Here is a 1,153,433-nt window from a genome sequence, read left to right as displayed (position 1 = left end):
CAAACTTTCAATGCTCTCAAAGTCGAGGTTTTAAGAGTCTGCTTTGGATCTGCTATCAATGTCAGTCGTTATAAAATGTTATAAACCCAACAATGTTCCATCGCCAAAATAAGTTTCTTTGCCCGGTAACCTTTCTTGTTCGCGGAAGCAAAAACTGGTTCGTAGAAAATAAAATAAAATTGTTTTTATTTCTTTCGACCCGTTTCTATAATTTCGCCGAATCTGTAAAGGTTCCCTTTTGGCTACCGAACAAGAAGCGGCATCCTGAACTTTGTAACAAAACAAAAACTTTACCAAACCAATGCGCAAAAGCACTTTACTTCGAGCACCACAAGGGAACACTTTTAGAGGGGGAGGGGTTGAAGTTTTACTTGGAAAATAATTACCACCCACGCGCTATCCAACAAAATTGTTGGAAAGAAAGCCTGTTCCCGTACAGCAGCCAATCCTGGAAGAAGGCTGCAGCAATGGCGTCGTAGCAAGTGACTTTTATTTCGTCAATATTGATTATTTTTTCCACAGAAAAGGTGGTCTCGGCCACTCGGTGCGCTTTCGAACTCTTTTGGCTAACTGGACCGATGCCATGCCTTGATGGGAGGGGGGGGCGTTTTCCGAAGCACACTAAATTCCCGGAAGGTGTGAAAGGTTTTCGAATAAGAGTGGAAAGCTCCATCAATAGAAAATGGTGTTTTGTGATCGGTTACAAATAGCGCCAAGCTGGGAGAAATAAAACGGGGAGGGGAGATGATGGTGAGCGTGTTGGTGCTACAGAAAAGTTCCCAGCAATTTCGATGGAAAAGCATTTGCAGAGGGGTAGAGTACAGAGGTTGTTGCATCATAAATTATTTCTATTACTTATTTTCGTGTTACCTTTGCATTCTGGGTAAAACCATCATTTTTGTAACCGATTCGACAAGTTCTATATTTGCAATCAATAATTCTCACAATTATTTGCATGTACACGCTCACAGCCTCCATAACGTTCCGAGAAAATGCTAATTCCGAACGTGGTAACATTTTCGAACTGTGGCATGCATTACAACTCGAATGTTAACCCAAAGAATTACACAGAATTAATTATACAAACGCGTTCTTGTTTTGGAGTGGAATTCAACGAATCTGTAATGCTGTCGATACACTTGTACATTTACATCGGTACACAACGCTTTGCTGCCTTGCCATGGCATTGCAATGGTACCACGCGTGTGCAATAACGTATTAATTCTTATCTGTTTGAATTTTGAATTAGTTCCATGGCTCACTTTGTCTGTTCACGCCCATGTGTTTGTACTGGTAATAGAGATTTATTACAATTTTCGCGAATTTCTCCAGAATTCTTCATTCGGCATCCACAGTGTGCGCACGTGGCGTGGCACACACTTTCCTGGAACGCTGGCTGTATTTGTGTGCCGCGTTCGTTGGAATTATTTTATCCCCGACCAAGTTTCTCGTAATGTAACGTTGCACCTTTACCGTTTACCGATTTTTAACCCTCCGCATTTTATGATCGGTAGGTACATGGAGTTTAATTAAAACATCTCCCTCTGTGTGTGTGTGTTTAGTGTAGATGTTTCAAACAGGTTTATGGCAAAAGCAGGAAAAAAAAAACAGTCAAAAACTCATCTCCACCTAAAGTCAACGTTAGCAACGTTGGCACGCGGGACCTTTGCCAAGAAACGAGCGTGTGTGTGTGTGTGTGTATTGGTCAATTTTGAAATGCTCTAATAGCGGTGTGGTCCATTTTTGGAACGGCCTCGAGCGACCGGCCCGGGACACACATCGGGAGCCCTGGGAAATGTCCGCGCAACGAGTTTGCGTGTGTGTGTGTGTGTTGGGACGTGTCACGTGTAATGTTCCGTAATGTGCCACCACCACCACACGCTGCAATAAAGCACACCGAGGTTAGGTGTGTGCGGCCGTGCTCTAATGACCGTGTTTGTTTATGGATGTTACACACAGTCGGTAGACGAAGTAGAGAGTAGAGGGTTTTGTTTACCCTTACATGATGTGAAACTACTGGCCAGAGAATGGCACACACTCCTCCTCCTTCTCTCTGGGAATGAGGCAGAGGAGCCGAGTGTCCCGACTAGTGGTGGGAGCTCGGAATTGGACCTACCCAATTCCGATTCCGTAGTCGGAATCAATTTCGGGGCCGATCCCCTTGCTGGAATCGAATCCGAAGTCGATTTCGGAATAATGCCTCTGGAATCGGAATTGACCTGGGAATCGCAATTAGCTCCGGAAACGGAATCAGAATTGATTTCAGAATTGGGATTTGCTCCGGAATGAGAATCAGTTCTTGACTTGAAATATGAAGTTTCAACAGCGAAATCAATCCAGGAATCTCCAAGAATGGAACGTTAACAAGAAAATTTGGATTGTTTGCGGCTATCAATACGAAGCATCATTGAACCCAAACGTCTATTCCGTATGGAGATGGCGATACCGACTTCGATTTCGAATTCAGAAGGCGATTTCGATTCAGGACCCTATTTCGATTCTGAAACGAATTCTGATTGCGGAGTCAATTCTCCGGAACCAGAGCTTTGCCAGAATCGATTCCGCAAAACTGATTCCCATCACTAGTCCAGACCCCGACCGTTAAACGATTTTGTGTGATAAATGGCTGCCTTTGGTGCAGTGCAGTACGGCGAGTGCCCGTGTGCACATGTGGGCACAGATGAGGTTTTCAATTATGCTCCATTATCGATCGATATACAGAATACACACAAACACACACACATACCCTAAACGGTCCCTTCTAACTGACCTCCTTTTGCCGGTGTAACGTCGTCATCATCACGTACGCACGCCCTCCCTGAAAGTAGGTTAGGTTAGGTTTGGGGTGGGTGTTGTTGTGATGGAGACCCTAGAACGCGAGCATACGAAATAACCTGGCAGTGTCTGGGAGACCGACCAGGCGCCAGTTCAGCCTCCTTTCGGGAGATTTCTTTTGGCTTTAGGTCCAGGTCCCCTCACTCAAATGTGAAGTACACCTTCAAGGTACAACTGTATTTAATTTGTCTTCCTACTTTACATCACAAATCTTGGCCACAGCGCATCCAAGGACCAGAGCACTCTTCAGAAGTTGTGCCGCGGTTGTGCGTGCCTTGTTGAATTATTGAAAAGTGCCTCTCGCAGCCTAGCTTCTTCATATTCTGAATCGGTCGAATTCTAAATATGCTACACCCGAAACCTTCCAAATTGGGTTATTCTGTTGCGGTGTTTTTTTGTAATAAACCTTGGCGCGCTCGCTTGTGTGTTCTAGGAGAGTCAAAACAAAACCGTCCAGGGTCGCGCGGCGTTGTAGTTGGCCAAGGATAAATGGACGGTGGCGTCTTTTTCGTTTCTAAGATAACGATAAGCATGTTAAAGGTCGCCCTAGATTGCTGTTGGGTATTTGATTTAGTATCGAATTATCTCAGAAATTCGTTTTAGGCTTTACCGTGTTTGAGCATTTGATTCACTTCCAAGAATGTTTACAATAATTCGCTGAGAAAAGGAAGCTCTAAACTTAATGATTCGGTGATTTTTATTTCGTTGACCTTGAACTTCTGCCACCGCCTCCTCGGACTGTGTCCCGCACAGGCCACGCAATCACGACGATAACGGGCAAGCGCACCGTGTCCTTCCTCCCCCACGCACGCAAATGAGTTTCGAACGAAATCTAATAAACGTTTTTAATCTCTTCCAGGAACCAAACATTACCGCACCAAACCATCCCAGGCAGGAAGGAAACGGGAGGTGCGCTACTTTTCTGGTTGAATTTACCGCACGCCGCATAGGAAACATCGCCACTAACACAACAACCCCCTTCCTGCGTAGTACGTAGAAAGTGCGACTGCGCAGTAGCAGCAGACTACAGCCAGCGCCGCGGAGCCAAGGGCAAGCGGGAAAAATAGAAACGCGCGCGCTCGCGAGCTAAAGACGCGCCGAGCACGCACGCACACGCCTCCGTCTGCCATGCCGAGTGCGTACGATAGTGGCGCGGGTAGCTTGCCGTAGACATCGCAAGTCGTAGTCGAACGATCGGATCGGACACTCCATGGGGGGCAAACACAGCCGCCTCCAGCGAGAGCAGCAGCAGCACCAGAAGCAACGGAAGCAGCAGCAGAAGGCGAATCAACGGCGAAAGGAACCGTGTGACAGCTCGGAATCGGCAGCAGTGGTCGCAGCACCTGACCAGCGGACGGCGGGGCGCCCGGTGAACGGCGGTGGTGCGGTTGTTGTTGTGGTTGTGCCCGATGTCGCGAGTGAGTCGTCGCTGAGCGTAGCTGAACGTGACGCGGAACGCGTGGGACTTGCTGCTGAGTGCAATACGTCGAAACAGGAGCAGGAGGAGGAGGACAGTACGAAAAGCTCCGTTACCATTACGATTTGCATGCTGAAAATGGAACCGAATGCCGGCGGCGGCAGCACCAGTACGGAGATGGTGGAGGATGTCACACCAACGACCGAAAGCCCGACGACAACGAGTGAAGAAGGTGTTGAAAGAGCAGCGAGAGACGTTACAGCGACAGACAGCAGTTCACTTTCGCGGCGAGACTGCTGTGCCTGCGTTGAGAATGGTAATTTTAGCACGACAGAAACAGAAACAGCCGCCGCCACCGACACAGTGACGGTGAGATGTAGTTGTAGTTCCAACGGAGTAACCGCCGCCGCCGAAACGATCGACAATCGGTTGAACAACAACGAGCAGCCACAGGGAACGACAGTAGTAGCAGCAGCAGCACCGACAGCGACATTGCCCACAATGTCTTCCAATCTGCCCGCCAACACCAGCCCAAGTGTCCCGTCAGCAACGCCAGCAGCAGGACTCTCGTTCATGATCGGAGGTCACGACCCTGCCACCATCAGCCATTTGTTGCATCGGTTGCGGCACCTGCACCATCACCACCATCACCATCACCATCTGCACCACCATCATCATCTGATGCATCTGCACCATCTGCATCATCATCTTCCTGCTGCGGGAGTTGGAATCCCCTCCGACTTGCCGATCGATGCGGTGGCGGCGGTAGCTAACAACACCACAGTCGACTGGAGGCAGCAGCAACCGCAGTGGATCGCTGCCGCCGGCATGGTCGGTGCTGCCAGTGGGGCGCTGGTTCGCCCGCACGACAGCAACGCCGCGCCACACCCGCTCGGTGGATCTTCTTCTGCTGCGGTGGGAACGACGACACCCGTTGCTCCACTGTTTATGGACATCGATATCGATCTGAAGGACAAGCTCGAGGGGCTAAAGCTGGACAGTAGTAGTAGCAGCAGCAGCAGCAGCAGCACCGCGAGTGGACAGCGCACCAGCAACAACAACGTGACGGAAGCGTCCGGCGAACATCCGTACAGTGTTGGCGAATGTCCGACCTGCTGCGCGATGGCAATGGCCGCGAATGCGTCGGTCGGTGGGCTGCAACATACCGGTGCCGTTGGCGGTGGTCCATCCGCCACGAACGGAACGACGGCCGCCGTGTACAATGGCAATGCCGGCGAGGTGGAGGAGAAGATACTCAACACAACGAACCAACCGGCGGCGATGGTAACTGCAGTAGCAGCAGCAGCGAGCGGTGGCGAAAATGTGCCAGAATCGTCGACGGTGACTTCACCCTCCCAATCGAATGATCAGATTTCAACCGAGCTGCCGGACAGCACTGGAGGTAGGTTGGGTGGTGGGAGCCCCTGGGATCGTGGGAAGCTATTTTGTAATGGGCATGTGCGCCTTTTAATAGTGACTTACGCGAGCGCGCGCTCTCTTCGGTACTTCTCACGGCAAAGCGCAGCAGGAGCGTGCGTCCGATACAGGTTTCTGGTCTCGTGCGACCATTTATGGGTTCTCGTATGGTGGGGGGCCGGTCAAGTTGTCAGTGCAATGCAACACCATTGGCGGGTTAGATCTGCATCAGGAATGTAGAACCGGGCTCTGGTCGTGGTTGTGTTTTGCCTTATATTGCCTACGATCGCTCATAGCAATAGGCATCTCGATTTAGAGTTCAAATTCGTGTGAACATTATGCGTTGAAGGTTGAGTGAGATATCCCTGAGAATAACTATTTGGGTCAAAAAAGCTTCAGGATGTAAATTACTGTTGGTGGGATTAAACTTTTTAACGAGCTTTTTATTTCTACGTAACAAAAGATCCAGCTTGCGAGAGAGCTATACCGGGAATAGAGGATGCAAATTTATTGGAAGAGCAAATTGCTTTTTCCCGCTACTAATCCACTGCCGCCGTCCTCCAATCAGAAACCGTTCCGTCCATGTCCAATGTTTTTTACATTTCCGCCGGCAAAGGAATTTTCACAATCCCTGCGCGCACTGGTTTTGCATCAAGGAAGAGAGTTGGCCATTCCCAGAAACACTGACAGCGAAGGTAAACAAGGATATAACTAACGATCGACCCCCCACAGAACGGTTCGGGTCGGTTCTCACAGAACAGTCTTTGAAGTGAGAGCGCCGCCATGTCTCGTTAATAGTTAAGAGCGATTGAAGGCAACAGCAAATATCAGCAATATTACACCTTTCTTTCCTACCTCTCGCTTCGTGCATCTACGATGTTTGTTTATCATCTTTGTATCGCTTGAGCTGATCTCTCGGTGTGTTGGAAGCGAAAACAACGGTGGATATTCATAAAACATTTCGTTCTCCTTCCGGCAAACGTTTCCAGCGCATCCTGGACACGGAGTATGCAAAGAGCTGGATGATGATGGACGATGATGGCATGTTGTAGTATCTTTTTTCATCGCACCAGGGGTGAGGTTGCAGCCGGACAAAGCTTTTTATGAGATTGTATGTGTGTGTGTAGGCACGCGAATGGCGTTGAAAATTTTCCGGAAGTGCTCGCTCACGCTCTGATTGTGCTCTGGGAGCGGCGAAAATTGTGAATTCAATTACGCCGTCAGGTTCCAGCGTTTTGCTTCCACTACTACCGACGACGGCAGTGATCTCGTCTCGTGGGGTGAATCGCGCTACACATTGTCTTTGATCTTCAGTGCAGCCTGGGAAAGAAATTTTCCATCCCAAGCGTTTCCGGCGAATCTCCGCGGGCGGTGTTCTTCGTATTTCGGTGCTCCGCTGGATGTGGATGTGCTTTTCTTCTTCCCCTCTATTCCAACCGGGTGTGCAGTGCAATGCTGCAACGGAGCGGAGCGTTCGGGGAAAAGCTCTTGCGATTGAACGCGTTGCGATGCCATCACAGTGATGCAAGGCTCCATCTTGGTCGACGAGAAAATTCCCCGTCCATGCAACTAGAAGGGATGCTGTGACGTTTTCCCTCCATTAGGTTACCTCAATGGTGTGTTGTTTGTGGAAAGAGAGGAGCGAAGTTGTTTTTTCAGCTAAGAGCGCTCCGCTCCATCCGCAAAACCGTTTGATAGCCTTGCGCTCGGAATAGCTGCAATGTTTCACGCGAATGGCAATATCATCTGTGTTTGTTTTTGCCCGCCCAAGAGCGGGGAGTTTTGGGCTGTGTAAGTGGGTGGGCAGGATGTAAGTAGCTCACAAGAAAAAGGAGGAAAAAAGCGAAAGAACGCTCTCTCGAGCGCCTTATATCCACCAGCACCGCGTTCAGTAGTGTGAAGTGTTTGCTGTCTGAATCATCTGTTCGGGTAGCCAACGGGTTCCCCAGGGGGGAGGTGACTGCTCTGTGGATGGTGAGAGGTGTGTGTTGTTTGATTTTCCAGCTGCATTATTAATACTTCCCAACCTGCTTTCTCACCGAGATACCGAAGCGATGAAGGCAAGATGACACACAGAGGTGGGAGCCCTGGCGATTACTACCGTTTCTTAGAACACCGGAGCTCTGGGAAGAAGGTACAAAGCATGTGGGGCAGGTTTGCAAAATTCTCCCAAGTTGTGAGGCGCTTGTTGGCGAAGCGAAGGTTCCAGCGCGTGATGTAGAATGACGCATCTCTGTTCCTGTTATTAAGATCTCCACCAACGTGCTCTCTCTCTCTCTCTCTTTTGACACACCACAGTCAGGGTGGGCGGGTTTTTGCTTATCTCAAGCTGTTCCGGTGAAACTGTTTTTCCACGCGGCTTAACACATTTTGTTATGATGGGCTTGTCGGTGGCATCTTACCCAACGATCTCCGCCGGAGAATGAAATTGACGTCTGTTCTGTTCGTCGAACTCTGCGGACCAACATTTCGATAGGTGCCTGGGGGGGCGAAAGTGATATTTTTCCCATGTCGGGGGAGTTTCAGACGGTTCGAGCGATCCTTCTCGCTTGGCACTCGGGTTCTCTCCGCTCGTGTGGCACTCGCTGATGGGATGTGGAGAAGTTCCTGGAAGTGTGTAAGCGGGCCATCTCCACCTTCACTTGGACCTAAAATGGGAATCCTCCGAAGGTGTCTCCCGTTGGCGGGTGAGTTGCTGTGTGGGTTTGCGGTGTCGCCTCAGGTCTTCCCCGGAACTGGCCAGCAATGTGAGTCAATTCCAGGAAGGTGTTGCGCTATCAGCAACACGGGTACAAATACTCCACATTCTCCCCTTATTTCGCGTCACCTGATGTTACACACGCCCTTTGTTGGGTTCTTTGCTATCCCTCTTTCCACTTCGGGCATGTTCCATATGTTTGTTCTTGCTGTTGCTTGTTACGTCCAGTTCCCGTACATGAGTCCCTGGATAGCGGGGTGGGTTTCGGCTTTCAATTCCTGCTCCGCATAGCTAACGGGTGTTTGCTTCTTTATCGTCACCGCGACTAACGGTGCAATATGTGTTTGTTGTGTTGCTGTCACATTCGGTGTCGGGTGGGGTTTGCATTGCTGGCCAATAAGGTCAAGGAGACAGTACCGGGAATAATTGTAAGGTGTCGGATTTTAAATTCCTCCCTAAAGCCTGGGGATAAAGTTTGCGGTGCGTTGGATTAGGTAATGGGTTGTTGAAGGGATTATAATTAGGAATGTAAATAGGTTTGTTAGGTTTTTATTTTAGCAAAAATTGATGCTGAATTGTGCGAATTGGGTACTAAATTCAAAAGTAAAAATATGTTTTAACATGTTCGTAATTGCAGAAGTACTGGTGAGCTAAATCCATGCTCTAACTACTAGAATAGTAAGAGCAATTGCTCAGAAGGTGATCTACAGCGTTCGTCGTCTCGCAGCCTCATTTGACAGGAGTCTCAATAACTCATTATTTGGATCATTCCCATTGCTTTTAATCGAAGGGAAACGACTTGCTGAGCGATACTTCAAGGAATTGATGTTTTCGTGCAGCGTCTTTTTCGAGCATTGCCAACACAATCTTTGCTATTGCAGGATTACTCCACTTATCTGACACACAGTTGTCTTGGCACTCTGTGGAGCGAATTCGTAAATTCTTGAATTGAATTGTTGTCTCTCCACTTTAGAGAAATAAATCCCGCGTTCTACTTTTGTTCCCAATAGTCTACAGTAAATTGACTGCTCTTGGGAACGTTCCTACAACCCTCCCTGCTCCTACAAGTTGTTAGTTAAAGCGTGTCGAACACAACAATTTCGTTATGGGAAGTAAAGAAAATCGTCCATCTGATTGAATTAAACCGTTCAATATGATAATTGGGTGGGGGGAAGAAACTCATAAATTAATCCCCCGCCTCCCTCCATCAGAAACCATCCCAAAGAGCACTGTGTACTCTCCAGCACCAGCATCCCCGTCGTCACCCAGAAGATGTCATTGCAAAGGGGACAGAATGTTTGAGAGAAAGTCACCGCTCGGTGCGTGTGTTCTTCAGTTGTCCGTTCTCAAGAAATCATGCCACAATTGCTTAAATCGTTTCCGTTTCGCTCCGTTTACCTAAAGTGTGTGTTGTATTGCTCAAGTGTGTGTGTACTACTTTTTCACTTTCTTATCACCGTTCTTCCGCCCACTTAAGGAATCTCGCTTGATGAGCGGCGTTTCGGACCGGGCTACCCCCACTCTCTCTCCTTCGGTGAAGTGCGTCTTGTGAGCGTTAGAAGTGTATTTTCTCCCCCACTTCTTCGCCGTGTGTGTATTTCCATACTGTGTTACAGCGGGGGGATCTTTCATTCACTTGGCGAGAGTTGAGCAAAGTTTTTATGAATGAATCTAGGGAGCTACTATGATGGGGATTCTCTGCCCGCCGGTCGTAGGCACGACGATATGTCTTCTTCTTCTTCTTCTTCTTCTTCTTCTGCTTCTTTGTTTGCTAGCTGGTGCCGGACAGGAAACGTGTTTATCATTATTTGTCGTGCCGATAATAGTGAGTAATGTGGAGTGTGGGTCTACGCAGTGTTGGAATGCGATAAGCCCCGTAGTATAGTAGGAATAGATAAGAAAGTAGTGACTACGGTGTGGAGCATTGTTCTATCTCTCTCTCTCTCTCTCTCTCTCTCTCTCTCTCTCTCTCTCTCTCTCTCTCTCTCTCTCTCTCTCTCTCTCTCTCTCTTGCTCTCTGTACACAGGACGCTGTTATGCGTTTTCTGTTTGGTTGGCAAATGTTTTAATGTTTGTATAAACGTTGAGTAATGGGAGATCTTCCGACAACTCACCAGTATTAGGTTTTCTTTTTGGGGTTTAAAATAGACTGTGCGAGGTTGTTGTCAACCCCTGTGCAAGCGCCCAATTACACAATAATTCTATTTCGAGAAGGAAAACCACGTGCGATAACATCAGCTTACAGCATGAGTCAGTTAAAAAAAGTAGAAGTTGAAAGATAGTAAAGTGACACCTGTATCAGGTCGAAATTGTAATTGACGGGGAAACCCAATCAATCAGGAACTACCTCACAGGTACACTATGCGGGGTGTCGCCAAAACTTAAATTATCACGTCCATGCCTTCCAGGGAATTGGGGTGTTTTCTGTTTTTCCTCAGAAATTCGGAACATACGTTACCGTTATCGTACAGAAAATTGCGATTCCGATCATGTTTCAATGTCATCTCGGTACTTTTTGCAGTATGCGGATCCACCCCAAGAATAATTGTTTGGAAGTCTTGGTTAGGTTTGGGATGTCACCCTCCCCTATCCCCCTTCTCTCCGCCCACTCCAACCCCTGTATAAGGAGCAGTTCACTGGAATGTTGGCGTCCTGTCCGTGTTCGCAAAATGTCAGACACCGTTACGGTCCAGAATGTTCGGCGGTATTGCCAAACAGTCGCCAACTTCACGGGTGTGCAATTCTTGCTAACTTGGCTCCATTATTGCATCATTTCTCGCCCATCGGGTGGGAAGATGTCATCATCTGATCCTCTGGAGGACAGGAGGGCAAGAGTAGTCAGGAAGGCGACTTCTGTGAACTTCCGTTTCGGAGGGAAACAGGGCAGAGCAGCACCGAGGAAGAAGATTTAGCACACAGCACGATTGGGTTTCTGCCCGGTGCGATAAGGATACCGCTCCCAGCGCGGTAATAATCGCGTGAGAGATTAGCAATCGCTTGGGAAGGAGGCGAAGGGGAGGGTCTGTGTCCCTGCGCCCTATATGCCTGTTCGTTCCTGTTCGCCGCTTGCCATTAGCGCGAATTAGATTAGAGCGGAAGTTATTGTGTATTAGAGGACGGGTCCGCTTGCCTGTTGTTTATAAATTTATGTTTATTGGAATCTGAGACGGGGCAACAGTATTAACAGTTTCGCCATTCGCCGAACCGTAAGCGGCTTGAGCGACAGATTGAGCCCCGTGTGCAAGACTATAGATTGGACGGCGGGGACCCATCGTGGTGTAATGTAAACAAAGTGCAGCTGAGCAAAGGTCTCTCCTTCTCTCTCTCTGTAGGTCGGCTTTTCGGAATCAGAACAGGATCGTACGTGCTCATGCGCACGGCTCTTGACTTTCGTCGCCTGCTGCAAATGAATGGAATTCGTTATGCGCGTGCGGCTTGGGTCGCGGCAAGTGCGCACATCTTGGCAGGGGACTGCTGATCTTGTGGCGGTGGTGGCGACGGTAACCCCAAATGCTGATAAACCTACCTAACCTCCGTTGCGTCCCTGCTGCGTCTGTTATTCTTCTGGACGTACCGAGTGACATACAGAGAGAGAGAGAGAGAGAGAGAGAGAGAGAGAGAGAGAGAGAGAGAGCGCGAGAGACCAACCCGCAAGCGTCTGTCAACGTCGAATCAAACGCGCATCTCCAACGCCGAGACTCTCATTTCTTCCAGGCGGGGGTAACACACACGCGGGGGGTCGTGTTGTGATTCTGTGTCGGGGAAGAAAGGGGCGCGATTTTACGATTCAGCGATTCGTGCCCCTAGGGGGGGTGAGGGAAGAGGTTGTATGAGAGTTTCGGTGCCGTTTTTTTTTGTTGATGCTTCATCTTCTCTCCCTCTTTCTCTTTATTGGCCGCGTGTGTGGTGTGTGACGCCTAATACGAATCGACTACTGGTGCGGCACGTCCGCGGCAGACTCCCGAGCGTGTACGATCAGGTTCGGATCATCCCTTTTGATGAGCGGTGCATGGGGAGAGAGAGAGAAAGAGAGAGAGAGGTTGGGATAGGTTTCGGATGATGAGGGCAAACCTACCTCCCCCGGGGTTGTGTTCTTGGTTCGTTCTCTCAGCATGCGTCACCACGCTGTGGCCGCACACCAACGTCTCGCGGTTCGTTGTTTGCGTGTGGTGTGCGGTACAATATCAGTGTAGATTGCTCGCCGAATTAATGCAGTTCTTCTACGGCGGTGCAGGGTGACAGTTGCGCTTTGGAAGAGTACCCAATCCACGATCGGGTCGCGTGTGCTGTGCCGGCTTTACAGCCAGTGTGTTGAGCGAGTTTTGTGTTTAATTTGTGAAGAAGTTGTTGAAGAATATCGAGACATTGTATACAGACAAGTGCGCAAAAGTAGTCTCCGATGCGCGATGGCGCATAAACGATTCCTCAAGATATTCTGGCCCTTCCAGGACTGTCAATCAACATCATCATCCCCAACAGGTTCGTACAGCATTTCGACAGAAGAGTGATGATGCAAAAAACCCCATCGATATTGCGTTGGTAATTGATCATTTCGCTCTGTTACGGTATCTTATCAAGAACAATCCAGCCAATGATGTAATCATTGATTACATTGGATGACATTTGCCCTTCTGTTATTAAGCCAATTATCCGACATAGCCTTATTTACGATGGCTTTATTAAGCGGGCCCGTATCAATTGCTATTAAACTTTCCCTCTCGGAGGGAGTTTTGGGTATCTCGCGTGTCAAAGAACTAGAACATCGCACTCGGAGTCGAGTCAGCTGAATGTTACGAAAAAAAAAAACAAACAAGGAACCCAGGGTTGATCTCACCACAAACGGGTTCTAATTCCATTCGCTTTCGTCTTCGTCTGGGGGGTAGCGCAGTGTGGAGCTCTATTTCCGAGGGCGTCATCTCCGGTTTCGTCTCCACAGACCACATGTGCCCAAGACGGCGGGATTATTGGTCATCTTAATTGGTGTTGAGAATTGAATGGTGGGAACGTTTTGGCGCATTTAATTGTTGCTGGAATGTTTCGCGAGTAATACGGGCCGGGTCGGTCCCCTCCGATGATGGCGATGTCACTGACTTTGTTGTTGGAGTTTGTTGGAGTTAAGTACACTTTCACTCTAATCTGCGATATTATTCATAGCGAAGCGGGGAAGTATTAAAAGACTCGATTACGCACAGTCAACATACCAACAGGGTTAGCGTAAGTGAGTCATTGGGTATTTAGCGTTTCTGTTGAAGTGTGGAACTTACCTTCCCGTAGGATTTCATGACACAACCAAGGTGCTTGGTGATTCATGATATTGTTGGGCCCTCGCATTTAAAGCCCGCATATGGCACGCATCCCTGTATTTAGGGCAGCCCAAGAAGGCACATGAATGTGCAAGAATTATTCAGAGGTTTGCAGGTGATGTCGATATTCCTGTAAATCAGCGCAGCGCCAACCTTAGCAAACCCATTCCCAGAAATGGATTATGTACCGCTTGTAGTAGCTAAAAGTTGTGCCTAATTGGAATAGTTTTAGAAGATCCGACCATCTCTCTTGCGTCGTGTTAGGTATTCGTGGAAGGAGTTGCGACCGGAAAACTCTCCTCTGTGGAATGTGATCCCTCACCCCCCACTGATGTTTGGTTTTAGAGTAGAATTGCTCCTTGTAATGCCAACCGAACAGGGAGAATGTGAGTCATCTTACCATAATATTTGTTTAGATAAATCGCACTAGAAGTTTTTGTAGTGGGAGCACGATACCCCATCCGGAGGTCTCTAAAACAACAATTGGCTGGCAAAGTTTATCGTATTTTGTTGGTTTGAAGTTCGTCGGATTTCAAACATTGTTCTGTTGTTACTTTGCTCAGTTCACAATTGCCTGGAACTACTAACACAGCACTTCCTTGTTGTGCCCTGAGTCAGTGAGACCAGAACTCGTGATGGTTTTGTGCTCGGTTCTCACCGGAGCATCAAAAGGAAAAGCATTAGTTTCCGTGAAAGAAGCAGTTCTTTTCATCTTAATTTTGTGCGCTATCGCGCAATTTTCTTCCATCTTGCTGCGCTATTCTCCCCGATCCTCGGAAATCTCTGTCAAAATATGTGTATGGCATTGATTAAAAGCAGCCTACGACCTCAGAGAGCTGAACAAAAGGGGGGATGTGCAAGGTGTGTGGTGGGCGGCCCACTGTTTCGCTGAAAGCGATTGCTTTAGTTTACAAATCTGTTTGATTTACGCTGTTGCCGACGGGGCGGCTGGGCCGTTGCACGTTGCAAGGTGAAATGAGAATGAGTTAGCGTTCGTAGAAGAGGATTTGAATGAACGTGTAAAGAGGCGTCCGCTTGGAAGAACCCCCCGTGATGGGTACATCACGAACTAAGTTTGTTTACTTTCGCTTCGGTGTAATGCAAACAACCACTCCGGATTCTCGGGCCGCCGTGATTGCTATAAAGTGATCGTTTCGCACGCAGTGCAATAGTGGCCTGTGCAAGTGAATTGATTCGAAACTGTCGGCTGCTGCTGGTGACACTTTCTGGAAGAGCAGACACTGTCTAGAGAGGTCACTTCGAGTTAAATGATACAGCTGGTTGAGAAATTGAGCGTTTTAATTGCGTTACATCTTCGGAAGAGCCCGGGACGGGTCGTTACGTTTTGACTTTGCAAGACATCATCTCCTCCGTTGATAACGATGTGCTTTCAAGCGTTTGTTTCCTTGTTTCTACCTTCTTTCTAAAGCGTTTCTTAATGGCCTACGGTTTGAAAAGCTGCTAATTTCGCTGGTTCGGTGTTACGAGCTTGGTGGACTATGGCACGTCTCTCTGTGACGCTTGAAAGAGTCTGCTCTCCAACTCCCCAGATGTGCGGAATTCGATGTTGGTGGTGTCATTATTTTGTTGCCTTAAATAGATTAATGTTTCTTTGTCGCCTTTGTTGGAGGTGGCTTGGAGCTTGTTGAGCGTAAAACAAAACGACGTTGAATCTGTGGATTGAAGCTGGATATTTGGAACTTGTTTTGGATAGCTATCTGATGTCTTAACAGTCGCTTTCGCGTATAATATTTTCGTTAGTTGTTGTGATTTGTTCGTGTATTAGTCCCGCAGCGACTAACCTTGATGTGACAAATTCCTCAGCAAGGTACTAAACAAAAAAACCTATTGACGTAAGCACTCGTGAAAGGGAGAGTTTTGATGTCCGGATCTGTTCCGGATGTTTAGAATACCAAAACCACAACAACAACCACAATGTACAACGATGCGCCGAGTAGCAACAACATAAATCAAGCGTTCCTGTTACATCTTGAATATTGATTGCTGACTCTGCTACTTTGTAATATGTTATACGGTTTACAGCTTTTGATTAATCTCATCCAAAAACCTCCAATTGTGCGACATCCCTCCAGGACTGGTCTCTCTCGTCTTCCACACGGTCCTCCACCCATTTTCTTTTTTCGGTAGGACCATAAATTCACTTATCTCGCCTCCGCTCCGCGTAATCCGCAACCTTTAAACTCTTGCCATCGTAACCGCAGGCGCATGAGACGAAGTTCAGGAGACAATTAAATTAAAAAATAAGTGCCCCTTCGTGCACAATCGCTCGCCTCGGTCGTAACCTTACTGGCGGGCGGGCGTACGGTGCCATAATTTGTCTCGCCGTTCGCATTATCGCATTTGTTTCCAATTTTGCCGGGCATGCTGGCATAATGATCTGTGTGTGTGTGTTTGCGGGCCCACCCTGAAAGCGCCCTTGCCCCTTCGCCAGGGGGCAATGATTTCCAGCACACACTTTGTGCACACATTGAATGCGCTGGGTGTGATGGATGGGGGGAGGGTGAAGTGAGGGCCGACTGTACGAGAATGAAATGCTTGATGTCATCTTCAGATCCGGGAGTTTGAGGGCATCGTACATACGGGGTAGTAAGAAGTAGGGTTGCAGAGACATCGAGAAGACCTAGTTTGAGGTTCAATTCGAGCACAACTGGAGCACAACGGCATGACATCAAGCGTTGGCAGAGCGGTAGTTGTACGAACACATCGTCCATTAAGAAGACCCAGAAGCGAAGATTCGCGGAGATTACACGGGGGAGTCTCGCGGGCATTAGCTCGCGACAAACGGGAACATATGCATATGTTTGCAGCTGCCCATCCACAACTCACAGCCTGGTGTGCAAGATAAGCCTGCGAAAGTTTGTCGTGCGCGGCATCGAAGCAGGCAGCAGACTACGTCATCGAGCTCCTCCTCTCTCCTGCAAGGAACTATTCCTGCTCGTGCTCTACTTGTTGTAACGTGTTTCTCGGTGTTCGATTTTCCCTTTTTGAAGTGAAATGGTGTGAAGAGAAGGACGAGGAGAAGACGAGGACGCAGCTGTGAATCAGTTGCCCTGCGGGGTGTGTGTGTATGTGCTGGGTTGGTGCAAAGGTATGTGTGGTGAGAATGACCCTTAGCATTTCTGCGTAGCCCGGCGCTTTTTGATGTAAATTTATGCCGCGTGCACTTCACGGAAGGATGACATTTTTGGCCAATGGTGTGGGTGTTCCAAATCCAAAATCCAACCTAGTGGCCTGGTGTATGTGTGTGTGTGTGTGTGTGTCCTTGCCCGTGCAGTTGGACATCTGAGCTGGATCAAAAGGGACCATCAGTTAACCAGGACTGAAATGGTGGGGGACGGCTTCGTTGATTGTGTATACCCAGTGTGGAGAAGGGGGAGGACACGACACGCTGCTGGTGATGATGGTGTGTTTACATTGAAATCCCTTTCACGGAAGGAAACCTGGTAAATCCTCGCATTGGAAGAAGGTCATGGTTGTTAGGAGTCTGATGATGACGATGACGAGAATTCAACCTCTGCAAGGACACCTTCTAATGAAGGGACAGATGAATTATCCCCAGTGACGGCTACCATTCCCCCGGCATCGGAGCAGGCACGGGATGACAGGAGCCGCTGTAAACATGTAAATAAGGAACATGCTAACGAAGGATTGGGATCTTTAGTAAGCGATGGAATAGTCCACTGAAGACTCAGACGCACACACACGCGCGTACGCGTACGCTTGTCGTCCATTCTAGGTAAATTGAATTTTGTACTTTGGTAAACTGTGTGTAAGAAGTGCAATGTCTATACTGTGGTACGAATGATAGTGAAGGATGGGGAACGTCCAGGTCCTGAACCCGAAGAATCGCTTCGATGTGATGCCGGAAAGGCCAAAGTGCCCACTGGACACAGGCAAGAAGAAGTCCACATAAAGAGCAGTATCCTTGTTATCTTCTGTCTCTATCATCAAATTGGACGAAAGAGAGACACAGATAGAGCCAAAGCGACTTCCCAATACGAGGAAAAGGAGGAGATCGTTTCGTGGCAATTGTTTGCCGGCAGATTAGTTTTATTTCCCCGTATTCTCTGTTCGGTTTGTGAACTGCTGCTGCTGGCTGTATGGTTTATCCTTTTATTTTGTGTACACGCACGCTGTATAACGCGTAAGCGTGTGTGTGTTTGTATGTGGTTGAATGAGTGACAGCAGCAGAAGACATCGTGTTGTACCCTTTCCAGTTTTTGTGTGGTTTGTGTGGATTCCACGTAGATAAACCCCCGAGAAGTACACGAGATACGGTTATTGGAATTGGATTTTCGGTCGGTGACGTTAGCAGGGTCCTCTAACTGCCCCCGCTGCCGTGGGATTTATGTTTATCCGAATGCTGCTTGTGCCTGTGGCCTTGTTTGGACATGTTATCGTTTCCGTCCGGGCATGCGGTTAACCGATTCGCAAATGGATTCCTGTGCCTACTCTTCCTGTTCGGATTTAGGTTCCACCATTCCAGAGTACCTGGGAATGGGTGGTCCCCGTGGCATGGGTGGAAGGAAAGTTTTAGAACCTTTCCATTTGCGAAAAGGTTTGCTAACTAAATTTTTACATCGCTCGGTTTTGTTAGCCCGAATTGCTTTATTCCTAAAAGTTACAATGGACTTACCTTCCCGGAATGTGTTTCGGAAAAGTACTTCCGCCTGCGCTGCCATCATTGCCGCTGCTCTCGGTCTTTGTTGTGGTTAATTTAGTTTTTTTTGTGTACTCTATTATTCTCCGTGGTTCGAAGGGCAGCTTTCGAAAGACAAAATTGCGGAACGAGATTTGCATTTTGGCGCGTACACGGACGCGCTTTTGTGTGAGGACCAACATGGAGCAGTTGGTTGATTGTGTTGCGGGTTTAATTTTTGCGCGCCCATAGCTGCTCGCTGTTTTTTGTTGTTGCTTCCAATTCTAGGAAAGGCATATTTTCGAACTCAATGCCTTCCTGCAGGAAGTGGCCGGTTTTCCCACGGCTGTACTGCAAAAAGGATTTCTTCGTTTAGAGACGATGCCCGAACGTGGCGACATTGTTTGCGCAGCGGAGCAAAACGATTTCCAAAAAGTCGGCTGGGCGCGCGATCATACTATGCAGGAACGCACAAGAGAGGAGTGTGTGGGGGCTGGTAATTTTGTAGAAAATTTCCCTTTTTTTTACATACATAAGGTGAAACACAGCGGGGTCTCACCTGGGGTTTTGGGAATACGTTTTAATGGAACATTGTTATTCATCGTGTACCCTTTTTTCTTAAATTGGGTTGAAGCTACTGTCTGTAAACCTCTTCCAAAGAATTCTGTTGGTCGTCTGGACGCTTTGACACATGACTAAATGAGATGTGTAACACAACCCTCCTTCCCAATGTCGGACAACGTCGATCACACGTGTGCTTCTTCTTCTGCTGGGTTTGTTATCCTTCTCGGCATCTCCAGCTGATAGGGGACGAACATCGTGTCCTGCAATCCTTTGTTTTTTTTACCTTCCCTTTTTCTGATGTCCCGGCGGGATGGGGCAAGGACACGGGCAAGACACAAAGCTACCGGTGGCCGACAGGCAGCAAGAAGAAGGGATCTGCCGGAGCGAGAAGCGTGTGATGAGTTTTTGTTCCGGGGGATATAAGCGAAGGCTTAGAGAGAGCTGTTTGCTTGAACGCACCGAACGAAGGGAAATGCTTCCTGGAAGTGCTTGCCAAGTTAATATAAGACTCCCGACGAATCAGTTTCGCTCTCGCACCATCGCTCCCGCTCTCGCATTCAGCCGTCTCTCTCTAGCACGCTGGAACGGTTTGTGTGCGTGTGGAATTTGCGTGTTTCGTCCTGTTCTCTCGCCGCCGTTGGATGTATTCTCACTCTCTTAAATATCTCTATATTTAGCCTTCCATCTCTCTCTCTCTCTCCCTCTGTTGCCGTGCATCTAATAATCTCTCTCTTCTGCTCTCTCTCTCCGTTCCTTTCACAGCAGGATCATCTGCGGTGGCATCTCCATCTGCTGCTACCGTCGGTGGCTCTACGGTGGCGGCAACCAGCAACAACAACGGCAGCTCTGCGAAGGATGCGGAGCAACGGCCCGGCGAAGCGACGGTGGACGACAATTCCTCGAACCAGACAGCAGCAGCACCAACAACACCGACCAGCGTGGTCTCGGCGGGTTCAGCAAACACGGCCAGTGACAGTTCGCCAGTAGCCACGGTCACGGTCGGTAGTGCGTCGAAGGCGACGGCAAACATACCGCCCTGTGCTTCCTCGGTGTCGTGTTGCGCCAGCAACGGCAACAGCCGGAAGTCAGCGTCTTCCACCGCGTCCACCCTGTTCGGTTCACTGTCCTTCGCGGGCCGTCGATCGCGCTCGTCTAACGCGCGCGCCGGAAGCTGTTGTTCACCGACGGCGGACGGTTGCAACTCTCCGGAGCAACAGCAGCAGCAGCAGCGTTCCCGCATCTCCTGGATACCGGGCAGCGGGCAGAAGCAGCACCGCAACGGTGCGAAAAATGCAACCCCTAGCGCCAAAGCGAAAAAGTCCAACTGGCCCTTCTCGCTAAAGTCATCCGGCGGCGGTGGCGGCAGTGGCGGATCGAACACGGGAACGGCAGCAGCTGCGGCCCACAAGCAGTCGACCAAAGCAGCAAACGGTGGCAGTGTGGTGTCTACCAATACAGCAATGTCCTCGGACGCAACGGCCGGTGGCAGTGGCAGTGTTCTAGCGGGCGTAGCAGGCCCATCGCTTCGCGGAAGCACACTGATCGCTTCGGCAAAACTGTTGAAAGGTGAATCGGATAAGGTGAGTGTGTGATGCGTTGGTGTCTTGTGTGTGGCGTGATTTGTCTCAGAAAAGAAAGGCGGCTTCGTGCGAACACAACTGCCACGTGTGTGGCTTTGAACTTTCCTAACGTCTTATCTGATTCCTTGCTCTCCCCCTCCCCCAAAACAGGATGATACGTGCGTGTGTACCGCCTACCGGAAGGTGAGTGAATCGCCACCGCCACCCTCCTCGCCCGTACCACCATCAGCCGCAGCTGCGGCCGCGGGTCCTTCCGGTGTGGCAGCGCCCCGCCCGAACGAATCCGTCGAATGGCTCGAGGAAGCAATACAAGGATCGGGACTGGTGCCGCTTAATCTCCATATGCTAAGCTCACTGCGTGCTGCGGGCAGTGCCGGCACATCGGCGGGTCAGCCACTGATATCGCTCGCCGGCCCAGAATCGATCCCGATGCTGCCCAACAATGGCAGTAGTAGCAGCAACAGCAACAACAATCACCACCACCATCATCATCATCACGCGATGGCCGCTGCCCTGGTGGCCGACCATCATCCAACGTTCTTCTTCCAGCCCGCACACCATGCTCCGGCGGTGGCGGCAGGAGCGCCCGGAGCGGCAGCCGCTGCTGCAGCAGGCCCGGCCGCACTGTTCGGTACGCTTCCGCTCGGTGCAGGCCATCCGCCCGCGAACGATGTGATACTGCTGGCGGACTCGCCCGTCCTGTTTGATCTTACCAGGTACGTTATCGGATCCACACCCTCGTATGGTGGTGGGAGCCAGCGGCGCTTCTAAGAATCTGCCATTTTCCACTAAATCGGTCCAGTGCAGGCTCTCAAGTAGCTCAACTCACCTGAGCGCACATACACATTCCATTTTAATCGATTCGTATCGAAGTGGAAGTGCGTGCTGTGTGCGTATCTAGCGCACATCCAGATAGCTAGTACCATATGCCCTCCAGTAATTGCTTCCATTTTCATCCCAGCGCACGGTTAATGAAGTGTGAACGAACATTAGCTGCACTTGAGGTAGCTGTAACGTTCTGCGAAGGATGTGTTTTAGTTTTTAAAAGCGGAAGGATAATTGATTATCGGAAGCTGCTATCCCCTCGGTGGTGGTGGCTCTTAGCTCGAGTGTGTGATGGTTGTTGCTTCTCACACAATCGTTCCGAGAGCATCATGGTTTATGATGCGCGTGTGATTCCTTTCCATTTAGTTTCAGTAGTATGCATGTTGCCAAACTGCTGTTTTAACTGTTTTCCCCCTTATTTGCTTTCCTTTCCGCAGCGACGACTTCTCGGTGGAGGACTGTGACGAGCGGGCGCGCATTCAGCGCGAGCTGGAAATCCGCGAAGGCGTGGACGCACCGCCTAACTTCCATCCGCGCCGGCTCATGTCGGGCGGCACGATTGCGTCCGGGCCTGCCGCCAACCATCCGATCGCGTTCATCTACTCGCGCGACCTGGTCCAGCGCGGTCTGCTGATGGCGAACAAGCTGATCCAGCCCCTGGATGCGGCGGCGGCGGCGGCAGCGGCGGGCGTTTGCGTTGCCCGGTCCGGGTTCGGCCGGCTGCGCATCCACTCGCAGGTCGACTTTATCCACTGTCTCGTGCCGGACCTGCAGAAGATTACCAGCTGCAGCTTCTACTGGGGCAAGATGGACCGGTACGAGGCGGAGCGGCTGCTCGAGGGCAAACCGGAGGGTACGTTCCTGTTGCGCGACTCCGCCCAGGAGGAGTTTCTGTTTTCCGTCTCCTTCCGCAAGTACAACCGGTCGCTGCACGCTCGGATAGAGCAGTTTAATCACAAGTTTAGGTAAGTTTGTGTGGGGAAGTGGTAGAATGCGTTGCGATGATATTAATTGTGTACCATTTGCTCTATCTCGCTCACTCTTTGTTTAGCTTTGACTCTCGCGATCCGGGCGTGTTTACGGCGTCGACGGTGACGGGGCTGCTGGAGCACTACAAGGACCCGTCCTGTGTGATGTTTTTCGAGCCAATGCTTACGTTCCCGCTGAACCGGAACTTTAGCTTCAGCCTGCAGCAGCTCTGCCGGGCGGTGATTGTGAGCAACACGACGTACGATGGCATCAACGAGCTGACGCTACCGAAGTCGCTCAAATCCTACCTGAAGGAGTACCACTACCGGCAGCGGGTCCGCTTCCGGCCCATGGACGAGCATCTCTACTCCAACGCGTAGCTGCTCGACGATGACGTTGAGGACGGAGACGACTTGTACGTTCCGGACGGTGACGATGATGATGATGACGACGACGATGACGACGATGGTGAAGATGGTGGCCGCATCGTGATTCGTAGTAGAAAAGTAGGCACCAATCGTGTGCCTCCTGGCGAATCTACTGGCCGATACTTACCCGGCTGGGTGTGGAAAGGTGCCAACGTGCATCCTTACTACTACGCGCTACATCCCGTCACGTGTGGGCCGGCTGCCGCTAAGCTACAGTGCAGTAAAATGGTCAAACCAACGCTCGGCGATCGGTGGCGCAAACGGCTTCATCTTCAGGGTGGCTCCTTTGCGCCACAGCAGCCGGCGGCCGGCGTATCGTCGTCCTGTTCGTCCGCTTCATCCTCCCGCTGGATGTACGTGCTAAAGCGGTTCCTTAAGCGCCGGCAAAGGATAATGTCCTGCCACCGGCCACAGTGTAGCGAGTGGTAGTGTCCCTCCTTTTCCCCCTATGTAGCCCCTATTTAGCAATGTGTTGTTTTTTTGTTTGGTTGTGTGTGCTTGTTTGTTGGGCTATTTTTTATGTAGAAAAAAAGGTGGTGCACCTATTTTTTGGGTAAATTCCCCTGGGGAGGCACAATAGCTAATAGAAGAGATCTAGAGAGAGATAATAAGGGAGGATCCTGTCGAATGATACACAAATCACCGTTTTTTCGGTGTTCGTTTTACATCCCTTCCGATAGCTTTACACAAACACACACACACATACTTTAAACACTCGGGCAGTTTTCTCAATTCGCACTATGTTAGTAAATTATTTGCACTTCCATTCCACCCGTTCCCACTGCTTCTATCCACTACTTTGCACACCCATTGTTAGGGCGAAGTAGTAGTAATGAGCGGAATAACAACAACAATATTCACATCATAATAATCAGACAGAGAGAGAGAGAGAAAGGAGAGCAGGAGAGAGAGACAAAGAAACGTCTCGTATAGTGTTAAAACAACCACCAGAATCAGTATTTCAGTATAGTAATTGTGCGTTTATTAGTCTCCCACACGACGTATGCGCAGCAGAGCTAGGAAGCGTAAACACTTAATCCTTCTTAGCCAAACCGAACCAACCGAATCAACCAACCCAACAACTCCCCCACTCTCTCTATGTGTTGTCCTAGAGCAAATTGTATTTGTTTGTTTAGTAGTGCTTGAATTTTAAGAATGGTGTTACTAAAACTCCAACACTAGGATATACCAGCTGGTAGGCGTATTTATTACACTAGCAATTATTGCAAATAGATTTTACACACAAATAAGCTAATCAGAATCAACACACACACACACACAGCTACTGTGGGTCGTGTGAGGCAAATTGTACAGAAGGTGGTAGCGCTGGTAAAGGCTCACCGTATTTAGTTACATTTAGTTACGTTTGTAAGGGCCCTCCCCTTAGCAGATTGTAGATACATTGTGTGTGTGTTTTTGGCAGTTTAGTTTAGTTAATGTTTAGTTGTTGCTTTCCGGTCACAATTTCCGGCCGCGGAAGAGTTCCCAGAGTAGTCGCAGAGAGGGGGGGATGAAAATACAGCGGAAAAATATAAACACTTTGTTGATCCACTGAAATGGAAGCTAGAGAAAAATGCAAAAATCAAAAAGGAAAATGCAAAGTGCAAAAGCAGCTAGGAAAGAGGAAAAACAAATGAAGGAAAATCTCTAATTATGAATAGCCCTTTCGTGTTGACAAAAAAACAAAAACGATAGTAGCGAAAGGAAAAAAAAAGTGGAAACATATGGGCGACGACAACATAATGGGCAGTAAACGATCCACTAAACAATGATGGTCTAAAACACACGAGTCTGAATCAAACTTTAAACCAGTAGTGCTGTGCGTTTGTTCTTTTGTTTTCGGTGTTGATAGGGAAGAGAGAGTGTGCGCGAGCGAGAGCGTGTGATAGCGGAAGAGGAAGAGCGTGTCTAAATTATGGTATTATTGTAGATAATTTTCGTTGTTGGCTTTAACGTTTGTACAGTATGATGAATGGAGAGCACATGAAGGAAAGCAATCAAACTTTTAGCAGGAATGCGCATAATTACACACGTAAAACAGGTTAAATCTAGGCAAGGTGGTAGTGAATATGATAGTGTGCGGTCCTTTTGCATTTATGGTGCCATTGCTGGCAGCAGAAGCAGCACCATCATCACTACCACCAGTACTACTACTATTACTACTAATTACCAGATTATTAAAGAAAAAACACAATATTATATATATATATATATATATATATATATATATATATATATATATATATATATATATATTATACTATTTTTATTATCGTACCAATTAATAACATTATTGGCGTAAAAAGATTACACATAGATCTAGGGGTTAGGTAGATTCGATTCTTCTGTCTGACAGCAGAGAGCAGAAAGCAAATAAAAACTGAAAAGATTTAAAGTTGAAGATGATGATTCGGTACTTCCTTTTCATTTCGTCGATCACACACACGCTGTTACTTCGCCGCATTGTGGTGGAAAATTCGATTTCAAATACGTGGCGCCTCCCGTACAATTATGGGCGGGTGGGGCTTCGTTCTTGTTAATCGGACACCAATTCTTGCGAAGATTGTGCGCGGACGCCCGCAATACCCTCGAGAGGGGGGGGGATGGATAATGTTAAGAGTTGCTCCGTTCCGGAAACGGTCGCTGTGTTGCGCGCCGTTCCCAGAAAGTGTGTTTTGCTCGTGTCTGTGCACCATTGCAGTGGAACTTTTCCAACTTTGCGGGTTTAGTTGTTGCACGAAGCAGAGAAAGGGATGGAATGATGGACGCTTCTCGCACCATAATTGGCCCCATTCTCGGGAACAAACCGCTCCGGGTGTGCTGCGGAGCCCGATCACTGGAAAGGAACGGTAAGCAAAATGACAGTAATTGTATGAAGAAGCTTATCGAGAAGCATACCCAGATGAATAATTATAAAAGTCTATCAGCAACAAGCGCAGGTAAGAGCGCGAGGGCACACAGCACCACCAAGCAAAGGTTGGGGTGAGCTTATGCTGGAAATGGATTCCCACCACTTCCTGGTACCGGGGCTTGGCTTGACTTGTACACCGGTGCGGATGTATCGATCCATAAATGTAACACAAATTTGCCGGTTTGCGCAACAACAAAAAAAAAAATAACGCTTTCCCATGAATGTTGTTAGAGAAAATTTCACTAAAAGTTTCCTGGAACGGTGATGGGTGATTCGCCTTTTGCACCGTGTGCCAATTTTCGATAGCTCGCAATGCTATTGTATGGGGGAAAAGGGATAATTGATTCCTAGCAATAATGGAACTATGCGCAAAACAATTGGAATGAAATGAACTCGTTTTGAGCATGTTTTTGCCACAAATTTTAGCCACCGCCACCGCCCAGAGCGTATAACACAGGCGCGCGCGTTCGACGGTTGAGTGGAGGTGCGCCGTGGATTGCGGGAAGGCATACATTTAGGCGCTTATACGGGAAGGAACGCTCCGATTCGTTTGCTGTTTAGTAGCGGATCCGTTTATTATTTGATTTTGATCTGTTTGGTTGTTTAGTTTGAATGTTTCTAAGATAAATAAAGTATATTATACTTTACATAATGTTTAAAATATAAGCACAATTTACCCGTCTTACACGCAAACAGTTGTGTGACGATCGGTTCCTTTTAACGTCCATCAAACGTCGCTCCCGCTTCCGGTTGCTAGCACGCGTAACGTTTCGTCACGCGTCACACGACCAGTGAAACCTCGAAACCTCGTGATGGATTGTTTTGAGTGCGTCAAGCAAAAATAGGACGGACGTACAGCCGTACAGTGCTTACCTCCTTCACTCGGATGAATCACTTCCGCACTGCAGGACCGCTCGGTACGCATGCAATCACGCCCGCCGTGTACGTAAGCAAGACGGGTTAAGATGGGTTGGCCAATGCTCATTTCCAATGCTCTCTTATGTAAGATGCAAACAGAAGCGTTCAAGCGTACATTAGCTAATTAACACCTGCTTTCTCGACAAATTTCTGAATCGTTTAAAGGTAGTGTTCGTGGAGATAAATCAATAAAATAATCTTATCCCGCTGATTTGAGCGGATTAAATTGAGTGAAAATGTGCTACAAACATATGGAGCAGGTGACAACATTGTTGGCTGGTTATCCTCTTCGCCTTCCACGGAATCCGATGGAGAAGATGATTTGTTGCGGAAAGATCCCAAAGGAGACGCGGGAGAAGAAGCATTTAGTATTTATAAACATAAATGAGAAACGGCTCCGAGTTGCCTCTTGCCGATTCAGAGAAGCGATGGAGCGTCGTGGAGATTAACGATGGATTTATAGACACCCCAGCTGGGATAAGACAACCCCATCTATAGGATGTGGTGTTGTTAAAATGGGAGCAGATTAGATAAATCCTTCTCCCTTATGGGCGCTACAAATTAGTGAGCCGTTTTCAACGAACGTAAAGTCAATAGATTCCACTGCTACAAAATCAATAAAATGGACACGCGAGTGATTAAATTATCACAAGCGTGTTGATTGACCGGTGTGATGAGGATGTTTACGAATACGAAGGTGTTGTTAGGACTGCCCCGATTGGATTACACCAAAGATCGATTACCAGCACGCGCACGATCAAAGTTTCAAACGCGTGGCAGCACTGTACGCAACCTCCTCTTCTCGCCTCCCATTAATGCGATGCGTTCTTTTGGGGCGCAATTTATGCAGCAACAGGTGTGTTTTCGCGTGCGCGCCCCTCTGTGACACTGTGTGCGTTCGTTGATTGGTTTGCTTAAATGCGCCGGTTGGCGGTTGATATTTGTTGAAATTATGCCATCCGTACAGGGCCGTCGCTGTCACTGCCGTCCCGGGACTTGTAGTGTGTGGGGGGGGGGGGGGGGGGCCGGTGTGGGCATGATGATTTATGTTTCGGTGAAGGGAAGCGCGGTGTGATGGTGTAAAAGAAAATAAACAAATTTAAAGTCCCAGTCCCGGTCGGCTTTTGGGCGTGCATAATTGTCACAGCTGGATGGAGAAGCGAGATCGTGTCGTCGCAGTTGCAGCAGGTGCTTTGCGTGTCTTTGGGTTGGGTTGTACCGAGCGTTAGAGTGCCTTTTTAAGTTGCCAAAACTACTGTCGGTATTGTTAAAATAATAATCATCAAAATTAATTTAATTGACTAATAATGTCACTAACTTGAAACCGTTGAATGTAGCTGAACAGCATAGTTGAAATAATAATTTTAACTTATCTAGCTTTCCTGTAAACCCCTAAACTCCCTTTCTCACTTCAGCGAAGGTGGCACGGCGTCATTCCAACACCATGTTCCAACTATTCCTCCAGGCCAGCGCTCACCGCACACACACACATACACTCTCCACTAATCAATCCCCCGCCGCAGGACACTTGACAGATGGCACTCGACTGACATTAATTAAGCTGCTAGAGCAGTTGCAGTTGCCGTCAGTGCAGAACATCTTGCGGCTCACTTGCTCCAATGCTCCGTCCCGTTTCCCGTCTCGCCCGGATCGGCTGGCGCCAGGTGTGCGAATGCGAACGCTTGGGCCACTGGGCAGGAAGGAAATGTCAATTTCCACTACACCAGGTACAACGGGCCTTTGGGTCGGCGACACTGTACGGAAGAGTTTTTGGTGGACGTTGAGAAATGGTTTGTAATTGAGCGTCCACAATTTGACGGATGGCACGTTTCGTGCATCGCGAACATACTCCATGCGCGGGTTGGTGGACACTTTTAATTGCTACCGAGGTTGGTGATTTGATGCAACATTAGACGTGAAGGGAGAGGGGTTTCTTTTTGAAGAGATTTAACTATTGTATGTGCTTTAATTATAATAACCTAGTACTTTAAATTTAATAAGTATTTTCGTTTAATTTATTGAGCGACCAGGCGTCTCCATTAAACTCAAGACCACGTGGTTCATACTAATCGTTTGACTGTACTACTACAAATGGTTTATATAGACAATTTCTATTATTAAATGTTCTTTACTCTTTTCTTCCCTTCCTCTTAGTTGAAAATTTCCTCACTTTCATACGCTTTATTGTCCCTTAAACGACCGTTCTAGGCAGAACCAAACCTAGACGCAACACACAGCTCGCATTACCCGACCGCTTACTAGCACACTAACGGCAGAAACGGCGCCACCCCGGGGGAAATGTTATTGTTAGAATAAACCGTCGAGCATTGTTAGGAAATGGCAGTTTTCGGTCCCGGTCTCGTACTCGGGCGACTTTTCTTGGCGTTTGTGGAACCGCGCTGTACGGTCTCGCTTAACTGATAAATCCTCGGCCGGCGCATAGATTGTCCAACTGCCATATGTCGGTTCTCTTTCTCTCTCAGTGTCTCTCTGTCTCTCTCTGTGTCATTGGAGTCCACCTTCACCAACGCCAAGTTCTCTTTCACTCTTCCTTCATTGGAGTCGTCTCTGAGACCGAAAATCCCACATTTAGCTTAACTAACGCTAGTCGAGCACGTACGCGAATGTACTAAGCAATGCGGCCCGCGCCCGGACAGGCTCAATCAGACAGATGGCTTCTGTACTAAGCTAATCTACAACTATATCAATTTTAATGAATTTTTGTCATACCCTTAATCAAAAGAGAATTCGATTTCCTTGACAAGGGTAGTTTTTACAGACACATAACAAGAGTGAACGCAAAACAAAAACGGTCTTGGCGGGTGTGTTACTCACGCGAGCAACAAGTGAAACATACACATTTATTACTGCTATTACTGCGTGGTGTGAGTGGTGGTGGTACGTACAATCGGTGCAACACAACCGTTGGCTGATATCAATTAATCAAGCCGCTATGGCTTGCGCTCGGAGCAAGCGGATTTTAGACAAAGTTTCGCGCCTGTCGTACGGTTTGTCATAACGCGTCATGCACCGTTTTAGCTTGAGGTCTTGATGAGCGCATAAAATATGAGTTTGGCCGAGGCAATGGCAAATTTTATGGGCCATTGTGAATATTTTGCTGTTTATATTGTCGGCTCATAAATATTGCGCCTGGTGGCTGGTGCAGTTTTTTTGGTGTGGCGTTTTGGTTGTTTTTTTTTTTGCACAGTTTTAGAGTAAGATAATAAAACTTTGAGTTGCTTCATGGTGGTCCAAATTTTTCAGCCATGAAACGTCTTAACGCCGCCTAATTAAGCGCAATGTGAGGTTATGCTGCAAGATAAATCATCTAAATGAACATTTTTTATTTTAAAACGTTGGAGAAGACATCTTGAGGAATATTTTTGTTTTTTTTGTTTGTTTGTTTTTTTTTATTACGGCCTGGCCGTATTAACCCCTTTCGAGGAAATCTTGAGGAATAATTTACAATGAAATACAGTAAAATATTATTGTCATTATCATTTCAGATGATTTTATATAAAATTATAAAGAAACATAAGACTTTAAAGAAAAAATTGAATAAAAAGCATATCAACTAAACCAAACCTCCAAAAAGAACGAAGTAAAAGTGAAAGTTCACCTCTAAAAAGACAATAGCATACCAACTAATATAGCTGTCATTATTGCAGTTGCCTTCCTAGTGACAGCACGACAAATATGCACCGCAAAAAGTGCACTCTTGCAGCCAAACACCGGCCGTCAGACTTTTTACTGAATACCACTCAACGCTTGCACGTGAACATTCTCATGAGCAAATTCTTCCACACCATGATTTGTCAATTGTCCAAATTCTTGGCGTTCGTGCCGCAAACGCAACGTCCGGGCGGGTTTTTGGCCCACCGCCAAACTCACCTTCCCCCGACACAGCCTATTAGTGTAATGCGATGATGTTTTGTATTCATTACAAGCGCTGTTGTGTTTGTGCAAAGCACTGTTGTGTTTGTGCAAAGAAAACGAACAATTTGAACATCTTTCGCATTTGATGAAATGTAAAGCAAGCATTCTTCTTCAACCGAAAAATAACAATTTTTACGCCTATTCCCGTTCACCAAGCAACTGTTCAAATCGGGTTCTATTAGTTAATAATACTTCTTCTTTGAGCTTGCTTTGAGCCGCGCGTGAAGACACGGAAGACAAACCCACTCGACGGCGCCTGGCCTAGACAACCGTGACGAGAACGTGACGGCTGGTACGGGGACGGATTTATTAATGTTTTCCAAAAACACAAACGACATAATCAAGCTTGCCCGCGGGTAGCCACGTTCGGCCATGACGACCTGGGATGGCGCGCGATGCGTTACGGCACATCTGTGCGGCGTATCGTTTGTTTCGTTTTTTTTTTTTCGTTTTTCGTCACACCGCCGGGCTGGGGCATCATCGATCATCGCTTTATGGGGGTTGACGGAGAACCATGGGAGAACATGGTGCGTTAACGCTCGGTACACAAAGTTGCAACCGGAGGCTGCTGTGTCGTTTGCGATCGCTCGGCAAAGGTTTTACAAAGTGTTACAACACTGGGGATTAGAAATAGATTTGTGGGATGCGTGTTCGTAGCAGCGTGTTTTTATCAATCCGGAGTTTCGGTGAAGGGAGCATTTATCAAACTGTGTTATGAAAGGCGCTTGAAATGATTTGTGGTTAACGTTTGCACATTTAATTGGTTGTTTAATTGTAGAACACAATGGACTGCTGTTGAGTAGTATTAATGGATACAACAGTCTTTAGCTACTTACAATGCTTGCTTTAAAATCATATCATTGAAAAATTTGAATTAATAAGCAGTTTTGATATTTTCAATGATATGTGTAAATAATTTGAACTTTAGTTATTGCAGTTTTATTAGTTAGTAATTATTATTGCAGTTTTGTTTGCGCCTAAATGCATGTAATTTTGCTTTAGTATCTGCTTTACAAGCCAAGAACTAATGTAACTTGCGCAACATTTATAAGGCTCCATCGCACTATTTATTGAATGGTAACGTTTTTAATGTCAATCATTTAACAAAAGACATTCGTTTCATCGCTTTTTGTTGTATCAAGGATTATTCCTATCGCCTGTAAGTATCAGAAACGTGATATACTTATTAAAATCATTCAAAAACAGTGCTTACAGCCTAAAAGCAACAATCAAACTATGAAACACTTATGTCTGCCCTAAACAAGGTAATAGTTCTCCAATTTCCCAAAACCACCGAACCCATCGCGACCCTCTCGCAACCTTGTCCCAGTTCCATCAATGGTGGTAAAAGCCACACACACACACATCAAACAGCACCCGTCCACGGCCAGCTATTGACATGTTTTCGTTCAAACTTCCTCCCGACGGCGTGCGAGCTGCGTTCGTGGGAGCGTCGAAAACCTTTTCCGGGCGTCCGTCGCACGTGCGACAGCTAGCAACCGGGTACGGTCGTCTAGTAAATGCGATGTTAATTATCACACCTCGTCCATCATCGATTGGTGTGGACACACGCGTACACACTGCGTCTTCGGTTACTGCCGCGAAGAAACCTGAAACGCTAGCCAACGCTGGCAGCTCGGCAGCAGGCACAAATGCACGACCGATTGAAGACCCTTGAAAAGGTTGAACATTTACGTTCCTCGAACGCTAAAACGCCGCTCGCCGCGGCAAAAAAGGAAACCAGCAACCACTCAAGCAGGATCCGTCGAAGCGAACTACTTCACTTCTGCTAGTTGAATGGGGTAATGGAAATGGATCTTAAAATAAATCATCACCCGCCCCAGCATCGAGGTTCGATTCGGTGCGGAAATAAGACCCGTAGTCTAATGGAAATTGAAGCAACTTTCAACCGCCTGGTTTGGGATTATTTCCATTTCAAAGCGGCATTCGATGTGGAATGTGCGAATGTGAGTGCAACGGTTGGGTCATGTGCAGGAATTTCACACCCCACCTTTGGGGCCTTTCCCGACACGGAGTACCGTGATTCGTGTCACAACATGCGTGTGCATTGCATACGCGTGCCTGCGCACATACGCGGGGTTTGCGTATTTGATGTTGCGACCCGCCGGCGAACAGCGTACAGCTGGCGTGCAACCTACCGACCCGTACCCGACCAAAACAGCTGAGCGATATTTCGAGCCTTTCGGTACGAATTTTGCCTCTTTCCCCCGGCGGAAGGTTTGCTGTTTTTGCTTGTGTTTATTTTTCGCCTTTACCTTCACGAGTTTTGCGTTTCCGCTTCAGTCCGTCTCGGCCTGGCGACGTAATGGGTGTGAGATAAACGTTGTTTTAAAAAGCGGGCAAAGCGGGTCCGTATGTACGCGGGGAAGAGAGGCATACGGCTATGACATACGGCACATGTGTCGGCTCACTTGCTGGGCCGATACTGGGCGGTAGTGGGGGATGTTTCGGATTCGGGGCGACTAATTATGTGCTGAAAGATAAACAGCATCGACTTGTTGAGCGTAATTTTACATAAGACAAAATCATTCTCTCGCCGCCTCAATTGTGGCGAAGATGAATTAATTATGCGGGGCGGGAAAAGGGCCGACAGCGTGCTGTATTTAAGCGATGTTTGATTTTGTGCCATTGGAATCGATATTTCTATTTCGAATTTTGATTAATGGCGATTTGTCATAAAATATTCTCAGAATAACATAAAGGGATTACTAATATCACTTTGAAAATTGGATAATATCACTCTTATTGGGTTAAGCAATAACGTCGAATCCGTTCCTTCTGAATAACAAAAACTATTAAGGCCGGGCTACATTGATCGTACTCCGTAGTGTAATTTTTATTTTCACTAGCGCATCTGGCGACAACCAGCGCAAGCTAGATGTCGGTATAATTTATGTGTCAAAATTATTCATACTTGGTGTCTCATCAAGTTTCGACCAGGCTACTTGTATGCCGTTTGAAATGTTGATAAACGACCATAAATTGCAACAAAATAGGCCGTTATTTGTTGTTGTTGGACAAATCGTCATTCATACAAAGCGCTAGGCAACATTTCTCCGCATCTTCGAATATCTATTCATCATTGGGTAAAATTATAGGCTCCTCGACCCAAAACGTTTTTTGACAGATAAATTATACCAGCCTCTAGCTTCAACCCACCGCCGCTAGATGGCGTACGCGTTCACAAAAATTACACTACGGAGTACGATCAATGTAGCCCGGCCTTTAAAGGCCGGGCTACATTGATCGTACTCGCAAGCGTAATTTCGATTTTCACTAGCGCATCTATCGGCGGCTGGTGGAAGCTTTTTTTGGACGTCGGGGGAATGGTCGTGCCGGATCTCAAAATTAAGTAGTTTTTTAACCGTTTTTCGATGCGAAAACGGCTGGAATACTTGCACAACATATTTTTGTATCAATTACAAAGCTTTTTCAGTCCAGTTAAAGTAAAAAACATTGAAAATTAACGTATTTTCTGAAGCGGCTCCAAATTGTTTGGAAAAATGCTTCGGTCAGCCGCCGCCAGGTGCGCTAGTGAAAATCAAAATTACACCAGAGAGTACGATCAATGTAGCCCGGCCTTAATTTTAATTTTCACTAGCGCATCTGGCGGCGGCTGGTGGAAGCTGTTTTTGGTCGTCGGGGGAATGGTTGTGTTGAATCTCAAAATTAATTAGTTTTTTCACCGTTTTTTGATGCAAAAACTGCTGAAATACTTGCACAACATATTTATCTATCAATTACAAAGCCTTTCCAGTCCAGTTAAAGTAAAAAATATGGAAAAATAACGTATTTTCTGAAGTGACTCCAAATTGTTTGGCAAAATGCTTTGGTCAGCCGCCGCCAGAGGCGCTAGTGAAAATCGAAATTACACTTGCGAGTACGATCAATGTAGCCCGGCCTTAAGGCCGGGCTACATTGATCGTACTCTCTGGTGTAATTTCAATTTTCACTAGCGCATCTGGCGGCGGCTGACCGAAGCATTTTGCCAAACAATTTGGGACTGCTCCAGAAAATACGTTATTTTTCCTTGTTTTTTACTTCAACTGGATTGAAAAAGCTTTGTAATTGATAGATAAATATGTTGTGCAAGTATTCCAGCCGTTTTCGCATCAAAAAACGATGTAAAAACTACTTAATTTTGAGATCCGGCACGACCATTCCCTCGATGACCAAAAAAAGCTTCCACCAGCCGCCGCCAGATGCGCTAGTGAAAATCAAAATTACACCACGGAGTACGATCAATGTAGCCCGGCCTTTAAAGGCCGGGCTACATTGATCGTATTCGCAAGCGTAATTTTGATTTTCACTAGCGCATCTGGCGGCGACTGGTGGAAGCTATTTTTGGTCATCCAGGGAATGGTCATGCCGGATCTCAAAATTAAGTAGTTTTTCCATCGTTTTCCATTGCAAAAATGGATGCAATGCGTGCAAAACATGTGTATCTACGTTTTACAATCCTTTCTCCTCCATTTTTAGTAAAAAACATGGAAAAATAACGTATTTTCTGAAGCGGCTCCAAATTGTTTGGCAAAATGCTTCGGTCAGCCGCCGCCAGATGCGCTAGTGAAAATCAAAATTACGCTTGCGAGTACGATCAATGTAGCCCGGCCTTAAGGCCTGGGGACGTTGTACGTACTCGCTACTGTAATTTAGATCTTCACTAGCACATCTGGCGGCGGCTGACCGAAGCATTTTGCCTAACAATTTGGAGCCACTTCAGACACTATGTTATTTTTCCATGTTTTTTACTTAAACTGGACTGGAAAAGCATTATAAATGATAGATAAACATGTTTTGGACGCATTGCATCCATTTTTGCATCGGAAAATGATGAAAATAATACTTTATTTTGAGATCTAGTACGACCATTCTCTCGATGACCAAAACAAGCTTCTATCAGCTACCGCCAGATGCACTAGTGAAAATCTAAATTACACTAGCGAGTACGGACAATGTCCTCTGGCCTTTATAGGGTTTATAAACACGACTCTTAGCAATAATTATAAGTGCCCATACACATTAGTGTTTGGAACAGTTGTAAGGCTTCATTTCAGCTCGTAGAAGATTACGAGGAGTAGCATTTTTGTTTTTGTAAATAAATTAATTATTGTAATCGCTTATAATTATTTATAAGTAATTATAAATTGCTTATTGTTACGAATGTTAAATGTTGAAAATTATTATTGGGCTAAACTTTGGTCCATTTTTGTCAATAAACCCAACCAACTTAAATTATATTAAATTCACGATGTTCTACCACAACGCTGTGTCCTTTTTTCCGTCCGTCACTGTGCGTTACCGCAACTACTAAAGCGTGTGTGTGTGTCTTGATCCGTTTCATTGGCGGGAATGTAATGCAGCGGGGCTTAAAATATCACTGCGAGTAGGGGACGCTCCAACTATAAAACCGCACCGCCGTCGAAAGCCATGCTTACATTTCTCCGTAACGGCCAATAACTGTTGCATAAATCTTCCGAAAAATGAGTTACTCCTACAGCATGCAGCTGTAGAAGATGAAGTCCGTTCGAAACATGGATTAACGCAAAAGCAAAAAAAAAGAAAGAAAGAAAGAAAACAAGGAAAACAAAAACACCCGAAGACGTGCGTTGCGTTGGAGGATTTGTTAGACCGCTGCTGCGGTGCGACAGGTGAAGCTGGGCGAAGTGTTGATCGAGGTGACGAGATTTACATAAAAACATACATAATGTTAAACACGCCGTGCCGGATCGCGGTATGGAATGCCTGTGTATGTGTGTGCGCACTATGGTAAGATTTGCCGCGCTTGTTCACGCTTGCGTCAAACCAACGCTGCTTGAGGAATTGGTTGCAATCATCTTATCTTCGACCTTATCGTCCGTTGAATGGAGCTTGTGGAAGAAGACACACCTGGCACACACCTGGCTGTGAAGACGTTGCCGCTTTGGGATGAGTGTTTGTGAGCGTGTAGGAAACGAAAACAAGCGCCAAATGGGGTTTTGTGGGGCCTTTGTTGGTGAAACAGTGACGATCCTCGTACGTCATGCTCGTATCTAATGCCCCTGTTGCGCGCTTGTTGTTGGCCACGGCACTGTGAAGGTGTGAATGGTGGTTGGTTCTAAAAATATTCGTGATTTCTGTTGAGGTTGAATTGGGGCTGTGTGTGTACGTGTATCTAACAGTCGAACGAACGAGCAACGTTATACATCGCTTGCACAGCACAGCCCACGATGCTTATAAAAGGAGCTACAGCGCGCCGTCCGCTCATAATCGTTGATCATCACAATTAGCTTCAAATATTGCGATAGCCAAAATACGTTACTTTACACGGTAAAACCTACATATTTTGCTATCGATTTTTGGGTTTGTCTTCAGCAGCAGAGAATTAAATTTCCTTGCTGGAGCGTAACCGAACTGGGAAGTACATTAGCATTCCATCCTTGCTTATAATGCTTATAATCTTCCATTCCGTTTTTTATTGTTCGGAATTAAACTCGGCATTCAACACAACTCGACGAGCGTGACGAATTATCTCTACAGTGTTGAATGTTTGTTTTTCCTAACATTTGTTGTCTGATTTTTGTCTAATTAAAATACTTTTTCATGTCGAAACTGTGCATTTTTAACAATAAATCATGAATTAATTTAAATTTCCGATAAAAGCATGACAATTCAGAGCTACGCCATCTATGTGTGAAACGAAGTACTAGCCAGTCCAAAAAAGCTTTCAAAAGGCATATTTTAATAAAACTGTTGTAAGGTTTTGCTCAATCACAACGGGTCAGTTAAGTGTTGCTAGTTTAATTACTACCTTTTTATTTTGTTTTAGAGAAAATTTAAATATACTAATGCATTAGTTTTCTAATTTTTTAACAATATAAATCCATCAAGGCAACAAATATAAAGAAGCAAAATAAGACGTAATTATATTCCTTAAAAAATATTTTTTGATTCTCAACAATTTTGATTTCTTTTTGAGTTTTATTGGTGTCATATCTTTTTGTTTTTTTTTTTCATTCTATTAAGCTTATTCATGTTTATTTTGCATATGTTATTGTTCATAATAGGTACTACTACTTACTAGGTACTACTAGCATACTTATCAGTATTATTGTAGCAATTGTCCTATAAACTATAATGCTACTAACTACAACTATAATTGACTGATGAATGAAGTTATTACCTGATTTCAGTAATCAAAAAGGTAAGATTTATATTATGTGGACGAAGATGTTATTACTAAATGCTTTTACAGTAACTTATGATGATTCATCTTCTTTGACACAATCCAAAACTAGCATTACAATATTTATTCAGCAAAAAAGAACAAAGAAAACAATTAAGAGCAGGTGGGCCTAAACAGACACTCATATGCTCCACTCACCCCCCAAATCGTACCTAATTTGTCACATCCTAATCACATTTCTTCAAACACACAAATAAAACACGTACGTACGTGTGTTCGGTGCAAAGACCCCCCAAAATCTCACCCGAGTCAAACTGCTTTCAATTAGCGAACACATTCACACCACCAAAAAGCAGTAACGAAGTTACAGCAACTTCCGGTTTCCTAGCGGAGTAGGAGTTTTCTAATTTCTTCTAATTCCAACCCTTGATGCCTTCGGTGCCAAGTGCCAACAATCAACCCAGCTCACGGTGCATCACACCGGCCCGGTTGGTGTGAAAAACAAACGAAAACAAATTGAATGCCGCTGGAAAAGCGTTTCCTTAATTTTGCGTACCCCCTCCTCCCTCTCTTACATGCGTACTGATGAGGCAGAAGGTAGAAGTTTTGTGATTTCAAACCATGACACAGCGGGAAGCATTCCGTTGCTTTTGTGTACCGTTTTTGGCACTGTTTCTACGCCAAATGAAGGGTGTGACGCGTCGAGTTAGAGAAATATAGAGCGAAAAAACCTGCCCGAAAGGAGCAACATTGAGTTCCCTACACCCGTAGGCTACGCCCGGAAATGGAACAATTTTCCACAGTCAATTTGCAAAATGCGTCAATTGGATTTCCTGCTCCTGCTGGAGGGAGGAAGTTTTAAAAATATGCCTTCAAGGCACAACCGAGACGACCGGAGCGGCTACTCGGTACACTTCGAGTCGGATTTTCCACCTGTTGCGCGCTCGCGTGTTCGGGATAACAAAGGAGCACGATTGTGTTCTGTGTGTCAGTTGCTTGCAGCTCCGAGCTCGGTATCTCGGGTTGAAGAGAAAACCCGAATGTGTTGTTATTTCGTTGCCGGTAGATTCCTTCATTGTTTGCAGTGATTTCAATGCCACCGAGCAGGGGAAAACGAGTTCACCTTTCTTTGTTGCATAAAGGTTTCTTCTTCTTTTATTGGCAGCTGAGGTTGTGATGAGAATTTTAATGAGCACTATATTCAGGTAAAACTCTGCAACTGAAAGAAACTCACCACTTTTGAATGATTGGAAACAATTTTCATGAAATTAATTTTCTTTCCCAATGGCTAGATTTTCCTGGACGCATAATCCATCTTAAGTGCAGTGCGGAAGGGCGAAGCGGTGATCCATTGTCACCGACCTTCATTAACACGTGTACTCATGTTTGTTCTGCGGATGGAAAATCCCCCGCAGCTAAAGGTGCTTAAGGTTTTGCCTTCGGGGTGCGTTTTGTTGAATGACTTTATGCCGGAGGAGGAGGCTTCGGAAATGGAAACACTGTTTTCCTTCACTGCCGACAGGTGGAAGCAAAACCTGGCAGAAGGAACGGTTCCCTTTTGTCCAGACGGCTGTTGCGAGCGAGATGTAATCCGCTTGTTGTGTTTGTGGCACCCTTTTGTGGCGGATTTGCGTTTTGTGAATGAAAGGAGATTTAGTGATTGCGTTCTTTCATGGACGGTCTGTGAGACTCCTTCTTGCAATAATCGCGAACTTTGTTGAAGATATTATGTTCTAGTTTTGCAGCAGTCCATTTACTCAAAGTTACATTCAAAGCTTCACACACTTTATGTATCATTTCAGCAAAAGCGACTAGACAGATTAATGCCAATCTTTCCTCCCCTTCCTCCTTAAGAGGTCACCGTAAATGGACGGCGACACTATTTGGTTTCGGTGACACAACAAAAGCAACGCCCCATTTCAATGAACCATTCATCTCCGGCTTTTTCATTCATATGCACACAGAGACGTTCACAAAGGGCAACAAACGGCTTTCTTTTGCACTGTGAGGCAACGTTTTGCTTGCCTTCATCCAATGGTCAATTGGAAGTGTAGGGGGAAAAGTTGGAAAAGCTACCGCATGCTTGTGTAAATGTAGTTTTGATGTCCTGCTGGGCAATCGGGCAGGGTTTGCTGTGAAGCTATGAAGCGCCTGAAGTTATGCAATCATTTGTTTTATTATGTGGAAAATATGATGCAAAAAAAGGGGATAGTCTACAATTAAAATAAATAATTATAAAAATAGTTTGCGAGTCCTGAAAAGTTTAGGAATTGAATGTAACACTTTTGTAAACAAATATGATATTTCGTAAAACTTTATAGAAGAAAACTGAAGTCTAATTTTGTAGGAAATAAGTTCAAATTAAAAAAAAAAGTAAAAAATGAAAGAAAATTGGTAAGCACAAGACAACGTTTGAATTAAATGCTTCATACAGGGTTTCCCACGATTTATTGGTCAGTTTCCATAATTTTTTGATGCGTTCCCACGATTTTTTGATCGTATCCCAAAGATTTTTGGTTCGTTCCCATATTTTATTAGTATTTTTCGATTGGATATTAATAGAATTGGACCAAAAAATTCTGGTAAACGGCCCAAAATCGTCGGAACGCACCAAAAAAACATGTGAACCCACCAAAAATTTATTTTTTATTTATTATTATTATTATTATTATTATTATTATTATGATTATGATTATTATTATTATGATTATTATTATTATTATTATTATTATTATTATTATTATTATTATTATTATTATTATTATTATTATTATTATTATTATTATTATTATAATTATTATTATTATTATTATTATTATTATTATTATTATTATTATTATTATTATTATTATTATTATTATTATTATTATTATTATTATTATTATTATTATTATTATTATTATTATTATTATTATTATTATTATTATTATTATTATTATTATTATTATTATTATTATTATTATTATTATTATTATTATTATTATTATTATTATTATTATTATTATTATTATTATTATTATTATTATTATTATTATTATTATTATTATTATTATTATTATTATTATTATTATTATTATTATTATTATTATTATTATTATTATTATTATTATTATTATTATTATTATTATTATTATTATTATTATTATTATTATTATTATTATTATTATTATTATTATTATTATTATTATTATTATTATTATTATTATTATTATTATTATTATTATTATTATTATTATTATTATTATTATTATTATTATTATTATTATTATTATTATTATTATTATTATTATTATTATTATTATTATTATTATTATTATTATTATTATTATTATTAATATTCCATTCACTGGCACCGCGTTAATTCCTGTGATTCCCGTAAAATTGCAAATATATTCAATTTTGATTAACGTTGAAACAAAAAATACAAAATCCTCCAAAATAAAGGACATTTTCTACAAAAAGATTTCTTTTCTTTTTTTTATAGAGACTTTAAGCCAATTGGCCTCAATAGTCTCTTAAAAAAAGGTAAAAACATTATTTGTCACACAAAATTGTAGAAATTTAATGCAAAAAAGTAAAAAAAAATGGAATTTTTCAAACCATTCCAAAAAACCCTGCAAAACTGTCTAGGACAAGAAATCCTAGGCTGGGAAAGCGAGGAAAATGTATTAATATTTATTGTGTGCAAAATGATGTTTCTTCTGCTTACATAAGCGTGTTCTTTCGCCCCCTTTCCCACAGAGTCCTTGCTTGGTGCTTGGGTGCCCTTTGGCTGGACAAATATGTGACGGTTTTATTATTAGACTGGTTTAACATGGCACACCATACCGGGGGCAAGGCAATGCGTAATTATGCACATGAGCTGCTTAGATGCATGAAAAAGCGAAAGAGAGAGAGAAAGCGAGAAATGGGCAGAGCGAGAACGACGAATAAAACATAATCTTTTTGGCATTTCCTGTGTCTGAATTCAAGAATGGAAGCAGTATGCGGAGGAAAGAAAAACTGTCCCTCGGCACATGTGTGCGGCAGAGAGTGATCATAAGCTGTCCGAAAATAAACTCCAAATCTGTCTGCCGGTATCGGTATGATTTGCAAAAAGCCACCCCTCTTCCCTTGGCAAATGAGTGGAATTGCTTTGCTACGTACAAGATGCGTGCACGGTAACGGTCTTTTTCTGCGAGATCTGCGCGATCTGAGCGAATTCTAAATTTAACGAACGAAACACCGCGGCACCGCTGATCCAGTGCGCGAGTTTTGCGCGGAGTGGAAGAGTTAACGCAGAAGAGATCGCGATGAATGGGGCGGACAGTTTATGAAGTGGGAATATTTTAGATGTTCTGTGAAATGCTGCTCGCTATTCATCACACGGGCTGCGAGCAGAAAGACGATACACTTCTTCCCGAGCAGTGCGTAACATATTCACTTCCTGCTGTGTGAGCTGGTTGCTTGTGTCGGCTCATTATGGGATTCATTGTTTGTAGTAACCCCTTTTTATTCGCATTTTGAAAGCGCTGCGTGGCTCATTACTCTTCACGTGCGGTGCAGATTTCGTGGCAACACTTTTCAAATCCATTCATTTGTTTCTGTCTTGAGAAATGCTCCCCTAGTGGGTTGCTTGGGGATCTCGTGCGGGTTTCTGATGAATGGTTATGAATGAGCTGTGTGCTAAGGCGTTCGTAAACAATTTTGTTGTGTGATAGAAGCTTTAGAAAAATATTCATATTATTCACATTATCTTATGATAAATTTTAACTTTTTTTAAACCAAAACGCTGACAAAAGTATCCGTCTGATGCACAGATTTATTTTAAGCACTTCATTGACTCATTTTCCCGCAAAAAAACAACACAATTTGCAATACCACACAATCCCTCTTTTGTCACCCATTCACCCACAACCGTACAAAACGGGAAGGCAGGACTGTGATTCGTTTGCTCATTAATCCTTCAAAGGGATATTTGTCGCCTCACCCACGGTAATAAACAATTCACGGCGCACTGCTTCCACCGTGAACTCATCGCCGGGTGTTACCTTATCTGTGCTTTCCCATCAGCGTGCTTAATAATAATGCTATGATGAGTGCGATGCAGCATTCAAAAGGAACACCCCGAACTGTGTGGAAATGAGCACTTTTGCAGCGCATTAATAAATAAGCAATTACTTAATTTATACTCTCCGCGCACGGCGAGACACACGCGGTTTGCGAAGAGTGGCGGAAACGCTTGAAAACTTTACATAAAATCAAAATCAAATGTGATCTGTTTAATGCTTGCTAATGAGGCAAAGCAAAGCAGCCGAAATGAAATTATCTTTTGAGTGGAGTTCGTCGTGCTCTATTCCCACTCGGTGGTATGGAAAACGGGGAAAAAAAGTGGAATCATTATATGATTATTCTTGATGTTTTTTTGCAGTTGCTTTCCTTCACTGGCAACGATACTCTCGTTCGTGTCTCATTTACTTCCAATAAATAAACAACCATGAAAACGATGACCCTAGAGGAGAGAGAGAGAGAGGGATGCGCAAGAGAGCACGAGAAAAAGGTCCAGTGAATCCTGTGAATCCATTCATTTGTTCGCCTATTCAGAAGTTTTCCACTCCGCCCGGAAGGAAGCGAAGATATGGGAACAAAAATTTTTCCCTCTGGTGAATGGCGGCGGGAGCGGTTGCTCGGGCAGATGAAAAACAGAGGCCGGACAATTGCACCTTACGTTGTCGCAGGAGAGGGTGCGCGCTATGCCAATGAAAACGGAAGCATATTTGCTTTGATGATGGGTGAAATTGGTCGCTATTTTGTTTTTCCGTCGTGATGATAACTCCCAATCCACCTAGAGGGTGTATTGAGTTCTTTTTTGTGTGAAATGTCTGAAGTTAGCACAAAGTAAATCGTTATTTCCACTTTCATAATAAACATATTAATGTAAAAATGACACAGAAACCTTTCTGCATTTTTATAAATTATTCTCATTTCGAATTCCACACTAATTCCAATACCTTTACACCCTTCTCAGCAAGAACCGTACCCTTCAATAGTCTTCACGGGCTATTGTACCGCTGAAGAGGACACCGATGCCCGTAAACCGAGGGCAAAGGTCGCGGAGGAGTTCGTTAATCAGGTCAGAAAATCTCCACCACTGCCTATCTCTCTGTTCATGCTGTCGTTTCCCCCATGTTCCCTTTTTGTTTCGTTTTTATTTTGCTCTATTTTGGCAGATCCTTATCACAGTGTAGCATATGAACCATTATCGTAACACTGCTTAAAATCGCACGCGGAAACAGAAGCGGTGAAGGAAGGTTGATTATTACATCGACGTATGATGGGGACTACCGCCGATGGATCATAAGACGCGGGGCATGGACGGAGTTGCTTTCGGTTGAATAGAGCACAAATTACAGCGAATAATGTCACCGTTGATGACGTCAAATTAGAGCATATTATTAGTTAATAGACCCCGGGGTGGCACTGGACCAAACGGGCAGAGAGCGGGAGTTCATCGTTCGGAGTTTTTCTACGGCGATTGAGGCGAAATATTACTCTCTTTCCCATTAGATTTTTCTAAGCGAGTGTGTGCGTTGCTCTACTCATACCTACATCCCATCCATCCATCACTTCACGGTCCATTGGATGGTTGATTCGCCGTGTAGGAGCGATGCGTGTGTGTGTGTGTATCCACTACCTTTGACATTTTGTGTCTGCAAAGCAATAATTAAAGCGACTCCCGGAATGTATTAAAAATTAAACCAAACGAGGGCTGTGCCAAAGGGAGAATTTTGAGCCGAAGAGTTGATACAGATTTAAACGAGGAAGAGCACTTTTGATGTGTTTAAATTATAATAAAATATTTTGGTGAGTTAAGAGTACACAATTAATGAAGCGAATGATGTATTAAGCGTATTATTTGTTTAATTTGATGGATTTGTTTATTAAATTAATTTAATAAAGAAATTATTAAATTTTTAAATTAAATTAAAAAATTTAATTAATTTAACAAAGAAAAAAAATCATCACCACTGTAAGCGCTCTACTTATTCCTCTTTTTCGTAACGGGTTTAAACACACTACAAAACCCACCACCAAAGTCCACAAAAAACACGCTAATAAAACTGATTGTAGCTTTATTTTAATTTCAATTCACTTTACTATCCTCCCTCATACACTAATGTGAACGTCCAGCAGACTTTGCTTGATCGTTCCCGAAAACGATTCCACCTTTTTTTAACAGCATCAGCGGGGGACGCTTTTAAATGAAATTGAGAACATCGACCGAACGACATGCCGTACATAATGACAGATACGTTTCGGGGTATATTCTTAAATAAAAAAACAACTACAGCCACACTAGGAATGTGCGACCGCGTGCGTGGAGGTGTGTTTAAAAGAGGGCAAAATGGCTCACAAATAAAAGCTTTAATCGCAAGCACCCCTATTCATTGAGCGAATGCTGAAACAGTCTGAGGATGTGTGTTAAAGGCTCGCTTTAGCTGCTGGCTCATCACCCTCACGGGGGGGGGGGGGGGGGGGGGGGGATAGAGTTTAATGGAGGCGATGTTGTCGAAGGCAGGAGATAAACGAGATGCGTGAACAGTATCAGAGTGGCAAAAGCATGGGAAGACAAAGAAATGATGAGGTTCTGGAATTCTGAGCATTAGTTTAGATTTCTTTTTGGAGGTTGAGGTAATGAAGGTTGGTGTAAAAGTGTGAGTTTACTAATGTTGTGAATGATATTTCAAGAAATGAATTCCCCCATTCCATTCCAGCTACTTTTCAATCCAAATTCACCCTCATTCACATCTCCCACAATCGCAAAGGGAACCTGTTAAAGGAGACGCGCTTGGTTTTTTTTCTCTTCGAAATCGCCCCACAGCCGCTAACGACTGACCGCGGCTTTAGCTTTCAGCACAACGTCGAACCAGAGCTTAGCGGCGAGGTGAGTCCGCGGAATATGAGTCCTCTGCTGCTGCCCTTCCATTCGCCAATGCCAATGCAAAACAACAACACCCGATCCGAACCGTCTTCCGATACGATCTCCCCGGTCGGAGCTTCGCAGTCGAAGTGGTTGAGATGCAAACAAATAAAAGTTTAAGATGAAACAATAAAACATGATAAAAAATTACTCCCCATTTACATCGAGGGCACCTTCCACCGCCACACCATGCGGTGGATTCCTCTCAAGTCGCCTGAAACAGTATTTGGAGCGAGGGGGAAGGAAACTGGTTTCGTTTGCTGCGCGCTTGTGCGCTGCCGTATTATGCTGATTGCGTTGCACACGCCGATTTTAATGGAATAATTACAATTTATTAACTCATTATTAAACGATGCAGTTGAATGTTGGTTTTTTTTTTTGGTGAAAAATATTGTAAATTTTTTTTTGAAGATAATTGTGTACAAAATGTGTGGCAAAAGAGGTTTGCAGAGATGAAGCTTGATCTTCAGTGGATATAAATTCTTCTAGACACTCCTTATAAGGCAACCAAAGGGGTTGAGTTATGGTTCGCTAATGAAGATCACAGTACGCACCCATGCAGTCGACCGAAACGAGCAAATGCGTGTTACCTTTGCTTGTTAGGCCTTTCCTTTTACAGCGAGTTGAATCCAAATGGCAAGGGAATTCCAGTGCTATAGCGGGATTACTCAGTGACGAGTAGACGAGTAGACGGGGCTAGATGCAATAGGCAAGCCACAGCAAGTACAGCGTGTTCGTTAAAGCGAACGGGAAGAGTTGAAGAACCAGCGGGAAGCTCTACGGGAACAGGTTGCACCAAAGACACCACCAGATTGGAGCCCCAAGATGTCCACCTTCCACGACAACGACGCCCTAAGGCCTTCGGGGAAAGAGTCCAGTCAGGATTACTAATCTTTGCACTATCTACACAGCTCTGCACCGGTTGCAGAGTTGCATCGGGGAAGCGTTCACAAACCAAAACCTGCTTCTTCTCATGCCGATGAATCGTGGGGCAGGTTTTTTTGCAGGTCCTACTTTCCTACCGGTTCTGGTTCATTGGCCCGCTCGTGCTAACGGACAACATGTATAGAGTTGCAATCGCAATTGGACTCGAAGATGGCTTTGGAGCGCATGATCATTTATGATCGCCAAGGCAATTGAGGGCGAGTATGGGACTTTTGGTTGATTTTTTAATAACTGTTTAACGCAAACAAGTCTCTTTTCGAATTGCAATATATGTTATGAAAGGTTCATTACAAAGAACCACAGCATCAGTAACACATTTTCAACTTCACTCCTGTGACTTCGCCTCGGGATGCATTCCTGTTTTCCCTTCTCCGCAGTCCGCGCGCAAGATACCAACAACCTTTGGGATTATTTTATTGTGAATTGTTCACCTCTCCCAACCTGTTCGCCATCTCTTCTCCAACCTTCGAAGCGATCCCTTGCAGGGGATTGTCTCGGCAGCGGTCCAGAAACGGGGAAACATTTTTCGATAAGCAATCGCTCGCGCGCTGTTGTTCGCCTTCCAATGCAATGCAACATGCTGGGATTCGTTTCCACTTTTTTTTCTTTTTCCTTCTGTGCATATTTGCATATGCTTGCAGAATGTGTTGCACTTGATCGCTCAAGAGACTGAGACTGTGGCCACACATCGAAATCGTTGGTATCGTTGTTCGTTTTGAAGGTCACGGCTGGCAGGCAGGTTTCCCGAGGGTCGCCTCGTTTTTTTTTTGCATATTCGGAGGATATTGCTGCAAGCCACTGTGAAACGCGCGGTTGAGTTGGAAGTTTTAATAAAATTTTACTTTTCTTTGTGTCTGTATATTCGCTGCCATGCCATTGAGCATCCCATAGGGACAGTTTTGCCTGGGAATGATTATTCATCGTTAAAAAGTTGAGCAAACGGCTTCAATTTGTCATCGATTTTGTCAAAGATTTTCTGATGAAAACAAGACCTTGGATGAATGAAATTAGATGTTTAGAGGAAGCTATTTCCGGACACACAAAAAAGAATCGGAAAATTGCTTCACTTCCGTCTGGTACGCTGGCGAACAGCGTGGCGTGATTCGATGTTTCTTTCCCTCCGCGTGCTCAATCACCTGTCAATGGGAAGATCCAATCGAAGAAGAGCGCATTGGGTACAAAAAAACTTTGTTCGGCTTCCCAGCGGGACGCATATTGCTCTAATTTCCCTCCCTTCGCCGTCCGTGTAGCCACGGGTGAGGGTGAGCCCCCCCACGTCGAGCAAATCGGCGCGCCAATTGTTCGGAAATTACCATGTACCGTAGAGGGAAAATATGATTATAATTTCGCGAGCAACAGGAAGATCCGGGTGGGTGTGTTTGTGCGCGTGTGAAGCAAAGGAAGAGATTTGAACGCAAAAAAGATTCATTTGGAAGGACAAATTTATTTTTTTCTATCAATTTGGGCTTTGTCCTTTGAGGTAAAACGAGTTTTTTGTTCTTTTGGAAGATGATTGAATATTGTATCAAAGAAAAATTAGCTTTCTCCAACAACAAAAAGCAACATTAAACGATCGAGCAAATGAGTGACATTCTTAGAATTACGGCAGGTCGTCGTCCAATCTTCAGGTGATTGTGGAGGGATTTTCTTTTCTTTTATGCTGTGCGTGTGTGTGCCAAAACTTGTCCTTCCCGTTGCAGTCGTAGGGCTTTGCTAATCTTTCCCAATCCGAGACACACAGCTTCTGCTGCTGACAAGCGCGCTAATGGAAAAATGCCAAAGGCGAAAGCCCTCGCGAACCAACTACCTCGGGTATTGGGGATGTGTGCTGTGCGTCAAACTTTAGCCCGTTGTGTAGCATAATTCCGTAATGACTTTTGCTGTCGGATTAAGAGCCTGAGTAGTATTGCGAACATCAAAACTTGTTCGCATTATTTCGTGTGAGGTGGACACGCCACTGTACGCCACACGAAGGGAGCAGGAGCATTAAACGTGTGGCTCACATATGATGGGTGCAAGTGGTCAGAAAATATTTATGTCCGATCGTTAACGCACAGCGAGAGATTACGCTGGTCGCTTGTTGGGTATGTTTTAAGTAGTTGGGGTACTAAAAGCAAATGTATAAGCATCTTGAAGATGTAGCGGGAATTCAGATTTGTTAATTAGAAAACGACATCAAGGTAAAGCGAACTTTGTTACGTACTCCTCAAGCTGTAAACATACTTCAACATTCCTTTTGGGTTGAATGGAACGATAAATGAACCTTGAGAATCAAAAATCAGGAAATGAACCATTAAAAACCAGCTAATTAAAAGATGAATTTTGAACCAGAACACGTTGAATGCAATTGTATGCTCCAAGGCACCGCTAAAGCTATATTTAAAGAGTAATAAAATGGAAAACCTCAAAGCGGGCCACTGAGGTCTCTTTGAGCAAAACAAGAAAGGTATAGTGAGAAAGAGAGATTAAAAGAAAGCATATTCTCTGTTATGACCAGTTTTATCTTTAACAGAAAATTTTCACATTAAATTTATTTAAAGCATCCCGATTTCTCATAGGATTTGATCTCAAGAAGTCATTGTACTTTCAAGCGAGAGTCCCAAGATATCATTGCTTTCAAGCCTCTGTAAAAGTATTACACAGCCTTTCAAGACTTATTTTTTACAATTAGACCGGAATGCTAGTCCTTGCTAAGCGAGATCTGGATAAGAATTGAACTCATCCGGTCTTATAACAAGCTCTTCATCATAATAATGTATCTGCTTTATGTGTATTCATATAAGCCCTGAAGGATCTGACCGTTAGTCAAAATTGGTAAGCTAGATCCTTAAAGTCTGATGAAATATTTCCATGAAAATATCTACATCTATTAATGGATGAAACATAATCCTGCATGCTTGAAACATATCAAACAGAATGTAGATGACATAAACATGTAAACCAATTCCCATGCATTCCTCGTCCCCGTTGAAAGGCTTTTCCGTCACCAAACGACGCTCATTAAACCACGTTTGTTGTGCTGTCAAAAAGTCATTCCCAGAAGGTGTCCGGTGACTGTGCTGCGCTTTAGGCGAAATATCGCCGGAGGCCCCCGTCGACAATCCGGCGTTCGACGCGTCATTCCGAAGTGGACCAAAACAGCTCGTCCACAAAAAAATAAAGGGAAGATGTTGAAAATTTACGATCCCAAACTGTTTTCCAAACCGATGCCAAGATTGCCCTTGACATCGGGCGAAACAGAAGACGACGATCGGTGCCTAGATGGCGATCATCCAATGTGTTTGTTTGCATCGTTTGTGCCGGCTGATGTCATGCTTTTAATTTCGGCCATATATAGGTCCATATCACACGGGCGGGCACAATCGTTTGTGTTGTTGTGACACAGCGTTACCCCGTTTTTTGTGACGCTTCGTGGCCAGACACAGCAGCTGTTGATCATATGTGTCGCTGGAAGAACTCGTGACGCCGTTTTGCTCATCATCTCCAAACGGCCGATCGTATGTAACCAACAAGTCCTGTCCACTGTCTTGCCGTGCTCTGGACAATGACAATGAAAGATCATTGTTCTGGCAAACAAAATCCGCATCACAGTAAGCGCTTTTGTTTTGTTGGAAGAATCCCCCGGTTGCTGCTGCTGCCACCGCCGCCAGCGTTGTGGGTCGTCACGGTGCGTCCGATGCAAACGTGACCAGCGAACTCCTCCAGCGAACCGGTTGACCTCGGATGCAGCGCATCCGAACAAAGCTCTGGCCACTCAGGGCTGTAGAACAATCGAGTTGATTGTGCTCGGGCTGACGCGGGCATCGTACCTCGCAGCGCAGCACCGCTGATGATGTTTTAATTGTGCCCACCACTCCAGGCAGCAGATCGCCCTGAGGTCTTTTAGCTCGTTTTCGTGTCGGAATATTGGGACTGGGACTGAGACTATTCGGGGCTGCGCTATAAACCGAAACCGGTTCACTTGGATGCTGCGGACAAACTGAACCGTCCGTCCGTGCTGGCGGCCACCGCCGGTGATGGTAATCCGACCCACTGGAACTACTGTTCCCTCCCGTCCTTTTTTTACTCTTCTCTCTCTCTTCTTCTCTCTCTCTCTTTAGCGCTCTAGCGCATTGCTACTTGTTTGACTTCAACCGACGACTGCGCACTGCTCGACACTGCCGCAAGTTGCATCGTTCCAAAGCCGCGCTACCATGGTAGCGAGATGAACTGCGACCGGTTGGATTTATCAATCGCTAGCGCAGCACGTCCCACTGCCTATAGAGCGGGCCGGTGGATGCTGCGTCCGAACTGCCGGAATTTGTAGCATCGAGCATCGATGGTGCGGGTGAAGATGAGATCGTCCTGAAAGCGCTTCGGAGTGTCTGGTTCGGCCCGGGGGTTTTACCCCTCCTACCGCCTGTCCAAGCCGGTGTTGGTCACCTTTCCAGCCATTGGGGAGTTATCGGAGGTCCTACTGGTTGGAGGTTGTTTCCCAAGATCTTGTCGGAAAGCCCAATGCCATCGTCGCGCCATTGCGCGACCCGTCGGTCAGTTTTGGGTTGCAGTTGTGACGGGTGGAACGAGTTGTAGTTTTGTGTTGTGATAAGTTCTAAGACTTCCTGTGCGTGTGTGTGTGTGGACTTTTAAAGGTTCGGTGCGAAGGTGTGTCACACATCCGGGTGAGAGTCAGTGCGCGTGTTGGTTAGTGTCTGTCTGGTGGATTCGTCTGTGGCATTTTATCTATCCGTGGAGTCTACGTGTGAAGTCCAACTCATTTTCTGGAGACGATTTCAGGACTCAAACCCGTCGGAGGAATGCCTTCGAGTGGGGGTTGCTTGGGTCTCTGAAGCGTCCCTAGAATTGGGAAGGATTTCCCTGTAGACATCCAACGGATGGGTAGTGTCATGGCAACTCCACCAGCAACACACGACAGGTGGCAACTGGCTTTTGTTCGGGGTTTGATCATCTTTTCCGTCCTTTATTGGTACCCCCTCCACATACGGACAGGTCCTTAGAGCCTAATCACAAACACAGGCACATACTTCGTCTCCACTCCCTGCTGCTCTGAAGCTGTCGGCGGTGACCGCGGTGGTGCTGGTGGTGTTGGTGTGGAACGCAAGGGAAAGGAAGCTCCCCGATCGGTGGCTCCCCGAGGCTTCCTGGTTGGCACTACGGGTTGGTGTGCTGGGCCGGCAGGGTAGCGTCCACGCTGCCCGGACAGGCACCAGGTACGGTGCGGTCGCCAGACGTATCCGCCCGTTTCGTGTGCGAGCGCTTCGGGAACGGTTGACTTTTCCACCCGCGTCCATTATGAATCGTCATAGAGAGATTGATAGTATCACTTGTGTTTTTAATTCACTTGCCGAATTTTAAATGCAATATTGAACAAAATAACATATAAAAACTCGTTTTTGGAAAGTCCTTTAACAGCAGAGAATTCAATTTCCTCGTTAAAGGTATAAGCAAATAACAAACAAAACAAAACAAAACAACCATACAAATCAAACACACACAATAAATCACAAAACTGCATGGCATGGCTACAGCCTTGTCCAAGTTGAAGCGTGATAAGAATTTACATAATTTCCTCCATTAAGACTCCTTCTTTCCTTTCTTCGTTTTACCGCCCGTAATTCATCGACAAAAGACATACAAAAAACAACTGTTGAGGTAGGCTTATCGCTTGCCCGGCTAGACGTACAATAAAAAATCACAACCGAATTGCTCAATGAAGCACAATCACGGGGCATGTTATCATGTTTTGAGTTTTTTTTCTGTCTAGTGGTTAGAAGATCAATTTCAAAAGGTTATGAAATATGCTGTTTTCACTCCGATCGGTGTTGTTTTGACGGCAAAACACATCGCTTGGTTTGCTGCTAGCAAGCTGGTTTAAATCAAGTAAAATTATTTTAATGTAAAATCATCTTCCATGTCTTTGACGGCATCTCCAAAGAAACAAATATGATTGACACTAACGCTGACGTAATTAAAATCTGGAAAGAATCGAAGAGAAACAAGACCATCGCTTTCTAAATCTGGAACATCAAAAACCGGCCCTGGGGGAAGTGTTTCGGAGTTGTAATAAATCCAACCAAATACTCCCCATGTTCCTTGAAACCATCGCAAGCTCCAATGATTGGAAGCATTTCTCCCCGAAAATTACACCCATTAATCACGCGGATTCCACGGATGAGTCAAGTGTAGCGTGGAAGTTCATAAACGTGCATAAGAATTTAGATGGACTTCTAAAATTAGTTCACTGCTAGATGGCTGTTACTGCGGCTGCTGGCACACGATGGAACCAGCGAACGGTTCCATATCTTTCTGTCTACTCTTCTTCTACTCTTCCTGCCCATGCCAGTGCTAGATGAACTATCTATCTTAGGCCCCTCAGCACCCAGGAAACCATATGGTTCTTGTTTGAATGGGAGCTGCTCTGCTCTCGTCGCCCGCCTGTCAACTTGATCGGTTGATCGGAACCATTCAGCAGAGTGCAGTGCGAAGCAAGCGAAGGATGTTTTTGTAAGATTAATCTGTTTTTTTTGTTGTTGTTGTTGCTGTTGCTTCTTTCACTCACTGATGCTGGCAAGCAAATTCAATGGAACTAGTACTAGATGTTAGGCCATAGACGATCATCAAACGATCGTACAGTCAAAGAGAGCTTCCTGCACTGTTTATTTATTTCATTTACGCTCGATCTTAAGATCATCCGTCATGTTGTCGTGTGTTATTCGTGTGAGACATGTCGAGAAAAGGGTTGAGCTAGTTCCACGCGTTTGTTGTTACGCCGGATGTCTGGAAATGCGATCTAGCGGGTTGATCGGAACACTTGCTTTAGCGTAAGAATGATCTGCATTGTGCGATGTTCTACAGCGATTTTTGAGATACACGCACAAGACTTTCATTGAAGATGAAGAATGTAAGGCGTCCTCTTGAACTGCTCCAATCGAACGACTTCCTTCAATATTTCAGACGCGTTCAAGGATACCAGAAGAGGCAGACCGAAGCTTCTCGCTCCTCGATTATACATCCATTGATACCTCTGACGCTTCACTTAGTATGATCAAAGTGAAGTAGTTTTCGTTTCTGCTTCTCGTTTTCCCAAAAAGCAAGGATGTACAACGAATGCGGCGAAAAAGTCAATAATCGTAATGAATGGCTAACATTTCGGGAGTGGTGTTTTTTTTTGTCGATCCCTCCAAATCCACTTGAAGTTGATACCCCGTGTTCACCTGGTTCAAGGGAAACCCGCCACAAATTTCACGGCTATACACATTTCCATACAGAAATGGCTTGTTTTCTTCCCTGCTTCTATGCTCTCTTGTCTTTCCCTTTTCCCCCGCATCGAGCGGGTTCTATTTTCGGACGAAAGACCAAAGACCAAACAAATGCATGTTGTGTAGCACGTCATCAATGAAAAGTCGGCAATCGGTTGGGGGTTTGTGGTGTGTTTTTTGCTTCAGTGAGGTTCTCTTTGCACTTCCAGAATTCCAGTAGTCAAGAGGTGGTTCCGTCCAATGCATAATAGATGGCTGTACTTTACGGGGTATTTTTTTTCGTATTTTAAGAGTTTTACCTTTTTGAAGGAAATAGACATATGAGCTCGAGTAGATCATCCCAAGGGCTGAATAGTAATAATTATATTAGTCTTATTTTTCGTATATTCTGTTATTTCAAAATAGACTATTCGTGTGCAGCCTTTGAGTAGAAACTGATATAAAGAAAGGAAACGATGGAGCCAGAGGTAAGTAAGCAAGCAAGACCTGCTGGAACGAGCCCCGTATCGTATGTATCCGCAGCCAAACGCACCTTTCAACTCCACGCGTGGAGCGATTTACGACGCCGAGCGAGTCTCTGGATGTGTGGCGTTTTATTTATAGCAAAAGGGGACTTCTTCCACTTTATTCTCCAGCCGTCACAAGTGCAGCGTACCTTTACCGCAACTGGAATGAAGAAACGAGCTGGATCGCGCCCGGAAACTTCCAGCGAATGACTCAAACACTCCGATGACGGATGCTGTTAGGCTTGTGTTATTTCCCATCCGGTCCACCAGTTTCCAAGCAAAAGGGTGGTAAAAGGGTGACAAACCATACCGTCAGAGACATTTCCGGATGCTCCATGGGTTCGGAAGCGCCATGGAAGTTCTTCCCTAGTGACCATGAATTTAAAATTGCATCTCATTTAGAGTGAAAAACAAACTCCGCTTAGAAATGGCTGCAGAATGTAGAATCTTGCCCCAAAAAGGTGTGAAAGATACGTGCAAAATCCATAAAGAGACTATCTGTTGCGTTCAAGACGCATTTCTTATGCTCATCTCGAAGCGGTTTGATGTTTGTTGCCAAAATAAATTCACCTTTTTGACATCAACGCAACTCTCCGCAGCAAACGGCGCGGCCTAATTCGTATGCAAAACAGCGTCCGCTCTGGGTCATGCATAAGTAATGTCGTTGTCTCCGTCGTCCGATGGATTCGAGCTGTGTTTTAGGGAGCAGGTTTTTGAAGATGGATTGGACTTTAAGTGAAATTAAATGTGGTAGAGTGTGGCGATTAAGCGAGATAATTGTAGCTCGGCGTTTCTAACACACACACACACATCAATAAGATGTCTGTCTACCGATAAGGTAAGGTTATGATCTGTAAAGCGGCGTGCGGCTCATCAACCCCGAAAACCCATCGCCATCCCAGAACGGATTAAAAACGGGTGAGTTTATTTGAATATATACATCCCACTTGCAAGTATGGTACGATCCTTATCGTCGTCGCAACTGTCACGGTGATGTCGCTTGCGTACGCAAATAGCCTACGGATGCCCAAATGTTGCGTTTCCCCGTCTGTTAGCGGTAGCGCAAAACAGTGCGCAAACAGTGGAATATCATCATCCATCAAGGATGGAAATCTCAGCAGCACACGGGACTACAACGGGAGCGGCACAAGGGACAGAGGTTTTTCAATTTATTTTACACTTTAAATGGGAAGGCTTTTTAAAGGTTATGTTTTTCTTTTGTGTCGTTTCTTTGTACCTTCAAGTGCCTTCCTTTTTTTCTCGATTTGCACGACTACTTACCGAGTGTACGATGATAAATGAGTTTCCAATGATGGCTTAAGGGAAGCTGGAGAAGTAGGTAGAGCCATCGATTCGCCCATTGTTGCCAAACGGAGGAAATATTGTAACGAACGTGTATTGTGTGAAGGATTAACGAAGGAACGAGGGGATAAGCGGGGAGAGCTTAAGAGGTGTAGATGAGTTTGAGCAAATGAAAAGAAATAATTTTCCATCACCTCTTCTCAGCAAGGCAAGCAGCGTTGTCCTCTCGGGAAAACACGCGCCTTTTTAAGGATGTGTATGTGGTTTCTCTGTCTCTCCATTTGTCGCCCTCAACCCAGCTCCAGTACGGCTAACAAATGATCCTTTGCGGTTCACCTTATTGCTCCCCGCACGAAGCGATTCATTGCGGGGAAACAATTAACATTGCATGCCCCTTTCCGGGCGTGATTCTACTCTTGTCGTGTCGTGGTTTGGCCGTGGTTTTGCCGGCACGTGCAAAGGGTACTCTTTGGTGAGGATTGGGAGATCTGTTTCAGGAGGGATTTTTGCACAGAAAGTGGGAAAACTTGTTGACTTTGAATGGATTCTTATGAAGGGAGGAAGTGAGAGGAATGTGGTTCCAACAATGGGTTATTCGTTTGAATTTCGAGAGGAAGTGTGTTGAAATGTTACTAATTATGATTTTCTGATATTTTAGAAGGAGCGAAGAGCAATTGTTTCCTTTCAGAAGCTAAAATATGAAATAACAATTTAAAAGTCTTAATTTTTAGCCATAAGACCATGTTAAGACTTTAAAATCCCTTTGCTCCCCTGAAAATGGCGGCATTTTCACAGAAGATTCCATTCGCAAATTCAATTACAGCCAATACGCTTAATCCGGATTTGGGCCCCCAGTGTAAAGACCTGTCGTCAATAAATCCTTCCGCGGTTGGAATTCGCTGGCGGCATCGGGCACTGTACGCAAAAGCTCCGAACTTCAATCGAAACCGGCCGACCCGATTGTTCGACAAAGCGGAACAATCGAGCGTCCGTTTTGGGTGGGCTGGGGGGGAAGTGAGTCGAGCGTATGCAAATTTCAATTACGGTAGCACATTTTTCCAATTGTCCTTCCGTTCTCGTCCCAGCTTACAGTGCAGAAAGGTGGAGAACGGATGAAGTGTGCTTTGTGTGAGCATTTTTAATTTTTTTTCAATTGGCATTGAAAGCCTTTTATTGTGAATGTCCCTCGACCCAATTATGCTGTGGGTGAGTCCAACATCGGACCTCGGTCACTCTCTTTGAGGTCCATTTTCTCCACAGCACAACACATCATTGTAATGTCAGCCGAAGCAGCCGAAAGTGCGGTAACAGTTGCAAAAAGTAATTTAAATATCCTTTTAATCGACTGCTGAAATCACAACAACAGGGCGGGCGCGCTCGAGGCGCGGGTCCTTTGATATGAAAAGTGATCCGAATGTCAAACAGAAAACTACAAAGCACCACTTTCCCCCCACAAGGGACGATACAAACCGAAAACTGGACAAACAATCCGTACCGGTAGGTAGCAGGGGAAAAACAGGCATAAAAGGGAAAACATTATTACACCGCCATACATTATGTATATGATTATGCAAACACAATAACACACACACACACAAACACTGTGGTAGGCAAATGTGAGAAGCGAGTAAAAAGTGGCACCCAGATCAACATTACGATGAGGATGATGGGTGATGGGTGATGACAAAACTTTGCTGCGCGAGTGTTGTTTGGTTTTTTTTTATTGCCCGGGTAGCTTCCTGTATTTTTTTATTAGCTTTCTCGCTTCTTTCATCCTCAGAAAAGGGAGCATTATTGCTATCACTTTCCCTTACAATAATGTTTTTGTGTGTGTGTGTAGAGGTTGTTGCTTTTGTCTCCTGCTAGACTATCACGGGGTTTCACGGTCGGGATTAAAAGAACACGGTGTTCTTCTTTCAGTTCCCCTCTTTGTTCAAATAGTGACACCAAGGGAAAAGATGTGCCGGAGTTAGTTTAGAGGGAAGTAAAGTGTTTGTGAAGCGATTCGCTGACAAAAAGGGAAACCCCTTTTCGATGATGATCTACCGTCTGTGTGGTCGGTACAGTGAGGGGTATATTTTTAAGTGATTATGGTCGAAAAATTGTATCTAAAGTTATTTTGAGGCAAACAGGCTTGATTTAAGGGTTTGAGCTCTGGAAAAATGAGAAATACTTAATACAGTTTAATTTGGTTTTTAGAATTACACAACAAATGACTTTTCTTCGAATTGAACTTCCAAAAAACAAAATAATCATGATTTAAAGAAGCTGAATACAAACATAACACACTCTTTTTCTATTTAAAATTATTTTAATAAAACAAAGTACTAAATGGACTTATAATTATGCTCACCACTGTACGGCAATGCCTACATTCCCCTTGAACAATGCACCAGAGCACCCGGGCTCAATTGCTACCGGATGGTGTAAAGAACCGTGACCGTCGCTGTGTTATCCTTTCCCTCTTTCCATAAGTCGATCTACCCGAGCAAACCGACTTCTGCCTACTGTACTACTGCACACCGGAAGCTCCCGAAGTCCTTAATCGACCGGTGAGTGAGGACAGTGTGATTTATTGTAATCGAATGTATCCTGTCGTGTCGGCTTGCCTCTTCGGTACCATCGCTTAGGTAAATCGCTTTCGATAGATGGATGAGAGCGAGAGAAAAAGAGCGATGGCAAACATTCCTTTAGAGCGACCGCGCGGCCATCCAACGAGCACGGTGGTCAATTGATGGGAACTGTACGGGTCAATTTAGGGGAAGCCTTTGGGGAGTTGCTACCGGAAGAAAAGGTAACCTTCTCAAAGGGAGAAAGGGTTTGCTTCTTTTTCGGGGATAATTTATGCAGGACCTTTTAAATTGAGGTCAAATTATGACAATAAAGGTATTTGAGGACATTTTCAAGTGGTTTTTGGCTTGCTTTTTCAATGGAAAAAGGTAATTATCTTAAAAACGTAGCTTTGAGTGAATGAATATGCGTTACATTCTGTCCACAAGCTTACCATTTCCTTACGGTTTGACTGCTTTGTCCACTTTGTCGATAGTTTGCTGCCTCTAATTACTTTCTGTTCCAGAGGACACCACACACAACAGCACACAAACCTAAAAGGACACTGGAGGCTTCAATACTCCGGGGACTAATGTTTGATTGACAAAGTTTTCCTTCCGGCTTTCTTGTACTTTTAGCGCTTCACAATCTTCCAACATCACACACACACACGCGACCAAGAGGATTACACGGGCCCAAATACCATGGAATTGAGCACTTCGCCCCCCCCCCCCCCTCGCCGTAAGCATTTCCTTTTCTTATCGATGCGTCACCATCGACAGATTTCGCCGTTTTCCCGATACCATGATAGAGGGATTAGTGTCAAAAGCTGGTGATGTTGTTTTCGGGTGCAAAAATTATGCTTCTCATGTTTCGGATGACGGTAGCGTTTTATCGCCCACCACCAAACTGCCACGGTACGATTAGGATGATAATGAGATGAGCGCTCCGGGTATTACACACACGTTCCCAGACTCCATTATCGCGCTGTGCAGCTTGTCAAGCAGTGTATTACATGATCGTTATGATTGCATTATGGTGGTCAGGGGTGTGTGTGTGTGTGTGGTTTGGGAAGAATAATTTACGGTAGAGACAGAGGGACAGGCAGAGCCGTTAAATCAAAGCCCGTTGGCAATGCGACGGGCATGACTGTTGGCAGTGATGCTCATGAGACAAGCAAAAAAGCATCCGGAAAAACATTGCGCATGACGAGACTCGTGCTTGTCTATGTGAAAAATGTTTTTATTTTAAATTTTCGCTACACAAGCCGTATTGCATTCAAAGAAAGAATCGGAGTATATCAACATTTATCTTTTTTGTAAACATTTTTCTGTTTCAATTATACTTTTTTTATACAAAAAACAAACGCGTTCACGTGCGTTCACCGAAAGTAAAAATATGTTGTTGCGCCACCGCTTCAAAATGGATGACCCGTTCCATGGCAACGCGCCAAAGTGACCGACGTCACTAGGGAGAAATCGATAAATGTCACCAGCACAGCAGGATCCATAGCACATTGCGCTTCACGGAAAAACCGAATCGGCGCTGACGGTTGTTCAAGTGACCGGTCCCTCTCGTTGCCTTTCCATCCATCCATCGACGGAGTGTATAAATGTTTAATTTTTATGATAATTGAAAAAGGAAGAAACCTTGACAGAGGGCCCGAGACTCACGAAACCGCTGGATTCGTGAAACTGTGGTCATGTTGCGGTTTCGATTTTGCCAATCGAGCTAAGCGGAGCATTGGCAAAGGGGTAAAGTGGGGGCATTTCCTGTAAATTTATACGATTGAACCGTTCCCCGAAATCGAACCTAATCAACCCATAAGGATGCGGTGGCGGCAGCGGTGGCCGGTGCTTAATGGTTGATTTATGCGTCCTTGGTGTCCGTTGGTAACTGGACACCGTTTTCATAATTTACTCCTTGTGCTTTAAAAAGGAAATATCGGACCTTTTTTTTCTCAAGAATTGTAAGAAGTGTGCAAGAGAAAAAAGGACTCGTAAAATTCGTACAAGTTGATTGGTCAAATAAAAATTTCATACCAGACTGGGTAGATAAAAAATCGAAGTACGTGGGGCGAGCGAAGTCTTTCAACGTGATTAGTACCTTTATCGGTAAGTTCCGACACAAGAAGTGGTGGATGTGAGGGATAAAAATCTCCTTTTTAAAAGAAACGCACACTCTCTTGAGCTGCCCTAAAAAAGGATCAAATAACGCAACAGTCGGTCGATGGCGTTTCCTCCGGTCAATTGTAAAGGCATGCCGGGAATATCTGGCCTGCTGGTGAATGTCCACTTACGAGAGCTGTTTAGAGGGATTTTTTTTACTTGAAGATATCTACCATACGTGTGTCTCTGTGTGCTTGGACTGCTCACTTTTCGATCCCTCTTCCTGCTAGCCTGCCTCGTAAAGTGAGGTTAGTAATGCACATGGCACACGTTTTGTGGGTTTGCGTACGCTGGCGTTCGATGCGTAATTGAGTGGGCAGAAAGTGGTTCCATTTCAATGCTTGTTCGTTGATTTGTTGTTTGTCAGATTGTGTTTTCGAATGGGTGGCAAGGGTCGTTTGTGTGTGGGTTCGTTTTTTGTTGTTGTTGTTGTTGGTTGCATTGAATGTAAGTGGTCTGGGGATGTGGAGTGATTAAGGGATGGTTTATTGAACCATCAAAAGGCTAATGATTTCCTAATGAAAGTGCCAACACAAAAACTGGGAAGGGGAAAATGGAGTTGGAAGGCTCAAAAGGACGAGCTGGACGCGCTGACCGGTGCAGTCGAGCGTTGGGAATGGAAATGCGTTAACATAATAACGCTTAAAAGCACCAAATGCATCGCATGGGCTGTCGGGTTCGTCCGTTTGCTTGATCCTTTTGTTGTGTCGGGGATCAAACGATTTCCGTTTTGTATCAGCACAAAAATATGAACAGTCTTTGAAGAAGGTCATGTTTCATTCAAGGTGTGCAAATACTTGTGCCATGCAATGTATTTAAATAATTAATTATGTTTTAATGAACAGAAAAAGCAAGGCCATAAAAGTGTTCTTTCAATAAGAAAGTGAGTCATAATACTTTCCAAAATCGCAGGATAATTAGTTTGAGAGGTTAAAAACTGACCAAAAGACGAAATATGCAGACTAGGAAAAGAATATGTTCATACTTTTTATTTATTATTAAAAAAATGAATAGAGCAAGCTACCACCAACGAACCAGTCGGTTCAAAAGACCGTTCATACCGGAAACCTCAATCGTAATCTTAATCGTCCGTTCTTCCTTCCGCTGATAGCACAAAGAGCCAGCGACACCAGCGACAACGAACAACAACACTCCGTGCTCTTGACTTTCGTACTTTTTATACATACTTTGCGATAAAAAAAGCACGGAAAAAGCAACATTCTCATCCATTCATTTCTGCTCTCAATATACCCCGACACCCCGTTTTGTTGGCTTTTCCGATTACCGCATTTTCAGCGACATTGTGTGTCGTCGCTCTGTTCCTTTCTATTGATCCGGTGCAATGAATGGGAACGATCCGCCGAGAGGCCGTGGGGGAGGGGAGGATGGGAGACCGGAAACCCTAAATCGTTCGAAATTTCCTTTTCCCATTTGCAAACCCATTGTTGGGCCATTCGCGCGCTCAATGGATCAATGGACCGAAGGCCTTGTCATCATCAGTTATCTTGGTGAACAAACCGGAGTGTGGAGGAAGCTTTTCACTTCCTACATAGGAAAAAAGTCCTTTTTTGTCATCCTTGGTAGTTGTTTTTTTTGTTGCTGTTTTTGTTGCTGCTTGGACGACGAAGAGTCAATAAATCGAAGTGTGCCAATGGTGGGAAACACACATCACTCTCTCTCGCTCTGCTCTGCGCTGTATGGGAAAGAGGGGCTCTTTGCATGACTTGCTACGATTGTTTACCATGTTGTTCGCTGGGTGCATGTGTGTTCGCAAGTGTGTTTACGTTGACTTGTTTGTGCTACAATAACTGTCGGAACGGAAGCGCGTTTGACGTTCCTTTTGAAGTTCGGATTCGGTTATTTATTTTACAACAACCTACTGGCCGCCCGGCCGGGGGAGCGGTTTTGTTGGTGGTGGAAAGGCAAAAGGGGGGAATTATTTGAATAGCTGTGTGATAGGAATACATGCCAAAGGAGGAATATTTTCCAAACAGGTGGATTTTGTATGTAAAAATTAATCCTCATTAGATGGAATGAGAAAAACTCTTGTATCATCATTGGATGAAAAAATGAGGTAAAGATAACTTGCATCATTAATAATGAGAGATAAGGATGCGCAAACTTTATGATGATAAGCACAACCAACCTTATTGAATTTGCGTTTTGCATGTCATTGCTGCACGAGTTTCTTGTTATCTCAAAGGTTGGAATGAGCCGTTTAAATTATCTGTTCGTCAAATAAAAATGAAAAAGGGTTCGATAGTGTTAAATTCCAAAAATATGTTTAAGTGAAAAAAAGCTAAAAATAAATTCAAATCGACGAAATAATGACAGTCAAAACCTTGGCGCAATATAGCATCGTCATCGTTGCACAAACCGTAAAGTGAAACTTGCAAGCAAAATGCCATTATAGCCCCATTTAAACCGTGAAAATTTTTCAACGAGCACGCGAAAGCAGCGAAAGAAAAGCGGCAAACGATGCCAAAGAGCACATTCCGTCATGGAAAACCAACCAAGACAATTTCTCACCTTTCATTCACTCCCCGCGAAAAAGAAAAATGAGAGAAGAAAATCTTCTCTGTCGCTTTCGTTGTTAATTATCGCTAACGAGATACGGGAAAATTGTGTTTACTTTTGTAACCTTTCATCCTCGTTTCACCTGCAACATCACATTACTCCCCTCCTTTTACGGTTTTCCCCTTCTCCTTCACCTTCACTATTGATGTGCGTCATTCCCCTAACGAGGGCGGAACCAAAGCATGGAAAAAAGATCAAACGGGGTAAAAGTTTTGCTTAAACAAATTTATCTACAAAACGACTCCCGTACGTTGCCTGCTTCCCCAACACTCCGGCATCCCCGATACCTTCCCAGTTTCTAGTGTCTCTTTAGAATCATTTGAATTTCGGGTCCTTTTTCTCCTTCGGGAATTCAGCTCGCTAGGGTGACGAGACTGAGAGATGCGCAAATAGAAGCGATGGTAGCGGTACCGTGTATGGGTGCTTGAAAATTAAACAAAAGAGCGTGCTGGAAAAACAAAAGAATCAAACCTAAGTAAGGAGGGATCAGTTCGAGGGATGCGGTAGACAAATAAATTGAAATTGAATAGAAATTGAACCAACAAGGCTACGACGACGGAAAATCATTCTAATGAGCAGGAAAAACAACATAATCGAGAGGGGAAAGACAAAGCAAAAAGCAGCCACGAATCACTGCACAGACAATGGCCATTGACGTATCGCGTGCGATCTTTATGCCAACATTTTCCACCATGTAAGAACGCTAGCAAGAGTAACAAGGATTGATCCACCTTGCAAAGAGGAAAATTCCGGTTCGTTGCCAACAAAAATACCTTCACGCGTCAGGTCGCCGGTGTTTAGTTCTCCGCAAGATTCTCTGCGGCTCCGTGTTAAAGGGCAACCGGGTATTGTTCGCCTATCAGTTTGGCTCGAACACGCAATCCATTTCACTCACTCGACCGTGCGGATTTTCCACCCTCTGTTGACGCGTTTTAGCGAAGAGGAGGCGCTACACCCAGGCGCCCACCCGAACGGAGTTTCATAACAATGCGCTGCGCATTGTCAGCGCACACAACAATGGGGCGGGAGAGAGCAGGAGTTTTTCTCGCACATTCACCCTTCAAGGAATTGTGGGAAAACTCGCTCGATTGTTGCTGCGCTCCGAGGTTAAGAAAAAGTAGGTGGAGCTTTTGTGGAGAAAAGGTATCTTTTGTTGTCAATGAGCATTGTTGTTCATGTTTTGAATGTCTTATGAGTGATGAGGTCCTAACCATTTGATTTGGGGAAAAAATGGGTCTATGAAAGTAGCTACATTTTGACATCACTGTGAAAATATTCATTTATATTGTTTAAAATTGTCATGAAACGATGAAAAACTAAATCAAAATTCATTTTATTTTCACGACTAACTATTACTCTTACTACTGTCTGGTACATCATTATAATTCCACTAGTCAAAACATCGTGTGATAAGCAATTCCTGTGCTCTCTTTTGAATTTCTAGGTCAAACGGACGTGTTACGAAATGATTTCGACTCTCACAAGACCTCACATTGTAAGCCACGTTCCACCACAACATTGTTGGGCTCGTGTATCATCACCAACCACGGATGCTGGAAGTCTGGCAAACATGTTTGAACAAACAAGTACTGTTGTCTAAGCAACAGTCTACCAATGACAAAACAATCCAGCTTCATTGTCGATCCACTGGCGCCCTCTAGGTCATCCTCGTGGACGCTGATAAGCGTAGATGCAACATGGTGAAATGCAATGAGGAACTGTTTGCGCTCTGGCTGTGTTGGCTGCGCCAAAAAGTGCGACACATTCTACGGACCTTTAAAACTCATTCGAAATCAATTCATCAACAGCGTGCCGCTTTGTTTTGTTGTAAAGGGCACCCCTCTCTAATGACAGTGACACCGCCATGATTGATCGTCTGTGGCAAAAGGAAAGGGCTGCCGTTACTGCCTGTGAGTTGTGGAGTCTAATTACCACCCAATCGGGGTTGTAATTATTCCCGATGAAAGGACGGCAGTATCGGTTTGTCTTGGAGCTGGAACTTTGAACTCTATTCGGGAGAGATAGACGAAAAAAGGCATTGGATTATCGTTGGTTCAATTTCAAACTAGCCGGGTCGTTTCGTCGGCCTGTCTGTGTCTTTTGCTTTGGTGACGCGTTTTTTTCTCACGACTGACATTGATCGATCGAGGGACGATGGATTAGAAAACCCGGCATAGATCAAGCGACCCTTTTCGAGAGGGCCGATCGATTGACGGCTGACGTATAAAAATGTGACCCCTTGTGGCCGATCGAAATATGCAAAACGGAACGGATAGATGATGAGGATTTAGACTCTTATCTTTGTTTCGGCCATCATCAAACGCCTGAAACCATCATCACCACCGTGGATTAATTGTGGTGATAATATTTGTTGATATTATGTATTTCAAATAATATTATTCGCCCGGCGCACTTCATGGTCGTCGTCTTGGCCTTTCGAATTCTGCCTTCTTTCCCTCGTCATTGGAGTCTCTCTCTCTGTCCCCGATCGCTGATAATGCCGCATTGCGCTACGCGAAGCTCGCACTACGCATGCACGGCATTTCCTTCGCAAAGCGCAAGGTCATGGCAAAAATTGCAGCATGGCTCCCCATGCACCCCACGCACGCAGCAGCAGCAGCAGCAGCAGAGGTCTTTGTTGGATGTTTTCTGCATTGGAACTTCCATGTCCAATGCTACCTTTCATTTGATATTATCCGCTTATTTATGTGTTGTGCGTGTTTCTTTCCCTTGGTCATCCTACTTCCCACTGACTTCGGTTGGACTAGACAAAGAAAGACCTGCGTTGTCTAGCTGGGGCTTCTGGCTTTATCCCATAAAGGTTGACGGCGAAGGAATGCGTAAAGAAGAGGCGGCAAAAATAGTCATGTGGGAATTGCACGAGAAAAATAATTAAAACAAAAACTTGTTTTACTGAGCTTTCTGTGCAACCGAGGGTTGTCTTGAGCCTGTGTTACAATTACGGATAAAATCAATCTAATAAGAATCTTATACGGGTGTTCTGTATACCTTTGAGATTGAGTGATGTGAAGAACATTGTAATTAAATGAATTATATTAAGGGTGAGCAACTAATTAGATAAAAAATAAAGGAGATATTCGAATAAAATTCACAAGAGTTAATAAAAAGTGCTTTTGTTTGACCGATTTTCTCGCTCCTCTGAACTATTGTGCAACGGAGCTCTACGAATGTTGTACTTCTTCAGATGGCGCTGTTTCACACAGCATCCGAAGATGAGCAACGGATTTTGCAAACATTATTCTATACTTTTTATTTCAAATCTCATGGCCCTTTCGCGAGGAATGTTTTGGTTTGGATAAATCCTCACAAAACTTTCACTATTGCGAAAGGATTACAAAAATATCTATCCCCACCCATACACCAGAGCCCACAGCAACAGCGAGATCGATGACTCTGCATGCTGGACGCTGGATGTTTGGCAGGGACATTTGGGAAAAATACGATTAACAGGTAACGTGTTTTCGCTCAACACATCGTAAAACGGTGCATCTCGGTGCTGGTTTAGTTTTATACTGGCGCCCAAAATAGCCCGTCATTGATTTATCAACACCGGATCGTTTGAGTTTTATTAGTTTTGCATTATTATTTGTTTTGCCCTAGTAAAAGGTATGCGTTGCTTTTGCTTTCTTTTTCTTCCTTGGTTTGCTGAGCTATCGATTTAAGCTTGATGGACTAATTAAAATATTAATATCAGATTACATCCGAGACTGCTGGACCGTTGGGTTGGGCTGACGAGATGTCAAACCTGGCTGATCGGAGGGTGCAACTTGCCGAAAAAAGGGGGATAGGGAAACGAGAACAGCACGGCAAAGCATAAACGTATTAGCAGCAGCATAACTGAACCGTTCATCGTTTGACTTTGTATAGGTCCTTCTTTTTGGTTCCAAGTTTGCAACGATTTTCGGATTTCTTCTTTGCCTTACAATCTTGCTCAAGTTGTTCGCTGTAGACCGTCGTAAGAAAAGTGTCATGTTACATTCAAATTCCGATTTTTGACATGCGGTGACGTTTTAATTGTGCGCCGCTCAGCGGGTGAAGCAAAAAACGTGGGGGGAGCGTATGGTGTTTGGAGGTTGGCGTTGATATGGTGGTGCTACCAGCGAGAAAGAACGAGAAATTTCGCTGGCTAGAACTTTTGGCCAGCGACAAGCTTTAAGGAGCAAAAGCATGAAAGCACAGCACGGCCACAGTGCTTGCCACGTTTTCGTTTCAAAATATTTCACTGTTTTTGAAGTTCTTTTTAGTGAAATATTTCACGGGCTTATAGTAACCAAGTTACAAGTTTGATTGTAAAAGGTTGATAAAACATGAAACCAACTTTTACATGTTTTACACATGTTCGGTATTTGGTTACATAGTTTGTAAAATATGTATTTAATATTTTAACCCGCGAATATGCTGCTATCATGCTAAAAGATGAAAAAATGATAGCTTAGTTTACCTTACTTCATGAATTTACAATTAAAAACATGTATATATTTTTCTGACACATTAATGGCCCTCTCCGAGGAAATTGAATTCACTGCTGCGAGAGGACAAGCCAAAAACTGTTGATTTCCATAAAGTGATATGTCTGTAGTTGTAGCGTTATTTTGTTCTACAATTTTGAATCAGCCTCCACGAACGTTCGCGGCAGACGTTTATCAATTGGTCGACATTCTCCACTAGCGATTTGTAAAAGAAATCGTCTCCAACGAAAAAAGTGTATCCGTAGTGCGAGGTCAAAACCCAAAAGCATGGGAAAAATGTCGCGACATCGTGTCTGGCGCCAGCATGTCTGAGCGACGAAGCACAAACAAGACAAGCCCAGCAGTAGGGCACAGCATCATCCAGAGATGGTTGTAAGCGTCATTTGAAGATGTGTAAAGGAAAGACTGAGTTTGTTGTTTCGAAAAGAGGAATTGATTGATTGTAAAGTCAATCAAAGTTAAGACAGTTTAATTAGTGATGTACACATTGTAACTAGCTAATTATTCCTGTATTTAATTTAATATTCAAGCATTCATTTTTAACTGTTATTTAAGATGTAAACCAAATAGAAATTGTATAAATTATTATAGAAATTATTAAATTATTAAATTATTAAAATGTCTAGTCAATTACATTACACCATTTACAACATTGCTTTGAAACTAACGGTTTCACCCGGAGATGATGTTTATTCTTGCCTACCTTCAGGCGTTGATGTAACTAGAAAGCGCCATCTACTGGAAACTAGCAAACACTCTGGCATACTGTCATACTGAAAATTTTAGACATGGACGCGTAGTATGCGTCTGTTTACAAGATTCTCTATTATTTAGAATTTATTACAAAGAAAAACAAAAAGGCTGTACTCGCAATATATTCAAATAACTTTTTATGACTAATTTAAGCTTCACTCTAAAGCTAGCACGAAAAGCATACATCAGATAATACAAACTTTTCAACTGTTATACATTTTCTAATGGTTGTCATAAAAGAGTATTGATTTTAACTACACTCTGCGCATGTGCTAGAATCAACACCAAACAATTTCCTGTACTTTCTGCAATTTATTACAACATTATGAGTGCTATATGTATTGAATGTTTTGTATAAGGAAAATAACGCCTAACCAGCTCTGGTAAATGATTTTATCGGTCAAATGTAACTATCTTTACAGTATATTTATTCGATAAAATGGCATTAAATGGATTCCAGTGAAATATAGAAAGACATTTGACTCATACAACTAGCAGCGTACATCTCTCCGGTTATACATCGCTAGCGGAACATATTGACCGACGTATAAACCGACCTGCTCGAAGCCTCACTTGACAATATGTCAAATTTCCATACTAGCTCTTGCTAGTTTCAACGTAAGTTGAAAGGATATTTAAGGTGTTTTTCGGCAAACCTCAGACAGTAGTGAATTAAATTTCCTCGCTGAGGAGTAGTACATTGAAAGAAGGGAATCTTCAAAACCTGGTAGAGTTAGGTTTGAAACTTCATCGGTAACGGAATCATTAATATCAAGCTAGGAGCATTGTACTGAGGACAATCTAGCAGAATATTAGTTTTGTATCAGTAGATATTGATTTTGTGTTTACTATCATCGATGATTCATCTGGTTTTTCAGGGAAAGTGCGCATAAGCATGGAAAAAAGTGCATTTTCCAATGGAGGGGAAACTCATGATGCTTTGTTCGGTTGTGTGTGTGGCACAGGGTGGTTGTGATATTATGGAAACTTATTATTCAATTAATTGATTTGAAATATTATAATACGACTTTTCATACAAAATATTAGTCTCTATTTTTAGAAGTCCTGGTGCTTTAGAAACTGGAAATTGTTTTAAAATCCTCCAATAATCTCTAACGGTTCATTTTGCTCAGCAACTTACCTCCTCATTTGTTCTAAATTAGTAATCTAAGCAAGCTTATGCAAATGAGAATCAGCACGCCCGGTATCATATCCCTCGAGGCATACGGGACTTTGCAATCGAACTAAGATACTGAGACCTAAGTGGAAGAACCATCCGAACCAAAGCCAACCCGATAGAATAACATTAATTATAAACTAATTATCTACTTTGTGCCAGCTGTTGTTCGAGCTCGTACCCGTTCGGAATGACAAGAAGCTTCCCTTTGGCATGGACAAAAGGAGTGTGGAGCAAATGTACTCTTTCCCTCATAGTAAATGACTACCTCTTTTAAGAATGAGAAGAAACAGTGTCCTCATCATTGCGATAAAATAAAGGCTGACTTGTAGGGAAAGTTGGGGCTGTTGTACCTGTTATAATTCAACCAAACTCGGTTCCTTTCCGTGCCTTCTCTTGCACAATAATGCTTCAAAGAAGGGGGAAAAGTTTTCCGGCACCCTGCGGAATTTTTAATAACTTCCCTGTAAAGCTGTAATCTGTTATTGGGCTGAAGAAGAATTTTCCAACTTTGCGGTGCCGGTGGAGCGTATTTTTCCCCCGTTCTTTTTTATGCCCATTTCCTCTCTGGTCGTTCAAAGCAAACGTCACAATTGAGAGAGTGGCAACTTTTTTCATTAAACTTAGTGTTCTTGTTTTGCTCGTAGCTCTGCTCACCATACACACGAGTCGCGAGTTGGAGAAAGTGATGCCGGCGAAATGGCACCAAGCGGAGCGCGCTTAGGTAAATATTGAAGTAATCCACACTCCCAACCACCGACCTCGGATTTGACGTAAATCGGAAAATCCGCCACGAAGCCACCATTAATCAAATCCAGCTCAAACGGTTTTTGGTTGTTTTTCGTCCTTTCCTTCTTAAAGAGAAAATTCGCAAGAATTCAAATACCGAATCCCACTTCCTTCCGCTCTGGTTTCCTGTTGGGCGCGACTCGGCTGGGAATATTTTCGCAAGGAGGATAAGTTAAAGTAACAACACTTAAGACAAACTTCTGCTTCTTCTCTTTTTGCTGAGGCTGGAATGTTGGGTTTTGTAGAACACTGGAAAAAAACAACACGCAGCAGAAGGTAGACGTACGCGTTTGCTCGACAACATTCCAGACATGGTCGTAAATTTGCTTCCCCATAACATAACCTCTCTCTCTATCTCTCTGTGTTGCTCCCTCCCTTCAGGAATGATCATAATCGTTTGCTCGACTCGCCAAATACGATAAAATAACAGCCAAACGGTGAAACGGCAACCGTCACAGCAGCCGGCAACTGTTGTAACGCGACATGAATTTAAGTCCTTTCCCATGCTCACGTACACCCCTTTTGCGTGTGGACATAAATTTCGCACAGCAAAAGCAAAGAAAAAAGCACAGTTTTGTGGGTGTGTTTTAGGAACGAAGGAGAACATGGAGGAAGAGGATTATACTTTGGCAATATTAATGCAACAAATTAAATTAAAATATCAATCCGTGGGGTTTCAGTTTTATTGCTTTTGGTGCGCGGGACACATGATTGAAAGGATGATGATCGTCCACCATTTGGGAAGCGGTGCGGGAACGACAGTTGGCCAACAGGGACCACACCATTTTAAACCATTAAACCTCCACCATCTCTCAAACTTTCTCTGTGTGTGCGGGAGAATCGATAGCTTTTCCTCTTTGCACAACCCAGGCCCGTATTAATGGCCGCTATTTAATGGGTGCCTTTTTCCATCCATCGTAAAGCAAATGCGGCTGAAGAGCACTGCAAACAAACGTCGAACAGCAGCAGAGAAGCCGTTTTGCACCAACGGGGGGCCTGGAAACTGGAACTGGAAGGATTGTAAATTTTGTGATTTTGATTGACCGAACGGTGCGAGGGCACCGGCTTTAAATCCACACTAGGATCAAATCCTTGCCTCGGGGGACGACGACGATATGATTTAACTCATCCAACAACAGCAAAGCCGCTCCACTCAGACACATTGCGCTGGTAGCATATTGAAACGATTTAAATCACACGCACCTCTAAATCCCGCCACCGGGACAGGTTTGCCTTGCTGATGGTTTGGGCTGTAAAAACACATTAATGAAACACCTGTTCCGGGGCTGATGGCCTCTCGTTAAGGGTGGGGGATGGATGTGGAAAGGGAAGTGAGGCAATGAGTAAGAAGCTCGGAGTGGTGGGGTAAAAGTAAACATTCCCGACAGACGGTATGGATGGCCATACACACGCGCGCGCGTGTACCGTCTGAGGCAGCTTACAGTTGTTGCTGTTGATGTGAGGTTCAAGAGGTGGATTTTGTCTACTCTCTAGAAACAAAACTATACCAAAATCGACATTATCACACTACAATATGCTTCAGTACTTTCCCACATCAAACTTTTTAGATTTCTTTGAGGCTTACTTCGGAAGGATTTCATAGTCTTACACCGTTGCTCCCTAAAAAAGGATACTCATTTTAATAATTGAAATTAAAATAAGAATTTCGTCCATGAGTAATATGGGTTGTACAGGGTTTCCCACGATTTATTGGTCGGTTCCCATCAATTTTTGGTAAGTTCCCATATTTTTTTTGGTGCGTTCTCACGATTTTTTGGTCGTTTCCCCGAATGTTTTGCTCCAATTGTATTGATATCCAATTGAAAAATACCAATAAATTATGGGAACGAACCAAAAATCAATGGGATACGACCAAAAATCGTGGGAACGCACCAAAAAATCTTGGGAACTGACCAATAAATCGTGGGAAACCCTGTATTCATCGTATCCCATAGATTTTTGGTTCGTTCCCATAATTGATAATCTGATTGGAGTACAATTGAACCAAAAAAATATGGGAACCGACCAATGAATCGTTAGGAACTGTTGATATGTTTATAATAAGATTTGTCATAAAGCTCTATAGTGAAGGAGAAATAATCATGCCAGAGTTGAATAGCAATTGAAGCATAAAAGACCCATAACGCAGACTTGTTTATGTAGCTCTCATCCTCATGCTCAGCTCTGAATCCCTGGGGTAGGGGAATTTTTAGAAAGATACAACAAACCATCAATTGACGGTATCAGAAGAACAGACACTGTAGAAGAAGCATCTAAAAAATCTCAAGAACTCATCTATAACATGAAAGTTCCTAAATATTCATCATAATGGCTGTTAATTCTTTAAAATTACATAAATTGAATGAGACATTGATGGAAAGACATTGAACTGAACATTAAACTAGGCCTAATGTTCTTTATTTGCCACCAACAAAGCCGCACTTGCAAAATTGCCCATCACTGTAATCCAAACAGCATTTCCACTCTTTCGCTTCTCCTCTCTGTAACCAGCTTTACCTTCTGTAGCCGATTGACCGAATTTGATGGAAAGAGGTTGTATAAACAGTTTTTCCTATCCTGCGGGAGGAAAACTGCAGCCGCAGCACGGTGTGAAGCAGAGCGGCCAAAATGTTGTTATATTCCCTGTGGCCAGCATACTCAGCTCCTCGCATACCGACCACCGACATGCCGAGATGCAAGGTGAAAGAAAGAGAAGAGAGTGAAATTCCTCACGAGCGTACGAGTATGTGGGAATTCCGCCAGCTGGTTGCAAGGTGTGGTAGGACCGATCGTTGTGAGCCGGAGTGTGCCTGACTATTGGTGCTGTGCTGTGCAGCAAAAATGTTTGTGGCCAACGTTTATGACATTCATTACAAAACCGGGAGCAGCCCGCTTGTGGTGATTTGAAACCATTAAACCACGCTGCAGCAGGAATTCGTTTTATTTGGCAAATTGGCACTCACCCGCCGGCAGATCGACGACCGGAGACGTGTAAGTTAAGATCTATTAATCATTGTCAGTGGGAATGCCGATGTCGTTACCGTCTTGAAATGTCTTTGATGAATGCGCTGACACAAGGGTAAAAGCGACGCTCATGCTCCAAATCGATACAGAATCGTCAAAGTTCTACGGCGCCTGGGAAGTGAGCTGCGTTCTGCCGTGAGATAGGTCCCCTTTTCTTTTGCCCCAAGAACGGGGCAACGCCTCCCGCACCGATGGTGAAGATGAAAAATCGATATCTTATTGCTTCCGTCTTGGCCGTCCAGGGGACAGGGACAGACGTGCACAAAATTGATGACGCAAGACGTTAAGCGCCACCAGTCGTGTGAAGCCGTGGGCCGAACAGTTTTCCACATTCGCGAATTTGCGAATCGTACGGATCGCACCAAACACCAACCCCCCAAAAACGGCAGACACGTTCCACTTTCGGCACACGATTTATACCGGCGGCTGTCGCTAATGATTCAATTATAATAAATTTCAACAGGGAAGCATTTCCGCCGCGCGCACAGCAAACGTGCTCGTAAGCGAAGAACTGCCTCATCAGCAGCCACGACGGGGTAAAAAATCCTTTTCCCATTCCCCGACGGAGCCCGCTTCGCTTATAAGTGCTGATGGGTAGGGCTTAATGGGATTACTTTACGATTTCTTCTTTCCTGTTTTCGATCGCCGTCAGAGGAAAAGGGAGCCCTACCAGCTGCAAGAACGAACGATACTGTTATTGATCTGATTCCTTTTTCGTGCCCGGGCGAAGGCAACGGAAGGGCAATTTATATTGATGCCCGTTGGATGCTATGCAAATTTATGCTGACGCACCGAGAGCGTTTGGCGTTTGCTTGTGAGTGAAGTTTTGGAACACAGTCGGCGTTTTTTGTGTGTGTGTTCAAGCTGTCCTGTTCAAGCTGGTTCATTATGCAAAGCAAGCGAGAAAAATCACCTTTGGTGTCCCTTTTCGTTTGCTACTTTTTTATTGCAGTCCGGCTGGAAGCAATATTCGGAAATAAATCAATACGGATGGCTAGTTATCTGTCTTCCAAGGAAAGATAAATTATATTTATCATTAGGGTAAATGTACCTATAGTGGTGGTAGTACCAATAGTGGTGCTATTGCTCTAAAATGCGGTTCATAGGGCAAATTAAAAGTATTTAAGTTATTTAAGTTAGTGTGAAATGTTCTTTAGCCTTTTACAAAGGGTTTAAAAGTTAAATGGGACCATTCCGTTATTTAGTGACCGAAAAATCCATTATTTTGTGAAATGTGTCAACATTTTTCCAAAATCCTTAGGATTTCATAACGAAACTCATTTTTCTGTTAACGTTCTAAATGACCACATAACCACGCAATTACTAGTTTTTCAACCTAACTGTTATGAAATGTTATTGTTTTACTAAAATTATTTGCTTTTTGACCATATTTATGCATTTTTAAGTGTTTTTTACCATAGTGCCATTATAGGTACACAAAACAGGCATGTTCCTATAGTGGTTATAGTTATAAAATCAATAACTACAGGTCATTTTAGATTTTTTCGAGGAAATTTTTGACATGTCGTACTGTTTTCACTAAAATAAGCAACAGAAATGAGTTTTATTTAGGTAATTTACCAAAAACAGGCCAATATTAGCTTATCTGGCTGAATGAAAAATTGACTTCAAATCAAGCACACTTTTCCGGGTGTTGGTTGATGACAGGTACTGCATCACACTTTAGTGAATAGTTTCATCAATCAAATTTATACATTTTTTATGATCAAATTACGCAAGAAACCAATATTATGGCAGTAATCGTTGCTATTCACACGAAAACATCTTTAAAACTAAGTTATATTGATATTATACACTGTTTTGAGGCATCCTTGTTTACCACCACTATAGGAACACAATACGACGACTATAGGAACCATACCACTATTATAGGTACAACGAAGCAATCACAAAAATATGTATTTTTTCGTAAATGTGATGTGTTTCATGGTAAAAATGGTTGCAATTGCGAAGATAAAACATATTCCAATTGCTATGTGTTAAAATATTCAGAAATTGTCCTTCCTGACACTTTAAATACATTAAAACACATCGGTACCTCTACAAATTGCACCACTATTGGTACATTTACCCTATTGGAGGAAAAAACTTCTTCAAATAACGCGCTGTTGTAAGGTATTGTTATTTTTTTCAATTTTCGAAAGAACTGTTGTAGGGTTTCGTCGTTTCTGTTAGTAAATAAGATGTTCATTTAGTTTTTTGGCTTTTTTATTCTTTGTTTCAATGCTCCATATTAGCCATGTTAAAAGATTATAAGATTTAATTTGATTTAAATAATTTTGTTTACACATTATTAAACATTTGATGATTCGCTCGATCTGTTTCTCCCTTCTCCCTCACCATACAAAGTAAATTCGGCACGTGAGTCAGCCGATGCTCCATTTGAAACGTTCCTGATACACGGCTCACGGCTGAATTACTGCGCTGGCCAGTTGCCAACCGAAATATGGCAAAATAATTCGCCTTCCTACACTTCCCTTTTCGCCCCCAGCTCGACTCTCAACGATCACTACTGCGGCGAATGAGGCATTAAGCGAGAAAATATACACTGATGTCATGTGGCAATCGTTTCTGTGGCATTGCAAACCACTTCAATATCCGGGCGGCCGTGCCGAGCGTGAGTGTGTGATTTGATGTGGAGGAAAACACATTTCCATAATAAAAGGTTTGGAGATCCTCTTCACTAAGGCGTTGCATTGCGTCTTTACGGTTACAGCGGCAGCAATGTAGTTTTACGATCGATAAAACCATGTACTAAGATCGATTATTTGTGCATAAAGCCTCCATTGCTCTTGAGTTTTGGTAGTGAAATAAATTGAAATCTTTACTGTTTCACTTGCGGTATAAAGTCACAGACGTGCTCCCATCTATTTGCAATTATCATAAATCTCCAGCGCATGTAAAGCGAACGCGATAACCGTGTAGTGAAAGTAATGAGAAACAAAATTCAAATTATTCGTCCCGGGCTTAAACCAACCTCCCGATTCCGTGTGGTAAGGAAGTAGTGCTGCAAAAGAGGCAGTTCGTTAGCATAACCGTTGCACATTTGGTGTATGTTTGAGGAACGGATCCAAACGGTTCAAAGGCACGGTGGAGCGCGGTACGAATAAATCACAAATGCTCCACCACAATAACAAGCAGCAAGGATTTTGCCCACTCTCACACAGTTCGTACCATTCTGCATCACCCCAAGGACGGCGCATCCGGCTGTGAGACGATAAAACTTTTCCTTCCGCCTAACGAGCAGCGAGCAAACATACCGGGACCGAGTTGTTTTTCACGAAGTTGTCGGTCCGGGAAGCAGTTCTGTGTGTGGAGGGAAACCGTTTGCAATCAACGTAGAATTTGTTCACCACACATGTAGCTGTCCCGTCGTGGTATACATTCCAGGAGGCCACAGGAAAACACCGTTGTCTGGAGAACAGCCGCCGTCGTCTTTACCATTCCCGATCTCGAAGACAGCTTTAATAACGTTTGCGGTTTGACTCGGAGAAGGGCATCGTAAAACGATTTCCTGGTGGCAAAAGTCCCACCATCCCGCCGTACGATGGAGTAGAGTCGTGCCCTCCTTTCATGATGAGGCAATTAAATTGTACTTTGGGAGTTTGGCCCAAAGGATAGGATAGGGAATATTGACCTTTTTTATTGAACGCACAGACACTCCTTTTTGTCTACCGGTTTGAGATGCTATAAATTGCATGTATGGCGTTGTGTTGAGAATCTCCACTGAGCATGGCAGTAAAAAGACACATACAATCGATACGGAATGGAAATCATTCTACACAACACACATGGTTCATGAAAAAAAGAATTCTCATAAATATCACCATATTTCATCGGGCACAAAACGAGCATGGGGAAATATGAACTGCTTGAAGACTTCATCTAAAATCAACTCAAAACGAAACCGACTACCAGCTTTCGTAGTATTATGGTCATTACTTTGAACGATTTTGAAAAGGGAAAGAAAAAGATGCTACCCCCGCATAAGCCACTGCTCTCGCAACAAATGCTGCATCGTCAATCATCATCAGCATTGACGAGCTGTCAGCACAAAATAAGAAGAGAGCTAGCGAGCGAAAGAGGAGGGCAAACGCAAACATCTTTGAGGTTGTGCCCTTTTGCCACCACTGCTATCCACAGTGAACTTGAACCAACGACGGCAGCGGAAGAAAAGTGTTGACGTTTTACCATCAATTAGACTTATCAGGATGAAGGAAACTAGAGCTGGCTGATGGTGGTAGAGATGTATACATTCTGGTGTGTCAGCAAAATAACGACACTCAAGCGGGCGTGTTTCACTCTTTGTTCTGGTTTCGGGAGTCGTATGGCTGACCTTGGCCGGTTCGCTCACTAACAGCTGCTACCGAAGATTGTCACTAGATGGCGCTGGTAACAAATTACTTCATTTTTCTTCCCACCCAAGCAACCCCACACGGGTAGACACTTGCACACTTGAAAGACACTTCAGAGACACAGCAAACTCAATAAAATTACCGATTATCTTAAATACGTTTCCTCCGCTTTCCGGCTCATCTACGGTGGCAGCACACCTTGGTACGGCTCGGATTATCTCGACAGTTTCATCTCAAGGCAAAAGTTTGCCCGGGCGTCTAGACGAAATGGCGAAAAGTTATTCGCAACGCGTGCAAAACACGGCTGTCCCTTGTTAGGTAGGCTCTTCACCGCAAATGATGTTTACCTTGCGGTGCGGTTTGGTCTTATCTCGATGGAGCTGGGGGTTTCCATTCCATTGGGTAGAGAAGTGTTGGATGATTTAGTCTTTAAGAAGAGTTTATCTGATTGAGGGGCTTAATTTCTAAATTGACAAAGGAGAAATGGGAACAGCTGTGCGGAGAAATAATAATTATTCCTTAAATATTTTAGTTTATTCTTACAATATTTGGTCTTGTAACATAGAATAGCAAACTCGTTGCAATAAATTGAAACAAAAGATCATTCCTGCTCGAAAGTTCAAACCCCAAAAACACATTGCGGCGCATTAGCATAGATGTAAAATCGTTTGCAACTTCTGGGTATCGTAACGACTTCCTTCTAGGGGGCGTAAGATTTACGACATCTGTCCTACGACGCATAGGGTTTTCCGGCTTATCTACGTCACGCAAGATGCAAAAAACGGTACGCAAACCCAGCCAGCAAGAATCCCTTACGACCGTTTTGGCAATCGAGCAAGAAACGGATGTTGTTGGACAAGATCTCTGGAAAAGCAACACCACGTACATCTTCTGTGGTGCATATTTCTCTCCAGGGCTTTGTGGCGTGTCAGTGAAAGATGTTTTCATTTCCTGCCGCTCGGCATCAATCTGGCTTTAGGCGTTTGGATAGCAAAGTAAGGTGCCACATTAATAAAGACCGGAAGAACCAAGGACAAACCCTGTCACCTTTAATTCCAAGACGTGTTTACCTTTTCCACTCGCTATTATCTCTCACCAAACAGCTTAATACAGCTGGCTTGTATTATCACAACACTCTCTGGACTGTGGTCGTCAGGCAAACGAAGGCTCTCCATGAAAACCACTGGGTGAAAGTTTAAATTACTTAAAACCTATTAATTGGTCACCCTTGTCGTTGTGGATTAGGCTCAGTTGGCAGTGACACAGGAAGTGAAAAAAAACGGGAACCAAAACCACCTCGGGGCATAATTTTCTTCGGCTACGCTTTGCCTCAACCAAGGGAGTCTATTAAATTTCCATAAAGTAGCTCAAATCGGCAGTTGCTGTAAAAAATCAATTTCCATGATACGCAAACATCCATTAACCGACCGGATCGCCTTTCCCGGGCAGACAGTAAGTGGATAAAGAAGCCCTAAGGGTGTGTGAGTGGAGTAAAATAAAGGAAAACCCCTCGGAATGAGACATTCTCACACAAAAAAAGATGCATAATCAAATGGAAAAAAGGCACGCTCGAATAAGCAGAAGCTTGTTTAAAACGGTACCATATCGCACTAATTTCCTCCCGCTCCAGTACAAAAGCAAGTTGCTGTCCGCTACGAGCTACCAGGCGTCCGCTTTAAATCCGTCGTCTCGTTCATTCTTTCCTCTCTTTCTCCCCATTATAACGAGCTGACCATTGCCTTGGGGGGATGTTGCTTCAACAAAACCTGCCGTACACGGTTGGGTTCGGTACATACTTCCGGCCTCGAGTGGCATGTAAATGCACACCCTTTTCTGGTTCTCGTTAACAGCGTCTGTCGTGTGGTCGTGGATGAATGGCGCGTCGAAGGGAGTGTTTTTTGTGCAGTGTGAAACGGAACATAGGAGCGGAGCGGTGGGGGAGACAGTTCCAAAAGACAACCGGCACCGGCGATGACTCCATTGTTTGTGAATTTAATTACATTTCCACTGCTTTTTTGTGTAAAGACTGTGTAGAGTGAGAAAGGGAGAACGTGAAACGGTGAAGCATGAGGAGGGGTAAGTAATCCCCGGGAAAGGACGACATTGATCACTCGTTTGCCACTTCATATCGTTGCTAGGGGGAACTTTGGTGGAGGAAAAATGTTCGGTTGGATCCGTTTTACAGTAAAGTTAAGACTTTTAATGTAAATAAACTAGAAATAGGAAAAATTAAGTAAAAACGTAATAACATAACATTGAAGAGAATGAATAGCTTCTAAAAACATTGGAATATTATGGAACAGAAAGAAATGTACATAAGAGGAGTTAAATATTATGAAAAAAAATATAAACATAAAATTAAAATTAAACTAATTCAAAGCGATAAAATAAAATTAAGAAAATGTGTAGCTTATCAAATCAAAATTTAAGCAAATAATTCGTACTCTTGCACTACTTTTCGTTCAACCCAATCGAACCACGCCACCAATCTCCTCAATCGCGACCGACGACCGAACACCGACGATGATGACGCTGAACGCAAAATATCTACGGCAAACAATGGTCTCCCCGTAGCGGCTCGCTATCTGTTTGCACTTTAGCCTTCGGGATGATGGCTGGCTGCTCCATTGGGAGGAAGGATTTGCTATCGTTGTTGCACACATCCTCCACTCCGTCCCTAAAGTCCCTGGCGCAAAAGATGGCGCAAAGGAGTCGAAGCAATAGCCGGCTTTGGGCGTGTTTGTTTCATTTTCTTTTCTCATTTTGTACTTGCTTGCTCTTATCGTTGGTCGGTCGCAGGAGATTTTCAGTAGACGAATCAGTGGATGTGTTTTGTTTTCCCCTTTTGCTCGGAGCTTCAGTATTGTTTTTGTCCCGTTTTATTGCTCATTCTGTTTTAGGTTTTGCTCTGACAAAAAAGTGGTCGAATCGGTGTCGATTTTCCTCTACACCTCGACCTTACGTTCATCTCCTATTGCCTGACCAGTTTCACTGCAATCGTTTGTTTTTGTTTCAATTAGTCTTCGTTTTGGTGTTCTTCTTTAATTCTTCGCTTTTTCGTGCGGTGTTTTGTCGTGTTGTTGCCCTTTTTGTTGCCCCAGACCCGGTTCATCCACGGTAGTTGAAATATCTCACATTTCGTTCGTTGCCACCGTGGATGGCTTGTTCGCGCCATTGCACATACACATACACGGTTTGGCTTTTGGCTGGTGGCTAGGATTTTCCTCTACATCGTGTGGCAACATTCGTTCGAATTATGGTGGACGGGTTTTATGTTGTTTGTTTCGGCTTGCTCTTGTTGCTGCAGTGATGTGTAAAAACAGCCGTAACGAGCGCTGACACTAGGTGGAGGGATTAGTACACGACAGTGCTTATCGAACGATGGTTGTGTATCGTACCACCAAACAGTACGGACGGGGTACCCCATAATCGATCGTAGTGAAAAGGCAAAACATCAGCTAAATGGAAGTAATTTTCTTTCGCTGCAAAATAAACAACAAGTGTAACACATACATTTTGCCATTGTTCATTTTATTTCCTTCCACCACGCCGGTGGGGGAAAAACGGTCATCCATTTTCGTGACCCAACAGTAATCATTGTCCCATAAATCAGATAAAATAAATAAACAGTCTCATTCCGGCTTCTTTTTGCGATCTTCTTCGAGAATGTTATACTGGGAGGCGTGCTGCCTCTTTTTTGACATTTATTTATTATTTCCGAGGTAAACATGTCAGAATCGTTTAAAAAGAAAATGTACCGGACGTAGATGTAGGAAAACCGTTAAAATTATCAATAAAACTAGTGAAACATATATAGGGCGGTGTCAGCTTGGCAAATAACATTTTACTATGCCCCACAAGCGTTTTAAAATCAATAACCCCCGAATGATACATTCGAATCGTTGCCTTAAACGATGATGCCTTACCGGTACCCCTTTCTTCCTTCCCGTGCCGTCCAAAATCAACATGCTGAATAAATATTTACCCAACATCGTTGACCGACAAGGGACGGCCCACGATGGTCGATGTGGGAGGTCAGCAAACCGATGTGTCCGGCCGTTTATGTTTGCCTCCGGTGAGAGGTCCAACTGGGCCAATTCGGACATTGATTTATCAAACGTCGTCATTAGCTAATGACAGGAAGGTTAAATAAACACACGGCAAGGGTTCCGGCATGGGTTTGGGGTTTTGTATCAGTAATGTAATCATTGGTTTAGTTGAAATGGGCTGAAAATTAAGTTGACAGAGTTACTGCACCATGCTTGTAGGATGCAAAATGATTCGTTTATTTCGAATGGGTATAGTAGAAATTAGATTAATTTTAATTTTGGCTTCATTTAACCGGTTTTTACAATGATGCAGATAATTCAATTATTTTTGTAATCATGGACACACTTGCAACAATTTCACAATCACACCAATCAGTCTGACAAACTGCGTAAAGCAGCTTGCGTAAATGCTCTTGTCGGTGCGCTATTCTTATCCACCCCGAAGCCCAATTAATTATACGCGCTACACTGACTGGCTGGCCGTAGGAATTAATCTTCTACTAAGTATAGTTTTGCGCCTGTGTGTCACTGTGTGTGCTTACCGATAAACACTCACAGAGCTCCCTTGAAGGCTGGCAAGCTGTTGGCGAGCGCCAAACCCGTTGATGCAATCACGCATGAAATAACGGCCGACGGAGGCGACACAATAGCGACACCACCGGTCACCGCACATTCCTGCAGAGATTAAATAGTTGGCAGCACACATAACAGCAAGGTTTGTGCAATGTCAGCCAAGCATTCCTGATAGAAATCCCAGTTTTTGTTTTTGGTTGATTATTACCCACTCTATCAGCCACCGGCAACCGAACAAACCAACGGCGAACGGCGGAAACAAAACGTACTTGGGGGAAAATGACTTCAACACAATGCCACAAAACTGAGGCCCAACTACGATACGAAAGTTCCGCCGTTCCTCGAGGGAGTGGGTCAACTGCCGGTGGGGTTTGTGCCGATAGAAAGAGGGTTTTTGACAAAAATTCTAGAAGATCTTACATTCAATCGAGAAATGTTTTATATCAAGACATGATTTCGGTACAATGAGCCAGCCCCGGGGACGACCAGTACACTTTGTGCCGTTTGCCGCATGCTCTGCTAGCGATGCGTTAAAAACCATCGCTCGTCGGGATCGTCGTTGTGTTCGGCCCGTCAAAAGACAAGCCGAACCCGCGTTCGTTCGATCGTGTACGATCAGATAAGAGAAGCTGCCGAACAAAGACGGCATGACGGTTATTCGAAGCATGCGGGGCAGCGCATCCTCAGCTGCATGATCGTGGAAAGCGTGTCAGGCGATGCTCGTGCAGTGTGTACTCGAACGTGGAGCGACAGATACTTGCCGCATTTCCCCCCTCTCGTCGTAGTAGGGACATGTGGAATGAGCGGAGAAAATTTACGATCGCCTCTGCCATTCTTTGCCAGCCCGGCAGCGCGGTAAGGGCGGCGAGAGAACAAGTCGCGCACGGCCGCGGGCGACAACATTTCCGCCATTTACATCCCGATTTTGTAATGCTCCAGAAATAAATCATTCACCAAGCAGGAAGCGTTGCAGGCAGTGTGTGTTGTCGTGTAGTAGTAGCTCTGTTTTCAGTGGATTTGGTTTTAATTGCTTTATGCCTTGGAAAGTTGTTAGCCAAATGTTCAACGGAGACTTCTGCTTTGTATTAACAAGTTCGAAAAAAAAGTTAAAAGATCGTTCCGATTTCCTCCAACGGCAAAGGAAAAGTGAATGAATGGTGTGTTCTTCTAGAGCTCTACTCATAATACATCTGGATGGGCAAGATGGATTGAACAAGCATCTACTGGCATGCCTAATGGTGAAATGGTGAAGGTGTTTACTGTGTTTCCGGTGTCAGTTAGAGGAAAAAACCGAGGAAGCAAAAGCAGCAGCCGTTAGTTGGCTGGTCAAAAACCTCGTCACACTGCACCTGACATTGACCTACAAAATTTTGGACCTCGCCACACGGTTTGGCGACCGTTCGAGTGGGTGTTTGTTGACGAGTTGATGGCATTTCTCTTTTCGCAGACGAGAAAAAAAACTCGGGGGAAATATTTGCCAAATGAATGGGTTGAGTGTGTGTGTGTGTGAGTTTGTGGATAAAAAGGGGAATATTATTTATGGGTAGCGATTTGGCTAGAGGTTAAGGGGTTTTGGGGCAAATTTGATGGAGTAAAAATTGTTTAAAAATAGGGATGCGTTCGAGAACATTAGCCTGATTTTTGGTGGTTTAAAAAAATCATTTTAAAATGCCAATAGTATACAGGCAGTATTGTAAACCGGTAGCTGTTGATTATATGAGCAATGAGCCCATAGTTCTACTAAGAAAAGGGTCAATAGGGCCTAGCTAACTTAAACAAAATGTAAATTAGAAACAATTTCAACACAACTTACAATACAATACCATACAATATATTACAATATATTGTTTACTATTCACAATGACGTACACCGTCCTCATGTACGTCACTGTGCACGGTTTTAAGCACTTCTTCTCGTACGAGTCTTCATCTATATTCCTTCCGGAACGTGCCATTGAATGCATGAACGTGCTAGTGCTGACGGACGATGGCGTCAACGGTCGAAAGCGTCATTTAATAGGCCTGCTCATATCGATACCCCGGGACCGAAAACTCGTCAAACGCACACGCACATTTCCACATTTCCCATCTGCCCGCAAACAGTGCAGTGTTGATGGATCTGTTTTGCCGCGTGTGTGTTGAGGAAAAATGAAATAAAAAAGAGTAAAGCAAAATCCACACAACGAAGGTCGGACGGAACGAAGGTTTATTTTTCTTCGGCGGCGTCCGATGTGTATCTTCTTTGCTAACAGCACGTTTACAGAATTTGTTTTTCCTATTGAAGTTTTTTTTTACACTTGTCCGAAGCTGTAGAGAGCATTGATTTTGTTGTGGCATAAAACACACGCCACCTCTTGATCGTCTCGAGCGGTGTCTGGTTTGCTCTTTTTGAGCTGATTGAATTGAAAGAACGATTTTGCAAAAGATTGACTCTTGACCCCATGGAGGGATTTATTCCTAGATTTGAAAAACGATTTTAAGTGCTTTATTTGATTGATTCGAGTAGCATTGCATCGTACGACTACTCTATACGTTGAATTGGAAAAATATTGATTTTCTCTTGAGTCAAAAATCTAGTCGAAATGGAACCATTCAGATGGAACAGACATGACCAACGATCATCATGCTACTTGAAAATGGAGCGGGAAAAAGCATTCCAAAACCCCGGCAACACCATTCAATGTGTCGAATGTGACAGTGATGTATTTGGAATGTAAAACGTGTTCCCTTTCTAGACGCCTTTCCCTCCACATTTCCTGCATATTTGGGACCTTTCGAACAAACTAGTACGATTGGCGTCGAAACCCTCTTTTTGCATTGCTTTCGCCACACACAAATCATGGAAACAGGGGGCAACACATTGTGTCCTTTTTCCCGGGGCCTGACGGAAGCAATCAAATGGCAAAAGCTTCTTTCAGCACTTCTTGCATTTTGGGGTAAAAAGGTTGAGGTAAGGTCCTTTAAAAGGTGTGTGTGTGTGTGTGTGTGTGTGTGTGGTGAAATCTATTCGCCTTTTTCATTGATTTCTCCGTCTCCGATGGAGGAGCTGGTTCACAAAAAGGAAAATCTATAGGAAACTGTTTGCAAAATGTTGGGTTGTTTCGGAAGTAAACCTTTTGATGATTAGGATTCAGACATTTTTATGTGTTATGGAAAGGTTGGAAGTAGGAAAGCAACTAATAATAATAAAAATGCCTTTATGAAGAATTTGGGATAAAATATTTATTTTTAAACATTTCTTTCATTCGCTGATCTCCACCAAGCGTTCAATATTCATCAATCACTATTGCTTAGCACTTTTGTTCTCTTCCCTTGTGTCCAATTTTCAAGACAGACCATCCTGCACAATTTTAGAAAATATATAGCATCTCATTTATTTTATCTCGATGTCCCCCAATAGCACTCGATAAGTGGTAAATACAGTCCGACGGCAAAGCAACGGTCACTGCTGCTGCTTCCCCCACGTTAAGCAGCGTCTGCCAAGATGCCGAGTCAAGATAATTGGAAAAACGTTTTTTCACTTTTTTGGTATACAGAAAGATGAGTGGTGGAGAGCTAAAAGAAAAGAAAAGATCTTCCCTCTGTCTGTCTAATGATAAAGGAAAACAAAAGCGAAAGAAAATCTCCGACGGCCACTTCGCGACTTTGGCGAAGTTATTAAGTTCCGCTCGATTTCACTGCATTTTAATTTGCGCGAGCATTGGGTAGAAGACTGTAGACCAAGTATAGGGGAGGAGGATCGTTTTGTTCGCGATGGTGCGCGTACGTATAAAACAAAAGTAATGTGGTCGTGGAGGACGATTATTCAAATTTTTTCTCCTCCCGCTCCGGTCCGAGGTTTTGGAATTTCCGCGTCGTTACTCGCCTTGCATCTGTTTGATTTCATGGCCCCATGTTAGTCGCGGTTTGTTAAGCGAACGATTCATTTTTTGAGTTGACTTGGGCCCGCGATCAGGAAGCGGAAATCGGCCGACACAGGGCGGGGTAAATTATTTTCGTAATAAATTTTGCCCGAAGCAGCTACAAAGGCGTAGCATCGTGGCAAGGAATTATTGACCCACAGGTTGACGAGCAAACCGGGCGACATTGTTTTAAGACACTGTTTTTGGTCTCGGAAAAGAAGAAAACATTCGGTTAGCTTCCGTTACAGGGAGCTACATTGTCACAGACATAGAGCACACACACGCTTGAGTTTGTTTTTCGCGTTGGCGTTAGCACATAAAATTAATTCACCGTACGCGACACCAGCCGTGTCGTTTGTTAATCCGTGACAGCGATTTGTGCGTGAATATTATCATTAGTACGCAACAATTACGGAGCGTCGGCACACAGTCACTCGGCGGCAACGCTCAATTGAGGACAATTAGAGGTGGCGGGTGCTATTTTCAGGGCGAGCCACGTACCGAGCAAGCCATTTTCACGTGCAAAAGACACCGTAGACACGTTTATTTCGGCTGACATCATAACAATTAACAGTGAGTGAGTCTTTTTGACAATAATTGAGCTAGTTTGTATGACTTGGAATTAAATTGTATGATCATTATCATGTCTGCCACATTGTTTCACTTGTTATGATTCGCTCAAAGCTTTGCCAAACGATCACTTTGTTCAAATTGTTCACTGCTCTTTAATCTTCTTAAGAACAACACTGTTTTTTAATTTATTTTCTTAACACCCAGTGCGAGGAAATTTAATTCACTTCTGCCACTGGGACTTTCCAAAAAACTGGTTTTATATTTTAATGATACCCTTCTCGACTATGCTGCGGGAGCATAGTCGCTGCTTGCAAAAATATTTCTGTCCGGAAAATGTCCATGCATGCAACGCATGCCTCCAACACCAGCAGCAGCACAAATAGCAACAGGATCGAAAGAAAACGCAGGAAAATGGTTTCGAGAGAAAACAAACGCTGAAGAAACGCTCATTGCCAACGCCACCGCATTGGAAATTGGGAGAGAAAAAGGCTTCAATAAAATAGTGGAGGAAAAATAGTGGGAAATGAAGGAGGTACTGCCCGTCACCCATTTACGGGTGACGGTAAGGAACAGGAAACAAACATAAGAATTGCCCGGTGAGGATGTGTGCTTTTCCTTTCAAAAAATATTTTTGTTTGCTAGAACGAGTAGAACAATGACTGCGAGCCTGCCGGGAGCGATCGTGCCGACCTTCATCGAGCGAGCTCCGTGCTGCACTAGCGAATTGTAACGTTTGTTTGTTGGCTAGGAGTTGATAAAAATCAACACGATTTGTGAATCTGTCCGTGTGCGTGTGTCTGTGTGTGTGTTTTCTTCGCATCCTGTGGCATTTCATTTGGATTTCGAACCGCCGTTGGCGCGTATACCGCCTTTCATGGTCATGATTTGTCCCGCCAAACCCGGGAAAGTGAACCGTGATTGAGTGTTCATTTCAACCCCAAACGGTGGTAAATACAAACAAACAAGATGGGGAGCTTTTTGATGGAATCAACATGCAGTCGACTTCCACTACTTCCAGTCAACGGTGTGTATCCTTTTGGGCCGCCTGCGGGCAATAACAATCAGTATCGTTTAGCCGGTGGAGGGGAACGAATCAGCTGGGAAAATGAATGGCGAATGAATTCGTGGTTGATGTCTCGTGTCGATATAAGCATTATTGGAGCGTCCGATGAACGGGAAATACGGAATGAATCCTTGGAAGAAGTGCATCGGCAGAATATTGCGCATGTACAGGAATTTCTTCTATGGGAAAGCAACTGATTGGTGGATTGGAATGAATAGTGCACGGTTTTTGTGCGGTTTTTAAGTAATGAATATTATGTTGAATTCCTAGTTAATTTAATCTAAAGGTTCATAGTATCTGCTTTGAAATATTGTATCCAAAGCATGATTTTAACTTTATCATAATTATAGAGGTAAAATTATATAATAGTGCAACTGAATATGGAATTGTTTTAGTTTCAAAATTTGAAATTTTTTTTAAACAAATATAATTTAACCCTTTGAGAGATGAATTTGTACTGCTGTGAGAAGCAATCATTTCCACAGTACATATACCACAGCTAGTACCATGGAACTTTCCTTTTATGCAGCTAGAAAAGCTCATAATAACTTGCACGCAATGTCAATAATCGGATGCTTTACAAGTTTCCGAAACACTACAAATGTTACATTGGCGGAATGTTGGGATTCATGTTTTTCTAATTTCAGGTGTGTTTTAGACAAAAATTATTAAATTAAAGATTACAGTTTTGTATGAAGCTTAACATCTTTCTGTTTCATGTCTTAAACGGTAAGAAGCATAGCTAATGTGTAAATTACAATAAAAGATTGAAATAAACCATTGATTCCGGAAAGTTTATACATCGCTAGCACAACATAACCAACTGTTTTCAAAACCTACCCTCTTTCCCGCATTGAGTTTCTCTAGCCTAACCCAATTCGTTCGGCCATCGCTCTCGTTAATCAAATCAAACATAATCATCCAATACACTCTCCAATGTGACTTCAATTCAATTCCCCTCACAGCTCGCATCTTTGAAGTTGTTTCATGACTGTAGCAGTTGCTTCGTTCGTTTGTAAATGCATCGTCGTGCTTTCTTTCTTTTGGCGTGCTTCCACCGCACCATACGCTTTGTTCGGTCGCCGGGGTGAAGGATGTGGTAAAGTGATGCACTCATACACAGGTGGGCACAAGCGTACCATCTCTCAGAGTATGTATGTGTGTGTGTACAAATTTGTGGGTTGTTTGTATTGCGCCGGCGTGCGCCCGACAGGCAAAAAGCGGCTGAGAATACGGAAAGAAGCACGTTGGTAACAGAATTACGCTAGCAACGGCACAATTTTATTCTGCTTTTGGCATAGACATTTTCTTGTAAAGTTTTTTGAACATCGCAGTTAAAAAATAGAATCAAGTGTAGCAAACATATGTACAACTTTTTTCAACAACATCTCAAACTCTCTTTCGGATTTTGCACACACAACTCTACATTGAACACACTCGCAATCTTTTCTGCTTCCCATACTTTGTTAAAACGAATGCACACATAATGCGTCACGATTTTCCACTTCGAGACTGACTCAAAACGCAAGACGCTGACTGTTATGACGACCAACAACAGCAGCACGTCGGTAGAGAAAAATCAATACCGACCAAGAAAGCTTCGCTCAGTTGTGTCTGTTCTTTTTGTAGGGTTTGGTGAATGGATTTTGGATTCTGCTTCGTTTTTTTTTTGTAAAGGGAAGCGAAGGAATCAAAATTAGCGTGACTAATGGTAATTTGAACATAAATTGACGCTCTAACAATTACTGAGTCTCAGATTTAAGGATATTAAATCCCTGTAAGAGTATGAGAACGACAGTATGAATTTACAGTTTAATTTTTTAAGAAGACAATTTGACAACAAGAGAGTTTGTTACTCGAGGCGAATGACGTAAAGAGGCTTACATTCTTTATAAAAAATGTTTGTTTTTCGACCGTTTATCTTGTAATATTGGAACTTTCCCCCTTTTATTTGATATTTTCTTCCCAAAATGACCCGCATAATGGTGACACGTTCTTTGCATATTCTCACGAACCTAAGCCAACTGCTCGCTGGTGTCCGCGTTTTCCACGTTCCAACAAATCAGATAACGTCCACGACGCTCACCCTCCCACCCCAACACGCCCTACCAATAGCGTTGATCCAATCAGTATCAATTAAAATTCATTGAACCAATTCACGAACCGAACGGTCGAAATCTGGTCGCCCTCACTGATTTACACAGTCGTGACGTCGGTAGCCCAAAACCTCGGGTCCGCACACGGGGGACGGAAAGGAAGAAAGCTCGCACTTAATTTGTTGCATGCTCGAGCGTGACGAAATTGTCGCCATCATGACCCATAAAAACAGCATTACACGGTATTGTGCTGGAACGGGAAGAGAAACAGAACAGAGCGAGAAACTGCCGCCGTCGAGCCCTAATAAAAATTCATTCGACTGTAATGACCAAGTTCCGTCGGGGTTTCTGTTTTGCGTGGTTTGGGCTTTTGTTTTTGGGTGGTAAAATGAAACATAGCAAGATATTTAAAATAAACGTAGATGAAGGGTAAATGATTGATTAAAAAGCATATTTTTCTCTTGTAAGTGTCTTGAGAAGAAGCAGCCCGGCTTAATATTATTTGCAACCATGTCCAAAGGAAAAAAGAACAAACCTCACGGAAAGAAAAAAACAGCCCGCTAAAACATTCATCGAGAAAGTCAACGAGGTGCTAATGAAGTCAGAAACCAACAGCAGGAACCGATGTAGTCCGATAAGACGGACGCGAGACACGAGAGCAGCCGCCCAGCCCGGGCGCTTGAGTGCATTAAGTCAAGACAAGCGCAAATAAACCATTCAACCTCCGCAGTGACCCCAGGGGCGGTCCAGGGCGGGTTTGGTGGCCGTTACCAAAAAAAAAAAAAAGGCCCGACATTAAAAACATACACACAACAAGGGCAGCGGAATGGAAAGAACAAATTAAGAATACCCGCACCAAAACACATAAAGGAGCAGCTACAGCAGCAGCGAAAAAAGAAAGCGAACGGGTAGCGATTGAGCAGGTCGCCCGGGACCTGCCCAACGTCACACCCGACAACATAATTAATTAAGCGCTAATGTTTACAGGAATTTCGACGGCGAATCACGCCTTCTTGTGCGAGAAGCTGGTGAGATGATGGAAAGGTGTGTGTGTTTTTGAATGTTTTTCTTTTGTACAATGTTTTCTGGATTTTCATGCCTGCGTGAGTGGTTTTTTCCCAAGCCGAACCACGAATGAAAACTTAGGAAATGAATATAGATTTACGTGTAAAGAAAATTTGAGCTTTCTTTGATAATAAATATTACCTTTTTTAAGCATGCTGGAATAAATCGATGTGGAAAAGACATGTTTAAGTGTCGATGGAAAAATAGGTAATAAAAGTATAACAGAAATATACAATCGACGCTATATGCTTTTAATATATTACAAATACCATAAGCCATTTTAATAAGTTCGTTCAAATATGTATAGAATTAAACATCTTTCATAACTATAGTCAAGCAAATCAAAGCTAATAACAGCGTCACTGCAGCTAAGTAACCAAGAAAACAAATTAATGTATGTTAAGTAAAAACAGAGTATTAAAACTATTTGAATTCAAAACTGATTGTGGAAAACAACAATGTACAATAAATTCATAAAATATTACAACAAAGTAATGAAAAAACGAGAACCAACAAGTGAACCTACAAGAGAAAAAAATCCTTTTTCGTATCTTTTCAAACTTTCCCCTAGTCAGAACGCATAAAAAGCATAATTTATTCATCAAAGTTTCCCGCTACAAGCATAAAAACGATAAAAAATAGATGTCATGATAAAAAAAACTCTAACCACACACAGCACCACCAATTAAGTCATTTCGTGCTCGACACCCGGCATCGTTAAAATGTCTTTGCAACAGGCGCTAGGTGCAGCTACTAAAACCACTAAGCACAAACTACAAGCGCAATAAAAGAAGGCGCCCTCACCGATAGCCTAGCCACCCCTTTTTTCATTCATTAAATCTCAACCCCGAGCGTTAATGAATGAACTGTTTGTGTGTATGTGCTGCTACCAAGCGAAAGCATCGTACGATAGAACAACAAACAAACAAACATCGTTCGGAGGCCAACTGGCTAGACGTTGTCGTAGGTCCCGGCTGCAAAACTAACCACCAAAGGGTGTGTTTTAGTTAATGAGTGAGACCGCGAAAGAGTTGGCAATCCGCAAGACAGCCGAGAAAAGAGCGAGAGAAAGACGCGCATCACCCAACAAGGACGCGCTTTCGGGCCGTTCTAGTGAATGGAAGCAGCAGGATAAAACGAAACGAAAATATGAGTAATTTTGCTGTTGTTCGACTTTTTCTCCGAGCAGGAAAACGGTGGAAAAAACGGTTCGGAAAAACTCACCCCCTCCTGCGAACGAACAAGGACAGAAAGAGCAAACCTTCGAAGCACAGCTTCCTGCGCTGTGTGTTTGTTTTAATTGCCCAACTCGGTGCTGAGGGAACATCCTGGCGCTGATGAGTGTAAGAGCGAGAGAGAAGTCGACTATGAGCGAGCGAGACGGTGGGAGGTTTTTCCCCGTTCATGGTAGAGTAATTATCCTTCCCACGTTGAGCGATCGAGCGAGTGTTCGTCCGAAAGGGATAAATTCCCAACCCGTCGGACGCACACAAACAAACCTTAGGACGCAGGATCCCACCCTGATAAGGATTCTGTGTGCTCCCCACACTGGTTTTTCCCATCCTCCCGTTGCGCTGTGATTGGTTGGTTTGCTTAATTACTCACACCATGGGGACGATGCTGCGATGTAAGGGAAAATGTGCTGCCGGACGAGCGAGTGGAGAGCAAAGTAAATGAAATCTCCCCAACGGAAAGAGAAACACTCTGGCTAAAAGAGGCGTCTCTTGAGGGTTTTTAGATGTCAATACAGAGCCTCTTTGGGGGGACGCTTGTCCAGAATGTCCCGAGCAGAGAATGTGCGAGTAAAACAAACGAGCTTCGGGAAGGATGTTAATTAAAAGAGAAAAAGTTGGGTCCTGAGCAATCGTTCCGATGCGCCTGTCTGCATTTTGTGTTCGTTTGGGGTCGTTTTTGCTTCGTATAACAGTGTTGCTGTTGTAAGTTCTGCCTTCTTTTTCTTCTTCACGGGGCTCTTGCTCCACGGTGGAGCTTTTCGCTCTACTAGCCCCCCCACCGGAAAGGTTAATTAATTAACTCGTTCACTCATTAGCGCGAGCGGGACGACCGGTTGCGTCGGTTTGCTTCGCTTTCCCGCTTGCTCGTGCACGCCGGTCGAACTTTGTCTTCTCATTCGTTGATTTGCTTTAGCGTGTGGCGGCGCAGGTTTTATTTTTTTCCACAGCAGCCGTCTTTGTTTTAATTAAGACACAATTTGCGCCGTTTTGTTTTGGCCTTTTTTCTGTTCCGAGTGTGTGTGTGTGTGTTTGTTTTGCTTGCAGCAAATCAGCGAACAAGCTAAGAGAGAGTTGAGTTGATTGAGTCACGAACCTGAAGCTGGTGGCATGCTTCGCTTCACAGTAGATCTCCACTCCTGGTGGGTGCTTGATTTTTCCTTTTTAAGGGAATTTATTGCAAAAAGCTCGATTTCAGACTATGATAAGACACATTTGCAGCTCAAAGGGGTTGTAAAAAGAGGGCGTAACCATCGCTTTACTGGTGGGGACAGTGGTTTTGTTCTGGTGTGGAGGTCAACGGGGTGCAAAAACCGGACCGGAGTTAATTATCAAGGTGCCAAGGGAGGCCACTTCTTCCATATTGATGGACGCCATGTTGGTTCTTGGGAGTTGAAGGACACGTAAGGACTGAATTCAGAGTAGTTTCTGTAAAGGTATTATGAAACTGAGGCGTAAAAACAACCAGATTGGGTCATGCAACATTTCCGAAACACGCCAAACAAAGCGTCTCTTTGTGCGCGTTGCGTTGAAGCAAGATATCGATTTTTCTTTCCATCATGGTCTCGAACAATCGTCAGAATTTAAATAATACATTATATTCATTCCTACGCTCTTCTCTCGGTACGATGGCAGGCAAAACCCAGTGCCTTGCTGTGTATTTTATCATGGCGGCAGTGAGTAGAAGAGAAAATGAAAAGCTCAGCGTTTACCATCTTAAGACCCGTTTCTCTCGCTTGAGAAGATTTGAAACCTTTTTTCTTATGTTACTGTCGCTATCCTTGACACATGCTCTCAAGACGTTCAACCCAAGGACTGAGTGTGCACTCTGTTAGGCGGCGCCTTGTTCTCTCAACGCGGGAGTAAAAATCCTTCCACATATTCACTGCGAATATTGATTTTGTTGAGCCACGGTACCAAGGAACAACAGCGAGCTCGAAAACAGTTTCCAAGGCCAACCCAGCCTTAATATGGTGCCGGAATAATGGATACCGCACCAGTCAGTAAATATTCATGACGACCGGTTTGTGGACGTTAATAATTGTGGACCGAGTTCGTGATCGTGCCCCGAGAGACAATGTATGTGTGTAGTATGGTGGTATCGATAAATCGAACCCGAAATCGATTCATCAAAAACAACACGCATTTGCGTGAAATATCCCTCCTGCGAAGGATGCGCACCAGCAGCATGGTCGATGGCGGTCGGTGGTGGTCGGTGGTGGTGAATTTTGATTGATTATCCTAAGGTGCGATAGGCTGCGTGGAGAGGGAAGAGAGAGGGCGCGATTTATTTGTTTGTGCTGCAGCAAAATTCAAAGCGGTAATTCGGTTCGTTTTTCACTCCCCGATGACGCAATTCTGTGTACAATGGGATGTGAGGTATTGTTGGGTTTTAGGCTCTGTGGGTGCCTTCGGAATTGGTTTAAAAAAACAGAACTTTGTATGAAGATTTTACAGCAAAGTATATGCATATTGGGCTTAATAGAAAGAGAGTTTTAATGCGATTATGTCTTTTTTTTGTATGAATGCTACTGAATCAGCCTTCAATTGTTGAAATGTTTTTAAAAGTAAAATGACTAAAACTTGAAGTCAGCTCTTACGCCTTGAAATGCTTAATAATACAACCAACAATTGGGACAAAATAGGACCTCCAAACAATACCAAAAACTGAAACCTTGAAATGAATAACTGTGCCAATAACTCATCAAATATGAATCTTTAAGTTCTTTGCCCTTTTTTTCTTAGACAAAAACACCGAAATTGTTTTTTTGTGTGTACCAAAACCGCGTTCCGGGAGGTAATTTATCACAGCTTGGAGCCTCCCTCCCCACAAGCTCATTAAAAGTGACATGTTGCGAACGCGAGTCACTCTAATACCTTCGGTTCAGTTCAATTGCTCCACACGCATTACCGAAATTACCGACTCCCAAGTACCAGAGCCAAAAAAAACAAGAGATAGAAATCACCCAAAAACCTCGAACCACGAAAAGGCAACAACGTAATGACCCTTTTTCGTGGTCGTACATTGTTCGGAGGGGGGTTTACTGCTGTGTGCACCGCTTCATCAAATCATTTCGTTTGGGTTTTGAATTTCATGCTGGTTCTCTCTAAATGCTGACTAGCGCTGGTCGGTACGGACTGGTGGTCCGTTGGTACTTGCTCCGTCATTGTGTTTAACGAGTCCGCCGATCAAGTGTTTCGCGCGCCCTGAACGTGAACCTAATGCCCCGTTTATTCGGGATGTTGGTTGGTTTCCGCCCGCAAACGGATTGGAGGGCCGCCCTAGGCCCTGATGTTATAATTACTCAAATTTACTGTGGCTTTTGTTGGGACCTCGAGGACGAGTTGTTTCTTGAAGATGGGCTATGGGATATCTGAAGAGTACTTGAAACAATTCACTGGAATAGCTTATTTCGAAACAATTTATTACTTCGAACAACTTATTGGAGTGTTTCTTTGAAATTGAATGTCTCTTACGCACCGACAAATACTTCGAATAAAATACCCCACCTTGAAAAAGATGGGTCCTAAGTCGCGAACTCCCCCATCAGCTCCCAAAACGGTGCATTAATCGCGAATTTTATTCCATCTCACCGCTTGCGCGTGTTTGTTGAGCAAACGAGAAGACAAGCGTTCAATTTCACCCTTACCCTCCGGGTGCGAGAGCGAGCACTACGCAACCCTCCTCGACTGTAGCAGTGCACGAACAAGACAGCAGCAAGCCATGGAAGCCATTCTCATCTCGCTTGCGTACACACCGTGCATAGCTGGAAGCTTTCCCTTGCGTACCCGCGCTTAGCAATCGCTAGCGTAGCATGTCGCGCTGTTTACTAGGGTTACCGCCATTCGGCCCAAAGCTTTCGTTCGTACGCATTTCGGTGTGGTCGGAGGTCCGTCCCGTCGCGTTCCTTTGCCGGTGGTCGCCGTGGTGGTGGGACCATGGGGAGCGTCCATGGCTTGGGGGCTGGTGTTCGGTTTCTTGGGACGGTGCGTTAGGTGGTGGTGGTGGTAGTGACGGTGCGGTGACCCGGGGTGCAACGATGCGGTGTGTCCCTTGACGGTGTGTGCGAGTGTACTGTGAGTGTTTGTGTGAGCATCTGCATGTGGGTAGTGCATTAGAAGGAGATCGAGAGGGGAGATTTGTCCCAAGAGATGGTTTGGTCGAAGGATGACTACCTTTCAGAGGACTTTATGCGCGTAAGAGTGTATGTGTGGTGGAGTTTGAAGGACGACCAGGGACGAAGACTACTTGGGTAGAGTGTCGGACAAAAAGGACTCCGGAAGTGGGGGGTGCAGTTCCGCTAGCGTGCATTTCCTGTGGGAACATTCGCATCCAGTGGCTTTGGTGGTCCAGATCCTCAGGATCTCGTGTGTACCATTATCGCAGGATCACGTTGGTGATAACTCACTTCTCAGCTTCCGCTTTGCCCTACGTCCACCATCCTGCCCGGTTGTTGCCGTCCAGGTTCGATCCTTCTCTCTCCCTCTCCTGCACTGCGGGCGCGTATCGTCTCCTGGCTCGGTTAGTCCTCCCAAAGCCTCCCACTTCGCGGGACATATTCCTCCCTCATCGGTCTTCTTCGGTCACATCCTCACGTGTTCATCTCACTGCTCACGCACGCTCCTCCCCATCAAGATCGCGCCACCCGTTGTTTCTCGCGATCCAATCCCCACACCCCTGCCGCCCCTTTCCATCCACTCTCTAGAGCCGGCCCAACTTCCCCCCCAGGTCAGCTCCTCTCCTCCCGCCCCGCACAGATTCATCCGGTCGGGGGGGCTGCGGCATACGGGGTGCGGCACGGCCCGCTGGCTTGTCGTACGCATCGGCGTTTTGCGTGTCTAACGGCGCACAACACAGACAAACAACGCTTGTTCAAGAGAATCCAACGCAAGATGAAATCCAACGTAGAATACAAAAAAATAACACAGTTTTTGAATACCCTCAAGTCACAGAAGAGAATTTGATTTCCTCGTGAGGGGTTATTATCATACCAAACAAAAAGTGGGAACAAAAGGGGAGAAGGGGGGAGGGAGGGTTGCTACATCGTCGGGTCTCCGCAGGGTGTGGAGCCGGCCCATCGCGCATCTCCGCTGCTTCGCGTCCGATTACGCTGATGTTTTGTGGTGAAGAGAAGATGAGGTTTGATGCCCGCAAGGCGTAGAATTCTACGCCACAGTGTGCTCTCGCACTCTCTTGCTCACTCTCTCTGCATTGGTGTATTTCGACTGCGCAGTGGTATGATGCGAGGAGGAAAAATTATTATAAATTACTATAATTAAGCTATTGTTCGACGAATTTACCTTCCAAAAGCAGACGAACGGATGCGCGTCCCGTCTACGAGAGTTGCCCCGAAACATTAAAAAAAATCATCCCCGATAAGTGGCCTACCAACTGGTCTGGAGCTGGGCAGATCGGAGGACGAATGAAACGCGTGGCGCGGAAGCGGACGGCCACCGGGAATGGAAGGCTACGGAATGTGCGGACAACAAATCAACAACGTCCGCCTTTCATTAATCAAGCATCGCGCTTGACTCACACTCCCGTCATCTCCCGCACAAGCAGAAGAGTGTGGCCAAAGTGAATTCCAAGAGAACCCTGCGGTGCCGTTTCTTCAACAGATTTGTGGTGGAAGTGGTGGTGGTAGAGCCATTGCCCTGTGACATTACAAACCGTGGTGAGCTATTGGACTACGCGGGTAGCGCGTGAAGCATAATTAATGGTGAATTAGTGTCGGCTTTGTAGCTTCTTGGGTTTCCAACGTGCAACTCCGGTTGGAGCATTCAAGTGACCTGAGCTGTGGGTAGGAGCTGTGGAATTAGAGTGAACCTGAGAACCCTCGCCCTACTGTGCCACCGTGACAATTGATCGAGCGTGACTCAGGTGAAATAAGCGTGGTGTGCGGTTTCCGGGCGGCTAGCCTAATGTCTGACGTGAAGTAAAGCTTTGATTTCAGTTCTAAGCGTTAATTGTACCTTTTGCTAGCTTCCGGACATTGACATTGATGGATGGATGATGTCCGGAAGAGATTTCTAAGCATAATGAACAAAAAGGAAAGCTTTAAAAGGTTTAATGTTGCTCAAGCTCGTACTTTCTACATCTCTTCTAGCGAATGTCACAGAGAAAAGAGAATAAAAGAGCGCTCCAAAGTGATGGCAGTGATTTGAAAGAGAGCATTGCCTGTTTCGTGTCCCCAACGCCCGAACGATAAGAGAAGAGAAGATGCACAAGATACGCACACAAACGCACAGATCCAGTTCGATTGAATCCCACACTGCGGGAGAGTGAGTGAGCAAGAGCCAAAGTATGCTCCAGATTTGCTGGCTGCAATTGCAGTTCAGACCCCCTCTTTCGGGAACTGGGAGGAGCTTCACGCAAAATTTAATCCAAAGTGCAGTTCCCGTCCACCCAATAAAAAGGGTTGGGAGTAGTTTTGTTAGTGATTGTGATTGCATAAACCGTAACGTGATCATTATTTACAGCATTGGCCGGTGAAACTTTGTTGCATTCCATTGTTCACAAAATTGTGCGCTGGGTCTGTGTGTCTGTGGAAGGAAGTGGTTCAACATTGAATGGGCAATTGTTGACTTTAAATTGATGCTAAATGCTGTTCAACTGTTCACTAGTAAATCAATTAGAGAGAACAGCGTTGTATCTGACTTTGCTGTGTTGCTAACTCCATTCAAAATGCTAAAGAAATATTTCCCCTTTCATTTCCATGAAGAAATCGCCGCTTCAAAATCCATTAAAAACACTCAAAATATGAATAATGTTCGTTCCAATCGAACATCATTTAAATCACTCGCCGCTCTTCTCTTACGTCCACTCATCTCGCATTCTTCCAGCATCATCATTATTCATCGTTTCGCGTTACTTTTTGTAACAATGTCGCACCACCGAAGTGGTCGATGCAATCACCAAAACATCTTCTCCCAGCAGAAGACTCCAGGGAGCTGCAAAAAAAGTAACAAACTCCACACGAAAAGCAAGAAACCACCCGTGATGGTCATTATCATTCGTTTGCCAAACTTTTGTCTGTGGCCGAGATGAATACCCCCTTACCCTGGGCGTTGCACATGCGTTGCCCATCGAGAGAGACATTGTGGTGTCGATGATGACACGCAACAAAACTTCCTGCCCGCCTCGAAAATGCTACCAGAATTGGGATGCACAGAGCACCTGAAAAAACAAAGCAGACCAGACAAGGCAAGAAACGGCCTGGCAAACGGATGCAAACGATCGTTCATTAGTCGGAGCAGTTGAGGCCGGATTTTATGTGGCTCGGGCCCCACGTGAGTTTAGTCGGACGGAGAAGACAAACAGATAAGCGATTCGTTCGTTCATTCGTTTGGTGTGTGTGTGTGAAGGTGAACAGGGAGAACTTCAAATTTACACGTTTCCGTAACGTTTCAAGGATGGATTATTGATGCCTTCATCAAGCGAAGAGCGAAGACATTCATCAGAAGGAGACGATCACAAAAGGCAAACGCCAAAAAGAAAGGAAGCTAACAGGAAGGAGCTTCTTGGAAGGTTTGGGGATGTTATTTTTAGTTACTGATGCAATTTTCTGGTTGCATAAAGGCGAATGCAAATCAAGCTCTCCTTCACCTTATTGATTGTATTTTAGCTTCGAGCCCCCTTTCAAGGTTCATTTTAAAGCCTCCCCTGTCCTTCATACACACGCCTTCAGCGCCGTAAAGGTGTTTGCTTGCAAGACAACGCTGTAATAGCGCTGCCATAAAACAGTTGCTGACCATCGCCCAAGAAGAGTCACCACTTCTATGCAAAGTATCCTTCCCTTAGTTCGAGTGTTGTACGCCTACGGACAGCACCTGGTCGAGGTTGCTGGCCAGAGTTTATGCGGATAAGTTTTATTACTATCGACTCCCTTCAACAGCTGAAAAAAACACGCTCAACCCATCATCCATGTCCATCTGTTTTGCATGATTCATGTGTTCTTCCACTTATTCACCTCTCTCGGCAATCGGTTGCAATCGACACTTTTGACTGTCTGGAGGGTGTGGATGGATTTCTCACTTCCCTTGGCACGGTCACGGTCACACTTTCCAAAAGGGATATCATTGTAACGACTGCCTTGCCTTCAGACGGTATTAATGCCGACCGGTCGATTAATGCTTTCTTGCAGGGGACTCACAAACGCGGAAGACGGGCAAGGTGTAGAAAGGCAAAAAACGGTGAAGGATAATAAAAACACACGGCGAAAGGAAGCGCAATCTCGCAGAAGGCGGATGTTTTTGGTGCATATCGAATTAAAATAAATTATTCTATCGTTTTTTTTTATTCTCCGTTTTTCACTTCTTTTTTTCCAACAACTCCCCCAGTGAAAGATCGCCTAAGGTGGGAGGTGAGGATTCTCTTTTTTCTCCCCCTTTGTTTTGATGTGGACTTATTATAGGTGAGGCAGTTTTTGCCGCACTCATCACTTCCGCTTTCCACGTTACAGCGAAGGATTCACAAAAAGGGATAGCCAGCATTGCAGGTCCAGCAATCCAGATCGATGGTTCGATTGTTCGGCATACAAACTGCTTGTTTTTTTCGAATGAAATCCCGCGCAAAAGCGAATTCAAAACAAAGGAAAAGTCGGTTTGTGTGTGTGTGCTGAGGCAGATGGACACAAAAAACAAAATCGCTCCCCAGCTTATAGCTTCAATGTCCTGCCAATCGCCGGCCTGAAATTGATGCCGTATCCTGGTCACGGCACCAGCAAGCGGGATTTTCGTCGAATTAAAGAACAAGACGACGAGCGAAAGAGGCATTACAATAATTCCAGTACGGGGCAAGGAGATGGGACTGGATGGGACTGTCGATTGTGTCTCGATACGTTTTCTTACCCCCTGCTCTCCCTCCCTCTTTGACTGGAACCCCCGTGGAAAGAACGGACTAACGAAAACGTATCACAATAAGCCTTGGAGCGCACTGGAGGGCACTCTCGCGTTCGACCGTTGGAGCCTCTTAATTTTACGATCGTTTGGAACTGACCAGTTCCAAGCCTGGGATAGGGAGGAAAGGAAAGGAGCCAAAAAACACACCACGGACGTGACGCGCTTAACCTCGCCTCGCCGTGTTTCGCGCGCTCGTTCGTTCTCCTTAGTTTGCGCGAAACCGGAGCCGGAGCAAATGCATCATAAAGAATGCCGCGCTATATTTTTAATGGTGTTTTATGATTTATGCAAAAACGTAGCATTCTGCCACCGAGAGACACCGAGGTGAGTTGCGAGCGGGCGAGCCCCGTGGCTACCTTTTTCGTTCCACAGCGTTCGTTTCAGCGTACCGGTCGCGCCGGTCGTGCCGGAATCGTTTGGCCAAATCAACCTTCACAATGGGAAGAAAGAATCTTCTTGGCTTTTGCTGGCGCGCACCGAGCTCGGGCCTGTGACAAGGGCTCATCAACCGCGGTGGTTTGAGGGGTTTTTGCGTTTTTTGTTGTTACAGAATCCTTGCACCGAAAGATGGTTTGTTGTAGCGCGGTGGTGCTTTTTCTTCGACCGTTCCCCGTACACACTAAGCCAACATGTTTATGGCGATGGGTAGTGGTGGCGAGCCGTTTTATGCCGAGGGGAGAAAGATTGAACTCAAATTTGTTTTCCATCGTCTTGGCTGATCGGTTATTTTTACGATGCTTTGCTATACACGGCTTTGCTGATGATATGTGAGTTCAACGCGTAATGAGTTCCGATAATGAGCAGCATCGTCATAAAGGGACATGTTATGAGAACGTTTTACATAAGTAATAGTTTGTTCACTGCTGGATTGTATAACAAATTGAATTTTTTAAACGCAAAACTGCACAATCTACCACCTTTTACTACAAATGACGCAGATTTCCACAAAAGCATTACATATTAATTTTTCCAATAACTGATGATTAACAATTATTTCCTTTAAACTGTCAACGACAAAAGCTAGTAGTAGTTGAGTTCTGCTCTAAAAAAGTCAACAAAAAAAAAATGCTAAAATAAGAACACAGTTTAGATTGATTAGCATAGTCCATGGGGTCCGCAACATGACAGTCTCCCGATCGAATTCGAATTGAACTGGAATTAATTTTAACATTATTTACAACTATATTTGAAGTCCTTAATTGAAAAAGTTGAAACATTTGAAACCTTACAAAAGATTTTTAGCGATGCAAAAGATTATGATAAGAATGAGAATGTAAAGAAGACTGACAGAAATCATCTTTGACCAAAATTGCAGCGATGTTTGTATAACCTTGATGCATAATACTTTCCAAATAATAGGTCCTTTATACAATAAAAATCAAAAGCACATAGCTACAATTAAAATCAAATCACAACTAATTGACCCAAGCAAGCGAGTTTCACTCTTTCAGGAAAGAACTCACACCCAAAACCCCAGTACCACGTGATAGTTAACGCGAGCGCCAGCACTAAAACTCTCCGTAACAATTATGATTTCCTCAACAATTATCGTGTAACAGCACACACGTGGGCCCCTGGAATCACATTAAAAAACGTTCTAGCACCCTTTCAACAGTCTGGCTCGGTGTGTTCCTGGACCGACAGCACAGCAGTCACAGCACGCTATCGTACACGCCAGCCCTAAATGCGTGTGTGCGAGTGAAACGTAAATGAAAACCGGCCCAAGAGAACTAACTCTCCCCATGCTGGTGGTGGTGGAGCCCCAAAAATCAAATCTTCCGCGAGCAATCAAATGATCGTGAGAGCCTTTGCGGGACGGGGCATGGGACGGCGAAGTGTAATTACACCTGCGATTATCTTCACTTTTCACTGGCCCTGCTTTGCTGGCACGACGAGGGCGCGCGCGCCCGAAACCCTTTCCTAAAGGCGATCGTGATAGCTTGGTGTTTGCAGCATGTGTGTGTGTGTGTATTTTGTTGTTCTTCCGTTGTTGCGCTGTTTTTCATTTTCTTTGTTCACGGTTTGATCCCTTCGTCGCTGGCCGCGAACCACTTGCCACACCTTCAGCTTGAATCCTTGCGTTTGAAAACGCTCCAATAATCCTTTGGAGTATGGAATGCTAATCGAACAAATACACACACACACACACACATACGAACAGCGTAACCCTTCTTGCTACAAGCGTTCCAAGGGCGAGTCCAATCATGAACCGATCCGGGCAGTTTGTTGAGCAAGTGTATAAAAACTGGTGCAAAACCCGTCGCCCGTCTCCAAAATGCAACAACGCTCCAACGGATTTCTGTTTCCCATTCCCCCACCACAAGAAAAGGGACAAAGGAACTTGCTTCGACCCAACCCATTCCCTCCCTCTGCCGCACGTACGAAAGCCAAGGCATTAGCTGATCCGGTTGGCTCCCAAAATTGCCTTCAAATTGATTTAATGATATAGAAAAGAATGTAAGTTTGAAACCTTTTTCTGCTTCGATTATAATTAAATCCGCACCCCGGACGTTCTTCCCTTGCGGAAGGTTTTGCATTGCATTGCGTCCAGTTCCAGCCCGTTTTGTCGTATTCAACGTGTTGGTCCACCGTACGTATCCTTGCGCACCACAAGGCACAGGCCCAACCGGCAACTAACAACAATAGAACGGCGATGACTTCTTCGTAAAACCCATAATCCTGCCGTTCACCTCCACCGCGGTTTTTTACCCTCGACACATCGGTCCACTTCCATGGTCATCATTATTATGCTTTGATATCCAGATCCTTCGCGGCATGCGGACTTTCTTACGGTTAAGGTTTTAATCCCTGGACGCCCTCCCGTTCCCTTCGGTGTATAGAGCTTGGTGCAAGAAAAAAGGGCAAAGAGCGCACGGTTGCGTCGCGTCCTTTGTGCTGCGGAATCAAACTCTGGGGGTGTGTGGTTGTTCTGGGACAGAAACGCAAAACCGGGATGGAATTTGTATGGAGGCCGGGAGGCCGTTTACCGCGAAACCGTTGGCGCACGATTCGCTTTTTCGGCAAGCTTTGTGTGTGTTTTTTCTTATTGTTTTCATTTTTATCCACCCGAATCCTGCTACCAGCAGGAAGGAAAGAAAAAAAATGCGTACACACAAATTGGATAGCCGTTAAGGAGGAAAGAATCTTCCCTTTTTTGTCAGTTCGTTTTCTACTTCATTTTGCATTATAAAAAGCTGGGAGGGAACTGTGATGCCCAAGGTAAGAAATCGCATTTGCCTATAAGAGGTATTAAGTCTTAAAAAGAACTGTGAACACTGAACTTATTATGATCAATTCAGAACTTATTGCCAACACAGATAATTTGAAGACATCATGTTAATCTAATAGCACTTACAAGTAAATGATAACGATATTAGAAAAATAGGTTATGTTTGAAGACGTTTTATAACTCTCAGTCTCTGAGTTCATGCCATGGTGTCGTGCCTTGGTATTAGGACTACTGTATGAAAGGTCGTGGGTTATCAACTAAACAATATTGAAATCTTTTCATAATGACGATACCGTATCTGTTGAGACGAATGTTGGCACGTGACTTCCCAAAAACAGAATTCCAACATGATTTCAACAAGTACAAGAAAAAGATCTTAAATTCTTAGATCGTTGTTTCATAGCTGACAGCATGGCAACTAAAATATAAAATGTATTTCATCCTTGATTGCATCATATCTTGCAAGTTGTCTTAACGAAATATGGGTTTTAATGGAAAATCGCATAGGATTAATCAGATTCATTTTAAAAATATCAAATACAACATTAAACACCCATCTGGTATGATTAATTTAATTATACATCGACTTAATCGTATCATGAAAACATATTCGTAACATACTTTGATAGCAGATATCTTTCCAAAGTTCAAAAATATTGCAACCAAACACAAAGTTACATCGCCACATGCTCCACCCGTGCCCCAAACATAAGGGATTCACACTTCCCATGCTCTTCCTCCCCGTCACTAAGCTTCTTTTGCACCTTTCCCAGGATCTGGGATGTGTCGGCGACTTGCCCGTATCCGTATGGCGGCTCGTGTTTTGTCTCGTCCTCGAGCCAGCAAACGATCCACAGCCAAACGTGATCGCCTTACGCGCCTCATCTGCTGCCCGTTTTGACGCTCTCCGGCTGGCGTAGTTTTTTTGTGTGGCTGTTGTTGTTGCCGCCTATCCCTTCTTCTAAGGAAGTCAAACCGTACGGGCATATCGTTGCAGAAACGTCCCATCGACTTCCCCCCTTTGCTTGCCGATGCGGTCAAACCGCGGCAACGGAGAGCGAGCGGAGATCGAAAATAATAATAATAATAAACTACCATTTCCAACAATGGCCACAAAATGGTTGTCCTCGCCGCCTTTGCCATCCCCTTCAGCCCTTCGCCGAATGGTTTTTCTGTGGCTTATCGCGACGATCAGCGCACGGAGTCATCACACAGGCGCGCGCGCGCGGAAACGAAGCTGGGACATTGGTGCCGGTTAAGGGATGAATCGAAAGTAAAGTAAACACAGCAACAACGAAGGCAAAAAAGGCCCACAAACTATCCGCACTTGCGCCGAAGGAAGGATCGCGGTGACCGCCTTCTTCCATGATCGTCGGGCCGTGTGTGGTTGTGTTTTTGCTGCCGGTACGAACGTGCCATGAATGGGATGGGAAGAAATATCACACGTCTTTCACGTCGGGACGGCAGAAGGTACAAACGATCCTTCGGGGACGTCCAGAGCATCCAGAGTCGTTTCCAGTCGCACCGGGCGGAAAGATGCGTATCTTCAAAGTGACCGTTTTTGGGGTCGTCGTTGGAGAACGCAGCCCATAAGGGCCCCAACTACTCTGTTCGCGATCGTACATCTATAGACACGTCTTGAGGTCGGGGCAAAGGAGATCCTGGGCCAATACACAGTACAACAAAAGGGCTAAACGAGATAACCTTCCCGTCCTTCCACAGTGCGTTGCACGGCAGAAGAAGGAGGAGTAGCAGAGCATTAACACGGTAGCCTTCTGGTGTCAACTGTCATCACTGGGGTGTGGAGAGTGTGTGGTATGAACGCTTCTTAATTTAATTAGCACCAAACGTCAAGCAGCCAGCGATCAAGGTTTGTCGCTGGTGCGAGCATCGAAGTCATCGAGTAATTAAAACAGACTCCCCCTTGTTTCGAAGCGGAGGGGGAGCCACTCATTAATTCACTGCACAATCAGGACGCGATGCTGATGCTGGAAAAGGTGCGCGTGCGCTTTGTCTGGTGCGGTATCTTCTCATAAATTGAGATGTTGAACGAATCGGTTAATTAACGGCCAAAAGGGTGTTTGGTTGTAAGTGTTTATTGCCTGCGACAGTGCAATCGCAGATTCAGATAAATCAACCGAGAAAGGCCCATCGGGCATGGGCTTTTATTGCAAATTGCAAGCTGGTAAATGTCTTAATATCACTCCCAGTTTTATTGCACCCTTGAAGCTAGATTGCCCTCACAACGGTTTCAATTAAAATTCCACTCCATCGCTCAGAACACCGTCCTCCACTCGAAAGCTTCCCAGATATGACAAACGTTCGCATCATAAGTGTCACCTGATGATGCGTCGAAAATTCCCAATGCCACTACATTCGTATGGCCACTGATTGTGGGTTCGTTTCGTGATCACCATGCATAATTGCGTCCTACTAAAAAAAATATACGGTACCAACGAAGGCCAGTAGCAAACGGAACAGAGAAAAAAGCACAAAATAAATGGCCAACCAGCCGACGAGAGATTCTCCTTCTGTGCCCTGTGTTCACACAAATCAACGTGACACATGAATAGAACCCGTCGTTTGTCCAATTCCGCGCACCGGAGCCCGTCAGAAATGTCATTACGCGCGATGCGTCGTTGCATAATGCATCATGATGACCGCTCCGCTTGCTTGGCGATGAAGTGGGGAGGACGAAAAAGCACACCAGATGACCTCTTTCCCGTTCGGTGTCCTCTCCCTCGGGACGGTAGGAGCAGGAGGGTTTGGTTTTGCTTCGTAAATAATAAAAATACCGACGCTCTCGGCCGGGCTACGACGAGTTGAAACCTCTCCCAGAAAAAAAACCTTGGCAACTCGGTTCAATAACACCCCCGTGTGTTGCACATAGTTTTATGGGTGCCCTTGTCCGGCCGGTCGGTGCCCCGAGGGTACGCGGTTTGGGGTGAGGAAAAACGAAAACAAATCGATGATGAATTCCGGAACGAACCAACCGAATCCAAATCGACCACAAAAACCGCTGGAGCACCGCAGAAGAGAAGAAGAAGACGGGGATAGAGAGATACAGGGAGAGAGAGAGAGCGAAAAAAGCGGACCCAACCCAGCAAAGATACAGTAAAATGTATGTTCTATTCAAAAGATGAAACTCATTGTAAATTTGAATTTATTTCACCGCTACACCCAGCCCACCACACCCACTGGTCCAAGAAGAGCTGTCGAATTTGGAGGGTACGTACGTACTCCTTTCGATTCCCACCCGTTGGGAATCCCGCACAACACAGACAAAACACGGCTCCGCGATCGGACGCATTGCGAGGGACAATTATCTTCACCTTCCACCATCCACCCACAGTGCGGGACGAATTTTTTGCACTCGTTAGTAAAAGGTGGGCTGTTGTAAGTCTGATTATTTTGATAATTCATTTAAATGTAGTCTGTAAGGTTCTTAAGAAGCCTAAGACAAGATCTAAGGTCCTATATCAAGCGCTTGGATTTTAATTCGATTCAAGTTCACTAATGTTGGACTGTAAAGAAGCTGAAGAATATTACACCGTTTTCATATTCATATTGACTGATATCTCTTATTAGTCTGCTCACGTTGGAGCACGTCGTTGTAAAATGGCACGGTCAACAATTATTCTCCCGGATGCTCGGTCCCTGGCTGCAGCTTCCTATCCATGTAGACACCCGATCTTCGACTGAAATACTGCCTATTTGAACATTATTCAATCGTTACTAACCATATGCTTTCTCCAATATTAACGTACGTCTATATTGCCCGGGTTCAGTTCTTGGAGGTTCATTTTGTTGCATTTAATTTATGTTTTACATAATCAAAAAACTGCACTGCATGAAGCAAACAGATCAACTTCGGGATTTCAATTGTTTAGTTACGATTGAACAAAGTTCAGAGAGGCGTCAGTATTTCAGTTGGCTGTCAAATGTATACTTACAGATGAACTATGTTCAAAAGCAGTTTAATATTGTGTACTTGGGTCCGAAAACGGTGTTATTGAACGAAAGAAGAAGAAGTGAGTTATTCTGAATTTCACTGTTAATGAGCTTATACATGAAACATTCAATTGCAGTAGTTTAAGATGTTCATTCATTTAATAATTGAAACTGTTGAAGCCAAATGACATTTAGCATTAAAAAACGCCTAAAAAGACTTTTCAACTTCGTGAGACTTATTGTAAACAGTTGCATTTTCGTAAAACTATATCGTTTGCTTTATTCGTAGTGAATAAAACATTGAGTGTTGCCGAATTTTGCACTGCACTGTACCCTTATGCTGGACCGAATTTTTGATTCTCCTCCTTGCCACCAACAAGCCCTCATCAGCGACGAATCGTCGATCGCAGTAAATCTCCTCCACCGCCGCTTCAGCCCCATTGTTACACCCCTCGCGTGCCCCCTGCGTTTCTTTCCCCTCTTCGCACGAACGATCGTGCACGGCTCGGAGGATCGGTCAACGATCAACGGGGATCATTTTCATAATCATCATCGAAAATAAATCACTGTCCATTTATGATCGACGAATTTCGTCGTCTCCGTCTGATGGATAGGCCTGCATTATTTGTGTATTTGTGCTGTTCGTCCGTTCGTTTTTCTTTGCTCCGGGTAATTGCGAGTAAGAATCAGCTTTGCTCGTCACCAAGGGCAAGGAGAGGAGCGTGTTTGCGTTTGCGATTTGCGAAAGTGCAAAGAACGGGACCGAATCGTACGCGGGCAAGGAAAAGCGGGTGAAGATAAAAACCAAAATTATAAGCCACAACAGCAGCGAACGTCGTTCGTCGTGGGCCGGATTCGAGCCCGGGTTTCGCTTTAATTCGCGATACGAATCGGGATCCCGGGGTCGATGAAACGAGTTCCCCCCCGCGCACAAAAAACGCGCGCCAAACAATCGAACCCGGCCGCGCGCGCACTTTTGACCATTCTAATCACGCGCCGGCACGGTGTTTTGGAACCTCGCCAAGACGACCCGTGAGCGAGGGGGGAACGAGTAGCAATCATAAAGCGATACCACTCCCTCGCGCACGGGAATAGATGTAGGACAGCATTCCTGCAGCGCCACGGCAGCGCTGGATCCAGCTGGCACACACACCGAGCGCGTACCACCGAGCATCATCAATTATGTTTTGCGGTGTCCGGGTTCGACACCGTGACAAGCGATGCCATGATTAAACGTGTCTTTGTGGGCGTGTGTGTGTGTGTGTGTGTGCATTGGTGGTGGACTTTAGCGGTGGTCGTGTGTTGGTGTTAGGCCAACCATTATCAATATCGTTCCTGTCTCACCTCTCTGGGCGAGCCGGTTTGCTTTTATTATTTGCTACAGGCTCCACCAAGGAGCGAACGTCGTCTTTATGGCATGTCTTTACGTCAGCTTCGTCTTGAGGCCACCCTTCCTTTCTCACACCTTTCTCTGAACGGGGAGTAAAGCTCTTTCCACACAATGCTCACGACGAACGCCCATTCCGCTGCCTCCGGGAAGAACGAAGAACCGATCTGGTGGGTTCGATGTTTTAATGTGTTCTTTTACAATTCTAATTTCAAACACCTAGAGGGGGATGGAAGCTAAAGTTGAAGCGACCCAAGAATTGTATGTGTGTGTTTTCTTCTGCATTTAGTGCTCTTGGTTGTTCTGATGGTCGTGGAGCTTAAGGCCGCAACCAGTACAATGTGGGACAAAACATATCGATCGAAAGATTTTGAGGCACTTTTCTCGAGTTCAGGCATCTTCAGTTAGGTACTGGATGTAGGGACACATACAAAACAAGATTTTGCTAAACAAACGTACACCCTAACATGATCACACCTTCACGCACAGCACTGTATTCGACTACTGTCACGTTGCCGTGTCACCCAGCTCGCGCGATCGCGGCACGGAACACACCGCCCGGCATTCCGGGACGCTCCTGGTCTCTCGTGTCTCTAACCTTTTTCTCACCTTAATCCGTCCGCCAAACCCACACAGAACAAAAGGTGTCGGAAAACCCGTTCTGGCCGAACATAACAATACAGTAAATTTTTCAACTTTTGAATGAATTGAAATAAAAATAAACCCTGACAGCGTGCGGGATGAGCAGTGGCGTAGTGGAGAGGAACCACCGACATGAACCATCAGCTCGAGCAGCAGGACACACAGCTTGGAAGCAACAAAAAAAAGGTGTAGATAATGGGAATGCGATACCCAAAACAAAGTGGCTTTGCAGCCACTATCGCCTCGTCTGTCTCTTACCCGTTTCAGCTGGTCCACGGGACAGAGACACACCGTCACAGCTCAAAATCAGAGCATCCCGGAACGGTTTTGGCCGAAGCTGAAGAGGAAGGAAGCGACGGAAAGACCCAGAAAGGATAATAAAACACGAAACAAAGTGTGGCCAGCGGGCGCACCTGAAACGAACGGCGCACCGTGGTTTGGTTGTGGGGTTTTGTGTGGCGAGCTCGCTGGCTCGATGAGGTCAGAAAAGAGAGATGTAAGCGGCGACGACCAGGAGACGACGATCCGGATTCCAGCACGCTGCCCCGAGGTGTGGGTAGAAACATAAAATATACGAGAAACGATCAAAATAATAATAATAAGCATCACCTTCTCGTGCCTGGGCGGATGGGTGTGCATGGGGGACAAGAGGTTGACTATCATGAGCATCCGTGGAGCAAGAGGACGGACACGCGGTAAGCTTAAAATTAATAATTCCAAAAACCCAGAGCAACGAGTAGTGATGAGTTAAAGAAGACGATCATAAGATCCCAACCAACGAAAAAAAAAAAAATGACATCAAACCAGCAAACGGTTCTTAAAAATTGGGACAAAAATTATGATTATAAGCCCATCCCGTGGTCATGGGATGGACGCATCCGTCCATCACGCGGCCGTGAGCGTCATTTTGGGTGATAATTTTAATGATAAATAATGCTCGGTTACTATCTCCACTGGCTGAATACCGAAACGAATCTTTCCAGAACTTTAGCCTGACTTGTTTCTTCATTTTGAAAAAAGTTCCATACACTCTTCCACCGTTATTCAATCAGCCACCAAATTATGTGTGGAGCCCGCGCGGTGGAAGATTGATTTTGCTGCGGTAATAATATTGATGTGCTCGCTGTCGCGGGTTGCAAATTAAATATCAATGTCCTGGGTGCTCTTGCTGACGCAGTGCGGACGTTGCGCGCAAAATAAAAAAAGCCCCGTTGCGACTCGTGCTATTAGCGAGAAATCAATATGATTAATGGTTTGGGTAGGGGCCTTTTGCGAGCGAGATAATTAATGGGGCAGCCGGGAAGGAAAGCTGTTGTGCGGTGATATATTTTGCCCGTTGATTATTAGCATTTGTCATTCGTCCCAGTTTTTGCTTGGTCTTGAAAGGCTGAGAGTAATTCAATTAAAATAAACTTGATGTATCTATGTGTTGGATTCCAGAAATTGGCACTCTGCTGGCTTTGAAGTTTGATATTCTGGAGAGATTTATTGTTTTAAAAGCACTAACCGGTTATGCTGAGGATCTGAGGATCGTTAAATATAGCTTTTGAGACGAATGCTTTAACACCATCTAACGTACATCGACCTGGACGACTTTAATCGTCAAAGACCTTGATCGTAAATCTTTGTGAAGTCTACCCAGTGATTCAGGAGAACAGACTAATTTGAGGCCCAATCATACTGAACCTCCTTTTAGTATCGAAAGTTGCACAAATCTTTCAATTATTTGCCATTTTTAGAGACTCTGCTTCAAGACGCCTCTGTTAACTTCACTTCCTACGGCTGTGATACAGATTTTGTAAGCAAAGTAATACAAGAAACCACTTCCAACCCGCGATCAAATTGTAATAAAGACTTCTCAAGAGTATATCGTATCTTCCCAGCTTAAAGCCTCGTAGCCAATGATAGGACTTAAATGTCGAAAACCTCCAAAGTTCAGCGACCAAACATAAGCGACCTCTCGAAAAAGCGTACAAGAATTTTAAAGACTCTTGTTTATCATATTAATAAAAAAAAGGCAACAACCCCAAGCACATTTCAACTTTTGAGTGTGTATTTGTGTGTGTTCATTTAATGGGTTGCAGCAACAAAGTGCATCTCCGAACAGGACAGCGAAGGTCCGAAAACAGTCCCCGAAAACAAGGTACAAATGGAAAAGTCAAATAACTTAACACTTCGGTACAAGATTATCGAATTGGTTATTTATGTTTTCTACCCCCATTCCGTACGATGCGTGTGAGTGTGTGTGTTTGTGTGTGTCTGCCTCTCTCCGGGTGTCTCCCCGTCTAAGGAGTTGGTCAACGACAACGTGCTTCGGGCACGTCCGCACTAATTTGTCTTTCCTCTTATCGACCGGAACGCGAAAACATCATCCGTGACTTCTTCGTTACGGGTTCGATCGGTGGTACAGCAGTCGATCGATCGAGCGAACGAAACACGACAAAGAAGTGTAGAGCTAAAGTTAGTTTGTGAAAGAAAACGTGGGGTGGTATCGTGGCTGAACCCAGCGGTGGTACACACTCACACACCGGATCTTCACGCCCCAAGCCCAAAGCGTTCGAAAATCTTCCAAGCTGATAATTTACTAATTTCACGTTAAATTTACCATCAATCTGTGTACCGTTCTGCGGTAAAAAGGGGTGCGGTAGGATGGTAAGAGCACGGCGAGAAGGTGATAAGTGATTTGTTAAATACACTCTCGAACACACACACACTCTCGGCCAAGGCATCCGTCTACAAATGCATTCGCTGGCTGGCCGAGTAGCTGCGTGGCATGATGTTATGTTACGCCTTTTTCGGGGAGAGAGGCATGGGACGGTAAAATACATTTTAGCAATCTTGGGTGAGAGCTTTACAGTGATGAACACGGAAAACTTCGGTTTAAAATTGAAAATGTTAAAAGAACATGAATAATATCACAGTTACCCTAATTAATGCGAGTCTTTACGTTCAACTGTAAATCAAATTGACTTCAACAGGCCATGAAATATTTATGTTAAACCATGATAATCAAATCTACCTCCAAAACGGCACACTTTAACACCTTCAAACCTCGTCAATCGCATTAATCGCACACGCACTGTACTGTGAAAGTGCTAACGTGCCTCGCGCGCGCACTGACCGTCTGTCTCTCACTGTCTATCGGCAGGAGGTGCCGCTGATGATGGTCAGTGTGAGGATCAGATTCCCAGCCACGGGGAACCTTTGGAAAGAGGATAGAAAGAGAGAGCAAGAGCGAGCGTCCGGCTTTTCCGAAAAGGTATGGTTTGAGTAAATTAATTATGGTTCAGGGTTGCACGGGGAGGGAAGCGTTCCAGAAGCTGGCCTGGGAGTACCTAAACTCCTGAAAGCCCGAAAGAGAAGCGAGAACAGCAGAGGAGCGGTGGTTATTATACGCGGATTACGGAATAATTATTACGGTCCGAGCGACGGCTGACCTCACTCTCTCTCTGCGAGGGGGAAACACGGGGACGACAGTGAAACGGATCCCGTCAGGTTCTGACTTTTTGGTCAGTTTGCTACGCAAGAAGGGTGCGAAAAACCAACTGTTGCGTTGCGACCAAAACGGATGGGAGCGCGCTGTGTCCCGTCCTGTTTTTGTTTGTTCTCTGTACGTCTTCTTCCCCTTCGATATCAGCGTTTTTGCACACACACACACACACACGGACAGAGTCCATCTGAACTGTGACGGAATTGAAGCGATTACAACCGCTCGTGTGTTGTGTTTCTATTGTTTGTGTTTGACTTTTCCATGCCCAAAATGGTTCACCAATTAACGGGAGGGAGAAAGTTCTTCTTCCTCTTGCAGTCCCTATGCAAGGTGCTACGCGCTACACAACAGGGGTGCAACAGGGGACACACTCAAGACACAAACAACCACCGTCATCGTGGCTTCGTCTATTGTTATTGCTTGAATTCGATGCTTCCGTCATCCTGCGACGTGCAAGCCCAAACGACAGTTGGGACAATGAACAAACGCAAAGGGAAGCATTTAATTGACGGTTCTCGGATGAAGAACTACGGACATTGGTTGTCTTGAGTTTATTTTCTTCCTGCTTCAGGACAGGACATTCCGTTTGAGGTTTGGCAACAGCTTGTAGACGGCTGGCAGCAAATAAACAAGTCCATCATCCCTCATGGTCAATGAAATTCAACGCCCAAGGTGCTGGACAACTGTTGGTCGTGGTCGTTTTTCGGTACTTCCTCCCCCAAACAGCACATCCACCCAGGATCATCAACAGAACATTAGCTCCATTTCACGCCGCATACCAAGGAGTGCAAGGCAGGCGAATTTCTTCAGAAGAAGTCACCTCCTGACTTTGAAGTAAATCTTATTTAAATCCCACTTGCTCTCCACACCATTGACGAAGCAGCCAAAGTCCATCCGGCCGTAGCCGCTGGCCAGTAGCCTATAATTAAAAATGCTTCCTCTGGCCCGAAGTGGCTCCTGTGTGAGCCTGTAAGACTGCAAGGAGAACTGTTTTGTGGGACGGGGTTCGCGTCCCGCCGAGCTTAAGGTGTGATTATGTTTTACGACTACTTAGACGGCGTTGTTTTTGCTGCCCCGCGTTCATTACAAAGCATTTTCTAACGAACTTCCCCCACCGAAAGAACTGGCGCTATTTTGTTAATTCGAATGAAATCTTAACGGCGGCCCAAAAACAAAAAGGGAAGCTTAAAATGTACTCGAATTAATTCCTACTTCCTTTCCTACTGAGCACCACACCGAGTTGCAGACAGAAGAACATCCTTGGAAAGGTGGAAGCGTATAATTATTCTTCTACACTCTAAGCGGCATCTCTCCGCAGAGCAAAAAAAAAACATCAAAATATAGAGAGCAAAGGAGAGAGCTAAGTAATTTGTTTTTGTTTTGCTGCTACAGGTCCTACCGACGAAAACTAGGACCGCGCTCTTAGATTATACTTTTCCTCCGCCCGGAGTTCTGTGGTTTTTGTGGTTTTTTTCTTTGATTTCCTTCTGCAATGGGTTCTACGTGGTTTCGTTTCGCTGGACGATTCCAAAACGGTCTGAAAACTGCCCTTTCTTGGCTGAAGAAGTATATAAAAGCCAGTTTGAGGAAGCAAAAAAACCTCATTCTGAAACAACGTTTGTGGTCTTTTCTGGTGGAAAATGACTTGTAATTATCAGGAAGTCCGTACGGTCCGGAGTTTATCGGTCTTGATGACTTGATGACCAGCGCACACGGTGACATCAGCCTCGCTCGGCCAGCGATAAACACGTTCGGAATGAGGAACATCGCTCCTTTTTGTCTGTTATTGTCGTGCTGCCTGCTGTCTGGTTAGAAACGCTGTCGTCTTCGTCTAAATGAGAAGTTTCAGCTACTTGAAAAGCGGGGCATCGTCGTCCAAAAAGGCACCGTACCCCGTGTGCGTGAAGAAGCTATGCCTTCGAGCGTGAAATTGTAGGGGATTTTTTTTGTTTTACTAGCCAACGTCACAGAAACGGTTGTAAAGTGGTTTCCGGTGGAAGCGCTCTAATGCTGACCGGTGCGGGGAAACACGCGAACAAATCGGACGCGGCCAGATGACATTGTCACGGCATGAAATCAATGGTTTTAGGAGCGGCAGCGGTTTTTGTGTTTGTGTGTGTGTTGCTTGATAGATGATTGTTTTGATGAGTGTAGGAGTGACATCCGGTGGAAATACAAGGGGAGAAAGAACTGGTGATGGAACGCACGCACCGTGGGATGATAGAAATTATCGTGCCAGTGGCCGAGTTAATGAAGGTTGAATGCTGGTTGCTATCGAGGGACATGTAAATTTGTAACATTATTATCTAATTTAGTGGCATTTGCTGTATTTAGTCATAGTGGAATTTAGTTGGTTTGGGATTTTCTAGACGAAATGAAGCTTTAGCTAATATCAACGTAGTTCCAGCTTGAAGTTCTGCAGAAAAGAACACTATTAGAGACACATATGAGGCTTCTTTTACGCTATCTTATTTGTTCCAATTGTTGCTCTCAATTACGATTTCCCATGATATATTGTAATCGAACCCCTAACACAAGAGCTCATTTATTACACGTGTCGTCCTTTCTTAATTCGCACACACAATCACAAATCAAACATTGGTTAGCGGCACCGTTACATAAATACGTCCATTTGCCTCTACCCACGGAACGCACCACAAGAACATGCCGAAAAATGTGTCCCTTCTTGCTTTTAATAACACGCGCGCCTTTCTTGCCGTGGTAGAACAATCAACAGATTTATGACATTCATCCACGGCTGCCACTCCCAGGAGAGACGTGCAGCGACGACCACCATCACCACCATCGACCATCGGGAAATTACATCAATTCAACACCGGGAGCATATTCCCAATCAACTGATGGGCCGACGACGACTTCGACCTTCCACTACTAATGACTCAACCGAGAGAGTAATGAGACAGAAACAGCAGCAGCAGCAGCATAATGCTCACGGCATCGGCACGAGACGGTGACCCGCCCGGAGGCATCTCATCGGTGTCGGTCGCTCATCATCAGCGTGGGGGCAGCATTTTGCGCAATAAACTAATAGGATCAAGATAAAGCGTGCGGACGAGGGAGCGATACGTTTGTTAACTCATTTTCACGCCCCCTTTACACAGGCGGATCTCGTCCAGCAGGTTACGCCTGGTGTGAGAGATTCAATGTCAGTCCGAAATTCGCACGGGTGGCAATGGGAAGGAACCTACCCTTCCCGGTCACTGTTTTTGATGGTGGTGACGACAACCCTTTTTTCTCCTTCGAGAGAACGTTTCAAGAAGCAAGGGTTATTATGGAGATTTGTTCTGCGAGTGAAGGGATTAATCAGCTCGGGGTCGGTTTTACATTCATCATCGTGTGTTTTCGGGTTTTTGTACGATGCCGTTGGTGAGGTGGTGCATAGCGAGAAAGAGTGATGAACAAATTGGACATCAAGTTGCAAATAAATGGTAAGGGGTTTTGGATGGATAATTGTGTTGATGTTGGGAGATTGTTGTCCTATTAATGAACATGGAATGTACAGACTTGCTTTGTTAATCGCCGGAAGCGTTAAAAAAGTTGGACATCACGTTCCAAATATGTTTGAAGTCTGGACGAGGATGTCAAAAAGTTTGAAGATTTTGATGATTTTTTGGAAATTTATTGAAGTTTGACATTCATTTATGTCATGTTGTAAGATGTTCATATCTACAGTCTTTCTAGGACGAATTTCTCTTGGCTACACTAGAGATTAGGCCATCAAGATTATCTAATTTGATGTATTGAATGACATGTCATAGAAAAACTCGAGACTGCGGTCAAATCCAGCCATATTTTAACACTTAATTTGTTGAATATGTGCACTCCAAAGTTTTAGGTCCTATCGAGTTTCATCTTAGACACTCTTCACTGTATTATTACTTAAGAATTATTTAAATTTTCATCTCAATATCACCTCACCAGCTCGACTAGACCATAGTCCAGACAACACTCGCACTGACATTCAAATCAAAGTCAAGTGATGTAAACCAGCGTTACGTGCCATTTTGCAACTTGGCAACGCTACGCACATTTAGCAATACGTCCAATTCCGGAAGACCCGTCCCGCCTCTATCCGGAAATGACCCACGTGTCCAGCAGCAGCAGATGATCCTTTTTTGGTGATTTCTATGCCACCGCTTTCCCTTGTGGTATGTCAGTTTACTCGACCTAATATGACAGCGCGAACCAACATCTAGCCGACTCCAATTTCACCCACACGTCAGCAAATCCTGTCTGTAATCGGACACTCCGCTTTTGTGTGCAAAATTCACTCCCGTCTCTTCTCCCCTCCCTCCCGCAGGTCAGGATAACGATTAATTATATGTAAATAAGAATCACCCCCACCGGAAACAGCAGGCAGTAGGGAGCAGTGAAGCGATCAGCTCCTTTCGGTAAAAGGAACGGTAGCAAGCTCACGGTTGGCTGCTAACGAAGCGGGCGCTGACCGGGTGGGGCGGCACAGGATAATGAGATCGAGATAAAAATTCATTTCGATGAATTTCATTAAGGAAATGTTGCAATTCGTCTTTCACCAAGGGGCCCGTGCAGAAATCATTAAATCGAACTCGGGCGCCATACAGCACAATCGTTACAATAGCGTTTTGCTGATGAGTCGGTCGGATCGCTCGAAAGGGAAGAGGAGGAAGACATTTCCTGATTTTCCTGCTGATTGCTTTCCCCGAGCCCATCATGCCAATATTTTAATTAAAAATGAATTTATTATGCATGTGAAAGTGAGCTCGCAAAGGGGGGCGAACATAAAGGAGGAGTGAGCATAAATGACAAACGGGAACCGGGAACTATCGGGTCCCGAAATTCGTGGAGTTGTTCGCTTCTCGTGGTTTGTTTTCATCACTGTTTGTAGGGGGGATAGGAACAGCAGGCCCACAAGTTTATGGCTCATTTTTGCGTAATTTGCTTGCGATGTACAGTGTGGTACAATTTTACTCTTCATTGGTTTTGAAGGTTATTGGAAGGTGTCCTAGAATTTAAGAGTTAGTCCATTATTGCAAGGTACTCTTTAGTAACGCATAATTTAGAAGATTTTTTCTAAAGGTCCTGTCTCCTGTGCTACACTAAAAATCTGCCACCTACTGTACTCCCATCCCAATCAACCACTGAGTGCATTGTTTCGCTATTCCTCTGTGTGCTTGTTGAATTGAACGAAGAACCCTCCCAAGGACGACGGTCCCACAAGGACTCTCCACGTGTATCGTTCGTGCCCTGAGCACGAGGGGGTGTTTTGAGGCTAGAAAAAAAAAAGCAAAAGAAACCTCACCCATCGTAACCAATGACGCCTCTCCTGTCGCATAGTCTCACCACACACACTACCGTGTCGAAGTATCAGCCCCGGCCTGGCTGCGTTTTGTTCAACACCGAGTTCGAACACCGGATTCACTGCCATTAAATCAGATGATTTGCGCTCGTGAAGAAGCATCGCGTAGAGTTTTTTTTTCCCTATTTCCCCCATTTCGTATGCCTTGCCTCTTGTGGCGATTGTTGTTTGTTTGAGGATATTTTTCTTTTTTTGTTTAGGGGAGGTTTCGTTGCTTTCTTCGTCTCAGTGGAATTGAGGTCGCGAAGGGCTACCTCCGAAGCTGCAGCCTCAGCCTGTAAAACCGTGAAAAATTGTTATCCCTCAAAACGTGCTACCGTTGCGGTCGTGATGAGGGAGAGCATTTTTTTACGCAGGAGAATATAAAAAAAGTTCCAAAAAAATATGCTTTGCTTGCGCAGTGTTGCCAGAGTGCGTCGTAGAAGTTCAAACCAATAGGAATATACATCAAAAATGGGTTTTAAATCACCTTGCACCCCGTTTTGATTCCAGTTTCAGGTGCTCATAAAGTTTGAAACAATAAAAGCCCCTTTGGAACATCATTCCAAACCTATAAACACACACACACATGCCGCATTCAGACCGATCGATAGAACTGCCAGTGGTGGCAAAATGTTATTTAAATTACATACAGCAACAGACAGGCACGTCCGTGACAATTCCCAACCGCCCCGTGCTTTGCTCCCAGTTTCAATGCATTGCCCCTTACCCCACCGCATCGTATACATGTCTCGCATGCGGAAGCCCAATAACGACGCCAACCTATAATGCCCATAAATTACCGAAACGAAACTCCGAACTCCGCTACTTATATGTCGCCCATCAGACCATCAGACAGAGCGCCCGCACAACGCACGGGTTCGTACATGTGTACTGGGGCTTTTGGTTTTTCATGTTGTTGTTTTTTTTTTGTTGGTGTACATGGAGGAAAGGAGGGAAAGGTATAAATACTGTTGCAATCGCATGTCTGGACGATTTCCGATCGATTTTCTTACCGATGGTGATTATTAGCCAAACAGCGCTCGGTGTAATGTAGCAGAAGAGGCGTGTGCCGTTGTTTTACCGTATACACCCGAGATCGCTGATTTCTAGGTGGAGTAAAGCTTAATTTGTGTGTGTGTGTGTGTTATGAACAGATAATTATAGATCGATTATCAGTTTAATTGATCGATAAGAGAGCGTTGTGTGTGTGGAACTCGGCACAGGTGAAGCAGATCTCATTTCTATTCATTATGAACCGTAGGTTAAAGCAGGGTCAGTGGATAGGTATAGGTAGCGTTTAAAATGAATTTAATGACGGACTGACGATTGGATAAGAGCTTAATTTACGTGATCAGACATGAATCAGGAGCAATCTATCAAAATCAATTCTAATTTAGATTAGAATAATTTTTAAATGAGACTCTTTGAAGTTAATGTCAAAAATACGCCATATTTACTCTGATTATACTAATTGATTAAATATGAAATTTAGTTTAATTTTAGCAGATTGCACTGGATAATTGTAAAATAAAAATTAACTCGATCGTAACAAGTAAATAACTATTTATGTCACTATGCATCGACAAAATAACAAATTGAAAAATATCACAGTCATGTTTGGCAACACTGCCCCCAATCATTCTTTATCTCTTCAGCCCAAACAGCTCAGCTTGTTTCGCTGCAAATATGAGAAAAATAAGATTTTCCACTGCAGTAAAAAAAAAATCAAAATTGTGGGGGACACATTTCATACTCGCCCACAGATGGTGCCCTTAAGTGCCTAGGTTGTGTTGGTTGGTTGGTTGTACGAAAGTTTCAAAATCTCTTTGTGTGTGTGTTTGGATTTTGGTCCCGTAGTCGTCATAATTTAATATCGCATTACACACAACCATCGTTGTGCCGAAAGCATGACATTAAACAAGGGCAGGGAGAAAGAGAGGAGAGATACAAGAAAGGAGGAGGTAAAAATTTACTAAATCACCAATTTCTTCCTGACGCGAAACGATGTCGTCCTTGGGCGCTTACCCTCACACAAAGCTGCTTCATTTTTTCGTTCAGCTCACCCACGATTTGAAGCAGCTAGAAGAAGAAAACCAAAAAAAAAAGATGCTTCACTCCGGAAGGAAAGTGGACAATTTTCCAATCGCCAGTGGGTGAAAAGCACATTACTCACACACACCAACACATACGTATAGTGATGGAAAAAAATATACAGGGACGCAGGTGGTTCAAGACGAGGGAAAGTCTTTGAGGTTAGACGAAGGGCGAAGAAAACGATCAAGCTGTAAAGGCCAGAGAGAAGAGCGAGAAAAAAAATCGCAATAAGGGAAGACCGATTTCGGCGCCGGTTTGCGTTTTTGGCCACGAGCGAGCAACAATCCAACCCCGTTCTTCCCACCCCTGCTCTTATATCGTCACATTTTCCGTACCAAGCGACCAAAAAACCCAAATGAAGCATATACTAACATAAATGGGACTTTTTTTTCTTCCTGTTTGTACCCTCCTGTGCTCTTCAGTGGAAAATCTTCCCTCCCGGCTTGCTGTCCCGACGGTACGCTCCGTTCGTCCCCTTCTGTTTTTTTGCGTACACATAAAAAATGACACCCATACAGCGATGGGTAAAAACGCAAGGAGGAACGGCCTTTAGAATGTATTTCGAAAAAAAAAAATGCTGCTGCGTCGAAAAAAAGGACGCGGTTGCAGTTTTTTTTCGTCGTTTTCTGAGGGGTAAGATTTGCGTTTGTATGTGTGTTTCGTCCTACCCACAAAGGGTGACTCTCTGTATTTTTAGGGGATTGGAAAACTCGTGAGCAGCACCGAAAAAAAACTCCTGCATATAACTGTACCCTTCATGCTGTGCGAGACTATTGAGGGCAGTGAGTGCAGTTGCAGTTTTTTTTTCTACAAGCACCGTGGTTTTTGTGTTTATTTATGTTGCAACGGACGCAGCTCTAAAAGACTCTCCCAAAAAAAAGTTCCCTTTTTGGTATTGGAAATAGCAAAAATCGAACTATTCTTTTGTCAGGGGTTCGATCAGTTGATGCGTGCGTCTTATATGTGCGTCACATGCTTTTTTATTAATTTCATTTTCATGCCAGATGGTAGATGGTTCGCGCTGTTGGCATCATAGGCTTCGGTTTCGGTTCGATTCCAATAATAGTTTTAGTGTGCCACGACGGCACACTACCGATGCCGAATCGAACACAGTGTGTGTGTGTGCCGAACGAGTGATTGAAAGGGTGCATAGTTAATCAGGCGTAACCGTGTGTCTACTGCGTCTGATGCTATGAGGGCGCACCGTACACGACCACCTGGGTACGTCGTTTGCGCCTGTACGCAAATCGTTTGCTGCCAAGATGCTCTTCTAGGGGTCTCTGTTGTGTGTGTCGACCCCTTCGAGGGGAAAGGTAGCCGACAGGGATATAATTACGCGTGTGCTATGTAGCGTGTGCCCGGAAAAGGACTCGTGCCTTCGAATAATGGGACGCGATCGACGTAATAATAATCGACACCCGGACCCAGCGCAGAGAGAGGTTTGCCTAGGAGGGATTGTTTTGTGCGGTAAATGCGTGTTGGAAAGAGATTTTAACACAAAAAAATGGTACCGGTACACATGCTATTTTCACTCATGCATGGGTTAAGAGTAACGGGTTGTGATTTACCAAATGTAAAAAAGAGATATTTCAATTAAAATTCCAAACTGTGATAAGCTGTACATAGCTTAGCAAGGAAGGGATGATGCATTGATCACTGATTTATTCAACTGCCAATAAAAAGGAAGCAAAAAACAACATAGATGTGAGCAACAAGAGATTTGTAATAGTAAACGAAATACATGCCTAAAACACAAAAAATAGGTATTATGTTCTCTTACCATGAGTATAATGCAACGAGATATTGACTATAGATTGAAATTTGCGCAGAGAAATGGTGATAAATCACTGAAATAAACATACTTTTGATATCAGTTACTTCAATTCGATTCGTTATAATTTGGTATTATAGGCTCTCAGTTTTATTTGTATAACAACAACAGTTAATATTCAAAATAGACCCAATGGAAACATTTGTAGTGTTCTGAAAGCTTTCTGTTTTATTGATAGAGCTTTTGTATAACAGGACATGCCGCTTGCAGCTTTAATTCCACTGACAGTTGCATTCAATGTTGCGGTGCTACAAAAGCTCGAGCAACAGCTTGCATACAATTTTATGCACTTTGGAGCTTGCCTGTGCGATGTAATTTTGCACTTTGCCTTGCCTGGTCGTGGCGTCTGCGAAACTTGTACAACTACCTTCGATATGCTTGAGATATCTATATTGGGTCAGAAATCTATTGGATTCTTCTCTCTGTCGCTCTGTCTCTCTCTCTCTCTCTCTCTCTCTTGCTCTCTCTTTTATATAAAAATTACTTTTTTCAATAGTTTATGTCGTTTGCAAGGAAATTGAATTCTCTTTTGCAAACGTACTTTCAAAAACCGTTTTTGCCGCCGCCGGGATCACCGGGTGTCTCCTCGGCGGCGCACAAGATCACGAACGTTATTCACCGGACATGGGAGCAGCACCGATGTTTCTCGAGATTGTTCCCACCGCTTAGAAGTGGTTGGAGAAGTGGCCGCTTCTATTGTCGCTTCTGTCGCTTTGGCCACCGGCCCGGACCGTTTGCAAGCCGGCGGACCCGTTTGCGGGAATGGGTCGGCCGCGGATGCAGCCTCGCCACTCGCCAGCAAACGGATCACGGGCCAGCAACAGCCCGGCAACAGCAGAACCGTGCAACCGTGGGTACAAATCAAGAATGATCCCGCAGTCGGCCCGGACACCAGTCAATGAAACCGTGCGTGCATGGTGCGTTAGCGATGGCTAAGGGTCTTGCCATTTCCTTCATTTTCCTTCTTTCTCTTTCGTCCTTTGCAGAGATGCATTGCAGCAGCCTCGCATCTCCCACGGCTCTCCTTATCACCCGCTTTGAATGCACATGCCACGAAGGAGGAGGAGTGAAACATAATTAAACTTTGGCGCGGTCGCGCGGCAAAAGTAAATAGCGTACGCGCGCAGCCTTAAATAACGCTTCCAAAACCGCCTTTTTCCGAACGGTAAATAAACCAATCACAATCCTTTGCCGGAGATTGCTGGTGGTAGTACATGGTTTGATCGAACATATATTTTGTGTCTTTTGTCGGTTTAAGTTTTGCTGAAATTATTTATAAATACGATTGCTGATATTTAACACATCGAAATAAAACACCTCAAAAATTATGTCTTGCTAAATGGATATCTGTCCATAGCATTTCATAATGTGCACTCTATGTACCGAAAATGAAAGAGGCGGAGCTTACTGGCTAGTACCGAAACCTGCCGCTAGAGATATTTATGGCGCTTTTCAGAACAAACTAAGAGAAAGTTGCTTAGTACATGGAACATTTTCAAACATTTTTGCCGCTTTGGTACAGTTAGTTATAATGAATAAGACTTATGAATGAATTAATATTTCTTACAGTTAATTTCAGCTTGGTGGATTGCAACAATTCAGAAAATATAATTCAATATTACAGTTTGATACATTATTCCCATGATTTGTTTACAGTAGTTATGATATAATTTAATATAATATTTTGTCATCTATAAAAGTAACAAAAACATTAAATAAATGCTTCATACTCGCTTGCGCAATTTGCATAAAGTACTCCTTACGCCTGACATAAATGATTTCATATGAAGTTCTCCACCTTCATCCTTTTGCAAAGAGAAACACTATCCATCAGTATTATCCGATTAAATTACACTGCAGCGCTACAATGGATAAATGCCTCATCCTTCACAAACAACACTCTCTCCCACGGTAATAAACCACTCGAACAAAACGTCCTCTCCACCGACTGCACCGCCAAAAGCCAACCCGGACCGTTATTTTCCCGGTGCCCGGTAGATCATTTGGTAGGAAAATTGAAAAATGAATAATAAAGTGAACTCACCACCAGCGCCCGGCTCATCCGACCGTGCCCGGGGGGTTTGCGTAGCCGAATCAGCGCACACCAGCGATAGAAAGGATGATTGCGAACTTCACGCTCACCGATAATCAACTCAATTTGTATTTAATTAATTTTCACACCACAAATCGCATTCAATTACGCCCTGGCTTGCTGTTCATCCCAGTCGTACGCTTCACGCGTTCCCCTTCCTAGTGAAGAGACACAAATGGTGATGCTGAGGAGAAAATCGCAAGCCTTTTCACCTCCCCAGGGAAAAACCACGCACAGTGCAGCGTAATTGGGTGTGGTGGTGGGTGGTTCGATGTTCTCATTTATTTTCCCGCTCGTTCAGGACACAACCCGGGTACCCGGAAAAGTCAACCTGACGGAGTGGTGGATTGTTTGTTTTTTGCGAGAAGAAGGGCGGCAAAGTAAACGATAATGATTGTCAGGATCGTTAGGAGTGTAATACGAAATAAAGAGAGAGAGAGAGAGAGAGAGAGAGAGAGAGAGAGAGAGAGAGAGAGAGAGAGAGAGATAGGTAGTGAAAAAGACCAAAAGCCAGATGGTTACTCATTCCACTGCTCGTTTATAGGAAAATCAATAGTCTTGTTTAAATTCTATTACCTCCACACAATGGCGGATGGTTGAATGAAGCTTATAAAACAATTATATGTAACCGTAACAAAGGCCCGGCGAAAAGCATCAGCGGACGAGAAAGGAGACGAGCGAAAGGATGTCTAAATTCGTGACAAGCTACGTCATTTATTAAATACACTGCAGACAAACACACACGGGTCGCTTTTGTTCGTAAAGAATCGCCGCCCGGTGAATGACGCCCGTAAAAGGTAATGAACGAGTAGCACCGGCTGTCTTATTTCCTTTCCAGTATGTGTAATTGAATTTTGTAGTAGCAAGCTAGTAGCCGTACAATCACGCCCCTCCGAACCGTAGATCGACCAATCAGCGGCCGAGACGCGGAAGCCATTCCTTCACGTAACATTTAGGCGTGCGCGCAGCAGTGCTTCACATTCCTGCCACTGCCAGCAATTATGTCGCTTCAGTGATTATTGTTCCCCCGAGGACGAGCTCCCACACACTCCAATGCCCCCTGCAGGAGTTTGCTAAATTGTGAAGCAATTTCCCATTATCTCCGTCACGCTGGTCGATCTGTTGCGTGTCGGCCCGGCCTGGCTTGGCGCCAGGCACATTTTCGACTAGCGCGGCTCACACAGCTACTAAAGCCGTCGGCATTAGACACTACCATCGCCGACGTGTGCCGTACCACAGATGACACGCATCCGCGTAAGGATCGTTCAAATATTCAAGAGACTGTCGTTCTTGATCGGTATGCTAGCACAGTGCCGTGTAGATGTGTGATGTGCATTGAAGTGGCCACTATTGTGGCGTTTACAATGTGAAAGTGTTCTTGGGCGATTGGCCTTACGATTCGCATTTGCAACAAACAAATGCTGCTTCTGACTGAATGCCAGTGATGATGTTGATGATGAGCTGTTTCCAGTTGGAAGTGAAAGTGTCCGTTGGTGAGTGTTGAATAGAATTTCTAAATTGTACCAATGTCGTTCGATTCCTGATCATGTACTGGTGATGAGGTTCTATAAACAAAGAGTGAGCCGTATTTTGTGGAATGTGGAATGTGCAACAGGTTGAAATGCCATGTCGAATACTAAAATCAGTTTGAAATGGAAAATATTTGCATCTCATACAATAGAAAAGTGTAGAAGAGTATAGATGTTCTAACCGGATTTAAACTATGAAGAATATTGGATGGAAGTATCTTTTTCAAGTTAAAGAACATGTTTAGGTCTCATTTCTAAAAGAGACATACACAGAAACTGTTCACAGATTCACAGTTGTTTTCTTCCCATTTTTGGAGAAGTCACTATCTAATAAATAAGCAATGTCCTTGTTCAGTCTTGTGTAAGTTGGACCTGTCTCATACGATATTTGACCCCAGAATCCACCCCGAAGCAATCAGATTAGTCTGAAACAAAAAAAAGTATTTTTTAAGGTAGGAAGTAAAGCTATTTTTTAGAAAAACCCATTACTTTACTTGGTGAAACCTTTAAGCACTCACATCATGAGCATTCGTTCTATCATTCTTAATGTTGAAAAACTATAGAGATACAGAGACCTTTAAAAAAACATCTAGAAGGCCAGCTCCAGGACCCGAACCTTGTTGAAATCTGTTAAAAATCATCCATTTCATTTCATTTATTTAATCCAATATCCGCCATTAAGGCTAAATGAAACAGGCTTAAACTAGTTAAACACTAACTGTTGGAAACTGTTATAAGGCTCCCACGGACTGTCAGTCAAGGCAATATTTTGTGCATGCACAAAGAGTTAAAAAGGCAAGGAAACCACATAAACAGGGCAATAGCAAGCAAATATCCAAGAGTGAATAAGCGATAAAAGAGAATAACAGTAAACTAATTTTTTGGCGCCAACCGCCTATATTGCCAACCTAATAAATTAATTTTGTTAATTTTTTCCGAGTTGGAGAGGCAGTTTCTAACACTAACAAATAAACAAAATCATTCATGAAAAAAAGCCTAACTAAACTAGTCCTGGCCTAGCAAAACACAAAAGAAAAAAAACACAGGTAGAGCGTAGAAACTATCATAAACATAGAGAAATTAGAAAATAGAGAACTAAGAAGAAAAATTAAAGAACATTAGAAGAAGGAAGACGGTTACGGAAAGTGTTAAAAGAGGAGTCGTAATCAAAGAGATAGTGGTTAAACAACCTGAAACAAGATAGAAGAGGATCATTGAAAGTATAAAGAGTATGACGTGTTTCAATTGATAGAGGATCACGTGGACGAAGAGAACATGAGGAAACATACAGCGAGATGGACGAGAGTAAATCAGGAGCATCAGTAGTAGAAAGTAATAAGCCACCAATGAAACATGCCTGCAACGCTTGGCGGCGAAAGCTTTACGAATGAAGATTGAATAACTGCAATCGCGTTTCATAGGAAGGTAGTGTCCAATTCGTGACCAATATCCTCAGAACTTATTTGTGGCCTTACATGACAACGTGATGTATTCACACTGAATTAACTAGTAGTTACACAATTTACCCATCTTACATTGAGGCCTTTAAGAAGGTGGCAAAGTGGCTTCACGGCATTTAAACCAAGAAACAGTTTACAGACTTCGTAGTAGTTATCTTTCCATATCCAGGACTGTTAGTAAGAGTAAAGTAAATGACACAGTAAGTGGCAGAAGGAAATGCTTTTCATCTCCATAAAGAAGCCTATAATTGATCACACATCAAGTGAGGATCATCCGTTATATTCATGAATTTCCAAAATACTATAATATTCAACCTCCAAACCACTCTAACAAATCTTCTCATAAAAAAACCTACCGAAAAAGTTATCAATTCCACAACATCTTGGCCTCCGAAAACACATCATCACAGCTAGCAAAAAATATTCTCGGTCATAATTGCACCTCGTTACCTTCCCTTCCATTTCAAGATATGTATCACAACTAAGCCGATAACAACGATACAATCCTTCGAAGCAATCAAAACCAAACAAATGCCGTGCCGGTCAGGACCGGGGTAGAAGCTGACACACCCTCCCCGTTGAGTGAGTGTGCCAGCTTTAACGATTCAATTACACCCTTCATCTGGAAAGGCTATGAAGTGTTACCAACTTTACGACGCGCAGTCTGCCCTTTTGAACGTTCCACCGGTAGGCTCCTTAGTGTCGAAAGAAAACCCCTTTTTTACTTGTCGTGAATAGCATTCAAAACCGTCGGATTTACGCTACATTTAACGCTCCTTCCTAGTGCGTAACGCCTTCATCATTTGCTGTTTGCAAAGCAGGGGAAGTTGAAGCACCCCGAGAGATAGTTTGTTTACTACGAGTGCCGCTAAACAAATCCACCTCTCGCCACACACACGCCGGCTTAGCAGTTGTCGGAAAGGTGGAAGTATTTAAGGTACTTAATTTTGTTTCTTCCTTTTCCATTCTTTTCTCAGGCTTGTAGAACTTGGCAGACGGCAGTTGCTTTGCTGTAGGAGCAATTATTTCACTACGAACTCATCATTATCCGAATCATCATTTGCTTAAGAAGCAGCCGTCGCAAGATCGGTGGTTACTCTTACTTCTTCTCCACGGTAATGACCGACAGCGGAGCTTAAAATTGAATTGTCGAATTGATATAAATGTATAATTAATTTCATCAATTATTCAGCACCAATTAACGCAGCCAAGCAACAGGAGCGTAACGCCGGGAGCGAATCCCCTGGGAAGCATCCCCTGGGAAGCATCGACATTTGACAGCATTTCTTGCTGCAGTTTGGGTTTGATAACGAAATTGATCTTGTTTTTTTTAATAAACATAATTACATATTACATACCAAGTGACAAAAGTGTGACAAAATGTGACAACAATCGTGAATTTTAATGCCTAATTACACACGAAAGGATTTGCACCAGTTCATTCGATATTGCAATTAACTTGGTGAATCCTTTCCGTTTTGTGTCGATCAAATTTGATGATGAATTAAAATCTCTTCTCGGTTTTTGATTCTTTCCTATCAGCGAGGATTACCATCACCATCAGCGATGCACGTACTGTCCAACAGAGACCGTACCGATCGCCTGTCCACCGGACTGTTTCTGCAAACATCCTCCCGATGATGGTCGGGATCATATCTAAATACTGCAAGCAACCTATTGCAAACCTATTGCAACGTGCAATTCACACGCAAACTTCACTCACAGAAATAAAAGCAATTTTAATATAGTCCAGGGGGTAATGTATCGACATCACACAGCTACGATTTGGCAGGAGGTTTGTAAGACAGTAAATAGCTACCCTTTTCGAGCACACAAATGATCGCTAGTGCGATGTTTTGCTTTTAAGTTTTTGCTATCTTTTTGGTGCATAGTTGATCAGTTTAGGTCACAATACTCGTCGGTGTAAACTACTTTGTCGTACAGCTTTATTCTAGCATCCAGGAGCAGAATTAGGTATTAGCAAACCGGTAGTTCTTCCCTTTAAATGGTAATCTTACAGCAGTCTTGCATATGAATAGAGCCCAGTAAGCTTTCGTTTTTGCAATCAAGCTCGTCAATCCAGTGTAACTGATTACTCAGCTCTAAATCGAGGTCTAATAGCGCGGTGCAGTATAGTGTATCAGCAAATATTATCGTCAAGTAACAACAGTGAAATAACAGCGAAATAAACATAAAAACAATCTCATCCACATTTCAGCACACGGCGTCAATTAATTCGTACTTTAATTTTATGTTTTGTGTTACAGGCACCAAAAGGGATTATGGTAACTTAAATTTATATTTTGATATGCAAACCTGGTTCCAATTCTAATGAAATATCTGTAGTTTTGTAAATAATTGTTAATCAAACGCCATCAAATTCATCATCTTGAATTAAAAGAAAAGTTGAATATTTCGACAAAATATTACCTACTATTTAAAATTGGCATTGATTGTTGTAATAATAAAACAGGTAAGTAACAACTTAACAGGTATTTTATACAGGACATATGCAGTGATATGCAGTGAAAACATTACATTGACTGCCGGACATGCGCAGTGCCTTCTGATAGTTACAAAAGAGGCCACATTCGCAAACCGAACACATCAGTTGCTGTTACACCTCTGTACCGAACGGTTATCTTGATTTTGCAGACAAAAAAAACTTACTTAATCTTTTGTTGAATTATTTAAGTCATCTGGGACATAGTTGAACATTAAAGAAACTGAATATTCATCAATCTGAAGCTTTTTTTCTCATTTTCTACATATCATACAATAAACAATTGATTTATACAACAGTCAAGTTCTCAGGTTTATTCCATGTTCGTTAGTTAGGCACGAATGTTAAAGGAGTCGACTGTGTTGAAGTACTTACTAGTGTTAATAATTATTACAGTATTCCATCAAAGTCAAATTTCTACAATGTTTGAGTTGTGCAAGTGTACCGGTTATTACAACATTTCAAGTTGATTCTTCCATTCCATAGTTTCTCCCGTTTGAATTGTACAAATTGCTTAAGAAATTGTTTGTTAAAGGTTAATTAAATTTTAATTTCCTACGTTCTAGCATTTCTTTTAGTATTTGAGATTCGATGTTTTTTAACAACTATAAAACAGTACTTCAGAGAATAGGTTACAGCAATACATCCAGAAGTCATTCATAGTTCTTATTTCAAACATACTATTTACTTCCTATTATTCCTTCTTCCAATGCAGTATTTCGTTGTAGTCAGTTGTACATTCGCTTACAGTACCATTACAGGGATTTCAAACGTCATGAGTACATACCTGCAAACAAATAGCTTCAATTAGTTATGGCAACAGCTCTTTGATGCGGCCAACAGTAGAACAATCGCGTTTGCCGTCCGCTCCACGTACACTACTCCACAAGACGCAACACATCTGCAAAAGAACGGAAAAGGAAACAGAAAAGCAAACAGAACGCCAAAAAATCATGACTACCGCAGCAACTCACCCGCCGGATAGTTGATGTTCGGTGAGTTTAGTGCTCCATCCGGTTCCGTTTCTGGTCCCCCGTGTACTCGGCACACTCCAGCACCTTTAGCCGGCAATCGCCCAGCTGCATACCGTGCAGCTGCTGAATGGCACGGTTGGCTGCAACATCGCTCGCAAACTCCGCATAGCCGTGCCGTTTGCCCGGCACGAGATACACCTTGATCAGATCACCGAACCGGCAAAACGCATCCGTCAGCAGCTTCACCGACACGGCCTCGGGCATGCAGATGAAGAACGCTTTCTTCACAAACTGCACCGCGTCCGGCACGAGCGGCTTCGGCGGTCCAAACTGTGTCAGTGTATCCTTCGTGATGAGTTCCTCCTTCAGCTCCTCCTCGAACCGCACGATGATCCGTTCGCCGAGCGGATACTCTAGGCCGTGGATTTTATCGACCGCCCGCTGTGCTTCCTGCCGGCTTGAATACACGACTGCTGCTGTTATATTGATCTCACCTGTAAGATATAACAACACTAGAATTATTTATGCATCAAGCAAATCATTAGCAAATCTTACTAGCTGTGATAATGCTGCAGTACTTCATCCCAGGGCATATGTCAAACAGGCGCCACAATCGGTCCTGATTGAGCTGGTTGCTACAGATCACGACCAGCTTCGTGTCACCCCGAACCGTCGACAGCCGATCGGGCGAATGGGCACGCTTCCGGTTGAACGGGTCCGGTGACAGATGCCCCTTCTGTTCCCGCTCCTGCTGTAGCTTGCTGCGCGGTACACAAAATTTTGCTTTGTACTGAGGGTTGCAGTTCTCGATGGCCAGGGCCGTCTCAAGGAAGGTGGGAAACTTTATGTACGCCGCACACTGTTTGTCGTTCTTTTTGTCCGGCACTAGGCGTACTTGCGTTACCGTCCCGTGCGTGCCAAACTCTTCCTTCAGCTGTTCCTCCGTACGGTTGCTCGGCACGATTGCAAACAGGCGCAGAAATTGGTTTTCATTCACGTCCGCCGACGTATCGCTGTTCTTGTCACGGTTGTAGCTGGAAATATGAACCATATTACCACACTGTCGAAGAAAGTCTGTTGTCTTCTAGTCACGGACTTACCTTGCGGATATCATCACTTTAATTGGTCGCGTATCACCCTCCACAACAGTGCCATTCTTTCTCAGCCCACGGGCAGCAGACGACGTTTTGGTGAACTTTACGTAGGCGACCCCCTTGCCCTGACCGGTCTTGCGATCCGTTATCACAACACACTCTTCGATTGTGCCGTCCGGTTCGAAGTGTTTTATTAGCTGCTCCTTCGTGATTTGCTTGCCGCAAATCACGAACAGCCTGGACATTGGCGGTTCCTCGGAGATTTCTTTCGCGCGGTTCACATCCGACATGGTGTTATCCCTACTTGTACCGACACTGGATGGACAATCGGACAACACGGTATTTAACTTAGTAAAAGCACACAGAACATACAGTAAACTTTCCTAAATTGTAGTCGTCACCAGCGGCAGCAGCGACTGTAAACAAACTGGTTCTTGTGGACGACAAATGTCAAAATCAGCTGACTGCCTGGCTTGAAGCTGGAACGCACTATGGGTAAATATCATTCTATTGAAAGGACAATATAGTAAAACATGCATTATCCACAGGCCGATAATTCGTGTGCGTGAAATCGACCGCTATTCAAATGAAACGAAAATTTCCAGCAAAAGTGAGGTTGGTAATAATTGTTTCTATTCAGAAATATGGTGTCTATTGGTAGTTTTGAACTAATTTTTTGTTTAAAAATATTTCTCTCATATTCTGAAATTCTCCCTTTATTCAAAACTCACGCAGAAGAACGAAAATTTATTTCGTTTTGATGTGAGGTTCTGATTGCTGGAAGGCTTATTTATTGCTTGTTTTGCTGTTTGTTGAGGAAGCATAAAGAATCTTATGGTTTGCTGGAGCGCGATTCATTGTATGATACTACGTATCATACAAAGTTCAATAGCTTTGTTTAAACATATTCAGTACCTCTCACTACGCTATTGCTTCAAATAATTAATTGAGTACTTTTACAAACCAATAGATGTAAGCTTCTATACGAAAAATGAAGTGAATTTCTTTTGCGTCACATTCTCTGTCTCCATGTATACCAAACAAGTAATTTACAGGAATGATTTCGTCGTCCAGTATGCCTTTTAGTATAATAGGAGTACCAGGGTTTATACAGCTACTGCAGCTTTCACCATCATCTTCGGCAAGTTTACACTTTACAGCAGAATGTTTCAATGCAGGAATATAGTACAACGAACAGGATCGTGTAAATGGATCATAGATGCACATTTCAGATTCCACTGTCGGATACTTCGATATCACTTTGCATTCCTGTTGACTCAATGAATGAAAACGGCACTCATGTTCTGCAAAGTTTGCCAAAATAATAAAATTATCAGCAATGAGCTTTTGATACATTGTGAAGCGTTGGTTACATTAACAGTTGTTCAAAGAACCGATCGATTCAGCTGTTCGCAGATTTCACCATGGAAATGAGAAGCAAACCAAACCTCAATTATTTTTGCAATGCTGCATTACTTACCTTTTAAGACAGCAAACAAACTACCTTGCTGGAGTTGTTCATTGAAGCGGCTCTGCCATAGGCAAACCGGAAATAGGTTCACCGTTATGTAGTCTTCCCTCGACAGCTTTATCAGAGCAATATCATGTGAACGATCCGTTTCGTTGTATTCTGTATATATGTGTACGGATGCTATCGGTACAACAATCCTATCAGTAGGGTGTACGTTGCGCACGGTGTTTGGATATGCAAATTTCGCTTTCACACAAGAGGCCGATGTTACAACTCCCCGACTGCTGATCAGGTAACCAAGACAATCGAAAAGCTTAAAACGATCATATTCCCATCCAAGCACCACCTGAAATTAGTAGTGCAAATTTAAAAAAAAATGGTCATATGATTATTTAAATATTTTCAGCATGCATTTCTGGTGCTCGTACTACATACCAAATGGGGTGACTGGAAAGTTTTGTTCGTTTTGGCATAAACGTGTGATTTTCTGAGGAAACGATATCGGTCTTCACATTCGTTGAGCTCAGTTTCGATAGCATTTGGCTGAATTGGCTCGAAGATGGCAACCCGACGAGGGCAACAGATAAGCTCTCGATGGTTGCAGTAAATACGCGTTTGAAACGGTGGAATAAGCTCATCAGCGTCATCACAGCGTATTTCTTCGTCACAGTATCCGTCGACTCCTCCAGGATACACGCAGCTGTCGTGATAATGCAAATCCTGTCTTAATTTTATGATACGAGGTTGCAAAACAGACCTCAACCATCTTTGGTGTGCACTCAGACGCACCGCAACTATTGGTTTGCTCATATTACAGTCATGCTGCAGTAAATTCAATCCGTAAATATTATTGAAAGTTTCGTTCGAAACGACCAGTGCAGCTCCTTTGTTGATGATGCAAGTGTCCAAAGCCGTGGCTGACTTTACTTCCAGACAAAGATGCTGTGTGTTATTGTTGTGCCGTGAATGTAGTTTATCGAAACATTCTGCGTTTTGGAGCACGGTTGCGTAAACGGATGCAGACTCAAATGTCTCGTTTCCTACACATGAGGGTGTGAAGATTGTTTCGGCAATTAGTTGTTGTTTTCTAATGCTCTACCGCCGTAGCAAAACTACTCACTGGATGGATCACAATTCGGAAGCATGCGTTCCTTATACTCTCCGGAGATCCACATTTCTTCACTGGCCAATGTATCTTCGTACCACCCCGTAGAGACAGAAAAGAACGGCACGGGATATTCCAGCATCAACACCGCTATGTTGTTAACGAAGATGTCACTAGCGTCGCCAAACTCAGGATGCACAACAACGTCTCGAACATTCATGGAAAAATCGGAAAACGCAACTCTCAGTTCATCGGCGCTGAAAATACAACAAAGCATATTGTGATCAGCACAATAATTTCACACGATCTCTTACATTAACACATCCGAAGCTTTAGTATATTTACCTAAGATTCACGACGCATTCCGCTAAAGTGACCACAGCATTACGTTGAACGAGAGCTCCGTAACAGACGATGTTGTTGTTCTCGTTATCATCTGTTTGAACGATTCGTACTTGATGGTCGCTTTTTTCAAAATGCGCTTCGCATGGGTCAAATATAGGATTGCCATTAGGAACATTGAAATCATAAGCACGTATGTCATAGTGGTTATCGGGGCATGAATCTAGTTCGATGAATTCGAAATATTGTTTCGTACTGTTCTGTCGCAATACTTCCGTTATCCAGGGTAACAGTGTAGCGATGGGCATCAATGTTTTCGTGGCAGATGTTTCACAGCTGACAGCAACCAAGTGAGGCACATGTTTTTCCTTCTGTTTGACCATCGCAAAAATAAACTTTGATCTTTTGGGCTGAATAAAAATGAGACAAATGGTCATAAGCTCAATCTGTGAGGAAACATATATGAAAGCATCTTTTAAATCAACTTACCTTGCAGTTGTTGTGTTTTGTCTTCGCGGTTGGAGTAACGTACTCAGTTTTGTTAAAGTGATCAAATGTATAAAAGTATGAGTCTAACTTTCTTCCCAGTCCCGTGGATACAACAGCGTGCGCTGACTGATCAACTGGCAATTCATTCTCCTTCCATAAACATGCAGGTATTGCGCCTAGACTTGTGCTGTTATAATAAAAATTGTAAAAAAGTGTTAGAGGCGAAACCGATGATACCACTCCTGAATGACCTTACGGGACGCTTTTGTCCAGCTTTATTAATGCTATGTTGTATATTGCCTGGTTGCGCTGGGGGTAGTAAGGATGCGTAAACGTTTGTGCAATTTTACGTGTTAGGCAGCTCTCCTGATCCAGACTGTTTATTGCTATTTCTAAACCAGCGATGGAATGGCTGCACAAAATAGAATACTCAATTTAGTTTAAATTATCATGCATATAGACGTTGTTTTTCGTACCTTGTTATACATTCCGCAACTGTGAGCACAAAATCATCCCATATGAGGGATCCAATGCACGATAAGGAATATCGATTAGTTATAAAAACTAGGTGGGGATATTGCCACTGAGAAACAGAGGATGGAAAGTCATCTAAAAAGTAAATTAAAACAGCATTCAATATAAGAATCATTTAGTGGCTAACAAGGTATAATACTCAAAGCATAAAAATTGAATTTTTTTTTTCAGAACAAATATATCCAAACCACAATTGAACACTGTATTCACTGACCTTTTAGCTCGCCTTGAAAACACTTTGCGAACACAAATCGATGCGAAAGTGCCACTGATCCGAAGATCCAAAACACCAACAAACCAGAACCCATCTGCACAGGTTGATCTCAGAAACACGAATGGGACAAATTTGCCAAAAACTAACTATGTTCAACACCTTATGAGCCAGAAAACTTGTTTCCGTTAAGCAGATGCGTAACATACAGGGTTCTTTTCGTATATTATACATCGTCAATTTCATTTTCCGATTCTGTTTTTTAGTTGTTTTTGTCTAATGTTCTTCCTAGGACCCAATGTTCAATCATTTCAGGTTGGAATAGAAATTGTGATGAATGTATTATACATGGATGTTTTATTGAAGTCAGCAGGCGAAAAGGCTTGAGAAACACTGCCAGAACTAGCATGGCATGGCGGTGATGTGCTGGAGTGTTAATTGTTTGATATCAATTTATTATTCAACAATCGAGTTTTGTGTTTTAAAACTTGCTTTTTAAGCTTTTGGAGATTTGCGCCTTTTTGCGAACCGGTTCATAATGCGAGACATTCAAATTCGGTTTGCAGAATGCAGCAAAAAGTTTGATCCATAGAGCGGAAAAAGACAAAGCTCACCGTAAGACCTGTTTCATGGCACTATCATGCCATCGCTCACGGCGTTCATTGTTAAAATCTCCTAAACCTTGGCAATTCATTGCAACCTCTCCTCATAGAACCAGTTTTGATTAAAACAAACAAAACCCGCAAAGCCAAATAAAACATAAGCAGCTTAGCCCGACAGGAGGAATGGATCGAGGTGCTGCAGGCATAACAGCAGAAGTGAGACAATACCACTGACAATCCAGATGGCACGATACTTGATGATCATTGTTGGATGCGGCTTTGTCCCTTTCCCGGACTGTCTTGAATACACAAACTTGGTCGAGTCGGTGAGTCGGTACCAGTTGTTTCACTGTTTGAAGCGATATTTCCTCGATCAACGAACAGAAGATCCCATTTCCGGTCCCTGGTTGCAACCACCCATCTATGTAGACATCCGATCTTCAAAAGGCCTTGCTTCGCCCGACGTACTCTGACACGCATCTAGTGCCGAACAGGGTATCGCTGACGATCTTATTGGTGGGGTATTGAGTCCAGCATCCTAATAAAATGCTCTAGCCATCCAGATCTACTGGCCTTGTGATGTTGATTATGGTATTGATACTAGAAGCATGCAATTTTACAAGCTGTTGCATTGGAATATAATGCACAATGTTGAATGGAGTTTAAAGGTTAATATTTAAAATAGAATTTTGTCATCTGTGATAAAAATAGTTCTAATCAAAATTTGAAAATCATTCAATCATATTGAAATTTATTCCGCGATTTGGAATTGATGTTGTTGGTTGCATCACACATTTACGATCTTCACACATTTACGATCTTCACACATTTATGGTAACTCTAAATAATATGGAAATCACTTTTGGTTTTGGTATTGAAACACATATTTAATCATCAGATATGGTCTTTTGTTTTTCAATGTGACCAAAAACCCCCAGTAGCTTTGAAGGATATATTTTTTTGCGATTGTGTTGACATGAGTATGAGTGTTTAGTGAGATAGTTTTACAAAAATTGTGTTTAAGCCAGGTTTTTTTTCCTTTCTAGGTTTATTCGCTCCATAGGATATTCTATCATACATGAGTCACTGTGATTGTTGTTCAATGCGCTCATACAGTTGAAGATTTTTACTCTGTACAACTTACTTCAGCACTTTTGCAAACCAATCGATGTAATATGCGGTACGAAGAATGAAGCGAATATCCTTTGTGTCACATTCTCTAGCTCCGTGTATGCCATACAAGTAAGTTACGGGAATATCTTCGACGTCCAGTAAGTTTTTCAGTATAATAGGAGTACCAGGGTTTATACAGCTACCACAGAGCTTACTATCATCTTCGGCAAACTTACACTTTACAGCAGAATGTTTCAATGCAGGAATATAGTACAACGAACAGGAGCGCACAAACGGATCATAGGGACACAGTTCAGACTCCACTGTCGGGTATTTCGATATCACATTGCATTCCTGTTGACTCATTGGCTTGAGCCGGCATTCATGTTCTATGAAGATGCAAAAATAAAATATTAGCAGTTAGTAGCTTTTGATACATTGTGTGGTGTTGATGACATTTTTAGTTGCACAAAGAATTGATAAATTCAGTTCAAATGACAAATATTTCACTGGTCATTTTCACTCACTTACAAAATGAACCTTTACTCACGCAGATGAGATGAGTGCATATTATGAGCAAAATAGCCTATGTGATAACTATACGAACTAGCTGTATCTTGAATTATTTTTGCAAAGCTACATTACTTACCTTTTAAGACAGCAAGCAAATGACCTTGTCGCTGGAATTGCTCATTGAAGCTCTGCCATAGGCAAACTGGGAATAAATTCACCGTCATGTAGTCTTCCGTCGAAAGTTTTATCAGAGCAATATCATGCGCTTCACCCGTTTCGTTATATTCTGGATGAATGTGTACGGATTCTATCGGTACAACAATCCTATCAGTAGGGTGTACGTTACGCACGATGTTTGGATAAGCAAATTTCGCTTTCACACAAGATGCCGATGTTACAACTCCCCGGCTGCTGATCAGGTAACCAAGACAATCGAAAAGCTTAAAACGATCATATTCCCATCCAAGCTCGACCTTTAAATGAGGAAGGTGGAGCAAATTAAAGAAATGATAAGATTTCGCTAAATACAGATATTGAAATAATGATGATTGAAATGTCTAGTTTTCATACTACATACCAGATGAGGTGACTGAAAGGATTGGGCGACAAGCGACTGTCTTAGATGACGATATCGGTTTTCACATTCATTGAACTCCGTTTCAATTGCATTTAGCTTTGGCTGCACTTTATCTGGGCAGCAAATAACCGATCGATTGCTGCAGAACATAGGCGGTAGGGACGGCGGGATACGCTCATCAGCGCCGGGACAGTCTTGCTTTTCGGCGCACTGTCCCTCGAATCCTCCAGGATACGTGCAGCGGTCGTTAAGATGCAAGTCCTGTCTTATGTTTATACTCCAAGTTTGTAAAACAGACCTCAACCAACTCTGGTGGGCACTCAGACGCACCGCAACTATTGGTTTGCTCATATCACAATCATGCTGCAGTAAATTCAATCCGTAAATGTTATTGAAAGTTTCGTTCGAAACGACCAGTGCAGCTCCTTTGTTGATGTTGCAAATGTCCAAAGCAGTGGCTGACTTTACTTCCAGACAAAGATGCTGTGTGTTATTATTTTGCCGTGAAAGCTGAGGTAGTTTATCGAGACATTCTGCGTTTTGGAGCACGGTTGCGTAAACGGATGCAGACTCAAATGTCTCGTTTCCTACACATGAGGGTGTGAAGAATGTTTCGCGAATTAGTTGTTGTTAGTTGTTGTTTTCAAATACTCAACCACCGTAGCAAAACTACTCACTGGACGGATCACAATTCAGAAACATGCGTTCCTTATACTCTCCGGAGATCCACATTTCTTCACTGGCCAATGTATCTTCGTACCACCCCGTAGAGACAGAAAAAAACGGCACGGGATATTCGAGCATCAATACCGCTATGTTGTTCACAAAGATGTCACTAGCGTCGCCAAACTCTGGATGCACAACAACGTCTCGAACATCCATGGAAAAATCGGAAAACGCAACTCTCAGTTCATCGGCACTGAAAATACAACAAAGCATATTGTGATCAGCACAGTAATTTCACACAATCTCTTGCATTAACACATCCGAAGCTTTACTTACATAAGATTCACGACACATTCCGCTAAAGTGACCACAGCATTACGTTGAACGAGAGCTCCGTAACAGACGGTGTTGTTGTTCTCTTTATCATCTGTTTGAATGATTCGCACTTGATGGTCGCTTTTTTCAAAATGCGCTTCGCATGAATCAAATATAGGATTGCCATTAGGAACATTGAAATCATAATCACGTATGTCATAGTGGCGTTTGGAGCATGAGTTTATGTCATCGTCTAAAAATTCATTCGTACTATTCTGTCGCAATACTTCCGTTATCCAGGGTAACAATGTAGCGATGGACATTAATGTTTTCGTGGCAGATGTTTCACAGCTGACAGCAACCAAGTGAGGCACATGTTTTTCCTTCTGTTTGACCATCGCAAAAATAAGCTTTGATCTTTTGGGCTGAATAAAAATGAGACAAATGGTCATAAGCTCAATCTGTGAGGTAGCAACAAGGAAAGTATCTTTGAAATGAATTTACCATGCAGTTGTTGTGCTTTGTCTTTGCGGATGGAGTAACGTACTCAGTTTTGTTCAAGTGACCCGTATAACTTGACATGATACGAGATGACTTCATGTCACCTTCTACAACAAGTATGTCCGTTGACCCATCAACTGGAAATTTGTCGTTCATCCAAAAGCATGTGGGAATAACATGTAGTTTTACACTGTGACGATATAAAATGCAGATTAGAAGAGAATCCAAATATAAAATGGCTGATATCCCTCAATGAACTTACGGGACGCTTTTGTCCAGTTTAATTAATGCTATGTTGAATATTGCTTGTCTGCGCTGCGGGTAGTAAGGATGCGTAAACGTTTGTGCTATTTTACGCATTAGGCAGCTCGCCTGATTCGGGTTGTTTATAGCTATTTGTAAGCGAGCGACGGGACGGCTGCACAACAGAGAATACGCAATTTAGTATAAATTATAAAATAGCTGTTAGCACTTTGTTATACCTTGATATACATTCCGTCACTGTGAGTACAAAATCATCCCATATGAGGGATCCAATGCACAATGCCTCACGCTTTTCTACGTCAACCACCGAAACTATGTGGGGATATTCCCACTCAGAAGCATTGAATGGGCAAGGGACTATGAAATAAAATAAATACCTTATTTAATGAAATGTACAAAGCAATGATCCTAAGTACTGATATTGAGTAAATTTTCCAATGCTATATTGAAAAAAAAGACAAACCTCCACATCAATAGGATTGTTCAAAAGAAACTCGGACTGTTGAAAATTGTTTGTTAGTACTGTAGAGGCTATTGAAGTCAGTACAGGGTTTCCCACGATTTATTGGTTGGTTCTCATCAATTTTTGGTGGGTTCCCATATTTTTTTGGTGCGTTCCCACGATTTTTTGGTCGTTTCCCAGAATTTTTTGGTCCAATTGTATTGATATCCAATCGGAAAATACCAATAAATTATGGGAACGAACCAAAAATTTATGGGATACGACCAAAAAATCGTGGGAACACACCAAAAAATCATGGGAACTGACCAATAAATCGTGGGAAACCCTGTAAAATAATTCCCTATAATCGGGGAGAAGCATCTTTTGTTATAAATACATGTTAAGAATCGAAAAGTAAAAAACGCTCAACACAGACACTCGTTCCTCTTGCAGCCAAAACAATTCTGATTCTTTATTCCAAATCCATCTCCTTTTATACCCATTTTGTTGGTCGCTTGCTTAGCACTGTCTCACTCTTGTCTCCCTCTGTTTCTTTCTACTTTGCCTGTGGTACATTTTACTACGGCACGTTTGTACAGCGGCACGTCCTAGCAAAAATTAAACCTAACATACATACCAGGTGTGATCAGTTTTGTTTGGGTAGGTGAGTCGAAATCCATCTTGTTGAATCCATCTGTAAGAGAGTGAAAAAGAAAAACTGTTGGAGCAGTATTTATTGATTTCTAGTAGTTTTACATCCCCTGCTGTTGAGATGAGTTACGGAGGAATTGTTAGAGGAATTGTCGAGATTATTATGTTTTGGAGAATAAATACCAATTTCTAGCAACAGCGCATCTAAGGCATGGTACTGGGTTGTTTCGTTTAACCGATCTTCTTTGAGATCAGTTTCAACTGTAAAAGAGTGATAAAAATATTTGTTAGAGTAGTATGTTTTAGCTCAACTAGTTGCAGTGATCCGGTTATAAGGCTATGCACCAAAAGTTTGTTTCTGTACTATAATATTATTTGTTTGGGAATAAATACCTGATTCGAGCAACAACGCATCTAGGGCATGATACTGGGTTGTTTCGTTTAACCGATCTCCGTCATAATCAGCTTCAACTTTAAGAGAGTGATAAAAATATTTGCTAGAGTAGTATGATTTAAGCTCAACTAGTTACTCAATACAACAGTCAGATGTTGTGAGACGCATATGCAGTGTGCTACCTTTGCGGGATAGGAATATAGTTTTGTTTATGTACGATTCGAGGAAGAGATGGAACTAACGAAAAAATAATAAAACTAGCAATGAGCAGTTTAAAGAGAACACTAGTATCCCTTATGTTTTGTGTTTGTAGTGAAAACATTGAGAAGACAACTTCTTTTTTTCCAAGCAACAGAAGCAGCCAAATTATCTTCATCTATAAACTTATTTAAAACTGTTCAGTTATCCATTATTATTTGCTACATTTTTTGCTTACCATTCTCACTTCTTACGAGTACAAATCGATGCGAAAGCGCAACCGATCCGAAGATCCAAAACACCAATAAACCACAACCCATCTGCATAGGTTGATTTCAGAAACACGAATGGGATAAACCTGCCAAAAGCTCACTATGTCCAACACCCTAGGAACCACAAACTCGTTTCCGATAAGCAGATGCATAAAATGCAGGGTTTTTCTCTTGAATTGAACTTTGTTAGCTTCTTTTTCCAATTCAACATATTTAGTTATTCGTCGAATGCAGTAGAGGCTAGCATCGAAAAACAGATTATTATTGGCTACCGTGGATATGTGTTGAAATTTGTATAATGCTTTTTTTATATTATTAACATAATGATTGAGATGGTTTGAGAAACACTGCACAAGCTAGAATGCGGTGATGTGCGTGGGTGTTTCTTGAATGTTGATATGACTTTTTTATTCATCAATGGTATATGTTATATCACTTTCAAACCTGCTTTGTTGGTTTTTGAAGATCAGCGGATGTGTTAGGTGTTGTGCAGCATTCGTGGGATACATATTGAGGGATCGCTCCACAGTACAATGGGGTAGCCAAGTTAAGCTCATACAGTAGAATGTGACAAGGTTTACCTTCAGATCTGTGTCATAGTATTACCATTCTATCTCTCACGGTGTTAATTGTGAGGAATACAACCTCTCAAACACAAATAAAAAAAAACTTATCAATTTGTGACCGTGGAAATCCTTTTCGACCAGGTCAAATCTTGCATTAAAAGAGGGATGCATGGTAGCAATACTTATTCGATTCGATTTCAGTTGACTGTTTAAAGAGCTAGTGAGCTATCCCGAAAAAAAACTTCTAGCATTCGATTGCAGCGGTACCGATATATTCTAGACAAATTTGAAGTGTAAAGCTAACCTTAGAGGTATCCGCAAAACAGCTTTTTGCCAAATTTGTCATGAATATTCATACGATTTCTTTTTGATTTTGTAGTTGCATTCTTCATAAAATGATAAAACTGGTTTTCGTGGTCCCCTCTGGTGTCGTGAATTTCGGAGGCTTCCAAGTCATCCATATAAAGCTGTGGTGTCTTCCACGAAGGTCATTTATCTTCGTGATCTGTTGAAATGAAGAGCATACTCTACGTTGTGCGACTGGTTAAATTTTTTTGCGTGTTATGCGCTTGCGGTAGGTTTTCAGTTTTGATAGCAAGTGTTGGCTGACGATTGGTGACATTGTTGGATCAGTGCTGTTGCTAGGTTTACTGTAGTTAGTGATATTGTTCGTTGTCTTTGTTGTACAGATGTTTCCTGCGAATATTTTATGCCATATGAGAGAACATCTATTGATGGTAAGGCATATTCACAGCTGAAAAGAAGCAGATCTATTATTACTAATTGATTGTTTCTTTGTATCATGCAGATTGCAATTTACGATACACCCTTCCACCATCATCTAAATCTTCTGCTACGGCAATTGGAAATCCCAGTAAACCTGGAGATTTTTCTGCAATTGCAGCTATTGGCTGGACAAAACCAGATGGTACAGTCAACTGGAACTGTGGAGGGTCGCTGATATGGGCAAATTTCATTCTCACAGCAGCACACTGTACTAAAGATCGAGATACGTGAGTTTCACTTATTTCTGCTTTGGCACAACAACCGTTGTTGGTTAAGGCTTGCCTGTATCACTAGTGAATTTAACTTTCAGTGACTTATTGATTACAGTAGGATAGGTAGTCTTATGTATCGCGGCACGGTCCATCAGGGACTTGAACGCATGGGGGGCATGTAGTTAAGTCGTACGAGGCCGGCCAAGTAACACTTATTATGAGCTTACCAAATGTAGCATTATTATTACAATGTTCACAAATGGAAGTCTTTCCTCTTAGTAAATATCAGAAACAATCCTTGCCTCTCGTTTGACTCAAGTCCATCAACGCGAAGATAGCTTTATCCACGAAGGGGAACCCATAGCCTCATGTAATGTGTATGTGCATTTTTTTTACAGTTTACTTTCACCAGATGTAATTCGAATAGGCGATTTGAATCTCTATGACGATCGAGAGGATGCATTAGTGCAGGAACGAACAATTATACGCGTAATACGTCATCCGCTCTACAATACTTCTTCGGTTTTCTATGACATTGCACTGTTGATGCTGAATGAAAAAGTCAAGTGAGTTTCTTAGTGAAAATTTGGAAACAATTTCCTATAATAATTAGCCAAATGTCCATATTTAAGTATATATTTTGAAGTTATGCCAACGTGTTTATGGTTGGACGACAATATACCGTTCTCAAAGGTCGAGGCTGCTGGATGGGGTACTAGCGGATTTGGTGAGTTTATGCTTCATAATATAGAAACTGCGTAGCAAAATTATGATGCTGTATTAACGCCATTGCTTAAGGACTTAGCGACGCTTTTATGTGAAAATTCATTCTTTTTTTTGTAATCAGGATATGGCAAAACAAATATTCTCATAAAAGCAGAGCTGAAGCTAATGGCAAACAAAGATTGTGAGTCATATTATAGTCAAGTTGCTTCAGTAAAAAATGGTCTGATGGATCACCAGCTCTGTGCCTGGGATAAAGTAATGGACACATGCCCGGTAAGTCTTCGATAAAGAACTACAAGTGATGATTTCTTTCGAACTTAACATTATGATAACAAATAATGCTAGGGAGATTCCGGAGGACCGCTACAGCACAAACTAATCTTTGGAGACTATAAAGTTCCGTTTCTGGTCGGTGTAACATCGTTTGGTCTGTCGTGTGGAAATTCTCAACCAGGTGTGTACGTAAAGGTGTCCAAGTTTGGAAGTTGGATTGTTGAAACGCTACAACAACATGGAGAACGAGTGACGGCCGCCATGTTTGAGCCACTGGCTTGTGCTGGTAGGTACTTCTATCATCGTGAAAGATATGGACCATCTATATTTGACATACGGCCTCACAATGTGCAACTCATATGGCCGAAACAGCCATCTCCCGAAAGATGTTCTGGTCTGCTTACTGAGCCCGATGCCGTCCTTACGACGGCTCAATGCGTCACATTATATGGGTAAGTAGATGAGTCCAATAATTCACAAGATTTAACACTTTAACACTTTAAGCGCCGCGTCATATAAATTCGCATGACGGTTTTGCTAACCACTCAGCTTTGTATCTCACGCTCAATGATTCTCTTGACAACGAATAAGGTAGGAAAGATAGAACGAGAACGACATGTGCTACTCCGCTTATCAAAATGAAACAAAAGAGTGCAAACAATCGCTCGAGAAAATGTAGCTCTCATCGCTCTCTTGCCATGCGCTACGTGCTCACCAGAAAAACTGTGACGTCAGACCGGCGGCCAAAGTGTTACAGGGTTTACCTAGCCAATCGGGCGTCGTCAAAACGTTATCGGTCGCCGTAAATACTTTTTCGGGCGACGTAAACCCTCAATTGGGCACTGTCATTTCTATTCGGGCCTTGTGAAGTATGAATCGGGCAAAGTACAGAATGAATTGGGCCTACTTTATATTTTGTTGCTTTCTAGCTGTAAAATAATACTTTTTTGCGAGTATCAGTTAAACGATATGTAAGAAAATTCACTATTTTTAAGTTTAATTACATAAAAAAATATTCAAAATCCTTTTTTAAATTTTTAATTCAACCCCGTACAATGCAATTTGGTTTTATATATTTTTTTAATACAATATATTTGGTGATTTAATTAGGTAAACATTTTAAAATAACACATAATAAGTTAAACAACATGCAAAATACGTATTTTTAAACTGCTTCATGGATCAAACACACCGGAGCGACCGATTTGACACCTTCAAGAGTAGGACGCTTTCATTCTGTACTATGCCCGATTCATACTTCACAAGGCTCGAATAGAAATGACAGTGCCCAATTGAGGGTTTATGTTGCCCGAAAAAGTATTTACGGCGACCGATAACGCTTTGACGATGCCGGATTGGCTAGGTAAACCCTGTAAGCGTCGCGTCCAATGAAAGCGTATGACGGGTTTGCTCACCTCTCAGCATTGTATCAGACGCTCAGTGATTTTCTTTGGAACGAATGAGGGAGGAAAGGAAGAACGAGAACGACATGCGATACGCCAATTATCGCAATGAAACAAAAGAGCGATAAAAGTCGCACGAAACATTGACGCTCTCATCACTCTCTTGCCATACGCTACGTGCTCGCTCGAAAAACTGTGACGGTAGGCCAGCGGTCAATGTTTTAATGAATGATTTTGTTAAATGTTAAATGTTAGCTATTCAAAGAGCTGCAAAGTCCTCTCTATACTGTTCATATCTACAATGTACAATAACGAAGTAAAATAAATACTTTATTTACAGAACTGCTCCTACCCATGTGAAATTGCACGGCTCGGAGGTGATCGGTATCGAGGAAATTGTTGTGCATGAAAACTACACAGGCAATCTTTTGTACAATAATATTGCCATTTTAAAACTTAACAGGTCTTCCCTGCATCGTCCGGATTGTATAGAATACGATATGCATCCATTGGATGCAAATGAATTAATTACAACTGGAATCCTTCCAAAAATAACATACGCCAAGGACGAAAAACAAACGACTGGTAATGAGTTCAAAGTCACTGTCAATTTTACAATATATTTTATTTATTTCTTGTCTTGCAGACATCCGTTATGAGCCGGTTGAAATCAATGTATCATTATACGAAAACATGAAATGCAATCTATCTAGCGAATTTCAAAACGAGCATTATTGTTTCGGCGTAGACGAGTTTATTGTACCGGGATCGTGTGATCTTTTACTGGGTGGACCAATTGGAGCTCCAGGATTAAAAGGAATGAATATTTTCGGGAATGATTGTGGATTTGGAAAACCGGCAGTAGCGTTGAATTTTGTATCCCACAAGTCATGGCTCGAGTCAGTTATTCTACCAACGAAGAGTCTGCGAGATAAACCTGCAAATGCTGATGTGTTGTCGTACCACGATGAAGATCTGGAACACGGATCTCAATGTAGCTATTCCAACGAGGTGAACGGTACATGTGTGCATATTGGCAACTGCTCCTCAATAATTGATATAGAATACGCCCAGAAAAGAGTTATATTCTGCAAAAGTAGCTCTGTTGTCTGCTGCCCAACCAATCTGTTGAAAATGCAGCCAAGTGCAATAGAGGTCGAATTTAGCGAGTGTGAATCACGATACAAAAGCCTCAGCAAGTTACGGATGGAAAAAATAGCAACTGATAGGTCGCTTCAATATTCACACACGGTAGGTTCGTTTGAAGTGGCCTAGGGGATAATTAAAAGTCATGTTGACTGTTTTTTTCACTATGCTTCAGGTTGCGATAGGTTGGGAAACCGAAACCGATATGAAATTCGAGTGCTACGGATATCTCATCAGTACTCGCGGAGTGGTTACGGCTGCTTCTTGTTTGCGGCTTCGATCTAGCAATCCCACAATCGTACGTCTTGGAGAACAGGGATGGACTAATAGCCACCTCATATTTAGACTGATCGAAGCTACAACCGTGCATCCGAAGTACAACGAAACGACTGGAGAGCATGATATCGCTGTGATAAAGCTGAAGGAAGCTATCCATCCTTTCGTCCATCTGTTTCCAGTGTGTTTGTGGCAGAATACAACCCACTCTCCAGTACATCAAGGCATTATGCATAGCGGTGAGTAAATAAAAGTTGTTTACAGTACAGTCATTATAATTGATGATTGGATAACGCATTTTTCATCTACAGCCTCTGGAGTGCTTATCCCCATTCATCCGATGTACAATTCGGACTGTGAAAAGCGTTTGAATCGTTCGTTTACAATCCCTGGAATGGGTTGTATGCATACGGAGCATGAAACGTTTATAGCATACATTAATCAAGAATGCTTAAAAATGCAAAAGTATACCAATCTTGATCGTAACACTTACGGACGCTTCAAAGCGGGAAATCCTATAATATGGCGAGAATATAACAAAACTGGAGAAGCGAGCTTTACTGAGTTTCTGGTCAACATCTACAGCTATGGAGACTGTGTTGATGGATTTCCATTACACATTGTGCATCATGTTGCATTCTACGTGGAGTGGTTCGCGAAAGTGTTGCAATAAAGTAGAGTATAAATCATTCTAACTTGTTAACTTACACGGTGTTATTTATCTGTCTGATCTAAAAACTCAATCAGCTGTAATGAATTGTAATTTTCTTACACCCTTTTTGATATTTATTCAAGCTAAACGTATCCATCAAAGAAGTATCGTAAATACATCACTATCATTGACCGATATTGAAGCATTCAAGCTAAAATCATCAAAAGGGCCGTTATTATAATAAAAAAATCTACGAACGAGAAGGCGAGTTGCAGTTTTATCCAGGCGTATAATAGAGTCTTTCAGTGAGATATAAAATTGTTCGGAAGTAGCCTATATATTCCTCAACCATTCAATTCTGTATTACCTTTGTGTTGCATAGGTGTATAGATCGCTCATACATTTTACATTAGACATTAGACGACAGCGCTCATAGATCGACATTGCCGTGTAATGTCATTCGACAGTGGAAAATAAGAGTAGGTTTCAAGCTTTAACACCTTATAAACAACGAATTTGTGTCCAAGATACGAAACATGCAAGAGTTCTCTCTTGAGTTGAACATTGGCATCTTCATGTTTCAATCTTACAGTGTTCGTTACTTGTCGAAATAAGAACCTAGCATCCAAAGACAGATTAATATTGGCAACCACGGTGAAATGTGTTGTAGGATTGTTTTTTAATTTAATTACTGATACAAGCAATTAAGTTGGTTTGAGAAACACTGCATCATCTAGAATAGTACAACGGCGATGTTTGGGGTATTTCCTGAACGTTCATCAATCGCGAAATGTTGCTTACAAACCTGTTTTGTTCGCTTTTGCCGTTTGACGCCGGTTTTTGCGAACCAGCTTATGATGACAGATTTACATTTTCGGCTTGCAGTTAAAGAGTGCAGTAGTAAGTGATAGTAACCGATCCCTCCACCAACCTAAGGAATAGCCAAGTTGGCTTCATGCAATAGAAAGTGACCATATGCGCCGTAATGCCTGTTCCTATCTCTCACGGTGTTCATTGTTATGAGCAGAACTTCTAAAAAAACTCGTCAATTTGAGGAAGGCCGTAAAGGTCAAATTTTGCGTTAAAACAGGAACACATGATGGCATCCTATTCGATTTAAGAATAAGAGCAGTTTAAATGATCGCATGATCGCGACAACCAATCGTAGAAAAAAAAACTTCTTGCATTCGAGTCAACAGTACCGATTTATTCCAATACCTGCACGTCGAATTTGGAGAGTTATGCAAACTCCGCTCTAAGCAAAACAGCCTTTTGCAAAATTTATCATGAATATTCATACGATTTCTTTTTGATTTTTTATTTGCACTCTTCATAAAATGATAAAACTGGTTTTCGTGGTCCCCTCTGGTGTCGTGAATTTCGGAGGCTTCCAAGTCATCCATATAAAGCTGTGGTGTCTTCCACGAAGGTCATTTCTCTTAGTGATCTGTTGGAATGAAGAGCATACTCTACGTTGTGCGACTGGTTACGTTTGTTTGCGTGTTATGCGCTTGCGGTAGGTTTTCAGTTTTGATAGCAAGTGCTGGCTGACGCTTGGTGACATTGTTTGATCAGTGCTGATGCTAGGTTTACTGTAGTTAGTGATATTGTTCGTTGTCTTTGTTTGTTCAGATGTTTCCTGCGAATATTTTATGCCATATGAGAGAACATCTATTGATGGTAAGGCATATTCACAGCTGATAATAAGCAGATCTATTATTACTAATTGATTGTTTCTTTGTATCATGCAGATTGCAATTTACGATATATTCGCCCAAAGAGCAAGAATTTTGAAGTCAAGGCAATTGGAAATCCCAGCAAACCTGGAGATTTTTCTGCAATTGCAGCTATTGGCTGGACAAAACCAGGTGGTACAGTCAACTGGAACTGTGGAGGATCGCTGATATGGGCAAATTTCATTCTCACAGCAGCACACTGTACTAAAGATCGAGACACGTGAGTTTCACTTATTTCTGCTTTGGCACAACAACCGTTGTTGGTTAAGGCTTGCCTGTATCACTAGTGAATTTAACTTTCAGTGACTTATTGATTACAGTAGGATAGGTAGTCTTATGTATCGCGGCACAGTCCATCAGGGACTTGAACGCATGAGGGGCATGTAGTTAAGTCGTACGAGGCCGGCCAAGTAACACTTATTATGAGCTTACCAAATGTAGCATTATTATTACAATGTTCACAAATGGAAGTCTTTCCTCTTAGTAAATATCAGAAACAATCCTTGCCTCTCGTTTGACTCAAGTCCATCAACGCGAAGATAGCTTTATCCACGAAGGGGATCCCATAGCCCCATGTAATGTGTATGTGCATTTTTTTTTACAGTTTACTTCCACCAGATGTAATTCGAATAGGCGATTTGAATCTCTATGACGATCGAGAGGATGCATTAGTGCAGGAACGAACAATTATACGCGTAATACGTCATCCGCTCTACAATACTTCTTCGGTTTTCTATGACATTGCACTGTTGATGCTGAATGAAAAAGTCAAGTGAGTTTCTTAGTGAAAATTTGGAAACAATTTCCTATAATAATTAGCCAAATGTCCATATTTAAGTATATATTTTGAAGTTATGCCAACGTGTTTATGGTTGGACGACAATATACCGTTCTCAAAGGTCGAGGCTGCTGGATGGGGTACTAGCGGATTTGGTGAGTTTATGCTTCATAATATAGAAACTGCGTAGCAAAATTATGATGCTGTATTAACGCCATTGCTTAAGGACTTAGCGACGCTTTTATGTGAAAATTCATTCTTTTTTTTGTAATCAGGATATGGCAAAACAAATATTCTCATAAAAGCAGAGCTGAAGCTAATGGCAAACAAAGATTGTGAGTCATATTATAGTCAAGTTGCTTCAGTAAAAAATGGTCTGATGGATCACCAGCTCTGTGCCTGGGATAAAGTAATGGACACATGCCCGGTAAGTCTTCGATAAAGAACTACAAGTGATGATTTCTTTCGAACTTAACATTATGATAACAAATAATGCTAGGGAGATTCCGGAGGACCGCTACAGCACAAACTAATCTTTGGAGACTATAAAGTTCCGTTTCTGGTCGGTGTAACATCGTTTGGTCTGTCGTGTGGAAATTCTCAACCAGGTGTGTACGTAAAGGTGTCCAAGTTTGGAAGTTGGATTGTTGAAACGCTACAACAACATGGAGAACGAGTGACGGCCGCCATGTTTGAGCCACTGGCTTGTGCTGGTAGGCACCTACTCAAGCGAGAAATATATTTTCCTTCAAAATTCACGGAAAAACAGAACCACAATGTGCAACTCATATGGCCGCAAAATTCATATCTCGATATATGTAGTGGTGTTTTAACAGAGCCCGATGCCGTCCTTACGACGGCTCAATGCGTCACATTATATGGGTAAGTAGATGAGTCCAATAATTCACAAGATTTAACACTTTAAGCGCCGCGTCCAATGAAAGCGTATGACGAGTTTGCTCACCTCTCAGCTCAGTGATTTTCTTTGGAACGAATTTAGGAGGAAAGGAAGAACGAGAACGACATGCGATACGCCAATTATCGCAATGAAACAAAAGAGCGATAAAAGTCGCACGAAACATTGACGCTCTCATCACTCTCTTGCCATACGCTACGTGCTCGCTCGAAAAACTGTGACGGTAGGCCAGCGGTCAATGTTTTAATGAATGATTTTGTTAAATGTTAAATGTTAGCTATTCAAAGAGCTGCAAAGTCCTCTCTATACTGTTTATATCTACAATGTACAATAACGAAGTAAAATAAATACTTTATTTACAGAACTGCTCCTACCCATGTGAAATTGCACGGCTCGGAGGTGATCAGTATCGAGGAAATTGTTGTGCATGAAAACTACACAGGCAATCTTTTGTACAATAATATTGCCATTTTAAAACTTAACAGGTCTTCCCTGCATCGTCCGGATTGTATAGCATACGATATGCATCCATTACACGAAATTAAATTATTTGCAGCTGGAATCCTTCCACAAACAATATACTTTCAAGATAATGGAGAAATAATGACAGGTAATGAGTTCATAGTCATAGTCAGCTTTTCGTTATCTTGTTTAAATTGCTTGACTTGCAGGTATGATAGACAATGAGCAGGTGAGATTCGATGTATCATTATACGAAAACATGAAATGCAATCTATCTAGCGAAATTCAAAACGAGCATTATTGTTTCGGCGTAGACGAGTTTATTGTACCGGGATCATGTGATCTTTTACTGGGTGGACCAATTGTAGCTACAGGATTAAAAGGAATGAATATTTTCGGGAATGATTGTGGATTTGGAAAACCGGCAGTAGCGTTGAATTTTGTATCCCACAAGTCATGGCTCGAGTCAGTTATTCTACCAACGAAAAGTCTGCGAGATAAACCTGCAAATGCTGATGTGTTGTCGTACCACGATGAAGATCTGGAACACGGATCTCAATGTAGCTATTCCAACGAGGTGAACGGTACATGTGTGCATATTGGCAACTGCTCCTCAATAATTGATATAGAATACGCCCAGAAAAGAGTTATATTCTGCAAAAGTAGCTCTGTTGTCTGCTGCCCAACCAATCTGTTGAAAATGCAGCCAAGTGCAATAGAGGTCGAATTTAGCGAGTGTGAATCACGATACAAAAGCCTCAGCAAGTTACGGATGGAAAAAATAGCAACTGATAGGTCGCTTCAATATTCACACACGGTAGGTTCGTTTGAAGTGGCCTAGGGGATAATTAAAAGTCATGTTGACTGTTTTTTTCACTATGCTTCAGGTTGCGATAGGTTGGGAAACCGAAACCGATATGAAATTCGAGTGCTACGGATATCTCATCAGTACTCGCGGAGTGGTTACGGCTGCTTCTTGTTTGCGGCTTCGATCTAGCAATCCCACAATCGTACGTCTTGGAGAACAGGGATGGACTAATAGCCACCTCATATTTAGACTGATCGAAGCTACAACCGTGCATCCGAAGTACAACGAAACGACTGGAGAGCATGATATCGCTGTGATAAAGCTGAAGGAAGCTATCCATCCTTTCGTCCATCTGTTTCCAGTGTGTTTGTGGCAGAATACAACACACTCTCCAGTACATCAAGGCATTATGCATAGCGGTGAGTAAATAAAAGTTGTTTACAGTACAGTCATTATAATTGACGATTGGATAACGCATTTTTCATCTACAGCGTCTGGTGTGCTTATCCCCATTCATCCGATGTACAATTCGGACTGTGAAAAGCGTTTGAATCGTTCGTTTACAATCCCTGGAATGGGTTGTATGCATACGGAGCATGAATCGTTTCTTGCAGACATTCATAGAGAATGCTTAAACATGCAAAAGTATAAAAATCTTGACCGTAACACTTACGGACGCTTCAAAACAGGAAATCCTATAATATGGCGGGAATACAACAAAACTGGAGAAGCGAGTCTTACCGAGTTTCTGGTCAACATCTACAGCTATGGAGACTGTGTTGATGGATTTCCATTACACATTGTGCATCATGTTGCATTCTACGTGGAGTGGTTCGCGAAAGTGTTGCAATAAATCGATAATAAAATAATTTGGTTTGAGCTCTCAGGATCAATTTCTTTTTCGGTTAGCAATATGTATTGTGCTCACCTATCCTAAATATTTTAAAGTGCTTCAAATTCGCCGGAGCGTTCCATTGCATTAAAGATTCCAGCATTTGATGCTGACATCAAATTTTTATGCTGTGTCAGATACGTGTTTTCTAGTGGTCTATGGTTGTTTTTGTAGGGTTTCGACAGTGGCTCTTTTAACCTGTCTCGGCAAACGCAGACATCATCCGGTAGAGAAAACTGATCGCGCAGGCGGCATCTTAGTAAAGGAAAACGTTAAAGAATTGAATGAAAGCTTGTACTTAAAATGTTAAGGGTGTTTTATTGTAACTGCGTTACGTATTTCTGCAACAGAAAACATTATTTATTCGATGAATCGTTAACCAACTATGGACCGTACAACGAAAATCACTATAAGATTCAAATACATTCTTCATAGTATTGCAAATAGTTTCGCCCTAAACCGGAACCGCTAACGAATGATTTCTACTTTTGGTGTTTAGCACTTTGACGGCCGCGTACAACACAGGTTAACTATTCATTAGTTGCATTGCAGAGCGCTATTCATTAGTTAACTGCTATTTAGCAAACGATACTGCTACAGTAAATAGAATGGTACAGCTAGAACCCAAACAAATTACTCGGAACAGGAGAAAACAGAAAATACGAACGATAGATGACAGGCAATAGCAAAGCACCATCAAAACGAGTCGACGATACACCGTTAAGAAGAATTACGGAACTTTATAATGAAAAGAGAGCGAATCGTGTGCCCGTTAAAGTGTTAATTACTACAAAAAATACATTATACAACTCCTGTTGGTTGGGATGTCATTGATGATGATTTCCATTTCATCAAGATTGAAATGGAAGAATCTATCACACTTAACATTTTTGCCTTGAATGATATGACAATTATACTTATATTTCAACGGTGCTCCTAGCGAAACGGCACCTCGAACCATCACATCTGCACACCTCGAAATCAGAAACGCGAATGAGCCAAAATAGATCCACGATCGCTCTGCACATCCCGCTGATAACCTGTTTAGCTGGCGTAACCTTGACTTAAAGTTTGGAAACAGGTTTTTAGTTAAGGTGATGGGTAGAAGCTTTAAAACACGCTACAGTTGGGATGATTCTGGGGGATTCCCCCAAAATTTTGGCGATGAGAATCATTCACTCATTAGTGTGCTTGTGTCGCGTTTTGGATAGCACCTTGATCACCAAAGGAGATTGGCGGATTTTATAGACCCGCTGTGAAAATCTTTTCCGGGTATCTAACCACAGGGTATCCATTGAGAGTCACCAAACGTAAACCAAACGATCAACCATTTGCACTCCCTATCTCGCTCACTCTCTTCTTCGTTCTCTCTCTCTCTCTCTCTCGCTCTCTCTCCCACTCTCTGTCTCTAACTCTCATTCTCTCTCACCTCTATGTCTATTTGTAGGTCTATTTGATTGTTGTCACTTGTTTCGATCGTTGAACTGCGTACGATTTCAGTGTTTTTGTTTTGCCAACGATACTTCTGTGCTGCTTTGGCCATTTCATTCGCTCATTCATTGACTCATTCATTCATTTTCGAAGAGATTAAAGCATTCATCACATCGTAAAAACAGGTTTCATACTACACGTTTCATCTTCGCTTTTACTTTCAGCCGATTAGTTCAATCAACAACAGCTTCTCCTGAATACCAATAACTGTTGGAAATACATTTTAAATCTATTTCCAAATATATGTAGTAACATCGATCGATAGTCGGGCGTCAATTGCTTAGTTGCTTAGTTGCTAAAGTATAAGTGTTATTAGGGTACTCTCAGTTAGAAACGATCTTAAATTCTCTTTCTATACCCTGAGAAAATAGAATAATTTAGCACGATGTGCTCTGCCATGCTTCCTATTGCTTTTCTTATACTGCGAGTTGTTTAATAGGATAGAAATGATAATCAAGACAACAAAGTGAACTCGATTTACAGGATGTGTGTTCGATAATGAACATCAAATGCATATTCAAAATTAATAATTTATTGTGAAGTTTGTGACACAACAAACTGTTAATTAGACAACGAAGTGATAATACATTTGAATTAAACCTATTGCGGTCTCAGTATTATGTTGCACACTCTGCTCTGGTGAATACGTAAACATCACCAATGAAAAGCACTTTATCTGTGTCTATGCATGGAAAAATGCGCAGTTTGAACTTCGCAACGTATGTAAGGTCGCTTACCCTGTCTAAACACAACCTCACATGGACAAAGTATGGTAAAACAAAGCAGAAAGTTGTGTTGGTAATATGTGATTCATCGCAAAAGATTAACTTTTTTAACCTCAAATAAAATCATAGATTAAACGTTTAAGGCCGAAAATACACGGACCGGAATTTCGCGGCCCCATAATTCCGCCTGCTGTCAAACCCATATACAAAGTGTCAACAGCAACTTTCCCGAACTGTCATATACATACATTTTTTCAGCAAGCGGAATTCCGCGACCGCAAAATTCCGGTCCGTGTATTTTCGGCCTTACGTATAATCGCTAAAAGCTTCCGAAACGCTGCTAAAATATCTATGGACTGGCTCTAATAGTTTGATAGTAAAAGAGGTCGAAACCCTGGTGAATGTTTTGACCTTGAAAATCATAGTATCTAGCTTTGGTTACGACGCGTTTAAAAACCATCATGCGGTGATGGTGTTATCTTTGGGGTTTCTCGAGACTTTTTCTGTGAGGAACTAATTAATTGATCACACGAAACCACGCGTTCAGATCCCTTAAAACTGAATCCGTGGACGTATATTGATATCATCGTACTTTAACCCTTTCACGACCATAATATTTCAAGGATTGAATAATCCAATACAATACTATTGTCAACATAACCGTAAGAAGATTTAGTTTTTATTGGTTTAGAAATGAATTTTCCACCAGCGAAATATATTTTATTTTGACATAGTGTCATAAATATTGGTTGAATAGCACTTCAAGAACCGATAGAGAATTTATTTTAATTTCGGGGGGATATGTAACAAATTTCATAAATTTGAAAATATTTTACATGATCCTGCAAGGGTTAACATACCAATCACCTAGCCAAATCGTCTATTTTTAGTGGGAAACACACAAAAAATAAAACAAAACGAAATTCGCGAAGAGCCAGATAACGTAGCTTTGGTATTTTTGGTGGAATTTATTCGGTCAAGCCATCGATGCATTAGTTTATTTTTCAACCATCTCAAGAAACGCTTCCTATGGCTTTTAATCTTGAATGTAATCCATTGAAGTTTAAAGATTTTTTTTTTAAATTTTAATGTGACGTTTATATGACGTTAAGCCTATAGTGCAAGTGAAGTGTTCAAAATATTTATAAGAAAGACTAACTAATCTCCAATCAGCAGATTTGCTTGGTTAAATTAAACAATGGACCTATGGACAACACGACTTGGGAAAGAATAGTTAATGTTAAAATACAGTGAAATATTTTTGATAAGTTTTTGATCTTTACATTGAAGTTAACCATAGCATTTTAGCTACAAAAAGTCTCTTAAAACTCGTCAACTAGCGAATCTGGTTTCTAATGAACATAGTGTTGAGCAGTATTCTTGAATAGGAAAATGAATTCTTGAATAGGATAAAGATCCGGTTTTACTGTCGCACGTTGTGATCGCGACATTTTTATACATTTTTTTTGGTTTGAAAGTTTTGGAGATAGATATAAAGCTATGGCACATCCACACTGGATCAGTTTGTTTTAGAATCTTGTGGAATGAAGATGATACTTTACCTGACGTTACTCGCAGCGATCGTGTGTGGAGTTTTTGGTGACGGTTAGTTTGCTGCAGTTTTGAATTCGAGAAGATATTTGAGGCTGAAAGTTGTATTTTTTTCTGTTTGTGTTTAGATGATGGTTTAATGATTCCGCATGAAAGGACAACTATTGACGGTAACGTTTGGCAGTGAGATTTAAGAACAAAAAGGAGCTTAAATTAAACTGTGTGATCGGTGATATCTTTTTTTTTATTGCAGATTGTAAAATACGTTACTACGCGGACATTTCGGTAGGCTTTAGTGCTCCTGCATTGGGACACATATCAATGCGTCTTGAGCATACCCACGCAGCAGCTATCGGTTGGCTGAACGAAAAAGGCAAAATTGAGTTTGGCTGCGGTGGTTCACTCATATTGGAAAGCTTCGTTCTTACAGCAGCACACTGTATGGATAATCCAAATACGTGAGTTGAAAACAAGGTTTTTGGAAAACATTATTTTTTAACTTAAGATTTGTAGCAAGCGCACAATGCGAGGCTCACCCTTGCTGTTGCCAAACCATAAACTATCGAAGCAGAATCACATAAAAGTTAAGTGTTCATATCATTTTCCAGACTCGAAAGACCATTAGTAGTTCGATTAGGCGATCGCAATCTGATACACAGTAAGGATTCTGAATATGCACAAGAAATAAAAATAAGAGATATAATACCTCATCCAAAGTATAACAGATCAACCTCCCATTTTGATATTGCCTTACTGGTGTTGGATAAACCTGCAAGGTAAGACATTTAAATATAATTTGAAGTGACACGTGGTAAGTGAATAGTGTTTCTATATTCCAGAAGAGTGTTTGGAGTTATACCGGCGTGTCTGTGGCTAGAAGATGAACTCCCCATCTCGACATTTTATGCCGCCGGCTGGGGAGCAAATGGGTTTGGTAAGTACTATTAACATCTTGCAATATGCAAAAGGTGATTGTAGCTGTCCACAGACATTTTCAAATGGGCGGTAGTTTCAATCGAGGGGAAGTTAGTCGCCGCTAAAGCTAACATTACTCAGGGGTCGCTAAATAACTCCCCGCAGAAGTTTGGTTCTCGAGAGCATGTAATGCGACCCGCGTTGAGTTTTTAAAGGCTACAAAAATATTAATTATTTTTACCAATGTATTTTTCATTGTGTATTTAAAGGCAAACCTCAAGTTTGACCTAGAACTAGGTATTTTTAGGTATTGAAATACTTTAGCTTATATAATCTTATCAAAACAACATGTGAACGTTCACCCATTAGCTAAAGGTAACGTCAAAAGTTGTCGACGTCGGTTTGGAGACCCTTGATATTGATTTGTTATTAGTTTAAATGTTAACATGCTGAAACTAGTAGTAAAACAACTGTGCTCGTCTGCTGTTGAAGGAGCTACCGCTTCTATCCATAAACTTTGAAGTAATGCAGCAGCATAATTTGGGAACAATTGTTTAGTAAAACGTATTTTGTTTTTATGATTTTGCAGATAAAAAACCCACCAACTATCTCGTGACAGCATTGCTTTTCCCCGTGACAAACGAAGAATGTATAGTTAATCTTACAGGTCAGGTTCCCCGAATGAAACTAGCCAATGGTATAAGCGATCACCAGCTATGCGCAGCAGGTATTGAAATGGACACTTGCAAGGTAATTGAGGATAATTGGCTCCAACTTACTATACACAGTCATGTTATCGGGATGGCTCATATGTTGTTTCACCTTTATCATCTCACGTGCATATGTGCCATCGTGTGTACATGGTGCTGCTCACATATTGATAGAAGAATAATACATATCTTACGTGACCCATTTATCAGGGAGACTCTGGAGGACCTCTGTACAGCAAACTAAATTTTGCAAACAAACTAGTTCCATTTCTTGTCGGCCTGACGTCGTACGGCGGACCATGTGGTTTTTCGCAGCCGGGTGTGTATGTGCGGGTGTCCAAATTTAGAGATTGGATTATCGAAACGATACGACAGTTTAATCCATCGGTGACTGCATCCACGTTTGACCCTATGAGTTGTGCAAAAAGAAACCTTTTCTTACGTGAAGCCGATGTGCTGACGATGTTCCAAGAGAGAGGCAGTGCTGACACAGTGTGCAGCTTTTATATCCGCAACAACCGTCTCGTGTCGATTGTGGAGGCATTTTGGCTGAGCCTGATGCTGTTATAACGTTGGCCACTTGCGTGAAATGGAATGGGTAAGTAGATGGCTCTAATGTATGAAAAGCTTTAATGGTCGATTTTATACAATTCTTAATATCGCAGTGCTGATCCTACCCGCGTAAAGTTGTTCGATTCGGAGGTGATTGATGTAGATGATATTGTTTATCATCCAAATTTTGGGGGAAATCTTTACAATAATATTGCAATTATAAAGCTTAAGCGCTTTTCCAACTTTCGTCCGCATTGCATTGAGTACGATACACTAGAAGATAATGCTTTGGAGCTTCCCGTAATTATCCCTACTCCCCTAAATATTATCAAAGAACAAAGTGAGTACTTATTGTTAGCCATTTTATATATGTATATGTGCTATCTTATATATGTTTAATCTTATATATATATATATATATATACATATATATATACATATATATATACATATATATATACATATATATATATATATATATATATATATATATATATATATATATATATATATATATATATATATATATATATATACATATATATATATATATATATATATATATATTTATATATATATATATTTATATTTATATATATATAAATATATTGTGTCTTCCAGCACCGTTCACGTATAAACCTGCGAGGTTGGACGCAAAGTTATATGAGAATCCCAAATGCAGTAATTTTAAGCAATCCTTTGGTGCGACACCTCAAGGTTTACAAAGTGAGCTGTTTTGTTTTGGCAACTATCAGTCTGTCGCACCTGGTGCATGTCATCTGGTGTTGGGTGGACCCATTTACACATCTCTTTCTAAATTTCCCTATGGTTTAAACCTTCCCGGGCGCGATTGTGGATTCGGAAAACCGGCGGTGGGTTTGCTGCTTAAGTCCTACAAATCATGGTTCGAATCAGTCTTTCTACCAAGGAAAGGTCAAGGAGAAACCGGCTTGACTGCTGCCTCGGTATCGAGTGCTGCCTCGCTATCGAGTGCTGCCGCAGTGTCGAGTTTTGATCATGATCCAAACCAGGGAGATAAATGTGTTTTCAATGGAGTGAAGGGTGTGTGTGTACCGGTTGGTAGTTGCTCCACCCAAACAATAACGATCCAGAATAGCTTTCTTTTGTGCAAGAGTAGCTCGTATGTCTGTTGCCCGTACCAGCTCCAGGCTAGCAGTGTCCTGCAGCAACCGACTGAAATAGATCTAGAACTTAACGAATGTGAGACACGCTACCAACGATTAAGGATGGAGCTGCAGAATCGATGGCTAAATGATGGACGCAAGCTTCAATATTCACACACGGTACGTTTAATTGGGTCGTAAATATGAGAAGTGTTTCACAAACAAATTGTTCACTATTCTACAGGCTGCGATAGGATTTCAGTATGCGACTGAATTCAAACCCGTTTGTCCAGGATATCTTATCAGTACTCGCGGTGTGGTTACCGCTGCTTCTTGCTTGGGCAAACTATCAATCGATCAAATGATGGTGCGCCTCGGCTGGCATGGCGAGGAAAGCGATTCTTCAACAATCAGATTTGAGCCGGTTCATTCTAGAAACGTACATCCATTGTACAATGAAACGACTGGAGCGCACAACATCGCTGTGATAAAGCTGAAGAACGCTATCCAACCTAACGTTCATTTGTTTCCTGCCTGCTTATGGCGGAATAGATTAGAGTCACCAGTAATGCAACGCATACTATCCGATGGTGAGTATGACAAAAAAAAAAATTCTTTATATTACCATGTTTTGCTAGCGGGGAGGTTCTGTTCTGCGGTCCATGTTTTACTTAAACGATACAGGAATGCATGAAGTATAAAGTCCCGCTAGCACATATGCAGTTTTGAGGGAGATGGTTTACGTTCTAAATTGACATAACGTACGTTTGATTGCAGAGTTTGAAGGGTTTGAACTAATACACCCGCTATACAAAACGGACTGCGAGAAACGTTTGAATTGTCCGCCGCTACCACAGGAAATCGCTTGTATGCGTATTGCGGATAACAAGTGTGCGCTACCAATATCGAGAGAATACGCTTGCAACGATCGCTTGAAATTAAAATTAAAGAAAAACTGCTACCAAGCTGGCAATCCTATTGTGTGGAGAAAGAAAGACCATACCGGCATTACCGAATACCTGTTGGGTGTCTACAGCATCGGAGATTGCAAATCGGAAGTTTCGCTGCACATTGTGCAGCGGGTGGCATTCTACATCGACTGGTTTGCTAAAGTGATGCTTTGAAATCTTGTACCTTGTATACTTGTATCTTGTGTTTGGTTGTAGTGCAAATAAATGATACAATTTGAACAAAAAGATCATTTTCATTCATTGTTTCTGGGACAGCTGTTCCTGAGTGTCATACAATTCGTTGAACCACATGTCACATTGTTTAGGAATGATTCGGGAAAGTTTCCCACGGACTTGATATAAAGTGGGAAATTCTGTTTTACTTACTTTATAATGTTTAATAGTCACATAAAGTTTAAAAAGGGGTTTCACAGTGAAAGATATGTAGTTCGCCCTCAAACTGTTCCAAAGGGTTCTGTTTTATTGTGCTATCATTCATGGCAAACTTTTTGTACAAGACAAGCATAGAAAACCCAACGAATGAAAGAAAGAAAAAAAGAGAGATATTTGGGGTATAAATATTCCCCTATTCACTACCATCGCGCACCACGATCCGCTCGCCGATCGGATACTCGAACTTGTGCAGCTTCTCCCGTGCGTACTTCGCCGACTGCGTGTTGTTGTACGTGACGGTGGCGGACGAGATCGAACCACCGTCGTGCGAGATGGAACAGTTCATCAGCCCGGGGATGATGTCGAACAGGCGCCAGATCTGGTTCTGCGTCAGCGTGGAGCTGCACAGCACGGTCAGCTTGGTCGGCGGCAGCAGCGTGGACGACCGCCGCCTGGTGACAGGCCGGAAGAAACTGCGCGCCTCCTGCGGCTGCACCGACTCGAGGCTGACCTTGCGCGGTTTAATCTTGGCAAATTTGGCCTTGTGCTCGGGTTTGGCCGTCTCGAACGCGAGCGCCGCATCGAGGAACGACTCGAAGGTCAGGTAGGCGACGTTGTTGCCCGGCGACTTCTTGTCCGGCACCAGCTGCACACTGTTGACGGCGGAGATCTTGCCAAACTCGGCCTTCACCGCGTCGGCATCCAGCTCGGCCGCGCATTTCACCTTCAGCCGCAAACAGTCCAGCGGTTTCGACTCGATTGTGCTGGTAGCGGGATGAGTGAGGAGAGTGTTACAGATGCCCAAGAAGAAGCGTTTTTTTGTACACTTGCAACTCACCTAGAAGCAATCTCGACCTTGATCGGTTTCAGCTCCGGTTCGATGTGCTTTCCGTCTGCCTCCTTAAGTGCTCGGGCCGCCTGGGACGTTTTCTGGAACTTGACGAACCCGATACCCTTCGACTGGCCGGTGCTTTGATCGTACACGATGTGGCACTGTTCGACCGTGCCGTACGGCGAGAAGAACTTCTCCAGCGCGCCTACGGTAACTTGCTTACCGCAGAGTACAAACAGGCGTGAAAAGGGTGGCGAGTTCAGGTCTGGTACGGTAGTGGTGGTGGTGCTGCTGGACTGTTCCTGAGCCATGGTGGGTGAAGGCTAGAGCGCGCGTGCGGTGTCAGTGCGTTGTGTGCTGGAACTGAAGTGATGCGGCACGGCACGTTGTTAAGATGGCCCACCACCTGTACTGCAACAGACACAAGCTGTCTGCTGGCCTGATGTTTCAGATGAAACGGATCCATTGTTTTCCGGTGGTCTGAATTTCAGTTCAACGAGGTGACGAGCAGAAATTGCTGAATAACCGGTCATTAAACAGAAAGAAAACCATACTACTGTTGCTGCTACTGCTTGTTGACAAATCGACACACCCTCCCGACGCGTTCTCTCTAATCTCCGGCCTTTCTATCAAACCGAACGAACCAGTCGAACCGTATGCCCTCCGGTTAAATAATTTATCAATTCATTACTTCGAAATGAAGCAATGTTTCGCAAGTCGCACTCCCCATTTAGGCCGAGTGTGAAGAAAAAAGTGCACTTGTACGCTCGGTGCGAGGTAATCCAGCTCACCTTCGAACGAGCCACCCGAAATAACGATGCTTTTTTTTCACCAGCTGCAATCCCTGCGCTTATCCGATTTGCTAAATTGATTTTTTCCTTACACTTTACACGCTCGGAACAAAGGGGAGGAACCCTGGGCACACTGCAAAACATTCTCTTGCGAAATTAATCGCCGATTAGTAGTGTTGGACTCAAGCGGGGCCAGCTCAAACGGGGTACCACTGCACTATTCATCGGGCGAAGCTCAGGCACTGGTATGCATTTTGCAATTTCACGCTCGAGATTTTGATCGCATGGGAGTGAGAGTAGGGAAGAAAACAGGCAAAGGATGGCTAGTGGGATTTTGGGATTTTTTTTTTCAATTCAACCACACAAAGTCAGCCTCGACTCTCAACCGAGCTGAGGGTATAAATCCGCTTAAAGGACAGCATAAAAAAAATAAACACAATCCATTGGCGTGGTGTTTGTTACAAAGTGGTAGTGAATGAGTAAAAACAGAAGTCGTTGGGTTTTATGTTTGCACAAGTGTCTAATTGCTTACAAAAATGAGTAGTTTTGTGTTAGAGGTCAACGTTTTGCAATGGCCATGATTTGAATCTGTGGCTGGAATTAACTAGATTTATGTTTAGTCCATTGATTCTATTAGTGATAGGTAAATAAACGTGTGAAATGAATGCTAGAAAAATCAACTATCAATTTGAAACTGAAAGAGTATGATAAGAGTGGAGACTGAAGCATAAGAAATATAACCATATCTTACATAAAAAAATGTAAGAAATAAAAAATAAGCCTTAAAGTATACTGCATAAACTGAAGCATGCAAAAAATAAATAAAGAAAAGTGTTGAAGTACTAGGGTAAACGTACCTATAGTGGTGGTAGTACCAATAGTGTTGGTATTGCACTAAAATGCGTTTCATACAATAAGTTTAACGTAATTAAGTTATTTATGTCAGTGTAAAATGGTCTCTGGCCTTTAACAAAGGGTTTTAAAGTAAAATGAGACCATTCCATTACTTAATAACCTAAAAAAATCCATTATTTTGTGATATGTGTCAGCATTTTTTCCAAAATCCTTAGGATTTCATAACAAAACTCATATCTTTGTTAACATTCTAAATGACCACATAACAACGCAATTATTAGTTTTTTTTTTTTAACATAATTGTTATTAAATGATATTGTTTTACTAAAATGTATTGCCTTTTGACCATATTTACATATTTTAAGTGTTTTTTTTACGATAGTGCCGTAATAGGTACGGAAAATAGGCATGTTTGTATAGTGATATTAGTTTTAAAATCAATAAAAACATGACATATTTTTGACATGTCGTACTGAGTTCATTAAAATAAGCAACAGAAATGAGTTTTTTGTACGTAATTTACCAAACAAAGACCAAAATTCGCTTATCTGGCTGAGTTAAAAATCGACCAAATCAAATCAAGCTTTCTCTTCCGGGTGTGGGTTGACGCCTGGTACTACAGTACAGTACATACAGTACTTTAGTCAATATTTTCATCAACCAAATGCATGCATTTTTTACGATCAAATTATGTAAGAAATCGAAATTATGGCTGTAATCTTTGCTATTCATACAAAAACAGTTTCAAAACTAAGTTCCACTGATATTATACGCTGTTTTTGAGGCATCTTTGTTTACCACCACTATAGGAACACAATATGACGACTATAGGAACTATACCACCATTATAGGTACAACGAAGCAGTCACAAAAATATGTATTTTTTCGTAAAATTTATGTGTTTCATGTTAAAAATGGTTATAATTGCGAAGATAAAACATATTCCAATTGCCATGTGCTAAGACATTAATAAATTTCTCTTCCTGACACATAAAATCCATAAAAACACATCTGTACCACTACAAATTGCACCACTATTGGTACATTTACCCTATAGCATGATTGCTTTCTACAATAAAAATATTGAATATATGTGAAGAATGGAAACAGAGTAAAGTAAGGGCTATATTTTGGAAAAAAAACACCAAGTAGAACATAACAAAACATCAAAAGTAAGCACGATGATAAAACAAATCTGTAAAGAGTATGAAAATGTAATACATATTAACAATATTATACAACAATTTGCATGGTATAAAACCAAGATTAACACTGAAAAAAAACGAGAGAAGTGCTTGAAATATGTTGACTAGTGAACTTAAATACATTAAACTACTAGATATATGTACGACGAATTAAACATTCAACAGCTAAAACATAGTTCAAATAATACTTTAAACATGTACATTGTAGGCATTTATTTATTCAGGTATACTGCCGGATAACTTTGAATTAAATAAATAAATAAATTAATTAATTAATCAATAAATAAATGAATAAATAAATAAATAAATAAATAAATAAATAAATAAATAAATAAATAAATAAATAAATAAATAAATAAATAAATAAACAAATAAATAAATAAATAAATAAATAAATAAATAAATAAATAAATAAATAAATAAACAAATAAATAAATAAATAAATCAATAATTAAATAATTAAATAATTAAAAACATAAATAAATAAATAAATAAATAAATGAATAATTCAATAAATCAATAAATAAATAAACATTCAGCCATTTGAGGATGATTTTCCCGAAAAAAATAATAGCTCAACATGCATCGCAAACCAAAACATTCCAAAGCAGCTTGTAACATTCTCGGGCAGTGTTTCTACCCTCTGCAGGTTACAGCCAGATGCTTACCACGTGTAAGTGGACATGTAATCCGCTTTCCGCTCTCCGCAACCCCAACACAAACTCACATACCCCCGGGCACAGTACAGCGTGCAGCATATTTGCGCTGAGGATTATTTGCGTCTCGATCGGTTTTGTCGACCGAGTCAAGCTGCCGACAGGCGAACGTACAGAGCAAATCGGAAAATGCTGCCCCGGTTCAAGATGATTTATTTTTGCCGATGTATCGCTCCTCTTTGTGCCGGAAAGGGAGGACGGCAGATCGGTTCTGCTATGGATGTGTGGTCAATTCAGTAAATTGAATTAGTGCGAGATGTTATCTTGTTATTGTTATCAGCTTATTGGTCATTTGTGGCGTCTTGGAATGTCCGAAGAAATGTGTTTCGAGAAGGAAATGTTTGATTTATTTTCTTGGCACAAAAAAAAACCACCCACTCTAAGCTGGCAGCTGTTTAAAGGCGTGGAGCGCATTTTTTCTATTACAATTTTCCAAACCTTAGTACCTCATAAGTACCTCATGCAATTTGTTTTGATTCCTTTTCTTGGTATGGTGAGCACAAAAAAATAGGAAAAAAGAAAAATCATTTACCAAGATCAGCCACCGTGACCGAATGCTAGGTAGGATGCGCTCGCTCCATTAGCTCGAAGCGAAAACGAGAAATAATTAGGAAGCAAGTGCCTTCAACCAGTGTATACAATTTGCATAATTCGAACATAATCGTTTTTCCCCTTGCTGCCGAACCCTTGGCGAAGCAGCAGCGGAGGTTGCGAAAAAAACAACCCAAAAATAATCATAATTGAACTAAACTAAATCAGAACACAATGGAATTGGACGGCAGCAACCGAGGGAGGCGTTGTTGCTACGGGTGGGAAATCGTCTCAACAGTTTCCTCGGGACTTTGGGACCGGCAAGTTCCCATGGGAATCGGCACGAGTACACTGCACAGTAGCAACAGTGAGGGGAGAATGAAGTTAAGCGTTGTTTGTTTAGCAATTGATGATTTGAAGATTCGTTCCGCAAACGGGAAAGGAATGGGATGGTATGGGTGTTTGTGTGTTTTTGTTATCATCTGGTGTCAAGAGTGAATACTTCAGCGTTAGTAACATTTTAACGCTCGTGTAATTAAGTGAAATCATTTTTAAGGGTAGGAAAATATAAATAAACATCATTTGTACGACAAAAAGATGGATTTTTTCAGGCTCTGTTAGAACCAAATAAATGATGTTCAACCAATAAAACGGAAAGAAGGCAACCATAATAACACATTCCCGTCACGGCTGATCTAAATCGAACATTTGTAACCAGTTAAGTGGACAATCTGTTTCCGCTAAGGATGGCACTGTAAGACGAAAATGGCAGAAAACGAACACAGAGCACGTGTTTGTTTTGCGCCTCACTTCTTCAACCAGGACAACATTGTGCGAAAATGAGCTCCCCTGGGTGTAGTTTGGTTTTGTTTGTCGCCTTCAGTTCACAGCTGTGGAACGTGGTCCTGGAACGAACTAAAGGGACGCCAATGGTTCAATAAAGGACAGCTTTATGTCTCGCACCCAAACAGATCGTAATGAACATCATCATCAGTCCGGGAAAAGGTTGCAAAAGAAAAAAAAGCAGAGCAAACATGAAATTGATTCAATTGAGGTAAGGGAGTGTGTGAGAGCGTGTGGTTGTTTAAACAAATTTCAATTACTATTAAACCTCGGAAAGCGATAAAGCGAAGCGGCGAGTTGAAGCCGCCTTTTAATACCCTTGCAATTGTGCCTGTCCACTGCGTATCAATTTCATAAAGCTGATTAATCTACCCATTTGAAAATGTGTCCCCAAACGCGCCAAACACTGCCGCGACACGTGTATCCGTTGTTACAGCTTTTCACCTTCCCTGGAAACGCTTCGGCGCGCGCGCTCGGATGGCACAGTTGACAAAAGGTGTGTGGTAGGCGAACAGTGGGTGTGATATTTACTTATGAATTATGGTATGAAAATGATGATGGAGATGGCATTTGCCGCGTGGCAGCCGGGGCGAGACGAATAAAAAGGTCACTCAAACGGTTGGGGGGAAAGGTGACAGTTTGCAATAAAAAGGTTGCTGCTGTGATCGGCATCCTCATCACCATCGTCATCATCATCGGCTAATTGCCAAGCAATCGGATTACGGCTGCCGCTGCTGGTGGAGGTAAAACATCAAATGAAGCGAAAGCGGCTTACAAGATAATGAAAAGACCGTTTGATGATACGAAGGGAGGATGATAAAAAACGGAAATATTCGAAAATGTATCCCAATATTTATTCTTTCGATATAAATTTCTTGGAACTGTATTTTGAGAGTTGAGTTGAAGAATGGAAAAGTTGCTCAAACTTAACATTGAGAGAAACTAAATGCTTGAGAGTAAACTTGAAAAAAGTAGTACAGAACTCGTGTTTGTAATTGCTGTAAACAATGATTTAGCGTGTTCGATTGATAAGAACATCGCATTGGCTGTATGCCACGATCGATACAATCAATAATGGGTTCTATTCATTAGTCAAAACCTCACGCTGTAACACTTTTGAGGTTGAGAGTTTAAATGAGGTAATTATTTCTATCTTTTGCGTTGCAAATAGGGCTACAGTTTACCGATAAAGTAGAGATATTAAATACTAAACACGTTCGGAATGCCGCAACAAACCGAAAACAACTGAAGATATCCACTCTATTCCAGAAACAACAAGTTCGAAAAGGCCACGCTCCTACTACAAGCAAAGTTGTTCAACCGTAGCTAATTGACTTTTACACGACTTTTGTAATGCTTCACTCGGAAATTGTGCATCCCTTCAATCGCCCTTAAAACAAAACAAAAAAAAACACCAGCCATCGTATCGTTTAAATTCAATCAAACAATCACATCACGTAAAAACGACAACGACACCCAAGCCGGTGTATGGCCACATCCCGCGGGACTCCGGTGGCCTGGCAGGGCTTTTCCCATTGGTTGTTTGTGTTGTACATAGCAGAGTGATGGTGTGGAGCAAAGAAGGGGAAGATACTAGCGCCAACGCTGCATGTAGTGGTGGGTGTCCGAACCATAACAGTGTTAGGGTGGGCGAAGGTTTGCTGAAAAGAAAAACATGACTTGCATGGTAGGGAAAACTCGCCTCCCAGCAGTGCATTCAATTTTACGTGAACTTGCGTGCATTTGAGAGTGGAAAAACTTGGGAAGTTTTCTCTAATGTTCTAAAAATTGTACTAAAAAGCAGGAGAGGAATTTTCTTTACGAATTTGCGCTTTTAAAATGCATACAATAACAGCTTTATGCTTGGAATTTGTTTTGAAGATTTTTTAAATTTCATGATAAAAAGGCAAACGACGTTTTCGAATTATTGCCTCATAAAGTTTGTCAAAAATAAAGCTGTTTAATGTGGGATTGTATGACAATATTGTTTTAAAAAACTGGTTTAAAGTAATGTTATAACTGTCTATCTAATTGATATCGATAGGTAAGTACTAGGTCAAGGTAAGCTTACATATAATAGTGACAAAGTTACACTACATTCTATGAATAATGAATAGAAAAAAGCTACCATAAAGTAAATCAATTACCTCCCAACACCATAAAACGGGCCCTCAATTATCTACCCTCAGCAAACATTTACAGCACGCCCGATACATCTTCCAAACACTCCATTGCAGCTTCGAAAGGCAGGAAAGTTCACGACCGCAAGCTACCATTTCACCATAGCGCCACAGCAATCACAGCCCCATTCGCACACAGGCTGGACAAATTGCGTCAGAAACAAACAGCGCAAGCAGCACCCACTTCACGGTGGACTTGGTCGTAAAATTTCATTACCAATCTCTCGTGCCTTCTTCTTCACTTGCACACTGTGCACTACCAACACACGCGGTACACCGGGCTCCACCAACACTACGAGGCTTGCAGCAAGTCAGGCTAAGGAAATCTAATTAAATGGTCACTTTATTGCCCTTCTTTTCTGCACTAGCCAAGCCCCGGCTGAGGCGTACGGTGGGCGACAGCTAACGGTGTGCAATGTAATGGAGAACGGAATAGAGTCCCTAAAAGACACACACACACACACACACATATACAGGACAGTGGAAGCAGAAATCGTTCGTGTGTGCAAGGAAGCCGTTCATGCGAGGCAAACAAAAATCTCGTGCAGCGGCACCGATAGGTAGAGTTCGACCTTCGAGTGTAGCGAAAATGAACAAAAATCAGCATAAAAAAGGGCACATTGTATGTGATGTTTCGGTACAGGTAAATTGAAAAGGGAGAGACGGTACGCTAGGTAATATGGAACGTCACCAACGCGAACAGATGGTGCGATATGGAAAAGGAAATGAGAACATTAAAAACGGAGTTTGCATGTTAAAAATGAGGCAATCAGGAGAGACGTGAGAGTTGGTGCTTGATTAAAATGTTTCGATTGCAATGAAATGTTTTGCATAAAGTGTATTTTTAATATGCTCTAAATTGCTATAGGAACAGCTCTAAATATTATAAAATGGTAAAATTCTATTCCTATCACAACCCACAAAGCAATCAATCAAATCCTACATGGCTTCCCTCCACGCAGCAATCGATAGGAGGCAAACAAATAATTTACTCATCTATCGATCCGAAACAGTCCAGCAATCGAGTGGTTTCGATAACGACGACGACTGCAGGAAACACACAAAGCAAAACCAAAGCATCAGCCATGCCAGACCGTTGTGGGACGCGCTCCATGGTAATAATTTAATCCCCAATTCGAACCAGATCATAAACTCACACACATACAGTATTAGAGCCTTGTAGGTGTGGAAGAGAGCAAGCCAAAAGAAAAAGGAAACAGAATTTTATTCTCTTTGATGTGGGCTGGGGTACGGCGAATTCATTCCTCCCCCAGAGACAGAGAGCCGGTCCGAAGTCCGTAGTCGGAGGAAAAAACTTTTTTCCCACTGCATTAGTTTGTGGGAGGGTGGCTGAAATGGATCCTTCCATGCGGAAACTCGTCACCCGTGTGAATGGTTACCGATTGGGATGGGGGTGGGGGGGGGGGAAACACACACTCACAAACTGGCCACATCATCCATCAACCATCGGACTTGGGTGTGGCGGGACCTTTGCTTGTTTTGTTCGACGCGTGCGAGTGGTGTAACGCTCCCAAGTAACGCTCCCATCCGCCGCGTTGCTATGGTAACGGCAAGCGTTACGAGCTGATGATAAGAGAGCGTTTGCATCTGTGTGAGAGAGCGAAAGCGAGAAAGAGAGCGAGAGTGGCGTTTGATGTTTCATCCAACGGCGTCTAGAACGGGGATGCCTTCGCATTATCGGGATAACGTTTGCCAAAAACCACCTGTTGCCCGAAATGGGCGGAAAACTTGGACCAAACTTTACTCTCCGCTTGTACGTGTGTTTATGTGTGTGTGTGTTTTTTCTGTTCTTTGTTACTGAAAATGACGTTCAAAGATTGCTTTCATATATTTTTGTTTCCCTTTTTTCCTTTCGCTCGCTCGCTCTTCCCTTCGTTGCACGCACCGCGCTGTCCGCTTTGGGTAGCGTCACGCTGCATGGATGATGGCGAACGAATTTCCTTTTTTTTTGCACACACGCACACCCACACAAACACACAAACACACACACACACACACACACACACACACACACACACACACACACACACACACACACACACACACACACACACACACACACACACACACACAGAATTCCCATTCTTGCCTTTTAGTTGGGATGCTGCGTTCGTCTCTTTGTTCGGGTGGTTTTTGGTTAAGGGCGGACGGGTGGGTGGGTGGTTCTGTAGATGGAAACAGGCTCATGGGAAATGGCGATGCGATGAATGCGCGAACTGCAGAGCTTTGTTTCCGTGCCGTGCAGTGTCACGTGACATGAATTTTCCATGAAGCCGCACCCTCGCGCCAGCGCCACGTGCGTACGTGCTATCGTTACGTAACGGCGCCGAGTAACGGGGCACCATCGAACAACCGTTTATTGGTGTTGTGTGGGATGAAGATTACAACGAAGTACCACAACAGCAACAACAACAAAAAACACACACAAAACGGAAGCAGCTGAACAAGATCCACTTAACGGCGCGCCGGAATTTCGAAATCGATCCCATCAGAACGATTCAATCTGTCGGCAAGCGTTATCGCTCGTATCGTAACGTTATAGCAAAATCAAAAAGGAGGAAAAAAACGGTGAATATAAAGTATCTCGAATGAGGCGGATCGATTGCATCGCTTCCATATGGCAAGTAAATTGTGGGTGGAAGCATCATCGAATGTCAATAGCATGCGATAAGCGAGTGTATAACACGAGGCAGGGGGAGCAAAACATAAACCTTCATTTAACAAGCGCTTTCGTTGCTTGCTTTGTCTATATTTTTCTTCTATTCACCCGCCTCACTATCATGCTTGGACGGCTTTCGAACGTGGCAGCAGGTGTTTTGTGGGTGTAATTTTAGCCACACACAAAAAGTGCCCGTGCGTGACGGAGCCGTTGACCGGTCCGAGCATTCAAGCCTCACTCAGACCGAACGGGATGGGTGGTTTGCTTTGTTTTTTGCTGATCCTTTTCTCCCATTATTTTGCCACCGCTTCGTTAAATGCTCGAATTAAGACCATAGATTAAGCGGCCGGATTTTGTTCGACAATTTGTCCAACACGTCATCGAGGTTGTTTGGCTGGAGTGGGCCAGACGGGAGCTTGCGTTTTCTTCCACCCACTTCCATCGTTCGTGTCACACGGCTGGAACCACAAATCAAACGCAATTTGCTCCACCGGGCCCCAGTAATTGCTGGTCGGCACGCAACCCCTCGAATAGAGTGTATGGCGTTTTTTCATGGTATGGCGTTTTTTCGTTGTTGTGTTCCATCCTATCTACGCCACATGCCGCCAGCCAGAAGGGACGGCAAACAACCAAACCGAGCGAACGAACAAACTCCAGGCCGGATGGAAAATCATGTCAATATCATAATCGAAAGCAAACGATTATGTCTTCCTTATGGTCTGTTTGCGTGTTTGCGTCGCTGGTTTCCCTCCCACAATGGTTCCCTTCCACCTACACTTTGTCCCCCAATTATAATTATAATTTTGTTAGTTTTGTTATCAACCTTTCGCGAGGAAATTGAATTCTCTGCTGCGGAAAGGTTTGTTCAAAAAGAAGGTTTTTTTTTACTTTGTATTTTCAGCCACCGTTTATGCACGCGCTCTCTTGCACCACCTTCCCTGTCCACAACGCGCGACCGCGATGACACGCCTTTATGCGCCTCTTTTCACTTTTAACGGTCATTTGCGCCACTTTCACCGCATCATCGACGGGTTTGCCTGCCCGCAGCACGATCTCGCTCGCGCGCGTACAATAAACAAACCACAGCGATCAGCTTCGAAGCACGCAACCCAGTGTGTGTGTGAAACCAATGCACGTGTTAGAGGTGGACAAGGATCAAGATAAGCCCTTGAAACTTGAACACCCACAACACACGATTATTGGTCTATCACTGCACGAGTTACGTTACAAGCCTTTTAGGTGGAAAGTGTCGTCAAAGGAGGCCGGCCCAAAAGCTACTTCAAAGCAGACGCACACCACACGGGCACGACGATGTGGGAACAAAGGAAGATGGAGAGCAGAGGACGGCAGGTGGCTGATGGTTTTTGTTTTGTTGGAGTAATGCGATATAGTTTCTTCGGTAAAAGGCTCGCGACTACCGCCCAGTATCATGAACAGTTGGCGACGTGCTGCGCTAGTGATGCCTTATTCACGGTTGTGGCGCGCTTTCGAAAGTAACACTGCACAAGAGAGGCTGCCTGAGAGTGAGAGCAAGAGAGAGAGAGAGGAAAAAGGAGGAAGCGAAAATGACCCTCCCTTTCCATGCAGGCTAGATTATCGACTACACTAAAGCGCTTTCGCAGCATGGGCAGGCGCCAAGCAGTACGAGGACGGAGACGACGACGACCACGACAACACACTACATTCCAGCAGCGTCATTATCGCCCTCTCTTGTGAAGTGGTCGGGCAAAGAGACGAGGAAAACAAAGGAAGAACAGGAGAGTGTGTAAGAGAGAGAGAGAGAGAGAGAGCGAGCAAAGGCGCGGATGGTAGCCACTCACTGTGAAATAGGCCACGTGGGCTATTCAAAATTGCTTCAACGCGTGGGGATGGCGCGGGAAACCCACCGTGCGGTGGCACCTGCATGGTAGTACCCGCAACAAAAGGCCACACAGGCCAGAAAAATGGCATGCAGATGGAGTAAAATGGAGCAGCAAAAACAAGAGCGAGAACGGGAACAGGAAGAAAAGGAAAACGAAGCCTCTTTAAAAATACAATGTGCCAGCCAACATAGTGCGGCAACGGGCCTAACATTGTGACGACAGATAATGCAGATAGTCGTGCCAAGTGGTCCGACCCGCCCAATTCGGCTCAAGCACCGAGAGCGCCCGTTTGTGCAGTCTTTTGTGCGATGGGAAGAAAAAAAAACACCTCCTCGTCACATGACCTGCATTGGCTGTAGGCTTGCTAGAAAGGACTGTTTTTCCAAGCGGAGGGCGGGCCAGCGAGCGGGCATTATCACCCGGCGTTTTCCGCACGTCAGCAGCCGTATGAGCGGAAGGGGAAGAAGAAGGAGTTTTCCCGGTTGGCGCCCAACAATGCTGTTTATTTACGATTGTCGCCAGACAACTAACTCGCTCTTCTGCACAGCGGAGTGGAGTGTATGTGTATGTGTGTATGTGTGAGTGCAATGTGATACACTTTCCCCCTTCCCCCGAGTGGTTGTCTTGGCGATAGCGGGGTGCGCTCTCCCGAGAGACACACATGCGCATAGATTTTGTTTGTGTGTAAGTGTGTGCAAAAACGCTCTCTTTCTCTCTTGCTTAATTTCCCTGGTGAGTAGGCGTGCGCAAGAAAGAGAGAGCGTGGAAAACTCCATACGATCCATTTCCCTTCGCATTATCATTTGCCGTAACGATGCACATGCCGTTGTGAATGGAGACTGAGGTGGATTTTTTTTTTGTGTGCGAAGCGGAACCTTACAAATGTTTTTGTTTGTTCAGAAATAGCTTTGTGGGAAGCTTCAAACTACGGAGCGAACTTCGTTAGTTTGCATTTGGCACGAGAAGGAAAGGTTTTCACTGTCGGTTCGGGGTGAAATATTTCCCTCCCGCAGGCGTCGTGGCAACAGAAAGAAGTTTGGGTAGATTATTCCCGCCGGCGTCATCAATTCTTTTATTGAATCAGTTTAGTGTTGATTAAACCATCTCATCTTTGTGCTGCTTTGCACTGTGTGTTTTTGTTGAAATGCAATATGTTGAAGGTTATGTTTCATACCAAATATGTTCTAACACATTCCTGCATCTGTTTTTCTTATCATTTTAGGTACAACATACAGTCTCTGACATTGTTCGTTAAACGTTTTATGGACTCGAGAGATTGTTTTTCTTTATTTTTATAAAGACTTTGAGCCGTTTTGTCTCATTCGCCTCTTTTAGTAATTTAATTAATTCTATACTTAACATCTAACATTCTTCTTTGCAAGCCATTTGTGTGACTAGGAATTCAGCACAATGTGATTTGGTGTGAATTCGGTATATTGCACTGTCGGTAAAAATTACGTTGGGTTTTGTCTCTGCGCAGGCCTTCGTCAGCTGCAATAACCATTGCTTCTGCGGTGAAGATTGAGGTATGGTCTGGTAGTCGGATGGCGCTATTGTCGATGCTGGAGTAGATTCCACAGCCAGAGGAACCGTTTTGTACTGATCCGTTTGTGAATATGAGATGATGGTTATGGTATCTTTGCAGAACGAGTTCAGCAAAATGACGGTAAGCAATAACACTATTGCATGCGCTCAAGAGTATCATTTGCACTGACGAGAGCTCTCTACAAATTGACTGGAACTTATGTGTTTGTAAATTATAATGAGATGTGTTTTTCATTCAGCCTTGCTGAGTTTCTTTTGGTTCTATATTGATTTGTTCAACATTTTCAACACATATTTATGATAATGCAAAATCAAGATTTATGTTTGAGTCGTTGTTTAAGCTATCATTAGATAGCTTGTTATTAGTTTTTATTCTCTAAATTATCATTTATCTCCATCCTACATCACACAAACATAAACAAAACTGATGATTTTTCGAGCCGTACCCCCGTATATTGCACCTTAATTTCTTCAAAAACCTCCCAACATCACCAACCATCATTCCCCACCCGGTTGAATTCCGAGCATTTTACCACAATCTATGTCGCCCGGTGCCGCCTTAAATCATCTTAAAATTCCCAAAACATACCTTACCCGGCTCGTTTGTCGTGTCAGCAAAACAGCACACAGAACGCCCGTCCACCCAAAACCTCGGCTCTCTCTCTTCCCGATGAAAACCATTCGAAAACATGCTAGCGGGCAGTTTGTTGTGTGTGTGTGTTGTTTGCCCTCGCTCGACGGAGCCGAGCGGATATCACCTCCAATAACTGTCACATTGCCCTGTCCCTGTCCAATTTTTGTTTTTTTTTTTTTTACAAAAAAGAAGAAGAAAAAAAAAGGGAAAAACACGGACTCAACGAGTCACTCAACCTCCAATACCATTAAGCGAACACCCTTGCGAGTCAGTGGCCATAATTTTCCGCGCCGTTTTTTCCAGCAAACTCCCACTGCGCGCTGGTGTGGTGGTAAAGGTTGTCCTTTTCGCTGTAAAATTTTCCAAAATAATAAATACAAAAAACTTTTTCCAACCTATCAAAACGGAGTGGAAGTGGAATGTGAGATCAAAACCAGGGCAAGGTTGTTGCGGGTTTGTGCGTTGTGACCGCCGTCGAAAACTTATCATAAATCCGCACCGCTCCAAACAACGCCGAACGAAATGTTGCATCCAACGCAGAATGGGAGCGTAAAGTATGGCTTGTTCCACTCGGGGTATCGGTGGAGCAGCGGGAAGGGACACCTTGTTTATCGTGCTAGCTGGCGCGATCAACGCAAGACCAAGAACATCGCTCCAACACAGCCCACGTTATGATTATGATTTCATTCTCTTGCCACGTCTTGGGCCGTGTTCTGTTGCTGCCGGGCCCGTTGCTGTGCAGCAAACAGGGGTTTAAAAATAGCTTCTCTCTTACGGCCGAGCCGTGAAACAACAAGGTGTGCTGTTTTGTTGCGGTTTTCTGAACACCCCGCGGTCCAGCCGAACGGAATGGTGTAAGATTTTCGTACCCCGTTCGTACGCGGCTGTGCTCGACGCACGGAAAACCGATTACGAGAATGCGTGCTACAGCCGGTGCCGTAAAGTGGTTGCCTTCGGCTACGCTTGGTATGCCCATTAGCAGCGCTCTTCATTAGCATTATCTGCAGAAACACTTTCCACTGGAAGCACTTGAGCTAACGCTTTAGAATGGGGTAGTAAACATGGTGCTTAAGTTCGATCGCTCTTGGGACCGATTTCTCTGCGCAAAGTGTTTATTGCTCTTGTGCTTGTAAGTGATACTCGTACAAAGGGGGAAGTGTCTGTTAGCAGTGAGCGACGTGTCTCACGGCCGTACAATTGACAGGTGCCAATGGTTTGACAGCTAGCGACGACATTGATTGATGTGGACGGGACACATTAACGCTATCCCGTGCGTGACGGATTTGGGATCGGGTGAAAGCGCGCATCCCGGATGAATGGATGCTAATTGAGATGTTGTCGGCTGCGGTTTGGCTTTCTCCCCCCACGTACCTGTTGGCAAAGGGGACGGTACCGCGAAGAAATTGCTGCCCTAATAATCCTCTCCCGTTTGCCCAATTACTTCCAAATGTACAGCCAGAGCGTGCTGCATCGTGCGAGGAAAATGAGGCCGAGATTAATCGCCACAGCAAAAGCAACCCTCCGCTCTCGTGGCATTTCCGCTGCATCGTCATGCTATTCGTGGGGCGGCATCATGTACGGCGCTAACAGGCCGTAGATCATGTGCGCACATTGCACGAGTCGGTGCGTTTTGTTGCGATTGCTCGTGAAGGAGCCGGTTTCGGCTTCACTGCGCTCCGGAAATGAGGCAAAAAGGGGAGGGACGCCTTTGGAGAGGAGTGGCAGACCGATACGACCGAGTTTAAAATGAGCACTCAGGGAGTCGTCAGCACTTCGTGCAGGTGCAGTTCTGTGTTAAACCGGATGAATACCGTGAGACCGTGACCTGTCAAACAAACCATTTCGGATGGGAAAATTATACACGAAAGAAGGAAATGGGGAAACAGGCAGCATCAAGATCACGATTGTTGAACTGTTTGAAGGGATTTCCGTGCCGTCAGCATGATTTATAGTTGCACGGTAATAAAGGACCACATTTTTATTGTTGGCTTAGCCCAAGCTTACTATAAAGTGGTTAAGTGATTTATGAAGTGACTATTTTATTCGGAAAATAATTCTTTATTGAAATTGTGAAAATGATTAAAATGAACTTGTTTCGATAAATTTTGTTTTAAATAAGAATATTACTAATTTTTAAAAAAAAACATCGTTTAGATCATTATTAACTTGTACAAAAGCCATCAATCTATTTGAGTTGACCTAAATAAAGCTGCACCATGGCTTTGTTTACCTTCTTTGCGACAAATTGTACCCCAATTTTTCTCAACCTTGACCAAACTCAAACCCCAAACCATGTCTGAAACCCAAATAAAATCTGAAACAATTTGCTTTCCCACAAATTTCAATGCAAAAAACCCCTCCTCACGCGCAATGTCATGTATGTGCGGCGCATGATAAAATACTCGCTACACGACACACGCACGAGAAAGTAAACCTGCATCATCTCGACAACCGTGCGAGTATTACCCTCCCGGGAGAGCCCGAAGATGAACGGGGCGGAAACATATCATAAGTCATCTGCTTATGCTACATCATGACGGATGTACTTGCTCGGTGGCACACAACATTCAGGCGAGATGCGTGCAATTTTATCGTTCGCCAAAAAACGAGAAAGCAAGAAACGCGTGAAGACAGTACGCGTCTGCGGTCGGCTATTAATTATTGCATCGTTCGCCCGTTCGCAGCGTGACATCGACGATAAATCTTGGCCCCGGGGGGTTTTTGACTGTCGCGCGTTAGACGCGCGATCACTAGCGGCAATCGCAGCCAGTGGTTTACGAGGGGTGCGAAATGGAAGGGACACATTTTATGGCGCTTTTGGTTGACGGCGGAGATGGTGGTGGTGGTGGCCTAATATTCGCTCAAAATGTGTATTATTACAATTATGAGCTCAGTGCAGGGGGAGCGCAAAGAGGAGATTGCTACAATTTGAAACATGAAACGAGTGCAATGAGGAAAGCAAAACCAATAAAATGTTGGACTTCTTAGGATAGAATGTCATATGAAAGCAATAATTGAGTGATCAAACTCAGTTTTGACAACACATTTTGGATAGCGATTGTGTTGTACACAATAGCTTCATATGAAATGAACGATCGACTGGCCATGGAACTTTATGACATGAAGGCCATAGAACCAGTCTAGAAGAGCAGGATTGTGTCTAAATCATTACTCTTGTTACTTTTACACACCTGCCTTTTTAATGCTTGTACATGATTGCATGGAGCCGCATGGTACTTTGTGGAGCCGCATGGTACTTTGTGGAGCCACATGGTCTCCATAGGATGGAGACGACTGGTGTTTTATGAACGATCAGCACATGGAGACGCATGGTACTTTGTGATCGATCAGATGGAGCCAATATTGACAAGCTAAAGATTTATAGCGCCTAAGCAGCTGCTTTATGCCAAGGTGCCGTGGACTATTTTATTTTCAAGCAAGCGTCATCGAAATAAACAACAAGATTTATCTCGTTTAGGTACTTGTGTATATTGTTAATTCTTTAATATTTATGAAATACACAAAAATCCACACAATTTACTTTACAATCACAATCACTTTATTCAATATTATTTATCCGATGAAGTTATCTAATTTATGCAGCAGCATCAGTCTTTGACACTTTGACAAGAGCCAATGTCATGCATCAAAAAGCTGTGAAATTCCACCTAGTTCGGCACACGTTCTCAACAAGCCTTCAGGTTCTAAACCATACAAATCAGGCGAACCAGCTGCAAGGTTTCAGGGAGTGCCAAGTTCTTGTTAAGAAGTTCCATAGTGACGTAAAGTACCGCCTATCTCTTAATCACCCACAAAGTACGACATCGGAACGGGTTTTCGTTAAACAATCCCATATCAGCTATAAAGTACGAGCTGGCTATTTGCGATGACACTGTAAGTTCCATAATAGAACTAATTTTGAAATGCAAGTCACTCAATAACCAGAGAACACATTCACTTAAAGTACAGACTGATCCACTGAATATTATCCCACTGAAAAACCCGCAAACAGTACAAACAGATAAAGTATTTTGTTAAATGATCTCCTTTCCCGAGGAAATTGAATTCGCTTCTGAGGAAAGGTGTTGCAAAAATCGGGACGACCGACGTGTCCGGCCTGGTTGCGGGGCTTGTCGACGAGCGGTAGCCAGTCGCTGGCCATTCTGGCATCCGATGGTCCGGCACGAGTGGGTTTTGCGGGTCAATGCAAAGCCACGGCCAGCACCATCCTCAGCCGAAAGACCAAGCACGACCATACCGTTGGACCCCGAACGCAGGGCCAGCTTCCGTCGGCACGTTCCTTGTGTACGATTTACTCAAATGCTAACTTTCTACATCGATTGTGTGAGCTGGCGTCGGGGCGTGCTCGTGCTCTTCCCTGCTGTCGGACGTGCTGTGCTAGCGATCGTTAAGCGAATAAACCTTCTTACGATCGCACGGCTTCAAGATGCATTTTGCGCTCGGCGAGCAGCAGTGGGATGTGGCCGGACCACACCTTGTATATACCCCCCTGGCCAGGCCTAGGTGGAGACGCTGGGTGATGGAGACGCCCAGCCACCCAGAGCAGAACGGTTTCACAGAAACGTGCGTGAAACTAAGAGCAGTTTTTTTGTGTCCCTCCTTCCTTTCATTTTCTCCCACACAGACCGTTGCGATCGTTGGCAGGGGTAAAAGAAAGGAGTGAAAAGTTATAATTTATAGCCCACCATCAAATATCTGTTCCCTTTTCTCCGCATCGGTTACCCACGGTCAGTTAGAAAGCGGGCGGGTGCGAACGGTGAGCAGCGTAACGAATGCACGGGTGCTGAGAGAATGGATTTCATGGCGTGTGCAAAGTGATGATCGGTCAGTGCGGGATTTTCACCATTCCACACCGCGTACCGAATGCGTTTGTGTTGGTGGCACGCTGGAAGATCGTCCGATCGGCGCCGGTAGGTCGGCCTCGGTCCAGTTTGTTTGGTACGTTCTGGTGGGTCGGTTTATTGTTTCTTCACTCGGGCGAGTAAACAAACCCGCCGCGTGTGTTCATTTCAGAAAAAGGTAAACGGAAGGTTTGGACTGGGACTTTGCTACGAGTTGTGTGGTTGCTTTGAACTCAAAGACGGCGAATCAAAATGATCATGTTTAATTTAATATAAAAACAATTTTATACAAAATATATAAGAAAAAAAAGTTAATTTTCTCCATAATTTGTGATTTTGGAGTCAACAATTATTGTTGTTTTTTTTTACAGAATATCAAACGAAGTTTCTCATATAGAACTTCTTGTTATAATTTGACTTTAATCTTTAGTATAATGAAGCTAATAGGGACTTTTTAACACTTAATTTACTAACGCAATGAAAAATGTTTAAGAATGTCATAACAAAACGAATAAAACGACTAGTATTTTATCGCCTGATTACAAACATCTCTATTATTCTGCTACGCGAAAGAATTTTTAAAACTTAAGTTCCTCAGTTCAAATTCCTTGCTCACCATTCAAGCGAACGCAGCAGAATGCGTGCGAATGCTGGCGCGAATTTGTCACATTCCGGAAAGTGCCGCACTCGCACCCGACACTCGATCCAAGACACCGTACGACGCCTTCCTTCGCCTAGTCTTTCCTGGTCGGATGCACACGGTGGGAAACTCACTTCACCCATAATTAACCCGGCTCAAGAACGCATCGCCTTCCCAATCTTCTTGGGCGATCGCTACGTTGTGTGCGATCATTCTGCATTGCGGTTTGGCAACTTCTTCGCTCGCTGCACGCTGGGCAAGTGACGAAATGGCTTTTGTAGGTGTGACCACCGATGCTAGCGCCGAGGAAGGATGGGAAAGCAAATAGGAAGGAAAACGGTTTGCACCAGGGTGCAGTCACTTGCCAGGAAGTGGAATCAGTTCATCAGCGCGCTAAATAGACCTATTTTTAGTGTGATCCTACACCGCACAGTGCGCCACAATGCACGTTGGTGGTGCATTTTTTTGCCTTGCAAAAAATGTTTGCGAACGGGAATGTAAGACGACTGTGGTGCACGATCGGTGTTGGTCAAGCCCGTCCGGCAAGGTGGCAGATTGTCGTCTTAATAAAGCGGAACGGCTCTTGGGACGAAATTTTAGTCATGGATCGGTAGCTTGATAGTTGGGCAAGAGGTTTACAGCGCACTGAAGCAGTTGATTGTAGCGCAAGCATTTGGGTTTGAGGCTACAGCTGATGTTGTGATATTGAAATGAAGCAATCTTGAAATCAAGAACGATAGATAGTGTTTATTTGTCGTCTAATTGTTGAAAAAATGAAGTTAACTTTCGTCAAACCTTTTCCATATCACAAACTGTAATATATGATGAATCAACCGGACTGGGCCAATCATCAAATCTACGATCACATCTTCCATAACGATCAAAATCAAGTTCGCTTTTTATGGCAATCATCCTCCGAGAGCCATTAAAACATCAATTTCATCATCCCAAAGGTGGCTGAAGAGAAGAAGGAAATAAAATATAATCGTTAAAATTGAAGAGCAAAATGAAAATGGCTTTTCAGCACATCATAAAACGAAATTGACGATGAGAAGGAAACACATACTAAGCATTAAAACGTCAAGCGATTCCTTCATCCAAACGATCAAAGATTAAAAATGCTCCTCAAAATGTTAGTGCCCGCTGTCATGTTGGACGTCCTTTTCGTTTCCAATTTTTCAAAACTTTAAAACGATGCATCATTTGTTCACGTCGTAGACCAGTCGAACCAGAAACCCTCCTTTCTTGGCTTCAATCCAGATCGGAAACGGCCACAACAAACGCATCGGGCCGATTCCATTCATCATTCGGCCCACTCGGTCACGTCCATCATATTCCAATCTATCTTCGTACGAAACAACAATTTCCGTCCAGCTCTTGTCAGAAAAGTGTCGCCAAACGGTGCGAAACGGTACGGTACCGGTAAGTCACGACCTCCACGACCGTCCATGTCACGCCGAGCACTTGACAGACTAATTGAATGTGTCTGTTTGTTGCCGGTGTGCCGGGCCAAAAGACACTTTCTTGTAGGGGATCTTTACCAACCGTGAAAGAAACAGATCATGCAGCAAAGGAACACATTTTCTATCCCGGCGAACGCGATCATCGCTTATACTAAGAGTGTGTCTGTGTGTTGTTTTGATTTCCATGGGCGAGCGTCGTCAGCGTGGTAGGAGTTGAAAGTGTTTGTGTTTTCGTCCACACCCACTCTCCGAACTCCGATGAACATGTTTCAGATTTAATGAAAACTGATACACATCCCAAATCAAACGTCGACTGCTGTACAGCCATGGAAAAACACGCACACACACACCAGCTTATGATGAACACGCATTCGAGCGCGCATTTCGGAAGAGGCAAACATAAAAATACCAACACTCAGAGCGTTCGAAAACACTCCCATCCCATTCCCCCACGGCATGTCTTTGATGTGGGCGTAGACGAACAACAGCAACACACTGCTGAAAGTGATCGCGTTCGCCCCGTTTCCATCCAAAAGACGGTTGTTGTTGATTAATGAATGGTATTTTTTCCTCTCTGAAAGCGTTTGTGGGCAAAACTTGGGCCACCTAAAAAGTGGCCATTAATTTCTAACCTCTGCCGGTTTTAGTCGATGCAATCTCTCCTGGATTCTACCCAGCCGGGTAATAGTTTATCGCTTCCTGGATGACAAATTTCCGACGCACGGAGTCGACGGATTACGGGCTTCTGGTATCGTAGAGGCAACTTTTAAAAAATGAATGAATGAAATCAAAAGCACAGGGTCATAAATTGTTTGCCTTCGGGCACATAATCGTACATAATATTTTGGCATTAAATGAGTTTAACACATCACTTGGGAGACGCTGTGTGGAAGTGTTGGGCAGTTTATGCTCACAACAAGAGCATAAAGTTATTAAATAATCGATTAATTGTTTTGAGGCTTATTAGAACGAAAAAAAACGATTTATTTCAGGTTTATAGCAGAAAACTTTCTAGGACTCACTTTGAAGCCATTTTAGGCATAAATGTGTTTTAAATATGAATACAGTTTTTCTTCAATTAATATAAAAATCGCCGATGTAAAAGAGAAATCATTAAAATTTAAACATAAACAACAAAAAGACGACTTTATACATAAAAGACCAATTTCTAAATCTACTTATTTCATTTAAAATAATCAAAACACAAATTATGCACAAATTGTGGCACACACCGTAACATCATATCCATCTTCACCAACGGTCTGAGTTTTCACTCCACCAACCATTGAAACCGTCCTTCTACACCTTTGCGAAAATCGTAAGCTGTCACTTCCTTTCGACACATTCGCTTAAGAAGCTCAAATCACTCCCGACTTTACAGTTCAGCTCACTACTGGTGCTGATGTGCTGGCAAGCTCCGTGGCCGTGTCGGCGTCGCCATCATCGCCATCATCATCATCATCATCGTCATCGTCGGTGTTCCACAACACCTTCTAATAGCGCAACCGAAACCCGCTGCTTCGAAAAGGTACTCTCAGCGTACACAGGCAATGGCTTTCCGCTTTGTGACAGGTCGTGTAAAACGGCTGACTTTCCCCCTTATTTTCCCTGCCAAAAGGGGATCTTGTATCATATTACCGGTGCCGGTGGTCGGTATGGATGGATCGAACCCGGGGCCAAATTCACCGCATCTGTGCTGTGTGATTGTAGGTGACGTCCAGCTCATCCCATCGATCCGCTTGTTTTGCCGCAGGCACGCACGCACGCATGACAGGTGCCGCGCAGCGTCACGCAGCGGTTTGACCACGGGTGCGTCTATTTTTGTACCCATTCCGGTTCTCCGGTTTTGGTGCGGTCCGCCAACCGTCTCGCGGTTGTCTGGCTTGGAGTGCATTGGTTTGGTGGTGGGGTTTTTTTTATATTTTATTTTGACATACAGCCGTCTAGGTCCTTCTACCGAGAAACCGTTCCGTTTCCCTGAGGACGTCAAAAATTGTTTTTTTTTCGATTTAAAAGAAAGCTATTTTGTGTTAGGGGAAAAAACAAGCGCTGAGAGGGTGTCGCACGAGCTACGGACTTATACCTGGACCGGTCGTGCATGACTAGTGATGCTCAAAAATTGGAACCAACCGCCAGATCGTCACCGTTGAGTGTGTGTAAGATTATGATTTGGATGATTTGGTGGATTGCTTGAGAAGATTAAACATTCAGATTCAATTTTTTGTATCGAATCATTTGATTGACGTTCAAATGGCAACGATTCAATTGCAGATCATAAGGAATATGTTGTGTCTAGACGAGTACACGTTCATTTTAAACATCGTAATTGATGCTTTTTAAAATGTCTTCCTTCATTTATACATACACGCCTCAATAACTATATTTTCAATAACATGTCAGACCCATACATCTGAACAATGGAAATATATTTAGTAATATTCAAATTGTAGAAATAGTTTCAAATATAGTTTCATGATTCTTATTCAAACATCCATCGTCACACGACTTCTCCAGGCAAACCGGCTCTCAAGGTAACATTTGTAGTGCTCTATGTCAGGGTTCAGCAACACTTGTGAAATAAATTTATTGCCATTCGCAGAAACATAGCATCAATCAAATCATTCAATAAACTCACGTTGATTGTAATGCATTTTAGTATGATTTTAGTATTACTTATTCGTTGTACTTGAATAATATCAAAAGTTGGCTTTACCATTTCTGCTCAAAAAAAAAAAGAGCAAATTTTATTACCGAAAATTTCCCTTCAGAACAAATTTTGTTCCACTTGGTTGTTGTCTTAGATAGGTGGGTATTTTAGCCAATAACTAAACCATATATACATTTCACTTGGTTCAGGTATGTGGAAAAAAATTAAAATAATTGAAAGTGGTGTTCAACTTTTGGTTTAAGCCAGGGGCCTCCAAACTTTTCAGCTCGCGGGCCGCGTTGCTTCAAAAACAACTATGTTGAGGGCCATTTGACGCTACCTTTAACTGATGAGTGAACGTTTAAATCTCGTTTTTATAATAAAATACCAACGATACTTGTACAGTTTCGTGTTACTAAAGCTTGATTTTTGTCTAAGAAGAGTAAAAAATACATTTTAATTTTAAAAATTCATAATAACGTAATATTTATATTAACTCTGGCAAAGTCATCGTGGGCCGCATTATAAGCTCTTGAGGGTCGCATGCGGCCCGCGGGCCGTAGTTTGGAGACCCCTGGTTTAAGCAATCGCAAATTAAGTTTATCACCTACTAATAAAACTATTACAGAAATGTTGATTGAAAAATTTTATTCCATTTAAATTGAATCATCATGTTGTGTATAATTTATAAGTTGTTTAGTTTTTATTCTTAATTTTTTTGATAATTATTAGTTGTTTATAATTTGTTAAATTGCAGACAACGAGTGCAACCGTATTTAATAGTATTTTTTATATTTCCAAAAAGTCAGAAAGAACGAATACTTATTGAAAGTAACTTTCCATTACTCTCATTTTATTTTTCATTTTTCATTCCCGATAGCACAGCAAACCAATTTGTTTCAAAGATCACAATGTCAGCTGAAAAATCAATTACACACTGCGCGTGACATTTACGACCCACCCGTGCAGTCACTGTCCACGGGCGGTTGATCTAATTTATTCCGCCCAAATTTGGACGCCACCAAACCGTTCAAAAGTCGCGCAGCGAGAGGCTGCCCGCTGTTGCTGTTGCTTTTACTACGGTGTTTCATCTTTCTCCTACACACCGTTTTCGGTGCGTTATTATAATTCCACACAGTTGGAATGCTTCTCGAGTTGTTTCGTTTGGAGACACAGCGTCCACTCCGGCCGTCGTGACCCCGTCGGCTCAAATCAGACCCAATCGCGGAACAAACCATTAAGCTCAAGATGACGAAACGGCGATAAAACGGTCAAACACAAATACCCGTTGCCACGCTTGGTCACGATCTTTACCGGATCGCCGGTCGGTGCGGGACCGGAAAGCATGCCGTATTACCAAAAACCGCAGCCACCCGCCATTAGAGTGAGTGTACCACTTTCGGTAGTTTGGTGGACACAGCAACCCACGGGTTGATTTCTCCGTCCCTGTTTGCTGTTCCCGCTGGTTTGGTGGCGGGAGTTTGCCAGCTGTTAAGCGTGCTTGACCATCGCTAGCTGGTAACGATCGCTAGCGCAGCACGTACGGGATCTTTCAAGATGATCTGCTCCGGTACGGTAACATACTATGATTATGGTTTTGTGATTCACCTTTCCGCGCAGACGCGGTGGAACACCGTCCGTTACATTCACAACTGAACACAAACCTCCGTAGATGGCAAGAACGAGCGGACCTCCTACTTCTCGCGATCTTCTCTGTCCTACATTGCATTCTCCAGTCGATCGATGCAGTCGCGTGCTCCCGCAAAGGAAGTGAAATTATTTCATTTTCCATTTTGGGAGGCTAACGGCTGATCGATTGCTTAGAGTGGCGTGCGGTTCTGGCGGGACGGATGGAGTGCAACCACGAGAGGATAGGTTCACCGGTCACCGTTTAAGCCACCGCGCAGAGGTTTGTGTCCCCTTTTTTGTAAAGCCCCTACGCAACAGTGAATTCAATTTCCTCGCGTGGGGTAATCAACCACATTAGAAACAATTAGCTCGCAGACAGAAAAGAAAGCAACGCATTGTGAGAAGTGTCTCTAATGAAGCAAAACGGCTTGCTTCGGAGGGACGGAAGACACGAACGAACGACCACAAAAGAGTTAATCGATAAAACATGCTAATTAACGAGCCACTTCAGCCGTCACGTGGGCAGCGCAATGGTGAGATCTTTCTTGCGCATCATTGTGTCACTCATCACCTCCCGCGTGTCTCGGAACCCGCTTCACTGTCAGCCAGAAGCCACCGCGACACTAATTGGGCCCCTGGTCGGGTTTGTTTGGCTGAGAATGCATTCTCAGCCATGTGATGGAAACTGGTTGACAACGGGGAACAGCTTGATACGCTTGATTTGGGAACTTGTTCTTCGGAAAGCATCGATTGACGTGCCCCAAAATGGAACCGATAGCCGTACCGCTACCGTAATAGGTACATGAGGCAGATGAAGCTACATAGCGGGAATTGGAATGATATTTGAGTAAGTTTTATTTATTTTCATGTGTCTGTTGAGTGTGATAACAATAATGCTCATTGGAAGGATTGTAAATTGTACAGATTTATGTCCTAAGTTAAGGTATGTGAAAGACTGGTTTTACTACTCAAACAGGAAATGCATGTGATGGATGGACGGACCAGCGTGTGTAGATGAAGATAATCGTACAACAAGATTGTAAAATATTGTTAAACAGAAAATAAATATTTGATGTGATTAAGCAGAAGTAAAAAGAATAATTTTCCATTTTGGACTAAAGGAAAATTTACTCTAATTGCATTCATTTTTTATAATTTTAAATTCTTATTCCATTTCAGACGTTCTCTAGGTTTAGAACAAATCTCATATAAACTTCATTATGACTTATGCTCATGCTAAATATGATTCCGTTGCAATAGAAATTGTATGCACAAAACCAAAATTCACAGCGGAGCACTACAAATGTCGTCATAGCGTAAGCTGTGATGCGTTGAAAAGCGTCTTTAGTTTGAAGCTTTTCAAGCGCCTGAAAGTATGCAATATCAAAGCTTTCGTAGTTGTACCGCACAGTGAGCTCATGATAGATGAAATTGAAAAGTGTATTATTATTTTAGTGGTTATTTTTACAATTTTTATTGATTTTTATTTACTAAAAATTGAGTGTTTTTCTCCATAGGGATGGTTTTAATCATTTTTTTAAATCATCTCAATCATTACCCCAACTTAAATGCCCTTTGATTCGATTGAAACAATTAATTATTACCTTCAGGACTCCTCACCTAAGAGCTAACATTTTTGGCAACAGCTCATAATAGTTGCATGACAAATTCCTCATATTATTCATTAGAACCTTAGTCACTGCCTGTTAAAGATTTTTCATCACGCAAGCGCACTCCTCAATGTTGCCGCATTGTTTCCACCTTCAAAGAAGATTATTTTTGGACCGTTTATTATCTCGTCCGTCTCGCAGCAGCCCTGCCTCAAGCTGTCCCGCTGCCTACGACAAATGTTGACGAACATATTGAGCTGCTGCTAGCAACAGCCAACTACATCACTCTTCCCCCAATCAGGTGCACGACTGAGGGCTGCGCTTTCAGCACTAAGTACCGCCTGAAGAGTCCACCTGACTGTTTACATATGTTTTGCCAGTGTAGTCGGGAACAATTTCCCTACATCATAATTCGCTCACATTTATGAACGATTCCGTGCCGGCGTGCTTGTCCGTGTGCCAAAAACTTCATATTTTTGTCGTTTTCTTCCTTCCATTTACACCTGACGGGAGGACGCACGGTTTTGCGCGGATGACATAAATCTTCATCTCATTTTAATCGCTTAACCCCCTTCGTTTTGCATTTTTGCCCAGTTGATGAAGTGACCGCCCTACCGGTTTTGAGCATGACTAAGCCAGGGAGAAATATTAAAATGTGAAAATAATCAATTAACTGAGAGGAACCAAGCCGTTGAGGGCGTGCCAAATGTGAGGTCAGGTAAGATAGTTGATGCCGTTTGGCGCCTTTGTACATTTGAACGGATGAAAGTGAAGGTGAGGGAAGGGGAATTTGCGATGCGACAGCGTAAATTTGACGATCCATGACGAACGAGATCGTGGTAATAAGATCTGCGCTCAAGTGTACCTGAGACGGTGCACAGGTTATTTTTGAGCACTGGAAAATGGGTAAATAAATGCGTTTCTTGAAGTATTTCTCTGCGATGAAGTACAGAGGTGTTTTTCCACAATTTTTTTCCAAAGCAATATATCTCATCGAAAAATAAATGGGAAACAAAGTGTTAAATAAACGAATGTCATGTTTCGTTCTTCACGCTACAAGCTTGCCAATGTTTTTGGCAAGCGCCTGTTGTCATTTCTCATTTTGCAATCGATAGTCAGAATATTAATAGTCTCAACATTCCTTCGAAACTGACAGTTTTTTGCACAATTTCATGCTTCTTTTACAATCATAACATTCTGTTTTGACTCTCCATCTCACCTTCTCAGCTGATAATTGCTTAACCAATCGAAAACCTTTGCCTCAGTTCTACATGAATGATTTACTCATTAGTAACCACCACCAAACCGTCCATCAAACACGCTTGGCAAAACAACACAAATTATTGTAAAATGAGCTGCGCACGAAAATAAACCATCGGTGTTCTAGTTTCTTGCGCAAACTTCCCTTCCCAAGTAACCGTTTTCAAACGCCAGACGCGTTTTTCGTCAGAGCTATTCCAAAACCCCCCAAACAAACAAGAAGTCTCCGTTGTCCACGGGGGCGAGGTCAAACCGTGCCAGCTCGAACAACTCACACACCGACACCGAGGGAAGATCACGATCTTGGATGGTGTGTCTATTTTTATCCCTCTTTTCATTCTCGTGTTGAGCGGGAGTGAAAACAATTTCTATTATATCTGGCTTTGTTTGCCACTTTTTATTTAAATTTTATTTGTTATTGTTATATACCTTCCCCGAGGAAATTGAATTCTCTGTTGGAGGAAGGTATTCCAAAAACGGGTTATTTGCACTCTCTCAGCTGATGCGAACCGGCGTTAGCGAGGGGGGATGCACCTTAGCTCGCTACTCCATCCGCCACCGCCACAAAACTCAACTGCAGCCCGCTCGACAATTTCACAGCCCACGAGCGTTTTTATCTGGATGGATGGAACTGCCCGCGATCTGACCCCGCGTTCGATGGAGAGCCGGGCTGTGGTTACGTTTGGTCCACCCGATCGAAGGATCAACCAAACGTCTCCGCCAAGCACCCGGAATCGTCTCCATCTTCCGTTGGGCCGATGCGTCAAGCGTCCACCATCCAGCGTCGAGGCTGTGTTTGATTGCCGGCGTGCAATAGCGTGAGTGATGGGGCGCGGAATGTGCGGCGGTAGGGTAAGGCGGTCTCCGCCCTCCGGCCGGTTCCGATGAAGCTGGGCAGTGCTAAAGTTTTGCTTTTGATAGAACACGGTCTGTCGTAGATGGAAAAAGTCAAAGTTCAGGTTAGGTTTCTTCAAAGTGCGGCCGCGTGCTGTACTAGCGATGGATAGAGCTAAGTAGACGATCGTCTTAGTATGAGTGGAGTGTGAGGTATTTAAATCAATATTGTTATGGGAAGATCACAAACACATAAGAAAGAAATGGAGGTGTCTATTGGATGTTTATTGGAACGAGAGAAAAAGAAAATATGAAATATAATTTAATGTCCAGAAATCTCTTCTGTTTCGAACAAAATCCAATCCAAGAATCCAAGAAAATGGTTTAGTTATAAACAAATATTTATAAATTTGAGGATTTGAAGACTGTTATATATTTTCATATGAATTAGGATTTTATACAACAATATTTCATTAACTCCATTAAATCTAACAAATTGGTTTTTAGAATCTTAAGCGCTCTAGGAGGATAGTGTCTTGACTTTCTTACAACGAATACCACCAACGAGACCTCTGCTGACCGTCTGCATAACGCGTGCGCAAACCATTAGCGCCTCCACACCCTGACCCAACCGTTCAAGCGTGTATGAGTGTGTGTGTCCAAACTAGATGAACAGCAAACCCTGTGAGGGACCCAAACCGAAACGCACTCGCCCTCAGTCGTTCACGAACAATTAACGGAAAAATGTTGTTTCTTGTCCACACGAGTGTGTTTACCCCCCCGGGTTCAAATCAATCCACGTCTTGCGCTTGGGTATTGCTGCTCTATTTTTGGTCCAAGCGCGAGTGTCTCTGAGCCAACCGAGGACGGGTTTTTCGGATATGGATAATTAAGAAACGTTACGTTCCGAAAACCTGTGTACCTTGCCTAGGATGGAGAAGTTTTGTGCATCACGTCTGGCATGGAATTTAACGAACCATGTTGGATGTTGGAGATGGAGCGATGCAGTTAGCACATCGTTTCGGGCTGATGGATACGCTTGTGAAATCAAATCGACGCTGACCCGAGCGTTCCCCAAATGTGATTGAGATCGTTACGCCACTAAACTAGCCTGCCGTAGTGACCGTGTTTGCAAGCCGGATCTGCTAAAGGTGTCCCAAAATAGAGTCCAACAAAATGGTGGGAAAATGTGGAAAAATTGAACGCAAGTTCAATTACACCACCTTGCTCCACCTACATCATCTGTGTTGTTTTTATTTATGCCGGAAAAAAGACAAAGTTTTTCACTGACCAATGAAAGGGTCGAATTTTACTCCAAAGCATACTTTCACAGGGACACAAAAAACCACCCAGAAAACGTATTCTATTCTCTTCTAAGCGTGACCAAAAAAAGATTCAATTCCATTTACTTTCTTTTTCCTTCGTCTCTTCGCCTAAGGGTTGGAGTTTTTACCCCCCCCCCCCCCAATCAACCAATCGCGTAGTAGACGAATCATCCTTTTGTGGGTAAAAATTCCCATTTCTTTTCTTCACTTTCCACTACGGAGAATCTTTCTAACTCGATAAATAAGTGAATGCCACAGAGCACAACAAAACCAATGAAAAAAGGTTCTTTCTGCCGCTTCTTTCCCACCATGACGATAACAACTACGCGTTGGTAAATAACAACTTTTTTCCCCCGGTCACAGCTAGCCGTGGGTGAACTCTCACCCCCATCGGTGGTGGAAATGGGAAACAGCGAACACCCGAAGAAAAAAAAACAAGCATGGTGAACTGGTGCGAAAGGGAGCAATGGATACCTTCCGGTAGGAAATGGTACGCACACGCTGCAGAGGAAGTGAACTGGCTAGTGCAATGGGCAAGGAAGGAAAAAAATATTCTGTGGGCTGGGTTGAGCGAAAAAAACACACTCTGCACACTCCACCGACACGGTGGCGAAGTACATAACGGGCGTACCAGTGGGACGTACTGCTCGGTTTCGGTCGTTCGAAAAGGACTCGGAAAAGGAAGATTGAAAGAAGAGCAAATACGCGCACAGTTTGGATAGAAGAGAGGCAAAAAAAAAACCTTTTTTTTCAATTGTGAAAGCGCCTGGAGGACTGCTACACCGTAGCTGGCAAAAGTGTTTCCTTTTTGGCCACACGCTGAGACACATTTTTATTTTTATTTTTTATATAAACGTCCTTGAGATTTGGAACACGTTATGATTGGACGATGCAAAAAAATCTCCTTTTAGAGGAGGGTTTTTTTGCTTATAGAGACAAACGGTGATTTGCAAAGATTTTTTTAACAAATTAAACGCTTTGGCGCATTATGACACCCTTTTGCGCAGCTGCGTTTTAACCGTTTGCGTCCTGTAACACAGACGATAAGCAATTCTGATTCATTCTTTACAACCAGCTCTTTTAATGACAAGTTGTTATTTACTGAAACATACTTAACGATTTCATCAGGGCTGCGAGGCTTATATTTAATCATGTTTTTTTCTTTAAAAAAACAAAGTCAATCAAAAATTCTTGCATAACTTTGTATGATGATGACTGTTCAAGTCATGATTGTCCTTGTCGAACTCTCCGTTATCGTGTATTGTTAAGCTTCATTCGATGGAGAAACATTTATGAACATAATAAAAAAAATTTAAAAAATATATAGGCCATTCGATGTCTGTTAAGCAGCCAAAATAAAAATATCTCCTGCGCGGCAAGGCTAAACGCCTGAAAGTATGCAATCTTTGTTTTTTAATTGTTCTTATGAATTTTGATAAAGCGTGGCCGTTTCTCCCGAACAAAAACTGTAATGAAAAACAGAATATAAATATTTCATGAGTAAATTTCACAAAACGTTTCAAAATAAATTCCAAATTATTATAAAAAAACAGCTGCTAATTTCGCTTTAAAGCCTGCAATGAACATTTACAGTCGTACATTCTTTCTTAATTTTTCATCTGACATTGTCTGCTGATGATAGTGCAAGATATGCAGCATTCATTTGGACATATTCCAAAGGAAATAGAAACCTGTGAAGAACAACTATCGCCTTTACAAAATGTTTCTAAGGCTCAAATGAATCACGTCGTTGGACGGGTGACAAATTCAAGCGCTGCCAAAAAGGAAGACCATCTACAAAACAAATTTCCCTTCACAATCGTCTCAGACAATCGCGCGTCTCACACACGTCTGGCTTACTGTGGCAGCAATCCTTTCGTACATATGCAAGAAAAACACTTAAAATAGCGCACGTACAGTATTTAATAAGCAATTTCTCAACGCTTACAAATGCCCGTCAAATAAGTCTTAACTGCAGGTCGCTTTGTCACGCATCCCGAAACTATTCTCTATTATTTGCGGAAGAACATTGGGCGTTGATGAGTTGCGAGATTTTAATATTTTCACCCCGTCGCACTCATCCTCCGTTCACCGTCGGCACACATCAAGATGGTGCGCTCGAGCGAATCGGGGCACATAAATTGCGCCTCATTTAGATGAATCGCCCATCCCCGACTAGCCGTCTGCCGGTGTCTAAGCTGCGGTAGGGCGGACATATTTTCCCCCGCCCTGTCTGGTGCGAGGGATTCGCTCTCAGGCCCAGCCTACGTCGTTGCCAGCAAACATGCCAGAAATAGTTTCACCGCGATGCTGCTGCTCCAACCGAACGTACATCTTAACCGTCGGTTGCAATTGCAGCCAACATGCAGCACACATTTCGGTACGAAATAACGCAACACTTGTTCGCAATGCAGTCGCTGTGTGGTTTCCTCGGGTACGGAGCGCCACGCGGAAGGTGATATGTGTGTATGTGTTTTTTTTTTTTTTGTTTCCGCTGCTGGTTCACTTTCTTCAAAAATCTCACGTGTCCACTCGCAGGAATTCCGAGGCCCGGCTCGGCGCGTTTCTAGCCAGGCAATAAATTGGTAATTTGTCAACATATGTGATTTTAATTAATTCACATATCATCACAAGCCATCAGCGTCCCAATGGGAAATGGGAAGCGCCAATTTATCTCCATTACACACCAGCGATCACGATCGCTCGATCGTGGCGGTTAAGGTATTTGAGTAATGCGATCCGTTTAAAATACCGCCCAAAGGGGAGCTTTGGTATTTTAACAACCTTGCGAGTAGGATCGTTTTACAGGTATGTCATCGGAATGAGCAGGTTGATTAAGACGGTGAACTATAATGCCAAACGATCGTGTGCACTGCCGAATGCTTGTTTGGCAATGGGCCATGCGGACAAAAAGTGGGGAAAGTAGAATAAAGTAGGGACTTGTCATTTAATTCAAACATAGCTTGTCCTGGTAATTGAGTTTTAATTACCCTTGAAGGATATTTATGATTGTAAAGAGTGGAGAAATGAAACTAAACCTGTTAATTTCCGTTGATTTAGCAAAACATCAACTTGAGGCAAATAAACAAATTCCAAATTTTAATCAATCTCCAGTCTTTTTCACGTATTTTGAATAAATGGGTCTTTAGTAACAACAGTTACTCCCCAAAGGTTAATCTGTTCGACAATTTTAGCCTTCGATTGACGTCCAATGTTCACTCGAGGCTGTAATTAAGAGCTGCGAAAATCACCCGACACCGATCCAGTGCCCTTTTCCACTCGCCAGACAGTTGACGGCCGGAAGCCAATGGGGGGTTTTGATGAGTTTGACGCATGAACAGGATCATCTACTTGAATGGCTTGGAAGCGCTGGCAAGGTGAGCAGAGAGAGATTCAATTTATTCGTCGATTGAGAAAAGCTATTTTCACGCGAACCGTTCGGCTGTGTAGCGTGATGCGAAGCACTTTCTTTGGAAGCATCACGCGGCAAGATGAAGTACATCAATGTTCCAGTACATTTAAGATTTAATTTCATGAGCGGGACTAGATTTTTCCAGTGGAATGGACGTGATAACTTGAATGCTGAAAAAGACAATATTTTCTAGCATTATTTTGCCCGGGAAAGTATAAATCAAAATGAACTTTTTGATTTTCATTTTGATGTGCTTTTGTAACTCCAACAAAACTCAGTTCTTCCTACCAACGCCCTAACAAAAACCACAAACAGCTTGAATAAAAAATCGATACTCATTCTCTATCTCCTCCAGATGGATCCGACTCCTTCCTTCATGAACAACTTCTTAAAACTCCAAAATTACATTAACCCTTTAAAACCCTCAAAACTCGAGCGTGTGTGTGACATTATTTACTTCCAGCCATGCATCTCATCCTCCCCAACAACTCTATGTAATTAAACGCCACATATGTAATCTCAGCGCTCTGTCGAGAAAGTTTCATTGCCTAGCCTCTCTCTCTCTCTCTCTCTCTCTCTCTCTCTCTCTCTCTCTCTTCTCTCTCTCTCTCACACACACACACATCCCAAACAGGTTTCCTATTATAATGAAAACCAGAAAAAAGGACGAAACTGTGGTCGTGAATGTCTTAACTTTGGTGAAACTGTCTTTCTACCGGAAGCACTCCCCAAACCCAACTACCATCTGACACCCAAACCATTGCTTTTTTTAGGGAATCGGGCAGGGGTTTTCCATTCCAATTCTGGTTGTGTGTGTAGAGCCCCCCCCAAGAGGATGAGGTTGCGTCCCGGTGGATTTTTTGACGCGTCCCAAACGTGTCTGTTTTAGGGTAAACGACCGTCGACGGATGGTTGAAAGGAGACGAGTGCTGGGGGCATTAATGTTCTAATTTTCACACATGTTTGCACCCTTTCGCTTCCTTTTATCTTGCACAGGGCCAGCACTTTTAATGAATCAGTGACGAAGCAATGCCCTTCACACCTTCGCCGTATCCTCAAACGGGACGGGCTGCTGCCCGATGCTGTGGCGGAGGCGCAACTCTTCCCTCCGAACGCCCAAAAAGGGGTGAGGGGTTGCTTTAAAAATCAATAATTTTAAAGGAGCTCAGCACGGCGGGACCGACGGGTGCAGAAACTAAACTGCTCGACTGTGTTGCTCCCGGCTGCTCGTCAACTGCTCGGCTTCTGGAGTTGATGTGTTTAGTGGTGCCGTCGCCGTTATTCCCATTTCATTAAACAACTTTCACAACTTGGCGCTCCACCGAACGTCGAACAAGCGGAACCGAACTTTCCAACCCCGGGACTTGCAGCTCCTGTCCCGTCTGAAGGATTGGCACACTGCAACGACTCACACACACACCGTTCAATTAGCCTAGCGTCCCGTCCTGAGACACCGTGCAGTGGTCAGCGTGAAAAGAGGGAGAGAACACAAAAAAACGAATCTACATACTGCACCTTTGGGTTGACCGACAAAAGCGGTCAAAAGGGTTGAACCCCTCGCTCACTGTTGCGTTTGAGCGGGGGATGCGTCCGCTAGCGAAAAAAAGGGATCGGCACGCGCCAACAACTCGGACACCTTACCATTTGGTCACAGCCGGCTGGACGGTGTGTAGCGGTGGGAAAATGCAGCAGCGGTGGTGGTGGTGGTACTGGTGTTTGCTTCTTGCCTTCACATTGCACCCACGGCAGGCTGCAGAAGGATGCGCTTCGTGTCGTTCCGATGCGTTTTGGTCGGTTGTTTAATAGGCAAGCGATGTGTGTTCGTGGCGCAACGGTCGCGAATTCTAATCTGGGACAGATAGTGGGTGACTGGTGAGATGAAGGGACTTTGGAAAGGTTGAAACAATGTTTCCGTTTATTTACAAAGTCTTGTGAAAAACTTTTATGTTTGTTTGTTCGTTCAATAGAAAATTAAGTTTCTTTATATAAATAATTTTCTGATGAAACAATATTTAAAAAAAACATCAATAGAAAATGAGTGATTGATTCAGCAATAAACTTTACATTTAAACAATTTGTTAAAAATAACCTTCTGAATTGCAGATGTAAAACTTTAGACGCTTGTATGTGTTGTCGTAGGGAAATTTTAATTCAGCCGATTACTAGTTTATTATTTTATCATCTGATAGGAGCATATAAGAAATAAAGAGATACAGGGTTCCCCATGATTTATTGGTCAAGTTCCATACTTTTTTCGGCTCGTCTCATGATTTATTCATAACATCCCATAGATGTTTAGTTCGTTCTCATATCTTATTGGAATTCGTCCGATTGGATATCAATACAATTGAACCAATCTGGGAAACGACCAATAAATCGCCGGTAACCCTGTAAATAATCAAATAATTAAAAAAGTGATAACAAAACAGTAAGAGTAATTAAAAGTATAGGTGAAATGACACAAAAACATAAATTAATAATGGAATAACTATAGAAACGAAAGTATGACAATTAAAACAAAGAAAACAATGAATTGATTCACAAAATTGTCATTTAAATTTTAATTGTCTCATATGCAATAATATGTTTTTCGTAGATGTTGCAGTCATTGCACAAATATATTAACCTATATTTAAACTTACATTATTACCTTTAATTTAATTATACATTTTAATAATTTTAAAATAATTTTATTATTGACAAAATACCACTCCGATTCATTATATGTTCAACTAACATCATAACAAGCTTGGTTTGGAATATTATTAAAATAACTTTCAAAATAACCCACAAAAAGTATTAAAAATCCCCTTCATCTCGGTCTCGCCCAACTCTCGTACATTCTACCACTCGGGATTTACAGCATCTGCATACATACGATCACACATATGCAAGAGAAGAAAAAAAAATCAACAACACAAACCCAAACAGCGCCATGTAAATCCCGGTGTCGCTGGACCAGTGTGGTGGTACGTTTTCTCGATCCTCTCTCTCTTTGTTTCCCGTCCCAAAGAAACCCCTCTGCTCCCACTGAATCAACAAGCACCAGAACTAAACAGATGATCATGTCTTAGTGCGCGAGAAAGTACCCTCCGCTCCACTCTCTTATCCTCCCCTACTTGTGCACATTCGCAACGACTGCGCTGCCCCAGCCCCCTCCAACCAACCGCAAGGCAAACGACAGAATGCAATTTTTATTGCATTACTTGACTCCTTCACCCTTTCGCCCGCGCAGCCTGCCCCGTTTGGAGGCGGATTTTAATTTACAACCCATGTTCCTCCGCCGTTTCTACTGCTCTCCCATCGGTGTTTTCCCCCTCCCTCTCTTCAGCAGCAGTGAATGAATCGGAGACGAATGGAGCGTCTCGCGTATGAGATGATGCCTTTAAGTTATGGCCGTGTTTCTTTGCAGTGTGGTTCTCTGCACTTTTCGCTGGGTTCTTGTGCGCTTGTTGCGGTTTGAGACAGTTTCTATGTGTTGCTGTGCACCTTGGAACATGCGTGTAGTATGAAACAAAGTTAAAAAATGCACAAGAAGGTTTATATGGTAATAAAAATAACGCGCGCAGAAAGCGAAGGAAGAACAAAACATGAAAACGAACAGTCACATAAAAACATCAGAATGTAGAAATGGAATAAAATTCATCTGAAAGAAGAAAAAAGAACATGAAACACCTTTGGAAAGGATAAAACATGTCATACAAGTGAACACACTTAAAAAAACTAATCAAATTGAGGCGAAAGAAATGAGAAACGATGTTGAAAGTAAAACAAAAAAGAGGGTACAACATCATTCCGTAACGTATTAAAACTGACGCACGCGTTTATGTTTAAAATTTTGTTTGTGTTTTTTGCTGTCGTTTCTGGTCTCACTTGGTGCAGGAATTGTTGCAAACTGGTCGGAGCTCCAAAGCAAAACAAACCACCCACCGTACAATATGCAACAACGCTGCTGGAACAACAACTTACCAAGGCGATCTTAAGTGTGTGTGTGTGCCGAGTGCGAGTGGGGATTCAACAAACCCCCCCGTCAGCAGCTCGTGGGAACGTAGCGCCGTGCACGAGCAGGATAGAGCGGAGTAGGAAGCGTTGTGCGTTAAAGCGAAAGCAAACGAGGACCTTCTCGCATCGGCGTGGCGGGTGGCCGAGGACAAGGGGGAAACTGTGCTAAGGGCGAAACAACCCTTTTTGGCTTCGGCGAGCTTGTCGAGCTTGCCGAGCTCGCTAGCAATCGCTAGCGCAGCACGTTGGCAAACCTTCAACACGTCCGCATCCATCCGCCGGAGCGGAACTGTGTGAGAGGAATTCGTGCTGCACTACCGTTTTCTCGATTTCCGTGGCCGATCCGGTCCATGGGTAACCGTCCGACCGTGCGGAGGAGGGGCTGTACCCTCCCCACCCCGCACGGGAACGTGTGCCCTGGGCGTGTGGGTTGGACGCGGAAAAGCTCCATCGACGACGACGACAATAAGCCGTACTAGTAGTGGTGGTCCAGAATTGAGAGTTCCATCCCGTGACGCTATAGAATGCCATCAGATCAATCAGCGCGTGAAAGCGAGGATATCTCGCCGGCCACAGCACCTTCCCCTGCACCATGACCACCCGGTGCGGTACTGATCTGGCCGGATCGTAACGGCTCGGCTTTCGAGTCGAGATTCGATCAGAAAGGTGCGCCCAGGGCATGGTCGCAACGGGTAGGCTGCCGGCATGGCGCCAAGATCGTCCTTTAGCTTTCCGATCGAATATTTTGTTAGTCCTTTCACAGCAGCGAATTCAATTTCCTCGTGAAAGGCGGTCATTTACAAACAAAAATAATTACAAATTAACAAAGGTAGTTACACTGATTGAAGTCTACTGGCTTCCAGCAGAAGTGTGTTTGAGTGTGAATGAGTGTGAATGAATGAGTGTGCAAGAAAGTGAACGATTGTGAGTGAGTCAAAGCGCAAAGACAGTGCTGATAACCGTTTGATTGCTGCTGTGATTATCAGAAGACACAGACGTACCCTTTGGACTAGATGGGCCTACAGCAAAGAGTGTGAATTAAAAAATGAGAAGCGAAAAAAACTACTTCCAACATCCCAAGAAGGAGTAATGGCCCCGAGGGCAAGCAAATCTTGCAACAAAACCCATCTCAAAAGACATCTCAGTTCCTCAAAATGCGAGTGCATTACAGATGCATTCAATCTCGCTCTCTCTCTCGCTTTGTGCACTTTAATGCATAATTCACCCCCTTCGCAGCCATTTCTCTTGATCACGATCTTGAACGCTGCTGGAACGATGGTTTGACGCACTCGTGCAGTGCGTTGTGGCTGTTTTTTTTTGCACTCGCGCCTATATTTGCCCTATAAATAGAGATGCCGTTGCAGTACAACCCCGTTCGCCCCCCTGCCAACGCCCTTTTGTCACAGTGCCAATTGCATTTGCACTAGCGCCGTTGTTGCTGCATCTCGCAGCAAAGTGCATCTTTTGTTGACTTTTTCCTGGTGCCCCTGGTTTGTTGGAATGGCCCCGATCGGGATCGTGTGTAGATGGAGTACATTTGCCTAGCAATTGTGGCGTTGGCAGATGTAGATGTAGAGTGCTGCTGGTGTTTGCTAAACGTGTTGAGGTTTTGTCTAGGCAATAGCTCGGCAAGAGTGGCAAGATTTTCTTACACAAATTCTTAGGAATAGTGTCTTTCTTTTAACATATGGACGAGTTTTGTCTATTGATTTGATATGAAACATGAACAGAAATGGTCTTGCTTGTCCTTTTAATTACCTTGAGCACTATCAATCGCTAAAAGCGTATTAGATTATGTAGAACTCTTTTAAAAGACTATAAAGGGTGATTTTATTAACCAATTAATATGTTCAGGCATTAATTTGATGATTATTTAGACTGTTTTTTTGAAAAATGTAGAGTGTCTCATATATTATCAAACGCCCATTTATCTTCTATATGGTTCCCCATGCCTGGGAAACTATTGAAAGGAAGGAAGTCAGTCGATGAGAAATTTGTGGATTTAAATCAATGTTAAAAAGCAACCTTTAATCATTCATTGGACCACTAACGTACCATTAGCAGTGACGTACGATTTGAAACTATTTTAGACTAATGAAATATAGCAATTTTAAATAAAAATCCTTTTTTTGTTGATTTATTAAGCCATCCTTGGGCTGGAATGAAAATTAAAACAGTCTATTGATTATTTTCTCCAACATACCCCAAGGAAACTCACACACGCTCTCTCTACAAGCATATAGCGACCTTTCCTCTCGGTCATGTGTGTATTCCTTGCAACAGTACCTGAAGAACAATATTGGCTGTTTCTTCTACTTTCAGCACGATCCTTACTACGAAAAATCGAATTACATACAACTGCAAACCCCCCATCGTATGTATGCAGAAACGAGACAACCACACCAACGGAACGTCTTGGAGGTGCAGTATCCTTTTTCTTTAGCCTTTCCTCCGTACGGTGGTGGAAAATTTATGAAGACATGCGCCCTGACATGTGCAAGTTCTCTTCCACATGGCCCCAAGAAGCTCGCAAGGGACGCTCGCTTCCTCGCTAACTCTCGTGCTCTCTTCGCAAGCTAGCAAGTCCCCGGGAACGTTGATTAGCATCGTTCGGGCGCGCTAGAAACTCAAAACAATAAAAACAGCTCCCCGTGTTCTCTCTCTCTCTCTTCTCTTAACACGGGGAAAGCTAAGAAGAAAGCAAAACTCTCACGCAAAGGAAACGTTTTATCAATTTCCAATCCACCACCAAGCGCTAAAGTCCCGGGTCTGTGTCTTTGTTTTTGGCTGCGAGTGCGAAAAACTTGAATTTCGAACACAACTTTCCGCCCCACCAGATCATCACCCTGTTGGAAGTCGTCGTTTCTTATCGTCTTATGTAAATATAATTTACGCCAGGGCAACTTTTGAATCGATTATTTTTCTCATTATGTGAAAGACTGGTACTGGAAGCTCCCGGCGATGGTGAGAAGCGGGCAGCAGGACCTTTGGAGCGTGAAGTATTGCTCCCCGCATCTGGTACCAAATCTCAAGACCAGAGTCTGGTTGTTTCTTCAACTCAACTCACCCAACTTCAACCTACCAACTTGAACGCTCGTCTGTCTCTGAGACAGCTAGCACCCAAAATTAAAACAACACAACGCGGCATTTTGAGTTTCTTCGTTCCAGCTCCGACAAAATGCCGACGGGAATTCGACGGACGGAGGAGCTGAAGGGAATTTTTCATCGTGCTTCAAAAATTGAAAAACTCGCCCCATTCCTTCATGGCCCCAACACGCTGGAACCGTTCTCACGTCCCCACGCCGCCATGAACGCAATGATGATAGCCGCCGATTTAAGAATTGTGCCGTTGAAGGTTTAAAGTTTGGCGCTTTGTGCTATGGGTGGGGGACACCTTTCCGGTGCTTTTTTATCAGGATCTGGTTCCTTGTGCTAGAATCTCTCTTTTTCTCACAACGCCCTAACCCCTTCTCTAATAGCGCAAACCAAATGGTCTTTCACAGGAAGAAACTTTTGCCAAAGTAGAAATCTCCTTAGGCCTTCCTCCTTTCTGGTTGCTGACGACAGCCGTAACGATGCCGCTTTGCGCTGGACGGTCCAATTTTCCAACTTCAACACCAAATTCTATCTTTCCCCGTACTGAACGCGTTGATGGAGTGGAATGGAGTGGTGCGAGAAATTTATGCAATTTTATCTATCCTTGGAATGAAAGAGTTGGCGAAATACTGGTGCCTTTGGAGGGAACTTCTTTTATCGCACGCGTATCTGCCGGTCTGCGGGGACACACTGCTTATTTGGTACACGTAAAGCAGCTACTTTTTAGCGTGTCCTTGAAGGTGTTGGAAGGTAGGTGAGTATTCAAAGAATTCTCCCAGCTTTTCTTCGACCGTATGACAAACAGGGCTGGAAACACATTTGTCTTGCAAATTTAAATAAATTCAATTCAATTAGATGACGCATTTGCTTTGCAAAGTTGGACTGTTGGGTGCAACGGTTTTAAGTGCAAATGTTTCATTGTGTTGTTAGGGAGCAATGAGAATATTTGTAGTGTCTTTTGTATCAATTATGTGTTATTTTAAGCAAGCATAAAATGTCCATTAGTTACTAATTGACAATCTGCAGTTATATAAACAATTTGAACCAATTTTGTCAATCTGATATATTTCAGAACTATGCTATTATATGTTCTTTGCATAACTCTCTATGTCTTTATTTCTAGTAAGATTAAAAACACATCCACACATTACGCTCAATGACCCATGAATGACAACCTTCACGGTCTAAAACCCTTTGGACTCTTATCGCTTAGTTGTATTACAGGGTTTCTCAATCTAGCACCAAACAACACAAGCAACTAATTATATTAAACCTAACTCGTAACTCGTGCTGCTTTGACTAGCAATTGACAGACAATTGACAATGAGAATCGTAATGATACGAAGGAAATGATCCCGAAGATTTTGAACACACTAAAAGAATTATGTGTTATGAAGACTGGAAATAATGAGTCGAATGCTGCAATGATGTGATCTACTTTGTGTCCCAAAGTCCCAAATAATTTCCCAACAAACATCTCAAACAATTATGTGGATGTGAGAGATTCGCGACTAAATTCCATTAAGCGATTGAAAACCTTAATCGTAAATCTGAACAAAAAGGATGTTTTCAATACCTAGAAACTCGTACTTCAAACTGATCCGTAAGACAATATCAACCTCAACATGAACACCAGTTTCAAACAATCCTCTAGACCTGCACCCTGCTTTAATATTCAAACCAACCAAGGTACCCTAAAACAGCAACCACCCGGTCAGATGAATGACAATTACTTTACGTTTAAGCACCTTAATAAAATGGCACCTGTGGCCTTTAGCCCAGGAATACCTTCTTCAAATTACTTCCGAAGCGAACCGACTGACCCCTTTGCTCAGACGAAGGATTTTTTCTACTGTACAAATACCCTAAGACGTTCCGAGGAAACGCTGAGCTGCTCCGAAACAATCAGCAATCATCGCTAATTCCATTTACCTTGACTTAAGTACACTTTTTATTGGACATTTCTCTCATCATTGCATATTGTGGAAAGAGGGGGGAACAGAAATCCCATTCCATAGCGCTTCGGGTTAACCATCCCAAAGGGCAAGAGTTAAACCATTCCCCCATTACAGGCCCGCGACCCCATCCAGGATACGACTACCACGGCTATCTTAAGTGCATGGAACGTCTTCAGTGGGCAGCAAAAAAAAGCAAAAAGATCATCGCGAAAACTTCACGTTTAATTATTCATCTATTTTTCCTCGCAATTACCCTGTCATTGGAAGCAATTTCGACGGGTTGTGTCCTTGACCAACGCACCTCATCCCCGTTGCAGGTAGCAAGACCGTTGCCCACCGTATGCGGCAACCCGGAGTCAAGTGTCACCGAGCATCCGGAATTTATTATTTTTCTTTACACCGGAAAGGTTTAAACACAAGATGGTAAAAGGGAGAGGGGAAAAATAACAACCCCAAAACCGCTTATGCAAAGAAGCGCGGCTAGCGGGAAACAAATTGTTTTCTAAACACTCCGGATTGAAGACCCTCGGTTAGGGAAACTGGATGGAAAGGACCAAAAAAAAAGACGTTTTAATTTTTGCTGCCACCGTAGAAGGGTTACAGAGCAAACAGTAAGATTGGTTGACGGGTTTGGGTAACGGAGGCAAGAATAATAAAGATAAATGGGATTGACACAACTGCCAAGAGTGCCGAAGTTTGATAAGTGTGTCAATGATAGGTTGCATCTGTTTGTATTGCAAATATGTTTGATAACTTGATATTCAAACATAATTCAAATGCTTTAAAAACATATCGAAAAAGGCGTTACAACACCTTTTCAAGCTCAAAACTGTCATCTTACATAGGAATAAATGGCAAGCAATTAGTTTTGCCCATTTTTTTACGTTGCTTTTACGCCGGTTTTAAATGCAATTAGACATCAATTAATCACGTTTCATTAACCAAACGCCGAACCATTTATGAAACGTCTTGCCTGAGTACCTCATTTGGCTATTTTAACAGCTTCGCTTCAGGTTGCAAAAGAGGTTGTTTGGCTCAAAATCTTGGAATGCTTTTTTTCTCTCCCGCGAAAATGGGGACGTTGTCCTTTTTTTTCTTCTTCCTTGAAGTGCAAAAGGCCACTCCCACAGCATTTTTTTTTTGCTTTGTCAAGTAAATCCTGGGCGAGAGAATCCTTGAGGGCATCGCAAAAAAAAACTGTGTTGGGGGAAATCAGTTTCTCTCGTTTATCCTCACACAAAAACTCGGTCCGTTTCGTCGACGTTAGAGGTTAAGGGTGTCTAGCCTTGGTCATTGGAGTTGCTCATAATCTACACAAACCTGTACATTTTCATATCTTCTTATGACATTTGCATTAGCAATATGTTAATATTATGGAATAAAACTGAGAGGAAGTTCAACATTATCATCCGCTTATTTCTTCACAAATTTTACGACCTCCTGATGCAGCAGCGTGATGCGCATCCGCAAACGAAACTGCATCGAAAGAAAAAGATGAACCGAGCATGCCCCTACAAGACAAATAAACCGAGAGAGTGCGATTCAGAGTGCAAACGAGCGTCCAACAAGCCGCCGAAGCCAGCCCACGATATGCAATTTAACTGCAACTGCGCGCGCGAAAGAAACGAGTTTTTTTTTTTTGCAGTGATAGTACAGTAAACAAAACACAATACCACAACACCAACACCGGCGCAACAAAAACAATCCTGTTTTAAAGAGACAGAGAAGAATGCGAGAAAAGGAATGGGAAACGGTTGAATATCATCCCGAAACGAAAGAGTTTGCGCCAAGGTCAACCAGAGCCCGGTTGTCGGGGGTCAGGAATTTTGTACGCGAACGGTGAAGGAAACAAGCGTTTACATAAACGTGGCGTGCTGTTTACAACTGACCGAACGGGTTGTGTTTGATGTTTGTTGACGCAGAAGCTGCATGCAGGTGTGTCTGTTTATAACAAAATAAAGACTTTTTGTAGCTGAAAATTCCTTATCAACTATTGGCACTTTTTTTTCAAAGTGATAAGTTAAAGGGTCATTGAGGACCGAACAAATTGTTATTCAACAGATTGTCTTTGACATAGCAAGCGAAAGAACAGATTTCACTGCATCCAATGCAAATTATCTTTACAAAATATCCAATACACCAACCACCAAGCAGTACCTCTAGCGGATGCTATTAGAAGCAATGAAGCTCATAGCGCAAGCTTTTTTCCAGCAGGTGGCGCTCTGTATTTAAAAATGTTCGTTGAACGAAGTAAAACATACATGCATCGTATAAGAACATAAAACATACTTACAGGAAATATTAAGTGCAATCGTTAATGACAGATTTAATTTCTCACTGCATCTCACTGGATGACGAGTTCATTTGAACAGTCATTTAAATTAATACAGGAATGCTTTCCTTATTGACATGTGTAGTAATTTGACTCGCATTCGTATCATTAATTTGCTTTAAATAAGAGCAAAACAAGCTCCGAAATCATTTACAGTAAAGCAATAACCATTATCAAGAAAACCCTACAACAGTGACAGAAAAGAAGGCCAAACTTTGTAAGCTCCCGTTGTGGAAAATCACAACTTTTCCCTCAAAAAGCTCAAATTTTCCTACGCTCCCATGTCCCATTGCCTTGCCGCCGCACAAGAGAAAAACTATTGCCGTATAGTTGGGCCACAGATGCAGTTGGATGCTGCGCAGTTTATCCGGTTTCGCATCACGCCAAAACTATCGCCGACCGAGCACGTCGCCGTGCAAACATTAGCTTAGCATCTCCCAGCCAGCCAGCGAGACGTTAATATCGATTTGGTCACAGAATCACAACCGTTCACAGCTGTTCGAAGGATAAGGACGTTTCCTTTACCCTTTGGGTTTTTATTCTTTTTTATCTCAACATTCCCAACTGTTTCCGGGCTGGGTCTGGGACCCGTCTCCTCCACTCACCAGTTTTCCGTTTTCCAACCATCACCGTCGAATGGCTTTGTATGGGGAGAGAGTGTTTTTCCGGTCCGCGACCCTGTCCGGAAAAATGCTCCCTGAGGTTCTGCTGCACGAATCGAAACGACCGACCGTTCTCAATAGGAATCTTTCGTTTATGAACAATATTTTTTGACATCCCTCTCGCTCGCATATGCCGGCACGTACGCGCGTACGTCGGCATCGTGCTCGGAGGGAAGAATAAAACAGACGCAAAATACACTAGCAAGTGTTCAGGATACTCTTTACAATAATGTAAGTGAGGAAATTTTATTTCTGACCCCGCGTATTGGAATTGGTTTTCCCACATTTATCTTGGTACAACACCGGCTTGCGGTTGCATATTGTAGTGGCTCGGGCTTCTCTCCACATGTGGTACGCATTTGCCCGAGGCACTGTCGCATCGCTCTCTATCTCTCTCGCCCTTCTCTTCTATCGGTCAAATTAAACGTTGCATTAAACAAATCGAACAAAACAATAATTAAATCTGTCTTAAACGCTAGGCCACGAAAGAAAAAAAAAACACGGTAATTCTAGTTGGAACGATGCCTTAGCCTAAACGCTTAATGGAGAGACGATACGAAACGAAAAGGCAGGCTCTGATTGTGTGGGAACAAACATACCAACGAAAAGAAGAAAAAAACAAACCTATCCTTAACATAAAGTCTTACGCTAAGCTTATGCTATTGTCTAAGTCCCAAAACATGTCCTGCACATTCCTCACACACAAACACACATACACATTATCAATATCCGGCATGCCATCTTTCGTTGTGAGAGCTACTCACTCTCTCTCACTCTCTTCTAAGTCTCCACGCGGCTGTGATTCTGTCGCGACTGTAATCGGTCTGGCAACTTCCCGTCTGTCTCGAAACCCCTCTGTTGTGTTTATACCGTCTCTTCTCTTCCTGTTAAATGCATTTTTTCTTCTTTTTCTCCCTTTTTTTTGCTCTGTTTGATAGTGCAGTTTCATGAAGTCAACGACTACTTCTAGCCAAAAAAAAACAACCAACTCCGGCCCACTGATCTTTGCACCGACGACTAACTGTGAGGCACGGTCTAAAAATAGTGCCTGTATGGTGCAGTTTCGCTGGGCCGTGGATGCAGATGTGCCCGTCCGTTCGTCTCCGCCTGCATGATGCCCACTGAAGGTGGGGTTGCAAATACCATGCCGGTTGGAATTGGTTTTAGACATTTTCACCTTCGAGTGTCGGAGAGCACATGTGTGTATGGGGGTTTTGTTTTTACAACTTCCTGCACAAGATGATTTCATCTAACCTAGGTTAGGGTTGAACGGAGAAGAAGGTAGATATTTTTAAACCACCTCAAGTGCCACCGTTTTTGCATTCTTATGCCTTCTGCACGCTCCCACTGCAATCCACCGCTAGGTAACATAATAAATCGTTCACTGTATATGGAAACCGGGTTTCCCTCGCCATCGATCCCTTCTGTTTCGATTGTTTGGTTTTTTTAATTGCCTATTAGAAGCTACTTAATAGAAAGAAGAAAAAATGTAACCACTAAACAGTGCAGTGCGTATTTTGAAGACTTTGAAGACGCGCCAAAATTATCATAAAAATAATGATAAACAAATTTAAGGTAGCTTTTTTCTGCGATTGCAAAAAAACTCGAACAAGAAAAGAAGTAAACCGAAAAACAACAAGTAACAAAACAATACGAATAAGTTTAATATCTTTAGAATTGCACAGAAGTGTAATGGTTTGCACACAAAAAGTTTGATGATTGCACCTTTGAAAATGTAAACTATGACGGACAAATAGAATGGAGAAACAAATAAAATCGAACAGTGAATCAGTCAAATTAGATACTAAGTCAAACAAGTAGTAGAGGAAACATCTTTAAAACAAATGCAATACATATAACGTTCATCTTCAACGTCGAAACGTTCGCCAGTGTTTTTTGTTTTTGTCCCGCTTTTAAATTGCATATTTTCTGCTGGTAATGTAAAAAGGGTTGTTTTTTTCCTTCTAAAAGACTAATAAATTAACTTCAAATATAAACAATTGCATTTCTAACGTACGCTTAAACTAAACGACAAAATAATAAGACTCTAAAGCTAGCGAATGTATGTATGCATGTACGTGTGTGTGTAACTAAATTCAAAATAAACTTTAATTTGCCTCTCACTCTTGCCTATCCTGTGCACGCGACTGTGAGCCAGTGCTTCTCAACCGTTTGCGTTGCCGCTGCTGCTGGCAAGGCGTCTCCGAATGTAAGGCTATTAAATAATTAAAATGGCAGATTTTGATGCTTCCCGAATCGATGCTTGCAAAAAAGGTCCGAAAAAGGTTGCTTCGTGTAGTACAGTTCACTCAAGAGCTCGCCGTGTATTATTCCCTATCCGATACAATGACAGTACTGAAACCCAAAGCTTAATCTACACGTAAGTAAACGCTACCCGACAAACGAAACGTTATGCGGATTTGTTAGTATTTAGTACTGAATGAATATGAATTCCCAGCAGTTTTGGATTGCAATTGCCACACCACACCTATACCCCAGTTTGCTCGTTATGAGAAGTAGTGCTTGTTTTCCTCAAAGGCTCATTTTGCTTATCCTTGTGTGTTTTTTTCTTCTTCCTTAAATCAATACATACTATAAGCTAATCAATTTACATGCTATATACTTAAGTCATCGATTGGTTCCACAGTAACATTGTCTATAAATAGGTAGTTTGTTATCTTTTACATCGCACTAAGTTCGCGTAGGTATGTTTTTGTTTTGTATAATTGTGTGATTACTCCACTAAGCGCACTGAACAGTTTAACAATCTGCTTGTTCAATTGTCTATTTAAGCGCGTCTCATAAGTCGTCTCCGTATTGACAATAGCTCGGTGATGAGCATTTAGTCTAAGTAACACCAAATGGTTGTATGGATGGATGTGTTTATGGGATTTAAAATGTATTCATTTATCTCACCACACATCCTCGTTGTAAATAGGCTACTATTATCTCTCTCTCTCTCTCTCTCTCTCTCTCTCTCTCTCTCTTCCTCTTCTTATCTATCTCTATCTGCATCTCTTTTAATTATAATTTCCTAACGCGTATAAGTATAAAAAGCGGTAGACGACTGTGTGCCTTTCGAAAAGCAAAGGCGTATGAAAATATGCGTCTCTCTGTTGTGTTCTGCACCAGCAAATACTAGCTCAAGTATGATAAGTACCACTTCGCTTCAAACCCAGCACTACCCGGGCAAGGGGGAAGGAACGTTCTTTTCGCACACTTTAGAACAAACAAAATGACTCAAAAGGTTTGACACTCGAGAGAAAAAGTTCCAGCGGTTCCGATAATCGGGAATCGCGCTTGCTGAACCAGTATGTACAGTATGATTAAATCCATTACATCTTCCCGACACACACGATGTTAAACATCGAACAAATGCTAATTACTGAATACATTTTGCATTACGATGGTGGTTGTCTAGCATGCAGCGTATTTTTTTTTGTGCTAGTAAATATTTCCTCCTCTAAAACCAAACACGGTCAAGCAAATAGCCATCCCTCACAACGCATCCCATCTGTGTAATACGTACTTGCTAACCACACTGTACAGGGTGCTTAAACGTAGTCGTTGTTTTTATGCCCACTTACTCGAAAGTAATCCAAAAAAACAAACGGACAGCAATGCAAATGAATGTCACTTACAACTAATCAAACAACCCAACAAACATCAAACAAACAAACAACAAGCAAATGTAAACCAAATGCGTAGTAGAAAGTAATTAGTGTTTACCCGAATCAGTCCCGAACTGTTGTCTCGCTGCAGCAGTTCCCATTTCATGCCGTTTTTTTGCGGCGAAGGAAATTGGAACCAGGTGCTTTATTTACATTTGCTACATTTGCTGATCGGTGGCAGCCAGCAGCATGTAATGCCATTTTCTGTACACACACTCCTTTCTGCGTCATCTCAAAACAACGTTACAAATCAATAGTAAATATGTGTTACGTAAAGAGAAAAAGAAAACCTTGCTCTAAAAGTAACATAGGACCGGAAAATGTGTTCAAAATAAATGGATCGCATTTGAGAAACACTGCTTTCGTTGATTGGCTTGCACTAGCGACCGCTAGATGGCGCGCACGAGCGCGCAGGCGTTGTCGTACGGCTCCAACATCGCTGGACGCGTTTGCCAATAAATGCTAAGTTAAAAATTCAAGCGAGGTAACAACCTATATCAAGAAAAGCACAACCAAACTTTTTAAAACCGTTCGTCCATTCTCGCATGTAATGGAGTCATTTTTGGGCGTGAGAGTCACGCTGTTTTTTGAAGGGACAGGCAAGTATGGGTAGGAGATTGCCCACAGTGAACGGTACCTACAAAACAACAAGGCACACGTTATCAGGAACCCAACCCTCTTCTACCGCCTCTCCGTTTTTTGATAAAGATCTTGCTATAGCAACCTACACCTTCTTTCTCTCTATATTATCCTGTGCAGTACCGGTCGGGTCTTTTAAAAATAGACTACAAACGCCACCTCGGCTCTGGTTTTGGAATGTTAACTACGTTCGCTTCTTGCTTGTTAGGCCTCGAAGACACAAGCACTCCTCACTGCCACAGTGTCTAATCCATCCTTTCATCCTTAACATTACTACTTACGCGCTACGAAATAACAACACTTCATCCTTACGGGGGCCTAGAACCGATGCGCTCGCGCGGAAGACTTCACCCCGAAACCGTGGGATCGGCACTTCTGACGAGGTACTCACATCCTGGAGAGACCCCACCTATCGTACGAAAGCCTTTCTAGCTTATTGCACGAAAACTGTTCCATGTTCCCCTATCCCACCCGATTCCTCACACGACCAGGCGTGTCTTCGGGACATTAGCATTAGTTTGTACATTTGTGTATGTGTGCCTGTGTGATTTTCACACTCACAAAAACAGCACATTAGGACGCCTTCCGCGCACCCTGTCGGCTGATGAGCTGGCGCAGCTTGGACAGCTCGGTCTGCAGGTTCTGGTTGCAGTCCTCGAGCGCCTCGACCCGCTTGCGGTACTCGAGATTCTCCGACACCAGTATGTCGACCCGGCGCTCCAGCTGGTCCATGTACTCCTTCTTCTTCCTTCGGCTTTCTTGGGCGGAGATCTGAGAAGGTTGGAAGAATTAGCCATTAATTTTTGCGAACTTTGAGCAGATCTTGTGGAGCAGAACTTTTCCACCTACCTTATTCTTGATCTTCCGCCGGATCTTTTTGAGAGATTTCTCCTCGGCCTTGGTAAGCGGAAGCCGGGTAGGGATGGGGTAGCCCTCTGCTAGCAGTGTTCGCTTCTCCTCTTCCGTCAAGATGAGCGTTCCCGTGGAACCCTTCTGCAAATGACACCGAATGACGTTAGTACTTCTGCGGATCTTTTGGTGTTGTTCCGTCCTCGTGGAAGGACGTACCGGTTGACTACTGATGAGCGGGGTGTGAATAGGCTGCCTCGACGAGCTGCTGGCGGACGGTGATGATGCAGCTGAGCTGTGGTGACTAGCTGTGGAGGACGACTGGCGGGAGGTAGAGTTGCCCGATTGGCTGCCACCGGCGGTGCTGCCGATCGATGGGCCGGCCCCTGTACCACCGCTCGCGTGCAGTGACGTGCGGCGGCTCGAGGCGGTCGAGTTGGCGCCGCTCGACGTGCTGCCGTGATCGGTCGGCGGTGACATGGGGGAAACGTGATGTTCGGGGCTCTGGTTGCCTTCCGACTCGTCGCTCGGCAATGAGGAAGGCGGTGTCGGTGGCAGCCCGAACGCGGTGGAGGACTGTGGTTCCATCTTGATGTTCAGCTTGGACATCACGAGCTTCTGCTGCTGCTGCTGCTGGGTTGAGGCCGTTGAGCTTTGCTGGGGAATGCTGGACGCGATCATGATCTGCTGATTCTTGAGCAGACTCTGTGTGGCGGATGACAGCTGGAGAGAACCGTTCTGGAGAGAGAGAGAGAGAGAGAGAAAAGTCTTAGGATGCTTCTTCATGTCTGTTGGTTGCGCCGGACACTACCTTATGCTCGAGGACAAGATCCGAGTGCGTGTAGCCGGCCATATTTCCGCCGAGACTAACGGACGAGGCAGAAAAGCTGTTCAGAAGGGAGCCTCCACCACCTTCACCACTTCCACCTCCACCACCGCAGCCCGAACCGACGGGGGACGGTGGACAACTCGAGCTGGGCGACAGGGGCTCTTCCTTGACCGTCGTCTCATCGATATCGATGTCCGATGCGTTGCTGGCGGAGGTGGATGAGGATGAGTCGTGGCAGGACGAGCTGGAACCAAACCCGGCCAGCCCCTTCAGCCCGACGATGCTCTCCTTCAGGTTGAGGTTGTGATTCACCGCCAGATGGTTATTGTTGTTATTGCTGAGCAGACTGCCGAAGGGACCGTTCGCACCCAACGGTGCCGTCTGTTGCTGCTGCTGTTGCTGTTGCTGGGCTGTCACCAAACCGTTCGACAGCATGGCACCGGCACCGTTTGTCAACAGGGACATCCCGGCGAAGGAGGGTGGCTTGCTGTCGCGCGTCTGCCCGTTGACCAGCAACGAGTTGGCATGGTGCTGCTGTCTGTGAATGATGTGCTGATGTTTGCTGCTGCCATTCATGCTGATTGCCGGATAGCATTCCTCATCCATATCTGCTGTGATGTCGTAATTGGGGAGTGAAATGGGAGGGAGAGCAAGAGAAAGAAGAAAAGACACAAATAAACACAATTAAAAGCCATCCGTGGGTACTCTATAACTAAGCTAGGGAGTTATAAATATATCTTTTCCCCACGAATTGATGCAAAGAAACTGCCTCAAGATACATATTCAGGTCAAAGCGAATCAGCTGCATGCACGCGCAAATGTCAGTCGCAGTTCGCGTTGTCCGTTGTTTTGACAGGTGTATTCGGAATTCGGAATAGTAGGTTTTGTTTGAACGCCTGCGCGGGACCGGGCGGTGTTTTATTTGCTGCTCCTGTTTTCTCGAGCACTCTAGAGAGCGGGTTGGCTTTGCGGTGTTACATAAGACGACGGGAGGATGATGTAAATTGAGGGGGAAGCAGGAATATGGACGCAGCTTGGGGTCTTCTTAAACTTCATCTCATGGACGGGGCAGCAATTCAGGGAATTGCTTTAAGTTTCATCAGAATATGAACATGAGCGAAACCGAATGATTCAATTTTAAATTTGAAGTTCAGAGTGTACTAAACCCGACTTTTTTGCAAGTATAAACATGAAAATACTTTAAACAACTAATAAAAAATCATCTCAGATTTAGTATTATTGAATAAGAAAATAACAAAAATCATTATTCATACATCAATTCTAATTATTGAAAACATAGAATATCATTATCCAACACAGTATGTAACAATAAATAACCGACATCAATCCAACAAACTGCAAATTCAAACCGAAACAAGGCAAAACGGCCAGATCGATTAATATTTCACCCAGCTACCGACACAATGTTGCAGCTAAATGCCCAACAAGGCATTCGACCTGTCCAAATCTTCACACCACACCGCAGCTCGTTTAGCAAAACAGGCTTCAGCAAAGGAACAGGGGACGAGATCGGGTAGCAATCGGCAGCAGAAGCAATCCTCATAAACGATAATTAATATGGTCGCTCGTAAAAGTCATCCGCCAGGGGGACCTGCCCGAGTCGCGAACGCGAGCGCGCGCAAACGCGTCGTCCACTAACGAGCCACTACCGGCTGGTAAAAAGCTTCTGTCGAGGCAAGCGGAGGCATCGGAAGAGCCCAAAATGTCAACCGATCTTGCCTCTTGGATCACACACGCGAGCCTGCACGCCAGCTACATGATTATGATCGCTTGGGGTTTGCGTTATCGTGGGCCTCGCGAAGAATGTCTACATGCTTGGCCTGTGTCTGTGCCTTTTCTCCCTTTTTCTCTCACTCTCTCTCTCTCGCTTGCTACACGGTAGCGTATCGGGAAGGTTGCACAGGTGAAAATGATCTTCATCTAATTAATAACCATAATAAATCGCAGCATCGAGCGCCTGGACCGGCACCACGCGTGGCTGCAACAGCGCAGTACTGTTGCGATGCAGGGAGCAAAACCGGCAAAATCCAAAACCCGTTCCAAAGATGGTATTTGCTGGTCCGGTCACTGCGCGTCGGTTCGGCCTTGCCGAGAGAGAAAGAGGGAGAGAGAAAAAAAGCCTTCCCCCGAGCGTGCAGAAAATCAGCGCGCAATCCTTTCCCTAATTGAATGATTACAATATTGAAAGAGCTAGTTGAAAGTTGGCGTTCCCCCTCTCTCCGTTGGGCAGCGAGTCAGCGCACCGAAAGGGTCGCATTTTTCGTACTAATTGACAACTTGCTCTCCTCGTTCGTATAGGAGCTTTTCCTCGTGGAAAAGTCTCACATAATCGCCGTCGCGATCAATCGATCAAGCGTGAGCGTGCGCGCGCGCGAGCCTTTCGCGCCACGCTCGGGACGGAAATTCATTAAATTTTAATTGAAATAGTTGTGATTCCGAGGCTGGTGGCACGGCTAGTGTAGGGTTCGAAGTAGGTTAGAGAGGCCACACGGTGCTTCAATCGACCGCATCCATTGACATTCCATCATCATCATCATCGTCATCATCGAGGAGCAAGTTTTCCGATGCACCACAACCTACACTGGCGCTGCACTTTTGCAACACTCGTCGATCGGGGTAAGGATCGGGATCGGGAGGCAAACCGTCGTCGTCTTGCAATCATAATCATAACCGCAAACTCCCGCTCCGGACCCCTCGATGCTCGATGTGAAATGACGTAAACCACACTAAATGACGCTCTTTCGATCCGTTTCGAAGGCGTGCGTTGTTGTTTTTTGTCTCTTGCCGTCTGTGCTATAGCTCGTGATCGGGCTCGTGGTGTCGTCTTCACCACGGACGTCATAATTGCCTACCGCGATGAGTCATGCGGCAGGATTTCTCTGGATTGAGGTGTGAAGGAACGGATCGTGATTTGTGACCGTCAGTTGGCAAATAGCGGTGATGTGGTTTGTGGTCTGTTTTTGTTGATTCGAGTCGCTTAAGCGCTTCTTTTAAATGATTTTGAAGGCCTTTCAAAGCACTCAAACGAACGAGTTCGACCCTTTGATTTGCTTTGCCCTAATAAATTAGTACAATCTCGATCGAGTTGCACGATACCACGCAGTTTTCCAATCGCAGGCTGGGCGATCGTTTACTTTCACAAAAAGCGTCATCAGACACCGCGAATCAAACAGGCGAAGGCGAACCATCGCGCGTCACCGTCACAGACGGTGCATCACTTCATTTCGATACTTTCAAATATCACCCCAAAAAACCTACAAGCGGTGGTTGAGTTCGATTTCCATTCCACCGGCAGTTGTTACCGTTCCAACTGAGCGATGCGCGTAATGCTGTTGGGAAGGTGGAGAAATGCTGTCGACACCTTTATGGCTCCGCTTTTCTTTCCTGAGTGAAGTTACGCACAGCTCAAAGTGCACTATTTTATGGAGTCAACGCTACGCAAAGGAAAGAAACATTGAAGTTTGAAAATCTGTGAGGACTTTAGTTCCTAATCTTAATTTAAAGAAAATTTTCGAAGCCAAGCTCAACAAACGCTGCTGACTTTCTACCAGTAAATGGCAAAGGTAAATGCAGTTCGATTAACCGAAACCACCCCTCCAAAATGGAACATGCCATTCTTGTCCTTCTCCCCTTTCCATTTCCCAAAAACTTCCACTCAATCACGCAAAGATCGCTTTCATTTCCATCCATCCTTCACGAAACACACGCGGGGCGTCATAAATAGTGCACCAATTCACACAGCAGCAGCAGCAGCAGCGCCAGTGTGTCCGGTAGGGCGATTGTTTCCCTTTCCCAACTGGGTGGAGGCCGATAAAACTGCCATTGTTTGAACTCGGTCAACGGCGGGCGGTGTACTGTACTGTCTATTTCCGGTACGAAAAACGATCCGAAAACGAAACGGGGAAAAGAAAATTCCACCATTCCATTCTCTTTTTTCGGCCCGTCCCCCCTGATGCACTTTCGCTAGCCGCCATTAACAATCGCTCCCATTTTATCGCACTTTTTTTGCGCGCGGAATTCTACTCCTTTCTTCCCCTTTTTCCCATTAGATGAGCTCTTGGCAAACGGCTCGGATCCACTCACTTTGCCCAAACCCTTTAACGAAAAAAAGATGTTTCCCCCGTCATTTTTCGCGTCATAAATCGTGGCAGGCTCAATGGAACGAGACCGGGAATGTACTCCTTTTGCACACCCACACCCGTAGGGCACTCTCAGCACATTCCTACCCAAACAACCATTTTGTGCTGTGGTTTACCGGGTAAAACGAACGGCGTTTCGGCGCTGCTTGCTTCAGCACATTTTTCCGTGCGTTTCGGTGCGTTTGCTTGCAAAATCGGCCCGCGGGCTGCGCTCCCGTCGCTGCCCGAACCGAAGCGGAAAACAATCGACTTTTCGTTTGAGACACAGCTTTGCAACAATGTTGCCGGAAGTATGCGACTTCAAACAGTGCCCGAAGAAACCTTTGAAGCTGTAAGCAAAAAGCCCTCTGCCACCACCGCGGCGATGTGTGCGATCAATTTTCTCCCGATCTCCCGATAGCGTTGTGATCGTGTACGCGCGCTGCCAACACAAAAGCGACGTCGGCGGCAAAGACGGTCGATGAGCACGGTGTAATGGCACATGGTGCAGAAATGGAACATTTGTCAAAGGCGGCTTCGTTGTATTTTTTTTAATACAGATTGAAAGTGAGATTTATCGCGAGCCATGGAGAAGTGATGCCGTGCGGCCCCGGCGGGGTTTTATATGACTTATTTGCAGGGGGAGAGCGTGGAAGGTGGATTAGAGCGATGCGAAACCGCACCAGGCAGTATACTGTGTGCAAGTGCAGTTGCGTGCAATCGATGTAACAAATCGTCCATCATGCCCGCACTCTCTTTCGTTCTCTCTCTCTCTCCCTTTCTCTGTCCGTTCCGCTCGTGGTCTCGTGCTCAGAATTTCATAATCTCGATGCGCTTGATGTGGAGCTGTTTGTCGCCCTTCGTCGCCCCGGGCCTTTTTCCAGCCTTAGCCCCAAGCGGTAACGCCCGGCAAACATGATGGAAGTGACAAATGCAATTGGCTGCAGATAAATCATGCATGGTACTGTGCAGCGGCTGTACAATTATTATCATTTCCATTGCATTGGTTCCTACCCGCCGTTTCCCTTGGGCGGGTGTGATCGTTGCCTTGGGCTCGGACTGCTCTGGTTGATCTGGGTGGTGCTCTTCCTCCAGCGGACCATTTCACAACGAACGGAACGGCTACGGGAACGGCAGGACAGCGCAGCAAGATGTTTGATTGATTGTGGGCTATGGGAAGGGGTGTATATGGACAAATAGTACAGCATACACGGTTGTATTTCCTCATGCGAGGCTAGTGAGTGTGCAGGTGTTGGAAACAATTAAATCAATAAAAATGTCAAGAGCATCTTTACACTCCTTTATATGAAGATATAACATAAATAATTGCTGTAGGGATGATACTTATTATATAATATGAAATTGAATGCATCCAATACAATGAAAAAGGAAATAATAAACGAACCAAATGGACCTAAAAACAAGTGTCAAAGTCCATTCAAAACATGATATTAACAAAAACAAATGGCAGGATAGAGAAAACCATAATAAAAGAAATACACAAATTGAACAGTGACTTGTGAAAACCCTTCCACACATCATTGGCAGAACATTAACGAGCTCCATCACACCCAACAGTTGGAATGGCAAACGCTTTCGGACATTTATCACAACCTCACGCCGAACCGGGCATGAATAAATCTCTCCCGTTGCGTCATAATTCATCTTAAGCGCTGCTAAATGGCTGATCTGTCAGACTTTATCGCTCGATGTGCGTGCGAAGGTACTGAAACGAACTGAACCGGCCGTACCGTCGCACCACAGCCTGTTCGATCATCAGCATTAAAAGCAATCATACTCGAAGCCCGCTGCTGCTCCATTCCATTACCTTCCTTCCACGCACAGAGTGTGTGTGTGTCATTTAGCGACACTTTTTATGTCTTTAATTGGCTGTAAACACGTGCTAAGACGTCCCACCACCACGCTGCACGCACGCTGCCAAAGAAACGTTCGACCTGGCACGGACAGCAATTATAATGCGTAAGAGGATTTGTTTCCTTTTGCGCCTGCTTCTTCTTTGCTATTCAAAGCAGCAGCCCCTAGAAGAAGAAGGTTCAATGACATTGTGTATCGAGAGGAGTTCGGTTTGGAGATAAATCAATGGAGCGTTTACAATGCTTCCACAAATGCCCCGTAGACGGGACCACCCGAGCATTTGGGTTGAAAATATCAACACGAGCATAGAAAAAAAACCCACACACCAACAACACGCAACACCTCTCGATAGACTTGCTCGGGGATGGCTGGAACGATTGATCACGATCCTCAGACACTCCCATTCGTGCGTGTGTGTGTGTGTTTGTGTGCCTTCAAATCTATGAGCTATGACTCAATATTCGTACCGCGCATACCTACTGGAGCCCGTCGTCTGTCAGCACGGGTTACGCTGCGTTACCTTGCTGCGGGCGAGCAAGCGACGAACCCTCTTTTTCCCCTTTCGAGATCGCGATCTCTAAAACCATTTGCTCCAGCAATTCCAGCGCCGAAGAGATTGCGATCGAAGATCGTGAATCGATAGTGTGCAAAAACGCGAGGAGATGATGAGGGAAGTAGAAAGAGAGACAGAGAGGGAAGGCAAAAAAAACGAGAGCACTTCACAGCGCCGGGTGAGCGGTCAGGAGAGCCCGCGCGACCCAAAGTGAAATGGATCCATCCCAAGTGCAGTGAAGTGGTTTGTGCTATTTTATTCCATGAATGAATTTTCATTCAGCATCACTCGAGAACGGCGTCAACGGTTTTGCTTTTATTTCTGTTCATTGAAGTGGAGGCAGCAAGAGGGAAAAGGGTGCTCACGCACACCCCTAGCAAACCACACGGATGTCGACATTAAGAACAGGGGGAGAAGAAACGCCAGGGGAAGCAATCAGTGTGGCTCACCGTTGGGCCCAATAGTGACATCAATGCAATCTCGTAGATCCGTGAGACATAAACGGCTACGGGCTAAGGTGCCCCGGAGCACCCGGAGCACTCGGAGCGCTATTTGAGATGAAAACAAATACCTGGGAAGAAAGCGCAGAAATTATGTCAATTTTTTTGTGGTGCGTTGAGCGTGTGTGTTTAAAATTACTTCTCGGAGGGAATGTGTTTCCCTTGTTTCGTCTTTTCTGTTTGTGGCGGCTACCTTTCCATTTTCCTAGGAAGCTGGGAAGGTGTGAAGAAGAGCTAGGAAGAGTTAACCACCATTCTCTCCCATTTCTAAGTTCTACGCGCAAACGGGAATAAGTGTTTGAGAACCAGTGTCACCAGTGGACACAAGCATTAGCCTCCAAGCGTATCAGCACACGGCACTTGGACCAGCGGATAGACAATGAAAGAAATGGTAAAGTCATAACTATCATATCGAAGTTGAGTGTTGAGTAGAGAGACCATCTAAAGAAGAAACTGTGGGCCTTCCCACAGTTACTGGGATGGGATGGTTGGTTGAAGCAACACCCAGATCCAGACTGTCAGCTTTGAGCGGTTGATCCAACAGAGAGTACAATAAAGCCTACTCAAATGTCTCTATCTGGTGTCATTTGAATTGTTTGAGGTCAGTCTGGTGAAATCGAATCCCATCAGAATTGTAGAACATTTCAAATGCGTGAATGCTCATTGGAAAGATCTGTTACCACACTTCAGGTGCGTTGAACAGGTACGGATACAATTGAGCTAAAAATATTTGAATTAAGAGAAAAAAGATCAAGAACTTAAGGTATCAAAAAGGGAGATATTCCTAACCCTAATACTACGCTTTCAAAACATACGGTATCATTCCTTCTTACAAGACGCACAAATGTATCTTCTCCCCCTCTGAAACGCGCGTGGAATCCACAGAAAAGCAAATCATTAAATAACAATCAGCACATAACAGTACTTTAGCTTTTTTTTTATTACTATTTTTTGTTTGTGTGTGTTGTCGTTCGTTTTTTCGCTAAAACGAAAAGGCCGAAAACATACACACAGCTACAATAAAATCCTCAATAAACCTGTCAAACGCGAGCCATCGTTAGGCAGGGGGCCCCAACAAGGGGCACTTGATTGAAAAAATAAAATAAAACAAACGCAGAAAGGCATCCGCCCGTTGTTCGAGCAGAAAAAAGAGCTGTAAGCTGTCAAATGTGGCTCTCGATATCGTTTGCCTGCCGGAGCTTCCCAGCACTTTCCTGCCCAGCAGCGTCATTTCTTCGCCTTATCACAACGGCTAATGATCGGACTTGATCGCATTTTTTATTTAAAAATAACCTAAGAAGCAATTTCTGATTTCTTCAAAATTCTTATTAGCATACGTGAAAAGAAAAATATTCCCAAAACTATAAAGCACAGCTCGAACGATGGCGTAGAAAGGGCGCGTCAATGGAAGTGCGGCGCGGACGCACTCTGCCGCAGCAAAGGGTTAAAGAGCTTCCCAACGCAAATGCTCCGTTCTACTTCATTAACATATTTGCTAAGCCATTAAAATGCTCGCTTCTCAGGTGTGTGTGAGTGCGTATACCCGATTTTCTGGTTTTTGCCGAAAAGACAAAACAACAAATGGTATGAAATAAAAGTTTCATAGCTGTGCGAAACGCGACAGTGAGTGGTTGAAAAAAAAAACGAGGAGAATTAAACCCAAAAATCTTTTAACCGCGTCGGGCTCGCGCTTGCGCGCAGGAACAAGTTTTGTTTCGCGTTTTCCGCCGCGCGAGGCCTTAGTGAGGGACTGGGACTGGTGGTGGTGGCGCGAAATGTTGCTTACGGTCAGCATAATTCAATCGACCTCAGAACCAGCCCCACTCTTGAGAAGGGGGAAGGAAAACCGGGTAAGAGAATCGGGGCGGCATGTGCGCAAAGCAAACAAATTCGCAAATAAGTTATGCAATCTTGTCGAAAAGTTTTATTGTTTTCACTTTTGAAACCGAGTCAATTTCGAGCCTTGGGGTAAAGGGAAGAGGGTTTAATGCGGGGTGCGTGTTCCGGTTGCCCTCGCCTACCTCCCCTCCCGGCAAGCCATTAAAAAAAGACCGGCAGTCCCCGGGAGTGTTCTGGTCCGCGCGGGTGGGAAATGCGAAACGAGTTTGCTTCGCGACTTTTTTTTTATTCTTTTCACTCATTTGCTTCTTATTTGTTTTCTTGAACATACAACTCCATCCAAAACAAAATAAAAAAATCTGGGCAAATAACTAAAATTTCGCACGTAGTGTAAAATGAAAAAAAAGTGCACTTCACGCATCAAAAGCAAATTGGTTTCAGATTTTACCATTCGCGGGGTTCGCTCAGCTGTGTTGCCTTTTTTACTTAATTGTGTCTGTGGCTGCACAAATTTGGGGTGGGCACAAGAGTGACATTTTGGGGAGTGTGTAGTGCGTTTCAAAAGGAAAACTGGTAAATCGAAAAGGGCATAAATGTCAGTGCCACAACGCGACTGATAGTGCGAGTTGTGCGAATTGTTTTATGCCACTCTTCCATTGCCGAACGCCCTCCAAGGCGCCTGAGCCGGCGTGAGTCTGGGAAAAGCGGCCGGGAATAGGAGCGGGAGGTTAGGTTCATTGAACTGGAAGAGGTTTTATGATTCTAAAACAAAAGTAAACCCTTTAAGAAGACAATTAAGACACACATTTGAAGCATTAACTGTAAGTGTTTTAAGTTGTTTAAGGTCATAGTTTTTTACTGCATTTCTTAAATATTGTTTCAAGCAATGACCAGGAAATAAAACGTACAGCAGTCACACAATGATTGGATAAAACGCTGCCATCAGTGCTGCGAGTTTTTTTTTTTTTTCTTAAACACTTTATCCAAAAATAGCCTTCCCTTACTTCCGGTTGGTTGCACCGAATCGAAAATCTCCCACCGAAAAAAAAGCGAAAAATAAAACACAAGAAGCCAAAAGCCAACCTCAAATTCAAATTTCTCACGCACCATGCACAAACACCCGTTTAATGCCCCCCTTAACGAGTTTGTCACATTTGGGTTTGGGCCGAGCTTAAAGTGGCGTCGCGCACACGTACGTTCGAAAGTTTCGCGACCAAATCCGAGCGATCGAGAAGACGACGGAACAAAATCCAAAATTTAAAAAAAAAAACGACCCAAAAGGAAAAGCGCTCGAAAACACTCTTGTCCAATATATCCAATTTGTCGATAAAGTTGAGCGAAAATTGCGTCGTTTCGGGGAGCGTTGGGCTTGCGCTAAGATGGTAAGCGACGAACGCCGCACGAGCTGGACGCCCCCTCTCTCTCTCTACATTGTAGCGGTATTTAGCCGTTGCCGGGTCGAACAGTGGCCCAAATAGAAGAGCAAAAAAAAAAGAGCACTTCCCCGCATTCGGAGGGCATGAGAGAACAGTAAAATGGTTGTGGCGGATGCGGAAGAGTAGCGGAACCGATGCGAAAACGAATCAAGAAAAACGATCACACACCCCCTCGACTGTTCGGGATGCCGAGCACGTGCATTATCTTCGCGCAAACGAATGTGCGAATGCGCATTAAGCTGCGCTCAAAAGTTTGGAACGTTAAGATTCATTGATCAACGAGGCTCGCGAATACAATTGGATCATTCCTCTTTTTGGCAGATAAAACGTTTGGCTGAGGAAAGAACAGCTAAGTTAAACTGCAGAAGGAAACAAATTGACGCCACTATAGCTTTATTAATTGGCTGTTTGTAGAATCAGAAGTGATAGTTGTCTATGCCAAACAACGGCCGCGGATTAGCGTTGCAATTTGTACTTAACGACATTAATAAAAACATCATTTTTTGCCTGCATTACTTATCCTTGAATAATGCCAGTTCAACTTTCAAATTGTTTGTTAATGCCACATGCGCTTGGAAGAAAGATTTGTGCACCCCAAAGAGAGGCTAGAGGCGCCCAACCTCCTGGCAACTATGTACCATTATTCGCAAGTTTTTGGGGCGATTTTTTTTTTTGTGAGCGTGCGTTCTTATCCTGTTTCATTTATCGCGGAACAAGTTGGGCGACTATTATGACATTTTAAGACAACTTTCGCACCGCACCAACTCCACAGCATACGTGCGTCACTGACATTTTGACTGTTAAGGTGACGGGTGGCCGAGGTGAGGTGAAACATATTCAACAAGAAGCCGGAGCAGTAAGACAAAATAGAGCACACGCGCTGTCTTTGTTTTTTTTTTGTTTTGCTTTACTTTTCCCACATCTCGTTTAATCGAGAGGGAAAGAAAGAGAGCGCAAGGAGACGTTGTTGAATTTGTCAAACCGATCACGTCTGTGCGTTTGCTTGGGGCACCGAGACTTGCAAGATATTTCGCTGATCAACCGCTGATCACGAGAAAGCGCATTTCGATCGCAATACGCACATACACACACCCGCACGGGCTTGATTCGGCCGGACCAATTTCTTATTCACATTCGCCACCTGGATCGCCCAAATCAAGGGGGTTGAAAATGACTCAATCTGAGTACACACGGTACTGCTGTGGGGACTGTTTTGCGATCAACTTCATGCGTTTCAATTCGCAACGGGCCTTTCCCAGGCTCAAACGAATCGATCCGATTGCAATCGTACCGATAGCGTAATGTATTTATTTTCCACCACGACCGCTACACACTCCGATGCTGAGTCATCCAGATGCTGAGCGAGGGGGATACCCCTTTACCAAGCCAAGGACAGGACGTACATAATCCTAAACATGGACGAAAAAATAAATAAAAAGGAACGTGCGCCACTCTAGGACAGAGCCAAAACAATGCAAACATCGATCACCCCCGGGTTGGCTCGATCTCAAACGCCGATTAGGGTCGACTCCTCCACAATCCCGGGGCTTCACGCAAAAAAAAAAAAGAAAACTGTGGCTAGGGAATACACTGCGAGTGAATTTCTCATGTTAGTTCCCAGGCGAAGAGTTCTCCCTACTGGATCTTCTAGCGCCACTCGTAAATCGTGATGCTGATCGGTCGTGAACGTACTCCACAAAGCATCCGTACAATCAATTAACATCTCATCTGGCATTAAGGAGGTCTCGAGGGATACGGCTAGCGCAAGACGCCGAAGAAGGGGCGAGCTAAGAGATCGTGGCCCCCGGGGGAGCTGATCGAGCTTTCATCATCGCTGCAACACTGTTGCAAACGAACCAAACAACCAGAGAGTTTCCCATTCCCAGTTGCAATTGAGCTGCAGCGTGTGTGTGTGCAGACATGGCAGCCAAACCAAACCGGTAACCGCATGCAGCGCCAACCGACAAAACAGCAGCTTAATGTCACTGCAGCCGCCGGCTTTATTAGTCACCTCGCTGGGCTGCTGCATTTCAGTCGCTATTAAATAATTGTAATCGCATTCCGGCTAACCGATTACTCGACAACCTCAGCTCCCCGATTTAACGGTTCTGCTGTACAGGGAATGACGAGGACATTGGGGAGAAAAACGTTTCATTCACCTATCCGGGTTTGAAAAGTGCTGCTGCCGTTGAGCACTATGTGCTCAGGATGTCTTTCAAAAAACAAAAAATTGTTGAAAATTTTAGAACCTTCTTGTTTTGATATCGACACTCTCACTTTCGGAAACCTTGAATATGGGTTGAGCAAATTAACGACACTCGCCTTTTTTTTGGATTGGTAACCTTGTCGCGGTACTACAAATATGCATAGCAGAGCCCAAGAGACACTAGAGGCACTGTTTGATCAGATGGTTGAGAATCTTGTTCCTTGTTTTGTCGTATTTTGCCCATAGTGGTGCTCCGGCTGACTGTTGGAAGCAAAACCACACAGCCTAACCTCAACTCCGACGTCTAGCTTCGGCCGTGTTGGGATTAAATAACCAATCCTTGTCTCCCTCACTCAAGTTTGAAGCTCACTCAGGCAGCTCTGGAACGTGTTAGCACCGGAAGCAATGCAATCGATCTCGCGTGCAGCCTTGCAAAGCAGTCATGCTTTTTGCAAATGCTTTCCAGAGGAACCATTTGTTGGAGGACCTGCCACACGACAAAACATGCCAGACGTTTCCACCTAATCGTCTGTTAGGACCTAATTCCAATCAGTTCTTAGACAAATGAAGTGACATTTCAGCACCGACTAGGGTATTAGATACTCAAAACAAACAAGGGAGTGGAAGGTTGCAAAAAAATCCCCAAGCGGGACCATCGAAAATGTTAACCAGATCGAATATTATTCGGAGAATAAGCGTGCTGCGTTTTGTATCTAATCGTACTACCGAGATGAGGTTTAAGGCGCACACTTGGGCAAATATTTTCCATCCTTTCCTCTCTCGGCAGCCTCTCGAATGAAGCTTCGAGCGTTAATATCTAGAACAGTCGATGGGAGGAAGAAGAGACCATGCACGGTTAACAAAAAAGCCTTGACAAGCTCCCGTGTACGTCATTGTAAGCCTTCAACCCAACGCTTCAGTTGACAGTTGCTCCATTTGTTGCGGTGGTGCTGAGCAACACACGGCGAAGACAGTGTGGCGTGCTGTACAAATGCCAATATTGATTCAAGTGATCGCATCCAGCCATCCCGTACCCGGGCATTACGTAAAGCCGGCCCCAGGCTGATGGGGGAGTATATCACATCCCGGAGTACCCGGAAACACTGGCAACCGCTCTAGGGACCAGCAAACTTACCATCCATCTTGTTCTGCAGGCTGTGCGGGGAGTCGGGAATGGTGTCCGGCAGCGAATCGCCGTCCGAGTTGAGGCTGTACGAGTGTTCGGTTTTGATCGGCATGCACGTCCCGATGATGGCGTCCGTCATCAGCTTGTCGTTCAGGATGACCGGCGGCAGCTTCGAGTGTGGATCCATCCAGTCCTGGATGTCCGGATAGTTGGACATCTTCAGCGTGTCCTGGAGGTTCTGTTGGAAATTGGGAGAACACAATACAACACGATCAGTTTCTAATTGAATCGAACAAAAACAAAACAACAGCACTGTTTGTTTGCATTATGTTAAGTGAGTATGGAAATGATGTTGTGAGTGCTTGCTGTTTGGAGTGCTCCCGGAAGCCAACGGGAACGGTCAGAGATGCTGCCATCACGCTTCGATGATCTCACGTGCCATCTTTCGCGTATGCATTCGTATAAATTATTCATCTTCGGGTGCAGGTTGAATGTATCGTTCGATTGAAGTTGTGCCGCACGAAAGTAAACACAGAAAGAGAGAGAGAGAGAGAGAGAGCAAGAGAGAAGGAGAGGAAGCGCCTCGCAAGGTGCATCGAGCGAGCCCATTCTTGTACAATCTTCAAGAGGGGATCTGTTTCATTCAAGCAGCACCAACTCGAGTGAGCTTACTCCCATCGCCGTTTCTTTCATCTTTAGCGCGGCGCCTTAAACGTCACATAGCTGCCATCAATTTCAGCCTTTTATGAGCGATCTGTATCACAAACGCTCCATTTCTGGAAGCGCAATGAGCGGTTAAACGGCCGCTTGATCAACTTCCAATCGAGCTGATCGCGCTGAATTGCTCTGGTCGCGCGGCATCACCTGGCGCCCAAAGTAATTTGTCCACCCGTGGCCCAACATTCCGACCGTTCCTAAAGTCACACATTCTCCCTGCATACGGTTCACAAACGGTACAAGCACAAAACATTCAAACCCCACGGGACAGCTTAAACATCAATTAAAGTGTCTCTCGAATCGCATCGAGGGGGTTCGTTCTTTACGCGCTCGCTGCAGTCTATCGTTTTGTGTGTGTACGCTGTACAATAAATCGATCTCGTTCCAGCCACCCAGTACGGGTATGGCTTTTGAAATAATTATCCTCACAATCGGAATGTGGGCCGTATGACAAATCGCTGTTACATATTCCCACCCAAAAAGAAAACGGATCAAACGACTTCAATGCACGTCGAGCGAGGGTTGGCGTACAATTTTAAACGATTTAGTAGATTCGATGATTTTGAAAGTTCTTTAACAGCTTTCGAAAGTGCGTGCATGCACTTTCCTTTCCCTTTGCGCCCCTCGCCACTACTGCACCCGAACGGGGGCAACAGAACGCAGGGCTCGGCAATGATGATGATGATGGATTTAGCTTAAAACAAAAAACAGCCCCAAGATTAAGTTGTTCAGCTGCTGCCCCACCCCGTGGCAAAGAGAGCGAGTGGAACCGGTCCTTTTGTGAAGAAGGAAAAGACGTTTCGTATTGCATGGGTAACGGTAACGGCGTTGTGTATTCCCTTCCCTTGCGAGCGCACACATTCCCGGCCACATTCCCAGTCGCATTCCCGGGCAAAGGGTATTAGTTTTTTTTGTATTATTTCACTTGCTTTTAAATACCAATCAAAGGGCATACATACACAAAAAATAGAATGGAAAACATACGCATCGAGCATTAATGTTCACAGCGAGAAAAACGGTTTTTTCCCCGTCCCGGTTTTTGCAGCAACATTCTAAGCGCACATCAGCAGCGAAACAAATTAACCTTCTATCGCGGGGCGGCAAACCCGATCATTAGCATACGTAAGGGTGTAAGTAGGGTTGGTCCCATACCGAAACGGGTCTTCTCTGTACGCACCTGTTGGTTCCAAATTTGCTCCCATGCATTCCCAGTGAGACCCAGTTTTTTTTTATTTAAACGGGAGCACACTGCACATTCGTGAGGCATGGTTGTTCATCATTTTCACAGGTCCCATCCATCCCTTCGCTATTTATTGCCTTGTGAGGTGAGTAAACACTGATTTGACTCCGTCCGTTTGCATGTGAACGAACTGCTAATCATAACAACAAAAGGGCGGCTTTTTTATTTCCCCTCACCGACAGCTTCATTTAATTGACTTCACGTCCGTTGTTGCTGCTTGCTAGTGCATTTAAATTGGAATTAAAACGAACGATTTGAACTGTTCAAGCGGCGACGAACCTTTTATTTGATTTCATTTTGCTTTTCTTTATTTTCAGACAGTAACATTTTCTAATATTTTTTTTCAATCGAAACTGTGTTTTATTGTGGACAAGACCATCCGCTGCTTTACTTTATTCCCCAGGCAAAGACGCTCAAAAGGCCGATCGCGACCGAGAAAAGCACGATCGGTCGAACCCTCTCTCCAAAATGCGCGCGCGTACCATCAGAACAAAGCCATTTCCATTTGAAGAAAGGAAAGGTCGCACATTTGTGTTTACCTTTCTTCTTTGCTGTCCGCCCTTTGCACCACCACCACCACCATTCCACCCATTTCACACGTGCATCCGAGCGCAGTTCGATAACGCGTAACGCCGCATCGATGGCGGTGCGGTGCGACACTTTGCCGCGAACATCGAAACAGGTAGAACTACTTTCATTTTCCAAACCTGATATCCCTTTTGCGCTCACTATCACCCTTTTTATCCCCGCACACCCCCCGTCCCCTCGTCGTCCACCCCTTTGTAAACACACACACACACACACACGTACTGCACTATCTAGATCCTTTCCTTTCACCGCGGAGCCGTGGCCCTTTTCGGGGTTGGTCCGGACCGGCACACAAACGAGCCCTTTACAGTTTCCTTTATGCGCAACGCATAAACTTGTGGCACTTTGTGTGGCACAGGGGAAAGATGGCTTTTTGCTTTTTTCCCTCCCTCTCTTCTCTTTCTCCTTTCCTCGACACCTTTCTTTAACTTTTGCTCTTCCCATATCTCCAGCATATCCGTGTTTGATCCTTTCGTTTTTCTCTCTTTCTCCGTTTACTTGCGGACCGCTGCATTAATCGAACAGCAAAGGCTCAAGAAATGCAATAAAAGAATCTCAAACGAGCACTGTCCTTTTCCGGAGTTTTTTTTTTTTTGTTCAAGACAGGCACCGTTTAATTCTACACGCTGAGGACACTGTGCGTGACTTTTTGTAACTCAACCAGTGGACGTTTCCCAGCGTGCCCATTGAAGGTATGCATTTTCTCATCATCCTTCGCTTTCTTCTCCCTCTTCTTTTTTACTTCCACACGTTCCATTCCGATCGGTGAAAGAAAAGTGCTATCGCTGTTCAACTACCGCACTTAAAATCGATCGTGTTTTCGGGATGGGGATTTTGAAAAAAAAATCCGACCGCGATGAAAAGAGGCAGAAGCGTGAAGAAGGCAAACGAAGCAAACAGAATCGAAAAGGCCGTCCGAAACCGAAATGATCCGGGGCGCACAGCGCGGCGTGGAAAAATACCGAAACCGATTATCGCTTATTATTTTAGTGCGTAGTACACGATTATGATTATTAAAGAGGCAGAAAACAATCTTATTAATCGATACCTGCGTGCGTGACTGCCGGGTCGAGGTGGGCCGGTGATATTGGTCGGCATATTTCGTCCTGTTTCGCTGTTGAAAGAGCGCTCCATTGCTTCAAAAGGGGGAATGTATTTAAAACAGATCTTGCTGTGCCTTTTTTCTCCCTCGTGAAGGACAGTTTCTTGTTGAGGAAAAAAAGGAAAAAAAGTCCTTTTTCTCATGCCTATAAAATGGTTCCAAAATTAAACCATTCGTTACAGGATTGCTTTAGAGAAGGAGGGCAATTTCAGGCACATCATGTCACAAACCGGAAGCTCCAATGAGCTACTTAAGGATGGTGGAATTGAGAAATAATAATGATGCTCGTTCAGTGTCATTCTGATTAAATAATATGAAATATATCAAGGGAAAAAAGACGTCGAAGAGCTGATGCTACGTTCAATCTATTTCAAGTGAACGGTTTCTATTTATCTTCTGAAATTAATCTTCGTTTGCACCGTTCAAAGGTTAAATAGGAAAGGGTATGAAAGAATGCTAACCACCCTCATCAATTCCACCAAACAAGCACACACACACACACAGACACACACAAACACACCTTCTAAAATTCGCCTACATTTCGCCCTCCCGTGCCGAAACCATGACAAACGACTTTGCGAAACGATACGTTAGGCAACCCCGTGTTAGAAAAAAATCCCCGTGTTGCCGCGTCTAACGCGCTTGTCGGCCGTTTTGTGACTTTCACTGCTTGAACTATTTCACCCCTCGCTTCAACGTCCTTCCCCGTCGGTCTGCCCCTTGTTGACGTACGCAAATTCCTAAACTGCATGCATGCGCCTTCTGCATCCCTCCCGCGCGAGCACGATCTATCTAGCGCTATGCCCAATCCATTTCACCTTCTTAGGCGGGACCAAGCGAGCGTATTGATCGGCGAACCTAACAAAACCAACCACCCTGCATGGGGTGGAGTCTCGCCCTAAGTGATCTTGTTTCTCTTGCTGTCAAGAACTGAGCTTCCTCCGGGCTTGCCCCACCCTACGCGCTCCGGCGATGATTGGGCCCAAAATGATCTGTTTCGCTGAAGCGTAGGGCTTAAGTGACCTAACCACCAAGAGCCAGGGAGTGTGTGTGTGTGCCAATGGCTCTCTGAACCCGCGCAGGACGCGCCCGAAATCCTAACGCCCCGAAACAGTTTCACATTTGACCCAGAAAGCGGCCACAACTTCCAAATTGAAGCTGGACACAGTTTTAGCTACAGACCGAGTGTGTGCGCCAAAAAAAAAAAATCGGTTTCTTACACGGGTCGTTTTTGTGTTTTGCAAAAATCCACGATTACACAATCCGCAATCTCCGGTCACACCGGGCTTGCGTGGTGTTTGAAAACACGGGAGGTGTTTTATTTTTCCATCCGCTCTATCGTACCCGAGCGTGACAGAAACAGCCTGTATCGACACGGAGAGGAAATCAATCGGTTTTTGTGTTTTCGGTGTTTCTTTCACGCAGGGAAATGAAAGGTTTACGCAATAATGTTGCGAGTGTATGCCCTCAGGGGGAAACGGCAAGACCGGTAGCGGCGAGAGAAACCAAATTTTAACCTCAAAACTCAATCTCACTTTCATCGGTTTTTTTATCACAGTTTCCAAAGCGTTCCTTAGTGTTGGCCACCAATAAGTTTGAGTTTTGGTAGACAGAACGGTGACGAATTCACGTCACTCGATGCAAACTGTGGCCAAGCGAGTCAAGAAATCCTTCAGCTTGTGTAAATATTGAACAATTTTGAGGTTCCTTTTCGGCCACCGTGTGGAGCGTTTGCATGCGCGTTTAATGCATGAAGCGCATCGAATACTGCCGGCCGTCACGCTACAAGTAATCTACCCAAAAAAGGAAACGGAAGAATAATAGACCATCATGACGATGGCACAACGAAGGCTCCCCAAAACGTACAGTGCAACTTAGAAGATGCACATACACACACAACAAATAAAACGCTCAAACTAACATTGAAAGTGAAGCTGCCGCTTCGTTCCCATTCATTTGCAAATTGTGTGTACCTTCAACTGAGCTGAAGAGTGCATAATGTGTTGACATTTCAGAATCCGACGAAGGCGAAAGGGGTGGAATTGTGACAAACAACAACAAGAATGAAGACAACCTCTGGCAAGAAAAAAAAAACAAATCCGGGCTTACAGCGTACACGAAATGAAGCGAAAATTTAAATAAATCGCCTCTCACCAGACTAGGCCGCGGGCATCATTTTTCACCGTGCTGTGGCACCTTTCCATTATGTGGCTGCGAAACGAGTTTGCCAATTTTTGGAGCACAGGCTGAGCGTGCGGGCCACCCCCCTTCTCTCTTCCCCGTCAAATGTCAAACGGTCCTCATCTATCTTTCACTTGTGATTCACTTACTGTCTAAAATCGAAAGCAAACGCTCGCTCCATACAGGGGATGGTTGGCAATACGCTAAGCAACGGGCGATTCATAGCGAGCTGCACCCAGCAGAAACTGCACGATCATCTTCATTACTACACGGCTGCAGATTGATTTGATGACACATTTTTCGCTCCATTCGATGTAATACGGAAAACCGAATCATAACTCACACACATGGGGCGAAGGGCGATAATTGTGTGTTTTGCTTCCCCAAAATGAAGATCAAGGAATATGGTAGAGAAAGAAAGGCTATTCTCACGGAAATTTAAAACTCTTTAAAAATTATTACCATACCATTAAACTGATTAAAAGCTCAAAACAAATTATGAAGCGCATAAAACATAACCACCCATAAGCCGGATGCAGCCATGTTATTAGCAACAATAAAATAAAACTCAATTTCCAACGCGTTCAGTTCCATTTCACCTTCTGCTTGTTGCCAAGCGCCCGTCGCAAGCGCATTTCAGTTGTACTGAACACTGCAACACAATTTGTATATGATCCCTTCTTTAACACCGCCACACTCGATCGTACAATCGTAGTAGGGCCGTCACGGTGTAAACCTTTCGCCTTTTCGCGGTTCACAAGAGCTTTAATTTTCGCAACAAAAAAATGCCAACAAAACAGTATCGATCAGCCCCCTCCCCGGAGGCACCGAGCTACAAAAGATTGATCGCCCTGCAGACGACGAACCCGGTGGAGAAGAAAGTGTGTTTGTATGTAATTAATCGTGATTGATTTTTTCGCGAATAATGCGCACCGACAGCAACAAAAAACGATGGGGACGTTCACGCTTTTTCTTTATTGATTTTTGAGCCCTTTTTCTTCTGCTCGATTTTATAATGCCCTATACACCCTTCTGGTCGCTCGGACTGATAAGCGGGCAGTTGACTTTCTCCTTTCATATTTTCGCTCTCCTTCGCTCCTCATCTTTTGAGCTTCCGGAGCAACAGGGAGCAGGGGAGTAACGAACTCATTTCCCTTCCACTCACTCTCTGATTAGCGTGCGGCCGCAATTTTGTGCAAACGGTGTAATTTTGGTTCGGCACCGAACGACGAACCCGATCCAGGTGGGGGAATTTGAACAAAATCGTGGCAAACTACTACGAAACGAGTGATCCTGCTTATTAGCAAGATCTATTTGAACGTACACACGCTCCACAGCAACGTTCTCTGCTTATCGCGCCATGCCGTTTTTAACACAGCACTCTACCAGCGCTCTTATCGGTCAAGGGCCGACTGTACGAAGATCAAGTGCAGCAAACGCGTGTAGGATTATTCATCCAACGGCTCTCGTGTTTCACAGCCCCACGTGATCGCTACCCGCTGCAACTGCAGTTGTTTGTCCGAGCAAGCAAAAAACCCCGAACGCAGCATGCATCTCTTCAGTCACATTGTTTGCTCATTCATAAAAAAACGGTAAAGGTTCGGTGGGGGAGACGGTAAGGTGCGAATATGAGTAGCGTGTTCTGTATCAGGGTGCTTGGATTTATGAATGAATCTTGAGAGGAAGGGTTGGTACAAAACAAGACCATTTCTTGGGACAGTCGACGGGATTCAGCTTCGCGTTGCATTGAGCGAATGATTGTTTGGTTGATTTTTGCACCGATTTGTATGATTTGCTTACAGACTGGTTTCCAGGTTTGGGAAAACCCCAACAACCCTATGTCGCCAAAGATGACGCAAGCCTCAGCGCCACAGATCTCCATATCTTAAAGCGTGTTAGCCACTCACGCTCTCTTTCTCTTAAAAAAAAAAGCCTAAGCTAAGCTAATCTCGGCATGACACGATGACTCACTCCATTTGCACCAGCCTCCTAATACATTACTCAACATTCGCTTGGAAATTGCAGTGTCGTTGCAGGTTCCACACGCGCCCCAAAGCCAGCGCCAAACCTCTTTTCTCCACCAGAACAACCACGATGACGCCCAGTGCCTTTCGAAAACTCCCAACCGGATCGAACAATCGAACCCTGGGTGGCTGTCGCTGCTAGGGGCATAACGGTTTCTTGGCGCAGACCCTATTACCTTCCCGCCTGTGTCGCCTGGGTCACCGCTGGGAGCGACGCAATTCCTCGACCTCTCGAACGGTTGAGACATATCGCCGGCAGCGTCTCCTAAGCGCCAAACGACTCTCGGGTCCAGCGGATCTTGGGCCCGTACGATGTTACATTCTTCGAGGTACAAGGGAGCAAGCGACGAACACCACCAGCTACCGTGTGCACAATGGCCCGCGGACAGGTTCGTTCTTTGGAACCCGCTGCACACATTCCAACTGCGGGCAGGTAAGAATGTGCGGAATGTTTGGCCTTTTGGTGCACTTCGGGAATCAAGGGCAGCTTACGACTTACGGCGGTAGCGAGAGACAGAGAGACAGAGTGAACCAGTTTCGATCAGCAGGAATTAAACAGAAGTTTACCCACTGCTGATCTGTTTCTTTTGTAGGAGTTTAGCAATGCTCGTGTCTCGCTTCGTGTGCGTTAGGTGAAGAAACTCTGGTGCCACACCCGTCCTTGACATCGTTCCGCCAACTGTGCCCGATGGCAATGAACTTCCGCACGATTAGTCACCACCATCAACCTGTTGAAGCTAATCGGCACCGTACGCTGTTGTTCGCAAACTTATGCTAAGTAGATGAGTAAGCATCACACACACGAATCCCACTCCACCATACCTTCCTCCCATTTTTAGCATGCCGCACACATCAAACTTTCAAACTATCAAAAAAACAAGCAGCATGGGTGGGAACAGCTCACACTCAATCCTTTGGCACCCGTATTTGTTCCCAGTGTTGTAGAATCTACGCCGCAAATAAATAGATGCACCAAACACACACCGGGTCTGCCCCGGGATTACCCCCGGATTGTGAAAGTAGGTCAAACCCCACACTGGTAGGATAGGTACCACCGCTGGGGTGTGCAAAATACCACCCGAAAAACAGCGCGCCCAAGAATGTGTGCAACCAATATAACAAGAACTCCCCTCCGTCCCCATCGTTACTCCTTTCAGGCGAGGCCCCCTCCCTCTAGTCCGTGTTCGATGAGCAATACCCGCTGGAATCTACTACGCCGTAGCGCGCGCCGCTGGAACTTTCTGACAAATTGGGGCCTTAACTGTCGCTAAATGGGCCAACAACATCCGAGTTTTGCTGGACAGATTTTGCGACGCTGATTGCGGTGCGGCGTACGATCCACAGCGGCCGAGTGAATTATTATGAATGAGGTGGGAGTGTGTGTGTGTGTGTGCCGGTCGCTTAATCCGTCAAAGCTCGGCGTAAGGAGGGGAACGAAGATGTCAATGAACCTCCACTCGGACTCCGCTGGGTATTAAATTGATGCTTACTCATCGCCACTGACCGGAATCGTCGTCGTCTTTGCACGGCTGTCGCGTTTAATTTATGCGGCAGCACCGTTTGTGATGCGAATAATACTCCTCCTCCGAAAACGGGGCAGAGGGAGATCCGATGACAACTGGACAGATGCTTCACAGATTGGAGCAAATCGGTCCACCACTTGTGGCGGATGCGTACAACCTGGGCGTGCACTTGACGATGCAACTCACAGTCCCAGAACTGCAGTCACGATCGCGTCAAAAAGCTGTCGGTGGGTCTCTGGACTCCAACCGCTGCGGCACGCACGAACCGGATCGTCTGTCAAAGAGTGTGGTGATTTTTGGGAACATTGAATCATTGGAGGAGGTCGCGTGAAGGCCTTTCAAAATTATTCAAGAATACCCTCCAGCAACTTCCAAAAGGGCGTTATGTTTGGTGCGAAATCTTCTGAATACTTCTCTATTGACACCCCTTGCGCTTCCTCGTCTATGTTTACTTTCCACCCAAAGTTGAAATCCTTCATCTCTTCCTCCATCTCTCCACATGTCCAAGAAGATTATCCAAATTGGGCGTGAGGGAGTGTCGAACTCAAGAAGTGAAATGAGTAAGACACAGGCACCGAACCGGCCGAACGTGAAGTGTGTGTGTGTGTGTGTGTGTGTGTGTGTGTGTGTGTGTGTGTGTGTGTGTGTGTGTGTGTGTGTGTGTGTGTGTGTGTGTGTGTGTGTGTGTGTGTGTGTGTGTGTGTGTGTGTGTGTGTGTGTGTGTGTGTGTGTGTGTGTGTGTGTGTGTGTGTGTGTGTGTGTGTGTGTGTGTGTGTGTGTGTGTGTGTGTGTGTGTGTGTGTGTGTGTGTGTGTGTGTGTGTGTGTGTGTGTGTGTGTGTGTGTGTGTGTGTGTGTGTGTGTGTGTGTGTGTGTGTGTGTGTGTGTGTGTGTGTGTGAGTGTGAAGTCAACTGAGGAACGTAGTCAGAACGTACCTGATGAGCCGGTCGAAATTGCGAGGTGAACGTTCTGCGTTTACCTCATCATCTTCACCGCTCTGTCCCGGTTTCCAACGGCTCAGTTCGTCGGCAGGTGTAATGCTTCCCTAAAGGCCGGAGTCCTACGCCTCGAGTGGATTTATGAGTTTGGTGTGGACAAAGGCAGCAATCAATTTAAATGAAGGTAAATTTTTATTCAAATTCCGCAACAGGTTGACGGCCCCTGTGCGTTGCTGCTGGACGCGGTAGAATGATGAAAGCAGAAAAGAATTCCACCAAGAATGGGGAGTCGCGATATTCCACCTTCCCAAAGACAATGCGTGTGAAGGGTTGTGTTCGATGCGTTTGTTGTTATTAGAAAGAATATTTGGTAACATGTATAATGTTGGAGTTCATAATATTTTTGGAGTAAAATGAAGGATCAAATTCTAGAAAGCCAGCCTTTAATGGTACAAATATTAACCAGATGTTGACAGATGTAACGATAAGAGAAAGGTACAAAAATTCCCCGTAAAACCTCATTTGCCCTCTTCTCTTGCCGGGCAGCAAGCTCCAATATCTGTACGGGACGAGATGCCATCTCGGTCACGCATCTGGCCGCATGGTTCCACTCATCCGTTGGGGCGTAAATTCTAGCTCCTCTGCGCATAACCTCACTTATCATGCGTAGTCATCCATTAATCTCGCACACTCTCTCTCTCTCTGTCTCGTGGTCCTCCACTCATTCTTTGGGGTTTCGTTTCGTGTGTGTGCCAGTGTGTTTCTCTGTTTTATGTGCTCCTTTCATAAGCCGGTTGATGCGATATTATCGATACGTGAGGGCTCTCGAGAGCCGCCAACAAGCCAGCAGCGAGTAACGGCATCCCCGCTTTTGTCAATTTCGACACCGTGATATCTGCCTGCTTCCCTTCCCCATAGAGCCTGTGCACGCCAAAGTTCTGCGGGAGTGGCCCGGACCGGTTAGTGTCCATAGCAAGCGTGTCGGGCTGTCCGGGCCGCTTTTTGGAAACACGTTTTTTTCGGTGGCCAACGCCTCGGGACGAAGACGACGACGCCCTTTCAGCTTCCAAAAAAAATCTCCAACATTCCCTGGACACACACTGTGCATGCGTGTGTGTGTGTTTGTGACCAAAACAAAAGGCAAACAACCTTAGCGGGAATGGACACTCGCGACCAGAACCGGACCACGCCGATAAGCTATGTTGAAGCGTTGTATGCGAAAGGACGAGAGAGAGAGAAATAGGAGAGGACAAAACACACAACAAAACATACACGCATTTCAATCATGTGACGTCTTGTTTCGCTTGCCTGACCAGATCCCCCAGGTCTCCGGGTGTGCGGCACTTACAAACAGGTTGTAATCTCGTCCAAAGTTTCGGCTCGCCCCGCACGCAGTGAAGTACACGCGCAAAAGTCCACTTTCACATACGGTGGTCCTGGAGAGTTCCCGGGGCCACGAGACTGGACTGGAGCAACGCACTCCGAGTTCGGGGTAATGATAAGCTGTCAAAGAAGACTAAATCATGCTACACTCCACCACCACAACCACCATTACCGTTGCCCAATTTCTCGAGCAGCTCCGAGAACGAGATCCCCTCCGGGGACTTGCCCAATAACGATCACAGAAAGCAGAAAGCCAAAACCCTCCACAAAGAAAGCGAACCGGGCATGCCGAAAATAATTCATCACGCACCCGCGTGTACGCACTTCCTGTACCCGTGTGCGCTGCTTGCCTGTGAGAGCTGTCTCCTCAATTTTCGGTGATTTTGTCGTGACGCGTGACGCAAAAACGCAATCCCACTGCTCGCATGGCACCAGCAATACCTGAAACGCCCCGAGGGCACATGAAATGTAGCTTCTTTTTGGCTAAATTGTTGATAATTTCCTTTCTCCAACGGTCCACCAAAGCGAGAGTGGCGAGACGGAGCAAGAGCGCTTGAAAATGGAATCCAGATGAAGATAATGATAGAGATCTACTTCAAATAAAAAGCTCTTCACTGTGCCGCTGCCGTTGCCCGCTTAGATAAGCATGAAAGCTTTATGAAGTTCTGGTGTCTGGTCCATTGGGCGCGTGTGTGCTTGCGCCTGCGGAACTATCGCTGCCCGAAAATGCAGATCCGTGCAGGTCGGTGGCAAATCACGAGCATCGACATGCTTTTAGAGCTTGCAGAATTGGAAGAGGAGCTACCAGGGCTGATCATTCCTCGAGTCTGTAATGCACCTGTTCGTGTTCGTGCAAACGTTTCCGCAAGGTTGCATGTGTGTGGCTGTTATAGCCCTTCTGCCGACGAACGCACCAGACCGTGACCATGTTCTGGAGGTACAGGCCGCGCCGTCGTCGGCACACGAACCCTATCTGAGATGCAACACTGTATCTACGCCAGAATACACCTAGAGAAGATGGACCATGTGTATAGCACTTTTACCCCGGTGGAACGTGCGCATCACATGTATTCTTCCGCCCGTGGAAGACAACATTCCACCGCTCAGCAGAACATTGGGTAACGGTCAGAAGAACCATTCAGCTGCAATTGAAGCATGAAACGATCGCCAGACTTTATACAACCTATCTTTTGCACCCACAGAGAGGGGCACATGTGGTCACTCGCCGCGTTTCCAATAGGCGATATACGTTTGGTTTGGATTCGTTCGTTCGTACGTTTAAATAATGGTGAATTGGAGAGGTGGTGCCGGCCCGACGACCCCTCAATCCTGGTCGTCCAACTGCACCTGTAACGGCGGTGGCAGCGGCAACAACCCTGGAGGGTTGTGTAATTTGCGTTATCAGTCATGGGGAAAAACAGGTTTCCCCATGCTTGCAACGGTTGAGACAACTTCTAAAACATAATTATAAGCGGACTGGCAGGGCGACCTCGCAAAAAGCCTGGAACTTCTCTTGCTCTTCATTTTATGCGTGTATTCCGTGAAAATATTTTTGGAGTATATGCGGCTAAGTGAGCTTTAGAAGACTTTATCATTATCTAACTGGTTTTAATTTTTCAAATGTTTCACTAACTTCAAACAATGCCCACCCATCACGGACAACGCTAACTACCAGATCACAACCTTTCATCATCACGAGATCTTTGGGACATTAGCACACTTTCCCGGGCCATTCTTAAGTTCTTCTCTTCGTCTCGTCTCTTCGGCTTTTGCTGTGACAGTTCCACAGCACTGTTGGGGATTATTCTGTCACGATTACGACACCCAGTCCCATAGCAACGTAATCGTAGCTGCGTATGTAGGTCAGCGATCGTTAGTCAATGTAGTATGGCCGGTCTGCGGCATATCGACAGAGCCGGAACTAGTTGTTATGTGTGGCATTGGTTGGAGATTTACCGCAGAAGCGAAAGCCAGGCTGCAAGCACCACGCCCTATTGCCAGCAATCTTGGGCCCCTCATCCCATGTCGTTGCTGCATCGAACCGAACCTGAACACGAATGAGCTCTGATGAATCTGACGAGGCCCCGCAGACTTCGAATCGCAAAATCGCAAGTCGTGCAATTTTCCCAACCATCAAAAGGGGTATAGTTAATCCGGTAGCACTGAAGTTGCACTTAATTTGGCTGCCGATGCTTGGCTCCGAATTAGACCTCAAACACATCCCCAAACATGGGCCAGAAATCACAATCACTTAAAAACTGACATCAGGCACACGTGCCCGGGCAACGCACAAAAACATACAACCCCCGTCACGTCGTCATCTGGCGAGCTTAGGAGCTGCACCATAAATCAACGACCGTTCCGTTGTTTGCCGGATTTTCGCAAAGGATTTTGCGAGTCTTGGGGCACACAGCGAAAAAAAAACCACACACAACCTCAAACACACACGCGAGGCTTTCGCGTTCTCCTTACCAGTGAAGCCTTACAAATAAAAAACTGTAAAACCGCTCACCGCTTCTCTCCCGAGCCGCTGAAGGAGGAGAGCAGCAAGAAATGGCGTTATGCAATGTGACTTTAAAACAGTAACGCGCAAACTTTTTGCCACTCGCAACCTGATTTATGGGGCGCGAGATATTACGTTGATATTCCTGCAATTATTCCTGCCTCTAAATGTAACTCGTGCCATGAAACGTTGACCTCTCAGAAGAACGTTTTCCCAGCGGAGGTCACTATTCGCAGAACAGCTCGCGTGGTTTTCCGATTTGCTCTCTTTGTGGCGATTTGTGCCGTTACTGATTCTATCATCCGGCATGACACATATCGGTTATGTCATCGAGAGAACCACTTTTGATGTCTTTTTCATGTGTTCGGTCCCGGGGTCGGTTCGGGTTCTGTTTCCACCCTTCGTTGCCGGTCCGGCGCGTAAGAATGCAACAACGAACAAAAAATCCCCGAATGACCGTTTGCTGTTTATTTGCGTTTTGCGCGTTCCGGTATATGCGGCGTACATACATGCCCGGTGCCACAGAGACCGTACCGTGCTCCAAACCATTTCCACCGCATCCGTAGAAGTTCTCAATACAACAGGCACAAAAAAAGAACACTTCGTACAAGCGCACCCGGATCGCGCGAGTTATAATTTGTATGAAGTAACGTTTCGGCGGACCTGGGGCCGCTTTTGTAGGGCATCTCGGTGTCTATGTAATTATTTTTTTTTGCACGCCGCTTCCCCGTGCTTCGCTAGAATACAAGGAGAGAGAGCGAGAGAGCGACGAAGATGACAGACGAAGAAGTCAAGAGCAGAAGCGGGATCAATCACGCTACACGCAGTGTACAGCCATCGGTTCGGTTTCGGTTTGCATCGTCGACCTACATTGGATCAAGCTTCACGACACGCTCGTCTCGTCTAACAACTAACCGCAAAACATAACCCCACGCAACGAGAGCTCACCCACCACGGGGTGAAGCGGAGAAGAGACGCACGAAAAGTGACTCAAGCCTGTAATGCGTTTTCCTTCTCCCGGGGGCGCTCTCGACAGTTTCATTCATCGATTCCGGACGCACGAAGAAATTTGATTCGTCCGGCGCCGTTTACTTCGCGCCATTCATGTCGCTACTTCTACTACTACTGCTGCGATGTTGAGCGAACCAATGTACCCTCCTAGGGTGGGCGTTTGCAGGAGCTTTCCTTTTATTGTCACTTCCTTCTCTTCCCCCGTCCGAGATAGAGAGCCACCGTGCCGTGCCGCGCACAGTGACGTCGCGGGGAAATAAAATCTTTCCACGGGAAATTCGATCACCGCTCGGTGCGAAACATTGCCGCCGGACGGGATGGAGCGGAAAAATGGCCACGACAGATTCTCATGGTCAATGGCCGTAAGTTGGATGAATGGAAACGGAAGGAACCGGCAGTTACAGACACTTAGTTTTGCAACGCATTTTTTCGGTTGTTATGGGTTTTTCCTTTCTCAAGAAGGAAATATAATTATAATGGGTCTTGGAGCTCTTCGTTTCGGTTCACTGCTAGATCAAAGCGAGTAGGAAGATGAAACGTTTATACTGAGAAACAGAGCAGAAGTTGCTACGTAACATATAAGAGAGCTATTCAGAGACGACAGAAGTGGCTAAGAAATTGTCCTCGACAAGACACATCCATCCACGAATTCTGATCTTGCTGGCACACTTTAGGACCTTTGGAGTTAATGTTCCAATGGATTTCACGCTCAGTAGTAACGCTTTTTATCTTCAAAACTAACAAATGATGACATTTAAAAGGTAAGTTTACCAACTGTCCCCTTGGCTTTACAAATTTGAGCATAACAAATTACGAAATTAATGAAGTAGCCTTGTCCAAACGAGCAACTGCCATTTCCGAAACTCATTTCAAAGTTCCCGTTGTATGAAATGTTTGCTTGCCGAGGTTTCACTCATCAGTTACAGTCCAGCAGGGTTTCGTTTTGGGCTATCAATCTCCGCACCAAACGGTTATCGAGGAAAGAGAAGATAAAAAGTACCAAAAATAAACAGATGATCGGCAAATGAGCAGGAACGAAGTATCATCTGCAGCTGTAGATGAAGTTTGAAATGTTTCTAGGCATCTGTTTTCTTGCAATGTTCACTGCGCTATGTCCAACCCAACCGGGATAGATCTCTGTTTCTTCTGAAACGTTATCAAATTTACAACATTTCACATCTGTCTTCCTGTCATTACCCACAGACGCTTATCTTGCCGATCGCCCGCCACATGGCCACATGTTTTGCCACGACTAGAAAAATGCAAATTTCAGCAGTCAACACCCAATCTCAGCAACAGGGTGTTTTTGGGCATCCCAAGATACCCCAGAGAGGTCGGCACACAACCTACACGAAGGTGACATTTGACGAAATACAGCGGCCGCGCGTGGAAAGGAAATGTGATATTAATCCCTCGAGGTTCAGCCTCTAACCCTGTCTCTGGACCGGATGTAGATGGTTTGATGGAACTCAGGGAATGGCTTCAGAGGAGAGAGATAGACCGACGATACCAACACCATCAAAAACGCGTCTCTTTGATTGATGGTTCCGTTTCGGACCGTCGACATTCGGCATGCCGTTAAGCTAGATGCAGAAACAAGCCCCGAAGAAAGGGGACGAAGGCAATGGAAAGGAAAACCATCACAACGTCCCATAAACACACACACACACACACACAAGCCGTAGTTTGCAAATCGCGATTCGCGAAATTGATGGCAGACTTGCTGTCGGCACTCGAGGGGTTTGATGGACCACAGCCAAAAACGTCTTGTTTCGTTTTGTATCTGATGATCGCTAGGTTAGGCTCCACTGACTGGCTACCGACTCACCAAAGGGGTAATTCAAAATTATCCTCCAAAATAGAAACCCACAACAACAACACGCCACGAAATTGAGAATTAACCTCATTCCGGTGGTGAATCGTTTGCTATTTTTGCCCGCCACTCGCGATCTCGAAGCCTCCGCACTTTCGGCATGCTGCTGCGCTTTGCTGTTTTAATATCGCCTCCTGTGTTCGTGACGATCGCTTCCAGTGATTAACTTCTGGGTGGAATTTTGCAAAAAAACGGCACAAAACCATCGCCCGAACGATCGAGGATGGATCTTACGGAAGGGGCAGCTTCGATGATGAGAGTGGAGACGATTCTACTTTAATTGAATTAGGCAAACGGCCATGCTTCAAAAGCACAGTCCCCTCTCCTTTGGTTTTAGGGATCGTACACGATCGTAAATCTTCCAACAGAGCGGGCGGAGAGTGCTTGCGATCCGCCACCGCAATCGAAAGCTTAATTAAATCAACACGAACCAATCTTTGCTAACCGGCAATCAATACCGCCAGCCAATCCAAACCCGAGCAGAAGGGAAAGATGGGATAGATTATTACAATGTAGGCGCACACAATTCCCTATTCACTTCGGAAGACCTCCAAGCAAGGGCCACCACTGCAGGCCTGCAGAACGGCTCCGCAGACAGGATGGCTACAAGTTTCGGCGCTCCCGGCTACGGATCGCCTGTCCCGTAGACTTGTTTTGACCGGGACCACAACACTCACCGGTCACGATTTGCCAATCGAGCGACCTTCTAATCCGCACAGCCGCATCCGGAACGCGGGCGACGATGATGAATGAGATGTGGTGGCGTGGTGGTGGTCCAAGTCCTCCTGAGGGAGAAAGGAGACCTAAGCCCCGAAAGGGTCGTTCCGGTTGACTCCGATCAATCGGCCGTGTTCGGAGGGGCAAAGATCGTGCCTTTCTCCCGGCACCGAAAGAACAAACCAGCGGTGGAGGTAAGGGCTCCACTTTTACAAAACGATCGGGGTGTCTTCTGCCTCTGGGTTCGGAAAAGCCGTGAAAAACGCTCCCCCGATGTACCGATGCAGATTGAACACCATCAATGCAGGAGAGATTGGAAAGGCATTCTAAAATTAATTTCATTACCATCCGCACCGGCGCACCGCTCTGGAATAGAGCATTTTTGCAAATGCTTCGGTGGCCCGCAGAGAAGAGTAATCAGTAAGGTCTTGGCCTCGGGACCACCGGACGAGGGACCTACTATCCCGCAAACGTGCCAATTGCATACCCGAAGCCAAAGCCACGCAAACGAGCCGCTCACGACCAGCAGTGGACAAGTGTATTAATTTGCTCTCCTCGCCTTTGTGCAGCCTCCAACTCCTCCAGGCTCCGACTTTGCGCCCTTCTGGAGCTTGTAAACTACTGCCAACGTCCCAACGTTTTCCTGGGGATTGTTTTTTTAGAAACGATCACTTGCTGCACAACGCCAGTAACTGAACCATTCTCAGGATCCGGGTGCACGGCCAACTTTCACCGAAAATCCTGAACGAACCCTGAACCACCACCACAGGGTTGTGCGTGTGTGTGTGTGTGTGTGAAAAACGTGATCAGAAGTTGATCGGAGCCGCCCGTGTTTGATCTGCGAAAGTGATCGAATTTGTCATGGGAGTCGCTGGGCTGGGTGGCACACGGTGGCTTTCGCAGGCTTTGCGGGCCGCCGTACCAAAAGGGAAGATAATGACCGTTCGGTTACAGAGCGTGCGACGCGTAATTTACCACCAGCACCATCACCACCACTGAGTGCCCTCACTGAGTGTCCTGAGAAAGCAACGCAACGGCTTACGCAGAACATCCGTGGAGGGGGAAAAGAGTCCACGCCACACCCAAATCGCGCTTGCAGCAACACATAACACTACCGCCGGTGTGCCGCACGGCCAGGTTAAGCGAGATCCAGATCTCGAGTGCAAATTGGCAAAAAGGGCCCCTGGTGGTGGTGCAAGAGGGGCCGCGCGTTTGTGAAGTCAGCAAAATTTACGGTGAAATGTTGGGTGTGCGTTTTCCCCTGCTTCCCTGTTTTTTGCCACGGCGTCCCTTTTGTTGTGTGCTCCTACCAGCGACGTTCCTTCGCTTCTGACGAACGGGTATAATGTTTTGTTGGTTTTTTTTGGAGTAAATGCTGGAACTTGTTGCTCTTGTTTCGTGGTTTTTTTCCTTCCTGCCCATTTGTACTTATGCGGCTGTTATTTATACGGGTTTATTGCCGTCCACGACAAAAGGAGGAGGTTAAAGGAAATTTAAGACACATTTAAAACATGCCTTAAATTAAGGAATTTAAAACTCGATTCCGGTACGCCGGTGGAGTCGGTGACACTCTGTTTGATGGTTGATTCGAGTGGAGAATAAACCGAAAGTGTCAATATCGTTGAGGCTTGTTCTTGAGTTCGATGACTCGGATGGCAACTGTCTTCAATGTTTGAACTCTTGAACACCCAGAAACTTTGAAGAATAATATCTAAGGGCATATTGGTCATCAAGATTATGTCTTCACGGATTGCAACAATTTGGACATTTGATTCGGAGCTTTTTAATTCTAACACCCGAGAAACCCGCAGTTATAATTCAAAACCTGAAGGTTTAAAATCTAAATCTAAATTAAATCACAAAGTACACTCCAAAGTATTAGAAAATTGTCATGAAATTGTCAATTACAAAACCATTAACATGACGCGTGCAAATGAGCGAAGTATTAATTCGACTCACAAGGAAGAACAGAAATCATTTTTAAATTATAAATTCCTTCATTGACCTACATTGCTCCTATTTGCTTCAGGCCGCAAAGACTTATCCTACCTTTTCGTTAGCTGCCCTGCTCTAGGAAAAAGAAACCCCCACCCAAATCTCCCCCCCGGATAGAAGACGTCAGCTGAAAGGCTCATTATTTATGATACGACAAACTTCCATCCCGATCGGCGTCGCTTTCGGTTCCGACTCACTGAGCTTGGTTCGCGCGAACGTGTGCCCCCGTTGATTACGGTATAATTAAAAGCGACTGCTCTCTCCCGGCTGCTGCTGCGGGAAAACCCGGCCCATCCTTGAGCGTTTTGCCGAGTGACATTTCAGAGTCCGTTGCCGTTAGCGGCGTTAGCCACCCACACGCAGAAAGAATCCCAAAGTTTGGCGGAATGGGGAAAACAATAGATGCTTTCCTACACGCAGCACCGAACTACACCGAGGCGAGGTGTTTTGTGTCGTTTGCTTTAGCGTTTTCCACCCAGTGGTTGCTTTCTCGGGAGTTGTTTGCCAGTTGTTGTGTCCTGCCGGGCAGCTGGAAATAGCACCAGCAGCGAGTGGATAAAAATAGACACAGACGGCAACCAGAGTGTGTGTTTGCGCCTACGCACCGGCGCGTCCTTTTACGTGACGCAATCCGGCACGACCCATTACAGCTTCACGCGCGGACGCATGATGAATGGAGATGAACGAGCAAAAGCAGAAGAAGAAGAAGAAGAAAACATACAGCACTGGGAATCGAAATTACTGGCTGCGAATGGAGCTGGCTGGGATAACGAGCGGCAGCATCTAAGCAGGCTTTGCTTACGCACGCCACGAATCCTTTGGCTTTGGAGAGCAACAGTTTGCAGCAGGATTGGGAGCAGTTTCGCCAGCTGTTTGCCGTTCGAAACCGCTCGCTCTTCCAATCGAATTACATCATCGGTGTACGCCACCCACCGGTCAGGGTTCGTCGACCCAGACCCTTTTCCCCTCATGTTCCTGCCTCCCCTCTCTGCTTAACCACGAACATCGGCGGAAGCAACAGGCGTACATGCTGCGACTTACTTGTGACCGTCCTTGGACCAACTTGCCGACGCTGCATCGCCATCGCGTTCCGGATCATCGGTCAGGCGTGAAAATTAAATAAAAACACACACACACACATACACACCCACACCCGCACCGCTCGTGAGCCTGAGCCGGGACACCCTCCTGCGGTGTGACGTGATATTTTTGACGCCAACGGGGCCCAGGAAGTTGGGCAATGCTTCGGCTCGGCCAGTCCTCGGAAGTCCTCGAGACGCTTGGCAACAGATTTTCGCGTCTGGCTTTTGTGCGGGGAGTTTTTGAAGTTTGTTGGCTGGGGAGAGGGGGGGGGGGTAGATGTAAAGAGGTAGGGAGTAACAGTGGGGACTCTCGCGGGGTATAAGTTTGATGGAAAAAACAGCTGGCACGTGGTAAACTGAGCTGAAGGAGTTAAATCGCTACTGGGCGCTTTGCTGATGACGTCATTAACCCTTAAGGGGCAGATATAAATTCTACTCTACTTGCTAGCACATTGCAAAGAGCAACTCCAGAAAGCTGTCAATCTCTTCAGTATAAATTAAAAAAAAAATATGACAAGTTTAACCTTAACAAATAAATCCATTTGTGAGGAATACAATCCAACTTTCCCCTTCAAGAGTTAATTGTTATTCTTCTCAAATTGTGCCCCGTCCGAGCGTACCGAATCGCAAAACAACCGGCCGAAAATGCGCACACGAAACATCTAATTGTCTCATTAGCAGAACATAGATTTGCAATCAATTTCCCCATTTCCTTTCCTCCAACGCAATCGTTTGAGCATTGTTACGCAATGCCCCTTTTTTGTCCACAGCCTTCCGGTGTCTTTCGCCATGAGACACGCGACCCACACAATTGCCCCGCAAACCTTCTCCGATAACGGCCAGAGCGTGGGCGCCGTTTAATACATCATCACCGTCGTCACACTTGTTAGGGCGCGCGATAAGCTGCTCGTTGCTGTCCGATCGATGACGTCGCGGCGGTGGAAACGCGCGTGGGAAGGAAAATCATGCTCGTCGCCAAAACCAAAGGTCAGAAAGCGTGTGGGCGCCCGGGGAAAACATATGGTTGGTCTGAAAATCAGCAAACCAGAAAAAACTCCCTTACCTGCAAAGAGATGGAGTGAAAGAGAGAGAAAAAAAAGGAAAATTATTAGAGGAGAGTTTGAAGGCACTACAGTGGCAGCTACAGAATGGGATGAAAAAGCGACATGGACGATGGAAACGATTCGGTACAGCGTAGACAGCGCCATACTCCGCATGTAACGAGTGAAGAGCGTGAGAACCGTCCACCGGTCACCGTCCTCCAATGCTTCTAACTCCCCTCTTTTTCTCAGTGGACAGCATTTGCCGGAGCATTGAAGCATAGAAGGGTAACGGTGCTTCATCGACAACGCTGGCCGATTGGACAGCCAAGAAAGCGAGTGCGAACAACTCGCCGGGAATGATAATTGACTAATGAGTGGCAGTAGACTTCGATTGGCAGCGGGAACGGTGGAGAGCGACCCACAACCCGTTGCTATGACGCATAATACCTCACAACGCCGAATGCTCTGCTGCAACGTTCTTCAAAGCCCTGTGCCCTATGGAAGGTTATGCGATGGTGCATGTAATAAAGCAATCATACAGAAATGAAGACGGATGAGCAATCAAAACGACATAAAAGCCGTCCCGTGCATGGGGAAGGTTCGTGGTTGAGGCAAGACGGAAGGGGCCGGATATGGGAACGCTATGGGGGCCCATTTGCGATCGGCAGCGACCGACAGAACGTTAGACACGAGCATTGTAAAATGAACAGCATTAAAACGCTTTCTGTCTGGACGGTTGTCGGCGCAATGGCGGTCTGTATTGAAAAGCCCGGCAAAGAATGCACCTTCTTTCACCCGCGTGAGACAAAACAACTGTTCTAACACCGTTCTAACACCGAACCGCTCCGGCAGATTAACGCAACTCATGCCACCGTTCATGGGCGGAAGCGAATGGAAAGGATTGTTTTGCAGGTCGTACGGAGAAGACACAGCATTTCAAGGGCCTTTTGGGCCTGCTGTTTATTGCCGTACAAATTTTGGGTACCGGAGGTGATGAAATCTTCAGTTTGTTTTTTTTTTCTACCACTCTCCCCGTTAGAACATCATAAATAGCTCTTTTAATAAAACCGATTGTAAAAGATGGCGTTGTGTGAGATGCAGAATTTTTGTTTACAATCGTGTTTGATAATAGCGTCCTGTGTTGCCCACAAGGCACGTGCTGATGTTCTGCGCCGTCCAATGCTACCAAAAAAGATACAAAGTACGGGCACCAAATTGCGTGATAGGAAAATAACGATTGCTATTGAAAAACATTTACAGAAGCTTCAAAATTGGAAGTAATAGAAACAGAGGGCCTGAGATAGATCTTGTACATTTTCATTTGTTTCTTTATGTGACGCGTGTCTGAAAGAGCGATGTGCCTAAGAATAAGTAAATGAGTTGAATCTTACAGATGAAAGTATGGACTAAATTCTGGACAAAAAGTGTAAAAATTTGCCAAGACTTGCTGAAAAGAGTAAATATTCCTATCTAAAGTCTATAGTATTAATGGATAAAGTTGGTGGTCCGATAATTTCGGAACCGACTCCGGGAGGTAGACCCGACTAGCATTATCCGAAGTCGTTCAGAATTGACTGGAGTCGTCTGGTGTCGCCCGGAGTTGTCCGGAGGCATCTGTAGTCATCAGAAGTTGTCCAGAGTCATCCGGAGTCATCCGGAGTCAGCTCCAATTGACTGCGACCGACTCCGATTTCGGTTCACTCCGATCAACTCTGGACGACTCCAAATGACTCCGACTCCGAAAGACTCCGGACGACTCTGACTCCCGAAGACTTCGGATGACTCTGGACGATTCCGGATGACTCCAGACAACTCCAGACAACTCCAGACAACTCCAGACAACTCCAGACGACTCCGACTCCGGAAGACTACGGACGACTTCCGATGACTCCGCAAGACACCGACTCCCGACGACTTCAACTTCGAACGACTCCCGACGACTTCAACTCCGAACTCCGACTTCAACTCCAACTCCGGGCGGAGCTAGTGGTTCCGATTCGACAAACAATAGCTGGAGTCGGATTGGGGTCGTGGATGTGCTCCAGAGAGCACCTCACCAGTCTGTAGATTTGGTAGTTTGAGGCATATGCGGATATATCAAGCCCTGGAAGACTTCTTTTTCATGTCAAATACATCACGAAAATTGTAATAGGAAGCTCTGCTCGAATCTTCGGTATTTATTCGAAAAACACTTTATTTCCAAAATGAAGCTTTTTTTATTCACAGTTCCAATGGTTTCCCTGATAGCGAGAAGCGTAAAATGGCTGTGTTCCTCACCAATCAGTCAATGTGGCAATGTCCCATGGCAACGACAAGCGACACTTTCCACACTGCGACACTTTTACCGGTGTCGGTCGGTATCGACACACGTGGCACACGATTTGTGGGCCACCATTAAAACCGGCCAACCGGTGGCAGCCCCCATTCGCATCGTGCTCGTTTTATTATCAACCACGCTACAGCCAAAACGTGCAAAACTGGCACCACCACCGTATGGCAGCGTTGGGCTCCACTTTTAACCGCACGCGCAGTGCGTCGTAAAAGTGGCCATTTCTCCAAAGCCACGAGCGATTGTTGGAAATCGAAACCTAAAAGAGTGTGTTTGTGTGTGCTAACGTTATCGCCACCCAACGGGGACATGAAGTTTGACCGCAAATGTCGAACAGTTTTGCACTAATAGTGTAGAAAGAAATAAAACGATCACATAAAAAAAAGGTAAACCGTCCGCACGAAGTCGTCGGTCCGATCCGTCAAGCTGTTTCCTTCGAATTGTGTCGGCTAAACACTTCGGAAATCGTGTTTTTGATGCTTTGTAGTTATCCCCTACCCAACATTCTGCGTCTGAATGTCACCCGAGTGTCCGTCAACTTTGCCCGACCAACGGAGACCGGTTGATCGACTTTTGACCGAAATGTCCCGAAAACATGCTCTTGTGTGTGCCGGTTTTTCGGGACGACATGCCGAGACTTTCGCACTGCCGTGGATTTGATAAAAAAAAAGTAAAACGATCGAGTTGGAAGTTTCGTTCGCTTTATGATGGCTTCAAGTGAAGCTTATGCTCGACTTCTCTTCGGCCTGCTTTGCCTTGCTCGAAAGAAACCAAAGAAAGAAATGGTATGACTTCATCAACCCGCTACTACGATCCCCGTACGATCCGCCCACGCATTTGCGAGGCAAAGTAAAGCAAAAGATAAAGCGAACTCATTAAAACTATCCTATCGTTTGCGAACGAACACGCAAAAACAAAAAAAAAAACGAGCTGCCTTCTCATATGAAATTCATACCCTCCGCGCGCTGACACTGAGAGAGGATATCGATTAGAAAAAAAGGCATGGCAAACGGGGCGACAGACGGGGGCAAGTAACCAAGTTTAAACTTTTCCACCCACGTACCCTTCTTCTTCGCCCACCCCGGGAGTGTCTCGTGGTATGAATGATAATTTCCCGCAGATAACAAAACGTGCCCGTGGAGAGAGAGAGACCTGCCAGGCAGCAGAAAGGCGATCGTATAATCGCATAGCAAAAAAAGGGGGGGGGGGGAACGCACCTCAACCTCAAACACACAGACAAAAAAGCACCTTTCCTTTCCTTCCTTCTCTTTCTCTCTTTCGCTCTCTGTGTGCAAAACCCTCCGCAGCATAATGCTCGCGGGGCAGGCTGCCTACAACAACCGGTGCACAAGTGTCGTGAGTTTTACGATCGCCGTCAGTTCTCACCGAAGCGAATGGATGCGGGATGGAGCGAGGGGGGGATGGAGGGAGAGGGAACGAGTCTGATAATAGTTATAACGAAATTGCATGACATGCATGGCATCCACCTAATCATAGGCGACCTATCTTTCTCTCTCTCTCTCTCTCTCTTCCCCGCTAGTCAGCCAAACGCCCGGCCTTCCGCCGACAGCGAGCGTCATCGAGCGAAAGCACCCAGGGGTAATTGAGCGACTATCGCAGAGAGACGGGTAAGTGGTGAACAGGGTGAATGCGAACTTGCGACGCCCACGGGAAGTCCTACTGCATTGGTCGGAGGGAAGAAAACGGCGAAAACGGTGTAACAGATAGGCGTGTTGCAAAAAAAAAAACTTAAAAGACGCTGGCAAACTACTACCCGACCAAGAATGACGTAGGTCGAAGAGGTAGAAGACAAGTGTGCCCTTTTTGCACGGGGGTACACCGAGACGAGACCTCAAACCACCACCAGCACCAGTCAGCCAGTCGGACACCTTCCGTTCCGAACGCCTCGGTGGTTGGTTCCGTTCCAGCTCGTTCCGGTTTCCGGCTTTCCGGATGGCGATGGGAGGGCCGGAGACGGCTGGTTGCGGTGACACTGCAGTTCCGTCCCCGTTGACTGGCAGTCACTGGCCTGGCCGGAAGCAGGAATTAATTATTATTGCGTTTTCGTCCACACCGCCGTTCTTGCCCGCCTGGGGAGGCGCTTGTTGGAAGGGTTTGTCGCCTGCGCCGCGCCACCCAAGTCTTTTGTTTTCTGTTTTACTGCTGCTTTCTGCACACCCACTGCAAAAGGCCGAAAATGTCCGACGGAACGTTTTGGAGACGATTAGTGTTAAAGAGTGTTGTAGCTTCCCTTCCCCCCGAAAAACCGAACACTGCGCCCTAAAAACACAAACTTTGTATGCTCAATCAATGCTCTTCTCCCGCCCCAGCAAGGCGATCGTGGGCAATGGGGGGGGGGGGGGGGGGGCACCGGAAGGGCACAGCGAAAAGGAAAAGGGGGTGAAACGACACAAGAATTGCATAATTAGCTGAGACGATAAAGCGCACGAACAGGTTCCTTTCGGGGGAACGATTGGCCCTTTACAACTGGGGGTTGGTGGTTTTGTTGTTTGTCATTCGCTCTCTCTCTCTCTCTGCCTCTCTGAACGGCACAGGATGTGCCTGCTATCCGGAGAAGGGGAAGCGAAGGAGAGGTCTTTCCCACCGCTTGTTAGCGCGGGTCATGCCTGATAATGGTTCGGGTGTTTATTTTACGCACGGAAACGTCTGAAGAAAAGCGACCGCACTCGAAGCAAACAAACACCGAATGCCCGTAAAAGCGTGCTAAAAGCTACTTCTGTTGTCACGAGGAAAAGGGGTGGTGCTGAAAGCGATACTAGCGCCACCTGTGTAGCGTTTGGGTGGCAATAGTTCATTAGCTCACTTGATTGAAGTGACTTGAGTTGTTTTGTGACGCTCAAGGAATGCGTTTGGTACGTTTTGGGTCAAATGCCAGAAGCTCTTTAGTAGCGAGAGACCTGCCGGGAGACCTGCAATCGACATCGCAGCTGGAACGCTACAGCTATTGATCTAAGCGTACGATGTACCACGATCAAGTGATCGATCGATCAATCCAAAGATCGAACCCATTTTTAGTTCTTCCCTTTTGTGGCATTAGCTTCTCGCGGCCATTCAAGCCAAGCGCTCCCGGCGCCACGCACTCGTCTCGTGTGGACGTATTTCAAAGAAGATGAAAACACTTCTTCCCAGAAAATCCCTTCTCAAGCACCGCTCGCTTACATTCCCGTTTCATCCACCCCATCCTTTGTCGATCAATCAGGCTTCGAGAACCGGGAGGAATTTGTCTAAGTCATGTTGCTTCGTGCTCGGGCCTTTCCAAATGTTTGCTTTCCACACAAACACAATCCAGGGGCTTTCACTTCACGTCTGTGTGTGCTGCTGTCTGACCCGAACGAACGTCCATAACGAAGAACGTAATGTGGCAACAAACAACAACAAAAAACTCAGAAATCTCCCACAGAATGAGCGCACACATATTATTCGCCGCTGTCAGAGATCGAAGTAAATTTATGCAAAATTTATGAAGTGAACGACCCGTCAAGCGCTAGCGTTTTCAAACACATAAAAAAAGAACTAGTCAGGGTGAGGGTGGAAAGATGCTGCTGATGGTCCCGTGCGCCCGTCGCTGCGATCTCTGTTCGTTTGTTATCCTCTTTGCCCAACAAGATGTTTAGCGCGTCTTGAGCTTTTGTGTGTTGCTGATGTTGTTAAGGTAGAATAATTTGTCTGAATCCCCCTTTTCCTGAGCGTTCTTTGCGCTACACTACAGCCTCGGCTGCGCACCTATGCAAAAGTTACCACAGACAAACAAAAAAGGGGCGTTTGAAAAGTTTCGAGTAACGACTCCCTTGGAAGATACAAACACTGACAGCATGTCTTGGCGAGATAAAAAGAGATAAATATATATTGCTGTAGCCATGTTTTCTGGCACGCGTCCCAGTTGTTGGGGACTGGGAGGTGAAAAGGGGTAGAACATTCTTCCACCCTTTACCCTTAGACCACTCCGCTGGCGCTCCCAAAAGCACTCCGGAGGCTCTTTAATGCTGCATTTCACGCAATCTCGAGTACCCACGGGTGAGCATCCCGAGAACATCATTATTAGCCACGGCAAAGCTTGGGCATGCGCGGCGCAGCACACTTCCTTCCACGCTTCGCTCGTGCGTTCCTTCGTTTGCGCGGGAAAATTGAAAAGAAAAACAAACGCAAAACATTGAGCGTGGCAAGCAAAATCACTATCCTCTAAACCCCGGGCGAGGGATGAAAGCGACGAACCCCGGGAATAGAACCTTGACCGGAACGGGACGCCCTCCGGGGGTTAGAGCCACTCTGCCCGAGCACGCTTGGGAGGTCATTTTGGGAGGGAGTGGTGTGGAAAACATTTCCAGCAGAATTTTCCGCTCGAGAGCAAAACGCAAGAGCCCGAGCAACAAGCGAGGCGTGTGCGTCAAAACAACGCACGTATCGTAACAGGTGGTCGTCGCCATTTTCCTTCCCGCCTATCAGTTCCTCCTCCTGGCTGGCTGGCTGGCCTGTACCGTACAGTACTTTTTTGTTCGAACATACTATGCACACGGATCGTAGCATGATCGACGACCGGGCGATGTTGTATGTTGATGCTTGTGCCGTTGCGTTATGATTTATCGGTCTGCAGACGCGCTTCCGCTCGCCCGACGCTCGGGAAAGGTGAAGCCAGAGCGCGCGCGCGCGTTGTGTGTTTGCTGCGTATGGGAAATTAATTTCTACAACGGAGGCAACAACACCCAATCTCATTACCGCGCGAGCGCAAAACCCATTTTGCGCACCCAATTGCAACTGCGCGCGAACCCCCGCGCAAGGCAACAGCCCGCTCGGCCGTTCCGCTTGGATAGGAAATTAAATAGCACTCTGGATGTTGGCAAGGCGGAAGCAGCAAGGAGAAAGAGGGTGGTACATTCATGGTTGTATTTATACAGTTTTTTTTCTGCCTCCTTAAAATCCGATCACTGGAAGCTACCGCAGCAGCAGGAACCACAGATACCACAACTCCCTTTTGGTTCCGGCCATTCCGCGGTCCGCACGGGAGGGAAAAGCGGGATCAATTTTCCAGCACTTTTTCCCGACCACTACGTGGGCAGCGGCAAGACTTCTCTCGCCAAGCGTGGCGGTGGGTTTTTTTTCATTTGTTTGTATGTGTGTTTGAGGGTTTTTCATGCTCCTAACTACCTAAAACATCCGTCTCTCTCTCTCTCCCGGTTTCTCGCTGAACGTTGTCCGTGGCTAGATGAGTTCAAAGGCCTTTTGGGATCTGCTAGAGAGCAATGCCGTGTGATCGAACAGTTCGGATTGCTGGCAGACCGTTTTCAACACCTCTTGACGCTTGCAAGCTTTCGCACCATCCATCATCTTCCACGGCTAGAGCGGGCTGCGCTGTGATGTGATCTATTGGTCAGTAGCGAACGTGAGGCAAAGGGGAAGCAACAAAAGTTGCACAAGGAGAAAAGAAAATTTAAAAAAAATCCAGCTAGTGCAATCTTAGTAAAGAGAGGTATGAGAAGCGCCATCTATATGGCATGTCTTGTATAAATGCTATCAACATCAACACATCAAATTCAACAATTCTATTAGAAACTTCATCAAAGTATTTGGATACTAGATTAATGCGCTCTAGCAGTGTTAGAAGAACATCTCGAACAAAAATATGACAGTTGTAGATGATTCCGCTAGAGGGCGCTGCCTTGAAAAGAACGAACTACATAGATGGCGCTGTAGCTAGAGCGGCAAAATGCCATGAGCATCACGTCACGATCAACACGATCAAATGTTTGAGTCCAATGCGATACTCTGACTGGTATGCTGAGCTTAATACCAACTTTTTCAGTCACCAATACTCATGACTGAAATGAAGTTCAAATCAGCTCACGTACACCACTGTATTGATCAGGGGTGAGACTCAAACAATTAGGAGAACCAATCACAAGCATGGTGACATGTTTTGTAGCACGCTACTCTTGCTCACTTACTTGGTCATGCCATTTTCTTCCTATGATAAACACGACATTCTTCGGACATACTTGGCGAGTGGTCCCAAGCAACAAAAAAGCGCATGCTTGCTCGCTCTATCCGCTTTGATGGTTTTTTAGGTAGAATTATGTCAAATGTCGCGACCAAGTGACTGACCAAGCGTTGGTTGCACAAAATGTTACCAAGCATGTATTGATCACACCAACTCATTGAGCATCTGCTTTGATTATCACTATTGAGTACGTAACGATGCCATGGATTTTGTTTCAGTCAGGTTTTAATACATGGACATTGACAGTGACATCTTGCAGCACTGACTGCAGCCTAAGATTCAAATAAGGATGTTTAGGATGTTAAACATTACCTTTTCTCCTATTTTCCCACAAATTTCGCCACATTCTTATCACGTCCACGGTCATCCACTTCTCGCACGTGATTGTACGTGCGCAACTGTTGCACACATTCGTACGAGATATGTACGTCGGCGAACAAGAATGCAGAATTACGCGTCAACCCAACATCGAATAGCTCGAAAGCGGGCATCCAAATCCATCAACAAGAAGCCCCTGCCAAGGGCCGTCGTCAAAATTCGCGACATCAACCCCGGACGCACGCGGTGTTGTGCAGATACGGTGAAAGAAGTTGTGTCCAGTTAGCTGGACAAAATTCCAGAACACGCGTGAAAGACAAGCGCGGCCGTACGCAAATCGACGCGCAAACCAATGCGTTGCTCTGCGTTACGTTCCACCGATGACGTAGCGTGTAAGGTCTTTGAACCTTTCGACAACGGGTTGTGTGTGTGTGTGTGTTCCTCCCACCTTCTCCACACCGCACTTTAGCGAATGTGTACAGCCGAAATAACGTGCGCGCGTCTCGGAATGCCTCTGAAACCGCAACGTGTGGAGAGAGAAAACCAAGGCAGGGTGTGAAATAGTCGTAATATCCGTGACATAAATTTAATTAGCATAGATCCGAAGACGATCCCCTGGGCCCAGCTGGAGCTGGCCGATCGGGACGCATCTTCACGCTGGCGCGTTCTAATTCAAATTCAATCCCCGTGCCAGGCTGGTTTGTTCCCCACCCCTCTTTTCTGGCTTTGCTTTCTAGCTCTCTCGCTTCTCGCTGCTGCTTAAAATGTAGCCCCAGACCTGAAATAAACCACCCCCCAGGCAACCTGTTTTTGTGGGGGGGGGGGAAGATTTTTGCGCCGCACGAACCCAGATTCCTCCCGACTTTCTTCGCCGGGCTGCTTATCGCATCCCGCAGGCACCGTCAGAACGAACTGCTTGACTGCTGAAGTTGACGGCTGCCCAACCGGACTTATCACCTGACAGGGCGCACCGGCGTGCCGTGTATACGTGTGTGTGTGTGTGTGTCTTTCGCTCTTGCCAAAGGTCGAAGTCATCGCACTTGGCAAATCGCTGACTATGCAATCGCTCTCCAGGCGCCAAACACTTGGGAACAGTGCATGCAACCTGAACCTGAAACCGGCTGCCCTTCCCTGGCCGAACTGCTTACATTGCACCATGCACACTGCTCACTTCCTCTTCTTCTTCCTCCTTTTGCTTTGGGGAAGTTGTACATAATCCAACCGATTACGCGAGCACAAACGTGCATGCGGTTCGTCGGCAACATGTCATTCCTCTCTCTTTCGCACACTATTTCCCTTGTCCCCATCGTGGCCGATAAGCGTGACCGGGCGCGATCAGCTAAATTTGGCAATTTGCGCCTCACCATAAACCATCAACAACGCCCGAGAGTTGCCCCCGGACCTGGAACTTTGCCTTTCCGACCACCGGCCAGACAGCCTTGATCATGACCGAGGTGTGATTGCACTCTCCGTGAATGGCGTTTTACTGAATGGATGATGGCAGCAGGGTGGGCGTAGTGACCGCCCGCGAATGCACCTCCGCGCACGCGACCGCGGTGGTAGCCGCGTATCGATCCGCCTGTGTTTGCTGGTGTGGTGAGTGGAGGAGCATCAAACACTCTCGGACTCGCCCCAGCGTGGAGGCTCGTTTTTTATTCGAGCTAAGCCAAAATTGCTACTTTTGTTGAGGATATTAATCTAATGAACACAATGCCTGACTCGAGCACCACACAACACCATCGTTTGCCATAAAACTCGCCTCAGCTTGTATCGACACTCAATCCGTGTTTGATGAGCTTTTCATTGCGGTGTTTGCCTCTTCGTTCGAAAAAAAAACACGCAAACCTACCTATCAATGAGTTCATCAAGCAACGCCATAAGCTACAACACCGAAGATACCAAAACAACCCTAAAGGGTTTGGCTTTAACAGGAAATTAACGCATCAATAAAGTGTACAAATCCAACCGCACTCTACGGAGAGAACACAAGAAAACACACGCTTCTCTTGCTTCTTGCCGTTGAGAGGAAGGACAGGAAGCTTGTTCTGCTCCATCCACCAGCGACTGGTTGGAAATTAATTAATCGTTATTCGTTGGGCTGGATCATCCGCAGCCCACCTGGACTGAGGCGCAGGCGAAGCATTGCGCCAGTCCTCCCGGATGATGCAGCGGAAAAAAACAGAGGTAACTGAACATGAAACAAAAATACACCTTTCAGCTGTAGCAGCGTATTTTCTAAGACTGATGGTTGATTGGAATGAAGCGAAGAAGCCAGAAATTAAATGTTCAATCACTGCAGTGTGTGTTTTCTTGATAGAACTACCAATCTCATTCGGTAGTTCGAAGTTGTTGTAGAAGTTTAATAAAAGAAAAACCTAGATTTAACGGCAAACGAGAGCGCTACTTGTATACCCTCATCATTTGCATTGCTTGCGAGAGAGTCAAGACAGGGTAGGGGAAAATCCCATAGTTGACCAATAAAATGAAAGATGTTGAAACAGTGCTTGGGTACATCACAATTTTACCGCAGAATATACAAAACACCCAAGTGTCAGCACTCGTCTTCCCCGTTTGCGTTCCAAACCGAAGCTTCGCAGACTCGACGCATTTCAGAGTGGCAACACCGAACAAGCGGTGCGATGGTTTTCACCGTCCACTACCAACCAGAGCTTGTGGCACTGTGGAATGTAAATGTTTTGAGGGCAAAACGCCAAAACACGCTGCTGTCAACGCAACGGAAAGACGGGTACCGACGGTCTGGCGCGGTGTGCAGAAAACCTGCTGACGGTGCACTGGACCTCAAGCACCAGGCAGCAGGAAAATTGTGGCCCTGTAAACAAGGGAGGACGTTTTTTTTCTTTTTGCAATCCAATCTAGAACGAGACTTCGACCCTCAAACACACACACACACACAGGCAATGGGGGCAATGGGGTGGAAACGAAGAGGACAAGATTTTTATTCCAAACTGATACGAGCCCGTACGTCAGCTTGAGGGCAATAGAACACACATCTCTTGGCTCGTGGCTAAATGAGGGCAATGCACCGCCGTCTGATGCACGAGGATGAGACTGATTTCGAAGATCTTGTAGAAGAAGAGATAGAAGGTGAGATTGGAGCATAGAGGAGGATGCAATCAGGATGCAACGACACATCGGCAACGCGCAGCAGTGAGAAGGTCAAGTTCAGGCTAGGTGAACCTCTCGCCAAAACGGCGCAGCTGATAAGAGTTCCTATACAGTACACACGAAACGGGTCGCCCGGATCGGAGATTAACACTCGAGCAGAGCACTGAGTGGATTATGTAACTGATAAGCCGAATCACTCCTGATTAGAGTGGAAAGAAGCAGCAATCAAACCACCTCCTCCCGTATGGAGTTGGTGTTGTACGCGAGTTCGAAAGGCAGTTTGTTTGTTTTTTTGGAGGACTCACTACTGACACTCTGCTGACACGTTTATCTCCTACGAAATTATATTCCAATAGGGCTAATACGAAGTAATTGCTGCAGCGGCGTCAGTTACAGTGTCGAACAGATTAAACCCATTTGATTTTGAAGCAAAAAACAAATGCTATCTAATTTCATTGTGTGTGACGTTTCCCCTCTTACATTGCATCAACACACGATGTACTCCGCCTTCTTCCTGTTGTCGCACAGCACACACGTATCCGGTAATCGTTGCCTTCTGTTATGCCATCGCAACGAAGCGAATGTCACCGCGATGGCATTGCAAAATACCAACGATGAGCAGGCACCGATTGGTGCCGATCTTGCTCACGTGAGCCTCACAAAACGTGGCCGCTGGTGAAGCAGCAAAACATTGGAAAGCGATTTTGGGAACTCCAAAAAACAAAACCGTTCAACATGCAAACACACCCCCTCGCGAGAATACCTGGAATACGTTACGCCATCGGGGTTTTGTGAATCGTTTTCTGATATTGATCCCTCTAAGCTTCGGGTATATATGAACGGCGCAGCACAGACATCGATCGCCCCTGAACTTGCTCCAATTTGCTGCGTGCTTCGTCCATTACCCTCGAGTAGGTGGGAGTAGAGAAGTCCAAGAGGACTTCCAGCTGTCAGCTCCCGAACGCCGACCGACCAGTCAGACATACAGTAAAATATTGGAGCCCGTTTGCCCTCGAAGGTAACGCGCGGGTTGTGTTGTTGTAGGATTTCGTAGGTGTGAATGGCTTCCCGTTCGTTCGGCCGGACGGATAGGCAAGCAGCATGGTAAAAATAAATCTATTTGCATTGCTTTTCAGGCGTTATTTAATTTTGCCATCCATTGACTCCCAGTCCCCCGGGAAAAATGGTCCGTCCGTGCAAGTGTGAGAGCCAGTGGGACATCTATTCCGCGAAGGTGTAGTATGCGTGTACGTGGTTTGTTTTACCTTTCACGCTCGCTCACCACGTGAAAGCAACATTGCATGTCATGCCTGGGCAGTGGCAGTGGCGGCCCAGCTGAAGCCAGCCCAACAGCCACACGAAATCGTGGCTTAGGTCGGGTTGCGCTCCCGGTCAAGCGGGTTCCCGCTCACACACACATAGCTTCTCAATGTCGAGATCATCCCCAACGGGAATAATGCTGGAACCAAGCTGAAGCATAATTAACCTCTCGTCTGGAGAGGTTCAAACGGCTGTCGTGGGCCAAGGTGTGAATTGGTCGTCAATCAACCGACCGCATCCGACACACGACTCCGACGACCCAGTTCTAAGAGATGCAAACAAGAGACACAACCCACAGGGTACGTTTGCGCCTAGTTTGCTGTCGTCGCACATCGGAATACAATGTTGTGACAATGGGGCCCTGAGCCTGGCCGATACCTAGGAGGCTCGTGGGAGAGTGCACGCTTTGATGTCTTTAATTAGTAGGAGTGTCCGACGCAGGAGTGCTTTTTTCCTCACAGAGGCGGTTTGTTTGCACAGTAGCGGAACTGGAACTGTGCGGGCACGATACGGCACAGACACACACCGATTTTTCTTCGTGAAGCCCACAGCTACAATGTGTGAGGAGCATAATTTGTCCGGACGTCCCTAACCGGATGAACCGGAGTGGATTTCTTTGACGGCGTGGAACTGGCTTGGCACTAATCGACCGACTCATGAGGGAAACGCAACATGGCACAATGTCCAAACATTGTAGATGGCTGATTACGGAGCTGTCGGAGAATGATGATAGTAGCAATATTGTTGCAGCAGAACGCAAAACCATTTCGGCGTGATCTTAACGAGCTTTGTAGAGATGGAACGTGAAGCTTATCTTTGCAAGTTATGGCAATGGTTCTATTTGTTATTCTGTTTTGTGATAACTAAGCTTGTGTCATGCTAGAATGCACATCACATCTTCTGTTTATGGAAATTGTTCCTGCTTCTCCTAGTGTTGCTAGCATTTCCAATGTCTCAATTCGTTAAATCCAACGCATCGTCATTATAAAGGATGATTAATCTACATGATCAGGTCTGACAAATGGTTGGACCTCGAGGCGCACAACTTCCATCGCTATCTGTTTCCTATTGTACAGAGATATAGCATTGCTTCCTCGAACAAATTCCTGCAGGTTCTTGAGCTCTCGCGAGTTCACGTCCGCGTTAAGATTGAAATATGATCGCAATTCTTGTATCAGCCGGGCGCCTTTCGTCGAGGAGGACCGCACAGTCCACCACTGACCTAGTTCTCATCATGAACCGTGGAGTGTGGAGCACTCCTTTGCGTTCGTTTTCTTATCCTGAGCAACCAACTCGGCGCAATATCTTGCGATACTCCGTGTGTCCCGATGTTTGGGGGTAACAACTTTTGGAATGTTTCTCTTTTTGTACGATCCCCTGGTCCAGCTTCGTGCATGCCCCGGGGGCCCAACGCTCCGCGACGCACATTCGATAATGCTGACGACATGTGTATGTGTGTGTGTATGTATTCCACACTAAAACTGGTTATCGATGATGATTTCGTCTTGCCGCTTGCTTTGCGTACTGTCCCGTTGTTCTTCCAGTGCAGTGGGACTTTGAATCTACAGGAATCTCCAAAACTCATTCCCGACCGAGCGGCGGCTTGAACAGGTTGATCAAAGTCGGCAATCGCACACACACGCACACCAACATTAAAATCGTTCGTGTGTCTTGGCTTCCCTCTCCCTTCACCAATGATCGAGAGTGTCCATGATCATGATCTAGCCAATATCGCTTGAGGTACTGCCTGTCCTGTCCACCACTCTTATGGAAACGAAAGTCCGAACGAAAGAAATGCCATTTCGTCACGTGCTTTTCTTTTTTGGAGGGGCTTACAAGACAACACGATGGATTCGAGATCAGCATCACGCATTTTTTCGTGTATAGCCTGCGTGAGTGTATGTGTGTGCTTTTATTTCACCGTTGTTTGCGGACATTCCGGACTTCTTTTGGAGCTGACCGATTCGCCGCTTTGACCTATGCTTGGTGCTTTTGCGCGCGACCCAGTGACATTTAAGCGTGCGTTTCGGGGGATTTTCGTTGTTGGTTGCGTTGCAAATCTTCTCTTTTGTTGAGCTATTACTTTCTACCAGCACACTTTTTATTTCATCAACCTTTCCAGTGGAAGGATTAAGAGAGACTTCAATGCTCCATACGTCAATGGAAGTCTTGCCGTCGGGTACGCAATAGAAAGTATTTCGTGTAAGGTTTGCGATCGGGGAATGTTTTCCAAAGGAATAGAACCATAGTTCCATACACTATGCTTTAAATCATAAAATAACCGTTACAGCTGGACACATTCATGATAATTTTTATGGTTGCTTTCGAGCGCCACTCGAAATGCTGTTTAAGGTGAGAATATTTTTCAATCATGTGATTTTATCGCCCAAAAACGATGATTTAAATTGCTGTTAATTCTAGATTGAAGCGTGAGAACGCAACGAACCCAATAGGAGATCATCGGGAATCGCATAAATCCCATTAATGATGGGCTTTTTTCTCGCTCACTCGCTCACTCCAGATCTTGTTGGACACATGTTATTTTCCCACATGAGAGCAAATTCAAGAGCAGGTTTCAGATCGTTTGATTTCTTTTTCCTATTTTCTCACCCAACTAGACCTCCCATGATCGAACTACATATGATCAAGAACCACACATCACCCAAAGAAGCATCACCAATCTGATCCCGCCTAGAAACTATCCCCAAAAAAAGAAGAAGAAAAAACACCCTTTTTGGGACACATCTTGGAAGCAGCGGACAGTTGCGGACCCCCTCTCTTTTGGGCAATAAATAAAACATTGAACTCCCCGAAAGGCCCATTCGGTGGTCACCGCCCTTTCCCGCGCGCAGATACACAGCGCGGCGCAGGCAAACCGGCCAAACCAGTGTTGGCATTTATATTTTTCGCCCATTCCTACCATATTCTGGCGAGTTTGTGTGTTTTATTTCAGTTTTCCCTTTCCCAGTGCAGCACAACATTGTTTAACATGTGTGCAATGCAAACTTACAAAGGGACAAAGGAGGAGAAGTATCAGAATCATCAGATGTTTTGGGACGAAAGCGCGCACCAATCGCGGATATTCCTGGCAATCTTGACATTTTTTTTTTGTGTTACTGCCAGGCATTTCCTTTCCATTTTCTTTTTTTTTTGCCGGTTTGCCGGTTTGTCTTTAAACGCCGAATTTCAATGCTACATTCTCCCGGGGGAGTGTTGGTTGGTCTTTGGCCATAAACTACAGGGAAAATGAAAGAAAAACAACAACTACTTGAAAAGAACAGAAAAAAGCGATTTCGATCGGTCGCCTTTCTCCTGCTGAAAACGGACCACGAAAAGGAAAACATTTGAATGCCGTTGCCTGAAACGATCGCGTCACATTGGCGGTGATTGAGGAAGAGAGAACAAGCTTTTGAGACCGATCACCGGAGAGAACGAGACAACACCACGCTAACTTCGTCCGTCGCGTGCGTATTTGTGCGAGAGAGCGAGTGTGTACGCAATTTGGAGTTTTGGAATGCTGACCAGTTATTTTTCTTAATACGCCTAATGGGCTGCTAAGAACTGCTGTTGGTTCTGCTGTACTCTCTCATACATACATACACAGGCTTGGGTTGCAAAAATCAATCTCCTTTCACTCTGGTTCCGGTAGGCAAAGAAGGCAAAAGTTTCGTAACCAGCACATGGGTGGAGGAAGCGCGAACCCTAAAGGCAGGCATGAGAGGAACCCGCACCGAACGAGTGCGTTTGACCTAAGAGCAGAACCACTGAAAGAAGCTTCAGCAAAACAAAACAAAAAATCAACAACCTTTTCATCTCGATGAAGTAAAAAAAAATGAGAGAAAAATTCCAACCTCACACACCAACCCCAATTTTCGGACATCAAAAGAAAGAGAGAGAGAGAGAGAGAAAAGAGAGAGGGAGAGAGAGATAGAAAGAGAGCAAGAAGTAAAATCATGCCAAATCGAGAAATTTACCAAAGAAAATCTGTTGCGGAGGCTCGAAGAAAAGACTTCCAAAAATAAAAGCTTCTTCTCGTGCATCGAGAAAGAGAGAGTGAGAGAGGGCGTGCAAGAGAGAAGGGCAAATAACAGAGAAGAATGGAAAAATGGGAGAAACGGCAAGCTTTCGGAAAACAGGTGAATGAACCTAGTGGGTTTACAGGCCCCTACGAAAAAAAGAAACAAGCGGTGCGCCCCGGAATAGACCGAAACAAAATATAAACAAGAAATCAAATCATTCAAGTAGCGAAAGGAGGGGAGGTGCCGGTGTGGTGGGGCACTCGAGAAAAGGGGTGGATGAAAATGGACCCCTTGGCGCTTACAGTGGACGGGGAATGAGCACGTGGTTGAATGAGGAAGAGCAACGAGCAGCCGGCAAGTGAAAGAGAGCGAGAGATGCAATCGCTGTTCCCAAATTTCTGTATCTGTGTGTGTATTGTGAGTTCATCTTCACCTGTGAGTGTATGTGTGTGTGTTTTTTTTTGCTTTTTCAGTTTTGCCTCCCCAAAACAACCCCCAAAACGGGGCGAATGAACGAAACGGACCGAAGCAGCGAATGAATGACGAACTTGAGAAGTTAGATAATAGTCCACATCCACACCGCACAACCGGCTCCTCTTCATCTTCAAAGCCCCATCTTCAGCGGCGAACATGGCGTGCCCGGATTTGGACACTTTGGTTTGTAGCGTTTTTTGTTTTGTTTTTTCTTTCTTCTGCTAGCCTTTCTACTTTTTTTCGTTCTCTCTCTATCTCTCCTCTATTCCAAAACCCAACCCCGAGGAAACGTCCCCGTTGTCACACTCGATTCGATCATGTGCGCGATCGCATCAACGTGTGCGTATATATCTGTTGTGCCCTGTTACGGATTGATTTGGGATCGTTGAACTCCCAGATCACGCCGGATCCAGTTCTATTCGGTTCTGGATTTGGATGTTATTTCCAACCCATTGCCGCCAACCAACCAAACTGCAGCAAAAAAAAGAGGCGATTTTATTACGGGTACCAGCACGCTTCGACGCGTTGAACTAACGAAAGACTTCAATGATCATACAAGCGATGAACCACGCAACCGTTCGACCGATCACCGGATCGGATTCTATTCGCAGTTTTGGGGACGATTTTAGTGGTGCAATACATCGGAGTGCTTGTTTTATGACTCCTTAGCACCATAGTTACTGTATCGTGCAGCAAATTTGACCAAAAACCAGCGACTGGGTTCGATTTGTTCCAATGCCTGCACACGATCGTGTCGTGCCAAACTGTGCTGTTGCCCGGTTTGATGACAAACAAACCCGCTACTACACCCCACTACTCTATCAAGTGTGTGTGTGCAGTTTCGGTGAGAAAATGAAATGAACCAATAAAACAGCTCAGCTTTATCCTCCCCCCCCCCACTCCCCCCCTTCCCCTTTGTGCGCGAACGTGACGAAAGCTTAGAGACGCGCCAGCGTGAGAACTGATCCCGGCTCAGCGGTTCACCCACACAGTGTCATCCCAAAAACAAAAACAAATAAAAAACAAAAAACATGCCAAACGTTGCACACGAAAATTCGCAATCGCAATCATCGCATCGCGTGTGAATTTCCCTTGGTGGTGGCGGTGGTGGTGCAAAATCTCGCCATTGCATTGCAGCGGAGAGCAGAGCGTGCATCCGTCACCGAAATGTTTGACGTGAGTGTGTGCGCAACCACGCTGCGCTTGTAATTCAATTATGTAACCCCGGGCGACATTCACAGGCGCTGCACGGTCGGTCGGTGGCTCGGAAGCCCATTCCGGGACAAAAGCCCAAACGATGGCTTCCCCCGAGCGGTTGTGCTGCAGTTAATTGAATTACGAAATTGGAAACATCGCGACACGAAAAAAAACTACATAACTTGGGAATGTGTTTGCCTCTTCTTTCGCTTGCTTCTTCCCACACCCCGCAATCGCTTTGCCACGCTGTGCACTACCAAAAACCTTAAAATAATAATAATAAAACAAAACAACCTTATTATAATTACTCACAACATGGCAACAGCCACGCGGGATGACATCGAAAGCTGCGTTGAGTGGAGGAAGAATGAAGGCTTTTTAAGGGCACAAGGCAGTGCCCTAAATCTCATCACCCCCATCGTACTACCTCGTTTATAAAGGGGTACAATTCTGTTCCAGATTTCACCTTCACCCCGCACTAAAAAGCGCGAGATTCAAAAACTATTCTCGGTCTCAGCGATGATGATTCAGCGCGATCATCTACCAAATCTTGCCTCCCTGGTGGTGCTGCTGCTGCATCGTCTACCACACATTTCTCATCAAGCGCCACACTTACCTGCAGGAGAGGAGAAGGAAATAATAATAAAAAAACACAATATTAATAAAGAGTGAGAAACTGAAGGAAAATTAGTTTAGGAGCAAAGTAAACGAAACAGGCTCTCAGCCACTATTGTTCCCGCGCGTCCCCGGGGGCCTAATTTGAGGGCAGAGGAAATTGTTTCATTTCATGTTTCAGTGTTTCTGCTGCTTGTTCAACTGTTTAACTTTCTCACTTGCCCGATCGTGGAAAACTGAGGGCTTGAGGGGAAAATGGGAGAAAAGACTAAAACAAAAAAAGCCCCAAAACGACCAGTGCACCGGTTTGAGTTTTATCTCACTCGATCAGAAAGAAAGATGACGAGTAAAGGCGCAACGCCCCTGAATCAAAACCCTCCATCGAGACCAATTAAAGCGAAGATCTAGATGACAAACGGAAAGAGTGAAATGCCTTTTCTATTCCATTCAAATGCTGTTTCTAACCGATCATTACCAGAGACACTTTAAAATGCCGTTCGTTTCGGGGGTTAAAACCCGTTAGTGTAGTGTACATTTCTGTCCCCTCGCTCCTTCCCGAATACATTCCATCACATGCACGCACAGGTAAAGTTTGTTGTTAATCAATCGCTTTTTTTTTTGTTCTTTCCCAGGCTCAACGTCGCCTCAATTAATTAACATTCTCGTACAACCGAGCATTGCCAGTTACAGATGGGACACTGCACCGCACTGGCTCCTCACGAAACGTGCAGCAAATCTGGTTCAACGGTGATCGTGTGGTTAAACAATTCACTCCACGATTCTGCCATATAATACACGCATACACCTGATCGATCACCCCATCTTCCTCGGGGGACCTGATCATCGATGCATACCGCAGCGCGGCTGGCTATCAAATAGCAATAAAATCTTCTTTGCATTCCGTTGCGTCCCATGGGAGGGCATTCTTTCGCCGTCACACCTCTCTGCGCGTCGTTTGGAAGAAAGTTCTTTTGCGCGCAGGGAACCACACACCTGTGGAAGCCGTCACCGACGGTCCTTCACCAGGTCGACCAGCGTCGTGACCGAGCAGTTGCAGTCTTCTGAGGCACCAAACGAGGGATTCGCCTATGCTTCTTGCCCCTCGTTACATTGCATATGCAAAACCAAGCTCATAGGCTTTGAATAGACGACAAACTGGTGAAGAATTCATCTGCTCTTCGCTGTCTGCCTCTCTCTCTCTCTCTTTCTCGCTGTGTCGTCGTTCGGTCTTCACTTTTCACACCTTGTCTTCTCCGTTACGGCTCGCCAAAAGGTACCGTTTTGCTGTGAAGAAGTCTCATGTCGCTTGTCGCTGCTCACCAAGCCGTCCAAGACTTCGCGCACACACATACAAAAAACAGGCAAATAGCATACCACAATTTGCATAGCATTAATGCACACCGGACGATGCTGCCCTTCCAGGAAAGCATCAGCGCGTGTTCGACGAGCGCTAGAAACGAAGCAAAGCGAAGGGGACAAATTGAGGGTTCAAACAATTAGTGGCGAATTGAGATAGTCCGCTTTGCCGAGATTAAAAATAGAGCACACAACAGCGCGACAAAAAATGTGATTTAATACGACACGAAAAGTTTAGATAAAAAACGAAATAGCTCCGAACGCAAATCGGAGCAGCGCAAAGGAAGGAGGGCACGAGACATGCGTTCCCCGAACTAGCACCCAAGCACCGCCAAGCACCGGAAAAGGGACGTGCTCTCTGGCAGCCCCGGGGCGTCGATGAGAAAGCGAGAAGCATGCCCGGCCGAATGAATATTCATTCACAAGTCTAGCCGAGTGCGGGCGCGCGCACGTGAATTGCTCCATGGCGGCCAGAAGTTTGCATGTCCAATCTGGAAGCCCTCCGGGACCTCCGGTGCCTTCCCACAGCTCCCCCGGAGCCGGTCTGAGATGGCTGAGAGCAAAACTCTTCCCCACGGGTGCGTCTCGAGGTTTTGGAATATGCAACCCCACATCGGTGTGTATGACCGTGTGCCCTAAAACAAGAAAAAAGAAAAAGCTCCTCTATTCCGCTCTCTTCAAGCGCGTCGTGCCGGGGCCGCCATAATTCGCCTGCGAGGTTAACTGCAGTTTTTCGGTTTTGTTGTTGAAGCGTGAGAAACAACACCGGCATTACACACGACCGCAGCAAAGCCACCACCTATGGGTAGGAGGAGGAGAGATGGATTTATTGGATTTTCATGCTGTTCGGTGTTTTTTTATGAGTACTACGGGCTACTGGAACCCCATCAGCACCACCCTAGCTGCTACTCCAGGTTTTCCATGTAGGTCGTCTACGAAAATCTGAGCGAGCCGACGGCACTTGCGCGTTTGACACGCCATTGCTGAGGAAGTGTGATCACGCACGATGAGAGATGTCTATTGTTTTTCGATGAGAGAGCGCATGAGATATTCGGAGCAGGGAAAATAGATCCGATCGGATCTCAGAAGCACTGAAAGATAAGGAATTGCTTCCAAAAAGCTTTTCTGATTCAATATTGTAGCTACAAAGAGAGGCTCAACCTAATCCAGTTTGCCCTATTCCTTCTGTTTTGCAAAATCACGCGTCATATGCCGCTTTCTATGCCGCCCCTAACCTAATTTGTCGGTTCCACTATACCCGTCGACCTTGTTGAGGCACAGACAATGTTGCAGGGTCACCACCGCCAACAGTACCCGGAAACGGTGCAGCAATTGCAATTGCATGAGCGTGGCCAAGCATTGGAACTCCACCCCAAAACTACCGGAGGCTCTATTTCCTGCACCAACCCCGCAATGCAACGCCCAGACACAAAAGATAACCTTCACTATGGCGGTGTACATCCTACATGTTGTGGCGAAGCGTGCATACCGAAACCAGCGGCTTCTTCCCCGGAGGGCAAACCATGTTGCAGCTTGTTTAGTCTGCAAAGGATTTCGCCCAAAAGCTCCTAAATAAAACACACAGTTGTAGACCCTCACACTGCAGGTCACATTTGCATCTGACATTTCCAAAATTCCGCACACCTTGAGTATTTCCCCAGCATATTGAATGTGTGTGTGTGTGCTTTGCAAAGTTCAACCAGTTTTGCGATCGAACGGGATTCGATCTATTGGCATTCGTTTGCAGGATCCGATCGATACGGGAACAGCAGCAGCAGGCGACGAACCGCCTGGGTGGTAATTTATGCAGACTCACGCGATCGATCGTCATCGCGTCAAGCGCATCGCGCGTCAAATGGAAAAGGTGTCCCGCGCGAAAGGAATGTCTTCTAGCCTGTCTTGCAGACACTTCATAGCGCGCCGACAGGCGTAAGTTGGAACTAATTGCATGTAACGGCGACAAATACCTTCGCTTTTGGGAGGGGGAAAAAGAGGAAGACAGCCGGATAGTTGTCAGCTCCCGTGGGCGTTATGAGTGTCTGGGAAGGGTGTGTTTATGTCCTGGCTTGTCGATGCCTTGTCGGTACGTCTCACTCGCGTTGTCATTTTGATGTTATGCATATTGCGATCGTCAATCAGAGCACATAAAAACGCTCCACCATGATAAGGCCTCACACCTTTACCTTTACCTTTTAACGCCACCACGATGCATTCGGCCGTCTAGACTGGCTAATCGGCACACGCGAACCTGCAAGCAGTGCACAGCACACGCCAAACTGCTGTCTCAGCGTCAGCGGTGCATTAGAAACGCTGCATATGCCACGCTGGAGACGCTTCGACAGCAAGTGTTTTACCACGAGTCATAAAAATCCACACCGGTCGAGCCAGCACCAAAAGCCGTATATAAACCGACCCAATAAAACGACGGTTCATTCAAGACATTCCAGTCCGAGCTAATTCGTTTGACATTTCGCCCAGAACATATTGGCTCGCTGGGATGGCTGGCTTTTTCGCAAAAAAAAAAAATCAAAAACGGGGCCACCAACATTAAAGAGCATTAGCGGTTGGAGTGCGAGGAATTAAATATCAAAACTCGGTCCGAAGCCTTCCGCAAAGGGCAGAGGAAAGGTTAACGAAAGGTGCAACCAACACTGGTGGGCAGCGGTACCCCCGGAAGGCAAAGGAAAACCCGCCGCCGCAGCCACTGGTCAGCGAACCATCACTGGTCGGTCAGACGGCCACCTCCCATGGGTTCATACCAATTAGCTGCACACCCGCATTCCTTGCCCTTTCTCATTGATCGCCTTTAGAGGGAGCAAGAAAGAGAGACAGAGGGAGACAGAGGGATGATTAATACGCTTGCGCTTCTAATCTGCGCCAATTAGCCAATCGAAGCCCGCGAGAAGCGCCAGACTTCAAAATGTTACGGATGCCTCTTTTGCAACGGGTTTGCCGCTTACCTGCAGGTTGATGCGCAGTGAGTGATCGCAAAGAGCGCACACAAACATACACACACGTGCGAGCACTCACATGACATGTTTAATGTGGTAGATATGATTTATGAAGAAGCAACGCACACAACACAACATCAGCGAAGTCTTCGTATCCGAGCCATGATTGATGGAAAGCCTAACAAGCGCCCTCTTAGGACGTATGATCGAAGAGGTTAACGCGGGTTGTTGCAATGCACCGTGTGCACTAGAAAAACCAACATCTCTTCTAGCTGCCGCCCGATCGACATCAATTTGAAAGGGGGCCAGATCGTGCCGAACAATAATCGCGCGTGTGTCGTAAGGGTTCTTCAGAAGATACATCGAAGATACCTCAGATATGCAATGAGGACCTATAATTCCCCCTGCTGATGATTCATGATTCATTTCAGCTTCGAGCTTTTATTAATTGAATCATTTAGCCAATCCGTTTAGCGGGTCCGAGGTCTTCTCGGTGATTTATAGTAACCAGTTTCCACTTAGTGTGGCAGAACCAGCCGAGTTGCTTAGGACGACTCTCTCGACCTCGGCAATAAAGCGGTATTTTTTAATATCCTACTCACCGCAACACTTTCCTTTTGCTGTTCCCCCTTTCCCAGGGGGAATTTTACACTTTTCTCCGCGTGCGTGCAGACAGCAAGAACAACAGACAGAAGCACACGTCTAATCCATTAGCCAGTTCCAAACCCGTGGCTGCACGACGAAACGACGAGATATTGAACCGGTGTGCTTTGCGGAATGAAGGTCACTTCGATGCCTCTCAACATACTTCCCACGAGACCGACGGCGACAACGACGACGACGCCGACAGTAAGTCTGTCGAGGCAGCAGCCACGGTGCCAGGTCATCGCCGAATAGTCCACCCCGAGGAAGGGGTCCGAAGATCCGGACAGGGGATCGCTAATGTTTATTGGGTTACCTTTGCAAAAGACACGGCATTTCGACGGCCGTCGTGCATTTTGTCGTGCGCAAAGGCCTCCTCCGGCGCAGGTAGGGATGAACAATCCGGTCTGCGCTTTATTGCGGCCGACGCGCGACCGCTCCAAGACCCCGGCGGATGCCGTAACCATAGTCAACCGGTGAAAATACCGGTATTTTGCATGGCACGTCATCCCCCCGACGGGTTTATGTATGCTGCTGCTGCTGTCCCTTTCGGTTCGTTGTTGATCTTCTTGTGCGCTTGTCTAATAAAATCCATTAGGCACACCGAGATGATGCCATCCCAGCCGAGGGCGAAGATGCGCCCGTGCTGCTCGATCTTGATGTACTCCTTTTTCCTGGTACCATCATCACCGCTGTGGCATTTAGCGATGATGACTCGTTGCTCCGTGGTATTTTCAAACTCTTGCGATGGTGGTGGGGGAGGGCACATAATTTACACATCCACACAGCGTACACACACACACATCGGGGGAAAGTGTAGCAAACACTGGGCCCCAAGCCCATTGATCTTGTTCCCCCGGAAACTCCCCGAGGAAGTTTGCTCGCGATCGGGTGTAATTGTACAGTCCCCCACGAGCGCAGCGATGATAACTGTCATCAGCCGCGTTTATCGGGCTGCGTCTATAATGTACCGTTAAAGGTTCGAACGTGCCAACAGCACTGCTCACTCGCTAGGCCGTTCATCAAATCCTTATAATTCACTTAAAACCCCATCGCCGTGTTAAACGCAGCGAAGATGCAAGATAAATCTTCAACACTTCCGCGTGTGCGTTTCGTACGCTGGGAGACGCTGGATAATTAAGCCGACGATCACACCACATTAAGATCCCATTTGCTGCGGGACGGTTGACACACACAGCCAGCCACCAACGGGAATCATCGTTCTCGCCACACACCCCCAGTGGCATAGAATGGCTTTCGGAAATGCCTCACGAGCAGCTGATTTATGACCTACCGGTGGCTACGGGTGCGACCTTTTCTTTGGGTTCTCTCTCTTTCTCTCTTTCTCTCTCTCTCTCTCTCTCTCTCTCTCTCTCTCTCGCTTTCTCTCTCTCTATGTGTGTCTTCCTCCGGGTGACAGATTACTACACCTTCGAAGGGTATGCGTTCCAACGGGTTCATGATACGGGGATCTAAAATCCAACTTCTTTCTGCCCAGGAAGCACCCAAAACAAAGATATCCATCCCTTTCCGAACAGCCAATGAACCAACGACAAAACACAAAAAATCGCTGTTGAAATTGATACACCCTTTTCGGTTAAATCCCTTGATCGGAAGGTTCCTCTTGGAATGGTGCAGAGAGGCGAGAGAAAGGAAATTAATCACCCATATAAGCCTTCGAACTCTCCGCCAGCGGGGGCAGAAGCAGAAGCGATGCAGGTCGACCATGTAGGTCGATAGATCAAACGGTTGCCCCCTCGTTAATTCGACACGAGCGGAACGGATGCATGTACGAAATTTAGGGCCTCTGGAGAAGGAGGACCCGCCGGTAGCGTTTAGTCATGGAGCCCATGGAGCCTGTTCCTGGGAATTCGTCCAGTGGGACGGTACAAAACGATGTAGATATCGAATCAGTTTTTCACTAAATTTGCACACACATACACATACACACACACACACTCGTTCGATCGATCACGTAGTTAGCGCTTCGTAGCGAAAAGGTGCGAGAAGTTTGCTGGGGGATTTTCTAAATCGTGAAACACGATTCCGCAAGGTATTGATCAAATTTCCGTACCCATGCAGTACCGGGAGAGACGTGAATGGAGCTATATGAAGCTTGAAGTTTTTCCCAGAACCAATGAAGATCTGCTTAGAAAGATCCGCTTCCATGGAAGTGTGGGATATTGTGGAGTATAGGGCGATTGGAGAAGATGCCAAGATGCAACAGGTTGCAAAAAAAGCTCTCCAGGAACTCTACTGTAGCTGCATTCCTGAAGTGTTAGGATGCAAGAATCCAAGATTCCATACAACCAGCTAGGTTCAACTAATCCCCGCTGGGCCAACGCCGCGGTTTTCATGGACAACAAAAAATAACAGCTCACCCCTGTAGGTTCTTCACTCCCGGTAGTTGTCGGAAGCGAACGAAAAAAGAAAACCGGTTCCATATCATTGATGATATCACTAATGATGCTGACGGTTGCTGCAACAAGCGGAACCGCTGGAGGTATCCCAAATAGCCCGAAACCCTCTACAGCCTAACCTACAGCCCGATAGTGTGCCCGCTCGGAACACTCAACTCCTCTAAGCCGCCGCCTCCTAAGGGATAGCATACGACCGCAAAGGCAAAACGACGATAGGCACAAATCAGAAAGAAGCGCAACGATATGATAATCTCTATTAAGGTCCGATGCGCGGAGGCCCTATAGAGGCGCACAGGTTTTCTTGTTCTGCTCGGCTGTCATAATCAATATCCCATGCCGCGCATCCTCCGGTACAGCAGCTTGTACATTCCATTCCAGCACCTGTCCAGACGATGCTCCGACGGCGAGGGGAGCTTCAGAGCCACACAAATTCTTGATTTGAATAAATAAATATTCCTATCGGTCGGAGGTCCAGCCCCCCGGGTGCCCTACGGAACAGCAGCAGCTAGTGGGACGTGTTGGACATATATTTTTTTCGGAGCTGGAGGCCCAAAAACCAGTCACATCGTGTTTGAAAACTTCTTGCGCCAGGAACTGGTCTTCGAGCAGGACAGAGCAGATTGCTCTGATGTGCTCTGGCTGGTGTAATGTGGTAATTAATTTCACAATTAGCAGCTCGTTATGTGTGCTGGATGTCCCAAGGTCCTCTAAACATGACGCTCAGGGAGAAAACCGGACCAGACTTCTCACTCCCGGACCAAACGCCGATAATATATTGATAAGAGGTAACAAGAGGGCTAGTAAAAGTAAATAATTAATTTAAAAGCAAACGCGCAACACACTCACTATTTATGCACCGCGTGTACTGACAAAACAGACAACTAGTGCTCGCCAGCGTTCCATTATCGATCGAGATCTTGACAAATTGATAGACTGGTTCGTCGCCCAGTTCTTGGGTAGGTGGGAATCGATCGACTTGAGGAGTGGGAAGAACCAAAACACACATACACACAGAGACAACGCTTCAAACCCTCCCCGAACACTGATTCCGAACTGCTGCTCAAGTATGCGATTAAGATTGCTATCATGCAAAGGGAACCTAAACAGCGTTCCCCAAGCCTACAACCTGCTGCACGCGCATCTCGCCGGCTCGGTGGTGCATCCGCCGGCACTGTGATGTGCAGGAACAGCGAGGGAAGCGACGACGCAGGGAGAGATTATGCTGTGAAGCGAATCGGAAAAATTAACGATCGGGATCGGGCTACGTACGGGGCGCCTCTAGCCACATCTAGCCTCTCGGCCACATGCCACCACCACCAGACATGCGGCGAAGATACGGCGAAGAGAGCGAGCGCACACAAGAGAAGAATCTTTAACATAAATTAACAAGCAACATTCTTCTCCAGCCGTTTTTTTTCTCCTCAGTTTTTTGTTGTACCGCGCCTTATATGCTTCTCCTTCTTCAACGCGATCGGGATGTTGAGATGGGAAGTGGAAAGGGTTGGTGCCGATTATGCGCACAAGGTAAGATAATATTCTTGTGTATTTATGTAAATCCCACAAGCTTTTTCCCTCGATCGCGGCTGGAAGACCGAGCCCGTGTGTGAGGTTCCGGTTCGAACGCTTACATAAGGCGGGATTCCTGTGCGAGGGTCCCTGCGTAGTTAAGAAGGTGCTTGCCTTTGCCTAATGAACTGAAGCGATTACTTCAGGAGATCCTCCTTTATTTCTAAGCTCCTATAACATAACTCAACCGCTTCTGGTGCGACATCTTCATCCAAAGTAAAGCCTGTCGAACGAAAGATACCTCAAGGAGTCTTCCAATTTCCAAAACAGATCTCCACCAAACTTCCAACATTCGTCCAAACCCTTACTGTCCCCATTATTTTTTTTTTGTTCCTGCAATGGATCGCGAATGGAAGGTTGATAAATCGTTCGCGCACCATCGGTTTTGCGAAAGTAAACGAAAGTACTTTCTATCGTCAGGTGAGAAACAAGCGCAACACGGAGATCACGGAACACATTTCACCGGATATTTCTTCTTTTGGGGCCGGCCCGGTCGGTCAGGTGAAGAATTGCTGCCGCCCCTACGGCCCCGGGTGTGTTTTGTTTTTGTTTGGCCGTTTGAAGTGGAGGGGATTTTTGCTTCCATTTCGAAGGGGGGAGAGCGAGGGAAACACAACCACACATGCATGGTCGCTCTAAGGGAGAGAAGAGCTTTTTTGCTACCTTCCTACGATGCTACAGCTAGTAAAGGCCACAAACACACTTGAATGCCAAACAATCTCACTGCGCACTGCTCTTGCGATGCCTCACCGCCCTTGTAGCATTTCTTCTTGGCCCGGATGTGTCGTCTTGTGCTGTCTTTGCCGGTGCCCGTGTTCATTCCACGCGGTGGCTTCATCCACTTGTGCCTTGTGCCGCGTACATTGCAGCGTGGTTTGGTGTGCGCGTGGTGCGCCCCGGTAACTAAGGTTATCTGAGCCTAGTCACCTCGGAGAAGGATGTACAACAGGTGGGGAGGCGTTTCGGGTCTCTCTTTTGCTCTCACTCGCTGTACACAGCTGTGTCTCCAATACACAGCAAAAGCTAGGACCCACGAAGGGGGTTCGGCACGATTTGGATGAAAATGCCATCGTCGCTGCAACAGTGTTGCAACAGTTCAATTCCAGCCCGCACTCTGAAAGCGATTGGATTGAAGCGCACTCACAAGAGTATGCAGCATTCCAAAAATACACAATTTCACACATGCTTTCAGCTAAACCTCCCCAGTCACGGGGAGGAGAAGAAGCATGGTAAATCTTTCGCGGCCTTGCCGCGTATCGCCACTCCCCCCACCTTTAGCGAAATGAATAATTCAACACACCTCAAATGAGCCATCAACCTCGTGGGGTCTTTCACTCTGAGAAAATGCCAACCAACGTCGAGACCCCAATCACACACGCGCGCGCAGTCTCGCTGTGACTGTAAACCTTTCTCCTGGCCGGGGAGCACCGCAGCACCAGCCTTTTTCTGCTTCCAAGTCCAATCCCGTCCCAGTCATGCATCAGAGCAAGGTGAAATGCTGCACCGAAAGGCCAATTGGACCTGGTTTTGGTGAGCTGCCCGCTGCTGACCGTTTGCAAGTGCAAGGCCACAGGCAAGCACACACACACACGCACGTAGAGACGTACCGATGGCCTCGGGGCGATAAGCTACAGAGTGCGACTTTCCATCTTTCCGAAAGGTAAAAGAGAATTCTTCCTATGCCACCCATTGCTCTATACACTGGGAGAGGAGGAAAGATTGATTAACTTAATCGGTCAACGGTCCCCCAGTTCCTCTGCTGCACTGTACCCCTGTTCTCGAAAAGAAAAACCCAAGGAGCACAATTTAATCACAAAACACGCTCTAAACTGTACACCTTCTCGCGGTGTGTTCTCGCGCGAGGAGACCTTGAGACGGCGAATAAAACACCCCCTACACCCACACACATGGAGGGTTAGAGCTGCACCTAATTAACCTCCGGATCGGATGTTTCGTTCTGCTCGCGTTGCAACATGATTTGTGTGTCGCCGGGGGATTTGAAACCGCACACCACCATGCATCTACATCTCCAAATCTAATTTGACGCTGCTCAAAAGGCAAAGCGAAAAGAAGAAAAAACGCTCAGCTTTCGTTACACCGGAGCTGATAAGGACCGCTGGACTGCGGTGCAATGTTGTATAACTCAACCATTCGTTAGAGCCTCGTGGCTGGGGTTCAGACTCCATGGTGCACTATGGGTCTGAGAGCTCGGAAAGGTGGAAACGAAAAATAGCTTTCAGAAGTCCTGTTTTTTTGTTCTCTACGCAAAGAAACAACAAACCTTTTGCTACTAATGCACTGTAATTGTTTAATATATCTAACGAACCGTAGCAGAACGTTTAATGGGCGTTTAAGGCCTTCCGATTATAGCCTTCTGTTCAGATTTATTTTTCTAGTGAGGTTTTTTTTCTAGTAAGGTGCCTCTTGTCCTACAACACCTTACAGTTCCAGGAAACCAATAATATCCCGCCGAGAAGGTGTTAATACTTTGTTTATTTATTTTCATTTACCTACCGGCCCACTGCAGCTTTTCGCGCAGCCCGTTTTCCAAGGGTGAGGGCATTTACACATAGACTACACACATAGGCCGGCACATGCAGACACACACACACAACAAAAAGAAGGCCCCGGTACTGGCACCCAGGAAAACCCAGGGAGAGCAGCCTGGATCAACAACAGCCGCTCAGCGAAGCGGGTCAGAACCTGCGTGTGTTTTGCTGTTCGGAAAGATAACTTCTAATTGGTGTTATTACCTTCATCGGCTACTCCCTTGGCCATACCGTACCGGGCAGCTGAGTTTTGCGGCTTACGGAACCGTATCCCTTCCTCCCCGGCCGGTAGAGGGTGATCGTTAACGCATAGCGTACGATCGCGAGCCGGGATCGATGACCAGACCGAAAGTCGTTTCTAGCTCGCCTCAACTACTGGCGGGAAGGCGTATATGAAGACGTTTCGGTGATCGATTCGAGCCAGCGCAGAGCAAGTTTAAAGGCCCCGATGTTCTGCTGAACTCTACAGCGCGCGTCTAGCAGAATGAAAACCTCCACGCAAGGTACCAATTAGAGGCTCTACCGGTCAGTTTTTGCTGTTTGCTCACTGGAAAAGGCTTTCTTTTGATTGCTTGAACAAGAGAGCCAGCTGCAAACCTTTCGGTATAGATTCGGAAGTGCTAGATGAGATTTAAGATGTAAGTAGCATGTCTTATTGCTGCTTCATTGTCGGTATTATTCAAGAAATTCTAAGGCACCTGATAAGTTTGCGTTTTTGAATTTCATTGTGAATGGAGAGCTCCAACCAAATTAAATGCGATTTCGAAACTAAATAGAATTTTGGCAAACTTGCAAAACAACGTTCAAGAGTGATGTCCCTAGAAATTCGTTACAAAACAAAAGACATCTTCACGCCAATCAAATGTGTCGTAAGGTCTTGTTCTCCATTCGTAGTCCATTAACTGTCCCTCCAAATAGGGCTGCAAGACTGCACACCTTTGGCGTTACGGCATAATAATCGATCGATTTGCGGCAAGCGAAAGTAGGAAAAGAATCGTCCACCAAACGACAAATGCTCTCCCAACCATTGCGCGCCCATCCTGCGACATGCTCGGTTCTTGTGTCTGCGGTGACCCGGAATGCAGCCAGCCGAACCGATCGTGACTGTCGAGCTGTCACTTTGTTGTATCCCGTGATCTTCCGACGCTGTTGGTGTAATCCCAGCCGGCACGTCACCGTGACACACAGGTTGGCCGTCCACCGTCGCAAAGCTCGTCTGCTGTGTCTTAGACGCTTGCTCGGTGCTCTGGCGTCCATCACGCGGCGCCTGATTGCACCAGTTGCTCCGCGCAACGCGAATCACCTGCGAAAGCGTTCGATTGTGTTTGTTTTGGTGGGCAGTCGGATAGATGCGGTCGGATGACGCAACGCCCGGTGAGCGTGTTCTGCTGCGGAGTGAGAGTTATCCAAGCATCCATTCCTTAATTTGGATGCTTTCCAGCAGGGCCACCATTAACGATTGCCATGGCCAGAGTGCTCGCTTTACCATTATGTGTTGTGCTCTGTAGCCAGCAAACAAACGCTCCGAGCAGAAACAAATTGTCCACCGCGGTTAAAGCCTGTCGGATGTTTGCACATTGCCGCACGTCCCACCGTTTTGCGATGAATTTTCCCGTCTGGTGCAAAATGGTGGCGTTTTTCTTTATGGTTTGTTGCTTCTGCCGGCTCGCGACACAACCTGTTGACACGTAGGCAACCTTCCCTCCACGGCCTGACCCGGAATGGCTTCTTTCACACGCATAATTTGCACTTTTCGACACCGAGGGTACCGTTCTGTTTTGCCTTATCGGCTGGAATTGCTGAGGTGTATAGGTCGTTATGCCTGACTATGCCGTCCCGCGGACGGGCACGTTTGCATTGGGGTTTTGTCGCCCGGGACGTACGTCCCATCGTCACGCACTCCAATTCCAGTGGCGATCCCATCCAGGGGGGGGGGGGGGGGGGGCAAAGCAAAAAGCTGCCAGACTGCCTGAAATTAAGGTCGATTAGTTTGGAGCGTCGTTTTTCTTTCCAACTGAATAATTTGGTTTGGGTTTGCAAAAAAAAAATAAAACTAAAAATGAAACAACCAACAAGTCGTTTATCTTTCAATCACGACCACCGGGACCTTTAGCGACCTTTTTCAGAACACTTTCGCTTTCACAAACACTTCATTTTCGGAGCCCTGGAATTTACAACCACAACGCGTTGACAGTTCAACAGTGTTTGGGATTTGTCTGTCGAGATAATTTGAACATAAAATCTTTTGTCACGAGTTTGTCCTGCCGAGGGCTTTCCCACGCATCTTACCGGACTGAAAGTCCCTGTTCAGACTTTTTTCCCTAAGTAATGTTTCAAAATGTCCAAACTAAAGGCAATACATGCCAAAGGCTAGACACAAATACCGGATCTCGAGCAATGAAGTCATCCATTTCACTTTTCAGTCGGAATCAGATCAGCATTTGCGATCTCTACCGATTTGATCGATCGATTGGCGCGGCGCAGACGACGAACCTTGACGTGACGGCGTTGATTGCGAAAAGCCTATCCAACCCTACCATGGGAGGTCTTGTCCACTGCAACCACCCTAGCTCTTGCCCTTAGTATTCAGTGCCATCCTTATCAGTGACATAACATTGTCATTTATCGTTTATCGAGGAAGAGGGAGACGCTTCTCCGGAGATACCGCTGCATGTACTTCACCATCTCCCGCGGGAAGTCACCCAAAGACGATGGTCCACTCCTCTTTGATGTTGTCCCGCTGGGTGGTTGGGTGGTTGTGCGTTATCAATTAATTGAAAGTTTAGAAGACGACTTCTCCCCCCCCCCACACCACAACCATCTGTGGTGTTGTGTTTTACTCCCTTCCGCTTCCCGCACGACGATAAAATTCGAAACGATCTCGCCCGTACCTGACGACCCGCGGACGTTTTTCAAAACACTAATTGATAGCTCATCAGCGCGTACATCAGCCGGGACTGTCAGCGGGCAGCCGCGTACAATGATAAAGCGTTGTCTGCCATCTCGCAACCACTACCGACCCCTCCTACCCCTGAGGGAAACGGTCGCGATTGCATGCTTCATTACCCCCCGGAAAGTGACCCATGTGCACGCTTCTCACGGCGTTCCGGAACGTTATCACTCAAACTGCGCATCGTTCAATTTCGCTTCGATGGACCTATTCTGTTTGCTGTAGTTTGGCGACGACCTGCTCCACGGGAGGGGAAAACCGCGTGAAGTGGCCTGAAAATCTGCCGGCAAAACATGCGTTTTCGATACCCAAACGTAGAATGAAAACAATTTCGAGGTCAACCAGCTCTGCGTACTGCGCACACGTTCTCCTGCCGCAACACCAGCCCTCCCAGAAAAAAAGAAATGCACCGCACCTCGGTGGAACGCAAAACAGGGACACAGCAACAATCTTCAAATGACCTCGCAAACCCCGGGGGCTGGGTGATATAATGTAAATTTAATACCACATCCAGCAGAGAGCTTGTGACCTGGACGCTACACACGTGCCTCCTCCCTGGAAGGACGATGATCATCGGTCTGCCGGCCGGCTTTTAGCCACTTTTGCCTTCTTTTTCTGCTACAGCTCCCCAACTGGAGCTGGAACTGGTTTTCGGGGATCAGAAGACGAGAAGTTGAGTGCATTAACTTGGTCGTTTTTTTTTTCGCTGCACGGGACCTACTAGAGGGTCATCACGTGAAGATGCATGTGTGTGTGGATTTATTATTAGGTAGGTTCGGACGAAGGACGACACATACGCGTACGCGTGCTGTGACGCTGTGCACCGCGCGTTTTATCATTATGATATGTTCTCCGGGTCAGGATCTGGTACATCGGCCAAGGAGATCAAGACATCAGCGCGTCTGCGGCGTTGGGACAAATTCGACGCAACGGACGCACTCCCAGGGAAGATTGACCCTGTCCAGTAACTGACTCCAACATCTTTCTCCCCATGATACATAATTATAGATGGTCGACGGATGCTGGCAAGGAAACAGAAGAGCTCCATGCCATCCGCTCCACGAAGAGGGATCTCTTGCGTCTGCTTTAATTACCGGTTAAGAGGCGACAGACATCCAGAGTTCCCCAATTGGTTTGAACGATCGAGTTGTAGAAGCCCCACGTTCCAGCAAGTCAACGCGTTTATCAGCCTACTAGTATGTGGTAAGCCTCTCGAGTGCCTCTCTCTCTCTATCTTTCCATTACATGACAGGCGGATAACGATGGGGTACTTCACGGGGCAAGTAAATTCCCTGTTGCCCTCTTCTGCGTGCTCTTCAATTTGTGCAACTCCAGAAGATTGCCACAACACAAACAAGACTCTGTATACAAGGGTAAATTTATTGCAACACAACAGAAGGTTACAACAATAAGTCCCGTGAGAAAGTGATACGAAAGTGAATTAATAGTTGCCGGCCCTCCGCGTTACATTTAAAGCCCCACGCCACACTATATCACCTTGAGCACTCGGGCAAATGGAAATTGGGCACTCTCACCTTCCGGTCGGTGATTTTATTCATAACAATAGATGTCACCTAATAGAATTCTGAAGGTCGCCGACACATGCACACACAAAATGACACACAGAAGGGGGAAGAGAATAAAAAAACACAATCATCATCAAAATCCCATGTTTTGTTAATGGTGCGGACACACAGCTCCAAACGTGTGCCGGAGACCATTAACAGTCCCAATTTTCTGGGCTATTTTGTGGGAAATTAACACACACATATGAATTGAAATGGGTTTGCATTGGCTCATTCTCACTCCTCCTAATTCTAATGCGCTCCATCACACGTGTTACAGTTTTGTATTTAAATTCAAATTTGTATGTAAATTCCCGTTTTGTGCGTGTGTGTGTGTGATGTTAAATCAATCATGCTCGCTAAGTAGCATCCGAAAACCTTTCTAGAGCGTTTCGAGGGCACAGTGAAGCACAGTTTCTCGCTTTTCCCCCGTTTGAAGTTCTCATCGAGATGGGGCTCTCGACGGTCATCTGGCAGTAGCGGGTTTTTCGGACCCGGCATTAACTCATTTAATTTTGCGTTGCTTGCTGTTTCCTATTTTTGGAGAGGGCTTTGCCAAAACTGCATGACGAAAATTTGCAAAACATCCTCCAACCGTGCGTGACGGACGGTTGCAAAAAGCCCTGGAATGAACCGTGGAGAGCAATTGCCCAATTTCGCTGGCTGGCTGGGCGCACAAAAACCTCGGCGGAAAATCCCATATGGGGCTGTCCGCTTTTTGCGTGCTGAGCGTGTCCGCGTGGAATGGGAAGCGACGCTACAGTGTTTCCCTTCCGGATCCGGATCTAGTCGGTCGATTTGGCGGCCGAAAAAGAGGTTGATTGCATCTCACCGGCTATGATGAATCGCTTGCTCGGTGGTTGCGAAAGTGTAAGCAGCAGCAGCAGCAAGGTAGAAGTAGTAGCAGAAGCGGCCGTGGAAGAAGAACTCCCGAAAGCCCCGGGTGGAAAACTTAGTGTGCCCTTTTCCAATTACTGCGGCAGTCGATTGCGGGGCAAAAAATGGGGGTAGAGAATGGGGTGTGGAAAACAAACGGAAACGCATGAACAATTCGCACAGCATTTTCGGCCAAGCAGCCAGAGAGCGTCAGCGGCTTAATTTGCTTCCCACCGTGCCCATATAGCCCACAGCCCGCCGCGGGAGAGCCGCCCCAGTTCTGTCTGCTCTGCTTTGCTGTGTGCTTTTTTTTTCCTACCCGTTGGTATGCGCACGCCTAACAAATCAAACCTCAAGATCTGGCTGGAGCTTTCGCGGCATCTGCTTTCCCACCAGATGCGGCAGTTCTTTGAAGGGGATTGCCAAGCAAACGGCGGTTTCGTGCCAAAAACGAACTGAATCGTGCGCTCTGTGCAGGGTGTTTTGGCGAGTGTCAAAGGTAAAAAGGGTAACCCGCTCGCTCGCAAGTTCCCAAGCGAAGCGTTCGCGCAAGCAGTATCGCTCCCAGAAGCAGCGGGAACTAACACCCATTCACATCATCTTCATTTGTGTGTTGGGAATCGAGCGAGAGACGCAAAGTCAAATATCTAATTTATGTCTTCTATTAATATTTATACATTCATCAACATCAACTTTGCGTGGTGCGTGCTGCCTGAGCTTCTCTGTTGATCCTCCAAATCTCAAGATCTCCACTCCACTCGAGCTGCTAAGCGAATGGGGCTTGAACGTAAACATACAGAGAGCAACAAAAAAAAAGGAAGATTCACCCAAAACCTAAGTTCGAGCGAAAGGTCAACGATTTTCATTCACCTGTTACGGCGAGATCCCACCATCCAACAAGCAGGCTAGAGGCACACACACACACGCTTTTCCTTTCTCCCGAACGCTCCAAACATAAACTCCAGCAAACTCCGGCTTGAAGTAAGCGAGGATTAGATTCATTTTACAACCCCTTACGCTCTGGGAAGTCGTCGGCAGTCGTTCCCCCAGTTATGGTTTGCGAATTCCAAGCGGCTTTCAAACTCCTCGGAGCGATCTGACATTTTCCGCACACACACACACACAAACAATTTTGAAGATGAGTCGGGGTACCGAAACTTTCAATCTCGCACTCTCCCCTAAACTGCCCCCTGCCTCCAACAAAAAAACAAAACGGCAAATCAGCGGGTTTGTGACGACGTGCGGAATGATTGATCGTTCACCCACAGGGACCCGATCGGTTGATCGTTAATCACAAGACAAGGGCTGCCGCCGCCGGGGCAGGAAGAAGAAGGAGCGCTGGGAATTTCTGGGAAGCAGTCACTCGCGTCACAGGCCACGAACCCGTGACGAACCCAAACAGCGAACGGCACAAAATGTCAAGTGTGAAGTACGCGTGGTGGAGAACCTCGTACACCGGTGAAAGGGAGAAGAAGCTTGTTTGGGGACCACACCAAGAAACAGTATTTTGCTTTTACACAGGCCTTACATGTCATAAAAAAGACAATCACATTTAAACAATCAATCGCTTTCTGATGAACGCTTTGAGGTTGCCTCCACGCATCACATCGAGCTAACTCCAGCACTTCCTTTAGGCATCTCTCTTCCCTTCGGTGCATACTAATCAATTAACTTACGGGAGCTGAGTGCGGCAGGTGAGCAATAAATTCGTAAAAAATGGTTAACAGCCCTCATAAAACATAACCTGTAGCCCCAACACAATCACACGGCAAACTTATCCGCAAGACGGAAATATGTCATAACATTACGCGTCCTCAGCAAACCCAATATATCTCGGCATACACGTCAGTGCGATTACCGTTTGACCATCGGTACATGTATTGTTTCTCCCCACAACAACAACAACAACAACAACAACGACGACCCCCGAACGCAATCAACCGCTCCAAGTTCATTTTGTTGTTGTTGTTTGTTAGCGCAATGTGGTGTTAGGTAGTGTGCTTTTTGCTTTTCATTTTGTTTAGTGCGATCTTGATGGTGATCATCTCACTCTCTCTCTGGATCGAGGAAACTACACACCCCGCAAAAGCGGAAACATTACAAAACTGTTGGATGAACCGTGATCTGGCTCCGCGCTCAATCTCCGGTAAATCCCCGACCTGTTTGATGGTGGCAAAAGGGAAGGTGGAGTAAGATGGCGCCCTTAAGCAAGTGTACAAAATGAGTTCCTAACAACAGATTTCAATGTACTGAGACAAAAAAAAAAGAATCATTATTGTTCATGGACAAAGTGTTTTAGTTTTATGGTCCATTAAATGTTGGACGGTTGCTGAAGTAAGAAGCATATTTTAATCTTTTAAGATTACAATATTCACTCTCAGTTTGGTACGCCTTTGAGCCAAACAATGAGCCCGCAAAGAGTGATTTACGTGTGAAATTCGTTACACACTGTCTGAATGGTTTGCTTTTGCAAAGAAAGCACAACAATTGAACACATTTTGAGCTTGTCACTTTCAATTAATAGCAAATAGATTGTTTTCAAGCGTAATGTCTGGTGTGATTTGATAACGATTTTTATCAAACGTGTTGTTATCGATACATCAGTTTATTTTAAAACATTTTGATGTAACTTCTGTTTAAGATGGGTACAATGTGTTTAAAAGTATAATGAAAGTTATTATTACTCTAAAGACCTCGTTTGTTGTAACTAACCTTATTCCAGTGTTTTGTTATGTTGTTTGTTCTTGAAGAAGACAAGTCGTGTTTATTGTTTTTTGGCCAAATGTTTTATATAAAGGTAACGTTTTTGGGTTGTTTATAGATGTGTTGCTTGTCGTTTAGTAAACAAATTCAAACAAAGAACACATGTAAGGAATGTTGAAGCTTTTGAAAAATGAAACCAATTTGTTTAGAGTGACCTTTATGTCCTTACTTCCGTTAATTGCGATGCTTCATTAACCGCGCTCTTGAACGTGATCTTCTACCATATTTGTTAAAGCGATGTTGGAGTTTACCCAAAAAAAATCTAGCAACACTGCTTAACAAGCCAAGGCAGTACCTGAACAAACCCATCCTTTGCTTCTCGATTTCAATTATGGCTGTCAACGGACGTTGCGAAATGGTGTGCACCACACGCTGCTTCTTCGCTTAAGTATGCAAACTACTACTACTACCATCCACCGACTGCTCCTCTCGCTTCTTCAGCTGCTGCGACAGGATGCTGAGAGCACATCTTCCTCCAGGATCACACCCTGCTATCACTCCACCTCGGCTCCAGGGTCATGCGTGAGGACTCCCGCCGACTGGAACTCGGTCGCCTTGTCATCTTGTGCGCGAACTATTAACCATGTCCGATGCGCAAGATGCGCGCGCGCGCGCCCGCCCGAGCTTGTTTTGTTGTACGCTGACTTGTTTTCGTCTCACCGGCACATCCTCCCCCCATTCCTCTATCATACGAAGGCGATTTATGCTGCAGCCTTTATTACCCCGTCGGACGCACAGCGGGTATGTAGTGACATAATTTACACCGATCTGATACCGTTCCTCCTTCCTGTCGGCAAAACCGACAGGCCGCCTAGCGCCCGGAAAGTGCCATAAATGTCAACCATCATCAGCATCATCGTCGGCGGCCGTCGACCAGACGACGAACCGGGGTTTGAAGTTAAAAGAATTAAAATTAATTATTTGCATGTCTCGACACGGGTCTGTCCCTTCGGTTCCTTTTTCCGTTCCTCAGCAACAATGCTCCGCTCTAACGTTGCTTCCACCAGTACCGCACACACAAATAGGCACACGCATAGGTCGGTGGTCCTAAACGACCTGCAACCGTTCAACAGGCGGGCAGAAAATTGAGGTGAAGTGAGATAATCATTTCGCGCGCAAACCGAAACAGGCAAAAAGGCAAAAGTGATAAGAGAAAGAGGATACTCTTGACGACTGCGCAACAAAAAACGCACTCATTTCCATTGTAGAAATTCCATTCGCGCACACTCACAAAGACACAGCAAAAAGCTAATACATACCAACCGCCGTGCCAGAAGAGCGCCCGTGCAATTGTTGCGAAAGTTTGCAAAATAGCATAGCCGGACACATGCGGGTTTTCTGGCGGGACCCGCGGGGAGGGAATCGATTTATTTTAAATTTCAAACCATTTCGCGCGGCAATCGCAATGGTGGTGGTAGTGCATTTTTTTCTCTCTTAATTTTCTGTTTGCCTGTTCACCCCATTGGATGTGGAGTTAAGGAACTAGCGTCAGCAAAAAAAAGCGTACACAAACGTACTTGGCCCCACACTCTGGGAGGGGAAGGCACTGGCCTAGAAAAAGTGGTGCTACAGGTGAACTACACTCACACAAACACACATTGGAATTGGTGGTGAAAAGCCTCCGAAACAGAAGCAAATGCGTGTTGCATTTTCGGTGCTTGCGTTGCACAAACCTACCAAAAAAACAAGAACAACGAAAGAAAAACAAACAAGGAAAAAGCTCACGAAAATCGCCAAACCGAAAGTGCATTCACCTGCACACTGTGAGCAGGCGAAAGATCGTAAAACGGGGTGATGACAAGATTGAGGTTCGCACCTTCGTTCGGTGCAGAGAGATGGCGAAAGTTTTCCTCACTTTTTTTTGGGAGGTTTTTTTTTCAGAGACAAAAAAGCCAACCCGAGGAAGAAGTGCCCCGTGCATGCAGTTTCTGCGTTCACAATTAAACGGAAGTTAGCGAAGCACATGGAGGCACCAAAAAATCCAGCAAACCGGCACAAAACTACCCCCACGAAGCAGAGACCGGACTGTGGGGCCACAAGAAATCGATTTGCCAAAATTGTAAATCGCCCCCAAATCCGATTGGGAGCGATCTGGGGGAAATGGCCTTCGAGCGGATCCAAATTTAGCTGCAATTGGAAACGGAACGGAATTTGAATTGGATGCGGTTTTACTTTTTTCTACTGCAAATTTCAAACGCGCAGGTTGGTTTTGGAACCGTCCAAGGTCTCGATGATCTCGTTGTTTTTGTTATTTAAAGGAAAATATTTAAATTTACCTTTCAAATAAATCGCTTTGAAAGTGTCGCCAGCAAAACTCATTTTCTCACACGGTTGGTTCTTCGGTGCAAGGAGAAAGAGGAACAACAAACGCTACTCACCCCTTTCTGATCGTTTTTGTTTATTGCTCACCCACCCACTCGATCCGTGGCCAACGATCCAACGCCCCCCCCCCCCCAAAAAACAGATCGTACCGAGATTGTTGCATCTCGCAGTCGCAGCAGAGGCTGACACACGCTGAGCTATTTTTAGGAGATGTGTACATTCAATTGAAAGCGAAAAATTGTTAATGTGAAAAGAAACTCATTGCTACGGTACGGTACCAAAAGAAAATTGTATCACCAGTGAACAGATCACCAACAACAAAAAAACAACACGATCTTCACCAGGAAGCGATCACTGATGGTGGTCGGTGGCGGTGGACGGGAACTAAAATGGAAAGCCAAAGAAAGCGGAGCTGGGAAAGAAATGCCGATCAAACGCTGCTGCTGCTCGCGGGTCGATTAGATGATGATGTATAATAAATGAATACACGCACAGATACCCAACATCGAGATAAGCTGTGTTACGTTACGGAGGAAACGTCCAAATCCCCTGAAGGGAGAAAAACAAAACGGTGGGAACAGAGGAAGGGCATTTCTTTTAACTGATCATAGGTTTTTTTTGGGGAAAATCTTTACCCTAGTTAAAAGGGAGAATAAATTATTTTTGACACCATCATTGAGAAAAAAAACCCCAAATGCAGCTGATGAAAGGTTTGTGATTAGCTAAAGAAGTTTTAATTTCCCATTTAAAAAAGTGATAGTTTTAGTGAAAGTACACAAAGAAAAGTAAAAGATAATACTTATTTGAAACACAGAAGCCCTTATTATAAAAGTAAATCACGATCAGTGATCTAAGATCGCCTCAAAGATGGTAGAACTGGTTCCAATGACAGCGTTTGGCAACACTGCTCCATCGCTTGCGCCTACCTTCGACGAGATCATTTGAATATTCCCGTTCATCTGTGTTTTTTTTTGCTCTTCTCTGATGTCAATTCGCACCGATCGCCGCTACTCTGATCTCCGATGTGACGCGGGGGGAGATGTGAAATACGCGCCCGTGCACGAGAACAAATCCCGATTCTCCACATTTATTCAAATTCAAAGCGATTAGTAAGCAAAAGGAACGATTCCACCCGAGCGCCGCGCGTTTGATGCTCGACCTCTAGACGCCGAGAGACGAAGATCGCGCCATATTCCAGCGCGTCTTTAGGTTCGTTGTCTTGTTTGCTCGTCAGTGGTTTTGGGCATCTCATCTCGTTTCCATTTCCGAAATCTACACCAGCGCACACATGACACAGCTACAAAATTTCTCAACAACGCGTCTCAGCAACGAGCAACAATCCCGGAGAGTTGAATTTAATCTTCCCGACGACGTCAAGACGCACACACACACACACACACGCCGTAAGGTTTACCATTTTTGCAGCATCAGAAGACATCAGCAGCGTGGAAGGTGTGTATAAATTATGAGCTAATACTAAAGGTCGCGTTGTAGGTCTTCTCTCCTGAAACGTTCCGCCGCGCGTTTTTTCTATCTCACTGCGTCCTCACTTTTTTGTATGCCAATAAGCCGGCCGGTAATTCCAGGTTTCATTCCGGTTCGCTAACACACACAAACACATACACGTCTTCCTCCAATAGCGTCGTGTGATACGCGCGTGAGCGTCACCGAACACGTGTTCGAGCGGGCGCGGAAGATGTGATCGGGGACCGCTTGCCGCGCGGGTCCGGTTTCGACCGTTCGCGAGAGTCGAAGCATTCCAGGCATCCGATCGATACACTCGATTCGCTCAAGATGGGTAGTGCCGATGCATCGATAAGGAAGATTCAAGATCAAGATCCCAGGCTCCAATACTTCTGGATATTGGAGCTCATCGGAGATTAGATTCAGGCGTCTCTGCCACTTTGTCCATTTGTCATGATGTCCGGACCCAGTCCGGAGCGCTCATTGTACGGCGTTATTGGATATGGTACCGTGCAGAAGAAGTTCGGAACATAACTCACTGAGGTGAGACTCGCTCTCCAAAAAATGCAAATCTTGAGACATTTAGCGCGATGCAGTCCAGACAGTCAGACTCGCTCGTCCAGCGGGTATAGCCTGACTGCAGCGCAACTCCCTCCTCTCTCTCCCTGTTGAGTCTCATTGCTTCTCAATCCCAACATCCGGGAGCTGCTCTGCACCTGTGCGAAAGGGCCTGCGTCACTTGGTGGAGGTGGAGGCCAGAGCCGTGTGGAAGGCAATAAATATTGATGACGGATTGTAAATCACGGCACCCGGAGCAGAGTCGACGAATAAACAGAGTCACACACACATATGCTTGCAGTGCACACACACACACACAATCATTCCCTATCTACAGCTCGATGGAAAAGCAGTAAAAGCATGTGTGCAGTGTGCGCTACACGTGCGCAAACATACAATTTCCTTGCGTTCCGTTCCATCTGCTTCGGCTTCAGCTTCAGCACCCTGCACCCTCCACCCACTCAGCACTCGTAGAAGGATTCTTTCATCTCCCCTCCACCCTCTTCCACCCTCTTCCCCCCTTTCTACAAACTCACTTGGGTACATGCATACTTGTACCACTTTAGACCATGTTCCCTTTTAGCTACTTCCTTTCCATTCTTTGCCGCAAGCGAGCGCACGGGAGATTGGTAAAGGGAAAGCAACTACCTCCCCCTCCCTGATGTGGTCTTGACGGGAGTATGGGGATGAGGGAGGCGAGGAGCTGCATTCATAAAGTAATTTACAATCTCCGTTCCCTTTTGCTCGCTCGCTGTATCGCTGTATCTCTGTTGCGTACTTCGCTCACTCTTTCGCCTCCACTGCCAGTGATCGGTCGTTCATTTTTAACTTCCGCTTTGATCGTCGCTTGCCTGCAGAGACCGCGGTGGAGCAAATTTCCACTCAGAAGACGAATGGGAAGCGTCGTTGGAAGAAGGGGCGGCGAAACGAAGGGAAAGCATTTCCTTTTTGCTGGCCGCCGGGAGTAAACCCATGTTGGGGAGAGGGAGCGATCGCGATCGTTTCTTGGAGGCGCGCACGCGGATGCCTCTATGCACTCGCAGGTTCATTCGCGCGTTGCCATGGTAGCAGCATGGAGCCGCGCCGCACGCGATCATCACGATTCAACCCACACACACACACACATACACACACATATATATATACACATGCGCCTACTGCCGTCTTCTCTTATCTTTCACTCTCTCTTTCTCCCGTTGATTGTGTGTTCCCTTTTGTATCGTGTTCCAGGCCCCAAAAGACTGTTCCTCACCACGTCGTCCCACAGCATGGAGTCGTCCAGCTTCATGGCTCGTCTATTAGACTGACCACTAGCAGCTACATCTTTCTGTGTGTGTTTGTGTGCTTTTTATGCGTCTGTCTAGTGCTTTTTTTCATCCAGCATGTTTCTCCGTGTTTGTGTCTATTCGTGTGTTCCCGCCCGTTCGAGCGTGACGAGATTCACCGGGCGGCCGGCCGCCCACCCTAGCCAACCTTCCGCAAGCCGCAGCGAACCAGACCTGCGGCTCAAGAATGTGCCCATCATCGCAATCTATCTTCACGTTTATTTATCTACTAATGCTAGCTTTTATAACGGTGCTTTCTTACGCTCGTGTCCACCATCTACAACCACCACGGCGGCTCTCAGGCACCTCCAGAATCATCGGAACTCCACAGTCCAGTCGTTTGTCAGATCCCACACACACACACACACACACACTCACGCCTTCTAACATGTGACCATTTCTTGCCCGAGGAATTGCACTCGATTGTTAACTTCCGCAATCAGAGCATCAGAGGCGGTGGTGATGGATTGGAGCCGGGGCAGGGTGGTCGACCAGACACTTGACTTGTCGACTTTACGCCACTACATTGTTGGAGAGAGGCTCTCCCATCTTCATCACACATGGTCACGGTCCCTCCTCTCAGGGTTAACACGAACTAATGAAGATACAGAAGATCCGGGAGAGATCCGGGGGAATCGAAAGGAAGCGAGCGAGAGTGAGCGCATTTATGAGTCACGAGCAGTTGCACCCGAGACACATCTTTTGCACCTTTTCAGGATTTGGCGTCCTCTTCCCTTCTAGCAACTCACCTTGGACATATTAGACACATTGTTACGCAAATAATAGTCGTCTGTTTCCGTTCTGCTAGGTCTCGCTTTAACGGAAGTAATGTTTAATCACCTACAGCCACCGGGGGTTGTGACAACATCACTTATCAGGCTCATGGATGCGAAAAAAAAGGTGTTCAGGTGTACTACGGGTTGTAAAAATTAAACCCCTAAATTGTTTTTTTTTTTTCCTCCCGTAACAAACTGAGCAATAGGACGGAGAAGTCGTCGTGCACACGAGAGAGTGATTAACTTCACGTCCGTAGCTGAGTGGTCGGAGACCGTACCGGCTGGGAGGTGTTATCTCAATCCTCGCATTAGTGACTGGGCCCCAACAAGTGCCCCAAGTGGACATTGTATTTGCCGTATCAACCTTCAAACTCTGGGCCTATCCCGCCCACACGGGTCTACAGTTGTATAATTCCCAGGCTCTGGATTGCTAGAGATGTCCAGGTTCAGATCTGTCCGGGCAAAATATGCGAAGAACATGAACGGGCGCGTAAGATGGCTTTCCCGTCCTGCCCTAGAACCACCTCGAGACACACCCAACCGGACCGATTATCGCTAACCAACCTACGCGCAAACGTTGTACTACGCCGCCTGACGTCTCTCGCGCCCCTACCAGAACTCGTTTCCGCCAAGAAGATAGGCTCAAGGTCGCCATCATTCAATGGGTGCTCCCAAGTTTTTGTTTTTTGACACTTTCCCTTTTTGTTTTATTGAAAGGAGGGAAGGGTGGTCTCACAACCACCTCTCAGGTGGCAATTTATTGAAGCCCGAAAGGGTCTCCTCCACTCGGCGGTGCGAGCTGGCACACCACCAGTTTCCAGAACAATCTCTCCTTCTCTCCCTCGGCTCTGGTTGGAGCACAGCGTAGTCAAGCGCACACGATTAGCGAATAATTGATTACAGGCCGGGTCCAAAAAGTGTGAAGAACACAAAAAACGTATCGAACCCACCGAAACGGCCGGATCCGAAATCTCGTAATGCCCTCGCTTCACCCTCGGTGGTACCTGGCGATAAGCCACCAATCGTCGGGACCACTGGGCAGTGGGAAACCCAAAGGCGCCACCACTGTACACTACAGTATTACGGCATTGGGATGATGATTGGTATTGGTGGTGCTATGACTCGGCTTATCGCCCGGGGTATACGCACGTCAAGTCCGCATCACACAAATTGCCCCTATAAAAACAGAGTTGATTTCCAAGAATACAACCAGGTCCTGAACTCTGCTGGGCTGCTGAAATCTTCTCAATAGGCGTACCAACATTCACGCATTTGTATCGGTTTTCCTCTGAGATTGGAAGACCCGCAAGAGAAGGGATAATTTCTTGAGCACTTGAGCTTGATTAGCAACACGTGTGGCCACTATCACCACCACCAGGCTATCCTTTGCCCGATGCGGCAACACCGCTTGGAGGCCCTCTTTCACTAAACATGCCCCCACTCTCACCTAATTGTCCCACACTTCATTATCGGCCCAGGTGGTCCGAGACCGGGGTAATATACAAGCCGAGGGCCGCAACAAATGCAACGCATATCGCGCACCGATCGCGTCGCCTTATCAAACCGCTCACATCACACCACACAAAACGGTGGTGGTTGCGTGCAAGGTGTTGTTGGTCAACATCGGGCACCACTTTCGAAAGGTTAAACACGACCAGGCGCTGCATCCGGTGAGTACTGCAGTATGTGTACTGGATGTAGAATGTAAAGCGTTTCTCAAGAATTCCTACAATCTTGGGACAGAGTCCGATTGGGGCAGTAGCTAAGGGTGCGAGAGAGGCCAACCTCCCGAGAAGGGATTCCCGGAATCTGGAAAACAACAACAAAGTTCCAGAGGGAGATCGTGCGCGCTTCTCCGCGTGATCACTTGTCCGTTGGGCACTCTCTGTCTATGTCACCCTTCCATGGGGGGAATTCTCTCCCTGGAGAGCTGCGTCGCTGTAGAGGAGAGGGATAGAGTGGGACTATCATCACACAATGACGAGCAATGTCCATTAGCTAGCTTATCAGCTGGAAGTGGTTGCTGCTGCCTGCCCTTTCTCCTCGGTGCGGTAGTAGTTTGTTTGGGACAGCACTTGAATGCTCTACTCACTAACCGTACACTCCCACTCCCAGAGGACGGACACATTGCTCGCAACAACACCGGAGAGTCCCTCTCTTCGCTCGGTCCTCACTAATCCCCCAAACCCGTGCGTTACTCGTGCTCCAACTCCAACATGCTACCAACGCCATAAATCTAGGTCATGATGCGCGGTAAATTATATGCTTCCAAATTACGCTGGCAGACTAGATTCGCAAGCAAGACAACGCCTAGCACAGCATCCATTCCAGACATTCATTCAACAAAGATATTTTCAGAACATGACCCTCTAGTTGGTTGTTTTGCTTCTCGCCTCCCATCACAGTGGTTGTTGTTATAGTGGGTGTGCGGTTTTCCCCAAGCTGCCGCACAGTAGATCATCACCCTCGTAAAGTCCCACCACACAGCCACGATGACGCACTTCAATAAGAGACGACAATTCTTCTACCACCGAAAGCTCGGAGTCGGAGATTCCCGGTGTGCCCTTATCTTGAACCTTCAGTCACCGGATGCAATACACCGGTCGTTTGTTTTGGTGTTTGTACGTCTCGATTTTTCGACCATTTGGGGCAGCCCAGCTCCTATTCCTAATCCCAAAGTGGTTGTGGAAGTGAAGTGGACTCCAATTCTTTATTCCCCTCCTTTTTATTCACGGTCCATTTCGCGTCCAGCTCCATATCGGCAAAGGTGTGCTTTGTGCGTTATAATGATACATTCCCGCTCCCTTTCCAATGCCTTCGTCTTCTCCTCCTGCTCCTCGGACGCCCGCGTTGATAAGATTGTCTTCGTTTGTAGGGCCATGCGCCGCGTGGGCTTGGGAAGGGCGCAGAGTTCGGCTTGCATAAGCGCCTTCAAGCCGTGCGCCGTTCCATAATTACCCGATTACGTTTGAGATTACACGCACTTAGCGTCACGTATCGATCATAAATTGATAAAAAAACAACAGGGATAGATTTTCTGTGCTTCCCACTCCGTTTTGTTAGGAGCAGCCAATGTGTTTAGAGATGATTGAATTTGTTGTTTTAATTCCTGGAAGAGTTCTGATGCCGCATCGAAGCCATTGTATCAATCCACGATCCCAGAGCCAATCGTTTGGTAGATAGATTGTTGATAAAATACCTTTGTAAAGCCAATCGACGGCTCACCACAACAGTTGACATTAACACCAACGATACAATAGCGATCGATTAGCTGCGCTGCAATCATAACCAACGCAATAATCGCATAGATCACTCTCGCATACAGACGAGAAAGGCCAAACACAAACCCCGGGCCGGAGAGTCTCGCAGGAAATCCAAAGGGCTGCAAGTGAAAGGCAGGAATGTTACGACCGACACCCTTACGGACCACACCCTTTCGAAAGGCGTACAAAAACGCAACACAGTGACTAGAGGACCATTATGGGCGCTGGTGTGGAAGTTTGCCCAGTGTCGCGGAACGGATGAGGCACAGACGGAACCGATCCTGATCGAAATTGGAGAAATTCAAGTACACGGTGGAAGTGGCATCCAAAACGCCCCAAACCGTTAAACAAGGGTTAAACACACAGGCGAGCAAATCACTGTAGGCGACGAAATGTTCTATTACTTTGTTCGATGGCAAAAAATTTGGGGGCCCTGCCGGCCCTGTTTAACAGCTCAATTGCAAAGCGGTGGTGGTTGATGGTTGGTGTGGTATACCATGCACGATGGCAGAAGGTGATGAAGGTGGAACACCTCATAAAACATGCGTGCCGGAGCATGCCATCATCAGCATCAGCACCAGTCAACAGGTATAAAGACATTGATGAAAATGATGGCATTTCGGTGTGATTGCTTTTTTGTTCATTTCACTCTATAGAGAGAGAGAGAGGGGGGAGATACAGTGAGGAGGGCAGGTGAAGTGTCATGATTTCTATTGTTGTTACCTCACCACGAGCATTAGCCGATCACGGGACAAACGAGCTCGGCCGGAATGTGCTGGGAGGGCGATGGGGATTTTTTTTTACTATCAACCAGCCCGACCAGATTGGATGAATGGAAAGGAGAACCCCTTTTCCCCCCTCTCCTCAGCCACTTTTTCGCTCTCCCAGCAGGAAAAACTAAGCTCCCAAAGCGAGCAAAGTGCAGCGCACCGCCACCACACCATCATCATCGTGGGCAATCAGTAACGGTCGGTTGCGCGCATGGAATTGGGCTGTTGGAGTAGGCGGCTGGAGGGCGAGAGAATGAGGAAGAGGGCGTCTACAGAGTGAGAGAGGAAGGGTACGACAAATAAGCCTTCACTTGTACACCACCACCGCACACAAATGTTTAAGTGAATATTGTACGCGTAAATGGAAAACCTCAAATGGTTTGGGGAGGAAAAAAAATAGGGTTGGAAAAAGTGTGACGGCGCTGCTGTTGCCTAATCGATTTAGTGTCTCACACACACACACACACACACGCAGGCTTTTGTGTTCTATATGTCCTCCCCTTTGGGAGGTGGGTAGGTGTCTGTCGAAAGCGAACCACACTGGAGGGTGTTTGTGCCGCCCAGTCAATTCCCTTTTGGGGCTCAGGACGACAGGACGACCTGTGCGATGTGTGTGCGTGTACCAGACATTCCAAAAGAAAAAGCGGAATGCACCTTAAAGGAAAGGAAGGAGAAGCGGTGTCACTTTCACTTCACTTCGGAAGCGACCGACCACGAGAAGCGGAAGTGAAGTAATAAACAATAACGCCCGAAAAATTGATTAGTTTCCGATCGAAAGTCCCAAATCAATCTTTTGGCCCAGGGGCGCACCGTCTAAACACACATGTGTGCGTGCATGTGTGTGACCCATTTCCAGCGGGAGTGGGGGGGGGGGGGAGCTAGAGAGCATAAATCGAACAACACATGTGCTCACTTGGCACTGGCCGCGCCGCCGACTTTACGATCGTCTATCTCGAAACGCCCGCCCGCTCTATCCAGTCCGGTGCCGCGCCGCAGACAACGAGACCACGACTTGAAAACTCCAACCCCGGCGGGTGGGTGTCGGGAACAGGCCGGAGCAAGTATCGTGCACATGTGTTTCAATTACTTTACCAGCAGCAGCGTGTATGTGTGTGTGTGCTGCTGCTGTGTGGCGGCCTTTTCCGGCCGGCTTCTCTAATCTCTAAACCGTCCAGCTCTGCTCTCGACACCCGCAGCAGGCAAAACTTTACGGGACCCAAGAGCGGGTAGGGGGGGGGGATAACTCCGCTTCAAGAAGAAAGTGAGAACAGCGACAAACCCCCTACGCACACGCATATTTCCATTCAACGCTATTTATAGTGTTTTTTTTCTGATGCAGCATTATGCATAGTACATTGGGTTGTAAACGAGCGGGCGCCCACACCGGGCCCCTAAACCCACACGCATATTCAATGCTCACAGTCGAGAGAGAGAGAGAGAGAGAGAGAGAGAGAGAGAGAAAGAGTGCATTAGTCATTCGCGACTTTTGGGAAGGAAAGAAACAAATACAGGAAATGCATCGAAAGAAGTTCTGTTCCACTGGTCGCCTCAAGATCTTCCCCAATACTCCCTCCAAATGCAGTGGACAACTTCAAAGTGATGAGCTCCAAAGGCAAATAACATCTGGTTTTTTAAGATTTCATGACGACTTACCGCATCGAGATCGGTGTCCCAAATGTCCTTCAGGTCCCCGTCGTCGAAATCCATCGCGTTTAGGTAATCCAGCTTGACGGCCGTTGCTGGGCGACTGCTCCCAGTAGCAAGGTAGTAGAAGCAAAGGTAGCGAGATATTCCACCACAAACACACAAACACTACCACGGATCTTTGGTGAAGATTCGCGGATTCTTGGTTGGTTTTTTTTCTTCTTCTTCGGGCTTAATCCCGAATATCTTCAAGAACTTCTGCACTTCGGGACAAACCCGCTCTGGCGTTTGCGGATGTCGTTGAGCGATTATTAAGAAGGGCTCTCACACGCACCAATTCATTGAAGAAGCACTGTCACTGACCGGTTCACGTACTTGTTGGGTACACATTCCACCTTGGGGCCAACCAGAGGACCCAACTCAACCCTGACCACACTCACCGGGTATACACACACACAGCGACACTAACACACCCACACACATGGAACGCACTGAGAAACACACAGAGATGCACGGAGAATACACACAAGAGCACGTGGTCGTCGTCTCACCGGGTCACTTGAGAACACTGAACGGTCGCACGCACTTCCACACACAAACACCACAGGAGAGATCCCTCAGGAACTGCCCGCTAATAAGGATCGCCTCGATCGGAGAGCACACGTTTGCCGGACGTTGGTCGGAACTGCGTGATCAGTAGGGCGTAACTGATCGCACCGAGAGACAGCGAGAGCGAGAGAGACGCCGTGTTCGGTGCTAATTAGCTCTAATTATGTTGCGCTTTTGCGCTCGTTCCAGACCCACACTCACTAGGAGACGAGCAGTACACACGACTCTTCTATTCAGCAGGTCGGCAATTTTTCAGGGTCGTTCTTGGTGGATAGTGAAACTTCTGCACGCTACTTCGCACAGCTCATCAAAATGCCTTCCGAAATCGATCATCCAACACGGTAGTTGGGCACTGGACTGGAGAAACGCTGGATGTGGACCAGGATGTGTCTGTGCCTCGCAGTCAGTAAACCACTTGTTGCTATACTCCGCAGAATAGGGAATAATGAATTCGGCCCTTTTGTCGGTTGCAGATGATGATGGTGGTGGTATGTTTGGCTATGCTGGGCCACATACAAAACAACGAAGCGAGACACACTCTGTGCGTACGGCGGAGACGATTATGTTGCTACCAATGGAGTAGTTATCAGCATAAGTACGCGCGGGCGACATACGGGCGACGCGGGCTCTGCTCCGTTTGCTCACGAGAGGGTGGTGGTTGGTTGGCGTTCACCCGAAATCAAAAAAAGAAACGCAGGAAGAGCGGGAAGTTGATTATCTCCGCACGCAGCAAATGATTAGCTCTTGCCCTTCCCAAGAGCAGCAGCATCAAACGCATCGAAAGCGCCACCGAGGGAACCGAGCAGTTTTCAACTGCTTGGACGCTTCCATATGTGTTTGGAGCGCCGACAGTTTTTCCTTCGCTCAGTCCCGTTTCACCTCGTTCACTTTCCCGTTTCGCCGGTAAATTGGAGACACGATTGTTATTGCGCTCTATCCCAACGCAAACACACACACACTCACACAAAATACACGGCAACACTCACAGCATGGGAGTGGGTCGGAAAATCCGTTAGTGTAATTTTCCCACTACACTCTCTTTTTACTGTTGGGCAAATGTTTGGTTTTGGAAGAGCGACGAGAAGGGGGTTTGCCGGTGCCGGGCTCTCTTATCAATATTTCTGCACACTTTCTTCGTTTCGGCGGGAAACTATGCCGGTTCCGGTGACAATTCTTTAGATCACTTCACACTTTTGCTAACCGTTGTTTTCTTATGCTTACTTGCAACACGTTTTTATTTTAAATATTTTCTATTCAAACCATTCTTTAACGGTTTTTTTTTTTTAATTATTTTTATCAACTTTTTTTTTTAATGAAAACAATTAAATCGCTTTCTCTCCGGAGGGAACGGAAAAGCCCAAGACAAAAACAAAATACCAGAGCCAAGAACCAAGAAGCACGGGGAAATTTTGTTATGCGCGCCGGGTTCGGGGTACGTCCGCTCGGTAACGCAGCTTTCGGTGAAATAAAAAGTTCATTACCCAACGTTCATTTTGAAGCGAAAGCTATACCCTGTTTGACAGTTCGCTGCCTCCTACTCTCTTCCCACACACACTCTCTCTCTCTCACCGCTCGCACACTCTACTTCTAACCGGTGTCGGTTAGAGTGAGGCAGATGGCGATATAGCGCTCGCTCGGTTGTTTGATATCGGCTTTTGCTCTCGCTTCCACCTGCGGGGAGGGCAGTAGCATATGTTGTGCGATTGGAAAGGGATAGGGAATGGTTGGGCCGGTTTGAAGGCTTGAATGAACACCTCTTCAAGCTGGACGAGGGTTGACGTTTCATGCTCGGCATCAGATGGTTGGAGCTTTTGGTTTAATTGTTCGGTTGAAAGGATGATTTTTGATGCCGGTTGAGTGGAAAAATAGAGACTAAGATTAGACAGTTTGCTTTTAAAGTGTTCAACATAACATTCGATTTGATCATTAGAAACTGACTAAGTGAACTAAAGACGTATCTAATCTATTTGCACATCAAATTATTTAGATTGTTCGGTAACAAATGTTTGAATCCATAAAGTGAAAAAGTGATTCATAAAGTAAATAATCGTATTTTATCGCTATGTGAATGAATTGGTCATGAATTATTTCTCATTTATGGACGTTTCTGAACGTTGATCCAAAATGAGTAAAATTGCAAAAAGGTAATAAAAGATTCTGATTATAAACTATTAAAAAGATGCAAATGAAAACACGAAAAACAATAGCACAGAAAACTTGTCAAAAACAAACTCACCTGAACACTCCTAATGGCGCCATGGAAGACCGGGTGCCTCCCGACCATCCAGTGAATTGAGCCAACGCACCTTATCACCTTCTTCAAGACGAGCTCCTGTACTTACACTTCGGTGATGTTTTTTCTTCTCTCCGTCGTTTTTTTTCTTCTCTCTCTTCGCCGGCAATCAAATACACCTCCCCGGACGATCATCAAGATACGATAGGGAGCGAAATATTTCTCACCCTCGCCTGTGTGTGTGTATATAAATTGATAAGAACATCCGTCCGTATCGCGCAACACTTAAATTTCTTTCGCATCGCGGCCCAATCGCATTCGCTGCATCTACAGGGCGCCAGAGAGTTCGTTCGTGGCAGAATTTTCGATTTAGTATAGATATATTTTCTCTCCATTTATCTTCTTTCTTCGATACGAATTCAACATCAGGTCACGGACACACGCACACACCCACGGTGCGAGTGTTTCGTTTCGAGCCCATGTTTCGCTCGTTCGAGGTGCAAGTATACAATAATAAATAAAATATCCTCTTGTTAATGGATCACCACGCCCGAGCACACGTGAACGAGGCGCGGTAAATTGCAAGCACAGCAACAAAAAATAAAGCACGAAACTACATAGACGCGCGTGTATATCTTGTTTTGCAACGAACGCTACCCCACAGTATAACACACAGGCTCGTCCTATTTGATTTGGACGAAAAATGCACACAATTAAACACAATTAGTAAAGTTATTGCTTCTGATCACGCGTTGATAAGACTCTAATAAGAAAAGGCTTGCATTGCATTGCGCTGTTCTCTAAAGGCGAATTGTGAAATGATTGTAAAGTTGTGGTAATGGCGCCTACTTTCAAGAAGCTAAACCAGTAACAAGAATACAGCTGGAGTGTCGATCAAATGATTCACCCTTGTCGTGTCTCACTACACAGCTCGTTAATATTTGCTATCACAACCCTGGTTACCGACTCGCTAGTCTTACTCTCTTTCTCTCCTTTCTTTCCCGGCTTTTTTTGAGTATACTGTGACAAGCTAAGCGAATGAGCATCAACACAACATCAAAACATATAAGAGCAATTACAATCAAATGCACAGCAATAGTAGCAATACGATAGTGCGAAGGAAGAGGGGGCAAAAACGAAACCCCCGCCTAGATACGTGATACATTGGTCCAGTGCGAGACGACGAACCCGGTCCCTTTTTTGTTTGTTTGTTTAAACCCGCGTTAGGTACCCGAGCTGGTGCCACTGTATCGTTTCGCGACGTAAATCTATTTCGGCAAGCGGCAGCTCAATGCCACCGAGGAATGCATTCTCCTGCAGCGAGTCGTGCGACCAGATCGTCACCTGCAGCACCTTCTTCTGGATAAACTCGAGCGGTAGCCGATATTCCAACTGCAAATTAAAAAGGGATTGTGGGTGAACTCTCGCTGCATAACGCTGGACAGGCAACGTTCCGCTTACCGTTTCCATAAAGCTAGGGTTGCAGTTCTTCCGCACCACTTTGGTTTTGCGCTTGGTCGCCTTGGAGCTGTCCGGCTTAAGGTACACCTTCACGTACGTGTTGGGCGGCTGGCCACCGGGCGTGTTGGGCAGCGCGACCACATGGTGTATCATCACGATCAGCGTGTCCCGGTGGTACTGCATTGAAATCTTGATCTTTCCACCGACCTGGGGCGGCTGCCCGTCCTCCATCGCTGCCGGTATACCTACGCAAAACAGGCAAAAAAGTATTGGATTAAAAATGCGTCCTTCGTGGAGCTTCCCCAATTTGCAGACTTACCTTTCACCTTGGCCGAACTGATGTCTGCTTCCTGCTGGTCGCGCAACAGCGGATGGAAGAAGGTGTAAACTAGATCGGAATGTGCAATTTCATCCGCCGAGTTGAACAACGAGATGAGAAACTGGCGTATCTCTGGAAGACGACGTTCGGCGACCACCTTCACGTTCGAGCGCCCGACATGGATGCCCGAGGGCAGGCTGTTTTTACAGAATCGATAACAAAAATGGGGTTAGAATAGAACAAAAAAACACAAACACAAAAAAGCCGCCAAAGAACCCCACGAGTATATGAGTATATGGCAAATAGCAAAAGAGCCCACTTGTCAATTAAGATAACGACCACCACATTAAGCGGACTCCTCCACAGCGTTTAAGCTTGATGTAGTTTTAATACCCCAACAAAGTCCTCAGTACTGTGTAGGTTCCTCGCATTTCGTAATACAATCAGTATCAGGGTTCAACAAGAAGCATCATCTTGTCCAAGTTCGCCGTCACGTATTGATTAGGAAACTAGTTTGCAGTTTACAATCTACAACATCGAATTCCTGCATTAATCTATGATCGGTCCTACAGGTACAATTGCACGCTATCTTTCCATTCGTCCCCTCCGAATTTCTTTGATCCGGGAAATAAAACGCTTCCAATCTGTCGCCGCACAAAACAAAACTTATCCTTGCCCGATTGGCTTCAATGGAATTTCCCTTGCATCTACTACCACCGTTTAGTATCGACCAGCACACCACACACGCACACACCGGCGTTCGTTGTGGTCGGTTTTTTTCATTGAAACAATATTCGGTGATAAGATATCGCCAAACGATCGACCGTGTAACAATCGACACCTTCTCCAGGAACGCATGTGCTGGAGGAGAAGGGAGAGGGGTCACAGATGGTGGTATCATTCCTCCGTGATACCATTATCTACCAGTTGCGGGGCGGAGAATCGGTGTAGACAGTGCAGAGTCGTGTCGAACGAACTTCGGATTGAGACTCTCAGTCGTAAAGTGTCATTGCGTTCGAGAGGTGCCTACAGATATTGGTGCCTATCTCTTCAGACATTGGAGAAAAGAGTGCAAGACATCACACAAGAGCTCTTGCAAACATTCAGGGACAATGGGATTGAAGTTGAAATGGTTTCGGCGAAGGATAACCTTCGACGGTGTGCCACCGGCACCGGAAAGAGACATTCGCCGAAAGGAGGTAGGTGTAGTTGACGAAATTCCAAGAAATCTGTGTGACCTATACTACTGAACTGTACCAAATTCTACGCCCAATAACAGGCAACGGCGGGAACAGTGATTGGGGTGTACCGCCAAAGCACACACTTTGAGGACTTTATCGAGCCAGTTCGTTCGTCCTACTGGGAACCGCCTCCGCAAGCAATCGCCCGTGCCAGTAAGTATCTTAGCAAACGACTCCACGCTCTCCCTCTCTGTGCCAACGTCTACAAAATTTCGACCACTTTGTTTCCCCCTCAGCAATGCGTGCGAATGGCAATCTACCCACCACGTCTACAAACAGTCCCACCGCCAACTCGATATCTTCTGCCGCCTCCTCCTCCTCCACGGTACGGGCGCGTGTGACAGCGGCCCGATCGTCCCCACCGGCACCGGCACCCATCATACCGACTGGAATCTCTTCCGTCAGCAGGCCCGTTTCAATGACCAATGTCGCCGCCGAAGCTGATAGCCGTGATAAGATAGCACCACACACTCCAGTCGACCGTTTGCAGCAGCTTAGTGCTGACGACTACGAGATGCCGCCCGAGCCGAACTATGCCGCCCCGAAGCCGCCGGTAAGGAAGGGAGTTTCCAAGGCAAAGTCGCTTATGAACCTTGCCAACTCCCTGGAGGACGCAAACGGATTTGAAAAGAGACAGCAAGAAGTGCTGCAGCAGCACGAGCTACGATCACCTCAATCGGTGGAGGTGTTGAGTGATCCGTATCCAAGGGCTTCATCACCAATCCATGTAGTGCCTATTACGCCGGTTCCGAGGACGACTTCCAGTAACTCACTCCCACTACGTGAGGATGCTCCGAGTCCTGTAAAACGAGAAGTTAGCACAGAGCCCGAATACATAGTGCCGCTCGCTGCTGAGGAACCGTTCGAGGAACCAATCTATGACTCATTCGAAGCCATCTTCGAGCGAGTGAAAGCTCGCAAACCGATCAGTCCTGGTTCGGAACGGTCCAACATCTCGACAAGACCTGAAACATCATCCCCTCTACCTAATCGAGAACCTGCGGAGAAGAGTCCGCAAGATGATGGCGTGATATTTGAGCGTGTAAAGCTTCGCAACTCTACGCCACCTGACTCGCTGAGATCTAGCACGACTGGTTCGCTATCATCTGCAAGCTCTCCCTCACCTCCGCCACAGCGAAAACCGGTGCTACAGGTCAACACCGCCGCATCCAGCCCACCACCGCCAACATCTCCTCCCCAGCCCAAATCAATCCTCAAGAAACGAGCTCCACCACCGCCACAGATCCCTGTTGAGGCCACATCCAGCATGGTTGAGTTTTCCAACGAAATAATCACAGCGATCCCAACCCCTCCACCGCGCTCCATCCGAGCGACTACCCTGAAAGATGCTCCGGAACCCTCGCCACCTGTCACACCGCCAGAACGAAAGCAAGAACCTCCGGCGCGTCCAGAAACTTCCTTGAAAATTACGAACGGAAACGACCACGAATCCGATTCCGACTCAGACGATGACTTCAACTGGGACTTTGTGCAGAAGCACCGCTCCAGCATCAATCAAACGGTGGCCGCACAAACACAGATCGACCCCGAGGTGCTACGGAATGCTCCCGCCTCACTGCGGAGTGGCATGGTGCAGCCGGTGGCAGCTGTGCCGTCACCGCGCAACCTGCCCGAACCGATCGCACAGCCCCGGACGCTTCGAGGCATGCGAAACCAGCGGGCTCACGCACAGCTGGAAAGCAGCGGCAGGCAGCAGGACGCGCCGGCAGTACAAATTCCACCACCAAGGGCACGTGCCAGTGACTCAAACGCGTCGGAAACTTCCGCTTAGAGTGTAACGAGCGAGTGTGACGAATAAAAAGGATTATCTTGGAATTGGAATTGGTAACTAGATTAATTAATTATGTGATTAGCGTTTGGTTGCATGAGTTATAGAACGACCACAACAAACTGACTCATCCACGTGTGAGTCATAAGCAAGATACTTAAACGGTTTTTATCGAATTATCAGTAAAAGCCCTCTCTGATATCATCTGGTCTGTTGTCTGATACATGCTGATACTGTATCAAAACCAAAACAAACGTTGTCGCAGGTCGCTGTTTGTCCCGTTTTTTTCAACGTTCGAATGATTAAGGCTTACGTACGACACTTACCTATGCAGCTTGGCTAGCGGAAAGTGCATGCAGAGCTTCTGGTGAAACTCGCAAAACTCTTTGTACGAGCGGAATAGATAGGCGGCGTCCGGCTGATGCTGTCGCTCCACCCGCAGAATGTACGTGTAATACTTTTCCTGGTCGTATCGCTTCTGATACCCGTGCACGTAAACCGTCTTCAATCGTCCGTCCTGGGCCATCCTTTAGTACAACGAGACGTAACAAAACACTAAAGCGTCTTAAGGTAATTGGAATTACACCCCGAACTTACGTGTAAACGCGCGGTATAAAGCTCAGCAGCTCGCCGTCGCCCGATTCGGCGGAAAACTTCATCTGCGCAATGTTGTGCAGGAAGAAGTTAAACTGCGTAAACCACGACTTGAGCGAGATGTGTATCATCTTCGCAAACGTGGCCGCCGCCTCCGGGTTCGACTGGCCGGGCAGCAGCGCGTTGCGCACGTAGTTGACCGCCTCGACCGTGACGCCCGGTATGCCGGACGTCGCCATCAGCGCGAACATGTGCAGCAGCAGATCGCTGTGCCGCCGGACGATGTTGAACGCGGTGCAGCACAGGTCGACGAACTGGTGGAACTTGGCCGATGGGCGATCGCCACCGTTTATCACATACGCCATGTCGGACGTCAGCACGAATGGCGTTCGATCACTGGAAGAGAGCAGAAATGAGTTAGGCGGGAGTTACAGGGGTTTCAGAGACAATTTCTACAACATTTCTCATTGCTTATGAAATGTTTTCCTTAACCAGCTATCAAATGTTGTATTTACGTCACAATAATTTTTAGTTCTTTCAGATGATTTTCAACATGTCTCAAGTTGAATTGAGTTTGACAGATGTTTGTGACGTGTTGAAAATCATGTGTAGGAATTGAAATTTTATAAAACAGGGTTTTCCGAGTCAATTTACAATGTCAACAACATGTTCCATTGCTTGTGAGATGTTTTTCAACAGCTGTCAAATGTTGTATTTGCATCACGATAATTTATCAGTTCTTCCGCATGATTTTCAACAAAACACATACTGGAGTTAGCCTTGTAAACTGTTGTGATGTTTTTAGAAAATCATGTGTAAGAATTGAAATGTTATTGTGATGCAAATAAAACAGGTGACAGCTGTTGAAAAACATCTTACTAGCAGTGAAAACTGCTGTTCAGATTGAAGAGTGACTGTAAAAGCCTCTGTAATGCAAATATATCATTTCACAGATGTTCAAAAACATCTTGGAGGCGATTAATAATGATGAGCACATTCGAAAGTGAGTTGAAAACCCCTGTATATGAACGACATAAAACGTCTCTGCTGCTTACCGTTTAAAGTTACCGAACATCTGCGCATCACCGAGAAACTTGCCGAAATCGATGTGAAACAAATGTCCGGACGTTTTGAGCATAATGTTATCGTTATGCCTATCACAAATGCCGAGTATGTAGGTCGCGACCGAGTACCCTGCGCACGAGCGCGTAAAGTTCTCCACCGCCCGCTGGTACTCGAGCTGGCTCGGGTTCTGCTTCGCCAGCCACTCCGCGATCGATTTGTCCTTGAACGACCCGGTCACGCCCCACTCGACCTGTATCTTGCGCAGCGTTTCCGACTCGGACACCAGCTCGATCATGCCCTTCTTGTACGCGGTCGGCACACAGTTGAACGTGACCATCTTCAGGTCGAGCCCCTCGCGCAACCACATCTTGTCCATGATGCGCACCATCTGGATGGTCAGTGCGTCCTGCTGCAGGTCGTCCCCGGCCTTGAAGATGGCCGGCACCACTACCCGGTCCGGCCCGGCAAAGTTGATCTTCAGCGGCAGCGTGTTCGAGTTGAAGTAGTTGCAGCTGCGCACGATCACGCCCGTCACCTCGGCGCCCGGCTCGAGCGGCAGCACGGTCGGCCCATCGATCAGCAGCTGGTTGACCGACTCCAGGCCCTGCTTCAGCACCTGCAGCCGGTGCGAATCCTTCGCCAGCTTCACGCTCTGTGCCACCTCGCCCAGCCGCTTGCACATCATGTTCTGGGAGAGGAAGCGGCCCGTTAGCTTCTCGCCGCAGATCGCTAGCAGCGCGCGCAGCATCAGCTGATTGCGCCGATGGTAGCGGGCCTGATTCATCAGCACCGCATCGCAGGCCGTCTCCTGTGCGTCGATCATGTTTTGGGGCGCTTCGCCCGGCAAGCTGTGCAGCAACAGCCAGTACAGATGGTGCGCGATGCGGGGCGATTCGAGCGATTTGCGCAGCAGCAGCATCGCTAGCGGCGAACCTTCGTACGTGTCGTGCTTGAGGGCCTGCAGCAGCTGGGGCAGATAGTCGACGAACTCATCGTTCGGCATGGCGGCGATCCATTCCACCGCCTGGCGGCGCACCTCCAGGTCCGGGTAGCGCGGCAACAGCAGCTCCAGCGCCTGCACGGGACTGAGCGCCGTCCAGGATTTGATCAGCGCGTGCAGATCGGACAGACAGGCATAGTCCCAGCTGTGGGCCGCGTGCAGTATCTTCGGCAGGGCGTGCGGGAACCGATGCAGATAGTGGCGCTTCTCCCACAGCACCTCGCGCTTCTCCAGCTTGTCCGGCGAGTAGCCCTGCTCGGCCGTATCGATCAGTTCCTGCTGCAGGTTGCGATCGAGGCTGGCAAAGTCGAGCTGCACCACCGGGGGCAGGTTGCGTATGGGTTCGGGGAACACTACCGCTCCACCGTAGCTCGGTATCTCGATGCTCAGTATCGGGAAGCTGCCCCCGATCGGGTACGTGCCCTTGGACGGTGCCGGTCCGAAGAATTTATCCGTCGTCGGGGGCCACATCGGCAGCAGATACGAGCCCTGTACCATTTTACGTTCGAAGTCGAAAAACTGCAGCGAGCTCCAGCCCAGCTCCACCTTGGTCATGCGCCCTTCTGACCCACCCGGATCGTTCACACCCGGCGCTGCTCCTCCTGACGCGCCACCACTGGCTCCACCTGAAGCTCCACCTCCATCGCTCGTACCACCACCGTCGACCGGTTCCCGCACACACCCGTACAGTACCACCACGAGCCGAGCTTCGCGCGGCAACGTACACACCGGATTGCGGAACATGATCCACGAGTTGAACGTGAGCCGCGGATAAATCCCCGACAGCTCGTTCGAGCACTGCACCACGTACGGCTCACTAATGTACCGCGCGCCGTGATAGATCTGCACGCCCAGATTGTACTCGTCGTGCCGCCAGTGCAGCGGGGGCCGGTGCAGACACGACACGTTCACCATCACCGCCTGCGAGATGTTACAGATCGAGATCGGGTTCGCATTGTACTCCGGCACGTTCACGCTAAAGTTCACCCGGAAAGCTTGCGCGTAAATCTCCAGCAAGCTCTGAATGGCGTGCCGCACCTCGTTGCACCGGTAGCGGATCTGCTCGGCGACCGTGCGCGGCCGCAGCTTCACCTCCGCATAGTCCCCGCTCTCCGACACGATCGCCAAACTGCCGTTGCTGTACGCTTCGTCGCTCGCCACACTGTCCCGGTAGCTGTACACCGTCTGGCCCTGATCGCAGCAAGCCCTCAAATCCTCGATCGACTTTGCAATCTCGAGCGTATCGAGCGGGCCGAGCAGATTGCAGATCGCCTTCACCGCCTGTATCACCCCGGAGCAGGTCAGTATGGTGCGGCCCGATGGGCCATCGTCCGCCGACGACTGCAGCTTGTCGATTTCCGCCTCGAGCGTCTCGAGCAGTATCATCAGATCGTCGTACCCGATCGCGTGCGACGTTTCCTTCGGCAGCAGATGCTCCAGCCGCATGTCCGCGTCGCGCCCATCGTCCTGGGCGGTACGGGCGATCACCCGCATCGTGCGCGCCGTTTTCGCCACAAAGCCCAGCTGCACGTCGTGCTCGAGCTTGATGCTGTCGTGCACGCACTGGAGCTGGTTGAGGCGCGAGCGCACGCACAGGATTTCCTGTATGCCGATCGCTTTCAGCGCGTAATCGCTCACCGTGTTACGTATCTGGCCCTCAAGCGCACAGTACACCTGGGCAATCACGTGCTCAACCGTAGTCGTTACTTGAGAGAGAGAGGAATGGATAGAAGGCCACGTTTAGTAGGAGTTGATTAATGATTCAAAGAGAGCAGCGGCACTTACTATCACAGGTAAATGGTATCGGTGGACCGTAGCCATCGATCTGTCCCTTGGTTTGTTCCCCACCGGCAAAGCAGTCGAGGGCCGGATGCACCAACAGCTTGATGCTCGTGCCCTCCACGTACCGATTCTCGATCTCCGCTGCGACAATATGTCCCACGTTGGTGGCTTCATCGTCGTGCCGATATTGGGCTGAAGAAAAAGAAGGAAGAAAACACTTTAAGGACAAACTTCAACATTAATGGTGGGAGCTCGGAATCGGACCTACTCGATTCCGATTCCGTATTCGGAGTCGATTTCGGAGCCGATTCCGATGCTGAAATCGATTCCGCAGTCAATTACGATTCCGGAGTAGATTCCAAAGCCGATGCCGTAGTCGATTCCGGAGTCGATTCCGGATCTGATTCCGGAGCTGATTCCGAATCTGAATCCGGAGCCGATTCCGGAGTCGATTCCGGCTGTGAATTCGGAACCGATTCCGGATCCGATTTGAAGTCGATTCCGGAGCCAATTCTGCGGTTGACTTCGGAGCTGCTTCTGGATTTCATTTCGGAACTGATTCCGAAGCCGAATCCGGAACTGATTCCAGAGTCGAATCCGGAACTAATTCCAGAGCCGAATCCGGAACTGATTCCAGAGCCGAATCCGGAGCCGATTCCGAAGCTGATTCCGGACTCGATTCCGGAGCTGATTCCGGACTCGATTCCGTTTCCGGAGTCGATTCCGATTTCAGAGCAGATTCCGACTCCGGAGCCGATTCCAATTCCGGAGCCGATTCTGATTCTGGAATCAATTCCGACGAGAATTTCATTTTTTCCCATCACTTGATTCTGGAATCAATTCCGACGAGAATTTCATTTTTTCCCATCACTATTCAACATTAAATAATAAAAATAACAGCAAACCTACCTCTCAACTGCTTCACCATGCTGTAGAAAGCGATCAATTCCTTGTCGTAGCTCTTGGCAATCACCACGTTCTCGTACAGCTTGTACGGTGTAGCCCGCCGCTCCACGCCGCTGGCCGGGGCGAGCTTCCGCTGCATGATCTCGTAGTTCGACTGCTCGTCCGCCTGGCCCGCCGGAATGCCGCGCAGCATCGTGTGGCTGTACCCGGCGGCGGCGGCGGTCGAGTTGCGCGGTGGCAGTGGCGGTGGCTCCCCATCTCCACCGCCCACCGGTGACTGGGTGGAGGAGCTGGAGGACGCTTCGACCGGTGCGTTTACCCACCCGTACGTACAGCTGCCGCCGGGTGTACCGGGCGGTGGCGGCAGCACACCGACCGCACCGTACAGCGACGCAGGCGGTGACAGTGGTGTGCCCGTTTTGTCCGACAGGGAGCGATTGACGACGGCGTCGTACACGGGATCGGAGTACTGTGTGCCGCCGGAGTAGATGTAGTCGAACGGATCGTAATCTTCGTAGTAGGTTGAGGCCGTGTCATCTGTTGTTTGTTGGGGAAGAGAAGAAGAGAGAGAGAGAGAGAGAGTTTGCGTTAGTGTACGGTGAAACAAAGTGCACAGCGGAGAGTGAATGAACGCTTAAACGCTAACGCTTTCGACGCTTAAACCTTTTGACTTTCTACCAACACCACCACCACCACCGTTGGACGCGACGGACGACTTTCGAGCACGCAACATTTTCATCATTTCTTCGTACTCACAGGCACGCGTGTCATGGAATTTCATTCGAACAGTAAAACATCAACGGCCAGAGCATGATTTTCCAGGAGAAGACGTAGCAGGAGAGGTAAGGTGAGGTAAGAGTAAACTAGCTTTATTGCGTGTTTTGTGGTTCGTTTTTCGTCAATTTTTTTTTTGTGTTTCTTGTCTAGCTCAAAACCTATCTACTTCTGTCTACGCTGCTGGCCTTGGCCGTTGCCACCGTTGCAGGTGTGTCAAGTTCGTGACTGTGCGCGTCTGCGGCCCCCTAAACACTGTGTGCTGTGCCGCCGCCCTTATCAATTTCGGTTCGAGTACTGGCAATATAAGAACAGAGCACTTGTCTATACAGCACCAGTGAGCGGTAACCTCCTCAGCGGGCACTATTATGTCTACGGAACACGTGTCTCTTTTTCTCTCCTGTTTTTTTTCCTTTTCTTTTGTCCCTACAAACTCTAACCACCTTACCACCACTCCTTCCCGCCGCTCCGCTTGAAAGTTTCCATTGAAAGGCACACATTTCTTCTTAAGGACACTGACACACACACTTGAAGTGCACTGCAGGAAAACGGAAACGCACCTTCCCTTTGTACGGTATGGCTTTTTTTTCGCGTCGAAAAAGGTTCGAATCGGATAAAACTATGTTTCTGCGTTTTAGTGTTAGAGCACCACAGACCACACCACACAAAGCGCGACAAAGCGCACGCGAGCCCGGTTACTCTCTAACTGATAAGATTATACTAAGATAAAGGCATTGCGCGGCTGGGATTTTTGTTGTTGTGTGAAACACAAACAGAAGGGCCAAAAGGGTCCGTTCTACTGTAGTTTTGAATTTTAAAAGAAAATTATTCAATCGATTCTAATTAAAAAGGGAAGCAATAACACCGAAAGATTTGTTCTTTTCGACAAACTATTAACGATTGCACATTTGAAGAAAATATACTTCATAGGAATGGCATTTAAAACTAATTCGGAAATGAGTAGATGCACTCCTAATCCAAACAAAGCATTATCCAACCCACACATACACTCCCACAGCCGACGAGTACGACTAGTGTGTGTCTGTGCAATTAAATCTCTCCGCTTGAGGAAACAACGAGCGTGATAAAAAAAAGCGCAATTGCTTCCAGAATTGCCCAGCAGCGGGTGCGGAACGGGTGGCGCGGCTAATAATAAGCCGCTGTGGAGTGGCCGGCTAATTATGAATGTATGTCGCAATTGTGTGACGGAGTTTGTTGTCGTACTTGGAAAGTTAGTCATTTGTAAATCTACTGTCGCGGGGAAGTTGGTGCCGTGACTGGGATATTTAGAGTGAAGCTGTGTTTGTTTTTGTGCGCAATATCTTACAGATTCGCGTTCGAAACTGTAAAGCTAGCTAATTTAGTAGAGAACAGAGACAAATGTAGCTCTTGTTTGCACTTTACCTCTAAGAGAGCGCGGCTTACAGAATGTGCATATTTCTAGCAATACGGGCAGTGCGCGAATCTAAACTACGTGCGCGAACGATCTTACGGTCTAAAAGCCTTATTGTCTCTTCCCTGTCACTTGTATCTTATTGTCAAGATACCCCTTTTCTCTCTCGTTCTCTCACTCTCTCTCTAATTATTCTCTACGCGCGCTTGAGCAAAAAGTGTGTATGTATGTGTGTGTGCGGTTTTGTTCAATACGCCCGTTTACCTTTATCGTCATCGCCACTGCTGCCGCTGGACGACCGATTACCGCACAGCAGCGGATCGAACGCTTCCAGCACCGACACGCGCGGATTGTCCTCGAAGCCGAGATCGATCAGATCCGTTCCCTTGGCCCCGAGCCGCTGCTGCTGCGAAGGGCCTGCACCCCCATTGGCTGGATCACTTTTCGGGCGCATAACGACGGCCGGCTGCTCGCCCCTGGCCGGGGACGCTTGGCGTCTCAGTGCGCTCGCCAGGACGGCTTGCGGTTGGGAGTAGGAGCGCCCGGCAGCACCCAGCTTTGGCACGTGCACGAGGGCCGTTTCCGGATTGGCAACCGTGGAGGAGGAGGTGGAGGTGGTACTGCCGGTGGTTCCATTCATTCCGGTGGTTTGTTGCAGTGCTGGATAGAGCGGAGTGCCCGGTGTGCCACCCACCCCAAAGGGCGCAGCACCGGCCGATTGTTGAGGTAGTGGTGCTTGGTGAGCCGGTCCATAGTTGGCCATCGTTGGCACCGTGCCGTACGCCGGCACGCCACCGTACGCGACGGTGCCGGGATAGGCCGGTGGCACTACCATCGCCGCTGGGCCTCCGGCCGTTGCCACCGCGTACATCGGCGGGCTGTTGTACAGCCGGTGCAGCTCGTCCGGTGTGAGTGGTTTCGGTTTCGCCGCCTGGCTGCTGTACGGTACCAGCTGCATTGCGGCCGCATTGTACGGGCCCTGCAGGTGGGCTTGCCCGGGTACGCCGACCGGTTGATAGGCCGCCTGATGGAAGCCGTAGCTTGCGGCCGACATGCTAAGGCTGCGCTGCGTCTTAAAGCCCTGCTCGTACTGTCCAACGGGCGGTTGTGGTGGTGGTGCCTGTGTGTTGAGACTAAAACGAGAAGAGAGAATGTATGAAATGAAGAAAAAATGCTCAAAATCCCAGCGAAAAACGCAGCCGCCACATACCGATGCATCTGTTCCACCAATTCCTTCAGATTGTTGCGCGCCTCCTCCTTCGGGTCGGGCGGTTTCGGGACGGCACTGAACGATATCAGGTCCGCTTCGTCCTTTCCGCGCGCCGGCGGCCCCTGTATGCCCGGGTTGCGCGAGTCACTGTGCCGCCGAACTGCCGGACCACCCGGACCGGGCGGTGGTTCCAGCGTGCTGCCGGATGTGCCTGCACCTGACGCCGGTGCCGCCGCCACCTTGCCCGTGCCGCACGCGACCCGCCGCTGCAGATAGGCCCGGTACTCTTCGAGCGTTTGCGAGACGGCTTTCGGATCGTTCGCCAGCTCCGGCGTCATCTGGCGCTGCCTCGCCCGTATCTTTTCCAGCTCGAGCGTTTCCAGGCTCAGCGCCATGGCCCGCTCGATGTCCGCCAGGTACTTCTTTTCAAACTCCAGGTCATTCGGATTCGTTGCCATGGTTGTGATTGGGTGTGTGCGTGTGTGTGTGTTGTGTTAATGTAGATGTGATGTGTGATGTCTGTGTGCGTTTGTTTATGTTTGTAATGCTTCTGGTAGTGTGATCTATAGGTAGAAGAAAAGAAAGATAAACATTAGCGGTAATTTAATTGATTAAAAAAACATTTTAAAAACCCAATGGACGATATTTCGTAACAAGAAAGAAACTGTAAACTCATTTCCACCGCAGAACGACTGATTAGCTCGTTCCTGCGGTTTGTTTATCTTTTCGCATTCTTCGCGCTTTATGTGTGTGCTTCGTTTTCTTTTGCTTATCGCGGCAGGCCCCGTCGTCGGTTTTATGGTTGAAATGACGGCGAAGTAAAAAATGATAGAAAAAAGACGAGCAGGAAGCCATTCAAAGGGCTTGCAACAAGTGTTGCCGAGGAATTGCAGTGCTCCGTCATGGGCACGTAATGCGTCCACCATCACCACCACCACCACCACGACCGGAAACAAATTCTTTCCCCTGCTCTAACCATTTTTCTCCCCGTTCTTCCCTTGCTAAGCGGCTGATGTAAACAAACCAGCAAGTTTCGTACTAATTTTTCTTGCACAGAAATAGCAAAACAACATCGATACGGGTTTTGCAAGACAAAACAAAATAAAAACGAACACGCATTTTGCGGCCGTGTTTTTGCTGCCGATTCGCAGCACGCCACATTCTGATTGAAGCTATAATCATAACAACTTCGCGGCCACAGAAAAGCAAACAAATCAAGTGACCAGTGCAATCGAAGAGTGCGTTGGCAGGCGAACACAAGAAATGCGCACTCTTTCCTTCTCTTTTCAGCTGCTTTTGCAAATTGAAATGCACACATATTACAAACGGACAGGACGGGAGGCGCTGGATGGCCTTTTGACCGAACGCGAGGTCAAACCGCGGATTTGTTTGTACGAGAAAAGCGTGCCATTCCCTCTCCAGTTTTTGTTCTTCCTTTTCCTTCACATTGGTGTTAATGTGTGCCATCTGTACACGATTAGTAGGTTGGCCGTATGTTGGCGTACGAAAAGAAAAGTAGGCGCTGGCCCGAACCTTCATGAATGAATGTGATTAATAGTCGGGCCAGCCGGCACTGCTACGGGAGGGAACACTCATCCCGTATGACTCAAGCGGGAAGAAAACATGGATCAATTTAGGTGTGTACATTTGAGCGAAATAAGTATTGCAGCTTTTCAGAGAATGTACAAAAAAGGGGGCAACATCCTTCAAATTCCAGCACGGCACGGGAACGTGGCACGGAACGTGGAAAAACAGTCTTGCTTTTCGGCTTGTTTCAACACACACCACTGTTGATGCACAGATGCACCGAAAAATCGACGTGGAGCAATTGCTGCTGCTGCCGTCCGTATGCGTCTTTGCCAAATGGTACGCCTCGCCCAATTACGACCAATTTCCGGCTGCCAGCACGGACGGCCCAGCTTCCAGCTACCTTTCTGCACTGCCCTTTGGTTCTGCCTGTTCCGCTAAAGCTTCCGGGACTTCGTTTCGGGGGTAATTTGCAGCATTTTCAAACCGTTTTATCAACACCAACCACCAGGAGCACTTTTCTATTTACACAAAAAAAAAAACATACGAACAAATTTCGCGACTGTACTCGAACTGTGTCACAACCCTACTGGGGGTCATACCGTTTGACAGTTGGCGGTTGTAAATTTGATGTTTGAAATCAGCTGTCAAGTAGGGCTGTTTTGTGAAATTTTTTTTTATTGAATTCTTGTTAAAATAGAATGATACAACATTTTATAAGTATGAAAATCCCATTTTCGTAATATTTTGTTTAATAAAATGTATTTTTGAATTTGAGAAGACGTTTTTTCCTTGATTTGTAATTCAAGCTTCCGCTATCATCCGCTGTATAGCAAATGGCGCTGCTACGAATGGCCTGAGCTGTCAAATCACATTTATTGTTTACCTGGCGAAAGACGCGTTGTTTGTTGATTATCGGAGGAATTAAAACACATTTTTACTAAAATCCGGTTAAATACAGCGTGTGGTAAGTGTTTTTCCATTATCCAATAAGCTACACCTTCCAGTGAACAGCAAAGTAACGTAATTTCCTCCCACCCTTTCCAGTGCGATGGATTTCCAGAACCGAGCCGGTGGCAAAACCGGCGGCGGCGGTGTCGCCTCCTGGTCCGAAAGCAACCGGGATCGGCGCGAGCGGCTCCGCCAGCTCGCCCTCGAAACGATCGACCTGAACAAGGATCCGTACTTTATGAAAAACCATCTCGGCTCGTACGAGTGTAAGCTCTGCCTGACGCTGCACAACAACGAGGGCAGCTACCTGTCCCACACGCAGGGCAAAAAGCATCAGGCCAATCTGGCACGCCGTGCGGCCAAGGAGGCGAAGGAAGCACCGTGGGTCATTCAGCCGGAGAAGCCGCGCATTGAGCCGAAAAAGTTCGTGAAAATTGGTCGGCCCGGCTACCGGGTGACGAAGCAGCGCGATCCGGAGAACGGCCAGCAGTCGCTGCTGTTCCAGATCGACTATCCGGAAATAACGGACGGTATCGTGCCGCGGCACCGGTTCATGTCGGCGTACGAGCAAAAGATAGAGCCGCCGGACCGCAAGTGGCAGTACCTGCTGTTTGCCGCCGAACCGTACGAAACGATCGCGTTCAAGGTGCCGTCCCGCGAGGTGGAGAAAACGGAGGGCAAGTTCTGGACGCACTGGAACAAAAACACGAAGCAATTTTTCCTCCAGTTCTCGTTCAAGCTCGAGCCGAAGATTATACCGCCGCCGCCCCCGAACGTGCACCGCATGCCGCATCCGGGTCGGCCGATGTTTAATCCGGTGCCGCCGCCGCCGATGGGCGTGATGCCGGTGCCGGCACCGCCGCACATGTAAGTGAGGAAGGGCGAGGGGAGGGGAGAGAGAGAAAGGAGGGAACCATTAAACTAATCTTCACGATATCTGTATGGACTAATACATAACTTTAATAACAAAGTGAAACACCAAGTTGTCTTTTTTAAGCTAATTGTAATGATGACCTTTAAATTGTAGCTCTAAGAATTCTACAAGAAGTCCCCGGGAAGCGTGTTGTAGTGATGGGAGCTCGGAATCGGACCTACTCGATTCCGTGTTCGGCATCAATTTCGGAGCCGATTCCGAAATTGACTCTGGAGCCGATTCTGGAGTTGACTCTGGAAACGATTCCGGATTCAGAATCGGAATCGCAATATGCTCCGGAAGCGGAATCAGAATTAACTCCAGATTCGGGATTAGCTCCAGAATGAGAATCAGTTCTTGAAATGAAATAAGAAGTTTTAGAAGCGAAATCAGTCCGGGAATCTCCATGAGAATGGATCGTTAACGATTTGGATTATTTGTGATCATCAGTGCGAAGCATCATTAGACCCAAACGCTAATTCTTATCGAGATGCCGAAACCGATTCTGATTCCGAAGCCGACTCTGATACCGTAGCCAATAACGGAATCGATTCTGGAATTGATTTTACTATCCAGAATCGTTTCCAGAAAACTTCTGAGCTAGGCGGAATCGACTCCGACGAAAACATATTTTTTCCCATCCCTCAGTCGGTTGCCAACCGGTTATGCTATACACAGAGGACCATATCATCTCAAAGATCCTTTTTTTGGGACCCATATCGCATGTTTATTTATAGTAGCAGTATTCAGATATGCCTCTATTTAATGAATACTGTCGAAATCTGATGAAAATCTCTTAAAAAACCGCGTTCGAGAGGAAGACGGTAAGAATAATGTTTGACCCAGTATGTATGGAAGGGTCATGCAGAACTCCCTACATGGAGATGCTGCGTGGTCTGCAAGGGACAGGATGACTCAGACCGTAATATCATTAAAGACAATCCGCAAGAACAGAGGAGTAGTGTTAGGTCCAAGTGGAGTTGACAATCATGTGTAGAGATTTATTTATAAGGCCAGTTATAAGGCCAGGATAACGGAATTAGTCTGTGAGCTGTAACTGGTTTTGGACACTCCTACAGCAGGTCCTCAAGACCTCAAAGCAGTTCTAGCGCCAGATAGGTAAGAACCTGAAAGAGTATCTGAATCTCGCCGATAATGGGTGCTGAAGGCATGCTTCTTCTATTTGGCGTCCTACGTCCTATGAGTACATTGTAGGCTTGAACCCATGACCTCATGACGGGCATTTTATTACCACTATACCACAGAGCGGCCCCTAGGCTGTAGGCTTTGTATGAATCTGTAAATCGAATATGGTCCTTGGATAACTTTGAAGTAAGCATCTAAAGAAGAACCTAATGGTTTTGTGACTAAAGACCATTGAACTGCTTTTTCCTTTATAAGTACCCAATATACTGACATAAGAACATATGTCCACACACTCTGATCAGGTGAAGAGCAGGTCCTCTGGGAAAATAGATCTTCTTGTAAAGAGTTATTAGAAGAGCCATTCCTCTTGTTTTACAAAAGCCTCAAGATCTTCAGGGCAATTAACCGCTCATAACTTAGTGGGAAGGACAATGTCTTTGCCACTTTCCAGGGCTAGGAACTAGGACCTATTACTATACTAGCCATTGTCATACATTACATACCAGACATGGACATTTCAGGAGAATGATAAAACATCCAACTAGTTCAGTCAAACCGCCACAACAATCCCGTTCAAACCCCACCTTTGCTTTCTTTCACCAACTTTCCCAAATACCCCAAAAAGTAAAAAAAAACTCCACTTTATTTTTTTATTATTTTTTATGTTTATTTTTCCTCATTAGTTTTATGAATAATAATAATAATGAATAATCGTAATAATATTGCCGCACCGCTCACATGTGAGCGTGCGCTTGCGTTTTTTTTGTTTGTTTGCTTGTTTTGTTTCACTTTCACTCCTCTGTTCTGTTTGATGTTATTATTAACGCGGTGTTGCCTTTCTGCGCGTTTGTTCTGCATCTTTTTGTTTGCTCTTCTTACTTTCTCTACACCACAACGATTCTCACATTTTGTTTGCTACTATTTGTGTATTTTTTTTTGCCTTTTTTTCTTTTACTTTTGCTTTTGCTTTTGTTTGTTTAAACTTATTTTACGTGGATTTCTTCTTCTTCTCTTTGCTTTTTTCAACGTTTCCTACTGTCGCGGCTTTTGCTCGCGCTTCTCCAATTCGTTTCGTTCCACTACTATACCTTAGGTAAAATTTATACAATTTTCACGACACAACATTGCCCTTCGTCCTATGGCTTGTCTGTTTGTGTGTGTGTGGTTGTTATCTTATCTCCATTTGAGAATTTCCCATCAGCAAACGGAGAGAGAAAGAGCGAGTCACAGGGAAGAAAAAAAATCAAATCTACATACACACCCCGCACAGTTCACCAATGAGCGCTGCCAAGGTGACGCGGGTGCTTGACGCACAGTTTTACTTGTTCTGTGCTAAACTTTCTTTAATTCTTTCTACAACTACTACGTTCGAGTTTCGATCCGGTGTTTTTTCTCCCTCTCTCTCTCTTTCTCTTTGCTTTCCTTCTTCATTTTTTTTCCTTCTTTCGCTACTACAATTCTCACTTACTAATGTGTTCTTCTGTTTACTCTGCAGTTCTCTTCCACGTTTTAAATTCACAACAGCTTTCACACTGCTTTAATGTGTTTCGTCTCACGTCAAATATTGCGTTATAATTAGTTTTTGGTATATTTACAAAAAAAACGGTTTCACCGACCCCTCCTCTTCCCACCATGACTTTTCCTTCAAAGGGCCCGCGCGAAAAGAGGGGAGGGGGGGGGGGGGAGCGGAAAGGAGATGTGTGATCATCTCCGTGTTCCAGTTCAATGTTTTAAAAAATGTCATGTTTCTTGCGTTCATGTTCAAATGTTTTCGCTTTTGTTTTTATCTCATTTGTCTCCTTCTTTCTTTAACTTCTTTCCTTAGTCACGGACGTTTTTCTTTATCGTTTGTTATGTTTTCGTCTTTGTTTTTTTTTTCACTCTGTTTTCTTTACAACTTCTTTTTTATCGCTTTTCGCATCATCATCATCACTCTTCCTGTTTTCTTTTTCATTCCCTTCTTTTTATCACTAAACAATATATTTACAAAGTTTTACATGCATGCAAGACGACACACTCACAGTAGGCGCGTCACCAATTAGCCTTAAACACTACTTGTGTCTGGGGAAGGAGGATGGGGAAGGAGGAGGAGGAGGAGCAGGGTTTCTTTTCCACATTTTGCATTATCATGCGAGTAGCTCCACTTTCTATACTTTACCGAATGATTTTTGTATGCGTGTGTGTACGTGTTTTAGAGGAAAGTAACGGATACGGAAGGCATGGGAGTAGTCGTCTCTAGTCGCTAAAGATGAACTTAACACGTAAAACAAATCTGTTTCAAACAAACACATTCATCCATCCATGAAGCACTTTTGCACCTAATGAAGGTGCGTTTTTTGTTGTTGTTCAACTCTAGTTTGCTGCTCTTACAAGCTACTCTACAATGTCACGATTTCCGTAATGTTTCTTCTTCTTTTTTCGCTTTGTGTTAGTTACTTCCACTCTTTTCGTTTTTTTTTTCTCTTTGATTGCACAACTTTCATTTGCCTAGTTGAAAATACGCAAACGAACCCTTTTTTTTCTCATTTTTGTATCATTTCACACATTTTGTTTCTTTAGGGTTTTCTGGATGGAAGATATTCTTTTGTTTTTTTTTTTGTTTTTGTTTTAGGATTGGAAAATAGCTCACGCTTTAGTTAGAAAGGGAAGGGAAATGACAGGGGATGGGAGAGAAAACAAGAATTCATCTACAGTTTCACAACGTTTACGACCGAGCTCTGACGCGTTCGGTGACATTTTTGTTTTTAGTAGTATTTTTTTTCCACAGGTTTTTTAGTACACACTACCAGTATCTGCTTACTACAGGGGCGCTTGCCACCAGTTTTCTTTTTCGCTCGTCACTTTCTATATTGCTTTTAAGATTTCATCCATCAACCTTTGCTCCCACCTCCCCAACCCCCTTGCTCGTGTGTGTATGTATGTGTGATCTGTGTGTGATCGTGTGGGAGCGACAGCTATTACATAGTAGTTCTCCTGCTGCAATCGCTTGCGTCTATAAGACCTAATATTCCTATTCCGTTCCGCATCCTTTCGGACTTCGCATGGTCGTTACTCAACCTTCCCATTCTCGTTTAAAACCCACAGACACACCACAATCATTGTTACACATGCCCACGACACGATCGCACACTTTCGTCCTTCTCGTTGCTAAAACCACGCACGCATCCTCACACTCATTTCCTTGCTACTAATGTCGAATCAGTCATACTAAGAGAGAAAGCTCCTCGATCACTTTCTATGCTGAGATTCACCTCTCTTACACACTCACAAACACACATGAACAAACAATTACACGGATTTCCTATGCCTGGGGGCGTTTGATAAGCGGATAAGACTCTCTCTCACTTCCACATACCTCAAAGAGTGATCTAATGACGATATGCAATGTCACGGAATGAAACAAAGGAAAGAGAAAGTGGAAAACACAAAGATACTCACAACTACAACACTTTTCTGCTCTAATGTACTGTTTTAGTGTGTGTGTGCTTGTTTTGTTCGCTTATCTCCTTTTACACGTTTAGTTTTGCTGAGTTCTACAATTTTTTTTACCTATTCTTTGCGCTCGCTTTCCGCTTCTTGTTTTTGTTCGTTACACATTTGCACACTATTCTAGGCTTTACTCGTCTATTGGTTTACAATGTTTTGTTTATTCTTCTTTCGCTCTATTCTGCTTCCTTCTCCTCCTCCTGCATCCTCCGTTACAAATACCCTGTAGAAGCCAAAGAAATGGAAATGCGAATGTAACGAACCAGCCAGGTTCGGCGACAACGTGACTTTTAAAGTTTAATCAACCATTTGAGTGGTAGTAGTTTCATGTCTTGAGTTTACTCTAGTGTTGTGTTGTTTGGATCTGTCTGTCTGTCTGCCTGTCTGTGTGTCTGTGCTTAGTTTACTCTGCAATATATTATTTGGTGGGTTTTCTTATGTGTTGTGTATGACCTGTATGAGGCGCTACAGAGAGAGATTAGCTAATAGAGAAAACGAAAGAAACGAGTGAAGTTGTGTGCAGCGTGTTGTGTGTGATTTCATTGATTTCATTAGACGATGAGTTTGACAATGAAACAAAAGCAAACCCCCTAAAGCCCTGTTCCTTTGCTATGGCGTGTGCTTACGGTTTTACAATTGTAGTAAATAGTCTATGCAAGTCTGTACAATCGTTCCGAATTTCTCGTTTGGAGCTCCCAAACCTCCCGCTGAGAGGCCCAACGTGGACGTTAGCGCGCCAAATACTTATACAATGCTTTCTGTGATTGTGTGTGTGTTTTCTCTCTCTCTGCAAATGGAACGGGTACAATTATGGCACGGCAAACACGGTACTAGCGGCGCTTCCATCCGACGTTTATTGCGCTTCTCAAGGATTGGGCAGGAAAAAGAGATAAAGAGAGAGAAACCTAGCGAGCGAGCGAGTAACCCTGCAGCGCAGTGAAACATCGCAGTCTTTAAAACACTCCATCTACTGTTTTATGAGACGATTAAAAAGAAATTCAACGTTCGCTGCTTGTGCCACGTCGTGGTTGAGATTCTCAAGTGCTCTAAATGATCCTACCGCACGATGGGTAGTAAGTGTCTGTTGGTGTGTGTGTGTGTGTTAATTATCTATAGCTATACATCTCAATATGCGCTGCTAAACGTAACGTTACGTTATGTAACGCCTCTACTAGTCAATGTGTCACTGTGAAGGAATGGCGTCTCTTTCTCTCTCTAAAAAAAGCAAATCGATCGATGATCGTGAGATGATCAGTGCCACTGTGTGAGTGTCATCCATCGCTCTGTGTGTTACGTGTGATACGTGATCTCCGAATCTTCCAGAAAGGGGAGACATTGGGGGATTTGATTTTTTGTTTGTTCTGCCTACACTTTTACACAACGATTAGCGCGATCTTACAAAACATGCTCCATAAAACGTAAGAAACATACACATACATACATACACACACACACACTGACGGGGTAAACCGAAAAGTACGGCGCAAAACGGAAAGTAACTCCTATGTATATCACAATATCTAGAACATCCTATGCTGCGGGAAGCAGACGACGAACCCCCCTCACCTAGGGGCTTCACGTGGAGGCGCTCGGCCGTACCGTTGCTGCCGAGGCTGACGTCACTACGACGGCCGGCACCGAAGATGGCACCGAGGACGCGGAAGTAGGCGCCGACGATGACGCCGCTGACGCTGACGATGCTACCGAGGAGGAAGCAGGCGCTGACGCTGACGTTGACGTAGCGGACGACATGGAAGAAGTCGGCACGGAAGTCGATGGTGCAACGGACGCCACCGACAATGGCAGTATGATCGTCTCGTGACGATGCTCTCGCTTTGCCTTATGACCACCGCCGCCACCACCGCTAGAAGTTCCACCGCTCTTTCGGCGCTTCCGCTTCGAGTCCCGCTGGAACGCCACATTGCCCGGATCGTCCGCCAGCTGCGGATACTTGTGGATGCTGTGTATGTCCACCCCGATCCATCCGTCCACATCGCCGTGCGAGATCAGCTCCTCCTTCTCTTCCTCCGTCCAATCGCCACGGCCCTGGAATCCGGCCGCTACCAGCTGCTTCTCCAGCTCCCACGCCCGCTCGACCGCCCGTTTGTGCGCGTGCTTCAAAATTCGATGACGCTCCTGCTCAGGATCAACTCCGTACTTGATGATCACGACCGCATCCGGACCGTGCAGACGCAGTTCCTTCCCATTCGCTCCACCATGATCGTTGATTTCGTGCGCGGAAATGTTAAACATACCGCCAAGCCGGCGCAACTCCTCCGTATCATCGCGCAGCTTCATCACGTTGTCCTTCACGAAGTAGAACACGTCCTGATCGTGGATGCTGAAGTGCAGATCGAGGAAGTGGGAGTTGTTGAACACGGACGACACCACGTCCTGCACCACGCTGTTCGAACCGTCCACCACGCTCACCAGCGCCCGGCCATCGATGCGCGAGATCAGCACACCCTCGCCGAACACGCCGCGCCGATAGGCAACGCGCGGCAGCAAGTTGCGCGTCTTCAGCTCCATCTTCAGCAGCGGCTTCGGGATGAACCCAAAGTCGGCAAACTTCTCGTCCACCTTCTCCACGATGCACTGCAGCCCGGACATGACGCCAAAGTCGGGCGCCAGCTGGGGCGACTTGATCGTGGCCGTCGGCCGGTAGATCATGTCCCGCGTGTACCGCGATCCCTGCATCTTCGTCACGTCGTACCCGAACAGCTTCAGCCAGGAGCGCAGATCGTTCATGTAGTTACCCTCCGGTTCGCGCCGATTGATCGGATCATTGTTGTGGAACCGGTAGATAAACACGTCCGTCGGGTGGCGCATCTCCGTCGCCAGCTGCTCCCAGGCTGGTGTCATCCACTGGCCCACGCCCGTATCGTACAGCCGCTGCTCCATGTACACTAGCCGCGTGTTGGGATCGAGCAGTCCACCGTGGAAATCAATCGGCACGAACAGTCCCGGATTGGTGTCCTTCACAATCTTGCCGAACGGAGTGCGGCGGATCTCCTTCACGATCGCACCACCGACATCGAACAGTGCAATCGGTGAACCGTTCTGATCCGTAGCCACGTAGTACCGCTGATCACCCGTCTCGATGGCGATCAACATGTGCCGATCGTCGTACAGCAGTCTAGATGTACGGCCCGCCTTCGGGTAGTGGATGTGCGTGATCAGCTCCGGTGCGTTCAGATTCGCGTAGAAGTACTGCGTCACATTGCCCTTCTCATCGTGGCACGCCACCAGCCGGCCGAGATCATCGTAGAAGTACCACGTCTGGAACCGATCGCGCTCCATCGCATGGATCAACTGACCCCGGTTGTTGTAGCGATACTTCTGCTCACCTCGGCGCACTACGTATCCACGTGCATCGTAGCTATTGAACTCAACATCTCCAACCTGCACCACCCGATCACCCGTATCGTAGCCGAGATTCGTCTTATCACCCTGCTCCAGAATGCCAATGATGTTACCATTCTCATCGTACACGTACTTCCAGCTGTTCGTGCCAACTACTTCCATCACGTGCCCGTCCGCGTTGTAGTTCACCTTGTCGAGGGAAGTCGACCGGCCCACCATCACCTTGTGCGTGCGGATACGGTTCCGCAGATCGTAATCCAGCTCCAGCCGGTACACATCAAACGACTTGATGTTGATCAGCACACTCTTCACCCGGCCATGCTCGTCAAAGTCAGTAATCGTGAAGAATTGTTTCGAGGTGTCCTGCACCACGGTACGATTGAAGGCGTTGCGGGTGATGCGCAGATCGCTCACCGCATCCAGCGTACCTTGAGCCGGCCCGTACTTGAACCTCACGATCGGCAGCTCCTTCCCGTTCACATCCATCTCGATGCCACTGAGCCTGGCATTGCCATCGTACTGATACTTGAAGTGTGCCGACGCCAGTCCACTCTTCGAGCCAAACTTCAGCTTCTCGTCCTTCAACACCCCGGCATGGTACTTGAACTCGCGCCGCAACTCAAATCCAGGCTCGAGCACCTCCACTTGCTTCACCAGACTCGTGCTCTCCTGGTACGTGTACTGCGTGGAGGACAACCCGGCCAGGATCGTCTCCAACCTTCCAGCACTGTCATGCACGAACGCCACCTTCCCGCTCTGATGTGGATGAATCTTCGCCAGTATCTGTCCCTCATCGCTGTACAAAATCTCAAACGGATGTCGATTGATCGGCGAATAGTACTGATACTTGAAGAACCCGAGCGAAGTTTGCAGCGAGAACGCGTGAATGTGTCCGCGTGGAGTCGTGAGGGATTGTAGCGCACCCGCATCATCGTACTGCAGCAGATAGTCCGACCGGCGCGGTGTCGTCACCTTGAGCGGCAAACTACTGAACGTGTCCTTGAACGCGTACACGATCGAGCTGCCGTCACCGTACTTGATCTCGTTCAGCCGACCGGCCCGATCGAACGTGTACTCCTCCTTCAGGTTGCCCCACTTCCACGAGATCAACCGGCCGAACCGATCGTACTCCAGATCGACGTCCGCGTACTCGCCCGACTGTGGTCTGTACGCGATCGGGCGCGATGACTTATCGTACGTAACGTTCAGCAGCTCGGTCTTATCGTCCACGGAGACTGTGATCGAGGATGTATCCTTCTCGTACTCAAACGTGAGCAGGTTTTCTCCGTTTACGCGCAACTTCCTTCCAACCTGTGTGAGTGTGCGTGCATTCTTGCCCCTCACCGGTACATGGCGGATGAAGTAACGCCACTCGAAGCGATTCGAAAGATCACCATTGATCTCTGTGCGTTGTTTCGAGGGTACCGGGTAGCTTTCACCGAGAAGTGGATCAACTTCCGCAAGCAGTACGTACGGGACAGACTCAACCGACACGGCGTTACCCCAGGGGGAAACGCTCGTAGTACCACCGTCGAGCATTACCGTCGTCTTGGTAGCCGCTTCTCCCACCTTCGACACCACCGACGAGCCCTGGATCAGCATCGACACTTCGCGCTGCGAGTTCTCCGTCACCTTCACGGTGGCGCCCTGCACGCTCAGATCAAACGTCAGATCAATCACCTTGCCAGTGGGCGTCACCGCCGACGTTAGCCTTCCAAACTCATCGTAATTGTACACGTACGAACGACCAGTCGAATCAAGCTTCGTCTTCAGCAGCCCAGTAGGCCCGTGGTACTCAAACGTGACGTTGTAGTTGTCCGGTGTGTTTAGCTCGTGCAGCATCTTCATGCGCGTCATGCGCAGCCGACACTTTTGACCCTTGGTGTTCTCGATCGAGTTCACCTGGGAGGTGTAGTCGCGCAGCAGGAACACCTTATTTCCCGCCGCATCCGTCACCGTGCTCAGCTTGCCGTTCGAGGTGTTCACGTTGTACAGGAAGCTGTACACCGTCTCGCCCGTCATGATGTTCTTGGTTGCGATGTGCTGCCCGAAGCGATTGAAGACGTAGATCTCCTGTGCGTTCGGGGCGTAGATCTCGTACTCCTTGGAGGTTCCCGCTTCCGGAAGACTTGAAATAACGGAGCGGATGCGATAGTTGGCCTGATCCGCGATGTGAACATGTCCGTCTGGTGTCACAGTAATGGCAGAGATTGTGTTAAACTTCGCACTGATCGCTAGGTAGTGGTCGGCTTCATAGCAATCGCATCCTCGCTCGAGACAGTTACACTTTGACTCTGCACCGGCGTATGGAGATATCTTCCCGTCTGTTCCGATCACGCGGATACGGTTGATGCGCTGAGAGTCACTTTCCGCCACGTAAAGATCACCAGAAGGAGCAAAGGCAATGCTCTGCGGCATAACGAGTGTTGCGTGGATCGCAAGATCTGTGTCGTAGCTGAGCGAAGCAACAGAGGAGGCTCCACTTACACCCGTGCTAACACCCGTGCCGGATCCACCAGCAGTGGCACAGTGCATCGGCCTTCCAGCAATGACTCTAACTCGACCGTCCGGTGTCATTCGCAGGATCATATGATCGTCGATTATGTGCAGCGTATCATCCAGCGGATTGATCGTCAGTTCTGTCGGCCAACGCAGATGCATCTCCTCAATCTTTAGAGTACCCTCACACGGGACTGGCTTCCAGTGGGATTTGTGCATATGGTTGCCGATCAGTGTGCTGATCACACCATCACGATCCACCATGCGAATGTTCGTACCATCGGCAAAGTACAGAATGTTGTCTGACGATATCGCCACACCCTTCGGATAGGCAAGCTTCGCATCTCGTGCCAGCCCGCCATCTCCACAGTGAGCTTCGTCGCCGGGAAGACAGCGTTCGCCACTGCCCACCACCGGCTCCCAGTTGTGATCGGGATCGTGCGTATCGTCCTTGTTGCGCACCTTGATGATCTGATGCGACTCGGGGTCCGAAACGTACAGCGATCCATCCAGCGGACTCAACGCCATATGATAGCGGTAAGAGACGCGCGTCGCATTCAGCTTCACCACCGTCCGTACCGTACCGTCGATCATGATCCGTCGGATGTAGTTAAAGTCCCCAACGTAAAGACTGCCGTCCGGGGCTGCCGCTAGCGCAACCGGCGCCAGCAGTCGCTGCTTCGTCGCCACACCATTGCAATCACCACACTCGAGCGGTCGCTGATGTCCATCGCCCATCGCGGTCAGTATAACGCGCGGCTTGTGCTTCAGGTAAATGTTCGACCCATCGCCCTTCTGCAGGATGCCCTCGTGGAAGTTGTACCGATGGTGAATGTCCAGGTTCCAGCCTCCCACCTCCGAGATGCTCATGTCGTGCCCGCTCAGCTTCGTCGTCTGCACGTCCCACACCACGTCCTTGCAGTCGGTGTACTGGTAGCCCACCTTAACGACCGCAGTCGTGATGCCGTACACACGCTGCCGGTAGATGTTGAGCCGATTCCAGGGGTAGGTGAACTTAATGCCCGGGTCCGCTTCAAACACACGCTCGAACAGAATGCCCTCGATAGTGATGCGCAGATAGATGAGCTTCAGGGTCGGCGGGATCACGTCCGGTGTGAGCTGCAGCTTAATCGTCGACAGATAGCCAGCCGCACGGGAGCTATGGTAGACAAGGTTTAGCCCAGTTCCGGGGATGGCGAGCGATTCCTGGATGACTTGCGACTCTGCCAAAATGGCACTACGATCAGGGCAAGCTCCCTGGAATCCATGCTTCCACGTGGCCAACACAACCGGCTTCATGAGATCGTAGTCGTGCGAAAAGCAAGTGTGCGGTGGCCCATGGTGCGATTTGTCGTCCGAGGTGGACATCACAACCGTGTCGATGATGACGACCTCATTCCAGGGTACCTGAACGATGCGCGTCTGCGGTCGGAAGGGCGAGCGGCCAAACTGGAGCGTGATAGCACCGCCACCGTTCACCATCAGATCGAACCACCCATCGTCCCGGGTTAGGGTGAAGCCTTCCAGCGGGGTCGAGGTGCTGACACGCACTCCGACCAGTCCCATGTTGAGCGAGGTAACTACGCGCCCACGTATGACGGCGGAACGGCTGTAAGGGACAAAACCAGAAACCATATTAGAGTGTTATCTTGCATTTGGGGAAAGCAGGCAGTTGTGGTCCCTCCGGGGACGTGTACGGGCATTTGCGAGCGAATTCTCTCTGGAGCGGCTGCTCCCGAGAGTCCTGAGCTTCTCTAGTCTTGTATACTATAAAATCTTAATTGCTAAACACAGCTTTTGCACAAAGGACAAACAGATTGGAGATTTGTTGGAGCGAAATGCGGTTGTTGGGGAGATGTTGTTGTTGTTGTTGGGAAGAAAATGAATGCGATAAAATCAAACATAATTGAACGCGATTTTGTAGTGTCGTATCAAGCTAAAAGAAGGAACCAAAAAATCGCTACTCTAAATCGCATGCAAAGCCTGAGCCATGTAACTGAATTAAGCGAAATGATGTTGCGTTCGTGATACACACAAACATCGTAATCTACGCGGCAGTCTGGCAGTCCCTTGGAATTCGGCGAACTCCAATGGTCCGCTGGACTCCCTTTCCGGAACGATAAATAAATGAACTGATAATAGAATTAAGCGTTCAACGTACGGCATGGTACAAAAACATTACGTGATCAGCCGGGTCCTAAAACAAGCGAATTCGTAACAAAAAAACCCAAACAAAAAACCAAAAAACATGGCCCCTAATGCATCCACGCAAGCTGAAAAGTATATTTTCTATGTAATAGCATTAAAATGTTCAAACATGACATAAACGCACACACACACTTTCGGACAACGTACAGCTACAATTTAGGTAGCAACATGCGTTCTCCACGCGATAATGTGCAATATCTGACCCGCTTTTCCCGCTGTTGGGAGGGTTGTTTTTTTGCACATTTATTGCACATTGCGCGCTCCAGTTTTATGCAGCTGCAGCACCCAATCAGCAGTACACAATCTACATGCTGACCTCACTCAACCGCTGTCTATATACACCTCGGGTGATAAATTTCGGGTTTATGAAGCCCCGGAGTTCTTCTCCCCGCATTGCACTGCCACGTTTTTCGGGGCCCGGAGGCTGTGGGATAGGCGCAAACCGCAACTGCAACATGCAGCGTCCCATTAAAAATTTCCACATGAATAACTGGCCGGGCGGCATGCATGGAGGGGGACGACAGCATGGACCTCGGCCAAGTTGGCAGGATCGTACGGTACCGAAAATGATTCGGTTATATTTTATTTACGTGTGCAGCAACGAGGTGCCTGGTGTTTGGGCTAAAATTGGGTTACTACTGGTTGAGCTGTGTGTGTGTGAGCAGCAGTAGCAGTATGCCGTTGCTGTCATATATCCACTGGTGTGCGCCACTGTTGCTTTCTGGGGTTGGAGGGCTTTTTTCAGCTCCAGCAATCCAGCAGGGACACACACAGTAGGCATGTTTTCCAGTGTTGGTGCTCCAACATCTGAATAAAGTGGGTCATAGGTTACGGGGCACGCACAGATACACAGCTATCGTGTAAAGTCATTTGTCGGGGCCGTCTGCCCCTGCTGAGCCCGTGTCACACGGGCCTTGACAGGTTGGCAGCGTTTCTTTTGCACAGAAAAATTTAATTACCCGTTACGCACGTTTGGGCCAGCGTGCCAGTGTGGTGCGTGTACGTTAATAAACACATACAGCAAACAAAGGGAATCCTGTTGGACCAAGTGTGACACTGGCAGTGCCATGTAGGCATTTGATGGACACTCTGTTCCTGTTCCGATTGGTGCGTTCCGAAGACAGCAGAGCAACACGAATGTTCGGGTCAGTTGAACATCTCGTTTTCAATAAAAAATATCCCAAAAGCAGTGGTCTTCAATCTTCAAGGCATAAAGAGCCTAAATTTACAACAACAAAAAACCCGTAGAAATCCATGTATAGATCCGCTTTGATGTACCAACTTCTTCAGGTGGTTCTTAGAATCTTCAAAGAACCGATCCAATATTAGAAGAACTTCCATGAAGTATTTTTATTTTGAATTTAAATACAAGTCGCTAATTTGAACTACAAAATGAAGTAATTTGGTGGATTCTTGCAAAAAATAGAAATTATTGATTTTTAAATGATTTAACGAGTCAAATCAGTAGTAAATTGCACCAAAAACAGAATATTTGAAGACCTTTGTAGCTCTGGAACAGACTGTACTCTTTTATTTAGTACAACACACATTCATACAAATTATACTCTTTTTCACATACACACACATACATACGCACGTACACACACATACAAACGAAGAAATGTAATACAGATAAAACAGTACGATCTACTTAAAAAATGCAACTAAAACGGACACTACAAAACACAAATCGCTCGCAATGTCAGTAAGTTCGCTAGAACGCATTTGGCAGTGTTGGTGAACACAATTCATACAAAACATAAATTCGGTATCACGGTACACAAAACTAAAGATCAAAATGGGTAAGGGGAAACGGGGGAGGGTTTTGGAACATATAGGAAGGATATGGCTTGGGACTTAGGCTTGGAACACATGCAGAATGTTACTCAAGAGCACCGGAGAGGAACGAGAGTAACATTCGATGGGAGTTGTTTAGGGAAATTCTGGGGAGAGCATGAATGCTAGCAGCAAGGTGATGGGTGTGTAGGTAGCGGGAAGGGTTTTGTTGAAGTAGAAAGGTATGTGTGTGGATGGATGAAGGAATTATTCCGCAACAGTTTGATTACAACCCCTACTGGTTTTGTTTGCTTTGACCTGTTATACTGGTGTGTTATACTCGTGTGTTATACGCTACGCGGGCGGTGTTAGTATTAGTTAGGTTAGCTTGCTCGACTTTCGCTCGTCTCTAGCTACTTGCTCTAAGTGACTTGTTTTTCTTTTCTCGCTCGAATATGCGGACACGACCCCCAAAGGTTTACTCTTTTTTTTTCGTTTTTCGACGTTTTTTTTGTGGTTTCTTTTTCCGGGGTCTTACCTTGCATTAAAATGATTCCAAAAAACGCTGCACATTCACGAAGCGAATAGTAGTAGTAGTAGTAGTAGGTAGTGATGGTGAGGTAGTAGAGGTAGAAGTAGTTGTTGTTGTTTAGTAGTGGTTAGTTTTAGCAGTGGTTAGCCGAGATTTTGTTTACGAAGATAGAGAGAGATAGAAATGGAAGGAGAAAAGCAAAAATGGAATACGTGGTTAGATTGCGTGGTTTCTCTCGATAAGTGGGTATGAATTTAGTACAAATTATGGGAACTTTGTTAGTGGATTTATGGATTTTATGGATGGAACTGGTGTAGAGTTAACTATTGATTTTGGACCCTTTATTATCAACCAAATTGGGACTTGTTTTGTGATTAATTTCAACGATTAAGCTGTCTAAGTACCTTAGTAGCCTTTTAGTGTACTAATTAAATACACTGATAGCAACAAAAACCTATCATTACGTAACAAAGTTGCTATAAACAGGGGTTCATTCTCTGTGGCTTACAGTGTAGAAGGCAATCTGGGTGGGATGGTGGCAAAAAATAAATGCCAATGTTCAACCGGCTGTTACCCGATGGCTGGCCTCCCTCTGTGCAGGATATTGCCTCCCCTCATTCGCTCCATCACGACTGGTCGGCAGAAAGCCAATCCAGCTGGACCAACACGGCACCACTATCATGGCGCTGCTGGCTCGCTCGGGGGGCTCACTGGTAATAATTAAAATATTATCGCATTAAGTGCTGGTGTTATAATCATCATCATCGAGCGATTGAGTATGAATTAAATTTTCACGGCCTTTTTACCCGCCGTTGTGCCGTGTGTGCGGTTTCCTTCACCAGGCGGAAAGTCAACACTCGCAGGCACACTAGAGGAAAAGCTAGAGTGTGTGTGAGAGAGAGAGCTTCTCATGAACTCGAATCCGATCGATCTCGCGCGGCCACATTCGCGAATGGAATTTTGCTAGCGTGTGTGGTGGTTTTCCACCACACCACCTGCTGGGAAAATATGACAAACGCTGTCCCCTCGGGCCGAGTGGGTGGCCCCATCAGCCACGGAACTTCAGGAGTAAAGGTTTCATTTTTTGCTGCTTGCTGTTATTGCTGTTTTCGTACTTTGCTGCTCGCAGCTCGATGATGATTAATATTTAATGTATTAATTTGCGATACATAATGGAAAATCCTGCACACAGGGAGTGTGGCGCATGGAGGCAATATCACGAACAAAGCACACAGATTTGTAGGGAGCACAACAAGAAAAAGAAGAAGAGCAAATTGCATGATAAAGCGATCTGCGAGTATTCTGTGATTGTGTGATGCACAGCGAGAGAGAACTGTTCCGAACTGTTTGCACTGCGCATTGTTTCACGGAAACAGTTTCACAATGCACATCTCTTTACGCAAACATTAAAGCGCGAAACTGAAATTGTCGCATTGGTGTTGGCCACCCCCCCCGAAGGAGTCAATTTGCACTGCGCCAATGAGGGCTTTTTTGTTTTGTTATTGCTCAAATTTGCCTTTAATGGTGGGAGTGTTTTAATTTATCTTCCTTTCACAGAGAGAATTGTGTGAGTTTCTGGGACTGTGTTCTGTGTTTTTGTGTTCTCAGGATGCGCGGCTCTGCAGAATCTCTCATTTTGATACATTGTAAATGACAATTTTGCTTGTGTTTTTTCCCTCTGTTTCGTTGCTTTCAAAAAACCATCACTTCTTGTACGCTTTTGTTTGTTTTGTTGGTATTTTTCACAATCCTTTTTTGTCATGGTTGGGAATTGGGTAAAAGGGTAAAAGGTGTCACTTTTGTTTTAATTTATTTTCCATTTTCCTTCTTTTTTTCTTGTTTGTTTCTTTTTTTTTTGGTTGATGCGGAACATTGAAAATCAAAACAAATGGCAATTAGCGGGAGGATGTATAAATAGACGGGGGCACAACATAATATATTTATATAGTAATTGTATGTATATATACGATAAAATAACAGAACGTGAGTGAATATTTATATGTATAATTATTTATGTTACGGCAGTGGTGCGTCGAGGCAGTGTGGACTTTTAAATTCTTCATTCACTCTGATAGCTCATTGGTGAGTTTTTAATGATTGAAATTTTGAATAAAATAATACTAATATTACCAATATAACTGACAGAGTAGAAGAATAGTTCAAGAAATTGATGACGAACAGTTGCCATTAAAGTTGTGAAGTACAAAGAGAGAACACTTAACATAAAACAATGAACAACTCTTCACAAAACAGAAGAGCGATTAAAGCAAATATTGAAACATGGAAAATAAAACAAACAAAAACGAACGATACATACAACAGTGTATCAATTCGATAAAGTGTGTGTGTGTGTAAACATTTACAAAGTTAATGGGAGAAAACAGGAGCGAAAAGGATATAAAAAAAGAAAACAAAACACACACATGTTAATGCAAAACTGTTCGTCATCGAGTGCCACACGACTCATTTGCCTTGTTTTTTTTTTTGCTTTCGCACAAATTAGCATTTTCAATTGCTATCAAAATATAATCATTGATCTCTCGCACCGCGCATTGTGGCGGTGGGTGGGGTTCAATGCGCAAAATTAAACACGAAAACAGAAAGTATGAAAAAAAGTAATCGCAATGAAACAGAAGAACAAATAAAAAAAAACAACAAACAGTGGTTGGTTTGGACGCGTAACGCTTACCTTTCGTTGAACGTTTCCAGCTTGGCGTAGTTCTGCAGGCTACCCTCGTCGATCAGGAACTTCATGCGCTCGAAGAAGGAGGCGGTAATGGCGGGCGGTTGCTTGCGCAGCAGCACGTCGATCGGTTTCGGGGCGGACACGCACAGTTGGCTCGTTTTGCACGAGTGACTGCCGCAGCACTCCGGATCTTCACAGTCGACTAGGCCATCTTTTGTGTAGCGAGAGAGAGAGAGAGATGGATCATACAGATGGCGCTTTATTATCTAAAGTCTCGCTTAACAGAGAGAGTCCTTTAGAGGGGCTACTTACCACGATCGTTATCCTTATTGTCGCCACAGTTTTGTTCGAGCGGTACCGAACAGTCGGCACCGTCCCAGCCCTCGTAGCAGCGACATTCCCACATCAGCTCGCCACTCACATGACACTGGCCGTGCTGGGAGCAGCTGTAAATCCAACAAGAACATGAATTCTTAAAACCACTCCAAACCAACGTGCCAACCTTTAACCTTACCCGCTCGGACATCCTTCCAGTGTGCAGTGCTTCCCGTTCCATCCGGTCACGCACAGGCAGGTTCCGTTCTTGCACTGGCCATGCTCGTTGCACCGTGGGTCGCACAGCTTGTTGTTGCAGTACTCGCCGCCCCATCCGGCATCACAGCTGCACGTCTCGCCGACGCATCGCCCGTGCTGGCCACAGTTCAGATCGCACAGCTCCTTGGAGCAATCCTCACCGCTCCACTTGGGCTCGCAGGTGCAGGTTTGCGTGTCCAGATCGAACGTACCGTGGCCGGAGCAGTCGGGCAGACATTGCAGTGCGTCCTGGTCCATCGTGGCACAGTCCGGGCCCTTCCAGCCCTTCTTGCAGATGCAGGTACCCTCGGCACAGAACCCATGCCCGGTACAGGTCGGATGGGGACAGTCAACTGGAATGGAAGAGAGAGAGAGAGCGGGAGAGTATTCGATTAGCAAGAGTTATTGAATTTTAATGCTTATTGCTTTCTCAATGTTGCTGGAAAGCTGGGATTAGTAAATGATAAGCTACTGGTGTGTTTGGGTCTCTACTTCGGTGTAGTCAGTGGCATCTACAGCGCGAGATGATGATCTCTACTTCTGTTAGTTTTAGTACACGGTTTTAGTACAACGGATAAGGGCGCGATAGAGAAAAGAGAACAAATAGGAAAGACATTTGCACCCGAAACTCGGGGCCATACTCCGAGGGTGTAGCTCCCAAACACGGGAAAAAGTATCCAGAAGGATTTACCTTCTTCACAGTATTTGCCCTTGTAGCCGCGCACACAGCCGCACTTGCCGCTGACGCAGTGTCCGTGGCCATTGCAGTCCGGCACTTCGCACTCATCGTGACGCAGCGAGCACTCCTTGCCCTTCCAGCCCGGATTGCACTGACATTCGCCGTTAATGTATTCGCCACGCTGCGAGCACAGGACGGGACAGACGCCTGGAAGAGAAGAGAGTATCGTTTGTTAGTGCCCCACGTCCTTGATATTCCTTTTTGCTTGCCAGCAGCAGCATCACTTACTCTCACTGCAATCGTCGCCACCGAAGCCGGGATTGCACTGGCAGTGTCCGAGCAGACACTGACCATTGCCGGAGCAGCCGTTCGGGCAGTTCTGGGTCATATCCTCCGCGACGACCGCGTAGAACGCAATCTCCTGCGCGTCACCATCGTCGTTGTAGATTGACAGGAACCAGTGGCCCGGCTCCATGTAGCGGGTGACCTCTCGACGCATCGATGGCTGTTTGGGAGAACGTTGGGAAACCGGGTAAGCGATACATCGTTAATAATAATTTATACAACAACAAGAAAATGGGAAGTAGATTGCTTTTTCTCCTGTCTAGAGTCAGTAGGAGGGGTGTGTTCGATCAAATCATGGGCCTCCGTTTTCTTCCGTGAGCTAATATTCATGTTTAGCTAACGGATATTCACGCCCCGTTAGTACGCAGCAGCAAAAAAGGCCTCATGACCTCATGGTGCTTCCTGTGTCCACTCGTGGGCCACATTAAACTTCCATTCGTTGGACGACTATTTTTATCAATATTTGCTCAGTGACCTTGTCGCACCGCTCTGCCGTCAAATCAGCGCTCACGGGCGACTGGGGGAACGGACGAACAGAGGACGTTTTAGGGTTGTTTAGTTAACTTTTCATTATCGCTCGATCGCACACGCAAGCTGAAGCAAGGAGCACGCTTGTTACAAGCGACCGGGAGCGCTGGATATAAATCGCTCAACAAATGAGGTTGACCTGTGAGGTCGTCCTGCCGCTGCTGCATAGGAAATCGGTAAAGGATGGACAGACACGCAACCCTCTACAGCTGAGCACGTAGAGGGGTCAGGACGTACATATGTGTGGTCGGGACAAGTTACATAAGTGGCCGTTAAGAGGATAAGAGAAAATAGAGGAGTTGGATAATGGGAATGCAGGGTCTACCGAATCATTTTTAAATGTTTGAATTGCCTGATGACTTTAGACTACCGATGGATCCCTGGTTGCAACCTTTCAATTTAATTTTTACTGACAAAACCCAAGATAAAAGCTTTTCTACAATGGTTGACGCGAGTATTGTTGTGAATGTGGTCATAACAAATTAGATTAAAAACAAAATGTAATGAAACTGTTCTTATTGAACAAAATACAATGAGTAGATTGGACTAAAATCATTCAAACAAAATGTATCAAATAATGTTGAATAACTCCGAGGGTAAGACTCCCAGCTAACCCTGTAAACACACTATTGCGTAGCGCGCGGGGACATTCAATTACTGGCACGAGAATCGAACCCGACATCCAAAACGCGATTAGAAGCGGGATCTAAAACGAGAAACACCGGGTGCCGGCACTCGTCGTGGCTATATCGTTCTAATTAATCAGTTTTGTCTGATCTTGATGGATCGTAAAAGAAGGAAGGGACCTGCGAAGGGAGAGGGAAAGTATTTCAATCCCAACAAAAAAGCGGAGGGTTGTGAATTTGTTTTCTATTCCCAGGGTGTGGTGTATTCTTACACATGTCCGTTTGGCACCACTTTACCAGCTGCTTAAATTCAATCCCCTACCCCTACCAAAGACTTCAAGACTTAATAGGACAGACTTGATGATGATGATGATGTTGGCAGAGGACGATACTTACGTGAGTGGCACGTGTCTGGCGCGCATTGAATCCGCTCAGGACCTCTTTGAAGTGATACTGCGTGTGCGTCGGCAGGGCGTTGCGGCGCGCGTACACACCTATCGAGGCGCCCCGGGGGATGCTGTAATCGAACTTGACGTACGCCGGCTCCGACTGGTAGAACTGCATGTTCCAGTAGCTGTACGGTGGGATCTCCTTCGACAGCCGCTGGCCGAGCGTGATCTGCGAGAAGGTGGTACCGTCCGGTGGGAAGCTTCGCGCCGGGAACGTTCTTGCACCTGTAGTAGTTGTTGTTCATTGTGGTTGGGGGGTTGTGTGGGTTGGTTTTTTGAGTGCGACCATTCACCCCACACAATCATCAAATCGGGGAAAATGAAGGTAGTAACGAAAAAGTACATAAAAAAGGAAGGCAGGTCGCCAACCAAAAAAGGTAAATGGTTAAAGGAAATAATAAAGATAGAAAAAAGAAGAAGAAAATAGAAGATAGTAAAGAATGTGTAGAAGAGAGTAACAGTGGGTAAAAGAAAGGGAAGAGAAGCGAATTGGAATAAAAAAGTTAGTTAGTATGTATGTTGGTACAAGAGATTCGTTCAAGCCATCGACTACATGGGAATAGTTAGTGTGGTCTCTGCGTTGCTCCGGAAAAGACAGGATAACCTAAACTACACATACGATAGGAGCACGCTGTGCATACTAATTAGTGTGCAGGGAGAAGCTACACTATCAGACACACACATACAATGTAATGTACATGCAACAAAACAAAGCAACAAAAAAAGCCGAACTCGAGGCTAAAGGTGTAATGCGGCTCAAATCAAGCGAAAGCGAAAAGCGTTGGTGAACTAAAGCATGCGGCTAAAGGCGTATTTATACAGATGGGAAGGCTTAAAAACCGGATGGTGGTGTTAGTGTGTGCAGGCACCGCAGCTGTGTGGCCGTCGCTTCGTTGAATTTCAAGCAGCGCTTTTGTTCATCCTTGCCCCACACACACAGAAGAGAGAGAGAGAGAGACACACACACACACACACAGTTTTTGAGGTTGAGCTTCCGTTTCGGTTCATTTTAGCGACTTTCAGGGCACACGCTGGGACGCGGCGTATCGATTGCTGCCTGATGAAGACACTCTTCTGTTCGCTGGATAGTATGAGAGGCGGGCTTGTATGTACAGGGACGTCAGGGTCAAGCGGGAAGGTGTGATGAGGAGATCATGGGGAATCGCTGCTGCTTGCTGATGCTACTCTGCTCACCTTCCAGGATGAGAATGGGCGGTGGCGTTACCTCGGGACATTGCGCTGCGGATGTGGTCGACGCTACTACGCTACTGAGGCTGGAGCTAGTAGTAGCTTCGTCATCATCATGCTTCCCCTCCTCCTGCTCATCAGCAGTAAGTTCAGGCAGCCGTTGGGCTGTGGTAAATTCTTGCGTCAAACCATCGTTGGCTTCCGTGAGCGCTTCGGGCGGCTCGGTGGATGATGGTTCACCCAGTCCGGTATCCACCAACTCGCCCTCCAAACCATCCTCATCAATCTCGACAAACTCGCTATCGTCCTCGACCGGTACGGCGACGACGCGATAGCGAGCGAAAGCCGAATCCGAGGGACATTTGATTGGGCAGGGTGGTGCTGGCGGTGGTTCCGGTGGACACTGTACGGGGGGCGGAACAGCCAAGTTCGCCGGTGGTGGTGGTGACTCTGGAGACTCTACCGGGGGTCGTGGCATATGTTCCGGCGGTGTTGGGATAGACACCTGCAGGACGTAGACGGAGTGCTGCACGGTGCCCGAGCCGTGATCGGTGGCGATGGAAATGTTTACCAGCAGTCGGGGCAGCTCCTCTTGAGCTCCGTTTGAGGCATCTTCGCGGGAAGATGACGTACCGTTTGGTTCGTTGATAAGGTACACCGGCACGGCCGTTGGCTGCACCGGAACCACCGACGGGGGGAGTGTGTGAATTCTTACCTCTTCCTGAAGCTTCGATGCATCACCGTCATCATCATCGCCCGCTTTGATCGCCACCTGTTCGATGGTTTTGTAGTAGTGCTTATCACGCTCCCTGCCCAGCTCCAGACCATCCTCGAGGCTTACCAGCGCTACCTCGGACTGGTCTAGCGGTACGTGCGCGTACACCACCGCAGCCGATGGGTCATCGTTGGCCCATTTCTCATCCTCGGTCGTCGGTCGTGCGTCAATAATAGCTTGCTCCGTGGAAGACTCCACCGGCGCACCAACAGGAGACAAGTCATTATCATTAGTGATAAAAGTGCCATTATCTTCCGGTGGGAGGCTGATGTCTTCACCGCCGACCGAAAGCCCATCACCGTCCCGTCCATCGTAAACGGTTTCACTGTTGACAGCCGTTTCCACAAGCAAATTAGCCGTGGCAGGAGATTCTGGAGGATCGTCCAGCTCCCCGTACTGATCGAAGACGGGGGTGGAAGGAAGCGCTACGAGCTCAACAGTGCCCACCGAAGCATGCAACAAATCGTTATCATCAGCCCGGTCGCCGTTGCGGTCAGTGCTGCTGGCGGTGGTGTCAGTTCCGGTGACGATGTCACCCGGTGCCTGACGGCGGGAACGCTTAACTACAACCATCGTGCTGCTACTACCACTACCACCACCACTACCTCTACCGTCACCACTATCAGCTACTGCGTGCAACAACTCTACCGAACGAAGGGATGCAACAGTCTGCTTATCGGGTACTGTACCTGTGCCTGCCGTGCCGCCGGTACCAGCTGCCTTGCCGGTCGCTGCCGTCGAGGCGGCCGATAGCGAGGACGAACCGGACGCCGAACCGCCGGGGGACGATTCATCGGCCGCGATCGATTTCGGCCGACCGGAAGCGGACGGCGCCAGGGCGGACTGGTCGAGGCCGAGGCCGTCACCGCCGCCGCCCGGTATGCCGGCCCGGTTCGCGTCCGCTATCGTGCTTTTGGCTGCGGAGATTTCTGCCTTCTCGTCGACTAGAACTGTACAGGGGTTGGTGGTTGGATATGATATACTTAAAACGTTAGATGCTGTGGAGGAAAGAGCGAAGAGAAAACGACGATTAGAAATGGGGGATTGAAACGTCCAAATGTGACTTCCGTAAGTGTGTGCCTGTGTGTAGGCCCCGAGGGGCAAAAAAGCCCTACAACTTTTTCACAAAAAAGGATCAAATGACCTTCATCATTATTGACCATTCACAGCATCTTCCCGGGCTTCCCGGGAGGAATCGATCGATCGTGAGAATCGTTCAGAAGGTCTCATTGTGTGTGGGGAGGCGGACTGTGCTACTGGCATTAATCATCATTTCAGCTGACGCACGCAAACACGCTGTGGCCATCGAAAGATTGAAAACGGATGCAAAACGGATCGTTTATTCAAACGGGAAAGATGGGATAAACATATGGTGCGCTGTGTGGACTTCTTCCTGGAGCGTGTGTTACTTTTCCCCTTGATTTTTTGTTTGTTGGACAGTTAACGGAAGGGATTAAGCGAGTAAAAGGACACCGTCGGACATCGAGGGACGTGTGTAATTCTATCCCATGTCAAGGTTAGTAAATCACGTTCATTAGCCGTCACTGGACTGGACTTCTGGTAGAAGCTCGTATGGGACAGATGAGTCGGGAAGTAAGTGTAAATAGCCTCCCCAGCTAACTCCAAAACTGTGGGTTTAAATCCAACGCTCTAATGGTCAGCTGTAAAACGAATCCCAATGAGATCCCTGTGTGATTCTATTCCAACACGTGAGCGTGCAAAACTTCCAAATTAAGTGATTAAAAGTCTCCAAAAAACAGTTCCACTAATGATACGGCCTAGAATATCTGCTTTTCCTGATTTTTTTTGTTGAACAAACCATTTCCAGAATCACCATTTGCCACCCTGTTATACTTTTACATCAGAATTTGGAATTAAATCTTTGACTTTACACAAATTAGCAATGTTCGCGTTGGTTCACTGTTCCATACAAATAGGGAGCAAAAACATGAACCGAGCTCCAATGTACACCGACCTTTGTTCCGTAGCTTCTTCCGGCATGTCCAGTTGTGCTGACGTCTCGCATGGACATCATGTTACCACCGGGCGTTACACTGGAGGACTGTACATGTGAGCTGTTCGGTTTTTTTTGCCAACTCGTCCAATATCCCCTCAAAATCCCCGCACCCAAAAAAAAAAGAAAAATCTCACTCGCACGGTCATCATATCGAAGGCAACAAATGGTTCAACATTTTGGAGCACTTCGAAAACCCTTTTGTTTGGATAAAAAACACCCTCACTCAGCGGATCAGATATGGGTTTTTTTTATTCCAAACGGGGCGAAAATGTAACATAAGGCCCCGGTGGACTCATGTGCGCGGGGACATTGTTGCGAATATGCTACCCATCTCCTCCATCTAGGGAGCGCCGTTTTTTGACGTCAGCGAGTCATTTTGGAGAGATGCTTTGTTAGAGGAAGGACTCGCAGGACCCAACAACCACCTCCAGTGGTCGTCTCTATAATTAGGTGATTAAAACAACGACTTGTGTGTGTATGTGTGGGTACATATGTAGGCGGTGGTCGTGTCGCCGTTCGCGCGGCTGAATGGCAATTACCTGTTAATAATAATGTTATAACGAGTATAACACTTAATAGTATCACTAAGATAGCGGTACACTTCCATGTACATTTGGTGAAGGTGAAGCCCTTGCGGAAGTTGAGCGGGGCCGAGTAGTGGTGGGCCGGCGGTCCGCACATCGTGCTGCGGGGCGGCAGTACCGGACCCATGCAGTTGCGATCGTAGCTTTTCAGCGTGTCCTTCGTCGGTGTCGAGCAGGCGGACCCGGTCTTGTAGTCTATCGGTGAGCCTTTGTTGTTAATTGCTGTAATTAAATTGGGGAAGAAGAGAGAGGAAAGGCACATTAGAATGAGGTGTTGGTGTTGGTAGAGTGATTTTTTGTTTTGTTTTGTTTTTTGTTTTTACTATAAGAAGCGAAAAGGATGAAACGCTGAAGAAATTCTAGCCCAGGTGGTAACAAAAAGGTGCAAAGCTATAATTATAGCAAAGCTCTATAATAGCTGTTTGGTCAGTGGATGCTTCGAAAATGTTTGATTTCAATTCGACCGATAGGATCTACCTCTGGCTCGTTCCTTGTTCTCGCATGACTCTTTCGTGGTGGTCGTCGTGTCCTAATATGGTGATCGAACTTGCTTAATTACAGGGTTTGAAAAGGCCCATCAAGAACAGCATCAGAATAGAAACAAAAAACTGAGCAGCGTTCCAGCTGCTGGAGCTGAGAGTCATCATTGTTCCGTTCCAACGTGGGTTGGCGTAAAATCAATTAACATAAATATCAATCTCTCACGCGGGGCAATTTGTGCCCAAGTGCGCACGAAAGAGTTACAATGTACCATTTTCTGGTCACATGTGCTGTAATCGGTTTTTGTTACTGTTCGATGGCGTTATTATTTTGTAATGGAGTTTTTATTTTTTTGTTGTTGTTGTTGAACCTCTCCCTCGTGTCTGGGCTTTGTGAAATGTGTGATTCTGGGTGTGAAATGTGTCTATTGTGCGTTGGCAAGCATACAACCCTCCCAAGTGGCGCGATGAAGGTCCGCACCAACATCAACCTTTTAATCCATCACAAACAAACTAGATGAAAGAAATTGTCCTCCCTAACACCTACCTAGAGGCTTTACACGCTGTGTGCTGAAGGATTTTCTGCGCACACTCTTTGTGTGTATGTTTCTGTCTCTTTAAGCCCATTAAGGTGGCGCTAAACTACAGCCGTCAATATTGACTGAGACAGGGGAGGCGTTGGGTTTTGAAAAAAAAAAGAAGAAAGGGGTTTTTGTGTGCGCCTAGCGTTACGGCGTTACCAGGAGGAGGTGTCACGCAAAAATGATCGCGAAGTGCTTCGGCAAAACTGAGAGTTGTTAGGTTGGAGGCCAAAAAAGGGGAAGAAAAAAGTCTCTTTATAATAATGATGATATATTCTGACGCTATCCCTGTATCTCCTTCCTTTTTTTCCAGGACGCAAATTGCACAAAATACACAGTACAATCACATCAGGCAAGATTATTAATGTCTCGAGCGGGGCACGTGCAAGTGGTTGGTCCCCGACCGTGGTACGCTTGGCCGAGCGCTGTAACCGTGCGTGACGTGCGCGCGCGTAACTATTGGTGGCGCTCGATTGTAACGATGAGCGATGGAGGAGATGTTTTATCACTGCCCCTGCAGCAACAAAAGCGAGGCGTACATTGAAGCAAAAACTTCCTGGTAAAAAGCTGGAGATTTTTCACGGTATAAACGGTTTAAGGGCCGACGAGAGAGAGAGAGGGAATTTAGCTGAAAAAAACGAACAATTTGACGGTATAAAAGGGGTTCCTTTTTGGTTGGGGAGGAATTGCGTTGTTGCGCTTATTGTTCGAAGAAAGCAAAGGAGCTAGACGTTCCCGATGGTTTGCTATCGCTTTGAACTCTATCTCTCTCTCTCCCCCTGTGTGTGTGGCATCCAACGAGACAAAAGAACCAGTCATTCAGATCAGATCAGCGTGCTTGGTTGCGCTGTCGAACCGAAAATAGCAATCGCAAGAGCGCAATGTAAACACACAAACAGTGTTGGCGAATACCCGCTTGTGCAGCAGTTTCTAGCATCCGTCGGAATTTCGGGCATTCCCCCAAAGGAACGCTATTTCTCCCTGTGTGGCTTGTGTGTGTGCTGTTATTGCGTTTCTCGTGAAACGTTCCAAGCGAAGAGGATAGTTTTTATCCCGTTTGCGTACCTTCCCGGCCAATAAACGGCAGCATCCTTGATCCTTAACAAAACCTTCCCCGTTCGGTAGAGCGGCACAGCAACGTTGAACTATTCCAGCGGAAGCATCCTGTTTACCTAAACGATTTTATTTCGCCAACCAGCGCACACAGCAATTGCGGAAAACTTTGCAACCAGCGGTGCACGGTTCGCTTCGTTCTGTTGACTTGATTGAAATGAAATGACACGTGGCGCAGGCGTTCGTCGGCGGAAGAATTGATGTGTTGATGCGTCCTCCGCGTCCCAGGCACAATCAAGCAACAAAATTGTCGACGATGTAGTTAAAGGATTTGGGGCGCAGAGGGAAAGAGAGAGAGAGAACATCTCCACATCGTTCTCCAAACACAGAAAGAGGAAGCTCTGATTGCAAAGTGAAGACTGCTAACGATAACATCAGCACTTGAGCTTCTGGGGGACGCCCCGACACTGCCTGCTCTGTTGGCGACCATTTTGTTAGTCAATATTTTAATTCCATAGTAATAAGGCGATTTCTATCGCTCTGATTGACCCTAAGTTCCCAATTCACACTGCGTTTTGGTGCTGTGGTGCTTGATCTGTGAGATCGACTGGTTTCTTATCGACTGGCGGTCAGCCATCCTCCTAATATTCAAATAGCCTTCCAGACTCGTGGCGACTGTTTAATATTCATCTAGATGGCCGGGTGGCGACAACCAACCAACTGGTAGGTGGTACCACATAAACGCTTTGGGTGGGGAACGACGTTGTTGGCGATCTTTAACTCCAAGAGCTACACACTTAGCTCGGTAGGCGCCAACCATTGAAGAACTGCCGACGTCCACCCTCCCCGACCGATCCGAATGATAATGTGCACAATTAAAGAAACGATTATTAATGTTCTATTTTCGGGTGTCCCACACTCTCTCTCTCTCCTTGAATATGTGTGTGTGTGTGTGTGTGTGTGTGTGTGTGTGTGTGTGTGTGTGTGTGTGTGTGTTTTAGCCTTGGAAACTTTGCCCGTAAATCCATTCGGTTGGGGTGGGTTGGGTAGATCCAATTTTGGAAACACCAAATCGGTAGCACCAAATGAGCGCTGGGAGTGAGTGGTGGCCGTTTAGGGCGGGCAGACACAAACGTTTAGCAGCGATCGTTGCCACCTCCATCACCTAGGAATTAGTGTTCCACAGTGTCATTACGATTGTGTTCCGTGAGCTGTGGGGGGGAGGTTTCACGGAAGGACGGAATCTTCTAATCTCACCGGATGAGTTACCGACTTGGCGGGCTCTAATGGAACGGAACGGTTTTGCCGGGAAGGAAGGTGTTGAAAAGCGATTTTCTTGCGTCGTGTGCTGGGATGAGAAGTCTAAGTGGACGATTTAAGTGCAGCAGGTCCTCTCGCTCTCTCTCACTTTCTCTCTTTAGCATGATTATCCAACGCTGCCGAAATTCTAGTTAAACTTCTGCGGTTTTCCAATCCCACGACTCGCTCGTGTAAGCGGTAGTCGGCAGATCTCAGAGGTGTTGAGAGCGGGCGAATTGGGATTTAATTGTTACCTCCCTCCATTCTACTAACTTAGGCTTAAGAGTGTGTCTCCGTATCTGTGTGTGTCTGTATGTCTGAGTCTTCTTACAGTACACGCCTGCCACATGCGGGGGACTCTGCGGTTGGTTAAGTAATTAATGATTCACTTGACCGGGCGAGTCATCGGCTGTTCCACCTCCTCCCAGTGTCGGAAACCGGAAACATCTGTTCGTGAACGATTTCGAGAAGAAATGACACCACAGCTCGTGCAGAGCAGAGCGCTCTGGGGCAAACGGGAGAGCGTAGAAGAAAACGGCATAAGGTCATAGGTCTTCGCTCGTTCATTTGGCTCGTTCGGCTTGGTTCAGCGGTGCGATTTATCGCTGGCAATTGATATAAAATATCACCCCCGAAAGTGACAGTTTTACGGCTGTATGCTTTGAAATTAAAATATAATTACAAACCCACCCACTGGCAAAGGCGGGGAGCAGGGGCGAGAAAGGGCTGTTTGGTGAGTATCATCCGCGATCGCGATTGGGTGGCGGTGTTCATAAATATTCGAAAGAGTCTATTTGTCTAGTCTAGGCGAGTGGGAAAAAGGATCCGGTGTCAACGCTGCCAGCCTCATCTTTAATGGACAATCATCTGCAGATAATGAGGCGGCGCTCTATAATAAGGCAAAGGATCTCAAGCATGCAGACTGTGGTTAAGAAGTAGAAATGTTGGGATTGAAAATACCTCAGAACGAATTTCTAGCACAGCCAGAATTGAGTTAGAGCCAATAAAAAATACTGTAAAGCAATGCACGGGCAAGTTGCGCCATCCTGAAGTGCCTCCCATTAGCAATGAATATTCGATTCCGACCATTCCATCGCGTCATTCCCTCTCAAGGGGATGAATATTTGATAAGGGGAACAAACGCACGTACTTCATATCTCTAGCACCAATGGGAACCATTAGGGACAGAATTCAGCACACGCCGGGACTTTCCTTACACTCCTTCACTCAAGGATTGAACTAACAAATAGGTTCAATATCGTCTCTTAAAACCCCAGGCCAACACAACGAGCCTGTATAGATGCTGCAATACTTAACAAATTGAACGATTTTCAATTCATTCAGTAACACACTTTCCACTTCCTGCAAGATCGAGGAAAATATACGGAAGAACCCGCCCTATAAAGTAAGGGACTCCCGGCGTCTTCAAGTAGCTTGGTTGGTAAAAAATGTATGCCATAGGTGAAGCGGTACCAGCACATAAATAAGTGTGCTGCTCTATATATATTTGTCCTTTTTATCGCCATTTTCTTCTCCAAATGCTTCCAGCAATCCCCCAACACAGCACTGACACACGCGTTGTCGCGTTGGATGGTCTCCCCCCCCTTTTTGACGGCATTTGAAGGAAAAATCACTTTCCTGATTTGATTTTGCTGCTCCAGCGTGTATCATCTCTCACTCTCACTGAAGCCTTTTTACTATTCCATCGAGCCATCCAGCTGCTAGCACCTTCGAGCAATCGATTATGCGATTCGTTCGGTCGCAAAAAAGGGGTTTTCGCTTTGATTAGGTTGGACGGTGGCGCGAGCAGACGACGGCACGCCTCGTGAAAATTTATATAAAAACGTCAAACGGAGGACGGAGGAAATAATCACGATAAGAATTCCAATATTCTTCCGCCCGGGCCCGCTGGAGGACGACGATGGAAATCCAACGATCAGTGTGAGAGAGAGAGAGAGCGGGAGAGGCTCTCATACAGTGCCCGTCCTTTAAAGGTGTACGAGCACGCTTTTCCTTTGCGCTCGAAGCACGTGGAAGCACGTGTACAACAAAACCTTCGCTCACACTTTCCACACCCTCCAGGGGCGGAAAGCTGGAAGGTATCTGATTCATTGCGTGACCTGAGTAGCACACACACACACACACACACGCCCAGTAGCACATTCAGGGGTCCCCGCTTTACTGCGCCTTGAAAAATTGCCTCCAGCACGGCGTTGAAAAATGAATGAATTCCTCAACGAACGGGGCCTACGATGCGCCTTACAAGGAAGCAACGATTCGTCCCTTTTTTTTGCTACCCTTCTCTAAGGATTCCTTTTTTTCTTTATCGTCACACACACACCCAAGCACGCATTGCGATACACAGAGGCGTCATCGGAGCTCGTTTGCATTACCCCGGAAAGGGCCCAGCGCCAGTCGGTTGAATGTAGGACAGCAAGAGGCAGTTTATCGAAGTGCGTTTCGAAATTTAATTAAAGTCCCAAAAGCAACGCATGTGGAAATGCTTTCCGACTGGGAGCAAATGAATGGAAAAGGGTGACCCTTACCTCTCTTGCCACCCGCATCCGCAACTGTGGACCGGCGAGCCGACCGGGGTTTCATTTGTATTAATTCAAATTATCAATAATCACGACATACTTTCATTAGAGAAAGAGAGCGACCGAACGGACTACCGGGCGAGTACGGCGAACGGGTCTTCGATCGGCGAAATGCTAGAACAAACATCCGAAGACGAAGAAAGAGCGCAACCGTCTTGAGTTGCCCAAGTACCGCTGGGGTTATGTTGACGTTCGTTCAAGGTGTGGCATACCGTTTGGGCGTGTGAAGAACGGGGTGAAAACCCATTAGACTGGGAAAATGACTATACTGGCAGCAGCGGCACTAGTAGGAGGTGTTAGACCGGGTGAGGCAAATATTTGCGGTTGATGACACTCATATAGGAGGTCATAATAGGAGCCTTGTATTGGAAGGTTTATTAAATTCAATATAAATCTCATTTTGAAGTAGATTCTTGGGATTTACAGCGCATAATTCTACTCAATTGAAAGGTTTGATAAATACGTTTCAACTTACAGTGAATGAGTGGAAAAAGAAGTTTTAATTAATGCCCAAACCGGTGAATGTTCGTCAGTTCTGGGTTGTGAAACAAACACAAGAAAACCAAAACAAAATGTAACGAAAACAATCCCATTTTTACCCTTTTTTAGCCCCTGGTAAAACAAAAGTTTCCTATTTTGCTTATCTATCGCTGCCAGCCTCAATTTCGACGGCTTTAATACTTTAATGGAAATCGGAAAACCCCATGGCCGCTTCCCAACCGACGCGGACAGTTGAAAATGGGAGTTAAATTAATTAAAAATTCACCCAGCGTGTCCCTTTAAATGGAAGCTTCAGCAGCAAAATGCATGCTACAATGTGTCATTGTGAGGTTAAACACATTTGATGAAAATTGAAATAAAAACGAAGATTTTCCATAAGAATACTCTTTTTATTCGAAAGAGTCCTTTTTCTCAGCACCACCCCCCACAGGATTTGCCCTTCACAGGACCTTATTATTAATCACCAATCCACTTCAAGGGAGCAGCGTATTGTTATTTTTCAATTAAATATTCACTGATTCTCCCTCCCCTTCTCGACACACACACACACACGTCCCATTTGCTTAGATGTAGTGTAATCAATCTCACTTGAACTCATTCGCCCATTGTGTCGCCTTGCTGCTGGATGGAGTTGACGCGCGTCTTTCCCAAAAGTCATTCGATTTAATGTTTCTTAATTGACATTTTCAATCCATTTGGGGGAAAGGCAGGGCCGGCGGAACGGCGAAGAATATTATTAGCCATTGGCGGTTCGTTCAGCAGACGAAACATTGTATCAAAACTGTATGAATAAGTCTGTATGTGTGCCTCCCAGGTTCCATAGATCACTCGGCTGTTGTTCGACGGGTCCTGTTTTCCGACAAACGGTCGGAAAAAGGGCTGCCCGTAAAGTCACCACACACAAAGACACACACACACAAAAACCGTTCGACTAGCGCCTTAATTGGATTCTTGTCCCATGGACTCTTGTCGGACGTTTTTCCTGTGCGAGGGGGCACCCGGATGAAGTTACATCAACAACTTGGGATGGATCGGTTTTTTGCTTCGGCCGGGAGTTGAATGAGACGGAGAGCACAACGGCAGTTTTTATCTTAATCTGTGGTTGGTTTAGGAGTGCAGATTCTTGTGTCGCTTTTTGTGTGTGTGTGTTTTTGGGAAGAATTCATGAGGAGATCCTCATCCCTTAGCAGGAGAGTTTGGCGGGCGGACGTGGTTGTGATTATGTTTCATTTTGATTTTACACTAATTAATCATTGTTTAATGTTTGTTCAGCTTGCGCGCGCAAGCGAAGGGAGGGCAGGAAGATTGAACGGGTGAAAAGTTGAAGAAGTAATTCTAGGCAAGGCGACTTGTATGCACTCGAGAACTTCTTGGACCGATTGTTACACCCGCCCGACGACGACGAAGAGGGAAGAACGGATTGGTTTTATATCGAAGGCGAAGTTCTTCTGGAGAAGTCTGTGATAAATGAGATGCCGACCGTGTGAAGGTTAGCCTGAGCTAACTGAAGATATGTGAATACTACTGGCGCTTGTTTGCCCAACAGCCGCTAGGCAAAACAGCAAAGGCCCGAGCGCTTCTGTGCCGCCAACTTTAAAGACCATTCCATTTAAAGGGGCGAATTTTTGTAGCAAAATTAAGTGTACCTTACCCTGCAGCGGCGTTCGGTGGGTTCGCTTTAAGAGTCCGATAAGAGAGACTCAAGCAGGAGGAAAGGCAGATTATCTTCATCCAATCAGCCACCCCAAGGCTTCGGCCCTCCCGTGCAACAGCAATCATCTTCCCAAACAGGGGAACAATGAAGGAGTTCGGTAAGCTTATCCGCAAAAATATTTGCACTAATGACTGACTTCCTTTTTCCGTGAACCAGATGTGAATCCCATCCTATCCATTCGTTGGAGGAGTGGTTTTGTGGCGGAGGTAGGCGGATGTTTATCTCGACAGGGGCTCTCGCTCATTAAACTACCGAACCCTTTTCCCCCTCGAGACACAGAGAGAGAGAGAGAAAGATATTGGTGTGCAGTAGGACACAAGAACAGTGAATGAAGGGATCCCAGGGTTTCCTGGGTTACAATTTTCCCCAATATTAGGTCCGATAGCATCTCTTCATTAATAAATTGTTGCGAATTCGAAATGGCGTGGTGGGAAAACGAACGCTTGCGTTCGGGCATATGTGCCGTCTTCTTCGCCTGGATGGACAACAGTTGGCCGGCTAAATATCAATTAATTCTCAATCCTTTCCGCACGGTTCCCGCAACAATGGTCCACTCAATATCCCCTCTCCGAGCCGAGTCTGAGCCAAATGGGTGATGATGAATTTCTAATGACCTGTCTGCTGGCCGGGGCAGCGGGTGCATGGTGGTGCAGATTTTCTCAGCACGTGCGCATTTGAGTTGACCGAATTAACACGGGAACAAGGAGGCAAAAACAGGGGGAGAAAAGGTATGAAGAGAGTAGGGACGTAGAATTTCCCTTTCGCAAACGAGGTTTTTGGTGTGTGTGTTTTTTTTATTTATTTGCCTTCCTCAGTGCGCTCGCCTGTGTGTGTGTGTGTGTGTGTGTGTGTGTGTTGGTGTGTGGCGGGCTCGATGAAGAACAATATTTTCCTTCGTTAAAGTTAAAACAAACACACACACACACACACGTGCACACGCAAAGCGATACGGGAAATGTGGAAAATGTTCCAGAACTGTGTGTTGCCTTTTTGCCACATACACGCACACACGACTAACGACCGAGTAGGGCGAAAGATAGGTTATGTTTTCTCCAAACAAGAGGTTTCGTTTTCTTTTGTGTGTGTGTGTATTTTTCTCTCTACTGTCATCTCCTTGTACTCCTCCCCCTGCTCCGTTTTTAATGCAGAGAGCATCCTCTTCACCTTGGGCCACCCACGGACAGTAACATACGCACTGATGGTGGGGGATATGGAGGGTTTGGGTGGTAAAGTTTGCTAACTTTCGGAAGACCTTCTGGCATCACCGAGGAACCTGAATAAACACGGTGGCAATGTAATGCTCATGCATACAAATATATATATATATAAAGCAAGAGAGAGACAGAGAGGTACATCGCGCGCGCGTTGGGAAATTCGCCGTCCGTGTGCCGCTGCATGGAATTTCCAAAGCATGAAGGTTGGGACATGTGTGAGAGGGAGTTTCTGCCGAAGTCAGTCAGTCAGTGAGTCAGTCAGCCATAAGTCAGCTGATGAAAGATCGTGAACTTTTCCCGGGCGACAGATCTTCTCCGGAGGGGCTCTCAAGAAGTTACCACCCGCTGAAACTCAAAGCCTGATGATATGATATGTTAAATGCGTGATGTGAGTTTGTTACGTGAGCAAAGGAATAGAATGTTTCGCCCCAAGATAACAATCGTTCCAACAGTCGTTTTTCGGTTTTCGTGGAGTGGTGGTGGAGGGTTTTCAGAATCGCGTATGGGTGTTCCTTGTCTCTGGTTGGGATTGTTCGTCTAATTTTTGTCCCAGTGCCTCGTTAGCGACGCACAAATAAGGGGAAAAGTTCAAAGAACGCAGCAAACTTCTTTTTTCGTACCAGGCAAAGCTTACGCGAGCTTACGCTTTACAAATTTCCAGGAGCTTGTCGAATTGCGTTTCGAAAGCACACGTGTGATGGTGAATTCTCAGAAAAAGAAGGTTTTTTTAACACGAACACTGTCTAAACCTTCTTGAGTTCAGACTACGTCCTATAATTTCCGTAATTTATAGGAGATTCTTCTAATCAATATAGAGCTTAATTAATTCCGATTCGATTCCATCCCATCGCACTTAACGCGAATTAATCAACCCGTTTTCAATTGCACTAATCCGTGAATTCCCATTCCCCCCCGTCATCTCCCAGCCAAGAACCAGCCACCTGCATTGCTTTGGAACGGCAGCCAAGAACACAGCAGGGACAACTTTCCCTCATTACGTGACCGATAACAGCAAAACCCAATCAAAACCTCCCACCGAACGTACCGGAAATAGATCCTCGATTCGATGGAAACTTTGCACGACCAACGAGTGTGTGTATGTGAGTGTGTGTGTGAGTAAAGTTTTCCTGTCATCGTTACTTACCGGTTGCATCGTTGCTTTCTCAGACAAAATGAGCCGAAGAAGCAAAAAAGAGGGGGAAAAACAAACTCGCACACACAAGACAGCACACGTCCTATAATTTATGCGCGCACATTCCCACCCATTCGATAGTGAGGTTGGGGGGTTGGGGGGAATGCTCCATGAGCATGATGATAAGATTCCGACCTCCCCGTTTCCAAACCAAACCCCTGAAGTGGGCACCGTACACGGTGGAAGAATTTCACAAGCACCAGGTTCAAAGGAAAACGAATGGAGGAAAAACTCCAAATCCCACCCTCCTAGAGGTACATTGGAAGGGGAAAGGGGAGGGATTGGACAAAGAGGAATGGTGGTGGTGGTGGTGGCGGTCCAAAGCATAACGGCAATTTGTTCGAATCCTTCATGATCAAAGTAAAACCCGGCGACGTACCCCGACAGTACGGGAACGTACGCTCGGTGCGGATCCTTGAGAAAAGCGCTCGATTATGACGCTTTTCCTGGCACATGTGCCTTCGTGCTCCATGTGGGAGGGGAAGGGAGCCAGGGAGTTGGAGTTCCGTTCTTGCAAAACCGTGGGAGAATTTTTCAAACATGCAGCCCAATACCCGAGACAGCAGGTGTCTCTCCCTCTCTTTGTTGGGGTTGTAAGTGCCAGCACACACTTACCCGCTGGGTGGAAAACGACCCAGTATATGTGTGTAGCATTTTTGTGGGATTTCATTCTCCCTCCCCGCCTCTCCCCCACTTATCCCATAACAGGAACGCTGTGGCAACGATTCCTGCGCTAAAGTGCAATAATAAAATAATCTCAAGCGTTCCAAACCGAACCCCGCACGAGCTCTGGGGTTTTATGGAATATTTGCGTGCCTGTGAGTCTCCCGGGGTGAAATTGGGTCATGTCTGCCCGACAAGTCCTTAACTGCCGTGTGTCGAGCTTCACTGTGTGTGTGTGAGTGTGTTGGTGTAGAATCGATTCGAAAAGAAGCATTACCATTTTCCCGTACCACATACACAGAGCGCCACAGCGAGGGTAGCCGGTAGCTATAAACCTTCAGAAGCGTTTTTCCGAAGCCACATTTCTTAAAGTCTTACCTCGTGGAACTCCACCTCAGAATGCCATACTTCAGTATTCCGCTCGTGTGTATGTGTTTCTATGGAGCAATAAGTTTAATCGCTAATTCAGCGTCCTCTGCCGGGCAGGCCCGGGATTTTGGGCGCAACATCTCTCCCCTCATAAAATGTATCCAAAATCGCCCGGGCGAAAAGGGAAGAGAACTCGAGATAATTCACTCCAGCGCTGCGGCAAAGGAAGGGCAGCAGGATCTTGCGGTTAGCCCTAAATGATTGCAATCCCGTTCCTGGTCTTGTCCTTGTAGTGCCAAAGGCACTCTTTCTCTACGTTTGACTGTGTGTGTGTGAATAAGGTTCAGGCCACCAAGTCGTCCCAGGCAATGGTTGTTTTTATTTTCCTTGCCCTTCACACAGGCTTTTCCCCACACAGCGCGCAGCGGTCGTGTGCCGAAGGGTCGGGCCCGTTTTGCGCCGGGACCGAGCATAAATCTGTAAAATCTAATATAATTTATTATTAATTTCACACCATTTTAATAGATTTTCCAAAATAACAATAAAATTCAATTTGGCATTCCCGCACGGTGGTGGCATGTCAGTGTGCTCGGTGTATGTCTGCACACACACTCCAAGCTCCAAGGCATCCAACCAACCAACCAACAAATCCAGCCGGGTTTGTGTGGAGAGGTTAGCCGTTGCATGAAAAGTGGCTGACCGTGGATGGAATCGTATCAGACAGCTCACCCTCCCAGTGCGGGTAAGCGTTGGGTGTGCTGTTTTAGAGGCGGTTTGTCTGGGCATAGACGACCCAGTGTTCGCTCGCCGCTGCCATTTCGCTTCACGGCCATTGATGATGATTGGATTTTCGGCGGAGTTTCGGGGGGGCCGCGTTCTTCGCATGCGGAGATATCCAACGCAAGGCATTCGGTTCTTTGCGGTTGCATCGCCGCCGTAGAATTGAAAGTGAACGGGGTAGTTTTAAGCCGAAACATGCAAGGGCTGCATCAGCGCGCGTGTGAGTGTTTGTCTATTGTTGGTCCTGCATCGTTATACGCTGCATTGATTCCAGGCCTTCCACCAGCAGAGCGTGGAGGGTTTTAGGCAAACCGAAAACAACACTCCAGATTGAACCAGACGTCTCCCTCCCGCCTGGGCTAGGTGTCGGTTGCACATTCTAAACCGTTTAGCAGCGAGGCGCAGTTGATGGCTTCTTTCATTGGGAGTGCGCGTGAAACGACGACTAGGCGCGCAGCCACAGGATCTCGTTGGCGTTCCCGGTAGAGCCAGACACAGCCAAGTCTCGTACCACCGTCATGAAAACAATTGAAATGGCCGACAGAGGATGAAAGTAAAACTCCCTTAGGATCCTGGAGCGTTCCCGAGAGAGTGAGAGAGAATAGTAGTTGTGTCCCAATACAACAACCTGTGGTTCTTGTGTTGCGTTCAAGTTATTCCAGTTTTTGCTCGCTCCAAAATCTCTCCAGTTTTCGTTCCTGCTTTTTATTCCCAAAGTCATTGCCCTTGGTGCAAGGATTTTGCAAAGCAGCAAGGGCCCGTGCAATAATTTAATAAACCTCAAGGATTCCCGCCACATCCCGCTTCTCGTGCGTCCAACCAGAACCGGACCAACATTGCGCGGCCAAGGGTGTGGGTGGTATTGCAATAATAAAGCAAACTATTTAAACGAGAGCACTGGAGGGGGGAAATCATAGCCGTGGACTGACGGCAGAATGACCAGGGGCGTCGTTAGTCCAGCTTGATTTTATGCCCACCGCTGGCACTCCGGGCGGGAAGTTCTCCCTTTTGTAGTGCGTACGAGGACAGCGCAACACGGATGCGTTTAGAATATTTCACAGCCACCGTCAGTGCGTATTCTACGTGAGTGAAAGCCTCGTAACAGGATTGTTTGCTTTCCACGACTCCTATTTCTCGTTTCCCTCGATCTCTACCGAGCCTGAATGTGTTGAGCCTGGCGGAGAAACATCCACATAAGGGTGCATCCATAATCAACTTGAAGGACAGGCTCGGTGAGGCACACGGAGAGTGGACAGCGGCTCTGCGGCCGTCGGCACAGGAGATAAGAGCGTACTTGAGCGCCGGGTAAGCTCCGAGGGGATCGTGGGCAGCAGTAGTAGTAGTAGTAGTGGTGCTGGAGTAAATTGGATTGCATCTTCATCAAGCCGGGCGGCGCTCTGTGGGCGCTCGCAGCCCGAGCACGATGTCCACGATGGTCCTTGAGTTGGTGCTTAGCCAAGCCGGAAAGCCAAGAAGAGATTGGCTCTGCGCTCTGCCGGACGAACCGGTGACGTTGTCGGATTGTGCTGTTTAGACTACGGATTGCGATAAATTAAATATTTCAAGTGAAGAAAATCCGGTTTTACTGTTCCCGGTATCGTCCCTGCTTCACGACGACGATGATGATGATGATGGCGATGGTGATGATACGCCGAAAGAAGGGCCAAGAGAGAGAGAAAGAGAGACATTGCTCGGATTTTGCGGTGATAAAACAACCATCCGAGACGACCATTAGAATATGGTCGCCTGTCTCGCTGCCGTTGCAAGAATGTTCTGGCAGGACGTGTGCAGGACGTGCACTGCGGGCGTGTCCACAAAGGCGTCCCCTCCTGGACAGTAGCGTGTCCGGATGCGTCTGGATTGATGCTTAAAAATTCTCGTCTCTCCCATTCAGCAGCAGGACCCAAAAATTACGCCTCCCAAGCGTCGAAGGAACGGGCCACTCTTTTCACTTGAACGGCAAACGGTGTGTAAATGATGGAAAATTTATTAACATCCCACAAGCTAAATGGGGAAGAGAGCTAAGGGAGTGGAAGCCTATGCCGATCAACATTGTTGCCAATGTCCGGCCGGAAAGGGGTGGTTCTCTCCGCTTCCGTAGTCCAGCAGAAAAGGACTTTTCCCTCTCCTAACAAGCTGACGTCTTTTTACAATGTTCGTATGTGTGTATGCTTGTGTGTGTGTGTTTGTAACACACACAACACAATCTAGAAGAGGAACCATAAATTGCATACTGTGTGCGTGTGTGTGTGTCCTTTCTGTCTCTCCAGAATAGCCCAACCCTAGACCAAGAACAGTTTGTGGGCTCCCAGACCATTGCTGACATATTTTGCCTTTCGGTTCGGTCTGGGGGGGTCTGGGGGCCAGTTTTGGTGGTGATGGCTATTAAAAAGTATGCAAAACATGCTTCCCCGACTCGTCGGGGAACCTAAACCTAGACACCCTGCTGTGGCTGTGGTGTTTTGCCTTTGATATCGACCCCTTTTTAGGACCGGGCTGGCGCAACACACGCTGGCTGGCACGGATTCGGTCGGATTTGTCTTGCACGCAGGAAGTTTCCCAAAAAGGGATTCAAGGTTTTCAAAAAGAGAACCACACAGCAGGAGGCACCAAGCACCAAGCGGAAATCTAACCAGAACACAAGCATCAACGGCGGAAACGTCTGCCATCACAGTGACAGGCTCGGTGGTACTTCTTTTTATTCCCCGCGACTCCGGAAGCGATTCCAAGTCGGCTTGTAAAAGGTATTATGATAACAACAATATTCCAACACACATTCCCAGGTGGATTCATACAGTGAATGCTGTCCGCAGTCGGAAGTTGTACAGGATAAAGCTGCGTCGGTATCCGAACGACAATGTTAATATGGAGGACCGTGGCATGGCATCAAAGAAGTAAAAGTCAAGCAACGAAAAAAACCCGTACAATCTAGGCTTGAACTTTGTAAAACATTCTTAGTTAGTGTTTGGAAGATTATCTTGGAAAGTGTGTGTGTGTGTGTTTTTTTTTGAGGTCCTTTTTCTGAGGCTGAAACTTCAAACGACTTAAACAACGATTCACATACACACGCCAAAAAGGGTACGGCCGAAAGCGTCCGAATCTCAGAATGGAATCAGGTGCGGGTTTGTGTGTTTGTGTGTAAAAAAAGGTCTCACTTTAACATGGAAGAGTCTGGCTAAAGTTGGAGCCACTCTGAAGGACAACAGCACTAGCATCACCCTCACCGAAGCATAGACCACCGATGTCAAACGCGCAACAAAAGCTTTAAGAAGGTACTCCACATCCCGGGGCGATGTCAAAATGGACCCACTCTGTGACAAAAGTCTCCAGTGCGGCCTATGACAAATTGAGCGCCGGGTTCACTACCTGTTCTGACAGTAGATTAATCTATTTACCATTGACCGCTTTACCGTGAGCCTACAGAGCGTTTTGACGAGAGGACGAGAGGTTCTATTTTGCGTCCTCTTGACGAATGTAAATGGATTGCGAGCCAAGACGTTCGATTCGTAGTAGCTTCAATGAGCGGACGCTTCTCGGTCATGTCTAGAAAAGAACTTAAGAAGTAAAGTAAACAACCGTATCCAGCAACAAAACAAGCCGAAGTACAATGGTGAAAATGAAGTGAAATTAAAACGGAACGGAGCAGTCGCGCAATTAGTGCACGCTGCTCGTACTTCAAACATTTTTGTGGGTATAAAAAAGGACAATCAGGTGCAAGGCAGTTGTAGTAAAAAGTCGTACAGGCAATGGTAAAAAATGTATTCTCTGTATAAAACGAGCTACAAAAAAAGCCTTTCGATTGAACTGCCCAATTATGACAACTTCAAAACCTTTCGAGGGAAAAAGGGGTAACAATCAAATACAAACTCATCGCCCTTAAATTCTCCCGAGGTTCCAGCAAAAGGGAAACCTTCAGCCGGGAAGTGAAAGCACAAACATTGTGGTAGTGTTAAGTGTGGACTGTGTTTTTCCCCCTGCTGTCCCAGGAGTAGAGCAATTCACGCTCTTTACACGCGGGGAACTCTAAACAGAAGAGAAAAAAAACATACAAAAGGAAAACTTAATTTCCACCTAACCCTTTCCGCAATAATGCAACAAAAACACGTTTGAGGTACTGAAAAAACACCTTCCTTTTCTCGACCGGCTGGCAAAAGGTTCCAGGCAGCAGCAAGAAAAAAGGCTCTTTTGGCCCACCCAACATTAAAAGTGCTCGTCGACAGGGTTTGGCAGAGCGAGGCATAAGCGAACAAAACCCTCCCTTTTATCGTTCTTAAAGGGCAAAACTAGTCCAACCGGGGAGTTGAAGGGAAAAGTACGAAAGGACATTGCACTGGCAAGGTGATTATCCCAGGGTTTTCTTAGGTTGGGAAGGTGCTCCTACACAAAAAAAAACCTTCAGAAAGGATTCCGTGGGCCGACTCGCCACAGTGGGAGAGCAAAACCTCCCCAAAGGAAGCGAACACTGACTCAGCATGTTGTGTATAGGTGTGCTGGTAATGAAAATGGCTGTCTGCTGCTGTTGCGTGACGCTAGTTGGGTTGTACGCCCGTCGGTGTCGGCGGGTGGCGCAACAATTTTGACGATAGCTCGACTGTGACTGTGTGTGTTTGTATATATGGGTGCTCGTTGTAATGTCAGAAGCTCATCACCGACATAATAACCCAGTGTAAGGCAGGGAGGCTCCCTTTTGGGAGGGAGAAAGAAGTAGAAAAAAAAAACTAGAGCCAAGAACAACTCCCGCCCCGACAAAGACAAACATTTGTAAAAGTAAGGCTATAAAAGTGCTTAACCATGATGGGGATACTACCCGTCAAGGACGAACGCGACGAGCCTCGTCCGCCGACAACGCAACGGAGCGGAGGTTGATTATTGCTGACGACTTTTCCCCGCGCACACACACACAGCCAGGGAAAGGACTCGAAAAATAAACACCCAAAAAAAAAGAGAGAAAAGCTAGCCGAGAGGGAAAAAGCGGTGCGAAAAAGGGTTATGTTTTAATTTCATCCGATGTTTCAATAGAAACCTCATCGCCCCTGCGCGCGCTCAAACCCGTTTGCAACTCTCCAACCATTTTTGGTAATAACTTTTCAACATTGAGAAATTATATTTAATATTTGTTTTGCCATAACTTTCACACGGGATGCGGCACAGAGCACCGAAGTTACAACCGGAGGAGGAGGCTTGCGCGCGCGCGCCCGCTATTTGCACAGTAACTCCTTCTGGGGTAAGACTTGCGAGGAGAACAATTCGAGGGTGAACAAAAGTTTCAAACATCGAAATCAAGAAAATTAGGTGACACAGTAGCAGCAGCAGCAGCAGCAGCAGGCCTGCTCAAGAGTGGAGAGCATTCCGCACAGGGGCTAAGGTGCGAAACAATGCTCTGGCTTATGATTTCCATTTCTCATGCCGTCGCCCGTGAGGATGTTCTTCCGCGAGGGCTCGCTTTTCCGTTGTACAAGAACGTAACACACTCGGGGGGTTTTGGAGGTTCTTGTTCGGTTGAAATTATGTTTGTCTTGAGCGAACGGTGACGAATTTCTGGTATTTTTGGTACTCGAGAAGACAATGGAGCTCAAGCGTGTCGGAAGATGTCAACGGGAACGTGGAATCGGGGAGATTTCGGGGTAGGGCTAGAGAACGTTGGTCGGAATCGCGCATCGATGTGCACACTGGTACTCGGATGTTGTTTGGCTAATTGAAATCTGAAGGTGATGTTTCACTCCCATTCCCAACCATCCAGTAGCTGGTACACACCTGTCGATGGTTTTAAGGGGAGAACTATATTCCAACGAACAAGGGATGCGGGTTCAAAAATCCTTCAAAAATCAAAAAGCCTCGTTGAGCGCGTTGAATGGCAAGGACGCGAGGGAAGCAACAGCCACATTCCACTGCCTACTAGAGCGCTACAGAAGCATTCTCTTCTTATTTTCAAAAGAAATATTTTGCCTACATTCAGGCGCTTCCATTTCTTGTGAGGCACAATTTTGGCTTTCTACCTTTTGCACGGGAAGCCCGCCGCAGTTCATTAGTGTACGAGTTAACTTCTGCCTCAAAAACAAGGGGAAAGCGCGTTCTGCGCGCTTAAACGTTAATTTTCTTACTAATTATTAATTCCTTCAGGGTTTCATCGCTCGGCGCGCTCAAGCTCAGCGGATGTATCTCACACGCTCGTTTGGGTTGATGCATACCTGGAAAAGAGGGGAAGAAAAAGAGAACGAACGCGGGGTTAGTTGTTGGAACTAATATCAATTTGTAGCTAATTGTTTACATTTTTAAACTAATGCTACCCCTCTATCGTTTAATGGGAAGATTGCTGCTCTGCTTTGTGTTGATGTTAGAAACATCCAATTCCCTCCCACGTACACACATCAATCAAACCGCACGGGAACCTTCCCAAACCACACGAGGAACGTTTCCCGCTTTCCACCGGCTATCGATCCCGTACCGAATCACGCGCAATCGTTGTTTCTATAGTGCTCGGCGCGTATCCATATTTGCAAACCACTTCACATTGCATGCATCACATAAGCCAAGTACGGGCTGCTAACTTTTTCACTTCCCCGGAGGGAAGGGAACGACGCGGCAAGCCATGCGGGAGGAAGATTTATCCACCCACTTTAATTAACTTGCCCAGAGTACGAGGGGGATATAGCAAGTCTAGTCCATAAACTAATTTAAAAGCTTTTAATACAACTTTCACTCGAAATTTCATCAAACGCCGGCTGTCGGCTGGTCGTTCAACCTGGTCCCCGTGATTGTCCCCGTGATCCATCTGTCAGCGCAAGAGGAAGATCCACCGTGATGCCGGGCACGGCATCCATCGCCTCGGGCAATTTACCGGAGGGGGGTAGCCAAACGGAACTGAGGGCAGGGGCATATGGGCAGTAAAGTTTTTCCTTCACCAAAGCCCAGATCCCAGGACAGTGTACACAACTTTGTTGGGATTTGCCCTACGACTACCGTTCCGGCGCTGGGGAGTTGGTTCGATACTCGCGCCACCGGAACCCGGGCACCCAGGAAGGAAGCGAATTCTTTCACATGGACCTTCCTGCTTTTTTCCACATGCGCTTCTCCGTGTGTTGTTGGTTCGAGTTTACGCTCATGAACGTAATGTAGCGGCACATGGGAAAAGCAGTGTTCCAACGACTTGGCGAGGTTAGTTTAATGCCGAGGAATTAACGGTAGTATAAATGGGTATTTAGTGGGGAGTCCGCGTAAGCGGGGAGTTTTTGTGGTGTGTAGAGGAGTCGATTGCATATACTTCGGTACATTGTACAGAAGTCGGTGGGTAGCTGGGAAGCCAACTCTCAGGTGCACCGGGGAGAAGGAGCAGAGCATACGTGTACATGGGTTACGACCCAGATAAGACACGTGGCACTAAACCTTGGTTGAATGGTGTCTGTGCATGTTTTGTTGAGAATACACTGTTTGCACCACGTTACCGCATGTAACGAATTATGCAACCCAAGCATCCCTGTAACGGTAAGGTAACACCGCGTCCCGATCGATATCCGAAAGCATCAGGTGGCAGTGCACTGGGTCATATGAGGTCAACGAGATGCTGGAATTGGAGGAAACGAAACGCAAATGAATCATCATCACTCATACCAGATGAATGCAAATGAAGAAATATCAGTTTGGAGAAGAGATTTCAAACAGAAAAAGCTGCTAGATTCAAAATGAAGACAAACGTCAAACATTAGCCAACCTCCTCTCGTAGGATTTCGACCCAAAAGATGTCTATTCATGGCACACGAATGGGAGGGTGGGGAACGATTCTAGCAACGCACGGGACAGGTGAGTGGAATTATCAACATTTTAGGCAAAGTTTTTGATGTCTGATAAATTGTCTCCGTCCTCCGTTGTTGCTTCGTTGCTTCGGTTTCTTGGACGGCTCAGTATGACCTAAAAAGTTCCCTCAAAAGGTAACAGAGAGAGAGAGGGACAGGTGAGTTTTGTTGTTGCTTCTTTCGCTTAAAATCCATCCAACCGACGGATTTTAATAGGAATGAGAAACATTTCTTGGAACCAATTTCCTCCACGGCACGGCAGTACTTTCACAAGGATCCAATTTTGGAGACACAAATTTCTGGGCCGGTTTTTTTCTTCTCTTTTCTTTCGACAGTCCAATATTTATACCAGACCAGTTCATTATCGTCATTTGCCATGTTCAGACGCGGGGCCTGTAGGTTGAAAATCCTGCAGTACGGCAGCTCATATCGCTGAGGTACATATTGCGCAATTATGATTGTCTTACCAGGGTTCTTGCGCCGGTGTTTCGTTTCGTTTTGTGTTTGCTTTCGCCGGCTCCGAGAAATCAAATTTCTCTCCCTGCTACCCAGACCCACTAACCTGAAGCATGTCCAGCCAGTTCTTCTGGGTGGGTGGAACGTTTTGATTGGATAATTTGTGTTTTTTTTTATTTGCCTTTCCCGCTTCCCGGATGCTGTACTCCGGCGGTGGATGTGTATCAAGGTATGACCTGATTTTTTGTTCTCCCTTCCTACTCACGCAGCCCGGATATCGGTTAACTTCCGGTAGGTCCAACGTGACCCCGATGGCTTGGAGCGTTTGCGTACGTATGCGCGCTTGGGAGACATTAATTGAATTGTCAAATAAATGATTCGCCTAGCGTCTTTCGCCTGTGCACGTGCCACCATTGCGTGGAAGGAGCGAGCGGGCGAGATTTAGGGAGATTTTGGGTTAGTTTTGGTTTATGTGTGAGTGCGTACACACGAAGCGAAGCGCAAATATCCTTCCCGAGGAAAAAAAAACTGGAAACATCAGGGAAAGCATGGCTTTTCCTGGCCCCATCCTCCATCACACCACAATGGGTTTAGCTTTCACCGAAAATGTATACAAAGAAAATATATCATTTCGTACTTCCCGTATTTTTGCATCTTTTCCCCCTTGTTTTCTCCAATGACAAACGGGTAGGGTGGGGACGGCAGAACCTTTTCCATTCCACCGGTTTTGGGACGAGGGAAAGTTGTGCTGAAATAAAAGATTGCATGTGAAACCTGACTTGGCTCCGGATGGCGACACTAAACCATGACTGGAAAGAGCGAGACGCGAATAGCAACGTCACTAAGAACACGTTCTCGAATACTTTTTGGTTCTTTTCCTTTCACCGCACAGGAAATCCCAATGTGTGTGTGTGTTTCGATTGCGGAAAATTAGATGGCAAAGCAAATATAAACAATCGACATTTCCGCATGTTTTCGTAGGAGATGGATTTTGCGCAGCTTTTTTCTCTCCCTCTCTCCTAGTGGGATGTGTGTTTGCGGTGGAATCAATATTGTAGCAGCAAAGTCCTTCCCTATTTCGGGGGTTTTGAAAATTATCGATAAAAATATTCGTTCGATAAAGAAACAAACGATCCCGGGTGCAAGTATAAAACAATATCGGGAACAACGAAATCGGGGACAGGAAAATTAATAAAACTAGCCCGAGGGCGATGAAAATACAAGTTCGCAAACTATGGCACATGCTTCATGGCAAACCTACCTTTCCCCTTTTTACAACTTAACGATTTTGGGTTATGGCTTTAACGAAATCGAAACGAGTGGAAAAACAATGGAGGGGGAGAACCGCTACCGAAAATAAACGGACAAACTCAGCCCCGAACCGAATAAGCTCGCCGTGTTCGTGGCTATAAATAATACTTCTTACAAGAGTTTTGCATTTGCTGCTGAGTTTACAGGCGCTCCCGGTGTTTGCTAGCTGCACGTAGAAATTGGGATTGAGATTGCGGCGATGGAAATGGATGGAAAGGTTTAAGAAGGAAAATAAAATTTGCCAAAAGCCTGAAACAACAGGCTGCAAGAAAGGAAGATGGAAACGATGAGGCGAACCGAGTTTTCCCGAATACTATACACAGGGTGCAAAAAGTTTCCTATTTTAAGGGGTTTTGTTCGGGCGGGAAGAAAAGAAGCCCAAAACACCGCGTTCGCCTTGTGTCCCATTCTCTGGATTTCAGAAAAGAAAGAATTATTTTCTTTTTATTTCCGACAAGAATTTCAAAGGGAAGCGACGCACAACAAAAAAAGGGAAAAAGGTGTGCTACGGAACGGGCGCCATTGTTTTTAGCGTCCCAAACTGTCTCCAACCTTTCCAGGGACGTTTGCAAATGATGATAGAAGATTGTCATAATAGAGTATCAAGGGTGAGTGGGCCTGGGATATAAATTTGGCATCACGTTTAATTTATAACCATCCCGGGCACGTTGCCTCAACATCCACCTGAATCGATCGACCGATTATCGATCGAATAAGCAGTAATTCGCGAACAAATCAAACCATTATCAAGTTTGACAGGGGCGTCACGGGTACGGGAGCTGTCAATTTCAATGACGCAGGAAAGCAGGTTAGCAGTACGTCGATGCCCTTAGCGTGGAGATGATTAGAGTATTCTCCTGACATTTGTGCATCTTTGAATGGCGTCGGTTGGGCGTCGGTGTCGAAAAAACAATCGAACTCTCGGTGTCAATGTCACCGTTGCCATGCACACACACATACTATGACAGCCCACGCTGTACACGGGTCGTGTACATTCATTCGCATGGGTCTCGTTCGCCTTGTAGTGGAACATTTGGGCGAGAATTCCCCACGCCATCTCTACACCAAGGCGCGTTGGCAGCCTGGAAGCGTTACGGCTCATGACGCCTTCGGCAGGGGGTGCTCGATTCATGTAAGATCTTCGCTATAAATATCCTTACCGCAATGACGACCTCCTCCATCAACACACACACACAGACCAACACACATCAACTATTAATGACGCCAAACGGGTGGGAGACACCATTACTTTCGCCGTCGGTTGCGGTGCCGATGTGCGTAATAAAGCCGAAAATTGATTCGAATCATTTCACCAAGGCCAAGCAGGCAGAGGCGGACGCAGGATGTGTCGGTTCGGTTGATGCAACCATACAGGTAATTGGCTTCGCAGGCTTTCCATTAGAGACCACCAAAGTGGAAAGGGGGGGGAGGAAAAGCGACTCCCAAAAACCCGCAAGGATGCTGCATTATTCATTAATCGGAAAGTAGTTTTGGTAGAAAGGCGCCAACCGGAGTAACTCCCAGGGCGAAGAAACCGAGAGCTCCACACGAGCGCACACGCCACGCCAAAACAGCCGTCAATTTTGCATATGATTTACCTCGTAACGCAATTTATCAAACATTAATATAATTTGATTTTCCATTTGCCGCACACATTTCGCTCGGCGCTCGGTACCGTCACCAACTCTCTCTCTCCAGTAAATCTTTGCCCGAACGCGATAATAGCTTCCTATCGGAGTGCCCCCCGGTACGCTTTTCCATTTGCGCTCGCCCAAATAACCCTATAAATTCACTCGCCACCTTATTTTAGTGAAATCTTTATGTCCTTACGGGAAAGGCCGTAAGTGCTGCCCCTTTCGAAACACTGCTCCAAGAGGTGCCAGAGCGACCGATAGACACGCAAACAAGCGCCTTCCGATGGAAGGTGGCAAACTTCCCAAAACTCGTAGCTCGTACCTGACCTGGACCTGGACGATTCGATGGTGTCAGCACGAAACGGGACACACATACACACACGCGTGCTCAAGGCAAGCAAAACTGTGACCAGAAAGGGTCGTCGTTGACTTGCTACTGCTGCTGTTACTGTTTTTGTGGCAAACCGGTGAAAGCTTCCGGAGCGAAGGGAAGGAGTTGGGAAGAATTCCATGGAGAAGGACGAAAACTACTTGTACGGAAGCTCCCGGGGTGGCACGATATGTGACTTATGAGTAGTTTCTTCGTCGCCTTTCGGAACGACGGAAGGTGATAGACGATGCCACATTTGCCGCATCAAGAGGCACCCGGCGAGTAGTGTGTGTCTGTGTGGCTCCTCGGTAATAATCTTCAACCACGCCTGGGAACATCATCCCAGGAAGAGCCTGCGGGGTTTTGCCCCGAGCTCCCCGGGCAAACAAACCTGACAAAAGCCATGCATAAGGAAAATATAATTAATTTAATTTATTTACACTAGTTGCCGGTGTTCGTGTACGGGTGCGCTAAAACTGTTAAGAGATCAGTTCGCCTTCGCCTGCAGCCACCATTTTTAGGGCGAGGGACCTGCATGCACGCTCGATCCCATTACCTTTCCCGTGCCACTCAAAGTGAAGGTGGCTGCTGCTTGCGAGCCTTGGGAACGTAACTGTCGATGCCTTCGTCATGAAGGAGCTTCCTGTGTGTGCGCCCGCTTCCTCATGACCTGTGCGAGGGCACGGACTTACTGGTGAGCTTAATTTTCGTTCTAACGATTCCCGTTCTCCCATAAATCTTACTGGCTGCATGTTTGGATACTTCTGCCCACAGTTTCATAGTTGAGCATCCTGGGTCCTAGGCATTTTATGAATCCCCATAAACCCGACCGTCAACAAGGAACAGGGATCTTCACACACCCACACTCACAGACACCTGGTAAGGATCATTAAAAGTAAGGACAAAGGTTTTGTGAGTGCAGTTGAGGCATGTTTACGAAACTGTGTTACGAAACTCTATTCTGGGACTGAGCTGCTTCCATTAAAGGTGTCGATGGCTATGCTACAACTTTGTGTCCACTCTGTATTGATCGGTCGGTAGAAGCTCATCGCATCATATCCGGCTGTTGATCGGTTGTTTTCTGACTGAAAGCTCATCTTATCGATTCACTCACCAACTGTGCAGCCCGACATGACATCATCACTCCCCAGTCGGTACCCTTTTCGTCATGAAGTCATCTTCGTCGGCAACTCCAATTTCAACAGCAGCAAATCCCGTACACACACACAAAACCCGCTTCATTCGACTGTCGAAAAACTCTTTTTAATTAACCATCATCATCAACATCAGCATCATCATGATTGGAATGATTGGTTGCAATAGGAGTGTGAGAAGCGATAACTCCCCGAAGCAACACTCTTCTGTCACGGTGCCCTGTCTTGACGGTATTGGAGCAAAAATTTAAAGTCTCCCTGCGCACAGTCTCCCTAATGCGTCCTGCTCCCGACTGTCCGAAACGATTTGATGTGTTTTCCCTTTTGGCTAATGTTTTGCTCCAAATCGGGAGTTTGGACATATACATGTGCGCGCCCAGACACATGTGTGACACTGTGACGATGGTGACATTTGCAATTCATTTGCTTCGAGAATGGCCGAGACAGAGAACGAGAAAGTTGGCAATGGTTTGCCTTTTGCGGAGGCAACGAGCTATTTTTTTGCCTCTCTTTTCATTGAAGTTTTGTTCACTTTCGCATGCTGGCGATGAAACTGTGTTGCATAAAAAATGGGTTCCCAACCATGAGATATGGCTCACAGTTCGAATCGGATCTTGCTGATACACGATATTGTATTCACATGCACATGCCAAAATGGTAGACTTCCGTCCCGGTCTGAAAGGACCCAATGCATTGCAATTCCATGTGCGACGGGCGCATGGGAAAAAGGGCGCGTTTGGTTTTAGTTTTCAAATTAAAAATTATAATTTATATCCATGTTTTGATTTATGAAGCGCGGGTAAGCTGGAGCGTATTCTGGAAGTTGGAAGCATTCGAAGATGCCGGTATTTCGAAATTGTGAAGATCTTGAGGATCGTTGCAGTGTCCGTTGAAACCGTCCGTTCGTTGAGATTCAGCCGACCGTTTCACGGTATTCACTTTTATTACCCATTGGGATGTCTCTTCCAAAGTCCTTTTGCACCTTCTAACCAGTTATTTATTTAGTTACAGCATGTTGGAGCGAACTCAGAAAAAAAACCTTTCAACATCCAGGAACGGCTACGGCTATTTTGGGAGTTAATAAAGAGTCATGTGTTGTTTTTATTTTCGTTCCTTCTTTACTTCCTTTTTGCTGTGTTGTGTCATGACCCCAGTCCAGCAAAAGGGTCATCGTTCGTCGTGTTAGTCATTTGTAAGTGATTAGAAGCGGACGGTTCTGACTACTCAGAGAGCCTTCCCGTCCCCCTCCCGAAGAGACTTCTAAACTCAAAACGACATGAATCGGAGTGGCGTAACACTCCATAAAGGGCTGCACGGCTGGGCGGTAGAAATTAATGCAATTTGCTGTCACTCAGCGACACGGGAAATGTCACCCTGACTCGCTGCCCGTGACCGCTCGCAGCCTCATGGTCCGGGGTCAGTTTATGAGGCAATCAAGCTGGGTCGAGCGCTGCGCCACACTGCAACCCCGTCTGTGGAGCGCGCACACACAATGTTCGCCATTCTCAGCACCGGACGATTGCGGACGGGTGCAATGGGAATTTATGATTCGCAATTAATGTTTACTACTCATAACGCCGTTATGTGCCCGTACGATTTCGAGCGGGCTGCTTTTGTGTGCTGCTTCCTGTTTCCCAGCGGAGGCGACCACTTGTAATTCTCAGCGTTTTTCGATGGCTGGCAGGGCAGAATGTAAGCATGGAATAGAAAGAGTTAATCCTGGAGGTTGTTGGTTATTTTGCGACCTTTTTTATGTTCTCACTTTCTCCATCATCGTTTGGCGTACTTCTCAGATGTAAAAAAGGGAGAAAAAAATGGATGATGTATGCCCATGGGTTTAGTAAAACCGAACTCACGGGTTGTTAACACGGGTGGTTAGGTCTGCGAAACAAAACCTTCACCCAAAACTGTCCAACAACGTGTTTGCCAAGGTTGCGTGTGTTTGAGTGTTTTGGGGGGGGGGGGGGGGGGGTAGTGTGTGATTGAACTGTTGGTTAATAGTTTTCATCTCCCAGCCGCCCTCTCTTCGATCGAGCCTGTAAAGTTGGAGCATGCACAGCTACGCCAAACGAGATATCGCCAAACAGCGTTAGGCCGCGTTCGGAGTCTCGCGTGTGAGTTATGATTTCTTTGCTCCAAAAGCCCCACTGCCCAAAAACCCATAAACAACGAGTGAACAACCACTCTCCTGCTCGTGTGGTGTGGGATCACCGAAACATTAATGGACTATCTCGTAAAGATCTAACCTTCGACACGCTCGTTTTGGAGGGTGCTCCGTCAGCGGGCCCGGTGTGTACCCGTTGTGCTAATGTCTAAATCACCTTAATACCATTTCGGAGGTACTCGGGGCGCTTCATTACCAGTTTGGCAGGGTGTGTGTGTGTGAGCCTTCCCCATCGTCCCTCAAATGAGCCTCAAACGGTTTGTTTTTTCTTCTGGTGCTCACTTTGGTACCCGTATTTGCGCGCTCCGCATGATTGGGACAGGAAAAAGCATTAAAATGTTAATATCTATAAACATTGGAATGCTTTTTTCTCGTGTTTTTGTGAGCGTGTGTGCACGGGGGGAGATTTATTATGAAGTTATTTATCTTTTTATTGTTTTTTTCTTTGCTTCTTTCTTTCAGTAATGATCCTGCTCTGCGCGCAAGCGGGAATGATGGAAATCTCGTCAAACTCATCAGCAGCCGCAGCAATGGTTTATGGATTTTGTGGACCGGTCAGCGGTGTCCCAAAACGGCAACAAAATAACTCCACCTGGAGACCACTCTCCCAGGGCTAGCGGGGTCGAGCCTATCGCTCTATCTAAAAGTCCACCATCTCCGACACCGTGACGGCTCTGTGAAGGCTTGCGAGATGAATGAAGATATTGGGGGACCCCGAGAGAGATTCCCGAGACCCCCGAAAAGATAACAGAAGAAAAAACGACACTTTCAAGAAGCTTTCAGGGCGGGAAACAAAACACACAAGGCCTAGCTGGCGGTAGTAACAGGTAAAACGTGACAGCTTACAATAGGTTAAACAGAAATGTTCTACAAAACGGTTTTTGCGTTTTGTGGAGGCCCCAACCCGACCCAAACGCTGACCATTAGCTCTTCGGTGCCCCAACAGACCTCTGCTTCTTGCCGCTCCTCTCCCCGCCCAATCTAATGCGTATGTTTGCTTCGTGCGGTTCCCGAACAACAAGAAAGGCAACAAGAAAAAAGAACAACACCATTTGCTTGATTGGTTAGTTGTTTCTTGTTGTGTTCGGTCTGTTTGAGACCGTTTTTAGACAATCCACGGGTCGGCCCGCGTCTCCACGACTCCTCCAGCTCACGGTCGTCACGCAGATCCCTCCTCCACCCCAAAACCAGGTGCGTGTTTTGTTGCACGAAACCGGTGGAGACACACAACAAGCAACACAAAGAGTAAAACAGACAGGGCCGAAAATTTAAAAAACATAAAATACACTCAAATCGGATAAAGCCTCCCCGTTTCATTGAAAAGGGGTGGAAAACGGTGGGGCACGAGGTGTACAAAATAAAACATAAAAAGCACGATCGTGGAAAGTGACGTTAATGAGATGCAAAGCATGTTGAGGGGGTGTGGTTGTGCGTTGAGAGAGTTCGTGCGGGCGGGCGGGCGAGTGAGTGAAAAAGCTTTACGCAGTTTAATGTATTCCGTTCTGTTTTGAGTTTGGCTGGATGGGAGAAGGAGAATGGCAGCAAGGCCGAACTGTGAAGGGCCACAGCCGGGGGAGGAAAAAAGCTCAATGAGCTCTTTAGTCTTAAAGCACGGTGAGATGTTGGCAGGTGGTGGCGATGATTTGGACCACAGGCCAAAAGAAAGCAAACGAGAAGATAGGATTGGTCTGACGCCTATCGAAGTATCTCAGGCTGATAAATGGAGATCAAAATAAGAAGGCTCCAAACTCCCTTACAAAAGCACGCTGGTTTGTCCGTGTTCCGTAGTTTTGGAGCAATAAATTCAAACGAGAGCTCATTATGGCCGCTCATCGTGGCCTGTATCCTGTGTGCATCCTTTCTGCGCAAAGGCGTTTGCTGGCACCAGAAATAGACCGTAGGCACACCGGGGATCATCAACGGGGTAATGCCTGCTCGTCAACTTCCTTAATGGACCGAGAGCACAATGTCCCCGTCCCATGTGCGGATGGGGCGTCCATGCGTTCCGGAAAGCAGAAGGAAGTCATCCGGCCGGGGGGATAAAAACGGCAAATAAAAGCCTTTAACGATGCTCCATTAAGGGTTATGTGGGCAGGCTCCCGTTAAGCATCGGGTGATTGCATTATGAGAAGCTTCCTGGGCTTTTCTCTGTGTCTTGCTTGCCTATGACAAGGGGTTTACGGTTTCCGATGGGGTTCGAGCTACCTGTGCGTCTTGCTGTAGTGGCTGAAATGTCACCTCTGCCCAGATGTTAGCTCGGCGATAAATCGATCGGTTGTCGCACCAGCACATACAGAGAGCTGACCATTTAGAGCGATCAACGGCACTTGATAGGGGTTGAGAAAGAAGAGGAATTGCTCGCATCCAAAACAAGTCGTACAATTTCTGAGACATTCTGCTGAACAGATTCTCCAAAGATGTTATCGAAAACAGTGTGGAGCCTCGTGATGGAGGACAACCCCAAGAAAACCGCCACGAAATAGGGAGTATGCGAGGGGAACTCTGTCAAAATTCCGCTGTCGATCTATTACTCACAGCTTGATGGAGCGAAGGTACAGCATCGGGATCTTCCAGCACGGACACACGGCTCCCACAGAACGAATCAATCACCCCGATGTGTGTTTGCGCGGACCGGAAAACCGGGAAGCGTTAATCAGATTAGCCGAGCGTGTCCAGCGGCTCAGCGCACAGTGCTGTGGAGCGGTGTAAACGTCGGACGCGGCCTGTCGGACAACTTCACGAGATTGGTGCGGCAGATAGTGCACGCGCGTAGGTGACTCTTCGGCAAAGCAGCGAATGCACCGTTAAACCGTTGGGAAAGAAACGGGGTTCTGGGTGGCTTTAATCCTTAAAGCGCATAGTTGTATGATACCACCAGGGCTTGAATGACACCACCGGAACGGTGGCAGGTTGTGATTCCAAAATTTCTCTCCTTAATCCATCATCTTCCAGGCGTGTGTTTTATGTGATTTTACCCTCAAAGCCCCTTTAAAAAGAGGTTTGAAGGTTTTCCTTTTTTTGAGTGTTTGTGTGTATTAAACAGCTGCATTCTTTGTGCTGCGTGTTGCTTATCACAATTTCACTGTTTAATTCTCCGAAATAGCTGTGTTTGTGCGTCGGGCATCATCAGCTGGTCGGGGATTCTGCTACTGCTTCAAATCGGCTTATAGATGGCTGATGACGGTGGCAAAACAAATCACCTCCAGACACCGTTCACTCCCCGTTGTTGTTTGGAGCTGTCGCATGTAAGTCGTATGCAATCATTGCTAGCTTCCACAAATGTTGACACGACACGGCTCCTTATGGGCTCCTCAAAAGTCGTATGCCATCATCATGCCACCGTGTACGGCGTAAGACTGATAAATTGGAAGCATATTTTAAAGCATCAGCTTTGCAATGCTTGAGATTTAGAGAATTCTTTAACTGCCATCCCTTGGGAAAATATTACCCAAACTGGGAAGAAATTCCAAGCCAAGTCATAAAAATTCAAAACCCTTCCCGAATTAATTCCAAACGTTTGCTACCACGCACTCACAAAAAAAAAACAACAACTACAACCTGCGAATGAGTAGAAGTAAAATATTAACAATCAATCAGCAGGCCCCCGGGCCCTCACTAACAACTCCATTGTAGACGGTCATTAATTTCGCGGCTGCCAACTGTCGCGCGGGCTCTTTATCGTTTTGCTTGCTTCTCGCGTATTTTTTTGGTATTGTTTTGCGACTTAAGAGCGATTCACGCTCGCGCAATGTGAAGAATTCACTAATAAAGCTGCGGATTTCTTCACCGCCGTTGTTCGGATGCCAACTCATACCACATTCGCATTTACCAACCCGGCGTGCTCATTCTCCCTGTTTTGCTGGCCGATAAATCATAAATTTATGATGATGAGAAGCACCCGGGCACGGTCGACGGTGGAAGAAATATAAAAGGGACAACAGACTGTGGGTATGTGTGCTGGAGGGCTCTCCCAGCGGGTAAGCGACTGGTACAGAAAACAACGGCCTCGGAATCGAAAAATAAATTAAGCGAAAATCGTCCGGACAATCGATTTTCTCCCCTAAAAGCCGGGCCGAGCGTTCTTAGGCGCATGCTTCCGTCGCTGACTCAGCACAGTACGCCATCCATGGCAGCAAATTAGTTAACATTGATCTTTTGCCGAGGATCTCGCATGTGCAGTGTACACATACACACACACACACACACACACACACACACACACACACACACACACACACACAGTCACCCCATAAGACACACCACATGAGGGCTCTTTTTGGCAATCGTTTTAAAAGGAAGGAAGCAAAAAAAGCGTGAAGCGACGAACCCGGTACGAATTATGAACCGATCCGATCGAGTTGCAATTTTCGAGTTGCATGTTGCCACCCCTTTTGACCAGTCGCGCATATGTGCGAGGAAGATACGCCTCCAGAACCAAAGAACTCGTCTGTTTTTTTTGTGTTCCAAGGGGAAACGTGGGCGCAGATTGCACGATTTCGAAGAATTCGAATCGGTACATTTGGCCGTGCAGCAACGAAATATGCTTTGCAGTTATGATTTGATGCCCGCGTGCGGGGAGTTCCCCAATTGCAAGCAGTCCCTGGGACCCGGGGCGTGCAGATTGTTTATCATTGCATCCTTCGTCATGTAGCGTTGCAACATTTTGAGTGTGTGTGTGTGCGCACCCCTGCTCGTGTTAATTTAAAACTGCAGCAACAATTTTTGCTCATTTCCGTTTCGGTTTTGTTTCGGAGGTTTTTTCGGAGGAGCTGGAGAACCCCAAACCATCTCCGGGTTTAGGTTATTAAATTATTTTTCAACCCGCTCGTTTCTCATTCTGGCAATGTGAAGCTATTTCGGCTCTTTTTTCCATTTCAGGTTGGATTTAATACACACTCAGCCAGCCAGCCAGCCAGCCAGCCAGCACACTAGTCCAACCGTTTCTTCGCGAAGCGTCTGAAGAAAAGTTGCATCTTCACGGTGTTGTTTGGCTGGCGATCTTTGCGGATAGTTTTGCACCGGTGCCATAAATAATATGCGCCGGAAAGTTCCCCGTACATGGTGCTGGCAGTTTAAGCGTCTTTGAGTTATTTGCCGCGGGTATTGTGCGACTGGCTGCTGCTGGGGAAGCGTGTTTTTGCCAAAGGCGCTTTGTTTTATGCGCTGTTAGTCTATCTTCGCCTTTGAAGAAAATTTTAGTGAGCTTAAGAAGAGAAAACAGGCAACAAAACCCCCGGTGCAAGCCAACACTGAAAGGTTAGCCAGCTTTTCTTCAGCAACTAATAGAAGAAAAAAAGTCGACGCGGAGTTGTAAATTAAGCCACATCTTGGCACGTGCTTTTTTTGCTTTGCTCTTTTTTCACATTTCTTGTCTGTGCGGGTGCAAGAATTTTCATTACCAAACTATGCATTGAACGTGCGAGACATTGTGGGAGGCGAGAAAAATCAATAATAAAGAGAAATAGAGAGAGAGAGATAGCCAGCGCAAATGCCCGGGCAGGTTGCAACATTTTCCACGCTGCGCCGCATTTTTTCCACAACAAACCACACGCTGACAATAGAAAGAAAAATAGAGGGAGAGGAGCAAGCAAAAAGTGCAATCCCACCCACCACCATCAGCACCCAATGTGTCCTTTTGTGGTGGTTTTGTTTAAGAAGAATGTGTTCGAAGGGGTGTTTTTTGTGTGCTGATTTTCCATTCCTTGCCGCGAATGAATAGCGATCCAAAACGCACGCCAGCCCTGGAAAAAACAACGTCTTGTTATAAATTAAGTGTCTTAAGTGCATCTTAATGTCAAATTCGCCGCAGAGGGAGGGCCAGGCGGGTTGGTGTGGCCCGTCTTCTTGCCCACTGTTGACCACCCACTCCCTCCCTGCGGGGCACCCACTTCAGGCGAGCGATTTATGCAGAGGAAATGCGGAATATTTGACAGCAACGCGGGCATTCTAAGGGCTTTTTTGTTGTTGTTTTTTTTTGTCTCGCCTCCCTTTCCACACTCTACAGGGTCGGAGGGGGTAATGGAGCAATAGAGGTAGGGTAAGGTGGGTATTTTTATGATCTTTTGTTTTATGAGGGTTTATTTTTTGAGAAATATTTTGCCTCCATCGGTGTTTTTAGGGCGGCTTGGGCCCGAAGATTGCAATGGATTTGTGCTGTTTGCGCGTCTTTGTGTGTGTCTGTGTGTGCGTCATGAGATTTGTTTTGGAGTTATTTTCATTGGCATGCGGTACGAGTTTTGACCGCCCCACTCCCCTTCACCTGAACAGGCGAATTAAGGCGAATCCGGGAAAACCACGCTAGCAATAAAACCGGTGCCACGGTGTGGACATTGTTTCCGTGGGCCCATTTGCGGAAGTGACGAATTTTTTAATGACCCAAAATAAATTTCCTCTTTGCGACACGTGGGTTATAGTTTTTCCACTACCGGTGTGGGTTTTTTTTAGGTAGTATGTAATACAGTTATGTGCTTTAATAAATAACAATTAATGTGCCAATCACAGTCATTTGAAGCAGTGAAAAGGGAATCGTTAAAAGGGAAGTATGCCGAAACTCAGCGAAAAAACGATTAAATAGTGAAGAGTAAACAATAATCCATATTCAAGCCACCGGCAGGTCACTGACCGTCAAATGACGCTGCCATGGGCTGTGGGGTTGTAAAAAAAATGAACCTAGCCCTTCGCGAAAGAACGCGACTCCTTCCGCGCACCGGATCGATAATGAGTTTCCTTCCCTGCCGTGTGAGAGAGAGAGAGAGAGAGAGAGAGAGAGAGAGAGCAATGAGAAGCAATTCTTTCTTTTTTGGAAGGGCCCACTTGCTGTGCAAAAGATACTTAATCTTCGACCCGATCGTATGGTGTACGGGGGGGGGGGGGGGGGGGGGGCTTTGCAAGATTGGTTGTGGGGCCGTTCGGGGGCCGTTCGGGTATCGCTCGGTAAGGATAAGGATGCTGTGTAGTTGGGAAGCGGCAAACCAGAAAGCACACAATATTTGATGATATTTCACTTTTCATCTGCTGCCCATTTTTTCCACCTAATTTGCCATTCGAATGATCTGTTGTTGTGTAGCATACGAACCGGGGAGATGGAGTGTGTGAATGTGTAAGGAAATGAAGCATCATTTTTTATAATTATTTTGCTTAGTTGTGACACTTATTAATCGTTGCTTCCTTTTACGAGAGATCGGGAAAGGGAAACGATGTGAATGAAACAAAAAAACGCACAAGTTGCACCCGCATTTCAGGAGAACGCAGCGACGTTAAACTAAAGCATTTAAAGCATTTTGCTGTGCTTTGCAGCGTGTTGGGGGGAAGAAGAATGCCCTTTTCATTAGCGTTGTTAATTTTAATCCGTCATCGAACGAAAGCTTTCGTGGCAGCAAGGAAAGGAACAAAATACCAACGCGAAACCTTTCCAGGCGAATGTTAAAACAATCTTGCCTTCAATCCATCCGGGCGATTTTTGCTTACGTGCGTTTGAGCCAAAGGGACGACGACGCACACAATATTTGTCCTTCCATGTGGCACACAAGCCGTAGCGGTCCTTGTTTTTTTTTGTGGCTGCTGCTGGACCTTTCCTGAAGCGGTGGTGGTCGCATAATTTTTTAATCAATTTTATCCACCAGCACCCCATTCGCCCACCAGCCCCATTGCGTGGGGAAGCAGATTTTATATCACAGCGCCGCAGCAACGCTCTCGGCAACAGTCGCCCGTTTGCCTGGGCTGGAATATTTATATATGCTGATAAATGATGCGAGCATGATTTTTAAGTTTAAGAAGATTTTTTTTGGTTATTCGCCGTTGAAATCAACCTCCTCTACGGTTTGCATTTCTTCGGGACTGGTCTATCGTCTTTGTAGGAAGCGCTCGTTTTTGTCCGGGTGTGTAAAAGGGGTTTTACAGAAGAATTTTCATTCGCCAATCACCAACACAAACCCTTTCCCTCGTTTCTATTTTCATGAATGGCTCGATTTATTCATTATTCATTAAGGTTTTTCTAGACAACTTTCCACACCTTTTTCCGACGTATCGAGCAGCAGCAGCAGGAGCATAAAAAGGGAGTAAGGAAACCGAAACCCTGCTGATTTGCGTGTGTACTGATCTGCATTAATACGTTTCATCCGATGGGACCGTAACGAACTCCGTGCCAAAGACATCTATTTCTCATTACGAAGAAAATTCATATCATCTGCCTTTTGGGGATTGGTTTTTTGTGTATGCTGTGGTGTGTTTGTGTCCACCTACTTTAAATGGATGATGAGTTGCGGCCTTGAACAAGCATTGATGCTAGCCAAACAAAATAATCAAGCGATGAAGCGATGACTTCAACTCCAAAGCGCACCGGAATGCGCTAGCAATAGGCAACAGCAGTACCCAGGAACCGTTTAGCGAAGGTGTCGGCTTTAAACGATCACTTTGCTGCTGCTGCTGCTGCTTATCAAAGCTTATGCTTGCTACTTCTGCAAACTTTATTAGCTTTTCGCTGAGCGACCGAGCAAGGGAAGGACAGCAGTGGCAAACAGTGCTCCAAGTGGCATTAACTTTTACTTCTACAGCGCTGTTACATTAATTCCCATCGGCTCCCGGACATTAAAAGCTGTACAAACTTTGCTTTTCCAGCATGCAGTGTGTGTGTGTGTGTCCTAATGGTGACGATCGTGGAACGTGGAACAGTAAATAGAAAACGCGTACGCGTATGTTGTGCGGCTACACTGTGCATCGTCGAAAGTGGCGTGGACCATTGCACCACACACATGCCATGTGTTGTTTAAACGGAAATTCATTTATTTAATTTGTTATCAAAAGGACGCTGCTTGACGATGATGATGGCAATGATGATGCTGTTGGTGGTGGCAGACACGTCAAGTCACACACACACACTGTTGTCTTAGTACCAGCGCGCAACGGCGAAGATTAACTTTATGTTTATTGGCTTTATTCTCCACCCTAGAATGACTCCATAAAGCAGTAAACAGCTGTGATGCAGGCTCGGATGATGGTTTTTACCACGGATTCGTGGATAGAATCGACTGCATGCTGGTTGGAAAACAGAAAAATCTCAGTGAGAGTGATTTTTGTTCCGATTAGCCACAAATTGGATGCCCGTCTTTCCTACACGCGCGGGTTTACGACCGCGCAGTAAGTGGGCATTATAAATCCATAATGTTTGCAAGCGCCCAACAATTCGCTCAATAAATATGCACTGTTTGTTGTAAAATTAAGCAATCACAGCGCCGGTGGTGCGTTTGGCTAGATGCTTCCGAACAGGGCAGGAAAGGTGGCAGCGCTGGGGTGGCTGATTTATTGACTGATGGGGATAAAAATAGGTAAACAGGCAGCGAAATAAATTAGCCATTAGGCTTTTGTTTGGCTTTGGCGCACCAATAATGAAGTGTGCCCGCGGTAAGCAGCGAAATGGCATTTTAGCACCCACTTTACCCCCACGCCGCCACCCCATCGCTGTAGGGCATGCAATCGCTTCCGGGGAACATCATCCAGCGGGCCCGATTTTATGTGTTTTCGCTACCCCCCTCCCCCCTCTCGAAACAAAACAAGACACCATCCGAACGGAACAATTATAATTTTATGCTCAGCACTTTTTTTTTTGGTTTCCCTTTTCACTCCAAATCAGCTGTGTACGCGCGTGCATGTTTGTTTAGTTCTATTTGCTATGCAAACCACCGTGCTCCGTACCGGCAGCGGGGCAGGTGGAGTGAGACATTAATATTGTTCGATTGCTAAAACATAAACACACAGTCCGTCCGTGAGGTGCGGTAATTCTGCACACGGCAGCGAGAATAATCTAAATCCCCGCCGCACGGAAGAAAACAAATAAAAAAAAACGCACGCCCCGAAAAACCCGGAAGCCCTACAGCACTGGCCAACACCGTACAAACTGGTACAAACACACCACCATCACCACCACAGCTATCCCTTCCTGTTCCAGCGGGAGCTAATTAACGTGTTTTGCAAAAGCCGCATTTCATTAATTGCAAAACAGGATATTCGATTGTTTTGTCGCGAGCGATCCAGCATGGTACCGCGGGATCTCCAGGAGCTCTCGTGGGGAGGGTGTGAGGGCAAACGAAGTGCACACCACCACCGGCCCGGACCAATAAAACAGCAATAATGGGTGCGAATTTAAACAAATTGATATAAATTTATGACCATCACACGATCGCATCGTGTCGTGCCCCGAGAGCAAGCCAATGTGTTGTGTCCAAAATATTAGGTCCTCGGTCGGTGACTGTCATTCCTCCGAGCCTTTGCCAGTTGTGAATCTAATTGTTGTCTCCAACCAAAAAAAAAAAAAAATCCGCCGATCGAACAATCGAAACATCCGCAATCGAATAATAATCTCGTGCTCGGACGCAAGTGGGGTTCATTATTTGCTGACCCGGGACCGTAAAGAAAACGGACCAAAAACCCTAAAACAACGCGACACAGCGCGTGTGTAAATTTGGGAACATGGTTGGGAACATGTTTCGATTGGAACTTTTCCTCTGTCTGTATGTGTGTGTGTGCCTTTGAACAAAACAAACACACGGGGAAGTCGCGCACAAAAAGCCGTACGCAAATTAGATCCTGCTGCTGCTGTTGATGCTGCCGGATGTTTCGGAACAGGATTTTGGAAGCCATTGGAGGATGTTGTCCCATCCTGTCGAGTGTTTTGTTGTTTGGAGAAAATTTATCTTTCTATTTTCCAAGCACGGCGAACGAGCGTGGTGGTTAATTTGATTTCACTTGTCCACGCGTCGTCCATTTTATTAATGAGCTCTAAACAGCACAGCCATTGACAGCCAGTTGGATTTTCAGCACGAGCTGAACTGGCGGACGGGAAGTAGTTGCATTAGAAAGCAGCCACTTCCGTACACTTTATTGGATGACTCATTTAAGGGATTACACTCCAGTAGAGTGTGCCTTTACCGAGGACGCGTGTGTTTGCATTTCAAAAGGTAAAAACTAAGGTAAAACCTTTCCCGAAAACAAGCTGCAAAACGTGTGCTGCCTGTATGGGAATATAAATACGAACGTCCCTTTCAGGACTGCGAAGCATGAAAATGGAAAGCCAGTGGTCTAGGCCGTCGTAACATCAAAGGCGAAGGTAAATAATTTGATTTTGCACTGAAATAATAATAATAATCAGTGCGCTCGGTGGTGCGTTGTGCGTGCTCTCCTGCATCCTCGTGCGACGAGCACACCAAAAAGAGAGTCCGAACGCCGCTTAAAAAATGGCGGAAAACAGCCTCCGGAAGTTAACGCGTGGAAGACTTTTTGTTTCGCTCGGTTCATCGGGGGGATGCATTTCGGGTGCAAGATGCACGCACGCGTTAGTGTGTGTGTATATGACGTCACGTGCGCACCGGACACGCCGGCAGATAATTAATGCATCCGTGGAAAACCCCGTTTTCGTGTTGATCCAGACGACGACGACGACGGTGCAAGAAGCGATTCTGCAACGCCGATAATGCAATTATGCACGAAAATAAATGTGCAAACATCAATGGAGTACGCTAGGGCCCTTTTTTCTTCTTGCAATTGTCGTTGTTAAAATTGTCGTATTTAATTTAATCTATTCGTGCAATTCAATAATGCTGTATCATGTCGAAACGATCCCAAAGAGGGGCATTTTTATCAGAACAGAAGGCGAGCCTAAATGAAAGCTAAGAGTTGTTTGTAGTTCAATGTTTGCACAGCTTAAAAAGTGTAACAACAATATTTTCACAAACAACATACACTTCCTTGCTCTTTCCATGTACTTGGGGCGACACGTATCACATTCTGGTTTCCTAGTACGTATCACATCCTGGAGCATCAGCATAATGTTTTTGCTGCCTATTTTGTGGCATTTTTTTGTGCCTGTACACTCCGACCAATCAATCTGGCTACTGTAACAGCACCCTGCAGGCAGCTCAGTCCATAAGCAAACATAAGCAATTGACCAGCGTTCTGTGTCTGTGTGTCGTCTATCTCTTCAATAATGCATTGGTTTGAAACTAATTAATTTTGTTTTATGTACGACCCGCGTTGCTACACTGTCGTTGGTTGTGGGAATGCATTCGAGTTTTTCTGTTTGTATCGGTCGAGCAGTGATATATTTGCAGTGATGTAGACACCAACAGCAAAAAAAAGGCTTTCAAAATGCGTAGCCAATGAAACAAACCAGCACGGGTTGTGGGGGGAGGGAATTTCAATTGCCACCGGGAGGCACCTGCGTGGTGTTGCTTTTTTGTTGTTCGCTCTCTCCACACAGTGGACAGTGTTTGTACATTATTATCGAATTATAAATAAATTAGAACACCATTTGCAAACCTGCATGTCGTGCATGCCCTGTCTCCTCCTCTTCGCGAATCGTTTATGCACGGTGACATTGCAGCAATTCAGTGCTCATTAACTATTCGCGGAGGGTATTTGAGGGTATACAAAAAATAGGACCTTCATCGTCAGCGATTCCTGCGTTTGCTCTGGTCCAGTTAGTCCATGCGAAATGATGTAAAATGGTCGTTTGACGATATTCCCGTGAAAACACGCTTTTAGCACGAAACCCAATTTCTGGCAAATTGTCAATGTCAAGCTTTGATGATGACTGGTAGGAGTTGTGCGTGTGACAGTTTCCCTTTGAAAACGACGCCCGAGCAGCGTGATTCGGTCACTGGTAGACTTCACACAGATCTACGCAAATTCCTAGGAACTTCAAGGGGGAAAAAAGACGATCAATATTCGGGTTTGCGAGTTTCCCCCCTGTTGACAGTCACACACGGACGTGTGCACGTCGTTTGATTTGATTCGATTCGAGACACTGTCGTCCCGGTTTGAGCTGGCTGCAGCAGGCAACCGAATCTGCATCGAAATTATATCCCCACCCGAGCGGCCCGAGCCTACCAAGCCAACGATAGAGCAACATGCGATCAGAAATGCCAAGAACGCGTGAAATTCTAAACCACGGCGGCAGCGCGCCGGATGCCAGATTCACATCTTCGCTCGCAGCTCGTCCCGCAGCGCCCTCCTCCTCCTCACGCAGCTCATCCGCTTTTCGGCGAAGGCTTTCAGAGAACCACTTGGCGGCTGGTTTTTGGGAACCGCGCACGGAACGCGCAGCAACGTTCTCGAAGTGGAATGTTTAAGCATCACCTGCACGTATCGGATGCCTTCCCCAAAACCGTACGAGCCTTGCCGTATCTCTTGGCGAAGGCGCTGGGCCCGGGGAAAATCAGCACCGCACCGCACCATCAGCAGCAGACGTCACGCGACGCTGCTAGTATCAAAATTCAATTTTCAATCGTATTCGCGCACGCACCGGGCGCGCTCGCTCCCCGTACACTCGTCGGATCTTTCGGAAGAAAAATCAAAACACCATAAGCTTTGGCAAACTTCTGCCGCCGTCCCGCAACTGACAGCCTCTCCTGTCTGACAGGGCCCGGGCTGCACGGAAGCGTAACCAGCTACCCTGTACGTTGTCCGATTGTGCTTTGCGGGTAATGAAATAACAACGCACGTGCACCGACGTGGACCACAGGACCCAGAAATCACTGGCCGGATTCTAAAACGAAATCGTCAGTGTGTGTGTGTCTGCTCTAGGTTTGTTGTTTTTGCGCTTCTTTGCGAGAGGTTTGCTTTCATCCTCGTTGTCCGCCCCCCAAACGAAAATGCCAGTTGACGGTGACATCGACATTCGGTTGGTCGAGAGAGTCTTGACGTAATAAAATCATCTGTCACATCGATAGAACCATCGTACGCTTTTTGGCTCGGTACTAGGGCGAACTTTGGGCCGGACGAGCTGGACCGATTCCCGCAGGCAAAACCCGAGAGTTTGATCGTTTGTTGATGTGGCTGGGATGGTGTGGGGCAGGCGGTGCGAGGGATTGATTTGATCCACCCGAATCGGAACGGATCCTTTGCGGACAAACATTGGTGAGGGATTTTTTTTTTGTTTGTGCCAGATTGATGGCCGCTGATGGCCACTCGGCAAAGCTCGTTTGATACAGTGCACAGGATGAACATTCTTTTGGTGTCGTGTTTTTGTTTTGTTTTGTGTGTTCCGAACAGGATTTGTTTTTGGGGCCAAGCGGTTTGGGAAGGACACGCAGATCTCTATAGACCCGGCAGCTATATCCTGGTACCGTGGCACGCCTCCCAGGACGGTTGTAATGAATACCTTCACGTCGATTGATAGAAGTTACCGAATTTTGTTGCATTCAAGACGAATCGCTTTCGTTGATTGCTTCCCGTTTGGAAACGTGATACATTATTGTGCGATTGGGTATTTACCTGAAAATGAAAGAGCAAGAAAGGGACGTCATTAGTTTGTGAAGAAATAATTAAATATAAAATATCAGTTTTCGTGTTTTTTTTTTGGAGATTTGTACAAGAAAAGCAAACAACAAATGAAGCATCATGCAACATCTCTCGCGGTCAGAATACAATTCGAAAAGCAAATTTCCAATTAAACGAATTTTGGGAACCAAAACTTCAACTCCAAACAATGCGGAGTTTCCCACAGATGCTCAAACCGAATAGAGGGAGTTTTTATAGTTTTGGAAGTAGTTTTTGGAGCTTTTTGGGTTTGCTTTTGGTTCGATGTTTTATTCAATTTCGTGTTGGTTCCGGCCCGTTCAACAGGAATCAGTTTTTGTGTGGTGTCCCTCTAACCCTACACATATAGCATCACATCCCTCTATTTGATCACGAGCTGATGTGTGTACGAGCATGAAAAGCTCGAGCCAAACCCCCCATAGCAGCACACGACACAGCACCACAATCCGTTCGCCTAGGTTGACCTAGTTTCACTAATCAGATTTCAATCTTACTGTCCCGGACAGCAGCAGCAGCACTGCAAACGCCAAAAATCAACGTCAACAGTCGCAGTCGTACGTGGTTTTCGGGAGAGGCGGTTTTTGGGGTTGGTTAGGTGCTTCCGTTATCTATCCTGCCTGGATTTGCTTGTTTTGCTTAACGAACACACAACCGCTCGTGCATTTGGGGGTTTGTCATTTAGCCCCATTCGGTCTTCTGACAAATGATGCCCGGCAGGACACACGCAAACGCACCACATACTGGCCCCGATCGGCAAGCGATCAAACCGAGACCGCCAGTGGGCAAATGGGAGCTGAAGCTTGTTTTTTTTTTCACTCCCTTCTTTCTCTCTATCCGATCGATCAATTGATCGATCGAAAAAGGGGTAGTTCAGGTTCGCCGGGGCTGCCAAACATGCCAAACAAGAGCGCCCTTTAGCACGAGCGCTCCCCGTCCAGCTCCAGCTCACAGGGAGTTTTTAATTTGAATTGTCTGACAGCTCGGCTCCGGCTCGGGGAAGAGAAAGAGTCGGTTTTTGATTTGTCATTTTGACAACAAGAGCGGAGGATCGCGGCGTATCTGCGCAGATTAAACCTAATTAAGAGCTGTGGCGGTGTAGAGACGACCGATAGTGGAGGAGGTGTGTGTGCGTCGAGGCTCGATGTTAATCAGCGATGCTCGCTGTACAGCGCTCTGGCAGGGTGCCATCTTATCGAACGATAAAAGAGGCAATAGAAAGAGAGAGAGAGAGAGAGAGAGAGAGAGAGAGAGAGAGAGAGAGAGAGAGAGAGAGAGAGAGAGAGAGAGAGAGAGAGCACAGCAGAGCAAAACGTCGACTATAAACGTCAGATTTTAAGGTCTTTGGAAAACACTTTTGACAGCTTGCTGTAGGATTTCGGCGGTGGTTTTTTTTCTTCTCTTCGCTCTATGTCAAATCGGTGCCTTTGACCACGGCGGTAGTCGGGTGCCATCGGGAGGTCCCGCCTGAGCTGCCTGGGAGGTCGACGTCCACTTTCGGGCTGCTGGTCGATGCGTTATAAACGATATAATAATTGGATAGGAGTCGCAACGGTGAACGTTGAAATCGAACACCGACCGACCACCACGAGGAGAGCTCACAGTTCGGGGTCATCGTCATCGGGTTGTTTGGTCTTCGGCGAAGGAAAGCTGAGCGGTCGTAAGCTTCGGTAGCTCGCGGGCATTACAGTGTATAGGAGCGGGCTACTTGAATTTCCTAGCCCGAACCTCAAACCTCAAAGCGTATCCAGCACGGTGCGGCATTATTTTAACGCACCGGAACGGTCCATCCTAAGCTCTTGAACGTTACAGAGCAACCGTTTTACAAGCACGGGCCACTGAAGCGTTTCACCTTTAAAAAGTGACTCCCGTGCGCGTACTGCGTTACGGTGGCTTCGGAAGGACAAAAAAAAACACTCGAAAATAACAATAATAACTCCCATTTCATAATCCTTATCTCGCGCCAGTTGCGTATCAATTACACGTATTCAAACTTCTGAGAGACAAAGAGAAGGCGATGGTCCGATTTGTTGGAATCAAGACCGCTAAAACATCCACCTCGAATATCCATTGCGGTGGAAAATCCGAGCATTTGCTTCTGAATTTCAAGCTACGCGTACCTCGCGGGGCCGCGCGGAACGGCCACAAACACAGACAACAACAGAGCCACCAGCCGAGTGTGCGAGTAATTTGATATTTATTATTCATTTTCAGTTAGAAAACTGGTGGCTTCTCTATTTCGGGGTTTTGGTGTGGTGGTCGGTGGACCACTGGGCGGGTCCGTTTGTAGCGAGTCAAATCCAATTTTCGTGCGCGAGGTTGCAATGTTGCTTTTGTTTTGGGTTGTGTGGAGCTTGTGTTTGCGTTAGCGTGTTATGTCTGATTTGGATTTAAATCATTTTTTAAGGTGAGATTAGGTTCGGACGATAAAAAATCATTTTTATCAACGTATCAACGAATTACTGTTTGTGAAGCTTTGAGTGATTGTAAAAAAACACCAGGGAAATATCCTGAGATATCTCTGATACATCTATGATACATAAACTGATGCCTGTGAGCGCACAAAACACTTGTACATCTTCATCTAAAGACATCGGCGCTTTATTACCAGCAAAACTAGAATCAAGACACTTCCCTCCCCAACCTGCTGCCATGTACTAGTCCTATTCGGTATAATTTAATAATGCTTCTTGTTCATCAAGTTGGCACCATACATGCCCCCTGCAGCACGGTGAAACAACACGAAAAGTCATCCTGTAGCTGTAGGTAACTACACTCCGAAAAGCTTTCCCCACAACTTGTCCAACAACTGACACACCACAGCAACCGCGCCGTTCGGCGTAAGTGAAGCTAATCTGTTTAACAGTCGCATCAATTAACGGCCTCATTGGATGCTGTGGTCGGGCCTCCCGGAACTACTGGCAAACCGATTGTACCCATCCATCTTGGGCGGACGGGGGGTTAATTATTTGCTGAAATGACGTCACGCCAAACCCTCCAAAACCACCGGCAAACTATACCAGCTCCCAGCTCAGCTACGATCTATATTAAATCAGTGGGACTATATAATAAAGACATTAACGTTGTAATTTATAAGATTACACACATTTCAAGCATGTTTCAGCAGGATTCCAAGGCTTCCGAGGAAGTTGGATGTCCGGCTTGGTTGGTTGGCATTTTCTTCCCCATTCCCCTACGCCGGTGTTTGTCAGTTTCTGTGTGTGTGTGTGTGTGTGTGGAAGGGAAAAGATAAAAATGGCAAAAATCTTTAAGTCCTCCCGGGGGCAGGTTGTGTCGGAGTGGAACATTCGGACGAATGGTTTAAGCAGCATTCTCGGTTTGGTTTCGCAGAAACGACCCTTCTGGTTCCTTTTTTTTCTCTCTCGTACCACACCGGAGCGGCTTTTGCCGGGGCCAGCTACTATCGTATGGAATCGTAAAGAAAGATATCCTTAAACCCTACTTGAGAGTTTGACTCGAGTCCGGGGGATGCTCTTGTCGGAAACGCGTGTGTATATGTGGACGGACGAATCAAGATGAAAGCGGACAGACAGCAGTTGTCTAGCTCCAGCCAGAAAGAAAAAGAAAAGTCCCCCAATAAAAAAAGAAGAACAACTTGAGAAGAGAAGCAAAGAAAACTCCCCACACGAAGGATGTTTCACGTGGTTGTTCGCGGTGTGTTTGGTCCGTCTGAAGATGCCCGCTTCCACTTCAGTTGCTGCGCCGTGCGCTTTCTTATCGCACTCGCTGTGGCCGACGGTCCGGAGCATTCATTTCATTTTCATTAGGAGCTATCGTGGTTTTTATTTTTCTTTTCTGCTTTCCCTCTCGCCCAAGCAACTCCAACGCAACTAACGAACGCGAAAAGCGGTGAAAAACTCACCCCAAGGATTGATTATGGAGAGGTGGAGAAAAAAGAAATAAGCGAAGCGAGTTTCACTCAATCTTTCGCTCTCCTTCTCCAGAGGCCACCTTTTTTGCGTGAAATGGATACTCAAGGATCGCTCCCGCGTGCAATTGGGTGCGGAGAGTGATCTCGTTATTTCACTTATTTTCTTATTATACACTCGAGTCGTGGCCTGCACGGGATGCTCCAGACTATGACAGTGGCCAACAGACCTGGGGATCCAGGAAACAGGATGCAGTAGCCATCAGATTGCGGTACGGCGCAGTATCGTATCACTTCCCGCTTGAGATGATTCCCATGTTGCCACTTTTGCTACGCGCTGAAACACGCGCTACACGTAAAGACACGCTCCGGCTGCTGTGTGGGAGAAGAGAGATAGAGTTTGCGAGAAAAATCTTGCCAAAGTGAAGTGTCTAGCTGTCCGAAGAAATTACGTCTTGATGGCGTACGATCAACGTGCTGCGGAGGAAGTTGCTGGCTGCATGCTGCCGCCTGGAGCATTGGTAATTAGAACGCGTTTCACAGACCAATCAAGAGGTCGAACGGAACGGAGCAATGGAAGGACTGAGAACAAAAGAGCAGAGGCTAATAAAATCCAACGACAACTAACCATATAATCCTGGGTTCAAATCCAATACGATGGGCATTCAATGAGCAAAGCTCTGGGAAATAATAATTCCTTACCCTTGCTACATCGATCTACGGAACCAAGATAACCATTAATAAACTCCCACAGCTAAGCTTCATAATGCAATCCTCAATTAAATTTACAGCTTCTAGTCCCTTCCGCAATGACTGCAAATCCCGATTGGTCGGACATGGTGCTTACGATATGCGATATGGAGACCGGCAGGATTAAGGGTTAAGCGAGGTAAAGTGAGCCGGTGTGAGCCTGAGCACGACCACAACTAGCTGGGTCGTCGCTCTGTGTCCCTCGCAAGGGGTTGCCGTGACACTAACTTTCTAACGTTTCTTCTGATTGTTCTCCTGTGGGAAAAGAGATCCTTTTTTGCACCCCAAACCCCGGTTTAAGGACAGGAAGATATGCGAAGGAGTCGGTAATTGTTTAACATTCCTTTAAAACCGCAACCAAACCGGGACGGTGGTTCCACGGAAGCAAAGTTTTGTTTCGCCTCGGTTGCGTTTACTGCCAAGTCGCCTGTGTTCATATTTTTGCCCGCTGGAGCAAAGTTTTGCAAGACATTTCGAGAGCTTGTGGCGAGAAGAAAAGAAATAAAAAAAAACCAACCACGTAACAGCACGTTGGAAATTAATTCCATTTATCAAGGGACCGACCATCCCAACACACCGAACCCAACCATCGCGCTGACGACAACGACGACGACGACGACGACGACTGTAATCTTCCTAATGTTTTTCCCATGTAGCGGCTCATAAATATCTTCCCGCGGCAAGCTTCTGCTCACAATTCGCCCCAACCGAGACGCCTCCTTACGTCTGATTGATAGTTGACTTCTGGGCCGTAGTTGCCCTTATTTGTCGATAGAGGGCGCTACCACTGTTCCGCGCGCGTTCACTTCTGTCACGTTGTTTTGTTGTTTAGTAGCAAGCGACACCTCGTCAAGCGATAATTTATGCCGGCGTCAATCGACAATCGAATTGTGGTGGCGCTAACTTTCTTTAGCACCCAGGATGGGAGATGTGTTGAAGAACCAGAAGAAAATACCATCAGAAGAACGAACGATCTCGACTCTTGGAAACACACAGATGTCACACACCGTCTTTGGGTGGCGTCACCAGCCGTGCCGTGACGCCGTGAAACAGTCGAGATAATATATTAAATTTAATTATTTCAACATTTTAATTATCGCTCCACCACCGAAACAAGTGTGTGTGGGCGAGGGCGAGCGTGTAATGGACTGTTCGAAAACTTCAAACTCCATCTTGGGAAGCGCAAATGGGAAATGGAGCGTTCGGTCGTTGTTCGTAGGAAAGGTGACAACGCTGAACACAGGCGACATATGTTGGTAGCGCGCGTTTTATGTTATGGCATCCACTGGAGAAGGTGTGTGCGTGCGTGTGTGTGTGGGTGGTTTTACGAGAGAACATCCCCACAGTCCGAAGAGAGGGAGGGAGTGTGCGCGGTGGAGAAGAAATGGAAATGAAGTGCGTTTTGTGTCGCAGATATTACTAATTCAATAATAAATTTCCACCCGAGCTGTGGAAAGCTAACCGCCCTAAATCAGAAGGTGTGTAAAGCAGGTGGGAGGAGCAGCAGGGTGGATGGATTGTGTCGTGTGAGACGGAAACTTTTGCTCAACATTGTTACACACCGTGTCGTGTGTTGGAGAACGACAGAATCCTCCAGGTGTGAGAACTTCGTCTGTTTCCCAGCAAAAGGGCTCTCGAAGTCAACGGTTTAGGATTAAGAAGATTGTACTGGTGGAAAGGGGTATGAGGGGGAGAATGTTCGATGTTTGAATTCTGACACACAATCACACACACACTCACATGCTGGTCCTTTCTTCCAATACCCTTGGAGAAAGCATCCAACTGGCTGGTGGCGAAACTCGGGACCAAAGTTCAATTTGCAACTTTCGCACCGAAAGTAGCATATGTATTTCCCACGTGGGAAATTGCAGCGGTCGTTGTGTGCTGCAGAGAGTTTTCAATCGCACCTTTTGTTTGCCGGACCGTACTCCCGTAACTTTAGAATGAAAGGAGGGATCCAACTTTCGAACGCTTCTTGCTTCGGGAGAGATGTTTTATTGTTGTGGCCTTAAAGTACCCAACCCTACGGTGTGCTTCGGCCTGTGACCGATAGTGTGCGGAAAGCGGGAACCATTATTGATCCGAAATGTTGCAAAGAATCTTCCCTCCCCGATTCCACGATACAAATCCTTGGCGCGAAAACTTGCTCAATCCCAGTGTTTGTGCTTGAAGAGAAGAAATGGAAAGCAAATCCCAGCGCAAATTCCATTTGCTGATGTGTGCTTCTCGATTGCGGACACTATCGCTTGAGCGTATCCTTTTTGTAAAAAAACAAAGAGACAAGTAGTTTACACAACGCAATCCGGATATGTTACCTAATCCAGTTTGATTTAATAGCCTGAAACTGTTCTTTTTATTTACAAAAATCAAGCGACGGTCGCTTTATTCGCATGCCGATCATCACACAAGATATTGCCGTTAATCTCGCGCTCAAACTAATCTGCTTTGATAGCAGCTTTCTTTTATTTGTCGTTCTGTTAGTGTAATGCAATCCCGCGTGTGTGGCGTGCAAACATGAAGCTTTGCTTTTTGCTCTCCTGTGTATTGTACATAAAGCATAAAATTATTACAGAAAAAAGGCGCATGAAAACATCACACAAAACCTAGCGCCGCATACAAGCTTTGATTTTTCAATCTCACCTCAGCGACCTTTCCCCTTTTTTGCCAGTGCAGTGCAAATTAGAGCTGATTTCCCCGTAAGCACAGCTTTTGCGTGTGGCAGTGACAGTGGCACACCATTTTCCAGGGGGTGTGTCGGTCATGCCTATTGCATGTTTGTTTTATTTATGTCGTTTTTTTGTTCCTCACTTTTGTTTTATGCGCTTCATGCGGCCGCAGAGATTCATCATTTTGTACCTATTTTGCAAACAACCCATAGGTGTGTGTGGGTGTGTTTGTGCGTGTGCCTTTTAGTCCCAACCCGAAAACCTGCTAGCGGGAGGTGTTTAATTTTTCATCACAAACTGTCAACGACTCATCGTGCCGCACCTCTTTTTTTGTTTGCTTTGTTGCTGTGTCTGCAGCGTAGCGTCTGTGGCGTTTACATACGGACACAGCACTGCCAAGTAATTATCGATCAATGTTCACCACACACACACACACACAGGACAAAAAAAAATCCCCATGTACACACACACACACGCACAGAAAAAAACTTTTCAACACGCGTGAAAAAGGACATTCGGTAACAACATAAACGCGGTACGCGGTTCAACAATGAGTGAGCATTAAACAAAACCGACCGCGTGGGCACCCTGACAGAGGGGGTGTTGTATTATGACATGTGGGTGGGGGTGGAGAGTTAAGAGGAGGGCAGGTGAGGGGGAAGGGAGAGTTTAAATGGGCATTTAAACAACTAGTAACGGAGGCGTTTTGTTGAGCGATCTGTGATTAATTGGATTTAATTGAAACAAATTATGATCACGCGCTGCTACTGCCGTTGTGAGGCGAAGCGTAATAAAAGTGAAGAAAAAACAACAACAACAGCAAAAAAATAATAAACCCCCCTCCACCCCTCTCTAATTCTGGATGAGTTGAAATAGAAAAACAACATTCTTTTTTCCAGTCGTTCACTCTCGTTAGTTTGATTCGTGGATTGCTTTTTTTTGTTGTGTGCGTTTAAATGATGCTTTTAAATTAAATTGCTAGCAGTGTAGTGATGCGTCGAGTCTGGTAGTTTTTAGGTGCTGTAAGTGTGACACTTTTCCCACACTCACCACCAGCTGGAAGGTTACACAAATATCCCTCATTCCAGATTCCACTCATACCAGGCGATCTCAAAATTGCGTTGTACTGGAATTTCTCATTCATGGTTGAGTTACAATTTTGACGCAACTTTCCCGCCACCACACGGTAAACGGCCTGATGCCTCGAAAGCTCTTTACAAATGCACCGATCGACGGGGTATTGCTGGAGCAGTACAAGCACCGGGTGGAATAATTCCTCACCGAAGCGCAGCGATCAGCAATTATCGGGCAATTGTGTGTGAACGAGCGCGCGCTCGCCCCGTTACCATAACGAACCTGTTATGGGCTCTGGGTGGAAGGAAGGATTATGATGTTTGGGGGATTAGTGTGGAGCGCTTGGTTTTATCCGCTGTCCTTTTTTTGTTTTGTTTTGTTTTGCGCTCCATTCGCTTCCTTTCACGAGTGATTTATACGCGCGGTGGTCTCGATTTTCCAGCCACTTATTCCCTGTTGGCGTGTTTGGTACACCTTTTGCCACCTTGTGCCCTGCGTTTCCTTGCGTTGCGGGGCACACGTAGAAAAATGGTGCCAGTGGGGGGAAGCTCTCCCTCTCCCCGCAGGTCAACCTGTGATCAATCGTTTAGCTAATTTATCGATGTTTAATACCGTTAATTATGGAGCAGTGGAGCTGGGCACCACACGGGGACACCACGCGGTGCGATAATTAGCCGCGGCAAAGGGGGGTTTTTCCCCTTTTTCCCGTGTTTTGGTTCTCGCCATAACTTGGGCAATTAGTTGTGATTGATTCGTTAAAATGTAGTGTTAATATCGTTCCCAAACGTTTAATGAAATCCGGCTGGATAAAAATGGATTTTGTTCGCTTCCAATTAGAAAAGGAGACGCATGGTCCGTGTCTCGTGTTCGCTGGAGCTGGTTGTGTGCAAAAGGAAATCCACTTAAAGCTGGAAACTGGTTACAGTAGGATTGGGCAGACAAATATTGACACTCTCACACACACAGACATACACGTACACAAAATTCATCAATATCTCCTTCCTTCGGGGGATCGGGCACGTTGCATCCTCGCCCCGAAAGTCAACTGAGTTCGGTAGCAAAAAGAAGTAAGAAGGGAAAAGCACATCGTACGACTTTTGTTTCGTACCGCTTCTCGGAAGGTTGGCCATATTTGGTAAGTGATTGTTTGCCATTGGCTTACATTGATGGCTTGTTGTTGTCCTCCTCCTTGCATGGATCAGGCTGTGTGTGTGTGTGTGTGTTTGTGTAGCTTTGGGCCTGAGCTGTGATGTCAAGCAGTGCAGGGACATGACATTTTCCTTTTTCCCAGCTCCAGGGGAAATCATTGGCACTGTTCCTTTTTTTCTGGTTGCTCTCTTCCTTCGATTCCACTCACAATTCGAATGTCAACAGTAAAAGGGACGAGTATGTATTGTGTAGCAGCTTTTTTTTCGCTACAGTCCTTCAGTATTGATTTTGTGTACACTCGAAAAAAATGGTTACGATTTTTCGGTGAACATTTTCTGCTTGACGTCACTCCGTGAACAATTTCAAGTACATTGCCCCAAATAAACAATCAATCGCTTCCCGTGCCTCTGTCATCGTGAATTTGATTGTGTTATACTGGCAATTCTCCATCTGTAAAACATGACAGATTGCCGAGTTGTTTGCCGCACTATTCGAAAATAGTTCCAAAATAGCATCCAACTGCAACGCGCGCTCGCTCTGATGTGACGCAAAAGGTCGCAGCGGTTTGTTCCGCTGCTTTGATTTGCCACGGGACGAACGAACACGTGTTTCCGGCCATAAATCTATAATGCATTACAGTGCCACACCCTGCCCCTCCAGTGCCCCAGGGGTGACAAATTGGAGGGCAAAAATGGCAAATGTTTCGTGGGAGCCCCATCCCTCCCCATAAATATATGGCAACTCGTTTTCGTAGCGTGGTGAGGTGATTATCTTAAACGATGTCGCGGTGCTTACTTTTGCATAACATTATGCTCACTACCGGGTGTGCAAGTGTTGGCAAGGACTAGATACACGCTGGCACACGCTCAAAACGATCGTAAAGATGTTTCGGTGTTAGTTACTTAAATTCCACCGGGTAATTTGAATTAAGAAAGCTCTCTCTGTCTCACTCCCGCTCTCCTGTGCCTGTACTAGAACGCTGAAACATTTCACGTAGGGGGGAAACCACGGCCACGGCCAAAAGGTAAGTTTTGCTACCGAGTTTACCAAAAATCGAGCGAGTGGGATGGTAGGGAAAAGGCGTAAATGTCATGTTGCAGCTGGAACAGCAGCGATGCGATGCGGTAGTAGAGCTGGATTGTCCGGGAGCGCGCGCCCGCGCGGAGGGTGACGTTTGACACTAACGAGCACTTTCTCGCGCCGTCTTAGAATTTATCTGTCACACGGGAATTCGTTTAATTAAAATATCGTGTTTTTATGCGCTTTTAAACGATGCAGAGGCACCGTTGTACACGCGGGATGATGATGATGATGGTGATGCGAAATCCGAGGCGGAGAGGTTGCGCTCTGCGGCTCACGTTGCGCAACGCGATCCGGTTCGAAGGACCAACGTTACGTCACAGTGTGCGCGGGCGAAACGTGTGTTGTAATCGGTAGAAATCTCATCACGAAGCGTTGACAGCAAACGAGTGGGAATACGGGGGGGGGGAAGAAAAAACAGAATCAAATGACGGAAACGTAAAACAAGCAGCAACAAAAAAACCCTTGGACTAGATGTAACACGGCAAATCTCCCTCTTAACACACACACAAATAATCCGCGTGATTGCAATGGCGAGTTGGCGAGAGGAAAAAGTTGTGCCAATTCACAGAAAAACATACGAAATAGGTTGTACGTGACTGGCGAGCAAGAGAAATAATGAATCCTTCGGCAACTTATTTGCCATTCTGTATAGACTGTATCAAGCTGGTCGCAAACCAATGCGTTGACATTTATGAGATGCGATGATGGTGCGGTCGTGGTGCGAGGCAAATAATTATGACTTACGAATAGACCAGGGCAGGGCGTTAAATGGGAAAGGAAGCAACAATAGGAAGTTGTATGTGAGCGAACAAAAAACAAACCAAAAAAGAAAGGCTCTTTTGCCACGAAACACACAAAAACTCCTTCGCCCTCCCTTTGCTTGGTAAATGAGTTATGAACGGAAAAGACCATCATCTTCGTGCGGGGTTTTTCGGGGCACACGAGACCTTCCGCGTAGTGTCCCGAAAACCCGGCCTCACACTAGCGCTGACGACGTGCAAGGAAAAGCCATATTAATGTCTAATTGCGTTGAAATTAATTAATTTATGGTATAATACTTCAGGAAACTGATTAAACTTCTACCTTCGCATCGCGAACGATGGAAGTACGCGCGAGGCATGGTTGGAGGTGATTCCTTGGAGAGATCTCGTTACCTCACCGTGTGCACGCGAGGCCCGCGCGCTAAACTGAGAAATCATCCCTTTTTCCCCAGGACCGGAAACGCGAACAAGAGCAAGACGGGTCTTCAAGACGATGGGCGAAAAGTGAGCGTTCCTGGAGCAACTACAGTGCAAGCCAATGCACGGGACAGGGAAGGTAGCGTGTAATAAGACTGTATGCAACATTATCCCTTTTGCGCCATCCCATTGGCTTACAGAAGTCCTCGCTTTCCTTCTTAGCCATGTGCTCCGCGATGTTTCCGCGTTTCTGAGAAGAAAAAATCCCCACCGAGATCTGGCCAAGATCCTTAAGCTGGCAGCACCGTCGCTACCAACCAACTGCGCGTCCGGAAAAGTGTATCGCAAAGTAATAGTTTTGTTGTGGCTAAGGAAGCGAAACTAAGACGTTTCAGCCACGGCAGGCACGACATGCAACCAGCAGCACTAGCAGGATGATGATGATGATGATGATGCTGATGATAGTCGTCTTTGGTCGCTGTGAAACTGTATATATCCCTTGGAACGATGTCGGCAGGATGTCTTCTTTTCTGTTGGTGGCGGTGGGGAGGCACGTCGTCGGAAACAGCGTTCCGACCACCGCCACCAGCACCATCATTATCCTTCGTTTTGTGAAGACGCCGGACGCTTCCACGGACTGGCTACACCACGTCCGGGGGCACGTCCGTTGCACTCGCGTCGGGAAAGGCATAAAATATTACCAGCGGAAGTTGCTGCGACACACACACACACAGAACGCAGAAGCAAAATGCGCTCGCTTGCTTGCAAATGAGGACGTTGCTTGTATCGGCCGTCGCGGGAAAGGGGTGTTGTCAGGCGCGAAGCAACCGCTCCGCAGCGTGCGATGTTTTAATAACATTCAAAACTTTTGTTATTTGATACCCGGGCCAGAAGAAGCCAGGCGAAAACGGGGTTTGCAAACCACCAAGAAGCTCTTCACGTTCACGGGATAGTGGGCTCGGGGCTTGTGGCCTCTCATCTCGCGGCTTATGGTCTCGGCTCCGGACTTGTCTTGGTGATGGTGGCAAAAGTGTTTACTTTACGGTCGCTTTCTTCCGGATCCGTGTCGCTGTTTTTCTGCTAGAATTCGCGGAACAAAACACAACACAACGCTGTTGTCACGCGGGTGCCGTGGTGGTTTGCTTAAAAGCGCAACACTCCAAACAGTGGGTTGCACTTTTTCCACGGAAACTGCTCCCACACCGTCTAAAAGTGTGACAATTCCCTTCAAATGCTTTCAAGGTTCTAAAAAAGCGCACAGCAGGTACGCTTCGTCCACACAGCGCGCTGTTAAGCATATGACACTTACATCTCACCGATTATCCGGCTCCATGTTTGTTTTCCTGTACTTTTCCCGGTGTAGAAAAACTCACACTCCCGCGGAGTACTTTCCGTGGAAAATGTCAGCAAACACCAGCAAGCGGCACGGGGAACAAAAAAAGAACGGCGAATAAGCACCCCGGCTAACTGGGTGACACTTTCAATCGTCGCTAAGTACATGCCCACCTTTTCGACGACATTTTCCAGCCGACGGGCCACCCTGGGCTGCAACATTGTTATCGATCGGCGAAAAAAAAAGAGCGCGAAAAGGAAATCGTAATCGTAAATGCGCTTGGCGTGTAATTTAAATCTGCCGAACGTCGGGTTTTTGAAGTCGACGGCACGAGCAAACAACATCCGGCGTACTGTCGGTTCAGATGTGGCCCGGGAAAGGCATAAACGGTTGCCATTACGCTGATCAGCAGGAGCTCTTTGGACTTGTGTGTGTGTGTGTGTGTGTTTGTGTTTGTTTTTCCTCCCCACACAGTTTTGCTCTACTCCTGTGGGATTCCCAGGCTGCCCCTGACATCGCCAGGAGCCTCTGGCAATATGGGAGCGAATCTCCTTTGCGTTCCCATTTTCATCCCTGTTTGTCCCCAGCAGGATGTACGGAAGACTCTTCAGGTTCGCTCGCATGATGCTACCAGGTTAATGGGTTATGGGAATTTGGGCCACATTGTGCGAACAGAGACACTGTATCGATGTGTGTATGTGTGTGTGCATATCTTTCTATCCCTGGGAGGAATAAAGGTGCGGAAAATGTCGTCGCCTAAGTGCTTTCAAGACTCGTTCCCCTTAGCTTCAGGAATTTGGAGAAGAAAGTAACGCTAAAGTGAGAACGTTGGTGCTTTCTTTGGATGCGTTTAAACATACCACAGGCTGTTGGCTTCCAGAAAAGTGTAGCATAACAGTGCGAATGACAGTTAATCGATAAAAAGCGCCAATTAAAGCGTTAGCTACTCGGTGCGTTTATAGCCGTGGGTTGAAGTGTATATTTGGATAATTGTTCAGGAATGGAGGCAAACTCCTCAGGAGAGCGTTTATTTTGAGCTTTGTTCAGCACGACACATTGTTAAGATTTTTGAGTTTAAAAATATGAATTTGAAACACATTTTCCAGCAAAATTTAGCTCATTTACTCGTGCTGCGCTAATCCACAAATAGCACAAGAGCCGAGCAGTTTCTGCTTCCAGCTGATGGCGTGTAACGCTTTTTCGGGGAATCGTTGTTCCTTGTTGAACCACTCTGCGTTGTTTCTTCTTTTGCTTCTTATGCACTAAGAAGCAAAGTTTTACGCACTCAAAATACCCAACAGAAACCTAAGACCGCTGGGAAGAGCAAATCTGTGCGGACAGGCGGAGGAGTAGTCGGTTGGGACGAAGAAAATCAAAAGCCTCACGCTCACGCGCTCGCTGGCTGTACGCAACGCACAGCAGCAGCGCTGTTCAGGTAATTGAAAGCGAAATTTTAATTATCATTTCATCCCTTGCTGAAAACTTGAAACCCCCATCGCCAAAAAAAGGGAGGGAGGTTGGGCGGTACCTCGCCGCTCGCAACAACAAAACGTTATTTGGCGGTGGCAGACATTTTCATCGCCAATGAAGTTGTCGATGAAAATGGCAATCCATGGGCACGAGGGGGGAGGTCTGGGGTTGGGGATGTCGCATCCGGGTGTTGTTGGGGAAGCTTTCTTTTAGGTTCTGTTTAGCGGAGGAACGGGCGGGTGAGTTGCGAGGAGAGGGCTTTTTCTTTCCCAGGTGGAAGAGGTTTTTGGTTTTTGCGGTTGTTAACCTAATTTGAAATTCAAGCTTTCAAGTAGCGCAGGTTGTCTTCGTACTGCCGCTGCTGCTGTTGCTAATTGAATAGAATTGTCGTGGCATTTAGCGATGGGTGGGAGGGCACACTGGGAGTGCTAGGATGAAGACACTTTTCGCCCGGTGGAAAACGGTCGGGAAGTTCGGCGCGGGGGATTATATAGAATTTGCTCGACTTAGCAGCTCGACGCTGGACTGAAGCTCTTTAACGATGGTTTCAAAATTCTTCAAACCGAACAGTACGCTACCCGGAACTATCTTTAATTCGCGTTGGTAGTGAAGAAACCCGTGCCCAAAACCCGACTGTCTGGTCTAATTTTTGGGTTTTCGGGTGACGCGGACGAAACGGCGCCTTAATAAAATTAACCGTTTTATGCTTGATTTGTGCCGTCGTCGTTGTTGTCGGTAGGGTCAGCATGCAGAAACGTACACTTGGTAGTGGGTGGCGAACAAAGATCAAAGCGTCCTCTGGCGGAATAATATTGTAATAAACGTCAGCACCGGGCGCGCGCGGCATTCCTCGTTGTCAGGTTAGCGCGCTTTTCTCCGAACCCGAGTGGGTGATGGTTTTTTAAGGGAAAATTTATTTTTCCTTCCCGCGTGAGACTGTGCCGTCGACGCGTTGCTTGACGCCTGACGACGGTTCCAGCGGACTGTGGCTTCGGGCTGGGTTGGGAAAAGGTGTGTAATTAGATTTTAATTAGTTTTGCTGATTCGGGCAATGGGCAGGCGGGCTGGAGAGCGGATGAGCAGGAAGGACAGGTCGCAATAAGGACAAAACCTCAATGCCGACGGAATATGGCATTCGTCACCATTCGTCTGTCGCTTACGCGGTGGAGTGTTTTCTCACTCCTATTTGCCAAGCGTCTGAGCGCATTTCAAGGGAAAAGAACAGGCAGCCGACGGCAGTACTGACCAATATTTAATTTTTCTCCCAACCCAACACCAAAGCAGTGTGTGTGTGTGTGTGTGTGTGTGTGTGTTTCCGTTGTGTGCCAAGTAAATGTGCTCCAGCGGGCGATTTGATAAATTTTAAATTGGTTTCTATAAATAATTAATAAATTTAACGAACGAATCCGCCCCTCCAACCAAGGAAGCCAAATATGGCCCCGTTTTCCTCGCCCAACCTTCTACACACGTTCCACACGCTGTCACTGGCTCACTGAAGCGCAGATAATGAACGAGTGGTTTCGGGGCAATTTTCCCAGCTGCGCGCTGCTACTTCAAGCGAAATTGAAAATTCTGAAAATATGAAAACTTACTAACCCATGCTAAGCGCGCATTCGGAGCTTCATAAACCAAGCAAATAAAACCTGGTGACGACGGGCACGGGTTGGGCTAGCAAAGCATAGGGGGCAGCAATAAATTGGGCTTGAGAGTGGCCTTTTTGATACCAGGACTAGCGAAACTAGCGCGTGTTATTAAATGCTTGAAAACATTAATGCGAATTATGGAAGCGCTCGTTGCTCCGGAGGGGAGCGAGCAATGAGTGGGCAAATGATGTGAGAACCTTTTTTTTAAAGTGGTTTTAATTATCCGATGGAAGGCTTGAAACTAAAACCGCACTTTACACCCATGTCTGTTAATAATATTCTTCCCAAAACACATAACTCATCCTGCAGGAGAATTCATTCTTCACGTCCACAATGCATCGTTTTTTTGTGTGTACGCAGTTCTACCGAGGTGCAAAGAAATCAATCATTTATTTTCATTGACCTTTCCGCAGCAGAGAGGAAAACAAAAACCGAAGCACATTAAAGAAGGTTCCCTACCACACGCCGACACCCCGACAACGCCCACAGTATGCATGAAATGGCAAATGAAAATTGATTTCTGCTTTCATTTTCGCTTCATATTTTCACACGTCGTCTTGGCGGGGCTGATGACTGTGTAAAGAAACGGCATTACAGAAGGCGAATCCTCCATCCCCGTAACGAAACGACTGTAAATATCGGGCAGCATCGGGCGGGAAGGCGTGTAAATTCATCCACGTTTGTTCACTTTTCGATCTTGAGCCCCCCCGTACGCCCGTGAAGAGATTACTTTCCTGTCCGCTTGGACTATGATCCCTTTTTGGGGCTAATTTATTGAGCAAATAAAAGCTACCGCAAGATAAAATTACTTCCACCTAATCCGACTGAATGAGCCGAACCAATTACGCGAGCAGGAGATTTTCAGCTCGCACATCTGAAGATGATAAATTATGCATCTTTAGCTACGCTTTAGGTGCAGGAGTATTAGTGAATATTGGAGCAAAACAGGAAAAAAGCCACATCCAGCCTAAGTGATTAAACCTTCCTAATCGATGCCGCAGCAAACCTCGAGGCAATTAAAAAACAATATTTTTTAGACATTAAGCGATGGCGGGAAAATTTCGCACATCATCTCCGCCCAACGAGAAGAAAAGCTAGGCAGCAAAAAAACGTGTTGGAAAAACTTCTTGTTTCGTTAAGCGTGAGTACAAAAAACGATGTGCCTAACCAATTCCCGGAGAAGCGGAAGCGACTCATCACCGCGCGTTTGCTTGGTTGCGTCAGAGCCGCGCACACGTTGTGTAAAAAAAAAAAAGCGTGAACGCTCCTACGTTCGCTACGAGCTATTTGTTTACATTTCCATCAAACGCAAGATGAAATGTTAATATTTTTACACCACCAGACGCCTCTTAGCTTAGCGCGTGTGTTAGTCCTTTCGCGAACGGGGTCTGCCGACGCCGTCGTCGTCTGGCGGCTCTCGAGAAGGCAAGTGACTTTTTCCCCGGTTCCCGCGGGGAAGACACATCACCACATTGATTGAAAGTATAACAAATTTCCGTGCTCGAGCTCGGGTCCCGACTCGAGTGCAAGGCATCTCATAAATGGTAATCAATTTGCGTCAGTGTCAGTGAGTGTGCGCTCGCGCGCCTGCAGAAGGGGTTTGACCGTGGGGACGGAAACATATAGGAGCGTTGCTGCAATAACACCATCGCACGACAGTTTCAATTTATCAGACGACACAAAATTAGCTTATAATTAATATTAACCCTTTTGCTGGGAGTCAGTACACGGAGAGATGGGAAGAGTATCGGAGTGCAATCGGACGACAAGCACATAACATAACGTTTCGACACACTGGAAAACGCGTGTTTTTCGCACAGCTCCATAAATAATCCCGCGTGACAACTTCGTTCTGAGCCCCTGGTGGCTGGCCGGCCACGAAAGTGCACATGTAATTTAATTGAAAAATTATTTCCCCAAAATGCACCCTGGAACCCTGAAACTGGCGACAAATCATCCGTCTTGCTAGCGTATATGCGTTCGGTGGCAGGTTTGCAATCGAATCGGCAAAAATGACGACAGCAAACGACAAATGACTAATGGTAATGATGTTCGCAATTCGCGGTTGGGAGGTTCCATTTACCCGGGATTCCAGGAGGATTGGGACTCTGGCGCAAAACGCACACAAAACATTGTGCAAAGTCCATAATTCATTGCTTGTTCTGTCCGCCAGCGAGAGCAGGCAGCGAGAAGCGAGACGCTTGAATCTGTGTTTCGCTCAAAACGGTTGACAGTAGCAGTCTGCATAGCAGCAAACTACACAGAAGACACCTTCCTCATCATCATCATCATCATCGTCGTCGTAGTCGTCGTCTGGAAAGACGCTTCACCGGACAATCCCTGGGTGTAGACTGGGGTGGAAAAAAACGCAACCGGAACCGGAAACCGGCACCGATGATTGCGACACATTCATCTGGACCACATTTGGGGGTGCGAGTTTCTCCTCCGCAGTTGGGACAGCTGTGGGTGCTACGGCTCCCGCGGGAACTGATTTTCGTTCTCGTTAGCAATCATATTCATCTGGGAAGGTGGAAGTTTTTCCATGTTTCGCCTCCACGGTCCACGTTGAATATGAAAAAGTGGAAAATGTCTTTTTTTCTGTGATTTCTGAGGAGTGATGGAAGAAAAGGAAGGTGCAACACATTTAAGACTAAATTAGTTGATTTTGGTTCTTGTATGCTTCGCTTTCTACCTTCCAGACTTAGGGTGAGAAGAAAGCAAATCAACGGCAAACATTTGCCTCTAATAAATGTACAAATTGTGTGGCACCGTTCTTTGCCCTGTGAACACAACCTGCAACATGTCTGGACTCCAGTGTGGAGTTCAACTTTTGCAGTTCCAGCTGAATCCTGGCAATGTCAACACTTAAGAAGAACATTCAATTAGCCGCGCTGACCTGCGGGACAAAGCAGAATTAGGGCATTCTCATTAGACACACACACAAAAAAACAGAAGGAAAATAAACTTTTCCTTTCGACCTATCCTCCAAAAAAAAAAGAAATGGCGACTCCGTGTGACACATTCCACACAATGTGATTATTAATTAAACGGAAGACGGCCCCACACAAACACTCTCGACCACGCCGCCACTGAACAACGCACATTAATGAGCGGAAGTGAAGCCCCTGGCTCTGATAAGACTGTGCGCGGAGGGTGTGCATTCTCGGGCGTAATCAAGCAGCTGGACACAACAACAACAACAAACGTTGGCCGTTGAAGGTCACAAGCATGATGAAGTCCAGCCCATGGGTCACCATCGGTAATTAACGAAGCTGTAAGACAACGTATTTTATTTTCCAACGCTCTCGGAACGCCCTCCGGCGGTGCACACCCCAAAAAATAGGACCAAACAAAAACAAAAAATGCCCCACAGGGAGTGTGAGATGAAAGCCAAATTAGTGGTTCTATGTTCATTTTATGTTGCGCTTGTGTTTTTCACTCTTCCCAACGCCGCTTTCCCCCAGCCTGCGCTAGACTGACCAGTTAAATAATTACCTAAATGGCAAATGTTCTACATGAGCGCTCACGGGGGAACCCTCGTTTCGCCCGTGCTTGTCGGATGAGCATCGTACAGTTCCCCTCAAAATGTTCTGTTGCTGGTGGACTGAATGAAACGATGAGCGATTCAATATGCAAAACAGTAATCAACGCGTGCAGCTAGGCTTTTTTTACAACAACCTTTTCATAGCGCGCGCCCATCGGTGTGTACAAGAAATTCAATTCCCGTAATGTACCGAAATCCCTTGAATTGGACGAGATGAATGAGCGTCAAGAGCTGAGATTTGGTGGTGCTGATTGTGCTACATTCAGCTGTGTTTTGCTGTATGCTACTCGACTAGAATAAGATGTAAGATCTATTCGCCCTTGTTTTGCCTATCATATAACCTTCAATGGAATGTCTGATGTCAAATTTTGGGAGAAACTTATTGGATTTTGGGTGTTTAATGTATTGAAACGCACCAAAACATCCACCATCAGTGCTTATCTAGCATTCTACGCGGCACAGGCCACAGGGAAATGATCCACCGAAATCTGTAGCCGACAATGTTCCATTAACGGACAAAGATCGAGATTTGGTCATCTTGAAGCACGGCAACGAAAGGATCAGAAGCCTCAAAGTCCTAGTCCAAAATTGGATGATTCTAGCTGGCAGTTCTCGTTACACAGGGAGAGTGGGATAGGTGCGCCATATCTTCCTTTGGGTGAAGGTAATCCTATCCTATTCAAACAGCAAAGGAGGCAAGAGATGAGTTTGGCCGGGAACATATTTAGTTTTGCTGAAATCCTCGGCTATGCCTTTTGCTGTAACGCCCTAGTGCGGGTTTTGCTTTCTTTTATTCCCGGTCACTCTGTAGAACGAACGGGATTTTGGTCAGTGCGCTTTCTCGCACACAGTCTGAAGATGACAGGGAAGAACCAATGGGAAAAAGGGGCAAGAACGTGCAAAGGTAAAACCCATGGTCCGGCCGGTCTGCACGAAAGGACTTCTTAAGGTCAGTTAACCATGAATGAAAGCGAAATTCTTATCATTCTCATTTAGCTTCCCGCAGCTCCCCCCACCAAGTGAGGGGATTATGGGCAGTGATTCTTTCTCTCTCTGGACCGTTTATACGTTTTGTGGCAGTAATCGGGAATGGCATCTTTGAAGCTCATACCGCACTAACACACACTGACGCACGGGCCTGTGTCTGTGTCTTTCGGTTACCCCCCGTGAGTGTCCTATCTGGTCTGTACGCTCTGGCGAGCTTCACTATCACTAGCACGCAAGTAAACCCAACGGCTCGTTCGGTCACTTTTGCCTGCTTCGTCTGCTAGGTTATGAGACATCATTTCACGTATGCCCGTTACCATGGTCGTTATTACCTTAGTAATACCGCATCCAGGAGACGGAGCATAGCTTAGATAAAGGCATTCACTTGCACATGTGGTTGGTCCTTACCGGCTGGCCACACGCACACAATACACTAAGCCCAAAGTTCTGACCTTTCACTGCTCCAGAAAGTGCTCTGGTGAATATTGATAACAGTGTTCGATCGAAAATGGTGGCACCAGTGATAAGACGACGAAGAATTAAGTACAAATTGGGCATAAAAATGGGGAAAGTGAATCGATTTTTCCACCTCGTGTATGGTTGTCTTGGTGAGAAAGTCCCTGAGTCCTGGGAGATGATGGGATTTATCAGGGCGCACCAATGCGCCACCAGCTGCGAGCGTAATTAAGCAACATTACTGAGTTTTCCTGCTTCTGGTAGAGCCTATTCATGTCTAAATATGGACCAATTTTGGTGGAAGACTCGTATGCACAATTTGGCGTTCAGCAGCACGAAATAATGATGTGTGATAGCCTCTGCCTGCTCTGCCCGTAAGGGGAAGCAATAAAACCCCCAGCCTTTAAGGGTGTTTAGAAATAAATCAAATATAAAATTGGTTCGAACAGCACAATGTGCGGGCACGTGGATGTTTCATTCTTCACTTTCCCTCGACCTGCTGGGACGCTTCGAATCCGGCCGAATGAATCCTTTTTTCCAAGAAATATTTGAGATGAAAATCCCAAACCGCCAGCGAAGCAATTTGATTGGAAACTGACGGTTACGGGGCAATGAGATGGGCCCGATGGGGACTTCCGATCGCGTTAGGAAGGATTTGCAAAAGGCTTTGGATACGGCAGTTCATGCGTGCCGTTCGTTGTAAGCTGACCCGGTCAGGGTGGCCCCTGGAGAGAGAGAGAGAGAGAGAGAGAGAGAGAGAGAGAGAGAGAGAGAGAGGGCGCGCGCGCTCGTTATGGATGAGAGGATGTCCGACAAACCCGAACCATGGGAATTTCGGGTAGGGTCGGAAGTACTTAACCCGGACATTCGAAACAAAATCAAGCGTGAGGGGAAGGGGGGTGGAGGGATCTTATCAAAACGTCTCAATTCTGAAACACAGACCGACGAATGAAGAATTCACCGAAAAGTCCATCCGTTCCAGCGGGGTGGAATGTTGGGTGGGAAAAGTAGTAAAATTTAATATGCTCACTGACCGTTAAGCATCAGCTGGGGCTACCCTCTTTTGCCCTTTCGCTGTCTCCACGCACAACAGTTCCCGTGAAACGTCAACCAACGTCAATGGGGAGGATTTACATGCAAACGTGCGAATAATTTACACCTTTACACAGCAACACTCGGCTGGCACATTAAAGCTGCGAAACGTTTTCGAGTGGCGCTTTGTGTCAGTTGTGGTGTGTGTAACTGAAAGTGGTAAAACCACAACAATAAGACCGTACGTGTAGCAGTTCGTAACGAAACAGAAATTTTGAAGTACTCCTGAGGTACTGTAACCCTTCAATGCAAGTAATGTGTGTGTGTGTATATTCGAGAATCGATACCGTACAGGTGCATCTGTCTATGATGGACGAACAGCAGGAAAGTTGGTTGAACCTTTCAGCTGCAGACTGAAACCTCGTTCGGAGCTGGATGTTTGCTTAGGTAACAGGACCTTGCAAAATCCTAGCGAAACCTTAGCAATGTGGAGCAAGCAAGACACACACATGCCTGTGGACGTAGTGAAAAAGTGCAACAATTTAAAGTTGAAAATCACTCAACGGTTGCACATTAAATCAAATCCATCTTTAAAGACCTTTGTTTGGAATTCGCTAAAAAGCCCAAAAACAACCAGATTTGTCCAACGGTTTGTCCCCTCAAAAATTGAAACCAACAATGGCGGCTTCAATGAAACAACTCCATCAACCTCGCTCCTCCGAGTTCGCCCGGACGCAAATACACAAACATAATCGAATTTGTACCACATTATCGAATCATGTGTTCCCGGCGTAGCGCGACGCTGCTGAATTCCACCGTACGACGTGAAGCATTCCATCGTTCCTGGCACTGGCACAGCCGCACTGACCCGAGCCGCACTGACCCGAAATGGGGCTTTATTGAATTAACTGTGGCCGCCAGCCACAGCCAGTTCGGGTGACTCTCACACACACACGCACGCATACCGTGCGACCAACCGACAAAACCCGTTAAACACTAATGGCGGCATTCGGCCTAGTCTCGGTCCCGGTGCCAGACGGTGTCGATGGACCCACCAACTACGAGGTTGACAGATGCAATCAAAATGTTTGACGGATGGGTTTTTGTGTGTAATGGAGTCGTGGTGTGGACCATCATGATGAGTGTGATGTTATCATTCAAACCCCCGCATAGAGTACCTTGCTAATGTCCTAATGTACAGCAGTGGTGCTATACGTTTCCTATTTCCCAGAATGAAAGCCATGGTGCTTACCTGTAAAGAGACAAAAAACGGACGATATGATTAGTGGTAAGCTCAGCAGTACGAGAGTAAGACACAAAAACGCGTAAGTTACACCCAACGAGATAGTTTACAGCGGTGTTTAGGTTTGCCTCCCTGCAAATGAAGTGCTTGCTGGACGTTTTTTGTGTTGTTTACGGGCCGTTTGTCGGGAGCACAAAAAGCTTCACCACCGATCTCTAATTAAGCTGTTCCGAAAGCAACTATCACCTCCCGCCGAAACGGTCGGGTATCATCGATCGGCAGCAAAGATAATCTTACGCCCAACGGGCGTTCGGTGTGTCCGGAGGTAATAACATTAGAACGCTAATGACTTTTCGGACGAAAACTGTAAAGATTGAAATCCATTAAGCGGCAGCGCTGTGAGTTCCTTATCGGGTGTTGCGAGGTACAAAGACAAAGCAAAACACAGCAAAAAAACGCGCCCCGCGCACAGACAACGAAAAATCGCACAGCACGGCAGGAAAGCAATCTGTCAAAGTGTTCCACTTCGGTGGAAAAGCTGTACGACCCTTTGCGTACGTACGAAACCAAAACCCTGCTGTATATAGCAGAACGCTCCCAACAGTGCTCTCACGTTTAGGAGCAGTGCCTCTCGCTTTGAAAATCTCGTAAAAATCTCACTTTGTTATTCAAACGCACCAACGCGGAAGACGGATGGAGCACTACGACTGTCCTCTGTGAAGCGTTTGAGAAATGTGCGACACACAGGCACTCAGGCAACTTCAAAACTGCGCGTTACATAACCTCGCTTTTGAAAAGCGTTACTACTAACCATCAACGTCAAAACAAGAGCGCCAACAAGAGTGCTGGCTGTGTGTTTGTGTGTGTGTGTGTGTGTGCACGACCCATCATATATCAAAATGTTCGCGACCATCATCACCACCACCGCCACCATCGAGAACACCACAACGGAGAACTTGGCGGTCTTGTTTGGAGCACTTGAACTGTTTGGTAAAAGGTTTTATTTGCTTTCGAGCGGCCACACTGTGTTGTTGGGGAGGTTTTGGTTTACGCCGGGTCTGCGTCCACGTGACCATCGAGCGGTGAGAGTGTAGGGCGAGGAAATGAGAGAGAGGTTATGTTCTTAGAAAAACGCTTAAAATTAATCTACAATCTTAATTGCTGTTAGCTGAAGCGAACAAAGACCGCGTGAGTGTGGACAGGGGATGGAGAAATTAAGGTGACGAACTGTATGTAAAAACTAGGGCAAGCACGGGGAAATTCGAGCTTTCTGGGTGAACACGTGTTCTTTGTTGTTCTTTGCTCAAGAATCCAATGGTTGGGTGTTACCGAATTTTGAAACATGATACTAGGCATTTCACGAGGAAGTAATTGGACGCCCTCTTAGCTTTAAAAACACAGTGGAATAATGCTCACACTTCCAACAGCAAACCATTTTCAATTTGGTCCACTTCTGAGAATTTCCACGATTGAATGGTTTTCTGCAAAAACGAAGAACTCGCCCTCACACCCTTAACCTTCCACCTTACAACACCTAAACCACTCGCTCTCTTAGCGTGCAAGCATAACCTCATTAATCAACATGCTGTACCGCCTGTATGCGCTCTGTCCATGCTGTCCATCCCCGGAAAGACCCAAACTCGGTTGTGGTTAAAAACCGATGCACATTGTGGAAACCCATCACCTCACATATGGCGTGAAATATGTGCTCAGATGCTGTGAATGTGTGTGTGTGTGTGTGTGTCTCAAATCTCACAACACAACTTCACAGCCAGTCCGGGCGAGAGCTGGAAAGAGCTGAGGTCAAAGTCATAAACAAATGGTCGTTTAATTGCCTATCTGCTTGTTTATTGCCAACGGAATGGTGATCCGGCATCGGGAGTGTGCGGCAAAACGGGGTAAGTGGCATCATTTTTCGCGCTTTTTTCCCCATCCTCAGGGCGGTGAGCCCGAAACGGCGAGCGTTGGAATTATATTTTGGACTTTTAGGGATCTTTTTTTGCTGTGCAGGTTTCCTTCTTAATCCACCTGAGATAATGGGAAGCGTTTCTAGAGCACCATACCGCCTGGTTGGCTGTAGACAGCGAAGGAATGCACAAGTTTGTCGCTTGACAAACGAGTGAGACATCCATAAAACTGTCACAACAGTGCAAGAATGGTGAGAATAGAGGAAGGAAAAGAGAATAAAGCTTTTTTTTTGTGCGCACTCCGTTTCCTGATGCTGCCAGTGAGCTTGCTCAGAATATATCAGAATACGCCATTAGCGAATCGCTGGGACGTTTTTTTGTGCCTGTGTATGTTTGCCAGCGCTTAATTTCTAATTAATGACACTTTTCGGTTTCGCGAGATTCCACAAGATATTGTCTTGACTTTACACGGTATACGTTAATATTAATTTCCGAATCGTCTGATCAGTGCATGTGTGTGTTCTTGAGGTTCTTGAGCACCAATGAGCAGATCTCTTTCTTACAAAACTTCCTGCTTTGGTAAAGACCTTAATGCTGTGTCTGAAGAGAAGAGTTCTTCTTTAAAACATTTCGGAATATCCCAACCTGCACACCCTGAAAGTGGAGGGGAAAAAACGGCATCACAACGCACGGTAACGAATCAACCTGTGACTGTTGCCACATAAAAATTAAACGCCACAAACAGACAGACCGGAGAGGTCTATTAAAATGCAAAGTGTTTCATGGGGTTCGTTAGAGAGGTGTTACCACGTCGTATGCCAACGGGGTGATGTCCATCAAACGGGCTCGTTTGATGGTGACACACAGAGACCACAGAGAGGCGAAGAGTAGGGAAGCAGACGTAAAAAAAACGTGACATCAAGTCTCCCACCAAGCGGTGGTGAGCATTTCGTGTGCGAAGGAGTGCGGCAGGAGGACACCAGAATACAGAAAATGGTTTAATTAATGAAGACACAGCGTCGTTGCATCGTTAGAGGTGAATGAGTGTGTATGTATAAAACCTTTTTTTTTCTATCTTCGTTACCTTCGACGGTTCGTTACTTTCTCATCACATAAATCTCGGTAAAGCACACGAAGCACGGGGGAGGGAGGGGGGGGGAAGCTTTTTCAGAAGGAGGTATATCACACATCAGCGCATAAAAAAATCAACCCTCCCTGCGACCACCGTGGGTGCTCGAATGCGGCACATTCCATCGTGGTGTGTCCCCCATCGGTCCGAACGACCGAAACGACCACAAAAGACGACGAGCTCGGATACTTCTTCGAAGCTGAACATATGAGCCGAAAGTGAAGGAAAATCATCGCTACGCTGCCACGGCACAGAGCCTCAAAATGTAGGGAAAAATGATTCCGAAAAGCTTTGAATGAACGAAAAACAGAAAAACAAGTCCCCATGAACTCCGTGAAGGAAGAAGCTGTCGATGACGTGAGTGGCATAAATTTGTAGGTCCTTCGTTTTCGTTCGGGTAGGATTATTTGGTTCGCTTGAAATTCGTGGCCCAATTATTCCGCATTTTCCTGCTCCACTGGAAACTTCAAACCAAACGCACACACACACCCAATGACACTGTTTTTTGCGTAGTTTGACCAAACGCTTCATTCGCACGCTGGCAAAACGCTAAATTGATCTGACCTCGCGCATGAATAACGCCAGGAACGTGAGCTCACAACCGCGGGCTAGATTTACGGTAGCGAATGCAGCGTAAAAACGGAGCAAAGTATAGTCTTGTGCTTTGGCGGGGAGGCAACAAAAAAACTCACAAAAATATCCTGTCCAGCACTCGGCTCGGGTCGTGTGGTACGCATAAACGCTTCCAAATAATTAGCCTGTAATGGTATTTGCAGTGGCATTCACGAGCTAAGCCCGAATGGAAAGCACGACGCTCTATTGGTTCTGTTTTCACATAGGCGTTTTTTGCGGTGTGGTTGCAAGAGGCCTCAAACAAGCTCACCGGCGTGGAAAGCTTTATGCAAATCGTGAGTAGAGTGTTTTCCTTTTTTTTTTGCGTCTCGGTACTGTTTGACGCACTCGACCGAACATTGGGGGAAATTATATTAGAAGCTCTCAGGAGGGGGAACGCTGTACTTGAACTCAACGGCAAACAGGGCTCCACACATCCTTCACATTTGAGCAGAACTTTATGAACAGCATTGGGTAGCTGCATATGCTGCAAACATTCCATTCGACAAGTGAAGATCCATCGTAAGCACTTTTTGAAGAAGCTGTTTGATGAATGAATGCATAAATTTGATAACATGGCGTGCCCTTCCGTATGCAGCGCTCAAACACACTGTGCACTTTTCGGACGTAATTCTCCACTCTCTGTACACACACTGACACTGACCAACCCCAAAAACATGGTCAAAGGGATGTTTGCTTAGCGTCCCCTCCCCGTCCGATGTTGGTTCTTCCCTCCAACCATCTTGCACATCGATTTCTGCTGCCCGATGGCAGCGGTGGAGGGAAGACTTTCATGTTTCTAATGGAAGATAAACATTGCCTGCATGTGCGGTCAGAGGGTGGGACTGGTGGGGATCACTTCAAAATTTAATGAAATTAATAGTCTTCCGACTAGAAGCAGCAGCAGCAGCAACCGAGAGAAAATGAATTAATTTTCCGCCTGCATGCTTGGTTTGCCTTAATTTAACCTTAAAAAACTGTCTGTCTGTAAAGCGTGTGGAGCTGCATCTTTAGACCGTCCGATGTCGGTTCAATCAGGTCCTCGTGATCTGTTGGGTGAGGATTTTGCACTTAAATAATGGCAATTATTTTTACTCCACACGTGGGCAACTAACTTTGGAAAATCATTCCCCAGAAATTCATCCGCTACTGCAACGTGAGTGTGTTCCGGGATGTATACAGTGTCCTCGGCCGCGTTTCTAGCCCAGTTACTACTGACGAAAAGGCGGCCAACCATTCGGAAAGGGTGTGAAATCACACCGAGCAAGCCCCTCTTCACGCAGGGTTTCGTCAGCAGCACGCGTGTCACTAGATCAAAGAGCTTCACTTCGGCGAGCCTTGCGGTAGTGCGCGTGTTACAGAACGTCAGGCTTCCAACCACCCGTCCCCTGGTTGACACACAGTTGCTCATCATGTGCGTTACCATGTAGCCCAGCGTTGCCTGACGCGTTGTTTGCACGCAGCGGGAGTCACTGGAGCAAATTGCGAACATCGCGCCCGCGCGCGGATGACGCAGGATATACGGTTACCCCAGGTGAATCATGTTACAACACCGATCTGATCCGAGAATGAGAGAGAGAGAGCGCGCGTGGTAACTGTAGCCTTCTCGCGTTGTCGTCTTTTTTGTGCTTGTGAGGGTTTGGGTTGCCACTTACTCAACCCACACGCCGTATGGACCGTGTGTTTGCGTGTGAGTGGAAATGCACAGCACGATGGGAAACCCTTTTTTTCGTGAAAATCAACTCAGAACTGGGGGAGAGAAAAAAAAACGCCCCATCTGGAGGTGTTTTAGAAACAAACCCGTCATGCCAGCCAACGTTCTCTGTGTCGCTGGAAGGTGTACTAGAGTGTTGCACCACACAGCTTGAAACTAGGACAGACGCGCCGCGTTGGATGGACAGGCAGAGTGACACAAACCCAAGCACAAAAGAATCTCACTTCCAGACCAGGACCCGTCTGTTGCGTTCTGAGTATGTGTCTGTTGTGAGTGTGGATTCAAAAATTGTACAGCTAAAATAAGCACACATGTGCAACAATACAAAAATACAAAACAAAACATTTTACGAGTACTCTCGGCAGCAAGGATACTTTCTCTCCAAGGCTCCAAAAGTTCAACGCCATTAACGACAAACACAACGTTGCATGCACTGGACGGATGGCGGCACTGCGTGGAACGTCCTACATACTGCGACTGACTGCGTTTGCCTGCCTGCTTGACTGACTGACTGACTGACTGACTAACTGTCTGCCGTTCTGTTGAGTGTGAGTGTGACTTAACTCCCGAGCACGCCACGGCACGACAACGGTGCAGTACCTGCAGCATGAATCCACCTCAAACTCCAAACGAGTCCAGGGGTTTCGTTTTTCACCTTTCACACCTGGTAACGCGAAACCAGAACCAGCTTGCATCATCCGACATGGTTCCTCTCTCTCTCTCTCTTACCCCGTTTTGTCCCGTATCCTCTTTGCGCTTTAACGTAATCGAATTTCGTGCGATAGCACGCTACGGCGAGGTGAAGTCAGCCTGAAGTCATCATGGCGACGATGCATGGCGCTTCTTGATCAAAGTGCATGCCGTGTTCCGGGTCTTTTTTTTGGTTTTGCACGCGACTCCCCTTTAATCAGCACTCCGGAAATGTCTCACCAGGCGCCCGTAAAAGCATTGAACCACATGAAAGCGCATCTTCGCTGGCAAACCATCAAACCCAAATCCATTCCTGCAGCTTTTGGCTGCTGCTCGAACAGGCTCGCACAGGCTCCGGTCACGTGCGGTAAGGTGTTCATTAAAAGCCGGACGCAACCCCAAAAGCTGCAACGCCCAGGTGGTTAAGACTTCAAAGCCTGCCGAATGGTTGGGATCCGTGTGTTTCGTGTTTTTGGGTCCATTGGAGCGGTGTGGTAGTGGGAAAGAATTTTGGCCTGCTAGTTCAGAAGCATGCACATGGGGTGGATGTCATCAGTCGACCCGAGCCGATCATCCAGCTTGAGCGCTTTAAATGCTGTGTTAAATCTAATCTCTGTGTCCCTGTAATTGGCACCAACGGTTCGTTCTCAGAATGTTGACGCAAATTTGCTACCTTTTCAGTCTGCCTAGACATTTTCTCACCAAAGGAATGGGCGTTTAACTATGGTCTCGAACGCAAATTAGGCAACGGGACACACAGTGGCCATCTTCGAACAACACTCCCGAGTCTACCGAGGTGTGCAGGAAGCTCCTAGAATCTGCTGAGTGATGCCTTTAATCATTCAGCAATCCTTTGCACCAGTAATCATCTAATTGCACTCATGTGTTGGGAGGGAACGGGGGGAAAAAAGCAGCATACAGAATGCAAACACTCTTCCTTAATTCCCAAGCCCGGGCCGGACTTCAGGGTTGGGAAATTGCACTGCAACAGCGTTAAGTACCGTTGCAACTTAACTGACACAACTGTCAGTGAGGCTCCGACGTTGCAGTAGTCACCGTACTTTTCTCGGGTACCGCACCGCAAAAGACGAGCCACACAGCGGTACACAGCTTGTAAAGGGTCAAGAAAGGACCTGCCGTCCACACGTGTGTCCAACCGTTGGCCATTGACCGTCAATCCGGGAAGAGGTAGAGGTCTGGGTAAGGTCGGGTCGGCTTAGTCGGCTTGTGCAAAACCTCAAGCTCTCTCACCACCCGGTAGCTAGGGTACGAAGTGTGCTCCACCGTACGGGCCCCCCTCCTGTCAGGGACTATAAATTAACGCAAATTGCTTTTCAACCCCACCATAACCCAACCCAAGTACACTGCATTGCCGATGGATGTGTGAGCGTGTTTATGTGTGTGTGAGTGTGTGTTAAGCCCCAAGAGAGCAGTGCTTTCGATGCTGGTCCCGAAATTGCGCTGAATGGGACGAAAATCCCCACAGTTCCGCGGACGTTGCAAACATTTGCGCCCGAGCGCCACTTCAAGTCTTTAATTTAATTTAATCTAATTGATAGTATGCACGCACGCACTCAATGTATGTGCGTGTGGACACATACACACACACACACATAAAGCCGGGTTGGAGCAACCGCACCGAGTCGGAGTGCTAAGCCCCCCGTACGGAGGCTTCGAGTGACGGTAATTGTTCCGATAATTTGATGGACATGTGAATGCAATATCGTTAATTTACATTCTGCGGTTGACCAAAAAGCTGGTGGGAGGAACGGTCTGGTGTGGGAGCAAGCTGGGGACGCATATTGGTTAAAGAAGAGGAAAAAAATGAGTTGCCTGGTTACTTGAATGCGTGTCCCCTTCCAACAAGGGAGTTGACGGATCTGTCCGCACGGTTCAGGATTCGTCTGTCAAACGGAGGGTTTTGAGGTTTATGTTCTCGTTTTTTCAATCTCTCTTACTCTCCTTCTCTTTTTCTCTTTTTCTGTTTTTTTTTTATTAAACTCTACTCATGGCAGACAGGGGCACCAACCACCGCAGACCACAAACATCCCATTAGCCCGGGCCGGGAGGGCACTGGGATCTCGCAGAAGGCACGCTCTGTCCTGATGTGATGTCGTTTGCTGCACACCGAAATCTCTCGGTCGATTACGAGTTGTCAATGACGGTCGGACGGAGTCCTCCCACCCGGGAGGGGAATTCAAGCTCCTGAAGGCAGCACATCAAAAATAGATAGTCACAAACGATGTCAAACGAAAAACCAACGAGCAATTATGGGAGTAAATTAAACTTGCTCCTCACACTGTGCCTCGGAGTGAGGCAGACGATGGCAAGGGCTCATGCTGGATGAGCTTTGCTGATATGGCAGCAACAAAGTATACGTTGCTGAAGCTGTGCTGTTGTTGAAGTCATTACTCCTACGTTTCCCCCCCATTGGCAATCATTCGTGAAGAAGTGCTTTAGTTTAAAAGGAATTAATAATGAATCTATAATGCCTTATCGTCTCCAGGAGCTTTCCATTGGTGCGTACATAACATGGACCCGATTCGGAACCGACGGTAAAGGATAAGTTCCAATCGAATGAAACTGTTTATTTTTTGCTATTATACCGAAACAGCAAGATTTAAAAGAGATTTCCTGTAAGCATCTGGTTTTATCGTATGTCCGGTCGTTGTTAATGTCTATCTTTGAACTAAATCATTGAACAGCCTTTCGGAGATAGGATCGAGCAGCATTTAGCTTTCATTAGGTAGGCACATCATCGGTTCAATCGGAATTGGCCTATTCGTCAATATTGAGCCCACGCTCGGAGCGATCCTGAAAGCACGAAGCGCACGGGAACGTGATCAACCTCGTCAATAATTAAGGTTAGTTTTTCGGGCCGTTCTGCAGGATGCACCGGACCCGTTTCGTGGAAAGTTGTCCGAGTGGAAAAATCCTACCAATTTCTCTCCATTCTGTGGAAGAGCAGCAACAAAATCACAATAAAGTTGAGTTTGTCCTTTCTTTTTTGTAGTTGGAATTTGAGTAACGCGGCCAGGAAGGAAAGCATTTTTGCTTGCAGGCCTACATCCCAATGTCCATCATAGCTACAGATTTTGCATTTGATGTACCAAGATAGTTTTCCCGTGAAAATTGACGTAACTTGGCAATGATGTGTTGCGTTTCGCTTTTTACACACTAAAGAAAACAAGCTTCTGGTTCTGAAAACGATTGCTATCTCCCTCCTAGGCATACGGCCTACACACGAATCCATTTATCAATTAGTGTTTACTTAACCGATTGAGTGGGTATTGAGGAGCACACAAAAAAAAGGGTCGTTCGCTCGAAGCCTGTATAGATCAAACTCTGCAGCTACAAATGAATATGTGTCTGAAGTATGGTGCCTGATGCTAACAGATCGCATGAATCAATCGTTCATCTGTTACGAACCGTACTACAGAGTTTCCCCGGAAGTTGGAATACACCAGCGGGTAGACGACTTTACACAAATGCACACACACACAGTATCGACGGAATAAGTATGAAATATACAACAACGAGTGCCTAACACACCAAACGCCATACACGCTCTGGTACAACCACCGTAGCGGGTGACCTACAGAGTTTTTCGACAGAGGCAAAGTGTTTCAAAGAACGGCAACCGAAACTACATCCAGCACACACACACACAACCAAGCTCGTCCTGAAACTCATGAAGGCAATTTGTTTTTTTCCCCACGAGTGCACACACTAACGAAGCAGTGTTCGGCAACCGCCTGGTCTGGCCTGGCATCAGCAGCAGCAAAGGAGGACCCATGGACGGTCGAGGGGCAATGCAAACTTTAAAATGCACTCCTGTCTATCTTGCTGGTTGGTGCACCCTCAAGGCTCGATTTTTCGAACATTGAAGCAAAAAAACAGTCGCTGCTGCTGTGAGGGGGAAAATTCTCTCCCGACCTTTCCGACTCGGGCTGCAAGTGATGTGCACATATTTTCTCAATTTAAAACAACAACCATCTCTAGACAGATGCACCGTGTAAAGTGAAGAGTGTCGGAAATTTATGTTTTTGGGGTAATTTCGGTTGCCAAAGGGAGGACAAGTGAGAGAGAGAGAGAGAGCGATGTGATGCCCATACGCACTCGGTGTGTTTGGTTGGTGCATGTGGGTCCTGTCCTCTGTTACCGTCGAGTGCTTGTGCCAGCCCACTTGTCGTCAGCCTCGACGTTGCATCGCACTTTGTTTGGATTTGTTTAATTTTTCTTCTTACACGCTCCCGCTTCCCGCTTGTGCGGGCAAACGCAAATAAACAAATAATTCCCTTTGCATCTTGTGTGTGTGTGTGTTTACGCGATAACGATGCGCGCGGTACGGCGAAGCGCGAGCCCAAACAGAACAGTTGGATCAAGTTTGTCGTTCGTCTCCCGATATCCTTGGTACGATGTTCCTTAATGGACAGCGGAAAGGGAGTGTGGGAGAAGGCCCCGAAACGCCAGTCGCGTTACGGATATTTACATATACATATGTTCATGTAACTGTCACGGTGCATGCTGCTACTGCCATCGTTTTGCTGCGGTTTGTCTGCAGTCTCGTGAGAATTGAACCGAAAGCAAATTCTGGGGGAAAAGCCTCGCCTGCATTCCCACCCATTCACAAGCCCTGAAACATCTTGATGATGCGAAAGCGCCACTTGGCACGTACGGCTTGAAGCCACAAAATTTACAATTATTTAATCAATAGACGAGATAAACATCAACTTACGGCTCGTGCCTCTAACCGCTCCGTCCGAGGAGCAGTTCGGAGCAGTGTGAAGATGCGTCCAAGTGCATCCAGGCTGTAAGTGGTCGTGTTTTGCTGAATGGAGTTTGCGGATTACGCTTTTGCATAAACATAGGCTTCGAGGAGAGGGCAGGCACTACCATCGTCCATCCAAGGGCCAGATTCCCGGAGCATGTTATCACATTGAATGGCAATTCCTGAGCGCATCGGAATACAAAACACCCATGCATCGACCGGCCGTGTATCGGAGGCTGAAAACTGAATCGATACAGAATCGAAGACGACCCGTACACGATCTCCTCCTCACCCACCGCTGTCAATTCCTGAAGGTGTCTGTTTTACATAAAATATATCTAATTGCATTAATGAATGATCTTTATCTTTATCTCGGGCAGCTTCTTGCCCAATCGTGGGAGCAATTGGGAAGAACCGTCGACTGACTAAGGACGTGCTCCTAGAGGAACAGGACAGGGAAATCAAATGATCAACCATCACCCCAGGACCAGCAACGAGCGGGTTGCGGCGGCTGCAGGCCGGAACGGATTTGCCGATAAAATTTATGCACATCGTGTCGTACACAACTTCTGCTACATGCAAAATCGCACCCAGGGAGACTCAGGACGGACTCGGACGCGTCCCGGAGTATGGAGGGATGGTTGACGATGCAGGACATTGTTACAACGCCCTGCAAAATCCTCAACACGTCAACCAGAGGGCTTACTGGTCCCGCTTTTCCCACGAGGAAAGTGGTCCTTCGTTTTGCGGCGGTGGATTAGTGTGTGGTGTGTCGTAGCAACAACGAGCATCCCACACGCATCGAACATTACTGGATCGCATCTTGGACGCCCTCACCTTCATTACACTGAGTAAAGACCAGTGCCGAAGCACCAACAATCTCGTTGGGGCGAGAACGTTGTGTCTTTACCTTCGCCTACCACCTAAGGAAAGGTTTTTGTAAGCATCAATGGAACAAGTTTTCCAACCGAACGCATACGACCAAGAACGTAGGGTCCGTATCGACGAAAATCCCTTGCATTACGTCGTTCGCTTGTTTGGTGAAGCACACACAGCGCCAGAGTGGCAGGAGCATATAAATACCGCTTGGTACGTTCGTCGGCTAGACTCCCTTCTGTTTCCTATTGTGGTGACGTGTACGTGCAGCACAACCATGTGTGTGTGTGTGATTTGTACCAGCAGCAACTACCAACTCGGTTGACACAACACAACGCCCAAGACGACGACCAGAATGGCAATATTGGTAGCATTCGTTGTGCCAAAGACCAAGCTCACCCGCAGGTGCCCAGGTTGAGCCTCCGTTGCGCTTATTGCACACACATTCAACCAGTGAACCGAATTGCCGGAATGTCTCTGCGAACCTATGCAGCAGAGTGACGCGTACGTATTTGACGGTCCATTACGATGCACCATTCTTACACTCGTGGGAGGGGGAGTTCCCTGTTGGATGCGGGATGCAAAAAATATGCAAAACTGTCTTCACATCCCCTCTTCCCAAAGATGGGGTAACCATCATCAGGGTTCCTTACCGAACCCAAGACAGTTGAAGACGGTAGAGAGCGCACCAAAAGCGGTAAGATGTGTTTGTGCTGTGTTTCATCCTCGACAGCCAATGTCCCATTCTTCCCGAACGAACCCCTGCCCTGGGAATAATGATGATGCGGGCCTCCCCCCGATTTCTGCAAAAAGGCATCCATGCTGTTGGTATGTTGTTGTGCTTACTGGATGTTTCACCATCCTTCCCTCTCACTGCTCTCACAAGAGCTTCTGGGAGCTTTCTTTGCCGAGCGAATAAAGCATGATCGCTCGGCCAAAGTGGCCAATCGTTTGATGTAAAACGCTCCCGGTAACAAGCGTATGATGGCCGGGAGACAACGGCAGCTCAAAATCGCCTCTTGATTTCTTCGGCTTTTGGATGAGAGGAAGGGCTTAAAGTCCTTCGAATCGGTACCTTTTACAGCGGAACTGGTAGCCAGTGCTCAAACACACATGCCGCTGCTACTTTGACAATCAGCGAACCCCGGGTGATCCACTGGGGGAGAGGACGAAAGCCGGACCAAAAAGAATCGCGCAAGAGTGCACGTTTCAAGCGGCTTGTTTACGAGCGTATCTCCTCCCGTATTTTCCCAAGATGCTGCCACCGTCAAGTGCCAAAGAATGGCAATTTGTTTTCGTACGCTCTGTACGCTCAGTACGAGTGATTTCCTTTCGACAAATCAACCGATTCTGGTTGCATAATGCACCCATGGTGCTGACAAAAACCGGGAAAGCGCATTCCCGGTGGTTTGAAGGCACTATTAGCGAATGCGGGGATAGTTTATGGCGTTCTCGTGAAATGTTTTCCAAGCAGTTTTTGTTGAAGTTTTCACTCCAGTAGTTCCTCCCTTCGTATGCTACCGGATAAACGGTTTGCTCTTTCACGTGTGCGAACAGTTGTGAGCTGAAACTGCTTTGAATTCGTTTTGATATGTCTGTGTAGTAACTTCTGGAGTACTTTTTGGGGTTTGCGCAATCGTTCTAGCAAACTCCACCAAGAAGACGATACAAGAGCAGATAGTTTCCTGTTGTCACACAAAATCTTCTTCTCCATTTCCCAAATTGCATTACGCTGATGGGTGGGGGAGGAGCGGGTGAGTTGGATGGGTGTTGAATTACGAGCTTCTACCCCACCATAAACATCTTGAGTGCCGAACACCTTAGTGCCAGGCAAATCCACTTTACGGTATCACCCCCGGCCGGTCCTTACCGCTCAATAATTCACCGGTTCGATCCAATTGTGGCAAGTATGAATCACTGATACGTTTCAATTATTCCAAGCCAAACACCAGCCAACCCGAATGTATCACCCGGCAAGTAGGTACCCTTTTCGCTTGCAACACACACACACACACACACACACACACACACACACACACACACACACACACACACACACACACAAACGGGTCGGTTTTGGAGAAGCACACATTTCGTGAGCGCTGTTTAAAAATTCACCAAGGGATTTTTCGTTGGAAAATCTTATTTACAAATCCCCCGCCTGGAGAACCCCTAGTTAGAGGCGGGAGTTTCCCCATGTATTGGGCCACTCTAGGCGCATCCCCAAACACAAACTTCCCCCCCCCACCGAGGGGGTGGCAATCCCTTCCAACGTGTGAGGTTTTGTGTTTGTTTATCTCCTTGATTTATGGTGAGTTATTTATCAACCGGAAAACATCGGTTACGATCGGTCTGGGAAAAGGTTCCTCGTGTTCCAGCGCAACGTTTTGCACAGCGCTGTGCCGTGTGTACACACCTTCTTCTTGGAAGCCTGGATTGATTGAAACCTGGACCAACTTTGTGGCCCGTTTTTACGCGCAGTGGTCAGTGCCGGTGCCAGCAGAAATTTGATCGCCTGTCCATTTTCACCTCCCAACGCAGGGGCTGGCAATGTACTTACCTAAATTTCCGCTCGGAATGTAAACGTTGCCGGACGGCGTCCGGACCAGACACGACGGTTCGAAGTCTACACCCAGCTCGGTAGGATTGCCGGTGACGCGTCCATTCATTCGATTCATGGTTGGATTGCGCGGTGGTACATCCGGTGGAGCTGAAGGCGGAACTCCGTCCAGGAGACAGCCTGTAGGGGGAGAGAGCATGAAGAAGAGGAAGAAAAAGTTGTGATTAGTTTTCGATTCAATGCACCGATTCAGTGGGAGGTGTAGAAACAAACACACAAAAACACAGAACAGAGAGAGTGAAGAAAACACAGCACGGGCAACAGAACATAAATTAGTGAAAACTTTTGAAGTTTGTCGAAATTGATTTTTAGATCATCCCAACCGAACATCCCGAATGGGAATATTAATTTCATTCCACTACTCGACTGTCTCTCCCTGGGAAACGGTCTAATTGGAAGGTTTTATTAGTAACAGCGCTCATAGCTGCCGCCGGAGCGGTGACTCCATGCTTGGAGATTGGAGCTGATGAAGCACTGGTGTATGATTAGGTCGCGAAATGGCCGATACCGATATCAGGGTGGAGGGGAGCACGATGACAGGTCAAACATACATCAAACCGCGACCGCCCGAGTGAGAGATTACCGCGCGTGTGTGACAATCACCACGCTTCTCGCTCGCGGCAGAATCCGGCAATCGAAGTGACGTTAATTTGATGCCTCCATGATGGCACCAGGCGAGGAGTACTCGATTAGCCGAAGCAGACTGGAGTATCCCTTTACCCAGGGTGCAAGATCGAACAGGTCGTATCGAATCGATTGAATCGCGCTTTCCCTCTCTATCTCTCGCTTTGACCGCGTGATATGCCTGCGGGCAATGCGTCATATGTGAGCACGCGTCCAGGCTGGCGTCAGTAATTGTATCGCCATTCGGCAGTACAAGGCTGCGTGAGCGGATACACGGCACCCGGGGACGGGGAAGTTTGCGGTTATAATTGGTACAAACTCTACGCCGCAGGTGAAATGAGCATCGAGCCTATCACTTATATTATTATCCGAATCATCATCATCATCAGCATCATTCCTGGTAGCGCCACTCAATCCCGGAACATCATCATCATTATCATCATCGTCAGCAAGGTGGTCCTTCCAGGAAGAATCATGCTCGATGCGTGTAAGGAGCGATGATTTATGAAGTGCTGAACTGGGTCCTCATCTCGTGTCCAAACTCGTGCCAAACCAGTGTTGCTTGGAGTGGCACCATCGGGGGGAGATAAATTGGACCTGAGTTGCGTCAGATCCTTGGACTATCGGAGACTTCTTGGCTTGACTGGAGGTGGTAGCAGGCAAGCAAGCAAGTGTACATAAATTTCATTCCCTTTCACAGTGTAATTATCGATCAAACGTGAGTACACAACGTGTCTTATCACTATTCCGTCAGCCGAGAGTATGATAATGCGATGCGAGTTTCGGTAGAGATTGCCGGGATTTCAGTAGCGCACAACACAGAGCAAGTGGACGATGCAGATGCTCGTGTGCACTGAATGATTACTGTAATTCGTATCCTGTTTTGTCAGCCAAGTGGAGCCACTTCACACAGACTCCTGGAATGACGAATTTCCCCTTTTTGATTTCGGGACAAAAACATCACAGACATCCAACAAGATCAAAGCGCTCTAGAATAATGGCGTCCTGCCCACCTTTGGGCATCAAATTGGACTGTTTCGCTGAGGTGTGTGTTGTGGCATGCCACATCGTTTGGATTTTGGGCAGTTGTAGCAAATTGTCAATCGCACCAATCCCTGTTTAATATGCACTCTTTCGTTTTCTCTTCAGTACATAGACACATCAAACGCTCCCCGTTACGGTAGTTGGTGTGCGCCAAGTGCATCAATTAAATAATTACACTCAGTGTGTGCAATGGTAAGCAGAGACAGAGAGAAAGATACGCTCGACCCTAATTTGACGCTCGTCAAACGATGATGATCGTAAGCAAATAATTTTACCATCTCGTAACTCCCGTCCCGCTTCACAGCCCATGTCATCGTGCCCTGGAACTTCCGGAAGTGAGAAATAAAACCCCGCGCCAGAAATGGTATGACCCCTTTAAGTGGCAAGGTGGTTCCAGGGTTTAAGAAATGGGACGCAGCTTTACAACATCAAACCCCCTTTAAACCACGCACCACGGGGTCAATTAGGCGTGCGGTGTTAGGCAGACCTTTGCTGTGTGGCAAGCAGAAACAACAAACGCTTGGGACCTCCATTAAAACTATTACCCTGATTTACGACTTGCGCCTAAAAAATCTTAAGCGACCCTAAAAAAAACACAACAAGCATCGAGCAATAGACACGTTTTTGGCGAAAGCATGCCTGAAGACTTTTGATGGGTTTTGAAGTGGAAGTGGCCAGAATGGACAAAAACAGAACGGACAGACAGCCAGACGGATAGACGGGCTAACAAACAAACGGACGCAGACAACTACTCCAATTAACTCGACACTCAAGCCTCCTGGGCCTTCGGTACAGCAACCAAAGCAACCGTCCCGTCAAAATCGCCAAACGAAAGATGAAGATGGACGCGCTCGTGCGCTAACCGAGGAAGAGGACGGTTGGTTTGTGCGGCAAATATTTGCATAATTTATGTTAAATTATTTGTACGGGAATTTTATTAACCATGCGTCGTAAAAGAAAAGCGAGTGTGGGCTCTTTCTCCCTCTGGCTGGCTGAGGAAAACCTGGACAGTTAAAAATGATAGCACAAGGGGTCCGAATGGTCCCCGAAATGGCGTGTGGAGTGGTGAAGAATAATGAGGAACGGTAATAGCAATTTTCTTTAAATTTTATTTATTTTTCCCCGCCGTCCTGGCTGGCTGTGGCCATTAGAAGAAGTTTTGAAAGCACTCCTCTATCCTGTGCCACTGACGAGAGTGAAGAGAAAGAGGGAGAGAGGGGGTGAGGAGAAGCAGCAGAAAAGCCCATAAAACATAACCCACCCGGCCCGGGCACCATTTATCTCCGGCTTCCGGTTTCTCCGTGGGTTCAGGTGGCTGCAAGGATAACGGCGGGTTAGAGGATGCGTCGTAAAGGCGGCGTCCCTGCATCGATCAACACATCTGGACACCGGACAGTGTCGAGTGAGACCATAAAATTAGTTTAAAAGTGTAGGTAAATTGAAAAAATCGTCCCCTTTTTACAGGTTTGCTCCTGCACAAGCACGATCCGGCTCGAAGGACCAGCGGCAAGAGTGTCTTAATAAGGAAATGGCAGGTAGAAAGATGCCCGTGCCTGCCGTGCCGTTTCAGGTATACGCCTAATAGTATGCAATAAAAGCGAAACCGTTGCCTTCCCGGGCCCACCGTTTCATCGCTTTTCTCGCATGTGTTTATGAATATTTATCACACCGAAGGCCAATGTTTACGTTTACGGGTTAGCTTCGATTTGCTTGGCACACAAGGCCGATCGTTTATTTTTGTGTTTGTTGTTGCTGCTTCCACCGGTGCCTTGATGACTAATCGGAGGGCTTGAAATAACATTTGTCCCGGGGGGCCCCGTAATGGGGGACCCCATGCACGAAAAAAATATGTGCCAAATGCCCATACGCCCATCGGACGAACGACACACAACATGTGCCGTGACGGAGCCTTTGATAGCAATCGGCAAGGAATGTCGCACTGTCAGTGTGCTGCTGGAACGGTCTTCCGTTTATGAGCCCCGTTTTATGAGCCCAAGAAGCAGCAGCACTTAGCGGCCCGAAGCGCGTAGAATGATGTGAGTAGGTCGACCTTCAGTATTCAACGGCTTCTCGTTTGGTGCGTGGGGGAAAAATTTGCCCAAAATTGAGGCCTTAAATTACATGTGTGTGTGTGTGTTTCATTGGTGGGCTGAAAATGAAACAGTGCCTGACGGTGCCGCCGCCTTGTGCTTTGAAAGATGATCTTCGCACAGAGGAAATCAGATCTCGGTGCTGGGTGAGATCCATTTAGCGCTGATGGCAATAAAAACAAAACATTCAGATGAATTCGAGCGCTGTACCTGCCGGGAGGTGTAATTTAGAGCGGAAGATAAACCGTAATGGATGTATATTGTCGTGTCAATTTTGCACGAATTTGTTAAGACGAGACTGAGACGGCTGAGAGCACCATGATGGATTGATTGAATTAACAGCGGCAGCGTATTTTTATGACATTTCACGGGAATAAGCTAAACGAATCACAAGAATTCGCTACATAAAAAGCCATCAAATCTTCCTTAAACCTGGATCACAAATCGGTTCCACTTCTCACTGCAATCTTCCTTTACCAGGCGACAGAGAGCGACCAAGAGATTAATGCAAGCAACCCCTGTTACGCAATAACTCAATCAGCTAAATCCCATTAGTTTTTTACTTTTCCAACCCAACATTCGCTGCACCCGGTGGTGGCATTACCCTGGTGGGTCACTTTAAATCCTGCCACCGTAAAATTTAACCACCGGAACATATTGAACGAATCCTTCAAAACCGGGCCCACAGAGCACACAACAAAAAGCTCTAACTCTCCTCAGCGGGGATTGCGTGTCGGATGTTGTTAATGGGACTTCCTTAGCCACGCTTCCTGTACGAGTTCCAAGGGAAGTGTGTGTGTGTGTTTGAGTGTGCTCTTGCATCAGCGAAAGGGTTCACCGTTCAGGAAAGGCTATGAAATAAATCGCATCGGCACACTACTACTGGCAAGCCGTCTCACTTCCTTCCGCCCAGGTTGTGATGACTTTCACGTGTGAGCGTCACCTAGAGGTCGCTTGTTCGCTATTGGAAAGAATGGAACAATTCCGACCGGACGGGGACGGAAACAAAAATACATAAATAACACACCACGGTGCAGCCCCGTATATGACGGCCGTGGCCCCAGGGGCCTGCACCTACCTTTCCCGCATTCTAGGAGGACCCAATGCGGGATATTCGCTTTTTACGACACTGCTGCTGCTGCTGCTGTTAAGCTTCGTACGAATTTTTACACACCATTCCATCGCTAGAAGCCTTTTCCCGGTAAAGTGTTTGACAGAAACACACACACACACACACGTACACTGGAGGCATTTCAAAGTAGAAACCTTTATGACGTGCGGCCTGCCACTCTAGAACTGGTGCTCGTGTGTGCCTTTGACGTTCAATCCATCGCATTCACTCGTTCTTTCTTCATTCACCACCCGCTCAAAACATGCTCGCACGTCTATTTCTAGAAGTCCTTCTTGGCTCTAAATAAATGCAGACGGGCAAAACGGTGCCATAAAAATCGCTTCCCACACCCGTCCGCCATCGCTCGCCATCTTGCACGAGAGAGAGAGAGAGAGAGAGAGAGAGATAGAGAGGTGCTTTTTCGAGAGAAGCTTACCGTGCGATCTAAACCAACGACCACGCGTCCTCACACACACATACACTCAGACATGTGGTGCCTATTTTATGGGAGCCGCGATAAAGAGACAATATGGAGATATCGTTTCGTTTCTCCCCATCCCTTTGGTTTACCTCGCCTTGCTGATTTTTACGACCCGATCCACGACCCGATGCGACGCGAAGTGTGACGCCCGGAGCTCAAAATAAAGAAGCATTTTGTCTTCCCTGTAAGCAGCTAAAAGCTTTGTGATTCGTGCTTTAATCAAAGCCTTTGGTGCGTCTTAAGTCAACAGCGCTCGGGCTTCAGATTTAATCTTTTTTTCTTTTTACTCTTCTTCCTGTACTTAAAGTTGAGTTCGTTTCCTCGTTTGGACAGTGGGATTGGTTCTTTCATTTCTCGGAGCTTCGGTAATCGAGAACTCCAAGCCGCTTCTGGCAGCAGAATTGATTCCAATATGCTAACCACGTCATTACGCGGCCAGACCCGTTGGTGCCGGGCCAACTTTGCCAAAAGCACGCGAAAAACAAAACTAGCCTGCAAAACGGAGAACGTCCCCGCCAGGAGCTGTTGGAAATCGGAAACCGGAACTAGCTCGCGTAACTGATATGCCTGGGTTTTTTTTTTGCGGAAAACGCTACATTTCGCTTGGGGTATCGAGTTGGCAGCATTATCAAAAATCAAATATAATCACCCTGGCGCCGATCATGCGCTCCGGTCGCTTCTATCCCCGTGGTGGTGTCCCCTCGGATACGGCATTGACCCTTTTGGGAGTGGGCAGAACGGGGTGGCGCATTTATCGAATATCTTCTTCTTCCCCGTGTGCTTTGTGTCCTTGCTTTGTCCTGCTTCTTCGCGGGAAAGATGATTTCCATCGCACGTCAACTTTACGCCAGACGAAGGGGGCGTCATATTCTGTCCCATTTCCACACTCTTTCCGTGTCCATTTCATGCACGATTAAATGGTGCGAGAAGCTTCCCACTACCAACGCGCAATTTCTGCAGAATCGCTATGGAGCTGGGGTTGATCAATTGCCATCAGCCATCGTGCCCCGCACGGGCGCTGTTAAATGACGCGAAACCAAATCGGTTCAGACCGGTGTGGTGGTACGGTCGGGTTTTGGCGAATAATTCTGCGCGCAAAATGGAAAAACCCCGCGACAACAGCGGGAGGGAACTTTTGAGGAAGCAAACTCCTGCGAAGCCATTGACCGGTTTATCGCATCACCAACCGCGTCGGCTATCACTATGATGGAATGACAATCGCTTGATGCTTCTCGTTTGCAGGTCGCCGTTTGCTGTCCTGGATTTGCCATCACCTTCAACTGTCCTTGATGGGTGGGAAAGTCCTTCGCAAAAAGAAATTGCATTGCCATCTCCGCTCTGCTTTAAAGAGCGTGAAAAATGACCCATAACAAAGAGAGTAGCACATGAAGGACGCTGATACAAAGCATTATGATGGCACACACCACGTTTTGATGATGCTGTGGGCATCCGTCCTTGGCCTAGGCCTGACAAGGATTTACCTCCCATGCTCATGCTTCCAGTAGCCACAAAGGCACATATATTTTCTATTAATCCCCGTGTTCATTATCCGTGTCCGGTTTTTGTGGAGGCCGGTGGAGTTCCGCCATGTCAAGGCGGATGTGTGGTGTCCTCGCCTTCATCTCCGAACAGTCGGCCGGAGTGTCCGGGCAGTGAAGCATTTAACATTTTAAGAAGCTTCAGCACGGTTCGAGGCAACACAAACACTTTAGGCAGGGCAAGAATGTAGTGCCTGTCGTATCCACGAGCAGAAAAAGAAACGGCAGAAGAAAAGTCACAGCAACTACATGACAATGTCATTGTCGTACGAAGACAATAGACACAGTGTTTTGTACCGTTTGGGCCGCTTCTCCGGGGTAAAGATGTGTCGTGTGTGTGCATTAAGATGTCCTCTTGGTGTTTCGTACGCCTCTCCCCCCTCGTGTCTGTCCTCTCCATGGGCGACTTGATGTCCCGCATTGTTGGCCTGTCCATTTCATTCTCACGCCCACCCAGGATCTCCCATCACACACACACACACTCTACCATCTCAATCTCTTGTCCGATGTTCTGGTCGTTGCCGAAACAAACGATCCTTGATATCGAAGGATATGCTCTTAGCGTGTGTGGTTGTGTATGTCCTAAACGAGGCCTTAAAGATATCGTCCCACGATATGGTGAATCACCGGCATGCAGGGGGGAAAGGGCCAGCAAAGACAAGGGTAGAGCCTTGCTGTCTTGTACTTGACTTAATATGTCGCCCCATGTCGTCCGCTCACCAGCGAAGGACACACCATTGAGCACCGAGCTGCTGTATATTGTTGTCTTCTATAACCACCCAGGATAATGTATTTTGGGACCAGCAACTTTGGAGATGAGGAGGTAGCCTGCCTGCTTCCATCGATACGCTCTGCAGGGATCTGCCATTGCAAAAGAGCAACACGATAGTGACCGATAGTGGCCTTATCGACTGCATTGAAAGGAAAGGAGGCTCTTAGTTTCACCGGTCAGTGTGAGTGTGTGTGATGGAAGTGGCTGGAGGCGCAAAACAGAAAGAACTATTGACAAAAGTCTGAAGAATATGGCAATATTCCTGGGAGAGTAGGTCCAGGATCCAGGCTGGGAACAACGGCCAGCTGCCACTTATCAGCCGCAAACTCTCCTCCAATGTACATGAAGTTGACATCCAAGGGAGGAAGGGTGCAAAAAAAAGCTCCCTAACAAAGTGTCTTGAGGGACTTGCAATCTGTGTGCTGTTGCTGGCATGGCTGCAATGCCCTTGGCGTCTGCTTCCAGCAAGCGTCCTATTACGTGTGAGCGCATTCGTTTAATTTATGTCAAGTGCGCACACGTTGTCGTCCATCCCCCTGAGCGGGAACGCTCATAGGCAGGGGTGTAGGGTCAGTGCGATGCTGCGGAGCCTCCACAACACGAAGGACTTTGTAACATCGGTGGCAGGAAATCGATGTTAAATTGAACACCACTGGGACACGGGCCGTAATATGCAACCTTCTTCCGTTTTTCCTTTTCTGGGATCAATCCCAGCCTAATGCACAACTAAACGTACGTTGTGTGCGTCATTTTGTGGCCTCCAGTACCAGATCCTGACGTTAGGGAAGGAATGGACGGGGTCCGCAAAGGTTACATGGGGCTCGCTCGTGCAAGATGAGTTCGACCTGTCGTCATAAAAACCATCGCACCATCGGTAGCTGTATTACCAGGGGCAGGGCAAGAAATGTCCACACCGTCCATCTTTGGAATCTTCTTCGCTCTTTGGACGGACATCTTGCGCAAATGAGTGCGAGCATGACACCGGTGGACACGGACACGTACGCAGGCTTTCATAGCATAATCATTACCCGGACGGAACGGAACCTTTTGCAATGTGTTTCGTTTTTATAACTCTCGTTTAGAGAGCCTCTGGTGGAAGAATCTGCCCCCAAAGCCAAGGTGGCACACAATAAACAGGAATCTTTTTCCTTCATGTTTTGCTGTTGTTGTTGGACTCGTTTACGTCCCTAGGGTCCCGCGCGAGGGTTAGACATAAAGCTGAGTGCGAGAGAAAGGAGAGCGAGAAAAAATGGTCCCAATCTTACGCAGCAAAAGAAAGGAAAAAGCGCTTCTACGCAACGTCATTATTGTTCGGGAAGGCGCCAGAAGATTCAGGTCTTGCAGGTCGCAGGGCTTATCCTTTCCTCAGCCGGTGTACCACAAAACGGTAAGAAATAAAGTTCGAATAAAAAAAACAGAGGGTGAGAGACGCAGTGATAGGAACGAAAAATAATAAAAATATTTTGTCACCTATATAATTCACGAAACGAACGGCGAGGACGATATTAAACACGCACTTCTTCGGACCTGTTTGTCGTCCGAACTCCCCCAGCGGATTGTTGCAAGGGACAGAACCTTGGGCATGTGTCTTATAGATCACACCTCACACCCGGTCACGTACACGCCTCTGGACCCACCTGAGCTTCTCGCCGTGTCTGCCTGTCCATTGGCTGGTGGGAACCCGTGGTGGGACACCCCCAAAATGAATGGGACGGATTTTTATGACCATCAGAAAGAAGCAGAAAAAATAACCTAACCTTTAGATATTCAATATCTTCCGTGATAGGGGGACGCCCCGATCGATTCCGGTCATGCTGAGTCTGTTATTATATTTTAATATGATTCCGACCCAGGGTTTTGGACATGTTGGTTTCCATTGTTCTGGGGAACCTTTGGGGCCACCCAAGCCCGAAGAGATGGGTAATAATTATGACTCGGCGCTGGAACCGAGGAAACAAAGGCTACCCCTCCCCGTCCAAAATCGCTTATTGTTTCTTCGACGCGGTTCGGGTTAAGACCTTTTTCTGTTCTGGCTTCATTCTTTTGCCGAACTATCCACGGCCGGATGTCATGTACGAGATCTTTTTGTGACCCTTTTTTTGTACGTCCAGAACGAGGATGTGTTTATGTCGGTTGACTTTTTTTTTTGGGGTGGATTGGAAAGGGCATTAAAAGGATGTCCCTCGAAGTATCGCTCCACGAAGACGTCCGCTGTACACGCAAAAATGCTGTGCCCTTGTCACGCAGACAGCGCCCGTGTGGCAGTGGCGCATGAAGCATTAACAATAGAAGAATTGTACAGGTTTGAACCTTGTCAGCTACCGGGCGGGAAGCATCCTTTTTCCAGGGTGCCATTATTAACTGCCGTGCTACTGCCGTGGGAGCACGCAGCTTCACGAAGTTGTCATCGACCGTTGCATATGCTACAAGCGCGCACAATTCCAAACCACATCCAAACACATTCGCTCCCAAAGCAGGCCGGACGAGTTCGCGAAGTAGCATGTGAGGCTGCATACAGGAGCATACAGTGCGCTCCAACTCCACCGCCTTGTCGTTTATGGTTATGGTGTTCTCCGCGTGGAATGCATCGTTACACACACAAGGCCCATGGCCCGAGGAGTTACCTGCAGCGCAAAAGCAATGCAGAAAATTTAATATAAATGCAAAGAATAACAGCTAAACAACAAATAGACAGCAGAATGAATAAACAATCGAGCTCCCGGGAGCTCGGCGGACGGAGTAGCAGTGGTAGAACACACTCGTTACTCGGGCATGGTGGAGTTCGCGTGCCTACGCCGAGATGCCAACCAACAACACGGGGGTACGAACGTACGGAACGGTACGTATGGGACGGAGCAAAATGCAAAACCACGCGCCCCTGTCGAACGCTACAAATCAATAAAGAACGAAACCATCATTACCGGAGCTAATTGAATGGTAGTTCTTGCCCACCAAAACACAATGACGTGCATTGCTGAAGATTTTTCAATTTCATCCAGTTTGTAAACCTTTCGTTCCACGCTGATAAATGGAAGGCTGTTTTAAAACATTTTAAAACCCATTTCAAACTGTGTAACTGTTTGTAGATAACGCAACAGAATGGACTTGATGCTTGGTGCTTTTACGAGGGCCTCATGCAGATGCTATCGGGCGCTGCTTAAGCTTTATCGCTCAGGAACACAACCGGAACAATTGCTCCCCACCTGAAAGAATTATTGGCAGCGGGGTACGGTGTTTGCCGTATATGTCTTCACTACACCGTTTAATAGCTGTACTCGCTCGCTCGCTCTCTATTTGCGAGGTTCCCCATTTAAGGGATTGCATTGCAACAAAAGCGAACTGCAGAATGCAGCACCCGCACAGCACCCCGTGCGAGTTGAAGAAATTGAACAATTTAATAACAATAATAAAGATGATAAGCGTGCACAGTTTATGTATGAAGCAAGTCCGCTTCCCACTGCACTGCAGCAGGACTTTACCACTCTCCACTCCGCGATTTCAAACCACTTTCCCTCCAATGGGTCGAGCGACTGGTTGCCGGAGTTGGCGGAATGTGAGAAGGTTCGTCTTCTGCTGCGCTGCTGCTGCTGCTGCACGGGAAACTCGTCGGCATTGTCCCGGGCACGAGTGGTAGAAAAAATAAACCCGTCTACATTATTCAGCCACGCCGCGACGGGCCGTGGGACGTGTTGGGGGAGGGGTGGATTTTTCCTTTTTTGGAAAATTCATCCCAGAACACGAACGCATTGGCGGGTTGCGATGGGCGCGCGTTTGTTCCTTGGGAGCGCACAGAAATGGTCACAATCGTGCTGATGCTGCTGTTGCTGCTGGTCGTTGTTGCAGGTCGCGAGGGTAACCTTGTGTGCCATGGCGGCGCGTCCGTGCCTGTAAGCTTATGGGTAGGTTAAGTTTATTTAGTCCACCCAGGCAATGGTACAACCGTTCGTCGTTGTAATCCCTGCGTTGCAAAAGGAGCGTAAAAAAACCAACAACAAGCTCGAGCTCTGCCAGCGTCCGTGCCTAATTCCGGAGCGCGGCAACAAAAGAGCCCCGGTCGTATGTGTATATGGGAAACGGACACACATGGACGACGAATTTTGAACGCCGTTTTTTTTTAAACCAGCACCGGGTGGAATAAATGCAGACGAGATGCAGGCGCACTCACCCTCACCGACCAAAGTCTTGCTGCAGACGCTTTTCACTGCACCTATCGCCTTCTTTTTGTGTGTGTGTCGTCTCCCATCCTCTGATGCGTCTCGTTATTTGTTAGTTCAGGGGAGGGCAGAAATCCTGCAATTCGCTACGGAAGCTCTCGCGCCGTGTGTACGCATGCCGTGTGCCGTTGCGCTTGGTGTTACGAATTCAAACAACACGCGCGCGTGCAGGACGGAACGCGCGCAAAAAAAAAACGCGACAGGAGGACGATGCATGCCGTGTGTGTATGTGTATGTGTGTATGTGAGAATGCTGCGTAGGTGCAGCACAGCACAAGATGGACACGGAACATCCGTGGTTGGTGCGAATGAGCACAAACTCCGACGTCCGATGTGTCCGAACGTGACAACGAAAAAGTCATGTCACGTGCTAAAGTAAACCGTTTGGGCGTATCTCACATACACTCGCTTCTCCCTGTCCCTGTCCACCACCCCGTGTACTGAGGAGCCTACACAGAGAGCTTCACTGTCCGTGATGCGTGTCCTTCGCAAATGGCACGCTTGCCAGCTTTGGCCAGTTTTGTGCCTCAATGACCGTGGCATGACTCCGATAAAGCGCAAGCGGTGCTTTAACCCATCGCACAAATGTTTCGCTATTTGCATGGTCGCGCTAGTGGCCTGGGTGTGTACGTGTGTATCATTCATTCCCCAGAAAAGAGGTCCTGCCAACAGCCAACAGCAAAAAAAGGAAAAAGCCTGGAATCAGGGACAGGGATTATATTCGCGAGAACTTCATCAAACCCTCGTCATGCGGCTGTCAGACCATTTTCTCCGTCAAACGTTCCTTTCGGTTACCACACAAACCCCGGGCGCTGCTAAGATTCTCCGAATTTGGCAGGAATCTCCCAGACAACATGAAGGTTGGTGCTGGTTGGTTTGGTCTATTATTCCTCTTTTTTCGTACTCTTCCCGTTTTTGTACTCCTAAATAGTCAACTTGCGGGCTTTGGAGTGTACCCCGGGGCCACACAAAAGTTCACAAAGACGTCACACCGGCGGGACGTTTGCCGGACAAAGTTTACGCACCCGTCACAACGTCCGTCGTACGCCTTCGTTGGGTGGACAACGATTGACATATTTGATGAGAGTATTTATTTTTTCTCCACTGCTCGCTTTCTTCTGCGGGGGACGGTGAAACCCAATCGTCGTTTTACATGACATGTGCCTGCCGAAATCAAACCCCCCTCACTTCTCAAATTGAACTACATCGGTTACTTGATTATGGACATAAGTTTTTGGGTCGTTCAGGACTTGCAAAGCGGGAAGTTTTCGGCTGCCGGCAGGCAAGGTCCGGAAAGATTTGCACAAGATTCTGATGTACGGAAATTTGATAAGCCTCTCCTTGTGGGTTGTATCAGAGTCAATGGTTTAATATGTGCTGTGCTTTCTACAAACAGCTCAACCTTTTCTCGTGCTTCAAAGATGATGTGCCAATCATCTTCTTGGAAGGAAATGCGCACATGATGGGTGGCTCTGTTTGTCGATTCTTGTCGTCCGATGGACGATTTGAAGCGACGAGATCTCTAACCTCTCTCGATGCTGATAGTTAACTAATAAGCTACCACTTGAGGCTTCTGTCCATGTTGGGGAAGCATGCCCTTGGGGGTTTGGGGAAGAATGTGCCGAGGTCGTACCGAACAGTCCCCAGAGTGGGCACGATCTCAGATCCCCGTTGTTGGTTGTCATGTCAGCTCGCGTCCAGAGGACCCACAAAACAGGAATTGCGATTGTACCTTGGCGATCAAACGTGCTGACAACGACGATTCGGATCGATAAAAGCGAATAGCCGACCTAGATTTGTAATTCCAGTCCCGTCCACTATTGGGCAGACGCAGACGGTTCGATTCCCGCGACGCATTTCCCATGGGAGGGACGGACGGGCACAACTGCGCTTCGGACGATCGAACCTGCTGCCTGGTTGGTCGCAACAGCACACACTGCCAAAGAGGTGGGAACAGGCACATTCCTCCCGGGTACGTAAGCCACGCGTACCCACTGCTGTTGCTGCTGCCTTGCGCCACTTTCATTGCTGTCAATAACGACGGCTTTTTTTCTTCTCATTCTTGCTCTGCCAAGCAGTGGGAAAAGCGTTCGACGACGCGCCTTGCATTAGCTGCCCAACCTTTGGGGAGGCCCCTTGGACCCAGCCTGCTTCGGTCGAGCCTGTGACAGCTATTAATTATCCCGTCCCGTATTTTGTATGCATTCTGGCAAGCGTTTACCCCTGCGATGGGGCCCAGGCCGAGACATTACCGACTGGCGGCGGCGGCTCCCAAACAAAGCCTTTGCTCGAAAAACCAGGGACCGGGGAGCTGGAGGCAAATGACGTGAACTATGCGTAGTTTGCAGTCAGGGCGTGTGTTGAATATTGGCCAAAGGATTTCCATCACCACGAACAACATCAACAACGCACATACAAAATTTGTACAGAAATATTATTGACCAACCAAGATGAACCAACACGGAACAAATTCTACAGGAAAAGAACAACAATAAAAAAACGGTCTCAAAGTTGTCGACGCCGACAAGTTGCGTTCGATTCTTGTTCTGTATGTTTGTGGAGATGCTTCCTCAAGAACCTCTGCGCATGATTTCCTTCCAGCCAGGAGGTTTTGCGGTGCTCGGGACTTTTTAATGAATTCAGTTTGTAATTGAGGCTGGATGATGCTTTTCGAAGCCCCCGAAGACACCGCGCAACTGTGTTCGTGCGTTTTGCCAAAAGTTTGCTGCCTAGAGTGCGCGGAACAGCACCAGGAAAGTCAATTTATTCCTGTGCTGGAAGGTCCAAACCGTGCTCCGGTGTGCTGTGTGTGCGTGGAAAAGGTAAACGGAAAGGAAATCGCGCACTCTCTTTCTCTCCATGCGTACTTGTCGTGCTTCGGGGTGATGGTGGAGAAGGACCATAAGAACTAAGTAGACAAAGTTCGTTGGTTGAGTGTCTGTGTTTTTTCGTCTTCTTCTTCTGCTTGTCACTTCTCTCTCCCTTTCGTTGCCGCTGGCCGTCTAGAACGGATCCCGTGGATGCTTCCGTTTGTTGCTGTCGCGTCGCCTGGTGCAGTAATCCCGGTGGGATTGCAAATAACAAGAATCGACCGAGCAATAATAATGCTGCTTGCGGCCTCCCAGTCACCGGTCTGCAGCTCCACATACCTGGTGAAGCTTGTGAGGACTAGAAGAAGGGCAACACAAAAAACAGGAACAAATGCCTATAGAATTTTACAAATAGGAAGCCATACCCTGACTCTACCTGGCCCCCTACTCCAAACTCCAAACAAGCTAAGAACGTTACGGCTCCAGTAGCTCACAAGCTTGGCAATTGAAGTCATTATGTGATATGGTTCGACTATCGCCCAAGCACTTCGTTTCGCTTTTGCATGCATAAGCAGCAGTAGCAGCAGCAGCAGCAGCCATGGAAAAGCAAAAGGCATCGTGGCTTGTAAGCAACCGTTGTTCCATGAGCTGCGGGGCCGGGAGCGATATCTTCAGCAACGCTACAAACTGCCTACAATAAATCGACTCCACACATTTGTGCACAAGCTCCGGAGTGGCCTCCGGGAGCGTGACAAAACCTTCCGCGGCCACGATCTCCTCGCTTACCACACCAAATTGTGTGATCTTGCACGGCTGATTAAGCGAAGGGACGAGGGTGAGAGCCGAGGATTTGTACACAGTTTTTGCGCAGTGTAAAGTGACTTTGAATGGCGCTATTTGAATAATTATTTACAAGCCAGCCAGAGCTCGGAGAACTCTTAACGCAGGACACGATCCTCGCCGACAGATAATGAATGTAGTAGAGAGAGAGGTGATTATGAAGAGAAGCAATTAAGAGGGAAAGGAAGGTAACTGAAACAGAAAACCAGCAACCCGAGCAGCTACAAATATGGACAAGACATTGGATTGGACCGTTGGACGCTGATGTAACCCAGGAGCGCTTGTACATTAAAGGTGCATCGGAATTCCAGACAGATACATTCCTTCCCAAAAGGTACGCTCCAGTGCTCCATGATTCGTTTATCCCTCTGGGGACGTAATTCAGTTTTTTTGGAGTGAGTCAACTCCCTTTTAAGCTATTGATCACTTCAACTAAGATGATGAAAAATGTGGAATCTCTTGCTTGGAAATCTTGATGCAATTGACGGTACGATGCTCTTCAGCTGTCACGTACACACACACACACACACACACTGAAGACAAAATGGATTTGAGTTGTTTTGGAAAATACCGAAAGTTGTTTTCCCTTCAATGAAATGAAACGTTGTGTGTTTTTTTAGCTGCAAAGAGACGTAAACACACACACACACACAATTGTTTATTTATTTACAGCAAAGGAAAGTACAACAAACAGCAGTTTTTCGGACAGCAATCGGATCAAAAAAGTCCTTCCACGCGTGAGTTTCAGACGTTTCGCAGTGCAACACTCGTACGTACGTACTCTTTAAGTCCTCACCCTGAACCTTCCCCGATTTTCCGAATCATCATTCTGGCAACGAACCACCAAAAGAACCCTCCGCCTGGCAAAAGAGGGATTGCATTATTTATTGACTTTTGGCGTGGCTCGGGACTGGCGACAAGATTACAAAAAACAAGAAGCACGCCAAATGCTGACTACCTGTTCTTCCTAAAACCGGGGAGCAGCAGCGGGCAGGTTTTGGGCGATGGAAAATTGAATTTCACCCAAGCGCGCTGGACGCTCTCCCCTGCTCGGTCGTAAAAGAAATTGGTTTTACGGACACGCAGCCGACGCAAAAGGTCATCTTAAAACAGCAGCGGCTCGAACGGTGGTATCGATAGAATCGAATCCTGTTTACAAGTTTGTTGATCAACCTGTTCCGAGGTGCGGAACAAAAACGCTTCTTAGGGGAAGGCTCTACGCAGCACTGATGGCTGATGGGGGGGAGAGTGCAGAAAGTAGCCTAGGAAAAGATTAATGCTTGTCACAATATTTGAACAGATTAGTCGACTTCATTTGCTGGGTGCTATTTTCGTTTCATTTTCGGGCCAATTTATTGGCCTCGGTTTGCAGTAATCCTGGATACATCAAAACATTATGTTTCTTGTGTGTTGAAACGAAGATGAAGATAAAGCTGGCTGACAAGTTGAGCAGAGCTTGGAACAGAAAACAAGAACATTTCACCATAGTATAACTGACTGCATAGGTATGAAATTCCAACAAGATCTTAAACAGCAATAGAAATATTTACCTTAAAAGTGCAACCAAATTGGTTGGAAAGACATACAGAAATGTAAGGAAATATCAAAAACACGCATCAGCAACAGGACAATAGGACACAGGAAGCAAAGAAACAACGGGACACCACAAGACGCCACAGAGACGAACAAGAGTAGGAAAAGAAAGAAGAAAGAAACACACATGAACAGATAAAATAAAAACAAAAACAAAAAACAAGAGATGCTTAAACAGAGGTAAGAAAAAAGAGGTGGAATTAGCGAGCCAAATAACGTGTACAACTTGCAACAACAGAGTTGTATGTTTGTGTGTGTGCGTGTTTGTAGTTTGAGAAGACAAAAATTGCAATTGCCTAAGATGCTGGTTAGGACCTGTGATGCTGCTAGGAAAGAGGAGATAAGGGTTTCAAGGAAGTTGGGGAGAAAAAGAAATGAAAAACAAACTAAATACACACACATAGAGAGAGAGAAAGAGAGAGATAAAATGGTGAAGCGAACAGAAATGGACAAGACAAGACGAACGAAACCAGCGTTGTTCAATGAACGGTACACTCACCCATGTTGGGAACATTGGTGAAGGAGTTTTGCGAATGGTATCGCGGGCACACGGAAAGAAAGGTGAAAGATGATGGTGTGTGTTTGTGTGTGAGGGTGCGAGTGGTGGTGGGTTGCAAGGGTATCGTTAAACGCTATGAAACCTCGGCCTATCAGGGAAATGGGGGGCGATTTTTGCTCTATGGTAAAAAGGTAACTCTTAAGATGACCAATTGTCTATTGTTTGTTAATCTTGAGCGCTACTTTGCAGTGGTTTATCGTCCCGGACTGGGTTTTAGTGTTAGTATTTTTCTACCGCAAGACAAACCAACAAGAACGCATCAAGCTTTCCTGTCTCACGCTCACGGCATTGAATTGCAGACATCGACGGCGCACGATGGATGGTCCAACTGTTCTTACAAACTCTACGCACTATCCCCGTTTTAGAATACGAACCTGGAACGAGAGGGAGAGAGGGAAAGCAAAGAATTGTGGTTTTATTATTAGGCATACATCATCCCGGCAAATGGAAGAATTAAAACACACTACAGACTACTTTTCATGATGCGATTGTGAATGAACGTCGGTGCGGGAACGGCAACAGCCATGTTCACATCCGCACACAGCAAAACTGTCACATTCTGCCGAGTAAACGATGCTTGAACGAGCTGCCCTTCCCCTCGGTGTTGTGGCAGACGCAAAATTAACCCAACTACACAATGCACCCACAGCGTCTCATTGCGCTTACTGTACCGCAAAAGGTAGACACTGTACCCTTCGTCCATCCAGCGACAAGCCGGGCACGACGACATCGTCTCCACACAAAAAAGGAGAAATGCGATAATGCGACAAGCCTCCGCAAGTCGATGGCACAGGCAATATTGTCTATTGTCTTGCGATAATTGAGTCGACGGGGTTGGGTCGGTTTTGTGGCGGAGGGTGGCGCTGTGGCGCCACATGCTTTCCTTTGCCTCCGGAACAAACAACCCCCAGGAAGAGGTGCATTCTTCTGCCATTGTTTATTTTCATCTCGGGCTCCCCTGCTCTCTTACTCTCCGGAAGGGCTTTCTGATGACTTCCTTTTTAGCCAGCAATAGCCTGCGTTTTGGAGACATTGGCTATTGGAGCAGCAAACTTTCGGTCCCAAAGTGAGGTTAAGTTGTGAAGTTAACATTCCTTGGGTGAAGGTACGCTCTCAATGGACCACCATTGATAATGGACGGACCGGGCTACATACGGGCCGGAGTTCTGTTTGCGGTTAATTGGATCGAATCTACGCAATAATAAAAACAGCACCAGAGCTTTGGACGCTGGAGCAGTCCGAACAACATGGCCCCCCCTGAGGTCGTTGTTATTACCCAGTGTGGGAGAGAAGACACATTCATTGACATTTGTGTATAGGGAAATCAACTCGAAGACACAAACGCAATTGGCAGTTCGGGGAGGGAGATAACGCTTTTGCAAAGCGAAAGGCAAATAATAGGCAATTAGAAGGCCGATGCTGGAAGCCGCTGTTCCGAAAATCCTCCCAGTGCTTGCGCGCTGTCGAAGAGATTCCTTACAAAGTCGGCGAAGACGAGAACCCGTGGTTTTCGGGACGTTCGTTGTCAGCGGCACAAAATTCGCTCACTTACTCAGCGGCCGGATTGGCAATTCGAAAGGATTATGATTTATTAGAATTGAATGACATCTCATCCCCTATGCTCGATTCAATAACATTCACAATACGAATCCCCCCGTGAGCGGTGGTTCCTTTTTTGGGAACCCAATTTCAAATCAGATGTGACGCACCGAGAGATGGAACAATTGGCCAATGCCAACGGTACCCCGTCCCCGTGTTTGTATTTGCCGTTTTCACCGGTGAAGCTTACCGGTGACTTTGTTGCCTCCGGGGACCTCAGCAAAAGCGGCTTTTGCGCCTTTTTGGTCGCTACATGGCAGCGCATTTTTCATCTTCGCTTTCGCTTCCACCATCGGGTGCGTTTGATTTATCGATCCATACATCCACTTGGACGGTTTGTGACGGGTGGAGCACGGGTGGAGGGAAAATTACAATATAATACAATTTATGAAATATGCCTTACTTCATCGGCCAACATCGCCTACCCCTCCGCCCGCAGCAATTGCCCTGCGTGGAAAGGGACCTTTCGTTTGGTTTTTCTTAAATTAGGCATACCTTTGTTTGGTTGTGCTTTATTTAGCTTTCAATGGTTGTTTGTTTGCCACACGGTTGGGGAAGGATCCTTGGGAGGCTGTCAAAGGGCTTGTTAGGTTCTCATGTACATATGCTTCCCTCTTCCTTCCACAACGTTTGTGGCGAAGAAAGTGCGCAGGTACTTCGGGCCTGTGTATCGCTCGCAACGTATATGGAAGAGCGCCTGGGTTCGTACGGGTCAAGTGTGGTATCGCACTGGGAGATGGTCCTCTTGCCTTCCTGCTATTACCCCAGTCCACGCGGAAGTTTCCGACGACAGATCGATCCGTACCGGAGGCGATAAATCTTTCCCCCAGAAATCCGAAACCCATTGATAGAAATGTCAAAAACAAATGGGATGCGGCTGGGAAATGGTTTCTAGCTCGTCGACCCCGCACAAAGTGTCGATTGGCTCGGCGATTGGAGAAACCCCGAGCCATGCCGAGACGGGTTTTGGGGGGCTGCTGCTACTCGTTTGATTAAGTGTGCGAAATTAACGGCCTGCTTAGGCTGGAGTTGATCAAAAAGTGTGTAGAAACGAACGAAGACATCAATAGTTCTGCAGTGGCTCGTGGTCCATACTTCATGGCTTGCCCTCCCCTGGCACGGTTATTTTTGTACTTCCCCGTCCAAAAGCCGAGGTGGCGAGAGGGCGAAAAACCTTTTGAACATTAAAAACGCTGGGAAAGTGTTTGAACAGCACATCCTCCACTAATCCACGGCCACCACTTGGAGATTCATCGCCATCGCTGCCACCACCACCGAGCGATGGCAGCATGTAAATCCACTCATCAGAAAGAAAAACATCCATCGAGAGAAATGAGAGAACGCTTCAAAAACTGATCTTTCGTACAAAAAAAAAAGTAAAATCCTACCTTCAGGGGGCACATGGGGGCAGCTTAGGAACAGTTCGACACCGTTTGGTGCTGTTTCAAACCGGTCGCGCTCGCACACCGAGCCGTGTTCAAACAACTCAACTCTGTGAAGTGGAACTGTTGGAGTTGCAACCCCAAAAAGAGAAGAAGAACAACCCGACACGACAAGCCAGGGAGCTACGACTCCCAATTTGGAACACGCCGCAAGTTGGGAAAATATTTTGATGCCGCTGGTACACTGGTGTGCGCCGTGCGTGCGTTGGCCCGTGCGAGACCATTAAACTTTGACATCGGTGCCATAAATAAGGTTCCGCGCGGCACTAAAGGAGGACTCCCATCCCTCAAAACACACACACACTGCGTGAACGTTTCGGGGGCAAGCGTGCGCTCCGGGTTCTGCCGGGCTGGGCGAAAATAATCCCCCAGCTCCCGAATATCCACCAACTACGATGTTGTGCCTGGCAGACATCCCGGGGGCTGCTGTTGCTACTGCTGCTGCTGCGTTACATGTCAAACTGCGAGCGAACTAGCACTGGGTGGAAACATTTTTTATCCGATTTAAGTTCCGCTGCCGCTTTCATCTCGGCGGCTGTCGTCGACGACAAACGCCACCGTCGCCACGAGGCCAAAGATGACGGTGCCGGAGAGCAACAGGCCACCGCAAAGTTCGCGCAGGGTTTTCACTTTTCCATCAAAATAGCTCCAGCGCCGAAAAAAGAAACACACATACACACTCTGCGGTCCTGGGGTGAACTAAATGATTTTTCCCGGAGAGTTACCTAGCGCGCCGGATATTCATGGCGCCGAGCTCGGTGCGGTTTCTTTTGAGATAGGTTTTGGGCAGAAACCTTGGATAAAGATATTGCTAAGTTTCGCGTCGGAGCAGCACGAAAGGATAAAGTATTTCGCAACGCGGTCTATCTTCGTTGCGTCATACTACGCTTTCTACAGGTATTCCCCTTTGGAACAGGAGGTCTTACGATCTGGTGATGGCACTTCTCACTTTGATATCGTTTTGTTACTAAAGCAACGAGGCCACAAGCACAACCCAGAACCGCGGATCTTCTCTTGCAAAAAAGCTGTGAAAACGGATCCGGGAAATCGTTCACTGTCCGTTCGTGCCGACAAAACTTTCGTCGTTTATCAGTGCCATCCCAAGCGCCTGGCCAGTGCCGTTCTGGTGTGGGTTTTTGGGGGTTGCCGCAACTTTTGCGCTGCCACTCCAGCATTCTATTGCCAACGGGATGCGGTCAAATAACCAAAAGATGACCGAAACAGAGCCGGGCGGGTAAAAGTTTTCACCATCCTCTGGTGTCTGGTGTGCCATGAGAGAAGGATGGCGGTGATTGGGCGCATTTTTTTATCTGTTCGTCTCCCTGCTAGTAACATAGGGCGGGCACACACACATACAGGAAAAGGAAGAAAAAAGTCATCTACATTCTGTTCAGGAGGATCCAGCAGCAAAAAAAGGAAGCCAATCGTTCGGACAGAGGACATCGTGTGGGTTTGGCGGGACCTCCTTTTCTCGTTCTCGGACGTTCTACCCATTTTTCGGTTGAACTTTCTAATGAAAAGAAGTTTGACAGTAAGGATGGATAGAGCGAAAAACCTGGTACGATAGCAGCAAAAGAAGTGGGAAAAACCATAGAAGCTTTTCGTGCAAAAAGATTTCCCGTCGATGGCAGCGATGGCGTGGACGATGTCTGCCTGGACATATCCGTTCGTGCCAAGCGCACACCCGGGAGCCGGGATTTTCCGCGAACACTTTGCGCCCTCCGTATCGGGGCAATCGGTATTGACAGTTTAATTAATGTTGGCTCGAAGCTGAAAATTTTTACTTCCTCCTCCTCTGTCGCCTCCAATGCCCGAACAAATGGGTGCTGTCAGTGTCACAAACAGAGAGCGAGGGAGAGAGTGAATGCCCGAAAGCTGATGGCGGTGAGGACCATCTCTCTTGTTATCGCCCAACCCACCCCGTATAATGTGAGGTGAGATTTTGACAGTTTTGCACCGGCGTCGCTTTCTTTCGCCGAGGTTCCAATTTCTTCTATTTGCAAAACTTTCCCCAAAAGCTGTCCAGCGCTATCAGTGCCCCGTAGCTTTAGACCCGCCAGCGCTGATGAGCTTTTCCTCAATTGCGTTCATTACGGTGTCACTTAATGGGTGATCGGGAGGTGGAGGGTTAATTCTTTGGAGAAAGTGCTACCACCCACCAGTCTCTTAAATGACTTGCGACACATCAAGCAAAGTTTTGGAGGAAATTCAGCAGCAGCAGTAGTAGTTGTAGCAAGAAATCGGTACGTAAATTGTGCTGTATTGCTATAATACAGCTCATCTTCATTTCTCATCATCGCAGTGAAACGATGATGCTCTCAATCGACGGATTTTTTTGGGAACATGTTGGACATTGCTAATTTCTTTCCCTCCAGACAATGGTCCGTGGAGCGTGAGAGGTAGGCGTGGATCAATTGAAAATCTCAGAAGATCATCAAATGGCCCGGGGAGGTCATCAGCAAAGAAGCTCTCTTGGAGCTGAAGATAGCCACAAATTAGTCGCCGGAAATGTTGATGTGTTAGTGTGTGCAGATCTTCCAACGAATGAAGCAAATTATGATGATCGAGTCTGGACGATTGGGGAAAAGCGAGTTTTGCTGTTGTTTTGTTTTGGGGTTGGTGATTGAGGCCGCGACGTTAGCATAGTTTCCACGTTATGTTTCCGGGGACCCCATCTAAACGATGTCGCAGCGCAGGTTAAGCGAAGATGTCATAGTTAATGGGTCACCCGTTGCGTGACTAGCCAGTCCGGCCAGTGGTCACGATCGACCGAGCGTTTTTAGCATGTCCGAGCAAGCGCCGAGTTTTGTTTCAACATTTGCTTTCTTCCCATTGGAGCCCTGTGTATGTGTGTGTGTGCGACCCAATTCTCGATCTTTCCCTTGCCGAAGATCCCGAAGGAGTATTGGGGTGTCCCATGGTTCGCCATAACTAATGGGTGATTATTTGGGGGGGAAATGATTAATGGAGCTATTTCCATATACAGAACACACACGCCGGCTGAACTCTTTCGAACCGGCTGGAAACCAGGAAGCACGAACACAGCTAAAGATGTATTTCCCTTCTTCTGGGTCCTTCTCAGTGTAGGGACCCTTCATGGAGTGGACCGTTACCGTTAAAGCCTGGCGCAAATGGCATTCCACCAACCGTATGGCAGCTGAGCACCATACGACGACGACCACGACGACGATGACTGTCAGGCGGGCGGGTGCAGATGTAAACAAACGGTTTCAACTGTCAAACGAGCGCACACAAAGGGTCACGGCGGGACCCGCGCAGTACTGGTAAGCGGCGGGTGCATCGTGCCTGCGAAGAAGGCATGACCCCAGGATGCGCGTTTGAAGGGTTTCGTCGGGCCGAACAGCCGAAACGGACCGCGCACATCTGGCGCGGGATGTTGTTTTGGTTAGGCGCGGTATTATATTTTCTTATTACGACCCCAAAAAGTCAAGTGTGCGCACGAACTCTGTGTGCTGGGCACTGTTCGTGCTTGGAGGAGCGAAATAATTAATTGTCGATCGACGCCATACGCCCTATGTGAGTGTGTGAGTGTGTTTGTACGCATAAACAAGTCGTAATAAGGGCGAGAAGAAGAGACGCAAGCGAGTTTTTTCGAAATTTTCTTCAGTTGTTTTCCTGCCCATTTTCGGAGGAAGAATTCATTAGCCCATGATTTATGGGATGCTTTATTATGGGCCCATTCGAAAATTAGCGATCCTCCCCCTGAAGCGGTGCTGCGGCAGTGCCGGGACCATAAACCTGACCGAGACCTTCTTGTGCCGCGTGCAGGGTCAACGTGTGTTGGGCCGTCTTTTTTGGCTCTGTTTTCCGCGGCGGCCGTATTCTAGGTGGATCTATGATAAACGATCGATTCATCTTCAGAGGATCGCCCCAAAAAGCGGGACTAACGAATGGCGTTTTTTTTCTCGGTGGAGAAGAACACCTCATCCAGATCTGATCTGATGGGTGCCGCTTGCACACACACACACATACTCATCTAAATTGATTCCTTTGAATCACTTTGATGTTTGTTTTCTATTTATTTACGGGTTTCTTTGAGTTTGGGGAACTCGCACCGCTAGCGTAACGCGAACTATTTACGATTAATTTTCAATTAATTTCACACTCGTCGGTACGTTTTTTGTTGTTGTGAGCATTTCACGACGCGCAAACCATCTTATTGTGGGTTTGTTTGTTTGGATAGAGGGAGAAAACAATAAGCGAAATAGCGAGCAATCCTCCAAAAAGGGTCGCAAGGGTGCCAATTTGGGAGGAAACCTATAATTCGATATGGTCGCTTCGAATTCGTCGGGATTGTGTTACTTAATAGCTTTTTTTTGTTGCTCTTGCTTTGCTCGTAGCCCTCCGAAACAACGACAGCCGGATCAACTGGATTGATCGGTTCCAACACTCGCGAGTCGAATGTTTGCTTTGGAGTAGCTTTGAGACACCCTTCAACAAACTGCTCGAATGTTGGGAGCGTACAGCGAATCGAATCTACGAATTCAACGACGGATTCGTGTGCTGGTGTGACCAGATGGCGCGCACACAAATACTTCCAATACTACAATCTTTCTCTTCTAAAATATTCTGATCATTCAAGCACTTACTTGTTTCGGGCGTAATTTAAAAGGCACAAGGCGTCGCTTAAAGCACTTCATCAGCGCAGAAACGTGCACTGAACCCTGATCGAAGCGAGGATTTTCGACATTTGAACTTCAAAAACAAAAACAAAAAAATCCAGTAAAGTTTCCGCAAAACCTTGTCCAGGCTAACCCTGGAACGAACTAATTATAATGCAAAAGACAAATTTCATCGGCAATTTCTTCCTCCTCCACGGGCTCCCCCCTGGGGGAAGGTTACTTCCATCATTGGACCTACGCTGTGGGTCGTTTGAAAATTACACGGATGAAGTAGTAGTGTCCGGACTATTTTTCCTTGCCCCCTCTCCCCGACTGTCTCACTGCCTTCATTTCATGGTTCAGTGCAGAACCTAACGGAATCGGAGCGTTGGGGTGTGTTTGAAAATGTGTTTTTTTTTCTTTTCTCGACCCGTGTTCATTCGTTCGCACCATCCGGTAGCGTTTTGATTGTATCGGTTTAATCTTTAAGGGCTGGTTTTTTGTTTTGTCAGTGAATGTGTGTGAGCGTGTTTGTATTCCACGGTGGAAGAGGTCCTTTGGAAATTGACACGAACCGAGGGCGTACCAGGCTGTAAAGAGGGGGTCAGTTTCGAGGCAGTGTATCATTATTCAAATTAATAACTATGATCCCGAGCTTTGGAGGTTTTGGAAGGCAAACAGCATCGAGCAAGTGGTGGCCAGCTGTAACGCAACAGCTCACACGACCTCCGGTTGATCCGAAGGAATGCCCCTTTTGCATTTTGAGAACCGCTCCAGAACCTCCAGAATGTAACCCATCCATATGGGATAACGATGCACGATGTAAGCCGTTGGCTTTCTGATCGGCGTGAAAGGCTATAATCAAACCCCAAGTCCACGTCTCACGCGCGTTCTGTACAATCTCTTGATTCCAGAAAGCGACACAAACAAGTATGTGGTTTTGCTTCACCAAATTGCTTCAAAATTCAGCTTATTAATGTCACACTCGAGGCTCCCAAGCATGTAGCTTGTAGCTGACATCATGAAACAGCTGCATTGCTTTTGCTCCCGCCGTTTACATTCCAACGCGCACTCGAAGCTATTAAACCGATCGTGTCGTTATTGGCTTCGCTGTAAAGTCGTCCAGTTTCGGCTCTCTGCCTCAGTCTCAGTACGAGCAACGTTCATTAAAAACATATTCTTACGAGCATTCCGCTCCAGAGCGTGAGCCGCAGAATGGTATCCAAATCCATGGTTCATCGATTTTTGAATTTTATGACCTCAATTGAGGTTTCCGAGGTTTAGTGCCCTGGGAGGAGGAAACCAAAACAAAACTCTCCATATGGGTGCGGATACAATCGCTCAAGCAAACAGTGGAAAGAAACATTGCATTTCCAGAGCACACATACACATATTGTTCACCCCAAAGGTGTGAAAGGAATGGAGGGAAACAAATCGTCTACATCGGTCGGAATCGACTCTGCAACGCGACGCATTCGTTTGCGTGAACATGTCTATATTTAAACAACTGCCTACCACCCCATCGCAGCGGGGCAAAGTTACAGATGATGACAGAATTTAGTACCGACTGCTCAAACCCGGGGAGAAATGATCTTGCGCTGCTCCGCAGAGTGTTTGAGAGAGACAGAGTCGAACGTTGGAGTGGCATCTGGTGTAAGTAATTAAAGAACTATCCGGTCTCTTTCAACCGGTGCGACAGGGGTGTTCCGGTGCTCCGGAAGCGCAACGAACCTTTACGCAATGTTCTCCCCGAAGCGTTTGGGGGATTTTGGGGCCGAAAAGAACGACACTTCAAAAGAACCTTAAACGTAAACTCATTCGTGTTCAGCCAACCCCGGAACGGTATGATTAATTAGTACAATGTCCGGAACGAACGCAAAGGGGTCAGTAGGAGGACATCCGAGCACGACCGACTGACCGTCACCCGATTTCGTCATTTGGTGCACTAATTGCTTGGGAGATGAGTTTATGAACCGTACAACGTCAATGTCTTCCTTCCACTGAAGGTAGGATTACGATACATCAACAGTACAGGGGCTAGTTTGAAGATTGATTTCCCTACAGGTTAGTGTCCATTTTAATTACCATCCCAACTACAGGTAGGCCTCAGGTCCCTGAATGTCGTACAAGTTAACAATGCCGAATTCCAGGACGTGGACGTTCAATCAATCGCTCATTTAAAGCCAATCCATCCAATCGGCAATCAAGATCGATTGATCGGGATTTGGTTGTGGTTTAGCCGTTTCACCGCGAGCCGGCTGCCATTTTGCAAACATCCTCCCTGATGGGAGCTTAATGAACGGGAGGACACATACACATCAGATTGCACACGGAGTGACAGTTGTGCGAGAAAACTGGCAGATGAATCGCTGCACAACTGTCACCGTGTGCACCGTGGAGCAACTGCGGCGGCGGTGGTCTCTAATGCCCGTTTTGCCCATGTTGGGACAAGAGGGCTCCCAGAAAAGGAAGCAAAACACCGTGTGCATGGTTTCCAAAGAAGCAAGCAAACCACTTCCAAGCAGCATGTTTATTGAACCCCGTAAAGAAATCGGGGATGGGTTTGTTTGATGCCGCACTGGGCGGGAGATCACCCCAAACCCCCCGTCTTAGGGTCTAACATAAATGGGCTTACCGCACTTCCATAGCGCTACCAACGCCGGGAGTGGCTTTGATGCTGGCAGAGCCATAAAAATAGTCTCGATCCCAGCCGCCCGATACGAGCCCCGGCCCGCATTGGCCTGTATTCGGTATGAATGGTTCGCATACTTCGATCGGGGCCTGCGTGTGCATATTGCTGCCTTCTTTATTTGCCGATGGAATAGAAGGTGCCGTGAGAAATTCAAACGCTCCGCAGCGACCCCATGATCAACCCACGATAATCTACGCAAAGGTGGTGGCCGGCAGAGCTACTTCACAGCTCGATGCGTACAGCTAGAGCTCCAAGAGAGTGCCAAAGGGTGAGAATTAATAAAAAAGGCACGTTATGCTCTACCCCATCTGCAGCGGGTTAGGACTGTGTTTGAACCACAGATGGTGTTTCGGAGGTCCTCCAGTGCGAGTTCCAACACACCCATAGCACTCGAACCACCCGAAGGGAGGACGATGAGCAATGGTGATTCAAACGTGCTAAATCACTGGAAGTGCCCATTTAGATAAACATATTATTAACAGCGAGCTTTTAAGCCTCGCGCCGGCAAGCAGCCTTTAGGCGGCTGTGAAAAGAGAAGCAACTGGCGCTCAAGTGGGCGCGCTTGTGTGTGTTGGTGTTTGTATGCTGATTAAATTCGACCACTCCACTGGCTGACTGGAGCTCCAATTGAGCAGAAAGCCGGCCGATTCGGAGCACATCAAGCAGATCCGACAGGGTTGGCTACGATAACGAAATTAATGCATAAACGGTCAACAAAACGGACTCATCTTTCGGATCCTCCCCATTACTTCTTCCATTCCTGTGTGGGAGAGATGCTTCCCTCGGCACTACTAACTGCAGACCACACTGCACTAGTTGGTAGTATAATTAAGTGGCAACCTCGCGTTGTCACATTATTTGTAGCACCACCGAAGCCAAATACCAACACGCCAGACAGTTTGTTGTGCTTTATCTCCCTTTCTCACTCGCTAAGCACAGCCGCTACCACTTGAACTGCGGTGACATAACAATGCCATCAGCGCTACCGTATTTTGACAGTTGCGCTCTAAACATGGCGGCATCTTCGATCGCAGTTGCTCCGCACCAATTCTGGCCCCGACAGTGCGGGCGACATTGTAAAGACAATATTTAAATTTTCCCAAAGATCGATCCCAAAAATGTTTTATTATGCATTCCGTAGATGCTGCTGCTGCTGGTAGCAAAACCCCAGTGTACGAAGCGTACGAAACGGATGCAGTCGACATCCGGAGGCCAATCAGCAGCAGCTCCTTCTATGGAGCACACTTGTAGACAACTTGCACGCTCCTCCTTGCTGTGCTGCTAGATCTTCGGCTTTGTCGGGGCAAACAATTCACCGCAGGCAGTTTACAGGAAGTCTCTTGCAAGACGCGGCGCGGAAGAGTCGCCAAGTCGCCGGTGACTTCTGGTTGCCCAAAACTGGAGCAGGAATCGAAGTGTGGGGGTAACTCTACGATTGCGGACGACTCACTCGCTTGCTCACAGGGTCCATGCTATCTGCCACCGTCTGCTGTTGGTGCGTCTTTTTGTATCGGGCCCTGGCTGTGTTCGAACCAAAAGAGAAAGAGACGCTTTGCAGACGCTTTGAGGTAAACAAATATATTTATCTACGTCGCCCGCATACACGGGTGTTGTCGTCCCCCAACCATTTTTGTACGGTTTCAAATTCCTAGCCTGCCATTCCTGTTGCACCGTTTTTTATTCTGTATATGGTCGTGTGTTGAAAGCAGCACTCCAGCAGACACAGAGACACACACCATACAGCTGATAGTCGAAAGATGTTTTTTTTTTGTATCTGCAGCCACTTGATGCAAACGGTTCGCAAACGATCGCTCCTGCCGTGCTTCTGGTGGCAGCTCTGGTTGGAAGCGACCATGAGGAAGCACCATCAGGACACAAGGAGGGTGTTTAGCAGCAAACACAGCACAACAAACAGCAGAAGGAAGCGTAGAAGGAGAGTGCCATACAAAATCACAGTTGACGACGTTGGACGACGACGACCGGGTACGCCACGGTTTGCACAAATAGCGTTCGCTCCCTCCAGTAGCACGAACCAGGGATATGTCCAGTGTGTGTGGGTACCGATTGCATTTAAACTCGCTACTGCGACAACGACGACGCCAACGTCGATTTGCTGGACAGGAAAAACAGGGGGATATTGGGCAGGATCGTTGAAATATTTCATCTTTTGTTGTAGTAAATTTCCCCATTCTCCAACCGAATACCATGCCACATCCACATATTGATCCATCGTGTTGACGTCCGTGATAAATACTGTACCAACGAGAGCAACGCTCCTTTCCGGAGGGACACACTGGTACGGTCGGTTCCGGAAACTAGGACGACGCCACGTTGGTACGTTGTCGTATCTCTTCCTCTTCGTTTGCAGCAATCAGCATCTTGGTAGCAGATTTTCAGCAACATCTTACAACACCACTCGCACTGGGTTCTCCCAACCAACCAACCAACCAGAGCCCTTTTTAGAGCAAGCTGGCAAAGACAAAGTGCACAGAAATCAAACCAACGCTCTGCTCCGGCTCGGGCTAACGATTTATCTTGATGATTGTTTGCCAGATTGGGAATCGGATGATCACCCAATTCGAGCGCTCCGAAGCGAAAGACGATGCTAGATACAGAGTTTCGTTTCGCTTTTGTTTTTGGTTCTCCAAGCAGCCGCTAGCAGCGAGAGCTAGTCGAGCGTACTTGGAGGTACGCGAGCGAGGTTTTATTTTGCAAAAATCGAATCGTCCCATTCTGTGTCATACATAGCGGAAAGAAGGCAAAACGAACATCCAACCCACTCGGGATTGTCGCTCAGTCCGCTATATTGCATTATTATACGGTGCAATCAGGAGAGTAAATAGAATTATGGACCCCGAAAATCGAAATCGGCAAAGAAACGAAGCGAACGTTTCGCCGGGAGCTTGCATGCATCAATGGTTTGGGAATTGTTGTGTTCTCTTCTTTACCTCTCCTTGATTTAGTGGCAAAGGCTCAGCAAGTTCCCGAGAGCCACCCAAAAAAAGAATGCATCGAATGTTCCGCATTCCGAACACTGCCGGTACATGTTGACAAATGTTTACATTAAATCCAGAACCACTCACATATGATTCCATTATCTCGTAATAATCAATTCTCTCAATCAAATAAATTGTCGCTGAAGTGGGCTGAGCACACTTCTTCTCCCTCTCGCCATGTGCCTCTTCTTTTCTGTTGTTGAAAAGAGTACACACGCGCAGCGAGTGTGGGTTGCCGCCACCGTACCAGACAGAAAACGGAAACTTATTGCCCTCGCCGCGTTGAGTGACGCCAGCAAATAAAGTACGCGAATTCGCATACGCAACGCAGACGCCGCACGATGGTTGATGTCCCTCGCCACTATATCCGCTGATGAACTTCGCGGCGCTTGATTAATGAGTGCCATTTTCTACTGCCACCCTTGGCAGTACCTCTGGAGCTGGCATAAGGGGACACCCGGGGAGCATGGTGGTGGTAGTGCTCAGCGAAAAATTATGGCCGCCTGCGCGTAAATGGACGCGGGCGCACTGTTTCGCCCAGTGTCTTTTGCCCTTCCTCTTCTGCTGCCGTTCGACGACATAAAGTCGTCTTTACTAATGGACTGTCGAAGCGAGGATTTGCTGGCGCAGTTCTGGAGCGCAAAAATGGAATATTTACATCGTCATCAGCATAAATAAAACGGCATGTTCGCTTAGGCGCGCGTTCTGTCTCTTCTGCGCGGGAATCTCGGGCCAGGTTTTGATGTTTTGGCATCAATCTCGCATACGGCGTCCTGTTGGAGCTGCGTTTGCTGCGAGATAATTGAGTTCCACCGTGCCGTACCAAATCGATTGGATGGATGAGATAGGGAAGGTACTCTTCAAGAACGTACCTTGTTCTTCAACTCTTTTGTTTACATCCTATCCTCTGGGATGGAATTGAAAGGTGCAGCAAATCTTGGAGCACGTCCCTTGTGGGCGTCTTCTTCTGCATGGGCGAATAGACTAAGCCTATTGCAATGGTAATGAGCTGCATATATATAGAGTGTGGTTTACCTTGCGCAACAACGAGCGCGTCCCAGGTAGCGTCAGTCGTAGATCAACAATATCCTGCAGCAACTGCTGTTACTGCTAACGAGAAAAACTGGCTTCAAACCCATTCCAGTAGGGAAATATATGCCCATGCATTAAAGGGCTGATTATTAAATACAGCTCATTATAGATCCTCCTTGCTCTCTCTCTCTCTCACTCAAGGGAAGCTTTCAAACGAGCTAGTTTGCGCATTCGAGCTACTTCATTAGCGTTCGGAATTTCAGCATTAAATTTGGCATTCATACCCCATTAAGTGGAAGGCAATCGAATGTGCTACCCTTTTGAAACACCATCGATAACGCGCATAAATCATCAATTTTCGAGGGAGCTCCAAATACAACTATCATTACTGCACACGTACACACACACACTCTCCTAAAATACATACACAGGCACACACACACAGACACACAGACAAACAGGCTAGCACTACAAAACAGAGCGAGAAACATTTGTTCAGATACACACCTTCAGATTTACGGAAAAATGGATAGTTCATGTGTTTGAATTTTGCGAAAATTTTGCCGGAATTCCGCTGACCGGCCGGCAGCGTGCCGCTGATGCTCGCGTACGTCGGATCCAATGTGATCGCGTTTGGGTGGGCGAGGTGTTTGCAAGGGGATGGATATCAGGGAAGGGAAAGCTCAAACATACCCTTTTGACCTAACCGAGGGGGTTGAGTGAGATTTACGCGTAATCGGCGTAATAAAGTGTGTGTTATCAACTTTAAGCGCAAAACGAGTTGGATTGAGTGAATTGAACTCCACAGAAACACACAGAACTAGGAAGAGCAGCCGAATAGCATCTGGTTTGGGTATCTGTCAGCAGCAAGATGGACATCGGTTGCTTACCTGGAATAGAGAACAGAGAGGGGAAAAATGGTTAGAAAACTCGTTTTTCTTGCGTTAAGTATTTCAAGGAATGCTAAATGGTTTTGCGCATCCAGTGCCGATGCCGCCCCGGAGCTTAATTATCGTTAATTTTACGAGCGTTTGGTAGAAGAAGCTGGTCACTTCCTTTTTCCAGGAAAACATTTGTTTTATAGCACTCTAGTGGTGATTTTGTTGTTGTTAGTTTTGCAAAGATTGAAACAAAAAAAAGCAATACAGGAATCACACATTTTAAGAAAGTTGTGAACAAACGAACGGACTTGGAAACATAGCTACTAATTCCAAAAAGAAAAAAACCCAGAACGCTCGTGTGCTCCACCGACAACGGCAAAACAGCTCCCGGGGGACATAAAACTTTTATAGATCCACTCAGGGCTCAATTCGTTTTTGCTCCCGCTTGCTGCTGCCTTTAAGAAAGTTCTCCCCCACCGCAACAACCCGCATGTTCTAGAGCCACCCCTTTCCGGCTAGTTGGGCGACCACAACACAGCATGTGGATGCTTTACTAAATCAATTAGTCTCTCTCTCTCTCTCTCTCTCTCTCTCTCTCTCTCGCGTCTCTCTTCTCTCCCCAACTGAATGATGGGATGCTGGCCTCCCGTCCCCATGCCACGGGATGATGGATGTTGCCGGCCGGAACGGCAGATCCATTATCAAATCATATTTTTATATGACACCACTTCGTGCTGCGCTTAACCCCCCTTACCGGGTCTCGGGGCCCGCTCCGAGGGGCCGCATAACTAGCGCGCACACACCGACAGGCTAGAGTTTTATTGCACCGCGCTTGGCGCATTTACGAGAAATCAATTCTTTTATGGTTCTGGTGTCATTGCGACGGGCTGATGATGCTGCTGGCTGGATGCTGGAACGCACAGCGGCCGCCCCGCGACGGTTTAAGACGGGCACAGCACACACACACACAGCGACCGCCATTCATAAGCGGAGTCATCATATGCTTCGTTATGTTTCTTTTCCCCCCCCCCTTTCCTTGCTCAGTTGATTTGGGCTTAATGCGTCCGAAATCTTTTCGGGTGATAAAAATTGATAATAGGCCGTCGTCCCAGGGCCTAGAGACTTAAGGGTAAAGGGAAGGCACGCCACCGACCACGCTATTTCGTTATTTACAGCTTTTTGTGATTGTGTCTGCGTTTTTTTTTTAGTGATAGAGTATAAATGAAAGAAGAACGGGGTTAAAAGTATGTTAAATGGTTTTGGAGAGGGAAAAAAAGGTTAAACCTAAAGTGGTGAGTTGAGTAAAACCAGCCAGCCACCAACGCGCCCCACCGTAAAAGCGTGTGCTGTCACGTGCGACTGTTGAGTGAGTGACACACGGATTTCAGCAATCCAGCAACACGAATGACAAAACATCATTCACCGTGTGTTAAGTGTGCGTGTGATGGTGATGTTGAAAAATGCATCTTTCTGCAGCGGATTGCGATAGAGCTGTGCGGCATACACACGTCCGCCTACATACACGTGACGATGCATCGTGGGCGTACTTCGACCAACACATCGCGACGTTGTTGTCTATTTCTAGGGGCTAGGAGACTTATCGCGATAATCCATACCGGTTGACACGACCTGAATGCGTGTGACGGAGGATAGAATGGGCAGAGAGAAAACTCGGAGTCAAATGAGGCCACCTACAGTGCAGCGGAACGGTCGCGGAAACGCCTCATCGCCAGCTGCAACATCAATCAATCCACAAGGCACTGTGTGACACACCACCCCCTCTAATGTTTGACTTTTCTTTTATCGTTTTGGTCGAGTTTCGGTCTTCGGTTACCCCTTTTTTCGCCCGACCAGGACCACTTATTCTTAAAGGCACCTAATTAAATCATCATGCTCGTTAAAATGATTAATTGCACCCAGGGTCGTCCCCAGGTGTGCGCTTTTGGTTTTGTTTTTTGCTCTCTGTTTGGGTTCCGATAATGATGAAGAAGTCACCTGGAGAGGAAGATCGCTCGCAGAGATAGTCCCAGCCAGGGACCCAACAAAATCAGTCATTGTAATGCCACTCTTGCCTTCATTTTCTCCCCGGCGAGGCTAGAAAAGGTGCATCTTTCAGCGGGCTCCAGAAGCATGCGGTCGATTAATTTGAAGTCAGCAGTGGAAGAAAAACAAAGCTAGTCCGTGGGTGCGTCTAATGATAAAATTATGATAATTCAAAAGGTTTGCAGTGCATCGTGGACTTCATTTTCGATTGGAAATGAGGTGGATGTTCAACGAAATGAAGTCTTCAGCAGTGGGATGTAGGCGGTGCGTTTAGTAATTATCTCTAAATTATTCCCGGCTTAAGAAATTGCTCCAGCAGTTCGCTGTCTATGAGTCCCTCAGGGTACTTTTTTGAGAAAGCGCTCCAGAAGCGAACCCCATCTTCAATTCTCAGCTCTACAATTGAATACAAGATCAAACATCAAACACGGTGTTTCCGCCTGTAGCTGTGGTGGGACGAAGTGAAAAAAAAGAGAAGATAAATGATTCCAATTCACTTTGCGCTGTGTCACTCTCTGTGTGGTTTGATTAAATGTTGCCGATAAGCAGAAGCTGAAGAACGAGAGAAAAAAAAACCTCTTCGCTCCTAGAAAGAAGACGGCGATGGAGATGACCACGGCTACACATAACTATCACATAACTGTCAAAATATTTCCCGTCCCATTCACCAAAAGGCACCTTTAGAGGCCGCCCAGTACAGAGGGTCGGGCGAAGGCGTTTGGAAGCTTAATAACCAGTTCCCCACCACCCGTCGACGGCAGCAGTGACCGCGAAGTGGAACGGATCCGAGGCAGCCGTTGGTCGCGGGGACGAGAAGCCCATTTTCACCAAACACGATTAGGCTAATGTTTATCGGTGTAATTTGGTGTGCCAGGAGTGTGTGGAGAGTTCCGTTTGGGAGATTGAATTCAAAAAAATCCATTTAGACTTTGCCATGCGTGCCTAGGCACCGGCGAGCCATTCCAAGCGTTAAGCTTTCTAGTCGGAATGTTTGGGGGAATTGTTTGAGGGAGGGAAATGAAATCTCTTTCAGAATGGGAGTCAATTGTTTGCAGTCGAAACAACACAACGGTAGCCGTGTTCCATTAGCCCTTGCTGGATGTTACACACCGATGTGTCTCTTGCGGCTAGTTGCCACCAGAATTTACTTTTAACATTAACGCGTGGAATGGAACTTATTCGTAGGGTCGTTGGGCTGTTTTACACGCCTCCGTTGGCAACATGTTTTGTTGGACAACGATCCCGCGATTCGGTTTAAACAAAAAACCTGCGTTCCCGATGAAAACTTGACACCAGCAAGATAAGCCTCGAAGAAATACCTGCGCAAAGAATTATGCTCGCTTTATCTTGATGGAAGGTACCCTTTTTTCCACCGCCGTACTGGCATGTCGGATTATTTTCCACTTTTTTTGTGTGTGCTCTAGCCACGTTAGTCCAACAAAAGGCCGGATATCCTACGCCATTCGCGATAGGAAGCGGCCAGTTTTTGGGACATCTTCTCAAAAGCCCCCAAAGGTAGCTCCCCATCTTCCCCGATAGTGATCGCAACCACGTTTGACATCTGTCTTGTACCCTTCTTCTAAGCCCGAGCTCAGTGTGAGAGAAGGTAGAAAGGAATTAATTTCATCTCGGGTCACAGACAAACCCGAATTTCGGTGAGGCTCTTTTTGGTAGATCCAACTCCAACAGATAAACCCACCTATAAACCGCCCACTTTACACCTCTTTCTTGGGGGGGGATTTTCCTCGGCCCCTCCAGTCCGCCTAATTAACTGGCTCGTTCCGCCAGAAAAATGCCTTCTCTCGCAAACACAAACAGATCCAGGTGTCTTATCCATTTGACCGATCACACTTTGCACCATTCCGCGTTTGGACGGTGTCGTCGGAAGAGTTTGAGATTGCTGAATCGTGCTCTCTCTCTGCACGGAGATCGGAGATCAGAAGCGCTGGGGACGAATTTATGGCGCTCCGGGGACCAAGTAATCATCGTCGTCAAATATGCTCGTTGCCGTTGCGCGTTCCGAACGATCGATAGCATATTAATTATGCCCATATTTACGGCCAGCCGGGATGAAAAATGCAAATAATCCATTGCCGGTGTGCCGGTTGAAATATAGCCTCCAGTGACACTTCATCTCCATGAGCGTTGTGGAAAGCGATTCCGTGGGATTTGGCAGGACTGATTTTGCAAACCACCATCAGAGCCGGACACACGGTCAGATGCATTCTTTGCCGGGGTTTGGCCCGATAATGAAGGCAAATGATGGAGGATTAAAATTTAGAAGGATCAATTTACGAACACACAGCTCTTCACACACGGTAAGCTTTGGGACGAAAATACCATAAAGCTTCTTCGCATTCTTGTTAAGCCTCTTAGCGGTTTGATGGTGGTGGTGTTGTTTTTTTGCCACTGTCAGTAACAGAGTGTGTGTGTGCGCGCAGAACCTGAACCTTCCGGAGGGAAAGTTTCCAGTCTGTAATCGGGAAAATTATGTGATATTGTTTTTGGGAGCGGGTGAGGTGCTGAAGTCCAACCAAAACTAAACCATCCCTCGCTCGTAATTACTGACAATCGTAAAAAAAGAGCGGAAAGAACCTGGAGCTTCATGGTGCTAATGTTTGATGACGCTGAAAGCCGATTATTGGATGGAGAGCAGCGCGCGGAAAAAGCGGTCTGGTCGGTCTGGTTGAGTGTGTTGGATGATTATTTCTGGCGTCGTAAATCGACGGATAAAAGACGGGCATTGTGAGGTTGAAGGACCTGCTATCTCGGGTGTAGCAGCGTTTAGGTAGAAGAGTGAAGACATGTTCTGACAAACATTGTATTGTATCGAAGCGCTTCTCAATAACAACAATAGAAAACTAAAAGAAAAGTGTAAAAGCACCCATTTCTACACCGTTGCAACTCATTACCGTTCAATTATCGTGTCGATATTGCACACATTACATCCAAAACTCAAGCAATGTACACGTTTCTCACGCTCGGAGCAGGCTTCAAAGCCAACAACGCGTCACAACCAACGCGTAAACAGCGCCCTCTATCAGCTGTTAATAAGCCGATTTTCTCCAAATTGAGCAAAGCTTCTCGGAATTTCTCCTCCGCAATGAAATACTGTAAATAGCATCCATTCTTTGATGCCTTCTCGCCTCTGCCCTTTCTCTCTCTCTCTCTTTGAGGCATGGGTTTCATTCAAATAGATTTCTTCAGCAAGATAGAGTGAACCGCACACAGAAAAAAATCTCCATTCACGACTCCCTTCCTGTCCTGTGAGGAGTCGCTAGTAACGAGACGCTAAAAGTAAACATAAATAAATGCCTCACTCCCGAAAGGTGTGGATTCCCTTTACCTCAATACCCCGGATCAAAAAAACGGAAGGACTTGGTGCCGGTGGTGGGTTGTGTTAATTGATTCTATTAGCGTGTCAATAAAAGAAAATGTTCATTTCGGGCCCCTGCTGGCTTTTCGAGCATCGAGAGTCATCCGCAAGCGAAACCGGGTTGGCCAGGCTTTCAAATAAATAAAAAAGGCACCTCCGTAGAGCCTCTGCAAAGAAAATAAAGCAGCTCCAAACGCAGCTGTTTGTAAGCCTTTTTTTTGGTCCAAAGATTCCAGAGTCTGCTTGGTTTACAATTTCCTCCCAGCGTGCGTGCGGTTAGTTTGCCCACGGCGTTGGCTACCGTGGCCAAGGTCCTGCTGCTGCTGCTGCTGCTGCTGCTGCTTCGGCTTCGTTTGCCCATTCCCTGGCGCATAAATATTTGCGCCCTCGCTTACTACCCGACTGGGAAGTGGCATATGTATGCTTATGTTGATGCCTGTCAGTGGTGTCGTTAGTTTCTTCAGGTTTGCCGTCCGCCCCGTTCAGGTTCTTCGTTTCTGTACGGATCGGTTTTTGAATAGATGTAGCAACATTGCATATTAATCGAAAGAGTAGCCCGAAGGCCCGGACTTCGGAGAATTGAAGATCATCCGTCTACTTATTGCCGCACACTCCCTGCGCTTCTCCCTCGCAGTGAACAATGCGTCCCGATAGCCAGTATGTATTTATGATAATGGTTATGTTTATCATTTGTTTATGTAAATGGATGGGCTTTTATTTTGGTTTTCTCTGTCCATCATTCGAGCGGTGCCCGCACTTCATGCCCGAAGCGCGCGTTGCGCTCAACCTTCTACGAAGTCTTGATACGATGATGTCTCTGGTTTTGTCTCAATTTCTCTCTCTCTCTCTCCGAGTCTTTGGGACTTCCCGGATGTGTGGAGGAAGGCAGGAAGTTTGCCTGAATGCTCCCTCAAGTGACAGACTTAGAGGTGCCAATTAGTATGTACTTTGAGGTTTTGTGATTTATCCAAAATTTCACCCACAACGGCGGGAATGTAACAACAGTTCGCCGGAACCAACTCTCCGTCCCTCTGACACCTACATTGCTGGGCCGTTTAGATTAAAATTGAAATAATTTTCGGAACAAACCACCAACACACCTCCCTGCTCCAGCTCTCCGGTGGCAAAACCTTTCCCAGAAAAGCAACTGTGGGAGTTTTAACGAGGCTGATAATGATAGCGATTACGACCGATGGCAGAGATGAAGATGGTCCACGGTTAGTGGGTGAAGTTCTCGGAGGTCCGGTCCCGTCGGTGGCTTAGCGGTACCCACGCAGGTGGCCATCGTGCGCCCTTATTCCCAATGGTAAGGCCACACGATTGCGTAATTGCAATGATCTCGCTCCCCATCAGGAGCTCTACAAGGAGAATGCGCTCTCCCAAAATTTGCCCAGGTAGCGCGGGCGGGCGAACGATTTTTGCGGCACCCTCCCCCACCCCCCCCCCCCCCCCCCCCCACCGCACACACACACGAACGTGCGGGGGAATGTGATTTATGTCCATTTTCGATGGAAATTATGGGTCATTACGCCATTAGGCAACGAGTTAAAACGGGAGACGGAGGAAGAATGAAGCGAAAACGACGCAAATGATGATGGCACGGCACTGAGCCGATGCCGCCCGTCGCTCCAAATTCTTGGCCCTGACTTGGTACAGGTTTTCGGTGGGAGAGAGTGGAATTCCATTTCGACCAACCAACTAACCTGTACGGACAGGCAGAGGAGATGGGGGAAAGCTACTTCCAGCACGACCTCGAGATGTGCTTTTAAGTGAACGAGATTTATATCTTTTCCGGTAATACCTTCATTTACCGACCCCGGGGAAGCCGTTTAGCTGGGAAGAAACGGGACCAGTTCCAGTTCCTGGGAAGCATTGCGCACGGTAACGGAGAGCTCATAGTTGCGGAACTAACGCTTCGATTGCAGGAAGACAAGGTCGATTGCGAATATTCCAAGACATCCCAGCGTCTTTTGTGAGATATTCACACATTGAATCCAAAGTTCCGGATAAAAAAAAGCTTTTCTTGCGCAGAACTCAAACTCCTAATATCCCAATGTTCCACGCGTCCCCACTGTCAGGTTCAATGAATAAAACATCCCACCCAAAACAGGAAACGATTTGACAACAGGAATCACGTTGAGGTGATTTCCCGTAACAAGTTTGAACCCGTGGTCGTGTGGTTCGCTGTGGTCGCTCGCTGTGTCGCACTAGGATGTGTGAAAATGTTAGACACACCGCGATGCTCGGAAACACGCACACGCGTTGCGGACGCCTAAACGTGACGTGCCGATGAAGATGTGCTCACGGCGGGATGTCAACCACACCATCAAAACACACTGTAGGTGTTGCCCATCGTCATCATCATCATCGTGAACACGGGCTGACATCGTCATCGTCCGCGATACACAAAGCGGTAAGATCTGTATCTTCGGGGGCTACCAAAGCCCACGGGCGTGTTAGATCCTGAACGTTCTGGGTGTATTTTTTACTACTGCTCTTCCCAGCCATTCAATGCCTCTTCCAGGAAGATATTGGGTGGCAAATATGCTAGCAGCATAACAACGCACCCCACGCCTTCCGTGAGCAGTGCCCATGTTTAGTACAACAATGGGAAAATTTAGCCCACAGCACAGCGGGACACAGGGAGAGTGAGAGAGTGAGAGACAGAAAAGGGATCCCCTAAAAAGCTCCCAGGGATATGGGGACGTCTATTGTGCTCACGGTGCGAAGCCCTCGTCTCGTGCCGGAGCTGAAAGAAAACCTTCAGCGTTTTTTTGCGATTCTGGGCTTTTGCTTTTTTTTCACTGCACACGCGCCCGCGTTTGTGTATTTGCGCGCCTAGGCATCAAGGATGGTGCCCCGAAAATATTTAGTCCTTAGAATTGGAACGCTTCTCGCTCGCCTCGCTCTCTCTTTTTATCTCGTACTGTGAGTGGATTTCGTACAACAAAAGGGAAACCTTCACCACAAAAGGATGACTCGTCGTTCGTTGGAGTTGGGAAGGTTGGGACGAGAAAAAAAAGGTAGAAAAGAGCTGTCTCCCACCATCTCACCCCATGGGTTGGACACAAAAAAGAAAAGACAAAATTCCTTTCTGATGAGAAATTGGTCCCAACTGACAATGGGAGGACACACGCAAGAATCGGACCGGGTGGTTGGGTGGTGGCGCACGTGTACTACCAAACCGGAACAGGAACGGAAGAGATGCAAGAATGGATCCAGACGGAGCTCTCTCAAACAACAACCAAGCCAACAAGAAAAAAAAAAGGTGACGACCGAACATGATCATAGAAACACCCAAAACCGTTTAAAGGTCTTCACTGAGCCATGGCTTGAATAGCTTCATGGAGGGCGATGAATGGGAAAAGGGAATAGCCGGGCGAGTGCGAGAGTAATTTTCATATTTTCCGATTGGCCGTTGCCAGGGCGTCAGTTACTGAGGTGATATCAAGTCACATCTACCCACACACATACAGACACTTATCATTTGTTGTGGAAGTGACAGCCAAACACATGCACCCTCTTGTTTTTGCGTTTTTTCGCGTGTTTCCACTGTAAACCACTGAGGCCTGCCTGGTTAGCGAAACAATTGAACCGGAAATTACAACTCCAACTCCAATCGCTGACGCCGAATGCCAGCATATTGTACGAGGATAGAAAACTTCAATCAACTGCCTGGCGGTACGACCTTCAAGAAAGAAAGGACAAACAGCAGCATCCCCTGGACTGCTTTCCATTGCGTATTGTCCTGATTCGAGCAAGATTGGAAACAATTAACAAAACTTTGATTAGAGAACGTGGCGTTCGGTGTGGCGAGTTTTCCGTTTCTTGTTGACTGGGTGGACCCGGTGGAGGCTGTAGAGCACAAAACGTGATGAAATGAAGAACCAATCCATACCCAGCCCAAACCCAGGATTTCTGACATCAGGACTGGAGCAAAGGAAACAATGTCTTCCATTCTGTGTGTTCTGCTACCGTTAAGGCGTTCGTTTTTTGTTTCTCGAGCCCTCCACGACCAACAACCCCCAGATACGGAATCGTTCCAATCTCCGGAGCTCACTCCCATCCGCGCATTGGATGGAAATCGACCGACAAACGAACGGCCGAATATCCAAGGGCGTCAGCGTCGGAGGGTTTGGGGAGTGAAAATCAATTAAAATTTCCTTTTCATCCTCCCCCGGTGCTGGAGAAGATGTTGGTGTGCTCGCTTTATTTACAAACCAGCATTACACTGCCACCAGCTCAGTGCCCTTGGTTGTTCGGCGCGTCTGCTAAGGCCGCTAAGGCACGTACTAAGCTCGGTGGCCGGTAATGAATGGGGCGCGTCCGGTTTGGTGCGCGAAGCAGTACATGTTTCATATTTCTCGCACCAGAGTGTACACACAGCACGGGCGAACGGCAGTAGCAGCAGCAGCTGCTGGCTTTTGATCTGAAGCCGCCAACAAATAATCCTTGGGACTTGGTGGGTGACGGGGCCCACCACAAAGTAATCTGGCGCTACGTGACATAACACGCTCCTGCTGTAGGTCCGGCTGCGGTCCGCCTGTGATCCGGGGAAAGGTGAAGCCGCTGCGACATTGGTTTTAAATCAGTGGCAACAGATTTGCTCGCTCCGCAATGAGACATTCAATCCGGCGTTGAAGGGAAAAGGGAGAGAATAAAAAACAAAACAACAAGCCCGAGCCCTTTACTATCATGCCGACAGACACACTCGCGGCGCCGTCGTGTGAGGTCCTCGGGCGGCGTTTTGTTGCACGAAACAAGCGCCACCTTTAAAACGCTCCAGGAGTGGTGCGACGTACGGAAAGGGGTGTAATATCATTAATCGATTTACGTTATTTCACGCTTCTGGAAATTGAGAACCTTTTTTTAAAAGAAATAACAAAGTATGCCTCTCACACTTAAACGGATTCCACTCACGTAGAAAAGAGACAGAGGCAGCTTGCTGCGAAGAAATCGATGATGTCATCGAGGAGGCGCAAACCCGGCAAAAGGAATGTCCGTTTTTTTATATGTTTGTTTCGCCGTTTCGTGCCTCTGTTCTTCACATTTCCTGTCCAGTCATCCAGTCCTGGGAGGTGACTAGTTCCTTTTTGTGTGCTTAGCTTATTCCACCTTCACCTGAGCCAAGCCAAGACAACAAAGGAATGTCAAACGCGAGGAATCGTTCGATTCTAATCCGTCTTATGGCGGGAATTTAAATCGTTCTTTCGGCGCCGTACCTTTTCCAAGATCGAAGCGCTTCTAGATGGACGACACCCATAAGGGTAGCAGCATAAGTCATCCATGGGGACGCATGTTTTATTCACGCCCGTAAATCATCCCTCCGTGGTCAGGGTTAGGTAATTTTTTTCTGTTGGAGTCAGAAAGCCAGAACGAGCAGCGAAATATTTAGCTGCACGAAAAATATTTTGATGAGCCACTAAATAAGCCAGCCCAGAGGACCCGTCGCGGTGGTTAGAAAAATAAACGGTTTTGCTTTACACATAAATACGCACGCGGCCACATTCCACATAGGAGAACTAAAGAGCTTCTTGTTTATGTAAGTTTGCTGGTTTGCGGGCTATTTATAAGGGCAGAGAGCTTCTTGCAAGCAAATATGGAGCGACGCAGAGTGGATTGTTTAGTATTAATACTATCTCACATCGTTTTCCTTGCGACAACAAAACAATCTGCTCCGTTTGCACTTGCTGTGGTTTGGTTTGAATTCGCGCTGTTTTTGCTGCTGTTAACGCCACCCAATCATACGCACGTAGCGATGATGACTGGTCATCCTGCAATGAGGTCATGCAAGATCGTGACTAACCACGGCAAACTGATCATCCTATAACCACAACCGTTCTCGATACGGCCGTTGTTTTCAAATTCTTGATCCCCCCATTGGTACGGTGGTCGTACAAAGTTTCTAATTGTTTACTGAATGCAACAACGATCGATACTCCAATTCTGTGGTGCTTCAGAACCTCCAGCAAAACTCCCGCGGGTAATAAAAGCCGCTCCGAAACTTCCTGCTTTTACGCCCGTAAACAACTTTGCAAATCAAAAATTCCACACCATAAACAAGCGTTTATTAACGTTTTGCCGGTGAGTAGCGTCCCGGTTTTGGAGGTGATGGAGGCATCCATCATCAGCAGACCTCCTCTGCTTTCCCGCGATAGCGCACAACCCCTGTTTCCCATGAGACATGACGATGAGACACACTGGGTGCTCCGACAGAAAGGGTTTTAGCAGACCCGCATCACAGCAACGCATCCCCTTTGGTTGATGGACATGGTCATGTTCTCTGCTTCTCGTCAGCTCATCCTGCAAACTGCAAGCTAATGCGCGCCTTTTTGTCTCCCTGCAAACCCTCACTCTGGTTCTCTGTATTGTATTTAATTAAAGTGCAAAATCCCGACGGGAGGGCCAAAGAACAAGTACCGAAAGCTGCATATTTTGAGCGGTGATTTGAGCGGTGCGCGCGTTCGCCCAGGAACAATATACTATATCGCGCACTATAACCACCATGGTGTACGGCTGGTCTGGGTCGGGTGGCCGTTTCGTTGTTGTCCGTCGGCAACGTGTGTTTCGGGTGAGCTTCAGCGATTATTTTAATATCGCCAACAGTGCCCGGTGGGGCTTGTAGCTGCAAGCTCAAAGCGAACTCTGGACCAACCATCAGTACGATGGACAGTTGGTTGGGGGCTGACCAAAGGGCAAAGGATTTAAAACATTACCACGAGAAAGAGATAGCAAGCGACGGACATCCCAAAAAAGAAAAACCAGACGAAGTAAGTGCAAGCTTACAGCAGAACAAGCCCCATCCGAGTGGAATGTAACGAGATTGGTCTCTTGGGCTAATGCTACAGTGGAAGACCCAGTGGTGGGTGATAGAACATACACGCGCTGGCGTCCTGCTACACCTCGCCTGCACCTCAGCAACGGACAGATAATTACATTATAATATTCGTAGCACTGGCGCTGGGATAGGGGTTTTAAATTAGCTCTGGATGGGTTTCGTTCACTCGTACGTTCAGGGCCAGGGCCTCTTGCAGAATGGTGAAAAGGATTTATACAGAAAAAGCCCTCCCCTCGATTTTGAAGAAGGCTGGTACGCACTTGGAGCTGCAGGGCGTGGGGGTCGGCTGTCTTCTGGAGAATTATGTAATTTTACTTCCCGATTTTTTTTCTCCATTGGATAGCCTCACACCGGCAGACCGGCACATGAAAGACTCGTTTACAACGTTGCGGAGCGGCACATCGCAAGGACCTGGTCGCTAAATTAAAAATTAGCAACACTTTACGTGCAACGAGGTGGCATGATTATTTAACTACAAGTTTAACGCCGCCATCGGGGCGGAGAGCCACAAAATGTAATAATAAACAGCACGCGGGGGCTCATCGTTTGCCGTGTCGTTGATCGTTCAAACATTAATTTTCCGCAACACCGTCCGTCCAACGCTACTGCTTTGAAGTGGCTACTGGCTGCCCGTACCTCTGTGCGCCCGAATAAAGACCTCAATCAGAAGTTCGCCTTCTCGTTTGGCTCGTTTGGCTGGATGCGTTTGGCGGGCGCAAGGTAATGATCACGGGGGCTATCCGCCGAAAAATCACGCGGACCAAAAACCAGCGCCCCATCAGCCAGCATCAACGCAAACGATTAGAGATGCCGCCGCGGGGGGAGCATGCGAACGAAGCAGCGGGCGAAAGAGGACTGCCCGAAAAGACGCCCGGACACCTCCCGACCTGGTCGGGAGAGGGTACAACACGACAAACATGCCCGGGCCCGTACCGCCAGGAAGTACGTTATAAAGTGATTAAATCTCGATTTTCCAGCCTCGCGCGCCACAATTTCGGGAATTTCGGGTGCCCAATTAAAGTCTTGAAACAAACGCCTCGTTGCCGTCCGCTGGGTGTTTTTGGCGATCGACCGGAGCTGATAAGGACGGCGGTTTGCCGGGCTGTTCGGCCCGTTTGCCGTCACTCGATAAATGAGCACGGAACGGCGTCGCTTTGCGTTGTCGCCCGTGTGTCCCACGGGGCGTTCATTAATAACGCGTTTAGAACGTGTCCGTCTGGGGCTGGTTCGTCTTGATGATGGGTCCCCGTGTGCTTCCGCCGTGTCAACCTGACGTGATCTTGTGAGATAAACGAAAACAAAACACGGGAACAGGTCGAGAAATCAACAGCAACAACAAAAACGCGTGTTGAGTCTGGGCAGCTCCGCAGGGACTCGAAAAAGTAAGCTGTCACTTTTGACACTGACCGCACACAAACGGACGCTGGCACGCAACATCCCAACACACGCTCTCTGTCTCTCTCTCTATCTCTTCTCTGCCAAGGCCGCAAACACAAAACAGGCACAGGGATTGAATTGTCAACGGGAAATGCCTAGAACAACAGTTCTGCCTGCGCTGCAGTATCGTGCGAGAGCCATCTTGACAGGGAGCGTGGAATAAAAATTCCACTGCACTGTGTGTGTGCTCTTCTGCCCACACACATGTGGGTTTGTTTTGCGTCGCCGGTCTTCTATCACGGCCGGATGTGGCAATCGATAAAATGGCTAGGGCACTGTTGTGGAGGCGAATGCGCACATAACACACACACAGACACACTGCAAGCCACGTTCCAGAATAGCCATCACATTATCGGACCAAAACCTCCCAGTGACGGAGGAAGGAAGTCAACCGCAAATCTTTAACAACGTGCAGTGTATAAATATACGAATCGTTACTGCCTGCTGGTGCGCCTGTCTCCCTTTGCTGGAGAGATATGCTGGTTGGGCCCCGCTGCTGAAGTGGGCAATAATCATAAAAACAGGCGAATTAATTGTGGCAATCCACGGATTTGGAGTGTGCGCTCGCGCGCCACTCTCCACACTGGCCGTACTGTGTTCGTGGTGGTCGTACTTGACGTTAATGTTTCTTTATAGCTACTTACGGCGACAACGATGACTATTTTTATCACTATTGGCCAGCTCGTACACTTACACTCACACACAACAACAAGCAGGATATTGAACATTTACAGCTCGCAAGAATTGGGTACGATTAGACCGCCCCGACCGCTGGGGAGTTGCTCGGCGGAGATGGGGATTAATCCCGCAAAATAGGTGTTTTAAAGCTGTCAAGTTTTTATTACTTGAGTAGCTTAAAACCAAACCCTCCCAAGGGGGTTTTGGTGGAGAAACTTAATGCAAGCAGCTTCCTCCAACACCCCGCCAGCTCAGAATTTCGATTCTAAACCGAAAAGTCTTTATCAGCAGCCGGTCATATTACTGGTCAAAGCTTGAAAGTTGTACGGTCTGCGTGGACCGAGCCGCGAGAAAGCCCGAAGGAAACTTGAGCCTCATCGCTCGTAAATTCTCGAAGAAAACCAATAGCTAAGAGATTATTAATCCTGTGGTTTCTACTCGTGCGGCACAGCTTTCCACCGGCCCCGAAAAAAGCTTTCCCAGTACGCTGGACGTCACTGTTCCGTCGGATACGCGTTTATCAGTGTTTGTTACGAGTGTTTTGGATGGTGCTTTTAAGGAAGGAAGGTCGTGTTTTTTTTTCGCCCAGTGTATCCCACGGAGAAGAATTTGTTAGCTGCCAAGCTGCCCGATGGGCAAGGCACACCCTACACGAGCCACACACTGTATGCTCTTGCATCGTCTTCTGGCAAACGTTCAAGCCATCATGCTCGCACCATTGAGACGTTTGAGTCGTGCTCATGAGCCATCCACGTGGGTGTTTTGTTGGCGTAAATCCGTTATAAGACATACGCCGAACTAGGACACTACGTTGTTGGTCTAAGACGACTTTGTAGCAAAGTTCGCGACGGCCACTCACCTCATCCGAGGGAGGGAAAGACAGAATGGGGGAAGGAAAAAGCTGTCTTGCGCTGTCTATAAGAAACAAAACTATTTTGACATTTAGAAAAATCGCTGCTGCTGCTGCTACAGCTTCAGTAAAGAACGTGGCAGAGGAAGGCAGCGCAATCACTTCGCAATATCTTCGCCCCGGTTTTTCGTGTGGATGATCTGTGGTGTTGTATCAAACACATACACATAGCCCGCTCTATCTAGGTGGGGAAAAAATGCATGTGAGTAGGAACAGAACATAAGTCAAGCTGAGAGCTGACATAGAACACAGTGGTGGAGGTAACAGCAAGACGAACAAAAAAATAGAGGCCTGGTAGAGGAAAGTATTATCTGTTAATTAAATCTGCTTTTCCGTTCCCGTCCGTTCTCTGACGATGTTGCCAATACCCAGCTGCTTGGGGAGTTTGTTGAGAATTGCAACTCTCTGACAGGCCTGTGAGAAGCAGCCACACTTAGCGAAGGCTAGGCCGCGTGGGTTTAAGGCGATAGCACACCCCACAAGAGTCCCGAGAGAGTGACGACAAACAACAACCTACAGTGGCGACGCTGCTCGACCCCGATCAGTCTTATCGAGACCCTTGCGCAGAGGACCTAGAGGAGTTTTCAGGGCAGATCAAGAGTTGGGTTATTTGGTTCCCGATTGGATCGGAATGTACCGCTAGAGGTTATTTACTTGTCTCCATCCTCTGTGATCTTCTGTGTGTGTGTGTGTGGGAGTTTAGGCAATGTAAGAACGCCTTTGTTTTGGTTGTCTGCCCTCATCCATAATATTTATACTCTCTGACCCGCAGTAAAGTATTAGTTTGTTTTTCACCCACCACAGAAGTTGTGCAATATCTTCCTTACGAAATTCCAAAACCCATCCACTTTCAGGCTGAGATACGACACTCTCAAGCTCGTTTGTGTTCTTCGCTCTCGGGAGAATTTTGGGTTGCGTTCTTTTTTATGGTTCACGTCTGGGTCCACACACATACCGAGCGATAGGGAGGCTTTCTATAAATATCGAAAGTTTATGAGCAGCAGTAAAAACGGAAAGGGCAAATTTGGCCCTTGCTTCCGATGGCACTTCCGAACTGGTTCGTTCCGTTCGTTTTTTTTCCTTTCAAATCCTTCTTATCTTTGGAGTTCCTCACTGTCTTGGCCTTCAAGAAAATCATCAGCATCAACCCATTTTGCCAAAAATCCTGGGAGTAGCTTCGTTATTTGTATCCTTCCCGTTGACGCCGTCCAGGTCCAAGTTGTCACCGGAGGTTCGCTGGAGCTTCTCACCCACCCGACAATGCGAGCGTTGGAGAGTTTCGTCCGTCTTTGCTAACGAACCTCAACCGTCGGACGTTGGGGTGAAACTTTGTCGGAAATGAGGCCCGTAATTAGAATTCGTTCAAAGTTAGTTTGGCTCAAAAACTCATCCAGCCCGGTTACCCGGGTAAGGGAAGCGCACAAGCCGAACGACGGCCTCCAAAACAATACAATGAAGACGTAGAGTATAAATAAAAGGCCTCCACACCCTATCCGCACTAATGCCCGGATGGTTCGCGTCGAAAAACAGCGAAAGGATGAAAGTTTAGCTCCCACCACTATTGGGGTGATGTGCCTCCCACGCCGGCAAAAGAGTTACGCACGCCGGTGGCGCTTCCGGACCTCCGCCACCGGTTCGCTTTCGCTTTCTGATTCTGATTAATTAATTTCGCTGTGGATGGAATTTTTCGGCCCGTGAAGCGGAAGATCGAACACAAAATTGACAACTTCATCACAACGCGGCCGGGCGGACCTTGGGAACTGATTGAAATTTGCCGCGCCTGGAAGGCCAGCTACATAACCCTCGCAGGCGCGCACACACACACACACCAGTGAAAGGGAAGCGCGAAATCGAAGAAAGCACACCGGAGGCCCATTTGAAGTCGTCACTCACACGCTCGATTGGTCGCTCTCGCGTGATCGATCGGTCTCGAAAATGGGGTGCAAAATTGAGGGTCCTCCTCGCGCCTGGTACCGGTGGCAAACTTCAGTTTCGAAAGTCACTTGAAGTACTTGAGGAATGTTCGATTTTTTGCCCCTCTCTTTTACTGCAAGTCACGATTGTCTTATTAGCCCTTTTTCTGAATATGCGCACTCTCGTAGATGTAGGGAAATTGTCGATCCACACGACCCAGTATGGACAATCGGTCCAATGTAGCGTGTTCTTTCGCTCTCCCTCCCTCTCAAGTGGCCGCTCCAGGGGAGGTCGCAGAACGGTAATTGTGTTCAAGTGACATGGCTAACTGGCGTGCTGGGCGCGCGGACACCATCATGCACGGGGTCGTGTAAACAGGCATGCGGTAAGTGTACGAACCAGCCAGCCGACAAGCAACACACAATCTGGCAAATGAGTGGTGTAATTATGCTTTCTTTTCCCCCTTCTGCCTGCTGCTACTAGTCGCCTTTTCCTCGGACGATCGCAGAAGAAGAACAGCAGGAAAAAATGGAGGTTATGTCTGTGAGTCGGTCACCACCATCACCACCATCATAAGGAAGCCGCGCGTACTAAGCGAATTGTTTAATTTTAATTTAGATTTCATTATTTGATAGAACGCAACAAAAGGGAGTGCCCCCATGCGGTTTTTGCCTCGGCTGCTGAGCGGTACGGGACCCACGTACGGGACCCCGACCGAGGATCTTCAACCGTTTAAGACCGAAGTCGTTAGTACCTCCGCTTCCCGAATGCGACTGCAGGCGGTTTAAGAAGCAGAAAAAACCCATTGGAAGTACGTCCGGAGGTTTGGCGGATGAAATATGAACTCCCATATGTGTGTGAAGTTTGCTTCCCTAGAGGTCAGCTCGGATGTTTACGTCTGTTTTTTGCCCAACAACTTACCGAAAACCTTTTGCTTGCTTGCTTGCTTTGTTGGAGCTGGAGCAAACACCGACCGGGATGAGTATGGGTAATAAATTTATGCTACCTCATGCACCCGCACTCACACCATAATTCCTTGGGGTTCCTTGGGAGCGTTGCTGCACCGTCGCTCACTTGTACATTCACAGCTGGTCATCATTTGTTACCTCAGTTGTTGAGGTGCTCCAGTATTTCTCATTTTTTGTGTCTAGCTGTGTATTACTTTTTGTATTGCTGTGCTGTTTGTTCCTGGCATCGAATTCATTACAGAGCGGAAGCAGCGTGGCTAAACCTGCGGCATGTTGCACATACTGCGGCCCAAAAAAAACTCGAACTCTGACGGCAAGTCTGCAAGTACACACTGCAGATGTTGCGCCGTCTGCAGAAGACGTGTCTTGTTTCCTCGTCCGCTCATCGTTGACCTAACTGCGGACGAGGAAACTCTTTGATATCTACCAGCAGCAGCAGCAGTTGGTGAGTTTGTTCAGGGTGCGATGTTCTACACACTCCAGGAAACAAAAACCATACTCTTCCTCAAGTCTGTACTCATCCAAAAGCATTTGATTGCATGTTCACACTTGCTGACCCATACACGGCACAAGCCTTCGAAGCCCAGAATTGGATCAAGCGGTGGTGGGCGTAATGACGCTGACCGTCCAAGGTGAGACTGGCTCACACATTAGCGGCAATCAAAAATGGTAAAATTCTCGACAGAAATGCGTCCCCCATTCGTCATTCATCAAGTCCACGGCGGGGCCAGCGCGTGGAGCTCCAAAAAACGCGATTCACACTGCCCACTGGTCTGGGTCTTGCGGGTCTTCTGACATAGCACCTTTCGGTAATGGAGATTTTAGCTAATAGCCTATTAATATAAACGATCATCAACGTGCTGCCCGGGTACCTTGTGCCCCTAGTCGCAGTTTCTCTCTCTCTCTCCCTTTGGTTGAACCCACAATCCACTCAGTTTGACGTCGGTCTGGCCTGCCAAGCACACGGTCGCAAACCGGGCCGAGACGGATCATAATTTTCGATAGCAGCTACCACCTGGAGCGGTGGTAAAGCCCACACGCTCCGGCAGTGAGCTCGTCTGTGTTGAACTGTTGGAGCTAGCCGTGGGTCGATGCTGGTGCTGTTTCACACGCGAATGAACCTGCTACGAGGCACACTCGTTGGCTAGAAGTTTTACAGTCGATAAGCGAAAATGTACTAGCAACTTTTAGCTGGAAACATCAAGATAGTACTTGGAAGACACAATTTGGACGCTTCATTCCCCTTCTTTGCAGTTACCCCGACAGCCAGTTTTACGATCGAACCGGCGGAAATGGTCAACCTTTGGCACTTGATGGGAGCTTCAAAATCAATCGCTTGCGGCGAAACGGATATCACTCGGAAAAGACCCGAGCGCGCGTCTTCCGAGCGTCACAACAAGATTGACATCTTGAGAACTAAAACAATAAAAGAAAGGACGGTTGCAAGAACCGGAATGTGCTGCGGCAAGTTTAGCCTCCAGTGACGCAGGAGAAAACGCACGCCAAAGAACCAAACAAAAGCAATAATCGTAAGTTTGTTCCCAAGTTTGATTACATTTAGTTTAGCCCAGCCGGGCTTCGCGGGCGCCCACAAGAAGCTTGCGACCCAGGCAGTGACCGTCATCGATCGTATTGATCGACAACTTTGCTGCTTTGGCTTTAATAGTCGCTCATAGTTGACGGGAGTTTATCTAATTAGTGACCGAGCTGGTAGAAACATGAGGACCTTCGCGGTACGGAGCTTTCGAGCAGATAAAGATGGTGACTTTTTGTTCGGACTTCAGCTTTGACCGCGGTACAAACTTTGGCTCCCCACATAAGTGCACGCAACTCTTGGAAAAAAAAAAACAAGCAGACGAGACCGATCAGCATTTTATTGAGCTAGCCCAGGAAATAGGCGAGTGGATTGTAAAACTTTTCCCGCCCAACCGCGGTCTAACGATGCGCTTCAGTGGACGAGCGGTACGTAATTTGATGTATTCTTGGAAATCGACCGGTCTGGTAATGAAGTGGCCCGGGCGCCGAAAGAACCGGGCAGGGAGAGAAATAAAAATTAATTTAACAAGCTACCAGTTCAACCAAACACGGTGACAGTTTTTGACGCAAAGTTGTGCAGAGTTTTCGGGACACTGGTGCCTGAGTGAAAGCGGGAAGCTAATTTGCCATTAAAATCTAATTTCGGTACAATATTTCGGTTGAAATAACTTTAATTAGAGTCAATCACGCCTCGCTCTCTCCACAGTCCGCTGCTTTTACAACAAGGATGCGTCCCAAGTACAGAGGGCTCTCTCGCTGGATGCTGCCCATGGACACGTATTCTCACGTTTGCCCCATCAGCTCGGTGAATAGATGGGATAAATTGTCTTCCTATTATCATTGTTGCCACATCGTGGCAGCGGCAGGAACAAACGTTTTGGACGAGGGTAATGTTTTGCCCGGTTCGTTACCAAAAACCCCCCCCTACCGTGCATGTGAACGAGCACGCTTCCTTCCAACTCTCCGGGGCAGCAAACAACGATGGCCCCAAACTAATCTTCTTACTTGCAGCCAGCACCCGGGTGCGCAGCAGTGTCATCAGTGAAAAGCGAAACATAATCTGCCGGCGGGCACAAACCGACCTACAGCCGTCCTTGCAGTGCTCGCTCCAAGAAAACCCAAGGCAGCAGCAGCAGCAGCAGTAGAAGAAGATAGCGTCGACCGGAACTTCCCAGCCCGTGCCGGGACACGCTTCACCCCAGGAGCGAAAGTTTTTACGATATTTAGTATTAATATAAATTGATGATTGTAAAGATAATAAACAATGGCATTATTTGACGTTTGCCGGCGCACGTCCTTGCCGGATGGCCGGGCAGGGCCAACGAGACGACGCAGAGGGTCCGTAAGACACCAGAGCAAGCAGCAGCGGTGAAAAGAAAATGAGATCTTACTTTTTATCTTCACTCGCTACACGAAGGATCTCTCTACCAACCAACGCAAGATGCGATATGCGTAAGATAGTGCGTGTACCTCCCGGGCGGAGAAGGCTGGGTGGCATTTTCATTGCTGCACGGCGGAGGATAGAGGGCCATTTTCAGGCACGCATCAAATTAGGCGTGCACGGTGGCGTAATAAAAATCATCGATTCCAACGCAAACCAAGGCCGCAGTGGTGCTGCGCTGGAGCTGTTTCAATGTTGTTTGCGGTTACGGTGGAGTTTCGGAACGTTTTGGAGAACTGAAGCATGCAGAATAGTGGTACGTGTCGAATGATCGGAAGAAAACAAACCACTCACAATTACCTTTGGACGTTTTTTTGGAGTAAACAAACCATCGCAAGCCTGCAATGCCTGTTAAGAAACGATCAGTTTTTTGATATGATATCCACTGCTGGAAGCGATGTCGTTACAGCCCACTGCTTGAAATTCATTGCTGTATCATGATGATGGGAAGCTCAGAAGATTGAGATATTTGTTTGCCTTGCTGTGTACCTTCTGATATTAGTTTTGATGGCTCTTACATGCTTATTTTGGCATAACAAACCAACTACTCAAAACTACAAGAACCTCATCAACCTCACGGAAGTTCGTGTTTTTTTGCGTCGGCTTATTAAACCTGTAATCAATGAGGACAGCAAATTGATTCGCCTGTCATGTAACATCGTGTAAGGAGAGGCCAACTAAAAAAGAACAAAAATCTCCATCTGCAAGAATCATAACACGATGGCGTTACTTTATATTCAAGTACAAAAACAACACCACCACACATGACGCGAAAGACGCACAAAGCCAACACGAACACACATTCAAAACCGTCCATTAATCAGGCGATCTCTTCACCCCTACACTGTAACGAACGGGTACTGGGGAGCGCGCGCGCGCTCGCGTAAACATGCGGCTAATTGATTTATACATCGTAAAACGTCAGTTAATTGACACTTTCCGCAAGTACCCGTAGGGGGCGTCACCGTAGTCGTCGCTGATGCCGGCATCGGCATCGTAGTGTAATCGATTGCGATCATCGACATCGGATGTAAAGAAAGAGGCATGCAAAAGCCAAAGAGTGTCGCCTAAAGCCTTTCCAGGGGAACGGTAGCGATGCCTGTACGATAAATCAAATCGCACACACATCAATTATCAATTTACATCAATTATCTTGGGGCGTTAGCGTTATGTGTGCTTGTCGACTGCATGAGGTGTGACACAACCATGCAGAACACCGCAGCTACCGTGGGGAGTTTAGTGCAGGAGGCCTTCTGGAGATCGAGAAGCAGAAGTTCAGGTTGCTGCTGCAGTCAGCTGTCAAATGTCAAACGTTTGTCTGGATTTTCCGGAGGACCAACACTGTTGTCCCAGGAACTCTCCTGGGAGGTTCGCCCGCAAGTCTTCCCGGAAAGTGAAACGTTAAACACACACATTTTCCACCAATAATAAAGCCTCGCCCGAACGCCTGGAGGCAGGGAGAACCCCTTATCCAGAAAAAGGGCGAAGCAAAAAAAAAAAAAAACAGCCGTGGCCCTCGTGAACCAAATATTAGAGGAACGAACACCGAAATTGAAGGAAACCCTTGACATGTTTAGCCGCTAATGAACTACAATGGGATGTATTCAATCATTTTCACTCTGACAGATTTTTAAATGTCCGTAAATGTACATTTTGTTTCGTGTTGTGCTGTGGATCTTTGTTCCTCTCTTTCCCTAGTTTCTACTCTTTTTTGTGTTGTTCATAATCTTGTACACTTTGCACCAACTAATGGCTGTGGCATGGTGCGGTGTCCCGCATGTTCGTTACGCCCGGGACCGGGCTCGGGAAGTTTCAGGGGCCTGGTTGCGCGCTCCTCTGATGATCCCTCTAGAAGATCTTTGGACAACAGACATCCCGAAAAAAAGAAAGAAGCAACCACAACGTTTGTTCCTTGTTGCTGAATCGTGTTGTGAATGTGTGTTGCTTGTTTATCTCCCGTCTTCTTTGTGATTCTTTCAGATACGTCACACCGTAAGCGGGACACGGTTGTGTAGAGTTCATCCAGGGCAGCATCCCTGGATATATCCCTTGCAACCCTGAATCAAACATACACACACACGCTGGACACTTGGACACTGGAGAAGAAGATAAATGATTCGTGAGCTAAAAAGGGAGATTAGACCCGTCCTCCTGGTTGCAGTCCTCTTGGCGTCTCGAAAGTAACGTAGATAGATTAGTGGGTTCTCTTCTCCCGAAGACAGAGCTCACTCGCAGGGTTCGGGTTCTTACCGCTTCGCCTACACGTACAGCAGACGCCCGTGTGATGAAGGGGTTTTGCTCGCTTGTGTCGAATGCTCTTGCCGAAAAAATCATCCCCTCGGCATTCCCGAGAGACCGTCCGCCGTCCCGCACAACACAACCCTGCTCTCTGTGTGTCTGTGTCAAATTTAATGAAGTATGAATTGATCCATCATTTTTCCTGCTTTATGGATTTACTAGCCTCGCCTGCTTCACACTCGCTCCTTGCGTGTGCCCGAAATGATCCATAATTAAGTGAGCCACACGGCGTGTGTGTGTTGCAGCGCTTTAACAGAATCATTATCGATCGATGTGTTTGGCCGGTTGGCCTGTTCTGAACAGTTTCTGTACAGCCGCCCGTTTTGGTCATGGGAAAACCGAGTTAAAGCGCCGTGTAAATAAGCCAGCATCCAGTACTGTAACACCGGTTCGATTGCAACCGAAGCGACCGGGTTGACATTCAAACTGATTGATCGTTTATTCATACGACGTCACCTCCAATCGTGCGTTATGTGTGCCGGTGTTGTTTGTCGTTTTCTTAGGTTTCTGTTTTCGACTTTATCGATGCCGGGTCTTGCCTTGCCGTTGGGTAAAAGACAAGGGGCGTGTTGGGTATTTTGATAAATGAATGAAGCATAAGAATGTTGGCACCGCGAGTAAAGAATGGACCAAGCTACTCCCTAACGAAGACTCTCTCCTAGCAAACTAATTAACGGAGGAGGAGCCGTTTTTTCGAGATTTTTACCCGACCCCAGGAGAAGCGTGTGCGGAGAGCATTCTGACGCCTCGCTCGTGAATCGTGTTTGACCTTTAACCCTTTTTGGCAGGTCCCATTAGCACAGCACACATGTGAACACTCATTCCTCTGGAAAACATATAATTCCACCCACTCGCGACTCTCAATGTCGACGGGCCGCAACGGAGCATCGAACAAAACGTGTTCCTTCCTCGCAGCATGATATGTTCTACCAGTCGTCCCGGTGTAGATAAACCCGCGCGTGAGGTTTAGTTGCCAGAGAGATCCCCGAAGCAAAAAAAGGGTCTCGGCCAAGTAGGCGGGAATGCTTGGGCGCACTGTGGCCGTCCCACCGCACCGTATCGTGTGGCTTCGATAGGCTGGGAGATGTATTTTTTAATGTTTGCTCCCTTTCAACTCCAAACCTCCAAACCAAACGAAACTCGATGAACGCGTTCGAGGATAAAATGCGTTATTAATGATGGTTCGATTTCTCGCATGTGTGGGCCGCACCCGGGTCCAATCTTGATGGAGGTTTCATCATAATTTTATGCTGCAATGGGTTTTAAGGCTCTCTCAGTCTGTCGCTTATTCTCCAATCCTATGTCTTTGCTGCAGTTTGTTCATATGTTTTGGGTTTAATGAAAAGCACAACCACTGAATCGCCCCGTGCGAAAACCACCATTTACAGCAAGTTGCGCCTGGTTTTGACAGTCGTAAAACCACAACGAAATCTGCACGCATCTTCCGAATGCCCAAAGGGAAAGCCAGCGGGGCCAATTTCTTGCGCTCCGTTGGAGCGCTTCATCGGGCCTCGATTTGATGCATACGATTGTGTCACAAAGATACGCCAGATTTGATGTGCGGAAATCGGGGGACCCAGGGTCCAGCGAGCGGGACCAAACGTTGCCATGGGACGGCCCCGGATCGGTGTGCGAAGATGCGGCGCACCCGAGCGTGAAAACTGCATTCCATAAGCTCTGCGTGGTGCGGGTGGCAGAAAGAGTTCTGCCGTGACACAGCCCAGACCCCAGACCAGCCAGTCACCGTCGGCCGTCACCATGGGGACAAATAGTCCGAAGCTATTTTGCAAACGGCTCTAATCAAAACTCGCTCGAGCAGAAAACTCTTCTCGAACTCCATCCTTTCGGCGTTGTCGGCGTCGTCGTCGTCGTCCAGGGCGATAATTAAAGGGCCACGGGGTAAAGCATTTTCCCCAAATGGGGTTGCGCATTAGCAGCCGCCTGTGCTGTTTCCATCGCTCGTCTGCCACCGGTGAGGAGCAGCACGAGCAGGTTCCGGAGCGAAGACGTTCCCACAAAAACCAATGGCTGGAAGCAGGGAAACCTTTTTTCCACATTTTCTGCTAGCATCACTGGGTTTCAGTTCGCCGGTGCTAGAAGTTGCGGCTTCACGCCGGTGCGAGAAGTTTTGTACCGGGGATCCTGTGTGTTTATACACGGTCGAGTTGATGTTTATGTGCAGCAAAATGGTAGAAATCAAGGCAAATCCTGAGGCACATTTGAAAGGCATCTGGTGGACAAAAACTAGTTATCTTGAAGCTGATAACACCAAGGTTTTTTGTGGTGATGGGGAAATGCGAACATTCGTGTTTTAACTTTAGACACTAAAGCTTCCTATTATGACTTTGGAGCTGTATTTTTGCAGGACTTTAGGACTTAAGAGTTGACCCTAGGTTTAAGACAGCAAAGTTGATCTAACCAGGATATTGGGTCAGGGTTTAGGTCTTGATGAAACCACCGAAGCTCATTGGTCACACAGTGAACTTGGGAGAAAGAAACCCCCCAAAAAAGTTTCTAATAAAACACTAACCTAGTTTGTATGCGTTACATGCGTTCTAGTAGCTCCAAAATTCCAAGATCCCACCAATAAAGGCAAAATAATATCCATTCCACTCTATAAAAGCCATGTTCTAACTCCCTCAACTTCAACACAGCCAGCCAAGCGCTAGCGAAGGGAGATTTAGTATTGTGCTCACACGAAAATTCTGGAGAGCTGCATCCAACACTGGCAGCTCTGGGGCCTGGTCGCGCTACCGTAATTGCGGAATGCCTCCGGAATCGCCGGGCACGTCGCTAGTACGCAAACGGTTTTTGATATTTGAACTGTGTGTAATTGAAATGGCAGGAGGGATTTCTGCCCATCCCTGCCCGACCATACATTGTCCAGTGCTCGGTTGCATTGTGTGGATGTGCGGGGCTTACGACCAGTTCTGGCCGGGCAGAGCGCGATCGCTCCGGGGCTAGAAACATCCATCGTTCGAGGGCTTGTTTTCTTTCTTTTTTTGCATTGTTGTTCGCTTCAACTCCACCCGGATGCACCGACAAAGGTCCTGCGAGCGAAAAACCAACGCCAACTGGCAGCCTGGATGTGTGGGTGTGCTTTTTTCCACTCCCAGCCACCGTCCGATTTTCTGAAGCTTCTCACGAATCGTAAAAAATTACTGAACCGAAAACAGCACTCTCCGCCACTCGCGCTCCACGTCCGCTTTTCACGAGCACAAAAATTTGCTTTGTGGATTTTTCCACCACCTTTTCTGCTATGGCAACACACGCAGTGGGAAGCTTTTGCTGCAGCAACGTTTTTGGGGTTGCGGGGCTTCAGTCCAGTCCGGAGCGCGCTTGATCTCACTTTTTCATTTACTTTGTACGTTTGGACGAAATGTTTGCACTGGCGCCCTACCAACCGGTGCAAGGCTCCGGATAGGAGCCTTAGCAACAAAAGAGACCGGGTGAAGCGGTCAAAGTGAAAAACAACACAACACTCGCGCATACAGGCGGGGAAACCCCAGTCCAATGGCGCATTACAACGATTGGTGCTGCTGCTCCCGAGAACGTCCGGAGGAACCTTAATTTTAGTATTTTTGTCTGAAGTCAGTCAGCGAGCGCAACTGGGTGCCGGTACTGACTGGGTGCTATAACAATAACAACCACTGCAGGAGCAGCAGCATGCAGGAGTGCAGCAACAGCACGAAAAAAATCCTCCTTCTCTGCTGACTTCATCGTTTTCTCGCTCACGGTGCACTTCACAGTAAACGGAAAAGATCAAGCAGGATCCTTCTGCAAATCGAGCCAGGGAAGTCTGTGTGGACCTGTGTGTGTATGCGTTTGTTTGAGAAATTACGAAATTTTCCAACCTTCTGCGGAGAGGTGGAGTGAGCAACGTTTTTCCCTTTGAAGATGGTTTCGTGAGGGCATCGTCGTGTACAGTTTCGGGAGTTTCTAGACGGCGGTGTGCTTCTTGCACATCGAAAGCGCATTTTTTGCAGTGATTTTTCCTTCGCAGAGACTGGGACCTCCCGGAAAGATTGGACGTGCTTAAAGAGGCGCGAAATTTGTCGCACTTCGTTAGCTGCGATACGTTGTGCAGCGCCCCTCGCGGAGAAGCCCTGCAGCGCTGCTCTCAAGCCGGAAGAGGTCAACGAGTAGTTTAACGTTGTTGTTTCCTCCCTCCGAAGTGGGAAGCAAGCAGGATTCTGTGAAGCTTGGATTTCGAGTAGACGTTACCCTGACGGTCGAGTGTTGCGCGGCAATCATTAAAACAAGATCCGAAAAATCCTCTAAAGCTTCGCTTTGATGTGTGTGCCTCGTTACGACCAAGCTTCCTGCAAGAAAGCGGAACCTGTCCCGCAAGACATATGGGTGCCTGAAGAAAAAGTAGAATAAGTCATGGAAGTTTTGCTATGTTTCTTCTCCTTCTCACTAGGCACACTTAAGAGGTCAAGAGAAAACGGCCCGGCGCATCTTGAGAACTGGAGGGAGGTCAAAAGAGGAAAAACTTCTTGAGCAACCCGTCTCAAGAGAGCACGGGGACGGAACGCGTCAACAGCAGAAGTTGTGCCACACTAATGACCAACAATATCTGTGCCAGTTGTGCGCTTCCATCCGCTTGTTGACGCTACCAGCATCAATTGACGGTGGAATTGCCTGCCCGCCTGCGACCGTTGCTTAGTAAACGGGAAGCTAGGAGACATACACCAGCACTCTTCACCAAACCACCATTCAGCAAGGCATGAGGCGCATGAGAGGAGCGAGCTGCTGAGGAAGAAAACGAGAAAACTTTGCCAAATATTTACTCCAACGTGGCCAACACGGGGCCCGCGTTGCGTTGATGCCACTTCTTTTTTTTTTCTTCCCTGCCCCGCGGTGCTTCCAGCGTCATCTGACGACGTTATGACGCTGTCGCGCTCTTCCAACTTCCAGCCATCATTTTCCGTACGGTTGCGTTCTGGAGCAGCAGCAGCAGCAGCAGTTTTCAAGTACACTGCCCCGAAATGGTTCGCCAACAATTTTCGGCCCCCTAAACCTAAGGATGAAGGAAGGAAGGACGACGCAAAACACAAACACAAAAAAAATCATCTGTGGCATCGATTTCTTCCACTCACTTCCGCACTCAGTGTGTGTGGTGGGAGTAAGAAGTAGTACTAGTCGATGTAGACGAAAAACCACCCAAAACTTTCAACCAACAATTGAACATACACACACACACAGTGTAAGAATTGAGGCAAAGGAAAAATGCTGGCCAAGTTTTCGGGGTGGGAAGGTTGTCGGAAATGATTTACTGCACTTTGCTGGCAGCGGGTCCTGCCACAATCGATCTTCAGAGGTAGAGAGGAGGCAGCAAGCGGAAGCCCGGGAAGTGTGTGTGTGTCTAAGCTGGCAAAAGTTAGTACACATAAAACTTGGTACATGAACTGACGATGGTCTTTTTTTGGGGTTTTTTTTCGTATGCCTTCAGGGTGAAACCAAACTTGGAACATGATTGACGGAATGTTGGGAAAAAGGGAAGGACTGTTCCTTTTATGCTACAATATTTTAAATCGATGGACTTGTTTGGGATAAAAAGTGCTTAGTGATGCTTTCCAATTGTTCGTTTTGTATGTTCTGTTAAAGGTTTAATTAAGCGAATTGACCAGTCACTGTGTCGTAAGAAGTAAAGTTAATATTGACAGCTCAATGCACAATATGAATGGAATGAAGTAAGAGACCATTTGATGTGACCTTTTTCTTGAAAACAACTCTTTCTGCACGTGTCACCGAAGGTAAAAGTATATTGTCCTACACACACAATACTACGCACCTTAACCAAGCAAACAGGTACAGTGCCTGAATGCGTCCAATCCTTCCCAGAAGGTTTTCATCTCGCTTATAACCACACGTGGCTAAACGTTTTTGGCCATCACAAGCCCAGTTGTCCATCAAAAAGGCATCCGACAAAGCTGCAGTACAGGTTTGCACGATCCTGAAAGCACCCGAAGCCACCCGGGTTATGTTAGAAAATAGCTTCTTAAGGTTCCTGCGAGCCTTCATCAAACTTTTACCCATGCGCACGAACCATTGGACGAATGATGCCCGGCAGGTTTGCACGCGATAATATCCAGACTAGTGCACCACCAACCATTTTCCAATTTAATTATAATTATTCGATTAATCGATTCGATCGATTTCCTCTGTGGTGCTGGTGGTGCTGCTTGGTGGATTAAACACGACACGGGAGTTTTGTGGCCACTGCAGCCGCCTTCCCTACCGGCGGTTCAACGATTTAGCTGGCTGTTGATTTGATTCCGGTCGCCCGGCCAGTTTTGACGCTCATTTCACTAAAAGCAATGCGTTTTGTGGTAAAAACAGAATCCCCACAAACAGGCTACCAGTGTAAGCCACTCACACAGCGATGTTTTTAGAGGGTCCATAATGAATTGCACGATATTAAAATTACGTTTGATGGGTTTGACATTCGAAACAGGGAGAGAGAAAAAGGGCTATGTGTGTGTTTAATTTTGTAATTGAATCGGCAAAGAGAGCGCACAGAATAAATATTATGCATCTGTTTAATTTGGCAAACGAAATCAAAACCACGGAAACAGTGCTCGCGCTAGAGCATTAAAGCAAGGTCCACAAACGATGGTGAAGTCTCAGGGAGCCACCCCAATAAACATCACCATCTGGAACACGTTTACGATGACACTTTTGCCCTTTTTCCACTCGTTTTTTTTTCTTCTTTTTCGGCTGATTAGCCCATTCGGCGACAGAAAACGCGCCCTTCAAGGCCAGAAATCTTTAAAATGCTTTCTTTCACCAACGCAATTCAAACGCCCAATCAAAAAAAAACGAACGACTGCTTCCGTCATCTGTTGCAAACAGATGGCAGTTAGTGTGACACCATAACAGACCCGACCCTTTTCCTTCGAATTTTTCGCGCCCCTGATTTGACCGACGCAAATAAATGTCGCGACGTGCGCGGCGTTTCGCAAAGCCGGGCAAGATGGGAATATTACTTTTTTCTTCTTCTTCCTGTTGTTGTTAAGACGCACACCCTTCTCAAGCACAGGCTGATGACAACGCGCGTCACATTGAATTCCTTGCCTGAATAGGAGAGAAGATGAGAGTTTTTCCCGCCACGCTTTGACTTTGTGGTTTTGGAGGATTTTGTTTGCGTTAAAGATTTGCTTTCCCGTCATCGATTGATTTTTCCCAGTTTTTCCGAGGAATAACACACATAAGCACACGTCGTTGCGCGTCCAAAGCAAACATTGCGCGACGAAGAAACTAACCACAAACGTGGATGCAGAAGGGGCCGCCTGTCAATGGCAAGTACAGTCGCTAGTAATCGCTGCCGATTAGCAGCTGTTTTTTTTTTTTGCCGCCCACTTTACCTACCCTTGAAACGGAGGCTGAGGAAATGAGTTTTTCTCGGAGGCAAAAGCAAAGGCTAACCCTCACGACAATCGCTCTCGTTTATGAGTGTGATTGTCGCATGAGCAAACACGTTCACCGGGAGGCCACAAATCGTGCAATACTTATGCTGTGTGAGCAAAAACTTTCCATACGCCGGAATTGAGAAGAAAAGGGAATAGCAATATTTGCAGGAGAAAATTTAATAAAAATCTGTACAAGTGAAAACGGGGCAGGAAAACCGTGACGGGGGGAAACTAATTAATATTTCTTCTTTCCCCTAATGAATGTCAAACAAACAGTTCAAACGGCGTCTTGGTCGGTGGGCGTAAGGAGTAATTTAAGATCATCCCTGCCTCTGTCCGTTGCTTGCCTGCCTTCCCACGCTTTTGCTTGGTGGAAAATTTAACCTCCGCCCGACGCAGCCCCCACACTAATTGGGAAAAGGCTCGAAAACGAATTTCGAATAAAAACACCCAAAAGCCCAGGAAGTGGCGTCTTTTGCCCGCCACATTGCGAAGATTTGCCGCCCAAACCGACCGAAGAGAACAACAACATATGGCCGTGTCTGCCGTGAAAATATGCCCCTTTTGTCCCCTTGGCGCATTGTGAAAACCGAGCAACGCCAAAATCGTTACTTCCCCCTCGGGGGAAAAATCAACAACAATAATTGGAAAGGAGCAAAAATCATGGCAGCTCGTTTGTTTCCTGCCCTTTCCCAGTGCGGGTGCGTAGGTGTGCGTGTGTGACACATTTTGGCACCTTTCGTTTGCTTGCTTGCTGGACCACTTAATTTCCAAAATCGAAAACCGAGCGCGGCCGCAGGGGGGTTTTCGTGGCAGATTTTCACTTCACCGCAGGATTCCAGTTCCCGTAGGTGACAAACGATTCGTGGGGAGTTTTTTTGTATTGCTCACCACCATGTAACATTTACCCTCTTTGCACGCCCGGGGCCCCGTGGGGTTGGGTGTGCATGGGTAAATAGCAGTTTTATGTAAATTTTTTGTCACCGTGCACCGACTGCGCAGTTTCGCAGTGGGCAGTGAGAGCTAAAATTTGGAAGAAAATTGAGTAGTCGAAAAAAGAAAAATACAACAGCAAAAATGTATCCTTTATACCCACCGCGGACGGGGACGAACAAAACCCAAGCAATACAATTCCAATGTGTACAAGGGTGGAGTCGTGTACGAGAGCAAGAAAACCACCGCCGAGGCCAGCCGAGGCGGCAGCAAAACGATTTAAAACATAAATTGTTTTAATTTTGGATTGATATGCAAATGATGCGTGGCGTGTTCGTGCGTTTCCCCGATCTTTCCTGAGGGGTTGTTGGCTGTCGAAATCGAACAAACTTGAAATCGTTATCCTCGAAAGGATGTGTGTGTGTGAGTGGTAAATTGCCCCGATGATGGTTTGTCCTAGGGGCACTGCCAGGATGCGTTCTTCGAGTTCTTCCCTCTTCTGTTCTGCTTTTTCTATTTTCAACGATCGTAAAAATTCAACTGCGTGTAGCAATATTAATGATATTATTATTTTATTCCACCATCATCTTACTCTCTCTCTCTCTCTCTCTCTCTCTCTCTCTCTCTCTCTCTCTCTCTCTCTCTCTCTCTCTCTCTCTCGTTCGCTCACTATCATCACATTGCAGCAAATAAAGGGGCGAGATGTGTTCCCCCTTTAAAGGGGATAGCGTAAAAGCGACGCGTTTTTCCGACAACAACAAAAAAAGGGGAGAGAAGCTTACATCGTCAGTTGAGCCCACCGTCCACCGATGATGATGATGATGATGATGGCAATGAAAACTTATCCCACCGTGCACACAATTTCTTATCGATTTTTCCGCGAGCCGTGACCAACCATCAGCGAGGCAAACCAAAGCAAACGGCAGGAGGTTCATCTCATCGCCACTCGAGGGAGATTCGGGCCAGATTGGGAGCGATTGTGCGATAAGATTTATGGAAAACGTGCACACCCACGTACACCGAGTTTGAGCTTTTGCACCCCGACGCTTTCCCTCGCTACCTCGCGAGGCTTTCGAATAATAAAAAGCGATGTAATCGGGTTGTTTGGTGCTTCATCGGCAGTGCGAAGGTCCTAAATTGTTAGGACGCCAAAGTTCGCCAATTTCCCGACGGGGGAATTTTTCGGCGAAACGAGATTTTTCACCTTCACCCTCCCTCTGTCATACACACATCTTATTGTGTACAATTTTTCATTTCCATTTCATTCACTCGCACACAGGGGGAAAGGACCGCGAATGGAAGAAAAAAGATAACAATGCGAACGGAATCTAGGCAAAGGGCAGACCTTTAAAACAGGCCCTGTGTGTTGTATGTGCGTGTGTGTGTGTGCACGATTCTCCCGGGACGACTCTGGGTCGAGGCCTTTCCACATTTTTTTCTGGTAACTCCGGTAGGAAAACCCCCGGCCACACGAAGGACGCACAAAGATGATAAATTGCAAAATTGTTTTCCCTGCAGAGAGAGAGAGACAAAGAGAGAAAAACCCCCGAAATCCACCACCCGGGGGAAAAAGCGGTGGAAATGCGCGGGCTGCGAAAAGAAATGTGTGAAGTAAAATCAATTTCCAGCGGTCGATTCCACTGGGAGCTGATCTTCAGCCGGGCTCTGTTCTGCACATGGAGAGAACGGAGGGGCAGATGAAAACCCCCGCGATTACAACGACCAGGTTGTCTTCCCCCTCGTTGTCTCTCGCATGTTTGGTGCTGCTTCGAGTGTTTCGAGAGTGTATTTGTCATCACCTTTAACTTCATTATTTTTCCCGCCCGACAGACTTGCCCAGACTAATGACTTTTCCTCCACCGTGAATGCGACGAACATGCGACGAGCAACGGAGCGAAATGTGGTTTCTGCCGATAGATTGGATTATCCTTTCGATCTTTCGTTGCGATTCCACGGCATGGCTGCAGCTTTTCCAGAGTGCAGTAAATACCGGCAAGACCTGGTGCAGGTTGCAAGTGGTTTTTCATTTGTCGTTTCATTAAGACAGAGCAGGAAAGGCGTTTTCTCCGTGCTCTGCTGGTGGTTAAAACGGGATGGGTCAATCAAGCTAAGAGTAATGTTTGTGGAGGGTTTTTTTTTCATCGGAACGATTCAGTGCCAAATTAGTGTGGCGTTTGGTGCTGAGAGGAAAAGCCTATTAGCTGCCTGCTGGGCAGACAGTAAGCGTTGTTAAATCCTATTTGCTGTTTGACGGCAAATTAATACACTGATCTGAACGGAAAGGAGTGTCTTAATAGGAAGTATTGTTTAGTCTAGCTATGATATGATAGGAGTTTTAGATAATAGTCTAATATTGTTAGAAAATTTTCTCATCAGAATATTGTTATTCTATAAGAAATCGTTTTAAGAGACATGATTTTGCAAATTATTTGTGTTGACATAAGTGGTAAAATTAATTTTAGCTTTTTTGTTTCTATCAAGCAACGCGTGTTATTCGTTACTGACAGGCGAACATCACTCATGCCGCTATTTAGTGCTGACTTGTTGACAGTAAAGCTAACCAAAGCAATAAGCCCGTAAATCAACACAGGAATCGAATTGGACGCTGCAATAGCCGCATGAAAACACTAGGTTAGTGGGAATAGGTAAAGCAAAATGAAGCAACACAGAAAGCAAATACCAAAACAACAAAAATACGTGTAAAAGATAACCAAATTAAATAAACAGAAATAAAACAAATAAAAAATAATAACCTCGATTGGTGTGTTTGATGGCACCACGCAGGACACCGTTCTCGCGACACTCCATCGTAGCGCCGTATTCGTACGAGTTGTTCATTGCACCCGGGCGGGGTGGTGGTGATGGTGGGGCCTTGGGGGTACGCTACTGCCTTCGTTGTTGCAGTAGCACCGTTGCAGCAGCTCCGTTTGCCGGAATGCAGTACCGGTCCGTGCCGCCGCTCATTGGCACCGGGCCAACCACTTTACAAGCCACATCGGGAACCACCCAGTACTATGCTGTGCTGTGGGCTATGAGAAGGTTGGTGCAATTTTTCCTCCACACTGCAGCAGAAACTTAAATTTTCACTAGGTTTTTTTTATTAATTTTTATTGAGGCGTTTAACGCAACGCTAAAAAATCACGAAATAAATTCTTGATGAAAACACTTGTGCCTCCAATGAACGCACACGCACACACACTCACACGCAGGTTGTCAATTTTTCGGCTCCAACAATTCACAACCCCACGCGTTGATACACCTTTTATAGCACCGGGCACATTATAATAAAGCTTCTCATCAGCACTTTTTCACTTTTTTCCAAAACCAAAAAGAACTGAAAATATACGCGCACACCCGTACACTAACACAAACACACGCTGCGAGGATTAAAATGAAATGTGGAAAATGAAATTAAAATATTTTTGAATAATGCAAGGCACGAAACGGGGTAAAAAGCGAGTAACAGCAACAAAAACAACAAAAAAGGTAAGATAAACCCTAAAACAGGCACGCACGGACGGTCGAGTATTGCAAAAAAAAAAAAAAAAAAAAAAAAAAAAAACAAGCACGGAAGGAATAAAACGCAACGAGCAAAAATCGATGCTCGCGTAAACGTTAAAACGTGGAGAATGGGGTTTTTTGATTCACTTGAATGTGCAAAAGAATTCGTTCAAGGCAGGCGAAGGGATGCGGGAGAAAGGCACGAAAATCACACAAGTACACAGTTCGCCGGCACGCGGAAACGCTATTTTCATCCGATAAACCACACGGCCGTGCTTTGGGAGGCGAAAAAAAAACAATTATTTCCCTCCTTTCCACACTCTCCATCAACCAACACATAGAAACACGCGCCTCGGTTTGTACACTTTCCTCCCAAAAAGGCTCCATGTTTTGGAGTTTTCCTTTTTTTTTTTGGAGTCGAGCACATTTTTCGTGCACATTTATCCGATAGTGCACTTGAAAGTTGTGATGTTTTTTTTTGTTCAAACGAGCAGGCATTTTTTATCGTTTTTTTGTGTGGAACGTTTCATTCAAACACTGAAAGAACTTTACGCGTTTTGGGCGTGAAATGGCGTTTCGGGTTGGTAAAACAAAAATAAAATAATAATGAACACAATCGTACACTGGGAAAGACACTGGGAATGAGCAATCGAAGGTATCGGAAAAAAACCATTGGAAAAACGAACACGATTCACACGAGACTTCATTGAAAAACGCAAACACAATAAAAAAAACTATAACATCAGAACAGACGTCAGAACAGAAAACACGAACAGAAACCATGCATTTTGCATTTCCGGCAAACGGGAAATTCCGTGAAAACTTATGAGGATCCCATAAATTTTTGAATTACTTCACTATTTGTCACTGATAACGCAGGCGCCTGCTGGTTCATATTCCTCACTGAGTCACTTTTTTACCGTTTTTGTTCTTTCTCTCGTACACTCACTTGGGGTTTGTTGTTGTTATGGGAATTTCTTTTCACTGCACTTTTGTTCCTGTAGAATGTTTTGTATTTCTGGTGACGAGTTTTACTTCTTTGTAATGTTTCCATCAAATTACAGATATGTTCCAGTGGACAGGTGCATTGCGTTGACAGCTCGATTGGTGAATTGTTCAATAAAAAGTAGTGGAAACGATGGCAAACAAAACGAAAAAGCAAAGAACAAACTAAACACAAATAAAAACGATGAAAACAAACGATTAAGAACTCGAAACAGTGGTGAAGGAACAATGTGAAGGAATGTCTATGAATGTGCGTATGCGTATGCGTGCGTGCACAACAACAGAAAGAAGAGCGATAAGAGCGATATCCCAGGGACCCTAAAGACCCATGTCCTGGTGCCGGTTTGTACATGATCCCTTCGGGGTAAAACAAAAACAGAAAGATACCCAAAGATATTGCAGGTAGAAGAGAAGAAAAAAAGCATCCATTCCGAATGGTGACTCACTGCTCTAGCTGCTATTGGAATGTCATCGCGGGCAAAGCTAGGAAAGGCCTCAGGGACAGAAGGAAAGCTGGCGCTTATCGGTTTTATGAACCAACCGCCATTCTTTTACAAAGCAACACTGAGCCAACGGTACCTTTTTCGGGTTGCTTAAGGCGTTTCCAAGAAAGCAAAGCACCCAGGTACCTCCGGGGACGCGATGGGAACGAGCGACATCCTAGAAGCTTGCCAGCATCAGGGTAGTGCCTTGCGTCCCTGAAAGAAGCTTCCGAAGCGGTTTACCGGAGCCGACACAACAGAAGATACGGGAGTGATTTTCCTTACACCCGACCCTTTTCAACACATTCCAGCGCACAATACGTACATCCTCAGCTGACGAGCGCCTCTCTCTCGGTCAGGAGGAAAATCGATAAATTAATAAAAAACAAACCCACCCGCCAACTCTGCCTTCCGCGTTGGAGGTTGGCATTCGCCTAATGCGGAAGAAGTTTGGCCGTGGTTCGATCTGGCTGTCGCCAGAAGGTCGTCGTCGTCGTCGTCGTCAGAAATTCTACTCCATTGGTATCCCAAAAAAACGAGAACTGTTTTTGGGTTGGGTGTATTTCGCGTGGGTAGGACAAATGATTGGGGTGTGTGTGTGTGTGTGTGTGTGTGTGTGTGTGTGTGTGTGTGTGTGTGTGTGTCTGTCGAAGGGTTTCAATAATTCATCTCCCGGCACCAGCACCAGGATGACGACGAAAAAACGAGGTCAGACATCTGAATCGGCGCGCATCCTTTCCTTCAAAGACATCCGGAGACGAAAATACAAGAACTCTTCTGGGGCGTACCAACACGATGGAAACGCAGCCAGGTTGTAGTTGCTGTCGAAAAATTAGGCTACTCAGGCAGGCAGGAAAAACGCACACCGTGAACTTGGTGCCACAATGGCCTGGGACACAGCGCAAGAAAGGAAATGGGAAGAGAAACGACAACACAAAAACCCAGCTCGAATTACCGCTCAGCTGAAATCCAAGCAGAGCAGCACCCCGAAATTTGTCCTTATTTTTTTTTGCTGGCGCGATGGAAGTAAGAAGAGGATTGCGAAGCTGTGGGTGAACAGGACGGACCGCAAGTTACGTAGGCTACCGGGAAGCGTTTTGGTGCAATGGACTTGGCCGCCGAACGCACGCGAAGCAAAAAATCCACCGTGTCGTCGTCCTCCAACCCGAACGTTTGGTGGGTAAAGGGCGAAAGAGAAAAAGAGAGATAGAAAAGGAGGGAGAGATGTTGTGTGTGTGCAACATTTTCATTGCCGAAAATCGGGAAAAATTACCCGAATGAGAGAGAGAGAGAGCGAGAGAGAGAGAGCGCGTGGAATGACCGGGAGAGTGTACGCGCGAATTGCAAAATTTTCACCACCCGAATCCAAATACGAGAGAGTCCGCGAGAGCAATGCGTTTCAGAGAGAGCGTGAGTAAGTGGGGAGAGTTTTTCCAAAACCAATGTTTTTTTTTTTATTTTACTGGAGTAAGGAAAAACGGCAAATTCACGAGAGAGCGAGAAAGAGAGCGAGAAAGTGTGTGCGGAAACACCAAAATCGAGGCCAAAAAGGACGAAAACTGCGACGCACGTTTTGCAGCACCCAGTGTACACGGTTTTCGGGTTCCACTGATTTTCCCTGCTGCTCAGGAAAGCGCGGTGTGCGTGTGTCTGCGAGCGAGGGAAAAGCCCGGGAATGGAACACGAAATTTGGGGCCCGAAGGCAGTGCGGAAGGACGCGCGAATTTTTCAACTCTACACCCCAACGTGCGACATCTCGTAGCAAAAAAGCAGCTCGTTTTCCCTGGGCTTTCCCTTTGATATGGGGGAAACCCGACCGCTGGTGTGGCTCTCTTGGTAGAGAATTTTCCCACGCGCAAAACGGATGTACCGATGTAGTCTACAACAACTCCCGGCACGGTGCGTGCGCTGGCGGGGGTGTTGCGGGCGATAAGGGAAACCAGAAGGAACCAGCTCCCCCATTTAGCAGCTCGTGGGAGGGCGCTCGGGGTGTTTATCGATTTATTGTTTTGGTTTTGGTTGGGAGCCCAGCACAGCACACAGCGCTACTGTCTTCACCGCAAAAACGCACACGAATCTTTTTGCACGAAGCGTTCCAGTCGTGAGGCTTTCCGAATCGGTCTCCTTGAGCTGTTCTCTCCACCAAGGGAGCGTATTTTATTCTCAAAGACCACCAAAAACACACACACACACATACCACAATAAAAACATCGAAACGTGAAACATGCTTTAATGTAGAGGCCCACTGGCAGCAAAGTTTACTGTAGGGATAGGTAATGGTAGATGGAAAACTCACTTTCTGAACACGCTTGAACATGAATGCCGTACGACGAAATGCTTGTTGTGCGGGGCGAACAGATTATGACGCGTTGGTGAACAGCACTTTCTTCCTCTGCAGCAGCTAATTCTAATGCCACACGCACTCCCACACTTGCCTCTTTTTAAAAATGACACTTTGACTTCGCGTAATGCTCACAAACACTCCAACATTCCCACCACGAAGGATTGTTTTCACTTCACAAACGGCTCAAGATTTTGTTTCTCAATTAATGAACAATAACACTCCCAATCGCGCACGCACACACAATTAGACGACCACTTTCATCACCGCTTTCTATTGCAGCTACATTCTGGAACCTGGATGCAGATGCGATGACGATGCTGTTGGATGCTGCCCAAGCAGCGACTATTGGATTTCGGATTGTTTGTTTTTGTGCGAGCCAAGAAGGGCCCAAAACTGCCCACAAAACTATTCGGCTCCTATATGTTCATTATTCTGCCACAGAGTTTTGGTTTGGTTGCTGCAGTAATACAAGACAGAACAATCAAACACTCACTCTTATGAAAACGCTTATTACCTCTGTGTTAAACTGAATATTTCTCCACGGGTTTTGCTTTTTACTATCGAATAGTATTCACACGGTTATGCTTCTCTTTCTTGAATTGTTATAACACTTGGTCTTAGAACACCATCGCAATGAAACCCGAGTTTCTTTTCCCCCGATCGCGTACACTGCACTGCGCGGACTGATGCGTACGAAACGGGAACGCGCGGCAGTACATCCACACGCTCTGACGGTCGGAATCAAACTGCTCGAATACGCTCGATTTTTGCTCGAAACGCCGCCGCACGGGTGCAATTTTGACCGTTTCGTGCGCGCTACTCCCAGTGTATCGGTCTCGCTCTCTGCATGCGCTCACTCTCGCTCTCTCTATCTCTCCCTATCTCTTGCGCTCGCAGCATAGGTTATGTTTTCATCTCAATTTCGCTTCGCTCTCCAGTTACGCACGCACGCGTTCGAGCTCGTCTATGCGCCCGCAGCATGCAGCAAAGAAGAAACAGAGCGAATTCCGGCCCATATTGCTCACAGGATTGCTCTCCCATTATGCAGCTGATGCTGAGCGTGAGAATTGCGCGACAGCTCTCTCGCGCTCTCTGTCGTGCGTGTTTACTTTTGCACTTGACAGGATGAGAGCGCGCTCTTCGCGAAACTGCAAAAAAAACCAGTGCGGTGCTGAAATACCCTTAGCGAAAACGAAGATTTTCATCGATTTTCCTGCAACGACCCGAGAGCACTCGCGGGACATGTTGAAAGGGTGAAGAGCGAATTTCGCTAATTTCCCCTTTGAAGGGCATATCGCTTCGGTTTTCCTTTTTTAAGGCGAATTTTCCTTCTCTTTCGTGCAATGGTTTTCTGTTTCTGCTGCTCCGGGGGAACTCAGCATCAGGAGTACGGGCGAAAACTCACTGCAAATCACAGAATCCTTTTGAGTGCCACCAGTGCGAAAATGGGAACGTACGGGCAGCGAGTGAGAAGGAACTTTTCGACCGACTTCTCGCTCTGGCTCGTGCAGGGTCGATTTTCGCCCTCGAATCGAAATGGCCTGTTCGTCTTTCACTTGACTTTCCCGAGGACGACACAAGGCGACACTGGGACACATACGCTCACGCAGGAGGGAAACAATCTGAACGGAGGGACTCGACTCCAAGGGGAGACAGGAGCAAGAAAAGAGGAACGCGTCGTGAAAAAAGAAAAAAAAAAGTCGGCAAGTCTCATTCTATCTCGGGCGAAAGGACGATTGAATTTTTCGGGAATATCTTCCTAATCGCCTCCGGTACAAGTCAAGCCACCCGGGCAGCCCGTTTTGGCAAAGATTTTCCTTTCAAGCAAGCGTGAGCGGGTGAAGAGTTTGACAGCTTATCTTTCGCTCACTCCTTTGCAGAAAGCCCTTCATTCAGAAGTTGGGGACCGAGAGTGGAACAAAAAACACGCACACGTCCTGGGAGCACAGGGTAAATTCTTAATAAGGATCTTCGTCGACTGTGCGCTAAGAAGGTATAGGGCTGAAGGATTTTCTTTTGGCCCCCGCACTCCGGGCAAGAAAGGACGCAAAAGCCGTAGGCAAATCCGTAAGTGTTAAACTGCATAAATCCATCCCGCAGGATTGGCCCCCGGGCGTTGGTCGTCGTGTGTTTTCCGGGTTTTCTACTCCGGCGTTGCTCCATATTTCTGAAGGAATCTGCGTCACAACGGTGAGGGGGACGGAGAGCACGCAAAGTCCTTTTTTCTTCGTTTTGGTGGAGCATCGTTATTCACGTTGCTTAACATTTCCTCCCGCCGGCGGGGATTTGGATGGCGATGGGAGCTAGTGAGGGATGAAGAATAGGGAAAGTTTTATTTTCATTTTTCCACCAAATGGAGACCGGTTTTAGAAGGGGTGGGTGGAGGAGTATGGTGGATGTGAACCAGGGACGGAAAATCACACAACTTTTACCCTTTGCTGAAGAGTTATCTGTTTCATGTTCTTTAGTTTTGTTGTTCTGCTTTGCATCCTACCGCTTGTGAGGAAAGACACATGTCGGAAAGTTTAGAAAAGATAGGGAGCAAACACAGAATATAGGCTATATTGTAGAAGCAACATCCACATCTAGCTTTAATACATCTTGTTGGGTATAGGGCTATTCTCACAGCAACCATTGCATTTTTAATTGAATTTAAACGGGCAAGATAAGCAATTATCTGATACTCATTGATTATTACCTCTACTTTCATGGTGCTATTCTATAGTGTCGCGTTAAAGTGCTCGATCAAGCACACTACTGGCTGTGAGTTCAAATCTCGGCTACATCGACATCGTCATTTTCTCATAGATATCGTTTTATTCTGAATTATTTGCCGTAATAAGTCATAATAATACGAGTGACGTACCTCAGTTCAAGAAAAACCCGATTTTATCACAACACAGTACTGAACACAGTCCTTAGACTTAAAGTACTGGCATAATCAAAACACTTTCCCTTTCCACATTCTAAAGGCACCACTCTTTCTCTCTCTCAATCTCTCTTTCTCTCTTTTCTTTGCAATCAAGGCCAGATATTTTCCACCCATCAAACATCGATCGAATTTTCATGCATTTAATAAGAACGTTCTTGTTCGCTTTCTATACAAGGCTGCCCTTCCTCGCACGGTCGCTCCTTCCCTGCTTCTTGGGCGGCCTTATTGCTCCGTTGCCCACACTCGATACGTATTAATGGCGTGAGGGCAAATTCGATTATGTTTAGCATATGTGACGTGTGCCTGGGATGGGTGGCGGTCCGGACCATCGTTTCGTGCCGTGTCTTTTTCGGGGCTCGACAGAATCTCGTTTTTTTTTGCCGTTTCGTGAACCCATGCTGCCAAGACAGCATAAAACAAGGCCGGGGCAGGGAGACCGAACGAGAGAATTTGATTTTGATTTCCAAGGGCAACCTTCGCTCGTTACCAGGACCCGGAAAAGCCGAATGCGGGAAAAGCAGCTTACGCAGCAGCAGCAGCGGTGGTGGTGGTGGGCCTGGCGGCTTCAACCAAACGAACGAGGGGTAAAAACCTCTTGGAAAATCCTTTTTTTGCTTGCTGCCGAGCTTCACCTACTCCTGGGACGCCACGGACGCCTCGGAATTGGATGACGGATCCTAATGGGATCACTTTATGGATTGATTTTCTTGACGATTGCACTTTTGAAACCCCCTCTTTCATCCCACCGCTCCGAGATGTACCTCTCGGGCACTTTTTGTCCCCAAATCTTCGGCACACAACTTCCACGGCTTCATCATTTCGAGCGCAAGTTCAACTGGACGAACATTCGGGACGAACAAAACGCAGAAGGAAACTTCTAAAGGAAGTCTTCCGTGTCCTAGGCTTCAATCAAGCCGTCGTCTGCGGTACGTCAGAATGCAGAAAAGGGGTGATACATAAAATCCGGGACACTCCGGGACTTCCTCCTTTCTAAAGCCTTCTCGCGCGGGTTACTTTTTGTAACGCTGAAAAGGATAAAGAATGAGCGTGCGTGTGTGTGTGTGTGTGTGTGTTAGTCCCAAAATCGGGATGAACACAAATGATGGAAATGCCTTGCCTTCCTCGCCTCATTTTTTGCGCGCTCCCAAACGACCCCGGTACCTTTAGTATCGTTAGTTAAGATTTGAGAGCTTAGCGTCGCATGAGCAGCTTTTGCTTTGTTTCTTGTGAATGAAGGCCGGAATTCGGGAGAGCGGCAACCTTTAATTTTTGGAGGGATTTTTTGTTGGCGTAAAATACCGTCTAATGATGACGTGTGGAGTTTTGGCAAAATATGAATGAAGGTGCATTTTTAGTGTTTTTTTTTTTTGTATGAAAACTTTGTAAGCCAAAAATTGAGTTATGCCAACGATGTTTGGTGATACGATAGGATTATTCGGAGTTCATTAAAGGGGATGTACTTACTATTCGTTTTACGTTCATGTTTAAGTCAATGGGGTGATATTGATATCTTTTATGCTTTTTTTTATGTGTTAAGATAGCTTCTGCAGCTAGAACATCTAGTTCATATGACATTTCAGTAATCTCTGCAGGTTTGCAGCCAATTCTCATCCTAAAAAAAATCTTTAAGATTTTTGACAAAAATCTTCCATCATCATCATTTCAATCACAATTGACATGCTTTTCACAATGTTCACACCGGCACAGATCGATATCAGTTTCGGCTCCTACTGCCAATATTCTTCAGTGTTTCTTTTTTAAGTTGTCGAAACAAAAAGTGATGCAGTGTCGTCGGTTTTTCTTTTCGTGGACCCAAACCAACCGTTCACCGCACGAGTAGCGAACCAGTGTCGAAAGAAAGCGAACGAACTTGAGCAGGTCCTGTCGTGTATTTTCCTCTGTGTCTTATTGCACACCTTCATACCTCATCAGTATCATATTCACCTTCAGCGAAACAGATAGCGCCGCTTGCCCCCGTTCGTCGGTACGTTTTCCGATCGACAGCAACGCGCAATCATTTTCACCTTGTGCGATAATGTTCTTTTGCTCCCCTCTCGTTTTGTTTTATACTCTCCTCTATCTCTTTTCAAAAAATCGAAAATATCAACCCTCGCCGTGCTGCAGCTTGCCTTGGAAGTGACAAGAATTTTACGTGCCGTATTAAAATGGCATTTTAATTTCGCTTTCGTGTGTATTACGTGGACACCGCGGGGTGAGACAATGGCAGAAAGTGAATGGCTTTTTCTTACACCATTCGGCGGGAATAGAAGCAAATTTTCCTCACAAAAAAAAAAGAATAAATCGTTAAATTTGCGTGTGTTTTTCGATTTCTTCGTTGAAAGTGCTATTCTGTTCGATACTTTGGGCTGCCTCGGTTGTATCTTCAACAAGGAGCCAAACAAACGGTGTACCAAAAAGTTTCGCGTGTAGTGACCTTCGAAATTTTGCTTTCTTTCTGCACCTGTCGGTGCGAAACACACAGTTTCTTGAGTTTTCGTTTCGTCTAGTTTGAGGACAAAAATGAAGTGAGTCATTTTTTTTTTAAATTATGAGCAAAAAAGTGACGAAATAAAAGTTCAAAAAGCCCAACGCTACACGACAGCTTCGCCCTGCGGAGCACGTAGGTCATTGAAGCTGAAGAAAAACAAAATGATTCACCAAAAAGCATCCTCAAACCTTCCCGTTTCTTTTGGCAAAGTTTTCAGTGGTGAGAATTTATACCTTGTAGCGAAATGAAAGCGACAACTTTCCATTCATAAGGTGTTGAGCCTGGTAGGGTTGGCTGTTTTTTTGTGTTGTTTTGTTTCACCTCCATAAATGCTTCACACTTTACATCCCTTTTTGTTCCCACGCTGCTAGTAGACGCTTCTGTTTCCTAATCACGTTCGCGCTGTTTATCCCTTACGGCGCTTATTTCGCTATCGGCACCGTTCGTTTGCCGACAAGGAAGTGTTGAGCTGCGCGAATTCTTTCACTCCTCTACCAATTGTGGAATCGTTTTTTTGTAGCAAAACTCACCTGAAACGAAAAAAAAACGGGAAAAGCAAATAAATAAAATGTATTGAAAGATGTTGCGCTCGACAGGGAAGGCGATCGTTGCCAAACGGATGGGGTTAAAGAAATGAATGCAAATATCTGAATGAGTTGTTCTTCCTTGTAAGGGTTTGAAAACGGTTTAAAAGGAATTTGTACGTATAAAATATAATTTGAAATTGTTTCTAAAACAAAGGAATATGATTTTCAATCTAACTGTTTTTGCACTTTCCAATCAGTGCCACACATTATCGACATTGAACGATCGTGCCAGGAAGAGGCAGCTCCTTCCAGCGTTTTTTTGCCATTTTATTGTCCCTGTTTGTTACTACCGCATTACATTGCAACTGATTGCAAGCGCACGTGACAGTATGTAAAATGGCTTTTGGGTTGGCAACATTGCTACGGATGCGGAAGCGCACAAACAAAGCGGCAAGACAGTTTTTTTTCCTCCAATCCTTGCGCGGACCATTTAGCGTCTAATGCATTGTCTTATCGTTATGAGCACAAGCATCTGATTGTGTGTGTTTCCACGCTTTGCGTTATTTTCCATCTCACAATAAAAAGCTTTTTCCCGTCTGCTATATAAAACCAAGGTGTACCATTCCTTCGCTCCATTCCTTCCACAGTGCAATGATTTACCACTCAACCTCGTCCAGTCGGGTTTGTTTTTGCCGTCTGTGCCATTTCGCTAATGATAGAAGGACACAATTTAAAACACGCCGTCCGGTGGAAGCTTTGTCAAATAATTGTAGATGCTTCCAAACAGGCTTCCGCCTCAATTTCCAGCGCGAAATGGGTGAAAAATTAAAATACAATCAAGCGAGTTGACGCGTTTTGCTGTAAAGTGTCCGAAAACAACAAAGACCCATTAGAGAGAGAGAGAGAGAGAGAGAGAGAGAGAGAGAGAGAGAGAGAGAAAGAAGAGAAAAAAGCCACAGGGACAGATTTTTATTCGATCGAAGGAAGGATGGTGGAGAGAAAATTAATGCTTGCCCAGGACATAACCGCACAACCGGATGAAGCCAAGGGCTGCCGTGGAGGGAAAACATTCTACAACACTCATCCCCATCGCTCCTGTCCACTTGCTTTCCACATTGCTTGCGGGTGCCATTTGTCATCGAAGTTAATCGCTGATCGATATTGCTGCGGGATGGCAAACATCCTGCCGGGTGATGGTATTTTATTTAGCAATTTATCATTTCATCACTTTGCTTCTGTTAAACACTTAATAAAAAACAATGTTTTAAAAGAAAAGAAGACGTTACAATGATGAAAAATTTCAACTTTGTTTTGTGAATCAATGAAAATGAGTTTAAAACTTTTCCAAAAACTTGCCAGAACCCCTGCATCATTAGTGGAGGACAGGTCTGTCTTCCTTCCGAGAAAAAGCCTGCCAAGAAAACTCGTCCTAACAGGCAATAAAACCTCCTCAAAAATCAAAAGCACCCCAACAAATCTTTTCGGAAGCTTTTCAGTCCACCCATGCCATCACCCATGCCGTCAACCTGTTCCCGAAGCGAACGAAATCGATTTTCTTCACTTTTCCCGCCACTTCTTCGCCGCGAGCTTCCCTTCCACTTTCCTTGCGACAAAGGTGAACTTGACAAATCCTTAGCGCTGCTGCTGCTGCTGTGTTTGTCTCTTCGTGTCCCCGGGATGAGTGTCTGTCGGTGTGTGTGCGGCTGTTATTTTGTGTGTCCCCAAAAATGAGTGGCGATTTGGGGGAGCTTTACCCAATTTCCGGTCCCTGTCGGAGCACACCTGTGTCCCACCTTGGAGCGAGCTGGAAAGAACGCTAAAATATTGGCATGAAGGAATGTGGCAGGGAGGCATTGTGTCAAAAGCTCCCGGATTGACTCTTGCGAGGAGCGAGATGAGAAGCACGGCACAAATCTCGGGTGGTGAGATTGTTGTGGAATTGCTTCTAACGAGTTTGGAAGGGGACACACAGGTGAAACGAACTACCGAGCTCTGTATCTCACGCAAACGGTACGCGGGCTTTGGTAGGTCCTGCACATGATGGTTCATTTCCGGGGAGCCGTTTTGTTCGCTATTTTGGTGTTGCCTTTTCCGTCTTCCCACGTTGGCTAAGGAATGGAAAATTCGATTGGAAATTGGGCGACAGTGGCGGGGAAGTATTCAAACTCTCGGATGAGCTAGCTGTGTGTGCGTGTTAGAGGAGACATAAATCCTCAAACACAGGGAGAGCTAATGGATGGTATGAATAGGAGAGCAAGTATTTTGTTACGTTTTTTTTTCGATAAAACAGATTCAAACCATTTTGCAATATTTCGTTCTAACTGTTTGGTTTTACTGCTGAAATGTAACGCTTTTGTTATGAAGTTTAACTTTCAGATGTTTATTTTCGTTTAGGTTTTGTTTCCTGTATGTTTCGTCTATGTTTTATTCATTTTTATTATCATATTTTTCATGTATTGTGTCATGTTTATATGATTATTAGATTAGTTTGTAATTTTCATTTGTCTCCATGATTTATTTATGTTTTACATTTTTGTTTTTCAATTTTTTCTTTTAACTTTCTTTTTTTGTATTGCTTATGATTCAGTTATTATTGTACTTACTCAGTAATCTTCCAAGCAGTTTATTAAATGCTTTTTAACCATTTCATTTCGTTGCTTTTCTACATGCACAGCTGAAGTTTGATTTTCTGATCCTTTTTTTCATCCTCTTCATTGAATCAACTAAATACGGCAAGCAAAAAATCGCATCGTCTCGCCAATCTCACCAAAACTGCTCAATCGTGTGATTACCGAATCGTACTACTCGCCCTGGTTGATGCCCATTGATTAGGAAATAAGAAAATGGAACCGAGCCGGCTGGGGCCAGCATTTGCTGGCGTGTCCTGCCTTGTACCTGCCGACGGGGGAAGAAATTGGCAAATGTAAAAGAAAAGCGCAGCCAAAGGTAAGTGTACGCCGGTGAAAAAGGTGAAAGGAATTGGATTTGAATGTGAAATTCGATTTCCGGCACACCCAAATCGAACCAAATCCGAGGAAAGCAACGAGTACGGGGGGGGGGGGGGACGGGGGGGTGGTGGATCACCATTTTCACCAGCACTGCTACTGATTTTCCTTTCCGGCTGCCGTGTACCAGTGTGCTCGATTTTTACATGCTTCCGGTGCTGCTGCGGGAGGCTTCAGCGGTGAACACCAACACGGGATGGCCGAATGGCATGGCGTTAATAGGTGTGTGTTGGTGTTATTTCATAAAGAGTGAAGCAAGCACGGAAGGAGTAGAAAAATACAAACAGGAAAAGCCATAACTTTCAGGCTTCTTCTCGCCCCTTCTCTCCGGCATGAGAGATAGAATGTGAAATAAAATGAAGTTAAGAAATGCTGAGTCGAAAAAAAAGGGTTAGAGCGTGCCTGGGCGAGTGCGTTTGAGTGCCGTGGCAAAACAAACGGCCAATCCCGCCGGACGGAGGTACGGGGTCGTCGTCGCACCGGGACGATAAAACGCTGATTGAACCGATCGGAACGGCCAAGATTAGGATCATTTTTCTTCCCACGATTCATGGGTTCGGGTTAGCTTCGTTAGCTTTTGATGAAAAACGGCGAATAGAAAGAGGAAAAACGCACTCAACAACAAAAAAGAAACACCCAATCGAAAATGGTTGTGTTTTTCCGTTTCATCGACAGTGTTTGTGTGTGTGTGTGTGTGTGTTTTCGCCCTTCGCCTTCTTTCGCTGCTGTAATACAATTTCCATTCAATTTAGGTAACAGCGACAGGAAGCGACAGGATAAGAAAGCTCGAAGGTTTTAAAGAAAACCCCAGCTGTATTGATCTTTGAAGGAAGTGGGCAGAAAAAAAAAGTAAAAGCTTGCCGGTGGCACTTCCGGTTGCTGAAAGCTTATCCAAAGAGCCAAAAATTAAAAAAAATGGGTGAAATCGTTCCAGTGGAAGAGCAAATCTTCTCGGAAGTTTTTATTTCTTTCCTCATTTTGAGATCCTTTTAATGACCTTGAGCTAAAGGTTAACATCCGGTAAAGAACATCTGAAAGAAAATGTCATAAAAAGGTTGCACTGTGCAGGGAACGCCGCTAATTTTAGAGCCACTTCATTGAAGCATCCAAATTTAGGTTTTTTTTTTGTGTGGAGCTGCAATAAGGTTGGTTTAACTTCAATACATGTTGAATATCGCTTAATGGTTTCTGAACTGAAATTTGTATTAATAATTTGTGAACGATTCTAGTGAGAAACTACTCTGAACAACTCTCATTCATGTTGTTTTTGCACATTTGAAACTAGTTCAAGTACAAGTTAACTTCAGATTTTCGCTAGAATGGTTCATTAAAATGAGTTTGAAATTAATTTCACTCAAAATGCTTCAACTAGGTAGTACTTTTCGGTTCACAGGATCGAAAACACGCATGAAAACTCCTAGCACGATCATCAAGTACATCAATCGCACGCTTGCTACCACAGGGAAAAGGAACATTGCATCGTGGAGCACTGTGTGAAGGGTTCCACCAGGCCAATCCGTATCATACATTCACGCAGACTCTCGCTCCTGAAGGCTCTTTAATGTGAACCTTTTTGCCGCGCGAAGTTGAAGCTGACGAGGTAATGCGAAGCGTTGAGCGAAGGTATAAATTAAATAAAACTTGCACACACTCATACACATGCACGCATTTTGAAGGATGATTTTTGGGAATAATATAAACAAAACGGTTGAAGCTCCGCCTGCGATGGCTTTTTGGTGAAAATGCGAGAGAAGTACCGCAAACGTTACCTTGGGAATAAATAAAATCCTCCAAAAAGGCCTTTCTATGTGTTCGGTTTTATTTTCCCATCAAGTGGCGAAAAACGTGAAGCTTCCAATCACCGTCCCCTACCAGCCTCATCAAACTGAACGGAAAGCCGGGTGGGAGCCTCTTGCAAATTTTTCCCGTTACCAAATTGCCGGTAAAAATAAACTCCGAAATGGATTTCCACGAGCGAGATGAAGCGAGTGGAAGAGGGATAAGACACAGCCGCCCTGTGATAAAACCTGGCCGAGGCAGCATACTACGCCATGCCGGGTTGGGGTTTGAGTTTTGGGTGGAACGGAAAGCATGCCGGAAAAGCGCGGCCCGTTTGGTGCACCTTCCTTTTTTTTTGGCATTACATTTCCTTGGGAAATGGGAAATTTTCCGCAAAAAGCACTTCGCAAACCGTGCGTGTATGTGCACTCGGCGTGTGCTCTCCACCGGAAAACTTTACCTATGAGTATGTTTGTGTGTATGTACGTGTGTGTGTGCTTTTTTCGGGAAAATTGAGAGCTTTTGCGCGCCTTTCCACCACTCCACTTGCCGGTTTTACCGTGGTGGAGGAAAATTAAATTGTTGATTTTACGAACCAGTATCGCATTCGAGTGTTGTTTCGGTTTGAAGGGGCACCCACATCCACCCTCAAGCAAAGTAAAACCTTCTCAGGTTTACTTTTTTCTCCCTTTTTTGCATCTAAAAGGCCCTTTTAGAAAGGGGGAGGAGGTTCCTTCCCGTGCCACGTGGCGCACGGTGGTTCCATTTGAAATGGTGTGATTTTCACCATTTATTACGATATTATTATGAGCCTTTCCCGAGGCACAGAACATCCTTGCTGCGAGCTTTGCCGGCACCCCAAACACTGTGTGAGAAGGAGAGCTTTCCCTCGCCGGGAAAAACGGTGAAGCGGGGATGCAAAAATCCTATTAAGGACGACACGAGACCGTTGTTTTCTAATTTTCGGTCCTTCACGCACTACCACCACCAAGACCAGACCACCGCGCGTAGATAAGATTTGCCTGCAGATGGGCACATAAAAAAGGCGAAAGACGATTTTAATCAGCAACTGTACGAGATTGCTCCTTCTGTGCTGTAGTGGAGGAAATGGGTTTTCGTTTTTTTTTTGGTGTTTGGCAGGGAGGAGTCGGAAGAGCTCAATATTCTAACCATCTTTATGGTTGCCCTCTTTCTCCAACGGCCCCAAAAGAAACGCTGCCACCGGTGGGCTTGAGGTCACCGAACTGCCCGAAAGCTTCCCTGCGAGCTAACGGGAACATCGTGCCCATCATCATCCTTCGATTAATGCTCAAGCACGTACATCACCTTGAGAAGCGGTAGCGGCGGTGGCAGAATTCAGGCACGCGGGTTACGTTTGCCTCCGACCGTGCGTCGAGAAACAATCGACTTTAATTCAATTGGAAACAGCCGGACAGAGACAGAGAGCGCCTACCGAGGCCTACACGCGGGTAAGGTACTAGAAACGGCAATATCTGTGCTAAGCAGCACCAGCAGTAGAAGCAGCTGAACAGCACTTGATATAATTCTCCCATCGGAGTTGTCCAGTCCCAGTGGAGGCCCGAGAGCGCGCGCCTCGAAATGTGACCAACTGTCCATCAGCCCCCGGGTCGGTCAGGGATAGGGGCGGCTTAAGCTCTCATGCGGCTTAGGCAGGGGCCTGCTGAAGAGCTGAAGAGGCGAGTTCTCGTTCCACCGAGAACGAGGAGGTGAAACGGTCCACTCAAGTGTTCGGAGAGACCACTCGACTTGATCTTCCACTTCGCTCTTCTCCCGCAATATCGGCGTTATGGTTTGTCTGCTGTTGTACACTAGCTGACACAACCTTACAAACTGGCGGTGGCTGGCGTTATGTTTGCAATCGCTTCTTCCTTCCCGCACTAAAGCTTCCAAAACATGCTTCCAAGTTAAACAAACACATCGCCTTTCGGTTTGTGAGGATTTGCCGACCATTGGATAGTGGCTGGCAAGAATGTTTTGGAAGAAAAGTGTATGAATCGTTGTGTTTGGGAGCATAACATGAAGAATAGCATCCGGAATCTATTGATAAATTCAACGTGAAACACTGTCCTGAATTCTAAGCTCAATTTAAGACATCACAAAGCGCCCTCTTGCGGGAAACAGCTTCCCGAAAGCCACTTCAATATTACTACAACTTAATCACTTCGGGAATTTCATGCAAATCACTTCGGGAATTTAGGAAACTAATTAAAACAATTGTTTGAATTGCTGTCTTCCAAAGCAGTTATTGCTCAAAGTTTGTCATGCTTGAGCAAACGTTTATCCTCTGAATTGGAGCAACACACTCCGTGGAGCTGCTTTCACATATGATAATTGCTTCCAATAATAGTTCGCTTCATCAAAAGCATCAGCAGCAGCCGGCAAACTATCATCTGCTTTCCATTTTTATTCCAGATTTCCCCCACAAAACAGAAGCTTCCAAGCGAGTCATAGAACAAAATCAAAACGATACGAAGCGACTAAAACGAATGCAAACACACACACTCGCACGAAGCTCCCAATGTTCTTTAGCTTCGATATTAAATGAGGAAAATTAATTTTTCAGATCTCAATTTCGAAGCAGCAGCCTAGCCGAGGCCGGGGGGAAGGATCGGTGAGCGGGAAAAGTGGAACAGAAACAAAATGTTTGGAAAGCCACTTAAGGCGGAAGTTGATCATCGTCGTCGAGTTCGGAGGTTTTTCTCATCGACTGTCGAGTGCAGACGAATGTTGCTCGCTCGGAAAAACGTCGGTGCTCGGAAAAGCGAAGGATAAGAGAACGCTCGTGTGTGTGTTGGTGTGTTTTAATGTTGTGCTCTGCACTAAAGATGTTATTTCTGGGTGGTTCTTACTGTTCGAACCGTTCCTCCGCTCCATGCTCCAGTCTGTGTGGCTTCCGGGTTTCAGCAGGTCTTCGCCGATCTTCTGCTCCAGCAGAACATGACAAACGAAACACTGCGACTTGTGATGCCACGCTCGGAGTGTGTCTTGTGTTATGTTTTTGTGCGTTTTTTTTCTTCGTTTGTCTGCTCGTTGTGTGTGTGTGTGTTCTTGATGCCCAATATTTCATAACACAAAACGAGAGGACTTCTTAGAATCGGTTGGTCGTTTGGGCTGACGGGAACATGGGCGTACAATTAACAAGCTACCGCTATCAAACACATTGCCAGCTCAGGGTGGGAGTGGTGATGAAAAGTGGATCTGAAGTGAGTGCTGCCGAGTTGGAAGACGAAAGCAAATGGTGCTTATTTGTAGCCAACACCAACACGGGGGCTAGTTAATTTTAAAGATGCCAACCAATCGCCCCAATCGAAGGCTGAATATTTAATGCGCTGCTGCTGCTCCGTCTGAATTCCAATAAAACACCACCGCTACCAGGGAGGCTGGAGCTCCGGAGGGGGAACTTATAGCGCTTAAATTTAAATCTTCGTTTTATCCCTACCGGGGAGCTAAAAACCTGGAGAATCCCCAGCGCTATCGTAAAGCAGGCCGTCAGCAGGCGATCGGAGCAGCTGTGAGAATCCTTTGCTGCAGGATTCCGCAGCAGCGCAGGATGGTGTGTGCCGGCGGTAGATATTTTCGTCACTACCACCAGGGGAGTCGTACCGAGGGGTTGATTCTACGAGGTGTAAAATCAATAACCAACCTACACAACCACCTTGGTACACTTCAGAAACCCAATCCATTGAACCGTGCGGAAAAGGAAGCGAACGTACTTGGGTAGTGCACGGGTGAACTGCAACACATGTGCACCGGTGCAGCGTTGGAAATAGGGTTTTTGCACCAACGTTCGTTCGGGGCCGTTTGGGATGGGATGCACGGAGGAATGCACTACTCCGTCAGTCATTTCTCACCTTCACTGACAGTGGGATCGACCGAATGGAAATCGACTCACGGTATGATGGTTGTGGCCTTCCGAGCTGCAGGAACCTTCCGAGAACAGTGGGCTTAGTGCGGCAGGTTTGGATCAATTTGTTGCTAGGCTAAATAGAACATTTCCAGCAAATATATATGTCAAAAATGAACGAAGAAATGTTGTTTATTGGAATATGAGTAAATGAAATGTGTGTCAACAGCTTTCTTTTCCTTCTTCAGCTTATTTTAGTTAAATTTCATAACACTTTTCACACATTGTACCGGAAGGTAAGCTTGCGCTTCTTCCACTGTGCTCCTTGATCAGGGCCTTAATAGTGGCACTTAGAGACCGCTCAACTCCTGGGTTTCATCGTTTGGGACCGGTTCTCACATTAAGATGTGCGAAGATGTCGGTATGTGTGTGTTATTCTGTGCTGCTGCTGCTGCGCCTCTTGCTAACGTGTCCATTTGGCATGTGTTTTACGCTCGCACAGCCGAACCGAAAGGAACAAGCTACCGGCCCTGATAGAGGTGAAAAGATCACACTCACCGTCCGCCTCTGCTGGTAACATAAATCGATCAGGTTTAATTGATCCCCGGTGAAACATTTGAATGATGCTAACACACACACACACACACACAGGCGGCAGCCAACGCCGTAACGCCAAACGGATGAAGATGTTCCGCTTGCCATGCCATGCCGTTGGATTAGCTCGGGATTCTGGGGCTGCAAAGTGGGCAATAAAATCATTCCTTTCCCGAAATTCCAACAGGCAATTCATTGTTTGCCAGCATGGGGTTTTGGTGCGTTGTAAAGTTATAGAGCCCTTGTCAGTGGGAAGAATGAGATGCGCTTGGCGTAGAAGCTGTATGATATTACTGCTCTTAAGTAACTTGACTTCTGGTAGTAACGCTCATACCACACAAAGCACCCAAAATACATCGCTAAAATGCCTTAGCACTTCGTCCCGCCTTCGGTAAGTTCTTGGACATTACGGACAGCTTATCAACGTTAAGCTTATCTATCCGAACCCGTGACTCAGCTTGCCCGCGAGTGCGTGACAATGGATTTTCGGAATTCTTACTTCTTTTCAGGCTGGGCTCACCGGCTCACATCAACACGGGATGTTTGACATTTGACAAAGCAACACACACAAATTGTTTATATCGGACATCGAAATAGGCGATAAGAACGACTTCTAATCTACTTTCCACCGCCAACCAAGGACGACTTCAGGAGATACCGTGCGGTGCACCGTGCTGGGTTTGATGGGACGCCTTGTCCGAGCGTGTGACAATCAACAGAGCCTGGACGGACCACCGTAGAAGCAGTCCCAAAATCCCGCAATGTACGAGTGTCCTGGAGAGCTCCGGCTCGAGGCTAATGCTTGTTTGATGTATTGACATTTGATAATATTTTCGTTGCCGCGGTGTACGCGGAGTATGAGCCCACTTGAGGTCTGAAGGCTCCTATCGCCCCGGGTCGCTGCTGCAGCGACCCGTAGAGGGCAGCACTACTTCCGACGGTGGTCGAGGAAGGTGGCTCGTTCTCAAGTGTCCGGGTGTTTATCTTTTATTCCCTTTGCCTCGACTCGTTCGCTGCCCTGTGTCGGGCTGAGGTGCCAGTTCTGTTGTGTCTTCTCATTTCCATCAACACCACACACACACATCATGGGGAAGACCATGGGAGAGAAAGGGAAGGGAGATGGAGGGACCAAAAACTCTCAAGAAGATCGGTTGTAAAAACCAATAAAACGTGACTTTTTCGTAGATAATTTTTTGGTGAGTGGTTTCCTCCCGGAGCGTCCTCCTTCCACTTCTTTCCGTCCTCTGAATGTCCAAAAACCTTTAAACCTTGTAATGTTCCAGAGGAGGGTTTTGGAGGGAGCGGAGTGTCGAATGATTTCGGTTATGGTTGTTCTAGGTGCGTTCGGACACACACACGCACCGTTCGATTCTTTCTTCTCTCTTGTCTCTCTCTTCTCTGTTTCAGCGTTTCAAAACTGTTTCTGTTGTTGCTTTCATTCAAATGCGACCACATATGGTTCTTGTTATGAACGCTGTGTACCGTGTCTCTTTTGTGCGTACCAGACCCTGTACCAGCGCGGGCTGCATAATGTTCCCGTAAAACAGGCACGAACGTGCGCCTCGGCTGTGACTGAGCCCTCCAGAAGAAACCGGGAACAACACTGAGCAGCAGCGGAGGGCACTCTTTAGATCCCCTTTTTGCCGCACGACAACTCGAACCATTCTCGTAAGAAGTGCCTAGAACATGGTCCATCGGTTTACGACGGAAAATCACTTACGAAGGACGCGGGACGCGGGTTGAGATTAACGCAACCCACTGGTTCTCTCTGTCATTCGTCTGCTGACGTTCAAGACCGTGCCACCGTTCGGGAAAGCAGGGCGAAATGTGGAGAAGAGCAGCACAAGAAGAAGACAACACAAAATATCAGAATGTTCCAAAAGTGTAAGCCAGCTTCCTTTCCCTCCTGCCGGTTCGGCCGGTTCTCGCCCAGCGCGTGACATGTTTTGTAAAGTGGCCTCACAAACAGCATCTACAGCAGCCCGCACTAATTGTTTCATGTGAAAGGAAATGCAGCAGTGCGCTAGCGAGCTATTTGTCGAATTCTGGTAGCATGAGAAATTGCTTGTACAGCAGCTACACCCTGCATACTCGGCGGCCGGTTTGCCGACAAAGCGAAAGAGTTTTTCCGTATGGGAAGATGGAGTGTTGGAGTAAAGCGATGACTGTTGAAACGATTGACTTGGTTTGGTCATCCGCGTTTCCCTTGAGAAAATTGTGCGTAAAGCAATAATTTTCACTCGCGCTGTAAGTGTCAGTTTTAATGAGCGAGGGGACGATGGGAAGCGAAATAGAGTCATCGATCAAGTGTGATCTACTTGGGAATGGATTTTTACGGATTTCGTGCATAAAATTGAGACACGGTAATCAAATCATTAGCATCTTGAATGTAGTCTCTTTTCAGCAGCAAAATATGATCTTTAGGGATCTTCCCGTTCATCAAAACCCAGGCAAGCAGTGGATTAAAACTTCCAAAAGCACACATGCATTCTGGGTTCTAAGACAGCCAGCCATATTTCATGAGTGCTGCAGTATTCATAATTACGGCGAAAGTATTTTTCCAGCTGGAGATGTGGAGATGTGGTTCACAGCAACCGAGGCCGCCGACGCTGCCACAGCAGCTCATAAATCCTTTGAACGTCTCACAATATTGACTCAAAGTGCACGGTTATTGTTTGCGTAGATCTCGTCTTACAGTGCAGCCGTACGGTGCAATGTCGTGGACAAATGTTATTTTAGGATGAAAGTACCGCGTTACGGTCGTTTCCGCCCGGGGAACCGGGACCGGGTTTTGGGGCGTTTTTCGACAGGAAGTAAGAACACAGAGCAGTGGTGCTGTTGAGCGGTAATGTTTGTGAGAAAACGGTTTTGGGTTTATCGTTTGCTTAAAATTGGTTACTTCAGGCGAGTTATGAATGATGGAACTAATTGGTGACGGTTTGAAAATGTTTTGAAATGCTTGAGAAATGAACTCTTTGCAGCATAAATAAGATGCTTTTATGTTTCTTGTGCAACGATCAAATAAATTCAATTCTTATTCTTTTCAATCCATAACAACAGATTAAGCTTTTGCGATGCGTGCGTTGTTGCCTCGATAGCGTGCCTTTCAACACTGTTCGAAATAAATTAACTTCGATGCAAAACAAAATGTGCAAAAGACGCAAAACATAAATGACATACATAGAGTGAGAGAGGAAGAGACACGATCACCAAACGAATGGATGGGCAGCAAACGGCCCCGTCAGAACGGAACGACCCATCCGTAAGGAATTGATCGTGTGCAACTTCCCGTACACGAACATGTATAAATTCGCAGCATAAGTGGGCGTCAATGTTTGACCCATGGGAAGCTGGCAAGGAACGGAACGAACGGAACAAACGAAGAGAAGAAAAAAAACCCCAACCATCCCGCAGAAAGCATTAATTTATTCAAACGAACAAACGAATAAATGAACGAAATGATGATCATTTCGCGAGGGCACGAGAATTGGCTCTGGCCCATGCGGTACGTGGTCTCCCGCCAGCAACTCTGCACTCTGCACTCTCTCTCGCTCTGCCGTCTACAGCGTTTGCGGCATTACCGCCTACGTACTTACCGGGGTCTGTGTCGGGGGCCGTTGCTTTCCACGCCGTGGCGCAAACCGGTATGCGCCAGAGCAAATCGAAAATTACATGACCATTTCGCTCGGTCTACGTACTGGCGACTAGGAGAGGATGGCAACCGAAGTCCCAAACCCGAACTGGATCTTTGGACCTTAGGTGGGTGCCACAGAAGTCACCGGCGCAAGTCTCGCTGTCGAGTCTGACTGCCACAAGCTGGCCCAACTGTGCTGGCGCTGGAGCAAAAACAAACCCGTCAACAGCAACAACCCCCAACCATGTGTGGCAGTGTGGTGGTTATTCAAAGCCGCAAGAGAAAACATGCATCGTAGCAACGCCATCGCACAGTATGTCCCAGCGTGGCCCGGCCGCGGGGTTTCGGCGCAAAAGAAAGAAAACGCCACAGGAACGCAGCAAAACAACGGCGAATAAAAAATACGTATGGAAACGGAAAATAATTGCAATTATTGTACTGTTTCTTTGGAGATTTTTTGCTCCCGTTACTGTTTTGGTTCTGTTTCTGGCCTTTGCTTTCAATCCTCTCGTGGCGGTGTCTCCTGGGATAGCTGTGTTCTATCGCGGCAGCAATTAGAGGTTATAGTGTGGTGGTGATCTTAGACCATCGTTTTGAAGAAGATCCTTTGTGTCTTTATTGTTACATTGACATTTAATTTTTACAATTAAAACATTCAGTAAATGTAAGTTTGACATATAAAAAATGTATCTTAACAAAGAACTTGCACAGACAACAAGATAAAACAAGTGCAAATAAATATTATTTTCAGGTTCGTTTGACGTTTTAAGTTATTTATAGGAACTTTTATATATTTGGTTGAATTTATTTTTTTCCAGTTTTCTTTTATTTTAAACATTTGAACGCAATTTGGGATAAGTTTAATGTTACAACACAGAAATAAAATGTTTGATGCAATAAACATAACTTTTGCGCTAACAGACGCTACGAACCCATCAGTTCCGCTTGATGTCGCTTTAAACTGCATTTGCTGGAGCTACATTCGATAAACCACCATGTTTACAAGCCCTCATCTTGCATCGTATGACACATTTAGCTCGGGCTAAATCATTCCCCAAATGTTGCATTAATTTCATCTTAAAACATGTGAAACTCTTTCTAATTAGACCCCCGATGGGGTCCCAATCATTATCAATTCCCGCGCTGAACCGTGTACGCGCTTGATGCAACGTGTTCGTTTCGCTACTTCCCGTGCCCGGGACTAACCATAACAGAATGAGAGAGTCTTCTTTCGACTTTTCTTGCCGTTTTTTTGTTGCTCTTTTCTTCGTACAAATCGAAACGTATTCGTTCCTTACCGTATTCATTGATTTGCCTACGTTTGATGTTCTGCTTCCTGCGGGTTTTTCGAAATCGGAAACACATCAAAAACCCCACAAGACATACCCCGCTTAGCAACGATGGCAACGATTTTTGCTCGCGCTCCAGGAATTGCATCGCACCGCGAATGGAATCTTGTTTTAATTAGTTTAAAAATGTTCTCGTTCGCTCCACCGCAAAACGCTAACCCCCATAGCGAGGGGGTAAAAGGATTGCTCCATGTTCGGTTTACCATTTTCGACGCTTTGTGAAGCGACACAAAAAAAAACCCACGATGTTACCACTTTTGTCTGCGTTTGTCTAACGAGAACAAACGGCAGGCGAGAAGTACAAACACACACACACTTGAAAGTTTGGCACGCAAACCGCACAAAAGGCTCATCATGTCCTCAGAGTGCCCGCAGCAGCAGATCCCGTTCCCCGCGAGGGAATGCAAAGTTATGCACGCGATCGATCTTTTTGCGCGTTGTTGTGTCGTTTTGCCGGCTTGGAGCGATTGACTGAGACTTTTGTCTCAGCGAGCGTTCTTGCGCGAGCCAAACTTGGATTTGCTGCCAAGATTGCATAAACAAACAAATTTGTTACATTTCTTTACGGCTGAACTCGTTTCGCGACAACACTCGATGCGCTCTGGTTTTGATGAGCACTGAACGGGAAAGGGAAGCGGCTGCCCTCTTGCTGTTAGCACGCTTTGATTTGGTTTCTCGCGTTCCGTTTCGCTCGGGGAAGAGTCAATGGCTAAGCGATTCTTCACCACCCTCCAAAAACAAAACGGAGGTGATAAAGGATTCTTCACGGTCAGGTAAATGACCAAACAAGCACAAAAGATCGATTTTTCTTTTGCCGTTTGTGTCCTTCCTTTCAGCAGTCCACACGGACACAGTGCGGGAATGCTAAAGGGTGACATTTTTGGCACAATTTTCGGGGCGTGAAATGTGTCCATAAAATCGTCCGATCGTATCGATCGGGCTGTGGCATGTTTGGTGCTGGAGACTCTTAGAATGGAGTGTCAATGAAGTGTCTATGTTTCAGGATGCAAGGAAGATTTATCTGAAAGAAGTTTCAGATTTGGACGAAGCGTTTGTTGGAAGAATAATGTTGCATAAAATGCACAATATCTAGATGGAACGTGAAACAAGACGATATTTTGTGTCGTAACACTTTGAAAATGATGTTTGATGTATATTGTATATCCAAGACAAGTTCTAGTACTCTTGTGTTTATTCGAAATTTGTGGAATTTGTGGAATTTGTGGTCAAATACAGAAATTATACCAACTTTTCGAAAGGAGGGAAAATACATCAAAACCCATATAAATTTGAAACCATCGAAGTTCAGTGAAATTCAAGAAAGATATTTAATTAAATTACCTGGTTAAAAGTAAACTCCTTGAGTTGAAGATATAAAGAATTATCCCGATACATTTTATCTGAACCACCTCCAATATCTCTAAGATAGAGCATGATCAGAGTTCAACAAGCGATGTGTAGACAAATAAAAGGATTATTGGATGTTGGATTGGATGTTGGATTGGATGTTGGAGCCAGGATGTTGTGATCTAGAGCTTATAAATGCCTCTGTTGAAAAGTACTTGTTGAAATCAGATCACAGTTAGGCTTGACAGAAAGATATGCAGTTGTATTAACTCTCCAGATATCCAGATATCCCAGATATCCTCAAAATGATGGCTGTACAATGTAAAAGTTGCAAAACTGTCAAGATGGTAAGATCCGTACCTTAACCAACATATCCTGAAGTGTTTTAGTGATAGTCCTTGGGAATATATTGTTTTCAAAATGATGATCTTAAAACCTGTAATGTCCAGAAACGAAGAGGACATTGATAACATACGCTAATAAGAATCTACGTTTAAAGACACTTGAATTAGATTGTCTAGAAAGAATTGTTAGATTTCAACCTTTTCTGGACATTAATGCCCGAAATGGAACAGCTTCATTGACCCTTTTTGTAGCGCAATAGCAAGTGACACTGAATTTCAATACACCTTTACATCATCCCTGTACAAGCTCAGGTACTCGTACACAGCCAGCATCTGCACAACCACTCCACTAAACAAGATGCACTTACCGATCGGTACTCATGTCAAACAGTCCGTTCTAATGTAGAGTTCAAACGTATTCAAACGCCAAACGATACTATCTTGCCTAAAACAACAACAACATTATGAATCATTGCTTCGTGTTGTATGGATTCTGTCGCTATTCTCGTGCAATAGTCAATCCCCGCTTGAACACCGCTGGGAAGTTAATGGGAGTTGCTGGGGAGTGAGCAGCAGCAGGGAAAACATTGCATGTCCACTTAGCAACCAAGAAATAGCACACACACACGAGTGCAATCGATCGTTTACGGCACAGCGGGTGTACAGTTTCGCGGAAATTAACATAGCGAGCGAGCGTGTGTGTTATGATAAGATGATGCACCTTTTGCGCAGTCAGTTTGCTTTGTTTTTTCCTCATTCCCACCCCATGTTCCGGTTGCATGTGTGCGATGAGATCGTACGGAACTCTACCGGTAAGCGATGATGCGTTTTCATGAGTTTTCATCATAAGTCTTCGATCTCTGGACTTCGAGGAGTTGTACCCTTTTGTGCGAGGTGAGTTAAGTTCTGTTGCAGTTTGCATGCCACTACGGGACAAGTTGAAACAATGAGCCCGGCTGCCTGCCTGGTCGCCTTTAAGCTCGCTCCAACACGGCACAACATCCGTGCAAAAAGGAAGAAAGAAACAAAATGCAAACAAAACCACGAACGATATATTCAAATTTATGCTCACGCATCTGCATAATTTCCTTCTCCGTTGCGTTGCACGTTCCGATGTGCTTGCAGGGAGGTGGAAGAGGGGCACACGAAAGAGCAGGCGAACGGGACCGACGGCTGTTGTGATCGGATTTATTTATTGGCATGACAAATGCAACTGAGCGAATGTTTGGCATTGGAAGTATGAAGGGACACAGAACACGTCCATCCAATTGCGCCACCGACGCCAGCCAAACAGGGAGAGTACCGGCAGTATGTGTGCAGAACGCCCTACGCCTCGTTTTTTTGTTTCTAGCTTGGCGAAACGGAAGCGTGAGGTGGCCGGCCAATTAATGAAGTAAATAAAAACGCAAAAATCTGTTCGCTGGCGCAGCGTTATTCATTCGCGTGTGCGGGTGCTTTTTTTGTCCCATCCCATTCGTTCACTTTGTCGGTTTGCTGCGGAAGGATTCCATTACTCGTGAAGTGATATTTGCGATTGGTGTGCGAGCGGGCGCACGCGTTTTATTTTTTGTTTGCTGCTGTTTCCATTTAATTTCCAAAGGCTCGCCCGTTCGCACCCGCCATTGGAAATATGATTCCCAAGCATCGATGGTGTTAATGAACGGTAGGCTCGCGCGCGGGTTTTCCCCCTTCCTGGGGCTGGCTGGTTGGCCCGCGCCCATCGGCGAAAGGCGGGAGGACAATTGCATTAATCCGTGGCTAATGAGATTGGGTTCCGGCGGACGATGATTTATGGGCCCGTGTTGGGGTATCCGATTGAGCCCCGGTACCATTCGGGTGCGTAGGATGCAGCCGCGCGTTCACTGAACTACGGAGGCGTATGTGAAATTCCGCAAAAGGCACCGACAGCCCGGCGGGAACATGTACGCTGGTCGGCTACACAGTTGCAACATTTCACAAGTGATCGCAAAGTTTTGTTTTGCACGTTTGATGATCTTTTTCACATGTCCATTGTGGGGTGGCAAACGGTGGGCTTTGAAGTTTCACGACCGTGCACCATGAGTTGGCACCAGTTTCACACACACTAAGGGCAATAAGCGGTGGCATTTCAAGGTAAATCATAAAAGATTCGCACCCAAGGCGTCGAGAAGATCCAAGTCATCAAGGGTTGGGTGTATGGACGCGTATAAAAAGCTGATCGAAGAATTGGTTCATTACCTTGATGATGACGTGTTGCCGTCGAGAATGTTGTCCGCTTGGACGCTGGAGATGGCGTGGATTATAAAATGCATCATCACTTGGTGGGGAATTTAAGAGCTTTTGGGAGACTCATAAAAGGAAGCGACGATGACGATTTTTTTTGGGAGCATTGAATGCATGAAATAGGCAATTAAGTCACAAAATTAAGGATTTAACTGTGACTCAAGGACGTGGTCGTGAAGTCTATACGTGAATAATGGTTTAAAGGTGCGTTTGAATTAAGGAAGTTAAGTGCCTCAATGTCCAGAATGTTATTTTAAGTATGCTTCTGGAGGCTGTTCTCATGAAATTTGGATAGTTTTTGAAGCATAGTATTTGATATCATTTGTTGTGTTCGGAGTCTGATGCTCCTGTACTGGTTAGTTTCTTTTAAGTAAAACTGAGATATTAAATCTTATAGAAGTTAATCACTTTAGAACTTATTTTATAAAAAAGAAGTACAGAGGTTAAGTCATTACATCTACACAGAAATTATATGTCAAATTCTTAAAAGGTCTCCAAAGCGAGAACAGATGGGATACATGTCATAATTGAATCCAAGATATCTTTAACGTCTAGACAAATCTTAAACTTCCATAACTCCTACAAATACCTTTTTCCCCAAATCTGAATTGAAGAATATTAGTCTCGCTTCCCACAACCTCAGAAATCCATAGTATGACACATCACACACCTCACCGAGTTAAATGAGTCTTTTGCAACACAGCCACCCATCAATGTTTGTGCCCTTTCACAGCTCGTTCGAATCAACCCTAATGTTCGACACCATCACTCAACACCTCTAATGAATCCGGCCCGCCATTGCGCAAACCCCAGGCCCCAGGCTCTCACAACAACTAACGACGTGCCCGAACGAGTCTCGGAGCATTATGCACCTCCTAAACTTGCTAACTGCCAAAACCGTTCGAGTGAGCTCAATGTTAACGTGCAGCGCGCACGAACATGCTACTGGTTACTGCCGCTTCCAATGATTCCAATGTTCTCAGCCCCAGCAGGGGGGGGAAAGGAAACCATCACTTCTGGCTTCTTTTGCCACGGCACGGCGAATCGATTTCGTATGCATCTGGCGCGAAGTGACATCGTAAAGTAAGTGACCTCGAAGAATAACTCCAACTCTGTGCTGGAGAAACGTGAACAGTGCAGTAAGCCCCTACCAATCGGCTGGAATGGGAAGTCTTAAGCGACAAAGTGTTGAGTCGAAAAGCCCCCGCCCTACTCCAAAAAAGCTCGAAGAAAAATGAGGAGCAACGAATACGAGAACGAACAACGTTCTTAACTTTCGGCAAATGTTTCGGTGGTGCTGGTCAGCTGTGCGTCGTCTAGCGTCTTCAATCCTTCATAGTGAAGCCCTCCAAACGTCCAAAGCGTTCGCTCTGCTCCGCTTCGCTTTGAGCCGAAATAAGCTCCCAAAAACGCACGTCGGAGCGAAAGACGAGCGGAACAAGTACAAAAGCGAAATGCACAATAATAAGGATAATCTTTAATTTATAAACCTAAGCCAAATGAGGTGAACGGTTACGTACCGGGCGCACTCACACAAACACGAAAGATTCGTCTGTCTTCAACTGCTTGGCAGCAGCAGCAGCACAGTCTTGTTGGAGATTCGTGTGGGCTGAACACTTTCCGTTCTTTCGGATGGGTGGAGTGGTTTCAGCTGTGGCAGGCGCTCTCTCACGGCTTGTAATCTTCGTCCAAGCAGGCAAAACAACAGCAAAAAAACGAAGGACAAGGAGTTAATGGACAGCGGACATGAATGTCGTCGTTTTCGGACGCTATCGGAGAACATGTGTTTTTAATTCGTTTGCTTGTTTTAACCCGCCTTCATCGGCACCGTTTAGCCTGGCGTTGTACATTTAAGGCGCTGGCCCGGGTCAACGCTTGCCACAGCTTCTCTCCACCTCCACCAGAACCAGCATCACCAACGTCCGATCGATTAGTGGGGCGCACGGCGTACACTACCTGTCTGATGATGCTTGGTGCGTTCGCTGGAAGTCAAAAGCGGCGCGTTAGGTGTTAGGAACGGTGACCCGCCGCGTTTTGTGCGGGTGGTAGCGAAACAGGGGGTAGAATTTATCGACGACGACGACGAACGATGTCGTCGCCATTTTGGTGGCTCAATTTTCTACCAGCGGATTGGGGCAGAAGCTGAAAGGGGCAGAACGAACGCGACCGATTGGGGCCGTTGTTTATTAAAGCCCGGGTGGAGCCTGCTCGATATTTATGCCCGAGGCTGCTCATTAGAGACGCCCAGCCGGTGACGAATGCTAATAGTCGTTCGGAGACTTTGTATTTACTTTTATCTCAAGGTGCTGCTCGTGTTGAACGCTCAGGGGTAATTTTGTCCAATGTAAAGCTTAATTTTTGGAAGTCAACTTCGATCGTTGTTTGGTCTGCGAAAGTTGCCGGATCGCTCGTCAACTGCAGCTGCAACAAATGTTCTAATTTTGTTTGCTGAAGTTACGCACACTTCTCCAGCACGCTGCTGGGGATATTTTGAAGCTCATAAAGCTGCTACTTCGTAAGTCCACTTCGGTTCACCGGTGCTGCTGGAAGTGGAAAAATATGCAAATTTCCAGCATGCCATTTTTCTCTCCCAAACAAAACGAAGCAACAAAGCGTTGAAATGTGAAACGACGACAATATGAAACCTGACCAAAAATGTAGTCGCTTGGTTTTTTTTCATCTCCAAAGTTGACTGGAACAGAGCTGGAAGCAGAACGTAACGGCTAAAAGAAAGTTAAGTAAGCAACTAAGAAAATAAGCAACCAAATTGACGACAACGACCCCCAACGCCATCCCATCCACGACGCTACCTGAGTTGAAGGCAGGCATTCTCAGTGTGCCAGCTTTTTTGGGCAATCACCACCACTACCACCGTCATCTTCATCCAACCTGCGGGAATGCAACACTGATTGCTCCGATGGGGAGAGGGAAAGATCGTTCGTTCCAGTATTTGATTGCGATCGCAGCCGTGCCATGCAAGACGCCCACCACCCGGCTGAGCTGCTGACCTTCCGGGCGTCCTGCCCGGCAAAGCGGTGCACGTTACGAGTTTGTTTTACAAGATGGATATCTCCTCGTTTCGAGATAAGACCCGAGATGCGGCCGACTGATTGCGCGCGCGAGCTTAAAGAGCAGCAGCAGTAGCAGCAGTGGCTGCAGCAGCACGGAAGAAACCGATTGACGTCCACAAGAGCGTGGCTTTTCGGTGGCGTGGTGGCCGTCTTTCCGTCCGTCTGCTTGGCTTCTGTGTTTGCATCATTAGGATGTGGCTGCGCTTCGTGATGCATCGACGTTTTGTGCACGATGGGATTTGCCTTGCTAACGCGGCAGAAGACGGACTGCAGACGGACTGTGAAATCTGCTCGTTTGCCATTCCGGTCAGGGGCTGTCAGGAGCAGCGCAACACGTTCCTCTGCTTCCGGTTTGATGGACAGCCAGCGCTGCGATGCTGGAGCTATATGGTTTTGCAGGGTGGGAAAGGAAGCCTTGTTTGATGCTCGTTAAATGCGGTATAGAGCATTAAATAGCTTCCTTAGTTGAATGTTTATTGAAACATATTTGGTTTCAAACAATTTTCTACAATTTTATTCAATGTTTTAGATGTACATAGGTCTTTTCAATTACTTAATCCTAATTGCCTTTTTAGATACCAATGCATTTAAATAAAATATTCCATTCACTAAATGGATTGTAAGCAGCAAAAAGACCACGCTGTGCATCATGTCTCAAGATGGATAAACTCTTGACGTATTTTGCCAGTTGACTTCTAGCGTTTGCTCGCGATTTGTTGCTTTTTATGTACTTCCATCCCTTCCGCCGTATGGAGATTGGTTTGCGTTGTGCGTTTTTGCTTCGCTCACATCCACCCACTGATGAGGCCCGAACCGAACGAAGAGCGCGCGAGAGCGACCCGCTGCATTCAAACATTCCACCGCAAACAAAACAGCCCGTCCCGTTCCGACAGTGACGGATGGACGCGGTACAGATTTCCGCGTCGGCTCTGTGCACTATCAAGAAGCATCCAAAAACGGCCCCGCAAAGGGGAGCAAAAAATAGTTTCGAGAATGTCTTTTCCATGTCGTTTTGAAAGTTTGACGATTGCACCAAAGCGGAGCGCGCGGCTTCGTCGATAAGGCTCTCGAACCGACAACCAAACCAAAAACAGAAGGAAGGAAGGCACAAAACTTCCCAGTGAAGAGGTTTTGACTGATGCCGTCAAAAACCGAAAATTGCTTTACGCTCTCCACACATACGCTCAACCCAGCCCCATTCCAATAGGGGTTTGGCTCTTCCTTTGGCCAGAAACAAAGATTCGTCTTTTGCAGGAAGGTTTGCGCGTTTTTTTTGTTTGGATGGTCGTGTTTTGTTCTTGTTGTGCCAATCTACGGGCGTTCAGTAAATGGGTTCAATTTTATCCTCTATCGCTCTCCATTTGGTGGAGTGTTTTGGTTTTTTTGGTTGTAGTTGTTGCTTTTCATTGCTGTTTGTATTACCGTTTCAGTCACGACTTTTGTTTGGGAGCTGAATTTGGCAGTGCGGGATAAAGTATCAAGCCCATTTAAGGTGCTGGAAGTAGATTCTTTCGCTTGAGTGTCTACATAGTTTGGGTACCGATTTCCGAGTTGGACTGCTGGTTGTTTTGCTCTTATTCGCGAAAGGATGTCTGAAACGGTGACTACATTACTATGAAAGTGATTGAATGTTATGAAAAAATCATAGAAATCAAAACAGACTAAGACTGAAAAGATTCAAAATACAAGAGAAACTTCAGAAACATAAAACAAAGACAAAATTAAAAAGCTGTTTGGGAGTACAACAAAAAGACAGCATTGTAAAAATTATGGATAAAAATGAAACAGGAACAGAAAAGAAAACATAGCAATGAAAGTGATCAACAATACCGAATAATCATAAATAAATATTTCAAATCCATTTCACCCGAAACAAAATACCAATTATTTGTCAAAACCATGGGAACACCAACAATTAAAATCAATCCACAAGAGGAAACCATCATTGAACACCACACTGCTCGCTTAAGCTACCCAAATCTCTACCCAATTGTGTGAGTGTGTGTTGTGTTGTGTTCCAAAACTATAGTTTTGTTGACTCCGGGAACGAGGAGAGTGATATTTGACCCATCAGAAAGGGGGAAAACAAAAAAAAAATAAACTCAACTATCCCAGACAAATGACCATGGCAACGAACTATATTTTACCCATAATCTGACCCCTCAATATTGTCCCAAAAAACCCAGGCCCGAGCCCGCGATTCAATTCCCAAGATGGCGATGATCCTAATGGGTGGCCAGATGGGTCTAATCCGTGCCACAATCGTGCCACTAGAATTCGCCGCGGAGAGCAGCAAGCAGAGCGAAACAGCAAAAAAAAAAAAACTGAAACGAAATATTTCACCCCCATTTTCGCCTGAAATGCCTGGAACACTTCCTGTGGTCAGTTACCACGGTTGCCAAGCGGTTCGCATTCCCGTTCGGGAGGTTTTGAGCGCCTTTTTGTGCAGGATGGTTAGGAGTGGATGGAAGATTTTGATTTTGCGTGACCATTTTTTTGCTTTGCACCATTCTTCTCATCGTCTATCGTCCACCGACGGTCGAGTTTCCGAGTTTTTAATTCCCCAATCTCCCGACAGGAGGACACCCACACGCGTCCGGTCGAGAGGTGGCGTGACCGTGTTTTTCCTCCGTGTTTGGTACTTCACGCAACTTCAGGGCAGTCGCGGCAGGGCGTGGGCATGAATGTGTCACGAATGCAGTTCCACGGCACCCATTACTGCACACTGCACCTCTCTCCTGGCACGCTTTGGCCGGCTCCCGGGAGCGGGAGTATTTAAAGTAGGCATAAAAATAACAATGCAAAACCGAAGCGAACGCAGAAGCCGAGGTAGAAGCTGGGGAAGAGTTGAAAAATCAACATAAACCGATCGGCCTCTTTGGGTTGGTGGGGGCGATCAGTGTGCAGTGGAAGTGCAGTGGTGGGGTTGATACGGTACGGGCTGAAACACACAGCAGCCAGCTTAGGGAGTCGCGTGGAGTTGTGTCCGGTCCGGCCCGGGCGCTGATAAGACCGTAAATGGAATTTTTATACGCGAACACGCTCAGGATTTGGCATGAGGTTTATTTTTTTGTCTTTTTTACTGCAACCCAAGGGAAGGCATTGGAGTGGCACTTTGGGTTGGGTAAAGGGGCACTCTTGCCCGAGGACTGCCGTTCTTCCTTCCTCTTCCGACAGCCGATCAGCGATTGCGCTCTATTATGCACATTTGGCCTCGATTTATGCTCGCAAAATTGTTTGTACAAATTGTTGGCCTCGGCCTATTGGTTGCTGTTGCTACTGCTGGTGACTCCGGTGTCACTGATAGTGCTTTCCGCAGAGTAGTGACTTTTTTGGAACGGGAACGGTTTTATGGCAAGAGAGAAATGAACTCGCTTTTCCGTTCGTGCAGAAAAAAAACAAATGAAAAGCATCAACCCTACCCTGGAGGATTTTGTTTAAATTGTTTGTTTTTGAACCAATCCAGGTTCGTTCAGGGGGGCGTCATCGTAAAGTGTGAGCCCGAATGGGGTTTCGATCATGTTGATGCTAAGGTCAACGACGATTGGGTCCATGTCGGGAGTATACTGGACTGATATTGAGTTTGAAATTGTCCTGAGGATTCATCATGAGTCGCCACGGCACATTGAGCACTTAGATTGATTTTGAGGACATTTATGGACCTGAATTTAACAAGTTATTATTAGCTCTGTTACAATGTGCTAGTAAGAACAGTAGTGACAGTGAGAAATCAAAAGAACAACGTTGAGGTTTTACTCTTCAAAAACTTTTGAAGATACTGCGTTTTAAGTCGAATTCAAGAAACAAATGCTAGGTCCGTTCCTTCGGGTTTGTTTTTCATTCGCTTGTTTTTCAAAACATCACCGTAATTGCACAACTCACTATTCCCATCATGTTTTGGGTTACGTCTCAAAATAATCTTTGCTGTTGTCAACTTTGACACATTGAACCGCGGAGTGGCGGAGTGTAGTGATGGGTCAAAATTAATTTACTTGTTTTTACACCACTGTGAACTCTTTCCCTCAGCACGGATTAAACTCGGTGCTCAGCAAAAAACCGGGGAGGGATGGACAACTGATGCCCGATTTCGGACGCGTGCTGATACGCTCTGGGGATGTCGTACCCGATGCCCTTGCATCATACGCTCTTATCTGTCGCGTCAGTAAAGCCGACACAGCCCAGGAACGATGCTGCAAAACACTAATGATGCGTCCCACTTCAATCGCTGCGTGATGCTGATAGCGCATAGCGCGCCCCGTCACAGATCGATGCGTTTCGATGCTTGCATAAGAGGAGCGCACTTTATCAGCGTTTCGTTTGCACCCTGGACAAACCCTGGACGGGTCGGCAGCTGCGGAGCTGGCTTGGAGTGACTCTAATATTTTTACACATCGATCAACAAGCCATGCCGGAAGCAGGGAAGCGGTGTGCTGTTTCCAACGATCCCGGGCGTTGTTTTGACATGTCCAATCGGCGTACGGTTTGCGCACGGACGGTCGGATTAATTGATTCGTTTCTCCATTTACGTGCGTAACCGGTGATGGGTTTAATTTTGTTTGGCTGCCCTGTCTGTGGTGGTTGTGTAAATCGATTCGGCACGATCTCGCGCGTTGCGTTAAGGTTGATCAGAATAATAATGACTCTCGGATCTCGTTTCCAACGTGTTGGATGACTAATGCACGCGCTTTATGTAAATAAAATGGAAAGCACATAGTCAGACAGTCATGCAGAAATGCCCATGAAAGGGTTAGAATAATAGAAAGTATAAGAACAATTAGAACAACACAATGGAAGATGAATTATTCTTTATTTAGTCGAGAGGTGATTGTTTGGGAATTGCTATTTTATGAAAATCGGCCACATTCAGCACTTACGAAACAAAACGCACCAAACGATACAATCAAAACGAGTGACTAATTCTTTCCCTGTGATGTTCCATTGCACCCTTCGGGGAGCGATTTCTTTCGCTCCATTCCTTTACTGTCACCCTTAAATCACGCGCCTACGAATGGTCGTTATTTTTTATTTTAATCATGCACCCATTTCGAGTGCGAAGAAAGCACTCGCTGTTCGTAGTGTGTTTCGCTCTCTCTTTGTTTCTCCTGTCCCCTTTCGTTAATCGAAGTATTTAGCTAGTACCTATGGGGGAGCCAGCCCAAGCAAACCTCAATTATGGGCCACCAAGCACGCCGCCCTTCCGAGCAGGAGTGAGGTGCTGGTGCTGGTTGGACCGTGGTGCGCATATTAACATAATCGACCAGGTCGCAAGTAAACGCTACCGCTCGGAGCGGAGAAAACGCGCTTGATTGATAATGAGAAAATAAGGCAGGGGAGGTGGAGATGTAGTCCCTTGGTGGGTGTCCGTGATTTGGTGGAGGTGTGGGTGCACACGGTGTCGGTGGTTCATGATTTGAGTGGCACGATTTTCTAGCCCGTAAGGTAGCGGCGAGGATTTGTGCTGGATTTCGATTAACTTCTAACCTTCCTGTCCCGGCCCGTCGTGCGCCCGGTATGGCGTGCCTGGCATCGTTCCGAGCTAATGTTTTGTTTGTTTGTGCGAGTAGTTTATCTGACGGTCGGTGGCACTTTCTCGGGGATATCCATTTTTATTTGATTGTTTATTAAGATCGGTTTGCTGCTCGGGAATTATTAGTATTCCTTGGTTGAAAGAAAGAAAGGTGTTGAGAAATGTCTAGGAGCAGGCTTGGGTCTAAGCAACTTAAAACAAATTTAGATTGTCTTGCAAGAAGCTTCAAATTATGAAGAATCGGCTGTAAATTAAACTGTAAGGACCATTTAAATCCGTTTCCCAAATTAATTCCTTTCCACTCCATTCAACAGACACAATTACTGTAACCATTTGAATCTCGCAGCTTAATTGAACGTTAACAACAAGCTAAGACCGGCAAGACTCACATTGACACAATCTGCAGCTGTTGACTCATATACGTTCGTCATTCGTCAAGCGTTTTAATCTGTCACTCGCTCTGTCTTATGCCTGGTGTGTGCGCGCGCCCGAACAATAATCTTTTCCGCGGAGGCCTGACTTATTCGCGTCAGGAAATGAGCCTACTCGTGGCGCAGATTAATCCGTCAACTGTCCGCCTACGTACGAGTACACCAGTACCAGTACCCATTTCAATTCCACGCCCAGTGTGGTCTGGCATGCGTTCAATGGGGATTTTTTTTCTTTCGCTTCTTTTAACGTTCCAACTCCGGATGTCATTTAATTCGCGGTTTTATTCCACCCCTTTTGCTTCCCTCAGTGTGGCGCACCAGGGAAAACATATGCGCCAGCCTGTGTGCCATGTGCAAATGCAAACGAACCGCATCTTATACCCCACGAAAACTATGGGAGGGCTTGAGGGGGAAAAAACAACTCATATATGTGCATCAAAAGAAACAGGCAACAGAAATAAAGATTAAACAACGGCGAGCAGTGTGCGGACTGCTGAACCGCTTATTCGCTGATAGAAGTTTTGCGATATTTGTTTACGGTTTCCGGTGGGTACGGCAAGCGACGGCGTCTGGCATATGACTGTTTTTTTTCTCTTTCTTAAATTGGCATCTTGCAGAAATGGATCTCTAGGGGTGCTCAATTTTTGTTGTGTCCCCGGCATAGGGCGTAATCGATCGATCGTCACAATGAACAATGTACGACAAATGGATCTCTAATCTTGGACCGGATCGATCTTGGAGTTTGTTTCCGCTGCCCCAAAAAAGGGGAACCACAAATCTCGTCGTTAAAATCTGACAAACAAATTGTACATTAAAGGAACTTTCCCTCGGACGAGGCATGATTCGTCCGCCAAAGAAGGACATTATTCTTGAACATCTCTCCAAAAAACAAACTACACAAAATCCCGATCTCCGATCAAGCAATGTACCTTGCGAACGTGAGTTGATGTAAAAATTATGTACAAAACGACACCAGTGTTGCCAGCTGCGTCGAACATGGTGCCGTGTTCCATCGCGCAGACAAGCACAACAAAATGAAGCGAGCTCAGAACAAAGTAGTTGTGTGGGGGGTATTGAAGCAAAAGAAAAAAGAAGGAAAAAAACAGATCACAACATCCGTAAAGAAATTGGATGGATGCAATTGTTACTAACAGCGGCCCGCAGTAAGATGACTAACTTTCCGATGCAAGGCTTTATTCACCACCAGCGCAGACACGGGGGAAGGCGGACGGGCGCAGTAGAGCAGCAGAAAAGAAACTTTTCAATTCGTAGAATTTAAAACACGTCCCTTAAAAGAAATAAAGCAGATGAGCATGCCGAGAGACCTGAAAAAGAAACTGGCGGATAAAAATAAAATAAAATGACAAATCTTTCTCGCACTGCGCTCGCTCTCCTTCTGCGTCGTTCGGAGTCGTTAGCAGCTTCGATTTGTGTGTGTGTGTTTTGCGTATGGGACGTGTTCGCGTAAGTCACCCACCGGGAGGCATTCCGTCGTCATGCCGCCGCACCGCAGAGCCGTGCCCTGTGCGATAGCATCTCCATCACCGTTACACACGCTGGGTGTCGCTGGGAGCACGAAGACAAATGGCAAATGCGTGTTGGACCTCGAGATTTATGACGTTCGGAAAGTCGGCAAATAGTTGCTGCATGAAAAGCCGAAGCGAACCGGGAAGGGTTTGAGAGAGTCAATGGCAAGTCTAAGTGGGATTTTTTGGTGACTCGATCGGTCAAATGGCGAGTCATCCTGGGGGTGGTTGTGATGGAATAATTTCACACCGGAAGATGCTTGAGATGCATATGAGACTATATTTAATCGTTAAATATGCAAATTTTTGAACAATATACATTTAAAAAAAATATGTATTTTCATCAATTTTGTGGTCCTTCAAACTGGATTCTTTACTATTTTTGGGGTAAAGTGTGGTATATTATCGCCAATTTTACTATAAAATTAATCATATGGAGACAATCCGGTTCGAAGGACCAAAACTAGCTAGGATTTAACCCTAAAAAACTTAATTACTTTCATTCTGTACATGTTTCTATAATTTTTACTTTGTTCAAATGATTCATATCAAAATAAAACTAAATTGTCTGAAGTATCATTTTTAGAAACAAACCAACAGCACATTTCTCCAAAACTCCTGCTTTCTTCTAACAGTACTTTGAACTACAACTTCCGCCACGATCTGAACCGATCGTCGACAGTGATTAACACTGGTAAAACATCGCATCACTAACGAATCGTCGAACCGTCGTGCATCGTGAACGATCGATCGATCACAACATGGTCAGCCAAACCGGGCCTAATGAGCCACCGGGGTAATTACTTCATCAAAAATTCACAGCTAATCGATCATCCTGAGCATCGCTCCACCGCACTTTACACTCACACTGTGCCTTTCAAATCACACACTGAAAGATCGACGCGGGATATCGTTCTAATAGTCTCGTCTTGCCAACATTTGCCAGCTGAAGAAAACCAGCAACAAGGGGCAAGAACAGGCAAGCTCATTAAACGATCTAAAAATGCGATCGTGCGCGATCGGCCCCGGGAAACGAACCGGGAACGAGAATCACATTTTAATTGACCAGAAAAACGGACACAGATTTTGTTTCGCTTGTTAATAGATTTTATCGCTAGCGTTGTTTTCGGGGAGGGCGCCCACTAGCCACCAGCCCAGCCGATGGCTCCGGTCAAGTGACGACACATCATTAATATTCATAACTTTCCTCTTCGCCCGATCGACCCAAGCGATCTCGCGCGGAGGATGTGTAAACAGTGAAGCTCTTCCAACGGCATCTGGAGGATTATCGGGCTACATCTGACTGTGAGGGCGGTGCAGGATGCTGTTACTGTAGCGAAATATTCCTGCCAAATCACCTTCCCAGCCCAGATCTTCCTCAGCCTGCCCATGTTCCGCGAGACAAAACCCGAAACTCCCACCGGGACCACCAACCGGCAGCAATCAAGATTGTGAAGTACGCCTCGAACGAGGTTGCTGCTGCCGGACACTATTGTTTTTCGCCCAGCCATCGCGCGATATGTGCGAGAGATAAAAGTTTTCTCCACCACCAGCAGCCTCCTCGCGATCAACCCGATCAAACGACAATGACATTCTAATTCTTATCATCAGCTTCAAATCTCGCGACACTGAACGCTTTCCCTGAGCGTTTCTGTGGGGTTTCGGGGTGAGAAAGCCACACCGACGAGGGTTTCACTTCGGCACACCGTCTGGAAAGTTGAACGAAACAACTTGCTACCAAAAACAAAAGCAACAGAAGCAGCAACAGCAGCAGGGACAGTGCCATTATTTAGTTCAGTGCAGTACTAAATGCACCACTTTTCGTGTGTTTCGCCTGCAACAAGGGACTACGCCGGGCGCAGTAGTGGTCGGTCGTTTTTGTTAAGATCCGCATGGCCAGCGTGAAGCGAAACAGTCACCACCAGGACCAGGTCCTGAAGTTTGAGCACCCGAATCTCATTTGAATATCATTAATATTTGCAATTTCTCGACAGTGTGTATCTGAAATCAGCTCTCCTTCTCTCTCATTCACTCGGTGGCAAACCGGTGGACATAGTGCGAACCTGACATTGAGTTTTGGTCGTGAGGCGTACCTCGTCGCTCTCTCTCTCTCTCTCGCTTTTTCTGTGTCTATAATCAAGCAACCGTGGAGCAGTCGTGGTGCTTTGCGGTTTTGTGCCCGGTGCTGAACGGTGCGGTTTTGACGCGGCCTTACCCTCGGCGGCCGACCCAGATCTGACCGGTGCGATCGCGAACAGGAACGGTAAGGATCCGGCATACTTGTCAAGTGGTTGAGCTCCAGCACACTCCCAGTGCCACAGTGGCGCAAACACAGGACGGTCGGTCGGTCGGTCAATCCCGTGGACTGCTAAGTCCACTTGCCGTGACTTCCAGGGTTTGGGTGAGATTGGGTTTGGGCTGTACCTGACAACTGCACCATAAGCGAGCCGTTCGCGGGATTGGCATGTGAGCTGAGTGACTATTGTGACTGGAGTGAGGGTTTCTGTAATTGGGAGCAAGCAATGGTGTAGCTATGTATGTATTTAAAATGTAACCTGAACGAAGAACTTAAAAAACTTCCACTCAACGCACTCCCAAAATGTGTCTGAAATTAAAGTTGTCAAGCAATGGCCGAGGCTCGAAATAAAGGCAACGCCTGCAAACTCCAATTGGCGGGATTAGCTCGGCTCATATCACTCCTCATGACCTCTCCTCTTTCAAACTTCATAACCGTCAGCACACTGTAACTGGCGCACGGAAGCCGAGATTAAAACAGTCATCTCCAGTCCTGCAAACGTGTAGCCGGAAGTACCCCACCCGCAACACCCACTGACCCACCAGCAAACTACGCCACCAATGGCGGTGCGAGAGATCACGCGAACTTTGGAGCCTCGCGGGCTCATTATTTTATTTACATTTTAATCTCGACGAAACACGAAACGGCATGAAACACACATGAGCCGTGGTTCGACTGTGCGCGGTTTTTGCTGCGATAGGGATGGAGGCTTTTTTTGTTGTTGTTTGTTGCCCCATTCGAAAGGGATTGAGGTGCGATCTGGTACTGTGTGGTTCTTGTTTTTCATCCCTCAACGCAGAATGCCCTCGGGATGTTTTCTTCCGCCAAAAGGCTTTCGTTTTCTTTTTTTTTTTTCTTTTTTTGGTTCAGTAATTCAGGAGTGTAGTAAAGGAGTACGACACTCGGGGTCTCTGTTTTTTGCGACAAACATTAAATGCAATGGGCAACTTGGGTCAGAAGTTCAAGTGCTCTGTGTGTGTGTGTATGTGCAATTCGAAAGCGGGAAAGGTTCAAGTGTGCGAAGAAATACGAGAACGCACGGTTGGCTTGGTTTTATTTTGGTTTCTTCCACCCCTTTGGGACGCTTTTCGGAGGACGGGAGCCTTTTATCATTAACAATGCATACAGCTACTGGGCTGGCAGAATAGTAGACAAGAGGTCCTCGGAGAGTGGGAGAAAAAGGTTATGTGATGAATATTTGGAATGAAGCAGAGATATTCCGAGCGCAGGATCGGTGCCGGCAGGTACTTAGCTGATTAAAGTTGAATATCGGCGGGTCCAACTGATTGTAGTGTTGGGGACAGTTAAAGAGTCGCGATAGAAGTCACAGTGGGCGCTTAAAGTGTTGTTGATATACCAAAAAATGTTTAAAATTGTAGAACAAGATATTCTTCTTACCGTGATACAAGGTTCCCCTATCTCGTCTCGTCATATTTGCATTCATTTTTGACAAACATATTGAGTTGCTGATTGTATCTTACCTGCAAAAAATGGAAGAAAAAGAGAACTCATTTAATCAAACGCACCTAATTGTCACATCCACTTGCTTGCAAAACTACTTCCTTCCTTTCGATGCGGATGAGGTCTCTGTAGAGACTTCCTTCCTCGAGAAAGAAACACAGCATTTCAATTAGAAGCCGGTTCGACCCAAGGGAGTGAATGACTTCCCAAGTTCACCTACCCGACCTCGCTCGCTTAGTAGTGTGACCGACCAAAACAGCAACAACAACAACAACAACAAAAAACCCAACCTCCAAACGACGGAGATCAAGTCTTGCAAAATCCCTGCGGTTTTTCGGGTCTCAAAGCGTCATTAGACTCTTGTGCGAAATTTCCGTCCACGCTCGCCGCGGTGATCTATGGGCGCGCGGGAGTTGAACATTCCATCGGAATGTTCTTTGTTGAAGTGTTTAAAGTTTTGCTTCACCCCTGCCCCGGCACTGGCTACCTTGGCTTCGAGCGCATAAGAAGAAATGTCTTGGCAGGAAGTCCCGCTCGCCTGTTGTGCCATTTAGGGACGGGGGCGCGCTTTGCGCCAGTTGGTAGCAGTTGCTCCATTTCCTCCCGGGTACTTAGTCGTTGTCGTAATGAGGAGAAGTTTTTTGTACCCGTTTCTCTTACCCCTCACCGTGACTGTGTTCTGTTCGGATACAAGTTCTTGCATTCGGGAGCGAGATGTTTGCGCGATGCCCCTTGGAAATGGAACTGGGTACCTGGGTGCAGCTTGGAGGACCTTGGTGAGCTGTGTTGCTACTACGGTGGAGGATAATTACATTAGAAATTATTATCTGCCAACTTCCGAGCATGGGAAGGGAAGAAGGCCTGAGCTACAGGCAAGTATTGCACGGCGCTGCTGGGGTCCGCAACACTTGGAATGTGTGTGATGACTTTCTTCTCTAGCCACCGACATCATCTTATGGGGAGCGTCGGCGGTACTTTAGAAAACTTCTCCAAAAGTGGGAATTCTTTCTATCACATCCAGCCCCACAATAAGCGTCACTACCTTTGGTTTTTTTGTTGTTCTCTGTCGTCTCCTTCTCTCATTCCTATTCACCCATATCCAACTTACAAAGACACGAAGAAGAACATTTCCCACTAGACTTCAATCAGCACGAGCGGGAAAGCGGCAGCACCAAAGGGGCCATAAGCATAATGGTGGGCATCATGAGAGTGGCATTAAGCATCGGTAACGCTGCGTGCGTTTATTAAAGTTTACCGTAAAAGTTAGCACGAACAAATAAAGTTCAACATCAAAGTACCAGCAGGAACAGTTTCCCTTTTTTTATTTTATTTTCGCGTACTCGCGTGCTCCGCACTGGGGAACTTGGGGCACAATGCAAAGGCAGGAAATACAGGAACAAGAAAAATAAATGAAAAGAACAACACATAACAGCGTTGTGCTGCTGCTTGAACTGAGCAAGTGGAGAAAAAAAGCAGCAGGAAACTTAAACATCGTGAAACCGAATTACAAGATGCAAAATAATGGCGCTTTAACAAAGTGCGATACTGCAGCAGCAGCAGCAGCAGCAACATGAAAATGAAACAAAAAAGTTGGAGAAACTGAAGCTATGGAAGGAAAAAGAACAGCGTAAGCGAAAAGTAAACAGTGGCAAGTGATGACTGTAGCTGAGGGGCAAAAACCGGGTGGATGTGAACACCTCAAAAGCCCATGACACGACTGCCAAGGTGGCATGGAAGCGTATACGTAATAGAAATGTAATTTGCTGTAAGGAATGCTTCGGTTGGAGGGTGCCTAAGAAGTGGTGCGCAGTTCTGGGAGGAACCTGAAGCAATTTTTTCTTTTTAAAATTTAACCCATTTTTCGCTCTTCTCTTCTATTAATTTAGATAAAATAAACATTCCAGTTCGAAGGGCTAAAGTCTTTTGTATTCAGGAACAAGAGGACCTTCAGTTGCGTTTCAATAATTGCATAATTTCAGGCGCTGATAACTCTTAGTTCCACTTCATAAATCAATATATCCTTCACCGATTTCTTTTCTTTTCATTTTTCAAGGATCACTTACACTACAGCAAATCAATATCAAGACTTTGAGTTTCTTCCTGAACCATAAAAAAGGCGGGGATATTGTATAAGTGCACCCGGCCTTGCGTGAGATTGACTCGCACAGGGAATTATGCCGTGAGCCGAGAACATGCATCCGTACTTCTTGAAGCCTTGGATTTGCAAGCGAACCGTTTTTTTTTTCAATTATAATTCCATCACATTCCATCCTTTTTTGCTCTCTTTCCTCATCTTTAAGATAAAACGCAGCAAGGAAAGTGATTCTCTGACTCCTCACAATGCAGCGGGTCCTCCACAGACGTCTGCTGGAAAGATGAAACAGTTTGAAGTTTCCTTTGGGCGCCAGGATGATCTCCTGCGGGGCGCTTGATATCTCCCGCTGGCCCTGAAGGCACCCGAGATCAGGAACGTGAAACGATGCGTACTACTCCTCAAACCCTCGTTTCGTCTTATCATTCCCGATAACCATCCCTTCCCATTGAATGGCAAATAATATTTTCTTCGTTTCCTTGTTCGCTGTCCCACTGTTATCAGTGTTGCAACACTTATCTCACTTCAGATGTTTTCTTTCCCTCGATTTCCGCTGCTCGGTTGCGACGAAGCGTGCTGAATGATCGAGTGTGTGTGTGTGTGCGCGCGGGCAGCGCGTGAGTGGCACTGATCCATTTGCCTTCTTACTTGCCATTGTCGAGACGATGCACCACGTTTACGTGCTTGTGCAGGTTGTGCCTGAGGGAATGGCCGCATGCAACGATATGGCCGATTGCATTTTGCTTCGATTTGTAGCGCTGTTGCGGCGTTTTGTTGTGGATGTAGGATGTGTTTATTATTTTACCCGGAACACTAATGGTGCGCTTAATAATGCACATGCGTTTGCTGATTGCTCAAAAAGGTTGAAAGGTTGTGAGCGGTTTTTTGTTTTTGTTCGTTTGCAAATTGCAAAGAAGATGAACATTTGCAACCATTAGTGAGAAGTTCATTAGAGACGCTCAGGTGTTGAATGTGTGCTTTTTCGCTGAACGTTACACGATATAAACAAACAACCAAAGGATCACAATGGCAGGTGTAACGTCGGTTTTGAGCTTTTTTGTGGTGGCTTGGGGGATCTGAGCAAAACAACATCGTGAGTGTATATAATAACAAGGTTCTTAGGATCATTAGGAACATCGTTATCAAAGTTTAAAAAAATAAACAGTAGATTTATATTCCGAAATGTTTCAGGTTTTGAGGCAAATCAAAACATTACGAAAGAAATCTGGTTCGAAGGACCAATTTTTCAAATGCTGCTTTCAACAATGTTCAAAACTCTTCAAGTTCGCAAAAATGTGCCGCTCAGCTAAATCCTTGTCCAGTAAACCATAATTCATTCGACGTCATGTATAATAATTCCATACAAAACATGTAAAAATCACCTCAACAAAGATGAATGCAACTGAAACTAAATTAAAATACAAAGAAAAACAAATCATTTGAAAGTTAAACATTTGACTTGACTGTCTAATCATGCAATTGCTTATTACCTCTAATAATCATTTCATTTTCACAGCTGTCAATTCGTTCGATTAATGGAAGGCTCACTCGATTAAGGTCAACACTTTAACAAAAACGGCATGAACCGACAGAGCACTAACTCAGCAACCGAGGAATGTCGGTGCCGTACCGGAGCCAACTGCAAACACAATAAAAAGGTAACAAGAGAAGAAAAAAAGGGAACCCAGTGTCCCAGTATTTGCTGCATCGGCAGCACCGACTTTGTTGTAGCCAGAACACAGCAAAGGATCGCGATAAATTGCGAAGCTTTCTGCAGTGTCCGTTGGTTGTTGGTTTTTTTCTTCTTTTCTTTCGCGTATTATGTTAGCGCACACCCTTCCGCGGCATAATTAATGTATTGACATGTCCGTGCAAGAAATTCACATCAATGCATTGCGCACACAGTGTAAAGGATGGAAAGGGAGAGGCAGCAAACTACTCAAGGCTACTCACTCCTGCTGCATCATCATCTTCTTTTTCATGTCAGCTGCCTTCACCTGAACAGTGAGCGGAGCAACCATTCACGACAACTTTTACATAAAGCCTCTACAATCATCCTCCTTCTTGGGAGACACGGGTACTAGCGAAAAACCCATCGGATCGAATCAGCTCGAATCATAATTGTTAGCAATTAATTCACAAACAACGATTACGCCAGTACACACAGAGCATTAGCAGAGGTTAGATGACCCGCTTTTTGCTTTCCTCTCTCTCTCTCTCTCTCTCTCTCTTTCCCGTGTGGGAGCTGCCAGTCGAAATCGTGACGTGAAGAGCCCTTTCGACATGACCCATTATTGGCATTATGAGTGACTTTTTGCTGTGCAGAGGACCCACCGCCGATGCACACATCTCGCAAGCGTATGTGGCTGCGACATCACATAGGAGGAGTAGAAGAAGAATATGATGATGATGATGGCTCTGTTGATTCACTCCCGAGGCACATCACGGTATAGCACCGTACGATGGAAAAAAAGGAAACGTTGCTCCAAAGTCGGTCCTTAGGGCCCCACAAGTCAAGAAGCATGAATCATAAAATAAGTGCTCAAAATTGAGAGACGAAGGCAACAAAAACCCGATTTCTCAAAGCCTGGGTGTCTCTAATAAACCACAACGTTCACTCGCCCACCCACACAAGTGAGGGCGGTGGTGGAATGGGGTTCAGCTGGCTGCAAATGGAACAAAACGTTACAACAATTTACCCGATTGAAGGTGATTTTCCGTCGGCCTACTGCGCTATAGTACCGGGGAGACTTGACGGCTAACAATGCTTCACCACCGTTTGGCCACTCTATCTACAGCGCCACGTGGGAGTGCAACATAAATTCCAAAAGCAACCCAGAACGGGACACATTAGTTCCAGCTGGTTCCGTCCGTGTGTTTGTCAACCGTCGACTACCGCCCCGAGCTGTGATTTCACATTTCATAAGAACAATTTTCAATTATTCAATCGAATCCATAACGAGCGCAGAGCTGAACCGGGGCTGAACTGTGTCACTGAGGTGGTGCCCGCGATGGGCGATTGCCGCGTTTGCGGAATGCTTTTCGAAACGTTAATTTTCGGCAGAGTAGGTGGGTTGGGATGGTTGAGATTAAATTTACGTCGTTTTTTTTTGTCTCGTACGCTTCGACATCGTCTCTGGTGACGTTGGGTTGGAATATTTATACATGCCTGTTGTGGCTCGTTGTAGTGCATGTCGTAGGGTGTTGATAGAGAATCGGAGGGGCGGAGTTGCACGAGATTTGACCGGGAAGATTATTTCGACCCGATGCATGCCGTTCACTCATAGCTGACATTTGTTGGTGGTGGGATATGAATGGCGCTTTTGGGGGTTGGTATTTTATACGTGATCGGTATCGATTTGTTTAATGCTATTAGTGTAGATCGATGGGTTTGAGCTTGGTGCAAAAGTATAGGAAAATACAAAAGAAACCCAATGGCTGATACTTGTTTACTTATTTTTACTCTTTTTAAGTGCTTTAGATTTGATTGTTAAATATTTGTTCTCCAAACTCTTATGAAGCTGATTTTGTATATTTTTATTTTGTCTACTTTTTAGTGTTGTTTGACTTTCTGTTATAGATATTTATTTTCTTATCTTTTTTTATAGTTTTTGTGTACTGATCTTTCACGTTTTAATTGATTGTTTTGATTTTTTTAAGTTATATTTAAGTACATATTTTTACTCATTTTGTTTTGATGTTGTTGAATTATAAAATTGTTTGATGTTTTTGATGCCTAATTTCTAGTTATTGTCTTTTTTAAATCGGATTTTGGTTTTTGTATATTTTGTTTTTTTGTGTACTTTGCTGTTCTAGATGCACTTTTGTTTTTGCTTGTTTCTTGTTTTTTTTTTTGTTTTTTCTTTTTCAATCAAGTTTTGTTCAACATCTGTCTTCGTTGAGTATTATTTTTTGCGATTTGCAATTGTTATTCGAAATTTTAAATTTTTTTCCCTTGCCTTAACTTTTCATACTCCCTTATTGCACATATGAGAACCCCCCTTTAACGTATGCATGAGAAAATCATGATAAAGCCAAAAAGCTCAACCCCCTTTGAGCAAATCATTTCAACTCGATCGAAAATCGCGCTCAAAATCCTTTCCCTTTTCGCTGTTCGTCACTTGTACCGGACCTACGTCAACCTTACCCTGACGTAACAGTACCAACGCCACACAACCGATTCACAAAGCCAGAACCCGTGCCACTGTTCGATCCATAATCGATCGATCTTTGATGTTTTCGGCCGGGGTGAATGTTGCTTGCACCGTAAGCGCAGGTTAAATGATTGAATTTGTGATAGAACTGCTCCGGCGCTGTGGCTGCGGTGAACTGTGGCAAACGAATAGGTCAGTATGGGATTTGTCGGTTCACTTTCTCTCGGTCGTCAGTATTGATCCATCCAGTGCATGTGTGCGTTGGTTACACTATTGACAGTGGAATCTTTTATGCAGAAAATCGTTCGCTTTTACTTTGGCAGTCGTGGAAAACCGGATGAATTCAACCAGGAGGGCCACTTACTAAATATTCGTTCGATTTTATATTGACATGATTGGTTGTGTGTGGTCGTCGTCGCCTGACCGGTGTACTAGAATTATATTGAACTACTTTCGGATTTAGCAACGCGCAATGCAGTGCACCGAAAAGCAATGGCCTTATTGAAAATGTTCATTATTTGGAACACAATGCGTCACTGGGACGATTGGGATTTCGAGCGAAATCGGGCACGGCCAGATGGATGTTTGATTTCACTGGAACTCTCTGCTGATTAATTTATCACTGTGCAAACAGGCAATCGTGCACCAGTGCAGTGTATTACAGAGATTTACAACGGTGAGCTGTGTTTGATTTAGATTACGAAGGTCGCTCCACGGGGGAATACAATGCTTTGAATTATGGACGACGTGATTCTGTTTTGGGAAATTTGGAAATCGTTGACTGATAGTTTTTGAATGTGATAAAAGACTTGCAGGATTTATATGTATTTTTGTGACCTAAAATAGCTCTAAAACGCAGCTGTCCTTGCAGAAAAATACACAATTTTCTTCAAGACGTTAAACGGCATGCAAGTAATATCGATAGCCAAACCAATGTCTTGTAGCCTCCTTTACGACCAGTCTTATCTTGCCTTTTCACGGTCTATTTACACGTTTACACAACCACATGACAAAGGAGCGACGAGCGGACACGTGTGTTAGCACAAAGGCAAATCCCATCATGTTCGGGCTTAGCCTGCGACAAGCTCGGCTGGGAAATAATTAATTAATGTCACCCTGTCGGATATCGGTCGACAGGGACGGGGAGGTTTCTGTGACCGTGATTCACTAATACTTCTTCGCAGCCCAAGGGCGTGTAATGTGTCGTATCGATCGCGTGCACTTTTCGTGGGGCAACTTTTTGGACACCGGTACACCGGCTGGGCAAATGAATCGACGAATAATAGACATATTTTCTTGTCGTAATTGTACGACAACCCTGGGCTGGAGAACAGTAAAACCGACGGGGTCGAAGAATCAATAAATGACGCAAAAGGCGAAATCCCCAGGCAATCTGAATTCTTAACCCTGGCCATCTTCTGTTTGACTTTTTCTTTTTGGACTTTGCTTGGGAAGTTTACTTTTTGGCTCTTTGGCTCAGTTCGACTCGCAAGGCCCATTTTTTCTTCGTTTGGTAGTATCTCTGATCCTGCAAATGACCTTACCTTTCGAAGTCACCGGGGCCATCGGGGCACCACACACGCGGTCAAGTGGTGTCCGATTACGATTATTTGTGCAGTGTCTTGCAAATTCACCCGGCCTGAGCCCAAGAACGGCCGAGACTCCCGAGGGTTTAACCCCACGGGTGTGATTTTCATCGCAGAGACTGGACGCGTGGACAGTCCGGTGACCGGTAAGGTTCACTCACGTGCTAGAGTGGGTTTTCGAGACTTTATTGTTCAAGTTGTGGTAAATATTTGTACACTGGCTCGAGCCACAGCACTGCAACAAAATTTGCTGGGAGCCCTTTTTTCGTCTGCCGTCCTACGTATGGACGTATGTGGCCCCTGGTTGGAATGGTGTGTCCCTTTATGTTCTCCGACAGGGACTTTTATACGAGTTTACGATTACGGGTTTCTTACTGTCCCTGTGTGAGGGTATGTTGATAGTTTGACCAACCAGGAAAAGCGCAATTTTCTTTGTCCATTCATTTGTTGCTTTGAAGCGAGCCATTAATTAATTACGTACTGCCGAAGAACGAACCTTACTAGGCCCCCCGTTTTTACGGCTAGTAGGGGGTGTGTGATGGAAAAGATTGCGCATTCTGGGTGGTCGCATAATGTGTACAGCTACAAAGGGACAAGTTCAATGTCCGGAACATGTAGACAGGAAGGTGTCCCATTAAGATTTCAAATCGGTAAGGTTCTTTCGGTTCGTTCGTCAAAAACGTTTTAACCTGCTGCAAGGTTGTGTGGGTTTTTATCGCAATTGTTCAGCAGCAAACTGCGTTCAAAGGCATTCTGGGGTTTGGAAGGTTGTGGTTTAGACTGTCGACTTGCAGGCTTGTTCTTTCCGAGAAGAAGAAGATGACCGATACGGTCAGGTGAGCAGTTATGCTTGAATTCCGAAAGCATATCGAAACGAGTCGCTGGGTAAGCATCGTCACCATAGAGATTCATCGGATTGACGTTCTTGCAGACATGAGATGACCGGAAGAATAGCTGGAGATGCTTTGCAGTTGTGGTCCAGGAATAAATTACAAACAATTACAAATAAGTGTCTTCATGGTAGTATGATATTAAATCTATCATTTTAGAAGTGTTTATTAAGGTACAAAAGTTTGATATCTGTGCAGTTTTCAGGCTTTGCAAACGTCTCTTTTCATAATACAAAAACCATACCCAATCATCATGTCATCCCCTACAGCAATACATTAATGAAGTGCATTGACGAAGTCTTCTAAAACTCGGTAATGAGTACATTCTGAATGCCTGAAGTCGATCATCAAATATCGACCGCGAATTGATTGGTAATTTCGGGACGCATCGTACCTCCGGAAACAGCTTTGGACAGCGTTTGAAGGCATGGTTTTGCCATGAAGCCGTTCAACGAAACTCCAGTGACGCTTCGCAGTACGCAGTTCAAAACAACGACACACCATCCATCGCCGGATGTCCGACAATTAGATCAACCCGTCTGTGCGGAGCATCAGCAAAACCTGATGCACCAAGAGCGTACTGTGCGGAAAATTACTGTCCGTCCGATGAGGATACCTTCGCATAATGCAACATGTTTATGTTACGGACAGCAGGCACTACGCCCGCCGGTGATGCAAACGAGCGAGGCTTTCCTACTGAAAAAATGACTTTTACGGTCAAATTCAAACGGGACACCGGCACTTTGTCCAGCCTGAAGCGACAAATCGGGAAAATAGACTGCATAGTGATTATTTTGCAGAAAATCTGCCGTCCTTCGAGTGGTTTTGAACGTTTCACAAATTCAAAGTTTTGATGTTTCTGGCACGAAGCTTTTCGCGTTTGATGGAATTTCTTCATCGAACGTTTCACAAATTCAAAGTTTTGATGTTTCTGGCACGAAGCTTTTCGCGTTTGATGGAATTTCTTCATCGAAGAATTGCTCCAAATTTGTATATTATCTTCAAATTTTCCTTCAAAATGGTATTTGATTTTCTGTACCTTTTCTTTTAAATCACTTCCTCCAAGTAATTAATCACTTCAACATCAGTGCCAAACTCTTTAAACACTGTCATCCGATGTTTACCGTCATCCGAAAAAAAAACTGCCACCGGAAAGAAAACACAAAATCCCACCGGAGTTGGCCACACCGAGATTTGGTGAAACCTTCACAACGACCCTCGTTAATAAACGTCCATCCCTTCGGCCCGTGATTGGATTAGCGGGACGCTGAAATGGATTGTAATTATGGTGAAAAAAGCGGTTTCTTAATTAAATTGCATCTTTCCCGCCCGTCCCGCCTTTTCCCCTCCCGCGGGAGACTGTTTGTCTTATCTTTCGCAAATGCAAATGTTGGATTCACTGTTTGGCTAGACGGTTAGGGAAGCTATGAGGGTGGCACTGAAGCAATGAGCAGCAAGTGATCGAATCCACTTAATGCCTCGGCACTGATTATTTCACTTTGCATCACTCAGCTGTTTTCCTGGCTGTACTCATTTCGTGTTTTACTTTGGGAATTCCCTTCAGAGACTAACCACGGAGCTCAAAAATCGCAATTCGTTCACTCGCTCTCTCTCTCCCCACAAAAACAGTCGCGTTCGAGATGATCCGAGAGCGAGAAGCGCCTTAATAATGAAAATTGCTGCGTGGATCAAAATCCGCATGATGGAAAGGTAAACATATCATTACTCACGGGTTGAGCTGCTTCTTCCATTGGGTTCCACTGTTTTGTTTCCACTTCGCTGTTCTGTTGGAGCAATCGAGAAGCGGTCAATTACGAGGGATGCAGTTTTGTTCGGGGGCTGCCCCCGAACTTCTGTAAGGTTTCTTGCTTTCGGAGTCGGCAGGCAACCATCGCTCGCTCTCCCCGGTCGGTGTAAGCAATCAGTGCAATTAAATTGTAAAACATAGCCCACCGTAGAGAAGGTTGTGAGGCGGCAGGATACTACTACCACACGAACATCGGACGGATCCTGCTACAGGCAGGATGATGATGTTGATGATGATGGGACTGCATGTGGTCTCCGTTTTCCAGCCAGCACTTTGTATTATTGAAAAGCCATTCGCTTGGTGGAGAGCCATGAGCGGAGAGTGAGCAAATGTCTTGAGCAACTTCTATTTTTCTAGCACGCGGAAAACCTACTAGTTGGATGCAGTCGAGTAGAAAAGTACCGTACCGGTGGGGGGGTGGTGAAAACTTCCATCTGCTGGCCACATGCACGAGGGTTTTGTGCGCTACTGCTTCGGTAAACTATATTTAACCATTGCCTTTCATTCGTTTCAGACATTCCGTTTGCTCCATTCGCTGCTGTTAGGATTGTTGAAGGACTTTCTTACAGAAAAGACACGCAGGAAAAGTCATACACAGGTAAACACGGGGAAACGGGAGAAGAATGACAGAATTACTCCCGTCCCGGACGTTCGTTGAATGCTGACTGAAGCTTAAGAAGGGTAATTCAATTAAATTAATTAAAAACAAAGCAGAGAAGAAGCCTTTTGTCAGTGTGTTTGTGTGTATGATTGCTGCGTGCACAAACTGCAAGCGTGAGTATTTGCCGTTACGAATGCAGCGAGCCCACCCAGACAGGGATGGGATAAAAATCACTCAGCGATCATTGTTTGAGCTCCGTAGGGCTCCAAGTTGTATTGCTGTTTGGGGTTGGATTGCACTGTAAGAGGTAAAAACGCAAACCATTACAATGTATGAAGTCCTTTTCGAGCAATGATTATGACTGGAGAGGTTTGCTAAGTTTACTTGAAAAATGTGGGAGATATACATTCTCTTGGAAGTTCTTGATGCAATCAATAATAAAAAGAATAATTGGTAAAAAAATACGTTTCTTCCTAATAACATGCCTTATCTAATAATTAGGGAGTTTATATTATTTTGTAGTAAATCATTTGTTGATTTAAGAGATTGTCAGATTCCATATTTATGTTAAGACTTGATCAAATAGGTGAGCAGAAGTAATAAAAAAACCCTAATGACCAGTAAATCGCAACACGCAAAACGATCTTAATTAAACTGTTGTAAAGTCTTTGCATCAACCTAAAAGGTTATTTTTTTACTACTTTCAGCAACCTTGATTGCAATCGATTTCAGGTTTTTTTTATACCGTCAAACACATTTACGACACCTAATAACCTGCACCGAATGACCACCGGCGCGAATAGTTCTCACCGATCTTGTTGATTTTTTTATGGCCCAAATAATGTTGTCCGTTTTGTAATAATGGGCAACATACAAAAAACCTTCTTCTCAAAAACAAAAACCCGCTCAGAACTCCCAAAGCGAAACCGACCGAAGATGAGAAGAAATCAATTTTCCGTGGCTTGTCAAAACACTACATCGAACGGCAATGGTCTCCCATCATGTCGCCATAATTCATTTCCACCCATGGGGCCATATCGTTCCCTGTCGCTGTCCACCGCAGCGTCTCCAAAAATCGACGCTCTTGAAGGTGTTTTTGTGTGTTCTTTCTTGAACTTGCTTTAGCTGGACTCAAAATAAAAAGCAGACCAACCTGAGAGCTGAGGCTGAGAATCGGAGACAACGCGCACTGGAGTGGTTTTGATTCGTGCCGCCACCAGGCCGCGCCGCACCGTGCACGAGACGGAAATTATGACCGAAATGTTCGAGGCCACGGTGCCATCATTAATTCGGGATCACCGCTGTGCGAATGTCATTCATCTTTCCTCACCTTACTGTGCCGCACGGGGGGATGGGTGGGAACGTCTGCAGTCAGAGGAGAGAGAGAGGCAAGAGTGCCACAACGCAGTTAAACGGACAACGGTAGAGATGGAGATGAACGAAAAGAACGGTTTTTTTTTGTGAAAATTTTGATGCTTTTTTGTGGAGCTATTCTCAAGACGAAACAAATGAAAGAAGATGATCGAATTTGTTGCTTCAGTGAGATGGAGGGAAAAACGAGAACATTTGCTTGATCACTTGAATGTCTGCGTTCGATGGTAGCAGTAGAAGCAGTGGTTTAAATCCTTCCCGTTGAAATAAATCCATGCGCAGTGTGTGCGCGCAGTTGGTGGTGCGTCTTAAATCCGTGCACAACAAGGCCCAGTGCCGGTAAAAGGGCGGAGGTGTTGAATTGAATTTCGTTGCCCGTGTCTGAGCCATTCATTATTGTGCCTTTTTTTCTCTTTTTAATTTCAGTTTAATATGATCTCCTGGACTGGGCGGCCCGTGGCCGATCGCGTCGAGTCTGACGCGTGAAGGACACGGTGTCCAAGGGAAATCGTTTTCGGAGCTGCCTCGTGCGGTGCCCGTGACGAATCCTTTGCAATGGATCCCAACCCCTGGCACCCTGGCCAACGGTTTGGGCTTGGCCCACTCGTCGTTACGGCCAAGCCCTGCCCCAGCTGAAAAGCGTAGCTAAAAATTGAATTCTCAACATTGCCGCACCAACCGTAATCGAGGCGGTCGAGAATTGTTCCGCGCCCTCGCTAGAAAGATGGAGAAAGATGATCCGGGATGAGCAACGGTCTAAGTTTGCGTTCCGGGACGCTTTCGATCTTCGCGCGGGAAGCAAACAAAAGACTTGCGCTGTGCTCCGGAATCAAAACAAAACTTCAACGAGCGGTAAGCAACGAACCTCCGTGGGCTTGTTTTCTCGTCTCGCGGCCTTCTTTTCCCCATCTTTAAACGTCGCGGAACGACTTCTGGTTCTCTTCTCTATTCAAGGGGTTGCTGTCCGTTTATAATTTTTTGGGATATTGATTTTCTTCCACTTCCACCCCTGTCTTGTGTTTGAATCATTCAAAAAAGAACATCATTTGTTCAACATTTCTTAACAATGTTATGGTTTCTTATCGCTGTTTCTTGATTTTTACTCTCCTCTTTCTTCTTTCTGGCTGCTTCATGTGCTTACTCGCGTTCAAAATGTAACACCCCGCGCCTTTTTGTTGTGTGATATGAGAGGGAAGTAGTAACCTGATTGAAAATGAGACGAAGATGATACAAAAAAGCATAAAACCGAGAGAGACAGGCAGAGCCAGCCAAAAGAAAACATAATAAAAATCAAATTATGACCGTTTAGAAGGGAATTTCTTTCAATCTGCCTTGCCACTCTGGTCCCAGACCAAGCTAAGCTTTGTGAAAGAAGAAGCGAGAGAGCGACAGACGAAGATGATAATGAGCTGGCGACGAATGCCGGTAGAAGCAAAACATAAGGAGGAAAGGTGATCGCGAAGCGAATAGACCAGCGTAGAGCATTCTTTGTGATCGCTTTTGATGAGCCCCGGTAACGGCAAAACAAAACAAAAAACAGTAACAGCGGTAGGCGTCGATGGACAACAAGCGAAAAAGGAACCCAACCTGGCCAAGCGGGGCCAACAACGCGCAACATGGAATAAAGTGATTTCAAGCTGTGCCATTATGGAAACTGTGGCTTTTATGGGACGATAAAGGGTCTTTAGCCAACCAATGCTGCCAGCAGGCGAGAGGATGCGGTGGTCGTATACGGTGTTGAGACGTTCGTTCGTTATCGGTGCGGTAGGTCCGCAGCGAAGCTTTTGGGGTGGACACAGTGGGTGAGTTGATAGAGCAGCTGACCGATGCATCGTTAGCAAAACTGTTCAGTTGCACTTTGAGAATGAGCAATGGTGTGCTGTGCTTACTTGAAGACTTCAAATATGTTGTTTATGGGTAAGATGGGATATATTTTCAGTTGATTGGTTCCCAAACATCGTTTTAAGTCTATCATTCAGGACTTTCTGGTGTGTTTCTAGAATAGTTTTTGAATCTATTCAATGCGTAATTTAACGTTCAGCAGTTAAATGCAATCATTTCAAAAATCTGATGTATTGAAATCATGATTTTTACCAGCTATTCGCAAAGTCTAGTCTTATTATTTAGGCTCTAATCTCAAATAAAACTTAGTTCATGTATAAACCATGTATAATATATTTTGTTGGTTTAAAAATGTGTCAAAAACAATCGTATATCATCGAAGGAGACTTTATACCTCTAAAATCATATAAATTCAATTTCAGTGTTTTTTCCCCTTTTGCCAAACTGATGCTGCCCACAACTTCAATTTGATATTTGCTCCCACTCGTACTCGAGCAAAGGTAAAAAATACATTCCGGTTGGCTCGTAGGTACGGGGAAAGGTACATTAAACAATCGTCATACGGTACCGGTGCAATGCCATAGTGTGTTTGTACGTACCATTTTTCCGCTCGCTAAGACCCGCCAAGACACTCACTGCTGCCAAGACGCGTTTGGCACTGTCTTGGCGCCACCATCCTCCAGCTCCTAGCGCACCAGTGCAGAAACGCAAACACCACACTTAGTTTCGCTAAATGATGCTGAAACTTTGATAATTTTACCGGTCGCTCCCTTCGCTATCCCCCCTAGCCCGTGCCGCGTGTTATTTATTGCCGCACACTATCGTAACGATGCACACGGGCCGCTAAGGAGGAGGAAAAGGTACGTCCATCCGTTGCCCAGCCGGTTCCTCGATCCTTCTGGGCTGGGATGGGTCATAAACATTCATTATCGTAATCGTCTGATTTGATGATGATTTTGGGAAAGCGAAGAAGCGCTCAGGACGAGCGTACGACCCCTCAAACGGGCACGTCGATTTACCTTTCGCTCTACCGCCACCGTGACAGATGAATAGCAATTTGGTTGCACTGCTTGTGTTTAGTGTTAATGCTACAACCCGAGCGCGCTTGTTTTGTACTGTCGATGACGAAGTCAATCATCTTTCTGTGGCACATCTAGGCGGCTTTACGACGGCGACGAATTGCCTGTTTGCCTCCCAATCCGGTTGGTGATTAATAGGATAGAAGCGGACGCATCAGGAGCAGGGGATCAAGGGACACACACATAACTCGATGAAAAATATCAACAGCAACCGCACATTCCGCGCGAGGCTCCACCAAAGGCTCTGCCTCTTACCTCGTCCCACCCGGGTAGTTCCGGGCACTAATAATCGAGCCACCGAACAATTTATGCTTCATCGAACAGCATACCGCACCAGACTGTCAAAGGCAAAGGCGCACAAGAACCGACCGTTGCGCAACCGACCGGCCGACCTAGTGGACGTGCTGCAGAGTGGTGGAACCAACACAAAAAAAAAATGGCTGTAGAGTGTTCGACCATGCGCCATCTGTGCCTAACGATGGGCCATAAAGTGAACTACCGCCCCCACCCGGTTTGGAAGTAAAATCTGCAATATCTCCCGTAAACGCGTTATAACCGCCCCGTTGTCCTGGCGGAGGACAACCTTTCACCTTTCCCTTGCACCCCCTATTTGCAACTTTATGCAAGTGCACACCAATTCGCACACTATTTCAAAGCACACACACTCTCACTGTCTCTCTCTCTCTCTCTCTCTCTCTCTCTCTTTCTCCGTCTGCTTTTCTATTCCTTCCAAATGGGGCAGCGAAAGGCCAACTTTTCAGTTGCATTTGCTGCACGATAAATTTATTTCTATTGTTTGTCATTTGTCTTTACGCGCGGGCGTTGGATTGCGGGTGGAAGGGCGCGCATCCAACTGAAACCCCAGGCAGGATGTTGCAGTTAAGCGTCCGCGCATTGGAGTTAGGCCAGAACTGTTCCTGTGTGTATTTTTTACATTTTTATTTCCACCTTGCTCTGCTTGTGTGTGTATATTTTTTTTCGCCCCTTATTCCACCCCAGTAATCCAGTTACTATCGCAAAGCTTCATTTTTTTTTTCTTCACCATTTGCTAGAAAGCATCTGTGCGTTTCATTCTACCCTCTTTTTTTGTGTTCGCTCCCTAGCACCGGAGCAACAGGATGCAACTCGTTTCCACTGCTGCTGCAGTTTTGCTAACCCTGTTCCACTCTGTCTCCTCCTCAGTTGGCCAAAACCCCGCAGAAGGTTAATTAATTTATTGCAGTGTAAAGTGTGACACTTTCACTGGGTCATTCATCACACAATAAGTTGCACCCGGTGGTGGTCAGTTGCCAGCTTTGCGCGCCCTGCTCGGTCCGCTGTTGGTCTCGTGCCAGAGTGCCAGTGTCCGAGCGGGGCAGGGTGGAGGATGTCGAGGGTGATTTGCCACCACGGTTTTGACTTATGGTTTTCTGTCTGTATGTGTGTGTGTGTGTGTGTTGGTACGTTCCCTGGTGGCATTTGCACGTGGTACCGGCAGGCCCAAACCAACTCCCAACCGGCCGTTTGCAGCCGTTGATGGTGATTGATCGACCGAATTGGACAACCGCCGCTTGCTCACGTTTTAGTGACTGCGGTAAGGGAGTGGGAATCGGCCGGGGAAGACGGGGGAGGGGTGGGCTGGTGTCACAGCGCTTTAAAGTTTAAATCGTTGTTGAGTGGTTGTGTAAGTGCTGTACGGTACGGTGCACTTGTAATCGATTTGTTTGCGAGGCCCGCTTTGTTCGGCGGAAAGTACGGTGAATACGCGTTTGAGTATGTTTTATGGTAGGTTTTGTAGGGTTTATGCTGCATTAAATAAAATAAAAAGATATCCAAATCATCATTTTCACACTTTTTGAACCAACCGAATCAACCGGAATGGAAAAAAAAATAATTAAGGAAACATCGTAATCATCTTCACATTGTTGGGTTTTGCTATTGAATTTATGTTTTAGGTCATTATTTCACATGAAACCGTTTTGTATAGATCTTGAAACATTATAAAATAAATCAAACTAAAACAACAAAACCAACGACATGCTGTGGAGCCACACCTGATACCCAAGAGCCTAAACGAAAAGGCCACAGCTAAATGCGATCTTGTACCCTTCTTGCGAAAAAACTAAACCCTCAACAGTGTACCCGTTGAGTACAGAAACCCGCGGAATTGAAACCTTCCAGCTCGCTATCGCTCAATCAGATCTCAGCATAGATCAAAACCAAAAACTCCCGCCAAGCTGTACGGGCACAAAAACAAAACGGCTCATCGAGCTTGTTGGTTGGCATTTCCTTGGACAAGCCCTGTTCCCGGGCCATCGCCAAGCAAGGTACGAACCTTTTGGGTGTACGATCGAGCACAACTCCTGTGCCGGTGACCACAATGTGTGTGCGCGCCCGCGCGTAACATGAGCCACGGACAAAACGTTCCCTGTCCCAGGACGGGTTCTTCCCACCTCTTTGTTTTTGTTGGCATGAACCACCGAAAACTAAACCTCAACACACTTGCCGTACGTCAATAGACAAATGAAGAGAAAAAATGGTTGCTAAAACTTATGATCGATGCTTGTAAATCGTGGTTTCGGTTTTCTTGGGTGCTCCTGCTTTTTTGTGTGCTTTGTAAGGTCCATATTTCTCAGTACACGCCCCACCCGGGGGGGCTCTCCTGTCAATGGGGATGTGGTTTCACCGATGCTAACCTATCAATTTCTGTGGCTCATAAAAATTATGTACAAATTACGATGTAAAGCGTATCGCATAACCGCTCCCCAGCTTACGGGCGCGCGATTGACGCCGGTATTGATCCCGCCCCCGGGGGGAAGGGGTGACGCATTCGGTGCATTTGAACGAGCGACTTTCCTTTCGACGAAGCATCGGGGAAGGTGACAGGAGCGTCCGAACACGAGAGGGAGTTGATTTATCCTTGCGTAATCAGCGGCCTTTCTTTTAAAGCGAACCGAATGGCTTTTTAAATCCTCAACTGGGCGACGGCTCTGCAGGAGTAGGAGGTTGGGGGAAATAATTCACTAATATTTATAGTACAGCCCGCAGTCCGTGGGCCCCATTACGCCCGTGAGACCGCGGCCAGCTGGACCGCGCTAAGCCCGAACGTCTCGGATTTCAGCAGCAAAGACACTGTACGCCAACTAACAGGCTCCAAAATAGCTGCACGTATTAGTTGCAGAGCGGTGGAGGAGCGCCCGGGACAGGGAATGTCGAAAATCGATCGCTGTTTTTTTTGTTGTTGCTGTCGTTCACCTCTCCTTCCCTTTGCCAAACCAACGCTTGAGAGAGGTATATGTCTTTGCTGGTGTGCCCACGAGTCACAGTTGGGCTTTTCAGGCGAGGTGGAGGGAGTCTTGATTGATTTTTATCGTTTTATTGCCACGCTAAGAAGCTTACTCTGTGGCGTGCAGGCAACAAGGGGAGTTGAGGAGGTCCCATGTTTGTCGGTTTGTGGTTGAGTTGAGTCTTCAAGTCACCTTTGGCGCTATTTTTTCGGACGATGCATTCACTCGTGGGCAATTGACCTGTTGAGCGGTTGTTTTATGATCGCTCAAGGTAAGGAGGCTTAGGGGTTGTGGAGATTGTGAACTAAATTTTCGGCTATTATCGTGAGCGATAGTGCCTGCTACCCCACCAGTTTGTCTCTTGGAGCTCCCAAACCAATCGAAAGTAAATTTTGCACGTAAGCTTCTTAAAGCGCGATTGACTCTTTCGGAGTGATACTCCGGCATTGGCCAGCAAGTTGAGCAGCGAGTGGAACTTAATTTGCGTAGAAATTGGTTCGCTGTGTTGTGTTTTTTTTCTGTGTGGAAGCTGTAGTCCATTTAGGGGATTGTCGTCCGTGCGTTTTGTACGCTCTGTTGAGATGTGATAATTGGGCTGAGCATAAATTGTACCGGAGAGGCAAACGTTTAACTGATCGTTAAGTCTTCACAAAACCTTTTCCTCGTGCTTGGTAACGAGGTAAGGAGTTGGTGGTGTTTGGACAGCAACAACATTTTGAAATTATGGTTGGTAGACATATTTCGTGAAAGGTTTTGGGAGGTTCGATGGTTAGGACAATCCAGGGAGAGCATAATCTATATCTGGAGTAGTTAATGACAATAGTTGGGATTTAAAATAAATTGAAATTTTCAGTATGCTATGAAATTCTCAACAGCTGAAATGATCTTGTTATGATCAAATCATAACCGACGAAACATACGTATCCTAAAAATATATCGAATCTTCAAACTCACTATATCAAGTTCTTAAATTTATTTTTAAATTTGTTCTGTAACATCAAGATCTTTCGCGGAATATATTTCTATATAAAAAAAATATTTGACTTCTCAATATCATATTATTACTGAAATAAGTAGTATGGATTATCTTTTTTTCATGGCTTATAAGATATGAAGATAATTTGAATATTGGAAGATAATAAAGCGTTAGACTTTAACATCTTTAGGATATCCCACAAAGCCTAGAACTAGTTTTTCGGTGCAAAATAGGGATTCAGAATATAAAAGACCGAACAATTTAACAAAGCTGGGAACATTATAGTCTTGTATTAAAGATCTTGGAGATATACAAGAAGACAAATCCACATCAGTAAACAAACATGGCGCATTTTGAATGCAGTTCAATTGATTTCACACGATCGCTGCAAGCATAACGGTCAATTATATCAAAACAGATCCATTATCATGCCAACTAATCGTAAAGATAGATAGGCAATCATTAATAGCTTGAACCAACCTGCTCAAACATCGACACCGCCACCTGTTTCACTTTCCCTTTGCAATCGCAATGCACTTGTGCGTGCTTTCTCAGCATTTTCCAAACATCCTATTAGCGTACCAATTGGCACGATTCTCATGCATTGATTTGCATTTGCAGACTGGCTCCACCGGAGATATACCATCTCCGATTAATTTACCCACATTAATAATGCGAAGAATTCATAGGAACTGAATGAACTATAACGCACTGCGCTTCCCAAAAGCACAAATAGGGGAAAGAAACTGAACTGACGATTTCTGTGCGAGCATACGTGACCATTACCTTCGCTTGCAGTGCGGGCGAAAGAACGAAAATCATTAAATATTAAAATTCCTGAGCAAAAAGAAAAAGGGCGCGTAATGATCTCGGTAAACTCGCGCACGTCCGTCCCCTTGGCGAGGACGTCCTGGATGGCTAATTTTGCCTTACCTACCTACCTATAAATCATGCGGTCAGCTTTCGGCCACCTAACGAAGCCGAATGTTGCAATAATCATAACAAGCCGAAGGGCGGCTCAGTCGCATCCATCGATTCGCTGACCGGCCGTTCGAAGGTCAGTGAGTATACCGTTACGCCTGGCTGCTTCCTGGTCCGTCGTCCTATTTTTATCCACCCTTTCACCACCCACCACAGTTGCAGCAGGCGCAGCTGAATGGGAAAGACCACATCCTCGCCGGTGCAGGTTCGGCCGGTCAGCTGAAAGTTGTAAGCGGAACAGGTTGCCCCGCATTGCAAGACGGTAACGTTCCCAACGCCAGCGAGTTCGCCTTTTTTGGACGAATCATTGTTGCTGAAGGGGCAAGAAAAATCGTACAATCACGCACCAGTCAATAGAGCATCGGGTCCGGCACGGCTCGGAAATCCCAACCATGGATGGTGATTATTATTTTCATTTCGCCGAAGAAACATGATGTTTCTTTCCCTCTTTTGCGACTGGCCCCGCACCACGCACAGCATGCACAGTGTGAACTCGTATGAAATCGTATGAATAACTATTCTTCAAATATTTAACGTGTTATTATGCTGTATTATTGAAGTGTATTGAATGGTGATTTGAAGGCGTTTCCCGCGAGAAGGCGTTCGGTTGCGGTCGTCATCGGTCGAAGGAGCAGTGGGGCAACAATAAAACAGGGGGGAAAAACCTTTACCAAACCTTGCTGTAACCCTATTTCTGCTGACGTGCTGCAGTAGCGTGTGTGTGTGAGGAGGTAGACGGTCGAGGCGCCTTCACTCGACGTTTATGCTGTTCCTTACCCGAAAGGGCATTAGAAATGTGAGGGTGAAGGGAACAGAAGACGAACCTTACATGCACCGCGTGTTCGCGGTTCGATCGAAACACATCGACAAGACGGAAATCATAATAAAGCCAATAAGGGAGGCGGTCAGGATAAATAATAAATACAACCGATATGGGTACGGTTCTCGCCCGAAAGCTTCTCAAGGGGTTATGTATCGGCGTATCGAACCGGGCGGAGAGAAACGTTTCGATCTTCAAACGAGCGCGTGGAACGCTTGCATAGAGCTCAGTAACGCGGAACAAAACGCGATTACAAAGCATCTCTTACCATCTTGTCTGTTCGACCATCGTTTGCAGTGGGGAAAGAGGAAACAAAAGCCAACGCCCTACCCTTTATGCTCCTCCGTGCTTTATTCATCGAGCGAGAAAATTCCTTCACATTCGATTTTGTGTTTCATTTTGTGTCCCTTCTCGCTCTCTCACTCGCTCAATCCTTTCTTTATTCGATTGTAGAATAAAACGAATACCATGTTCTTTCACCACGAGGGTGTCCGTGAAGACGTGATACCGCAGCAGATGAAGGATTTTTACACACACGTGGAGGAAAGCTTGCACAGCCACATCGTTAAGTGTAGAGTACGAACATCCTTCCGTAACCGGTGCGCGTGTGGCAATCCTTTGGCCGACGTTCTCAGGTGTCAAAATCGATTTCATTTTGATTAGTTGCCCCAAAGGTGGAAAGGTACCGATGGGAAGGGACTGGGGAGGCACCATTTTGAGAGGTGAAAATGAGATTTTGGATAGCGATCTGTGCAAGCACCCCCCCCCCCCCCCCCTGGCATTGCGGAGCAATCCTACATTTTGCTGTAAATGGTGATTACGTGCAATCGGTTTCGTGTCCGTGGCAAAGGATTATTACGCTACTGTGCTGTTCGAGATGTGTGAGTGTGTGAGGGAGAATATGATGGAATAGTAAACGATTTAATAACGGCGATAATTGTGTTTAACGGAGATCGATTTTGCTCGTTTATCCGATTGGACGGTGTGAGACGATTCTCAGCAGTGATTTGCAGGTGGAAGTCAGGTGTTTGAAAACGATGTTAAAATGAGTTTAGAATATAAAATCACTCGAAAGATCTAAAACTTCAAATAAAAGAAGATGTCTAAAACATCATGGGTTTAGTTTTGTAAACTTCTATGATCTCACTACTGTCTTTTAGATTTCTCAATGAAGCAATGCCGTGCCGGATAGGTTATTGGATACATGTTTCGACTCGTACCAAAATCGAAAAAAGTTCTGCTCCCAAACAGCTCGATCGCTTGAAGTAACCTTGTTTATACTCGAATAAACAAATGATATGAAACTACTTACAGCTCAATAATTAGAACAAACAAAAAATGATAAAGAATAAAAAGAAGAAAAAAAGAAGAAGGAGGAGACGAAAGATGAGAAGAAGAAGAAGAAGAAGAAGAAGAAGAAGAAGAAGAAGAAGAAGAAGAAGAAGAAGAAGAAGAAGAAGAAGAAGAAGAATAAGAAGAAGAAGAAGAAGAAGAAGAAGAAGAAGAAGAAGAAGAAGAGAGAATGAGAAACAAGGGGAAAATAATGAAAAGAAGAAGAAGAAGAAGAAGAAGAAGAAGAAGAAAGAAAAAAAGGAAAAAAGGAAAAAAGAAGAAGAAGATTTTGGAAAAGAAAGAAGAAGAAGAGTACTTTCAAGAAGAGGCATCACAATCAGAAGAAAAAGCACAATAAATAAAGAACAAAGAATATAGAAAGTTAAAAAAAAACTTGGTGAAATTATTTGCTAAAATGAGGAAAAAGAGTATAAGTGAAGTGAAAAGCATCTTTATCGAGGTTTCTTTATTAAACGATGATCGTAAATAATAAAAAGACTCATAACATTAGGTAGTAGTACGAAAGGGAGACTCAAAACATGAATGCCAATGCTATTCACTCTTAAAAAAGCTGACCGAACAAATCAAGCTTTTATCAAGAATAATTTAAAATCGCCAATCAAGTATTTTCAATCTTCAAACAGCGTTCACAGCAAAAATTCATCATAATTGATTCGTGTTGACAAACCCGGTCATAAAGGTCCGGGCGCGTGAGCCAATCAACACGCCCACCGCAGGAGCCCTCCGCAACCAGGGAGACAAATGCGACGATAAACACCCGCAATAAATCAATGGTGATAATAAAATTAAGAATCCGCAGTGGATACTTCACCCCAGTGGCGCAGCAGTGACGATTGTCTTTGACGCTAAAAGTGGCTGCCGTGTGTCCACTGAGCCACCGCTCTCCCACCCACGGGGCAGAGGAAGTGAAACGTTCAACTCCCAGCTGCTCTCCGCGGCTCCCTCCGTATCCCTTTCAATCAAGCAGTAGTTTTGTGTCTTTCCGTCAATTCCTTTCCTACGGAAGCGATACAATAGATCCACCCGGATCTTCGCTCCGCTTCCGGAGGGCCGGAAATGGCATCGTTTTGGCCAGCGGGTGTCTGCTTATCGGTATTTTTATCCCTGCTTCCCGTTTAGCGCGCCGGACCGCACAAATCACACTCACAGAAGCAGCTCGCTGAACGGCGCAGTTATTCATCTGCAGTGGGAGCGTCCTGCTCTTCTTCGGTTGCTTGCGGATGTCAGCATCTTCGTCTGCCTGCTGCCCGTATCTCGTATTTGTGTCCCAATCGTCGTTTGTCATCTCCGCAGAACTTCATAAAGTAGCCGGGCACGGCTGGAGGACCACAGGACAATGGCGCAACATCAAAGCTCCGGTGGTGTCTTCTTCGGCTGAATGAAATCCATCGTCCTAGTACTGCTTCGTTTCTCTCTTTCTCAGTCTCCCCCACCCCCCTTTCCGATCACTGCACACAAAACGGACACGTTTTGTCCAGTTTCGAGACAAATGGCAGTGGATGAATTGATTTTTGTAGCACCCGTTGCGTCTCACAAACCTCGGAACGGGAGGGAGGTTTTTCAGCTTTCCCCAGCATTTTCCAGCATTTTTTTTTTCGAAACAAGAGGAAATCCTTTGTACTTCGTGGGCTTAGGACCACACTTTCGCAGGAGCCCCGGTCTCCGCCACTGCCGGTCGTTATAATCGCAAATTAAATTACTGTTTACGATTGTGGTCAACCTTCCTTGTGCTGCTGCTCAGTGGCATCAGCTGGAGTCCCGGAAGTAGCCCGGGCCGGTTGAGAAATCTATTTGATTAGTGCCGGACGGTTGGACATTGCTTTTACTGTGCCGCGCCCTTCCCTGCCCACGATGCAGATGAATTTATTGAACGGTTGCTCACGGCAACGGGACGACCGCATCAGTAACGAACGAAATTGCGAGAACCGGAAAATATTCATACGAGCAAAATTGCTTGGAACATCACAGCAGAACGACCAGAATGTCAATTTGTTCCTGCTGTCCCGGTGCTGCTCAATCAAAGCGTCGAGTGGCAATTTCGGGCTCGTACAGTGAGTAAAAGACAGAGCGAGAGAGAGCGCAATTTGATAAATCCGTCCGTGTCGTCGCGTGTTTGTGGTTCTTCGAGAGCTTTGCATTTATATGCTGCTGAACTTTGAATTAATATTGTACGGTTGTTGGATTTGCAGATTTGGAAAGTGGATGATGCAGCGGGGAGTTTGGAGGAGTATTGTCGGAATCGATTAGAAGTGTTTCACGGGCTGGATGGTAAGTAATGAAAATTTGAATGTTCTATCCTGCTCAGAAAAACTGTTCTAAGCGATTCGTGCTGACGCGACCCGTGAAATCATCAGAGCCGAGGATGTGTAGAAGCATTTCTCACTGATTGTATGATACAGACATCGCTGGCTGAATTGCGATCAACAAACGACAGGCAGAAAAAAAATCTTCAACTCACTTCCTTTAATTAACACACGTATCTGCTTAAGTAGCGATTTGAAACTGAATTTCTAAGACCCCGCAGGAATGTTCCTCTGTCAACAGAATTATCCCAATCAAGATCCCACAAAAAAGGAGAGCCTGATGCTTTAAAGCGCCCAGTTGAATAAACATAACTGTATCTGCACGAGCACGAGGTCACCATTGTCCACCGTCGTCCAGCTTTGGAAAGTTAAACGCTTCTTCGCTCTCGCTACACCCGTGCGGCACGAACAATGTCATTCTAATCCGTCAATTATGAGTACATTGTTGGCAGGGCTGGAGCGCTTGATGGCTGACTCATTGCGTCCAGCTTGACGCCGCAAGTCTCCCGGTTCTGCTTGGCCATTCAGAAACGGGCTGATGGCTTGATTGGGACGCCGCCATTTCTTGAAACGCCCGTAGGACCAGGTTTACTGTTGTGAAGACATTTGCGAAGGTTTCAAGTGGCATTTTCTCCCTCCTTCAACCATTGGTTGCTCTGGTCGATGAGACTGAAAAGCTGCACAAGGGTCTTGTTTGCTTTTGTAAGGCTTAATAGAATGACTGTCGTTTGAAGTTGACTAGAATCGAACGAACTACGTCAAACGAATCGTGTAACGCTTCAGATAAAAAGCTTTATCTCATTGAAGTTTGCTCAGTGTGAAACGTGGCCAAAGAAATACTGTTGGAGCTAAATTATTACTTAAAACCCTATTTCCAACGCAATTCTGGGCGAATTTTTAAGTGCTAAAGATAAATTCCGTGCCATAAATTGCAGCATCAAAACGGCAACTCCCAGCCGAACCAAGAAGCACACCTTGTCCCTTGTGGGGCATAACACGCTGTGCTTACCCGGAGCAGCACACAATTTTACTGCCAATCAATTGTGATTGGCAGATTTTTCGTATTAATTCCCCGTCCCACCAGCGGCGAAGCAATCGCTAACTCCCACCGGTCTTCCTGAATACCTGAGACACTAAAATCCAGTGAATATCCTCCCAAAAAAGGAGGAAACAGCCGCGCGGAATGAAATCGAAATGACCAGCAGCACTTTATCGATCCACCGTTCGGGGGAGTCATTTTCGACTCGGGCTATAAATTAAAGGTCTCACAGGTTTCAGGGGTTGGTCCCGGCATCTCGCATGTGTCTAGAATTTTAATCCGTTGCTGGGGCGAACCTCGTCCCGTGATCAAGTTTGCAGACAGCGGCCAGCGTCGTATTGGAAGAATATTTCCCCAATTTTGATGTCTAGGAAAGTGCCTTCTTTCGTCCCCTCGAGTGTCTTAAAAGCGGAACCTAAATAAAGCTAGCAGCTGCATTCGGGAGAAGTGTGAGGCTGGGGCCGAAATTAATGATGACGACGAATCATCGCTAAAGCGGCAGAACGCTCAAATTGGACGTCGTACGTGACAAAACTGACCGTTGGTGTGCATTTTCGTGATACTTCCGAGTAAGCGTAAGGATATGTTGGTGATACCCTTGTGGTTAAATTGTGTATTACACGTCCGTCTGCCGCAAATGTCTCAGCGATCACAGTGGAGCGAGTTTTATTGGCGGTATTTTTGGACCGCAAGCCGAAAAACGTTTCATGTTTCATCCCACAACTGACCGAAAACGTTGTTGTTCCGCCAACCGTGATGTATCACCTTCACTTAGGAACGTTTCTTTTTGCCGACCCGACCCGAGAGTGACGGACACTGGCGGCATAAAATCCTCGTCACACCTTGTCCTTTTCTCACTGTTCGTGGCCACATTCCTTCAAACGCACACGCAGGTGAAGGTCAACTCGTGGAGTGGAGGTTGTAACAACAAGCCCGAACAAAATACGCTACATAAACGTGTGCAAGGTGTACACACCCCCATTAAGCGAACGTTCTGTCCCGGTCTGCTACATCCTTTCCCTCCCCCGAAAATCCCCCTTCCTTTCTGCAACCGTTTTAAAACGCGCAAAATGGGCGCCTCGTTTGTGCCGGCAGTAAAACGGCACCGAAATAAAAATGAGGGCTCGCAGGCGTGTACGAAACGCCGAAATAAAAATAGCCCCGGCATAGCTTTCGCACTAAAAATCGCTTCTCTCGCGCTGCACTTTTGATTTACAACCCATTTACAGCTATTTAATGATTGGATATAAATTTATGCTTTCCGTGGTTGTTATGCGGCTCGCTCCGCTCGGTGCATTAAGCGCGATCGTGTGCAACCTCTTCATTTGTCGAAACGCACAGGCGCGGCGTGAGCACATGGATGGTTAAGAAGGTGAAGGCGAAGGCTCCTGCTCCATTGCGTTTGATGCTCAGTGCTCCGTGCGAATGAGTGGCCGAAACAAATATCGGTTAATTTACAAGCGCAAATAGCTCGCGGGACCGAGCGGTCGGTGAGCGGTCGGCGAGCACTGGCAGGACCGCTCAAAGCTGACTGACGTATTTATTTTGCGGGTGTGCAGGCGTCGGTACGATGCCGCTCGCTTGGCAGGATCTTTTGCATGCGGAGCGCGTCCTACGCAAAAGCGAGAAGGTTGAGGTTTATTTTCTGCTTTGCCGAGCTGCTTAAGGAGAGCTTGCAAAAGGAACGCAAAGCAAGTAATTATCGGCTTTAATTGGCTGCAAAATGGGTTCTTGCAAGGAGGTTCTTGCTCTCTCTCTTTCTCATACAAAGCATCGCGGAATGATATCAATTATTTCTCGGAATTGTTAAAAGATAAAGTAAAGCATTGGAGGCCTTCATTTGCAGAGTTCATAAAATTATTTGCTTTCTTAGTCTCGGGTATCATTTCACGCAATGGGTGTTAAAGGTGGTCCGGCTCGAGCTTTCGGAACGGAAATGGGAAGGAAAGCCCTGGGTTTAATGTTTTAATGTTTGCAGTTTACTGCGTGGGTCGTAAAAGAAAGCTGAAAATAACCGACGCAACTAGGGCATTTAATCATGTTTGTTCAGGTTAAATTTATTTGTACATGTGTATAATTGAGCGGCAAGTTGTGGTTGAATATCGTAAAGAAAGACGCTTCAACCCTTCCTGAGAGCGTACATTACAGGTGGTAGGATCGATTCGAATAAGTATTGATTATTTTCTAACAACAAGAGAGCTATTTCTAGAAAGAGCAGAATGATTATTACAATCAATAAGCCAAAAAATAAAACCAATTTTAGTGTCCACATCTGTATTGGAGCGTAGAATTTCAAAAAACAACCTTTTGCATGCCGACAAATTGCAAATTCTTCACACGCCAAATACATCATCACCTTCGAGGAAGATATATTTTGCCTCAAGTGCCTTTGTATTCACCTTAAAGATGTTTTTTTTTCTCCATTCAAACCCCGTAGGCACCTGGGACAAGAATCCACAGACACATGGGGATCGCACATCGTACCGGTTCGGTTCCGTACAGACGCTAGCCCAAGGGCGCCTTTTGATATGCAGATTCGAAATGCTCATCAAATCGCAAATCAATCCGCCATTTTTTTTTCTCACCAGCCGCGCAGACAATCGGGAAGCCCATCCCCGGGGAGGGATGCATACGAGCGCAAACATGTTACTAGACGAGTCGAATCACGCACCAACCAAAATCCCCTGTTTGCGCGTCTCAAAACAGCAAAATGCCAATATATATATTGGTACAAGACGCGCGCCCTGTACCAAAAATATCTATTCAGTGTTGTTGTGTGTGGAGTGTAGAAAGCGAAATTGAAATATCGGTTGAAAAACGGGGTGGATTGAAGAGATGCCGGCGTTGCCACCTTCGCACGGAAGTGACCCTGGGAGGAAGGAAAACTTCTCGCAGGAACAAAGAAGCAAGCAGCTCGCACAAAACGGAAAACATCCCCACGATGATGGTGTCGCGCACCCAGCCACACGCCAACTGATAGTAATATTCAACGCAAAATAGAAACGCGATCTATGAATTTTTCATATCCATAACGGGGACGTCTGATTGAGTCGTTGGCTATGGCTAAAGGAAGAAAATCGGTGGTTCGGAGGTGGAGCATTCCGAAGGTTGATTCTATTCGCGTTTCAATTTAAAAAAAGCTCGTTTTACCAGACATAGACACTCACACACACAAACACACACACACACACACACACACACACACACACACACACACACACACACACACACACACACACACACGCTTACAGCTTGAGTGGGTCTGGTTGAATATGCTAAAGCAAAGAAAATTACGTTCGCTGTGAGTGTGCAAACAGCAAATATGGGGAGAATGCATGGAATTTGCAAGGCATATGACAACGATGAAGATGTAACAAACTTGAAGAAAGGATCTGGTTTTTGTGTATGTTTTATGTGCATTCAATTGTATGTGAATGTTGAAAATGATATTGCTTTTTAAGGTGTTATTTTTTACTATTTAAGTATCTATACTTTGGTTTCTAAAATCCAACCTAAAAGAAATTACTCTGAAGCGGGAAGTAGCCTTGTTGTAATCAAATTTAACAGTCCAGCCCACCATACACATTTGTTCTCTAATTGAATACAAGAGGATCACATCGTCGCTACAAAATATGCACACAATGTCCCCGGAGCGATCCTGTCCACCTACGTGCGCCGGATACGAGCACGGACAAACCACCGGGAAGTATCGCGTCTTGCACCCACCGCTCAGGTGGTTTGACGTTTCTGCTGTTAATACATTTGATTTCGGAATCAATTTCCCACTCTCCCTCTCAAACCGAGCCCCTGGAAGCAAAGCAGCCTGAAGCGAATTTTAAACATTCGTCGTTGCACTCGTCTTCGTTGTTCACACACACACGCCCCAGCCAAGACACAAGAAAAGGAAGACGCGTTCGCATGCAGTCGCATCGTGCGCCTGATTGAGGGCCTGATCATGATTCCGACGACGGTGATGATGATGATGATGATGATGACGGGGGACGCGATGTTATTTTCATACAATATGCCCTTTAGGAGTTCATAAAATGCGATGAAGAATTGTCGGAATTATTTTATTCCCTCCTGAAGCGCACGGCCCGCGCGCGGTCTTACATTCGGGAGAGACCGGCCGCATGATTTAGCATGCACGGTCGTTCGCATGTGTGGCTCTGCACATGGCTTGCATACAGCGGCGTTTGGGGAAAGAAAGGCAGGATTAAAGGGCGCCAGAATGTTGAGGGGGAGGAAAAGTGGTAAGATTATGGCGAATCAAGTGGTCTGCGAAAGGATGTGCGGAGGAAGCGAAGGAACAGGTAACGATTTACGTTTTCGTATGCTGCAAATTACCTGCAGCACGGGCGGACTTGTGCCAGGGGATGGTTGAGCTGTATGCGAACGATCTTGGGCAAACAGTGTGGGATAAAGCATTTGCAGATGTTGTGCTTATGTGGTGTAACGCTAGTTCATGGAATAACAAATGTAATGGTTACAAAGAGGAGTTGGTGAATTATTCATCAACTATCACTTCATAATCGTAAATTGTAGTCCAAATGTTCAAGGCAAATTACTAATAAGACAACAAGTTTCTTCAATATACGATTGGAGATGAATTTAAGTAAACTTTATTCATTTGAACATTACAGCTTATCATTAGGATTTAAAGCAAAACATAATCTTCCTCGAATCAGTTTCCATAAAGCTACAAATTTGTATGTCTCAGGCTCCAGTTTTTCGTTTTCTAGAATGTATCTCTTGGTTTGTTATAGTGTGCGTACTAAAATTGAGGAAATGACGTCACAAAATCAATAATTCAATGAATAATTACGACGGTTGTGTTGGAGATTAAAAAGAGTCGTTTTTTTGTCTAGACAATAAAGTCAATTTGCAATATTTTGTTCAGTTTTATATCATAATCAATAAGACTTCCAAATTTAAGATAATCAAACTCTGCTCCAATTCTTCCACCACACTGTAGTCCATTCAAGTTCCGTGTTGCGTCGTTCCATGCCATGAGTAAGAGCAGCACAAAAAATAGGGGATTGCAATTTATTCCCTTGTCCCCTGCAGCCACCAGCAGTACAGTTGGTGGGCGGTGGTCTTGCCCAATCAGTGCCTGGCGATCTTCGAGTTTCACCACGCACCACACCCGTCGACATCCAACATCGTCGCGCTGATCGATGCCTTCCAGCAAACGGGGCCCTGGATCGCGATCTGTTGCGCGATCTTTTATCCCCAAAAACCTAAAGTCGGATCGATCCGCGAACCACGATACGAAAATTTGCGTTCCCGTAGCGTGCAGAGTTCGTGGGCGTCTCGACAAAAGCGCACCGAAACCTGATTGAATGATTGCACAATGCCCCCCACCATTTCCGTTTCAGACGGCTTGATGTGTGCACACGCGAGGAAGGGTGCGTAATGAGCACGTTGAGCCGTGTGCTCGGTGGAAGTGTTTGTAATGACTGAATTTTGGGCCGCCAAAGCCACATAAGATCAATAGAAAAACGCATCCTTCGGGCATGCCAATAAAGCACGGGGCAAGGTGTGCAGAAAGCATCTTTTCAATTTAACGCACCGTCGATTCTTGGGCGCTTCTTCGGTGCGCTTCTCGCAAGCAGTCTCTCTGCAGGTCTGCCAGGTCCGTTCGTAGGTAATTTATTCGCTTATTATGTTATTTTTATCAGTAGGGGTAATATTTAACCGTACAGCCATTCCTTTTTATTTCTTTATCCCTTTCGCTGTGAGCATCTTTGTTGCGCGATCGAAACAGGAGCATAATGTGGGCTCCTAAGGTTTTTAATGCTCACGTCACTTCCACGGCGAAGACGGCAGACGGCAACCATCGGTTAAGGGTAGTAATGCAAATCTTCCAAGCGGCTTATCGAAGATGACCCCAAACAAATAGCTCGTTTTTTTTCCATCTCAACCTTTCCGAGCTGCAACGGAACCGTAGGCGTAGCTAAATCGAGCGCCATATGTAACCTGTTCATTGTTTGGCTCGGTAGCAGCCGTACAGAGGCGCATCCCCATACAGAGAAGAACGCTAGAACGGTCCAGGCTGTGCTTACTGTAAACATTTTCAATTAAATGAAGAAATTAATCTCACCCCTTTCCTTTGCCGCAGCTTCTAAAGAGCCATGGGTTGCTTTTTTAACCGAGCTTGTAATGCAAGCGCAACGGGACAAAAGCGCACTCCGCATGCCACTGCTGCTGCACTTCTGATCGTATTCGCACCGAGATAATCAGCTGCAATAATGGGGCACATCGGGAATGTACGGGCGTACCGGCCGAAAAGCCGGCCTTGCGTGTTCATTACGGTTAATGGGTGATTATTCAACGCGTGGTTTAACGCACAGCAAAAGGAACGATCGACTGACCCCCAAGCCGGGCTTATCAAGCAACCCGGAGAATGACTTTTTAAGCGAAACGACGCCAAACCTTCCCGGTCATTGCGTGCGTTTGTTTGATTTTGCAAAAACGGTAACTACCGGTAACTGGACCGGCGGAAGATGGTTATCCCTGCGGTGGATTTGACCATGTCCATTGGCAGCGAAAAGATGGCATTTATGGTGCCGACTGAGGGCACCGAAGTTGGAAGACAAAATTCCCAGCGCGTGTTGCTTATTGGGAACGTTGCTGCTGCTGTTGTTGTGAGCAAATGTCGATAGGTGGTGATAAATCTTAAAACGGATGGCAAACGCAATGCTCCCTGCATCTGGATACATTGTTGCAATGCACAACTGGGCGAGTCAAGAGCTAGAATCAGAAGCAATTGAAGCAGAAGCACCAGAGATCTTGGGAACATTTGTATGCAAAAACGGTTTGGAGCGTATAGTGACCGGTAGGTGGAACGATAAGATAATATTTAAATCGAACGACAAGCACATTGGTGAAAGTTGTTTAATAGCTGCACGCTGCATTAAAAATCGTCGCAACATGGCTTTGCTTTATCGTATTACTGATTCATATTTCATTTATATGTTTCCTAAGAAAAATCAGAACAACTCATGAAAAGAACATGGACATGTAGAAGTGAGCTAAAAACGAATGATTTATGGCTCCCCAGTGGAGTAAACATGCTCTGGGGCATTGCAATTTTTAATGCCATGCATTGCAAATTTAAAATCAATATTTGCAGCACAAACTAGAACAACATCGATACGAAGACTTTTTTCTGTCAAAATCTGTCAAAAAACTATTAATTCTATCAAGCGAGTTGGTAGAATCAGCTTTAAATATAAAAAATCCGGTCCGAAGGACCATTCCGTACACATTGCCTAACTGTAGGCGTAAAAGCTGAATAAATGCCAACGAAATCTCAGTCCAACGTAGAACTAAACATTAGACAAACACCCGCAAACCGTCGTCCCCTACTTCTTAACAGATAATCAGTACAAACTGTAACAATTTAGCCGAAAACTATTTCAAATGTCTTCAGCATACATAATGTCTCTTCCGAACTGTCAGAAAAAAAACCGGCAAAATGTCCTCCCGCCGGATCGCAGGAAAAAAAGGTCACGTTGGCTGCCAACCAACGCTTCGTAAAATTGATGGAAGCAAACTTTTTTTATCGCTTCAGCTCGTGTGTAATCTCCATAAACGTCCCTCCCTGTTTCCTTTCCTATCTTCCTTTTTACATTTCCTACGACAAACACACTCACACACATCATGGTTGGTTTTTTCGTTCTCTCTCATTGGATTTTCCCGGTGTTTTTTTCCTTCTTGCATTCCGGAAAATCATTGCAACCAAACCCAAGCCGGGCTGCATGGCGCATTCCTTCGGGGTGAGTTTTCTTTTCCTGTTTCCGGTCCATTAATTCCTGCCCTCGAGGTGAGGTGGTGACTCTCACTCTCGGCGAGTGGTGTGCGTTCACGAAGGGACGGGTGCTTAAGGAAGCAGCGAAAGATGGAAAGCATTGCAGAAACTTTAACCTCACCTTCAAGATACCTTCGAGCGAACGTGTGAGTATGTGTGCGTGTGTGTATGTGGACGCAAGGCGCAAAGAGTGTAAATTTAATGAGACTCACCTCATCCTGGCGGCAACGCGAACGCGAAAACCTAGCCATGATGTCGCGCGCGCACACACAGCCGCACTGAGTTGGTTGTCGGGAAAATGGTGTTTGCAAACGACTGGGCAGAGCAAATGTTACTTCACCGTCCCACCAGACGCTCCGGGTGTAATGAGGCAGCGGCACGGCGAGCGGTAGTGAAATGAGAAACAATAAATTTCGCCTTCCAATGGGCCGGCTCGCGCGCCTCTTCGCAAATGCCTGTCCCGGACCGGGGAGCCTTGTGATGGGAGGGCGTTTTTCCTTGTTTTTCTGCTGCACGCGCGTCATGTAAGGCTGGAGGAAATTATCTCCGCACATTCTCGTCCTTCGCAGAGCAGCTCCGGCGTGCTGGCGGCGCGCTGGGTGCGGTACGTTCTTGCACAAGAAAAAGGTTTTTCCCCCATATTTGCACCCGACGCTTCATTCGCCGGGCTGCTTTTCTTCGGGAGTAATAAATTGTTAAAAATGTGAGACAATGCCGAGCGATGCCCTCGAGCGGGAAGCGAAAAGAAAATACAAATCGAGCACCGGCACCAGACAGACAAACTATCATTCTCGCCCGGTCTCCGGTCGGGGCGTTCTATAGCCGTTCCCTGGGCCGTTTTTCTTGCCGTGCCGTTGCCGTGGCCCAGGATTGACGGTGTGTACGAGCCGGTTTGGCATTAGATAATGGTAGACAGTTTTCCTCGACCGTATGAGTGTTTTCCCCTTCGGTTTCGCAAGGGTCAAATGGCAACAAAATGGAGTGTGGTTCAGGACCCTTTCAAAGGTGTGCACGGGAGGTCCGTGGCAAAGCACGGGAACGCCATCGCCGAGGGAACAGTTCACTCGACAGCAGAAGAGCAAAGATAAGGAATCAAGTGCCGAGCGAACGGAACGCATGACAGGACACTCTCGGCACCCGCGGCTGGGGAGCAATTGTGTCTGCCACCGGTTGTCGAGCCAGTGCTGAGCCTCGTAGGAACCATATCGTACAATGCTTAAGAAGGGGCACAACTCCTGGGGGAGAGGACGAGAACAAGGGCGAGCAAATTTATCGATGATGATTTTGTAGATCTACAACAGGCTTGTTTTCGGTTGTTCGACGGGAACAAGTGAAAAGTGGAGAATAAAATTAACTTCTAAAAATATACAACATGCGCTTAAGCAGGGATGTATTTAAATGTACCCAAACATGTTTTTATATTTTATTTTTGCTCACTGCAGCAGCGCGTTGTAAAAGCAAAGGCAAGCTTACACGGAAAAATCTCTCTGCTACAATCTTATCTGGGCAGTTTGCGCTTGGCTGTTGCAATGAAAAATTAATTGCTGCTGGTATTGTTTAAAGGGTAATTAAGACTGTGTAACGCCGGAATCCATTCATTACCCCTGGTTGCTTTGCCAAGGGGTTTCTCGTTGGCGAATGGAGTAGCAAAACTTGGCACTGGGAAGCTTCCGGGCTGACCAGTGTAAAGCCAGCCGTCCGTGGCTTATTTTCCACACGGAAGCTTTGTTTTTCTTTGCGATGGGTTTCCTTAAGACGGGAGCCAATGTTTTGTGTCATGCCACAAAAAGAATCGAAAAACAGCTGTAACAAAGATGCAATGCAGCAAAATCTTGCAGCTTTAGAAATCTGGAGCATTGAGGAAATTTTGTTTAGTTGACAGAAGCCTGTTGAGGAACAGTAAAGGATTCATGTAGCTTTTCAGTTCGTTGTCCGTGTCCGTTCTAATTACCTGCCAATGCTTCATTGTTGAGCATATTGAACGATGGGAACATTAATATTCAAGACTCGTTAGTCTTAAAGAATTTACCAGAATGTTCAGGGAACATCTTGGATATTAGATACATGTAGCTTACGGTTACCAAAAAATCATTTTTTTCAACAAAGAGAGTCACTTATTCACGTTTTAGGATTCTTTCAAGAAGCAAAGGATTTAAGTGAAGCCTGGAACTTGACTCGGATCCAGGCCTTGGAAAGACTATGGAGTTTACTCAGATCTTCTAATTAGACATACAATGAAAACTTCAAAACGATCATGGAATGGTCTAAGGACTCTTTCAGGAAGCAAAGGATTTAAACGGAGATTGGAACTTTACTTGGTCTAGGTCTTGTAAAGACTTTGGAGCATCTTCAGATCTGTTAATTAGACATACGATGAACACTTCAATCACTTCTCTTCTAAAGCAACTCCTATAACTAGTAGACTCTTAGTAGGAACTCCTCAGAATTCAACTAGTCATTCAATAAATCATCGTTTGAATCTTGCACCTCCAGGGCATTCCATAACGTCAACGTGTTTTTATCAATTTCAAGCTTATTCAAAAGCAATTATACGAATCCATTTCATCCTCTTCATTACAAACCACTCACACATTATCAAACCATCTTCACGATGTGACGCAAATTTAATGCTCCTCCGAAAACGAACTCACAGCTTACAATACTTTCCCAGGTTCGGCCTTAATCAAAACCCTCACGTACCGAAAATAATTATTTTCCCACTGCAGCTCTTCTTGATGCAGCGACGCATCTTCGCACAGTCACGTCCGATGCCAGACCCGTGTGTCGTACAGTGTCATCGGGGATATTCAAAGTGGACCTGAAGTCGGCGGACAGCTTAACGAACGAGCTGTGGATGGCGGCCCAGAACGCAACAGAAGACGATCGGTGGATTGACGTCGATCGCCAAACGCCGTCGCCCTGTGACAGTCGCGAGTCAGATATCGTGCTGCAGCAACTGACAAACCGCCCCGAAAGCTCCGTCCAACCAAGGGATGACACAAAAGACGGAGGGGAGAGAAATAATCGGGATGAGCAAATCTCTTCCTCCTTTCCATTTACGGGCATTTTTTTCTGTGTGTGTGTGCACGTCTGCTCTTTCTCTCTGTGTTTTGCGTCCCGGCACGTCGCTCCGGGATAATCATCACTTCGATCACTAATAGTCCAGGGCATGGCCGATGGAAACAATGGGCACCATGCCGGTCCACACAAGCGGTTTCACTCGCCTTAAATCAAACGGCGGCCTACCCGGCCAACTCTGTTCCGCATAAGCGCACGAGACCTTCGGTTGCTTCCCGCGGCCTGTGGCTGGTCCCTTCACCACACGTGTAGTGCCACGGCGAAAGACGAACCACCCGCATTTCGGCCATTATGCTTCATCCGCGCTGCGAAACCATGCGACCTATCGAACACGTATTGTTACTCTCTCTCTCTCGCTCTTTTTCTCTCTCGGCAGCCTTGGCACTTAGTTTCATCGCTTCCACTCATCCTCTTATCCCTTCTCATAGAGTCGAAAAGCTGTGCGAGCGATTGCATCGATTCGCGAAACGCGACTTGCATCCGCGATGCATCGAATGTGGTTAATGCGCTATTAAAATGCATTTAATATCTCCCGTTGGCACACGGGGCCCGCACGATTGCATCGGCGTGGGATGTGCCCGAGCCAGGGGAGAGGTTTTCCTGCAATCTCCGCAAACCGGGAGGAAGGGACAATTGTAATTGATTGGGAAAAGGTAGGCGCCGCGGTGAGAGAGAGAGACAGTGCATACCTTTGTGCGTCTAGCCGGTTTAGGGCTGGCCGGCCCCTCTTCTGTGCGCTATCGCCGAAAGATGTGGGGCCGATCCGCTAGTTGGCCTTAACGGGGGATTTTCCGGAGGATTAAAAACTTCACCACTCCGGGCAGCGATGCGATTTTGTGCAGCACCGTAGCGATGAGGGAGTACAGTAGTGGACGTATGCATAGAATACATATTAATTCCATAATAAACATTTGGTCCACTTTTGGAGTTGACACTATCATGGTCTGTAGAAGATTTTGTGAATTTGTATGTTTATTTTTGCTAAAAACTCAGTTTAGATCAACAACTGAACCGTGCCCCAAGTTTCAAAGCGATTTTTTCAAAATCTCAAAAGCGTCAAACTTTCTGTCAATCACTGTGTCACTCCGCTAATGCACTGAAGATAAGCAGTCAATAGCGATGCGGGTGAGAGACCACAGTTTTACTTCTGCTCGTCGTACTCCGATACCGAACCGTGCCCGTGGTTGTGTGGCTGGCAGTGTGCATCAGTCTGTCTGGCATCAGGGACAGCCGCGTCCAACCGAACCCCACTTAGAAAGGAGCAGCTCCTCGTTCTCCGCGGCCAACCGAGGCATGTGAGCGAAAATCCTGTCCCGCCGTTTTTCATCTCCGGCTTAGACACCACCGGCTCACCGGTGCACCGAGATTCGACCGATTCGACGGCGAGTGCAAAGATGCTTAGGGGCCGATTAGTGTGCCTGTGTGTTTGTGTGTGCCCGATGGGGTCCAATTCTGCTGCCCAGCTAGACGAAGACTGGTGACTTTCTCCTGCCCCTTTGTGCGTCAGCGGTACCCCATTGTTTCGGTGATCGATGGGGACGAAAAGCTTCTTCCTGTGTGAAGGAGAAGGCAGGGGTGAGAGGGAGTAAGAGAATTTGCTGTGCTGCGCAAATCTACATACCGAGGGATACCGAGCGCTGCAGTCAGGCTGACCAACTTAACGGCAAAGCCCCGGCCTTAAACACCGGCACTGGCCGCAGCGCAGATTGAGGTCAATTGATTAAGAATGCAATTATTTTGCAGAATGACTGTCCCCCGGGCGAATGGCTTTCCTGGTGGCATGGAGAGAAAGGGGAGGGAGATGAAAAGGGAGAGAGTGGAACGTACGGATGTGCCGGGAAAAGGGAAGCAATTGTTGAAGTCAATTGATCGTTTAGCTCGGGCTAAGTGTGCACCGCAGTACACCGAGTGCATCAGTGATAATGTTGTGTTGTGTTTTGTGGAAATACAAGCAAACTTGGTCGTTTGCGTTCTAAAAAGAAAGAGGTATTTTGAAGTGGAGGAAATAGTTAGCAAAAACAGGTTATGAATATTTTAAAATTCAATTCTTGAGAGAAAACATAACATTTTTCAATTGTACCTTTCTTTATCGAAATTATAAAACAACTCTTTAATCCTCTCAGCCCGTCCTTATGAGCAGAACATTCTGGTCTTTCTGCTAGCTAGCAATTATAAACTGCATTGAAGTCATTTCCGGCTGCTGGTGCTGCTGATGCAGTCGATTCCAGGACGCATCCTTTTCTGTTGAAGATCCTCATTGGTTTGCAACATTAAATGTACGCCTCATTCGTACCTTCAACTGCATCGGAGTAAATATCCGGTCGGAGAGTATACGGTGTGGGGAAATGTGAGCGTTATGCTAGACTTCTTTTTGATGGAGTTATTTTTGCACTTCATTTGAAAGAAATTCGTTTCAAAATAACATTAGGAAGTTTCAAAGGAATTGACTTTTTAACCATTTTTCTTACAAAAATTTCCTTCTATACATATTTAGGATAGTATTTGAAGTGTTAGTATCTTTGAAAAAATGGCTACATCCTTCGCGATGACAAAATAACCTTGAGTATGTTAAAACGTTATCCATAGCATCACTTTCGTTTGCATGTTCCGGTAGCATGTTTCTATTGGTGACACGGAAAATAAACTAACCGATAGGGTTTCCTGAACTTCTTAAGCACAAAAAGACTTATTCACATACTACGCAACCGCTAAAGTACTTAAAAACACTTTCCTAAACAGTAAGTAATATACTCTTGAGACTAAAATCTGATTTAAAATGACACGCATTTGTACCACTTCTTCATAGCCTAATAGACTGTTCCTTTGAGTTACTTAACAAAAAAAGGGTGTAGAGTTGAATCTTATCCTCAAAAATACCCTAAAAATGCCACTCAAGCTCGGCAAAGTCCATTCCAGCAAACCCCGGAACCCATGTGCGCCATAAAATCGCTCCCGCTTCGAATGGATTGGACCGGCAAAGGCACCTTGCTACGTGCATTAAACATTTTATGCTTTTTATATTTTGTTTGCATTAGCTAAAATAAATCATTAATTAGCCGCCACCGTGTACGGTGTGCGAGTGTGTGTGTGTGTGTGTGTGTGTGTGTGTGTGTGTGTGTGTGTGTGTGTGTGTGTGTGTGTGTGTGTTTGCCTACCGGACTGCCCGCGCCCCGAAATGGATGGAAAATGGACGTTAGCTTGAAATGTCCTCATCAATTCCCCCCCTTTCGTTACCGCAGCGGTTTTCCTGTGTTTGACGCTCTCCCGACTCGCCCGATCAAATAAACCACATCGTCGTACCGCAGCACGAACCCCGGAGGTGGGACTCTGTTTGGTGTGTCTCGGTTGAGGATAATATTAAATCCGTAATTTATCGTTCTCCATGTGTTGTGGCATAAAGAGGATTTTTAAGCAGCCGCCTCTGGTTTTTTTTCTCTCTTCTTACTGGAAAAGGGGTTTAGACATGGGAGCTTAGGGAGTGGCGGTGTGTGTTTTGGTTGGAGTTATTTCAGACATAGGGTACATGAACGATACGGTCATTCGCGATTTTAATGGCTGCAGACGCGAAAATGGAGATTCCGGTTCAGTGAGGTGGAAGACATTATGTATGCTTTAGGACGTCAGATGGACGATTTGATCAGGTGAAGTAAAGTGGTTGACTCATCTCAATTGAGGCACAGAAGGATCATAAATAAGAAACGATCGAAGTGCAAAAAGGGAGCATATTTGGGTCATTTTCAAAGGGCTTTTTCTACATCCTATTTGACATATACGCTAGACACTGTTAGCGATTCCAAAGGCCTTATCATTCCCATTCAATTCCTGGCTCTAAGCACAATTGCAGTGATGTCACCTTTGCTCTGTTTGGTTTAAAAATATCCTCAATCGCTTAGACACGCACTCCAGCTCTGTTTGTGCGTCTTCGGTGGCTGCTTAAAACGAATACCGTGTCTAGCTAAATTATGTAGCGCACACTAAAAGGATACCTCTTGCTGGTGCCGAAAATAGTACAGACATGTGGTTGCACTGCTCCTCAACGTGCCACACATGCTAATGCTGGCTACTGCTAGATTGAAACGAACTACAAGGCTCCGTGGGAGCAAGAACCGTGCCAGAACTGTAGGTCGATTTTCCAAACAATGTAGCTGCTTCTCGATTCCTTTCACGCAACGTTGGGCGTGAGTTGACTTGCCCCAACTCTGGGCTGAACGTATCTACTATTTGGGTGGGCAATTTTCTGAGCGAAGACACTTACCTGAAATGGGAAAGAAAATAGAAACAATTTCATTATTCAAACAGTCATGTTTCGCCTCAAGTTCATATTATAAATTTACTTTGACTTGATTTTTAAATACATTTTTGGATGAGTCCATCTTGACAAAGGAAGAAAATTGATTCAACACAATTCAAAGGGCATCTAGCATGAAAAACAATAATCCCAACCTCGTCCTTCTCGGTATTTTCCTGTTAAAACAAACAGTCAACGCAACTCTGTACTCAAATTGACGCCTTCTTCCCAAAACTCTTTGTCCGCCAATTGATACAATGTTTCGTTTGTTTGGGGGGCAACATTTACCCTGTTTACCCAAACGCCGTATGCGATGTGTGATGAAACTTGCGCACAGCAAATGCAACCTCAGCTTGCCACCCTTCAGCTCAACGTTCCGCGATCGGCAAAACACCACAGTCAACCTGTCAAACAAGAGCGGCCCCTGCAACGTCGCTATCGAAGTCAGCAATGGAAGGATTTACGTCTAGCACGCATACACGCGCTCACATCAGCATGTTGGCGTAAGCGGAAGTGCGCCGTCTTGCGTTACGCATCAATCGTGTGTATGTGCGGGTTCGCCACTTGTGGAAAAAAAGCTTCCTGCAATATCCTAGCGGGCCCAGTGAAGGCCTGGGACGGGTTGAAAGCTTCCAAGGAGTGGAAAAAATATCGCTCCCTCCCTTTCTTACCACACTTTCCAAAACGCTCCGAATCGGCGCAGCGCCATGTAGCGAAAGTTTTTTAATTAAAACTTCTGCCGCATGCAGTGCAGTGGAAAAATATGTAAACCAATCGTCGGTTTGAAGTTTGCCTGGTGGGGTTTGTGAGTTTGCCCGCTCAATTCCACGACCTTCCCCTCCGCATTGCTTCCTTCACTCTTTCTTACTACACCTCATATTTGCATTGGATTTCTTACGATGCAGCTGGTGTGTGTCGGCGGTGGATGATGCCGTCGCCAGGTGTGCAAGCGGGGAACCCGGGATTTGCTTTGAATATTTGCGATTTATTTCAGTTAAAATAATGTGCTCTCGTGATTTTGCAAAGTTACCCCCTCCCGTCCACCGCCAAAGCGGAAGGAAGCTTTTTCGCTTCGAAATAAGGCACACTTGCGGGTTGCAAAAGTTTTACCATGTGCATTGGTGGCGGGGAAGGAGTGGGGAGAGCAAAAGGTAAGCAATAAAAGTGATTATGAGTTCGCGGTTTTTGATTGATCTTGAGTCGATCGGTTGCGGAGTTTTCGGGGTACTTGTTGGGAAGCAGAAATTTTACCAATATACACTTAGCAGAACGTCGACTTGCTTTATTTAATTAAACCCACTAACTTGATCAATTATCTTGCTTGCAAGGTAACACAGGTAAAACAAACCACTACTTCCCTTGCTGCCACCAGATGGCTACCGTACAGGAAAGGAGTTGTTCATTATTTGCCATAAAGATACAATCAATTTGCGAACAAACAAATTTGCACCGTCTGGTGTTCGAACGGAATCGGAAATAACTCCCCCTCCATCCGCTCTCCATTCTTCCCCAAACCAATTACGAACAAACGCACATCATCACATCGCCACTATCGCTCATAATTCGTTTAGCCCTGCTTATATTATGCGCAATTTTCTTGCGCTTCAATCATTCACGTGTGACTTCTTTTTATCCTTTCTGACTGGCTTCGAGCCCGAACAATAGAGACATCCGGCCATACCGGTCATGCGGCAAACAGATGGAGCTGACCAGGGCCTGACAGAGTAGAAAAGCAGGGCGAAAGGAGCCCGGTGCGTCGTATAATTATTGATGAAAAATTCATAAAACCAATTACTTGCAAATCGAATCTTCTCGCCTGCCAATCGGCACTCGATACGATTGCCAGAGAAAGAGACTGCCCTTAAGCCAAATGCTACGGAACTAAAAGGGAACGGAAAAAGGGACAAGCGCAAAGGTCGCAAGTTGGCAATCAGCTGACGCAAAAGCTGGCAATCCAGGCCAGTGTTTCAGGAGCATTTAATATCTTTATTTATTTTTTATATTGTAATTGAAATATGTTCTTTTTCATTGAATTTTGTCTATGTCAATTCTCTTACTTGTTATTTTAGATTAATACTTGAATTGTACTGCTTGCTTTTTATAAAACAAATTAAACGACCTTGAAGTTGTGTTCCAGAGAGGACCTAACTTTTTTGCCTTCCAGAGCCTCCCTGCTGGCTGATTTACTCGTTAATTGATTTAAGAAGCACTGATCAGGGCTATCTTTCATCGATGTCATCACCAATTCCAATGACACTACCGGACCACAGCGCTCCAGACAATGTCAGATGATTTCTTCCAACCAAATACCCCACCGGCGGTCACCCATGAGCTGCTGAGCTGCCAGCCCTCCAACACTCAGGCACAGTAATGTGCCAACGGGCACTGGATAACAATATGTTGTGTGTTCGGTAGCTCCGGTAGCTCACGGCTTCGTTTGGTCCTCGTCGTCGTCGGCATCATACCAGGATTACCGGACACAAATCCCCGACGCTAGCCGCCGTCGTCTGACCTGCGAAAAGGGGCAACAGCAGAGCAAGAATGCGATAAATTCTGCCTTCCCAATATCCGTTAATTATTTATGCAAATGAAGGGTAATTTATGGACTATCGACGTATGGCTGGACACGGTGTTTGGCGCTGGACACTGTGTGTGTGTGTGTGCGCCCGCGCTCTCGGAAAATCGTTCTAGCATCGTGGTGATGATGCGTCCCCCCCTGGTCGCACCCGGTCGCTGTGTGGTCAGGGCGCTCAGTCCCGGTGGTTGAGGTTATGCCACTTTTGGTGGGAGCATAACGAGCGTCGAGCGCAGGCGACAAGAAAAGCAATGGACAACAGCTCAACCTCCACACTGTCCCCTTCCAAAACTCATCCGGCTTTTGGTTTTAGATCAGATCCAACGAGAGACAGAGTATGTGTGAGAGAGAAAGAGAGGAAAAAGAATCGCTAATGAACATAAATTCATTACAGCCCGAGTGTCTCTGGAACTCTGAAGTGGCAATGCTGCTTCTGCTGCTCGTTTATGGACATTTTCTTTAGAAGCTTTTGTTGGTTTTCGGACCCAAGCGCTGTTGTGTGGGATGTGCATCAGTAGACTACGCTGCCCTGCAACTGCCTCTTACTGGAAATGAGTGTAATACATCTGTTTTCGACATCGAACACGACCTAATCGGTGGATGAACATCGCAGCATTCGCGATAAGTGCATTCGGATATTCGACGTCTTATCGGAACCTTTGCTTTTAATAGCATGTTAGAGTTGTGACTTTAGCTCTAGCTTTAACGGAATCATTTTTGTTTCAAAATGTGCACACAATTGTGAGAAATTTATAGCTCCTCTCTCTCTCTATCTAGTCCAGAGGCACTACCAGTGCACCACACTATCCGTCAATTGGATGAACATCTTCGAAAAAGACATAAATTCTGATCGCAATATTAATAGGTCCCCGAGCAGCAACTGTAGCACGAAAGAGAAAGCCCTGCTGCCAAGAAACTGCACCACCGACCCATTAAGCGTCGTCCTCGTCCAACGGGTTGGGTGGTCGGTTCCTTATTAAGTAATTTCCGAGCGTGAGTGTGTGCTGTGCAGTCGATCGTTAAAAAATGGGTTCTTCTCAGCCCGGGAACAATCGATCGATCGCGGAGCGAGCGATAACGGAAAGCGGACTGTAATTTACCAATTATGGAAGTTCAGGGTGGAAATCGTGCCGTATCGGTACCGTGGTTTAGTTTAGGTCACGGTCGCTTTCGGGACGGGGACTGTGGATTTTTGGTTTTTGGGGAAACAGAGTTCAGGCTATGTTCGGTTTATGTAAGGGTAATGCATTGTCGATGGCATGAGAATTCCTTTCTCTTTCGATGAGCGGCAGAAACAAGTTGGAAGTTGTTTTTAACCATATTAACGCAATTTGTGGTATAAATTAAAATAATTTAAAATTGATGTAATAGTTGCTGAAATGTGTAAGAAAATCACACGTAACATGCTTGGTTGAAGTAACACAAACACGCATTGACAAATGGTGCATTCGATACGGTAATAAAGTGATGGAATGTGCATACAGCTGACGAATACACGTCCTAGCCAGTCAGTCGTAGAAAGACAAATTGACACAAATTAGCGTTTGCTCGTACGGCGAACGCTTAACGCCACGCAAACGCTATGAAATGCAAATCTGTCTATTTGTCATCATTACTGTATGACAGCAACATGGGGGGCGCTGACTGCCTGCCGGATTACTCATAACGCTCAGGTGGAAGAAAACTTTCAATGCAAAAACGAACTACCTTCAACAACAAGGAATAGGATCATAATTTGAGGTTAGTTTTAGCATCATTTCGCCTTTCAACAAAGTACCGATTCTTTGAAATTCAAAAAGCCCAACTATTTTTCATACGTCCATCGAAAAAGGCAGTCATGGATGAGCAAAACTCTGGTTCTATGGTCCACAAATCAGGTCATCGATTGATGGAAATTCCAGGACACAACCGACAGCAGACGTCCAGTGTCCAGCATCGTGTCCTAATGAAGGCAATACCCGACAGCAAAGGTGGTTTTATCGGTAGCCACAGCAAGGCTTATGCCCAAAACTGCACAATATGCCTTGCCGGCATGGATTGTAACTGCTGTTGACTGTCTCACTGTAACAGTGCCAGCAGCAGCAGTGGAATGTCATGTCAATCGGTATTAACCAAATTTTGCCTAAAACCATCGGTACCATCGCTTTGAGCAACGTTTTAGGCTTGGACACGATGGGCACGATGCAAAAGAGATTTCCCCGTCGGGGACAAAACCGAACCTGAACCGTATCACCACCGTGTGTGTGTGTGTGTGGGATGTTGTACATACGGTTGGCCGGGTTGGCATCAAATTGAATCAAAGCGCTAACGTAAATCTGTACCGAAACTGTGAATAGCTCTTTGGAACAGTTCTGTCATCTCAGGGACTCAAATATGAGGAAGCTGAAACGGACAGAAGTTGTTGTCTTTTCGGGGAGATGGTTCCAAACTGTGTGTTCCTTTCATGATAGTTGAATGATGTTTGCGCGTGTCGTTTTGGATTGTACTGACTGTGTAGATGGAGGATTTGGTTTATGTTTGGGCATGGAAAACCAAGGCATATAGCTATACATTTTCATGATATGTAACAACTTTTTCTTGCAAAGTTATTTAAGTAATAATAAAAATGAGTAAATCATACCCTAAACATTTACAACTTGAGGCAATTTTCGCTCCAACATATTGAAAAAATGAACCAACAAACCGCCCTTGATTGTACACACACAATTCACCCATTTCCTCCACAATAGCACACGGAACGTGCTGTCGAGCGCGTGCTCGATGATTGTGTAAGGCAAAAGTTTATCCCCGTAAAAGACAAGATTATCAACGAGCAAATGCACTTACACTCCAACCGAACGAGCGTGCGATCGGGTAAGCTTCCCCAATGCCCCAGAGGGCAGCAGCGTGTGTATGCAAAAATGGTATGTTTTCTTTCGCCCCTTTTGCCACCCGCCATCATCCTCCCACTCACCATCCGTGAGCAGAATGCAATCAAGCGGACGAAGAAGATGAGCAGGAAAATTGCGCATAATGCACATGATCGGAACTAATGCAATGATTCCCGTAATTTAAATTGGAGTTTTGTCGAGCGTCTCCAGGCACACGCTGGAGGGATGCACCGTCCGGTGTGCCGGTGCTGCAAAAGGGGGAACCCTTTCGATTGACTTCAATCGACGGGCAAATGGATGCCTTTGTTGTGCATTCTTTTGCTGCTTCTGTGTGTGTGTTTTCCGCTATGCTAAAGGCGAAGAAATCTATGCTTCGTTTACTGCGGGAGGTTTGATTCTTTTTGTTGTTCTCGATTGCAGTATATGACGGGGAAAAATTCTTTGTGCAGTGCGTTTGGTTTTATTTTTTTGGTATGAGTTTATTTATTTATTCAAACATATTATAAGCAATTAAGTGCAATAATTTGTTTAAAGCCATTTTCAAGGTTTTGAGTGACGTCCTAAGAAGCTAGTCAAGTTTTTATCTTCTCCATTTCACTCACTTGTTGCACATGATAAAATCATGCAGACCATTGGAGTAGAAAACAAGTATCCTTATACGAAAAAACAATCTTACTGGAAATATTGTACCCTTTTTATTCAAACACGATCTGTGTTTCTATACGAAGTTGCCCAATTTCAGATAAGCTATCTTAAAAGCAGCTTTTTGCAGGCAAACGATTCGTGAAAGCACAACTGCTGTAAAAATAAGCTCCAATGTTAATCAATGACACGAAAAATGCAACGATTTGCTTGATCCATTTTTATCGAAATTCTTACGGCGCTGATAAAAACGTGGGAAAAATACTATCGCATAAAAGTTAAACACACTGTCGGAATGCTTTACCAACATGCAAAAAGCCAATGTGAAATGCATTGCAGCAGCAGCAGCAGGAGAAAACCATCGTGAAATTAAATCATTACAATTTATCTGAGCTGAAACAAAATGCAATCGTGCAAAATGCTGATAACCAAAAACAAAAACAAAAAAAAAACGCCTTGTAAATGCATGATTGCAATCCCTCGCACTTGTGACTTGTTAAATTTCAATCAACGACCAAGCTGTTGTGTGATTTTAGCTTTTTATTTTTATTTTTTTGGGTTTGGTTTTGTTGAGTCGCCCGTGTCCACAGTCGGAACAAATTTGCAAATTTCGAAGCGACCTGCGGTCATGGCACGGCGGACGGGGTCAGGCCTTTGGATCAATTCGCCTCCCGCCGTACCAACGGATCGAAAATGAGTTAAAGTGTGAGTCCCATTCAGCTGTTAACAGCGTAACAGTAGACAAGCCAAAAAAAAAACATAGAAATTAGAACGTTTGCGTCCGACGGGGTTCAATGGGCTCCAATTAGAATTTGAATTGGACGAAATAACAGAATAACGGACGCAACAAGAAGAGCAGGAACACTCTAACGTTCGAAAATTGATTCCCAGCTTTTCAATGGCCCCGAGAACAGGGGTAAGCTCTGGTTAAGAACGGCAGAGATGGAACCGGCTGGGCAAGTGTAATAACACTCGACTTCAAACGACAACGGACGACGAACACTACACACGTCGAACGGGGTAGCTGGCGCCAATGGTCTGCTACGGTGAAAACATGCATTCCCTCCTCACGCGCCGAATGACGAGCCGGGGATGATTATTATGATTTCTGTTTTCGTGTAATTGAACAAATTGGAATAATTGTTTTAATTGATTTTAATTGGTTGCAGCGACTTTGTGCGTGTGTGTGTCGGTCGTGCAGATCCTCCTGTCTCTTTGTGTGTCTCATTTTGGCCGAGCCGAATTTTTTTACATGAGCTTTGCTTGTTATTTTGTGTGTGAGTGAGTGACGATGAAGCTTCATTCATGATTTCTTTTGTGTGCTTCGAAATTTGATCGTGCTGTGGTGCGTTGCAGGAACTAGGAAATGCTGTGGCGCAAACAACTCAGCATATTGATTGAAGTCTACCTTTTCAATATTGAAAGAAATGAATCAAGTTAATCATCATTTTAATTTCCAAAAATAACTTAAGTAAAGAGAGAAAAAAAACATTGAAAATGAAAAGATAAAGATAGAGGAAAAAAAGATCTTCAAATACCAAGAACCAAGAAAAAAGGTATAAAGTTGATAATAAATCTAATAAAACATATAAACAAGACAAATATAAACAAGGTTTACATAAAACTGCAAAATATACACTGAAATTAAATCTAAATTTAAAAAAAAAACACTTAAAACACAGCGTTAAGAAAAAGTGTAATAAAACAAAACACATTTATTATAAAACTGTTCGGTACTCCAAACGGTAAATCAACTGCAGCAAATGTAAATGACAGCAGCAGCCGCAGAGAAAACATCTCTTTTCGAATGAACTCCCATTGCCGGGCGATTTCTATCGGCAAAACTCATTTACAGCGAACCAGTGTGTCACCGGTTCGGTTTCATTAAAAATCTCCAAGCGGCAATCTGCCATTAGGCTGCTCCCGTACCGTACCGCCCCGTCGTCCCCAGCTCCCTCTTTCTTTTCTAGATGACCAGTTCGAGATTGTGCGGGTGTGAATAGTGTGCTACTCTCCGCCATCGGCACTAGTGCTTTCTAGTTTTATTTTTTAATGAAGTAGCACAGCAGCACTTCCATTGATAAACATACACACAAACACATCCTGCATCACAATCACAGAAAAGGGACGGACGAGTGCCCCAATCCTGCACTCCTAAGGACGAACGCTGAATAGTAGTAGTAGTAGCAGAAGCGGGGACAGCGAATGGTACACCCTCCGGGAGTGGATTGTAAAGGTACAGTAAAGGCATGTGTTTTTAAATTGAAACATAACCCCACTTTTATGCTGGTGAACCCTACCGCCACTTGGTACACCCGATCAGTTACTTGCAACATTCATTCCAGCCTGCACACCTTGCGGAAAGGAATGGGGGGAGAGAGAGAGAGAGAGAGAAAAAAAAAGAAAAGACACAAATCCACACATGTACATGCGCTCGCTATTGAAAAGGAGTCCTTTTACACTATTGACGCCGTTGAGAGACCTTTTTGCGCAAACTTGAAGAGCAGCAGGGAGAGGGATGCGAAAGCTGATGCAGAATAGTTTTGCTTTCAATGCAGTTTGTATTCCCTTCTCATTCTCAACTGAATACACACAGACACACACACACGGCCCTCGACTGTTATCCTTTCATCATTTGATGTAAATCTGTCCTTTCCGTGCTTCCGGAGGGCTGCAGCACGATCCCTCGGCTTGTTTGTTGCCTTTACGGCGATGAGAGCAACATACACAAACATACAAACAGTTTTCCCCTTTGGGTAGGGGATGGCAGCGAACCCGGGGTCCGTTTGGGGTCTTTGGTTTAATTATGCTACCGAGTGAGTATGAATGGAAAACGAGGCACTTCCGAGGCAGCCCTTTTTACAGACGATTTCCCGCGCGTTACATTCTGAGTTTATGTGTCTCCTCTGTGTCTGTGTGTCCTTTTCTGTCCACTTCTAAGAAGCAGAATTGTAACGAGCTTGACGCGGGCACGAGATTGCTCTCCACAGTGTCCCTTGGTGCGCCAACTTTCTCCGGAAAATAATTACACATTGAATGTATTTTGTACCTTGTTACAACTTTTGATAGAAAATAAATTATTCTGTGTTTTAATTTTGAAAACTAAATCCTCATCTTTACTCTGACACTCCCACTTCGCTATCGATTGCGCAGTTACAAGCACAAGCAGTCTTAAAATTGGCAACGCTTCTTAAACTGATTACTTCATTGCCAACTGTCTCGGGCGCGGCTTGGCTTTTTAGCGCTCCAGTGACTCATCAGATCTCCCCTCGACCCCTCCCCTCTTCGCCCTCCGGAAGGTACTGAAATGAACTCAACTCGCACAATTCGCATCCGCCGTCCGACTCAATTCACGTCAATAATGTCGCTCACCCCCATTGAACGCTAATTAAATTCGTTGTCTCCCGCGCAGAGCGGCAGCGATTGCGTGTTATTCCCCAGTACGGCAAACGAAGAAGGGACGCCGAATGGAGGACAGTATTTCCTTATTGAAACTGCAACAACAGCAGCAGCACACACAACAACGAAAAAAAAATGCCCTCCGTCCCTGTGAGTCGCTGTGTGAAAGGGAATATTTCATAATTTCCGGACAGGGCAGCATCCGTACACTTTGCGCGGCCGACGGATGGGAACGGTGCGCGTGTAATTTATTTACTCGCTATTCTTCTGGCTAATCCGCTCTGGTGCCGAAAACCGAATGGCAAGGGGGAGGAGGTAGGGCAAGAATCCTTCAATCCTCTACTGAACGACGGCAGAAGCGGAGGAAGAAGCATATTGGCAGTGAAAAGGATTCAACCGCCCGGTAATGGCTCTGCCACGCAAAAATGGCAAGCGATGACAACGCTTCGACTGGCTGCTGCTGCTGGTGCTCGGTTTTGCACATTTAACACAGCGCTCGGGGGAAAAGGCAGTGGAGATGGGGTTGAATTTATTAATGAGCACCGATTGTCCTCCGGGAGCAATTGGCCAAACGCTGAGGAGGAAGGCATGCTTCCGGGGTCTAGCCCGGGCCGGGAGTAACGGCAGTGCAATTTGAATGGCTGAATCTGATGTTCTGCAGATGATGTTCTTCTTTTGAAGAATCGGTGGAAAAGGGAACACGGGGGAATGTGTCTTAGTGCACTCGATTGGATAATGCCACAGTAGAAAAGGGGGTTGATTTCTTCGAAATTATCTGTATAATATGTATGACTAGAATTCATATAAGAAAAAATGTATTCTGTTATAGGATAATGTCTAATAAACGAAATGATTTGTCGGAATAATGTTCGTGCAATTTACAGTCAATTTATTACAATCTCACATTGCCTTTGCTGGCCCACACTAGCGGACGACTGTTTCGAGAACCGATTTTCCTTTAAATAAACACCGTTCCGTTATCAATTATTCTAATACCATTCACCTACTTAGCATATTTAATCATTCACGAGCGGTCAAACGCCGTCGCACAGTGCACGGCGCACGCGGCACTCGCAAAACAAACCTGTTCCGCTGATGAACAGCATGTTCTTGGCACCGGTGTACCTTTAGGGACATATATCCCCTGCCCTCCGTCCATGGGAGGGGGGGCCCGGGAATGCAAATCGTCTCCCGGGCGAGACGAACACGCACACACCGCAGCATCTTACACGACGCATCGGGTGCGTGTGAATGTTATCATGTTTGCCCAACATCATGATTAATTAACCCTTTTTCGTCACCCGCGGGCCTCTCGAGAGGGTGGCCAAGAGAGTGGGAAGTAACGCTTGCCGCAGGAAACATCGAACGGCTCAAATCAAGAGCGGGTCTGTGTATGTGTGTGTGTGTGTGTGTGTGCTAGGGAAAAGGGGTGCGACCGAGGCGTGTGCAATCACGCAAAACAATGATCTGATGCATAAATGCAAACGACGAATGCGGAACGGTGTGCTTACTAAAGAGAGTCTGACGTTTTGAAGTGACTATTGAATGCAAGTACTGAGGTACAATAATCCTTTTTTTAACAATAAGAGTTAAAAGGGGTCAAAAAATGGCACAAAACTTTGTTTAAAAATTATTAACACTCATCCGTTAAAACAGCTCAACCAATTATCAAAGGCTGTCAGTGTGGCAATACAGCACAATACTTCAGCAAAACGTCATCAAACAAACGCCCGTACTCGTTTTAATCCCACCACCAACCAAGCGCCAAGGGGTGAAACAAACGCATTGTTTAAATGGTTTTCCCCTTGCGCGAGGGGCTGTGGGTTCTCTCTTTTTTGTCCCGACTGTCCACTTGTGGTTTTGCGTGCGGTTATGCCCTAAGACGCGCTTTGCGTTGCTCTTTATCCTTTTTAACCCCTTTTTTGTGGGCCATTCTTTTTTTTTTTTTGTATCTATCTGTTTTCATTTCGCGCATAATGCACTCGCATTTGCCTGCATTGACACACTTTTATCTTGCCCTCGCGCCTGCACGACAACACGTTTCCGAAATTGCTTTTGACAGGTTTTCCCTTCAATTCTACCGGGTGTGTGTTTGTGGGTGGGTGGGATGGTTGTGTGATGTGACAAATAAAGGATTCTGCTCTTGTGTGGCTTTTTTGTTGTTGTTTTTGTGATGCTGTACTTTGTTCCTTAATATTGCTACGTGTTGAAAATATTGTACACGTTGCACAGTTAATCCTGCGGCGGTGGGTTTTATCGTGTTCTGACACGATTGCCTATGAATTGGATGGGTGTGTGTGTTTGGTGTGCACTTGCCTTCTTTGCCACCGTTTTAATTGCAAAGTGGTGCAAGCTCTCTACCCCTTTTTGTTCTGCTGTTATCTGCAATGTATCACGCTTTGTTAGAGGGGTTGGTTTTAATTATTTGCATTAATACTTTTACTTAGAGAATACGCACGGCCTTGAAGTGACGTTTGACATGGATAACAATAAAAAAAGATGTTTGAACAGTTTCATGATGAGAGCAAATTTACTAAATATTGCTTAAAATCCATTTTTTTGGGTGTTTTAAGAAAGAATAAATGCTATAAACGACACACAGTCAGGGATGTGCCAAAACGGGTATTTTCTATTTCGGGAAAAAAATCTAGGGTATTTTCCCGACCAGATTGGGTTTTTTTTCAATCACGCAAAAGCTAATGAGAGTTTTTGCATATTGGATGTAATTGGTATCTATGACATGGATACGATGGAACGGTATCCAAAGGAAATTTGCAATGAGAGTGCCAAACATGGATGCACGAAGTTTAAGTGATTCCAGTAGAACATATCTTAAACTTTGAAAACATCAAAATTACAACTCCTAACACAAAACGCTTAAGCACTTGTATTAGTGATGGATGGATGGGTCGAATTATCAGTAGGTGTGAGAAGTAGGTTCAATACTCTACCCAAACTTGCACTCGGTGAGAATAAATATTTTAAGACTGTGTATCACTAATAAATTTGCTTGGAAACAAATAAAAAGCCAATACAGTTTGCCAAAACCAAACCAGTAAGCGCCCAATATCTTAAATTCAAATATCCCTGCTGTCAGACCATATATCCCTGAAAGGTGACAATGTGTCCGAAAAAGTGTGCCGCAGTCTTGCAATAAAAATCCGCAGATCCCGGTATCGTCAACGTTTTCACGTATCGTTCCGCAGTCTTGCGATTGACTCCCGCCGATTCATCAAAGTGTCCCGCGGTCTTGAGTTTTATCAGAATACCCTGTATCAGACCCTATACACGCTATCGAGACTTAATTCATTACCATGCAGTCGGATAGTCAATCCTTGCTACGGGAGGACAGTCCAGTCTAGGCTTTAACCCGTGATGGGCATGTTATTGAGTCGTTCGAGTTGACGGCTATACCACGGGGTCGCCCCTACCTTCAACTAGATTTAATTTGGAGGATGCCAATGTATCGGGTAACACGCTCTGATTAACGGCGTTTCAGCTTATAATGTCTAGTTCTAGTTTCTCAGTTTGATAGTTCTCAATTTGAAGAAATAGTATTTGCTCTTGTTGATTGAAGATATTGAACACTTTGTGAAATATCAAATCGTCCTTTTGAATGTTTTAATCGAACAAATCGTTTGCAAAACATCTTAAATGAAAACATAGGTGTCGAACATAACTGCTCGATTGCAGTAGAACAACATTTGTTAAATATATAGGTAAATAAACCTTGTATTCGCCCAAACTGCATATAAGGAAATGGAAAAGACTATTTTATGTAACCTTACAGAATAATTTTCAATAAAAGTGATAAATATCATTAAAATTCAATTCAATCAGAAAAACCCTATATTTACCCGTTTGAAAACGAAAAAGGTAAAAACCCTGTAAAAACCTAAAAAATAAATACCGGGTGAAAAGGTACCCCACGGTATAACACTGCACGCAGTCATCAACCCACCAGCTAGTTCATCGTTTTATTTAATGTCCAAAATCCACCAACAAGCTCAATCGGCTGCTTCTTTTATCCAATTTCCATAGAACTGATTTGCGTTGATTTAAAATTAATTCAAACACATTCAAACACATTCAGCACCTTCCTGCAGCCTACGCCACGCGCCCAGATCAAACGAATCAAACGTTTGAGCCCCAAAGCTCAACGCCAAACGGTAGTTCCGAGAATGTCTGACATTCAACACCGAGATTGAAAAATTTATCACGTTTCCACCCGCACGGGAAGGCCCCTCCTCCCCCCATCCTACCCAAGTTGTCAGAGAAACAAATGTTTTGCTTCAGAAAAGTTTGAAATCCGATCCGAACCCCCTGCGTAGGCTAATGCTACAACAAGCTCAGTATCAGCAACTGATCGATGTTTGACATACGATCTTCGCCCCGCTGCTGGGCCCGATCGCTCCGCAGCTTTGGCATCTTTGCGTGGTTTGCTTAGCTCTTTTTTTTTTTTGCTTCGCTCACCCGAGCCTCATCTCATAACAAATCGATCGACAATGATGGCAATAAATATGTCCGGTTTCTGTTAAAATGTCACCCACGTCCTCTGCCGGGGTCCGCTGCCTAGACGCGAGCTGAACGTCTGAATTATTGCCGCCATCCACAGAAGTAATTGACCGGGACGATGACGACGACGACGATTGAGTGAGCCTTTTGCGATTCCACGCTCTCCAGTACTGCAGAATCGTCAACGGAGGCGGCGGGTGGATGCGTGTTATATGGGGAATCATTTCGCGAAATCCATGATGAAGATTCATTCCTTGGAGGGCATCGCCGAAACGCGAACCAGCAGTTTGGATTGCTAGCTTACAAACCATTGCCCGCTGGCGTCTGCAGGCTATTGCAGACTTCGAGCCCGCGGCGGGAGCTGCGTAATTAATCACGACCTACGCAACCCATCAATCAGTCAGCGGGTTAATCAATCAAAAGTATCGGAAGCGGGAGTCGGCTACATAAACCGCAACAACAGCAGAGGTCGCTCGGTGCGCCGGCAGTGCCCGGTTTTGGGCTTTGAGAGCACGCCCGGAGGTTTATAGGCAGCAACAGCAGAAGCAATAATCAATCGAACGTCGGGATGCATGGGGCATATTCTGGTGGGAAAATGCACATCGGCACAGTCATCACAACATGTCAACGATGCAATGCACCATTAACTGCAACCATTTGCCGTGCGGCGGAACACTCCATCGGCTTCGGCCATCTGCTTTAAAGTCTTTAAAACCTTCCCTTAGTGTGCGTCGACCGAGCTGTCAATTACGCTTTATCTTACAGCTGCGAAAAATTCCATCCAATATAGTTTGTAGTGCAGATAGAAAAAAGGGCGTATTAGAGGGACCTTTTCCTGCATAAAAATACACCAATTTGACAGTGAAGTAAGCTAACGTCCCTAATGGCGTCAACATGACAGCACAAACCGAATCTATCATTTTTTCCGCCGGCAAAACAGTGTGTCTGTACTGTACAGGGCAGGAGCATCGGGAATGTTTCGGGATTCGACATGTGTGGTTGAATTGAAGAGCGGCTCCATTTGCATTCGGCATCCGAGCCGCAACACAGGCCGCGGGAACAGGATTTATTACCAAAATCCATAATCATAAAACCTGACATCGTTTGCAATTTATCTTATTTACGATGCATTTCGAACGGTTGAGCCATGTGTGTGCGTACGTGTTTTGTGGCTCTTTTTTGTGTGTGACAGCGATACGTCTCTATGCAGCTTATTGGTGGATTTGGCTGCGCTTTTAAAAAAAAACTCTTATAGTCGTGACTCAATATTATTGAAAGACTGTGCAATGCCTTTTAAGGGTACGGGAGTAGTAAAAGGATTTTGTTCTTAAGATGCATCTTATCAAAATTGAAACGAATTAAAATACATGTAAAACCTTCTTCACCTGGACCAGGGGGCGAATAAGTAAGGAGGAACTGCATTGCAATAAAATCCTGAAAATGGCTCGCAAACAACCACAATAAAAACGACCTCACATCAAACTCAACGACGCCACTGCAACTAAAGAGTCATTATTTAATTAATGTAAACGGTGGAATAAAGCACACACACACGCCACATTAAAAGCATAAAACCATCAACAGAAAGACTCATACCCTCACAAAGATGGAATGTAAATGGATTCCCGTGATCGGCGTACGAGTGTTCGATTGCTTTTTTCCATAAAGAAACGGACCATCAACGTGAGAGTTCAAGAATGACATATTCGCGCACTTATAAGGTGGACGGCTTTCGGGCTCGAGTGTGGATGAAGATGATTTCGATTTTTATGCGTGATTTTATCATTTCTTATGGTTCTTCGCTTCGGTCACAGCCAGTTTCTATGTTTCGGGACATAACACACACGCGTGTGCAGTGCTTTTGATGAAGCACTGACAAGCGCCTGGAAACAGGAACGACAATTTATGGTTTAAGAAACAGGTGGGCTAAGGAAGGCTGGAACGAATAGGGAGGGGAAGGGATGTATTTTGGGGAGTAGATATCTTTAAAAAATGCTATTAAAATGCATTCACTTAAATCAAGCAGGGCGGTGACAGTTTGAGGTGAGTTGTGAGAGTGACGTTGTTGACATGAAATGTAAGTTATCATCGTTTTGAAGTGTTTCTGGAAAGGCATTTTCTGATGTTAAGTTTATTTTTGGACAAGATTTGTTTCATTTTAATTCAAAGGACTGTATTAGTATTATATCTACTCTTAAAAAATACTTCTTTTGGATGTGATAAATTGTCAAATTCGTTAAAATTTTCTTCTTGCCAAGATCTTCTTAGCATTCCTTACCATTTTTTGCTTTAAAAACGATTGCTCTTTGTATGTGCAACAATAGAAAATCCAATCCGAAATTATTTTCTTCCATCTAGCAAAAATACGCCTGCACAAAGTGCGTAAAAAGGGGGAATAAAAACCATACCAACCTGGGTAGGGGTGCAATAATGCACACGATTCACTTGAGTGCAGTATGCGTACGCACTTATGGCGTGGGTTGTTATACTTTTTTTCACACGCACTCGCACACACTACCAATAATACCGCATCTAACCGCTTCCCACGCGTGGAACCAATCCAGGAAGCGCTGTGTCTTAAGTAGCTGCATCGAGGGAACGGGTTGTCCTTATACCATCCCCCATTTGACGAGTCACACCATTGCCGAAGTGCGTTTTTTTTTTTTTGTTCCTCCTTAACTGTTGAGAAGTGATGCATTGTGTCTGGTTAATAACAACGACAGAAAAGGTTCATAAACAGGAAAAAAGGGGTTCCATGGCGTTAAGTGAACGTGAGACTGACATATGATCATCCGCACCGAAAGGACTCTCGCCGCCGGAAGTGATGCGGGCAATAATCGCTTCACGGTGATAAGATGCTATCAACAAACGGGGTTGCCTCCCTTTAAGGAAGGTTTTACATTTTTAAACTCTACTCTACCAACTCGAGGGTTGCGCAAAATGGGTTCCTACTGGGGAGTAGGAACCCTTTCTTACCATTTGAGGGAAGTGGCAGGAATTACCGGTGCAAGCGTTAGAGCACCCTCGAAAAGTGTTCCGACGGCGCTTCCCGAGCGGACATAAAAATTGATTTAACACCTCGCGCACGCTGGGCCCCTAGAAGAAGGCATTTACGACAGCACAAGGGGGGAGTTGTTGGTGTTAAAAATAGCACCTACCCACACACACACACACACATACACACATGAGGCAAATAGTGAAGGAGTTGGAGCCCGATTTACCTTCAGGGGGATACAGCACTGCATCGTAGAATCGATTTCACCTGAAAAGTAAGCAAAGCGAGGGAGTACTGTACTTGTTTCGTCTCCCAAGAACAGACTTTGTTGTGGGCGCTTTGGGACTATAAAAATCGCAAGAAAACACTTCCACCGCCATATCTGGCAGCATTGGGGTCGTAAAATCGATTCCCTAGTCTCGTTCTATGACTCTTTTCCGAAAAAAAACGGACGCCGATCGCTTTAATTCCTTTACAATCGCTAACTCTGGGTGCATCTTGCCCGGGTTTACCTGGGGCCTGCTAGAGCTGCACGGTTTTAACGATCCTCTCCCGCACCTAGGTGCGATCGTAAATTCCTGCCGTAAGCTTGCTGGAACAAACTGGCCACGACGAACGGGGACGATTTAAACAGCGCACGGTTGAGCTCGAACCGCACTGAGTGTAGAATTTATGAGACCTATTAACGCCAACGCAACGCTTGACACACACGCGCCCTGTCGAACGATCGTACAGATGCAGATGCAATTTTTTGGTGTGTGGGGTACCTGTCAGATGGATGCTGGTGTCGTTTGCGTTATATAAGGAACGTTGTGCCGAGGGGGAGATGTATTTTACAGCGCGATGACAGCGCACCGTTCGTAGATGCCAAACAGATTGACGCAATGCGACAAAACATTTTTACTCGGCGTAGGGAGGGAGAAGTGATCGTCACCGTGGTTCAAGTGTCATCATCGGCTCGTTGATCAGCTTTACTTTTTCGCTGTAGATCGAATCAACAGTGTGGAGTGGAAATTGGCAGCACCAATAATATGGGTAATTGCATCGATTAAATCTCCTTCAAGAAATTTACCAAGAAATCGATCCAAAACGTTATAAACTACATCATACTTTGGAAAAAGTGTCCAAACACGAGTCAAAATAGAATCATTACAATTCCTCTGACTCAATAATTTGTCGGTCACTGTTTTTGCTCCACCAAAGACATAGTAAACACATTTGTCACATTGTAGCACGAAGCAATCGTAAAGTGTAGGTAAAGTTTTCCCTCTGGGAAAGTGTCCTCAGGGGCATCCTGCAACTGCGAAGTGAACAGCTCCCGTCACTTCCCGTCTTGGAGGGACCGTACACACACCACCACCATCACCATACTGTCTTAATTTACGAGGTGTTAATCCCGGTCGAATGGTGATTACTCTGTTGCTTCCACTAGTGCCACGACCGCAATAGTTTTGTTCGCTCCACTTCGGGAGACATTCCATCGATCGACATCGTTCGACGATCGAACAGAGCTCCACAGTTGTTTTTCGGGAACGCATTCGAGTCTCTCGACAACGGACAACTTTAGGGCATTGAGGAACAGTTTCCGATTCTTCTCCGGTATCTTTACGATTTGTTGTTGATGCGAGAGTTGGTGAAAATGCAACCAAGAAGTCACCCATGTTAAGCTCTTTTTACGATAATTGACCCATTTGCAGGACGGACGCGAGCAGCACGACCGGCAGGCATCGAAAGGGGGGCTGGCAAACCCCCATAAATATGCCAATGTTAATGGGTTTTCAAATATAAATAATTACCTCGCTGCGTGCGCTGCGTTCGGTCTATCGAGGGGTGAGTTATTTTCAACATTTCATGGACGATATTTACCTGGAACGAGAGTGTAATAGTGAAAGAAAATAAACATTAAATGGTGGCTCAATAATGAGGTGTTTTCTGGAGCAAACGTTTCCCAAACCACATTAAAAGGTCAGATTTATTTTTGGCCTCATTCTAAGCTATTTTTGAGGCAATCGCTCCACGCAGACATTCCAAGAATCTTTGTTTCGCGTTCGTGAATGAGTCTGAGGTTTTGGTTTCATTCAGCTATTTCCCACACACACACGCCCAAGCGGAAGGCACTCACGCATCACTGATGCACACGGATGCTGTCACTGTTGCGAAATGATAATGCTTCTTTACGAACTCACTCGCCCCACGCTGGCACGAGCGTCTAATGGGTCGTTAATTAGCACGCGAAGAAGGTCAAACGGTCCCGCGATGTTTGAAGGCGAGTTCATTCAAAACCTACCACTCGAGACACACACACAGACATTCCGAAACTCTTTCATTTTCTCTCTTCCCAGTAACTTCAGGAATGTGTTTCGATGCACGCAACAGCACATTCCAGGAATGTTTCAGCCCATGTTACAATAGTCTAAGCTTGGTTAAAAAGAAAACTCAGCTGCATCGGCACCGCTTCGATTGACGGACATTAGGGAGTGACAAAACCCGCCGAGGTGAGCTGATTGAGATGCACACACACAGGCGGTATCCCGGGTCTCGTACACCGCCTAATTAACTGTTGGAATTCGCAAGAACGCACGAAAAGGTTTGGGAGTTCATTAGACGAAGTACGAAGCAAAAGAGCGCGGTGAGATTTGTGGAACGCGACAGATAAATCTTCGGCAACACCTCTTGCAACTCGCAGCAGCATTGCATTCCACTGTCGCATCATTCCGGTGGTGTATCAATGTGTATTTTGTACTGCAGAAAAGGGGACGGAACACCTCGAGGAAACGACAAATCAACGGAGATCAAAAGATCGCAGGGTTCAAAAATAGCTTCATTCTAATGCCCGTGACCTAATGTAAATGAGCTGTACGTATCTGTCAGCAGAGTGACTGTGACTGCTGCTAGGAACGCTCCAAGTTGGTAAAACGAGTCCCCAAAAAAGAGCTGAAAGAAATGTAGCTATTTATCATTTCTATTTAATCTCAAATTAGAATGAGCACAAACTAGCAAAAAAAAGGAAACTCTGAACAAGAAACTCATCTCGCAAAGCGACGTTCCAATCGGAAAAGCGAAAAGCTAGCACACCCGTGCACATATTGACTTAACTAAAACGGCATCATTTCATCTGGGTGGTCGGGCGGCGCACCAGACAGAACAAGAAGCGGCAGGATCATGCAGGCGATAGCGACTTCGTTAGCTAAAATAAATCCCGCTGAACACCATCCGCGCGGCATCCCGTGTTTTTTTGGGTGCACTATGCATTTTTCTTCTCTCCTTTTCGCTACAAAATGTGTGCTCTGTGTATTTATCTGTCTTGCCTTTTTTTTCTAGGAGATTTGTGACATTTTTAATCCCTTTCCTTTTTTGCACACCCTTTGGATGGTCTAATTTCCAGCTCGCTGTTCTGTCGCATCATGTGATACACTACGCACGGATCTAGCAGGGATGTGCTGTGTGTGAAATTCCGCTCCCTGGTGCTTGCATCCATCCATCCAATGGCAGAGAAGGAGTTGTCTCGTTCAAGTGGAGCTTCATTTGAATAAGTCTCTCCAAATGAGGTGCCATGTGTGAATGGAGGAAATGCAGCAACAAGGACAAGCTCTGACTGCGGAAATGCGATACAGAGTGTGTGTGTGTGTGTGTGTGTATGTGCTTAACCTTTGGTGCAATTGCCGGTGTCACTAATGAAGTTGCACTTGACGGGGTTGGGAAAGAGCTGTATGCAAAAGGAACCAGTTTTGTGCTGCTGATACACTGATGAAAGAGGAATAAGTTCTGGTTGTCGACCTCGTTGATAGAGACTACCTACAAAGTGTAGGTAAGATTACACTCTTTATTACGTTTTTTTAAAACTTCTATCACACATTTGTAGCATTTTTTAATGAGATCATTTGGTAAATCAGTAAACAGTAAATCATTTGGTTGGGGATATATTCCCTGGAGTTGAAGCAATAGCAAAAAGGAAACAAACTTAAGTAAGATTAAATTAGTTTCAGAAGGAGGTGGAAAATCACTGCATGTTTGGACTGAAGTTCCGAAGACTGAAGTTCAATTAAAACTGACCAAACTGGCCAAACTGATAAGGCTAGTTAAAATGACTTTAACCAACTTCACTTGCCAGATAAGGGTGGATGAAAACTCTCAGGATCTTTAGCTCGAGGTTGGAGACTATGGGAACCATCTTCTATAAGTCAACCCAGATCCTGGCATACGCTGCGCGGTCTGCGGCGCTCCTATGTAGCAGAAGCCTACCAAGGGATCGAGCAGGTAGTAGAGAGCCTCGGATTGCAGATAAACGAGGCAAAGACCAAACTGATGGTGGCAACAATAGCTGGCCTGCCAATAAATAATCAGAATCTACGTAGGCGTGACGTACGGATAGGTGAACGCACTTTTGAAGTCGTCCCACAATTCACCTATCTTGGGTCAAAGGTCAGAAACGATAATTGCATGGAAGCTGAGTTGCACGCAAGGATGCTGGCTGCCAACCGGTCATTCTACAGCCTGAAAAATCAGTTCACCTCAAAGAACCTGTCGCGACGGACGAAGCTGGGACTATATAGTACCTGTATAGTACTGAAACTCACATACGCCTCTGAGACACTGTTCAACATAAATCACATAAATAACAACTCTCAAATGTCTCTTAAACTTCATCATAATCGTTTCAAAACAGATCAATGAAGAGTAATATCTTCGTCTAACCTAAAGCTTCCACAAGCGAACTAACTATTCTTTACAAGTTGTAATTTTAAAGGAAACAAATACGGTCACGGTTACAATCTCTGAGACGCCATTCTATCGCTCCCGATAGCAACAAAATGGTAACAATGCAATTGCTTCGACATTTATTGAAGCTCGTCAACCGTCATCGGACGCAAGTAGTTCTGGTCAGCGCCTTCCAGCGCTTGAGTGCAGCCAACTACCACTAGCAGCAGCCAGCATCTATCGGCAGCCAAATAAATGACACCTAATGAATCACTACGCCGGTTCCGCCGGTCTTTTGTCGTGCGTTGTTTTGTTCGAGCGCGAGAAGGAAAAGAACATTGTCGTTGCAATTTTTATCCCTCCCCCTGCCCGACCGACACACCGACAAAGGACAAAGCAAATTAATTTTCACTGCCCCACCAAACCTTCGATTGTGTGTCGTTGTAAATTTTCCGAGAATGCACTTAACGCTCAACCATTCCGATAAACGAACAAAGCTACGGAGTAGTACCCAACGGCATAAACAACAAGCAAAAAAAAACACAACCTTTTGATCAAACACCGTCCAATGTGTGTGTGTGTGAAGGGACGCGGGAGAAAGTGGTAGAAGACCATCGACTCATAAATAGCAAAGAATTAGAAATAAAAATTTTATTTATCGTTCCGTGCCCCGTGAACGGGGAAACCATTGCTCGTCGGTACGGTTGCCCGAGGAAACTACCTTCCGTGTTCCTTTACCGATGTCTCTTGTTTTTTTTTCTCCACCCCACCCCCAAGGTGGGTGAAAAGTGTTCCATTCTTTCCGGCCAGCTCCTGACCAAAAGGGAGTAGTAACCTTATATTCGTACGGACGGAAACGACAAAATCCATAACACTTTATTCAATTTCGATTCAACTTGCTCCCTTTTTTGTTGCTGCTCCCGTTTCTTCGCTTCTACACTTCTACCCCCTTCGGGGCACACTAGCGAGGGGGGCAGAAGGATGTACTGCATCAGATGTACGGCAGGCACGGTGGTTTGCTCTTTGTTGCAGTTTTCTGATGCAGCCACTGACGTTCGGCCGGTGTTCGTTTGTTTGGTTGCGCAGGATGCAGCTTTGCAGTGGCAGCGGGGAGAGCAAGACGAAAGGCGAGCAAGGGAAATGTCGTCCCTCGTTCAACCCTGTGGTGGTGGTGCACTAGCACTGCAACAGCCATTTCCTTCGGCCGGCTCGTTCGTGTGCTCTGCTGCTTTCTCGTCGATGCCCTTTTTCCTGTCAGCAATTTCTTCACCTTTTTGCCAAGCGCTCATATTGTGTTCTGGGGGTTTGGGAGGGTGGAGAGACCAACCCTTGGACGAGCTGATGTGGAAGAATTGTGAATTGGGTATTAGGAACGTTCATGGCCGGTTTGGGGCGCCATCTGGGGAACGGTGATGAACATGTGGCTGGGCGTTTGGCGTTCGGAAAATCTCCTTCTCTCCTTTTCTATTTCTCTCTCTCTCTCTCTCTCTCTCTCTCTCTCTCTCTTTCTCTCTCTTGATGGAACTCTGAAGCAAGCTGCAGAGGCAAAAATTATCCGCTCAAGAGGATTGTCCTGCGTTCGCAATGGCCACTGCAGGAAGCTACCGTACCGTCCAGCCGCCGTTGGGACAGGTTATAACCGCCAGACTCACCTCGAATCTCTTTATCTCCTTCACCCGCTTACCCCACCCATGGATGGATTTGCAAAATCCGATTTCGTCCGACCGTAGCTCCATCCAGACGCCAGATAAATTCGAAGATGTCACAGCAATGAAAGATAATCGAAGCACAAAACGGTCGCCTTCCCTGCTGCCGAATGTTTCTAAGCTCCGGGCGAACCCTGAAATGTTTGCCCACTGCACCGGTGCCGCTTTGTTTATGACATGGTTATTTTTACTTGCTCCTTTTTTCATTTCTTTTCTCTGCATATGTGTGTGTGTGTGTCCCATAGATAGAGTACGGTTGTTGGCCCTGGTGATGCCGCTGCTGCTGCTGCTACTGCTGCTGTCGGTGCATGATGGTCGATGATGCAAGTTTTTGGCAAATTGACAGCAGATAAGCAGATGAGCCGGCTCTTTCTGCAGTTGCGGTAGCTGAGAAGCAACCAACGGGGAGAATGGTACAACTAAGTGGGACAGGTGCAGTGAAGGAATTGTGATTTGACGAGGCAAGCTTTTGCAGGTTTTTCGCCTGATGGACATTGATTTGTGTTGATGATTTGGGGATGATGTATTTGTTTCGATTTCGATTTCGTTTCGTTTGGAATTGAGTTACCGATCTCGTAGCGAGGGAAACTGTTTTCGATTATCTTGCATCTAGCTGGATGATGTTGTGGGATTTTTTAGAATTTTTGTTTCACTGATAAATGAACTGGAAAAATAATAATGTATTGTCGATTGAAGTATCTAACAGCTTATGGTGAATTAGAAACCAAACTATGCATAACTGTTTGATTAAAACGTTTAATTAGCTGTAGGTTAAACAACATTTTATTCTGCCATCAGAACCAATTCGCTTGTAAATGATGAAATGAATCAAAGCAATTATATTAAAACAATGAACGATAAAAGCGTAATTTTACCGTGTCCTTTCATCTTTAATTTTCCATTGAAACCAAGTTTCCCAATTCCACTGTACTTTATTGCACAGTGAAACGCATTTAAACTGTTTCGAAAATGCAAACATTTAGCAACACAGCACAATACAATACCGAGCCGAAGGCTCCGCAAGGCTTGACTATGCATTGCAGCATTTTTCCCCGTTCCAGAAACGATTTCACGCGCAATCGACACCGTTGCGATGGTCCTCCGTTTTCACTTGGATCCCTTTACACCCCAACTCGCCCGCAACCATGTAAAATTGCAACGCGTTTTAAAATGAAGCAGTAAACTGTTGAAACGAGCTTTTGGTGAACCGCTGCGACATCGCGCGGCTTTGCTCCCCCGAAATCGATCAGGGCGCTCGGGAGCGCGAGCCCAATTAGTTGCGTTAACCTTTGGCTGTTGCGTAGTCACGATAGGTTGTGATTGCGAAGGGTTTGGGGGTTAATTTGCAATTTAAAATCATCTAAAATTACTACCCCTAGAGCCACCGGCCCAGTGGTTGGTGGTTTTCGGGTTTTTGGTGCGGGACACGTCGCGCTCTCAACCACCGCGAACTGGTTTCCGGTGCCGGCGGAACAGACCAAACGCGCAATAGTCAAATCAGCAACTTGATCTGCGACAAAATAATTGATATTTTGGGCCACTCCCCTCCCTACCCAACAAGCAGTGTCCAAGTCCGGGGCTAAGCCGGGTATTACTTTGCGGGAAAATCGTTATCATTTTTTGGCTCACCGCCCAGCGCACCGGCACGCCAATTGGATGGCCCAATTTTCTGCTTCAATCGTTTCTAGGGTTTTCTAGTGGTTGTAATTTGTATTGTGTGGCTGGAATGTTTGGAGTGCGTTTATCATGCGACCGGCAGGACACAATTCTATGATAATGATAATGATTTAAAAACTTTAACGTTCATAATTGGCCCCGACTGGCGACGTAATGATGATGGCAATAATCGTCGCAATCGATGCAACTAATAATAAGCCACCGTTGTCGGCGGAGAGATTGTGTCCACGTGGCGCGATTCTTTCGCGGTGCGTTAGGGCAATTGTTTGTACAATCAATTGTTGCATTTTTTCCCCGGAATCCGATTTAGTCTTTTATACTGGTGGAATCATTTTTGGCGGGTGGAATTATTTCACACGCGGATTAACAATTCTTCCGCGTACGATTGCGGAAACGGCGCCGAGGCTAAATTGCAACCCAAACAATGCAGCTTCCAACGTGGACGTTTTGCCCATCGTTGTGAGGCAAAACTGTCGAAATTATAGAAATTATAACAGCACCAGGTCCATGTGAATGGGAAGTCACCGAAGCGAATCAGCCGCCCGCCCTACACAAAAGTCGGTTTCAGTGAAGCGTTACGCACACGGGGACAATTCTGTCAGTACGACCAAACCCAGTTAGAATGACACACACACACTCATAGTCTAATGCGCAGCCATTGTTCGATCCAGTCCAGCCCAGATCCAGTTGTGCGGACAATCAAACAATGTTCACTTGATTACAGGTAATTATGTAAAACGGACTGCGCGCACTGACTACGCTGTTGTCCTTTCTTGACTGAGTGCTGCTGGTTCTGCAATTCTGAGTCCGAACGGCTCGCCGAACCAACGCTATCAGCGCCCGGGCAGTCCTGGTTGGGCTGAATTTATTATAGCGAGTAGAGCGCCTCCATTGCAATTTACTTGCTGGGTGGAAGTCGATGTTGGCCGGCGGACAGTTTGAAATATTCAGTGCAAATTATCGGATTAGTGAAATTGTCCATAGAATGTGTACGGTGGTGGTTGAAAGTGTTTCAGAAATTCAAGGCTAGGGAAGGTGGTTGCAAAAATTATATTCTTCTAATCAAATAAGAATTTTATATTCCTTTGGTTTACTCAACCAAATAAAACAATTATTGACATAAAAGCCAATGGGCTGTAAGCTTGTAATATCAATTTATGCATCAGGGGAAGGTATGTAAAGACGGACACGTCAAGGGAAATGGTAAAAATCTAGGAATATATAAGCACAACGATCACAAAAATGTGCATACATTATCTTACACTCATGTTTTATCAGAAAATGTGTTGAAACTTTTAAGTTTTCATCGATTTTTGCGTGTTTTTTCATGAATGAAAAACATGATTTTTTTCGTCCAGTTTTGAAATGTTCGGGTAAGATGGACACCTGATATAGGAAAATGGACACCATGAAAGATAAGCCTATAAAAAACGTTGGAAATTGAAGAGGTTTATAGTATTTTAACATATCCTATTGCTTTCCACATCATGGTACGTACATAAACCGATTCTAGGCCAATTGCATCGACGGTTCATTCAGTCATGAATTAATAAATTGTAAGCGGCGCTTGGAATATATCGTAGAATGCAGCATCTAAAGCGTTATTGAAATGTCGTGCACTAACAGCAGACGTTGATCCAGCATATAAAACAACAGTCTAGAACTTCCTTGTAGAAGCGTATTTTTTAAGAGACTTGTTAATAATTTAAGCCATTTTCCACCATGTCAAAATTCAACATTTGGTATTTGTTATTACATAGAATTTTCTCATCTATTTCTGAACGATTTCATATCAGTGGTTCCTCTTTTTGTTGATTAAAGTTGTTCAACTCTTGGCAAGATATTGGGGTTCGCGAATCGTCTCATCAGCGCCGAGCGAGTAATAGCATAACGAAAGGCTACTATTTTGACCGGTGCTCTCGCTTATTTAGATACTTTCTCTAGTTGCTGATTGGTTTATAGCTTCGGAATACCCTTATTTAAGGTATTTGAAAAAAAAAAAAAACGAATCATCACCAATTGAAATAAGAAGTAAAATAAATCAATGAATTCGGTGTCCATCTTTCCCTACAACAAAGTGTCTGTCTTTCCCGCTTTGGTATCAAGATGTTTAAACCACCAGAAAAAAACAATATTTTGTATTGCTTTCACTCTCGTTCTTTCGCCAGTTTTTTCATCAAAGATCACGACAACTCATTCATAAAATAAAACTTCCGGAAATATAAACAATACGTGTTGTATAGCTTAAGATCCGCAGTAGTCAGATCAGATTCACAAGGATGCTCATGATTGAAAATTTATTTTGTTCGTGCATTTAACCAATTTTGCATATATTATGCCAAAAATGTTCTCAAATATGTTGTTTAACTTTAAGTTAGGATGCTGCATTGTTGATTTTTTTCAAAAATTACTATTTTCATGCATTTATGAGAAGTGTCCATCTTACCCGTAGTGTCCGTCTTTACCTACCTTCCCCTATGCTTGTGTGAGTTGACCAATGTAGCTAAAAGTAAGACAATTATACGTCCCACACGTAAATAATACTTTTAAAAACGTATGAAAATCATAAAACTGTGACAATAAATCGAAATGACCCCGGTATGTCATTCGAACTAGATTCGCTCATCAGAAACTCGTAAACGCGCTTGGTCTCCCCCCTCACCAAAAACCGTCATAAAAATAGCTCCCATGCAATGCGAGAACGTTTGCTAAATTTTGAGTGCCGTATTAATGGGAGCGTTCTATTAATTAATTTCCCCCCTTTCGTACAGTGTTCGTCCTCCCTCGCACATGAAGAGTGTAGTACATTTTTAAAAGCTCTCCTAAAAACGAGTTAAGCTTCGCCTTTTGGCCATTTTATTCCCCTACACATACACGGGAACACGCTTAATGGGTGCCTATTTGGGCTACAATTTCATCAGGTAGTTTGTGCAGTGTTTTCTGCCGGAGCTATAAAATGTCCCGAACCCGGTGCCCCGGTGAACACGCTCGTTAAAGCCAGTTGAAAAGCATTTCTGTTGGCATAAATAGGTCGCTCGGCTGCTTTCATTTCAAAGGGCGATAGAGATGGTTTTTTTCTGTGTGTTTAATTTTGCACTCCGGGAAAGTCCATCAAACGCAGTACGTGCTGTTGATGATTAATAAGCAGCGAGCGGAATGCGCAGGGATGGAGGGATTGAAGCAGGGGAGGATAAAATTAAACTCACTTTCCCGGGAGCACCGAGCACAGCGATTAGCTTTGTGTGTTAATTACCGGACGAGATTGAAGTCATTCAAGCCATCCGTACGCCGTTAGCGAAAACGTTTTTCAATGCCGAATGATGAATTGAAAGATGAGAGACAGAAAAGAGGAAAAACAAATCATTTCAAACTATGTTGCTCGGGGTTGTGGAAACATTTGGGACTAATTTTGCAGCGTTTGTACACTGGTCAGTCTGTATTTTCCCGCACCATGCAGCGCTTTTGGAGCGGGTTTTGGGTGAGGCGTCCGGTACACATGTTTTCTATTTTCAGCTGCTATAAATTTATAGCAATCACTTCAACAGCAATTTCCCTGCCTTTTCCATCCCAATTGCCACTCCCTTTGCTGCAATCAGTTTCCACAACCTGTGGTGTATGAGAAAAGTTTGAGCTTTTTCCTCCTTTGCATAGTCCTGCTACTCGTACCGAGTAGAACCTTCGACAGCAGGGAGTTGCTACGCTCGGGAGCACCACATTGTTGTTCCACAAACTTCCCATCACTTCCGAAGGGAGGTTGAGAGAGAAATCGCAACTGGGGAACGGTGGTTGAAATTTTGTAAATTTTAATTTTAATTTATCGCCGTTGATTTACAGCTCGTTTCGGACTGCAAAATTACCCGCTTTTATGAGGACTTTTATGATCCACAACAACAGTCGTCGTACCTCTCAACCTGATGCCGTTCGTTACCTTTTCTGCTGCTCCACCACTACCACTACCTTCAGTAACAACAAAAGGGCCAGGATTAAATGCTTGTAGGTATAGAGGGTGAACCCACCAAAACCCACCAACCAACCGAAAAAACAAAATGCTGGCATGCTGGCTCGACAAAGAACGAAAAAGTATACCAACACACACTTCAACACTTTTCCATCTGCTGCACGCTTTTGCAAATCACCTAAACCATTTGCGTGTGCGCTTCGTGAGGACCTTCCTTTTTTTGTTTGTTTGTTGGCCGCGGTTGGTCGCGAGGGGCATTTTGAAAGCTAAAGTTTGAATTTTATGATAGCTATTTAGCGCTACGCCTCGGCTACCAAAAGGTGCGTCAGTGTTATTGGGTCCACCATCCCTCTTACTCTCACGCCCACACACCGTTACCGTTCGGTAATGAATTGTTGTCGAGGTTTGTGCTCGTGCAGAGTTCGGCTAAGCGAACAGGATTTCCATAATCACATAAAAAAGGAAAAGAAAATTGTTGAAGAAATAAAGCAAAAACAACAATCAACGTCCAGTGCGCTTGGAGGACGTTGGACAGCCTCCCTCCCGTGTCACCGCGATCTCTTGAGCCACACAATATCACAGCGCGAAATGGCATAAATCCTTGCCCACCATTTCCACTATCAACGATTTAGCAAATTTTCACTGAGAGATAGCTTTTTTTGTTTGTTTTGTTCTTGATGAAAGAATTAAATCCCTGCCAACGACTTGGGCAACTATGGCGAACTCTACGGCGATAAAGCAAAAACTTTGGATCCTGTAGTTGTGGTGAAGTTGGCGGTGGATCTTCTTCAAGGTGAAAAAATGCTTCCCCAGAGGGCCAACATCGAGAAAGTCCTGATTCATTGCAGACCTCATGAGAATTCCCTTGTGGGAGGTGAAATTGAAAATATAATCTGCTCGAGCCATTGCAACGAGTCGTTTCGTGGTGGGGAGTGGCTGGGATTAAAATGCTCAGGAATGAGCATGTATTTAATTTCGGTTGCTTAGAAAAGTCACTAAAACTGTTGCTAGACAAGAGAAAATATGACAAAAAAGGTACTCCTAATTTGATTTCATTTATTTAAAAATGACTATCGAACTAAACCCTAAAAATAGACTATTCATGCCGCTTTTATGGTCATTGAAATCACCAAAAATGTTAAGAATGGAGGTAACATAACATTTTCGCCGTACTCGGGCAAGTGAAGCGTGCTCGTGCCCGTCTGACCAAATGGCTTTGAATGGTTCGGAAGGGTTGGAAAAAATAACTTTTACAGCAGCGCGTGTGTTAAAAGCGAAAGGTCAAGCGCGTGGTTTCCCTTTAATCTTGTGGATCTATTTCCGAGGATGTGGTAAAACATAGTCTTTGATCTTCTGAATGGATTTTCAGAGGGAAAATACACCTGCTACAGGTATCAGTGAAGCATGTGAGCAGTTTCGGCGAAAATTTGCAAACACGTTAATACTTTGCTTTTATTATGTTTCTAATATTGAGTTTCATGTTTTGAAGGACAGAACCAAAATACCAAAAAAGGAGGAGAGAGAGCGAGAGACAGAGATAGAGAGAGAGAGAGAGAGAGAGAGAGAGAAAAAAAAGAGATAGAGAGCCAAGTTGACAGAACAATGAAACTACAGTCAAGAGATGATTTAATGTAATAAAAACCTCACAACTTTATCACACAGTTTGTCTCCGTAAACTCTTAAATCCTTCCAAGAAGAATTAACACATGTCTCACATGAATAGCACCGCCCCTGAAACGATATAGCCCGTAAAATGTGTGGGTCTATTCATCGGTTTTTAACGCACTGAAAAGCATAGGCTAAAAGTTGCACAAGCACACATAAAGTATGGCAATTTCCTCCAGCAAAGCTTTTGCTTTCCCTTGCGGCAGAAGAATGATAATAAGCTGCACTGGCACGAATTGTGTCTATGTTCTCCCTCGCAGTAAGGGAACACATCTGACAGTGGCCCCGAAACCAAGCTGCAGCAGCACCGTTGCACATCCGGCGAGCTACCAAAGAACAATGTTGATCTAACCTTTTGACGAACGAGACAGAGAAAAAAGGGGTGACGGACGTAGGCTTTTCACGGAGCCGGACCGTTCTCGTCAATAGGGCAAGCTTTACGTGAGCCTTGGGCAGGCCACGTCGAGACACATCGTCAGTCTGAGGAGGCAGGTTTATCCACTGTTTTACTGATGCAAAATGGCACGGCTGGAAGCGATGGCAAAAAATAAAAGTACCCCCGGACTAAGGTCGGCACAATGGCCCCGAAACGTTGCAACGCAGTGGACGCTGGGAGAGCTTACGTTCCGTTGCCTTTGCAGATGGCAAACCGGAAATCAGCGGACAAACCGGGTACCCTGCACACATGCACACATGCCGGAGGTCGAGAGGATTTTGTGGCAGGAGTACATTGGCTATGGTCATCGCCCGTCCGGAACTGAACGATACGTCGCGCGGCTGTCGTACAGTTTGCGGTGGAGGATTTCATTGAGTTTGAAATTTATTTCATGCGGATACATAAAACATACAGCCATGTTGCCTGGATGCCCACGGTAGGCTGCCCTCTGCCTGTCTGCTGTTGATGATGGCGTTTTTACGGTTTTTTGTGGGTGTGTGTTTGTTCTAAACTCGAAAAGCATTGGTGCAAAAATGTGTCTAGGTTCAAGTCTAGGCCCCACTTTTTTTAGCGGAGCAGCAAAAAAGCGAACAAGAAAGTCTTTTGGTTTCAGCTCAACTTCATGAAATGCATACCCGTCTTGTTTCTTTTTTGGGTAGCATGTCATCTACGGTCACCTCAGCACAATGATTCCCCATGGCAAGGTGAATGTGTGTTTTATTTATTGTTTCTACTTGCATTATTCAAAAGGGAACGCTCTGAGGAGGGGATGAAAAACCTATGTCCGAGAAAATCAGTCTTTAGTATTCATGACAGGAAAAAGGTCATGCATAATGTCCGAAAAGGTTAAAAATTGAGCAATTTTCGGTCAGATTTGAGCATTGAAAATTTATTTGTGATTTGTGTGTTTCAATCAAAAAGCCTCAACAATGCTTAAATGTTGTTCACTAGCATCGTATTTGATTTTGCTTAATTTATTCTCCAACATACTCACGAGCATCAGGTGATTAACATTAACTGATAGCACTCGGTACAAGAACGCCATTGCTTCTTGCAGGTGAACATTCTGGATATACACCTCAACGTCACCCAATGCAACCTACTAATTCCCTGGATACAATGTTGTTAAGCATTCTATCTTCAATTCTGAGCAAACTTCAGTTGAGTGCAGATAATAAGAAAAAACTTCGCTCAAATGCTCAACCCTCAACACATGTGCGTTCTTCGAATGAAACGTGAGCACTGAGCTGCAACTGGCTCCAAAGGCATTCATACTGACGCAGCCACATCTGGCGATGTGGGTAGAAGTAGTTAGGTGTAAGAAACTCCTGCCCGTGCAGAAATCACCCGCATCATAATTAATCCGCATGTCCCGGGGCCCGGCACGGACACGTGTACCCTCTGCCAAGAAGTCTGCACCGCGTCCAAAACTTTGCCAAACACGCATCGACCGAATTTATGCTCGATAATTTGCGTTCCCCGTAAGACCAGCTGCGTTTCGGTGGGCGCATTGCCGAGCACTCACGTGAAGCTTGTGAATACTGGATGTGTTGTGCGCACAGGTTTGCCATTGGGGAGCAGCTTCTTGGGGAGCGAGCGAGTGGTTTACAGTAACCATAAGCTGGTACGGCGTTGCGTGGCAACGTGATGGTAGGAAGACTTTGGTCGACACTGTCGTCCGCGCGCTAGAACAGATATCTCCCGAATATCTCTGTGACCATTGTTCCAAGGACGGCTGTCGGTGCGGACGTGGGGCGAACGCTCAGGAATGAAATGAACGCTTTGAACTTTGCGGAAGATTCGGACGCGTTGATGCGTTGATGAAGAGAAGTCGATTCACTGGGCTGGGAGAGGCTAGGAGATGTTCTATTCAACCACCACAAAACCCCTCAGAACCAGGGAGAAACGGTCGGTTGAGTGGACGACGGAAACTAACTTTGACTATCTAGCCCAAGTGCGAGCTACACACCAGACGTGCCAACACCTTCGAAACCAGGGACCGCTTTTCCCGTCTCGTTTCCAACCAACTGGACTAAGTTCCTTGCTTGCTGGCAACTAGACATGACTAACTAGTCCCTGCGGAGCATTCCTTAAGTTCGTAGCGTACCGTAGCAACATTATCCCGTTTTGCCACCTTTTGCTAACGTGACGATGAAGCTGACAGCTGGAAAAACCGCCCAGAGTGATCCGAAAGTCCCGAATTCAGCTCCCAAAAACCCAGTTTCGGATTGGACGGTGAAAGTGCATCCGGTATAAAAGGGGTCGACTCTCCGTTCGTGTTACATGAGGTACACTGTATCCGCTAGCACGAGCACGGGAATACATTCTTCACTCTTCCGAGCTAACAGAAAGATCCATCGGGTCTGTGATGCGGTGGTCTCGTTGTTACCGACGTCACCGCATCCCGGGGGGAAGCATTGGGTTTGCGCAACTATTGGTGCGAGAAAAACCTCAAATTCTGAAATAAGGTAACATGGATGATGCTCCCGGTTACCCTTCTAACTCGATCCCCTGGAAGCCCCTGGTAGTCGAGTACGTTCGGTCAAAAAGTAAATCAAATTAAATTATGGCAGCTTGCCCTGTAGCTTACATCCGTGTAAAAACCGCATGTATATTCATAAAGTCTGAAAGTGTTAATCAGGAAATTCACTTTGTTTCCCCTACCGTTCTCCCCTTGGCAAATGTGTTCCGGGGACGGGGATGCTTGTTATCTGAGGAGTGTTCGAGTGTGCTTTAAATCGAATACCGTCAGTTGGGTCTGGACTTGGAAGCATCTTTTGCACCGAAAAAGTAAGGAGTCTCTCCCCGTGAATGACCCCTCAGGGGTTGTCAGTAGTAACGAATGGGAAGATTTGGTTGTAATTGTGGTTTCACTTCGATACGATTGAGCCAAAAAGCTGAAAACTGGTCGGGTTTGAGTGGTAAGCTTTCTGTACGTAAAATTGCAAGAAAATGGCAAGGGATGTGTGTTAATTTCGGGATACAATGAGTGATTTCACTTCTTGGTTCCAGATTTGCTGGAAAATGTGTATTGAGATTGTGTGCTTCTTCTAAAACTCTGAAGTCTCCAATCTTCAAAACTTATGCCATTAGATTCGTTAGAGGTTTCCATGAATTCTTCAAATTGTGCAAATGTCTGTTTTAAGATTAATATATTACAATTCGAAGTAGTTTACTTTACTTACTTAACCCAATCACTCCAAATCTCTACAAGTTTTAAAGCGCCTAACCAGATTATACCCCTTGTCATACATAAATGCGCATATGTATAAAACCAAACACTCAAATTGACACCGAAATAAAGCTACTCATCTCGTAACCCGCTCCTCAACGCACCCTTAAAGCAGTCTTTCCTTGAGAAGGGTTTTCATGGGGCCAATCAGGTTGACTCACTGGCTCAAGTGATTGGGTTCATAAACTTTCCTTTCGTCTTCAGCATCACCAGTTAGTTTGATTTTTAAATCACTTCAACCATCACGCCTGCTCGCTAGCGCTGGTATTAATATACACGCGTGGGTACGGGTAGGGCATCACAGGACCCCAACTGGAAAAAGGGTTGCCTCATAAATGAGCAACCGAGCAGCATCTCATACCATCAGTGCCGGTTTGCCGTGTTGGGTCAAGTAGCCTGAAAGACATTAAACTCTGGGCACTCTGAATTAGTTACATTGAAAGACTTTCACCTTCGTTGCATCTTTTTGGCAAAACTTTCGATACTGATGGAAGAATACGAGAACAGGGAGGTCTTTTCACTTCCCGGAAATTGGGAGTTTTTGCGGCAAAGTTTAACAGGAACGAGCTACCGAGAGAGATTACCAGCGTGGAAGTGTGGCGTCTTTATTGCTTTTTTAAAAGAGGCGTTTTCAGTGCGCGGTGAATGACAAAATAAGCCTACCGAGCCTGGGTTGGTTGTTGAAGAAAACGATAACTTTTGGTAAAAGGTTCGATCGAAGGGGCTTGGGATTTTTGGTGACGAAATTTCACCAGAACCAATTTTTGCAGGCGAAAACGAGCCCATCAACTCGCTTGGAGCAACTCGAGTGTGTAATTTATTCCGAGGTCTTCAAAACAATCGCTGGTTGGGGAGGCGGGAGGATATTCTGAACTTTCCAACACGGCACCAAGAAGCCGTGTTATGGCTAGAGCGACTAGAAAATGGCTAGAGGAACCTGCAACATTAAGCAGGGCAAACAACGAACATCTCTTCAATAAACTCACCACAACAAACACACACACTCGTTGCCGCTACTGTGTCAGAGCTTTGTGCGTCGTAGAACGAGCAAGCAGGCTTGTGTCCTTGGAAGGAAGCTCATGTCATGGTTTGTGTTTTCGTAGCATCCCACTCCGTTTGTTCCGCCGGCTCGTGCGATCTCGCGCATGCCGGTGGGAGGAGGAAGAGGAATTTTAATACTTTTGTTTTAGTTTGCGCCAGAAGTCAACTGGCACGGGGCAAGCCATCCAATTGCGCCAACCCACTCCCGCGTTACATGGTAGCGGAGCCGTATTTAGTCGCGGAATTAAAATAACGAGCATACGGTTCGCGCCGGTTCACTTCCCAAACCGCGGCAAACATGCGAGCTTGCCAATGCCGCTGGTCGACAGAAACGGAACCGGCGCTCACATCCCCTCCTCCTCCTCAGCTTCTTACTTCGCTTTGTATGTTTATTTGTTTCTGCATAATTTTCCTCTTCGGTCGTTCGGTTTGGCGCGATGTTTGTCGTGGTGGAAACGGTGGTGCTATTCTCTCTTTTTTTTGCACTTCTTCCATTTCTGCACACACGAGAGCGCCCACGCTTCCGCGAGCCGGGTAGAGGCATAACGCTCTATGCTTCAACCCCGCTTGCGATGTGTCGCCGGGGTTTTGTTCTTGTTCTGGCGGGATGTTTGTATGTGTGTGTGTGTGTTATGTTCCGCTTTTTTACCCCATTGTCAATCCTTCCTACCAGCGCCGTTTGGCACTACTTTGGTAGGCCTCTTGAAACAGAAACACAACTTTTCCGATACGGTTAGGCTGGGCTTATATGGAGCTGCATACACACGTGACAGGATGGTGTACAAACTCAAGCTCAAGAAAAGGGACGGGTGTAGGGCGTCCAATGGGGGGAAAAGGAAAGCTCATTAGCCAGTACAATACAGTTCCGAGCAAGAAATTCGTTCTGGTGTTGAGCCTTAAGATATTGTACTTGTAGCTTCTAATGAAACTCGCGTAGCATGGAGTAGCTAGAAGGGAAGAGTTGTTTCGACAGCGGAGAAGAACTGTGGCATTTTGTCCGTTAATGATCTGAAGTTCAGGAACATCTTTGTACAACCTTCGAGAGAAGTATTTTATCCAACAGTTTGATAGTCTAATTAATAGGAACAACATCTAGTGCTAAAGGATCTCTGGACATGCTTCAGGAATTATGATACCTTTTTTAAGGGGAATGGCAGACATAATATTAATATTCTAGATCCAAAATCAATAATAGACCCTTTTTGGTAAGACTTTTAGCAGCCTTGTATTAGTTTGAAGATACCATAGCTAAATTTCAAATTAGAACATTCATTTATCAGTTGATGTGAGTAAATTCTAGTATCACAACTTAAAAGCTATTTGAAAGTACACATTCTGGGATAATGATTTGGTCCAATGTGTAGTACGGGTCACATAAAGATCACGAAGGATCTTTACTCGCAAATAGATCATATGGAATACTTGATGTCAAGTACAGATTCTGGCGTAATGTTTTGGTCGAATGTGTAGTACGAGTCACATGAAGATCTCTGAGGTTCTTTACTCGCAACTAGATCATATGAAATATTTGATGTGCTAGAATACTTTTTCTGTGTAGTATTGTTTTGAGTAAGTATCAAGGATTTTTTTTATTCAAATGAACCCATTATTGTACCTTCAATCTCTTTAGCTGTTCTATTATCTTTGAATTGCGGTCCTACCAATACAAAGTTAATTAACGAACTAACAGCAAGAAGTCTTGTTTCACCTTATTTCAGAAGGAAGACATTGCAAACTGTTGTTCAGATTACTAGAACTTCATAGAGATGTATTGCAATCATCGTTGGTTCATTTCATTGGAAATTCATAAACTCAACATATCGTGTGAAACACTGGCAAATATTTTCCAGAAAAAAAACCTGCTTAGAGAGCTTTCCCATCATCGAGACCAAAATATGGAAAAAAAAACGGTCCCACGAATACCATCGCCATTGATACCGTTGGCATGGTTTTGCTGTTGCTGCTAAACGATTTGTATGCATAATACACACGATCCATTGCGATGCGGACTGAGGACACAACCCCGACCGGAGCAGCCTCATCAAAACGACAAGTGACATACGTCCTGATGGGTCGTCACCACCATCACCACAACGCTTCTGCTCTCCCGGCGCATGAAGTGATTCCGGGTCTTCTGTAGACAAAAAAGCTCCCGCTAGCATGACGCCCCTTTCATTCCCGCGTGTGATCTTGATTTCCCCCAAGCGGTGTGCGGTGAAACGCTGTCCCCTCCCAGTAAAGATGATCCACTCCTTCCCAAAGCAGAGGAAAATGGGTCAAAAAGGAAAGCAAAAGATACAGAAATAGCGAGAGAACAGAGAGAAAACTCAAAAAGGAACAACACCCGAAGAGTATAAAAATCTAAAAGCCACACTCAACTCGGAGCTTTTCCGTGAATTTTAGACTTCCTGGAGAGGGAAATGCCAACCCGCTTCCAGGGGGCGGTGTTGGGGGAAACATGTGTCGTCGAAATGTCAACAAGCGGAATGGAAAATTTATTGCGACGAGAACTCATCGTTCTGATGACTTTTCCTGCACGAACGTATATGTGTGTGTGTCTGCTCGATTTTTTTTTATTTCTTTTCCTTTTTTTCCCACACCTCATCTGCTCCCCAAAACCAAGAGGGAAAAGGTTTACATTTGTTTTTGTTGCTCCAATCCGGTGCAGCATAAATGTTTGAGGTTTTGAAGGTCTGGTTGATTTTCTTTTCCCTGCCCCGTTCGACAAACCCTGGGAAAAGCAAGCCAACAGCGGCAGCAGCGTGTGTTTGAAATTCATCCAGAACGAAGCTCGGTAGGAAAATTTGCACAACCTAATTCGGTCGGGTTCGTTGGGTGAGAAAATGTCAAGGCTTTCCACGATGCGTTGCCTCCAATGGCCGCCGTGACCCATGTACGGGTCACAAAAGGTGAAAATGCTTAGCAGAGTTTTTGCTGCAGAAGGGTGGCTAACTGCTCCCGGGCGACCTTCCTGAGTGTTAAGTGTGTGTGTGCCTATGTGTGCGTGTGTTGATGTGTGGTCAATCAGTTCTAAAACTAGAAAACACTCCACACATACACACACCACACAAAAACCAAACGAGCCGGGAGCTTTAACACGCACGTAAAGCAAACGAACTAACTGTGTTTGCTACGGGTTAGCTTGTAGGCGTACCGGTGAGTTTATAGGTAGGAAAAACAACCGTGCCTCTCCTTCCCGCCCAAAACAACACACACATTCACACATACACGTACAAAAAAATGCATGCTAACGAACGGGCGAACAGACCGAAGGCTCAGCGGAAGTGGAAAACAACCTTAAACCATCAAATTTATGAGTCCCGGAAAGCGCACCGAACGTGGGCAATGCATTCACGTCAAAAGTTAGGTGGTGCTCCCAGCCCCCGCTGGCGAGACGCGAGGTTGAGGTGAAAATTCTAGCGAGTTCGGTGGAAATCGTTCACGAGACCACTTCTAACAAGAACAAGCAACCGAACCAAAACCAAACTAACCAAACAAAAAATAGGAGAAAAAAGGGATCCCCCGCGAGGGTGAACTTTCCATCCGCTAGTGCGCTATATTTTTGCGCTAGTTAAGCGCGAACCAACACCACACCGTGGCGGGAAAATGAAGTACTAAAATCGGCTGGAAATTAGCTCAGGAGGAGTGGCTGTGGTGTGAATGAAAATGGGAGAGTGATGGAAAAAAAAAGAAACCGCAAGCCCCTCGTCAGTTTGAGAAAAACCTCTCGGTGCTCAAGCTCTTTTACTACCTTACGGTTTGCCTCACGAACGTACGGACTCTACTTGGTTAGTTTTCATCCCTCTGCTTCTTTCGCTTGGATAGTTCTTTTTTTAAACGCCACCTTGCTGCACAAGGCAAGCATTTCCAGCAGTACCTCAGCTAACTAGTAGCAGCAGCAGCAGCAGCAACAGCGGCAGCAGCTTCTCGAAACGTTCCAAAGGCACCAAAACTCACTTGACGATCTATTGGAAAACTCCGCAAGGGAGGTGGAGGAGGTATTGGGTTTGCCTCACCTTCCTTTTCCGATGGGGACGGGTTACAAAAACCTACGATCACCGCAAAAGCTATGTTAATAAGAATTCATGAATAAATTATTTAAATTTATCCACCGAGTGCCGTTTGGCGAGCAGTTCGAGGCCCGTTTCACCTTTCCGCGCGCGCATTGTCGGCGAGGTGTGCCAGGACGTTCTATGAGTGTGTGTGTATGAGTAGTTTGTGGTGTATTTTTGTGTACAGTTTGTTCTTATTGAAGTATCTTCTAGCTTAATAGATTCATCAAGTAAGTTTCGATTTTATGTGCAATGACGCGGCTAGAGAAGTTCTATTTTCTTCATTTTTCTATATTCGTTCATTTTTATCTAGTTTTAGTTTTTTCTTTTCTTAACTTTTCATTTTTTTCTTCTCTCGTTCTTTTAGATAGTTTTAATCTTTTTCCATACAGTTTTAGCTTGTTCTTCTTTTTACTCTTTCTCCATTCACTTTTAGTTATACATTTGAAATGTTGAGTTGTTTCTATTATTGTTTGATTTTTACATAAAAAGGACTATTAAAAGACAAGACTATTAAAATTTCACTTTATTGTCCTCTCAGCACATTCGCTCGAGTAATGATTGAAAAACACAACCAGAAAAACCTCCTACAGCACATTGCTGTACAAAACTCCCATTGAAATGCGTAGGACATCAAAAACACACCCAATGGATAAATGTTCCAAATCGTGCCAACCACGACAGTGTAACAATGTTTTCATTTTAAATGTTAATAAGAAAAGTTTTACCCTCCCATTGCTTGATTTTTCTTTGACAAACAGTGTAGCTGAGGTGCCATGGGGATGCGTCTCGACCTTCTTGGGATAAAACACGTCGAGAAAAACACGGGCAAGCGGCGTTTCAAAAGGCGTAGGAGATGGAGCAACACGCAGCTATGGTGCAAAAACACTTCCTGTAATAGCTCAATTGCTCTGGTAAGGAGGGAGAGATATCGGAGACACTCGAGTGTAACTCTCCCGGAACGATCAAGACGCAAGTTGTCACAATCAACGTTTCTGCCTCCCCACGGGGCCAGCAAAAATAGAGGGACGGGGATCTGGTACTTTCGCGAAAATCGCGTGTGCGTGCACCATTGTGAAGGAGTTTTTCATGCTCTGTGCGTCTCTCTCCATCGCTATATGCTCTTACTCTTACCCTTCGCCTCTTAGATCCTAGTCATCTTTCCCTCCGGTGTGTATGTGTTTTCACGAAGAGGTTTCCATATCTTTCGCCCCATCCACACGGGGGCAGAGGGCTACGCGCGAAGCCAGAAAGTCAAGCAGAATGGATTCCCAGATGATTTATGATAACAATGTATTCATAACTTGGCAATCTCGATGACGACGGTCCAATGGGTGGAACTCACTGGAGCAGAGGGTGATCGGGTTTTTGCTTTTGGGTGGATTTTACACGAATCAGCAATGTGTGCTATCCTTACCATCTCACGGTGTTGTAAGTGACAGTTTGCAAAAGTTGAATGCCAAAGTGACGTTCAAATAAAAGGATTGCTTGGCAGGATGTGAGGATCAATTTGTTGTGCAAAAGGTTTGATTTGTAGTTCCGTGCAAAACAAACAACATTTGGAAGCTTTGAGTGTTACAGAAACACGTGTAGGCTTTTGTTAACTTATTTCGTTGTAGTACTGATATTACTTTAGAACTAAATTTCCTTAAAAAACTAATAATTATCATAAAAAGATTCTGTGCCATTGCATTTGTCCATTTTTTCGCCTTAAATTCCCTTTTGAAGTCATTATGGGTTGCCTTTTGCCACATCCATTCAAAGCCTTGCAATCCAAACTAAAGCATTCCTTCGGTCTACCGGGCAGAATCGATTTATATTTCCATCACGTTCAGCGCATAAAAATTACCTCCAAATAAATAATGGAATATATATACACATTTTCCGTACCGCTTTTGCTAATGGCGCCCAGAAGGGTGCAAAATTATTCGACCCACTGTGCACCGTCCCCATGCCTTCAAAAGGGTGTAGCTAGCTATTATCGCAGCCCCGAAAATAGGCTCTCCTTCGTATTGTTTCTTTTTTTTCACCCCGTAAGGGTTGTTTTAGTATTTTTGTTTCTATTTTTTCCCATTCGAAGAAATGAAGCGTAATGCATACGCATGGTGCTTTCAACACAGTGTCAACGAAGTTAGGCTTGCTGAACTGGGAAATTCCTTGCTCAAAATACACCAAGCTTGGACCTGTTACAGGGAAACATTAATTTCGCTCTCTTGCTTTGAACCACGTGCGCTTCCGTGTCCGCCCGGTTTCCCGCGTCGCGTGCGATCAATTTAGGCAAACACAGTGGGGAGCAATAGAGGGAACGAGCGAGCAAGGAGGAAGAAAAGGTGATGCCCATTAGGCTTTTGTTTTCAGTGCGCTTTCCCCGCCATTGCGAGCGCCCGCCAGGGGGAAAGACGTTAGCGGCAAGCCATAAAACATTTAGCAATAAAACAAATCAGCGCACTAATTCAAAACGACCAATTTGGGGAGCCCAGTGAATGGGATTGCTAGCTGAAAGGGGAGAAAAAGAAAGGTATTTTAGGAAAAAAATTTTTTTTTCGGTACATTGCTTTATCCGTTTTCATGTTTTCTGTTGAAAATTATATTACTTGTTTTTCATTCAAATAAATGGGAACAACGCAGTTATGTAGACAAAAATCAAGGAATACTTTGTCAGCATTTTGTACACAAAGAACTCCTCCTCTCTTTAATCAGGCGTTAAAAGGTTGACCAACATTTTCAGCCCAATCGAGTACCAGACCAACACGTTTGACTTGTTTGCTTATTTACCTGTTTGATTATTTTCCTTTTTGTATCGTGAATGAAATAAAAAATAAAGTTAAAAGCAAAAAGGACCTCCAGCGAATGGTAGTACGTCCTGTTACTACAAAATGAAAGAGAAAGAAAGAGAAAATAACAAAAAAAAATCGTCCGTTTCGATAACGGTCTATGGTATTTTCGCAATTAAGCCAAACCCAACCACGCCACACAGGGGGCTGCTGCTCGTTTGTGGAGGAATTTTCCCGTGCCTTTTTCCCACCCATTAGACCTCGCATGGGACGTGTATGTGTGTGTGTGTGTGTACACCTTGCTGCGGGTTGATGAATGTTTATTGTTTTACTGATTATTTTATTGTTGTTTGTATATTACAATCTAGCCGAAAAGGGACATTCACACACACAGACGTACACATTTTGGGCTGGTTTTATTTTTGGAAAGCAACACCAACAATGCTCCTGCACGCCAGCAATCGATGGCAATCTACGCGGACCCAACCCCCCCTTATCGCCGGATATGAATGGTTCGTAATGAAAATCGTTCATTTGCCGTGCTTTCCTTCCTTTCGTTGTGCCGGTCATTTGGAACGCAAGATCATAAACAATGGCAAACGAATGGGAATCGTCCTCGTCAGCGAAACACACACACACACAGCGAGACACATACTACATTCGTTAGATCATCATCGAAAGCCATCAATTGGTCTCTTGTAAAAATATTTGTTTCATTTTCAATTGGTTGTGTTTTGCTGTTATTTTCGGTGTAACAGGACGACAATTTCCAGCGAGATTTTCCCTGAGCTGATAAGATAAAGCACTGCGGTAGTGTTGGTGTTGTTGGTCAAAATGCAAATACCGGACCCCGGACTTGCACGACACCCTTTTTGGGTGGATTTCATGATTGCTATTAGTATCCAGAGGAATTACGCTTTCCATTGCCAAAGCGCTTTGCCGCTTTGCGTGGACATGAGCTTTGCAAAAAGGGGTTTGTTTTACCTCCCCCCCCCCTCCCTCCCTTCCCTAGCCTGTTGTTGCTCTATCTATCGTTCATTTGCTTTTGCTGCTGCATCCGAGTTGCTGTTTTATTTCATTTCCCATTACCAGCAATTTCGATCCTGCTGCTACCAAAGCGCTGTGTTGTTGTTTTTATTTCGTTTGCGCGACAATTCGGTTTGTGTGTGTGATGCTATCGCCAGCCAGCCGGACTGCACTGTGGTGTGTATTGTTTGAGGAAATGAATTTTCACAAAACTACACGCTCACACGCGTGCACTACTTCAACCTCCATGCCCAGAGTGGTAGCGATCGCGGGAAATGTAGTTTTGGAGTGCGAAGATTGCAGCGTGTTCCGTGCGCGGATCCTGTGTACACGTACGCGCAAGTGGAATTCAATTTATTTCTGCGCTTAAGCACCCCAGCCCGAGCAACGCAGCGAGGGAACACGGAGGACAAGACATAAAAAAGACAAATATTGCACTTTATGTTGGTTTAATTGTAGGTTGGTGGGGTTTTAATGAAAATAGCGCTCGGACGATTGTAACAGTAGTTGATGGATTGGCAATAGAAAGCGGAGCAGCTTTCGGCATTTTTTATGTGGAATAAATTGAAATATATTTGCTTATGTTTTTTGTATTATTTTAGGAAGGAAAACGTGCGTTGTCTAATACAAATTCAAACAAACACAGGGCTCCAAAAGCTGCCACAACGAAAAGACTGTTATGTTTGCTGGAGCATATGTTTAGCACATTTCACACACGCCATAATCCACCCATCGCAGACAGGGCACTAAACAATGCATATCATATCACCGGACGGATGGTGGCGAGTGCTGCGCTCAAGAAGTAACAACAATAATGCGAAATGTTATAAAAATAAATACAAAGCCACTGGTACACGGCTCATTCGCTGCTTTGGTTTGGGGGAAAACGCTGCCGTTTTCACGCTACTCTGGAGTGAAGTTCGCGATGCCTGTATTTTCCGCCCTGTATCCGTCTCTCGCTTAGAACCCTGTTGTGTCTGTTTTGTTTCATGCTTCATACGTGTAGCAATCGAGTTGCGGTGAGCCGCCCCGTGTACTTTTGGGAAAGCTTTTACTCGGCAGCATTTGAAGAAACTTTTGCTGGTGGTTGATCCTTCCCCACTGATGAGCGCCAACAAAGGCAATGAGCCGTGCCGAGTGGAAAAGCGTCAAGGCAAATAAGGGCACTTTGTGAAGAATCGCGGCAGACATATGCTTCGGGTGAATTCCCCAACAATAGCTTGCACGATAAAGCGTTGGATTCGCAAATTTTAATCACAATAAATGGTGTGTTTCTCTCTCTCTCTCGCTCTCTCTCTCTTTCTCTCTCTCTCTCTCTCTCTCTCTCTCTCTCTCTTTCTTTGCAGACAATAAACCATCAAATGGTGAAGAAATTTTTTAGCAAAACTTTACCAACCAAACGCTTCAATTGCCTCCACCCGGCGTTGATTTTGAAGGGCAAATAGAGCACATCTAGGACGCATCCACGAGGACCACATCCAGGGACTTCCTTCTCATCGAAAGATGTGATAAGAGCGCAAAATCTGTCACAACTGCCACAATCGAAACCGTGCAAAATGGCTGAATTGCTGTAGCATTCGCTTTTTTTGGGAAATGAATGTTGTTACGTTAACACTATGCAACATCCTTTGCGCGACATGCCAGCTTTGGGCTGCATAAGCGTTTGGAGGCAAAAAAGCAAAGTAAAAATGGAAGAAAAAGCAGTCTGCACACACACACATATTGCACACGATAATGAATGAGCGCGAGCGCAACATAAAGCATCGGGGGTGAAAGGAGTCAGATAGCGTGGCCCGACGCAAGGCACTATGGCTATGCACGGGACAACCGAGATGCCGCCCGTACTCTATAAATGGTCGATGATTGTGATTTATTGCGAAAAGTGTACGGTTTCGGTCGGGTTTATTTGCGTACTTGCGATACTTGTGCGGGGGAGTGTGAATTGCCCCTGCTGTTGCCATTTTACAGTGCGGGACGTTATAGCAAGTGTAAACACATGGAGGAAAATCATACTCAAAAGCATACAGAGAAACATTTTGTAAAAATAATAAATATCTCTTGACTTATTCTATGATACTTCCTTTCCGATGACACTAAAATCCTGTTAAGAATCATATAAAACCCATTAGTTATAAATAAACAGCACTCACTGTACGGTTACGCTGGCAGCAGTAACTATCACCCACTCCCACTCCACCACATACAAGACAAACGTCCTACCGATGCCGTCTCGAGCCGCCAGTCACCATGAATAAGTATGTTCGGAGATTTATACCGTCTTGTATCGAGAAAATGTTTCCCCTCCCCCTTTGGTTCATCTCCTTGCTCCCGCAAGCAAACGGAAATGCAACGTTACGCCGGCCTAGTTTACTTCCCGGGCCATGATAACAGGCTTCGAATTTTGTTGCCTCATCTATCGCCACCGAGAAGACGCCACCGACACCGACACACACAGGCTCCTCTTACGCAAGAATGCACACAGAAACCAAAACGGAGCCTGGAATGGACGCCGTTTCCAACGCCCAACCAGGACAAAGGGTGCAATTAATGCCCGGAAAGATAGGGACGCTATCGGGCGCGGGTTCGGCACTACGTATTCGATTACTACCCAGCCGCCCAGTCCTTGGGCTGTCGAACCCAATTTTATCCCACCCATTCCCCGGTCCACGGAACGGGTTCCACAGGGCTCGGAAAACTTTACCACATCGATTCACCAGCTTTCCCACCCCCACAGTGACCTGCTGCACTGTAGCTACGTTGACCTTTTAAGGGGTCGAAGGAAGGTCCTGGCTGAAAGCAACATTATTGTTAGCCTTTTTTTGTTGTTGTTGGCCAGGATGGGTCACACGATAGGATTTGCTGTGCCGGTTTATCAGTGATGATGTTTGTCTTTCGGGTTAAGCCCAAGACATTTGCTGCGGGATGGGAAAAATCAAGATTTTCTGCAAATTATTGTTGTGTGCTTCGGTGCCGTGCTTGGCTGAGCAGCAGCAGCTGCCGAAAACGGGAGGAAGCTCGGGGGATCTGTTTGCTGGGGCAAAAATGTCAGCAAAATGTAATGCCATTATCTGATCGATAGTGAGGCGTATCCGTTACAAGACGACGATGCGTTGATTTGTGACCGTTCGGAATCGTTTCTTGATAAAAAGATAGTTGCCTACAGTGAGATGAATGTACAAATAGCTTTCTAAAACACTATTGTGAAAGTCACTTTATTTGCTTTAAACGACAAACTGCAACACTTCAATTCACTTCGCTGTGAATGTGAGTTTTTGTTTGCACTCTTGACAACTTCAAACATCAACCTTCTGATCCTTATTCCATTAGCAACCGTCAAACTGGGTACGAAAGACGAAGGCAACGCGGTTAATGTCTAGAAGCTAATCCCCCTCCGTCTTTGTACAAACAAAGACGTTCAAAAAGAGCCAAACGCGCTCCAAGTCGTTCGTTAGCGCTGTCAAAGCCAAAGAGTGTTGAACGACAAAAGGGTTTATCTCTTGATCGCTTTTATTATCGCCCTTGCTGGATGTATTTTTTTTTTGTTCGCTCCCTCCTCTCTTCTCCGAAGCGAGGTTAATGCGAGCGAGCGATGATCTAGCCCATCCTCGTCCCATCCGTCCGCGTCAGCGAGGAAACACAAAGACAAGTTAGTCATTGGCGTAGTCGTTTACACAAGTCATCATCATTGTCACCTTTGACTTCCTGGCGGTTGCATCCACACGCGCACTCCTGTGCAAGCGGCGCGAACGTGGCTAATGAACGCTTCGATCGCTGCAACAAAGATTCGCTTAAAAAAGACAACCAACCCTCCAGCATCGAGACCATGTCCACTTCAGATGAGAGTGAGGGAAAAAAACAGCGGAATAATGATCTATTATGCCCGTAGCACACGTGTTCCTTGTGAGCTGCTGTGCTAGCTTAACCATACACACTGTCAAGACAAAAGAAGCAGTTTTTCGGCGTCGTTTTTTTTTTGTTTCCTCGTTTCCTTCTTCGGGGTGGGCGAACCCGATTAGGTAGGTGTTAAAATCAGTTTTCCATTTCCGGGAAGGAGCTCTAGCTACGGAGTCCCTCTCAGTCCCCTTCCTCCCAGGGGGTTTGAAAATAGTTGAAGTTTACATCAGCGTTAAAGATTCGATCGATAGAGTGAGCAGCACGGGACGAGTCGTTTCGGATGCAAAAGTGGCTGACGACCCTGTGTCCCGGGTCCAGAAAACTCCGCTTGACAACGGACGTGACGGAAGGTGTGAACGACAGTTTGATTAATTGTTTCTGATAATGTGATGCATTATGGGAACTCATAACTCATTGACAGGCCGGGGACAAGGCCTCCCCACACGTGTGCATTCGTGCGAATGATTAATTGTCGCGGGTTGTTGGGCGTCAAAAGATGATGCTGGTCGGGATGCTGGGGAGAGACACGAGGTGTGAAGACATGGCGCTTGGTTTGACGTGTAAAGAGGTGGAACGGGGGACAAAGAAAAAAAAACGGTTGTTCCTTCCGAGTTGTAACCGAGTTGCTCAGTTATTGATCTGTCTGATGGGGTCGTTAAACATATGCACGGTTGAGTTCTGAGAATGTTGAACATAGAGCTGGGCTTTAAATTAATGCTGAGTGTTTAATGCGACGTGGAATTTATTTAATAATGTAGTTGTTTCTAGCTGTTGGCGTAGAATTTTAGTTATTTATGTTAAAACTGTTTCAATCGTCAGTCCACTGGTTTCACAAAATTGATAGGTAAATCCGTTTTTTCCAGAAAAATAATAATGTTCCATTCTGTTGACCATCCCATCGCGTTAATCTATTTCAGGAAAGATAAAAGAATTCCACGAATGGAATGTTGGAATGCGGAAGCTATGTGGAAGCAGCGAGGGTTCGCGTTTTTTGGCGCGGAACAAAAAGGGAATCCATCAAAACCGCGTTTACCCATCAGTTGTAGCCATGGCGTGAATAATTATGCTCTAATGAAATTTATCCCACTTTTCCCTCCGTTTCCCGAGAAAAAAAAACAATACAAAAAACGGATTCAAACTTCCCAATTCAATTGCGCGATGAAGTGTGCGGAATGGCGTATCGTCGCTGAATTTGCTCGAATGCTGCCAATTTTTCATATTTTGCCAACAGTGGATCAGCCTTTTTTTTTAAGTTGCGGTTTCCCCATCCATTTGGGGGTGGAAAATATTCCATTCCAATACTTCCGAAAACTTATCGGCCAAATATTCCACTCCATGCGTTCGGTGAATTCTTTTACGGGGGTTAATCTCCGCCCCATCCGCCGAGTGGAGTGAATGAAATTCAAATATTCGATCTATTTGGCTGGCCGAAAAGTTGGCGGCACAAATTAACGCAAGTGACTGATGGCAGGCCGACTGATTGAGAGCACTAAAACGCACGATTCGGAGTATTCGATTAGGTGGTAAGCGTAGGCAGCGTTACGGTTGAGCCTTATGAAATTAAAACCACGCTCCCGCGAAGCGCTTTACCAATCAAAGCAATTGAAGCGTTCTGTGTTGGAAGAAATTGAACCGCCGCGGGTGGAAAATGTTCCTCTGTAGCTGGGGTGGAAAACAGTGGGCAAAGCCTACATTCCCGAGCACCAGGCAGCTCGGTGGGACGGCTCTAAATCGAGCTCATCAATTTGAAAATGCTTTTCACGCGAGCTTGTAATAGAAGCGTAAGGGTTGGGTAAGGGCGATCCTGTTTAGTAACAGTGACGAACGAAACAAGCACCACGAGCTCATTATTGGTGTTATGGGCTTGATTGTAATGAAATTAATTGATGACACTTTATCAACACCCTGGTTGTCCATTTTTGCATGATAAAAATAGTATAATCAATACACATTATGCTTTTAAGTTCTTACTTTAATATTTATTGAAGCTATGCGAGGTCGACTGACATTTAATCGTCCAAACACATGGTCTAATTGACACATAAGCTTTAAGATGAAATCATAGTCGGACAAATATTTCAGAGCAACTCAACAAACAACTGGACAAGCGTGTTTTGAAATCACAATCTGTAAGACATTTGCTTAAAAATACATTTCACTCATCGATACATTCACGACGATCAGTCCCTGTTTGATGAGCTTTTAATATCCTTTTTCACTTTCTTTTCACTTTCACCGCAGCAAAGACAACTGCCAAATCTCGTGCCCCAAATCACGTGCAAACGAGACAAACAAAACGCCACCGCTAGAAATTGGAAAACGCGTCGTCTCCATTTCGCCTACTTGGTATGCGCCACCGTTAACTAATTCATCATGTAAATCCAACCATTTACCGTGAACTCGCGAGCAATTGATTCCTGGCGTAACTTTTTCCACCACTCCACCCTCGTGTCATGTTTTGTCTCCGATCCGCTGTCGTTTATAAATGAGCTGCTGCTTGCTTGGGCGGCAAATACGATATCGCCGGGCGCTTCGTGTTCGCCGGCCAGAATGATAATGATGACAAGGGCAATGATTACTTCTCCCTGCCGCCAGTGGACCGTGGCAGCAATCGTACGCGGCACGTACCACGCTTTTATGTCAATTTTGCTCATCGTTCCGATTTCGGGCACATTTCGTGCGCCGGATCAACCGATGCCCGCCCTCTCGGGCCGTGAATCACTTTCACTTAATTTTAAAACGATTCAAATTAGACAGATTCCCGTTTGCCAGCGGGAAATGAATAAACATGATGACACAAAGAAACTTTTCCAGCGGAAAAATTGCCACCGCTTCCGCAGGTCGTTCCGCAGCGCCGCGCTAGCGTTTTGCGGCATTACTTGTTCGAATCTTTTCGTGTGGAAAAATCCTTTCCATCTCGCGTCCACCAGCGCCAGCAAGCGGAAAACCGCGCTTCCAAACTGCCCGCTTTGGAACGCCGTGAAAATGGCGACTAATAAAGGCTCAGTGCGTGAGGGCAGCGCACTGCTTCGTTGTGCGTCTTGTGTGATTATCATTTTTAATCAAATTCCAGTCCACCGAACTCTCCGCTCCGGTTCTACGGCACTCGCTCAGTGGATTTTGGTTTTTTTTATAAAGGGCCCGGAATTTTCTTCCTTTTGTTCACTCAACGCTTTGGGTTTTCTTCTGCAGAAAAGAAGCCCTGCTCGTCAAGTTTGAAAAATTTGCCTCATGAACAGATTGTGGAACTGTTTTTCTCACTTTCCACTACCCTCCACACCTTTTGGTGGGCAAGGATCGGTTTCACTCCCCCCCCCCCCCGGAGCGGTTGCGGTGGATAGTGGAAATATAATCGTGTGGCGCGGACCACAACATGGCGTCGGCACCAAACCTTCGGGAAGATCGCAAGCAAGCAACAAAAGAGAAAAAATCGTTCCGAAAGATGCAGGGAAAAACTTTCTATTTGAATATGCTAATGAATTGAATTATTATAGATGGTGAATGGAAAGTAAAAGGCAAAGAAAGAAAAAAAAATCAGCGATAGAAAGGATGTTCGCCTCTTTCTCCGGGGGCGTTTGAAATGGCCAACTTTAGCAATCGGGAGTGAGATTGCTTCCACTTTGCTGCATATTAAGCGCCGCCGCTGTAAGCAGTGTTGCCGTCTGGTTAGTGTGTGTTTCTTTGGTATTTAAATGTAAATTGCGAATTTTTTAAAACACTTTTAATAATATTATCGATTTATATTTGCATTCAATTCCATTTTCAACTCGATTTTTGTTTTTCGATTTCCAAGGTGGGTCAGAAAAGTTATACTTCTCAGCACAATTCTAGCAGTGTTCACTGTTAACATTTCTAAAGTTTGGGCATTTTATTTTCATCGATTCTAGGTATTTTTGCCCAACAAATTCGCGCTTTCCCATCAAGCAAACAGCACTTGTACCCGTGGTTTGGTAAGTTTTTTCGGGCACCAGCATCGCCCTTTACCAGGAAACATCAACTTTTCAGTTTTAGCAATTCCGAACACGAACAAATCGTTTTCCAGCTCAAGTGGACCGAAACTGGACCAGATTGAAACCACCCATGCCACGGCTAGGGCAGAATCAAGAGAAGTAGGAAAAAACCATGCCTTCCCAGAGCGACCAAAAATATCCACCGGAAAAATCCCAACCAAAGCCCAGCCGAACGGGGAGAAAAATAAACTCTCGTTGCCGCACAACATTTGCACAGCACAACTTCTGACCAAACTGTTTGGCTCGACTCCGCCGGAGTGAGAGTAGGTGAAGAGTGCCTGGTGGAAGACTGAGTACACCGCGAACAGCTCGAGAATGGCTCGGGATTCCTGCGAACGGAAGGAGGAAGCAGCAGGTCGCCTCATCGGTCCCAATGGCAAAGTTTAAATAATTGCGCTCAATTTATTACAGCCGAGATCGATGTCTTGGATCGATTTTTTTGGTTGTATTCCCGCAATGGCGTTGGGAAGGAGGTGAGTAAAAAGGATGGGATTTTTTAAAGCTGCATCCCCACTGCACACACACACTTCCATGTTTGATAGGAGATGGAGGCCATTATCAATCGAAGTTGGAATTTACTTCCGTCCCGTGTCCCATTCCAAAAATTGCTACCAAGTTCCTGCACGTCCATGCTCCTCCGGGCGCGTGGTGCGGATCGCGCGTTCGAGGAAAGTGAGAAAGTTTTATACAAAGAGAAAGAAAGAGAGAGAGTGAAGGAATGATTTTAAGTCCATCATTTTAAGAACACGATATGGCCGATCTGATGGGGTCGATATGGGCTGTGAGCGGGTAAGAAAACTTATAGAAGTACGAGTTTTAAATCAGAAAAATCTTCTTGGTAGGATTACTCACTCCATGGAGGTCACACTCCAGGGATGACATTCTAAGACATGGGGGGGGGGGTTCAGTATCATGGCAATCACGTAGCGATAGTTCTGCATAGTTAATGACACATAATGTCCCGGGAGCGAGTTAGTTTATTAAACGATTTCTTAATTCGAGCGGTGTCCACGGGAGAAGGGAAATTAAATTTGTCCAACTGGTTGTCTGGAAAGTTAAAATTACATGGTGATTTCATCTTGAGCATATCTTTAGGAGAACCTACAGGGGCTCTAAAGATATCTTGAGAGAATTATTTATTTTTCGAAAATATCTCACTTTTTTTAGAAGAGATTTTTCATATATTTACTGAAGTTTACAATGTGGCTTGAAATTTCAATTAAATGAGACTTCAATGTAGCGCTACAACAGTTCCGTTAAATAATTCAAAATTCATTTCGCAATGTGTGCCCCTACAAATGGAAATGAAAACCAAAACTCAAAAGATACATTGAGAGGATCTCTGTGGAAAGGCAGATGATTCGTCTCTATGATTCAAAGCAAAGCACAAACATGTCCATTCATGTTAAAATAGAAGGTAGACCTACGGGGAAACTATGAAAACATTTCATCTAACGGAAACTTCAGCATTTCTTTATGACAAGAAAAGAAAAACCTTGCACTTGAACAGGAAAAGAAAACATCATACGACTAGACTCATTCATGTTCTGGCCCATGAATGAATGGGTTGAGAGTCCTAAAAGGGAAAGAATTTCCTTTTCAAGACTACAAACCCTGTCTGAAAGCATTTTGAATTCGTTTAAAGCTAAAAAAGCATAAGTTATTATTTTCCCAAGAATTTTAAAATGATAGAATACAAACCCTTTGCTTAGGTTTAGATAATTTGATCACTTCCAAGAAATTTAGTAGACGAAAATACTTGGCTTACTTCTCAAGTCTCACATGCCATGCCGCTTAGAATTCTAATATAACTTTCAAGCTTGCGCTTTTATTTGTACTCAGGCGAAATGGTTCGTTTCATCACGCCATCATGCATGTGTCCCAGTATGCTGGTTTAAAGTAATCTTCCCATGCTCCTTTCAACTCGCACTCGGGTGCGCTTAAGTATCTACTTGCGAGCAATCCAGTGGCGCTCGTGCTAGAACCGTTCGTTGGCTCATCGTATCCCATCCGAAAAATACCACCAAGCATACCAACACGTCAAAGCGGTGGACGATACCGGTCCGTTCCGTGTTTTAAAGAACCCAAGAGCCCGTAACTGGGACAGGTCGCGCGAATCAGTGTGTGTGTGTGTGTTCCCGAACGGTGGATAATTTATGCGTCAGAAAAAAGAACCCGGCATCCTTTTGCGAGCGGTAAAGTTCTTCATCCACCACGCGCAAGCAGGCCAATAACCTGCAGCTTAAGATGTCGGCCACGGCGTTTCGCTGTCGCGCTTTCGAGGATACGCGCCTGGGACGTCAGCTTCTCGCACAGGTGGAATGTGCAAATATGCGACGATCCGCTTATTAAATTCCTCATCTTGCGCGAGCGCGAAGATGCTTCGGGTGGATTTTTCACACTGTTAAACACGTGCCCTCCGTGGTCGTGGTGGGTGTCTCTCCAGTCGCTTCACACAAACACACACACAGACACAGTGACATATACACCTTGTGGGTTTGGTTGCTGGTTGAAATAAAATGTCACACTCAATATTTAATTTATGACACTGCACACCGCGAGCACGGGCAAGTGTTTCGAGTGGTCGTGAATCAAACGGCATTAGAATGGCAGCCAGTGGTTGGAGGGCAATTTTGTGAGCATGGTGAGAATATTGCAATCGTGTGTACCCGTACTCGGGCGTACTTCAAAGCACGAACGACGTCGTTTGAAGGCTCACAATAATGCTCGTTGGGATATAAAGTGGATGGGCTAGAGCACGAGATGAAAATTAAAAATAGTTTCAGTGCAGAGCTTATTTCTTGTGAGATCCACAGCATTTAGCTGGAATTAGATCAATTTTCAGCTTGTTTAGGCTTCATTTTACATGGAATTAAAAAAAAATGTAAACTAAGTAACAGTTTTAGCTCTTATTAGCTTTGAAATAGTGAATATTGAAGACGAGTAATGAACGAAAATTAAAGATAAAGCCATTGACAAATGACTTTTGGTGTCTTCAAAGCATTCAACCCGTTTTTAGGCTTTAAAATGCTATAAAATTTAATAATTGTGCCTTTTCATTCGTCAACTGTTTTGCTCTCCCTCCCCAAGCACAGTTAGACACATTCCAGCTGGGAAAATACTTCACAGCATCCGTAACACCACAGCCGATGCTTAATCATGTTGTTCGCTGTTCATTAAATGTGATTCACCATTCGCAGGATCGAAAAGTAATGGAAAAATTACACGCAAACCACAAAAATGGACCACATAGGGGCACATAGGTCATTTAATTTGTCAAAAAATTAACGCCTGGATGGCGCCGTAATTGCATCACCACCGTCCGCGGGAAGCCAACGTACGTGGCTGTGGTCGGGTATGGGCACTCATCCTGCTCCTGCTGGACAGCGCTGTAGTCACGTTCGCAGCAAAAAACGCTCACCCACACGGTCTGGCATCGCAACAGACAACTTGGCACCGGGCGTGTTCGAAACGTTCGATTTTCGCTATCGATACTGCCACTGCAAACGTCACAGGGAACGCAGGGCAGATATCTTTCTCGCCAGATTTGCACAATCCACATCCACCGCAACGTATCCGGCCGGGCCTGGTGAAAGGATCCGATCCGGTGCGTCTCGATACCATCGTCTTTCTTACACCCCTTGCTTCCTAGCCCCGAGGGACCGTTGCGGACGATTCACTCCGCAGTCTCCCGGATCGATGAAAGACCCGACCAAACAGCATAAAGCCCTTGCATCGGGATGCAATAAAAAATGATATATTGCAGCGGGGAATAATCTCACGTGCGTGCGTACGTGGTGGTGAGCGGTGAAAGGGTGGCCCTTTGAGGGCCAAGAGCCGTCAACAGCTGTTTCGTGATTGTGTACCGTGGGTGCCTTACAGGCGTAACGCAGAAGGACCATTTCCATTCGGCGGATGCGATAGGGATAGCGCGCTGTTCTTGTAAGAAATTTGATCCTCGGTGCGTTTTTCCGTGCGGTGCGGTGTGGCATCGATGAAAAATGACTCCAGAGCAGAGCGATCATCGGTACGGGTTTTTCCCCCTGGGGGCGAGAAACGCTACCACAGGCCGTGGTTGGGCGAGTGATACGATTCTAATCGTTTCGGTTTGCCCCGGGTGAAAGTCCCTGGGACGGGAGGATGTCTTCATTTTGAGCGGTGAAGAGTCTTTCAATTTTTCCAATGCAGGGGTGGTTTTTCACATTTGTTGCTCGAAGTCGTGTAAGGGAAAGGATTGTAAAGGATTTTAGGTAAGGGTGTTTGTTTTGTCGGCACTCCAGTGATTTACATAACTGATAATGTGCTTTGTGTGAAAGAAGACATTCCGGAAACATAATGCGATGCAGACAATTTAGCAGGAATAAAATAGGAAAAATCTCTATTCAAATAATAAGTCAGACGAGCCATGAAATTATTCTTCAAAATATAAAAGGATTGGCATAACCAAAAATTGATCTGATGCAAACGGTTCTAAAAGTGGTAAGTTCGAAAAAAGAGGACAAAAAAAATAACATAATGTTCAAAAAAACTGAGAAAATGTAAGAATGTACTTAAAGATGAAAAAACAGTAAATAAAAATTTAAATAATTGAATACAGGTGAAACTAAAAATAGAATTTAGCAGGTTGTGTGGCACAAAACTCAAAGTTAATTCACAAACTAATCAAATTCTTCTTGTCAAACTGTCGTAAAAATATGCTATCTAATTTCAAAAGAAATAAAACATTGAATAAAGCAGTATCATTGGATTAAAATGTTAAAATACTTCTCTGCTAGTGCAAACCAAAACGCTTTGCAACAGTTTAAACACCAACCGTCACGTGAGATGTTGTAACCGCGCGTCACCAAGCGCACAAGCTGTCTCAGTATTTCCTTTGTTCCAGTTATTACACAATCATCGACCCGCGAAAGTGTCGCCAGCTGCCGGTGAGTGCTTTATTAGCCCAACCACCATATACCACCAGTGCATATACCTACACATCTCTTTGCCACATTCCGGTAGCATATGCATTTGAGTGGCCCATACACACACACACCCCCAGCGGGGGAGTTAAATGGGACAGTTTATCCTTTGGCGCGGATTTACCTCCCTTTTTCGCTCGCGTACGATTGGGTACGTTCTCTTCGTTACACAGCGCAAAGAAAGTATCCTTTCCCGCCGTACACACGTACACAAGAGGTGCGAACAAAAACAAAAAAAAAAACAACAACATAAAACCACGTCCAATCTCACTCCTAACCTCGCCTGCTGCAACACAACTGCATCGCTGGCACACGCTGGCTGACAAGCGTGAACCATACGCGCGTAAGGTAATAAATATTTCGTCGGTGACATCCTGCTTGGCGCGGGGCGAGACATGGGTTTGCTCCCGCTTTTCGGTACCGGCTCCCTGTCACTTGTCCTTCGAGTGACACTCGACGGGTGTGGAGTCCATGTGGAGCATCGCGCGCACATTGTTGTGGAGGGAGGTGGAAACAAATTCAAGTTACTCACGAGGAGATAAAGCGTATCGCAGGGGATTTAAGTGTTTGCCACTTGATGATAATGTTCCTAAAAGGGATGGTTTCACAGTTGAAGATTGTTTTTTTTTCATGGCCTCGAACGATTTAAGGTTTTTGAGGAAAATTTGAAGTAAAATTGCTGCGTCTTTTCTATAGAATTCTTAATAGAGACTCACAATGCCTTAACACAACACAATATGCTTCTGGACACATATTTAAATGCTTCAAAACCAATCAGTTACTTGTGATGTCTTTAATTTGTCCAGTATCATAACGTTCGTTCTAAGCGTCTGTGAAACCAAGCAGCCAGGAATAACTATCCAGCAAGTGATTCGTTGGCCGGCTGATCTCATCTGGAAGCAACACACCCACACACAGATACCGAAAGTTAAGCTTGCAATTCGAGTGGAATCATTGTTGGCTAATCTTTTGATTACACATGAAACTTTATCTTCCTGACGACACAAACAGAGTGCTGAGCGCATTCTCACTCAACAGGACACACACACGCCGGTTGAAATTACTTTTTCCCAGTAAAGTTGAGATTGGTGAGCAAAAAAACACAAATGAAAAGGATTCTATTTCTAGTTACAGAACTTTCACTTTATAGTCAATATTTTTTTTTTTGGGGAGCGGGTGAATGAGCTCCTAGTTGACGGTCCCGGAATTGCTGGCCGGTGGCAAAAAGGTGGAAAAGTTTTGCTTTTATTTTTTGTTGGTTTCGATGTTTCAAACCCATCAAAAAGCGATGCGTTGATAGGAAATCCATGAGGATGCGTCCTTTGATGCCACCAAACTGCAATCACCGATAGCACAGAGAAAATGCGGACAAAAGAATTAAGTTTCAACCCTTCTACCTTCCTTCACGGCCGCATTTCAAAGCAGTAGCAGAGCTTCCTTTACAAAACCTACGACGGAGAAGTAAATAAAGAAGCTCACCGGAATTGTACTTCAACTCGGGCCGTGAGGAAACTTTTCTACAAGGACCCACAATCATGCGGCTCCTCTATTTTATGCTCACCGATATTGATCTTTCACAGTTTTGTCAATGCAAGTTTGCGCTCACCGTTAGTAAGATGCAATTTATTTTTTTATTTCACTGTTGTAGTGGGGTTTTCTCGTCTCCCCCGTAGCAGACCGAACTACCAGAAGGACCGTAAGGAATTGCAATTTTCTTAATGGATTCCATCATCTTACCTGTGGGAGGGGAGAAGAAAAAACAGACAAGAACACAAAAAAGTTAGTGAAAAAAGAACTCAGAACATCGTGGCGAAAGATAACGGTGAGCGAATGAGCAAGATTTTTTCTTGACAAGAGCGGCCGAAAGAGGTGGCAAAGCAAAGTAAAGCAAAAGAAAAAAAAATCTCAAAAAACTATTCGCCTTAAACACGGCCATTGCGCTTACTCGCCGCTACCATTATGATCTTAAGGTTCTGCAAACCGAGCAGGGCGCGTTTTTCATTCAGTCACATTCATTTATTATCATTCGAGAACGCTGCCGGGGTTTTGGTTTTCCACCCGCCACCTTTCCACCAGACACCAGCAAAAGGGGTGCTCGCGTCGCCTTTCGCCCCACGCGAACTAAGAGTGTATCATAGCCACAGTGCCGCTACAGCAGCAGTCACTTCCTTGCCATCCGGTGGCACTTCCGCTTCCGGCATCGGTAAGCGGAAACAGCCAGTGACCGATGGAGAGAAAGCAGAGAGTGTGAGCGGGAAATAAAACGGCACACCGAACACGAAGATATCACTTGCCGCGAACAGAACAGAACAAATCCTTACGCCAACCACTCTCCCCTCAACGAATCGGGAGTGTTGGTCGACGGGAAAAACGTCAACAGGGGGAAAAGTGCATGATAAGATTTTTGCTGCAAAAATGCTCACTCACTCGCTGCGTTTGATATCGGTCACCACCGTTTCCAGCGGAGGACGGTGAATCAGGACGCTTTTCACATTGAATGCGTTTGCGGCACCACGATGGTGGTGGTGCTGGTGCCTGTTTCACCAAACCATCGGAAGCTGCAAGATGAATGTGACATCTTGACGATGGTTAAAGATGTTTTTCATCCCCAAACCCTCCTCCCCTCCCCGCATACCAACCGATCGTTAACTGAAACAGGAAAAGGGTGACAACGAAGTTGACACTAAATTGTGTTTGCATTATTAAGGTGCTCTCTATTTGCGTATCGTGGCGCGCGCCTTTCTCCGAGCAGCAATGGTTGTGTGTTGGTGCACTGGTTAAATAAAGTCATTTGGATGCGTTTTTTTAACTTTGTGCAAGAACATTTAATAGAAAGAAACATTTGTTAAACACATTTCATGGTCCGTTTACAATTGACTTGCTGCAGGTTAAAGTAGACCTGTCTTCTCTACAGCAAACAGGAGGCTCTTTGGCCTACTTAACATAGTAATATTTATGTTTCATATAATCCTCTTTTGATTGTCGTTGTTTAATTATATATTATTCATAACTATCAATTACTGTGGCAATTATTATCCATTAAGTCAATTATTATGTCAATTAGCCTAGTCAATGATGTACCATCTACATCTTACATCCACGGTACCTCTAAACATTGCTTTACTAGAAGATCAACCTTGAGAACATGTGTGATATACAGTTCTACACCTTTGTTCAGTAGCGCGTGAACATTTAGGTAGAAGATGAACTCAAGATGAACTATTCGAATTAAGTGTAATGAACACCTAAGTCAAATGTATCATGAACACATGGCATTAAACTTATGAAACCGTGAATCAGGAGCATAAGGATAAAGACACTGAGCTATCTTTCGGAATTGGAGGAGAAATCATGAGTGAAAGTAGGGGAAGTTGAGCGTTCCCATCCAAAAAGTTCCCATCCAACACATAAAAATAAGAATAAGTTCTTATTATATATATATTTATAATAAACTTCATGAACTAAAAGAAATGCACCAGTTTTACAGAGAGCATCTTTCTTTATCCGGCGCTACAACCGCTTTGCGGTCTTGGCCTGCCTCAGGAGTGTCCGAAACCGCTCACGGTCTCGCGCCTTCGTCTGCCAGTCCGTTATCCCGGCCTTAATGGCGGACGCCTCCACGCCATATTGCCACCTCAATTTGGGCCTACCACGCCTCCTCTGTCCTTGTGGACGGCCTAAAAAGACTTTACGGGCTGGGTCGTCCGTTTCCATGCGTACAACATGGCCAGCCCACCGGAGCCTGGCGAGCTTAATACGCTGTACGACAGTGAGGTCGCCGTACATCTCGTATAGCTCGTCATTATATCGGCTAATCCAATTTTCTTGCACACATACGGGGCCAAGTATCCTTCTGAGCATCTTCCTCTCGAACGCGGCTAAGAGGGCTTCGTCAGATTTGGACAGTGTCCATGTCTCAGAGGCGTATGAGAGTACTGGTACTATATAGGTACTATATAGTCCCAGCTTCGTCCGTCGCGACAGGTTCTTTGAGGTGAACTGCTTTTTCAGGCTGTAGAATGACCGGTTGGCTGCCAGCATCCTTGCGCGCAACTCAACTTCCATACTGTTGTCGTTGCTGACCTTTGACCCAAGATAGGTGAATTCTGGGACGACTTCAAAAGTGCGTTCACCTATCTGTACATCACGCCTACGTAGATTCGGATTATTTATTGGTAGGTCCGCTGATGTTGCCACCATCAGTTTGGTCTTTGCCTCGTTTATCTGCAATCCGAGGTTCTCTGCCGCCTGCTCTATCCCTTGGTAGGCTTCTGCTACATAGGAGAGCCGTAGACCAATGATGTCTATATCATCAGCGTATGCCAGGATCTGGGTTGACTTATAGAATATGGTTCCCGTGGTCTCCACCCTCGAGTCGCGGATGGTGCTCTCTAGCGCCAAGTTGAATAGGAGACAGGCAAGCCCGTCCCCCTGTCGCAGACCCTTGGTGGTAGCAAAAGGTCCTGAGAGTTTTCCATCCACCCTCACCTGGCATGTGACGTTGGTCATAGTCATTCTAACTAGTCTTATTAGTTTGGCCGGGATTCCAAATGAGCTCATGGCGTCGTACAGTTTTACCCTGGCTATGCTATCGTATGCGGCTTTGAAGTCTATGAAGAGATGGTATGTGTCGTTTCTGTATTCAGCCATCTTCTCCAAGATCTGCCGCATGGTGAAGATCTGATCAGTGGTTGATTTTCCGTTTCGGAATCCTCTTTGATAGTTTCCTACTATCTCCTCGACGTGCGGGACAAGCCGATCCTGAAGGATCAGGGAGAATATTTTATAGGCGGTATTCAACACCGTAATACCCCTGTAGTTGTTGCAGTCCAACCTGTCTCCCTTCTTGTATACGGGGTAGATGATAAGAGAGCATAAGCATGCATAAAAATACAATATCGGGGCCCTTCCCGTTTTAAGTTCGTAGGCTGAAATTTCAGCTGTTTGCATTGTATAGCAGTTTTCGAGCAGCTATCTAAGTGGGTATAATATGCAGGTGGGCTTAACCCAATGTGTATGAAATTAGATTTTTATCGCTTCTGCTTCTGAATGAAGATTTTAATAGTGTTTAAACCGATATTATACACAAACTTTCCGCTGTTTATCTCAATGCCTTTCAATCTCATTTGCTGCAACTTAAATGCAACTTAAAGCAGCAATCGTACTTTTTCTCCCGATTGCACATTTTTCCTTTGAAGCATCGACAGTGGTGTTTTATTCAAATTCACTAAATTTTCATTTCGGACAGTATATCTCGGGCATAATGCACACAGACACATCAAACAAAACAGGAGATAGATGCCAAGACGTTCACTGCAAAGAAATTTGCATCTGAAAAAGCGTTCCGTTTAAGGAGAAAAGTTAAAATTTAAATACAAATTCCTGCCACCGCTGCCGTGGGTAAATCCAATCAAACCCGGTTGCAGCAAGCGCTCAGCGCGCAACCGAACGTGTGATGGATGGGCAAAAATATTTCCACAGCTTACCGGTGGGTTCACCTTCCTGTGGTGTTTTTTCTATCTCTCTCTATCTCTCTGTTCGTTTGCAACCCATCCTGCCTTAGAATGATTCTCCCACAGCTGATGATGGCTGCGACCGACCGATGCTGCTGCTGGTGCTGCATTCTGCACGATCCGGGCATGTTTCTGCCGGTTCAAGCCGGTTCAAGTAAACGGAAGGTCCATCAATACGCTTTTACGATACGACACCAATCAATCGTACCCCCGGCCCGGAAAGGGGGCCGAGCACACATTCCGAGCACACGCTGGACTATTCGAACCGCCCTGGGAATGCTCCAACCGAGGGAAATATGCCAGTGTGGGCTGATTTTGCAGCTGCTTTTTTCTCGTTCGCTGTGTTCAGCAAAGAAGGATGAAAATGAGGACAAAAAAGCACAAGCTCACCGTACAGTAGAGTATGCTTTGTTCTTGGTAAGCTTTTTTCCTTCTCCCTTTGCCCTCATTGTGGCCTCGCTTTCATCTGCCTTCAGCCCTCACTAAAAGGGCCGTGAAAAATTCCACCGCAGCAATTAATCCTCACTCTCGATTTGATCCTTCGCTTCTGCAAACGAAAGAGCCGGTGTACGGTCATCACCTTCTCGTCTGGAATTCGATTGTTGTGGTGAGTGGGGTCGTGGGGACTGGTGCTGGTGGTGCTGGGGGAAAGGCCAAGCCGTCCTGCAGCGATGCAAAGACCCGCGTCACGGACGGACTGGTCACTTGAGCGCTCTGGGTTCTCACACACTGCCGCTGCTGCGGTGCCGGCGCACAATTACATGCACTTCAAGCGTTCGGAAGGACTCTTCCGATCCTGCTCCCCCAGTGGGATACCATGGTCAGCGGCTACACAATGTTTGTGTGCCCCGATAAGGGCAGCTCACCAAAAAATAAAAAAGACAGAAAAGAAAAACGCAACCATGCCCGACCCAGGTCGTAGAAAAAGAAGCGCCCTAGCCCGAGCTGCCACGGCCACCAGCTAAAGAACTCGGGAAAACTCGGGGTGAAAATTCAAAATTTATAGCCCCGGCACAGAGCAATTAATCTTTCACGTAGGGACGGGTTGGGATCGGTGCATTGGAGGGCGATGCAACGAGTGGTGCAGCGGGATCGGGGAAACAATCGGAAAAGCGGATTTTGAAGCAGAAGAATAGCACGACCTGATGGACCTGACTGAATGCGGAGACTATTCCTTCGGGAGCTTCCGATGGCGGGGGGTTTTGATGTTTTCTTCAGCAATGCAATGAAACGGGTCGAGCGAGCTCGTTTGCTCGATTTGATGTTGCGCTCGTTTTCACTTTGCCAAGTGTTTGCTCTTGATTGTTGACGATTCAGTACGGCTGGAAATGTTTTACAAAGTCAATTAAAGGTTGGATGGTGTGTAAATGTTGGCATGCGTTCGATTTTAACATACCTTGAAGGTATTCAAATGGTTGTGTTGGCAATTTTTAAGATACCGGTTACTGTTTAATTAGTTATTTTCAATAATCAGTACAAAGGCGAAGAAAAACCAGTAAGTCAAATGAAAATATATTTTTTTTTGATATTTCTCTTAAAGCAACATTACAGAAGATTTCATTTCCATCCTATCCGGTATGGTATGGTACCTTGCCTTCCACAAACACAATGCTCAACTGCGCCGCGAAGTTATTTTCTGGCTCGACTTGTTTTGATGACCATCACCACCACCACCATCGCAATGGCCAACGCGGAAAAACAAAGGAGTTACTCATTCAGGAACGGTTGGTTGTTTTTCCCTTTCTTCTTCAGAAGCGAGAAACCTTTTTCCCCCGTTTTAATGCATTTCCTTCTGCGTCTGGTCAGAGAATCAAAACCCAAGCGCGTGAAAGTAGCCTCAATGCCCTCTGCTTTACTCCGGCCCTGCCCCCTTAAACTCGACTAACAATATCGAACCTGGGCAAAAGGATCAATACTCAAAGGAGCACTTCCCGCAACCGAGCTGGAATGTGAATGCGTACGTTCTTGAAATAAATTACATCGAACTCTCGAGACCTCCGTATTCCCCCCCCCCCCCCCCCCCCCCCTGATATTTCCGATTTCTGCTGTCCATTCCCATTGGGCAATTTTTGGGGAAGGATGGTTTTACTTCCACCCCTTCATGTGTATTTTTTCTTTTTCTTATTGGTTCTTACAAGGGGTTTTGCCTACGTTTTACGAGCTGTTGCGTAACGCGCTGGTAGATAATGACTTCCGGGGAAGAAAGGACTCGGAAACAAACGAATGCGCCCCAATCGCACGGTCCCGTGCGTCCACCCGTGCAAAGGCAGGATCCCACCACCACGGGCGCACAGGGTGGTGAAAGGTGGGCAGGAGAGATTTTATTGCATCCGGTGGCAAGAAATACTTTCATACCGTTTTTACTGTACCACGGTACGCCCGGTTTTCGGTGCGTTACAGTAATATCCCGAGCCCGCAGTTGGTGGAATAGGTTGGGCGTGGATGGTGATTAGTGCCGCTAGCCCGAAAGGTATGGGCAGCAGCACTGCCCCTTGGAGCAGGCTAATCATTTGCGATTGCACTTCATTTAACCGGCAAAAGTCTCACCGAATAATCATTATCATTGCAGGTGGATCGGTGGATGGTCGGTGGATGCGGACGGGGGCTGGTCGGCAATGTTTACGACCACGAATGCACACAGGATGACCCCACTTGAACGTCATTAGTTAGGTATACAAGAACGCAGTTAGAGAAAGGGGGAAGCAAAGGACAGGCGATGTAATTTACAGCAAACAAAGAATCCACCGTTAAGGAGGGTCTTTGGGTGTTAGTTGGATATGAAAATTGTTTTTTTGGTTGAGTTTCATTTGGAGAAATAGACTCTTTAAGTTTAAACAGCGCTTTTGAATTGTCTTTTTGGTAACTACTTTTTTCTTATTGATTGATCCGTTTTCTAAGCAAAATAAATGTTTCTTAGTTGATCTTTTTTCTGTTCTTTTTTCATTTTTTTTTTTTCAATTGTGATGAACTTACTCTTGTTGGTCTTTTTTTGTTTGTTATTTTGTTCTATTGTGTTGTCTCAAAAACCCTTATTATCTTGTTCATGAGTTATGTTTGTTTTATGTTAAGTTTTAAAGTTGACTATTTTACTACTTTTAACTTTTCAAATTGTTTTGTCCATGTTCTTGTGTCTTGTTTTGAGTGTTTGTCTGTTCTGTTTACTTTTATTTGACATTTGTTTTTTCTCTTCATCTTCTTCATCAGAATCGTTCATAATGTTTATTTCATTCCTTTATATTCGTAAAATTGTCTTTCAAAACATCAATTGCCACTGTCGAAACTTTGTGTATTTCCAGCTCTTATCAAACAAATTCAGATAATTTATAAAGCTTATGTCTCCAAATCTCCATTTAACCTGCATTTACATTCTACGCTATTAATATCCACTTTTTCAAGAGCGAAAAATAATCCACTGCGCTGACCACTCATTATTTATTCCCTGTTTCCAAGGTCACTAATCCTCGAACAATGCTACCAGTCTGCGGGCTGCACTGATGGTCAGTGAACAAAACAAAAAAAAACTGCACAAATCTGACCGATGAAATTTAAAAACGAGCTGCAAAATTTAGTAGCTTTAGGGAAACCCCGGGAAACGCTACGAGTTTGAAGGAAATATTCCCGCTTGAAGTCTTCATGGCTACGAGCTGGGCGAAGGAAAAAAAAACACCGCTGCATTGGGATTGTACTTGTCTACTGCTCAATCACCATTCGGACGTAATCCTGGGCAGATTACGTTATCTCCGCATTTTACCTGGTTACTCGGAAGAGTGTTCTGCCGTTTGTTTTGTCTCTGTCTCTCTCTCTCTCTCCGTCGCTTCCGCTTCTATTACAGGAATGCCGTAGAATGTGGGCCGACACACAGCGAGCTGGAAAATGTACGGAATTTAACCACCTTTTTGGTCAGGGTGTGGTATGGGGGGGGGGGGGGGGTTACCGTCCCTGGAACGGAAGTGGAACGCGGTAGCTTAGGCGGATTCACGCGGAATTTAGCACTCTCATCGCCCATCGCAGCGATGGTGGATATTTTTCATCGTACAGCCACGCTGAAAGAGGCGGGAGCGTTTTGTTTTATTTTGTGTGTTTTGGTTCTTCGTTCTGGTGGATTATATTTTCTATTGAAAATGAGGTTCTACGCTATGGTTGATAAGCGAAAAGTGTCTTCTGTTTTTTACAAGGAAAAGGGAACAGATTAAGCCCCTCGCATGCAATGGAAGCAATATTCTAGCCTTGTGGTAATACTTTTCACCTTCACCGTGAGAGCCTTGATCTGATTAATTAGCGGCGGGATTATAAGGAATCAGCTGTCAAACGCACGGCAGCCTATCTGTTCGCACTAGCTTACTATCTTCGAATTGTAGTTTCCAGTAAGACTCCTTTAAACGATTCGAGCCGGCAGAGGATTTGCAGTCATAGAAAATAGGAAAGCGAGTAACCACTTTCTCCCTATTCTAACACATCCCATTCTGCTTGCACTGATCCCCTCGTTGGAGTGTCTCTCCCGTGTGCCATCTTCGTGTAAGTAATCAAAAGTTTTAATTCGAAAAATCCCACCCATCGAAACGGAGGGGAAAAGCGCTTAATACACTGTGCGCTGTGTGATGACCGTTTCCACAGATTATGGGGCTTACCCTGCCTGCTCGGACGGCTAGGCAACCCTCTGGGCAAAAGTGTACACTGTTGCCTTGTTTCTGTTTATCCTTCCCGGAGTTCGTCGGTGTGCAGGAACTCCTCCATAAAGTGTCCAAAGTCTTCCCCCCAAAGAGCTCGCTTCGCACTTGGATGCGTTTTTGCCTTTTTAATTATGATGCTTGTGTCCGGCCAGCCAGAACTCTCAGTGTGGCGAGGGCTTTGCACCACTCGTCCTGACGAGAGTGGAAATCACCGCCTCGACAGCATGTCGGCTCCACTCCGTCCAGTGAAAAGTCCAGGCCGAGCGAACCGGGGAAAGGTGTCGGCAATGATTATGCCTTGGGGAATTTTCATCCTTCTCTCCCATTTCGGACGCTGCTTCACGCGGGAGGAGAGTGTACATCGACACCGACACTCTGCACAGGAGAACTTATGCAAGACACTAAACGCAGTGCGTTTTCGGATAGGGCGCCACTGGGAGCGTTTGCTCGGCGGTTACGAGAAGAAAATAATACGCACGTGAGGGTGATTACATTAAAAGTTGTAAATTTATCTCGTTCATTGTAATTTTTATCTTGCCTCGCGCACATCAACTGTTTTGATGGGGCCCACGCTATGTGCTGCAGGTGGTGCTGGTTGGTGCTGGTGTGAAACAAGAAAGCCAGGAGGGGAAACTTCCTGGAAGGCTCTTCAATATTTCGCGGAAACGGAAAGAAAAAGTAAAATGGGGAGGAAGAGGATATTCTTTCTCTTCACGAGTAGCCCACAATAAACAGTTTATCTTTCGTAATCTGCAATGATCATGCGGTAAGTATGGGTGAAGAAGTGTAGTAGAACCTTGGTAGATGCGATGTACAGCAGGATATTACGGCTTATTCTTAGAATCAGTATCAAAATAGGCCTCACGGCGAAACTGAAACTTGGATTTTGGTTTTGGAAATGCAAATATTGGAATATAAAGAGATGTAGCCCATATTGATGTTGTATAAAAATACATTCAAGCTTGGATTCTAGCAAAACAAATAAAACCCTTAAGCTGAAATCAATCTCCAATTGAACTCCAAAGTCTAGACGATGAGCTAAAATAACCTCATTGCAGACACAGAAATCGAATCTTGTCATCATTCCAAAGCAAAATCCTGCACCATCAGATTATACACACAAAAAAGTATTCTCCCCTGCTCCGAAATGAATTCACCACCGTACGCTGCAAAACGATTTTGAGGTTTGCCCAGCTGTGCAATTGTCTACGGAGCTCCCAATTTCAGTAGCACCAATTTCTTTAGCTTCATCGAACGGAAAATTGATGATGAAGTTTATCACGATTTATGGCGCTGCAGATAGCCGATGAGGCACTCGTGCATGGATAGAGTGCTTCCCGCAGCAGTGTTGATGAACCTCGAAACATTGCACACACACAGGTTGCATACACGTGTACAGGTGGGGCAAGTGTGGGAAATCGAAATTCCTTTGGCAAGCAATTGTAACAGAGTTAATGGTTCACAAGCTGAATGTTTTCTGAGAAAAGATAATATTTTGAATTGAAAATGAATGCTTCATACAACAAAAATGCAGTCATTTAGGAATTTTCAATGGTCAACTTCATATTCAACAGCGCTTTGACTGATAAACTGAAATGAAACTGATTGAACTTTATTTTGAAATACACGTATTATTTTTTTTAATTTCCTACATTTTGCAAAAAAGGTTCGCAAATGTGTTATTTCATCTGTAATGAATCATCAACACGCCAGTGTCTATTACTCGTAGACACTCGTAGGCGATCAGTACAAAAACCACTTACTCATAAGAAAAGAAAAGGCAAATACACTCCTCCGGCAAGAGGAAATGTAATGAATTGATCGTCGTAATAATAATTAAATCGAAATTCTGCTCAATGGTATGGAAAACGAAGCGGACGGAGACGGACTGCCGAGACGGACCGACGGGCAAAGGATTTACTGATGGATGATATGTCCCGAATGAAGTGGTCTCTGAGACAAGACGGCTCTGTAGAAACAAGAAACAAGCAGAGCAAAAAAAAAAAGACACGCCCCTGACGATGGTTCTTCCGACGCCGAGCAAATCCGATAAGAAATTGATAATTCATTATATCTCTCATTCCCCCCGTTCCAGGTTCCTTTCCGCTCCATATTTTCACCGAAAACTTTACCCTGCCACCAGCCGGAGTCAACCCCTTTGGGCGATGCGGAAGCATCTCTAATGGGAGATAATGTGATTTGGAAAGTTACTTCTTCTTGAAGCCTCCGGACCGTTTTTCCCGAAATGAAGCCCAAACGGTTCATGAAGGATTCGTTTCATTCTTTTTTTTGTCACTTTCACTCGGTCGGTCTAGAGTGCAGAAGAAGAAGCCTTTCCATTTGACTGGGCCAGCTGGATGACGGGGGTATGGACGAGCTCAGCGAAAGGGGTTGATACCGTCGCTAGAGTTGTGCTCGACAGGGTGTAGGATTTGGCTTTCGGTCTGGCTGGCCCGGAGATTGAGCGGTGATGATTAATCTGTCTTATTTGCTGCGGTCGTTCTGATTTCGGTCATTATGGTTTGGAGAGGTGATGATGAATATTGAGCCGGTGTCTGTGAATGAGTTTCGGTTGGCTGGGTGCTTTTCTGGTGGAAGCGAAGCGTTCCGTAATTTACTTCTTATCATCGTCGGCATGAAATCTTAGATGGCAGGTATTTATTAGAATAAGTTGATGGCTCTTAAGCATCGCACTTCAAATCAATGCTCATGATTTGCTTGAATTTTATTGTATTCATAATTCAGACGAAAGAAGCAGATATTTTAGACTTTTCTGTCTTATTATTTAGGTATTGAAAAGAGTAGGATTGTTGTAGTATATATATTGAACTGAATCAATCAGAACAATCACCTTTAAAATTAGAATTTAAAATAATTGAGTTGTGATTGCTTCAGTAACACCAAAAGTTTAAAGCAAAGTCTTTAAGTCTCCATCGACTCCTTCTGGTGCAAATAACGTTTAAGCTCGTGAATCTATTGAAAATGGCTCCTTTCACCCAAAGAATCGTCCTTTAACACAGAGCAGTTCGTACGTTCTCTTTGACCTGCCCTCTGAACTCTGGGTTCAGTTCCAAGATCAGACCAGAGTAACGCTTCCGCTGGGAATGGCTCGTAAATTCCATCCCCGTGTAGCTTCCCATTGGAAGTGTCTTTGGGTTTTTCGCTGCGTTCCTTTTTGTACACTATACCTGTGCTGTGATCAAAATCAATGAACGAACCCGTAACGATAAGCGAAAGGGCGTTTCTTCTGGTTCTGCTGCGTCTCATTGCAATCTTGCGCTCTTCAATTCACAGCGCTGTCTCGCTCTCTTTCTTGCTTTTGACTCCAGGTGCATCGGTTTAAACAATGCCATCACCATTTGCAACCATTGCACCTTGGAGAGTTTGGGCAAATGGTGCGGTAATCTCGAAGGATTTTTGAATAAAGCTAGCTCAATCTTCGCATCAACGGCTGAAGAAACGTCACACACACACACATACTATCGATTGTGATCAGTAAGAAAGCGATGAGAAAAAAACAGCTTCACCGTTCGGAGCCATATGCTGCCGGATTGCGTTACATCGAGGAGAAACAGAAGAATGCGCATGCTGTAAACACAGACATTCTACGCAACAAAGCAAAAGCGCAGCAGCAGCAGCACACGAAAGACCTTTCGCATCACTACACATGTTGTGCATTAAGATGTCGATCGGATTTCGGAAGCTTCGGGAGACCTTTCTCTTCATCCTCTGCTTCCCGTACGTTGTGGTCCTTCTTACGGAATGAAAGGGCCTTGTAATCCGATATGCGTGCATTGTGTGGCCTTCCTAATGCTCTAGCATCGTAGGGGAAATGTCGATGCAGTGTGCAGCAATACACGGGTACAAGTATTTATGTTTGACCCACAAATAACAAAACAAGCCGATGGATTAACTGAAACGATTTTAAAATTGGTGTAAGTCTAGGCAGTATCAAAAACTTAAACTTTATGCTAAACACAAACGTATGGTGTGAGTGTAAAATATTCTCTGCTTGCAAGAATTTATCTCTCTCGTCTCTGCTTAAATACCTCTTGACCATCTTCCCACAACCACATACAACCAACATAAATAAACACACACACACACATCTGAGGGAGAGTTATTGCATCTTGAATTGGGTTCATTAATTTTATTTTGTCACTCACTTTAACGATCCTTCTGTAGGGCACGCCAAGGGGGAACTAAATGTTTTGGTTTCACTTATTTGGCAAGTGAGTAAAATACGGCTACTTTACCGTGTCTGGGTGGACGCGTCACCCCCTTTTACGTTGCAGGAAGATACACAGACACACACACATACATTTACTGGAGTGTCAGGGAAAGGATGAGAGGAGTTTGAAAATGTGAAATAAATTATCCATAATGTCCCGTGCGCTTGTTTTTGTCCCCAAGACGGATGGAATAGACAAAAAGGAAAGGGCCTGCTGTCTCGTCGGTGGGTTTTCCGGTTTAACGTTCCATAGTTTTGGTTTCATTTTATGTAAAACAAGTTCCATTTCATTCGATGTAAATTTGGTTTTATCAAAATCATTTTACTAAGAATGATATTTACAAGTTTGCGTCATTAATATCATGTTGTAAAATTATCAGTTAAGTATTATGAATGAAGCAGAATTTCTAAAAAACCATGTTTTCATAACACAGAACATCTTTCAAAATTGGAATGTTACACCAGAGCAGTGGTCCTTCCTTACCCAATCCTCCTTTAAAAGTCAAGTACTCGTTTCTTGGTTGATGGAAAATTTATGTTTCCATAGATATTTAAAGGGTGAAAGAGCATTTTAAGTATCGTTAAAATGAAGTACCACTTCGCGAAGACTTTACCAGTTTGTCCAATTCATCCCGAACCAACCAGGTTTCTTGCCAGCCAACAGGCCTGCCCATTAGTTTGAATGGGCTTAAATAATTGTCGTATAAAAACGTCTCACTTTCACCACCGCATAGTAATGAGTCAATTCGCAATGCATTAATTATGGCAGATGAGACGGGTAATGGTGCCAGAAAAAAAAACAATTCAGCAACCCTTTAAAACATCAACTCCTACCGACGCGCAAGCTAATGTTGTAATGGCAAATATCGGTATAAAATTTTCAGCAGCCCAAGGGAAGCATCCGGCTTGTTTGGGCGATGCTGCTATGGAAATTTGCTCTCCCTGCTGAGAGTGGAGGTCATTAGAAAAATGAGTGTGAGGATGCGCGTGCTAGCGTTTCGTGTGTCGATGCATTCTCGACGGTGGTGGTTAAAAATCAAACACATTTAATTTGCACTGTCATGTTACGCTTCATGTCGCTGTCAGTCAGGCCGGGATGAACCGGTGGTCAGGCTACAGGCACGTACCCATGGTTGACCATGGAAACGGTCCCGGTTGGCTCCGGACGCCCGGGCGGGAGGGCGCAAATACAAATCAAGTATGTGCAGTCCGGCCACGGAAGGGGTGTAGAAGTGTGGGGAAACGGCTGAAGTTGCATGATTGCATGCTGCGGTTCCGTGATATTTGATGGCGGCCACTGTCCATTCCGTACTGTCGTTTTGTCAGCTCGAGCAATGGGGAATATGGGGGTTATGTAAGCGACGAACGCCAAAACGTCAAATGAATGAGATATTCATTCCAACATACACACACACACGTAAGGTATGAAGTGCACTTTGGTACAATGAGGGTGCAATAGGGTACGTTCTAATGATTTGATGCTTGCAATATCTCTTTAAATAATTCATCATTCTATCACGTACGATGCTAGAAAGGACATTATGTAGTAAACAAATACAACATTGAGTTTCATTATTTTTAAACTAGGAATTGATTTAAAACTGCACATCTTTTTCCCACTAAAAACATTCTTTGCAGAGGCTTTTATATGTGTCATTAGAAGCCATTATAAAAAGCTCTTTAAATATGCGTTACATTACTATCGAAAAAACAAACCCACTCAACCCGTTGACTCGTCGTCCTAATCGTAGTCCAAACATAATTAAATGATTCAAATAATTGAACAGCAAACCAAACACTTCATCACATCGTAATAAACCAAAAAACCACTTAATCAAGCGCTGTATGGCCATTCAATCACTGAATAACATTATTTCCGATGCGGACATCCCGACCTCCCGAGGCTATTTGATGAGCTGCTCTACATAGTCCCAGGCACACACACACATTCACATGCAGTCGAAAAATTGGCAACAACTCCCCGGTACCACGCAGGACACTCATCAAAGTTTGCATTTCCTTTCCTTGCTCGAAGAAAAACAGCCTTCAGAAACGGCGCACCAAGGGACGCACTGTTTACCGAGGCAACCTTTTCCAATGCAGAAAACAACCCCACCCCTGCCAAGCAAGCATAATGCCAATCGATTTAGCTGATTGTCCTCCGGGTCATAAGCGTGTGTGTTTGTGCAAGCGAGCGACGAACCCGACCCGAAGGGATCACTTCACCCACGGAATCCTCGGTTTCGGGAGAACTTTATCAAACATTTACCGATTGATTTGACCGATCGGCCTGAAGGGATATTGATTTGCTCTCCCCGCACGATGTGATCTCGAACTTTGGATGGATTGAACAAGGCAGGTTGTGGTTTTTTTTGTTGTAGGAAGAGGTAATTATTCCATTCCGGTAGCGCATTTAAAATATGACTACTCATTAGTTCTGTTGACGCGTCCATCAAATCGGCGCGTCCCAAAGCCCAACGGTTGAAGGTGCAAAAGTTGGGGGAAATCTGTATTTGTTGTCATGCCGAGTTAGTTCCGCTAGTCTGCTTCACAACGGCCCATCAACAGCCTCAGGGGATACGAATGAAGAGAGACCAGTAGCGCACTATTCAGCTAGCAAGGGGTGAAAACCCGACAATGGAGAATGACACACCTAACGTGACAGCTAATGATGGGTGGAGAGCATCGGTTGGTTCCATCCGGGAATGGTTTGTCGGACTCAAGGGTTGCTAAAGGACACGTCCGTGTCCGTGGGTGTGAAGAAGCAAAAAAAAAAAAGGCGAGTGACAATGATGAGCCAAAAGTGATGTGAAAGAAGGTACAGAATACGCACCAACTACCGACTCACTGTCTCCGGGTGGACCGGCAGGGGTTGCAATGATGGTGATTGCAATTCCTCATCAAACGACGTCATCATTAACATCACCCATCAGCAACCGTTCGTGTGTCAGCTGTGGTGGAGAGGGAGCACGGGTATTGATGCACCATTCCCGCCATGACTCTTTATTATCGTGCTGATGCGCTTTCAACTTTCCTGCCAACGGAGTGGATGGTTTGGTCTTTTCGCTTCATTAGCTGGCACACAGGATACCGGACTGGCACAGTGGGACACGTTGAACAAAAGTGTGAAAATGTAGAATTGTTTTTCACAACTAATAGTATTTGATTTCTTTAAAGCATTTGTTTAAACAGCAACGAAAGAGATTCGTTTTTGTACTTTCCAATAGCTTCAATATTGTGTCAATTCTTCTCTGTATCTCCAAAAGCCGTCGTCCTATGCAAATATTCTATCGATACGATTCTCGTCTCCCACACACAAATACACCTACTCACCATGCAGACTGGGGTTCGTAGTTTGCAGCACAGGAGGAGAGGAGAGTATCTGACAACACTCAATGAATAAGCAAACAGACGAATGAATGACACTGTATCACGATACGGAAAATCTGAGCTTCCCGTGTCCACGTTCCGCGCCCGGGGTAGGATAACAACAGTCCTCCTCCCCTCTCCATCTCCATCCCTCGTCAATGAATCCGTCCCGATGTGTATCGGCGTAGCGGTGCGATGTCAGTCCCCAAAATGGACCTAATACATCATGATCAGTATCGGGTGGGCGATACACTCCCCCGAAAAATGGCACGGTGAGTAATTCCCTCCGGCCATTTGCCCCGACCAGCGTTTCGTGTTTGCATAGGCATTTGGTTGACACATTCGGGAGCAGTTTTTGCCGGAGATACCACCGCAAGCCTTCCGGCAAGTCAAAAACTCGTACACTGCCGGGGGTGAAGAGCATTAGCGTATTTTGGGTGCGCAGAGTACCGAAACGGTCAAGCCGAAAAGGGATAAAGGAAACGACCAAAAACTTTCACTCCACAAATGCAGGAACACACCTTTCGGTGTTGGATTTTTTATACTCTCCTCCCCTCCCGGAAAATGCTGGCTAGTGGACACCCGGAAGAGCTACTTATTGAAATCTTACCATCCTTAAAAACTTCCCGTCACGCAAAGTTTCGACGCCGAGAAGGGTGGCCTTTTTATTTTAGTCCTTCGTCGTGCGACGGACGAGCTGAGGGGGAGGGCAGGACGCGGAAGGAAATGGACAAATAGCTTGCTAAAGCATTATATGTGGATCGTTGTGCAGAATTGGCATTGGCAATGGGGACCTCGAGCAGGAGAGCCGTGTGATTCGAACGTGTCGGAAAAGATATAATAGATGGTCTCATTAATCATTCCGTCGACTGGCCGATGGCGGTGGTGATTGTGGTGCAGTGATGGCAAAAAAAACAAGCATCTATTAAGAGGAACCCCTGTTGTCCTTTGCAAGGAAAGAAAGGTGTACATTGAAAATGGAATTTTATGTAAAAATGAATAAAATATATTTATAAAAAAAAGGTTGTGCTCTTTTGAATGGATAGTTATCGTAGATAATGAGCAAAGGACTGTCCGAGTCAGTTCCATGATAATGGTGAGTGCATCCTTTTCCTTCACCTTTTCAACCTTTAATGTACATTCCGTGAAGCATCTTTTTAATGTGCTTATAGAAATCAAAGTGTGTTGAAAGAGCTCCAGCCAGCCACACATGTTGTTGACACTTCGTTTCTTGGTTTTAAAAGCAATTTTATCCCTTCAAAGCACATCAAAAGGAAGCGTAGTGGCAATTAAAAATATGAATAATTCAGTCACTTTCAAACGTTGAATTGTGGTCGGATAAATATTAATCCACAAAAAGTCTGAACTGAAAAACGAACAAATGTACCTCTTAATTTCGCTTTTAAAACAAATTTGACTGGCTAGATATAATGTTCAGTCTTTTATGTAGCCGTAGACTGAGACACCTAGAGCTAAGGTGAGATTGTAGGCTGAAAATGTCTTGTCATTTTATATTATTTAAATCATGTAGAGTAATATGTAATGAATGAAGATCTCCTTAATACGTTAAAAGCTAGGCTAATCACTGCAAGTACATTTATAGTCTAGAGTCCTTGAAAATCCACAAGCATCCACAGCAAACGTTTGATCCATGAACGCTAACCTCTATAAAGTTATATAAGTACATCATATTTTGCTCCTATTTTTGCATTCCCATCACGGCTTTGTGTTTCAGCAACTTTATCTAAAATTCCCACCGGATCAATTAATCGATGGATCAGCACAGTGCCTTCACTCCGAGTGTTCTCCAGATGCCCCTAAAACAGCTCCGACTCATCATCAACCCCGGCAAGGCTAGTGTACGATACAGTTTGTTGATGAATTTTCTGCAATAAAGCTGTTACCGGCTTCTTTTACTAGCGTGCTCATCTTCCAGACAGTGAACGAACGAATCAGCCAGTCTTAGCCCAAGCTATACCCCCCAACGTTAGTGCATGAGTTTTGACTACGATGACGAAGGAAAAACTGCTGACGAAAACGGCGCTGGCGTTGAAAGGGAACTCCCAAAGCGATTGCGTTACGCTCCCTCAACAATCAGCAAGCATAATAGGTGAGCAATGTCTGATGGCAGGCAAGCGGTCTGAAGTTTGAGCCCCCCGCTCATCACTCATCGCACGCGGGAGCGCTGAGATTAGAAGCGTTCAAGGATTGTACAAGTTTTCCGTTTTCCCAAAAACACCTTATGATGGAAGTTTTAAATTCGTAGATTTCGCCCCGCTCTTTTTGCGTCAAACATTGTGCTGTATCATTGTGCAGCTTTCGGGCTGGCTCTCTGCTTGTCGCCCCGACCCGATCAACAGCCATTACCCCCTCGAAGAAGCGTCTCGACGACTCAGCCAGGTCTTCACTTTTGATCCGGCTGTGCATGAAATGCACATAAGAGCCATTCCCCTACGGGCTCATCTAACGACACCTAGCAAACTTCTTCCCCCCTTCGAAGGGAGTCTCTGTAATCCTCCGACCCATGACCAGTCAACTTCACCCCGGGCTCGATTAAGGGATTTACCAAAAAACGCAACACACCAACCCTCATCCGTCATCGCGTCAGCCCGTGCGACGGCAATCACCATCGATGTCATGCTGCTGCTGCTTACTCTGAAACTTCCCTTGGAAAAGTGGTAAGGAAAAACAGTCCGTAACAGTCTGCTTGCAGCCCACGGAGAGCACCATCGAATGCATTTCCCTGCCAGTTTGCCTGCAACGTTGTGCAACGTCATCATTACCGTCATCATCAAATGTACCGCCAGCAAACCATAAACGAAGTGAAAAGTAGAGCGGGTGCGGGAGAAAGTGCTTTAAAAGCGATACAAAAGCGAACAGCCAGACTCGTTGCAAATGCAACCAGCACACACAAATAGTGTTTTTTGTCTCCCTCTCCGGATGGGGTGCTCACAAAAATTCGTGAGTCATAATTTTTCATAAATTTGCTTCACTCATCATCCTCGGCTTTCCCCCCATTGCTCGTGCGGTCGAGTGAGAGAAAACTCATAAAACAGCATCAACCGTACCAACTCCACCAGCACAAACTAACCCATTAAGCAATGGCAGGGTAGGGGAGTGGGGTGGGAATTTATTTTATCAAGTAATTAATTTCGGAACACAGCTCACAACACAACACGGACAAATCCTTGTGCTCGCCTCGCCAAAGTCAAGGCTTGACACGGAACAACTTTCCTCCGCCTTCAGCAACATTATGCGTCAATAAAAATGGACATTCATTTGCTTTCTGTTGGCCGTTCGTATTTGTTGCTCTTGCCAAAAAGTAATGGCGTGGTAGTAGCATGTCGGAACAACATTCAGCAGCAGTAATAAATTCCGACATGTTCCAGCGGACAAGCGGGCAGGACGGCTTTCAGCATCATGCCGACGACTGGTCCAGGCGTCAGGCTTCAAACAGTTTTGTTGCTTGATTTCGGCCAAAGGTGCACCGATGCTATCCGGGGGTTGATGAAATGTTCATGAACATAATTTTGATGCCATCGGGTTTTCGTTGCAGCGTTGTGTTGTTGTAGCCTTTCTTCCCCGGGAGAGCACTTTGCTGGCGCCCTGGCTAGTTGATGTCCAGCAAGGAAGAGGTTGGACACACACACTGACACACCTTTAGGTGCACGGTTGACTGCAGCTGATCACATCTTGATTTGTCTGATGCACTCTACCTTGCTGTGAGTGGCTTGCAGCAAAAAGACACCCCTTCCCGTCGGTCCGAATCCTCGCCGGATTCGTTTGGACGAATTACGTGATGAGAGTTTAATGATTATCTCAATTTTGGTATGTTAGATGTGTGACGAGATGCATGCACTGTGTGGCTGTGTTGGTGTGCAGCATTCGGATGAGGAAGAAATTCCCTCTGATCTGACCAACGTGACTAATGGATTTGATGTTTGAGATGAAGTAAAGACGGAGTGTGTTAGGAGCTTTGCTGAAATCCGCCTGAATGTATGCAATCCGACGTTCGATGGAGACGCATGATGAGTTTTGAAGGCAAACCTTAAAGCTGGAGGGTTTTGGGGGGACAATCTGTTATTAAGTGGAGAGGAATTTAAAATCAGTCAAATAGATTCATGTTTTGCTGACATTTTAGTTAAAAAATAGCTTCTAAATTATTATTTAAAAATAGAAAAAAATGAAAAAAATTGAATCAAAATAAGTGAAATTATTATAAAGCATAAACCATTCATTAGTATCCCCTTCATCAAATCAGCACATTAGTCCCAACCGGCTCTAGCGATAGATACATTATTTATTTCCCCCTTCAATTATGGAGCGCACGAATGTTTTTTTGCCAACCTTCGTCTTCCCTCTCGATCCCACTTGTCTGATCGAAATGATCAAACGAATTTTCCTTTTGGGAGCAATCATGCAAATCGTACCGCATGCGAGCGCTTTGTGTGTTTTTTTACTCATTCTTTTTGCTTCATCATTACCTTTTCCTTCACCTCCCCTCCGAAACACAAAAGATGCGGAAGCGATGAGGTAGGCAAATTTTGCAGTGCCGATACCCAACGCGGATGGTCCTCACCGCACTCCGCGCACCCGTTTCCCATCGATTATTCTTTTATTGTTTCTTATGCTAAACATTCATTTGGCGGGCTCTCGATAATCTCGCTACCGAAATCACATCAATCAAATTACACACCGTATCGAATTGGAACAAATTGGCGCACGGGCGAAGTTTGGTCCGCTTTTGATTATTATCCCGTTCGGAATTGGTCAGCGTGTACTGATGGGATTTCGGTTTTTTTTCCTGTTGTTATCATATCGAACTCGAAAGCCTAAATGGCAAAACGTTGGTTGGGGTTTGCTGTGATAATACGGGCATCCCGGAAAAATATGACCGAACGAAACAAAATCGGGTCCCAAATCGTGCGTACTGTTTTTATTAACCCGAACCCGAGAGATAAAGGATCGTCAGCCCTTCTCGAGCGGCTGGGAGAGTCATGGGTTGGTTGGTGGTCGAATAATTTCAAACAAGTCACTGCAATTCGCTTTCGTTTTCGTTCCGATTGGGTTTGTATCTACGCTCTGCCTCTCTTTCTCTCTCTTTGGGAGAAGAATTTCCACTGCCTTCCATTCATCGAGGAAAAACGTTCAATTGTTTAGCCAGCTCATATCCTTCTGCTTCCTTCTTCTGCTCCGGGAGGGAAGCGGAAAATGCAAGTGAATCAAATTTATCGTTTCCAGTTCTCCATTTGAATGTGTGTTTGTTTTTCCTTTCCCCGAGATCAGCTTGCCCCTTCATGCAGAAGAGGAAGAAGACAAAAGGATGGACTGCTTTCTTCCAGGCTGAGCGAACTTTCTTCTCATTCAGGGAGACAATGCAATGAGAAAGGGAAAAGATGAGTTGCGGAAAAAATGTGCCCAGACGGCATGTTTATGCGAGGCATAATGTTTTAGCACTAGTCGTCTGCCTCCCGGTGCGGTGAGCCAGTATGTATGTGTGCGGCCCAAGGAGTGCGGGAGTAGGCGTTCGAAGCGATAGCGCAAAAGAAAATAATCAAAATTCTTATCGTCACATCAGAAACAAATAAATTCATGCCCATTGCCCATAGTTGGGGGTTGGGGAGTGCTTCTTCCTAACCCACCGGAAGGTGTCTTGCTGTATCGCTTGTGGGCATGAGGGTTTTTATTTTGGTATCGGAACCATTTTGGCAAGAAATGTTTACGCTAGCGAAGCTGGTGCTGTGAAGTGAAATTGGAAATAAAAGGAAAACAAAGCGAATGGAATGGGCAGAGGAAATATAATTTTGTTTAGCGAGGGTGAATGAATAAGGCGGCACGCGTGGTTGAGGTGAAAATTGCACTGCAGAACAATTGTGCACGATTTAAACGAGAGATGTGAAACCATAAAAAAAAAGAATTTGGTAAAGGAATGCATTGAGTTTTAGCAAACGTTTGTAATAAATATTCGTTTTTTCAGTATTTTTTTATTATTATTCTCACTTCAAAAACCAAAGAGTAGATGAGAGAAGAGTTTTATGTATAAAAAAATTAAGCTCAAAAATTCAAAAAAAATGCTTCCTTCCGTTATGTACATCACTCGTTTCAAAACAAAGAACTGTTCTGGAGCATTCAAGCATTTTTCCCTGCTGTGGCTCAAACTCAGCAAGAAAGTAACATTTTCTTATCAGCATCCATGCACACAGACAACGCACGCTAGTCGTATAAATCCACTGGAGAATATTTTACTTCACAATTGCACTCGAACGATGCAGCATCATAGAAACCCAGCGCAGCCCACACTCGATCATCTCGACTCCTCTTCCAGGGCCTGACGCGTCTGCTGTCGACGAAATGGACCGAGCCAAAGCGAGCACAAAGTAGCAACTATGTATGACTGTTTGTGTGTGTGTGTGCTGTTTGAAAAGTGCTCTCAAATATCTTCCCATTTTCCTTAGACATCGCTGTATCGTTCGGAAGGGGGCTGTTTGTCTGTGTCTGCGGTCTGGAGTGGGTATGAAAATTGTATTTATGATCATTTCGGTTGAAATATCCATAACGTTTAGCGGAGGTGCTGCAAGGTGTACGCTGTGTAGTAGTTCTTTTATGTGTAAGAACGTGCAAATTGAAGCAATAAAATGATGCATTTTATTCATCTTATCATTATTCTTTCCAAACTTTGTTGACTATTTTGCATCCTTTTTATCATTGTTTCCTTTATTTGAGGTTTCAAAAAGAACTTAAACGTGTAAATATCACTCATCCTGTCGGCAACACTTCCATTCCCGCGGGTTTTTCAACATCGAAAGAAGCACCATTCAATGGTTTAAAGCTAGATGTAAAAAACGATCGAATAGAACGGCGGGAAAAAATGATGCACAAATTACATATGCATGACGATTACAATTTATTTTCGTTTATTATGATTACCACCGCCATGTTTTTTTTCGTCGAGGACGAAGAGAAAAGCAAAAGAAAAAAGAAGACACAGGGATGGTGGATATCGTATTCCTTTCCTTCCAGAAGAATGGTTTTGCCGAATGGTGGCAGGCGGTAAACGGAAAATAAAAATACACCAAACTGCACACTGATCCCTTCGAGCTCAATATGCCCTCGTTCCTCAGCGACCTCCCTTAAACCACTGGAGGATCGTCTTCCTTCATCTTCTCCACCGTGCTAGCCATCGTCAGCTCAACGCGGTACGCTGGGAATTGGGTATGTGAAGATGATAAATGGTAAAACATTTGCGCCAACCGGGGGCGGGTTTTCTTACCCGGAACGCATGACGAGAGATCACGCCACGGATGGACGGAACCGTTGAATTTGTCTTTGAAGACAACGTTTCCCCATCCATTTGTGTGTATCGGGAGTGTTTCTCTAAACGACGCTCTCTCGGGTAAGCGACGACGAGAGCAGCATCAGCAGTACAAAGTGCAATCATATTTGTCTTCATTTTTCGGTCCGTCCCTTTGGTTGGCAAGGTGTGAAAATAAATCGTTCTGGTTCGGTCGCGGGGAGGGCAATACCATCCAATTGTGGGGAAATTTCCTTACGACAGGTTGTTTGAAGAACGATGAACGAAGTATGTAGTTTGCAGTAAGTAATGCTTCTGCTAAAAGCATCATCGTCTTAGGGTTGCAAAATACTTTTCAAATCAATTTAAACTTTTCCGACATCAAACAAACTGCACTTTACTGGTTGTTTGCATTTTCACGCCCATTGCAATATGGGCTCCCTTGTCATACTGTACTGTGCGCTGCTTAATCGAACTCACTATTCCATTATCGAACTATCCACCGAACCGAAGAGGAGTTATTTGCATTTATTTCGAGTGCCGACTTCCTGCCAGACGGCAGCCATTTGCTTCCCAAATTTTTGGTGCCAAACACTGCTGTTACAATGAGACATTTCTCATGCGGTAGTTTCTACACACTTGTGTGCATTCTTCAAGGGCACTTCAAGTCAAAGTGCATCGCAAATGCAACGTCAGGCACGTCAGGCACCTCAGCATCCCATCCCATTGCGTGCGGAAGCCGAATGCAATCAGCAGCGCAGCTGAACCATAAAACAGAACACTATGAAATCCTCCTGCCTGCCTGCATTTGTGTTTGTCTTTTGGGGTTGTGGGCGGAAGCGAAGCAAATGGAAGCGGCGTGCCGACGAGTGTCCCAGTGGAAAGGGAGATGCATTTGATGAGTTTAATTATTAGTGAAAATTTGCAATGCTTCGAGAGTTAGGGCTCGGTGGCGGCAGGTCCATCGACGCATACGTGCACATTTCGTCATGGATTTTCAGCAGCGTTTGTGCAAAGTTAACCCACACAGACGGTTGAAAGATGGCAGAAGGCATTATAGACGGGCAGGGCATTTCCTCGAACAACTGCAGTCAAGTGCTGAGTACACATATGCATTTTAGTTTCCTCAATTCAATATGTTTCCTCTCTCTCTCCATCTCTTTATCTATACCTATCTTTCGCTCTCTCTCTCTCTCTCTCTCTCTCTCTTGCTCGCTCTCGCTCTCTCTCTCTCTCTCTTTCTCTCGCTCTCTCTTTTGATCAGGATATTATGATATGAACAGTATTCTGATGAGGGTAACATTTTATTCTAGAGCGGAGGAATCATTACGTTTTCTTGGAAGAAATCAATTTAGCATCGAATGCATTACAAATATCAAGCCAAATTCTAATTTGTAGAACGTTTCAGAAAAGTTAGTAGCAAGATCCATCCGAGTGCATTATGGTGAAAAATTGGCTTCGAAGTCAAGTTGTATGAATTTTTATTCGTATTATCACTTAGAAATGATTAAAATGTTGAAAATCCAGAACCGTATTTTCTATTATTGAGTTAAAATGTATTGTGTCTATTACTACAACGCTCAAAGAACCAAATTTAATACAACTTCAGCTTAAGCATGTGATGAATAAATTGCAGAAAATGTTGAAACAATGCAATTACCAAGATACTTGGTATAAACTAAGTTTCTTTTCGATTTTCCTAGTATTTATATTACTGACTTCTATTTTTTCTAAACAAATAACATAACCTGTTACCATCAGGGATTGCTCAATGTTTAATGGAAGCAGATAATTCAATTTTATAGCTACATTGCCAAGCAAATTATGCATTTTTCCAATACAACGCCAGCAAAACGTGTGCCACCTACCAACAAACATCCCGAGGCAAAACTTCCCCAAACAAGCTCCACAAGCAATACAACAGATTAACATTCCTGTTGGGACATTTTTGTTGCGAGTTTAGCACACCTAATAGCACACCTTAACCAGAGCATACCATTATACAAGACTGGTTTTGAGGACGGAGAGTGCCACGGCAGGGCAGGTATAATTTTCCATCAACACGAACGAACTTGTGCCGTGCCGGCGGGACTACTGCTCAATCCAACCGAAGCGAAAAGTACACCAAGGTGCTTCGTTAACTTCACGCCCGCTCAAAACGCCACTCAAACGGTATGTTGTGTCTAGGTCCGCTCCTGGCCGTTGGTGGTAAGCCAGCTTGTCATTTTGATTTGGGTATTTTAGGGGCAAAAAGTCCACCGTCCGTCGGCGACGCATACACACACACATAGCCTGAAAGGTGCCGATGGTTCCGATGGTCGAAACTTTTGCCCATAACCATAATGAGAAGTTCCGTAATGACAGAGCGCTCGTAACTGCGCACCGAGATGGATAAATTTTCGAAACCAAACGGTGATGCAACCGTGGGCAGCGTTCCTCCTTCCGCAAGGCGTCACCAGGAGCATAGTTAGATAAAAGGTGGACGGGTGCCGGAGAACGATGAATGTTGGTGTCCTAGCGGCTTGACACAGCTAGCTCGTCGGGCAATATAGTACTGGTACCGGTACGGCATGTGTCTTGGTGATGGTGAAATAGTTACAGGAGAAGATAAAACGAGCCATTTAAGCCTTACCTGAAAAAATGCAAGAGATAGAGAGAAGGAGTAGTCAAAATATGTTAGTAGAGTTTGGGGAAGTACTTTTAGTGCATTTTATTAAACAGCGTTTGACTTAATTTGTTTTGTTTGGGTAATAAAAACAGTATACGTTAAGAGGTCGTAAATCTTTGAAACAATCCATAAAGGCCTTGTTCGTTATTTAGCATTGATGAGAAAACTAGAATGCACATTTTAATTAAACATGCAATAATATCAAATTATTTATAAATTTACAAACACGATCTGTCCCCAGAACTAATAGCACTTTGCAGCTGAAAAACATCCTTCCACTTGCAACCGTTGATTTATTTCGCTACGTTTGCTTCCTTAAAACTCATAAAACACCCAGCAACGACGGCCCTAACCCCTTGCCGATTAGGTGTGGAAAAAGTTGCTCGCAAAGAAAAATTGCATAATCACAGCGCCCAGCGTACGGGGGCCCGATGGAGCGAATGAAGATCTATGACGATGCAGTAATAAAACTGCATTAAAACTTGCCCAGCGCGAGCAGAGGGTGCCATATGTGCAGCTGGCACAAGTGAACAAAAAATCCACACATTCAGAGCAACAACAACAAAAAAAGGAAGAGGAAAACCTTCATCAAGCGAGCGCTCTGTACCATGCAAACGATGCACACACACACCAAAAAAACGCTAGAAACCCATCAGGAACTAAACTAAATCCCAAAAGTGCATCCCACGAATACGAGCAAAAGTGGGCAAAAGAGAGTGCATCTAGCTTGTAGAAAAACGGAGAGAGAGAGAGAGAGAGAGCACGCGCGCTAACACACAAATTTGCGATAAAGTACATATTTAACATGTCATGCACATAAATCACGATAATCACATTAGCATACGCGAGGAGACATCGACGACGACGACGACGACGACGACGACAACGATCCGCTGTCCTGTCCGAAGCGCAGCAGCGACATTCAGGGCAGCGAGTGCAGGCGCCGACGTGCGCACCAGCACAAATCCCAAAAAATCAAGGGGGAAAATTGAAAGTGCATCCTGTGCGAACCCGTGACCGCCGGTGAAGAGCACCAATCCGCCCGGGAGCACACGAGTTCAAAGCGCGGCTGCACGGGGCACGCAATCACGACCGATTACTGATTTTCGGAGCGCGGAGGGTTTTGGCGGAAAAACTTTGCCTCCCAAGCTGCGCCAACGGCGTCCGACGATGGATGGTCTCTTCATCCAAAGCAGGCAAGGGCCGATAAGATGATATCCAATCGAATCGGTTAAAGTGTGTCTGCTGCACAGGCTGCTCAAAGCTTCCTTCCGGTCACGTTCCACGGCTAACAGACCATTGCACATCAGTGCCACCGTGCGCTCGGAACCGTCACACAGCCAAATAAATTGACTTTAAAACGACTTTCAAAATTAAAACTTTACCCTGCTCGAGCGGGCGCAAGATGTGACGCTTCTACAAGGGCGGTCGATCCACTGATAAAGAAGTAAAAGGAAAAAAAAGAAGTTTGTGGATGGAACAATTTACGATCGGAGAGCTATTTTTGCTACAGGACGTGGTTAAGCAGCGCAACTGAAGCGCGAAACACATAAAACTCCGCTTTATTTAAGATTGCGCCCTAGTGAGCAGGTCAAATATGTTAAAGTTTTTGGAAGTTGATGAATTTGATTCAACCCATTACACTGCAGACCTTTGAGCACCTTTGAACGTTCGGCCAACTCCCGAAGGTAATGAGTGTTTATTGACCGACAATTTAATGATTACAGGCTCGTATTAACCCTATACAGTTCATGATTGCCTTACAATCACTTCATAAATAACGATTGCATGCCGATTTCCATAAATCCTTCAATTACTATCAACCACCTCCTCTATTTTGTTTGTGTGTGTGCGCTCACGTTCACAGAAAGATCACGAAAGCCAGCTTTATTTGCTCGGAATGGCCCAGTGTTGTTTTTTTTGTCCAGCAGAACGAATATTTCCATGCTTTATTAAGCCTCCGATGGAAAAGGAAGAAAAAAAAAGAAACACAACACAGCTACGAATAAATAAGCAAGGTTAAGCGCCCATATCCGTTACCCATTTGCTGTCATTTGTCTCGCTTGCATTGTGATGCATTATTGCAGCGATGGCGCGATTGGGTTGCATCGATTTCACATCACTACTTGTGTTGTGCGCTTTTTTTCTTCTGTTGCACTCTTCTCCGATACGGTCAATCCTGTTATTGGCAGTGTAAATGTATTTCACTCTTTCTTGCTTTTTTGTGTGTTTTTCCTACTATCGAGCTCGTAAATTGTCCTTAATTTATGAACCGGCAGGCAATAAACTGCCGCCGTTTGGGTTTTCTGTATCGATGGGTAATGATCAACCGAATCAATCGATGAGCCGCAGGGGGAGGTATTGGCATGAGGAAGTGCAGTTTGATACGATACGTGATGGCTTCCAGTCGGGACAGAGAGTGCTTCGTTCGAGTGATTGATTCGGTGATCCAACTCGCTTGCTTTTGGCAGTTGTCTAGCAGCTCATCGTGACACGCTTGCGATAAAAAGGAGGATCAAAAGGAGAAGAACAAAAAAATACACACACACTGGACTGCAACGATGCAGCTCGATGCGAGGCACGTGACGTGATTCTTTATGAGACGTTTTTATGCACTTCTTTTTGAAGTCATGTTGGTAAGTGAAAAATCAATTAAAATAAAAAAATAGGAGATACTTAAGATAAAAAGGTGATGTCATAAATGGAAAAATTAAACAATTTCCAAAAGTTGACTGATAACAACTCCATCAGGTACAGTTTGTATTTTTGTGATACTTGTAAAAGTTTGAAAATATTAAAGAATAGTGAAGAAATGCCTGAAACTTGGTGTATAAAATGCATAAAAACATACATAAACAAAACGGAACCAAAGAAATTGTTCCTTAATCAAAATTTGCCAGAAAAAACAACAATAGTAAAAATAATAATAGTAAATATAATAATAATAATAATAATAATAATAATAATAATAATAATAATAATAATAATAATAATAATAATAATAATAATAATAATAATAATAATATTAATAATAATAATAATAACAATAATAATAATAATAATAATAATAATACTAATAATAATAATAATAATAATAATAATAATAATAATAATAATAATAATAATAATAATAATAATAATAATAATAATAATAATAATAATTATAATAATAACAATAATAATACTAATAATAATAATAATAATAATAATAATAATAATAATAATTATTATTATTATTATTATTCTAATAATAATAATAATAAATATAAAAATAATAAAAATAATAATAATAATAATAATAATAATAATAATAATAATAATAATAATAATAATAATAAAAAGTTAGAAAAGAGAAGAAGAAGCATAATACTTAAAGGTTGTGTTGCTAAAGAAATTTAGATTTCACTCTCTTCTTCTCTGTGCAGATTTTATTTTAACGCGCTAACTAATGAACGGAAAGAATTAAACCATCGTAACATCAATTAGTGATGATTGTGTAAAAATAATGTCTCGTTAACATTAACCATCCAAATTACTGTAACAAGCAATCCGTGTGTGTTTTATTTTTTGCTTCCATGTATGTAATTTGTATGTGTTGCTTTGGTCAGTAACAGGCAAAAGCCCCTGGTCGTATTTCATTAACGAAGCAATTACGCACCAACGACTCTATGATCAGCGCCCCACGACGTCACGTACGGCGGCAGGCAGGACAGGACACTGCCTGGACACACGTGTGTGCCCGCTGTGCTGTGCTGTGTGTATAATAATTATCTTCAGCCAACGACCCCGATCCCGGTCGTCCCTCCGTCAGTCTGGTTGCGTTTTATTCCCATTGCAAAACGACCATCACCACCGAGCAAGTGTCAAAGTTTTGCGCTTCATTTTGTGTGGCGTGCCTTTCTGCCAATGCCCCGAGCAGGACGATTTGCCCATCATTGGAGAAGTTAATCAAACTCCCATTCGCCACAGAGCTTAGCCACAGTGCCTGGCCCCCTTGCATTTTGACACCCATTTCTTTATTTCTTTTTCTGGCCTGCCTGGCGAGGTGAGTCACTCCCTGACTTTTTCCTTCCATTCTTCGATACGATCCGTGTCTCATTAGCTGCAAACCCTCACAACAAGAAGAAAGGCAAGAAAAAATAGGCTCAGAATATAAATCGCAACCTTTTGGCTTGATCTCGCCCCGGTCTGGCTTGTGGGTTTTGTGCTGATTATTCATTAAACATTGTTTCGTTAACACATTTTTTGCCTTTCTTTCTTTATTACCCCTCCCCACTCGAAAAAGCCTTTCCATGTAGCCCTAAGGAGACTAGGGCCCTTTTTGCTCGCCTTCAATAACACCGTCCAACGGGGGGAAACATTTCCGCTTTCGCAATTCGTTACGGGACGCTTTTCCAGCAAAAAGGGACCGCTCTTATGTCGGTTCTGCATGCAAACTCCTCCTGCTCCTGCTGTCATTGGACACTTACAATAAATCACACCTCGTTTCCTGGCACTGATGGCTCTCGATGGAATGGGCCAAACTGCCTGCTAGATAAACTGCTTCCCGCACGCCCCACAAGACAGACGTTCGATGTAAAAATCATACCCCATCAATGAACTACTATCCGTCCCCCCGGTGCGCGGAACCCTGCAAATCAACCGTAGAATGGAGCACAGTTTGGATCTAATTGGAGGGGAAAGAGAGCCCGTTAATGGAGAGAGAGAGAGAGAGAGAGAGAGAGCGGCCCGAATGACCCTTTGGAAAACGGTGGAAAGAAACCTCGGAACTCCCAAACGCAAGAACGGTGGTCATCAAAAATCGGTAAACCTTGCCCACCTTTAGGACAGTTTCAATATGGATGTGATAAAGGCAGCCCAAACGAACGAGCGAAAGAGAGGGAAAGAACTGGTCAAGTTTTTGCTCGATGCTGTCTGCTAAATCTACATAAAATACAGGCCTAATGTAATTAGTGTTTCATGTGGCACGATGACAACCTATACGGTTTGCGTCGAAGGGAAGGGACAAGTACTTTCCAGCAGAAGGTGGGCAAGCGGGTAGTGAAAATCCATGGCTGTCCTTTATTGAAATTTATATATTACGGCAATTTAATGCATGTACCGTAACCGACACACCGGACCGGATTGGGGTTGAGGGCTGATCAATGGCTTCTAACATTCGCCCCAGCCCAACGCGCTCCAGGCGGGAAAAGGAACTGGCCAGGCGCTACACTGCCAGAGCCTGAGCTAGGCTAAAAAAGGGACCGCTAGAACCGCTTGTCGGGGTCGTAAATCTAGTTTTCCAGCCGTACCGCACACCGAAATACACACACACACACATGTAGTGACTGTGAGTTCGATCCTCTCCACAGCCATATTTCTGCACTCGCTGTACACGCTGGACTTCAATTAATCGAAAACATGTGTGTGTAAAAGAGAGAGATGAAGGTTACAGCAAAGAACACAAACTCCCGGAAACACTGAAGCCCCGGTCCGGTGCTGTATTCGTATGCAAATCGCGCCGGCCAGAAGTTCGGCCCGTGCACCTATAGCCTTGGCAGGGTGATTGCACGATTAGGTGTAAAATTTTCCGCTTTCTTTAATAGTTTTATTGCATATATGGAGGGATTCGAAACATTGCACAGCAGAGTACTTGACTTGAAAGCAAAAAAAGGTATCATTTTTGTTTTCATCTTGTGCTGGGGTGGAGTCGGGTTTTTTTTTGTTCAAAACGTTTGACATGAGTTTTTACAACTGCGTTACAGGCTGTTGTAGAATCAAAGGAAAACACTGTGGCACTGTCTATCGTGGTGGGATTTATTTTCCAAAAACCGCTGGAAAAGGCAGTGTGAAAAAAAAACACACACACCGTTTAAAGCAGAAACCTTTCACTGGGGACTTGTCAAACATGACCACTAGGGGTTCGTTTGAGAGTACGGTGATTCGGTGTTCGGTTTTTTTTTGTGTTGGCATGTGTGTTTTTGAGCACTTTAAGCGTTAGGATGTTCAGGGGTCAGATTGGGGCGGCCGTACGTTAACAATTTTTGAGTTACAAATGCTGAATGGTAGCGTGGGTATTGTGGCAAAACGGAACCGTGTTGCGAAATATTTAGAAGCACATTTTATGTTCTGGCTTTAACGTGCTCAACAGGATGTTGAAGAAGCTTATAAAGACTTTTCTTCTACACATCAAGTCAAAATTTTCATTAATTCCTATTTTTTCATAAACTCTGGTTCAATTTCAATGAGAAAATATAAGATTAAATGAGAATTGCACATTATTTGTGTGTTGCACAGACTGATCCCTGTTTTCCAATAAATCTACAGAAACAAGTACCTGAGTGTATTGTAATAATCTAAACAGTCCTCTAACATAGTGTTTGAACAATTTATTTTAATTTGAACGCATTTCCTGAAACTAATTTTAATCCCATAATGGTTTTCTTCATTTACCCAAGGTTAAATGTAGAGAATTTTCACAACAACACAAGCAGTTAGCTGGAAGCCATCGTTTAATTTCGATCCAAAAACTATACAAAGCATCGCTCATGTTCCTGCCCCATGAATGAGTTGCAATTTTTGTATTTCTCATCGAAACAACGCCCGAACAATAAAAACCTCATCTTTTAAGGCTTCTATCAGGCCTCTCCACCACCACCAATTCATTTCCCCTTACCGTCGCACCCGGTCTCAACTTTCGGTTGATTGTTTTCTATCATAATGCTAATTAAAAATATTAACTTTCCTTTTTCCACCAACATTCTTCATCACCACCGCTCCGAACCGGAACTGACCACCGCGCTGCATGCTTTTCTTGGCTGTGGAGTTTTCAGCCAACTTTTCAGTGCTGTTGTACAGCCCATCCATCGTCCTGCAGCAAGCCGGCCATAGCTTGCTGTCGAACCAAGCGAACTAAGTGGAACTTGTCTCGTCAGGAAGTGAAGCGGACGGGCGAGGTCGAAAACAAGCAAGGAGGAAGGGGAGGAGGGGAAAGGGACAGGGCGAGATTTTTCCTTGACTTCCGTTGATTGAATAAAGGCAGCGGAAATCTGTTTGATGATGATTAAAAAGGGATTTTTCCGAACGGTGGTCCAGCCCTGTGTGCTACTATGCATCGACCGACCTGAGGGTTTTCGGTCAGTGTGGTCGTTAGCGACAGGAGAAGGACACGGTCTGGGTGGTCAAAATTTCCTGTCTAACTTTTGCGCCGATACATACACATACACACACACACACACACACACACACACACACACACACACACACACACACACACACACACACACACACCGTGAGCGTTGATAAAAAGAGGAACTCCGGCTTTTGGGCATGTTTTTCGACCTTGGTTCGTCCACACGGCTACCGAGACGATCGACGGGCATGAAAAGATGCCACAGTAGTCTGTGTTTTTACCTCTCTTTTTCCTCTTCTTCTTCTTTCCTATCCTGGTCGACGAGCCGTGCCGGAAGTTAGTCTTTTCGTTCACGCAACGCAGGATTTGCTCGACCCTGCTTGCCTGCTGGCTCGCACGCTGATCGGGGAGATTTTTGATGGACGTATTTTAATAATAAAGCAATCAGACTGATGAAATTTCCTGCCTTCAGTGCAAAATACATTATTAAAAAAAACAGTGGCAGAGCACCTGCAGTACACTGCATGCCTGCGCTTGATAACAAAATGCGTACGGACGCAGTAAAGGGTGAAGAGTGAGTTTTGTTTTTTTATTCAAACTGGCCACAATTTCCGAAAGGCTCTTGAAGTGGCACACACGCACCCGTAGTGGATGGTACAACCAGCAACACTATCGATATCGTTGCAGAATGTTGTACCGCTTTGCGAGGTGAGCAGGGTGGTTAAATCCTTTTGCAGCTTCAGCACGAACAAACAAACTCTTGACTTGGGCTGGCTAGCTGCACTTCTACGCCCAGCCAACAATGGGTGAAGCGAACCATGAACGTGCAACGAAGGTTTGCCTGCCTTTCGGGTTGAGGCCGCAAGGGGGTAAGGTTGCATAAATTATTTACAACAAGTTCGAGTAATCAATCAAACACGATATTATTGAATTCCGGTGAAAGTCAGGGCGCACAGCGGGCTTGGAGCATAGTGTATCGGAAGGCTTTATTTTAATTTTGAAGGGAAAAATCCATAAAATTCTGTAATTGCAATTTTATCAGAAGACATTTATATAATTTTTTTAGTTAATGATTCATAAAAAAATTGCATATGTTAACAGAGCTTTTTTACCAAAATATCGTGTCTTTTGGACGTAGTGTGTCCTTGCATTGCCTCCCTAGAACTCAAGGCAATCAGTCTGCCAAACAATTCCTGTACCAGTTGTTCGTCCATGGACCGTCAAATCGAGCAACCGGTCACAACCTTGCAACCTTCGCACACGCTGTTTCCAACGAAAACTTTAAGCTGTATAGAAATTCAAAACTGAAACAGGAGTGAGCGGCCATTGCTTCCGGTTGCCTTTCGGCCATACACACACACACACACACACACACACACACACACACACACACACACACACACACACACACACACCGGAAGCACTGAAGCTGATGCTTACACTGAAACTGGCCTTCTGTGTTGTAGGTAGAAAACATTCCAAATTCGTTCGCTTTGATCACGGCTCGGTACCAGGCTGAATGGATCGTAACGAGTAAATGTTTGATGGGTTTGATGCTTTGTCCAAATCAATTTTCATAATTGCAAATCGAACTTTTCCATGCTGTACATAAAGGTACAGAGAGCTGTTTAATAGCATCGGCTAGACTTGCTGAAGAGCTCCCATTACGAATAGAACGGAAGTGTTTATTGCGAAAAAAAGGATATTTTTATGTATAATATGCCTTACATTATGTTTTATTTCGTCAAAATGATTTTCAACCAGTCCGTTCTAATAATTTTAATGGAATCTCAATGTTAAAATGTCTGAAATTTGGAACGAATTGAATGAGTTTGGAAATATATTTAGATAGAAATTCATTTTTGCAAAACCAAATCAACATCAGTGGTAAAAAAAGGTTGTTGGAGCCGTTTAATTAAAAAAACTCTTAATAATGTTCTTAAAACCTAACAGCATACAATTCGACATTTCCTTTGTTCCTTGATATTGCCTGTCTTTAATGTACTGTGTGATGGATCATAATTGAATTAATTTCGGTAAGGTTATTCACCGCAGCGAATCTATTTATCGACGACGTGCGGTAACATACGCTGCCTGCATTAGCTACACTAATGTGAATACACTGTCCCTGGAATGCAACATTATCCCGTGGCTTGGGTTTGTGTTTTTTTCGTATTGCAACATTTTGCTCAACATCGCAAACACCCTCCCTTTTGGCACATTTCATACACCTTCGGTTTATTTCATGTCGCTAAAACCCCCTCACGCATATGAACACGCACGGTTGCACGGTGTGGTGGTGCGTTGTCATAAAGCGGGCCCCGTAATGAACGTATGAATAAAAGTGCAATATTGTATATATTATTAAATATTTCATATAGATGTGTGTGTGTGAGTTTGTGTGTGTGCGTGGTGACGTATAAATTGAGGTCGTTTATTTTAATACGGTGACATTCGTAGCGTATTTCTTGTCCGTGCGAGTGTACGAGGGAGTTGGGTGCGATATTACGTTGCACTTGTGGCGTTACGCAGCGGCACGAGGTGTGGTGAGGTGCATTTGGCTGGCACCAAGGGTGTCAGTTCCAGTTGTCACTTGGCCGTTTGCTGCAAAGGGCAGAGCGCGTACAAACACAAACCGCACACACCTTCGGAAAGACAGTCGGAAAACCTCGTACAATCTTCCCTTTTCGTTCTCATGCAGCACAATTCGGTGGTGGTGGTGGTGGTGCAGTTTTCTTTCCATTCACGCGGATTACCACATGCTCAGCACAGTTTAAGCAGGGCCAAGGGCCAAATATTGCCCCGAAAACGTTCGAAGAGTTCAAATTTTGGACCGTCCCTGCGACGTAAGCGAGCGTTAGATTTTATGACGTTTATTTGCTCACCGACCCGCTTTGGCAGCGCCGAAAACCAGCGCGCTTGTTGGGGCAAACACTCGAAAGACCATCGGAGCCACCTGGCGAAGAAGTCACTCCTACTAGAGCGTCATCGTTTCGAGCCACACGGCGTCTTTGCATGTTGCAAATATCGTTAGCACAGCAGCACAGAAACACAGACGGCATATGTGGCTGTACTGGCTTTTACGAGCAGCTCACACTAGTTCTGTTGCCGAAAGCGCCGGATAGAATCTTTCGCTGTGTATGTTTACTTCTAACCATGATGTAGCAAGAAGGAAACGTCTGAGGAGCAGAGAGTTTTGGGGATTTTGCAAGTCGTAAAATAAGAATACAATATTTTTCAACCACCCCGTTCCATCCTATCGTCCTCCCGGCCAAACATGTGTGCTGCTTTCGCTTTCAAAAGGGTACGAATGGAATCAAGCGGTGGCTATTTGTATTTAATAACGGATCGAAATGGGACGATTAGAGAGAGCGCAGTTACGAGGTGATAACGATTTGACAAATTTTCAATCTGCATTCTATGCTCGTAAAGTACGGAGGGAAGAAAATGTCGGGTTGAGTGAAAGAATTCTTTGCCTTTCTCTTATTTTGAACTAAAAAAATCCGATTTGAGGCGCCTTCAAACACTTAAAATGTTACAATTTCAAGCTGCATTGAATATGATTCCCTTCTTGAAGCTACTGATGACTTGCTGTATGATATTTATCATTGGTTTTGTGCAGAAAATATAAAAAAATTATAATAAAAATATAATAAAAACTGTATAAAATACTTATTGCCTTCGAAGACAACCACTTTACTTAAAAATGATAACTTTGATCAATAAAATAATCTCAGTTGTTGACAGTTTCGGTAAACCAATGTGCCTTTTAAAGCGTAAGATTGGACCAAATATTTCAAGAGCTCATTGTCATTCGTTTAAAAGCACTCATTGGCTCGTATTTTATTTGCATTAATTAGATATAACATATCATTTTTAAAGTTCAGAACATTTACTGCATTTGATGATAGTCTCCGGTTGTAGCAAGCAGCGCTAGCCAATGACATAAACACAACTCGTGATACCGTCTGTCCATTGTCAATGGAAATGCTCCAATCTCGTCCTCCAAACATTATCGGCCGTTGGCATGAAAATGTCCTCTCCCTAGCAAGTGAAAGTGTTCCCATAGCAACCCGTCCTCTCAAGCGATCTGCCGAAAGCGAACTGATTTAGCAGACACCGTTTAAACCACCATCAAGCTCGGTAGCGTCCCGTTCTGCTAAAAATAAAGCGAACATGTACAAAAAAAAAAACCCCCGACAGTAGACAGCTACAACAACTCCTAAAACACACAACCAAACCAATTCCAGTCCAGTAGTTTTCGGTCGCTACAACACACCAGCGTACCAACGCTGCACATTCCGACTGTTGTTTTCCATCGAACCTGTGTTGAACATATAATTTTCCGTTCATTTCATCTGACGCCCACCACGGCCACCATCACCACCGGTCGGGGCACGTACGACGATCTGGCGGCTGGGCGGTCGGGGAAAATAAACGACACCACATCATTGGACTGCGAAAAACCGCCCCGGAGCAGCGACCGGTTGCTTACGCTTCGTTGACTTCGCCGGCCCGGCTCGCCCATCCGTTGCTTTGGTTGTCTCCGGAGCTGATAATTTTGGAGGTTGATTATTTCTACTGCGACTGCAAATCGTGTACCAGCGGTGGGAGTGAGTGGTCGGGAGAATCATGCACGGGAGGGACCGGCAACATAACAACGGCCATCCTTCGAGGCCATCCTGCTCATTGTGCTATCGGTGAAGCTTGGCAGGGAAGAAAGGGTAAATTGCACCCAAATAAAATGGAAGGTGCGCTGGTGTCCCGCTGGAGTGCGGCAACGAAAATGAGCTCATTTCAGCGAAAATTGATTGTGATACAGTCGCGCTCGCCCCGTTTGGTCGGTTGGTCGTCTGCGTTCTGCTTTCGGTCAATAATGGTGCCTCGTTCGGAACTGGTTGTGCGAGTGGCATACGTAACGGAGTGTTTTATCCTTTACGCCCATGTCCCGTGCCCACCGTCACACACATTTGAGGACGGCATTAAAAATCAGGCTGCTTCTGTCGCATAAAGATTCCACTTTAACAAGGTGGCCACGGTTTCATCATCATCGGCATGATCATCAGCCGGTTGTTCTTGTTATCGGTGTGACACTGGACTGTACGATATGTCGGTGTTCTTGTTTAATATGGAACTAGTGTTGGGTTCATACATTCACTTTCATTGCCGCACGAATCAAGGCTTTGATCGGAATTATGTCCAATGAACGAACGGGTTGAATCTTACTAGCTATTTCCAATTATTGTTCTTATAGTTTTTATTGTTATGCAAACGTCAAACATGTGCACTTTCTATTTTCACGTTTTATCCATCACCAAATATTGCTTTATTGATCTTGAGTCTCAAAGGCAATGTGGATCAATAATCTGAATTCCTAGGTTATCTGAGGAAGGTTTGATGACTGCAACTATTTGCTATTTTCATATGGACTTTGTCATTTTTGTACAACAAGCAACCTCTTTCTTACCTACTACATCGAAAAATTGCTCAAAGGTTTGCACCACAGTGTAACTCGCACAGCAAAGGTGTCCTCAAAAGCAATTGCCCAATAAAAGGAGGCCAACAAATTATAGGCTGCCCCTAATATGTTGATCCATTTAGCAAATGTTTACAACCCCTTTTTCAGCATCGCTGTACATCACGTCTCACTTAGCCCAAAACATGCCCAAAATCGTTGTTGCTTCTTAAAGATTTATTTCCTCACGTTTTTAACCTGCCCTTCCCGCACCACGCACCTTCGCTACAACCAAAGCCCCCTCTGGATAATGTTCCCGCAAGTTGCCAAACCAAACCAAACGGACAAGGCAGTTCACACTTAGGAGGCGACAATTTTCAATCTAAATTTATGATCATTGTAAAAATCGCATGTCCTTCTGCTTTTCGTCAAACCTGTCGCGGCTTCGAGCCCGCGGGACTTTCCTTGCCGACGTTCTGTCTGCAACAGTTGAATGATTTTCGCGCAAAGCCCGAGTGAAAAGCGAACCCAATCCCCGAGAAATAACAGTGAAAAGAGCAAAGAGGCAGCAAGAGGGAAAAGCCCATTCCACCGTACCTATCGGATGACAATAATCGTCGAACTCGAACGGTGAACATAAAAATCATCCTCAAATAAAACAGAATTGTATCACAGGCACGAGGATTCCTTTCTTTCGGTCGGGTCTCAGTGGGACACTGGAAAGGGTTTCCGGGACGTGAAATGGTTCGCTTTTTATTTCGCGCCGCTCGGAAATTGGTTGTTCTTGCTTTATGAGCACTTTTCACTGTAAAGCGAGAGTGTGGTTTGCTGCAAAGTTAGCGAATACATACAGCGAAAAGAATCACATTTTCACAGCAAGGGGTTATGGTTCCTCCGGGGAGATCTCCTCCGCCCGTGTGTCGCTTTTATTCCACTGTATCGAAGGCCTGCTCGGTGGAATTGATCGAAGACAATAAATTTCCTTCCATTCCGTGCGGAAAACGCAAAAACGTATTTCTTGTCCGCCTTTTTCCGTGCCACACGGCAACACACGAAGCAGCGCAACGATGATGATGGTGATAATGATGATTGCGCTAGAAATGATAAGGATTTTCACGTGTAAATCCGGAGAAAGAAAAAAAAGCGCCGTGCGTTGCCGACCTCGTAACACACCAGGCGAGGCGCTCCAGCAATGAGATGGAAATAAAATAAACACGTACATCGAGCGGCCGTCTTTTCGTTGCGTACACGCAAATCCGCGTCTGTTTCCCGTGAGGGTTGGCACCAAAAAAGCGCCCCGAAATTTTGCATGATTATTTTGATCGTCCGCTGATTGGCGGTGCCGGGTGTGATGGGCCGATTGTGAACTTTCGCGGGAAATTGATGCGGTGCGGGTAATCGAAAAATGGTTTGCGGTGAAGGTGAAAGGATATGCTGCAGCAGGGTGCGTGCGTAGATTTGACGATGAGCGGTTGGATTTCTGCTCTGTATTCGCCGTAAAGAGAAGGAATTGAACGTGGGCTTGAGTAGGGGCTTTGCAATGATTGTTACGCAAAATCGGTCGTAAAAAGATTGATTTGGATGAAAGCAGGGAGCTTGATTGGAGCTTTTTGATGCTTTTAATGAGTTAGATGTGAAAATGTGATGAATATCAGGACGACTAGGGACCTTTTTGTTGTTGGAAATTTGATGGAAATTATTCTTTTTGTAATGCGTTCTGAGAAGCTACGGTCGGTGTTGTAATGAGTTCGGAAGATAGCTACAATCGCCATGTAATATGCTCGATTTTGAATACGGTCGCCATGTAATGTGATGAGCGCACATACGGTACAACTGTACATCGATCAACCGTCGCGGTAGGTCAGTGTTTCGCTGACATGTATCGATAAAAGCTTTGGTCCAAGCGAACTTTTCAACACTTGATCATCCAGGCGATCTTGGAAACCCGGAAGGAGTTTCCCTTACTGGAAACCTTGGAGTTTAGAGGCCTTACCTTGACTAGGAGGACATGACTAAATTCTTAAAATAAGTTGGAAGGCGAAGCTTTTAGGCAACGTAACGTCCCATCTTGACACTCCGAACGAATCTGACTTGCCATGGTCGGAGTTGGTTTTATTTATTCTCAAAAGATATTATGGAATGTGTTTTTGTCCCAATTAAAGGTTATTGATATGAGGTGCAATTTAAACATTTTATCGGAGTGAAGTGTCTGTCATTATGTGCCTATGCTGCGCTTTCAGTGTTTTTACGAAGGTTCTGGAAAGTTTAAACTGTATTAACCAAAGAACGGGTGCGTCAGTCGATTTTTACCTACGCTGCGCTTTTAGCGATAAGTTGCTATGCCTTCTCTGTTTGTCTACTTTGCTCGACACATTTTTGAGTTAAATAAAGACATGCTTTACTATATTCTTCCAAAGATTTTTACCTCAAGATGTACGCTTCATTCAAAATGTAAAGCGTTTCTGACTAAAATTGTTCGAATGGAGTGAATGAGTAGTTGAGATTGGCTCAACTGACAGAACATGTATAAAACGAGAGCATTTCTTATCTCTTTTCATAACGAGGTTTGTAACAGAAAGATCAGTTTTGCCCTGTAGTCCTCATGAATATCAGAATCTGGTGAATATTTCACGATAACCCCCTTCGTTGATATTATCAAATGAAAATCATTTCACAAAAGTAAACGCAGGTGTCTTCCAGTTACGACAAAGGATCTGGATTCGCATCTTGCTAGAATAAAAATAACTGCTTCGTATTTCTTATGAAACCAATTTCTTCTATCGTTAGACGTAAATTACCAATCTGCCGACTGAATAAAATCAACATTCTGACATACTACTTTACTTTCTCATTCAATGCAATTCCAGCCTGCACACGCATCACTGCTTCAGCCAGAATCGGCCTGTCTAGCTCTGCCGCTTGCTGCAAAACAATAAATTTCTATTTCCATAATATTACCTCCTAGGAAATCACTTTCCTAGTGCGCAAATCAATTCCTTCCTCCACGCTTGACCGGATGCTTCATTTTCGGAAATTGAATCGATCCTTAATATGGTCGCAAGTAGGGTTATCGCTAGACGCTCTACCGGATGGGCATTGCAGTAGCTTCAAAGGAGGGTGCACTCTCTGGTCCGGGGGTGAATCCCAAACGAATCTTTGATTTTATTCCCGTCGCTTGTCACCGTAGCCGAAGCCAACGTGATATAATCTGTGTAATCAACAATAAGGTTTTGTTGGGTCTCGTTTTTTTTCTATTAAATTACCCCAACCTTCTTTGAATGGCATCAGCGCGATGCTTGTTCGAGGTTCCTTTACCAATCTGGAAATTTGATAAGCAGGTTGTGGTGTTTTAGTTGATTTCATTTTTTTTCACTGGTCTTCCTTTATATATTTTTCGCTAAAAATGGGGTTTTTCAAACAAAGAACAATCAAACCTACCGGTCAGTACATCCTACGCCCGGTGACCATACCCCGTATCCTTGTGCAAATACGACCAGCTCACACACATATGTGCCACACGCACACCGTCTACATCTGTTGTGATTTTGCCGTTTGAAGGTTTTGCGCAAGCGGACGTGATCCTTTAATCGAATCAATCATCGAATTGTACGTTAGCGTATTAAACATTTCGATCGATGTTATCATCGACGCCTTTTCCCGCCCACCACCCACCTACTACCCACCTGACACCCGCCCGACAGCGACGAGGACAACGCTTTGTGCCCGGAATCGTTCAACCGGGAAAGGGATTTACTGCCGGGCCCAGGAGGAAGCCCAAAAAGCAGGTCTCGGTACATTCCCAACGGTTTGCCTCGCCGTTCCTTTCGCCCTCCCGCCTCCCTCTCCAGAGGGTGGAGATTCGATGAAAAGCCACTGCAATCGATAACAATTATGATAATCCGCTTAGCGCGCAAAAGGCGCTGCTTTTGCCTTTATTTCCGTTAATTAATCCTACACCAAAGTCGAGTGCCTCTCGGGGCGCTGGTGGTGGTGATGAGTAAGGTAGGCGTACATGCACACACACACACACACCTCTGGTGCCTGTGGCGGTAGGCCGATTTTCCGGAGAATTTCCTTCCCTTTGCCAGTGGTGCGGAGGTGGCGGTGCTCGGGGTCTTAAATCCGGGTGCAATCGAAATCGATCCCACCCGCCGGTGGCCGCTGTTTCCTTGATCTCACTTCTATGCTTGTGCTTCTTCTTCATCTCCTCCTGTTCTTCTTCCCCCATCCATTGCCAAACGGGCTCTCACGCGGGAGGCCGGCAAAAGGATTGTTTCGTGTTTCCGGACGCAGTGAAATAATTACGTTCGAATAAGCCGGCAAACCGAGGCTTCGAAATAAGTTGCCTGTGTTGTGGGTGTGCTTGGGGTTCTATGGTTTTTGTTTTATTTTTGTGTTCTTCATGCTTCTGCTCCTTTGCAATGCTGTCGTTACTTTGTCGTGCTTAATGCGGCTGACGGGATGAGGCTGGATCAATGAGGCCGTGGAGCAGAAACAAACTGGATCCTTTCTTCTTGCATTGAATGTGTTTTAATCTATTTGAAATTGAATAGCTTTGCGTGTTCAATTGCATTTTCATGATGCAGAACGCATCTAGACTTGTTGAAAAATGTCTGTTTGACAAATTTAAAATTATCATTGATTGAATTTAATCATCTTGCATCGCTGGCCTCAACCTCCAAACCGACTTCACGCTGATTTGATTTGAATTTGGACTTTAAATTTGACAGCCATGTCTAAGCAATGTTTCGATCAATTCTTTCTCTATCTGATTACCTGCCACCTGTTACATATGCTTCAGCGCTTCACAAGAAGTACAAGGATCGGAGCGTTTCACTGCTTGTTCTAATCCAAAAATTAAATTTAAACAACTCCAGTGTCCATCATCACGTCACCAGTGAGCGAAAGACCGTCCCGTATCGACCGCTGGCACCAGCTGGCACTTAATCGACCCATCATCTTCAGCCGTAGCCGAAAAGTGGAATGCCGGGAAAGCCGGAAAGGCAGCACACCAGCTGGTGCAGTGGGTCCACTCAAAACCTCGGACTCGGGATATATTTTAAGGTACATTTTCGACCCCTTTTCCATGGACTTCCTGTGCCATGCTCGTGTCACCGGCACTGTGACCGTCCTACTCGATTGTGCGGAAAAATGCTGCTCCGGAACCTTCTCAAGAAGCAGTCTTCAATCTCAGCTTCTTGTGGGAAGTAAAGGTGACAAGAAGCAGACAGAGAGAGAGAGAGAGAGAGAGAGAGAGAGAGAGAGAGAGAGAGAGGGAGGAAGAGAGGGAGAGAGGGCGAGAGACTTTGGGGAACTTTATCGTAACAGCTCAGAAACTCCTTCCGGTTGATTTCAATCTGTTGACACAGCACTAAAATGAAGCTTGGATTTGTTTTCTTTCACCTCGTTCCCGGATGCTGTATGAGTGTGTATGTGTGTGTGTGTTAGTGGATACTATGGAGAGAAGAAGAGAAATAAAATTTCACCCACCACTGCAGGGGGTGAAAAGTTTATTTTGTCCCGATTTTTTGAAGAAAAAAAAACTTTACTTTTGTACATTTGCCTGATCCAGACAGACGTCTCGGTATAAATTGTGATCAACTCAATTTCAGTTAGTTTCGACCAGTCCCTTCCTTCTCTCCCTTTCTATGTGTCATCACACACACACACACACACACACACACACACACACACACACACACACACACACACACGGATTCAGCATGCCTGGACAGTCGGAAAAGAGGAAAAAAAAACAGGCATTGTAACTAAACACGATCAATTCGTGCCCGAAATGGACAGAATGGTCCGAGCTTAGGGCGTGCACAAAGGCACCAAACGGTTTGCTGGTGAATTATATTAAATTTAAAATGATTTCACAAATCACCTTCCCCCCCTGAAAAGATGCCGCCCGTACGATTGTAAAAAATCTCGCCCAAGCGTTGAGCGGCAAATGGACCGGACGGAAGGGAAAACGTGTGTCGCCAACGACCGGTTGGATTGCACTGGTGCGTGGAAAACTCTTACAGCGGCCGTGGGCCGTTGGGAGGGAGTTTTACATCGGTGCTACCACTACCTTTCCGTCACGTTCATGCGTACGTGTTGTAGGTGGCACCCTGGGCAGACCAGACCGATCGGAAAACCCAAAGGGACCACGGAACAGAGCACTAAAACACCAGATGGTCAGCAGTGAGGTTTTTGACGAGATTTGCCAACAAACAAACTGTGACAAACCGTCCTAGGGCGAGGCGGGCTGCGAGTTCTGCGGTAGTTTGACAAAATTGGGATTTCAAGAGTGGTTTGGTCGCGTTTTTTTCTTCTTTTCGCTGTTGGACAAAACGGTTTATGAGTTAAAAAATGAAAAATGACCGCCGCACGTTGATTTGTCCCTAATTTGAACGGGTAGATTGAGCCAGTTGACAAAGTGGACGTCATTTGGAAGGATAATGGGGGCCACGGGATGAAAGTGATGCTACAAATTAGAGTTGTGAGTCGTTTTCAATAAATTTAGCTTGTCTGTCCTAAAAAGGGGGACATTATGATGTTAAAAAATAATTAAAAAAATACTTTCGGGCTGGTTGCAAGCCCACCTGAACGGGCAAGGAAATAAGCCTCTGTTTTGCGTACTTTGCATATCTCATTATCCATCTTTTAAAAGTGCATCTGCTCTACGCAAACCCACGCTTGGCGTGCATAGATAGATCAGGATAGGGCGTCGTTTCGCAACCCATCGGTCGTTCGCCACGGTGCCCGCTGCTACAATGAATAACAGCGCGTTGGTAATAAACTAGACGGCATACACAACCCACTCGTTTTATTGGTCCACCCACCGCGCTAAACGGATGCATCGACCAAATTTGCCAACAAAGAGACCCAAAGAGAGATAGAAAGAGTGGGAGAAAGCGTTGATCCGACCCGCGGAAGGGTGTAAGCTGGCAGGACGGTGCAACAATTTACGACTCCACACGCTTTCCTGGATAACCTGGGGAAGGAACGATCGGGAGAGGACATAAACTCAAGTGGGGTTCGGTTTTTGTGTGTGTTTGTGTGTGCATAAAATACGATACATCCCCATCCCTTTTCGGTCGTTGACGCCTTCGAATGATTAGTTGGTGGGTTGTGTGGCAACTCAGTGGAGCCCCCACTGGAGGTGCTGACTCCAGGGAAGGGAGGGCTCAGATAGGCGAAATGGACAGTGCGAGCAAAGCAGAGTGCCTCGGCAAATCGTATGCGCGCTGATCGTTTAGCTCATTTTCAGCAACAATCCCTTTCCGGGTGGTTTGGTAAGTATTGGTAGATTTTTAGAAGAACATTACAGAAAATATGTTGTTTTCATTTTGAATTGTTTGGAACTTGTTTTGAACTGAAGTGAATGTCTAACCATGTGGTCATTAGACAATGTTGTCTTTTGATTTAACAAATGTGTAGCTAAATATCACAATTGCTATAAAATAGTTATTCTAAAATAGCTAGAAAATGTCTCCTGACTATTGTTGAAGTTTTTGAATATTATGTTTAAATAGCTTTTTAACTTGTTAAAATCCATGTAAAACAAGGAAGTTGGATTCCAGACACACACAGCGACTCATTCTCCTCAGTATGCTATGCAAGAAGTTAAACTCATTATGTTATATCAACCTACTGATGTTGAAATACCGTTATGCTTCAAATTACGGACAGTTTCAAATTCCCGACATTCCGGACATATTTTTCTTAAATTTCTTCATATCTAGTCCCAGGCCATACCGCTTTTTTATTTTGTATAATTGCCATGATATACTAGAATACATTTAAAATGTGTCTGACCTCTAACCTCGTAGGCCTTGATGCCAATATATTAATATTATCTGTCAGTCAGTTCACCACCAGAGCCATTCTTAGCAGGTTTTCTTTAAACTTACGTCAGTGTTATTTCTTCGATAATTCTTGTTATTCGCACCCAAGTGCATTGCAATACATCGGAGTCGAATGTGGAAGTAGTTATCAACGCAAAAATAACAGTGTTTTAACATTTTGTGCTCTGAATTTCATTAAATCACGTATTTAATTCTCTCTGGATTTTTTATTTTGTTTTTAATCCGAACAGACCAAATGAATTGTGATTTATTGAACAAACGTTTTTTTAGACACTAATAATAACAAGAAACAACGATGTTTGTGTATGTATGTGACAAATGCATTGATGGCCTACAGGGAAGACCGTCAATTCGTGTAGCAGTTCTTCGGTTCTATGCATCTACGAGTACAAGAGATAAACAACACCCAAATCCCGTTGTATTTAAGACCGTCGCTCTATCGGTCTAGGAGGACACCAACATACAGAATCAACTGTCCAGACCTTAATATAAGTTAAAAACTAAAAATTCGAAGGTTCTAAATGGAATTTTAAGGCAGACCGGAATATGAATAAAATCGTCCGTAATTTGAAACATGAGCTCGAAACTGTCCAGAATATGAATCAAAATATCGTTGCAGTTTTATATATTTTGCAATGTTTGGAGTAAAATTATTGGAAATAATTTTTTTCTCAAATGTCAAATGTCTCTTTAGTTGACTAAGTAACACAGTCATTTGACCGATTAAAATTGAATTAATTAGAAAATATTAAATTAAAAAAAAAACGTCTTGAGTGTCCGCAATTCGAAGCAGTACGGTACTGACGTGGAAAAATTGAAGTTTCTCAATAAGAGAAAACTCCCTTTTATCCATTCCACAAACCTTTCAATCCACAGAACTGATACGGCCCCTAAACAAAAACTGGCAGAAAAGTGCAACGAGCCCTGTTGGAAGCGGAGGCAGGGCGTGGGTATGATTTGTTTCGTCGCCTCCCATCCGATGCGGTGGGGAGGCCACATTTTCCGCGTGAAATTAAAAGCACGATTGCTAACCATTGCGCGCCGAGAGACGTAGACGCGCCCCCCAGACCTGCCGAGGGAACACGCACACACAAACACACACACATATCAAGCACATGTTTTTACAATCGCACACCCTGGCCTGGGTGGTAGAAAAGACTCTAGGCAGAGCGGAAAAGTATCATAACACCGCAAACTCCCCCCCTTCCCAAACAGCCGAGAGTCCTGGGGATTTTCTTCGGGGGAAATGTTCCCCGCCCTATGCTCCTGTTCCACAACGGCAAACGCTCTCGGTGGGCGTATATGAATGTGTGGGCGTTTTAAAACAAAGCAGCGCGCGATAGTAGTGGTACGTGGAAGATTTAAAATTGAAAAATAAATTTACATTTTATATGAGTAGCGGAGGTGATTTATTGTTATCTGACTTAACTAGCCCCCGGTGCGGCCCGCCAACTTGCGGACGGGCGGAGGCTTGGCAACGCGATACGCCCGCCGTCTGGGTGTGTGCCGTGTGGGTGAGTGTTTTGCCGCAGGATTACCGCCAGACGGTGGTAAATTATCCTGAGTCACTTGTCTTCACTCGAGCTCGGGAGCGTTTTTCCTTACGGCTGCTTTCACAACTCGTTTCTATTGGGAGACCCTTTACCCCGGAAATACAAACCAGAAATACAGCGCAAAGTAACAGCGCGAGCCGCACGGGGCGGATAAAAAGTACATTATTATCAGCCACAACTCATTTCGCCATTCTCATTCGTCACTATCGATTAAACAGCCATTCATCATAAAATAATGATTATTCATCAATAGACACCCGTCGGGGGGATTTTATTTTTTGTAGTGTTCTTTGTGCTAGTGATAGTTAGCGCTTGATGGGTTGGGACTGTTCCAATTTTCCTGCACTCACGAACTGGCTAACACTGGATAGAAGGGTTCCCGAATGCAACGACAAGCATGGGATCCGTTTAATGAACAAAAAACCAGCAAACCACCAGCACTGGCGGCGGGTAGTGGCCATTAGGCAGCTTTTACAACGAACCACCGCCGGTAAAAACGGTGACAGGCGGACGGTGGCGGTTGCTGCAACATGATGCTGCACTTTTTTGCAGCAAAACATTGCCGCTGTGAAGGAAAATCCGTCGCCCCGAATGACGGATGCGCGCCACTGCAACATGAGTCCACCGACATTTGCCTTTGTGCCGAAGCGACCGAAGGGGTTACAGAGAACACAACACCCAACGTTCAATTTGTTTTTTTGTTGTTGTTGCTACCCTTACTCGCCTTATACACGAGCTGGATCGATCGAAAAGTCAAAGTGCGCAAAGGGGGAAAATGCGCCAAAGATAAAGGCATAACCGCGCGGCCACACGCGGATGTGCGCTTATGGATTCCCATTAGCTGTATCGAATGCAGAAATGACTACCGAATGACTCGGCGGGATCTTGTGGCTTTTTGGGGTGAGGGTTGAGGGAAGAAATGGAATAATAAAAAACGAACCGTCACAGATGCTAGGAAGTGGGTAATGTCCCTGGCAGCAATGCGCAATATGGCAGGGGCGACGGAAAGTTGGGTGTTTATGTCTCGCTGATGGTTATCTAGTTTCCGTGATAGCATGACTCGCGATTGAAGCGGTCGAAATGGATGGTTTTCCGTTGGATCCGTTGATAGTATTTAATTTGGATATTTTTTAATGAATCGATCGCTGTAACGATATGAGCAGGGGTTGAAGTGGTATGCATAGAATTTTTAATGTTTTCCCTGGGGTAATATGTAAAGAATAGAATGGTGAAGGATTTTGAATGATTTTCAACACAACTACACTGGTTTGAACTTTCATTTCATTACAATATTTTCATGTCTCATACAAACGAGATAGTCTAAGAGCGTCTTTGAAGCATTAAAACTACACAAAAACAGTAGTAAATAAGGTTCAGCATGTCAGCTTGTCTTTCGAGCAACATAATTTGCACATCAGAATTTAATTAGGTGGTCCTGCACAAACAATTCCTCTCCCAATCAGGGCTCCACCCAATAGAGCCCAATTCAAAACATCTGCCGCTCCACGTGCAGCTTGAAAACGTTCGATGAAGTATCCGAGCGAATTGGAAAAGTTTTGCACTCCATCCTGTTGAACAGGAGTGATTTAACGGCAACGCTTCTGGCGGCTATAGATGATTGATGCTCCCTGAAACTCGATTGCTGCTGACACCGTTTAGTGGTAAAATTTGGGAAATTTAGGTGGATATGTGTTGAAAGAACATAATGCTGGCAGTTTTTAATGGAAGATGGATTAATTGTAGTCATTCTAGAGCAGCGGCTGATCAAATTCCAAACGAACAAACGCCTTTGTTGAGTAACTAAGTTCAGTTTTAAAGCTTCACTCTCTATCTATTCGAACACTAGCTGTCACCAGCCTGTCAACACGTTGTTTTATGTGACGCTTTGCACACTGTAGTTAACGATCAATGTAGTTGTAATAGGAAAAATAATCAGTTGGAACAATCTGGTACAACGATCAATCGATATATCTAATTGCATTGCCAACAAGTTTCTACTTACGGAATTAAACTACAAAAATGGCACAAGGATGCTTACCTGAAACGAGAAGAAAAATAAATACTTTAATAGTTTTAGCAACAAAACTGCTCGATTGAAATGATTACAAAAGAGCATAAAGTAAAACCGTTGCAACAGTGTTACTCTTTGTTGTTAAACAGCCTTCTGGTGCTATCGGCAAAAACTGTTTGCCTCATTATCTTCCCCGTAGAAACTACTTTGCACGCTTAAGCCAAACCTACTTTTAGCAATAAAAACCTCCACCTCCACCGTTGCCCTTTCCCACGCCGTACATTTCCATTTTGTTTATTTCCATTCAAAGTTTTACGGCTGCTCCGGTACTGCCGGAGGCTGTTTTATAGTTTTGTCCAGCCAAGGTGGCGCTACAGTTTCGTCCACATTGCCGGCGGTGGTCACATTCGGCGAAAGTTTTACAACAAACTGTAGCAAAACTGTCGTTTTCAAGCGTGGTGAAGAAATCGTCGCCATAGTTAACATTGTGTCACTAGCAGAAAACCGCTCGGCGGAGGGAAAGATATGCGCACAAAATAAAGGTACAAGCAACTAGAAACTTTAATGAAGTTATTGTGCGTGCAAAATGAACAGTTTAAATATAAATAGACATCTTAATATAAAAACCTGAAAAAAAGTGAAAGCACCTAAGCTCTTTTTTCGCTCTAAATCATGATTGCATCGATAGAGAATGACGTGCTAAATTGTGTCTAAGATTGTTCATTCCTTATCAAACAAATCCCCTAAATGAAGCAGGAAACGTTTGCTTCACAAAACGAAATGAACTATGGCACACCCTTTCCGGGTGAAGGCGTTTTTTTCTTCTTCACTCCAAACATTTACTAAACATACACACACAAAAAAGGCTAAACGTCCTTCCCAGTAATCAAATGCCAATAGGCTAAACGGGACAGTAGAAAGGCTAGGGGGGAATAGAACGCATTTTTCGATTTTTTTTATTGTTCGTGCACCTTACTCCTTCATTAGCACACCGTTGCGTTATCTCACTCGTCATTGTCTCTGATATAGCCTTCAAGAAATAGCCTTAGTCTTTTGCTGGTTGTTTTAGCCTTAGTTCTTTTTTTTTTGGGAATTTCGATGTGACTTTCCCATTCACAAGTTAACAGCAGAGAAGGAACTTTCTTCATAATGAGAAAGAAAAACCATCGAAGCCCTACCCATAGACTTCGTGATATGATGTGATATCTGTTCGGAAAAATCCTTCGTACTGGGCCTTAGTTTCAACCACCACAAGAAAGGGAAAACAATGACTAAAACGAACGGTGAAAAGCCATTAATGGACGCACCTTCAACGTAACTGAACCGGAAATTCTGGTGGCAGTTTTACTGATTTTTTTATCCTTCTCCCCATTTGCAAGAGTCTCGGCGTGTGTTTTTTTATAAAAGGAAATTTGTAAATATAGTTCACGTTACAGTTAAGCAAGCGGAAGGAAATGATTGACCAAAACCTGTGTGCTTCAGCTACGGCTGTATTGCGTTGTGATTCGGAAGGGTAAAAGCTATCGTACACGAATTTCGAAGTTACAAACTGACTTGTCTTGCAGGTCTGCCATTGCTTTGCCTGTGTCTCAAGGGGAGGAACAAAACACTTGCACTATAAAGATGAAGTGCTTTGCAGGTGATAGCTATCTTCGGGCCCAAATTTGGGCAGCGAAAGGGATTAGGGTTGTAGAGAAAAATGAGATTTTTATGTGTTTGTTTAGTCAAAAGGGGAGAAAAAATGGAACGATCTGATGTGAAATGATTCGTTGCAACATGATTGCCAACACGTGCCGCAAAGCAATCAATTCGTTTTTACTTTTTGGATTGATAAATCAAGAGTTTCGGCAATGATTGACATACTTTTTGGACCATTTAGTAACGGCTCATTTTTTGCCAATTCCAAATAAAAAAGGAAAATCCCAAAATATAATAAAGCAAAATTATAACTTTTCCCTGGCACAAAACTATTAAATCCCGTTTCAATGCATGAAATCTCCCAACGCAATATAAGACACAACCGAAGGCAGAGATATTGAAAACTGCACAAAACATTTAAGCCGTAAAGGCAAAGTTAACCGACTGGAAACATATTCATATTTCCTGGGCCGCTGCTCGGTTGCACAAGATGAAGCGACATTGATAGAATTTACGCTTTCACTTTTTCCCTCCTTACACTGCTCGTAAATTCTGAGAAATGTACCAGCAAAAAATCCTTTCACTCCACCGAAAGCAACTCACCGCACCGAGCTCGCAATTTAATCTCGACTCTCGCGGTGGCAGGAAAGCAGACCGACCTCGGACGCCGGCTGATCCAACGCCATGAATGATGAAAGACGTAAACAGAAGCGTCTTTTCTCGCAGCAATCGTCGGAAGGATTTCACTCCCCGTTGCCCAGATGGACCACATGCTTGCGCCCCTCCACTTCCGTTACAAAGACTCCCAGGACCCGGGCCAAACACAAACAGCGACGTCTTTGAAGATCGGATCGAGGTTTTGGGGTTTGCCTTTTTTTCGAGCGACCAGCGGGGCAAAGCGGCGACTGGCGAACTAAAAGATGCGCAGTGCAAAACTGGGGAAAACCCCGGATTTGCACTCATGCATGGACGCGAAATGATGCCCTTTCGTTGCCTCCTCAAGACCCACGCCTGAAAGCCGCCCGAAAAGGGCCGTCTAGGAGCGAGCTGCAGCCAAGCGCAGCAACGTTTGGGTTGGGTTTTTTGGTTATACTAATGAGATTGCTCCGTTTTTTTTTAAATGGGCACAGCCGTTTTTGGATGAAACGATTTTGCACGGAAAGCAGGAAGTCGTGGAGGTGGAAAAGCGGCAGAGAGAAAGATGAAAGGTTTATAATGGTTTGATAAAGTGAAATCCATACCGGCATTACTATTCCGCCACAGCTATGCAGAGTCAATCGTGTTCAAGTACGATAAAGGAGGAGCGTTTTTTGCAAAATATTTCACGCAAATAAATGGAAAAAAAATGTAATTTTGCTCGTTTTATGACCGTTTTATATACGTCTCAAAAGCCATTGGAGGGCTGTTCAAATAAAATAATCCAAAAACATATTTCCGTACAAGTTTTTGCTCAATTTTCAACACAAATACCTTAAGAAAAGCCCATCTCCAAACACTCTAAATGCCACTCTAAGCGCAAGGAAATCACTCACCTTTCTTTCAGCTGCATTTTAATGCTTACACCTCACACCTTCAGCTCAGACTCGTCTCAAAAAAACAGAAACAAAAAAAACCCACACAAAGCGCACAACGGAAAGCACTTTCTATTGTTTACTCTGCTAATGGTGTTTTTTCTACCATCAAGCAAAAGCACATAATTAAGACGCACGTTGGTAGCGACGCGGATATCTTCTGCAGGTTACGTTTGGGGTAATGGTTTGCTTGAACGCATTGAAGCAAAAAAAAAGGACACGAAACGGTTTGAACGCCATCCAACACCGTCTAAGGGTTGCTAATGCGAACGTGCAAATGGAATCTTACCACAAACTCCTTTTTTATGAGGTGAAAGGTGAAGTAAAATGGAAAAAAAACGATAACACTAAGGAAGCGCTTAAAGAATAATTTAGATTTTTCGTAAGTTTTGTTAGTTTAACACACAAGACAACTTTAAATCAGCCAACAACCAATCCTCGTCGAACTTTGATCTTTGCAGCTCATGCACAAACTCATCAGCGTGGAGAGAAAAATGCTTTGCACGGTGAAAAATGTCGCCCCGCCAACGTAAAATATGGCTTTATTATTCGTGTCGTTCCGAGCCTTCCGCCCAACCGCTCGGGTGTCACCCGGGCTGTTCGATAAGGCCAATCACTTTACGCAGCGCGAGACGGCAAGAAAACGGGAAAAGACAATTCGTTTAAGGTGATTTATCACCTTCCGTGCTAGCTTATCGTCAACCCTCCGACAACGGCGGCGTCAAGGGCTCGCGACTGATGGTGCAGTACGTTATCCACTGCAAATAGACTCCTGCCCCGGAGGACCCAGAGCGTACAGGATGAGAGGTTGATAAACAAATTGTCTTTCCTATCAGACTTCAGAGCAACCGAAGCGACACATACGAGCGAAGAACGGAATGGGAACGAATGTAAAATTAGAATGTAATTATGATTCTAATGAATTCCAATCTATTTCCAATCTCGTAACGCTTTTGGCTTCGATCCGATTGACTTCTCGTTTTGGAGCGGGCTTCCTTCTTGCTGGTTGCTCATCGACAACCTTATCTAACAGTTACACTGTTGTGTTGGTGGAAAAATTGAAATGAGTCCTTCCCAGCCCACACACACACACACACGCACACAAGCACATTTATCAATCCTCCAATGGTGCTTCGTTCTTTGCTAAAACAACGCGACAAGCGTCCATGGTGGTGTGCTCAGGTGGAAAATGCAGACACCCCATACGACCCCAACATTTAAGCGCAAGGACTCTAAACACTGAAGCTCTACACACACACACACACACATACACCCGACCACGTAAATACGCAGCGAAGCGAGTCCTTTTTTTTTTTTAATTGGATCACCGGAAATGGGAAAGGCGTCAGTTTTTCTTGTGCTAGCTGTTTTTTTTTCTTCTTCTTTTTCACTTCCAACTCCCACCTTCAGTGGCATTCACTTCGGTCGCACCTTAATCGGTTTCGCCAGTAGTGTTGGTGGATGCCGAATCTCCCTTCCTTCCTTTCTTCCCAGACTGCGTTCTCGTAAGCTTTTTTTTGCGCTTTTCACCATTATTCCAAAACGGTGTGCGCGTTGCGTTGCCGCTCGCTCGTTTTCATTTCTAATTTCTTTCTGTGACATTTTCATTATATCTGCTCCTACCGTGTGAGTAAATGTATGTGTATGTGTATGCAATGGAAGGTTTAACCTGGGTGATGTATCGCGCTTTTCCGTTTGTTGCCGGTGGTTTTCTTGTTTCCTTTTTTACGCCTCATTGGCCAGGCCCAGAGAAAGAGATCCTCTACCTTTTGCGTAACCTTGCCCGTACGCTGCTACCTTTTGTGCCCCTGTGCCTGTCCTTACTGATATAATTTAAAGCAATTAAATGGTAGGCTTGCTAAATTGGTTATCATTTTTCAAGTTACGGTTTGGTTCGCATCCGGCAGCACCGAACGTAGCGTGATTGTAACGAGATTAAAGCGACCCGGTGGAAATGGTGTGCTTTAGATTGATTGTTTGCCGTCGGAAGTCGGGAAAAAATGGTGCTTGTTACACCATGTGTAATTGCGAGCACTTATCATTGTAGCGCAAGTGATTAATGCAGTGGATGGGAGAAGGGAAAAAATGCAATTACAAATAATTGATTAGATAAACACAGGTAGATAACATTTCTTAAGGATTCAACTGGAAAGCATAGGAAATTGTAGCTTTGCAGTGCTCAATTGCTATGCGAATGACTTGCAATTGAAAAATCGCTGATCCAAATAGAATCCAAAGGACCAGGGGTTTTTAGATCCTGTATGGTTTTACTTGGGTTTCTGAATGATGATTTGTAAGATGATAAGATGCTTTAGTGAAATAATGTAATAAAATAGTGAAATAAGTCATTGAAACCACAACAGTCATGACGTGTTATTCGATGATGCTCAAATTGAAGTTTATGAGTCTGAGAGGTACTGTTAGTCTACTCAGATCAGCAAACAACACTGTTAATAAGACACTGTGATTAAGCTTACGCCTAATAAACAAACTAGACCAAACAATCAATAATGTTTCTCATTTCATATTATTCTTCCAGAAGTAGGTTTAACGAAAGCTATGATTCTTGTTGTTGTTTGCAATTAAACTTCAATCCAACTTTGTCTAAGTAGACTCCAGCTTAACTAAAGAAAAATTTTACACCCACTTGCTGCTAAAAACCTCTTCAAAAATGTAGTTGTATTCTTCTGTTTTGACGCTCACCACACTTTTCATACTGCTGCTGCTGCCATTTCTGCCCTATTGCACCGTTCTTTATTTACACTTTGCCATGCAAATACAAAACCTCCCCAGAAGCAGAAGGAGAGGAGGAAAAAACCATCCACCCATTCACCTTTGCACGTACTTCTCTTTAACCATCACGTTTTGAAGTACCTTTGCTCTGCTTTCTACAAGTACATCGGTTCACTGATTCCAGACCTTTTCCGCACAGACGCAACTCACCCGTCTGTGTACAGCAGATTGCACTTTCCTCTTGCCTTGGAGAGTGAATTTTTCCAATGATTGGAAAATGCCTCAACCGCCGGGAGGATGGCTGGCTATCGATGAACGAACGTGCCCTAATGCCATGGTTCGTGGTTAAACTTTGTAACTAAACCTACCGGCTTGCGAGGATTCGTAGTTGTGTTTTGCTCTGCTTTTCTTTTAGCTTTGCACTGTGTTCTAGGCGGCACGAACTTCCTCAACTGCGGACATTCAGCAAAGTCAGTGAATGTAGCGCGCAGAGTAGCTGTCAAGAGGCGAGCTGATTTTTTGTTTGTAGACTGTGTTTGGGACAGTATTTTCGTACCATCGAACACTCTCAATCTTTCGTCACAGTCTGGCGAGTTTTGTAGATGCCTGTGCAGCTGCAAGGGACGAGAAAGGTAAATAGAAGTGGAGTTTTGGCCGTTGAGTGTTTGTTATTGATTAAAGTATTAACAGCAGCCCGGTGTTGGTGGGAATGAATTTTGGAACAGAAATCAGAGTGTAGCTTTGCGTCACAGTTTTCAGCGAAAAGAATGAATTTCGAAAAGCAATTATTTAATTTATTAATGTCAAATCTTCACCAAACTGGATCACTATTTAAACATCAAGGAGATTCATCAAGCTATAAATAATCGATTATCAAACTGCCACATCCGCTGCCACAGATTCAGTAAATTGATGTTAATTAAATGAACTCATCTTTGACTAATTTCATTTAAAGTTGTTTCGTGCCTCACACCTGTCTAGTCCTTAAAAAAACATGTTGTTCGATATTATATCGTCTCGTGGATTTTCGGCTAGAAGGAATTAAAAAGTTACGACAACATGAAACTTTCGCCTTCAATCGCTTCTTGATGGAACAGTACACCCAAAAGGATAACAAAAAACTGCACAAATACATCCTCGAAAAAGAAATCTCGTGCATCAAACACTTTTACATTCAAACCACCACATCTACCCAAACACACTCGACTGGTTACCAAAGGCTGCCAGAAGTGTCCCGCTCGAACGGGCGCTCGTCTGAAGTTTCCATTTTCCGCCTGACGTAGCCGGCTGGGCGGGATTTCGGCTAGGTGCAAAGTTTTCTTCCATCTCACTGGTTGGTGCGTTTCATTGATGTCTGCTTTGAGCGTCGGCTCGCACAAAACCCACGCCATGTAGAAGCTCAAATTAGGAGTCACTCTCCGGTATGCCTCTTTTTTTGTTCAGGAAAAATGCTTAAGATCGAGTATGGAAAAATGGTTATCATTTCAGGGTCTTCCCATTTCAAGCCAACCTTTTTTTCTCTATTGCCTGCAACCACCACAAAGTACTGACGCGAACCTCGAACGAGTGCCTTTTTCATTTCCTTTCCCAGTAGCCAGCTTCAGGCTGTGCCATTTCCCCGCTCGAGCGCTGCTCGGGATCGGCTCGTCGCCGCCGCGCGAACAAGGTAAAGCGAAAGCATTCATAGCGAAAGGCAATAAATCATCGCATTATAATCATGAATTCATAATGATCTAATAAATTTCGATTATTTTCATAAAAACGTCAAATAAAATATATCTACTTTCGGTTCCGGCCCGGGGTTTTCTCGGCTGCTTCTGCTTTTGCCCCTTTCGCCCGAAATGGATTTTTACTCTGTAAAAGCTTTTTTGAGTGTTACTTCTGGGCAGGAGGGTCTTTTATGAATAGAAACATCGAACTAAAAGAAAAAAACAAAAGAGGATTGGAGAAAGTATTCCTGTTGTAAGTAAAACATGAGCCTATGAACTATTACAATGAATAAAGTATGCTTTAAATAGAGCAAGCAAACTACAAAGCAGTATTAACAGAAAACGAGAAAAAGTAAACATCGAATCAAAGAATCAATGAGGTATGAATAAAAGCTCCAAACGATTGCAATCTTGAACTTCTCTTGAAATGTAATGAACCTTGCATACTCGTTATCAATTTCAGGTAACAATTTCTGGCTATCAGCTCTTATTCCATCCCTTGCTCCAGTAAGTTCATGCCCACAGCGAGCATTTTTCACACCTCACACCCACACAAAACCTCTGTCACAAGCGAGTTGGGCACGGTCGGGACGGGCGAGAAGACGGGCTTTGACAGACATGATAGAGTTCCCAGAACTATTTTCGCCCCGGCTCGGCTGAAAAGTTGGGAATAGTTTCCTTTCCCATTTACAAAAGCCTGACAGATAAGAGAGAGGCGAAAGATTTATACGATTTTCACAAGGTAAGGTGCTCATACTAACGGGCAGCAAATGGAATGATAAGAGCGTACCGCAAACGATACCTTCGTCCCCGGTCGTGGAACAATTCTACCGTGATGGAACAAATGTGAAACCACCGTGTGAGTTTGGAGCCTGGGCAGGTGATCACCATTGGTGATGATGACTTTTGGGGAGGGCAAAAGTTAGTTAAGATTTATCGATGCTGCTGATAAGACCGTTTCCAGGAAGCTTCACGCACAGAGGGCATTAGGAACTTCAGTTTGATGTCGATTTTTGCAGGAAAAGAGACGATCGATTTGATGTTCATCAAACACTTGAAAACATCCAAGGTAAAGTAGGAAAAGTAGTAGAGAGGATGTCAGGTGAACTCTTGAAATTTGATATACCTTGATATACGGCTCATTTGTGATATGCAAGGCTACAACATCATGTAACAAACGATTCACAATTTCTCAACTTGTGCGTACTTCCTCAAAAAGTGTGAATATCTCGTTCGATCACGAAAACTCGCTCATTTCCTTCGAAGATACGACGCCACGGATACTATTTACCGAGCATTTTATTGTATTTTGATCACATTTACATCCCGCTGCGGTGCCTTAAGTCTTGTTTAATTGTTTTCCCAGACCAACCACCCTCTTAAGCAGCTCGTTTAATTTGAATGAATCTGACAACGGAAAGACACACCAAAATGCCTTGTCTTGCGTCTCGCAGCGAATCGTAAAATGGCAACAAAATGGTAGTAACGAAAAAACTGATGGCGCAAATTCTTCCATTCTCGTTGGCAACTTGTCAACATCGAAACAATTACCGCACCGGTGTTGTCTCTACTGCGTGGTGTGTGTGTGTGTATGGGGACAATTATAAAATAATTAAATCCACAAATTGGTACCCTTTGAGATCAGGAACGGGTAAGAGTGAAAAGCACACAAACAATCACACACATTTGCATCACTCTACATCGCACTTGGCGCACAATCGTCCCGAGGAATTCTTCCGGTAATTTTGCGTTCCGCCAGCCTTCTCTAGCAGCAGCGGTTTCCTTCCCGACACATGCTTCAATTGAAATTGAAATATAATGCAAAACGCTCGTGCGACGCTCCTTCATCGTCTTCTGGTGTAATTAAAAAGAAAATATACATGTCTGGTGCAACTGTCTTTGCCTAGTGGGAAAATGCCACGTCAACACGGGCGGAACTTAATTTACTTTTACACGATTTGCTTACGATCGTTGCCGTGAAACGGGAGGGCACTTCAGGTTACGATATGGGACTCTCAGGCAAACAGCAGTCGTACCTATTTGTTTTGTAAAGTCCCGTGGCAAAGCAATCTGTTCGGCAGAGAATGAGAACAACGGTGAATGCTCAGATTTTATGTACAATTTATGAAGGTAAAAGGTAAAGTACCTCATATAAAAGGTGGGATTATATCAGAAATTTTATATCACGTTTTAAATGCCAAGTTCATAAAAATAGTAAACGTCAGTGCTAGAGAAAATTGATCAGGAACAAAGGAAATTTCTTCCCTTGCTACTCTGCTAAGGGTTTCGCTTCAATAAAAATGATAAAATAAAATTAGATTGGTAAATCCTGAAATTAATCACTGCTTATCCAATTAGAATTGTAAAAATTAAATTCACTCCATTATTTATATCACATATTTTTGATGAACTGTGACCATCTGCCAGCCTCAGTTTTGGACGGTTTCAATAGAATTCTCATCGAAATACACTAAAACCCGCCCAAAACTAACGCACGCAGTGATCAGGTTTGTTTTGATGAAATGTTTCACATATTTGGACGATTCCTTCGCTTAGTATAGATGATTACGTTTCACTAAACTTGTGTGAGGTATTCTTATTCGCAGACTCATAAAAACGACATTTATTCACAGAACTGTGCAATACAAACGCCGAGCTATGTATATTTTCACTTCAACACAGAACTAAAATAAACACACCATTCTTACACTCTCGCCGTGATTATTGCCCTACGCGAATCCACAAATATGGTAAACGTCGATCAATATACGTATTTTGTTTGTGTGCCAAAATAAGGTGTGTCCTCCCACGAACGAGCTTTCGTTTTGGTAGGTGGTGCATTATCATTCGCCCGTCAGTCATCGGGGGACAACTGACAAACTACATTTCCCTTCACCACAGCACTAGCATGCTACACGTCCAACTACTCGTGGCATCTTATAAGAAGAGGAAAAATACTATTGCCACCAGAAAAAAAAGTCCAAAAACTGATTCCATATTTTTTTAAATGCGTGGGACCGTTTGTATGCGAATGTGTGCAAATGCTCTTTGATGCTCCGGCGAAAGACGATAAGACTCGTTGCAGCTGCCAGTGTAGCTACTTACCCTGGGTATTATTAAACTTTCAAAACGCAAACAAGACTGCACACTCGCATACAACAATGTGGCACAACATTGGGGCTGGCTGCTTGATTTCACATACGCTTTGCACCAGATGGTGGCTTTTCTTTCTTGATTCTTTTCGTTAACCCAACAGAGAGAACCAACAAAAAAAAAATACACACACAGGAACTACCATTCCCTTGACAACTCAACTGTAAGAAAACGGAACAGCGAACAGCATTTCCACATTACCGCTAACCGTCAGGTAGAGTCGTCCGGACACCTGATCTTCGCGCACTGACAAGTGCACGCAAGTGGAAGACAAATTCGAAACCTACTGCGAGCAACGGGACTGGCTTTACTTCTGCAGATGCTCCCAAATGCAGTGGATTGTTGCACACTGGGCGGGGAAGGAATAGGGAGACGAAGAGAAAATCTTCCGAATGAAAGTCAAAGTAAAAGCTTTTACCATTCATATCAGTTACCTTTTTTGCTTAGGATAGATGTGGCATGATGCGTATTCGGTTACCGGGCAAACTACTGGTTGGCAGAAACTGTCTTGCCAAGGTTGTGAAAGTTAAGCTTGTGCTGAGTGGAAGACTCTACCTATTGAGTTATGGTAAGAATTGTATAAGCTATGGAGTTTTTATATGATTCATCCATTAAATCATCCTGTTGGACACTTAATCATTGCACGGTAATCGAATAAAAAACAGGCTATTTTCTTTAATTAGATTTGCAATCAAGACTTTGCCATAGAGACTGATGCGAACATTAAAACACTCTGATCAAAGCCAATAAAGCTCATTATGATACTCTTGCTCTAGCGTCGGATGAAACAATTCACCGACTTTATCGACACTCTAATTTTCATCTCCAGTTGCATCTTGGGTGATGTACTCTTCTCTTAGGTTGAATGTTCACAGTAGACGAGATAGAAATTAAATCAATTTAAAACACACCGATAGTAGGTCATTGTGTTTTCCTGTTCTTCATCGAGATTGATCTCATTCATGCCTAAAAAGCTTGTCAGTTCATGAATTGTTACTACCTTTTTTATAGATAGAGTTGAAAATGTGCTCCAAAGAATGTTAAAAATGACCCAAATGAAATTAAAATTTGTGGTATCAGCAAGAATGACATTGAGTGGCAAAAAGAAAAGAAGAATATAGCACAAAATGTGGATAAAAACAAGAATAGACTACACAGCTGTCGATACTAATTAATGTTGAGGTTTCTTCAACATTTTTTCACATATTGTTGATCAATAGAAAATATAGTACGTTACCAATGGAATGATTTTTCGTCGGTCCTTACCTGAAACAAGAGAGAAGAATCAATAAATGATGAGACGATACATTGCATTTAAAGACGCTTAACCTAACGTATAAAGCATAAATACACATTTCTTGAAAGCTTTGTTTCAAACTATCTTCAATAATGCACACTTTCAGTACGAATTAATTCCTGCCGTACTTCCGATTCGGTGTTTCGCCGCGCATTAGGTGTAGCAAGATAGCTTCACTCCGTTGCCTCTGAAACAACCACAAACGAGTGCGCCCTCACCGCAGTGGCACCCGTTGCCGACAGATAGACGCGGCTGCCAGGCTCGAAAGTAGTTTGTTTGCATTCGGGCGTTAGCGTGAAATATTTAAAATTAAAGTTTCCGAAAACCGCGCTTCCCAAACATCGACCCACAGATACCGGAAGTGCTTCGACAGGGAGCACCCCGAAGAAACACCGGAGCAAAAACCGCATCCAACATTGAACATCATTCTGGCACCACGAGCCGCACTAAGCTTTGCCCCAGAAAAGGCTGGTTCAATCGTGGTTCGCTGTGGTGGTGGTGGTAGTTTTTTGTGTCTACTGCTTGCGTGTGATGTCGTTGCTTGCGAGTTTTGTGGAAACTCGAAAAACAAGAACAGTGTGGTATTTTTAAGATCCTGTTGAGGTACTGCCGAGTAGAATCTGAGCACTGACGGCCAGGTTTTTTTTTGTAGTTGCTGTGTTTTTCAACCACGAAATAAGTTTTAAGCAACTGAACGATGCTGTTTTGCAGAGATTTTCAATTATTTAGCAGCCAACTGGCTATCAAACTTAAGCTCCATGATACTACCATTCGGAACGAAAGAAGTTTGAAGGCTTTGCATAAGCGAGACGTTTGATAAAAAAACATAAAATGGTGGAAAATGTACAAAATAGAACATTTTTGGTGAAAATGGTTTGAAAGTGTGACTTCCAAATGCGCATTAAGATAATAAAAATTAAAATACGAAAGAATCACTTTCAAAAACTTCCAAAATGTATTTGCACAAAACACCAATAAAAACGACCGTTGTGCAATTTTGTGTTCATTTGCTTCAAGACTAGTTCAGACTGACACCACCCAAAGGGTGATGGGTGTCACCACGATGCTAATGGGTCACGGTAAGCTTTCCTGCAACCCAAAGCCCATGTCCTTCCGTAGTGTCTGCTCGCCTTTCGCAATCAATCCCAGGGAAAAACGAAACCCACCTCGAAATAACGTGGACTATCACCATCGTTTTGCAAAATTCTCATCACCAGCGTCGGAATGAGCTGGAAAAGCGTCAGGCTGTTTGGGTATGTGTGTGTTTCCGGGTCCGGGTGCATCCCGGCTGGCGCACGATTGGTTGGCACATATTTTGCGTTTCCCACATTGAAAATGTATGATACACTTTCGGGTACAAGCAGTCCCAGGGAGTAAGTTCTGGTTCATGCAACGTTTCCCTTGGTGACGAGGACTCGGACCGACGACGAGTGAGGGAATACAGTTCCTGCAGTGCTCCTGCTGTTTGATGCCTTTCAATCGATAGCATTACGCTCTTTTGTGTTGATGCATTTGTGCAATTCAGCGGCGCATCTAAGCAGGGCAAACCCAAGTTATTCCCCATAGAGGAGTTCTAGGTTTTTTATTTATGATTTTTTTTAAAGTGCATAGTCGTTAAAGAATAACTACATACAATTCTAGATCATGTCATTAAAGTGTTTTCAAAAAACAAATCAAATAATATTAAATGCTCCCAAATTCATGAAAACTGAAGACCAACCACCCTTGCTTTATCTGTTTGTCCTGTAAAAGCCACTAGATTCAATTTTCGGCCGCTTATCCGAAATTAAAATGAAGCGCCCTAGTCAAGCCTTTCATCCCATTTTCATTCAATCTCCAGTGCCGCCCGCAAACTGTCCGAAATTCCGAACCCAGTGCATCGCGCACAAGCCCACTTGAGAATGCTCTTTGCGTTGTTCTACGTCCACCCGCGTACTTCACTTCACCATTTCGAGATGCATGTCAAGAGATAAATTGCGCGCACGACAACGACAACAACCCCGGTGACCAAAAACGCTGGGGCGCTCGAAAAAAACCCCCTGCACCAACAACAAAAGACACGGAACACAAACAAAATTAAGATATCCTTTTTTCCGGAAAAGCTCCGCAAAGACCTCAGATATTGCTGCTGCTGGATTTAATGTGCTTGCTTTATCCTTTCTTTGCCACACCGTCCGTCCTCCTTCGCCTTCGCTAAGAACCGCTAGACAGAGAAGCCTCCAAAATGCTCCTTGGGGTGGTAAGTGCAGCCTGTAGTGTTTTGTTGGTGCTTTCTCGGCTGTAGTTTGAACGTTTTCGTGCTTCGTGACAAACACTTCCACCGTCCACTTCCAGTTGCATGGCCCCGTGGATGCTTTCAAGGGTAAGATAAACGCTTCTATATCGCACTAGCAAAGAGCGAAGAAAGATAACAGACGGGTTAAGATGGATTCTGCTTTCCTGGTGTCTCTCGTCACTACTTGTGTCATCATACTCTCTCTCTCTCTCTCTTTCTGTGTTACGCTCGGTGCTTTTGGTATTCAATTTAGACGCTACGTTTTTGGATGAGACAGAAGTGAAGGTCCATTTTTTGGGTTTTGTTGAACAAGACAGTTCATCACGCTCTCGGACACAGTTTACACCCGTTTGGCCATACCGGCACTTACCGGTCTACGAAAGAAAGAGGTCCCGTGTCCAATATATATACTCGGGACATAGAAAACACTGCCCCAAAGTGCCGGTAGTGCCACTCTCCAATGTCCGATGAGGGAAACATGACAGTGAACTGAACAAAACTGGGAAAGAGGTAAACCTGTTTCCCAAAAGCATCGTTCCATCTATCATCACTCCTTTTCGGTACCGCTTGTCACCTTCTTTATTTCTCTTGAGTTGATTTACTTCGCAAGGTGCTTTGGGTAGGTAGGTAAGCTTCCAAGCTCATGGTCCCGAAATTCGAAGGACCCGATCTTCGCCTTCACTCTTTGAGTGGATCGTGTTTCTGCAATCAATTTTGCATGCTTATTTCATTACGGATAAGAACGAGATTTTCTTCTACATCTTGTGTTTGGAAAATGGCACAAATAACCTGAGAAAGGGTTCCAGTTACGTGATGGGACGGGGATGAGAAAAACCTTTTTTCTTCAGCTGCCCGCATTTCATTGAATGGATAAAGTGTAAGAAGCAACAAGAATGAGCCCGCTTTTCTTCCAAAGTACAGTAAGTCATTGACCTGTTACAGCACCTGACCCTCAGGATCTTTGGGAGGCGCAAAAAATCTTTATCCTTTCCACAGATAGTGCGAAACATGTTTGGAATATGAAATTTTCTATTTATCCTATTTATACCAAACTTTGAGCGTGAAGATTGAAAGACTCGTTCCGCACCTTTTGTGTAGCCGCTGGGCAAATACCATATTTCATCGCTCCGCAGCTATTCCGACTTCCTTCTTAATGCTACAAAAGTCAAATGGACCAAACAAGCGGGCAAGTACCGGAGGGAGTTGCTTCCGAAGGGCGGCAGACAACTCCCGCAGGCTATTTGACATATCTGCAGGGCATATCGATACAAAAAAGGAAACACATGTTCAGATCAATAGCCATACAGTGCAAGAATTGTTAGGGAACTTTTTCTTTTTGAAAAATAAGACACGAATAATCCAATGCATAAAGATTCTGCGAGCTCTTATCCACTCAGATAAACACACTCCGCCACTTTCCGAATATTTATTTTACTATCTGTTTTCTCCATCAAGCAGAAAAGGCACATACACACAAAAAAACTCATCTGATAGCTTAACCTCTCCAAATGACTTTTAGCTAGAGAGAAGTCACCCACGTGTAAAGCAAAATCGAAAAGGGATCCGCTGTGTGGATAAACATTAAAATTATTACGATTCTTACTTCTCTGCCGATGCGAAAATAGCTATTCTTCGAGAAAAGTGGGGACAAACTATTTACCCAAATAAATGCCCATTCTAGAAGCGCAGAAAGGACACAACCCCGTCCAGCCACTCGCCGCTGTACGTGCGTCGAGAGCCGTGTTGGACGATGGCGTTTCGGTTCGGGGTGACGGCTAAAGACATTCCATTTTTTTCCGATAGAGTTTGAGCATTAGAGGCGTCCAAATCAAATCGATCCGGCTCCGTCCCAATATCTCCTTTCGCCATAATTCGTGCAACGTATACGGTCACTTTCCTTTCGCTTTCGTACGCTGGGCCCTACCGAGGAAAAGTTGAAGTTCATAAAAACGTGAGATCAACCGGGTCCTCGCTCCACTCTCGCATTCGCCCGGGCTCTCTGTGCAATGGGAGGATGGGAAACGAGTTCGATTCGGGCCGGAGCCGATTGTCGGTAATAAAAACGCATTATTTCGATTCGTTATGGTCATTCGGGCGAGGATGGCATTGGCAAGATTTACTTTTCCGATACGTGGACCTACACACAGGCAAACGCAAGAAGCAAAAAGAAAGAAAAAACACAAACGGTTTATGTCCTGTGCGTGCCTTTTCCGGACGAGTCGAAGAGCGGGAGAGGATGCAAAAACTCGAGCAAAATCTCAAAACCCATCGATAGCAGCAAACTGTCAAAACAAAAGCAGGAGCAAACAGTTAAAGTTTGTCGATCGGTGCTGGTGGAAACATTCCACCATCTGCAATAAATTTCAAATCTTTGATGTTTGATTGCTTTCCGCGAGGAGCGATGCAATGGTTTTGTGCTTTTTTTTGTTTTTTGGATTAGATTTTTCAAAGAATCGGTCTAGGATTTGCTAAACTGTTTCGTGATTCACACTTTGAAGGAAGCAGGAACTACTGGAATGCTCGGGATTGATATTAATGGAGCAGAAATTATTAGAATGAATGTCGGTACGCTAACGAAAATGGATGGATGCAATTTGAATGGGAATATTTTCATGCTTATTGGGTTCTGGGGAGAGCGTTCCTTTAGCTTATATTAAATATATAGCAAAGAATTTTTAGAAATGCTTAAGAGAAAAAAGGGAATGATTTGAACGAATGATTTGATGCTTTTTCGAATTTCAAATTATACAATTCAACTGAACATGCTGCTTAACACATAATTTTTATACAAATTAAGAAAATTATTAAGTAAAAAAAATAGGCTTTAAAAAAGAAAGGGTAAAGTTCAACAAATAATACATAAGTGTGTACGTCCAATTTCTATGCATTCATTAATATCAATCAATCTCTATTGAACATGCGAAACCCGGTCGCTAATTTAAAATTTAGTGGATGATCACAACCTGCACCATTCGGGAATGCACTACGTTTGGGACCTTCCTTCAATATGCATCTCATAAAGTATTAACGCTTCTATCGGTATACCCAAACAAAAAAGAGCTTCCATAAAGAATGCGCTTCTATTTCACTCTATTGGGAATTTCTTACTCTATTTAACTCCACACTCAAGTTCGCCCACAGAGTTTGATCGACCTATCGTAGGTAGAAGTTTGGATTTTTGTTGTTGTTTTAATCTCCCTCTTCCAGTTCACCTCACTCGGATGTGAAGTTGATGGACGATGGGTTTAAGATTTCGATTTCTCATCATTTCCCATTTTATCTTAATTAAAAGTGACAATTTTCGTACCCGTTTGGTAAGAGCAGAAAAACAACAACCAACAAGGCTATGGCTCGAAAGACAAAGGCAAAACCTGGGTCGGGGCTCGATTAGGCAGTGTGGGATGAGATCCGTTTCCCTTCGAACGGTCGCTCATTAAAACTAACGACTCCGGCCGAAATGATGATCGAATTAACGCCTACATCTAAGCCGCAAGCATTCGAGCGCCGAATATCGTCGCACACCCGAATGACCGACCCCGCGGTGTGGTCATTAACCGATCATAATCGATTATACAACCCGCATCAAGCGAAGGGAATAAAAGCGTGCGGAGGGTGTTTAGTGCGGTTATGTCAAGTAGAAGTCTTTTTTTGTTCGGTTGCTTTGCGCCTCACTAAAACACTTTCGATGTTTTGTTTTTAATGTTTGTCATTGTGGTTTGTGGTGTGTAAGAGCAGTCGCTTTCTATTGAGTGATGGTGGAATTAATGAGATTGATCTTAAAACAAATTCTCCATAAATCGTGCAACGGTTCAATGCATAAAATGGAATTGTTGATTAAAATTAAAAACGCTTCATGTCCTATGCTACTTGAGCCTCTCAAGCTACCAAAATAACGCCCCAAAACTAAGAATAATTCAAAAATTTGTCCCCAACTAACTCAACCAACCAACCAATCGAGCACGTGAAGCGCAAAATTCAATGTTTAAAAATTTAATTTCTGATTCACGGCGACGGTTTTGCAAAACGACGATGGCAGTCGTCAAGCGAAAAACTCTCCCCCGCTCATTGAAATGGAACCTGTTTCACACACCAACATCGCGGTGTGTGCAGGCTTCGATTGCAGGCCTTGCTGCTCGTCACCCGTCAACCGGTACCGGGACTCGTCTTGAGCGTGTCACACGCTGATTGAAAATGTCATCCACATGCAACGAGCCTCACATTCCGGCTCAAATCGTTTGCAGCTGTCCGTGTTTTATGTACTCCCAGCTGCATTTGCATAGCTGCACATACGCGCACACACATGCATACACACCGGAGGACGGTGTGTTTTATCCCTTCTAATGCGTGATCCCTCTCCCCCGGCAACTCGTCGTTTGCGTTTAGAGCGGTATTAGTGGATTCAGGTGGATCATCAAACGGATCGTTGCAGGACGCGTTCGCACGGAATGTCACTGAGCAGCGCTCCATTTCGCGCTGGGTAAACTGGGAGTGTGTTGAGAATGCAAAAGCGTACCCTGTTTGCGAATGGATACGATAGCTACAGCTCGGGAGTGTTTCCAAGGTTTATATGATATTGCACATTAGAGCGAGGGAAGGATTTTGATGTTCGATTTAATTCCTGATATTGGAAATAAAATAAAACAAACCATTTTAACTAAATTTTGTGTCAAATATCACACTAACTTTTGTCCTATAATCGAAATCTTTGACATTGAAATGCAATTTCTTTTTCAACGTCACTCTTATGCACATTGCAATCCTGTCACTTGGCGTATCTTAAACAGCATAAGCTCTTCGTCGCAGTGAATAAAACGACCTTTCGGATGGCTCGACTCCAAAATTTGCTACCCAAGACAACGACCAACGGATGAATGATTCAACTGTCATTTTAGTGCACTCGAATCACTCACGCAAAGAAAGCCAGTGGCATCCCAGTGCTGTCATGCCAAAAGCTGCCTTGCTGACTGCAAACACCAAGCGACCAAAAGTGAATGCAAAGCTTTGATCAGCGAAGAAAGGAATTTAAATCCTTCTGCAAATCGACAAAAAGAAGAAGAAAAAAAACGTTACAAAAACAATGGGGTAATAGTAAGAAATCTTCCATTTTCCCATGGCTGCACGATAAGTAGAAAGAATTTGCTACAAATGCTCTCTCTCTTCGCTGCTGAAGAGCAGGTCAGCTTTTAATACCAAGGAAAAGAAATAAATGAATTCAGCAGCACTTTAAGAACGCACAGGAAAGCTTCACCTTTGAATGCACATCGTTTAGTGCAGGTGCTTGCCTAGTCTCGATCCTTTTTTTTTTTGCCCGTCCTTTGTGCCTGTGTGTGTGTATGTGAACACTATTCAGATAGCTTTTTAGCATCGGAGATGTTGCCATTTGGTGTTTTCTGGCTGGATGCCACCATTTTCCATCGTCCCGCTTGCTTCTTCCTTACCGATGGAACCGGCAAGACACACCGATCACCATTCTGCCGCCGAGACGTCCATCTCACCATACACTGCGCACTCCATTAATATTCATTAAAAGCGTGAAAAGAAAACTTTTTTATCCTTCGGGTCCATCAGCGGGTGCCAACGCGGAGGTTTGTGTCTTGTCGGTTGTTTTTTTTTTGCTTTTTTTTGTTTTGAGGTTTTTCTACCTTCATTTCCTTCATTCTACGCGAGGAAGTAGCATTTGCTAGCTTTTTGCAAGCTGCGCAGTAGATTTAATAACATTTCTGTCGGTCTTGGGTTTCCATCTTTTTTTTTTCTTTTTTGCTCATTGGCTTTGAGGTTAAGAAAAGGTGTGAATCTAAAAGTTGACAGCTTAAGGTGAAGGTAGCAGGGGACGGAAGACCGTTGCTGACAAAGTGAATAACATTTGCTGCGGTAAAACGCAAATAACACTTGAATGAGATTTCTCAACGTAAAATGAAATACAATGTTGAGTTGAAATCATTTAAACTTTATCAGTAAAACTGCTGAAAAGTCTCATATCCTTCTTGACACAACAGAAAATAACTTAATTCATCAAAAATATCCTCACAAAATGCTTCCTTCACATACTCTCAAACAACTTCAATCAGGAAAAAGTTCAATAACGAAGAAAATTAGAACACATTTAGATACACGCTCAATTATTTCTGTTACGATACAACCGAACAGCCTGCAATCGATTCTCTTATCGCATTCCCATTTCGATTGCCCTCCTTTTACTCGCTTCCTCCCACTTATTATTAAACCCACTACACCGCTTCCGGTATGCAAGAACCGTTTCCGTCTCGTGCAGCAAATCCAAAAACGAATCCTCACAGCAACAGCAACAACAATACGACCATCACATCTCACCCCACGTGCGAGAGAGATATGCTCCCTCCCCCAAGCGCACAGCTATTCTATTGATACGAAATAAATTGAACGTCTGCTCTGGTAAAAGACATCATTATTTTGAGTTCCGCAAGCGTGAAACCCGCCCAGCACTGCCGAAACGGAGCGAAGTAAAGCGCACAAAACCATTCACCTCTCCCCCCGTGCTTCAATGGATTAACGCAATCGGTTTGGCGCCCTAGGAAGAGGAAAAAAGTTTTGTTGCAAATGCGTACAAATTATGCCACCTACTGTGTGTGTGTGTGGTGGTGGTGGTACCGGTGGAGGTTTTCCGGTTCTATTATACTTTCCCAGTGGATGTGGCGACTACTTTCTCCCGGGGGTTGGAAGTTGGGATAAATGGATGAATCTTTTCCCGATTGATAGGGGAGAACCAGCAGGGGTAGGGAATGTGAGGCCGGACGATATCGGGTAAGGTTTTCCCCGTTTGCCACCTAGTTGCGATGAGGCGCATGGTACGATGTTGATGAAGCGAAACGAATTTGTCTTCCCCGGTTCGTCGTCCTTTGATCCGGCAGTGGCGTAAAACTTTCCACAAGGGTTCCGAAATTGAAAAGAAATGAGGTGCAAATGTGCATGTATTCGGTGCGGGGATCTTCCATTCTTTCCGTGTTTGTTTGGTTGGCGCACCTAATGGAGCAAACTAAAACGCACACAATCGAAGAAATATGAGCTGTTCGTCAAATGGGTTTATTCTTCTCGCTGATAGTTCATCAATCAAAGCTTTCAATCCAGAGGATGTATTATTGATCACAAAAACATATTTTTCAACACATTCTGTTCCTTAAAACAAACCTCCGAACAGCTCAATTCGTTCAAATTAAAATTCTATCAATAATATTAATGACTCCTCAATTTAAAATCTATTTCCAAATCAATATCGAAGAAGACACTTCACTCTTGCATGTTCGATGAACTCCAACAGTTGCCAACAGGTCGATGAAAAGGGGTCTAGGAAAGCACGAAAATATGTAAAGCAAAACAAATAAACCACCGGCGCCCCCCGGAAGACTCTTTACGCGAAAACGGAGCGGCTCAATAAATAAACCAGTCAAAGTATCATCAACCAGCGTCACAAGTTGCCAATTGTTGAACCACCAAAAATCGCGCACGCTCCACAGGCGACCCACATTTGCCAGGTCGCGGGTGCTATCACGGCATTCGCACGGTAGTTGTGCCGGAAATGTTAGGAATGTTTCTAGCCAGCCATGCCAACCAACCCAAACCCGAATAACAAAAAAGAACCATACGAATCCAAACCACAGGCAACTACTGTAGAGCTTGGTAGCCATTAGAGTCCGTTCGCTGAGGTTGCTGTATTGCTTGCCGTTGGTTCGTTTCGACTCGGTGGACATTTGAATTTTTGCTTGCAATTATTTTGAAGCCATAGCACGGTGCACACTGGGCAGGCGGAGAGTGAAACGCTTTCCATCCACCTTCACAGAGCGCACCAAGAAGCAATTCCTTTTTTTTTTGCTACTATTTACTGAGCGAATTAAAACAATCATCTCGCGTGATTTGGCTAAATTTGTTACATTTGCATGAACGGTACGCTTTTACCCCTGGCTCCCAGTCTCTCTCTCTCTCACTGTCTGCGGGGTTGTGAGTCCAAGCACTCGCTATTTGCTGAATGCTTTGCTTTCCGGCGGCAGGGAGCAACACACTATACGACTTGTTGGTTTTCCCTGCTGGCTGCAAGAGCACGAAGCCTTTGCTGGGAGAGAAGGAGCGAGCAAATATGAATATTAAATTGCTTTGTTAAAGCACTCCACATCCGGTGTGGCCAGAAAGAGTGACCAACCTCGTACCCTCGTGGACACACGGGCACTGGTTGACCACGGGCTGCTCATTACGCGTTTGCGAAAGGTACGGAAGTCGTTGTCCTTTCGGTGGCTTGAGTAACGGCGGATGAGGGAAACGGAAAAACAAACACAAAATGCTTGACGGGGAAAAATGGATGGTGCGTTCTTAACCTAGTGCTGGTGGAAATAAATTGTGCGAGGACGAGGTTTTTAGTTTGTTTGCTTTTTTAACTGTAAGTTTCTGAAACCTTTAAAAGGATTTAATTTTTTTCTTAATGAAGTAATAAGTAAAGTGCTTTGAGGACATTGGTCAAATTAAAATTTCAAAATCAGTCATGCCATTTGATATACGAATTTTGGAATGCAAAATTGTGTCTTTACATGTATTTTCATTGATGATATTGGCCCTTTTTCTGTTGCACTTTCCATTCCCTGGCAAAAGGGCTCAGCCCGAACCTGTCAGGAAATAATTTCAAGTTAATATATCTCCCCCTGACATCCTCATTATTTTCGGCAATGGAAGCAACACGAAAGCCGTTGTTCCTGCCGCCTGACGTACCCGATTCAAACGAACGATTCGCTGGAAAAGATGAAGCAAGAAGAACCGGAAACCGGAAACCCACCAAAAAAACACCCGTCTAGTGGTCCTATTCAAAGAAAAGGTACACCCAAGCAAAACCATACTTGCGCAAATGGCTCGAGCAGAAGAATGAGAAATAAAATCCCCCCGAATGTCTCCCGCAACGGGGCTCGTACTCCGAGCAATGGGAAATAAATTACAATGAAGTGATCCGCAAGCGTAGAGCTGGCAGAGGAAAGTGTGTCTGTGGGGCGAGAAAAGATCGTAGCAAAAACGACACAATGAAACACACACACATTCACATGGGTTTCCCTCTAGGGGTTCCCATCCGGTCAGCTTTTCCTGTGGTTGCAGCTTGTTGGGGTTTATTGGACGAAAGGACACCTTCCTTGTGGGGCGCAGGAAGAAGCCCTGCTGGGTGCTAGCCACGTCATCTGTCGCGCACCTATTGGTCAAATAAAGGATGGACCCCTGGCGCGATAGATTCACACTGGGTGGTGGGGGCCGTGTGGAAGAGATCCCGTGCAAAGGTGGACACTAAAATCCGCCAGTGAATTATTGTAAATGGGGTCGATCATCAATCAATTGAGGTGTGCATGTGGCAAGCAAATGGAATGATAACGCTACGCAGGGAGTAGCACAAATCATACCCGTAGCAAACATAACCTCTTTAGCAAAAGCAGCATGTCCGTGTCGACACTTACACGTGTTCGAATTCGAAGTGTGCTTGAGCATCCGCGCGATAGGCAATCGAAAAATTGTGAAAAAACACACCCTCAAAAAGAATGTCTTTCCACTACATCGAGAGCCTTCTTGAGACTAGCCGGACTTCCACCCAGCTCCGTGATTCATTCCCCGTGCCAGCCCATGAATTTCGCCCTCTAGTGGCAACACAAATCAAGGATGACATCGAATACTTAAGGTCATTAAGCGGACTCTCTTGCTTGCCTTCCCTCCGACTGGCTTGGGTGTCACTGTGTCGGTGGGTATCTAATAGCATGAACATCACACCGGGCTTTATTGGACAGACCAGGGCAACCAGCTCCCTTGAGCTCAGACCAGCCGCCTAGGACGGCAAAAGATTGCCCCGGTTGTGCAAGATAAAGAACGTCTCTCGCTACTCGGTATCAAAATGGTCCGTTTTTTTCGCGCAAATGCCATGACATTCCAGTGTGTCCAAGGAGAGAGAGAGTGCGAGCTGTGGCTATTCGAACGAAGCAAAAGTATCATGTTAAAGTAGCGAACACAGCCGACAAAAGCAATGGCAGACAACAGCAAAAAAGTCCAGACACTTACATTCTAACATTTATAAATGGTGAACGATGGGCAAGCTGGATGAAGTGTCGATGTGTTTCTCGTGTTCGCTTACTCTCTCTCTCTCTCTCTCTCTCTCTCTCTCTCTGTCTATATCGAGGACGTAGCGCTCTCTGCCCTGTCCCCAAGTCTTCCCCAGCATGTTGTTATTAATGACCCGTCTATGTAAATATTTCGCTACTCCTCCATGAGCGTGGATTTCCCCGCCCAAGCACTCCATGCGTGGTTCTTGTGATGCTGGGATTTTTTTCCCTTCTCTTCTATTGACAGCATTTGCCCTGGCTGTCATTTTTTGCATGTAGCATGTTTCTTTACACAGCATTCTTTTTTTGCAGTTTGTTTCGTTCAAGCATTTAAGCATTTCGTTCACTCATTTCAGTGGCTCACGAGGGATTTTCCATTACGCTGGCAAAAGCAGCACACACACAAAAAAACTCCACGCGCTGGCAAGATAAAACAGAGGCGAAGCATGGCCAAGGCCCGTTGGGGGGCCCGCTCGGAATGGAACGTGTCGATTTTTCTGACACAAACTGACAGGACCTTAACCTTCAACCTTCCACCCACTGCCGCAGGACTCATTGCACGGTCGTCCCGATGGTTGGGAAAATATTTGGATACTTGATGAGAAAGTGCTTTGATTTTGAGACAAATTACGGCAAATGTTTCATGCTTGTGGGTCTTGCTGGCTTTTTTTCTTTCTCTTGCTTCTACCTCTGCACACTTTGTCATTACCACTTGGTCGCTCTCCGCAGTGAATCCTTTTTTTACACGTCAAAGTGGCCCTAAGTTAGTCCGAAGGGTTTTTTCCTCTTCTCTTTTGGACCATTCTTCATCACTCTCGGGGATTTCGCTCGAGCGACAGTAAGAGGCAGGATGTTTCGCTAGTGTTGGAATTTGTATGTTCTTTTTTTTTTTGCATGTTCTCTCCCCTTCTTGTCGACACTTTGATCCTTCGTTCTACTAGGTTTGACCTCCAACCAATCCGATGAGGTGACGAACGTGTGGAACGAAACAAGCTGAGGTTGCACCATCATGTTGATATTACTCATTCTTTATTTCCCTTCAAAATTCTCCCCTCCTTTTGATTCAACACTTTCCAGTATCGTCAAATGAAGGTAACCAAATGCTTTTGCATTGGGGTTTTTTTTTGGGGAACATTATTAAACATTCAACACATGATGGTGACATGGTGACTGGTTGGAGCGTCCGGCAGGCGAAAAAAAAACGGAATATCATTTTTAATTTTGAAAATCAATATTTAAATATCCTTTCCTCACATTCCCATTGATATGGGTGGGCAAATGGGACAGGAAAGGTTTTAAAAAATGTGCCTACAGCAGGTGGTGCATATGCAGTACAAATGGATGTGCCTTTATTTTTTTTGTTTTTTTGCTCTGCTTTCGCAACGGCTTGCCCTGAACGGTGTACATAAATCAATCGTAATGTAATTTGATCCGGACATAATCTGATAATTTGTCAAAAGAAATACTATTTTTTCACTGCATACTCTGCCAATGTGTTAAATCATTCACATTTTGGGGACACAAAATTCTTCATTCTTTCACAGAAATTTGTCAAAAAGTAATAACAAAACTTACGTGTATCTTGCACTGAGTTCTTCAATTAAACTCTTACTTTTTTTATTGAAATAAAATAAAAACTAGTAAACTATCGGAGCGACCGTATGGTTTGTCCATACGACCTGTCTTCTGTCAGGTAATAAAGCAATCATACATCATGCTTCAATTTTATGCCTCTAACTACCACTTCCACAACAATGTATGTACACCACCCTCTATCCACCGTTGAACACTATTGCTAGGCACTTATTTCATAATTCACAGGTTTACAAGTGTTAATTTACGAAACGCACCACAAACCAGCAGACGAAGGAACGGGGTACTAAAAAAGGAACGTCTAGCATATATCGTTCACTACTGGCAAAAAGGCATCGATTTAACGGCAAGCTGCCCTTCCTACGCCAGCGTGAATAAAAGCAACGTAGGTTTATTGTGCTACGCAGGCTGCAAGGTGTATGTTGCAGTTGTTTTGTGTGTGTGTGTGTGTTTTGTTGGACCTCAGACCTGCAGCATGAGTTGCATGAGTGCAACGCATAAACGATAAGCATCGCCCATTCGTGCCGTGCTGGTTAATGCAAAGCGGGAATGGTAAGGCATGATTTATCGTGGTAATCAGAGTGTGGCTTCCTGTTTTTTAATGCACACTTTAAACGAGGCTTTTTACGAAAAACTTTGATACTTTAACATGATTATTGTAAAAGCAACACACCGATCTTTACGGCTTTCCGATGAAACAGGACATCGCTAAGCGACAAACGCAATAAGTCAAGCATTTTTGCCTGAAGATAAGAAGCGTTCCGTTCGATTGCGAGAAGTGGAAAACAAAACTACCTGCTTTACCTGTGAAAAACTACCCGCCCCCAGCGTACCAGTGTAATTGTTCGCATCTCTTCCGATCGTACGATACGCGAACACGATACCAGGACCGGGCAGTGTGGTGTGGAAAACCGCAACCAAGCTCGCAAGAAAAATCCCTTCTGGCAATGAATCTGTAATCATCAGTCCCACTGCTCTCCACTTTCAGCGCCACTCACCACTTGGCTATAAAATTCCTCCGTAAAAAAACACACACCTCAACCACCTGCATTGCATCCATAGCGTGTGGATTGTGTTGCATCCCGTGCTTGGAGAAGAACACACTGGAGAAGCGACGGGAGTGCAGGATGCACTGCAGCTTTTTCCGGCAGACTGAACTTTCCACAAAACCCGCAACCCGAGTTCTCAATTCGTTGGCTGGGAATGGGGAAGATAGAGAGAGAGTGAGAGAGAGAGAAAGAGAGGGGAGGAGGAGATCGGGCAGTTGGGTTAGCATTGTGGTCGGTGGAAACAATTCGATTGCTCGTAAACTTATTCGCTCGGAAATGTTTGATAGAAATGTTACAGTTGTTATTTGTACGCCGGTGGCGCTGCTTTTTTCTGCATTTTGCACTGCGCATCGCCATTCTCGTTGCAGCGGTTATCTCCGTGGTGCCCTTTCTTCTAACTTTCCGGTTCGTTCCTTTTTTTCAGGTAGAAGTAGCAGCAGCAGTAGTCAATGGTAATGGTGCAACATGGGTATTGTGGTTGGGCACGGTTGGGCACGGACCGTCAGGTGAAAGGGAAGTGATTTGTATGATAGTTTTCACACCTGCAAACATAACGATGTACAGCTAACATCCATGGTGCTTGCAGGATTTTCGCTCGAATCCGTTCGGACTGCGGTGCACGGTGGTGGTGCTGCTGCTGCTCCTGCTGATGGCAGACTATGATTGAGCAGCATTTCATAAGCGGGGAGCGATGCAAAAACATGTAACGTTAAAATCGGGTTTGAAGGTGAATGTGTGAATAATTGAAGGCACGGGCAGAGCGATATGATCGATGGTAAGCGTGTTTCCTGCTGAGCTGGTATGATAGGATTGTAGAGAGGGTACGGGTTTAATGTAGCTTTAATTGCGGTGCATTCTTCGAATTTTAAATACCACAAAGCAGTTTATTGATTTGTTTGTTTCATATTTTAAGCAGCATTGTTTGTAGAATCGATAGAGTGTTTATTAATTCGAATGAAAATGATTCTACTGAACTCACAAAATAATAGAAAGTAGACAATCATTATAGTATAATTTTCCAATGAACGATTCCTCACATTCAGATTGTTATCGAATGCGACAGATAGGTGCTATAATATCCTCACGATTCCAATGTAATTTTTCCTCCACGCGATGATTGATTTTTGTATTTTGTATTAAGCTAACAACCATGTGAAATACAGATATTATAGCTTAAATGTCTCTTAGCTAAGTTTTTGATGAGTTAAGAGCCGTCTTTGAGCTAAAACGATATCACAACTATCAATTTCCAATACAACAAAAATGTCTAGACACTTGCGAATGTCCCCCAGAGCTGGAAATATTTTTATTCCACCCCATAAAACCATCAAACCAGTATGCAACACTCAATTAAACTGCTTTACTACGTGCTGCTAGGAAGCATTATGATAGTTTTATTTTCCCCTAGAATCGATTTAAGGACTGACGCTGCAAACAAGCTTCTTCGACTTCCCTACCTCGCCCAAAGGGGAACCATTTGCTGTCGTAAACATAAATCACTGCATTTTACAACTTCTTTCCCGCTTTACACGGTGAAACTGTGCGCAACTCTACCGTTTCCGTCGGTACCGAGCGAAAGTTGACGCGTGCATATCCTTTGATAATTTCACCCAAATCCAAACCGTCTCGACTCCTGCTGTTCCCCGTCAATCAAGGCTGGAGCGACACGCACAGCCCCAGCCGGCCTGCCAATGTCTCAGCACCGTCGCAGCAAACAGGAAAAGGGGGAAGATGTTGTACATTTCCCATTGAACCCCGCTCGTTTTTCAGGTTTCAAAGCAGCAAGGGAGAAGGAAGTGGACAGTTTCAGGGATTTGTCCCCGGTCACTCTTCATCGCTGAACGACATGAAGGAGGACCGCTGCATGCGGTCCTTTACCCGAACGCTGACATATGCGCTTGTTACTGTCATGGCTTGGGCCCCGACCATCACTGGGCGCTGTCGCTCGGTGCTGGGCGGCCGAGTTGACTTCCTTGTATCGGTTGACAGTGTCGGCTGACGGCGTGTAGGTGACATCAACGGCTTTCTGATGCAAAGAGGGCACCCGCGCTCAAAAGACGTTCCCTGTCCACGCATAACATACACACGTGTGTGTGTGTGTGTGGCTCTTTTGTAGCTGGTGTTACGGGCAGCATGTTTCCTTTCGAGCAGGCAGGCTGGCTGGTGATTTACGGTACTTCCGTTTTTGTGCACCACCGGCGCGGTTCCGCCAACACCGCCATCTTCGATCGAATGAAGCTTTATCTTCATCAAGAATCCTTCGGGGAGTACCTACTGTACCTGTGTGGAGTACCGTCAGGCCTCAAACCTCCTCCATCATACCAATAAATGCTGACTCGTCGAATGGCTGTTGCGAAGCGGCTGTATGGATCGCGAAAGAAAGCCATAATGCCTCCATACATCCTATCACAAACAGGCGCAATATACACCACTAGCTAGCACAGCTCGGCATCGACAGACAAGCGTTGTGTAGCAAGCGGTAAACGGTTTTCGGCAAACATGTCTTCAGCGCCACCGGCAAGGAAGATGGTAGAAAGGGAAGATAATTTTCTTCCACGAAATACAATCATTAATCATTTACATGTCACATTCTGTGTGCGTTGGCAGGTCCCGTACGGGTGAGCGTAAAATCACGGCCAAGCTGCTGGAAGGTGTTTTCGCGGAGTGTGTAATTTTGCTTTCGGCGTTTATCCGTGCCTTCCCCCAGGACGTGCCGTACGTGGCCTTTTGGTTCAGTTGAACCGCATACAAACGGTTATCGTACACATGCAGAAGATACACACAGTGAAGGAAGAACGGTTTGGGGTGATTTTCAAACTCAAACTGCCGTGCTCGAGGAAGAACGTCTCTCGTCCTATCAAAGGAATTGAACTGTCAAGACTGTGAAATTGGGGGCCGGTGGCGTTTGGCGTTTTCAAGCGGAGGGACCGTATGAAATCAAGCGAGGCAAAGCGAATCATAAATGGTTACATTCACCAGTTGGGGAAGGAAGAGAAATCAAACTGTTAAAACTGAAAACGGGAGGGGACTTTGGCATTCGTCGATAAGTAATTTCACCTGACGCATTTAGTTGTTTAGTTGTTACTTGTTCTATCTGCCCGGATCGAAGAAAGTGGAAGCTCTTGACAGGTCGATCTTGTTAGCATACGTCACTACCTTGACGTTTGCAGCAATGTTATTATTTTGTCCCATTGGCTGTGACAGGTCGCGAAGCAGCTGTAGCTTTAATTACATTTTAATCTTTCAACAGTCTAACAGTCATCAGAAGTAATGAAACATTGAATTTATTTTGATGATCTGAAGCTAAATTATCCAAATATGCATTTTTTAGCATCATTTAAGCTTTTTTCATCCAAAATTCCTGCCCCTTTTTGAATATATTCGTTTCTTCTCAAACATCAAACTGTCTCATTATTCCAAAACGTCTCCAAAAAGCGTTTTTAGCTCGCCACGCTTACGAAAGAAAACGAACACCCGAAGGGAGAGAAAAACGTCCTGTCAGAGCAAAACAAAAAAAAATACAAAAAAGCACACTGGCAAATATTTGCGGATAATATTGTTAGTGGAGTTTGATAAATCCAGCTTTAGCTTTTGTGTTTAACTTTGCTCCCGCACACAAACACGCGCGCACGGCCCGGACAGAACAAAAACTGTCTCCCTGTCTTGCCACCGCAAGCGCAAGCGGGATGGATCGCTTTTCCTTCCACGGACGGCTTCTCAAGATTGTGTGCGCTCGCTCGCTTTTTTGCTGCTACCTGTCGCCGTCACTTTTCCGGGGCACTGTTTCTGTTTGATTTTCCCCGGTTCCGTTACAGTGCGGGGTGGCCAATACGGGGTGCGATGGGGATGGGTGGCCGTTTGCTTGTAGGATTTCCACCATTTTTTTTTTTTGCGCAGGCATTGTTGGGGAGCTCGCAGAAGAAGATTGGAAGCTTCGGAAAGGAAATCCGGAAGTATAGGAAGCGAAGCAAAAAGCTCAACCAATGGTGCACAAAAGAAAATATTAGTTTACTTGTTGACCACCCCAGCACCGCCACCATCACCACCACGTTGGAGCCGGCTTTTTTCCACATTTCACTGCCCAGCAATAAGGATATCGATCCGAGCGCGTCTCGTTATTGTGGTCGGTAGCCGCCAATATGGTCGGACAAAGTCGTACGATTTCTTCGTCTTTCGCTACCGTCTCGTCCTCGAGAGCCGGGCTGGCGCGACTCATTCAATGAGATGTAATAAATCCAGGATCCTTGGCGTACACCGTACACGGGCCGGTCACTGGTCAGTATCCAATTTCATCGGTAAACTTAAGCCCTCAAGTGTACGGAATCGTAAAGAGCATCGAAACGGGACGACGGGACGGGATGGGAGCGTTTTTCCTGGGAGATTTTACATATTATAGCACCGATCCGTCGCATTCGATTCCGATCCGCATGTGAGGATCGGATTGGATGGTTTCTTTCCCTGTCCCCCACACACACCGCAACCGCACAAGCCGTCCTTCTTTCTTCCTCTCCTACAATCTCAGTGTGTGCTCAGGGCACCGTATCTAACCTTTTCCAGCTATCGTGAAGCCCTGTGCCTCTTACGATTCTGGCAATTCAATCGATCTTTCGGACGGTTATCCGGACAATAAATTCGATACACAAATAAATGCTTCATACCTGTATGTGTATGTGTGTTCGTATGTGCTTTCTATCCGTGCAGGGCACAACCCCGAGCTTGCTGCTGTCTTACCCAACTCACCTTCTGAACTGCACTCGAACAAAAAACCAAGCAACACAACATCGTAACCGTTCGTCAGGGCACCGGGTTGGCTTTTTTACTGCCCTCCCTTCCATCTCGCTCTGTGCTAGAAAATCCCTTCGGACCAAATCAGCCGGAAAATCTGCACAAAGACCGATCGAGTCGACCTCCCGGTTGGGCCGGTGGTTCTGGTTGGTGTGGAATTAAAAGGCTGACCAACCTTTTTTGCCCTGCCGCCCATTCCTTGTCCGGCCGTCTGGGGCACTGGAAAGTGTTTCGCTTCGTTGGCTTCCGGGAAGGGGGCAGCTTTGCCAATTTGGAGCTCCTGTTCGGGCTGTAGGCTCTTGAGGTAGGGACAGGTATATTACGGCAGCTTTCGACAGAAATCAATAAAAATTTATGATTCCATTTCTTCCATCCGGCATGACGTGCTCGGATGGGAGGGCTTAGATTTGCTGGGGACACATTCGACCGGGACATGCTTCATCAGTAATGGCGACGCTGGTGGAAAATGTATGTCATGTTTAATACATCAGCAGCTGATAGATTTCTTTTCGGTCAGAGGTAAACTGTTTTCAAGGTGTTTTAATTGAATCCATGATAAAAAACGATTGAGACAAAGCTTTGTAAATGCATTCGGTTAAATCATTGATTTATAGCACAGTGAATAAACGAACAAATGAATACTAATGAAATACACTTAAGTGAAGCACTTTACCTACACCTACAACAGCGCATCGACGAGATCAAAAAGCTCTTCAATCGGTAATGTATCCTCACCATTCATGTTGTAATGGATCTTATCGTTTCAATCATCATCTACCGAACGATGTGTCCCACACAACAACTTAACAAAGCAAAACAGGCCACCTTTTCGATGAGACCCCGATAAGTTTGCCTGCCATAGGAACTGTCCCCATCGCTCATTCCCTTTGGAAAACTATTCCATGATTAACCGTTTCCACTTGATGAGGTTTCCAATTGCTCCCATTTTGCCTGCCCGCAAGCAGACAGCTAAATGGCTCCTGGGTCGGCCAATCGAACCGTATTCCAGTAACCCATTTCCTTCCGATCCACGCCAAAGAAAGGGGTACACAACACTATCCCCATTGAATAATGGCCGTCAATGTCAACGGTTCGGTCGTTTGGGGGTAATATTTTGCTGGCCACTTTTGCTCCGTCCGCTAATGTGGTCATTGTGGATAGATTCTCCCATATTTCTGTCTCACTTTTTCATTCTCTATTTACATCGTATTGATGGTTTGTGTATGTTTCTTTATTACTTTTGTGACACCACTGAAAGAGGACTCGTTGATTGGCGCACAAATGAGATACATTTATCAAAGCGTAATCGTTCAGTTGCTAAGGTGAAATACTTTCTACTTCTTTTTTGGCAATAATAACATTCCATAATCTAAACAAGGAGAGTTATTCAGCTCTTCTAATACAATTCCATTTTTGGCTTCATTTACAACAATCAAGGCAAATGTTCTTAGACGTAAAAGTTTCTTGAAGACCGGAAATAAGGCGAAAAAATCGTTGATTCGCCTTTTCTTGCATGAATTGAATACATTGAGCACAATCTTTTCAAAAAATGTAAAAAAAGCAACCCAAATTCTGCAACTGCACAACGTAACCTGGTTTCGATGTAACATTTTTGGCAACTAGCAACGATTTGTACCATCACCAAATGGACTACCCAAGCACTATTGAAGCACCCGGTTTCCACCGCCACACTTAGCAAATAGAAAGCGAAAGAAAAATAATACGAAAATAGCAATAGATAAGAATGTTGGGTGGGAAACCAAAACACACACACACACACACCCAAAAAACCCTATGATCCAGCATAAAACTGGAAGCCACATTTCATCATTCGCGGAAGCAAAAGTGCACAAAACAAATACATTGCCAGCGCCAGTCTTCACGGCGACGGTAAGCAATAAAAACGGGAGCAGCAACCGATACAGAAGACATATGTAACCAGGAAAATCTGTGAACGTCGCCCGATCACTATCAACCTTTTCGCAACGCGACTAGAGCTGTCATCTGGAGCAGTACAGCGTTTTCCACACTTTTTTTTCTGGATTGTAGGGTTTTGTACCGTGTTGGCAGTTTTATTTCCTTACATTTGAGCAGTGTGCACCCGTTTCCGGTTACTTACAGGAAAGTATGGGACAGGTGCAGTAAGTCAAAGTCGTCGATTTGAAAAGCCAATCTTAAGTTGGTTGGTGCCATCTCAAAATATGAGTAAAAAACAGTACAATGAAACAGTATTATAACGCAAGCAGTAACGAATGCGCTCCAATCATGCAGAGCGAAATGCCAAATCGTCAACCGTAGTGACGGTAACAAAAAGTAAACCTACCGATCGACTGTCACCGCCAAACGTGTTGCGGGGAAAGACAGAAAGCGGTAGCGATAAAATTACTTTTCAATGGAAAAATTAAATTCCTGGCAAAACTTCCACAAACTAATGCAATGAGCAAAAAAGAGCGAAATGACAAAAGTGGTAAAGGAGCAACAAAAAAGGTAACTTCCCTGATAGAAAGTCAGTCTGGCTAGTAAACGGGAGGATAAAATCAGGAAGGAAACCAGTAAACGCTCGCTCAGGGATGCAGGAGGATCAGCAGAGCGAGAAAAAAGCGCCGACAAGCGAAAATAGAAAGAAAGTAAACAGGACGCAGTAAACGAACTGCGATACAAAACTACATTAAACTTGAGCGCAGTGTTGCGCAATTGCGCCAAAACACACAGAGCCACTCACACACACATACACACACACACACACACATACGGGAAAACGCGATGACCAAATTGCAGCGTGCTCCACTACCTCCAATAGGAGCCCCGGAGCACGATACGGAACACCAGAGAATTGGCGAAAAAGCAAGCGACAAACCCGAGAAAGGCAGCAATCCAATAAAATGTAACTAACATTTTTACATTACTTTTATGGGTTATGGTGCAGCTTGCCAGCAGCTTGCCAGCAAACAAAAAGCGGCCAAACACACTCACACAAATTTGGCTCATTTTTCGGACAAGTAATGTCAAATTACGGAGAAACTTTAGCTTCCCATCCATTTCCTGGGTTCGCTCGTTTTTGTTGTGTGCCGTGGCATTTTTATGTTTTTGTTTCGATTTTTCGAACGAAATGCGAACTACAATTCATTTTAGTTTTATTAACTCGCGTAGCCAACAATATGCTCCATGGCACTCTGTTCCAGGTTTGGCACCACAAGCCGGACCGGGACAAGCAAAAAAAGAGAAGCAGAATAATGTTTTGCTTGATGCACACTGGCGTTGGCAAAGTGTCATTCCTGCACGTGCACGTATTTATCGTCCACGGGTGTCTTGGGTAAGTTCGCTCCCTTGCTCGCAAACGGAAACAATTGTGCCCGGCATAAGCAGGTTACCTAGCCTGCCCGTCCGATTGCGTTACCTCCCCTACCGAGTGCGAGTTTTATAAAATTTCAATCAACTGATTCAAAGCGATAGTTAGTTTCATTATTAATATCGTTCGCGGCAACAAGACGCGCCAAAACTGGAAGGGCTCACTTGGGACGGGTACGCCGTACGTGCCAATCGCGAGTAGCTGGCCTGTTTTTTTTTTTGCCATGCCCAAACACCATTGGCAGCATATTGGTGTATTAAAATGTCGTAGGGTGGCTCGCTTTCGGTTTGGTTGGTTTGAGCTCTCCACCTTGCGCTGCGTCTGAAGTGGCTGACAGGTTCAATTTTCACGGTCGACGAACGTGATTTTGCAAATAACCGGAACATGAGTGTCCCGTGAATCGACACATTTTCCGTACCCCTTAGCTGGCAGGCCGCTTTGTAGAGGGAAGGCACAAGAAAAAAAGGCTCGAAAACTACGTGCTACGTACACTTGCCGAAACATCCGCCACTAGAAAAGTGGGCAAAAACTCGGCACCGGGCCGCCGAAAGGTAAGCTTCTGCAAAAACTTGGGGGCACAAATTCGGTTCGGAAATCAACGCACGAACAAACACACACACACACACACAACATACCCTTCCGCATGCTTCTCCTTGAATGCGGAATCTAATAACGCGTCAACCCTTCTCTTATTCGCTCGATTCGCATGATTGATAGATTGAGCGAAACGCAAAACGGGTGGCCGGACGGACCCCTTAACCGTCTCGTGTTGGCATTTTGTCAGCCTGCCGATCCGATCGAACGCGGCGCAGAGCCCCTAATCGAGAACGTGTGGACTCGCACATACTCACCGAGCAGCACGTCGCAAAATTAGTCATCAACGGCCGAAGCGCTTAAGTGCGCAAGCAAACGCTCCGCCCTGGCACAACGGAGGGTTTTGAAGTGGTGCTTCAGAAAAATGAACATATTTTCAGCCTCTTTGCGCGCGCGAGTAGATTAGTAGATTGGATTCTGTCGATGGCAAGATTTCGCACCGGTTGGGCGATGTTTTGGGTAGCAGTTTGGAGTAGCGCTATGGTGAATTTTTGATTTAAAAAAATAGAGCTGTTTGTTAAATTCCCTGTCAGAATTGCCGTAAGTGAATTCACACTGAGCTTGGAAAATATTCGACATTTAGAGAGATTATTATTGAGAAAAACTTTTGTGATAAATTATCACTAAATTACTGGCTGTGATGTACGGATTGCCGAAAAACGAAGATCCAACTAACCAATCTGAATTCATTTCATAATTCTAATTTGAACTAATCAGTTTAAATAAATATTTAATTTCTGACAACTGTCTTAACATCTAGCCTTGGAGAACTGAAGAGTTCATATTTTAAAATGTAGCAATACAGCAATATTGCATTTATAATTTAGAGGTACTGGCTTTGGAGGATCTTTAGTTAGCTCATTTGATAATTAGGAGATATTCTCTTTAGACAGACATGAGATTATAAATACTGACCGTCAAAGAATACATATCACAGGAAGAATGCAACAGAAAATGATTCCAGATTTTAGAAACTTCTCTACACTCCAAAAAAGTATGACATAGTCTACATTTAGGCGCATACTCCTTGATTTTGATTTTGACAGAGCTATCACTTTGTATTCTCTTGGGACTTCCACCACTCTGCCCATTGGCGAGTGTCTCTGAGTGTCTGTATTTGTCCTAACTGACCTGTAAAGGTCATTATAATTTCTTCTTCAAACTTTGCTTTAAATTACGATCCCGCTAATTAGCGAAGCATCTGTACAGCAAGTCAAAAATCAATTCCAACCATTTTCTTATCTCTTTAGTGCCAGAACACACCTTGACGCCTTGATTTGTGCCAGTAGCGTGCACTTCGTTCCACCAAGCTCAACCCGCAAACCTTCCGCGCGCATGTCACACCCATCGCTCTTTCTCTTATTATGCACACTTTCCCTCTCGGCCAACTTTTCTTACCTTTTCGCGCGCCTTAAACCCCACTCCAAAGCGCAAAATGCGCAACGTGGCAAAAATCACGGCAGCTGCAAACTGTCCCCTTTCCACAACACAAGCCACAGCTTGCTTGCTTGCCTTCTTCGGTCCGCTCACGACCCATTAATCATTGCCGCGCGCGCACCGAGTCCCCTTTTTCGGTTATCTTTCGGGCTGACGCTTACACGGTGACATCTTCAAACGGTTCCCGACCGCCAGAGTTAGCAGGACGGCCAACGGTATTAACGGCAAAAAAAGGTGGGAAGGAAAATTCTCCTCCCATCGCTCTCAGCAACATTGCTTAAAGAGCAAACACTCCACAGCGCGCCAAAGATTAGCCCATTTCGAGTTTGAGCAGGACGACGAGGACGACGTGCGCACACAGGCGCATCCATAAATGACACCGTGACCAACTGTCGTCCTTCGCGCGGAATTGGGAGACGGCTATGCCAATGGGTGGGTGGAATGAGGGAGGGGGGGGGGGGGGGGCGGCGAAAATGGAATCATTTTATTTTGCATTTAAAATTGATTACATTCGCATTTGGTTCGCCGTACAACTCCCTCGTGTAATGCGCGTGGAGTGACGAGAAGCGTAAAACCTTCCTTCTTTTTTGCCTTTGGGTAAGTGAACTGTTTTTTTTTCTCCTACTTCCACTGCATCTACTTCCATCCGTCTCAAGACGCTGCGAGGGAGTATTCCAATAAGTGTGTGGAGTATGATAGTAAAAAAAATGTGGCCGTGGCGAGGTAACTGAGGGTGAGAATACAAGAATGTTAATTTCTTCGCGTAAAATTGGGGTGCCAGTGTTGTGTGTGTGTGTGTATGCTCGGCAGTAGTGCTGGTGGCAATTCATTAAAATAAAAATGACTTCTCGCTTCGGTTAATATTCATCATTTGCGGAAACGATTTCCGTGCTCCACTTTTCCTCCTCGTTACTTATGATCTTGTTTTCTTTTTTTATGTGACGCAACTGAATGTGATGCAGCAGTTTTGGGTTTTTTTTTGTCACAATTTTAAAATTGCTTATTCAAGCACTTACAGGATTTTGCGATAAGAAAGTATGAACATTAAAGCAATATTTATGTGCAACGACGCAAAGTGGCAAAATCAAGCGCAAATTATGCAACACAACGGAACGGAATGGTTCCCCGTTTTTTGCAAACGTCATCCCCAAACACTCCTAGAACGGTGCTGAAACAAATTTTCAATTTGCCAACACAAAATTTGATAAACTCGGCAAACACTCCACCGACGCGCGTTCCGTGTGCAGTGTGAAGTAACCCCGGAGGGGGAAGGGTGTGGGGAGAACCACACAAACACTCTCCCATACGCATTGCTCGTCATCGAATAATGGTTTGGAAGAGGTTTTCTGGTGGGGAAAAATTTGAATAAATCACTTTCACGTGACTCTTTCAACCGCGCGTCTAGCAAGCGCCGGCTCGACGTTTCGCATTGCTCCTGGCGCTCACACTTACTATCTGCTGCTACAAGCGAGCGAACGAACGCACCCCAAATGCCGCAAGGAAAAGGTCACCATCAGGGGGTAGGTACCTTGTCTCGTTATGGGGGCTCCGCAGTCCTCTTTTTTTTTTTTTTTTTGTTCGGTCCAAAGTTTCTGCAAAATGGCAAATCACTCGGTAATTTAGTTATGAATGTAAATATGACGAGCAAGCGACGCGATGCTGACACAGCCACATGTGTGTGCGTGTGTGTGTGTTTTTCGATATGTCTGTGTGTATGGGAGCACTTACACTCAAGGCCGGCCACTTTTGTTGACGGATCTGATGCTACAACAAAACACGTTTTGCTAGCAAGAGTTTTCCGACCAGGTTTTCCTGCTCTTGTGCAAGTTGACGGTATTTTTTTCTCTTCTTAAAGATACGAGTGCCTGGAATTTCGTGGAAGAAACAATACGCCAAAAGATGGGAAAGAAAGGACGTCTTTCATCGATTCAAACCACAAATCAAATCAACCGCACAGTGAATTCTTCGAACAAAGCACACACACTGCGGCACTGGGGATGACAATGCCGAGCGAAGTAATATAAAGTAAGTTTGGTTCGAAGAATTCAATGCCTTTTCGTGTTTTGAAATGGGTGTTTCTTTGTTTCATGTATCTCTCAATATGATGTTGGAAGCTTATGTAATATAATACTCTTTGTAATAGCATGATTGAAGCTAAAAATGGCTTAAGTGACAACATCTTAACCAGACAAACAATATGACCAAACAATGAATCGGTCTAGATTATCGATAAAAAAAGATAACGCACTAAAAAAGAAACAAAACTAATTGTAATGTCATTCTTATAACACTTAAAAATAACATTATGGCATTCTTTGCTCTAAGGTAGGTCAAGTCGAATGGATGATATTAAAAATAAGCCTTTTTTTATCTTTCCTTACACATTTAAAATGATCACAAAAATCCACAAAAGATCACAACGCTTAAACGCTCCAACAGGCATGGAATAAATCATCCCTTAAATGCCCACAGGCAATGCTTTTTAAAGACTAAATTTAAGGCCTACGCAATATTTCCTACCAACTGACACATGACGCAGTATCAATTTCATGGCTCGATTAGTTTCCATTTCCTACGGGTGATGCAGGAAAATGCGACAAAATCGATTAAATTTAGCTGTGGCGGTTGGCTTCGGAAGCAAACCCCCATTTGGTTAGGCCATTTTTAGAAAATATTTTGTATCATTTTTTTTTGGTGAAGGAGAGTGTTCTTTGTATTCCTACAAAATAACATCAAATGATTTGAATAAAAACATAAATATAAGGAAGTTAAACTACGGAGAGTCTCCATTCAACAGTAATCTACCAATGTCACGGACGCGTAGACCTCCGAATGTCGCAGATGATCGTACCATTTATCTTGCAAAGAGGAAAATAAACCACACCCAAAGACACACATATGAATGAACGCATCATCTGCTGAAATTGTTGGCGCAGTACAATGGTAATGAGAACAAAACAACTCATCTTAGGCCCCCCTTCCCGACACTGACTGTGTGTGTCTGATGTGCCCTACATGGGCAGACATTGTTTGCCGAATGATAAGGTTTAATCATATGCGCGCATATTTCGAGGAAAAAGGTCTGCCCCGTTTCCACGTCGTAGATTAAAAAAGATCGAGACCTGCGAGACCGCAAAACAGCGAGCGTGCGCCGCCAGATATGCGATATGCATGTGCGGAGCCGAGTTAGAAAACAATGTTGGTGAGGTGAATGTGGAATTTAAAAAAAAAAAAAGAAACCATCCCACTCTCACCACACACACACACGTATTACGGAGGACAAAATAGGCAAAACTAACGATGGTAGAAAGATGTTCCCCCCCTGGATGGGGTGGATAGACGTTGGGTCGGGGAGTGAGTGATAACAACAGGCGAAGCAGCATGAAACTATGCGACAAAACTTCAAAACTCGTTACAACCAACAAGTTGTCCCTGTGCGCAAGCAAACTGTGCGTGGAAGGGGGGGGGGGGGTGAAGGGTAGCAGGATTTGTCGGTGGCATCGCGGGTGGAAAAACTTAAAAATCTCATCTCGTACCTCGTACCCGCAACACGCGCGACTCTTCCCTTTTAAATCCACTACCACAAGAAAAGACTGGCATTTGTGCATATTTCTCCCTCTCTTCCCTCCCTCTTGGTTGGCCACAAAACATTTTCTTCTGCTTTTTGCAAAGCAACGCGGCGCAACAATAAGGATTGGTTTTCCACTAGCACTTGTACTGGCGTCCCGGGGCCTTCTTTCCCTGAGCAATGGTGAGACTTCCTGTTGATGGTTTAGTTTCACGCTGCTTAAGAAGCAACACTCCTACCCTCTGCTCGACCGCCCGCCACTCCCCCAGGGTTCGGGTGTAACGACCGCACAAACACAAGCCAGGAGAGGGGTGAAGAAAAAAAAAGGGCCCCAGCTCCAACGATACATGTCCGGATCGTAGCACAAGATCGGGTATGTCTTAGCAAACATCCTTCGGAGCGCCTGCGGAAAGCGTGTGCCAGTTTCCCCTCCCCTCGACAGTCGAGGTGAGGATGGGGGTGGAAAACTTTCAAACCGAAAGGACAAATTGGTGCGAAGCTTGGCCGGCTTTTTTGCCCCATTGTTTATTCCATGCGTATTCTGGTGTCGCTTTCCACACGCTCAGTCTCTCTCTCTCTCTCTCTCTGTCCCTGCGCTGCCATCGTCTTAGGCGGTACATTGAAAACCTATCTTGCGGGAAGAACTTCGCCGAATGGAAGACGACCGCAATGCAAATTGAAGAGACACATGGGAAGGGACGGGATGGTGCAAGACGGTTTGAGAGCAAAACCCACAAGAACAATTTTTGCTCGAGCATCTCGGGCGGAAAACGGGGAACGGGCACCGGCAACGCGCTTCGAACTCGTTCGGCTAGGTAAGAAAAGTTTGAAATATGACTTCGAGGAAATATGACGACTGTGCTGTCTAACAAGTTTCCCGAAGCGAAGAATTTGCATACGCTGGTAGAGCTGGGTGGACGAAGAGTTTTTCCTTATCTTGTGGGGACTTTTTTCTTCTTCTATGCCTTGCCTTACCACATGTTACGGTTGCTATTTAATCTATTGATTTTCCGGTGGTTTCTACGGGATGTTTTGTTGTGCACAAGAGGTTTTACTCAGAGCATGATTAAATTTAGCAACAATTAATTACATGTTTACCTTTTTAAGTGAAATGCAACGAGATTAAGAAATAGTTTAACGAGCCAAAGCCGTGACAGTCGCTGCAAACTACATACCTGCAATGAGAGGAAGAGAGAGAAAAAACACAAATTAATTTCTAGTTTTTGAAGACAGCTGTGTTCTTAATTTGGTTTTTTTTTCTTTCATGCATTGAAGTAGTATTAAAGATAAATTTAATGAAGTTTCCTCCCCCATAACACCACTGCTGTCGCTTTCCAATTATTTCCATACCCCATAGCATTGGGATGCGAAATCAATCGTGCGATGCGAATGGCTTTGAGAATCGCACCTCGATTCGATTTAATCAGGACACGTGCCCGACCATGTGCAGTCCTCGACAGCCCACCGGGAAGTCGATGAGAGACTCTGCTGGGCTCTCCTGGGATCCAATTAGCGGGTATTAGAAAAGAGGGCGTGTGATATACGCAGAATAGAGGGCAACAAGAAGAAAAAGCGAAGAAAAAACAATTTGCGTTGTCCAAAGAGTGAAAATACTAGATGATTTGATTTAAGGATCCGAATTATTAGGAGAGAATTCTTTAATTAAGAATATTGCGGATCGCAACGAAAAAGAACCATTCGTCAAGAGGCTGAAGTTCATTGTTTTAACTGAGACAAAATTAACAAAGTTTGGTTGAAATTGACACATTTTTATTGCATCAAAAAATAAGTCTCACTGTTGTCTGACGCCTAAATAACTTCCGTCCTATCAACTGTTCGTTTAATATCCAGAAGTGCTATTGCCATGAACAGACTCATGTACGAACATCTGAGTTGCTGTACTGAAAGACACAGTCTACATGTTTGCTTGGGTCAAACAGGAAGATACCCACATTTTTTATACACCAAACACACGGAGCAAACACGATCTCATAGCGCTTTTGCAGATCACGCCAGATAAGACAGATTTTTGTCCAGTCGGTCCCCAAACTGCCTTATCAGCTCCGCAAATTTGGCACCTACTCAAATTGCACCTTAATCATGGTCCCTGACAAGTGTATAAAAGACTCTGTCGCCACCGTTCTGCTGGTTCAGTTCAGTTCCGTCCCGATTGCGGAAAGTGAACACGCGCGCACAGGCTGCAAGTTCTTGGCAAGTTGTTCTGAAAAAAAAAACAGTGCAAGTTAGTGCAACCTGTTTCCTCCGTGTGTTGGTGTGAGGGAGTTTTTCATCTTAGACCGAGTGATTTTGAATTTCTCCCCGATTCTGGAACGTGTGGAACGCACGCAAACCACCGTCAGCAATGAAGGTTGCCGCGGTAGCTGGATTGCTGCTGATCAGCGTTGCTAGCATTAACGCCGCTACCGGTATGAGCAAACTTCAATGAACCGATCCTAAAACTAGACTAAGTGTGATAACCTTAGAGGAAGGGTAAAGCCTGTAGAGCTGTCACAAACTGTGTTCTGTCAATTCTGTCTACGAATGTACGGAAAAATCCGCTGTGCTCGATGATCACGACGTACAAAGTGAGGACTCACGTGACTGTCGACTGTGGAGCTGTCGCTTCCTACAGTTCGTTCGTTTTGGTTGTGTTGTGTTTTGAAATGAAGTACCTTGGTACTCGATCTTTCTGTGGTGGACTATTAATAAGGAAAGTTTTCATTGCAATAGCATTCAAATATTCGACCCTAACTCGGTGTTGCCACTTCAAGACGATTAATTCATTCTTTTGTGTGTGATTATTTTCTTTCCCCGTCTTCAACTCTCGTAGATCGCATCGTGTGCTATTTTGGTAGCTGGGCTACCTACCGCATTGGCAATGGCAAGTATGACGTGGAAAGCATCAATCCCAACCTCTGTACGCATATCGTATACACGTTCGTGGGCCTGGATACGAAGGGCAATGTGAAGATACTGGACAGCTGGCTGGACATCAGTCTCGGTGGCTATTCGCGCTTCATTCAGCTGAAGCAACGCAACCCGAAGGTGAAGCTAATGGTCGCAATTGGTGGCTGGAACGAAGGATCCGCCTCCTACTCGACGATGGCCAACTCGGACCTGCTGCGCGCGGTGTTCGTCGAGTCGGCCGTCGCGTTCGTTAAGCGGTATGGTTTCGACGGGTTCGACGTGGACTGGGAGTATCCGACACTGCGCGGCGGTTCGGTGGACGATCGAGTTGGCTTTGTCAAGCTATTGCGCGATCTTCGCGCCCGGTTCGATCAGGAAGGGCTGCTGCTGTCGATTGCAACTGCTGCGACGGCGGACTATCTGAGGTCAGCGTATGACGTGCCGGAGATTAACAAGTACGTACACTTTGTCAACTTGATGGCGTACGATTTGCACGCGTACTGGGACGCTCAGACCGGTGCGAATGCACCAATGTATCCGAACTCTTGGGAGACGGGCTATACCTCCAGTATGTTGAATGTGGTAAGTAGAGACAAGGTGAGAGTAGATCATTTCATCAGAACTCAACAGAGAACATTGACTTGCATTACAGGACGCTTGCGTTAAGGCTTGGTTGGGTGCCGGATTGGAACCATCGAAGCTTGTTCTTGGCGTGCCCGTCTATGGACACACCTTCAAACTGTCCTCTACCTCAGACACTCGCATCGGTGCACCAACTATCGGTCCGGGAGATGCCGGTCCCTACACACTGGAACCGGGCACCCTTTCCTATCTGGAAATCTGTGAAAAGCTAGCTGCTGGTGGGTACACGAAAGCGTTCAGCAGTGTTCAGCAGGTGCCGTACGCGTACCGTGGCAACCAGTGGATATCGTACGACGATGTCAACTCGATTGCGATTAAGGTACAGTACGCGAAGCGTATGAACTTGGGCGGCATCATGGTGTGGTCTATTGAGTCTGATGATGCGCGAGGAATCTGCGGTGAGGGACAGCATCCAATCACGTCGGCCGTGTACAGGGAAGTGTTTGGAACGGGAGCTCCAACACCGGGAACAACTACAACTACTGCGAAGACCACCACTACCACTACAAGCACGGCACGACCCATCACGACCACAACAACGCAACGACCGTTAACCACGACAACCACTACGTACAGGACCACCACTACTGCTACGACTGCAAGGCCGAATCAAAAGCTAGTCTGTCCTGCAAGTGGCTTCTTGCGGGATCCAAATAACTGCGCCCAATTCTTCCAGTGTTATCCGGGACTGTGAGTAGAGTTTGAATCAAACAAGCACTACTTACTGTTTACTGATTGGCAACTGCTGTCTCTCTCTATCTATCTCTCTCTTTTTTTTGCCTCTCTCTCTCTCTCTCTCTCTCTATTTCAGGCCGATTCAAGAAAACTGGTTGTTAAGATGTCCTTCAGGTCTATACTTTGACCCGACGGCTAACGTTTGCACGTACCTCTTCAATACGGACTGTACAGTTTAATCGAATCACCACTGTCTAGCACTAAGAATCTCTCGAAAACCTTTTTATTTAATAAAACCATGTTCCTTCCTAAAACGCTTGTTGGCTTTTTGTGTTGCACATTTTGAACCAAACTTCAAAGTCCTGTTCAGCGTAGACAAATAACTAATCAATTTACCGTCCTCATTTCAGATAAGGTGTTCTGCTTCTTCGACAACAAGGCCACGTACCGCGTGGGCGATGGTAAGGTGTTGATCGAGGACATCAATCCCAACCTCTGCACACACATCGTCTACAGCTCAATCACGCTCACGTCCACCGGCAGCATCAAGCTGCTCGACAGCTATGCCGACGTCACGAATGGCGGGTTTGCACGCTTCAAAAGCGTCTGCCAGCGTGCTCCCGCCGTCAAGTGCATGATCGGGCTGAACAGTCTCCAGTCCGGCTCGAGCCCATTTTCCACCCTCATGAACAACACCATCACCCGACAGGCGGCCGTCTCCTCGATCATGAGCTTCCTCATCAAGCAGTACCAGTTCGATGGGCTCGACTTTTACTGGCAGTATCCCGTGCTGAAAGGTGGCAATCCCGAGGACCGGTTCAACTTTGTCACCTTCATCTCGGAACTGTCCGCCAATCTGCACATGTACGGGCTGCTGCTAACGCTCAGTGTTGCACCGACGAGCGACTTCTTCATGGGCAGCTACAACGTGCCGAGTTTGGTGCGGTACGTCGACTACTTCAACGTGATGGCGTTCAATATGCACCACTACTGGGATGGCAAGACGGGCCATCAAAGTGCGCTGTACGCTAGCGGCAAGGAAACGTCCCTCTATGAAGCACAGCTCAATGTGGACGCCGTCATTACCGGGTGGATCGCGGAAGGAGCACCAGCCTCGAAGCTCATCCTGGGAGTTACTCCGACGGCGAACATTATGAAGCTGTACGCAGCGACCGATAGCGGCATCGGTGCACGAACGGCTGGCCGGGGTGATATGGGCCAGTACACAACGACCGAGGGCATCATGTCCTACCCCGAGCTGTGTCTGGAGCGAGCGAAAGCAGGATGGGAGACGGTGCTCGATCGGACGCAGGAATCGTTCTACGCCACCAACAAATTCTCGTGGGCCACCTACGAAGAGGTACAGACGGTGCAGCTGAAGGGTGCGTACATTATAACGCGCGGACTGGCGGGCATGGCGCTGTACGATATGGAGAACGATGATGTAAAGAATCTCTGCGGGAAGGGCTTTTATCCACTGCTGAGAGGTGTTAATACGGGACTGGGACGAAGGATCCCGGATGGTGAATCTTCCGGCACGACGACCACTGCGAAGGCAACAACGACTACCACTACGGCGACCACCAAAGCACCAACGACAACAACAACAACTAAAGCAACCACTACGACGACCACCAGAGCACCAACGACCACAACTTCAACAACGAGAGCTACGACGACAACCACTACTTCGCCGCCTGTTCTGCCAACAACATGTCCTAGGAATGGATACGTTCGTGATCCAACCAACTGCAGCGTCTACTATCGATGCATTCCGAATGGGTAAGAATGAATCGCTCTCTGGTATTGGTTGATCTCTATTTGGCCTGATTCCATTTTTAATCCTTCTAATTGCAGATCGTTCTTTACCAGCTGGAAATACACCTGCTTGAACGGGCTGTACTTCAATATTGCCACAAGCACCTGCGATTATCCGAATCGTGTGGCGTGCTAGGGGCAACTGTGTGAATAAGTGAACACGGCACCATTGAGGTTCTAGTTCACCTTAGTGATATCTTTACACTGGTGTTGGTTAACGTTAACTTAAGATCTTTATATTTCCAGCAAAAAAGAAAAAAACCACATCAACCTTAAGAACGACTTGAGCGGTTGAGGTTTGCGCACAGTTTTTCCAGGTAAACTCCAAGGAGAAGTAAAAACAAATTCATTTGCACTACCAATAGAACAAAAGTCATTTGTGTGTAAATGAGATGACGCGTCAGTGGGGAAGTTGCACGGTGTTTGCGACTCCGGGATGTCGGGGAACAAAAAAACCTGAAAGTCATGAAATTACCCTCGAGAAATGAGATTCCGATGTCGAAGTTACTTAACAGAGTGGCCTGGACCAGAAGTGTGGCCTAAGAATTGAAAGTTTGCTTTAAAATTGTGCAAAAAGAATGATTTTAAGCGAATCTTCGAAACAGCTTTAAGACAAAACCAAAGCAAATAAATGGAGCGATTTTTGTGTTGCAAACTTTTCATCAGAATTGAGTTTCCTTCATTTGTTCGTTGTACAACAAGATAAGAACGATAAATATTCTTACTGAACCTATCATAAACTTCTTGGGTGGAAGCTTTTTTTCACCTTTTCTTAGCCACAAGCTAAACACGGACACAAACCACAAGTCAAAACAGCTCAGACACAGAGGGGGAAAAAACTCACCTTCCACAACTAGCCCTGCATTTCTTCCCCCTCTACCCCTTCCAGCCGTTGGGTGCGTTTAATCAAAAAACTTTTCTGATAACAATAAATTTGTATTAACTTTCTGCTCTGGTTTATGAAACTCCCTAACTGGAATTGGTTTGGGCCTGCAAAGAGCAGGCAGACACGCTGCAAAAAGGTAAGCTGGACGCAGGAGGTTTTTGCATAACCTTGCTAGACACCAGACTGACCAGATTTTTTGTTTTGTTTGTACGTTGTCCGCTCACTACCAGCAACGACCAGCAAACTATTTTCCTTTCATTCTTCCTAAACCCTGCTCGGAATCCTGCCTCGATGCAGCATTCTTGCGAGATCCGGTTGGATAAGCGTAACTAAAAGAACGAGGAAATAATTTCACTCCTTCCTTAGTAGCTACTCGAATAAGGGAACTCGGCAAAGTTGCAGACGGTTGCAGTTTTGCTCTGCTTCTGCATATCCTGCCCACTCTTGCTAGTGGCGCGGTTGTTTGATTTTCTTATTGAAACATTATCATTGCTTTCCGATATTGCCACTCGCACTCCGGCCGGCGTAGAGGATCCATTTGGGGTAGTATCATCATTTTCTGGGGGAAAGTTTTTCGATGGCGTAATTATATTTACCCGCCACTGTTTCCGCGCCACAAACAGTGCCGTGACACGTAAGCAAACATCAATTTCCATTCCGATGCCATCGCGAGACACGACCCTTATGGTTGTCTTTCGGGGCGAATCGGAATATTGTAATTTATCTGCAAGCCACATCACATCACCGAAAAGCGACGTTTGCCGGCGATCTTCCCAGGCAACATTTCTACGGAAACCATTACAGGGAGGGTGTACAAGGTCCGGAGAAAGCAAGAGAGAAGAAAAAAAACAACCCAAGCCATCCAAAAAAGTTCCAGAAAATTGCGCTGTTTAAACGGCAATGGCAAATGGTACGCCGCTCACAGGTTGGTCAGAAAAACCATCATCATCTTGCTGAAACGTGGCGAAGCGGACACCGGCAGCAATGAGTGGATGGAAATATGGCGTCTTAGACATTGTTTGTCCAACCACGTCGGTTGTACCCGTACACCCGCAGGGCGCTCCTGTTTCCTGCCAGCCATTAGCATGTGCCCGGCGACAGATGGGAAACAAGTCAACAACAGGACTTCAAACGATATTTATTTAAATTTATTCCAGCTTCGATTATCAATATCAACATGATCCGAATGCGCCGTTTCTTGTGGAGCGCGGCCGACGTTCGTTATCTTTACGGTTGGTGGTTTTTTCCTCCTTCCCGCTTTTCTTATTTTTCCCCTCACATCTTCGATGGAAATGCAAAATCGTCTTTGAAGTTTGTCCTGTGTGTGTGGTCTGTTTTTTTCACTTCTCCAAGAGTCGTTCGATTACTTTTCAATGTATACATTACGGACCCCTTAAGGACAGTTTGCCAATGTGACGTTGTGTTGTGAATGTTTACGCGTTTTTCAATCGTCAAACGGGAAACCGTTACCCGCGAGTACGTGAGCAAGTGGACTAAGCATTTAAGCGATTCGACACCGGTTATTACCTCAGCGGAAGGAAATTTAATTTCCAACTGCAATGAAATTATGGGCGAGGGAGCGCCGATTTTGCTGACGATTATTGTGGAGGTTGTGTATGGCTGGATGAAGCAATTTGCAGTACAAACATTACTTTAAATTAGCAGAAACACATGCAAACAATGTCTGCTGGGAATGTTTATGATGTACTTTCTTTTTCCTTGGAATTATTACTAAAGAAGCTATCATAAAACAGGCATGCAAAATGGTTCCTTATTAAAAAGTAGCTAAAAACTTCCTTTTTATCTCAAGATCTTAAAGCAAATTTGTATAAGCGAGACAGCTTATAGAAAATAACATACGAAAGTACTAACACATTTGCGAAATAACTTCTTCCTGCAGGTCACCCTTAAAGCGGGCAATCCGTACGACAAGCAATTTACGATCCGCTACGACGCGTGACGCTAGTTTATCGTCCTGCCCGTGACACGGCAGGAAATTACAAGTCAAAGGATCAATGTTCACTCCCTTGGTTCTTGGTTCCTGTGCGAGCCAACGCACCAGCACCTCCATCACCAGCAACGGCAGCGCAGCAGTCGATTTTCAGAACGTTTCGCAGCTGATTGAAAGCTTCAAACAGTTTCGCTACAAACACACACACGAACTATGTGATTTTCAACCTGTGATGCAACACGATAAACTACGGGGATAGGGTTACAAATACTCTGGCGTTGCAATCGAGAACGATGAGGGCAACCTTGTCGCTTGTCGGAAGAAAGCATACTTTCATCGAAGGTAATGGCAAACGGCAGCAACGAGCAGCTCACTATCCCGGCCAAGGGAATGCCCGGTTCCGAAGATGCTGTTCTGTTCTCTGTGTCTGTGTGTGTGTATGTGTGGAAGAGGAAGCGCAATCAGTTTTGTTTAATTTTCAGATTATTTATTTTACTGATTGATGTTCGTTTCACTTCCCAGCAGCAGGAAACGGAGCGCGTCAGACATCTGACAGTGTCGAAGAGCTGGCGAGAACAAGCACGAGAGAGAGACAGAAGCAGCATTGTGGGAAGAAAAAAGTGCCCCAGTGTGGAGTGGGGTAGGATGTCAGCTCCTTCCTTGGATGTCTTAGGTCGATGTCTCGCCATCTTCCGAGATCGTTTGTCTCACTGTCAGAGCCCCAACCAGCAGAAAACTACCGCCGCGTACTATCGGGCATGGTTGCGTTGCGGGCCGTGTTTAACTAACCATCTTACACAGATGTCGTGTCCCGCAGTTGTTACTTGTTTTGAATATCTATCGTCACGGGCGGAGCTTGCTATCAATCAAATTAGCTATCGTTACCCATGAGACACAAAAATGAGGCTTAATCCGTACGGTCAATATTTGTCCCGTCCCACACTTTGTCGGCAAACAGTTCCTGGAACGTAGGCAGCCAGTGGAAGAATCTTTGGGCGTATCATGGTTTAAAAGGACAGTTTAAATCCAAACGCCCTCATTAGAAGGAATCTTAAGGAATTGGCGTTTAAAGCTATTTCTAAAAGCGTGTAGTAATATCTGCTTTGTCTCAGAAATGGTTCCAAATATCCGCGTTATTCTGAGAGCTCTTGATTGTAGGAATTTGAGCTTGCCTTGGTGAACCCCTTGGGGGACTTTTTGCACCTTACCACATCCTCGCTAAGAGCGCACAATTCGTGAGTATGTTATAAATTAATTAGATCAAACATCGCCCCACTAATGAAGAGCTTTGACCCCTTGCCACGTCTCCCTCCGGGGGCCGTTGGTGATTACCGCCAAAGGAAGGCAAGTTCGAAGGTGACGAAAGTTCCCGCGAGAGAATATTGTGTGCCGTCTCGTGTAGGAATGCTTGCCACGCCACACCCACACTGGGGGCCGTTCTCGTTCTTCATTACGCGCACGATCATTAGCCAGCCGAAATAGTTCGGTTTTCGGTGGGGTGGGAAAATTATCCACCAGGTTTTGAGGGTGATGGAGTTCGCAGTACTCGCGGCACTCCATCATACGCTTGCCAGCCTTGCGCAACCTTGCACAACAAAACTTTGGGGGCCGAAAGTTCTGGATGATGTGGTGTGTGCTCACTTGGTACATTCATCGCACATTCGGTTTGCGACTCCGGCGAGACTCATCTAATAAAAGTCACACTAATTAACGAGCAGCTCATCATTGTCATTGTCGGGTGTGGTAGCGGTAGAATGCCGACAGACACACATTAGAGCGCGTTATCAGTCATCGTTCTTGTCTTCTATCTACTGCGGTAAGATAATAACCGTCCCGTGCGCTCCATATCATTACTAGTTGCTAGTGTTATCATCGTTTTGCTCAAGTTTTTCACCCCACCTGACCAGAGCTAACAATTAAAAGTAAGTTCAAGGTCCACCGGGCCGGTAAGACCGGTAAGACGATATCGAGCACGTGCGCCCTGCAAATTAATAACTTCACTACAATAGCGAAAAGCTGCGCCTGCTGCACAACAAGTTATGAAATCCTACGATGCTGTAAGGAGAGCAAATGGAACAGATCTCTTTGACCCTTTCTTCGCTTCTTTTGTGGATTACCGAGAAGCAGCCGTGAAGTAGCGTCGCGGAAGAAAGCGCGATGCGAAACGAACCGACAGGCCGTTTCCCGCGACACGACAAGGGAAACCGGAATACCGCGCACAAAAGGCTGCAGCGTAATTATTTTAATCTAATTAACTTACTACGAGTAATCCTTTCCAAATGTAAATAGCACTGCAGCGGTGCGATAAGAGCTAATCGGAACAGGAATGGGATGCGGATCAGACCGGGGCCGGGAGAGGATTCTTTTTTCTTGCTTTCCATTTTGCAGCGCTGCTCTACCGGCACACTTAATCCTTTTCGATTCGCTGCCTGCAGGGGTGCTCCAACCGCTGCATTGGAATTTAATTTTCATAATTATACTGTACTGTGTAAGAGGTTATGTCACCGGAAGAATCAATTTACTGTAGTTTTATTTAAAAATAATGAATGAATTATTGCAGGATCCAACTTCAGCACACGTTCAGTTGTATATTACGCTACAAATCCTTAAATTAGAGCAATTAAAATCATATTAAAAAATATCAGAGAAAGTTATTTAACATAAGGAAGAAACAAAACTAACAGCAGGATGCCTAACGGCATGCTTAAAACCACAGACAACTACCAAGCAACACCACCGACCGAGTGAATGAAGGCTGGCTGGAGCGTTATAAGAAGATTACGAGGGTTTTAATTATGTCACAGTGGTTAGCAACCGTACGAGACATGATCCGTAAGCAGCGCATTGAAACCCGATGCAAATAAAAATGCAAGGAAATAACCAACTAACCTTAAAGCTTAAACAAAACCGATCAGTTTCGCTCTCGCCCCTTTAAGCCCCTTTTTGGAGCGCGTGCACGAGTGTAACCAGGTGCAGAGTGAAGGAAAAGCGAAGGCAGAAAGGTTACCTCCAATTAAAGGAACATTATAAACATTTTTCCGTCCATCTACTATCTCCGCTCTCTCTCGCTCTCTCTCTCTCTCTCTCCATCCAAAGCCACGTTCGCCCACAGGTTTTGGCCAAAGACTTAACGCACACACTCGTTAGGCGCTTGTTGCATCCTTCCTCGAAGCGGAAAACTTTTCGGCCACCTTGGTAACCACCGTCCTTTTCTTCGGGCACAAACGGGTGACGCTAGGCGAGGGAAAGGTGTGGTATTGCAAATGATTTGACCCGTTAAATTTTTGGCTTCAGCTAAACCACAAGGTTTTGGGTTGCAACAGTATGAGACGAAGAGAGAGAGAGAGAGGGAGAAAAGCAGTGTGAGAGCAACTTTTTCGCTGACGCTCGTTTAGCACAAAAGTGAGGAAAATGTTTCTTGCTTTTCAAATTGCACCGGTTGCACCACCTTCCCAACCCATCCAATCCCTGCCAGTTGGCGTCCAACCAAGAGACAACAAGAAAGCGAGAGAGATATGTAGAGAGAGAGAGAGAGAGAGAGAGAGAGAGAGAGAGAACGAGGAGGGAAAACTTGGTAGCGCTTTCTACCTACCGGAGTAGAAGTGTTCGCTCGCTTGCGGCATGCATCAACATCGTCAGCAACGTTGTTTTCCGCCGAGTTGCAGCCTGTCGGCACAAGCGAGCTGATCTATCCCTTCCCTTCTCTTCCCTTCCTGTCCACACCTCTCTCTTGAAAAGTAAGTCGTATAATAAAGTATTTTTAATCATAACTCCTTCTTCCCGGATGCGCCCAGTTTCCGGCGCTCGGAGTGTGTGTGTGGGTGTGTTTCGATGTGTTTCTGACATTCGCTTGCAACGGGCCGCAACAGAACATGGCGGGTGAACAGCCATCACTCCCCGCCTCGCAACACCCCGGACACCTTCGGGTGCAAGCAACTTACCATTTGAAAGCCAAACCTATCGGCAGGTTTATCTCTTATCCAATGCCGCCGTTTCTGCGCTCGAGCTATAGACAAACTTCTTCGTTGGGCGCATCACGGCCATCCAGGGGGCGCTTTTGAAGGGGGGAAGCAATTGAAATGCAAGCAAGCGAAGGGAATCGGTAGTAAATCGGAGAGAAAATTTCTACCACCTCCTTTTTACCCCCTGTTGCCTGTTTTGTACCCCTCTCTCCCACCTCAAATTGGGTTTTATAAAACTCCTGGCGCGAGGAAAAGTTGCATGCTACACACACCTCGCCGGTTCACCTCAGACGGCATGACAGACACTGCGCGGTACAAGACATTGTGCGGTAATTTTGAGGCTGGTGTAAATGAAGTCGATTCACAAGACAGGCTACAAACCGGGGAAGCAGGAAGCATCCCGGAAAAGTTCCAATGCAACGGGAGGAGCGGCATAAATGTGTGTGTGTGCGGAGAAAGACAGGGGGGAAAGAAAATAAAACTACAATTAACTTTTATATTTATTGCCCAATTGAGAGTTTCATTAAAAATGTGATGCTCGTGCACATTCACAATTCCGGGACGGGTTGGACTGGTTTGCTTTGCTGGGGAAGGGTGGAAAGTTTACGACTCAAGTGAGAGAAAGCTTTTGCTAGACAAGCAAGGTGTGGGAAGACATTTTTCATCGCTTCCGAGCTCTGGCAGGATGAAGCGGGACTGTCGGACGAAAAACATGTGTATTCGTGCGTGAAGCAGCAATCAGTGAGGAGGTTGTCTAATTAATAGGGTGTGTGAGAGAGACAGAAGAAGGCTTAAAAGACGCTTGAATTGTAATCAGTGGTTTGGGGATATTTCTTAAAAGGATTAAAAAAGGTTTTGAAATTGATAGTGTTGATGTTTATTTGAATAACGATGTGAATTTGAAAGGATAACTATTTAACTTTGTGCTTTTAATGCATCAGAATACACTTTGAAGCTAAGGCTTGACTGCCATCATCTTTTTCATTCTTGTCGTAGGAATTTGTTCATGCTGTTCTCACAGGAAGCATCTTTTCCCTTTTCCCCCACTTAAGGTACACAAAAATCTTGCCGTAAATAAAAAAAAACAATGTCTTCTTAATTGCAATTTCAACGACCAATTTGCATACCTCATTTGCCCCTGACCAATTCATCTCTTCTGCAATTGTCTCCTGTCAATCGTTCTCAAGCGCCGTCGCCACAGGCACTTTCTGTTTCTTTTCGCTACATTTCTTCTTCTTCTTCTTGTCCATTTTTCAACGACAAATACATTCACTCTTCAAGCTTCTTTCTTTTCATCCTCTCTCTCTCCCCTGTTCCAATCAGCGTCAAAACCCTCGGCCAAACTTCATTCTAAGACTGTTTATTCAATTTTGCTGCTTAATTACTTTTACTTTGCCATTTTTACGAGGCCTTTTGATCGAGTTGCTCGGTGGAGGAGGAACTGAACATTTTGGCCAGTTGTTTACTGTCCCCAGTGCCCGCCAGCAGGGGAACAGTGCTACCAGAGTCAGGGCCGGGCAGAGCGAATGAAAAGTTTTGTCCCATTTTTTGTTGTTTTGGGTTGCCTTCATTTTGCTTTTTCTAAGAATGTCCTCCCGAAATGCGCTTCTAGGAGGCCGGGGCGAGAAATTCATATTTTCATCAAATTCAACCAAAATTAAACCTTATCTCTAATCCCAGCTATTCAGCAAAGAGGAGAAAGAGAGAACAAGAGACATAGAACAGCAGAAAAGGGACAGTTTTATTCGCGTTTTATTCGGCCTTCCCTGGCGGCTTCGTATTTAACATATCAACACAACCTCACCACCTCACCACTTCCATCGCTCGGCTCCTTCGAAACGGCTGACCTAATATTTGGACCGAACTGCGGATCCCAAAAATGGGAAAGACTGGCGAGAAAAACTCTCACACCGGCTTCCATTTTTCATGCTTTCACCGAGCCGTTCAACTCACCCACTCATTTGCCCCGTGGGAAGCTGACCCACACGGTCGCGACCAAGCGGTCCAACGACCACTTAGGGCGCCACTGCTTAAGTTTTGTTATTGTTATTTACAGAGATTTTCTTTCTGCTCCGGTCTCTCTCCTTCCCAAAACACTACCCCGGCTACCGGGTGCTCGCGAAGAGTTTGTCTTGGGCTGCACTACGCCGTTCAAGCATCCAGTGACAATTTTTCATCATCGTCATCATCATCATCATCACCATCACCATCATTATCGGTGTTATCAGCGGCATCAGCGCCGGTTCTTCTCTCAAGTTTCTTCGTGCAAGTTAGGTAAGAAAGAGAACCAATTTGGGTTCCTGTTGAGGCAACTTACTTGCCTTCTCTGTTTTGGTGTGTCCCCAACTAAATACCCCTCAGTAATAAGTGGACCAATTGACAATGACTTAAGGAGACCTTCTTTAAGAAGTTGAATCTTTGGCAAGCGAGAAGATGAGATTGTTTCTGTGCTGGTGGACCCTGGCGAGGGGAAATTCATTAAAAATTTTAATTACCTTTTGTGTTTGGTTAATACAATTTGGCTACTTTCTAGTGCTGTTTATGGAAGAGGAATGCTGAGCGAGAAAAAGGATTTTAGGGGTAACAACAACACAATTTCTATCTAAAGAACGTTTTAGGAATTTGGTCATTGAAATCACGCATTAAAATGAACAAAAAACCCTCAGCGGCCAAGCGTCAAATGCAAAACTGTGTCATGTTTGTAAAGCAACAAATTTCCACTCTTACACATTGAAGCAGAACGTTTCTCGCAGCTATTTGCTCAAAATCCTTAGCTTACAACGTCCACACAACACCGCGGAGGATCTGGCCTTCTTTTCAGTGCAGCTTCACGACCATCTGAGCTGACTTGTAAACATTATTATCATCCCCCAATCCTCCGAACCATCACCTCGAGATCGAATGTAGTACGAGCTCATAAACAAAATTTTACGTTCGTTCGGTTCTCTTTTCGCTTTCGATCACACACACATACATAAAAAAGGTTCATGTGCGGGTGGGTAGTAAAAGGAGAGAAGAAAAAAAAACACAACACAACATCACGCAGTAAAAATCAAAAAGTGGTCAAAACCAGGCATCGCAGCAATGTGGTAGCACGGGGCAGTACATTTTTCATGTCAACATAAACCCACTTTCTAAGCGAGAAAGTGCGTTCGTCGCGAATGCGTCCGTTTTCTTGGGGGGCCCACCGCCGTTTCTGGGGGATGAAGTCACAGTACACATAAATTCGATATTGATTAACTCGTAAATTTATTTTTCGCCCGTAAAATTATGTTTACATTTAATATTTACGCAAGAATGCCATCTCCCCCCGCCGGCCGTGCGTGCAGCAGGGCGCGATGGGTTTGCCGGCTTGTTAGCTGTTTGTGCCGCACAACGAAAGAAAAGGAGAAATACCTTTCTGCGGGTATCGTTAGGTAGCCCGGGAAAAAGGGGGATGGATGAGGCAAAAATCGATTAATGTACTTGAAGCAAATTGACTCATGAACCAAAGACTATTAAGCCACCTTCCAGTGGTGAATGCGACGCAGCATAATTCCACCATAAGTGGATGATTCGGCAGCGGAAGGAGGCAAGCGGCTTCGGCGCATAATGCACTTCTCTTTGCAAAAGCTTCAGGAATAACATTAAGGTGAAAATTAAGAGATCTAGTCGGGACAGTGAGTTGCAATGGGTTGAAGATGCTGGGCGAGTGCGTACAGAGCATTTTGTTTGCTGTGAACAGGATGAAAACGGCTAGAAAATGTGTTGTCTAACAGTGGTTCAATTCAAGATGTTTTTTGGTCAAAAAGAATTTCAAATAAATATTTAAATAGGAATAAAGAGGATTTAAAAGGCAGAAACAGTAAGAAAACATTAAAGAGAATAAGAAAAAATGCCCATTGGAAATTGCCCCTAAAGTTATGCATGCATCATAAAAAAGAATAACTGGTCATTTCTATTAAAAGTGATCAAAACCTATCTTTTTCTTCAATTTAATTACTTATTTAATTTTAAAACCAACTACTTTAAAACATTTAAATCTCCATACTATTCACACAGCTTCAAAGCAAACAGTAAAACCGGCTTCGCCCCAAAACATACTTCCCAACGTTGCATCTTAATTCTAAATCCATTCTTTAAGAGACCCGGCCTGTCCACCGGAATGAAGTGTTCCACGCCCCGCACAATCCACCGTCCGTTTGAAGCTCGTTATCGTTCTGCACCAAGAGAGAAGGAAAGAGAGGGAGACACATCCAGTTTCTGTCCCTGTACGAAGAAGTATCCTGCCTGCCACGCCACGGCAAAGGCAAAAGTCCGGCGACACTCCGATCGGTACCAAGCGACAACGATGCCGACGACAGTTGCATCAGCAATCACGATAGAAAACAATGAATTATTCATCCCGGACAAACCCACCACACTCGGACGGATAACATTGTGTTTTGTTTACTGGGAATGTGGGTTTCTTCTTCTGCTCGCTAGTACTTTTCAGCCAAGCAACTGCAACTGGAAAGCTGACTGTGTGTGTGTGTGTGTGTGTGATCGTATAAGGACACGTGTCTCGGTGCTTAGCGTGTGGCTTTTTCTTGAAGAAATGGGTCAATGCAAAGGCGGACGCAAACACAGGGGTAAGAGATAATGCCCCCAGTTCACCATCCTCAACCCCTGATTGCTCGCTGCACACGGACGAAGACACCGACGCATCGTTTGTGGACGTCCAGTGGAGAGCTTTTTTTTTTTTGTTTGCTCCTGGACAAACAACAACTGGCCAAATGCACACAATCGAAACAAATGTACTCACACTCACGCTACCCAGCTGCTTTGCTGACGTCTCACGAGAAGCTACACTTTCGGACGCTACACACAACAACACCGCGCTGTTGAAAGTGGGCAAAGAGAAAGAACAAACAGAAAAAAACGGCGAGCAGCAAAACCTTCGCCATGAATAAATGCACAAAAATGCATCCCGTACACAGTCGGTCGGAAGCGCCAGCATCTCGCAGCGACTGGAAAATCTCACCAAACGGTAAAATCCTGGCTATCACTATCTTCTGCTACGTTTGTTTTCCCATGCCCGGGCGCTTCACTTTGTCCCCCCCTCCCTCCCCTCTTCGGTGCAATACATCCCCGGAAGGATCAGTTTTACTTGTAACAGATTAAGCTGTACAAAAGATTCAGCTTCGTGCCACCCATGCCACGCTCTCTCGCTTTTTAAGATGGCGTTAAAATTCAATGTTCCAGCAGATTAGCCGCTACGATTGCCAGCCACCCTAACGATAGCACCGCTCCACGGGGGTGATGGTGGTGGTGGTTATGAACAGTAAGCAATCGCTTTGTTTCTGATTTTCCGTTCCTGCCGCTGTTGTTGTTGTTGCATGTGCTCGCTTTATTTTGCTACAGCCATTTTAACGAGCCGGAAAATCCAATGTACTAGTTGTTTCGGTGCACTGCTTTTTACTTTTCCTTTTTTTTTTTGTTGCTGCCTTGCACCTTTCGGTGGTTGCACAATGAATGATAATGTTTCCTCCTGCTGGAAGGTGCTGCTTGCCGCTCGCTCATCGCCCCCAAAACGGTTGGTTAATGTAGGTTTAATTTATGCTGAACTGTGCAGAGATTTCGATAAAGCGTGCATTCTTTTTTGTGCCAATTTTGAAACAATATATTCGTTCGATGTTATCGCACGCTGATAATCGCTTTTGGTTCGTCGTTTAATTGACTTTTTACGGGGTGCTTTTATGATGAAATCGTGTCAAAATATTGCGCATAAATCGTACCAACAGGCAGCTTTTCAGCCACAAAAAGCTTTCATCAAAATGAACAACACACGAGCGACAGCGCGAAAGAGATTGATTTTTATTGAGAAAACATAAACACAAGCACGCATTTAATCGAAATCAAAACAGGATTAAAAATCTATTCTTCATTTCCAACACAGAAACACGAAAAAAAGCACAACAGCAACGTGCGTCCATGTTGTCCGATGAATTTAGATTACCTTTTGCCTAACCCACGTCCGAGCGATGGCACTTCATTTGTTCACTTTTTCCACCTACAGCGATGCATTTTTGTTATGGTTACAGGTATTATGCATCATCACACGTCGATGGCACCAACCAAACCCAACGCAACCAGCCCGAGCGCGAGAGCGAAAACATCGGACAAGCGGCAATATTTTTGCGATCTATCGTCCATAAACAACTCATCCCGAGCCGAGGTGTGGTTGCACGTCCGGAATGGAGTATGTTGTTTTTTTTTAGCAGCACAAGCAACACAACCACGTTTATGCTCATCCCACTGGTATGGAGCAGTTTTATGTCCTCGAGCCCGAACGCCGGAACGGATAATTAAAACAAGTGTCGGTAAGCAATAAAACTACAAATCCAGCCATTGATCGGGTTACCTAATCCGCTTTTCGAACGGTTAAAACAACCCGCAATACGTGTGGAGGCGTGTGCGAGAAACCTCACAACTCGGCATGTTGGTTAATTGGAATTGGGTCAGAGCTTTTGTTTAGAGCCGGCGTTCGCTTGGGTTAAGCTTGAACATTCGTCAAAATGGTACAAAGAAACATGAAACATTATATTTCGTTGTATAAATAACGTTTAGAATTATTTTTCAAGTACTATAAATAAATTGATATTAAAAATCAATATTTTCTTATGCTTAAATCAATTGGTTGATAAACATTCCAATCTCCAATGAAATTATTTCGTTTTATTCGAGCTTTGGATGCAGATTGAACTGCGTCTTGGGCAGAAGCACAACTGCAATCAACTCCTCAACTCTGCAGTTATGATCGGTTTATGCGAATTCCATCAAAGTTCCACTCTACACTACACTTCAGTCGCCCGGAAGAGAGTCTTCCAACGCTTAGAAGGAATTTTGCAAGATTAAATTACAACGCCGTTGTGAACTTACCGCCCCGGAACCTGTTTGCTTTCATGTGCTCTTCACCTCATTCCTGTAAATGTTTGCCATTGCACCATCCTTAGTGACGGTGACGTTTCGGGTCATACATCATCGTCAGCAGCACGAGCCAATCGAACCATCCGAACGCTGCACATCTCACCTAACATCAATGCACCATCGATTATCCTTTCATTTGGCGACCCTGTCCCCTTCTCTCTCCACTCCGGCAGAAAGCATTCCGAGCACAAAAGGCAATTATCGACAGCATTATTGTTGTCAGCAAACAGTGTAGCCTTCCCGGCGAAGGTTATGATCAATTGTGCGACTCAATGTGTACGCACGTGAATGTGCATTTCGTTGGCTGTAATTACCGGCACGGTGGGTGTGTGTAAGTGTGCTGCGAGATGGCATTTGTGCCCTGCACACAAAGTGACACAAACATGATTACACAGCAATTGTAATAGGTAATGATCGGTACTGTGCTTCGCAAATGAAGATGAACTTTATGAAAAGTCTGTGTCGGGGTTGGTTTTGCTACCTTTCGTCACGCACTCAAACAGTTAGCTAATGCTTTAATGTCCTTTTGAGTAGACAGAAATCGAACGTGCAAGCAATGGCGCTGAAAAGCATCAAACAATAAAGCAGTTTGTGTGCAATAAAAACGGTGTTCGATTGTTCAAACACCAGTCCAAGCATCCCGAAACTGTATTTTCTCTATTTTCTTTGCCTTCCACCAAACAGTAATCCGTCTCGTCTGTGCGTCTAGCACCATAGTTTAACAGCTTTAATTACTTTATAACGCTATTTATGGTAGGCCAAGGAATATGCAGGTGTAAACACTGCCAGGAATTTTGCACACCCTCAACCCCTCCCAATCAAGCTTCCTCCTCGGTGCGTTCCCCAACGACCCGTCCCGATCGCGTGTAAAGCGGCCTCGCTCGCTGGATGCAACTGTAATCCGTTTCTCATTTAACACACTCTGCCAGGGCCAGCGGATGGCTTTCTGACCTCACAGGACTCATTGCCGCCCCGCCCTCCCTCCCACTGCGTTGTTTACCCATTCGCGTGCTGCGGCCATCTAACGAGAAAGGCCACAAAACTGTTCGTGTCAGATGTAATAAAAAGTAATTGCTATTCATGTCATGGCATGTGAGTGTGTGAGCGCGCGCGCGTGTGTGTGTGATTTGGTGTTTTGAGGGGATTTGTTTTACCACCTTATTCCAATGGGAAAGTTGGTGATGGGGATGGTGGTAGGTGGAAAGGCGCGATGTGTAACACTAGGTTAAGCAGCAAACAGCGGCGGCCACCGCACAAACCACTCTATCTCTACCGGCTGATCTGACACGAGCACTTGAGGCACTGCTGGAACAATAATAACAATAATCCCGACCCCAGTGCCAGCCCGATAATTGGCATGAGTTATGTGAACAAATTAGCTCCGGTGGCATCCGCAGTCAGTGCGCGGATAATTGAGCGAGCGTGGCCGGAGTGCGGCTTCTGTGAAGGGGCCAGGGGGAACAGGACCCTGAGAAATGAGGTTCTCGAAGGTTGGAAATGTTATTTAGTGGGGTTAAAGAAGTCAATAAAATTACAGTAAAATAGTTTGTTTGCTACACAGAACCTAACCCAAAGACCAATGAGTATATTAGCATACAGTTTACTGAGGTTACCGCTAGATGGCGCTCTGCTAAGAGGAGTATTTTTTCGGGATGCCAAGTTAGTGCATTGCAAAGACGTCAGCATAACATAAGCATCTATAGAAGCTGAATATCGCAACTTTAAGCCAATTTAACCTTTAATGTGTGTGGATAATTGTTTAAAATGGATGTATTACCCATCAATTGATATTATCAGCAAGATTCTTGTCATCAAATAGTGGCGATTCTGATTTAAATGGCCTTATTATCTCAATATGAAGGAAATTGATGATGATGTTGATGCTCATTGTGCCAAATTAAATGCAATTTAAAAAGCAAGAATAAAAGAGCGACTGCTTTGCCTGCAGTGCAATGCACACCAATCTTTATATCCCAAAAATCGAAATTAGAATTGATAAAAATTGTGTTTCGTCTGAGAAACTAAATTACTATTTCAGCAAGTTTTTAAACATCCACACTCAGAATCAGGTGTACTTAATGAACCCATCACATCTCGTGCATTCACCAGAGCTGGCTGGCTTTTTTTTTTTTGCTCGACTCTGCTTTACATTGCAACTCTCTGCACTAACAAGCTTTCACATATGTGTGTCATTAAGATATGGTTGAATCGCTCCGGCTACTTTTACCTCGGCGCCAGCGAAACATTCGGCGAGCTAATAAAGAAGACATCATTCGCTAATTTCCCTGCTCGCTACCATATAATCAGAACGTACAAAAACTTTCAACCGGTAGGTTTGCCACTGAGAGAAAGAGAGAGAGAGAGAGGGAGATTGAGAGAAGAGAAATGAAAAAAATTAAACCCCGCTACCCCCTGGATTCGTAAACTCTCACACCCCTCTTGCCGTGCAGCAAAAGTGTGGATTCGAAAGGTTTCACACGAGAAGTTTCGCTACATTTGCATAAATTTTATCTCCTATCACACACACACAGACATGCACGCACTCACACACAGTCGGTGATCTCGTGCGGGTCCCATGCTGAAGGACTCAACCAAGTGCAAAGGGGTGGAACCATCGGGGAGGGAGGGTGCACCAGTGCTTATGTGCAGTATTTTATGGGATTTACCGCGATGAGGCTCCAACTGCTTCCTTTCCATGTTCCTTCCACCTCGTTTTCCTCGTTTGCCTCATCCCAAAAGCTTTTTGCCTGCACACACACACACACACACACACACACAAACACACACACACACACACAAGCCCATCGAAACTAATAGCATTGGGCTCAGTGTGGTGAGAATGAACCACTCGGTGGCATCCCATTACAAATGGAACGCTTTTCCACGTGCTCCATCCAGTGAGCTGTTTTGCACGGGAGCGGTTGGGGACACACACACACACACGGGAAATGGGACAAAACGGAGGTGGGAGAGAGAGAGAGTGCCTTAATAAGAAATTGTAATGATGCCGTTTGAAGATTTTAATGGCATTTGTTCCTGTGGGTCCGTGGGGCCCGTCCGTTCGGCGGGGACGCGTCCGGGGGAGCGTCAGATTTTGCATCGGTGGTTGGACAGGAGGACAGAATGAAAAGGAAAAAAAAGAAACGGATGCTTTTATGAGCGACGAGAAGATGTTTCTATTAACTCACTTGTCGTGATGAGTTGAGCGTGCAGCTGCTGCTGCTGCTGGTGGTTGATAATATTAGTATGCGATGACGAGAGTGATATAGCTTCAGCGCAATGTGGAATAGGATATTTTAAAGGCGACTAAATTCCTTTCAAACTGATCGGTGAAAAAAAGATAGAGGATGAGGGCATCAGCAGTTTATTGAAAAAATGTAGCCTTTCTTCACAATAAACAAAGCGTTTTTGGAGATGAGACAAGCTATTATCTTTTGCTTTTTTGTCCAAATCTCACTGAAAACCTCAAAAGAATTTATCACCGCCTCTCGATCTCTGTTTGGCCTCCCAAACCCCAACCAAAGGACAAAGGACATGCAAGCGCGTCCAAAGATGTAATTTTTTCCAAACAAAAAAACCACAACACAACCTCAAACAGTAGCCAGACGACCCCACGATGAGCCACAAATTTCCCTTGCTTGCTCTCGCTAAAATCCACAAAAATCCAACCAAACACTCAACCCCAAGATTCCCTGTCGTTGCCAACATCAAAGCAAGGGTCCCTTCAATGAAAAGGCAGAAAAAGAAAGCGCCCGAAGTTGCGGAGGGGAATAATCGCGCCTAATGAAAATCACCTGCAAATTGTTTCACCTTAATGTACGCACCAATTTGCGCAACGGTGGCTCCACGCGAAGCTGAAAGCGAGCCATCCACGCGGACGAGAAGAAAATGAGCCTTCCCATGGTTCAGCCCGGCGAACGGACGGAATCGTTTGACCAACCGAGACGACCGTGGCTCGGTGTGTGTTAGATGGGTGTACGATGGGTGGGGTTGATTTATCAGCGACGGGAGAATCATAATGATGACAGCCATTATCGCTCGTCATCCATCGCTATTCAGGCGAGGCGAAACGATGTCCTTTCCGCGATGACAACCGGTACGGGTGGTACGGCGCGCATCCGAAGGATTTGTGTGCGGTGTGAAGCTGTCGGCTTATCGTGGACCTGCTCCTGGGCAGCTCAGATGGAATGAGCTGGCAGCATGGCAGAGAGCGTCAGAAGCGTGATGATGGACGGTGCTTTCGACAGGGAAGCAAGAAAACGGGAAATATTTCCTACGATTATCTTGTCGTTTCGCGGGGCTTTTGTTACTGGCTGGGGCCTTTCTTTTCGGCTGCAATCTTGCCGTAATGGGAAAGGGAAATCAATTTTATTACACAGCGAAACAGAGACGGTGTAAGTTTCAGGCGCGTGGTTAAATTATTTAAAGATTTATTAAACGAGACAAGCTTCCTCAGTCGTACATTTTGTGTTGAAGAATTGAAGGATTGGTTGAATATCGTATGATTTATTTACAGTTGAATTTTCAAGTCACCACAACAAAAAGGCGTTACTAAAATAAGTCATTTTAAAAGACTTTAATAAAAGAAAGAAAAGACTAGAATAATATTGGAGGTCTCTTGGACTCTGTACATCTGCAATACCTTCCGTAAAGTCTCAATGTTCTTACTTAAATGCTTCCTAAGAGCAAAACAAAAAGATCTTTACCCAATTTTTCTACGATCGATGTTTCAGAGTTTCAGTTGGGCTTAAATATTGAACAAGCGCGGATCTTTTTCGCAGAAAAAAAAGATAAGCCCTTCCGTTTCGATTACACTCCAACTACCGATGGATCTCATTTTCATATCCCAGCCTGATCCCAACACAACCGAAGCAAACTTCCCAACGCTCTGATCCTGAAATCGGCACTGAACCGATATGGCTGCCGATGCTGCTGTCACCGATGGATAAAGGTATGGAGCACATCTCTGATCTGAAGGGGCTCTCGCTCCATTGCAGGAAACTTCAACAAGGCCCCGTCGGTGACATGCGAATTTTCCACCATAATCGGGCGTACATTTCATTTTAATGCGCATCCAGTGTGTGTGCGTGTGGCGCCCAAAAAATTGTCCACAACCGTACCCAACCCACTTGCGAAAGGCGTGTGAGTGCATTTCCGGGTCCACAGTTGTTGATGATGTTCTTCAGTGACCCAGTGAAGCGAAGCTTTACTCTCACGGCTCCTCCACGCAATGTTCTCCCGTACTCGTGGGAAATGCAACGGATTGGAGGACACAGGAAAAAAAACACACAAAATTCCCACACAGCATAAAGGAAGAAAGCATTGCGCGGAGTAGCCGGGCTGCTCGAGTTTTCGAGTGATTCTTTGTCAGCACAGTCCCCGTTTCCTCATGCTGCCACAATCAACTGCCACAGCTGGCAGCAGTGCAGTGGATTTATTTTATTGTTTGTCCCATCGTTCATCGGTGTGCAGTCATCGCAAAGGGGAGGTGGAAAGCATCCCCGGAAAACCGGCTGTGCATAAACATTTATGCGCACATATGTGCGCCCTTATTCTTTACGCCTTCCTTTATGCGGGATATATGGGGCACCAGTAGCAACGCGCGGCAGCATCCAGCGAGAACAATGAACCAGTCCTTTCCGCAATTCCAATCCACACGCCATGCGTTCGTGTTGTGGTGGAATCTCTATTCCTCATTATTTTAACGAATGCTCTGTTTGTTCCATCAAAAAAATTAAAATCATCTGACCGAAAGTGCACAGCGCCGGGAGAATGGCTGGCTGCCGTGGGGGGCTGCGGGGTAAATTATTCATTTTCACGACCTATTTCGCTTCGGTGCATCTATTTCGGAGCGCGATTGCGAGCGGCAAACCACACGGCAAAGGCTCAGAATACACAGCTCTTTTGTTCTGCTTGTTCCACTTTCGAGGGTTTTTGGGCCGAGCATGATTTGGATAAGCTTCTTCTGAGTAGCTCTGGAGGCGGGGGGAGATTGGGAATAGGTGCCTTCGCTTGTCTATTTAAACATCCTCATTGTGTCTTTCCGATGCTCCGTAATTGTTGCGAGCAAGCGTTCTATATTTGCTTATTGTTAGCCTGTACACACTGATCAAATTATCAATTCACACTGACCACAACGCCCTTTTTGTAACATTATTCGCTTTTTGCGTTCCAGAGATGCCCTTCAAAACTCCAAAAAGTCACCAAAAAAGAACCAGAAAGGTCGGACAGAGCTGACGATACATGTCTGTGTGTGTTGAACTTCAATTTTCGCACCCAAAAGCGGGCCGACTCATCCGTTTGGAAAATTGTCCGTACAACGGTTAAGCAAATAGTCATCATCGCCTCCCGAACCGATAGAACAAATAGCGTCCAACCGACCGGGGAAACGTCCCGGTCGAACCTAAACAAACATCTCACCGAAGGCCAACACAGGCGGTGACTCGGGTGACGAAGGCAATGATCCGGTCGGGGCCCGTGCCGAAACTTTGAGGAGCAGTACTAAGGCTTCGCTCGTCAAAAACCGCCTGTCCATGCGGGAAAGGGTGACACCGCGCAGAGCTCAGACAGAATTTTTGGAGTTTCGGGTGGTGCTAAATGGATTCGTCCGTACTCTCGCAGTGGGTGTTGAGGGTTGAGGTCGGCACGAGGGCAACAATTTTGGCAACACGATGCACCGCCACCCGCAAAGGTTATGTTGTACGCTCACGCAAACTTACCCGCAACAGCGGTGGGGCAGTGGAGCAGTTTTCGAGCAGAGTTTAGAAATTGAAGTAAACAAAAACCTTTGGGCCCTGTTGAATAGGAGTGCTGAGAAGCCTTACCTGTGGAGTGAAAGAAGACGAAAAAAACAAGCGAGTGTCATTAGAGGGATGTCAATTTTTTTAACATAAATTTTGGTATTTATTGTAGTGGAACATTGTAGTGGATTTCGAAGAGTTACAATGAAATAACATTGAATTTCAAACAATGTAATTTTAGTAATATTTTAAAATTATTTGTGAAAAATGAATAAATGGGAATTACAAAAATACTTCAAACTTCAAACTGTTGTCGTTGCTTTTAATTTCTATTCCATTTGACAGTTGTCATCTACTATCTACACCAGCGCCATCTATCGCAAAAGTGTCTATTTAAATTTGAACGCCTCATATTATGTTAGCAAACAAAAACAAACGCTTTAGCCCATCTCTAGCCTCTATTATGTCCTGAAACTGTAAAAAAAAACGCACAAAACCAAACACGTCTAATCATCGGCTGAGCGCTTTCACATCAACACACCTCCGGGCGGTAATCTACAGGCTGCCCAGAGGAGGAGATGCAGTGAAGGATAAACTTTGCACTGACCAATATACTACTACCACTATCACACCCTGCCCAGCCGGAGCAAAGCCGTAAAACCAACACTCTAACTTACAAATTTAACACTTCCAGCAGACAGGTCCCTGCACATTCTCCGCTATGGTTTTGAAGCGTTCAGTTGCTCCCCAAAAAGTTCCCAGTGCGGGAGGGTTTCTGTTGACTCTGGTAATATTATTTTATCACCGATACACACACACACACACATATACACACGTGTACTCTTCCGTCCTCTGGCGTTGCTATCGCTTTGCAGCCAGCACTTTAATGAACGTTAAAAATCATGCTTTAAACCAGGCGGCTCAGAATGCAGCAGAACAGTGCACAGAAGGCATGGGAAAGCGATTGGAGAGTGGAGGTGGAGACCGAACCCGATAGCAGGGGCTCGCTAGGTCAGAAACTCTTAACCAACTCCCGAGTGTCCACACGGGAACGACTTCGATAACCTTTCAATCCAATTATTATTCTACCGCAAATTGCCATCCCCGTTCTCACGCCAACCCCCCTTCCCCCCCAGCAGTAACCATAAATTTCACCCACTTTGCATCGACTGTCGATGCCTACGGTCTCTTCTCCCTTTAATCGGCGCTCGTTGTCCCCTGCGTCGGGTTGCACCCGGGGTCACTGCCGGTACCGTCTCAATTATCATGCACCCGATATAAATGAGAAATTATTGCCTAAAGATAAACTTCATGCAAAAATATCATGCGCTTTCCACCCACACAAAACCCCCTCCCTGGAGGGTGGGATATGGTGGTTGGTGCTGCCCAAGCGCCCAGCGTGCTGCCCAACCGCTGCGCTGGGACGTGCTGATACTCCTCGGCGCTATAATCCCATTCGTAACATCGCATTAAAACTCATTTATGCACCGGTGCATCGGGCGGTCACCCTTTTCGCTGGGATGAAGGGAAGCGGGAGGAAAAGGCTGGAGAATAGTGGGCGCAGAGCAGGGGGTGAAAACTCGATGTCGATGTTGCTTTCACACGTTGGTGGAAAAATATTTGTGCAGGCAAAAGTGCGGCTGCAGCGCGCACTGCAACTCCGAAGTCATTCCGGCCGGTTTGCAGCTACATAGCTGTGGTACAGGAGAGCTGTGTATGTGTGTGTGTATGTGGACGAGGGGTGGAGGGTATTAGAGTGTCCTGAAAATCCCGATCAATCGCTCTCTGAAAGAGAAAGAGCTGACGTTGCGTTTGTGTATGTGCTTAACCGATCTGGTTAGTTAACCAGAGAGAGAGAGAGAGCGAGAAAGAGGTACGTACGGGGCTGCCACTGTCGGAAGAATGCAACGTGGAGGGCGAGTGAGGGAGAAAAATCCTATCAATGCATCAAAACAAATACTCTTCGGGGCTTAAGTGGTGCTATGCGAACAAAACAAAAAAGGAAAAATAAATGCATTTAACGGTAGTGAGTACACGCCAAGCTATAGCACTGCGCTGTTGGTTGACGTAGTGAGTGGTGCTTTACTGGGAAAGGGGAAGAAAACTTCATCTAAATGCTTTGAACATGTTTGATGAAAAAAATTAAACAGTAGGGTATATCAATGAAAGCAAATGCAATTGTGATAAGATAATGTAGTACGTTAAAAATGATAAAAGAAATATATAACTTAAAAACGATAAATCAAATAAAAACTTGAACTAAACTAAGATTGTTTGAGCATAAACTATTAAATAAAAGATAAAAATTATATGAGTATGTGAGAGAAAAAATAAATAACAACCTTAAGGACTACTACTAGAATAAACAATATATCAATAGCAAGAAAAGGTAGCAAGAACTGGAAAAGTATGTAATTCAAAACATTAAACAGTATTCAGAAAACATCAGAAAAAGAGAAACATATGAAAAAGAAACAAGAAATTGCCAAAGAAAATGTAAAAAACAAAAATAAAAATAAAATAAGAAGAAGAAGAATAAAAAGATTAAAGAAAATAACAATTATTAGAAATATCCCGAACAATAAGAAGTGCAAAAACTACGAGCTTAGTGGGGGTCGCCCCGTGCGAGTTCCACCCGGAAGTGTCGGTATTGTGCTAACCCCGCTCCGACCTGGATCTGTGCAAGTGTTGGTGAGTGCCAGCAGCCGCCGCTTCGTGTACCGTGGTGTCTGCAGCAGCTGGCATGATTTGACATTTCACACCAGGCCGACACCAGGGCAAATTTAACGAAGCAACAAAAAGCTTTTTGCAAAATGCTCCTTTCTCTCACACCAGCACACACACACATACGAGCGCGTGCAAAAGCTCCGAAGTAAAGCTCTGTTGACGTTAAGTGTACAGGTGAGAGAAAGGAGATGGAAAAAACGAGAGAGCACTATAAGCCAGAGGAAGAGAGAGCATGTGTGTGTTTGCGAAAGAGAGAGAGATAGAGAGAGAGAGAGAGAGAGAGAGAGAATGAAATGAAAACATCTCAACACCAAATGCCAAACAGCAGCGTGAGATAATCCGGGAAGCTTTTCCGATTATTTTTTCTCCCCTTAACACGATGCGGTTGGATGCTTTGGCTCGCGTTCAGTTTTCTCAAATACCTTCTTCTTCTAATTTCTTACTTTTGCTCCCCATTTTTTTCTCACGACAGGGAAGATTCTCTCCAGCACCCGAACGACACCGACACCGAAAAAGCTTACCTTCCGAGCTGTCAATTGCATAGTACATTTAATCCTGTACGGCTGGTGCTGATTTGATTATTCCTTGCCCGCTCGCCTTGCTGCACCCGAGTGTGTATGTATTAATTTTTTGTGACACTTCACTCATCACCCTTTTCCACTGCGGTTGCTGAACAGAGACGTGTTTTCTGCTTTTTGCTTCCTTCTCGGTTTGTAAGGAAGGATTTCTAGAACGTTGAATTTAATTGTTTTACTTTTTTGTTTTATTCCCTTTTTAAGTATCTCTTGGTAATGTTTTTTGCCTTTCCACGCTGTTATTATCAATAATTGCTTGTTTTGTATGTTTGAAATTTGAACCGACAGGCATATGTTTAAAGCGGTGCCTTGTATTTCCTCACAACAAATAGAAATCCGTAAAAGGAAGCGGCCTGAAGAAGGATCACAACCACGGGGGAGGCAATAAAGCTGCTAGCGCTTGCAACGCACTCAATATGCATTTGCAGACATATCACACTCGCTGCGACAGCTCCACACATATATACACAAATACATTTAAACACATTCACGCACACACATCCACACAGACAGCTGCACAAACCGTTTCGCTTGCAGATGCAGCCGCGTCGCACGGTTTGCTGCAAATGAACGGCCAATCAACGGCTAACATTAACGGCTATCAGGACACGCACTCGTACGCAAGCCAGCATACACGCACTGCACAAATCGTCCGGCCAGAACGGGCTAAGCTTCCGGCATATACACACACACACACGCGCGCGCGACAGCAGCAACAACAAAAAGCGCACTCTCTCCCACCCCCTCCTCCCTGTACGCTACGGAGAACGCGTGGAAAACCGAGTGCGGAAAAACACGAACCAAACCATTTGCCAGCACCAAGCACACACAAAACCATCCGCAACGGTTTCGAATCGTCCGTCGACTAACGCCACCATAAGCGCACCGAGCGTGGAAAAGCGGCTGACTTGTGGAACCGTTCTACCCCACGCGTTCGCTCCATCCACAGGGCATCCTTGCCCCCACTTCTTAGCTGCTGCTGCTGCTGCTAGTGTGTATCCCCCCTTTTTAGCTTCGGTACAAAAAATGGCAACAAACACGCCGGAATCAGTTGCTCGGGGAGTCGTTCGCACAGCGAGAGAGAAAGAGCGAGCGTGCACGCACTCGTGTGGAGATGTTTTGGGGCCACGCGAACGATCGTACCCGTCCCCGGAACCCATTCACAACGTTGTCGGAGTGTCCACCGACGATGCAATGGGTTGTCCGTGCTTCGGCATCGGTTCGGTGTCTCGTTCAGTGCACATGGCAAGCATAAACTACCATGTGCGAGTGAGCACGCGCTAGGACAGTCGACGTGCGAGTGAGACAGTTGCGAGAGAGACAAGCCACATCTGCCACCGAGAGTAGTCAACAGAGCGGGAACTTACACACGGGGAGAGTGATTTTTTGCAAATCACCAACACAAACGCACGGAAAGCTTTTTCGGTGTCTCCCTTCCGATTTTCCCTGCAACCCTGCTCAACCACGAAAGCAACAAATTGCGTGCATGCTTCAATGGGCAGCAGCACCGTCATGGCCGTCATCAGCGTCATTGTGGCACGGTGCGCTATCTCTCATTTCGGTGGAGCCCGAATGAGGGATGCTTTTAGGGGTGAAGTGATCGCTGCCGTTGCCGGTCACCCATGTCAACTGAATGCGGTATCTCATTTTCAACCGGTTTGGAACTCATTCAACGAACGGGAGTTCAATTGCTTTGTTAAGTACGCTTTCACTAGCAAGCAGGCAAGCGATAGCAAGCAGGTTCCCGAAATTGGTTGCAGTGAAGCAAATCGTTCAGCCAGGACAGGACAGTAGTTGTTGGAGTTTATGAAAGATAAAGCGTTTAAAATGTGAAATGTTCTCTTAAATAACAAAAATGCTCCTAAATAACATTTAAGTAATTTGTAACCGGACAGATAATTTTTAAACTATAATATAACTAATCATTGAGACTGCAAAGGCTAAACAAGGTTCGAAAGTTTTATCAATATTGTAAATCAAGTGAAAATGGAACAATCACCAACAAGATGGAGACGCCTGGTAGTTGGTGTATAATTTTTACTTTAATTATCGAATATTGGTCATTGCACCGTGAAATTGATTAACATTTTCAGTTTCAAGATTTATCTTTTGGCTTAAAAAAATATAAAAAAACACTATTTACCACTAAAAATTGAAATATAAAATAAAACCATGTATTTAGTATTTGTAAAAAAAAATGATTTTGATGATATCTAGTTTCACTGACTGTTTTTAACTGATTAATGTATATTCATCCCAAAACGAAAGAATTTCCTAAGTTTATTTTTATAATTTTGGATATTTAAAGCATTTGTAAAGCAATTTAATCAAACATTTCATTTAATCCATTAAATCATTTATTACTTTCACAGATTGTCTTTAAGGTCTGATCTTTACTGAGGATCAAAACTTAACTTATAATATAATAACAATATTTCAAGAACGTAGAAAAGAAATGCAAAGACATGCATTTGTAATCATTTTACCATCACAGGTGCGTCGAATTGAATCAAATTAAAATTACTATAAAAGCCAACTTTAAGAAAATTTAAGATCCTTCACCATTTATCTTTTTATGAGAAATATCAGATACAAAGAAAAAACATCCTTATCCATGAACAAACCATTCAATCGGTAAGATAAGGACTATCGCTTTTTAATTCCTCCCTAAAGAGACTGATATCACCGTGCACCGAGCGCTAAGCCTGCAGCTGAAAATCCCCCTCATAACGCGTATCATTTTAATATAATTGATGACATTAATTATTACTGAATGCATCCACCATCATCCCCCTCCCCGAAAAGGATGAATAAAACGGCTTTTGCATCACCCGCTCACCTGCAAGGGTAAAGAACATGATCTCGTTCGGTGCCCTTTCACGCCCTTGCCCGGTGGCGGATTTACTTCAATCGAAAGCTACCGCTACCCGTGTAGTGCAAACAAAAAAGGCGATACCTTTCCGGCAAAAGGGAGATAAAATAACGAAGAATTGATAGTGAACAGTCTGTCCCGGGCCGGGACCGGGAAATCGATTTCCTCCCTGCCGAATGCCCGAGCAGCGCGCGGCGCGAGCCCATAGCACTGCAGTCAATTGGAAGTCAGCCCAGACACTTTCGACGTGCTCTTTTCGGCGCAACGGTGGAGACGCACGCTACCCCGGCAAAAGTTCTTCGACCGACCGAGTGGGTTCGGGCAGGCACTGGAGGCACCGAAACATTGCTTTTGACCTGCATTCGTCGTGTGCAGCACCCGCTGTCACTGCACTGCTGTCTGGAGTAGGCCCTTCCTGTAAACTCTCTTCCCGGTACCGTGCAGCAGTCTGGTGCACCGTGCCCACCGTACTCCCAACTGCCTGGAGGACTTTAAACTGCCGAGCAATCGTAGCAGAAAAATGACTCCAGCCGCACCAGGCTGGTGTTTGCTATCGCCTTTTGCTTTCTACGTTTTTTCACACAACAAGCAAGCACAAGCACAAAGCACGCTGCATTTCAACAAATGAGCCGAAACGGTATGGGAAAGCGAAAGAGCCGTGCTCGCTTACACGTGCGCGCGTCTAGCCTTTGCCGCCTCTTTCGTGCTGGAATGCAACTGCATCTTCCACGTAACGCATCGAACGGGAAGTAAAGGAAGGTTTTTTTTCTGTGTGTATGTGTGTGAGTAAATGCAAAGCAGGAGGCAGTAAACGTGGCCGTCTTTCATGCACACTTGAACGCACCCAGACAGTTCACGTTCCCCGATACAGCAGTGAGCCGGCTTTTGACTCCGTCTTCCCGTTGGCAACCCCCTTTCCGTGTTGTTCCCTCCCTGTGCTGTTACAAAAACAAAATAACATGTACACTTTGTTGATGGGGTTTTTTTTCCCAATGCAAACCCCCTTCTTTCGAACGACACAAAAGCGAAGTACGGAAGCGCAAAGCATATGCATGCAATCATGGTACGCCAAAACGCACATGATACGCGTGTGCGCGACAGACAGAGCAGGAAGGCAGACCGAGGGGCAGCGCAACACGCACCAGACATACGGGGACAGCCTATGGAAAATGAATACTTTACACACATACCCTCTCTCACACACACGCAGATGGATGCGCATGGTCTCGTGAAAGTGAAAAAAAAATCTAGGCGAAACAGAACAGTTTGACACATTTGTTTTTGTTTCGTTGCCGTTCGTGTTCTTTACACCATTACAGCGTGCACACTAAGCCACAGTTAGTAGTGTGTTACACGAACCGTGGCTTTCTTGGCAGGATTCGAACAGTGGCCTGGAACGGGGCCGGGACAGTCTCGGGCGGCGTCTATTCATTGCGTTCAACACTTGAGACAAATTTGATGACATCCTCAGACGGCGGTGGAGTTGTGCTTGTTGTCGTCGTTGCCGACGCGTTACCGATACTCACGCTACCGCTCACCATGAGGCAAAGGAAGCCATGTGAGTTGGTGTTACGTTTAACGGATTTTGAGCTTGCAGCCGGACGTGGTTTTAAGGCGGCAATACAATGTGGCTGGTTTGATGCAATTGATATAGCGGTTGAAAACAAATGTTTCAAATTAATTACTACAAATTGGCAGAAACAAGTTTCTAAGCTCTAAATATATTAAGAAAGACAAACTTTTGCTAATAAAAATGAATATAAAAGCATTTACTCTCCTACTTTACCTTGCATTATCAATCGCAAACAAACGATGCTTGACGTGTTGACGGTAATTTTACATTTTATGGACCATTTCACATTCCACTGTCTTTTCGGTCTTGAGCGCAGGCGATGATTGTTAGCACCCCAAACTAGCCCAACAAAACCCTTCCATCTAGCTCCACAGCTATCCACAAAAAAGGCAGATCATCTCCGACCGAAGCGAAGATACGATGCGGGATATATATTTGAATAATTTATCACCGTGCGCAATAATTTCCGCTCCCCACCGGCACGCAACAACGACACCAACGACTGTAACAGTAATTATTATTCATGTTTAGCGCTCGTGCGCTCGTGTTGCCTGAAACGGTGCAACACATTCCTTTCGGTTTGAAGGGAGGAGCCGTTTTTTACACGAAAGGGTTTAGCTAAAACTAAACTTCTAATTATTTTATCATCACTTTTCAGACTGCTTACGGGACGGTGATGTTGGTGGGAGTTTCAGCGCACAGTGTTGGGCGCCAAAGTCTAATAAATTGTCGTGTAATGATCGGGAGGCTTCTTGGCGTTGGTGCTAAACGATCTCAAGCGAAGATGTGCGATGTGGTGCGAGGTTGCTCGAGAAGGACAGTGCGTTGATTCAGAGCCGTTTGCGTTAGATTGATTTATTTAAGTGCTTTGTGTCATGAGGTGCATGACTTGTACGAAGTGGATTTATGTCATGTCAGTTAAGGTTCTGTTTGCGTTAATTTTATGATCATCGTCACCATTCATTTGATGGCTGTTAAAAGCAGCTATAATGTCACACAAAAATCGCACTTAAAACGGCAACGTTAAGAATATTAAATTTACATCAATTAACTGCCTCTGCTTAAAACCCTTTTCGACACGCACACAGTGACACTGCAAAAAGAGGTGCATGAAAAGTTACACACCCAGCTCGATTAATGCCAATCGACCGCAAACGATCAATTACTCCCTGGCTCTCGTTCGTACGCAAAGGCTAACCAAGAGTGCGCCCATATTGGTCCCACTATTTAGCCGTTTGCCGTACGTCCTTGCCGCCCCGCAGTGTTCGCAGTGACAATTAATTCCAATTCTGTGCCGCGGGGATGCATTTTGTGAATGCCGGCAGCCACCCAAAACTAGCGCCATACAACCGGACGCACAAAGTCAATGGACTCATTTACATTTTATTTTGTTACAAACACACACAGCCACACACACATACACTCGGAGCACAATTACTTGCAACCGGTTGGATAATCGGATTGCCGCGCACGCCGGCGCACGCTGGGTGGATTTAAATAAATAAATTTAATTTAATCGGATAATCGCGATTGACCAGTTGGCTTTATCGAATGATTAAGTGGAACCCGGGCCGGGGCTCGGGAAAGAGGAAGAGTGGCTCCACCATTGAAGAATGTCAATTTGATGTGAGTTTATGTAAGCGGGTTTGGTTTGGAGCTTTATTAAAATGAGCAGAGGCAAAGTAATTGAGTTCTCAGATTCGTTTTTGTGGTGTAAAAATTGGAGGCTTTTGTTGCTTCTCGAACTCATACAAATAACCTGCTGAGCATGTTCAAAATGACATGTATAATGTAGCTCAGTACAAGCACACTAAAAGTCACCCGTTATTGCGTCATCGCCTATCACTCTTCCCGGCAGCCATACCACACTGCATTGAAATCAGGGTGCCAACGGTCAAAAGCGGCCTCATTCATCGAAACTCACCAAAGGTGCAGCAGAACAAGTCAACAGACAGAGAGTGAGAAAAAAAATCATCATGCTAGCAGCTGCACTTAACATAATGATTATGCAGTGAATAAACCCCATCCGCATCGCGGTTTGCCGTTTAGAAAGAAAGTGACTGGCGGCGTAGTCTAGCGAGAGGACCATGGCCGGGCAAAAAGGGTACCGTGACGATGCCAAGCCATGCACCCACGGCAAGAGGCCACTCAATGGCAGCGGGCTGGGATTTTCATTTTCATTCGCAGCCTCAAGGGACGTGTCTGATGAACCGCGCACCCGAGCTCATAGGCAACCCAGTGGAGAGGGCAAAAAAATGCAACCCTGAACATAAAACTAAACCACAGACTCCTTCAGGTGGATTTTGTGCGGGCCCATTGGATGCACCCGCTATGGCTTGGCAAAAATGATCCACACCAGACCAGATGTGCGGAGTGAAAGGGCTTGTACGGAGAGAGAAAAAAGGAACGCATATTCCCGCCCGGCACAAACAAACCTCATAACGTTCGCAGAGAGGCAGAACACCCCCGGACAGATAGAGAAGCTAATCATTCGTTTAACGATTCACCACTGCTGGAGTGGGGTGGAGTGATGCAGGCAGGGAGCAAACCCCGCACAGAGAGGCGTCTTGTGCACGGGCACATGATGCATTAATTAGCATTTTAAAAATCCATGTGCAACCATTTTCGCTTCAGCACGGCCGTGTTCGTGTTACTACACAGAGTGGTCCGGTTAAGTAACGCCAGTGAAAAAAGAAGCAGTTCGGCTATGTGTGAACGATGATGTGGAAAATGAAAGCATCAATAGGGAGAGTGTAGGGAGAGTGCAAAAAAAAACCTGTTACCTGAGCCTTATGGATTTTTGCTCCCTTTCCCCGTGTGCACATTTCCATCCAGCTCCAGCAGCAAGTGAACCGTGAAACGCGTGAAAAGCGCGCTCCGGAACGGGGCTAAGGCAATTTTCCTAATGGATTATCGGTTCGGATGGGAAAGAATCCACCGCTCGGATCGGTGTGTCTTCCCTCTATGGCCGTGCATTATTTTTGCCCGTTCCAGCGACAGGGATCCATTTGGCCGGGAGCCGGGAGTTCATCAACTCGGGAGATTGAACCCAGTCACCAAGTTCGGGGCTGACCGGTGTGTGTGAGTGAGTGTACATCCTTTTGAAGATTGGAAGGATTGCAGCGCCGCCTTCGGGGTGCAGAGCATGCCAGTCCGTAATGGAAGTGATTGCCAAGCCAATCTCGTCTTCTGTAATTGAAGCAAATGACTCCCAACAGATGGGGATGGGGCGGCTGGGAAGGGTTCGTGCATGCTGGAACAGGGATGTGATGCTAAATCGAATGTAGGTTGACGAGCCGGACGGCCGTAGCGCCGGTCACTGCTGATGCTGGGGCGCCCCATATGCGTTCGGAATCAATTACTCGCTCGCTTATCAAACGATCGAAGCGTTGCCTCAACGATCGAAGGGCATGGTCGTGAATATGGTGATAGAAAAATTGGTGCAGGGAATTTATTAAGGTAGCAAAGAGTAAATCATAACAAAGTCCTCCATAAGAATGATTGCCATATTCTGATTTTGTATAATCCTTTTGTACTTTCTTTAATACTGCGGACTAGCAACATCTCTTATCGCATATAACTTTCTCTAAGACTATTTTGATCTATATGTGAATTAGGAATGTCAAATTATATACAAGAAAGTATATAAAACTGTTCAAATTAACTGAAGATTTCAATTCAACATCTTTGAGTGGTCAAGTTTTTGACAAACTCAACACAATCCTCATAAAAATCCACCAACTGTGATGGAAAGAAGAAACTTACGGTACGCGTATACACCTTTTAAACAGGTCCTACGCGTCCCCAGGTTCGAGCACTGTGCACTGGACGTCTAGTGCACTTGAACTGACGGAACTTATTTCCTTGTGAAGACTTGGGAGACCACCTTCACAGCCAGAACTCCCGCGAGAGCAGCTCGAATGGCTTCTCGGAAAATGGCGATTGCAAGAACTAGAGCCAATTCTCATCATTCCAGAGAACCATACGAGCGCACATACACACACACACACACATGCGCGACTATTCTGAGCACGGGACGAAAGTAACCACAAAAACGACGCTCCTCTAGTGCCCTTGGCTAACCAATACCCGTTTTTGCAAAACGATGGCGACGGTGTGACACACACACACCACAAGCGAAGCCAACAAGCTAAGCTTCCCCAAACAATAGCCATCACGGGGGATGTTGGGATGTCCTACCGATCGAAGTAGAATGGAACGGAATGGAACAGAAACACCCGAGCGCGTTTGAATTCATCCTCACCGTCTTAAGAAAGTCGGAACGAAAGTCCGAAAGATTGCCGACTCCCACCTGGACTAATCGGATCGGTGGAAAAGGACGTAGGCTGGGGGGGGGGGGGGGGGGGCGGTCAAAGGGAGAACTAACAATCCATCCTCTTACGGAAGGGATCAGCAATCATCTTTACCATCGACCCGTGCGCTGCACACCGTGCGTTCGCCGTGCCGAGAAGAAACTGTGCACCGAACGAAATTGAGTGAGACCGAAACCACCGACGAATGATTTCTTCACCGTGTCCCACTGCCCCGAACGCATCCATTTCGGCGGGTAGTGGAGCGAGTGGGAAGAAAATGCTGAAATTGCCAGCATACGTGAGATCCGGACCGTAATTGAATATTATTGTGCTGACATTTTTCAAGTGGATTTACCATCAACCAGTGTGACAGATTGGACGTGGCGAACGGTTGGTAGTGGTAGTGGAAGCGGTGTATGGGTGTGTCATGCCCAAGCGATCGTTGATTGCCGGCCAGCACCTGGTTTTTGCGGTGAAACGGATCCGAGTGTCGACTGGGGGCTCAGCAGGGCCGGTACGTGGGTCGCTCCTTGATTGCGTTGGATGCTGTTGCTGGTAGGTCACTACCGCTCGTCGACGTGTCTTCCGGTGGTTCGCCCGGACTTGTTAGCTTGTTGCCAGCTCACCGTTGCGCCAGTTGTCATTCACCTTTCATTTCGGGATGTTGAAACAAAAAGGGTGCACGGCATGGCATGCCGTTGCGTTGTCTTATTGGGGTTGAAGATGGCATGGGAGCAGTGTCTCCTCATGGTGGTGTTGACAATCATTTTTACATGTTTTGCAGAGAAAGGACATGCGTTCTTTTAATATTCAAATTTAAGGAATGCAGGGGATATATGGTGCCTCAAGATTATGTTTTCTTGAGTTTTTTTTCAGAGCCTATTGCTTAACATATCCCAAGAGTGAAAATAATTTTTTTGAAGAACTTTTATGCAATAAACATCACCCAAAGTCGGTCGTTCATGACGAAAAAATGCCACACTATGAATGTGTTTTGAAATAATTTTTAGCATCGTAGACCAACGACATAGGATATTGACTTACAATTAAGTTTGGTGCCTAAGAGATCAAAGAGATAAATTACCGTGGAGGGAATAGTTGGTGCTTTGGAGACAAACATTGAAGTATACTGTCAAAATCAATTGACTGTTAATCTATTAGTTATTACTGAAATCACCAAATTAAAAATTATTTATTTGTAAATATCCAAAAGCTCTGCTTAAGTGCACTCTTTATCGTTCATTAAATGTTAAAATCCAACAAGAATTCATAAAATCTGGTAATCTTAAAAGGAAAAACGGCCAAACCTTTTATCCAACCATCTGGGTGCATCGTCATCAACATGCCGGGGCGCATCTCTGGTCAGAGTGCAAGACACACTTAGACTACACAACAGCAGCCACATGCGTACCATTTATCTCTGAACGGAATTGGCTACCCACTTTCGTATGTTTGCAAAATACTTTCTCGTTCTAGGAATGATGCCCGCAATCTGCAACCTGCCACCTCACGAATGCGTCCTCTGCTGCTCCACTCAAGAACTTCTTTCACTCCTATACACACATCCACCACAAATCCCACCAGAAGGTGTTCCTCCCGGTGCGCACAGAAAAACATGAAAGTCAATGCAAGTGACAATGATTGATGATGTAAATAAAATCCTGCTTACGACGGCAGCCCGGCAGCTTACGATTTGCGTTACACTTGCATGTTTATTCGACATTCGAACGATTTAGCATCCGTTTCGGTTGCGGTTGGTTTATGCCTTCCACCACACACAGAGGCACACAGCCCTTGCTTGTGCCGTGCTGCTAACCATGATGCTTTGTGTCATGCAATTGAAAAACATCACCTTGCACTTGCACAAACAGTGTTCGACCGACCGGTATGAATATTTGTTGCCGAACGGGAACGGGATGCTTTACATTGATGTGGCTTACCATGCTGCACGCTCAAGCTGTTGCATACAGTATGTTTCCATAAAGCTACAGTTGTAGTTCTTTTTGCGATATAAGACTTATTTTATTGTTAGTTAAACAAATATAAATTAATTAAAAACGCTTAAACTAATCTTAACTTATCATTATCTTAATCTGATTTTAAAATACTTTAAAATGATCTTTAAACTGCAATTAAATATACAAACAACCCATTCATTACCACCACCAGTGAAACAATGAAACAATAAAACGACTCCTAAAAGACAGCCCTGTGCGTCATCCGTTCAGGCAAACCTTTCCCCTATTTACAGGCGAAAACTCCATCCAGGTGCATTTTATTCTCACGCAAGCGGGTAATTTTGGTGCACCTTCGAGGACGATGTGCCCGTGTTTCACCACTCGCTTTAGACGGGATTAAATTCTGGGGCAAGATTTATTCCCACTTTTAACACAGACAGCTCTCACGTCCTTTTCTTTGCGCCGTTGTTTTTTTGCTCCCATCGCCTTAAAAGCAACTTTAAGCGATGCTGTCCGTCCGAACAGTGAGTTTTCCCATTTTCCTCACAAAATGGAGGCGAAATAGAATTTTTGTACCGAAACCTTCACGCCGAACCCTGAACGCACCGAGCTGTAACTCCTGGGAGAACATTCAAATAAGCACCTTAATTTAAAATCCATTCAAAGAAATTATTGGATTTAGAGTCTTCTCCCAACGCAAGGCGGAGATGGTGCTGTGAATGTGTGTGTGTGTGTGTATGTTTCTGTAATTGCCTTCAGCCCAGACAGACGGAGAGTGTGCAAGAGCTACTCAACGAGACGATTCGCAAATTGTCTGTACGTGTGTCCTTCCTTTTTGTGTCCACCTTCTCCGCACAGTTTCATTGCGATTGGGGCGTGTGACGCTAGACTTTAGCGCCCCCCAGTTGGTTGAGGTGTTGCCGACTCACGTCCCGGTAAAGTGGCTCGTTTTTCCCTTGATGAATCCTTCGGCTCGGTCTCGACACTCGTCTGGTCTGGACGAGGAACAGGGAGCGTCACACACTAAAAATGGCATCTTTTGTATGAGCCCACTCGACTCATATGGACTCACGCCGATCGTCTGGGATGTGATGAACATGGAGCACACGCAGATTGCATCCCGAAATGCAATGAACATTGCATCAAAATTGCATTCGGCTCTGTTGTCCAATGGCCAATTACACGACTCTTTACGACGCTCGGACGCTGTCCCTGGTGCTCTGGTGTGCTATAAAATTGTAATTTTTGCCCAGAATTTTCAGGTGGCCATTACATTGTGGTTAACATGTACCTGATTTCATCGCAACGAATTCTTTGGCAAACTCTCTACCTGGGCGAACGCTGCTCTTGTTTTTGAGGAGGAAAGTGTAGGAGTCCGAAAAACCGCACTGAAGAAATTTGCCAAACCAAAGAATGCTTCCGACTTCGGTACGGAATGATCCAACACCTTCCCCCTACTGCAACTGCAATGGCATTCACTGACCAAAACTATCGTTGGCACCCGGGAAGCATGTCATTCGACTCTCTCCCTTTCTCTACCAACGCTACCTCCAAAACCTAGGGACAGTCGGTGTGACCACAAATATAAATCCTGTGGGAAATAATTGACTTCCGTAGAATTTATTATTCACTTCACCACCACGACGGTATCAGAAAAGGGAAATGGGTGAAGAGAAGTGCTCTCCCAACGACCAACCGGACTTATGCTTTTCTTGGGCGAAAGCTCATCTTTCGCACCAGCACCATCGGTCGGCATTGGACTAAGCAGGCGTAGAAGTATTTGAATCCAGCTAGCGACGAGTTTGTTTCCCCTGGAGGACGCAAAGGGATACATTGAGGAGGGGTGCAAGCCAACACAGCCAACACAGATTAAATGCCAATTGGCGGTTGGCCAAGCGATGTGAAAAGTTTCTGTTTCATAATTTACCATGATGAGCTTTAAACTCTGTGTGTCTGTGTATCTGTGCGTGCATTTGGGAGGAAAGACACTTTGAACGGTAATTATACAAAGCTTGGAGTAACTTTGGCGCAGACGAGGTAGGTTAATAGTTTTGGACTTTGTGTTAAATCAAACGCCTAATTTTTGTTGAAGTGTTATTATTTCAGGTGAAGGCATTTTTTTATATGCCTGGGGGTATTATGGGTATATTTAATAAATTTTAAAGGCCTTAACAAACGAATTAAATTAACGTGTCTTTAGATTAAAACCTTAAAAACTGTTTGAATGTGCAGTATTCTGTCATATTAAAAATATTGCTAGTGAGTATTGAAGCATGCTAGTGACGGTATTGAAGACGGATCTCGATTCGTCCCGGAACTGAGACAGTTTCTGGTACAGTTTTTGTATTGGATTCAAATAACGAAAGCATCTCAAACTAACGATCGAACGTCAGATATCAGTTTCAGGATCAGTATTGGTTCTTTTTATGTTCCAGGACTAGAATGTTCACAGATTCAGCATCATCTCCAAGACTGGTATGATTCACTACCAGGTTCTGGACATGTAGGAGTTAAGAATCTATACGAAGACCTGTGGACTTAGAAGGACCTATGGACTTAAAATTAATTCCTAGTCCTTTCTGGGTCCCTGATCAGCTCCAAAGCGAGTGCAGATTCAGTATTAAAGTCAGAAACGATAAGAGAACAGTGGGGCCCTTCACGATTCTAGTCAGTTTTTTGTATGGAGTTTGACAGTTGGAGGCTGAAATCATGTAAACACTCCATACAACACCACACACAAAATTAGCCTGCAATTTTCAGTCTTGATTATTCTAGCCTCAAAGCTAGAATTAGATTAGAGTACCTGCTCGAAAAATGGCAAAACAAGGTGGTGTTTACATTTATCCCAAGGTGCAATAAAGAGATCATGTGATGGAATCCAGAATCAAAAGTGTATGTAGTCCAGGTGGTCTCATAGCATGTTTTTATAACCAAATTTGAAAATCACTTGTTGACAGGATGGGTGAATTTTTTTGTTCAAACAAGCTTTCTGGAGGCTTAACGAATACATAAAACACTCTTAAAATTTTCATTCAGAAGCAGAAGCGATAAAAATCAGCCTTCTAAATGCATACACCTTGAACATGAGTTCAAGATTTTTGCCAGAAACAGTTCAGAATCTATTCTAGAACCTTGCATAAGTTCAAGATCTGTCTAAGGCGGGTATTAGTTAAAAATGAGTACAAGGATTGGTATGGATTTAATATCTGAAGTACAACAAATGTAGATTCAGAGCTAGTATCCCACAACCAACATCTTCCCACACTTTATTATTTGTTTGAGTGAAATCATGCTCTCCGTTAGTAAAGAACCACAACATCCTTCATTTTTGCTTCGTTCCTTTTGTCCTAATGGGCTAATGTAAATCCCATCAGCAGTAATAAAACTCCGATTAGCTCTAATTGTTCACTTCAACCATCTGTATTCTTCACCAAAGAACCCAACAAAAAGCCACAAAAAATAAGAATCCCCCAAACGCATATTGAGCTCATCAACTCGTCATCGGCACTCAGCAACAACCATTTACCACACAAAATGCGTAAACCGCACTCATCTGTGCCTGTGACGACTGGCCGGCCTAAAGAAAAATCAAGAAATGCTGCAAAATCAATGGCAAACCCAAAACTTCCTCCTTTTCTCTCTCTCGATTTCCCCTTGTTTAACTCACCGTTATTGACGAGCAGCGTGTTTTCCCGGGCGAGCGAAGCTTCCGCGTCGGTCAGCGTCGCACTGGAACCGTTCTCGGACGAGGGTGTGTTGAGGGTGAGCGGATTGACTGTGGTGGCGGCCGGGCCGATCGCCCCGGGCACGTTGCCGCCCTTGGCGGTGCGGTAAGTGAAATTTGATTGTCTTTCGGCCGTGCCGATGGCGTTGTACGGCTGGGCGTAGATTGACCGATGGATCGGACTGTCCTCGTTGTCCGAGCTGTTGAGCGAGTATCTCGGATAGTGGCGCGATTTTCCTGCCAAAGAAGCAACACGGAAAAGAGAAGGAAGGGTGTAAAAGAGTGTATGCACATTCGGGACAGAAACATGTGGGCTTTGCTTGTTAAATGATAAGCAAATATTGGTCCGTTGCTGGAGGCGATTAAAACGCATAAGCGATGCGGATAGGAGCTTTCTCTCTCGCTCTCCTCATCTTGTACTGGCAATGTTGACCCAAATAATGCATCTACGTGTCGATAACTAAATACGGCACCTTTTTCCCTTCATTTAATTTCACCTCCACCAACCTTGCCCTTGGGCCACTTCAAGAAATTGCATCCAATGGATAAGCCAACCCGGATCTCGATGCTCGTCTCTACAGGAGTTGATCGTTTCGCAATGCCCGGAATTTAGACCAAGTGTGTATTGCGAGTGTATCGGCTCGTTCGTACCGACACAGCCCGATCGGAGTTTGAAATATGACCCCCATCCTCAGTGCCCTTTCCGGCCAACAAACCACCATCACCACGCCCGGGAATGGTGAAAATGAACGGCAACTACGCTTTTAATGGCTCTCAGCCGAGATAACAGATCAAATTTGTTTTCGATTAATTTCTCAGCCCTTGCCGGTGGAAAGCGCACACCGTCCATGGGAAGAGTATGGGGTTATGCGTGTGCAATGCCTCCTCTTCCGAGGCAGTTCGCAATTTGGGACTCTGCGTCCCACAAGCTGCACCAACCGATGATACGATTTTCGGCACCGAATCTCGCTTGATAGTGCAATTTGATTTTAATTTATTTTTATTGCTCCCGTTACGCGCATCCGGGCTGCGTTCGAGCCTAGCGCCATCGATGCTAGCTTTGCTTCGTGTTTCGCGTAGCTAAACCACACCGTAACGGATTTTGAAGGTCGTTCATTTAGCTATTTGCGATGGGTTAGAAGAAGAAGAAAAAAACCCTGCGGGAAAGCCTGTTTTTGCTGCGATAGTTAAAATGGTGTTTAAAATCGCACCGAAGGATTAGTCGCGCTTTTTTGCCGGTGGTAGGAATGGAAGGATTTAATTCAAAAGGGTCCCCTTTCACCCCGACTCTATGGTACGGTTTCGAGCGATTGCGCTTGCCGAAAGGGTGGAAAAGATTAACCTCTTCGGGTTTCGGCTTAAGGTTGTGGAAGGCTGTGAAAATTTGTGTGGAAATAAAAGTAGTACGCTTACCGCTTTCAGATGGGATTATCGTTTGGTGGTGTTTTAATTAAACATTTAGTATTGTGAGATGGGCAATATCTGCTTCACGAGCGATTAGCTCAGTTTTTTTAGTTGCACCAAAGGTTTATGTACAATATTTAAATAATTATCAAGTTGAATTTATCAACAAACAAACTAATAAATGTATTGTAACTAACAATATATTGCGCCTGAAAGGATTTTTAATAAAAATCTTAAACAGAACACAATTTCATTCCACAAGATGCGATACGTTTTCCGAAAACCGAACCACAACTACTAGCGCCATCTATGTGTGAGATTTCAAAACCGACCGTCGTCGATTCCCAGGCAACAATATCAAGTCGAAAAGATGCTGCGAATGTGTTTTTTTTTAAATTCCGTTCAATACTTAAATAATTTGTTTTGAAATTTTAGAACCATTAGATAGTGAAAATAATGACAAAAAAAAAGAAATTTATAATCTCAAAAATATATGATAAAAAAGACAAACCTAAACGTATAATCAGGAGCCTTCAAATCAGAATGGATGAGAAAGAGAAGTATAAGAAGGTTCAAATAATTTAAAACCAATTTTAAATCAGTTATTTTCAATCACAATTCGATAAAAGAGGTTAAAAAACTCGATCAGCACCCTTCTAAATCGAAGCAAAAACCACCTCGGGCTAAGACTTTGAAATAAAATTACGCTAAGCTCGGATTTCTTTCTACACAAAAGCATAGAATTCACGCCAAAAATAAAGCGGATATACATTTTCACACCTTTCATACAAAAAAACCTTTATATGGAAAATTCTCTATCTCTCTCTCTCTCTCTCCGTCAGCCTTGCCTTGCCTGAAGCGAAACGTGTCCTTGCGTGTCATTGTTACAAACACAAAATTGCATTCAATCGCACCTTGTTTGCACCCTCGGGGGGTTTTCAAAACAAATGCCATCAATCGCGGTTCGGAAGCGCACAGCAGCAGCAGCAGCCAGAACAACAAAAAAGAATCACCCATAAATGGACAATTTTTGGGCCCGACTTGATGGGCCTCGATTCCATTGCAACGCCGTACATCACCCGACAAAGTGACGTTAATAGCACCGAGTGACAGTGGGACACACAAACGCACACGCACAGAACCCTGAAAAGGACCCTTACGCACGGCGTGAAATGAAAACACGGCGCAAGGTCAGGACGTGGATTGTGTAACGCTACCGTTTTCCGGTTGCATTTTTTTCTCTCTCTCTCTTTAGCGTCTTGCTTTAATGTCCCTTTCGGGTGAGTATTTGTGCCGCACATACACCGGAGAGGGTCTTTCCTTGGATGCTGCGGCCTGTATGCGGCAGCGCTCGGTTGAAATATAGTCATCCGCTTTTCCATTATCGCGCTCGCCTAGTTTCCGCCGATCGGTCCTTTCGCTGTACACGCATTGATCGATATGAAATAAGCAAAAGGGAGGGAGAGACAGTGTCCCTATTACATCGCTCCCATCGTGTGCAAAACAAAAACTGCATTCACAACTGGGTGCATGTGCATGTAGGGTGCTTCTCTGTGATTCCCGTAGCTTCGGTCACACAAATCCGCACCTTTCAACAGGGATCAACCCTCGGTATGTTGCTGCCGTCATTATTACTTCTGTTGCAGGGCCTCGAGGTGTTCCCGGGATGGTAGCAAAAAAAGAAATTGTCACTTCAACGTGGCAGGGAATGGGATGAAAAACGTCCCTGCCGATTCATTGCTACACCCGGTGGTCATTGGTGTTACGCGATCGCTCGCCAAGGGGACACCCGTTCGCTTTGCTGTTTGCCTACCAACTGGTGCAGTGCCGACTTTGGCATTATGCAGTTGACTGCGATTCAATTCACATTCTGTCGTCGCCCAGTGGTGCTCATTTTTCAAACCACCAAACCGTTACACACCCTTCGGCGGGTTCATTAGCCGTATTCGGTGTCGATGGGTCCTTCTTTCCCATTTGGCTGGGGGAAAACATGGAACAAACTTTCTCTCTCTCTCTCTCTCTTTTTAATAATCCATCACGTGCAGTACACGTTTCTGGCTAAGCGAAAATACGTAAAAAAAAACAATTACCGAAACGTAACAAACCGACAGCGGCTGTTTTGAAAGCGTTTATGAGACGTTGTTTGTAAATAATGTTGTTAATTCCCTTTTTTTCAACGGCAGCAGCTAAGCGCTTCTTTCGATTTGGGTTACCTTCTGCCGCGCGTTTTATCCGCTTTCAAGGACGAATGCACCACGAAATGATTTTTTTTTTTACTGAAATTGGTGCATTTTTTAACGTTGTTGTGTGTGTGTGTGTCACGGTTCACAGCCACGTTTGCAATTCTACCATTTCGTGTGGCGTGGCGAGATTTACTGCAACGATTGGACGGAAAGTAAAGCCGGATCAAGTTACAATGGGAACGCGCCCAGGCACGGGACACGTGAAAAATATTACCGGTGAATTCGTTTGTACGTGTGTGTGTATGTGTACGTGAGATTAAGTAGGAACCATATTTGATGCTGGTGCTGGTCGAAATTTTCCTTCCAATTCCCTACATCGTGTCATGGACAATTTAACGAATGGGTAATCAAAATTTGCATAAACATAATGCATCGTGCGGCGCATGCTGTTATGAGAAGCACAATGGGCACGGCTAATGAAGGTGAACCTAGTGGAACGGAAAAGGATCGATTACCAGGGCAGGATTTTGATAAGTTATGGAGATGTTGAGGCACTGCTAGGAGAAGCAATGCTTGATGATGGTTTCTTAACGATTAAAGATATCATCTACGTTAAATTATGCGGGTTTTATTGTGCATCATAGTTATTGGAATAAATTGTTGATAACATGCAGATGTAAGGTTCATTTTGAAGGTTTTTTTTTAATAATAGGGTAAATGTACCAATAGTGGTGCAATTTGTAGTGGTACCGATGTGTTTTAATGGATTTAAAGTGTTAGGAAGGATAATTTCTGAATATTTTAACACATAGCAATTGGAATATGTTTTATCTACGCAATCACAACCATTTTTATCATAAAATACATCAAATTTACGAAAAAAATACAAATTTTTGTGACTGCTTCGTTGTACCTATAATGGGGGTATGGTTCCTATAGTCGTCGTATTGTGTTCCTATAGTGGTGATAAACAAAGATGCATCAAAAACGGTGTATAATAACAATGAAACTTAGTTTCGAAGCTGTTTTCGTATGAATAGCAAGGATTACTGCCATAATATAGGTTTCTTGCGTAATTTGATCGTAAAAAAATGTATAAATTTGATCAATGAAACTATTGACTAAAGTACTGCATCACACCTGTCATCGACCTACACCCGGAAGAGTGTGATTGATTTGAAGTCAAGTTTTCATTCAGCCATATAAGCGAATTTCGGCCTGTTTTTGGTAAATTACCTACATAAAACTCATTTCTGTTGCTTATTTTAGTGAAAACAGTACGACATGTCAAAAATTTCCCCGAAAAAATCTAAAACGACCTTTTTTTATTGATGTTATAACTATAACCACTATAGGAACATGCCTGTTTTGTGTACCTATAATGGCACTATGGTAAAAAACACTTAAAAATGCATAAATATGGTCAAAAGGCAAATAATTTTAGTAAAACAATAACATTACGTAACAGTTATGTTGAAAAACTAGTAATTGCGTGGTTATGTGGTCGTTTAGAACGTTAACAGAAAAATGAGTATCGTTATGAAATCCTAAGGATTTTAGAAAAATGTTGACACATTTAACAAAATAATGGATTTTTCGGTAACTGAGTAACGGAATGGCCCCATTTAACTTTTAAACCCTTTGTAAAAGGCTGAAGAACATTTCACACTAACTTAAATAACTTAATTACTTATAATTTTCCGTATGAACCGCATTTTAGTGCAATACCACCACTATTGGTACTGCCACCACTATAGGTACATTTACCCTATAGGAAGTATTTTTCTAGATCCAATTCTTAGTGGGGTTAAAGCAATAAAGTATTCTTCAAACGAAGTGTTTTATGCTCTTAAGCTTCTGTAGGACGACAGCTATCCGTAGGACGTTAAATTAAGGTTGGCAACAGCCTCTCTAAATTAATATTAACCCTTTTTTTACATCTTGAAATGTTAATCATATCATATTAAAGATATCTATAATTCGTGAGAAGTCATATAAACCATTTAGCTGAATTTATGTTAGAGGAATTAAGTCTGAAGTTCTAAATCGTTCCTGTCATAATACATAGGATAAAAAGTAATATTTCAAATTAAATGATATCAAACTATTGCCACTCATCGAACAACTTCCCATCATCATTTCTCTTCCAAACCAACCACCTCAACCACCTTGAACAATCATAACGTTATTCATCAATTGTCAAATGGAATTTGAATGAAACATGCTCCCCGTAAAATTTCGTCCTCCAAACCATTACAAACAGCCAGCCGATAAAAACACCGTCTCAATAAATTTACATCACCCACCCCAATCCTCATCTCCGGCCACTGCTAACCAAATTTAATTTAACATTATTTATTGCCCACCGAAAATCAACCGGAAAAAGAGCCGCCGCACCGCGAACACAGCCCCTTCGCTGTAGGAAAAAAAGCGAGCCCACCAGAACCTGCAACCTGCTCGTTGCTCAGGCACGCTTAAAACAACTATTGGAATTTATGTTTGGCACCAATAAAAATACCTTACCAACTTGCTTGCTCGGCGGAGTTTTCCCACAACCCACCTCTCGCCCACTAACAACGCGATCGGTAACCACCGAAAACACGTTGTCGCCGTCAGCAGCTGCTTACCAGCAGCGTGCGGTGGTAGCATTATTTTAATTCATTAGAAAGTGTAAAACGGGAACGGCGGGGAGGGGTTTTCGGTGGGTAAGAAATACTTCTTTCAACCAGTATTACATCACAAATACCGATTGAAGGAAATGGGGAACCGCTGCAACACCCCTTTTGTTCCTGTTCCGAAGCGTGAAATGTCGGGGCCGTTCACCATGCACACACAAGGTCGGTTGGCGGAGGTTGAGGAAGCGTAATTGAAGGCGTAATTTTATCGTGAAGAAGTACGTTTTTTTTCGTCACGGAAACCGACAAACGGCTTTTTAGTTTGGGAAGGAAGTTGGCTTTAATATTGGTCGGCAATAAATTTGACAATTTTCTTTCGCCATTTCAAGCCTTTTGTGTTGGGGGAAGTTTAGGTTGGAGATTGTGTGTGTGTGTGTACAGAGAGGCTGTTTTATGAACTAAAAGCTTGTTGTTCAGGAATGCTGAAAGAGCCGCAATACGGCTGTTTTCGAACCGTTCCTCCTGAATAAAAACAAAATTATGCTGAAAGACGAGTTGTATGAATTTTGCTTCAAAAAAATATAAATTATCCAGAAACGATTTTCCTCATTGTTTGCCTCCCGATGACACTTTACTTCATAAATTTTAATCCTTGCAACAATTGACAGCAGCTTTCACACATCCACCGACTATTAAAACGCTCTACAAATCTACGCACGGGTGTGTTTGTCAGCTTCAAGAGACATTCCTTCGGAGAGATTATTAAAAAAAGCAAACCTGCTTGACATCTCATCTTCAAATACGTTTTTTTTTTTTGTTCCCCAAACTCTCAAAGCTGATCTACCGTTTATCTCCTAAACAAACGACAGAGAGCGGGAAAAAACAAACACTCACGCCACATCATATCACACGATTGGTGCTTTATTGACATGATTAAGTGCCACATTTTGTTCCACGGTAATATTTATGATTTTAATCATAAACGCTAGAAAGACACGCGACACGCGGGAGTGAATCGAAATAGGTTCGTATACGTTTAGGTATTTTTTCCCAACCCCTCTTCCCGAATGTTTTATGATACGAGCTCACCAGCAACACACACACAGAGAAGCGTCACCAGCAGCTTTCGGTGTGACTTAATTTGTTTTGGCAAGCGGGCAAGTCAACAAAACAGGCAGGTTATGCTTGTGTTTTGACAAAGAGCTGTAAACGATGCCAAAACCATAACGTTTGATTTCCTTCGTTTTTTTTTGTGTGCCTCAACACCGTATTGCAGAACATTTCGCGCTATAATAAAGCATGCAAAAAGGGCGCATTTTGTGTGCGGAGTTTTCATAACCTCGAATGTAGGAAATGTCTATTTCACACTCAATTTTTAGCGCATTCTTGCGTGCGATATTTCCTCCGGCGTCAAACACACACACTGTCGCGGGATGATGCTTCTGCCTGCTCAATCTTCTTCCCATTCGAGCACCGGGTGAGTGATTTTCCACCGTTGTTTTCCCTGGGTGCAATTTTTTTTGGAGTTTGTAGGGAGGGAGGGAAGGGAGGCAGCCGGGACCTGTAAACCTCGCACCAACTGCTGCCATAACACGCTGAATTTCAATGAGATTAGTCTTCATGAAATATTTATGTTTGTTTTCAGCCAGCCTTCTCCCGTATCGGGATGTGCGTCCCGTTCTTCCGCACTGTCATCCGCTCCACACGTCAGCTCGCTTCCAGCATTTCACTCAGGTGTGAAACGTCTGCTTCCTACTGCCAGGGAAGGTTTTTGTTTTCGGGGGACCACCGTTTCATTCCTGTCGCAAGCATTTTTTGTGGACTTTTCCCCATGCACAGTTAGAACACAGCGAGCTGTACATACACTCACTCATCCGACCAGGCTTAGTCGGAGTTGGGACGCTTTAAAGGGTGCAGCGATTGCGATTGCCATTTTTTCTTTCGCGAACGCCCAAATAGGATGCAAAATTATACAAATTTGCACCCATCCAACATCCCACTGGAGGGAAGAAAGCAGCGCTGTATTCAACGGCTGCAGAGTGTCGCCGCGTGTCGGTGCGTGTGACAGGTGAAATTGACGTTAAGAAGGATTTCGTTTTCCCACGTTTTCGGTACAAAAGCGCGAATAAAAAAACGACACAGCCCCAGCACAATTGAACCCAATTTTCGGTGACGAAAATCTGACTGACTGACGAGGGCGTATGGTAAATCACACAAATCGTGGAGGGACAAACCTGCTGCTTTCGCATCGTTTTGTTTCGTGGCCTCGTGATTGAAAAGCGAACTAAAGCGACAAACCGACCCCAACCCCCTTTTTTGGCAGGGAAAGAAAGCAGAATTTATGCCAAAAAGTGCGAATTGATTCGATTGGATTGAGCACCTTTCTACGGCAACTATCTTTGTGGATGAGCAAGGGAGAAGAGGCCGCATCCTTACACGCAACCAATAAGCCGTCAACCGTCAAGCTGTGCAAACGTGCAAACAAATGTGTGCGCTCATAAAATTTGAATAAGCCATTCTTGCCATTCCTCCAACGGCAACGCCAACACACGTGGTGCTTCCTTGGGGAGTTTATTTTTCTTGCTCTCACTCTCCCTTTCCTGGATCATCCCACTTCACTGCACACCGATAAGCAAGCAGGCGTCTAATCTAAGGCACAATGCGCAATATTTAAATGTTACAAATCGTGCGTGGCGTTTGTTTCGTAGTGTTTCGAGGCACGAAACTCCCAAGTGGAAATGAATTCCATCACGGTAGCTCTACCGTAAAAGGCATCATTTCCTCTGGTAGATGTGTGATGTCTCTCGCTGGTTTGATAAGAAAAGTGCCACGATTAACGATGGAAGCAAATTTTCCTTGCCATGATGGAAATATTCCTGCGCTGGTAAATTGATTGAAATGTATATTCAAATGGGAACGGGATTGTGTCAACAAAATTTAAATCAAAATTCATTCTTGTGGGATGTCCTCGTGTGGGAATGCTTCTGATTGATAATCAATGTATGGGATGGTTCATATTTACCTAAACCAATCGTTTAAAGGTAATAAACGCAGAGATTAGTATGCCAATGAGATGGAATAAGGGAAATGGAATTGAGATGGAAGCAGATTGGAACGAAAAACAGCAAACAATACTTTTAATACAGAGATATCCAGCTTAACTCTTCAATCTGCAACAATGTTTGCTCCACTGCCTCAAGAGCATTCTTCCTCCACCGGCCACTAACTGGCATTTAATCCATCAAAAACGTCACTCGCCCCAAGGCACTCAGTCCAAAGTGCGCTCTTTTTGTCCATAATGCAACCAGCCATCTCCTGCAGTGATGATATCACCCCTTCTCAAACGACTACGACCACCACCATTATGCTGGTCGGGATTTAAAATGCCACTACGGACACATGTTGCAATTCGCACGACGTACGGCGCTGCACGAGCAGCGACACAGCTTCCGATTGCAATCGCGTGCGCGATTTAACGTTCCCATTTGTTGCCACCCGGGTACGACCAGCCGTGTGATGAGCCGGATTTGTCCTCCGTTGATCCGCTGCAACAATCGCTGGGATGGGAAGAAAGTATGGCGGGTGACTTTTCACTTTAATGCATTGTAATGATTACGGGCCACTTCTGTTCTGGAGCGATTATTTTCCCAACATTCACAGCTGATAAGATTACATCGAGCCAATTCTTGCGATCGAATCGTGTTTTAGAATATTCTTCTTTGTGATTCTTGCATTGTGATCTTCTTCAATGTGTGTGATTGTAGCTACTGATTGACTCTCTAAAGCAAAGGGGACTTTCTTCCTTCGATTGTGTAAGTCAAGAGATGAAAACATTACCCCAAAAGTATGATAAGTGAGCGCAATCCGGCACGTGTCACACTCGACGCCCGTTTCCGGGAACGGAGTCGTGTGCGCGAAGAAATTGGAAACACTAACAGAAATCCTCTTAGGCTTATTACTGTGCGGCAGCCGTCGACCCGTGGCCACGTACTCGATACGATCGAATTTTCGAACCGATTTGAAACAATTCTCCCTTTGAAAACAATCGCCAGACAGCCGGTGTGACCACGGCGAGGAGTCGTTTTGCGTTGATGTGATTCAATTAGACCGATTGCAGCTTGCTGGCAATATGGCACCTTTCCGGGAGCGCGCGCGCGTGTACCATAATGCCTTCGTCGGCCGCTTGTTGTTAGCTTAGCAGCAAGAATTTCACTTAACACACGAGTGGTACGCCGCACCAGCCTTTGGCCACCGTTCTGCTGAACGGACGACCGTTGCCATCCATGTAAACCACCGTCAATGTGCTGCAAATTCTTGCACAAAGTACAGTGGTGGTAGAATTTGACGAGCAAATATTTACTTTTCCATTTCGACTTTACCATACCATAAGCTGAAGGACTCGGTCTCGGCCCCTTGGCGGTGATGGATGGAATGCAAACGAGCGCAGTCTGTCGGCGCACAAAAACGCAAACGGTGAAAGAAAGTTGAACAAAGTTGCCACTGCCAGCCTTTAGAATAGGCAGTGCAGAATTTCATCTTGTTAATGGAAGTAAAAATGGCTTGCCACTGCCGGCGAAATGGATTCGCGACCATTGTCGGATGGTTTTTGGAGCCTGGGATAGCTATGTTCGGACAGGAGTTTTCTCGGCTTGTTGCCATTTGTAGCGGCACACTCACCATGGAGCACACCATGGAGAGTGCTTGAGATTTGCTTTCAAAATGGAAAATTGCATACTGTGTGCGCTTAAGAGACCATAATTGAATGATAATTCGTTAAAGTAAGGGTTGAAAGACTACAAAAATAAATGAAAGTATTTTTGGAATTGAAAATGCTCGTAGAATTCTAGCAGAGCGACATGTTTAGAACGTACTCAAATCTCATTAAATCCCATGACACCCAGACGCTTTCCCTTTTGTTGAGCCTTCAGCACACTCTTTCAATGAAATCATTATCTGCCCTCATTACCCCACACAAATGTCATCTCAAAATGCCTTCGTCACGTTCACGAGATAGATATCGAATGTCCTGAAAATGAGAAAATGTGTCACCAAGTGATTCCAAGGGGAAAAACCAAGGGGCCAAACCCCATTCTAGCAGTGATTTCGATGCCTCTCCAGACAGTATGCAGCGGGTGCTTCATTTCTCGCTAACGACCCAACTATCGGCCGCTTGGAAAAAACCCCGGCAATGACACATTTCTTTCCCAAAAATCGAAGGGTGATGAAATTGTCCAAAAATCATACCTTTCTCCCTCGTGGCTTTGCCATGGACTGCTGGCTTTCCACAAGCCAGAAAGTTAATTGGGAAGTCTTACGTCCTCTGCTTTGGGGGATTGGAAATAAGATCTACAGCCACGCCGATGATGATCCCTCTCACGACTCCTACCCACCATCGCGCTAAATCTCTCACTATTTATGGACCGACATGTGTCCTCGGTGTAAGCCATTAGTCGCACCGAACGTGTCGCATTTAATCGAAATCGAAAAATCCACCCACCGTGCCAATTAGTGTGGAGCGAACAGGAACAAGCAGAACGTCCATTTGCCTCCGAAAACGAGCTACAAATTGTTGTCGATATCTTTTGAACCTTTCCGGGCTCGAGTTCACGGGCAAATGGGAAACTGTAATTGTACGTATTTTTTGCCTTCAAGCGCGTACCTTCAAACGGTGGTAATAACGCCACCATTAATCAAGCCAATTTTTAAACCAAACGCAGGTGACAATTATGTGTCAATTGGCGTTTTACAGCTAATTTTTACACCCTCCCCGGTTTTTTGCCATTTCCTCCCGGGAGCGGGGGGAAAACCTGCCGGACCTTAATTATCGCCACTCAATCATCCGGCGGTCCCATTTTCCATTGTCGTTCGTCATTGTTCCGATTGTCCCGGCTGGTGGCGATAAGGCCCACAGGACGGATGGAAATTATGAAGACATTTGTACCGTTCGTTGGTCGGCTCGGCATGGAGAAATTAATTCCTTTTTACTGCAAAAAAGGGAAGCAAGAAGAAGGAAAAAAACGGACCCATTGTTCCCTCTCTTTTTTAGCTCGACAGAAAAAGACGTCACAAATCTGAAACGCGTCCCAAAGGCTTACCCTGGATCCAGGGACTGAGGCTTTATCGTAAATGATTAATAGTGAAGTGCCCTTTGGGAAATGTGCTTGTTCCCTTCGCCGTTTTGCCGAATTGGAATGGGATTATTTTTTGCTTGTGCTGTTGATTTTCATTTCAAATGGTGCAAAGATATGGCTCACCGCGGGTGCTGTGATTTTGGGACGTATTCTTGCCGAAGAAATGGTAGTCAAAAGTATATTATCAACACCGAATGTCTTCGCTCGAGTGGATTCCCTTTCCAGCCTCCAGGAAGAAACAACCCGGAAGAGTGTTTCCTGGACTCACTTCATTACATCGCTTCATGTCTTTTTCGTTGTGTGTGTGTAACTGTGTAGCTGTGTACACACACGTAACGAGGCACTCCTCTCATTCTAGAGCTCCTAATAAAACACATTATTAAACCCAAACCTCCCGGCAAGCAAGGTTCGTCCTTTTCTTTGGCAAAGCAAAAACTCTCCTTCCTCCAACAAGTCAACACAATGTGGCCGCTTTATCAGGGCGGCAGCATCTTTCCAGCGTACCACTGCAACATGTACACATGAAAAACATAAAACAAAGCCCAAACAACCTTATACACAATGTGTGTGTTTGTGTGGTGCTCGTGTGCAGACCGACCCTGGACTGCGGGAAAGTCACACTGCAATCAGCACAAACCGACGGAAACCCTTTACGACCCGTCCTTTCACTCCCGCGGAAAACACACTCAGACCGAAAGAGGTATGAAAAACTTAAGAATTATCTTCCAACCAAAGACGATGGTCCCGCTTGATGGTGATGGTAGTGGGGGTGTCACTTTTCTTAAGATATAAACCATTCGGACACTTGTTTTCCGGGTTCAAGCACACTCCGGCGAAAAGGGGTTTTCAGCGGACCGACCATCATTTTCCATTGTTTTGCCAGCCCGTGCCCTGGTTGCGCTACAGAAAAACAGAACCAGAAGAAAGAAGACCGTGTGTGGTCGTAGCCACACCGCAACGATTCGTGTTCGTATGTGCTTATTTATGGTTGTTGTTTTTTTGCGGGCGTACAAGCAAACCCAACACAATCTCTTCCGCCAGTCAAGGCGAAATGTACTGCCACAAATTGCACCAAACGATGGTGCGGCGCACTCACTTGTTACAGTGGCCCAGGTACCGGACTGATTGCTGCAGTGGCAGGCAGCCATTCACGACTGCACGAGGATTTCATCGGCGAACGTAAAACTTCAAACACCCCACCCACAGGATGCTCCATCGCCGTGACCGGTTTTTGCAAAGACGGGAGAGCCGAACGAAGGAAATTTAATTTTCCAAACGGTATCGTACCCGTTTACGGTTACCCGAGGCCAGTCGTAAAGGTTCGTTGTCTACCGCCAATGGATGGCCGGGCAAGTCGTTCGAGTGCTTAACAAGGCGTACTAATAAAGAGCAATGGTGCTTTGTGTGTGTGTGTGTGTGTGTGTGTGTGTGTGTGTGTGTGGTTGCGCTTGCGATGAAATGGTGGTCTTAAATTTGCTTGCGTCTAATTTGAATCTGTTTCGCGTGGGAGTGCGCTTTTTACAAGGTTTGTTTGAATTTGAAGGGGAAGTTGGAATCATTTCCATTGTAAGGTATCTTAAAATTTAATTAGTAACATTAATTGTTAGATTCATTAGTGTATTGCTGGAAGGAATGGATGTTCTTCGCGGTTCACCAAGAGGGCGCCACCTACTGAGAAATACTCATAGTTTAAATTTGGACAGAAAATTTCCTTCAGAACTTTAATTGCTAACTGGAAAAGAGCATACCATGTAGGTACAAATAAACAGAACTTTCCAATTGAATTTTACTTTACATTGATTCTTTAAAGTGTTCTTGACATTATATAGATATTTCTTGAAACCACTTCTTTAAGTTAGTGGGACAGTTCAAGAACGAACATCGTTCCTTTCTTCTACTTCTACCCAATTAAATTTAGAATTTTCTTACCAATACAACCAGACGATTCTTCTTGAAATGAAGAAAAAGCAAACAACGATCCATTAATTCGAAGATAAGAGTGTGCACGCTTTGTTGCTGTGTACAAGGATGGTCTTCTTATTGTGTTTCTTTCAAGGCAAGGTATCACTACACTCATTGTGTAAGAATTGAATGGAAAGATTAAGAGGGTTATAAATAACAGAGCTGCTTGCTATGAATAAAACCAGTTTGAATAAATAACTGCATTTTTTTCTCTTTCTCTTGCTTAGCTTCATACACTGAGGAAAGCTAAATCCCAGAAAGAAAAAAGAGAATTTTAATAAATTAATTTACCAATTGGAAAAGGTAACAACAAACCTTAAGCAATCTATTCGTGATTAACCACTCTTTCGTGAATGACAAACAAATATTCGTACCTTTCATCATTCCTAACAACCTTTCTCTTCGCCTCAGGCAGTAATCGCACCCCATCCCGTTCATTCACTCCTCCGGAAAAAGGGAAAATAGTTTTCGAATGAAACGTCAGTTGTAATAAAATAAATCCGCACTGCTGTAATAACAGACGCCGAGCTACACCCTTTTTCACTTTGCTGTCCTCAATTTGGGACCGCTCTGGGTTTGCAGGAAGGTCCCGAGTCCTCTTCCTTTCCCTCCATTACATTCCACATGTACACAAAAGTTAGCCCTACCCGATTACGCACTTAGAACAACTTTTGGTCTCGTTCGTACCGTGTTTTTGTGTGTGTGTGCCAATCGGTATTGCGACATGACAGAAACTAGGAGACCGGATACGAGACAGTGTATAAAAACCCCTTAAAACTATGAATCCTTTTTTGACGGGGTTTTACATCAGAGGAAAATCAGTTCCTCATCCCTATAACCATTCCGGTTGAATTCTTCATTCATCTCTTTCTTATATACATTTTTTTTGCCTCCCAAAACGAAATTGAAACAGTACCAACCATGCTACCAGTTGTCTTTTCGTATTGCTAGCACTGCTGTTGGCACAAGGCAAACGATGCAAACCCAAAAGATGAACCCCAAAACCATGTCAGACGATACATTGGGTATGTCGATGCCTGCTCGAGGGGTGAGCCTTGCCCGTGGACCAGTTTTTCCTGGTCGAGGCTTCAACCGTTGTTGTTACATTTGAGGGGAATAATTAGGGCGATCGGTTGGCGTATTAGTGAGATGTGTCAGCGACCCTTTTTTCATGCGCGTCAGATTTTGCGATTCACCCTTATTCTATCGTTTTTTAGTGAACAAAACTAGGTTTGCTTAGCGCGAAGAAGAAAAAAAACACAACCCATGTAAATCAACTTCGGCCTTCAAGTGAGTGTTGAAGTTAAAAACTATCAAGTGATAGGTACCAATAAAAATTACACGTACGCACACACACACGGTGGGACCGAAATGGAAAAGGGTGCTTCACGAACAGAGGTTGATGGTGGTGCTTGTTTGTACCGTGAATTAATTTGAATTTTATTTAAATCATATATTTAAACCTGCATAAATCGTTTAACATCTGTGGGTGCGTATGTACAAACACACACAGGGACGCACGATTGCCTGAAGCTATTTGCTGGAAAATAGCTGCTAGTGTTTGAATGGGATAGTGAAAAGTAGAAGCATGTGTGCAGACCAGGCCGCAACTAAATTACCATCAATTTCAATTGAGTTTGATTTTAATTAACAAATTGATTGTGGAATTTCAGATGACTGAACTGTTGGTAGGTCATTCAAGCTGTGAGCTTCAAAGAAGGGGCCAGACAATTGCAAAAGGAAAAATACTTGAAAAGTTTTTAAAATTAATATTAAGCAAAAATAAGACTTTTATGTAAGGTTTTCTTCATTGTTTACACTTTTACAGAAACGAACACCTCGTTTCTTTTTTTATTACATCGGCTTTTAATTGCATACTCGAGCTAAGTATGCAACTCCTAGCGCCATCTGTTAGTGAAACTGCCTCTCTGACAGTGTGCTGGGAACATCGTCTCTTCATTTTTAAACAAAAATTTCGTCGATTTCGAATATTCAGGCTGTTTATTACTTTTTATTCAATTTAATTTATGCTTGAATTAAAATTCAAAATTCTATAAATCGTTGTTATTGAATTTCCACTACTTCTCTGGCAAATATCGGAATATTCTTTCACATGTTATGTCTATAACCAAAGGCTTATAACAGTAATTTTAAATAAGTTCTTGCAATAAGTATTTATTAACCATAGATCGCTGCTAGTCCGGTGTAAAAGATCTAAACTATTATCCAATAAGTTCCCCATAATCGGCTTCAATTGAAGCCTCCCTTTACTATAGCTATTGGTTTTCCTACTCAACACACTACTGATTGCTCACACTGTCACTATACACTACAAATAAAGCTACTGTTTGATTACACATTCCATTTTTTTGCACGCGAGTTCGCGCCTTCCAAACCCCTTGATGGCGTAACGCTTTCCAGCAAGACGGTACGATTCACGCTCGCAAAAACCACAATCGGAAAATCTTGCTCCACAGCCATTCAAACCTTCCCTTTTGTGTAAACCCTTCTTCCCATCCCAAGCCACCAACCGGATTCGGCTGCTGATGGTGGATTTTGTAAAAGCGAAAAGTTAACACCCATCCCCAAAACCGTTGTGCGAAGCGCAGCAGCCCAACCCAATGCAACCCGCTTGTGCCCTTTTTCACAACCGATGTGCGAATTTGTGAATATCGCTCTTTTGCCAGGCTCCCTGCACCCAGCAGACACGAAGACGACGACGAGCTGGCTGACTGGTTGGAATTGTATGTTTACCATTCTCCGGTGCTAGAACTCGGGGCCGGAAAGTCAACACACGTTCTACAAGCTTTTACACAACGACGGGCAGAGACGACTGTTGGCACAATGTTGTATTTTGCGTTCCACGGAAGAGTGCGCGAATTGCTCTCCCTGCCCCGCAAGAAGCCCGCTGCGTGCCGAGATTTCCCGCCGAGTAACAAAGCCTCTGAGCTGCTAACGACGTCACTTTTTTCTCGCATTTGCTGTACACACGAAAGGAAGCGAAAGGGTACGAAAACGTATGTAATATGTTAATGTGGCACAACGCAAAACGCAAGCCCTCGCCAAACAGCCCAACAAGCGGAAGGTTTCCTTAAGGAAGTGGTGCTGGATAGCGAGGCGCATGAATAAACTGCCGCAAGGAAAAGTAGTAGTAGTAGTACTTTTTCTTCTCCTACCGCAATTCATTGCTTAACAATTGCTTTGAATATCTCCGGCTGCTAATTTGTAGTGAACTTCCCTTTTTTTTTAAATCCCATTGCCGTAATGAAATAAAAGAGACGTAAGGCTTGTTTGCCTCCAACTCGCGCTAAGCTAAGGCACCAAACCAAGAACAATAATCGTAAGTTTTCTTTTTGTTCCAACGAGAGAACCAAAACCTTCCCGAACCAACCGAAAAACAAAACGTGATAATAACAGTGTTATTGAATTTATTTCAAGCCTAAAAGGGGAAGCTTTAATTAAAACCGCTCCTAATATACGACCCCAAGGAGTGGGCCGGAGATAAGAGCATTCCAACTAAGCCGGAACAACAGACAACAACAGCAACAAAAAAAAACGTCCCAAAATATCACCATTATCCCTTATCCTTATGGGCTTGTTTAATGAGTACCAACAGAAAACAGAAAAAAACTTATCTCACGCTCCCTTTCGGTCCCGCTCGAGCACGACAGTGGCCAACTATTCTCAAACAAACTAATAAGTACAAACTAATCCTGTAGCTCCCAAAATCTCCAAATTTTGTTACACATTTTCAACCAATGTTTGGGGCGCGGTTGGGTTGAGTTGGGCTACATGGTTATTCATTCCCAAAAATTCTTTGGATGGAGGGAAGCAGCCTTTTGGGGAAGCAGAATAGAAAGAAATCTGGGAAACAGGTTTTATCGAGCATTTGTTGAGTTTTTTTTTCAATAGAGCTCCTCTTCTTCCTGAACCCAACCATGACCACATTAAAGCATCTCTGAACATGTGAAGGAGAAACTATTTGTCACCTTTAAAAGGGCAGAAGTAAGTTCCTCCCTCTACGGTCGTACTGCAGAGCGTTTAAATGTTTTAAATTTCACATTTAATTTCATAGTTATTCGAGAGCTGTGTTCGTTCGTGTCTGCCATCCATGCCCGTTGAACAAAAGCCTTGTCGTACTGCATCTAACCCCTTAAGCATTCTCTAGAATTAAAAAAACTCAGAATACTTTCGATTGAGCACGAGCCAAAGAGTGAACGAGGGCGTGTAGATATGATGACAAAAATCCCACGCAGAGCTAACTTTTTGGGGGGGGCTACCCAAGGAAAGAAAGTAAAGCAAAGGGAAAGGGCCCTGCTCAAACCAAAACCCGAAACCTGTTTTTCCCTTTTGGCTTACAGTACAAGTACCACCACCACTACCACCACCCTTACCGGAACAAAACCGTTCGAAATAAAATTGGCAACGAGGTACGGTTTAATTTAATATAATTTAATTTAATAAACTTTTCCTCACACTCCCCGGGGCGGGATGGAGCCACCCAACAGTTTGCTATCTCTAGTCGATCGGGCATGGTTTGTGGGGAACAGAACACAATGTTTAATTTTCGTACCTACGTGTGATACGTTTTGCCGCTTCGTTACGCGGGAGGAAACTGTTCATCAAAAAAAAAAGTCCAAACCTCAAACAATTCCACCTCTTCTCCGTTGCAGACTGCAAACAGAAGGTGCAAAGCTGGTGAAGATTTTTCGAGAGTATGGTTGCTTTAGTCTACCGAGCGAACGAGGATGACGAACCTTCCTGTATACGCTGTCCCCCAAAATCCTGTGAATGTTTCTATTTCACCCAATTTCCTCCGTGCGGCAAGAGTGAAAGTCATTGAGAGAAAAATGATGACAACGAAACTCGCGAACGAACCCAGTGCGTTGATGCTCATTTTCCTAGAGGGAAGATATTAGCCTACCACCACACGGGAAGCCTCCATGCTGGAGAGGGAGTGAGAGAGAGGGTGGAACAATCACGTCATGAAGCGAGCCAGTTTTAAGCAGCCAACGATGTCAAAGCGTTTGCTACAACATTGCCCCGGCTCATATTCGCCCACGGCACTCGGTTAAGGATGATTGAGGCTTCGGCTTAAACCCGAAGACGTGGAACAGCGTATATAGGGGTTGGTTGATTATTCTATTAAAAACGGAAAATTGAATAGCACGAGGTGTGAAAGTCGGATTAAGGCATTCAGAATCAATGTGGAAAATTAATTTTTACCCCGTAAAAAGGCCTACCGAAAAAGGCGGCCCTGCTACTTTTGCATGAAGCCAGGTTTGCCAGGTAGAACATACCGTACAAACTTCTACCTTGTGAGCTCCATCACTCCCCGTACTCTGTGCGCACCGAATTGAAACAATAAAGATGGTTCCGAGCCTTTGCACTGCGGCGGCCGAAAGACACCGATGTTCAGCCGACAGGCGTGCAGGCTAGATGTTTTCTTTTCATTTTCCGCAAACACACTGTCTCTATTGAGAAGGAGACAGCTTTTCATCAAGTGTGCATCACGTTTGGGACGCATCATGACGTGCTGCAATTTCCACTCTCAGCACAGAAGGATGTGGCTTAGAACTGGCCACAAAAGAGCGAGCGAGTTTTCATTCAGTATCCCAGCGACCAAAGTGAACACCGGGCAATGTTGGAGTAAGTTTGGAGACAGCCCGAACGGTTTGTGTTGGAGACTTTAATCCTTGCATCAACAAACTGTTCCCGTTCCATGGTCGGTCGTTCGGTACACGCTCGCTGTGCTCGACTTATCGCTCTAATGGGACTGTTATTGCAACTGGACCGATTATCGACCGGACCGGTGCTCGGTGACCGGTTTGAAAAGATCCACCCAATGCAACGATATTGTTTACGTACGGATCAATCCGCTGGGCAAGTTGTATTCGGTGTAATGTTGCCGGGAGAATTAGGTTGTGTGTTTTTAGTTTGTTCGAAACGAAAGAAAGCAACACAATCTTTAAGCCTATTAGTAAGGAATTGTAACAACAGTGATAGAGAGAAGAACAGCCGTTATGCACACGAGCGGAAAGTAACTGCATCGAAGAAGCAAGATAATCAATCAAACGAGCATTAAGTCAAGGAAGCAAAGCTTCTGAATTAATTTTAATACCGTTTGCTTTGGATTAGCTTCAGGGTCTGTGATAAGTACAGATAAGCACCGAGATTGCATACATCATAAGTCATTTGAATAGCATAAGGCAGCCCCAAGATGACGTCGATGTAGGAATGGTCCAATCATTTGTGCTTGAAAGTTCTTTCTTTTGAGTCCATGACATGATATCAAAATATTGCTTAAATTATCATGTACTTATTACATCAATTAACTTTAGATTTTAACCGTTTCAATGTGTTGACACGTGACATAGGCAGAGAGAAAGAGAGAGAGAGAGAGAGAGAGAGAGAGAGAGAGAGAGAGAGAGAGAGAGAGAGAGAGAGAGAGAGAGAGGGAGAGAATAAGAATATTCGGAGCGATCAGGGTTCGCACAGCAGGTCAACTATCGAAGATTGGGAATCGGAAAAGCGCACGCAGATTCTTTACCAAATCCAAATCCATAAGAAGCAGAAAATCCACCAAAGGGGCAAGTCCCAGATCTATAAAAAAGTGTTTATATTTTAAATTAGTCGAACACTACACTTTTTTAAATTCGCGCTCAACAAACGATAACGCTTTCAAATTTTTTTTTCATTTCTGTTTCTCACTTTCATTGTTTCCTCACTTTCATTTCTGTTTGTTTTGGTTTGATACCTTTTTTCTTATTTTGATCTTGTTTTTTTTTGTGTACGTTTTGTACCTCTGTTTCACTCTCGTGCTTCTTGTTTCCATTTTGTTATTTTCTTATTTTTTTGGCCTTAAATATACTTTGAGAGTCTTATTTGATTTCAAAAAACTTTAAGCATCAGTGTTTTTTGTGATTTCCATATTATTTCACTTTCTAATTTTTTATTTTTTTTTTTTGCTTTATTAAAAAACCTTCAGCCAAAGTTTTCTTATTTTAAATTAACTTTTAGTTATAAATTATTAGTATTTCTTTAGCTGCATATGTCAAATATTTACTGAAATTTTTAAAATCGCTTTTAAAATTTTTAGATACCTTATTTCTATATTAAATAAGCAACTTTAGGCCTAAAATCTCACAGTGACAATTTAAATGAACTGTAAAACAGTTGTCCCTTCAACTCGATAACCCCTCGCATGCTTCAAATCGATTTCATTGTACGAGTTTGGAATTCCAGCACCCCCTAATCCATTGACCACCAAAATCACTCACCAATGCGAAAGAGCATGTGCGGCAGTGAGAAGTGAAACAAAGCATACATCACCCCCTGCCACCAACCATCGGCGAATGGAATGTGATTTTGCCACTGGATGGAAAATCGATGCAACGATTTAGTGTTTCGAGTGTACGGCTGAGCGCATTCCAGTAGCCAGTGGCCACCCATTTCCATTGCCATCTTCCCCCTCCCCGGTAAGGTTTAGCAACAAACGCTCCCAACGAAACCTTTTCTGCAGCACATCTGGCATCGCTGGGCAGCAGGTGCTTAGTGGAAATTTGTTTATTGATTAGGCAAATTCCGGCGAGTGCAAGTGCACTTAAAATCCGGATCCCTCTCATCACTTGCTCCCCGAAACACTCTGCCCCCACCACACAGGCTTTCCGTAGGATCGTTCACAACACGACACGGATCTGGTACAGCGAAGTTTAACAAACTCTCCATGCTTAATGAACTGTCCGCACGTTTTGTTCGGTTTTCGTGTGTGTGTGTGTGTGTGTGTGTCTGTGCGTCTCCCACCTGTGTACCGGCCGCTTCTGCATCAAAAACTTTCCGAAATCCTACACACACCCACGGCGGAGGCTGCAGGGAAACTGCGGCAACAAACTTCTGCTACTAATCAATAAATCCACTGCACTCCGCGTCCCGACACTTATACACGCTCTTGAGCAGCTCTACACGGTGCTGAAAGGGCCTGCCTCCCCAGCACGCCAGAGGCCCTCCAGGGGATGCCGTTCCGTTTGAGGTCAGCTGGGAAAACAAAAAGCCCCGTCCAACGAGGTTCCGAAACCGACTGTTTTCACCGTCAACTTTACGGTCGGTGTCCTGCCGCAGCCCAGCGCTACTGATTGTGCCCGAGCAATCACATCGATTGACGATAATGAGCATGATTGGCTCTCCCTTTACCGAACACACACACACACACAGACAAAAAGTTTCGATTGTACAGTGGGGGATACGTACAGCGCGCGCGGCAAATAATCCGAAAATCGGCCGGGCAGCACGCAAAAGGATTTGCGAACCCTTTTTACTCCGCTTGCCGGATGCCCTTTTCCCAAAGCCACTCGGGCTGATTGTTCAGGCGGTCATCATCTGACGTCTCTCTGTGTGTATGTGCGTTTGTGTGTCCGGGTTGCACGAGTTTTCGGGCCGGAATTCCAAATTAAGAGCGAAAATTCACCGCTCTACTCGATGATACACGCTGGTGCGCTTTGCAGAAAAGGTGTGGAAAATCCTGTCACACGTTCGAAGCCCTGCGCCATAGAAGAATCGATGATAGACCGCCACGATGGTGATCGAACGGACGAACCTATTGCACCGATAAAACACACACACACACAAGCACACGGAGAGCGCAGAAACAAGTGCGGCAAATAAAGGCAACTAGAGAGAAAAAGAATTAGGGAAAGAATGGCCACCGAAAACCGTCCGAGGGACGCCATGGCTGTACGTGATCTGTTTACCGAAACGGGGGCACACCAACGGATCAACGGCTAGCAAAGCAACGGCCAACAAAACTACGTCAATGAGATGAGAAAGTTGTTTGTTGGGTTGTGATGGAGAAGAAAGAAAAAAAAACAGAAGAACCGATGGAATATCCCCAACAGGGACGTGAGCCATTCCTTCCCACCCCGTCCAAGCGCAAGGCCTAGATGCCTAGATTCTCCCGTGGGAGTCGTTACCGGTGGACGGACGCTGCTTAGAAATAGGTGACTCCGAGCAGTAGTTCCTCACCAACCATAAGGATGATGACGATGACGATGATGATGATGATTGGAACCATGACTTCATATTACTCGGGTTCTACACCAAACACATAAAGTAAGGCACCAAACACGAAATGTTGCAACATATCCACACACACACACTTTGACTCATTTCCCAAAATAGGTAACAACCTTCTCCGGTATGCACTTTGCTTCCGCACGTACTGCCCATTGCATAAACACAGCCGATCGTGCGTTACCGATAGCCCAGCCGCCTTGCTCGGTATGCTGTGCTGGTTGTATTAGCTCAATGTTTCGGTATTTTATTGCTTTACGGTTCACTGGCTGGGCAAGCAGAGGGATTTGGTCAAACTATGGACCCAGCCGAGCGTGATTCCTCCGATCGAACGTTCGAACCGATCGATTTGTGGACATTGAATTCCTGACGTTTTTGTTAGCGAACTTTAATCTCTAAAACTTCTTCAAAAGGTTCTGTCGTTTCGAGTACCATTTTGTGCCTTTAAATACCTGTTTTGCTCTTAAATTAAGCCGTAACCTTATCATAATTGCACCAAGACACTTACGCGCCTCATTTATAGCGCGGTGTCGCAATATGCCCGGAGCCTCCGAGCGTCTTCCCAAACCTCCCGTCTCGGTGATTAGTGTGCAAATTTATAGTCCAAATTTTTGCCACCGTGTGCTAAAGGTGACATGATGAATAATTCTTCCGTGCGAACGTTTCCTCACCCCGAAAGAAACGACTTTTCTACGGGTAAGGAGGCCGTAAGTGAGAAGATTAGAAAACCAACGCCCAACTCACCCCAAGGACCACCGCCGTTGATGACGCTGCAGGAATGTGTGCGCATCTATTTCGAGGAAGGGCAGATGTGAAGACATCTTCGAACCTGCCCCGGGGAAGCCGGAAAGTGTGCTATAATTCTGCAATAAAATTTAAATAATTTCTCCCCGGATCAACTTGGCAGGGAGGGGCGAGTATGGGAGATGGTGGGTCACAAGATGTATGTCGGTTTGTTGCCACCATCCCCACCGGAAACTGCTGCCGATGATTATCCCGTGTGCTACCCGCTGTAGCGGGCCAAGACGTGGATTAGAAAGTCCTAACGAAAACTTTCCTCAACTTTTCGGCCGTACCGTGGCGCCTTAGCACGGATGCAAATCGTCGTTTTGTGGAGGAAAGTTGCTTTTCTGGATGATATTAAGAATTCTTCACACACACGGACAAGTACACAAACCCACTGTCATTAGGTTTGGGACACTTGGTAATGGCTGCAGGCGGTGGGAGGTCTTTTGGAGGTGAGACATACCGTGGACACTCCATCCGCTCGAAATCTTCCTAATCCTAATGCTCGTTTTTTGGATAAAGGTGGTAATATATGTCCACCGCTGTGCGCAACAAACCCAGACACAAGACAATGGCCGGGACGGGTGCCTTCACTAAACCGGTTCATTACCGGCACCCATTACCGGAAGCGGCGCCCTCTCCGCACGCGGTTTGTTGCGACAATATTGTCACACAAGCTGCGGTTAAGCCCGGTGAATGTTGCATACACGATGAATCAAGTGTGAACTATCCGACGGGGTAGCGTCTAAATGGTTGGGAAACAGTTTCTAGTTGGCATACACACACACACGATTACACGGTAACTTCACGCCCGGTCCAATTGTCAAAACCGGAAAGCCGGGATCAGCTGCACGGTGAGCCCTGAGAGCGACAAAGAGTTAATGAAATTTTTGTCCCCAAAGTGAGCTTACAATGGAGGGTTTTGGGATGAAGTTTACCATCAGGGTAGTTGTCGTGTACTTGGCAAGGTAGACGAATAGGTCTTTTAATGAACCTTGAGAAGTTTGGTGAATAATGAGATCTCTTAAGAATGTTAAGGCTGAGAAGCAAAGGGCGCATTCTAATCCTTGGGAAGGACCCTTTGGAGTAGTTGGTTTTAATTATTATTTTTATATGTTTTTGTGAGCCATGTTTGGCAAAATATGATGTTTTCAGTAAGAAATTTGATAGACTTTTTGAAGACTTAATATAAACAAATTGGAAAACCATAACAAAAGTAAAAAAAATTGTTCAAAACCTTCGTTCAATAAGCAATGAAATTAAAAACAACTGCAAACCTGCAGCAAAACGAAGTAAAATAAATCGTTTTGAAATTAAACACACAAATACCACACAATAAATACAAATCATGAGCCAGTTCAATTACAATTGCAAAACGCTCGGAGGGTTTAAACTGCTACTTTAGTACAAAAAATATGGCTGTCCCTTTCCGGTTGAAAAAAAAAACCTCTGCGGTGGCACCCGGCAATGGAAACACCATCGACCGGAACATTGCTTCAATCAAAATGGTAAATATTCATCTCGTTAATGTTACATTAAGTCAATGTAATAAATTACTCCCTCTGCATCCCACATCCACCACAGTCAGTCAGCCTATGACAGTCGCGTTCCTCAACCCCCTGTGAAGCCAATCTGCAACCGAGCGACGGGGAAACATACATTCCCGCTGGTTGTTGCGCTCCCCAAGGACTCCGACCATGCGGCAACAACAACTGGGTGAGCTTGGGGAACAAAAAAAAAACAAAAAAATAATGGAAAACTTTCAATTGCATCATTCGGTTTTCCTTCGTGCTGGTTGTTTTCAGTGCCGCTTCCTGTCTGCCCTGTAACGCATTGCCTTTGCTGCAAACCTTGTCAAAAGACATCCTCACCGGGTTTCTTGTTAACGCTGGTACTACTGTTACATCGTTGTACTTGGATGTTGGGAGGCAAAAAAAACCCCCCTGAAGAAATATATGCTAATCAGTCAAGTTGGCTTGGCGCACTGACGGGAATCGACTACGCGACCGACCGGTTTTGCTATAAAGACGCACAAGGACGCTGTTCCTTCGTCGAGGGAACAAATTCCTCGAAAAACCAACCGCTGAACTAACCACTTGAAGACACCACAATGCTGCACCAAATGTGTGTATGTGTGTGGTGGTGGCGGTGAAACTTTTAATAGCATAATTTTTGTATTAAACTTTATGATTATTAGCTATTTTATGTACTTTGAAGCTATAAATAACAAGCGAAGCGACGGCTGGCGTAGTGAAGCATCCCACACGGATGGTTTACATTTTCCTGCTGATTGCGCTGGTGAGTGGTAAATCGAGAGTTGAAGCCGACGCGCAGCGCTTCTTCAAGCTAATAAGACGTAACTTTGCTGCGGAGACGTGCAAGATGCGAACTGCATACACTGGTGGGTCGTACATGTAAGCGAGCGTTACTCACTCAGCTGCGGTTGTACGAGCGTGTACGGTCGTGGCAAGCTAAATATTTTCGTCCGAAAAGTCCACCCAGACGCGGGGAAGAGGTACCATACGGGCGGCAAGAAAACAAGGACTTACGATAGGAAAGAAATTTCCCAATATAAACACACTTCACGTACGCTCCATTTTGCGTGCCGATAGAGGAGGGAGATTTTTCTTTTTGCGGTTTTGCGACTTTCCTATGCTGTGGACTCTTGGATCGTTGGAATGAGAGTTTCATGGCAGTGAACAAATTTCAAGCGCTGATTTCAAACAGTGCCACAATGAGATCTTATAACTCAGATAGTTATGTTTTGGAAATAAATTTGAAAACTGAAGATTTTATATTTTTTAACATCATAAGGACCTTCATTGATAAAATTGATTGTTTGTTAGTGCTATTTCAACATGTTTACTTCCATCAAATGTCAAATTCAACATAGGAAATCCAGATGAGGTCGTAAGAGTTTATGTCCCAATGTTTTATATCTTTTATAAAAAGGAAGGATAGTAGTCAAAAGCTTTTAAGAACGAACAATCATGACACATGACTTAACATAAATAATGGTCAAAATTGTAAATAGTTCAAGTACTAATTGTAGCATCAGCATGTTGTTAACCCTACTTCAAACATAAATCAGAGACATTTTCATGATTTCTGTTTTTAAATTATCAATCTTTGTTTACTTTTGAGTATAAAAAAAGTCATAAGAACAGTACAATATTGTCTTCTTTAACCATTTCATAATACAATGCTTCAAAAGTGCAGTCCAAACTGGAACAGAAAAGTCTGAAAAAATGCTCCAACGTTAGCACATCTCAATCTGCTGATTGCAGACAGTTTTCTTTTTTCCCTCTATATTCTCCACTCCTCAGCCAGCCATTTCCTTCTGCCCGGCCATGTGCTACAACACGTGTAATAGCAATATTTATGCGTTATTATTAGTCATCGTGCTCGTAAAGTACCTTCACGCTTATGTAGAGCCCATCCTAGAGAAAAGGGAGCAAAAGCCCGGGCCCGAACGTAATGATGTAATGAAAAGCGAAGAAGCTCCCTCCAGAATGTTCCCGCAGGGCATACACCATACTCCCTACATTGCTTCTACACCCGTTGGAGCTTAAGCAAGACACCCCTTTTTTGCACCGCTCGCTCGTCCCGTCATGGCATCCATTGCAGTGAGAGCCGGCTCGCCCGGCTACACGAAGCAATCAAATAAATCCCACATTATTACAACCACGCGGCAGTCGCCCCGAGTGCCGCCCGCTCCCGAGGAGCGCACGTGGAGCTCGTTTCGGCGGCGACGTGGTTGATTCCAGCCTTTCACACATAAATGCATCCTTTCGGAGCTCGCAGGCAGTAGTAGCAAAAAAAAAGAATATAAAAAAGATGTCTCGTCACTCATCGAGTAGTACATCGTAGCCACCGTCGCCGTACGTGCAGTGCGTTCGCAATGAGCTCTGTGTAACCGCCTCGCCGATTCGGAAAACTAGCATCCTGACGGCTGAATCCATGTCCCACCCTCGAAAAGCATGTTGCATGTTTTTGTTTTCCAACCGTCCCAAACCCACGAAAAAGGGGATGGGGGGGCCAGCCATCAAATAAAACCATCGTAAACCATCATAAACTGTGAGCTCTCTTTCGCTGCTGTTTGTACGTACTGTCGCCTGCTGATCCGCTTTGAGTGGAGGTGGATATTTTTTCCCAACAACATGCGCCCTTCTTCCCTCCTCCCCCATTGCTCCACCCCGCATGCACTTGCCGACCCGTAATAAATCGATTCCCTGTGACAAACTAGATGGTTGTGTACATTGTGACCTGCGGGCGGTTGTGTTTGTGGATTAAGGACTTCATCACGTCCGTCATACGCGGCCGGCGCCTCTATATTCTTTTTCCTTGCTTTGCCGACACCCTTTTCGCCTAGTATCATTCTGGTACGCGCGCCAAACGGGGGCATGTTTATGGCAAATCGCTCTAAAAGTCAGCCCGATTATGAGCGTGTAATATTCGGTGCCGTTTTGGGCGACCGTTTAGCGACGCCCCGCCACTAGCGACACTAAATCCTACCAATTCTGTGCTGCATCATGATGGTGATGGTGATGATGATGATGATGGTGGTGGATTTGATGTAGCAATGATTGGTGACAATCGTTTGATGGTCACACTGGTCGTAAATCGCTGCGTGTATTAGGTAGCTGATTGAGCCTCTGTTTTACGTTGGTTTGGGACGTGACTGAGCCACGTCCTGGTGGTTGAAGAGGTGGTGAATAAAACCATTTGCAATTCGGGGAGCATGCGGCAAGGAGGTAATATGATTTATATTTTCACTATTTTGTTAACAACAGAGAGAGAGCTTTTGTACTCTGTAAGGGATTAATTGATGAAAAATTTTAAGTCCAATACGCGTCTAGCTTCGTGTATGTCTCATAGTTGTTCATTTCCATAAACGCTCCTTTCGATAACAATTCTTACTTAACGCTCCCAAAACGCTCCAAACTACCATCCTCATCTTCCCAATTAACTGCTATCAGATCGGAAAAACGGCGCTCCATCTAGGCATAGAGCAGCCTGCTCTCGCTCCCCATTGCCTCAGTCTCAATCCGGATCAATCGAAATAAATCAAGACGATTAACCGAAACCGAAAACATTGGCCCAACCACCGCATAGCGATATAAATATCCGATTATGGCCTCCCCAACCTCGACTCCGTCGAGGGAGTTCCGGAAGAATAATTATAATTCACCAACATCAAACCCGCCAAACCGCACAGGTTTCGAAATTGGATTTTGTTTCTTTCCCATTTTCACGATCCTACCTCCTTCGGAGATGTAGCTGTGAGTAGCATTGGTAGACGTACACCTTCGCTTGCTTTTCCTTCTCAGACAGGGTTTTTTTGTGTGTGCGTTGCTGCACGAAACGACTACCACACCTAACGCAAGATAATGGTGATGATGATTATTTCGGCATGCCGATAGTCGTTTTTGCGTGAGTTGCGCTCTTGACGGCTGTGCTAAAATCGGCTTTTCCCTGGGCGTCTTTCCCCCTTGCCAGCATTCTTTCGCATTCTATCTTACTTTTTCACACCCCCTCAATTTATTGAGGGGGCGCTATTTCCATTCTCGCGCTTCTGCTCCTTCGCCACGGCGATTTTTTCCTTCCTTCATTCATTTATTCCACCAAGGAAAATGGTTTTGCAGGTTGGTGGGAAGGAAAGCAGTCCGCCACACAGCACGGAAATGATAATGTGTACGAATGAATTGAATGAGGATTAGAAAATCGTTCAATCGTACGCAGGGAACTGGTGTGCAGCAATTTCACATTTCATATCGAGTATCGAGAACGATTTCTCTAGAGATGAGATTGTTTTTTTTTGTTCGTCATACTTTGCCACACTGCTTCATTTTTGCTTATTTTATTTCAAACCGTTCCAAGTCGCTTGATTGTACGCACGAGTGGTTAAATTTATGAGCGATGTGGAAGATTGAACTTCCGATTTTCCTCCATAACTTATTTATCCGCCGCAAGCTTTGGCGGAAATAACTTTCTACGTCCCCTGGGTGTGGTTAAGCAAACTCGCAAAATTAGGCTTTCGCGAGTTTAACTCAACTCATCATAATGAACCTTTTTTGCGTTAAACCATTTGTTGTCAATTCTTTTTGTGTCTTCACAAATCTCAACTACTGTTCAACAAAAATTGGCAACAAAAAAAAACAACTCACCTCACTGTTGCATCTCTCTCTCTGGACAACTTTCTCGATCGCGGTAATAGAGCAAGCGCCGCAACTTGCCGGTGTAATTAATTGAACAACCTGTTTTCATTTTTTTGTCAACAGTGAAACTGTTGCTGCGCCAGGCGAAACGCTTTCCGAAATGGGACAACTAAGTTTTGGGAAGAGATTTCATTCCTTTTTTTTTTGCTTTTCACTGCAGGTTGAAACCCCAGCTAGCAGTGAAATAAAGAAGGTAAAGATGTTTTCCACCAAGAGAACACTCTCCGGTCCAACTTCGAAACGTGACAAAAGTGCAATTTTATGCCATAATTATCGTGAAAGTAGTTTTTAAACTCACCGGAAGCCACTCGGGCTAAAGTTTTCAATGTGCGGAAAGCACTAGAACGCTTCCCAGTCACGCTCAAGACGGTTGAGTTGGAGTTTGTTTTAAAAGACTAGGCTGATAGATTCGCTCAATAAGATGGTTCACTTCTAATTCAATATACACGGTAGTATACTAAAAAGAAAAATCGCCTAAAGGTATGCAATGGATGTACATTTGCCGCATGCTGCGAACAAAATGCTTAATTGTTAGAAATTTGCATACCTTTAGGCGTTTACCGATTTCTATTAACCGCATTGAAGCATTAAAAGAATTTGAGCGATGTGCTTTGGCAGCTTTAACTGTGAAGAAGTTTAAGCTTAAAATATGAAGAAAATGTACAGAACGGTCGATTGCAGCGTCATACGACACTTACGATTGTCCTTTAAACAATCTCTCAACACAGCATTCTTCAACCCTACTCCCGCAATAGTCCTTCCCGCTGTCGCTTCCATTCAAAACCTACTTCACGCCTAAACTAGCGAAATGGTGCAGTAATTTGACGCTCTTCCCGCACTCCACCAACCCGTCACAATCATCAGGCATGCACACAAATCAACCTTCTGGACCGTTGATTAGCTTCAAATCAACACACACACAACCGCACCAAACCGGCCATGCTGCCTAAGCTTCTCATAGCTCCTCATTCCCTCATTCTCGCGCTCTCAAGCTGCAGTTCAATCAAGTGCCTTGTGCCATCGGTGACTGCTTACGCCGGCATCCCTTCGAGTGTATATTGTTCCTCATTATGCTAATTAAATTTGATCCACCAGCAACGCATAAACAAACGACTCCGTCCCCAACTACCTCTACCATGCTCCCCGGTTCAGGCTGAAGTGTTGTGCCGCATCGAGAAGACTGGTTGAAGGTGCTGGCTGTATCCTCAGGCTACTTTCCTTGGCTGAGGCAAAGTGGAAGGACGCGTGGTGTAAATATATTCTCCTAAGGGGCTCTCCCTCGCATCGAGGTGGAAAGATCATACATTATCAATTATCGACTTATTTTATGTTGCGTTTGGAAATTCACTCTTCTGCCTCATTCCACTAGAACCACACAACCACACACACTTCAAACCCGAGGCACCACTGCCAAAGCCCTCATCTTATCGCTCCGTCGGGCACCGGCGTGCGCCCGGCCAACAAGCGAATCTCAACCAACCAAACAATAAATATTGTTTTATGCAAATGAAGCAATCGATTGCTTGTGCGCGTAAGGATTTTCACACAAAACCCGTTCGCCGGCATTTCGCTGCAGAGAACGTGTAGAAGCAGAAGCAGAAGGGAAAATTGAATCCTCGATCTGCCTGCGAAAGGCTGACGCGGCCCTGGCTGGAAGCAAAGCCAGCAATCTCCCAGCGACTCGTGTGGAGCGACGGGGAAGCTGCTGCCCGGTGTGCGCTGCGTCTGTCAAATGGTGGTAATTTATTTAATATTCATAGGGTGGTGGAATTAAATCACCTGCACACCCCGGTGGGGTGACATGTAAGCGAGCCGAGGCGCTGTCTTGGCGTGAATGTTCTGGGAACTCTGACATTTGATGCGGAATTGAAGTTCATTAGCGATGTGGCGATGTGCGAGCTTGATTCAGTGTATTTACTTCTTGAAACTACACACAATGTGCTCTTAAATGATTCATGTCATCAGTTCTTGAGAATGATTGAAGATTCATCTTAAACTCTAGCAACGCTTAAAATTGGTCAAAATATTCCAATCTACTCGTGCTCCATCTTTTAAAGCGCTTTTCCCCCTAAAACTTTGATTAAAGAGCTAAACTTCCACACCATGGGTTTCCTATTTCAAATCCATTTGCATGCCCTGCTCTTCTAGAAACTTTTACCACAATGCCCCAGCAAAATTGAGAAGAGAATATGTGTGTAAACTGGAAAAAAGTAGAGATGAAATTTTTTGGCACATCATCTAAACCCGAACCTATTACTACTTCCCCCAAGGTTTCACTCACTTTCGCTGCAGCAGATCAAAAAGATTTCACCCCAACACCGCCCCACACACTTCATTAGCATATCGTTTTGCATAATATTATATCAATTTATGGTGTTCGTACCGTGCTGCTTTCGGGAGAGTTTCTGCACTGGATTTCCACAGCAGCAACCCCTCCAGCAGAAAACTTACACAATCCAGTCGCAGCAGCACCATCAGCAACTACACTGGCGTGGAGAGTTTGAGTTGAGTCCTGCGACATGCGGACACGGCGCGTATCCAGTATCGACACAGGTGGCAATGTTTTTGCTACACACACACACACACACCCGGCCAAGCTCTAATATCCCATTATCGGGATCAGAAACCGCCATCTCGATCCCATTTTCGTGGTGATTCACCGTGCGACGATGATGATGATGAGGGTGATGATGTTGGCGCTTACGCTAATACGTATCCCCCACCATTCCAACGGAGCTATTGTCCTTTTCACTGTCCTTGTTGTCCCAATCCGGTCAATTTCCTCCCCCCCAGGAAGCATGGTCAGGAAGGTGTGTCGGTCCATTTCGTAATTAGAGGGAATTCGATTACAAAAGGACAATCAGCTTCTTCTCTCGCTCCCAGCGTGCCTTCGGATGCTCTTTTTGCAGCGCAAATGGAGCGAAAGGATGCCATTGTGGTGGGCCCGATGGAGCGTCTCGGTACGTCGTAACATGCCGAGATCATCTCGCTTAAGTTTTGAAGCGTCGATATTTAATGATATATTCAAATTCAATTTCGACTCCCATTATTGTGGCTGTGGTGCATTCTGTGCAGGTTTTTAAGAGTTGGGGGTGGGGGGGAGTTCAGATACACTGGGAGGAGTGCAAATGTCACCAGCACACCTGGGAAGCGAAGAATGATGGTGATGGCGTCTGGCGACGAGGATTAGATTACGCTAACGTGAACGATTTTGTAACCCGTTAGCGCCTGAATGTCTGCAATCGAGTGTTTTGATGGAGCATCGATGTTCGAAGATGACGTTTTTTTTTTGAGTTTTGTTCAAGAAGAACTTCAGATTAGCTTCGTACGATTACCAAATATTTGTTTGGAGTGCATTGAAACAGTTAAAACGCTTGTAACGTAAAACTGGAAAATGTACTTGTTGTGGACAGACCGCTGCCTCATCCTGAGGGCTCGCCGTTGACAGCAGGGCTGTCATCCGGTGACGTCCTCAGTGAGGATCGCGGCGCGAGCAGGACCAGTCGTCCTCTCCCCGCATTACGTGCGTGTGTTTAATGTATATACCAAAGATAGTTGTTAAATATATATTCTGTTTGTGCCGTACATACATCGACCATGTTCATTTGTGCGGACACAACAGTGGCGACGAGGATGGGATCCTCCTCGCGTAGGGGGGGATCCTACATCGAACCGACGCAGCACCGAGACCACCATCGCGGTTCCACCATCGCACAACCGCCATCGCGCAGGATGGGCACGCTCGGGCTTGCGCGAAGCCCCAAAGAGGATCCTCACTCCGCTGCAGCACTATCCGGACAAAGCGAGGGGACATTCCGCTTTGGACCGTCGTCACACGGCATCACCGCCGCCCGCTGCAGCGTCATCGGACACACTGGTGCAGTATTGTCGTGTGCGGCATCACGGCCGCCCTTGCTGCACCAGCATCATCGTCGAGCCCGGTGAGCAGGCACAGTGCTGAGGCATATCGGCTGCCCCCTGTCCATCTTCATCGCCGGCGCTCCAGCTGCACAGGTGCATCTCGACGGCGGCACCACTGTCGCCCCTGTGCAGCAACATCGTATGTGTCCCGGGTCACAGTCGTCGTGCGCGGCATCACGGTCGCCCCCTGTGTACCCTCATCATCATCGTCAACGTCATCATCATCCTGCGCGCCCCTGCACAGCAGTTCACCGGCAGCGACAACACGGTCGCCCCTGTGCAGCGGTTCCGGCTGAGCGGTCCAAGCGCGCGCGGCACCACGGCCGCCCCCTGCTCAGCCGCACATTGACGCCCCAACGGCTGCAGCATCCGGAGAGCTGCCTCATCAGGATCATCGGCGTCCGGTGCAACGGCTTACGACAACAGCATCATGCTGCAGTTGCACCAACAACAACACCACAGCGGCTGCAACGGAACGAGCGAGCGCAGCACATCGGCTGCCCCCTGTTGCAGCCCGCAACGCTCATCCCATTCGAGCGTTAGACACGGAGGCCGGTCATCACTCTCCCCCGTTTACACAGCGCCACTTGAGCCGTACGCTTGCCACGCCGGTTTTAAGTACATTAAAACCGCTGCGTTGGCTTAAGCCGTACCGTCTTAATTAAAACGGGGAGATGTTGTGGACAGACCGCTGCCTCATCCTGAGGGCTCGCCGTTGACAGCAGGGCTGTCATCCGGTGACGTCCTCAGTGAGGATCGCGGCGCGAGCAGGACCAGTCGTCCTCTCCCCGCATTACGTGCGTGTGTTTAATGTATATACCAAAGATAGTTGTTAAATATATATTCTGTTTGTGCCGTACATACATCGACCATGTTCATTTGTGCGGACACAACAGTACTATTTAATTTGAAAAGAGATTTTTGGAAACTTCCCACAGCTTTGAACAAGTTTTACAAGATGTAGAGAAAAACCAAAATTGTTTGACAAATGTTTTTTTACACACTGTATTGAAATTATATAAACTTTAATGTACCTCCATTTTGTTGATGGAGGACTATACAGCGTCTTAAAGATATCAAATACCATCGTCCAGAAAGTGGCTGGTTCATCGGAGCTCCAAAAATCAATTATGTCCCCCTGAATATACAAAAAACCAACTTATGCCCCATGTAACATGTCTACCCTATTAGCTCGCTGCTTATCCAGTCAGCCACACGCGCTTAGCTAACTAGCTAAATACATGTACCTTTCCCGGGAGCGAAGTTCATCCTCCACGTTATCCCAGCTGCCAGCATACTGCCAATCAGGCAGGACGTAGTGAAAGGGCGGCTAAGTAGCCCAGCCCGATCCTGTACCGAGAGGCAAGCCCGGTGGACAATGATAGAGTTGTTGATGATAATGATGAGCACCATCACTGCATGCGTAATTACGGCGCACACACGAGGACGAACTGTACGGGGAATGGAGCAGGAGCGAAGGCACTAATGTTCCTACGGGGAACACCGAACCCCCGTTTTGCATGGCTTTTGGGCATGCTTTTGTACAGCGGTGTATGCCACCAACACAACGCCATACGATTTAAAAGTGGGGAGTGGGCTTTGTGGCAACCCAGGACAGGAGTTGTGGGATTTAAACGGGACAGCCGGTTAAACCGAGCTCAAAGTCGAACCCAAAAACCCAACAAAACGGTCCTCCCAAACATGACCACCTCGTTCCTGCTTCTTCCTGCTGCCCACAACCGGGAATGATAAATGAGTCTGCATTTTGTCATTATGAATTCCAGCCTGCTCGCGCGCGCGGTCGGAGTCGTTCGATCCCCTGAAAAGCGGGCACGCTTCATTACATGGCAGGTGAAAGTAAAGCGCTGAAGTGCACTCCTCCCCGCACATGACCCACCTTTGTCCGGGTCAATCGGAAAAGGCCTGCACCCGGAATCTGCTTAATTATATTTGAATAAATTAAATAAATACACCATTAAACGCTCCACGGGGCGAGCGGGATTTAGTGTGGCGATCAAAAGGTACAATTGCCGGTTAATTGCCGGGTGTCAATGTGGACAGCCGGGGCTGCACTGGCATTTACACACACGCACGCACACACACACACACACATGGTTCGTGAATTGGTGCAAATCGAATCGTGGCTGTGTGTGTGTGTGAGCGCACAAACCGGGCGTAAATGGTGATGCAATTGGAATATTGGGTTTGGTTTCGCCGGGACTTATTTAGAGGCACGCGTAATTAGATCGTCCGCCCGAGTTCGAAGTCCACCCCGAAAGCGCCCCGAGAGAACACATTATCGAGTTTGGAGCGTAATTGAGCTGTGGGATGGATGCCGCACTACCTCAGCTCTCCCCCAAAAAACCCATTCAGGAGGTTCGCGGTTTACTGAGTGTGCAGCGCAATTTAACCTAATAAAAAGCAAAACTTTAAAGAAGTCATTGCTCGTTAGCCTTTTGTCGCCTTTTTCCACCACTCCGCTCTGTTGGGGGATTGAGTTGTTTTTGTTTGGGGGGAAAAATGGACCAAAAGTTTGTGCTTTTTCTGGGTTTGCCAAACGCGTCCCAATCAATCGATACGCCTAACACCAGGCAGGCAAATTCGGCCCGATGTGGGCCATTTCCATCTATTATCCCTTTTTTTCGTTGTTGTTGTTGTTGCTCACTCCCTTCAGGGAAAAGCCCAAACACTGATAACAATTCCCACACTCACCGTCAAAACAAGGGGAAACAACTGACCATAAATTGTGCTTATTTCTGAGCTGCTTGTTACACACTTTAACCCTTTTTCGCTCCTGTTGGGGAGCAAAAGCAGCATTTTGAAGCGACAGGAAACCCGTTTCTTTCCACTCTTTCTCTCTCTCCCTCTCTCTTCTCTGGTAATTCCAAAGGATCGGTATCATTTTTCGAACACTTTGGCCATTCAGATGATGTCCATCGAATGATAATGGGCATTAAATTTTATGACTAAAAATTTCCGGACCCATCCAATCCCGTTTCGTTCGCTCCTGTTCTAACAAAAAAATGGGAATGCTTCTGGAAAGCTTAGCATAAGGAGTGTTTGATCAGGGAAAGGGATCTTTTGCTTGACCTCTTTTCTCTCCCCCCCCCCCCCCCCGCCTAAGCAACACTTGCCTACTGGCAATAGACAAAATTAAATTTTATCTACTAAACCTCCGGCCGTTTCAAGTTTTGTCGATGAAGTCGTTACCGGTAAACGACGACGACGAACCGGCCGCTGACGCAAACCACCACCAGCAGTGCACCCGGTTCAACCGGGTCGGATATCCGGACCGGGCGTTTGTTGCCGTGCTTCAAAAAATCTTTCGCCGTGCCGAAGCGGAGTGGCCCGTTAAAGTGGCCGGAACTGAGGCATCTCCGGGCAATATGAAATTGCCATTGCCGTTGACTGAAGTGCACGGTCACACCGGTGTCCATTTAGAGTAGTTCCTTTTTCTCTTCCTCGCGCGGTTTTCTTGGATAAAAAAGAAACCGAATTGCTTGAGTGTCGATAAGACAATAACTTTTTATCGACGAATCGGTAACAAAACTTGACAGTAAGGGCGAAAATAAGAGAGGAACAGTATTAATAAGAAGGAGAACAGAACAGAAATGGGATTCGAAATAAAACCAAACGGTGAACCAATTTCTCATCGATTTCTTCGAGCAGTCGGAATGGAAACCTGGAAGAAGTGCCAGATCGCTCCAAGCACCAAGCCGTCCCAGTAGCGATCGATATTGAATAAAATATTTGCATAAAAACGAGCAGGAGAGGGAGAGCAAAATAAAACCACCAATCCCGTCCGCTTGGCGTGAAAATCAAATCATTAATTTGGGAAACTGTTTTCAGCGGCAAAGCTGGAAAAATTGGCTGAAGTTGCGTTGCGTGACCCCTGGCGGTGTCTTGTGCCGGTATGCCAAGGTGGTAGCCAGAATTGCCAGTCCGCACAAGAGCAAAAAACAATAAAATCCTACTCATCCGATGCTCGATGAAACGCCGCACCGTGGGCGAGTTGGTGGAAAGTGCTTTATCAAGTGCTGGCTTTTTGTTTTTTCATTTCAAACGTTCGTTTGTTGGTGTTTGGGATTTAATTAAAAAAGCGAACATTATTTGTAACGCGCAGCAGAGTGGAATGAATTGCCAGGAGCCTTCGAGTTGTACGGCACGGTAAGGTGTGCACGAATGACAATAAATTTTCCATTTTCATTTCAAACGCACCGCTCGTTAATGGTGAAGCATTGGAGTGGCAGATTTACGAAATAGGAACAAGTTAATGGTTAGGATGTGGGGCAGTTAGAACAAGTGTTCGACGGAACATTGATTTTTATTTTGTAATGCTGGTGTAATTAAACAGATTCACGTTTTGGTAAGGAGCATTTGGTGATCTTAGGTTTCCTTTAAGACACTTTTAAACGAAGAAAAAACAAAATGAATACAATATGGATAAGCTTTAGTTGAGTTCAAGGATTCCGATAAAACATGATTAGAAAATACATTAAACATATGAAACATACACAATAAAGGCTGAAGCTGAACATACACTTGTGGCTGAAGCTGAGTTGCAAATAAAGAGTGAACAGAAAAGCCTTCAATATACCATTTCATGCATAATTATTTTAAATATATTTTTTTCCATATGAAAGTCATGTGTTACTTTCTTTTCTTTAATAAAAAATCCTTTTCAAAAACAGCTGAAACCATTAACACATTCCTCCAAAACCGTTAAACATCCTTGTTCCCGTGTACACTCACCACCGCTGCACGTTGCCTCTCTCATCCCACACCTGCCACGCTCCGGCACATGCCCACACACTCCTGCAACAAGCGCTCGCATGAAGCTAGAAAACACGTAAATCCCCTAGGCCACGCGTCCGGGGGAAACAGCCGGAGGTAAAAGCATTCATCACCGGTTGCCTTTTGAAATTCAAATTGAAAATGAAGTGCAAATTTCAATGATTCATGCATTCACTCGAGTAGATCGAAATGCTATCACCTGCTGCTAGCCAAGGCTGCCCCGGAAGTAGAGAATGGCAAGGAAAATGAAGTGGACGCTGAGCGTCCGGGGCCGTGCACAGACACACATACACACGGGAGGGCTTTATCAGTGCCGCATAGAGCGGACCGCACCGGGATGATGCTGACGCTGATGACGACGACGACGATTGAAGGCGAAAGGCTCATCGTTTAAACGTTGATGAGACCTCAACCGAGCGCCGCATGTGCAAGCTGGATTGTGGATTGGATTGTGGAAAATTTCCGCTGAAAATGACGAATGCTGATGAACTGCTCCTCGCCTCCTCTGAGCGCCTTATTTTCCGCCCTGGCTGTGTTTTTCTGTGATGTGGGGAGTGAAAAGCACCACCGTAACGAACACTTTTTGCGGCACTTTTTTTAAGGAACAAAAACGGCTCCAACACATTGCGGGGTACTTGTGTGTATCCTTTAAAATGTGCGAACAAGTGTGCGAACAAGACATAGCAACAAAATCCTCATTCCTCCGCTCGTTAGAGAGCGCGACTAACAACTGCAACTGGGTTTTTTTTTTATAAAGCTTCACTGCATCTTCACACAAAACTCACACACACATGGGACATAGTCAAAGGAAAAAGACTTGCTGATAAAATATAATGGACGGATGCAAAACAAAAAACGCAAATCCTCGCTTCAGACACATCGAAACCGACAGCAAAAGATGGATGAATGTGTGAGGATGAACGCGAAAAGACACACAGTGACAGAGGGCGATACAAACTGACAGCAAAGCAACTCGCCGCTCTGAGAGCAGCATTCGCCTCATTTTGCATAAAGACACAGCAACCTGGGTCGATGCCGCACACGCGGCACAGGCGGCGCATGTAGATTGGTGCAAAAATTTCCAAATTGAAACGGGGTAAAACTTTTATCATCAGCGCGAGCTTGATGAATAATTCTAAACTTTCTATTTTGTTTGACAGACACCGCGCCGCGATGTTTGCATGCCACAAGTCGTTGCTACCGGGCTACCTTAGCCTGGCGAGAGGGGAATGGGCAGAAGCTTAAGCTGTTTGCAATATTTTATCTTAGTTTTGTATCGCAATGAGTGATGCTATATTTTTGCTCTTAATATGCTGGAGATTGTTTTTATCCCGTTTTTTTGTTTATTCATTTTAACTATGGTATCTATTCAATGAACGGATTGCATAAACATCAGTTCATATCACTAAATTTCCAAATAAGTTTTGATATTTTTTTCATGTACGTTTAAAGTTCCTTTGAAGCCTTATGTTGACGCCGTCAACCGTCAATTCAGATGCAAAAGCCTACTTGCACGGGTCACGCGATAGAGGGCGCTGCCGGTCGCTTCGAAATTAATCGGTTTATCGAAACCCGACCAGCGACGGCACGAACCGAAGCCCTTAGGGGGAATGACCGGCGCAGCAGGATGACGAGCAGATTCCTTCGCGCACCCGAGCATACGCACGTGATTTTTTAGCTCCACCTTGCGAAATACTAATAAATTATACCATTCTAATTTCGGCTAAAAAACGTTTTAATTGATCTCTGGGTAGAAAGAATCGGTTGCATCGCAACACCTTAGATTGATTGTTCTTAAATTACTATAAAATTGATTTTAATTGAAGAAAAAACTAAAATTCTCTTTGTATCTTTCGAAAGCTGTTACTTTTTAGGCATAGATCTATTAAAAAATAACAAACCTCTTAAAATTCTCCAACATACCGGTTTAAGTTATTCGCAACAATCATAAATAATCAATTATTGTATGACATTGCATAACTTTAGGCGTAATTTTATGTCATACGCATTTCCTTGTGCAAGTTGAGTTGGGATACATTTGTCGTCCTGTTTTGACATTATTGGAAGACTTAAACAATCACCATATAAAATAAAACAACAAAATAAATATATAATGCTCAAAATATGAGGTGAAAATAGTCATATCGAATAAAATGAGTAAAGTTCATAGCTCATTGTAAAATCCACAACGACTATAGCACCGTTCATTGCTCTGTTATCTTTAAGTTAGTTTGAAAGCTATATAAAAGTGAATGATGCGTACATAACCGAACAATACAATTTTAAAACACTTTTATGACACACCATCAACTTCCTCCACCTTTGCAACATCCGGCAGGCTTGACCAGCGCCCGGCGCTCACCCCTCAAACCGTATTGTTGATTGCACTGCACTATAGAGATGATTGCCAGACCGGAACCGGAACTCTGTTCATCCCACTCGGGACTTCAGAAAAGGGGAGGAGGGAGCTTGAAATCAGGTCTCCCATGGGATGCCTCCTTCGCCGATAAAAGTTGCAACCATCATTCGAAGCCCATCATCGAAGGAGCCGACACGCTCAAGCAGATGAACAGGATATTACAAATTTTCTCATACGAGAAACGTCCGACGTGTCCCGGTCGCCGTGCAGTAGTGTCGATGATGGCGACGATGACGATCTCGCCCCCAAAATCAGGCGGTTAGCCCGGCGAAAAGCAAAATCTCCATCCAGCAAACAAGGTAGGATGGGCCGGGCTGGTACAATTTAATAATCATCGTAATAATGCAATCTTACTGGGACGGAGGGCCCTGGCAAAAAGGCAATTTTCTCATATAATTGCGTTCGAGGTGTTCGTATGTGTGCAAGTGTGTATGTTGTGTGGGAGAAGGGAAATGTCTCGAGAGGACAATCAAGGTGCAAACGATTGTTCTTTCAGGGGCCGCTTGACCGAGGAAGGTGCCTCTTTTCCTCGCTGCAAAATTGAGCGAAAATATCCCACTGGGGGATTAGTGTTTGGCAGTCTGTAGTGGTGCTAGGATAAGTATATAATAGGGAATGATTTTTAACATTGTGTAAGCTGTATAGTTTTGTATAATAAAATAAATCCTGATGTCAGGTATTAAAGGTAGGACGCACTTTTACGACAAAGTCCGCAAGCCAATCAGACATGCCAGTTAACGATGTGATGCACTTTAGTGAATGCTTGGGAGTCTCCATAAAAAATATGTTCAAAAGGCATGCATTCAATCACAAAAAAGTGTAACATTTGTTTGTAAATAACAGAATCCGAACAAGCTACAAACCATGCTATTCACATGTTCATATCCTTTGCTACCTTTTGTTGCACAAAACACCATAAAAGCAATAATTTCAAAAATGATATCGAACAATCATCAGCCAGCGGTACGAAAACGTTTGCACTTTTGCTCACTCGAAGCGTGAATTCCTTTTGATGTTTTGTGTAGTGGAAGTTCTCCTCTCCCCGTTGGGAATCTCGTTCTTTTTTATGTTCATTTTTGAGCTACAAAACTCGTCGGACCGTAAAGTTTGGCGTTCATTGCCACCATTAAACCTTGCAGCCAGGTTTCGCTGGCTCGTGTTGGTTGTGGAGGCAAAATATATTTAAAAAAACGGCGATGCATGAGAACCATAAAATTGCATCCCATCGGGTGGGGAGATGGCACTAGAAATCAAAGGCAGCCGTTTGTAGCAGCAGCAGCATACGCGAACATCAAAAGATCAATTTAATATGTGCAGGCGCTGCAACAATGACGGTTTTGTTGATGCCCCCTTTTTGATGCCAGAATCAAACCCGCTGGCTGACAAACATACACACACACACGTACGGGGGTTGTTAGGTGTGCAAATTTCGTTCATCGCCACCGTAAACAATGGCACAGCAGCAACATAAATGCTTTTAAAAAGGCTTTACTCATCGAGGCTCATCAAATTTGGTTAATTTTGTATTTTATTTCGTGCAGTGAATTTCCAAAAAAAAAGGGAAAAATCATTTTCCGAAAAATCTGACTTTAAATCGCTTGCACCCAGCAGTGCAACAAGGGTGCTCTTCAAAACCCCTCCCCTTTCGCTTACCTTGCTGCTGGTAGCCGCTCATCGTACAGTCGTCGTTTCGTGCGCTTCCTGCGGACACACTGGCATGCACGGAGCGCGCGCCAGAACACCAACCTGGATTTTCTGGTTTCGAATTTCCAACCTTCCGCTCTCCAAGCACAATCACACACACACTTGGATGGCAAATAAATCGACACGCAGTGTTTTGCGCTCAGTCAGTCAGCTGCTGCCGCTGCTGCTGTTGCTCGGTCGGATGTTGGGGATGTTTTTCACCGACCACGACACGACACATCACACTCACACAAAAACCACTCTCCTTCCCGTCCTGCACCGAACGAAGAAATGAAATGAATACAAAATACACTTCACTGCACTGACACTGACACGCCGTAGGTGTGCGTGTGGCGGGTGGCGCTCGCTTCCGGCACACCTTCTCACTGGATCGAACGGAAATGCTGCCTTAACCGCCGGGACATGTTTTGTTTATTGGTTTTACTGATTATCCCTGAAAGTAGAGAAAGCGGGGAAAGAGAGAAAATGCGACCACGGGGTAAGTAGGGTTCATTATACTTGCAGCTACAAGGTGCGAGCTATCGAACGGGTTTGGGAAATTTGCAAACACAAAACTGTACGTAGCGGTGACAAAACTTGTTCAGTGGAAAATTGAGGAAAAAAAGTCAACACAGAAAATCGATACACGACAGGCATTCGGGATGGAAACTAAGTAAAAGCGGGAAAATACAGCAACATTCAGATGAAATCAAATTAATTCCTTCCGAGCGATGGTTTAAGTTCCGTCGGGCTAATCCTTGCTACCGTTTGTCAGCTCTTTTCACCCAAAAAAGGGACGATCGGATCGATTGTGTGTGTGTGTGGGTGGATGTGTGTTTTCTACCCGATTGGATTAGGTTGGCCACAAAGCTGCTGCTGACTTTTCCAGTAACTCCATCGCTTGAAACCTGTTTTTCGGCTGTGCTTTGTGCCCCCTTGTCTCTATACCGGTCCTCAACAAATGCTGGACATCACAATCCCGACACTGGTTTTCACTCCAGCCGGCATCCCAACACCCGGACCAAACCCAAACAAACAGAGTAGCACTGCCAGTCTCCAAAACCCCTCGGTTTCTCGGCCCGATCACTTACGCGGCCTGAGATATGCATGAGTGTTGCAGCACTAACCGTATTATAGCATCGACCCGAACCCGATCAAAGAGAATTTCTTGCTGACAAATCGAAAATCAAACACTGCTGCACTGTTGCACCACACACACACACACACGTGGCAACTGCATTCGAACATCCCGAGAAGAGCTTAATAATTAATTGTTGGCCATTGCAGCAACACAACCGTGATGCAAGCGAAATGTGCTCCTTTGGACTCGGATCGATTGAACCGTTTTCCGTTTCCGGGCCACTCTACTGGTAGTCCGTCATCCCTGGCACAGGCGAATGATTGAAAGTTTTTGATCAGGCGTAATTACACACAGCTGCAATTTATACCCGTCGCAACTATTTACCTTGCAATTCGTCTCGGTCCCGGTGTGTGTCTGTGTGTGTTTGTGATTAATGGTCACTTGAACTTCTTGATAAAGTTTCGATTCTCGGTCGGTCAAGATGGTTTTGCCGCAACCGGGAGTGGTTCGGAGTGTTCTTTGTGGTCAGCACAAAAGCAGGCAATGCCCCTGTATGCCTTCTGCCGCTTAAAAGTATGTGTCATGGTCGATGATGGTGTTATGGTTGGACTTTCATTTGATTGTTCTGAGCGGGTTGGATGATTTCTGCAACAAGAAACCACTTCTTAATGAAAGCGAGAAGCTAACAGTCCAATAATTTATTGCTTTTTCCAGCAGGAAACATAGCAGCAAACGACAGTACGACAGAGTGTATGAAGTTGTGTATGTATCAAGTCTACAACTGAAAATTGGAATCTTAAGACAATCATCCAAACTTAAAACATTCATCTTTGTCACATTAAGCAATCTATCAGGTTTGTTCTTATGGAAATATGTTTTAGTGTTCAAAATTTTGAAAAACAACTAGGAAAGCAATGCATTGCATACTTTCAGGCTTCATAAGCGCAAGAAGCGACATTCATACATTACGTACCACTTATGGTGAGAAATTCTTAAATGTGTTAGTGTTCAAAATTTTGAAAAATATAGTAGCATAGCAATGCATTGCATACTTTTGGGCTTCCTAAGCGCAAGAAGCGACATCCATACATTACGTACCACTCATGGCGAGAAATTGTTACCTCCTTGGACTGTGTAGGAACGAGGTCCCGTATTGTAGAACGATTTGAAAAGTAGCCAAAAGTTCGTTACAGGAAGTTTGACATCTAAGAGCCCTTTTCAATTCTAATTTTATTTGTGATCAAAAAGATATACCGGTCTGGTTATTGCAAGAAAAATGTCATTTGGTTCATACATTTTATAGGATATGGTATGTATGCCTGTAGTAACAGTAAATGTTTGAGGGAATGATGAAATTTCAAGGGCTTTCTGCTGTCAAATACCATCCAAGATGGAAAATCTGATTTTGGCTAATATTTGACCTCGTTTATGCACAGTCCTTGCCTCCTTATATTCATTTCCTAACAGATTAATTTCTGGACGTAATTTATGGCTCGCCCCTGAATGCATTTCATTACACACAATGATTGAATTCGCGCAAGACACGTCTTCCGCATGACAAATTGCACTGCCACCGCATGCTGTCACCAAACAGAGCGATTACAACAAAAGCCACACATCCACTAGTAGTGTTGCCTTGCAGCAAAAGCAAAGCTCTTCAGTGTTTCTCCTTTCCTGTGCCACTGGTTGCAAACTGTCAATTGCAAAACTATTTTCCACACCATTACCCCCAAAACCCCCAAAATCACAACAGCAGTACTGCAGTACAGCAGTAACGCCACTGCACAAAGAAACGCTGTCACTCGTGCTTAGTGGCCGACCTCCGAAAACTTGTCACTTAGCAAAAGCAAACGACATGCAACTTTTGTCGTTAGTAAATATCGAGCGCAAAGTGGAACATTTTCCCTCCCGAACTGTTTGTGGCTGTGCTAAGGGACCGAGGTTTGTCGCTTAAAAACGGAATGCAAGTTGGCATGCTTGGAGGTTTCCTCTTTTTGTGTGTGCCTTGATGGAGTAGTGTATGTGTGTGCTTCTGTTCCTCATAGCACAACGCAGCTGTCAGTCAGCTGCATATGGGGCCGTTCCGTTGGCGCTGTTGCGATTGTTATTCATTAATCAAAATTTTGATACGTCAAGCCGAATGTTAATGCACGTTTCAACACGTTGTTTGATGATGAATTTATTATTCCCGCCAACGCATTTTAATGTCGGGCGCCACTTGCCTCTAGCCCCCTGCGTAGACCGAGAGCACATATGGTGTGCGAACGACACACTTTCCAGTAGAAAGTGAAGGGATGGAGTTTGCCGTGTATTTGTAAAATGCAACCTTCTGTGTGACAAGGGGACCCTTCCGGGTAGCCCCAGTGAGGAATTCACCACCGTACCGGGGATGGATGGTTGTTGGATTTGTCATGCGAAACGGTGTTGGCGTTCGAGCCAGATCAGTATCAGCTTTTCCTACGATGGAGCCCCGGCCCGGAAACGGAAAACGTAAGCGCAAGTTCGCAAGTTTGCGGTCATGTTTGTGCTGTTGTGTACGTGCGTTGCGGACCGGTGTTTCGGAAGTCGTGCGAAAAACCCCTTTTTCCGATGCCCTGCTGGTGCTGCTTAATCCATTCTCCAGTGCCAGGACGTAGGCGTAGAGTTGAACAAACATGCATACATCCCGATATATCCGGATCGTAATCTCACTAGTACGAAGACTACCGTGTCGTGGATTTGACAGTGGAATAAATAATCAGCAACTCATTGCTTGCATCGCCATTGGTGCGATGGAAGGTTTTTGTTTAAATCCGGTGGGAAGCAAATGCTGGCAAATGCAAACTCTGCGAATCAGTTGCATATCAATCTTCTGGTATGCTTCCTGAGGCACCCATCAATCTACCAATTATCAAGAGTGTTAAAGTGTGCACAGGAAGCTTCAAGGACTTAGTGGGAAGCTTACGAAGAACTTCAATAATATGATTTCCATTTATTGCTTAATTATCATCATTAATTATCATTATCTAGAATTATCATGATATAGAAAAACAAATTTGCTTAAAGCATCATCAATACTCATTACACGAGACCATCATTATCAATACATTTTCAAGCGTTTTGCAGAAAGATATGTGTTAAATATATTCATTAAAGTGCTGAATTAATATCACAACAGCTTAGTATAAATTTGATAAGAAGATTGCACCTTAATCGCCGGTCTGTTTGCAACTGTGTATTCATTTGTCCCTTAGTTCATTACATAATTCATTACAAAGTTCATTCGGGTAGTTCGAGCAAGTTCATTACATGCAGTCCAAATTAGTCAAGTAGTTTTATCTATATCCTATGGTTTAGTTCCTTCTAATTCATATGAGTTTTCCTATTTGAATTCATATTTGAAATTTTAACTGTATACATCCAAAATCCAACAGTATCCATACAGCTAAACGTTAATCATTTGCTATAGAATAAACTGCTTACAGTACCATTCAAAACAGAATGAAGTCAAATAAACAGACAGAGCAAACTATTATTTACAAAACAATTTAAAAACACGCTTGTCATTCTAAATTATGTTTGCATTAAAACCTGTTAAACAGCCCTTTTATTCGCTTCGAAACGATCTTCATTTTAGAAAACAGGGGGACATTTGCATTGACCCCCTAAAACACCACACTCGACGGCCGACGTAAACAGCAATGCACACTGTTTACGCTCCACTACATGCTATGTTTGTGTGCGTGTTTGTGTGTGTGCGATGGTTCGCTTTGTTTGGCCAAAGTTTGCATTCCGGATGACCTCTTCAGTGGGTCTCGATTGCAGAACAAACGCGCGATGCCATACGGGGCCGCATTGGGAAAATGGAATCATATGCTCACCTAACACACACACATGCACAAACAGGAACAGTATTCAAGTACAGGATTCATGTTTGCGTACAACGCTTTATACATTGGGGATGGAAATTGGGTGGCCTCTGTGTTTCGAATGTGACAAGATTAAATTAAAATTTCAATGTGGTGCAGAATTCGATTAACGATTTTGGTTCGGTGCGGGAATGCATTGAATTTTTTAAAGCCTTTTTTTTAGGAGAGTAAACGGCTATTTTTGCTTCATTTGATTAAAAACAAAAAGGTGCAATGGTGAAGGTACAAGAATTGAAGAGGTTTTATTTTATAAGCAGTAAACAGATAAGCCTTTATTTTCCTTCCCCTTTAAAATCGAATTTCGCACATAAAACTCAACGTTGCGTTGCGGAAATAAAGCAAACAGCAAATCCCATTGTAACGACCATCCATCGGACACTTTGCTTTAATAGCTGCAACCATCCTTTCCAGCCAATTAATCTTTGCCAACCGTACAACCGAACGAATTTGCCGCTTTGCCAGCCTGTCTACTCATACTCCGGGAAGGGGACTCGTCCATTAGCGCGCTCCGTTTGCCGGAAATCGACGCCCCAATGACGGCACCGTGCACCGTTCATCACTCACCTGTTTGCCCCCCACACCACCACCACGGCTTAATCCAGTTTGAAAACGGCCCCCTGAATACTGGATACAGAGAGGTAAAGAAGCGGCGGGAAAGGCAAAACCCATCGGTTCGACAATAGCTTCGCTTTCGCTAAAACAATTTGCCTCAATTTAGAACTAATTTACAATCGCTTGCTCCATCGCTGCCAGGGCGTACCGGGCGTCTCCATCTCATCGGGGAACAATTAATCTCTCACGTGGTCCCGGAGCCAGTTTCGCTATTATATGTGTGTGTGTGTGTGCTTGCACTTGTACATGTGTCACGTGCCCATAAATCGACTTCCTTTTGCCCAACCAATGAAGGGTCGGGAAGGGGGGTAATGGACAACCGGGCAGAGTGCTTCGGATTCACTTCCGACCGAGTTCCGACTGACGATGACTTTGCCGAACCAGAGCCACTTTGCGATGTGGGCCGTTCCATTTCCGCCATTGCCGGATATTCATCTGGCGTGCTATTAGCGAACGGTTGAGGCAGGTAAGCTACTTTAAAGTGGTGTTAGAAAATACCTGGTGGCCCGTTTCAGGAAAGGAAAAATTTCAAAGCTTAAAATAAATCTTTCCAATTAAAGATCATCGTCTGTCGGTCCTGCGTAAGCTGCGTCAATCCACCGTTCACAACAAAGCTTTCCATGGTATTTTTAAGTGTGTGTGTGTGTGTGTGTGTTTGTGTGCTGCTCCCGCTGACCCAAAGCCGGCGGGCAATTGCATACCGATCGTATTACCGAAGCCATGATCCTTCACTCATTAAAATTAAAGCATCCAAGTCCTTCCATCGCGGCAGCTTCCCACATTAACTGCGCCACGCTCTATGAAAGGACAATCGGTTATCCCGAAGCGGTTGGCCATGGTCATACCTTTTTCCAAACCGTTATCCACTACTGCCAGAACAGCCAGCCAGGCAGTGAGACAATAAGGAGCCCCGTTTGCCGGTGCGAAAAACGCTGCTCGGTTTACTAGCTCACCGTCAGCCGGAGTCGAAAACAACGAACGACTTACTGATAGCAACGCCAACGGTCTATGCTAAATGTGTGTCTCTCCCGCTCTGTGTGTGTTTGTGTGGGGCGCGGACGGAAGGTATGAGCCTGGAAGGCAATTCCTAGGACAAATGTGTGCTCATTTAAACTGGCAACCGGCTCATACCGAGGACCGAGGTCGGACTGGATCGAGTATGTTAATGTCATTGTTTGTGATGCTGAAGTACCCAACCAGGGAAGAAGGACCCGACTCGGGGTCCGGGGATGCTGTGGTTTGGGGCCCGGTTTGGAGTGGGGATGCAGGGGGAGGCGGCAATTGTGCCGGTATATTTAATGAGCATTCATTTGTCCACTGCTGTGGTGCTGCTACCGAAGCGACCCGCTACCGTCCCAGCCCCGTGCGTTTGGTAGATGCTGCGATAGAGAGGTTTTGCAGCCAACAATGGAGCCAGGCAAAACACTAGCGCTGCCTGGTGGAAATTAAACGAACAATGAGCCCGATAGTGGTAGTTTTTATTTTATTTTAATTCAGTAGTTTAAACAATTTAATCTTTGTGAACTTTAAACTCAATCTTGGTGGATAAAGGCACTTGGAATTAATTAACATAATAATATTATTAAGTATTTCCTTGAGATTATGGTTTGCTTTGACAGGATGAAATAGCTTTAGTGCATAAGTATTTCATGTAAAAAACTCATGCAAAAAAATAAATATGTTCAGGATAGCATTATAAACCTCCTTTATTGAAATGTACACCACCATTAAATGTACGCTGAATGTCTTATCCCTTCAATTTCGACCTCCAGCCCACCATCCTGCCGAACCGTAACGCCAAACCAAACGGAAAATTAACGTAATTTAATGTAGAATCAAGACATTAGTTTAATTTAATCGCCTGCAACACTGGTACAATATACACATTTATTTATTTTAAAACCCACTCCCATTCCCAGCCGCCAGCTTATGGCCAGCACCAGCAAACGAATCGTACTCGAATGGGCACCGTCAACCACAGACCCGGGGAAAAGGGTGGTCACAAATTAGTGGTTTGGAATGGGAACGCTTTTTTTTCTTTACGCCTTGGTTCGCCCCACCGTACCGTACCGTACTGTGTGTGGTAATGGTAAGCCACCGCCCAGAAGGAGGCACGCTTTGGAATGAGGTTTGGCAATTTTTCCAACCCAGGTTTACCCGGGCTGGTACTCTACATATACAACGAGTAGGCCATGATGGTTGAAAAATTGAAAATACTTTGCAAGCGTTTCGACCACAGCCAGGGCAGGGATGGATGGATGGGGCGAACAGATTAAGACGTCATAAATAACCTGATTTTCTGGTTTAATTTCTGTGCTATTTCACAGCTTCAGGTATGCTAGGTAGGGCTGTATTGCTGTTGGGGTAAATTAGAAAAAGCCCTTTTTATTGTTTTTCTGATATCAAAAAAGAGACAGAGAGAGAGATAGAGAGAGAGAGAGAGAGAGAGATGATGTCAAAAATACTAATTTGAAACTAATTAAATGCCATAAACATACAATAAGCAAGTCTCACTTAGCTTAAGCTTATTGCATTCTTATTTGAACTCCATTACTTTAGAAACGATTTAAAGCTTTTCCGGTATTTTACTTACATTTTAGCATGTATTTTCCTTCCTCCAGAATGTCAGAAAACCGTTCTCGATAAATAGCAAACGCTTCGTTAAACGCTCCTCTCGAAAGCCCCAAAAACCCCCGGGCACGCAATTGCCTACCAGCCAGCTTTATTGACACAAGGCCCGGGCGCTCCCAATCAAGGAGGCCTTGCCCCAAGGATTGATCGCTCTGCAAAGACCTTCATCAAGGTGGCCTCGGGCTTTGCAAGGCTCCAAACCTTTCACGTACGTACAGGGAACGCCCTGCACATACCGTCACAAGGCACACCAGCCAGCGCAGCACCTTAATGATGCGTTGGAAACGACAGCAAAACGTCGTTCCAATGACGCCTGTCGTGTCGTTTCTGTGGCTCGCCTGTGCACCAACGGCACGACACAGCGAGCGTATGTAAATTCAGCATCCTTCCCTTTGCCTGCCTCTCTTCTTCATCGTACACCCATTCCGTGAGGGTAAAAGCTCGCCATCCGGGCTAAATGTTACGGAAAACGTATGTCACACACACACACACACATACCGTGCCACACCGTGCCATCTGCCATTTTCCAGGCTTTGTCCGTCCACCGCGATTCAAAATATGGTGTTCACCATTGGTGCGCACGGAAACACACCGACAGAGACAGACGGACGCTCACCGGGGCCGCTCGACGGTGGATATCGTAATCGGGGTGGACACACACACGCAGCACACAGACATACACCGCCAGCCAGCATAACCATCGGAATCATCATCGACGTCATCATTGCCATAATCACCGATAAGGGACGATAGTGGACACGGCACATACATTCTCCGGTGGGATGCCACACGCCTCGCCATTTGATACGGGCGATAGAAAGAGTGACAGAGAGAGAGAGAGAGAGAGAGAGAGAGAGATAGTACGAACGATTGAAAGCAAAATTCATCCCGCACCTTCGACGTGAAAGGTTCATGAATATTTGATTGAAGTAATTTTAAATAATTACCGGACCTGGCTCATGCCGGTCACTTTCCCTCCCATTCGACATGTCCTACCCCTCCCTCTTTTATGCTTCCCCCACTCGACAGTTACATCAGTGCGCACAGTGCCGTGAATGCGGGGCGATTTATTTTGATTTCAATGCGAATAATTTAGCACCCAGCCCCTGGCCCGACCGTTCCAGGCGGGTTTTCCTTTTCCTCTCAGCAGAGCGTCCAGCATGCATCGTACATTCCAGCCTGCCCATGGAGCGGTTCAAAATTTGCATTTTCAAAAGCTTCCTCCAATGCGAAACAGTGACAAATTCGGGCTCCAAATGGTAACAGGGACGAGCACAATGTGCGCTGGGAGGCGGTTTTTTGGGGCCACAATTTCCCACAAACGGGAGCGCTTTTTCCATCCAATGCGACGTTTGGAGGAGCATCGTGATGTGCTTTTATGATTTTGAAACAGAGAAAAAAAGCGTCTTTTGTTGCAAACATGTAATGGAAAGAGTTTAACAAAACTCGATTCAAAATTGCACATCGACATCATACAACAATTGAGGGAATTTTTTTCTTCTCTTTTTATCTTCGCCTCCTTTCAGTTCAATTATCGTTCGATCGGTTCGAGCAAGCAAAAGAACTCCATCCTCCTAGCCAGCCATCGAACACATGCTCCCATGCGTCCCTGCAGCGTTCAACATTGTCATTAACTTGGTCGAACAAGGGCACGGGACGGTAGCTAACTTCTTAACAGCTAGTGATTATTATTGGAAAAACTTTTACAACATCAGTTTAAATGAGACACCCAGGCAGGGGAAGAAACGCGCACGATAAGATCGCTTTCGCTCGGGATGATCCTGGATCCTGGTGATGGCGCTGATTTTCTTTTGAGCCGTTTCTTTCACGACGGGAAACAGATGGCGCAAAGGCGAGCAATAGTATTAAAAGTGGGAGGCGCCAATCCAAGAGTTTTTAAGAAGACCATGGGGCTAGCGATGAAAATTGGTCCCGAACAAAAGCGTCTGCCGAGAGATAAAACTTTTCTAACTGAAGTATATTGTGTTCGCTGAGTTTGGAGACGGCGGAGAGCATTTACCCAAACAGGCATTATTGAAAGCTCGACGCAGTGGAATGAATAATGTCGCTGAGAGGTTGTTTTTTTTTTTGTTTATTCGCTGCTGGTTTAATAAAAGTTGTACAATGGATGTTCAATTTTCTTGAAGCAGATGTTTGGATAAAGAAACTTGAGGCTATAATTTAATTTATTTTAAAATAAAGAGCTGCATTGGCATTGGCTCAAAGCAGTTCCAAATCATCAGGAAATGACTGGACTTGAGGTTGAAATTTAAACAACTACAAAGCGTAGTTTTCAATCCTTCCAGTAGAATGACACTTCCCCATCCAAACGGAACAATGTTAATCTGTTTCGACATTGCTCCACACATTGCTCGGTCGCATTCGTGTCCACTCAATCATACAAATAAATTTCCCAATCATAAAACTGCTGAAATGTTGTACCCTCCTGCTCTTCTTAGTTTGGAGCGCAAAGTTGGAGCAGCAAAACTTTTTCGATAGAATAGAATGCTTACTCCTCCCTACACCCAACCTGATGCTGTTGTGTTGTGATTCAACCGGAAGAGTCGAAAGAATTGCACCAGCCCCACGGTCGACCGTACACACCCGATGACGATAATCGAAATGGATTGGATATTGCCTCAAAATCCGCAATCGTTTGCGCGCCGCTTGCCTTTCCTTTCCTGCAAAGGGATGGGGAATAGGTAACAATAGAGCACGCTGCATGTACCCCGTCTTCCAGATCCGGGCAGCATGATTGTTTCCCGATTTCACATTTCCCTTCCCATCCTTCCACTCACACGCACACTCCTTACAGTTTGCTAAACTACTGTCCACACATTTCGAGATATAGCGCCTCCGTTAAGAGCTTGCAATGACCGTAATGGCTGTTGGAAGCGGTTTGGAGCAGGCGGCCGACGATGAACTAAGAGGTCCCCTGCAATGACAAAGATCACTTTCCATCTTTCTGGGGGAGGAGGGCACAAAAACCTCCCCCGCTCAAAGTGGAAGTTCAGCTATTCATTGTCGTCTTCGGTGCGTCGTTTGCTGCAAACCAGGATCTGGTCCCGGTGCTGGTAGACTTCACTTCCACGGCCACCGGGCAAGGCAATGGCAGGTAAACCCCCATTGCAGCGAGCGCGGGCGGTAGATGAAAAGATTAAAGTTCTTAATGATTTCCTTGCAAAAACACGCTCCGGCTAGTGCAATTTATCTCTCCAGCTTTCTTTTGTTGCGCTCCAACCGCTCGAGGATGGGGCATGGGACATACACAATACAGCCCGAGTGCCCGACACCGCCACGCCATGTTTCATCACCTTGAAACCTTCGTGGGAGGGTTTTCCGGTCTTTTACACTTGTAGAACAGGAAGACGGTACAGCAGAGAAACAGAACAGAGCAGAAGAAAACAAGAAACACACACAGAGAAGAGCTTATCCCCTTATCTGCCGGCGAGGACAAACGAAGTCATCGCATTGCACAGGACACACTGCTGCCTGCCTGGACGACTGCCCATTCAATGAAGTATCGCGCACGAATCGGATTCCGTACTGCAGCTCCAGCCTTTGCACGCCGGTTTCGCTTTCTTCCTGCACTCTCTCTCACTTCAGCTTTTACGCCAGGCGCCAATCCAAGGGTAAAATCGAATCCAGCTCCAGTCGTGCTCGAAGATCGAACTCGAGGAAATAATGCAACCAACGGCCAAGTATCGCCGCCACCACCACCACCACCCTTTTTGCGAGCAGTGGTAAAGTATCTTCGTTTATTCAGCCAACTTGCTGCTTGCTGCAGGCCGGGCAGGGATAATTGTTGGTAGCCAAAGTCAACCTCTTCTGTCCGCTACAATAGTCCGGCAGCGCAAAGAAAGCACGATATTTATCGACTCCAGTCGTTCGTTGCTTGGGTATCGTTGAAGCACTAGCACTAGGGGAAGAAGGTACATCTGGGGCTGAGATGGAAGATTTAAAGAATTGTATCTGACATAGTTTGCTGAAGAGTTGGTCGATGTAGCAATAGCGAAAGCAATCATTCTTCGCTCCGCAGCACCGGAGCACCTTGGCCGGAAGCGGACAGGTATGGTTCGGGTAAGATAAGGTTAGCTTGGGGAAGCTTCGTTCGAGGTATCACTTGAATGTGAAAACTTTTGTCAATTTGTGCTCTTTTTTATGAAATTTGTAAGATTTACTTTAAATCCAATCTTTTCAAAGCTATAATTTTACCTTTTTATATTCATTTCATGTTTTGCCTTACACAGAATTCAAGCATTTGATTATTTGTAGTTTATATTATTTTAATATTGCACTTTTTCATTTGATTTTCATATTGTTCACGATTTTTCTCACAGTTTCTGTTCTTTTCTTTGTTTTACATTTGATTGCTTCATGTAGTTGTATGTCTTATTGCTTGTTCCTTGTCCTCTTTGTTTGCTTTACTATTTTCTAATAGTTTTTTTTATATTTCTTATTTGATTAATTATCTTTACTTGTTCTTAGCTAGCGCTAACAATTATAAAAATTTTCTTTGCAAAGCTATAATTTTATCTTTTTATATTCATTTCATGTTTTGTCTTGCACAGAATTCAAGCATTTGATTATTCGTATCTCATATTATTTTAACATTGCATTGTTGCATTTCCTTTGCATATTTTTATTGATCTTTTTCATAGTATCCTTTACTTTCTTTGTTTTACATTTGAATGCTTCATGTAGTTATGTCTGTGTATGTTTTATTACTTGTTCCTTGTCCTCTTTGTTTAATTTACTATTTTATAATAGGTTTTATTTTTATATTTCCTACTTTATTCATTATCATTACTTGTTTTTAGCTTGCGCCAACAATTATAATGTCTTTCTTTCCAAAGCTGAATATTGCTTTATTTTTTGAACATTAACATATTTGAGAGATACAATGTTCTAAAGAGCTATTCTATAATCTCCACTCATAGTATATTATCTCCCAATGCGAGCATTTCCAAATAAGGCATACGTTTCACATCTATTCTAACTCTGTAGCCTGCAGCCCTAAACCAGACAACGTCCCCCGGATGCACTCGTGCCATACATGTGCCCAAATTAACAGGCCAGCTGCAATCGAACTGTCATTATCAATAAAGTATCCGCATTCACAGTCACACTGCACGATGCATCCACCACTCAACAGCGGGACAACAGACGGGTCAGGACGCAACGAAACGAAACTAACAAATGCCTGCCGGGTTGCAATTCGATTTTATTTTGCTGGTACGCTTTTTATCTCCGCCCGTATCTGGTGTGCTGTGTGGCCAACCTATCCCGGGTGCAACCTGCGCAAACGTCTAAACAGGCAGTGGGGACACACACACAGCGGGGAAATTGACTAAATTCTACAATATCACCCCGGGACACGGGACCAACCAGGCAGCCTTCCCGCTTTATCCCATCCATAACCGTTACCGTAAAAATCACACATGCTGAACTTCGAACTTATATTTCTCCCCAATGAATCGCCCACTGCTGGTGCACAGCCCTATTGTCCTTTTGTCGGGCATGGGTTGCACCGGTGGAGGCGATAACTGGTGGTGAATGGTGACGATGATGATGATGATGATCCTGATACAGTTCGACCGTTTAGGGGTTAGAATGTGGCGCAAATAGGCCAAACAGTTTCCACTACCCAAAACCCCAGTACGCCAGGTCCCGCACACGCTCGCGCAATCGATTGCAATTTGGCATTCAACATTCACGTGTGTCCTCGAGCGACGGAATTTCAAATTTTCCCTCCCAACCCAACGAGGTCGCATTTTGCAAACCTCAAACAGTGCAGCGCATTCAAATGGGGAAGCACATTTCGCAGCAACCTTTCGTGTGAAACATTCATGTTGCCCTTGCCAACAATAACAACCCAGAAGACGAACGACGAGCGGGCGACGATAGGAGCGAAGAGCGACACACTCGTGAAAACAGATAACGCAGTAGCAGCAACAGAGTACAGGACAATAAGAAAAAAAACGATTCCAATAGGAAAGAAAAATCAGACGGCTGGTACGATCAAAACAATAGGAAAGCTAAACGGTTGCAGCGAACGTTAACGAAAAAGCTCGCTTCGTCGGTTGGTTAGTGTCCGTTTTGTTTCGGAGAGGTTTTTTCCATCCCTTTTTGTCACTTCTTTTTTTGCGTTCTCGTTGCGTCCCTATTTTCATCAATTTGTCCTGCTGCAATATCGAGATGCAAATTTGGCTGCAATGTGGCAGGCACAGTTATTCTTCACCACCATGGTTCGCTATGCTTTTTTGTGACGCGTCTTTTTTTTCAAATGCTGATGTGCTTTGTGTGCTGTTTGCTATTTCACTGTCATTGATCCAGTGTACTGCAAACAGGCAAACGAAAATGTTTAGATGTTCTTTGTTTAAACAATATGTATTGCTCATTGAATTTATTTTTGAATGTTCTTAAAGTGTTGTTGATTGTAGTTATTTTTTCTTATTTTTGTCATGTTTTTGTAAGTTTTTTTTATAATTTTGTATTTCATTGCTTCTTCATTTTGAACCACAGTTATTTTACTTTCTTTCTTTTAACAATTAGTTTAGTAATTATTTGTATATTATATATTTTGTTGTTTTTCGGAAATTGTCTTATACTGTTTAACATGATAGTTTTGTCTTTATTTTTCTTTTTTTAATGTGTTCTTGTAGTTTTGTCATACTTTCCTTACTTATTGTATGTTATTTCATCTTTTAATCATCACAATTATCCTTTAGCTTACATTCTGAGAACAAATTTGAAACTCATATTACGCTGTTATTCAAAATACTTTTCACTACAAATCTTTAAAAAAAACTTCAACATCTGTAAAATTTTGTTCTGTAGTATTTACTCATGCTCAATGACTTTATCTCCATGCACTTCAACCACTTTAGCCTCGTCACAAACAAACACTACTCGGTGCTCGCTCAAATCTTTCTTTTCCTCCACATTTTCAGCAATCATTCGCTTACATGTGCAGTTTTTGGCAACCCCAAATGTCCCCAACATGCTCACCTGTTTATGGACTTGTTTTTTTATTCATTTTTAAATTTTAATCTTTTTTCCCCCAAGCCACACTGACAAAGCCGCTAAGGGTTTCCACTAGCGAGTTTAATTTTGCTGCAAAATAGAACTTATTACCCAGTTGAAGTGGCTTTCGTCGCTAGCGCTAGCGGTGCAATATTGTGTACGATTACCTTACCCTGCGCCGTGCCGCGTGATGGGTTTCGCCTTCAACCATTCAAGCTCCTCCCACTGCCAGCCCCACGCGACTCACTCCACATACGCGTACGAGAGGAGAATTGAACCAAAAAAAACACCACTTCACTCGGAAACTGTCGGAAAGAAAACGCAGACCACGCGGTGGAAGGAAAATTCGTGGCTGTTCGGTTCGTGCGTTGAGTGCCTGCTGCCGTTCGGTACGGGGAAGAAACGATACGAACGATTGAAGCGCACCCTGGCGGGCGTTCGGTGAAACTACAGCATCCTTAGTCAAGACACAAACCATATCCAAGACAACAGCACGTTTAATGTTTTTCTAAAGGATCGTGTTTCTTATTTAGTCTTTCATCCATTTACACCTCTACCATAAATGGAAGATCCCAATTTTTACGCCCATCGCCCTGGTAAAAGAACCCGTACACATTGCTGTCCGCTTTGTGGAAAAATTCCAGCCCCAGCCAGTGCAGCGAACTCCACACCACCACCCGCCCGGAATCGTCCAACCGCATGGTGAAACTTTTGCCTTCCGGCAGCACATCCACCTCCAGCCGGTCGAACACGTCGAACGAAAGATCGCACTCCTTCCGGCCGCGCAGGTTCTCCTCCGCCGGCCGCTCCGGTCGCCGAAAGTGTTGATAGTTGGCCAGCTGCACCATCTCCGCGCGCGTCAACCCCTGGAAGAACGGGTTCAGCACCACGTCCCGCTCGATCGACATGCGCAGGGCGCCACGCGGTACACCGGCCGCCTCCCGCAGGATCGCATGGATCACGTACCAGAGCCGATCCTGTTCGCGCACCACCACACCGGCACTGCCCGCCGCCAGCGAGCGCATTTTGAACGCGAACGACGCGTTTCCGGTAAATTCTCCCCACAGTCGGCTCCACTCTTCGGTCCAATCGGTCGGCTCGAGCAGCAGTATCCAGTCGACCGCGTTCCGGCTGTAGTAAAACTTTCGCTCCCGGAACACATCCAGCCCGGGCGTGCCGAACGCGAGCAGGTACGCGACCGAGTGGGCCTCCAGCCGGCCGAGAAAGTAAAGCTGGCCCAGCTGGTGATCTTGCTTCAACAGCGTCAGCGAGCTCTCGAGCTTGAGCTGCTGGGCGGCCGGGATGGTGCGCCAGAAGTTGGACAGCAGCGGCACCAGCTCGGTGAAGCTGTCAATCTCCATCGTAGTGTTTTTTTTTTTTCGTTTTCGGCTGGATGGAATGGAAAAATCGCGTTGGGAAGCTGTTAACGAACTGCTAATGAACAAACAACTTTTCTTTGGGGCGAAATTTTGGGCTATTGTGTAGGTTGCTGGGATTGGAAACGAAGTTGTGCCTTTTCGTGTGTATGCAGCCTACTTGGTATTGTGGGATTTTTTTAAAGAATTTGCTCCACTTACATACTAAGGATGTGGATGATGCTTCAATCGCTCTTCCTCTAAAAACCAGTATTGGAACTAGGGTAAATGTACCACCGGGTCGGTAAATGTTTTAATTAATGCAAATAGGCAGACAAAAATGTGTAAACAGTTTTACACACCTGAAATCGGTGTTAAACAACACTTAACTTATTAATTTTATGTTGCCCATTTTGGTAATTTTGCTGGCAGTTTTTACAGTCTCTTTGATTTTAGTAACAAACATAGTAGGCATTGGAGAAATGAGACTGCCTGACTGCTGTAGAGTACGGCTCCGACTGGCTCACAAATTAATATTTTTCTCTCAAGTTATTGGATTATATATGATGAAATTGGTGAAATTTGATACAAAAAATGTGGTTGTATGTGTCCACATACGCATTGTAGTGTTCTGATCAAGTTATTAATGAATATGCAGTAAAATCAAAAGTTTGTTATTGTTTCACGTTTCGGCGGGAGCCCACAACATTGATCTGTCAAAAATCCACATTTACCGTGTATCTATTTTCGGCAGCATTTAAAGTGAATAATTATTTGTTTTTCATGTTTTAAAAATTCCTAGCGGGCTAGAATAAATTCTGCAACCATAGAATCTTTCATAAAAACCACACTTTCAGGGTTTAAGTGCTCTGGTTCTCTGGTAATGAAACCTGCCGAACTATTGGCTAACATCAAATCTGCCGAAACATGTTAAACTCTGCACATTTCGTTCGATATTTTGAAAAATATGCTAGGAAACAATGTGATACTTCGTATATGAATACCAATTGACTATATCTCTATTTAACAAAAATATGTATGGAGACTATTTCCAACGCATTTTTGCGTAACTTCACGTGTTTAGTTATCCTGCCGAAAACAGGCACACTGCCGAATACTGGTACAGTTACCCTAGAAGCAATAAATAAAACATTATTTTCCACTACGACTAATATCAAGACTCTTTTTGATGCGTTTGCATAAGTAACGTCCCGAAATTATTTCCCGAAAAACTCAACATTCCCGTAGGAATTTCAAAACCACACATAAAACTTCAAGCTCAGCTCTCCGTCTCTAATCTATCCAAAAATATTCCATTTGCACAGCGACGAAAACTGCAAATGGAACTCCAAATTAAACACTTCATCCCTTCTCTTCATGCTGCCGGAACATCAAACCGGATTTGCAAGGAATTTGCATACTTCTATCGGCTTAGTAGAACACATTTTAGCAGAGAGCAGAGCAAGAGGAACATCACAACTGCGACAACGGAAAAGCCGATCGGGAACCTTAACATAATTAATATTCTCCAATCCATCCATCGAGCTCGAGCTCGACAGCTGGCTGGTACGTACTGGCTGCACGGTTTCCGTCTAACAAATTGTCACAAAATCGAATCCATTTCACCGTGCACCAGCAAGCAGTTCGTCCTGCAAAAAAAAAGGATAAGCTCGCTGTTCTTGTCTTTGCACTTCCCTTTTTCCGTTCACGTTTATCGCTCTCACTATGAAGAAATTCAAATGCTTCACAGGGAAACGATGCATTCATATTTACCGTTCATTTGCCTTCTCATTTTCATTTGCAATTGCTGACGGTGGAGTAGCATTCTTTTTTTCTTCTTCTTCCCCGGCATCGCAAGCGACAGCGAGAGCTCTGCTTCGCTGCTAGGCATCTGCTTTCCGTTCCGGACTCATTCGCTCATTCATTTATGCAAAATCACTTGCAGAAGGAGAAGTCCTCGGACCGGTGTCGGGAAATGGATATTTGTGACAAGGAATATATTTTCGGACGCCAGATGCGTTTGGAGAAAGAATGTATGCAAAAAATTGCTTTGCTGTGATTTATAGAAGTAGTGAACTTATGCAAGTATTGAAAGTTATATTCAATCAAGATACCTTTCTTCCATCCTGCATGTAAACTATTAATCAACAATCACAAAATATGCTTTCAAGCCAAAACTCAAATCCAATTTAAGCTCTCTCAGCCATTCAAAGTATCCGATTAGTCATGCGATATGCTGCAACGCTTCAATCTTGCGCCGCGTACACCGCGTGTGCAAAAGCGCAAAGCTCTTACGCCAGGAAGGAAAGGCATTTTTAAACGCTGGAACTTCGCAGCCGACTTCATCAGCTCTACCAGCGAAGCCCTACTTGCAAAACCCGGAAAAAAGATTTTCCACTCTGTATCCTTCCTTCCTTACTGGTGCGGAAGTACGAGTCCACCGGCCAATCAAGGACGAAAACGACAATTTCAACACCGCAGCAACGTTGCTGCATACTAACCTCGCTCGCACTGGCACCCACCCTACACACACACATACTCAAAAACCTCCCCAAAAAGGGATACAAAATTTGCAAGGGAAATAAGAATTGCCCGCGAGCTGTACTGTGGGTTGATTTAACACTCTGCTACTCTTCCCTCGCACGTTTGCCGTCGAAAGGGACAGAACGGAATGAAAAAAGGCGCTTCTCTCAACACGGTGACCAAGAAAAATTGCACTCCAGTCCATCGCCATCCGGAAGGAACTGGCTTGAAGAGGAGCACGCAACGAAGTGGAGGTGGAAAACTTTTTCCTTCCGTTTGGCATAATTATTGAATTTCTGCCCCACACAAAAGCCAGAACCGGTGCAGTACAATGCAGTTTGTCGGTAGCTTAATTTGTGTGACGGTTGCAAAAGGAAAAGGAAAAGGAAAGAAAAAGGCGAACGAAAATCAACCCGAAAGAAAGCCAAAGCAGAAGGTTTTTGTCACACACACTGAGAAGAACTGAACGGAAGAAACTGGATGCAATCCGGAACCACTGGCCACTGGAGCGGAAAACTGGAACGGAGCGGAAACGGGAGGCTGCCAAAGGGCTGCCAAGAATGGCACAAATGGTAAACCACCGGTGTGAGGACTAGTGTTGGCCAGAGGATGCCTTCGCTAGTGGTGACACGCCTTCAGGCGACCAACTGTGCCGTCCCTGTCTGTTCGCGTGTCTTTTAATTAAGTTATTTTTGCTCCTTGCGCGAAGCCAAGGCAGCTCCCATCCGGAGCGTGTGCACCGTTGTCCGGAAGTCGGTGAAAAAGTGATTTCTGTGCTTTTGCTGGTAGAAAGAGATAGAAGCGTATTTTTTTCTTTTCGTCACCACAAATCCGGTGAAGTGGTTTTGTGTGCTTTCTTTAAGGATTATTTTGTTTCAGCGCGCAGAACAGGAGACGAACTTTTCTCCACTGCTCAACTTGGACAACTTTTGATTTTATCACTGCTGTTTGACGCGATTTAAATCATTGTTATCGGGTGTTTTTGGCGTTTGTTTCGAGAGCTTGCAGCTGGGGAGAGCTTAAGGGGATTTTCCAATTTACGTCCCGAGCTAGTGAGCGCTATTGTTTATGGGTCTTTGTTGGGCTTAATCACTATGAAGATGTACTACGCTTGAAGGAAAATGCATGGATAAGGTGTCTTTATAGGAATTATAGACTCGATATTAGTATTATTTCAAAGTTCATGGTTTACAGCTGTCGGATGCCATTCAAACCCATATTGTGTTTAATTAAGAATGACTTTCTTGAGGTAAGTTCTAAACATAGAAATGATTATCTATAATATAAGGATTCTCTATGTTTGACTTATTTACACTACGCATTCAGCAAAACAAATCACTGCTAACGGAGGATCACGAGTTTTCTGCTGGGAATTGATCAAACGTCAGGCCTTGTAGAAGCCAGCGCAGATATACAATAGACCACCGATCCGCCTAAGCAAAGGATCTCTTATTAAGCTTCATAAACAAGAGCAGCAGCTTTATATCAGAATTAGGACCTACTGACTTTATGTGATGGATTCTGAAGTTTATAAGAGTTCACATCATATTATTCATACATTACGAAAACAAAACAAAATTCCCAACCAAAATAAGTTGAGTTTTTGAAAATAATTTACAAGAGATGTATTAATTTTATTGGATTGCACTAAAATTGTATTAATAATTTGCTGAACCGATCTTAATTGATATCCAAGTACCAACAATATTCCAATAAATGTGTCATGTGTCATTATGAACTGATTTTCACTTCTGTTTTTTTAAGACTTCGCTTAAGTAAAACTAATGTATGGAAGGCTCACAGGAAGAATAACCATTGGTTGCTTGATCTAAAGCTCTTAGCAGTTTCTAAAAATAGTCGTTTAATAAGCCTTTTGAACACTTTCAGTCACAGATTTAGTTCAAACACTCCTTTTGATATAACTGAAACTGATAACAATGCTTTTCAGCTCATTTTGAAAAACATTTCAACTATTAGGCCCCAGCAGCAAGCCTCTTCAAGTAACTTATTCGATCGTCCGACACTCTCATCAGCTCCCCCTTCACAATCTATCCAAAACTACGAACCCCATTTGTCATCATCATTATCATCAGCACCATCGGCATGATTATCGTCGTCACCACCATCGGTGTCGGTCGGCTTGGGTGAGAGCGCCGGCTCGAAAATCAGCAAAAGTGGTATAAGCGGTGAACAATTATCACCGTCAGCAGTAAAACCATGTCAAACTAGGCCGTAGGAACGTTGTGCAGGAAGCAAACACCAGTCAACAGCAGCAGCAGTGGCAACAGCGAAAACAAAAAACAATGACACGAGAAGAAGAGCCTACTCCTATGCTAGTCACGCGCAGCGAACAACGAGACATTGCTGGTGGTGCAATTGCAATCTCGAGGGTGGCAGGGCTGTGACAAGCTCGGTTGGAACCACCGAAAAACCCACCGGAAAAAGTGAACTTCAACAGTTTCAAACCGGAAACGTGCAAGGGCCAGAGCATTGGGTGTGTTGAGGAAGGACGGTAGGGGGAGTCAGACTTTGTTTCGATTGCGGTGAAAGTGCATCCATGAGTGACATGCGGCAGACTTGGACACACACACACCCAGAGACACCGAAAGAGAAGGGAACTAATTTTTCCGCCTCTTTATCGGTGTCAGACAGTTTTCAGCAGTTTTTAAGGGTATGAAAAAGCTTGGTCAGTTGAGATACGATCAAGCACACACACTCACACAAAGCAGCAGCACAGTCGAACGTTCAAAATGAACAAACGGAAACAGACAGTGTCCTCGGAGTTCCTCTTTTTTTATAAGAGGAGATGTATTTTGCAGGGTGTAGGAATAGTTGCTCGGTCCGAAGTAGAGGTTTTCCAATTTTTCCTCTGCAAATGTTCGTGACCGAAAATTTTAATTATCTCCAAGTGCACCACTGGGTGTAGTGACGTGTTGTGCCGATGTTTGGGCTGGAGGTAGGATGATACTTGAAATTAAAATGGAATATTCTTTAAAAAGGTTGAAATTTGGATGAAAATTTGGATTAATTTCTACTTTTTTGATGTCAAGAACTTTTCTTGTCTCTAAAATTCATCACGTAATCTCCTAAATTGGATTAATTTCTTTTAAAATAACATTTCCAATAAGAAACTTTTTTTAAAATGAATGAGTTTTAAACATTCAAAGTAGTTAAATTAATACTCTTCAGTCATTAGGTCATTCAATCAACACAACAAACGATTGTTGTGGTGTGTTGTACTACACTCGCGAAGCAATCTAATAAAGCTTTTAAAAGTACCTTAAATTACCATTCAATCCCGTTTGCAACATTGTCAAACACTCACATACACACCAAACAGAGGCAGATTATCGCAAACGAGATCCACTACAAGAGCTTCTAAGTATCTTTATGTTTGCACAGAAATCCTCGCCATGAGACACCGCCAGCGACTAGATAAACAGAATCAACTTTGATCCCCCCAAACCAAACGCACGGAACACGAGAGGGCGAAAGCGAAAGAAAGCAAGCTTCGAAATGACTCCAATAAACCTTCTATCAAATCCCGGAAATCCCTCATTCCGGTAGGGCGAACCGAAGCGAAGAGCGACACCAACAAATCACACTGTGCAGCGTGGAAAATCCAACAGCTCTGTCACCTAATTTTATCCTCCCTCTCCCATTCCGGCGATGCTGTGTTTACTCTGCACCCTACTTGTACGGAGTTAACCCAAAACTCGGGGACAGCAAAAAAAGAAGTGGGAAAATGGATAAAAAAAACTTTGCAACTAGAAGAAAAAAAACAGCACCAAATGAAAAACGAATCAACTTTGGGACACCTTCTCGGGTGTATACTTGGGTGTCGTTTTGGGCGAGCACAAACAAAAAAAGAAGCGCAGGGAAGATCCCAATATCACTTACCTTCCGAGCGAGCGAACGCGATGCAACGAAGAAGGAAAACAGTCCGTTCTGGTACCACCTTTGCGGGGAAAGGTGCTTCAACCAACAACGACACTTCACGCAGGCCGTCTATCCTCTTGACTTCACACTGTTTTGCCACTGGCTTCTGGCGCTCGCACTTGACCGCGTCTTGCTGCGGACGGTGGACACCGTTTTCCACTTCACTGCAATTTTCACTTCACAAGTGTGCGGGAAACGCTTCCTTCCTTTGCCCCAAAAATTGGTGTTTTTTACTCCCTCTCCCTGCCGTCCGGCTGCCGATCTAGCACGTAGCAGCACGACTGCTACCGTTCGTCTGCAAAGGTTCGAAGCTCCAAGAGCGAGTGTGCCTGGTGCCGCCCCGAGGGCTTGACTTCTTGCTACGGATCTATCGGCACGTGCTTCACACCGTTCTGCACTGAAAAGACGTCCGCCTGCGCGTCCAAGAAAATTATTACGTGTTTAACGCGCTGGTCCAAAACGGTCCAAAGTTCAGCGTTGGCAGCGTTGGGTAAGCTGAATGCGCCGAACGGCACACGTAGTGTGTAGTGTGCAGTGCAACTCCCGGTAAAGGTTATGCTCGTTTGACCTAGCGCACTGGCGGCTGCCGGGAAGCCGGGAGATATTTTACCCGATTAGAAAGGCGTCCTGTAGCGGGAGCAAATACGTCGGCTCTATTGCGTTCCCTTTTTTTCCACTCCCAACAAGTCACCCGCTCTATGCCACCTCGAGCACGACATCGAGAGCATCCCTTGCCCGGTGCTTTTCACGCCTGTCTGCGTTGGGACACATTTTTCCACGCGCGCGTGTGTGTGTGCGAGTGTGTTGGAAAAACTCCCACCCGAAAAACAGGATGGGTTCACGCCAGCTGGTAGGACGGAACAGGGAATCCCCGGAATCACGACCGTTGTTCCTGCTGCTGCTGCTGCTGCTGCCGTAGGTTGCCTGTCGTTTTTCCACACCCGTGAGCAGGCGGTGAAATGAAAAACATGCTACCCCTTGTATGTGTGTGTCTCTCCTTGCACGCTGTGTTGCTGTGTCCTCTTTTTTTTTTACTCTACTGAGGCACGCAGTGTGTCCTTTTGCACCTCGCGTCTTCCACGGAGGTTTGAGATGCTGTTTTGATAATTTTAGCGAGTGAACATGTTGAACCAGAACATCGAGTGGGTGAGCTTTTGCTTTGACAATTGTTTACCCCGTTCGTTGTTTTTTCTTCTTCTTACCAGCTTGCCTTTGTTCTTTGCACTGTGCAGTGTGTTTCACCCCTTTTCCGTCTGGCTGAGCAAGCTAAGAAGCGTCGGTGCCAGCTGTATCACAACGACGACGACCGGTACCGGAAGATTGTGTTAGCTATCGTGGCCCGGAAGGTTCACAAGGGTACAATGCGGGGGGCTTGGGGTTTTCTTGTTTTGCGCTTTTAGCGCAAAAGAGCCTGCCGTTTGGGGGGGGGGGGGGGGGGTGAAGGAAGCTTGTTACAGCGGTACGACAGATGCACACAGTATTATGACAGCGCCACACGTGCCGTACAAATTCATGTGCGATATTAAACGCCGCTCACACGCTTGCAAACACTCAACCACCGCGATAAGCACTCGAAATGGAAGGAAATGTACAGACAGCCTAGGTTTTTTTGAAGTCTATAGACAAATCCCCAAGCGAGAGGCTGTTAAAGTATGCAATTGCCCTTTTCTGTGTTCTGTGCGCCTAAAGGTAGACTCTGTTAATGCACTAACGCAGGATTAAGGGACTAAACGGCGGCTATTAAAAACTGCTGCGAAGATTTGCTTCCCTAAAAGGTTTCCACAAACACACACACACACACACAAACACAACTATACACTTATTCACACAAACACACGCACACATAAGGTTTTCGTGTTTCTTCTGTATTGCTGTACACTAGAGTCTATTGTGGGAAGATGAAGATCGACTACGATCGGTGATTATAATCGTTGTTGGTTGATGGGTTTTCTGGTGTTTTGCCTCTCTGACTAACTCTAACTTTGAGTAGATGTGGGTTAAGGGGGATAAAGTGACTCCTCTGCGTCTGCTTGCGATGCGGGGAAAGGTTTAACAACTAGTTCACAACCATTTCTAAACACTTAAGTGAGCATCAAACCCTGTTGCGACGGGGTGTGGGGATTATTTGGGAACTAAGCAGAAACTGGAGAACGGAAAATGGTTACAACTTAATCGACCCTGCGATCGTTTGCTGTCTTGCTGGTCCTGTCAAGCTCTTCAAAGGGATGTCCGCGGTTGGATTTTACCTACTCAAGGATCCTAACGATTACTTTAAGCTTTTCTTAGCAACGATCTGAATCGTATTGCTGTCGCGTGCCCCTGTACGATCGTTTACTCACTCGCGCACACTCTCACCCACAAACATACACACGCATACACACTAACGGAAGCCTTTTTTACGAGTGTACAAAGGCTGCTTCCTCCCTCAGGACAATCTTGTTGCAGTGATATTCTTCTTCTTCTTCTTCTAGCTCGTCGCCACTTTTCTGACCGCCCCCGGGTGCAAGCTTTAATCGGTTTCAAGTGCCACTTGACAGCATCGACGCCCCTGGGTTACTAATGGGTCGATGGGCTAGGTCTTTACACGCTGGTACACCGCGATAAACTGGCGGCCCTAGCGCGGCCCCGGTCGGTCTACCGATCGGTGTCGTACCATGGTGTACACATACACACACACACGCGTTCGTGTCGTCGTCGTCGCTAGTCCTTTCCTTGCAATGCTTCGGTGACTGCAACTGGCTGCTCGTGTGTGTGCGCTGCCAACAAAAAGCGCCGTTTTGCTCCACCTCCGTGTGTCCGCTCCAGATGAGACCGACCTTCAAAAACGCGGATTGCTCCCCAATGGAAACGGCCAGCCGACCTAGCCTATGGTGCGCTCGTGTATTCCCAGCAGGATACCTTACCCGAGTGGCTGGTGCGAACGAGTGAGTTCGTCGCGTGAGTGCCGTCTGGATGCTGGGTTAATAGGAATTTAAGATTTATTACATTTTGAAAGAACGACATCAAATATATCGTTTACGAAAATAATAATTAGCGTTTATTTAAAGGTCAATAGAAAACCATGTTTTCAACAAAATGCAAACAAAAAATTATGTTTTAGAGACATACAAATTCAAAAGTCACTCACCATCAACGACTTCGCTCGGACTCACCAATCGAGAGCTCAGCAACAGCATTTCCCCAACAAGGACCCGAATCCAATGGTTCGAACGACTCCACACGTCCTCCTGTCCTGCACTGCACACCACTCTCCTCTTCTACATTGGAGCACCATCGGGCTCTCCTTATCGTATTCACCAACGAACCAGCACGACGACGACGACGACGAACCGTTCGTGCTTGAAAACCGTAATAATATAATTATTGTGCTGGGAGTAAGAACGACTTTCCCAGGATGCATCTTACTCGTCGCGACTGCAGCGCGATGGGACTATTATGCGTTTGCTTTCTTTTCTATGTGTGCAATTGCAGCTGCTGCCGCTGTTGCAATTGGCATTCGGCTTTCGGTTCCAAATGTGCAAAGGCGACTGGGTAGAAAGGCGTTTCCTTTCCGGGCAACTTGAAGATTACGAAACAGAAAAAGATGCTTCGATGGGTGTAAAAGTGATTTAGCTCTTTATTAATACTTTATTTCATTTATGAAGCTTTGATCAAGAAGACTTCCAGTAACACATTTGATTATAATATTGTACAAAACTTGTTCTTTTTTTTCTTTTGTCCTCGTTTACTGTTCCAAAAACATTCTTGCTCCATTTATTAACATTTTTATTATTTTTTTTTTTTTATTATTTTAATCACAAAGGACTTCTTTATTCTTACATTTTCATACATACATTTTCCATGATAATTCCTGATTTTTATTTCTTCTAACTATTCTAACTACTTCTTTTCATTACTGGTTATACGTTTTCATTCCATCAATATTGCTTTAATTCCCATTTATATTTCCTCTTACCCTTTAAGTAACTCAAATGCTCAGTCAGTAACGAAACCGATTAGCTGCTGCCGATGTGCTCTCGCATATTTTCCAATTATTAAATGCGTCCTCATCGTCCTTTCATCCTTCTTCACTCCACAACCTCTCCACACGAAAAAAAAACAGCACGTTAAATATTATTAACATTACCAGGTTGTTAATCAAAAAAGCACCTTCAGCTAAGGGTCCTTTAGAATTCGTTTATTTCTCAAGTGCTAACCGTCACCCTACGCTCCACCTTGTAAACACCCGCCCGTTACATTAGGCAGAAAGCGCGAGTGGGAGTCCCAAGCCGTGTTTGGTATTGCCAGGACCTGCGCAATGTCCGTTCGCTTGACGGGCTGAAAAACTGCAACAACCGCCTTCCGCGCCTGTTTTCCATCGAGTGGTGTGTGTGTGTGTGTGGCTGAGGTTTTTGTTTTCCCTTTTTTCACCAGCGGCCACCGTCTTCGGGTTCGGCGTCGGCAAATACATTGCCGGAACGCGAACCACTATCGAGGGGAGCAGAAAATGTTACGCGACATGCAGCATGTCGCTTACGTGGAAAGCTCGCAAGCAATGCGACAGCAGTGCAACAGTCGCACCGCGTGTCGCGTTGTACCGGTTGCAAACCGAATTTATTTAAACCGAACACGAACAGATCTATTTATATTCATATATTTTATTTTTATCTTTATCGTGTCTCCGTTTTCGGTGGGCTTGCTGCTCTGGAAGGGAGAAAGGAAGGGCCAGTCGCCAGGTGCCGGTTTGGTTTAGTTTGTGCTTTGCCCGGGGCCGTTCGATAAAGCCTCTCGCAGTCTGTCTGTGTTGCAGTGCAATAGTTCGGTGTACGAGTTTGATTTAGTGTCGTCCTGTTTTTTGCTTCCCATTTTTTATCCAAAAAGGCTCCTTACAGACACATTTTTCTTTGGCTTTAAAATGTTCTGATGCAATCTCAAACAACAATTTTATTGTAAACTAAACTGTTTATTTTGAGCCTTCTCTACAGCTTCCTTTTCAGCTTTTGCAAATATTTACTTTGTCTGGTGGAAAATACCCGAGGCAAAATAAACATAAATCGTACACAAACAGGGACGATCACCGATAATTGATGGGGGGCATTTAAACGCTTCACAAATACCCATACACCTGCCAGCTGTTGTTTGCCTGGCCGTGGCTGGAGGTAGTACCTTCCCGAAGCAGGAAGTGCCCAATAATGCCCAGTCAAATTAACCCTTTTCCAACCAGCTCATCCCGATTTGATGCCCAATTGACCTGCAACACCCGATCTGGACCGATCTGGGTCACGTAGTGTACCTTTCAATTCAATTATTTAATATACATTTAATGACACCTCCACGCCACCACTGCAGAAGAGAGGAGAGAAGGTGCAGTGCTGCTGCTGCCACGCTCTTTAGCGGCGGAACGACGCAGCCAGCCTCGTTTTAACGCCGTGGGCGATGGTAGTCGATGAATATTAAATGATGATGAATTGCCTTCCTGCCCCGCACCGGCGTCGTCTGCCACCGCTCTCACTCCACCCAAGGGTTGGTCACTTTGCGGCCAAGGCCAAAACTTCCGGCTAGCGAACAACAACAGGCTTTTCGCTTGTCTGGAGTGGATAATTTTTTACTTCCTTCCGTTTTGCCGCTCGTGACTCTCGCTCTCGCTCTCTCTCCGACGACGACGAGGTGAGTGCAAATTCGATAACATTTTCGCCGGGGTTTTTCCCCCCAAGGGAGAAATATTATTTTGCAAACCGGACGTACAGGTCATTGCTCATTTCCGGCCCACTTTTGTACTCCTCATTCGCACACCCCTTTCGCCCCCTGGCGGCCAGTGTAGTCAGAATTGGTTTCGGTCAAAATGGCGTTACTTGTACAAACGCTCTCCCCCCCCCCCCCTCACCCGCAGCCACAGTTAATTAAATCATGCGTCCACTAATTAACCTGCCCGCTTCCTGACCATTCCAGCACACACTGACATTCGCACACACCCACAAACCCCGAACCGGAACGACGCATTATCGTTTATCGACCGTTTTCCGATTGCCGTTTCCGATTGCAAAACGGGTAAAACGGCAATAAATTGGTGAAACGATCGAAAGGCAGAAACTTTCCTTTCATACCCTCCGCTCTTTTCCGACTCCCCTCTGCTTCGTCCTATTTATCGATTTGCTGCTAGTAAACGCTTTTCCCCCGATTGGTGAGCTTTCGACGATGCAAATCACACCGCGGCGATAGAAAAGCAATTCAAGTACGCGCCTAAAGGTAGGCAACACGCGATACACCGCGAAGAAGGAAGAACCCCGGGCAGGGGTTTCTTAAGAGGCTGAAATAATGAAAACTTTTTCCCGAGCTCGCTTTTTTGCTTGTTTTTTTTTTCTTCTTTTCTTGCCAGTTGAAGTGTGCCGGGTGAAGTTTTCAGACAAATTTGAAGCTGTTGCAGCTCGTTTTGTTCGTCACTGAGGCGAGAGCTTGGATCGGCCTCTTTCTGCCCCGTCCATCCTTTTTTCGCTTGGGATAATTTGCAAAGGGACAGGGTACGCGAAAAACAATTTTCATTGCTTTATTTTGGCCCGCTTTGATTGGTCACAGGCACGATCTGGCAATGGTGCAATTTATTTGCCGAAGGCGTTGAAGAGTTTTCCTTGCGGTGGGTTTTTTATTACATCGAATTATGTTAACGATTGCTATTTAACGATGGTAAAAAAAGGTAGAATTACAAGCTAAACTTCTATTTACAAAAGGAAATTTAAGTTTTATTCCATTGTTTGTTTTTTTTTTAATTCAATCACTGCTCTCTGCCAATTTTGATAGAGATATTTAACATCAAATCGATCGGACGCAAGCCTGAGCCATATTTCTTCTTGATCTTCTTCGAAATCTTTTTCTCAAAAACCAATGCTCAACTTGGTTCGAATTTGCTTCCCTTGCTCCATAACTTTATTTCCCGTAATCTCTTCAAAATCTTACCTACGTAAGCATTTTAAGACCCTCCAACAAATAAAAAAATACTGAGGCGTAAAACCAAGGTATCACACTCAAGGTAACAGTGCGAAACGACGAACCCCTCTAGTCGCGTCAAATCCTATCTGCAACGAAGCTTCCGATAGTACTAACTCCACCCCCCGGTGCAAGAAAACCAGCCAAACTTTAGCAAATATTATTAAAAACTTTTCACTTGTTTCGGCTTTCCAGCATGCTGCCGGCTGCTTCCCGGAGTGTCCACAAATATCACAAGAAAGGTAAGAAAACTCCCCGAAAAACTTCTCTCATCATTGAAAAGTCAAAAGGGGAAAAGCATGAACAGCCGGTGTGATCTTTTGTCGGTTGTGGGCTGAGGGGATATGATACTGCTGGGAAGATATGTTCCGAAAACTGTTCGTTTGAAGAAGATTAAATGTTGTAAAATTGCTACTAAATGTTTCACTCTTTTATTGAATAAGTTACCGTTAAATATCTACAAAAAATGTTTAAGAATATACCTTAAAATAAATGCAAATATTACTTCCAAAGATTTTAGTATCGCGTAGTATCGCGTATTTTGATTCTGTATTTAATTGAACAATCCAAAACTAATTCAAAATTACTGCTCCACAAAACAAATGAAGAACAAAACTACATCGTTTCCTTTTATTTCGTTTGGACATCATTAGACCAACTGTCACCGTCCGACATCGACCCACGACATCGCTAATGTACTGCACACTCGTCGTTAGGATATGATGACGAGAGAGATTTTGGTTGAATAATTTCGCATCAATCCCCTCAAGCGTCCTTCTACGGACCCTCCCTAACAAACTACTCCGCCCCACGTCGTGTCATGTTCTGCCGTGCCACTCGCGTAATTCTTTCCCGCAGGCGAAATAACACAACACCACGGACACCACCGAGCTGGCGGAGCTAAATGAAGTTGAAGCCCCCTTCCCCGAAGCAGTTGATGGGAAACTTTTCGCTCGCCACAAACGCGCCCAACTGGTGACGAATACTTGTGTGCCGTTTTGCCCGCTGGAGCATCGGGTGTACGTACATCTCTCGTGCTTTTTTGCTGTTATTTTGTGTGACTGTGTCTTTTACCCAACCAGCCAACAACTGCTTGAGGTTTCGCTACCCCCCACCTTCGGGCCCGGTTGTTTTGTGTGCGTGCGTTGTGAGGCTTCGGGAGGAAAACTTTTCCTCCATTTTCTATCCCACCGGTCGCTCCGGTTCGTTTCCGTGTCCCCCAGAAACACGATGCGCTAGCCCATGAGTGTCATTTAAAGGATGAAGGCAAAGCCGAGGTGAAAAGCCCTCAAGCTCTGTGTGTGTGTTTTTGTGTGTATTTTGCTTCGTTCTCTGTATCTGGAGCGGAACCAAGCGCAGCATACCGATCTGCCGAGGTCTTGCAAGCTGATGTTGGGATTTGTTTTATTTTTCCTCTGCTCTCTCTTTCCCTGTTGGCTTCTTTGTATCTTTTACTCCACCATTTTTGCATACTGATGGCTAAATCTAGGGGAATTTAAAAATAATAAAACCGGGCACACTTTAAAGACTTTTCGCGCATAATTTCGCCGCTTGCCGAAGGAATGGCACACAGCTACTTAAGAATACGGTGCTACTTTCGAGCGTGACCATGTACGTGGGTGGGGTGGGTAGTATGCAACGGTGGCCCCCTGCTGCTAAGACGATTATGAAGCCAGTCATGCTATTAACTCTCGAAACGGGATGAAAAGATAGTTAAGAGATGCGTTGAAAGCAATCTGTTGAAAGGCGAAGAACTGGTTGTACTTTTTTGTTCCCCAAGAAATGTAAGCTACCGTGTTGGGGAAAATAGTTCCTTACTGAAATCCACCGCCATATGGTATCTTTTCAGCCAAGGGTTCCTTTGAGTTGATTATGGTAATAAGCGAAGTACTGAGGGATTTATTAACAGTGCGCTAAAGTGAATCTTAAACTGCAGTTGTACCAAAGTAGCAGCTGTTAGTAGATAAAGCATCGCAAACACTATACTTTATTTGAGTTAATTACATTAAACAAGTTTACGCCTAGAAGTATGCAATGTTAGCGTTAGTAAGATTAAAAAGAAAGAAGCGCCTAAGGGTATGCAAAATTATCACTTTACTTGCTTGATAGCTTATGAAAGCTTATTTTTTTATCCTGCAGAGTAGTTATAGAGTCTTTTAAATAATTACAATACCTAAAGCTTCAACTACATTATTTTAATCAACTCAGATCTTATTGTAAAAAATATGAGATATAACTACACAATTGTATACTTTTAGGCGTTTTTCAATCGACATTTGAATTTCAAAACTCGCGTTCTAATTCCACTACTCGCTCACATTAAATCAAACATTCACGCTTTCAACTAACATATCATCGCCCTGTTTGAACATTTTCTGCATATGCATTGCATCCAAAAAGACACACCCACCCACACTCATGCACAAACCAACAGCCTGCAATATCAAGCCGTTAATATATCTCATCGGTTTAACTTTCCTCCATCCCGAGCCCGGCATACCGACACGGAAGCGAAACCCTTTGAAGCGAACACCGAACCGAAACGAGCAACATTTTGGTCCAGGCTGGCTGGCGTAAATTTGAGAACATTTCTTTTCACATATGAATCTGAAATTAAAATGTTTCTAGCCGCCGGCCCTCAAGCCCAGCCACCTTTTCGACTCTCTCTCACTGTTGGACCGTCTAGTTTGAATTTGCGATTGCATAAACCAACCATTCCTTCCGCTTCGGGTCGTACTTTCCACTACCCCTTCGTCGTGTATGATGTATGACCGTTCGTGGCTAGGTGTAGTTCCAGAGGCTGATCCACGGTGCCACGGTTAGCACACATAATCACATGAAAGAAACCGGAGAAGCTCCCCGACGGAGTTGTGTGTGTGTGTGTGTGTGTGTGTGTGTGTGTGTGTGTGTGTGTGTTAAGGGCCAACCTGCCATTTTCGGTGCACCGTTTGGTCGTACGTGAATTTCCATGTTTAACTTTTCTTGCCTGTGAGCTCTCGCTCTCTGCCTCTCTCTCTCTCTCTCTCTCTCTCTCTCTCTCTCTCTCTCTCTCTCTCTCTCTTGCAACTTCGCCTTCGCCACTGTTTGGGTCCCATTTATTGTAGGTCGCCTTCACTGGACGGAGGTTCTAATAAAAACATTATTTGAATAATTTTAAACCGAAACAGGGCAACGCCGGCGGGAGGCTGTCAGGACGCACGGCGAATCAGGCCCACTAACAAGGGGCGTACAGAACACATAACGTGGAAAGGCTCGTTTCCGTAAACAAATGCTTCATTTTGCTGGCGTCCTATTTTCCGGAGTTCTCGTATATGTGTGTATGTCAGATTTTTGCTTCTTTTCAAATGCTGCACCACGCTCGAAATGGTGTAAAACTGGGGAAACACACTCACACCCACGTTTAGGGTCACCGTCAGTCGATTGATTGCAATTTGCTTCGTCGCTTCCTACCTGGCTTTCCGCTTTGCCAAACAGTGACTTTTCCTTTTCCGTTACACCGAACAAAACTGGAACGTGAAACCACCCGGGAGGTGTCATAAAATTTACAACCACTTTTCCGCTCCCCGCGCAGACCTTGGGCGAACTTTGCTGTTCCCGTGCCTACTTTCAGCTTCCCCATTGCGAGGATTGATGCTTGAGCGTAAAAGGAAACTTTTAAAAATACACCCCCGAAACGCTCAACATGCAAATGGCTACTTAGAATGGAGGCCAGCGATGCTACTGTGTGTACGGGGTGGAAGGAGATGGTCCCAAATTTTACCGAAACATAACCACAAACCACAAAAGGTCAACCTATAAATCAATTCCCATTGTTTGTGTGGGATGGTTTTTTGTGCATTTTTTTTGGTTGTTGTTTGATAATCGATTAGTGTCCGGAAAATGGACTTGAATAGAAGAAGTCAGTCTTGAGGATTTATAACGACACAGCAAAGAGAAGTATTGTTGTAGATTTTTAAATATCGTCGATGCTTTTACTTCTGCGCCTGGAGGTATGCAAGATGTATTCTTATAAGACATTTTCTGCTTATTACACGTAATTATCTGCAAAAGTCCGAGATAAATTGAAATAAGTAAAACAGCTTTTAAATGTCCCATTAAATTATTAAAAACATTTAATTACCCAATAGCAAAAAAATCAAAATAACTCCTTTATAAAGGAGAACACTATCGAACAGAAATTCAATCCATTAAAGACAATGTCATCCTTCAATCCTTCTTCATCCGTTCCCAACCAAAGTTTATAATTCCTCCTACATAATAATCGATCTCTTTACTCCCTGACAACGGCCTCACAACCCTCCGGCTCTAATACTTCAAGCGACATTAAAACAAACGCAAAAAAAGCGCATCCTCAAATCCTCCCCCAATCGCTGCAGCAAATAATTTTCTGCTAAATGAAGCTCCCGATCCAATGATCCTCGCGCGTGAAACGAACGTGCACCGGAAAAAAGCCGGGGGAGATGATCTGCACACCCTCTCTCCCCATCACACATCCTCTCTGCAGGGAAAAAAGCCGGACACCGAACGGGAACGAACTACTTCATCCGGTGCGCGAGCGCGGAAGCGTAAAAAAACTCGTTGATCCGTAAAATTGGAAAATCTGTCCAATAAAATGTAGCGTTTGTTCGTTTCGCCAAACCCCAAGCCCCGATGTCCACCCCATTTCCGACTTTCTTGTTAATGCAATTCTCCGTGCATGCCTGCGTGGTTCTTTAAATGGCTGTGTAGCGCGCCGCTTGTGTTCGTGATAGGAAATCTGGATTTTGAACTACTTTTTTCATTCATTGCACTGGCCCCATGGTACTGCGGGACAGGCAAAGCTTTATGCATTAGCTGCGTAGCAATAAGGATAATAAACTGCCCGCGTAGCGTTCGGCGCTGCCCGAGTGGCATCGATTACGTTGGTCAATTTTTGAGCCCTCGCCATGAATCTAGACCAAAACCCAAAACCCATGCCAAAGGGCTATCAATGGGGTTAGCCCACGCACGGTGCGGGTGGAACAAGGCAGTGGTGGCTTTAGCGAATGCAGCACAAAAATGCTACCTACCCAACAAATTAATCTTTAGCACAAAAAACGGTGAAAACATGGGCAAAATGTGCCTACGAAACAGCACGGAACAGAGCCCAACATTTTGATAGAGCAATCAGTTTAAACTCCGATCGAAACATTGGGTATTTGGGATAAAAAATCTCTCTCTTACACACACATGAAGGCTTTTAGGAGTAAATTGTTGTGAAATGAAAAAAACTTCACCAGTTCACGCACATTGCGCGCAGTTTTATCGTTCCAGCTAACCGGTGATGAATGGGTTTGATTCTTATGCCTGACAGAGTAGCAGGCACAGGGAAGCTGCTAGGATCTAAGGGTTAATTATGCAGTTGTTGGGATGCAGTGAGAGCGTGGGACTTGTGGTTTTAGTACGCAATATTATTCTCTTGATACGAAAATGATGATGTCATGCGTGGATCGAACATTGTTGAGATTTTTAATTATTCTGGGTTATAAAATGCAGTCAGCTAGTGAGGAATTTGTTAAGTTGAGTGAAATATGCTTTTAAACCGATCAATTTGCATTTTTTCTAAAACACCTTTCTTAATCGCTTCAAACTTAAGGTAGAATCAATTATCTAAGTGGAATTTGTATATAGTTGTGTAACAAATCAGAGATGCTGTGTCTCAAGCTCACAATTATATTCTATGAGAAAGCTCAAACAATGTTGTATTTGGTCATCAAAAAATGCGCCCAAAATTTGCTTGAAGTCAGTAAGACCAAAGCCATTAACAATGTACCATTAGGCTCGTTCCTCCGATATTTAACATTTACAAAATGTCCCTTTTCCAAGGCATTCATTTACTGTTGCTACACTATTCACCATCGTGAAGGAAGGTTTACAGCCAACTGTCCAATCCATCCCAAAACGATCCACCAGTAACAAACGGATCACAATTAGTGACAATTATTCGATGGCATTAGTAACCGGCAATGTCACACGAGGTTTTGCACAAGCTCCATGCACAGCGTGCCAGACAAAAATCCACAATCAACACGATCGGTGTGTGTGTGAGTTGGCGCAGATAAACCGCAAAAAGAACTGTAACATCAGCAGATATCGTTCCCCGAGATTCGTCTACTTGGCCTTTTTTTTTTGTCTGCCTAAAGCGTTCTTTCCCCTTGCGGTTTACATTCAGCGCATTTTCCAGCAGCATGAGCTCTCCATTCACGTCCTGGCGTACTCTAGAGTTCGGACCAACCAGCAAAAAAGGGACATCGTACGAGGTTTAATATTTCACCCTAACCGCATAATTATACGCATCTTACCGCTCGTTTCGGTTTCAGGGACAGAACTGAGCTTTGATTGGTCTCATTTCTTCTCCAGAATCCCACTCTCCTGGCCGCTCTCTTAGTCGCTTCAAAACACAATTGAGCTCACCTGAAGCTGGAGCTTGACTCGCTCAGCCAACCATCGAGCCCACAATCACAATGCGAAGCATCAGATTAAAACGAACGATACTGGTCAATCTCGAATTCGGAAAATGTTTATAGATATTGTGGTTAGGGTCAGAGCCCTCTAGTCTCGGCGAAGGTGTCGTGAGTAAGAGGCTTTGTCTGTAGATGTAGGACCCTTCGAGTCGAGCGTGGTGAGATTTCGCTGGATCCATCCTGTGCGTAGAAGCTCCGGGTGTGGATAATTTTAGGCTTTCGGTCGTATAGTGCCAATTAAACAAAGGTCTCTGTCGAAAATGGATTGAGGAGACAAAGAGAGATAGAGAGAGAGAAAACAATGAAAGTGCTCTTAGCAAGACCATGACACCTTTTTTTTCTTCTGTGTGCTTTTATTGCACTCAGTCAGAGACCATGTTGCTAAAGCATTAGAGACAAGCACCTAGACAAGGTATGTCGCAGTTTAAATTGCACCAAGAGCTCCTAATCGATGCCCGGGCAATAGAGTACGAGTTAGGAATTAACCAAATTTTCCCATCGATATGATGCTAATCTGCCATTGTCCTGCGTAGGATACGGAACCGAACGGAGCGGACCAACACTACCATTCGGCAGCAACAAGAGCGGGAACTGGAAGTACGCTCCGTTAAGTGTACCTTGTGGTTTTGTAGCAGAATGCACCTTTGACGATGCTGCAGCAAAACACAAAGGTACTACACCACCGGCACCAGGAACGATACGCATCGGGTACGGACGAATTACTGCAGAGGATTTAAGCCTCTCAAAGACTGGACGTCCTGGTGGGTGGATTATTAGCCTGATTCCCTTCGGTACGCCTTGGGAGAACCGGGTGAGATTGGATTAAAATGGAGATTTAGACGCTTCGGAGATTCGGATCACCGTTTTGGACCAGCTTTGGAGCTGGTGATACGGTACGTTTAGTTAAAAACAATTACTCCAATCCCGCCATGATCCTGCTGGAGCTTTCCGGATTGAAGGATTTGAATTAGTGCGAGCCTTGTATTGGTGGAATAAATGATTTGAATAATCAACAGGAAGTGAAACCTTCAGCCGTAGATATCGAGTTAAAAGAGTTAAATATATCTATAAATAATATAAATCAAATTATTTTCGTTTAAAAATACATTTTAGGTATTTATTACGTACCTCGTTAAGCCCTTTTTCCGGCACTTTATTCAATAACGAATTACCTATCCAAAAATAACACGTGGATTTACATTGATGTACTGCAAATTTTAATGTACTCCAAACGCATAAACAACGGAGTGGATGTTGAAGTAAAAATAACCATTCAAAGCATACTTACCATAAGAAACGAACCAAACACACACACACACATACTCATCCAAATCCTCCAAAATCCTTCGGAATGCAATCGAAAAGAGATAAAACTATACCGCTTCCGGCGTGGAAGCGACAAAAAAAGCACTCACACCTCCAAGACGAAGGAAAAGTGGAAAACCGAAGGAGTCTAGGGTGTAAGGAAATCGCTCGCCATTTTTCCCTCCAATTTGCGGTAGCTCAAAAGCACCTCATGGTGGGTGTGAGACACGCCATACCGGTGCATCGGTGTACCGCCGGGGCATGCCAAAATCGGAAAGAAACAATTTTCAAAGAAACTGATTCCGATTTCATCTTCCGAGCTGCAAGGGCGGCACGGCAAGAGACGATCCGGCAGAAGTGCGATTTGAAGTGGGTGTCCTTTACATGGTACCATCGTACCGGCAGGCAGGCACTAAGAGAAGTAACTAGAACCTTCCCCACACGTGGCGTAGAAGCAATACCCCGAGACGCTTATCTTTTGTAGTTCTTTTCTTTTACTCCTAGCCGGCTCCATCGATGGCAGAAGCAGCAGCAGCAGCAGCAGACGCCTTGTCTAAAAGAAACCCAAACCTAAAGGTAAGTTTCAAACGGTTGAAAAAAAGAAAAAAGAAACGAAACCATATAAGGGTAAGCGAACAAGTAGGGGGAGAAAAAAGTAGAAGCAGACTCCAGCGTCAGGATAAGAATACGAGTGAAAAAGTTTACCGTTTCCGGTTGGAAGGTTTTTAAATCTTCTGATAGGATATATCTTTTCCCCCCCGGTTCGCTTTCTGTTGCTCCCATTGCACGGTGCTGTCATCCTAGCAAAGGCACGTATGATGCGCGTACCCTGTGGGAAGGTGTTCCATGTCTCACTGCGTAAAACGACACCAACTGATGGGAAAGTTGCACTGCACGCGCTTCCAGCAGGAGCAATTTCTTAAGCGAAGAGTCCCCACAATACACCTTTGACAAAAATTGAACAAAAAAAAGGAGCTTCCGAGTGCACTTTTTCGCATTCAAAAACTCGGTTTTAGGCTGCTGTGGCTTCCTCTTGAACCCCCGCAAGCAACAGGGCTGAGTGAAACAATAAAATCAACCCCCGGATCCGATAAATAGTTGGTTGGGATTTGGCAGGGTTAAGCCCACCAAAAAAAGGACGCCTCGTACCGAATTCTTTTGTAGCAAGTTTGGCCAGGATAGGAAATAATCATACTCAACGGTGACTTACCACTAGTTGAAACAAAACCGAGCTCCAAATGCATTTTATTGCTCCGGCTAGGAAGAGGAACTTTAAGCAGTACACTTAACAGTAATCCCTGGCCGGATTGTGCAATGGGCACTTCCTTCCCGCACAGCCAAAATAAAAGCCAATTCAATTCACATAAACAACGCATCGCAACATCCTCGATAGCGTGGTCAATTCGATGGAAAATCCATCCCGCTCCACGTTGTCGGGGGGGAAGTTTTCTCTGTCCGTCCAAACTTCTTAAAGACACACATTCTTCTGCTCGACACTCCACCCGACCGGTACTTTATTTCACGTCGGTAATCTTCCGTTTACGATCGAATGATTATTTATCGCTTTGAGGACTGAGACTGAGACTGCTGCTTCTGCTGAATCCCTGTGGCAGCAACTGTCCCGTGCCAACAAAACATGACAGCTTTTTCCGGTGGACTTTGGCAAGTGTGCGATTTATTGATGCGGATTTGCGTCACTCGGTAGTGACCGCTAACCAATGGGGCGCTATTGCGTGCCCAGCCCGATTATCTACCGATAGAAATCAAATAAGAAACCCAATCGAAATGCTAACTGTGCCATTAAACAAACGGTCACGAGTGGGGTCAGAATCGAGCTAGAAACCTTAATCGGTAAATCCCATACACACGCTACTTCCAATGGGGGTAGGGCAGCTTTAGAGCTACCGGAACTGGATTTCAAGCTGTCAAAGTTGGTGGCAGATCCTTTCGCACGGTGGACGGTGTCTGGCGTCACAGGGTCCACGGATATCCGGTAGCCGGTCAATTAATCCTGCACTTTGTTTTCTGATCTCGAATCGATTAGATGCGTTTCATTGATTATTGGTTGTGCTGCTGGAAGAGCAATATTGTGTATCGGCGAGAACGAACCAAAGACAATGCTTGGAATAGAGGTTAAAGTTATTCGTTTTATAGTTATTTTTTTGGTACATAGGTACACAAACTTCTTGAAAAGCGTTGATTTTTTGTATTATTTAAAACAATCTTAAATTAAGCATTTACGGAGCTGTGTTCAACAGGTCAAATTGTGCTAACTTATTCAATTGCATACATTTGGGGGTCGACAGAATCAGTTTGTTTGAAATATTTCAACGCTCGCTTCAATTCACCACAATCATTTGAAATATTTGTGTTATCTGTTTAATGTTGCCAAATCCTCACACATCTTCAGCACAAAACATACACAGACACACATACGAGAGCAAATAAAAAGTTGCTATTTTTCTTTGGCTAATTCAAACCCATACAGACCACGTTCCTCATTTCAAAACGCGAAAATAACATACTCAAACACAAAGCAAAGCCCCTGCGCATGCAACAACCCGTTTGCCGTCCGCGTACTGAGCATGCTTCATTGGAAAGTTCCCCATTTTCCCACGCTAGTCGAAATTTAATAATTCATCTCGGGAACCACACAATTCTGCAGCTTGTTCGTCTCCATGCGGAATATCCGTACCGACCGCAGATAGGAAATTAAATCGCTAATGTTTGTTGTTTCTAGCATCACCCCGGGGACCTCAGGACCGCTGCCAAAGCAAACTTCGGACCGGGCGGCAACGTCATCATATTTTCGACGTATGCATAATTTCAAACTTCAACTCTGCGCCTCAGCTCACCCACTACTGACCTCTTCTGTCAACAGTGACGTTTGTCGAACAATCCACCAATCCACCTGACCCGACCAGTCATCCAAAACCGCGCCACGATTTCCACGCGAAAGCAGGATTGAAATGTTTGCACAAATGTGCTGAAAAACAAAAAAAAAGGAGGATTTGAAGCAAAAAGCGTTTTAGTTGGACACGGCGGAACAAAAAAATCTCATCTCACTCACGTTGCGGACGAGGAAAAAAAGATCCTTTAGAGAAGCGATAGAAAAGTAACTAACGGGATGGAAAAATCGAACGCACAAACGCGGACAGTGGACGAGAAAAACCGCCAGTAGTACAACGTCCCACAGTTGTCGAACAAGCGGACGGGCAAACTGCAACAAAGCAAAAAAAAAGGAAGAGGAAAAAACATTGAACATCACCCGCATACATCATCATCATCATAACTCATATCGGATTCACACCTCAATCCGCTTTTCCACGATTGGGTTTTACGGTTGCCCGTTCTGGACGACTCGTGTGTAGGTACACACAATTCGTCCAAATCCATCATCACACCATCAATGCGCGAAAGGGCCACCCGGAAAGAGTTGTGGAATTCATTATTTAAAACAAATTTTCGCAGGCACAAATTAATGTTAATCTTATACATAAACGTCAAAGCCCGTACCCTTGCCCCACTGGGCAATCGCGTACGCCTCCTCCACGGTTGCACCGCAATTGTTTCGGTGGTTGAAAGTGAAACAGAGAGAGCGAGAGAGAGAGAGAAAGGCGCACAACGGCAGCACACACAAAGCGATAACGCCTTCGGGAGGGCGAAAATGTTTGCCAGTGGGCCATGTTGCCAGCATACCCAGAAAGGGAGAAAGACAGAGAGAGAGAGGTTGAGTGAATTGTTCAACAGCCCAAAAACATTCCCAGATTCCAACACCGGCACAAGCGCAGCCCGGGGACCGGTCTTCTGGTCTTCTCTCATCGCCATTCACTCCTGCACCTTCACTCCTTCCTGGCAAACGGGCCAGTGTCGAATGATAATTTATTCAGTACCCATAACATGCATACATTGCCACCCGGTCACCCAGTACATTTCAAGGGGAGGATTTTCCCCTTGCCAAAGGTGTGCCGGAAAATGGGCAACTTTGCTTGAACGAGCTATGCTCGGGAAGCCGGCGCTGCAGGACAGGAAAGGAAAACAAGAACGTCACAAACCCTTTATTCGTATGTGTGTGTGTGTGTTGGTGTATGGGTGGGTTGCGCCACGCAAAGCGCGCACGATAGAACAACGCTTAATAGATGGAAAATGTGAACGAGATAAATGTTATTAATTTAGATTTGCATTCATAATCAACGGCGAATGTTCGGGACAGGCGAGACAGAAGCAGCAGCTGTGACAAAAAATCCACAACTCTTCGAGAAAAAAAAACGGCTCTACTGTGACCATTATATCCAATCGCGACTTGACGGGGGCTAACTCTGCGCTCCAAAATCTATTCATTTGTCTAAAGCGTTTCGTACGCTTTTGTGCGGGAAAAATGTCACTCCAAAGGGAAAGTTTTCCATCGCCGTTTGGATCCCTTAAGCGGTTAGAATGAATGAATTCTTTTTAGCCCAAACACCACCTGCAACTGGACAACCGTGCCAGCTTCATTCGGTGCGGAAAAGCATTGTCAATTTGCGTATGCACCTGACCAGCCAACCGGCCATTGTGGGTGAGGCAAAAGTACAAGAAGCCAATCAGATCAAAAATTTTAATCCGCTTAAGAAGCAACGACAGTCAAATGGGAATGAAATATAAATTAATATTTGGGGACAGAGTGTGGACCAGCAAGCACAGAAGCCTTGCGCTGGATGTGTAGTTGCGCTGTAGTAGGATTTATGTACCCGCTTCTGTGAAAAGGTGGTGTGCATTTCCAAAACTGGAATGTAATTTTACAGTCTGCTGACGCTACAGCAATGTTCAATTGATGCTAATTCGGGAAAAAGAGGAACGAGCCGAAGCACTTTAATTGCATAATTTTACATAAAACATTAGCCTCCGTCTCCATTACGTTGATTGACGGTTGAGCGAAATGTTAAGCGGTATTGCTTTACTTATTGTGAATATTCAACCTAATGTAAGAGAAACTACGGCTAAAAGGATCATCTTTAGCTTGAAAAACGCCTAAATGCATGCTATCTGTACAGTAAAATAAGCTTAACAGTGCTGTTAACCATTCCTAGTCGTCTCATAAGGACTGTAAAGGAAGTAACAAACCCATTCAGAAACCCTTTTAAAGCTTTGCTCAATGCCCCGAAAGCGCTTTAACGATCGATCAACTCAAATCTCGACAAACTCTTTGCTCAAAGCCTTCCCCTTTCCCCTAAGCCACCTCCCCAAAAAAGGGGTACAATTCAATGAAACTTGATGAGCAGCGCAACCATTTTCGGAAGACGCATCTTCATCGGCGTTGTTTGAACTGCAACAAAATCAAGAAGAGAAGGAAAAAACACTCACAATCAACCGCAAAATACTTACGAAAAGCACCCCAAAACGCTCGTTCGATCAACAGCACAGACACACGTCGACACGCGAGCGATGGGAACCAAAAACAATCCTCCAAAACAGCAGCAGCACCGGTTTGCAACCTCTCCAGCACTTTGCATTCTTGCAGTTGTTTGCGAAGGATTTGTGCAAACCCGAGAGGGCTGGTGGATTTTCCTTTCTATACTTGCTTTCCTCAGTATCGTACGCCCTTTGGTACGCCCTTTCTCCCAAGGTTCTTACCACTCGCTTGCCTTCATTGCGAAATGCGACTTGCGAAAGGATTTTCCATGGGGTTTTCCAGGGATTCTAGCTGAAAGCTTACCCCCTTTACCCACTCTCACTCCGCCTCAACCTTGCTCAAACCAAAAGAATCACATCCCATCGCCGCGATTGTCAATGCTAATCACGTACTTTTGCGGCATTTTTCTCAACTTTTATTTCATTTCTTGCGCGAAAAGAATTGTCGAAACATCGCTGAAGCGTCACTCCGCTCCTCCCACACCGGCTATCAACTAGCGTGATGTGTCTTTTATGTCGATTTTTCTGCTGAAGCTGAAGGGATTGCTCCGCCAAGCACCAATCGTCCGTAGCAACGTCTTCTTCACTCCATTCGTTCGCCCGCTAACGGGGGAAAGAAAGTTTACACCCTCCGTACCCTTCCCCACAGCGGGGATGTGATTACGGCTTCCGGATCAACTGTGCTGCAGCCCTTTTTTCCACTGACAGCACACCTCAACTCATTCGTTTTTAACAACGCGCCGAAGCCACACACACACAGGCAAAAGCTTTTATTTACCGTTTTCTGCGATTTAAACGATTTTTGTGTTTTAAGATTCTGAGCGAGAGCCAGTGCCGCTAAAACTTTTTCCACCGCGTGGTGTGATTTACATCGTAAATGTGTTTCGTTGCTGGATTGCTTCATTTTCAACAGATTTGTGAGCCACAGTGAATGCAAAAGGTTTAAATGGTTCCCCCCTAGGTCTATTGAACCGAAGAAAGTGAGATTTCGGCGACGACAAATTGAAATCACATGTAACGCATTGGCATGTAACGTACCAACAGTAGGCGCCTACATGTATGCAATTGATTAACGCGTGCAGGGTTAGTTTCGCGATACACATGGTTTGTAATGAAAAAAATATATCAGAAAATATAGCTTTATTTCATCGTTTTGCACTTCTATCAAACAAGCCGATCCGATTGAACCTAACATTTGTATAAATATGGTATTGAACGTGTTTATTTGGTTAAGTTATTCGCTTGCTGCTACCACTCCGATCGCTCCCATCCCTGCTCATCACACTTTCAAAGTGTGTTGGATCGCTCAATGGACGAGATGATTCCCATGCTTCATTTTTGCAACGTACACCCCATTAACATCTAGTCGTAACTAGTCGCCTACACTCACTACCTGCTCGTAAGTAAACAAACAATACAAACCCAACAAACAAACAAAAATGCTTTGAAATCTTACCATTTGACTAGCCAGCTTAGGGGTCTACTACCGCTGAGCTGGACGGTAGGAGCAAACGACACGGCATTGCGCCATGGAAAATAAACGCAAAGAACGCACAAACTCATTCGTCTAGTTTTCAACAAACAAAATACTGCTAACGCTAAACAATAATAACTCGCTTTGTGCCATGGATGGGAATGGTTTTGGGAATGCAAAAGGCTCCAGGAGGGGGGGGGGGACATACAAACGACACAACTTACTTATATACTTTAGTAGCATTCTTACTTGGTACGGGTTTGTAATTTGCGACTATGATGTGATGTGTTCTAACTCTTTTTTTTTTCTTCTTCAGCAAAGCGTTCTACCAACCTCCAAGGTCCTATCTACAGTGCGATGCCTATTCTTCGGTTTCGTTCGATTTGGTTGCGAAAATTGTGTTGCTTCTCCATTTTCCACCGCCTCACACCAGCGTTCCCATGTTGGCGAAGTCCTCCGTCAGCGCCTTCACCGTGCCCTGACCCTCGACGGAGGAAACGGCCGAATGGAACAGCTGCTTGGGGCACACCTTGTCATCGATGCTGGTGTTACAGTTCGTGCCCAGATTGTTGCTACACTGGATGAACTTGTTGATCTGATGGACGGAAATGGCGTCCGGCGGTACGGCCAGCCCGCTCATACCACCCACCGGAGCCGCCAGGGCTGGGCGCTGGAAGTTCCGGGGCAGTGTGCTACTCGCTATAACGATCTTGGCCGGTTCTCCTGGTCCAACCGGGATTGGAGCAGGTTTTGAAGGGATCTCCGCTATCGGGTAGAGGGGATAGTTGTGCTGCGGTTTCGTAGGACCGTACGGTACGTACGGTGGATGTGAAGGATGTGCCATTGCGTTCGGATGACCATCAACTTCACTCGGTCCTCGATCAACCCTCATTACGGGGGTGGGCTGCGAGAAGTCCATGATCACTTTGGCATCGGCCGCTTCCTGATGGTTAAGCTCTTCCGCAAGACTTCGGAGCAGTTCGTTCTTCTCCCGAAGCATCGCATCCGACTGGCGCAGGCTTTCGTCAATCAGCTGCAGCTCGTGCGTATCCTGATCGATGGAGGTGTTCAGCTTGGCCAGCGCTTCTTCCACCTGGATCTTTGCTTCGTCGGGCGGATCCTCAAGCTGATAGTGACGAACCTTCTGGTACAGCTTCACCGCCGACTCCTCCTCACGCTGGATCTGTTTGTTGAGCGAGACGATCTTTTCGAGCAGTTTGATCTGCTCCCGCACCGACGCTTCCCCGCCGCCCGATGCATTGTTGTCCGAGTCGTGCTCGGGGGCAAAATCCATCTCCGGCGAAGCCGTCGTCGTTGCCTCCGACGTAATACCGCTATCGATCGCGTTAGGATCGGTCTCGGTTGCCTCCGTCAGCCCCTTCAGGTACGTCTCCAGGAGATAGTTTTTGCCGTGCTCCCGCTCCCGCAGCCGGTGCCGCTCCTCCTCGATCATGTTGATCTGCATCTCGCGATCGCTGCAAAGGAGGAGAAGAAATTATGACTCATAACTCATCCTACTGATCCTGTCATCCTTTTTTTTCTTCTGCTGAGTCCTCCGCAACTTACCGCAGCTTCGACAGCTGCTGCTGGATGATGTCACCCTGCTCGAGGATCAGCTTCATCAGCCGCTCGATCGACGTTTTCGACGACTTTGGATGGATGGTCTGGCCGTGCGTCATCCAGGCGAAGGTCGACTTCTGGGCCCGGTGCCGCTTGCGACGCACTATTGCACTGTTGATACTGCCCGTAGGACTTCCGCGACCGCTGTCACGATCACGCTCGACCGTGCCGTGCGGTGTGCCGGTGGCCGTCGCTGTCGCTGCACCGCTGCTCGCCCCGCTCGCTCCATGGGAACCGTCCACGCGGCGCAGAATAAATTTCACCTGCGGCAATAGGGATTGTGAGGTGGAGAGAGAGAACGGTGAGTGAACGCATTAGGGTTCCGATTAGCGGTGGTAATGGTGGCTGTGCCATTTTGCCCAGCGTGAAAGGGGTTCCAGCAGCCGCCAGTGCCCTTGAGGTGTTCATCTAATGGAGCAGCTTGTCAATAAAATGGTTAACATTACGGATCAGTTTCTGCCTCTTCGTGGCATTTGAAGCAAAAAACGCTCCACTCCGGCCGTGTCCTCGATGATTATCAATGAGCATTCATGGACTACCATTTATGGCGCATATGACGCGCGAGGCTTTAAGACACCGAGAGCAGAGAGCTTTAATGGTTTTGTTGGGGGAACAGTTTGCAGCATCTAACAAGCGATCGGTTGTAAGGTTTATGGTAATACTGGGTGGTAAACACGAAGGATAATGAATTGATATGTGCTTTTGATTAACATTAAGCTCGGCGGTAAAGTCAAGTGTTTTAAAAATGAACATAAATTAGCGATCAGATCATCGTTGGGACTCATAAAATTTAACATTCTAAAAGTCTTTTGAAATTCAAAATCTATTTGCTGATTAAAATAGGCGAAAATAAAAATGAATCTGTGTTGGTGTCATCCATAAGCTACGTCATGCTAGCATTCAGACTCTTTGAATCGTCTTTGAGTGCAACAAAATGTAACTATGGACGCAATCCTTCTCCATAAATGACGTACAGGTTTGACCTGATCGTTACGTAATTTATGGATTCCATCGTAACCCTCTAGCGGCACCTATTGATACTGATTTTGACTCTACAGAAAAGGATTCTTACCTCCGGTTGCGCCTTTCCCCATGCCGTCCAGATTTGCCAAATCTTCGTCCCATTGTCCAGGACCTGCTCCACCTGTCGCCAACGCTCGGTAATGCAGTAGTCCTTCACGTCGGGGGACGCTGTCGCCGCGCCAGCGCCCTGCTCCTGCTGTACCAGCACCTCGATCAGATCGCCACAGGTAGTGTCGTCGGACACGCCCGATATCCACCGTTGCTCGCCCTTGATCCACACCGGTATCTCGTCCACCGAGAAGTCGCTCACCGTGCCAGACGAAGATTCGTTGCCCTCGCTGTGCACCGAGCCACTATCATCATCTTCGCTCTCGTTGCGCTCCTCCTCGGCAGCATCCTGTTTCGAACGGCGCGGTAAGCTTGCCGCCTGTCCGATCGGAGACGGTCGGGTGGGCTTATACCCACCGCCGCTGGTCGCCCAGTTCGAGGAGGAAGCGATCGCTGCCGTCGGATGCCGTGCTGCAGCCGTCCCGGCGAGCCCCTTGGGACGGTGATCCACCACGGCGACGCTGCTACCGTTCATGATTAAGCGATGCACTGCAACGACCACCCGGCGATCAGCATGATCCGCACTTGGCCCAACGCACGATCAAATCATCCGTATCCGTCCGTAGGCTCAACACTGGAAGCTGAAATAATGCGAATGAGGCGAGAAAAAAAAACAAGGAAAACAAGTTAAAGAAGCACTCCGAGTTACAAGCAGTCAAGACAAATTGATCAATTTCTACAACCAGTTGCAGTGGAGGGAAGATTATAGAGCCCGGGCCCGATACCCGAAAGACGATCCTCAATTCTCGATTTGCACAAAACGGTTACTCCGTCTGGTTTAAAGAGGAGGAAACGCAAAAAAAACACACCCCAAACCTAAACCCCCACAAACCAACAGAACCTAACGTGATGATAATTGGTGGCCTGGTTGGTAGAACGTCCACAACCGAACCTAAGATTATCGTCGGCCGCTTATGCAACAGGTGCACCTTCCGAAAAATGGTCCGCTTTTTTAAGCGGGTCAGCAACACGACCTCCCCTTACTTGTCCGGAGGGTGTCCGGTGCGGCCCAAGCACTCCCGGAGCGAACGTTAAAAAAGTGCATTTGCTTCTGCAATCGATCGCAGGAAATCGATTCTTTCACCTTTTGTGTATGCGGTGGACCATTCTCCTTTTTTTTTTTTGTTGCGCTGCGTTGAAGCCGGCGTTCGAAGCGTTTGCGTCAGCGGAAATTATGTTGCGTGCGTTGATTGTAATTTGCGGACCGTGCGAAGCGGGACGCAATATTATTAACCGCTTCCGAAACGGTGACCCAAAGATAAGGCTTCAAAAACCTCCTGTTGTGGCCTGGAAGCGTAACGATTAAAAGAAAAAGGTGAGACCTCTGATACAGCTCTATAAGACAGTGTGACAGTGTCGTTTTTCGAGCAGGTTTTTGGGGAGCGTTAGACGTTCACTTTCGGGGCAGACCTTCGTCCAAAATGTCACGCACAGAAAGGCTAGTCACCTAGATTTTGGTAAGATGAGCGTTAAGCAATCAAATATCTTCCGAAATGAATGGAGAATTGCGGTGGATTTGGATTTTAGAGCTCTTCCAACAAATCCTCTATCAAACATTCATTTGGCATTTCATGGGTTTTTTTTATCTCTGAAGACATTCCAAGAATAATGGTACGACCTTGATAGAGTAACAGCTATTAAAGCACAATTAGCATCCATTCTTCGCTCTAATGGAACGAGACGGAATTCTTGTTACATTTCTTAGGCATTAGAATTGCTCAATTGCACTGCAATAACAGCAACGAACGCTCGTAAAGGTCTCCCGAAAGCCACCACAAACCACCACCGGCAGTACACCTGATCCGGTAATTGGAATAATCTTGCCATCATACATCCTGCTGCCACCCGGCACCTACTTCGTCCCTATGTACCGGAGCGCTCATATTCATTTGAATGCCAAACCCTGCCGTTTCAGGACCGTTGGAAATGATCTACATCCGCGAGCGAACACCGCCGACCGCCGAGGACCAGTCGGTCACGACTTCTTCTTTCCCGACCTGGCTGGCAGTGTAGAACCTTAAACGACCGCGGAAAGAATGGATGCAGCTGCTGCTGTTGCTGTTTGAGAAAAGGGAGCAGTTCCCAGGCAGTTTAATTGCTCGTACTTCGGGCTGGTACACACGATGAGTACATGGCCATTGTACGGTTTGACGTGCGGCGGTGCGTGTTCGCGGTGCAAGCAGGTCAGCCGAGCTCCTCAAACACGGGCGGCCCTTCGGTACCGTTTGCTACCGGTGGTGTTGTGTACGTTCAACCCCGAGCCTCGCCTCGGAAGCCCTGGTTGTTGTGAAGTGTCGAGTGTCGAGTGTCTAAGCGTGAGATCTTCCTCTTCGACAAGTCTCTTCGGCCCGGTCGACACTTGACGCCTACCGACCTCGTTCGAGCTGCGGCCACAATCGATCGTGCTGTGGTGTGAGGAGAGATCTTCAGCCCGAAAAAAGAAAAACACGTCTCCCATACGCACACACACACAATAGACGACGCATCTTGGCATTCGAAAATGCGCCATCCTCTCAAAAGCGAAGGTGTCTTAATTATGTCACGGACAGGGGTGTACCAACGCGAGACAGCGGCCACACGACACACGCCCGATAGCCATATCGCTTAGCGTTCAATTTGAATATATGAATACTAATTATGATTCTACAGGCCCTCTACTCCTCCCATCCAACCCAAGTCACCGAGGGATAGGCGGAGTAGTTCCTTAAGACAACGACCAGTACAACAAGCGCAGAGAGATATGATTTGTGATCTGCTGGTTGAGCTGGTGGGTTGGTTTTTTTGTTCACCACTAACTCCGCTTCGGGCACGGCTCGTGATCTACTCAATCGATCTTGTCCGCGCCTTTTTGCAAAAAAAGCACTCTCTGTCTCTTGGAAACCGCTTCGCCACGGGCCACGTGGCGGAGTCTGGATCGTGAAACACTTGCCATGTGCTCCCTCCCCGTACAAACGACTCCTATTACCACCACCGCAAGCCCGGAGAGTGGGGTAAACCGATCGATCAAACCCGCTCGTATATGGGATTCGTTAGGCACTGGTTAGGCTGGCGTTATTCCACACGACTCGCAAAACACCCAAACGGCCAAAAGGCAAATGTTTGTTGCAAAAATCAAAACGGTGTTACCCAAGAAGACCTTTTGGGGCAAACGCATCGCGAAGCGGATGGGACCCGTCGTGGCGCCACACAAAACCGCCACCGCCGTGGCACACTAAATGATATTTTTGCCGCACCGTTGTGGAAGGAAGGCAAATAATTGGAACCGGAGCCGAGACCATTCAATTACCTTATTACAGGACCCGGTTTTGATGGGACCTCCCCGACCTTTTGAGAAGGCGGACAGGACGGAGGTTTGCTGTTGCAAAGGGTACACTGCGCTCTATTCACTTCGAGGCGAGTCTCAAGAGGAGGGTTTGTTTTCGGCACAGTGAAGCATCATAACTAAAACGCACCGACTCGAGTCGCTCGAGCAGCGGAACGTCAGCAAATCGGAGCCAAAGAACCTTGGCCTATGGAGAGGGCCTGACGGGCCTCTCATATTCACATCACACCTTTCTCGTTAGGCAAACGTGTCGTAAGCGTAAGCAGTAAATAAACGACTCAAAACCCGCTACACCATTTCGCAAACATTAATGACTCATATAAAAAACCGACGAAAAAACAGTAACCTTACACAGCCATCACCAAACAGAACGATCGCGTTACATTCTCTCCCCGGTTGCGCTGAGCGAGAACAGAAAAGTAAACGAAAACAAACCATCCATGACCGGGGTATGGAGCATGTTCCTCTTTAGCCAGCTTTAAGCTGCTTGTAGAACAGTGGTTTGCTTCGCCCAAACATTGTTTCACGTTTCACGTTGATCCATGGGTGACAGTAAATAAGCGAACCAGCTCGAGGAACTCACCGTGAACGACGTTCGTTGAGAATGTTTTTTTTTTTTTGCTTTTACTCCCCTGTGCTGCAGTACAGTAGCATGAGAAATTCACACTGAACTCATCGGCCGAAAAATCGTGATGTGATTTCATTATTCAAACCCACACATGCTCCCGCCAACTCCTTCGCGGGAAGGCACTGCAACGCTCTCACAAGAATGTCGCGACTTCGTACCGACTGACTGGGAGCTTCACTGAATGGGTTTGCAACGCGATGCGTCTGCCATTGCTTTTGCGTTTTGGCGCGAGGGCAAACACAAACCAAGCCGTTGCCAAGGTTCATATTTTCGCTGCTCCAAAGCGCGCGAGCTACTTCCCAGCTTTCCAGGCAGCGGCACGCGAATGCAGAACCATCGCTGTTGGAGCTTGATAAGTATGCGCACGCCGTTACCGATCAAAAGCAAATTGATTGATTGTCATCACGTCCCCGTGCACGAATGCCCCGTGCACACAACCGTTCGTCCCACCGGGAGGTTCTTCTGTGTGCAATGGAAGGCGTTCTAAAACGGAGAGCTCTGTGAAGCATCGGTTATGCTGGATTTTGTTTTAAAAGCAAACAACCAGTGCCTCACTGCATCGAAACGAACATCTGGAAGGTTTGCAACACCTTTCCGGCGGTGTAGGCATTCCGGTGGCATTCAATCCTGGGGCCTGAAGTGAATAAACGACGGTCGCCGGTAAGTCGTTGCAAGGTTTCACACAGCAACAGCGCATTCATATCGCATATTGTCTCCGGCCTGCCGCCAGGAAGTAACAGCCGTTTAGCAATATCCTCTACGCTCTGCAGACTTCCTGTCGTTTTGTACGATGAAATGGAAAGGAAGCAGAGTTGTGTATAACTTCCGAATCTTGGTTAACAGATTGTAACTTTTGGAATTGCAGCTCAACGGCTGTTCATGATGTATTCTCTTCAATGTCTTTGGTGTCATGTTAGCTTTCATGTACCCTTGTCCAAGCGCAAATATGATTGAAAATTATACCTCTCGGTGCAACTGATCTTCAAAGAATACCTATAAAAGCTTCCAATTTTTTACCACTGTTTAGTCAAATCCGAATTTTGATTCGATATCGCATTTACTCGCCTTACAACCTTCAAGCAACCCTAAGTAAATTAAATCGTCGGCAAGCAACGAATAAGCAAAAAATCTCCAAAGTTCTAACTACCCCTCCCAATGTTTCTTCACACTTTCTGTACTCAAACACACCGACACACATGTGTAGTGGCAGTTTTTCGAGGCTTGTTCCCCTTGGCATCTTGATTTTAGGTTCGAGAGTGCTCGTGTATCCTTCAGCCCGTGCCTGTGCCTCTTTCTACAATCACCTACCTACAAAGCCTGAACAGAGGAGACACAGGTGGTCCTTGAAATTTGAATACACGTCCCTCCAACTTCCACCGCACCGTGAAATCCACCGTGATTTTGACAGCTTCAAGCACAGAGATTATGGCACCTCCGCGAACCCCCGACTCCAAAATGGATTGACACTTCATTTCGGCATTTGGAAGCATTCGGCAGCCTGATGACCTTACAAAACCAGCGCCAACCAGAAGCGAAGGAGGGCTGCTATTGAAATTTGGGCAATGGCGCTTAGGGAAATCGAACACATCGATAGAATCATTTCATACATCCTGTTGAGCTGTATGTGTGCGTGTGTGTGTGTGAGTGTGTGTATGTGCTTATTTTTGTAAGCAATTTAAAGTCTGCTCCAAAAACACCTCAAGGACACGCACTCAATGCTGAATGGGAATGTAATGAGCGTTGAGTGCGATTAGTGCAAAATTGCTGCCTCATTGAATGTCTTGCGAAGGCTCACCAACATACACACAGAAACACAATCTATCCGGTGGCAATGCTTTAACCGGCTATCTGCTAATACAAGCTAATGCTGCTAAACGGTTGATAACTTCGAGCCGATCTAAACGCACCGCTAATCACCGCCACTCGTGCGCGTTCGTTTGCAAGTCGACTGTCGGCCCGACAGTGCTGCGTAATCCCTTTGCTCAGCTGGATTGCGTGATGCTTTCAGAGATCTTTTTCTTTCCCTCTTTATTGATTCCACTCTGTCTTCCATCCTGTCTACATCTTGCTCCACACCACACGCTAATAGATTTTTGCTAACCGATTTGGCCGATACGCGTTCCACGCGAGAGAACGCTCTGAGCTGGCCGCACGCCGTACCGCTTCGCTACACCTGACAGACTTTCGGCTGCTGGCAAAAGGGATAGAACACAACCATAGCCTTCGAATCGGCACGGATATTGCAAAACGCGACCGTGGACAAACAAGAAAACAATCATCAATCCGCCGTACTTACGCCGGGTAAATATAGAAACAAAACGATTGAAGCGATGGCAGGTGCCCGAGGTTAAGCATCAGTGTATTAATTTCAATAATTTCCCAAAAAAACAACTGTAAGAAAACAAGACAAGGGGAGAAGGGGTAATTGAAAAACAACAAATTTCGAGTAAGCAGCAGAATTAATTACTTCAAAAGCTCCGGCTAGAGCGGTTTCTTCGTACGTTGACAAACGGGCAGTGGTTTTAATGTGCAAAACAGCTCCTCCAAAAAGGCGGAGAGAGAGAGTCTCTGAGTGGAAGTTAAACAAATCTACACAACGAATATACATGATGTCCAAACAGTGTTGAGTCTGTGCGTTGCGCCTGACGGATCACGAGCATTCAAACGGTGAAAGACTCTGCTGTTCAATGCTCTCCCGAAAGCTTCCTCGAGCCACTTCTGCGGGATGATAGCGGGAACAGCTCAGCAGGACGGGCAGCAAAGCCTGGACCTGTTAATTTCGTTCCAGATTGGAACAGTCATCAGAGCGTTACTAATGAAACCAAAAAGTCTCTAACGTGTGCTCTAGTAATCGCATGGCTATTCGTTTCTTCGGTTGGAGGTTTTCGGGTTTGCGCAAGCAACGACTAATCCTGCTTAGAAGAACGGCTACTTCGCCGTGGTTTGTGCACAACACAACATTCATATCGTACGCGTGTGTCTCGAGCCCGCTCAAGCCTGCCTCAAACACTGCTGCTACATACATATTCATACGCCGAGGCAGATGTTATCATACGGCGACCCCGAACAGGGCAACCCGAGCGATATTAGCGCTAGACATTGCCAGCTGTTGTGCTGTCTTCACACATTTCGTCGATTTTTTTTTCATCGATTCTAATTAGGTTTGCTGGACGATATTCGACCAGTTGTGTTTCGGCAAGAATAGCTAATTTTAAAAAGTTTGTATACATTTGTAATCGCTCATACTGGCAGGTTCCATAAAGCATTTCGCCCAAGAAAGCGAACGCCCTCATTGCGAAACTCTTGTTTTTTGCGGCCACACTGGCCACAGACACACAATAACGCCATGGTAGCAGAAGTAGTGGCACAAGTTTATGCTTTTATTTTCTGCTCACTGATCACGCACCACCGTAAACTGCCGGGGATCGCGCTGTTTCACTGATTTAATATTTTTCAACCGTAGGTATCTCGGACCCGTCCCGTACGTGAGCAGATCGCTATCTGCAGGGCCGTAACGATCCGCAAGTGTGGCCGGTAGCCACGTAGACGTTCACCCTTAACCATCGGTTGTCTTGCCGAGCAAGCCTAAAACCTAATAAAGTCACCCAAGGGGGGAAACTCTCTTCCAACGCGAGAGCCTACGTTGCTCAATCTACGCCGTTGCGCTTCGCTGAAGGGGAAAGAAACAAAGGCTTTCCGTGAACTACCGGTACATTGGTTTGCCGCAACTGCAAAGCGCCGGGCGCACCCACCAGGTGAAAGAGGGAGCCCCGGTTTTGTTGTAGTAAAACCGGCTACACCGGCCACACGGGGGTCACAAGTTCGTTCGTTTCGGTGTAATTGCTACCACGTCGTTCGCTATGACAAGTGTGCTTGTTCGGAACTTGTCTGGTTTGGAATATTTGTCCCAGTTTGCTATTAAAAGCAAAAAAAGCCGAACAATCAAGACAGTGAAGTAGCCGACGAAGCTCATTAGCCTGTAACCCTAACCTGTCTCGAGGACACCGAGATAGACAGAGAGAGAGAGCGAGCAAGGTGTGGTATGTCTAACGGACCTCTAATTGCCTTGTTTGAGAGGGTCTTGGCTATCATCACGATAAAAGAGTCAAGGCTACACTGTCTTGGCAACATATCAGCAGGGTTACACTGCTTCATAACTCATGCCTGATATGTCAATCGGTAGCAATTAGGCAATATATCCGGGTGAGTGCGAGTGCCGTTTATCCTCAAACCAGTCGTTTGTGGCGTTGAGAAAGCGTCTCCTATATGAAAAACTACTCATGTACGCAAACAGGTAAATAAACTATAGCATTATCTAACGCACTCGATTCCAGCTTGAACTCGAGTCTCCTTGGCTGTCTCGCACGCGTATAATTAATTCATTTAGAGCAATAAAACATTGAATTAGCCTGCAATTATCCTGCCGCCCGCCCATGCCCCGTCTGTGCCCTTCGATGTAAATGCTCAGTGTCGCGATCTCAGTGGCTCGAGTTCGATTAAAAATGGGTGCCGCATAATGTCAACCGCAACCGCAGCACAACGCTTCAAGATGCCAACGCGTACGGCCATACGCTGCTGCATTAATCAGGCGAACAGCGTGTCCCCGCCATACCAAAGGACAAAGCACCAAGCAACTGGCGTTGCAGTTTGCACTTTCATAAATCACAATTATTAATCCTCGGCGGGGTTCGTCGCTACCCGTGCGACCCAGCGTGCGAAGGCGTCAGCCCGTACGCGTGAGCCGCCTAGACAATAGAACGCCCAAATTCCACGAAACTTCGCAACCGCCATCAGATGGTGCTGATTGGCGTGTATGTTTGTGTGTGTGTGTGTGTGTAAATTTGAAAAATGGCGCCTCAAACTATCAAACATGGGAGCAGAGGCGTATCGAACCATTTACGAATGGTTCGATATTGTTTGGGTTTTTAGTTTGCTTTTTTATATTGTTTTTTTCTTCGACGGATATCCGCCTCCCAAACAATCTGTTCTGGCACTGTTGTGTGTGTCTGTGTGTGGTGAAGCTTTATCAGCACTTATTATTCGAGCGGAAATTCTGGAGCTAGCTAACGGGAAAATGGTGAAGAATGGTTACCCTTCCCGCCAGCAGAGAAATGATATGCAGAACCGTACCGTTCCAGCAGAAAGAACGCGCTCACGGTTTGGTGGCTCACGGGTGTGTGGTGATCACAAGGCAGCCGAGCAGAACGGAGAAACGAACTATTGTACTGTCTTGTTTTCCTTCTTGTCAGGCTTAACAACTGAGTGGAAAGAGGGCTGGTGACTCAAGCAATCAAGAGCTGATTAAAAACAAAAGGGGAATGACTTGCAGCAAAAGGTTTCGGGTTTTATGGTGACAAGTGGAATTAACCTTGCTTTGCATAATATTGCCAAATAAACTGACTCTAAACGAGCGTATTTCAGGAGTAATTTAAGCGATCGTGAACTCATAGCGGAGCTCTCATTGAGGCACACCTCAGTAATCTTTTCTTCGACTCTTACATCGATCATCACGCAACCTTCTCCCAAGCGATCGTTAAACGCTCAGCGCAAAAGATACCTTAAAAGGCACACGGTATCGATAGCTGTCGATACCTTTCCAAACACGATTACTGCACCAGCACAAACACAGAAAACAACAACTCTCCAAAAGAAGCGGTTATCGAAATTTATCGACCAAAAAGTCGTACGGTGATGATAGTAATGGTTTGCCGTTTGACCTCTACCAGTCTACCGAAGGCGCTTCACCAAAGGGAAAACACTTTTACACACTGACACGGGGGCCCATCAGAAGTGCAACAAAGTAAAAGAAAACGAAACAAGCGAAACAGACCAAACACCAGCACAACAAAAAAACAACACAACAACGTGTGCCGTATGGCGGAACTAGGCCATATCATAATGGTGGTAATGAAATCGTAATTTAGACAAACCGTTTTTTTTCTCGGTCTGCATTTTCGCCCGCGAGTGTCTTTCTGCATTCAGAAATACCACCGTTTCCTTTCCTTTTGCCAAAAAATCCTCTCGAGGTGTGTGAGCGGAGCGTTTTCTTTTTAAATTTCGGTTTTCCCTCCCGCAAGCAAGCGTACGCGTGTGGCCATCCGTGCAATGATGGTTCATTCCGTATCACGCATCCGCCCCAAAACCCGAAACCTTTCACGACAGAGCGAGAGAGAGTAAGAGAGAGAAAGAGAGAAAGATATGATGTGGAAGGGAGGGATGAATCATGCCCCATCCGCTTGTTTCCGTGCGCGGAGAGGGTCAAAGAAAGTTGAACATGCAAAGTATGGCTCTTTTTTTCCTTGCTTGCTGTTGTTTCGCGCTATAGATCATCATCCACACGCTGGACACACGCAGACACGCAGCCAGAGGGAGGAGAAAGAAATTTGCTGTGCAAAAGTTAAAAAAACCCGAACACAACATAACCCGGGCATCAATCTTCATCTTGTGCTTACGAGGTCACAAGGCCACGGAATCACGTTTATCACTCGCACAGGACTTCAGTACCGTTTTTTGTGTATGTATATCTGTGTAGATCTTTGCAAACGGCTCATTTTCTGTCCAAGTCCCTCCAGGGGAGAGAGAGAGAGTGCAGCGTTGGCGGCTTTTTTGCAACAAAAAAAGGGAAATGAAGTTCTTTGCGATAAACGGTGAAAACAGTAGGTAGAACGATGGAGAAAGGAGCTGACTGGGGGAAAGGGGGGGGGGAGGGAGAAGCGGTATGAAAAATGGCTCCATAATCATTAAACACCTGCACGGGGGCACCAGGCGGTACCGAGTGGCCCTATCATCAGGCACGCCGAGAACGAGATCACGCCACCGCGATCGATTGGCACTGGCGGAAACGATCCCTTTTCACCCGAGCCCAAAGCCAAGCCCATTATTTGCATGCATTAAACCACACGGACACAGCGGCGTGTCCCTCCTGTGTCAGCGGCTTCCGTGCTGCCGCTTGATCGATATCGAGATCGAACGAGTCTGAACGAAAGATTGCAATCGCGGTGTCGAAAGCGACGAACCCCCGAGTTAGTGTGTAGCAAGCATCCCACGATTAGTAGCATGCTTTGACAATCTCGATCCACGAAACACGGAGCGCGTAATCGCATCCGATTGATCATCGCACCCTCCTATGCGCGTTCTATCTCCCTCGGCCAGAGCCCCGCGCGTCATCCGCAAGGTATCAATTATGTTTGCACCTGTTTGTCGCACGCTCGTCTTTGCACTTTGCGTGTGCGTATAACACATTCACACTTCTTGCCAAGCACGGGTTTTCCTTGCGGCCAAACCAAATGCTCTCTCGGTTGCGCTCGCTCTCCCTCTCTGTGGGGCAATATTTCATACTGGAATCGAACCACTGCCCGCGAGCGTCGTTGTACTACGAAACACACATGTGGTTGCCCCCTTTTTTTGCTTTCCTTGTCGTCTTCTGCTTGCTGCCACTAAACCTCGGCTTAGGGCGCAGCGGTAACACAGTGTGTCAAAGCCTTCTGGCGCGAACACGTGTGTGTGTGTGTGTGTGTGTGTGTGTGTGTGTGTGTTTTCCCTTTCCCTTTCGGTGGTTTGCCAGCGGGCGGTGGAAGAGTGTGTTACGCCAGATCCCGCCACCTGGGTGCGCCGCGTACGAGACCCCTGCTTTGCGCAATCGTTCGCATCCAATTCCTTCGGGCTTGCGCTTGCGTATTCGTATTCGCGCTGGTCGCAAACCCGATTTATGGGCTCAATTTTTTTGTTTGTCGTTTCAATTTGTGTTGTTTTCATGTATGTTGGACATGTTGGTTGATAGTTGTTTTTTGTCTCCAGCTTGTCACTAGACCTTAGTACACACATCATCATGTGTGTTTATGTGCTTTTTTATTTATTTATTCATTGCAATATTGGTGCAGGGGATTTGTGACGCACGCTTCGATGAAAACGCCTGACACTCTTTGCCTAAGAAATTGTACTCGTAAAAGTCAATCAGGTAAGAATTTTTCAAAAAGTTTGTATGCTTTCCTAATGCTATTTTGACGCAGATCAGAACAGATTTGACACAAAAATATCTTATAAATTGAGAACAACTAAAAACAATATTCGATATTTTCAGCAAAGCCCTGTACAATGATCCCCACGGCAAGGGAATGTTAACCAACCCCCCGCTCCCAGTCAGTATTGCCGATATCGATTTGTGTTTTACCACATTCCTGCCTCCTTTTACGCATCGACACAAGTTCAGTTTCAGTTTCATTCAGACCGCTGTCCTTCGAACCGGTCCCGGGATTATTACGAATTCGTAATTCCCGGGCTAGGCTCTGCTTCTTCGCTATTGCTTTGTACGCACACGCCTAATGGAGTGGCCAGTTTTCCCCCGCCAGTGCGAGCGCGCGCGCGCGTGCACCGGTTTTCACCACATTGCTACTTTCCACCCATTCCCAACCCACAGTCACACCGACCGTGGTACACGCATAAATATCAGAATCAATTAACTAAAGAGCGATCGATTCGATGCGAGTTTCGACTGTGTGCATGATCGAATTCATAAGCACAGACACGTTCACAGCACATTGGCGAAACGAAATGCATTGTGGACCATTTTAAATACTCAAAAAAGCATAACGAGCGGCTAGCAAAGCTGAATGAACAAAAAAAAAGTCCATGACTTCATTTTGGGCGGTGTGAAAGTTGACTAATTTTTTGCTTCAGCTTTTCCAGATTTTGTTTTGCTTCTTCTTCATCGTCCGGTTAAGATTTCTGTGTGGTGTTTACCTTTGTTAGTTTTGCTTTTTTTTCGGTCTCTTTCTCTCGCCGGCTAGACTTTTTGCTCCTTTCCTTCTCGGCTCGACAGCCACTGCCAGGGGATGGTTAATTTATGAGCAGCTTCTACCGCACCGGTACGCTAATGATGATGCGCGAGCGCGCGCGAGGAAGTGTGAAGGTTTGGATCACTTTCCGAGAAACGGCAGCCGGACAAAACAGCATCCAACAGCGCACCGACCAAAAACAAAAAAAAACGCTTAAACTCTCCAAATTATGTCTTCGATCGCACACAGCATCGGAATTGGACACACTCAGGCACCGAACAAAAAAAAAAAGCGAAGCCTCACTCACTCGGTACACTTTCACATACGAAGGCACTGGCTTAATCCCATCGGTTATGTTTGCGGAACCTCTTAAACCAAGAAAACAACAACAGCAGCACACGTTAAAACACACCGACACGGAGCATCACCGTACCGAAACTGTGCGCGCGATGATTGATGACGTCGAGGTCGCAGAATCGAAGCACCAAACACGAAGCGGTGGCCGAGGTGGCAATAATGATGATGAGGCGAAATTTTTTAATTACTTAATTCCCATAAGTCACGGAAGTGTCCGTTCAGAATGAGGCGATACGGTGCGAAGGCGACCCTCGCCCCAAAAACTACACGTCACACAACAACAACCGGTCGGTGCGTATAAATTAAAGCACCCGCACACTTTGTGTTTTTTGCTTCTTCACGTTATTGCTGCTGCTGGCACTTACACTCGTCTGCGTAAATTTCTCGTTAAGCACGAACAGTGCGTGCCTCGCTCTTGGGAGGCATTGAAGTTACTTGTAATAGTGAAGAAAAAATTACACCGCTGATGAGGATGATGATGATGATATCACTAGACAAGGCATGAACGAGGAAAGTATGAGCTTTCCTCCACCCTTTCGCTGTGTTTTATTGCACTCTTCAAATACACTGTTACAGCACACTGACCACAACACTTTGCCGTTGTAGGTTCGTCGCCTGGGACGTACTTTACAAATCACTTGACGCACGCTGCAGAAGAAACACACACACATACATAAGCACACGCAGAGAGAAGGTATAAGAGAAAGAAGCACTAATTTTTATTATTTTTAGCTTTTACCCGCACCGTAAGAAGGAAAAGCTTTCGTGTTCTGCTTCATCACACTGATTGCTTTTCCCTTTTTCCTAAATTCCATTTTATACAGCTTCGTGACACAGTTTTTTTCTTCGCCCTTCACAACACAGCACCGTCCAGCAAAAGGTGAGCAGATTCCCTACGGATGGACAACTACAAAGCTCTTGTTTTTTTCCCGCACTCCCAACATTCAATGGGCAATTACGTTCGGTGTGACTGCAAGCGATCTATTTATTTTTCATCACTTTCCACACATTTCCCGATAGCATCATAAATTCATCCCTCAGCTGGCGGGCTGCTTTTACCTTCGAGGGAGTTCCCAAATGTATTTTAACCGCTGTCTTCTGTTCCGGTCAAGTTCGCAGTGCGGAAAAGGGGTTAAATTACCCGTCCAATGACACTGGGCCATTCTCTAATGGACGTCTTCCGTCAAAGGGCGATTGTTTTCACGTCAACAGCGTGCGCGCACAGGTAGATCCGATCTACCGTACAGAGTGCCAACACTTCCGACAGGCCAAACGGGGATCGCTTCCGACACGCGCACGCCATTCACCTACGCAACCGAGCACCGAGGTGGCGTAAAAGGCTGGGCACGGTCCCACAAATGGCGTCGCCTTCGATGGAGGTGCCGGAGACGATCGTCGTTTTCACACCGTTAAATTTGAATAATACCCTCCCTCGATTGCGCGGCACCGAAACTTGAGAGAGACTGAAACTAGAAACGGCCCACTATGGCCATTCCAACCAAACCAAAAAAAATTATTAAGATGCTCAAGCAAGCACAAAAACGCCAAACAGGAATGAAAGACAGAGAAGAAAACAATAACAGACTGAGCAAACAAGATCTTGAACGGTTCGCCGGGACGGGAGATCTTCTCGCTAGGTTGAAAAAATTCGTTCGCTCCCCTCGACGGGCGAAATTTGTTCCGTATTTTTCATGGGCGCATTAGAAGCTCGTCTAAGCCAAACTCGTACGTACAATAAACCACTCGCGACTGAATGCCAGAACGATCGTTTGGCTTAAACGCTTCTGCTGTTGTCGTTCTTTTCTTCCTTCAAAACACTCGGCTCAGTTTTCAGTTTCCTTCCCTGCCAGCGCGGTTTCCAAACACTTCCAAACGCCTTACGCCTTACAAAGTCACTTTCAACGAACTTCACCTTCGCTCGCACCAGTGCCCGCAGTGCCTCGTGGCGCGTCGTGGAATTGTTCACCGTTCCCTTCGACAAACAGCCCAAGCTCGATGAATCACACTCGAGTACGGCGAGCTCTTCAAAGCCCAAATGGTTACAAATTCTTGCTGACTCTGCCACGGCGCGCTGCTCGTTCGTTGAAACAGGTGTTCTTCACGGGTAATGGGGTTTAGAAACAACGCACAGGACAACAACACAAAAGGCACGCACACACACAAACAGGAAAACATACAACAAACCAATAGCCAAACGGCATCACAAATAAACGACTGCACTGTACCACGACGGAACGTAAGAATACAACGCACGACAAAGCGACGAACCCAGCGTCCGATGCGCACCAGCGTAAACCCTTCATTGATCGTACGCGCGTTGGCGCGGTTTCGACGGACTCCAGTGCGCCAGCTGTGAGCTACCTGGCACTCACTCTCACGAAACTCGAACCTGGAAGCTCAGCCCGCTCAACCGTGTCTGTCTGCGCTCTCTGCTGCTGCGGTTGCCTGCGTTAAAGAGCTCTGCTCTTGACCGTGTGCGGCTGCATTTGTGGGATAATTTATGCCGTAGCCGTATCTCAACACTCTCGCAAATGCCTTTACCGGGGAGCCCTTTTTAAGCCGTCTCGAGCAGCAGGGCGATGGCGTAGGGGGAAAAGGGTGCAAAGAAACTAAACAAAAAAAAATACGTTAGACATTAGATTGCATATTAACATTTGCTCGTGGTAGATAAGTATTGTAACGCAACCGAAAGGGGCTTTTAAATGCTTGACCGCATTCGACCGAAGGTGGTAGGGGGGGATAAGAAACGTTAAGATCGACGCAGTAGGAGCGTTCGCTTCTTACGATTAATCAAAGATAAGATAGCCCAGCTGCATTCGGCGTGCTTTAAGTACGCGCTTTTTGTCTCTCTATGAAGGGATTTTTGCATTTATGCAATGATCATATTAAGCTTATCTTACTCGCTGTACTAATAAAAGCGTATCCCTTCAATCACGCTCAAGTGAAAGCATCTAATTCGCTCCCTTTCAGCTCAACTCAGTCCCTTCAATCAATCAATCATCTTTGCTTCTTTCTGCGATGACGCCGAAGTGACGAAAAGCGAACGATGCGCATCACCGGCCCCAAAAACGGCCTCGCATCGATCGGCGTTAATCAATCCACCGCAACGAGCTGCGGCCGGGTGTCAACGCAAGCTGCGCGTTTCTGCAAAACCCCATTCAACCTGTGCCCCAAAGAAAGGGGGGAAAGGGATAGATGGTTTAATCGAACCAAAACAAAACAGAAAGCAAAAAAGCGAAAGAATCAACTCAATCCATCGCGTGCATCGAAATTCCATTAGTGTCGCCAAATCAGGGTCGCGTCGGTTTCGGGCTGAAATGGGTGGCGTGAACGAAAGTGTGCCTGCGATGATGATGCTGCCCATTCCCTTCTTTTCGGGGAGCGCCGTGCACACTGAAATTGAGTTCGGAGGAAATAAAACGCGACAAATCTAATTTACCGACGCCTCATCTTCGATTGGGTCACGCTCCGGATGGATGGCCAACCTGAACTGCTCGAAGTGGTTTTTCGGGACCAGGCACCAGACTTTCGAGTGCCGGCGCTGTGAGCATGTGCACAGTGAGCGGATGCAGCGCGTGAGGGTGGTCGAGTAAAATCGGGCCACCACCATCATCACCGCAACAAACTAGCAGCCATTGCGAACGACGCATGCGAGTGTGTGTATGTGTGTGCAAACATAGCCCAGACACAATGTGCGAACATCGATCGCACTTCGAGACTCGGACTCGATAACCGCTTGAAACTGTCCCGCAAAGAGCGCCTGCAAGGGAAGGCAGCACACAATCAAACGACTTTGTGAGCGGGGTAAGCGACGAACCTTTGCAGTTGCACCGATCATGCAGCGGGCCCAGTGCGTGGAGTGGGATCACTGCGAAGTGGATCCTCTGTGGACGAGTGGGAGTGGCTCAAGGGGAGGAAGGGCGCCGTTTCGACCGTAAACTCTCACTCCAACAGCACCCATCCCGGGCCGGACCGCACAGTACCGTACAGCCCCGTTTTGCGCGCACACGTTTCGATCGATCACCTTCCCTCTGGGTTCTGCGCCATCGCATCCACTCGAAAACGCAGCGTTGAACTATAAAGCACGTTATTATTGTTATTACTTTCCAGGCATCACTACCCAGGGGTCTGGTTAAAAAAACGTTAACCGGGCACCGTCCACACCTCCCACTTTGGAACCTGCTTTACTGCTTCACGGCACCAGCAGCAGCTGCTGCAGCTTCACTTTTGGGGCCATCCTCCGGCCAAGTGGTGGCCGAGGTGCAGCACCGACTAATAAGACAACTTGCCTCTCCCGCCCACCCCTGCCTGCTCCAGACGACCCCAGCGATCCTTATTTTCTTTACGGGCGATGTTCGGGGGGAGCCACTGCTCGACGAAATGAATGAATTACGGACAAAGTGCCGCTTATTTCTCCTTTCTTGGCACTCTGCACTGGTGCACTGGCAGGGAAATGTGAGAATAATACAGTAAGCAGAACGGTGCTATAGACTGTGGGGGCCGGTGGCGCTGATTGAAAAGGCGCACCAAATGCGAACCGACACCGCGTGATCGACCGGTTATAGACTGTACGCGTGCGCGCAAGTGCTGCATGCCAGCATCACACCTTGGCGGGTTGGAGGCGATGCACCCGACGATTGGCTTCATTTCATTAGCACAGCGATATGGTGGCTTTGGTTCCGTTCGGAGGCAATACACAATGCAACGGGTGTATTTTTCTATCACTGTGGCCATTAAAGTCACAACTCGGGTCGGTAAAAGTGTAAAAATGAACGCTTTCTTAAGCGCAATTTTTGGTCCTTCGAACCGGATTTATTTAATTTCGCTGACTGAAAAGCAACAAATCATAGAAAAAGCAAAATTCTTTTTCGAAGAACTACCATATCCGCTAAATTGCATACATTTCTAAAACTATGAGTAAAAAATAATAAATACAATTTACCTTCTAAAAGCTTAAACAAAAGACTCCTTCGCTTTAAATATTAAAATAAAATTGACATTTGAAGGCAATTAGCCGCTTTCGCTCATTTCCCATTCAGGGCAGCTCGGTAAAACTCTTACCGCCATAATTTATACTTTATCGCCACTTCCTGCATTCCAACCGCTAGCGTCAGGTGAACCGTTTGCTCCTTCCCTTTAAAAACACGCTCGATTTACCCTTATCGATCGTACCCGAAAGCTACCCCAGGTTACAGAACGCAACACCACACCGCACCCTTCACCCGGTCATCCCTCAACCGGTCGGAAACAATGTCAGATAACATTCAACTCGAGCTCCGAACGCCGAAGGGAGCATTTAAAGCTAAACGTACACACCGTTCGGTAGAAGAATGAACCACATTAGGCTACCCATTTGCCGCCGCGGACTCATCGTGGCGCGAGAACTAGTCCAAAAACCCATTCGTTTGTTGCGTTTGTGTTGCGTTGCTCCCTTTCTTGCTTGCGTCGCCCTTTTTAACCAGTGCCTGTTTCTCCCTTCCCGGCACAGCCACTCATAAACACGTCCGCTACACATTATGGTCACTCACGACGCAACGACCGACCGGCCGGTGGCCAGACCGGTGCATTTTAACGCTGCACCATGTGTGTTTGACCAGCACACTGTTGACCTTTCTCGCTACCCGTTCGGGCTCATAGGTTTTGTTTTCTTTCCCCTATACTTTTTGTTTTGTTTGTCCCCGATCCTGTTCCCGTCCACAGGTTTTCTGTCACATTGCAGACGTATGGGTCCGCTTTCCGGAACCAGGTCTCGCTGCATGTGCGTCGAGTCCAGCTCACTCTCCCACACTGTGCTGATGCGCACTTCCGGTTCCCAGGGTCAATGCGTTGGAAGCACTGTTGGCCGGGTGATAAACTACCCTTGAAAGCCAGGAGACTGCTTTGCTGCCTATAAAAGGCCAATTACGCTTCTGCATCGACGAGACGCTCCCATCGATCGACGCAGTCGGGACAAAGTTGCGCATTGCACATACACAATGACAACAATTATGAGGATCGCTGCAAAGTGCATACCACACCGCATTATATTACCGGTACCCGAAGCGAATCGGCATCCCAGCTCCCATCGAATAGGCGTCCCAACTTCAACAAGCAATATTCTATGAGTCGCTCGGTGGAGAGAACTGGAACTTCCACAAGATTACCATTTACAAACGACTCCGTGCAGAATGCTGCTCGTTCCATTCCAGCCTTTTTCCCTATTTGTTTGCCCGGCCGTACCCGAACAGAATTGAGAACGAAATAATTAGCAGACCCCGGAGTGCCGGCACTATCTGTTTTGCGAGTTGATTGACTGGTTTTCTGGCGATGTGGAATCCTTTTTGCTTGCCTCCCCCGGTGCTTATCCTCGGTGCTAAGTGCTTTTGCTTGCGTGTCAGTTAATTTTTTACCTTTTACAACCAAAATTTCATTTGCAAAAGGGGTGACTTATGGCAAAAAAATGACAAAAGAGATCCCATCTAAAATAAAAAGGAAAAGAATCTGGATACAGCAATAAAAAACAACCTTAAAAAAGACAGTTTTTTGAATATCACATCACACAAACAAGAATGTGCGCACACACGAAACACCCGCAGCGGGTTCGTCACTTGCCTGCGACATGAAATCTTTTGAAAGTGAAATAAAAGGCCCCACAATTTGATGGAACCTGCGAGCGCGTGATGGGTTCGGCTGTATTTATGACTTTTACACGCTGCTTTTCTGCGCGTTCGGTTTTTTTTGGGGGGAAGAAGTCCTTGAGCCACTGCCAGGTAAGTTACAGCCGCGTGCCAAAGGTGACGGACCTCCGTCAAACAAATCACAACGGATTAAACACACCACACGCACGCGCAATCCTGTTCGACTGGAGGGATGGGTTGTGGGAAGGAGTGGAGCGGTGACTCTCGTTTGCAAATCCAGACAAATTTGACAGACAATCAAAAACAGCCAACAAAAAAAAACCTGGTGTAAAGTACGATCGTAAGACGCGGTAACTGTTTGTTTCACTGGCCAGACTGATGAACCCTTTATTTTTTTTCACGATCAAGACCAACATCAGCCCGCCAGTCAGTGACTTTCACGGGGTTGCATCTCCTAACGGAACGCCGATCACTTTCGTGCTGGTCGTACTCGTCGGCCGGGCACACGCGCAATAATACTTCGTAACTTCGTCCAATGACTTTACGCGCAGCACCATAAATGTCTGTCCGCCGGGCGGCATGTCTGAGTGCAAGTTCGGATCCAGTTTGCAGTGTCAAACCAGTGCGCCTCCCGGCGGTGGCTCCTCTGCATGCACAATGAACCCCCACCAGACGAGAGGATGATGCAGTAGAAGCATAAGAAGAGGATCAAGCAAGACGTAAAAACGACCAATAAACCACAACGCACTTACAGCCATTCGCAGTTAATTGAAAGACCGAAGAAAGTAGTTTCGTACATGGATTTAAATATAATTGCAAAAACCCATTTACACATTGCCGCCGTCTGTCCTCCCTGTGGGGTGTTCCACAATACGAACACAAAAAAGACGAGAAACTGAAACCTCTGCTTAAACATGGGAATAAACAACAAAACCGACAACGCGCGTGGACGAGTTTCCCAAAATGAAGATGACTTCACACTGGTTAACTAGTTTTCTACCTTTTTCTGATCGATTTTCTCGAGTTTTTGTCGTGCGATTTCTATTGCCGATTGGCGCACTAACTAATCGCCCTGGTCGGCGAACGCGCCGATCCATAAATCAAACTGACTCGACCTAAGGCCAACCAAATCAAGAGGCAAAACACCACCAACATGGGTTTTTTTCTCTTTCGGGGTGATGTATCGGTTCACCGGAATCTACGAACACGATCAAATCGATCGTTTAAGTTTTTTGTTGGCCCATCTTTCCCAGATCGCCTTCAGAGTGCAGGAAAAGCGTAACCTGAACCGCTTAAAAAAGCGGCTGCATAACATCATCATTAATGGGGAACGATTATTAATTTAAAAGTCGTTTTGCTTCCTCCACCGCTTAAACCCAAACAGCAAATTAATGCAAAGTGTGTGGCGCTGGAGAGGTGAAGCAAACAAGGGTCGATTTTAAAGTGCCAGAATCTACCCAAAATGCACCGGGTTCATTAATTTTTGGCCCACCATGTTTACAGACAGCCAGCGAAAAAAATTATTCCGTTTGGAGCGCCGGAGGGGCCTTGCTCAAAAAGTGTCAGGAAATCAAACAAACACTGCAAGCTTATGGGTTTCATCCCCCACTCGGTTTGAAGGGAACACTGAGCACCGAAAACAATACGGCCCAAAGCGGAAACGGTTATTTCCGATTGGTCCCGGAGCCGTCGGACCGCACGATCCGATCGATTGCGCGCCCCATTGCGCGGTTGTTTTCACGTGGCTCGTGCGGATGGAATTGGCCGTTTACGTTCGACACTCGCTCGATTGTTCAACACACTTCGACGCGATGGGTGACTCCGTGATGGTGACCGTTTTAAGAATTATTTCCCCCCCCCTTCTGGGTACGTGTGTGAATGGAATAATAATAATTTGTCGGTCGATCATCGTCGATCGATCGGTGCTCGTTCAGAGCTGTACTGGAACGCTGTCCCCTGGCTTGTTCGATTGATTGATCGCTGCAAAGCGCTGCTGCGTCAGAAATGGTTGGTGAAAGGGAGATAGAGAACGAGAGAAATTATGCAGAGCGTTGTTGTGTAGCAAAAAAAAAATGGCAGGGGGTAGCAAAACAATCACCTATGATCGTCTATTATGTCACGCGCGCGTAAGCAGAATCGTTAAGGCGGATGGGATTGAAACTGCGGCAGAAAAAAGTAACACAAACCTTGGGAAACAATCGAAGAAAGGTTGGGCTCCGGCTCATTCGCAGAAATAAAAACGGAACGGTTTACTTGAGCGCTTTTTTTCCTTATTGAGGCCAAAACCGCTGTCCGCATAATGAGGGAACGTTTTCGAGCAATTTCCATTTATCACCTGTTTAATGTAATTTCGAACGTGCCTATTATGTCATTTAATTATGTTGCTGCATAGTTCCATTGGCTTCCCTCGTTGACTGTACAGTTAAATCGCAAACTCTTTATCGCAAGCAAATATTAAACATCACAAGTATATCTGCAAACGCTACGGTGAGCGAGATCTTCACACGTGCAAACATATGCTTCCACCTTACTACGCGCGTTTGCGTTAGATTTCACTGTTTGCTTTGCGTACCAGCAGCTACCAGCCTGTACGGCCAAGAAATGCGTGCCATGCGAGGCATGTTACGAACCACCCGGCCGATGACAGGCGTCAGCATTGGACGGCGCGAGCGGAAAGTGAACGAACGCCATGCGCGTGACTCATCCAGGAGTTCAACTGGGTTCACCACATTCCATCGCATTTCACACTTCCCAAGCGCTTCCTGGGGATAGATATTCCAGGCGCGATGTTGGTTTGATTCGGACCGAAGTTGTTCTGCTGCTAGCTGGCGTGCCTAATTGGTGGAATGTTGGAGCCACTGTGGTATGATATTGGGATGATGTTTTGAGCTTAGAAAAGATTTGAATTATTTAAAATGAATTAACGCTTTGGGTATAATTAATTGTGATGAATTAGTGTATTGGCGATACAACGTAAATTAAAGGCTTCTAAAAAAAGAAGAAAAAAACATTTTAAGAGACACTTTGTAAGTTCAATTCAATTCAATGTAATCCTATTCCTCAACTAACAGATCACAGTGATCATTTATTTTTCCCCTAAATCCACACCAACATTGAGCCACACTCATTCGAGCCAGTCCAATCGATCATCGCAATTTACCCTTCGTTATTGTAATGCTAAAGCTGTGTGTCAATCATTTCCGTTTCGAGCAGCAGCAGCAGCAGTAGCCTCACATCACAGCCTCTCACAATTACCGTTCGTGCGTCATGCAGAAGACATCCCGCCATCCTCCTTTCGTGCCATTTCTTTCGTACCAAAACAAGAGCGAAAAACGCTAAAGGGTTGCTTCAATTATTTCAACAATTCGAGCATAACACAGCATTGGCCACAACTACCGTCCGCTGCCAAGGCAAAGCGCTTCGCGGTTTTAATAAATCGCGTTCCAAACCGATGGACCCACGACGGTTTTGCACTACCGTTTGCCGTTTTTCCATCATCGTCTTCATCAGCTTCATCGTTTATTGCGCTTGCCGTAGCTCTGCCAGCCTCTTCCATTTCGGCCGCGTTACGGTATCTGCGCCTTCCCACTGGCCGCTGGAGGAGGATAATGCACCTGCGCCCGCACAACTGAAGCGGAACGACCAGCAGCAGCAACAAAACCATCCAGAAGAATGGGCTTAGAATGAAGTTTCAATTTAATGAAAATATGATTTCCCCGCTTTCTTGCTTTCCGCTGTGTTGGCTACCTTTTTTTGTTATCTTTGCCGGCTGTTTTTTACACTCTTTCAACCAGGGCTGGGGTGTTGGCAATATGATGTAAGCAGCAACAAGCAGCACCATCATCATCAGCATCATCATGACGATCGTCATTCGGGAAAATCGCATCGCACAGGTGTTGCCGATGCGGTTCGGCATTGAACATGCTTTTGATCTTCCCATCCACCGCTACTCATCCCCCGCTTGGATTGGGATAAGATCGGTTTCGGTATTCGGTGCCGGTTCGAAAGAATCAATAACGTCCGCACAGGAATGCACACATCTGCTCGAACGGAGAGAAAGGAGCGAAAAAACGGGAGCCATGGAGCACCCGTCTCCCCCGTCTTCATTCCGAGACGATCTTGAATTAAAGTGATCTTACGCCAGCACCGAAACGCACCTTCCCAGCCTATGTGAAGGTGAGAGAACAACATTGCTGCAACAACAGCATGGTTCAATGAGCGTAAGCATAATTGCTTCCTAAGCTTATTGAGTTTTGTAATTTCGATCCCCTCCTTACGGGCTGGAAGGTTTTTCGTACCATTTCTATTCCGTTAGCTGATGCTGATCGATTTCCTTCCTTCCTTCCTGTTGGTGTGCCGTCATGTGTGTGTGCACACACACATAATATCGTTTGTCTGTCCTACTCAGCTGTTTTTTTTTTTTTTGCTTCTTCTCGACACACCGCTAAAGAACGGGGCTCGATCACGATCAATGCACGATCGCTATAATAATGCGTAATATCGTTTGATGCGGTTTCGCGATACTTCCCTCGAGGGGTTCCATGCGATACGTTCCACTTACATTTTTGTGCCAATTAGAATGTGTATTTTTTTTTTTCTTCTTTTAAACCTCCTCCCGAAAGCAACAAATGAGCGGTGACTAAGGCGCATTTAGAGAAATGAGAAAACCAAAGCATTATTTTCAATTTCTTCAACAACATACTACAAACCGAAAAGAAAGAACGATTCAGCAAAGCCCACGGGCCGTGCGATGGGGGGGGGGTAAGGGGAAACTACCGTATGTGTAGTATCATGGAACGGTGCACACCACCCCATCACAGACTGCACCACCGCCGCAAACACAATTCGGTATTGTTCTGTGGGGCAATTTTCAATGGCCAAAGTGACGAAGATACGCTCACCCTTTGCAAAGGTACATGACACACGGTACGGTACAGGAGGGTTGGTTGGAGAGGATGAGCCCGACACCGGTGGTTGAGAAACATAATTAAACTATTATTGTGTTATGCTTCCAGCCCGCAATGGGACGCCCATTTCCGATTCGTTACAGGTACATCATCTTATTAGAAAGGATTTTACACCATCGCCAATGAATGATACGCTACTTGAGCGCAGCGTGTTATTCAACGGGTGTTTACGGAGCTAGAAGATGAAGTTTGAATTGTTGTGGTTTTATTGCTCTTCAGTGCCACTTTGAAGCAATGGAAAGGATTGTTTTGGTATATTTTATATATTTATTGTAATTTAAAGTTTAATTTTTGAACATGTTAGTATTTAGTCGTGTTATTCGGGTAGTTTTACATTTATATGATTTTTAACATCTTTTATTTATTTATTTATTTATTCGTTTCATTTTAATACGTTATTTTTGAATTTATTTTTAATAATAATTTATTCCAATAAAAACTATTCTTGCCCCGTTTTCCTGCAATCAGATACTGTCCTTGACGCTGTACAAACAAAAACATCAGCTCCATTTGCTAATGAACCATTACCATACCAAATTTGCTTTCAGCAACACTTTATTAATCATTTACAACAATTGTTCACATCTTAAAGCTTTTACTGCGCGCATTAATTTATAACCTACGCCGCCACCGCCTTCAAGAACACGCCACTGTCGGTCTAATTCGTACAAAACAACGCACCTAAATGGCACTGTTTAGAGCAATGTTAACATGGAAACACAAAATGGGGAATTGGTGCCTTCAAAGGCAGCATCGCTTAAGCTCAAGCATCGCTGTTGACACGCAGCCAAACCTCGCGCTACACGGCACAGGAAAGGGATGCAGTTTTTTTAGTGTGGTGTGAAAACTATTCACCCACCCAAGAGTGTACAGATTGTTCAGATTAAGGTGCATGAATGTTTTGCTCTTTTTCGTAACCTCCAGCGCAGCAGCCGACGAGCGAAGGTGTTTTAGTTTACTTTTATTGCGCAAACGGTCGCTTCATCGCTCTCATGCCATCTACGATCTACGATAGCTTTGTGAGCGACCGTACCGACCAAAGATTTGCCCGTGCCGTATCGCACAAGATGATCTTCGAATCGAGACGACCAAAAGAGCAAACGCAAGCCTACCTTTCGGGGCCACAGTTTGAGGTACGACGGCTTTACGATTCTTTTTTTCTGTAGCTGTAGCTGCTGTGCACTAAAATATATAAAAATGCTCCCGTAAGTAAGTAGCCATTTATTTTCAAATTATTTTATTATTTCACCTGAATAGCTACCCTTTATCTGATCACGTTTCCTTGAGAAAATGAACGAAAATAAACCTTCAACCGAGGCAAACCCTCGAAACACTGAAAACAAATACAAAAAACACGATCGAACAGTTTCCCCCTTTTTTCGTACCTCCATGCGTGAGAAGAACTGCACAGTCCGGAACAATCGAAAAGACTTCAAACGAAAGACAGCAACGTGCAGATCGGCGATGAACCGCCGATGCGGGAAACATTAAACATTTTAAGGTTCAGCCGGAAGATACCGTTTGGAAGCAAAATAAAACCCCAAACGAAACGCAACCGGGACCGCAAATCAAAAACCATCGAATGGACGATTCCCAGCACCATTAAAAAAAAAAGCTTTATCGGAAAATGAGCTACCGGGTGTAGAGCGTAACGTTCAAGACGAAATGTCGATAGGGAGAAGTGTTTCATTCAGATCGTCTCCGTCTCAGGGTTGCATTGTTGTTTGCTCCCCTTTTGCTCCCTGTTGATCTCACTGGCCGCACCACCACCAAGCATATGACTCATAATGGTCACTTTAATCTCCCTTTAATCGAGCAATTGCGAAACGGACCCCAAAACAACCCCGGAACCCGGCTGACTGGCTGGCGATCCGATTCCTGCCAGACCACACGTTCCACGCATTTAATCAACTCCCCAACTCCTCCGGCAGCGATGACTTCATTGCCTGAACCTGAAACGCAACCCAACCGAGCAAACAACGAACCTGAGCGCCGGAGTCATGGTGTGAAAAAACAGCCTCCCCATCTTAACGCTCAATAAATCATTTCTTTCCTGTGCCGGTTGGTAGGTTTTGCGGAGGAAGCTCTCGCACTGCAATGCAACCACCTGGTGACCTCTGGGAAGGGGGCGAGACACACGTACACGCCACCTCCCCCGGGAACACGCTGCTGCTGCTGCCTTCTTCTGCCACGGCCCCGGGAATGAATGAATAGCCCACAATTTTGATATTGTTTCCCGCCAGCGGTTTTCCATGGTTATTTGGGACCCTCCCTTTTCCGTCACAGAATCGTTTCCGCAGTGTGTGTGTGTGTGTTGAACATTTTTCAGATGCCCATTTTGCCCAGAAGTTACAGTTAGCAAAGTGCGTTTGGTAAAGAGCTTCCGAGTTTACGCCTAGCGCCACCAGACCCAAAACCAGTGGCAGTGTGTTCTCATTTCTTCTAGCCGTCGAAAAGCTTGTTGAAGATGAGCCATAACATCGGTTCCCCGGTATGGAAATAAGGTTGGACGGCAAGCACACGCTCAACCCGTTCTGTGTGTATTCAATCCGTAGTGAGGGAAAAGGGAGAGGCAGTTGAGAGGGAGAGAGAGCCAGTGGGAAAAGATGCACACAGCATCTTGTGGATGGGTGAGTATGTGTGTGTAGCTGCGGTCGTATTTTGCATGCGAGGAAGAATTAATCAGTATCTCGGTCAGGTTGGTTTCGAGGGTTTTGAGGGTTTTTGGATGTGTAGGAGGAGGATTGAGGGGAAACCCACTAAAATCATCCACCACCAGCAGCAGCGGTAGTAGCGAAGAGGCAACAGCAACAACAATCTGGCTTGATGGGGCTTGATTTTGCGTTGGTTGCAGGCTAATTTTGAATAGGTCAAAGCCGTGTGCTATAAACCACCCCCTGCTAGGGGGTTGATTGGTTGGTTTTAGCAAGGCATATTGCGTTGCGTCTAAAATGTAATTGATCGTTCCACTTTAATCTTCAGGTGCGGAGAGGTGTAGGGGACTGTTGTGTACGTGTGTGAGGTAAGAAGGAAAATAATCGGAGCACTGCTTATCTCAAGTATGGTCATTGTGGTCTTTTGGTGGTTGCAACTGATCTGTTTGCGTCAATCGAGAGATGCAGTAAAAGAGGTTGGTTAGGTTGTAATTAATAATGCGTTACCTACTACTGCAGAGGTTCCGTGGTATAGTCGTCAGCTCGCACGACTTTACAATACGCACGTAATGGGTTCAAGCCTCATATGGCATGACCGAGTAGGTCACCGTGTAGACACTGAGTCGCTAGTTTCAGTTGGAGTCAAGGTTGGAGTTGTTCGGAATCTGAGTCAGTATCAAACTGTAATCGGGATCAGAATCAATCTTAGCAACGAAAACAATGCTTTGCGACTGTATTCTTGCACCGACCGTTTCCGGCCCTGAGACTGACCTACCCCGACCGACTCCGTCTTCGGATGACTTTGGATGACTCCAAACGACTCCGGGCTACTCCGGACGACAACGGATGACTCCGGATGACTCCACACGACTCTGGATTACTCCGAACGACTTTGGATGATTCTGATTCCAACTCGAGATGACTCCAGACGACTCGGTATGGCTCCAACTCCCCATGAGTCCAATTCCGGATGACTCCGGAACACTTGAGATGACTCCGGAAGACTCCGGAGCACTCCGGAAGACTTGAGATGACTCCGGATGATGTTGGACTGCCATCCATAGTCGGTCCTGAAATTTTACGGATCGAAATTGACACTAGATTTTTCCAACTTCAAGTCGCATTGGTCGTTACGCCAAATAGTATAAAATACTGAAGAGTGGCTATTATTTTGTTTTAGATGTATTATGACGCATATAATCTAAAAAGAATACAAAAGCATGTCAGTAAATGTCAGAGTCGAAACTAATATAATGCAAATATACGAGAACGAGGATGAGATTTTAACAAAAATATAATACATTTAAAATAAAGTAATTACGTCAAATTTCAAAAAAAAGCAATGACACAAAAATTTTATTGAAAGGGAGTTTAAAACTATAAGAGAAAAATTAAACAAATTTCAATTTCTTTTGTTTCTATACCGAAAAAAGTTTCAAAATATGGAGCCACTTCACAACACATGAACCTTCATTTGATGTTTCTAAAACAGTTTCACAATACGCGTGACAATTACCATCTCATGTCGCTCAATTGTTCCTCATTCGGAACGGGAGTAGCAAATTCGATTACGAGCCCCTTTAACATGCAACTTATCACATCGCGCAGCACACCGGCAGCACAAACTTTCACGCATCGGTTCACCCCGGCGAGCCCAACCAAGGCCACGATCACTGTGACTATCTCAGACCAAACCCTCGCCCCGAGAGAGTCCCCCTGCAAAACCATAGTCAAATTGGACGCATCGAAATGTGTAATTTTAAAATGGCTAATGACTAATGTGCCTCGCCTGCCTTCTGCTTCCCAACAGACCAGCGACCCCGGGGATGGGCCATTTCCGAGCGACTAATTTTCCATAAAACCGATACGCTTCGGAGTTTTCCCGTCGCCGAGTGGTTCTCTCTCTCTCTTCGGTCGCTCAAGACATTGCCCAAGAAGGCTGCGTCTGTCGTTCTTGCAGCGGAAGCGACCGGCAATGGGTTCTGTTTTCTGCATTCGTTGCGGTTTTCCTCTTACCCGACCGAACACGACACACCGTACACGATTTCTTCGCACACTTGACTGCACTTTGCCCAATCGTTGGCACACGGGCATCTCTACTCTACCCAGAACAAGACACGCTGCTGCTCTTCAGACGCAAAACGTTCACACACAGCTGAAGGCACTTCTTACCGAGAGGTCTTGCCGGGGTGGACCTCCGAGATGCCAGGTTGCGTTGGGTTAAAGTTCTCCGTCTCATCCAGGAAGTCAGGCATACCCGGGCATACGGAGCAGCATCAGCACCGACACACGCTGAACGCCCGGGAGTTTGTTCAAGTATTAAATTTGTTAATTAAATTGCTTAACAGCTCTCAACGCACGGCAATAGGGGGCTTCCGTGCAACCGTGTAGCCAAGGTTGGCGGGGAATGGCGGTCGTTTCATCACCGAAAACCGCACTCGTTTGCAACTTTTCATCGAACCGGAGGAGGGGCGGCGGCCAACACAAGCAAAAGCAGGGGAAGCGTTTAATGTATGTCACAGGCAAAACAGCAACTAATGAGTACAGTTCAACCTTGCTTCACACTGGTGTAGAAAAGCCTTCGCCTCGAGAACTCAGAAATTGTTTCCAGTTAAAGCGATTGAGTTTTCAATTATTCAATAAAATTTTATCACCACAATTCAACGGGTCCAACGTTACGTTGGCTGGGCGGGCCGGAAATGATAAACCGGAAGAATACGCGAAACCCACGGTTGAAGGTTGTCGCGAGCATGATTCATAAATTTATGCTTATCTCTTTCTCGAGCTTGCACGGCCTCGCCTCACGCGTACTTGTCTTATATCAGAAGGGAAGCCAATCCAGGCAACTAGAACACGCATTAGAACATAAATTGTCTTGCGATGTATGGGCGCGTTGTTTGCTCGTACGGAGAAGATTTTCTCTTCGTACGGTTTGGGGGTTAAAGCAGCACAACATGCACATGAAGCAAGGTGCAAGTTCGCAACCCGAACGAGCGCTTGTTATTTATCGTTTTAGAAAGCAGGAAGTGGATCGTTAATTAAACATTGCCTAATGGAATGGTACTGCTGCCAGAGTACTGGCAAGAGATGAGTTTTGTGCTAAAATAAAGCTGTCATTAGCCACTGAAAATTCAACGCAATTTGTTGTTGTTGGGAGTTTCTGCTGCTTAAAGGTGTACCAAAGGAGTCATTTAAGTTGAGTTTTTAAGACAATTTTAGAAAATAAAGTGTCTTAAATTTCCGGCAATTTTAAGACTTTTCGTGAGTTATTTTATTCCAAGCGCCCCTCAAAGACTATCTTCCCTCAGCCTATCAATTAAACATTATTAAACCACTACATCATCTCAAATCTACCATTCAAAATCCTCTCCATAATCTATTTCTTTCCCTGGACTTTACTGCGACAAATGTAACGGAATGAAACACATTTTTTCTTTTACTCTCCAAAATTACGAAAAGTTTACGCAACAAAAAAACACACCAGCGTTTGGTCCGACACACGCCTCGAAGAAAACTGCTTCAACATCCATTTTCCAACTCGATCACTGTCCATAGGTCGTTTTGTAGCATCCTTGTCCGGTAGCTATCCTCATCCAAGTGTGTCACAAAAGAACTCTCCCACCACGTTCTTGCCCGAACAGACACGGAAGAAAGTGCAAAAGTCCATCCGCAGTTTTCGCAAAAGTGTATTCGATTAACTCGGTCCCCTACGTTTCGGCTGTCGATTCGCCACCACCTTTCTCCGGTCCTATTTTTTTTTCGCTCCATTCTTTCCAACCGAATGCACACGGCACGGGGCGCGTATGGATCGGCTGGCCATGGTCGATGGCACCCGTGAAAACTGTGCTGACCAAATCAATTTTATTAATTCGCTGTCATATGGTTGATGATGGTACTTTTTCTTCATTTCGATGCCGGGACGAACAGCTTGGAACTTTTCTTCCTTTTGGAACTTCCACTCCCGTTTTTTTGGAGTAACAAATCGAAAAGTACATCGAATCATGTTCCCTTTGCAACGCACACACCAACACTCACACGAGCAGATCGTTAGAACTTTGGCTCGTCGTCGTACCGTCTGTTACGTATGTCTGTCTTGTAAAAGCATGATCCACAGTGTAGATGGATCCACAGCAGCTTGCAGCGCAGGCAGCGCTATGACAGGGGAAGAATTTATTAAACTGCATTACTACCGGTATGCGATACGATTTCTAGTGGTGTTTCTTCTCTTTTTCCTCCCTTTCTGTGCTGATGGGGAAAAGTTTTGTGATTTCTAGTTTTTCACTTTTTATCTTCTCTCCGCTGCTTCGATTGTCGATTGTGAAATGATACGATTCGTTTAATGATTTCTAAGTGTAGGTATGAGAGAAAGGGGGCTGAAACACCATTGATAAGTTTTAAAATGATTACTACTGTACAGAAATATGAAAAGTCCTATCAAAATTCCAAAGCTAGTCACAAAAAAGGTATTACTTCGAATTGTTTTGTTCTAATTTTAAACATTGTTAAATCTCTCCAATTTCAATGGTAGTTTGAAACTCATTGGGAGTTAAGGTAAAACTTTATAAGCCCCATGGTTTTCAAAACATTGCACTTTAACTTAACCTTCCCCTGCATTAGCGTGGTCAAACGAATGAGATCATGCTCACAATGGCATTTAATCGTACTTGGCCTTCCCAGCACCATAAACACATCGGCAATTGCAACTAACCTTTTGTTGTTCTTTGAACTGTGTTGAAAAAACAAATCGTAAATAAAAAAAAAACCTTGTGAAACCTCGTACAAAAAGCACAACAATCCGTCGCTGCATCCGCTGGTGACTGTCACCTTTAAGCTATTAGGGAGAAAATCGTAAAATAATTGTTCTCTTTGGCCAAGAAAGATGACTTAACGTGGCCAATTAGTGTAAACGGCTACTCAAGAAGCTTTTAAAATTACAAAAAAATGCATTTGTCCCGTATTGAATACTACTTAAAGCGCACCAAACTTTAACTTGTAGCACAAGAAAACATTAAAAAAAAAAAACAAACCACTTACAGCTACTACTGTCAACCGTCGAAGCTCGTATGCGTCTCCGTTTCGATTCCAATCTCGCTTTGCCCAATATTCCCGCACCAAAAATCCACCTGCCAAAACTGCCAAAACGATTGTGTGCCAAATGCAAATGATCGATAGCAGTTTAGCATGCCCACACCTCACCCTTGGGCTCAGGCTTCGCTTGAATATATTTCCACAATTTATCTCCCATCATACATTGCCAGCAAGTCTCAGCAGGTTCCTCAACCCAGCCACAGTCCAAAATTGACTGCCTTATCGGTTTGGAGAACTTTTATTCGAGCAGCCTGCCAACGAAAAAGGGCAAAGAAAAAAACAACCTCCGTACGAGGAAAACGATTTTGCCGATTTCTTAAAGATAACCCAAACAAAGCGATCGAAACCGATTGGAAGGAAAAACCGCTCGAAAAACGGTCCCCATACTCTCCTGCCTACCAATACTTCTTGCCAGTGACTTGGGCGGTTCGTTATTTTGCCTTTATTTTTCCACTCCTCAGCTGCAGAAGAAAGGTTTGCTTGATTCTGATTGAAACTTTTCTTACTCCTTTGGCCTGCTACCTGGTACTACTACTACTACTACTACAACAAAGCTCAACAACCTTTTGTGCACGGATGGCGGAAGAGGCTGAGTCCTGGGAAAATTTTCACCGCTATGAATATTTCTTCTCCCAGCCTTTTCCCAACCGCAGGAAAGAAAAAGCAACGCAAACTCTCGCTATCGTACGGAGGGTAAAAGATGCTCCCGACGCCAAAGCGCCCGCGCGACGTCATAATCGCCATCGATGTCGTCATCCCGCGTGCCCTCGTCCCTCACAGGACGACAGGAAGAAAAATAGACCAAATTGACTTTTCCTCTCTGCACTCTCCCATATTTCCCCCCTACAGAATAGGGTATTTTTTTTTCTTCTTTAAAGCAGGCCTTCCCTTGTCAACGGCACTCGCTGCCACGGAATCGGAAGCAGTTAGCAGACGAAGGCAAGGAGACAACGGGTTGTGCGGGCGAGAAGAAAATATTGCTTTCCCTTTACGAAATTGGCTGTCGATGGAGTCAACCTGGGATCGAAGCCTCCGGGGGCACCGAAGCAGTTTGCAGTTTGTATGCGGCATACAGCCACATAGGGGAAGCAGGAATGGCCCTCGGGGGCCACCAATCGATCCACTCGATGCGGTTGGAATATATGACAAATTCAGTCGTGCAGGGGTTTTGGCCCTCCTCATCGATTCCCCCTTCGACTGCCGGGGCGATTACAAAACGATGAATATTATCAATTTAAAATATTCCTCTCATATACGTGCGTTTGGTGTTCGTTCTTTTCGCGAGCGCGCGTTTCGCGTTTTGTACAATCAGAGAGCTCGCTTTGGGAATAGCTATTTCTGTAGGCCAGATTTTTCACCTTGTATGTTCATTCTTAAACTTTTCCAACAAACCATAAGATTTGTTATCTAAAAGGATTTTAAAGCTCCCATGTTTATGTAGTAAATTGTTTCCATTAAATCTGAACGGAAGTTTTATAGACAGAAAGAATATCTGAATATATCCTCAAAACAATAAATCTGTTTTCAACAATCAAATGATCGAACGTGTTTAAACAGCAGGTTTTGTTTCATTAGTTCTCCTTTAATAGGTCTCTGAAAGAGCACATTAAATCACCATCAGAAAAAAGATGCACTGTCACACCAAAAACCAACGCAGAACGCTAAAGATTTCCCAAGCATTCTGCGAATGCTTCTCCAAGAGCTGCCTGGCTTTTGCTCGTGTCGAATGAAATATATTGGCCGTAAGAGCATTATTATTATACTTATGTCTGATTTGATGCACCTTCTCCTTCGCTCATATCGCTTCGTTCACTATTGCTCCAATGCCACCTCTTCGGTCCACATTCTGAGCTGCCAGAGCAACGTCTACAGCAGCCTGTTCGCGTGCTCTGCTTCGAAGGGACCCTAGACACAGACACACACACGGGAAGAAGTCAAACGAAAGACACATTTGTCTGCAACAGAAGATTTAGATACGTCGCGCAAAGCTCAGTGGATCCACGCGAAGCCTTCCCAGGTAATGCGGACTGCAATCATGCACCATTCTGCCCCGGGGGGAAACTACTGCAGCAGAGCCACGGGTAGCCACACCATCGAAGCTTGCCTGCATAGCGCGAGGAAAAACGATGAAGGACTGATTCCCCACCCCGGGAGGTCCACATTGCCCCCATTGTGCAGACAAATTTGACTCGTGCCATTGACGAGGAAACGATCGGAACGGTTTTTGGTGTGCGCTGGAAAAGAGATCCCGAAACCTCCAGAAGGAAGCCAATTGCAAGGGATTAAGAATTCACTATTCTTGGATGCTCCAATAGCGCCCCATCTCTTGTGCTCTCGCTCGTGGCAAAGGTCTGGATCAGAGTCGTCAAGAGCCATCCCAAGACGCCAAAGTCAAGCGTCTTGCCTGGTTGGTGCATTAGTCTCTGCCGAAAGGACATGTGTCAACGGGTGTTGACACATCTCGCATTCAGAATGGAAAAAGAATGACTATCTCTTCACGTACTTACGTAGCTTTATCAATTTCTTTCCCCTCCCACAGCAGGCATCATTAGCTTGGGAGCCCACTGTTGCCGGGCTTCTGTGTGTGTGTGGCATGTCGAAGGCTTGGGAAGGATCGTTAGAAAAATCCCAAACGAAAAAGTCGACAACGGAGTGCAAAGCTAATCTTCATCAAAACCAAATCTTTTGCCAAACTTCACAGCACACTGATGCCTGAAATGGAAATAGATGCGCAAATCCTTTCCCTCCCTCACCGGGAACATTCGCAGTGCTTAGTGATCAACACCAAACAAAGATTGATTTCACCTCGATTATCATTAAGCGTGTGTCGAAATTTCATATAAATGCGCTTCGTTGCTATCCCCGGAAGAAAAAAAAACGGACTGCCATGGGTATCCTCTCCGGAGGAGTTCCGGATTTTTCATCAATCTCGAACCGTTTTCCCACGAACGCCGCGCGAACGGCAACCGGTAAATATTGGCTTCCATTTCCCACCTTCCATATTGCTTTCTTCCGGGCGACTGAGGGGCGGAATTGCATAAAGAGAAGCATTTAGAAGCTCTCAATGCTCCAACACTGTGCCGATATTGGATTTTGCTTTCGTTCGTTTGATGTTCGACTTTTCCCATCAACAACCTGATTCTTCTTGAGCTCTTGCTTCCTTGCTTCTCTCTCTCTCCCTGCCACTACGTAAACATCAATTATCACCTTTCACCTCTGGGAGATCCTTCATCTCCCCCCATCACATGGCCATCTTCATTTTGATCCCACACACGCCACATCCCGTACGTGTGCGGATAGAATCGATATCAAAATTGCATTAGATGTTTTTCCTCGTCTCGTTATCTCTGGGCGGGTATGTTTCAATCAGTGCGTATCGGACGGGAAAGTCACACCTTGGAAGGAAGCGGGAAGAGCGGTTCGGTACGGTACGATAAAATTGGGTTTCACTTCAACGCACGTTTAATCAGGAGTGATAAGTCCCTGGGATAAGTGCAGGGAAGGTTGACAGGCACACCGAGCCAAATGTGGGACATGTGGCAAAGGGACGATGTGTGACGTATTTGCGCAATTTTGCTTCATTGATTCGTTTGGGCAAATGGTACAGATAAGAAGCAAGAAGATTAAACATGAAATTGAAACTTGCAACATTCTAACGATAAAGAATCGTTGCAAATGCAATCATATAAATTAATAAAAATGGATCAAACTTTTTACTATTTACTACTAGCAAAAAAATAAAAACCGAGAAAAAGAAAAGTGAAAAAGAGAACATTAAAGGGAAGTATTGAATGAGCGAATGCTGAGGAATGTGCTAAAGAATTTATAAAATCCTAGCCATCAAGAAGTCATCACTTCACACCTTTCTACTAGAGAACTTGAGAGCCAGAGAAAATAGAAAGAGAGAGAGAGAAAGAGAGTAGGAGAGTGGAAAAAAGAGAGTGACAACCACCAAGAACAAAAGCGAAGCTGACATCCTTTAATAATAATGCCGTACATTCTCCTTTTCGGCTCAAGATGTCATCTTTCTACAAGGAACGAACTTTTCTTTTATTATTGTGCGTTTCATTCTCTGGAGTGATCATCTACCACTAGGTTTCAGCAATTCTTACAAAAGACTCCGGTCAAACAGCCTACAAATGAGTGATTTTCTTCACCCGCAGTGGTCTATAAAGCCGAGTCTAGTCAGGAAATCTTTTCTTGTTCAGATTTTCATTCTTCGTTTACCAGAGAGAGAAAAGGAAAGAAAACGGAAAATCTTGAAGAACATTTTTATGACAAAAGTACTTCCTCCAGCGTCGAACAATTCTTCCCTTTTCGTATCGGAAGTCTAACGTCACTGCCAGCTGTGCAAAAGGAAAAGAATGAACGAAGGAACCCCAAAGGAACGACCACAATCCATCCGGGATGCTGGCTAAGCGGGATGGACGTTAGCAAGCTGGTAGCAAAAACACAATCGTGTGAAGCGAGACATGGTCGAAAAGTGATAATTAAATTTTATTTCCCAATTATTGGCAAACCTTATCGGGGATTTGGTTGAGCGAGCGACGCGGTGCGGTGTGAGTTTTACGGCAAGGTGCAATGGTGAATAGGAAGACTCTTCGACATTCTTCGATGATCTCGAACCAATTACGTCGTTTTAATTGTTTCCTCGAGTGTCAAAAACAATTCGTCCCTCCTTCGCTTGGCGCTGCGTCTGCGTGTGCTGCACCACTTTAAGGGAATGCTGCAGCCAAGCCAACACACCCCACGACCACCCCCATTGTGTAGTGTGGCCATGGTCGATTTGATGTCACCCTCACCGCGAAGTGAAGACAATTATTCTCACCCAACACTTACCCGGTGAAAAGTCCGGTGACCAAGGTGATGAATTTTATGACTTTATTTTCACCCCCAACCGGTGTGACCGTTGTTGTTACGTGACAAGGTGTCGATTAAGGCGCCGTGAAAAACCTCAAACCCAAGCAAAAATACATCAGCAATAAACGCAATCAGTGGCGTAACAGCGTGGGCAGCCAAGGGAAAACAATGCCGTGTACCGCACGTCTTCGTCATCGGTTGGAAGAATTTAATGGAATAAAATGTGTGACTGTGTGCTTGCTCATTACCTTTTACACTGCAGTCGAGTGGAGTGGACGTTGAAACAAGAAATAAACACAATCGAGCACCGATTACCACTGCACCACAGGACTTGAACAACGAAAATGTCTTTATTCAGAGCCTCAGTAGGAGCTTTTGCAGGTGGGTTTTTGGGCTATAATTTAACATACAATCTTCAGAGAAGCAAAGGTGGAGCAAAACCATGCCGCACGATTATGTCATGAGTCATGACGGTCAAATGGAATGACTTAATAGTTTATACCAATATTTAAACTGTGCATTGTACTGCAAAGAAACGTATAATCTTATTTTGTTTTCAATTTTGTATTGAAAAAAATCAAAAATAGACATAAAAAATAGATTAAAAGTTGAACAAATAGCTCATGATAGACATTTCCCTGATTAAGACACTTTTAAGAGCACACAGAACAATTTAGCAGCTTATTGTGGCCTATAAAAATATTGCCCATTTCACCCGTAAAGACCAAACAAACAAACAATATTTGAGCAGCACTTACCACTCAAATAAAGCACTCCCTAACATTCACCAGTACAAAGCAAGCCCGTAGCACAAACATAACCGTCAGCTAGGTCCGAACCCAACAATATCCCAAATACCACGATGTTTACGAGCAGTTTGCCGCGGGCCCATTTATCCGGGTAAACAGCATCTAAACCCCAAGCGCTCCATACCGCTCGAACCCTTCCTAAAACCAACCAGCTCTAATCAGTGGTCAACGCGTTGGCTAACCCAAACCGAGGCGACAGAAAGGATGTCCTTTCGCTAATAAACTAATTCCCCGTTTCGCTTCCCCGGCTCGCGAGCTACGTGCCTGCATGCCAAGCTAATCGGGGGAAATTATTTTCCCCACACAGCTCATAATTTGTGCGCCCCACGCTGATGTAGGGTAGAATAAGCGGTAAGGACTATTTATCCAGCTGGAAAACCACCGGTGCACAATCAGACCGATGCGCTCGCTGTGGTGTGTATCGCCGCGTTGACCACACGTATCGAGAGAGATTAGGAACGGCAGGGCCTGCTCACAACCACAACGCACAATGAACTGACATTTTTTAACGTACAAAAGGGCCTCTATTTTATGTGCAGTGCACAACACAACACATGATTTCATGTGATAGAGAGACACTGGAATCAAATTCTAATAATCATCTAATTTGTAAGAGACCTCCTCCAAACACACACACCTTCTCAAAAGGCGTCAACTGCTTCGTTTAAATAAAACCAAAGTGACTCCAAACTAATCATTTTATCGCACAAAAATGCTAATCAAATTATCTTAATTGACAATTCATACATCATCGAAAGGAGCCGCAGCTTTACAACCCACAGAGCCGAATAATTGGCCCCACAAATCATTACAATCTGGTGCAAATTTGTCGCTCCCCGCCGTCAGTACGTTGCGTTCCTTAGACAGCAGCCGGCAACAACAACCAAGCAGTACCAACCTGCACTCACCATCTGCCAACGAGCTGCGGAATTAATTGAACATAAAAATGAACATTATTTCGGTGTCGGTGCAGAGGCGTTTAATTAGGTATGCAAGCAATGACAGCACAGCACAGTACAAAAAAGGCGCACGTCCGCAAGTTCATTCGATGGGAGCACAAAAGCGCAACCAGCGTGCAAGTAAGTTTGTATCACCCAGTGTGAGTGTGGAAGGATAGGAGCCTCTTCGATCGTTTATCGAGCCGTTTATCGAACGTGGTGTGCAGCATAGAAATTCGATCCTCCACTACTCCGCATCAACTAATAGAGATACGCGAATAGTCACCTTCACCGACTGCATAACCGGAGGCTCGCAGGCTGCATGCCACCGATTCGAGCCTACATCCGATGCTGATTAACATTCATTAATTATGAATGCATGCATTTTAATTCGTACCTCTGCCCGCGGGGGATGTATGCAGAACAAACCGATTGTCACCTTTGTTTCGAGCGATAGACTAATTCGATCGCTGTTTTGCTAGCGATTGGGTTTATTTTAATATTCGTAAATCCTATTTTCGGACTCACTGGTAGAGGTTTTAGATTGCAGGCAATAGCAAGGTTATTTTAAAAAGGGTCATGGTTGTATTCAAAAATACTTTCAAAAGCATTAGTGGTTTATTAGCAAAGTCCTTACCGAAAGGTGTTTACATCTTTACGAGGTATCAAAAGGAAGAATTTATACAAAAGACGAACAAGGGCTTGGAGTAAACACTATAGTAGAATATACAAGCGATATTCTGAGACTAAATTATTGACAACGTCGTAGTTCTATGAGCTCCATAATTGGATCTATTTTGTAATATTACAATGAAGTTTCTATGATTTCTGATTATGAATACATCTGAAGACCTTTTCTCCTTATTTGCTCTACAAACTCTTGGTAGCCTGTACCTCCTCCTAGTGAGTTAAGGCTGTCATGGGTCAGCACATAAATCAAACGATAAGATTCTACTCGGTCCATACAAGATTTGAACCCAAGACGAGTGTTATGCTAGTTCCTGGCATTAACGATTCTACCACGAGGCTACTTCAATCTCAATGATTTGAGAAGGATACAGGATTTGAAGATGATACATATCAGAATACATAAATTTAGGAATTCATGAGTCAAAATATAGTTAAAAATCTCCAAAATCTTAACCAATGATTTTTTTTTGAATATCATTTGGTTGGATCGTTTACTGGACATGTAATCGTTGGTATAGATGCATCTAATCTGTTCCCTGCTGTCACTGTATCCTTCCGTCTACAGAATACGCACAAATTGACACTATCACGTAAGTTTAAAAAAACGGAAGAAATACCTGTCTTAATCCCATACTCTTGATGACTCTCTGCTTCCAAGAGTCCTTCAATCCCATTTCGAATTCGCTATCACTTTGCAACGGCAGTGCAGGAATGCCAGAATGGTTACAAATTCGCCTCCTGCTTTGGGAATGGAAATGCGCCCTGCCAACAACGCCCAGCCAATACTGCACTGAGGACGCTTTTTATCACTGTCCAAATGGACCGGGACGAAACAGAAACACTCCACGCGAGTACGGCTGGCCATGAGTGTATGGTCGAACCACCGACATGACCACCGAACACGGCTCCAATCTCACACGCACACACACACTCACACACTCATAGAAGCAGTACCGTACAGCCGGGGCATTTATTTTCAATCAGATCAGACGTGACAGAATGAGTTCGGGAACATGCACTATTAATTATGGATTCCCTGGACAGTATGGACAGTACGGGTGCCAGTTCGGGACATTTGCTGTAACGGTTTTATCGGCCACGGTCCAGCCCGGACGATCGGGGCAGTTTAGTCAACGTCCCTTGAACTTGAAGCGCCTAGCGCCTATCGCAACGGCAGCCGGCTACCAATTCCTTTCGGATTTCGTTTTTCATGGTCGAACGGGTTCGACAAACACCGGTCGCTTGGGAAAGCGGCTTTTCCCCCCTGGTCGGTGGTACGTTCTTACTACAGATGTTCTGTTGTGAGCGAGTGAGAGAGAGAAAAAGAGGGATACAAAACGATAGAATGCAAACTGGCTCGGCAAGATGTTGGTGTCCTCTCGCTCCCCAGCCAGCGTAGTAAGCCATCAACTGGCCAGCCCAATTGGTATGTCCAGACTGTCGACTCGTTTCACGGCTTACTGCGCCACTGTTTTCATTGAGGTTTTTCACGCGGGAAAGCGAACGCGCTTGCTTCTTGCCAAAATGTTCACCTCCACACAGTAGTTCGCCCCCCTATGAGGATGATGATGATGATGATGATGAACGATCGAACGATGGGGCTTGGTTGGTAAGCTTCTGCATTCCAATCGAACCTTAGCGAGCGCCACCAAAATGGTAGGTGTTGGTGTAGAGACAAAACCGACACGGCTAGAAAAACACCGACGTGTAAGAATCTCGGCAGCCGGGCTACCGGGCAGAATCCCTGCCCCCCGAAATGGTATGTGGCGTGATTGATCCGATTTCAGAGCTCGCACACACCCCGTTCGAAAGCTGCCAAACTGTAAAATAGGGTACACGATTTATGGCCACGTGTATCGGAGGAGCTGCAGGAGCAAAGAGAGGAAAGTAGAGGAGGTTTTTGCACCATCGTCGTCGCCACCGGTTGAATGGGCGCCGGTGATGAGCATGGAGATGGACAGCGATCGGAAAATCAGCAGCACCAACATGCTTGCCGAAACCAACAACAAAAACCCCTACTCAACCCGAAACGGGTGTCGGGGTGCAATCTTTTTCTTTCCAGAAGGCTGATTTTCTCTGCATAATCTAAAACGAGCTTTGATGGCTGTTTTTTATTCGATCTCTCTCGCTCTATCTTTCCGTTGATACGGCTATGTGTCGTTCGGTTATCATGATCGTTTAACGGCGAAGCATGGTGTTGCATTTCAAGCTGTCACACCGGTGATAGATCGGTTCGAAGGCATGATAGAATTTGCATATCATGAATTGTGTGCAGTTTTAGAATGCCGTGACATATTTTGAGGATTTTTCAGTTTTTAAACCAGTTGGAGAGATTTTAGGCCCACGATTTACACCTCATGTAGCTTTTCACTACTGCATTTTTGTAATTTATTTTAGTGGAAATATCATAAAATTTCTTAAAAAGAACTTAAGACTTGATATTATTCACATTCTCAGCATCTGTCGCATCGCATTGTATCGAGTCCTATGTAAATGAAACGCCTAAAAGTATGCAACATACTTTTTACGATTTTTGTTATGTTGCTTTACGAACCAGGTTTTGTAAAAAATGCTGGAAAGAGCCATACAAGCTATTTAAATTTTATAAAAACAGATTTTCAAAATATGAGATTCCCGTTGTTATTTCATTTCATTTCATTTCATTTCATTTATTAATTCAATATCCGCCATCAAGGCTAAATAAAACAGCCTTAAAATTAAATAAATTCTAACAAATAAACAAAATAATTCAAGAAAAACTAAGCCTAACTAAACTAGTCATGACCTAGCAAAACAATAAAAGAAAAAAACATAGGTAGAGCGTAGAGACTATCATAAACTTAATGAAAACTTAAAAGAATAATTAAAGAGAATTAGAAGGAAAAAATACGGTTACGGAAAGAGTTAAGAGAGGAGTCGAAATCAAAGAGATGGTAAAAGTGGTTAAACAACCTGAAACAGGATAGAAGAGGATCATTGAAATTATAAAGAGTATGACGTGTTTCAATTGACAGAGGATCACGAGGACGAAGAAAACGAGAGGGAACATGTACTTTAACATCTTATAATTAAACTAGATTGTCAACACATTGCATACCTTTAGGCGTTAAGCAGAAACTCACGGAGCAATTCAAAGGTTTTATTACAGTTTCAGTATTTCAAAGAAGTTCTAATTATTTGCAGTCATCGTAAAACAATAAATTTGCACAAAGACTGTCTAATCACCCCCTCAATAAATGTGAAACAGAAAAACTACCTTTCTTTACTCCTCAGAAACCAACCCGAAGTCAATTTCAGCCAATCGTATCGTACCTGAAATTTCTCTTACCTTTTGCGCAATCAAACATCAATAGTACTCAACTACAACCACTCACGTACGTACGTACGTACATACGTCACAAAATCCGGTTCGAAGGACCAAATCTCCCCAGGTACGACTTCGCTCTCTTAATTGCCCCCTATCATAACTCCCGGTCAGTCCACACCGTATGCAAGCGTGTGCGTGCCTTGCTGTGCAACTGTTAACGACAAGCGCACATGTGTGCGTGTGTGTGTGTGTGTGCGTAATGTGCTTAATTTTATGCACATTGGAGCACACGCCCTGCTGACAGAATGGCTAGCACTAAACCACCGCTGCGTCGGCACTCCTGGGCACACAGTGTCGACAATGCAGGGACAAATTAATATGCCTGCCGGCCCCTGCCCCCGGGCCGGTGGCAACGTGTCAATCCGGTGGGGTGCCTTATTGGTGAGGCCTCTGATTTTGTAAAGCCTTCCCAAGTGGCTCGTTCCCTGGGGAGGGCGTAGGGGTGGGACGCTTCTGGGAGTTGATAATTAAATTTGTATATTGATGATTAGTATGCAAATGCCAATTTCCTTCGACAGCATCGAGGCGGCCACAATTCGGACACAATGTCGAATGGTCACGATTGCGTTCGATCAGCCGCTTTTACGGTGAGGCAAGCGTCCAGTGCTGTGAGTTCCCTTCGGAAGACGCCAGGTTAACGCCATTCACTCTCTCGCTCACTCTGATTCACTCTCTCTCTCTCTCTCTCTCTGTCGGCTATCTCTCCGTGTGATTGAAGGAAAAGTGGAAAGTTATTCCCTCGTTGCATTTGACATCCCCGGGAAGGTTAATCTCTCGGGAGACGGATGGGCGGAGTGGGCTGGTCACCCCCTGCCACCGAGTTGAAGAATGACTTCCGGTTGCGAACGTCAAGCATAAAGCATAAAACACATGTAGCGGTGCGGTTTTCGGTATTGCGAAAACAGATTCGACCCGTCTCCGAAAATGGGAAGGGAGTGATCAAAGCGGCCGGCGGACGGTGGGTCTCGAGGTCAGGTACGCCGACCAGGTGGTACAAACCACCCCCGGGGGGTTGCATTTGTTGTGTCGCGTTATGTTGAACCATATTTTACCCGACACGTTCGCACACACACACACACACGTACATGACCCGACCAATGGCCCCCGTTCGATCGGTTTGGAATCGACCCGTCTCGCACGCCAAATCCACTGTTGAAGCCGTCTCGCGCAGGACGGGCGGTAGGACAAATTTACAGCAAATTTATAGGTTAGGCTCAACTGGCCGCTCGCTCCATCTCCGCCCCGGTATTGATCCGGTGCTCGAAAAGGGTAAACATCCTGGCCACCTGTATAGGCAGACCGGCGCAGCGTTTTGCTCCTTCAGCGATGGTTGCTCAGCCTTCGGCAGTCGTGACTTCAGCCCGTGCAGCCAACAGCCAAAAGGTGACCAAATCGGACGGCACAGCACCGACCGGGCGGACCGACGATACTTATGTGTTATTTATGTGTTGCATATTTATGGAAAACCCATCATCCCCTGTTACCTGCAGTGGAGATGTGCACCGAACAGTATGCACCAGAAGTAGCTCTATTTTCACTTTCTCTTCAAAACCCCCACCCAGCAGAAGGGCGGAAAAGCACCCTCGGGGCTTGTCACACTGCACTGGAGCGCATGCAAGCCAAGCTGGTGCATTGCATGGGAGTCACACCAGTTGGTCCGTTTTGGCAGACGCCCAACGAGAGAGAGAGAGAGAGAAAGCCGCCCGAGTGCGCTTCCTAAATCCGATTTGGAAAATAATAATCACATAATCACATCTGACATGTCCAATATGGCATTATGTATTATGCTGTCATTGATAAACTTATGCATAGCGAAGCTGCCTGCCCCGATTCCTGCCCCCGGTTCGGTTTTGCATACGATCTCCGTAGCTAGAATGCGTAGTTTTCCCGCTTTGCATGACTTTTCTCTGCTCTTAAAGTTGACTTTCCATTCGCTTAGTGCATGTGTGTGTGTGTGTGTGTGTCTGTGTGCTAGAGGGCTTACCTTTTCCGGCTTTTACTGCTTCGAATCGATTTTTCACCCGCGCGTCTTGGCATGGGAAGGAAAATAGAGCCGCTTTTCTCCGCTCACTTGCACACCGGCAGACTTGGAGGCGTTTTTGTCATTACTAATTTTGACAGTTCAATTAGCGGCTCGTGTGTGCGTTGCTAGTCCTTTCTTAGTGCTTTGGGCGTGAAAATTGTAGCCATTTTGCTGGATCATTCTTGCCCGCCTTCCTTCTTTTTTGGGGTAAATTTTCGTGTGGGTCGTTTTTAAGGCTTGAAAAATGTTCACTGGTGTTTCTATTTTTAAACCATTCAAAAAAATATTGGATAATAAAACTCCAAAATCACCCATACGCGCACACAACCCTTTTTCTAGTATGGGTTCCCTTTTTTGTCAAATCGTATGAAAAGAAATTTAAAATCAAATTAACCCACTGAACCATATAATTAATTTTCGCAGATCATGAAACGCATGCCGATGCGACCGTTGCAATGGTTTGAGGTGCGTTGCAGCCATGTTTTGGAGGGTGGTGACCAAAAGCAATAACAAAAAAAGTATCAAGTTTGCATAGGATCATCATCGTGCTCGCGGAAGGGTTTGCTTTTGGTAGAGCAAGCCCAAACCAAGCGTGAGAAGAGTATTGCAATTTAATCAAGTAAAATTTACAAAAATGTGGATGTGTTAGTTAATATTATTAGTAACATAATGTATTTAATATTAGAATGAGTTTTGAAATTGTTTTTGAAATTATGTCCACAGAATTTAAAGTCTTGCGATTTTAACGCTACACAACCAAAGCGTATGCACTTGCAAGATTGATTTAACATGATAAATGATACATAGCTAAAAGGCCCGTCCAAAAAACCTTCGGACGGGAAGCCAATGGTGACGGCGAAAAATTGGAAGGCAAATAAAAACCCTATTTTTTTGCTACATTCTACGCGACACCTGACGTATGCCCGACGGGGTCTACCCTGTAGGGACTAAATTAAATTAGTCGAATTGTCACAGGGATGAGGCAAACAAAAAACACCAGCCTGCTCACCACACACATACGTAAGCTTTCATAAACGGTACGACGCCGCCCGGGTACGGTTAAATTGTCCCAACAGTCTCAATTGAAATGATTGATTTATCGTCTGCCACAGGGTGCGAATGGCTTACGTTTCATTTGCGTTCGGTATCTGCTTCTCTCTCTCTCTCTCTCTCTTCCTCTCTCTTTCTCTCTCTCTCTCTCTCTTCCTCTCTGTTTCCACCATCCTTTTATTCGCAAAGCAACGCTTACCCCGAGGCAGCTTAAAGGCCGATTAAAAAAGGGAATATTTTGACCTCCGAAACTCCCACTTTAAAAAAACGGTTGGAAACGGTTCAACCGTGCCACGATGTGTGTTTGACAGTTTTGCTTTTGCGCCGCCACATACATGTGCACGGAGTGACAGATTTTCTCTCTTTTGTTTTACAGTTTTCCGGGGAGTTCGCGATGGGAGGCGAGGCAAAAACGGTTGGAAAATGCCCCTTTTGCCGCTTGTTAGCGCTAAAGCTTCGTACGTGTGGGTGATTGCTTTTTTGTTTTGTTTTATTGCATTTCCATTTTAATTTATCCCACTTGTTCTGTTCAAATCATTTAACATTACCCTGTTTTCAGCTCTGCTTTTGCGGGTCAGATGGGTGGGGTGTGGGGTACTAGAAAAACGAGGCCACAAAATGCAATCGTTATGCAAAGCCCTACACGTCCGACATTTATTACTGAGTGCAAAATATATTTACAGTTTTTTCCCTATTTTTACGCTTCGGTTAGGTACATTTTTCCCTCCCGAAATTCACATTTTCCTTCCCAGTCGGTACATTTAAATTGATTGATGTGCTTATGCCACTACTGCTTGCCCGGTGTAAGCAAAACAAACCGGTGAACAATGATGACGAACGGTAGCCAAATTTGTGTGTCAAAATTTCGCATTTTTACACGCCGCGGGATAAAGTTAACGTCCTAAATTGGAATTGATTGGCATGAAAATGAATTAAAAGTAGTTGGAATTTGATGATCAATACCATGTTTGTGTCACAAGATCGACAGAATGTTTGTTTTTGGATACAGATCTAATTTTGGGTACTTTTAGTTTAAAAATAAGCAATCAATATCAGCACTGACCGATTACACTCAACGCTTGTGTGTACAACACATTCTTTGCCACTGCCTATCACTGCAGTGATGCAATAATTCCGGCTGATCTCGAAAACACACAACAAGCAACATGAAAGGACATTAATGCAATTTCTTTTCAATTTTCAAATCTCTCCCTCGTTTACCATAACGGCCGTTTGTGTACCCCTTTTTGCCGGAAATGGGTTTTTTCCACCCATTTGGTCAACCTTTCTGCCCCGGAAGCAGTTTCGGGAAATTTTACCCATGCCGAACACCACAAAACAAACACACCCACATGCACACGATGGAGGCGCCCACAAAATGTCTTTCCGATGGTCAATCGACCGAGTTCCCGTTCTCTGCCCCTACAATCAGGGCTCGAATGTGTGGTTCTGTTTTGTGTAATCGGTTCGGTTCTCTAATGGTTGAGAAATTGAATGGAAAATTTGAAATGAAAGAAAAAAGTCGTATGCGGCCCGAGGGAAAACCTCCCAAAGAGATCACAGATCAAGCGTAGGAAGTGAAGGGAAAAAAGAAAGAGAAGTCAAGCTAATGGCGACTCGCCAGCAGCAACGTAAAATTGACCGGGATCAAATTGGTCATTCGAATTAGGTTCGAAAATGTTTCTGCCTGCACACGGGCACACAGCGGATGAGCTAAAAATAAAAAGGTTTGCTTTGAAAGGCAGCTAGGGCTTTGATGCTTCTCTTGCGCTCCGGTGGCCGAATAGGTGCTGGAATATGGAATTATTACAGCGAGCCATGAAAAGGATGTGAAAGGGAAGCATGATCATACTTGTTTGTGTGTTTTCAATCGATGTTGCAGCAGTTGGATAGTTTTTGGAATGAATAAACGGACAAAACCACTCTTTCGTTAGCTACCCAACGCCTGAAAGTATGCAATCGGTATCTCTTTAGAACATTTTTACCGTTTTCATGCCTGCAATTTATGTCTGCATAATTTTACTCTTTTTTAACTTTAGCTGTACGTGTACTTATATAACAGATACTAAGAGAAGGTTGGTTGGTTGCTTGTTTGGGTTATAGAGACTTTGAGCATCACTGCTTCATTTGTCTCTCATTATGATAAGGTGAAAATATCAAATATTTGCATACTTTCAGGCGTTTTATGATTAAAACTGTTGAGTTTTAGAGGATTTTGTTTACTTCATAAATGCAATTTCCAAAGGCATACCTTCTTTGTTTTCGAAGACAAATAAAAAACTCTTCCAAAAGGTGAATGACAGTCTTTCCTCTGCAACACTGTCATATCTCCTCAGCAGAATCGATCGGTATGCTCTTCTATTGCATTGCTTGGCAAAACAAAATAAAGTAAAAACATTCTACCTTTTCCCGAAGGCAAACTTTTCGCCCGTAGGTCCAATTTTTCGTCCCTTCCTAACAAAACCCCGTAAACAAAGTCTCTTCACCTTCCCATATTCTCTTTTCCCGTATTCTCGATGATAAAATGAAATGACCGGCCATAGCTACATTTCCCTTCGCAGACAGGGCGAATTGGAATATTACCCCACCCGTCCCCACCTTCAGCGCCCAAATCTATCGGCCAGCCAAAAACTGTTCACCATCATACCCCCAATGCCTACTGGTGGCAGGTGATCAAAGAACCAGTTCCAACGGCCTCTTTCAGCAAATGAGCTGCACTCTGGGAAAATTGACTGTGGGAGGATATTCGGGAGGGAAGAAAAAACTTTTCACCCTGCACTGCCGAAAGGTGCAAAAATATGAAAGTAACAAACAAGCACGGGCAAATACACATTCAAATAGGCACACTGAAATGAAGTCAAACGAAATGCAATCTCAGCAGAGGGTGCCCACCGAGCGGCGGCTTCGATGCGAGGGTGAACTTTTCTTTTCCTTAAAGAGTTTGTTCCCCGCCAACTGGCTCCTGCGTTTGGCGAAGAAATCTTCCCCCGAAAAAAGTTATAATGTTGTGAAATCAAATAATAAAATAGACTTTCATTTCGAGCAGCGCTCTGCTCTGCCGCCCGTGTGAATCGGTTCTCCTAGCCTTAGATAAATCTTTTTCATCTTTTTCCCGCCTTGTTTGGGGGGGGGGATGAGTTTTGGTTTGTGTCTCATCCCTGCTGCCTGCTTTCCCTTTTACAACTCCAGAACTGTATTCATCTTCCAAAAAGGATTGTTCGCATCATTCAATCTGCGCCTCGCAGACACTACAGCCCATTGCCGCTTCCTTCTAGGGGTGTTTTTTCATGTTTTTGTAGGAATTGAGAATTTGACTTTCTTCCCTGTCCCAGTTGGTTGAAGGGTTGCCCTGCCCTGCAGTGTGCAAATGTCTGTCGTAGAAAGGAAAATGTCTATTCCATTCACTTTGAGTGCGTCACTGAAGAATGAACACAGTTTTCCCAGGCTCAACACCATCCGAGATATTCGTTTTTTCCCACAACCCTAAGGTTGTATGGGATGTGCGGGAAAGCATAATGATAACACCCGGGTGTTGTTGCATTCAGCGTCCTTTTTACTGATGCACCGGGGTTCAGTTGGTGTTCGTATACGTGGGCCAAATAAACAACATCTACGATGGATGAGCCAAGGTTTCGACAGGATGACAGATGCAACTGAATGTTCTGTTCTATTCCATTCCATTCGTTGATGTGTCAATGTGTTTTGCATCTGGCGCTAACAGTTGTCAGCTTTGCGCATGGTGACAGGCGGTTCTTTGAGATGCAATAACGGTTTAGACGAGTGTGGAGCCCCGAACTTAAATGGCATAATTTCAAGTACAATTGGATATTCGTTGGGTAGACTGTATTAAAAGTGTACCATTGTAAGCCTTTTCAACATAGACTTCATTAAAACTCTTGCCAATACATTCTAAGTAGCAGCTAGTAACATAATTGCATACATTTAGGCGACTTCATTGCATACCTCTAGGCGACTCATGCGATGATCATTATCCTTTGTACGGTTGAAAAAAAATCTAGAGATTAATTTGAGGCAATTATAAAACCATCGAGAGTTACGTCATACAATAAGTAGTAGCTCAAAAATGTAGAATATTAGTCATTTAACGTAGCGATTATTGTCATTTAACAAACTTAAGTAAAAATAATATCATTGATTGTTTTATATCGTCATATGACACGCTACTAACGACCATTTTCACTTCTTCACTTTCTGGCTCTTGCTACAAAACTATCCATTGAAAAGAATCACTCACTTCAACCCAACGTGTCGACCTGTATAACAGATGATAGCTCGTACATTAAATCCACAATACGGTCCATGGCAGACGGCGTCTTGGAAGCTTCTTCGAAAAGGCCCCATTCCTTTCTCTCCCGCAAGTATCTCTGCAATGCTCTGTACAAACAAAAATTCCACTCCCTTCAGCAACTCCCCATCCGTAAGGGAGATGCGCTGCTCGTGCCTCTCGTACATCATGCACAAAACCCTAGGAGCTCACACTAGGATTTCGATTTCTCGATATTTATCATGTTGCCAAACCGAAAGTGATCCCTTCTGCTTACACTTTTTTTTACTTTTCTCGTAACCCTACGAAAGGTGCAGTCTGCTTTCGGCTGACTGCAATCCGGGGTAAGCGCAACCTTTGCCGAAATCTATCCAAAACAGAACCTAGCCCCTTGAAAGCGAAAAGAAAGTTCCCATGGCTCGTGGAGGGAAAGAAAGTAAAATTGGAAATTGGAAAAGAACCGTATTTAAGGTTCAATATTAAAACATATAAATGCAGATTTGCCTTTCCATTTCTCACACCGCGGCGGAAGGGTAACGGAAGCTTCTTCCTGCAGTGGCTGCAATGTCTACCGGCGTCCCCGGCAATGTCGATTGAAATCGAACAGTTTTTTGTCGTCTCCCACCAGCGACCCATCCCTTTCGAGACGATTTCTTTCAAGTAAGGGGAAAAAGAAGGCGCAGTAGAAGGACTTCGAGGGTGATGACTGGAGGATGTGTCTCTGAAGTTCCTTGCTACTCTACATGCTGCAGCCGGGCGTGCCTGGAGAAGGTAGGCTAAAGTGGATTTCGGCAGCACAAGATGAATGAAGCTGTTGACAATGTATTTTAGCCGATCCGTTTTCTGGCTCAGATTTTGGAAACACTTTCCATCGTGCATCACGAAATGCAGATACGTTTTTTTAAATAGCAATGATTTGAGAGGATAATCTTTTGGGAGGTGTAATAGTTCATATATTAGTTTGAAGCTATTTAAAGCATCTGACAATTGAAATATATACAACTTCAAGTCTATGAAGACCAATCCCCAAGAAAATCAATATCTTTTTCCTATCTCTCCCAAGACTTTAAGGTGTCCATCAAGCTTCTCATTTTCATTTGAGAAATGTTCCAATCCCGAAATTGAAAGAATAACAAACAAAACGCCTCCATTGCTAGCCCATACACAAATCCACCCTCGACTGGTGTCGAGCTCGACAGTGCCCTATCGATTACTCGTCACCTTATTCGGCGGGAAAAATCCACCCAAAAGCCGAAAGGAACACGTGCCGGGAGAAAACTCATGAATTAAACAACCCGCCAATCTTCAATTCCACCATTCAAGTGGTAGATTGAGTAAGAGCTTTCATTTTGAAGCCGATTTTATGTATCTCCTTTTTTGTATCTTTCCCAAACCACTTCAGGGTGTGGGAAAGATAAACTGTGGGTATTTGTTTCGCGCGAACGAGCAGTCTAAACAGCCAATTTCGGGTGAGAATTATCACACCGTTCACCACCCGGGTCTACCGCGTCGTCCTGGAAGCGAGACTGTACTAGGGAGACGGTGTAGCAGTCCTGCGATGAAAGTCCATGTTTTCTTTGCCTGCAAGGATAAAAACCTCTGCCCCCGAGCGCAGCGTTTCCGTTTGGTTGTACAGCCGGCGCTAATTTACAGGACTTTGTTTTGCATGAGTAATTCGATAGTGATTTATTTCGTGGGGTCGTTTTCTATTTTTTTTGTCATGACTCTGCTTTTGCTTTTCAAATTAACAAATGTCACCCTGCGGGAGGCAGCTAGCGACTAGAAGGAAAATTCATTTCTCACCCTCCGATTTAAATTACACACCAGCACCACCTTTACGCTAGATAATGCCACTCGTAGTGGAAGAAGAAGGAAAAAAAACCCCGAACCAAAACACACTTTCCTTAATCCATAATCACATTGTTAGCCGTGTCAATGAACACACGGCAAGGCGGGACATTCACTTCCGGCCTTCCCGAGACGGTGATTGGCCTTCGGGCGTCCTGTGCACAATTGTACGACAGGACAGGGCTTTAAAAGAAAGCCACCTCCACACGGTTTGCGTTCTCTGCCATTGCTGCTAGCCGCTGCCTCTTGGTGCGAATGATTAGCGAATAATCCATGGCCCGAACGTGAGACATCGTAGGAGACGTGAGCGGCAAAAGCGCGGGACTATCGTGAAATGAAAAATTAGCATTTAAAATTAAATCCCATGTAGCGGAAAGAAATGAAAGCAAAAACCAATGCTGCATTGAGCACTTAAAAAAACACGCACCACCAGTCAGCTATGAGTTTCCTTTATTTCCAATATTCTGTTTTTTTTTACCTGTTTTTGGAACAAAATCCAAAAAAAAACATAAAACTTGCTCTTCTAGCACGCGTTGGACCTTTCGGTTAAAACGAAAGCGCGAAAGTGGCAAGGAAAAACTATTAAAGAAAATCGAAAAAATTTAAGCAATCCAATTTGTAAGACGAAACGAAACTCTTCCTTGTTAGGAAAGCTTGAGAATGAGAATGAAGCTAAAAATCAAAAATCAAACAAGAAAACAGAAGTAGAAAGCAAAGGAAAAAGAGAGTGCGCGGGAGAGAGAAAGAGCAAGAGCAAGAGAGAGATAGAGAACGAGAGAGAGAGAGAGAGAGAGAGAGAGAGAAAGAGAGAGAGAAGATGAATGCAATCGGATTCTACATCCGTGTTTCGCCTGTTCATTAGTTTTGCTCTGACACTTTCTGTGTTTTTACTTCTTTGGTCAATTTTTGTTTTCCGATTTTTCTTGTTTGATTTCACTTCTTACCTTCATTTTAATTCACAATTACTGTTTGTTACTTTGGTTTAATTGTGTCCCGGTTCGGATAATGAATGCTTCTTAATTACTTTGCCTTCTCAAAACTGTGTAATAGTTTTGTTAGTTTTCTTTTTTTATTTGTTTATGAGAAAATAATAATTAACTAGTATAAAATTCACCTATAACACATACAACGTCCTACAACAAAGCAATTTTAGAACATAGAACTGAAAAACAATTTGACATCTACCATTACGTTAAACTTAAGTCAAATTTTTCAAACTACTTCAACTTTAATTAAAACAAACAACACCATTCACATCGGCTCTATTATTTTCCTTCCATAGTTTTCCCTTTTTTTCAAATAAATACTATTTCCTTCTTAGTTTCTCTCGTCTTGCTTCACGTTTTTAATTTGAACTTCAAGAACCGGCCCCAAGAAAAAAAAGAGAACCATACCGAACAGTAATCGTGCCCACAACAAACCAGCAAGTGCGCCCGGCTCGACACTTACCCCAACCCCGGCGCACAATCTTGACCGATGAGGCTAATGAAAGATGCTACAAGGAAATGCGCGCGTGCTTGGGAAAAGGAACTTCTTACCGTACACTAACCGACCGACCGACAGACCGGGAAAAGGAAATTGAACAAGCTTGTTCGTTGGTAAAAAGGGGAATGCGAACACGCTGAACGCTGGACTCAGGTCAGTCCCGACAACACCCAATAACACACCCCGCAGCGGACAAAGCGTAATGTAAAAAGTTTTGATAATAAAGTATTTAATATAATCCATTTAGCTTTGTGTGTCGGAACGGGTGCAAATGCGATAGCAACGGTGCACGGGATTGTGAAGTGTAAATAAAATAGGAAGCAATTAATATTGTTTATACACTTCCCCGTATTTCCGCGATGTACCGTGGAGTGCAACGCCATCTTATGGGGGTTTTCGGTTGGCAAAGGACTCTTTCTTCCTGCACCCGGAAAGTCGACACCGGCTTCCGGATTGTGGTGGGTGTTTGTTATCTACAAGGGGATACTCACATTCACCCACCAACACACAAAGTCAAAGAATCACGCTATGCACGGACGAATTACGCGAGCATTACTGGCGCCGAGGAACGATTCGCTCTTTCCATGCGAAACCGCCGAAACTGGAAAAGCAGACGGTGAGGGTGTTTAATTTGTGATTAATAAGTGGAGCTTACGTGCTGCGAGGAAGCCATTTATGTCCGGAAAAGTGTTGTGTCCTTCCACTTATCGGCGCCGCACTCGGACATTAAGGGTGAGACTTCTTGTTCCTGTTTGTGCGGAAGAAAGTCACCCGTCTGCATTTACCACCGCGATAATGCCAGACACGTCGGTAGATAAAGTACTATTTTTAATGGTACTATAATTCCTTTCGATTGTCCCTGCTCAAAGCGTCAAACTTTACCGCCTTGGAGTTTCGGGACGCGCTACTCCAGATTCTTCAGAACTCGAAACGGCGAGTCTCCACTCCCGAGCACCATTTTGCATGTGTGAACGTACGTTTTCCAGATCACTTTCCTTTACCCACACGCTCAGGCAGACCCGTATTCGCGGCAGATAATAATATTTCAATTTGCTCTTCCGCGGGACACCAGAAAACGTCGCCGCGCCAGCAACAACTCCCCCAAAAACTCATACGGCCGCCTGATTTCCCATGGGACCTTTTGCTTGCCGAGGAGTTACGACATTGCCCTCACCCCTGGGTTTCTCCTCCGCCAATCGGTTACGGGCTTTCATCACCCATGGTGACGGCAAGTCACCTTCCTTTATCTCGTCGACCACCGGCGCATGTATGTCTGTGCTGAGAGCAGCAGCCTTCTGGTACGTGAAATTACTTCGATTTAATTACCGGAACTGCGAAACACGACCGTCGTATGAGTGTGTTTGTCGGTCGGAAGACGAACACGGTGTAACCTTGCTGTATGTGTGTGCTCCACGTTACGATGGGGGCAATTGACTTCAATTATAGCATCGTCGTACAAGACGATTTCTGATCTGCCTTCTGAACATCTAAGGTTAAAGTTTGGACGGCATGGGGTTTGGGGTTCCTGTGGCTCTCACGTACCTACCGTGCTTCTGATGAGCGTAATAACTGGAGTGTCATTGCGTAAGTGGTTGAAACGTATTTGCGTCCCACGTTGCAAGAAGAGGTAGCAGTCTTCAAATCACGGCTGCTGTTCGTGATCCTTAAATAAAGGTGTAAGGTATACGAGGTTGCACAACTTTGTATGATGGTTGAGGAGACCAAGGATATAGAGGTAATTCCAAAACGGTTTTGGTGACAATTTGAACGGATTTTGTTGATCGCTTTTCTTACAACGTCTAGCAACAAAACTGGTGAGGTTTTGGAGCCTGAGACTTCTTGGCTCCAATAATTTCTCTTTCTTTTGAGGCATCGTAGAATGTTGAAGTCCTCACGGAATTAAAAGCATTTAGCCGGCCTAAATACTAGTAGCTTATGATTTTAGTCTCTTCCGTCAAATCTTCCGAAATCCCAAACCTACGGGTCCTTTCCGTTTTAAGCTCGTAGGCTGAAATTTCAGCCTGTCAGCGGTTTGCATTCTATAGCAGTTTTCGAGCAGCTATCTAAGTTGGTATAATATTCAGGTGGGCTTACCCCAAGGTGTATGAATTTAGAAGGCTGATTTTTATCGCTTCTAGTTCTGAATGAAGATTTTAAGAGTGTTTTGATTATTCGTTAAGCCTTCAGAGAGCTTGTTTGAACAACATTTTTCACCCATCCTGTCGAAAAGTGATATTCAAATTTGGTTTGAAAAACATGCTATGAGACCACCTGGACTACATACACTTTGTCTCTAGATTCCACCACGTGATCTCTTTAATGCATCTTGGGGTAAATGAAAACAATACCGTGTTTTCGAGCAGGTACTCGAACCTAATTTTAGCTTTGAGGCTAGAATAATCTAGACTGAAAATTTGCAGGCTAGTTTTTTGTGTGGTTTTGTATGGAGTGTTTACATGATTTCAGCCTCCAACTGTCAAACAAAAAACTAACTAGAATCGTGAATGGCTCCATAATCATAATATTCAAGTATACAAATCATATACGCATAAACGTTTACACGAACTTGTATTTAACACACTCATAATTCATAATATCAGCATTATTAATACTCAAATTCCTCCATAGACTAACTCTCTTCTCTTTTCTTTTCCACCTTGTTTTACTTTTCCAATCAATCTCAGGCCTCCGCGTGGACTAATTTTCCTCCCGGGAGCGCTCTTGTCTCCTCAAACCATTTTAAAAAGATACTGATTGCATCATAATGCACAATCCCTATCACTGTTATGGGTAATAAAACATACCCAGCTCGATTCCATAACATCCCACGCGTTCTCCACGAGCATTTAGTACAAGAATTGATCATTGCCATTTCGATTCCCCCCGCGCGTAGCATTCACGCAACCACAACAACATTCGACTAAATGTGCCATGAAATTGGTAACGTGTCTCCGGGTCCCGGGGTAAGGTTAGAACGACCAACGATTGCCACATGGTCTGACCGGTAAAAGCCCGGTTGCCCGCGAAACTGCATCGGCACAGTGCGGGGCAGCATTGTTCGTACTACGTCACATCGTGACATCCATATTTTATACCACTTTCGAGTATTTATCATTTTGAAGTGGTACTATCAACAACCTTTCCCCTTGCTGTCCACGTACGGGGAGGGGTACATCCTCGTCTGTCACTCGCGTTGTAAAACATCCCGTACAATTGCACCGGATCCAGTGGGCAGTGGCCTTTGACATCTTTCATCGGTAGGATGATGCGCGACGGTTTCGGGAAAATCGCGCTTGGACATCCGGGCGATGGCTGCACGCGCGCCGATGTACTACAGCTATCGTCCATAAATTATTAATTTGAACTTGCCCATACCAAGTGGGACACGCACACAGACACTGGCAGTGAATCGGTGGTGTTTGGATTGATGGTACGGGTAGGCACAAAGAGTGTCCGCGGGTACAAAACAAATAGGCACAAATTTTAAATTTATATACACTCCGGGTCGTGGTGCATCTATGGGAGAGGTGTAAGCTGGAGCTGAAGTAGTCCTTCAATCGTAACCCCAATGCATTCATCCATTCGCTAGGGTCCAGTAACACGTTGTTCTTTCCCCCTCTCAGTCTCCCTTTTGCATGGTTGGAATGGTTTTTAAATATCACGCTTTTACTACTGTTGCGCTTTTTTTCGCTCAACCCAACCCCTATCATTTTCGTTTTGTATGGGTGTTTGTGTGCTGAGCTGTCCCCTACCTCCCATACCAACGCAAACAACAGAACCGATACTGTGCAAACGTATGTTTTCGTTCCATTTTACGCATGTAGAAAAGGTTGCATTTTATTTTCTCCTCCCATAGCGCCGATCGATCGATCTGGTGGGAATCGCACTTTTTTACGTCACTTTTTGGCCTACCTCGGGTGAGCCAGAATCACCACCAAACAGCATAGAGCATGCTGGTGGTGGGGTTTTTTTTCCTCTTTTCCTTATACTCTCTATCTCCATCTATTAAAACATGCTAACGCACCATTTTTGGAAGCGTGGCCTGCGACAGGCATGTGGAGCAACATCCACCAGCGCCGTCCCCCGATCTGAAGGACCCGGGGAACTAGAATTAAGATGTACATGCAATTTGCGAGCGAACTTTGCGAATCGTAACGGCTGTCGAACGGGGTTGGTAGTAATCAATGAAGTTGTTGCAATGGGCAACATGTTCGACAACGGCTTGCCGCGCAAGAGATAAAAAGGGATGGGTGAGATGAAGGTTGTTAGAAGCGCGTTAAGACGAGGGCAGTAAAGGAGATTACATACATCCTTAGCGAAACAGGTGCAATAACATTCGTTTTCTTGTACAGTGATGTGCAAAATGGTAAGATAAGTTCTAACGATAAGTGTAATAGGCAATAGTAAAATATAACTACAAGTTGTGTGCGATAAAATTTAAGCAATATAATAATAACAATGTTTAGTAAGCAATATGATAATAATAATAATAATAATAATAATAATAACAATAATAATAATAATAATAATAATAATAATAATAATAATAATAATAATAATAATAATAATAATAATAATAATAATAATAATAATAATAATAATTACAATAATAATAATAATAATAATAAAAATAATAATAATAATAATAATAATAATAATAATAATAATAATAATAATAATAATAATGAGAATAATAATAATAATAATATATAATAACTTCGAGAAAAATGAGGAAAATAATACGTAACAATTATATTTAAATGAGGTAAGTTGTAAAAAAGTAGAAAAAATAACAAATAAACAGAGACAAATGTGATAAAAGAAAAATCAAAACAAAAAATATCAAAAAACTCCTCATCGTGTAATCAGTATTTTAAAAAACTTAGAAAAGTAAATGGAAGCGTGCAAAAAAAAACATATTTTTTTTAAGAACATGACATACTTTGAAATGAAAGAACGTTAAAAGGTAACAACTTTGAAGGAGCTTAACAATAAGCAATATAATGTGCACTAGCAACGAGTGTGATCACAACTGTTTCAAACAAACTTGCAACTACTCCACACACTACGCTCAAGTACTCGCTGGGGCAAGCTGCGATCAACTACGATATACTCCACTCCACATCTAGATAAACTTCGGTAGCCGGTATGGGCACCTCTTGACCAAATCTATGACCATCCGGCCGGGACAAGGAGAAGGCTTCGCGTGGGATTCTGCGGCATGGAAAGGGAGATGTTGCCAGCAAGATGGACACAAATCCGATACACGGGGCCATATGCCGGACCAATCGCCTATAAATCTGGGATATTTGACACTTGACGTACGGACAAGTAGTTACACGTTTCTGGGGCTGCCTTTACATCGCTTCACAATCTGTCGCCCCGGATCGGCCTCCGAGGGGAAGGGTTGTGGAATGCCGCAACGGACACCGTTTCCGTTTTGAACGGAGGAAGGGCTGTTGGAAAATGTGTGCCAGACAAGGGGGGAGAGATTTATGTTGCATAAGCAAACGGCGAAAAGAGCGCCCCGTCCTGTTAGCGCATGCAAGGTGCGCAATACGCAATACGCAACCGCCTCGCGTAACGCACATACACATTACAAGCTCGCAGAGGGTGAGATGGAGGAGCGTGTCTCCTCAAATCGGAGGTTAATTGGAAGGAAGGCGAATGACATTTTCCCATTCACTGACGCTGCACCGTTTTTGCCACTCGCCGGCGAATTGACGGGGCGATTGTGCGAAGTTCTCGAAGGAAGATTTAGTCCTCCTAATCCTGTATAATACGACATGACACCGTACAGACTCGTCAAATGGTGCCTCATGGCTTGCCCGGGTCCGTAATTTCAACCCCGCTTGCCGACGTTTCGCAACAATCAATGCGAGCTCCCTTTCCTGAGCTCAGGCACAGGCGAGGGATGCTTTTTTCACGGTTCACCTGCAATTGCTCTGATTGATGGCGATGGATGGTCAGTGGATCGTGAACGTGAATCACAACCACCACCACCAACGGGTTTGTGCCATCCCCGTTCGAAACCCGTGCACTTTAACCTCAGATTAGTTACTGTGTGCTGATTGTACGCGCAGGCCCCTTGTTAGGTCGTAACATTTAACCTTCCAGGGTGGAAAGAAACGCAAACCGAGGGGGGGGGGGGTGGGGGGCAGGAGATGTTGGGATTTATCTCTTGTCGGAATTAAACACCGGAAAAAGGGTTTTGCTACCGATTGTGCCACCTTTTGTCCGACGCATCATCTCCGCATCAAGTGATGGAGCGTAGCGAGCGGGAAAAATAAACTCTGGTAAGTAGAATTAACAATATTGGTTGAAAGGATTAGCCGTCGGGAAAGTGGCCCACGTGCCCGTGTCTGTGTCTGGTGAAATTATAATACAGTTCAGCGATTAAAGCGATCGCTTTTAATTGAAGGAGAGAGATTTTTATTGCTATAATTGATTCCTATAAGGGGGCGTCCATACATTACGTAACGCTCAAAGGGGGGGGAGGGGGTTCCCTGTAGCGTTACGGTTTGTTACATAGGGGAGAGGGGGGTTCACATTCTGTTACGTAACGTAATACAATCCTATCACTGGTCACTGACAAATGATCGCCCACCTGGGTAAGTTTTGCACTTTTATTTCTTTATATCTTTTGATAGGGAATACGAACTTGACATTTATAAAATACCAAAACAGAGGTTTGATAGAAAATTGCCATGAAAAAATCCACCGTGTAATACAGGTTTAAGAGCCGTGTGTCTCAGGTATGCAGGAGAAACGCTTGCAGAAGTGTGGAATGATCTGATGTTCGATGGATTCCCCGTGGTATGCGAATATGTTGATCCTGCTGTCTCTGAGATATCAACGGATTCATTTCCTTGTTGGGATTCTAAATGGTTTGCTAGGTTTAATTTTAATTAAACATTAATTAAAACAACTCTACATACTTTATAAAAGCAATCAAATAAAAAAATGTAAACCCATATTTTTTTGTATTTGTTGATGCAAAATCAAATTAAGGGGGGGGGTGTTCGATCATGCGTTACGTAATTTTGGAAGGGGGGTCTCCTCCAACGTTACGTTTTGTTACGATAGGGGGGGAGGGGGTCGAAAAATTCAAATTTTAGCGTTACGTAATTTATGGACGGCCCCATAGTTGATTCCAGCCCATGTCGATTAGTTTCAAAGTTGTAAAGGCTTATATTTAAAAATAAAATTAATTGAAGAATAGCTTGTGTGTTCGGCATGCAAATATAATTTTCATTAATACTGGCTTCAAGATAAGAAACCATATTTTCAGGATTCATGGGCTTTAAGGCATTCATGTTAAACCGTAAAAACTAATTACACCTTTAAGTATGCAATCATCATCACAAACCTATAGAATAGAATATAAAGAAGAGTGAATGTTAAGGACGTTGGTCTACTTACTGATCGTTTTATTTGCTAATTTGATGACTATATTGACCTAATGAGATGAAAGTAATCATTATTTACAAGTCCCTAATTTCCTGATGAGATATGTGTAACATCCATTTACATATCAAAACTAACCGCCTGAAAGTATACATTTATACACATCAAATTGGTAACAAGAGCAAATAAACCTACTTTTTAACAGTTTTGTTTGTGCATTTCTTCATGCTGCTTTGTTTTATCATATTTTCAACAAATGCTGATAATTTTGCTCCAAATGTTGGTGTAATAAAACAAACATTGGAGACTTGTTCTTAAAATACTTTTTTATGGCTGTTATTGCGTTACGTTTGTTACGACATATTGGATATGTAGCCTTATTTCTTTGCTCCTTCGTTGATAATAAAACAATCAGCTGCTTCAAAGAATATTGGCATACAAATAAACCGGAAACCACTGTAACGATGCATTCTTCTCCACACAAAAACGTTGTCGTGGTGAATTACAGTGAATACAAGCTACAACAATAAAGACACACGCCCGATCGTATCATCAACCATGAACCACACATTCTTATCTCTTTTTACCATCCCAGCCTCCTCCAAAACCCACAGGTTCACGCTTTTCCCATGTTTCTTAAAGGCCTTTGATCATTTGTGCACATTGGGCAACCAGTTTCCTCGAACCAGTGCTACCAATGAAAACGGAATTTCGTTTCAGTTCGGTTGATTTTTATCATTTTCCGGTCGGTTGTTAGATCCTAGTGCAGCATGTATATGATGCTCGCGCTCTGTTTCTATTGCCCTTGCTCCAGCGTTAGTCATGTGTCGGTGGGGTGAAATTTTCTTTCAATTTTCAAACGATAAAAGTAAAGCTCGTACAAAATGGAACGTACAATTACTTACTGTTTTCCCATCATACATGTGTCTCCTCGAGCGATTCTTCGGGCTGCGGTGGTTGAACCACTATTCGCGGATGAACCTTTTCCACCGCGGATGGGATGAGGTTCATCAGAATGCAAAGACGGTGTCGGTTGGATAAATCAGAGACTCGGGCTGCTTACCGTCTCCTTTCCAATGCTTGGTACACCACCGTATCGGAAAGCGCGACGAACGGTTGAGAAATTATGATGGTTAAAGATTGCAGCTGTCTTCCGGATCGATGATGCTGAGAAAGATGCCTTACCGATACCTTTTATCGATCGAACGGAACCGGAAGTGAGATAGATGTCATACACCGTCATCATCATCATCATCGTTGGCGTCGTCGTCTTCGCAGTGCTGCGGGTTTTCCGCCACGGTGTGGCCGGAATTGAGCGTGCATCAGCACTGAAATCAGCACTGCTGAACAAACGAGGCACGTGCAATGGATGCTCGATCAACCGTGCAGGACAGGGATCGCTTGCCTGGGACAGGATATTGGCACTCGCTGAGTCGCCCCCAGCTCCACCGGGCGTTACCTCGAACATCACCGTTTGATGATAGATGATGAGGCCGCAGCTAGATCCGGCGCAGCGCGTCCTGTGGCCTTTTCAGTACGTGGTTGGGCTGCACTATTAATGATGTGCTTTGGAGGACGATTAATGATAAATCAATCAGCAGAAGTTCATCTTATTCATACTAAATAGAGGACCTACTCCCTCAAATCAGTTTAATCTTCAATACAATTCTCATAGCTATGTTGCTTTTTCCACAGTCTTACCTTATCCTCTAGGACGATTACACATTGTCCTATGTCTGTCCCACACTTGCTATCTGATCTGGTCTCGCCGCCCAGTATCATTGCGCGTTCCCTACCACCAAGGGACGCACGCGCCACCCTCATTGGACCGTGAATGATTTGTAATGAGAATGAAATGCATGAGTAAGGAGAAAAATTGTCTGAATTTGCATATTAAAAAGCTAAACGATGAGGGATATAATCTCTGTGCGCCCGATGGTGCAGACACTCACTGTCGCTCGCACGGGCATATAGCGCGCGCCGCAGGATAGCGGTCCGCTGGGATAGTCGCTGCCACAGCCGCCACACGATAGACGGACTTCCCCTTCTCCCGAGTCCTGGGCTGAATGTAAATAAAACGGAAGCAAAACTCCCCGAGAATGGCTGATGTGCGGCTAGTGTCTAGGTGTCTCTATGGTGTATATGGGAAAAGAAAAGCACACCTTTGCTGTATTGGGGGACTTTCCCGAACGACTAGCGGGATGGGGATGTCAACCGTACCGTGATCGAGTGACTTCCGTGGATGGAGAATCACCTGCTCGAGGGTTCAGGGGTGTTTTTTTCTTCACTGTAAAGGTCGAGTTTTGCATAATCTTGTCCGGTTTCATTCACACGGTACAAATCGCATTTTAGCAGCTCTTTAAATTTGATTGAAAGTTGTTTGTATGTTAGTATGGAATGGCTTAAAGGATTTTTTTATATTTCGCTTTTGTTTATTTCGTATTATTATATTCGATTTATGATTTTAATCAAAACGGAAATCAATTTTTATATGACACGATTACATTCTGGTTTACGGTTACTGCATATAAGAAACGCCTAATGTTATGCTAAACAATCAGCAAATAGTCATTCTATAAAACATTGCATATCTTTAGGCGCAAATTAATTGACGTCAATTGGAACTGAGATAAATTAACAATTTGACAAAACAACACAAATGCTTTTCAATTGCATAAGTTTAGGCACAACGTTTCAATTGAGCAACGTAGACAGAACAGAAGAATAACACCACGCCTATGTATGGTATCATCATAGAAATAAGTACTCCATACCATCAACCCAAATTATAAAAATGCTGATCTAGCTCGTTGTAGCTAGTTAACCTGTCCCCTTGCTACGAAACGGTAAATAAGACTTACTCTCCCTAGCATTTCATTCAAAATCCCACCCAGTGATGAATACAAAACGATGATCCACAATCTTCTTTTGACCCTCTTGCAGCAATAAAACGGGCAACAGCAAAAAATACCATCGAGCAGCGCTCTTCCGTCCCATCTTCAACTCTGCACCATTTATGATAATCCATTAAGCATCGTTTCCGCGGTACAAATGCGCTAAAAAGACAAATCGTTCCTTTTTTTATTTTTCTTCTATTGCGCCACGCTTTGAATTCAAGGAAAACGCCTTAAATAACACACTAAAGTTGATTATGATTATGGACATGATGCCATAAAAAAACGAGACGAACGGACGGGGAGGAAAAATGGGAAGGATATAGGTGCTGTTGCGTTATAAATTCCCTACGACGGCAAGTTTTCCCATTTCCACACTACCCACTCATCAGTCATTCCTGCGTGGCATGTCGATAAATTTAGGTCACAACGAGATGGCCCCGGACGTCACCTTCATCCATTTTGCGCTCGGATTCGAATTGAATTTATTGATTCGAATCGAATTCGGGAAGATGGAAAGCCACAAACCAGCACAGCCTAAATTAAGTCAAGCCCTTTTCGCACCCCGAAGCTGAATTATTTGTGTTGGAAAACTGGAGCACATAACTGCCACTGCGAGCAGCAAGCACAGCCTTCTCCCATGGGCATTTAGTGACATCGCATCGCATACAGCCTCGAATACAAAAAGCGTCATCCATTTCGTTTGTCCTTCAGCCTCCCATCATCCCGCTGCTTCCCGTTTCGTTCCCCAATGAAGACATGCTAATGAAAATAATTACTCTCCGTTAAGTGCAGCCTCGGTGATAATTTATAATGAAAATGAACTAATTTGTTCCTAAGCCTCGGGCGCTTCCAGTTTCCATTCTATTCCGATTCGAAGATGCATTTTGCATTCCTTGAGCCACTGAGCCACCTCCCGCTCCCGCTCCCTCCGAGGGGTGTGAAAGTGGGAAAAATTTCATCACCACATCGTTGCCGTCCACTTGTTCGTGCGTCCATTGCTAGAGCGCTTAAAATGGTGCTTAGTGAGTGCGTTTTCCCTTTACACCAACCTCTTTGCACTCGCTACAGCCTCCTGCCATGCGTGCCATTGCAATCTCAGCAATTCCTTCGGTGCATTTGTTCCTATTCTGTATCCTCTGGCGAGCGGGATTTGTCAATTTGACACGCAGCTGGCAGCCGAAGTATGAAGAAGTTGCTGGAGAAGTGTTTTTTTTTTTCAACTCGTAGCATAAAAGAGGGCTTCCTTCCTCGGAAGTCAAACCATACGCTTTCTAGCGAGGGGTTTTCTATAAAAATCGGTCATTTCGCAATGAAAGAAACCATCCTTTGCTGGTACGAACAATGCCTTCAAACGGTGTCAGCGGAATGAGTGGGAAATTTTGTCGCATGAAATAAAGCCGGTGGAAAGGAGTGCGAGCGAGAACACGGGAAACGCTTACGAGAACGGAAAAAAGTTGTCCAGAAAATGGATTAAACTTTTTCGTACAATTGAAAATGTTGTCTCCTGGGTGGAGTGCATTCCCACCACCAGCCCCGGCTGCTTTCATTCATTTGGTTGTTTTTTTCTTGCCCATTTTTCAGCGAAAATGCATGGAGGAAAAGTTCCTACTTCATCAGCGGTCGGATGGTAGTCGGAGGGATTAGTACTTCTATTGTTGATTAATTTCGCTGATCTAGATTTTTATACGCTGTTGGTTTCCTGTCCAACGTCGTTTAAAGAGGGCTTTTGTGGGTCCTCTTTTTAAAATCGTTTTGTTAGGGTAGGTCCCAATGGAGGAACTTGTTTTAAAATCGTTTTAAACTTTAATAAAATATGATACAAAGCTATGTTGAAAGTCGACAAGAACGCATTAAAATAAGTTTGCTGCATTCGAATTGCATAGCATTAGGCGTTTTAGTGTGCGTCATCATGAGAAACCTGTCATGCGATTTGCCTACCCAAAGGCGTTCATTCCCATTTTGGTATAGTTTAAAGCTTTGTTCAGTTGTTTCGTTCATCATATAAAGAGTAATAGCATTGATCAAAGCTTTTGGTTCAAAATGGTTCAAGTTGAAGCTACACTACACAATAGAGCAATAAAAAAGTGTTACTTGTATATATTTGAACCTACTTATCACCCGCAATGGCGTTCCAGCTTGGGCGAAGATCGATAAAGAAGCATCTACAATACAAATAGCCAACATTTGCTGCTTTAAATCTCGTGGATCGATTTTCCTTGTCCACCTTCGGCAGACCGAATGTCTCTTGTTTTGTCAGGTAAAACTCACCTACTGATTGCAACGAAACCCACAACGAAACGATGAAGAACAGATCCTTTGCGATACAAAGAAAAAATCAACGTGACGGAACAAAACTTCCCATTTCGTTGTGCACACAAAACGGAACAGATTTCCTGGGAAGCATTCGGCACACAAAGGCACAGTTGCACCTGGCCTTTTTTTCTGCGTCGAATAAAAAAGCTCTTCCTACTTCCCTGTGACAAATCAGGGGAAAAAAACATCCCAAGTGTCTGAGCAAATCCGGATGGCAAATTATCAATTCTAATGCAAGGTGGGAATCCGTCTCCACTGGGAGCGAATTTTCCCGCTCGTTTCGTAAGCAACACTCCGTCCCAATCGTGCAATTTGTAGCCCAGACGTCAACTGAAGCGTCTGAGTGAATCACGCCATCTCGAACCAGCTACCACCTGCTGCGGTACTTGCTGGAAAGAAAAGGCTTCTCCACAGCGCGACATCTCGTTAATGTCAGCGACCGCAGATGCACCATGATGGAAAATAAAGTCCTCTCATGACACACTGCACATTTCCATCATCCCGGTGCTAAGGGTCTTCCTGATGTTTGCTTCGTACCGTATGCTAAAGCCCCACTATCACACTTTCCTACCGTTTGGGTCGGAAAGTCTTGCGGGAAATGCAATGTGAGCGCGCTTGTTTCGGGCTTTGCAACGTGTGGCATGCAGCCGGAGGTACAGGGAGTCCACTACAGCAACCGGTGCCGGTGTTCATTAAATATTGAACGCGTGAAAATGTAAAGTGCTATTTATGTGCTCTCGCAGCATCTCCCATTGCACGCGCTCGTACCGAGCACCGCAACATTAGCCTTCTTTACGGCGCTCTTTGTTTTGCACCAACGATTCAATGGTTTGTTTCAGTTGGGTTGTGTTTGAATTGCGAAAACTGCACCTATAAGGAGAAGTGAGGATAGTTCATGACACAATGCGTTGAGCACGGGTTGAGAGTTTTTGTCTGGAAGATTATCAACATCGCTTCCCATTAAACTGGCATCGGTTTTGTGAATCAACTAGTGATTTGGATTGTCCCGATAATCGATTATCTCTGAATCTTTGATACGGAACCCATGGACGACCAATCTGATTGTTGCTTCATCTTTCCCTGTTTATCTATTCAACACTCGAGCATAACATTTTCGGCTCTGTCAGTGCTCGGTAGCTGAAGAAAACATGGACGTTTTTCGATTATCAACAGTTGAATAAAAACTCTTCTGCTGTTATAAACTATGTGAAATGGCTTTTAGGCAAGGATGATTTTACTTTGCATACCTTTAGGCGTTTCTTCGTTTTATAACCTTTTGTAGGGGCATGGACGTCTTTTTATTACTCATATTAAGGTAATATCGGTAGCCTACTATTAAGCAGGAGATCCAGAAGCAATTACCAGAAGATCTATTACCTTCTGAGCAGGAATAGAACTGTTGCTTACATTTTGGCGTTTCATCACTCACGAATCACTCCACATTTGAGTGAAATAATACACCTAAAAGTATGCAAGTACAGGTATCCCCGAGATACGACTGTAATTGGGACCGAAAAAATGTCCCAAAGCAAGGCGTAAGTCGAAATAGTCGTATGTCGAATATCTGTGAATATAAAGTTTACAACAGAAATTGAAGAGTCGGAATCTATGAAGTCGTATATTTTATTTAAAATAATATACGATCATGTATTAATTTTCATCCAAAAGCCGTTTTCACAATATAGATATTCAAGATGAAAGAATTGTAGAATCTGAGGAAATATGTTTGCAACGGTTATCTGCACAGAAATTCAAAAAAATATATCAATTTTATCTCAAAAACAACTTTTAACTGTCAAAATCAAAATCGTCGTATCTGCGAATCGTCGTAACTCGAGAGGGTCGTAACTCGGGGGACGCCTGTACTTAAATGAAAACAAATTAAATAACGATCCACTGCATCATTTTTAAACTGGTGAATTTCCTACTCGCTACTTTGCGCAAACTCTTTATCATTCACAACCGACCAATCAGTCACCGGCGACCATTTTCCCATTTTACGCCTCACCGGTCGTGACTTGTTGGAATGACACCGTAACGAAACAAAACGACACACAAAACAAAAAAAAAACAACGAAACGGCAAACAAAAGCCCAATCGATTGGATGCGGATGAAATTCCCCAATCGGTTACCCGCGGCTGAACGAGACAAATGAGCTGCTTATTGGGCACCTCATTGCAATTAAATTGATTTGCGTAATCGATAACTTCAACACCGCACCTTCCCCGGGCCCCATCATGGCACAATTCTGCCCCCCACGAGAGATCCTAACCCCGTCGCGGAAAATCAGCCACTCACTCGGTGGGTGCTTTTTTTTCGTTTCCTTGTTTGCAAATGTCCCATTCTGTAAATGACAGCGAGTGTGAGGATGAAGAACGAAAGTGTGGATTGCAAGGATTGCAATGAGCAACAAAAAAAATGATTGCCAACCTTCGTAGGTACACCGCCACCTTGCCAGCGCGCCAGTTGACACTCTAAAAACGATAATTAATTTGATTCATTCACTTTCGACGAACGGTCACCATAAATCACCCCCAGGAAGGCTATTAATTAACATCTGTTTCCATTTGCCTTCGCTGCCCTCGCGTGTGCCTCGATGCCACGTGTGCCACCCACACCCATACACACACGGTCAGATCCCCGTGGCCCCAGTGCCTTCACCTTGTTGGTAGCTTTCACTGCATAGCAGGTGTCCAACAGATGGAGCGAGATGAAAATTGCTCCACGAGCTCCAGGGACCCGTCCGGTTGGTCGGTCGTTGGTGAGCCTGCGCTTACACAGACCTGCTGACGCTGAAGTAATATATCATAAAAGTTTACCCCTTTAACGCCGAATCTGAAGGCCCTGCACCGACCCTATCGTCCCGTCCTTCATTCATTAGCTTATCCTGCGGGTGGATGAGAACAGATCCTCGATCATTATCAACCAGGATGCAGTAGCCCAACATTAATGCCAACGACGGTACCATTCGGCCGGGCGGAAAATTCGCGTTCGTTCGCAACACCATAAAATATCGGCGTTCCATAGCTACCGTACAGCAAAAGGTATCTTCTTACTGGTGTAGTGGTTCTACCACGGTGCAGGTAGCTGGCTGGCTGCCTGGCTGCAATCATACAGCGAGCGAGACAATCAGAACACACGCGTACACACATTTCAATTAGATCGTTGATGCGTATCGCCGATGTTCTGCTTCGACGGGAGGTGCAATAAATTTTGCGGGAGTCACACAAACTCTCTGTGGCGCGTCGAAATTTTGCACCGACGGTACGCTGATACCAAAAGGGGCAGTTGGGTTCGGTTCTTCGCAAGGCTTAGCAAACCGCAACGGAATGGTACGCACCGTGTTTCACGTGGTTTCACGTGAATGAGATTATTAGTATTAATTGTGGCATGGCTTGGCAGGCAAGCTGAGAAAGGGGAATGTTGGACGAAATTGGGGTAGGTTTTTATAATGCAAATTTAATTTTAAAATTCCATGTTTCAAGAGCAAGATCTAAAAGTGGCAAAGAAGAAGCAGAAGATGAAAAAGAAAAACAAGAATAATAATAATAAGAAGAAGAAAAATAATAAGAATAAAAAGAAGAAGAATAAAAACAATAAAAACAAGAAAAACAAGAAAAAGAAGAAGAAGAAGATGAAGAAGATGAAGAAAAATAATAAGAAGAATAATAGTAAGAAGAATAATAAGAAGAAGAATAATAAGAAGAAGAATAAAAACAAGAAGAACAAGCAAAGAATTATAAGAAGAAGAAGAAGAAGAAGAAGAAGAAGAAGAAGAAGAAGAAGAAGAAGAAGAAGAAGAAGAAGAAGAAGAAGAAGAAGAAGAAGAAGAAGAAGAAGAAGAAGAAGAAGAAGAAGAAGAAGAAGAAGAAGAAGAAGAAGAAGAAGAACAAAATAAGAAGAAGAAGAAGAAGAAGAAGAAGAAGAAGAAGAAGAAGAAGAAGAAGAAGAAGAAGAAACGTGTAAAACTTAACGGCAGTTTATACTTGTTTCATGTAGCTCAAATTTTAATTAAATAATTTCTGATGCAATGACAACAAACGATAAATTAGTCTACTGTTTGTGTTTTTACATTCATTTTGGTTGCGGTGCATTTTATTTGACAGTTTTTCATGTTTAATTTAGCGCATTTTTTGTTTATGTTTTATTAACTGTAATTCATTTTATTTTGGGTATTATATGTTTTGCATTCATAGTTTACAAATTGTTTACTGCTTTTTAAATCGTTTTGAATATGTTGTATCAATTTAGGAAACTTTTAACTATTCTATTTTACACATTATTATTGACTGCTCAATCAGACTCTTTGTCACAAAATTACACCTCAGCACAGCTTTTCCATAAAAAAAAACACTTCAAATTTGCTTATTGTCCACCGACTGCACCTTTTGTCCACATATGTTTTCCACCACCTTTTCCTTAATAACCTTTAGACAAACAAACCCCTTACTGCTCCATTGCTCCAAATGCTTGGACCGACAGCGCTAATTAAAAGCCCCTCATTACAGCCTCGGCCCTAATGCGGCCAGGTAATGCGAACCTATCGCTGCACTTGTGAGCTTGTGCAACCTTCAAACAATTATTCCGCCGCGGCCACTTTTGCTTTCCGGTTGGACGGCTGCTGTTGGACGACCGCCGTCGCTCTAATGAATATTAGCCATTTCCGTCACTTGTTCGTCATCTTTACAAGTGTGCCCGGATCGGTCGCCCAGACTCGCTCGGTGCGCGGCAGAACGCTCTAAAAGTCTTCCAATTGTTCATAATTACAGCCCAATTATTGTGACGACGAGTGTAGCAACGTGAAGTGGCCGAGGAGGGAAACTGCTTTTCACTAAGATCCCACACACTAGTCTCCAAGCAGCAGCTGCTATTTATGCAGAACGAATGGTGCAAACACACACAAAAAAACACACACAAACATAAATGTATATACATCGTGTGTAAGTAAGACATGTGCATTCAGTCCGAGCTGCTAGACAGCATCATCATCATCATTACGTATGACAAAAAGCGTTAGTGTGCTCACACGGCCACTGGAGGTCACGTGAAAAGGGCAATTCAAAAGTGTTCTCGTTCAAAACGCTAAAGAATCCTTTTCTTATTTGTTTGCTCCGAGATAAAATGTCTCTAGTTAGCTACCGAAAGCATAAAATCACTCTGCACTCCTAACGATCATCATCACATTCTTATTTGCTATTCTTTGGCAATTTTTTAATGCAATTTCGGCACTTTGTAAGACCCGCAGTTACATTCAGCACGAATGTCTGGCGCTCCATCTTCTGGATTGGTGGCGCAAAGTGTCTAGTGAAATATATTTATGCTCATGATTACATTTTTTGACTGACGTAGTGAGTTTTCTTTTCTACTCAATTTAACCCACCGCCACAGTCGGACGGGGCCACGATCGTGTGCAATTACGATTACGACCCCTACAGAGGTAGGGATGCTCCAAAAACCGTCTGATTCATCCTTAGCCAAGGTACTTGACGCTTGCAGAACCCATTGCCATAGCCCATCCTTACGGATTCCTTTCCTGGCACGGCATTAGAAAACACATTTGGTCAAAGATGTTTTGCACTTATGACTTCATATCTCAGCACTTTTTTTTCGACGATGAAAAGGATAGAGCTGTTTCCTTTCAGGACACTCTCGAGAAAGAAACGAATAAGATGTAAATTTGAGATTCTGTTCTTTTTTTATTTTTTATTTTTGCTCTCTTTGAAGCGTTCACACAAAATTGTCCCAAAATAAGAGGGAAATGTGAAAATGTAATTATTTTTCTATTCGCAACTCTGACGCCCGGTTTCCTCTGGCACAGGGACACAAGCGACCAACCCATCCAAATGGAGCAGTTTTGCTCGCTGTCTCTCTCGCTCCACCTCTCTCTCCCTTTTATCTTCCTGGAGAGCTCGTTACGGTGCGCGGCAGCGAACGAAAATGATTTTTCCTTACAGGCGAAAGTGAAAGAAGCTTGGTTTCCCTTGGTTTGCCGCGATCGGTCGGCATAACCCACCAATGGGACCCACCCCTCACCCAGGGCAGCCCGTGCACGAAATGCATATGGATGAGTACCAATCCAATTAGATTGAATCGGTGCACTCGAGTGATTGTGCAAATTGAAAAGACGTCTTCGTGTGCCCCGCCACCTCTTGAACGGCTTCAATGTTTCCATCTCTTTATCTCTGCTGGGCTGGCCTTTGTGTGTGCAGCGACTTCCTTAAGCAACTGTTCGCTTCTGTCTTAGTGAATTTTTGGGGTGAAAATGCCGAGACTCGTTGCAGTGGAGTGCTAGGAGCTGTGTCTTATCTTGGTCGTGCCAGCATCAAACACTCGGGTATTAGAACATGAAGCAAGTCGTTTGCTGTCTTAAATTAGCTGGTAAGTAGTTCTTTTGTCGTCGAATAGTTCTTTACAGACGAATGTTTTGGAAAGGATGAAACTAAACAAGGAGTCAAATTCAAAGAGAACAAGGGATGGCAAATAACCAATAATATAATTCGTAGCCAACAAACATGAAAGTGAAAACAATATAAATATCAGATATCAAACACATTATTGCATAAATTCAGGCAATCAGCTAGCCTGGGTAGGTTTGCTCAACTTATGGTCATCTAGAAACTCTAAACCGCTGTACTTAAACTATCCTGATCCGTGACAACAAACTAAGCTAGTAGTACATAAGTCTGGTATATGGTATGGTATTGATTCGAGACTCTAACGGTTATTTCATCCAGAGAGAATGACATTTGTGTGAGCTTTTTCTCCTTCTGTCAAGGTTTTATCTGTTTCATTCGTTCCTACCATTTTCAATTTTTTTCTTTTTTATATTTGCCTTCCTGATCTTCTTCTTCTTCTTGTTTTTCTTTCCTCCTCTTCTTATTTTCCATCATTTTTTCCTTCCCTATCGTTTCTTGTTTTCTATTTCTTCTGATTTATTGTCAGTAGACCTTTCCGGTCTTATTCATCAATAAAATTTTCTTCCACGTAAATGAACCACGCAATCACACAGTCAATCCTACTCAACCCCTTTGCGCAAAATTAGGAAAAAGAAGCAACTGTACAAATAACGTTCACTTTAAACTTGCATTGCATACCTGTAGGCGTTCATTGAGCAATACACCAGAAACAATATCCATGCAATTGTACATGGACATTTTTACATTTTCATGAACATTTATTTACCTTTTCTACTTTCTTCCAGAAGAGCTTCAACTAACGTTACATTAATAACATTTATTTCAGTATGAATTTCAAAACAAATCCATGCAAAAGACCTGACAATTTTGTTATTGTTGACGTTGGCGTTTTGTTGCGTGGGCAACAACATGCAACTACATTGCACAGTGGCTCAATGTTAAAGAGAAATTGGCCAACGTTGGACGTGGTTTATGGTTCACATTTTAAGATTAAAAATATATTGCACTTGATCAATCTTTTAGAAAAAAAAACTGCAAACATTTTACATTTGTTTGTTCAGTTAAAATGAAATAAATCTCTAAAGCACATTATAGCACATATTTCTGCAGTTTTTTTTTTAATTAACTCAATGGAGTATTACTTTCGTAAAATTTCTTTCTGTTATATTTTTTTTTCTTTATTTTCTTGTCCACACAAACGATGCAGTGACCCGTTGCAGTCACTTCCCAAAATCAAAATGCAATTGGGCTGCACTTCTCCATATTGTCTATCGATTTGACGCATGTGCACAAGCATGCAACTAGAACTTCAAAGTTTTTAACAACTATTTTTACTTGCTTAATCTATTTCTACCATTTTCATTCAATCAATTCTTTGAAATACTCAATTTGACGAATAAATTTCATTATTTACAAATGTTTTCAGCACTTCACCAGAAATCTACATACAATCGTAAACACTCACTGTCAATCACCGGCCCCGGGCAAACGTCAAACCAAGGCGTAGCTGTCAAACGGCAGCGCGCGCACGATCCAACCCGGTTCGGTCCCCCACCACATCTTGACCGTGCTGCAGCCGTCAAACGAAAACATCACGGGGAAGCAGACGGGGAGAGAAAAATTCACGAAAAAATCGTAAAAGGAAGGTGTTTCTGTGCGTGTCGGTCGGACGGTGCTGATTATCACCGCGAGTGCACCAGAGTCGTGTTTGCTGAAACGGTGGCTTGAAGTGAAATAAACACACCCTCACACACAGCTTTTTCCACTGCTTCCGTCGAAGAAGGGTAAGAAGAAGGAGCAGGACGGAACGCGGACAACCAATCAAGTCAGCTGCTGGGTCTTCGATTTTCACCCTGACGTGACAGAGAGACGGCACCAGTCCGTGGGTACCCATTCGCGTGAGCTGGCTGGCAGGGAGGTGTCGGTAGTTGTGTGTGTTTCTGTGCTACAGAAGAAGAAGGCAGAAAATCGATTCCCCCACACACCTGAGGTGCAACAATAATGCATAGAGTGCGTCTTGGCAGCCCGATCGGTGGGTGGTGCAGCGAACGGCAACAAGCAACTGGAGGACGTAGCTGGACCGCCACCAGCGGCAGCTTCCGACGGGTGGTCCATCCTTCCCAACCAGCCACCGTCGATCGTCGGGCGTAATCCGTCGGCGTGTGTGTGCGTGTGCGCGTGGGAAGAAGGTTTGTTGTTTGGCCGCTTTGGAGGGGGCTCTGTGGGGGGCTGCATTACCACCCCTTGCCAAGACCTTCGACCAACCAACGCCTTTCGGTGGCTGTCCGGAGAGGTGTTTTTGTTCGCTTGATAAAACTGCCCTCAGCATTCGGTCAGCTCTGCAGCAACGCCAACTGCGAACGAAGTGCGTGTGTGTGTGTTTATGTGTGCGCACACCCATGAAAGTGTGTGCGTGTGTGTAGAAACCAACCAGCAAAAAGTGGTTTTTCCTCTCGGGTCGATTCTCGAGCGGAATCGGAATTTTCGAGCAGCTAAATAACCCACAATCGAGCGGAAAAGGGAACGAGCGAAAGAGAGAGAGAGAGAGAGAGATAGAGAGAGAGAGGTCCTTTTTCGGAATTTTATGGTAGTGAAGTGAGTGAAAACCACACAGCAAAAGAAAAAAGGTGGCCGATAATGCAGAGGATTTCGTTGGCAATGGCCAGCGGAGGTTTGCCGTCGTCCTGGGACGTATGGTAGTGTGATTGAGTGGGTGAGTGTGTGCAGCCGTGCGTGCGTGCATTTTTCCCCCGTGTGTAGTAAACACACCAATCATTCAGTAGGAGGAAGGTTAGTGACGAAGGAGCAGGGGGTAGAGGCTTTTATTTTGCCACCAACAGGCGAAAGGAAGAGCAAATGATAAAAAAACGACCACTGATTGTGTGCCCCTGTTGAGTGTGTGTGTGTTTGTGTGAGAAGCTACGTGAAGGTTGTGCGCGCGCTCCAGTTTGTGTGCCCGTGCTTGTGTGTGTGCCACAACGAATATCCTTTTTGGTTGGGTGAAAGCAGGCGCAGCACACTGTCTACTTTGATTCGACCCGGAATCATCTTCCTTCGAACGAGTAAAGGAGACAGAAGCACAATCGATTCTTTCGGTGGAAAGACAGCGGGAGCCCCTGGAGTCAATAACGGGGGAGCAATTAGGCGAGGAAACGGCGGCAGGAAGCGGAAACGGCATTTGTTGTGTTTACCAAATCTCATCTGGCTGCTGGCCCTGTGACGCTGGGAAACGCGTAATTGATGGAAAAAAAACGCCCATCACCTTGACAGAGCTGCGTGATTGTTTTTGAGGACGATAATAACGCTCGGACGTGTTAGAGAAAGTATCACACCAACGGCGCATAGACCCCCGTCATCGTCTTGTTAAAAAGGTAAGATTTTTCAAACATTATCTTTGAAAAGAAACACTTTTTTTTGCTTTTTATTTGTAGATTTAAAGGTAAAGCGGCAATTGTGTTGTAGAAGAATCACAATTTAGAGAGGCATTGGTCACACACGCACGAAGGTCCGAAAGTTAGCGACCGCAAATTGAACAGACCGTCAAACCGTGGTGTCCCTTCACCCGTACAATGTGGGGGCCTTTTTGCTTCGAAGCGACCACACATACACACAGACATTAATTGCCAAGCCAGGCCGGTACCGAGTAGGGCCTTTGCGAGCCTTCACCTTCAACGGAGCTAACCCGCTCGCTTTTCTAATGATTCAGAAGAGGAGCTATGTGTGTGTGTATGGGTTATGCACGATGGGTGCCGCACGGGGTCGGTCAAAACTATCGTTGACATCTGACATCCGTGGGAGGAGGGTCATGCGCATACACACGTGCGTGGCGGCCTGCCTTTCCCCCATCAAGCTCAGGTGGGCCCGCGGTACAATCTTTCGGAGCTGATTCGATTAAGCGAGGGCACACCGTTTCCTGGCCCGACCCAGGAAGTTGGGCTTTTGCACAACCATCCCGCCCGGCCGCTCACCACCACCGCCAATCGAAACCAGGCGCAAAAAGGAAAAATGTGAAGGACCCTTTCCACTTGAAGGGAAAGTAATTAAATTAAGCACGAAGAGTGGAGCCGGTCAACACACCTTTCCCTAGCCGTGCTTCGTTAGCTGGTTGGTTGAGGAGAGCCTCCCAATAATCTAATAGGAGCAAAGTGCCAAAAGAAAGGAATAAAACGAAAAAGGGGTGCAGCTTTTAATCGCTCGGCCCGGTTCGCTTATCATGGTGCTGTTATGGCACACGGGCGACAAACACCGGGAAGGGTAAACAGAAGACCCGGCACAAGCTCATCAGCGAGGTTTTCAGGAGCCATTTTAACTCGGGTAGGGGGGACTTTTATCTTGCTGGAAAAGATCTACGAATGTGTTTGTTGTTGTGGGCTGAAAATGAAGGCATTGTTTGACACTTTAACCTTATCACACAGCGAAGCTGGCTGCTCTTCATAAACACTTATCGATCTCTTTATTTTAGCAATCCGCTGAAGCCAAGTACTGAAGTAGAAATGGGGAACGTTGTTTGCCCCAGCGAATCGTGCCTCGGTCCCGCCCGGTACGTGCACGGTGCCGGTTCCGATCGTACCTCATGCGAGCGGCGGACGCCCATACAACCATGACGGGCGAAAGGTGGCAGAGAAAACGGCTTGCGTTTAAGACTGTGTGTGTGTGTGAGTGTGGGCAAGCAGAAACCAGTGTCTGGGCTTGGCTTTGGAGCGCCCAAGCCGCCGGCATCACACACCATTTTGCGAGAAAAGAAAACCGATCCGACCGGTGTGTCTGCAGAAAAGTTCGCAATGAAGGGCCCTACACACACACACACATATGCCGAGGTGACCGGCGAAAGAGAAAAGACGCGCGTAACGATGGTCAATCCCTCCGTTCCCTTTTTCTGGGGGACCGGTACCCCATTAGGGGATGGCGGGCAGCCAGGAGTGCCGTGCGTGTGATGTTTACTATTGTGTTTATTTTTTCTCTCGCGTGTTTATCGACGCCCCGGGGGCCCAGCACTTCGTCATTCGTCGTTATAAAGATGCAAAGAGGCACGACGATCACGGGATGAAGCAGAAAGGGGGAAAAAAGCGTTTCCGATCGATCCGGCAGCACACACCACTGAATCATTGGGATTTTATTTTCGCATTGTAGAAACTGCTTGCTGCATGCGAAGGAACAAGAAAGAGCGCCACAAAGCAAGGGATGGGAAAACCACGGCCGAAGAAATGACTGTACATGAGCTTCCATGAAACAAAGTGAGAGCGCTCCTGAGGCTCGGTTTTTTTATGATTTGGCAAAGTTAAGGGGATGAAAACGATAAACAACCCTTGGAAGCTGGCCCGGGCTTTGACGCACCTCTTGACTGAACTTCCTATTCTCTTTTGGCGGGCATCAACACACGGACGGAACACGCCAAAATCTTGACAGATGCCCCTGACCTCCTCGGCAACATCCTTCGGTGCGTTTTTGCGCTGCTTCACCATTAATGGAGTGCAGAAGAAATCTGCACTCGCACACTCAAAGGGCAAGGGAAGAGAGAGAGAGAGCGAGAGAAGAAAAAATGCAGCCCAAATTAAGGCGCCGGTTCGGCCGTCGAGGACGCCCAGAAAGACGTGCGCGCGACTGGTGGCGGTATAGGCAGCACGAGCAGCAAGATCTCCGTTTTGCTCTCGCGCCAGCGTCAGAATGAGCCGCTGTTCTAAAATGCACACCTCCCGATTATGCTCCCGCCGGTGATGGGGCTGTGTTATGCGCGCTGCAAGCCACTCGTTTTTGTCCCTTCCGTATGCGCGTGACCCGATTTGCGCATTCCGCTTGTTTGGCGTGTACAAATTTGGTCAAAAGTACAAAGCAAACACACACAGAGAGCAAAAGCCCGTCATCATCACCATCATCGTCCGATGTGTCATCCGTGTTTTGGTAGAGAGAGGGGAAAAGGTTGTACATTGCATTAGACAGCTGCCGTCGGGAAAGACTGACACCGCAGGGTTTCTACCACCGAAACGAGAGAAAAAGGTTCACACAAGAGTTATTGCAACCGCATGAGCTGCCGCACAAATTACCAGCATGTGTGTGTGTTTGTGTGTCATCGTTTGGAAAAGACCATGCGGTGACTCATGTTGCTCTCAGCTCGATCTTCGACACACGACCTTGCGACAGGATCGCTATACTTTTGCAACTTCGGGGGGAGGATCGTTAGGGCCTGGAAGGTGGCAGAGATCGTACACAAAACACTGGGCAGTAAACCACCTACAACCACCGGCATCGGATCTCGGTGTGTTATGACTCTCAATATGGGTAACGAGGCGGATCTCTCGCTGTGAGGTTTGGGGAAGTTCCGGGGAAGTTTATCGTTGCAATACCCCTAGCTGCTACTGCCAAACGCTGCGCCTTTACCTTAATGCCACGTTCTCGCTACTTAAAATCATAATTCAAGCAGCGTCATTGCACGTGGGGGGGGATTCAAGATGGAACGTGCCACCGGGGAGCGACTCTATTGCTTTATTGTGCGTGTGGTAGTGCGCAAGCCCACCGTTTTTTTTTTTTTTTTTTTTTTTTGCTAAAGGTCTCGAACGGTAATGGGTCGGCGCTATTTCCATTACGCTTTTTTTACACGCTCGCTACGGCGCGATTGCCTTATTGGTGTAGTGACTGGCAGCAGCAGCTTAGAAGCGCACTTAGGCGACGGATACGGCACGTTCCGTCGGTTCTCAGCACGGTTGCACCACACACACACACACACACACACACGTTGGTTCTCCAAAGCCAAAGTGGAAGGGAAAGACCAGATTGCTTTCCGCAACGGCAAAAGCAAAAAAGAAAACTCCCTTCTCCCTCTTACTACTCTCATGCACACCGGGTCGAATAGACAACCAGCCAGTGCCACACTCGCGGTTGAGTAATTTAAGCAGCCAGCGATTGCACGGTGGTGCGCACACCGGTTGACCGCAATCGCAGCACAGCCAACAGCACAGTGACGCCGCCGCTTTGCACAACGACCGCTTGGCGTTCTCAGCGCGCACGGTAGAACGGTGTTGTGAAGTGGAAGTCTCCACTGTGCAACTTCACCCGCGGTTCGGGCTCTTGGGGCAACGGAGAACCAACACTCCACTAGACTTCTGTGCAACAGAAAAAAAAATGGAAAGTAGATCAACCGATACCACAGTGTTGAGCGCCCGACGGAGGCACGCTCTAATCACGCGCACGGACGACGATGTTGGAAAGGGCACACGCAAAAGACCTCTCAACCTCTCTAATCCTTCAAAGCGAGCCGAATCTCCGTCCTCGGGGTGTTGCTATATCCATCGTGGGTTTGAGATCAGTGGTAGATGCTTGAAAAAGAAGCGAAACAGATATAGCAGCAGGTAGCTGGTTGATCTTTTATATCTTGGATCTTATGATAGGATTTGTTGAGCAGAGATTTAAAAAAATGGTTATTGTAAGATGTAAGAGTACGCTTATGTGCGAGACATTTGTGAGGCAGCTGTCTTTAGGCTATTCCTCATTGTCTTAATGATTGTTCTGGTGCTCAAGGGTGCTTAGCTGTAGTTAGGAACGTAATCCCCTTACATCTCGAGCAGATATGCTCTTTAATGTCTATACATTCAATCTACATGACCTTTTTTTCTGTGAGCGTAATGATACAGACAGGCATGATCAACCTAATGCAAATGAATATTGATGAGTCGCTGGCTCATCGTGGCTAAATTATTCCAGAGAAATATGAGCGTTGTAATACAATTATATAAGTAAAATTATACATACATGTCAGGGTTGCCTGGGACCGGGTTGTACGTGAGCTTCGGAGTATTCAAATTTAATGCAAGCTATGTTTAAATATTCCGTCGCCTTGTTAGTTGAAGTAACCAAGAGAGACAGAGAGAGAGGAGGAGATCGTCATGCTCAAGGCTTCCAAGTTGGAAGACAAAGCCAGTATTGTTGATTGTTGATATTGAAGAATCTTGGTAATGAAGGATATTGTTGATTATATGCTCTATTATGGAAGATCATGCTAACATATTGATCTAACATGTTGGGAATGACATCAGACAATTGATTCTGTAAGGATCCTCCAAAATCCATATCTTAAAACTGTAACATTGGTTGATCATTGTAGATGTGAATTAGAAATTGCTCAACCCAAACATCTTGCAATGAATGCCTAAAAGTATGAAGACTGATGCTGTGAACCTTCAAAATCCAATATCTTAGAATCGTAACATCGGTTGATCATTGTGGATGTGAATTAGCAGTTGCCTAATCTGCATACCTTGTAATCAACATCTAAAAGTATCAGTCTTGTTATCTCTTTGTGAAGATTACACCGCAAAAACCTCGGAGGTACTGTGCCTTAAGGTAATTCAATCTGTACAAACGCTACCGCCGTCCCAGATGTTTCCACTTCCGCCCGTTGCAACCACAGCCCGAGCGCAAATACCGCGTGCCCGCCTGGCCCTTGAATTTGTTTCATTAACCTTGGTTTCCATACCGCCAGCAGCCCGGCAGCCGGCAATGATGGCAATGTTAAATGCAAAATTAAATCCTGCCCCCCCTTTTCCCACTCTATCGCCCAACCATTCTGCGCGACATCTCTGCCAGAGGGAGGCCGTACGAATAATTAGAGCTTATTTTCGTCACCACAGCACGCACTTGGGCCGTTCGTCGACTTCGTAGGACCCAAAGAGTGTCAAGCCTGATGAAGTCACGTTCTCTCTTGGGTTGCGTCCCCGTGCGTCGAGGCAAGAAACTCGTTTTGTTGGTAGCAGAGTAATCCGTAATCCGATTCTACCATCCACCACCGCACTTGCTCTAGACCTGAGATTACTCCTTCGCTGTGCATCACCGCAGGTACGAATCACGATCATCATGATGATGATGATGGTGATGATCGCGAATGTGTCCGGTGCTATTACCGTTTCGGTGTCACACAACTACACGCACGCACGGGGAATCTATTACGCACGGCTTAGCCGCATGATCGTCGTTGTTGGCGAAACAGTTGGCGAATTGCGCGGCTCGTCTAAGAGCTGCCCTGTCACCGTGCCGTGAAGGCAGGCGGTCTGTTTTTCTGTTTACATTCGCGCATATTCAGAAAAGGGGACACACACACACACACCGCTCGCTTCAAACTTACTGTCAGAATAAATTACCGGATCAACGGAAGGGGTCAAGCGGTTCATTAAAAAAAGTGATATTTATATATTTATATAGTTCCCGTGAGGATGGGGCATAGTTGTAGTTGGGACACCTGTTGGCTCTCAAAGTACTCCCCCTTTTCGCCCGGTAGGTCATGGGAAGGCATCATCTTCGTCCAAATTCCGGTCGTGATGTGTACCTTGAAAATCGAGTGCCGTGGCCGAGGATTTTGGTGTCTTTGTCCTGCGTTCTGTAGCTTTCTGTTACTACGGGGACACTGCGCTCACGAATAGTTTAATGGCCTACGGGGGTGTGTGATTTGCGGATCTCGCGCTATCTCGTCTAAAACCATCAAACCGCGAAACGATGTAAATCGTGTGTGTTAAGCATTTTTAATGATGGCCCTTGGTTTTTCTTCTTTCCCTTCGGCTAAAGTGGTTTTAATTTGCTTGAGTTGATTGACATTCACACCTGACGAACCGAATCGGACGTGCTGGGTGGTGGATTGATGCGATAACCATCTGCCTGTGCCGTAGCTGCCCCCGACCAGAGACAGATAAGCTCTTCAGCAGCGGATCAGTGTTGTGTGAATGTTTTATTTAACAAAAAGGAAGACAAATCCTCTTTATCTACTGTTAATAAATTATAAGTGAAGGAAGGAGCACGGTACTTCGTCAAGCGTAGTAGAGCAGCCTCCAATCTGTCTGCAGTTCGCGCACATATTTACGTTACGCGCCTCCCCCGTAACCCGCTGCGAGTCCGTTGCTAGTATCTATTTTTACCTTTTTTACATCCAACAACCCGAAGAAAAGACATCGTGTCACCAAAACACGCAATTGTCGTCATCATCGTCACCGCGGTGTCTCTGTACTATTTTCTGACCCTCTTCCGCTCTTCCTTGTCACTCGCTCCGTTCGAGCAAAGCAGCTCAACGTCAATCGGCTCTACTGGGTGTTGGATTGGGTTGTTATTTGTCGTTTGTAAACATTTGCTGTCTAACAAACCAAACCGAAAAAAAAGTCGATTGCGCGCAATTTTGGCAGAAGAAAAGCATCCTTTAATCGTTGTACAAATCTGTTTAAGCATGAAACTGTTCCACCAGTAGCGCTGTTCGTTTACTTCGGATCAGTTCGCAGCCGAGCGCTGGCTCTCGCTTCGTTTCCACTAAATATGGACTCGTGTCAAAACATGCCCTTGATTAATCGGCCGATTAAGTGGTGGCGGGGAACGGCTGCTATTTGTTGTGTTCGTACGCGGCGTCAGGGAGGGGGGGGGGCGGCTATCATCGAGGTTAGGCGGTTGAGACGATCCGTACCGTTGCAACCAAACATAGTAATGGGTAGGGTCAGTTGATACACGGAGCGAAGTAAGTGGTTGTTTCTGCTGTTAAAACACAACCAACGGCAGGGGTAGTAGGGACTTTTTTATGATGGCACTCAGACAGCCCCAAAGTATTTTTTTTTTTTGGTGGGTGCCAACAAATGGCCCTACCATGGATCGAAGATTGTTCTTTTTTTGCTGTTTTTTTTCTATCTCAATCCATTATCTTAATAGATCCTGTGCGAGTCGTTGCGACTGGCCGTGTTTGTTTTGAACTATAAATTCTACTCATCAAAACGTTCCTTCTTCTTCGCTTCTTCCACTCTTGGGGGGATTAGACGCTAGAGCATCGAAATGTAGACGGGACCGATGGGGAGTTTGTTATTAGTTAGCGTGAACGGCAGCCAATGTTTTGTTTTGACATTGACCGTTTGCGATCGCCCATGAGACGGTGAAGAGCGCGAAAACAGTCTAGTAAAAATGTGTTTTTTTTTGCAAACCTGACACTGACAAAAGGCAAAAAAGCCGGGGCCATAGAGAGCGGGTTTAGTCGTTTCAAAGCCCCTCAAAACTTGATCATCGAACCTTTCGAAGCTCATCTCCCCTTACCACGGCAATGATGGGCAAGTCAGTGGGGCAGTGAAAACTGAAAAGCGAAACCACACGATCAGCTGACTCATATATGGCGTTTTGCCTGCACGCCCAAGTGACAGCGAACCGATTGGGAGTGTGTGTGTGTGGAAATTCTGTATTTCACGCTTGCTGCCTGCTGCTCGCTAAATTAGACGCGATTCTCTCGCGGGCTGCGGTAATGATGTGCGAAAAAGCCGGCTAGTAACAACAACAACAATCGTTTATGAAAGGGGGAGGAAGATGTGGTGTCATGATATCTATCTGGCCCAACAATCACCAACCAGGCTGACTGGCTGGTGGACTTAACCGTGACGCGCGCACGGTTTGGTGAATTTTCACGCCACGCCAAAGAAAGAGTGCCATCAAGCCTCTCTCCTCCTCCCTCGATAACGCGAATTCGCGATGCAAACGTTTGTAGAGAAGGCGGGGAAGGTTTGAAAGCTAAAAAAAAAATAAAAACAAGATCATAGGGCCATTTGTTTGCCATCACGGTGGTGATCGGACAAACCGTTTGGCCCGTAGAGTGACTGTTGGTGACTATTGGTGCTATTTTTGAAACGACGCAAGCAATGCGAACAATTTTTTCGGCCGGTGGTCATCCCCCCGAAGCAGCAGCAACAACATTCCTCTCAGGAGCGCATACAATTTCGGTTAGCTGTGTGTGTGTATGTTAGTCATCCGTGCAAGGTGTAAGCGGTGTCCGTGACCTTCGTGATCGTGAGGGGGAAAAGTCGATGATACGGGCCCCGGGATTGGCTTTATTTAAAGTGCCATTAATTCCCTTTCCAACTTCTCGCTGTTGTTTGGTTTTAGAATGGGTGGTGCAGAGGGTGAGTTGTTGCTATCAGTTGTTAAAAAGGGTAAATAATGCTCGCCTCGATCGTAAATCTCGGCCGTGCGATCCCGTAACCAAAAGCATAAATTCCGCCCGAACGCAGCTTCATCTGATAAGAGGTTGGTGGTGGCGATGGTAGCGGTTTTGTTTGTTTCTAGTTTGCTTATGGTTCAATTAACACCCTATGGGCAGTGGTCGGCAAACTAGTCAAATTTCTACAAACTAGAGCGAGTAAAGAATCATGATTCAATAACCCAGATGTAAATTTTGATAGAACTATATATTACAAAAAAAGTTTTTGCAGGGAATTTGTTCCCAGCTTGATTATTGAAAATTTAGAGAACACGGCTGCCGAGAGTGATTATATGTTAGGGTAAGGTAATGGTCTGGCAGTAAATAACTTATCGAATGTGGTTTGCAAGGTTTAAATGGGGTTATTTCCTCACAAAAGTCAGGGAACGTTCATGAGCGCAAGAGACCGACGTTTCTTGGGCACCACGAAAATTTGAGAATAGTCAATTAAGGGCAATTTTCGGTGAAGATCTTTCACCAACACATCTCGAACTTGCAGAGACATTCTGAAGCATCTCAAACATGAATTTTCCATCGATAAAATTCAATAGAAATGAGTATTAAGCTGAAGAATTAGGTCCCACATAGAAATAGGAGCAGAGACGACGAAAGACGTTTGTCCATTTGTTAGCAACTGCTCATAGGGCACATGTAAACAAGTTCTAAGGTGCTAAATTTACTAGTGTGATGGTGAAAAGGAAGTGGAAACCATTGGAAAACATTTTGTACAATGAATAAGTAACCAATCTTTCGCAAAAATGGGTTGAAGTTCGTTTAATATCGCTACGAACCTACTGGTACTCCCAATATACTGAACAATCTAATGAATCATAGCGATCAGTGTGACTTTGTAACCCCTTCTGAATACTACATCGGTTTCTAATACGTCACTCGATGTATTTCCCGATAAAAATCTCCATTTCAAATAACCATGTTGATTTTGAAAAGCTGATTCAGTGACTAATGTGATAGTTTGCAAAAACGATTTCTGACTAGCTCATCTGTTATCAGGAACCGTAACCCGAGTGCGTACAGTGCTATAGAGTGACCTGCGTGAACCGTAATTTGCCGACCACTGCATCTACCGGGCATTATCAAATTGAGACTACAGTTTGTGGTTTGTAAACGCCCTAAACCGCCGCTGCCGACGCATTACCATTGTAAATGATTGTGAGCTAAACAAACGAGATACTTCCGTTTGGTAGCTCCATTGCGTTGTGTCTGTTGGTTGAGGGTATCTTATTGGAAAATAGAGCACAAACACAACTGTTTGAAGTGCAGAGCGTGTTCCTGTGGAGTAACTATTTCCTATATGAGGTTTGATAACCTATCTTCTCTATATAGACACCCGTGCCGCTTCCCATTTGAGCACAGAACGCCTCTCCAATTCGCCATCCTTGCACACGTCCTTTTGTTTAATGAGCAATCTTATCCTATTTAACTGTCCATTTTAATAAACATCATTTGCCGAGCCACGCATAGTCTCGCGTAACCATAAATCAAACCGACCGCACAAAACAAAGAGATGAAAAAAAAACAATAATTCCAGCGCAAAAGCCTTCATGCTGGCGCGCTTCAGCCATCTCCGAGAGAACCCAACCATAGCAGTGACATGTGGCGTGTACGCCGATCGTATATGGGTCACAAAGATCGCGAACCGCTGGATAGACGCAACAGGGTACGCGTGTGGGAAACCACAAACACACGGCACGGCAAGGCAACATTGAAATCAGCAATAGGGGAAGCGAAAAACAACTCTAAACCGTGTAATTATTCACGATCCACGGTGCGTGTACTGTGCGTCGACACAGACCTTGCAACGGGGAGAGGAGGAGAAGCTGGAGGTTATCCGCCGATGCCCCAAAGTCACGTCGACGTGTCTGAGGAAGTAATTTGACTACCGGTGCGGAGCGCATAGAGTTTTGTACCCAACTTGGTTCGCAGTCCAGGTAGTTGCGCGACAAGGGCGCCCTATTATGACGTCTGACACACACGGTACACAATGATCCGTTTGAATCGTACCTGGTATTTAGTGTCTATGTCGTCTATGAGCACATAGAACACGGCTTTGACTCTCGATCAAGAGGGCGGAATGCTATTATACCTGCACAAGCTGCGAACTATTTCTAGCACCCCTTGGGCAACGGGGCGCCACCGCCAATATAATGCCCGCCGTCGGTCCTCAAAAAGCACCTAGCCACAGGCATACGGGGCAGACAAGCAAAAAATAGACACCGGTAGCTTAGCATCTGAAAAAAACCTACTCAAAATACCCAACACCGTCCGGCCCTGAACCTTCGGTCCGATGGTCATCAGAAACGGAAAGTAGCAGCCTGAGAGAAGAGGGTTTTTTTTTGTATTGACCCACCCGTTTGATTTGCGTCGCCACCGGTGCCAGATCGGTTTTTCGATCATGAGCTTGGAATAGACTAGACTAGAAGCTCTATTTCTGCGAGCGCACGGGCACGGGACAGACTTGCACAGGATATTGCCAGACACGTGCACACTGTATGCTGATGTATCTTGACATGCTCTGGGACATCTCCAATCGGAATTGTCACGTTTGCCGGTCACATTCACTCACATACTGCGTGATCTCCACCGTAGCTGCCGTATCAACACACTTGTGGTGGAGAGGATCTGGTTGAAGAAGTAAACGGTAGAGCCTGTTGTCTGTGTCTCTGTGGCGGAACATAATTATCGCTGCTGCTGCTGCCTACCCTTCACCAACTAGGCTTATCTGCGCAGGGCTTTTGGGGTGGTGGTGTCTGTGTGCCTTAAGCCCACACAATCTACTGCACAAACCCTCCCCTCATCACAGTGGGTCGTACGGTTGTTGTAGATCAGCATCACCAACAGCAGGAGGGGGGCCCCCGTTCGTCATCACGAGCAGCGTGCCCCATCAACCTTGTACACTTGCTCGTGCGCTCTTCCTGCGTCCGGGGCAGCAGCAGCAGTAGTCAGATGATCATCAGCCTGCGGTCACCTGCTTTCAATATGCCGGCTGTGCCCCATGGCCACACTCGAAACCGTGTGGCTGGTCACGAAACCGGAAAGCTTAAACTCGATGCAAGATAACATGCGGTTGCGATGGAGCAACCGGAGCAGCAGTGTGTCTGTGTGTGCATTTTTTGTTCGTGATCATCGTCCCTTCCATAACCAAAAAAAAAACCTGCAGAAAACGTGGAAACATCTTCAGCGAGCGAGTGACCGGTGAAGGCAAGCAAAAAAAAAAACACCCAACGATCGTATAAAACAATTTCCAAGCAATTAAACACACCCGTATCTGTTTCACTACTGTTGGTGGTGGTCTTCATGAGGATCCACCAAAGCCACAGCAAATAGGCGCTTGGGTTTCCCGCGAATGGCCAGCGAACTGGCTCTGCTGCACGCGCGTGCACGTGTTCGCAGATTATCATTTGAAAAGGGAAAACTCTTCCGTCCGCAATGGAGGAGAGCAACTAAAAAAAGTAATGGAAAACACGTTGGAGGAACTAGAAAATGGCCAACTTTTTTTTTGTTTTTGTTTTGTTTTCATATCGGTATCGGAATACACGATTGACGCAAAAGTGATACCCACCGGTCGATAGCTGAACTCTCCTATTAACGATCGCTGTTGGAAAAATTTCCACCACGGAGAGAAACTCTGGAAATGAGGAGGTTGCAATTTTCCAAACTAAAACGCGAAAACACGTTCATAAAAATCAGGAAACGACGTCTACGGTTTGTTTTGGGCCAAAAAAAGCTCCTTTTCTTGGGCGACTTGGCCAGTCTTTCCAGGGCTGTAACGACTCATTGATATACCGTCTGGTAGTCGCATGGAAAATGGTTTGATTACAAGTCTGTCACCCATTCCCTTAGTGCGCGCTCTCTTGTCTTATCAACACTTATTGCCCCGCGGTGTTATCAGAGACCGGGTGAGCGCAATGTTTGCAGTGCGCTTCAGTTGTTTAAACTTTACACACACACGCGCCCCGCCGGTGTGATGGATTGTATGTAAGTTCTGCTACTTTTTGTTTTGTAACATGTAGCAGTGCTGAGTTATAAATAATTCTCCTATCAATTTACAACTCATTATTCAACATGAACGAGCAGAGAGCACATAGAAAGCGGAGGGACAGTTGATTGAAGAGTGCCCTCTTGCAGCACAATTACTGTTTTTCCTACGGAATTTCTCCCACGGAGTGCGAGGAAACAAATGAGCTTAATTTGTGTATCACCATTAAACTGACTCGGGCACCATATTGATCAACGGCCCCGCTGCCGACCCTCTTTTTTTTGTTGTTGCTACATTACAAATTAATTCCGATCACTCTGCCGCCGGTCCGGTGCCTTTCCGTCTCCGGACTTTCTAGCAAGCAGGGCGAATTCGACCGCGCGCACCATCTGGGGCCCATCTTTGCCCAGCCGCAAAACCAGACGAACCGCAACACCGCCGCGCAATAGCGGAAGTGTCGGGTTTTGAAAGTTAAAAACCATTTATTGCGCTTACTCAATCGACCTGCGTGTGTGTGTGTGTGTGTGCATGTTGGAGCCCGCGCTCACGCACGCCAACACTTTCCGGGTAAGGCACCAAAGCACCGGGAGGGGAGGTTTACTATAGCGTTAATTATAAACACTTGTTCGTTTTAGCTACCACGTAGGTTTGTTAAGATTCTGAATTTTATGGTTGAAGTGCGATTTGTTGATAAAGCTGAATTAAATTAGCCAACCCGTCACTCACATGACACGATCACGCATGCAAGCATAAAGACTTAATTCAAGCTGATCAATGTTTCTATTATATTTTAGCCATTTGTGTGTGTGTGTGTGTGTGTTTGCTTCCTGTGTTTGAAAGCTTCTGCTTCACGGTTGGGAAGATACTGAACGCATAATAAAGATAGTACTATTGAAGATGCTCGATATTCAAATCGATAGACGCATTGGCTCCTACAAACCCGACCACTGACCAAATCTCATCTCGATCGCGACTTTTGCGACTTTTCTTCAAACTTGCAACTACCAAGCCCTCGTTGTACATTGGCAAACAACAAAAAATAATAATAATTTGTTCAACAAATGAAGAAGAAGAAGACACAATGTACAGAGTTGTATATTGTGGAATAATCTCATATAGCAAAGAAAGTCATCCATACATGGAGAAGGAGAGGGCGTGCCTTTTTTGTGCTCCGATCCGTCTGGGTTTGTGTGTTCCGTCAGCTGATCCGACCCGTGCCATGACCCTCCCCGGCATGTGGAGGCTGATGAATGGCTCCAAAAATGGGAACAAAGAAAGAAGCATCAGACCACCTCCCTCCCTCCCTGTGTTCATATGCTTCCCCTTATCTTCGGTCAAGGAGATTAGCCCGAAGAGAAACGATAGAAAGCGAACACGCGTGGCCATTAGATGAGGTGTGTGTTTGAGCTTTATCGAAGCCCCCCCCCCCTCGAAAAGGTTTCGATTGCTCTGTACTCTCGCAGAGGGGGGGGGGGGGGTTGGCGATGTTCATTTGTTCGAGATGGTGGGTCAGAGAGATACGGATCGCTTTACAGAGGAGCAGCCCACAAAGGAGCGTATCTTAAACATCCGGTTACGTGTGTGCTGCTCAATCGGAACTGAGTTTTGTTTGTGTGTTCGATGAATAATCCGTGGCAACACCGAAGCACAGGCAGCACAGAACACAAAACATGATCGCCAAGCGTTACCTTCACCTCGCGCGAGGTAAGCCACTACGGGAAGAGGGCCGTCCGAGTGGCAACATCAAGGACCCAGATCGGTCAGATGTGCGTGTGTCGGAAGGTAGCAAAAGCCTCCAGGGGGTAGTAGGGAATGACATGCCGGTGTCGACGGCTAGCTCAAAGGCACACACACACAGAAACGGACTGTGTACCCCAGTACAACCATATCAAAACCGTTCGAATGCAATTGCAGTTTGCCTTTCGTTATCTAATAAAACGTGTTTCCGCTTGTCGTCGCTCTGCTGTTGTTGCTGCTGCTGCGTCTTATCGGCCTGTACAGCCGAACGACAAACAAACGGGTACACGCTGATTCCACCACCAGCCCGGGCTACTAATGAACTTTTATTACCGCATTTACCGTTTTTTTTTTTTCTTCTCTATAATCATTTAATATGTGTTTTTTTTCTCTCTCTCCCTTCTCGGGGTTTCCTTTCTCTCCCCCGACAGCACGATGAAGACGGCGCCGAACATGGACAGTTGTCAACCGAGCCTCGTCACCTAAGGGTAGCCGAAATTTTTAGCGTGCGTTATTATCACAGCCCAGCGCATCGCTGCTTACCTCACCGCAAGGTTCGAAACGGGGTGGTAATTTCACATACACTCCCTATCCTGCTCTCTCTCCTCTACACACTCTGGAACTGGAAAGTCAGCGAAGAGTGCATTTTGCTGGTCTGATTTCAACTTCTGAAGAAGGCGTGAGCGAGAAAAGGTGTACGCCAGGTGATAAGAAGCGAAGAACGTAGCTGCACGAATCGATACTGTCTTCGGGTGCGTGTGAGACAGCGTGACTTCAACGACAAACGGACGAGCTGCTGGGACGAATACACTGCGCTGCGTACAGGAACCACCGGACGAGTCAAACCGGCAAGATGGTGTTATCTTAGAACAGGTTAGTGCACGTCCAGCCGTGAACTTTGTGAAGAAATTCTAAATCCCATTTCACCTTGAAAAAGGGAGGACACACACACAAAATACAAAGCATTTGTGACCTTACGGGCAAAGAAAGAAGGGATCGGTTCAAGGCAATGCCCTCACCCTGCCGGTGTCTATGTCAACGAACGTGCCACGACCTCCCTTTTTTCCAACGCTTATCGATCGATTCCCTCTCGCTCTGGTAACGCTTTCCTGATAACCATTTGTTTCCCTCCCGCTTTCCGTTTCGCTTTCCAGATTTGCCTGATAACATCCCGGAACCTCCCGAGTGCGCGAGCGGTGCACCCCAGCGCGGGCGAACGACGAACATCAGCCAACAGAGCACAGAAATGAGTCAGAAGACATCGACGAGCGGTGCTGGTGCAGGGGTTGGTGGTGGCAAAAATAAGACAGCGCCTTCCTCCACCGTCAGTCACAAACAGTCGAGCGAAGGGGCAACTTCAGCGGCCACCACACCGTCGACCGATGGCACGACCCGCACAAAGTCGGCGCATTCCTCGGTACGCTCGCTAAACTTTGACGATCCGGAGCTGCTGCTGCCGATGGCTGGGTCGGCCACCACCGGACGCAAAGCTGGAACCGAACCATCCGCCACCATCGCAGCAAAGGAACGAAGCAACAGCAGCGCCCCCATAGGGACGAACTCACTGGCCGCCGGGACGATTGTGTCCGCGTCGAAGCCACCGCACTCGAAGCAGCCGCCCCACCAGGAGGAGCAAACGAGGGCGGGCGGAGCGGGTGGCACTAGCCCCAACAGTCAGCCGCCGGTGATAGGCAGCCCGGGCAAGATGGGCGTGAAAAAGCTCATCCCACAGCAGGCTGTCGCGCTGCAGAAGCAGGAGCAGCAGGAGCCGGCGAGCCCGCCGTCGATCGACCGCAAGACGACGTTCATGAAGGCATCGTCCGTGCCGGCACCGGCGTCCGGCTTTGGCGTCGGTGCGCCCGTCGCATGCTCTTCGCCGCTCGGCGCCAAGGTACCGCCGTCGGCCAGCGTTTCCCCCCATCATGGGCCGCCCGTGTCGCCCCAGCCATTGAACGCGCCTGTGATAACGACGACGGTCGGTGGCGCCTCGCCAACCACCGCGACGACGGGCGCGTGCGCCGCCGTCGTGATGCGCACCTCGTCCGGCTCGAGCCTGCACAAGTCCGCCTCGTACCGGAAGTCGTCCTACAAACCGCAACACTCGCACTCGCTGCGCTACTCCGGCAGTGGCAGCGACATCTCGAACCTGGTGCGCGTGCGCAACTCCACGCTGGGCAATTCCGCCCCGACGCTGTCGCTCAGCGCGAAGGAGAACGGTGGCTTCGGGCTGGGGGCGCTCGGTGGCGGCGGTGCGTTCTTCGCCGGCCAGAAGCGCCCCAACTCGTCCGCCTCGTCGTCGTCGGCGGCCGCGGCCGCCAGGAGTGCGGCCGTCGCCCGCCACCGGCTCAGCTTCGTCGCAAACATTTCGCCCCGATCTCACTCGCCCATTCCCGCCAGCCCGATCGACAGCCCGCGCATCAACTCGCCCAGTATTATGCAGTTCCCGTTCATGCCGATCAAGCGCATCGCGTCGACGGCGGCATCGAAGAGCTGCGACAGCCGGCGCTGGTCGGTCGCGTCGCTGCCGTCCAGCGGGTACGTGACCACACCCGGCAGCTCCAACATTTCCTCGCAGTGCTCGAGCCAGGAGCGGCTGCACCAGTTCCCGGCCGTGCCGACCAACGACGATCTGCAGCTGCTGTCGCTGCACTTCTCCTCGAACGACAGCAATCCGGGACTGGGGGAGGCGCGGACGCATCACAGCCATCTGCATCATCACCATCACCACCATCACCAGCACCACCCGCACGGGTACGGGCAGCCGCAGCACCATCATCCGCACCATCCGATGGTGGGCCCGGCGCACCATCACGCTCTCCAGCAGGCGCAGCAGCAGTCGCATCTGCATCACCATCATCATCATTCCCTGCCGGCTGGTGGCGCCGGTACGCATCAACACCCGCTGGCGATTGGCCCGCCACCCTCCTCGATCTCACCACAGGCGGGCGGCAGCGGTACGATCTACCACCAGCAACCGCTCAGCTTGCAGGCGCACCTGGGCTACGGGCCGGGGCCTACTGCACCTACCGGTGTGCAGCTGGCCTCCCATCAGCAGCACTGTGCGCTGAAATCCTCCGTAGGATCGTCCGGCTCGGGCAGCTGCGGCAGCGGCGGCCCGCCCACCAGCACCAAGGACGAGCTGAACAACTTCTGCGGCTGCCGGTCGCCCATCCATCGACCGCGGTCGCGCAGCCTCAGCAGCCCGAGCCACTCGCCGATCACGGACAGTGAAATCTCCATCATGAACACGTTCTACAAGGAGCGCTTCCCGAAGGCGACCCAGCAGATGGAGGAGCGGCTGAGCCACTTCATCAACGAGAACAAAACCATCGTCCACGACAGTGCGCGCAACTCGCAGCCGATCGTGCGGTTCGTGCACCACCAGGTGCTGGAGATGGCGCGCGACTGTCTGCACAAGTCGCACGCGAAGCTGATCACCTCGCGCTACTTCTACGAGATGAGCGAAAACCTCGAGCGGCTGCTGATGGAGACGCGCGAAAAGTCGCCCGAGGCGGCGCCGGAGATAACGGGCGTGATCAAGAAGCTGCTGCTGATCATTTCCCGCCCGGCCCGGCTGCTCGAGTGCCTCGAGTTCGATCCGGAGGAGTTCTACCGGCTGCTGGAGGTGGCCGAGGGGCAGGCGAAGGTGACGCAGGGCATCAAGGCGGACATTCCACAGTACATCATCCAGAAGCTGGGCCTGAACCGGGATCCGATCGCGGAGCTGCAGGAAGAGCTGAACATCGAGACGGCCTCGCTCAACTCGAGCGTTAACTGTGCCGATCTGGAGGAGGAGGCCGAGCAGGAGGAGCTCGTGGATAGGCGTTCGCGGCTGCGCAGCAATCGGGCGGTAGTGCGGGCGGACGATAGCGAGCTGGCCGATGCAAACTCATCGATCGCAAGCGATCGAACGTCGCGCGCCGGCGATGAAATGACGTGCTCGACGCCGAAAGGGTCCGGCTCGTCCAGCTCGGCGGGCAATAGTGCTGCCAGCAGCACCAGCAATGTGCTCAACAACAACAACAACAGTAGCACTGCTGATGCGGCAGGAAATGCCCCGGTGGGAGCTGCCAACACTCCGGCCGGCCCGACGGCGGGCACCGTCGGCAAAAGCTTCAAGGCACGCTCGAACAGCGCGGTGCCGAACGAGAAAGACTTTGACATCCTCAAGCTGATCTCGAACGGTGCGTACGGTGCGGTCTATCTGGTGAAGCACAAGCAAACCCGCCAGCGGTTCGCGATGAAGAAGATCAACAAGAACAGCCTGATGCTGCGCAACCAGGTCGAGCAGGTGTTCGCCGAGCGGGACATACTCAGCTTCGCCGACAACCCGTTCGTCGTCAGCATGTACTGCTCGTTCGAGACGAAGAAGCACCTCTGCCTGGTGATGGAGTACGTGGAGGGGGGCGACTGCGCGACGCTGCTGAAAAATCTGGGCCCGCTGCCGTCCGACATGGCGCGCTTCTACTTCGCCGAGACGGTGCTGGCGGTCGAGTATCTGCACAGCTACGGCATCGTGCATCGGGATCTGAAGCCGGACAATCTGCTGATCACCGCGCTCGGGCACATCAAGCTGACCGATTTCGGGCTGTCCAAGATGGGGCTGATGTCGCTGGCGACGAACCTGTACGAGGGCTACCTGGACAGCGAGACGCGCCAGTTCTCGGACAAGCAGGTGTTTGGGACGCCGGAGTACATTGCGCCCGAGGTGATCCTGCGCCAGGGGTACGGCAAACCGGTCGACTGGTGGTCGATGGGCATCATACTGTACGAGTTTCTGATCGGCTGCGTGCCGTTCTTTGGCGAAACGCCCGAGGAGCTGTTCGCGCACACGGTCAACGACGACATCGAGTGGCCGGACGGGGACGATTGGCCGCTGCAGGAGGAGGCGAAGGATCTGATCACGGCGCTGCTGCAGCAGAACCCGCGCGACCGGCTCGGGACGGGCGGGGCGCACGAGGTGAAGGAGCACTGCTACTTTTACGGCCTCGATTGGAACAACCTGCTGCGGCAGAAGGCGGAGTTTGTGCCGCAGCTGGACAATGAGGAGGACACGAGCTACTTCGATACGCGCGTGGACCGGTACAATCACGAGATCTGCGGGGACGATACAGACGAGATGGAGGACTCGCCGCTGTTCGGGTCGTTCAGCTCGTACTCGCCGCAGTACCGCAAGCAGCACAGCCTGTCGCAGGCGTCGATCGGGTCGAGCGGCAACTTTGGTGGCAGCACGGGCAGCCGGCTGAGCGGTGGAGTGGAAGGCGCGGCGCCAGTTGTGCCCGTGACGGTAACGGTGGCGGCGAGTGTGGCCGTCGTACCAGCACCCGCAGCTCCGTCCGCTTCATCGTCCGGTTCGTCCGTGCCGGATGCAATTGCACGTGACGCTGGTACGATCGTTACGGTGACCGGTGCGTGCAGTGTCACCACCACACCGCCAACAGCGACCGTTTCTTCCGCCACCGTTAAGCCGACGATCACACCGGCGGTGGAACCATCGAACGGGCCGCCACCCACCATCACCACACCCTCGACGCTGGTGAAACCGCAGCAGCTGCCCAGCCTGTTCGAGGACGGGTACGACACGGCCCATGCGCGCCCGAACGACATCAGCAAGCTGATCATTACGCCCGAGCTGCGCAAGTTCAACATCAACCCGTCGCGGTACAAGATGCCCTCCACGCCCGATCTCGACTATCTGCCCGAGCTGGCCACGCCGGACCGGGAAGACTTCCTGGCGCATCACGGCATCAGCCTGCGCCCGGCCGCCGTCAACCTGAGCGCGATGCGCGGCGCCCCGGGCACGCCGGAAACGCCGGACACGAACAAGCGGTTCAGCGACTTCTACCCGCTGTCCTCGCTGAAGCAGCTCAGCACGCCGGAATCGTCCCAGACGGACAGCGATGATGTGTCGCCGCAGATACAGCGCAAGCGCAAGATCGTGCACAACCGCATCCTGCCCAAGTTTTCCATCTCGATCGAGGACGACCAGAGCGGGCACGAGACGTCCTCGTCGACGCCGTCCCAGATCGTCACTTCGTCGCCGTCGAGCTCGCTGCACAACCTGAGCGGCGGCACGGCCTCGCGCCACATCGTCAAGTCCGCGTCGGCCCTTGGGCTGTCGCTGATGACGTCGAGCGATGATTCGTCGTCCGCGGTGACGACGGCGGTGGGCCGCTCGCTGGCGGGCAGCATGGCAATGGCGGGCAGCCGCAACGCGACCGGCACGACAGCGTCAAATCTGTCCTCGTCGTCCGGCTGCAGCACGGGCGGTGTCGCCTCGTCCACGATGCACTCGGCCGGCAACTGCTCCAGCACGGCCAGCTCGCGCGACACCTCGCCCTGCCGGGAGCTGAGCCCGCTGGTCACGAACCTGAAGCCGCCGCTGATCATCAAGCGCGGTCCGCGCGGGTTCGGCTTTACCGTGCACACGATACGGGTGTACTACGGCGACACGGACTTCTACACGATGCACCATCTGGTGATGGCGGTCGACGAGGGCAGCCCGGCGTTCGAGGCCGGTCTGCGGCCGGCCGACCTGATCACGCACGTGAACGGGGAAGCCGTCCAGGGGCTGTACCACACGCAGGTGCTGCAGCTGCTGCTGAGCGGCTCGGAGCTGGTCAGCCTGCGGGCGACGCCGCTGGAGCACACGAGCATCCAGACGGGCGGCCGTAAGCGCGAACCGTGGCAGAGCAAGTTTGCGAAAAAATCGACCCACAGCCGGCGCAAGCAGAAGAAGGACAACGAGAAGAAGCGCAAGGCGTCGCTGTTCCGGCGCATCAGCAGCAAGCGGGCGAGCGCCGAGATGCAGCAGATGGTGGCCGGCATCCAGTCGCCGACGTCGGTGGTGCCGCCGAGCCGCAGCTTCCAGTCGCTCGCCCGCTTCCAGGGCAGCCAGCCGAACCTGCTGCAGCCGGGGCTGGTGGGACCGGTCGGGGGGGTGGTCGGTGCGCCCGTGCCCGGGGCCGGTGCCTTACCCCAGTCGCCGGTCGGTCCGCTGCCCCAGTCCAGCCTGGCCGGCGGGACGGGCAGCTCGCCGGTGAATCGGCTCATACTGTCGCCCCTCAACTCGGCCGGCACGCTCTACAATCCGACGCTTCCCTCGCCGGGTTCACCGAGCACGTCGGCCCCGAGCACACCGACCGGCAGCGTCGGCAGCGGTGGTGGTGGTGCTGGTGTTGGTGGTGGTCCGTACAACGACGGGGCCCCACTGTACCAACGCCCCTCGACGCTGCACGTCCTCAAGCACAAGCTGCACTCGTCGCCCTGCGCCAGCAACAAGGCGCTCCATTCGGCAGCGGCCGCCGGCGGTCGCCCCTCGAACCGACGGAAATCGGCCGACCACATGCCGCTGTCGCCGCTGGCCCGCACCCCCAGCCCGTCGCCGCTGCCCGCCTCACCGACGCGCTCGTCCAGCCCGCTTGCCTTTCCGGTGGTGCATCCGCTCGGTGCGTCCAACACGACGCAATCGTACAGCCCGGGCGGGCTGCCCACCGCCGCAGCCCTCGCCGCGACCGGGCTGCCGTCCGCCGTCGTGCCCGGTATCGTTGCCGGCGGCATTGGCGGGTCGCCGACGCCGCCTACGAAGAAGGGGTTCCCGCGGGCCAAGACGGCCGAACCGAGCTCGCCGCTGCTGCGACGCGCCCTCTCGCCCGATCGTCTTCATCCGCGCAGTGCAGCCGAAAGCAAGTGCGTCCTGTCGCCGCTCTGCTGCAACACGTCGCTCAAGACGACGCCGCGCACGGTGGCCGGCATTTGGCGCTCGAACCAAAACTCAACCATCACGACCGCTGCTGGCAGTGCAGCGGGTGGCGGTGTGCAGCAGCTGACATCGTCCACGGTAGCGCCGGAGTCTTCCGGCGGGTTGGCGTCCGCCGCGAACAGCGTCAACAACAATCCACAACCGACTGTGGCAACGACGACGGGAGGCGATTTGAAGACATCGAAGAATTCCACCGGCGGGAAAGCAACACAGCAGCAGCAGCAGCAGCAACAGCAGGGAACGTTGGCGAAGGAGGATCTAAGCACTAAGCAGCAGCCAGCGCTCTCGTCCGCGGACAAGCTAATCCCACTGATGGAAAAGATGGCGATAAAGGAGGGCGAACCGTCCGGCAGTGTGGCGGCGGCCAGCATCAACAATAACGGTGGCGGTGGCGTCGGTAAGAAAGCGAAGGAGTAAGACGCCCCATGCGAAGGAGGAGGTAACACACGACACGACAACGCTATTATTATTATCATTTTAGAGCCACCAAGAGCGTGAGAAGGAGAGTGAGAGAGCCTTTTTGTTTTAATTTCAAGTTAACGTTTGGCTGCCACCACTGTTTTTGGGGTTACGGTTTTGCCAATGTTGTGAGCTTATTCGGTGGAGCTCTCATCCAGGTTGAAGGAGAAGTTTAGTCCCGAGCAGGGACCGTACATTGTGTGATCGATCGCGGCTTTGCGTGTATGTATATTTTAATTCTGATAGCCCCTAGAGGTGTGGAAGGTGTCCCACAGACCTCTTCTCTCCCTTTCCCCTCACCCTTTAGCATCTGTTATGTTTAACATTATGTTTAAGCGATACTGGTTAGTTGTTAGTTTCGCGGTATCATCGTCATTATTATTATTATTATTATTATCATTGTGGTTTAATTATTATTTTGTGCGTAAGAATCCATGCTATTATCGCGACACACCGTTTTTTTTACATTTACTCCCGTGTTTTTCTTACTATCTCTTTCTCCGCTCAATTTATTTTTTATTGCAACTCAACTTGATTTCATCCGGCAATGCGGAAACAAATATAACAAAAACAAAAAACACAAAAACGAAACGATTATGCTAAATACAAACGAAAATTAGTGGTGTGGAGAGAGAGATGGATTCACTAAGGAATAGACGGGGTAGGGGAATGACTAAAGCTACTAACGCCTCTCTCTCTCCCCCACACGCGTTTATCAATGTTTAAAGCAGAGGAGAGGGAAAGTAAGCCACTACACCCCCCGTATTTTTGATCGATAAACGTAATCGAATTCGAAACTTATCGTGCGAAAAGTGCACAATCTTATACTGTGTGTGATATTCTTGATTTTGAAGGTAGAGGTCGGGAGAAAACAGTCAAAACAGTCGAATCAATAAACAAACATCAGTAGAACGTAATGTCTAAAACTCGATACATATGCATGTGTGTGTGTGTGGAGCAGAGTTGTGCGCTGAGACGAGTAGTGGGGACGCGTTAGTGGAGGTGAAAAAGTACATTTGGAAAGAAAAGCAACGCGTCGACCGGATATGCAATGTTTGTACTAGAGAGAGAGATGGTAGCTCAAGATGAATGCTAACAAGCAAGTCAGCAAGCAGTTTTGTAGCCTCTCCCTTCCCCTCGTTGTAGTGGACGCGTTGGTGTATCCGTTCAGGAAAGTACAGCTCCTCAATCAATAACCATCCGCGCGTTAATTAATCGGAGTTGCGAATGTGATGCATTTGCCTCGCTTTAGGGTTCTTGCGTACGTTGTCGACAGGCTCTCGCGTTAGCGCCCAGTATAATTGTAGATAGTGAGGAGTAGTAGCAACGATGGATAGAGACGGCATGCAGTAGCATTTTGCTGCAGCTCGTACTTGCACCGCACCAATGAGATGTGTAGTATGTGTTGGCTAGTCTCTCTTTTTTCAAATGATGTTTTATATTTCCCCTTTTCGAACAGGGGGAAAAAAGCTCCCGCTCAGTAATAGATGTTTTGCCCTTTTTCCATTCTAAAGCGCGTTTGACTTGACTACTAATTTTAAATCCCAGTTTTTGCTCTTTCTTTTCATCAAGTTGTGCTTCACCTTAATGTTCAATAAACAAGCAACAATTTGCCGAATTCAAGTAAGATACTGTTGTAACCACTAGTATAAAATACACAATGAAAAAAAAAGAAGAACAAAACCCAACCACACTTGCAATAATAATAACTCTAACGTTTGTCCTCGATGTGAAACTTAAACAAAGCAGCACAGTAGAAATCCTTGCAGAGAGAAAGTATAATAGCAACAGGCGAGATGATAATATTACCAGCAAACCAGAGCAGAATTAACAATACACAACCTATATACCTATTGACAACAAAATAGTGCAATATTAGTGCTGGCAAGATAGAGGATAAAGCACGCCGCTTGTTACAGGAGAGTTCAGAGAGAAATAAGATGGAGTATTAGTTTGCAACAAGAAAAAAAACACACAGAAGAGTAGTTAAACGCATTGTTCACAGGACAGAAACACTTACCTTACACCTTTTTTCCCCTCCGGTTGATGAAATCTCGCTCCACGGAAGTGAAATGTTTGTATTTAATGGTTTCCTTCAGATGTTTCACGCATAAATGTGCTACATTGCAAATATTGATATTGTTGAGATTGATCGATTGTTTAGAGTTTTTGAGGCAAATTGCGGGCGGCTCTGCGATCGGGTGGTGAGGGCGGATATTTATGAAAGGAGAAGCGGATGTAGAGGAAATGTAAAATAGAAACAAATAAGAGATTGCAAACGCATAGAGAGGGCGTTGTGGAGAGTAAAGGACATATTTAGTCAAATGATAATGAGAAAGACACCGAACAGGAATAGGAAAACAGGAAAACACGAGAAGGAAAATTAAGGGAAAATTAAGAGAATATTGTTTTTGTGATCTTTATGTAAATGTAAAAGCTTCGAGAGTGGATCTAATCAGTTTCCTTCCTTCGGATACGTACACCCCGTTTTGTGATGATCCGTTCATGTGTGTGTGAGTGTGTGTGAAAGGATAATTGCGTGTGAATGTGTGTGTGTGCGTTTAATTTGTATAATTTCCTATTGTAAATATTGCTTTGTTTCATTCAAAAGAAGCGATCGGGTAGGGGAGAGAGAGAGAGAGCGAGAGAAGATGAAAAAGTGAAAACACACGCAAACCCCATGATAGTTTATAATTATAACCAGATATAGCAACACAATCTTGTTGTAGCTTGTAGCAGATTTTATTGCAAATCTGTCTGATGCTTCTCAAATTCGTCACCGCCCCTCCCCTTCAAAACGTTTGCCTTAATGGTTCCTTTTTTTTGTTTGCATTTGCAAAACGAATGCTCCAGGACAGGGCAGGTATGCTTCGCAGCGTCTAAGGCAAATAAAACAGTGCAAAAGTAGCGTCGTCGTGCACAGGACCTAAAGAACCGAAAGGTTGCAAAGGAAATTGCAAGTGCAGGAGGAAGTAGAACATGTAAAACAGGGCAAACAATGAAGCTTCCACTGGCAATGAACTGACATGGAGCTGCGTATTTGTTTTCTCCTTTATTCGCATTCAACGCGCCTTCAATGCAAAGATATACGCAAGGTAAACGCAATCCCTTATTGGTGTTTTATTGGTGTGAGAGGAGACACAAAACAAACGAGCTCAGAATGAAGTGAAAGCGACTTTTTCCTTCTAAATCAGAAGAACGAAGGAAAAATAAATAATGTACTGAGAAGCAAAACAATGCACTGAAAACAATGTAAATCGAAGAGCAAACTTATTAAGTGTACACACCACCACCACCACCACCACGACTTTCCCCAAATGACAAGGCTGGCCGAGGGGCTGGACCGCAGATTTGAATTACCAATACACAACCAATACTTATCAATGTTGCCTGCAGTGTGGCGAATAAATGAAATACAAAAATGAAACAAAAACAAAACCTTGCAAATGAGTTCGAGAACGACTTTATGCTGAAGTTTTGGAAGAAAGAAACGTGGAACGTTTGTTGCCGAACATTGTTTGGTTCCTGTTGGTCCCAGAACATCTACTGCTCTTGTCCGGTGAGTAAACAAAGGCCTGTGAGAAAAAAAAACACCGGATTGTATTGCACATTTTAAAGTAATCCTTATTTAAATTGTTGGAAATAATCTGATGGAAAAGATTTGCTTACAAAATAACTCATCTCTTTAGCCAGTTTGATCATATATTTATTACTTTAATTAGTCATTTCATTTTTATATTTTTAAAACTGTTTATAATAATCCACAAGATTCACTTCCCAACCCAAAAGCACCCCCATAGCATCATATTTAATTTTCTCCCCTTTTTTATTTTCACTTCAGAACGCACAACAACCGAGAAAGCGAGAAACGAACGACGAGCGAGATTTAATTCGAAATTATTATTTAACAATTTGACACGGCAAGCGGATTACCCCATGCCCTGTCTCCTGGCTGGACACTATTGTCTTACAGCAACCGAGCAGCGTACCGTTCCGTACTTCCCTTGATACCCGAAATAGGATTACCGGAAAAGATATGCGGCTGGCATATCGGCATGATGATTAAATTGGAGAAAATGAAATCCCCCATGCGAGCGAGATGGAGCACTGACCGACGACGACCATCGGTAGGTCTGCTTGAAGTCGTTAGACGGCGCACACTGTTGCACTCGCTGTTCAGTAAGCAACAGTGCTGTGGCACCGTATGGCTTCCAGTCGTCGTAATCATTGCTAAGGATCAGCACTAATATCGCGCACTGCTGGTGCATTTATTCCGCACTGGTGAAGCTTCCCACCGAGTGGTCAGTCTGTGAGTGTGTTTAGTCCTCTCCAAGGACCAAGGAACTCGCCATACAATGGATAATGCAAATTCAATCCACAAAATTTCGCAAACTCGTACTCCAAAAAAAGGACAGGAGACATCCTTTTCTATTGCCATCGTTCTGCAATGCGACGGTGTACACGTTGTGAGGGATTTCCACACACACACACACACACACACACACACACAGTTGGGCGATATTTTCGCTTTTATCTGTCCCAAAGTCAGTATCCCCGCCGGGTTACCTCTGTGAGTGAGTTTTTATACCTTTTTTCTCTACATGTTCCAAACGATAGTAATATGACCGTTCCCTTATACAGTTACTCTGCATCGTAAGGTGAAGGTTTTTCTTTTTTTTTATGAACGAGGTTTTTCCTTCCTTTCTAGTTTCTTGTTTTTTTGTATTTGGCTCATTGTTAAAACACAGTAACGAATTGGGGACTTTTATCGAGCAGTTTTCGCTCTGTATGGTCAGGTCGTCTGGACGTCTTTTGCTACGATGAGGACAGAAGGAGGAGAAACCAAGTAAAACAAAACGCCCGTAGACGATGGGTCAATTGATTTGAACGATTTACCTTTTTGGTAGCAGCAGCAGTAGTTTCAGGGAGGGAGAATGATTGCACGGGAATGATCTGTTGTAAAACACGTGTAAGCTGATTTAGAGGAGCAGTTTTATTGATTGCTTTTTATATTGGGGCAGTAACGGGGATTGTTATAGTAGCCTTTCTTCTCTAACAATTGCATTTTTCATGTTTCTTTAATTTATTCTTTATTCTCTGCTTCTTAAAACTGTATTTGTACTGTAACTGTTTGATTTACTTTTCCAACAGGAACCAATGTTCGGCAACAAACGTTATGTTTCTTTCATATTACTTTAATCTTATTGGAAATTGTGTTCAATGATTGATAGTTATTGATATTTAAATTATTGTTTATTGAAGATAATATATTAAAGTTATTGATATTTAAACTATGCTCTTTACGTTACTTCTCCTTTCCTAACATTCATCTTCCCTTTTCTTCGCACCAAATTGGCCCGTTTTTCGTGTTCTAAGTAGATTACGAAACAAACCATTTTTTCCTACTGGCGCTACCGGTCCAGTCTCTATGTCCTTTCGCGACCACCGATGCTGTCATGCCCCAAGTCATGGTTGCAAACGGTCAGTTTTTTATTGGATTTTTGTTTGCGCCCGCGGTCATTGATGGCTGTTGTGTGGGACCTGTTGTGTGATGGCATATCTCGCTGCTTCCCTGACCTGTCCCTGGCTGTCATGGGTCGCTTCCGGTAGACTACCGCAAAATGAGAATATTGTTGGAGGGTAGTTTTTTGTTTTGTTTTACCTCCACCATGCCAAGCTTTTTTTGTCGCGAATGAATGGTTTAACCAAGCGTTCTTCCCTGGAGGGGTCGCTTCCACCCGCAGTGGACAGTTTGACTAAATGCCATTTTAATGCGATTTCCATACTAATTATTATGCAGATTTAAATTCATTATGTTGTTAGGCGCCACCGGGTTTTATTGTGCTTCAAATATGCGCGTTTCGATGTTTATCTTTTTTCAGTTTTTTATGAAGTTTTCAATACATTAATTATTTCTGTTATTTTTTTTTTCTTAAACTATTTCGCTCCTCTTTTTTTCTATTGCTTTTTTCCTTTTCTCTTTCTCTTTTATCTTATTTTAGTTGTGTTCATGTTTGCTTTCGTAATTTAAAGTAATTTTATTGAATCATTTATGATTTCTACCACACTTTTTTATTTTCTTCTTTGTATGTTCATATTTCTTTCATATTTTTTATATTCTTTATGTGTGTAAACCAGTATTCAATACTATTCTCCATAAGACAATGTTTATATTTCACTCTTTCTGCAATATTGTTAGCCAACATTCAACATTCTTTCCGCACAAACTTCCAGAGAAGATAGTGCCCATTTTTCCATCCCATTTCACGTTCGGCGCCCCCAAATAGTAGTTGCTCGTTAAAATTTCATCCTCAGCACGATTCGCTAAAACACAGCCAATTGGCACGTTCTCCTCCAGTACGGCGCGTAATTTACGCCACTTTCGATTGCTGTTTTCATACGCTTTCTTTCCTCGTTCTGCTACTTGCTGTCCATTTTCAAACGCTTCGCTATCGGTAAACTTTCAGCCCGTTGCTTCCCGTTGTTGTTCTCGTTTGCCCAATCCAACAACCAACACCATCACCATCATTAAACGAACGGTTTTTGGACAAGCCCAAAAACACGGCGCGATCGATGCAAATTGTGAAACTATTGCACAATTTCGAACCCGTCTTCTGCCGAAAGCTGTTTGCAATATTCTTGGCTAGTTCTCTCTCTCTCTCCTCCCACTTGCCAGTTTTTCCCATCGCGGAATTAATTGGATTCAAACACTTGATTTTTAATTTCCCTCCTTCTTGCTCGCTCGCTGGCTTTCAATTGCTTCCGAGCCTCATGTCTTGCCGGTGCTATGGTGTTGCGCTAACCGTTCACCAAATCGCTTTGCATGCAGTGGACTGCGGACTATGCTTCTATTTGGGTGAAATACACGATTCACCTTCCTAGCACTAGCACCATTGGAAGGCTGTGTCGGTGAAGCAAAATAGCTAATAGTTTCTCTGGCCAGCCAGGGAAAAAGATTCGTGATTCAAGCAGTTTGGGACAAACAAAAAAACTACATTCACAATCTTGGAAGAAAGATGGAATGTATAAGATTTGGAGATTCAGCATTGTAAAACGGTGCTGTTGATATTGGTTTCAACATTTCCATTTAATTAAATTCCCATCTTGCGATCATTCGTAGCAGACTTACAGCTTCAATCGTTTCAAGCTATTTAACGAGCTTTTATTGCATCGAACACGGAAGAAGGCGGAAAATAGCCAAACATTTGTGCTTGATATTGGATGAATAAAAATAGTGTACAGTGTGAAATTAGCATATATAGACAATTGCTGAATGTATCTTCTCTCTACGCTTCTTTTTTGCACACGCTTAGTTACAAGACTGTTTCTACGGTAATGCAATTAGTACAACTCATCAAAATACTTGTACCGTTCTATATTCGCAGATAATTACCATGTATTTCCGAAAGAGGTCGCTGTTTGTCGTATACTTAAGCGAGAATAGTAGTTAATGCCATAATAGTGTTCATTTCAACATAGCTTGTGCCAAAGTGACTATTTTAAAATCAAACTCTAATCAGTTGTTAATTGAAATATCTATTTTTGTTATAAAAATGGTCAAAACCTTCTAGGGGAAGGTAGGTAAAGACGGACACTGCGGGTAAGATGGACACTTCTCATAAATGCATGAAAAAGGTAATTTTCGTGTAATTCAACAATGTAGAATCCAAACTGAAGGTAAAACAACACATTTGAGAACATGTTTCGTGTAATAAAAGCGAAATTGGTTAAATCCACGAACAAAACAAATTTTCAATCATGTACACCCTTGTGGATCTAATTTGACTACTGCCGTTCTTAAGCTCTTCAACTTGTATTGTTTATATTTCAGGAAGTTTTATTTCATGAATGGGTTGTCGTGATCATTAATGAAAAAACTGGCGAAAGAACGAGGATAAACGTAATACAAAATATTGTTTTCTGGTGGTTTAAACATTCTGACACCAAAGCGGGAAAGACGGACAATTTGTCATAGGGAAAGATGGACACTGAATTTGTTGAGTTATTTTACTTCTAATATCAATTGGTGATAAAAATATTTCTTCAAACACCTTAAATAAGGGTATTTTGAAGATATAAACCATTACGCAACTAGAAAAAGTAATAAATAAGCGAGAAATAAAACACCGGTGAAATAGCAGTCATGCGTTATGATATTACTCGCTCGACGCTGATGAGGTTCTTCACGAAATCCAATATTTTGTCACGACTTGGACAACTTTAATAAAAAAAAAGATAAAGTGCAGATATCAAATCGTTCAGGAATAGATGAGAGATTCTATGGGTTTACAGATATCAAAAAGTTCAATCTTCAATGTAAGAAATGGCTGGACCTATTAACAAGTCCCTCAAATATGCTGTGGTCGCGGACTTTCCGCGGAATAATTTTCTATAGCGAAGTTTTAAATTGTTGTTCTGTAAGCTGGTGCAACCTCCACTGTTAGTGCCCGATATTAAAAAAAAGATGCCTTAGATTCTGCATTCTACGTTCTATTAGAAGCGATGCTAACAATTCCTAAATTCACGGCTGAATGAATCGTTGTTGCAATTGGCCAAGAATTGGTTTATAAACGTACCAGGACGTGGAAAGCGATAGATATTGTTAAAATACTGTAAAACTCTTCAATTTCCTACGTTTTCTAAAGGTGTCCATCTTACCCTTCATGGTGTCCATCTTTCCCATATCAGGTGTCCGTGTTACCCGAACATTTCAAAACTGCACGAAAAAAATCATGTTTTTCATTCATGAAAAAAACGCAAAAATCGAAGGAAATATAAAAGTTTCAACACATTTTCTGATAAAACATGAGTGTAAGATAATGTATGCATATTTTCATGGTCGTTGCACCTATATATCCTTAGATTTTGACCATTTCCCTTAACGTGTCCGTCTTTACCTACCTTCCCCTATATCTTCTCTCCCGCCAATTCTATTTGTTGAACCCCTAAAGGTATGCAATTGATAATTTACACAAAATTTGAAAGAATAACCGCATTTTTTAGTTCTGTACCTCTTATTGCTAGGAAAACTCAATCAAACTTATCTTGTTGTTGATAGTATGTGATAAAAAGAATCCGTTTTTTCCTCCTCTCCATAACTTTATCACCCAAATGCCAATCGGTATAAAATTCCCATAAATCTTCATCCACGCGGTCGAAAGTCAGGCAAAAAAGTCACGGCGCGCTTTCATAAAACAGACCATGGTTTTCACTCCTGCCCAACGTAGATCCCCATTTTGGTCTCGTTTATTGATTGAGTGTCAAGCGAGGAAAAATGATTCGCAATGGCAAAACGATGATGATGATCCCGGAACGAGAGAGCTCATCGGACGTACATCAATCCGCGGGCACCTGGCGTCCCATGACACACCCACTGACGGATGCGAACTCACTCAATCAAAAAAAAAAGGGAGAAAAAGATATCAGTATAACCGAGTGCCGAACGACGAGGGTCGCCAAGTGCACCAAACTACCCATTCCATTGGGGGTTGTTTTTAATCGACAATCTGAACGAATGTCATTATTATAGCGTATTAAATTTATTGCTTCATCCTTCCCTCGATTGAGCGGGATTGCATCGAACGGGAGAGCCGGAGTGCAATTCCAAACCATTGTATCACTATACAAAACGAGCTTGAACAATGTGGATGAGTTGACATTGATATAAATCAATTATGATTATGTGTTTCATCGTGCCAAAACGCGCGAGATGCAGTTTGTTCATTCGTGACAAAAAAGCGGACAAGCGCCTTAAAAGACACTTCAAAAAGGAGCTTGGGCCCGTTTGCAAACGCAAAACGGATGCATTTTAAAAGCAATTTACACGGCACCAACATTTAATGAGCTTGCCGCTTCTGCACGGGCGTACGAAATTGAAGGATTAACTTCCGCCCGGTTGAGCGCTTCGCTCGCTAATTTCTCTCTCTTTGGTTTTTGCGAAGCGCCCGTCGTAGTAAAGCCACAGTTTAATCAGCTTTCCGCGGGCACATTAATGTCCAGTGAGGTGTGATGAGACTGGTCGCTGGTTCCTGTTTTAAGCTGCTCCCTCTTTTTTTCTGGTTACGGTGTAAAGGGTACGTATGCTACCCACTTTTAAGGCTATTAAATTGAGTATCCAATTGATGGGATGAAACGGCAAATTATATCATTTAAGCTCTTTAAAAATGGTTCAGTTATTTATAAACATAAAAATCCTTGTTTCATGCTATGAAAAAAACATATTTTAAATAATAAATTAAAGCACCAATGTGGCGTCCCCTCTCACTCTCTCTCTCTCTCTTGACACGCAATCAATCTACCGGCATTCTCAACCCGCCTCAGCAACCGGGCGCGTGTGCACGCACCATACTGCACCCGAGTGCAATTGTAAATGAACCGTAAAATGTTTAATGATTGGTAACAATTGTGGCAATCATTTGACGCCCCCGTTCCTTTGTCCTCCCACCATTGACACATGACACAACCGTGGCGTAATGGTTGGGACCGAGCGCAAACGCACACTCCATCTCCATCCCAGCCATCGTCCGAGGTCGCGCGCTCTTTTACGGTTGCATTATCAGGATAGATTTTGCACTGGAAATAAATAAAAGTGTTTAAACAAGCACGTGATTTTTCTTTTATAATACTGGGTGATTGTGTGCTATGTTTCGAGCACATTATTTCCAGCTGAAATGGGAGGAAGAATGCCTTTTGCGATTGAAATTGTTATGGCGCTGCTGTGTACCATTACATCGGTGTACTGTTCGTGGGGCTGGAGTGGAGCTCTGTGCAGTGGTTTTAGTATTTATTTATTTGTTCTATGCATTAAACAGAGCTTAATGAACTGTATTGAGCATCGTTTGTGGACTGAGCTGGGAAGCGATCGCTCGGAAACAAGCGTGTGAAAAGCTTTGTTTATTTTACATCCTTTAAATCTGATTTGATGATAGTATTTGTCCATTAGATGCCCTTTATAACGTTATCTCAATCATCCTGTAATCAGCTTATAGCTGGTAATAAATCTTTCCCCAAAAATAATGCCAAAAAAGCAGATAACTATCCGCGACAACAACAGCTCCCACCAATTATTGGTGAGCTATCTCCATTTTCCATCACCTTGAACGACTTTTGCTAGATAGGGGAAGTCAGGGTAAGTTCGACACCTTGCCGTTTTTGTATTGATAGAACTTTTTGAAGCAAAAAAATTAGTACACATTATTTATATCAGCTGTTTCGAACAGTTGAGTCACATTTCACTGATTAGAAACCTGTCGATTGTCAAAAAATAACAAAATAAACACATGGTGGTTCTGATTGACAGCCGATGTAATTATGACGACAGTGATGATGACTGTATAGTCCGTTCAGTGATTGAATATGCGCAGGTTGTTTGGAAGCCATCTTCTCAGCGCTTATCTGACCGCATCGAGTCAATACAACGCAGATTCACCCGTTATGCTTTGCGTCTTCTCCCATTGGCAACCAGGCAGTCAATATCCATCCTATGAAGCACGCCTAAAGCTTCTTGAGTTGAAAAAAAAACTCAGTGACAGGCGTCGTATAGCGCAGCAAATGTTTGTTGGAGGTCTCCTAACGGGAAACTGTCGACTGTCCAACCCTACTCCACCGACTGGACATCTATGCTCCAACGGCCCCTTTATGCTCGCGACTTCTGCTTAATGTCCCTCGTTGCCGAACGAACTATGGCTCAGGAGACCCTATAATCTCTATGTGCAGGGCTTTTAACGTAGTCTACCAATTTTTCGATTTTGATGCGTCTCTAAAGTCGTTTAAGTCGTTAAAGTCGTTTTATTCAACAAAATTACAGTTTCCGTGTTAATAATATTGTTTTATAAACACTATTGATTAGTTTTGTATCAAAGTGCGTATTTTTTATATTAAACTATATAGTATAAAATGTGGGCAACCGCCATACAAACGCCGGGATGAAAATCAATTCCTCGTGCTATTGCAATTTATCTTCATTCAATACAATTGCTCTTACTATACAGGGTAGTCCTATACTTAAATCGTCAAGACAGCGAATAAAACTTAATAATTATCGCTCACAACATTGCATTATTACGTATCAGTTAACAGCATCAATAATAATTGTTAGGAATTAAAACGAAGGCGGAATAAGTTTCTGACTGTAAACGAATTTTTAAAGTATTACGCACTAAAAAAGTTGTGTTTTTCATGGTTTGTTTGGAAAAGAACCGATTCCTATCTTACGACCTTTTTAAACTGTTTTTCCTCTCTTCAGCTTTGTTTTCTGCCTGTTTGTTTCAAATGCCCGTTTATGACAGGTAGTTGGTTACTGGGTGTGTATGGCTCATACGACAACACGTCAAAATCGCTCGCGCTATTTTCAAGAAAAAGTTTAATAATTTTCGGGGTCGCAGATGGTCGCAGCTAATTTTAACGACAATGCGTAGGAAAATTGTTGATCTTTCCAATGATATACGACTCACGAGTGAAATCGAGTCGAATCATAAAAAAACCACTCTCCAAAATAAAAATATCCAAAAATCAGCAGTGATGTTTGGTTTTCAATCATTTATGAACTTTAAAAACAAGTTTTTGCAAAATATTAAGACATAACATCAAAGTCTGACAAAAAACCTTTCCAACGACACATTGATTATCAAAATCTAACCATCATATACTAAAATATGATGGTTTATATTCGGTCGAAAAATAGCTCAAAGTTGGGACAAAAAACCCAAAGTTTACACTTTGATGGCCTATTTCTCAGTAAGTTTAAGATAAAAACGTGAAATATTTTGGTTTCAACTAAGTTTAAGTATCTATTTTAAGAAAATGATTATGGTGTAAACCTGCGATGAAGTTGGTTTTTCGATTTTTATACAGGCGTTTGCCCAATGTGCAATGGGGGTAAAATCGACACCATACTCGGTAGTAGTGTAATGCTTATTTGTAGCATGTTAACTTTTTTTATATCGTAATTTGAAAGTGCTTTTATTTCCTACAGATGTCTTGTCACTATGTACGGCAAACGTAATGATCAAGCTGAGCAAACACGCAATTAAAAATACCTTAGAAGCTTTAAAACTCGCGATATCAACAAACCAAGGAGGTGATAATGATGGAGTTTAGCTAATATTCAAACATTCAAACATGTATTTAATATATGGTTTAGGCTTATGAAAATTAATATTGTTATGGCTTTGTCCGTATTTTAAGCTCACTTTAGGCCAGACAGGCTTAACTGAAGAAAAAAAAAATAGTCGCTGGTATGGAATCACATTGACCGATGTTCGACTTTTGGCTTCCGTGTTGGCAGAGAAAAATAAAATTGAACATCCTTCGAATTTATGAAAACAAAGAAGAAGAGTACTGGAAGATACTGGCTGCCAGGTTACTTTTTTTTAAATGAATCTTAACCATTCATTCCGTAAACCAGATGTTATCGCCGCAGCTTCTACTATATGGAGTCTAGTCCCATGCTATTTGTAATGAAATTTGTGTTCTTGCTTGTAACTTTATTTCTTTCGCATATTTCAATAACGTTTTTTTTTGTTCATTCATAAAATTGTTACGAAATACTTTGTTGTACTTCAATGAAAAACTACAGGCCATCAGAGTTTGTTATTTTAAAAGCTAAAACCAATGTGTCGTAATCACTCCACAAGGTGTCGATTTTACCCCATCATGGTGTCGATCTTACCCGCACTGCAGTTGTGATGCAACAAAAAACACACTTTTTTTATTTTTATCAATATGTTATCAAAATCAATCCAGAAGCCGTAGTTTCTCGCACGATGGTACATAATGAATCAAAAAAGTTTTTTTGATGTCTGCTAGTAAGTTTACATTGGTAAAAGTATTGCAATCAGGGGAAAACCTTAAGATGTCCAAACTACCCCCAGTTCCCCTACGTGTGCCTCCACAATCACACACTCACACACCCCCGTTATCTGGCTGGAACCGTCCATCATAATGGTTCTGCACCCGTTGACCCTTTTTCGACGCCCTTGCACAAAACGAACCGGTTTCGCATGCACCACACAATGCACTTTGTTCACCAACCGCACCGTGCAACTGCAACCCTTGCCAACTGCAGTACGCCGACGACCACGCGTCACGGCAGCAGTGCAAGCTAAAACTACTACTCGTTCCGCAATGGCCCTACCGATCGCGTTGTATCTGTGCGTCAGTGTGGTGTGTTTGCTGGTGCTTTGGATACGGCGACGTCGCAACTACTGGTCCACTCGCAATGTACCGACCATACCGGGCCACTTTCTGCTGGGGAACTTTGAGGGGCTGCGCCGGCAATCCGTCGCGGACGTGTCGAACGAGCTGTACCGCCAGGTGGACCGGCGGGAACGGTTCTGCGGCCTGTCGATCATGCTGCAGCCTACCCTGATGATCACCGATCTGGACCTGATCAAGTCGGTGCTGATCAAAGACTTTGCCCACTTTACCGATCACGGTGTGTACCATAACGAGCGTGTCGATGTCCTGTCCTGCCATCTGTTCTGTCTCGAGGGTGCCAAGTGGAAGAGCATCCGGTCGAAACTGTCGCCCGCCTTTACGACCGGTCGGATCAGGGCGATGTTTCCCATCCTGCGGCAGGTGGCCGACAACTTCGCCCACTTTCTGCGAACGGAAGTCGATGGTAAGGCGGAGCTGGATATGAAGGATTGCTGTGCGCGCATGATGATCGATAACATTGGCGGGTGTGCGTTCGGGATTGAGTGTAACAGCTTTCACGAGCCGGACAGTGCGTTCCGTCGGACGGGTGAGCTGGTGTTCGATAAGCCGCGCCACTCGCAGGTTGTGAGCAGCTTGCTCCGTCTCTACCCGGCACTGGGCCATCTGCTCGGGCTCAAAGTGAACCACGACGAGGTGGTTGAGTTCTTCACCGGGATGATGCGCCGTACGGTGGCGATGCGCGTGAGCAGCGACACTGCCACGCCCAAGCGGAACGATCTAATTGACATGATGCTGCAGCTGCGTGCGGCCTCCAACGGTAGCGCTCTCTCGATGGACGAGCTGATGGCGCAAGCGTTCGGGTTCTTTCTGGCCGGGTACGAAACGTCCTCCTCCAATGTGACCTTCTGTCTGTACGAGCTGGCCCTGAACGAGCACTGTCAGGAGCGGGCGCGTGTGTGCGTGCGGCAAGCGCTGCGCAAGCATGGCGGCTTAACATACGAAGCGCTCGGCGAGATGGAATATCTCGACCGTTGCATCAATGGTGAGTGTTACGCCTTTATGAGATCTTCGTTTTTAAGTAAATCTGAGCTTGTTTTCTTCTGTAGAAACACTGCGAAAGTATCCACCACTGCCGCTGCTACCCCGGCTTACCTCCAAAGCGTACCGCATACCGGGCAGTGATGTGATACTGCCGGCGAAAATGCGAATCCATCTGCCGGTGTACGCGATCCAGCGCGACGAGCGCTACTATCCCGACCCGGACCGGTTCGATCCGGATCGCTTTGCGCCGGACCGGGTGGCCGAGCGACACTTTAGTGCATTTTTGCCGTTCGGTGAGGGGCCGAGAATTTGCATCGGCCAGCGGCTGGGCGTGCTGCAATCGCGCATCGGTTTGGCGACGGTGCTGGCCAATTTTCGGGTGCGGCCGGGCCCGAGGACACCGATACCGCTGGTGTTTGCGAAGGATGCGGTCACGCTGCAGTCGGCCGGGGAGGTGTACTTGCAGGTGGAACCGTTGCAGGAGCAAGATTAATTTTGTATAGAATGGCAAGGTGTAGTGTTGCTGTGGAATGATTTCTGTGATTTGAGTAGGAGAAATTGGTGGGAGGTTTTGATCGAATGTTTAGGAAAAACTCACACAAAATGGTCGTTATCTGCATCCAACTGCCTCAGTACATTTGAACGTAGGCAACCTTTTATTAAATGATGTTTACACTCCAGATAACTTGGCCCCGTCTAAAGGCTTGGGAAAATAATGATTGAGGTTTATAATATATCTAGGGTGCGAGCTAAATTTGTGCAGAAGCGCCCGCTATCCACAGGATACAGCAAGAGAGACTTATTCTAAACCATTGCCCGGAGTGAACATTGATCCTGATCCCATACTTGTACTGGATCTTATCCTTAACCCCTACCGATCCAGAAACTAATCTCGAATCCATATAGCTCCAAGAACTGATTCCATATCGTTACTGGAACTAATCCCCAATACCGGCTTTGGAACTGACATAGAACCCATATCGGCCCTAGAACAAGTTCTGAACCTCTATCGGTTCTAAAACAGATCTTGAATTCATACCGCAATTCCACAACTGATCAGTCCTGAAAATGCACTAGTCTGAAGGCACTAATATTCATGGAATCCAAATAATTTCTAGAACTTCTCCCTTTTTAATTGTGACCCTTTCGAAAAAATTCCTGTCCAAAACAAATCCAGTAACTGATTCCGATACCATGTTTGTCAATGAACCATTCCCGATAGCAGAGTTTTGAAAAAAAAGGTATTCAGCATAGGACTGTGGCCATCCAATCAGCCAGGAAGTGCTCGCCACTCTTTACTAAAATACCAAAATAGCAACTAATATACTTACAAGACTAATATTTTATATACTGATATCATTTATCTTCCTACACAATACATTCACTCAAAATAAAGCCAATTACAGCCAAAATAAAGCCAATGTGGTAAAATGTATTACTTCCCGTGTAAAAATACTTTTTGCTGCTAAATTTATGATTCCACAGTAATTCCCCTAGAGGGCGCTTAGATAGTATGTGAGAGAGACGCGTGAAAAACACTACAAATGTTCCGAATATTTATTTTTCTAATCACTTATCCATAATCCTTTAGTTTTACTATACAAACCCTTAAATATTAAAAAATCATTTTATTGCCTCTTGAAACATGCATCAAACACCACCATCACGAACACCATTCCCACCGTGACACTAGCATTTGACTTCAAGGGTCGGCTCTCAATAAACATCCAACGAACGCTGTACCAAGCGGCAGTAACTCGCCATAGGAAAACTTCGACACACCAAAGCACAAAAAAAGAAAACAAATTCCCCAACTTCGAATCGAAATTTATCAAAAAAAAGAAAACAACCAGCAAAATGACATGATTTATTTACGCTGCTAAACGATATAAATTTTGCAAAAACGCCTGGACACGCTCGGGTAGCAGTAGGAAAGCGAAAAAAGAAAATCACGTGGTCGCTCGGAGAAGAAACAACCGGTCAAATATAAAATATATAAACGCGTCCCAATCGCTGCTGCTTGTGAAGGATAACAAGCGAAAAGAGCAACAACAGAGAACACGAGGTGGTCCAAAACCACCAGCAACACCAGCATGGCGTAACGGAGCCCCACACACAGGAAAAAGCGAAAATTCTACACAGCGAGGTAGTCCAATTTGTGTTCGGCATGGGAGATAGCGAGGAAGGGCTTTTTTATACTTTAACTACACCAAAAAAAAATGGACACTGTCACACTGTTAGATCGTGCCCTGTTAAAGCACGGAACTAGGTACGATTTGCCACACTTTTTTCCTGGCTCCAATTTTCCCCTTGGGGATGTTTTTGATAGTTCATGTAGTTCATAGCCTCCTGTTGCTCGTTTTTTCCCCCCTATTTTCAGAGTGTCTCATCGCGAAGGACCACAGCGACGTGTGGCTCCTGCGATAATAGGCTTTGCTAGTAGCCTCGAAGTAGCCTCGGGATTGCGCGTGTTGTCCCGACTACCAGCATGCATTATCGCAACGGCTTCGCTTGCTGTTTGCTGCCAGTTGGAATCGGAAGTGAACTCAGGCGAAAGAAAAACGACCACCATTCGCGTGAAATTGGTTGGTGTCAAGTTGTTTCGCCGACAGTGTCAGCCGAAAGTTGTGGCAGATTGCAGCACCGCGAACCGGTGGGGCGAAATTGCGCCAAAGGTGAAAACCCTCATGGAAGGTAAGTTAAGCAATGTTCTTTCCACAAAATGCGCTTCAATTCCACCGGGGACGAAGGCATATCATACAGCACAAAGGCATTGTAGTATCTTTTCTGTAATCAAAATGCAAAACTGGCAATATCAACAACCGTTGCTTCTTCGAAGCATACGAGTGGAGAGTTTGAGATCTCCGTTTGGATTTTATGCTGTGGTGAACATCTAAAATAAAAATAAATTTAAAAACTCCTTCCATGAAGGCAAGGTGTGTGTGTGATGGAAACTCTGCGAGACACTTCTGAGAGTGCAATCCAATAACCTGTATGTTGTACCAACATATGCCACCAGGAGCTAGAGATGAGGTTCGTCCACAGTAAACCGCGAATTTGTTCCTTTGCTGTTGACCAGGCTTGTGGCTGGGCTGGGTTAGAAGTTTGATTACAATCAGGACTAGTTCCTGCCCGCTTCCTTCACAAAGAAATTGGGAAAGATATGTGTAATGCGCTCGGTAAAGTTAGATTAGTAAAAAGTTTAACACACTCAAGTTTTGAATACTCTTCCGATCGTATTATGCTGCTGACAGAGAAGTAAAACGAACTTCTTGTTCTGTGTAAAACATTTAATTTGTACTGCATCATTTATCATACGCCGCATTTCCATTCACACTCCCTTCTCGCCGGAAACGGAGGTACTCGACAGTGGCTTCAAAAATTGTAATTAATTGCGCAAAATTTAATAACCTCCACAATACATATATATTCAAATGGACTGTGGTCAGCCGTGGCACAGCTGGTGCCGTTGACGCGAACAGAAATTGTCGCGCACTTTCGCACCACGTCAAGCAGTGTAATGTAACAAGTGTGACCATGCTTTGCGTGCTATTGCCATTTACAATCCAGCGGCTTCTGGTCCCGGGGCTACCAAAAGTTGGGTAAATTGTCGTATAATTAGCAAAGCTTTGTGGGAATTTTTATGAAGGCATTTTTTTTTACACAATTGCAAGTGTAACATCAGTTGAAGAAGTCTTTGCCAGGTGGTGCACATTAACATATGATTTAAAACAGTATATTTATCATTCAATTACGTCAAACAGTACTGCAGGTACAAGATTTTTGGATGTAGAGGGTAGCTGTAGAATTGAAACTGAAAGTATAAACACTCGGTTGTACTAAGCCTCTACAGGTTTTCGTACTACAAACCTCAGTACTCTTTCTACTCTATTTCCCTTCTTTTTGCCAATTGCAATAGATAAAGCAGCGTCAAACCGTTGTCCTCATTTCAGTTTTCCTGTTTTACAATCACTTGTCTAGCTCATTTTAAAATTATATCCTCTGTTCGAAGTTTATTCCTTTTTTTTATGTCCTATACATAGCTCACCAAATGCGTTCCATCCGTTGCTATCGGTTTCTGCAAAACAGCCACCATTAACAATTGACACATTGTGTAGCGACAATGTGGCCCAACATGCGCGCTGTTGTATCCTTTCCATTTCCCTATCCCCTTGTCGTAAGAAGTTTGGTCTCGAGATGGTTGAGAAAATTACTTCGAGATAAGGACACATGAACACACACACACAATCCTTGCCGACCACACGGCCTTGTATGCCGGACGCAGCTGCTCATCCGTTCACATTGTGGGCAGGGGGAGAGGTACGAATTCTAATTGAAAATTTCACAATTTATTGTTTGGGAAATTTAATTTATATCACTTGTCCACCGTATGCAGAGTTGGATGTTGAAGGGGGGAGGAGTGTATAAATCCTTTCCCAATGCTCTCTTTTGGGCGATAAAGTAGGTAAAACTGTGCGGACAGCGCTGATTGAAGCTGCACCAATTGCGGAAGTACAATGGAGCTTTTACTACGAGCACTGGTCGAAACGATGAATTTTTGGTGGATTTGCCAAACCACCACTCCCCCCCTAAAGGGTGGGCGTTTTGTGTCCCCACGGGGATTTTGCTGGAAGTATCACATCGTTGCTTCTCCAGTGAGGATTTACATTTCAATAGCCGAAAATCCTTGAGGGAGTGCTTGGTAAAAACGTTGGCAGTAGCAAGGAGAAAGGAATCACTACTGTGAGTGGAGAAAAGTTTAGCCTTTTCTCTCTCTGGTGGTTGAGCATGCATGGTTTTGGAGACGATGTACACCGTTTGGTTGGCAGAACATCAAACAAATCAACTCAAACGAAGGGGAGGTGAGTGATGATGTGGTGTAACTTATTTTGGATTTTAAAAATTATTTTTATAAGCTTATCAACGGCGTAATGAAATGCTACATTTTTGTCAACAAAATCGTTCCCATCTCACCCTGTAATGTGACAGCGTCCCTTGGCCTTTTGGGACCCACAAAAACGTCAACCATTGCCGGTTGAGTTTGAGATTTACCGTGGTGCAGGCAGGCAGCACACACAAAAGCTGCACAAACAATACATCTTTCTCTCCCATTTGACCAACCGTTTGGTCAACCTCACTTTTCAATCCATTCCCTATATCTCGCAAAACTCCAAAACACTGCTTCCCACTTCCCAAATGGCAACCAAAACCACCTCCACAAAACTATCTTTTCTGTCAAGACTTTGTCGGTGGGCCTTCGAACTGGTAGTACCATTCGACAGCTGCCCTGGAAAAGCATTGAAGCTGCCCAACCGTTAAACCGCAGCTAGATGGGGCCAATCCGATCCCCGGGACCAATTGGATTTATTGCCAAACCACTCACAAAGCAGGAGGATACTGTCGCGTGGTGGAAGAGGTCCTAGTAGTGAAATTTATGCGATCGAAATAGTGAAATGGTTTGCTAATTGACTTATTACCCGTAATTGGATTGCGAGATGAACAGCAAGCGGGTGTTGTTTAGAGTTTTTAACATATTTAAATAGCATGGTTTATTGGGTGTACCGCCATGAAGGTAAAGTGGTACACAATTTATTGAATTGAATGTTGCACAGTAAAAGCTGATTAATTGATATTCATCAGTTTGATCAGTACTGCATTGTTCCGATTGTTATTTGATTGCACTATTATAACTGAACGATACATTCTTTAGGATTAATTCTGAAAAGAAAGTGTATCATACACATGGGTTATGGATGATTCCTCCAGTGAACTTTATGATTCAATCCTAGTGTCTAAAGTATTTCAAGAATTTGAGCTTCATATTGAATAGGGTAAATGTACCTATAGTGGTGGGTACTACCACTATTGGTATGGTGGTATTGCACTAAAATGCGGTTCATACGGCAAATTACAAGTAATTAAGTTATTTACGTTAGTGTGAAATGTTCTTTAGCCTTTTACAAAGGTTTTAAAAGTTAAATGGGGCCATTCCGTTACTTAGTGACCGAAAAATCCATTATTTTGTGAAATGTGTCAACATTTTTCCAAAATCCTTAGGATTTCATAACGAAACTCATTTTTCTGTTAACGTTCTAAATGACCACATAACCACGCAATTACTAGTTTTTCAACATAACTGTTATGTAATGTTATTGTTTTACTAAAATTATTTGCCTTTTGACCATATTTGTACATTTTTAAGTGTTTTTTGCCATAGTGCCATTATAGGTACACAAAACAGGCATGTTCCTATAGTGGCTATAGTTATAAAATCAATGAAAACAGGTCGTTTTAGATTTTTTCGAGGATATTTTTGACATGTCGTACTGTTTTCACTAAAATAAGCAATAGAAATGAGTTTTATGTAGGTAATTTATCAAAAACAGGCCAAAATTCGCTTATATGGCTGAATGAAAAATTGACTACAAATCAAGCACACTCTTCCGGGTGTAGGTTGACGACAAGTGTGATGCAGTACTTTTGTCAATAGTTTCATTGGTCAAATTTATACATTTTTTTACGATAAAATTACGTAAGAAACCTATATTATGGCAGTAATCCTTGATATTCATACGAAAACAGCTTCGAAACTAAGTTTCATTGATATTATACACCGTTTTTGATGCATCTTTGTTTACCACCACTATAGGAACACAATACGACGACTATAGGAACCATTCCACCATTATAGGTACAACGAAGCAGTCACAAAAATATGTATTTTTTCGTAAATTTGATGTATTTCAGGGTAAAAATGGTTGTGATTGCGTAGATAAAACATATTCCAATTGGTATGTGTTAAAATATTCAGAAATTGTCCTTCCTGACACTTTAAATCCATTAAAACACATCGGCACCACTACAAATTGCACCACTATTGGTACATTTACCCTACACGCATATTGAAATCTTAAGATATTTGAAAGCCATCTGCTGGAACCAAAATCATTAAACTTTAGGTCAGAACACTCAGTGACACATCAGATAACGTGTTGATACTTCCAACAAAATATCAAAGCTATTACTGACACTACCATATTCGATTACGATGAATGTTCTCTGAAAGGCTATGCTTTTCCTATTTAAATTCTTGCTTAAGCACTTCAAATTTCATTTCAGAGTTTTGAATATATTCTGAACAGAATTTGAACGAACTACTCTCATGATGTTATAGCTTGACAAGAATACACTAATGCTGGCATACTCTCATCATACAGGGTTTCCCACGATGTATTGGTTGATTCCCATCAATTCTGGTCGGTTCCCATATTTTTTTGGTGAGTTCCCTCGATTTTTTTACCGTTTTCAAGAATTTGTTGGTCCAATTGTGTTGATATCCAATCGGAAAATACCAATAAATTATGGGAACGAACCAAAAATCTATAGGATACCATCAAAAAATCGTGGGAACGCACCAACAAATCATGGGAACTGACCAATAGATCATGGGAAACCCTGTAACTTACATATCCTGTAGGTCGTCACTTAATGATTGATTGTTCTTTAAGATGAGTTGAGATAATTTCCTCAGTATTGGACAGGTTACCTATATGTGAGTTTAGCATCTATATTATATTTTATTCCAGAATTCAAAATGTAAATGAAGTTACTCTGTATCATCAGAAAAATACCTTTTATTCCTAGTAGGCTATTTGAACCTTTTCCTACGTAATTTCATGTCGGAAGAAATATAATTTCTTCGCAAGTAAATTTAGAGCAACTTTATCATTTTTACTCTCACAAATCTAGCTTCCATGTCATCTTGAGTAACGCTTTCCTGTGAAGGTGTGAATTTATACAGTCTCGGGGCAAAAAAAGAAAGAAATATAATAACCTACACCCAAAAGCCAATGAAGTATTTCACACAGGTGAGTGCAGGGAAAAAAGTGCAAAGGCAATCAAAATGGTAAGAAAGAAAAATGATTCCAGTAAGTATGATTAAATTCTACACACTACCCCCCCATGGCGCATAATTCAGGCCCTCATTTACACCACCCACTGACATGGGAAAAGGTGTTTTTTTTCGCTTCTCCTAGACAGCACTAACTGTCCAAACGAAAAGAATTGCGCCTTAACGTAATGGCGACGGGAAACGGAATCGTTACGTTGAAAGAAATATACCTATTTCTTTCTACATTCACACACACACACTCCACACACATCATGATCGTCAATTACGGTAGGATAGTTTAGCTCACCGTGCTGACTTCCGCCCCCTTTGTCTGAGTTGCGCCACCAGGCTGGGTGTAAGGAGAAAATGAAACTAATGAGGTAAAAATCACCTTCATTGCGCACACTTGACGCTGTCGTAAATACTGGCCTAGACGCATTTGGACTTTTTACTTATTTTTCTTTCCTCAGGAGAACCTTTGTTTGAAGCAAGAAAGGACAGAAAATCTAATTAAGATTTTTCCAACATCCCAAATCCGCTCTGGTGCAAGTGAACGGTGCTGGTGACGCATAGGCCGCCGAAGAGTGGATTTGGGAGATGACGGACCAGGAGTTGGAAAGAATTTCCTAATAATATCTGGATCGGCTCCCAGATGAAGGAGACCAGACGACTGGACCTGACTCCCAGCTTTCCAAGGATTCGTTTGAAGAAATATTATTATTGTTATTAAATTCCTTTCCATTGCATGTCCTCGCCGACAAGAAGCTTGCCCGATTAAGGTAAAATTATAACTACTCCCTCCTTTTCCACTATCTAATTGCAGCTGTCCCAAAGGGCGGCTTCTAGTAAAGCCTAACGATGAAGCTACTAAAGCTACGTGACATCAAACCAGCCCATTAACGCATTCATCTTTGCTCTAAAATGCTCGTCAAAGGTTGTGTCATTGAAAAAAAAACAGGAGACAACCATCGCCCTGTTCCACGTCAAATGCTGCAACAAATTGGAGTCGTACTGTGATTAACACAGGGGCACAATCAACCTTTCTGTAATGGGACACCTTTCACCTTCATCTCCAAAACAGTATCCCCCTCAGGTAGAATGTATCTTCCCGTAGCGATAATAATCCCAAAATCATCCAAGAACGATATAACCCTCATCTCCGCCAACGTGAGCTACTGGCTGTGACGAGATTGATGTCAAGCGTGTCTCAAAAGCGGCCGTTGATTGTTGGTGCCGTTAGGATGTGCCTTGCTGTCGCAATCTCAGCTCACACCTGGTGGAGGTGGACCTGATTGAAAAAACGAACGGGGATTTCTGTTAACAAGCAGTTGTAAAAGGTATCGGGCGCTTTCATTGCCCGGTCACATTATAGCCGTAATGAGACATTTTGCCGCTGTTCACTCGATAGGACAATTGATTCTTGGGCATAAGATGTGATGAAAAGACAACTTGCCATTTCCGTTTTCCGGCTAAGAACAAAATGAAACTAATTTTCCAACTCAGTTCATTGCGCATTGTTTTGTGATGTAAATGGAGGGGTAATTTGTATTTACAGTTGTAAGAATGGTGCAAAAATGTTGTCGGTAGAATAGCAATCGTTTATTTACTTTCAATTCGCCTAAGTCATTGGTCAATTGTTCTTTCTGAATAAAAAAAAGTCATTGGTCAATTAGGTATACTGAGACAAACTGATCATGTCTGGAACAATATCAAGATATACAAATTGACAATTCTACTGTAAAAATATCCATTCATGTGCATAAATTGAGGTTTTTTGTCTCAATTTTAAATCTTTATTTAGCAATTATGCCCTACCTATCATATTTTGCATTGCATTTGCATACTTTTAGGCGAACCTGCTAACCATCAGGTGAATATTGCATAACTTTAGGCGTTAAAGTGCTAAATTTGGCTGTACTGTTTGGCTAATTACTCTGCAGGAATTTTCGAATGCAAATCTTTGTTAATAAGACACAAGCATCCCATTTGATATCTAATTCTACGCTTTACAATACTATTGTTTGAGTCAAATCGTTGCTAATAAGGAATGATTTCAAACCGCCGACAGCTGCATTTCGCATAACCCGATCGCTTTATTAACCTACCGCATAAATTGACCACTGCAACGTTTAATTCCTCTCGTGCCATTGTATACACACCATCCGCACACCGCCCCGGGTCCGGTGTAAAGCGTATACCAAATGCACTCATTATTATCGGCAACACTGCCATCGGCAGCGCAACGAAGTTCGCGCAGGAAGGTTCAGGAACATTTAGCTTCTTATCATTGCGGCACGCCGGAGGGGATTGGTCTAGCAAAACGGTTTCGCCCAGTGTCGCTTCTCCTTGTCGCTGAGATCGTTTATTACAATTTCGCTGCGTTCTGCTTGATTATCACGTACCCGGGCAGCGTCAGGGCTCGTTGTCGTTCGAGCTTGGGCTTTGTCTAATCATACCCATCAGAGCTAGTAGCATGGCTAGCCCCGGACCTCGGTCGTCCAGACCAGACGTCATAATTTAAGCCCGTTGCCTAGAAATCCACCCACGGGAGGAAACTCCGCACGCACACACGGTCACACACACCCGGTAATTGGGTGTCAATTCGTGATTAGACCTATTTGCATATAAAATTATCCACCAGTACACAGTGTGTCCCCGGGTCTGTGTGTCTGTGCGTGCGAGTGTTGGTGGCGCTATTCCCAGCAGTGTGCGAAGCGATTCATTTTGTATGCAGTTTTGGGTAACCTGCTGGGGAAACTGTTCTACCGATGCTGTGTAATCCACCATACCATACACAGCCACTCGATTGGAGCCAATTTATTTCAATAATGTTAAACGCCTCGCTCTTTACAAACGGCAAGTTCGATAAGAGCAGCAGCAGCAGTAGTAGCAGCTAGTCACAAGGATACTAAATGCATCCTATTTCTACGATACTGGCGCCGTGTTAGGATGGCACATTTGTAAATGTGCTGTACTAACCATGTCTATTAGGCGTTTGAAATTAATCTACACCACTGTACTGTTTCACAATAAATTGTTGGTGATTTCCTACATTTTATTCATAGTAAAATGTAATTAAAAACTAAACTTAAAGACATTTTTTTTAAATTTCTTTGAATTATGTAAAGTATGAATATTATACGGTCGTTGCGGCTAAATTTTGACTCCAACTCACCTATTTCTGTCTCTAAGCAGTGGCGGATTTAACGGTGCGTGGACTGAGCGGCCGCGAGGGGCCCCGTCAATTTTGGAACCCCGTGGATGGTAATTCCAGCATATACTACAGGGTGTACAGTAGTCTCATCGAGAACTTCAGTCCCCAATAGGGGCCCCATGGACGAAGAATCTCGTACTTGGTGTTTGGTACTTGGTGTCTAAAAATTATCTAGAGCTAGCCTTTGATTTTTTTTTATTATATCGTTTCATAGACTTAAAAAAACGATCAAGTATAATTATTTGTTGTTAGGCAGTGTGTTAGATCGACATCAGGAAGTTTGTGATCTAGGCGTTACACAAGACTCTAGTTTAAATTTTCCGTTTACACGTTGACAACACTGTTAACAAGGCATACAAGTGCTCGCGTTGCCTTCTGCTTGGTCTACAGACGCTCGAACACCGTTTTAAGGTAAACCAATGTGTATTTGTTGCTAAAATATTAAAAAAAAAGAAAAAGAATTAGACGTCTATTAAAGAAGAGCAACATCTACGTGCTTTCGAGATCTCTTCACTCTCATAACTTGCTTATTGGTGAGAGCAGGTGTACCTGCTATGGATATAAGGAGGCCAGGTGTAAACAGGAGGCCTCAACTCCTTTTATCGCTTAGGGCCCCGTCACCCTAAATTCGCCGCAGTCTCTAAGGCTTGGTACCTCGAAGGCGGCAATTTTTGACAGTGCGCGTAAATTTTTGACTGTGAGTCAATCGCTTTATTTACAAAATTCAACTTAATGTCTGAAGCTGTGTGTACAAAAATTATTGAAATAAAGTTAAGCAGTTAATAAGTTCATTGAAGTATCGTAAAATATAAAAACAATATGCCGATTTTGGAAATTTTTAGGTGGAGTATTTTAGGTTTTCACCTAAAATAATCAAATTAGACGATGTTTGTATTGTTTAAGTCATTTAAAATTACAATTTGCATACATCTGATTAAAAACCTTGTAAATAATTATCATAATTCCTACAAGAGTCAAAACTTGATGACTTACAGACGAAAAAAAATAGGTGCGCATTGTCAAAAATTGATGCCTGAGAGCCAAAATTTGGCGCCAATGACTATGAGTATGAGTTGCAATATTTTATTGTTCACAAAATTGTAGAAAGCAGTTATAAAATGTGAATCTTCTTACTTTAAACTGATAGAGTGGATTTTCTATGGCATTATTAATATCAGTAATAGGAAATAATAAAAAAAGTTCTGTCCATTAAAGATGGTTAAGAAAATCGTTTAATTATTGCGATTGCGTCAATCATAGAACAGAAGGGTGTAAAATTATTTGTTTATATTTTACGTTACTACTCTTTAATGGTAATGTCGACCAATTTCACCCTTTCAATAGGAATCATTGAGAAACAATTGTGACATATTTTGCATCAAACCCAAAAGCCCAGATTTGTCATCCCCCAAATAAATTGTTTAAAATCTGATAAAGCTGGCCAGCAGCACACACACATTAATTGCTCACTGAAAACAATTCGTCGCGTATGGCTTTTTCCCTCGTGCAGCCACAAAACCTCCTGTACAAAGGGGCGGAAAATCCCGGACCTCCCTTTCATCCCGCACCATGTATCGACCACACCGCCACAGGACGATGATGATGACGATGATCAGCAGTTTTTCACGGTTCGACTAATTTTAATAATAACCGTACAAATTGCTGACCGGTCAGCAAAATAAAGGCAATCATTTAAAAACGCATAAACTCGTTGCCCACACACGCTCGCCCCACACACATCGATATCAGTTTCAAGTGCTCGGCTGGCCGGCGTGGGGCCCCAAAATGGTACATCGAACGGACCAGTACCGTACCGGCTACAAATTGGCGCCCTTATCGGGTTATCGGGGACAATGATCCGCCCGTCCCGCCTGTTTCTACACCCACAGGTGTGCATCGACGTTTTTAACAGCCATTAAAACAAGCTAAACGAACACCACCCGACAGGCATGATGGTATTCCTATTTTTTTAAACGCATTCCGGGTTCGTTCCTTCGCTCCCTCTATCAATCATTGTTGTTCATCCCCATCCGGTAGCGTTTTCGTTCCTGGCGAACGATTTTCGACCTGTTCACGCAACAATCCCGAAACGTTCAGCCGTCGACCCAACGTCGACGATGGTGCTCCGTTGTTGATTGCATTCCTTCTTCATCTCCCTTCCCTTATCGGTTGAATGCACCTGCATCACAACTGGCCGGCGGTTGCGTGGGTTGCATCTTTTATTCAATTAATATGCAAATTTTTGGTACCGATGTGCTTTCAAATTAAAGGATGTAGTTGAGCGTTGTAGGCCCAACCTTGCGACCGGGATGCGATGCGTTTACGTGCACAAAAGTATGGTACGGTTGACTTCTCCCATTGCCCTGTGGATGCTTTTTTCCGGAAAGGTCACATAACTCATGGTGGACCATGCGGGCTGTATGATTTTGGGACGATCGAACCCCTTTTGTCCCCTTTTTGGCAACAAACGTTTAGATGCATCACAGCCGTAGTTTGGAGGGAGGATAAAGGTATTGTAATCTTAAATGGCTTGTAAAAAAGAAGTGCATTTTAGAGGTAAATAGTTTTTCGTGTAAAAACAACAGATATAACAACAGCAATTGATTGTCGTCATTTAGGTAAACAGGGGAGCTAAAAGATGGAAGAAGAAAATACTAAAATGGGAAAAAAACTAAAAGGTTTTTGGGAAAAGAAAGTAGAGATGAAAACTGAAATAATAAATCAATTGGAAGAGTCTTAAAAAGAAGATAATAACAATAAAACAAAAAGCAAGCAATAAGCAAAGATCAAATAATTCACTCGATATAATGATTCAAAACAATAAACAATAAGCATTAATGTAAAAGTTCTATGAAGACTTATGCAGATTTTTCACTAAAACTTGTCAAGTGTATTCCATACAAAGGATTATTCGTTGGTTTTTTACACTTTTTATAGTTTTTTTATGTTTATTAGCATTATATCGTCTTTTTTATCATTTTTATAGAAAATTTAATATAAATTCCATCATCTTTGTACAAGTGCAGTTAATCTAATCCATCAAAAAGACCATCAAACGTCCGAAGCCTATGCATTTATTTCAAAGTTTAAAGTTGCTTTGCCACACACGTACACACACATTTAAAAACGCTAATACACTCCTCACTACTTTCTTCTTCTTCATCCTTTTCCGACCATACTTCTTCTACTTCCTTTTGATGTAAATCTTATGAAATTTCGAAGTAGAACGACAGCTTAAACACCGGATTCTTGTCGGTTGCGTTCGGCTGCTGATGCTGCAGGTCCATCTTGACGATGTACTCACCGGGCGGTACCATCTTCACCAGCATGTGATCGTCGCTCATGCGGAACCTTCGCACACGGTAGTATCCCTGTTGGAGTGGAAAGTCAATTGGAATATTAACAAGGATTTAATCGTGCAAGCATCCAACCACCTACCTTTTGAAACGGGCAGTTGAAGCTAAGGTTGCCAAATTTTTGCAGCTCGTCGTTCAGCAGCGGCACCACCGGATCCATGCCGGTGTCTTCCGCACTGCACAGCTCCTTGGTCGTGCCGATCATGGTCATGTACTCGCCGTCCATCTTCGAGTCGAGATCGATCGCGACGGACACACCCTGCGACACGTCCAGGAACAAATTCCCATCCACATCGACCGTACTGCCCTCGGTTTCATTGTTGACCCGGACCTGCATCGTTAGGTAGTCCGCGTTCGACACGTAGTCGACCTTGGTGATCATAATTTTGGCCGAATTCTACAACAAAATGGACAGCAGCCACCCAGAAAAAACGGTAATTATTGTGTACAAAATTAAACAAAAAAAAACAAGGCAAACAAACAACACTTACCATACAAACGAACGCAACCAGTATGATCGCACACGCCCGGGTCCATGGTTCGGTGCGGTGTAACATTTCAGCTTTGCCAGTGAAACTAAAGCTCACGCGTGAGCGCCATTTTATAGGCGCGCTTGGACGCTGATGCCGCGATCACTTCCGTTATCTTTGATCTTCGGGCGGATTAAGATAATGCCGTTGCAATTTGGCGTGTAATGACCCCAGCAATAGGCAATAGGGGCATAATTAACTAACCATTTGACATTCGTTTTCCAGAAAAGAGAGCGCTCATTTGGACAATAAGTTGGTTGTTTTTGGTGTGTGTCGAATAAAATTCACCGAATCTATAAAAAGCAAACAGTTCCCATCCGAGCAGCGGGTACTGTACAGGGTATGCCTTTCAGATAGGTCCCAGCAAGTGAACATTCAAACCGAGTGTGAATTCAATCGATTGGAAACCGGATGGAAGCTTAGCTGCTTCGCTGGAAGCTTTGCTAGCGTCTGTGTTTACCCGTCAGAGTTGCAAAATGATAAACGCAACCTTTGTATCAATAATTGGACCCGCCATAATCCGGACAACCTATCGCGTGACAACCCACCGAGAGAGAGAGAGAAAGAGATGCAAAGATGATGTATGTACAGTTGGCTGGAAGAATTCCATCTTGCTGCCATATAAAAGACACCATTGCTAAACAGCTGTCACAAGGTAAGCAATCACCAGTGGCAGAATGGCACTGGTACGCTTCGCTACGATCATTACGGTGCTCTGCCACTTAGCCATCCAGGACGGTGCGGCCAAAAGTTTCCCGCACGGCGAGAAAGCACCCTTCCCGCTGACGCTTATCCACATCAACGATCTGCATGCACGGTAAGGGTGTCGGTAACGGTTCCGATTAAACCAGTTCCAGCTAAAACCTTCTTCACTTCCGAAACCAGTTTCGACGAAACGAACCAGAAGTCGTCCACCTGCACCAACTCGAAGGAATGTATCGCTGGGATAGCGCGCGTGTACCACACGATCAAGCAGCTGAAGAGTGAGTACAAGACGAAGAACCCGCTCTACCTGAATGCGGGCGACAACTTCCAGGGAACGCTCTGGTACAATCTGCTGCGCTGGAATGTGACGGCGTACTTCATCAAGGAGCTGCCCCCGGATGCGATGGTAAGTGGCAGTGGAAGGTGTGCGACAGAGTTTGTGAGCTTGTTGTAATGCTCTTATGTCTCTGCTCTGGTAGACTCTTGGCAACCATGAGTTCGACCACAGCCCGAAAGGTCTCGCCCCATATCTGGCTGAGCTGGAGAAGATGAAGATCCCCACGGTTGTCGCTAATCTGGAGAAGAACGGTGAGCCGGCGCTGAAGGACTCCAAGATTGCGCGCAGCATCGTGCTGAAGGTTGGCAATCGAAGGGTTGGAGTGATTGGAGCACTGTACGATAAAACGCATGTAAGTTATCGCTCTCTTCTCTCTCTTCAATTCCTGATCTACTCCGGAGGCATGATGTTACTGTGAGCGATGCTTTCCCCTCTTTTACAGCTGGTAGCTCAAACCGGTATGGTAACGCTGACCAACTCGATCGAAGCCGTCCGCAAGGAGGCACAAGAGCTGAAGAAGAAAAATGTGAACATTATCGTGGTGCTGTCCCACTGCGGGCTGGACGGCGATAAGCAGCTAGCGGAGGAGGCGGGCGATCTGATCGACGTGATCGTCGGTGCCCACTCCCACTCGCTGCTGCTGAACAAGGATGCGAAGGTACCGTACGACACCAAGTACGACACGATCGAGGGAGACTATCCGCTGGTGGTGAAGAAGAGCAATAACCACACGGTAAGCCACTGCTCGCCTTTTGTCACTCCACACCAACTAATGGCGTATGTGCCTATCTGTTCCCCGTCTCAGGTGCTCATTACTCAGGCCCGCTCCTTCGGCAAGTACGTGGGCCGGCTGACGGTCAACTTTGACTGCGAAGGTGAGGTACAAAGCTGGGAGGGCTATCCGATCTACATGAACAACTCGGTCAAACAGGACGAGGAAGTGTTGCGCGAGCTAGAACCGTGGCGGGCGGAGGTCAAGCGACTCGGTACGCAGGTGATCGGCACGACCGAAGTGTTCCTCGATCGCGAATCCTGCCGCTGGTGCGAGTGTACACTGGGTGATCTGATTGCCGATGCGTACGCAGATCAGGTGAGTAAGATGAATGGCAGGGCGAGAGTACAAAATTGATCTGTTATCTATCGATTTCCAATCATTTCTAGTACACAAACAGCACGGTTCAACCGGTAGCGTTCGTACAGGCTGGCAACTTCCGCAATCCGATCGAGAAGGGAGGTAAGAGCTCGCTTGTAAGAATAGCTTGTCTTGATCATGTTCGATTGATCCTCTCTTCCTTCTCCAGACATCACAAACGGTCTAGCGATTGAGGCTGCCCCGTACGGCTCGTCGGTCGACATGATCAAGCTTAGTGGTGTCGACCTGTGGAGTGCCATCGATCACTCCTTCACACTGGACGATGAGTTCCGCTACAACACGGCACAGGTGTCGGGCATGACCGTGGTGGCGGATCTGTCCAAAAAACCGTACGAACGTGTACAGAGCATTGACATTGTCGGTGCAAACGGAGCAAAGACTGCGCTTAAGAAGGACCAGATCTACTACGTCGTGGTACCGTCCTATTTGGCTGACGGTAAGGATGGCTTCGCCATGCTGAAGAAGGGTACGAATCGTGTGACGGGACCGCTGGATTCGGATGTGCTGATCGAGTACGTGCGCAAGCGTCAAACCATCGCGAAGACCATGTTCCAGGAGAAGCGTGTGGTGATTGAGAACCACACCAACGGTACCTGCTCGTGGGATCTGGATAGCCAGCGGTATAAGCCTAAATAGGCGTGACGTCACTGTCCTAGGAAATTATATTTCGGTTGGATTTATTGAGTAATAAGAGAAAAAAAGATCTTTGATCAAACCATGGGCTTTTCCTTGAATTTACTTGATGATCCTAAAGAAAGGTGCCATTTCATACCTAAAATTTCAGCACATTTACACAAACTTTGTGTAGAAGTCGTTATGTCCTATAGTAATAGGTTAGTGTCCTGTGCCTGTATAGCGTCAATTTGAAACCTTTAACCGTTTTTGAATTATTGTTTTAAGTATATTTTCCACGAAACTTTTAAATCCAAACTTGAAATAGCTACTCAGATGAACAGCTAAGATGCAGAACTTACTAAGAAACTTTCGACCATGAAAAAAGACGCCTTGATGTAGGCAATTTGCCCGACTAAAATACTCTTCATTTGAAAAAGTCGACATATCAGTATATTTTATGTCGACTCACTCAGAACCCTTCAACAAATCTTCTTTTTATATACATTTTCTGTTTTTCCTGTTTTTCTATATAATTTGCGCTTATCGTTCCTTAATCTCACTTTCAGTACTTAAATATTGTTTAATAAACACCTCACTGGATTGGCACATTAAACCAACAAGTTGCCCACTGGCCGCTCGAGCACCAAATGGCCCGTAACCGCATTGAACTCGTTCACATCGCACGCATACACATACCCATCCTCGATCGAGTTACGATCCCACCTTAACCACCGTACCGCATCACTAACGTCCTTACACACCACATAGTCGGCAGCGATCTCTTCCGGTGTTGCGTGCGGATTGTTCACACCGACCAGTGCCAGTCCGGCATCATTCGCCTCGTCCAGCAGCACTTTGTAGAACAGAGCCGGTGCCGGCACCTTGCCCGCCGGCTCACGGTTCGCATCGTAGTCGAGGAAGATCTCCTGCCCATCCCCATTCCCGTCCAGCAGCTTCAGCACACCGTACGTGCCGGTGTACACGGTCAGCCGGAGATCGTTCGCCGCCACGTACGCCTTCACGCCCGTCTCGATGCGCTGCCAGCTGAAACCGTTGAACCGTTGCCACTGAGGCGCCACGTTCATGAACCAAAACGAGGCACGCTGGTGCGCACCGAACACAAAGTCCGACTTGGCGGCCAGGTGGCCGCGGGCAAGGTACAGCCCCTTCTTGCTACTTAACAGCGCATCGGCACGGGCCGGCGAGCTCAGAATGCGGGCCAGTGTTGCGTGCTGCGCTGCGAAGCTGTACAGAGTGGCCATCTTTAAGTCGCCGTAGAATTCACCCTGCAGAAAGGAGGGCCGCTTTACCGCTCGCTGATGATGGTCGTTGTGGGGCGTTAGCCGGTGTTTGGTGTAATGCGTGCGCAGGTTCCTCTCGTCGAAGCACACCTCGTACAGCGCAGCAAACCGGGCCTCGTCAACGCTAAAACCGACACGCACAATCGTCCCATTGTCGTAGCAATGGGCACCGGTACGCTCGGCTACGTGATAAACAGGTCGCTGGCAGAGAAAGTGCGACATGTTATGCGCCTCCGATCGATAACCAAGCCTACCGTCACCGTCGCAGGTGATGGTGGCTGATTTGGAGCGACCCGCAGGAGAGCCCTTGCGAAAGCCGTGCGAACAGAACAGCTCCACCGATTGGCCATTGGCGAGGCTGACGACTGTGCTATTGAGCTGTGGCCACACAAACTCATCGGTGCCTGGTTGGAGCAACAGAGGCTGCATGACCGTTAGATCACGGCTTAGAGATATCGTACAGGCTGCGAAAGTAAAGGAGAGAGAGAGAAAGAGAGAGAAACAGAATGATCTTTAGAATTGAAGTGGTCAACAACTTTCTAATGACACAAACTCACCAGCATCATCTTCAGCGGGGATGTCTTTCTCCACCAGCGAGAGAAGCTCTGTAATTCCCTCCGTCGAACTTTGGATATACATACGCGATCGTACATCTCTCCCAGCTAGCAGCAGCAGCAACAGCAGCATCAGCACTGAATTCACACTTTGTCGCATGGTTTTTGTTTTCTGCTTTCTTTTCGTTCTCTGGCTGCTTCCACTCACCAGCAGCTCTCCGCGGTGAATGAAGTTGAACAACCCGCGTTAGAATGGGCAAACAGCTGTTTAATGGGAGTGGGGCGCTCTCTCAAAAAAACCGACCAACGGACAATGGACGTCTTCAGAGAGATTCGGCCAGCACGCGAGATAACGGAACTTATCGCAACGGAACGAGGCGCAATCGCACATCGTGCGGATCTTCGGCCATTCCTCCGGTGGTCGTGTGGTGAGATCGTACGTGATCAGCTGTTTGCGGGGTTCTTGAAGGAGACTGGCTTTGTGGTCGGAATGGTCGATGTGGTTGGCTGGCGTGGAACTTGGAATGGAAATAGGAAGCTCTGATAGCAATGTTAACGAAGGTTGTTTGGCCACAGTTTGTTCTTCTGGTTGTTCTATGTACCGCACAAGTGATCTTTATCTGGTCTTTGTTATGAGTAAGAAACGATCAGTAGAAGCATACAGTCAGGACAAAGTGATCTGAGTCTATGGGTAGACTATCAACAGTATCTGATGAATTATGCCAAATGTCTTACATAGGAATAATTCGGATCCAAACGACTTACTGCTACGAGCTAAGACAGCAAGTAATAACTTAAAATTCCTATCAAAAATATTTGAGATGTTGGTCTTCAATTTCAATAAATTCCACGATTCCTCAACATAGAATTTCGAGGATCTTATCTGGGAACTTAAAGCAGCTACTGGCTAAAGATCATTACACTACGCATCATTATAGGATGCATGGAGACTTATTTTTAGCATAATAAGATTTAAAAATGAAAAAGAAAATGGTGGAAATAATTACTTCCCACTCAACCATTATCTCTTCGCCATCTAACAGTTCACAGTTCACTAACATCTATTAAATGTCAAATTCAAATCGCGATCGCATGAGTGAACGATTAGAGCGTCAAAATGAATTCAGTTCGTAGTAACAATGGAACCGATCGACACGTTGTCATACGGACACCACTCCGGCCGGGGACAAATTATCTTCTTGCCAATACTGAAAAGTCACTATCTCTTACTATGGAGTTTCTGTACCATCTTTCTATCGAACGCACACGCTGCACTCAGAGTAAGTGTAAAGAAAGTGATTTGTAGTAGCAATTAATATATTTTGTATTTTTGGACTTCAACAGAATGTAGTCATCATGGAGAAGGTGGAAATTTTCGACACTCCAACGCTACGAACGACCGCTAACATCACCCAGCACAGTCCAGCGTCCGTGCCGGCCGTTTTTGCCGAAATGATGGCCCTGCAGGACATTTCTCAGCTAAAGATCAACAGCGTCTTTACGGTGCGCTCCCGGACCGGGGAGCTGCAAGCGGCACTGTATAACAGTACGCTTGGGTTGTGCGAATTTCTGGAACATCCCTTCCGGAACCGGCTGCTGCAGATCATTCAGCTCGAGCTGATCCGCCACAGCAACATCCCGACCAAGTGTCCGATGCGGGCCGGTCTGTACTACATACGGAATGCATCGTTTGCCCGTGCGCGCATACCTTCGTTCCTGCCCGCCAGCTACTTCCGCGTGGACGTTAATCTGTTGAACACTAATCCGTGGCAAACGCTGCTGGAGACTCGCTGGTATGGGAAGCTAATCAAAAAGTAATTGACCAGTGGCGGTTCGAGCGAGCTCTCGTAAGTGCAACTAATTTCCGGAACGAAGTCGAAATAATAATGCTAATAACAATGAATTGTTCTACATCAACCAGCACAACTATTAGCAAACGGCTAGTAGACGGATTAAATTGTGCGAATAAATTCTTTGCAATTGACAATGAATACAAATAAACAAAACTTTTCGAAAAACCAAAACGATACCCAAATACCAAACATTACATGTATATTTGTAGAGACCTGTGGTCTTTTCCTGTGGACAGATTTTATTTTATTTTATATCAATCACTAGAACTATTTTTCAGCTAGGATGACAAACCCTGCAGCATCAATTCACAGTGATCACGCCCTCTAAACAAGGTATGATTAAATGGATCATCCGCTCTGTATTTGCGCACACCATTTTTCTGGCAAATCATTCTCATTCGCATTCGAATCCCTTCTTGCGCCCGATCAACATGCGTCCTCTTGTTGCGTTCCTGACTCTCCTAATGATCACACACCATTTCCCACCGTTAGTGGCCTTCATAAAGGTACAATTCGTAACATTTCTACTATCACCGATCGTTTCAATACACATCAACAGTTTTTTTTATTTCTATTTTTTGCAAAATCACAGCTCATTCCTGCCGGAACTCGAATCGAGCAGAACAGTAACATACGAAACGTTAACATTTCCTGCACATTTCACAATCCTAAAAACGTACTAGAACAATCGGTTGACTGCGATATTGACGTTATACGGCAGATAAAGGAAATGAAGGTAAACTACACAGCACACACTAGCCAGCTTGCTTTGATGTGTTCTCTTCTTTTCAGCTTACCGTTGCGTACTACAGCGTGTCGAGGAACGTTACGGCCCAGACCGCACTGCTCAAGCGGCAGGTCGATCTGTGCTTCTTCCTGCGCAATCCCAAATCCGACCGAATGGTTAACTTGGTCTACCAGCTCATTATGAAGGCGGGCAAAATGCCCTCCAAGTGTCCGTTCGGACCGGGGCTGTTCTATGTGCACGACTTTAAACCGTCCGGCATCGCCATACCGCCGTTTCTGCCGGAGGCCGAGTTTATGCTGGAGCTCATATATCGCTCCGAGATACGGGCCGAACCGGTGGTACAGTTTCGTTTCTACGGCAAGCTGGTGCGTGTAATTGAGAACGTGTTTCAGAATACTACCAACTTAATGTCTAATATGAGTGTAATTTGAGTAGTTTCCTGGCATGAAGGCATCGAAGGATTCGTGTGTGATTTAGTGGTATCTGATTCAATTGAATAAATGGGAGCAATTATACTATTAAAATTATTGGATCGCAAGTAATGACTTCATTTCACTTCATTTGAAATAAATATATGGCAAATGGTTCTATTTAGAATGCGTTTCACATCGTTATGAAATCCCGAATGAAACTGTTATACGTATAACAGATCGTCAAAATTAACACTTTTTTCAGGATGTTTTTTTACAATTGTAAATTCCAAAAATGATGTTATACATGCAATTTAAAATAAATTGTAATATTGTTTCTAAATTTTTCCCATTTATTTCCTTTAATTCATTCTAGGAAGCTTCGCTAACCCTGCAAAACCCGTTGATACTAACGTTGACTGCGCGTATTCGTTTAGATTGACTGATAGGCGAGGTTTAAAATACGAGCATATAGTTGCGATTTTATTCGATCGTTTGCATTTCCATCGTAAGCATGCGGCTTTTCATAACGACTACTTTTTTTATTACTTTTTGCTTTTTAGTGTACATGGGCCATTTTCAGCCGGTGCATGCGTTCGTGAAGGTAATCTACTTTCGGGTGGGCTATTTATAATTAGTTGTGAAGCAAACTGTACCCAACTTTCTTCCCCAGCTGATTGCGGTGGGTAAACGGCTCGAGCTGAAGAACAATGCAAGAAGCGTTAACATTTCCTACACTTTTCGTAACCCCAAACGCTTCCTCGAGCAATCGATTGATTTCGATGTTGACGTACAGCGGGAGATAAGGGACATGAAGGTAAGCGCAACGGACCCGGCGGTGGTGCATTACGTTTATCCTCTATGACGATTATCCTTTGCGCTCGTAGCTTTCCCTGGCGTATTACAGTGTTTCGCGTAACAATGGCACACAGACCGCACTGCTGAAGCGGCACGTTGATCTGTGCTTCTTTCTGCGCAATCCCAACTCGGACCGGCTTGTAAATCGGGTGTACCAGCTGGTAAAGGCGCACGGTACCATGCCGACCAAGTGTCCGTTTGGCCCTGGTTGCTTCTATATGCGGGACATGAAGCCGTCCGAAATACCGATACCGCTGTTCCTGCCGGAGGCTGAGTTTGTGCTGGAGCTGATCTATCGCTCCGAGGTGCGCTCCGAACCACTGGTTGAGTTTCGTTTCTATGGCAAACTGGTGCGCATGGTGGAGAATTTGTTGCCGAAGTTTGGTGAGCTGAATGGGCAATAAATAAGTGTGCTCGCTAATGCGCGCTAATCGCTACACTACAATTATAGTTGATTTCTTTTCAATCACACACAAGGCAATCAATGTTACTTAATGTGTTTTTTTTTTTAATTTAAATTGTAGAGGATTTTAATCATTACAGGCTATCAAAATAATTAGAATAGATTAAACATGATATAATCAAGGCTTGGATGTTTAATCAAACTAATTCTTTGGACCCATTTTCGGTATGTCTCATTCATTTGTTATCTAATCCCTCATTGCTACACATTGATGTCACTCATTGATTCAAACACTGAACACTGAACTGAAATATTTAAGCTTACACTCCTTGTACTCAGCGTACTAAACAAGAATTGATCTTGTTGATTGGTCCACCCAGGGTTTAAACACCACACGCAAACATGGCGAGTATCTCCAAGGTCTTTGCCTGTGTCTCTTCTAAGTCTTATAAGGTTCAGAAGTGTGTAGAACCTTTAGTAGACACGTTTTATAACTATCTGAAGATAAAAACTTTCCTCCAAATGTCGTCATTGCTGAAGAATACACAACATTCCAGAATAGGTCCTTCCAAGTGCAGGCCTTCATTAAACATGAAAACCCCATTAAACATCTCGTCTCGTTTGCTCGCCTTTCCATAGATCGGAATGCTTGGGCCTAGCGAATATCTTCAATCATATTCAACTTGTAAGAGCTCTTGGGCCAGTATGTTGAATGAACATGATCTACGCATGCTTTGATATTAATTTAAAAAGCCAACCATAACCGCGAGTCCACATAAGGTGAAATATACAGCGAAATGAACTATCTGACAGTCGAAATATCAGACGGATAAAGCATCAACGCATTCAGCTGATGTGCAATGTAAATATATAACATTCACAAAATCGTAACTAAATCCATTGAATAACTTCAGTATCGAGTACTTCGTCAATTTTGAGTAAACAGTTCAAAATTTCTTCCAATTAGGGGATGTTCTGCTTAAGAAGATATTATTTTTAAGTGAATTTCGAAAGTGGATGTTGTGTATCTCCCAACCCTTATGCTGAACCTGTCAAATAGTTCATTTCGCTGTATATTTCACCTCATGTAGCCGCGCAGTAAGGCGCATTTACAAATAAATCGTTGATAAATTATGCACTATACATTTATATTGAATAACATTCAAGGTCTTACCATGTAACAAAAATCAATTAACCTTATCAAGATACCTTCGCAAACCATTCAGGATAATTGTAATCTTGATAACATTATTATACTTATTGACATTATCTCTTATATTTTCGCGATCTTTTACAAATTGAGACATTTTATAGCCAATGTGCTCATCTTTTACCAAACTACACTTCTGCTGCTCTTCAGACACACAACTACGCTGCACAAAAGGATTTTTAGTAGTACGGCCTGGCCGTTACTACTGAATTTCAAAAACATGGTTATTTCGCCCAAAGTTTTCCTTTCAGCTTTCTACATCCTTCACTTGCAATGGGCAGTAACCGATGCGTTCATCAGGGTAAGCTTACATCCATAAATTACCAAAGTGTTTAAAGTGTGATGCAGCAATGAACTTTCGCACGCTTTAGATGATTGCAACCGGCACCAAGATTGAGTTCCATTACAATAAGGCAATTTTCAACATATCGTACGCCTTCCACCAGACGCCAGCGCTCGAAGACCAGTGGCTCGATTTCGATATCGATATTAAACGGCAACTCAATGATTTGCGGGTAAGGGGAGATCAATCCGAAAGAGCGATTGTTTTGTGTTCCAGTTAAATACACCCAACACCCTTTATGTGGGGGGAGGATAGTTGTATTTTACCTATTACAGCGTCGGGAATGATGGAAGCTTACAGGTCGCTCTGATAAAGCGCCGGGTCGAGCTTTGCTCCTATCTAAGAAATAGAAACAAGGACCGCTTGATCAAGAACTTTGTCGATTATCTGTACGCTCGCAGCCACCTACCGCCGGGCTGCCCGTTCCCGGCCGGTAGCTACTACATGTGCAACCTGAAGCTATCCGACGTGCCGATACCGGCCTTTCTACCCGAGGCTAACTATATGCTGGAGCTGCAGTACTTCTCGGAAGTGCGTGGCCGTGCGTTGGCCGAGCTACGCATTCACGGCAGGATAGTGCGGCTGATCGACAACATATTGGCGTTGCCAACCAAGACCCCACCGCCTGTAACCAAAAAACCAGCGAAAGTTTGAAGAAACTGTCTTAGAAACCAAACTGCTGCTACAGTGTTTGAACCCAGGTCTATAAACAAAGACAGAAATAATTTAAAAAAAATATCCGCATACCAAAATTAAATTCGTTGTTAACAATCTCTAATACCAAAATTACATTTGAGGTTAACAATTCAACATAAGCAATACGGCAGAGCCGTCCTTCATGAGTAAAAAAAACAATTCAAAGAGAGTTTTTTTTCTGAAACGATTTTCCCTACAAAACTCCAACTACTATAACAATTAATTCCCAAACAATTAAACCAAGATTTATAAGTTATCGAGAACCAGTGTAATCATACAACTTGTTGCTAAAGGGCGAATAATTAAAAGCTAAGCGTCGGATCTGAACAGGCAATCATTTCAATGACATTTGAACAAACATTAGAAGAAAAAAAAATAGAGTCAGAACACTATTTTGATTCGTATCATGTAATTGTGCTTCTCATTTGGAACGGAATATGCAGCAGAGACCACAAAAAAATGGTCATTTAAAAATGTATCAGGCAGATCTCTAAATTTATAAAGTTTATTGTTTTAAGTATACCCACTAGTATAACTTTCAAACATTCTGCAAATGTGTGCTTATTTGAATGATTCCATTTTTTCTCCCTTCCTTCATATGATGAGTCACGTTAGCAATAAAAAGTGTCATAAAAAAGATGCAAACCAACATTTGTATTGTAAAGTTGTTTGAATAAGTACATCTTGGGTCAATAGTACTTTGCTGCATTCGAGCAGCTGGCTGCGTACATCAGTCGAACCATTATTGGCTGCATTCTTACAAGTCTTTTATTTAAGTTTTTAATTTAATTGTTTTCTCAGTACTTATGCTTAGTATGTGTTTTTGTCTAGACTTTGTTTTTGTTAATGTAAAAAACTGTCTTCCTTAACCAAAAATCAATAATATTACAATGAAATACTTTATCCAATGAGTGAGGTTTATTAAATTTGCATTCCTTTTGGTGTCATTAAAACAAATGGATTCTGTTTTACAAATTGGAGTAATTAAAGCCATAAATGCCACATCAGCAGAACTATTAAATATTAATTATTTTAATTAAATATTTCATCATCAATAACCTGTACTGGCTAATCGTCTTCTACAGCTCACTTGGCACTCGTAGCTTGCCTCATCAACTAGCTCTTACATCAATTTGTCATCCATTTCTGTATTGTACAGAAGCTAGGTTCGCAACATGCGCTTTGATTTGAAATTGTGCCTCTGGCCATGCATCATCACCATCAAATTCTGGAACAGTACAGAACACACCGACCTTCACTGTACATACACATCAACCCAAGCCTTTAGTCTACTATTATTGCAAAAAAAAAACTGTCGATACTGTTGGCAAATGGCACAGTTTCGACACAAAGAATTGCAAACAAACGCACACAACTATTTCCGTCTCGTTAGAACTTAATGACAGCACGAGATCGACACTGTTTGTATTGTTCCGTTCACCATTTGTGTTCGTACATCACTAGAGTAAACATGAAGCCGTTGACTGTCATCCTGCTTCACACAGTGTTCATCCTTCTCGCCAGCGTTCGACAATCAAATGCTTTCGTTAAAGTATTGCAAACCTGATTCTAATGCATGAATTGTTCTTTTACATTAACGTTTGTGTTCTACTTTATTCCGAATTTCATTTATATTGCCTGCCTACAATTGTAGACAGTAGCGTACGTGAAGAAACTCGAGTACCAATCACACACACCCATCTTCAACATCTCCTACCGGATAAATAATCCGCAGTCGTACGCTAACCAGTCGCTCGATATCTTTCTCGACATCACACGCAAAGTGAAGGACCTAAGGGTAAGGCTGCTGGCTCATTTGTTTCAAACACATTTATCCAACACTGCACTTATCTGTCTGTCTTCCCCCTTTTTCTCTTTTTCAGCTCCTATTCATTTACAACAGTGTTACATCGAACGGAAGCATACAGCACGCCATCATCAAACGTTCGATCGATATGTGCTCCTTCATGCGCAATCCCCGAACCGATCGGTTGCTAAAAAGCTTCTACGACTATGTACGGGTGCATACGAACATACCGCTGAAGTGTCCGCTGCCACCGGGTAGCTACATGTTTCGCAATGTGCGACCATCCGATGCGCCCTTACCAGCCTTTCTGCCGAACGTGGAGTTTGTGCTGGAGCTGATTTACCACTCGGAGCTGCTCGCGGAAAAGCTGATGGAATATCGAGTGTACGGGAAGCTGGTGCGATTGTATGATAAAATGTTTAGATGAATAAAGATGTACCTCGCTGGTTGAGGTTGCTGCGTCTAGAGAAACGATGGTGCTATTCGTTCGTGCAGTGTCGGTATGGGAAACCCATTGGTGGCCATTCACTGCTCAACTCAAATCGTTGAGTAGACGTGCAATAATTACAATATACTTCATCATCATTTTCCATTTTCCACTTTACTTCAAAAAGATGAACTCAAAATCGAACAAGTAAATTAAGTAATTAGGAGAAAAAAATCCGCTCTTAGTTACCAATCAAATTCTCTATCGGCATTGCAATCTACTTCCATATTAGACTGTCTAGACATCCACTTGCGTAAGCACAATTGCAAAAATTGATTTGTTTTATTTTATCGAATTAATTTAAATTTACAAATCCCCTTGCAAGAACCGCTCCAGTATTGATAACTCTATAAAGTTCCACTATACTCTTCAACTCATTAGTTTATCTCTGCTAATCAACGACACAGAGCCTGTAGCTGTCCGCAGAATGTTACGAACTCGGATTGGCACTTTGATGCTCCTTTCGCTTTGTACCTATCCAGCAGAAGCATTCTTAAAGGTAGATTATCATCACAGCTCTACTACATGATCTCATTGCTCGACTCCACACCACACCAGCTCATTCCAGTGCTTAGCAAAATTGTAATAAAAGACAACTCCAACGTTATAAACGTGACGCGCATCCTGAACAACGCCGACACACTCACGCAGCAAACGGTCACCTTCGAGATGGAGATACACCGCGACATCAAGGACATGAAGGTAAGTGAGTATTGCAAGTGTAGGCTTCCTGTTGCTTGTGTATCCTTCTCCTTTGGGCGTTTTTTTGTAGGCAACATTCTCCTACTACGTGGTAGGGCTGGACGGTAGCTCTCTTAATCACATAATCACCCGCACGGTGGACGTGTGTGCGTTCGTCAAACGGCCAACGATGGATCGCTTCGTGAAGAAGTTCTACGATGAAATGCAACGGAACAATCGCATCCCGACCAAGTGCCCGATTGCGAAAGGATCGTACTACATAAGGAACGTGAAACCGACCAGCGTGCAGCTGCCCGGGATTTTTCCCGAGAGTGGATTTGCCTTCGACAACAACTACTACACTGGCATCAACTCCGAGCCGCTGGTGGAGTGCCGATTCTACGGAAGGCTAACGAGAGTGTCGGACGAAATGCTTGCATGACCATCAGACGTCTGTTGCATTGAAGTATGATCGTTGAAATAAACTGGAGAATGTATACGAACTTTCAACAGTTGTTTGGGAGCTAGTTGCGATAATGAAACTGTGAAAATTACGCATAAACAAATGGGTATGCTACTATTCCAATATGTCTGTCCTTACTCAAAAACATTCTGCAATTACAATAAAGCTTTACAAAATAAAGGCTATTTTAGTAAGATGGAAAAAGTAATGCCTTAAAACATGAAATAACGCCTTACTTTAAAGAACTGTTGTCTATTTTCATGGTACGATCGATAGTTATGTATTAGTAATTGTCATTTTTTCGAGCCACGATTTAATCACACGTCAATTACATTTCATGTCATAGTTTGATCTTTTCGCCCTTTGTCGAATGATTGTTGTTTTGGTCTGCTTGTTTTATGCATCAGTTCAGCAGTATAACCGCGTGTGCTACGTCAAACGAGTTCATCTTCATGTGTCCGCCATCACACCGACAGCATGGCATATTTGCTGTCCATTTTACTACTGACAGTACTGGCCTCGTTTTCCCATTTCAAGCTACCGTGCAGTGCCGTTAATGTATGCTTTAAACATTGCAGAAAGGAATTTACTAAATTGTTTGATATGTTTCTCCTTCGTTCTCTTTTCCAGATAAAGTTGAGCGCCGTCGGCACTAAGATAGAGACGAGATGTTACGGTAAACATCTCAACGCATCGTGCACGTTGTACCAGAAGCATTCCACCGTCAATCAATCGGTCGATTGTGATATTGAAGTGATGCGTGAAATCAAAGACTTGAAGGTAATAGATGTTCCATCAAGGTGAACCAACCGAATTGAGCTCTTGTATTTGCTTCGTGTGCTAACACACAGCTTACAGTGAACTACAACGTCGTTGCTCTGAATGGGCTCGCGCAAACCTCTCTGCTAAAGCGCACGCTGGATCTGTGCTTCTTCCTGCGCAATCCGCGATCCGATCGGTTGATTAGCAGCATCTACACTTACATTAAGGAGCGCAGCAATCTGCCACCAAGATGCCCTCTGCCAGTGGCGCACTATACTATACGCAGCTTAAGACTCCGCGACATCCCAATACCGGTCTTTCTACCCGAGTCGGACTTTGTTCTGGAGGAAATCTTTCGCTCGGAGGTAAAGCATGAGACGCTGTTCGAGTTTCGATTCCATGGTAAGCTGGTACGGTATATAGATACTGAGTGACAGTAACTTTTCTGCCGAATTGCTAGTTGACCTTATATAATTGCTTCAACCAAGATAAATAATATAAACAACTGATGAAATTATTGCCTGATTTTTTACACAACATTGGGGTGGAAACACTTAAACTGTTCTTCTTTCATGCGTATTTTCAATAATGACAACAAAGTGATAGATAATGTTTCAATCAACTGTACGATCTGCGAACAAATTGGTCATCCTTATCCAGTAATTACTTTGCCATCTTTTGACCAGTTGAATGTTGTATATATTGTTTCACGCTACAATGTACACTTCATTGATTTCGAGTCCGATCACTGGATCTGGACTGGAAGGTCCGCGGCCCACTACCCAAGGATAGTATGGCAAACTTACTGCCTGTGTCGCTGTTACTAGCGCTTCTCTTTTGCTCACAGCTTCACCCCCTGTACGCTTTCGTAAAGGTAAGTTGTTGCAAACATGATGCGAGCAGTTCGGTCAATCTAATAATCAAGCGATGATTATCCCCCAATCCAATCAACAAACCTACCCAGCTTGTAGCCGTCGGAACGAAGGTCGAATTCAGGAGCAAGGTGAAACACATCAACGCTTCCCACCAGTTTTGTCGCCGTGATTCCCTGACGGAACAATCGCTCGACATGAAACTGGACATTACAAGTCCGTTGCGTGAAATGAAGGTGCGTGGCGTCCCCGCCGGTTCGCACTCATCAATGTAACAGATCGTTTCGTTATCGTTTTCCTCTCTCGCGAGCAGCTTTATTTTAGCTACTATCCCATCCTGGGCAACAGTACGGCGCGGACCGCGCTGGTCAAGCGGACGGTTGACCTATGCTTCTACATACAGCACCCAAACTCCGACCGGTTGCTGAGGATAGTGTACGATTACGTTCGGGAGCGTTCTAACCTGCCGGAACGCTGTCCGGTCGAACCCGGCAGCTACTACATACGGAATGCGAAACCGTCCGACGTACCGGTGCCTGCCTTCATACCGGAAAGTGAGTTCATGCTGGAGCTCATTTACCGGAACGAGGTGCGGCGTGAAATTATGCTGGAGTTTCGCTTCTACGGCAAGTTGGTAAGGGTGCTTGGAGCATTCTAGAGCGAATACGAAGTTACTATCTTGTTACTTACGATCGTATGCAATGTTTTTAATGATTTATCAATGGAACAAAAAAATGGTTCAGCAAACTATTTCCTGTGAGTGATTTGCATCTTCGTCCATGGAAACTAACTTCAGCGATGACAAATGGTGCAAGTCAATGTTGACTTGAGGGTTTCACATTGATCTGTTGAACTCATATCAATATTTCACGTAACATTTTTCACATATGATTTTACTACCAAACACTCGGGGAGAAAAATGCTCATTCGTCCGGCTTATGGGCGAATTTGCTACAAAGAATGACCAAGCTAATTAACAGGTATTACCGTTGGAAGTCTTTGGAACATCATGAACTTCATGAAATAATCGTTTAATCACAGTAAAATGAAACTGAATTGAGTAATTAAAATAAAAATTGCATCAAAGCACTTTGGAATAATTCACACCATTTGCGCGACCATTCTACCCAACGCTATCGGACAGTTGACTCTTTTCAGTCATTCCAAGTATTCTATGCTGTTCACTAGCGTAGTAGACGTCTACGTTGAAAAGACATGAAACACTTTACTAACAATTTCCATCTAATTGGACTTTTAGTCGCAGTACAGTTTGCAGCAACGGGCGCTTTTCTCAAGGTGGTGATTATTTTAACGACACAAACATTCTTTCCCTTAGCACAAAGCACCACTACCACTTTCTTTCTTCTTCGTAGTTGATACCGTTTGGCAAAAAGATCGAGTTTATCAGCAAGACAAACACCGTGCAAGTTTCGTACGCTCTGCATCAGCCGAAATCAATACTAAATCAATCGATTGATTTGGAGTTTAATATTTCACGTCCTCTAAAGGATGTTAAAGTAAGCAGGCTCGTAATTGCTTTGCCACTTTCATTAAACCGCTTAGACGCCCAGCAGTATACCCATGTTCTGTCTTACTTTTAGCTCCAGTTTAGCTACCATCTCACAGATGAGAATAGTGCTATTCAGGCCCTGCTAATCAAGCGCACCGTCGACTTGTGTTCGTACATGCGCAATCCAAGCACCGACCGTGTGGTAAAACAGGTGTACGACTATGTCGCGGAACGGACCAACGTTAAGCTGCAGTGTCCTATCGCTGCCGGCAACTACTACATTCGCAACATTCGACCGTCCGATGTGCCCACGCCGGGCTTTCTGCCCGAGGCGCACCTTGTGCTGGAAACGCTCTACCGCTCCGAGGTGCGACGTGCAACTTTGATCGAGTTCCGGTACTTTCTCAAAATGGTGCGATACATTGAAAATATTTTCTAAGGAAAGCAATATAGGAATGGGTAATCTTTCCAACAAAAGTAGTCTGCACATGCGTTTTATGTGCACCGTACTGTAACACTGTGTTGTTGAATAAACATTAAAATAAAGTAAACGAAAAGGTGTTTTATAAATGCTGTTTCTCATTAAATATAATAGCTAAATAGTTTGCTCTCACTTGTAGCACTTGTATGTAGCTTGCTTTTATCTTGTACTACCAGCATGCTGGCAGCGCCCTCTGGAAGGCAAAATTATTAATAACGCCCTCGTAATAGCCAATGATCAGGACTTCGATTTGATTGCGCTGTGTTTTGAAATATGACAAATTGAGCAGGATTTGTTTGTTCGCATTTATTCAGGTTATCAGTGTTAGTAGTACCTAAGTGTTGCAGTGTTTATTTTTGTCTTTTTTTGCAAATGTAGCTATTTATAGTTACAAAATGAAGGGAAAAACAACGTATTTTATAATTTAAAAACAAAGGTATGCTGTACCATGTTCCTATATATCATTAATTTTATGTAATTATACGGTTTACGAAAGCGTGCGCCATATTCAATGCGTTATTAAACTTTTCAAAGTTTTTTTTTGCTTTCTTCTCCCACAGTCAAATCTTCCTCTAAACACAGTCAAATGAGCACACCATTAGCTAATCGCTTTGTTTGTTCGTTTATTCACCGCTGTAAACGTCACAGCACATGGCACGTGAAAGCAATGAAGGCGTTTAATCATTCATAAAAAATGGGCTATACAGCAAACACAAATATATAACCAAATAAACACTTTTCTCGACTGTCCAGATTGGGTTCGGAAATAAGTGCGAAAGTTACTTATTAAGTTAAGATACTTAGAGAAATTTAGTTACGGTAACATGAAAACATTTGATTGGCTTTTGATGGCGACTGCACTGCAAATACTATTTTGTTTCGATACAACATACTGCTTCGTGACAGTGAGTAAGATTGAATAATTTATTATAATATTTTTTGTTTAAGCTCAATGTACGTTACACTATTCCATAGATGATACCGGTGTTGAATAAGGTTGTGTCTAAGTTCGACGAGAGACTTATCAATATTTCGTACGTTTTTGAACATCCGGAGTCTATCACAAATCAAAGCCTTTCGTACGAGGCGCATGTTCTTCGAGAGTTGAAAGATATGAAGGTAAGAACGGGTATTTAAAATGAAATGAAACGTTACAAAGCGTTACATTGTTAGTGCACATTTCTGTGCGAGAGTAGAGAGAGAGGGAGAGATTTCTTACTTGATGTAACGATCAATGTAACTTAATTCTCTTCAGATGACAGTCGCCTACTACGTCGTGTCCAGTGAATCCATGAACCGGCTTTTAAAGCGCACCGTCGATGTGTGCTCCTATGTCAAGCGTCCTAACTCGGATCGGCTCGTCAAGGTGCTGTACGATCACATGGCCCGCAACAATCGGCTTCCGAGCGTTTGCCCGATTCCGGCACGGGAAAGGTTCTACATACACGACCTGCGCCCTGCCGCCATTACTATACCGGGCTTTCTGCCCGAGAATAACTTCATATTTGATACCAGCTTTCATACCGGTGCGTTATTGCAACCGCTGTTCCAGCTGCGTTACCACGGCAGGTTGATGCGAATCATCAATGGTAACATTTTTCCTACCATGCAACCACAGCCTAGCACAAGGCCCAAGTCGCCAATGAGCGATAAATAAAAATTATAGCAACACAATCTTGATGTTACATGGTAGATTACAGGGGCATAAAGGCATGCAAAGACACTAAAACTGGTGAGCAATTTTTGGAAATAAATAATTATTCGTTTAATAATTATCTTCCCGTGTCGTTAACTTCTATTCATCATTAACCTCAAAATCAGTTCATTAATGCAATTAGTGACTATTACGTGGGACATTGCAGCATCTATCACTTACTATGCGATTAAAACCGAATTATCAACTTCTCGTGATACTGTACAAAAGGAGCTTTCGAGCTGCAGTGTAGAATCAGTTGAACAAACATCTTCCAACATGGCAGAGCACTGTTGGGGTCAAGTCATAATCGTAGCACTGCTTAGTGTTTCAGATCTATGGTATAAGCACTACCATCAAAGGTCAAAGTTCAGTTAGTTAGTTCTGCTTCATGGTACAAGATGGCCTCAATGTTTAAGTGTCGGAAGGATCAAATAGTGCAAAATGCTCGCCCTTTTCCTCTGTCAATCCCCGAGTTCCACGGACACCTGCACGCCTCCACGCCATCACAACTTGCGCATACCACGCCCTTTCGGTCCTTGTGGGCGGCGCGCACAAGCGTAGTAAAATCTGCGTATTATATTGCCCAACAAACCGTGCAGTACGTTGTGCCATTGATTTCTGCCATCATTAAATGACCATTTATTTTCTGCAAAGCTTAAACGGTTGCACAACCAAATAGTGATTAATCGGCAGAGAAGAGTTTTGATTTTGCCGTCTTTGGCACACTGTTAGCGCAGGTTTTATTATTCGACCAACACTCATTTGATCTAGGAGCACAAAACATTGGAGCAGTGTGTGCTAGAATGCGACCTCACCTATTGTGCATGTTCGTATTATTTGGTGCATGGTGGGTTATAGCAATTGATATGATGGTAAGACTCTGCTGCCTCCATAGTGTAATGCAATACGTGATCACAATAAATAACCTCTCTTGTCGTCGCCCAACAGCTGTATCCAATCATTACCCATTACGATTTCAGTGGCAATAACAAGTACATCAATTCATCGATCGTCGTCATCGGCGCCAATCCATTGAACAAATCATTTATACTGGAGTTCTTTGTGTTACGTACAATAAGAGATGCAAAGGTACGCTTCCCTGTTGCAACACCTTACATAGCAAGTCAACCTCACTTCTAATTCTCCGATTGCAGATCGTTCTGACCCTGTCGGTGAGAGCATTCGACGGTGTGGGAAAGACCGCACTCTTTACCCGGTTCGTCGACGGTTGCGAATTCATACGGCGCCCAAGCAGTGATCGGCTGATCAAAGCATTTTATGAGCAAATTACAAAACATAGTAGAATAAAACGCTGCCCGTACTATCCAGGTGACTCGATCATGATAAACATTACGCCGTACTCACTGGCCATGCCAAGCTTCGTGCCGGAGGCGGACTGTTTTTTCGATGTCAAAACCTTCACGAATGCACGCACGGAACTCATCTTCGAAACGCACTGGCACAGTACCATGACCAGGCGCGAAAATGTAAGGAAGGTGCTGAGCAAAGCGCATAATGTGAAAACGAGATGAATGATTTGAAATGTCGCAAACAATTGACTGTCAATAAAGCCTCCTGTTATGGAGAGGAATGGAATGAAGGGAACTTAAACGTTTATAGCGACTCTGATTTCCTAAAAGATCGAATACAATATATCCCTTAGACTTAGGAATGACATGAATAAAGATCAAGATTCTATTCAAACTCGATCTATACTTTGTAAGTACACAGATCTAGAAACAATGTTTTTGTTTTGACCTCACTGTCACAGTGTTAAATACCAATCATATTCGATTTCTTATACTCTCTCAGGCGGATCTTGACCTCGCTGGTACAGGAAAGTTTCATAAATTCCTGCATTACCTCAACAACTTTTTGTGCATAAACCAAAAGGTTTTGATGATAATGAACAACTTCAATTGCTATGCTCATGAGCGTATAAAATAACCTAGACATACTCGATTTTTAATCATCATTTTGAACTCAACTTAACCTACCTGAAAGGGGTAGTTAAAGCGAGAGAAACTGCACAATAATTTTACAACTTGTAGCGCATTTTTCAGCATTCGATTCGCATTCAGCCGATTCAGTTGCGTTCCAATTCAATTGGACCTGTACAAACAAAAGCGATGCGACCATACTACATTTGTATGATTGCACTGGTTGGTACTTGGTGGGTTACGGCTTTCGTTAGATTTGACAAAAGGGTAATAGCATGCACCTTGCACAACATATCATGTACTTCACAACCCTTTCTGTACACGTAGGTTTACCCGATCGTTACATACTACGACATCAAAGGCAACGGAAAGTACGTTAACGCATGGATCGATGTGCTGGGCGAGTATGTGACGAATAAAACATATGTAATACAGTTCAAAATATTGCATGTGATAAGGGACGTTAAGGTGCGGGCTGTTCCTTGCACCACCATAAAAAGCGATCCGACGTTCACTCGCGTCTATTTCTTACAGATGGTACTAAGCTTCGGTGTACCGGGGCTTGGCGGATTGGGAAACAATGTGCTGTTTACGCGAAATATTGATGGGTGCGAGTTCCTTCGACGTCCAACGAGCGATCGGTTTGTGAAAATAATTTACGACGAGATCAAGCAGCACAGCAAAATACCGCACTGTCCGTACAAGCTTGGGGACAGCATCGTGATGAACTTCACGCCGCACGCTATGACCATGCCCAGCCTGATCCCCGAGTCGGAATGCTATTTTGAAATGAAGTCCTTCACAAAGGCTAACACGGAGCTGGTGTTTGAAACGCGCTGGCAGGGTACGTTGAAAATGCACGAGTCTACGCGAAAAGGGATTGAAACCGGGTCGGGCTAACAGGTTGAAAGAAAGGTAGCACAATCAGTAACTTGCAAAAACTTGACTGTTGGTCGCAAAGTTGTGAGTCGCAAAGATAGAGTTCCTGAGCATGGATAAGTGTAACCCTCTGAACAGTTGTCAACTGATATTGTTAAAACTAAAACCACCAACCAAATGTCGCTTGAAACGAATTAAATTTATAGTGGATGTTTTTCTGAACTTCGTTTATCTGATCCTTACAGAAATAAATACATCCGATACAATCTAAGTAATCACTCTATCATTTAGGAGCTTTCAATTCACTCAGCTATCTGCCCAGACTAGTGACTAGACAATGTGACTGTTTACTACCGATCGCTCAGTTTTGGAAAAGGCGCACTACATCAAGTAACTGTAAAGATAAATATACAACCAATCGATCATAATAGCAAAGCATTACTTAAATGATTGCTTTAATTGAACAAATATCAACAGTTGCCTGTTACGGAGCACTGAAAATAACACAGGACGTGCTTATCTAATTATGGCGTACTGCAAAACAAAGCGATTGGAATGTACTTACATATAACGTAATATGTGTTCTATTCTTGGACGTTTAATATTAAGCAAACCAGGTTCATGTAAGTAAACGATCGATATATCGCATAGATAAATAAAAGACGATCAATTGCACCATACACTAATTAATCTAAAAATCAAACTCCAGTTAAATTATCGCAATTGAAAATTCGTTTTACTCAATGCTCATGTTTTGCTCGCTGGTATACTGAGAGTTGGGTCAAACCATAGCTTTTTTTTTTGTTTATTAACAGTAATCTTCCGGAATGAAACTCATGTGTTTCAGTGGTATTTTCGTTACATTCATCATATGGTGGGTGTCCACCGTTCCATGCGAATCCAAGGTAATCCCAGAGCTTACACGGAAGCCCAGAATTATTATCATTTGCTATCTTCCGTTTCCGCCTAAGCAGGTTGTACCCATTTTTTCATACCATGAGATTTTATCCAACGAAAAATATGTAAACGCAACGATCGTGGAAGTGGGAGATGACGCGCTGAGCAAGTCCTACTTGGTGTATTTCGACATACTACATGTGGTAAAAAACTTGAATGTAATGTTTGTTCGTAGTTTGTGTATTGGATAATGCACAGTATCGAAATGTTTGTTTTTTCATTCCTTTCCAGACCCTATTCTCCTACTCCATACGTGCGCTGAATGGTGCAATCAAAACCAAGATTCTGTCCCGGTGGGTCGATGGCTGCGAGATCGTGCGACGGCCACCGACCGATCGAATGGTGCGCTTGTTTTATGACGTTATCGCTAATTCTAGCAAACTGATCTACTGCCCGTACCAGCCGGGATATAAGGCAATGCTAAATGTAACGCCATCGGCCTGGCACATGCCAAGTGTGATGCCGGAAAGTGATTTCATGTTCGAGAGCAAATCCTACGTGAAAGAGCGCACCGTGCTGGTGCTACAATCGCGCTGGTACGGTAGTTTTGCTAGAGCGAGCGTTGATAAAGCAAAGGTTAAAGGTTTATAGTTTATTTTTCTTATGCAAACTTTATTGTAAATATTACTTACTATCGATCATTTTGAAATATACACATTGCAGTGATTTATTATTTGTATTCACTTTTACATCGTCTGTAGTTGTTGCTTAAAACGAATACTAGAGATTTGTGATATATTTATTCCATTTCATCAGAGAATGCTGTCACCTTCTCTCAACAACGGAAACTCACTATTTAACAGATCAAAAATATGTACCACTGGTTACAGAAAGCTAAATGTGTTTGGTATGTTTTATCCGATACGAACAAGTACAAATCCGCAGTATTGGATTTTTGGAGAAAAAAAGCTAGTGATCCATAACCAGAAATTATTATATCACAGATCCACAATAATCGTTAATAACTCATCAATTCTTCGAACACAAATCCATCAGTATAGGTATAATTAAAATCAGCGAGTAAGTTATTTTATCAGTCTTTTTTTAATTAATCATGCATTTTGATTATCTATGCTTGCTTGCAAAAATTTTCATTTTTAAAACACTCGTATCTTATTTTCAGTAGTTCTGGTTAGTAGCAGCAACTGGGTAAGCCAGCAAACATGAAGCCATACAGGATTTGGATTGTCCTAGCCTTGTACGCTTCTTGGATTGAATCTGTCCCAGCGCTGGACATGAAGGTAAGACCTTATGTTGCATCAAAGAATTGTGCAATCTAAGAACCCTTTTTCTTTGATTTGAAATATTCAACAGCTCATTCCAGTCATTGACCATAAAGAAATGCAATCGGATGAAAGGTTCCTGAATGCAACGATCGTGGAGGTAGGCGATCGCCAGTGGAACCGAACATATTTGCTGCATTTTGAAGCGCTACGTGACATTAAGGAATTCAAGGTTTTGATTTTCCCCTAACATACCTACATCTTTCCGGAAAGGTATGTTTACCACAGTGTTTTATTCCTAGGCATTCTTTTCCTACTCGGTACGGGCGTTCGATGGTGCAGTGCAGAAGGTGCTCCTTTCCCGGTGGGTCGATGGTTGCGAGGTATATAGGAAGCCGCCCACTGAACGAATAATGAGATTGTTTTACGATCCCGTCATAAAGTACAGCAGGGTAAGTTGCTGTCCTTACAAGCCGGGCGTTAGCATAATGCTGAACATTACGCCGTCCTATTTTCCCATGCCGACCTTCCTCCCCGAGAGTGAGTTTTTAGTCGAAGTTCGAGCATATACTAGAGCGCGCGCGGATCTCATCTTCGAGACGCGCTGGTACGGTAGGCTGGTGCGAATGTTCAATGTTAACAAGAACATATAGAAAAACACTGCTACTACCAACCGGACCAAGAGCCAGTACTGGCCATATATAGCCTGGATGCACCTAACACCGTTTGAAATACACAACCAATAGGGAATAATGCAATTTATGAGCCAAGATCTTTGAGGACGTTTATTTGGAAGACAATATTCTGTAAGCGATGTTATTTGACCGTTGGTTGTTTCTAATTATATACGTTGGTACAGGAGTTTCATTTTACACATTTAATAGTAAGAATTAACAATAGCCTGGAGAGTTATTCCTTGGAGACTTGTCGTGTTATTCCTTGGTATAGATCTTACATAATCATTTGTAATATTAGCCATTTAACCATAAAGATCACTCAATTTCATGAACATGTCAACAGTACGTTGCTCAGTATTGTTCTTGTTTACACAGCAATTAAATTGCCATTACTGTACAAATTGCATCTAAAATATTGCAAAAAAACGTAATCTTATCAACTGAAGGATGTTAATATTCGATCCTTTCTTTTTTGTATTCTTAGGTCTAATGTCTTATAATTAGAATAATAATTCTTATTAATGATAATTAGGTCTAATGTATGATAATGGTCTAATCAGGGACTGCTGACAGAAAGATCTTCTTTTTACAGTTTTTTGCAAACACGAATACAAACTGAAACCACGTCTAAACTCTACTCATCATCGTTAGTATAGCTGTAGCTGCTAGCTACACTGAAGCAAGCAGCAGACATGAAAGCCATTATCGTTTTGTTTATTCTGACCTTTAATGCAAGCTGTTTGAGGGCACTGGACATGAGGGTATTATCTTATAATACAACAAAGCAAAACAGTTATTTCATTTAATTTTCTTTTTATAATTATTACATAAGCTCATTCCCGTTATCGATCATAAAGAAGTGCAATCGGATCAAAGGTTCCTGAATGCAACGGTCGAAGATGTAGGCGATCGTCAGTGGAACCGAACATATTTGGCGTACTTTGGAGCGATGCGAGCGATAAAGGAGTTTAAGGTTTTTACTCATAGGCAACATTTTTAGAAAGAAACATTTATTGCAACAAGCGCTTCTCTTGTTAGGTTTTGCTATCTTACTCGGTACGGGCGTTCGATGGTGCAGTGCAGAAAGTGCTCCTTTCCCGGTTGGTCGATGGTTGCGAGGTATACAGGAAACCACCCACTGACCGTTTAATTAAATCGTATTATGATCCTGTCATGAAGAACAGTAAGGTAAGTAGCTGTCCTTACAAGGCGGGCCAAACGATGATGCTGAATGTTACGCCGTCCATGTTGCCCGTTCCGAGCTTCATCCCGGAGAGTGGATTTTTGATCGAAATTAAGGGATACATTAAAGCGGGTGCGGATATTATCTACGAGACGCGCTGGTACGGTAGGCTGGTGCGAATGTTCAATGTTGACAAGAACATATAGAAAAACACTGCTACTACCAACCGGACCAAGAGTCAGTACTATAATAATAATACTACCATTTATGAGCCAAAATCTTTGAGGACGTTTATTTGGAAGACAATGTTCTGTAAGCGATGTTATTTGACCGTTGGTTGTTTCTAATTAAATATGTTGGTACAGGAGTTTCATTTTACACATTTAATAGTAAGAATTAACAATAGCCTGGAGAGTTATTCCTTGGAGACTTGTCGTGTTATTCCTTGGTATAGATCTTACATAATCATTTGTAATATTAGCCATTTAACCATAAAGATCACTCAATTTCATGAACATGTCAACAGTACGTTGCTCAGTATTGCTCTTGTTTACACAGCAATTAAATTGCCATTACTGTACAAATTGCATCTAAAATATTGCAAAAAAAAACGTAATCTTATCAACTGAAGATTGTTAATTTTCGATCTTTTCTTTTTTGTATTCTTAGGTCTAATGTCTTATAATTAGAATAATAATTCTAATTACTGATAATTAGGTCTAATGTATGATAATGGTCTAATCAGGGACTGCTGACAGAAAGATCTTCTTTTTACAGTTTTTTGCAAACACGAATACAAACTGAAACCACGTCTAAACTCTACTCATCATCGTTAGTATAGCTGTAGCTGCTAGCTACACTGGAGCAAGCAGCAGACATGAAAGCCATTATCGTTTTGTTTATTCTAGCCTTTCATGCAAGCTGCTTAAGGGCGCTCGACATGAGGGTATTATCTTATAATACAATAAAGCAAAACAGTTATTTCATTTAATTTTCTTTTTATAATTATTACATAAGCTCATTCCCGTTATCGACCATAAAGAATTGCAATCGGATGGAAGGTTCCTGAATGCAACGATCGTGGAGGTAGGCGATCGCCAGTGGAACCGAACATATTTGCTGCATTTTGAAGCGCTACGTGACATTAAGGAATTCAAGGTTTTGATTTTCCCCTAATATACCTACATCTTTCCGGAAAGGAATGTTTATCACAGTGTTTTATTCCTAGGCATTCTATTCCTACTCGGTACGGGCGTTCGATGGTGCAGTGCAGAAGGTGCTCGTTTCCCGGTGGGTCGATGGTTGCGAGGTATATAGGAAGCCGCCCACTGACCGTTTAGTTAAATCGTATTATGATCCTGTCATTAAGAACAGTAAAGTAAGTGGCTGTCCTTACAAGGCGGGCCAAATGATCATGCTGAATGTAACGCCGTCCATGCTGCCCATTCCGAGCTTCGTCCCGGAGAGTGGATTTTTGATCGAAAGTAAGGGATACGTTAAAGCGGGTGCGGATATTATCTACGAGACGCGCTGGTACGGTAGACTGGTGCGAATGTTTAATGTTGATAAGACTATATAAAAATATTGTAGCTACCAACCAACAGTTACTGTTAAAGGAACATAACAAGGGCGCATTAAATCTGATTGAAATACACTTACAATATGCTTTTCTAAGGTCAGAATCATCAAGAACTTTTATTTTGTAATATTCGCTCTAGTAGCGGCTTAACAGCACGATTATTGGTAGATTCTTTTTCGCGGCCTACAATTTATGAGCTAAATATTTTTTTTCCATTTACTATTGTTTGCCTGATGTATGAAGTATATATATCATATGGATCAAACAATGACTGTAGAATGTTAATCTATATTCTACACACAAGAGTCACATCCCATCCCCCATCTTGTATGGTACAAGGACTTCTATGCATCTTTGAGCATATGTTGAAAAAATCTAGAATGAATATCGCAGTGTATTTTGCCAACAAACCTTAACTATATTGTACTGTTTCAATCACTATTAGCTGTTCTATGTTAACCACCGTCCAATTTTCACTAGAGGAAATTTTATTTCAAACCAACTGATGCGTATGACCATTAACTGTCTATAAATACATAAAACACATTCAATGTTTATCAGAACCTATTATTTAACAAAGCTTATTACTAGGTTCACACAGCCATGAAGGTTTGAATGCTGGTGAGCTTCTCTTTTTTGTTCAACCATGACCATGCTCACCATAACTACATCCGAATAATTATATAAGTAAACAATTCAGCGTTGTTTTCATCTGTTTTGAATTATGCTCGCAACGCGCTTATAACCGAGACACGAAGAAGAAACAATCAGTTTGTTGTTCGTTTTTGGTAGCTCTAGCAGTTTAAAATATTGGATCATTCTAACATGCAGCTTTACCAAGGATGCTTGTTCTTATTGTTTGGAGTATGGTGGATATCCTTCGTTACATCCGACATGAGGGTAAGAAAAAATGTTAGAGCATGCGATTTCAAACTAATTCAATTCCAACAACAGCTGTACCCAATCGTTACACATTATGATATCCAGGCTAATCAAAAGTATGGAAACTGTTCCATCCAAGAACTGGGAGAGGTTGAATGGAACAAAACGTACGTTATTGAGCTTCAAATTTATCGAACATTACAAGACTTGAAGGTACATTTCTGGCCCCTTCTTGGCTCAACGGACGTCGCATCTACATGATAGCTTTGACACTGTTTTATCTTTTTCCCTAGGCATATTTTTCCCTTTCCGTTCGTGCACTGGACGGCCTGATAAAGAATTCGCTCCTATCACGGTGGATCGATGGTTGCGAGTTTGTTCGCCAACCGTATAGGGAACGGTTGATGAAGACGTTTTACGACACGGTGCAGAAAAACAGCAAAATTCCTCGCTGTCCGCTTAAGCCGGGAGACATCATGATACTGAACATTACGCCGTCCGCTCTGCCCATCCCGGCCCTGATCCCGGAAACGGATTTCTTAATCGAAGCCAAAACGTACACCAGAGCACGCACGGAGCTTATCCTGGAGACGCACTGGGAGGGTAGCTTGATGCGGCCGGAAAAAATTAAAAAAGGTGGCAGACGAAAGCAGTAGTAGTTGTTAAATTGCAATACTTCAAATTTCGATATATGTCCATGTTTCGCATTTTGTTGCCGCGACCTCTAGCGGATTATGTTTGCAATGTTTCATTCGCAACACTACACACAGCATTTTTATGTATAAGTAATGAATTGATGTTGTATTGACGAATATTCAGTAATTAATTGAATCAAACCACTGGTAATCATTTTGTGTTCAATAAATCAGAATGAACCTTGACACTTGACCATACACCTTACCCTAGCACTTTTTTTTAATATTAGGAAATATGACATTCTTGACTTGATGGACTTTGTAAATAAAGTATTTTACTGGTGAAATGTGTCGTTAGCTTTCATAGAACTCACACAAAAAGTTCTTCCCTCGCTTTCAGTATGTTTAACAATACAACAATAGTCTACATAACCATAATTAAATCAATCAATCACCATGTTTACAAAAAAAGCGCAAGCAAGTAGATTGACACATCTTTCGCTGTCGAAATGTAATAAACTTATTGGAGGCAACATACTTCAATTTAAGCGTTTAATATTCATTTCCTTTTACGTCATTCCTCTAGAACATGATGTGAAAATGATTGGTGGCGATTGAAATAGCACAGCACTTTACGAGTTTATCGCCCCCACAATCTGTACATCTACGATCATTTATAATCGCTCATCATTTGGTTCCACCAACAGCGCCGAAAAACAAAACAACACCGATGAAAAAACTGTTTTATAACCAAGATATTGCACATAGAAGTGTCTAGCTACAACAATATCCCGCTAAAAATATCTACCAACTATATTTATTTCAGATAAAAAAAAGATAAACCAACACTAATAAGTATTAAGTGAATTGATCCATCCTATAAAAAATGTCATCTTCTCAATATTGCTTGTTAGCAACCTTTGCGTTTTGGTATGTTTGTCCTGTTACGTGCAACGTGAGTGATGATCGTCATACTCTAGACATACGTCGATCGTTTCCCAGCTTTACTCAGACTTCTGTTGTTGTCCGTTTAGTCCTCACAGCTGTACCCCGTTGTCGAATACTACGACATCAAAGGTAACGAGAAGTACGTAAATGCAACGATCCAAGCTATAGGTGAGCATGATCTAAATGTAACATATCTGATGCAGTTTGAGGCCTACCGACCAGTCAACAGTATGAAGGTATGAACCACCACATTTTATTTGCCACAACTGCACCCCACCAATGTTTCGATTTACTTTATTTTCTCAGACATTTTTCGTCTTCTACATCCGAGCGCTAGACGGTGCGGTCAAGAATGTACTCTTTTCCCGGTGGATCGACGGTTGTGCATTCCTCCGGCGCCCGGATAGCGATCGGTTAATTAAAATATTTTTCGACGTTATCAAAGAGTATAGCAAAGTACCTCGCTGTCCATACAAGCGTGGTGATACCATGGTGCTGAATATCACGCCATCCGCCTGGCCGATTCCAAGCGTTTTTCCAGCGACAGACTTTTTGATTGAAGTTAAAACATACATCAAGGTGGGAGTACTTCTGGCGTTTGAAACACGCTGGTTCGGTAGTCTTGTGAAAATCGAACAGGTGAAAGAACGATGGTCTGCGACAAAAGGGAAGAATTGAAGCTGTGCATAATAATATCCCTTGCAAGTTACGATTTCTCGATTTTCACTACCCAGTTATGTGTCTTACAAGCCAATAAACATTACTTTTAGTTTATGCATAAATGATCGTCAAGATCCCGATGAATTGATGAATACACTATAAAATACAAAGCTTTTACACAGAAAGATACACAAGGCTTACTATCTGTTTACAGTGGTGGTGAAGCGTCACTACAATTAAGCTAATAATGTGATCTGTACCTATATTTGCACAGAGATATACTAAATAATTGAAACACTAATGGAATGCTCAGGGGTCGGTATAATTTCCCTGTAGTAGCTTTCATTGAACTGTTTGCTGCACTGGACTTATTGTCGTCATTATTTCCGTTCTAATGCCACCGGTCGCAACGCAATTATTCTACAATGGGTGCACAGTTCTCGATGATTCTAGAATTTTTGCATGGCTAAAATCTGATCATTAAACTAAACTATTTTGCACCACGTCCCATCAAATAGACGTAGGATGCTGTCCTATAAGGTATGCATATTTGTAGCGTTAGGAGCTTGTTGGATAACGTTCGTTTCATCCGAAAGGAAGGTAAGCAAAAATCATACTTAAATAAACTTAGACACGCCAAATTGATGGATCTGTGTCTGCGTTCCAACAGTTGCTTATCGTGGTTACACACAAAGAAATCTTAGCCAATAAAATGTGGGTCAACTATTCGCTGGTTGAAACGGGCGGCCATGAAACCAATGTCACGTATCTAGCATACCTAGAAGCAGTGCGCGAAATAAGAGACATGAAGGTACGCTTCGTTTGATTTTATTTGCCAAATGCTAACAGCTGCCGACGACACCAAACCAAACCATTTGCTCTTTCTTCCTCATTCTAGACCTACTTCACATATTCTGTGCGGGCATTCAACGGCGCGATACAGAATCCAATCATCTCTCGGTGGGCCGATCCGTGCGAGCTTATCAGACGACCTCCGAAGGAAAAACTGCTCAAAATGTACTACGATCCGCTCGTTAAGCACAGCCGAATCATTCGTTGCCCTTTCAAGCCCGGCGACAATATGCTGCTAAACATTACGCCGTCCATACTGCCCGTCCCGAATTTCATACCGGAGAATGACTTCTACATCGAAGCTACCACGTACACGAGGGCGCGCACGAAAATCATCTTCGAATCGCGCGTGTACGGAAGTTTGTTGAGGGTAAACGTGCATAATAAAAAGTCCTAATGGTGTACAATGAGTATCAGAAGTCACAATTAATAATCAAACTATAAGAGATCACTTCTTTCACATATCCATGGATCCATGTAGTATAAGGATTTCCACTCGATCTATACCGCTATTCTCTTAAGCGTGCAATGAAATATAATTTCTCAAAACATGTTTTACTTGGTCCAAATCAGTTGGATCGATATGACGAGATGAGTCATTTTGCCACAGAAAGAATCATCCGTTTTGACTCATATACGTTTAAAAAATCACATACCCTGCTTTTGATTTTCCTAGCACACAAAACGAAAAATAATTGATGTACACAGTACAATTATTACAACTCGCTTGAATTTCAGAATGTTCCAGAGCTGGAATAAATTCGAACAAGGTCATTTCGAACATTTCACCTACTCAACTGCGAAAAAGCCAATCAGTACATCGACATTCTTCCATCATGAACGAGCACTGTTGGGTTAGGATTTTAATGGTGGTATTGCTTAATATCAGCCTATCCAACGGTTTTGTGACAGTGCGTAAAACATTCAATCGTGCGTTACGGGTTTCAATGATCTCATTCTTGTGGGTTCAATTTTTTTTTCAGGTTGTACCCATTATAAATAAAATGGATTGTAAATTCAACGCACGTATAATCAACTTGACCTGCACCTTAAACAAGCCGAATACCTTCATTAACCAAACTGTTTCGATGGAGATGGAAATCATGCGCGAGGTTAAAGACGTGAAGGTGAGTGGTTAGAGTCGGTACACTTGGAATACATAGGAACATTTGAGGAGCATTCATTCTTTCTCTACAGTTGGCGGCGGCCTATTACGTCGTGTCAGAATCCGGTGACTCGTCTCGTCTCGTGCAGCGTACGGTCGACCTATGCTCCTACGTCAGGCACCCAAACAGGGATCGACTCGTTAAAGTGATCTTTGACAGATTGAAAGAAAAGGGTAACCATTTTGTGACTAAGTGCCCAATCCCGAGGAACGAAAAGTTCTACATACGTAACCTGCGACTCACGTCCGTTCAGATACCGGGCTTTATCCCCGAGAGTAGCTTTATTTTTGAAAACATCTATCAAATCGGTGCACTGTTTGAGCCGGCCGTTGAAATTCGCTACTACGGTAAGCTGGTACGCGTTATGAACAAAGATCTCCAAAAGCCACGTACGTAACCTTTCCGTTTGTAGAGTAGCGTATGTACGAAAGCGGTGAGTATCAAATGTGGTAATGACATATGCAGAATTAACATGGATTTTTTTTTATCTTCCAGAAAAAAAAACATCTAATTCCACATCATGTGTCGTCAATAGATGGACGACTCTCAGTAGTTTACTTCAAATGCCACCGTTTTCAGCTAGACAAAGATAATAAGAAGTAGTTACGCTCATTGGTTCCTGTTGCTTAAATTCCTATTACAAGAACATTACCTCCCTCTGCTGTATGTTGCAGTTTTGTCCACTATGTCTGTACCGATAAAACTGAATTGAAAATTACAATAATAATGGCAGTAACGGTCGTAATCTTGTCCTTTCTTCTTCTTCTTCTTCTTATTTCAAATATAGGCCGTAATCTATCTAGGGCACTAATAGACTTCAAATCAAATATTTAACAGTTTCATATATTACAACCATACCATCGGTATCTGAGCTTATGCAGCGACCAACTGAAGCTAAGCAACTTTTCCTATATCTCTGGAGATAATGTGTCCGGACTGCTTGCCAGAGGTTGACTTTTTTAAGCATATCACACACTTATTCTCAAGGTACGAAAGTCTGGTGAATGTTTTTTTCGAGATCCAGCCTGGAAGTTTGTGAAGCCATGCCAGATCTCAGCAGCCGTACAACTGACTTCCAACAATATCACATCAGTAGGAGGCATAAATGGATCACGACATTGTCCGAGTAAAACTAACCATAGCTCAGATTTCTCTATCTTCAAGTCTCTTCACATCTACACCGCATAGAATGAACCAGTACAATGTTATACAGTACAAGTAAAACCAATTAGGTAGACGCAGTTCATCGATAAACGCTCTCATTCAAGGTATTCACCGAACGATCTGTACAATCAACGATAATTTTATAGCAATTGTAATTGTAATTGTAAAAAACTAGGCACCACAGCCGAAGCCGTTCCTTCTGACTAAAAATAAAATGGTAATAAAAACAATATCTCGCTTTTGCACCTTTTTAGTCCATTTTCAGTGACTGAGTACATTCGTTTGATCGATCGTAAATGAAGCTTATTGAAGTTTTTATTGTCGTTTTACTTTTTGCTTGCCGGGTATCTACCATCACAACCGTTACCAGGGTATGCAGAAAACATCCAAATGCAACTGCACGTTCTGCTTTTGATCATATTCCTGTTTGATGCCATCTCCTAAACAGCTTGTCATCACGCACAAAGAATTCCTGGCCAACGATAGGGTGGTCAATTTCACGCTCGTCGAACAAGGCAATGCCGAGTGGAACAAAACCTATTTGGCGTATTTGTCAGTTTTGCATCAGATGCGTGACGCGAAGGTTAGTATGGTCACGTTTTGCTTTCTAAGATAACGTTCCAGGAACTGCTTTACGTCTTGGTTTTGATAGACATTCTTCACCTACTCGCTGCGAACGTTCAATGGCGCTATACAAAATCCGATCCTTTCTCGGTGGATCGACTGCTGCGAGCTACTGCGACGACCGCCAACCGATCGGCTGGTGCGCATATTTTACGATCCCGTTGTGAAGGTCAGCAAACTGCAAAACTGCCCTTTTCAAGCTGGCGAAGGTATAATGATGAACATAACGCCGTACACATGGTCAGTGCCGAACTTTTTGCCAGAGACCGATTTCTATATCGCATTCAAATCGTACACCAAAGCGCGTAAGGTACTGTTTCTCGAAGCACGCGTTTACGGTAGTCTGGCGAAGTTTGACAATGTGTAGTAAAGTTCAGGTGTACGGGAAAGCCTTTCTAGTATCCATTAAATATTTTAAAGCCTCGAGAAAGAAGTAATTATCATCGAATATTCAGCAATTGTTGAACATACAATCCCTTGAGAAGCAAATGTTGAAGGGAAATTATTCTTCATATGGAAACTTGCACCCAAAAATGGAAAGTTACGATTTTACTTCATTTTTAAGCTCAACGACAGTACGACATAAATAAACGACACAAAGTTTATTTTACTTTCACTATGTCTTTCCTGAAACGAAGGACAATATAATTCTGTTATATCACTTGCAGTCCGGTACCAAGGTGATGAGGAAGATGAAGGTGACCCATTCCCAACCTCCAACAGAAAATCGATTTCAATGTCGTATTTGTAGTATTAATGTGCTAAAGGTTCGGACGCAAAATTCTGCTGCATCATGTTCAAAAACAAAAAGTGTAAGCCAATTTAAAATTGGCTAGATAAAATGATTGATTTTCCTGGAAAAATAATTACCCAACTGGTATATTTTACCAACATCTGCCTATCGATTCGATCACTCTGGCAAAGTAATTAATATTTTCAATCAAGCAATAGGTGTCATTTTCGTGGTCGGCCTTAGTATCTGTGTAATTGATGCGTGCTATCGGCTCGGCATGTATCATGTATGGCGTATAACCCTACAGATTGCCTTTTAATTGCTTTATCTGCGTCCGGCGGTGTACAGTTTATACTTGTAGATGAAGAAAACAAAAAATGATTAATCGAATGAAACTAACAGTAAATAAAACACTCTAAATTATCTGTACATCCACCCTTCCTTTGGTCTAAATTGCGTTTATTAATATCTGTCACGGTTACGTGGATTCATTCAAAATGTATAAATAAAAGAACATGTCTCTGTCCGAAACAGTGTTTATCGAATAATCTATGCACGCCGCTTGTACATAGCATCGATAAAACAATGTCCACCGTCAGGCAGCACAAATACGCCAGTTGCATACAAACAGCTGCCGACAGTAGCACAGATCACGATGAACGCGGCAACGACCTTGCTCGTTCTGCTTGCTTACCTGACGGGGACGGAAGCTGCAAAACCGGAACGGGTGAGTTTACTGTACAATCTAGCGACCATTTTATTACATTTTAAACCCCCCTTCGATTGCTTTGCTTCGCTTCAGATGCTTATTATGCTGACCAACGCGGAAGTTACGGCCACCACGCGCTACTTGAACGCATCCGTCGCGCTGACCCGATACCCAAAAGCGCCCTTTTCTACGTTTGACTTGGTCGTTAATTTCCTCGAGAAGCTCAACACACTAACGGTACACACTTCCCTTCGACTGATCAATGAAATTCAAGAACTTTTAACACATCTCTGTTTTAATTCTCTCGTATATCTCCAAACAGCTTCAGTCGCGCTACTCCGTCCGCACGGGAATGATGGAGAACGTACTGTACGAAAGTACGATTGACCTTTGTGCATTTCTGCACCGCCCGAACGAGCGCTTCGTGAAGATGGTTTTTGATAGCCTCAAGCGGCACGGCCGAGTGCTTACCAGCTGTCCAGTGCAACCTTTGCAGCTCCATTTCCGCAATACCACCCTTAACCACGTGCGGCTCCCGGTGTATCTGCCCCAAACGAACTTTAAGCTGGCGGTGAAGTGCTGGACAGGACCGGAGAAAACACTGATCTTTGACAGCCGATGGTACGGTCGACTGAAAAGAGTACCAATTGACGATTAAACAAGATCCAGCAGGCTATGGTCTTTATGTCCGATGCATTTCAATCACAAGCAAACGTGATTGAGAGTGCAGGTAGCGGACACCGGGGTGTAACATCTTTAAACATTCGCTCTTAAATGTCACACGGGGTTTCAAATTAAACACACGCAATGCGCAATCGGAATAAAACTGTCACTTCGTTTAACGTTACTGTCTAGACTAACTGAACATGATCGTTAACATAGTCTGAAATGAGTAGGAGGATCATTAACGGGGATTGACCCTATCATATCGTATCCAAAGTACTTAAAGATTGTGGTTAAAGTAGCCTGACCCTATCATATAACATCCAAAGTACTTGAAGATTTTAAGCACAATCTAATAAAAAATCTAATGCGAATTTTATAGATCTTGATCTTGAAGATCTACAATAAAATGTATACAAGAGCATACAGTTTTGTACATGTCGGTGATGATTACACTCTTATCTCTTTCATGCTACAAAACCAATAGTTTCTATCTGGATTGATGTAACATTCAGTGCAGATCTTGTACCGTTATATGGCAAGGTACCCTACGAATGTTCCATTCCAATCGGTCTCAACATGAACTTTGGTATGATCACTGCCCAATTGATACAGCAAGCGTTTTACGGCCGGACAGGATTGCAAATAAATATAGTTATTCTTATTACCTTTACGGCACTATTGAATTAATCGTCAAGCTTATCAACTGTACTGATCGCACATTTAGGGAGTATGTTTCCCTGCATTTAAGCATCACCGATAGGCTCAGTGCCGATAACGCTATATTCACAATATCATGTATATAGCACATGCTCGTTCGTAGTCACCAGTCCAATGTATTTCTACTATCGAAGACTGCTGCTCAATCTGCTCCTAGCTCTTGATGCAGTAAGAGTGATCGTATCCCTCAGCGGGTACAGGCTTACACCCTTCATAACACACGTGCAACTAACCGATAATCCTAAGTACATGAACATAACAATAACGATTACTACCACAGAGGAGGAAAATCTCATCGATATCGATATGAACGTGTTCCAACCGCTTCACAATCCTCGGGTAATATTCGTAAACGTCCCTACTGACGATCGTTATATACTCTACGAACTCTTCCTCTACCACCAGGCAATCGTTGTCTTGTTCCTCGATATAGCGTCTGGTGCGTTTCAGACACCTTTCTATAATCAAACCATCAACATCTGCAGCCTGCTGAGACATCCCGATAAGCATCGCCTGCTGCAAATCGTGTATCGGGTTATGAAAAAGCATGGGAACGTACCTAGCGGATGTCCCATCCCGGTAGGTCTGTACAAATATCGTGATATACACACGGCACAGGTCCGACTGCCGGCGTTTTTTGGCCGTGCGGACTTTATGGTGGAAGCAGTCGGGCTTATCGGTACGGGTAAGGTTCGCACGTTTGAGGGACGCTGCTACGGGCACATTCGCGGTGTCAAATGCAGCTCTGCGAGTCGATGCTGATTGCTCAAACGCCCGATGGTAGGCTAGAAATTAAGAAACGTATAAATAAAATGGTCTACTAAGAGAATTCAATAAGCAACCATTGTTAGATATTGCGTTGGAAATTCAGCTCTTGTAGGCAGCGCAAATACATGGTATTTCTCGTACGGAATTCTACATCAATGGCATTAGACCACGTCATCTAGATCAGAGCGAGAGATGATAGATTGAGAGTTCGAAAGCAAAAAGCTTTGAGACAAGTGTGAATGTGTTTGATTATCATTTTCTACACAAATTCATACATTATACAAATTCTTTTTTTGTATTTTAATCTCCTAATTAGCCTTTATTTCCCCCAGTTGGATAATAACTACTGCAGCAATATTACTGCTGAAATCAATCATCACTGAAGGATTCGTAATTGTCCAGAAATTACTGCTAGAACTGCCCGATAATCTGGTCGAACGACTACCCCCTGCGAATTAAAGTAGTACCGTCAAACCATAGTGTAATTTCGAACCAATCCAATGTCTTTGTTTCATCGCAGTCTGTTCTATCTACTCCTAGTGCTCAATGCAGCCTCTATGATCGTGGCCCTGCCTGGGTACAAGCTGACACCATTTATTACACGCGTACAAATGACGAGTAATTTAAAGTACCTAAACCTTACGGCACAAGTTAAATCCTCGTCAAATGAAAACCTCATCGATATTGACATGAATGTGATCCAACCGCTTGCAAACCCTCGTGTAAAATTTAGTCTGACCAGGTGAAATTTGACCGCACTAACGTGCCCCGATTTATCTCCCTTTACCACAGATATCCATTGTCCTCTGGCTTAATTTAGGAGCTGGTGCGATTCAGGCACCTTTCTACAACCAAACGATCAACGTGTGCACCATCATCCGCAGCCCGGAAACGCACCGTCTGGTGCAGATCGTCTATCGGGAGATGAAGCGCCACGGAAACATGCCGCTCGGTTGCCCGATAGCTGTCGATGTCTACAAGTTTCGCAACGTTACCACCGGACAGATGCGTTTGCCAGCATTTTTTGGCAGGGCAGACTTCATGCTGGATGTCAACGGTTTGCTAGGAAGCGCTAATATACGTACGTTTGACAGCCGCTGGTATGGGTTCATTAACGGCATCAAATGTACCTCAACTAGCCGTTGCTGAACTGGTGCGAACTGATGAATCTATATAGATGGAATTGGGAATAGATAATAAAGAAGCTTCCAACTCCAACCCACAGGGATCGACGTTGGGATGTTCATAGCAAACAGTTCTCCTGTTTCAAGAGGATGTGCTATAGGTAAGTAACGGGGGGCCCGTCAATTTAAGGGCCCCGTGGATGGTAATTCCAGCATATACAACACTGTGTACAGTAGTCTCATCGACAACTTCTGTGCCCAATAGGAGCCCCACGGACGAAGAGACTCATAATTAGTGTTTGGTACTTGGTGTCAAATAATGATCTAGAGCTAGCCCTTGATATTTTTTTTTAATTAAATCGTTTCATAGACTTGAAAAAACGATCTAGTATACTTATTCGTTGTTAGGCAGTGTCTTAGATCGTCATCAGAAAGTGTGTGATGTAGATGTTAAACTGTACCCTAGATTAAATTTCCGTTTACACGTAGACAACGACGTTTATCTTTCAACAATTCCGATAGTTTAGTCATGTCTTAAGTCTTATGTCGTTGTTTTTCTTAATGATTAACACAATAGAGGCAATACAACGGAAGTTTCCAAGACTTGCTTTAAATGCGACCAATTCAGAGGACTTACAACCATGATAGGTTATCGCTCACGTTGCCCTCCGCTTGGTCTACAGACGCTCGAACACCGTTTTAAGGTAAACCAATGTGAATTTGTTGCTAAAATTTAAAAAAAAACCAATCAGACGTTGTTTATTCGAGAAGAACAACATCTACGTGCTTTCGAGACCTCTTCACTATCGTGACTTGCTTGTTGGTGAGAGCAGGTGTACCTTTTATGGATATAATGAGCCATTACTCGCTATGACAGGGCAATTCAATACATGTTCTAATCACTTTGATTTTAATTTAACGACCAACGCATTTAAAGAGAATATTTTAGTAATTTTCAATTTTGGTGACACCGGATTAAGGCAGATGTTAGGGGAATAAGTTAGGGATTATGTGTAGATTAGCTAAGTAAATTAATTAAATTATGAAAGAATGAATGAATGAATAAATAAACAAACTTTAGGGGCCCAGTAGTCGAGGGATCTCATTACATTACCCCCTCATTACAAACCATTACGGTGAGTTTGAATCAATGATGGACAGCAATACCCCCATCGTTCGACATCAACAAGGGGCCTCAACTCGTTTTACCGCTCAGGGCTCCCGACACCCTAAATCCGCCACTGCATGGTAGTGTTATGCTGTTTATTGCCGTGTGTATTAAACCTTTGTTGCTTATTTTTGATCATGCATAGCATAGCATAGTCTATCTTACGCACGTCTCATATGCTGCTTGAACCAATGTTGGGCAAATTGTTAAGTCGTACGAGTTGACGACTGTACCACAGGATCGACTCTGAGTAATGAGTAATGATTTATACTGATAAAACTAATAGTATCAATTAGTTTCACATTTAACGCTCATTATTACTAAAAAACGCTTAGTTAAACCTTTATTTCAATATCGTTTTCGGTAGCATTTTACGGTATTCTGTCATCCATGAAATGTTGTCATCCATCCTGCAGCGCGATTTTACTTGTCGTCTGGTGGTTGGTCCTCGAAATGAAAACTCGCAAAATCATTAGAAAATACGTCAAAACAACTCAATCACCGATGGTGTATTATTACACACTTCCTCAAAATTCCACGTGCCATGTATTTAAGCGACAATTAATTTCACATTTACCACGTGCAAGTGCCATTGTTCTTTCTTTACTATCACACTCTTTACACTTTATAGTTGTTTTGTCCGTTGTAGATTTTGGTTGTTTCCCTGCCAACCTGTCTGATGTTACCGGCGTGTAGATGCATTTTCTCATTGTATCTATTCACTGGAGCGGCACTCTCGCCATTCGTCGGGGCGGACAACTACATTCTCATACCCTACTTAAGTAAGCTGGACGTTATAGCGGACTTGAAGTACATGGTGACAAACGCCAGCTTACAAAACACAGCCACTGAGAGTCGCATCAACACGGAGGTAACGGTGCTTAAAACGATGCACGACCCATGGGTAAGCGGAGGTGCACCTTGCGTGCTACATTTCGTCGACTGCCACTGTATCAATGTTTGCTTCCTTTCCCGCTAAATAAAGTTACGAATCGGGCTGCAGATCGATCTTGGCAAAGGGGCACTACTGCAGCCTCCGCTCAACAATCGCACCTTTAGCCTGTGCAAGTTCCTGGCGAATCCGAACCTCAACCGGCTGGTGCAGATAGTGCACCGGGAGCTGAAGCGTGCGGGCTACATGCCAAACAAGTGTCCGCTACTACCCCGCCTCTACGCGTACCGTGGCGTCCGTGTGAGTGCGATGCGTCTACCGCCCTTTTTCGGTGAGGCGGGTTTCATTTTCGATCTCACGATTGGGATAGGGAACGACGTTACCTACGATTCCAGATGGTTTGGAGCATCGAAAAGAATCAAGTGTACTAAAGCGATGCGCTGCTAGTGCTAGACCGATCTGTCTAACGATCATACATGTTGGGGATTAAGTTGTTGTAGTATAATTTAGTATATCACTAGATTATGGGGTGAGTTGCATTTTGATATTAATGTTTGAGGCAATTAAATATTTACAATGCTTTTGTAAGTGCACCTGGAACGATATCAGGATTTTTGGATAATAGAGTAGAAAAAATATACAGTAGGTAACACCATCCCCACGGCTTTTCGCAAACAGTCGTTATTACTTTCCGTAGCCGTAAATTAAAAAGCAACATCCGAGCCTAATAATATGAGTCAGATTTTTCTTTGAACCTTTATGATAATTATGATGATACAATTAAAATAAAGATAATCTCTTGTACGTTTGTATTAATTACCCGCCAAATGTGAAGCAATTAAATTCAAATCCAAAATAATTTTATTTTATTTTGATTACTTCATTTGCAGCAGCTATATTTCGGCCTTTGCCCGTTAGTATATTAAGCGTGTTCCTTTAGATATTTGGTTGTTTCTTCTCCGACCTGTACAATGTTGCCGACATGCAGATGGATCCTTTCCCTACTATGTCTACTGACTACTGGAGCAATACTTATTGCGCCTATCGTCCAGGCGGATAAGTACGTTGTGGTACCCTTCGTCAAGAAGCTGGACGTTATAGGCGACATGAAGTACATGGCGGCAAACGCCACATTACTAAACACAGCCACGGAGAGTCGCATCAACTCGGAGGTAACGGTGCTAAAGACAATTGACGACCCATGGGTAAGTGTGCCCGCCTGCCGTGAGCTATTGTGCTCACACTGTATCAATGTTTGCCTTGCCTTTCCTTCGAAATAAAGTTACGGATCGCGCTGTTGTTCGATGTTGGTAATGGTGCGCTGCAAGCTCCGCTCAACAATCGTACCTTTAGCCTGTGCAGGTTCCTGGAAAATCCGAACGTTAACCGATTGGTGCAGGTAGTGCTTCGCGAGCTGAAGCGTGCCGGGTACGCGCCGAACAAGTGTCCGATACCACCCCGTCACTATGCGTACCGTGGCGTCCGTGTGAGTGCGATGCATTTGCCGGCCTTCTTCGGGGAGGCGGATTTCATTCTCGATCTCACGATCGGAAAGGGGGACCACTTTACCTACGATTCCAGATGGTTTGGTTCGTTCAAAAGAGTCAAGTGTACGAAAATCATGCGTTGCTAGTGTTGATCTCTGTCAACTAATCATATGTTTTTTTTTTGGATGAGTTTATGTAGTGTGATTAGACTTAGGGTTATGATTTGAAATGTTTGCAGCAAATAAAGCATTGCGTGCGTCTGGACACACCGAACCGTGAGGTGTGGATCCGTCAATCCAAAATGCGATGATATTCGATGAGAAGGCTACATGTAATCAATCTGTTTTACGGCAAAAAATGTGCATTGCACGTAGCATTTCATCGAATTTCATCCCACCATACAAGATAACAGTTGGACACAAACGGATACCTACATAATTGTTTCGCGTGAAATGTTTTAACTGTGCTGATTTTGCTACTCCTTCGCCTTTCACGTCGTGACATTGTCATCGGTGTAACGTGAGACAGTGTGCTTTTTTTTTTCATTTTAACTTTAACATAATTCCTCACCATGAAGTCGTCTTCTGAACTATCATCTGCAAAACACTTGATTTTACGCATAACACTCAGTTGAAGCTTTACAGCTATCGAAGATAACTCACATACAGTTGCCACAGTGCAATACTTTCATTATTGTTGCAATAAAATCAATGTTAAACACCGCGCACACATTGTCTCGCACAATTTTTGGTAAACCCATCAAGATGTCTACATCACTACAACATTTTAGCCCAAGCACTTTCAGCGTTTTTATTATTTGATTATTCTGCTATCGAATAGAAGTCGGTGCGATATACCTTAATTGATTCTAAGAATTTCTGCAAAAGCTCACCAGCATTCATTCGCTCAATTGATTCAATTTAATTACAAAATACCGCGCTTAGGCAAGTCCAGTCACCAGACAACTTAATTTGTTTTATAACGGATCTAGATCTAAAAGATCACGAATTAGCTGCACGTGTGCACTTTATCAGTGGACTACATCACAGTCGCTAATGAACACGCATTATCTTGCTTCATTACCAACGTATAAATACTGTGGATCAAGGTGAAATTACGCATATATAGGGCATCATTTACGCAAGCAGTTTAGAAGTGATCCAATGGCATCCTTTCAATTACGGACGTGCCTTCTATGTTGCCTACTTTTCATAACGATCCTCCAGCCGGTAGCGAGCCTACGGTCGTACAAAACGATCCCGATCGTCAAGAACGTGATCACACAGTCTAACCCAAAGTACCTAAACGCAACTACCGTGGCGCACAACACACCAACCGAGCACAAGGTGGATCTTATCCTAGACGTTAAGAGACCTATGTCCAATTTGCACGTAAGTAAACTGCTATCGATCTATTTTACATGATCTAAACCGCAAATGTCACATGGACACACCTTTTTTATCAGATGACCTTTGTGGCTTGGATCAATGTCATCTCCGGCGCACTGCAGGCCCCACTGCACAATCAAACCTTCGATTTCTGCGAGTTTCTCAAGAACCCCAGTATGCACCGCTTCGGCCAAATCATACACCGCGAGGTGAAGCGGAATGGAAACATGCCCCGCAACTGCCCGATCACTGCCGATGTGTACGCATTTTACGGCATACCGATGGCTACGGTATGGCTGCCAAACTTCTTGCCTGAAACGGATTTCATAATGCAAATTTTCCTTCGTACAACGAACGAGTTGATCTACGATGCCCGTTGGTACGGGACGATCAAGCGAATAAAATGTTCCAGAGCTGGTCGATGCTAGGATATGTTGAAATTGGTTGTTCGTTGTCATGCTAATGATGTTACCTGGATAAAACGTTGCTAACATATAACGCTGTGAACCTCCACTAAGATTTGCTCACCGATTGTGCACGATAAGCACAGGGACAAGGAAACTGTCTCCAACAGACACGCTAATATCAGCACACTTCACGGAGAATATGTAAGTTTTCTAACACATTCTAACACTAAGCTTTAAGTGTTCTATTCTCAAACTTCTCGCTAATAGGCACCTACAGCATAAAAAACAGTTGCTAGTTGCTTCTTTGCGTCATTGGAAAATTTGCAAATAAAATGCAACGCTTTTACATCTTGTAAAAGGTTCCATACCTTGAGTACATATATTTTTATATTTTGAAAATGGTTGTTTGTTGCAAGAGAAACAACTTTATCTACAATTCCAGAGAGTCAAGTGTACTGAAAGCAATCTCAGTACACTTTAGCGAGATCCCTCAATAAAAGCAGAATCAATGGTCTGTGATTTAACTAATTATCCTGCTGGACACAATCCACTCAATTAAATTCAAATTCTCAAATTGAATGAAAAGAAAACAGCATATGTTTCATTTGATAATCTCAGTTGAATTGCAAAAGATGCAATATTATGGCATTTGATTTCTGGTATCAAACCCTGTCACAATTCCAGCAAGGACAGTCTTGCAACATTACTCCATTTTCAACAGCTTTGGAGATGTCGTTCACTTGCAGATGGATTTTGCCTGCACTGCTTCTGCTCGATTGGACACTGGCCGTGTCCTCGCAGACCAGTGGCTTCATCATAGTGCCCTTCCTGACGAAGGTAAACGTCATTGGTGATATGAAGTACATGATCGCTACCGGTAGCTTAAATAATACGGCCACCGAAAGCCGGTACAATACGGAGGTAACGGTGTTGCAAACACTAACCGATCCATGGGTAAGTACTATACGCTGACGTAGTGAGTGAGTGGTTGGTTTACTCACCCACCTCTCCCTATGTTTTGCCCATCTACGCAACAGTCCAGGATAGCACTGCTGTTCGACATTGGCAAGGGTGCATTTCAGGCTCCGCTCAACAATCGCACGTTTAGCTTCTGCAAGTTCATCGGCAATCCGAACGTCAACCGGCTGGCGCAGATATTTCACCGGGAGCTGAAACGGGCCGGTTACATACCGAACAGGTGTCCGATTCCACCGGGCGTGTACTCGTTTCGTGGTGTCCGTGCAAGTGCCATGCGTTTGCCGCCCTTCTTTCCGGAGGCGGATTTCATCCTGGATTTCACGATCGGCGTCGGAGACGTGCACACTTACGATTCCCGATGGCACGGATCGGTGAAACGGATGCAATGCACCAAAACGATACGTTGCTAGTAGAACGCTCGAATTCGAATGATGCTCGACGGTTTGTACCAACCAAAAAGATCACTAACTTTCGGAACCTTTGCTCTTAGTATTGCAAAACATGTGTTTATGATATAAATAAATGCGAATGAGTTTATTTCGTATGCCTTTAACTTGATTCTACCATTCGATTGCTAAAACTAACAACAATGTAGGCTACTATGATACCCTCACACCAACAACTGAAGTATCAACCCACCAACCGTCAAACGTCTATGATAGTTTTAACACATCTGTCAAAAAAGTTTGTTGATGTCAACCAACTGCTCGAGTTGGAAAATAATATACAAAAACATGAACATAATACCACCAAATTCAACTTGATACGCTTTAAACCCCCATCGGTCTGAGTGCAATTCACTAATAATCTCAATTCACATTCGCCAACAATTATTTCCGCCCCAGCCGTAAGGTTATAAAACCTAATGTAACGTTTTGAAAGCCCCCATTGCAGATCTCTTTTATTCTCAATCACTATCGTGTGTTGTTGTAGTCTGTGCTACAATTGCTTTACTCTTTCCAACTGTCCGCTGAATGACTTCATATTTTAAGTGGATTATTTCCACACTTTTTCTACTGAATGGAGCCATATTCGTATCGGCACAGACGAGCGGGTTCATTGTGGTGCCGTTCCTAACGAAAACCAGCGTCATCGGTGACATGAAGTACATGATCGCTAGCGGCAGCATTAATAACTCTGACACGGAGAGTACGTTCACCACCGAGGCTAAGCTAATGAAGACCATGTTCGACCCATGGGTAAGTACGCGCTTTCGTAAAGAATTCGTCTCCTCTTTATGTTTCTTCTGCTAACCGTTCCCAACCTCCCACTTCATGTAGCTCAGAATCGCCCTTATATTTGATGTTGGCAAAGGTGCGCTGCAGGCACCGCTTAACAATCGCACGTTTAGCTTCTGCAAGTTCCTGGGCAACCCAACCAGCCACCGGTTGGCGCAGATCTTTCACCGCGAAATGAGACGCACCGGCTACATACCGAACAAATGTCCGATACCGCCCGCCCTGTACGCGTACCCTGGCGTACGGGTGAGTGCGATGCGTTTGCCAAACTTCTTCCCGGAAGCAGACTTCATTCTAGACATTACGATTGGCGAAGGAAAGGAAAGCACGTACGATTCGCGATGGTTTGGTTCGCTCAAACGGATTAAGTGTACCAAAACGGCGCGCTGTTCGTAGGTGGGACGGTTCTGCTGTCGTTGTATACTGGTAGTACGTCCCGATACTGATCAATGCACTGGTATACGGGCTCAAAGTAAGGTATTAAAGTGTGCTTGCAATGTGTAAAAGTTTGTGAATTCTTTCACATCATAGGAAAGAAATTGCTTATGCTGAAGTTGTATTTTGAGTACTTCCAGTGACTAGTCTACTAAGCGTCAAAGTGTACTTTGACATTATTCAGCTGTCAGAATGCTCTTGATTTTACCTTAGCATTACACTCAGTTGGAGCACACATGCCATCGCAGATAACTTTCATACAGAGAGCAAATCGTTGGCTGTGAATCAATATTATACACTACACACTCTCTAAAACATTCTTCTTATCAAGACGTCAAAGTTTCATGCGTAACGTAACTTTCAAATTGTTGTGATTCTTACACTTTATTTATAACTTAATAGGCAACACGGTAAAATAATACATAGGACGATACGCGAATACTGGTGTGTGGGTGTGCAACCGTCCGTTGCCCTTGAGCGCTCGGTATCAACTCTCATGCGGCTCCGGTCCTTGTTCGCCAATACGGGAACACTCAGGCACTCAACACGATCGTGCTTCAATAGTCGACAGGCGAATGTCGACGTCGAGCAGCTGGCGCTGCTGAGGCTGCGTTCCCACAACATCTCCCTTCTTTTAATACAGCAGGTACGGGTCGAACCAACGCGGTGCTTTTCTATCTCTAAAAGAGCGGCGTGGTGGTGGTACCGGCTGTGCTCCTCGATGCGACTCTTCAGGGATGCAATCACGTTCAGGAGGTGGTGATGCTGATGATTGGGACACGGTCCTGTAAGATGATGATTCAGCGGACGACGGTGATAGATTAGACGGAGCTGAATCGGACGGTGGCGACAACGACGATGACGATGGAGACGATGAGGACGATGATGACGATGAATCAGGTGACGACGACGGAGGCGTAAGGTTCCACTCATCCAAGAGAATATGTAGCGGCAAAAGGTGTTGATCACGCTTACTGGCTTGCTGGTTAGAAGGGACCCGACGACGTAGTTGGTTGATATGGCTTCGTATAATCTTATGGTCCTCAGTCATAACACGGTACAATACATTGCCGCATTTCCGCAATATTCTTCCTGGCTTCCATTTCCATCCGTTTTGCGAGTAAATCTTTGCGAAGACTAGATCATTTGGGACGAAATTGCGTCGTTGCTCATCGTTATTGGTTTCTTGCGGTTTAGGCACAGGGCGTATAAGCTCTAAACAAGTGCGAATTTGTCGTCCGAACATTACTGTCGCTGGCGCTTCGTTATTTGGCACTTGAGGATTTGGCGTGGCGCGATATGTTTGTAAAAACGTGTCAAGTGCATCTTCTATCGCAGTTCCATCGCTCGTGATTTTGGTTATGGCGCGCTTGAATGTATCCACGAAGCGTTCCGCTTGCCCGTTAGACTGAGGGTGGAACGGGGCGGATGTGAGGTGCTCTATGCCATTACAAATACAAAAATCCTCAAATTCGGAACTGATGAATTGGCGACCATTATCGCTAACAAGGGTTACTGGCATACCGTATCGCGCAAACATGGTATTAAGGATTCGTATGGTCGCTTTGGAAGTTGTGCTGGCAGTCCTTATTACCTCTGGCCATTTAGAGAAAGCATCGACTACGATTAAGTAGGAGAAACCGTCGATGGGGCCAGCATAATCGATGTGGATACGTTGCCACGGTGGAGTTATCTCAGGCCATGGTACCGGGCTAGCGTGTGGGGGTGATTTCGCTGCGTATGCACAAGCGTTACAAGATGCTACAAGTTCAGCGATATCAGTGTCTATCTTCGGCCAGTAGACGTAGCTTCGTGCGATCGACTTCATCCTTTGTACACCTGGATGGCCGTGATGTAGTTGACGCAGGCATCGTTGCCGGAGAGCCTTTGGTATGATGACTCTCTCCCCGAATAAGAGACAGCCTCCCATCTCTGATAAAGCTTCCTTCCTAGCGTAGAAGCATGCCAGCTCACCGCTGAACGTACTGTTACGTGGCCAGTCTTGTCGTACAAACTGTATGACTTTGCTCATAATGGGATCGGATTTAGTAGCCGTTGCGACATCCGTTGCATTTAATGCAACTGAACTCAATGAGTTAACGACGACTGATCGTATGTCCTCCTCTAGGCCGATGCTAGCAATCACGTAATCCTCCTCTAACTTTTCGTGATTTCGAATCAGTCGCGAAAGGATGTCGGCGTTCCCAAAATTGTCGGTCGATACGTAATTGATGTCGAAATCATACAGCTGTAAGGTGAGCGCGAATCTCTGCAAGCGATTAGCGGTGTAAACGGGGATGCCTTTCTTACTGCCGAAAATTCTCAAAAGTGGCTTGTGGTCCGTTTGTAGAGTAAAATGCCGTCCAAATATAAAATTATGGAATTTCGTCACAGCGAAGATAATTGCCAAGCCTTCCCGATCTATCTGGCTGTAGTTTTTCTCTGCCTTTGTAAGTGCACGGGACGCATGCTGCACAACTTTAAAAGTTCCATCGGGGAACTTGTGACCGATTGTTGCGCCTAATCCGACGGATGACGCGTCCGCGGATACAACGATCTCACGCCTTGGATCGTAGTGCGTCAGGAGCAGTTCCGATGAAAGGATACTTTTGAACTGCTCGAAGGCTTTTTGGCATTCAGGGGACCACTTAAACGAACTGCCTTCTTTCAGTAGGTTGTCCAACGGGTATCGAAGCTTGCGCATATTCGGGATGAATCTTCCATAATAGTTAACGGCGCCAAGAAAGGAACGTACACCACTAACGTCGGTTGGCGCTGAAAGATCTTTTATCGCAGCTATTTTGGCTGGGTCTGGATGAATGCCGTGGTTATCGAGGATGTGACCAAGGTAGCGAACTTGGCGTTTGTTGAACGAACATTTCTCCGGGCGGATGGTGAAACCATACTCCTGAATGCGTCTCAGGGTTTCGTTTAGTACGTCGTCGTGTTCCCGTTGTGTTCGTCCACCAACGATAACGTCGTCCATGTAACTCGCGACACGTTCCATTCCAGCAAGCATTTGGTCCATAAGCTGCTGAAATGCGCCTGGTGCTACTTTAATCCCTGGTGGCAGGCGATTATACAGGTACAACCCTTTATGCGTGTTTATGGTGAGCAAGCGGCGACTTTGCTCGGCAATGGGGACCTGTAAGAAAGCATCAGATAAGTCAATTTGGCTAAAAATTGTCGAGTTACCCAGTTTGGTGTAGATGTCCTGTGGCAGTGGCAGCGGATAGTCATGGGGGTGGAGTGATGCGTTGAGTCCCGTCGAATAGTCTCCGCATATTCTCAGTTGTCCATTCGACTTGCGTACCACTACAATCGGTGCTGCCCACTCGGAGTGCTGGACTGGTGTGATGATATTGAGCCGCTCCAGTCTATCAAGTTCGGCGTTCACTGCATCGCGCATGGCATAAGCTACGGGACGTTTTGCGCAGAAAACTGGACTGCAATTCGGCTTCAGGTGTAGTGTAACCTCAGCTTTCGCACAAAAACCCATCGTTGATTTAAACAGGCCGGGAAATTTTCGAACGATTCCCTCCGGAGTAGTAGCTGTGCTGGTAACATTGTTACACAGCTGGTCTATAGGCACAGACCATAAGGAGAAAGCTTCAGCAAGGTCGATTCCCAGCAAGGCCAATTCTCCTGTTGCCACGAAAATTACAGCTTGCTTCTCCTGCCCGTTGATTCCAACCGTTGCTCGAAATTCGCCATCCATTTCGAGTTTGTCACCAGATGCCGATTTCGCAATTACAGATGATGGGAATAATTGCGGGCTACCGATGCGTTTCCAAAGCCGACGACTAATCACGGTGATGTCCGATGCTGTATCCAGTTGGAGCCGAATTTGTGAACCGTTGACCGAACACGATAAAAATTTCCTCCGATGATGTAGGCTGTTCACATTCACGGTGACACTTTGCATATTGGCTCGTTTACGAAAAGTCTTCTTTCGATGGGGCTGCTTCTTGGTACGTTGCTGCTTACAGAAACCTTCGCGATGGCCGACCGATCCGCATTGTGTGCATGTGTGCGTCTTGTAAGTGCACTCGCGAGTCCAATGCAGGGATCCACATAACCAGCATGGTCGACTAGGTTTACCTGTACGCTGTTCGTTGGTGTAATGAGACGGGCCTGTGTTGGTGCGCTGATTCCGATTTGCGTTACGTTGAACGGAAAATACTTGATCACTGCGGTCACGTTCAATCATCGCACTATCCTGACGCAAATTCGTCATACGTTGACACTCAGCAGAAAGTTGGTCAAGGGTTACATCCTGGTTCTCCTCGATGCGATGTAAAAGACGTGTACGAAACTCGATGTCTTTTTCGCCCTTCATACCGCAAACGAACACTAAACACTTTAACTGCTCTTCCGTTAGCCTTCCCAGCTCAAAATCGACGATGCCACGATTGACCCGGCACGCGAAAGTGATAAAATCCTCGGTGCGAAGTTTGGTTAGCTTCAAACACTTGTATCGTCGATGAAGCAAGGATTCTTTCGTGCCAAATAAGCTGGTCAATTTAGCAACTGTTTCCTGCAAACTGTAATCACGCGGATGCTTTGGCAGTATGTAGCTGGTGTAACGGTCGTGTTCAGAGGTTCCCAACTTTCTCATCAATAAACGCACTTTTGCCTCGTCTTTCAAGCGTGCAGCGTCTTTAAGGAAAAGATCCTCGTATCTCGTGTACCATGCAGCGAAAGTTGAACCGTTTTCTTCGTCATACCTGAATTCCTTAATGTGACCGCATAAGGAATCAAGTATTTGCTCAAGGGGCGTTTGTTCGATAGGCGCTTTCGTTTGCTGCATTAATTGCAACAAAATTTGCTGCTGTTGCGCCATCTGCTGTTGCATTAGTTTCAAAATTTGTGCCGTTGCAGAATTATCACTTTCCGGAACATTCTGTACTGACGATGCAGAAAATGGTGGGACCGAACCATTTTGCTGTACGAACTGGGTCAGTGGCACTTGGGGACGTTGACCTGTATCTTGCGGTGCGTGCACTGTAACCGGGGCCATCACGTTTTGCCAACCTTGCGATGATCGACGTTCATCTTCTTCTTGGCTCATCCTGCGGCGTTTCCTTGTCGGTGGAATAGCTTTGCACTACGCGAAATTCACTTCCGATAAAAATTCGTCACAAACTTTAAAAATCCTCGTCGCCAACTGTTGTGATTCTTACACTTTATTTATAACTTAATAGGAAACACGGTAAAATAATACATAGGACGATACGCGAATACTGGTGTGTGGGTGTGCAACCGTCCGTTGCCCTTGAGCGCTCGGTATCAACTCTCATGCGGCTCCGGTCCTTGTTCGCCAATACGGGAACACTCAGGCACTCAACACGATCGTGCTTCAATAGTCGACAGGCGAATGTCGACGTCGAGCAGCTGGCGCTGCTGAGGCTGCGTTCCCACAACACAAATCAATAACCAATTCTCAAACCTTCGTTAATTATTATCGCATAACAACGCTTTGCCGTGAGTTTCTCCAGTGTTTCTATTATTTGGATACCCTCTGTTATTTGGACTTCCGAATCGCGCCGCCCTAGCCTAATTAATTCCAAGAATTACTTTTAATTTCTCCATTCGCTCGATTCATTCACAAAAGTCCATGCTTGTGCTAGTCATTAAGTTTCATCTTAGTCGTTTTATAATCGATCTAAAAAGATCCCATCACTAGCACACTAATGAAACTCATTACCTTGCTCCATTACCAACGTATAAATACTGTGGTTTAAGGTGAAATTACGCATAGGGCATCATTTACGCAGGCAGTTTAGAAGCACCCCGATGGCATCCTTTCAATTGCGGACGTGCCTTCTATGTTGCCTACTTCTTATAACGATCCTCCAGCCGGTAGCGGGCCTTCGGTCGTTAAAAACCATACCAATCGTTAAAAACGTGATCACACAGTCTAACCCAAAGTACCTTAACGCTAGCACCGTGCCGCATAACACACCAACCGAGTCCAAGGTGGATGTTATCCTAGACGTTAAGAGACCTATATCCGATCTGCACGTAAGTAAACCGCTACTAATTCGTCTTCTATTATCTAACCCGCGATTATCTCACATTAACATACATTCTCCGTCAGATGATCTTTGTGCTTTGGGTCAATGTCATCTCCGGTACGTTGCAGGCGCCACTGTACAACCAAACCATCGACTTTTGCGAGTTTCTCAAGAACCCGAGCGTACATCCGCTGGGTCAAATCATACATCGTGAGGTCAAACGCAATGGAAACATGCCCCGCAAATGCCCTATCACTGTCAATCTGTACGCGTTTTACGGCATACCGATGAGTGGCATACGATTGCCGAACTTCTTTCCGGAGGCAGATTTTATGCTACAAATATCCGTCGGCTTAGCTAGCGAGATGATCTACGATGGCCGGCTTTACGGAACGATCAAGCGAATACAATGTTCCAGAGCTGCTCGATGCTAGGAAATGTTGCAATTGGTTGTTCAGTATCATACTAATGATGTTACCGGGATGAAACGTTTCATGATAACATATAACGCTTGGTGTTATATCCAGTAAGATTGCCTGATACAGGACAGGACACAAGGACAGGAAAACAGTCTCCAATAGACACACTTATGCCATCACGCCACATCTCTTTAAAACTTTAAATGTTTTTATTTTTAAATTTAAATTAATTTTCATTTCATTCTGAAAACTGCAAATAAAATGTAACGCTTTTACATCTTGAGAAAGAGGTTCCATATTATGAGGACATATTTTTAACATTTTGAAGATTAACTACGGGATTGGACGTACCGCCGCAACAGTCTAATCATTTTGAGTTCTAGAATCTTCCTCATCAACGTCATAGACACACTTGTTTGCACCAACCGCTCTTTCGCGTTTCCAAACCGATGGCACATTCATTTCAATTACAATTAATTGCCCTATTCCTGCCCTCTTTCCCAGCACCCCACAAAACACAAGACCAATAAATACGAAACCTTTTGTTCAGCTCGTTTTATACCACGTCCGCACCTTGACGTTACATTGCCGTACTTTGTTGTTACAATTTTCCCTCACGCTTTCACGATGTTTCCATTTCAAAGGACGGTAATCCTACTGTTCTCACTAGCCTGTCTGATCATCTCCACATCCAGCCGCAACACCCACAAAGTGATACCGATCGTGACCAGCGTCGAGTTACGGGATAACTTGAAGTATCTCAACTCTTCCGCCACCATCCACAACGCATCGACGGAAAGTAAGGTCGATCTCGCCATTACGGTCACACGACCACTTCCAGATCCTTGGGTAGGTGAACTCTACTCGCTACTCCAATGCACAGTGGGTGTTAGATTATTCAACCGCTTTCTTTCATTCCACCAGATGAACTTCGTCGTGTGGATCGACCTAGCTGCTGGAACGTTGCAGACTCCGCTGCAAAACATAACGTTCGATTTTTGCGAGTTTCTCAAGAACCCGGGACTGCATCGGATCGGTCAAATACTGCACCGCGAGGTGAAGCGGAATGGAAACATACCCAACTGCCCGATCGGTCCGGGGCTGTACAAGTTCTGTGGCATATCGACGGCAGCGATGCGGCTGCCACCATTTATACCGGTAGCTAGCTACATCATGCACGTATTTGTGGGTGTAGGAAATGAAATAGTGTACGATTCCCGCTGGCACGGATCGTTGAAGCGTGTCAAGTGTACCTCCAGCATGCGCTGTTAACCAGTGGAATCCATTTGCTGAATAATTGCTCATGCGTATCTGTATGAAACTACCTACAGTAGGTAGTGTGTAAGTTTAGCAACCGTTTTACTAACACAACAAGAAACTATCAGTTGAGTATATAATGTAAGCAAAGTTGCAAACTATATCCTTATCAGAACTGCTCTGAACCACTGATAAATTCAAAGTTTTAATCTTTTTTTAATAACAGCAAGAGTCTTTGTAGTGTTCCTGTTCTTGATCAAGCCTAAACACAAATAGACCACAATCTGCAAACACATAACTAAACAACCCGAATTAAAAGCTATAGGTTTCGTGCAACGCAATAACACCAGATTGTCTAGATTAGTCCAAAAGACATCGCCCGTCCTTGGATTCAATAAAAAAAATACAAACACAACTTAATTGCAGCCATAATTACTGAAGTAACATGAAACTAGAAACCTCATTAAAGGCCGATTATGATACCAGAAGCTTTATAATCGATTCCATTGCTGCAAAGACAACCAGATCTTTCTACAATGTCCTCTTGCGGGAACTTTACCAAACTACTTGTGCTACTTGTGGTGTTCCTTTCTTCAACAAGTATCGCAAAACTCGTACCCATAATTGCACGTATCGATTCGACATTTAATGCACAATTATCGAACAGCAGCATCACACTGCTGACGGAAGGTCCCCAAGGCCGACGACGCATTCCCGAGTTTACAGTGTCGATCCAAACCTATCACTCCGTCTCCGAAGCTTGGGTAAGCACTAGGATCCTAACCGTTTGCAGCTGACACACAACGCTTCTCTACTACTCTACTGCTCTCTTTTCTTTATGGACACAACGAAGCTGAATGGAAAACTTACCATCAGCACTAAGAATGGACGCATCAGCCAGCCTATCATAGACACCACGGTAAGCTTCTGCGATCTGTTGCAGAACCCACAAAAGTATCATGTAATGTCGCTGGTCTACTTCGAGATCCGGCGCTACGGGCGCGCACCCGACCGCTGTCCGATCGCTCCCGGTCTGTACGTTTACCCCAACGTATCGCTCAAAAGAACGCAAATACCGTCCTTTCTGTTGGAGTCGGACTTTGTGGTCGAGGTGAGCGGAACTACCGGTTCGGCAAGAAACCAGTTTGTCAACGTGAAAGCGTACGGGTCGCTGAAGCGCTTTTAAGCAAACCAGCAAACGAACAATAAATGAATATATATATATGCTTGGAAATACTACTTACTAACGTATTTAACACGATAGTAGCTTTATTCATATAGTGCCATCAGATTGCAATAGAGGGCGCACTGCTGGCGTAGAATAAATTGAGGGCGACCCCCTTGTCATGCATCTATATTCAGGATTCTTTGCGCATCTCGCCAAACCAACTGCTCTGAAAGAACGGTGCACTGTTAGGTCGACGGAAGTATACGTCGATGCGAAAGCTACTTTCGGGGAAAAAGCTCGGCACCTGGATACCGTCAAAGCACGTTTTGAAGGTGTACGTTCCCGGAGCTATCGGGCAACGCTTGGGCAGATTTCCACGCTGATCTAAATGTTCGTAGATGATCTTCAGTACCCGATCGGTAAAGGGCTTCCGTAAGTAGGTGCAAAAGTTTATTGTCCGATTGTAGAACGCTTGTTCATGCTTGCCAACTAGGTTGGGTACGTAGTATATGTTTATGTTTATGTTTATGTTTATTTGTCTATCGATGGACAATAATGCCCTCTCGAACCATTTTAGCAATGTTTTACAATGAGTTCTTTACATTGGTTTACAATAACATAAAACATAAAAATGTGCACTATGGAACCAAATTTAACACAGAAACACGATCATTAAACTCAGTTGGCAAAATCCTCGGCTCAAAAGCGTCGCTGACTGCGTTGAAAGCACGGCACATAAGTATGAACGGGTCAGAGGAGCCAAATTGCGTTCTACGGTCGTCGAGGGCCAACATTGCCCGAGTCCGGAGCGGCCTGGCCGGAACGTACAGGTTGATGGCAGCCAGTAGTGACGGAGAGTCAATACGGCCGTCGAGAAGTCCCGTGATGAACGACAACCTGGCTTTTCGTATTCGCTCACTTAGGGTGGGTAGCCCGAGTAGTAAACACCTAGTCCGGTAATCGAGCCTTTGGTTCCATGAGCGAAGTGCAAATCGTGAAATTTTGCGCTGGATTGATTCCAATCGAGCTAACGGACGCGCTGCAGTTGGCCACCATACGATATTTGCATATTCCATCAACGACCGGATAAGTGAGCAATAGAGCGCCTTGGTGCAAGGTATATCGTTAAGCTCGCGAGTCATATTGATAACTAGTCCTAGCATTCTATTGCTGGTGGCTACTACGTGATCCAGCTGATCCTTAAATGATAGTTTTGTATCGAGCAAAACACCTAGATCCTTAACACATAGTTTTCGCACCAAGGACTGTCCATCAAGCGCATATTCATACAATGATGGGCAGCGAGAACGACTGAAAGTGATGACTTCACATTTATGTGTGCATAGGGATAAAGCATTACGGTTGCACCAACACTGGAACTCATGCAAGGAAGTTTGCAGTCGGGCGTGGTCTTCTGGTTCACGAATAACACGAAAAATTTTCGCGTCATCTGCGTACAGTAGATGATTATCAGCCGGAAGGATCAATGTCGCGTCGTTGATGAAAAGAAGGAACAGCAAAGGACCCAGGTTGCTGCCCTGTGGGACTCCAGAAGATGCATGTACTGGACTTGACATGTACGGGCCTAACTTCACAGAATATTGACGATCTGTAAGGTACGATCTAAGCCACATTATCATAGGGTTTGGGAGACCAAGTAAGTCGAGTTTCGCTAGCAAGATGGAGTGCGATACACTGTCGAATGCTGCCTTGATATCCGTATAAATAGCATCTAGTTGTAAACCGTTATCGATAGATTTATGGCATTTGCTAACAAATTCTAGTAGATTAGTCGTTGTAGATCGCCTGGGTACAAAACCATGTTGATTCACACTAATATAGTTGCAGGCCGAGGCCAACAATGGCTCGTAGATTAGCATTTCGAACACCTTTGCACACACGCTGAGTGAGGTTATGCCACGATAGTTTACAGCATCATTCTTACAGCCCTTCTTGTAGATGGGTGTCATCCAGGAAGATTTCCAAGTGGCAGGAAAGGTTCCACACCTCAGGGACTCCTTAAAAATCTTCATCAGCGAGGGAGCAAGCGCAGAAGCACACCACTTTAGGATAACGGCCGGTATACCATCTGGGCCAGGGGTATATGAGGATTTGACACGTTTGATGGCAGAGATGATCGTATCGACAGTGATGACTGGTAGCATAGGAAGCAGTGCACCAACAGGTGTGTTAGAGAGAGCATCGGCCACATCTTCTGGACCAGTAGTTTGAGAAGCGAAGTTGTCCTTGAAGCGCAAGGCAAACAATTTACACATTTCTGGCAGGGAACAGGCACTGTCACCGTCATAACGTATAATGCTTGGTAGCCCAGCAGATTTTCGTTTTTTGTCCATATAACTCCAAAAGCGCCTAGGGTACTTGCAGAGGGAACGTGCAGTTTGTTTCAAATAACTTCGGTGACAGGTTCTATTATATCGGCGATAGAGAGAATGAACTCTGTTGTAATAAAGACGTGACGTGCTGTTTCGTTCTGCTCGTTGATCAGAATAGGCTTTTCTTTTTTCTTTTTTTAATGCATTTAGTGTGCGATCAGCCCATGGTGGTCCACGACGAGGAATTTTAACAGGAGTGCATTCACATATAGCAGATCTCATGAACTCACAAAAAGCCTCTGTGGCATCGTCAATGGTTGAATAGTCCGAACAGTTAAAAGAATTGTCAAAAGATAAAATCAATCGCTCCAATTTTGGAAGGTCAACACGAGCATAATTCAGCCTTTTATCAGCATCAATGGCTGTAGCGATCGTAACTGGGGCTACGTTGTCCAAGTCAAAGTCAAGCGGAGGGTGGTGTTCGTCGATAGTAGTAAGGGGATATTCACAGACACGTATTGTAGAACATGTAGATGCAGCTGGCCAATTTGCGTAAATTAGGTCAAGTATTCGCCCCGATGAGTTAGTATTGGAGTTAAGCTGGTATAGTCCACTCTGATGCAAACCATCAACGAACTGGACACTGCGTGTGGAGCGTGCATGAGGCTCATAGAAATCAAAAGCAGCTCCATTTTCCTCTGATGCCGATGTCCACGATAGCGTAGACTGGTTGAAATCACCAATAAGCATGAACCTGTCTCTCGGACCAAGAGTAGTGCTGATATTAGCAACGAAGTCGATCAATGCACTTATTTTCTCCTCATTCATGCTTTGGTTAGGAGGCAGGTAGGCAGCGGCAATAAACAAACGGTGGTCGCATAACTGAATACATACGCAAGTGAGTTCTAACAGTTGCGGCAACGTAGGAAGCACATAAGAGAGGAGAGAAACGTTGCATGCAATTAAAACACCACCCCCACGAGAGTGAGAGCTGTTAGTGGCATCCCGGTCGCATCGGTAAACACGATACTCATCTGCTAGGAGGAGAGCGGTGGGAATACAGGGATCGAGCCAAGTTTCAGTGAGTACCAATACATCGTATTCCGTCTCAAGAACCGACAAACGGAACTCATCGGCTTTAGAACGCAGGCCACGCACATTCTGATAGTACACAGTGATACAAGCCGCTCGATCAGTGGGTGCTTGTTGCATAGTGTTAGTAGGCGCTGTGGTGTTGCAATTGAGCGAGCTTATCGTAGAAGGTGAGTGTATTGTGTTTATTGTCGAAGGATTTGCTCGAGCCGTATGCGCAAAATATGGGTGCGCTGCTGTAGTGCGGTTACTTCGGAAAAAATTGAACCAGTGTAGTTTGAAGTGTTTTTGAACGTGACGTGGACGGAAGAGTGGGTGAAGGGAGAGTGCAGTTCATATCGGTTGGTGATTGTTCGGTTTGTGTTCGTGCGGGTTCATGGATATGTGCAGGTGAGTACGGATTATTGTGGGGATTATTGCGTTGGGTACAAGGCTGCTGTGGTGCCGGTGAGTGCTGAGTGCGAGGCTGTAGTGGTGCCGGTGTCTGCTGATTACGGGGTTGTTGCGGTATCGGTGTGTAAGTGTTCGTGTGTTGTGTTCGTGAATGTAGAGATCGCGGCGGGAGCGAGATGAACTCACGCACACCGAGCCCGACCGGCCAGGAGGCTGCGTTAAGTGCCTTACTACGAAGGGCAGCAGGGATTCTGACCTTGAACGATACAGCACTCAATGGGCTAGGAACCGTTCCTGCTTTTAGCAGACTAAAAGCAATTGCGTCTGTAGTGTCCAACTGCAAACACACCAACGAGACAACTTGCTCTATGGTGACGGACGCAGCCAACCTTGAAAGATGCAGCCACAAATAATCGGTTCTTGGTGTCTGTGAAACAGTTGGTATTGAAGCGGAGGTTGTATTAGTACCTGTGATTATTGGTGGTAGTGAAGGACGATCGATCCGGTGAGTGTTGTTTGTATTTGTGACGTTTGAGATTGCTGCACTGTCAACAAACACGGCATCTGAGGATGCAACTGCATCACGAAATAATCTACGTCTTTTTCCGTTTGGTAGTGCATCTGGGAGCAATTGATTGCTATGTTGCAAGGATGCCGAATGGGCCGTGGCGATTCCGGCAAAGCCATCCCGAATCTCCTGTATTACCGGTGGGACCAAGCTAGCCTTCATGGCATCAACAGCAGCTGTGAGGGCTGCCTGAAACCCAACCTGCATACCCATGCCCTTGATCGCCTTGCTACGCGGATTCCCGATGGCGTTAGTACACCCAATGCAACTCCAGTGCAGGGAGGCCATCCGTTTCACTTCGTCGATGACCGATACAGGCACCTTAGTGCACGCCAGATGGTATGTACCCTCACAATATAGGCACGTAATTGACCCTTCAACCGGGCCCAGTGTTTCCGAACATGCATAACACACATCCTCCATTTTAGATGCCACTGCAGATGAACGTCGAGGGAGCCACAAATAAAATCCAAATATATCGCGAACACGGTGGTTCTCGTCAGGAACACGATGGCAGGGTCACGAGACTACACTTATGGACACACTAAAACCCGTGTTGATTATAGCAAAACCAGAATACACCAATAAAACAGCGGATAAATGCGGAGCGATAGCAGTAGACACGCTATGTTGACAACTGGGTACGAATGGTATATACGAATATGGTAGACACCTGGCGAGGACGAGACCATGTAAGTGGTAAGTACTATCAGTTTGTTACGTATAGCAGTTGTGCTACCCTTACCATTACATCTGGAATTGGTTCGATCGCTTCAATACGGAAATCAACAGTATTCTTTATAGTCGACGAACCACACTTCCGAAATGTGACAGATGTATTAACCGTTTTGATATTTTGGGTAATATCTGCCTTTTTCATATAAACGACCAACTACCAACAGATAAAACGTTAGAGAAATGAAAAATAGTAGATAATTAGTATTAAAAATGGCAGCAAGTGTTTTTTTTTTGTCATAAAAGTATGCTCAAAAACCTTAGACAAAACGTGTGAGCTAAATAGTAGCCAACAAAGCACCATCAAAAACACGATCCTTTTGCCTGCCATTTCCACCGAGAACTAGCTCTTCCAATTGGTAACGATTCCACCCTAACCGTCCGTACCTACGCGCGACTTAATTACTTGGAGTCGATAACATCAATTATATTCAATGATTTTAATGGAATACCAAATTAAGCTGCACTGTCTATTTAATAAGTGCATTACCAACCACATGCCAGTATGAGTTGAACGATCTTCCTGGCGGCTTTCTTCCATTACACGCGCTACAGACATTGTAATGTTCGGAAGGCGTTTCAGCTGTGGAATATACTGTTGCATTTTCGCCGTACTCGGAGGGAACTTTGCGGCATTAACGCAATGGGTAAGTGGTACGGGCTACATACACAGCCAACCACGTAAACTTACTCCAGGACGTCTTTCCAGTTGGTACCGGTACTGACCCGAGCAAAGATCGACAGATCTAACTACGTTAACACCAGTGTCGCTATCCATCATCATGGTTCGTATCAAAACTTTAGCATGGACCTGGAGTTCCACGTACTTTCTCCGCTTGATAAGCTCCGAGTAAGCGCAGATACCGCCCACCAATCCTCTGGAAAGAAAACGCGTAACCTTTGCTTTTTTCCAATTTTCCCAATTTTTGCCTAGATGAATGTTGGATACTTTGTGCGCATTATGAACACCGAAAAATGGATTTACAACAAAACGTACGACTTTTGCGGGTTTCTGCAGCGACCAAGCGTCGATCGGTTCGGTGCATTAGTGATAGATGACTTGCGGCAGCATGGCAAAGTGCCCACCGGCTGTCCCCTCCAAGCGGAGCGCTACGTTTTCAAAAACGTGACGCTAAATCGCGTCAAGCTGCCACCGTTTCTGCCGGAGACGAACTTCGGTTTCACTGTGAACTGCTACATAGGACCGAAGAATGAGAAAGTTTTTCGCTCCAACTGGTACGGAGGATTAAAACGAGTAATGCTGTAGAACGGTTTCCGGCGTTGGAGTAAAATGTTTTAAAAAGTGAAAAATAATTTGGACCATACCATTTCGGACAATATAACTAATTTCAGCGTTTTTTTACCTCCCAAAACATGGCTTTATACACCGCACAGAGGAAACATGATAGCATTTACACTAAATGCGAATTAATAGTCTTACCGTTAGCGTGAAATTGCTGCTTAAACAGCAGCATCCGGGCAAATTTACGTTGCCGTCACAAACCAGCGATTCATTTTGATCTCCTTGCCGCGATGATACACGCCGACCTCGATCAGAAACTCGCCCGACGGTACCACGCTCATCATCAGATGGCGATCGTCGATTTCAAAGTTCCGCACCTCGTAGTGCCCAGTCTTGATAGGGCACCGGGTCGTCAGGTTCGAGTGTTTCACCAGCTCCGAAGCAATGTATCGGTCGAGCAGATTGCGCGACCGGCGCAGCTCCTTGCCGCAAAGCTGCTGCTTGCCCGTGTACATCATCTGATGATATTTACCGGCTACCCGTTTGCACAAACGCACATCGTACTGTAAGTAGTATATACGTTATACTAAGAATTCACTCTGTGAGCTCCAACTTACCTCAACATTCTTGTCGAGCTCCTGCTTAAGATCCAAATCAAAATCGATCGAAGTAGTTTGGTCCAGCCGACGGACGCGCAAATCCACATCCAGATACTTTGGATCCCACTCGTCCGTGTAGTTGGTAATGCGCACCGACGCCTCTAGCTGGTGGAAATACGCGATGCCCGCAACGATTGCCACAATCCACACAGTGCGACACATAGTGATTACGTGATTTTGTGCCTAAAATTTCCAACATACTTCCGTATATATATCCAACATCTGTCTGTTCCGTTTGTTCTTAATGAGAAGCTTGTTATGCTTCATAATGGTAGTACATTACACATCCAGGCAAGGTTCATTTAGCAGAAGCCATCATTATCATTTTAACACGCTTACTAAAGCAAAAGAAGCATAGCCTAATTCAATTTCATCACAATGGACATTTCATGCCCGAGCGCACTTGCACATCAATTAGAAACGTCTCATCAAACACAACATACATCACCATTTGAAACAAAACGATAGCGAAATAAATATCCCAAACGAGTAAACGATTCAATTCGCGTTTGAACTAACTGGCAATATCGTTCATTAATCAGATGCAACAACAAAATATCACCAAATAGGATTGGTAAATACATACAAAAAAGCTCAAATTTAGCCTAACCGAAAGACAGTCTCTTCATGAAAATAAACAATAAAAAATATAAATATCATTTTCCCAATGATCGCCCACCCTTTATGGCGGTTTGCTGCTCGGCACTGGCATCTTCACATGAAACCGCAGATGATAGTTGTGCGTAGTGGTTCGTTCCGACCGTTCCACACTAACGTCGTTTGCGGACGGCATCACCGGTATAAGCACACCATCACCAGCAACGGACTTACCCCCGGTCGAAGATCCTGAAATCAAACAAACATACATTTTTGTTAAAAACATCCAAATTTTAATCACCTCCAACGAGAAGTGGGCCGCCTAATTACCTTCGCCTGCCGACTGTTGGAGCAATATTTTCGCCCACGTGTCCACCACCCGCGTCGTTTCTGCACCCGGCGACGCCGTTGCGGTTACGGTCGTGTTACAATCGATGGTAACGGGCTGCTGCTGCTGCTGCTGCCCGGTTGCAGCAACTGCACCAGCGGAAGGTTCATCAATAATCATTACCCTGCCAGCCGCCAGCACGCTACTGTGTTGCTGCGACTGCACCGCTTCATCGCAGGCCGTCCCGGGAAGACGAACGAATGGGCTTTGGGGTGGGTTCGTTTCACTGCTCCGTTGTTCGGGCTGCTGGACGGCCGGTCGGGGGGAGTGCTTTAGCACCAACCGTTCACCGGCATCCGTTTTATAGATGACTACCGTTGACCCTGTCCCATCCATTTGGCTCTTAACGATGCCGGATGCACCTGCCACACCGGCCACCGCACCCGTGTCCTGCGCGTTCGGCTGGAAAAGTCGGGAAAAGTCGGAAATAATATTATATACCATACGTCGATAGTAATTAATGGAAAACGATTAGCAGCAGCAAATGGGTCACATTTCTCTTCTTGTCCGTTCTGCAATCGGCCTTTTTTGTGCTGAACTGAAGCAACGAAAGCCTTACCAGTGGGTAAAGGATTCTGTTTTTTTTAAACAAACTCAGCAATTTAACAAGAGCGTCTCTTTAGAGCCGTACCCCTTACCTGATCGATTATGTCGTACGACAACGAGGTAAAGGCATCGGATGCAGCAGAAAATCCATCCAGTGAGATGGACGTGTTTGAGCAACCATCGTCACTGTAACCTTGACTTTGGTCAGTGTCGGTCGGCTTAGGGCCACCGGGTTTAGCCCGTGCTTTAGATGCGGAACGTTCGTAATTCGTTATTTTCCACCCGCTAGGTGCAACCATTTTCGGCTCTAGAAGTAAAGCAGTGATCCACCACAGTGAATATCCCAAGGACCAAGGACCCCTCGGAGGCGTAGAAGGCAGCAATTTACCAGACTTTTGGGTGGCTCTAGTGCGAACACTCGAATCACGTTTCTGTTTCCTTCCTGCCGGCAGCGTTTGGGTTGCCATCGTTTGCACGTTCTGTTTTTCTTTCCCAATTTCCACACCAACCAACGCCACTTTCGAACGCTTCGCTCTAGCTTTATTCGCCACGTCTAGGTATCGTCTAATTCTAGCCCGTTTGTTCCGCGTTTCGGTTTTGAATATAAAAGGGCATAAAAAAGCTTACACACTAAAGTTGTCCCCAACAGCGGCCACGCCATTACATCGTTGAATACCTGTTGCAGTCGTCATCGTCCCCATCGTCGCCTTCATCCTCGTGGTGGATATCTTCGCGCTCCGTTTGCGACTCTCCCGCACGCGATCGCATCAGCGCAAACCGTTCGTCCGTTAGCTGCCGCCTTAGCTCCTGCAGCTGCACACCGTACTCGCTGGCCAACGCTTCACTGCGCCGTGCCTTGTCCTGCTCGTCGGCCATCCTGCTGCGCAGCGCGTCCACCTCAGTCCGCAGCTTTTCCGTCTCCTGCTGCTGCTGGGCCAGTGCCAGTCGGTGCTGCTCCAGGTCGGCCCTGCTGGCGGTCAGCAGCTCCTGCAGCCCGTCCACGGCGGCCCGGTCGCCGGTGCGCGTTAGCGTTAGTTCCCGCTGCAGCGTACCCTTTTCGCGCGCCAACTGTTCGCGTATGTTGGAGTGCTCCTCCAGCTCGGCCTGCAGCTTGTCCTTCTGCAGATCGAGCTTGCCGCACAGCTCCTTGGTAGCTTCCAGATCGAGGGCGAGCGCTTTGTTCTCCTCTCGCAGTGCTTCCAGCTCCGACTCGGCCGCCGCCAGGCTGGCGGACAGCTCGTTTATCTGATGCTCGCACTCGCGTATGTTTTGCTCCCGCTCGTTCGTCAGCTCCTCCAGCGTGGCAATGCGCTCTTCCGCTTCCTGCAGCAGTTTCCTTTTAGGAATGTTTAATACAATATATATAAAAAAAAGGATGCACTCTTAATGGCACTGGGGAGGGCAATCCCCAAACAAAGATCCCCCAATCATACTACTGTGTACTTTGCAGCGGGGCGGTAAGCTAGTGGTAGGAAGGGGAAAAATCTAATTATCTTCGATACATAGATCTATACCTACGGCACACAAACCAACAACACACCATTCCCGGGTTTTTGGTTAGGTCAGCCAGTCCACAACACCGTTCGAGCGAGGCAGCCAAAATAATGAAGGTTGAAAGTTAATTCAAAGTTATTTTCCAATTTACGATACTCTCATGAATCGGTTTGCGGGATGCTGCTTTCGCCTTCCGGCTAGATGCTGGTCTCTATCCTAGATTTATTTTTCTTTTTTCCATACCCGAAAACTATACCGCAAACGATGTGATTTCCCCCCCCCCCCCCCCCCCCCTCCAAAGACTACGAAAAATAACGTTTACTTGTGGTTGAAGGATAAAGTACATTCTAACACCCCTATCACTCTACAACTTAATGAGAACTGTGTCCTGGGAGGCAAACAGAACATCACAACACTACGTAGATAGTCTACTGAAATGTGTATCTATAAATCTATGTTCAACCAGTTTATACAATCTATTGGAAAATAATTCTCACAGCAAACATTACTTCAATGAAATCCCTTACGAAAAATGCTTCAAATTATTTCGCACGTTAAAGTAAAGTAAAATCTACTTCTTGCTAACTGATTATGATTATTGCTTCGCTTATTTCTACCTTAGTACTTACCTCGCTTCACTCGTTTCTGCTTCCAGTGTGTGATTACTCGTCTCAAGCACATTGACGCCTTCGGAAAGTGATTTGAACCGCTCAAGCATACTTTCTCGTTCACGTTCCTGTAGCGAAATAAAGATGTAAATTATAAAGCATTCACCACACAAAAGAAACATTTTTCACAAAGACTTAGAGGAGCAAAAAGAAAATACATCTCTCCGACCGTCTCAAACAAATCGCCTAGGATTGCTAATTAGGTTCATTGCACCTGCCGTTTCAAAAAGTTTACCAAATGTTTTGTGCTTCGTTTCGTTTTGCGTTGCTCTTTAATCGTTTGTTGTTTTCCACTTTTCGAAGAACCAAAGAACCGAAGGGCTCCCGTTTATCCTTCGCCACTGGCCACTGGTCCCTCCCTGTGGGAATGATAGAATTTAATTACCTTCTCAAGCAGGAGCTCCTCGGCCCGCTGCATCTCCTGCACATATTCGCGTAATTGCGTTTTCATCCGTTCGACTTCCTGCTGGGAATCCTTAAGCTGCCGCTTCGTTAGCGTCAGTTCGGCCAGGGCGTCAGTTAACTCGTTCGACAGGCGTCTGAGTTTTTGGGACGGGCGAGGGACACGAGCACACGGGGGGGCCGACACCGATAGAATATGAAATCAAACGAAGGAGAAAATGGAGTTGGTGTTGAAGCGCGTTAGAGGAATAACGTGCAGCAAAAATGTCGCTCGGCAAAGGCAAAGACCTGGCGAATGTATCAACACCCCTTTATGCCTTTTCGACATTGAAGACACAGTGAGTATGGCGTGATTGGGATGGGTCGAGGCCTGGGAAAGACCAAAAGCCTCGTGCAATATGAAATCATATTGTGGTCTGCAGTTTTGGTCGGCAAAAAGAGATCAAATTAAATGGAGCTTTATTTGATTAGTTATCAGTTCCGGCGTCGGACACAGCTGATAACCCGTGCGTGGTAAATTGTGTCACTTTAATTTGTATTTAGTGGAATATGGTGCATAAAAAATGAATATATAATTGATTTCTTATATCTTGAAAGAGAAAAACATGCACTAAATCGTTTTGCAAAGGTACAAATTATAATTTTAAATTCATATTTTTGTTTTATTTTTTTATATGAACTGTTCCTGAAAGTAGTCCACGTTAGCGAAGATACTCACCCATTCTCTGTCGAAGCGTTGTCGTTTTTGCGCTTCAGTGTCGCCATCTGTTGCTTAAGCGTGTCTGTCTCGGTCGAAACGCTTCGCAGCGTGCTCTCTTTGTGGATGTTGTCCGTGCTAACGTTGCTGCGAATGGACAAACAAACAAAGATGCGAAGGGTTAATTTTCGAATGAATTAAACAGTTTGCTGAATAACGATTAAACATTTAAATAACAGAGAAATGCTATTTGAAGAAGATAGCACACTATAAAATTAAAGAAAATGACAAAGAGATGCTGTCCTTGAATATTATAAAAAATAACTCGAAAGATAAATGTGAAAAAAGATACTGAAAAAAGAGATTAAAAGATTTCACCATCAAAACTGTAAAGTAAAGAAGAATAAGTTCAACCATTTAATGCACTTTACACCAAAAGATCTCTGTTAGAAAACTACTTCTACACACATTTCATGGCTCTTGCAGATCTCACCCCAAACGCAACAAACTCACGCGACATAACAAACGGCCCAAGAGAGGACCGCCAAAAATGGACAGGGGAAATCGATTAATTTCGCAATCGCCGATTATCGCGCGCTTTGGCGGCATCGGAAGTAACGTTAAATCATCTCTCCCTTGTGAAATGTTCTTCCTGCAAAACCTAATCCAACGACAAGCGAAGCGTAAATACGGTTACATCACAGAAAGCACGCATTAGAGTTTTAGGCGAAAATTTGAAGCTCTCCGAAGGGTTACCACCACACGTAATGAATGGAAATACAAATGTGGATGAGATACAGAGCAGATATGCCGATCTTCTAACCCTGCCTATAATCTTTTATCCCGTTTGATACAACAATTCTATTGGATCGTTCTCAAGCGTGCTTCAAAGGCGATTGATCGTAACTGTAAAATCAGTTTTCGATCGTATCTCCAACGAAGAAAAAACGTACAAAATTCCTTTAAACTTTTACTCTCAGCGTCGTGTCTGCTACACTCGTAGTAGCATCTGTGGCTGACTCTCATGCTTCGTTCTGCTTGTCTTTCTTCCGACTCTGTCTGCTCGTCTAGACAGCTTCTTCGGCACGAGAATTTCCTTCATCTCCCCCGCACGACTGTACTTCATATTTTTGCTCATCTTTCCTCAACCTTTTTTATTCCCATACATCCATCAATCCTTTATGTCCGATCTTTATACTCTCTCTCCTTCTCCTTCCGCCCTTGAAACATATGCGGTTTTACAAACATAAATTCATTTTCTCATTCTCGCCCTCTCTCTCTCTCTCATCGGCAGGTTCGCTTTGATACCGTCTTTCACAATAGATGCTACCAACGAGACGACGAAGCGGGCACAACTCCCGACGAGTGTGCTTCGACGATGACGTTTTACCACCACCGAAGAAACACCAACCGCCCGACGAGAAGCAACGGGCCGATCGTACGCTGCGCTCTGCCACGGATCTCGCAGTCTCGCTTGTGCCTTGCGTCCGTTGCGATCGTGCACGTTTTTGGGGTGTCGGTTGGTTTTGGTGCCAAAGTGGTAACCAGCAACGGATACATTGCGTGATTGTGGCTCGTCCAACCGTTGTGATCGTTTGTTGGATTATTTGCAGAATTTTTAAACAGTTTTATACGTCACCATTTGATCCTCGATCCTCTGCGCGGCTGTAACAAAGAGAAAAGTTCCATCCAAACACGCCTAACGACGGCTGAAGATCATGAAGTTATCCTTAAACAGGTTTTCAACAGCCTAACAGAGCGTACCCGCTGCCGCCGCCGCATCGTAGTGTGGTGATGATCCCTTTCAACCTCACACCGCACAAGGAATCAGCTTGGTCTTATAGCCCTGCATTCTGACCATCCAGTGTCTTCTGTGTGCCTAGGGTAGTGTACGTGCCTTTCGGTGTATGGTTCTGTGCATCGACCGACTACCTGTTGTGTGTGTGTGTGTGTGTGTGTGCTTGTGTGTACGCCCAACTGTCAACGGAACACGAGGTGTAAGGGTACAGCGTAAATCTGGCAAATGGTTAAGATTCCGTTTCATTCAACTTCTTATGCGTGTGTGCTGTGCAAAGTGTGATCGAGCAGCGATTGAAACGTCACGGTCAATACGTTCACCGTGCGCAAGAAACCCGTACACACCCGTGATCAACTGATCAAAGAAGCGATCGTTTCTTGTACCGCTAATTGGGCAAAGTGCAACTGAAGCATGTGATACTAGGTGCTTTAGTGTAACAAGTTTTCCACCTTGTTTAATGTTCATCTAAAAAAGTATATAATATATATCACCAACCGGAGAGCATTTGCGGTGTCAAACGGAAGCAACAAACGCAGCGCGCAGGATTGTCGGTGCTTCTTTTGCATGTTTCATGTGCTATAATAAATACGTAAGTACAGCTGGTTGGTTTTATTCTCTTACAGCCTTTTTTTAAGCATCGCTTGTTCCCCATCTTCTGTCGAAGGTTCGTCGCTTAATCTTTCGTAGTCCAAGTCTTTTGATTAATTATGGCGATTGATCATCTCGTTTTTTTGTGGCACATGACTCACACGTAGCAAACGGGCTTCAAATGAAGCATTTCATTACCATCCATTAAGCTGACACACTCACACCCGGGGGGAGAGGGCCCTGTGTCGTCGGAAACCCATTCTAACACACCTCCGGAAACGTGCCACAGACAGTGCGCGCTTGTGCAAACAAAGCAAACGGTTCAAAGACCTAAGCGAAGCAAGTGTCGACGACATGACAAGACGTCGACAGGGCTGGGATTGTAAATAAACTCCTTTTTACGCCAACGTCCCAACGAGCACCATGTCGCGCAAAGGTAAAACACCGTTCAGCTAGAACGATGCGGCTCGCCGATCTCGCGCACTTGGCACATGGAACTGTCCCCTCCTCGCCAATGGAAAGGGGCGAAACAGTCACTGGAAAGTCCAAGTGATGTCCGATGGCTAGAATTGATTAGCATTAATTATCACCTTGGTATACTTGCATCCACTTGGTTGAGTATTGGAGTTCTTTCTTTCTCCATTAGCGTTAGAGCAAACAAATTGCAAGCCTTTAAGTGACAAATTGTTTGCCATTAAAAAGCTCTTTAACGATCAGAACACATACTCCCCTATTGCTCACAGCGATATACCACTTTCAATCTGTTTAGAAATCGAGCTGCCATTTCAACAGCACCAGACGAAACGTTGAAAATAAAAGGATTGCTGCTGATTTGCTCACTTTTCACACTTCACTTTCCAAATCGAACGCGATTGCAAAAATCGAGAACCACTCCAAAACAAAAAAACAGCAAACATGCAAGCCCACTCGACATAATTACTTTCAACTGTGGCAAGATTAGCCCGGTTTCGTGTATCAGAGAAACGATTAGCCGCACTAGCAGTTGCACATAAACGCGAGGTTCTGCTCGAGCTGCACACGTGCAATGGCGAGGAAAACGAAACGCTCGACACGTGCTTGCCAAATGTATGGCTTTCCCCCACATAATGTGCGCCTCATCAGACACGTATCGTTTAAGAAACTGATGCTGGTGGTGCCGCAACACGAGCGATGAAGAAAATTATTGACGATCCTCCTCTACCTCTTGGGAAAGCTTTAATGCAGCAGCTTGCCGAGAGACACGCCCGTGGTGGTGGTGATGGTGAAGTATGTTCAGGCGGGAGGAGAGGCTTGTATGCTCAAACACGTCCGTTGCCGCAATGCATCTGCGTGCAATGTAACATTTGTTGTTAATGAGAGCTAGTTGCACACCGGGCTGAACAAAACAAACAAACAAATTTGTAACCCTCTCTCTTCTGCAACCTTCCCCCTAGCTCGCTTGCTAGGTGCAGCTTTACCCAAACACTAAACAAGGTTCGATTGAAGAAACTGTCCATAATGAAGACTCTCCCATCATCATGCGGTGTAAAACGAATCTTTAATTTCTATTTCACTTACAGAAACCGCCGTTGCTAATGCTACCGTTTCGTTTCATTTCATTTTCCTTTCGATGCGGCGCTAAACTAGTGGCCGCACCGACAGCACGACCGATTCGTTAATGAACACGTAATATTTCGAAGCATTAATTGAAAAAGCCGCGCAACTATGTGCGGTACATTTGAACAACAACAAACATTATGCTACAATGCACAATGGCACAGTTTGTGCGCATTCAAAATCAAATCAATCAACAACATGGCAGCAATTATGGTGTTCGTTTTTTTTTTGTTGATTTGTTTGCCACTTTAAATAGCTTTTGGGTAGTTTGAGAAGCATCCTGAGACGTGTTTTATATTGGTATTAACAAAATTATTGCTCATTTACTCACAACACAACAACCTAGTTTTACCTTGAACGGAAATCCTTGCGGATAACACACTTTCTCGATGATTTCATCACACCGTTCACAGTGATGTTGTAATAGTTCATGCTTCTTCCTTGAACTGTCGCCCGTGCGATCTTTCAGTGCAATCGCCCCTAACCTTCAGTTCTTAGTCAGACACGAAACATTAACAAACAAAAACCGACAAATGCAACCTTCACCAATCGCGTGCATGATTTACAACCCTGACATGGGTTGTAATTTAAAATTTCTCCCACCTAATATCCGTGCCCGATACAAGAGCCAAGGAAATAAAACGTACAAACTTGACAATCAAAATAAACACCCTCACTATTAAGCCTTGGCACCATCACAACAACACATCACGCCGTCTGCCCCGTATTGCGCAAACTAGTCTGTCAACGGGGAATGACCGTGTTGGCGGTACGCCGGTGCCCTTGTTTAGCCGGCTGTGGAAGCACACGTTTTTAGTCACCATAAGCCGCCACCAACATCTAACATCTGTTTGACAATGAGAGACACTAAACATACATTACACTACACGGTAAGCAAAAGGTATCACATGCGTGATGCGCTAGTGTATGAGTTGTGAAGGTATTGTTTGTATTTCTTCTGTAACATTCATCCAACGCTTCCAGCATACGTAACGCGCAGCACCGCATACATTGATAGCCTTGACTATCAAACCACCTGCTGTAATTTGCAGGGCATGCATGCATAATTTCCGCACGCACAAGAGAAAGATTCATTGTCATTGCCCCGCACAGAAACGTGTGCAGATAGAAAGGTCACTAAAGCGTTATAATTGACACAAATGCAACGGACGATACAGTATGATATGGAAAGTCTCACTGTCGATAGCATCAATTCGGTGCAGAGGGTAAGTTCGTGGTCTCATACGCTGTCGGTCCTTAGTTCAAGTCTCACATGCGGACATACACATCGTAGCAGCAAAATCGTACCTAACATTATTTAATGCGATTTCCCATCTTTTCAATTGGATTTGTTCTCTCCTTTAGTCTTGACACTCACCCTTATCACAGTCATCTTACTCACAACCAATTCCAGACCCTTTTTGCTTACATTTTGCCTGCACACTCACAGACAGTATCATCTCCGCTAATAATTATTGCGATCGATAGAAATTACATTAAACATTCCCATCCCTCCGTTCCCCCATCGTCAAAACCCATCTTCCATCGCAATTACCAAACGGATGTGAAGGCTTTTCTTTCCTTTTTTACTGCCCCCACAACATGCATTTGAGCAATTTCCGATCACTCCGAACACTCTGCAGCTTTGGCGGACAGACACTTTTTCTCTCTAGCCGTTCCTCCCTCCCCCTTTTACACTTTTCTTTGACTGATTTCGTAACCGCCATCCATGACCATGGTCAGCAGGCCTTATGCAGCCCGGCAACCCCAAAGCAACCAAAATCATTTTCGGAACGAAATTCGATTCGGAACCACGCTGCTGGTGTTGCATTTGCCAACCTCTACCTCATTTTTTGTTTCCATTGTACCGGTAAAACCAAGGCCTCATAATAATTGGCAACCAAGAGGGAACACGGGAGAACCGCACAGACCGCACCGATACTACAAACGATCTTCGGCAAAAAAAAAACTCTTCTTCTTTTACTTCTCAAGATGCAATCATCAATCGTGATTTTTATGCAATGCAACACACGAACAATGATGCAAAATGAAGAGCGGTAAACGGAAGAAAGCAATAACACCAAAATGGTAACAATATTCAATAAGCTGAAGCTCTGATTCGATGTCAGCATTGAAGACACGCGAGAGGGAGAGTGAAGATAGTTTGCGAATCGAATCGCCCGAAGAAAAACCAAAGCGAAGCATCAAGCGACGAACCTTTTTTTGTGTGTGTGTATGTCAATTCTTTGCAACAAATCCCCGACCGTTCCCAATCGGAGACACGTCTTCAATCATCTTCCAATGCAACTGTGAAGCATGAAAACGAGATGACGACGATCGAGTCGTCTGAATTCGTTTTCAACGAGAACCGGTTTACGGTTACATTATTTAACCGTGGTACCGTGTCTTTCAATCAGAGCATTCTCTAGCCCTGGTGTACGACAATAGAGCTTCAATCGTACGATTGGAGAACGAATCGAACCAAAAGGCAAAGCCCACACCGAAAAACCGTGATCAAGTGATCGCATTACCATACATCGTGCATCATGAAATGCTGTAGCATTAAAACGTACCACCACGCCGCGTCATAACCAAGACATCCCACTTTCGAGTCGTTGCACTTTCCTCATGGCGTGGCGGTATAAAATATGTCAATCGAAGAATCGCTGCCAAAGAATCGCAGCCCATTTTCCCGTTCGATTTGACACCTTTTTCTGCATTTGCTAATTAGCATAAAACGTTCGTCGCTTACCGTCGCGCGCATGCAGTCTTTTGTTTGCATACACATTTGACTCGCAGCACAATCGCATTGAAGCGTGCGCACATGTTTCAGATTTGTTGCTATCATCATTGCTTGTATGTTGCTTTCTCCGTCCAAAGAGTTGAGTTGGCGGCACTCCTTCGCTAGCCGCCTCGTTTACAATTTTCTCCAGTGAATGCATGTGTTTGTATGTGTGTGTGTGGCTGTGTGTGCCTTTACGATTATGTAATTGCACCAGACCGGCGGCATCAGGCTCGTGTGTACACACTAGGTCGATTTGGAATATGCAACCGAAACGAAACTTGTTTCATCCCCCCAATGAACCCCAAAGACGGGGAAGCTCTTCTAGGGCGAGAGAGAGAGAGAGAGAGAGAGAGAGAGTAGGAGAATGCAAGCTTTTTCTTTGGAAAAGTGCCACTGCGGGAGTGACATTTTCAATCGCCACAATTGGCCACACGTGCAATCGGTGCGCAGTAGACTTTGGCACCTCACCGCACAACGGTTTTCCATGGCCACGATGCTGAGGAAGCACTATAAACTGTGCTTTGGAAAAAGGCTATTAAGCGACAAAGCAAAACAGCTGCAAAAGCTTTCCTAGAGAAGGCTCTCCCACAAGGAACGGGGTGCACGCTGACGTAACCCACGTTCCCTTCCTAGCCCGGTGTAGCACAACGTGTACCATTTCTTTGGCAATTTGAAAGTTCAAACCCTGTGCCACAGATTGCAAATTCCGTCCAGTGAACTACCCCCATTTTTTTTGGTTTGTATGTCAGTGCGGGAAGTGCGCTGGAAGGCGCCGGTTGCTCTCTCGCTCTCCCGGGAAGCTGGCGGGCGCACTACTGTGTACGATACCTGTACGCGTTTGGAGGGTTTAATAGCTTCCTTTCCCCCGCTGCACCGAGGAAACTAGGTGAGCAACAGTGAACAGCTGTGGAAAACAGGTACGGTTTACCAGATTAAACCCCCTTCTTCCGCTCGAGCTGGATTATCACACTGTACATGTGGTAAATTATTGATTACCCGGAGGCTTAAAAAGCACAGGGAATTAAATAATCACATACACCCCGCTACTGCCTGCTTCATTGCACTTTGGACAAACAAATGCAGAAATGAGGGTACGGGAAAAAGAGCACATACGTTTTTACAAAAACGCTACTACTTCCTCGATGTGGTCTATTTTTTCTACACACACACACATACAAAACAAACAAGACAACAGTATTCAACTATCCTTCGGGCAGTAGCGAGGAGAAGCGAATTAAAGATTTACTGCCAAACGCGCAGCTTTCGCTCGCACCCCATGTGGCGCGTGTTTTACTGGTTGACCTCACTCCCGTACTTCATTGCCTCGATATAAGCGGATATCAGCGGACATACAAAAAATACCATTCCATTTAAATCATAATTTGCCCACTATACAGGCAAAACGGAAACGGAATTGAGCGACTCTCAAAGGCATAATTCTTCCTGCAGCTGCATGGGAAAACCAAGACATCAAAGAATCGTACCTTTCCGTGGTGCTCTGACATCATCTAACACCGTCATGGACACGGAACCACCAGCACCGTAGCCTTGTCAGCTGGTGCGTCTCATTTCCCTCTCACTTTCCGCTTCTTTCCGCCCCATTCCGGAGGAGTCCGCGTGTATTGCAAATTCAAGCGAGACACCGCTTAAAACAACTTCCCATCAGTCACACGGTCTCTACGGTCATGCCATATCCATTGTGTCTCTCACAGGCACACACCAAGGTCCACCAAACCCATTTTGCGCCCTTTAAAATGTCACAGCGGTTCAGGGAGACAGATGCCAATGCAAAAAAGGAAAGGAAAAGCGATGTGTTTCGCCTGTTCTTCCAGCGAGACGAACCGTGACGATTATCTCACCCCGAGAGACGATACAAATGTCGTTTGAGACCGTAAATCATACAAATACCCTATACAGTGCACACCCCTTTTTCCCCGGTGCTGGTGGGTGACACAATCAACCGTAACAAAAGTCAATCCATCGAAAAAAAACGACCGCCCATTAAAGTGAGAGTTCTAAACGTGACACCGATTGTTGTGTATTGGCACACACATTGGCGATGTGCGAAGAGTAGAAGGAACAAACATTTTTGTTTGGAGAAAGTGCAGCATTAATTTCCCCTTAATCGCACCCAAATGGTGCAGCAACCGATGGCATGGCTATTACATCAACCAAACAAACGATGACTAAACCATTATTGTAATCTGAGCGCAGAAAAGCATAACCGGAAAACCATCATTGACTGACCACCGGATCTAATAATATCTGCGATAGCGAGGCACCCGGCATGCTGGCTGGCGCTCCACGCTGGTGTAAATAATTTGCGGTTTTAATAATCACTTGCAGCGGCGTCGTGTCCATGGAGCGCGATATTAACGCGTTTGAAGTCATCAGCAGACTTAGCCGAATGGTTTAGTTATTGATGTGGTTTTGTTCTCGCCCTTCCCCGAAAAGGAACAATACACAACTTCCGGAGGTGACGACGATACTCTGCTATAAAACTGCAAAAAAACATGCGTTTTTAATATACTTTTTTATCTTATTTAAGCTACAAAACTACATCTAAGAATTGCGAAATGTCTCCTCGCGGAGCTGCTTTCCCACGAGCGACGTTCGCTAATTGCCGGTGTGCGCCCGCGGGACATTTGAAGTGTGGGACACGATCGTCATGCAATAAATCTCATTAAAAACCAGTCGCGAAATCGTTACGTTGGACGTAATTTATAGAGTTGTCTAATCTGCATAAGCTGCTTTTTAATTGTTGAGTGCTTGAGCGCCCTCTCTCACTTGGATTCCATGCCTTAGACCGCCCACTTTTTGTAATCGTAAAAACCCACAATTGCCTCCAAGGCCGTTCGGAAAGTAGAGATGATTGCTTTTGGAGCAGTTCTACTTCTCCTGCGAGATTAAGAGAGCATTACCATTACGGGTAAAGCAAGATCTGGGTCATTGGAGTTGAAGAATTACGAGCATTTTTTTCCACATCGCTCCCAGTTTTGTGTTGCTTTTTAAATGCCAACGGCACGTGCCAGCCTACCTTGCTGTGAACGGTAGGATAAGAGAGCAATGGAAAAGAGTCCATTGTTTGTCTGGGAACGTACTAACTAGTTCCCAAAACTGTTTGTTCGGAGCTCCCGGGGTGACGACTTCCAAGCTCATTCACCTTCAGTTGCATCAGGTGTGCGACTAATCAGTGGGAAAACTCGGCTCCCCAGACAGGAGCGCCTTTCTGCACACTTCTATCATCCCACGATCTTTCGCCCCCGTGCAGCTTTACTCCGGTCTGGAATGATGATGACAATAATTTCGAAACTAAGAGCCACACCATATAGCCACCGGCAGCAAGCACCGCCGAATTGCGTAACCTTTTTATCGCCGCCGCACTCTTCAATTGGTGCCAAGATTTGTAGGTCACGCCGGAGGCCTCCCCCTAGACGCGATGGAAAACGATGTACCACCGGTCGCTGCCGATCGATGTCATGTGGGATCGGTTTTGGACAACGATTCGTGTCTTTGACGAGTGCCGTGCGCTCCGATGATGGGGAGGAGGTTTTTAAACGCTAAACCTCACAAGCCTCAGAAATGGTCGTTGATTGTACCCGTACGGGAAGGAGAAGATCGACAAACCGCTAGGTCATAAAAGAAAACATTCAACCTCTGCGCGCGTGTAAAGTGTTGTCTTTCTTCACACCGTTATAAAATGAACGGACACATCCAACCGTTCGATGGTGATGATGATGATGATCACCATCTTAAACAAGGTACTCGAACAAGAGATCGAACCATGCGATCTTCAAACCGACTGCCCTATCCCACTGGGAGACTAGCCCGATAGGGTATAGCTCGTTAAGATGTTCCCTTTGTGGTTGAAATGATGTAACAACCGAAAACCAAACCGGTGGTGTACCACCTTCCGGACACCTCACAGATAGTACATCTTGGAAGCCTCGAACCGGCTTTGATTGTGTGAGTATTGACAGCCTTTGCTAACGCGCAATTGTTCGCAACCGTCTGGGGAGGACGGTAACTACAACTTCCGGGTTACATTTGAACCATTAGGCATGATGAAGATTTTATTTTTCAATTTATCATAGCGCTTTCAGCGCTTGCTCCAAAAGTTGTTTGCCCTTTTAGACATCAAAAAAATCTACCTAAAGGCGTAGGCAAACGCACTGATTTGGCACTGAGAGCTGTTAGATCTGGTCCTAACTAATGCTATGCGTGTAATGCCCGTTTTACGTCATCGCTCGTTGGAGCAGAGGACTGTAATCAAGTTGTCAGCAGTCGTAGATTTAGCAGTCACTATTAGCGACAAGCGGATCGTGTCCATGCTACCACAACACACACACACACACAGTACCTAAGCAAACGCGCCAATAACAATGACAACGATATTAGTGCGTTTGACAGCGGAACAGTGTTTGGGGTGGTAAAGAAACAATCACCACACCCCGTTACAGCCAGCCACCAAAAGTCTAGTGTTTCCATGTGGTTATAACATATCCTGTCGTTACCACCAAAAACGTAACACTGACGTGGAACTGCTCAAGTGTTCCTTTTTTTAGCCTTTTCGTACACGAAACGACACTAAAACGAAAAGAAAAAGATTAAATTGCATTCTGTTCTATATTGCTGTGGTTGGTGGTAAAAGTAATTACGAAAACAATTCACTTACGAGCATTGAGACGCATAATGTGAACCGAGCCGGCAGCATCACATGAAACACCCTCATGATTTATTTATGACACACACACGGTCATCGATCGTCGCGCAGCAAAAACCTGCATGACCGGGTGTGGAGCTGACGGACAGTTTAACGGCTTCCGAACCCATGGCCTTGAAACGGCGCTGTCGCAGTTTACTACCGGTAATAAACGATACGCCTGCGCCACAGCCACTTTCGCCGTTCACTCCATGCGCAGCAGGCTCGTTTAAGCGTTTAAGCATCGGAACACGGAGGCAGACGACGAGATAAAACAAAAATGGAATGAAAAACGCCAAACAAAACCCCACATCTCCCAGCCACTCAAATTGCATAATAACTGGAGCAGATGACAACAGCGTACAAAATGGCAAACAAACTGAGTTAACCCGTTTGGCATGACCTGGGGGAGGGGGTGCGAATTAGCGCAGATAAAAAGCAACAACCGTGCACCGAAATTCGTAAATATTACGCACAGCATTGTGCTGTTTTTGTGGGAGCATGCATCTGGACCAACGGGAAAACCCCTCCTGGGGAGCAGGGCACGATAGTGTAAGATTCGAAATGTAGGCCACCACCAGCCGTGCGAAATGGCACGCGGGATTGCTATTGGGCAATGGTCACCGACCCACCAACACAATCACTTTCCTGCGGGACGAATCGTGTACCACAATCGTGTATAAGCAAGCAAAAAAAAAACACAAAAAACCGGTATTTAAAAACTACTTCTGTCCAAAATTGAGATCAACAGATGTTTGTTTTGCTGTGCGGCCACCGCCGCGTAGCGCCACCTTATATGGAACTCTCGAGCGCGATCGAGCGGGTGATGGCCAATAACACAGCACGATATCGGAGGCAGCGCGCGTTAAGACGCATGCTGAACGTGTTCCAATGGATGGAAATTTATGCATCATCACCCGGCGGCATTGTGGTACAATCAGCGATATTAGCTTAAATGAACCTTCCAAAATCACAAATCGATGCTGAAACTGGTGCTGCGCTCCGCGTCAAGCAAGGGGGAAACATCTTATCACTTTACAAATGGCACTTAACAACCAATCCTTTTGCCTGCGGCGAGATAGAGATTGAGGATGGGCATTTGAATCCTCTCTCTGTTTTTGGAGCGAGTTAGGCTTTTACGGCCGGGGGACACTGTCCGTACTCGCTAGTGTAATTTAGATTTTTTCAAGCGCATCAGGCGGCGGCTAGTGGAAGCTCTTTTTGATCATCGAAGGAATGGTCGTGCCGGATCTCAAAATAAAATATTATATTTATCATTTTTCGATGCTAAAATGGCTGAAATACTTGCACAACATATTAACCTATCAATTATTAATGTTTTTCAGTCCAGTTTAAGTAAAAAAAACATGGAAAAATAACATATTTTCTGAAGCGGCTACAAATTATTTGGCAAAATGCTTCGGTCATCCGCCGCCAAATGCGCTAATGAAAATCGAAATTACACTAGCGAGTACGGACAGTGTCCCCCGTCCTTAAGTAATTGTCTGAGTAATAATACCAAATTTTCATTCATTTTCCAACCTTCCCCTTCCCAAACCAGCACTGTGATGAGGCATGCATCCGTATGGATGTGTATCCTGCTGACATTCTACAACCTGCAAGCGACGACGCTAGCCGCCATCGTGCCGCCGCCATGGAGCGACCCGAACAAGAACCCCTGCGCTAGCCAGCCGGGCGGCTGGCAGCTGCTCTACTGGCCGCCGCTCAAGCGCTGCTTCAAGATCTTCCAGCTCGGCTACCCGTGCCCGGACACGATGGAGCTCAGCCCGGTCGGGGCCGGCTCGACCGGGCTCGGCTCGACCGCCGAGTGTCGCTGCCCGCCCGGTACCGCCCAGTCGCCCCTCACCAAAAAGTGCCACAAACTGTTCGAGCGCGGTCCGTGCGACTTTGGCCAGTACTTTGCACCGATCGCCGATTCGGCGGGAAGGAGTGCCATGTAAGCTGGGCAAACTGGTCCACAATTCTGCGTGACCTTATAGCTCTAAATGCTCACATATTCCAATTCGTTTCTTACAGACCGAAACAACGCTGGGGTGTCTGCAAGTCGACAGAAATCTGTGACAGCGGTATGATCTACTGGCCGCAGGACAACAAATGCTACCAGATACACACCAAAGGACCCTGCCCGAAGGGGAAGCTTATCAGTCTAGATAACAACGGAATCGCACGCTGCAAGGTAAGCCCCCATTTCAAGCGTAATTCGAAACAATTCCCTTCACTAAAGTGCATCTTCCTTCTCTTCTCAACACAACAACAACAGTGCGAAAATGAGGGCGATCTGAGCAACTACTTCCACGAGGATACCGAAACTTGCCATGAGTTTTTCACCAAAGGGCCCTGCCTCGGTACGGGTGAGCTGTTTCTTCCCTCGCGCAAGTGCGCCTGCCACGAGCGGTTGCCCCACTACCACAACGAAACCAACCAGTGCTACGAGCTGGGCACGATAGGGCCGTGCCCGTTCGGGCACACGTTCATCGTCGCGGACAGCAAGCGCCACTCGGACGGGCCGAGCAGCGGGCTGAAGGCGGAGTGCCGCTGCAAGGACGGGTACGTCCAGTGGAAGGACGGCTACTGCTACAAGCTCTACACGCAGGGGCCGTGCGAGTTCGGTTCGTTCGTAACCGAGCCGAACGTGTGCACGCCCAACCCGTGCGAAAAGGGGCGGCTGTACTTTCCGCAGGAGAAAACGTGCTACCGCATCGGTGCGCAGGGACCGTGCAGCCTGCACCAGGTGGTCATCTTTGACTTTACCTCCCGCCCGTCGCTGGACGGCATCTCGTACAATGGGATGTGCGGCTGCGCGGGCGTCATCTCGAACCTGGACCAATCGTGCACGGACGAGGCGGACCAGATACCGCAGAGCGCCTGCGACAGCACGCCCGACATGGTCGAGGTCAACCGGCAGTGCTTCAAGCTGTACACGCGGGGACCGTGCGGCCCGGGCCAGTGGCTGGAGCCGAAGAAGATACCGACGCGCATCCGGTCGGCGGCGTGCGTCTGCCGACCGGGCTACACGCCGTACGAGCAGCCGCTGGCCAACGGAGTGATCGGATGTCAGGCGCCCAGCGTCGGCATTGCTAGGTACTTGAACGAACGGCGCCATCTACACTCCCGCGCACCCGGCAACCTAACACTTCCACTGTCCTAACGAGTCATCCCCTTATACCCCATCCTGTCTACTACACCACAACCCATCCCTCCCCCTTGCGTGTACATTTGTGTGTTTCTGTGTGTTTCTAACACCTCTCATTCTCATTGGCCTTTACTTTCTTCTTTTCACAATCTTGTCATCTCGATTCACCCATTGCTTATGGCAGGTGGTTCATGAGCTTGCTTGGCTTTGGCACATCCGACCCGGACGAGTACTGAACAGCATCACCCATCCACGCCGACCATAAACGACGGGGACAGTAAACGCCTGAGGCTAAACCTTCCATTGCGCAGTGAAGAGCTTCTGCCATTTCCTTCATATCTCATTTTCATAAACGTCTTGTGCATCACACAGCAGCATCAGCCAGCTCAATGCACTCAATCAGTAGAGCTTCCAAAGCACATTTCTAGAAAGCACCATTTATCCTCACTGGCTTAAATAACATCAGCTTTACTGTAGGCAACCTTCGCACACACACGCTCACTTTTCCCGTTTCGCTTACGGGCGTGCCCGACGGATTTGATCCAACCAAGTGTGCCATAGGACAACAAACTGGACAAAATCCATTTACCAAGAGGGTCGTCTCACTGTAAATCAATCACTATCCCTCACTTTCCTATTTAAGTGTGTGCGTGTAAGGATAATTATTGCAGCTGTAAAAAGGTGGAGCTAAGCCGTATTTTTGTTGCGCAAAATAGATAAAATTCATTTAACTAAAACACATAGCACCAGTTCGTCAAAGTAGTTAAATAGAGCAGAAAAGATATAAATTGACCAGTTTACGAAACACGAGGCTACCAAGGGCGTTTTCTTCCATACTGTAAATGCAAATACAATCCCAGTTTAACACAAAAGTGCACAAGAAGAGTGCAAACGAAAGCTAAATGTACGTTTCGCAAGTAGACTGAATAGAATGTAAGTCATGTGTGTAGTAGTAGAAAGACTAAATAAATACTTCTAATAAAACCAATAAAACTACCTACTCTACTGTGCCCACTTACTCAAGCTTTTGCTGCATCCGATCGATCGTGGATTTCAGCTCTTTCCGTTTCGCCTTCAGCTCAGCAATTTCCGCTTCGGCAGCGTACAAGTTTTCGGTCTTCTTGTCCAAATCCATCTAAAATAAGGCAGTGTAAGTCAAGATTACGGTATTTGCACAGGCGCCCTTCGGGAGGCTTCTCCCGTACTTACTAAAAGCTTATCCTTTTCCCGCACAAGAGATGCATTCGATGCTCGCAACAAGCTGATCTCGCCCTTTAGCCGACCAACTTCGTTCTGCGCATCCTCCACGGTACTGTCCACCCGCTGTAGCTTGCTCTCTGCCGTTCCAAGCTGCGTTTGTGTGCTTAGCAGACGTTGCTGATGCTGCGCAAGGGCACGCTCGGTTTGCTCGTGAAGAATCCTGCAAAATTTGATTGAAATTAGTGATCATTGCTTCCCCAATAGGTACCTCAATCGACAATCTTACTTCATCTGTGAGTAGGACAGCTTCAGCTTGCTGTAACTCTCCTCCAGCTCCTTCACCCGGGCCTGCAGCTCGCGGGACTCCTCCTTCAGCAGCTTCACCTTCATCTGGGCGGCAGCCTGTCCGCCCTGGAGGTCACGCTTTTCCGCCTCTAGCGTCGCTACCCTGCTACTGTACTCGGCGATTGCATTCTCGTGTTTGGCCACCGCATCCTGCTGGCTGCGGGTGGACAGCTTTAGCTTTTCCCGCAGTGCATCCCGCTCCTGCTCGAGCTGGCGGACCTCACTCTTGGCCGCGTCCCGCTCCCGCTCGATACGGTGTATGGCCGCCTGCACGGAAAGTGACGACTGGCCCGAACCGTGCGAATCGGCCGTTCGCAATCGCCCCCCGCCACCCTGGCTGGCCGTCGATGGCCGGTTTGACTTCCGCTGCGCGTGTAGCTCATTCTTAAGCTCCGCTAGCTCGTGATCCTTTTCGACGCTTTCCCGCTTCAGCTGACTAACGACCGTGCGCTGCCGCTCTGCGTCCGAGCTGTACCGATCGCGCTCTTGCTTGGTGTGGCGCAGCTTCTCCTCCAGCTCGCTACAGCGATACTGTAAGGATTGTAGCTCCACCTGACTTTCGGCACTAACGCTGCCGACGAGCTGGTGATGCTGTGTTTGTTCCAGGGCGGCGTGTTTTTGCTTCAACCTCGTGTACTTCGTTTTCACCTTTTCAAAGTCCGCCAGCAGCGACTGTTCGCGATCCTTCAGTTCGTTCAGCTGTTTGTACAGCAGACGTTTTTCGTCCGTCGCTTGCTGCAGTGCCGTTTGTAGCATTGCATCCGACGGACAGGTGGAGGAGGATATGGAGCTATCGGGGGGCGGCCGTACCTTGCCCGCACCGGGACCGCACAGCTCCAGGAGCGATTCGAGCTCCCGCACGCGGACCTGCGACTGCTGCAGCTTTACCTGCAGGTCCGAGTTTTTGCGATCATGCTCGAGCATTTTCCGATTCGCCTCCGACTCTAGCTTTATGGCGGCGCTTTCGAACTCGCGCAGCTCCTTCTCCAGCTGCTGGTTCTTCTCGGACAGCCGGCTCAGCTTGCGGGCGGTGCGTTCCTGCGTTTGCTGCGCCTCGGTAAGGGTCTGCTGCAGGGACAGCTTCTCCTGCTGCAGCGTGGCAACGTCATGGCCGAGCTCGTTCACATCGCGGTAGCAACAATCTTTCGCAAGCGCTGCTGCCGGCCGCCCTCCGGCAAACAGTGCACCGAGACGTTGAATTTCCCTGTCGCGGGAATTTACCTACAACGAAAACAGACACAACAGTAAACACATCTTTTATAAAAGAAAAAAACCAATGATTCAAGGGGAAGAAGGCAGGAATATAAAGCTTGAAGGCGGAACAATAAAACCCACCGGGGGAGGCAACAAAGTTCCAGCCCGGCACAGAGTTTGAAAACATTAATTAAATTCAATGAATCTCGTAACCTGGAACGAGAGAAACCCGGTCTCCAACTGCACTTTTGCATTCTAACACCCCGCTATTAGTCTAGCCACGCATTTCCTAGCCTAGCGCCTTATCAGTTGTTTACTACCTGATAAATCGACTTGCAACTTTGGCTAAACATTCGCTATTTATACAACGGCCTTAGCAAGGGCCGGGCCTTAGTTGATGCAGTGCCCGTAGTAGGACCAAGAGGATGGCTACATTCACGTACAAACCACTCACAACCGAGCTAGCGCGAGCGGTCCAGGTACCAACCAACGGTCCACTTGTAGAAGTGCATCTAAACGACTCGTCCAACCTTCCCAAAGGCGATGGAAGCCGAACAGGGGTTGCACCGGCTCACTGCGTGCTGAATGAACACTACAAACTGTTCGCCGAGCGCATCCGGAACCTCACCGTGTACAAGGACGACTTGTGGATCGTAACGGCACCGAAATGTGGCACCACCTGGACCCAGGAAATGATATGGCTGCTCGATAACGCCCTGGATTATCAACGCGCCGCAGATATCAATCTAATTCATCGATCAATTTTTATCGAGTAAGCTTCGTTCGTGTTGCTTGAGTCCTAACATTTCTGATCGCTTCACTAAATGTCCTCTAGATTATCTGCTCTAGTGCCCGGGTTCGACCAAAACACGATCGCGCTGGTGGAGCAGATGCAGCGTCCACGGCACATTAAAAGCCACCTGCCAATGGCACTGCTGCCGCAGCAACTGTGGACCGTTCGGCCGCGGATAGTGTACTGCGCGCGGAATCCGAAAGACATGGTGACCAGTTTCTACCACCATTATCGCCATATGCACGGGTACACCGGGCCCAAGGATACCTTTTTCGAGGCAATACTGCACGATCTCGTTATGTTTCAGCCACAGATACCGCACACGCTAGACTTTTGGGCGTTACGCAACGAGCCGAACGTTCTGTTCCTGCATTTCGAAGAGATGAAGCGGGTAAGATAGGAGTCGTTAGGTCGCTCAATGTTTTGAATAATCATTTAATTTGCACTCAACAACAGAATATGGCTGCGGTGCTGAAGCGAGCATGCGAATTTCTTGGAAAATCATACTCGCAGGAAGAACTACAGCGTCTGGAGCAGCACTTATCGTTTGAGGTCATGAAAAGCAAGTCAAAATCGCTCTTTAAAAAACTAAAGAACAAACCTCATTTCATCATGTACGACCCTCTTTTCCTCCCTTTTAGCTAATGATTCTGCCAATAATTCTATACTGTTGAAGCTGATGAAATCTATTTCGGCAACGGACGACAACAAGGACAGCTTTCAGTGAGTTTTGTTCCAAACGCAACGGTATCTGATTAGAATTAACAAGCAATTTCTCCCTCACTTGTCCCCAGGTTCATGAGAAAAGGAATGGTAGGCTCCCACCGGGAAGAACTGTCCAGCGAATACATCGAAAAGCTGAACGCCTATATTGGACGCCAGTTACGAGGAAGCAGCTTTAAATTCCATGAGTAAAACAAAAACCGATTGTTGCAACAAATATTCTCTGGAAAGAAAGCTCCTTCTACCCACAACACCAATTTGATATAGAGACTTTGGCTCCAACACAAGAGAGCGTTTTGTTTTTTTGTTTATACTTTTTTTGAGAATGGCGAAACAGAAGTTTGGGTTGATTCGCGATGCTTCAAGGTCACCAAAAAAAAAACACACAGAACAGGTTTGTCTCCTCCATTCAACTCATTCGCGCAGCAAAACTGCTCTGAACCAGTCAGTGTTAGTTGCGCAAAAGCGACAGTGCGATCATCACAAGGAAACGTTTGTTCGAGCTCAACTCTCAGGAAATAGTTAGTATGTTCACGGTCAAACCTTTGGAGTCGCCTTTGGCCAAAGCTGTGGAGGCACCGATGCACGGCAGCACGGTTGAGGTGCACCTGAACGATGGCAGCTATCTTCCGACCGGCGAAAAGCCTCGCAAACCAACGCACTGCGTACTGACGCCGAAGTTTGTTACGCAAGCGGAACCCATTCACCACTTGACGGTGTACGAGGATGACGTTTGGATATTGAGCTTCCCCAAGTGTGGAACTACCTGGACGCAGGAGATGGTGTGGCTGATCAGCCACGATCTGGACTACCGGACAGCGTCCGAGGTGAACCTGCTCGATCGTTCGGTATTCCTCGAGTAAGACATCACGCAGACGAATGGAAGAACCATTAGAATCTTATTCAAAGTCTCTACCCAATATGTACCGCAGGTTTTCTGCCTTCGTGCTTAATTACCCCGGCGATACGATCGAGCAGGTGGAAAAGGCAACCCGTCCGCGACACATCCAGTGCCATCTGCCGATCGCACTACTGCCCAAACAGATCTGGACCGTACGGCCGAAGCTCATCTACTGTGCCCGCAATCCGAAGGATGCTTCCGTAAGCTTTTTCCACCACTATCGCCATCTGCACGGTTATCGCGGGACCATGCCGGACTTTCTCGATGCCCTCCTAACCGATCAGATACTGTTCGGACCGCAGATACCGCATACGCTCGACTATTGGAACGTTCGGCGAGAGATGAACATATTGTTTCTTCACTTTGAAGAGATGAAAACGGTAACAAGTGGTTTCCCCTGAAGAAGCGAATAATTATTTTAACAAAAATGTTTAACACTTCCAGAACATGGGTGATGTACTACGTCGTGTTTGCAGATACTTTGGTAAATCGTACTCCGACCAACAGCTGGCCACATTGGAAAATCATCTCTCGTTCGACGTTATGAAGAGTAAGAGTTACCAAAAGTACCCAGACTTTTTTTTTTAGATAAGTAACACTATTTTTCATTTTAGACAACAAATCTGCAAACAACTCATGCGTTTTGGAGCTGGTAGAATCACTCTCCGGCAAAAAGGTGGAGAATTTTCAGTAAGTGTGTTTGTATGCTTTAATTCAATTGCTTGTAATGAACTACAATAATTTCTAATGACTTCACAGATTTATGCGCAAAGGAAAGATCGGTTCACATACTGAAGAATTGTCTGAAGAGTACATAAAACGGTTTGAGGAATACATCACGAAACATCTTGAAGGAAGCGATTTTAGATTCAAATAGGTATCCAATTGGTTTCAATCAGTATAGGAAATAGGATTCCTAATCAGATAGTTTCTTCTGCGTAAGCAATTCACTATCCAGTTATTAAGTGATAGCTGGGATGACGATAACCACGAGCTTTGTAATGTAGTAAACGATGAAAATAATAAAACAAAATGAAATGTTTTGAAAAGAAATGAAGTAAAAAATCTTGCAAATAAATGGCACTCAATCTGGCAGCACTGGACGCTACAGCGACATGCCACCCTCAACCCCGTAACTGGAATCGCTCGCACCCATACAACGATCATGCCGCTGAAGGTTGTGATACGAAAGCAGTAGATAGAGAGAACGCGTTAAAAACAAGACCCTTCCCCGTTTGCTCGGTAAATATCATCCCCAGCAAGTTGGCGTCATTCGTTTCCTTCCGTTCAACAGTGTAAGATCCACTTTGTAACCACAGCCATTCGACCGCGTATTGTCCACGATGACGTTCGAGTACATCGACATCGAAGATCCCGTCTTTAAGGCTACCTGTCGCGAACGTAACGAGGAAGACTACGTGCTCGTGCGCTGCAACGACTACGCCAACGTACCGATCAACCTTCCCAACTGGACGCCGGACCCGGTCTGCCTGTCGCGGCGCTTCGAGCAGATAGGACAAACGATCAAGGACATGGAAGTGCGACCGGATGACGTGTGGATCGTAACGTACCCCAAGAGCGGAACCACCTGGACCCAGGAGCTGATCTGGCTCGTCTGCAATGGGCTCGACTTTCAGCAGGCAAAGGACGTCCCGCTTGATGCACGCTTTCCCTTCATTGAGCAAGTCTACCTCCACCGACACGATCCCTCCGCCGAAGCATTTCAATCGATCGACCTCCTCTTCCACAGCCTCTCCGGACTGCGCGACCTTCCGGAACCGTTCAATCCGTTGCGCGATGCACTCGCAATGTCCTCGCCGCGCTTTATCAAAACACACCTGCCGCCAGCCTTCCTACCGAGCGCACTGTGGACCGTTCGCCCCAAGCTTGTGTACGTGCGCCGGAATCCCAAATCGGTTGCCGTCTCCTACTACCACCATTCCGTCTCCCTGCACTGCTACCGGGGTACGCTGGACCAGTTCGTGCGCTCGATGATGAACGAGCTGGTGTACTATTCACCGTACCACAAGCATCTGATCGAGTACAGTGAGCTGCGCTACCCGAACATGCTATCGCTGTGCTTCGAGGACATGAAGCGAGATCTGCCCGGTGCCATTCGGCAGGTTTGCCGCTTTTTCGACAAATCGTACACGGAGGAGCAGCTGGCAGCGCTCGCCCACCATCTTGACTTTGGCCAGATGCGTCAAAATACGGCCGTCAATCGCAGACAGTGGGTCGAGTACAATCTCCAGCAAACGAACCGGCCGGACCGGGTGAACGACAACGACATGCAGTTCATCCGGCGCGGTGAGACGGACGGCTGGAAGCGGGAGCTGTCGGGCGAGCTGATCGAGGCGCTCGATCACTGGACGTTGGACAGGGTCCCCAAGGATAGCAAATATGCGGCCCTGTTTCAATGACTTTGAAGGGATAAACATATGTAAAAAATCAATTCTAAATTATAATTGGCCAAACATTTTAAATAAATCACATTAAACCTAAAAAATCCATAAAAAAAGGCCTATTACATGTCTGATGACTTTTCAAACACACAGGCTGCAGCAACCGCACAAACCGCAAACACTTTACTTCCGTATTGATAAGAACCGGTCATCGCTGATGCAACGCCCATGCACTTGGCCGCTCTTATCGCAAATTTTATAACAAGAAAACAAACAGTAATATGCCACACCGCCCTGCTATAAGCCCTTATCGTTTGTGGTTTGTTGACATCAGTTTACTTCTTCGTTTTCTTGCTTCCATTCCCCAGGCTGCAGCCTACGATCCTCATCGATCAAATACCTCTCTCGTTACAGTGTGTGTAATAAACAGCAGACAACCGCCATCGTCCCACATCTGTTGCGGTTTCCTTTCACTTTTGGACCTTGGACCTTTACAGAACACATGGATAGTTACCGCAAGAACTGACCATTCCGCAGAAGTAGTGATTGCTCTAGTCCCGCTACTTTACACTGCTGGACGGTGTTTGAGCACATAAAAAGGATTTCAGTTTCTGTCTGACCTTACAACCAAATACAACAGTCATACCAACCAAAGCAATGGCCAGCGCGTTCACCATTACCGATATCGAGACGGATCTGGCCTGCCCGGGTGCGTCCTCCTTCGTTCAGATACAGCTGAACGATCTCACCGATTACCCGTTGGCCTCTGCCGGCGTCAATACACCACCTGCAGCGATCGTGCCGGCCAAATTTCGCAACTACGCCGACCAGGTTCGCGACTTCCGCGTGTACGACGATGACGTGTGGATCGTGACGTACCCAAAGTGTGGCACCACCTGGACGCAGGAGATGGTCTGGCTGATCGCTCACGACCTGGACTATCAAACAGCCCGTGACGTCAATCTCAACACACGATCCCATTTCCTGGAGTATGATCGCGACCATCGAAAGCTCCAAGTTTTTTCCTCTTTGAATATTCACACAAATCGTACACTATTATTGTGCGTGTTACAGAATCGGAGCCATTGCAGACAAGATACCGGTCGATACGGTGACGGTAGCAGCCAGCATGAAGCGTCCGCGGCATATTAAATCCCACCTGCCGATGGCACTACTGCCCCGCCAGCTGTGGACGGTAAAGCCGCGCATCGTGTACGTCGCCCGCAACCCGAAGGATGTGGCCGTTTCCTACCTGCACCACTATCGGATGATTATGGGCTACCGGGGCACCAAGGAAGCGTTCTTCGATGGGCTGCTCGAGGATCGGGTAATGTTTTGTCCGCAAATTAGGCATGCGCTTGATTTTTGGACGCTGAAAGAGGAACCCAACGTACTGTTTCTGACGTATGAAAGCATGAAGCGGGTAAGTGTGGACGAGTTTCAAATATTTTGGTATTCTTAATCATACAACCTGTTAACATGACGCATTAACACAACAGGATCTGCGAAGCGTTTTGCCCAAAGTGTGTACCTTTTTCGGGAAAAGCTTCACCGACGAGCAGCTCGATGCGTTGGCCGTGCATTTATCGTTCGATCAGATGAAGAGTTTGTATTTAAAAGGTAAGCAAAGAGAAGACACTCTGTATAATTCCCGTGTTTCTTTTTTTTGCAGAAAATCCATCGACAAACAACGACCAGATGGTACGAAGTGCGATGAAAATGAATGGCCGTGAAGGGGAACAATTTGAGTGAGTCAAACTCTCCAACCAAATGCATGCAAGATCTTTCTAATACATCGGATCACTATTTTTGTTTTTTTTTTTTTTTTGGTAGGTTTATGCGAAAAGGAATTGTTGGAGATTTTCGCAATGAGCTGTCGGAAGAGTACATCGAGAGGTTCGATCGCTTCATCGAGCAGCAACTTGCCGGTAGTGATTTCAAGTACGATTTATAATACTCTAAACTAGTGTTGGGTATATCTGATTCAGATTCATGAATGTGAATGAATCTTTGAGTTGATTCAATGAATCTGAATCTCAATCTCCAAAGACTTATGAAACTACAAATCTACATGAATCTCGAACGACTCAGGAATCTCGAAAGATTCATAAAACTCGAAAAATTCACGAATCTCAAGGCATTCGTGAATCTCCAATAATTCATAGAACTTTAGCATCCCATTATTCTTCCTTTTTGTGTAACAACTTACGTTGTCATGACAGCCTATACAGGCTTTCGAGACTCTTTGGAAAGTACCATGCGATCGAATAGTTTGTTTCGCTGTGGGGAGACGATCCATGCAAGGCTTGAATCCATGACGGGCATGTTGTTAGGTGGGATCGTGCAAATGCAATATTTTGACAATCATACACCATTAAAGATTCATGAATCCCTGGAGATTCATGAATATTAAGAGATTCATTAATATTTATAGCTTCATGAATCTTTGAAGATTCATGAATCCTTGGAGATTCGTTAATTTGTAGAGATTCATGAATCTGTCAAGATTGGTGAATCTGTAGAGGTTCATGAATCTTTGAAGATTCGTGAATTTGTAGAGATTCATGAATCTTTGAAGATTCGACTCGAGATTCGTTTCACCCATTACTAAAGATTCATATGAATGAATCTCATCGAAAGATTCATCAATCCCAACACTACTCTAAACTGTCAATAAATAAGCGCTCAAGTTTGATTACACGTTTTGCATGAAAATACGAAAATTCAATAAGCGAAAGAAATTGGCAAACACGCACAAGCAGCGCGACACGTGAAACATTGCCAACATTGGATGTGTCTAAATGTAAAGTAAACATATTACCTTGCAATGATTGCGCCCTGTAATAGAGGAGTACAGTTAGGCGCTACCATTCGAACGGAAAGTGCATACGATCCTGTACAGTGAGCGCGATTATGTAAATTAAATAAATCACATGATCAAAACCCCAAGTTTTTCCTTCAAATACACTTAGCTGTGCAACGTTTGCTTCATGATTCATGATGCACAGTAATAGCGCGTCAACAGAACGCGTCCGTTATCAATGTTTGTGGGTTTTGCTGCCGCCAATGTAAACCACCACCAACGATCGCCCACATACGATCTCGGTAATGCCTACATTCTGCGCCATCATATCACAGTCTTGCAACGGCGATCGAGTTGCGTGCACACCAGGACCATACGAGAAAACAGATGGCATCATTTACATTTACCGACGTACCGAGCGATTCAGCGGAACGTGGGTACGATTTCCGCAACACGCTCGTACAGCTGACCGACCTAACGGACTACCCGCTGGCCGGGTGTCACAACGTACCACCGGCCGCAATGTTTGTGTCCTGCAAGTATCGTAACTACGCCGAGCGGGTGCGCGACTTCCGCGTGTACGAGGATGATGTGTGGATTGTGACCTTTCCCAAAAGTGGCACCACCTGGACGGAGGAGATGGTCTGGCTGATCAATCACGATCTAGACTACGAGACGGCGCGCAATGTTAAGCTCAACACACGCTCAACTTTTCTGGAGTATGCTGACTGCATTTGAAGTCTAAAAAAAGGATATTCATTAGTTTGTTATGTTTCAGATTCGGTGCAATTGCGGATCGTTACGATGTTGATACGATCGCGCTCGCCGCCAACAGTGAACGTCCGCGGCAAATCAAATCCCATCTGCTGCTGCCGCTGCTGCCGCGCCAGCTGTGGACGGTGAGGCCACGCATCGTTTACGTCGCCCGCAACCCGAAGGATGTGGCCGTCTCGTACTTTCACCACTGCCAGACGCTGGTCGGCTACCGGGGGGATAGGGGAGCATTTTTTGACGATCTGCTGAACGATCGCATAACGTTCTGTCCGATGATACAGCACGTGCTGAGCTTTTGGGCGTTAAAGGACGAACCCAATGTGCTCTTTCTCACGTACGAAAGCATGAAAAGGGTGCGTCTGTTAAGCAATCTCTTTGCAATTCATAGTTAATTGTCTTTTCTCGACAGAATTTGCGGGGCCTTCTACCAAAGGTGTGCCAATTCCTGAACAAATCTTACACCGACACCCAGCTGGACGAGCTGGCAGTGCATTTATCGTTCAGCGAAATGAAAAGTAAGTAGCACATTCTAACCGCCAAATTGAGGTACCTTCAACGTATTTCCCCTTTTTTTAACTGTGTTTCAGAAAACCCTGCCACCAACAAACACGACATGGTACAGAACACCCTCAAGTCAAACCAACGTGAGGGTGCACCGTTTGAGTGAGTGTAATTGTGCCGCAAAACGGCACCTTCCTTTCGACTTATTTAAACCCTTGCCCTTCTTTTTGTCTAAACAGATTCATGCGCAAAGGCATTGTGGGCGATTATCGTAACGAGATGCCGGAGGAGTACAGCGAACGGTTCGACCAGTTTGTGGCAGAACAAACGGCTGGAAGCGATTTCAAGTTCGACTACGAATAGCCAACTCTAACAGTAATGCTTTAATCGTCCCCGATTCATAAACAGTACTACATAGATCGTGCCAAAGAAAGCTTGCCACTAGAAACCAGATGAACCAGTTTGCCGCTACCGTGCACCAGCAACTCTCACCCTATCCTTCCTCATCCTTTCGCTTTCGCTATCTCCCATCCCGTGGTCGTTAAACTTGCGCTACTTATCGGTTGCGCATGCCCACCCCGTCATCGTGCATGGCGTTGCCCTAGGTCTATGCCTCAAGAAGTCAATTATCTGCGCGTACCTAGATGCTCGCACCATTTGCAATCTTCTTGCCTTCCGCAGAAAAGGCTGCAAGCCATAGAGAGAACGAAGGAGAGATAGTTTCGCCACCAGTGATTGGAATGCAACTGACCCCCCAGCGGATTGATCGCAAAGCTGCGTTGCGTTAGTTTAACGTTAGCTGCAGACCGACCAACAGCCTCTGCAACGATGATACGGTACGAAAAGTACAGCAACCAGTACACCGATCGGATCGATTGCCCGGGCACGGAGAAGCACTACCGGTTGACGCGTGCCGACCAGTGGTGCATCATGATCGAGAAGTTCCTGCCGCTGGTAAGCCCCATCCAGCAGATGCCCGTCTACGAGGACGATGTGTGGGTCATCACGTACCCCAAGTGTGGCACCACCTGGACCCAGGAAATGGTTTGGCTGCTGAACAACGGGCTCGATTATGCGCGCGCGGGCAAGCAAACGCTCGAGGAACGCTTCCCTTTTCTGGAGTGAGTGTTAAGCGGGTGGGAATTGATAGTTGTTCTTTCCAGCTTTTGATTTTGACATCTCTAAACAAACCATTCTTTAAAGGCTCTCCGGTGCCCTTTCGCTAATGGATGGTGATTCGGTCGGTCGGGTGCAAGATTTACCCCGCCCGCGCCACATTAAGTGCCATCTGCCGGTGATGCTGCTCCCGGACGCGATTCGTACGGTGCGGCCGAAAATTATCTACGTCTCGCGCAACCCGAAGGATGCGGCCACATCCTTCTACCATCACTATCGCAACATCGTGGGCTATGACGGTCCGAGGGAGCACTTTTTTGACGCCTTTCTGAACGATAGTCTCATCTACGCACCGTTCAGTGAGCATGTGCGTGCGTACTGGGAATGGAGCAAGCAGCCGGCTGGTGCGAACTGTCTCTTCCTAACGTACGAACAGATGAAGCGCGATTTGCGGGCAGTGATTGGTCGGGTTAGCAGCTTCCTCGGCAAGCGATACACCGAGCGCGAGGTGGACGAGCTGGAAAAGCATCTTTCCGTGGAGTCGATGAGAAGTATGGTATTGAAAGCCATTTCATAAAAGCGTTACAAAAGGTTATTTTTCCACCATTTTAGACAACAAATCGTGCAACATGGACGATCTGCTGGAATGGGCCAGGAACACCACCCACAGTGAGGAGCGTAAGCAGCTCTCGAAAACGAACTTCCAGTAAATGCTCGCGAAATCGATCGATTGGGTGTGTGTGAATAAAAAAAGAACATTTCTTTTTATGTTTTTCTTTCGCAGGTTCATACGCAGCGGTACGGTTGGCTCCTACCGCCACGACATGGACGATGACTACATCCAACGCTTCGAGGAGTACGAAAGGGCCGCCACCGAGGGCACGGATTTTGATTTTTTCTTCTAAAATAGATGCAGTAATACACCCGGTACAAGTTTGTCGCACCCGTGGCCGCAAATTCAATTCAATAAAATAACTCATTTCCACCACCAACCTGATTCTTGAGCGCATCGATGACTCCCTGCTGATTTTGCGTTTCGACACGCAACCGTTCCACCTCGTGCAGCACGTCGACCTGCTTCATCTGGTTGCACGGACAGCGGCAGGTCGGTGGCATACCTCCCGGCTGCTGCATCCCGCCCTGTTCGCAGCACTTTGGCGGCTGGTAAAACGTGCCCGCCCGAACAGTCGAAATGAAGGGTTTGCGCTCTGGGGGGAAAAATGGACGAAAACGGAGGGTTTTATTAGTTGCGGAACAGCAGCCAAACACTAACACTTCCCCGGAGGAACCAGCCATACTGGAACCACGAACAACGAACAACGTGCTACTTTTCACACGCAGTTAATCATATTCTCCCCCAGCCCCCATTTCCACTGTTGACGCACACGCAATGGCGCACACACAATCGTCATTAATCGATACTATAGGGCGGGGGAGTGGTAACCCTCCCACAACACACACAAAACGACCAATACTCACGCTTGTTGGCAGTGTCCTTGCGCGATTTCACACTCTCGCTCGAGCCCGTTTGCAGCTCCCGGATCTTACACTCGGCCGCGAGACATTTCTCCTCGAGCTGCTTCTTGTCCGCCTGCAGCGATCGTACGCGCGATCGCAGCTCCGTGTTCGCCAGGATGTGCTTATCCTGCTGCTTGATCAGCTCCAGGTGCAGCGCGTTACATTCGGCCAGCAGCCGCGAGTTGTCACACTTGTACGGCTCCACGCCCAGCTCCCAGGCGGACTTTTCCTGGTGCGCAAAGTAAGTAAATAAACAGTACAAAATAAAACTGTTACTAAAGGCAATGGTAGAGGGACGCAGGACACCTTGTGGGGGTCTGGTCTGCCGCTAATGACTGCGGTTTGAGCGTTGCCGAAACACCTGCCGATGGTTGCTGCGATTGTGCCCGTACCTGGTGCAGCTGTTCTATCCTTTGGTTGGCACATTTCAGCTTTTCCGACGTTTGGATCAGATCATCCAGTATTGCGGAAACGATCCCGATCGCACTGAGCGGCAGCGGATGCCCAAACCCAAGCACATCTAGCCGCGTCCGCAGCTCACTGTGCCGGGCTTCGATATCCATCGTGTTTTGGCTTGTTTCGCTACTAGCACACTTATTTTTCTACTTGAACACACAGCGTAACTACAATGAACACATTATGGGACGGAGAAAGAGTGGAATTTTAATGCACAACACGCACGACACGCACTGCGCGCTCGGCGCGATTCAAAATAGCAACGGCTCGCGGCGTTTGTTTACATCCCGTTGACAGCGAGACCCAAACAAACCGTCGGATGCGCGCGCCCAGCGGAACATACGTTCTTTGATTTTGAGAATGTTATAATATTACGAACATTGGCAATATGAATGGTTATGAAAATTCATTTTTGTTGTTTTTTAATTGTAAAATCGTCTGAATGGCTATAAAGAGGCTTTAAAAATTTAAATTCCATTGCGGAATATGTCCATTCCCATCCATCCGTCAACTGACAGCTGTCAGCGCTTCCAGCCAAATGTCAACCAAGCCAAATGAATGCTCCTGGCAGTCCTTGGTGTTTTATTTACAGTGCGGCTTGCTCCGGCTTCGAGCCAACCAACTTGTCCGTGAAATCCTGCCGGCCTCAAAACTAGTTTTTCGCAAATGCTATAGCTCATCCGCAGCTGCCTACATCCGTGAGAACAAGTTGACTTCCGCACCCCCCGCGCGTACCGGCAACCATGTCGGAGACTAAGAGCAGCCAAGGTAACAGCGGCACCACCAGCAAAGGATCGTCCTCGTCCGGCTCGTCGCTCATCACCAAACCGGCTAATTTAGAATGCAAAGATTTGGAAGAGTATCTGAAATCGCGTCCGCCCGAGGTGCTGGAAAAGCTGTACAACTACCCCGCCATCTGTCTCGCCGTGTATCGGTAAGCTTCCATGGAGATGCGGTATCGCTTTTATCTTTAAAAAACCTGTTCTCTAATGCACCAACTTTTGCAGCGAGCTGCCAGAAATAGCGCGCCAGTTCGTTATAAGAATTCTGTTCGTCGAGCAACCGATTCCACAAGCGGTCGTGTCCTCGTGGGCAACACAGGTTTACGCAAAGTGAGTGCAGGTTTGATCGAGAAGATACAGCTCGCACAGTTTACTAACCCCCACCCCTATTCGTCCATTCGCAGAGAAAACACATCCGTCTCGCAGGTGCTGACCGAGCTGGGCGTATGGCGGAGCGCGGCCTATCCGGGCGGGCTGGCCGCCTGGGAGCTGTGCCCAACGTTCAAGAAGAACCTCAAGATCGCACTGCTGGGCGGCGGCCGGCCCTGGTCGATGTCGAACGCGCTCGATCCGGACCAGAAGTCGCGCGACATCGACTTCCTGGACACGTACGCCATGTCCCGGTGGCGCTGCGTGCTGCACTATATGGTTGGTGCCGGTAGCTCCAAGGGCATGGAGGGGGAGGGCATCTCGCCAGACGCGGTGCGCATCCTGCTGCACGCCAATCTGATGAAGCGGGACGAGTCGGACGGCAGCCCGGTCATCACCCGGCAGGGCTTCCAGTTTCTGCTGCTCGACACGCAGGCCCAGGTGTGGCACTTTATGCTGCAGTATCTCGATACGTGCGAGGCGCGCGGCCTCAACCTGCCCGAGTGTCTGTCGATGCTGTTCCAGCTTAGCTTCAGCACGCTCGGCCGGGATTACAGCTCCGAGGGGCTCAGCCCGGGCCTGCTTACCTTCCTGCAGCATTTGCGCGAGTTCGGGCTGGTGTACCAGCGGAAGCGCAAGGAGGGTCGGTTTTATCCGACGCGCCTGGCGCACAACATCACCTCGAAGAATGCTACCCACGCTACGACGCTCGCCCAGGACCAGGAATCGAACGCGACCAAGGACAAGGGCTACATCATCGTCGAGACGAACTATCGCGTGTACGCGTACACCGACTCGAACCTGCAGGTGGCCCTGCTCGGCCTGTTCACCGAGCTGCTGTACCGGTTTCCCAACCTGGTGGTCGGTGTGCTGTCGCGCGATTCCGTCCGGCAAGCGTTCCGGGGCGGCATTACGGCGGAGCAGATCATCAGCTACCTGGAGCAGCATGCCCACCCGACGATGCTGACGGTGGAGCAGGCGATCAACAGCAAATCCTCCCTGCCGCCCACGGTCGTCGATCAGATAAAGCTGTGGGAGAACGAACGGAACCGGTTCACCTACACCGAGGGCGTCGTGTACAATCAGTTCCTGTCGCAGGCCGACTTTATCACGCTGCGCGATTACGCCCAATCGATCGGCGTGATGATCTGGCAGAACGAGCGCATCCGCACGATGGTGGTCACGAAGAACGGGCACGACGATGTGAAAAAGTTCTGGAAACGGTACTCCAAGGGTGGCAGTTAGGTTATAAGGTTGGTTTAGTTAGCGTTAGGAAGAAGCGTGCGCGTCAGTGTCTGCGGAATAAAGAGTGTAAGTTCATCTAAAAAGCAATGGAAACCATTTTTTTACATTTTTTTAAATATTTTGTGTATTTTGCATATGAGTTTATTATTTTCCAGTTGCAGAAACCGGTTTATCCCTTTCTGTCGTCTAGAATACATTCCGACAGCTGCCCAAAGCGGAAGATGCTTCCTTCAGGAAGCAGCCAGCGGATGTGTGTACATCCGGAACAATCCAGTTCAAACAACATCATTACTGACCGTTTGTACAGCTTCTTTTCTTCGCTCTGAGGAGAAGCTTTTTCGGCGACAGCCTTTTTTTTAAGCCTTTTCCCCCGCGCGGTCAGCATAAAGGGGCAGTGTGTGTGTTTTTCTGTGTAATCAGAACTGATTTCCTTCCTGCAGTTTTGTGATGTATTTTTTCCTTCCATTGAAAATCCCTAAGTACTAGCGAAAAACCAAAAATTACTATCTTTGGAAACTAGACCATGCTTCTCCAAACAACTTTTTTTTAAACAATGCTTTAAAGAGAGGGTGAGATATTTTATCGTCATTTAAAAGTGCAACAAAACCATTCTTTTTTCAGTCTATTCATGTACTATTTCGTTTCCTTTCTTCATCTAAACTGGTATGGTATGGGAAAAACGGTTCATGTTCCACCTAAAACCACGCAATTCTACGCAAATGCTTCTCACTGAAAGAACGCTAAACTCACTGGCATGGAAGATGTGTATCGATCAAGGAAGGAATAGTTTAAGTTGAGATGATTTTAAAAGAACTGCTATACAGAATTGGGGAGGAGAATTCATCGGATAGTGGAAACGCAATCATTTTCATCATCGCCGTGTTACAATTCGCAACGCCGCATTTTGTTTTCATTGCTACAGATAATGGCTAAAATAGTGGAAAATTATGAAAAATTACCAAAAGTACAGAATTAAACGCGCGCAGAAACAATTACAACACCCATACTCCCCCGTTCTCCATTCCAACATAGCTTGGGGGGAATCTAGCAGCGGCGCAACAGCGGGCCTTCGTGTGGTGACGCATCGAATGTACGTCACTTTAAAAGAAAGGTGCCCCGGAATCTAACAAAGCAGGAGCGGACAACTGCTAGAAGCAGCAGGTATTCTACCACCGTAAGTTCGCTCTGTGCGTCCGGTCCAATCAAGCGAATTGATTTATCCCTTCTGTTTCCTTATTTTACTGCATGTTTTTTTTTTGTGCTGCCGTTGCATAAGCTTTTGTTATGAATTATGTTTGATTTACCAGAGCTTCCGATGGCTCCGTCTAAACTGCTTAATTAGACCCCGTGCGCTTCCCGCTCGCAGGCACATGATACACACGCAGACTATCCCTCGCCAATGCGGTAACGAACACCATGTGCGTCCTCCCTTTTCCTACCTTTGGAACACCTTTAACCCCCTCGTCCTTCGCACTATCTTTCCCACTCTAACGAGGTATGCCTGACCGGAATTCCAACCCGTTGTACCATATGCTATGCGCCCATGCGCTGCTGTGTTTCTTATCCTCCTGTCCCCCCTCCCAATTTGCGTTTCGGTCACGGTCCCAGCATGTCCCTTCTTCTTGTTCCTTCAGTGGACAATCGTTTGCTGGGTCAGGTAGACCAGCAGCGCCTGCAGCCGCTTCTTGATCGTCTTCTGATCGTCGAGCGTGCAGCCGAGCAGGACGCTCTCGAACTTTTTGTCCGTACAGACCGTGTGCGGGTCGACGTCCGTGTACACGCTCGTGTCGGTGGTGCTGCACGCGTTCAGATACTGTTGGCACTTTTGGCGCGAAATTACCGGGTCGGCGCTCGCGATGATCAGATCGATCAGGCTGTTGACGTGGTGCAGCGAATCTTCCTGCGCCTGGTCGCGCACCGTGCACACGTTCAGCTCGACCGTCCCAAGCCGGCTGCTGATCCGCTGCACGTAACAGTCAATCTCTTCACGCTCATCTAAAAAGAGAGGAAATTGAAAAAAAAAATGAAATGAGTAATTAGTCAATCAAAACGATTGAAGGTTAGAAATCCAAAATTGTATTTAGTCCTACGCAGCAGATGAAGTGCGCAAAGCCCACTCATAACCGATTCAAAATTTAAACCGATTGAAAGCAAATTCGGTGACGAGTGCGAACCAAACTAGGACGGAGCAATCACCCCCTTATGCCGATTGGGTCCCGCGGTATTGCACTTGCTTCCCTTATCGGTCTTGAAAACGAGCGCAAGCTGATAATATTTTGTATTTTAAGTTGAAACACCCACACACACATACTTACTCTCATTTAGTCCGGACAGGTATTCGTTGTTCTTGAGCAGATCCACCGACATGGCCAGAAAGTCCTTCTTGTCGCGCAGCACCATTGCTTCCTTGCGCAGCGATTCCACCTTCGTGTCCAGCTGATCTAGGATATCGATGAACCTGGTCGTAAAAGAGCGTTACAATTAGAATCGTGTTGGAGACATGATGCCTTTCCAATGAATGGTGGGGTGGAGTATTCTTGCAAATTTGTAATTCTACACCTGACGACGTGCAAACACTGTAACTTGTGAACACACTCAAACGAAACAAGAGAGAGCATGAGGAAGTGTTGAAACAGGTGAAAAAGACCAAAAATAAAGGGTGGGTTCGTGGGCAGCACCTTTCCATCGGTGGTTTGTTCAGCCAGTTGCTGCCGGCCTCATCGACGCGGGGCGACCGGGGCCACTCGGAGCTGGTGGAGGCGACAGCACCACCGCTACCACCGCCCATCGCATCCATCACACCGACCATCACGTCCGACACAAACATGTCCACCTCCATGCTTTCGTTGCCGCCGGTCGTTGCCGCTCGATTGCCGGACGAGGATGCTGTACCACCAAACACGGGTGCCGATATCATTGACGTTTGTAGCTGCTGCTGGGGAGGCTTTCTTTTCCCTTTTTGGTAAACAGTTTCCTTGGTAACACGCACGGTCTGAGCACGCTGAAGCGGTAAATGTGTCTCTCGCGCAGTCCGGGTTTGTCAACTGTCACTTCAAACGTATCCAATTGTTTCACACCAAATCGAAGACGAACCACACACCGATACAGTCCGGGTTTGTCAACTGTCACTTCAAACGTATCCAATTGTTTCACACCAAATCGAAGACGAACCACACACCGATACAGCTTCCACACCACTGTTTCTCACATACACACTACACTGTCCACCTGGTACGGTTGTGTGCTCTATTGCTGTCACAATTCGGTTGCCTTTTCGAAATGTTCTCGCTGTTTCCCACCGGAAATGCAAGGCGACCGCGCGCGTGTCCACCGAATCACAACCAAAAACCAAACCAGACGGAACACAGGAACAGGGACCGCGTGCAAAAAAGGGAAAAGAAAAAGATCGATTTAGTAAAAAACAGAAATTAACACTTCAGTTACCTTGTCGTGCTGGTCACTGCCGAAGGGCCGAACTCGGCATCGAACTGCTGATCGAAACGGGACCGCTTGGCGCATCTACCACCACCCCCTCTCGCACGCGACCATTCGTCACCCATCTGGCCGTCTGATGCTGGCCGCCAATAAAAAAGGCCACCACCACCACCAGCTTCTTCCTTTCCCGTTCAACGCAACCAACTTTTCGGCTGATGGCGCGTTGCTCGTTGCACGTTTAAAACTATTTTTCTTTAACTTTTAATTAATTGCGACCAATCTTATTCATTTTGAGGGCACACAGCACACGGCGCCAACCAACTCCACACACCAGCACACACACACACACACACTTCTAATTACGCACGCAGGCCGCGCTACCGTTGTGTCTCTGGCGACGCGCAGGAAGCAATGCTTCTAGAACATTTTCGAAAACGGGTGCTTTTGCTTCCGCTGTCTGCCACGATGTGGCTTCTTTCAATTTGCGCTTGCTTCTGGCTGCACTTTGCTTTGTGCGTTCTGCATCCAGAGATGCACCTGCAACCCGCAACTCGGTCCAATGTCGGTCAAGGACGGAACGGAAGGATGGACGAACTAAACAGAGGCACTCTACTACCACCGCGGGCCACACTTTTCTCCCTTCTATTGTGCGCACCGTTTCAAACTAAACAGCACATACACACACACAGCATCCCATCTTGGCGGAATGTATACATCAGCATCATCCCCCCCTAATGTCAGTTCAATACGGTTTTTCCGACCTGGCATAGTGGCGCACAATCACAGGAGCCGTTTGCTTTCTGCAGCGTTTTTCCTTCCCGACGTTCGCATGCCCGTTTCACAAATGTTTTCTCTTTCTTTTCACTCATGCTTAAGCACTTTTCTTTTTGGGCGGAATTTTCCCGAGGAGCAGCAAAAGGTGCAAATTTTGCCGATCGATGGCGGCGCGTTCCGTGACGCTCTCTTGCGCTGCTGCCGCCCAACCTGACAGTGTGTATGTGCGCTGGTGGTTCGAATGAATTTTCCAGAAGCAATTCCCCTGCATGCTCGGTGGTAGGGAGCGAATGGCAACAACATACGGCAACAACACCGTCCTGTCATAGCAGCTGACCTGGGACCTGGGCGGGGGGGGGGGCTCGCGTGGAGGTGAGGTGTTTTTGACGGACATGCCAGGCACGCACGCACACAGACACGGCACGCAGTGGGTTGGAAAAGAACTCGGAGCAGCATGGCCCTGCATGAGCGGGGTGGAAAATGACGATTCTCGGTGGAGTTTGGGGTGTGAAAATTGCATCTCTTCATACTGCTCGCTCGTGCGCTTTCGCTTTGTTTATGACAAACGGTCAACGAACGTATGCGTATACCTTTATGCTAGTCGGCCGCTGTAAACCATTCTAAAATGCACTAAAATGCGCAGTATGATCCGGTGCATTACGCACACACCTTGGGCAAAGGGAACGGCATAAAACGGGGAGGTAAATACGATCAAATTATATGCGCTGAAAAGGGGCCGACAGTGAGAAGGCCTTGGTGCTGGTGGTGGTGGTGGTGGTGACAGAGACGGTGGTTACCTTATCGACCCTTCCATCTTGTATTTGCGGCGACGAGGCACGACGGTCGGTGTGGCTGTTCCGCAGAACTTTTCGTCGTCATTTCACACTTTCGTTTCCCACACACCGAAACACGCGGCGTGGGAACGGGGTGCGAGGGTGGGTTCGGAAAATCAATGTTGATTCTAGTGTCGCCGAGGGGATTGAGTTTCTGGGCCGCAAGAGTTCCGTTTCGATGCGCCGATGGAGCCCTGCTGGAAGCAACCATTTTTCTTCCGCACGGGTAAAAAACAAAAGCACCGATCTTACCTGTATTTTGCGGTACGATTTTATTGCCGTTTTTACCACTGGTCGCCACTAAAAACTGTTGTTTTCACGCTGAAGGTGCACGCACCGTTTTCTTCGTTCGCCGTTTCGGCCTGCTGCGCCTGCTGAGGGCTGTATGCCGTTCGCTGCTTTCAGGTTTGACGTTTGACGATGTTTTGCGCTGTGGGCTTGTGTGTGTGCGTGCGTGTGCGGTTGTAGTAGTGCGGGCACAGATAACGTGCGATGCAGCACGCACGGCACCGTGTAAACGAACTGTTTTGCAGCAAATATCGAAACGTTGATGTGTAATTTACGAAACTATTTTCACATTATTTGTGCGGACAGAGTGAATTTACTAGCTCTGCGTCGTGTGGTGATGATGATATTGTACCAGCACGATGGGGAACAATTGTGAACAATTGTTTTGAAGCGACAAGCTGTACAAACAACCCTTCTCACATTACGACATAACCGTTGGCGGAGATGGAGTTTGCAGCGGAATCGGTGACACTCGGGAAAATCAGGAGAAGGTGATCTCACATCACCGATGTGTTGACAGCATTCGTTTGAGCGGTTCGAGGTGATTCTTTTAAATAGCTCTTGAATGTTCGCCTCGAATATGAAATTAAAAGAAAAATAAGCTACATTTAAATTACAATAAAGCACCGTTTACCGGGCTCATCGGGGCGTGGGACCTGCCCGATTCCGTGTTCGGAAACAATTCCGGGACCGAATCCGATGCTGGAATCGATTCCGATTCTGAAGTCGGCTCCGGAATCGTTTCCGGGATCGAAATCAGCACCGCACTGCAGCACTGCAGAATCGGAATCGACTTCGGAATCGAAATTTGCTCCGGTAACGGAATCAGGGGGCTCCGGATTCCGAGCTCCCACCACTCCCCAAAAAAACCAAATTTGTTTTAGTAGCTAATTTTGGCATGCTAAAGATCGCTGCTTTAATTCACCTTTTTCAGTAGATAAACAGCATCAAAGTTCCAGGCGGTCCTGCTAAATAGCGCTTAAGCAGCTTCCTTATGCCACGGTGCCAAGGATTATTTTTCTTTGTGTGTTATTTTCAAGCAAGGCGTCATCAATTGGCGCGTGGCCACGGAGGTGACAAAATGTTGAAAAAATTCAACTTTTAACCTTTAAGTTGGCAACCGGAGACCCGGTTTTTTTCTACTTTAAACTGCAATAGCTTTTGATTCATTGCTTTTATTGACCTGAAATTTTCCGTAGCCTCCCAACTTTTAATTTATGATTTTTTGGTGCATAAATTGTAATTTTAAACAGCCTGTAAGTATTTTAATTTGAATTTTTTTAACTTTACCACGTAAGTTGGCAACCAAAAATACCCGAGTATTCCATACATTTTGTATGGAGGATGACGTTTCTCTTCTTCCTCTTTTCGTATTGTGCTTATTTTCGAGTCAAATTCAAGCGATTCCAAATTTCAATTTGACCGTTAGTTTTATAATAAAATGAAAAAAACTTAATGTATAAATGAAATAGAAGAGAATATATGGTCGGCATTACTTGCTTACAGCATTAAAATATAATTTGACAAAGGCTCAAAAAAGTGACAAAAGCTCACGTTTTGAAGAAATTGCCAGCATTTTGTCACTCCCATGGTCTTGCGCCTAATGAAATAAACAACACGATTTGTGTTTTTGTATGTACATGTTTATTTTTAAACCTCTAAAAGCTCTTAAATTTCACATAATTTCACATAGTTTACTAAAAAAATCTCACTCAATCACATCAAATCACTAAATATTCCTCCCAAATAGCCAAAATTGCTTAAGCAGCTAATGTTGACATCGAATGAAAATGGGTTGAGAATATGAATGCTTTCATAAGTAAGCCGAGGAAAATATTGACATCGAAATAAAAGTTGTTAAGATCAATGGCAAACGTTATTCATTCTATTGGGAAATGCTGTATGTTTAAAAAAAAATCACCCAGTTTTTATTAACTGCATGTTTTTCCAATGAGAATATTTGAAATTTGCCATGATTTATAGTGTTTCTGATTATGACTCTGATAACCGTATTTTCAAATATCCTCTTCAGAACGCAATGGCACCTTTGTATTGAGCTGTCATTTATTAATTGCACGGATAAACGGACAGCCGGATAAAAGCTACCCGGATAAACAGCACATGACGCTAATTGGATTTTTTATCGTTTTTCTTTGATCACACTCAATGGAGTACTAAAACAAAGTCTATTGCGCGTATAATGCATACATGTTTCATTTATTTCAGTAGAGCATTTTTACTTCTTAATTAGCTTCCTACTAAACTGCATCAATTTAAACGCTCTATACACTCGTTAAAATACTCTTTGGCTGGCCAAACAACATAGACAAGTGCGCTCTATGGTCGCTATCGCAGCTCATATTCCATTGTAGTTCGATGATTGGTTTCCAGTTTATTTGGTAAAGATTGTACAGACGGGTTTTTGTTTTCACCATTTAATTCCATCGTGCTTCGTACCTACCTGCGTACCTACCACAACCTTATCACTAAAAAAAATCCCTTCCTGCCTATGTTTAAAAGTCTTCGTCCCTATCCGCGGAGGGCGAGAAAACAAAGGAAGTAAGTTGTAGAATTCCCCTAGAAAAATAAAACACATCTACATCTCCCACGCTTAATCAAAGTTTGGCTCCAGCTTGATAATCGATACATCGTCGTTTATGAGTGCAGCGCCGTGGCCGTCTTTCGACTGTTCGGAATTATGCTTGAGATCGTTCGTGGTGGTACGACCACCACCGTCACCTCTTAACGACGAAGAGGACGGATACATGGCCAGGTCGGCTTGCTGCTGGTGCTGAAATAATCGGTCGGAATTGTATAGCTCGTCGTCCTCGCTCTCTTGCTGCTCCTGCTGATGCTCCTTCACCATGTGCCGGGCGAGCTGGTTCGGGTTGCTAAAGATTTGCGGACACTCGTTGCAGCGAATCAGCTGCACCTGCTGGTTGGGCTCTGGCTCTTCCGGCACCTTCCGGTGCCCTTTCAGATGCATATTCAGCTGCCTTAGCTCGAGAAATTTGGCCGAACAGATGCGACACTTGAAGATGATTGAACCGTGGCTGCCGGGCTGGACGCGCTGGGACGAGTGGATCAGCTGGTGGCGCAGCAGCGTACCGCGGTACCCGAAACGGTAATGGCACACCTTGCAGCCGTACGGTTTAGATTTGTCGTGATTTTTACGCATGTGCATCGTTAGGTAGCAGTTGTAGGGGAACTTTTTATGGCAGAGGTCGCACTGGAACTGGGACGGTTCTTCAGTGGGCGATGACGCGGTAGCACCGGATGCGGTCTGCCGCCGTTCAAGGCCCCGCGGGCTATCATCTATCGGTATTAGGCCGCCAGTGCTGTGGCCGTCGTTGTCTAGCGAATAGTCGTGCTCTATTAGCTCAACGTCATCATCTAAAATTAGGAAAAATTGAACAATTAAAAAATGAACATAAAATATATCATGTGATATAATAGTCGCTCTTTTGTAGAGTAAAAGAGGAGTAAATTAATTTTGCAGTGCAAAATGGTAAAACAAAATATTACAACAAATATGAAAAGAAATGAGAAAAATTATGGAATGAAAAACTATGCAAATATAAATTATAAAAATATTAAAATTAAATGAAACAATTTACATTACAATTATAAAAAAGCATGCTAAAATAAATTATACAAATTTAAATAATAAAACTAATAAACAATTGTTACGAACTATAAACCTCTCTTAACTACATTATAACCAAACTGTAAAAACATGATAGTGACGCAAACGAAATAAGAGCAGAACAGAACAAAGCAACTTAACCATTTAGCTAGAACAAATAAACAAACAATAGAAAAAAAATAATAAGTAATAGTAATATATAATACATACATAACATAAATGATGTAGCGCAAACTGAATAAAAAACATATACAAAAAAATAGAAAAAGACATTAGACACACTGTGAAATGAAAGCATAGGTTAGAATAAATTATAAAAATGGAAAAATATTTTAAAAAAAATTAAAAATATTAATATCTCGAGTGAGCAGTTTCAGGCACTCCACAGCAGTTCGGAGACAGGCCAAGACCGCAATGCGGTTGTAGCGCCAGATAAGTAAAAACGTAAGTAAGTAATCTTTTTACTTCTTTAAAACAAACTATAAAAAAACAGTACCTAAACATACAAACATAAAAAGAACAGAACAAACAAACTAACAATTTAACTATAACAAAAGAACAAGCAATAGATAAAGAGGCAAAAATAAGTTTCATTACTTTGTTGAAATTAGCAATAAACAAAATTTATTTTAAAAAATCTAACAAAAAAATTAAAATAAAAGCTTGAATTACATTTAATCCATATAAGAAAATAAGGATAAAACACAGATATCTATGTGAAGACATGTTATAATAAATAAATATTACCAAAATCACCGTTCGACCAACTTGCATAAAAAGTATGCAAATGTATTAAAAAATTCAAACAAGTCAAACATGCACAATAATCATTAATTTTACAATAAGAAACTAAACTTCTAAATTTTAGCTCTATATGCGTAAACCTAAAAATATAAATTTAAAAAATAACTAACTAAACTATCTGAAAAATAATGGTAAAAAAGATACAAAACAGAGAAGTAAAAAAACAAATACGTTGCTTAATTAACAACGTTTAAAACAACAAAAGAAAACATACCACAACGAATACTAACGTACAGCGTACACCCGGAAGTGCGACATAATGCATTAGCCCTCAATAAGAGTGGAGCAAAAATCAATACGAGAATAAACAACTAACGGCGAACATGAATGGCTATAGAGCAGCAGTAGCAGCAGCAGCATCGGTCACATATTAAGTTGAGCAAAGAAGTACGAGAAAAAAAGGATACCGAGCTATTTATTTACTTTGAACAATTTCCCATAACTCCCACCTCGCTCTCTTTCTGTCGTCCTGCCTCTTTTATCCGGGAAAAACCATTCCAACACGATCACCATCACAACGGAAAAATGTACCCCCTAAAGGAAACTGAACCGCGGGTCGAAGGGTTGGAAGGTAGATTGGGATACCCGAACCGAACGCGAGGGTGGTGGTGGTACGTAAAACAAAGCTACTAGCTGTTTTCTGTTTTTTATGTTGTAGCAAAACACACGCTATAGGCCATGGCCGGAAGGAAGAGGGACGTGAAACCAGCGCACCAAACCCTCCGGAAGAGGGGTGAAACTACGACTGCATAAAACTGGTTTTAAGTTTCGTAGGAGAGTATGTAACCCGCCTCCAGCATTGCGCAGAGGTGATATGGGGGGGAGTCACAAAAGGTTGGAAAACTTTGGGTAAGAAAAGTGTGTAAGAGAAGGTGGCAACGAGGCGATTAGCCGAAAGATAAATAGAAAGCTATTCAATAGAAATAAAATACAATACAACGCCCTTTCCCCTAACAAAAAACAAAAAACAGTATAAAAGAAAAGTTAATAAACGATATGTAGCTAACACATAAGCATTAAGCAACGACGATATCGATTATTAATTGCGAACAAAGAGAATGGCGTTGTGTTCGATGCACTCGCGTAAGTGGTTGTAAAACCATTCGCTAAAGCTAATGAATAAAGTGGGAAAAATCGACACCACTACAGCGAACACACACACACACCATCGATCGATCGAAAGGAGAACAAAGGAAAAGAAGAAGAGAAAAAAACAGATTAAAACATAGACTGTTGAACAATACAATATGACAAATCGACAAAACCCGCACTGTCAACAGGAAATGCAAATAGTATAAAAATAAAAAAGAGAAAAACTGAGAAAAAAACAAGATAGAAGCAACAACAAAAGACACATACAAACACAAACACACTCACAAAATGGAATTTGTATCTATATAGTTTTGTTCTCTTTTGGTGTACTTGTGCAAGGGAAGCGCACACCGAGCATGGCCTGCCCCGACGAGGTTTGTTGCTAGCGTTAGCAGAAGATAGCGAAGAATGTAATAGAAAACCCATCGGTCGCAACAAAAGCCAATCGCACCACACGACCACCACCGTCACCAACAACATGCGCACACCCGGGGGGATGAAGGCAATGACGATGACTCTCGTAATTTGAGACCGAAAATTGCACGAAGACGATTATGAGAATCTAATATAAGCAGGGAAAGCAAACAGGCAAATGCAAGATGGCACAGCAATACGTTAAAGAAATGGTTAAAAAGCAATACATTTTATCAGGTAACACAGAAAAAGATAGTGGCAACACTCCCTCTCACTCACAATCGCTCTCTCTCTCTCTCTCTCTCTCCCTCTCTATTCCTTTAATGTCTTATCAATTTCGCTGGGTGGTGTTTGATGCTTGTTTTTTGCCCATTCAAGCGCCACCTCACTCACCCCTCTTAATATGAACATAAACTTATGTGCGCGTGTCTGTGTCTGACAAAGTGGTCTTGTGGACAAGTTCCACACACAGCAAAAGGGAGGACAGAGAGCGACAGAGAGTGTGTGTATGTTGTGCCCTGCTTTTAAAAATTGCATAAAACTTGCTAAAATCTATCGATTTCACTGGAATGTTTCGGTTGGCGGGGGGGAAAAATATGTGAAAACGAGCTTGTTTCCGGAGATTGGGAAACAACGTTTCTCTGTTAATACTTTTCCCAACAAATATATCATACACACACACACCACCTACAAAGAGACATACAAGCTACAAATGCGCGGGGAGGGAAAATATGATGATGATGACGATGATGAAATCTGTGTATCGCAAGGGTGGTTTGTGCTTATTTTTTGTTTTCTGTAAACTCAGCTTTATATCGCAGTCGCAGGTTGGGCTTGAGCGGCCAACCACCTTTCTCGGGGGGTAATGTAATTTTACCTCAAAACGTTTTTTAAGCCCGTCATTGTGTTTTGAGTGTGTGTGTCGAACTTATTTTTATACTAAAGCTAATGATAAATCAATAACATCAAAACAAATTAGAAGCTTGATGGAACTAAAACTAGACAAGCGAGAGCAGACAAGCAAAATGAGAGGATGAGAGAAAGGTTAAAAGGAAGCATAGCAAAAAAAGGTTGTGGAAATTGTGTTATATAAGATGAAAAGAAGAAACGGGTACATAATAAAATAAAAATACTGAAGCTAACAAGCGGAAATATGAGAACAGGAGAAAGAACAATTAAAGTTAAAAAGGAAGTGCATAAAATGTCGCCTGCTCTACTCTACAAGTACACAGTATGCATACCGGTTGGGTCGGGCAGTAGGCGTCGCTTTTTGTCCATTATCCGCTTCCCATCCAGTAGGCGCATTTTCATCCCGGGCAGGGCGGTCAACCGCGGCATCATCCTCGGCTGCGAATGTCCTCCCCCTCCGGTCGGCGTGCCGGACTCACCCATCCTCGACGACACGATGCCAACCTGCAGCCGGGTGTGCTGCTCCTTCTGGTGCTTCTTCAGCGCTTCTCGTTCATCGAACTCGGTGTCGCACACCGGACACACGTACGCCATGTCGCTCGGCGGTGCCGGCGGCAGGGACAGTTTCCGCTTCAGCCCGCTCGGACCACCGGAGCCGCCGGGTGGACTGTTGTTGTTGATGCTCGTGCTGCTGTTGTTATTGTCCGTGCCGGATGCCGCTCCGCCTTGCGCCTTTGCCACCGGCACCAGCCCGAGCGCCACCGGATCGAGCACGCAGGACGGCGGATCGGTTTGCTCCGGCGAGAGGGGCGGCAGTGGTGGCACGCTCTGCTGCATCTGCTGCTGCAGCTCCTGCTTGACCAGCCGCTCGAGATCGAGCCGCCGCTCCTTCTCCTTCTCCGCCGCCAGCAGCTCGTGCATCTTCATGTGCGTGTTGAGGACGGTTTCGCGCGCAAACGTCGCCTTGCAGATGATGCACACGTACTCGCTGCGTTCGCGCTGCTCGTCCGGCCGCGCCCCGCCCGGCACCCGATACACCTGGTGCGCCTTCTTCAGGTGCATCGTGAGGGCGCGCTTCGCCACGAACACCTCCTCGCAGCGGTCGCACGGGTACTCGCCCACCTCCGAGCTGCCCGGCGACACGCTCTTCTCGTCGTGCACCTTGGCGTGCTGCGTCAGCTGCGGCTTGGTGGCGAACCGGTACAGGCACACCTCACACTTGAACGGCCGATTGTGCACCACGTGCACGTTCCGGTGGCGCTTGAAGCGCACGGACGAGTTGAACACCTTCCGGCAGATCGGGCACGTGTACGTCATCTCGCCGGTACTGTCGTTCTGCGCCTCGATCACGTCCTCCCGCTTGATCTGGCCGGCGCCGTGCGTCACGATCTTGTGCCGCACCAGGCGCAGATGGCTGGTAAGCGTGCAGTAGCACACGTCGCACTTGAACGGTTTGGCCGGGTTGTGCTTTTGCGCGATGTGCATCCGGCACTGGCTCTTGTACGCAAAGTCCTGCTTGCACAGCCCGCACACGTGGTTGCCACTGTCCTCGTCCTGCTGGTAGTGCTCGTCCACGAACGCTTCCATCGGATCGGGCAGGTCCGCTTTCGACTCCTCAAGCAGGTTGGCGTCGTCTCCCTCCTCCTCCTCCTCGCCCGGCTCACGGCCACCCTCCTCCGTCAGCAGGCTTACGTCGGGTTGAATGCTGAGCATGCTCATCTCCCCGCTCGCGTCGTACACCGCGCCCGGGACGTCCTCCTCTTCGGCCCTACCGCCCGGTCCGTACCCGTGCTCCTCGTACCCGTCGTCGGGCGTTTCTTCCTTCACACGGATCAAACCGCCGTCCGCTGGCGGTGCTTCCGCCGGCTGCAACACCTCGCCGGCCAGCGTCACCTTCCCGGTCGGTGGTTTCCGGGACGTTTCGGCGCGCAGCTGCTCGTCGCTGGCCAGCGTCGTCTCGTACAGATCGTACGCCGACAGCAGCTTCCACTGGCAGTTGCGGCAGATCTGCTCCGGTAAGCCCTGCACCGTTTCGCGCTGGTTCAGCGGCAAGCACACGGACAGCAGCATGGCGTACAGCGTCTTCTGGTCGTATTCCGGCACCGGGCTGTGGATGGATATCATGCGCGGACGGGTGGAGAGACAGATCCGGCACACTACCACCATCCTGCCACCGACGGCAACGGCCGACCGTTGTGTGGCTTCGTTCGGTGCGGCCACTGTCATCGGTTCTCTTTTCGTCCCGTGTGGCGACGGTGGTGCGGGTGGTGGCGGCGGCGGCGGCGGCGGCGGTTCCTCCATCCCTCGCCTGCTGCGGTGCCCTGGGGCCTCCCCGTAAACAACAACAACAACAAAGCAAAACGAACACCTAACACTACCACGGCAACACTGTTTTCGCTTTACTTTATGTGTGTATGTGTTTGTATGTGCGCGGACTTGATAAGGTTGCTGAACACAGGAATGCGTCCAGCAAGTGTCGCTCCAGGGGATGTAATATGCAATCAGTGCATCAAGCGAACGAGCTCGGCACTGTTGTAGCTTCGCTGCCTGGATTCTGACAACTACAACAAAAGCGCATTTGACATTTGCTGTGCGCTCTGACAGCTACGCTGTGGCCGCATTTTGGAACTTCACTGTCGATTATGGCCGTTTGGTAACGGCACTCTATTCCACTGTGCCGGGCTAAACGTGTGTGTCGACCGTGATGGACAGGTTTTGAGAATGTGCTCTGATTTCTCGCATTTTCGTTTGCAGATCTACATGAAGCAAGGGACACTTAAGTGTTTTAGTGTACTGAAACCCACTTATTTGTGTATTTTCATGATTTGATTCAACACTCGCCGCACGGTCGGAGCGATTCTACACAATTTGAACGCCATTTTCGAACGACAGAGCGAACATGTTCGAATAATTAACCCTTTCGCTGTCAAGCAAAAATGTATCTTCATTTTCCAAACATGTTGAGCATACGAGAACATGCTCAACTTTGGTCGTGTATAACTTTCAAATGCATGATTTCATTGCAATTCCATCGACATTTGTGAAGATGCTACTCGTTGGTTCTATTATGTGATATTTGATTGATGTTTGGTTCACTTGCTGAGTTTTTACAATTTTAGTAATGCTCAGAATCTTGCCGCATGCGACAAGAAATTAGTTTTCTCTATTTTCTACCTATATCACCTCTTTTTTATGTATTGTTGCTTCTCGATAAGGATAATCATTATATGAGGTGATTTTAAACATTTGAAATTTAAGGCCAAAAATATACGGACCGCCAAATTTCGGTCCGTGTATTTTAGCCTAAAGTCAAATCGCATGCGGCAAGGTTCTGACCACCCAAGCGCCGATTAGATTAAGCTTAAACGACTGGAAAATCGAATGTCGAATCATAGAAAAAAACGAAAGCTCCCCAAATAGCCAGAATTGCTTAAGCAGCTCATTTTGGCACGCTAAAGATCGCTGCTCTAATTCGCCTTTTCCAGTAGATAAACAGCATCAAAGTTCTATGCGGGTCTTTCAAACAGCGCCTAAGCAGCTTCCTTATGCCACGATGCCAGGGATTATTTTTCTTTGTGTTTTATTTTCAAGCAAGCGTCATCGATGAAATAAACAACAAGATTTGTTTCGTTTAAACACATATGTATATTTTTAAATCCTTTGTATTGATGATTACACACAATTTTACACAATTTACTGATAATTCACAATCACTTAACTCAATATTCATTCTTCAATTAACGAATCTAACTTGTGCAGCAGCAATGAGATTATTGCCGGCGTCCGTCTTTGACACTTTGACAAGAGCCACCTTGTACCGATGTCATGCATTAAAAAGCTATAAAGTTCCACCAAGTTCAGTACCCTTTCTTAACAAGCCTTCAAGTTCCATCATGAACCCTACGCATAGTGCTAATCAGCCGCAAAGTTCCAAAGAGTACCATATGCCTGTTAAAAAGCTCCATAGTTCCGTAAAGTACCGTCTATCTCTTAATCAGCCACAAAGTACGACATAGGAACGATTTTTCGTTAAACAGCCCTAAATCAGCTATAAAGTACGAGCTGGCTATTTGGGTCCCTAGCTTTCTATTGGTTTGCACAATAGATGGCATATTAAAACTGATCAATATATTGCTGTCCTGCAATGTGTTTCAACAAGTTTCATCTAATCATGACCTACATAATCTTCTAACTTGCCGAGCAAAAATCTATATGAATAGTCGTGTGGTTAGATACGTGGGTATCGACACCAAAGACCATTACTCAAATCTCACTTGCTTCAGTGCTGGTTGAATATCTTGGAGTTTAGTATTTAAACAATCGTATCGCCGTTCTAGTTCTAGAGCAAAGGAGAAAGCTTTCAACGCGAGGATAGCTCCACTGTGTAGCCATCCCACCAACAGATGGTGCCACTAGCTTTTTAAATATTTTTAAAATGCATCAGTCGTTTGCTTTCTGCTAGACGAAGTATTTTTATATTCCGTTTAGGTTGAAAGCTTGAGCCGTTAAGAACCCGTTTAGTGATCGTTTAGTGGATATGTGGTACTTGGAGTCTCATAGTATGTTTTTATAACAAACTTTGAAGTCATTTTTCGACAGAACGGCAAAATGAGCTTTTTTTATTCAGAAATTAGGTATCAAATTACATGGGACGAGACCACCTGGTTTATAAAGATTATGTAGTCTTTGCTTCATGAACTCAAAACTACCGACGGGAAAGCAACTTGTCAAATGATAGCAAAATGAACAAAATAAAATAAATGAATTCAGATTCAAATTACTATTATAAGCCAAGTACTGAGCACCCAGTTGAATACGTACATATGTGCGCATTTTTGCCATAATTTTCTAAAACTGACACATTTCTAAACGTACCAACGTCTTTTTCAAATGCAAGTTTAACCCTTCCACATTCCCGAACGGTTTGCTACTGTCATGTACGCGTACGCGCCATACTTTCGTTACGCACCGCATTTGCCCAACCTGACGCCCGTTCCGCATACCCCTTTTGCGGGCCATCCTTTGCAGGCGAAAGCGGGACGGAAAGCGTAAAAAAGTGTAGCGGCGAAGAAAACTACGAGCAGGAAGTGGCGAAAAGTGCATCTTTAGCGCACACGGCTCACACACACGCACACACTTACACGGACACGGACATACGGGACATACAGGCGAAACCGAGTGAGAGAGAGAGAAGTAAAAAAAGGCGACGTCGAATCCCGTCGCCGCGACGATCGGCGGAGAAGAAGATTCAGTTCAGCACAAGTTTAGGGCGACATACCCGTTTTCCCGTGTGGTGGGTTTTTCTTGTTTGTTGTATTAATTCTCAATCACCGCTTGGCTAGTTTCGGCTTTAGTTGGGTGGGCTTGCCGCGCGCGCTCAATTACCTCTTGCCGCGGATGCTGCGGGGGCCATTTTCTATCACCATCTAATTGAAGGTTACACGCGCGCTTGGAACAATAGTTTTCCGTGGTGTGTGTATGTGTGTGTGTGTGTGTGTGCGCCTCGGTCATTTGCGGTGTTCGCACCCCCCGCGCTCTCGCGCTCTCCTTTCTCCGCGGGGGAACGGTCGGTCGGTCCGTTTCTTCTTCCCGTATGGACGACACATAAGTGCGTGCGCGAGTGTGCATGCGTGTGCGAGTGTGTGTGTGTGTGTGCTCGCGTACTGTCGCGCTTTTAAACGGGGAAACGAAAAGAGGACAGTGAGCTGCCGCTGGGAATAAAGGTAAGGGTGAGGGGGGCAGTGGGAGCCGCGAGACAAAAAGGGACGGCTCAGCGAACGCTGGCGAAGAGGAGCAGGAGGAGGATGAAGAAGGCGAAGAAGGCGAAGCAGACCGACACATAGCGAGCGAGCGAGCGCCATCACAACCACACGTTGTGTGTGGGTTCTAGGTGTGTGGCAGCGAAGGAGTGTGTGCGCAAGAAGAAGAAAGGGGCAGTGTGTTAAATCGAGCAACTAAAGCTCACACAGCCAGTAGCAGTCGCGGCAGGAGCAGCAGCAGCAGCAGTAAAGCGAAAACCGCGAGCGCTTCCCTGTCATTTTTTTTTGGGTGTATGTGCGAGAGCCGCCTGTGGTGTGGTTCCATGGCGTTGTAGCGAAATCGGTCAAGCCTCCGTCTCACAGTGGCCATCCCCCATTACCCCCATTTCCCTATTCGCCTTTTCGCGTTTTGTAGTACTGGTTGGTGGACGGGGCCAGTCGGTGTGTGTGTGTGTGTGTAATTGTTTCTTCCAGCAGGGTTGAGGGGAGCGGGGGGGAAGAAGAAAGAAAGGAAAAAAAATACAGGAGTGTGATTGCGCTTTTCGCCACCAGCCACAGTCTCCTTCTTCTCCTTCTTCTTCCTTCTCCACCACCAGCACCACCAGTTCCCCGTCCATTCCAATGTGTGAATTCCTTGCACTCCCGGACGGGCGAAGGTGTGTGCGTGCGTGCGTACGCGCCCGCGAGTGTGTGTGTGTGTGTGTAGGTTTGTGTGAAAGTTCTAAAAAAATGCGTATTCTGTAGGACCAGCTTTGCCGACGGCGCTATTATCCCCCTTGCAAGAAGAACACACAAGCCCAGCGACGAGAGGGCGCAACCAGCGCCGACGACACCTCGAGCTGAGTGAGCCAGAGCGAGAGAGAGAGAGTGAGAAAGTGTGAGTGTGAGTGCAAAGAAGACAAGCGCGACGGTGAGTGCGACAGAACGGGGAGCGAGAGAGAGTGTGTGTGAGTGAAAGAGAGCGAGCGATGCGTTGCAATAATACACGGGTGCGGATCAAGATGGAAGATTGTTTGTGCAATTGAAGCACCACACACCACCAACAGCAGCAGCAGCAGCAGCAGCCGTTTACCCGTGTGTGCATGTGTGCGTACACGAGTGTCGCTGCGCGCGTGTGTGTGTGTGTGTGCGTGTGTTGCGGTGCGTTTGACATCGAACAAAAAAAGTGCATCGAAAAATCGCAGCAGCATCTTCACATTTCACTGAAAACGCAGCAGCAGTAGCAGCAGCACCTCTTCCCCCCGTGTGTGTGTGTTTGCGGGCGGTTTTTGGTGGTGGGAAGGCAGTGTGTGTGTGTGTGTGCAAATAAAGGTGGAAAAGTGTGGTGTTTCGGTGGTCGGAAAACGTCGGAAAAGAGACGGCCCGCGGGTGTGAAAAACGCTCTCGCTCGCGGAAACGACCGTACCTTGTCGAAGGGGGAGGCCTCGTATGTGCACACGCACAGCCCGCGAGCCGCCGCCATCATTGCGCCCACCCTTCTCAAGCAAAAAAGGGCCACATACCGTGTGTGTGTGTGTGCGCGCGAGTGTAATTGTGTGTCGCGAAGTGTGTGCTAGCAGCAGCAGCAGCAGCAGTTGGAATCGGCGGCATATGGCAGCCATCAATCCGCCGTATTGATTGTACGCACAGGATAATCACACATACACACACAGATACACCGCGGTTTTCGATCGGTACCCGTCGATTCCGTGCCGTGCGCCAGCCAGCCAACCAACCAAAAACCCCAGCACACGGCCCCGGCACGACAACGATGGCATAATGCATCCCGAGGAGCTGAAATCGAAAGCATTCGTACTGGAACCTCAGCAGGACAGCAGTGGCTTTGTCGGTACGGGACAAGTGCCACCGCAGTATCTCAACCACCAGCAGCAGCAACTGTTCCAGCAGCAGCAGCAGCAGCAGGCGGTTTTTCAGGAGCAGCAGCACCTTCTGCCACAGTACCACCAACAGCAGCAGCAACAGCAACAGCAGCACTACCATCATCAACAGCAGCAGCAGCAGCAGCAGTATCAACAGCAGCAGCAGCAGCAACAGCAGCAGCAACATTTCACCCGCCAGACTGCCACCTCCTGCATGCAGGACAAGTACAGCGCTGGCAGCACACTACGCGGACAGCTGCCGATGGAATGGGGCGACAGCCTGGCAACGGAGCGCGTCATTGCCGGAGGGGGCGGGACCGTCGTCACCACCGTCGGCTCGCCGATGACGCCCGGGCTCGGCGGGCACCATCACCATCAGGGGGCGGCGGACGTCGGCGTCACCTTCGTCACGCACGGCGGGTACGGCAATGAGGCGGGCCAGCGACGCATGATAGCGACGGCCGGCGTGGCGCAGTATGCGGCCGGCCGCGTGGTGGACGGGTCGGCGGGCGGCTCCGGCGCCGGGTACTTCCACGATCAGCTGGCCGCCCACGGCCAGTCCGTGGTGGGCACCGCGATGGGCCACTTTGTCGCGGTGGAGGCGACGGGCGGGGGCGCTTACGCAACGGGCGGCATCGGGGGCGGCGGCGGTCGGACGGTCGGCCCGATGGTGGCCAGCCCGAACGCGGCCTCACCCCCGGGTGTACCCGGCATGGGCGGGGGCAATGCGTACGGCCATGCGGCCGGTACACCGACCCACGTGGCGTCCTACCTGCAGCAGCAGGGGTCGCCCAGCGGCATGCAGCGGCTGAGCGATATGGGCGCCATGCAAACGACCGTCGTGGTGACAGCCAGCTCGCTCGTTGCCCAGCAGCAGCAGCAGCAGCAGCAACAGATGGTACCGGAGCATCGGCGGGCCCAGCAGCAGCAGCAGCAGCAGCAGCTGCCCCAGATGCATTCCGACTTTTCGTCCGGCGCTTCCAGATCGCCGTTCTCGGCGGCCGTCTCGCTACCGTCGTCCAGCCCGTGCCTGGTCGATGCGACCGCCGTCGGTGGACAGATAGTGGCCTCCTGCTCGAAGCCCTCCGAGATGGTGCTGAACAATGAGGCGCTCAAGGTGGCCAACCAGATGCCGGTCATTACCCAGCAGCAGCAGCAGCAGCCGAGGGCAACGCAAATGTACGGCCTGCAAGGGTCGGGACCGATGGAGGTGTCGCTCGAGTCCGAGTTTAGCTTTCCGGGTGTCGACCAAAGCGACAATGTCCAGCAACAGCAACAGCAGCAACAACAGCAACAACAATCTCTCTCCCTTACCCTCAGCGGCAACGGTGGCCAAGCACCCGTCGCCCGATCGGAACCGCCAAACGAACGCATCACACGCTCGTCCACCGCGAACAATCGGGCCGCGGCCCGGCAAGCCGCCAACGAAGGTTCCGGCGATGGGGAAGCCTCCCTCGAGGAGGGCCTTCCGTCCGATTCGCTCACCAGCAACGACCTGCACTCGGTGTTGGACGGGAAGTTGCTCGCGGACACGAAGCCAAACATCAACAGCATGCTGTCCCAGGGTGGCGATGGCCAGCAGCAGCAGCAGCAGCAGTTGACCCCGGCGATGGTGCTGCCCCAGTCCGACCAGCCCCGCAAGCGCTCCGTCAAGCACGTGCGCTTTGTCGAGCCGAACGAGGAGAACTCGTACGACGGGATGCGGCAGACGCGCGGCAACGTCGTGTCGCCCCATCCGCTCGGGCTGGGCCAGCGCACCGACGACAACGAGCAGGACGAGGAAGAGGACGACGAGGAGGAGGACGAGGAGGAGGACGAGGAGGGCGGGGAGGAAGAGGAGGAGGAGGAGGACGATATGGATGGGCTGTCGCTGATGCAGAACCTGCCGCCGGTGGAGAGTTTGCTGGTCGAGATGGACGAACCGCTCGAGGAGGAGAACGACGACGAGGAGGTGGAGATGGAGGACGACGACGACAATGGGAGCCGGCGCCGCCTGTCCGGAAGGCGGGGGCGACGCGGTGGCCACCACCTGTCCGGGCTGCATCGCCCGGGCCGGCCGCCCAAGCACAGCGAGTCGATCGAGCTCGAGCTGGAACCGCTACTGCCGGAAATCGAGATGAGCGAGGGTGGCGGCGGCGGCCTGGGCGGGGCCAGTGGTACGGGCGACGAGAAGGGCGACGAGCAGCAGCGGATCCCGCCGGTGGCGCACGTGTGCCGCGTCTGCCTGTGCGACGAGAAGCCGGCCGGCGAGGACGGCGAGGTGCGCCCGATGGAGTCGCTCTACTGCACGGTCGTGCCGGAGTACCAGTCCCGCAGCCTGTACTCGATCCTGGTCGCCGTCTGCCACCCGCTACATCTCGGCAGCAACGCCGGCATGCCGGACCGGATATGCGCCCCGTGCAAGACGAAGCTGCTGGCCGCGTACGAGCTGTACGACATGTGCCTGCGCAACGACGAGATGCTGCGCCGCAAGTACCAGGAGAAGCTGCTGCTCGCGTCCAGTGCGGCCGGCGGCGGGGGCGAGATGCGCCGCATCAAGAAGGAAAAGCTGGACAACAACGGTGTCGATGCGCTCGGGGGGGACCACGACGACGAGGATGACTACTACCGTGGCGGTAAGTGTTTCTTTCTTTTTTCTTTTCTTTCCGGGCGCGTCCGAAGGGTCGCGTCTCGCCGACGTCGAGGTTGGGGGGGGGGGAAAGTAATCTGTGTGAAGTATGTTAATTAGATAATTGAGCAGCAATTATCGATCGGGGCCTTTTTTTTCGACGGTTCGCGCTTCACGCTGGGCGCTTGCAGCTCGTTTTTTATGGATTGAGGTCACATTCCGGCTCTCTGTGGTCGTGTTTGTTCGGTTGGGGTTTGGTTGTTTCGTTTTGCTTTTTTTCCTTTACACCAAACCGGATGTTTGACTCTGTTTCTTCGACGTGTGGTTTGTGACGTCACGATGCTCTAAATGTTACCGTTTTATTTGAATTTGAGCACAAACTGAAATTAATTAGAAACTGAAGCGTGCAGTACTTATTTTCTTCTCCACCCTTAGGGAGGAGGTTTGTTTCACTACCTTTGCACGCCCTTTTTTGCTGCGTGAAGCAAAACAAAACACAAAAACGATTGAAATTTAAATGTTGTTTTGAAAACGGAACGCCGAATGCAAATTCAATAAGTAGGAGGAAGAAGAAGCAGCAGGGCATAGGAAGCGAAGGAATACATTACCGAACGCGACAAACTGCGCAGACAAATTACAACGTCACGAAGAAATCGTCACAGAACACACAGAACGAGTATCGTACGCGTGTCGTAGAAAATGGCGCACGTAAGTGCGATTTTTTTGTTTTGCTGCACGACAGTACGTCATGTTCCCCCACTCCCTTTTCAAACTGCTGATTTGTTTGTTGTTTTTTTTCAACCCCAACTTCCGCTTCTACTTTTAGGCATGCCGAAGCGTGGCTCGATGCGCGTGAACGATCACGACGACACATATCTGTACGATCGGCAGTACCCGCTGCATTCGGCCAGCGCCGTCGCGGGCAGAAACTCCACCATCGCGGCCTTGCAGTCCCGCTTCCAGCACCAGCAGCAGCCATCGCACGGAAGATGGGGCAAATATCAGCGCCACCAGTCGCAGCTGCACCAGGTGGCGAACGGGCCGGAAGCGCTGCGCCAGCTGCACGACGGCCGGATGAAGCAGGCGGGCGCAGGCGGCGGCGCCGCCCGTTCGGCCGCCAACTACGACTACAACGCATTCCACCGCGTGCTGCCGAACGGTAGCCACCAGTGCACCAAGTGTATGCGCGAGTTCAAGTACCACAGCTACTACAAGAACCACTACATCAGCCAGCACGATCCGAGCAAGCCGTTCAAGTGCCGCAAGTGCCACTACACCTTCCTGACCGAGCGGTGGCTGATCGTGCACATGCGCACGCACATTGCGGCGGGCGATCTGATGCCGCTGGCTGGTGGGCCGGCGGCGGCGGCGGCGACCCAGGGCGCGGCCGATGCCGGTGCGGTCGATTCGTTCGACTCGTCGCTGGACGGTAGCGTGGAGCGGAGGAAGGGGGCGCGCGGCTTCGACTGCTACTACTGCGACATGACGTTCCCGGCGATCGCGCTGCAGAAGCGCCACATGCTGTCGGTTCACGCGGACAAGCATCGCGGGCTGGAGTGCCCGATCTGTCAGTGCCGGTTCGCGAACCAGTCCAGCTTCCTGATCCACCTGAAGGAGCACAAGGAGCAGAAGCGATTGCGCAACAGCAGCGGCGGCAAGCAGGAGGAGGCAGGCGGCAAGGGAGAGGACGCTGCGGCCGGCAGTGCGGCGGTGAAGCGCGAGTACGGCTGCTCCGTCTGTGCGGTGACGTTTGCGCGCGAGGTGCTGCTGAACGAGCACCTGCATGAGCAGCATCCGGACGCGTTTTTGGCGCAAAACAGCGACCTGGCGTACATGTGTGGCGTCTGTTTGGCCGAGTTTAGCGACCGGGCCGCCCTGGAGGGTCACACGAGCAGCACGCACACGGAGGCGGAGCTGGCGGAGGCGGCGGCAGCAGCGGCAAAGGAAAAGGTGCAGCCGCCGGCGGCCGAAAGCGAGAGCACCGGCACGCAGCAGGACGATGTTAAAAAGGAGGGAGAACAGGAAGGGGAGGAAGAGGAGGAGGAGGAAGCGGACGATGAGCAAAACGAGCAAAACAATGCCGATGATGGTGTGAAGCAACAACAGCAGCAGCAGCAGCAGGAGGAAGCGGCGGGCGAGGAGGAAACCAAAGGAGCGGAAAAACCACCGGAGGGCTGCTCGCTGGTGTACAAGTGCAAGCTGTGCCAGTCGCGCTTCGTGACGAAACAGTCGCTGGCCACGCATCTGGAGACGCACGTGGCGGCGATGAAGCGCGCCGCCGGCAAGCGGCCGTACAGTGAAACGGGCGACGGCGAGGGCGGCGACGGTGCGGAGGGTGCTGGTGGTGCCGACGAGGACGACTACAGTGGCGAGGAAGACGACGAGGAGGAGGAGTACGGTGGGTCGCAGAACGCGGGCGGAGAGAAGCGCCCCAAACGCGCCAAGCCGCAGGCGGCCGAGGAGGACGACGACACGACGACGGAGGAGATGCCGATCGATCCGGACGAGATCTCGTTCAACCCGGACACGGGCGAGCAGATGTTCACGTGCCAGGTGTGCGGCAAAGTGATCAACACGGTGTCGCAGTTCCGCCGGCACAAGCGCGTCCACTCGCCCAAGGGCCGGCCGTTCGAGTGCCACATCTGCTTCTACCGGTTCGCGATGAAGTACAGCTACACGGCGCACATGCTGCGGCACGAGCTGGGCTGCAATCCGACCCAGCCGACCACGTACCGCTGCACCAAGTGCTCGGAAACGTTCACGCGCCGCAAGCTGCTCAGCCAGCACATGGCGGCCATGCACGGGCGCTGGTCGGACGGGGGCAGCCCGATGTACGGGTCGCCGGGCCAGCCCGGGTCGACCAGCGGCCGCGGCACGCACACCTGCCCGATCTGCTCGGAGTCGTTCACGCGCGAGAGCGTGCTGAACGGGCACATGAAGACGCACAACCTGGAGGCGGCGCAGCTGCAACACTCCGAGGTGTGCTACCTGTGCCGCGTCTGCAGCAACGAGTACGAGTCGCGCGAGCAGTACGAGGCGCACGCGGCCGAAGCCCACCCGGGCATGAAGATGGAGATGGTGGAGGCGGGCGTGTCGGCGGACGTGCTGCAGAAGCTGGGCAATGTGCTGGATGCGGCTGCGGCTGCAGCTACTGCGTCACAGGACGGCGACGGCAACGCTGCGGTCAAGACCGAAGAGAAGCGTGACAATGGCGCCGAGGGCGAGGAGGAGGAGCGTGTCGGGGCTGGCGGGGAGGAGGAGAACGGGGAGCAGAAGAGTGCGGCCAGCGCGGCCGGCGGGGGCTTTACGCTCATCTTCAAGTGCAAGCTGTGCTCGGGCCGCTTCCTCAAGAAGAAAACGCTCGACTGGCATCTGCAGACGCACCGGTCGATCGCGAAACAGGGCGACGGTGTGGCGATACTGCCCGATCTGGGACCGGACGCGATCGGCGACCAGCCCAAGATGAGCAAGTGTACGGTGTGCGGCCAGGTAAGCATAACTTGGTGGTGGTGGTGGTGGCAGTCCGGACACGATTTGATGATTTTCCTTTTGCCTGTGCTTTGCAGATCTTCGACAATGAGCTGCTCTTCCACGAGCATATGCGCACCCATCAGCGCGGTCCGCGCCCGGGTGTCCACCTGGGATACGGAGGGATGGCGCAGCAGCCGCCAACGAGGCGCCGGCGAACCGGCGGCCGCAGCCTGATCCAGTGCGATCTGTGCAAAAAGACGTTCATGTACCGCAGCCAGCTGCACCAGCACACGATGCTGCACCATCAGCCGGGCAAGCCGTACGAGTGCAAGATCTGCCACTACAGCTTCGTGCACAAGCTGAACCTGAAGCGCCACGAGCTGACGCATCTGCGCGAACCGCCCCGTCAGCTGCTCGACCAGCAGCAGCAGCAGCAGGACGCGGATCAGGACGATCAGCTGGACAACTCGCACCTGCTGCAGCCGCTCGTGCTGATGGCCGGCGGCACGGAGGAGGAAGCGACGAACGGTCGGGGACGTGGTGGTGGTGCGGCCGGAACCGCCCAAGACGATGGTGGCGACGGCGATCAGTCCGGCTCGGCAATGGATGGCTCGAGCGCGGCCGACGACGGTACGACGGGCGGCAGCGGGCGGTCCTGGACGGCGAAGAAGTTCAAGTGCGTCGTGTGCGCGCTGGTGTTTAACCGGCAGAACGAGCTGGTGGTGCATCTGCAGACCCACATCGAGCGCATCAACGAGGTGAAAAACCGTACCTCGGCGGCGGTCGCTTCGGCGGCGGACGCCGGCATCGCGCCGACCGATCGGCAGTGCAAGCTGTGCCACAAGGTGTTCAAGTTCAGCTGCCAGCTTAAGCAGCACCATCTGCTGCACCACGCGCGGGAGAAACCGTTCGAGTGCCGCACCTGCCACTATCGGTTCGAGTTCAAGGGCCACCTGGTGCGGCACCGGGCCAACCACCATCCGAACGAGGCGAAGGAAGACCAGGACTTCCCGAGCCCGTACCTTACGTCCACCCCGCTGCGGGGTGCGCGCGGCGGCGGCTATGGAGGGGAGGCCAGCAGCAGCAGCCAGGGCAGCGGCAGCGTGCCAAAGTACGGTGGCATGGTGACGGACGACGTGATTATCGCGCCGACCACGTCCTCGCCCCGGTCGGAGAGTGGGTCGGCCCACCAGTGCCCGATGTGCTCGCTCAAGTTCATCAAGGCGCGCTCGCTGGCCATGCACATGCGGATACATCTCGGCGGGCGGAAGCTGCGCCGCGTCATACCGGCCTCGACGGCGGCCCCGTCACCGCCGGGTGAGGCCCAGCCCGGCACACCGACGACGGGGGCGGACAAGCTGGTGTGTCGGTTCTGCGCCGGCACGTTCCCGACGGCGCACGAGCTGAAGACCCACATGATGACGCACATCGGCAGCGAGGCGATGGATCTGGAGGTGCCGTTCGGTATCAGCGCGTTCAATCTGCTGCACGAGAACATGTTCAACGATTCGATGGGCGGCGAGGGTGGCTCGTCGGCCGGGGCGCTCGGCGGCGAAGATCACAGCAGTATGGGCGGGGAGGGTGGCAGCAACAGCCGGGCGGAGGGTGGCAGCACGGACGGCGACTATCAGCAGGACGATGGCGAGGACGGTAGCGGCGGTGATCCACTGTTCGACGGCTCCAATCTGGAGCTCGTGCTGGAGGATAACATTCTCGATAAAGATTTTGGCATGCGATATCAGCAGCAACAACAGCAGCAGCAGCAGCAACAGCAAAAGCGCCGCTCTGGCAAGTCGGGCCAGAACAATGGTGACGGTGGCGATGATGCCGGCGAAGAGGAGGAAGACGATGACGAGGAAAACGAGGACGACGTGACGGACACGAACGATGGGGACGGTGGCGCCGGCGAGGACGACGAGGAGGAGGACGAGGGCGAACAGTCGTCCGCGTCGACGATGGCCAGTTTCCAGCGGCACATGAACCTGATGGCGACGCACCGGTCGCGGCTCGCGGCCACGGCCGCCCTGTCCGCCCGGCTGCAGGCGACCCCCTCCGCTTCCTCTTCGTCGCAGTCGTCCTCGTCGGCGAAGGGCAAGATTGTGTGTGAGCTGTGCAAGAAGGAGTTCCTCTACCCGTGCAATCTCAACCAGCACAAGCAGCTGCACCATTCGAAGGAGAAGCCGCACGAGTGCCGCATCTGCCACTATCGCTTCGAGTACGTCGGCCACCTGCAGCGGCACATCCGGCAGCAGCACGAAAAGATGGCGGAGGAGCTGCTGGCGCCGGCGGAACCGCAAACGTTCGATTGCAACTTTTGCGGCGAATCGTTCGACTCGAAACGTAAGTGTGGTGGACAGAGCTTTTTGACATCGTTTTTTTCTTCTTTTTTTTGTAATCAGTACTGCAAAATGTCACAGTGAACGTCATAAAAAAATCTGACTGGAACAAAATTCATATCAGCGTCACGTACTCAATTGTGATAATCAATGGTGATACTCAAAACAATTGGTCGCGCAAACAATACAGGCTTCGTGACATTTTTGTGACCTACGCTTGGTCAGTCACTATGTCATGATATTTTTTTACTGTTATCAGTTCTGCAAAATGTCACTGATATAGTCATGACAAATTTCGGCTAAAACAAAATCGTGTCAGCGTCACGAGCTGTACTGTGATGATCAGAGGTGAGACTTAGCAACAGTTGTTGCGATCATCACATGCTTGGTGACATTGTGTGCAACCAATTCTTGGTCAGTCACTTGGTCGCGACATTTTGTGTCGGTGATCATCACGATAGTCATGAGAGATATGCGGTGCGTGTGAGTGGTTCCTAGAAACCAAATGAGCATGTTTTCTCTCTGTTTGACCAGACATACAATCAAAGCAGACAGAGCGAGGAAGCATGCTCATTTTTTTCACTTGGGACCACACGCCAAGAATATCATGACGAAGTGCGTGATCAAGAGTTGGGTGCTAAACAAAATGTCATCAAGCATGTGATTGGTCCACCAACTATGTGAGTCTCACCACTGATCATCTCAGTTGTGTACGTGAGCTGATTTGAGCTTCGTTTCAATCATGAGTGTTGGTGACTGACTGGCAGCACTGTTCACAGCCAGAATAAATCATGATTATGCTTGCGCCGGCATTAAGCTCAGCTTGTCAGCATTAAGCCTCAGTCAGAGTATCGCACGAAGCATTCGCATGTCGTGTTCGGCATGTCATGGCGCACTTTCATTGAATATTAGCAATGAGCATCAAGCTACCACGGACATGTTCATTGTTTTCGTTGGTGAACATCACGTGATGCTCATGATATTTTGCAGCACTGTTTGTAATTATTGTTTTTATGTGATTTGTACCATTTTCTTTTCTTGTTTGTCCTTTCTAACAGCTCTGCTAACGGCACACGTGCACACGTTGCACCGAGGCGAGAAGCCGTTCCAGTGTGACAAGTGTCCGGCTACGTTTAGCTATAAGAAATCTTACGAAACTCACCGAGAGGAACATTACTTGAGTAAGTGTTGAAGCAACTGTGCGTGTGTGTGTGGTTGTGTGTATTGGTGCATTTGCAAATGTGATCTTAATGGGTGTTCCTTATCTTGTGTCTTTGTGTCCTTATCTAGAAGCCAGTAATGGAGCCTTCAAGTGCAGCTTCTGCAAGAAAACGTAAGTAGCATCCCACGAACGAGGGAAAAGGAAAGAGCGATAGAGGGGTAAACATGACCTAAAATAACGAGCTTCTTTTTTTATTTCTTGCTTTCATTCCACAGTTTCAACAGCGCACAAAAAGTAGACAACCATGTTTGCATTCAATAGTGAAACCGGAATATAGAACACCACTCTACAAAGTAATATAATATATATACTGAAGCAATGCTAACAATTTACGCTAAAAACAAACAAACAAAAACCGCCGATCGTTTGGTGGGAGATAGCGGCAGAACGAGCGGTGGTGGCTAAAACAATACAAATTATAGCAGCTATAATGTATCTTTTTACAACACACACTCACACATACTCAACACATATGCGCCGAAGCTCGTGTAAGTTTAGTCGATAGGGAAGAAAAGTGAAACAAAAAAGATAAGTATTGTATAAGCAAAATCAAGATAGAAATTATATACATATACATATATACATATACATATATATAAATATATATACATATACATATAGTAGAAAAGCAGAGGAAACAAACAAAACATACAGTAATAACATTTGCAGGAATATAAATCGCCTATAAACTGTCATATGGGAAACGAGACACACCGTGTAGAGGAGAGCGAGCGAGCGAGCGAGAGAGACAGAGAGCATGTAGTTTGTAAGAGAAACAAATCAAAACAACAGACATAAAGAAAAAAAGAACATGTACGTGTATCAAGCAACAAAACAAAACACTCAGATGTAGAAAAAAAACGAAACGAAAACAACAATGAAGCAAGAAAGCGTGCGTAAATAGAACGAGGCCCAGTAAGCAAGAAGAAAAAAGGAAGGAGAAAAAAAACAAATTTGAAAAAAAATGACAAAGCAACACAAAAAAACGGCAAAATTGCAACAGCAAACAAGCAAGGCAAAGTAGTAGTTCAAATTGGATAAGCATATTCCTACTTATAGTTGTATTGTTATGCATGAAATTGTAAAGAGAGACAGAGAGAGAAAGGTAGAGAGAGGAAGTCGAAACAGTGCATTCTTACACCTGCTCTTTGGAAACATTGGTTTAGGAGAGGGGAGCAGCAACACATCACCGATAGATTTATTCCTGTAACATGGAAGAGTAATTAGTACTGTAAGTGTAAATGCATTGTGCATGTGTGGTGTTTTCATAAAGTGCGCAAAAAAACACACATACACACATGTACTAAATAATGGAAAAAAATGAATGCGTAGAAATGCCGTACAAGCAACAAGCATGCATGATATATATGCAGCCTTGTGGAGGAAGGAAGATGCATTTGTTTCCACGGCAGCAGCATCACAGTGTCCGTCTGTTGCGTGCTGATGTTAGCAATGAAGCCAGCGTAGTGTACTAGATTGCGCCACAGGAACGTGGTTTAGGCATGCGCATTGTTGCTGCTCCTAGTAGCGTATTAGTAGCAAACTGCACGCGTTGTTCTCGTTTTAGTTTTCAGCCGCTTTGCAAAGCAACAACAACATGATTTGTGTGTCTGACTGAGTTCCGGCAAATCCTTTTCGCCGCGATGGCGCCTCTCGTTAAGCGTTTAGTTATTATTTTTAAAAATTTCTTAGAACCCTCCAAACGCGTGTACATGAACTGAGCAAGAGAGAGAGAGATAGAGCAGTGGATGTTTTATGAATTAGTTTTACTTTATCATATCATATCAATCTTTTTTTGCCGCATTCACTGCCCGGCGGGTCTCGCCCATCGGTCCCCGGTGTGTCTGCCGGTGTGTGTGGAAACCTATTTTATGCTTATTTTATTACAAGTTTTATGCTAACTTATACAAAACTGTGTAGGATTAGTTGTATATGGTTTGAGCAGCATCTTTATCATTATTGCACCCCATACTGTAGATGAAGCAAAAAAAAAAAAAAAACTCGCGAACCCCCCAACACACGGTGTTTTATACTAGTTACTCAGTGGTAGTACTTTCTTCCGATGTTTGCGCCTTCCCCTCCCCCCCGAACCGCCAATCATTATCACGCCACGTGGCATTCACGTGCTATTGGAAAGTATTTTCGGCTACCATTACTACTGTACCATGTTTTTTTTGTTTGTTTAATTGTATCATGCCAGGTTTAGTCTTATCCGATTTTTTTTTAATATGTTGCCCCGCCTTCTTCATGCGCGTTCTTCGCGACAACCGCTTCCTAAAATAAAAGCGACGGCCAACACTGAGACACGTTGCAGGTGCAATTAGCTTACGTTTATTGTTTTTTTTTAACGCACTTTACTCCGAATCGATGGTGGTGTGAATGCAAAAGCAAGCAAACTAACGATGATAATGATGATGATGATGCAAAGGGAAAGGATTATTCTATAGTACGCGTAATAGAGTAGAGAGAGAGAGAGAGAGAAAGCTAGAGCAAGTAAATGATGAATGATGATTATGACACATCCTCCTAGAGCAGCCCGCCCATATGTAATGATTGTGAAGAAAATTAAACAAAACAAAACGAAAAAAGGGTCCGTATGGATCCGTTTTTGCCGGTTTGTAATAACTCGAAACAAAACTTAGTTTATCCGTTAAAGCAAACAAAAATACCACACATGTAAGAAGCATACATGCAAATACAAGCAAACCGAATGTAACAGTCGAATTAGTGCAACTAGTAAAAAACCGCCCCCATTACATCTATCTACAATCAGATCAAATCACAATGCAAACACAAACACACACACACACCCACACCTGCACTACTGCAAACACTGCGGCAGGTGTGGAGAAAATTTCATAAGCATCATTAATTTATTATTATATTTATTATTGTACTTGTAATAAGATATTTAACCGACACCCCTCACCCACCCCACATATGGCGCAAAAATTCACACTAGAGGGGAAACAAGAGATTAAAGGCAAGCGAAGGAAGGCGCACGTAACGCAAAAAAAAAAAAACGCACGGCGGTGTTAACAAGCGACGTCTCTCAGCACATTGTGGCAAAGAAGGAACTCACTCTGCGTGCGTTAAAGAGAAAAAGAGGGAGAGAGAAACAACAAACAGTGAACACACAACTAAATGATCCAAAACGGTTAGAACAAAATAGGAATGTAAAGAAAAATGATAGAATGGCAAAGTTGGAATGGGAAATTAAAGTAAAATAAATATAAGATTTAGAGATTTAATTATTCGCGTTGCGGTGTTTTCTTTTTGTATTGAAATTGTTTCTACATGTATGGCCATGGCAGGGCAGTTTCGCGATTCGTTCCTTTACTGACGGGGCGAGTACCGGCTTCGAACGACGAAATCCGTTCGACGCTCATGAGAGAATGAGAATCATGAGATACAACTGTCAAGCATTTAAAGCCGTTTATATCTACGATTCAAGGATGGTTAAGTTTTGAATTTTGATTTTTTTGGCCGTTGGTATTGGATTTCATTCGTTACATCATAATTGGATGATTTGTTATGAATTATAAGGTAGCTTTACTCACTTTCTTTAAATTTGAATTTAAGTTATTTCATATTTAGGAGGGACGACAGGATTGGATTTACTTTATAAAAAAGTATAAAAATACTGATTGATTTTATTTTAAAGAGTTATAAACGTTATTTACATGGTGCAAATGTTTTTCGATATTTTTCTATAAATAAAAATAAATAAATAAATAAAGAAATAAATAAATATAAATAAATAACATAAAATAAAAAAAAAAAAAAAAAAAATATATATATATATATATATATATATATATATATATATATATATATATATATATATATATAGATATATATATATATATATATATATATATATATATATATATATATATATATATATATATATATATATATATATATATATATATATATATATATATATATATATATATATATATATATATATATATATATATATATATATATTTATATATATATATATATACATTTTCAAAACTGATTTATGATTCAAAACTTTTTTTATTGGAAATAGATCACAAAACATTTTCAAAATGTTACATACCTCTAAGTTCAATTCACTTCAATCATTTAAAGCAAAATTTGAAGCTAAACGTTACATTGAAAACAACATTCGTTCCAAATCCGCAGCGCAAAACCTCGCGGATTTCTCCCCATACAAACGGGAACGTTCGACCCCGGCAGTTAGAACTCATTCTTTCGCGCGCTTCTTACGGTCTCTCAATGGTACGTTATTTTTAAACTGAGCGCCAAGTGAGCGCCTTCTGACAGCCCCGGCGAACGGATCTCGTCGTTCGAAGCCCATAGTCGCCCCGTGAGACAAGGTCCAGGTACTACTGTTCTCGATTTGGAAAAAAGTCCAGTATCAGTTCTAGCAACGGTTTCGTGTGAGGATCCGTTTTAGAATATGTATAGGGACTGATACACTTGTGACACGTTCCCTACACAGAACAACTTTTTCCATACAAAATGGGCAAAATTTGGTTCCAATTCTGTTCCCACCGTGTGAGGCAGAACAGAAGTGGCACAATGTAACTCAGCTGAGATTCACTCACTTTTGATGAGTGCCCCTATCATTTTCAGTGAGAGCAAATGACGTAGAGCACATTCATATCGATTTGCTCTCTCCCTTCTGTTAATGTAGGCATAGGAAACGTTCTGTGTGTAATTTTGATAGATCAAAATTTAAAAAAAATCATGAAACCTGAATCAAATGTGAATCTAATGTTGAAATTGATCACGAATCTATCTTCGTCTAGCACCTGAGGGACGAAGGAACTGGACCTGAAACAGAACTTAAGCTTCCTGAGCCAATAGCTTTCCATTTCAAGCGAATTTTAAAGAGAAAGATATCTAATATGTTAATTTTTTTCATTAAAAATACAGTAGAACGTCGATTTTCCGGGGACGGATTAACCGGCGGGCGGCTTAACCGTGTGCATGAATTTGACAGTTGGCGAACATTTTCTGCAATGAACCGGTTAGCAAAAACATTTGTTGTGCAGCAATCTAGTGTCTAGTGATACTTTTTAACTTCATTTTTGATAAAAGACAATTTTAAATCTATTGTTATTGATTCAAAAAATATTCTACTAGTGATTAATCGATTATTTTGATGTGAATTTCTAGTAAAATCAGTGAATTTTAAAAAAAATTATATGAATTTGACATTTCTTGGACCATTATCCGTGGAAATCGATTAACCGGCATCCGCTCGGTCCCGAGCAAGGTGTGTTTATTAAGGAGGTGAATTGTTAGCGCGTTTTCCGGGCGCCATCATTGAGTATTGTTATGTCAAATCGCATACAATTTTCTATACCCCTCTCGAGCCCTCCCCGATTTTAATACCGGAGCCCCCAGTATTGTTATGTCAAGTCGTGAAATGTCAATTTGCTCCGAAGCACTTCACCTCCTAATATCCATACACCTTGGTCCCGAGCTGCCCGGATAATCGACGTTCTACTGTACTATGGAGGAAATCCGTTTGTCCGAGTGTTTGTTAATCCGGGTGCTGGAAATGACACCTTATATTTATCGTAACTCGGAGTATGATGCAATTTTATCTCGAACAAAAACACTATAATTCTTAACACTCGATTCTTGCCTAATCCCGTCCAATCCTATCGTAAACATTAAAGATAAACTCATAACGCGTTCATAATTTCTTTATTTCCGAGCTCACACTTTCTGCTTCGGGTTTGACAGCCCTGCAACGCTGTATGTACCTTGGCAACAGCTTGTTTCCGCGATGACGTTTGTTTATGGACCGACGACAAACAAGTGGACGAGTTTGCTAGCATCGGCTCGTAAACAACAATAGCGATAAACAAAATTTTAGTGTAAATTGTAAAGAAATTGTTCCCTTAAGAAAAAGTGACATCAAACTTATGTTTCAACAAAGAATGATTTTTGAAACGCAGGAATGGTACACAATGGAAATACAACATAAAGGGAAAAAATTCGCAGAATACCAGAAAGAATTCAAAAGAGATAACTGGCATAAAACGATAAATATCAATGCAAATGAAATAAAGACTATGAATCGGATACTAACAGGACATGACTTCTCCAAATACTGGCTAAAAATACTTAAAATAGAAGAAAATGATATATGCGATGTTTGCCAAGTACAGGAAACGGGCAAACACCAAATATTTCACTGTACAAAATACAACAATGAAAGACAGAAATATCCCAACATCCAAGAAGAACTATTTCGCAAACACTGGAAAAATAATGATGGAAAAATAATAAAGGAAATAATTAGATTCATACAAGACACAAAAATCTCCCTATAATGGAAAAAAACCGCAAGTTTGAACAGCACACAAAAACATAGATAACATGATCATATGAACTTTGAAAGACAAATCATAAACACAACATAGAAATGTCAAAACCATCATCAAATAAACAACACAAATACAACGGTACCAACATTGGAGAGGTATATGACTCAGGCAGTCGAAAACCTAAGAGCGGTACGTCTTTGAATGTGGCTTTATTAAGCATAGGCTTTATAAAACATAGAAGACTACATCCTGCTCCACAAAAGAAGAAGAAGAAGAAGAAATTGTTCCCAACCGCCCGCGATGGACATGAAGGATGAGGAATATCCTTCCACAGCGGCGTTCGAGCCGGAGTGGTGCCGGGTCTGCGTGTCCGAGCCGGAGGCAATACACGGCATGGACGAGATGATAGACGCCGACCATTCGGTAAGCCTTAACATGATGCTGGAGGCAATGTTTCCCATGTTTGCCAGTCCGGAAGGGAAAGATTCACCCACCACCCAGCAACACTTGCCAACGAAAGCGTGCGATAGCTGCAAGCACAAGATCATGATCGCGTACGGGCTGTACCTGCTGCTGATAGAGAGCGAAGAGCGGCTGCAGCGCTATCTAGGGGAAGCTCCACGGTCCTGCACGGACGATGAGAAGGCGGAACAATCCTGTGCACCGTACGAGGTGCTGATCGAGTGTAGCTTTGACGATGGCGAGACAGCACTGTCGAGGGAGGAGGAACCACCCGCCTTGCGGCCGTTGGAAGCGTTGGACGAGGAAAGTGTACCGCGGAAAAGAGGCAGACCACGAACCCGGCCATTACCACAGACCACCACCGTGCTCGTGGAGGAGGACAAGCGACCGAAGCGAATGAGTAAACAGGACCGGACCAACGAGAGCGTCACGGAAGAGGAGCAAATGGTGCTGGAAGAAGATATCGTTCTGCTGGATGAATCCACGGGAGAACAAACCTCCCAACCAGTGGCAAAGAAACGGGGTCGAAAGCCCAAAGTTCGGGCAGATAGTACCGATCAGCTGGATGAATCCACCACGGAACAAACAATCGAACCACCGGTGGCAAAGAAACGGGGTCGAAAGCCCAAAGTTCGGGCAGAAAGCACCGATCAGCTGGATGATTCCACGGCGGAACAAACCGTCGAACCACCGGTGGCAAAGAAACGGGGTCGGAAGCCCAAAATTAAACCCGAACCAGCCGAAGGCGACGAAAGCAGCACGGAAGGCAGGAAGGAACGGAAGCAAAGCGCAACGATCAAGGTGGAAGCGGCCGAATATTTGTCGGATCAGGGTGGCAGTGGCGTTGAGCTAGAGTCTAAGGTGGACGTGTACAAATGTCAGCTGTGCGAGGGGCCAACGTATGGGTCGCCCATCGAGCTGACCGATCACCTGAAGGCGGAACATCCGGACCTGATACGCACGTGCGACAAGTGTCCGAAGGTGTTCATGACGGAGGCGGCGTACCAGCATCACCAGTACTGCCATGCGACGCTACGCTCCTACTTCTGCATGTTCTGCGACAAGGGTTTCCAGACGGAGAATCTGCTGAAAAGCCATACCAAGTCGCACACGGAGATGGCCGAGTTTTTGTGCTCGCTGTGCGGGAAGAAGTTCAACAACAAGAGCAACTTGCGGCAGCATCTGGTGCGCCACACGGGCGTGAAACCGTGGGCCTGTACTCAGTGTCCGAGCCGGTTCTGTACGAAGGGTATGTTTCAGGGGGTGAATCTTGTGTAGCATGATATGTTCTTGACCTGTTTTGTTCGTTTTTTTTTGCGCAGGTGCATTAAACTTACACCAGAGAACACACTCGAAGCTAAGACCGTTCAGTTGCGATATTTGTGGCTCACAGTTCCACACACGATACTCCCTGATCAAGCACCAGCTAATCCATACAGGTAGGCATGAACGAGTGTGATGAGTGTGTGCTTGTGAATTATTAATAAAATATAATCTCGTTATTTCCAGGTGAACGTCCGTACAGTTGCGATCTCTGCCCCATGAGGTACGGTTTTGATTTGACATGCAGACGATCGCAGTGCAAAGGACTAAAAATTATCCTTCCCTCTCTTACAGATTCGTCTCGACCTACCACGTGAAACGGCACATGCTAACGCACACCGGTGAAAAGCCATTCAAATGCACGTACTGTGAGCGCAGCTTCGCGCAAAGCAACGACATGGTGAAGCACATGAAAACGCACGTGGGCGAAAACCCGTACCAGTGCGATCGGTGTGAAGCATCGTTCCGGCTGCTCACCGATCTGCGCAACCACTACAAGGAGACATGCACGCCGGTCGATAAAGGGGCCGGTTCGTCCGCGGACGAGGGGAAAGCGATACGATTCACAAGCACAAGCATTTTGAAGATGCGATACGAGAAGGAGATGGGCCAGTACAGCGAGCAGCGGTACGAGGAAAGCGCTGGCCAGCGGAAGGTTATGGCAGAGGCGACCGAGTTTCCTGCAATGGAGTAGGAAGGGCAAAAAGAGTCGCCACCGATAGTTTATAGATGAAGCCAAACTTATGTTCCAGTTTCGTTTTCGTCCGGGGCAGTGGGAAGGCTGCAATTATTTTTAAGTTCGACAGCTTTTCACAGTCCCAAAAAGAGGCATTTTACTAATTGAACCGCGTAACAAATGATTGTATATTTTGAAAAATATAACAAAAAGTTGTTCGGCATAAATTATCACCTAGAAATAAGAACGCAAATACTTTTTTTTAAATCACTTTTTTATAAATGCATTTTATACATTTTTATTTCTCTCATTCCAAAAGAAGCAATTTGTTTGTGTTGTGCGTTTGGGAAAACGTTCCATTTGAATGTAGCACACCTTGCATGTAACGACCTCGTTCGCTTTAAATGACGTTTCGACGCGTTCGTTTGACAGCGCATAATACAACAAAAAAAGAAAGAGAAAGACGCCTCGCTTGGGCTGAGCAAATCGCTAAGCTCATCTGTGGGGTTAACAAACAAGCACTTTGCCCCATTTCGTTTATTCCCCGTTCGCAAGTGCAAGTACAATTGATCCGCGATGGACGTGGACGTGGTATGGCCATCGACCGACGCAACGGCGTGCTGCCGCATCTGCGTGCTGGAGACGGAGGCGGCGGACGCGTGCCGCATGCACGAACCGCTGGAGGAAAATGGGTCCCAGAGCCTGCAGATCGTGCTGGAGAAGCTGTTCCCGGGCGTGTTCAACGAGGAGCAGGTGCAGCACGACTACACCATGAACTGGCCGATGGTGGTGTGCCGGGAGTGCAAGCGCAAGGTGCAGGAAGCGCACGAGCTGTACGAAACCTGTCTCGATAGCCGCGGTCGGCTGCAGAAACGTTCCGCCAAGGAGGAAATGCACGCAGACGAAGCGATCGTACCGGTGGACTGTGTGGTGGACGAGCAGGCGCAAGAGTTCCTGGAGTGCGATCTCATCCCGGAAACGGAGCTCGAGCCGGAGCTCGAACCACTGCCCGCCTCATCGCGCCGACGTACGGCGAAGGCGCGCAAAAGCGAACCCGCACCGAGGGGTTCGCGGACGAAGAAAGCGTACACCGCACCTGCGGAGGTAACGGAAATCAAGAAGGAGCTGGAGGACCCACAGGAGCAACTACAGGAGGAGCAGCAGCCGGAGGTGGAAGTGCTCGAAGAGGAGGAGTTAGAGTTTGCCGAGGAAAGCAACAGCGCAGAGCCGGAATGGAAACCACCGTCGTCCGCCGGAAGAGGCAAGAAAGCGAGAGGCGCACCGAAAGCGAAGCCGACCGACGAGAAGGTGCCGAAGGAAAGGAAGAAGCGCGAGCGTAAGCCAAAGGTCGAGCCGGGCGCGGAGGGAAAGCTCGAATCCAAAACGGAGCTGTACCGGTGCCAGCTGTGCTCGGGGCCAACGTACGAGACGCCCGGCGAGTTGACGGAGCATCTGAAGGCGGAACATCCTGCCCAGATACGGCCGTGCGACAAGTGCCCGAAGGTGTTCGTCAGCGAGCAGACGTTCCAGCACCACCAGTACTGTCACGCGACCGGCCGGTCCTTCTTCTGCGACTTCTGCGACAAGGGATTCCAGACGGAGGGGCTGCTGACGAGCCACACCAAGTCGCACACGCGCGGTCCCAAGTTCCTGTGCTCGTACTGCGGCAAGGGGTTCACCACCAAGAGCAGCCTGCAGAAGCATATGATATTCCATACGGACAGCAAATCGTGGCCGTGCCGTCTGTGCCCCTGTCGGTTCAATACGAAAGGTAGGGGACAGGAGGAGGTAAAGTGCTGGGGAGCAAGTAATTATTTATTGCTGTGTGTGTTTGTTTTCAGCCTGCCTGCACGTGCATATGCGTACGCACACAAAAACGAAGATCTATACCTGCCCGATCTGTGGCTCGCAGTTTAACAAACACTACTCGATGGTGAAGCATCAGATCATTCACACAGGTAACAGGAAAACGGCATAAAGAAAGCGATTGATAAGTGTTTTTGTTTGCTAACGAGTAGTGTGTGTATTGCCCTCTTTTTTCGTAGGAGAACGCCCATTTGTCTGTGAGCTTTGTCCCATGAGGTAAGAACATATTCATTTCCAACTGTCTTAGTAAACTTCTCTAAACGGGCCACTCTCGCTTCACAGGTTTGTCTCGCCGTACCACGTGAAACGGCACATGCTAACGCACACCGGGGAAAAGCCGTACAAATGTACGTACTGTGAGCGCAGCTTCGCGCAAAGCAACGTGCTGGTGAAGCACATGAAAACGCACGTCGGCGACCATCCGTACCAGTGCGATCGGTGTGACGCGTCCTTCCGGCTGCTGAAGGACCTGCGCAACCACTACCAGGAGCACTACGTGGAGAGCGAAAACGGTATCGGGCCGTCGCCGGTCGTGGACGATAAGGATATACGCTTTACCAGCACGGAAATCTTGAAGCTGCGATACCAAAAAGAGATGGGCCAGTACAGCCAAAAGTATGAGGGCAGCGGTGGTGACGATTGAGCAGGGCGGAGCAGGTCTGTAGCAGTGTACACGGGTGTGTAACAATGTGGGGGAATTGGGGATATAGCATATACGCAGTCGCGGTACTAGTTTGCGGTTTACGAAGCTTACACTTACACTAACCACATACTTTTAGGAGAATAAATACGATACAACTTGAGCCGGCAGAAATCGCAACTGGAATCAGATATTGAGAAAGATATTGTCTGCGTATAGTAAGCAAAAAGTGCTACAGAATCAATTGCAAACTGGAAGAATAGAGCAAGCTAAATTGTATTCTTTATAGGGAAGAGGCGTTTGTAGGTGATTGTTCTAGGTAATGTAACTTTTTTATTTTATTTTATTGTTTTTATTATGGTGTAATAGTCTCGTATTAGGTATAGGACTACCTATGTCGCCAGTAATTCTAACGCGCCTGTATCGTATGAAATATATATTTTGTATCCAATAATGATATGAAACCCGCATAACGGCGAATGTTGTAGCGAGGCTCAAAGTTTCTATTAAACAATTGCTTCCATAATGATATCGGGTTATATTTTACAAAAATTGAACCAGTATTGTGTAAATTTGATTCAGATTCAGAATGTCGGTTGGAAAGATTTGCCAATCTCAAAAGATTCACGAATGTCGACAGATTTATGAATCTCGAAAGATTTACGAATATCTAGTAATTCAGAAATCTCCAAGGATTCATAGATCTTGAGCTTTTATTATTCTTCTTCTTGGCATGACAACCTAAGTGGTCATTAGTTTTGGATTTCATGACTCTTTCGATGAAATTCATTCATATGAATCTTCAGTGATGAGTGATTCGAATCTCGAATTGACTCTTCAAAAACTCATGAATCTGCAAGGATTTATGAATCTCGAAAGTTATAAGTATTTTCAAAGATTCATGAACCTAAAAGATTAATAAATCCATTAAAATTCATATATATCCAGGGATTCATGAATCTTTAGAGATGTATCATTTGCAAAATAATTAATTTGCGCGATCTCACCAAACAACATCCCCAACATCTTAAACAACATCTTAAACCCGTCGCGGATTTAAGCCGCGCATGGACCGTCTCCCCGTAGCAAAACAAACTATCTAACTGCGTGGACTTGCCAAGAAGTCCCGAAAGCATGTATAGGCTGGAATGACCATGTAGGTTGTTGCTTCAAAAAGAGTAATAATGAGAAGCTTAAGCTCTATGAATTTTTGGAGATGTATCAATCTCATGGGGTTGATGAATCCCTAGAGAGATGAATATTTTGATATTCATGAATCTTTCGAGATTCATCAATCTTTGGTGATTCAAGAATATTTGGAGATTCATGAATCTTTGCAACCGGGATTCATGTTCATGAATCTGAATCAGTGAATTCAAGAATCGAATCACTCATCCTGATAATTCATATGTATGAATTTCATCGAGAGATTCATGAAACTGAACTCTAAATTGAGCACGAATCACTGCTAACATGTCCTACACAAAATGTATGATCCATCGAACAACGGAAGTCGGGTTCCATTTTGAAATATGAATAAAACAAGACATGTTCAGCTATTCGTCATACCTTAACTCAATTACTATTCGTTATACCTTAACTAAATCAACCTTGATAATGTGTTGTTTTGGAAATTGCCCGTGCTGATGACATGTAAACATTGGAATTCTGTGTGTTCGTACGGGAAAAGTGCAATGTAGCTAATTTTTTTTTGTAAATTGAACCATTCTGAAGGATTTTATTTTGTAGCAATTTACACAATTGAGTGCCAATTGTTCACTGTGTACCACACCATGGACGAGGAAAACAATTCAGTCGAGCTATCGCTTCGCTCAACCTTCTGCCGCATCTGTGTCACGCCCTGGAAGATGAACCACTGCATGCAGGAACCATGCGATCCGGGCGAATCTTTAAGCTTGCACTGCATGCTGGAAATCCTCTTCCCGACCATCTTCAACGATCATACTGCAAACTGGCCGGCCAAAATCTGCCAGGACTGTGGCGAGAAAGTGTTACAGGCGTACGCTTTGTACGTGCAATGTGGGCAAAGTGCAGAGCAGCTGGAAAGGTTGTGCAACGAGCAGGAGGATGCGACGATGTGCGATGAAGTAATGATTACGGTCAAGGGGGATTACACGCCCGATGTGTTGGTGGAGGAGGCAGTTGTTATATCTGAGCTGGAGCCGGGAATAGCGAATACTGTGACGAACTGCAACCCACTGGAGGATAATTCCGACGAGTCGCTCGAAGAAGGTCAAGTGCTGCATCGCCCAGAAATCGTCATAGCGAAGCAAACGGTGCATGAAAAGCTTAGAAATGCTGCTGCAACGAAGAGGAAACACAAACGCATACAGCCCTCGGCAAGTAATGAGCGAGTTGTTGCTGAAACTCAAGCTCCAGCACGGACGAGACAGGGGAATCGGAGGCAAGTGGTCTTAACTCAAATGAAAGCGCTTGAAAGTGTCGAGGACAAACTGCCGGAAGAAAAGAGCAAGATAAATGATGGCAGGCGTTCAACGACGCGTGAAAAAGGCAACGCCACTCTAGACAACAGCACCACCTCTCGATCGGATGACGATACCGAACCAAATTGCAAGAAAAGTATCGAAAAATTGAACGATACGACAGCAGAAGAAGCGCCCCAGCACGAGGAGAAGCTCGAAACGAAAAAAGATCTCTACAAATGTGTGCTGTGCGATGTTCCGGCGTTCACCGGGCCGGACGCACTGACCGACCATCTGAAGGCGGCGCATCCGGACCAGATACGGGCGTGCGAGCAATGTCCGAAAGTGTTTGCAGCGCAGGCCGCCTTCGAGCAGCACCAGTACTGCCATGCGACGGGCCGGTCACACTTTTGTCCGTTCTGCGACAGGGGCTTTCAAACGGCACTACTGCTCAAGAGCCATATACGCACGCATACGCAGCGGTCCGACTATCTGTGCTCGCTGTGCGGGAAGGAGTTTAATGTGAAGAACAACCTGCGCCAGCACATGATAATGCATTCGGGCGAGAGGCCGTGGGCGTGCCCGCTGTGTCCCTGTCGGTTTAGCACGAAAGGTAAGGTATCATGGAAAGATTACAGTTTTCTCGCGGCGGATTATCTTTACCTGTTTTGAATTTAAACATTAAAACTTGGACTGCTGTGAAAATTCTTTTATTTTGACCGATCGCGTCGAGTGCTAAAGATGGACTGCCCTTTTATTTCATACGCTCATGATAGCAAACTTCTGTGGTTTGTCGCTTAACCTATGAAATTCTAAGAAAGGCCGATCGGCCACCAAAAGCGCGCACGTGCCTTAGCGCAGACAATTGTCCTTTGTTTTTACAAAGCAAATACAGAGTTCTCGGTATTATTTTCGCTTCGCTCACACCATCTGGCGCCCCTAGTTCCTAGCATCGTATTCTTTTGCTTCGACATACTCCCCCCCGGTTGAATTATTGAATTCAACAGAATTGTTTTCGGTTACAGGCAAAATACAGATTTTTGATATTCCGCGCTTGTACAAACCATCTTTCGTTTTGACGGTAACTACTCTTATGTTCCCATCACTTCCCGGAAAAATCTCAACTATTCTACCATAACACCATTTCAGGGGTGGTAAACCATCGTCTTTCACAAGCACCATTGTTCCGACGGAGATGTTGTTGCGTTGACGGGTCCACTTTGTCCGTGGTTGTAGACCGGACAAATACTCAGTACTCCAACGTTTCCACAGCCTTCGAAGATATTCTTGTACTTCCTGCCATTGATTCAGCTGGTTGATTGGAACCGCTTCCAGGGATGGTTCGGCCAAGGCAGAAAGCGGACGATGGATCAGGAAATGTCCCGGCGTCAAAACGTCAAGATCAGCTGGATCGGTTGATAGTTGAGTCAACGGTCGAGAATTCATGCAACTCTCGATCTGCGTTAGAAGCGTGGTGAGCTGCTCGTAGGTCAGCAACGCGTTTCCCATCGTAGGCCTAAGATGATTTTTGAAGGATTTGACAGCCGCCTCCCATAGGCCGCCAAAATTCGGAGAACGAGGGGGGATGAACTTAAATTCGATGCCTTCATCGCTGCACTTCCGAGTTATGTCGCCTTGCCATGCCTGATCCTTGAATTGCTGAGCTAGGACAGCCAATTCTTTCGATGCGCCTACAAAATTCTTAGCGTTGTCACATTCAATTAATGAAGGCTTACCTCTGCGCGCGATGAATCTGCGTAGGGCCGCAATAAAGGCGTCTGTGGTCAAGTCTGTAACAAGATCGATGTGCACCGCTTTCACGACCATGCATACAAAAATGACCACGTATCCTTTTAGCGGCTGCGATTTTCTATGGGGATAGCGGTATGCTATCGGGCCGCATAGATCCACTCCAGTGCGGACGAATGGTAAGGCTGGAGACACGCGTTCCATTGGTAAGTCGCCCATAATTTGTTGAAGCGATGTTGGTCGACAGCGGAAACATTGCAAACATGAGTGCACTGTCTTTCGGGCTAAATTTCTGACTCGCAAAGGCCAAAACCTTTCGCGCAGGCTCGTGGTCAGAAATTGAGGGCTGGCATGCAACATTTTCAGATGAACGAACATTGCAATCATGTCGGTGAGGGGATGATTGGATGGAAGTATCATAGGATGTCGTCGATCGTTAGATACTTCTGCATGACGTAGCCTGCCACCTACTCGCAGTATGCCGGCTTCGATGTATGGATTTAACGACTTCAATTTGGAATGGTTTGCAACGAAACCATTTTTTTCAAGATTTTTAAAATCTTCCGCAAATGATTCATGTTGTGCAAGACGGACGAGACACTTGATTGAATCGTTTAGTTCTTCAGTGGTCAGATGCGTATATCGTCGTTGATCACGATTTTTGAGTTTTGCGTTGTGAGCAAATCTGAGTATCCATGCTACAAGTCTTTTCAAATCGCCGAATGACGAACGCAGTTTAAAAATGAAACTCGGTTCAATAGAATGAGCTGCCAACGTAACTCTTTCTTCGAGATCTTCCTTAGGTAGTTCAACCTTACTTGCAACCTTTGTAGGGAAAATCAGAGGTTCTTCATTTAGCCAATTCGGGCCGTTCCACCATAATGTGGCATGCTGTAGCTGTGCTGGATCCATTCCGCGAGAAATTATATCTGCTGGATTTTCTATACCGGGTACGTGATTCCATTTTCCATTTGCAGTGAGATGTTGTATTTCCGATACACGATTCGCAACGAAAGTTTTCCAGCGCGATGGGTTTGCTGCCAACCAGTGTAGGACAATACTTGAATCCGACCAAAAATATGGTTCTATTTCAATTTTCAAGGCACCGGAAACCTTTTCATACAGATGTGCCAAGAGTAATGCGGCTGATAGCTCTAAACGAGGTAAACAAACTCGTTTTTGTTTACGCGAAGTTGCCAGAGGAGCTACTTTAGATTTAGCCGTTAGTAAATTCACTGTAACTGTATCATCGCTGGATACAGATCTGATGTAAATACAAGCGCCGTACGCCTTTTCAGACGCATCGCAAAATCCGTGTAGCTGTATTTGTTTTACAGGCGTGTGAGAAAGAACCCAACGTTGGATACTTATGTTATTAAGTTCTGCAAGATTTTTACGAAAATCTCTCCACTGTTTCTGTAGTGGTGGGTTGAGAGGTTCATCCCAAGACGTTTCATTGCGCCAAAGCTCTTGAAGATACATTTTAGCTGCCACTATCACAGGACCGACCAATCCTAAAGGATCGAAAAGTTTTGCCGAGTCTGATACAGCAATGCGTTTCGTAACTGGATTGTCATGATTGCTGTACTCAGGTGTTTCGAAGAGAAAATTGTCGGTTGTTGGTTGCCATTTCAGACCCAATGTTTTGATGCATGATGTTGGCGAATCAAGATCACAAACAGTTCGATCATCCCGAAGATCAACGGGAATTTTTTCTAGTAGTTCGGAGCAGTTAGATGTCCATTTACGAAGACAAAGACCAGCAGATTGAAGTAAATTCAATAATTGGTCACTGAGTTTCTGCCCTTCCTCTACACTATTGACTCCTGTTAGCATGTCGTCCATGTAAAAGTCGTTAGCTAAAACCTTTGTTGCCTCTGGGTAAGTATTTGCTTCTAGTTTTGCTAGATGTTGTAGAGTTTTAGTTGCGAGGTATGGTGCGCAAGAAGTACCATAAGTGACTGTGCTCAATTCAAATGTACAAATTGGATCGGTTGGTTTATTTCGCCATAGAATTCGTTGCAAGGGACGGTCTTCGTCAGCTACCAAAATTTGTCTGTACATTTTCTCAATGTCAGCCACGAGTACAAATTTTGGCATTCGAAATCTTAGTAAGATAGACATAAGATCGTCTTGAAGGATTGGGCCTACCATCAAACAATCGTTTAATGAGACTCCACTGCTGGAAGAGCACGACGCATCAAACACCACCCGAAGCTTGGTGGTAGTTTTATCGGGACGAAGCACACAATGGTGCGGCATGTAATAGCTTGGGCTAACTTGTCCTGTGGTGTTTTCTGTTATTTGTACCATGTGGTTAAGGTTTATATATTCTGAAACAAACTGTGAATATTCTGCTTTAAGTTGTGGTCTGGTTTCTAAACGTCTTTCTAATGCTAGGAATCTGCGCAAAGCAATAGATTTGGATTCGCCCAGCTGGGCAATTTTGTCGTCGCGTGTTGGTAGAGAAACCACAAACCGACCTGCGGTGTTACGTTTTGTTGTTCTATCAAAATATTGTTCACATTTGCTTTCTTCCACCGATAGTTTGCTGTTAGTCTGGCATGCTTCAAGTTCCCAAAATTGTCTAAGCTGTGCGTCGAGGTTGCTGCTCACATGAGCCACTACTGATGTTTGCTCACTTGGTTGGCAAACGGTGGCTCTTCCAGCTATGACCCATCCTAGCACAGTTTTTTGTACTGCCAATGCACCTGACTGCATTTTCAAAAGGCCCTCTTCCAAGATTAGATAATACAGGTCCATGCCGATTATCATGTCGATTGGTCCGGGTTCATGGAAATTAGGGTCTGCTAGTTCGATGTTTAGAGGTAAGGTTAGCCTTGTTAGATCGACTGCACTTACCGGTAGATTTCTTGTGACTTGGCTGAGCACATGAAATTTGGATGTCGTTCTAAAAGCACTGCAATTTGACTTGATGCTCACCATGACCGATGAGTAAGACATGATTTTCGACTCACCAATACCGCCGATCGAGTGTACTTCCTTGATGCGAGGGAGTCGAAGACGTTGTACTAGTCGTTCTGTCACAATATTCAATTGTGATGCTGAGTCGAGCAGAGCTCGCGCCCAATACTGCGTTCCGTTGCAGTCACATACCTTGACCACGGCCGTTTGAAGCAAGACCGTTGAAGATACCTGATTAGAAGCCGGTGGCACATTCACAAAACAATGATTTAACGAAGCTGGAGTTTCTGGATTAGACGAAGCAGGAGTGGAAGGACCGGGTTGGCATTCGGGTATCGTTTGCTGTTGCAATACTTCCTGAACTGGCATGGCATTCGATTGTTCGTGTAACATGGTGTGGTGCTTCTTGTGGCAAATACGGCATGTACCTGATGGACAGTCCTTAACCGTATGACCCAATGATAAACAATTGAAACACAGTTTCTTGTTCTTCACTAAATCCTTTCGATCATTCACTGCCATGTTTCGGAACATAACGCACTTGTAAGGAGAATGTTTTACGTCACGACAAAAAACACACTTTTCCGCTGCACCTAAGGACACTGTCGAATACGCTGCTGTGTTCTTCTGGACCGGTTTGCGTCGAAACTGTGATGAGGTTTTGTCCGACGGATCTAATTTCACTGATTCCACAGATTGTAACACTCTACAATGATCTCGGAGAAACTTCACTAACTCGTCGTAGGTAGGAACTTCAGTCGAACGCTTATATGTTTCCCACTGTCGCAAAGTAGCCGGATCCAAACACGATGACAAGCGAAACACTAACAACGTACTCCACCCTTCAGGCCGTTCACCAAGCTTTTCTAACATTTTCAAATTTCGCTCAAATTCATCCACCAGACGCATGATAGATTCCGGACATTCCTTTTTAATCGGAGAGATGGCAAAAATAGAGTCCACATGAGATTTCACTATTAGATATTTGTTCTCATATCTGGTGCATAGTAAATCCCAAGCAACGCTGTAATTCGCTGTGGTAACTTCTATCACTTCAATCACGCGCTTTGCATCTTCCGTTAGACATGAAATCAAATACGTAAATTTGTCCACTTCACTTAGCTCCGGCGCCGCATCTATCAGCGTTTTGAAATTATCACGAAACGTCGTCCAATTTTGCAAAGAACCGTCAAATTTCGGTAATTTGATTTCCGGTAGCTTCACTCGCGATGTTTGCTTCGAAACGTTAGAAGGTAACACTTCTTTCACTGTAGCAGCTGCGATTCGCTGCTTTGCGTTTCGCATTAATTTATACAACTTCGTCTCGAAGCGTGCATAAATTTCTTCCTCTTCTTCGATTGTGTCCGACACTTCTAAAATGCTCACATGCACTTTCTCGTATTCCGACTGCACCGCCGCAAGTCGGTCCGCACATTCGTTAAGCTGGGAAATTTCCAGATCCGCATCGCTTAGAATGGTATCCAGTCGGTTCATCTTTCGATCGAGATGATCGCGCACTCTGGAAGCCTTTTCATGTTCCAACATGTCACTTTTTCCCGTTCCGAAACCTTTGAACGGGTCAGAGAGATCCATCTTAGACGTCGACGGCAATTGTTCACCTGGTGTGTCACTTTTTTCTTGGTCGCCCACTAGATCGGCAACTTTTACCGGCGTGCGTTCCACTGACATTGTTCTTATTGTTCATCAACACTTTCACTGTGCACAATCACGTTCGCGGATAGTGATTGTAGCTAGCATTAGGTTTCGAATCGAACTAAGCAAAACTGCTGTTGGAATTCGTTTCGAGTAACCAAATGTTCGAATCCGGTTCGAAGGACCAAAAAATGTTTTGAATTTAAACATTAAAACTTGGACTGCTGTGAAAATTCTTTTATTTTGACCGATCGCGTCGAGTGCTAAAGATGGACTGCCCTTTTATTTCATACGCTCATGATAGCAAACTTCTGTGGTTTGTCGCTTAACCTATGAAATTCTAAGAAAGGCCGATCGGCCACCAAAAGCGCGCACGTGCCTTAGCGCAGACAATTGTCCTTTGTTTTTACAAAGCAAATACAGAGTTCTCGGTATTATTTTCGCTTCGCTCACACCATCTGGCGCCCCTAGTTCCTAGCATCGTATTCTTTTGCTTCGACAACCGCTGTGCTTATTTTTAATACTTTTTTGTTGTTGTAGGAGGACTAAAGAGCCATCAGAATACGCACACGCGAATTAAAGCATTTAGCTGTGACACTTGTGGATCACAGTTTAATAAACATTACTCGTTAATCAAGCATAAACTGATACACACAGGTAAGCTGGGAGGGATTGTGTTTGGTAAATGGAAAAGTAACTAAAAAATTGTCCATTTTTCCTCCCCAGGTGAACGACCGTTTGGGTGTGAAATTTGCAAAATGAGGTTTGTGACTGGTCAGCTGAGATTTCCACAAAGAAATGTTTAATTATTTGAACACTCTTTATTCACAGATTTACCAACAGCTACATGGTAAAGCGGCACATGCGGACCCACACGGGCGAAAAGCCCTACAAATGTACGTACTGTGAGCGCAGCTTCGCACAGAGCAACGACATGGTGAAGCACATGAAAACGCACGTCGGCAGCAATCCATACCAGTGCGATCGGTGCGATGCCTCGTTCCGCCTCCTGGTGGACCTACGTAACCACTACAAGGAGCATAAGCAGCCCGGTGAGCTAGGGGCCGGCTCATCCACCGAGGAAGATGCGAAAGGGATGCGGTTTACCAGCCAGGACATTCTGCAGTTAAGGTACAAGAAGGAAATGAATCAGCAGCAGTGAGGAAAAGTCGGGCGAATTGAGCGATGAAATGGAAACTGTTGTGGTTCAGTGTGGTTTGCTGCATGAAATCGGCTTTTTGGATTACCATGAATAGATCTACAAACTTAACTGCCCCTCTTATTTTAAGATAGTTTAAAATGGTAAATTATAGGCGCGAACTTAATTGGTGGATCATCTGGTACATGATAAAATAAAGGAATGTGGTCGATTAATACAAGATCGTTGTGTCCATAGGTATGTAAAGAAGAGAGGCGGTCCCGTGATACAGTTGTTGGGTTCAAGCCTAATATGAACCGTCCCCGTGTAACAACGACTGACTGACAATCCGGCTGCGTGGTACTGAATAAAGTCTCGAAAGCCTGTATAGGCCGGCATGTCCTCGTAGAACATTGCGCCCAATAGCAGAAGAAGAAGTCAAGAAGAGATGGCATGATTTGGAGTAGTGGTGGGTGCTCGCAATCGGACCTATCTGATTCCGATTCTGTGTTCGCATTCAATTCCAGTGTCAATTTTGTTGTTGGAATCGATTCCGCAGTTGACTCTGGAGGTGATTCGGGCGCGACTCCAGAATCGGCTCCGGAATCTATTCCGGGATCGAAATCGTCTCCGAAATCAAAATTGGCTCCGAGATCGGAAACGACGTAGGAATCGCAATTTGCCACCGAATCAAGATTTACTCTAGAAATTAGTGGTGGGAGCTCGGAATCGGACCTAACTGATTCTAATTCCGTATTTGAAATTAATGCCAGAGCCGATGCTGGAATCGATTTCGGAGCCGATTCCAGAGCAATTCCTGGGTTGACTCTGGAGCTGATTCCGGAGTTGACTTTGGAGACGATTCCGGAGTCGCCTCAGGAGCCGATTCCGGAGTCAACTCCAGAATTGGCTCCAGGATCGGAAACGACGTAGGAATCGCAATTTGACACCGAATCAAGATTTACTATAGAAATGGAATTAGCTCCGGAATGAAAATCAGTCTTTTAATTTAAATAAGCAGTTTCAGAAGCGAAATTAGTCTGGAAATTGCATTAAGAATGGATCGTTTACAAGTAAATTTTGATTATTTGCGGCTATTAATACATAGCGTCATTGGACCCAAACGCCTGGTGAAGGTGCCGAAACCGACCCTGTTTCGAAGCTGATTTTGATTTCGGAGCCAATTGGGATTCCGGAGCCGATTTTGGAAACTAATTTCGGAGCCGATTTCGGAAACTGATTCCGGACCTACTATCTGGAATCGATTCTATGAAACTTCGAAGCTAGCCGGAATCGATTCCGACGAAAACTTTATTCGTCCCATCACCAATTCGGAGCTCCCAATAACGGTCTACTCAATAAACTAAACAAAACACGTTGGGATAATTGCAATCTTGGAATCTGCAGTGCACCGTTCTCAACGGTCAATTTGAAAACCACAGCAACATTCATATGCAACTGCTGGCACATCTAACCCCTCTCAACACCTTGTGCACTATGCCAACCTTGACAGCGGGGGAAGATGTCACAACAAGCAAACAATTTGTTTATTTTGTAAATCCACGCATCGTCGTCGTCTGCCAGGCCCCGCGCACTGTTAGCTAACAGAAATGGAGGAAGAGTTTTTGATTTTAAACCTAAAACCGACGACCTGCCGTATCTGTGCGACGGTCAGCGTCGAACAGTACTGCATCTACGAAACGATCTACAAGGACGGTACGCTTAGCATGCACGCGATGATGGAAAAGCTGGTTCCCTCGGTGTTCAACCCGGAGCAGATGAAGGTGGACGAGTACATGTGCTGGCCGCGGAAGGTGTGCGAAGACTGCCGGGCCAAGGTGCTGGAGGCGTACGCACTGTACGAGCAGTGCATGCGGAGTGGCGATCTGCTGCGCGAATGCTTGTCGCGCAAACCGGGTGCGCTGGTCATTGAAAACACGTACGACGATGAGCTGAAGCAGGACTATGCGATCGAAACGACGGTGGAGGAGACAGTGTCGGACTTTGTCGATCACGACGAACCGATCGTGCTGGATCAGAGCACGGAGAGTAGCGCCGGCACTGCCACCGGCCGGCGAGTTAGAAAACAAATCTCGAAAGATCCAAAATCGGGGAAGAAACAAAAGCCGAATTTGGTGGAACCGCGTACCCCATCGCCGACCGATGACTTTGGCTGTGATTCGGAGGAACAGGACGAAAAACCGCTCAGCAGCTTGGTGGTGAGCGAAAAGGTAGCACGCAAATCGCGATCGGCACGAAACGCAAGCGCTAAGCGCAACAGTTCGGCTACCGGAAAAAGCAACGAGCAACGAACTCGTGGAAAGAAGGGACCCGGCAGGAAGCCAAAGCAACCAAAGGAGGAAAGTGACAACGATACGGAGGAACCGAAAACGAAGGTCGACCTGTACCGCTGTCTGCTGTGCGATGCACCGACCTACACCTCGCCGAAGGAGCACACCGACCATCTGCTGAAGGAACATCCGGACCAGATACATTGCTGCAAGCAGTGCCCGAAGGTGTTCATGACCAAGGCGGCCTTCGAGCATCACCAGTACTGTCACGCGACGGGGCGTTCGTTTTTCTGCATGTTTTGCGACAAAGGCTTTCAGACGGAGCAGCTGCTGAAGAACCACATGCGGACGCATACGCACGGGACCGGGTTCCTGTGCTCGCACTGTGGGCAGGAGTTTAGCAATCGGAGCAATCTGCGCCAGCACCTGATACGGCACACGGGTGAGAAGCCGTGGCAGTGTAATCTGTGCCCGAGTCGTTTCAGTATGAAGAGTAAGTAGACATGGCGTGTTCATTTGTGCAAAAACGGATTCAACTGGAGCTACTTGCTTCCTTTTCAGGTTACCTAGACAGACATATGCACACCCACACGAAAGCCAAGTTTTTCAGCTGCGACACGTGTGGGTCACAATTTAGCCGGCACTATTCGTTGGTAAAGCATCAACTAATCCACACAGGTACGATTGCTGTAGTGCTGTTTGATGCACTATTACAATCTATTGAATATTGTCCCATCCGCTCAATCTTTGCAGGAGATCGTCACTTTACCTGTGAGGTTTGCAGTATGCGGTAAGTGTGTGATAGTGTCTCCACCTACTATTGGTGTGCTAACATTCTTTCCCCTGTATTTTAGATTCACCTCGAGCCACCACGTGAAACGGCACATGCTTACACACACCGGCGAGAAACCGTTCAAATGCACATACTGTGAGCGCAGCTTCACGCAAAGCAACGACATGGTGAAGCACATGAAAACGCACGTGGGCGAAAATCCGTACCAGTGCGATCGGTGTGAAGCATCGTTCCGGCTGCTCACCGATCTGCGCAATCACTACAAGGACCACTATCTGCCGGGCGGCAAGGATGCACTGTCCGGTGAGGAGGACAAGGGTACGATACGGTTTACCAGCACGAATATACTGAAAATTCGGTACGAAAAGGAAAGAAACAGTGGCCGGCCGGTTAAGCAGGAGGTACGGGCGGCTGGGCATAATCAAACGATGTAGAGAGGTTTTGGCGAGAAGATCGGTAGGATTAGAAGGCATTATGATATATGGTGCCCAGGGAAACGGTGAATTATAAAGTGAAGATCTCTCTATACTTTATTTCATTTTTTAAATCCAGAATTGATTTGCCACTTTGCGTAGAGAAGCTTCAAAGGAAAAGAAATGTACAAGTAATTTACTTTTACGTATGAGAGTTGATGGTGTATGTTAAGATACAAAGTGTTGTTGTATTAGGATCACATTTTTTTATTATTAAAAGACGAGAGATAAGAGTAAAGAAATAATTTCTATTTTTTCCCAACTATTTGTTGAGTTTTCATCTAAAGTACTTTGTAGTAAACTACAGTGGAAGCCGTCCTTTGATCCTACAGACCAAAACCAAACTGGTTCTGACACCAATATATCACCTTTTCCGGTTAAAGAACTGCACATGACCTGATGCCTAAAGGACCGGCGCTAAATCTATGCAAGTCCAGGAACTGATACTGATCCCAAACCGATCCAGGAACCAATACTGTTCATATCGGTCTTAGAACTGATGATGTACCCATACAGGCTGTAGAACCTATCATGAACCCATACCGGTCCTGAAATCTATCATGAACCCATACAGGACCTGGAACTGATGCTAAACTCATATCATTCCTGGAACCTTTCATGAACCCATACGGGTACTGGAACTACTGACGAATCCATACCGTTCCTGGTACCGATCATAAACCCATGTCAGTACTGGAACTACTCATGAATCCATACCAGTCATGGAACTGAAAATAAACCCATAAAGGACCTGGAACTGATGCTGAATCCATACCGACCGTGGAATCTATCATGAACCCATACCGGTACTGGAAATGATACTGAACTCATACCGGTCCTAGAACCGATCAAAACCCTATACCGGTACTGAAAATACTCATGAATCCTTACCAGTCCTGGAATTAGTAGGAAATATAGTAGAATTTTGTATTGTGATTAGTAAATTCCCATAGATGTACCTGTTGATACGGTACTTGAAGGGTTAAAAGTCACGATAATTACACATCGTTCATACCCCTGCGCATCTATACATCTTGAGTCTGTTATGATGCTTTCTGGAATGTAAACAACGCACAGCTGTAGCGCAGCTTCTTCGCCTTACCCACCACAGTGTCGCAAAACTTTCTCTGCCGCCGCCTCCAGCTACGATGGAGAAGGAACAGCCCCAAGACCAAACCATGACGATACAGCTAACGTTCTGTCGCATCTGTGCCGTCCTCAGCACGGAGGAGCATTGCATCTACGAAGTGGCGTACAGTGCCGGCACACTCAGCATGCACGCGATGATGGAAAAGCTAGTTCCCTCGGTGTTCAACGCGGAGCAGGTAAAGGTGGACGAGTTTATGTCCTTTCCCACGAAAGTGTGCGGCAGTTGCAAAGCCAAAGTGCTCGAGGCGTACGGGCTGTACGAGCAGTGCGTGAGGAGTGGCGATCTGCTGCGCGACTGTTTAGCGCGTAAGAAAAACGCAACGTTCATCGTGAACATAACCGGTGCTGGTGGTGGCGGTGGTGGTGGTCGCGGGGTGGATAGTTCCGAGGGCAAACTGATTGTTCCGCTGGCGTATGAAATGGAGGAAGTGTCGGTAGGTAGCAAACCTCACACTACAACGGTGGTTGAGATAACGACGGAAGAAATCGGCCCACACCGTAAGGTGGAAAGTGAAGGCGAAAGTGAGATGGTGGAGTTGGTTCCTAGCCTTTTCGATGAAGATGCCGCTGAGCATGTTGCCTCGGAACAGGGAGATCATCCGACGTGTTCCGAGGGAGAAACTGTAACGATACCTGCTTCCAAGGTAAAGCACGAAACGAGTAGAGCAAAACATGCACGAACACGTGCGACAACGAAAAGAAACGTAAAGCAAGCAAAAACGACGAAAAGAAAGCACGACGACACTGCCGACGTGCTGTTAGAAACAACGGAACAACCAAAACTGAATCCCGTTCAATTGCGCTGCCTACTGTGCAATCGACCAGCGTTTGCCGCACCGGCGGAACTTACGCAGCACCTGCACAGCGAGCATGCGGATCAAATATTGCGCTGCACCCTCTGCCCGAAAGTGTTCATGACCAAGGCGGCCTTCGAGCATCACCAGTACTGTCACGCGACGGGGCGATCGTTCTTTTGCGCGCTGTGCGATAAAGGCTTTCAGTCGGAGCAGCTGCTGAAGAACCACATGCGGACGCACACGCACGGGACCGGGTTCCTGTGCTCGCAGTGTGGCAAAGAGTTTAGCGATCGAAGCAACCTACGCCAGCACGAGCAGCGCCACACCGGCGAGAAACCCTGGGCATGCAGCATGTGCTCAAGTCGGTTTAGCACGAAGGGTAAATGGAAAGGGGGAACTGTCGTTTGAGGAACTTTTAAAAAAATGTGATCAAAATGATTTTTTTTCTATCGTGCAGGCTATCTGACGGTACATTTGGCTACCCATTCGAAAACGAAAGCATTCAGCTGCGACACGTGCGGATCACAGTTTAACCGGCACTACTCGCTGGTGAAGCATAAGGTCATCCACACAGGTAGGTGCATCGTTTACTGTTTTCGATTCGCAAACACGATTCACAACCCACAAGTAATGTTCCACTTTGCGCTTTCAGGAGAGCGTCACTATGCCTGCGAAGTTTGCAAGATGAGGTACAAAGGAATTGGGTTGCTTCTATTTTAAAAAACGCATCTTATTTACAAACTTTGCTTCACTTTTCCCTCTCTTTAGGTTTGCTTCGGCGTACCACGTGAAAATACACATGCGAACGCACACCGGTGAAAAGCCGCACAAATGTGGCTACTGTGCCCGTGGCTTTGCGCAGAAGAACTGCATGCTGAAGCATATGAAAACGCACGGCAAACCGTACCCGTGCGGCCGGTGCGATGCATCGTTTCAAGCGATAGCGGATTTGCGGGTACACGCGAAGGAGCACGATCGGGTGCGGAAGCAGGAAGAGGTTGATTCCCCTGCGGAACAATAACCACAGTGCAATGTAATGTACGTCGTTCGGAGTTATTCGGAGTTGAGTTTAATGGAGTTAAGGCTATTAGTATTATTTAATATGTAAAACTGTTTCATTTGGAGCGGTTAGGGGGGTACACAGGTACTTGACTGGGCTTAATTTGGTCCAGGAACTGAACCTATCGCGTGCTAGGAATTTATTCCGAAACTGCTACACGATATCTATATCAGTCTAGTAAAGGAAATCGAATCTCTACAGGTCTAGGATGCCTATCCCATCCTTACAACGTTCAGCTGGGATATACAGGGTTTCCCGCGAATTATCGGTTGGTTCCCATCTATTTTTGGTAGGTTCCCATATTTGTTGGTGCGTTACTACGATTTTTTGCCGTTTCCCGGAATTTGTTGGTCCAATTGTATTGATATCCAATTGGAAAATACCAATAAATTATGGGAACGAACCAAAAATCTATGGAACACGATCAAAAAATCGTACGAACGCACCAAAAAAATCATAGAAACTGATCAATAAATCGTGGGAAACACTGTAACAATGCATATTATTGTCGTTGTTAGGGATTAAATAATGAAAGATTTTAAAGATAGATAAAGAGAAAGATATTTAAAAAAAACCTAACACAATGTTACCGGTCCAATTGGAATACAATTTATTTTAAGTTCATTTAACCCTAAAGAACATAATCCATAGCCCCCACTACTGATCGTAGTACGTCAAGCGGAACGATCGTTCATTATCCTTGCGCAGCGTTTCGTGCATCTTGTTGATCTCCTCCAGCCGGTTGGTGATCGCGGTCGAGGACGACTCGATCCACTGCAGCGAGTTCATGTGCGCGTTCAGTATCTTGCCAATCTGCACGAGCGGATCGTTCGGGTCGGTGTACTTGTTCGCGTCGTTCAGATGCTCGATCACCTCCTTCAGGTCCTCGTACATCTGCTTCAGCTGCGAGTCGAGCGTCTCCGCCATCGAGTACGTCTGGCCGCGCTCGAGATCGATCTGGCCGATGCGCGACAGCTCCTGCTCGAGCGGCACGATGCACTCCTCCAGCTCGGTGTGCTGCGCGGTAATGAACTCCAGCTCCTGCTCCATCGCGTTCTGCTCCGCCTTCACCTTCATGACCGCCTCGTTGAGGGCGACGATCTTTTCGCCGTTCGCGAGCAGCATGTTGTCCCAGGCGTTCACCTGCGTCGCCTGGTTGGTGAACAGCTTCTCCTGCTCCTCCAGCTCGAGCGTCCACTTGTTGATGAACTCTTCCAGCTGGAAGAACTTGAGCTGCTGGTTGGCGGCGACGGCGGCGGACTGGGTCGTTTGCGTGTTGGTGGTAAGGCTGGCAGCCAGGCCGACGCTGGTGCCGGCGGTGGACGCTGCCGTGTTGGTGGTAGTGGCAGCCGGCGTTGTTGTCGCCGTGCCAGACGCACCGAGCGACAGTGGGTTCTGTTCCGCCGGCTTGGACAGGCCGAATCCACCCAACGACAGAGGAGCAGCGGCGGCGGCGGCGGCGGTGGCTGTCGTTGTGGCCGGTGCGGCAAGTGCTGCACCGAGCGGGTTAATGCCCGTTGTCGTACCGGCGGCCGGTTGATTCGCATTGGCCGGAGCGAGCGAGCTTGCTGTGGCCGACGGTGTACCGAGCTGTGGGGTTCCACCCAGCGAGCCAAACGTTGGCAGTGTGGCTGTCGTTGCGCCTGCCGTTTGTTGTGCCCCGGAAGCAGCCAGCGAGGGAGTGGCAGCAGTGCCAGCAGCAGTTCCGCCCAGCGATGCTCCGAAGGAAAGTGTTCCCAAACCTCCGGCGGCCGGTGCGGTTGATGTGGCTGCTCCTGCTGGGTTTAGGGACAGGGTTGGTGCCGCAGCACCCGTACCACCGGTGGAACCGAAGGTTGGCGTTGTGCCGAAGGAGAACCCTCCTGTCGGTGCAGTGCTGGTGGCAGCGGCGCCGAGAGAAAACCCACCGGTCGTGGCGGTTGTAGTGGTGGGCGTTCCGAACGAGAAATTCATTGTGGTAATGCGCGTTTCTTTGCGAAACGAGGTAAACAACAGACTAAATTTAACGCGCCCAACAGAAACACGGAATACACGCGCGATAAACGAGAAACGTCAAACAAACGGAGTGGTCGAGCAGCTTGTCGTGCAGTTCGCAGGATTTCAAACTGCTCGATAAAGTCAAGGTGTGTAGCGCGATAGGCAAAACCGAAACCGTTGGATGTGATGAGACATTTTGGATCGTTTGTTTTAGTATCATTTCTTATTCGTTGTAATAAATTGATAATTTGAGTAATAAATAGGACTGATTAGAATGATTGGAAGACACTATTGATAATTTCACGCATATTAATTATTAAACAATTGGTTGACTAGTGTTCCAATGCAGGGAATCTATATAAATTTTGATAAATACTACTTAATGTGGCCAGATTACAGGGCTGCGCAACTAAATTTCTAAGATCCCCTTTAATGTACAGAGTACGCCGAAATTAATTGCGACCTCTTAAGAGACGTAAGACCAACATCAAACCTATACTGATCCTGACATAAATACTTTACCTATTCTGGTTCAAACTGCACATGTCCTATCATGAACCCATACTGGTCCAGCAACCAATACTGGTCACACCGGTCCATGAACTGATTATGAACCCATACTGTTGCTGGAACCTATCATGAACCCATACCTGCCCTGGAACCGATAATGATCCTATCCGGGTCCTGGAACCAATCATGAACCTATACCAGTCTTGGGACCTGTCATGAACTCATCCTGGTCCTGCAACCGATCTTGAACCCATATCTGCCCTAGAACCGATCATGATCCCATACCGGTCATGGATTCGATCATAAATCCATACCGGTCCTGGAACAAATACTGAATTCATTCCGGTCCTGGAACCACTCAGGAATCCATATCTGCCCTGGGACTGAAAGTAAACCCATAAATAACCTGGAACTGATGCTAAACCCATACTGGTCCAGGAACCGATTATGAACCCATACCGGTCTAGGAACCAATACTGGTCATACCGGTACATGAACCGATTATGAACCCTTACTGATCCAGAAATAGCCCCAGATTTCATTTATTTTTAGGAACAGTACCTGTAACTGTTCCGGAATCTGATTTGGAACGATATTTAGACCTGATCCGAGCTTTGAACCGATACAATTCCTGTTCCAGCCGACAGACAAAGCAAAATGCATATGAAATAGCGTATGAAATTTAGTAGAATTTGTATAAATTATTCGTGGTTTAAACAACTTAACCTCTCAGCCTAAAAGGAATTGAAGACTCCGTTTAGCAAAAGGTAAAAGACTGGATGATTTTAAAATAGTAAAAAGGTGGATGGACAAGCCTCGCGTTGATAAGGCTAAGATCGGTTAAAGGTAGATGAAACACAGTATCAGAAATATAGAAATATAACGATCATTAAAAAGTGACCTCTATACAGCAATAAAGTGTTTTTGTCTGAACATTTAGTCCCAGTCGTTTAAGCTTAATGTCGTTTGGGTAACGTCTGAAAATTTCTTTCATTCCTATCTTTCTATCACCGTTTCTTAATATATCAGGAAATAAGAATATCTTTCATAAATTTGACCAAAAGTCTCCTCAATCTTGGCCTTTTTCATGAAAATTTTTCCGACGCCTGCTCTATGCGTTTGCAAACAAATGCAATAAATTCGGCTAGTAAGGAAATTTTATTTTTTGACGATTTTTCGGTTAATTAAACGGACTTGTTCTACCAACTCGCAATAGATCCATTAAGTATAGAATTACTATAATTTTTCATTCATTCATCCTATTATTTATTGATTGATTGATTTATTCATTTATTTATTTATATACATATTTATTTATTTAATTATTTATTTATTTATTTGTTTCTAGTGTTTTTGTACTAACTCGCAATAGATCCAATAAGTATAGAATTACTATAATTTTTCATTTATTTATGTTTTTATTGATTGATTGATTGATTGATTGATTTATTCATTCATTCATTCATTTATTTATTCATTTATTTATTCATTTATTTATTTATTTATTTGTTTATTTGTATATGTTTATATTATGTTTATTGTTTATTATGTTTATGTTATTTGTTTATTTATTTATTTAATTATTTATTAATTAATTTATTTATTAATTAATTAATTAATTAATTTATTTATTTATTTATTTATGTATTAATTTATTTTTTAATTTTTTGTATTTATTTACTTAGTTATTCATAAACTTATATATTAATTTATTTATGAATTTGTTAACTAACTAATTTTTTATTTATGTATTTATTTATATATTTATTTATTTATTTTTGAATGAATTAAATTATTTGTTTGTGTACTTATTTATCACGAA

At 45.5% G+C, this 1,153,433-nt stretch overlaps 53 protein-coding genes and 9 long non-coding RNA genes across 98 annotated transcripts; 43 read left to right on the top strand and 19 right to left on the bottom strand.

Moving 5' to 3' along the window:
- The first annotated feature begins 3,598 nt into the window (after positions 1-3,598).
- On the top strand, positions 3,599-24,385 carry LOC1269453 (mucin-5AC). 2 transcript variants are annotated; one of them, XM_061653844.1, is made up of 5 exons: positions 3,599-5,654; positions 19,656-20,473; positions 20,624-21,189; positions 21,736-22,263; positions 22,350-24,385. In XM_061653844.1, exons 1-5 carry the CDS (start codon positions 4,046-4,048, stop codon positions 22,645-22,647), a joined length of 3,819 nt encoding a protein of 1,272 aa, XP_061509828.1. In that variant the 5' UTR covers positions 3,599-4,045; the 3' UTR covers positions 22,648-24,385. The 2 variants fall into 2 exon arrangements, with proteins under 2 accessions (XP_061509828.1, XP_061509829.1); XM_061653845.1 differs by lacking the exon at positions 3,599-5,654 and adding an exon at positions 9,533-12,845.
- Positions 24,386-42,474: 18,089 nt separating this feature from the next.
- On the top strand, positions 42,475-44,237 carry LOC133393329 (uncharacterized). Of its 2 annotated transcripts, XR_009766097.1 has the most exons (3): positions 42,475-42,994; positions 43,057-43,758; positions 43,856-44,237. It is a non-coding gene; the product is annotated as an uncharacterized LOC133393329 (long non-coding RNA). The 2 variants fall into 2 exon arrangements; XR_009766096.1 differs by having other exon boundaries at positions 43,057-43,875.
- A 927-nt stretch (positions 44,238-45,164) lies between these two features.
- LOC133393208 (uncharacterized) lies at positions 45,165-52,290 on the top strand. The gene is made up of 3 exons (XR_009766016.1): positions 45,165-45,326; positions 45,401-50,570; positions 50,652-52,290. It is a non-coding gene; the product is annotated as an uncharacterized LOC133393208 (long non-coding RNA).
- Positions 52,291-68,740: 16,450 nt separating this feature from the next.
- LOC133393788 (uncharacterized) lies at positions 68,741-76,139 on the top strand. Its single transcript, XR_009766393.1, has 2 exons — positions 68,741-70,057; positions 75,659-76,139. It is a non-coding gene; the product is annotated as an uncharacterized LOC133393788 (long non-coding RNA).
- A 9,212-nt stretch (positions 76,140-85,351) lies between these two features.
- LOC133393589 (uncharacterized) lies at positions 85,352-87,402 on the bottom strand. The gene is made up of 2 exons (XR_009766270.1): positions 86,893-87,402; positions 85,352-85,484 (listed from the first exon to the last, which is right to left on the bottom strand). It is a non-coding gene; the product is annotated as an uncharacterized LOC133393589 (long non-coding RNA).
- Positions 87,403-126,120: 38,718 nt separating this feature from the next.
- Positions 126,121-130,236, top strand: LOC133393229 (uncharacterized). Its single transcript, XR_009766030.1, has 3 exons — positions 126,121-126,523; positions 128,997-129,134; positions 129,212-130,236. It is a non-coding gene; the product is annotated as an uncharacterized LOC133393229 (long non-coding RNA).
- Positions 130,237-130,809: 573 nt separating this feature from the next.
- On the bottom strand, positions 130,810-133,026 carry LOC1269454 (RNA-binding protein 45). 4 transcript variants are annotated; one of them, XR_009766029.1, is made up of 4 exons: positions 132,597-133,018; positions 132,052-132,530; positions 131,400-131,990; positions 130,810-131,309 (listed from the first exon to the last, which is right to left on the bottom strand). XR_009766029.1 is itself a non-coding variant. In XM_061657063.1 (4 exons), the coding sequence occupies exons 1-3, from the start codon at positions 132,878-132,880 to the stop codon at positions 131,524-131,526; spliced, it is 1,230 nt and encodes a 409-aa protein (XP_061513047.1). In that variant the 5' UTR covers positions 132,881-133,018; the 3' UTR covers positions 130,810-131,309; positions 131,497-131,523. The 4 variants fall into 4 exon arrangements, 3 of the variants coding, with proteins under 3 accessions (XP_061513047.1, XP_061513048.1, XP_061513046.1); XM_061657063.1 differs by having other exon boundaries at positions 131,497-131,990; XM_061657064.1 differs by having other exon boundaries at positions 130,810-131,990; positions 132,597-133,026.
- A 1,841-nt stretch (positions 133,027-134,867) lies between these two features.
- Positions 134,868-135,836, bottom strand: LOC133393168 (uncharacterized). The gene is made up of 4 exons (XM_061656629.1): positions 135,512-135,836; positions 135,182-135,423; positions 134,984-135,101; positions 134,868-134,883 (listed from the first exon to the last, which is right to left on the bottom strand). The coding sequence occupies exons 1-4, from the start codon at positions 135,814-135,816 to the stop codon at positions 134,868-134,870; spliced, it is 681 nt and encodes a 226-aa protein (XP_061512613.1). The 5' UTR covers positions 135,817-135,836.
- Positions 135,837-135,930: 94 nt separating this feature from the next.
- On the bottom strand, positions 135,931-137,268 carry LOC133393226 (serine protease SP24D-like). The gene is made up of 4 exons (XM_061657066.1): positions 136,746-137,268; positions 136,474-136,606; positions 136,254-136,409; positions 135,931-136,184 (listed from the first exon to the last, which is right to left on the bottom strand). The coding sequence occupies exons 1-4, from the start codon at positions 136,837-136,839 to the stop codon at positions 135,989-135,991; spliced, it is 579 nt and encodes a 192-aa protein (XP_061513050.1). The 5' UTR covers positions 136,840-137,268; the 3' UTR covers positions 135,931-135,988.
- Positions 137,269-138,373: 1,105 nt separating this feature from the next.
- LOC133393225 (uncharacterized) lies at positions 138,374-144,512 on the bottom strand. The gene is made up of 12 exons (XM_061657061.1): positions 143,217-144,512; positions 142,780-142,857; positions 142,570-142,647; positions 142,373-142,429; positions 141,512-141,650; positions 141,292-141,447; positions 141,033-141,219; positions 140,550-140,953; positions 140,225-140,466; positions 139,548-140,134; positions 139,107-139,443; positions 138,374-138,846 (listed from the first exon to the last, which is right to left on the bottom strand). Exons 1-12 carry the CDS (start codon positions 143,302-143,304, stop codon positions 138,485-138,487), a joined length of 2,715 nt encoding a protein of 904 aa, XP_061513045.1. The 5' UTR covers positions 143,305-144,512; the 3' UTR covers positions 138,374-138,484.
- A 4,237-nt stretch (positions 144,513-148,749) lies between these two features.
- LOC133393227 (uncharacterized) lies at positions 148,750-149,345 on the top strand. Its single transcript, XM_061657067.1, has 2 exons — positions 148,750-148,877; positions 148,950-149,345. Exons 1-2 carry the CDS (start codon positions 148,868-148,870, stop codon positions 149,309-149,311), a joined length of 372 nt encoding a protein of 123 aa, XP_061513051.1. The 5' UTR covers positions 148,750-148,867; the 3' UTR covers positions 149,312-149,345.
- Positions 149,346-150,718: 1,373 nt separating this feature from the next.
- Positions 150,719-152,883, top strand: LOC4578454 (serine protease snake). Its single transcript, XM_061657065.1, has 7 exons — positions 150,719-150,806; positions 150,923-150,970; positions 151,042-151,246; positions 151,631-151,798; positions 151,865-151,959; positions 152,080-152,231; positions 152,304-152,883. The coding sequence occupies exons 1-7, from the start codon at positions 150,746-150,748 to the stop codon at positions 152,688-152,690; spliced, it is 1,116 nt and encodes a 371-aa protein (XP_061513049.1). The 5' UTR covers positions 150,719-150,745; the 3' UTR covers positions 152,691-152,883.
- A 1,337-nt stretch (positions 152,884-154,220) lies between these two features.
- LOC133393228 (uncharacterized) lies at positions 154,221-154,894 on the top strand. Its single transcript, XM_061657068.1, has 2 exons — positions 154,221-154,409; positions 154,482-154,894. The coding sequence occupies exons 1-2, from the start codon at positions 154,400-154,402 to the stop codon at positions 154,841-154,843; spliced, it is 372 nt and encodes a 123-aa protein (XP_061513052.1). The 5' UTR covers positions 154,221-154,399; the 3' UTR covers positions 154,844-154,894.
- Positions 154,895-158,584: 3,690 nt separating this feature from the next.
- Positions 158,585-160,844, top strand: LOC4577547 (serine protease snake). The gene is made up of 7 exons (XM_001237040.3): positions 158,585-158,703; positions 158,778-158,819; positions 158,903-159,107; positions 159,258-159,425; positions 159,489-159,583; positions 160,154-160,314; positions 160,485-160,844. Exons 1-7 carry the CDS (start codon positions 158,643-158,645, stop codon positions 160,842-160,844), a joined length of 1,092 nt encoding a protein of 363 aa, XP_001237041.3. The 5' UTR covers positions 158,585-158,642.
- Positions 160,845-162,106: 1,262 nt separating this feature from the next.
- LOC133393007 (uncharacterized) lies at positions 162,107-163,148 on the top strand. The gene is made up of 2 exons (XR_009765954.1): positions 162,107-162,540; positions 162,728-163,148. It is a non-coding gene; the product is annotated as an uncharacterized LOC133393007 (long non-coding RNA).
- A 192-nt stretch (positions 163,149-163,340) lies between these two features.
- LOC1269457 (RNA-binding protein 45) lies at positions 163,341-164,558 on the bottom strand. The gene is made up of 2 exons (XM_308097.4): positions 164,132-164,558; positions 163,341-164,057 (listed from the first exon to the last, which is right to left on the bottom strand). The coding sequence occupies exons 1-2, from the start codon at positions 164,434-164,436 to the stop codon at positions 163,487-163,489; spliced, it is 876 nt and encodes a 291-aa protein (XP_308097.3). The 5' UTR covers positions 164,437-164,558; the 3' UTR covers positions 163,341-163,486.
- Positions 164,559-209,907: 45,349 nt separating this feature from the next.
- Positions 209,908-305,349, bottom strand: LOC1269461 (cyclic AMP response element-binding protein A). Of its 2 annotated transcripts, XM_061655814.1 has the most exons (7): positions 305,297-305,349; positions 302,461-304,868; positions 229,371-229,599; positions 215,670-216,298; positions 215,078-215,596; positions 214,859-215,002; positions 209,908-214,780 (listed from the first exon to the last, which is right to left on the bottom strand). In XM_061655814.1, exons 2-7 carry the CDS (start codon positions 302,512-302,514, stop codon positions 214,583-214,585), a joined length of 1,773 nt encoding a protein of 590 aa, XP_061511798.1. In that variant the 5' UTR covers positions 302,515-304,868; positions 305,297-305,349; the 3' UTR covers positions 209,908-214,582. The 2 variants fall into 2 exon arrangements, with proteins under 2 accessions (XP_061511798.1, XP_061511799.1); XM_061655815.1 differs by lacking the exon at positions 305,297-305,349 and having other exon boundaries at positions 215,670-216,295; positions 302,461-304,575.
- Positions 305,350-305,654: 305 nt separating this feature from the next.
- On the bottom strand, positions 305,655-320,960 carry LOC4577553 (phosphatidylinositol 4-phosphate 3-kinase C2 domain-containing subunit beta). Of its 3 annotated transcripts, XM_061655809.1 has the most exons (11): positions 320,758-320,960; positions 318,828-319,390; positions 317,882-318,750; positions 315,454-315,987; positions 314,548-314,736; positions 311,753-314,468; positions 310,701-311,093; positions 310,430-310,630; positions 307,074-307,270; positions 306,755-306,999; positions 305,655-306,685 (listed from the first exon to the last, which is right to left on the bottom strand). In XM_061655809.1, the coding sequence occupies exons 2-11, from the start codon at positions 319,283-319,285 to the stop codon at positions 306,506-306,508; spliced, it is 5,982 nt and encodes a 1,993-aa protein (XP_061511793.1). In that variant the 5' UTR covers positions 319,286-319,390; positions 320,758-320,960; the 3' UTR covers positions 305,655-306,505. The 3 variants fall into 3 exon arrangements, with proteins under 3 accessions (XP_061511793.1, XP_061511792.1, XP_061511794.1); XM_061655808.1 differs by having other exon boundaries at positions 305,655-306,999; XM_061655810.1 differs by lacking the exons at positions 317,882-318,750; positions 318,828-319,390; positions 320,758-320,960 and adding an exon at positions 316,114-317,640 and having other exon boundaries at positions 305,655-306,999.
- LOC5668039 (uncharacterized) lies at positions 307,496-310,156 on the top strand. Its single transcript, XM_061655811.1, has 3 exons — positions 307,496-308,272; positions 308,353-308,467; positions 308,551-310,156. Exons 1-3 carry the CDS (start codon positions 308,186-308,188, stop codon positions 310,104-310,106), a joined length of 1,758 nt encoding a protein of 585 aa, XP_061511795.1. The 5' UTR covers positions 307,496-308,185; the 3' UTR covers positions 310,107-310,156.
- Positions 320,961-321,196: 236 nt separating the features above from the next.
- On the top strand, positions 321,197-322,281 carry LOC1269464 (splicing factor 3A subunit 2). The gene is made up of 2 exons (XM_308101.5): positions 321,197-321,321; positions 321,402-322,281. The coding sequence occupies exon 2, from the start codon at positions 321,406-321,408 to the stop codon at positions 322,174-322,176; it is 771 nt and encodes a 256-aa protein (XP_308101.3). The 5' UTR covers positions 321,197-321,321; positions 321,402-321,405; the 3' UTR covers positions 322,177-322,281.
- A 1,724-nt stretch (positions 322,282-324,005) lies between these two features.
- On the bottom strand, positions 324,006-839,520 carry LOC1269465 (teneurin-m). 9 transcript variants are annotated; one of them, XM_061655799.1, is made up of 14 exons: positions 838,140-839,520; positions 815,074-815,557; positions 771,865-772,158; positions 427,063-427,242; positions 347,634-347,900; positions 344,309-346,075; positions 343,062-343,339; positions 341,455-341,671; positions 341,179-341,373; positions 340,429-340,840; positions 340,227-340,360; positions 339,918-340,125; positions 337,235-337,261; positions 324,006-334,321 (listed from the first exon to the last, which is right to left on the bottom strand). In XM_061655799.1, exons 2-14 carry the CDS (start codon positions 815,093-815,095, stop codon positions 328,426-328,428), a joined length of 9,897 nt encoding a protein of 3,298 aa, XP_061511783.1. In that variant the 5' UTR covers positions 815,096-815,557; positions 838,140-839,520; the 3' UTR covers positions 324,006-328,425. The 9 variants fall into 9 exon arrangements, with proteins under 9 accessions (XP_061511783.1, XP_061511789.1, XP_061511784.1 ...); XM_061655805.1 differs by having other exon boundaries at positions 345,767-346,075; positions 838,140-839,514; XM_061655800.1 differs by lacking the exon at positions 337,235-337,261 and having other exon boundaries at positions 838,140-839,519.
- Positions 532,102-533,714, top strand: LOC133393587 (uncharacterized). The gene is made up of 2 exons (XR_009766269.1): positions 532,102-532,881; positions 532,953-533,714. It is a non-coding gene; the product is annotated as an uncharacterized LOC133393587 (long non-coding RNA).
- LOC1269142 (acidic mammalian chitinase) lies at positions 729,778-734,047 on the top strand. 2 transcript variants are annotated; one of them, XM_061659643.1, is made up of 4 exons: positions 729,790-730,076; positions 730,481-731,139; positions 731,210-731,889; positions 732,011-732,188. In XM_061659643.1, the coding sequence occupies exons 1-4, from the start codon at positions 730,013-730,015 to the stop codon at positions 732,111-732,113; spliced, it is 1,506 nt and encodes a 501-aa protein (XP_061515627.1). In that variant the 5' UTR covers positions 729,790-730,012; the 3' UTR covers positions 732,114-732,188. The 2 variants fall into 2 exon arrangements, with proteins under 2 accessions (XP_061515626.1, XP_061515627.1); XM_061659642.1 differs by lacking the exons at positions 730,481-731,139; positions 731,210-731,889; positions 732,011-732,188 and adding exons at positions 732,285-733,656; positions 733,732-734,047 and having other exon boundaries at positions 729,778-730,076.
- LOC1269143 (radial spoke head protein 9 homolog) lies at positions 830,858-831,887 on the bottom strand. Its single transcript, XM_307731.3, has one exon. It carries the CDS (start codon positions 831,720-831,722, stop codon positions 830,907-830,909), a length of 816 nt encoding a protein of 271 aa, XP_307731.3. The 5' UTR covers positions 831,723-831,887; the 3' UTR covers positions 830,858-830,906.
- Positions 839,521-859,418: 19,898 nt separating the features above from the next.
- LOC1269141 (ras association domain-containing protein 10) lies at positions 859,419-877,923 on the bottom strand. 3 transcript variants are annotated; one of them, XM_061657748.1, is made up of 5 exons: positions 877,797-877,923; positions 875,228-876,267; positions 862,480-863,119; positions 861,354-861,670; positions 859,419-861,262 (listed from the first exon to the last, which is right to left on the bottom strand). In XM_061657748.1, exons 3-5 carry the CDS (start codon positions 863,011-863,013, stop codon positions 860,212-860,214), a joined length of 1,902 nt encoding a protein of 633 aa, XP_061513732.1. In that variant the 5' UTR covers positions 863,014-863,119; positions 875,228-876,267; positions 877,797-877,923; the 3' UTR covers positions 859,419-860,211. The 3 variants fall into 3 exon arrangements, with proteins under 3 accessions (XP_061513732.1, XP_061513731.1, XP_061513733.1); XM_061657747.1 differs by having other exon boundaries at positions 877,845-877,905; XM_061657749.1 differs by having other exon boundaries at positions 877,804-877,897.
- Positions 877,924-936,855: 58,932 nt separating this feature from the next.
- On the top strand, positions 936,856-962,194 carry LOC1270954 (microtubule-associated serine/threonine-protein kinase 2). The gene is made up of 3 exons (XM_061653519.1): positions 936,856-938,705; positions 953,474-953,915; positions 954,197-962,194. The coding sequence occupies exon 3, from the start codon at positions 954,289-954,291 to the stop codon at positions 961,219-961,221; it is 6,933 nt and encodes a 2,310-aa protein (XP_061509503.1). The 5' UTR covers positions 936,856-938,705; positions 953,474-953,915; positions 954,197-954,288; the 3' UTR covers positions 961,222-962,194.
- A 13,095-nt stretch (positions 962,195-975,289) lies between these two features.
- On the top strand, positions 975,290-977,896 carry LOC5667940 (probable cytochrome P450 6a13). The gene is made up of 2 exons (XM_001688153.2): positions 975,290-976,462; positions 976,527-977,896. Exons 1-2 carry the CDS (start codon positions 975,388-975,390, stop codon positions 976,952-976,954), a joined length of 1,503 nt encoding a protein of 500 aa, XP_001688205.2. The 5' UTR covers positions 975,290-975,387; the 3' UTR covers positions 976,955-977,896.
- Positions 977,897-990,624: 12,728 nt separating this feature from the next.
- Positions 990,625-991,807, bottom strand: LOC1270957 (uncharacterized). Its single transcript, XM_061660020.1, has 3 exons — positions 991,414-991,807; positions 991,005-991,319; positions 990,625-990,937 (listed from the first exon to the last, which is right to left on the bottom strand). Exons 1-3 carry the CDS (start codon positions 991,477-991,479, stop codon positions 990,773-990,775), a joined length of 546 nt encoding a protein of 181 aa, XP_061516004.1. The 5' UTR covers positions 991,480-991,807; the 3' UTR covers positions 990,625-990,772.
- Positions 991,808-992,081: 274 nt separating this feature from the next.
- On the top strand, positions 992,082-994,596 carry LOC1270958 (apyrase). Its single transcript, XM_309695.4, has 7 exons — positions 992,082-992,269; positions 992,338-992,563; positions 992,637-992,846; positions 992,937-993,227; positions 993,300-993,584; positions 993,656-993,728; positions 993,796-994,596. The coding sequence occupies exons 1-7, from the start codon at positions 992,130-992,132 to the stop codon at positions 994,281-994,283; spliced, it is 1,713 nt and encodes a 570-aa protein (XP_309695.3). The 5' UTR covers positions 992,082-992,129; the 3' UTR covers positions 994,284-994,596.
- LOC1270959 (uncharacterized) lies at positions 994,353-996,643 on the bottom strand. The gene is made up of 2 exons (XM_061660008.1): positions 996,121-996,643; positions 994,353-996,027 (listed from the first exon to the last, which is right to left on the bottom strand). Exons 1-2 carry the CDS (start codon positions 996,275-996,277, stop codon positions 994,871-994,873), a joined length of 1,314 nt encoding a protein of 437 aa, XP_061515992.1. The 5' UTR covers positions 996,278-996,643; the 3' UTR covers positions 994,353-994,870.
- A 20-nt stretch (positions 996,644-996,663) lies between these two features.
- LOC133393743 (uncharacterized) lies at positions 996,664-998,104 on the top strand. Its single transcript, XM_061660017.1, has 2 exons — positions 996,664-997,397; positions 997,462-998,104. Exons 1-2 carry the CDS (start codon positions 997,257-997,259, stop codon positions 997,933-997,935), a joined length of 615 nt encoding a protein of 204 aa, XP_061516001.1. The 5' UTR covers positions 996,664-997,256; the 3' UTR covers positions 997,936-998,104.
- An 8,107-nt stretch (positions 998,105-1,006,211) lies between these two features.
- Positions 1,006,212-1,008,582, top strand: LOC5667966 (uncharacterized). 2 transcript variants are annotated; one of them, XR_009766515.1, is made up of 5 exons: positions 1,006,212-1,006,634; positions 1,006,707-1,006,856; positions 1,006,928-1,007,712; positions 1,007,803-1,007,946; positions 1,008,024-1,008,582. XR_009766515.1 is itself a non-coding variant. In XM_001688159.2 (5 exons), the coding sequence occupies exons 3-5, from the start codon at positions 1,007,632-1,007,634 to the stop codon at positions 1,008,366-1,008,368; spliced, it is 570 nt and encodes a 189-aa protein (XP_001688211.2). In that variant the 5' UTR covers positions 1,006,212-1,006,634; positions 1,006,707-1,006,856; positions 1,006,928-1,007,631; the 3' UTR covers positions 1,008,369-1,008,581. The 2 variants fall into 2 exon arrangements, 1 of the variants encoding a protein (XP_001688211.2); XM_001688159.2 differs by having other exon boundaries at positions 1,008,024-1,008,581.
- A 316-nt stretch (positions 1,008,583-1,008,898) lies between these two features.
- LOC5667802 (uncharacterized) lies at positions 1,008,899-1,009,726 on the top strand. The gene is made up of 3 exons (XM_001688161.2): positions 1,008,899-1,009,006; positions 1,009,084-1,009,227; positions 1,009,312-1,009,726. Exons 1-3 carry the CDS (start codon positions 1,008,926-1,008,928, stop codon positions 1,009,657-1,009,659), a joined length of 573 nt encoding a protein of 190 aa, XP_001688213.2. The 5' UTR covers positions 1,008,899-1,008,925; the 3' UTR covers positions 1,009,660-1,009,726.
- A 636-nt stretch (positions 1,009,727-1,010,362) lies between these two features.
- Positions 1,010,363-1,011,508, top strand: LOC5667801 (uncharacterized). The gene is made up of 2 exons (XM_001688162.2): positions 1,010,363-1,010,820; positions 1,010,957-1,011,508. The coding sequence occupies exons 1-2, from the start codon at positions 1,010,677-1,010,679 to the stop codon at positions 1,011,356-1,011,358; spliced, it is 546 nt and encodes a 181-aa protein (XP_001688214.2). The 5' UTR covers positions 1,010,363-1,010,676; the 3' UTR covers positions 1,011,359-1,011,508.
- Positions 1,011,509-1,020,340: 8,832 nt separating this feature from the next.
- Positions 1,020,341-1,024,468, top strand: LOC5667808 (uncharacterized). The gene is made up of 5 exons (XR_009766360.1): positions 1,020,341-1,020,735; positions 1,020,790-1,020,930; positions 1,021,011-1,022,307; positions 1,022,387-1,022,536; positions 1,022,607-1,024,468. It is a non-coding gene; the product is annotated as an uncharacterized LOC5667808 (long non-coding RNA).
- A 6-nt stretch (positions 1,024,469-1,024,474) lies between these two features.
- On the top strand, positions 1,024,475-1,025,411 carry LOC5667812 (uncharacterized). Its single transcript, XM_001688170.2, has 3 exons — positions 1,024,475-1,024,723; positions 1,024,796-1,024,939; positions 1,025,010-1,025,411. The coding sequence occupies exons 1-3, from the start codon at positions 1,024,649-1,024,651 to the stop codon at positions 1,025,373-1,025,375; spliced, it is 585 nt and encodes a 194-aa protein (XP_001688222.2). The 5' UTR covers positions 1,024,475-1,024,648; the 3' UTR covers positions 1,025,376-1,025,411.
- Positions 1,025,412-1,028,138: 2,727 nt separating this feature from the next.
- On the top strand, positions 1,028,139-1,029,068 carry LOC5667817 (uncharacterized). Its single transcript, XM_061660018.1, has 3 exons — positions 1,028,139-1,028,226; positions 1,028,302-1,028,445; positions 1,028,531-1,029,068. The coding sequence occupies exons 1-3, from the start codon at positions 1,028,155-1,028,157 to the stop codon at positions 1,028,864-1,028,866; spliced, it is 552 nt and encodes a 183-aa protein (XP_061516002.1). The 5' UTR covers positions 1,028,139-1,028,154; the 3' UTR covers positions 1,028,867-1,029,068.
- Positions 1,029,069-1,030,572: 1,504 nt separating this feature from the next.
- Positions 1,030,573-1,031,563, top strand: LOC5667823 (uncharacterized). Its single transcript, XM_001688177.2, has 2 exons — positions 1,030,573-1,031,081; positions 1,031,152-1,031,563. The coding sequence occupies exons 1-2, from the start codon at positions 1,030,860-1,030,862 to the stop codon at positions 1,031,506-1,031,508; spliced, it is 579 nt and encodes a 192-aa protein (XP_001688229.1). The 5' UTR covers positions 1,030,573-1,030,859; the 3' UTR covers positions 1,031,509-1,031,563.
- A 4,009-nt stretch (positions 1,031,564-1,035,572) lies between these two features.
- On the top strand, positions 1,035,573-1,036,898 carry LOC5667827 (uncharacterized). Its single transcript, XM_001688180.2, has 2 exons — positions 1,035,573-1,036,421; positions 1,036,496-1,036,898. Exons 1-2 carry the CDS (start codon positions 1,036,194-1,036,196, stop codon positions 1,036,844-1,036,846), a joined length of 579 nt encoding a protein of 192 aa, XP_001688232.2. The 5' UTR covers positions 1,035,573-1,036,193; the 3' UTR covers positions 1,036,847-1,036,898.
- Positions 1,036,899-1,038,776: 1,878 nt separating this feature from the next.
- LOC5667832 (uncharacterized) lies at positions 1,038,777-1,039,760 on the top strand. Its single transcript, XM_001688182.2, has 2 exons — positions 1,038,777-1,039,002; positions 1,039,084-1,039,760. Exons 1-2 carry the CDS (start codon positions 1,038,778-1,038,780, stop codon positions 1,039,435-1,039,437), a joined length of 579 nt encoding a protein of 192 aa, XP_001688234.2. The 5' UTR covers position 1,038,777; the 3' UTR covers positions 1,039,438-1,039,760.
- Positions 1,039,761-1,042,291: 2,531 nt separating this feature from the next.
- On the top strand, positions 1,042,292-1,046,030 carry LOC5667831 (uncharacterized). The gene is made up of 2 exons (XM_061656628.1): positions 1,042,292-1,042,324; positions 1,045,577-1,046,030. Exons 1-2 carry the CDS (start codon positions 1,042,292-1,042,294, stop codon positions 1,045,925-1,045,927), a joined length of 384 nt encoding a protein of 127 aa, XP_061512612.1. The 3' UTR covers positions 1,045,928-1,046,030.
- A 415-nt stretch (positions 1,046,031-1,046,445) lies between these two features.
- LOC5667830 (uncharacterized) lies at positions 1,046,446-1,047,184 on the top strand. Its single transcript, XM_001688184.2, has 2 exons — positions 1,046,446-1,046,761; positions 1,046,837-1,047,184. Exons 1-2 carry the CDS (start codon positions 1,046,540-1,046,542, stop codon positions 1,047,182-1,047,184), a joined length of 570 nt encoding a protein of 189 aa, XP_001688236.2. The 5' UTR covers positions 1,046,446-1,046,539.
- Positions 1,047,185-1,047,846: 662 nt separating this feature from the next.
- Positions 1,047,847-1,048,482, top strand: LOC5667829 (uncharacterized). Its single transcript, XM_061660019.1, has 2 exons — positions 1,047,847-1,047,933; positions 1,048,023-1,048,482. The coding sequence occupies exon 2, from the start codon at positions 1,048,134-1,048,136 to the stop codon at positions 1,048,353-1,048,355; it is 222 nt and encodes a 73-aa protein (XP_061516003.1). The 5' UTR covers positions 1,047,847-1,047,933; positions 1,048,023-1,048,133; the 3' UTR covers positions 1,048,356-1,048,482.
- LOC133393744 (uncharacterized) lies at positions 1,048,422-1,053,789 on the bottom strand. The gene is made up of 3 exons (XM_061660021.1): positions 1,053,718-1,053,789; positions 1,053,459-1,053,615; positions 1,048,422-1,048,847 (listed from the first exon to the last, which is right to left on the bottom strand). The coding sequence occupies exons 1-3, from the start codon at positions 1,053,787-1,053,789 to the stop codon at positions 1,048,528-1,048,530; spliced, it is 549 nt and encodes a 182-aa protein (XP_061516005.1). The 3' UTR covers positions 1,048,422-1,048,527.
- Positions 1,053,790-1,054,020: 231 nt separating this feature from the next.
- Positions 1,054,021-1,054,725, top strand: LOC5667835 (uncharacterized). The gene is made up of 3 exons (XM_001688187.2): positions 1,054,021-1,054,105; positions 1,054,168-1,054,308; positions 1,054,393-1,054,725. The coding sequence occupies exons 1-3, from the start codon at positions 1,054,022-1,054,024 to the stop codon at positions 1,054,723-1,054,725; spliced, it is 558 nt and encodes a 185-aa protein (XP_001688239.2). The 5' UTR covers position 1,054,021.
- Positions 1,054,726-1,054,796: 71 nt separating this feature from the next.
- LOC5667834 (uncharacterized) lies at positions 1,054,797-1,055,868 on the bottom strand. Its single transcript, XM_001688188.2, has 2 exons — positions 1,055,319-1,055,868; positions 1,054,797-1,055,264 (listed from the first exon to the last, which is right to left on the bottom strand). Exons 1-2 carry the CDS (start codon positions 1,055,520-1,055,522, stop codon positions 1,054,944-1,054,946), a joined length of 525 nt encoding a protein of 174 aa, XP_001688240.2. The 5' UTR covers positions 1,055,523-1,055,868; the 3' UTR covers positions 1,054,797-1,054,943.
- Positions 1,055,869-1,055,959: 91 nt separating this feature from the next.
- LOC1270971 (centrosomal protein of 135 kDa) lies at positions 1,055,960-1,089,794 on the bottom strand. 2 transcript variants are annotated; one of them, XM_309709.5, is made up of 14 exons: positions 1,089,438-1,089,794; positions 1,089,007-1,089,274; positions 1,088,521-1,088,735; positions 1,076,262-1,077,541; positions 1,075,985-1,076,195; positions 1,075,795-1,075,910; positions 1,060,174-1,060,299; positions 1,059,439-1,059,592; positions 1,059,015-1,059,121; positions 1,057,568-1,058,227; positions 1,057,280-1,057,461; positions 1,056,984-1,057,198; positions 1,056,288-1,056,747; positions 1,055,960-1,056,206 (listed from the first exon to the last, which is right to left on the bottom strand). In XM_309709.5, the coding sequence occupies exons 1-14, from the start codon at positions 1,089,606-1,089,608 to the stop codon at positions 1,056,043-1,056,045; spliced, it is 4,329 nt and encodes a 1,442-aa protein (XP_309709.5). In that variant the 5' UTR covers positions 1,089,609-1,089,794; the 3' UTR covers positions 1,055,960-1,056,042. The 2 variants fall into 2 exon arrangements, with proteins under 2 accessions (XP_309709.5, XP_061515988.1); XM_061660004.1 differs by having other exon boundaries at positions 1,057,280-1,057,455.
- On the top strand, positions 1,061,618-1,075,775 carry LOC4397611 (uncharacterized). 2 transcript variants are annotated; one of them, XM_061660007.1, is made up of 5 exons: positions 1,061,618-1,062,539; positions 1,073,183-1,073,578; positions 1,073,659-1,073,818; positions 1,073,903-1,074,723; positions 1,074,960-1,075,775. In XM_061660007.1, the coding sequence occupies exons 2-5, from the start codon at positions 1,073,190-1,073,192 to the stop codon at positions 1,075,009-1,075,011; spliced, it is 1,422 nt and encodes a 473-aa protein (XP_061515991.1). In that variant the 5' UTR covers positions 1,061,618-1,062,539; positions 1,073,183-1,073,189; the 3' UTR covers positions 1,075,012-1,075,775. The 2 variants fall into 2 exon arrangements, with proteins under 2 accessions (XP_061515991.1, XP_061515990.1); XM_061660006.1 differs by having other exon boundaries at positions 1,073,903-1,075,775.
- On the top strand, positions 1,077,871-1,079,317 carry LOC133393742 (luciferin sulfotransferase-like). The gene is made up of 5 exons (XM_061660014.1): positions 1,077,871-1,078,286; positions 1,078,350-1,078,698; positions 1,078,764-1,078,869; positions 1,078,949-1,079,030; positions 1,079,102-1,079,317. The coding sequence occupies exons 1-5, from the start codon at positions 1,077,940-1,077,942 to the stop codon at positions 1,079,220-1,079,222; spliced, it is 1,005 nt and encodes a 334-aa protein (XP_061515998.1). The 5' UTR covers positions 1,077,871-1,077,939; the 3' UTR covers positions 1,079,223-1,079,317.
- On the top strand, positions 1,079,474-1,082,449 carry LOC1269027 (luciferin sulfotransferase). 4 transcript variants are annotated; one of them, XR_009766359.1, is made up of 6 exons: positions 1,079,474-1,079,889; positions 1,079,963-1,080,311; positions 1,080,376-1,080,481; positions 1,080,546-1,080,621; positions 1,080,691-1,081,173; positions 1,081,251-1,082,449. XR_009766359.1 is itself a non-coding variant. In XM_061660010.1 (3 exons), the coding sequence occupies exons 2-3, from the start codon at positions 1,081,275-1,081,277 to the stop codon at positions 1,082,349-1,082,351; spliced, it is 1,008 nt and encodes a 335-aa protein (XP_061515994.1). In that variant the 5' UTR covers positions 1,081,060-1,081,173; positions 1,081,251-1,081,274; the 3' UTR covers positions 1,082,352-1,082,449. The 4 variants fall into 4 exon arrangements, 3 of the variants coding, with proteins under 3 accessions (XP_061515993.1, XP_061515994.1, XP_061515995.1); XM_061660010.1 differs by lacking the exons at positions 1,079,474-1,079,889; positions 1,079,963-1,080,311; positions 1,080,376-1,080,481; positions 1,080,546-1,080,621 and having other exon boundaries at positions 1,081,060-1,081,173; positions 1,081,251-1,081,612; positions 1,081,682-1,082,449; XM_061660009.1 differs by lacking the exons at positions 1,079,474-1,079,889; positions 1,079,963-1,080,311; positions 1,080,376-1,080,481; positions 1,080,546-1,080,621 and having other exon boundaries at positions 1,081,059-1,081,173.
- On the top strand, positions 1,082,597-1,085,033 carry LOC1270968 (luciferin sulfotransferase). Its single transcript, XM_061660016.1, has 5 exons — positions 1,082,597-1,083,322; positions 1,083,408-1,083,756; positions 1,083,833-1,083,938; positions 1,084,006-1,084,081; positions 1,084,167-1,085,033. Exons 1-5 carry the CDS (start codon positions 1,082,991-1,082,993, stop codon positions 1,084,285-1,084,287), a joined length of 984 nt encoding a protein of 327 aa, XP_061516000.1. The 5' UTR covers positions 1,082,597-1,082,990; the 3' UTR covers positions 1,084,288-1,085,033.
- LOC4397705 (luciferin sulfotransferase) lies at positions 1,085,165-1,088,519 on the top strand. The gene is made up of 5 exons (XM_061660015.1): positions 1,085,165-1,085,855; positions 1,085,915-1,086,263; positions 1,086,320-1,086,425; positions 1,086,498-1,086,573; positions 1,086,651-1,088,519. The coding sequence occupies exons 1-5, from the start codon at positions 1,085,524-1,085,526 to the stop codon at positions 1,086,772-1,086,774; spliced, it is 987 nt and encodes a 328-aa protein (XP_061515999.1). The 5' UTR covers positions 1,085,165-1,085,523; the 3' UTR covers positions 1,086,775-1,088,519.
- LOC5667837 (luciferin sulfotransferase) lies at positions 1,087,240-1,088,519 on the top strand. Its single transcript, XM_001688190.2, has 4 exons — positions 1,087,240-1,087,532; positions 1,087,615-1,088,078; positions 1,088,140-1,088,233; positions 1,088,312-1,088,519. The coding sequence occupies exons 1-4, from the start codon at positions 1,087,240-1,087,242 to the stop codon at positions 1,088,430-1,088,432; spliced, it is 972 nt and encodes a 323-aa protein (XP_001688242.2). The 3' UTR covers positions 1,088,433-1,088,519.
- Positions 1,089,795-1,090,048: 254 nt separating the features above from the next.
- Positions 1,090,049-1,091,984, top strand: LOC1270972 (general transcription factor IIH subunit 4). The gene is made up of 3 exons (XM_309710.4): positions 1,090,049-1,090,435; positions 1,090,509-1,090,613; positions 1,090,688-1,091,984. Exons 1-3 carry the CDS (start codon positions 1,090,245-1,090,247, stop codon positions 1,091,895-1,091,897), a joined length of 1,506 nt encoding a protein of 501 aa, XP_309710.2. The 5' UTR covers positions 1,090,049-1,090,244; the 3' UTR covers positions 1,091,898-1,091,984.
- Positions 1,091,985-1,092,454: 470 nt separating this feature from the next.
- Positions 1,092,455-1,098,179, bottom strand: LOC1270973 (BAG family molecular chaperone regulator 2). Of its 3 annotated transcripts, XM_061655952.1 has the most exons (5): positions 1,098,153-1,098,179; positions 1,097,192-1,097,800; positions 1,094,576-1,095,185; positions 1,094,213-1,094,355; positions 1,092,455-1,093,892 (listed from the first exon to the last, which is right to left on the bottom strand). In XM_061655952.1, the coding sequence occupies exons 3-5, from the start codon at positions 1,094,812-1,094,814 to the stop codon at positions 1,093,528-1,093,530; spliced, it is 747 nt and encodes a 248-aa protein (XP_061511936.1). In that variant the 5' UTR covers positions 1,094,815-1,095,185; positions 1,097,192-1,097,800; positions 1,098,153-1,098,179; the 3' UTR covers positions 1,092,455-1,093,527. The 3 variants fall into 3 exon arrangements, with proteins under 3 accessions (XP_061511936.1, XP_061511938.1, XP_061511939.1); XM_061655954.1 differs by lacking the exon at positions 1,098,153-1,098,179 and having other exon boundaries at positions 1,096,094-1,097,635; XM_061655955.1 differs by lacking the exons at positions 1,094,576-1,095,185; positions 1,098,153-1,098,179 and having other exon boundaries at positions 1,095,342-1,097,651.
- A 1,237-nt stretch (positions 1,098,180-1,099,416) lies between these two features.
- On the bottom strand, positions 1,099,417-1,106,958 carry LOC1270974 (zinc finger protein 668). Its single transcript, XM_061660005.1, has 2 exons — positions 1,104,425-1,106,958; positions 1,099,417-1,100,620 (listed from the first exon to the last, which is right to left on the bottom strand). Exons 1-2 carry the CDS (start codon positions 1,106,391-1,106,393, stop codon positions 1,099,839-1,099,841), a joined length of 2,751 nt encoding a protein of 916 aa, XP_061515989.1. The 5' UTR covers positions 1,106,394-1,106,958; the 3' UTR covers positions 1,099,417-1,099,838.
- LOC133393745 (uncharacterized) lies at positions 1,101,828-1,104,322 on the top strand. Its single transcript, XR_009766361.1, has 2 exons — positions 1,101,828-1,102,248; positions 1,102,336-1,104,322. It is a non-coding gene; the product is annotated as an uncharacterized LOC133393745 (long non-coding RNA).
- A 2,149-nt stretch (positions 1,106,959-1,109,107) lies between the features above and the next one.
- LOC1270976 (uncharacterized) lies at positions 1,109,108-1,124,598 on the top strand. 9 transcript variants are annotated; one of them, XM_061659810.1, is made up of 7 exons: positions 1,109,108-1,109,385; positions 1,110,596-1,114,325; positions 1,115,145-1,117,807; positions 1,117,885-1,120,129; positions 1,121,184-1,121,306; positions 1,121,416-1,121,458; positions 1,121,563-1,124,598. In XM_061659810.1, exons 2-7 carry the CDS (start codon positions 1,111,610-1,111,612, stop codon positions 1,121,606-1,121,608), a joined length of 7,836 nt encoding a protein of 2,611 aa, XP_061515794.1. In that variant the 5' UTR covers positions 1,109,108-1,109,385; positions 1,110,596-1,111,609; the 3' UTR covers positions 1,121,609-1,124,598. The 9 variants fall into 9 exon arrangements, with proteins under 9 accessions (XP_061515794.1, XP_061515795.1, XP_061515799.1 ...); XM_061659811.1 differs by having other exon boundaries at positions 1,109,108-1,109,815; XM_061659815.1 differs by lacking the exon at positions 1,109,108-1,109,385 and adding an exon at positions 1,109,392-1,109,528.
- A 2,495-nt stretch (positions 1,124,599-1,127,093) lies between these two features.
- On the top strand, positions 1,127,094-1,132,815 carry LOC133393167 (uncharacterized). Its single transcript, XM_061656627.1, has 9 exons — positions 1,127,094-1,127,239; positions 1,127,958-1,129,396; positions 1,129,470-1,129,586; positions 1,129,657-1,129,693; positions 1,129,765-1,130,161; positions 1,130,717-1,131,917; positions 1,131,988-1,132,104; positions 1,132,192-1,132,228; positions 1,132,295-1,132,815. Exons 2-9 carry the CDS (start codon positions 1,127,986-1,127,988, stop codon positions 1,132,653-1,132,655), a joined length of 3,678 nt encoding a protein of 1,225 aa, XP_061512611.1. The 5' UTR covers positions 1,127,094-1,127,239; positions 1,127,958-1,127,985; the 3' UTR covers positions 1,132,656-1,132,815.
- A 1,463-nt stretch (positions 1,132,816-1,134,278) lies between these two features.
- On the top strand, positions 1,134,279-1,142,802 carry LOC133393719 (zinc finger protein 596-like). Of its 2 annotated transcripts, XM_061659821.1 has the most exons (5): positions 1,134,279-1,134,348; positions 1,134,402-1,135,709; positions 1,141,964-1,142,080; positions 1,142,150-1,142,186; positions 1,142,255-1,142,802. In XM_061659821.1, the coding sequence occupies exons 2-5, from the start codon at positions 1,134,446-1,134,448 to the stop codon at positions 1,142,583-1,142,585; spliced, it is 1,749 nt and encodes a 582-aa protein (XP_061515805.1). In that variant the 5' UTR covers positions 1,134,279-1,134,348; positions 1,134,402-1,134,445; the 3' UTR covers positions 1,142,586-1,142,802. The 2 variants fall into 2 exon arrangements, with proteins under 2 accessions (XP_061515805.1, XP_061515804.1); XM_061659820.1 differs by having other exon boundaries at positions 1,134,279-1,135,709.
- Positions 1,142,803-1,144,096: 1,294 nt separating this feature from the next.
- LOC1270977 (zinc finger protein 252) lies at positions 1,144,097-1,149,703 on the top strand. The gene is made up of 8 exons (XM_061656626.1): positions 1,144,097-1,145,345; positions 1,145,414-1,145,530; positions 1,145,606-1,145,642; positions 1,145,707-1,146,075; positions 1,147,167-1,148,443; positions 1,148,522-1,148,638; positions 1,148,717-1,148,753; positions 1,148,833-1,149,703. Exons 1-8 carry the CDS (start codon positions 1,144,172-1,144,174, stop codon positions 1,149,083-1,149,085), a joined length of 3,381 nt encoding a protein of 1,126 aa, XP_061512610.1. The 5' UTR covers positions 1,144,097-1,144,171; the 3' UTR covers positions 1,149,086-1,149,703.
- Positions 1,149,704-1,149,710: 7 nt separating this feature from the next.
- On the bottom strand, positions 1,149,711-1,151,202 carry LOC1270979 (nuclear pore glycoprotein p62). Its single transcript, XM_061659822.1, has one exon. The coding sequence runs from the start codon at positions 1,151,075-1,151,077 to the stop codon at positions 1,149,782-1,149,784; it is 1,296 nt and encodes a 431-aa protein (XP_061515806.1). The 5' UTR covers positions 1,151,078-1,151,202; the 3' UTR covers positions 1,149,711-1,149,781.
- Positions 1,151,203-1,153,433: the final 2,231 nt, after the last annotated feature.

The sequence above is a fragment of the Anopheles gambiae genome, chromosome 3 (genome assembly GCF_943734735.2).
Source record: "Anopheles gambiae chromosome 3, idAnoGambNW_F1_1, whole genome shotgun sequence".
Lineage (NCBI taxonomy): Eukaryota > Metazoa > Arthropoda > Insecta > Diptera > Culicidae > Anopheles > Anopheles gambiae.
Note: the sequence above shows the minus strand (reverse complement) of the source record. Positions and strands in the feature narration are given on the sequence as shown.

Coding starts and splice junctions, on each gene's coding strand:
- LOC133393743 (XM_061660017.1), top strand. CDS start 997,257: ATGGAACCGATCGACACGTTGTCATACGGACACCACTCCGGCCGGGGA. Junction 997,398..997,461: donor ACGCACACGCTGCACTCAGA/GTAAGTGTAAAG, acceptor GGACTTCAACAG/AATGTAGTCATCATGGAGAA.
- LOC1270979 (XM_061659822.1), bottom strand. CDS start 1,151,077: ATGAATTTCTCGTTCGGAACGCCCACCACTACAACCGCCACGACCGGT.
- LOC133393744 (XM_061660021.1), bottom strand. CDS start 1,053,789: ATGGCAGGCAAAAGGATCGTGTTTTTGATGGTGCTTTGTTGGCTACTA. Junction 1,053,616..1,053,717: donor GCTCACACGTTTTGTCTAAG/GTTTTTGAGCAT, acceptor ATCTGTTGGTAG/TTGGTCGTTTATATGAAAAA. Junction 1,048,848..1,053,458: donor AGATGTAATGGTAAGGGTAG/CACAACTGCTAT, acceptor TAAACATAAACA/TATACTACGTACCCAACCTA.
- LOC1270973 (XM_061655952.1), bottom strand. CDS start 1,094,814: ATGATATCGGCACCCGTGTTTGGTGGTACAGCATCCTCGTCCGGCAAT. Junction 1,094,356..1,094,575: donor AACAAACCACCGATGGAAAG/GTGCTGCCCACG, acceptor TTTTACGACCAG/GTTCATCGATATCCTAGATC. Junction 1,093,893..1,094,212: donor CCTGTCCGGACTAAATGAGA/GTAAGTATGTGT, acceptor CTCTCTTTTTAG/ATGAGCGTGAAGAGATTGAC.
- LOC5667801 (XM_001688162.2), top strand. CDS start 1,010,677: ATGATACCGGTGTTGAATAAGGTTGTGTCTAAGTTCGACGAGAGACTT. Junction 1,010,821..1,010,956: donor GAGAGTTGAAAGATATGAAG/GTAAGAACGGGT, acceptor AATTCTCTTCAG/ATGACAGTCGCCTACTACGT.
- LOC5667837 (XM_001688190.2), top strand. CDS start 1,087,240: ATGATACGGTACGAAAAGTACAGCAACCAGTACACCGATCGGATCGAT. Junction 1,088,079..1,088,139: donor TTCCGTGGAGTCGATGAGAA/GTATGGTATTGA, acceptor CCACCATTTTAG/ACAACAAATCGTGCAACATG. Junction 1,088,234..1,088,311: donor CTCTCGAAAACGAACTTCCA/GTAAATGCTCGC, acceptor TTTCTTTCGCAG/GTTCATACGCAGCGGTACGG.
- LOC5667835 (XM_001688187.2), top strand. CDS start 1,054,022: ATGTTCGGAAGGCGTTTCAGCTGTGGAATATACTGTTGCATTTTCGCC. Junction 1,054,106..1,054,167: donor TTGCGGCATTAACGCAATGG/GTAAGTGGTACG, acceptor ACGTCTTTCCAG/TTGGTACCGGTACTGACCCG. Junction 1,054,309..1,054,392: donor CTCCGCTTGATAAGCTCCGA/GTAAGCGCAGAT, acceptor ATTTTTGCCTAG/ATGAATGTTGGATACTTTGT.
- LOC1269461 (XM_061655814.1), bottom strand. CDS start 302,514: ATGGATTTCGACGACGGGGACCTGAAGGACATTTGGGACACCGATCTC. Junction 229,600..302,460: donor GGGACACCGATCTCGATGCG/GTAAGTCGTCAT, acceptor AATTTCCAACAG/AACCTCCAGGACACGCTGAA. Junction 214,781..214,858: donor GGCGGAAGATCAAGAATAAG/GTAGGTGGAAAA, acceptor CAACCTTCTCAG/ATCTCCGCCCAAGAAAGCCG.
- LOC5667832 (XM_001688182.2), top strand. CDS start 1,038,778: ATGACTTCATATTTTAAGTGGATTATTTCCACACTTTTTCTACTGAAT. Junction 1,039,003..1,039,083: donor AGACCATGTTCGACCCATGG/GTAAGTACGCGC, acceptor CACTTCATGTAG/CTCAGAATCGCCCTTATATT.
- LOC1270972 (XM_309710.4), top strand. CDS start 1,090,245: ATGTCGGAGACTAAGAGCAGCCAAGGTAACAGCGGCACCACCAGCAAA. Junction 1,090,436..1,090,508: donor ATCTGTCTCGCCGTGTATCG/GTAAGCTTCCAT, acceptor CAACTTTTGCAG/CGAGCTGCCAGAAATAGCGC. Junction 1,090,614..1,090,687: donor GCAACACAGGTTTACGCAAA/GTGAGTGCAGGT, acceptor GTCCATTCGCAG/AGAAAACACATCCGTCTCGC.
- LOC1269465 (XM_061655799.1), bottom strand. CDS start 815,095: ATGAGCGGCTACCAGCAGCAAG. Junction 341,374..341,454: donor TGGCGACGATTGCAGTGAGA/GTAAGTGATGCT, acceptor CTTCTCTTCCAG/GCGTCTGTCCCGTCCTGTGC. Junction 337,262..339,917: donor CTGGAAACGTTCAACGAAAG/GTAAGCGTTACG, acceptor GTGAATGTGCAG/CGTTTTTTGGAATCATTTTA.
- LOC5667827 (XM_001688180.2), top strand. CDS start 1,036,194: ATGGCATCCTTTCAATTACGGACGTGCCTTCTATGTTGCCTACTTTTC. Junction 1,036,422..1,036,495: donor GACCTATGTCCAATTTGCAC/GTAAGTAAACTG, acceptor CTTTTTTATCAG/ATGACCTTTGTGGCTTGGAT.
- LOC1269027 (XM_061660009.1), top strand. CDS start 1,081,275: ATGACGTTCGAGTACATCGACATCGAAGATCCCGTCTTTAAGGCTACC.
- LOC1270958 (XM_309695.4), top strand. CDS start 992,130: ATGGCACTGGTACGCTTCGCTACGATCATTACGGTGCTCTGCCACTTA. Junction 993,228..993,299: donor AGAAGAGCAATAACCACACG/GTAAGCCACTGC, acceptor TCCCCGTCTCAG/GTGCTCATTACTCAGGCCCG. Junction 993,585..993,655: donor CCGATGCGTACGCAGATCAG/GTGAGTAAGATG, acceptor AATCATTTCTAG/TACACAAACAGCACGGTTCA.
- LOC1270968 (XM_061660016.1), top strand. CDS start 1,082,991: ATGGCCAGCGCGTTCACCATTACCGATATCGAGACGGATCTGGCCTGC. Junction 1,083,757..1,083,832: donor CGTATGAAAGCATGAAGCGG/GTAAGTGTGGAC, acceptor TTAACACAACAG/GATCTGCGAAGCGTTTTGCC. Junction 1,084,082..1,084,166: donor CGTGAAGGGGAACAATTTGA/GTGAGTCAAACT, acceptor TTTTTTTGGTAG/GTTTATGCGAAAAGGAATTG.
- LOC5667834 (XM_001688188.2), bottom strand. CDS start 1,055,522: ATGTGTCGCACTGTGTGGATTGTGGCAATCGTTGCGGGCATCGCGTAT. Junction 1,055,265..1,055,318: donor AGCTCGACAAGAATGTTGAG/GTAAGTTGGAGC, acceptor TACTACTTACAG/TACGATGTGCGTTTGTGCAA.
- LOC1269464 (XM_308101.5), top strand. CDS start 321,406: ATGGATTTCCAGAACCGAGCCGGTGGCAAAACCGGCGGCGGCGGTGTC.
- LOC4578454 (XM_061657065.1), top strand. CDS start 150,746: ATGAAGAGCATACTCTACGTTGTGCGACTGGTTACGTTTGTTTGCGTG. Junction 151,247..151,630: donor TGTACTAAAGATCGAGACAC/GTGAGTTTCACT, acceptor TTTTTTTTACAG/TTTACTTCCACCAGATGTAA. Junction 151,799..151,864: donor ATGCTGAATGAAAAAGTCAA/GTGAGTTTCTTA, acceptor TCCATATTTAAG/TATATATTTTGAAGTTATGC.
- LOC1270957 (XM_061660020.1), bottom strand. CDS start 991,479: ATGTTACACCGCACCGAACCATGGACCCGGGCGTGTGCGATCATACTG. Junction 991,320..991,413: donor TGGTTGCGTTCGTTTGTATG/GTAAGTGTTGTT, acceptor ATTTTGTTGTAG/AATTCGGCCAAAATTATGAT. Junction 990,938..991,004: donor TCAACTGCCCGTTTCAAAAG/GTAGGTGGTTGG, acceptor CCACTCCAACAG/GGATACTACCGTGTGCGAAG.
- LOC1269141 (XM_061657748.1), bottom strand. CDS start 863,013: ATGAACGGTAGCAGCGTCGCCGTGGTGGATCACCGTCCCAAGGGGCTC. Junction 861,671..862,479: donor GGGGAAAGGCGCAACCGGAG/GTAAGAATCCTT, acceptor CTATTGCCGCAG/GTGAAATTTATTCTGCGCCG. Junction 861,263..861,353: donor CAGCAGCTGTCGAAGCTGCG/GTAAGTTGCGGA, acceptor CCTCCTTTGCAG/CGATCGCGAGATGCAGATCA.
- LOC1269454 (XM_061657062.1), bottom strand. CDS start 132,880: ATGTCGGATGTGAACCGCGCGAAAGAAATCTCCGAGGAACCGCCAATG. Junction 132,531..132,596: donor AAAGTGATGATATCCGCAAG/GTAAGTCCGTGA, acceptor TCATATTTCCAG/CTACAACCGTGACAAGAACA. Junction 132,009..132,051: donor CTGCAGCATTATCACAGCTA/GTAAGATTTGCT, acceptor AAATAATTCTAG/TGTTGTTATATCTTACAGGT.
- LOC5667817 (XM_061660018.1), top strand. CDS start 1,028,155: ATGAACGCGGCAACGACCTTGCTCGTTCTGCTTGCTTACCTGACGGGG. Junction 1,028,227..1,028,301: donor AAGCTGCAAAACCGGAACGG/GTGAGTTTACTG, acceptor GCTTCGCTTCAG/ATGCTTATTATGCTGACCAA. Junction 1,028,446..1,028,530: donor AGAAGCTCAACACACTAACG/GTACACACTTCC, acceptor ATCTCCAAACAG/CTTCAGTCGCGCTACTCCGT.
- LOC5667830 (XM_001688184.2), top strand. CDS start 1,046,540: ATGTTTCCATTTCAAAGGACGGTAATCCTACTGTTCTCACTAGCCTGT. Junction 1,046,762..1,046,836: donor GACCACTTCCAGATCCTTGG/GTAGGTGAACTC, acceptor TCATTCCACCAG/ATGAACTTCGTCGTGTGGAT.
- LOC1269453 (XM_061653844.1), top strand. CDS start 4,046: ATGGGGGGCAAACACAGCCGCCTCCAGCGAGAGCAGCAGCAGCACCAG. Junction 21,190..21,735: donor GTCCTGTTTGATCTTACCAG/GTACGTTATCGG, acceptor TCCTTTCCGCAG/CGACGACTTCTCGGTGGAGG. Junction 22,264..22,349: donor CAGTTTAATCACAAGTTTAG/GTAAGTTTGTGT, acceptor CTCTTTGTTTAG/CTTTGACTCTCGCGATCCGG.
- LOC1269142 (XM_061659642.1), top strand. CDS start 730,013: ATGAAGGTTGCCGCGGTAGCTGGATTGCTGCTGATCAGCGTTGCTAGC. Junction 730,077..732,284: donor TAGCATTAACGCCGCTACCG/GTATGAGCAAAC, acceptor TCCTCATTTCAG/ATAAGGTGTTCTGCTTCTTC. Junction 733,657..733,731: donor TATCGATGCATTCCGAATGG/GTAAGAATGAAT, acceptor TTCTAATTGCAG/ATCGTTCTTTACCAGCTGGA.
- LOC133393742 (XM_061660014.1), top strand. CDS start 1,077,940: ATGGCTACATTCACGTACAAACCACTCACAACCGAGCTAGCGCGAGCG. Junction 1,078,870..1,078,948: donor ATCGTTTGAGGTCATGAAAA/GCAAGTCAAAAT, acceptor CCTCCCTTTTAG/CTAATGATTCTGCCAATAAT. Junction 1,079,031..1,079,101: donor GACAACAAGGACAGCTTTCA/GTGAGTTTTGTT, acceptor ACTTGTCCCCAG/GTTCATGAGAAAAGGAATGG.
- LOC133393168 (XM_061656629.1), bottom strand. CDS start 135,816: ATGCCCATCGCTACACTGTTACCCTGGATAACGGAAGTATTGCGACAG. Junction 135,424..135,511: donor GAATGCGTCGTGAATCTTAG/GTAAATATACTA, acceptor TTGTATTTTCAG/CGCCGATGAACTGAGAGTTG. Junction 135,102..135,181: donor TCCGAATTGTGATCCATCCA/GTGAGTAGTTTT, acceptor CCTCATGTGTAG/GAAACGAGACATTTGAGTCT.
- LOC5667831 (XM_061656628.1), top strand. CDS start 1,042,292: ATGAATGCCGTGGTTATCGAGGATGTGACCAAG. Junction 1,042,325..1,045,576: donor TTATCGAGGATGTGACCAAG/GTAGCGAACTTG, acceptor ATTCTCCGTCAG/ATGATCTTTGTGCTTTGGGT.
- LOC4397705 (XM_061660015.1), top strand. CDS start 1,085,524: ATGGCATCATTTACATTTACCGACGTACCGAGCGATTCAGCGGAACGT. Junction 1,086,426..1,086,497: donor ATCGTTCAGCGAAATGAAAA/GTAAGTAGCACA, acceptor ACTGTGTTTCAG/AAAACCCTGCCACCAACAAA. Junction 1,086,574..1,086,650: donor CGTGAGGGTGCACCGTTTGA/GTGAGTGTAATT, acceptor TTGTCTAAACAG/ATTCATGCGCAAAGGCATTG.
- LOC1270954 (XM_061653519.1), top strand. CDS start 954,289: ATGAGTCAGAAGACATCGACGAGCGGTGCTGGTGCAGGGGTTGGTGGT.
- LOC5668039 (XM_061655811.1), top strand. CDS start 308,186: ATGGGATTGAAGTTGAAATGGTTTCGGCGAAGGATAACCTTCGACGGT. Junction 308,273..308,352: donor GAGACATTCGCCGAAAGGAG/GTAGGTGTAGTT, acceptor GCCCAATAACAG/GCAACGGCGGGAACAGTGAT. Junction 308,468..308,550: donor GCAAGCAATCGCCCGTGCCA/GTAAGTATCTTA, acceptor TTTCCCCCTCAG/CAATGCGTGCGAATGGCAAT.
- LOC5667966 (XM_001688159.2), top strand. CDS start 1,007,632: ATGGCAAACTTACTGCCTGTGTCGCTGTTACTAGCGCTTCTCTTTTGC. Junction 1,007,713..1,007,802: donor CCCTGTACGCTTTCGTAAAG/GTAAGTTGTTGC, acceptor AAACCTACCCAG/CTTGTAGCCGTCGGAACGAA. Junction 1,007,947..1,008,023: donor GTCCGTTGCGTGAAATGAAG/GTGCGTGGCGTC, acceptor TCTCGCGAGCAG/CTTTATTTTAGCTACTATCC.
- LOC4577547 (XM_001237040.3), top strand. CDS start 158,643: ATGAAGATGATACTTTACCTGACGTTACTCGCAGCGATCGTGTGTGGA. Junction 158,704..158,777: donor GTGTGGAGTTTTTGGTGACG/GTTAGTTTGCTG, acceptor GTTTGTGTTTAG/ATGATGGTTTAATGATTCCG. Junction 159,426..159,488: donor GTGTTGGATAAACCTGCAAG/GTAAGACATTTA, acceptor TCTATATTCCAG/AAGAGTGTTTGGAGTTATAC.
- LOC5667829 (XM_061660019.1), top strand. CDS start 1,048,134: ATGTCGCTGGTCTACTTCGAGATCCGGCGCTACGGGCGCGCACCCGAC.
- LOC133393167 (XM_061656627.1), top strand. CDS start 1,127,986: ATGGACATGAAGGATGAGGAATATCCTTCCACAGCGGCGTTCGAGCCG. Junction 1,130,162..1,130,716: donor CCGAGTTTCCTGCAATGGAG/TAGGAAGGGCAA, acceptor AAGTACAATTGA/TCCGCGATGGACGTGGACGT. Junction 1,132,229..1,132,294: donor TGTGAGCTTTGTCCCATGAG/GTAAGAACATAT, acceptor CTCGCTTCACAG/GTTTGTCTCGCCGTACCACG.
- LOC5667823 (XM_001688177.2), top strand. CDS start 1,030,860: ATGTCTTTGTTTCATCGCAGTCTGTTCTATCTACTCCTAGTGCTCAAT. Junction 1,031,082..1,031,151: donor AACCGCTTGCAAACCCTCGT/GTAAAATTTAGT, acceptor CCTTTACCACAG/ATATCCATTGTCCTCTGGCT.
- LOC133393226 (XM_061657066.1), bottom strand. CDS start 136,839: ATGGGTTCTGGTTTGTTGGTGTTTTGGATCTTCGGATCAGTGGCACTT. Junction 136,607..136,745: donor TTTTCAAGGCGAGCTAAAAG/GTCAGTGAATAC, acceptor TTTACTTTTTAG/ATGACTTTCCATCCTCTGTT. Junction 136,410..136,473: donor GTTGCGGAATGTATAACAAG/GTACGAAAAACA, acceptor TATTTTGTGCAG/CCATTCCATCGCTGGTTTAG.
- LOC1269143 (XM_307731.3), bottom strand. CDS start 831,722: ATGGAGATTGACAGCTTCACCGAGCTGGTGCCGCTGCTGTCCAACTTC.
- LOC1270971 (XM_309709.5), bottom strand. CDS start 1,089,608: ATGGATATCGAAGCCCGGCACAGTGAGCTGCGGACGCGGCTAGATGTG. Junction 1,058,228..1,059,014: donor GCAGAAACGAGTGAAGCGAG/GTAAGTACTAAG, acceptor CATTCCTAAAAG/GAAACTGCTGCAGGAAGCGG. Junction 1,056,748..1,056,983: donor CGTACGACATAATCGATCAG/GTAAGGGGTACG, acceptor CGACTTTTCCAG/CCGAACGCGCAGGACACGGG.
- LOC133393719 (XM_061659821.1), top strand. CDS start 1,134,446: ATGGACGAGGAAAACAATTCAGTCGAGCTATCGCTTCGCTCAACCTTC. Junction 1,135,710..1,141,963: donor CTGTCGGTTTAGCACGAAAG/GTAAGGTATCAT, acceptor TTGTTGTTGTAG/GAGGACTAAAGAGCCATCAG. Junction 1,142,187..1,142,254: donor TGTGAAATTTGCAAAATGAG/GTTTGTGACTGG, acceptor CTTTATTCACAG/ATTTACCAACAGCTACATGG.
- LOC1270976 (XM_061659810.1), top strand. CDS start 1,111,610: ATGCATCCCGAGGAGCTGAAATCGAAAGCATTCGTACTGGAACCTCAG. Junction 1,120,130..1,121,183: donor CGAATCGTTCGACTCGAAAC/GTAAGTGTGGTG, acceptor CCTTTCTAACAG/CTCTGCTAACGGCACACGTG. Junction 1,121,307..1,121,415: donor CCGAGAGGAACATTACTTGA/GTAAGTGTTGAA, acceptor GTCCTTATCTAG/AAGCCAGTAATGGAGCCTTC.
- LOC133393225 (XM_061657061.1), bottom strand. CDS start 143,304: ATGCAGATGGGTTGTGGTTTATTGGTGTTTTGGATCTTCGGATCGGTT. Junction 142,648..142,779: donor TGCGTTGTTGCTCGAATCAG/GTATTTATTCCC, acceptor ACTCTTTTACAG/TTGAAACTGATCTCAAAGAA. Junction 141,220..141,291: donor AAACTGGACAAAAGCGTCCC/GTAAGTTCATTG, acceptor ATATCGTCACAG/TGTAAAACTACATGTTATTC.
- LOC4397611 (XM_061660006.1), top strand. CDS start 1,073,190: ATGAGGCATGCATCCGTATGGATGTGTATCCTGCTGACATTCTACAAC. Junction 1,073,579..1,073,658: donor TCGGCGGGAAGGAGTGCCAT/GTAAGCTGGGCA, acceptor CGTTTCTTACAG/ACCGAAACAACGCTGGGGTG. Junction 1,073,819..1,073,902: donor ACGGAATCGCACGCTGCAAG/GTAAGCCCCCAT, acceptor CAACAACAACAG/TGCGAAAATGAGGGCGATCT.
- LOC5667812 (XM_001688170.2), top strand. CDS start 1,024,649: ATGAACGAGCACTGTTGGGTTAGGATTTTAATGGTGGTATTGCTTAAT. Junction 1,024,724..1,024,795: donor TATCCAACGGTTTTGTGACA/GTGCGTAAAACA, acceptor TTTTTTTTTCAG/GTTGTACCCATTATAAATAA. Junction 1,024,940..1,025,009: donor GCGAGGTTAAAGACGTGAAG/GTGAGTGGTTAG, acceptor CTTTCTCTACAG/TTGGCGGCGGCCTATTACGT.
- LOC5667940 (XM_001688153.2), top strand. CDS start 975,388: ATGGCCCTACCGATCGCGTTGTATCTGTGCGTCAGTGTGGTGTGTTTG. Junction 976,463..976,526: donor TCTCGACCGTTGCATCAATG/GTGAGTGTTACG, acceptor TTTCTTCTGTAG/AAACACTGCGAAAGTATCCA.
- LOC1269457 (XM_308097.4), bottom strand. CDS start 164,436: ATGGCTCAGGAACAGTCCAGCAGCACCACCACCACTACCGTACCAGAC. Junction 164,058..164,131: donor AAGGTCGAGATTGCTTCTAG/GTGAGTTGCAAG, acceptor TCCCGCTACCAG/CACAATCGAGTCGAAACCGC.
- LOC1270959 (XM_061660008.1), bottom strand. CDS start 996,277: ATGCGACAAAGTGTGAATTCAGTGCTGATGCTGCTGTTGCTGCTGCTG. Junction 996,028..996,120: donor CCCCGCTGAAGATGATGCTG/GTGAGTTTGTGT, acceptor TTACTTTCGCAG/CCTGTACGATATCTCTAAGC.
- LOC5667802 (XM_001688161.2), top strand. CDS start 1,008,926: ATGAAACACTTTACTAACAATTTCCATCTAATTGGACTTTTAGTCGCA. Junction 1,009,007..1,009,083: donor CAACGGGCGCTTTTCTCAAG/GTGGTGATTATT, acceptor TCTTCTTCGTAG/TTGATACCGTTTGGCAAAAA. Junction 1,009,228..1,009,311: donor GTCCTCTAAAGGATGTTAAA/GTAAGCAGGCTC, acceptor TCTTACTTTTAG/CTCCAGTTTAGCTACCATCT.
- LOC1270974 (XM_061660005.1), bottom strand. CDS start 1,106,393: ATGGAGGAACCGCCGCCGCCGCCGCCGCCGCCACCACCCGCACCACCG. Junction 1,100,621..1,104,424: donor CCTACTGCCCGACCCAACCG/GTATGCATACTG, acceptor TCCTAATTTTAG/ATGATGACGTTGAGCTAATA.
- LOC4577553 (XM_061655808.1), bottom strand. CDS start 319,285: ATGGCAACGAATCCGAATGACCTGGAGTTTGAAAAGAAGTACCTGGCG. Junction 314,737..315,453: donor CATGGTGAAGCAGTTGAGAG/GTAGGTTTGCTG, acceptor CTTTTTCTTCAG/CCCAATATCGGCACGACGAT. Junction 310,631..310,700: donor TTTATACCGCGCGTTTACAC/GTAAGTTCGGGG, acceptor GTTGTACTAAAG/GATGGCCCAGGACGGACGAT.
- LOC1270977 (XM_061656626.1), top strand. CDS start 1,144,172: ATGGAGGAAGAGTTTTTGATTTTAAACCTAAAACCGACGACCTGCCGT. Junction 1,145,531..1,145,605: donor GCATCAACTAATCCACACAG/GTACGATTGCTG, acceptor CAATCTTTGCAG/GAGATCGTCACTTTACCTGT. Junction 1,145,643..1,145,706: donor TGTGAGGTTTGCAGTATGCG/GTAAGTGTGTGA, acceptor CCTGTATTTTAG/ATTCACCTCGAGCCACCACG.